This window comes from Penicillium psychrofluorescens, assembly GCF_964197705.1.
Source record: "Penicillium psychrofluorescens genome assembly, chromosome: 4".
Taxonomy (NCBI): domain Eukaryota; kingdom Fungi; phylum Ascomycota; class Eurotiomycetes; order Eurotiales; family Aspergillaceae; genus Penicillium; species Penicillium psychrofluorescens.
In genome coordinates, this window is record NC_133442.1 from 2,379,382 (window position 1) to 3,354,093 (window position 974,712).

General features: G+C 52.3%; 372 protein-coding genes and 5 non-coding genes across 377 annotated transcripts; 188 read left to right on the plus strand and 189 right to left on the minus strand.

Annotated features, from left to right (window-relative positions):
* Positions 1-28,021: 28,021 nt before the first annotated feature.
* Positions 28,022-28,184, minus strand: PFLUO_LOCUS6534 (uncharacterized protein; the record flags this gene model as incomplete). The annotated part of the gene is made up of 1 exon (XM_073784086.1): positions 28,022-28,184. A coding segment is annotated over one exon (163 nt), but the record flags the coding sequence as incomplete, so codon positions are not given.
* A 1,030-nt stretch (positions 28,185-29,214) lies between these two features.
* Positions 29,215-30,330, plus strand: PFLUO_LOCUS6535 (uncharacterized protein; the record flags this gene model as incomplete). Its single annotated transcript, XM_073784087.1, has 1 exon — positions 29,215-30,330. One exon carries the CDS (start codon positions 29,215-29,217, stop codon positions 30,328-30,330), a length of 1,116 nt encoding a protein of 371 aa, XP_073640578.1.
* A 1,610-nt stretch (positions 30,331-31,940) lies between these two features.
* Positions 31,941-32,144, plus strand: PFLUO_LOCUS6536 (uncharacterized protein; the record flags this gene model as incomplete). The annotated part of the gene is made up of 1 exon (XM_073784089.1): positions 31,941-32,144. One exon carries the CDS (start codon positions 31,941-31,943, stop codon positions 32,142-32,144), a length of 204 nt encoding a protein of 67 aa, XP_073640579.1.
* A 348-nt stretch (positions 32,145-32,492) lies between these two features.
* On the plus strand, positions 32,493-34,014 carry PFLUO_LOCUS6537 (alkylphosphocholine resistance protein lem3; the record flags this gene model as incomplete). The annotated part of the gene is made up of 6 exons (XM_073784090.1): positions 32,493-32,589; positions 32,645-32,681; positions 32,747-32,843; positions 32,907-33,648; positions 33,699-33,861; positions 33,915-34,014. The coding sequence occupies 6 exons, from the start codon at positions 32,493-32,495 to the stop codon at positions 34,012-34,014; spliced, it is 1,236 nt and encodes a 411-aa protein (XP_073640580.1).
* Positions 34,015-34,793: 779 nt separating this feature from the next.
* PFLUO_LOCUS6538 (uncharacterized protein) lies at positions 34,794-35,529 on the plus strand (the record flags this gene model as incomplete). Its single annotated transcript, XM_073784091.1, has 2 exons — positions 34,794-34,808; positions 34,864-35,529. The coding sequence occupies 2 exons, from the start codon at positions 34,794-34,796 to the stop codon at positions 35,527-35,529; spliced, it is 681 nt and encodes a 226-aa protein (XP_073640581.1).
* Positions 35,530-35,847: 318 nt separating this feature from the next.
* PFLUO_LOCUS6539 (FACT complex subunit spt16) lies at positions 35,848-39,284 on the minus strand (the record flags this gene model as incomplete). Its single annotated transcript, XM_073784092.1, has 7 exons — positions 35,848-36,333; positions 36,397-36,995; positions 37,051-38,479; positions 38,541-38,696; positions 38,768-38,889; positions 38,947-39,031; positions 39,105-39,284. 7 exons carry the CDS (start codon positions 39,282-39,284, stop codon positions 35,848-35,850), a joined length of 3,057 nt encoding a protein of 1,018 aa, XP_073640582.1.
* A 914-nt stretch (positions 39,285-40,198) lies between these two features.
* On the plus strand, positions 40,199-44,238 carry PFLUO_LOCUS6540 (Ribulose bisphosphate carboxylase large chain; the record flags this gene model as incomplete). Its single annotated transcript, XM_073784093.1, has 8 exons — positions 40,199-40,212; positions 40,265-41,059; positions 41,744-42,223; positions 42,410-42,698; positions 42,752-42,945; positions 43,000-43,267; positions 43,332-43,776; positions 43,841-44,238. The coding sequence occupies 8 exons, from the start codon at positions 40,199-40,201 to the stop codon at positions 44,236-44,238; spliced, it is 2,883 nt and encodes a 960-aa protein (XP_073640583.1).
* A 556-nt stretch (positions 44,239-44,794) lies between these two features.
* Positions 44,795-47,280, plus strand: PFLUO_LOCUS6541 (Protein O-mannosyltransferase 2; the record flags this gene model as incomplete). The annotated part of the gene is made up of 5 exons (XM_073784094.1): positions 44,795-44,938; positions 45,012-45,142; positions 45,204-45,756; positions 45,822-46,581; positions 46,637-47,280. 5 exons carry the CDS (start codon positions 44,795-44,797, stop codon positions 47,278-47,280), a joined length of 2,232 nt encoding a protein of 743 aa, XP_073640584.1.
* Positions 47,281-47,532: 252 nt separating this feature from the next.
* Positions 47,533-48,429, minus strand: PFLUO_LOCUS6542 (uncharacterized protein; the record flags this gene model as incomplete). The annotated part of the gene is made up of 2 exons (XM_073784095.1): positions 47,533-48,306; positions 48,361-48,429. 2 exons carry the CDS (start codon positions 48,427-48,429, stop codon positions 47,533-47,535), a joined length of 843 nt encoding a protein of 280 aa, XP_073640585.1.
* A 207-nt stretch (positions 48,430-48,636) lies between these two features.
* On the plus strand, positions 48,637-50,956 carry PFLUO_LOCUS6543 (uncharacterized protein; the record flags this gene model as incomplete). The annotated part of the gene is made up of 2 exons (XM_073784096.1): positions 48,637-48,649; positions 48,744-50,956. 2 exons carry the CDS (start codon positions 48,637-48,639, stop codon positions 50,954-50,956), a joined length of 2,226 nt encoding a protein of 741 aa, XP_073640586.1.
* Positions 50,957-51,358: 402 nt separating this feature from the next.
* Positions 51,359-53,653, minus strand: PFLUO_LOCUS6544 (uncharacterized protein; the record flags this gene model as incomplete). The annotated part of the gene is made up of 1 exon (XM_073784097.1): positions 51,359-53,653. The coding sequence occupies one exon, from the start codon at positions 53,651-53,653 to the stop codon at positions 51,359-51,361; it is 2,295 nt and encodes a 764-aa protein (XP_073640587.1).
* Positions 53,654-54,398: 745 nt separating this feature from the next.
* Positions 54,399-55,383, minus strand: PFLUO_LOCUS6545 (uncharacterized protein; the record flags this gene model as incomplete). Its single annotated transcript, XM_073784098.1, has 3 exons — positions 54,399-54,945; positions 55,000-55,280; positions 55,330-55,383. The coding sequence occupies 3 exons, from the start codon at positions 55,381-55,383 to the stop codon at positions 54,399-54,401; spliced, it is 882 nt and encodes a 293-aa protein (XP_073640588.1).
* A 204-nt stretch (positions 55,384-55,587) lies between these two features.
* On the plus strand, positions 55,588-57,769 carry PFLUO_LOCUS6546 (uncharacterized protein; the record flags this gene model as incomplete). The annotated part of the gene is made up of 6 exons (XM_073784100.1): positions 55,588-56,008; positions 56,060-56,069; positions 56,121-56,151; positions 56,240-56,354; positions 56,403-57,508; positions 57,569-57,769. 6 exons carry the CDS (start codon positions 55,588-55,590, stop codon positions 57,767-57,769), a joined length of 1,884 nt encoding a protein of 627 aa, XP_073640589.1.
* A 400-nt stretch (positions 57,770-58,169) lies between these two features.
* On the minus strand, positions 58,170-59,226 carry PFLUO_LOCUS6547 (uncharacterized protein; the record flags this gene model as incomplete). The annotated part of the gene is made up of 7 exons (XM_073784101.1): positions 58,170-58,279; positions 58,334-58,648; positions 58,700-58,714; positions 58,794-58,807; positions 58,862-58,896; positions 58,970-58,989; positions 59,190-59,226. 7 exons carry the CDS (start codon positions 59,224-59,226, stop codon positions 58,170-58,172), a joined length of 546 nt encoding a protein of 181 aa, XP_073640590.1.
* Positions 59,227-59,597: 371 nt separating this feature from the next.
* On the minus strand, positions 59,598-61,295 carry PFLUO_LOCUS6548 (uncharacterized protein; the record flags this gene model as incomplete). The annotated part of the gene is made up of 2 exons (XM_073784102.1): positions 59,598-61,077; positions 61,132-61,295. 2 exons carry the CDS (start codon positions 61,293-61,295, stop codon positions 59,598-59,600), a joined length of 1,644 nt encoding a protein of 547 aa, XP_073640591.1.
* Positions 61,296-61,513: 218 nt separating this feature from the next.
* PFLUO_LOCUS6549 (uncharacterized protein) lies at positions 61,514-63,622 on the plus strand (the record flags this gene model as incomplete). Its single annotated transcript, XM_073784103.1, has 1 exon — positions 61,514-63,622. One exon carries the CDS (start codon positions 61,514-61,516, stop codon positions 63,620-63,622), a length of 2,109 nt encoding a protein of 702 aa, XP_073640592.1.
* A 207-nt stretch (positions 63,623-63,829) lies between these two features.
* On the plus strand, positions 63,830-65,153 carry PFLUO_LOCUS6550 (uncharacterized protein; the record flags this gene model as incomplete). Its single annotated transcript, XM_073784104.1, has 4 exons — positions 63,830-63,983; positions 64,046-64,081; positions 64,137-64,974; positions 65,030-65,153. The coding sequence occupies 4 exons, from the start codon at positions 63,830-63,832 to the stop codon at positions 65,151-65,153; spliced, it is 1,152 nt and encodes a 383-aa protein (XP_073640593.1).
* A 178-nt stretch (positions 65,154-65,331) lies between these two features.
* Positions 65,332-66,381, minus strand: PFLUO_LOCUS6551 (uncharacterized protein; the record flags this gene model as incomplete). Its single annotated transcript, XM_073784105.1, has 1 exon — positions 65,332-66,381. The coding sequence occupies one exon, from the start codon at positions 66,379-66,381 to the stop codon at positions 65,332-65,334; it is 1,050 nt and encodes a 349-aa protein (XP_073640594.1).
* A 196-nt stretch (positions 66,382-66,577) lies between these two features.
* On the plus strand, positions 66,578-68,612 carry PFLUO_LOCUS6552 (mitotic fidelity of chromosome transmission-protein; the record flags this gene model as incomplete). The annotated part of the gene is made up of 5 exons (XM_073784106.1): positions 66,578-66,639; positions 66,696-66,856; positions 66,918-68,045; positions 68,105-68,353; positions 68,407-68,612. The coding sequence occupies 5 exons, from the start codon at positions 66,578-66,580 to the stop codon at positions 68,610-68,612; spliced, it is 1,806 nt and encodes a 601-aa protein (XP_073640595.1).
* A 279-nt stretch (positions 68,613-68,891) lies between these two features.
* On the minus strand, positions 68,892-69,948 carry PFLUO_LOCUS6553 (uncharacterized protein; the record flags this gene model as incomplete). The annotated part of the gene is made up of 3 exons (XM_073784107.1): positions 68,892-69,229; positions 69,297-69,516; positions 69,673-69,948. 3 exons carry the CDS (start codon positions 69,946-69,948, stop codon positions 68,892-68,894), a joined length of 834 nt encoding a protein of 277 aa, XP_073640596.1.
* Positions 69,949-70,591: 643 nt separating this feature from the next.
* On the plus strand, positions 70,592-71,494 carry PFLUO_LOCUS6554 (has a role in tRNA modification; the record flags this gene model as incomplete). Its single annotated transcript, XM_073784108.1, has 3 exons — positions 70,592-70,684; positions 70,742-70,866; positions 71,008-71,494. The coding sequence occupies 3 exons, from the start codon at positions 70,592-70,594 to the stop codon at positions 71,492-71,494; spliced, it is 705 nt and encodes a 234-aa protein (XP_073640597.1).
* A 322-nt stretch (positions 71,495-71,816) lies between these two features.
* On the minus strand, positions 71,817-72,769 carry PFLUO_LOCUS6555 (uncharacterized protein; the record flags this gene model as incomplete). Its single annotated transcript, XM_073784109.1, has 2 exons — positions 71,817-72,234; positions 72,309-72,769. 2 exons carry the CDS (start codon positions 72,767-72,769, stop codon positions 71,817-71,819), a joined length of 879 nt encoding a protein of 292 aa, XP_073640598.1.
* A 3,860-nt stretch (positions 72,770-76,629) lies between these two features.
* On the plus strand, positions 76,630-78,963 carry PFLUO_LOCUS6556 (uncharacterized protein; the record flags this gene model as incomplete). Its single annotated transcript, XM_073784112.1, has 4 exons — positions 76,630-76,758; positions 76,811-77,208; positions 77,259-78,158; positions 78,393-78,963. 4 exons carry the CDS (start codon positions 76,630-76,632, stop codon positions 78,961-78,963), a joined length of 1,998 nt encoding a protein of 665 aa, XP_073640599.1.
* Positions 78,964-79,151: 188 nt separating this feature from the next.
* On the minus strand, positions 79,152-80,363 carry PFLUO_LOCUS6557 (proteasome regulatory particle subunit; the record flags this gene model as incomplete). Its single annotated transcript, XM_073784113.1, has 3 exons — positions 79,152-79,760; positions 79,830-80,101; positions 80,180-80,363. 3 exons carry the CDS (start codon positions 80,361-80,363, stop codon positions 79,152-79,154), a joined length of 1,065 nt encoding a protein of 354 aa, XP_073640600.1.
* Positions 80,364-80,859: 496 nt separating this feature from the next.
* Positions 80,860-81,804, plus strand: PFLUO_LOCUS6558 (Adenylate kinase; the record flags this gene model as incomplete). The annotated part of the gene is made up of 4 exons (XM_073784114.1): positions 80,860-81,019; positions 81,070-81,122; positions 81,182-81,336; positions 81,396-81,804. 4 exons carry the CDS (start codon positions 80,860-80,862, stop codon positions 81,802-81,804), a joined length of 777 nt encoding a protein of 258 aa, XP_073640601.1.
* Positions 81,805-82,139: 335 nt separating this feature from the next.
* Positions 82,140-83,474, minus strand: PFLUO_LOCUS6559 (uncharacterized protein; the record flags this gene model as incomplete). Its single annotated transcript, XM_073784115.1, has 4 exons — positions 82,140-82,714; positions 82,773-83,303; positions 83,358-83,378; positions 83,441-83,474. 4 exons carry the CDS (start codon positions 83,472-83,474, stop codon positions 82,140-82,142), a joined length of 1,161 nt encoding a protein of 386 aa, XP_073640602.1.
* Positions 83,475-83,706: 232 nt separating this feature from the next.
* On the minus strand, positions 83,707-85,850 carry PFLUO_LOCUS6560 (mRNA 3' end processing factor; the record flags this gene model as incomplete). Its single annotated transcript, XM_073784116.1, has 6 exons — positions 83,707-83,754; positions 83,806-84,165; positions 84,213-84,402; positions 84,469-85,148; positions 85,202-85,630; positions 85,686-85,850. 6 exons carry the CDS (start codon positions 85,848-85,850, stop codon positions 83,707-83,709), a joined length of 1,872 nt encoding a protein of 623 aa, XP_073640603.1.
* Positions 85,851-86,266: 416 nt separating this feature from the next.
* Positions 86,267-86,690, plus strand: PFLUO_LOCUS6561 (uncharacterized protein; the record flags this gene model as incomplete). The annotated part of the gene is made up of 3 exons (XM_073784117.1): positions 86,267-86,404; positions 86,461-86,485; positions 86,545-86,690. The coding sequence occupies 3 exons, from the start codon at positions 86,267-86,269 to the stop codon at positions 86,688-86,690; spliced, it is 309 nt and encodes a 102-aa protein (XP_073640604.1).
* Positions 86,691-87,054: 364 nt separating this feature from the next.
* Positions 87,055-89,641, plus strand: PFLUO_LOCUS6562 (uncharacterized protein; the record flags this gene model as incomplete). The annotated part of the gene is made up of 6 exons (XM_073784118.1): positions 87,055-88,415; positions 88,464-88,530; positions 88,581-88,657; positions 88,709-89,252; positions 89,308-89,403; positions 89,453-89,641. The coding sequence occupies 6 exons, from the start codon at positions 87,055-87,057 to the stop codon at positions 89,639-89,641; spliced, it is 2,334 nt and encodes a 777-aa protein (XP_073640605.1).
* Positions 89,642-90,101: 460 nt separating this feature from the next.
* On the minus strand, positions 90,102-91,478 carry PFLUO_LOCUS6563 (Coproporphyrinogen-III oxidase; the record flags this gene model as incomplete). Its single annotated transcript, XM_073784119.1, has 2 exons — positions 90,102-91,208; positions 91,269-91,478. 2 exons carry the CDS (start codon positions 91,476-91,478, stop codon positions 90,102-90,104), a joined length of 1,317 nt encoding a protein of 438 aa, XP_073640606.1.
* A 645-nt stretch (positions 91,479-92,123) lies between these two features.
* On the plus strand, positions 92,124-92,639 carry PFLUO_LOCUS6564 (ubiquitin-like protein atg8; the record flags this gene model as incomplete). Its single annotated transcript, XM_073784120.1, has 3 exons — positions 92,124-92,213; positions 92,316-92,548; positions 92,606-92,639. 3 exons carry the CDS (start codon positions 92,124-92,126, stop codon positions 92,637-92,639), a joined length of 357 nt encoding a protein of 118 aa, XP_073640607.1.
* A 610-nt stretch (positions 92,640-93,249) lies between these two features.
* On the plus strand, positions 93,250-94,473 carry PFLUO_LOCUS6565 (high copy suppressor of abf2; the record flags this gene model as incomplete). Its single annotated transcript, XM_073784121.1, has 6 exons — positions 93,250-93,337; positions 93,396-93,433; positions 93,492-93,533; positions 93,594-93,707; positions 93,763-93,896; positions 93,960-94,473. The coding sequence occupies 6 exons, from the start codon at positions 93,250-93,252 to the stop codon at positions 94,471-94,473; spliced, it is 930 nt and encodes a 309-aa protein (XP_073640608.1).
* A 438-nt stretch (positions 94,474-94,911) lies between these two features.
* Positions 94,912-95,219, plus strand: PFLUO_LOCUS6566 (uncharacterized protein; the record flags this gene model as incomplete). Its single annotated transcript, XM_073784123.1, has 2 exons — positions 94,912-94,934; positions 95,039-95,219. The coding sequence occupies 2 exons, from the start codon at positions 94,912-94,914 to the stop codon at positions 95,217-95,219; spliced, it is 204 nt and encodes a 67-aa protein (XP_073640609.1).
* A 415-nt stretch (positions 95,220-95,634) lies between these two features.
* Positions 95,635-97,557, minus strand: PFLUO_LOCUS6567 (Hsp70 chaperone; the record flags this gene model as incomplete). The annotated part of the gene is made up of 1 exon (XM_073784124.1): positions 95,635-97,557. One exon carries the CDS (start codon positions 97,555-97,557, stop codon positions 95,635-95,637), a length of 1,923 nt encoding a protein of 640 aa, XP_073640610.1.
* Positions 97,558-98,545: 988 nt separating this feature from the next.
* PFLUO_LOCUS6568 (Histone H2A.Z-specific chaperone CHZ1) lies at positions 98,546-99,074 on the plus strand (the record flags this gene model as incomplete). The annotated part of the gene is made up of 3 exons (XM_073784125.1): positions 98,546-98,692; positions 98,759-98,768; positions 98,842-99,074. The coding sequence occupies 3 exons, from the start codon at positions 98,546-98,548 to the stop codon at positions 99,072-99,074; spliced, it is 390 nt and encodes a 129-aa protein (XP_073640611.1).
* A 517-nt stretch (positions 99,075-99,591) lies between these two features.
* On the plus strand, positions 99,592-100,285 carry PFLUO_LOCUS6569 (protein transport protein bet1; the record flags this gene model as incomplete). Its single annotated transcript, XM_073784126.1, has 3 exons — positions 99,592-99,863; positions 99,925-100,018; positions 100,082-100,285. The coding sequence occupies 3 exons, from the start codon at positions 99,592-99,594 to the stop codon at positions 100,283-100,285; spliced, it is 570 nt and encodes a 189-aa protein (XP_073640612.1).
* Positions 100,286-100,787: 502 nt separating this feature from the next.
* Positions 100,788-101,995, minus strand: PFLUO_LOCUS6570 (uncharacterized protein; the record flags this gene model as incomplete). The annotated part of the gene is made up of 2 exons (XM_073784127.1): positions 100,788-101,900; positions 101,963-101,995. 2 exons carry the CDS (start codon positions 101,993-101,995, stop codon positions 100,788-100,790), a joined length of 1,146 nt encoding a protein of 381 aa, XP_073640613.1.
* Positions 101,996-104,455: 2,460 nt separating this feature from the next.
* Positions 104,456-110,994, plus strand: PFLUO_LOCUS6571 (glutamate synthase [NADH]; the record flags this gene model as incomplete). Its single annotated transcript, XM_073784128.1, has 4 exons — positions 104,456-104,628; positions 104,679-104,719; positions 104,777-108,117; positions 108,181-110,994. 4 exons carry the CDS (start codon positions 104,456-104,458, stop codon positions 110,992-110,994), a joined length of 6,369 nt encoding a protein of 2,122 aa, XP_073640614.1.
* A 759-nt stretch (positions 110,995-111,753) lies between these two features.
* PFLUO_LOCUS6572 (uncharacterized protein) lies at positions 111,754-112,374 on the minus strand (the record flags this gene model as incomplete). The annotated part of the gene is made up of 1 exon (XM_073784129.1): positions 111,754-112,374. The coding sequence occupies one exon, from the start codon at positions 112,372-112,374 to the stop codon at positions 111,754-111,756; it is 621 nt and encodes a 206-aa protein (XP_073640615.1).
* Positions 112,375-112,546: 172 nt separating this feature from the next.
* PFLUO_LOCUS6573 (mitochondrial escape protein 2) lies at positions 112,547-115,123 on the plus strand (the record flags this gene model as incomplete). The annotated part of the gene is made up of 3 exons (XM_073784130.1): positions 112,547-112,718; positions 112,766-114,514; positions 114,567-115,123. 3 exons carry the CDS (start codon positions 112,547-112,549, stop codon positions 115,121-115,123), a joined length of 2,478 nt encoding a protein of 825 aa, XP_073640616.1.
* Positions 115,124-115,879: 756 nt separating this feature from the next.
* PFLUO_LOCUS6574 (uncharacterized protein) lies at positions 115,880-117,235 on the plus strand (the record flags this gene model as incomplete). Its single annotated transcript, XM_073784131.1, has 1 exon — positions 115,880-117,235. One exon carries the CDS (start codon positions 115,880-115,882, stop codon positions 117,233-117,235), a length of 1,356 nt encoding a protein of 451 aa, XP_073640617.1.
* Positions 117,236-117,461: 226 nt separating this feature from the next.
* On the plus strand, positions 117,462-118,932 carry PFLUO_LOCUS6575 (uncharacterized protein; the record flags this gene model as incomplete). Its single annotated transcript, XM_073784132.1, has 2 exons — positions 117,462-117,530; positions 117,586-118,932. The coding sequence occupies 2 exons, from the start codon at positions 117,462-117,464 to the stop codon at positions 118,930-118,932; spliced, it is 1,416 nt and encodes a 471-aa protein (XP_073640618.1).
* A 616-nt stretch (positions 118,933-119,548) lies between these two features.
* Positions 119,549-120,679, minus strand: PFLUO_LOCUS6576 (uncharacterized protein; the record flags this gene model as incomplete). The annotated part of the gene is made up of 3 exons (XM_073784134.1): positions 119,549-120,342; positions 120,389-120,608; positions 120,668-120,679. 3 exons carry the CDS (start codon positions 120,677-120,679, stop codon positions 119,549-119,551), a joined length of 1,026 nt encoding a protein of 341 aa, XP_073640619.1.
* A 265-nt stretch (positions 120,680-120,944) lies between these two features.
* On the minus strand, positions 120,945-123,847 carry PFLUO_LOCUS6577 (DNA polymerase alpha accessory factor Mcl1; the record flags this gene model as incomplete). The annotated part of the gene is made up of 8 exons (XM_073784135.1): positions 120,945-121,604; positions 121,655-121,953; positions 122,003-122,134; positions 122,186-122,320; positions 122,370-123,313; positions 123,372-123,523; positions 123,577-123,734; positions 123,808-123,847. 8 exons carry the CDS (start codon positions 123,845-123,847, stop codon positions 120,945-120,947), a joined length of 2,520 nt encoding a protein of 839 aa, XP_073640620.1.
* A 162-nt stretch (positions 123,848-124,009) lies between these two features.
* PFLUO_LOCUS6578 (uncharacterized protein) lies at positions 124,010-125,921 on the minus strand (the record flags this gene model as incomplete). Its single annotated transcript, XM_073784136.1, has 3 exons — positions 124,010-125,176; positions 125,236-125,447; positions 125,501-125,921. 3 exons carry the CDS (start codon positions 125,919-125,921, stop codon positions 124,010-124,012), a joined length of 1,800 nt encoding a protein of 599 aa, XP_073640621.1.
* Positions 125,922-126,527: 606 nt separating this feature from the next.
* On the minus strand, positions 126,528-128,040 carry PFLUO_LOCUS6579 (uncharacterized protein; the record flags this gene model as incomplete). The annotated part of the gene is made up of 4 exons (XM_073784137.1): positions 126,528-127,132; positions 127,185-127,698; positions 127,761-127,788; positions 127,883-128,040. The coding sequence occupies 4 exons, from the start codon at positions 128,038-128,040 to the stop codon at positions 126,528-126,530; spliced, it is 1,305 nt and encodes a 434-aa protein (XP_073640622.1).
* A 397-nt stretch (positions 128,041-128,437) lies between these two features.
* On the minus strand, positions 128,438-128,888 carry PFLUO_LOCUS6580 (uncharacterized protein; the record flags this gene model as incomplete). The annotated part of the gene is made up of 3 exons (XM_073784138.1): positions 128,438-128,615; positions 128,702-128,733; positions 128,793-128,888. The coding sequence occupies 3 exons, from the start codon at positions 128,886-128,888 to the stop codon at positions 128,438-128,440; spliced, it is 306 nt and encodes a 101-aa protein (XP_073640623.1).
* Positions 128,889-129,002: 114 nt separating this feature from the next.
* On the minus strand, positions 129,003-130,351 carry PFLUO_LOCUS6581 (uncharacterized protein; the record flags this gene model as incomplete). The annotated part of the gene is made up of 2 exons (XM_073784139.1): positions 129,003-129,843; positions 129,894-130,351. 2 exons carry the CDS (start codon positions 130,349-130,351, stop codon positions 129,003-129,005), a joined length of 1,299 nt encoding a protein of 432 aa, XP_073640624.1.
* A 482-nt stretch (positions 130,352-130,833) lies between these two features.
* PFLUO_LOCUS6582 (Phosphate metabolism transcription protein) lies at positions 130,834-133,257 on the plus strand (the record flags this gene model as incomplete). Its single annotated transcript, XM_073784140.1, has 2 exons — positions 130,834-133,059; positions 133,111-133,257. 2 exons carry the CDS (start codon positions 130,834-130,836, stop codon positions 133,255-133,257), a joined length of 2,373 nt encoding a protein of 790 aa, XP_073640625.1.
* Positions 133,258-133,704: 447 nt separating this feature from the next.
* PFLUO_LOCUS6583 (uncharacterized protein) lies at positions 133,705-134,502 on the plus strand (the record flags this gene model as incomplete). Its single annotated transcript, XM_073784141.1, has 2 exons — positions 133,705-133,749; positions 133,855-134,502. The coding sequence occupies 2 exons, from the start codon at positions 133,705-133,707 to the stop codon at positions 134,500-134,502; spliced, it is 693 nt and encodes a 230-aa protein (XP_073640626.1).
* A 412-nt stretch (positions 134,503-134,914) lies between these two features.
* PFLUO_LOCUS6584 (6-phosphofructo-2-kinase) lies at positions 134,915-137,194 on the minus strand (the record flags this gene model as incomplete). The annotated part of the gene is made up of 2 exons (XM_073784142.1): positions 134,915-136,712; positions 136,944-137,194. 2 exons carry the CDS (start codon positions 137,192-137,194, stop codon positions 134,915-134,917), a joined length of 2,049 nt encoding a protein of 682 aa, XP_073640627.1.
* Positions 137,195-138,391: 1,197 nt separating this feature from the next.
* Positions 138,392-138,850, minus strand: PFLUO_LOCUS6585 (uncharacterized protein; the record flags this gene model as incomplete). The annotated part of the gene is made up of 1 exon (XM_073784143.1): positions 138,392-138,850. The coding sequence occupies one exon, from the start codon at positions 138,848-138,850 to the stop codon at positions 138,392-138,394; it is 459 nt and encodes a 152-aa protein (XP_073640628.1).
* A 488-nt stretch (positions 138,851-139,338) lies between these two features.
* Positions 139,339-141,034, plus strand: PFLUO_LOCUS6586 (uncharacterized protein; the record flags this gene model as incomplete). Its single annotated transcript, XM_073784145.1, has 5 exons — positions 139,339-139,366; positions 139,431-139,489; positions 139,550-140,768; positions 140,822-140,895; positions 140,948-141,034. 5 exons carry the CDS (start codon positions 139,339-139,341, stop codon positions 141,032-141,034), a joined length of 1,467 nt encoding a protein of 488 aa, XP_073640629.1.
* Positions 141,035-143,584: 2,550 nt separating this feature from the next.
* Positions 143,585-144,712, plus strand: PFLUO_LOCUS6587 (uncharacterized protein; the record flags this gene model as incomplete). The annotated part of the gene is made up of 1 exon (XM_073784146.1): positions 143,585-144,712. The coding sequence occupies one exon, from the start codon at positions 143,585-143,587 to the stop codon at positions 144,710-144,712; it is 1,128 nt and encodes a 375-aa protein (XP_073640630.1).
* A 1,539-nt stretch (positions 144,713-146,251) lies between these two features.
* On the plus strand, positions 146,252-148,450 carry PFLUO_LOCUS6588 (uncharacterized protein; the record flags this gene model as incomplete). The annotated part of the gene is made up of 1 exon (XM_073784147.1): positions 146,252-148,450. The coding sequence occupies one exon, from the start codon at positions 146,252-146,254 to the stop codon at positions 148,448-148,450; it is 2,199 nt and encodes a 732-aa protein (XP_073640631.1).
* A 397-nt stretch (positions 148,451-148,847) lies between these two features.
* Positions 148,848-148,921, minus strand: PFLUO_LOCUS6589. The gene has a single exon. It is a non-coding gene; the product is annotated as a tRNA-Val (tRNA).
* Positions 148,922-169,227: 20,306 nt separating this feature from the next.
* Positions 169,228-170,759, minus strand: PFLUO_LOCUS6590 (uncharacterized protein; the record flags this gene model as incomplete). The annotated part of the gene is made up of 4 exons (XM_073784148.1): positions 169,228-169,305; positions 169,378-169,748; positions 169,811-170,637; positions 170,722-170,759. The coding sequence occupies 4 exons, from the start codon at positions 170,757-170,759 to the stop codon at positions 169,228-169,230; spliced, it is 1,314 nt and encodes a 437-aa protein (XP_073640632.1).
* A 762-nt stretch (positions 170,760-171,521) lies between these two features.
* PFLUO_LOCUS6591 (uncharacterized protein) lies at positions 171,522-173,385 on the plus strand (the record flags this gene model as incomplete). Its single annotated transcript, XM_073784149.1, has 6 exons — positions 171,522-171,647; positions 171,706-172,036; positions 172,098-172,297; positions 172,377-173,027; positions 173,082-173,171; positions 173,233-173,385. The coding sequence occupies 6 exons, from the start codon at positions 171,522-171,524 to the stop codon at positions 173,383-173,385; spliced, it is 1,551 nt and encodes a 516-aa protein (XP_073640633.1).
* A 997-nt stretch (positions 173,386-174,382) lies between these two features.
* On the plus strand, positions 174,383-176,650 carry PFLUO_LOCUS6592 (uncharacterized protein; the record flags this gene model as incomplete). The annotated part of the gene is made up of 4 exons (XM_073784150.1): positions 174,383-174,389; positions 174,610-175,163; positions 175,223-175,994; positions 176,166-176,650. 4 exons carry the CDS (start codon positions 174,383-174,385, stop codon positions 176,648-176,650), a joined length of 1,818 nt encoding a protein of 605 aa, XP_073640634.1.
* A 517-nt stretch (positions 176,651-177,167) lies between these two features.
* Positions 177,168-178,584, plus strand: PFLUO_LOCUS6593 (uncharacterized protein; the record flags this gene model as incomplete). Its single annotated transcript, XM_073784151.1, has 3 exons — positions 177,168-177,447; positions 177,510-178,092; positions 178,155-178,584. 3 exons carry the CDS (start codon positions 177,168-177,170, stop codon positions 178,582-178,584), a joined length of 1,293 nt encoding a protein of 430 aa, XP_073640635.1.
* A 361-nt stretch (positions 178,585-178,945) lies between these two features.
* On the plus strand, positions 178,946-180,776 carry PFLUO_LOCUS6594 (uncharacterized protein; the record flags this gene model as incomplete). The annotated part of the gene is made up of 4 exons (XM_073784152.1): positions 178,946-179,063; positions 179,121-179,794; positions 179,844-179,926; positions 179,981-180,776. 4 exons carry the CDS (start codon positions 178,946-178,948, stop codon positions 180,774-180,776), a joined length of 1,671 nt encoding a protein of 556 aa, XP_073640636.1.
* An 831-nt stretch (positions 180,777-181,607) lies between these two features.
* Positions 181,608-186,120, minus strand: PFLUO_LOCUS6595 (uncharacterized protein; the record flags this gene model as incomplete). The annotated part of the gene is made up of 3 exons (XM_073784153.1): positions 181,608-181,772; positions 181,823-182,011; positions 182,065-186,120. The coding sequence occupies 3 exons, from the start codon at positions 186,118-186,120 to the stop codon at positions 181,608-181,610; spliced, it is 4,410 nt and encodes a 1,469-aa protein (XP_073640637.1).
* A 459-nt stretch (positions 186,121-186,579) lies between these two features.
* PFLUO_LOCUS6596 (uncharacterized protein) lies at positions 186,580-187,121 on the plus strand (the record flags this gene model as incomplete). The annotated part of the gene is made up of 2 exons (XM_073784154.1): positions 186,580-186,596; positions 186,650-187,121. The coding sequence occupies 2 exons, from the start codon at positions 186,580-186,582 to the stop codon at positions 187,119-187,121; spliced, it is 489 nt and encodes a 162-aa protein (XP_073640638.1).
* A 482-nt stretch (positions 187,122-187,603) lies between these two features.
* PFLUO_LOCUS6597 (uncharacterized protein) lies at positions 187,604-187,983 on the minus strand (the record flags this gene model as incomplete). The annotated part of the gene is made up of 3 exons (XM_073784156.1): positions 187,604-187,696; positions 187,776-187,939; positions 187,977-187,983. The coding sequence occupies 3 exons, from the start codon at positions 187,981-187,983 to the stop codon at positions 187,604-187,606; spliced, it is 264 nt and encodes an 87-aa protein (XP_073640639.1).
* A 936-nt stretch (positions 187,984-188,919) lies between these two features.
* Positions 188,920-190,072, minus strand: PFLUO_LOCUS6598 (uncharacterized protein; the record flags this gene model as incomplete). The annotated part of the gene is made up of 6 exons (XM_073784157.1): positions 188,920-189,131; positions 189,189-189,522; positions 189,607-189,700; positions 189,778-189,865; positions 189,918-190,011; positions 190,067-190,072. 6 exons carry the CDS (start codon positions 190,070-190,072, stop codon positions 188,920-188,922), a joined length of 828 nt encoding a protein of 275 aa, XP_073640640.1.
* Positions 190,073-191,834: 1,762 nt separating this feature from the next.
* Positions 191,835-192,454, minus strand: PFLUO_LOCUS6599 (C-24(28) sterol reductase; the record flags this gene model as incomplete). Its single annotated transcript, XM_073784158.1, has 2 exons — positions 191,835-191,846; positions 191,909-192,454. The coding sequence occupies 2 exons, from the start codon at positions 192,452-192,454 to the stop codon at positions 191,835-191,837; spliced, it is 558 nt and encodes a 185-aa protein (XP_073640641.1).
* Positions 192,455-192,503: 49 nt separating this feature from the next.
* Positions 192,504-193,532, minus strand: PFLUO_LOCUS6600 (C-24(28) sterol reductase; the record flags this gene model as incomplete). Its single annotated transcript, XM_073784159.1, has 1 exon — positions 192,504-193,532. The coding sequence occupies one exon, from the start codon at positions 193,530-193,532 to the stop codon at positions 192,504-192,506; it is 1,029 nt and encodes a 342-aa protein (XP_073640642.1).
* Positions 193,533-194,400: 868 nt separating this feature from the next.
* On the minus strand, positions 194,401-196,581 carry PFLUO_LOCUS6601 (uncharacterized protein; the record flags this gene model as incomplete). The annotated part of the gene is made up of 1 exon (XM_073784160.1): positions 194,401-196,581. The coding sequence occupies one exon, from the start codon at positions 196,579-196,581 to the stop codon at positions 194,401-194,403; it is 2,181 nt and encodes a 726-aa protein (XP_073640643.1).
* Positions 196,582-197,428: 847 nt separating this feature from the next.
* Positions 197,429-199,982, plus strand: PFLUO_LOCUS6602 (uncharacterized protein; the record flags this gene model as incomplete). Its single annotated transcript, XM_073784161.1, has 3 exons — positions 197,429-197,851; positions 197,903-198,592; positions 198,642-199,982. 3 exons carry the CDS (start codon positions 197,429-197,431, stop codon positions 199,980-199,982), a joined length of 2,454 nt encoding a protein of 817 aa, XP_073640644.1.
* Positions 199,983-201,247: 1,265 nt separating this feature from the next.
* PFLUO_LOCUS6603 (uncharacterized protein) lies at positions 201,248-203,023 on the minus strand (the record flags this gene model as incomplete). Its single annotated transcript, XM_073784162.1, has 4 exons — positions 201,248-202,271; positions 202,315-202,770; positions 202,820-202,871; positions 202,927-203,023. The coding sequence occupies 4 exons, from the start codon at positions 203,021-203,023 to the stop codon at positions 201,248-201,250; spliced, it is 1,629 nt and encodes a 542-aa protein (XP_073640645.1).
* A 472-nt stretch (positions 203,024-203,495) lies between these two features.
* PFLUO_LOCUS6604 (Pho80p cyclin) lies at positions 203,496-204,614 on the minus strand (the record flags this gene model as incomplete). Its single annotated transcript, XM_073784163.1, has 1 exon — positions 203,496-204,614. One exon carries the CDS (start codon positions 204,612-204,614, stop codon positions 203,496-203,498), a length of 1,119 nt encoding a protein of 372 aa, XP_073640646.1.
* Positions 204,615-205,466: 852 nt separating this feature from the next.
* PFLUO_LOCUS6605 (uncharacterized protein) lies at positions 205,467-208,558 on the plus strand (the record flags this gene model as incomplete). The annotated part of the gene is made up of 3 exons (XM_073784164.1): positions 205,467-205,755; positions 205,812-207,514; positions 207,569-208,558. The coding sequence occupies 3 exons, from the start codon at positions 205,467-205,469 to the stop codon at positions 208,556-208,558; spliced, it is 2,982 nt and encodes a 993-aa protein (XP_073640647.1).
* Positions 208,559-208,777: 219 nt separating this feature from the next.
* On the plus strand, positions 208,778-209,897 carry PFLUO_LOCUS6606 (uncharacterized protein; the record flags this gene model as incomplete). The annotated part of the gene is made up of 2 exons (XM_073784165.1): positions 208,778-209,733; positions 209,792-209,897. 2 exons carry the CDS (start codon positions 208,778-208,780, stop codon positions 209,895-209,897), a joined length of 1,062 nt encoding a protein of 353 aa, XP_073640648.1.
* A 103-nt stretch (positions 209,898-210,000) lies between these two features.
* Positions 210,001-210,938, plus strand: PFLUO_LOCUS6607 (uncharacterized protein; the record flags this gene model as incomplete). The annotated part of the gene is made up of 2 exons (XM_073784167.1): positions 210,001-210,109; positions 210,235-210,938. The coding sequence occupies 2 exons, from the start codon at positions 210,001-210,003 to the stop codon at positions 210,936-210,938; spliced, it is 813 nt and encodes a 270-aa protein (XP_073640649.1).
* A 558-nt stretch (positions 210,939-211,496) lies between these two features.
* PFLUO_LOCUS6608 (RNA polymerase II C-terminal domain kinase beta subunit) lies at positions 211,497-212,806 on the plus strand (the record flags this gene model as incomplete). The annotated part of the gene is made up of 4 exons (XM_073784168.1): positions 211,497-211,726; positions 211,779-211,860; positions 211,910-212,038; positions 212,090-212,806. 4 exons carry the CDS (start codon positions 211,497-211,499, stop codon positions 212,804-212,806), a joined length of 1,158 nt encoding a protein of 385 aa, XP_073640650.1.
* A 773-nt stretch (positions 212,807-213,579) lies between these two features.
* On the plus strand, positions 213,580-213,651 carry PFLUO_LOCUS6609. The gene has a single exon. It is a non-coding gene; the product is annotated as a tRNA-Ala (tRNA).
* A 389-nt stretch (positions 213,652-214,040) lies between these two features.
* Positions 214,041-216,882, minus strand: PFLUO_LOCUS6610 (uncharacterized protein; the record flags this gene model as incomplete). The annotated part of the gene is made up of 2 exons (XM_073784169.1): positions 214,041-216,230; positions 216,289-216,882. 2 exons carry the CDS (start codon positions 216,880-216,882, stop codon positions 214,041-214,043), a joined length of 2,784 nt encoding a protein of 927 aa, XP_073640651.1.
* Positions 216,883-217,931: 1,049 nt separating this feature from the next.
* PFLUO_LOCUS6611 (uncharacterized protein) lies at positions 217,932-219,026 on the plus strand (the record flags this gene model as incomplete). Its single annotated transcript, XM_073784170.1, has 1 exon — positions 217,932-219,026. The coding sequence occupies one exon, from the start codon at positions 217,932-217,934 to the stop codon at positions 219,024-219,026; it is 1,095 nt and encodes a 364-aa protein (XP_073640652.1).
* Positions 219,027-219,860: 834 nt separating this feature from the next.
* Positions 219,861-220,517, minus strand: PFLUO_LOCUS6612 (uncharacterized protein; the record flags this gene model as incomplete). The annotated part of the gene is made up of 3 exons (XM_073784171.1): positions 219,861-220,165; positions 220,224-220,319; positions 220,385-220,517. The coding sequence occupies 3 exons, from the start codon at positions 220,515-220,517 to the stop codon at positions 219,861-219,863; spliced, it is 534 nt and encodes a 177-aa protein (XP_073640653.1).
* Positions 220,518-221,078: 561 nt separating this feature from the next.
* PFLUO_LOCUS6613 lies at positions 221,079-221,150 on the plus strand. The gene has a single exon. It is a non-coding gene; the product is annotated as a tRNA-Ala (tRNA).
* Positions 221,151-221,578: 428 nt separating this feature from the next.
* Positions 221,579-223,813, minus strand: PFLUO_LOCUS6614 (uncharacterized protein; the record flags this gene model as incomplete). The annotated part of the gene is made up of 3 exons (XM_073784172.1): positions 221,579-222,530; positions 222,581-223,012; positions 223,068-223,813. 3 exons carry the CDS (start codon positions 223,811-223,813, stop codon positions 221,579-221,581), a joined length of 2,130 nt encoding a protein of 709 aa, XP_073640654.1.
* A 1,004-nt stretch (positions 223,814-224,817) lies between these two features.
* Positions 224,818-225,472, minus strand: PFLUO_LOCUS6615 (uncharacterized protein; the record flags this gene model as incomplete). Its single annotated transcript, XM_073784173.1, has 2 exons — positions 224,818-225,200; positions 225,337-225,472. 2 exons carry the CDS (start codon positions 225,470-225,472, stop codon positions 224,818-224,820), a joined length of 519 nt encoding a protein of 172 aa, XP_073640655.1.
* A 2,401-nt stretch (positions 225,473-227,873) lies between these two features.
* On the minus strand, positions 227,874-230,179 carry PFLUO_LOCUS6616 (inner nuclear membrane protein enriched at telomere/subtelomere region; the record flags this gene model as incomplete). The annotated part of the gene is made up of 2 exons (XM_073784174.1): positions 227,874-228,405; positions 228,657-230,179. The coding sequence occupies 2 exons, from the start codon at positions 230,177-230,179 to the stop codon at positions 227,874-227,876; spliced, it is 2,055 nt and encodes a 684-aa protein (XP_073640656.1).
* Positions 230,180-231,177: 998 nt separating this feature from the next.
* Positions 231,178-237,793, minus strand: PFLUO_LOCUS6617 (uncharacterized protein; the record flags this gene model as incomplete). Its single annotated transcript, XM_073784175.1, has 3 exons — positions 231,178-231,510; positions 231,575-237,539; positions 237,618-237,793. 3 exons carry the CDS (start codon positions 237,791-237,793, stop codon positions 231,178-231,180), a joined length of 6,474 nt encoding a protein of 2,157 aa, XP_073640657.1.
* A 1,120-nt stretch (positions 237,794-238,913) lies between these two features.
* Positions 238,914-239,985, minus strand: PFLUO_LOCUS6618 (uncharacterized protein; the record flags this gene model as incomplete). Its single annotated transcript, XM_073784176.1, has 2 exons — positions 238,914-239,536; positions 239,607-239,985. 2 exons carry the CDS (start codon positions 239,983-239,985, stop codon positions 238,914-238,916), a joined length of 1,002 nt encoding a protein of 333 aa, XP_073640658.1.
* A 1,061-nt stretch (positions 239,986-241,046) lies between these two features.
* On the plus strand, positions 241,047-242,490 carry PFLUO_LOCUS6619 (transglycosylase; the record flags this gene model as incomplete). Its single annotated transcript, XM_073784178.1, has 4 exons — positions 241,047-241,140; positions 241,195-241,755; positions 241,809-242,185; positions 242,347-242,490. The coding sequence occupies 4 exons, from the start codon at positions 241,047-241,049 to the stop codon at positions 242,488-242,490; spliced, it is 1,176 nt and encodes a 391-aa protein (XP_073640659.1).
* A 598-nt stretch (positions 242,491-243,088) lies between these two features.
* Positions 243,089-244,163, plus strand: PFLUO_LOCUS6620 (uncharacterized protein; the record flags this gene model as incomplete). Its single annotated transcript, XM_073784179.1, has 4 exons — positions 243,089-243,273; positions 243,370-243,663; positions 243,772-244,017; positions 244,088-244,163. 4 exons carry the CDS (start codon positions 243,089-243,091, stop codon positions 244,161-244,163), a joined length of 801 nt encoding a protein of 266 aa, XP_073640660.1.
* Positions 244,164-244,543: 380 nt separating this feature from the next.
* On the minus strand, positions 244,544-245,761 carry PFLUO_LOCUS6621 (uncharacterized protein; the record flags this gene model as incomplete). The annotated part of the gene is made up of 5 exons (XM_073784180.1): positions 244,544-244,709; positions 244,767-244,850; positions 244,905-245,248; positions 245,307-245,426; positions 245,564-245,761. 5 exons carry the CDS (start codon positions 245,759-245,761, stop codon positions 244,544-244,546), a joined length of 912 nt encoding a protein of 303 aa, XP_073640661.1.
* Positions 245,762-246,588: 827 nt separating this feature from the next.
* Positions 246,589-247,694, minus strand: PFLUO_LOCUS6622 (glycerol channel; the record flags this gene model as incomplete). The annotated part of the gene is made up of 3 exons (XM_073784181.1): positions 246,589-246,753; positions 246,808-247,354; positions 247,408-247,694. 3 exons carry the CDS (start codon positions 247,692-247,694, stop codon positions 246,589-246,591), a joined length of 999 nt encoding a protein of 332 aa, XP_073640662.1.
* Positions 247,695-249,095: 1,401 nt separating this feature from the next.
* Positions 249,096-251,158, plus strand: PFLUO_LOCUS6623 (Glycerol kinase; the record flags this gene model as incomplete). The annotated part of the gene is made up of 4 exons (XM_073784182.1): positions 249,096-249,229; positions 249,278-250,263; positions 250,317-250,483; positions 250,556-251,158. 4 exons carry the CDS (start codon positions 249,096-249,098, stop codon positions 251,156-251,158), a joined length of 1,890 nt encoding a protein of 629 aa, XP_073640663.1.
* A 276-nt stretch (positions 251,159-251,434) lies between these two features.
* Positions 251,435-253,189, minus strand: PFLUO_LOCUS6624 (uncharacterized protein; the record flags this gene model as incomplete). Its single annotated transcript, XM_073784183.1, has 3 exons — positions 251,435-252,338; positions 252,408-252,972; positions 253,030-253,189. 3 exons carry the CDS (start codon positions 253,187-253,189, stop codon positions 251,435-251,437), a joined length of 1,629 nt encoding a protein of 542 aa, XP_073640664.1.
* A 1,026-nt stretch (positions 253,190-254,215) lies between these two features.
* On the plus strand, positions 254,216-255,657 carry PFLUO_LOCUS6625 (uncharacterized protein; the record flags this gene model as incomplete). The annotated part of the gene is made up of 2 exons (XM_073784184.1): positions 254,216-254,595; positions 254,670-255,657. 2 exons carry the CDS (start codon positions 254,216-254,218, stop codon positions 255,655-255,657), a joined length of 1,368 nt encoding a protein of 455 aa, XP_073640665.1.
* A 288-nt stretch (positions 255,658-255,945) lies between these two features.
* PFLUO_LOCUS6626 (oxygen-dependent protoporphyrinogen oxidase) lies at positions 255,946-257,856 on the plus strand (the record flags this gene model as incomplete). Its single annotated transcript, XM_073784185.1, has 3 exons — positions 255,946-256,257; positions 256,314-257,012; positions 257,071-257,856. The coding sequence occupies 3 exons, from the start codon at positions 255,946-255,948 to the stop codon at positions 257,854-257,856; spliced, it is 1,797 nt and encodes a 598-aa protein (XP_073640666.1).
* Positions 257,857-258,377: 521 nt separating this feature from the next.
* Positions 258,378-259,013, minus strand: PFLUO_LOCUS6627 (uncharacterized protein; the record flags this gene model as incomplete). The annotated part of the gene is made up of 1 exon (XM_073784186.1): positions 258,378-259,013. One exon carries the CDS (start codon positions 259,011-259,013, stop codon positions 258,378-258,380), a length of 636 nt encoding a protein of 211 aa, XP_073640667.1.
* A 226-nt stretch (positions 259,014-259,239) lies between these two features.
* Positions 259,240-259,807, plus strand: PFLUO_LOCUS6628 (qcr9 subunit 9 of the ubiquinol cytochrome-c reductase complex; the record flags this gene model as incomplete). The annotated part of the gene is made up of 5 exons (XM_073784187.1): positions 259,240-259,251; positions 259,310-259,410; positions 259,442-259,507; positions 259,590-259,638; positions 259,748-259,807. 5 exons carry the CDS (start codon positions 259,240-259,242, stop codon positions 259,805-259,807), a joined length of 288 nt encoding a protein of 95 aa, XP_073640668.1.
* A 672-nt stretch (positions 259,808-260,479) lies between these two features.
* Positions 260,480-266,976, plus strand: PFLUO_LOCUS6629 (E3 ubiquitin-protein ligase ubr1; the record flags this gene model as incomplete). The annotated part of the gene is made up of 2 exons (XM_073784189.1): positions 260,480-266,649; positions 266,709-266,976. 2 exons carry the CDS (start codon positions 260,480-260,482, stop codon positions 266,974-266,976), a joined length of 6,438 nt encoding a protein of 2,145 aa, XP_073640669.1.
* A 324-nt stretch (positions 266,977-267,300) lies between these two features.
* Positions 267,301-269,000, plus strand: PFLUO_LOCUS6630 (uncharacterized protein; the record flags this gene model as incomplete). Its single annotated transcript, XM_073784190.1, has 2 exons — positions 267,301-267,458; positions 267,524-269,000. 2 exons carry the CDS (start codon positions 267,301-267,303, stop codon positions 268,998-269,000), a joined length of 1,635 nt encoding a protein of 544 aa, XP_073640670.1.
* A 3,772-nt stretch (positions 269,001-272,772) lies between these two features.
* Positions 272,773-273,982, plus strand: PFLUO_LOCUS6631 (uncharacterized protein; the record flags this gene model as incomplete). The annotated part of the gene is made up of 3 exons (XM_073784191.1): positions 272,773-272,995; positions 273,056-273,772; positions 273,825-273,982. 3 exons carry the CDS (start codon positions 272,773-272,775, stop codon positions 273,980-273,982), a joined length of 1,098 nt encoding a protein of 365 aa, XP_073640671.1.
* Positions 273,983-274,310: 328 nt separating this feature from the next.
* On the minus strand, positions 274,311-275,156 carry PFLUO_LOCUS6632 (uncharacterized protein; the record flags this gene model as incomplete). The annotated part of the gene is made up of 1 exon (XM_073784192.1): positions 274,311-275,156. One exon carries the CDS (start codon positions 275,154-275,156, stop codon positions 274,311-274,313), a length of 846 nt encoding a protein of 281 aa, XP_073640672.1.
* Positions 275,157-275,879: 723 nt separating this feature from the next.
* Positions 275,880-277,219, plus strand: PFLUO_LOCUS6633 (uncharacterized protein; the record flags this gene model as incomplete). Its single annotated transcript, XM_073784193.1, has 5 exons — positions 275,880-276,143; positions 276,247-276,427; positions 276,503-276,675; positions 276,735-276,834; positions 276,921-277,219. 5 exons carry the CDS (start codon positions 275,880-275,882, stop codon positions 277,217-277,219), a joined length of 1,017 nt encoding a protein of 338 aa, XP_073640673.1.
* Positions 277,220-277,719: 500 nt separating this feature from the next.
* Positions 277,720-278,538, minus strand: PFLUO_LOCUS6634 (uncharacterized protein; the record flags this gene model as incomplete). Its single annotated transcript, XM_073784194.1, has 1 exon — positions 277,720-278,538. The coding sequence occupies one exon, from the start codon at positions 278,536-278,538 to the stop codon at positions 277,720-277,722; it is 819 nt and encodes a 272-aa protein (XP_073640674.1).
* Positions 278,539-279,344: 806 nt separating this feature from the next.
* On the plus strand, positions 279,345-282,634 carry PFLUO_LOCUS6635 (uncharacterized protein; the record flags this gene model as incomplete). The annotated part of the gene is made up of 5 exons (XM_073784195.1): positions 279,345-279,662; positions 279,713-279,850; positions 279,905-280,683; positions 280,744-280,779; positions 281,074-282,634. 5 exons carry the CDS (start codon positions 279,345-279,347, stop codon positions 282,632-282,634), a joined length of 2,832 nt encoding a protein of 943 aa, XP_073640675.1.
* A 472-nt stretch (positions 282,635-283,106) lies between these two features.
* PFLUO_LOCUS6636 (SNARE-binding exocyst subunit S6) lies at positions 283,107-285,386 on the minus strand (the record flags this gene model as incomplete). Its single annotated transcript, XM_073784196.1, has 1 exon — positions 283,107-285,386. One exon carries the CDS (start codon positions 285,384-285,386, stop codon positions 283,107-283,109), a length of 2,280 nt encoding a protein of 759 aa, XP_073640676.1.
* Positions 285,387-286,597: 1,211 nt separating this feature from the next.
* On the minus strand, positions 286,598-288,345 carry PFLUO_LOCUS6637 (Dihydrosphingosine phosphate lyase; the record flags this gene model as incomplete). Its single annotated transcript, XM_073784197.1, has 3 exons — positions 286,598-287,609; positions 287,663-287,796; positions 287,860-288,345. 3 exons carry the CDS (start codon positions 288,343-288,345, stop codon positions 286,598-286,600), a joined length of 1,632 nt encoding a protein of 543 aa, XP_073640677.1.
* A 581-nt stretch (positions 288,346-288,926) lies between these two features.
* PFLUO_LOCUS6638 (homocitrate synthase lys21) lies at positions 288,927-290,575 on the minus strand (the record flags this gene model as incomplete). Its single annotated transcript, XM_073784198.1, has 5 exons — positions 288,927-289,893; positions 289,954-290,021; positions 290,074-290,154; positions 290,221-290,450; positions 290,506-290,575. 5 exons carry the CDS (start codon positions 290,573-290,575, stop codon positions 288,927-288,929), a joined length of 1,416 nt encoding a protein of 471 aa, XP_073640678.1.
* Positions 290,576-291,605: 1,030 nt separating this feature from the next.
* PFLUO_LOCUS6639 (uncharacterized protein) lies at positions 291,606-292,510 on the plus strand (the record flags this gene model as incomplete). Its single annotated transcript, XM_073784200.1, has 3 exons — positions 291,606-291,917; positions 291,984-292,384; positions 292,441-292,510. 3 exons carry the CDS (start codon positions 291,606-291,608, stop codon positions 292,508-292,510), a joined length of 783 nt encoding a protein of 260 aa, XP_073640679.1.
* Positions 292,511-292,862: 352 nt separating this feature from the next.
* PFLUO_LOCUS6640 (uncharacterized protein) lies at positions 292,863-293,575 on the plus strand (the record flags this gene model as incomplete). Its single annotated transcript, XM_073784201.1, has 2 exons — positions 292,863-293,181; positions 293,271-293,575. The coding sequence occupies 2 exons, from the start codon at positions 292,863-292,865 to the stop codon at positions 293,573-293,575; spliced, it is 624 nt and encodes a 207-aa protein (XP_073640680.1).
* Positions 293,576-294,160: 585 nt separating this feature from the next.
* Positions 294,161-296,179, plus strand: PFLUO_LOCUS6641 (uncharacterized protein; the record flags this gene model as incomplete). Its single annotated transcript, XM_073784202.1, has 1 exon — positions 294,161-296,179. One exon carries the CDS (start codon positions 294,161-294,163, stop codon positions 296,177-296,179), a length of 2,019 nt encoding a protein of 672 aa, XP_073640681.1.
* Positions 296,180-297,088: 909 nt separating this feature from the next.
* PFLUO_LOCUS6642 (aspartate transaminase aat1) lies at positions 297,089-298,510 on the plus strand (the record flags this gene model as incomplete). The annotated part of the gene is made up of 3 exons (XM_073784203.1): positions 297,089-297,208; positions 297,278-297,356; positions 297,420-298,510. The coding sequence occupies 3 exons, from the start codon at positions 297,089-297,091 to the stop codon at positions 298,508-298,510; spliced, it is 1,290 nt and encodes a 429-aa protein (XP_073640682.1).
* Positions 298,511-299,163: 653 nt separating this feature from the next.
* PFLUO_LOCUS6643 (Sad1-interacting factor 3) lies at positions 299,164-301,506 on the minus strand (the record flags this gene model as incomplete). The annotated part of the gene is made up of 3 exons (XM_073784204.1): positions 299,164-299,612; positions 299,683-301,375; positions 301,456-301,506. The coding sequence occupies 3 exons, from the start codon at positions 301,504-301,506 to the stop codon at positions 299,164-299,166; spliced, it is 2,193 nt and encodes a 730-aa protein (XP_073640683.1).
* Positions 301,507-302,066: 560 nt separating this feature from the next.
* On the minus strand, positions 302,067-304,139 carry PFLUO_LOCUS6644 (uncharacterized protein; the record flags this gene model as incomplete). The annotated part of the gene is made up of 1 exon (XM_073784205.1): positions 302,067-304,139. One exon carries the CDS (start codon positions 304,137-304,139, stop codon positions 302,067-302,069), a length of 2,073 nt encoding a protein of 690 aa, XP_073640684.1.
* A 3,179-nt stretch (positions 304,140-307,318) lies between these two features.
* On the minus strand, positions 307,319-308,690 carry PFLUO_LOCUS6645 (uncharacterized protein; the record flags this gene model as incomplete). Its single annotated transcript, XM_073784206.1, has 2 exons — positions 307,319-308,217; positions 308,273-308,690. 2 exons carry the CDS (start codon positions 308,688-308,690, stop codon positions 307,319-307,321), a joined length of 1,317 nt encoding a protein of 438 aa, XP_073640685.1.
* Positions 308,691-312,084: 3,394 nt separating this feature from the next.
* Positions 312,085-313,500, plus strand: PFLUO_LOCUS6646 (uncharacterized protein; the record flags this gene model as incomplete). The annotated part of the gene is made up of 1 exon (XM_073784207.1): positions 312,085-313,500. One exon carries the CDS (start codon positions 312,085-312,087, stop codon positions 313,498-313,500), a length of 1,416 nt encoding a protein of 471 aa, XP_073640686.1.
* A 565-nt stretch (positions 313,501-314,065) lies between these two features.
* PFLUO_LOCUS6647 (uncharacterized protein) lies at positions 314,066-314,771 on the plus strand (the record flags this gene model as incomplete). Its single annotated transcript, XM_073784208.1, has 2 exons — positions 314,066-314,396; positions 314,497-314,771. The coding sequence occupies 2 exons, from the start codon at positions 314,066-314,068 to the stop codon at positions 314,769-314,771; spliced, it is 606 nt and encodes a 201-aa protein (XP_073640687.1).
* A 404-nt stretch (positions 314,772-315,175) lies between these two features.
* PFLUO_LOCUS6648 (uncharacterized protein) lies at positions 315,176-316,627 on the minus strand (the record flags this gene model as incomplete). Its single annotated transcript, XM_073784209.1, has 1 exon — positions 315,176-316,627. One exon carries the CDS (start codon positions 316,625-316,627, stop codon positions 315,176-315,178), a length of 1,452 nt encoding a protein of 483 aa, XP_073640688.1.
* A 412-nt stretch (positions 316,628-317,039) lies between these two features.
* PFLUO_LOCUS6649 (uncharacterized protein) lies at positions 317,040-317,270 on the minus strand (the record flags this gene model as incomplete). The annotated part of the gene is made up of 1 exon (XM_073784211.1): positions 317,040-317,270. One exon carries the CDS (start codon positions 317,268-317,270, stop codon positions 317,040-317,042), a length of 231 nt encoding a protein of 76 aa, XP_073640689.1.
* Positions 317,271-317,676: 406 nt separating this feature from the next.
* On the minus strand, positions 317,677-318,954 carry PFLUO_LOCUS6650 (uncharacterized protein; the record flags this gene model as incomplete). Its single annotated transcript, XM_073784212.1, has 3 exons — positions 317,677-317,742; positions 318,344-318,826; positions 318,886-318,954. 3 exons carry the CDS (start codon positions 318,952-318,954, stop codon positions 317,677-317,679), a joined length of 618 nt encoding a protein of 205 aa, XP_073640690.1.
* A 583-nt stretch (positions 318,955-319,537) lies between these two features.
* PFLUO_LOCUS6651 (uncharacterized protein) lies at positions 319,538-321,332 on the minus strand (the record flags this gene model as incomplete). Its single annotated transcript, XM_073784213.1, has 2 exons — positions 319,538-321,009; positions 321,059-321,332. 2 exons carry the CDS (start codon positions 321,330-321,332, stop codon positions 319,538-319,540), a joined length of 1,746 nt encoding a protein of 581 aa, XP_073640691.1.
* A 1,862-nt stretch (positions 321,333-323,194) lies between these two features.
* On the plus strand, positions 323,195-324,637 carry PFLUO_LOCUS6652 (uncharacterized protein; the record flags this gene model as incomplete). The annotated part of the gene is made up of 3 exons (XM_073784214.1): positions 323,195-323,304; positions 323,366-323,624; positions 323,678-324,637. The coding sequence occupies 3 exons, from the start codon at positions 323,195-323,197 to the stop codon at positions 324,635-324,637; spliced, it is 1,329 nt and encodes a 442-aa protein (XP_073640692.1).
* A 484-nt stretch (positions 324,638-325,121) lies between these two features.
* Positions 325,122-327,254, plus strand: PFLUO_LOCUS6653 (Signal recognition particle subunit SRP72; the record flags this gene model as incomplete). Its single annotated transcript, XM_073784215.1, has 4 exons — positions 325,122-325,442; positions 325,506-325,779; positions 325,836-325,980; positions 326,036-327,254. 4 exons carry the CDS (start codon positions 325,122-325,124, stop codon positions 327,252-327,254), a joined length of 1,959 nt encoding a protein of 652 aa, XP_073640693.1.
* Positions 327,255-327,540: 286 nt separating this feature from the next.
* On the minus strand, positions 327,541-328,812 carry PFLUO_LOCUS6654 (uncharacterized protein; the record flags this gene model as incomplete). Its single annotated transcript, XM_073784216.1, has 1 exon — positions 327,541-328,812. One exon carries the CDS (start codon positions 328,810-328,812, stop codon positions 327,541-327,543), a length of 1,272 nt encoding a protein of 423 aa, XP_073640694.1.
* Positions 328,813-329,834: 1,022 nt separating this feature from the next.
* On the plus strand, positions 329,835-331,885 carry PFLUO_LOCUS6655 (uncharacterized protein; the record flags this gene model as incomplete). The annotated part of the gene is made up of 6 exons (XM_073784217.1): positions 329,835-329,909; positions 329,962-330,012; positions 330,149-330,382; positions 330,503-331,370; positions 331,428-331,495; positions 331,550-331,885. The coding sequence occupies 6 exons, from the start codon at positions 329,835-329,837 to the stop codon at positions 331,883-331,885; spliced, it is 1,632 nt and encodes a 543-aa protein (XP_073640695.1).
* Positions 331,886-332,786: 901 nt separating this feature from the next.
* PFLUO_LOCUS6656 (drs2 neo1 protein) lies at positions 332,787-337,805 on the plus strand (the record flags this gene model as incomplete). The annotated part of the gene is made up of 1 exon (XM_073784218.1): positions 332,787-337,805. The coding sequence occupies one exon, from the start codon at positions 332,787-332,789 to the stop codon at positions 337,803-337,805; it is 5,019 nt and encodes a 1,672-aa protein (XP_073640696.1).
* Positions 337,806-339,124: 1,319 nt separating this feature from the next.
* PFLUO_LOCUS6657 (uncharacterized protein) lies at positions 339,125-340,545 on the plus strand (the record flags this gene model as incomplete). Its single annotated transcript, XM_073784219.1, has 4 exons — positions 339,125-339,144; positions 339,193-340,237; positions 340,316-340,385; positions 340,436-340,545. The coding sequence occupies 4 exons, from the start codon at positions 339,125-339,127 to the stop codon at positions 340,543-340,545; spliced, it is 1,245 nt and encodes a 414-aa protein (XP_073640697.1).
* A 645-nt stretch (positions 340,546-341,190) lies between these two features.
* PFLUO_LOCUS6658 (uncharacterized protein) lies at positions 341,191-342,192 on the plus strand (the record flags this gene model as incomplete). The annotated part of the gene is made up of 1 exon (XM_073784220.1): positions 341,191-342,192. The coding sequence occupies one exon, from the start codon at positions 341,191-341,193 to the stop codon at positions 342,190-342,192; it is 1,002 nt and encodes a 333-aa protein (XP_073640698.1).
* A 230-nt stretch (positions 342,193-342,422) lies between these two features.
* Positions 342,423-343,862, minus strand: PFLUO_LOCUS6659 (uncharacterized protein; the record flags this gene model as incomplete). Its single annotated transcript, XM_073784223.1, has 1 exon — positions 342,423-343,862. One exon carries the CDS (start codon positions 343,860-343,862, stop codon positions 342,423-342,425), a length of 1,440 nt encoding a protein of 479 aa, XP_073640699.1.
* Positions 343,863-344,646: 784 nt separating this feature from the next.
* Positions 344,647-346,992, plus strand: PFLUO_LOCUS6660 (uncharacterized protein; the record flags this gene model as incomplete). Its single annotated transcript, XM_073784224.1, has 2 exons — positions 344,647-344,801; positions 344,880-346,992. The coding sequence occupies 2 exons, from the start codon at positions 344,647-344,649 to the stop codon at positions 346,990-346,992; spliced, it is 2,268 nt and encodes a 755-aa protein (XP_073640700.1).
* A 112-nt stretch (positions 346,993-347,104) lies between these two features.
* On the minus strand, positions 347,105-347,498 carry PFLUO_LOCUS6661 (3-hydroxyanthranilic acid dioxygenase; the record flags this gene model as incomplete). Its single annotated transcript, XM_073784225.1, has 2 exons — positions 347,105-347,367; positions 347,420-347,498. The coding sequence occupies 2 exons, from the start codon at positions 347,496-347,498 to the stop codon at positions 347,105-347,107; spliced, it is 342 nt and encodes a 113-aa protein (XP_073640701.1).
* An 888-nt stretch (positions 347,499-348,386) lies between these two features.
* On the plus strand, positions 348,387-349,578 carry PFLUO_LOCUS6662 (uncharacterized protein; the record flags this gene model as incomplete). Its single annotated transcript, XM_073784226.1, has 2 exons — positions 348,387-348,973; positions 349,077-349,578. 2 exons carry the CDS (start codon positions 348,387-348,389, stop codon positions 349,576-349,578), a joined length of 1,089 nt encoding a protein of 362 aa, XP_073640702.1.
* Positions 349,579-349,854: 276 nt separating this feature from the next.
* PFLUO_LOCUS6663 (uncharacterized protein) lies at positions 349,855-351,513 on the plus strand (the record flags this gene model as incomplete). Its single annotated transcript, XM_073784227.1, has 3 exons — positions 349,855-350,264; positions 350,360-350,583; positions 350,639-351,513. 3 exons carry the CDS (start codon positions 349,855-349,857, stop codon positions 351,511-351,513), a joined length of 1,509 nt encoding a protein of 502 aa, XP_073640703.1.
* A 278-nt stretch (positions 351,514-351,791) lies between these two features.
* Positions 351,792-352,268, plus strand: PFLUO_LOCUS6664 (uncharacterized protein; the record flags this gene model as incomplete). The annotated part of the gene is made up of 1 exon (XM_073784228.1): positions 351,792-352,268. The coding sequence occupies one exon, from the start codon at positions 351,792-351,794 to the stop codon at positions 352,266-352,268; it is 477 nt and encodes a 158-aa protein (XP_073640704.1).
* Positions 352,269-356,828: 4,560 nt separating this feature from the next.
* Positions 356,829-363,134, plus strand: PFLUO_LOCUS6665 (uncharacterized protein; the record flags this gene model as incomplete). The annotated part of the gene is made up of 4 exons (XM_073784229.1): positions 356,829-357,245; positions 357,301-357,640; positions 357,706-357,981; positions 358,039-363,134. 4 exons carry the CDS (start codon positions 356,829-356,831, stop codon positions 363,132-363,134), a joined length of 6,129 nt encoding a protein of 2,042 aa, XP_073640705.1.
* Positions 363,135-363,235: 101 nt separating this feature from the next.
* PFLUO_LOCUS6666 (uncharacterized protein) lies at positions 363,236-364,790 on the minus strand (the record flags this gene model as incomplete). The annotated part of the gene is made up of 2 exons (XM_073784230.1): positions 363,236-364,263; positions 364,457-364,790. 2 exons carry the CDS (start codon positions 364,788-364,790, stop codon positions 363,236-363,238), a joined length of 1,362 nt encoding a protein of 453 aa, XP_073640706.1.
* Positions 364,791-365,266: 476 nt separating this feature from the next.
* PFLUO_LOCUS6667 (uncharacterized protein) lies at positions 365,267-366,455 on the minus strand (the record flags this gene model as incomplete). The annotated part of the gene is made up of 2 exons (XM_073784231.1): positions 365,267-365,997; positions 366,203-366,455. The coding sequence occupies 2 exons, from the start codon at positions 366,453-366,455 to the stop codon at positions 365,267-365,269; spliced, it is 984 nt and encodes a 327-aa protein (XP_073640707.1).
* An 885-nt stretch (positions 366,456-367,340) lies between these two features.
* On the minus strand, positions 367,341-367,793 carry PFLUO_LOCUS6668 (uncharacterized protein; the record flags this gene model as incomplete). Its single annotated transcript, XM_073784232.1, has 1 exon — positions 367,341-367,793. The coding sequence occupies one exon, from the start codon at positions 367,791-367,793 to the stop codon at positions 367,341-367,343; it is 453 nt and encodes a 150-aa protein (XP_073640708.1).
* Positions 367,794-368,053: 260 nt separating this feature from the next.
* Positions 368,054-368,692, minus strand: PFLUO_LOCUS6669 (uncharacterized protein; the record flags this gene model as incomplete). The annotated part of the gene is made up of 1 exon (XM_073784234.1): positions 368,054-368,692. One exon carries the CDS (start codon positions 368,690-368,692, stop codon positions 368,054-368,056), a length of 639 nt encoding a protein of 212 aa, XP_073640709.1.
* A 3,556-nt stretch (positions 368,693-372,248) lies between these two features.
* On the minus strand, positions 372,249-372,836 carry PFLUO_LOCUS6670 (uncharacterized protein; the record flags this gene model as incomplete). Its single annotated transcript, XM_073784235.1, has 1 exon — positions 372,249-372,836. One exon carries the CDS (start codon positions 372,834-372,836, stop codon positions 372,249-372,251), a length of 588 nt encoding a protein of 195 aa, XP_073640710.1.
* An 802-nt stretch (positions 372,837-373,638) lies between these two features.
* On the plus strand, positions 373,639-374,617 carry PFLUO_LOCUS6671 (uncharacterized protein; the record flags this gene model as incomplete). The annotated part of the gene is made up of 2 exons (XM_073784236.1): positions 373,639-374,371; positions 374,433-374,617. 2 exons carry the CDS (start codon positions 373,639-373,641, stop codon positions 374,615-374,617), a joined length of 918 nt encoding a protein of 305 aa, XP_073640711.1.
* Positions 374,618-375,197: 580 nt separating this feature from the next.
* Positions 375,198-376,791, plus strand: PFLUO_LOCUS6672 (uncharacterized protein; the record flags this gene model as incomplete). The annotated part of the gene is made up of 4 exons (XM_073784237.1): positions 375,198-375,576; positions 375,639-375,985; positions 376,041-376,493; positions 376,549-376,791. The coding sequence occupies 4 exons, from the start codon at positions 375,198-375,200 to the stop codon at positions 376,789-376,791; spliced, it is 1,422 nt and encodes a 473-aa protein (XP_073640712.1).
* Positions 376,792-377,215: 424 nt separating this feature from the next.
* On the plus strand, positions 377,216-378,739 carry PFLUO_LOCUS6673 (uncharacterized protein; the record flags this gene model as incomplete). Its single annotated transcript, XM_073784238.1, has 3 exons — positions 377,216-377,249; positions 377,304-377,558; positions 377,610-378,739. 3 exons carry the CDS (start codon positions 377,216-377,218, stop codon positions 378,737-378,739), a joined length of 1,419 nt encoding a protein of 472 aa, XP_073640713.1.
* A 1,293-nt stretch (positions 378,740-380,032) lies between these two features.
* Positions 380,033-381,968, plus strand: PFLUO_LOCUS6674 (Transcription factor; the record flags this gene model as incomplete). Its single annotated transcript, XM_073784239.1, has 3 exons — positions 380,033-380,361; positions 380,411-380,610; positions 380,659-381,968. 3 exons carry the CDS (start codon positions 380,033-380,035, stop codon positions 381,966-381,968), a joined length of 1,839 nt encoding a protein of 612 aa, XP_073640714.1.
* An 850-nt stretch (positions 381,969-382,818) lies between these two features.
* On the minus strand, positions 382,819-383,535 carry PFLUO_LOCUS6675 (uncharacterized protein; the record flags this gene model as incomplete). The annotated part of the gene is made up of 1 exon (XM_073784240.1): positions 382,819-383,535. One exon carries the CDS (start codon positions 383,533-383,535, stop codon positions 382,819-382,821), a length of 717 nt encoding a protein of 238 aa, XP_073640715.1.
* A 298-nt stretch (positions 383,536-383,833) lies between these two features.
* PFLUO_LOCUS6676 (small nuclear ribonucleoprotein Sm D3) lies at positions 383,834-384,378 on the plus strand (the record flags this gene model as incomplete). The annotated part of the gene is made up of 3 exons (XM_073784241.1): positions 383,834-383,890; positions 383,958-384,148; positions 384,273-384,378. The coding sequence occupies 3 exons, from the start codon at positions 383,834-383,836 to the stop codon at positions 384,376-384,378; spliced, it is 354 nt and encodes a 117-aa protein (XP_073640716.1).
* Positions 384,379-384,798: 420 nt separating this feature from the next.
* On the plus strand, positions 384,799-386,174 carry PFLUO_LOCUS6677 (uncharacterized protein; the record flags this gene model as incomplete). Its single annotated transcript, XM_073784242.1, has 3 exons — positions 384,799-385,687; positions 385,743-386,042; positions 386,095-386,174. The coding sequence occupies 3 exons, from the start codon at positions 384,799-384,801 to the stop codon at positions 386,172-386,174; spliced, it is 1,269 nt and encodes a 422-aa protein (XP_073640717.1).
* Positions 386,175-386,347: 173 nt separating this feature from the next.
* PFLUO_LOCUS6678 (uncharacterized protein) lies at positions 386,348-387,145 on the minus strand (the record flags this gene model as incomplete). Its single annotated transcript, XM_073784243.1, has 3 exons — positions 386,348-386,421; positions 386,479-386,618; positions 386,679-387,145. 3 exons carry the CDS (start codon positions 387,143-387,145, stop codon positions 386,348-386,350), a joined length of 681 nt encoding a protein of 226 aa, XP_073640718.1.
* A 3,454-nt stretch (positions 387,146-390,599) lies between these two features.
* PFLUO_LOCUS6679 (Phosphorelay intermediate protein) lies at positions 390,600-391,264 on the plus strand (the record flags this gene model as incomplete). Its single annotated transcript, XM_073784245.1, has 3 exons — positions 390,600-390,635; positions 390,688-390,860; positions 390,916-391,264. 3 exons carry the CDS (start codon positions 390,600-390,602, stop codon positions 391,262-391,264), a joined length of 558 nt encoding a protein of 185 aa, XP_073640719.1.
* Positions 391,265-394,063: 2,799 nt separating this feature from the next.
* Positions 394,064-394,722, plus strand: PFLUO_LOCUS6680 (uncharacterized protein; the record flags this gene model as incomplete). The annotated part of the gene is made up of 3 exons (XM_073784246.1): positions 394,064-394,162; positions 394,268-394,577; positions 394,643-394,722. 3 exons carry the CDS (start codon positions 394,064-394,066, stop codon positions 394,720-394,722), a joined length of 489 nt encoding a protein of 162 aa, XP_073640720.1.
* A 388-nt stretch (positions 394,723-395,110) lies between these two features.
* Positions 395,111-396,852, minus strand: PFLUO_LOCUS6681 (uncharacterized protein; the record flags this gene model as incomplete). The annotated part of the gene is made up of 3 exons (XM_073784247.1): positions 395,111-396,180; positions 396,236-396,316; positions 396,366-396,852. The coding sequence occupies 3 exons, from the start codon at positions 396,850-396,852 to the stop codon at positions 395,111-395,113; spliced, it is 1,638 nt and encodes a 545-aa protein (XP_073640721.1).
* A 421-nt stretch (positions 396,853-397,273) lies between these two features.
* Positions 397,274-398,438, minus strand: PFLUO_LOCUS6682 (short-chain alcohol dehydrogenase; the record flags this gene model as incomplete). Its single annotated transcript, XM_073784248.1, has 4 exons — positions 397,274-397,501; positions 397,557-397,922; positions 398,009-398,311; positions 398,364-398,438. 4 exons carry the CDS (start codon positions 398,436-398,438, stop codon positions 397,274-397,276), a joined length of 972 nt encoding a protein of 323 aa, XP_073640722.1.
* A 2,872-nt stretch (positions 398,439-401,310) lies between these two features.
* Positions 401,311-401,943, minus strand: PFLUO_LOCUS6683 (uncharacterized protein; the record flags this gene model as incomplete). Its single annotated transcript, XM_073784249.1, has 2 exons — positions 401,311-401,792; positions 401,919-401,943. 2 exons carry the CDS (start codon positions 401,941-401,943, stop codon positions 401,311-401,313), a joined length of 507 nt encoding a protein of 168 aa, XP_073640723.1.
* Positions 401,944-405,143: 3,200 nt separating this feature from the next.
* PFLUO_LOCUS6684 (CAAX farnesyltransferase (FTase) subunit beta) lies at positions 405,144-405,897 on the minus strand (the record flags this gene model as incomplete). The annotated part of the gene is made up of 3 exons (XM_073784250.1): positions 405,144-405,222; positions 405,311-405,466; positions 405,554-405,897. The coding sequence occupies 3 exons, from the start codon at positions 405,895-405,897 to the stop codon at positions 405,144-405,146; spliced, it is 579 nt and encodes a 192-aa protein (XP_073640724.1).
* A 971-nt stretch (positions 405,898-406,868) lies between these two features.
* Positions 406,869-409,264, plus strand: PFLUO_LOCUS6685 (uncharacterized protein; the record flags this gene model as incomplete). The annotated part of the gene is made up of 2 exons (XM_073784251.1): positions 406,869-409,107; positions 409,164-409,264. The coding sequence occupies 2 exons, from the start codon at positions 406,869-406,871 to the stop codon at positions 409,262-409,264; spliced, it is 2,340 nt and encodes a 779-aa protein (XP_073640725.1).
* A 2,721-nt stretch (positions 409,265-411,985) lies between these two features.
* Positions 411,986-414,412, plus strand: PFLUO_LOCUS6686 (uncharacterized protein; the record flags this gene model as incomplete). The annotated part of the gene is made up of 2 exons (XM_073784252.1): positions 411,986-413,149; positions 413,207-414,412. The coding sequence occupies 2 exons, from the start codon at positions 411,986-411,988 to the stop codon at positions 414,410-414,412; spliced, it is 2,370 nt and encodes a 789-aa protein (XP_073640726.1).
* Positions 414,413-414,731: 319 nt separating this feature from the next.
* PFLUO_LOCUS6687 (mitochondrial) lies at positions 414,732-415,820 on the minus strand (the record flags this gene model as incomplete). The annotated part of the gene is made up of 1 exon (XM_073784253.1): positions 414,732-415,820. One exon carries the CDS (start codon positions 415,818-415,820, stop codon positions 414,732-414,734), a length of 1,089 nt encoding a protein of 362 aa, XP_073640727.1.
* Positions 415,821-416,353: 533 nt separating this feature from the next.
* PFLUO_LOCUS6688 (uncharacterized protein) lies at positions 416,354-418,326 on the minus strand (the record flags this gene model as incomplete). Its single annotated transcript, XM_073784254.1, has 3 exons — positions 416,354-416,782; positions 416,844-417,294; positions 417,347-418,326. The coding sequence occupies 3 exons, from the start codon at positions 418,324-418,326 to the stop codon at positions 416,354-416,356; spliced, it is 1,860 nt and encodes a 619-aa protein (XP_073640728.1).
* Positions 418,327-419,946: 1,620 nt separating this feature from the next.
* PFLUO_LOCUS6689 (uncharacterized protein) lies at positions 419,947-423,079 on the plus strand (the record flags this gene model as incomplete). The annotated part of the gene is made up of 4 exons (XM_073784256.1): positions 419,947-420,650; positions 420,711-421,118; positions 421,174-421,344; positions 421,396-423,079. The coding sequence occupies 4 exons, from the start codon at positions 419,947-419,949 to the stop codon at positions 423,077-423,079; spliced, it is 2,967 nt and encodes a 988-aa protein (XP_073640729.1).
* Positions 423,080-428,941: 5,862 nt separating this feature from the next.
* Positions 428,942-429,980, plus strand: PFLUO_LOCUS6690 (uncharacterized protein; the record flags this gene model as incomplete). Its single annotated transcript, XM_073784257.1, has 3 exons — positions 428,942-428,991; positions 429,044-429,273; positions 429,334-429,980. The coding sequence occupies 3 exons, from the start codon at positions 428,942-428,944 to the stop codon at positions 429,978-429,980; spliced, it is 927 nt and encodes a 308-aa protein (XP_073640730.1).
* Positions 429,981-430,608: 628 nt separating this feature from the next.
* Positions 430,609-431,727, minus strand: PFLUO_LOCUS6691 (uncharacterized protein; the record flags this gene model as incomplete). Its single annotated transcript, XM_073784258.1, has 1 exon — positions 430,609-431,727. One exon carries the CDS (start codon positions 431,725-431,727, stop codon positions 430,609-430,611), a length of 1,119 nt encoding a protein of 372 aa, XP_073640731.1.
* Positions 431,728-433,074: 1,347 nt separating this feature from the next.
* PFLUO_LOCUS6692 (uncharacterized protein) lies at positions 433,075-433,377 on the plus strand (the record flags this gene model as incomplete). Its single annotated transcript, XM_073784259.1, has 1 exon — positions 433,075-433,377. The coding sequence occupies one exon, from the start codon at positions 433,075-433,077 to the stop codon at positions 433,375-433,377; it is 303 nt and encodes a 100-aa protein (XP_073640732.1).
* A 4,935-nt stretch (positions 433,378-438,312) lies between these two features.
* Positions 438,313-439,438, minus strand: PFLUO_LOCUS6693 (homeodomain super; the record flags this gene model as incomplete). The annotated part of the gene is made up of 3 exons (XM_073784260.1): positions 438,313-438,447; positions 438,507-439,268; positions 439,331-439,438. The coding sequence occupies 3 exons, from the start codon at positions 439,436-439,438 to the stop codon at positions 438,313-438,315; spliced, it is 1,005 nt and encodes a 334-aa protein (XP_073640733.1).
* Positions 439,439-443,876: 4,438 nt separating this feature from the next.
* PFLUO_LOCUS6694 (uncharacterized protein) lies at positions 443,877-445,920 on the minus strand (the record flags this gene model as incomplete). The annotated part of the gene is made up of 3 exons (XM_073784261.1): positions 443,877-443,888; positions 443,942-445,851; positions 445,917-445,920. 3 exons carry the CDS (start codon positions 445,918-445,920, stop codon positions 443,877-443,879), a joined length of 1,926 nt encoding a protein of 641 aa, XP_073640734.1.
* A 1,153-nt stretch (positions 445,921-447,073) lies between these two features.
* Positions 447,074-448,958, minus strand: PFLUO_LOCUS6695 (uncharacterized protein; the record flags this gene model as incomplete). Its single annotated transcript, XM_073784262.1, has 3 exons — positions 447,074-447,377; positions 447,449-448,219; positions 448,270-448,958. The coding sequence occupies 3 exons, from the start codon at positions 448,956-448,958 to the stop codon at positions 447,074-447,076; spliced, it is 1,764 nt and encodes a 587-aa protein (XP_073640735.1).
* A 699-nt stretch (positions 448,959-449,657) lies between these two features.
* On the plus strand, positions 449,658-450,724 carry PFLUO_LOCUS6696 (uncharacterized protein; the record flags this gene model as incomplete). The annotated part of the gene is made up of 2 exons (XM_073784263.1): positions 449,658-449,671; positions 449,737-450,724. The coding sequence occupies 2 exons, from the start codon at positions 449,658-449,660 to the stop codon at positions 450,722-450,724; spliced, it is 1,002 nt and encodes a 333-aa protein (XP_073640736.1).
* A 273-nt stretch (positions 450,725-450,997) lies between these two features.
* PFLUO_LOCUS6697 (Calmodulin) lies at positions 450,998-451,797 on the minus strand (the record flags this gene model as incomplete). The annotated part of the gene is made up of 6 exons (XM_073784264.1): positions 450,998-451,032; positions 451,084-451,296; positions 451,359-451,484; positions 451,557-451,572; positions 451,637-451,693; positions 451,795-451,797. 6 exons carry the CDS (start codon positions 451,795-451,797, stop codon positions 450,998-451,000), a joined length of 450 nt encoding a protein of 149 aa, XP_073640737.1.
* A 1,580-nt stretch (positions 451,798-453,377) lies between these two features.
* Positions 453,378-454,700, plus strand: PFLUO_LOCUS6698 (t-SNARE affecting a late Golgi compartment protein 2; the record flags this gene model as incomplete). The annotated part of the gene is made up of 4 exons (XM_073784265.1): positions 453,378-453,400; positions 453,454-453,977; positions 454,039-454,382; positions 454,455-454,700. The coding sequence occupies 4 exons, from the start codon at positions 453,378-453,380 to the stop codon at positions 454,698-454,700; spliced, it is 1,137 nt and encodes a 378-aa protein (XP_073640738.1).
* Positions 454,701-454,940: 240 nt separating this feature from the next.
* PFLUO_LOCUS6699 (uncharacterized protein) lies at positions 454,941-456,371 on the minus strand (the record flags this gene model as incomplete). Its single annotated transcript, XM_073784267.1, has 5 exons — positions 454,941-455,770; positions 455,823-455,964; positions 456,015-456,073; positions 456,124-456,215; positions 456,274-456,371. 5 exons carry the CDS (start codon positions 456,369-456,371, stop codon positions 454,941-454,943), a joined length of 1,221 nt encoding a protein of 406 aa, XP_073640739.1.
* A 435-nt stretch (positions 456,372-456,806) lies between these two features.
* On the plus strand, positions 456,807-457,734 carry PFLUO_LOCUS6700 (Clathrin light chain; the record flags this gene model as incomplete). The annotated part of the gene is made up of 4 exons (XM_073784268.1): positions 456,807-456,846; positions 456,901-457,139; positions 457,195-457,295; positions 457,383-457,734. 4 exons carry the CDS (start codon positions 456,807-456,809, stop codon positions 457,732-457,734), a joined length of 732 nt encoding a protein of 243 aa, XP_073640740.1.
* A 622-nt stretch (positions 457,735-458,356) lies between these two features.
* PFLUO_LOCUS6701 (hsp90 co-chaperone Cdc37) lies at positions 458,357-459,852 on the minus strand (the record flags this gene model as incomplete). The annotated part of the gene is made up of 2 exons (XM_073784269.1): positions 458,357-458,843; positions 458,897-459,852. 2 exons carry the CDS (start codon positions 459,850-459,852, stop codon positions 458,357-458,359), a joined length of 1,443 nt encoding a protein of 480 aa, XP_073640741.1.
* Positions 459,853-460,266: 414 nt separating this feature from the next.
* PFLUO_LOCUS6702 (ATP-binding cassette permease mdl1) lies at positions 460,267-462,669 on the plus strand (the record flags this gene model as incomplete). The annotated part of the gene is made up of 2 exons (XM_073784270.1): positions 460,267-461,478; positions 461,527-462,669. The coding sequence occupies 2 exons, from the start codon at positions 460,267-460,269 to the stop codon at positions 462,667-462,669; spliced, it is 2,355 nt and encodes a 784-aa protein (XP_073640742.1).
* A 514-nt stretch (positions 462,670-463,183) lies between these two features.
* On the plus strand, positions 463,184-464,547 carry PFLUO_LOCUS6703 (uncharacterized protein; the record flags this gene model as incomplete). The annotated part of the gene is made up of 2 exons (XM_073784271.1): positions 463,184-463,605; positions 463,656-464,547. The coding sequence occupies 2 exons, from the start codon at positions 463,184-463,186 to the stop codon at positions 464,545-464,547; spliced, it is 1,314 nt and encodes a 437-aa protein (XP_073640743.1).
* A 1,030-nt stretch (positions 464,548-465,577) lies between these two features.
* Positions 465,578-467,849, plus strand: PFLUO_LOCUS6704 (catalase 1; the record flags this gene model as incomplete). The annotated part of the gene is made up of 3 exons (XM_073784272.1): positions 465,578-465,763; positions 465,818-466,243; positions 466,293-467,849. 3 exons carry the CDS (start codon positions 465,578-465,580, stop codon positions 467,847-467,849), a joined length of 2,169 nt encoding a protein of 722 aa, XP_073640744.1.
* A 793-nt stretch (positions 467,850-468,642) lies between these two features.
* Positions 468,643-469,882, plus strand: PFLUO_LOCUS6705 (uncharacterized protein; the record flags this gene model as incomplete). The annotated part of the gene is made up of 2 exons (XM_073784273.1): positions 468,643-468,656; positions 468,709-469,882. 2 exons carry the CDS (start codon positions 468,643-468,645, stop codon positions 469,880-469,882), a joined length of 1,188 nt encoding a protein of 395 aa, XP_073640745.1.
* Positions 469,883-470,339: 457 nt separating this feature from the next.
* On the plus strand, positions 470,340-472,027 carry PFLUO_LOCUS6706 (uncharacterized protein; the record flags this gene model as incomplete). The annotated part of the gene is made up of 4 exons (XM_073784274.1): positions 470,340-470,411; positions 470,460-471,575; positions 471,634-471,803; positions 471,865-472,027. 4 exons carry the CDS (start codon positions 470,340-470,342, stop codon positions 472,025-472,027), a joined length of 1,521 nt encoding a protein of 506 aa, XP_073640746.1.
* A 380-nt stretch (positions 472,028-472,407) lies between these two features.
* On the minus strand, positions 472,408-474,451 carry PFLUO_LOCUS6707 (uncharacterized protein; the record flags this gene model as incomplete). The annotated part of the gene is made up of 3 exons (XM_073784275.1): positions 472,408-472,873; positions 472,928-473,217; positions 473,279-474,451. 3 exons carry the CDS (start codon positions 474,449-474,451, stop codon positions 472,408-472,410), a joined length of 1,929 nt encoding a protein of 642 aa, XP_073640747.1.
* An 898-nt stretch (positions 474,452-475,349) lies between these two features.
* On the plus strand, positions 475,350-477,132 carry PFLUO_LOCUS6708 (ERMES complex subunit; the record flags this gene model as incomplete). The annotated part of the gene is made up of 2 exons (XM_073784276.1): positions 475,350-475,684; positions 475,761-477,132. The coding sequence occupies 2 exons, from the start codon at positions 475,350-475,352 to the stop codon at positions 477,130-477,132; spliced, it is 1,707 nt and encodes a 568-aa protein (XP_073640748.1).
* Positions 477,133-477,495: 363 nt separating this feature from the next.
* PFLUO_LOCUS6709 (uncharacterized protein) lies at positions 477,496-478,952 on the plus strand (the record flags this gene model as incomplete). Its single annotated transcript, XM_073784278.1, has 3 exons — positions 477,496-477,559; positions 477,634-478,510; positions 478,577-478,952. 3 exons carry the CDS (start codon positions 477,496-477,498, stop codon positions 478,950-478,952), a joined length of 1,317 nt encoding a protein of 438 aa, XP_073640749.1.
* A 301-nt stretch (positions 478,953-479,253) lies between these two features.
* On the plus strand, positions 479,254-480,073 carry PFLUO_LOCUS6710 (uncharacterized protein; the record flags this gene model as incomplete). Its single annotated transcript, XM_073784279.1, has 2 exons — positions 479,254-479,606; positions 479,668-480,073. 2 exons carry the CDS (start codon positions 479,254-479,256, stop codon positions 480,071-480,073), a joined length of 759 nt encoding a protein of 252 aa, XP_073640750.1.
* Positions 480,074-480,459: 386 nt separating this feature from the next.
* On the minus strand, positions 480,460-481,186 carry PFLUO_LOCUS6711 (Putative nitroreductase; the record flags this gene model as incomplete). The annotated part of the gene is made up of 2 exons (XM_073784280.1): positions 480,460-480,780; positions 480,881-481,186. The coding sequence occupies 2 exons, from the start codon at positions 481,184-481,186 to the stop codon at positions 480,460-480,462; spliced, it is 627 nt and encodes a 208-aa protein (XP_073640751.1).
* Positions 481,187-482,982: 1,796 nt separating this feature from the next.
* Positions 482,983-483,753, minus strand: PFLUO_LOCUS6712 (uncharacterized protein; the record flags this gene model as incomplete). Its single annotated transcript, XM_073784281.1, has 1 exon — positions 482,983-483,753. The coding sequence occupies one exon, from the start codon at positions 483,751-483,753 to the stop codon at positions 482,983-482,985; it is 771 nt and encodes a 256-aa protein (XP_073640752.1).
* A 1,094-nt stretch (positions 483,754-484,847) lies between these two features.
* On the minus strand, positions 484,848-485,777 carry PFLUO_LOCUS6713 (uncharacterized protein; the record flags this gene model as incomplete). The annotated part of the gene is made up of 1 exon (XM_073784282.1): positions 484,848-485,777. The coding sequence occupies one exon, from the start codon at positions 485,775-485,777 to the stop codon at positions 484,848-484,850; it is 930 nt and encodes a 309-aa protein (XP_073640753.1).
* A 628-nt stretch (positions 485,778-486,405) lies between these two features.
* PFLUO_LOCUS6714 (Vacuolar protein sorting-associated protein 41) lies at positions 486,406-490,488 on the minus strand (the record flags this gene model as incomplete). The annotated part of the gene is made up of 5 exons (XM_073784283.1): positions 486,406-486,689; positions 486,748-489,029; positions 489,079-490,043; positions 490,096-490,122; positions 490,177-490,488. 5 exons carry the CDS (start codon positions 490,486-490,488, stop codon positions 486,406-486,408), a joined length of 3,870 nt encoding a protein of 1,289 aa, XP_073640754.1.
* Positions 490,489-490,671: 183 nt separating this feature from the next.
* On the plus strand, positions 490,672-492,040 carry PFLUO_LOCUS6715 (uncharacterized protein; the record flags this gene model as incomplete). The annotated part of the gene is made up of 2 exons (XM_073784284.1): positions 490,672-491,013; positions 491,075-492,040. The coding sequence occupies 2 exons, from the start codon at positions 490,672-490,674 to the stop codon at positions 492,038-492,040; spliced, it is 1,308 nt and encodes a 435-aa protein (XP_073640755.1).
* Positions 492,041-492,318: 278 nt separating this feature from the next.
* PFLUO_LOCUS6716 (Ribonuclease T2 precursor (RNase T2)) lies at positions 492,319-493,858 on the plus strand (the record flags this gene model as incomplete). Its single annotated transcript, XM_073784285.1, has 6 exons — positions 492,319-492,602; positions 492,652-492,946; positions 493,000-493,192; positions 493,241-493,477; positions 493,548-493,645; positions 493,706-493,858. 6 exons carry the CDS (start codon positions 492,319-492,321, stop codon positions 493,856-493,858), a joined length of 1,260 nt encoding a protein of 419 aa, XP_073640756.1.
* Positions 493,859-494,394: 536 nt separating this feature from the next.
* On the minus strand, positions 494,395-495,888 carry PFLUO_LOCUS6717 (uncharacterized protein; the record flags this gene model as incomplete). The annotated part of the gene is made up of 5 exons (XM_073784286.1): positions 494,395-494,556; positions 494,609-494,860; positions 494,911-495,003; positions 495,053-495,145; positions 495,202-495,888. The coding sequence occupies 5 exons, from the start codon at positions 495,886-495,888 to the stop codon at positions 494,395-494,397; spliced, it is 1,287 nt and encodes a 428-aa protein (XP_073640757.1).
* Positions 495,889-497,764: 1,876 nt separating this feature from the next.
* On the minus strand, positions 497,765-499,986 carry PFLUO_LOCUS6718 (Metallothionein expression activator; the record flags this gene model as incomplete). Its single annotated transcript, XM_073784287.1, has 2 exons — positions 497,765-499,224; positions 499,272-499,986. The coding sequence occupies 2 exons, from the start codon at positions 499,984-499,986 to the stop codon at positions 497,765-497,767; spliced, it is 2,175 nt and encodes a 724-aa protein (XP_073640758.1).
* Positions 499,987-501,804: 1,818 nt separating this feature from the next.
* On the minus strand, positions 501,805-503,323 carry PFLUO_LOCUS6719 (Chitinase 4; the record flags this gene model as incomplete). The annotated part of the gene is made up of 6 exons (XM_073784289.1): positions 501,805-502,527; positions 502,576-502,625; positions 502,680-502,709; positions 502,781-503,034; positions 503,094-503,194; positions 503,282-503,323. 6 exons carry the CDS (start codon positions 503,321-503,323, stop codon positions 501,805-501,807), a joined length of 1,200 nt encoding a protein of 399 aa, XP_073640759.1.
* Positions 503,324-503,875: 552 nt separating this feature from the next.
* Positions 503,876-505,678, minus strand: PFLUO_LOCUS6720 (uncharacterized protein; the record flags this gene model as incomplete). Its single annotated transcript, XM_073784290.1, has 2 exons — positions 503,876-505,530; positions 505,600-505,678. 2 exons carry the CDS (start codon positions 505,676-505,678, stop codon positions 503,876-503,878), a joined length of 1,734 nt encoding a protein of 577 aa, XP_073640760.1.
* Positions 505,679-505,831: 153 nt separating this feature from the next.
* Positions 505,832-507,407, plus strand: PFLUO_LOCUS6721 (uncharacterized protein; the record flags this gene model as incomplete). The annotated part of the gene is made up of 3 exons (XM_073784291.1): positions 505,832-505,878; positions 505,927-507,121; positions 507,168-507,407. 3 exons carry the CDS (start codon positions 505,832-505,834, stop codon positions 507,405-507,407), a joined length of 1,482 nt encoding a protein of 493 aa, XP_073640761.1.
* A 2,451-nt stretch (positions 507,408-509,858) lies between these two features.
* Positions 509,859-510,544, minus strand: PFLUO_LOCUS6722 (uncharacterized protein; the record flags this gene model as incomplete). The annotated part of the gene is made up of 3 exons (XM_073784292.1): positions 509,859-510,153; positions 510,222-510,453; positions 510,532-510,544. 3 exons carry the CDS (start codon positions 510,542-510,544, stop codon positions 509,859-509,861), a joined length of 540 nt encoding a protein of 179 aa, XP_073640762.1.
* A 1,525-nt stretch (positions 510,545-512,069) lies between these two features.
* Positions 512,070-513,137, minus strand: PFLUO_LOCUS6723 (Proteasome subunit YC7alpha/Y8 (protease yscE subunit 7); the record flags this gene model as incomplete). Its single annotated transcript, XM_073784293.1, has 5 exons — positions 512,070-512,456; positions 512,519-512,731; positions 512,797-512,891; positions 512,984-513,046; positions 513,131-513,137. 5 exons carry the CDS (start codon positions 513,135-513,137, stop codon positions 512,070-512,072), a joined length of 765 nt encoding a protein of 254 aa, XP_073640763.1.
* Positions 513,138-513,605: 468 nt separating this feature from the next.
* On the minus strand, positions 513,606-514,805 carry PFLUO_LOCUS6724 (uncharacterized protein; the record flags this gene model as incomplete). The annotated part of the gene is made up of 1 exon (XM_073784294.1): positions 513,606-514,805. One exon carries the CDS (start codon positions 514,803-514,805, stop codon positions 513,606-513,608), a length of 1,200 nt encoding a protein of 399 aa, XP_073640764.1.
* A 330-nt stretch (positions 514,806-515,135) lies between these two features.
* Positions 515,136-518,256, minus strand: PFLUO_LOCUS6725 (Microtubule-nucleating Tub4p (gamma-tubulin) complex component; the record flags this gene model as incomplete). Its single annotated transcript, XM_073784295.1, has 2 exons — positions 515,136-516,979; positions 517,035-518,256. The coding sequence occupies 2 exons, from the start codon at positions 518,254-518,256 to the stop codon at positions 515,136-515,138; spliced, it is 3,066 nt and encodes a 1,021-aa protein (XP_073640765.1).
* Positions 518,257-519,197: 941 nt separating this feature from the next.
* Positions 519,198-521,024, minus strand: PFLUO_LOCUS6726 (Transcription factor; the record flags this gene model as incomplete). The annotated part of the gene is made up of 3 exons (XM_073784296.1): positions 519,198-519,507; positions 519,568-520,621; positions 520,964-521,024. The coding sequence occupies 3 exons, from the start codon at positions 521,022-521,024 to the stop codon at positions 519,198-519,200; spliced, it is 1,425 nt and encodes a 474-aa protein (XP_073640766.1).
* A 788-nt stretch (positions 521,025-521,812) lies between these two features.
* Positions 521,813-522,155, minus strand: PFLUO_LOCUS6727 (Transcription factor; the record flags this gene model as incomplete). Its single annotated transcript, XM_073784297.1, has 2 exons — positions 521,813-522,023; positions 522,079-522,155. The coding sequence occupies 2 exons, from the start codon at positions 522,153-522,155 to the stop codon at positions 521,813-521,815; spliced, it is 288 nt and encodes a 95-aa protein (XP_073640767.1).
* A 489-nt stretch (positions 522,156-522,644) lies between these two features.
* PFLUO_LOCUS6728 (uncharacterized protein) lies at positions 522,645-524,821 on the plus strand (the record flags this gene model as incomplete). The annotated part of the gene is made up of 4 exons (XM_073784298.1): positions 522,645-522,707; positions 522,764-522,828; positions 522,876-523,701; positions 523,754-524,821. The coding sequence occupies 4 exons, from the start codon at positions 522,645-522,647 to the stop codon at positions 524,819-524,821; spliced, it is 2,022 nt and encodes a 673-aa protein (XP_073640768.1).
* Positions 524,822-525,755: 934 nt separating this feature from the next.
* Positions 525,756-527,902, plus strand: PFLUO_LOCUS6729 (uncharacterized protein; the record flags this gene model as incomplete). The annotated part of the gene is made up of 10 exons (XM_073784300.1): positions 525,756-525,867; positions 525,924-526,053; positions 526,107-526,315; positions 526,372-526,464; positions 526,521-526,651; positions 526,698-526,833; positions 526,883-527,067; positions 527,114-527,270; positions 527,324-527,535; positions 527,591-527,902. The coding sequence occupies 10 exons, from the start codon at positions 525,756-525,758 to the stop codon at positions 527,900-527,902; spliced, it is 1,677 nt and encodes a 558-aa protein (XP_073640769.1).
* A 198-nt stretch (positions 527,903-528,100) lies between these two features.
* On the minus strand, positions 528,101-530,367 carry PFLUO_LOCUS6730 (uncharacterized protein; the record flags this gene model as incomplete). The annotated part of the gene is made up of 5 exons (XM_073784301.1): positions 528,101-528,257; positions 528,309-528,667; positions 528,714-529,358; positions 529,410-529,515; positions 529,568-530,367. 5 exons carry the CDS (start codon positions 530,365-530,367, stop codon positions 528,101-528,103), a joined length of 2,067 nt encoding a protein of 688 aa, XP_073640770.1.
* Positions 530,368-530,714: 347 nt separating this feature from the next.
* PFLUO_LOCUS6731 (uncharacterized protein) lies at positions 530,715-532,676 on the plus strand (the record flags this gene model as incomplete). The annotated part of the gene is made up of 6 exons (XM_073784302.1): positions 530,715-531,066; positions 531,130-531,899; positions 531,949-532,043; positions 532,097-532,218; positions 532,267-532,415; positions 532,470-532,676. 6 exons carry the CDS (start codon positions 530,715-530,717, stop codon positions 532,674-532,676), a joined length of 1,695 nt encoding a protein of 564 aa, XP_073640771.1.
* Positions 532,677-533,114: 438 nt separating this feature from the next.
* On the plus strand, positions 533,115-533,957 carry PFLUO_LOCUS6732 (uncharacterized protein; the record flags this gene model as incomplete). Its single annotated transcript, XM_073784303.1, has 3 exons — positions 533,115-533,324; positions 533,381-533,440; positions 533,493-533,957. The coding sequence occupies 3 exons, from the start codon at positions 533,115-533,117 to the stop codon at positions 533,955-533,957; spliced, it is 735 nt and encodes a 244-aa protein (XP_073640772.1).
* Positions 533,958-534,046: 89 nt separating this feature from the next.
* On the minus strand, positions 534,047-534,469 carry PFLUO_LOCUS6733 (uncharacterized protein; the record flags this gene model as incomplete). Its single annotated transcript, XM_073784304.1, has 1 exon — positions 534,047-534,469. One exon carries the CDS (start codon positions 534,467-534,469, stop codon positions 534,047-534,049), a length of 423 nt encoding a protein of 140 aa, XP_073640773.1.
* Positions 534,470-534,959: 490 nt separating this feature from the next.
* On the plus strand, positions 534,960-536,111 carry PFLUO_LOCUS6734 (Golgi to ER traffic- protein; the record flags this gene model as incomplete). Its single annotated transcript, XM_073784305.1, has 3 exons — positions 534,960-535,352; positions 535,417-536,006; positions 536,069-536,111. 3 exons carry the CDS (start codon positions 534,960-534,962, stop codon positions 536,109-536,111), a joined length of 1,026 nt encoding a protein of 341 aa, XP_073640774.1.
* A 5,184-nt stretch (positions 536,112-541,295) lies between these two features.
* On the minus strand, positions 541,296-542,718 carry PFLUO_LOCUS6735 (eukaryotic translation initiation factor 3 subunit E; the record flags this gene model as incomplete). The annotated part of the gene is made up of 2 exons (XM_073784306.1): positions 541,296-541,518; positions 541,574-542,718. 2 exons carry the CDS (start codon positions 542,716-542,718, stop codon positions 541,296-541,298), a joined length of 1,368 nt encoding a protein of 455 aa, XP_073640775.1.
* Positions 542,719-542,997: 279 nt separating this feature from the next.
* On the plus strand, positions 542,998-543,734 carry PFLUO_LOCUS6736 (mitochondrial; the record flags this gene model as incomplete). The annotated part of the gene is made up of 3 exons (XM_073784307.1): positions 542,998-543,091; positions 543,211-543,629; positions 543,684-543,734. 3 exons carry the CDS (start codon positions 542,998-543,000, stop codon positions 543,732-543,734), a joined length of 564 nt encoding a protein of 187 aa, XP_073640776.1.
* Positions 543,735-544,159: 425 nt separating this feature from the next.
* PFLUO_LOCUS6737 (uncharacterized protein) lies at positions 544,160-544,446 on the minus strand (the record flags this gene model as incomplete). The annotated part of the gene is made up of 2 exons (XM_073784308.1): positions 544,160-544,348; positions 544,408-544,446. The coding sequence occupies 2 exons, from the start codon at positions 544,444-544,446 to the stop codon at positions 544,160-544,162; spliced, it is 228 nt and encodes a 75-aa protein (XP_073640777.1).
* A 754-nt stretch (positions 544,447-545,200) lies between these two features.
* Positions 545,201-548,176, minus strand: PFLUO_LOCUS6738 (uncharacterized protein; the record flags this gene model as incomplete). Its single annotated transcript, XM_073784309.1, has 1 exon — positions 545,201-548,176. The coding sequence occupies one exon, from the start codon at positions 548,174-548,176 to the stop codon at positions 545,201-545,203; it is 2,976 nt and encodes a 991-aa protein (XP_073640778.1).
* A 2,307-nt stretch (positions 548,177-550,483) lies between these two features.
* PFLUO_LOCUS6739 (26S proteasome regulatory subunit 6B) lies at positions 550,484-552,020 on the plus strand (the record flags this gene model as incomplete). The annotated part of the gene is made up of 5 exons (XM_073784311.1): positions 550,484-550,638; positions 550,797-550,895; positions 550,946-551,232; positions 551,285-551,948; positions 552,002-552,020. The coding sequence occupies 5 exons, from the start codon at positions 550,484-550,486 to the stop codon at positions 552,018-552,020; spliced, it is 1,224 nt and encodes a 407-aa protein (XP_073640779.1).
* Positions 552,021-552,476: 456 nt separating this feature from the next.
* PFLUO_LOCUS6740 (aspartic proteinase precursor) lies at positions 552,477-553,835 on the plus strand (the record flags this gene model as incomplete). The annotated part of the gene is made up of 4 exons (XM_073784312.1): positions 552,477-552,578; positions 552,632-552,782; positions 552,836-553,490; positions 553,547-553,835. 4 exons carry the CDS (start codon positions 552,477-552,479, stop codon positions 553,833-553,835), a joined length of 1,197 nt encoding a protein of 398 aa, XP_073640780.1.
* A 928-nt stretch (positions 553,836-554,763) lies between these two features.
* Positions 554,764-557,346, plus strand: PFLUO_LOCUS6741 (CTD phosphatase Fcp1; the record flags this gene model as incomplete). The annotated part of the gene is made up of 3 exons (XM_073784313.1): positions 554,764-555,011; positions 555,076-555,162; positions 555,216-557,346. 3 exons carry the CDS (start codon positions 554,764-554,766, stop codon positions 557,344-557,346), a joined length of 2,466 nt encoding a protein of 821 aa, XP_073640781.1.
* A 634-nt stretch (positions 557,347-557,980) lies between these two features.
* On the minus strand, positions 557,981-558,650 carry PFLUO_LOCUS6742 (uncharacterized protein; the record flags this gene model as incomplete). The annotated part of the gene is made up of 3 exons (XM_073784314.1): positions 557,981-558,087; positions 558,144-558,418; positions 558,493-558,650. 3 exons carry the CDS (start codon positions 558,648-558,650, stop codon positions 557,981-557,983), a joined length of 540 nt encoding a protein of 179 aa, XP_073640782.1.
* A 516-nt stretch (positions 558,651-559,166) lies between these two features.
* PFLUO_LOCUS6743 (catabolizes arginine to ornithine and urea) lies at positions 559,167-560,266 on the minus strand (the record flags this gene model as incomplete). Its single annotated transcript, XM_073784315.1, has 3 exons — positions 559,167-559,470; positions 559,539-560,122; positions 560,180-560,266. 3 exons carry the CDS (start codon positions 560,264-560,266, stop codon positions 559,167-559,169), a joined length of 975 nt encoding a protein of 324 aa, XP_073640783.1.
* A 562-nt stretch (positions 560,267-560,828) lies between these two features.
* On the minus strand, positions 560,829-562,693 carry PFLUO_LOCUS6744 (uncharacterized protein; the record flags this gene model as incomplete). Its single annotated transcript, XM_073784316.1, has 3 exons — positions 560,829-562,075; positions 562,127-562,268; positions 562,328-562,693. The coding sequence occupies 3 exons, from the start codon at positions 562,691-562,693 to the stop codon at positions 560,829-560,831; spliced, it is 1,755 nt and encodes a 584-aa protein (XP_073640784.1).
* An 872-nt stretch (positions 562,694-563,565) lies between these two features.
* On the plus strand, positions 563,566-565,097 carry PFLUO_LOCUS6745 (uncharacterized protein; the record flags this gene model as incomplete). Its single annotated transcript, XM_073784317.1, has 3 exons — positions 563,566-564,529; positions 564,601-564,985; positions 565,055-565,097. The coding sequence occupies 3 exons, from the start codon at positions 563,566-563,568 to the stop codon at positions 565,095-565,097; spliced, it is 1,392 nt and encodes a 463-aa protein (XP_073640785.1).
* A 722-nt stretch (positions 565,098-565,819) lies between these two features.
* PFLUO_LOCUS6746 (uncharacterized protein) lies at positions 565,820-568,378 on the minus strand (the record flags this gene model as incomplete). Its single annotated transcript, XM_073784318.1, has 2 exons — positions 565,820-568,121; positions 568,173-568,378. The coding sequence occupies 2 exons, from the start codon at positions 568,376-568,378 to the stop codon at positions 565,820-565,822; spliced, it is 2,508 nt and encodes an 835-aa protein (XP_073640786.1).
* Positions 568,379-568,965: 587 nt separating this feature from the next.
* On the plus strand, positions 568,966-572,114 carry PFLUO_LOCUS6747 (uncharacterized protein; the record flags this gene model as incomplete). The annotated part of the gene is made up of 2 exons (XM_073784319.1): positions 568,966-569,059; positions 569,314-572,114. The coding sequence occupies 2 exons, from the start codon at positions 568,966-568,968 to the stop codon at positions 572,112-572,114; spliced, it is 2,895 nt and encodes a 964-aa protein (XP_073640787.1).
* A 173-nt stretch (positions 572,115-572,287) lies between these two features.
* Positions 572,288-573,302, plus strand: PFLUO_LOCUS6748 (uncharacterized protein; the record flags this gene model as incomplete). Its single annotated transcript, XM_073784320.1, has 2 exons — positions 572,288-572,652; positions 572,732-573,302. The coding sequence occupies 2 exons, from the start codon at positions 572,288-572,290 to the stop codon at positions 573,300-573,302; spliced, it is 936 nt and encodes a 311-aa protein (XP_073640788.1).
* A 1,037-nt stretch (positions 573,303-574,339) lies between these two features.
* On the minus strand, positions 574,340-575,400 carry PFLUO_LOCUS6749 (uncharacterized protein; the record flags this gene model as incomplete). Its single annotated transcript, XM_073784322.1, has 2 exons — positions 574,340-574,926; positions 574,962-575,400. The coding sequence occupies 2 exons, from the start codon at positions 575,398-575,400 to the stop codon at positions 574,340-574,342; spliced, it is 1,026 nt and encodes a 341-aa protein (XP_073640789.1).
* Positions 575,401-576,345: 945 nt separating this feature from the next.
* PFLUO_LOCUS6750 (uncharacterized protein) lies at positions 576,346-581,697 on the plus strand (the record flags this gene model as incomplete). The annotated part of the gene is made up of 3 exons (XM_073784323.1): positions 576,346-576,654; positions 576,746-577,376; positions 578,126-581,697. 3 exons carry the CDS (start codon positions 576,346-576,348, stop codon positions 581,695-581,697), a joined length of 4,512 nt encoding a protein of 1,503 aa, XP_073640790.1.
* Positions 581,698-582,879: 1,182 nt separating this feature from the next.
* Positions 582,880-583,625, minus strand: PFLUO_LOCUS6751 (uncharacterized protein; the record flags this gene model as incomplete). Its single annotated transcript, XM_073784324.1, has 2 exons — positions 582,880-582,969; positions 583,008-583,625. The coding sequence occupies 2 exons, from the start codon at positions 583,623-583,625 to the stop codon at positions 582,880-582,882; spliced, it is 708 nt and encodes a 235-aa protein (XP_073640791.1).
* Positions 583,626-587,678: 4,053 nt separating this feature from the next.
* On the plus strand, positions 587,679-588,884 carry PFLUO_LOCUS6752 (uncharacterized protein; the record flags this gene model as incomplete). Its single annotated transcript, XM_073784325.1, has 1 exon — positions 587,679-588,884. One exon carries the CDS (start codon positions 587,679-587,681, stop codon positions 588,882-588,884), a length of 1,206 nt encoding a protein of 401 aa, XP_073640792.1.
* Positions 588,885-590,029: 1,145 nt separating this feature from the next.
* PFLUO_LOCUS6753 (uncharacterized protein) lies at positions 590,030-590,533 on the plus strand (the record flags this gene model as incomplete). The annotated part of the gene is made up of 1 exon (XM_073784326.1): positions 590,030-590,533. The coding sequence occupies one exon, from the start codon at positions 590,030-590,032 to the stop codon at positions 590,531-590,533; it is 504 nt and encodes a 167-aa protein (XP_073640793.1).
* An 829-nt stretch (positions 590,534-591,362) lies between these two features.
* Positions 591,363-592,311, minus strand: PFLUO_LOCUS6754 (uncharacterized protein; the record flags this gene model as incomplete). Its single annotated transcript, XM_073784327.1, has 2 exons — positions 591,363-591,863; positions 591,916-592,311. The coding sequence occupies 2 exons, from the start codon at positions 592,309-592,311 to the stop codon at positions 591,363-591,365; spliced, it is 897 nt and encodes a 298-aa protein (XP_073640794.1).
* Positions 592,312-592,458: 147 nt separating this feature from the next.
* Positions 592,459-593,662, minus strand: PFLUO_LOCUS6755 (uncharacterized protein; the record flags this gene model as incomplete). The annotated part of the gene is made up of 2 exons (XM_073784328.1): positions 592,459-593,399; positions 593,461-593,662. The coding sequence occupies 2 exons, from the start codon at positions 593,660-593,662 to the stop codon at positions 592,459-592,461; spliced, it is 1,143 nt and encodes a 380-aa protein (XP_073640795.1).
* A 1,635-nt stretch (positions 593,663-595,297) lies between these two features.
* On the plus strand, positions 595,298-595,752 carry PFLUO_LOCUS6756 (uncharacterized protein; the record flags this gene model as incomplete). Its single annotated transcript, XM_073784329.1, has 2 exons — positions 595,298-595,490; positions 595,550-595,752. 2 exons carry the CDS (start codon positions 595,298-595,300, stop codon positions 595,750-595,752), a joined length of 396 nt encoding a protein of 131 aa, XP_073640796.1.
* Positions 595,753-595,854: 102 nt separating this feature from the next.
* On the minus strand, positions 595,855-596,760 carry PFLUO_LOCUS6757 (uncharacterized protein; the record flags this gene model as incomplete). The annotated part of the gene is made up of 1 exon (XM_073784330.1): positions 595,855-596,760. One exon carries the CDS (start codon positions 596,758-596,760, stop codon positions 595,855-595,857), a length of 906 nt encoding a protein of 301 aa, XP_073640797.1.
* Positions 596,761-597,033: 273 nt separating this feature from the next.
* PFLUO_LOCUS6758 (uncharacterized protein) lies at positions 597,034-597,822 on the plus strand (the record flags this gene model as incomplete). Its single annotated transcript, XM_073784331.1, has 1 exon — positions 597,034-597,822. The coding sequence occupies one exon, from the start codon at positions 597,034-597,036 to the stop codon at positions 597,820-597,822; it is 789 nt and encodes a 262-aa protein (XP_073640798.1).
* A 336-nt stretch (positions 597,823-598,158) lies between these two features.
* Positions 598,159-599,702, plus strand: PFLUO_LOCUS6759 (uncharacterized protein; the record flags this gene model as incomplete). Its single annotated transcript, XM_073784334.1, has 2 exons — positions 598,159-598,652; positions 598,715-599,702. The coding sequence occupies 2 exons, from the start codon at positions 598,159-598,161 to the stop codon at positions 599,700-599,702; spliced, it is 1,482 nt and encodes a 493-aa protein (XP_073640799.1).
* A 2,365-nt stretch (positions 599,703-602,067) lies between these two features.
* PFLUO_LOCUS6760 (uncharacterized protein) lies at positions 602,068-602,247 on the plus strand (the record flags this gene model as incomplete). Its single annotated transcript, XM_073784335.1, has 1 exon — positions 602,068-602,247. The coding sequence occupies one exon, from the start codon at positions 602,068-602,070 to the stop codon at positions 602,245-602,247; it is 180 nt and encodes a 59-aa protein (XP_073640800.1).
* Positions 602,248-602,875: 628 nt separating this feature from the next.
* Positions 602,876-603,646, minus strand: PFLUO_LOCUS6761 (uncharacterized protein; the record flags this gene model as incomplete). The annotated part of the gene is made up of 1 exon (XM_073784336.1): positions 602,876-603,646. One exon carries the CDS (start codon positions 603,644-603,646, stop codon positions 602,876-602,878), a length of 771 nt encoding a protein of 256 aa, XP_073640801.1.
* Positions 603,647-604,007: 361 nt separating this feature from the next.
* On the minus strand, positions 604,008-606,365 carry PFLUO_LOCUS6762 (uncharacterized protein; the record flags this gene model as incomplete). Its single annotated transcript, XM_073784337.1, has 1 exon — positions 604,008-606,365. The coding sequence occupies one exon, from the start codon at positions 606,363-606,365 to the stop codon at positions 604,008-604,010; it is 2,358 nt and encodes a 785-aa protein (XP_073640802.1).
* A 320-nt stretch (positions 606,366-606,685) lies between these two features.
* On the plus strand, positions 606,686-607,759 carry PFLUO_LOCUS6763 (uncharacterized protein; the record flags this gene model as incomplete). The annotated part of the gene is made up of 1 exon (XM_073784338.1): positions 606,686-607,759. One exon carries the CDS (start codon positions 606,686-606,688, stop codon positions 607,757-607,759), a length of 1,074 nt encoding a protein of 357 aa, XP_073640803.1.
* Positions 607,760-608,306: 547 nt separating this feature from the next.
* Positions 608,307-612,260, minus strand: PFLUO_LOCUS6764 (coiled-coil; the record flags this gene model as incomplete). Its single annotated transcript, XM_073784339.1, has 2 exons — positions 608,307-612,132; positions 612,193-612,260. The coding sequence occupies 2 exons, from the start codon at positions 612,258-612,260 to the stop codon at positions 608,307-608,309; spliced, it is 3,894 nt and encodes a 1,297-aa protein (XP_073640804.1).
* Positions 612,261-612,406: 146 nt separating this feature from the next.
* On the plus strand, positions 612,407-613,218 carry PFLUO_LOCUS6765 (uncharacterized protein; the record flags this gene model as incomplete). Its single annotated transcript, XM_073784340.1, has 3 exons — positions 612,407-612,566; positions 612,625-612,796; positions 612,849-613,218. 3 exons carry the CDS (start codon positions 612,407-612,409, stop codon positions 613,216-613,218), a joined length of 702 nt encoding a protein of 233 aa, XP_073640805.1.
* Positions 613,219-614,935: 1,717 nt separating this feature from the next.
* On the plus strand, positions 614,936-615,465 carry PFLUO_LOCUS6766 (Non-histone chromosomal protein 6; the record flags this gene model as incomplete). The annotated part of the gene is made up of 4 exons (XM_073784341.1): positions 614,936-614,999; positions 615,077-615,172; positions 615,252-615,376; positions 615,430-615,465. The coding sequence occupies 4 exons, from the start codon at positions 614,936-614,938 to the stop codon at positions 615,463-615,465; spliced, it is 321 nt and encodes a 106-aa protein (XP_073640806.1).
* A 1,574-nt stretch (positions 615,466-617,039) lies between these two features.
* PFLUO_LOCUS6767 (uncharacterized protein) lies at positions 617,040-619,087 on the plus strand (the record flags this gene model as incomplete). Its single annotated transcript, XM_073784342.1, has 8 exons — positions 617,040-617,452; positions 617,519-617,938; positions 618,000-618,077; positions 618,141-618,373; positions 618,458-618,569; positions 618,619-618,723; positions 618,788-618,969; positions 619,029-619,087. The coding sequence occupies 8 exons, from the start codon at positions 617,040-617,042 to the stop codon at positions 619,085-619,087; spliced, it is 1,602 nt and encodes a 533-aa protein (XP_073640807.1).
* Positions 619,088-619,429: 342 nt separating this feature from the next.
* PFLUO_LOCUS6768 (uncharacterized protein) lies at positions 619,430-620,512 on the minus strand (the record flags this gene model as incomplete). The annotated part of the gene is made up of 1 exon (XM_073784343.1): positions 619,430-620,512. The coding sequence occupies one exon, from the start codon at positions 620,510-620,512 to the stop codon at positions 619,430-619,432; it is 1,083 nt and encodes a 360-aa protein (XP_073640808.1).
* A 303-nt stretch (positions 620,513-620,815) lies between these two features.
* On the plus strand, positions 620,816-621,978 carry PFLUO_LOCUS6769 (Homoserine dehydrogenase; the record flags this gene model as incomplete). The annotated part of the gene is made up of 2 exons (XM_073784345.1): positions 620,816-620,849; positions 620,900-621,978. The coding sequence occupies 2 exons, from the start codon at positions 620,816-620,818 to the stop codon at positions 621,976-621,978; spliced, it is 1,113 nt and encodes a 370-aa protein (XP_073640809.1).
* Positions 621,979-625,209: 3,231 nt separating this feature from the next.
* Positions 625,210-626,090, minus strand: PFLUO_LOCUS6770 (uncharacterized protein; the record flags this gene model as incomplete). The annotated part of the gene is made up of 3 exons (XM_073784346.1): positions 625,210-625,842; positions 625,897-625,964; positions 626,015-626,090. 3 exons carry the CDS (start codon positions 626,088-626,090, stop codon positions 625,210-625,212), a joined length of 777 nt encoding a protein of 258 aa, XP_073640810.1.
* A 508-nt stretch (positions 626,091-626,598) lies between these two features.
* PFLUO_LOCUS6771 (uncharacterized protein) lies at positions 626,599-628,025 on the plus strand (the record flags this gene model as incomplete). The annotated part of the gene is made up of 2 exons (XM_073784347.1): positions 626,599-626,634; positions 626,688-628,025. 2 exons carry the CDS (start codon positions 626,599-626,601, stop codon positions 628,023-628,025), a joined length of 1,374 nt encoding a protein of 457 aa, XP_073640811.1.
* Positions 628,026-629,711: 1,686 nt separating this feature from the next.
* Positions 629,712-631,404, plus strand: PFLUO_LOCUS6772 (uncharacterized protein; the record flags this gene model as incomplete). The annotated part of the gene is made up of 2 exons (XM_073784348.1): positions 629,712-630,624; positions 630,683-631,404. 2 exons carry the CDS (start codon positions 629,712-629,714, stop codon positions 631,402-631,404), a joined length of 1,635 nt encoding a protein of 544 aa, XP_073640812.1.
* Positions 631,405-631,932: 528 nt separating this feature from the next.
* Positions 631,933-633,647, plus strand: PFLUO_LOCUS6773 (uncharacterized protein; the record flags this gene model as incomplete). The annotated part of the gene is made up of 5 exons (XM_073784349.1): positions 631,933-631,995; positions 632,048-632,117; positions 632,181-632,539; positions 632,599-632,673; positions 632,748-633,647. The coding sequence occupies 5 exons, from the start codon at positions 631,933-631,935 to the stop codon at positions 633,645-633,647; spliced, it is 1,467 nt and encodes a 488-aa protein (XP_073640813.1).
* A 1,816-nt stretch (positions 633,648-635,463) lies between these two features.
* PFLUO_LOCUS6774 (uncharacterized protein) lies at positions 635,464-636,035 on the minus strand (the record flags this gene model as incomplete). Its single annotated transcript, XM_073784350.1, has 2 exons — positions 635,464-635,794; positions 635,854-636,035. The coding sequence occupies 2 exons, from the start codon at positions 636,033-636,035 to the stop codon at positions 635,464-635,466; spliced, it is 513 nt and encodes a 170-aa protein (XP_073640814.1).
* A 1,665-nt stretch (positions 636,036-637,700) lies between these two features.
* Positions 637,701-640,652, minus strand: PFLUO_LOCUS6775 (uncharacterized protein; the record flags this gene model as incomplete). Its single annotated transcript, XM_073784351.1, has 2 exons — positions 637,701-640,505; positions 640,563-640,652. The coding sequence occupies 2 exons, from the start codon at positions 640,650-640,652 to the stop codon at positions 637,701-637,703; spliced, it is 2,895 nt and encodes a 964-aa protein (XP_073640815.1).
* Positions 640,653-641,514: 862 nt separating this feature from the next.
* On the minus strand, positions 641,515-642,721 carry PFLUO_LOCUS6776 (Fructose-bisphosphate aldolase 1; the record flags this gene model as incomplete). Its single annotated transcript, XM_073784352.1, has 3 exons — positions 641,515-642,075; positions 642,133-642,546; positions 642,614-642,721. 3 exons carry the CDS (start codon positions 642,719-642,721, stop codon positions 641,515-641,517), a joined length of 1,083 nt encoding a protein of 360 aa, XP_073640816.1.
* A 726-nt stretch (positions 642,722-643,447) lies between these two features.
* PFLUO_LOCUS6777 (ubiquitin-specific protease) lies at positions 643,448-645,352 on the minus strand (the record flags this gene model as incomplete). The annotated part of the gene is made up of 1 exon (XM_073784353.1): positions 643,448-645,352. One exon carries the CDS (start codon positions 645,350-645,352, stop codon positions 643,448-643,450), a length of 1,905 nt encoding a protein of 634 aa, XP_073640817.1.
* Positions 645,353-646,051: 699 nt separating this feature from the next.
* On the minus strand, positions 646,052-647,577 carry PFLUO_LOCUS6778 (Saccharopine dehydrogenase; the record flags this gene model as incomplete). Its single annotated transcript, XM_073784354.1, has 7 exons — positions 646,052-646,567; positions 646,623-646,798; positions 646,856-646,882; positions 646,945-647,185; positions 647,245-647,261; positions 647,358-647,438; positions 647,517-647,577. 7 exons carry the CDS (start codon positions 647,575-647,577, stop codon positions 646,052-646,054), a joined length of 1,119 nt encoding a protein of 372 aa, XP_073640818.1.
* A 1,160-nt stretch (positions 647,578-648,737) lies between these two features.
* Positions 648,738-649,811, plus strand: PFLUO_LOCUS6779 (uncharacterized protein; the record flags this gene model as incomplete). Its single annotated transcript, XM_073784356.1, has 1 exon — positions 648,738-649,811. The coding sequence occupies one exon, from the start codon at positions 648,738-648,740 to the stop codon at positions 649,809-649,811; it is 1,074 nt and encodes a 357-aa protein (XP_073640819.1).
* A 1,774-nt stretch (positions 649,812-651,585) lies between these two features.
* Positions 651,586-652,848, minus strand: PFLUO_LOCUS6780 (uncharacterized protein; the record flags this gene model as incomplete). The annotated part of the gene is made up of 3 exons (XM_073784357.1): positions 651,586-652,225; positions 652,294-652,451; positions 652,495-652,848. 3 exons carry the CDS (start codon positions 652,846-652,848, stop codon positions 651,586-651,588), a joined length of 1,152 nt encoding a protein of 383 aa, XP_073640820.1.
* Positions 652,849-653,638: 790 nt separating this feature from the next.
* On the minus strand, positions 653,639-654,340 carry PFLUO_LOCUS6781 (Saccharopine dehydrogenase; the record flags this gene model as incomplete). The annotated part of the gene is made up of 2 exons (XM_073784358.1): positions 653,639-654,243; positions 654,298-654,340. The coding sequence occupies 2 exons, from the start codon at positions 654,338-654,340 to the stop codon at positions 653,639-653,641; spliced, it is 648 nt and encodes a 215-aa protein (XP_073640821.1).
* A 330-nt stretch (positions 654,341-654,670) lies between these two features.
* Positions 654,671-655,918, minus strand: PFLUO_LOCUS6782 (uncharacterized protein; the record flags this gene model as incomplete). Its single annotated transcript, XM_073784359.1, has 1 exon — positions 654,671-655,918. The coding sequence occupies one exon, from the start codon at positions 655,916-655,918 to the stop codon at positions 654,671-654,673; it is 1,248 nt and encodes a 415-aa protein (XP_073640822.1).
* Positions 655,919-656,564: 646 nt separating this feature from the next.
* On the plus strand, positions 656,565-659,202 carry PFLUO_LOCUS6783 (RNAPII degradation factor; the record flags this gene model as incomplete). Its single annotated transcript, XM_073784360.1, has 2 exons — positions 656,565-656,856; positions 656,927-659,202. The coding sequence occupies 2 exons, from the start codon at positions 656,565-656,567 to the stop codon at positions 659,200-659,202; spliced, it is 2,568 nt and encodes an 855-aa protein (XP_073640823.1).
* A 1,320-nt stretch (positions 659,203-660,522) lies between these two features.
* Positions 660,523-661,938, minus strand: PFLUO_LOCUS6784 (Oxysterol-binding protein 4; the record flags this gene model as incomplete). The annotated part of the gene is made up of 4 exons (XM_073784361.1): positions 660,523-661,305; positions 661,369-661,423; positions 661,479-661,804; positions 661,870-661,938. The coding sequence occupies 4 exons, from the start codon at positions 661,936-661,938 to the stop codon at positions 660,523-660,525; spliced, it is 1,233 nt and encodes a 410-aa protein (XP_073640824.1).
* A 914-nt stretch (positions 661,939-662,852) lies between these two features.
* PFLUO_LOCUS6785 (uncharacterized protein) lies at positions 662,853-664,594 on the plus strand (the record flags this gene model as incomplete). Its single annotated transcript, XM_073784362.1, has 4 exons — positions 662,853-663,208; positions 663,260-663,326; positions 663,378-663,611; positions 663,668-664,594. The coding sequence occupies 4 exons, from the start codon at positions 662,853-662,855 to the stop codon at positions 664,592-664,594; spliced, it is 1,584 nt and encodes a 527-aa protein (XP_073640825.1).
* A 154-nt stretch (positions 664,595-664,748) lies between these two features.
* Positions 664,749-667,052, minus strand: PFLUO_LOCUS6786 (uncharacterized protein; the record flags this gene model as incomplete). The annotated part of the gene is made up of 11 exons (XM_073784363.1): positions 664,749-665,048; positions 665,098-665,181; positions 665,238-665,294; positions 665,346-665,584; positions 665,638-665,832; positions 665,881-666,005; positions 666,054-666,213; positions 666,311-666,432; positions 666,499-666,699; positions 666,752-666,791; positions 666,857-667,052. 11 exons carry the CDS (start codon positions 667,050-667,052, stop codon positions 664,749-664,751), a joined length of 1,719 nt encoding a protein of 572 aa, XP_073640826.1.
* Positions 667,053-667,330: 278 nt separating this feature from the next.
* On the plus strand, positions 667,331-670,058 carry PFLUO_LOCUS6787 (uncharacterized protein; the record flags this gene model as incomplete). The annotated part of the gene is made up of 4 exons (XM_073784364.1): positions 667,331-667,366; positions 667,426-667,548; positions 667,609-669,648; positions 669,699-670,058. The coding sequence occupies 4 exons, from the start codon at positions 667,331-667,333 to the stop codon at positions 670,056-670,058; spliced, it is 2,559 nt and encodes an 852-aa protein (XP_073640827.1).
* A 354-nt stretch (positions 670,059-670,412) lies between these two features.
* Positions 670,413-671,228, minus strand: PFLUO_LOCUS6788 (uncharacterized protein; the record flags this gene model as incomplete). Its single annotated transcript, XM_073784365.1, has 1 exon — positions 670,413-671,228. The coding sequence occupies one exon, from the start codon at positions 671,226-671,228 to the stop codon at positions 670,413-670,415; it is 816 nt and encodes a 271-aa protein (XP_073640828.1).
* A 543-nt stretch (positions 671,229-671,771) lies between these two features.
* Positions 671,772-673,418, plus strand: PFLUO_LOCUS6789 (uncharacterized protein; the record flags this gene model as incomplete). The annotated part of the gene is made up of 6 exons (XM_073784367.1): positions 671,772-671,814; positions 671,864-672,642; positions 672,695-672,958; positions 673,012-673,176; positions 673,225-673,311; positions 673,362-673,418. 6 exons carry the CDS (start codon positions 671,772-671,774, stop codon positions 673,416-673,418), a joined length of 1,395 nt encoding a protein of 464 aa, XP_073640829.1.
* Positions 673,419-676,670: 3,252 nt separating this feature from the next.
* Positions 676,671-678,714, plus strand: PFLUO_LOCUS6790 (uncharacterized protein; the record flags this gene model as incomplete). Its single annotated transcript, XM_073784368.1, has 3 exons — positions 676,671-676,798; positions 676,856-678,364; positions 678,432-678,714. The coding sequence occupies 3 exons, from the start codon at positions 676,671-676,673 to the stop codon at positions 678,712-678,714; spliced, it is 1,920 nt and encodes a 639-aa protein (XP_073640830.1).
* Positions 678,715-679,802: 1,088 nt separating this feature from the next.
* Positions 679,803-681,690, plus strand: PFLUO_LOCUS6791 (uncharacterized protein; the record flags this gene model as incomplete). The annotated part of the gene is made up of 3 exons (XM_073784369.1): positions 679,803-680,844; positions 680,905-681,230; positions 681,286-681,690. 3 exons carry the CDS (start codon positions 679,803-679,805, stop codon positions 681,688-681,690), a joined length of 1,773 nt encoding a protein of 590 aa, XP_073640831.1.
* Positions 681,691-682,490: 800 nt separating this feature from the next.
* On the plus strand, positions 682,491-683,006 carry PFLUO_LOCUS6792 (the record flags this gene model as incomplete). Its single annotated transcript, XM_073784370.1, has 1 exon — positions 682,491-683,006. The coding sequence occupies one exon, from the start codon at positions 682,491-682,493 to the stop codon at positions 683,004-683,006; it is 516 nt and encodes a 171-aa protein (XP_073640832.1).
* A 238-nt stretch (positions 683,007-683,244) lies between these two features.
* PFLUO_LOCUS6793 (Phosphoglucomutase-2) lies at positions 683,245-685,036 on the plus strand (the record flags this gene model as incomplete). The annotated part of the gene is made up of 3 exons (XM_073784371.1): positions 683,245-683,297; positions 683,365-683,666; positions 683,724-685,036. 3 exons carry the CDS (start codon positions 683,245-683,247, stop codon positions 685,034-685,036), a joined length of 1,668 nt encoding a protein of 555 aa, XP_073640833.1.
* A 159-nt stretch (positions 685,037-685,195) lies between these two features.
* Positions 685,196-686,833, minus strand: PFLUO_LOCUS6794 (uncharacterized protein; the record flags this gene model as incomplete). Its single annotated transcript, XM_073784372.1, has 1 exon — positions 685,196-686,833. The coding sequence occupies one exon, from the start codon at positions 686,831-686,833 to the stop codon at positions 685,196-685,198; it is 1,638 nt and encodes a 545-aa protein (XP_073640834.1).
* A 371-nt stretch (positions 686,834-687,204) lies between these two features.
* PFLUO_LOCUS6795 (uncharacterized protein) lies at positions 687,205-688,828 on the minus strand (the record flags this gene model as incomplete). The annotated part of the gene is made up of 3 exons (XM_073784373.1): positions 687,205-687,824; positions 687,871-688,578; positions 688,639-688,828. The coding sequence occupies 3 exons, from the start codon at positions 688,826-688,828 to the stop codon at positions 687,205-687,207; spliced, it is 1,518 nt and encodes a 505-aa protein (XP_073640835.1).
* Positions 688,829-689,520: 692 nt separating this feature from the next.
* PFLUO_LOCUS6796 (uncharacterized protein) lies at positions 689,521-690,057 on the minus strand (the record flags this gene model as incomplete). The annotated part of the gene is made up of 1 exon (XM_073784374.1): positions 689,521-690,057. The coding sequence occupies one exon, from the start codon at positions 690,055-690,057 to the stop codon at positions 689,521-689,523; it is 537 nt and encodes a 178-aa protein (XP_073640836.1).
* A 428-nt stretch (positions 690,058-690,485) lies between these two features.
* Positions 690,486-691,943, minus strand: PFLUO_LOCUS6797 (uncharacterized protein; the record flags this gene model as incomplete). The annotated part of the gene is made up of 1 exon (XM_073784375.1): positions 690,486-691,943. The coding sequence occupies one exon, from the start codon at positions 691,941-691,943 to the stop codon at positions 690,486-690,488; it is 1,458 nt and encodes a 485-aa protein (XP_073640837.1).
* A 386-nt stretch (positions 691,944-692,329) lies between these two features.
* PFLUO_LOCUS6798 (uncharacterized protein) lies at positions 692,330-693,562 on the minus strand (the record flags this gene model as incomplete). The annotated part of the gene is made up of 1 exon (XM_073784376.1): positions 692,330-693,562. The coding sequence occupies one exon, from the start codon at positions 693,560-693,562 to the stop codon at positions 692,330-692,332; it is 1,233 nt and encodes a 410-aa protein (XP_073640838.1).
* Positions 693,563-693,761: 199 nt separating this feature from the next.
* On the minus strand, positions 693,762-695,690 carry PFLUO_LOCUS6799 (uncharacterized protein; the record flags this gene model as incomplete). The annotated part of the gene is made up of 4 exons (XM_073784378.1): positions 693,762-694,309; positions 694,374-694,460; positions 694,687-695,033; positions 695,098-695,690. 4 exons carry the CDS (start codon positions 695,688-695,690, stop codon positions 693,762-693,764), a joined length of 1,575 nt encoding a protein of 524 aa, XP_073640839.1.
* A 595-nt stretch (positions 695,691-696,285) lies between these two features.
* Positions 696,286-698,238, minus strand: PFLUO_LOCUS6800 (uncharacterized protein; the record flags this gene model as incomplete). Its single annotated transcript, XM_073784379.1, has 1 exon — positions 696,286-698,238. The coding sequence occupies one exon, from the start codon at positions 698,236-698,238 to the stop codon at positions 696,286-696,288; it is 1,953 nt and encodes a 650-aa protein (XP_073640840.1).
* Positions 698,239-699,485: 1,247 nt separating this feature from the next.
* PFLUO_LOCUS6801 (3-hydroxy-3-methylglutaryl coenzyme A synthase) lies at positions 699,486-700,932 on the minus strand (the record flags this gene model as incomplete). The annotated part of the gene is made up of 2 exons (XM_073784380.1): positions 699,486-700,711; positions 700,773-700,932. The coding sequence occupies 2 exons, from the start codon at positions 700,930-700,932 to the stop codon at positions 699,486-699,488; spliced, it is 1,386 nt and encodes a 461-aa protein (XP_073640841.1).
* Positions 700,933-701,867: 935 nt separating this feature from the next.
* PFLUO_LOCUS6802 (uncharacterized protein) lies at positions 701,868-704,534 on the plus strand (the record flags this gene model as incomplete). Its single annotated transcript, XM_073784381.1, has 2 exons — positions 701,868-704,294; positions 704,352-704,534. The coding sequence occupies 2 exons, from the start codon at positions 701,868-701,870 to the stop codon at positions 704,532-704,534; spliced, it is 2,610 nt and encodes an 869-aa protein (XP_073640842.1).
* Positions 704,535-705,043: 509 nt separating this feature from the next.
* PFLUO_LOCUS6803 (uncharacterized protein) lies at positions 705,044-707,255 on the minus strand (the record flags this gene model as incomplete). The annotated part of the gene is made up of 5 exons (XM_073784382.1): positions 705,044-705,469; positions 705,528-705,663; positions 705,876-706,272; positions 706,324-707,039; positions 707,098-707,255. 5 exons carry the CDS (start codon positions 707,253-707,255, stop codon positions 705,044-705,046), a joined length of 1,833 nt encoding a protein of 610 aa, XP_073640843.1.
* A 160-nt stretch (positions 707,256-707,415) lies between these two features.
* PFLUO_LOCUS6804 (uncharacterized protein) lies at positions 707,416-709,113 on the plus strand (the record flags this gene model as incomplete). The annotated part of the gene is made up of 1 exon (XM_073784383.1): positions 707,416-709,113. The coding sequence occupies one exon, from the start codon at positions 707,416-707,418 to the stop codon at positions 709,111-709,113; it is 1,698 nt and encodes a 565-aa protein (XP_073640844.1).
* A 678-nt stretch (positions 709,114-709,791) lies between these two features.
* PFLUO_LOCUS6805 (uncharacterized protein) lies at positions 709,792-713,319 on the minus strand (the record flags this gene model as incomplete). Its single annotated transcript, XM_073784384.1, has 3 exons — positions 709,792-710,761; positions 710,819-712,393; positions 712,448-713,319. The coding sequence occupies 3 exons, from the start codon at positions 713,317-713,319 to the stop codon at positions 709,792-709,794; spliced, it is 3,417 nt and encodes a 1,138-aa protein (XP_073640845.1).
* Positions 713,320-715,300: 1,981 nt separating this feature from the next.
* On the minus strand, positions 715,301-715,807 carry PFLUO_LOCUS6806 (ATP synthase F0 subcomplex subunit H atp14; the record flags this gene model as incomplete). Its single annotated transcript, XM_073784385.1, has 3 exons — positions 715,301-715,566; positions 715,650-715,728; positions 715,781-715,807. 3 exons carry the CDS (start codon positions 715,805-715,807, stop codon positions 715,301-715,303), a joined length of 372 nt encoding a protein of 123 aa, XP_073640846.1.
* A 919-nt stretch (positions 715,808-716,726) lies between these two features.
* PFLUO_LOCUS6807 (transcription initiation factor IIB) lies at positions 716,727-717,782 on the plus strand (the record flags this gene model as incomplete). The annotated part of the gene is made up of 1 exon (XM_073784386.1): positions 716,727-717,782. The coding sequence occupies one exon, from the start codon at positions 716,727-716,729 to the stop codon at positions 717,780-717,782; it is 1,056 nt and encodes a 351-aa protein (XP_073640847.1).
* Positions 717,783-718,623: 841 nt separating this feature from the next.
* PFLUO_LOCUS6808 (uncharacterized protein) lies at positions 718,624-721,593 on the minus strand (the record flags this gene model as incomplete). The annotated part of the gene is made up of 2 exons (XM_073784387.1): positions 718,624-720,617; positions 720,669-721,593. The coding sequence occupies 2 exons, from the start codon at positions 721,591-721,593 to the stop codon at positions 718,624-718,626; spliced, it is 2,919 nt and encodes a 972-aa protein (XP_073640848.1).
* A 1,632-nt stretch (positions 721,594-723,225) lies between these two features.
* On the minus strand, positions 723,226-723,978 carry PFLUO_LOCUS6809 (Golgi apparatus membrane protein tvp18; the record flags this gene model as incomplete). The annotated part of the gene is made up of 4 exons (XM_073784389.1): positions 723,226-723,526; positions 723,581-723,673; positions 723,871-723,886; positions 723,942-723,978. The coding sequence occupies 4 exons, from the start codon at positions 723,976-723,978 to the stop codon at positions 723,226-723,228; spliced, it is 447 nt and encodes a 148-aa protein (XP_073640849.1).
* A 327-nt stretch (positions 723,979-724,305) lies between these two features.
* On the minus strand, positions 724,306-724,665 carry PFLUO_LOCUS6810 (uncharacterized protein; the record flags this gene model as incomplete). The annotated part of the gene is made up of 1 exon (XM_073784390.1): positions 724,306-724,665. One exon carries the CDS (start codon positions 724,663-724,665, stop codon positions 724,306-724,308), a length of 360 nt encoding a protein of 119 aa, XP_073640850.1.
* Positions 724,666-725,912: 1,247 nt separating this feature from the next.
* On the minus strand, positions 725,913-727,991 carry PFLUO_LOCUS6811 (uncharacterized protein; the record flags this gene model as incomplete). The annotated part of the gene is made up of 1 exon (XM_073784391.1): positions 725,913-727,991. One exon carries the CDS (start codon positions 727,989-727,991, stop codon positions 725,913-725,915), a length of 2,079 nt encoding a protein of 692 aa, XP_073640851.1.
* A 3,037-nt stretch (positions 727,992-731,028) lies between these two features.
* Positions 731,029-731,562, minus strand: PFLUO_LOCUS6812 (uncharacterized protein; the record flags this gene model as incomplete). The annotated part of the gene is made up of 3 exons (XM_073784392.1): positions 731,029-731,075; positions 731,156-731,403; positions 731,450-731,562. The coding sequence occupies 3 exons, from the start codon at positions 731,560-731,562 to the stop codon at positions 731,029-731,031; spliced, it is 408 nt and encodes a 135-aa protein (XP_073640852.1).
* Positions 731,563-731,783: 221 nt separating this feature from the next.
* Positions 731,784-734,192, plus strand: PFLUO_LOCUS6813 (uncharacterized protein; the record flags this gene model as incomplete). The annotated part of the gene is made up of 1 exon (XM_073784393.1): positions 731,784-734,192. The coding sequence occupies one exon, from the start codon at positions 731,784-731,786 to the stop codon at positions 734,190-734,192; it is 2,409 nt and encodes an 802-aa protein (XP_073640853.1).
* A 222-nt stretch (positions 734,193-734,414) lies between these two features.
* PFLUO_LOCUS6814 (Nuclear transport factor 2) lies at positions 734,415-735,347 on the plus strand (the record flags this gene model as incomplete). The annotated part of the gene is made up of 6 exons (XM_073784394.1): positions 734,415-734,418; positions 734,577-734,594; positions 734,767-734,831; positions 734,925-734,996; positions 735,058-735,156; positions 735,231-735,347. The coding sequence occupies 6 exons, from the start codon at positions 734,415-734,417 to the stop codon at positions 735,345-735,347; spliced, it is 375 nt and encodes a 124-aa protein (XP_073640854.1).
* A 402-nt stretch (positions 735,348-735,749) lies between these two features.
* Positions 735,750-736,783, minus strand: PFLUO_LOCUS6815 (uncharacterized protein; the record flags this gene model as incomplete). Its single annotated transcript, XM_073784395.1, has 3 exons — positions 735,750-736,320; positions 736,406-736,663; positions 736,716-736,783. 3 exons carry the CDS (start codon positions 736,781-736,783, stop codon positions 735,750-735,752), a joined length of 897 nt encoding a protein of 298 aa, XP_073640855.1.
* Positions 736,784-737,216: 433 nt separating this feature from the next.
* Positions 737,217-738,965, plus strand: PFLUO_LOCUS6816 (uncharacterized protein; the record flags this gene model as incomplete). Its single annotated transcript, XM_073784396.1, has 5 exons — positions 737,217-737,301; positions 737,351-737,401; positions 737,453-737,600; positions 737,657-738,436; positions 738,491-738,965. The coding sequence occupies 5 exons, from the start codon at positions 737,217-737,219 to the stop codon at positions 738,963-738,965; spliced, it is 1,539 nt and encodes a 512-aa protein (XP_073640856.1).
* A 340-nt stretch (positions 738,966-739,305) lies between these two features.
* On the minus strand, positions 739,306-739,890 carry PFLUO_LOCUS6817 (Dihydrodipicolinate synthase; the record flags this gene model as incomplete). The annotated part of the gene is made up of 2 exons (XM_073784397.1): positions 739,306-739,536; positions 739,654-739,890. 2 exons carry the CDS (start codon positions 739,888-739,890, stop codon positions 739,306-739,308), a joined length of 468 nt encoding a protein of 155 aa, XP_073640857.1.
* A 529-nt stretch (positions 739,891-740,419) lies between these two features.
* PFLUO_LOCUS6818 (uncharacterized protein) lies at positions 740,420-741,861 on the plus strand (the record flags this gene model as incomplete). The annotated part of the gene is made up of 2 exons (XM_073784398.1): positions 740,420-740,541; positions 740,598-741,861. 2 exons carry the CDS (start codon positions 740,420-740,422, stop codon positions 741,859-741,861), a joined length of 1,386 nt encoding a protein of 461 aa, XP_073640858.1.
* A 329-nt stretch (positions 741,862-742,190) lies between these two features.
* Positions 742,191-742,521, minus strand: PFLUO_LOCUS6819 (uncharacterized protein; the record flags this gene model as incomplete). Its single annotated transcript, XM_073784400.1, has 3 exons — positions 742,191-742,288; positions 742,342-742,431; positions 742,500-742,521. 3 exons carry the CDS (start codon positions 742,519-742,521, stop codon positions 742,191-742,193), a joined length of 210 nt encoding a protein of 69 aa, XP_073640859.1.
* A 461-nt stretch (positions 742,522-742,982) lies between these two features.
* PFLUO_LOCUS6820 (U4/U6 small nuclear ribonucleoprotein prp4) lies at positions 742,983-745,470 on the plus strand (the record flags this gene model as incomplete). The annotated part of the gene is made up of 3 exons (XM_073784401.1): positions 742,983-743,668; positions 743,724-743,947; positions 744,002-745,470. 3 exons carry the CDS (start codon positions 742,983-742,985, stop codon positions 745,468-745,470), a joined length of 2,379 nt encoding a protein of 792 aa, XP_073640860.1.
* Positions 745,471-750,581: 5,111 nt separating this feature from the next.
* Positions 750,582-751,887, plus strand: PFLUO_LOCUS6821 (Serine/threonine protein kinase; the record flags this gene model as incomplete). Its single annotated transcript, XM_073784402.1, has 2 exons — positions 750,582-751,179; positions 751,250-751,887. The coding sequence occupies 2 exons, from the start codon at positions 750,582-750,584 to the stop codon at positions 751,885-751,887; spliced, it is 1,236 nt and encodes a 411-aa protein (XP_073640861.1).
* Positions 751,888-753,070: 1,183 nt separating this feature from the next.
* Positions 753,071-754,492, minus strand: PFLUO_LOCUS6822 (uncharacterized protein; the record flags this gene model as incomplete). Its single annotated transcript, XM_073784403.1, has 1 exon — positions 753,071-754,492. The coding sequence occupies one exon, from the start codon at positions 754,490-754,492 to the stop codon at positions 753,071-753,073; it is 1,422 nt and encodes a 473-aa protein (XP_073640862.1).
* An 850-nt stretch (positions 754,493-755,342) lies between these two features.
* PFLUO_LOCUS6823 (uncharacterized protein) lies at positions 755,343-756,766 on the minus strand (the record flags this gene model as incomplete). The annotated part of the gene is made up of 3 exons (XM_073784404.1): positions 755,343-755,607; positions 755,666-755,909; positions 755,956-756,766. 3 exons carry the CDS (start codon positions 756,764-756,766, stop codon positions 755,343-755,345), a joined length of 1,320 nt encoding a protein of 439 aa, XP_073640863.1.
* A 462-nt stretch (positions 756,767-757,228) lies between these two features.
* On the plus strand, positions 757,229-759,857 carry PFLUO_LOCUS6824 (uncharacterized protein; the record flags this gene model as incomplete). The annotated part of the gene is made up of 3 exons (XM_073784405.1): positions 757,229-757,373; positions 757,423-758,424; positions 759,097-759,857. 3 exons carry the CDS (start codon positions 757,229-757,231, stop codon positions 759,855-759,857), a joined length of 1,908 nt encoding a protein of 635 aa, XP_073640864.1.
* A 207-nt stretch (positions 759,858-760,064) lies between these two features.
* On the minus strand, positions 760,065-762,020 carry PFLUO_LOCUS6825 (uncharacterized protein; the record flags this gene model as incomplete). The annotated part of the gene is made up of 3 exons (XM_073784406.1): positions 760,065-761,071; positions 761,139-761,862; positions 761,916-762,020. 3 exons carry the CDS (start codon positions 762,018-762,020, stop codon positions 760,065-760,067), a joined length of 1,836 nt encoding a protein of 611 aa, XP_073640865.1.
* Positions 762,021-762,454: 434 nt separating this feature from the next.
* Positions 762,455-763,534, minus strand: PFLUO_LOCUS6826 (uncharacterized protein; the record flags this gene model as incomplete). The annotated part of the gene is made up of 4 exons (XM_073784407.1): positions 762,455-762,842; positions 762,911-763,062; positions 763,126-763,313; positions 763,363-763,534. 4 exons carry the CDS (start codon positions 763,532-763,534, stop codon positions 762,455-762,457), a joined length of 900 nt encoding a protein of 299 aa, XP_073640866.1.
* A 312-nt stretch (positions 763,535-763,846) lies between these two features.
* On the minus strand, positions 763,847-764,449 carry PFLUO_LOCUS6827 (uncharacterized protein; the record flags this gene model as incomplete). Its single annotated transcript, XM_073784408.1, has 1 exon — positions 763,847-764,449. One exon carries the CDS (start codon positions 764,447-764,449, stop codon positions 763,847-763,849), a length of 603 nt encoding a protein of 200 aa, XP_073640867.1.
* A 1,480-nt stretch (positions 764,450-765,929) lies between these two features.
* PFLUO_LOCUS6828 (uncharacterized protein) lies at positions 765,930-766,877 on the minus strand (the record flags this gene model as incomplete). The annotated part of the gene is made up of 1 exon (XM_073784409.1): positions 765,930-766,877. One exon carries the CDS (start codon positions 766,875-766,877, stop codon positions 765,930-765,932), a length of 948 nt encoding a protein of 315 aa, XP_073640868.1.
* A 276-nt stretch (positions 766,878-767,153) lies between these two features.
* PFLUO_LOCUS6829 (uncharacterized protein) lies at positions 767,154-768,116 on the plus strand (the record flags this gene model as incomplete). The annotated part of the gene is made up of 1 exon (XM_073784411.1): positions 767,154-768,116. The coding sequence occupies one exon, from the start codon at positions 767,154-767,156 to the stop codon at positions 768,114-768,116; it is 963 nt and encodes a 320-aa protein (XP_073640869.1).
* Positions 768,117-768,313: 197 nt separating this feature from the next.
* Positions 768,314-769,837, minus strand: PFLUO_LOCUS6830 (uncharacterized protein; the record flags this gene model as incomplete). The annotated part of the gene is made up of 4 exons (XM_073784412.1): positions 768,314-768,508; positions 768,558-769,629; positions 769,689-769,737; positions 769,795-769,837. 4 exons carry the CDS (start codon positions 769,835-769,837, stop codon positions 768,314-768,316), a joined length of 1,359 nt encoding a protein of 452 aa, XP_073640870.1.
* Positions 769,838-770,069: 232 nt separating this feature from the next.
* PFLUO_LOCUS6831 (dolichol-P-mannose synthesis) lies at positions 770,070-770,867 on the plus strand (the record flags this gene model as incomplete). The annotated part of the gene is made up of 2 exons (XM_073784413.1): positions 770,070-770,173; positions 770,234-770,867. The coding sequence occupies 2 exons, from the start codon at positions 770,070-770,072 to the stop codon at positions 770,865-770,867; spliced, it is 738 nt and encodes a 245-aa protein (XP_073640871.1).
* A 175-nt stretch (positions 770,868-771,042) lies between these two features.
* Positions 771,043-772,137, minus strand: PFLUO_LOCUS6832 (uncharacterized protein; the record flags this gene model as incomplete). The annotated part of the gene is made up of 2 exons (XM_073784414.1): positions 771,043-772,023; positions 772,081-772,137. The coding sequence occupies 2 exons, from the start codon at positions 772,135-772,137 to the stop codon at positions 771,043-771,045; spliced, it is 1,038 nt and encodes a 345-aa protein (XP_073640872.1).
* A 685-nt stretch (positions 772,138-772,822) lies between these two features.
* PFLUO_LOCUS6833 (uncharacterized protein) lies at positions 772,823-773,629 on the plus strand (the record flags this gene model as incomplete). Its single annotated transcript, XM_073784415.1, has 1 exon — positions 772,823-773,629. One exon carries the CDS (start codon positions 772,823-772,825, stop codon positions 773,627-773,629), a length of 807 nt encoding a protein of 268 aa, XP_073640873.1.
* Positions 773,630-773,886: 257 nt separating this feature from the next.
* PFLUO_LOCUS6834 (uncharacterized protein) lies at positions 773,887-776,071 on the plus strand (the record flags this gene model as incomplete). The annotated part of the gene is made up of 2 exons (XM_073784416.1): positions 773,887-775,186; positions 775,239-776,071. 2 exons carry the CDS (start codon positions 773,887-773,889, stop codon positions 776,069-776,071), a joined length of 2,133 nt encoding a protein of 710 aa, XP_073640874.1.
* Positions 776,072-776,391: 320 nt separating this feature from the next.
* Positions 776,392-777,249, plus strand: PFLUO_LOCUS6835 (uncharacterized protein; the record flags this gene model as incomplete). The annotated part of the gene is made up of 1 exon (XM_073784417.1): positions 776,392-777,249. The coding sequence occupies one exon, from the start codon at positions 776,392-776,394 to the stop codon at positions 777,247-777,249; it is 858 nt and encodes a 285-aa protein (XP_073640875.1).
* A 928-nt stretch (positions 777,250-778,177) lies between these two features.
* PFLUO_LOCUS6836 (retromer complex subunit Vps35) lies at positions 778,178-781,089 on the plus strand (the record flags this gene model as incomplete). The annotated part of the gene is made up of 5 exons (XM_073784418.1): positions 778,178-778,314; positions 778,381-779,018; positions 779,079-780,115; positions 780,173-780,721; positions 780,772-781,089. 5 exons carry the CDS (start codon positions 778,178-778,180, stop codon positions 781,087-781,089), a joined length of 2,679 nt encoding a protein of 892 aa, XP_073640876.1.
* Positions 781,090-781,647: 558 nt separating this feature from the next.
* Positions 781,648-781,872, minus strand: PFLUO_LOCUS6837 (uncharacterized protein; the record flags this gene model as incomplete). The annotated part of the gene is made up of 1 exon (XM_073784419.1): positions 781,648-781,872. One exon carries the CDS (start codon positions 781,870-781,872, stop codon positions 781,648-781,650), a length of 225 nt encoding a protein of 74 aa, XP_073640877.1.
* A 1,724-nt stretch (positions 781,873-783,596) lies between these two features.
* PFLUO_LOCUS6838 (Stress response protein nst1) lies at positions 783,597-787,262 on the minus strand (the record flags this gene model as incomplete). Its single annotated transcript, XM_073784420.1, has 3 exons — positions 783,597-785,798; positions 785,856-786,100; positions 786,161-787,262. 3 exons carry the CDS (start codon positions 787,260-787,262, stop codon positions 783,597-783,599), a joined length of 3,549 nt encoding a protein of 1,182 aa, XP_073640878.1.
* Positions 787,263-788,812: 1,550 nt separating this feature from the next.
* Positions 788,813-789,750, plus strand: PFLUO_LOCUS6839 (Rho GTPase; the record flags this gene model as incomplete). Its single annotated transcript, XM_073784422.1, has 5 exons — positions 788,813-788,847; positions 789,010-789,088; positions 789,150-789,155; positions 789,219-789,410; positions 789,463-789,750. The coding sequence occupies 5 exons, from the start codon at positions 788,813-788,815 to the stop codon at positions 789,748-789,750; spliced, it is 600 nt and encodes a 199-aa protein (XP_073640879.1).
* Positions 789,751-790,369: 619 nt separating this feature from the next.
* PFLUO_LOCUS6840 (uncharacterized protein) lies at positions 790,370-791,057 on the minus strand (the record flags this gene model as incomplete). Its single annotated transcript, XM_073784423.1, has 2 exons — positions 790,370-790,716; positions 790,841-791,057. 2 exons carry the CDS (start codon positions 791,055-791,057, stop codon positions 790,370-790,372), a joined length of 564 nt encoding a protein of 187 aa, XP_073640880.1.
* Positions 791,058-792,021: 964 nt separating this feature from the next.
* On the plus strand, positions 792,022-793,641 carry PFLUO_LOCUS6841 (acid phosphatase pho5; the record flags this gene model as incomplete). The annotated part of the gene is made up of 5 exons (XM_073784424.1): positions 792,022-792,547; positions 792,600-792,830; positions 792,879-792,996; positions 793,049-793,153; positions 793,206-793,641. The coding sequence occupies 5 exons, from the start codon at positions 792,022-792,024 to the stop codon at positions 793,639-793,641; spliced, it is 1,416 nt and encodes a 471-aa protein (XP_073640881.1).
* Positions 793,642-794,032: 391 nt separating this feature from the next.
* Positions 794,033-795,526, minus strand: PFLUO_LOCUS6842 (uncharacterized protein; the record flags this gene model as incomplete). Its single annotated transcript, XM_073784425.1, has 1 exon — positions 794,033-795,526. One exon carries the CDS (start codon positions 795,524-795,526, stop codon positions 794,033-794,035), a length of 1,494 nt encoding a protein of 497 aa, XP_073640882.1.
* A 670-nt stretch (positions 795,527-796,196) lies between these two features.
* On the minus strand, positions 796,197-798,551 carry PFLUO_LOCUS6843 (mitochondrial; the record flags this gene model as incomplete). Its single annotated transcript, XM_073784426.1, has 6 exons — positions 796,197-796,249; positions 796,314-796,578; positions 796,640-798,060; positions 798,111-798,178; positions 798,232-798,330; positions 798,391-798,551. The coding sequence occupies 6 exons, from the start codon at positions 798,549-798,551 to the stop codon at positions 796,197-796,199; spliced, it is 2,067 nt and encodes a 688-aa protein (XP_073640883.1).
* Positions 798,552-798,893: 342 nt separating this feature from the next.
* PFLUO_LOCUS6844 lies at positions 798,894-798,975 on the minus strand. The gene has a single exon. It is a non-coding gene; the product is annotated as a tRNA-Ser (tRNA).
* A 267-nt stretch (positions 798,976-799,242) lies between these two features.
* On the plus strand, positions 799,243-800,932 carry PFLUO_LOCUS6845 (galactokinase; the record flags this gene model as incomplete). Its single annotated transcript, XM_073784427.1, has 3 exons — positions 799,243-799,898; positions 799,958-800,839; positions 800,896-800,932. 3 exons carry the CDS (start codon positions 799,243-799,245, stop codon positions 800,930-800,932), a joined length of 1,575 nt encoding a protein of 524 aa, XP_073640884.1.
* Positions 800,933-801,279: 347 nt separating this feature from the next.
* On the minus strand, positions 801,280-802,554 carry PFLUO_LOCUS6846 (uncharacterized protein; the record flags this gene model as incomplete). Its single annotated transcript, XM_073784428.1, has 1 exon — positions 801,280-802,554. The coding sequence occupies one exon, from the start codon at positions 802,552-802,554 to the stop codon at positions 801,280-801,282; it is 1,275 nt and encodes a 424-aa protein (XP_073640885.1).
* A 353-nt stretch (positions 802,555-802,907) lies between these two features.
* On the plus strand, positions 802,908-805,220 carry PFLUO_LOCUS6847 (uncharacterized protein; the record flags this gene model as incomplete). Its single annotated transcript, XM_073784429.1, has 1 exon — positions 802,908-805,220. One exon carries the CDS (start codon positions 802,908-802,910, stop codon positions 805,218-805,220), a length of 2,313 nt encoding a protein of 770 aa, XP_073640886.1.
* Positions 805,221-806,266: 1,046 nt separating this feature from the next.
* Positions 806,267-807,233, minus strand: PFLUO_LOCUS6848 (uncharacterized protein; the record flags this gene model as incomplete). The annotated part of the gene is made up of 2 exons (XM_073784430.1): positions 806,267-806,804; positions 806,863-807,233. 2 exons carry the CDS (start codon positions 807,231-807,233, stop codon positions 806,267-806,269), a joined length of 909 nt encoding a protein of 302 aa, XP_073640887.1.
* An 804-nt stretch (positions 807,234-808,037) lies between these two features.
* On the plus strand, positions 808,038-808,818 carry PFLUO_LOCUS6849 (uncharacterized protein; the record flags this gene model as incomplete). Its single annotated transcript, XM_073784431.1, has 2 exons — positions 808,038-808,322; positions 808,381-808,818. 2 exons carry the CDS (start codon positions 808,038-808,040, stop codon positions 808,816-808,818), a joined length of 723 nt encoding a protein of 240 aa, XP_073640888.1.
* Positions 808,819-809,030: 212 nt separating this feature from the next.
* PFLUO_LOCUS6850 (uncharacterized protein) lies at positions 809,031-809,706 on the plus strand (the record flags this gene model as incomplete). The annotated part of the gene is made up of 3 exons (XM_073784433.1): positions 809,031-809,347; positions 809,428-809,573; positions 809,636-809,706. 3 exons carry the CDS (start codon positions 809,031-809,033, stop codon positions 809,704-809,706), a joined length of 534 nt encoding a protein of 177 aa, XP_073640889.1.
* Positions 809,707-810,070: 364 nt separating this feature from the next.
* PFLUO_LOCUS6851 (uncharacterized protein) lies at positions 810,071-811,635 on the minus strand (the record flags this gene model as incomplete). Its single annotated transcript, XM_073784434.1, has 4 exons — positions 810,071-810,490; positions 810,551-810,942; positions 810,995-811,186; positions 811,245-811,635. 4 exons carry the CDS (start codon positions 811,633-811,635, stop codon positions 810,071-810,073), a joined length of 1,395 nt encoding a protein of 464 aa, XP_073640890.1.
* A 931-nt stretch (positions 811,636-812,566) lies between these two features.
* On the minus strand, positions 812,567-814,111 carry PFLUO_LOCUS6852 (uncharacterized protein; the record flags this gene model as incomplete). Its single annotated transcript, XM_073784435.1, has 1 exon — positions 812,567-814,111. The coding sequence occupies one exon, from the start codon at positions 814,109-814,111 to the stop codon at positions 812,567-812,569; it is 1,545 nt and encodes a 514-aa protein (XP_073640891.1).
* Positions 814,112-814,829: 718 nt separating this feature from the next.
* On the minus strand, positions 814,830-817,655 carry PFLUO_LOCUS6853 (formin-binding protein; the record flags this gene model as incomplete). Its single annotated transcript, XM_073784436.1, has 5 exons — positions 814,830-816,794; positions 816,845-817,057; positions 817,112-817,398; positions 817,453-817,557; positions 817,613-817,655. 5 exons carry the CDS (start codon positions 817,653-817,655, stop codon positions 814,830-814,832), a joined length of 2,613 nt encoding a protein of 870 aa, XP_073640892.1.
* Positions 817,656-818,224: 569 nt separating this feature from the next.
* On the minus strand, positions 818,225-825,305 carry PFLUO_LOCUS6854 (CCR4-NOT core subunit cdc39; the record flags this gene model as incomplete). Its single annotated transcript, XM_073784437.1, has 4 exons — positions 818,225-818,290; positions 818,344-824,216; positions 824,276-824,600; positions 824,649-825,305. 4 exons carry the CDS (start codon positions 825,303-825,305, stop codon positions 818,225-818,227), a joined length of 6,921 nt encoding a protein of 2,306 aa, XP_073640893.1.
* Positions 825,306-825,696: 391 nt separating this feature from the next.
* On the plus strand, positions 825,697-826,901 carry PFLUO_LOCUS6855 (uncharacterized protein; the record flags this gene model as incomplete). Its single annotated transcript, XM_073784438.1, has 4 exons — positions 825,697-825,756; positions 825,815-825,999; positions 826,051-826,506; positions 826,556-826,901. The coding sequence occupies 4 exons, from the start codon at positions 825,697-825,699 to the stop codon at positions 826,899-826,901; spliced, it is 1,047 nt and encodes a 348-aa protein (XP_073640894.1).
* A 163-nt stretch (positions 826,902-827,064) lies between these two features.
* Positions 827,065-829,578, plus strand: PFLUO_LOCUS6856 (Probable tubulin--tyrosine ligase pby1; the record flags this gene model as incomplete). The annotated part of the gene is made up of 4 exons (XM_073784439.1): positions 827,065-827,076; positions 827,140-828,047; positions 828,098-828,157; positions 828,309-829,578. The coding sequence occupies 4 exons, from the start codon at positions 827,065-827,067 to the stop codon at positions 829,576-829,578; spliced, it is 2,250 nt and encodes a 749-aa protein (XP_073640895.1).
* A 316-nt stretch (positions 829,579-829,894) lies between these two features.
* PFLUO_LOCUS6857 (uncharacterized protein) lies at positions 829,895-831,487 on the plus strand (the record flags this gene model as incomplete). The annotated part of the gene is made up of 1 exon (XM_073784440.1): positions 829,895-831,487. The coding sequence occupies one exon, from the start codon at positions 829,895-829,897 to the stop codon at positions 831,485-831,487; it is 1,593 nt and encodes a 530-aa protein (XP_073640896.1).
* Positions 831,488-831,974: 487 nt separating this feature from the next.
* PFLUO_LOCUS6858 (uncharacterized protein) lies at positions 831,975-834,055 on the plus strand (the record flags this gene model as incomplete). Its single annotated transcript, XM_073784441.1, has 4 exons — positions 831,975-832,324; positions 832,377-833,069; positions 833,130-833,570; positions 833,635-834,055. 4 exons carry the CDS (start codon positions 831,975-831,977, stop codon positions 834,053-834,055), a joined length of 1,905 nt encoding a protein of 634 aa, XP_073640897.1.
* A 325-nt stretch (positions 834,056-834,380) lies between these two features.
* On the minus strand, positions 834,381-835,586 carry PFLUO_LOCUS6859 (uncharacterized protein; the record flags this gene model as incomplete). Its single annotated transcript, XM_073784442.1, has 1 exon — positions 834,381-835,586. One exon carries the CDS (start codon positions 835,584-835,586, stop codon positions 834,381-834,383), a length of 1,206 nt encoding a protein of 401 aa, XP_073640898.1.
* A 287-nt stretch (positions 835,587-835,873) lies between these two features.
* On the minus strand, positions 835,874-838,676 carry PFLUO_LOCUS6860 (peroxisomal membrane protein pex14; the record flags this gene model as incomplete). The annotated part of the gene is made up of 8 exons (XM_073784445.1): positions 835,874-836,310; positions 836,361-836,859; positions 836,919-837,178; positions 837,404-838,082; positions 838,134-838,218; positions 838,272-838,521; positions 838,577-838,583; positions 838,644-838,676. 8 exons carry the CDS (start codon positions 838,674-838,676, stop codon positions 835,874-835,876), a joined length of 2,250 nt encoding a protein of 749 aa, XP_073640899.1.
* Positions 838,677-839,255: 579 nt separating this feature from the next.
* Positions 839,256-841,370, plus strand: PFLUO_LOCUS6861 (kinetochore-associated Ndc80 complex subunit ndc80; the record flags this gene model as incomplete). The annotated part of the gene is made up of 1 exon (XM_073784446.1): positions 839,256-841,370. One exon carries the CDS (start codon positions 839,256-839,258, stop codon positions 841,368-841,370), a length of 2,115 nt encoding a protein of 704 aa, XP_073640900.1.
* Positions 841,371-842,250: 880 nt separating this feature from the next.
* PFLUO_LOCUS6862 (uncharacterized protein) lies at positions 842,251-842,619 on the plus strand (the record flags this gene model as incomplete). The annotated part of the gene is made up of 2 exons (XM_073784447.1): positions 842,251-842,319; positions 842,374-842,619. The coding sequence occupies 2 exons, from the start codon at positions 842,251-842,253 to the stop codon at positions 842,617-842,619; spliced, it is 315 nt and encodes a 104-aa protein (XP_073640901.1).
* A 419-nt stretch (positions 842,620-843,038) lies between these two features.
* On the plus strand, positions 843,039-846,122 carry PFLUO_LOCUS6863 (uncharacterized protein; the record flags this gene model as incomplete). The annotated part of the gene is made up of 1 exon (XM_073784448.1): positions 843,039-846,122. The coding sequence occupies one exon, from the start codon at positions 843,039-843,041 to the stop codon at positions 846,120-846,122; it is 3,084 nt and encodes a 1,027-aa protein (XP_073640902.1).
* Positions 846,123-848,670: 2,548 nt separating this feature from the next.
* Positions 848,671-850,107, plus strand: PFLUO_LOCUS6864 (uncharacterized protein; the record flags this gene model as incomplete). Its single annotated transcript, XM_073784449.1, has 2 exons — positions 848,671-849,083; positions 849,138-850,107. 2 exons carry the CDS (start codon positions 848,671-848,673, stop codon positions 850,105-850,107), a joined length of 1,383 nt encoding a protein of 460 aa, XP_073640903.1.
* Positions 850,108-850,691: 584 nt separating this feature from the next.
* PFLUO_LOCUS6865 (uncharacterized protein) lies at positions 850,692-853,454 on the plus strand (the record flags this gene model as incomplete). The annotated part of the gene is made up of 4 exons (XM_073784450.1): positions 850,692-851,059; positions 851,148-851,259; positions 851,313-852,049; positions 852,098-853,454. The coding sequence occupies 4 exons, from the start codon at positions 850,692-850,694 to the stop codon at positions 853,452-853,454; spliced, it is 2,574 nt and encodes an 857-aa protein (XP_073640904.1).
* Positions 853,455-854,593: 1,139 nt separating this feature from the next.
* PFLUO_LOCUS6866 (uncharacterized protein) lies at positions 854,594-855,126 on the plus strand (the record flags this gene model as incomplete). Its single annotated transcript, XM_073784451.1, has 2 exons — positions 854,594-854,649; positions 854,730-855,126. 2 exons carry the CDS (start codon positions 854,594-854,596, stop codon positions 855,124-855,126), a joined length of 453 nt encoding a protein of 150 aa, XP_073640905.1.
* An 865-nt stretch (positions 855,127-855,991) lies between these two features.
* On the plus strand, positions 855,992-857,681 carry PFLUO_LOCUS6867 (succinate semialdehyde dehydrogenase NADP+ linked; the record flags this gene model as incomplete). The annotated part of the gene is made up of 4 exons (XM_073784452.1): positions 855,992-856,024; positions 856,080-856,167; positions 856,254-856,994; positions 857,137-857,681. 4 exons carry the CDS (start codon positions 855,992-855,994, stop codon positions 857,679-857,681), a joined length of 1,407 nt encoding a protein of 468 aa, XP_073640906.1.
* A 3,068-nt stretch (positions 857,682-860,749) lies between these two features.
* Positions 860,750-861,579, plus strand: PFLUO_LOCUS6868 (uncharacterized protein; the record flags this gene model as incomplete). Its single annotated transcript, XM_073784453.1, has 2 exons — positions 860,750-861,256; positions 861,310-861,579. The coding sequence occupies 2 exons, from the start codon at positions 860,750-860,752 to the stop codon at positions 861,577-861,579; spliced, it is 777 nt and encodes a 258-aa protein (XP_073640907.1).
* Positions 861,580-861,843: 264 nt separating this feature from the next.
* Positions 861,844-862,728, plus strand: PFLUO_LOCUS6869 (uncharacterized protein; the record flags this gene model as incomplete). The annotated part of the gene is made up of 1 exon (XM_073784454.1): positions 861,844-862,728. The coding sequence occupies one exon, from the start codon at positions 861,844-861,846 to the stop codon at positions 862,726-862,728; it is 885 nt and encodes a 294-aa protein (XP_073640908.1).
* Positions 862,729-863,182: 454 nt separating this feature from the next.
* PFLUO_LOCUS6870 (uncharacterized protein) lies at positions 863,183-865,690 on the minus strand (the record flags this gene model as incomplete). Its single annotated transcript, XM_073784456.1, has 4 exons — positions 863,183-863,278; positions 863,337-863,465; positions 863,494-865,130; positions 865,180-865,690. 4 exons carry the CDS (start codon positions 865,688-865,690, stop codon positions 863,183-863,185), a joined length of 2,373 nt encoding a protein of 790 aa, XP_073640909.1.
* A 946-nt stretch (positions 865,691-866,636) lies between these two features.
* PFLUO_LOCUS6871 (uncharacterized protein) lies at positions 866,637-869,100 on the plus strand (the record flags this gene model as incomplete). Its single annotated transcript, XM_073784457.1, has 5 exons — positions 866,637-866,825; positions 866,948-867,396; positions 867,451-868,157; positions 868,206-868,736; positions 868,787-869,100. The coding sequence occupies 5 exons, from the start codon at positions 866,637-866,639 to the stop codon at positions 869,098-869,100; spliced, it is 2,190 nt and encodes a 729-aa protein (XP_073640910.1).
* Positions 869,101-869,751: 651 nt separating this feature from the next.
* On the plus strand, positions 869,752-871,920 carry PFLUO_LOCUS6872 (uncharacterized protein; the record flags this gene model as incomplete). Its single annotated transcript, XM_073784458.1, has 10 exons — positions 869,752-869,757; positions 869,859-870,095; positions 870,168-870,348; positions 870,401-870,578; positions 870,648-870,825; positions 870,885-871,001; positions 871,065-871,236; positions 871,306-871,350; positions 871,419-871,611; positions 871,743-871,920. 10 exons carry the CDS (start codon positions 869,752-869,754, stop codon positions 871,918-871,920), a joined length of 1,485 nt encoding a protein of 494 aa, XP_073640911.1.
* A 1,180-nt stretch (positions 871,921-873,100) lies between these two features.
* On the minus strand, positions 873,101-875,716 carry PFLUO_LOCUS6873 (uncharacterized protein; the record flags this gene model as incomplete). Its single annotated transcript, XM_073784459.1, has 1 exon — positions 873,101-875,716. The coding sequence occupies one exon, from the start codon at positions 875,714-875,716 to the stop codon at positions 873,101-873,103; it is 2,616 nt and encodes an 871-aa protein (XP_073640912.1).
* Positions 875,717-877,128: 1,412 nt separating this feature from the next.
* On the plus strand, positions 877,129-879,344 carry PFLUO_LOCUS6874 (MAPK-activated protein kinase Srk1; the record flags this gene model as incomplete). Its single annotated transcript, XM_073784460.1, has 3 exons — positions 877,129-877,563; positions 877,870-878,114; positions 878,165-879,344. The coding sequence occupies 3 exons, from the start codon at positions 877,129-877,131 to the stop codon at positions 879,342-879,344; spliced, it is 1,860 nt and encodes a 619-aa protein (XP_073640913.1).
* Positions 879,345-880,278: 934 nt separating this feature from the next.
* On the minus strand, positions 880,279-882,193 carry PFLUO_LOCUS6875 (uncharacterized protein; the record flags this gene model as incomplete). The annotated part of the gene is made up of 3 exons (XM_073784461.1): positions 880,279-881,616; positions 881,670-881,782; positions 881,914-882,193. The coding sequence occupies 3 exons, from the start codon at positions 882,191-882,193 to the stop codon at positions 880,279-880,281; spliced, it is 1,731 nt and encodes a 576-aa protein (XP_073640914.1).
* A 3,067-nt stretch (positions 882,194-885,260) lies between these two features.
* Positions 885,261-887,032, minus strand: PFLUO_LOCUS6876 (uncharacterized protein; the record flags this gene model as incomplete). The annotated part of the gene is made up of 4 exons (XM_073784462.1): positions 885,261-886,153; positions 886,210-886,436; positions 886,494-886,776; positions 886,834-887,032. The coding sequence occupies 4 exons, from the start codon at positions 887,030-887,032 to the stop codon at positions 885,261-885,263; spliced, it is 1,602 nt and encodes a 533-aa protein (XP_073640915.1).
* Positions 887,033-888,267: 1,235 nt separating this feature from the next.
* PFLUO_LOCUS6877 lies at positions 888,268-888,339 on the minus strand. Its single transcript has one exon. It is a non-coding gene; the product is annotated as a tRNA-Ala (tRNA).
* Positions 888,340-888,913: 574 nt separating this feature from the next.
* Positions 888,914-890,520, plus strand: PFLUO_LOCUS6878 (uncharacterized protein; the record flags this gene model as incomplete). Its single annotated transcript, XM_073784463.1, has 2 exons — positions 888,914-890,292; positions 890,355-890,520. 2 exons carry the CDS (start codon positions 888,914-888,916, stop codon positions 890,518-890,520), a joined length of 1,545 nt encoding a protein of 514 aa, XP_073640916.1.
* A 1,150-nt stretch (positions 890,521-891,670) lies between these two features.
* On the plus strand, positions 891,671-893,644 carry PFLUO_LOCUS6879 (uncharacterized protein; the record flags this gene model as incomplete). Its single annotated transcript, XM_073784464.1, has 1 exon — positions 891,671-893,644. The coding sequence occupies one exon, from the start codon at positions 891,671-891,673 to the stop codon at positions 893,642-893,644; it is 1,974 nt and encodes a 657-aa protein (XP_073640917.1).
* Positions 893,645-894,669: 1,025 nt separating this feature from the next.
* On the minus strand, positions 894,670-898,839 carry PFLUO_LOCUS6880 (histidine kinase osmosensor; the record flags this gene model as incomplete). Its single annotated transcript, XM_073784465.1, has 2 exons — positions 894,670-894,696; positions 894,775-898,839. The coding sequence occupies 2 exons, from the start codon at positions 898,837-898,839 to the stop codon at positions 894,670-894,672; spliced, it is 4,092 nt and encodes a 1,363-aa protein (XP_073640918.1).
* Positions 898,840-899,822: 983 nt separating this feature from the next.
* On the minus strand, positions 899,823-900,131 carry PFLUO_LOCUS6881 (uncharacterized protein; the record flags this gene model as incomplete). The annotated part of the gene is made up of 2 exons (XM_073784467.1): positions 899,823-899,896; positions 899,957-900,131. 2 exons carry the CDS (start codon positions 900,129-900,131, stop codon positions 899,823-899,825), a joined length of 249 nt encoding a protein of 82 aa, XP_073640919.1.
* Positions 900,132-902,365: 2,234 nt separating this feature from the next.
* On the plus strand, positions 902,366-903,982 carry PFLUO_LOCUS6882 (beta subunit; the record flags this gene model as incomplete). Its single annotated transcript, XM_073784468.1, has 2 exons — positions 902,366-903,831; positions 903,889-903,982. 2 exons carry the CDS (start codon positions 902,366-902,368, stop codon positions 903,980-903,982), a joined length of 1,560 nt encoding a protein of 519 aa, XP_073640920.1.
* Positions 903,983-904,706: 724 nt separating this feature from the next.
* On the minus strand, positions 904,707-905,249 carry PFLUO_LOCUS6883 (40S ribosomal protein S21; the record flags this gene model as incomplete). Its single annotated transcript, XM_073784469.1, has 2 exons — positions 904,707-904,941; positions 905,218-905,249. The coding sequence occupies 2 exons, from the start codon at positions 905,247-905,249 to the stop codon at positions 904,707-904,709; spliced, it is 267 nt and encodes an 88-aa protein (XP_073640921.1).
* A 298-nt stretch (positions 905,250-905,547) lies between these two features.
* On the minus strand, positions 905,548-906,700 carry PFLUO_LOCUS6884 (uncharacterized protein; the record flags this gene model as incomplete). The annotated part of the gene is made up of 3 exons (XM_073784470.1): positions 905,548-906,155; positions 906,211-906,563; positions 906,636-906,700. 3 exons carry the CDS (start codon positions 906,698-906,700, stop codon positions 905,548-905,550), a joined length of 1,026 nt encoding a protein of 341 aa, XP_073640922.1.
* A 528-nt stretch (positions 906,701-907,228) lies between these two features.
* On the minus strand, positions 907,229-909,119 carry PFLUO_LOCUS6885 (inosine-5'-monophosphate dehydrogenase; the record flags this gene model as incomplete). The annotated part of the gene is made up of 3 exons (XM_073784471.1): positions 907,229-908,370; positions 908,565-908,873; positions 908,930-909,119. 3 exons carry the CDS (start codon positions 909,117-909,119, stop codon positions 907,229-907,231), a joined length of 1,641 nt encoding a protein of 546 aa, XP_073640923.1.
* Positions 909,120-909,841: 722 nt separating this feature from the next.
* PFLUO_LOCUS6886 (uncharacterized protein) lies at positions 909,842-911,041 on the plus strand (the record flags this gene model as incomplete). Its single annotated transcript, XM_073784472.1, has 6 exons — positions 909,842-909,912; positions 909,968-910,087; positions 910,386-910,550; positions 910,600-910,743; positions 910,792-910,946; positions 911,004-911,041. The coding sequence occupies 6 exons, from the start codon at positions 909,842-909,844 to the stop codon at positions 911,039-911,041; spliced, it is 693 nt and encodes a 230-aa protein (XP_073640924.1).
* Positions 911,042-911,128: 87 nt separating this feature from the next.
* PFLUO_LOCUS6887 (uncharacterized protein) lies at positions 911,129-911,594 on the minus strand (the record flags this gene model as incomplete). The annotated part of the gene is made up of 2 exons (XM_073784473.1): positions 911,129-911,245; positions 911,304-911,594. 2 exons carry the CDS (start codon positions 911,592-911,594, stop codon positions 911,129-911,131), a joined length of 408 nt encoding a protein of 135 aa, XP_073640925.1.
* A 3,917-nt stretch (positions 911,595-915,511) lies between these two features.
* Positions 915,512-920,650, plus strand: PFLUO_LOCUS6888 (iqgap- protein; the record flags this gene model as incomplete). The annotated part of the gene is made up of 3 exons (XM_073784474.1): positions 915,512-919,373; positions 919,425-919,703; positions 919,761-920,650. 3 exons carry the CDS (start codon positions 915,512-915,514, stop codon positions 920,648-920,650), a joined length of 5,031 nt encoding a protein of 1,676 aa, XP_073640926.1.
* Positions 920,651-921,160: 510 nt separating this feature from the next.
* PFLUO_LOCUS6889 (clathrin recruitment and traffic between the Golgi and endosome) lies at positions 921,161-923,052 on the plus strand (the record flags this gene model as incomplete). Its single annotated transcript, XM_073784475.1, has 5 exons — positions 921,161-921,242; positions 921,337-921,368; positions 921,474-921,553; positions 921,607-921,688; positions 921,760-923,052. The coding sequence occupies 5 exons, from the start codon at positions 921,161-921,163 to the stop codon at positions 923,050-923,052; spliced, it is 1,569 nt and encodes a 522-aa protein (XP_073640927.1).
* A 1,458-nt stretch (positions 923,053-924,510) lies between these two features.
* On the minus strand, positions 924,511-925,776 carry PFLUO_LOCUS6890 (HOG (high osmolarity glycerol) pathway protein; the record flags this gene model as incomplete). Its single annotated transcript, XM_073784476.1, has 1 exon — positions 924,511-925,776. The coding sequence occupies one exon, from the start codon at positions 925,774-925,776 to the stop codon at positions 924,511-924,513; it is 1,266 nt and encodes a 421-aa protein (XP_073640928.1).
* Positions 925,777-927,933: 2,157 nt separating this feature from the next.
* On the plus strand, positions 927,934-928,509 carry PFLUO_LOCUS6891 (uncharacterized protein; the record flags this gene model as incomplete). Its single annotated transcript, XM_073784478.1, has 1 exon — positions 927,934-928,509. One exon carries the CDS (start codon positions 927,934-927,936, stop codon positions 928,507-928,509), a length of 576 nt encoding a protein of 191 aa, XP_073640929.1.
* Positions 928,510-929,660: 1,151 nt separating this feature from the next.
* PFLUO_LOCUS6892 (uncharacterized protein) lies at positions 929,661-930,665 on the minus strand (the record flags this gene model as incomplete). Its single annotated transcript, XM_073784479.1, has 1 exon — positions 929,661-930,665. One exon carries the CDS (start codon positions 930,663-930,665, stop codon positions 929,661-929,663), a length of 1,005 nt encoding a protein of 334 aa, XP_073640930.1.
* A 1,754-nt stretch (positions 930,666-932,419) lies between these two features.
* PFLUO_LOCUS6893 (3-hydroxy-3-methylglutaryl-coenzyme A (HMG-CoA) reductase isozyme) lies at positions 932,420-935,923 on the plus strand (the record flags this gene model as incomplete). The annotated part of the gene is made up of 3 exons (XM_073784480.1): positions 932,420-932,755; positions 932,816-935,529; positions 935,587-935,923. 3 exons carry the CDS (start codon positions 932,420-932,422, stop codon positions 935,921-935,923), a joined length of 3,387 nt encoding a protein of 1,128 aa, XP_073640931.1.
* A 1,301-nt stretch (positions 935,924-937,224) lies between these two features.
* Positions 937,225-939,831, plus strand: PFLUO_LOCUS6894 (component of the polarisome; the record flags this gene model as incomplete). The annotated part of the gene is made up of 2 exons (XM_073784481.1): positions 937,225-939,402; positions 939,457-939,831. The coding sequence occupies 2 exons, from the start codon at positions 937,225-937,227 to the stop codon at positions 939,829-939,831; spliced, it is 2,553 nt and encodes an 850-aa protein (XP_073640932.1).
* Positions 939,832-940,816: 985 nt separating this feature from the next.
* Positions 940,817-941,737, plus strand: PFLUO_LOCUS6895 (phosphatidylinositol transfer protein csr1; the record flags this gene model as incomplete). The annotated part of the gene is made up of 4 exons (XM_073784482.1): positions 940,817-940,871; positions 941,143-941,312; positions 941,385-941,491; positions 941,551-941,737. The coding sequence occupies 4 exons, from the start codon at positions 940,817-940,819 to the stop codon at positions 941,735-941,737; spliced, it is 519 nt and encodes a 172-aa protein (XP_073640933.1).
* Positions 941,738-942,419: 682 nt separating this feature from the next.
* PFLUO_LOCUS6896 (copper transporter complex subunit Ctr4) lies at positions 942,420-943,542 on the minus strand (the record flags this gene model as incomplete). The annotated part of the gene is made up of 4 exons (XM_073784483.1): positions 942,420-942,456; positions 942,547-943,213; positions 943,299-943,329; positions 943,399-943,542. The coding sequence occupies 4 exons, from the start codon at positions 943,540-943,542 to the stop codon at positions 942,420-942,422; spliced, it is 879 nt and encodes a 292-aa protein (XP_073640934.1).
* Positions 943,543-943,823: 281 nt separating this feature from the next.
* On the minus strand, positions 943,824-944,688 carry PFLUO_LOCUS6897 (Exosome non-catalytic core component; the record flags this gene model as incomplete). The annotated part of the gene is made up of 2 exons (XM_073784484.1): positions 943,824-944,325; positions 944,393-944,688. The coding sequence occupies 2 exons, from the start codon at positions 944,686-944,688 to the stop codon at positions 943,824-943,826; spliced, it is 798 nt and encodes a 265-aa protein (XP_073640935.1).
* A 321-nt stretch (positions 944,689-945,009) lies between these two features.
* Positions 945,010-948,113, plus strand: PFLUO_LOCUS6898 (uncharacterized protein; the record flags this gene model as incomplete). Its single annotated transcript, XM_073784485.1, has 2 exons — positions 945,010-945,100; positions 945,154-948,113. 2 exons carry the CDS (start codon positions 945,010-945,012, stop codon positions 948,111-948,113), a joined length of 3,051 nt encoding a protein of 1,016 aa, XP_073640936.1.
* A 222-nt stretch (positions 948,114-948,335) lies between these two features.
* Positions 948,336-949,001, minus strand: PFLUO_LOCUS6899 (RNA polymerase II subunit A C-terminal domain phosphatase; the record flags this gene model as incomplete). Its single annotated transcript, XM_073784486.1, has 1 exon — positions 948,336-949,001. The coding sequence occupies one exon, from the start codon at positions 948,999-949,001 to the stop codon at positions 948,336-948,338; it is 666 nt and encodes a 221-aa protein (XP_073640937.1).
* A 736-nt stretch (positions 949,002-949,737) lies between these two features.
* Positions 949,738-951,645, plus strand: PFLUO_LOCUS6900 (uncharacterized protein; the record flags this gene model as incomplete). Its single annotated transcript, XM_073784487.1, has 5 exons — positions 949,738-949,818; positions 949,844-950,532; positions 950,677-950,987; positions 951,062-951,238; positions 951,320-951,645. 5 exons carry the CDS (start codon positions 949,738-949,740, stop codon positions 951,643-951,645), a joined length of 1,584 nt encoding a protein of 527 aa, XP_073640938.1.
* A 380-nt stretch (positions 951,646-952,025) lies between these two features.
* On the plus strand, positions 952,026-953,881 carry PFLUO_LOCUS6901 (Oxysterol-binding protein OBPa; the record flags this gene model as incomplete). Its single annotated transcript, XM_073784489.1, has 8 exons — positions 952,026-952,032; positions 952,143-952,211; positions 952,264-952,369; positions 952,431-952,541; positions 952,595-952,873; positions 952,932-953,181; positions 953,237-953,550; positions 953,608-953,881. The coding sequence occupies 8 exons, from the start codon at positions 952,026-952,028 to the stop codon at positions 953,879-953,881; spliced, it is 1,410 nt and encodes a 469-aa protein (XP_073640939.1).
* A 907-nt stretch (positions 953,882-954,788) lies between these two features.
* PFLUO_LOCUS6902 (histone deacetylase) lies at positions 954,789-956,309 on the minus strand (the record flags this gene model as incomplete). Its single annotated transcript, XM_073784490.1, has 1 exon — positions 954,789-956,309. One exon carries the CDS (start codon positions 956,307-956,309, stop codon positions 954,789-954,791), a length of 1,521 nt encoding a protein of 506 aa, XP_073640940.1.
* Positions 956,310-956,759: 450 nt separating this feature from the next.
* PFLUO_LOCUS6903 (uncharacterized protein) lies at positions 956,760-957,730 on the plus strand (the record flags this gene model as incomplete). The annotated part of the gene is made up of 2 exons (XM_073784491.1): positions 956,760-956,894; positions 956,948-957,730. 2 exons carry the CDS (start codon positions 956,760-956,762, stop codon positions 957,728-957,730), a joined length of 918 nt encoding a protein of 305 aa, XP_073640941.1.
* Positions 957,731-957,811: 81 nt separating this feature from the next.
* On the minus strand, positions 957,812-959,053 carry PFLUO_LOCUS6904 (uncharacterized protein; the record flags this gene model as incomplete). The annotated part of the gene is made up of 1 exon (XM_073784492.1): positions 957,812-959,053. The coding sequence occupies one exon, from the start codon at positions 959,051-959,053 to the stop codon at positions 957,812-957,814; it is 1,242 nt and encodes a 413-aa protein (XP_073640942.1).
* A 545-nt stretch (positions 959,054-959,598) lies between these two features.
* Positions 959,599-960,635, minus strand: PFLUO_LOCUS6905 (uncharacterized protein; the record flags this gene model as incomplete). Its single annotated transcript, XM_073784493.1, has 4 exons — positions 959,599-959,958; positions 960,010-960,089; positions 960,141-960,234; positions 960,294-960,635. The coding sequence occupies 4 exons, from the start codon at positions 960,633-960,635 to the stop codon at positions 959,599-959,601; spliced, it is 876 nt and encodes a 291-aa protein (XP_073640943.1).
* Positions 960,636-961,539: 904 nt separating this feature from the next.
* On the minus strand, positions 961,540-961,857 carry PFLUO_LOCUS6906 (uncharacterized protein; the record flags this gene model as incomplete). The annotated part of the gene is made up of 1 exon (XM_073784494.1): positions 961,540-961,857. One exon carries the CDS (start codon positions 961,855-961,857, stop codon positions 961,540-961,542), a length of 318 nt encoding a protein of 105 aa, XP_073640944.1.
* Positions 961,858-963,244: 1,387 nt separating this feature from the next.
* PFLUO_LOCUS6907 (uncharacterized protein) lies at positions 963,245-964,267 on the plus strand (the record flags this gene model as incomplete). The annotated part of the gene is made up of 1 exon (XM_073784495.1): positions 963,245-964,267. The coding sequence occupies one exon, from the start codon at positions 963,245-963,247 to the stop codon at positions 964,265-964,267; it is 1,023 nt and encodes a 340-aa protein (XP_073640945.1).
* A 537-nt stretch (positions 964,268-964,804) lies between these two features.
* Positions 964,805-966,201, minus strand: PFLUO_LOCUS6908 (uncharacterized protein; the record flags this gene model as incomplete). Its single annotated transcript, XM_073784496.1, has 3 exons — positions 964,805-965,795; positions 965,860-965,998; positions 966,054-966,201. The coding sequence occupies 3 exons, from the start codon at positions 966,199-966,201 to the stop codon at positions 964,805-964,807; spliced, it is 1,278 nt and encodes a 425-aa protein (XP_073640946.1).
* Positions 966,202-966,837: 636 nt separating this feature from the next.
* Positions 966,838-967,398, plus strand: PFLUO_LOCUS6909 (uncharacterized protein; the record flags this gene model as incomplete). The annotated part of the gene is made up of 1 exon (XM_073784497.1): positions 966,838-967,398. The coding sequence occupies one exon, from the start codon at positions 966,838-966,840 to the stop codon at positions 967,396-967,398; it is 561 nt and encodes a 186-aa protein (XP_073640947.1).
* A 5,792-nt stretch (positions 967,399-973,190) lies between these two features.
* Positions 973,191-973,888, minus strand: PFLUO_LOCUS6910 (uncharacterized protein; the record flags this gene model as incomplete). Its single annotated transcript, XM_073784498.1, has 2 exons — positions 973,191-973,612; positions 973,660-973,888. The coding sequence occupies 2 exons, from the start codon at positions 973,886-973,888 to the stop codon at positions 973,191-973,193; spliced, it is 651 nt and encodes a 216-aa protein (XP_073640948.1).
* Positions 973,889-974,712: the final 824 nt, after the last annotated feature.

Genomic DNA, 974,712 nt, shown 5'->3' on the forward strand with positions numbered 1-974,712 from the left:
ATTATAAACGTCCCTAATACCTATTAACTATATAAGCTAGATAAACCTAGAGTAGTTTAACGTTTAGTTTAATATCTATACCTCTGCCCTCTACTAGAATAAATCCTACGCCTCTAAACTATAGATACTAATAATATAGATGAATAGGTTAAATTGTCCTATAATATATAATTGTAGCTAGTATACAATATAATAGATAGAATATATTAGCTTATTAAAGCTTAGGGATTCTATGCCGAATTTACTAAAAAATTTATCTATAATTATCTGGTAGTATTCTAAATTAAAGGTAGTGGTAGTAGTAGTAGTGTTTATTTGCCCGATGTAGCTTGCATTATATATAGCCGCTATTCGGGAGTGCAATCAGGCCTACCTAATAGCGAAAATGGTCCGTAGCACCTAGGCGTATCTATGCACAGAGAGCCTAGCGGGCTCTCTAGGGTATAGACTACCTATAGGATGAATGTAGTAGTACAAAATAAGTAAAAGAAATAAAAGCGTAGAGCGGAAGTGAAAGTCATATAATAAAGGGAAATAGTAAAGAAAGTCGAATCTCCACCTATTAGGATGGTCGCGTCCTAAGCCTATAACTAAATTAAAGGTATAAATCCTATTTACTAGCTTATTGTTGATAATACGTTATCTATTAAGCGCTCTAAATACAAATTAGCTATTTAGTTTATTAGATACCTTAAGACCTAGGCTTTATAGTATACTGTTAGTAGCCCTAATTAGATAATAGTAATAAGTAACTACATATTTTATAGAGAGATGAATTATAGATCTTAATTAAACTTCTTATCTTATACTTAAAGTTAGACTAGAAAACTAGAAGTTACCTATAGGTATCTTAGTATTTAGCCTATAGATAAGTCCTATCTAAAAACCCCATCCCCCTAGATTTCTACATAATATATAGAATTTCTACAAAATTATTACCTTCGCTAGCGGCCTAATTATTAATAACTCTAATATAATCTATTAATAACTACTAGCCTAAATTATATATAAAGCTAGTGATTTTAATTTTTGATACCTTGGAAAATTCTATAATAGTTTCTACTAAATAATTATAACGTTATTAGTCTCGCTATTACTATAATAGTATATTCTTATCTATATAGATTATAAATCTAATAAAGAAATATATTATTAATTCCTAGAGCTTCTTACTATATCTATATTAGTAAAGAAGCTTTTATTATATATAATCTATAATACCTTATAAAATTCCTTATATAGTCTATATTAGATAGATAATAATAGCTAAAGGGTATCCAAAAGCCTATATTAATATAGCCCTCCTTAATAGTTCGACTAACAAGTTAATTATTCACTATATTTATATACCTAATAGATTCTCTAACCTATTCTCTATAATTACTACTATAGAAGAACTTAGTATTAGTTAGCTTACTTAGAAAGACACCCTTTATAATCTGTAGAATAGGGAATATCTATAGTTATATAGTATAAAAGAATTATGTCCTATCTATAAAGACTATAGATCTCTAGACTAAGTAAATTCTAGGCCTCTATTATCATATTAGCTACTTACTACCCCAGAGCTCGCTTATTGTTTTCTTATATATACTAGTTAGCCTAAACGAAAGGTTAACTAGAGCCTCTATCAAGAGATAGATATCCTAGATAATTTAACTATAAAGTATACTAACTTAGTAAATCATACTAAATCATTTTTTACTAGCACCAATATAGGGTATTAAGACTATTTAAATTTATTTATATTAACCTATAACTATCCTTACTAGTTAGTATTAATAATAAATAATATAGAATGTAACCTATAAGCGAGTAGGCTACCTACCTAGCTATAATTATTTTAAATCGATTTATTAGACTACTAACGCTATTATGTCGAATTTCTACTTATTAGACCTATTAGGATAATACGTTTTTCTATACCTAACTTAGTTACAATCGCTATATCGGAAGGGGGCGTATCTAACAAGGCTAGGAAGCTAATAGATCTACTTCCGTAGGGGGTCTATTTTAGGCTTTTTTTAGCCTAATTCCTTAATTCTATCGTCTCCTATATAGTGAAACCCTTTATATGAACTAAGCGCTTAGTCGTTTTCGTACGCTTTTACTTTTACCTAGTATTTTCTACGTATAAAGAAAGTACGATTTTCGTCCGTTAGATTTGCTATATGATTTATTATAAGGTGGTATGCTCTAACCAGCTAATTAAATACCCTATCAGTAGGAGTAGGGGGCTTTACAACTAATGATTAATACTAGTTTTGATTAATAAAGCTTATCGTTTTAATTATTTAGGATTGACTAGCGTTTTTAGGCTCTATACGCTTGATCTACTACCTAGTTAACTAACTCCCTTTGGGGGTAGGCGTCTAAAGTCAAATACTAAGCTCTATAATCACTATATCTAGATTAAATAGGGCTAAACTAGCTACTTTTAAAGCGTTCTAGATAGTAGCTGCTTTAAATACTAGTATACGTATATTTAGAAACATAGTAATGAAATTAGGCTTATTAATAAATTAACTCCTACTCGCGCTTTAGCCCTAATTAGCCCCCTATATACGCGTTTTAAGAAGGCAAAATAGCCAATATCTAAAGGCTATAATAGATATAATGAATATAGAGGCATAAAAATTAAAATAATATCGTTTTGGGCGTATAACTTGTTAAATTAGCTACTAAATAACTACTATAGCTATTAAGAATAAGTGGTCGAAATTTACCCTTTGTATAGCTAGTCGTATAGGGGGTAAATTGCTTTCTTAGCTATCGTAGCCTAATTTCGTCTAAAGTCTATCTATTAGGGCTAGTTTTAATTCGCTAATCATTAGGTAGGTCATCGTACTATGTATGTTATTAGTATAATAACGATTTAAACATGATAGTTAGGGAGTACGAATCTTATTATACCTATATATTTAATTGATGTAACCTATTCGTGGCTCCCTAGCTAGGGTATAGACCTTCGACTATAATATTCAATTCTTATAATAACTCTAGTAGTCGCAATTAGACCTATTATAAAGCCTATTTCATCAAAATACTTAGATGTCGTATTCGTCGATTATATATCGTATATAGTTAAAACATAGCTAAATAACGCTTAGATCTTCGTATAAAGCTCTCTAGTAGTTGTACCATAATAATAGCGCGCTTTGAGCTACTATCTAGCGACTAGTAAAGTTATAGACCTATTTAGTCCTAATAGGCTAACTATCGCGCTTCTGTAAAAGGATATTTACTATATCCCTAACTATTGACGGCCTAGGGGTAGATCTACGCGAATGTATAGTTAGAATCTATTATAGGAGCGATCGCTTTTCTTTAGGAGTTAATTTAGGATTTTATGATTCTTTACGTATATATCTTTACAAAATTTTTAACCTACTTACTATTCTACATTGTGTTTACTAGCCTAGTAAAGCTAAATTACCTACTAAAAAATAGGAAAATCAGCGAAGAGTAGGGAAGCTTAATTAGGTTAATAGAGATAATAGCTAGCTACTTTGTTATTTATATAGATAGGGAACTATATTATAAATAGCTTTAAAAATTAGTAAGTAGAAGAAAAATTATTCGACTAAAATTTCATTGAACTATAGAGGACCTATAACTATATAGCGCTGGGGGTCCGACTGTAGGGGGCGATTATAGGGGTATTTCTATTAATATATGTCTCTTTAGTACTAAAATTAGTAGAAATCGAAAGCTAAAGATTAAGCTCTTATCTAAAATACGCTCCGTAATTCTTCATAGCTTTAAAAAAGGAAATCTCCGTTTGAGATTATATGTGATAATCGCGTCTCGAATAGCTTAATTTACTATATAAAAAAGACTTACATTTTACTACATTTAGGGGGGCTCTAAAGAGTAGGAAAATTGTATCTCCTCTAAAAAGTATAGCGTCTAACGTAGATCGGACTCTCTGGTTTAATTCGTCTTCCGATTTAAAGGTAGGGTTTTTTTATAAGAGTTTGCATATTTATTAAGCGATAGGTACGATATGTCGCAAATGATTTAGGGTAGAATTAAGGTTAGCTAGTTTAAGTTAGTGATTATAGAGCGTAATCCTAACGCGCCTTAGAACGGATATTCTTCAGGGTCTTATACGAACGCTCTTAAAGATTGCCTAATCGAAATCTCTACCCCTAATTCTAGCGATTAGTAAGATAATACGCGGATTCGTTAATTAGAGTATAGGAAAGAGTAGTTTAAAACTCATACTATTTGAATATATTTGGTCTAATATAAACCTAATCAAGGTTATATAGGCACTACTGAAGCGCTGATTAGTTAAGCGATATTTAAGACTAACTAATAGTAGACGTTGTAAAATTAATTAGGTAGATTTTCGGAATACGCTAGTTGATTTATAGGACTATATAGGCCGTCTTATACGATCTATGCCTTGTAGAATTATAGCTATAAGAGCTACTTATAGTTACTATTACTATATATGATATTAAATTTGTAATTATTTTATTACTATAGTTATTTTTTATTAGTATACTATTAGCGGTAGAAGAGATGTATATTTTAAAATGTATTAGTGATTATATAAATCAGGAGCGTGCTAGTATATTCACTTTTGACCCCTAACCTTTTTCGCGATCCTTTTCCTATATTATCTAGTCTGTGAAACGTATAGTAAGTTAGACTTAATTAGAGAATCTACAGGGGATATATATCTGCCTACTATGCTAGCTACTAGTCGCCCTTTGAAGTAGATATGCGATTTCATCTCTCTTCCATTAATAGAACTATTATAGTAGGTATACTCTTAAGCTAGATTATTAATACTATTTAGAGCTATCTAAGACCTCGTATGGGTCTCGTTGAGAAGCTAGTTTTAGATTTTCTATATAGAGAAACGACTTAAAAGGAGGATAGCCTGATTTTGCCTTGCTAAACTAACTCTAGACTATAAATCTTACTAGTTATTATCTAAAGACTCTTAATAAACCAATGATCTCTCGACTAATTCTACTAATAATTGCCTTCTCCTTCCTAATATCTAAACTATAGTTATGATTCTAGTAGATAGCTATAATTAACTAAGTTGATAAACTATATACTACTAAAATATAAGAAATAGTTATTAGACTACTAAAAGCCTAGCTTCTACTTAGAAAATAGGTATACAATATGAAGGTTGACTAGGATAGCTATATTATAAAGTTCTACGCTTAGTAAGTAGTCTATAAGAACTTCTAAAAGCTAGGTTACGAAATAGACGATAGATATACTCTAGTTACTACCCTATAGGCTATTAATCTATTCTTTACCTATACGGCTAGCTAGAATTAGCTAATTATCTAGCGTAATTCCTAAGCGAGTGCCCCACCTAAGCGAGCGCCGCACCCCTAATACCATAGTAAACAGTAGCTCAATATGTCGACAACAACATATTATTTTAATTTAATAATTCGCATAGTGCTATTAATAGGCATAGAGAATAGTATAACCTGACTTGAATCTGAGACAAGTAATTGTTTTATAGCAATACCAAAAAATATAGCGATGTCCGCGACAAATATATGTATATACCTGAATATGATAACCGCATGAAATATTCGTCGACCTTGTAAATAGGCCCGACATAGTCTAAATAGTAAAGGTATACCATAGTACTAAGTATTAGGTGATTGTTGTTGAGATATTGAGATACTGTTTACTATGGTGTAAGGGGTGCGGCGCTCGCTTGGGATTTACGTCAACGTAACGTAATTCACTAGCGAGCCGGCCACCCCGAAACACCATAGTAAATGTATTATTTTTATAACTCGATATTTCAACTACAAGTTAATATTATTTGATTTTTTGTATGGTGTCATTTCTAAGGGTATCAAATAGCTTGAACGAATTGAACTCGAAATTAGAGAATGATTTTACTACGTTACTAAAAAGAAAGTGCAACCGTATGCCAAAATATATATATCGGAATTCCAACTCATCGTAAATCCTTCAAACCTTTTAGAAATAGGCTAGACACGATCTAAATAGTACTAGGATATATTGGAATCTAATATTAACTTATTGTTGTTGAGATGTCGAGTTGTAATTTATTGCGTTCACTATGGTGTTTTGGGGTGGCCGGCTCGCTTGGATGGCCGGCTCGCTAGTGAATTACGTTAATATAGTTACTACTTACTTAAGCGTAGTAATTAGAAATTACGCTATATTTATTATCTAACCTAAAGGGTATAAGTAGATATAAATTAATAGATAATCTCTTATCTATTAGCTTCTTTAGGCCCTAACGTAATCCACAAGCGAGCGCGCCATCCAACCGAGCGTGCCACCCCAAAACACCACCGTAGCAATAAATTACATCTCAATATCTTAACAATCAGAGCTTATGATATCCTCATAGTATTTGACCATATCTAGCCTATTTAAGAGGTGTAGAAATTTTGTGAGGTTTTGTTGTTCTATATATATTTATCGCATGCCCGCCGGTTTTTTTTTCGGTAATGCGTAAAAAGATTTTGGGGCTTTGGATTTCAATAAGTTTATACTATTTATTACACATATCAATAGCTTCATACCAATAACCAACCAACATGAACTTGTAGTTGTTGAAATATCGAGTTACGATTACTATGGTGCTTTGGGGTGGCTGGGGTGGCGCGCTCGCTTGTGCATTACGTTACATAGAATACGGTAATTAGTAATACTGTAGTATTCTACCTTTACTAACGAGTTATAAACGTAGGTTTATAGTACATAATGACAATATAAAGAAATCTATAGAGAAATCTGTAATAGTTCTTATAGATTCCTTAATAGCTTATTATTTAGACTAAAAGAGTTATGTTTTAATTGTTTCTTAACCTACTCTATAACTAGAATTAATAAAATAATTATCGTTAACTAGAAAAACCCTATATTATTATCCTCATTAAGAGTACTACTATAACGAATACCCCTCATATTTCTATACCAATACTTAATAGATATAAATAGCCTCTACCTACTATTAACGTAATCGGTAAGCGAGTGGGCCACTCCAAAACACAAAGTAAATGTGATTCACCACATCAACAACCACGGGTTAAAAGCTAATTGATTTTTGGTATAAGGCTGTTTCTCAGTATAAAAAATAGTATGGTTTAGTTTAAATTTAAAGTAAATAATTATTAATGATGTTACCAAAAATACATAGCGACTAACTCACGTGTATATATATCTTACTCCCCTAGCTTCAAAATTTCTTAATTCCCTAGAAATAGGCTAGATATTCCTAGGATTTAATAAAATCTCATATTATGCTACCGTTGTTGAGACATCAAGCTGTAAAATATTACATTTACTGTGTGTTTTGGGGTGGCCCACTCGCTTACCGATTACGTAAATATACATACCTAACCTTACTCTTAAATCTACTTCCAACGACTATATAAGTAGTAACAAACTATTATAGTTATTACTTAAAACATATCTTGATATTATATCTACTATTGATAAGTCATAGAGATAAATATCTGCTTCTAATAAGGTTAATCACTAGGCTATTAAATGACTAATTAGATCTCTTGATAGAACCCTAGATTTAGGAATCATGTTTAGAACTAAACTACTATACTCCGTAAATCTTTAGGGATTTATCGATATACTATTCGCTGATACAGAGGATAGTAAATTGACGGAATTATGCGTTTTCTTTATAGCTAGAGCCCCTATATAATAGACCTCATATCACTAGCCTACTATCGCCCTATCGTCTATAGTCGCTAAATATTTATCACATTATAGACTCTATTATCAGAGAAGTATGACCAGCCTGATGAGCGCTGCCTAAGGCGACTATGCATAGTACGTGATATAGGTTCTATAGATAGTTTAGACTCTCTTTGTTTCTTTCTCTTCTTCTTCTTCCCCTTCTCTAACTTAGAAGTCCCGTCGATCATAGTACTCAGACTGAATACCATCTTCATCGTTGTTTTCTCTCCTAACAGACTGCCTAGTTACAAGAAGCGCTATTTCTTAAGAAACTAACTACATCTTTTAGACTTTGAAATTATATATAATTAACTAATTATAATCTATATTGATACTGATAATATACCTACGCTAATCTAGATGAAGGGATATTTACCCTTAATACGCTAGATAGCTACCAAGTTCTACTTCGTCAAGGAAATAGTCTAGGAAGGACTTATTAAATTCATCCCATCCTAATACCTAGCGCTAATAATATAGCGGATAGATTTATAGAACTACTAAGTATAGACGCTTTCCTCTTCTTTAGAGATCATAAACTCAAGCTTATAAATAGTACCCGCCCCCTAGTAATTAGTCGGGCCCTCACCGCTCTCCGTTGGTGAGGGCCCTCCCCAGTCTAATGCACACCCAGTCTAATGCACATTTTTGTCCCCCCCGTAACTTCTACCTCCCATTGCCAACCACCAAAATGACCAAATTTAATCCTGAAGTCGAGAAGCGAATTGCAGACGCTTTAAGCGCGTACCATGATCGTGACAAGCCAAAAATCGCGGAGCTGGCCCGGGAATTTGACATTCCCTACAACCAGTTGAAGGGACGCGTTCACGGTCGCCAATCTCGTTCAGCTCGTACAGGACCAAATAGGGCACTTGATGAAAACCAAGAGCAGGCATTAATTGCCTGGATGCGTGTTATTGATCGTGCCAATCTCTCACCTCTTCCCTATGAGATTGAGGGCGCTGCAAATGACATTTTGTCACGAAGTGGTAGTGCCGACCTATCCCGACGCGTTGGCAAAAACTGGGTACATCGTTTTATGAAACGCCTCCCTGAAACCTTCAAATTTCAGACCCAAAAAACTATGGAAGCAAAGAGGCTAGACGCTGAAAGATTACCTACAATAATTGAGTGGTTTCATAAATTAGGTGGTGAGATACAGACTATCAAAGTCGGACCAAGGAATATCTACAACGTCGACGAAACAGGCTTCCAACTTGGCCAGGGAAAATCCCAGAAAGTTGCGACTGAGTTTCCAGATAGGACAAAGCATGTCCCAACTGGTGGTCAAGGGGAATTAGTGACAGGGATTGAATGTATCGCAGCAGACGGTTGGATAATGCCTCCGATGATATTATTTGCTGGCACAGTTCACCTTGAGAATTGGTATCGAGATCAGACAGATTTACCAGATGACTATGTCATTGCGACGTCGCCAACGGGCTGGAATAATGAGGTAAGTGCTTATCTATTTTATTCGTCAATTAATTAATTGATTATTTAGGTCCGCGCATATCAATGGTTGCAATATTTCGACGAGCAGACAAAACCGCGACTTCTACATCGTACAGACTATCGATTATTATTTGTTGATGGCCATGAGTCTCATAAGAAGTACGATTTCATCAACTATTGTCAACAGAATCGGATTCTTCTTTACTGTTTCCCGTCCAAACTTACCCACCGTCTTCAACCTCTTGATTCTAAGCCCTTCCTTGCGTATAAGCACTACTATCGGAGGGAGAATAACCGGACTAAACGATGGGGTGGATCAGTCACAGACAAGAGGGATTTCCTTCGTCAAATCCATAGGGTTCGAATGCAGACTTTTACGCCCTCAACCGTCCGGCATTCATTCAAGCACTGTGGGCTTTGGCCCTTCGATCCAGAGGTTGTTTGCAAAGAACTTCAACCAGAAGACGGGCTAGATCTAGTCGTCTATGATAGAGGCAAGGAATACGAGCTTCCAGAGTGGAATTTTGAGCAGAGCCGCCCAAAAGAGGGTGTTGAAGGGGATCCAGAAACACCACCTCCCGCTTCAAGTTCTACAATCAACTCACCACCAACGACAGTCGCAAAATTACAAAAAAATATCGCGAAGGCAAGAGAGAGCTTCCCAGACAATAACAGCCCTGAAATAAATAAATTAAAGCGTCGGGTTGAGCGGATTTGGGAGGGAAGTCTTCTACAGGCCCAATTAGCGGCCCAGGTATCGGGGGACCTCATTCGCCTCCAAGAGAACCAGGAGCAGGCCAATTCTAAAAAGTCTAAGCGCCAGTCATCTAAAGGGGGTGCTCTACGAGTCAGGGACTCGAATACCCTCATCCGAAATAGGGATATCGTGGAGGCTGAGAAGCAAAGGCGGAAGTATGAACGTGAAGCTAAACAGATGCGGGATGAATGGGCTCGCCAAGACCAAATTAGGGAGCAGGAAAATCAGAGAAGAGAGGCAGAGCTTGAATGGGTCAATGGAGACGACGGCCAGCCACTTTATACTATCGACAGACGTGGGGGATATTTGTAAATAGCATCAATTCTTGAAGGGGGGGGTAAAAATGTGCATTAGACTGGGTGTGCATTAGACTGGGGAGGGCCCTCACCAACGGAGAGCGGTGAGGGCCCGACTAATTACTAGGGGGCGGGTATTGAAATACTATAGTCTAACCGCTAATAAACACGACTTTATCTATTTTAGGGACTACTAGCTATACGCTTGTGTATAATACGCCTAAAGAGATTTAATTACTAACTCTAATTAGCTTAATCCACCCCCCCCCCCACCCCCCCAAAATTGATAGTCTAAATTACTAAACTCTCTACCCTAGTAATTTATATCTTAACCAAGATATCCTTTCAGAATTTTAGATTTCTACCTCTCTATAGTATGCGCTAAGGGGCATATAATAGATAGGTAGGTACCTATAGGTATTAGCTCCTACCGCCGCGAATAGATAGACCTTCCTATCTAGGAGATTACTTGGAATATACTTATCTTCTTTTACTTCTTCGTTAGTAGTATAATCTCTACGTTTAGGCCCTCACTGCAAACGCTTCTTAATTTCCTCTAAGACTACCCGTCGTCATATGGTTATTAAGTAAATTAAAAAACAAAAGGGGTGTCGCTGTACCAATCGTATACACAGTATTCTATAAAAAAATACCGCGACCACACGTGTATATTTGAACTATTAGCTCTTAATTTTCTTAAAGCTCTATAAATAAGCTAGCTGTCCCCTAAATCCCATCAGAATGTTCTTGAATTTATACTACTTCTAGCGATGTGTTCTCATTCTTCTAATCTTCCTAACTTTTATTAATTCCTTGTTCTACTTCTTCTAATTCTCTTAATCAGCTTTCTCGCTACCTTTGTACTGTTCGCTTTATTCTTTTTTCATAGAATATGGTAATATAATGCCTATAGTTTGTATAGTAAGCCAAGAGGTATCATAGCGTATATCGCGAGTGGCTATAATATAACTCATACGATTTGTCTAGGGATATCCACCTTCCTAGTTTTAGCGAAGTAAAGTTTAGGACTGAAATAAGTAGAAATCGAAGGCTAAATATAGACCTATATAGCCCAATACGCTCTGTAATTTTTTGTACATTTGAATGAGGATAATGGCCTACTAAAGAGATTATATCCGACCTAGGTATCACTATGAGTTATAGTATAGTCTATTAAATACATAATTAATTCTAATAATACGTAGTGTTCTACTGTCGCTATTATACTAGTTATTCTAAAGTCTTGACCCTAATCCAATTATAGATATAGCTTTTATCTTACTTTTTAGAAACTTATAGGAGAGCTATAGGGTCCCATCTTTAAAGGTATCTCAAAATCTATACTATATACTATTAATCAAATTCTATATTATTATAACCTAAAGAAATAGGAATTATAGTTCTAATTAACTTCAGACACAATTACTACTTAAAAATAGAAGTATTTCGACTAAATAACAGTAGAACTTAACGCTAGTAGTACAGTCTATAGTAAAGTAATATTATCCTCAAGGTCTATGCCTAAATTCTATAGATAGAGCGTTGGAAATCGACTTTCTCTCAAATTAAAGCACCCTGTCTCTTTACCTACTTATTAATGATTACCATAGTAGTACTTATATGTAACGAATAGGTACAAATCGAGTAGTTAAATTCGATATATACTTTAATGGGAAGTGTAGTATAATAATTCTATTCTACTTTAAAAAATTAATGAAATCAATGTAGAAGGCGTGATTTAGTGAGTTCGTTAATAATATTAGAGCTTTTAGGTATATATATACCTTAAAAATTAAAAATCATTAGCTGTCTCTCCCCTAAATAATTAATAGAGTGTTTACCTTATTTGTGTACCCTATATTCGACGTAATAATAACATGATTATTTAGTAAATTAAGCTAGTTCTAAAACTAATTTTTTTAGATTATACCTACGAATAGATTGATTAGGAGTATTAACCATTTGTCTACTATAATATATTTAAGTATAGTAAATATTTCTCAAATTCTACCTATTAGTCTTTACAAAGGCCTCACGCTAAGATTTTCCCTGGCCTAGTTAGAAGCTAGTTTCGCTAAAATTGTAGATATTCTTTACCCTAATTTTGTAATACTAAAGCACTATAACGTAATTCCCAAGCGAGCGCCGCACTAAGTCGCGGTCGCGCCCCAACGCGTCTAACTTCATCATTTCAACCACCCACTATGCCACCTAGTCGCAATCAAAATTCCTAAAATTCTATGAATGAAGAGGGTAGAATCCAGCTTGTAATCAAAGCCTTATAGAGTAGTAATATTCCCTCTATTCGCGAAGCTACGCGCGTATTGAATATACCTAATCGAACCCTACGTCGTTGACTCGAAGGCGTACAATTTCGATGAGATACGCGCACAAATAGTCATAAATTGACTCCTAAAGAAGAGTAATCGCCCTTATAATAGATTCTATCTATGGATTCGCGTAGATCTACCCCTAGACTATTAATAGTAGGGAAAATAGCTAACATTCTATTACGGGAGCGCTATAATCAGACTATTAGTAAGAATTAGGCTATTAACTATATAAAGCGCTATCTAGAGCTAGAATCGCGCTTTTCTCATCGATACGATTATAAAAGGGCTTTATATAAAGATCTACGTATTATTATGCCTTAGTTTGAGCGTGTACGACGCACAATTGACGAAAACGATATTTAACCTTAGGATATCTACAATTTTAATGAAACTAGTCTCGTAATAGCTTTTAGAGGTTAGTAAAATAGCTAGGGAATCGCGAATAGGTTATATCAATTAAATATATAAATTTAATAGGATTTATACTCCCCCTAACTATTATCTTTAAATAGAAAACCTACTACTACTAAGCTTGGTATGAGGACCTACATAACGATCAGAGAATCGAAAGTAGTAATAATAGCTAGACTGCAGACTAAATTAGGCTTTAATGGATAGAAAAGCAATTTATCCCTATAACAACTAGTCGTACGAAGGATAAATTTCGACTACTTATTATAGATGGCTATAGTAGTTATTTGGCGCCTAATTTTAATAAATTATACGCTAAAGACGATATTATTATAATTTATGTGCCTCTATACTCGTCATATCTATTATAGCCCTTAGATATAGGGGGCTAATTAAGGCTAAAGCGCGCCATATAATATCAACTATATTAATATACTTACTTTCCTTAAAGCTTTCTATAGGCTCACGTAGAAGTATTCAAACTATTAGTAATTTAAAACGCTTTTAAAGTACACTAATAGCTAATAAGTCTAGCGACACTTCCTGATTACGTAAATTCCACCTATTTCACTATTTACTTTTAAATGTATATCTCTGGCCATATAATAGATAATTTAGCTCTAAACTCTATAAATTAGTTGACTATGCCTCTCTCTACCTATCTACCCCTAATATCTAGTATAAAATCCATTTGCGCGCCTTATAGCTATGATTCTTTATAGAACTAAGCGAATCAGGTTGTTAATCGTCCTCTAATCTAAAGCATCCTATGCCTTATATATATAGTCCTTAAAGAACTCCTAATCAGCCTCTGATTACCCTATATTAACTAATTTAGGATATAGTTTAAAGATATTTAATTTTAAAAGTCTCTAAATAGGCTTAATTAGGTTTAAATTAGGGGAGTACGGAGGCTATTCTATTACCTTAACCCTATGCCTTTTAAACTACTCTTATATAACGTATGATCTATAAATCCTCGCATTATCTTATTAAAAGATAGTACTAGGTTCATAATGCTTAATAAGACCCTCTTCGAGTATATTAAGATATGATTTTGTAGTATACCTATTGTGAGGCGAGTCTAAATCCCGCTCTATAATAATTAACTTTGTACGCCCGCTAATCTAAATTCTAGCCTAAACTATTTGCGAAATATCCTTTATATAAGGCTTAATATTTATAAGATTATACCTATATACTTTAGAATAGAATCGAAAGACCTATCGATTAGTAGAACTAGATATATATTAAACCGAATATTCATCTAAAAAGATCATATTCCTAAATAACCTATATCTTCCCTAAATTCGAGTAAAACGCTTCCGTTTTCGAGTAGTAGTCGTATTTATAGGTATTTAGAACCTCGATTTGTATTTCTTAAGGCTATAATACTTTAGAATTTAACGAATAGTATTACAGTACGGATTTCCGGGTGCATTTATAGAAAGGACCCTATAGCTCTACTACGGGTTCTAGCGTATGAGATAAAAGATATATCTATAATTAGATTAGGTAAAGACTTTAGGCCGACTAGTACGAGGATGAGATTAGACGTCTACGCGTTATTAGAATTAATTACGTGAATGAATGAATAAATGAATTTTCATACTTAGGTCTATTAGCCGTGAGGCCGATTTGCTAGTAGAACTCTATATAGTAGTTAGGACAACTACGTTATATGATTATGCTAAGACCTTTCCCTCCTATCGTACTCCTCCTACTTCTAACTACTCCTATAACTCCTATCGACCTCCTTTAATACGTCTATATCGCTCCCTCCTCCGCTTTACCTTATCGACTTAGCCCTTATAGAAACTAACCTAAACTTACTATACTACTAACGCTAGTAGATATAGCTTAGTAGTACTAAAGCTATAGAGGCTAAATAGGAAACTCTAGATTATAATACCCCTACTCCTTAGTTATTATTTCGCGTTTAAAGCTATATCTTATAGAGGTATAGTTATTAGTCTCTCCTATTAGTTTAGCCTAAGGGCGTAAGTAAGGTATAATACTACCCCTTTTTTACTAGCCGTTAATAGCCTAGAATATACTCTATAAGGTCCTAAATTAGCTAAGGACTCCTATTTTTAGTATAAATATTACTGCTCTAACTACTAAGTCTAGCTCTTAGAGCTACTTTTTCTAGTCTAATTACTACCTAAGCCCTAAGATTTAAACGTATAGCTCTATAAACTATAGGTAGGATAGTAGTATATATAATATATCCTAGAAGCTATAGTTATAGCTATATATTAGTAGGTTTATTAGTAGGTTAGCTTCTAACTATTCCTCCTACTATCTTTTAATAGTATTAAGGTACCTAGGTAGACTAATCTTACCTATTTATATCTAAATTAGTACTAAGCTTACTACTTAGTATAGCGTATTATATATTTTAAAGATATCCTTTGTTAGTAATAGGAATAATAAGTAGTAGTATTCCCTATATAGGTTACTTATCTACTCCTATTTCTACTACTTAAATATAAGGTTATATAGCCTTATTCTATAACTTAAAAGGAGTACTATCGTTAGTAGTATAGTAGATAGAGTACTTATAGTATTATTTACTATTTTATCTACTTATTTATTCCTTAAGATACCTATATACCTTAGGATCTAGTAGATATAGATATAATATCTCTTCTAATAGAGACTCTTAATAAGAATACTAATATTATAAATAGTCTATTAGCCTAAGCTATAACGTAAGTATATATAGGCCTAGATCGCTAATTAGTTATCTATAAAGATAGTAACTATATAGAGGGTATTAATACCTATCTATAAGTTATATTTCTTAAATATTTATAGTATAAGATAGATGCCCTTAAGCTTAGTAGCGTAGACTATATAAGTTATAAGTATATTAAGAGCTATAATTATATTCCCTTATAATATTATCGCTAATACGCTAATACCTATCTCTATACTACTCCTATCTATATAACTAATAGCTATATTTAGGCTATATATAGCTCTAATAACCTTATTATATTCCTTAATAGCCTATTCTTTTAATACTACGATATATATCTTAAGAGGGAGCTACTATAGTATAACTATAAAGGGTCTAATCTACTTAATTTATATAATATTAATTCCCTTATATAAAATATATTATTTAAGGCGCTAGAGGGGTAAAACTATCGCTTATTAAGCTATTAAAGTTCCTTATATAGTAGTAGTTCTTATTATAGATTAGATAGGGGTTATATAGAGGTATAAGTACGCCTCTTTAGATAGCCTTTATATTATAATTAATATTAGTTATATAAATAGATATACCTCTAGGGTAGTATATAAGGTAGTATAGAAGGCTCCTACGATTTTATAGAGCGCCTAGTACTAAATTAACTTAATTATCCTCTTTACTTTATTCTCTACTATTTTTAAGCTATAAGCGCCCTCTATCTACTAAGTAGAGTAGGTAAATATAATCTATAGGAGTAGTACTACTATCTATATATAGTAGAGGTTTAGGGTATTAACGCCCTATATTATCCCTATAATTAATTATAATATAGTGATTAGCGTTACTACCTTCTTATAGTATTAGTTAACTTATACCCTACCTATTAGATTCTTATTAAGATCGATTCCTAGGTACTATAGTAATAGTATTAGCTTAATTATAACTATATTTAGTATAAGTAGGGTATTAGTTAGTCCTTCTAGTCTATATACCCTAGCGCCCTTTTTCTATATATATATTAGCCTATATTTCGCTAGTATAAATTTTAAGATATAGTACCTAGCCTAGTTTTTAGCTTTTTAGTATAGTTACTTAAGAAGATAGTAGTTCGCTACTATAAAGTAGCTCTAGATAAGGATATAGATATTATTAATATACCCTATAATAAGTATATATCTAGGTACTATAGTATAGATACTTTTAATAAGGTCTATATTATAGAATAAGTATAGGATTAATAATAGAGGTAAGCCTTAGGGGATTCCTATTATAACTAGTATATAGCCTATATCCCCTTCTTATAGTAGTAGTATTATATATCTATTATAAAGAAAGCTACTAATCTATTAGATAATATTAGGTAGTATCTTATATATCTATAGATAGTAGGCTAGTCGTTTATAGGAGATATTATTAAAGGTACTAGAGATATTAAGCGTAAGTAGTATAGTAATATAGTCGTCTTATCTCTAAGACTTATAGATACGCTTAAGTAGTAGGTAAAGAGTATAGTTATAGGAGTAGCCTATATATCTACTAATATATATTTCTAAGAGTAATTTATATTCTTTAATAAGAAAGCTAAGCTTAGTAGCTATAACTAACTCTAGGGCCTTACTAAGTATATATAATAGTATAATTAGTTAGTATACTTTTAGTTCTATATAGTTAGGCTTACCTAGCTTTTAGATAATAACTATAGTTAATTTATAGAAGAGGCTTAGGTAGTACTTATAGCCTAGGTATACGTTAAATAATTCTATAAGGAAGTTAAGGACTATTAGTATCTAAATTATATATTTAAGAGTAAGATTAGGTATTCTATTAGGTCTAAGTACCTTATTTAGTATAGATCTATTAATAGTATTTCTTACCTCCTTTATAGAGATAGGTAGGGTATAATATAGTATTAGGTATCGTCTATTCTAAGTATAGATATCTCTTATATCTATATCTATAGGTACTAGTAGTATAGGGAATAGCACTTCCCTTAGGACCTTAGCTTTCTATATTATTATAGTAAACTCCCTTCTATTAATATAGAGGGTAGGCGTATATATAGACCTTAGGACTCCCCTTAACCTTACCTACTTAGATAGGCTCTAAAAGCTATTAATATTATTTATAGCGTTCGCTATACGCTCTTAATATACTATTTATACTACCTTTTTACTTTCCCTACTAAGCTTATAGTAGAGCTATTAGTATTACTTAATATTAACTAGGTCTCTAATTTATATATGTTTATAGGCCTAGTATACCTAGTACTAAAGAGGCTTAAGGCTAGCTATATATATAGGCCTTAATCTTTAGTAGATATATAATATAAGTATTATATCTTCTATAGTAGCGTTAACTACGTCTATAAATATTTATATAGCTATATTAATCTTACTAATTATATTAAAGTCTTATAGCTATAATATTACTAACGTTACTAGTAAGCTTATCTAGGTTTTCTAGTTAGCTTCTTTCTACTTCCTTAACTATCTCTTAGGGGCCTTATTCTACTAGAGGTTAAGTTCTATAAGTATTAATATATAATCTACTATAAATAGCTATTAGCGTTATACTATATACCTTACTATATAGTCTACTAGTAGGGTAGACGCCTATATAAGATTAATAGTCGACTTAATATAATAGCTAAAGACCTTACCCTTATATATTACTATACCTTTCTTAGTAAGTAGCTCTAAGCTAGTATTACTAGCTAAAGAGATTAGCTTATTAGTATCCCTATTATATTATTAAGCTTAGTAGTACCTTAACTATAGTAGGTAATAGAGGTTAAAGTCCTTAATAACTATCTATCTACCTATCTATCTATATTATAGGGCCCTATAGAGTACTATAAGGGATAGTCTAGCGGCCTTAGCCACCCTTACCCTCTCTATAGGGCCTAGGGTTCCTACTTTACTTAGTATATATATATTATAGATATTAACTAAGCCTAAGGCCGTCTATACTATAAGAGTACTTAAGTCCCTTAAGTAGTATTTAATAGACTATATTTTTAGATTAATTTTCTTATTTATATAGAAGTATACCCTTAGTCTTTAGTCCTCTCCTTTGTCTATAAGTATTAGCTTTAGTAGAACGTAAAATTAGCCCCCTAAGGCCTATAAGTACGTTACTATCGTTATACCTATATCTCTAAATATATATACTTCTAGTTCTTAGATTGCTAAGACCTCTATCTCCTATACCTCTTTCTTACTAAAGAGATATATTATTATCTTATCTCTTAATCTCTAATAGTTTACTTATAGTATTCTAAGTATTAGGTCTTCTAATATTAAGTAACGCTTCTAGTATATAGCCTCTATAGATAATTAGTACTTAACTTATTATTAGACTTATTATCTTTATATATACTTTTATTATAGCGTTACCTACCTATCTATTAGAGTTTATCTACTATAAGGTCGACCTAGACGTCGCTAATAGATCCTATAGGCTATATATTAGTATTAGTATAGGTATAAAGGTCCTTATTAATCCTCTCTACTTCCTTATTAGAGTCTATAGTATACTATTTCTTATATATGACCTATAAATAGCTCTATAACTTTAGCTTACTAATAGAGTGGCTATACGTTAATAGCTAGGTCTACTAGGTCTCTACTAGGGTTAGATAGTTAGTAGCTATAGTAGGGGTAGTCTATAATATTAATATTAGGGAATTTTAGTTATAGGGGGTAGAGCTATAGTCTATTAAGTCTATTTACCTTAATTATAGTAAGTTATTCGCCTTAAATAGGGTAGTCCCTATTATAGGCGAAGTAGTTTAGCTTACTCTTTCTATACTTTATATAGTTCGTATACTTCCCCTTCTAGTAGTTATATAGGTATATATAGCTTTTAGTATTATAAGAATTAGTATAATAGGCGTACTAGGTCTCTTACTTATAGTATTAAGCTATATAACTATATAGTTAATAGTTAAAGTATTACTAAAGATAGTAACTATTATTAAAGAACTAATAGTTATAATTCTATCTATATAGTGATAAGCTAAGCCTAATAGCCTAGTTCGCTAACTCCTAGTTATTAAAATTAATAAGAAGCTTAGCTATTTATAGTTTTATTTCTTCTATCTTTCGCCTTATTATTAACTATCTAATATAGATGATTAAGGAAGTAGGGAGGCGATTAATATTCTTAGCCCTTAGGTACTTTATTACGTTAGGCCTATATAGGTTAAAGCGGTAGGTAACCCCTAATATTACTACTATATAGGTATAACGTTTTAGGGTAGCGTCTAGTCTAAGGACCTAATACTAGTTCTCCTCCGTTATAGTAGTAGTTATAAGGATCTAGATATCCTCTAACTTATCTACTTATAGTAGAATATTACTACTTAGGAGTATATAACCTACTAATACTTACTATATCTCTTAGTATATACTATCTTTACTATCCCTAATTAAATAGTTAACCTAGCGTACTAGCTCCTACTTATTTTATCGTAAGGGGTTAACGATTACCTATTCTATACTATAGACGACTAGCTATAGGTCCTTATATAGTAGTATAGGCGTAGCGACGCTACTACTACTACTAAGCTTATTACTTAGTAAAGTTCTATTAGTCTTAGCCCTTACTAGCTATCTAGAGACTAGCGATAACTATATAGTTATATAGCTCGCTAGGGCGTCGTAGTAAGAGAGGTTTAGGCTATAGGGGGCTATAGTAGTAGGTTTAGATACCTAAAGGTTAATAGTATACTATAATTTATTAATTATATTAGTATATTTCCTATTATTCTCGTTTAGTAACGTATAGATATACTATAGCTTAGCGATTATCTTACTATTATATATCCTAGTAGTTAGGGAGATTATAGCCTCTAAGTATTATATAAAGCGGTTAAGGGAGGGGAGTCCTCCGTCTTTAGTTATAGTCTTCTACTGCTTAGTCATCTTTAGTAGGTTCTTTATATACGCGTGTAGGTTATAGGCGTCCTAGTCGATTAGTAGTTCTAGCTAGGGGTTATCTATAGAACCCCCCTTTTTCTTCTTTCTACCTATTACGGCTAATATAGTAATAGATATAGGGTAAAAGTAGGGTTAATCGATTACTCTTAGTATAATAGGTAATTTGCTATATACTAGAAAGTACGTAGGGCTTTAGATTAGAAGTTCGTGTTTCGTAAGAGATTTTCATCTAAGAAGAGTCTAGAATTGATCGCGTATATAGTAGATTATACTATGAGAAACGCCTAAATCAGACGCGATTTTAGTAGGCGATTGCCCTAGTTTAAGCACATACAAAATTATAGAGCGCGTTAGGCCATAAAGTTCAGTATTTAGCCTTCGATTTCTACTTATTTCAGTCCTAAACTAACGTATGGTTGTTGAGTAAATTAGAAAACAAAAGGGGGGACGCGTCGTATACGCGCTAAAATTGGGGCGGTGTCGCTAGACTAATCGTATAGATTGTAGCTAGTTTAGTACTATATAATCTAGAAAAGGTTATTTCAAAGCTTACTATTCAACTTTAGACGCCTACCCCCCTAGGTAATTAACTAGGTAATTAATTAAGCGTATAGAGCCATAAGACGCTAGCTAATCCTAAGCAAATAGATCGCTAAGCTTTATTAATTAAAAGCCTAATTAGTCGTTAATTATAAAGCGGATTAAGTCCTATAGAGAGGTAAGTTGACTAGTTTATTAAAGTACCGCAATTTTCGATGCAAAACAAAGTAATTCTTCGTAAGCAATTATAGGGATATCGTGCTACGAATGAGATAAAAAAGAAGTAGCGCCAGAAATACATAAAGCGTATTACTTAATTTAGCGGATTTAGAAGTCGTGAGGGTTAGGGGGGCTTTTAATAGCCCAAATTAGGCTAATAAAGCCCAAAATGGACCCCCTATAGAAGCAGATTTGTTAGCTTAGTAGCTAATCAGACGCGCCCCCCCGCGATGTAGCAAATGCAATCAAGCTAGGAATAATAGAACGCGCTTCCCTAATAGGTCTAATAGTTAGAAATTTGAAATTAATGGCGTTGGTAGTCTAGTAGATCGATTTGAAATGTCTGTAGTTGGTTTAGTGCGGCGCTCGCTTGGGAATTACGTTACCTAATCTATAGGCTTACTTATCCCTTACCTGTTACGTATAACTACTTCGCTCTAGTATCTTATTTACTATATACTCTTAACCTCTACTAGGGTTAGTCAAAGATCTATCCGATAAAGTAGGTCTATCAATTATAGTAAATGCCTACTCTTATGGTTTATTATTGAACTTGTTAGGGCACTGGTTTTATGCGACCCTAAATGCGTCGTATGAATCGCTAGTAATCAGCCCTAAATTCCTATGCGATCGCTACTATTTTTAGGCTTTATATGATCAAAGTAGGCTTATGAGTGAGTCTTGCTGGATGAAATACTCACATTCGTAGGATACTTTGGGCTTTATTGTAGTAGTTAATAGTAGTAAAGGGTAAACACTTATTAATTTAAGAGTCAGCTTTATCATATAACGTATTTCACAAGCGAGTGCCGCACCCCAAAATACCATAGTAAATAGTGTATTTTACACCTCGATATATCAACAACAATTCATTCTTTGTAACTGAAAATTCGTATAGTACTGTTAATAGGCATGGAGAATATTATTAACTGACCTGAATCTGAAACGAGTAATTCATATATAGCAATACCACAAGATACAGCGATACTCGCGACGAACATATATATTTGAATAAGAGAACACAACAAAAATATTGATCGACCTTATGAATAAGCTCGACATGGTCTAAAAAGGATAGGTATACCTCGCTCGAGAATCACGTGAGTGATAGGTTTTTGTAAAAGATGAATTCTACTTGATTAACAAAATACAAACACACTTCTGGTATCTAGTATCTAGTTATAGCTTTAACAGCTTTACTATATAACTTTTTATAAATACTAATACTAATATTAAAAGATGTAGCGAGAATAAAGTAATATTCTTCTTATAAGATTGAACGAAATAATATATTAAATAGGATTTGGAACAATTATATAAAATAAGCCGATTTACGCTAACCATATGAAAATTTATCTACTCATAAAATAACTGAATCCATTAGCTTACTATTTAGTTATTAATATAACGCAATCCGTCAGCGAATGGGCTTTGTTATTGAGTGGGCCACCTACTTGATGAATTTTTATTTTAAATCGATTTATTAGACTACTAACGCCAAAAACCAAATTTCTACTTATTAGACCTATTAGGGCAGCGCGTTCTATCATGCCTAACTTAATTACATCTTCTACATCTTAGTGGGGCGCGTGTAATTAGCTACAAAGCTAATATATCTACTTCCTTAAGGTGTCTATTTTAGGCTTTATTAACCTAACTTCATAACTTTCAAGCAACGCGCTTTATATATTTCTAGCACAATTTCTTTTATGTTTTATTCGTAGCACGATATCCCTATAGTTACTCGAAAAGGATTGCTATATTATATATCAAAAATTACATCGCTTTAACGACCTAGTCGATTTGCCTCTCTATATGGCTAAGTCCGCTTCATAATTAATAAGTCAAAATACTGCGGGGATACTATAAAATCCTATATTAAGATATAATTTATCGCATCTAGCTTATGGATTACGTTAACTAATTAGGCTTTAAATTAGTAATAAAGCTTAGCGATCGAATTGTTTAAGATTTACTAGTGTTTCAGGGCTCTATACGGTCAATTGAATATTTAGTTGACTACCTAGGGGGGTAGGCATCTAAATTTAAATATTGAGCTTTAAAATAACCCTTTCTAGATTACGCAATATTAAACTAGCTAACGTATTTCACAAGCGAGCCGATCACATAAGCGAACCGATCACCCTAAAACACCATAATAAATAGGATATCTTTATAACTCGTTAGTTCAACCACCATAAGTTGATTTTAATAGATTATCAGTATGGTATCATTCATAAGTATACTAAATGGTATAAACATACTTAAATCGAGATTAAATAGTTATTTTACTACGTTCCTAAAAAATACATGCAATCGAGTGCTAAATATATATCTCTAAACTGGCAAATCTCTATGAACCTCGAAATTAATTCAAACTTTAGAAATATGCTCGGTATGACCTAAATAATAGTAGTATATAATTAAATTTTATATTAAGCCATTGCTATTGAGATATCAAGTTGTAAAATATCGCATTTACTATGATGTTTTGGGGTGATCGGCTCGCTTGTGTGATCGGTTCGCTTGTGAAATACGTTATACTAGATGCTAGTAAGTACAGACATAGAGACATATATTTAAAAGTAGTTAGGTAAATATCTTGGTTTTATATAAGTAGGGACTATCTCTACATAATAGATATTTTAGCTCTAAACTCTATAAGTTAATTATACATACCTCTCTCTACCTAATTTAACCCTAATATCTAGTATAACACCCCTTTATACGCCCCATAGCTATAATTCGCTTAGGTACCAACTAAATTAGGTTATTAATTGTCCCCTAGTCTAACGTAATTCGCAAGCGACCCGCCCACCCCAAAACACCATAGTAAATGTATGTAAGTTTTATAACTTTATCTTAAATTGTGATTCAATAATTATTTAACCACTTTACCAAAAAATACGCTACGAAAGCGTCGTGAATATAGTAAATATATATATCTGAATCAACGAGGATTATATATTTTTTAAATTTCGTAAATAGATTGAATATGATCTAAATAACACTAGAATACAATGGAATTTCATATTAAGTTACTGTTGCTGAGATATTCAGTTGTAATTTATCGAATTTACTATGGTGTTTTGGGGTGGGCGGGTCGCTTGGGCGAGCGACTCGCTTGGGAATTACGTTAAAGCATCCTATACCTTATGTATATAAGCATTAGAGAAATCCTAATCAGCCTCTAACTGCCCTATTTTAACTGATTTAGGATATAGTTTAAAAATCTTTAATTTTAAGTCTTTAAATGGGTTTGATTCTACTCTATAATACTTAACTTTAAAAATTTAGCCTAAATTATTTATAAAATATCCTTTACATAAGGCTTAGTATTTATAAGATCACGTTAGTATACTTGAGACTAGAATCTAAAGGCCTACCAGTTAGCAGGATTAGTCAAATATTTAACTAAATATTCGTCTAATAATATAATACTTAGTAATTCCCTATATCTCCCCTAAATTTAAGCGAATAGCTTCCGTTACTAAGTAATAGTGGGGTTTAAAGGTATCTATTTATATAGTTTACATTCATTAAGCTCGTACCCAAAGACCTTGGGGTGACTAGTATAAGGGCGAGATTCGACGTCTATACGTTGTTAGAATTAATAGCATATTTTATAGATTATACTCTAAGAAACGCCTAAAATAGATACGACTTTAGTAGGTAATTACTCTATTTAAGTATATTCAAAATTATAGAGCGCATTAAACTATAAATTTTAGTATTTAGCCTTCGATTTCTACTTATTTTAGTCCTAAACCAACATATAGTTATTAAGTAAACTAAAAAACAAAATAGGGGACGTATCGTATATATACTAAAATTAGGGTAGTGCTTCTAGACTAAATTAACGCGGTATATTTTAAAAGTGTTTTAGTTAGTTAATAGTTTGAATACTTATATATAAGCCTACAGGAAAGCTTTAAGGAAATTGAGCTTTCCCATTATGCGTTTTAAGTATAAGTATCTAAAAACTATAACTACTATAGCTATTAAGGATCAGTAATCGATGTCCACCCTTAGTACGACTAGTAGTTATAGGTATAAATGATTTATACCCACCCTAACTATCATCTTCAAAGGGAAAACCTAATACAACTAAGTTTAGTACAGCGACCTACCCAACGATTAGAGATTCGAACTTGGCGATAATAGCTAGTCTATAGACTAAATTAGGCTTTAATAGATAGAAAAGCAATTTATACCTATAAATCCTATTAAATTCATACATTCGATTGATGTAACCTATTTGCAATTCGCTAGCTATTTTATCGACCTCTAACGATAGTATTCGGCTCTTATAACTACTTTCGTAGTAGCTATAAGTTTTATCGTGAAGTTAGTTTCATCACAATTGTAGATATTCCGTTTTCGTCGACTGTACGTCGTATATGCCCTTTTGTACTCGATAAGAAAACCGCGATCTAAGCTCTTGATAGCGCTTAATATAGTCGCGTATTTTATCGAAATAGTATACCTATAAGTCAACGACGTAGAGCCCGATTAGGTATATCAAATACGCGCGTAGCTTCTCAAACAGAGGGAATTTCGTCATTCAATAAGGCTTTAATTATAAGCTAGATTCTACCCCCTTGATTTAAAGGGAATTTTAGGAATTCTAATTACGGACAGGAAGTATAGTAGGCAGTTGAATTGACGAAGTTAACGCGTTATGGCGCGACCGCGATTTAGTACGGCGCTCGCTAGGGAAGTTACGTTACTATCAAAGATTTACAAATATAGTCAACCATCTTAAGTTACTGTACTAAACCTTAAGGATGAAAGACAAACTTAAAAAGAAGAGAATCAAGCATCGCATTGAAATTAGCTTTATTAGAACAAAGCGCATCTATTGAAGAAAACACGAAATAATCAGTCTTACGTATTCGTAAAGCTTTGTTATTACTGTCGTTTGTTATAACAAAGCTTTACGAATACGTGAGACACGTCTCTTGGTTTGAAACAATAGCCGATCAGGTGAACTAGGTAGGCAAGCATCAGGAAAAGACAAGATAGAAGACTAGATTCGGCACATTATTGAAAGCAGCCGGCGCAGCTGGCGCAATGGATCTCAATGGAATTTGGCATGGTGATTGTGCGCCGCTTTTCGATGAGGTATGATGGGCTTCGGCGATGCGAATGCTGGAACACGACCACACCAATGGGGCGGAGATCTGACTCTCTTCACTGTTTTTCCTATATAATGTGATTTTCTTTCGTTCTGTGTTTTTGTCTGATTTGCTTTTTACATTCATCTGCTAGTCTGTCCACCATGGACAGTAGCCCGCTGGGCTTTCCGTGTACAGACACCTGGGTGCTGCGCACCATCCTCGCTTTCGGGCAGGCCTGATTGCACTCCCGCATAGCACCTATACTTAAGGCAAGCTAAATCGGGCAAATGAATACTACTACTACTACTACTACTACTACTACTACTACTACTAGATTAGGAATCTAAACACAAACGACAAAAAAGGAAAGGAGATTCTATACCAGTAGACATAGTATGAAATCCCACCATATCGAATAGTATGCATTCGCACTATATTAAGAGCAGACGGAGCGGAACGCGAAAACTAAGAAGATGCAGATTTTTGACTCCACTAACGCACCGCATGTCCATAATAGTACAGCAAATACGGCACAGGCAGAAAGACAGTCATAATCAGAGTGAGAAATCTTAAGGCCTAGTCAATACCCAGATGCTTATAGAACTTGTTAGAAACAATCAACATAACATCAGAACACACAAATCGAAACCACGGACGGTAGTCAAGAAACTAGCAGCATGGTACTCGAAGGTGTCTGCGTCGTACTGGTATGACGAGATGAAAACGCAGGCAACGTCGAGGCCAAAGAAGACCGATACGGCTAGTAGCGACCATGGTGAGATCGAAGGGCGGGCGGTGCAGGCTAGCCAGAGTAGTGAAGCGGGGATAGCGGGAGGGGCGAATCTAGCCATGTATAGACCGATCTCAGGCTCCGGACGAGGTAGGCCACGGGCACGAGCGCACACTATGTCCGTACGGACATAGTAAATAGCCAGCAGGACAAGAAGGGACGCTAGTAATACGCTGACGGCAATTGGTAGCAACGCTAGGCCGCTTTGGCATCCGTAGAATTTGTAGCCCTTGGTATAATGAAAGCGTGACGGGCTAGGAAGGCAAAAATGATACATGTTGTTGGCAAGAAGAGCCCGACTAGAATCGGCACAAGAGCAGCAAGCATGCATGTTGCATAATCCATCCACGATCAGCCCACATACTTGGCTTGGTCGATGAACGTTTCCGGCGTTGGAGCCACTAAAGGACCTTAAGAACACGAGGATCGAGAATAGGGAAAGGCATAGATGCGTTCGATCCGCGACGATAAGTTGACGAAGGAGCCTGCGAGAACCAACGAGGCGCTAGCCGTAAACAAAAAAGCGCCAGACTATCCGTTCCCACAGATGATACCGAATCAGCTCAGAACCTAGACCGAAGAGTGTAACAGGATTAGCGAGGGAATATAGGCAGCGTTGCGTCCAAGAACTTCTGAGGTGGGGCCCGCCAGAGGCCCGCCGACCCCAGTCCGACCAAGAACAGAACTAGTTCGGCGTAGTCAATTTGAGCTTCCCCTCGATACTCAGAACACACCTGTCGGGATGGCCTCGACCGTGAACTGACGTTGAGGATCATTCTCAAGTTGGTCAGAGCTGGATTGTCGATCGTGGCCGCCCACAGGACCGTGAACGCAACCCTGGTCATCAAGATCGTAGACCCTATCCGAGGCCACAAACGGCCAGTCGTGCGGGTCCATTGGGTCGTGGTCCCCTTCGTACGAGACCACAATGAGCTTGCCCCCGTCTGACACCCCATTTGATACCCCATCGGGGTCACTATCGCGCCGAACCGGTCGTTCCATGCCGGTGACGATCAAGTCTGTCCGGGTCTATGTCCGCACAGTCCACGTCGCAATCGCGCTCGAGGTGCTGCCGGGCTGTGTGCCGGACGTGCAGAGCCGGTCCGGATACAATGGCGCGGTGAGCATGTTCTCGCAGGATGCCTGCTTGCCGACTACTCGGTTGCTTATCGGCCTGGGTCTCTGGATTGGATTTTGTTGTTCTGGTAGTAACAGCGACGAGACTGAGTATAGACATCGGCGGTGCGTCTTGCTTGACCAGGAGCTGTTTCTCGAGCCGCTGATAGATTCCCCGACATTGCAGATACCCTTGCCAACTGGTTGTGCTCCCGGAGCAGCTGGGTGGAGGCCAAATGGCATGACCAATCGGCCATTCTTGATATCCAGGGCATCCCAAACACCGGCCCTATGTAGGCAACTCGTCAGGTGATTCCTTCCCTCCGGAAGTAATTGAGTTTGGCGCTGCTGCCTGTGATGTCTCTGCCTGACCATCTCGGGACATGGTCATTGGTCATCCTCACACGATCCGATCGCCGCTGGCTGAACACCAGCCAATCACCGCCATCACCGGCCCGTCAGCGTGATATGAGTCAAGGCGGTGCTTGTCACCTGTTATCGCCACAGACAGAGAAACCCCGAAACTGACAAATCACCTGCCTTCTTACCATTGACTTCCAATACTGCTCACGACTATATCTTTCCCATCCCGTAATCCTTCTTCTCTCCTCTTCTCTTTCTCTCCCTCTCTCCCTCCCTCTTCCCCTTCCCATTACCCTTTCCCATTATCACCATCAGAACCATCATCATCTTCCCAACCCCCCCCCCCACACCCGTGCCCCCCGCTAAATCCCACTGGCGATCGCCCCTGCATCCTGATCGGAAAATGACCTCATCCGTTGGGCTGCAGCAAGGCAAGCGCCCAACCACCATGAATCACCTCCCCTCGATGTCCAGCCTCATGTCGCCTCCTGAGACGAAGCCGCTCGAGAGTTTTCAGTCCTCCTTCTCGCCGCTGATGCCTCGGGACACTTCGCTCGGTGGCGATGTCACGCTCCCGCCCATCTCAGCGCATCGGAAGCGCACCCAGTCCGAGATGGACCTGCCTTCCCCACCAGTGACCCCGTACACCGGGAACAAGAAGAGGGGATCTCAAACTGCAGAGCAGATCGAGCGAGATGTCAGCTCGTCGCGGGATCCTGTCCTCTTCCCGCGCCACGATTCCATCACCGAGGTTGCCACTGATGAGCCGCTCTTCGGCCCCATCGCCCCGCCAGCCGCTCAGGCCCTTGTGGAGCAGCACATCAATTCCCACATGGCGAGATTTGACAACAAACTGAACAAACCTACCCGGGATGAATATCTCCTGGCGCTTTCTTGTGTGCCGATGGTGTCGACCCACTACAACCGCAACCCGCTGGCCTGGGCCAGGGAGGAACGCGAGACCCTAGAGCGCCAGCTGGTCTTGATGAACCGTTATCGTCCGGACGTGGAGGCGAAGCTGAAGAAGATCGCCCCGGCCCCGTCCAAGAGGATGGGGCTCACCCAACCACGGGTGCAGCGCACACCTCGCGCCAAGCGAACCCCCAAATCTACCCCAAACCAACAGACCCTGGATCACTTTGATTCACCCGGGTCGGCCGCGAAACCCTCTCGCACCCTGGGAACCGCCCGGGATGACATAGACTTTCACTCTCTCCAGGACTACTCACCCTCGGTGGAAACGCTCGGTGGCAATGCGAAAGCCCTGAAAGCGGACTGGAAAGGCCAGATGTTAGACTTGAGCAATGACCCGGACCGACATCTGCTCAGCCCGGCCGAGCTCAACCTCGCCTCCACGTTGCGCCTGTCGTGCGCGACGTATCTCTGCAGCAAGCGCCGTATTTTTGAAGCCCGCGTCAGGGCTTTGGGAGTCGGCAAGGAGTTCCGCAAGACGGACGCTCAGCAAGCCTGCAAGATTGATGTCAATAAAGCAAGCAAGCTTTGGACGGCCTATGAGCGTGTTGGCTGGTTCAAACCTGAGTTTTTCACCCGGTTTCTGCGGTGAAGGGCTCTGTTGTTCCATGAATCATGGCCACCTCGCCTCCTGGCAATATCTTTCCCCACATACCCAGTCCTTTATCTTTGGTTATGCTTTCCTCTGCTGGCGTCGGATGATTACCGATGGTCCCTTCACCCTCGGCCTCCGAGAGAGTGGCCTCCCTCCCCCCGTGGACGAACGCTTCCCCTTCGAGTAACTGACCCATCTTCCGTCCCTCTGTGGACGATTCGGCTCTTTGACCCATTACAATTCCAGCATCGTCTTGCTGTGATACACACAGAGACAATGACTCTGAATGGCATCTAGGATTCATGCCATCTCCACAATTGACCTCTCGGCTTTCACACGACCCAATGGCTCTTGGACGATTACGATTGCATTGACGACAACATTCCCTTCTCCGATCTCATTTTCTAACCCATTTCACTCTCTCGTTTCTTGCTGTTCGGCTCCTGGCTTTCGGCGTTTTGGTGCTGTTCTGCTTTTTCACTTACGTCTAGAATGATAGGATATTGTCTCTGGTGTTTGCGTCGTGAATAATTTGATTTTTGTTCTCTCGGAGGGAACTCGGGCAGATAGGATGATGATAGGCTTGATACCCTGACATAACGACGGAACCATTCTCTTTTTTTCCATTCCATACCTATTAATCAATAGTAAACAATAATAAATTACCCCTTTCCGGTGATAGCACAGTTTCTCTGTCGCAGGCCGCTAGAACTGATATACAGCCAAGATTCCCGATTCAGGAATCGAGCAAAGCTTGGTGCTGTGATTTCGTGCTCTCCCTTCTAGTGATGAGTTAACGGTCATCGGATTTGGGGCTAATCCCAAAGCGGACCAGCCACCCCCGGCTTGATCTTTGACGTCTTTAAGTCTACTTACATCTATTCACTTTTTATCTCGCAACTCATCCCTTCTCTTTGCTCCTTCAGTCAAGTTCCTCACCCCCAATCCTTCTTTTTCCCTGTACGATGGAGAGTCTGTTAGATGGCCCGCGGAAAAGCGTGCTCAATTGGGAGACAAGTACGATAAAGCAGTCTCTGACTTACTCAAGGTACTAGAGTCCGAGCCAAAGGCTGCTTATTCAAGTGATGATCTCGTAAAGTTTCGATTTACTCTTGGATCGTTCGACCCCGAGGACCAAGATTTCTTTGACATAGAAGCCTGTCTGTAAGTTGTTAGAAACGGCTTGCTCATGGAATTTATTATACTGATAAACGGCCTCAACAACTAAGGGATGGCAATTCATTTCATGAAGACGGAATGAGACTACTTCATGACTTCCACCGTGGCAGAGGAATTCCACGCTGGCGGGTTGAAGATGAGTGCGAGTGGCAGGACGACTGCGACGACCCAGAGACGGTTTCCCCGCACATAATGCTCGTGATTTGCAATTGGATGGCTGCCAGCGACGGGGATTTACTTTTGTTGAGCTGGGATCTATCACGCAGGCAATTCGAAACTGTTTAAATCAGAAGGAGTTTGAGAAGACTTCGCTTTTCCCGGTATAGTATTACAAGCCTGACTGAGCTCCTGCATATAGGCTAACCCTATATTCTTAAGCTTGATAGGTGCTACTCGTCTCATTTTTTGGGCCGCGACATGGGCGTCTCATGAAGGCCAAATTCAACAAGTCCGGTATCTTGAAGGCCCGAGCCTCGCGCATCTACAACTTCATCTACAACTTTGTACGCAAGGACGAGACACGCTTCAAACTTTTCATGTGTTATTACGCCTGCGACCCTAGAGATGGTCCAGAGTATAAGTTTCACGGCGACGAGGAAGATACACTCACCCAGGCCTCACGATCATTGTAGCAGAGTAGAGTGTCACTATAAATATCTCATGAGCTGTTGCTGACTAGACTTGGCACCCATCAGTCAACACAGATCATGGTGAAACAAGTACTGTGGTTCAAAATAAGCTAATCAGAATACCCAAGGCCGACCAGGCACACGCCCAGCCGTCACCTAAGACTACGGAAGTAGTATTTGTATCCCATTAGGGGGCACTCCACGGGGCTTACATAACCACCAATCACAACGCAGAGGTCACGGGCAAGTCAAGCCGCGCCACCTTTTCCTGACTTATCGTTTCGTCTTTCGGCTCAAGCTTTAGTCTTCCCTTCAATTCTTCATCCATTCACGTCCATCATTCTGCCCACTATGTCCCAGGCTGAGGTGACAGGCACCGAATCCATCGACGAGCAGGAACATGCTCGAGATGCGGACGACAAGAAGCCCAAGTCCCGCAGACCCGCCAGTAAGCACTCCGAGACCCTTCCCTCCCCCTTCGACTCGGCTGATGGCTTTGTTAGATACTGCATTTCGGCAGCAGCGGTTGAAAGCATGGCAGTGAGTCTTACCGCCCGATCACCCTGTTCCACCGCTTTTGAACTGTGTGCTGACCACTCCGACAGGCCGATCCTGACCCCCAAAAGCGTGCTTCCTCTGTTTTTCATCGTTGGTGTCTTGTTCGCCCCGATCGGCGGGGTTCTCATATGGGCGAGCTCACAAGTAAGCTTGGCCCTCCTGATTCCACGTTGAGCCTGGGCTGATATGAGGATGTGCTTGTAACAGGTCCAAGAGATCAGCCTCGATTACAGCGACTGCATAAAACTAGCGCCCGACGTTAGCAGCGGTAATGTTTCCAAAGGGGAATACGCGTACTTGAGTGACAACTTGGTTTCATCGACTTTCCGGGCAAAGTCTCCACAGAAGCAGAAGCCGTATTGGAGCAAAACCTGCGACTCGCCGAATTCGTGTACTTGCCACCTTTTTTTTGAGATTCCCAACGAACTTCCGACACCGGTGTACATGTACTACCGGCTCACAAATTTTTACCAGAATCATCGCCGATACGTTCAGTCGCTAGAGTTGGATCAACTGAAGGGCACGGCGGTCCCGAATTCCACCATATCCGGAGGCACCTGCTCTCCTCTCGACATCGATCCCGTTACGAAGAAGGCTTACTATCCCTGTGGGCTCATTGCCAACTCCCAATTCAATGACACCATCGGCAACCCCAAGAATCTAAATTTAAACTCATACTACAACATGAGCAAGAACGGAATTGCCTGGGCAAGTGACAAAGAGCTCATCAAGAAGACCCAATACCAGCCAGACGAGGTGGTCCCGCCGCCCAACTGGGAGCCCAGGTATCCTAACGGATATACTGCGTCTAACATGCCCGACCTTCATACCAACGAAGACTTTTTGGTTTGGATGAGAACCGCTGGCTTGCCGGCCTTCAGCAAACTCTCTCGTCGAAATGACGATGCACCCATGCCGCAAGGCCAGTACCAGCTGGATATCGTGGATAGTAAGCGGCGCTCGAACTTTTAGGCATGTCGGATGCTAATTATGAGCTAGATTTCCCAGTGACCGAGTACGACGGAACAAAGTCAATTTTGATCTCTACCCGTACTGTCATGGGTGGCAAGAATCCTTCTATGGGGATTGCCTATGTGGTCATTGGCGGTGCCTGCGTGCTCCTCGGGGTGTTGTTCACGATTGCGCACTTGGTCCGACCCAGGTAAGATTTGTTTTGAGCGATCGTCGCAGTGTCTGGTCTAATTTTTGGCACAGGAAATTGGGTGACCATACCTATCTCACTTGGGAGTCGAATCAACCGAGCACCGCAGTCGCCACAGGCCGAGATGATCGATTTGGGCCTAATGCCATTTGAGAACCTCACCTTTAGGCACTCTCACTTTTTTTCACGGCGTCTTCTATTTTTCTTTCTTTCTTTCTCCTCTGGACTGGATCTGGCTGTACTCAATACTTTTCTTTCTTTTTTTTGACCCTGCGCGCACTGGGCTTGTGAATTATTAAGAACATGTTCTTGGCCATGGTGTTTTGCAAGGAGTTTTCTGTATCTAGCCCACATTGCGGATGGCCCCAATAAACATTCTTTCTGTTTGGTAACATTTGGATGACCTCACATCGCGTTTCAGCAATGTCTCGAATCTCGCGCCAGGCCAGTCGGCCGCTACCTTCTCTCTATGGGGGCTCGCATGCTCGGAGGGATCCCTTGCGCGCAACATGCATTCCACCCATGACGCAGCATTCCCTGTGGCCCAGATCATGTTGGCCGAGCATGAGCTGCGACTCGGGCCATATAGGCACAAGGAACCGAATTTCTCTTTCTGTTCTTGAGATAGTGTGGCAGGCGAAGACATCTAGGGCGCGCAGAACACCGGCAACATGGCCTTTCTCTCCTTTTTCCAGCTCATGGCCCTATTCACTCTCTTTTTACAGGTTCAATACAGTAGTGCTGCTCTTTTGAATCGAGGAATCTGCGCGACGGAGGATCCCGATGAATCTCTCTTGGGCGAGCTGCAGCGTTTGAAGTCGAATGAAGCGCAGTCCGATCCCACCGTCGAGGCTCGGTTGTTGCCCATCGAAATAGATACCTGGTTTCATATCATCAGGAGCGAGGCGGAGACTGATCAGGTTTCACAAGAGATGATTGCCGCTCAGGTCTGTCGCCCCCCTTTCCACTTATATCCATGCCGGTGTGTTGATTGCGTCGCAGCTTTCAATCCTGCAATATGCTTACATGAACACGACCATCTCATATCGACTGCAAGGCGTGACTTGGCACGTTAACGACACTTGGGCCCGTAATGAGGATGAATTGGGGATGAAGCGAGCCCTCCGGCAAGGCAGTTACCAGACCCTGAACGTCTATTTCCAAACCGATCTCGAAACGCCTCCTGGGGAAAAGGCCGGGCGAACCAATGAACACCGTGGTTCCAGCGTGTCGAACGAAATGTCATCCAGCGTTCTGGGTTTTTGTACCTTGCCCGACCCCAGTATCAATATGAGGAGCGCCTATGCGGATTATGTCAAGGATGGTTGCAACATCCTGGCCAAGACGATGCCTGGTGGCTCACTGGACTTGTACAATCGAGGCGGAACTGCTATCCACGAGATTGGGCACTGGAATGGCCTTTTGCACACCTTCCAGGGGGAGTCGTGCTCGCCGGATAACGCAGGCGACTACATCGGTGATACGCCGCAGCAATCCACTCCTACTGATGGCTGTCCGGCTCGCAAGGATTCTTGCCCGGATTCGCCCGGCTTGGATGCAATTCATGATTTTATGGATTACTCGTCCGACGTGTGCTACGAAAGCTTCACTCCTGGCCAAGGGCAACGGATGCGAAGCATGTGGGCTGTTATGCGCGCTGGCAAATGAAGCGGGTATTGGTGGTGTTTTTGTTCTGTATATTCAACCACTTCCTCTGTTGGAACTCCCAGGGGTAGTGTAGATTACCAGTCATTCGCATACCGGAGGGATCGAATTTATATCTGGCTTGCTCGTTGAATTACGCGAGTCTCACCAATGTAGAACCACCGACTTAAATTTCCTTTATGTTCGCAAATATCCTCGAATGTTGGGTACTACCTACCTAGGTACCCTCTGTAGCCTGTTGCAGCTTGGGAGAAGATACAAGGATAAAAAAAGCACGAACAAAAAAGCTTAATGCCCTCCCCCATGTCGGCGCTCTCGACACTAGCGCTTGCGCTTAGTTCCGCGGTCGTCGTCCATATTGCTTTCCTTGTCCTTCTTCTTGGCCTTCTCCTCGAGCTCGTCCCAATCCTCGCCGCTCTCCTCGTCCGCACTGAAGTCACTCGCATCTGCGCTGGCGTTGTCATCATACTCTTCGCTATCTTCCTCGGAGCTCTCATCGGCAGCGAGCTCTGATTCGGAAAGTTCAAATGCCGACTCTTCCTCCTCCTCGGAGCCATCTTCCGAGTCTGATTCGGCAGCCAGGAAGGACCACCCGCCGTCGGCAAAAAAACCGTACGGATCACTTACAACCGTTTTTATGATTGTGGTCCAGTTAAGATTCAGCGGTCCTTCGGAAAATGCGATATCGACGGAATCAAGCCAGTCCTTGACCCCCTCCAGAGCTTCAACCGGAATCGTGTTGATGTGGACAGGAGGACGATGGAAGTCCTTAAAGACAAACACCATGTCGAAGTTTTTGAGCCCAAACTGCAATTGTACTTGTTAGCAGGGACAGGGAGGTTCAACAGGGGAGGATCAAGTGGACGTTACCTGCACTCTTTCTAGATGAGCAATCTCGATCTCGTTCAAGGTGATGACCGTGAATGGTGGCTCAGTCAGTTGAACCAAAGCATCCGTGGTCGGCTGAATCAGAACGTTAGACCGGTTTGGAACACCGGTAAAGCCGATCTCTCGGAATGGGATGTCGACATCCACTCCCTCATCTTTTCCGGCATCCGCAACCTTCTCTGCAAAGGCCTTGAATTCGCGATTGAGAGCTGCTCTCCGGCGTCTCTCTTCCTGCTCTGCCTCGAACTCCTCTTCATCCCCATATCGATGCTTGCGCCGGCGGTTTCCAGTTTCATCGAATTGCATCTCAGTGGCCTCGCGGTAGAATTGAACATCTCTGGTCTTTCTCTTCCCAATCATGATGGGAGTCTTCAGATGCACATGAATGACCACAATCAGTTCGTGGTCACATGGCTGGAAGAAGAGATGCTTGATGTTGCTAAAGAGAACGTCCACATGCTCATTGCGGAAAGGCGACAGATACCGGAGACCATTTTGGTGGATTTCGACTTCGCCTGGGACGCGTTTTCCATCCAACGGTGGACGAAGGTAGACATCAGGGAGCTTCACGGGCCGACGGTCTAGCATAGAGTCAGTATTAACGTAGCGGCAGTCAGGCATACTACGCAGGCTTACTCCTAATCTCGACAAGCTTGTCTTGCTCGACCACATCCTCCATTTCCTTCTTCTCTTGCTCCTTCCGCAAAGCAGTCTTCCGCAGTTCTGTGATGTCCTGCGCCACTTGTGCCAATCGATCATTGTCCTTCGACCGTAGCGTCAGATTGCGGACGAAGTGAGCGGAGATGTCTTCGAATGGTTGGTCATCTTTCCGGCCAACTCCCTGACCCGGCGACAGGAAATTAATGCGCAGATAGGCATATTCTCCCTCATCGCTCTTGCTGGCATTCTTGATAGTGTTGATGTGGAATGGCACTGGCCTGCCCATAATGGGCACAATGACGGTTGCAGCCTTGTGGTCAACATAGATGGTCAAGTCTTTGACCTTGGCGGGCAGTTGATTATCTCGCTTATAAGACTCAAAGCGCTTGAATTTCTTTTGGGCCACACCATTTTCATCACCAGTGGTACCGGTAAACCTGTCCAAGCCCTCCCTAGTCTTTTTCAAAGCCAGTTCCTTTTGATGCTCGCGGCGACGCGCTTCAGCGCCTTCGTTGATCTGGGTTGGCCGCTCAGCACGAAGCTTGGTTCTGGTGACATTCCTGCTGGTAACAGTGCTGGACTTGGTGTCCTTCTTCTCCTTGGCTGGCTTTTCCGGCTCTTCCTCATCTCCAAAGTAGAAGGAGACTGAATCCATGTCAATACCGGCATCCTTGGTAAAGATATGAGGGCCACTTTCTCCGACTCGCACTGTATCAGTGATAACCATGGAATAGACGTTGTTTTTGGCCTTCGCGTCCGGATCGTTCACGTCAGTCAGACCAATGGTGATTGAAAGCGTCATGCCGTTCTTCAAGGCCCTGTTATTTTTGGCATTGAGCACCATGTTGGCATCCCGAAGCTCAATTCCGATCCCAGCCCCGATGTTCTTCACAAAGTGGCTCTCGAGTTCAGGTTTTTTGGCTCGAACGAGTCCTAGTGCCTTGTTGTAGACGTCTTTGGCAACCGCACCGTCACGGACCTCCTTCAAAACAGCTTCGTGGATGTTCAGCAGAATTGCGTAGTTGGCCTCTTGAGACTTGCTGGGATCAACCAAATAGGTACGCCCAATGAGTGAGCTGTAAGTTTTGTATCTGATTCCGAAGCTAGACAAAATGATTCCAGGCTGAAGGTTGTTGTTGTTGGAGGTTGCGGTGAGCTTCAGGTCGTAAGCTCCTCCACTCTGAATCACTGGCCCGTAGGCCCAGTCGATTTGCCCGGCATCGAACTCGGAAGGTAGTTTCGGAAGCTTATTGAAAAATTTGGCTTCGTCAATCTTTGCATCGACTTTGTTCGCGAGGGCCTTGTGCGTCATTTGCTTTTCTTCGTCAAGCAACCGTGACATCTCATCGACGAAATATTCGGACATCAGGCCACTACATGCCCTCGAGGCATTTCGAATAGACACCTACCACCCTGTCAGCGCCTCGTAATGGGAAAGTGTTAAGAAGGGATCCCAAAAGACTAACCAGCTCATCGGGATCCTTGACCGAAAACGCACTCGCGGACAGCGCAGAAGCGATGTCGACCTCCTCGACCTCCTTTGAAATTTCTGAAAAAGCCCGTTTCCATTCCTCGGCAAAGGGTCCGGAGGTTGCGTCCTTGGGTAAGACACCGACTTTCTTCTGTTGCAGTGATCGTTAGTTTGAGTTGACGAAGTCGACTTTTCCTCAAGTATGCGGGTAAAGCTACTTACTCCGGCGCCCTTGATGACATCCAAGCACTTTTCAAAAGCCTTTGTTTTGGACTCTGGATCCTTCGTAGTGACCAGGATCTCAACTGGAATCTTGCCATTCTTAAGGGGTTCCAGGTGTTTTGCTGTATTGTCGGATAGTTAGTGATTTGTTCTCCAGCGGCGGAACCAGTTGTCGTCACCTTTCTTTGCGGCAGTGACCACATATAGCGCTTCGGTGGTCAGGACCAGGAGCGTCGCTGGAAATTCATAACCGAGGAGCCAGAACTATTCTCAGCTTCGATTAGCAATCGGGAATATGCCAACAAAGGATACCTCGGCCAGAAATTCGATGACTCACATGCATGGCATTGCTTTTCTGAAAGGAATTCTCTTCGTCGGTTTTGCCCATGAGAATGACGATCGAGCCCGCGCCATCAAATAGGGCATTCCCTGTGCGCTTGTCTGTCTTCCAGGTCGAGTACAAGTTGGACAGCCGGTTGAAGAAAGTGGTCTTATCAATCACAATCTCCTCGGCCATGATGACGGTTTGGTGCGGGCGAAGTCCGCCGCTGCCAGGTAGGCCGGTTGGTGAGCCGGCAAACTGTCGAGGGAGATGGGCGAGGTTGCAAAGTACAGAGAAAGGCGTCACTGTCCAGAGAAGATGAGCCAAAGCAGTGAGAGGTGTGATGTTGGGATGGGGAAGGTGGGAGACTGATGAAGAAAGAGAAAGGGAAGAGAAAGAGCTAAGGAGCTTTGCGGGCGACGCGAAAAGCGCGTTTCTGCGCACTGAGGTTGAACGGGCGACCGTAACATCCTGTATTGCCTGTCTGGGCTTAGCCTTTTTATTTTTACCTTCGTATCTTTCACGCTCACTCATGGTTTCTGTACTGGCCTCCGGTGCAATTGGGCTCTGAGCTCAGTGATCTTTCACTGGAGCTGCAGTGGATGCTCTGGCCCAGAGCACTCAATTCTGCATGGCCCCGATATGAATCCCGCCATGAACCCAGGCAATATCGAGTCTCACCTGAGTGAATCGGGCAGTTCATCTCGCAGGAAACCTCGCAATGATGCAGCTACCGGCGCCTCGGCGGCCGGTGTCCGTGCAGTCAGCGCTCAGATGGTGGCGTTTTATTTCAGAGCGCCTATCAAGGCTTTTTTTCGCACGCGTGTTGAGTATGTGCATTGAATCTCCCTCCGAACGATGCCTTCGTTGTTAACACACCGTATTGTAGTTATATGGTAGATCCTCCAATTGATCCGCAATCCCTACACGTCCCGTCGACTGATAATTCCCGCCTTTTGTCGCATTTCGAATAGGCATTCGCAAGAGCCGTGAACCCGCGTGTCGCAGAAGGCAAATGGTCATTGCATACCACCACCCCCGGGTTGCTACTCCACGCCGTTCGAACCTATGGCTGGAGATTTATACCTAATCAAGTCTTCCCTCCTTTGATGGCAAATGCCGGGTAGGTCCGTGGAGCCATGGGCACCTGCACCGAGTCTTCTAACCGTATTCAGGGTCGGCGCCGTTCTCTACACCTCTTATCTCACGGTCCTGGGAGCGCTTCACGAACCCATGTCCCAGGGAGTCAAGCGAGTCTGGCCTCCGGCCCCTCCCTCTGCCACCTTTGTTGCAGGGTTCTCCGCCGGTGCCATCCAGTCGGTGCTAGCGGCCCCTCTCGACGCTCTCCAGGTTCGACTGCAGACCAGCGATATGCTGGAGGGCCAGTATCGGAGCATGTGGCATTACGGCCATCATAAGCTTCAGCAGATCGGTCTCCGTGGGGTCTTTGCGGGCTGGGGTCTCTCGTTCCTCCGTGACTCGTTCGGCTCGGCCGTGTTCTTCTCGGCCTTTGAATACGTCAAGTCGCAGTCGTATTACTCCTTCGTCACTTGGTACTATGGATCCCTTCACACCGACCACCTGGACGTCTTCCCCAGCTCTGGCTCCAGCGACCGCGGCGTGCCTCTCATCAAACCCCACTACGCATTGGAGCCCTGCTTCCTAATGATGGCTGGGGTGGTGGCCTCGGTGGCCCAGCAAGCCATCCAACATCCGCTAAGTACGATCCAAAACCTTCACCTCGGCCGGCTGGAATATCTAGATCACCAGGCCAGCCTCGACCCTTCCCGAGCCCAGATGCTGCGGGTCTACTACCACGCGTACCAGGAAACCCTCAAGCGCTGCCGACGCAAGGCTGCCCGGGCCGGGGGGTGGCGGCCGTGGCTGTTCCGCGGCTTTGTGAGCAATGCCCTCCGCCAGGTGCCTAGCACGAGCGCGGGACTCGTGATTTTCGAACTGGTGCGGCGGCGGTATGCGAACCCGGCGGATGCGATCCACCTCCAGAAGGACGGCTATGACATTCTCCTGACTTAGAGTACAAACACCTGTCTCGCTGTATATACATATACTGTCCATATGTACAAATCTGATCTATGATTGACTGATCCGTGGTGAGTGGGGATCATGAGCCCCTATTGCGGGTGGGTGGAGACCAACCCTGACAGGTACCGGGTACCTCTGTTGCGTAGGGAGTTGCAGTAGAGATAACAAGTCACTAGTACCCGCTCCCTCGTAGCTGCACGCGTTCGGCCCCAGAGAACAGGTTCCTCTTTCCCTATTCTTTCCCTATTCTTTCCCTATTTCTCTTCATCTTCATCCTCTTCTCATCACCCTCAATTGTCATCCGACCCGAATCTATCCTCGTGTGTCCACCACCCTACCGCACCGCCTGACTGTCTACATCGTCATCCCGCGTCGGTGATCCATCCTCTGTAGCCTGAAACTAGTGACTACGGCCTGACTCTGTGGCGTCCCCTGGTCTTCGTTCCCCGCTAAACACTACTCACTCACTTACTACGACTTTTTTTTGTCCTTCCGTCATCTCCACATTACTCTTCCCCTCCCCCCCTTCCTTCCCCCACGTACTCACTTCGATCGTAACCCGATCGACACCGCGCATTCTTCTCCCGCCTTCACTGGGCTGATCTTATCAGCCCCCCCACCACCGCCATCATTCCTCCCTCAACGTCTTCATCCCCACGCGGCTCTATTATTCCCCTCCGCTCTCTCAACGACTCTCCTTCCTCAGATCGATCCATCAAGGTGCTGGAGTCCGCCAGTGAGAAGGGCAGCCGACGCTCTTCTCATTCGTCTGCCCGCTCGGACTCGGACTTCTCTATCTGGTCGGATACTGGGGACCTTGCTGAGCAACTGGCCGAGACTGAGGATCCGCTTCAGATCCGCCTCCGCAAGTCTGTGGACCGGGAGCTCTTGGGTCGTCGAGGGCGAAGGAAACACTCGAAGCGGGTCCACTATCCTTCGAACCTCCAAGACGGCATCGACATCGAGAAGATCGAAATCCCCAACCCCCCTCCGCGCCGTATCTCCAAAGTCGAGCGCTTCTTAGCCATCACCATGTCCCCAAGCACCCGTCAGAATGCGCATATCCATGGCTTGGTGGGAAAGCCACTGCTGTAAGTCCCCGTATAGCCGAAGGAGGGCCGAGAACTACCGTACTGATCCACCATGTAGCTACTTCACCAGCGTTTTTGTATCATTAGGCGTATTTTTGTTTGGCTATGACCAAGGGGTGATGTCGGGAATCATCACGTTCGTCTTCTCGAGTCCCGAGCGCCTTGGAAGAAGCTAATGGATGACAGTGGCTGGTGGTTCAAAGACTACTTCGACCAACCCTCTCGGGCGACCATTGGGACCGTGGTTGCCATCTTGGAGGTTGGCGCATTCATTGCCTCGCTCTTGGTCGGCCGCATAGGAGACCTCATCGGCCGTCGACGGACCATCCTTTACGGCTCGGCCGTGTTCTTCGTTGGGGGTGGTCTGCAGGCATTCTCGACAGGGATGCCCATGATGATGGTGGGGCGCATTATCGCCGGTCTCGGTGTCGGCGCGCTGTCGACCATAGTGCCTGTCTACCAGTCTGAGATCTCGGTATAGTCCTTGGACCGCTTTCCCCCTCATTCTGTGCTGACGTGCCCTTGCAGCCGCCCCACAGCCGAGGAAAATTGGCCTGTATCGAATTCACCGGGAATATCTCTGGATACGCAGCCAGTGTCTGGGTCGACTATTTCTGCAGCTTTATTGACAACAACTACTCATGGCGTCTCCCACTATTGTTCCAGTGCGTGATGGGGGCACTTCTGGGTGTTGGGAGCCTGCTTATCTGTGAATCGCCCAGGTAAGCCTACTCATCTATCACAGATAGCTCTGGATCTTGCGCTCATTATTTCAGATGGCTTTTGGATAATGACCATGACGAGGAGGGAATGGTGGTAATCGCCAATCTGTATGGTGGAGGCGATCTGCACAATGACAAAGCCCGCCAGGAGTATCGTGAGATCAAAATGAATGTGCTCCTGCAGCGTCAGGAGGGCGAGCGCTCATATATGGATATGTTCCGTCGGTATCGCAAGCGCGTCCTGATCGCCATGTCCGCGCAGGCTTTGGCGCAACTCAACGGCATCAACGTTATCTCTTACTACGCCCCTTTGGTGTTCGAGGCAAGTCGTGCCCCTACTCGGCATGGTACTTCGAGATAGGCAACGTGCTGACTGGAGTGTGCAGAGTGCCGGTTGGGCTGGCCGTGATGCAATTTTGATGACCGGGATCAACGGAATCACATACCTATTGAGTACGGTGCCGCCGTGGTATCTGGTCGACCGCTGGGGTCGACGGCCAATCCTCCTCTGGGGCGCCGTGGCCATGATCGTCTCGCTATCGCTGATCTCATATTGGATTTATATCGATATTGCCGCCACGCCGACGCTGACAGTCATCTTTGTAATGATCTACAATGCAGCTTTTGGAGCATCCTGGGGCCCCATTCCGTGGCTCTACCCTCCGGAGATTTTGCCCTTGAGTATTCGTGCGAAAGGTGCTAGCCTAAGCACGGCCACGAACTGGGCATTTAACTGGCTCGTGGGAGAGGTAACACCGGTCCTCCAAGCGGTAATAAAGTGGCGGCTCTACTTGGTGCATGCCTTCTTCTGCGCATGCAGTTTTGTGATGGGTAAGTGTTGTTGATGTGCGCATTGCTTAGACCCTAGTGAACTGATTATCGCGTTTCTGTCTAGTCTACTTCCTCTACCCCGAAACAAGTGGGGTCCGCCTGGAGGATATGAATCTTTTGTTTGGCGATGCAACAACAGCCATGCCAACCCCGACCACGGATGGTGAGCGCGGGTCTCTGATGGGCGCCGGCTCACCTGTCCCCTCACTCGACATTCGTCGACCGTACGGCCAGATTGGGGCCGAGAGCGCCATCCCAGGACTCGACATCGACCCCCCGTCCCTGAGCAACTCCGGCCCCAGCAAATCTGGACGCCCGGATTCTCAGCAAGGCAGTGCTGGCCGCGGCGAAGGGATCGGGGGCTGGATCTCGAACATGGTTAGCCGACACCGGGGACCAGGTGGCAAGACCAGCAGCAGCCAGTACCGGCGCATTGAGCAGGGAGAGGGCGATGGGTCGTAAACATCATGTCTTCTTTTTGTTCTTTTTTTTGGCATTTCGTGTGGCCTCTTTTATGTTCGATTTCTCTCCCTCGCCTGTATAGTCCCGATCCTCCCATTTCTTTCCTTGAACTCTGCTTGCTCATAGAGGGCTTCTCCAAGGCCTTTGGTATATAGTTAATACACCGTTATTTGACTACCTCTACGGAGTATGGCTCCTTATAGACCCGGCGGATCAACGTTGTTCCCGCCCGGAAACGGCGCCCCCAACCGGTGGGCCTGTTTATCCTTTGTGGCCAGCTCGTCCGCTTCAGCCCTCCCTCTTCTTCCCTTCCATTTTCTCTCTCTCTTGCTTTCCTTCTATTGTTTCTTATTTCATTCTAGCCCGGACAAGCTCTTGTCGGGCAATGACTATGTGCTAGACAGTTCCTTCCATTCCTTCCATTTGATTCCTTTTTCTCCTATTCCCTTCCTCACGGTTTCCCTTTCCCCTTAGGCGTCCGGTGCCAGGGACCGATTCTCGTCAACGTTCATCTGCTATCAGATCCAACCCATTTGACTCACCAATAGTCTGCACCATGGCTGAGATCGATACCGCCGTCAGCACAGGAGCTCAGCGCGACTCCGAGCTGCGTCGGAGGATCGTGCCGGATGCGGGGAGGAGCCCAACGAAGTCCGCTCCGTATGCCGTTGATGAGGATACGAAGAAAGGCAAGCCTCAGGTAAGGCGTGATCACCCGCCCGTCATCATGGTACCACGGACATGGCTGATCTGTTTTGGATACCTCCCTATAGTCGCCTTCGTTTTTGCATGTATTAGCCCGCTGGGAACCGATTATTGCACCAATCCTCTTGACGGCCCTTGCCATTTTCACTCGCCTGTACCGCATTGGTCGCTCCAATATTGTGACTTGGGATGAAGCCCAGTAAGGCCGCCCGCCCCTTCAGCGGATGCGCCTCCGATGATGACTGACACGCATGTTCTAGCTTTGGGAAATTCGGCTCTCACTATCTGAAACGCGAGTTCTACTTTGATGTCCACCCACCCCTAGGTAAGATGCTTGTTGGCCTATCAGGTTACTTGGCCGGCTACAATGGTTCCTTTGAATTCAAGTCCGGTGAGACGTATCCCGAAGAAGTGAACTATACCTTCATGCGCGCCTTCAATGCCGCCTTTGGGATTGTCTGTGTGCCGTTGGCCTATTATACGGCTCGGGAGCTGAGTTTCCGGCGGGCAACGGTCTGGCTCATCAGTCTCATGGTGCTCTTCGAGAATTCTTACGCGACCATCTCACGGTTTATCCTCCTCGACTCGATGCTACTCTGTTTCACGTTCACCACTATGATGTGCTGGGCCCGTTTCCACCGCTTGCGACACAATAGCTTTTCGGCTGAGTGGTATGCCTGGCTCTGCCTGACCGGTTTGAGCATTGGCTGCGTTTGTAGCGTGAAATGGGTTGGTTTCTTTGCCACTGCAGTTGTCGGAATTTACACAGCTGAAGATTTGTGGAACAAATTTGGCGACTTGAAAATGCCCCAGGTGAGCATTTGTTCATCCTACCCATACGATTGACATGGACTTGAACTAATCCTTATACTCGGCAGACGACTCTCGCGAAACATGTCATTGCTCGCGTTGTGGGCCTGATCGCCATCCCGATCTTGGTTTACATGTTTTCCTTCTATCTGCACTTTCTGATTCTGGCAAACAGTGGCCCGGGTGATGCGCAAATGAGCTCTCTTTTCCAGGCCAATCTCAAAGGGACTGAAGTTGGCAAGGACAGTCCTCTGGAGCTCGCAATGGGATCGCGTGTCACCTTAAAAAACATGGGCTACGGAGGAGGCCTTTTGCACTCGCACGTTCAAACTTTCCCAGAGGGCTCGCAGCAGCAGCAGGTGACATGCTACCATCACAAGGATGCGAATAATGACTGGTTCATCTATCCAAATCGACAAGAGCCAGATTACGATACCGAGGCTGATGTGAGGTTCATCGCTGACGGCGATGTTATTCGTCTCATCCACGGACAGACGGGCCGCAACCTGCATTCCCACGCCGTTCCGGCACCAGTCAGCAAATCGCACAACGAAGTTTCCTGCTATGGGAACCTTACCATCGGAGACGACAAGGATCACTGGAAGGTTGAGGTGGTGAGCGATGCTGCTTCCAGGGACCGATCCAGAGTACGAACGCTTACCACGGCGTTCCGACTGCGCCATCCGGTCTTGGGTTGTTACCTTCGAGCTGGAAATGTCAACCTGCCTCAGTGGGGATTTAAACAGATTGAAACCACGTGTGTCAAGGAAAATAACCCCGGCGACGTGTACTCACACTGGAACGTTGAGTCTCACGTCCATGAAAAGTGTAAGTCCTTCAGTGGATTGCAACTTAGAGAAATTTACTGATCTTAAATGTGAAGTGCCCCCTGGCGACCCTGGTTCATACAAGTCTCCTTTCCTGAGAGACTTCATCCACCTGAACGTGGCCATGATGACCTCCAACAACGCTTTGGTCCCCGATCCGGATAAGCAAGATGACCTGGCTTCGCAGTTTTGGCAGTGGCCCATCCTGAACGTCGGCTTGCGCATGTGTTCATGGGATGACAATGTTGTCAAGTACTATCTCCTTGGTAATCCATTTGTCTATTGGGGAAGCACTGCAGGTCTGGGCGTCTTTGGTCTCCTAGTCTTGTGGTATCTGGTGCGCTGGCAGAGAGGGTACCAGGAACTCAGCAACGATGACATCGACCACATCCGTTATTCTGGACTGTACCCGGCCATTGGATGGGTCTTGCATTACCTCCCGTTCATCATCATGGCACGAGTGACCTATGTCCACCATTACTACCCAGCGCTTTACTATGCCATTCTGACGTTTGGCTTCTGTGTGGATTGGATGACCCAAAAAATGAGTACAAAGCTCTCCGCCGTGCTGTATACTGTCATGTACGCCATCATCGTTGCGCTGTTTGTCCACTTCCGGGTGATTGTGTTTGGAATGGAAGGATCCAATGAGCAGTGGTCTCACCTGCGCTGGCTGCCCGGGTGGAGAATTTCCAACTAAATCAAGAGCGGCCTTGTGAACGAGATAGAAAGTCCGGAGTGGCGGCCTTTTGATTGATCTGCGGGGCCTCACTGTCGAAGAAAGCCCGTCCTGGTCCATATGTTTGCATGGGGGGATTGTACCAACAATATCAATAATATGATCTGGTCATTTGCTTTATTTATTGTGCCTCGTGTAGACTACTGGTGCACATGAAGAATCGGCCCAGTTGGCCTTGCGGTCCAGCCGCCATGTTCCATGGCTGCTCGGGTATTAGCAGCAATCTCCGGTCCAGCCAGTACCCTTGCGCATGGCATCATTCATCCCCAGTGTCACCGTCTGAGGCATCCCGGCATTTGCTCCACCCGAGGCGCCGAACCCTTTCACTCCACTCCGTCGGTCATTGAGGTCGTATCTACCGGCTTCGATATTGCGGTAAATCCTCTCTGCTACCTCTAAGAAAGCCCGTTCCACTCCATCCCCAGATTTGGCACTCGTCTCCACGTAGCGTATGACGTTATTCAAGCGGCACCATTCCTCGGCTTCTTGCTGCGTGACCTGTCTTCGATTGGAATCGGAGTTCTCGCCAGTCAGATCAGATTTATTGCCAACCAGAATCACCACGATGCCATCTTCTGCAATTTGCCGTAGGTCCTGAAGCCACTGGGTGCAGGATATAAAAGTCGAGCGCCGAGAAATGTCAAAGACGAGGAGAGCACCAGAGGCGCCTCGGAAGTAAGAGCGGGTGATGGATTTGTAGGTTTCTTGTCCGGCAGTGTCCCACAGAGATAACTTCATTCGTTTCTGGGAAGGGGAGGCTTGCGGCTTTCGAGGAGGGGTAGGGAGGCCCGACGTAGCAGTCGCCTGAGGGGGCTCATCGCCCGTCGCAGGCGCATCGGGCGACGAGCCAGACGGTTGTCCGTCAAGCGCTAGCCCCAGGTCCAGAGAGGCCGGCGGGCCCACCGGCACAATCCGCGATCCGAACTCGACGCCGATGGTGACATCGTGAGAGGCAGAGAACCGGCCCTCACAGAGTCGGATGGTGAGCTGTTACCGGGTTAGTTGGAGACGTTGCGGAGTATGGGGAGGCACCATACGCACACTGGACTTGCCGGTACCGGAGTCACCGATGCAGACGAGCTTAGCGATGTAATCCCATGGTTGTGACATGGAGAGCAGTAGGAAGGTGCAAAAACAAAACAGCAACAGCAACCAAGACGGAGCTGCTCTCCGCACGGCTGAGTCAGCGATCGTGACCCGCGCAGATGACGCTTGCATCACCACCTGACCTTGCCTAACTGTCTCTCTCTCTCTGCTTCTCCAACTCTCCTGGACTCTGTCTATCTCTCTCTATCTCTCTCTCCTTCACGGTGGGCCATGTTCTCGGAATGTATGTCTCGTCGGATCTTGATCTGGCTATCTATTTATCCATCTATCTATCAATCTAGTGATCCACTGAGAGCCTACGCTAACCACCGTTGCAGACGCTTCGCGATTCCTGGCTCAGTCACAGTCGCGGGTAGCAGCCCGCCCTGATGAGCTCCAGAGGACTGGACGTGGCCGCCCAAACCAGCAAGGTAGCTCGCGTCACCCATCCTCGCGCTCCTTCTTACCCAGAGCCGGCGATCCCTATCGACCGGGTGCGTCCCAAGTCTCCAACTTCCCGTTTGCTTCACGCGCATCGGTTCAACCGGTCCCTCTTTTCTACAGCGCCACGGATGAGTTTCGGGAAGAAGATGACGAGACAGAACGAGAACGGGAGATCGCGGATTTCTATGCCTTGCAACGATCACGGCGGCATTTCGGCGATAGCAATTTGAAGGATTCTTCAGAGTTAGAAGATGACTCAGAACGATCGACGGGACTGGATGAAGGAACCTCATTATACGATGATCGCCCAGGTCATGGAAAAGGCATCAAAAGTTCGTGGCGTGGCGAAAAGAGCGTTCCTGCCGCCCAACAGTCTCGCATCGAGCCTGTGGAAGAGGTGGCGGAGAACGACATTGGGTATCGCGGGAACTCCACCAGCAGGGCCAGGGGTAATCTGGTTGATGTTGGGCTCGAGGATTCCCTAAGGGCCGACCTTGACGAACCCGCCGACGATCCACCCATTCAACGATTTCGGGAACGCACCCCTATCAGAGAGGATACTTTTAAAACCACCGATTCTCCAGATCAGGATGCAGCATTTTCTTCCAGTGTCCCTCGACCGTCCAGCTCAACAAACTCTCTACCAGCATCGATATCGCCCCTCGCATCGGAATCTTCGCTACATGACGCCTTCTGGGGCCAGCTGTTTTTGATATCCATTGCAGGCTTATTTGCTACTGCATTCCTGGTTTACCTCCATACCTCCACACCGTCTGGAGACAAGGGCAAGTGGGGTGACACCATATACTTTACCCTTCACGGCTCTTACTTCCTTCTCGGAATTTATACTCTCGTATCAATTTTCGTGTCTCTCCTTTGGCTCGCTTTGCTGCGCTCCTACGTGCGACTGCTAGTCTACATCATCGTGGTCGCAGTTCCGATCATATTATACTCGTTCTCCTTGTACCCATTTATCTCGAGCTTCAAAGGAGCATGGCACGGGGCAAGCATCCAAGATAAAGCAATGCGGTGGGGCTCACTTGTGCCGTTTCTGCTGGCCAGCGTATGGATCTACAACGTCGTCAGGGGCCGACGGTCGTTGGGAAAGGCGATAGGTATTCTTGAATTCGCATGCCGGATCCTAGCTGCGAATCCTGAGTTGCTTGTTCTCGGCTTGGGTGTTTTGGTTTGCGTGGTCCTCTGGACGTGGTCCTGGATGCTGATGTTCACCCGCGTGTTCCTAGGCGGGCATCTGGCGGGCCCGCGGTCATTCATTATCGACCTCAGCAGCTGGTGGCTGGGAGTTTACTTCGTGGTGGTTTATCTCTGGTCAATGGGCGTCATCGCAGGGATTCAACGAGCGGTCACAGCCGCAACAGTGAGCCAATGGTACTTCCACCGCTTGGCTAGCCCGGCACCCACCTCGAGGCAGATTGTGCAAGCAGCAGTCGTCCATGCCGGAACAACATTATTTGGTACCGTTTGTCTGTCCCGGCTCCTGGGCCTACTGGTTCGGCTTCCTCTTCTTGTGCTACCTGGCCGTCTGTCTTCGCTCCTCAGTCTCTTTGCCTATTCCTTGATCCCTACACCCCTCACGTTCCTCACGAATCCTCTTGCTCTCACATATGCAGCAATTCATTCGCAGCCGCTCGCTGCCTCTGCGCGTGGGTTAAGTCAAATGTCCATTCTCTCCCCGTCCGCGGCATCGACGTCCCTGCATCCTCGGTCTTATTCTCACGCTTCTGGATCTACATCACTGATTTCATACCGACTTTCCAAGTTGATTCTGCATGCAGTCCGTTTCATAATGTCCCTGGCTCTCGGATTTGGTGGCTGGGTGACCACTGCTCGGGGCCTAGTCACATCCGCCAGCGGAGGCACCATCCGGGGCAGCCTGTATGCGTATGTGGTTGGTCTCATTGCAGGTACAATCGGCTGGAGTGTTCTGGGTGCTGTAGAGGGAGTTATTGCTGACATTGTCGATGCCACCGTCGTCTGCTGGAGTAGCGAGGTGGGCATCTACGGCCGCGAAGCCCGATACTGCCGCGAGGCCGGATGGCTCTTTGGCGACTCGGAGCCCAGGCATGCAAGATTCGGCGACGTTTAGCTCTTTCTGTGGCTTCACCATATAAACCTTGCGTGCTTTTCATGATTATGATTTCATCCCCTTCTTGATGCGTATACATTCTGTGCATTGGTTTACAACTTACTCCATATACCTAGCGTCATGAGTTTTTCTTTTTCTTACAAGTCCAGTCTAGTCTGATGATGTACGTGTAGAAGTGAAGGGCAGATTGTGAAAAGTTTGAACAGGAGGTTCCCTTCAACGGGTATGTGTGCTCATCTCATTGGTATATCCAACAAACCCGCCAAGTAACTACACGAAAACCCATAACTCAAGGTATCTTGAAAACGCTTGTGAAACGCAGACCTGGGACGCCAGATCCATCCCTTCCGACCTAATAGAATAAAAACCGAAGGAAAGAAAAATCATGCTCATCTTGGTCTCTTAAAGATCGAGACGCCCGGTCCAGTCTACGCCTTCTTTGGCACACCATTCCTTCAAAAGCGCCCAGGCAAAGCGTACCACCTCTATGGGCGAAGTCGTGCTGCCGAGAGGCAGAAAATATGCACCGGAATAGTCACCCGCTTTCAGCTGCGGCCTCCCTCGCTCAGAGTAGTTCCGAGACCGTCCAGACCAGGTTTTGGGAAACTCGCGAGCGAGAACATCCTCAGATAGGCCGCGGGTACCCTCAAGCCACAGCTTCTGGGATTCCTTGTGGAACTTGGGAAGCTGGTTCTTCAGTTCGATGAATTCCTTTCGGCTTTTCTTGGTTTCATCCGATAAAACGGTGTTGCCGTCGCTTCCTGGCGTGGGAACCGGGGTGTGCTCTCCAGGGAGTGGGATGATAGCGAGACGTTCGAGATCCAGGGAATGGATCGCATCGTAAGAGATGGCACCGAGAAGGACAGAAAGACTGTACAGAGCCGGATAAGGTGCGCTTTTATTCTTGACCACGCGCCAATATGGCAAAATCGATTGCCAGGCCGAGGAGTCACCAACCTGGCGGGCTAGGGACTTGGATTGGTCATCTGCCACGAAGGCGAGAATAAAGCACATAATGGCCTCAACTGCGGTAACGGCTGCGAGCTTCTCATCGGTGGCAGTGGCGTCCTGTCTAGTGCTGTGTCGATCTGCAGCATGTTTCAATTCGCGACCAATCGCTCCAAATTTCTGATACTCATCTCGCCAGACTCTGCGCTCGTTACTGCGATCTGGCTGCGTTGGTGATACTTTTGTGCCTGATTCACTGGGGTCATTGCGGCGAGAGACAGAAACTTTAGGGTCTTTGAGAGGCGTGATCGAACTTGACTTGGCCTTGTCATGCGCGGACGAAACAGACGAGCTTAGAGAGGGGTGAGAAGCGGGAGTGCGAGGCTTCTCGGTTGACGCTTTGCGTTCCTTTGCGTGGTCATCTAAAGCATTGATCGTCTCGTCTGTCTCGTGCTTTGTCTTGCCCTTCGCTCGACTAGATGAAATATTTCCACGAGCCGACGTTGACGTGACATCTTCTCCTTTCCTCTTCTTCCTGTCCTGGAGGTCATCATCGCGGTCGGTGTCCTGACCTCTCGGTGATTCCAAACTATGCGTTTTCCGTTTGCCGGAAAACTTCAAGAGGGCTTCCACCCGTTTTCGGTTCGACTTCCCATACCGCAGTTTGACGACGCGCTGTGGCTTTGAAGTAGCGACGCGAGCACGGGCCTTTGTATCGAGCAGGTGGTTATCTTTAGAATGCTCATGTGGACTGGGATACTTGCGATGCAGGGTATGGTGGCTCGAGCTGCCGCCGCTTTTTGATATATCGTCTAGCTTCGGCTTGGCGCTTGTAATAGGCTCAGGTTTTGGGGAGTGGTCGCGGACGGGTGGGCGATCCCCAAGTTGGGCAAGCTCCTTTTCAATATCCGGCGGAAGAGTAGGAGAGAGCAATCGTGGAAGCTTGGGGCCGCCTGAAGTCGGTGGAAGGGTAGGTGATAGAAGCGTTGGAAGCCCGGGGGAGTGGGATGTGGAAGGGGTGGCATCCCGACGCGCTTCTTTCTCCGGGGAGAGGCGTGGCTTCTTTGGGGAGTGAACCTCGGAGTTATTGCTTCTCTGTGCTTGTGTATGTCCCGCACGAGTCTCCGATGGGCGTTTTTGACTCCCACGGTCTGCTGAATGATGTGCAGGTGGTTTTGATGGTTTTTGGTGCGAGGCTATCGGATTGTCGTGTTTTACAACATCGACGTGAATTGCGGGCTGCATCTCTCCGGGATCCGCCACGCTTGCGTCTCCAGATATCTGACCTGCGGGGGAGGCAGCTGTGCCACTAGTCTTCTGGTTCTTGTAGTCCTTCAGGCTGATCTTCTTTCGCGCCACACCGTCCTTTGGATTGTCTGTGGTCGTTTGGGCAGATGATCGATCTGCCATAATGCTCCCAGTTTCGTCCGACCAATCTCCCACGGCCACCAGGAGAGAATCTGCGTCCTGATGGGTCAGGAAGGTCATGTACTGGAGTTGCTGCTCTTCTGGGCGAAACGGTCTGTCATGCCCTATTGCCCAATTTTCGGAGAGTCGGCCTCCAAGGCGGAAAGGCGCATTGGTGGGAAGGGCCAAGAGGAAGGGATGAAGCGGAAGGACTTGCTCAGAGAGGTGCTTCAGTCGTCGATCCAGTGCAGCGAGCTCGGATGCAAATGGCGGATGGGGTGCACGTTGGGAATTGTTGGTATCGTCGTCCGTGAAGGGGGATGGTGGTTCGTTCACCGACATCGCCGTCTTGCGCGACTCGACCGTTCCACGGCAATTCCGAAAGTCACTCTCTCAGCCGATTGAGGATGTGGGAGCGTGTCACGGGAGGGTCGGCCAGTCGGGTCCCATGCGCCTTTTTTTCAACAAGGTGGGATGAAGTCGTCAACGCATCCAGTGTGAGGAGTCAATCTGCACGCATCCGCCTTTCTGGGAATTGTGGTTCAGGGCATCATAGGACCGGGGGCGCGTAGGGGAGGGTGCAATCCCATCGAGGTGCGCGACCGAGGGGGGCGCGGGTGTTGCGCAAAGGCGAATTTCGGCCGGGATTGAGCGAGACGGGGAAGGGGAAAGTCGTGGGGGAGATTCAGCCGTTATCGTCGTCGTCCGGACCCACGCGACTGGGGCTTCGCCTTGTGTTGTTCTCTCACGCTCTCCTCGTGGTACCGTTTGGGCGCAGGTGGCAGAGGAGGAGCAGCAGGAGGAGGAGCAGAGTAGGGAGGGAGCAATGCAAAGGGTAAGGGAAAGGAGAAAGGTGAGGAGGATGGGAGGGATCGAAGGAGAGAGGAAAGAGAGAAGAGAGAGAGAGGAAAGCGCGGAGATGCTTGGCACAATACGGTGATTACGTTACGTATACATCAAATTTGGGAACACCACTGTAAGACTGGCGACACCATTGATTGATTTGATCCTACGAAAGGAAGAAAAGGCAGGCTATCCCAAAGCACTAACTAGAGTAGAAGAGAAGGGGCGCTTTCAACACGAACCATCAGGACTGATCGTCCGCGGCAAACTTCTCGTTCCAGAATGCCCGGTAGTGCTTCTGCCGCCCACCCTCCGAGATCTCCTCCACCTCCTTCGGCGTCAGCGAGAACGTCAGCGTCCGCAGGTAGCTGTTCATGCGCGTTTCCTTGCCGCTGGTCGTGACGGCCACACACCCCTGGTCGATGACCCAGCGCAGCAGGATCTCTGCTTCGCTGACAGCATACTTTTGCGCCAGACCCGACAGCAAAGGGTCTAGCGGGCCTCCCTGGACCCGCATGATAGGGCTCAGCCCAGCATAGCTGGTGGTCTTGATGCCCTTACTCTCCTGCCAGGCGACGAGGTTGCCGTGCTGGAGGTACGGGTGGAACTCGATCTGGTTGACGGCCGGGGTGACTGTGGCTGTCTTCAATATAGTTTCCAAGTGGCCTTGCAGGAAATTGGAGACCCCGATAGAGCGCGCCTGTCCGGCCTCTTTCACTTGCTCCATGGCGGCCCAAGCGGTTTGGAGCTCGCTTTCGGTCGTCGCAAAGAAGGGCGCGTGGATCAGGTACCTTCCTGGCGGTTAGCCTGGCTGACCTTGGTTTGGGCGTGAAGGAATCACCTACAGATCCACATAGTCGAGCTGTAGCTTCTTCAGACTGGCTTCAATCGCCCGGGGAATGTCGGCAATGGAGGTGTTGACCTTGGTCGTCACAAAGAGTTGCTCGCGAGGCACTCCGCATTCCTTGATCGCGAGCCCGAGTTCCTCCTCCGTGTTGTAGACCTCGGCACCGTCGAGGTGGTAGTATCCTAGCTTGACGGCGGTTTTGATTGACTCGACCAGGTCACGGTTGATCTCTTTGTCGCCCGATTTCTTGTACCAGGCTGTGCCGGAGCCATAGCCCAGCTGGGTCGGGTTAACGAACGGAAGAATTTAGATACCGGTATATACTCACGACGGGCATGGCGGCACCAGTGTTGAGCTTGACTGCCGGGATGTTTCGGGCCATTGTTGTCAGTATTTAGTATTGCGACGAATAACAAAGGAAAAGGAAAGGGAACGAAAAGAAAAAGAGGAGCCCATAGCGTGTACCTCGGGCCATTATTAGTGATGGAAGTTACTAGTTTCACCGTGATTAGTGAGAGCAACCAAACATGAGTAATGATGTGATGTCACCTTGCTGTTTTCTCTTTTCTTCAGCTTCAACCTCTCCATGAACTCGTTGTTGCATCGATACATGTACTCGCCCACCAGCCTGGCTCGCAGTCGACTGGCCCAGATGGCGTCCCATGTCGCCTCCCCCGCGGGCGTCCCCCTGGCGGACCTGCCCAAGTCGAACGTCTTCACTTCTAAACTCCCCGCTGACCCCGCCTTCGAAACGCCCGAGGCCTCGCACAGGACGCCACGGGAGACTCTCGGGCCGCGCATGGTGAAAAGCGCGTTGTTCACCTATGTACGCCCAGAGCCATCCGACGAGCCGGAGCTGCTGGGTGTCAGCCCCAAGGCCATGCAGGATCTGGGCTTGAAGCCCGCAGAAGAGCAGTCCACTCAATTCAAGGCACTAGTCGCCGGAAACGAGATCGAATGGAATGAAGAAAAGGGGGGGATCTATCCGTGGGCTCAGTGTTACGGAGGTACGTTGCCCTCGCCTCAAAACAGAGAGCAGGGTCACTAACAATTCCAAGGCTGGCAATTGTAAGCAGAATGCGAGAATCCGGGTGAGACTTCGAAATTAACAACTTTCAGCGGCCAATGGGCTGGACAACTTGGGGATGGAGTAAGGCAACTCCTAGAGGGCATGCGAATCGATCGCTAATGGACATCCTCAGCGGGCAATCAGTCTGTTCGAATGCACTAACCCACAGACTAAGATACGCTATGAATTGCAACTCAAGGGCGCGGGCAAAACCCCTTACTCGCGTTTTGCAGATGGCAAGGCCGTGCTGCGATCGAGTATCCGTGAATATATTGTCTCGGAAGGTAGGCACTGTCCACCGAGCGGAACCGCAATAAACTGAGCATCTGTAGCCCTCAGCGCCCTGGGCGTGCCCACCACTCGTGCGCTCTCCCTCACCTTGTTACCTAACTCCAAGGTTTTGAGAGAACGTATCGAACCAGGAGCAATCGTCGCGAGATTCGCCGAGTCCTGGCTACGCATTGGCACCTTCGACCTACTTCGCCTCCGCGGGGATCGTGACTTGATCCGCAAGCTTGCGACATACGTTGCGGAGGACGTTTTCGGGGGTTGGGAGACTCTTCCGGCTGCTGTGTCCGTGCGTGAAGGCCAGTCCGCGGCAGAGATAGATAACCCCTGTCGGGGGATCCTGCGAGATGAGCTCCAAACACACCAAGGCGCCGAGGAGAACCGGTTCGCGCGGCTGTATCGAGAGATCGCCCGACGCAATGCAAAGACGGTGGCTGCGTGGCAGGCGTACGGGTTCATGAATGGAGTCCTGAACACCGATAACACATCCATATACGGACTATCACTCGACTACGGCCCATTTGCCTTCATGGATAATTTTGACCCGCAGTACACGCCGAACCATGATGACCATATGCTGAGATATTCATACCGAAACCAGCCCAGCATTATTTGGTGGAACTTGGTCCGACTTGGTGAATCCCTGGGCGAGCTGCTGGGAGCAGGGGAACGAGTCGATGCTGACAGCTTTGTCAAAGACGGCGTGACGGAGGAGATGGAACCGGAGATCGTCCAACGTGCGGAGAAGATCATTGAGCGCACAGGCGAGGAATTTCGAGCAGTGTTTTTGAATGAGTACAAGCGACTGATGGGTCGCCGACTGGGGCTGCAGACACAAAAGGAATCGGACTTCGAGGCCCTATTCTCGGAGATGCTAGACACTCTCGAGGCCTTGGAGCTCGATTTCAATCACTTCTTCCGGCGACTCTCGGGCATTTCGCTGTCGGACGTGGAGACGGAAGAAAAGCGAGCAGAAACCGCCTCTGTTTTCTTCCACACGGAAGGATTCGGGGGTATTGGCTACACGGAAGAGTCTGCAAGAGCTCGCATCGCCAAATGGCTTGATGGCTGGCGCACCCGAGTGTTGGAAGACTGGGGCCCTGGCAGTGATGGGGAAAGACAGAAAGCTATGAAGGCTGTGAATCCCAATGTGAGTTCCTTTGCTCTCTTATGGTCGACGACTAGATGACTGACGGGGACTGTACTACAGTTTGTGCCGCGAGGATGGATCCTCGACGAGGTCATCGAACGCGTTGAGCGCAAAGGGGACCGGGACATTCTGGGGCGAATCATGCAGATGTCTCTGAATCCGTTCAACGATGAATGGGGGCTCAACAAGGAAGAAGAGGAGCGCTACTGTGGCGAAGTGCCCAAGTACAAGAGAGCCATGCTGTGCAGTTGCAGCTCGTGAGGGTTACATATAGCAAGATCAGTATCTAGAACGAAATGGAAGACCGTCTTCGGCATTGAATTCTTTTTGTAGGCAAAAAATCATGAACGCTTTTTCGTTCCTGCTCGTCCCCGAGTAAAAACACCATCTGCCAGCCAGATCGCCTGTGGCACCTTGTTGTCACTTTCCACGCAGAAAAGACATGAAACCATGATGGACCGAGTGTACAGGTGAGGGCACCGCAAAAAGAAACCAGAGAGGAACAAGAGACTGGGATCGTGAATGGAAGCCGTGATCTCATCATTAATACATGGAGGAAGGGAAAATCCAGGGGTGTCGCGACGTAGATCGCTCTTCCGATATGCATGCATGTGACTAGAGATGGGATGGAAAACGAGCGTTGCAGGACGCCGCCAGCCATCTAGTTCGGGCAGGCAGCCTGGACGTGGCCGGGCTGCTTGCACTTGTAGCAGACGCGCTCACCCCGGGCCTCGGTAGGGCAGTCACGAGAGAGATGACCAACCTCGCCGCCTGAATTTGAGTTAATAAACGACCGAGAGGGGGGAAGAAAAAGAAACAACTAACAGTTGTAGCACTTCTGGCCGTGAGTGCAGTCACGAGCCATGTGGCCGAATCCACCGCACGAGTAGCAAGTCTGCGCACGGCCACCGCCGAAGCCGCCGCCGCTACCGCCGCCGTAGCCACCGTAGTTCTGGCTGCAGTTGCGCGCAATGTGTCCGACCTGACCGCACTTGTAGCATTCCTGGCCGCCGCCCTGGCCACCCTGGGCGCCGCCGCCGTAGCTGTCACCGCCGGCCTGGGTGCAGTCACGAGAGATGTGACCCGTCTCGCCGCAGCGGTAGCAGGACTTCTCCTTGGCGGGCAAGGAGCACTCGCGGCCTGGCAGAGGTCAGAAGGGGTTGATGGACGAGGCGACAGATATCAACTTACTAACGTGGCCCTGGCCTGTAGGTGCAATTGAACTCGGTTAGCCATCGTTGATCAAAAGCACTCAATAGTCGAGAGACAACGAGAGGATGCATACCACCGCAGTTGTAGCTACCGAGAACGAATCAGCTTAGGGTCACTCGAAGAGCGCAAGAGAGATATTACCAAGTAGGAGTACCCTTCTTGGGGCAGTCGCGAGCCTAGAGAAACCTGATGAGTATCACACTGACAGCGAACGAGCGAGCGAGCGAGAGGTGCTCAACGGAAAATTACCTGGTGAGAGACTTCGCCACCTGCGGAGGAAAAAGTGTGTCAGTCCAACGCTCGCCAGTTCCTTACTTCGGGGAGATGTGGTCGCGATCGCGACGGAGGGGGTTTTGAGAACGAGCCACGGAGTGGCCTCACGCTTGTCGCTGAAGCCGAGGGGCCATTCCCAGCAGGTTGTGGGAGCCTGCAGAGCCTTCAAGCGGAAGCGGGGCAGAAGGAAACTTACAGTTGAAGCAGCCACGAGCACCGGTCTGGTAGTCCATGATGACTGAAAGAGAAGTGAATCAAGGAAGAAAGAAGAGAGGTGAGAAAGAAAAGGGGAATGTGGTGGGAGACAAGAAAAAGGTGATGGAGGTTGAGCAGAGCAGAAATTGATGGGGCGCGAAAGTTTTGTGGGGAGAAATCCCGCTGCTTAGTCTTGCAAAACTCTGTCATCGTATCGGCCATCATTGAGTTCTTTGGCTAGCTATCGGTAGGTAGGATTATAATGATGATTATTATTATTAGGAACAAGATCTAGGTAGGTTGACTGCCTTTTTAAACAGCCGCCCACCGCTAGGGTCCCCAGCCCCGAAGACCTTGCGCTACGCGGACGGAGAAGGTATATACATCAATGGCATCATCGTCCTCCTCCTCAGGTGAAGTCGTAGCATTCAAGCAGCGGCGTGCCAATCCCTTTCTCGCGAAGTAAAACCACTCGCTCCTCGTCAAATCCGACACATCCCTGCATCCGAGTCGCCCCGGCAGTTAGCCCTACCGGATTGGCCTCAAGGACCGGCCCTGGCAGCGGCGGCTTGTTCTCCGCGCTGATCTGAATACTGTTCTCCTCCACTGGCCGGCGAGTATTCAATGAGGCAACAGCCATCTCCAGCTCCCAGATGCGAAGCTCATCCCCTCGAGAGCTGACCGACACGGCCTTCCCGCGGTTGGTCACTTGCACGGCGGACACCGACGAGGTGTGGCCCCAGAGCCGCTGGCCACCTCGAACAAATAGAGTGTTGGTGGTCGACACTACCAAATACATGGTCAATGTGTTGTCCGCATGCGAAGTCAGCAGGTACGGGTGCGAGTAAGACATGGAGGTTGGCGGTTGCTGGTGTATTATGGAGGGCACACTGGGTGCCCCGGAGGCAGACGACTCATACTGGGCCGTGGAATGACGCCGTTTTCGTGTCTGTGGTAGACCCTGTAATGGCTGTATCCCGTATTGGGAGTCTACCGTCGTGGCGAGTTGTGAATCTCGCTGTTGGCCATCTTTGCCCAAACGCAACTCTTGAATCCCTAAAGACCAGCCACAGCCAATGTGGAAGAAGCTATAAACAATTGTGGCGGTGATGTCGAACGGCGAGACCCGAAGAGATAGAGTCATTGGTGCGACAATGTTATCCGCTCGGAGGGACGCGAGCTGCTGGGGTTCCTTGGCTGCAGTGGCCGAACCTGCGGCATGCGGCGTAGGACGCAAGTTGTACAATGATAGAATTTTATGTTGAGAAACCATGAGGAGATATGGTGATGATGAGGCCATGGCGGTGATGGCTCCACCGCTAGACCCGATATGAGATGATCGCAAGTCCAAATGAAATGTCTGAGGGTTCCAAAAGTAGAGACTGAAGCAGCCGTTTACAAATCCAACCACGATCTCAATTCCATCTTTTTGTTGGCTCACGGCTAGAGCTGTCGGTGCTGTCGCAGATGACTTGGATTGGCCATCGGAAAAGGAAGCCCTGGCCAGGCAGGACTTGGGGTCGTTTGCCGTCCAGGCCCGCAGTCCATAAGTCGAATCGGCCGTGAAGACGATACCAGCACAGAGCTTCACGAGCATGGGAGGGCATGGTGGCTCAGCAAATTCGACTTCGGTCACTCGGCAAGCTCCTTTTGACCAGTTGTGTCGAAGCCGATACTGTCTCTTCCAGTTGGTCACCCTACCGTCCTCTGCTAAGTGGCTGTGATCGAACCACGTCGAGACTTTCGGCGAATACTCCGTCTTGGAAGGAGCCAGAGTTGTGCGCCGGGAATTTGCCAATCGTCGGGCTCGAGGTCGCACCCACTGAGAGTAATACTGTCTTTTCCAGAGCTCCGAGTCTCCACTGAGGGCATTGAACCGACGGGATAAACTGCGAGACCAAAGTTAGCACCGGTTCACAGAGCCAAGGAAAAATAAGCCTTACCTTTGGCAGACATTCAGGGATGATATTGGAAGGAAGGACAGGATATGCAACAGAAGTTCGTCACTCAAGGATGAGAGGCGGTCGAGCGAGCCCGTCTTCGCATTGCGTGCTCGCTTGGTCGGGGGCACACTCGGTTGGGGATCCTCTCGACGTCGCTTCAACATGCTGTATCATCTAGACTACGATGAAGTCAAAATGAAGAATGTAATGAACATCGGCGGCAGCGAGTCAAAGGAATAATGAGGAAGAAAGGAAGAAAAGAAAGAACGCATGGCTGATCGATCGACCTTATCGTTGATAAGCACCAAGGCGGTGAAGCCCTGGCAATTACAGTCCGTCGCGTCCGAGTCGCGTTGACCACCTCGTCAAGCTAAGGAAGGACATGGAAGTCCTCAAGGAACTTCACGCCTCAGTCGCAGAGGCATGTGAGGTGTCCTTCGATAATGCCTACCGACATCTGAATTCCTCACTGGCCCGCTCCGATGAGCGCGTGCGGGAGGCCGAACACAATGCATTGATGGCCAGCCAAGCCCAGAAAGCGGCCGAGGACCGAATCCGAGCACTCCAGTATGAAGTCTCGGTACTCCAGACGGAGCTGAAGCGCTACGAGGTGGATCCGAAAGGTCTTGAACTCCCCCAGAAATTCGCCAATCTGGAAGACGAGTTTTCCCCGAAACATGTTTGGGAGAGCCATCTGGACCATGCTCATCCCGAAGCCGACCGGCCACCCAAAGGGGTCGAGGCCAAGTACACAGCATTATATGACAACCTGAAGACATTCATCCAGACCTGGAGTGGCCTCAAAGTCAGAGTGTTGCAGCATAAGAAGAAGTTGAGGCATTGGGATCGCCAACTGGAACGGGATGAGTTCACGCTCGTGCGCAATGGTTTGCCGGTCACTTTTCGAAAGGTTCCAAGCGGCGTGGGCAACCAAAATCACAAAAGCCCGGTCTCTTCTCGGAAACGATCATATTCAAAATCTCATGAGGCCTCCGAGGCCCCTTCGCATGACTCCGACGCCTTACCGAACCAGAATTCAGCGGCAGACAGGATTTCCAACATCAAGACTGAGCAGCAAAGCCAGAATCTAACTCGCTCAGAACCACCAGAGCCGCCTTCAACCCAGTCTAGTTCCCCTGGATGTGACCCCACATCTTCTGAACCCGGCTCTTTCGAAGGTCAGGATTTCCTGCCAAGTGTGCCACTGCAGAAGAGAAAACGAATGCCATGGAAAACCCCTTCCAATAACAATGCATTATCCCATAGTCATCCAAGAGGTGTTGTTTCTGACCAGCCGGTGCTCATTAAAAGTGAACCTGTGTCCTCGAGTCCAGTCCGCCAGCTGTCACAGTCACTTGGACAGCTTCCTCCCGGCACGCAGGATCTTGACGAGATTGGCATAACAGTACCAACGCCCACGAAACGCAAAGCCGAGTCCAGGAACATCTATACCGAGTACACACAGGCTTCTCACGGCGACTCTGACTTGACTCAGCCTTGCCCTCAACGAATACGGCCAGACGAGCAATTGCCCCAGCCATCTGTGCTCCAGCCTGTTGATGGTAATGCACGCACTTTCAATGTCTCTGGGCACGGATCCGACACCAAAAGACGGAGACAGATGGATATGGATCAGCGTGCGATACCCGATCTGGCCGAAGATGGTGACCGAGACGAGTGGGATATGGTGCCACCGAACGCGAAGAAGTCTAACAAGATCCCTCGGCGACGTCTACACGATCTTCTAGAGGGGTCATTGCCCTCTAAATCACCCCTGAGATCTCCCCACACCACCATGATTACGATCCACGATCGCGTAGATGGACGGTCGACGCCTCCAGGAACCCGTGCGCCAAATAGAACTTCCACTCCGGAGCCAGCCCTGCCGCAATCGGAGAGGAAGACTGCTACGCGAACAAACCTGGATGACTTGCCCCCGGAAGTGCGTCCCGAAGACGAACCATTCCGAGCCCTACCACTGGATCGGTTGACTCTGAACCATTTTAAGATTAATTCCGCACGAAATCAGGGGGCTGACTACGCATACGACGCGGTGATTCGCAAGAAAGATGACCGAAAGTGTCTCCTCGGCTGTACTCGCCCGGGATGTTGTGGGGATCATTTCCGTGGCCTGGCTCGTCTTGGTGGTTTGCCATCCCATTCGACGGAGGCAAACCAGGAAGAGGAGCAAAGGATTCTTGAGGAATACATGGGCGATGATCAGCACCTGCTTGCCGGACTGAGCAGCCAGGATCGCGAGAACCTCCTGGTAGAAGCGAGGACCCGACTCATGGCCAACCAATACGGCAAACACCGACACACGCACCCACGCGCGCAAACACCTCCCGGATTCTGGCGGACCGAGATGCCCGACTCCCAAGAAGAAGAATGCGACCGCAAAGCAGCGTGGCAGCAGGAGCGGGAGAAGGTCGAGGAGCGGTATCGCGAGGCCATGCGGCCGGGCGGGTTATGGCAGTGGGCGGATGAATAAAACATCTGAAGAACGACAGTCGTATTAAATCATATTCAATCATACCCTACAGGACTGTCGTCTACTGTATGTAGTATAAGAATTACCGGAAGCAGAACAGCCTCGGTTCGTCGTCTTGGCAGATCCACGTGCCCCCCTGGCCCAACCTCGTCATTCTTTCTCATCCCATCCGATGGCTCTCGGTTGTCTGTCGGTGCTGAAACCATGATGGAAACGGCGAAGAATATCCAGAATCCAATCCCTCCCGTGTTGCTACACCCTTCCAAATGGCTCTCGCTCTATGAGGATTTCGTGACCAAGAATGCCAGCTCGGTCGGCCAGGTTGAGTCGGCGCTGAGGTCGTTGACGTATATCATCCCAGGTAAGTCGCGCTGCTGGCTGGTTGTGCTCCCCAAGATCTGACTGACCCGCGATCTTTTCCAGGACGATACCGTGAATCGGAGATTACTTCAGAATGCGGTCAGTATCCCCATGCCTGGTTTTGGAGGGGGGGGTGTCTGACAGTCTTATGCAGTGCACTCCGGTGTCCAGCTGTTGTCGCTATATCACGATTCTCTGGTGTCGCGTGTCATATCTCGGCTGCCACCCACCATCCCTCGCCCGCCGCCGACACCTCATTCCCGATACACGAAATACTGGGCCTCGCGCTCTTCCCTATATCGCCGGGTCGCTCTTGCGCTTCAGATGCTTCAGTATACCGAATTACTCTGGGAAATGGCAGCACGGCGACGGGGCCAGAAAACTCGATGGCGCGTGGTCGTCTTTATTGAATTTGCCAAGGCAGTCTGCCGGTTACTTTTGCTTCGCTTGACCAACTCCAGGCCACTTGTCAGCCCGCCACTCCCGGACCGCGAAATCGACCCACGGTCGACGGAGGAGGAGGACCAGAGCGATTGGAACGGCACGCAGTCTCCCGTGAGTGAGCGGTCCTCGGACCTGAGTTGGACGATGCCTCGCACAGGACTCTCCCTCCCGTCCCTTCCGGACGTCGAGGATGTTTCAAACTATCTCATCTCCAAGGTGCTCACGGTCGATGACATCAAGTCACCCAGCGCACTCCTTCATCGCGTGACGGGGCAAGGACAATTGGCCGAAGTCCTTTACATTCTTCGGCCGGTGGTATACGCCCTGGCCATGCAGAGGTGGAGTGGAGACAAGCGAAGCTGGCGGCCATGGCTGATTGGATTTGGAATGGAATACGGCTGTCGGCAGCTTGCTAAACGGGATTTCCGTGAACGGGTTGCTGGCGGTCTTCGGGGGCTCACCGCGCTCGAGCGAGAGGAGCTGAAAAAGCGCGGGTGGTCCATGGGCTGGTGGTCAATGCGAGGCGCCTTCTATGAGAATATCACCAAGTATGTTCCCCTCTGGGACCTGAAGTGTGATCAATATACTAACCATTGGACACAGGTCATGGATTCAGAGCGTCACCGACAAGATGAAGGGTAAGCCTCTCCTGGACCTGGTGGGTAGTGTGGTGGAGGACTATGGATACCTGTGGGACAACTACTACTTCTCGACCGCGACCTTGTGATTCTCCCACTTCCCTTCAAAGATACCCTGCTGGACCGGCTTTGCATTATTTTACTTCAACACTCGTGGAGGAATCATTCCCTTTGTTTCTGGCGTCGTGAGAGATCTTTTCATGGGTATCATCAGTGTTGTATTAGTGAGGGTTCATGTTCATCTAGCTTTAATGGCGCCGTATCGTCTCAAAGAATCTCTGCCGGTCGGTGACCGTACCAATCTCGCAGTCCATCCCGCGTAGCGTTCTTTCCCAGCCCCGATGCCAGCAGGAATTCACTGAGCCGCGTGTTTCCCTCCTCTTCTTCCTCGTCCGGCCAGTCGACCCGGGCACCCCCTTTCAACTCCAGCATTTCCTTGGCTGTGCCCCAGCTGAATCGGCATTCGCTGCCCCATCCAAAGACCGGGTCCAGATTCCGTCGGAGCCAGCCAGTACACTTGGAATCTGAGGGATAACCACTGCCCCAGCCGTCCGGGGTGGCGTTCGGCGCGACCTTGGGGGATTGTGCCTTTAGCACCGACTCGTACAAGACCCCAAGCGCTACATCCCGGGTCACCTTGGCTGCCACACTAGCAGCACTGACACACGGATACAGCGAGTCCGCCTTTTTGGCTACCGTAATCTTCAGGGACGGGAAGATACGCTCCAGTTTAGCTTGGTATGTGGCCGGGTTGCCAATTGTGTCAATGTAGACCTCCCGCACGTCTACGGCGCGGTCCTCGACCACTCCGCGGATGAGCTCAATTGTCGCGTCCATGGCTTGCGCGTTCAGATTGTAAACGGCAACGCCGGGCCTCATCATGCCGGAGGAGATGTCGCGCGCAGAGAGGGATTTGATGGCGTACCCACAGGACTCAAACAGTGGATGGCCCGGGGTGTTGAGTAGCTGCATCAGGTTGGCGCGTACCGCGGGGGTGAGCGCCTTACTGTCGTCGAAGCCGTAGTCTCGAGCCAGTAGCGAGCGGTGCAGATCAAGAGGCAGGTAGAAGGCACCGTAGACCATTGGGCCTAGCACTGGGCCACGGCCAGCTTCATCGACACCTAGAACACATGGGGTGCTCTCTGTCTGGCTGGCGGACGTGTCTTGAGGGGTGATTTCCGCAGGGCAAGGCGTGTAGTAGGCGTAGGACTCGCCGGCCAGCAGAGCGAGTGTGTCTATGCTGGGAGGAATGAAGGCAGCGGACAAGGAGTCTGGCGGAGCATCGGGAACCGGAGTCGAGTGGCGATTGTCGTCCATGGTGGTAGTGAAATCACTACTATGTAGTTCTGTAGGGAAGTGGAAGAAGTGAACGCGTCGCCCAGTCGGGTTAGCGGCGGGCGCGTGTTGTACTCCCCCGAATTCCTTCTGCCTCTGTCCTTTCCCCCTCCACTATCTCTCTTTCTTTCCTTCACCACCAACTTCTCGACAGTCTTTCTCCCACCGATCGCGCAATATGGCTCGAGGGCCAGGCAAGGCCCGCGACTATGACTATTCCAATGTCGGCACAGCAGGAAGGTGAGTCGGCGCTCAATCAACCCGCGCGATCGGGGTCACTGATGCGATCATCCTAGGCGTACCGGCCTCACTCTGAAAGAAGGCAGACGTGACGAACATGGCATGGAAGAAGTAGATGGCTTGTTTTCGTCTCCTGAGAAGTCGCCAGCCAAGTTGAACGGGTTCGGCACCGCGGCAGACGACGATTCCTTCGGCTCTGAGATGTCGATGGACGAAGGTGCGATGACAACACTCTCCCTTCCTATACGTCTGATGCTAATTCTCCCCATTTTCGATAGGCAATGGGCCTGGTCCCATGGATTTTCTCGACGCCAATGGCTCTCGCAACTCGTACTTCCCACCGCCTCTCGCGCGCTCTCCTATGAAGAGTGGCCTGACAGGGTCACCACGGAGGACTCCTGGTTTCCGATCTTCCCCCGATCCACAGAATGAAGACATGTCGTCCAGTCCCTCTGAGGGAAGAAGCTTGCTTTCGACTCGGGAAAACACGCGCCTGGATCCGTCTCCCCTCTCTACCCGCTCAGCGAATGCTTCGAACAAGAAGAACATTGCCAAGATGAACCTGAAAGCACCAGCCATTGCGCTGGACTTTTCGGATGATGAGAATGAGGACCAACTAAATGGTGACGAGAATGGCGATTTTGGGAATAGCTTTGACATCGGCAACGAAACCATGGCAGACGACAATGAATTGTCTGATTCTCCAGCTCCTCAGAATATTCTGGACGGCGCCTCCTCTCTGACGGAACTTGGTTCGCGCCCGGCCGAAAAAGCTGCACCGTCTTCGACCGGAAAGAGAGGAGCCCCGTCGAAGACTTCCAGCGCCAGCAAGACTGAGCCCAAAAAGCGTGGACGTCCCCGAAAGGCTCAACAGCCGGCCGACGAAGAAGTAGCCGATCCAAGACCGACCAAGAAGCCGAAGACGACGGCCTCGACTCCTCAACATGCGCGTGAGCCCCTGGAGCCGGAACTCGACAAGGTGGTTGAGAATTACGCAAACCGTACCGGTCCTCTGAAGGGCCGCAGCTTATACATCCTCAAGCGGGAGATACCCACGGAGAACAATGGTACCCACACCCGCTCAGGACGAGTGTCAGTTCGCCCCCTCGCGTACTGGCGGAATGAACGATGTGTTTACGGCGATGGCGAGGCTGTCGAAGGGCAAAGATACCCACTGTCAACCATCAAGGAGGTTATCCGGACCGAGGAGCTTGAGCCTGAGAAGCAAAAGAAGAAAGGCAAGCGCGCGGGCCGAAAATCCAAATCGCGGAAGAGCAAAGATGATAGCTCAGACGAGGAGGATGAAAATGCCGATGTTTGGGAGAAAGAAGGAGGCGTTCTTCATGGTTATGTCCGGAAATGGGACGGCGACCTGCAGGCGGGAAGCACCGAGGAAGAGGTTCTCGGTATGTCTCATGTTATTGCTGATTTGGTTTGTCTTCATGCTGACTCTGGGCCTGCACAGACATTGCATACGCACCGTCCGGCATCGAAACGAGAGATGTCAAAGGTTCCACCTTCCGGTTCGCCAAACTACTCAGTTCGACGTTCATCGGGTCCGGTGTGGTGGAGCTTCCGCCTGCGGGTGTCAAAAAGCCAAAGAATTCGAAGAAGATGCATATGGTCTTTTACGTCTGCCATGGACGCGTGGACGTCGATATATCAGGGGTACAATTCAGCGCTGGCAAAGGATCTGTCTTCCAGGTTCCGAGGGGTGAGTCTCGTTGTTGTCGTTTAAGAAGCATCTCGATATTGACTAGTCGAAAGGGAACTACTACAGCTTCCAAAACTCATATGACAGGGAAACGCGGCTGTTCTTTACGCAGGGATGCGTTCCAGCCGAGGGCGAAATGTCCCCTGAGGCGTCCGCGTCCAGGGATCCTGGGCCCGAAAGTGAAGTCGAGCCCGAAAGGGCGCCTCCTGCGACAAAGGGGCGAGGTCGACCCAAGGGCAAGCAGAAGGCCAGCAAATAGCTTGGTCTGAATTTTTCTTTTTGGCCTCATTGTCTTTTTTTATACTTGTCGGCCCGAACAATGCGATCTGATACCTACGAAATTGCGCTTCTGGAGTCCTGGTGTGGGGTTGACTGGTTGCTTGTTCTCAGCGATTCTTAGCGATGAATCTGGATATCGGTGTTAGTTACTTGTTTCTTCGGTTATCAGCTGGATCTTTTTGTGATTCTTTGGCGATGGAGGATATCAGAGCCTCGTTCATAACAATGCAAATCGTTTAGCCTCCGTCCGGGTTGTACATCATATCTCTTCCATCAATTCATCCAGATCATCATCCAGCCCCAGAGGAGGGAAATCCCCCACCTCGACCTTTTCTGGCTTCACAAAGACACCCCTTTTCTCGCTGCAGTCAAAGTAGCGCTGGCCACCCACACTACCATCGTTTTTCCCAGTCGGTTCGTCCAGCTCAATGCCCACCCAGATCGGCCGCAGCTCTGCAGGTACCTCCGTATGTTCCATCTCACGAGGCAGCCCAGAGATAGGAATAGTCGGCACCCGTCCCACAAAGCGGATGGTACCCCGACGGATATGCGGTGGAGTAGAGGGCAGGACGATAGCCCGCTTGTCGACAGTAATGCCTGTAATTCAAGTGAGATGACGTTCAAAACGGATAATATGCGTCACTGGTTCAAGGGTCGTTTATACCTTTATCAGAGACCTCCGTCTGGTCTTTCTCAACTTGGTTTCGCAGGGTCTCCTCCGGGGAGGCGGTGTTGGGGTCGAAGCGGCCAAGTTTCTGGTTCTTCTTCCATGCCAGCACTGAGTTTGGGAGAGACTCGTACGTCTCTGTGGGCAGGACATATTTATCAACAGATGACAAGTCCGAGAAGTTGGGGCGCATTGCCTGAGGGCGGGTGTCGTGGACCTGAGTGTATTGGATTAGCATATGTCTGGGATGATTTCTTCGTCTCCCAGTTGAGCCGATGGTGTAGAGTGATCGTCTCATGGATGTAGCACCATCATTAGAAAGGAAACAGCCCACAGACCGAGTGCCTAACCACATGGAAGTAGAATCACCCACCTCAATCTCCGACCCCTTCACCAGCCCCCACTCACTGATAATCCGATCATCTCCTTCAGCCCACTGGTCCGATCGACCAGGCACTTTGATGCGCAGGCGCTGGGTTCCTGGCGGAACACCAGTCATGGTCTCCAGCTTGCCCTTCAGCTGGAAGAGGGTCCAGGTGGGCGTGATGCGACGCTCGTTGACGAAGCCGCGGTCTGCCTCTCCGCCTCGACCAGAGGCCGGGGCCGAGACAAGGACGGAGATATCCGCCGGGGTTGGTTGGAACGCCATCTGGAAAGCGGTATTAGCATCAATATTGGTTGTGTGGGTTGAGATTGGCATATAGGTATATGGTTGTTGAATTAGAGCTTATGGGGTGTCTCGGTAGGCCAGGAAGGCATTGGACGATTGCAGCACTTGATGTACTAGAGATCAAGTCTGTGCGCCGTGGCCTTCGGGTTTCAAGCATAGAAAGATGGGGCAATATCAAGCTTGCCCGTTCCCCTGAACAACATCCGAGGCCACAACCGTGGGAGCTTCCACGGGAAACGTTCAGAATTGGCCATCACAGGATATGTAAATTGTGGCCGTAGAGAAGACTAATGCTTACGTACCTTGAGATTCACTTGACTTGGCTGTTCGTGTCTATCGGGAACAACCTGGGACGAATCTTCCCCGTTTGGATATCGGGGTGCTGAGTCAGCACCGGCGAGATGGGAGAGAAGGGAAGGGAAAGGAAAGGGCAGTTGGACGAGGAATAATGTCTAGAGCCAACTCGCCGAGTGATTACCAGTGAGTATGATTTCAGGAAGTCGATTAATCATAAGCATACCTTTCCTTTCTCATTCAGTCTGTAGCTCGTCGTCACGTGCCATCACCTCTCTCTCGCTTATCGTTCGATTCGGGACTTGGAACTTCACCGGATGAAACTAACATGGCCGCCCCAGACGCAGATGCCTACGAGCAACAGAATGTGCACGAGGTGTACCAGCAGATTGCTGACCACTTCTCCTCCACCCGGTATAAGGTCCGTTAACCCCTGCCTGCTCCAGCACCCGGCTTGTCACTCACCACTACTTTCCAGCCATGGCCCATTGTGGAACAATTCCTCCGAAATCTGACTCCAGGCGCCGTGGGTCTTGATGTCGGGTGTGGCAATGGCAAGTACCTGTCTGTCAATCGAGACGTCTTCATCGTTGCTTCCGATAGGTAAGATCTAGAATGGTTGAAGTGACTTCCATGTAGAAAGTTGTTGTTGTTGTTATTGTTTTTAGTCATTTCTAAGTTACACTGCTTTCTTTCCTTCTTCTGCATATTCATGTCCAGGCTTACTCTGACCCAATCCGACAGATCTGAGAATCTGGCGCGGATCGCGGTCAAGCACCAGCCGCATTCGACCATTGTGGCCGATATTCACCATCTCCCGCACCAGGATGCTTTCTTTGACTTTGCCATCTCCATCGCCGTGGTGCATCACTTGTCGACTCCGGTACGCAGAGTCCAGGCCGTCGCGGAGATTCTGCGGACCCTGAAGTCGGGCTCAGAGACGCAGGCCGGCGGCAAGCTCCTGATCTATGCGTGGGCTCTCGAGCAGAAAACCAGCCGCCGTGGTTGGGACAAGGGCGACCCGCAGGACATCATGGTCCCTTGGGTGCGGAAGGGTGGACCGGCCAAGCAGGGCATCTCTGAAGAGCCCCAGACATTCCATCGCTACTACCACCTATATGAGGAGGGGGAGCTGGAACGGGATATCGACCAAGCGGGTGGCCGCGTGTTGGAATCGGGGTATGAAAAGGACAACTGGTGGGTTATTGCCACACCCAAAGATCGCCCATGATGGAAGAAAGAAAAAGGAAATCCGCGTTGGAGTGTGCTCCGAGAACCAGCCTCAAAGTCGTCATTTATCGGAACGAGAGTCGCAAAAGGGTGAAATGAAATCCGACACCAGATCCTCCCCGTGTTTCACGCCGAAGGTGCTCTCAAAAAGAAAAGGTGAACGGAAGAGCTCGCCCAAAAAAAAAAAAACACCAAAGAGAAGAAATCCTCTATACGATTTGCTCCCTCCAAATCACCAGATACCTCCAGCCGGCGCTATGCAATTCGTAACAAAAAGGAAATTCAGAAAGCCGTTCAGGCGTGATCGTCGTCGTCTACTCAGATTAGGGCAAGGTCCGAGGCGGGATGCCCATACCCATATGAGGGCCCATGGGAGGTGGGATGCCGGCCATCTCAGGTGTTCGTCCGACTCCATAAAACTCTCGTGGCGGCGGCGGGGCTGGTGCGAATGCGGGAACGCCCGCCGTTAATTCCTCCAGGGATGGAAGCTGGGGAGGAAGACCAGGGTGATGACCGGGAATCGCACGGGAGGTCGACCCTTTCCGGGGTCGCGATAGTGAGGTGCTGGCACGGCGGGTTCTCGTGGTAGGGGGGTCGATTGCTGTGTTGGACAGTGAGAATGGCACGACGCCAGCACGACGAGCCATCTCTTGTTCACCCAGCTGCCAGTGCATGGCTTCGGCTGCTCGCCAGGGGATAGCCATTTCCTCTGCAACCTTGGACCACATCTCCGCTTTGAACCTGCCACAAAATATCAAATGTTAGCCGGCTGCAATCTACTTTCCCACGAAGATTTTCTTCCATGCCGAACTTACCTCTCATATAAACGCGCCAATTTGTTCTTCTTGTCCTCATCCCATTCACTGCGGCGCTCCAGGTAGTTCTGATAGTGCAGCCGGCAGCTGATCGCACTCCGGCCCGGCAATCGTCTGCTGATGTCCTCCCACTTCATCCCACTGCCACGCAGCTCAATAATCAACGAATCTTCTTCCGGTGACCACTTGGACTGTTTCTTGGCTGGGGATTCGGACGTGTGCGCCGGTTGTAGACGCTTTCCCGGGTTGCTCTTGGTCAGCGGCGGCGGAGCTGCCACGAGGCCAGGCCCCGGTGGCAGGAAGGGCGCCGACGAGCCCGGATACGGTGCCGGGATGGAAATGGGTGGATAAGCGGCGGAGCTGTTCACCTGGGTGGCCTCTTCCTCATCTTGGGGCTTGAGTAGCAGTGAGATATCCACTTTGGCGGGAGGCAAGATGGGCCGATTTTGTAACGCAATCATATGCGCGGGTGAGAACCAGCAGGACTTTCGGAGAGAAAATAGTAGGGAAGATAGTAGTAGATTGAGAGGGAGGCGCCTAAGCCCGTGGCGTCCTCAGGTGGAAGTGAGAGAAGAGTGAGAGGGGGGTTGGTGCTCGTGATCTCGAATGACGACAGACAGTCAAACCGGGGCAGAAGGCAACCAGGCCAGATAAGCTGCCAGTAGCGGAGTTCAGCAAGAGAGGTGAAGAGAAAGAAGACCCAAAGGGATAGTCGAGCGTCTTCGTGCAACAGACAATGGTGAGGTCAGGGCCCTACGTGTACGGGACGGGTACCGTGGAATCTGACGAAGTGGCCGTATGAGGTGGTAGGAAGTATATGAGGTGAAAGGAGAATATGTATCGTAAAGAAAAGAGAGGAGGAGGACAGGAGGAAGACAAGGGAGAGAGAAAAGAAGTCGAGAGTCCCGAGAGAGAATGAGAGAGAGAGAGAGAGAAAGAGAGTCCAGAACCCGATGAAACCGAGCGATCATCAGTGACAGCTGGATCTCGAGATCGTGGGTTTACCGGTAATATGCTACATATCCACCTCATTTAATTAAGAGCTCAGGGCCCTTGCAATCTTGTCTGTTTCGTTCTGCCGAACAGACCGTTCGAGGCCGGTGGGGCATCCATCTATACTGGGGTGTCTAGGTCGGTGATAATATAGCACCAGCACCTAGAATACTATAGTTGGTCCTATCGTGATTATTCTAGTAAACTCGCTATAGGACATGCCCGTTATTCCTTCTTCGACGCAGACCCGCCCGCGCCATCCTGAAATCACGGAGGATGCGTAACACAGCTTAAAAGCACAGGCCAGCTCGCCAACGGTCTCCTCCGCCTAGCCTAGGCGCTAAGACGGGGGCCCCTAATGCCCTACCGTTGCGACTAACGGTTTAATCCATATTAAATAAAAAATCCCCTTTTGAGTCGTCGCTCCGAACGGTTGGCAGCATCCACCCAACCGGGGATTTTTCTGGTCAGCTAGGGCGCACCATCCCCTGTTCTTCTGCCCCGTCCCGGGCGAACTGCTGCAAAACAGCAGAGGATTCCTGGTTTGCTGCAGTGGATCAGACCCCCCGGTGGATTATTGGAGTCTTTTGGCCCTCGTCGTGGGCACGAAGACGACCTCATTGTGAAAACAGCCACATTTAAGCTCCCCCAGCTCTGCAGGATGATTGCTGTCACACGAGGCAGTCAACCGATCTCCAGTTTGCCCTTGCGATGAGGTTGATCCGGGCCTAGAATTGCGTTCGTGGGAGTGGAGGCCGTCTCAGAACCCACCTAGCGCGCCCCCCCCTGGCCCTGAATTTGTTTCCTAGGGAACCGTGGTTTTCCCACATGGCTGACACGAGAATGACGGGTTGAACGACGGGTCAGGTTCTTTGGTGGGTCGTTGCCACAATGGAATTATGATTCCGGAAGTTGGATTCTACAAATGTATCTACTTTTATACATCCCTAGGAGGTATTTATCGTAGGAGCTGTGATTTAGACAAGAGGGATTCCAGCTCAGCGACGATCCGTTCGGTTGCCTGAAACACCCGTTCAGCCCTCGACCGGGGGATCAGCAAGAATGCGAACCCTTCTCTCTGGATGTTATCTCTCCCGCTCCGGTTTCCTCCCCGCTGGCTGCCTCTTTTCTTCGAATTTTCTATTTTATTTGCACATCAGAGTCCCGTCAACCCCAAGATATGCAGCGCCAGCAAACCACCGCCGTGTTGGGCGGGCCCCATCTCGGAGATCGCGTCCGGACGACTTGAATAATACCGTTCGGCATCTACGGCTTGGTCCAAGCAGTCGTGGGAACTGGTTGTAAAATACACAGTAGTAACGAATAAGAAAAGAAAGCAGGAGGGGGAGAGGGCCGATCGGAATCGAGGCGAGCGTGACCGACTATTATGCGCGAGGACCACAGCCACGACGATCGGTCTAGTGCCCTAACGGTCGAGCCTGTCATTGGCGGCCACTCCGTCGACGGAGAGTGAGGATACAGGGATTGACCCTGTGTACACGGCCACACGGCAACGGCCAACCATGAAGAACCAAAACGGCGCGGGTGGGGATGCGCACCGTTGGATCATCCCGACTAATGACCTAAGTGGGCGTGGTGGCGCGGAGGATTTGTGTCTTTCTATTTATTGCCTGGTGAGGATCGCCCGAATTGTCCGACACATCCACCAAAAAAACTGGGTCTGCTCATTTCCACGCGTTTCATGGCGACGCTGGGTTTAATTTATTTGGATCCCCGTCATTATTATTATTATTCTCCTTTGCCGAGGATCGTTGCCCGTCATGATTCCTTGCTCGCCTCCGCAGAAAACCTGTGACGGACACACATTGTCCTGCTTTACGACGGCCAGAGCTGAAAATGTGGCTCCCGATGGAGCCTTTGTGGATGATCCGCGTCTTGATTTGCTCACGGCCCTGCGATGTTGTGGATCATCGGTAGAGACGAGGAACACCGCTGTCACTCTGGATATTAGAGTCAGTGCGTCTTGCTCCTTCCAATCCTTTTGGGTGAACCGAGAAGGAATAGTGTTCGTGTCAGGGATAAATGCGACATCGTAGCGAGATTCTGGGAAGGACGAACCCTTGTTCGACCTGTCCGCCCTGGTCTAATAGATGGCAAGGGTCATTAAATAAATCCCCGAAATGAATAATGTCAACACCATCGAGCGGTGTGCAATGAAAATGTCCATGGTAGACACACATCCTGGTCCAGATCCCAGCAACACGATCAATCGTCAGCTCCACAAACGAGCAACCTGAAACCGCCTCCGTCACCCCACAAGGCAAAGGCGTCCCTCGTCTAGACCCAAGCGCGGTCAACGACCCTTCTGGACTCGCTCAGTACCGAGGGTCGAGGGCCGCGGACAAGGAACCGGTTCACGAAAGGATTCCTAGGACTCATTTAGATGATGCCGCGCGGGATGCATTCTTCAGTGGTCCTGGTGGGCCCGGCCTGATGGACAGTTGATGCCTCACACACGGCCCAAGGCTCCTTCCTGAATAGTCTTACTTAGGTCCGCGCGGTCTGGACTCGCTGCTTCGCTTGTGGGCCGTTGCGGAGTCTATTCTTCGTTGGCTAGGCGCGGGTTGCGATCCAGTTTGAGACCTCTCTGGAGTCTGGCAGGCTCTCCTGGTCAGGCATCGCTTTGGGCCGGACATGTGCACCCGAAAGCTGTCAAAGAGAGAAAGAGCGAGGGAGAGGACACGGACTATGTTAGCATGGCAGCGTTTGTGTTTGTCTCGGGGGTTTATTCTGATACTGTAGAAGGCCCTCCGAACCTCGGTTCGAGCGCTCCAAGAATAACCTTGAAAGCAGAGAACAATGCCGTAGACATGGTTTGAATCCTTATTATTTGGTTTGGATCAGGAATACGCATGGGTCTGAGACCAAGGGGTTCGAGGGCGGAGCAAAGCGTGCCCTTTGTCTCGTCCTTGGCGATGAACATACGGATTGACTACTCATGACAGAAACACCCCTACCTCAAGGGCCAAAAACAGGGGATAAATGTTTCTCACTTTGTCAATGTATCGTCTACGGCCATTTTATCGCAACTGACAGTTCATTCACCTGATTCATTTTCAAACAGCGTCTAACCGTCTGATCCAAACTTCTGTAGCTCCTATAATGAATACGAACAATATATCAAAGAACCAGATGGGGTTCTCAATGTAATAAATGACTACAGTCGTCTTCCAGAGGGTCATACTTTCATGGCAGATAAATTCAATGGCATGCCCTTCAACAGACTCGGTTCAGAAACAGCATCTTCCTCTCAGAGCCTCGCATTGCCCTCTCCTTCATGATATTTTCATTACCAGAAAGTCGTCAGATGTCGCACGAAACCTACTTCTCAGCAGGCTCTCTAGGTCCGGATAGCCCTGCTTTTCAGTCTCTGGGCAATCCCGATGCTTCAGCCAGCACCGAGAAAACTAACAACCCCGGAGCAGGACCATGGAGGGTAAATCCCTACTCCCATATATATTTTGAGCCATTCTAACCACTGTCTATAGACTTCCTTTGAGCCCGATTGGGAGGATTCCATTGCGATCCAAACCGAAATCGGATTTGCCAACCCAGGAGAAACATGTTACCGGAATGTCCTTTTCCAAACGCTTCTTCATGCGCCGATTGTCATGAATTGGCTCTCCTGGTACCGCCAGCACCATCTGCCTGAGGGTCGAACCTGTCAACAAGGGCTGAAAGGCTCAGAATGCCGGCTTTGTTTGTTCCATCATCTCTGTGCATGCTATTGGGATGAAACCATGGGAGAATGGCACCTCGCTTTTAACACTCTGTGGAATGCTGTCTTTGACGGTTGGGAGCTAGTTGATAAGGATGGCCAGCAAGATCCCTTGGAACTATGGAACACCTTCTACACGCAGCTGCAGGAGGATACGTTGAGTTTGTTGTAAGTTTCCCCCTTCGCTTTGCTGGCGATATACTGACTGACATATTCAGCCGCTCTGACTTGGAGGACATCTTCAAGACGACCAAAGTGGAGGTGCATGTATGCGGATGTCCCCAGAACAAGATCTTGGAGGATGAATCACTGTTTTGGTTGGTTCCACTGACACAGCAACGGGAGCCCCTTGAGATGGACCAATTAATGAGGAACTGTTTTGAGGATAAGACTATCGATGGTGCGACTTGCGAACACTGCCAGCAGAAAAAAACGGCCAGAACGCGAATCATCCACCCACCCGAGCTTCTCTTCATTCAGCTCCAGAGGAGCATTTACGATCGCCAAGTACAACAGCCAGTCAAAATCAAAACCGGCGTGTCTCTTCAAGAAACCTTGAGCCTCGATCGCAATTGGTTTTACTCGCCAGGTCCATCGGAAGAAAGAATCGATGTTGAGTACGAGTTGTGCTCGACCATCTTCCACCTAGGGTCCAGCGCCAACGAGGGCCATTACATGGCCGCCGTGAAGGATCATGGTCGGGACTGGACACTTACCAATGATCACCAGGTGAAGCAAGGGTTTGGCTTCGATCGGGTTCTCAAGCAGAGCAAACACGGGGAAGTTTTCATCCTCGCGTATCGTCGGAAGCCAATGAAACCGGATTATTACATGGAAATTGACGACGTGCAACCGGATAGGAAGAAGGGGGAGGCAGAGTCCCGGTCCAAACGCAGCGATAGGAGTGAGTCCCCTACGGAGACGCCACCGGACGAGCCGATATGGTATCAGGAAACAAAAGATGGGGATAAGATGAAGGTTGAGCGGGATTCGCTGGGCAGTGAACGAGATACAATCTCCATTGGCTACTTTGACCAGAACAATGAAGCCTGGATGAAGGAGTACAAGGCGACGGGGAGACTCCGCCGCTCTAAAGCCACGGTCCCTCGGGTCACCAGGTCGACTAGGGTGACCAAGGTGATCGAGACCAAAGTGGCCGAAGAGAAGGGGCAGAGAGGAAGAGGCGGGAGAGGAGGGAGAGGAGGGAGAAGGGGAAGACGTGGTCGAAAGTGAGTGAGTGGGTGGGTGGTATAGTTGTGTATTTATTTCTGTTTGTTCAACGTTTCAAATGTTGCTCCCACACTCACCATGTTCATCGATCAACTCATTACCGAATTAACCCAATCCACCAGGGAAGGCGACAGGAAGTCCCAGTCGGATACGCTCAAGCCATTGATGCTGACCCTGCACTGCCTATTCCCCAATGACCTGCTCCTGGCACTCGACATCCTGGACCGCAGACTCGTGCGACATGTGGTGCACACCGTCGAGGAAGACGGTTCTCCCTCAGCAGACCAAGATATCTTCCTCGTCATGTCGGCCTCAATGGCCCCTCCACCAGGGGGTTCTCTCTCATCATCCACCTTCACCCGGCATCAAAAGGGCTACGAAGTGCGCCTGCACGCCTGGAATTGCACGTGTCCGACATTTGCGCTCTCTGCATTTCGAGAAGCCAGACCGACGGCAGATGCTGAATCCACGACTCCCGAGGGGGTGCAAAACCAACTCTCGAAGAATCTCGCGTATTCATTTGGGGGCACTCTGACGCGCCCAATGGCGGAAGGCGCACCCCCGATCTGTAAGCATATCTTGGCCTGTGTGCTACTGGCTCGCTGTCCGGGGCTCCTTGCATCTGACCAGGATGGGCGATGTGCCATCTCAAGGGAGGAATTGGCTGGATGGTGTGCTGGCTGGGGTGGGTGAGATAGCCCCGAGTCGGCGGACTACGAGTTCAAACAAGCTCAAAAGGATGTGATCGACCAAAAACACGCTGGGAGATAGGACATGTCTAGTCGGTCATGCTGGATTGTCCTACTATACATTCATTACGAGACAGGAAGAAATGGCTCGAAGTGGTGGTATTACGTTGATCGAATGTCGACCTAAACCGTCTAGCTCTTCTTGTTCTTCTCGGATGAGCTATCCGGATCCTCCTTCTGCTCGCCATCGGCCGACCCATTGGCCTTCTTGCCCTCTTTGTCCACCTTGGTCGCCGCATTGAGCTCCTGCTCCCGCTTCGAATCGCTTTCCTCCTGTTGCTGTCGGTTCTGGATCTTGTTCTCGATCAAGTCATGGAAGGCCGTGATGGCTCGGATCAGACTGCTGATGTAAATGGCCATCAGCTGATCGTTGGTCTTGACGCTCATAGCCCGCGCGAGCTCGCTGTTCTCGATCTGTGGTTCCTGGCCGCTGATCCGTGGGGTCATGGGCGGCGTGGACAGGTTGGGGAGGAGGTTGAAGACATCCTGGAGGTTACCCAGAATGGCATGGTTGACGGGGAGTTCGTGATCGAGGACTTTCTGCAGGTATTGGCCGATATCGCGGAGCCGCAGGTGCAGCCCTTGCAACGACTGCAGCTGCGATGTGATCCGGGTGGAGAGCGTGCCCACGGCGACGTCTCTGATGTCTCGGAGCAGATGCTCCACGCCAATCTCCTCGGCTTCTTCGGCCTCGATTATAGATGGGGTGTGCACGAAGGTCCTTGAGGTTGTTGTGCCATCCTACACATACAGACCAATCCAGTTAGCCAATGTACCCGAGTTTGATCCATCCACTGCCATCACACTCACATCCTTGATCTCGTCCACGGCAAAGTAAGCATCCGTAGGCACGCCAACCTCCTTTGGTTGCACATCAACAATAACCAGCAGTGGGTTGGGGGTGTATTTCTTGAAGAGCTCGTTGATCTCGAGATCCGAAGCCCGTAGCTTGGGGCCGGAGTGGTACCACCCGACCAGCTTCTCGCGGGCATTGATCTTCTTGAACATGTCCCTCATCGATTCAACAAAGTTGTGGTCCAAGAACCACACCGATGGGTCCTTCTCATCCTCCTCGAACGGCACTAGCGGTGTTCCACGAAGCTCGGGTCAGCTCCTAGCTATCCAGCGTGAATCAATGCAGAGGGGGACGCCTGACATACCAGCAAAGCTGTTTGATACCCGGACATTCTGGCCCGTGTTCTCGCCCAGTAGCACGCCGACCACACGTTTCCGAGTGCCCTTGGCGGTCCGGCCGTAGTGGTCGGCGACGGAGAGCAGGACTAACGGGGCGACCGTGACGGTGCGCTGGACGAGGGAGAGGGTGTCTGCCGTGGTGGCAGGCATGGCGAGTAGAGAAATCAATCACAAGATCGGGTGGAGGGAGATAAGACCGGCGGAGCGACAGAAGAGCGTGACGGGAGAGAGCGATGGGATGTGTGTAGGAACACCAGCCCATGATGCTGAGCTGCCACAGTGGCGGCCGGTTAGTCAGCGTGGCTGGTGTGGAGGGAACTTTTCGGACGACGGAGAGGTCGTCCGCGTTGGACGGAAGAATACAATAATAAAAGAAAGGAGAGGAAGAGGGTGACCGTCCAATAGGGATATCGAATTCATTGATCCTAAAACCATTCTTGTGCCTGTAGAGTCCTCGGTCGATACCATTGTATCTGCATGGTATATCTCCCTCCGTCCGTGCTCCGAACCTCGGGCGCTAGCCCTTCCATTCCTGCGGCTTCTTCCCTTCTTCCCTGTTCAGCCTCTCTGGTGTTACGCTGCTCACTTCCCTTCCCCTTCCCTTCTTCTTTCCTTTCTCTCCCTCTCTCTTCTCCCCACACTCCCAATGGCTCCCATCACGGAGGAGATCGTCTCCGGTCTGAAGGACACCATCGGCAAGCTGGAGGCCCGAGTGGTCGAGTTGGAGGACCGTCTTGCCGGCGGCAAGCAGTCCAAGTCGCTGGCCGAGCAGATGCGCATCATTCTTATGGGCCCGCCCGGTGCAGGTAAAGCTGTCGTGTTCGTTGATGTCGGGGCTGAGCTAATGATCTTCCAGGCAAGGGCACTCAAGCGCCGAACCTCAAGGACAAGTTTTGCGCGTGCCACCTGGTGAGCAAGCACGGGACCCTTTTCTCCCCATCAACCCGGCTGACGGTTTACCCAAATAGGCTACCGGAGACATGCTGCGGTCCCAGGTCGCAAAGAAGACCGAGCTCGGCAAGGAGGCGAAGAAGATTATGGACCAGGGTGGCCTGGTCAGTGACGAGATCATGGTCAACATGATCAAGAGCGAGCTGGACAACAACGCCGAGTGCAAGAATGGGTTCGTATTCTTCTTCTATGTTGGAGGGTAAGGGGAAACCCAAATTGACACGAGGGCAGGTTCATTCTCGACGGTTTCCCGCGGACGGTCGCGCAGGCCGAGCGCCTGGACGACATGCTGGCTGTGCGGAAGCAGAAGCTCCAGCACGCCGTTGAGCTGCAGATCGACGACGCTCTGCTGGTTGCGCGGATCACGGGCCGTCTGGTCCACCCTGCATCCGGCCGGTCGTACCACAAGATCTTCAACCCGCCCAAGAGCGACATGAAGGACGACGTCACCGGCGAGCCGCTCATCCAGCGATCGGACGACAACGCTGAGACTCTGCAGAAGCGTCTGGTTACCTACCACGCCCAGACGACGCCCGTCGTGGACTACTACAAGAATACCGGTATCTGGCGCGGCATTGATGCCAGCCAGGAGCCTGGTCAGGTGTGGAAGAGCCTGCTGGGTGTGTTCCACAAGAACTAAATTCCGACAATCCTCAAAAGGAGAGGGATAGGGGCGAGCTGCGGGTGCCTCTTTGTCCTCGTCGGAGTCCGTGGTGAAATGCTTCCCGTTTCTTTTGTTGGTCGTCTTCTCCTTGAGGGGAAGCATTTCATCTGGCAGTCCGGGTTGGCGATGTCCGCGTATAGAACGAGGTTGAATCCCCTCTCCACACGCCATGTATAGTAGGTGTACTTCTTGAATGCACTGCCACCGGCATGGTGTACGAACGCAATTGAGTCCGTGTCCGTAGATATATATAACTGTAAAAGATCATATTTGCCGCCTCAAAAAGCTATTGTTTACATTCATCTCGGAATTTATAGAGGCAGAGGGAACTCAGTCGACTCAATCTTCTGAGGATACATCAAGCCACCCTGTCGGCGCACCTCATCCATGACCTCCATGATCACAATGCTCTCCTCCCAGGGCATGCCCTCACTCTCGAGCTTGCCATCCCGTAAACAGCGGGCGACCTCATCAGCCTCCCAGTACATACCATGGCCTTTACCGGGGAACTCGTACTCGACGGTACGGACCGCGCCGTGGCCTTGCTTGGGAACAATTCGATACGTCGTAGGACGGTAGGCGGGTCCACCAAAGACCTGGATCTCGCCCTTGACACCCTGGATCCGAATGGCAGGACCAGCGCTGCCTTTTTCATCTGGGTCGCTAGCTACACGGATGTTGGTCATGGCGATGCCCTGCGAGTGCTGCGGGTGAGTGTCATTGCTAGGGGTGGTGGTCGGGAAGCTCAGCAAGATGGTCGTGCTTTCATCCGCTCCGGTGAGGTGGTAGGGCGTCATTTGTGCGGCGACGGTGGGAGCCTTCCGCTGGTCGCGTGGAAGAGTGTGATAGAGGGTTTGGAAAACCCAGGTGAGGGAGTAGATGCCCACTGTTCAGCCCGTTAGATCTATAACCCCAAGAAACACAATCCCAGCAACCAAACCTACAGTCCAGTAGAGCACCACCTGCCAAATCAGGATTCACCATCCGATTCGCAGTATCAAATTCCTTCTCGACCTCATTCGCGAAGCTAGTATCAGCAACAACGCGAAGCACCTCACCAATCTCCCCCGACTGAATGAGCCGGCGGACCTGGATGCTGAGCGGGAAGTAGCGAGTCCACACGGCCTCCATGAGGAAGCAGTTGTTCTTCTTGGCGGTTTCACACAGGATCTTCGTCTGGGCGGCGTTGACGGTAAACGCCTTCTCGCACAGGACGTTCTTTTTGGCCTGTAGGGCCAGCATTACGTTCTGATAGTGGTGCGAGTGCGGGGTGGCCACATAGATGACATCAACGTTCTTGTCGGCCACGAGCGATTCGTAGTCACCGTAGACGGCGCAGCCTGCGGGGATGCCGGTATCTGCGATGAACTTGGTCGCGCGGTCCTGGGAGGAAGACGAGGCCACCGCAACGACTTGGTGCGAGACGTCGGAGGCGTCGCGGGTTTTCGGGTCGATGAGTAGGTCTCGCACAAACGCTGAATTTAATTAGTTCTGTTCAGTCCTAGTGATCCCTAGGGGGCAATACGTACTGTTGGCGATCCCACCGGTAGCTGATACCGGGGGGTTAGGTTAGCTTGTGGTTCTAGCGGGAGAGGGAAGTGGTGGTTCGTACCCATGATGCCCCAACGGATAGTATGCGGTGCCATTTTTGTTGTGTTGATTGGTCTTATTACGTATAGTACAGAGTCAACCAGAGAGGCTGAAGAAGAGAGAAAGGAAGGAGAGGAAGGTGTAGATATTAATCATATCCAGTGGAGAGTGTGGAGATACCCCGAGCGGGGCAAAGCAACATCGCAATGCGACTGTATTTGTCAATTGGAAAATAGAAACACTTGGAAATGCGCGCTATGCTATGCTAGGAGTCACTATGATACATTTTCACGCCTGCTCCATCTTGATGCGCACCTTGTGCCCCGGGGAGTCGTCCTGTATAGGTCGTCAGAGGGGATTTTTTGGTATCATCAGAAAAAAACTCACCTCGGCCTTCCGCTTGCCTAGCACTGAGTCGGGTGTACCAGTCCGCGCCTGAGGTGTGTCACCGCGTGCGGGAGCAGGCCCATCCTTGGTTACTTCGGCGTAGCAGCTGGCATGGTAGACTCGAGGGCCAACCTTGACCGCGTCCTGCCAGATCCAATCCTGGACGTCCTCGGACCAGCTCGATTCGAATTTCTCCTGGCAGATGGGGCATGGCGTGTTGCGGAGTGTGGCGTCGTTCGGGGCGCGGATCCAATGCTTGGGGGGCCCTTGTTTGGCGGTGTCTGCCGCAGCGTCTTCAGCAGCAGCCTCGGGGTCGGCGGCGCCTTGATCGTCGCCAGCTTCCCGAGATTTGATCCAATCCTGTTCATGGTCAGACTGATACAAAGAGAGGGGAAATGTGTACGAACTCTTTCATCGACATACCAGCTGCGGGTCTGGGCCCGCCTGGCGGCTTCCGCCATGCGCTGGTTGGTTTTAAAATGCCAGTCAAGATGACGGGCTTTCTTGTCCTTGCCTTCTTCGGTGGAAAGGAACCGACGCCCGCAGGTTCCACATCGGTTCGACCGGGCTTCATAGAGGGAAACTACCAGAGCAACCCTGGGTCTTTTTTACGATGGACAATTGTTTAGCGGAACGAAGGACGTTCGGGGATGTAGAACTCACATTTTTATAGATGCAGTCGTCATAGGAACTTCGGAATTAATGTTCGAAGCCTGAGGATTTTGGGCCGGGGGTGTAGAGCCCATCTGCCCGGGGATCATGAATGGCAAACCAGGGCCTCCAGTACCCGAAAGGGGGAGAGACGGTGGAGCGGATGCAGGGGGCAACAGACCGCGCGCCCGAAGGGCCGCAATGAGAGGGTTGTCGGGGCCAGCAGGTCCCGGCTGCGGTGTGCCGCTGGACTGAGGAATCTGGGGCATTTGAGAGAGGGCATTAGGCAGTTGTGGCGGCGGTGTAGGTTGCTGGCGGACGGCAGTAGCTTTGATGAGCCCTGCCAGAGTTCCGGGATTGAGCAGTTGCTGCAATGGCTGCGAGACAGACTGGGTGGGCGGCGTCGACCCTGGGGGAGGCCCTGATGCCGTCGGCCCATTCGCAGGAGCATTCTGAAGAGGATTGGAGGTCCCCAGCGCAGAGATTTGATCCCGGACGAGGTTCAGCTGGTCCTGGGTCAATTGCTGCCTCTGCAAGATGCCCTGGAGATCCAGCAGCGCCTTCAACCGTTGCTGTGAAGACGGGTTGAAAGGGCTATTGGCGAAATCCGTCCGAGCCGAGGCGATCAGAGCATCCAAGTCTCGGTTCAGAGAGTCCAGGTTGGGATCGGGCCGATGAGCAGGTGGTGGAGTCTGGCCAAGATTAGTGACTCTCGAAACCACCCGGAAAATTGGAGCACACTTACCGATGTATTGAATCCATGCCCATTAGCATTCGTCGGCGGCGGTTGATTAGGTAGCGGATGGCGCATGTTGGGCTGCGGGTTGGTGGACCAGTTGGTGGGAGTGACGCTTCCCCGGCCACGCAGGATCTCAGGCTGGCGGGCCTGCTGCGACTGCAGTGCGGCGGTGCGGGCCTTGATCAGGGCGTTTTCGATATTGCGGGTGGTGTCTGGAGGAAAGACCGGGCGGGTGTCGAGCGAACCGGGCACGGGCTCCTTCCAGGTCTTGAGCATCTCGTCCAGTTTGCGACGGGTCTGCGAGTCGACCAACGTGTAGGCGTTCATGAAGGTCTGGTACATGTTGCGGCCCAGGAACAGCGTGTAGGGGGTGCCCACGTTCTTGACGATGGAATCGACTACATACAGCGCTGGAAGTTTCTGGGGCGGCGGAGTCTACCCGGGGTTAGAATGGGCTACAGGATGGAATGATGGGGTGGGATTCACCTACCGAGCGGATGTGGTTCTCCAGCACGCGCGAGATGGCCATGGCATGCTCGGTGTTCTCCTTGGCGATCACGGTGAGGTTGCTGATCTGGAATCGGTCATTGGTGGTCAAATCCTCCAGCGAGTTCTTGTAGTCCTCCGCGACCTCGTCCGACACCAGGCCAGACATGTTTTTGGTTCTTCTTCTAAGTCCGCCCAACTGGGACCAGCACGGAGATGGAGAGAAAGTGGTACAATGCTTGCTAGCTAGAGAGAGACTCAAAACAACAGACCCCCAGTCCAACCCAGCAGACCCTGCGACCTTCCGGGGGAAACGACCTCTACTTAATTCTGCCAGTGACGACAACGCCGAGGATCAAGACGGACGGGGAGAGAGGAGAGAGAAAGGGAAGGGAGGGAAGAGGATGGAAGGGAAGTGAAGAAAGAAAGACCGAGAGGAAGGGAAGGGATTGATGGGATGGATGGATTACGTACAGTATTCTGGATGGGCAGGGTCAGGTGACTCGCATGACGCATGTAGCAGTGGCTTCCTCCTCTCTCTCTTGCTTCTCATTCACCACTTCTATCTGACGATTTATTCTGAACATGAAACTGTTTTTGACTCTGTTGGCTCTACTTCCGTTGGCGCTGGCCGCCAAGTCGCTCAAATCCGTGATCGTCACCTTCCCGGAGGGCACGCCGGACTCGGTGATCAATCAGGCCAAAGACTCGCTGGTGGCCTCGGTATGAGGCCCATTGGATTTTGATTTTCGATTGCCTGACTGACTGCTGATTTCTAGGGTGGCATTATTACTCATGAATATCGTCAGTACCACTCTTCTACACCCATCGGCGGGCAATACTAACCGTCTTGGTTTATCTAGATCTCATTCGGGGCTTTGCGGCTGAGGCTCCCGTCAAGTCTCTCGAGGCCCTATCCACGCAGGACAGCGAGTACAAAGCCAACGTCGAGGAGGACAAGGTGGTGTCCATCGATGGAGACTACGAGGGCCAGGCACACTCGTTCTGATCCTCTTACGATCCCTCAGCTGGATCTGGGACATTCTTTTTTTGATCTGGAGCATATAGGCTGTTGCAATAATGATTTACTTACTACCTAGGATATGACAATACTCAAAATAACTACGTTTGTCCGACAACAGCTGTGTAGTTTCAGTAGTGGACCTCTGATCTTCGAACTCCCGAGTGTTTCCCCCCCCCGCTAGTGCCAATCCATCTTCGCCCCCCCGGAACGAACACGCGCGACTATCTCTCTCACTCTCTGTCTCCCTTTCCTCTTCATCCCCTGTCTTTTTCGCCAGTGTGTTGCGACCCAGACATGCTGCGGTCGCATCGCATCCTCTCGGCCTGCTACTAACATAGTTCTCGGCAATATGTCGGAACACACCGTGACCAAGGTTCTGCTGGAATGGATCAACAGCTTCTCCCTGGGCAGGACCCTCCGAGCCACGGATGAATTGACCGATGGAATTATCCTGTGGGAAATCCTGCAGGACATCGATCCCCAGTATTTCCTCGATGAGATCCCCGAACGTACCCCCGCCGACCACTGGGTGGCCAAGTGGCAGAATCTCAAGCACATCCACAAGCTGCTGCTCAGCTACATCCGCCACCAGAACGATGATACCCTGCCCTCCGGTCTCGATCCGTCGCCCGATCTCGAAGCCGTCGCCGAGAAAGCCGCCCCCAAGGAGACCAACAAGTTGTTGAAACTCCTCCTGATCGCGGCGATCAGCTCGCCCAACGCGGGAACCTACGTGCAGACGCTCCAGGAGCTCAGCACCTCCACCCAGGAGGGCCTCAAGGATATCATCGAGGAGGCGCATAATGGCCAGCACGAACCCCTGGACTCGGCCGACGAGTTGAAAGAGGAACTGGCCAAAGCAGACCGCCCAGACTTGGAACTGCAGTTTGAGGAACGCGTCGGCAAGGTGATTGCGGAGAATGATCGCCTCACACACGAGAAGAAGGAGCTAGAGAAGGCGTTAGAGGACCTGCACAATCGTCTGGCGCGTCTGCAGGAGAACAACGACACCCTGCAGAACCGCCTCGCGTCGACCGAGGATCGGCTGGTGACACTCAAGTCTGGAAAGGGCGAGGGGTTCAACGCAAAGGCGCTGGAGAGCAAAACGCGCCAACAGGATGACCTGATCGCGTCCCAGGAAGCGAAACTGTCTGCTGTCAATGATGAACTCGACAGTCTCCGGATGACCGTCGAGTCCTTACGCGTCAAGAATCAACGCTACCAAAGGCTGCAGGATGACTACGACGAGCTCCGCACCGAGAGAGATCAGCTCGCGCGCAAGGCCAACGCGGCAGAGAAATACCGCCAGAAGCTTCAGGCGAACCAGGACTTCGAGAAGGAGAACCAGACCCTCAAGAACCAGATCAAAGATTTCCAGCAACAGCTAAAGGAAACGGACTCATCACAACGATGGTCCTCGGAGCGCAATGTGGAGCTCGAAGAGTACCGAAAGCTTCTGCCACAACTGGAGCAGGACACCAACGAGATCCAGCACCAGAAGAAACAGCTCGAGTTCAACAACCACGCTCTTACGGAACGGCTTCAGAGTGCGGCTGAAGAGAATGAAAGGAACGACGCTTTGATCAGCGAGCTCCGCGAGCGTTTGCGGGAGCTCGAGGGCTCCGGTAGTCCATCTCCCGGGTCTGGGACGCCGAAGAAGCACACATTGCATAATGATTTCGAGGCCCTTGGTGTCAAAGAATCCCAGCTGTATGGCCATTGTGCTCTTCTATCAGTTTCGTGGCTAACCATGGGCAGGAAATCCGAAAACGAAGAATTGAAACGCGAAATGGAGTCCTTGAAGGCCCCGTCAACCACCGTAGAGGTATGTGTCCCGTGCGTTCTGCCGAAGCTCTGGAGACTAACGAACACAAGCCGGCTCCTCAATTCGAAGGCTTCTCCGAGAGCTTTAACGCGTCCGTGCACCTTGCGCGCGAAAATTCCACTCAAGGGTATGTTTATCTGGCACCGATGATCCGACCAGCTCTAATTTTTGATTATAGCGAGGAGTACTGGAAACTGTATGAGACCTACACCGGGTCCCTTAAGAAGATTGCAGAAGTGCAGGACCTCCTGGACAAAACCAAAACGGACCTTTCCAATGCACAGGCTGAAAGTAAATTACCCTTCATCCAAGACCTGGCCGGGTGGCTGACAGTTATCGCAGTTCGCATTGTCAACGTCGAGAAAGTCGATATGCTCCATGAGCTCGAAGAACACAATTCAGCCGAGCTAACCAAGCTCCGTGGCGACTGGGAAGGTCTCACGCAGAACATTCACAGTCTGGAGGGCGAAGTGGATGCCAGCCAGACTCTTGTCCGCGAAATGGCCGCCGAACGGGAGGAATTGCGCAAGATGCTTGACAACAAGCAAACCGAGATCAGCTCCGAGGATCAGGAGGTGATGAATGAAATGCAGATGCTGCTAGGTGAATTCGAGACCCACAACAACGAGGGTGAAACGCCTCAGAAATCGAGTTTCGAGCTTCTCAAGCAGTGCGCCGGGGTCCTGGAGAAGAACATTGAGCGGCTCGCCCAACGCGCAGAGGTTGGTTTCTACTGGAAATTATGGTATTTAGCATGCTAACATGGAGGTCGCGCAGTACATTCAACAACAAAATGAACTCATCAAGTCACTTCATGAACGCATGAAGAATTACGAGGAGAACCTGGATGACGGCATCTCCAAAGAGCGCGAGGTATGTGCCAATATGCCCAACTTTGTATACTTCTACTAACACTCCTTAGCTTGAGCTCCAAAAGGTCATCGACGACCAGGCCCGAGAACTCAGCCTCGTGGGCTCCGCTTGGTATCATCTACAAAGCCGGTGGCAGAGCAGCAACAACACGGTGTCTCGCTATCGACATGGAGCCTCGCTGGCGGAGGCGCAGAAGGGCTGGCTAGCCAAGCAGCGAACTGCAGTTGCCGGCCAGTAGGTACCTTCCTGCTGTGTACAGAACATATGAGTCGTTTGGATATATTTTTGCACTTTCCTTGCTGTCTTTTTGGTTTATATTCCCACTACATCGTTTGTCACCTCTGTGGATATACATGTATGGCCTTGAGGGTCATTAGAATGCCGTGACTTTTTCCGTGTTGATCTTTTGTTGTCTGACTTGTGGTCAGTGACAGACATATTGGGTAACTATATACTTCTATCTATCTTTTGTCTTGTATCTAGAAATGATTATGTGTATACCTTGGTCTCTTTTGTCCCGAAGCATACTGGCCATGAGGCCCTGCTTTTCAAGCATCAGGCTAGAATAAAAACATTGACAACTATTTGTCACGTATCTTGATTGCACTGACTTCTATTATACATTGATTGCAAGATGAAGGGATTTGTGCGACAATAGATAGGAAACAAAGATGTACAAATAATACAAGAGATTTGGCTTATACCCATTGCCGGGGATGTCGAAGTACATCGATCAGCTCCTTTTCACTGGTCTTGTCCTCACCCAATTCCTCCTCATCCGTAGACATGGTTTCAGTTCGTGTTCCGGAAACAGGATCCATGTAAGCCCAACTGGCGGTGCGCGGAAGACTCATCAGGATGCTTTCAACACGGGCATTGGGCGTGCGCAGGCCAAAGCTGGTACCCCGGTCATAGACCAAATTAAATTCCACATAGCGGCCCCGACGAAGCTGCTGCCACTCCTTTTGGGCCGAGGTAAAGGGCATATCTTTGCGCTGTTCGATGATGGGCACATAGGATGGCAGAAAAGAGGCCAGTCCGTCGGAAACAAAGGAGAACAGCGTCTCCTGAGGATTGGACGATGATCCGGCAGAGGCCTGCAGGAAGTTGGCGTCGAGGTCATCGAAGAAAATGCCGCCGACTCCACGGGACTCGCCACGGTGAGGCAAGTAGAAATACTTGTCGCACCAGGCCTTAAACTTGGGGTAGTATGTCGCGTCGTGGCGGTCGCAGGCGTCCTTGATCGTCTTGTGGAAGTGCTGCACGTCTTCGGGGAACAGGTATGACGGGGTCAAATCCGTGCCACCCCCAAACCACCAATTCTTGTCTCCATTGATGGGATCTTTCGGATCTGAGGTCTCAAAGTACCGATAGTTCAGATGCACGGTGGGCGCCATCGGGTTGTGCGGATGCAAGACTAGTGAGAGGCCCGCAGCAAAGAAACTGAGGGATTCTACCTCGGCCTGGACGAAAGACTTGTGGTCCGCGCGCATTTTCTCAATTGCTGCCCGCGGCAGTTCTCCATAGACCACGGAGACATTCACGCCGGCCTTCTCAAACACGTTCCCGTCCTGCAGCACGCACGAAATACCGCCGCCGCCATTGGGACGCGTCCAAGTATCCGTGCGGAACTGCTGGCCATCGATCCTGCCGAGTTCCTCGATGATTTTCTGCTGGTGTTCCTTGATGAGCTTCTCCATGCGCAGGCGCATGGGCGAGGACTCGTTGATGGCCGAGGATTGTTTCAGGGCTTCGTCGAGTTCGACAATGGAAGGGGCATCAAGCTCGGTTATTTCACCTGTCATCTGCATTGGTAGGGGCAGTAAGTATGATGTTATCCAGGCAAGGTGGGAAGTGTATCGTACCATGGAGTATATAATCGCGCCGATGAAAGGCACCCCGACTGCGAGCCGCAGGTAGGGTCTCCAGACTGTGAATTTCTGCGACTCGCGCTCTTTTTGCTCTGTGGCATATCCGCGCACTTGTCTGCCCATGCGACGACCAGCAGCCCGGGCATTCGGGGCGGAGAGCTGGGCTAGAGACCTCCGCAGAGGCATGAATGATCGGGAGGCCATTTTTGCGACTGCGTCGGGGAACGCGAGGAGGGAACGGGATCAGCGCGGAATTCACTAGCCAGAATTGTCGAGACGATGAGAAAGTCGTGAGGTCAGATATATGTTCCACAGAGGGTTCTGATCCTCGTGCGTGTAGAGCACAGAGATACGAGCGAGTTTGCGCTGTTTGTTCCGTTTGTCTCCCCGAGTGGGTATCCCAACTATGTAGGTACATGTAGGTACGTCCTACAGGGCCAGAGCTGTCTCGAAACCAACAGTCACGATACACCTGCTGCCTGATCTCTCTACAGCCATGTAGCAACCAACTAAATCAATCCCACGACCATCGCATCTGACTCCAGCAGAGCGAATCAGCTGACCAGATCGCTGACTCACCGCCCTGTTTGTCAGCTCGGCATCATCGTCACCCCCCTCCCTCTCTCTCATTCTCTCTCTCTCTCTCTCTTCTCTTCTTCTTCTTCTCCCCATCTCTCTCAGCCTCATCCTTCTCTCTGCTTTCCCCTGAATATCTGTCTACCTTCTTCACCCCAATCTCGGACCCCTCTACGCTCTACATCTCTGCCACATCTCATCCAGCTTCCCGTGAGTCTCCCCTCCTCCCGCTCCACCCGACCCGCTCACTTATCACCTTATCAGCCACCCACGATGCGGTCCAAGTTTAAGGACGAGCACCCCTTCGAGAAGCGCAAGGCCGAGGCCGAGCGTATTCGCCAGAAATACGCTGATCGCATTCCCGTAAGTCTTTTTTCTTTCTTTTGTTGGATCGCCCTCGTGACCGAGAGCCTCCTCAACGCCCTTCACCGCTTCTTCGGACGCTGACGGATTTTCTATCGACAGGTCATCTGCGAGAAGGTCGAGAAGTCGGATATTGCCACTATCGACAAGAAGAAGTACCTGGTCCCGGCCGATCTCACCGTGGGCCAGTTCGTCTATGTGATCCGCAAGCGCATAAAGCTCTCTCCCGAGAAGGCCATCTTCATCTTCGTTGACGAGGTTCTCCCCCCGACCGCTGCGCTCATGAGCAGCATCTATGAAGAGCACAAGGACGACGATGGTTTCTTGTACATCACGTAGGCCTATCCATTTTTCTCCCTACTGTCTTCCCTATGTACTAACCAGACGACCAGATACTCGGGCGAGAACACTTTCGGCCACTCCTAAGCAATGATGAGACCTGTCTCTCTTCTTTGCCTTTTTGTCTATTCTGCAGCACCTGTACGCTTCCGGGAACTTGGTCAACAGGCACCAGGGTGTTGTGGACTAAGTAGGAAGCGTCAACCACCATCTGGGGATGCAAGTGCTTGGTTTCTTTGGCGTTTGATTCGGTGTTGTGTGTGTGTGTGTGTGTGTCTTCTTTTCGTGTGTGAATTGATTTTTGCTTGGGCTAATGTGCTGCTTTTCGTTGGCCGTGAGTTGACTGGATTATTATGAAAACAATCTGACTGGTCACATGCTATTGGTCTTTTTGGCTGTGGTTTCCCTACTAGGTGACATCTACCGTAGCACGTCTTTCTATTCCTCCAGCTCTGAATAGTTGTAGTTGATGAGGGTATCTTTAGTACTATCGTAGTACTATCAATGGTACTATCAACAGGACTTTGGTCCGCCTCTCTCCGGGATGTCCCGATCGGGTATAGCGCCCATCTTTGTGCTCCGATAAATTTTGATCCTAATCAGTCCATGACTGTTCTCGTGCTTCACTCCCTGTCCCGGATATCGTTCTCCCCTTGTTGTGCTGTTCAGCGATAAACGGAAATAGGAAAAAGAAAAAATGTCTCCCGCTCCGGTCCCCGCCGGTGCTGGCGCTGCCTCCAAGGATGTCAAGAAGGAGTCGGCCACTGCCCGTCTGCTCGGTTCCGGTTCGTGCGCAACCACCATGGGGACTCGCGACCAATTGCTAATATGCGCTGTCTATAGGCTCTGCTGGTATCGCCGAGCTGATGGTCTTCCATCCCGTACGGAACAACTCCCCCTTTTGGTCGCAAACACCCCAGTTCCTAACATCCCCAACAGGTTGACACCACGGCCAAGCGATTGATGAGCAACCAGACTCGGGTGAGACTGACCTTAAAGAACGGAATGCGCTGAATGTTAGGTTGACAATTCGCAAAACAGATAACCTCCGCCAGTGGTTTCAAACAAGTCGTTTTCAAGGAATACGCTACCGCCCCGGCCCTGCGCAAGTTCACCTCTCTCTTCCCTGGACTGGGATACGCTGCTGGCTATAAGGTTGGTAGTCTATCAAGAGAGACTGTTGTGGGGTTGCTCATTTTTCTCTGTCCAGGTCCTCCAACGAATCTACAAGTACGGCGGCCAGCCTTTCGCCCGCGACTACCTGGCCGCGCACTACGGTGCCGAGTTTGATAATGCGTTCGGAAAGGGTAACGGCAAGGCCATCATGCACGCAACTGCAGGAAGGTGAGAGCGGGTTTCTTTTGTTACCCACTGTTGAGTGGACGAAAACTAATATAATTGCCTCAGTTTGATCGGTATCGGCGAAATCATCCTGCTGCCCCTGGATGTCCTGAAGATCAAGCGGCAAACGAACCCGGAGGCCTTCCGGGGCCGTGGTCTCTTTAAGATTATCTCCGACGAAGGCATGGGGTTGTACCGCGGCGCTGGCTGGACAGCCGCTCGTAATGCCCCCGGCTCGTTCGCTCTCTTCGGTGGCTCTGCATTCGCCAAGGAATATATCTACGGCCTGACGGACTACAACTCGGCCACCTGGGGCCAGAACTTTGTTGCCTCGGTGGCTGGCGCCAGCGCATCGCTGGTTGTTTCCGCTCCCCTGGACGTGATCAAGACCCGTATTCAGAACCGCAACTTCGAGAACCCGGAGTCAGGCTTCCGGATTGTGTCGAACATGGCCAAGAACGAAGGTCTCCCCAGTTTCTTCAAGGGTCTGACCCCCAAGCTGCTGATGACGGGTCCCAAGCTAGTGTTCAGCTTCTGGCTGGCGCAGACTTTGATCCCTGCCTTTGGCCAGGTTGTATAGCCGAAGATAAACCAAAAACAGGTTCCCTTCTGATCTTGGCGTTGACACCCCCTGTTCTTGTTCTCTCTCTTTTTTCTATCTTTTCGGGTTCGTGTGGCCCCGGGCTTCCTGGAGGGGACCGCTTGTGTATTTTCAATAGATATGATGTTTATTTCGTGCCGAGGGACAAGTCTCGTCTACTATCTAGAACAATCTTCTCTTTTCTTCTCTGGGATGTAGACTGTGAACATATACCGCCTCTAAGAAACCCATCGATTTCAGTCTGTGAAAAATGACAAGCATAGTATAGTTGACCTTGGCTTCTCTCAAGGAAAAGAGCCCGTGGCAAACACATCACGTGAGCGCATATCTCCCAGCGCCGAACATCATCGACAATCGCCCACCTCCACTCGAGCACTCCTCTCTCCAACCCAAATCCTTAAACCAAGGACTCTCACAATGCCAGCCTACCTCTTATCCCGGTACGCCTTCTCCTCGATCCAGAAAGCCAAAACCTAAACCACCCAAACGCCGCCCTTCAAATGTCTTACAGAGGTAGCTCAACGCTAACTTTGCGAAATAACAGAGTAGGAGACCCTCTCTTCGCCCTCGCAATGGGCATTTCGGCCGCGATGTCGCGCATCCGACGCGACCAGCAAAACAAGTTCCCGGAGCGGGCGTCAGAAATCGGGTACGGAACTGTGTGGCAGACCGGTGGAAAGCGGTTGCAGCGGTGGTGGAACGGGGATTTTAAGGATGTTCAATAATGAGCCTGTTTTTCTTCTGCTGGACTGGTTAGGCTTGGTTTCTTGGTTGTATATATGACATGATTACGGAGTTGAGTGCTACAATAATAACCTCGACTGCGTGGGCAGCCTTTTTTTTCTTGAGATTTGAGCTTCGTCTGCATCGGAGTTCAGATGAGCAATTACTACAGTGAAAGAATTGATCTACGACACATTTTACAGGGACTGATATGAATTAAGAAGAAATTTTATTGCCAGGACTTTTTCTCCGGCAGAGATAGCCTCATATCTATGCAGCATGCGCAACAAAAGGAAAATCCCATAAGTTCGTAAAAACAACACATGAAAAAAGAAAAATGTGAGCCAGAGGGGCAAGCGTCATCAACCGTGAGTCACAAAACGAAAATCACCGAAACACCGTTCTAGGGCGAGACATTTAGTCAAGCTCCTCGGGGTGCTCCTCGACCTCGTCAGCAGTGCGGGCACCGCCAGGAGCGGCACCAGGGGGAGCACCGCCAGCGCCAGCAGCACCGCCATAGGCAGCGGAGATGATGGGGTTGGCAATACCCTCCAGCTCCTTCTGCTGAGACTCGTACTCGTCCGTCTCGGCAGTCTGGTTGTTGTCGAGCCAGCTGATGACCTCGGAGACCTTGTCCTCGATCTTCTTCTTGTCGTCATCGGAAATCTGGAGCTTGCCCTCACCCAGGGTGTTCTTGAGCGAGTAAGCGTAGGACTCGAGGCCGTTCTTGGCCTGGATACGGGAAGCCTCAGCCTCATCCTCGGCCTTGTACTTCTCGGCCTCAGCCAGCATGCGCTCGATCTCCTCCTTGGACAGGCGGCCCTTGTCGTTGGTGATGGTGATCTTGTTGGTCTTACCGGTACCCTTCTCGATAGCCGAGACGTTCATGATACCATTGGCATCCAGGTCGAAGGTGACCTCGATCTGGGGCACACCACGGGGGGCAGGGGGGATGCCAGTGAGCTCGAACTTGCCGAGCAGGTTGTTGTCCTTGGTGCGAGCACGCTCACCCTCGAAGACCTGAATCAGGACACCAGGCTGGTTGTCAGAGTAGGTCGAGAAGGTCTCGGACTTCTTGGTGGGGATGGTGGTGTTGCGCTTGATCAGAGGAGTCATGACACCACCGGCAGTCTCGATACCGAGGGACAGAGGAGCAACGTCGAGCAGCAGGATCTCGTTGGTCGACTTGGAAGAAGTGTCACCAGACAGGATAGCGGCCTGGACGGCGGCACCGTAGGCAACGGCCTCGTCAGGGTTGATGGACTTGTTGGCGTCCTTGTTGAAGAAGTCGGAGACGAGCTTCTGGATCTTGGGGATACGGGTGGAGCCACCGACCAGGACGATCTCGTGGACGGAGGACTTGTCGATCTTGGCGTCGCGGAGGACACGCTCGACGGGCTCCATGGTGGAGCGGAAGAGGTCCTGGCACAGCTCCTCGAAGCGGGCACGGGTGATGGAGGTGTAGAAGTCAATGCCCTCGAAGAGAGAGTCGATCTCGATGGAGGTCTGGGCAGCGGACGAGAGGGTACGCTTAGCACGCTCGCAAGCAGTGCGGAGACGGCGGAGAGCACGAGCGTTGGAGGTCAGGTCCTTCTTGTGCTTGCGCTTGAACTCGTTGACAAAGTGGTTGACGAGACGGTTGTCGAAGTCCTCACCACCCAAGTGAGTGTCACCAGCGGTGGACTTGACCTCGAAGATACCCTCCTCAATGGTCAGGAGGGAGACATCGAAGGTACCACCACCCAGATCGAAGATCAGGACGTTGCGCTCACCCTCGGTCTTCTTGTCAAGACCGTAGGCAATGGCGGCCGCAGTGGGCTCGTTGATGATACGGAGAACGTTCAGGCCAGCGATAAGACCTGCGTCCTTGGTGGCCTGACGCTGAGAATCGTTGAAGTAGGCCGGGACAGTGATGACGGCGTTGTTGACAGTGCCGCCCAGGTAGGCCTCGGCGGTCTCACGCATCTTGGTCAGGACCATGGAGGAGACCTCCTCGGGGGTGAACTGCTTGCTCTCGCCCTTGAATTCGATCTCGATGACGGGCTTGGTGGCCTTCTCAATGATCTTGAAGGGCCAGTGCTTCATGTCGGCCTGGACCTCGGCGTCCTGAAAACGACGGCCGATGAGACGCTTGGCGTCGAAGACGGTGTTGTGGGGGTTCATGGCGACCTGGTTCTTGGCGGCATCACCGATCAGACGCTCGGTGTCGGTGAAAGCCACGAACGACGGGGTGGTGCGGTTACCCTGGTCGTTGGCGATGATCTCAATGCGGTCATCACGGAACACACCCACACAAGAGTAGGTGGTACCCAGATCGATACCGACAGCGGGAGCAGACATGATGGAGGGATGTGATGGGGAGAGTCGTGGAGAGAGAGAGGGATGGAAAGGAAATTCGTAGACAGGTGGGTAGTGTTACAGGGAGGAGGAAGAGTGTGTGGGAAGGATAGAAGGAGAGTTAAGTGAGGAAGTAAGTGAAAGAAGAAGAAGAAGGAGAATGTGGGCGAAAAAACCGCCTATATAGGGAGCGGTGAGGTGCTCAGAAGCTTCTAGCAGGGTAGCTTCCACCGGGTTCTCTGCGATTCCATTACCTTCCTTGCCCCAGCAACAGAGCCACCTCGCCCCTTCGAGAAGTGAGTGGACCATTGGCGAGGGACCCAGTGGAGACGACCATTTTCTACGCCAATTGCCCTCTATTACGACTCGCGGGTAGAATAATTTGACGCTGGTTCTTCTCTGTGAGTCCTTTTTTTTTTGGCGGGGCAAGTTGTTGCATGATGTAATCGAGTGGGATGATCGCATGTGTGGTCCGACGAAGGGCGACCGTCATGATGATCGCATGACCTCCACTCGTTACTACAACAATATGGATAATGCGGATGATGCTTATGATGGTCTTCTAGGTACGAGAATGTCGGGTTACCTAACTATGGAGTCTCTGAAATGAATGGACTCCTATTATACTCCGGATGGGTATGAATTGAGACGATTCCCCTCTCACCCAATCGAGTGGATTTTCTCGACAACAATGAATACAAAATAATAGGACCCAACGTAGTTGTTCCATTGCTTATTTCTGTCTCCCACAATGAACATCCATCCATCCATACCAGAATAACTCGTCGGGGCAAGCTTGGTCACGGGCGGGAGCGCAGCCAATCAGGTCACGAGATCGGGTCCCTTGCCTGTTGTTTTGATCGTCTCTTGCTCACCTCCATTTCCTTCTTTCGTTCAGCTCCTTCCTCCCTTCTCCTCTTCCTCCTTCACTACCAATCAATCACCCCTTCTCTCTCTTTCTTCAACCACCACACTTCTACATCCATCCACAATGGGCGACCACGACATGAGCATGGACCCTTCCGCTAATGCCCCCGATGCTGCCTTCGTGGACAAGGGCAAGAGCAAGGCCCAGGACCCGACGCACGAGATGAGCATGGACGAGGAGGAGAGCTCTGATGAGAGCGAGAACGAGATTGTGAGTCTGCCTGTCCTGAGTCCCCAAGGGATTGCCAATGACTGACTAACCCATTGCTCGTTCTAGGGTGACAACGGTACGCCCTGCTCTACTGTCGTTGCTGCGGGCAACGCGAACTGGTAACTCATACTAATCATGCCTGGCGATAGATGACGAAGAGGACGGCACGGACAATCTCGAGCCCATTTCTGCCTCCAACATCATCACTGGCGGCCGACGCACGCGCGGCAAGGCCATCGACTTCGCTGAGGCCGCCGAGAAGTCCAAGAACGAGGGCGACGAGATGGACGATGATGATGATGACGATGACTATGAGGCTGCTGATAACAACAACAACGTCAACAACCGAGACCACGACAACGATGACCAGATGCGGGACTAAATCAGCCTCCCTCAAAAACTTCCAGGCGACATGACATGGAGATGAAGGGGATTGCTTTCAACTGATGAACTGGCGCCATGGCTTGGAGCGGTTTTCTTTTCTTTTTTTTTTCGCCTCTCTCTCTCTCTTCGATTCATGGTGGATCGGAGACAAAAACAAAATGCATTGATGCAGTCTCGAGCACTTTGGCCAATGTAGACTCTAGAAAGGCGTAGCCTCGTCCACAATTTGTTTATGTATTGAGCTGATCGACAAACCACAACATGATCTCATATCATTTGACGTGTTTTCTCCACGGTTCTCTTTGTATATTCTTTACTGCGGTGTATATACTCGAGCAAGACATCACGTGTCAAGCCGACCGCCACGGCCACCTGGTGTTTTTGTCTCCGACAACTACTTGCCTCGACTGTCAGGACAGCACCATGTCTCTCGCCCACGGCTGATCAGTTTCTTTTCAACCTCTTTCTCTCCAGCCTAGACATCTCCACTCCTGCCACAATTTGCAACGGCCACCATGGCGTCACGGTATAGTTCGCCCTCATCCGACGGTATTTACAGACCAAAGCTAATCAAGTACTTGCCACAACCCAGATTCCCTCGGCAGCGCGATCCCCGCGCATCCTCCTCCCTCTTCGACTCGTACGGTGGTGGCGACTCCCGTCCCGCGAGTAAATCACCCGCTCCAAGCGGATACGGTTACGGAGGCTACTCCAGTCCCGCAGGAGACGGGTACACGAATGGCAGTGCTTCCGCTGGGCCATATAGAAGTGCCACGCCTGACAAGAAGTATGTTCTTGTCCGCCGTGCTCCTCCTTTTGGCATGTCGCTGACTCTCTCTCCCCTGCAGGGGCCACTACTCCGATGCCGTCCTTTCATCACTTGAATCGCAGAATGATGCTGAGGTGGAGGGCATCTCGGCCAAGGTCAAGATGCTGAAAGATGTGAGTATGCCCCTGTTGTTTTTTTTTTTTTTGGAAGGTTGGTTACTTATTCTAGCTTGCCAGATCACACTCGCCATCGGCGACGAAATCCGCGACACGGCCCACCTCACAAACCTCGAAGGCTCCTTCGATAATACGCGTGTACGAATCCGCGGAAACATGACCCGCATGCTGCGCATGGCCGAGAGTACCGGCGTCGGCTGGCGGGTGTGGCTAGGTTTCTTCTGCGCGGTGTTCCTGCTGTTCTTCTATGTGTGGATCAGCTGAGGCCGTCAGGGCCTTGGAAACACCAGATTAATCATTCCCCGTTCTTGTTCTTGCTTTTGGCAAGTTTTGCCAAACCTCAGGGCGTTCCTTCCACCTTTTTTTACTAGTACCCGCATGGTTTTCTCCGGCTACGGCGTTTTGGGGGGATGTATTATATCGAGGCTGTCTCCGTGTCTGTCGTATTCTTTTGTTTGACCCTCGGCGCTTTTCTTTCCATTGCGGATTGCTTTGGGGCTTGCTCGTTTCAGAGATGTACAAGGACGAGCCCAGGACGAGCTGTATATAGAGCAGTCACTACGGAATGCAATAGATGCAACGGCATTGGACCGTCCCGAGGCTTAAGGAGATCCCGTCATGCGATTGCACGATTGGATAAGGCTGAGATGCAAGGCAATGCCATTGACAATATCAATTGAAGCAACAATAAAAACCGACGTGTGTATCGTGAATGCTGCCCATCGCCATCAAAACTCCATACGCGATGCAAAATACATACTCCCATTCAACTAAGGCTGTCCCTGGGTCCTCCTACCCGTCGCGGTAACCGTCGACCAAACCCGCTTCGACGGCTGCCTTGACTTGTGATTGAGGCACGGAGATCATCGTCGTCAAAGAGCATGCTGCTGGAATCAAGCGCATCGCCTCCCCCACTCCAGCGTTGCAAGAACCGGCGCTGTGCGTCTGTCTCACGGTCTCGTCGGACTGGCGGCGGAGGGAGGCCGCCGTGGGTGTTGGGCGTGCTGGTGCGGAAGTTCTCTGCGAATCGATCGCGGACAATACTTGACTCGTCTCCCTCATCATCGTCGTCGTCTAGCTCGTCCTCGGTATCCGTGTGCTGCCATTCCTCTCCCTGTGCAACCCCATCTTCCGCAGCGTCCGGGATCTCATCATCCAGGTCGCGAATCATGCTTTCCTCTTCTTCTCCGCTCAGTTCCTCGTCGGCAGCAGCAGAAGGGATCTCGGCGTCTAGATCGGGCTGGTTATCAAAGTCCACGTCCTCCTCTTCGACATCGTAGAAGCCTTCTTCGCCGTAATCATCATCAGGATATCCTTCGGGAATATCATCATCCAAATCTCGCTCCATATACCCTTCTTCATCGGGAATATTCTCCTCCTCAAGCCCTTCCTCTCCTTCCTCAATAAGCCCCTCCGCATCGGCATCCGCATCGGGGATCTCATCATCCAAATCGCGCTCCATGCCTTGTCCTTCTTCTTCTTCTTCTACTCCCTCTTCGCCTTCCGGACGCAGAATCCCCGTCTCGTCATCTACCATTCCCTCGCCCTGAGCCGCCATTTCGGCCTCTGCCGCAGCAAGTGCCTCTTCACGCTCTGCTTCTGCCTCTTTCATACCAAGCATCGTCTTCGCACATCCTGCCGGTCGAATCCAGGAGTACCCGAAACTAGCAATGTTTTGTTTCCGCGCGCGCAAGGTGCGTTCTTCAATCACCAGTGTGGAGAGGGTGTTTGCTCCGCGAGAGGGCATGAAGCCGCGGTGGTGGGCGGTGTTGGTCTGAGCATTGCGGCGGGAGAGATGGCTGGGTACTTGGTCACCCGGGCCGATGTGTGGTGAGGAAGAACGGTATGGTTGAGAGGACCCAACCCAAAGCTCGTGGGACTGCGGAGTATTAGTTTAGCTAATTTTCTGCCCAAAGTCGTTGAGGCTGCAATGAAACTTACGCCGTGTGGGGTGATGAAGGGGAGGGAGAGCATCGTCTGTAGCGCAAGCTGTATTTGGCGCTGTGGACAGGGTTGGTCGATGGTTGATGTGGGAGTGTTTGTTGACGATCGATAAGCTCGGGCGCTTGCTTAGGCGGTGGATCAGCCGCAAAGGACTAAACTGCATAGTAGTCCCCGTTGGACTGCCCACGGTTGCACTCGACCCCGACATGTACCTATTATAAAGAATTGTCTGGGCCTATTCTGTACTACTTCGCCCATCGATACTATGGGCCAAGAACCCCACCCCCGTGATTCTACCTCAGCAGGGATTAGGCGGTCCCGCGTGTGAATGAATTGGGTCATCATTGAAGATGAACAATGACAATATTTATAGTAAAGAACCCTTGGGATCACGTAGTTAGCTTCTTTTTGGTAGGGGATAAGTATAATATTTCAAAGCTCCTAACACGTACATGTATATATTATCACGATGGAGCAAACAGCCAGACCCTCAACCAATTAACAGCAATTCATATGCAGTTAAGTAAATCCCCTTGAGTAACGCTTCCAGGACTAGGGCCATGCACCGCGGTTCGGTAGATATGGAGTGAATCAACTAGTTTGAATCCTACCTTGGGTATCCTTAATAAGAACATGGACGGCGGGACAAGCCACAGCGGTGTCGGAATACTACGTCCAGCTAGACGCAGGGACAGCTGCAAGCCACCTCTGCGAGTGGGCTGTATTTTTGGACCCAACCCGCGCGCCGAAAGAAGCAGTGGCTGTTGAGACGATGTACTGCCAAGCTTAGCACCGGTACTCGGCCGAAGAGAGTCGGGTCTCCGACATCCCCCGACGGTTGCCTGTCGACCAGCCAGCACCCCGGTGAACCCAAAGCGGACAAGAGGAATCGGGAGGAATCGGAGCCAGGTCATGTGATTTATATACTATGGAATCGGTTCTCTGACTGTTGTTCTAGTGATGAGCCAGGTGTTGATTTCACTCTTCAGCGGCAAGTGGCAAGATGGGACTATGTCCCGTCGAATCATCATTTGAATCTTGTCCTCACGGGCAGACAGATCGTCCGCGAAACACTTGGCGAATAATGATCCCCTCCGGACACGGCAGAAGGCGAGGATGAACTATGATGGATTCCCTTCACATGTAGTAGTAGCTCCCGGACGACGCCGCTCCGGACTGGAGAGAACAGACGGCCATTCAAAATAACCGAGTTACCAAGCCCAGCGACGACGAATCCCGGGGTCAACCAGCACGGTGATAAGCAGTTGTGATGACCTCAAGGAATGAGCTGGGGAAATCCCTGGGGCCAATCCGCAAGCAGGGCGGGCATGCCTGCGGGCGGCAGAAGAGCCCCGACTTCGGCGTATGGTATGAGACATTCCGTGACCATACGTGATGTACGAGCGGGTGGCCGATCGCCATGGGGTTTCTTGTATTGAATCATCGGTCGAGTAAGGACATTATTGGGTGATGTCGGCAGTGTGATTTGATGCGAGAGGAGCCGCTACTTTGGTATTGTCCACATCTATCTACTGTATGTAGGTGCCTCCCTGGTAGCTCGACCGGATGGTTGAGAACCCGGACAGTCAATCCCTGTTGCCGGATCAGTGCTTCCTCCGGCCAGTCGGGCCAGCAAGCATGTGAGAAGAGCGTTGGACTGCGACCGACCTCCCCTAGTCCGTGAGTTCCAAAAACTCCCGAGTCACTGCCACGAACAACTAATGGAGATTGCCCCGCGACTCTTTCCTGCTGTACCGATGGGTACCATACTGACAGGATTACGCGACCCACCGAGGATCTTTTTGTCGTTGCAAAGCTAATCGTGGTTGTAACGCAGGAACTCCCATTGGCCGCCCGATGCTTATCTCGACGGAGCGCCGTAATCATAACGATTGTCATTACTCGATGATTGGGGGGCTCAGCATACCTGTCTGTTTTCGTCGATGCGGACCCGGGCTTCATCCCTGGTACTTGGGAATCTTGTTCGAGCTGCGGGAAGGGAGAACGAAGCTGGCTGGTGGGAGCTGTGAGAGCGACATGACGATTCGGATGGATGATTCCCAGGAAGGAGGGGGAGCAGCATCACTGCTGTCGCCAAACCCATGTATTTGCCACGAGCAACACCTCCCCACAATTTCCTGTCCCGTTGTAATTTTCCCATTTCTGCTTTTACAGTACAATAGGCAATTTGCAGGTAGTGAGTGCTCGGAGAAAGCGTGCAATCCCCGGACTAGCCTGCCGTAATCGCTGCTCTTTTTTTTTCTGCCCCTCCTACTTCTTCTTCCTCTTCTTCCTTTCTTCCCTTCCGCTTCCTCTTCACCCGCAAAACTATTCTTACGCAGACGCTGGGATCACACCTTGACCGTCCCTCCCTCACCCTGCGCTGCGACCCGCCAGTGACGTTCTCCCTATCGCTCCCGATCGAATTCCCGCCCTACGGCGATCACCCCTCCACCCTGCCTGTCCGTTCTCTCTGCCACCGGCGGAAGAATGGGTCTTAACTTGGAAGAAATCTATGGCAAAGAACTAGACGACCAGACTCCCCAGGAGTATTCGGAATACCAGCCAAAGAAAGGCTATGGCTGGGCGGGTACTCTGCCCGAGCGGCAGGGTCTGTATGACCCAGAGTATGAGAAGGATGCCTGCGGTGTAGGCTTTGCAGCGTGAGTGGACCTGGGAAGGCACAATTGACCAGCCACTGACCTACTGGTAGTCACATCAAAGGCAAGGCCAGCCACAAGATTGTCAGCGATGGTGAGTGATAGTGAGCCTGATGATGGAAGACCGATTCACTGACCAATTCGCAACCAGCCCGCAATCTGCTGTGCAACATGACCCACCGTGGAGCCGTTGGCTCGGACGCGCGCGACGGTGACGGTGCTGGTGTGATGACCAGCATCCCGCACAAGTTCTTCATCAAGAATTTTGCCCGTGAGGTAGGCCTGGACCTGCCCCCGCTGGGTCAGTATGCCGTCGGCAACCTGTTCTTCAAGCCGGATGAGGAGGCTCTCAAGCAATCCATAGCTAGCTTCGAGGAGCTGGCCTCATCCCTGGGCCTCCGTGTGCTGGGCTGGCGGGAGGTTCCCCGCGACTCCACCATTCTGGGCCCTGCGGCCCTGTCCCGCGAGCCTATTATTATGCAGCCGTTTGTCGTGTTGAAGTCGGCCTACGGCGAGGGCAACAAGCCCGAAATCACGGACCCAGAGAAGTTCGATGAGAGAACCTTTGAGATCCAATTGTACGTGCTGCGGAAGCGTGCAACTCATGTCATTGGCCTAGGCAACTGGTTCTACCTGTGCTCGCTCAGCAACCGCAACATTATCTACAAGGGCCAGCTGTCTCCGGTCCAGGTGTACCAATACTACCATGACCTGGTCAATGTCGACTACGAGGGCCACTTTGCGCTCGTCCATTCCCGTTTCTCCACCAACACCTTTCCCTCCTGGGACCGCGCCCAGCCCCTGCGGTGGGCAGCTCACAACGGTGAGATCAACACGCTGCGAGGAAACAAGAACTGGATGCGCGCGCGGGAGGGTGTCCTGCAGTCCGAAGTGTTCGGTGATGAGCTGGACCTGCTGTATCCCGTCGTTGAGGATGGTGGTTCCGACTCGGCGGCTTTCGATAACGTTTTGGAACTGCTGATGATCAACGGCGTTCTTTCGCTGCCCGAGGCTGTCATGATCATGATTCCCGAGGCCTGGCAGGACAACCCGGCCATGGACCCGGCCAAGTCCGCGTTCTATGAGTGGGCTGCTTGCCAGATGGAGCCTTGGGATGGCCCGGCGCTTTTCACCTTCTCCGACGGACGCTACTGCGGTGCCAACCTGGACCGCAATGGTCTGCGTCCGTGCCGTTTCTACGTCATGGATGACGACCGCATTGTTTGTGCCTCGGAGGTCGGCGCTATTGACATCGACCCCGAGCGTGTGGTTCAAAAGGGTCGTCTGCAGCCTGGAAAAATGCTGCTGGTCGACACCTTGGCCGGGCGCATCATTGACGACTCCGAACTGAAACAGACCGTCGCCCACCGACAGGACTTTGCCAGCTGGCTGGACAAGGAGCTCCTGAAGCTGCCCGCAATCAACCAGAAGCTGCTGGATCAGAAGGTGGACCTGTCCTTCACTCTGGATGACAAAACCATTCAGAATGACCCTCGCCTCCAGGCCTTTGGGTACTCATTTGAGCAGGTCAGCCTGCTCCTCGGGCCCATGGCTGCCGACTCGAAGGAAGCCCTCGGCTCCATGGGTAATGATGCCCCTCTGGCCTGCATTGCTCAACAGCCTCGCCTGCTCTACGAGTACTTCCGTCAGCTCTTTGCGCAGGTTACCAACCCGCCCATTGATCCCATTCGTGAAGCTGTGGTTATGTCCCTTGAGTGTTACGTTGGCCCTCAGGGCAACCTGCTGGAGATGGACGCTTCTCAGTGCCACCGTCTGCTCTTGAAGTCCCCCATCTTGACCATCCCGGAGTTCAATGCCCTGAAGAATATCAACAAGGCCCACCAGGACTGGACTGTCCGGATCGTCGATATCACCTTTGAGAAGAAGAAGGGCACTGCTGGTTACCTCGAAGCCCTGGACGCAATTTGCGATGCGACGACCGAGGCCATCCAGAACGGTGACAAGATGATTATTCTCTCGGACCGTGCTACCAGCGCGGAGCGTGTCCCCGTCTCTGCTCTGCTGGCTACCGGTCTGGTGCACCACCACCTGGTTCGCAACAAGTGGCGATCGCTTGCCGCTCTGGTCGTTGAGACCGCCGAGGCTCGTGAGGTGCACCACCACTGCGTCCTGCTCGGCTATGGTGCGGACGGCATCAACCCTTACCTGGCTCTGGAGTGCATTCTCAAGATGAACCGCGAGAACCTGATCCGCAAGGACCTCAGCGACGACAAGGTCATTGAGAACTACAAGGCTTCATGCGATGGTGGCATTCTCAAGGTCATGAGTAAGATGGGTATCTCCACCCTCCAGTCCTACAAGGGTGCCCAGATCTTCGAAGCCCTCGGTATCGATGACAGCGTTATTGACCGCTGCTTCGCTGGGACCGCGAGCCGCATTCGTGGTATCACCTTCGATCTGATTGCTCAGGATGCTTTTGCCTTCCACGAGCGCGGATATCCCTCCCGTGAGATCGTTGAAGTTCCCGGTCTTCCCGAGTCTGGCGAGTACCACTGGCGTGATGGCGGAGAGTCGCACATCAACGACCCTGTCAGCATTGCCAACATACAGGATGCCGTTCGCACCAAGAACGACAAGTCCTACGAGGCCTACGCCCGTGCAGAGCACGAGCAGATCAAGAACTGCACCCTGCGCGGTATGCTCGACTTTGATTTCGATCAGCGCACCCCTATCCCAATCGACCAGGTTGAGCCCTGGACCGAGATTGTTCGTCGCTTTGTCACCGGTGCCATGTCCTACGGATCCATCTCCATGGAGTCTCACTCGACCCTGGCTGTTGCCATGAACCGTCTCGGTGGCAAGTCCAACACCGGTGAAGGTGGCGAGGACCCGGAGCGCAGCAGGCGCATGGAAAATGGCGACACCATGCGGTCCGCCATCAAGCAGATTGCCTCTGGCCGGTTTGGTGTGACCTCCAACTATCTCGCGGATGCCGATGAACTGCAGATCAAGATGGCCCAGGGTGCCAAGCCTGGTGAGGGTGGTGAACTGCCAGGCCATAAGGTCGTTGGCCCTATTGCCCGCACTCGTTACTCTACTCCCGGTGTCGGTCTCATCTCCCCGCCTCCGCACCACGACATCTACTCGATTGAAGATCTGAAGCAGCTCATCTACGATCTCAAGTGCTCCAACCCCCGCGCTCGTGTATCCGTCAAGCTCGTGTCCGAAGTTGGCGTCGGTATCGTCGCTTCCGGTGTCGCCAAGGCCAAGGCTGACCACATCCTGATCTCTGGTCATGATGGTGGTACTGGTGCGTCGCGCTGGACGGGTATCAAGTATGCCGGTCTTCCTTGGGAGCTGGGTCTTGCCGAGACTCACCAGACTCTCGTTCTGAACGACCTCCGTGGCCGTGTTGTCGTCCAGACCGACGGTCAAATTCGTACCGGCCGGGACCTCGCCGTCGCCTGTCTCCTTGGAGCCGAGGAATTCGGCTTCGCAACGACCCCTTTGATTGCAATGGGTTGTATTATGGTAAGCTGCTTTGCACCTTTTCTATCCACTCTTTGAAGTGCTACGCTAACAGTGTCCCTCCAGATGAGGAAGTGCCATCTGAACACTTGCCCGGTCGGTATCGCGACTCAGGACCCAGAGCTACGCAAGAAGTTCGAGGGCTCACCTGAACACGTGATTAATTTCTTCTACTATGTCGCCAACGAGATGCGTGCTATCATGGCCAAGCTGGGTGTGCGCACTATCAACGAGATGGTCGGTCGTGCGGAGTTGCTTCGCATCCGTGACGACATCCGGAACCAGAAGCAGGAGCGCGTGGATCTGTCACTGATTTTGACTCCGGCTCACTCGCTGCGTCCTGGCGTTGCTACGTACAACGTCCGCAAGCAGGATCACCGCCTCCACGTCCGTCTTGACAACAAGCTGATTGCCGAGTCCGAGTTGGCCTTGGAGAAGGGCCTGCCTTGCCGCATTGAGTGTGACATCGTCAACACTGACCGTGGACTTGGTGCAACGCTCTCCTACCAAGTTAGCCGACGCTATGGCGACGCCGGCCTGCCGCAGGATACCATCCATGCCAACATCAAGGGCTCTGCTGGCCAATCCTTCGGTTCCTTCCTTGCCCCCGGTATCACCCTGGAGCTCGAGGGTGATGCCAACGACTATGTTGGTAAGGGTCTTTCGGGTGGTCGTCTCATTGTCTACCCGCCTCGCGGTGCCGCCTTCAAGGCCGAGGAGAACGTTATCATTGGTAATACTTGTCTGTACGGTGCTACCCGCGGTACTTGCTACTTCCGTGGTCTCGCTGCTGAGCGGTTTGCTGTCCGCAACTCCGGCGCCACTGCCGTCGTGGAGGGAGTTGGTGACCATGGATGTGAGTACATGACTGGTGGTCGCGTCCTCGTTCTCGGCTCTACTGGCCGCAATTTTGCTGCTGGTATGTCTGGCGGTATCGCCTATGTGCTGGACGTGAACCAGGACTTCCACTCCAAGGTCAACCTGGAGATGGTTGAAGTTTCTGGTATCGAGGAACCGGCTGAGGTCGCTTTTGTTCGTGGTCTGATTGAGGACCACCACCACTACACCGGATCTGAGATGGCGGCCCGTATCCTTCTTGACTTCACCCGTGCCCTCCCTCACTTCGTCAAGGTCCTGCCGACCGACTACAAGCGCGTCATGGCCGAAGAGGCCGCTAAGGCGGAGGCTGCGAAGAAGGCAGAGTTCACTCTCCCCAAGCTCCCCAGCACCCCCGTCGCCACCGAAAGCGCCGAGTCTGAGGCCAAGAAGGCCGACCTTCTAGACATTGAGGACAGCATCAGCGACTCTAAGAAAGAGAAGAAGCGCTCTGCTCTAATCCTGGACAAAACCCGCGGCTTCATGAAGTACGGCCGCCGCAGCGAGAAGTACCGCAACCCAACCACTCGCACCCGTGACTGGGGGGAGCTGTCCAACCGTCTCAGTGAGGATGAGCTTAAGTACCAGTCTGCTCGTTGCATGGACTGTGGTGTTCCTTTCTGCCAGTCTGACACTGGTTGCCCTATCTCCAACATCATCCCCAAGTGGAATGAGCTTGTCTTCCGGGACCAGTGGCAGGATGCCCTTAACCGTCTGCTGATGACCAACAACTTCCCTGAGTTTACTGGTCGTGTCTGCCCCGCTCCTTGCGAGGGTGCCTGTGTTCTGGGCATCAACGAGGACCCCGTCGGCATCAAGTCGATCGAATGCGCCATCATCGACCGCGGCTGGGAAATGGGCTGGATGGTTCCCCGTCCTCCCAAGACCCGCTCTGGCAAGACTGTCGCCGTCATTGGCTCTGGCCCTGCTGGACTGGCTGCTGCTGATCAGCTCAACAAGGCTGGTCACACCGTGACTGTCTACGAGCGTGCCGACCGCATTGGTGGTCTGCTCATGTATGGTATCCCCAACATGAAGCTCGACAAGAAGGTCGTCCAGCGCCGTGTCGACCTCATGGCTGCCGAGGGCGTCAAGCTCGTGACGAACGCTGCTGTTGGTCCCGACAACGAGGTCTCCCTCCAGTCCCTCCGTGCCACCCACGACTCGGTCATCATCGCCACCGGTGCCACTGTCGCTCGTGACCTCAAGGTTCCTGGCCGTGAGCTGGACGGCGTGCACTTCGCCATGCAGTTCCTGCACCAGAACACCAAGTCCCTGCTGGACTCCAACCTCGCTGACAACGCCTACATCTCCGCCAAGGACAAACACGTTGTTGTCATTGGTGGTGGTGATACCGGCAACGACTGTATTGGTACCTCGGTCCGTCACGGTGCCAAGTCCGTCACCAACTTCGAGCTGCTGCCCCAGCCGCCCCCAGAGCGTGCCGGTGACAACCCGTGGCCTCAGTGGCCTCGCATCTACCGTGTCGACTATGGCCACTCCGAAGTCAAGACTCACATGGGCAAGGATCCGCGTGAATACTGTGTCATGTCGACCGAGTTCACGGACGATGGCAGCGGCCGCGTCAAGGGTATCAACACCGTTCGCGTCGAGTGGACCAAGAGCTCCACTGGTGGCTGGGACATGAAGACCGCAGAGGGCAGCGAGCAGTTCTTCCCTGCCGACCTGGTCCTTCTCTCGATGGGCTTCTTGGGACCTGAAGACCGTCTCCTCGGCGAGGAGATTGAGCGTGACCCTCGCAAGAACGTCAAGACTCCTCCTGGCCACTACTCGACCAACATCCCGGGTGTCTATGCGGCGGGTGACTGCCGACGTGGACAGTCTCTGATTGTCTGGGGTATCAACGAAGGCCGCCAATGTGCGCGAGAAGTGGATGCTTTCCTCAGCGGCATCAGCTCCCAACTGCCTGTCACCGGTGGCATCGTCCGCCGCCCTGCCATGGACGCTGTTCCCCAGCCCGCCCAGGCTTCCGTCCCAGCCTAAATGATGAACTAGCCATGAATAGGGAGAAGAGGGCTATGTTATGACCATGATGGGCATGATAGATGATGATATACTGAGTTTTTTCACAGAAGGAAAAGTTTGTGATCCTACGCGGGAAATACCCCCAAATTGTTTGGTCTTTTACAGTTCTCCATCTTCACCGATCGTGAAGTCGTTGATTATTTCTTGTTCTCTTTGCTTTGTTTCTTTCCTTTGTTTCTCTGACAGCAGCGTTTGAAGTGTGCAAGGTGTTTAGAGTCTGCCACCGTTTAGTGATATCTCATGTGCTGTACATAGCCTTTTTTTCTTCTACGTGCTCTCCTGAATTGCATTTTCTTATCTTCATTTGTGCATATACTAGAATTGTACTAGGTCTCTTCTCTATATTCCTCTACTCGAATAACAAGCCAGCAAGCAAAGTCATGTCTCTCTCCTACTTGGTCCCAGCTCTCTGGTTTTCAAGATGGCAGAGAGCAAGATTCTCTTTCGGCACGAGCATTCTCTCCTCACCTGAGCAAAAGAGTTTTCTTCCGAGAGCGTGTTCATAAGGTGCTCTTCCATCTTCAGTGTCTATCCAGATATATCGGCGGATTCTTTGTCACTGAATGTGTTCATTGTACAGATTTCATTGGCATCTTCCGTGTTCAAAGGGTTTAACAGGAGAGAAATAGAAAGAGAGATGAATGGATTCATTGAACAGAATATCGTACAATAACCTGCACCAGGCAGAGAAATAGATCATAGAAAAGAAAAAGGATATCAAAGCGCCTGTTGTTGTGCCTCTTCTTCCGCTTTCATCTCCCGCTCTAGCGCTATATAGTCTCCTTGGAAAGGTTTTGGCGCTGGCTCCTGCCGCACATCCCAGACATCTTCACTGCTGGGACCTGTCTTGTACTTGATGGCCTTTTTCCGGTTGTGGTCTCGGATGGCAGCTTTCTTCTGGTCAGCGGGCCATTGTCGGGTTCTCATGCACATCCAGAAATTATCCCAATGCTCGCTGCACGATCGTAGTTCGCCGTATCGATAGACATTGACAAACTGGCCGCCGAAGGACTGGCAGAAAAAGGCGTAGTCGAAGGCGTCGCGACAGGACATGGTGTCGGCGTAAAGGGATTCGGGGGCAATGGACGAGGTTGGTGATTGGAGGGCGGCGGCGACTGCGCCAGTATCGGAGGCACCATCTGGTCCTGTAGATGGTGGTTGTGGCGACTTTGACTTGGACAATGCCGCATCTTCTTGTCGGAGGTCGGCCAGGATTTGACTGAATTCCAGTTCAGCTTGTTCGTCCGGGGTCAATTTCTTCGGGGGAGCCTGAGGAGGCACAGGCGAAGCAGCAGGAACATTGTCCTGCTGGGGACTCGATCGCCACCACCAGCCCATTGTTGTGTTGTTGCGAGGAAGTTTTTCGCTGCGATCCGATCACTGCATGACTTGCTTATGTACTCAAGGTACCGCAACCCCGTGACTGCCCGACGTCATTTACTTCCAAGTCCAACTGTTGCAATTTAACATTTTCCAACTTTCTCCTGACCATAATGTATGCACTGCAATGATGAGACCGGTTCCTTTCGTGCGTGCACCTGCTGCTAGGGCTCAGATGTTGCGCCCTAGTGCCAGCGTCTACTCGGCACGGCGATGTCCTGCAGTCGGGATTCGTTGCATCTCCTCCATCCAATCGGGCCACATCAAAGTCGGGGAGAATGAGGGAATTCTCTATGTGAACAGTATGCCTTAGATTGTCAATTTTGTTTCTTCGTCTGACCCGCAATAGATATTTTCCCGCATCGGCTGCAATGGTTCCTGCGGGGCCCGCTCAGCCATATCCAGCCGTTTGAAGGACTGCTGAAGCGAATCAACCAACCTGACCTGGCTGCATCTGATCCACAGCGCATAGTTGAGCGCGCATTACCCCGGGGCTTGGACCTTAAAATCAAAGAGGTTGTCCCAAGGTATAAAGAAGGCGGCGCATTCGTAAAGTATGTGCGCAGCCCAAACGTCAACGATGAAGATGTCCAATCTGCGATAAAGGAACACATGGCGAAGCATCCCATTAAGCCATGGTTCAATCCATTCCAAAGAGCCGACGTGGACGTTGTACGGGGCAAGCCGTGGATCGAAGACCTTTACCGGATCCCCAGCCAGACCCTGAAGGTGGAATTCTTGCCAGCTACACCGGAGACTTCGGCAGTGGAGCTGACCCAGGAGGCGTTGTACAGCCTCTTTCGTCCATATGGGAAGATCATCGACATACACCCACAGCCTTCTGATTCCAAAATCGAGCCGAGGTATGCGATCTTGGGGTTCAACCGCCCCCGATTCTCGGTTATGGCACGGAATTGCATGCATGGATTTATCGCCGGTGAAGAGAATGGCGGGGGCAAAGCTGGAACCAAGTTCAAGATCAACTACGAGCGCAAGATCAAGCTCTCCGTGATTAAGGACTGGCTCTTGAATCATCCGAGAATCGTCATTCCAGCCATGGCGGCATTGGTCGCTGCAATTACCGTGATCATCTTTGATCCTATCCGCACATTTTTCATCGAAATGAAGATCAAGTCCACTCTTCAGACATCAGAAAACCAGGTGATCCAGTGGATTCGCAAGCAAGCCAGCAAAGCCAACATGGCCTACTTCGGGCACAGGAGGGCCGACCCTCGTGGTTTGGCAGCGATTTGGGAAGACCGCCAGAATGACATATCCCAGGTGCAAGCCTGGTTGACAGAGACTGCGGAGACTTTTATTGTCATCCACGGCCCCCGTGGCTCGGGGAAACGGGAGTTGGTTCTGGATCAGGCGTTGAAAGATCACAGCTACAAAGTGGTTATCGACTGCAAACAGATCCAAGATGCGAGAGGCGACACAGCCAAAATCTCCCGAGCAGCTGCTCAGGTCGGCTACCGACCCATCTTCTCGTGGATGAACAGTATCAGCAGTTTCGTCGATCTTGCTGCTCAGGGAATGATTGGCACCAAAGCCGGTTTCTCCGAGACGCTCGATGCTCAGCTCAGCAAGATTTGGCAGAATGCAGCAGTGGCAATGAAGCGAGTTGCCCTCGCCGGACGACGCAAGGATGACAAAGACTTTGGCCTCACTGATGATGAATACCTCGAAGCTCATCCCGAGAAAAGGCCCGTCGTCGTGATTGACAATTTTGTCTATGATTCGGAACACGCCGTCGTGCTTGACAAGATGACCGAATGGGCCGCTGGCCTTACAACGGCCAGTATTGCCCATGTGATCTTCCTGACCACGGACACCTCCTTCGCAAAACCCTTGAGCAAAGCTCTTCCAAATCAGGTTTTCCACACCATCGGGTTAGGAGACTGTTCTCCTGAAGTTGGCCGTCGTTTTGTGTTGAGTCACTTGGACGTGGACGCGACCGATGATGGAAAAGCGCCGGCGGCAAAGCACGACAAGGAGGCACTCAGTGGCCTGGATGATTGCATTCGAGTTCTCGGTGGCCGGGTGACAGATCTTGAGTTTATGGCCCATCGAATTGAAGCCGGCGAGACTCCTCAAGGTATGATCCCCAATCTATTCTTCTGCTATCGACTAATCTTGGTATTCTGCAGCTGCCGTGGACCGCATTGTCGACCAATCAGCCTCAGAAATCTTGAAAATCTTCATCTTGGGAACGGAATCCGTCGCACCGCAGTGGTCTCGTGAACAAGCATGGCATCTCATCAAATTACTCGCCCACGCCGAGGATGGGTGTCTGCTTTACAACAAAATTCTTCTTTCTGATCTGTTCAAGGAGAACGGCGAAGCGACCCTCCGAGCCCTGGAGCAAGTGGAGCTCATCTCCGTAGGGTCGGACAAGGGATTTCCACGATGGGTCAAGCCAGGGAAGCCCGTCTACCGGGCCGCGTTCCAGCGACTAATCGAGAACAAGACACTGGAAAGCCGTCTAGATCTGTTGATTCTCACGCAGTTGATCGGGAATGAGAACAAGAACATCCACAAGTACGAGGAAGAGCTGCAGCAGCTTGGTACCCTGCCAAAATACCCCTGGGAACTCACTTCGAGGATTGAATGGCTTCTGCGTAAGATATACGATTCGCAGTCAAAGATCCTCAAGTATGAGAACGAGAGTGCGGTGCTGCAGAAGGCTTTGCACAGTGCGGAATAAACGACGGGCGATGATGCATATTGTACCATGATATATCCAGATATCTTCAATTGTAAATTGTTGAATAAATGCCGATAAGAACGATAAACACGAAGAAATCCTAGAACTAAACCAAAAATCCATCGTTGAACACATGGATTCAGTCAGAGTAGACCAGATTGTGGCTGATGAGATAAGCAATCTAGGGAACCGCGATCCTTTGCAGCTGCTTTTCCTTCGCCCTTCCACTCTCGAAAACCGATTGAGTCCAACGCTTTTTTTGGATTGGATTTTCAGTGCCGGCGCAATTTGTCTTGTGCAGGCGTTGAACCTTCATTCCAGCTGTCTTTCCCTTGTGTGGCCTGTTTCCCCACTGCCTCAAACAGGCATGGAGAAGTACGAGGCCTCGCCGCATGGACTGATACAAACCGTTCGCAATGGCCTTCCTCAATTGACTTGGTCCACATTTTTGGCTGTTCTAGTCTTTTCATGCATTGCAACCCGGGTTATCACAGGGCTTCAATGCAGGCATCATGAACACGATCCAACAGAGCCGCGTACTGCCAGGCTGGCGCCTTATTGGGCTCCATGGATTGGACACGGCCTGTCCTTTATATGGGATCATGTCAAATTACTCTCTGGAATTCGGTTGGTGATCCATCTACAAGATTTCTGACTGCGCTGCTAATGCAACCTCCAAGGGATTCCGTGAATGAACCTGTATTTGGCATTTATCTACGCGGTGTTAAGCACGACGTCGTGGTGTCACCCTCGATGATGAAGACAGTTTTGTCTTCACAGGACGCATCTAGTACCCCTGTCCTCGACCAGGCACTGCAGAACGTCTTTGGCAATCGCGGACTCGTCCGTAATCTGAATCTGAACCAGGAGATTCATGATGATGTCTCCAATATGATCGACCGAGAGCCATTTGCCAGTGCAGCTAGCACAAATATTTCCCGTTTGGTAAAACGCCATGTCCCCGATTTGGTCACCTTCTCCCACAGTGTGGTTGACCAGATGCCCTGGGAGCGCGAAAGTCAAGTAACACTCCCCGACAATCAGGATCAGCCGGTCTGCGAGGTCAAGCTCTTTGCGCTTATCAGAAGCTTCGTGGGCCACATAACCACCTCCATCCTAATGGGCGAAGCCTTTGCGGAGTCCTTTCCTGGTCTGTTAGAAAACCTTTGGACCCTCGACAACAACTTCGTGACACTATTCGTGGGCACTCCCCGCTGGATTCCATCACCTGGTGTTTCCGCGGGCTATGCAGCGCGGGATCGTCTTGTTCATATAATGTCGATCTTTTCCCGTGCGTTCACTGCATGGGATGATGGGATCGACCCGGGGATTGAACTTCGCGATCTGGACGATGTGTCCGAATTGGTCAAAGAACGAATGCGAACATTTCGAAAGCTGGGGCTGTCTCCCGGGGCTAGCGGTGCAGCACACTTGTCCCTGTACTGGGACACGATAGAGCACACGACGAAGATCATCTTTTGGACCGTCCTCCATATTTCCTCGGATCCTGCGCTCCTCAAAGATATCCGCACAGAGATGTTTACGCACACGAGGGCAACGCGGCCCAGTCGCCGGGAAACTGGATTTCCAATTGATTCACCTCCTCAACTCACTCTAGACCTCGAAAAAGTCCTCAAAGCATGCCCGATGTTGAGAGCATGCTACTACGAGGCTGTGCGTTTGCACTCAGCGGGCATTTCCGGCAGGAAACTAGAATCAGACTTGACCCTGTCCGAGTCCGCCGAAGAAGCCTCCTACCACATGCGAAAGGGCGAGAGGGTAATGGTGCCGCACGGGGTCTACCACAACGACCCTCGGTATTTTTCAAACACGGACCAGTACGATCCCCTCCGGTTTATCGTGACGGATCCCGAGTCTGGAGCCAAACGAGTAAATGAGAGCGTACTTGCGCCATTTGCGGATGGACTATACGGGTCTAAAGGAAACAGCTTCAATGAGAAGGAAATACTGGCTGTTACTGCGGCGATTGTGTCGATGTGGGAGATTGAATCGGCCACTGGGGACGGCCTCGCCGTTCCAGGGCATAAACCCACCTGGGGGGCTTTTCGACCTGCGAAGGATGTGAAGGTGACATTGAAACTGCGGGTCTGATTACGTTCTATATTAGCGTGGGGAGCCGAGGATTTCCACCTTTGTGCTTCTTGTCTACTGCATCCATAGAAGTCCATATCGGGCTAGCCCTAAACAGATGATCGCTAAGATATTCCCGACCAGGCCAAGATCCTGACGGACGACGCGCCACTCCTCTTCGCGTCCTCCTCTTACCCTTTTCACTAGTTTCTCCCACTTCACCACCCCCGGGACTAGCATCACCACCATGACTCTCGCTGGTGCCCAACGCCGTCAGATCTTGACGGTGTTGATGACCTCACTGCTCCTGGACCTGGTAAGTTGACTCGCTTCAACTTTACCCTTCTTGTTCTCACCCATTCCATCCGCAGATCTCCTTCACCTTCATCCTCCCGCTCTTCCCTTCGTTATTGTCCTTCTACCACGCCCAAGACCCATCTCCCGACTCCTTCCTCAACCGCATCTTCCACTACCTGAACGCGTACAAGAACTCCTTCGCGCGCCCCATCGACTCGCAATATGACATCGTCCTCCTCGGCGGCGCCCTCGGCTCGCTTTTCTCCTTCCTCCAGGCTATCGCCGCCCCCGTCATTGGGCACCTGTCAGACCGCGTCGGTCGTAAACGCACTCTTCTCTACTCGCTGGTTGGCAACATCTGTAGCGTCACGCTCTGGGTCGCTGCAGTTGATTTCCGGACTTTCCTTGCGAGTCGTGTTGTTGGCGGTTTGAGCGAGGGGAATGTCCAGCTGGCGAATGCCATTGCCGCTGATATCAGTGATGAGTCGCACCGCGGCGCGACTATGGCGCTCGTTGGTGCTTGCTTTAGCATCGCGTTTACATTCGGCCCTGCTCTCGGCGCGGCGCTCTCGTCTGTCAAGATCGTTGAGGCCAATCCGTTCATCACGGCGGCTGGTGTCTCTCTGGCGCTGATTCTGGCCGAGTTTGTCTTTGTCTATGTGTGTTTGCCCGAGACACATCCTCGATTCACCACTCTCCGCGAAGGAGACCCAGTGTCGTGGTTTCATTGCAATAAATCCCCCGCGGAGACAGGAACCCAGGTTCAGCCCCAAACCCCAAATCAGGAGAAGAAGCCCAAGGAGAAATCTTCTGCTCAACCCAGGGCGATCAAACATACCAACAACCCATCCTTCCTGAACGCAGTGCACTTCCTCTTCCTAGTCCCCTTCTCCGGCCTAGAATTCTCCCTTCCATTCCTAACAGCCACCCTCTACGCCAACACAGCAACCACCGCCAGTCCGGCCGCACTGAACGGCCGTCTCCTCTCACTGATGGGCCTAATCGCCTCCCTGTTACAGGGCACAGCCGTGCGCCGCCTCCCGCCACTTCTGGTAGTGCGTGCTGGAGTAGTTGCCTGCGCCATCTCCTTCTTCATCCTCGCCCGTGTTACCTCAATTGCAGGCCTCTATGCTGCCGGTAGCTTGTTGGCCGTCACATCTGCCACGGTCGTAACGGGTCTCAATAGCCTCGGCAGCTTCGAGGCCCGCGACGCCGACCGCGGCGCTGTCATGGGCCGGCTGCGTGGCTGGGGACAGGCTGGTCGTGCGACTGGACCGATTGTGTTTTGTTCGTTGTTCTGGTGGGCTGGACGCCAGGCTGCTTATACTGCTGGCGGGGCAGCTATGGTGGCTGTTGCTGGTGCAGTGTTTATTCTGTTGAAGTCTCCTGTTCCAGAAAAGAGGAGCGAGAAAAAGGCTTAAGGTTTTGGGCTGTGATAATCACACACCCCTGAAGCTGGCCGCATACCCTGATTATTGTAAAAATATAGCAGCATAGTCTGAGCATTACCCCCATCCGTTCATTCCCAATCGTATCGAGTTTGTCGTCTCGTTCCTTAGTCGAGTCATACTGGTCTGAATACATCATCTTGACTACCAAAAGAGCTTTGAACAGCCTAAAGGGTGCTGGCTTTTAGAATGCTTAGTGCCATTGGTTTTAGCGATATAGCATGACCGACAGCCTTTAACCTCGGAGGCATCGATCACGAGCATATCGACCACAATTGTAACGGCTTTGGCGGACCATAGTGGCTGGGGCTAGGGTGTGCGATTATCACAACCCTAGATTTTATAGATCACAGCATGCTCACAATACGGAAAGAGATGGGTTCATTTGTTCGCGTTCGTCTACTCAAAACAGGGTATAATACATGCGACGACATATGGGAACAAGTCAGGAAGAGCGGCGAGATGTGGGCTCCAGAGCACAGCTTCAAAACGCCCGAAGCAAAGAAGAAAATATCAACACAAACCTAGAATATTCCAAAAAAGCAAGCGCCAGAAAAAAAAAAGGTGCCTAACTTCACGAGTGAAAGAATCAGCATCTCCGCGTCCGATACCGCTCCGTACGCAACCCGCAGTAATAGTTATGATAAGACTCCATCGCCAGTCCCGGATCCGGATCTGGAGCAGGATCAAGCGAGTTGCGCGCCTTTCCAATCAACCAGTCGGTTAGTGTAACGAACTTGGCCGTGCGGTCCCAGCCGTTCGCGTCGTCTGCATGCTCGATCGTATGCGTGAGGATGCGGCCCTCTTCATCGAACGAGAAGATAAAAAGGCCGGTGAACTGCTCTTCCTTGGCCAATTTAAAGATCGGCTCGTCGCCGCCAAGGAGCACGCTGAGGCCCTTGTTGGTGCCATTTTTCGAATTAGATAAGTGGTGGGTATGGTTGTTGGCGCCAGACGAGGATTGGGGAGAACTGCCACGAGTCGGCGATTTGGCTATGTCATCCGGCCCCGGATTTGAGGAGAATGGCGCCTTGTCGTGGAATGGCCTACTCTCCGTGCGTGGCTCAGTCCGCCATCGCACGACAAGTCTCTCATCGCCGCAATCGGGTTGGTGGCCGCCGCGTCGCTCCGGGTCGAGCACCGTGCCCGCACGCACGATCCGCTCGCTCAGAATCTGGAGCTTGACATTCCCCACGAGTGGTACACTACTCCATGCTACGGGGACAGTCCACAGCGCTGCGCGGTAGAGAGTGCGGCCCTTGACGGTGGGGAGATGCTGGTGTGTTGATGGGAAGAGGTGGAGGTTGATGGCTGGCGCGAGGATCTCAGGAGGAAGCGTGTTGTACAGGATAGATGGAAGGAGCGGCGAGAGCGTGCGCAGGGCTAGATTGGGGTCAGTCAATTCAATGCTACTTGATGTTTTGCTCACTTTTCCCGAGTTTGAGCACCCGCTCATCTGGTGGCTTGGGGTCGTCTTTCCGTGGCCGCCCGTCTAGCCCATCAAGTTCCAAGCGCCCTGGACTTGATGTGAAGTGTGTGATCGGTGGAGGCGAAGAGGCTGATGGCAGCCAGGGCTCGGTCAGGATGCCTTGGCGTGGTTGCGCGAGCGGGCGACGCCGCGAGGACGCGAATGTCTGCCGGCCGACGGTCTTGGGAGTTGGTGGCGGCAGGCGGAGAAAGTGGTGCTCGTTGTTGCATGGGGACAGACCAGTTTCGGCATTCTGCCTAGGACAGGCGTGGTCAGGCCATGCAAGTATGTCCTTCTAGTGAGTTCAAGCGATGCGAAGCGAAAGAAACAGGAAAGTACAAGTAGTGGGTTGGGAGATGACGTTGCGGCCAATAGCGGCGCGGGTATTATCGCAGCAACTATATACAGCAACTCCTAGTATATAACTAAACTACATGGATTATTATCATAGTAGAAATAAATAATAGAATGACATTGTTGTTCGTGAAACTACTTCCTAAATTTCCTCATGGCCCAGTCATGCTAGCTCGTCGTCGTCGTCCATGCCCATCACACGTCGCTCCGCCAGGTCGCGGATCTTGTCCTCCAGCACGCCTCGCCCATAGCGCTGGGCCACCTTGGCCGCCGCCTCGACCATCTTGCCATTACGGTCAGACATCATGCCCACCAGCTCCAGTGCCTTCATGCCGCGGTCCTCGCCTTCCCGGCATTCGTTGGCCAGCATTTGGAGCAGAGTCTTGTTCATCTCCAGCTCTTTGCGCGCCAGCTCGGCGCGCTGGCTGGCAGTCGCGTTGGTCGAGGCCAATAGATCCCGGTAGAGGGAGAGGAGCACATTGCTGCGCACAAACGCCTCCTCGAACTTGAGATTCTCGTCGCGCGCGTCGGCACCCTCGGGATCGCTGGAATCCTTCGGGGGGGCGGTAGACACTGGAACCTGGAATTCAAATTCACTGAGAAGGGGCCGCGGGAAGTACGGGTGTTGGTCTCCGCCCTTGAGGATGATGCAGTGGAACTTATCCTGCGCTACGGCCACCGGCCAGTAGGTTTCTTCCTTGCGGCCACCAGCTAGACGGGCGAGCTGCTTCGTGTCTAGAAGAGGCACCCACCGGGCTTGACCGGGTGTGCGCCAGTGCTGCAAGACGAGCAACACCCCCGTCGTGTCATAGATGCATGGGTCCTGGGAGAGAGTCAGTTGTGTCGTACAGATACATCTTCAAGATCACGTACCCCAGTGTCGGAGAAGAAGACATTCTTCAATTGAACGCCTTCCGGAAGTGCGACCTCGTCTTCGTTCTGGCAGATCTCGTCCCGCTTGACATTTTCAATGGTATATCGTAACGTCGTGTGGCGGCCATCAGGCCCCAAGGGGCCATTGCCAATGCTCATAATGTAGTCCCTCCATGCGGCACAACTGACGCCCTGGCTCTTTTGTCGATACACTTTGAATGGTGTCCCAAAAAGTGTGTATACTCGGACGTAGTCTTTCGTCGTCACGGCGACAATATATGAATCACTCAATGCAAGAGCTAGGAAAGTCCGTCAGCAGAGAAATGAATATTGGTCCAATATATTTACCTCGAACCATTTCGCCCTCGGGCAACTGGGTGCGCCAATCTGCTCTCGTGGTCCATGTCTCATGTGGCCGGTAGAAGATAGTGGCAGGACTGCCATCAGACGGATTGTTCGCGAAGAGCGTTCCGTTCTCATCTGGATCAAGTCAGAATCAAATTCAACAATGGCAAGTCTAGTCAAGCTCACTGAGGCAGGCTTTATCGTATTGATACGGATCCGTGAAGTGGAAGTCCCGATACAGCTCGCGGTCATAGAATTCCACTGTCACGGTATGGTGTGTCTCTTGGTCAACAGTCCAGACGGCGCCTGTCAAGTTCAGACCTGAACATATTAGCACACGAAATAATTGTCCTCGAGATGATCTTCTTACAGAGATATCGCCGATTCCCAGCCCATGGCGTACTACCAGGCTGAAGAGGAGGATGGGGGTTGGGCTGAAACGAGCCAGAGTAGACACGCTTGCTGTTCGGGCCAAGATCTTCCAGGTGGCCGTTTGTCCGCTTGCCATATGGATTGAGTCCTTCGGCATAGCCTGCCCCATCGTCATCATCGACAAAATCAGGCATTTCATCATCCTCACCGAGGATGTCATCCAATGAGTCTGGTGTTCCCTTTCTAGCTGCCCGCTGGATGGTCTCCTTGGACCGGTCCGCCAAGGGTTTGCTGACATTGTTGGAGATCTCAGTCAGGGGGCCTGGGAAGATAGGAGCTGCCTGCAATGGCTTCTGAAGCAACGACTGGTGTTCCCTCGGCACAAAGTCATCATGAATGAACAGTTCGCCATCAGAGGTGGTGAAGGACAGCGAGTTCTTAGTCGGATGCCAGGCGAGATTGATGACATTTCCAAAGTCGTAGCGTTGCAGGATCCTTTGAGTTTTCGTTTCCCAGAGGATGATCTGACCATCGGCGGCCGCCGATGCCAGAAGAGTTCCATTCGGGGCCCAGCTGAGGGCTGTGATGTCGCCGGTATGCCCACCAGCAAATGTCTTCTCTTTCTTCCACTCCGAGATAGAGTAGATGGAGATATCCCTGGTGGCCTCTGCGGATGCAAACGCCGTGCCGTCTGGGTGCCACACGACTCTCGATGTCGCCTCCGCATCCGGCTCGAGTCTTCGGATCACTCCATCGAGCTTGCGGACCAACTCCGGTTCTTCCTCGTGCAGGGAATAGATGTAGACAATGCCGTCCGTGCAGGAAACCGAAACATAGCGCCCATTGGGGTGGAAGGTGACATGCTTGGCTCCCTTAGGTTGTTCCCGGAGGTATTTGACCTGGGTCATGTCCTCAATTTTGACGATTTTCACCGTGAGTTCGCTTTTTCGAGCATGTTAGCCGAGCCATTGTCTGCTATGTGCACCGTGGCTGGACTTACTCGCTTGCCACGGCCACCCATTCTCCGTCCCTGGACACCGCGATATCGCGCACTGGCAGCGCGCAGCGTACCAGCAAGTTTCGCATCTTGCCGGATGTGATATCGTACTGCCATACCGTGCCGTCCTCGGCGCCCATAATAAAACATTCGTTCTGGACCGAGCTGTCAGCGGGGTCCGCTCGAACTAACACCACCCCGAACATACCGTGGCACCGATGCCGTGATTCGCATCCACGCCCTCGTCGACTGTCTGGGGCTCTCCATCTTGGCCCACGGTGTAAATTCGAATGGCGGAGTTGGATCCGCCGGTGATAACGCGCTTCCCGTTGGGCGTGTAGGCGAGCACAGTCGTCCCCGGGGTGTCTGGATGGGAGAAAATCCGGTCAGTGAAATGGATCGAACATTAGTTTATCAAAACAAAAACACGCCAACGTACGGGCTGGCCGGCCCCGCGGGCGCATTGAGTCGAAGCTCATTCTGGGAATGTTGCGACCGAGAATTGGTGATTGGGAGACAGGCAGACAACGAGGAGTGAGGAAAGACGCGTCTCCAAGTGCGGGAGACGCGTTCGCGGGCGGGATTTAGCCTATTCGGGCAGATCCCTTTCCGATGGACCTAATTACTATGGCGGGATCCTACTATACACCCTTCGCAGTCAAGAAATCAAAGTCGGCCCCGTCCTGCGCTTGGTTCACACTGCGCTCGTACAGGCCCCGATATCCTCGTCGTCGCTGTCGCTGCTCTACCTCTCCCGTCACCTTCTGTTTGCGCGCCTGAATCCGGGCCTGGATGACCTGGTCGGGCACATCTAGATGTAATCTACGAGTTTCGATCTCACAGGTGATCAAATCGCCCGTCTCAACAATCCCAAAGGGAGATTCCGGCAACACAGCCTCGGGCGAGATGTGCAGGATGATGGTTCCTCCCGCCGTGCCGGACATTCGCCCATCTGACAGCCGCAGCATATCTTTCACTCCTGCGCCGGCCAATTTCTTGGGAATGGGTATCATTCCCGCCTCGGGCATACCGGGATTACCAACGGGTCCAATCCCTTTTAGAACAAGTACAGAGTCCTTGGTCACTGCCAGATTCGGATCGTCAATTCGTTGCGCCAGGTCGGCGGAATTCTCAAATACTACCGCGGGCCCGGTATGAGAAAGCAATGATCGATACTTTGATGCCGATGCTTTGGTGACCGCCCCATCAGGTGCAAGGTTGCCATGGAGCACCACAAGAGATGATGAAGGGAAGAGAGGGTCGGAAAGCGGCCGGATGATCTTTTGAGCAAACGAGGGTCTCTTAGACTGAGATGCGTCCAACACTTCGCCCAGCGTCTGCCCAGTGATTGTCATGGCTGACAGGTGTAGGAGTGGTCGAAGCTCATGCAACAATCGCAGCATGCCTCCTGCGTTATGGAAATCATCCATATAGTTATCCCCGCTGGGCTTGAGATCCACCAGCAACGGGGTCTTGCGGCCTACTTCTTCAATGGTCTGCAATGTGATCACGCCGGTGAGAGCAGGATGTCTATTTGCGATAGCCAGTAAATGGACCACAGCATTAGTCGAGCCTCCGATGGCCTGGAGGACTGTGATGGCGTTGAGGAAGGACTCCTTCGTCAACACATCCTGTGGCTTTCTACCAACTTTGGCAAGCGCCACTGCATTTGCCCCGGTCTCCTCGGCGATTCTCAGCCGTGCAGACGACACAGCTGGGGCGGATGCGCCTCGGAGAGGCATCATACCCAGTGCGGCAGTCACGCAGGCCATCGTGCTGGCAGTTCCCATGACACCGCACGTTCCAATCTACACGTCTGTTAGTCGGTCTGAATCTCGGACTCAAAAGTAAATAGACGGGCACGAACTGTGGGGGCAAGCTCCTCATTGATGGCAGAGATCTCCTCGAGATCAATCTCGCCCGCTCGAAACGCCGCCCAGTTATTGCGGCAGTCGGTGCACGCCCCAATTCTCTGTCCTCGATTACTGCCCGGCAGCATGGGGCCGGTAATCAAAGGCAGGATTGGTTTGTTGGCTGAGATGCCGCCCATCAGCTGTGCTGGAACGGTTTTGTCACAGCCTGCTTCTTGTCAGCTCCGATGTTACTGACAGGGAGACTTATACAATACTAACCTCCAATCATAATACAAGCATCCAATGGCTGCGCCCGAATCATCTCCTCGGTATCCATACTCATGAGATTCCTCAGAAACATGCTTGTCGGATGCGAGAACGACTCATGAACACTGATAGTAGGAAACTCGACAGCCAATCCCCCGTTAAGCTGCACGCCGCGCTTCGCAGCCTCGATCAACTGGGGCACATTAGCGTGGCAGGGATTGAACCCCGAGAAGGTGTTGATAATCCCCACGATCGGTCGTGAGAGCGCATCTTCCGAGTAACCCAGTGCCTTGATGAATACTTTGCGAAGAAATAGCGAGAAATGCGCATCCCCGTACGAGGTGAGACCCTGGCGGAGTCCGGAGGTGGACGTTATGGGCTTGGTGAGGTCGTAGTCGGAGTTGAGCGGTTCTGGCTCGGTGTTGTTCTGCATTGTTGTGTGGATGAATAAATAATCGGTGTATAAATCGAAGTTGATTGACCCCTGGCTTGCTTAAATATCGCGCTGTCCCGAGTGGATGATGCCATCGGTCGACGTCCGACTCGGATATTATTCCGCTTCGACAACCCCGCGTTGTTGGAGATCGAATAGAGCCAGCAATTGTGATCGCAAAACTAGATCAAATTGAACATTAAAAACATTACTGTCTTTGGATTTATTGGCTTGCGGCTCTCCAGAACAAGGCGAAGCTGTGGACTGCCTTGCTAACGCTGTGGTAAATTCACTACTTACCAGTGATATTCCTTAGTTTTTTTGTATAGGGATTATTTCAGTGTACAGGGCTTTGATATTAGAGATCCAACTATGTTCTTTACGAGAAGAAAGTCTCCTGCGCTCCCGTCCATTGCCACAAGAAAAAGATTAGAATACATGGATGACATGGAGAATCGGAATATGCACGCTCAAATACACACACGGCCAAGGGGAACTTTTTTTTTTGGCAAAGGCCACAGACATCCTTTAACCCCTTCCGAAAGAAACTCGTCGCGATCGTGAACCATACACCGGAACAAAGTGATGACAGCATGGCTTTCGCAATTACCACCCGTCAGGCCCAAACCCGTTGGTCGAGGGGGTCTCTGCCGCAGGAGTAGTACCGTTCGAGTCATTAGCACCACCGCGTCCACGACCACGTCCGCCACGGCCACGACCACGGCCCTCACCGCGGCCTCGGCCTTCGCCACGGCCACGGCCACGGTATCCCTCGCCACGACTGCGTCCACCACGTCCGCGGCCGCGGCCACCGTTCTGGCCTTTAGCACCGGAAGCATCAGCCGCCGTAGTGTCGAGAGTAGCGGGAGTGGCCTGGAGGCCAGTCTCGGTCTCAGCAGGGTCGCGAGGCACCTCCACCCATCCGTCGGTGGTGGCCGAAGAAGTCATTGAGGTCGGGCCATTGGCATTCCAGGTCGTCTCCGCCACTGGGTTAGCGGCATCCAACACCATGCCCTGGACGGGTGGGGCCGTCTGGTCAGACCGCGCGACTCTGTTGGCACCAACGCTGGTATCCTGGAGTTCAGTGAGGCCTGCATTTGCCAGGGTAGGGTCCGAGATTGGGGCAGCTTGGGCGATGGTCTGTGCAGTGACTGAAGTGGTCTCATCGTCCTCAGGCGAATACTTGGTGGAAGCTACTTTCACATCGTGATCTGCAGAAAAGAGAGTCAGCTAGCAAATCACCAATGAGGGACAATGACTCACAGGTCAGCTCAAGCGCATCGCCCTCAACGGCGAGCAACCTCTCATCCGAGCCATCAATTAGCTTGATCATCGAGTCCACTGCCTCCTGAGAGCCACCATAGACCTGGAAGAGAACAGCCTCGAACGACAGGCTCTCGAGGGAGACCGAGTCGCCAGAGCGGCGGATGTTCGCCGCAGCGCACAGGAACTTGCTCAGGGTAAGCAGACGCTCGCGCAGGGCCTGGTTCGAAGCTTCCGTCGCATCAGCAATCGCGTTCCCACGAACGGCGTCCAGCTCCTCCTTGTGGGCCTTCTCCAGCGCGGTCTTCTGGCTAGTCAGGCGCTCCTCGTATTGGGCGGCGAACTGCTTGTAGTGGCCGATCTGCTCCTCGATCTGGGACAAAGTAGCTTGCAGCGCAGGCTTCTTCAGTGCCTGGGCCTTCTGGTCGTTGTTGATGATCTTGTTCGCGACGAGATCATCGAGGGACTTGCCCGGGTGTTCGGCGGTGATGGCGTCGACCTTGGAGGTGGCATTCTGTAGTGGAAAAGAAATGCGTCAGTCAGGCTGTGCTTGCTGATGATCGCAGAAACACGTACCAATTTCTTGATCGTGTTGCGGAGGCCCCTGTACGCGAGTGTGGTTAGCTTGCTCGACCTGGGGTTGCCGCAGTCGGACTGGATCATGAGGGGGCCAAGTCTGTGACGCGAGGATCACGTACTTTTGCAGCTCCTTGAGGTAGTTGTTGTCAGTGCCATCAATAGAAGCATCATTACCAGGGCTCTCGGGGTCAGCTTTGGAGATGCTGGAAGCTCGCGAGGCGGGCTGGTTCTTGTCGGAGTGGTTGACCTTGGCCTTGGTGGCGGAGGCGGGAGACATGATGGAATGTGGGTGACACAGCCGTCAAAGTTAATCTGGGAGGCTGTACAGAAGGAGGCAAGAGGAAGTCAGAAGTGCCACTCGAGGGAGGCGGGGGAACACCAATGGGGGAAAGGAAAGATCGAGGGAAAGGTGCAGGGAAGACGCAGAAGAAGAGAGAAAAGCGTCGCGGGAAGTCGCCCGAACCTTTTCCTGATCGGGCGACACCACTAAGTATACGGCTAGACAGAGCACATCTACACAGCACCCAAATCAACAATCGATGGTACATGACTGTTTGAATAATTCGTCCATCCGGGTATCATTATATGGCCAGCCCCATACACCATAAAGCAGAACGTCAAACATAAACACAGCAACTCCCTATAGGCATCAAGCACTATTTGCACCCGTTGTATCACCCTTGGAAATTGCGGAGGGTTTTCTGTATGAACCGACCACCAGTTAGACCTGTATCTTCGTGCGAAGAGTCAATCGCAAGCACTATACGCACCTCTGTAACCTTGCGCACCGAGTTGGCCGAGATGTTCTTCTCCCCGGACTTGCGCGACCGAATCGAGGCTTCGCGCATCAGTCTGCACGCTGGTTAACTGGATTGGATCGCTGGAACGGCCAGCACAGTCGCGAGAATACGGGTAAGGGAAAGGGAATGAGGACTCACTCTTGCATGAACAACATGTAGTCGAGAAAGATCTAGGGGACGACGCGAGTGAGAAGTGCGACAGTAGCAGAAGAAGAGAGGCGCAGCTTACCAGGATATCGGCATTCTTGCTCACATTGCGGTTGGAATGGGCCTTGACAATGCGCTTGACGGTGCCCCGAGGATACAATTTCTGAGTGGCCGCCATGTTGTCTGTTGTTGGGAGTTGGAGAGAGACAGACTCGGGTTTGTTTACGAAGGGTTATGTAAGCACTCTATTCAACGGGGCCAGCTATACAATTATTGAATCACATCTATCGGATCACCGCAATTTTCTCACCAATCGCCAGGCAGAGATAGCTGCTACCGATCCAAGAGCTATGCGCCAGGCCAGGAATACACAGATCGCCGCACGTAGTCGTTTGTAGTACCCGCGCAGCATGATGCCCACCGCGTAGGAGGTCCCGTCTGGCCGATCCGACGGCCCATAGTACCGTCCAACCCCAAGACCGCCGATGCCGACCTCGTTATGGTCGTGTTTGGGATTGAACTCTAGGGCGACGGGCAAAGCGGCTGTCTCACCGTCCAGCGCCGTCTCATTAGGGCGGGTGCCCAATCTCACCTGGAGCGCATTGCGCTTCCGCAGGTTATATGTTAAAATGCTCACAATCAAACGCAAATCAGGCGCCGTGAATGTGGGATACTTCCACAGCTGAACGGCCGTGTGAGGCGGGAGCATATCCAAGAAATCGGCCAAGATGCCGAGAGTCAAGCCCCAGAGCAAAAGGGGGCGGTTCGTGTCGCCCGAGTCGGCTTGGTTGCTCAAAGACCATGTTTTCAGGCGCTGAACAACCGATCCATCTGTATTTTCGTCGGGTACAAACCCTGGGATAGAGCTGCAGTGCACACTCTCTGAGGGAAGGAGTCGAATGGCAGAGAACTGCATCCAGCCCATCACCGAGCGGACCGCAAGGCGGGCCAGAAACCCCCCTTGTCGCGTAAACCGCTGCGACATATCCACATATTCCACGGTACGTAGTGATGGAGACAATAGGGCTCGAAGGGGGATCCAATGGGTCGAAGCTACCTCGGTAGGTTGTAAGCGAAGCGTGGGAGAATCGCTTCGAGTCGTGAGAAAAACAAACGGACAGAGAACCATCAGTCTGGAAAGTATTAGCCACACATGTTGACACCGCAGATAAATCAGACCTACGGTACAGAACCCCAACTGGTAGTCACCACCCGCTCAGGCAGATTGCCCACACTGATGCAGTCCTCCGTTGTCAGATCCAACCCAATTTCCTCCGCGGCCTCCCTAACTGCCGCATCGCAGTCACTCGCATCCTCCGGATCTCGTTTCCCACCGGGCAAGGCAACATGACCCGTCCACCGATCCCCGACCCGCGAAGCGCGCTTTATGAACAGAACCTCGGGATCGCCATGCTGAACCCACGATTGCGCGAAGAAGTTTTCCAGTCGCTGGTCGACAGCCAGAGAAGGGTCTTGTGTGGGAGTCGCTGTCGAGCTGGGCCAGTGGTCAAAGGTCGGCCGTACTCGGAGGATCAAGGCGACGGAAGCGCGCTTCGCGCAACCCGGTGGATTTGGAACATGAGGATATGGCCGGCGATGAAGGTCCTTCAGCACGCCATGGAGGGATTGGGACAGTACCATGTCAGGGTGAGCAGAGTCCATCTATACAAAATCGCCGTTATACATCTCTCGATCGAATGGATGGACGACTGCAGTAACCGCGGCGGATGGACCGAGGTAGATGTTTGTCGTGTTTGCAACGGAACCGGGCCGAGTTGGGTTGTTGGTATCCTTGGTGGGCCATCCTTTATCCGGCGAGCTCGACTCGAGTGTGATTGGCTGCAGTCCCGCTGTCGCAAGGACCAAGCATTGGCGCACGTTGCAGCGGAAACACGTGACCCCCACTCTGGGAGAAATTGGCCGACGAGTTTATTTCTTTTCACCGGGTCATTCGTCTTCTCGACCGTGTGAGACACTGTCTGGGGCTCTGTCTCGACTATTCAAACATCCCTATAGCTGCAGCCCACTCCCTTTCTACATCTTCCCTCTCTCCTTCACCTGGCAGGGTGTACGACGTAACTGCGGGGAACCTGCACGAGCTAGCACTTCACTGCTGAGCAACGATGCGGTTCGGGAAAACACTACGCAACGCGGTGTACCCTCCCTGGAAAGGGAGGTACATTGACTACACCAAGCTCAAGACGCTCTTGCGGGAGCATGATGTCACCAATGAGGACGCCAGTGACTCGGAGGAAAGCCAGTGGACGGAGCAGGACGAGGAGAAGTTCGTCCAGGAATTGATCAATGTGCAGCTGGATAAGGTCAATGCCTTTCAATCCGAGACGTCGAAGCAGCTCCGGGAACGCACCTCCGCCTGCGAGCTCAAGCTGCGACCGTTGGCTCCCGACGCGGAACAAGAGGGCCTCGACGAGCAAAAGAAGAGGACCATTGCCTCGGAGGTTCTGCATGATCTGGACGGGATCACACAAGAAGTCAACGAGCTGGAGAAGTACAGTCGCATCAATTTCACCGGCTTTCTCAAAGCGGCCAAGAAGCATGACCGCAAGCGCGGGGCTCGGTACCGCGTGAAGCCCTTGCTTCAGGTGCGTCTGTCGCAACTGCCATTCAACTCGGAAGACTACTCGCCGCTTCTGCACCGACTGTCGGTGATGTACTCCTTTGTGCGGGAGACCCTGAGCCAGGCCCCCGTCCAGCGGGATCTTGCGGACCGTGTCTTCGGCCAGGACTCCTACTCGTCCTACAAATTCTGGGTTCACGAAGACAACATCTTGGAGGTGAAGACATTCATTCTCCGTCGACTTCCTGTCCTAATCTACAACCCCGGGACGTCCAAAGATCTGGACACCCTTGCGGAGGACCCAACCATCACCTCGCTTTACTTCGACAATCCTCATTTCGACCTCTACAAACAAAAGGTCGATCGTGCGCCCGAAGCAGGGTCTCTGCGATTACGCTGGACTGGTCAGCTAAAAGACAAGCCTACCATTTTCCTGGAGAAGAAGACCGTCACCGACGACGATGGCAGCCGGGAGGTGAAGGTGCAGCTGAAAGAAAAACATGTTAAGGAGTTCCTGGAAGGCGAATACCGACTTGACAAGAAGGTTCATCGGATGGAGGACATGGGAAATGGCGAGTCAGCCCAGGCCGAGGCCTTGAAGAGCAACGTGGAGGAGCTTCAGTCGTTCATCAAGGAAAATGATCTGCAGCCTATGCTCCGGGCCAACTACACACGCACCGCGTTCCAGATTCCAGGAGACGATCGAATTCGCATTTCTCTGGATACCGGCCTGGCCTTGATCCGCGAGGATTCGCTCGACAGTGAGCGTCCATGCCGTGATCCAGCCGACTGGCACCGTGCCGATCTGGACGACGCCAGCATGAGCTACCCGTTCAGTACCATCAGGACTGGAGAAATTGTTCGCTTCCCCCATGCTTTGCTCGAGATCAAACTGCGCGGCAAAGCTCACAACGCCGAGTGGATAAACGACTTGATGGTTTCCCACTTGGTCAAGGATGCCCCGCGCTTCTCCAAGTTTGTGCATGGTGTCGCCCAACTGTTTGAAGATCATGTCAACAGCTTTCCATTTTGGCTGGGCGAGTTGGAAAATGACATCCATCGCGATCCCGAGACTGCATTCCACGAGGAACAAGAACGACTGGCCAGGAGAGCTGAAGATGATATGGCAGTTGGGAGTTTCCTGGGGACAGGTAGCCCCGCTAGTCGTCCGCTAATAGGATCTCCTTTCCAGCGATACGCAGACGGAGGGTCACCTTCGACGGTGAGGAGGCCATCGAGGCCCGCTGATCCCAGAACACTGCCGTCACGCCCCTCGATTCCTGAGCTTCGACTTCGAGAACCCGAAGAACCTGCGAAACCGGCTGAAGATCCCGGAAAGCTCTCTCGTTTTACCTCGATGCTGCCGTCATTTGGTGGTACACGCCATGCGGGACGGGAAGCTGTCGCTCTTCCACCCGGCGTTCGCCACCCCGGCACCTGGATCAAGGACTCAGGACCCGTGCGTGTGGAAACCAAGGTCTGGCTTGCCAACCAGCGAACATTCATCAAATGGCTGCACATCAGTATCCTTCTGTCGAGTCTGTCATTAGGCCTCTACAATGCTGCCGGCAAGCACAACAAGGTAGCCCAAGCATTGGCCGTGGTGTACACCTTCTTTGCACTTTTCGCCGCGGCCTGGGGCTGGTTCATGTATGTGAAGCGTGCGCGGCTCATCAGCCAGCGGAGCGGCAAGGATCTGGATAACATGTTTGGGCCGATCGTGGTGTGCATTGGCTTGGCTGTGGCTTTGGTCCTGAACTTTGTCTTCAAGGTAAGTTCGGTTTGAATTGTTCCAAGTGGTATAGCTAACTCCTGAGGGTAGTACTCGTCGATGCTGGAGCAAAATCGGGGACATCGTCCGCCGCTTGGAGGTCCCGTTCACTCCAACTCGTCGAATCTGTTTGATGGCGATTCGAGTGCCTTGCGAAGGCTACTCTTCAACCAGGCCGAGCAGCAGATCCTCCAATAATCTGTGCGGTCTTTGTACTTCTAACTTGGTCAACAGATTGTGGGAATTGTTGCACATTCCAAAATCTTTGGCTCTCGAACATACAAACTTTCCTATTTATCTCTCAATGAGGTCTGGACATCGTACTAGTTGTGTGATATATTGTACCGTGAGACATATTGGTCCGATAAGTGGTGTTTCTAGATCGCGAATGAAATGAGAGTTGCATTTCCTCGTCATAGAGACTCATTCGTTTCTAGTAGTGTACATGGATTCACATATTCTACACATTCATACCTCTCTAGCTCTTACTTATTCCAACGCACCACTCTATTTAAGCGTAGTTGAGCCATGTCCCTATTTCGGCGCTGACAAATCCGTTGTTAATCCAAACGAGACGGGGCAAAAGTACATCTCTCATCCCTAAATCCCTCAATCTCCCTTCCAGCACCATCGCAGACATCAAAAATGACAAACTTCAACATCCAAATCATCTCCGACACCGTGTGTCCCGTAAGCTTGTTTCCTCCCTCTATATCAAGATCCCAGGGACATACATCCCCACCTCCGGCACAATGACATCAGCACTATGCAAGATGGATAATTAATGAAATGCAGTGGTGCTATGTCGGCTACCGACGCCTCTCGCGCGCCATAACAGCCCACAAAACCAGCTATCCAGCTGATACGTTCAGTCTCACCTGGCGGGCATTCTACCTCAACCCGGCCTCGCCGGGGTTTCCGGGCGTGGATAAGCAAGAGGTGTACAAGCTGAAGTTCGGTGCGTCCCGCGCAGAAATGCTGCACCAGCGCCTAGCTTCTGTGGGCGAGGCAGATGGCATCTCGTTTAAATTTGGCGGGAAGACGGGCGCGACGAGGGACTCGCATCGCCTGCTGTGGTATGCGCATCAGCAGGAACAACAGCAAGAGAAAACCGCTGCGCCTACGACCGGTGCTCCCGGCGGATTGCAGACTCGCGTCGTGGAGAATCTTTTCCGGGCTTATTTTGAGGAGGAGTTGAATATTACGGATCCCGCAGTGCTGCTTGATGCTGCTGTGAAGGCGGGATTGGGTCGGGATGAGGTGGAGGAGGTGCTTAGGGAGGATGTTGGTGGGCAGGAGGTTGATCGGGAGGCGAAGAGTGCGTCCCAGCAGCTTGTTAGTGGAGTGCCGTATTTCTCGATCCAGGGGAAGTATACCATTGAGGGCGCGGATGAGCCGGAGAGCTTTTTGGAGGCGTTTGAGCGAGTCAAGCAGGATGAATAGTTAGTTACGTCGTCACGTTTACTTATTTCAGAATCTACTTGTTGCAGATTAAAAACGGTTCATATCCATTGCGAGTAATAATGATCATAGAAGCAAAATCACAGAGCAAGCAAGGCCCGCCGTCATTCGATCTGCTCAATGTACGTGGTTGGTGGAGCATGGTTGGGTGAACGCCAAAGAATCATGCAAAGACAGCGAGCATCATCAGGTGGGGAAAGCAAAAACAAAAACAAAAATGAACGCCCCTTATGCACCACGCATCCACGAAAGAAGTAGCGAAAAAGATTCAGCATGGTAATACACAACAATTGTAGATGGGGGCAGAGATACAATCCCCACGAACACCGGGGAGAAAGAACGAAGCAATCGCCAAAGAGTCATAGCATGTCGTCAGGTGTGACACTCTGTCCAACTACGAGGCCGGACGAGCGCTGACCTGGTGCATTTCGTAGTCCGGAAGGTAGTCGAACCAGTCGCTGTCAGGGTTGTAGCGGTATGCCTTGAACTCCACTCCGTACGGCTTGGGCTCCAGCATGTAGACCATACCCAAGGGGACGTCGAGGTCCGCAACCTCTTCCCGCTTCAGGCCACGGAAGTATGCCAGGAGCACGCGGCAGATCGATCGATGGCTAACCAAAAGGACATGGTCGGTGGTGCGCTCGATCTCGACGATCACCGTACGCAGCCGATTGATGATGTCCAGGTATCCCTCGCCACCAGGTCCGGGGTACCGGTAATAGAGCTTGTCCCGTTTGCGATGCGCATATTCCTCCGGATACTGATGTCGAATCTCGTCGTATGTCATGCCCTCCATCCTTCCGGCGTGAATGTCATCCAGCATTCTCATCTCCTTGATGTCATAGTCGTCTTCGTTGAAAAACTCCACCGTCTGAACAGAACGCTGCATCATGGACGACCACACACAGAAATTGCGCGGCCGGTCTCGCGGGATGTAGGACGGGTTGGGCGGAGTGCTGTCGCCAGGTCGCGGAGGGAAATGTTTCAGCAGATTCTTCTGTTGTTGGTACATCTCCCACTGGCTCCGTTGATGGTCAATGAAGCGACTCAAAGCCTTGCCGTACCGCCGACCATTGCCGCTAAGATCGGCATCCCCACCAATACGACCCGCCTCGTCGTCCGTACTCTCGCCATGCCGTGTGATCCAAATCTGACGAGGAGAGAGGTTGAAGTTCAGCAGGTAATAAACGACCTGTGAGGAAAGGAAGCCATGGGTCTGGTGGGAAACGATCTTGCGGCCGACATCAATCATCTGGATATAGGCCATATCGTGCTGCTCCTCGTATTCACCCAGAGGAACATAGGAGTTTTCGTAGAGAGCCACCCGCTTTTTGAAATCCTCCAATGCCTGGGACGGATCCTTGCCCTTGTAGTCCGGTCCGGAGAGCTTCAGGCGCATGTTGGCCTCCAGCAGGCCTTCGTCCACACATCTGCTTTCTAGGAACAGGATGCCCAGTTCAGGACCCGCAAGTGCGCGAATGTGATCAACGATGGCCTTACGGCGCTCCATGGTGCTGTTGGTCGCATCCAGGATGCCAACGCTGCCGCCCTGCTCCAGAATGTACTCGAGCAGCTCATCGAGAGTGTCCAGCGCGACCTGCTCTCTCAGCTTCACGGCACGCTCGTTCTGTGGGTCAAAAAAGCTGGCGGACTGATCCATGTATTGGTCCATGGGTTCCGGAGACGATTCCTTCACAGCCTTGTCATTCGGCATGACGATGCTTCCATGCTCAGAAATAGAACCGGGCTCTTTGTCATTGACAAGGATCTTGGTTGGAACCACGGGAGGCGGCAGCGTCGCTTCATTCTCGGGCAGCGGGGGGTCCGAGTTCACACTGACGCTCAAGCGCCGCACGGAGTCGACCAGGTCCTTGTGGATGGCATTGGGGCTCTTGTCTATGTCAATGTTCAGCCTGGCAGGCGAGGGAGACTTGCCGGCCGCAACACGGCGGCGCTCCCCAACGTTGAAGATTTCGGTGTCATGCTGAAGCCAGTTCAGGTACCGGGCCAGCTTCTTGGTGATGTAGCTTTTGCCTCGGGCCGGCAAACCGACCATGACAATGACCAGTTTCGAACCGACATCGCGCTGAGCAATCCGGCCATCGGGAGAGACCTTGGATTTGGTCAGGCCGGGGATATCAAGAGTGGTCGCTCGCACGCGACTGGGAGTGCCAGGCTGAGTCCGGCCCAATCTGCCAACAGAAACAAGTTAGATCAAGCTAGGGTCTGGAGCACAAGTAGTCACACGAGGCAGAAAGTGGCTTGGGGATCTACCTCGGGCGGACAAGGCAAGACCTTGCTTGACCCGAGGCCCAGCCCAGTACCCTGTCGATCCACACAGCCCCTGATAGGCTCAGAGGAAATGACAGAGTCTATAAAAGCGACGGTCTGGAACAAATAATAAATGATTGAACAGGACTTACATCTGTGGAGACGGCGGTGCGGTAGAAACCGGAGTGTCACTCAGGGCGGTTCCGACTCCGCCCTTGGTCGCAAGCTGTGTTTTGTGGACATCGGAAGGCAAGTCATTCCCTAGCGCTCGCCCGACAACAGTCTTGGTTGGAGGCATCAGTGTTGTTCTATCCTTTCCCGAGCTAGGCCCATTGGAGCTGGCATCGTAGGGTCGCTGGTTATTATTACTCCTCTGGTCAGGATCAGAGGTGGTCGACGTCATGGCCGACCGCGCGATGCTGGAATGCTGCGCCATTCCCCAGCAGGGGTGTGATTGGTTTAAGAATCAGAGTGTTTGAAGCAAAAGAAGGAGATGGATGAGAGACAGAATCAAGGGGTGATGATCCAGACAAAGGAGGACAGTCTTTCCTGCTCAAAGACAAAGGGGAGGTGGGAGCAAAACGAGGAAAAGTCGTGGGAGTGCGGATGACTCAACCACCCACCTCAATGAAAGGGTGACAACAACTCGGGTTTAGTAGTGAATAATAACCCTTGGTTGCGAGTAGTATTGAAGAGTAGGAGATCTTGAACCCCTATTCACAGATGAAGTCACCAATTCGCACTCCTCTAGGTGAAGTTGAGGGGGAGGGAAAAAAAAAAAAAAAAAAAAGAAAGCTATGCTCGAGACCGGTATGGTAGGCAATAAAGAAAGCATTGCATGATAGTTATTATATACCCTGTCTAAGACCACTAGGTCTTGCACATCCCATCAAATTGCATCCATCTACAGCTAAGAATGTGTGCGTGTCTAGCATGGATGGCCAAGAGCAGACAGAGAAAGCCAAAGAGAATATCTCAACAATATCCAGCAAGCTTCCAGGTTGCTCCCCGTCTGGGCAAAGAGTGAGATATCAATGCCAATACTATGTGCATTGGACCAGGCCATGATCCGGGCTGGTCCGGGCCCAGGTGCTGGGTCTCACGGGTGGAAAAGCAATTGTTGGGATGCCTTGTGCGATGGGTATTCCATGGCGTACTCGGCAGCTTCTGTACTGATCTCGGCTCGGCTGCAGGTTTCCGCTAGCTCAACATAACCTTGGAGAGAGGTAGACCACAACAGTGCTGTCGCACGTCTCGCACTGGAACTTGAGATGGCCAATGATTGAGATCATTCATATGTCATCTATTGCTCCATTGCCTGCTAAGAGCCGAAGGAGCAGTCGCAAGCTTCACACTCGATGCTAGAGTGATCCCGGGCATTAACATGGTGGTCTTCGGCCCATGGAATTTTCCATGATCCACGCCATTTAGCCGTAAAGCAGAAGATGAGCATTTTCTGCTCTCCGAGGCATCAACTTCCCGGGCCCGTAAGTGGCCAAAGGACGTGTGAGGGTCGTTATGGCCACAGCAGCATCTCGTTGATCGACTGAGTCAATGACTCCAAGAGTACATCGTATTGCAAGTGCCACGAAGATCAACATCACTTCCCCAAGTTGACCGTCAGGCCAATCAAACACACATATGCAGCGATACTGAGGGCGGTTAAAACCAACACGGCATTGCCACTGGTCCGGAATTTATGGCGATGAATCCCATCGTCGCCCAGCTCAGAGAAAAACTGCCGGTTTCCTTGCGAGCGACGGAAGAGGCCGATGATCAGGACGCCCGTGCCGTAGATGGCGAACAAGGCACCGATGCTGTAGAACTCGGCCGTGAAGATTTTGAGAACGACGAGGGCAAAAGAAAATTGAGAGAGGGCTGTGCGGACGTAGGCGCCTTCAAAGGTGCGCTGAGCGGCGCGCACTTCGACCATCTCGTCCGAGGTCAGCACTGCCGACCGGGCGCGGTGCATTCGAAGGTGATAGCGGTCTGCCGCACGTCGCTGGAGGATGTTAGATTCGGCGACACAGAAAGATAGGAGACCTCCTACCTCGAACATGGCTGCGGTTTAGTTGTTGATGTGGGTTGAATTATTAGGGTGTTGTTGTCGAGGTGGAAGAAGTCGGGGAGGGAAAAGGGCCAGGGCTCACGTGGACGAACGGGTGTTGCACCACGAGTGAATTGATCATTCCTCTTCCATCACCTGCTCAATACTCTTCATTCTCATCCTCCTCCGATTTCTAGATACTTTGGTTCTCAATAATAGTTCGTGTTATCTGCAACTACACCCGACATGATATCTCCACCAATGACACCCGACCCTCATCCCGGCTATCGAACTTGCCTAACCCGGCGTTTCAGTCGCCGCCCTTCCCCACACCCCCATTCCCCAATGATGTCGGACAAGAGGCCGACAAACTTCGGTCTAATCTCGACCGAGTTTTCCAACTCTTCTCTTTTCTCAACCCTCCGTGTCAGCAGTCGTAAGAATCGGCTGTCTCTGCGCCCTTGTCCCGGATTGTTCTCAGTGTTTCGCAGTGGGTGACAATGCCGAAAGTATTCGATGCGGCCGAAGGTACCGTTCCCACCGGTGGACTGGAGTAGATCTCGTTTGAGTTTTCTCTGACTCAACCCCATAGTCGCCAAACATAATACCCCCGAAAGTTGCTGGGTGATTCTCTATGGCAAGGTCTACGACGTACGATGTCCTCCTTCAATACATACGGTTTTCTCAGAGCGAAACTGACCCAGACACTAGGTGACCGACTTCATTGACAGCCATCCCGGGGGCAAGAAGGTTATCTTGAAGCTAGCAGGCAAAGATGCCACCGAAGAATATGACCCGATTCATCCTCCCGGCATCCTGGAAGATGAGCTCAAACCGGAGCAGTGTATAGGCACTGTGAACCCGGCTACAGTGCCCAAGAACGAAGCGCCAGTCGCGCCGCAGAAGCCCACCCGAGGACCGCCACCAATGGAGCAACTTCTCAATCTGGACGAGATTGAAAAGGTGGCCACCGAGCAGATCAACAAACGAGCGTGGGCATATTACTTCTCCGCAGCCGACGACAAGATCAGCAAGGAGTTCAACCGCGAAGTATACCGATCCATCATTCTGCGGCCAAGGGTCTTCGTTGACTGTGCCCGATGCGACTTGGACACTACGGTCTTGGGGCACAAGTTGGGACTTCCCATCTATGTGTCTCCCGCGGCTATGGCCCGTTTGGGCCACCCTGCAGGCGAGGCAGGCATTGCAGAAGCATGCCGCAGCTTTGGGGCCTTGCAAATAATATCAAACAACGCATCCATGACCCCAGAACAAATTGTCAAGGATGCGGCTCCGGATCAAGTCTTTGGTTGGCAAATCTATGTCAATATGGATCACAAGAAGAGTGAGGTAATGCTGGCACGCATCAACAAGCTCAAAGCGATTAAGTTCATTGTTCTCACCCTCGATGCTCCCGTTCCCGGAAAACGAGAAGACGACGAACGAAGCGGTTTTGAATTGGCGCCACCGACTCCCACGACGACACAGGACACGGAAGATGTTTCTAAAACAACCGGTGGAGTCGGTCAGCAGCTGTTCGCTGGCACCGATCCATCTCTGACGTGGAAGGATACTCTGCCATGGCTTGCCAAGCACACCGATCGGCCTATTGTCCTGAAGGGTCTGCAGACGCACGAGGACGCATACATTGCATCTCTTCATACTCCCCAGGTCAAGGGTATCATCCTTTCCAACCATGGCGGACGGGCCATGGACACGGCCCCGCCAGCCGTTCATACTCTGCTGGAAATCCGGAAATACTGCCCGGAAGTTTTCGACAAACTTGAAGTCTACGTGGACGGAGGCATTCGGCGCGGCACAGATGTGATCAAGGCTCTCTGCCTGGGTGCCAAAGCTGTGGGCATTGGACGGCCTGCTCTCTGGGGCCTCGGAGCAGGGGGAGTAAACGGTGTGCGTCGGACTTTGCAGAGTACGTAGGACCTTTGGCTGTTTTAGATGCACTGTACTGACTCTTTTCGATAGTTCTGGCCGATGAAAGCAAGACCGCTATGCGGCTGCTCGGGGTGGAGAGTGTGGATAAACTCGGACCCCAGCACGTATGTACTCGAGATATAAATGATCTAACAAGAAATATACTAACTGCTACAGATCAATACCCGCATCACTGAGCAGCAGATCTACGACGGACCTTCGGGCCTTGAGCCCTTGCGAAGTGTCTTCCGGGCGAGGCTTTAGATGGTAGACGAAACGTAGACAGTCAGTGCCGAGTGTGTATAAGCCCTGCATTTCTTATGACAATAGCATGCCACATATTATTGTTATTATTCTTGTCCACTGGAAAGATGCCTTCTTCGTTTGCGTTCCAAAGGATTATAATCAATTGTGAAACTATGCGCGGAAAAAGAACTCGAAAGCCAAGCCTAAACCTAAATTCAGGTACACATACAGCAGATTTCAATTCAATGCAATCGTATCTACTGAGACAGCAATACTCAATAAATGTATCGAAATCTGAGGTTTTCCCGATCTGTTAGATCTTCGAATCCTTCGAAATTCGTCTCTTCCTGTAGGTCCGTCCCCTCTGCTCCGGAGAGCTGGTCTTTTTGGGTATTTTGTCTTTTGAGGTAAAACCGCAAAAATAAGAGTGTGCACACCAAAAGAGTGTAGCAAGCGATATGAATACTGAAAGCTGTGAAGTACCGAGGTGCGTCTTTCTCCAAGAATATTTGCGGACCTGTTTCGCGGGAAGTATTAGTCTAGGCATCAAACATTTGGAGGGAAAAAAGCTATGATTGTCATGGGGACGGAGGCCTTACCAATTGCATTACCGACAGCCCACGAAATGAAATTGGCAGCGATAACAGTTGACTTTTTTGTCTGACCCGCGATATTTCGGGAAATCATAGATAGCGCAAGAGTCTGTGCTGCCCAGAAGGAGAGTGTGATATAATAACTGATGAGCAGACCAACTTTTGTTGCAAGCGTAGTGTTCTGAACTGTCATGAGAACAATGGTACCGACAAAAGATCTGTAAATAAAATTAACTTTTCAGAATTGAACCACGACTTCCCAGACAACCACGTACGGAATGCAATAAGCTGTCATGATGATAAGATTCTGGCCAGTTTTTTTAACAAGCCACGTGGAGGTAAGCAAGACGGTCACAATATAAGCGCCCAGAACCATTGACAATAGTTGCGTTTGTAACAGGGTAAAGTTGAAACCCTCAATGATGATGTTGGCAAAAGTACCAAGACCGCTGGTAGGCAATGTGGTGAAAAGTTGGATAAGACAATGGCACCAGAGCTGGGGGTCTCGGAGTGCCTCGACGACTTGATATTTGCGAAATGTCTTATTCTGGATGCCTGTGCGATTCTCTCGCAACCGCTCAACCATTAGCCTTTTATCCTCCTCAGAGAAGCACTTGGCCTCCATTGGAGAATCCGGCATATAGAAGATGACAAAAATTCCAAACAGGACCGAAAAGCACCCGTAGGTAATGAATATGGCTTGCCATGATTTGATAACTTTGTCGGTTCCAATCAAACTAAACAGATATCCAAGAAGGCCTCCAATCATTTGCTGAAATCCGTTCATCATGTACCTGGAGCATCATTGGAATTAGTGACTGTAGTGGCGGATATCTCCAATTTGCATACCAAAAGGTAACGGTCTCTACCTGTTCAGACCGCTTGTACCACATGCCGGACAGACGAACAAAAGTTGGCTGAGCACATGCCTCAAAGATTCCAAGTAAGATTCGAACAGTCAGGAGGCTTCTGAAGTTTGTAGCGGTTGCATGAAGCGCAAGAATAGATCCCCAAATAATGATATTGAGACCTAGATATTTCGCAAGTGGTACGCGTTGAATAATCCAGTTTGTGGGATATTCAACAACAAGGATAGATATATAAACACTTGTTGACAGCCATGCGTACTAAAAGGTTGTTAGCATGTCTCGGACAAAAGCCTTATGGGTAGCCAAAGTGTACCTGACTATTATCAATTTTGAGATCAGTGAGCAAGCCCATAATTGATGTAAATGAAAGCGATCCTTTGTCGAGGGCTTGCACGAGATATGTGAAGACCATGATCACAAGAACTCGGCGGTCTATCATGTGGCGCAGTCGACGGCTTGTTTGGTCGTCAACCTCGACCCTTCCCATCGCGGCATACTTTTGTACTGCATCATCCACGCGATCTCCAACTTGTGCCGATTTGAGATCTTCGATATCTGTGGTATTTATTTGCTCGATGTGAGCAGAGTCAATTGCCGCAGTATCTTGGACAGCGGAGCTGGTTTTGGGGGACATCTTCATGTAATTTGAGAATGAGGAAGTTTGGAAACAGACGAGTAGTGGTGTTGGTGTTGTAACAGCTTGTCTTGGATGTTTATCAACATATCTAAATAATAGCATAAACGGGCTAATAGTTCGGCTATCCTACTCGAGCTCTAATCCGCATTTGTTAAACCCCGCATTTTGCTCCACCTCCAGACTCGCCCGTCAAGCTTGAGCTTTCTGCCAAGACGGGGAAATATTTGACCTAAAAGAGAGCACGTATGTACAAATTTGTCCAGCCGAGGAAAGGATCTGTGACTCAGGCGCCGTCGGTATAACTTTGCCCGAGGCCATTCCGTCCATTTAGACCATATCAGTCCAGGGTACACAAGACTTGCACTTCGAGCTGATTCGTTAAAGAAGCAAGTTCTAAGAAAGACAACATTCGCAATTTTTATCTCTGTTTCATTCTACTCTTTCTCGTCAAGACGCGCCAGCATCCGCCATGTCCGCAGACGCAAAACAAGAAACCAACCTCCCTGGAGCATTGGACATTCATGAATCCATCCGGAGCCTCATAAACAATTTGGTCAATATCAAGGACGAAACGGGAAAATTTCTGCTTCATCTCTCCGATGGTCGAGTCATTGATACCAAGTCATGGGCCGGCTGGGAATGGACCCACGGCATCGGACTCTATGGCATCTGGAAGTACTATGAACTTACTGGTGACCACTCGCTGTTGAAAATCATAGAAGACTGGTTTGCTGCCCGTTTTGCGGAAGGAGGTACCACCAAGAACATCAACACCATGGCGGTGTTCTTGACGCTGGCCTATGTGTATGAGAAGACTGGTAATCCAATCTACCTACCGTGGCTAGATACATGGGCCGAGTGGGCTTTTCATGACCTGCCTCGGACGTGCTACGGTGGAATGCAGCACAAAACATACGCTATGGAGCACAAACAGCAACTTTGGGACGACACTCTTATGATGACAGTTCTACCGCTGGTCAAAATTGGCAAACTGCTCGGGCGCGAACATTATATCATTGAGGCCAAAAAGCAGCTCTTGATCCACATCAAGTATCTCTGTGAAACACGAAGTGGTCTCTTTTACCATGGGTGGACTTTTGAGGATGGTGGTCACAATTTCGCCGGTGCGCTCTGGGCAAGGGGAAACAGCTGGGTTACAATCGTGATTCCTGAAATCATTGAGCTCATGGAGCTTGCCCCGACTGATCCGCTTCGCGGGTACCTGGAGGATACGCTTGATGCTCAATGCAGTTCTTTACAGCGACTGCAAGAGTCTACTGGGTACTGGAGAACCCTGTTGGACCAAAAGGATGATGGCTCTTATGTTGAGGCATCGGCAACTGCAGGCTTTGCATCTGGGATTTTGAAAGCAGTTAGAAAGAGATATATTGGAGGACAATATCGAGCAATGGCCGAAAAAGCGATATCCGCTGTTCTTGCCTCGATTGATGAGAACGGGGAGCTGCAGAACACGAGCTTTGGAACTGGCATGGGTGACACTTTAGATCATTATCGAAAGATTGCTGTGACATCCATGCCTTATGGTCAAGCCATGGCGATGATGGCGCTGGGGGAGTTTTTGCGAACGTACATTTGAGATAGATGCGGAAGGATATTGGGTGTATGTATATTCTTTTATATAAATTCGTGGAATGGCCTTCGCTGTCAATGTCTTTTTGGATGATGTTCCTATTAATATATTAACTGGTCTAATCATATTCTCAAATAAGTCGTGTGCCTATACATCCATAGTAGGATGGTGATAGATATTATTCAGGTTTTACTCATACAAATTTGTATGAAGACATCGAATCTATCGACGTAGGCTCAGTTAACACGGTAGCATTTCTTGAATAGGTTCAAAGCAGAACAGATTTCCCAAAAAAAAATTTCTACTCCCATCCCCTGTATCTACAATAAGTGGCAATTTTGATGCTAACGTGAACGGTGTTGGCAACCTTACGACCGGAGACAGAAATTCCCTCAACTCCGTCTGGCCGCGCAGATACACGACCTCATCTTTTAGCCGTTCATTCAGGTCTTCGCTACTTTTACATCACTCGGATACAGTTTCTCCGGCTTGATTGAGCTCCTTACAACTATGTGCTAATTGCTTTCATTGAATGGAGAAAGCAAAAGAAAACGCTTTTGGCCCCCATGCATATTCCAAAGAGCCATCACTCTTTTCGCTACTGGTTGGAATAATTTTTACGATTTCCACGAATAATGACTGGGCTTGCCGATCCGCTGAATTCACAACGGAGCCCCATCGCTTGTCGCCTACGCCTCCCAATCACGCCGTAAAGAATGTCCTAGCGGTCCTAGATAATATCGCTATGAGATAGAGCCGTCTGCATCGGGATAGCTTTACCCGAGCTCTTTCCCGAACCTCGTGATACCTTTTACCCCAGGAATGACTTTTTAGCACGCGGGGTAGAAGCCGAATATCGCGACCAAAATCAACGTTTCAAGAGACTTTTTGAAAAAAGAAAAGAAGGATATCGAAATCATACTAGATTTACAGTAAGCATAAACCTCGTAGGAAAGACGTGATTCGCCTTGAAACAATGATCTAATCAAGAATTAGATGGATGAAAACCCCGGGGTTTCAGTTTGCCCACCGACGTTTGACAGTCACCCAGATGGATTTGGAATCGACAATCCCAAGCCCCAAATTTCTTGGAGATTCTTTTGTTCAGATTCCAGCTCCCAAAGCTGGAAACAACAGGCCTATGAGATTGAGATCAGTCGCAATGGCTCCACCGAGTCCTATCGAATGGAATCAACCAACTCCGTTCGGGTTCCATGGCCTGGCGTACCCCTGATATCTCGCGAAAGAGCTTTTGTGAGGGTGAGATCATTTGGGGTGACTATCCATAATGAAAAAGAGACGCCTACGGCCTGGTCTCAATGGGCAGCCGTGGAGACAAGCTTGCTCGATGGCACAGATTGGCGTGCACAACTGGTGATTGGCCCGGTGCCGACGACGGCTGATGAGCCAATTCGGCCAATTTTACTCCGTCGGTCTTTCCAAACGCCAACAGGGGGGACAAAGGTCAGCAGAGCACGCTTGTATGTGACTGCCCAAGGCGTGTACAATGCCTACTTAAACGGTGCTCGGGTTGGCGATCATATCATGGCACCCGGCTTCACGACTTATAGATTTCGGTTCTCCTACCAAATTTTCGATGTAACGGATCTTATCCGAGCCGGTCAGCAGAATACCATTGCCGCCGAGGTTGGTGAGGGTTGGTATGCATCAAGCCTCTGGAGGGAAGGCAGACAAATCTATGGCAAAGATCTGGGTCTGATTGCCCAGTTGGAAATCAGCTTCGAAGAAGATATTCCTCCGTTGATCATTACCAGCGACGCCAACTGGGAGTGGAGTGTCGGGCCAATGCTATCCAGTGAAATATACGACGGGGAGGTGTACGATATGAATCAAGAGCGAAGTGGTTGGAATAATGGCTCAAATCAGATATCAGAGCCCAACGAGTGGTCGAAGGTCACCGCTCTACCTCTTCCTACGGCATTGTTGTCTTCGACCAAAGGCCCTCCGATACGTCAAATCCAAGAAGTATCACCACAGAAGATATTCAGGTCACCAAACGGAAAGCTTCTGATTGACTTTGGTCAAAATTTGGTTGGAAAACTGCGCGTAAATTCGTTACAAAAGCCTTCTGGTCATCAAGTGTCATTCCAGCATGCGGAAGTGCTCGACAAAGGCGAATTGGGAACAAGACCTCTACGAGCGGCCAAATGCACCGATACAATCATTTTTTCAGGGCAGAAGATACAGAATTGGTCACCCACCTTTACATTTCACGGCTTTCGATATGTCCAAGTTGATGGGTGGACACCAGAAGATGAAGAGTCTCCATTAGAGGCCTCCAGTCTCACCGCTGTCGTTCTGCACAGTGACATGAAACGCACTGGTTGGTTCGAATGTTCGGATAATCTTGTGAATAGGCTTCATGAGAACGCTTTGTGGAGTATGAAGGGAAATTTTGTTTCAATCCCGACCGATTGCCCTCAACGAGACGAGCGCCTCGGTTGGACAGGCGATATTCAAGTGTTCTGTCCTTCAGCGAATTTCCTTTACGACACCAATGGAATGCTGGCGGATTGGCTCGTGGATCTGGCTCTTGAGCAAAGTGATGACCATGGTGTCCCGCCCATGATTGTGCCAAACGTTCAATTCAAAAAGGTGGCACGCCCTCCTCAGGCAGTATGGGGCGATGCATCCATCCTAGTTCCATGGGCTTTATATCGATCTTTCGGCGATAGGCAAGTTCTGGAGAGGCAATATCAAAGCATGAAATCATGGCTAGATCAAGGATGCGCTCGGGGACCCGACGGGCTATGGAGTGAGTCCCTATGGCAACATGGTGACTGGTTAGATCCATCGGCACCACCAGATGATCCAGGAAACGGCCAGACAGATGGTGTCTTCGTTGCAGATGCGTACCTGGTATATGTGACCCATATTATTGGCCAGATCGCCACAATATTACATCACTCAGAAGACGCCAAATCCTACCAACAGGACTTTGCGCGACTCAAGCGCATGTTTCAGGAAAAGTACGTCACTCCGAAAGGTCGGATCATTTGCGACACACAGACTTCACTCGCCTTGGCTCTAGTGTTCTCACTCCTAGAAACAAAGGAGCAGATAAAAGAGGCTGGCGAACGTCTGGTGAGAAAGGTACGATTTGCCAAGTTTCGTGTCTCAACAGGCTTTGCTGGTACTCCCATCGTTACCCATGCACTGAGCATGACGGGTTGGCATCAGCATGCATACCGCATGCTACTTGAAACCAAGTGTCCATCATGGCTTTATCCTGTCACCATGGGGGGCACAACCATGTGGGAAAGATGGGACAGCATGCTCTCTGATGGGTCAATTAACCCTGGCAAGATGACCAGCTTCAACCATTATGCACTGGGCTCTGTTGTAAACTGGTTGCATGAAAAAGTTGGCGGAATCAGTATTTTAGAGCCTGGATGGCGAATTTTCAAAGTCCAACCCATCCCGGGGGGAACCATCACCAGCGCAAATGTTCGTTACGAAAGTCCGTATGGACTTATTGAATGTTCCTGGGCTTTGGGATCTGACGGAAAGTCATTCCAAATGACACTCAACATTCCACCAAACTCATCGGCTTGGGTTGTTCTGCCAGACCAGGAACAGGATCAATCACAGAGCGAGGATGAGCCCGGGACGCTTTATGGTTCGGGACAGCACCAGTTCAGCTGCACATTCGCTAGTCTTCCCTGGCCTCCTTTGCCTCTGGAAACTCTATTCAAGCCCCCGGCATCAAAAAATGGTACATGAGTGATGAGAACTTACTGACAGAAGCAATGATTCCTGGCAAGACACGCGATCTTCGTGTTTTAATTTATCTTTTCGCTGACAGGGCACTTGGTTTGTATTGGCTGGTCTTTTTCTCTCATCCACGGACTCCCAATACCAATCCCGAGCATATTTTGTAGATCATTCCGACCCTACCAATGCAATTGAGGAATAGAATAGACAGGCCAATGGAAATTAAAACAAGCGAAAATGCCACATGAAGAATTTATGCGAGTTACTGTTCCAAGTGGATATAAGGCAGCCAATCACGAACAAGTTTCGCCAAACTGCCGCAACCCTAATCCCGCCCACGTCCCACTGTGGTACCGGCCCAAAAAAAATCAGACTGGATCGGCCATTTAAGATGAGCAAAAAGAACTGACCAGACTGGGGCTCGATCCCAGGACCTTATCGGTGTTAACGATACGTGATAACCAACTACACCATCCGGCCAAGTGTATATTACTTGCTGTAACATAATCAATATCATTATATTTTAAATACCGCAAGAACCCAATCTACTCCAAAGTACCTTTATACAGCCTCCCTATTGAAGACATACAGTCCACTAATAAATTTTTGAGTGGTGGAGCTCCTATTTGCGAACAGAATAACTTACGTAGGTCACTGTACTCCCAGATCACCGCCGTGTGTTCCCATGAACCATCACCCCTCCCGCGAAACAGTTTCAGACATTCGATATTTCCCTTTACTGATGGGGGTTTTACCTATGCCTATATCCACGAATGTTACAGCCCAAGAAGTACGAACATGTCGAAACGAGATGTGCTCCTCGGAGTTGATCCTCGTGCTAAATCCATACCAACATGTGCCATATCAATCAATGCAAAGAATCCTGAGCATCGAGCTCTGATTGATGCAGGACAATCTCAACGTCGAGTCATCTGGTTACGAACATGGGATAACCTCTTCGAGTGGTGCTCTGCTCGAATAAAAGAAAATAAGCCTGAAAATCCGGCATACAGGACCGACCTTCCTTTTTGGAAAAAAGCCCACCTGTCCTAGAAGCAAGGCAAAACCTTCAGCCAAAAAGACAAAACCAATCATTCATCCGGCAGATCAAAGGGCCATATATCTCTCAAGCTTTTTTCATCCCTAACTGGTTTATCCTCGTCTGGGTCTTCGTTTGTCAGTACCGCCTGCAACATCCTATTGAACATTTCTTTGTTTTCTGTTTTCGCCGCTTCCTAGTTCTCCGGGGGGACCCATCTATCGAGTGCACTGTCAAGCAAGCTTAACAGATCTTGTTTTAGGTTCTAGGCCGCTTCGAAACATCTATACTCCTTCCGATAGAGATTCCTTTCTTCTAGTGTCGGTAAGAAAAATGGGCATGAGCCGACAAATCCGAGTGCCTTCTAGTCTTTAGATGTTTTAATAAGCTCATGACGAAAAGCAGCGGCACCGTCTTTCTATGTTCTATAATATCGAAAGGGACGAAACATGCCTTTATCTATCGACCTAGGAAGAGTAAGCTTTGGGGTAAGAAATTGAGTATAGACTTCGAAGGTTTTTTTGTATAGCTTAGTGTCATCTGTGCGTTGAGTAGATGACGTAGAGGAAGGCGTAAAAGTTACGAAGTCTAGAGCCTCATCTACATACTAAAAAGCTAGCTTAATGCTAGATGACTACTAATTAATAGTAGTAGTTATTAGTAAGGGATCATTATCTGAAATAAATATATCCCTTTTATATAGGTTGGGATGAAATAGCGTTAGCGTGGTAGCGTTATAAATATGAGTATCCGTAGACATCGAAGTTAGTAGTACGACCACGTTTAAGTAGGTCTATATGTGTCTAAACTAAGCTATAGTAGAATAGTCGATTTAGCTAAAAGTCTTTCTATAGAATTCTTAAAAGACCTACGTCGATAAGACTATCGGAGTATATATCTAAGTTCAACCCTTTATCGGAAAGCCTTAGTCGCGCTCTTATAAGGAATAGAGGTTAGAATAGACTTATACAGGCCTTAATTAGGGGCTATATGCTAGTAGTATCTCCGTTCGGCATAATCCTAGTACCTTATACTATAGTAGGGCCTAAGGCAAAAGCCGCCGTTAAGTAATAGGCTAGAGAAAGAGCCTAATAGGGTGGAGGATAAGTATAAGCTTCTATAGGCTAGAAAGTTTATATCGACCATCTCTCTAAGCTTTCTATAGATAGCGTTTATGCACTTAACCCTCTAATCCCCCGACATATAGGGCTATTTCTAATGAAGCTAAATGCTAGCCGTATATTCTATAAGTATATATTCGCTTCTAATACTATTCGTCGCGTCATCGCTCTAGTCAAGGATTTTAGGGACTAGAATACTAGTATTACTTTATAATATACCATATATATAATTAGCGAGAGCCAAATCTTCCCTTTAAGTAATTTTTCAACCCACAATATTAGATAGTCGCTACTTTAGAAGCTATAGCCAATCTTATAGGGCTAGCGAATAGGAAGGGTACTCGCGCCACGACACGTTAACCATTGTCCATTGTGAAAATGAACACCCTATTGAAACCCCCTTCCTTTTTATCGTAATTAGTGGTCGATCTTACGCCGCTAAACAAATCCATTACCTTCTAGCAGAGTTCGTTAAAGTTAAGGTTAATACGATGTATCTAACGTTGACCCTCGTCGTTCCGAAGCCATCGACCGCTCATATATAAGTAAGGACTAATCCCTAAAATCATGTTATAAGTAATAGACACTATAATATGACTAAAAGAACTCACTAAGTACCGTTACTTAGTCTATTACACGCCCTAAGAAGGACTATACGCGGCTAGGGTTAGAGAAGGAAGGTTTGAACGTGATATCGCGAAGGGGATGCCGGATGGAATGAGACCGCTAAGAGTAACGAGCCAAGAAGAAAGGCATTTGCAACATCTGGGATATCTTTTCGCGACTCATTGCGCGATAGGCTAAAGAGGAGTATTAAGGAGTAGGGTGTCTAAGCTTTTTATGTTACTCCCAAAGGAGCCCACCAACCTAAAGTTTGCTAAGACTACTTTCGCGTTGGTACGTCATCTCAGGCGTCTAACTAACTGGTATACAACACGTTGAGAATTTTCGAATTATACATTACAGGTCAAACCCAGGGTGTTCCAAATTCAAATGTTACAGTCGTTTTACTACTACTACTACTACAGCTTTTTTTTTTTAAAAAAAAAACTTTTGTTTATTTTTGAATATATATATTTTTTGGTCCATCAACGAGTACATTCGATAAAAAAGTCGTTACGACACCTAGCAGCGCCGTAATCAAGCGTAGGGGCCTTCAAACAGGTAGAAGCCCCCTTCCCTCTCAAATCACTACCAATGGAAATACTGGATATAGTCAATTTTGCTTGTAACCCCTTCCCATCCTCCATTCCCCAAACACTCTCCCTTTCCTTCATCTCTGCTCACTCACTTCTTTGAAGCTAATAGCCATATCCCTCCCATACGATAAACGCTTGACTTCTAAAGCTTCTATCTAAGCTTCTATTTGCCAATCTGCACCAATTCGTTCACCACCCGAACATATTCTATATGCTTGTTCTTAGCATTAGTATCAAAGCTCGTAACTACGAGCTTTTCATAAGTTGTATTTTTCTTAACCCACTCTTTCAATATAGGGCTATTAGCTTGAGCGTTGACCTATAAGTTTATATTGAGGCGCTTCGTCTCGGCGTTGTAGTGACCGGCGTCGATCCGGAGTTAGAACTGCGCGTCCTTAGTTACTAACGGGAGGAGGCGGCTGCCTTCGGTGGTAGCGCCTATGAACTTGGACGGCGCATTTTTAACGTTCTGCGCTAGCTAAGCAAAGTTTGTTAAGGCCTTAGACATTTTCTATTTTGTTGTGATGATAAGTAGCTGTTTTGACCGAGCTATTAGTACAAATATCTAAATTATCAGCTAGTTTTGACCGGAAAAGAACCGATTGACATACCACGTCGATGAAATTGGAGCCATGGTATAAAGTCAACTACTAAGGAGGTTGGTCTTGTTGACAAAGACGAACGGGCAAGGACTGGTATTTATACCTTTTGGTTTCCCGTAAATCCTTTATGGATTGTTGTACTATCACCCTGTCCATTCGTTCGTGTACAAGTCGGTGAATAACATGGAGCCTGTGGAATAAGGAATGCAAATAACTACCTTAGTGGGCTAGGAGCTATTGGATTCGCCAAGACCTATTTTTGCTTTTAAAGGTTGAGAAAAGTGCTCGCTGTAGAGCCGGGAGCCTCTGGGGTGTTACCAAATGCACGTGGTATGACTCACCGTAGAAGAGTGTGCAGGGATGGTGGTAATACTTGGCCAATTGATTCCAGCACTGGCTCCAAATCACAATTGTGAAGGGAATGAGTGGAGCGACGGTCGGTCGCGGATAGTGAGCCGAAATTAAAGGCCTGTCACAAAGTACGCGATGAAGGAAAAACGAATTAGGTGGTATAAATAGGGGGTTTGTCCTTAGAATGTCATTGAATGGTTAATGCTCTGTACCTTCGCGGACGTCTGCTCGCCACGGTATAAAGCTCGCCTATTGTCTCGTCCCGTCATCGAATTCTCTGTTTCTTCTCACCTCTGCCGACCTGTCACGATGGTTGATGAATTTTTTAGTGGCGGCTCAGACTGGTTCGACAGCGTTCGCGTCTCTGAACTGCTTCAGAGATTGTCGAGCGATTACCAAAACCACTTGACCCAGGCCCACACAGATACGCAGGGTTTTCTAAAAAGAAGCGATTTTGAGCGGGATAAAGGCCAGGTATGATACCACTACGCGGCCGGCCGGGACACCTTATGGCGACATGGCTAATGTGGAGCGTATTGGCCGCAGTTTTTCCATCATCTCGACGAGCTACTTCTACATCTTCGGCCACCTAAATCCAAGAACCGCGACGAGCTGGTTCGACATCATCGGCCGCCTAGATCCAAGAACCGCCTGTGCAAGACGCTTGAGGGTCTGATCTCAAACCCGGGGAGGCTGAAAGCTCACCAACTGCAAGAAGATGATATACAAACCATCTGGGGATGGGTGGGTGACAAAAACGCCTTTTTCCAAGCTGCCGTTGAATCCACAAACCCACCTGAAGATCCCGGGCAGTCGTTGCCTAGGCTAAACTCAATCTGCTGCCTCCTAGGTCAAATGAGGACGCAGGAACGTATTGACAAGGTCCGCGGGAGGCTACTCCAGTATTTTCTCGCCCGTTTCGTGGAACGACACATTTCGAACGCCAGAGATGTGAAGCAGGTGACCCGGCAAGTCCTGGATCGTGGGTTGATTGCACCGGAGGTGATGCCCAACCTCGTGAACAACTTGCAGACGTGGGTGGCGGGCGGGCGGTGCTACATGCAACTCGCGAGGGTACTTGGGGGTGCAGGGGTCTTGATCTATCTCCCTCTCATCGGATCATCCAGCTGGGAAACCCACTGCCGCCCTAGTGGTATGTACGGAGACCAGAACTACAAACTGGTACGCCGGATTCGGGTCCCCCAGGCGGCAAATGAAGAACGCTGGGCCTCCAATGTCGGAAAATACCTGGATGCCCATCAGTTGGTTGAGAGCCTAGTCGATGACTTCTTAGAGGAATGTGCAAGCAGCCTTGTGAACGACGCACCCGACTCTACGCAGACGGGAGGACTGAGATTCCGACGTGGACGCCTCGCGGTCTCAACAGACTCAGCATCTCCTTCTGACGTTTCACAACACACTTTCTCCATAGGGGTCCCTTCATTATCTGGAGGGACGCCATTGTTCTCTGCCTACTCTCCTCTAGGTGATGATGACCAACCTACCGAGCTTTCAGATTCTCTCTGACGGGGTTTCTGTTCTCGTCGTCAACACCGGTGACGTGAACTCAAGAAGAGGGTTTAATTTCTGTATCTCTGTCCCTAACTGCGAGCTGCGCGAGACTTCTACGCATTGCTAACGGTGGGTGGTTAAACTGTCGAATGATAATTACTTTATTGTTATGGGGGGAATTTTGGATATGTACCAAGTGCAAAAGATCGTGAGATTTATCCACGAGATTATGGTTTTATATTGACGGGATAGTGAACAATCGCTTGAGACTGCTTGATCACCAAACGGATGTAAAGGTTGGCCTCCGCCGCTATTGAGATTAATTGAGATACTTTAAGCTAGCACTGCATTCTTCCAGTTGGATGGAGTCAACTTGTACCTAACTGATTAATCCCTGCCGGCTTGCAGGGTAGAGCAGCGGGTCAAAAAAAGAGTTTATTTATCTAGTAAAGATAGCCCTCAAACTCTTGAGCAAGAGAACAATATTGACTTAGGGTTTAGTTTGCTCTTAATAAGCCTCCTTGATCGTTTCATGGCCTTTCCTGATAACTTATATCGGTTGGACGAACGTCTGCCTATAAGACTTGGATGGTGACTATGTCGAGAAAAGAAGGCTGGCTCTGTACTGATAATTAAGGCAGATATTGGTACATAGCTCAAAACTTCCTTGGTGGAAGAATACGCTAACGAAAGGAAGCCGAGCGACGGCGAAATCTATCGCAAGATCAAACAATATGAAGGTGAACATAACGAAACTTTCAGAGAGCGATGGTTTGTACGTCTATCGCACAACAACTAGGAACGCTTGGCTCGGTTGGACAACAAGAAAAACCGCCGCCTTCAAGGTGCCTTTGACAGGCTACTGACAATTCCCGGGCTTTGGCCGGGTGGGATGAGAATAAGTGTACTTCATAGACTGATAGCCTCCGGGTGTGTCAAAGTGAGTTCCACAAACCTGGCTTCCTTTTACTGCGCCAATCGAGCTCTTCATCCATCGTAGGAGATTATAACTCATCTAAATCATATCTGGGACTTCTGGTCTTCCTTGGTTGCTTCGGATCACGCTTCAATGAAGAAGATCGACTAGAATACCGCCGAATTTCTGAGGCTGCTGGCACCTGTTAAGTCACGTACCGATGGAAAATGAGCCTGTGGGATGGTCCTGAGCGGCCAAGCCTTTGCCGAATTCGGCGACGAAGAGCGGCTAATGATATGGTCCCGAATGCAGAATTTCGATGGCCTGATCCCATCTTCGTATACCTTTTTCGAAGACTTCAAGTACCAGGAGGCGTGTGCCCACTGCGTCAAGTGGCTCTGTGGCCCGATCGATATGTCAATCTGGAGAACCATGAGTTTGATCTTGATTCCATTCCCAGAAGAGCTCCCTTTGAAGCAAAAAACAAAGCATTAGCCCTACCGAAGCCGCCCCGGCCCGTATCTCCGCTCTTCTATTTAGTTTCAATAACCACCGCAGGCAGAGGTTTGGATGTGGACAAATCATTTACTACAGGCTGAATATAGATCTGAGATGAGACGGAGAAACATGCTGGTCTGTCACAGGAAGAAACAAATTAGACACGGCTCTCCTCGCTACCCAGGATGCCGTTTGCCACCTTAAATTTGTCGATATGAGTTCATATTTGGGCACAATCGGGTCTGAGTTCAATCATTCTATCGATTATAATCAATGTTATCTCTAAGAAATCTAAGCTCTATTTCATATTTTAGTAACTAGTACTATTTTAGAAAAGAAAGATACTTACTTTAGAATACCCTAGTCGCTTCATCTTTATTAATAGGGTCTAGGAACCTATTCGAATATATAGCTACTTAGATTTACCTAAAATTTAGGATTATATCTAAAGGGAGGGCTTTTTCTATAGCCTCTTATATTTATTTTATATCGTCTAGTACCTCTAAAATTCCTTCTATAATCTTAAACTTTTCTATAGGCATCATCTTCCTAATAGGCTTATCGTCGTCGTCTAACTAAATAGTTGGTACTAGAGGGAGCCTTAGATTTATAAGCTTATCGCTAGTAGAATCGTTCTATTACGCCTACTTACTACTTGATAGCTCTAACATCTTATTGCGTAGGGATTATTAATGGCCTCGTTTCGATATTTATTTCTTGTTTTGACTTCAGTTTTTAAAAAAAAAACCAAAAAAAAATTGTCTGACCACTTTTGCGCCAGTTGTTTTGTATGGGAAACTGGACCAGCCAATTTCTGTTTTCTTTTTGGAGATAAATCATGACCAAGTGTGAGCTCTGTGGTGGTACCGGAATAGACGGAGGTTTCAAGTGCACTGTATGCGATGGCAAAGGCTTCAAGAGGACCTTCCAATGCCTCCCTACGTTGAAACCACTCTAGTCGAGATAACATTTGATCGGCCAATAGGGCGAGTGAATAAACGCCGAAATACCGGCTGCATCGATCGAATAGCTCTTCTAAGAAAGGACCAAAACCGTCAGTAACCATGACCTTCTGACGCGTCTCGCTTCTCCCGGCCGCTAGCGCTATGTCCGGCCTGCCAACCAAGTCCCATACCATCCCTGGCATGATATATTTCTCAAGGCGAGTGTGTGAAGGACGCTGCAGTTTCTTGATGATGGAGACTCGTATAGTATGCTAGAAGATATACGGCGAATGGTATCTGAGAACACAGTATGGGCAACCTGAGATGCCACTTCAAGGCCCATGATTACGATCGGATTGCCAATTTCGAATTCGAGTCCCAGATATGGACAGGGTGGATAGACTGAAAGGAGGACAGAATTTCGTCTAGGTGGGGGAGAAACCCCTTTGCGGATGATTTCCCCCTTGCCATTCCGTTTGGGGCTGGCATGCTGAACGTTGCCTAATTGCTGAGCGATTTTGAAGCCGATAGTAGCAGCTTCTTGAAACCACTACCGTGAATTGTACTGTAGTGTCGCACAACATTGCGAGATTTAAACAGTGCCATGTAAAACGAATGTTCCCTCCTATAAAATAATAGCCTAGTATTCATCCTGACCAATTCGTCCAGTCATTTTGCGGAAGCGGGCTATAACGTGTCACTTGTGAATGCGTCCTGGCTCAAGGATTTACCGCTAGTACCACTTGTGTTGACTCGTAATGTGGCTGATCAACTTATTCTCAGCTTCTTTGAAGCAAGCGTTTCAAATGCAAGAATATGTGCCGATCGATGTGATTTGCTACTTCCTCATGCGCGTCGCTAAATTCAGCTTACGCTAGCTAATGCTGCAGATGATAAGGGGGGTGGAGATGAGGAGAAGGGTTGACTACTCCGTTACGGACGAGGCTTAAATAACCGATACATTTACATGCCACTTTCTGACTTCGGTCTCCTTGCCTCATGAAATGCGTCCCATATAAGGCACAGGAGAAAGCATATTCTTCTGAACAGTTTGGCCCATGTGAGTTTTCCCTCAACGCCTCTATAGCAATTAATGATCTTCTCCACTAGTCTAGATTGACGATACTTCGTTCAGACAAGCCTTACTTAAATATCTGTCTTGCTGCAAAATTGAAGGTCAGCTGACACTAGATGGAAAACAATTTATTTTGGAATGGTTTCTGACAATGTATTCAGCACTCAGGATTCCATAAAATGGGCGACCGACGGTCAGATTCAAGCTACGATGGCAAAATTGAAGACGCGAAGATCACTATGAGAATGAACGCCAAAACTCTTAATCAACTCTCTTCCTCAGCGCAAGCCGCACAGCAGAACCGGGGGAAAAGCGCAATTCTTAATCTTCAAAATGCTGTTCAGAATTATAAAGATAAGGAACAAAGCAGCGGCGGCAATGAAAGCAAGCGCGAAGCACAAGATCAGAGTGGAAAGAAATGACTGAATCATTGCAGGCTCGAGCTTTGCAAATTCAGGATTCAAAAGCTTCACGCAAAGATGCGTCATATCGTTCCTTGTCTTTCACTTTATGCTCAATAAATTCAAAAGTGTTAAACGTCCAATAAGGCATAGTGACAACCCAAAATGCCGTGTCATCGGCATGAGTCTTAGAGAATCTCGGTTGGATATAGTCGTAGAAGATCTTGAACAATGCTGTTGGGCTGTTTAGCGCGAGAGAGCACCAAAACGTTCCTCTCTCCCATCCCTGCTGTAAAATGGGATACAAACATAATGTCTCCGACCCTGGTGTGATTTTCTGTTCCTCGTCTGCAAAGGCCTCCATGAATTCTTTGTGAACACTTTCGTAGTCATCGACATTGATTAAATCGATAGCTTGGTTTGTCAACCAATATGGAGGATGGATCATTTCCACCGGACGAGAACAAGCCCATTCCAAATCAATAAAGTACTTAATGTTCCAATTGTCATCAACAAAGATGTTGCTCTGGTGGAGATCAGTGAGACTTAGGAAGAATGGCCCGCGAAGGAGATCGCGGCGAAAATAACAATGCCAGACACTTCTCATTACCATCAATGCAGATGTCTGATAGAAACCGTCTTCAAGATGGCTAACTGCATTAGGCTGGTGGCGCAGACGGCTCTCGTGGAATGAGAAGATGTCATTAACATAGGAGTCAACAGTTGAATAGGTGACACTTCGCGGAATATCAACAGGAATCTGTTCATTTTCCAGTTGTTGGATTTGGAGTGTGAGCGGTCTATTGTTCAAGCTCAGGTATCCGTTCTCATCCAAGACAAATGAACCGATTCTCGGTAACGGGGTGCGCATCAGAGAGAGTAGGGTACGAGAAAGGCTGTGGAAAAGATTCGTCCGTAGCTCAGCATTGTGGCGTCCTTCCGCCCACGTTTCGGAAAGCATTCTTCCTCGCGACCGATCAATGTACTCAATCAAAAGATATCCTGAGCCAAGCGAAACATGATTCTTATTGCAATGCCGCACATATCGAGAAGGGACTGCATAGCCCAGCCATGTTAACAGTTGACGCCGTAGGTACTGGAAAGAGCGGGTAAAGAATGGCAAGTTGCCAAGGAGGGTGAACTAAGCAAATTAGGAACGAATTCTGTCGGAAGATACTAAAGGATGATACGTACAGTTTGGCCAGTGGACAATCCAAATCCATATAGTTGTGGAACAGGGACATCTGGGCAGTTCTCCTGGAGCCATGCATATGTTCCGGCTTCACAAAGGATCTTCTCGTCTGCATTGCCAGGACAGATGTTCTCTCCAACCCGGTATGGCAAGGGAAAACGAATAATCGCTTGTTTCCCCGGACTTTGTCCTGAACCATCAATATCAACTCGGATGCAAATATTGAAGCTTCCGTGCATCCAATCCTCAGGATCGGCGAGATGACATTTGTCTGCCGAATCCAAGCCAAGATGATGAGCAACAACTGATTTGATCAAATCAAGATTTCGGTACAAATGAGTGAAGTATTTCGTCTCCTGGTCCCAGTAGTCCAGCTCGTGAAGAACATTTGTTTCAGACTCTTTGGCGGTGGAGTATGTAATGCTGCCATGAAGCAGTCGGCGAGGCTTCAGAACGGCTGCTGAAATATCATGAGCGATGGCCATTTCAAGTCTCCGACTGGCATCGTTTTGAAAATGATTGGAAGTCGGACGTAACCACACTCAATTGACATGAGGTAGTTGTCTTAGGCTGGAGGAATTTGGGGGTTCAGACGATTATATTATCCTGCGAAAATAAGGGGTTTAGCCCGTTGACTCGGGTAAACAATTCTCCTGTCCGACCTGGAGCAAGGGGTTTGCCATCGTGCCTACTTCCTAAGGCACGTGGCTCTCTATCAGCAAATACCAGGACAAATGGTACCTGGTTTACTGTTCAAAGGCTACAATTTTGCTACAGACCTCTGATTGCTTTGTTGCTCCGAGTTGAGTTTCGGAGGGCTTCGGGTACAGAAATCCAACTTGCCCCAGGAATCGCTTCCAATCGATGTCATGACCACAACAAAATCGGAACTATTGGATGAGTCTTCCATTCATGGCTATTGTTCCAAATTGTGAAGGTCGTTGTCTTCAAACTCTTTGATAAGACGTTATGAGCATTAGAGGATCTTGAGATGCGTCATGTTGGGGGAAGAGATGCTTTCGAGATTTTTTCGCATCACCTGCTCGAGGTCCAAAGATCGGCAAAGGGCACGACAAAAAGGGATGGATAGATGTACGATTGACTACCAGGAGCGACGATGGTGCTCATAGCCATGGTCGCCGTAAAGGTGAAGCATTCACGAAATGGATTCAATGCGATTCGGCCGAAGCGGTTACACGGGCGAAGAGAATAACCGAATTGTTGGAGCAGGTCTGAGGAAGACTTTTCAGTTTGCCGAAAGAATAGCTTCCGGTGAAGGGTGCACTTGTGTAAATCTAGGGTCGGGACACACGCTATCCGCTGGATAATATCGCGTGGGTATGTAAAAGATTGTCCAGCGTATGTGCATCAACGTAACGCCCAGTATGCACCCACTTCTTCGGATAGCCTCATCCCTCTTAGGGCGAATCACAAGAGCAAAAATACAGCTAATGTCAACTGCATATGCGGGTTGAATGCGGGTTGAATCACATCCATAAACGAACCGCTGTCATCGGCAGCGTCTCGCCCGCCCTGCCCGATCCAATACGCTTTGAGTATGCCACGCTTTGACCTTCATCTAGCTGCAGTCAAAAGGCGCCAACAAAAACAGGCCGGCGAAGCCATTTGGCTTTGGGCAAACTACAAAAATTACGTGAGTATGCGGAGCCTATGGCCCCTAGCTCAGTCGAGGCGACCTGGCATGAGATTGATTTACCCCGCTCCATAGTCCGTATTAAATATCCTTGATTTGCTCAGTCGTGCAACAATGTACGTCAAAACGGCTCTGGCCACGTACTTTGCTGTCACTTCATTGTCGTCAGGCTTAAGAAACATGAGTTTTGGCTTCGGTGTCGGCGATTTTTTGGCCGTCGTGAAGCTCGCAAATGATTTGCGGAAACAGTTTAGAGATGCTCCTGATCAGTACAAAGATGTTTCAAATGAGTCAGTTTCAATAGTGAGATACTAGCATATGGAGAATTTATGGTTGACGGCGTTGTAGCGTCAAGAAACTTTCCAACGTGTTAAGAGTCATCCAGGATCACGATCCTGACTTGAGTGATCAACAAAAGATAGAATTAGAAACGGATTCTCGAAGCTGTCGGGGTATTCTGGAGAAACTGCACGAAATCGTTAACAAATATGAGCCAGTGGTGTCTGCCGATCGTAATGCCAGAAGCAACATCCGGCGAACATGGGCGAAAATTAACTGGGATTCAAAGAAAGCCACTGACTTTCATGACAAATTACTCGCGGAGATAAATTACTTCAACTTCTTCCTCGCTCAAAATACCCTGTAAGTCTTTGATTCCACTGTTTAATACTTAAGCTTTAACAAGTATTAGCCAGGTGGCCCGGGAAATAAAAAGCATGGTAGCTTTGCATGAGGACGGAGTCAGGCTGCTAATTGAGGATGGCGATGAAAACAAGCGGTTGAATATATTGAAGTGGTTGTCTTCAGATAATCCTGAAGCCAAATACGTCAACATCTTGAATCGCCGAGAGGAAGGAACTGGCCGGTGGTTCCTGGAAACAGAGGAATTCCGGAAGTGGCTCCACCAAGAATGCCACACGCCTCAAGACCAGCGTACTTTATTTTGCCACGGATATGAGGGAGCTGGCAAGACTTTCATATCGGCAATTGTGATCGAAGAGCTTCGACGGCTCCTCGAATCCGATGATACTGTCAGAATTGCATTCTTTTTCTGTGAATTTTTTCAACAACCGACAGTTATTAGAATCCTCTCAAGTTTGTTGAAACAACTACTTCAAGAAAAGACATCACAGCTAAGCGGCCTGAAATCTCTCTATGATGCGTTGCAGAAAAAGCAAAGATGCCCTACAGTGGATGAAATTTTAGGCCTTCTGGATTCAGCCATCTCACCTCTCTCAAGGGTCTTCGTTGTTGTTGATGCACTGGACGAATGCCGACTTTCTGGCAGATCTAAAGACAGATTTGAAGAAGTTTTAAAGAAAATTTTTTCTCTCCAGAAAAAGCACAACCTGGGCCTCCTTGTCACTTCTAGGTCAATTCCGGTCATTGCTGAGCTTTTCCAGGACAATCCACGGATGAAGATACATGCACATGAGGAGGATATCACAAGGTGCTTGGAGAGCGGGTTGAGAGGATTTCGGGCTATCCGAAAAAAACCCAACCTTCAGTCGGAAATTATTTCCACCATTACAGACTCAGCAAAAGGGATGTGAGTACCCATCGCGAGTATCTTAATTATGCTTTCTCACCTTGAGAATAATTTACATCAGGTTTCTTCTTGCTGGACTTCAACTCGATTCCATCCAAGAATACAAATATGCAACTGAAAAAATGATCCGCGACAAGTTGAAGGTCCTTCCGACTTCTCTGGAGAAAGCATACAGAGAAACAATGGAACGAATCAAAAGCCAGAGTGAACATCAGACCAAGATAGCCAGACTGGTTCTCGCATGGATCGTCTGGGCAACAAGACCTTTGAGTCCACTTGAGTTGCAGCATGCCCTCGCCGCTGCATTTGAAGAAGATAGCTTTGAGGAAGACAACCTCTTAAGAATAGAGGACATTATTTCTCTGTGTGCAGGTATGGTTACTGTTGATGAGCAAAGCGACATTGTTCGACTAGAACATAAAACAATGTATGAGTTCCTTGAGAATAACTGGAACGAGTTCTTCTTTCTCGACACTCATGCCGAACTTGCGACTACGTGTATTTCATATATGCTGCATGAGGCACTTCAAGATGGGTTCACTACCTCGCACAGTCAGTTCGAGAAATATCTTCAACGATGCTCACTTTTTGAGTACTCAGCCAAAAATTGGGGCTACCATGCACGGATGTCCTACTCAAAAGTGAAGGAACAGGTACACGTTTTTGTCCAAAGCGAGCACGCCCTGCCTCAGTCCCTCCGAGTGCTTTTTGCTGATCATTACTTCTGGCGAATCAAGAAAGGGCACTCAATTACGGTCTCTCCACTACATCCTGCAGCATACTTCGGCCTTAGAGAATGTCTTCTTTACTTTCTCGCCAGTAATGTTACCCTTGATGCAAAGGATGATGAGGATCAGACTGCATTACACTGGGCCGCAAGAAACGGACAGGTGGAAGTAGCTGAACTGCTGCTGAATTATGGTATTGAGGTCAATTGGGCGGGCAAGAATGGAAAAACAGCTTTGCATTACGCTGCCGAACAGAACAACACGCACTTGATAAAAATCCTTGTTCAATATAAGGCAGATATGGAGTATACAGATATTGATGGTCAGACACCTCTTCTCACCGCGGTGCAGAATGTGAAGCTTGAGCCAGCTCAGGAACTCGTTAGTCTTGGAGCTTCAATAGAGGCTATGGATTCCATGCATCGCAATGCGCTGCATTTATCAGCCATTGTGGGAAGTCGCAGCATTCATATGACCAGGTTTCTTCTAGAGAGGGGCGCTTGCTTTGAGATATGCGACGTGAAAAACATGCTACCGATGCATTACGCCATTCGACAAGGATCCCAGGAGACAGCCGAAGCCTTAATCCATGCAGGGGCATGTGTCAACGCTGGTATTGAGAGAAAAAGGTGGATCCGAACAAAAGAAGCTGGCCCGTGGGTTAATAAGCCTTCTCCTGAAAAACAGAAACTTCCTGCAGCAAAAGTTGTCGATGGCTTAACTCCACTGCATTGGGCAGCACTCATAGGTCACCCGGCAATGACAAAATATCTTCTCTCCAAAGGGGCCGACCCTAACAAAAGTTGCCATGACGGAGACACACCATTGCACCTTGCCATCCGAGAAGATATAACTCGGGATTATGGAGACGCGTGGAACGAATTACAATGGCGAATTGAAGTTGTTATTGACATTGTTGATGACCCTGGCAGTGAAGAAGCCGATGAAGCGCGTCGATACGCATCCGAAATACGTTCGGCAGTTATCGATATTCTTCTTTCGCACAGTGGCATCAATGTGGATATGCAGAACAAGCAATTACAAACACCATTGCATTTGATTGCCTGTGACAATCGTAACTCAATTATGCCTTTCTCAAGATTGATGAGCAAGAAACCCGACACCACCATCCGCAATTATAAAGGGCAAACGCCCCTACATCTTGCTAGTGGTGCGGGAGAGTCTAGGATGGTTAGAGATCTACTCACTGCAGGGGCATTGGATGATGCTCTAGATTCTGAAGGACTGACGCCACTTCAATATAGTGTCCGCTCTGACAAGTCTTCTACAGCGGTTATCGGACTTTTATTAGACCATTCTGACAAAATCCGATCAAATATATGCCACGAGACAGATCAGGAGGGGAATAATTTGCTACACAACCATGTTCAGTCAAGTGCATGCTCGCAAGAGTCAATTATCATGCTCCTGAACCATGGAGGTGATGTAAATGGAATTAACACAAAAGGAGACTCTCCACTCAGCCTCTATTTGCGAACACCTGGATTGGTATTGAATCGGGCCTCAATCTGTCGATCTCTATTAGAGAATGGTGCTTCAAATTTGTGGTCTGATGAGTCAGGAAGGAACCTTGCTCATATATCGATGCTTGCCGATCCTTGGCAGCCGTTTGACAAAGTCCTTTTGACCCTCAAAGCTTTCGATGTTGATATCACAGCGAAAGATTCGAACAACCGGAGCATACTTCATCATGGAGCGAGGAATGGGTCACTAAGCCAAGGAATCATTAATCTGTTGCGAGATAGCGGGTCACTGAGCCTAGGTGATCAGGACAAATTCGGTAAAACGCCTCTTTCGTACTCAGAAGAGGCTATGCTGCATCAGGATAAGAGTCTGCTCAGTGGCAGATGGGAATCAACTCTTAATGTTCTACTGAAGGCCAATGGAGACTGAACAGGGTCCTGGTCGATTTCAATTCACTTCGTACTTGAGCCTCCCAGCAGTTTCATTGGTCTCTACAGTTATTGAGATGGGTCTAGTGTAGAGTATCATTTGTCAAAGCCTAGGAGGCATGATATCACTCAGTATACCTGTTATCTACTATGTCACATTTGCCGTTTTGCATAGTAAAACGTTTTCAGGAATTTCATAGTATGTAAAGAGAAGAGGAATCACCGCCGGCAGGATCTAGCCCTTTTCACCAAGCGTTCTGATCGTCTGAGCTCAGTAGACATGCTTCCTTCAGCATGCGAGAATTTGCGTTTCGTTGATTCTGCTCCGTAGGAGCCACACGACGAATTTCTACCAAAAGATCTAGAACTCACATCTATTAGTTCCTGCGAAATAGCGTCGCTGCTAGTCAAAGAAGTTCCAAGAGCGCTGTGAAACATCTTGTGGTCGTCTGTTTTCGAAATGTGTTGCTCTAAGCTTTGCTCGCTTTCTAACAATCGTTAGTAGGATAGCTGAAAAGCCATCACCCAAAACTTACCCGCTTGCCAATTTGTAGCCTTCCTACACCTTGCGGCCTCACGACCAGAGTAATCCTTCGACATGCTGAAAGAGTTCTCGGTCATTTCTAGTGATTTGTCGCCTAAGTGAATATGGTTCACGGATAATTGATCGATGCTTTGAAGCTTTTTTGTATCCTTGTAGGCTGGCGGCCCAATTGGCGCAAGGAGAGAGGTCGGACCAACATCCGTACCCTTATTTGCTGGGGTAGGAAAGCCTTCGTCGATCAAATTCTCCTAGAACTCCGGTGTAGCTATGATCTCGGTATCGGCATCAGAACTAAATTGATCTAAGCCCTTAGGCAAAAGTCTTCGCTAACATAGATCACAAAGGGATTGATTGCCGAGCCTAATGGAGCAAGATCATCTTTAATCACTATGGGGTTGGCCTCTATGCCTAAATCGGGGGAAACGATGGAATCCCGTACGACCACTTCAGGCAATTCACAAAGTTCGGTGGGGATTAAAGCTACGCAATATAAGTTAGCGAAGTCAATAGTGCTTATAGAAGATCCTTTACCGGAGGCTTCGCGTGCTTTGTCTATAAAAAAGGCCATGTTGACTATAGCGAGTAGAAGTTGGAAACAAAATATGTATAGGATGATATAGGTAAATTTGAGTACTAGGTTTGAGATAAGAAAAATTGGATTCTTGGCTGCTGTTCTCACGCAGATAGCGTGCGAGATAGACGGCTTTATACCTCTCGTCAGACCGATCACGCCTTGTTCAAACTGCAAGCTAAGGTAGATTCGCATAGTAAAGTCTCAACCTCAGACGGCAAAAGCTCCAGCAGGATCGCATTCAGACGAGGCCTGTCTACCAATCGTCTCTAGGTCTAATGTAGAGAGTAGGGGACTACCGCACGAATGAAGAGCCTGCTCATTCACTACATCTAATTGCCACCCCGCAATACATTGTTGCTATCCCTAGAGGACTGCGCATCTACGTCATCTGCGCCCTATGAGTTGATTGAGCTCCGGTCACTGGTCGTTCCATAGACAAGGAGAGCAAACGAAACGTTCCCTCCTCATCTCTAGTCCGCATGACGCCATTGCTATAGGAGTAAAACATGTTTTCTCATCCGTCCAACTTATCCTCTGCGCCAATCGATCATAAAACCAACGAGGCTTAAGGCGGCAAGGTGCACTCGGTGGCAGGAGGAGAGGCAACGTAGATGTCTGAATGCAAACCGCTGCACGGAAAACCGGCGTATATCGGGAGGAATGGATGCTTGCTTGCGCATAGTCTTACGAGGTCGCCTAGTGGCTTTTTAGAGATTCAGATATCGTTCCGGAGTCTTGAAGTGGTTGTGGTGAGACCTTATGATCGTCACGAAAGGATGGATAGTCACTGTGTTCGTCTCGTAAACTCTCGCGAACTTAACAATCACAGACTGACACGAATCGGTCTTCCTCGGTTCCGAAATAATGCGAACATCATCATCCAAGGCCGCCAACATCCTCTCCAGGTACTGGTTCCCCAAGGCAGACTAGAAGCCCGCTGCGCATTGGAGATGGTCCAGAACGAGCGTAGGGTGAATGCGCCTCGAGGCGCGGACGTTCGACGATCCACCGATCGATTGACGTGTGAGGTAGCCGATCTGCCAGTCGGCGTAGCGAACGAAGGGCCAAAAAAGCCTCATCTTGAGCGCAATTGGGGGGGGGGGGGGGGGGGGGGGGGTGGAGCTGAGTGCAAACGTGGCGGGACGAGGGAAGCACCGAAGCTTGCACTCGAGGACTCGAAGGACCGCAAAGGACTGGTCAGTTCGCGCCGGCGATAAAGGGGGTGGCGGAGCTCGGTAATCCGGATCAATGGCAAAAAAGCCTCACTAGCAGGACGCGCATGAGAAACGGAGAGAAACTAACAGCAGAAAGGTGAAAAAACCGTGAAAAGTTGAAGCGGCGATGGAGGGGACTTTATAGAAACACGCACCTGGATAGCGTGGAGCAGGGGAACGCTAAACCGTATCGCGTAATTCATAGGCAGTCCCGGATACGTGAAAATTTGATAACCAACTACACCATCCGGCCGTTGTTGAAGAAAAGCAAGCTTTGCTATATCAAGTAGGAAATGCGACAAATACCGAATCTCTTTTTGTCGAACGGAATGGGCCCCGATACAGATATTAGAGCTGCGGAACTAATTCGGATTGAAAGTCGACTTTCTCTTGACCATTTTCAATAAGTCGCTAATTGGCCTGAAGCCCGACTTAGTTTGCAAGGCTTCAGTTTCGCTCTCAAGAAGTGGCTGCGACTCACAAGGAGAGTGCATTTCTTCATACAAAGCTTTAGCATGTAGACAATTAGAACTCCGGCAGTGGTTCACATGATCATAGAGCGCGGCCAATCCATCGCCAATGGTAGTAGACATAGAAAGATCCGTCGAGGCTGTTTTGTCTAGGCGATTGATTGGATTCATGGTTGCTGCTGTTCCTTGCTTCCAGGGGGACGACCCGGTTTCACTCAGTTTTTGACCCCGTGTCTTCCTTGTGGTTGACCGGCAGCCCTAACTACAGACCAAGAGAATCTTTTAATAACAATAAAGGGGCCAGGAAGCCAATCTGTGTTGGCTTAGCGCATTTATATATAGCCAATATGCTTTGGCTACGTATCCTGTTTCCTCTTTGGAGCCTTGCTGCTTTAGTCCGAGGCTTTACAATACCCAAATCTAAAGTCCAAATCTACGAGTATTGCCTTGTCATTTTCACACTATCCACTGGTCTCAACTAACATGCAAATATCTGCTTATAGCCTTTTCGCTGAGCTTCAACGTCGTGAACTGCCATCCGTGGCTGGCATCACGGATAAAACAAAGGTTGAAGCTATCAAAACTGCGTTCAGGGATATGACCACAGTGGCTACGACAGTTTATAATGCCTGGACGTAAGATCTCGATCTTTTGAACCGTGTCCTAGATATCTACTTCCTTAAGCAGAACAGCAACAATGTCTGTGAGATGTTTGAAAACTTGATTCGGGGAAAAATAACCAGGGTGACGAGTACGTTTCTTACGAGGTTGGAGAAATTGAAATTGTTTCAGAAGATTTCTTACATAGCGGTAATGACGACGCTGCCTACTTGGTTCTACGAGGCAAAGTAACTCTCCTCCATTCACAAGACTGCATATCGGTCCTTTAGGGTTCAAGTTTCCCTCTCTCGCGGATGTCAAGTGTGAAGACTTAGGAGATATTGTTTCCATCAAATTGGCTACTCTCGGAGGTTATGTTCTAATTAATGGACGAACGTATGTGCTCCGCTTCATCCCTAAAAGAAACCTTCCTTCTACAAACTAGAAATAGCGAAAAGCATGGGACTAACATAATAAAGAGTAGTATACAGGAATTGTATAGAAGGTGATTGGAACTACTAGATATACGCTTCTCACACTGCATCACATTTGAAATAGTATTACAGCCGGATATCAATCCCCCACAGACAGTTATATGTTAGATCAAAGGCACAAGTCAGTGTCCACATTACCACCGCCGCTTTTATCCGACCCAGCAGACGCCAATGTGTGAACTTCCACCACAATATGTTACGTGTTGCACTGAGAAGGGAGAAGAATCATCTCTGTTGTGCATTTCACATGCTCCTCAGGAAAATCTCCCCAAAACTGTCGTCGAGGTCAGTGTCAGATTATCCAGTACGGTGCCTGATGGCTCTTAGGGGGGAATGTTCAACTTACCCGAGCAACATGCTGTCGGATGCGATGCATATTCTTGCCCGGCTGTATCTGGCCCACCAACCCTGGACGGTCCGATTCGGTCCTCTTGGGCACAATCATGGGTCGTCCGACGAAGCACTCGAGCGTCAGTAGTGCAAAGCCGAGAGCTTCTTTTGCGCCAATAGGGATCCCAATCTCGGATATGGGGACGATGCGAGTGTTGGGCAAGCGCTGCTTGAGGTAGTTGATAATGTTAGGGTTGTTAGATCCACCGCCGCCCATGTAGATCTCGTCTACACCTCCTGGTGGACCCCAGCGTTCGTAGGCGTCGGCCAGGGACTTGGCTGTGATGCGACTTATGGTGGCGACACAGTCCTCTGGGGTAGCTCCGCCTGCAATGCCACGTTTTTTTTTTAGCCGAAACCACTGTTTCGATTAGAGTAGTCGAACTTACGGGCCAGCATCTCATCGCAGATATCTTCCGCCATCCGATCACCAAACGTCTCTCGGCCAGTAGTCTTGGGTATATCATGCACGAAGTACGGCCCCTGGAGCACTTTATCTACAACAGACTGGTCAACCTTGCCCTTTTGGCCCATGGCACCATTCTTGTCATATTCCTGCTGGCCGCCGGTGAAGTACCGCACGGCCGCGTCGATGAAGACGTTGCCTGGTCCGGTATCGAAGTCGTAACACTCCTCGGCAGCGCCTCGGGGTAAGATCGAAAAGTTTGCGATGCCGCCGATGTTCTGCACAGCGCGGTTGAGCGTCGGGTGGCTCAGTAGAAGGGAATCGAGAGCCGCAAATAACGGGCAGCCTTGCCGGCCGAGAGCCATGTCTGACACTCGAAAGTTGCCAAGTGAGGTGACGCCAGTGCTAGCGGCGATGATGGCAATCTCAGCCATGTCGAGATGTGCCCGGCTTTGGTTGCCCTCAAAGAGCTCCGGCAGCGGTAGGTGCCAAATAGTCTGACCCTGGCCACCGATCAGGTCGACGTCCGTTGCCACGTTGAAACCGTTCTTCTGCGCAAACCAATTGACGGCGTCGGTAATGACCTCCCCCAGCTGGATGTTGATGATGGCCAATTCCTCGGGCGTCGTGGTGTTCTCCTTAATGACCCTCATGACTCTTGCCTTGAGTTTTTTAGGCATCGTGTATTCTCCATAGTGCAGGAGCTGTGTCTTTAACGGCGTTGTCGGGCTATCCTGGGTGAAGTGGACATAAACGAGGTCGACCCCGTCCATGGATGTTCCCGCATTGTGGCCAATGACCTTGAGAGAACTGCTGGGAGTTCAGCCACATAATAGCAATGATTTGAGGACAAAGTGTGCTTGAGAGGTGTGCTATGCAGGTATTGACACTTACAGTGGGCTGCTGTAGGACTGGTTCAAAGCGGAAGGCATCGTGTGGTTCAGCGTTAAGGAAACGCGCAACTTGAGATACAGATCTTGAAGCGTAAAATTCTGCTACGGACGAGCAGCAGACACATTCATATGCTTTGCATACTTTATATATCTTGTACGGAGAAATTTCGACAAAACCATGCTCCACCTCACCCCTCAACAGCGACACATCGGGCTCGATTCCCTTCCGGAGACAGGGTCATTCCTACTGCCACCTCCGAAATTCCCGTTCCAATGTTATTGGGTACTTTGGCTCTTAGGAATCTTCGGAACTTGCCAAAGTCAATATGGACCTGTGGAGAAATACCCGAACCGTGGGGGTACGGGGGCGAGGCGTGGACAACCCACTACGGGGGTCGTCCCCGGAAGGCAGTTGGCTCCGATGCGGATAGGATGCGCAGGTTGTATCAGGTTTTGCTTCCCCACACCAATGACGGCGATCTACTCTCGGCGATGACTGCCTTCCGCGGTATCCAACCTTATTGAGAACTTCCTCTGCAAATTTTGTCCGCCCCAGTATTTTTGGCCCGCTGTGAAAAGCTCTCGGAGCTGGGTGCCTTCCGGATGGATTTAGTCTAAAATTCCCCGACCTTGCCCTGAGGTTTACACACCTCATCAAATCCTATTCTGAGAACTTATAAATTCAAGTTGGAATCAGGACATTTAAGTTGCTGCTATGGGAGATGTCCCAAGTCTAAATTCATCTAATTTACCTCACACCGAGAGAATACCTAGCCCACGTTCCTTTTTCACTTCGCAAAGATGGCCATCTTCCCATTGACCAAATACACAACCCACATGGGCGTGTCGGGTCTGAAGCTCAACATTCTCGTTGCCGGCATTGCAGCATGTGCATTTTGGCTTTTCGGCTACGACATGAGCATCATGGTATACTACCTTTCTTTAGCTTTCCCACATGACACACCCGGTCTAAGAACAAACACAGGGCGGTCTCATTACTGAGAAAAGCTTCCTAACTGTTTTTCCCGAGATGAACAACGCCAATGTCCAGGGCATCGTGATCGCCTCTTTTGAACTCGGTGCTCTTGTCGGTGCCCTCGCCTGCTTGGACATTGGCGACCGCCTCGGTCGTCGTCTGACCGTTTGGTTTGGCATGCTCTTCATGCTCATCGGCGGCACGTTACAGACTAGTGCCTGGGCTATATCTCAGCTGGTAGTGGGCCGCGTCATCAGCGGCATCGGCGTCGGCTTACAGGTCGCCACGGTGCCGTCATGGCAGTCTGAGTGTGCAAAAGCGCATAGTCGCGGGCGTTGGGGTAAGCAGTAGTCTTCTTCATTTCTCTCGTATTCGAGAACTAGATGGCTGACTTGATCTAGTCATGATTGAGGGTGGCTTACAGACATTCGGTGTTGCTTGTGGTCAGCTCGTCAGCTATGGCTTCTTCTTTGTTAAGGGTCAAGCGCAATGGCGGACGCCCGTGGGCATCCAGCTCATCCCGGCGTTGATCGTCTTTATATTTATCAATTTTCTTCCTGAGTCACCCCGTTGGCTGATCAAACACGGCAAAATTGAAGAGGTCTGTTTCGTTCTTTGCTTGCCATACCCAGGCTCATCTTGATGGTGAAGATGCCTCGCTGACAGTACAATGCTTGCAGGGCACATACAACCTGTCAAAGCTTCGCGGCCTGCCTGCGAACCACCCAGACCTAGTGTTTGAACGTGAGGCAATCGTCGCCTCGTTCGAAGCGCAGGTTGAACTCGCTCCGTTCTCCTACAGAGAAATGCTGGACATGGGAAAGACCAAGACGTTCCACCGTGTCGCCATTGGAGTCTTCATGCAAGCGGCGCAGCAAATATCTGGAATCAACTTGGTCTCGACGTACGCCAACAAGATTCTGCAGGAGTCGTTCGGCCTGGGCGCCAGCACATCGCATCTCATCGCTGCCATGGGCGGTTTGGAGTATGCTCTATGCTCGCTTCTATCCGTGTTGCTCATAGAAGGCCTCGGGCGTCGTCGGGCCTTTCTGTGGACTACGATTGGCATGGCCTGCTGCTTTGCCGTCATTGCTGGGCTTCAAAGCACAGATTCGCGCACCTGCCAACTGGTCGCTGCTGGGTTTCTGTTTCTCTTCAATACATTCTTTGGTCTCGCCTGGGTTGGAGGGCCGTTTTTGTACAGCGCCGAGATTGCGCCCCTGCGATGCCGCGCGCAGGCTAATGCATTGGCGAGCGCTAGCAACTGGTTGTTCTGCTTTGTGGTGGTCATGATTATCCCACCCGCTTTCCAGAATATCGGCTGGAAGACGGTAAGTCTGCTTCTTTGTGTACTGTGGTCTGTGGCTAACCTAACGTGTGTTTAGTACATCATTTTTGCCATTTTGAATGCCTGCTTCGTACCCATCATCTACTTTTTCCTAGTTGAAACCAGAAAAAGAAGTCTCGAAGAGCTTGTGAGTACCATCGAAGGAGACAGCATGAAAAGACATAGTAGGCTAATATTTTGGCTTCCAGGACGTCATCTTCGCTGCGGGTGGGAACCCGGTCAAAAAGGAAAAGACAATGCCGTACAACATACCTATTGAGGAGGCTCGGAGGATACTTGGGCTTTCTGAGAGTACTAGTATCGCTGAAGTACTAGATCACGACGCGAAGATATCAGATTGAGCGCACTTTTCCCTTGTTGAAGGCAACCAGGGGTGGCTATCTTGTAATGCGGATTATCGGTTTTCAAGTGCCGACTAAACTGAAACAAGCCATATCAGGGATCACTCCAATGTACAAAAGCAGCCGCATAAAATCAAGCATTGAGATGGTCGAAGGGAACGGCCGCAGGCACAGGCGTCGTAATCACTTTGCGTGGATCGGCGACTTCTCAAAAAGGGAACAAGAGGAAAACAAGAGAGATAGGGCAAATTCTGTCAAGCCAAAAAGAGAGTAGATTCATAATCAAAGTTGATGATGACGATGCTAAATGCAAGATGTTGTTGTTGGAAGCATTTATCCGAAAGGTCTGGAAGCATACTCAGCTATGCACCGAGCAACTAGTCGAGCATATACATATACGTGCCAGTCGAACCAAGGTGATGCATAAATAAAGGATTTGTACAGCACTATGTCCCTGGCACTGTGCGTTGATTTGGCTCACTATGGATTGTGTAGTATGAAAGAGGTAGCCAGCTTATACCCAGAATGCCAGACGTCTTCTCTCTGGTGATTTGGACCACATTCCTACATTACCAATTGGGTCATGAGTGGCCAATCAGTTCTCCACCCGGATTCGTCAGATTCATTTGTCTCCAACTCCAGACTTTCTCATGTCTTCGGAATAACCCCATCTTTTTTCTTTCGCACGGACCAAGTTACCACAATTGGTCCGCGCATCCGGTTCGGAGTCTCTATTCTCTCCTAGGGAAATCCTGGAAAGCATGCGCTATCAATGACTGGACTGATCTGTGCTCATAATATCTCGCACCCTCAAATACGTAGGACTGCTCGATCAGTACTCTGCGATGCCACGCTTGCGGGAATCCTTGCCGAAACAAGTGCGAGGGCCTAGCTCGAGATCCAAGCTAGGTAGGCAATGAAACATGAGATGCCATTGTCTTTCATAACAGGAACGCTGACGTTTGATGTCAAGCCTGCGAGCAGTGTCGCAAGAGCCATGTCAAGTGTGATCAATCTCGACCTTGTGCTCTATGCAAGCGACGAGAAATTGAGTGTTCTCTTGGTCAAGAGGTTGTTTTCACCGCGCTCGAGTTCAAGGCACCCGCAGGTTGCCGGTTAGAGGACTTTGTCTCCGCAAAGACAGTAGAAGGTCCAGGTTAGCAGTACCTACCGACGGTGGTTCTCGCCCGAGAAACAATCATCGATCTAACGCCTGAGTAACAGCGACCTTTGTGGATGAAACGCAAGAGGTCTCCGACCTATACCAGGTCATAAGAGTGAGCGATGAGGCCTCGAGCGTCCCATCAGACCAGCACCCGTCGCCACGGCCTGCACTATCCGGCCACGCTGCCCCCATCACGGACCCCACTGATGCTTTTTTCCTCTGGCGATACGTCGACTTCATCGGCCCACGCTTCGACATGTTCGACGATGCACCGCGATATTTCTCAACCGTCGTGCCGCAACTCGCTCTAAACGACAAGCTTGTCCTGCTGGCCTGTGTCGCCGTTGCCGCCCGCCAGTACTCCCTCGTCAATGAACAGCAGCAACACAATCACGAGCAGGCTTTGACATACTACAACGCGGCTATCAACCTGCTGTCCAAGCGGCTACAGGATAGTGGGCCAGACCCTGCGGTATTTGCGAGCTGTCTGCTTGTCGCTCACTGTGAGATGATCGAGAGCAAGGCCACGGATTGGGGCCTGCACCTCAAGGGGACGGGAGATCTTCTCAAGATGCATGGTTGGCATGGGACGAGCGGCGGTTTGGCCCAGGCTGTACGTCCTGTTCTCTTCATGCTGTGATCATGTTGGCTAACTTGAATCTTCGTATACAGTCATTCTGGATTTACTGCAGGATGATTATCCTTGCCTCTCTCTGTGCCGGCAAGCCGATAGCGTTAGAACCTAAAGAATGGATCCCTATGGGCGTATTCCCTGATCCGGCCACATGGACGCTCGAATCATGGCAGAAAAAGGTCGTCTTTCTTCTCGGGACGGTTCACGATTTCTGGAGTCGCACGCTCGATGACATCGACGAACGCGCTGTGCAACTTCACGCCGCCCGATGGACAGAGCTTGAAGCTGAGCTGGTGCGCCACCAGAGCCAAGCGCCAGCTGTGTGCTCACCTCTCAGTATTCTACCTCCGAATGGAGAGGACAATCCCTTCCAGCCTGTGCGTTACTTGAACGGTCCCGTGTCCGCAGCATGGCAAATGCTGCATACTGCGTTTCTCATTCTCACCATTTGCACGCCTTGCTCGCAGGCGAGTCGCCTCGAAGTGCTCTCCCGCCCCGACGTGACTCACCAAGCACAGACCTACGCACGCCAGATTGTCGCCAACTCGCTGGCGAATCGATGCTCCATCGCATGGGCGAATGCCGTCCAACTCCTGACCATGGCGGGTCAGTGTCTCGTGGTAGAGCCGGAGCGGAATGCATGCGTCCGCATTCTGCAAGAGATTCAGCAACAAACGGGCTGGAACACACGGGAAAGCGTCGATAGACTTGGCGCAGCGTGGGAGAATAGTTGGAAGTATGAGTCCATGGGAAGGCATTCGGCGGTCAGACAAGTCGATGGTGGGAAGCTGCTGTATCATATTTGGCTTGGTGAGGAGAGAAGTCCAAGCTAAATGATTTCACCTACGTGTATGAATGGTACTACGATCTGGATCGAAGTGGCCAGTTCACCTTCCAGCTTCTGGCCCTACATCGCAAGTATGGTATTAAACGCACCCACCGTCTTCCTAGAGCCGATCTAATGTATAGTTTCCCCTCCAGGTCCAGTCATCCGCATCAGCCCCGATGAAGTGCGTATCGATGATCCCAATCTCTTCGATCAGGTCTCCAAGCAGACCAATGACCGCGCAGAGAAGCCACTGCGCGTCGCGGAGGCCTTTGGGCCCTTCCCTGCGGTATATCTCCCCGTCTCCACCGGGTCCTCCACCGTCTACAAGGAAGGAAATATCATTGACAGAGCTCTAGCTATTGGTACTCAATCGCATGATCTACACCGTCTGCGACGTAGTGCCCTGAACCCTTTCTTTTTCAAGAAATCCGTCACCGACCTCGTCCCAGTCATGTGGCAGCCAATTGAGCTTCTGCGAGAGCGTCTGCACGGCGCAGCTCAGGCAGGTGGCATGCTGAATATGAAGTGCATCTACGCCGCGGTGATTCTAGATATCATCAACGCCGCCGACTGCTTTGCCCATGAGCCCCACAACGTGCGCCAGGCCGATTTCAGTCGTAAGGGTAGAGATGACTAGGATTGATTCGGGTCCCATGCCAGAATCGGAAAGAGGCATCCATGATATTCCATGCTTAGGTTGTAGTATATATGAAAAACAAATTCATTATGTGTCGATACTCTCTATGCCTTCTGAAGGTAAGGGTCATTATACGTTCCCTGAACTTAGTATAGATCAAGCAAGATAGAGATATTCCTAGAATATATTTCTACTTATATGTTGCTATCTTCTCTCCTGTCATATTCATATTTGTTTTCGCATCTTGAGCATCTTGACCATTCCTTCATTGTGCCCCTCACATTCCCTTCCTTCCCCTCTTTCTTTTCTTCTTTCTTCCTCCTCCTTCTCTTTTTCTCTTCTGCCCCTACGACCTTTGATCGCACTTTCAACGCCCGTTCCTCTCTCTCCACCCAGCACGATTCGCCGTATTTGGTACTCGGCCCCGCAGTCGGGACCTTGGTGTTCCCTTCTGAGCTGTCGATCGCGGCTCCGATTCCCGCACCGCGACGACGCGCAGACACCGTATCGGCTCCCCATGCCCAACTTTCACTCCCCCTTCGGCACCCACAAACCTTTCTCGAGCATCACTCGCGACGTTCAATCCACCATGAACGAACCTACACCCTCACCCAGCCCGGCTACCGCGCCAAAAGCCTCACCCCCTCCAAAACATCCTCCCACGCCTACCGCCGGTACCAAGCGCAAACGCAGCGCCCCTAGCAAATACTATGCAGTCAAGGCAGGGTTCAGTCCAGGTATTTACTTTGGATGGCAAGACTGCCTGGCTCAAATAACGGGGTACAAGGGCGCAATTTGTGAGTGCCCTCATTCGCAAAGCTAAGCTGGTCCGAACACTCACACCAAGAAACTCCTGCAGTCAAAGCTTTCCCCACACACGAAGAAGCCACCGCATTTATCAAGGGCAAGAGCCTGCCCTCCGCTCCCGGAGCTAGCTCAAACGGCGGACCACCCAGGTTCTACGGGATACAACGAGGTCGCGTACCAGGGGTGTACACGGATTGGGCAACGGCACAAGAGCAAATTCGCGGGTTCACACGGCCACGGTATCGGAAGTTTCCCACTCGGGAAGAGGCGGAGGCGTTCGTGAAGGAAGGACAAGAGCAGCGGCGTGCACCTGTTGGGTTTGGCGAGCCTTCGAAACTTCCTGGCGGTGCGGGTATCATAGATGGGACCCCGAAAGATGCGGACGGTGCCGAATATCCAGCTGGCGACGGCCCTTTGCCACAGGGGGCGGAGGACGGCTTTGATCCTAATGTGTTATTGGATCCGGCGACAGGCAAGGTGGTTTACAAAACGGCGGCTCAGAAGGCCGTTACAAAGACACAATCTGCAGGGATCCCAGGAATGTTACGGATATACACAGACGGAAGTTCGTTGCGAAATGGAACACCGTTGGCGTCGGCAGGGGTGGGCGTATATTTTGGGCCCGGGGACTCAAGGTTTGTCTTGCTTTTCCTGAGATGCTCCATCGTTTGCTTCTGACTCACGTCGATCATCCTAGCAGAAACGTTTCGGAGCCATTGAAGGGCAGTCGCCAGACGAACCAGCGTGCGGAGCTGACGGCGATTCTGCGGGCGATTGATATTGCACCCCGCCATCGCGATGTCACCATCATCACGGACAGCCGGTATGCGATTGACTGCGTGACGGTATGGTTTATCAACTGGCGCCGCAACAATTGGATGACCAAGGACCGTAAGCCGGTGGAAAACAAGGACCTGGTCGAGTCGATCCTGGTCAAGATCGAGGAGCGCACCGAACTGAAGGTCAAGACGCTGTTTGAATGGGTCAAAGGCCATAACAAACATCCCGGCAATGAGGCAGCCGATCAGCTAGCGGTCCAAGGAGCCCAAGAGGGCGTGTCAGCCAAGGCAGAGGCGCGAGAAGCTAATCGTGATATTCCGGACGAGGTGTTTGAGGAGGATTTTTAGTGTCCGATATGTAGTTGGCAATTAATGACCATTCAACGACTGTACTACCTGGATACCACGTCAGTAGTGTAGTCTGTACCTGAGATCTTGGCCTCGGTCGGCACGAACCGGTCTAAGGGTTATCCCCCCCACCTCGAACTTTTCTCTTCCTCACCACACCCGTTGCTCAGGATTAGTGATTCAGTCCGCGACCAGCCCAGCCTGGAACTTGCGATCAACCCCTTTCATCTGCCTGGCACATCTCCAACTTCACCCATGATCGCCCTGCTCCGCGCCATCCAGATCCGCCAAACGATGATTCGATAACACTCACTGTGACCTTGTTTTGCACTATCGAGCAGAGCCCCAAAGAGTCCGGACAATGCCGACTCTCTCACTCATCAACTTCAACATTGTCTGCGCGACGCTAGGAGGCTTTATCTCCCTCTTTGGGCTGGTCTCCTACTTATGCAAGGAGCGCTTTTACCTTTCCGAAGCCCGTAAGTCTTTTATTTGGGGTTCCTGCTGTTATGCCGGCCTTCCTAACCGAGATACAGTGATCTCCCTGCTTGCAGGCGTAGCCTTCTCCCCCCACGCAGCCAACTTCATCCGACCCGAAGACTACGCTCTTCACTCAGCGGCGAATCTCGACGCCATCACCTTACACTTCACCCGCCTTGTCCTGGGCGTGCAGCTAGTCCTTGCGGGTGTGCAACTCCCCAAGCGTTATCTCCAGATAGAATGGAAGAGCTTGTCCTTACTCTTGGGGCCGGGCATGGCAGCCATGTGGATGTGCAGCACCCTGATCATTTTCGCCATGGTTCCGAATATCCAATTTCTGCATGCCATGATAGTGGGTGCGTGCGTGACGCCCACCGACCCCGTGCTGTCCAATTCGATTGTCAAGGGCAAGTTTGCCGATAAGCATGTCCCGCGTCCGCTGCAGAGGATCATCATCGCCGAGTCCGGGGCTAATGATGGACTTGGATATCCGTTCCTGTTCTTGGGGATTTACTTGATGAAGTATATCGGAATGGGAGGGGAAGGATATAGCGGGGGTGCTGGGAAGGCGATTGGGCTGTGGGTTTATGAGACGTGGGTCTATACGATTCTGCTCAGTGTCGCGTATGGCGTCGTGGTGGGATGGCTTTCGAGGAAGCTTCTCCACTGGGCGGAGGAGAAACGATATGTGGATCGGGAAAGCTTCCTGGTCTTCGCTCTCGCTCTCGCAGTGAGTTTCACACAGCGCTTGGGGTGGCCGTTGCTAATTTTGATTCCAGTTATTTATCGTGGGAACCTGCGGTCTGATTGGAACAGATGACCTTCTAGCATGCTTCGTCGCCGGAAATGTTTTTACCCAGGAGTAAGTTGTCTGCTCATGACACATGGCGCCGGCCTGAAACTGACAGGAACACAGTGACTGGTTTCGCCTGGAGACAATGGACGACTCGCTGCAACCGACCATCGACATGCTGCTCAACCTCTCGGTCTTCATGTGGTTTGGCGCTGTGTGTCCGTGGACTCTCTTCTTGAAAAACGACATCATCCCAATCTATCGGCTCATCTTCCTGGGTGTTCTGATTCTCCTTGTGCGCCGGCTCCCAATCATTTTCGCCATGCACAAATACATCCATCAGATCGAACATATGCAACAAGCCGCGTTTGTCGGGTTCTTTGGTCCTATCGGCGTTGGGGCCATCTTCTATTTGTCTATCTGTCGAGAATTCCTGATGGAGATTACGGTTGACGGACACATCCGAGAAGACGCAGAGAAGCTCTCCGAGACGGTAAAGGTAGTGGTCTGGTTCCTGGTCATTTGCAGCATTGTTGTGCATGGCCTCTCAGTCCCGCTTGGAAAAGCCGGATACCATCTCCCCAGGACAATCTCCAGTGCGATCAGCACCAGCATAGATGAGCCAGAGGCAGTGCCCATCGACAACCCTCGACACACGCACAGCACGGCGACTCCACGGCTTGACAGTGCAGAGCCGAGCCGTCGGAGTCGTAAGCGCGAGAACGACCGGGAAGAGCCTCCGCGGCCGCCTCCTTTCCAGGTCGGTCGGTCAGTCATTCCTTCTCATTCGCCGTCGAGCCAGGTTCGATTTGGTGTCGGTCAGGAGGGTGAACCGGAACGGCCTGTTCATTTGGTCATCCGGGAGCCTGAGGGCGGCGTGTCTAATGGACAGCATGAGCGATCTACGCCTGATGCTTGAGGGATCGTTGAGTTGAGAGCTAGATATGTGATGTGAGAGGATGTAGTCGTGAGTTTGGATGGGGATGTTGTTAGAGTGATGATTTATTATGTTGGTTTGTGATGGATGCGAGAAGACGATATGTCGAGGAGAGAGTTCATGGATGTAGAACTGCATATATAGACCTAGTTTAGTTTGTATAAATGCATTGCAAGATCTATCACATCTAATCCTTAGACCGAGCGTGGAATGCATAGATTGAAACGAATGGACGATTCTCCTCAAGCCCTACAAGCAGAACAGAGACCGAAGCAAATCAGGAATGCTATGTGCTATTCAAAATAAGTACCGAAAGGGACGAGCCCATGGCCATAGAAAAATTGACCGCATAGTGAAAAAGCAAACAACACATTCATCGTCACCAATCTCGACCCCGAAATCAAACAGCGCCAGCCAGATCCAGCCCATTAATGCAATTGCCGTATTCATGTCTCGCCTCGAAGCCAGATATCCGTAGAGATTTCTCCCAACGCAGGCAAAGAAGACAAATAGAAATAACCGGGAAGAACAAAAGCACCTTGAGTATGGATCGTGGCAAAAATACTCAAAAACAATGCACAGGAAAAAAGTCGGCAGCACCTTCTTCTCGCCTCGTCTTTCACTTCTCCACATCCCTCCCCTCTATTCTCCATCCCCTTCGCTCTTCATGCACATGCACCTCTTCTCCCCATTGAATGAATGCTTGGATATCGTTACACATTATGCTGAAAAGCAAATCTGGTGACTTTTGGCACGGACGTGTGTGGGCGCGTAGATCATAAAAATGAAAACAAAGCTCCTCAAGAAATGAGCTTATTTGCTCCGATCATGCAGCTCGCGCGCACGACGCGAGAGCGGCGCAATCATTCGGAGAATCGGGTCGTGCGGGTTGCGCTCGGCAACAGCCATGTACAGGTTGTTGAGACGCTGGCTCAGGATATCCATGATCCGGGGCGCGACTTCGCGGAGGTCGTTATCCTGACAGTGTTAGTAATTGGGGTTGATAGGGCAGGTAGACAATAACATACCCTGGCATCGACGGTCTGGAGAACCACTTCCAGCCAAGAGAGACGTTGAGAGATGTTCGTCTGCAGAGACGTGGTGACAGCGACGCCCACGGACAGCGTCATGATTGGCGAAAGACGGGCCAGGTAGGATGGGGGCACGCGAACGAAGAAGTTGTCGAATAGGTCGGCCTGTTGCGACGATTGCAACCACTGAAGGGTCAATGTTAGCGACAGCTATGAAACAAGGGGGGGTTGTAACAAACTTTGATAGATCCCTCCTCGAACTGCCCGGCGTTGATCAATTGCATAATCTCGGCCAGTTCAGCTTCCTCGGCGCTCCTCGGTGGAGCGGACGGGGCCGCAGCAGGGACCGGAGCAGGGGCCGGGGGAACCGGAGCAGCTCGAGGTGCCGCCTGCGGTGGAGGAGCGCGCGCGTTGGTATCGCTTGGACGCGGGACTGAAGTGGCGACCGAAGCGCGTTTGACATTTGCGACTGGACTCTGGCCCTGCCCCTGGCGTTGGCTGACAGCCAAGGAAGCCACAGTGTTCGAAAGATCCCGCAGCATGATCGACATCTCCTCAATCTTCGCATTATCGTTCTGGCGCTGCGACTCGTAGCGCCTGATCTGGGCCTGGAAATGGTTTTCCATATCTGTCTCGGCCTTCTTGGTGGAGCGCGCCAGGTTCTCGATCAGTGGAGCGATAGAGCTCTGCACAGCCTTGGACACCTCAGCCTCAACACGAGGTGCAACCTTCTGAGCTACTGAATCCGAGACGGATTTAATCACCGCTGGCTGCTGCAAGGCATTCGTCACCGCCGTGGGAAGAACCTGACGAAGTTCGGCCGTGATGGTTGCGCCAAGCTGCTTGGAGACGATGCTGTTCAGCTGCTTGCCAACCGCTGTGGAGGTGGCATCGGTGATGGCAGGAACCACGTCCGTCTGGATGCTGCTGGAGACGATGCGAGCCAGATTCTGCTCGACATTGTCAGACAGCGTACTGGAGACCAGGCGCAGGACTTGATCCTGCTTTGCGGATGAGGCAGCATCCCAGCTGCGACGCTCGTCGTCAAACCGACGGTACAAGTCTTCAAACTCGCGACCAAGGCTCTTGTTGAACTCGCTCGAAACGGTGCTTTGGAGCGTCTCGAGATGCTTGTTCAAGTTGTCGGCCGACATACCACCAGGGAGCGCAGAGGCGAGAGCAGGTGGCATGCCACGGTCCGCCGCCTGAGTCGCATTCATAGCAGCGGTGGACGAGGCAAGTGTCTCGTTCTTTGACTGCTCACTGGGCAGAGTTTCGACACCAACAGTGGCGGTAGGTTCCTTTGCCTTGGCTTCGGCAGCGGCTTTCTTTTTCTTCTTCTTTTCAGACTTATCGGCTCCGCTGGGAGCTTCAGGCTGCTCCTCGCCAGCCTTCTTCTTGGGTGGCTTGGTCGGCGATGTGTTGCGCGAAGGAGTAGCACCGCTAATTGATTCGACAACGTCCATTTTCTTCGGTGGCTCCTTGGTGGTCGCACGAGAAGGAGTAGAAGCCGAATCGCCATTGATAGACGGATCATCAGTAACGTAGCTGGGGAAGGACTGAAGTTCGCTGATTTCGATACGGCCTTCTGCCAATGCATCGACAGGACGGATGACCTTGTTATCGGGCGTCCAGCCCAGATCTTCCTTCTTGATGGTCAGGCAGGTGACCCCGCGAGAATGCATCACATACAGCTCAAATAGGCCGGTATCCTCGGTGCCACGGCTGGATTTGGTGATGGGAAGAATCTCCAAGCTTCGCAGCTGGCCCTTAGAGCCCAGAGAGATCTCCCGGATGCCGCTCAGACAGGCGGTAGACTCGGGCTTCGGAAGAGTACTGTCCTTCTCGCTGGCAGCTCTGATATACGCCGTCTGCGTCATCTGTCCCAGGTTATACCGAGGCGCAGACAGGTGAACAAAGTATATCGAGTTGCGAGTGGGATGTCCAACGACAATAATCCCCGATGATGGATGGTAGTTGACGCTGCAAATGGCGTCCGACTCGTTCTCGTGCGGGAACTTCAGCTCTTGCACAGCCTTGCCCAGCCCAATATCCCAGAGCTGTAAGGTGTGGTTTTGCTTAAGCCCGACCAGAACATAGCGGAGTGCCATGTTCTTTGAGTAAGCGCGCAGTTTGTCGATGAACAGCACCGACGTGGGCCACGATTTTTCCGCGGGAGAGCCAGTCACAAACGTGTTGAGCGGGACTCGGACCTCATTCAGATTCGAGACGACACCGTCGATGAAATTGGGGTCATCCAGGACATCGGAGATATCCCAGAAGCGCAGTCGGCCGGTCTTGTCGAGCGAAGCGATGATGGTATCATCGTCACTGAAGACAAAATCCTTGCCAGCTTTGCCAGTGGAAATCTTCAGGGCACGCTCCTTCAGAAACTTCTCCGTGTTGACCGTGCGCTGAGAACCAGTGACGCCGTAGTCGGAGTTCATCGCAGCCCGGGGAGACACAATATAGATGTTCTTTCCCCGACCGATGGCGAACAGATCGGGATGACGAGTGCTCCGCTTAGCCCGCGTTTTCAGCTGGCCGCCGGAGGTGTTCTCGTCAGAAGCCGGGAAAGGAGGGAATATCAGACTCTCGCTCTCCAGAGCATCCAGATCAAACAAGTCTTTGTCGTAGTGAGAGATTAAGGCCCAGTACACGGCGCCACTGACCCCAATTCCAAGGATCGCCTGCACCTCGGAGGCGCCGGTGGCAGACGGCGACGTACAGAGAGCGACATTGAATACCCGGTCACGAGTAGAGCGGAAAACCTGCCGGTCACTGCCATCGTCCTGTCGAATAATTCTGATACCCCCGGTCTTGGCAAGGGCATAAACGATGTATTCAGAAGTTGCTGCGGTCAGGGACCGGTCCAGCTGATCGAACTCCTTTTTCAATCGAGCAATGTCCATGACTCCATCATCGCGGAATGTCGGCAGCTTTCCGGATTGAGACCTCACGGCGATGGTAATGAACGGCCGGAGAGGGAAATTGTGCACGGAGATAACGCGATCTTCGTCCTTTTCAGCGCTATCCTCGGCACTTTCCCAGCTATCGGCTAGAGCTTCAGCATTTTGATTCACATCCTGTCCAGCGGGGGCTGCAACGGCATCCGTCGCGAGTTCTGCGGCTGCATCTTTCGCTTCGCCTGCGGTCTCTCGCAAGTGACTGGCGACAGATGACAGAACCCCCTGGATCGACTGCTCCTGATTGCTGGGAATAGAAGCTTTCGCTGCGGGCTTAGGTTCACTGCCGCTGAGCGAACGGCCAATCTGGTCCACGAGACGACCGACGACATCATTCACAGCCTGCTGCTGTCCCTCATCCAAATCAGGGGTCTCGCTCCTGCCTTGATTCTCGGCAGGTTCAAGCACAGGGGTGGACTCAGCAGTAACCTTGTGTTTCTTGGTCTTGGACACATTCGGCAGGGTCTCGGGGACATGCTTGGGCTGTGGAGACTTGTTACGAGGCGAGACGGCGGCCAATTGATCAAAGGGGTTGACGTAAGTGAACAATGACTCCTTGGAAGAAGGAGATGCGACCCTTTCGGGTTTCGCAGGCTCCACTGGGATAGACTCCATGACTTCCATAAGGGTGTCCTTGGTTTCCTGAGGACGCAGAGCTGCAGACAGGGCCGGCGAATCTTCTCCGTCGAGTCCCACAGGCTGGTGCCGGTTGAGCAGACGAAGCAACATCTCCTGGGTATTCTCGCTAGGACCAGCCGCATTGGCGGCGGATTGACTGGGCTGCGTCGGGGGCGCAGCAGCAGGGGCAGCCTGCTTGCCGAACAGAGAAGCAACAAAGTCAGACGCGGAAATATTTCGTTCGTGCGGCGAGGCTTCCTGGGCCGGCAGGGACTGAGGCTGCTCGATCGGGACCTGCGGCTGCGCAGCAGGACTGGCAACCTGCTTGAACTTGAGGAGATTCAACAAGTTTGCGGCGCGGTCGGGCTCGGCTTGCTGTGGCTGCTGCGGAGGCCACTCGCTGCGAGGCGTCGGGACATTGGGGCTCAGAATGTCAGAGCCGTGGTGCGGCGGGGTATTGACAGGCGCAGGGCTGTGGATATTCGAGGAGACCGAAGGATGGTGGTAACCATGAGGCTGGAGGTGGGCGAAACTCTGCCCGTCGTAGGGCTGTTGCTGCTGCTGCTGCTGTGGGTGCGGTGGGAACAGACCCGGGTGGTGGTACTGCGACGGACGCTGGGGCTGGGAGGTATCCTGGCCGGTAGCGTTGGTCGGAGAAGGGCGAGGCCGGATGCTGGCCAGCAGAGCCTGAAGATCGTTGGGGGTGGACATTTCTGTCGCGCACCTGGGATGACAGGCGACCTCCGCACGATCTGTAGCTCTGCAGCAAAAGCTTCCGAGAGCTCTCTTTCGAGAGGGAGAGGCGGTGGAAGAGAGTTGAAGGGGAGGGAAACACAGCAGCTGGGCAGTAACAGAGATTGACAGGCAGAAGGTGGAAACGAGAGATGGAAGATCAATGAAGGAGTTGAAGGGGGTGAGAAGAAGGAAGGATGGAACAAGAAAAGCCAGCAGTTGGAGAAGCACAAAATGCTCGGGCTGGCGGTAATTCTGGTTTACCGTCAGGTTACCGTCACAAATGATGACTAACCCACTCACTCGCCTCGTCTTGCCCGGCATCAGCGGAAATCAAGTAACCAACAACCTTCGACCTATGTACCTGCTGCCATACACACCTGCTATCTCTCTGCGCTTCATCCCACCCCAGCCCGCGGGCTGCCAACATCCACCACTATGTTTTGCCTCCGAAGGTAAGGTCCTCCATTCGTCGTTTCAACAACCTAACTAACCTCTCTGTGTTTAGCTGGTTACCACTTCTCTTCATTCCAACCAACGCATCCCCTCTGTTCATCATCTCCTTCGTTGCCCTAACCTATATAATCCACCGGCCATGTATCTACTGTTCAGCCCTGCTGCTGATTCTCTTCATCTCGTCCTGCCACTGGGCAGACCGCTGCATCTTTGATCTGCGCAGCAACTGGTTTGCGCCGCGCTACAACTCCACACCCGATTACTATCCCTCAATCTCGGGCAACGGCACCTCTCTGGCGGTCGATCCCAATGAGAGTCTGGCCGGTTTTGTCTTTGAGGCTATCAATTCAACCGCCAAGACGTTGGCGGGCGCTGCAGTCGAAGGTGTACAACAGCAGTTAGCTTCGCGCGGACTGGAGCCCAGACCGGAGGAGTGGACGGGCGTCGGCTTGGAATGGTTGCGGAGTCTACTCGGGCGTCGGGAATGGACTCTCCCTTGCGTGGATGTCAAGGTTCGCCTATAATTTGGGTGGATGACCCAAAAACCCTGAATTAATTATGGGGGGGAAGGCAGGGCTGGTCCCTTCAATCTCCCGTTCTGATGGGGAAAAACACGTGTATTGATCATATCCTTTGGACTATTGGGCAGGTTCCTCTGTGGCTAGGAGGGAATAAACCGCATGGGTTTCCTTGCGTGTAGAATTTCCTACACGCCTGTTCGTTTCATTACTACTGTATATACCTTGCAACTATTGTATTCATTAGACTGCCAGAGAAACGCGAAATAGTTTACGGCAAGAGCCCGATGTCACTCTTGAATCTGTGCTACAAATAATGCTTGGCTCAGCAGCCGCAGTATACATGGAATCAATCACATTTCCAGTTTCAGAAGGAGTGTCGCCAATCATGATAGACAAGAGAGCAAAGGAATGTTATAGCTTAGCCTAACTAAATATAACGTCCTATCTCATGAATGAATGACTTGCCTGTCCAACGACCTCAAGCATTAACCACGGGAGGAGTAAACGTAGAATTCGCCGCCGAGCAAAGGCCCAATGCAGACAGAATGTTGGCCACCAGAGGGATACAAGCAGCGCAACTGCAGATCTAGTTCACCGAAAAGGTCAGCCCCCGGACACATTGTGGATATCAAAGACTGTGCACAGATGGAAACATACCTCGCTGACGCCATTCGAAAGACATTTCTGCAGAGCAGCGGCATCGCCGCTCGCGATAGCGGAAACGATACAGGTGATCTCGCCGGTCAAGCCGAGACACGAGTCCAGGCTGCAGTTGGGCGGAAGGAGGTTGTTGTCGATGACGGCCCTGTTCTTCTCTTGCACTGAATATCTCTTGGTAAGTATATACCACTGACAAACCCCTCATCAGGCTGACAGACAAGTAGCTTCGGGCACCCGCTCCACCAGCACTGGGGGCGTTGCCACGGCGGAGGTCAAGCCCGAGGCGAGGACGAGAGCGGCGATTTTCAAGAAGCGCATTGTTAATTCTCTATTCTTAGATCTGAAGCTTGGCAAGTAGGTCTATTCATCCATGGCTAGTCTGAGAAGGCACTTTATATAGCGAATGCCCGGTTTCACTTGATTCAAGCACAAGACCAAAGATAGATCTGCTCGGCGAAGAAGCTACCCTTGTAGTCAATGTCACACCCTTCTCCAGGCGAAGAGCTGACCAAAGGAGACGAAGTGAGGTCGAGAATGGTCACACCGGGTTGCATTGGAGATTCTCCGACGGGAGCGGATGCTACCTGTGGTATAAATTGCGGAGGAATGACCAGGATGCAATTTGATATTCAAGTGCCGAAGGTACCAGGGGAGACGGCAATGAGTGCTGTTGATTGGCAGCGCTTCGGTACACAACGTACAGACATTGCTGTAGTGACGCATTTAGGAAAGAACTCCAAGTGAAGATAAGTATCGGACATCAATTATAACCTAAGTACATGGCGGAGAGGTATCTGACAATTGCGCACACACTAAAAAAAACACGCCAACGGGGTCTGGTGGCTCAAACAAGCACACGCCAGGCAGATCGCAACGCCCCAACGTATATTTGAGGAACGATAAATCATGTGAAGAAGAGCCAACATACAAGACATGGCACCCGCGGAACATGGCAGAAGCAAAAGGTGATTCGTGAAACATGACTCGAAGAAATGTAGTATCACAACGTCGAAAGTTCTGGTCATCGTGACAGAAACAAGCTGAGCATCTCGAAGAGTCCGAAGGAAGGATGGCGTATGTATGAGAGAAAAAGAATAATCAAGCAGGAGAAAAAAACAAGCCGGGGAATCAATCAATTAACTTAGTTGTAGCCACCTCCCACAGGCAGGGGCCAGTCGTCCTCGGTGATACTGCTCCAAAAGACCCAGAGCGTCCCGACGGAGAGCAGCGTAAAGAGCGTTTCAAACAGGGTGCCGTTGATTTTCCCATGTGTGCCATGGCACACGTAGGTGCTGACCACGTACTGGAAGACCTGGCCGATGGCGAACAACAGACCAGCGGCAGTCAGAAAGACTAGAGTGTGAACCGTTAGCAAAGCAAATTCTCCCTTGCAGGGAGGGCCACACATACTCATTGGCCGGAACTCGCCCAGCACCGAGAGCACCAGAATGGCCTCCAGGACGAAGAAAACGACCAGGCAGACTAGCGGGAAGAGTTGGTACAAAACATAGAGGCCGATATTGCGGTTGTCGCCGAAATGGCTAGGCTCAAAATGACCGGTCCAGTTGAATCCCGTGTCCAGAGCAATGTACCCGGTGCCAATGAAGAGGACCGCGGCAGATATGCAGATCAGACTGAGAGACATCGGAGTGCCATCGTCAAGCAACTGAAAGCCCACCAGCGCATTCAAGAGCAGAATCCAACAAGTGGCAGCGATCGCCGCGACATGCACCGCTGAAAATCCCTAGATCACACCCCTTTCGTCAGCCAAGAGTTCCCCTGCAGTTTCTTCCACGCGCGAGGAAAATGCGCCGAGATGATCTCCTACCTTCCGAACCGTATCATGGAGCGGAATGCCGCCGACCGTGAAGATCTCGCAAATCTCGATGATGATGAATCCCAGCAGGAACAATTGCATCTCACTGTTGAACACCCGTGCGTCAGTTGAACTTGCCCGTAGCCAAAAACAGAGGGTCTCTTTTGGGGAGGGGTTGCATACCGTCGCCCGACGGCGGCGTGCTTCTTGTCCGACCTCCAAATCAAAAACAGCGAGAGCAAGATGGCGATGAAAGCCAGCAAGATGGAACCTGTCGCCCGTATCAGCCGACCGTCTTTCTTCCCAGATTATCCCGGTCCTACCTAAATTGCTGAGATGTCTGCCCCCGCTCAACTCGATGCCCGTGAGCGCGCAGCCGCCATAAGGAGCACCGGGCGGAACGTTGATTTTGAACAGCTGGAGCGCGAGGCGAGTCAGTGTTGATACTTTAGGGAGGGTAGAAGGGTCTCACGGACATTGCAAACGGGTAATGTCGAGTCGCGACAAAAGTCCTGTCATACGCAGCGGCGGTCAGTCTCTGTTGATGGTGGGATCCCGGACGATCCAGGCGGCACTCACGTGGAAATTCCCGAATTGAGTCGACCCCATGGTGAATTGAAGCGATCAGGAAGACGCGAGAAAACGAGTGGTGAGAGGGTGTGAGGGACGACCAGAATGAATCAAGCCCCCTGACCCGCGCGCAGAGCCAGCCACGGCCAGTCGAGAATCGCTGGAGAGAGTGTGGTGGTGCGACAGACGAAGATGGGAGAGGACCTTCTCTCCAGCAGCGCAAGAAGAACCAGGATGAGGATGTGAAGCGACACAAAGAGTGGAGAAGAACTAACGAGGCAGAGACAGAAGGAGACAGAGCGAGTGTGGTGAGGAGCCTAGACTGGCACTAAGGACGAAGAGCGTTAGTGACCGGGTGGGAAACAGGGACACTAGCCCAGTCACCCACCCATGGTACGTGGAAATTATTAATAGTAGACCACGGAAGTACCTACACTGTGCGACGTGACTATCGAGGTACTTATTCAGGTACCTAGGCTACGTACCTAGGCTACTGTCGAGGGACCCTGGAGGGGGGCTCCTAGAACCATGTTGACTGCACTCAGCGGGACTATCTCCAGGCTGCAGGACCGCACAGACAGTGAGGGTAAACACTCCGGCCACCTGCAGTGCGGATCATCCCTAGCCCAGCTCGATGGCCCTTGCACCAAGGATAGTGGCGATAGTGATGATGCTGACAACCGGGAATAATCAACAAAGGTTGGCAAGGATAGATTCCTCCCAGTCCAAAATTTGAGCGTAGTAATTCGAGGGCGTGGTTTCTCTCTCCGGTGCCCTTTAGTTCTTTCTCCTGTTCCCTTGAAACAGGTCATTTGGTCTCGTTTCCAATCCACCGCATCCAGACTGGAACCAGGGGCTCGGTGGGATGTTATGCATGGCTGGGAGACTGTGTGGAAATGGAGACCTGACAATGCAAGATTAAGCATGCAGAAGAAGAGACAGTCGAGGCACTTGCATGATCCTATGTCTTAGAAGCCATCGAAGCACCGCTCGAGAAGAACTTCCCGGCCTACTTCCTCAAAACAAGTTTTCGGGTTTCCTCCAGCGCATCCAACTCCACCAAGAACTTGCACATCATTTCTCTGGTTCAACCAGGGTCGTCAGGCGTGAAATAAGGCTTGGTGTTGCCCTTCACGGCAGTCTGCCCCGGATTAAAGTACGTACGTCATTATGAGATACCTGTTGAGACGAAACTATACCCAAATGAATGGATGCAATTCACCCAAAAAAAAAAGCAGAAGACCAACCGCGTCGTCAAAATTAGTTCCCTCGCAAGTATTACACTCCATTCGACTCGATCGCTCTGCTGTGAATAGGTGATAGGTCTAGCGGGTCAAGAAAACCGACGCGGAAGAATCCTACGCAACCACAAAATAACGGAAGAGCTCGATCAAATCACTGAATAATATACATTGAAACCAATAAAAAAGGTGGAGGGAACAGTCACCCGAACCCTCGGGTGAACAGAGGAATCCAAAATGACGAACCAAGACAAACATTATAAAAAAAGAAAATAGCTCGGGCCATGTGCAAACGGAATCCTGGAAAAGTTTGGAAACATTGGCAATTTTAGTCGGCTGTGGGCTAACAGACAACGACCTCACAGCCGCTGTACAGGGATTAAGAAGGAAGAAATAAAAAGGGCCCGGACGTTTATACTGGGGCTGCCATTAGAAGACATACTGTGTCATGGACAGTTAGTACACCGACGTTTTCAGCGCTTCAGGAAGATATGATCACTTACGGGAACGAAGAGGTAAGGCACCTGCTTCTCATACTCGAGCCAAGCCTCACCGTACTTGGTCCGACACCGCTGGATGTCACGCAGGGCGCGATGGCTGATCATGCAGGCAAAGAAGACCGGGTAGAACCAGGGGAACGGGCTCGAGAAACCGGTGATCAGGCCCCAGTTCAAGGCGAAGTAGAGATCGCAGGTGTAGTGGATCTTGCGGGCCTTGCCGTACCAGCCATCCACGAGGATCTTGGAGCCATCGGCCGCGGTGATGGTCTTGGGGTTCTCGACGGTCTGCCAAGGGAGCTGTGGGAACGTGTTGCGGGTCACCAAGGTGCCGCGCTCCTGTTGGCGGAAGCGGTTCTTCTGACTGTTGGTCGTGTCCCAGACCCAGTACACGAACAGGTATCCGATAAAGAGGAAGGCAAGGAAGAAGCGGTTCCAGTGGTAAGTGGCTGGGTCATGGTTGGCCAGGTAGATGGTGCAGTGGCAGTAGCTCAGGGGCACGCCAGCCAGGTTCCAGAAGATCAGCATGAAGCCCCATTTCTCGTAGTACATGTCCCTAATCAGGGTGTCAGTGAGGATCCACGAACCAGAATCAAGAAACTCACCAGGTAGATACAATACACTCCTCGCCTTTCGAGCAGGCGTTGGCATAGAGGAAATGCGCCATGACGAGGAACATGACCTCGCCGGACACATAGCCATAGATCTCCCACTGGCGAGCGGCGGCACCCATAGACAGGAACAGGAGAATGTACCAGGGGAGGCGCACCTCGAAGAACATTTTGAAATCGAGGATCTCGAACATGCGCGGGTTGAGCTCGGCGCCCATGAAGAAGTCATAGATGGGGTAGCCAGTCATGCGGTGCTGCGCGCCGCGGTACAGGGCCGAGAAGTAGGCGGCGAAAGAGACCAGGTATCCCGACAGGATCGCGACACTAAGCAGAGGCCCAAATTCGTCGATGATGGTGTAGAGCTTGAAGAGACCCGTGAAGTGCAGACCCAATGCCAGCGCAATGCTCGTGTAGAAAGACCACACGGCCGAGCAGTAGTACGGCAGCTGCTTGCCGCCCATGTACGGCAGTGGCCGTCCCATCATTGAGACACCGGGAAGAAGAACGTAGCAAGCACCCTCGAAGACAAAGAAAACCCAATAGATGGTCCACGCCTTAAGCGACGGGAACGCACCCGTGTATACCAACTGACCCAGGTGCACGAAAAACTCGGAGTAGCTCTGGCCCTCAGCGGGACGAGGGAACTTGCCATTGTAGTAGGTCGCGCCAATCCACATGTAGTACATGAGCATGGGGAACCCAATCATCATGGATAGCACGCCGAGAGAACCACCGAACTCGAAGTGACCACTGTAGTCGATCTTGGGGTCGAGTCCTTCCTCCCAGCCGTCCACAATGCGACGGGCCTTGGTATTTGACGACTTGGACTTGGACTTGGAGGCAGCGGCCTTGCCATTGGTCGCGCTCTTCGGGGTATCCTCCTCCTCCTCAGTCTTGACTCTGCCGGACGTGCGACGGCGCGTGGCCGACTTGGATCGGCTAGCTGGAGTATCGGACTCGCTGGCCTCGGAGGCACGAGTGCGGCGGCCAGGCGTCTCAATGAACCCGGGGCGATCCATTTTCCTGTGTAGAAGAACAATTGCAGGTTAGTCGTGGACTCTTTCCAGAATTTGCCGCAAAGGAGGTACATAATATAGCTCGCGCAGGGTGGGTATTGTTTGCGCCCAGGGGGGGGGAGGGATCCATGGGAACCAGACTTACTTGGGAGTTCTCCCCGTTTGGGAGCGTGTCAATGTCATGGTCGCGTATCCGGCAGAGGCGATTCCGGGTGATCGGGAGTATCAATTGCGCTGCCGTGTGCGATGCGAAAGGGAAGAGAGAACGAGTGTAGCGCGGGAAGGGGCAAAACAAGAATGTTTACTATGGGCCTGGTACTCGCCGAGTACCAGGCCGCCCGCGCCAGTATGGGCCAGGTACGCAAAAAATACATCGGTGACTAATACCTGACCTGCAGAATACCGGTCCGGGTCGCCTCTTCCGTGCATCCCCACAGTCTTCGCCGTGCCCTGCCTTTTACAGCGGAACTGGACAATTTGAGGGTGCTTTTTAGATGATAACATAGACCATGGGTAGAGTCTCGGAGGATCTGACATCCGTGGTGGCATGTGTGATTGTGTGAGTGAGAAAAACATATATTTTTCGAACCTACTCACTGGCCACGAGTCGGAATATTATTATAGGAAGTATACACCTACAGAGTGGTCTGGCACACCAACAGAACTTCATGGATGTTTTATTATTGTTTTCATTTGTGTATGAGACCAATGCTGTCCCAAACAAGCTAGGATGGAATGTGGGCCTCAACAACCGAGATTCGAAAAGATCCGAACATACGTAGATGTGATATGGGTTCTGGAAAACAGCGAAAAAAAAAACTCCAATGCATATAATGAAACATTGTATAGAAAAAGATGGACACACCGATGCTCATGCCCCTCTGTGGCTGGTGGTCGACATCAATGTGATCTTGTTCTTCTTCTTCTTCTTCCCGCCGCCGCCGCCGCCACTGCTGGCCGCACCAGAAGGCTGATGGTTCTCGACAGCACTCTGGGCCAGTACTTCAGATTCTTGTTGAGCTAAGAGCTCGTCTTCCCATCCCTGTCGCCACCCGTCGTTGGGAAGTTGAGCCTCGACAATTGGAGAGGTCGAGGCGGCCACTGCTGTCGTCCCCCAAACAGTGCGACTGCTTGGGCCTGGAGGGCTGGTGGAGGGTGATGCCAATGCTCCAAAGTGGGACGTGGCACGTGGGGGAGAGGCGGATGAGGCGCCGGCATCAAATAGCGGAGGGTCTGCGAGCAGAGGCTGAAAATCATGGGCGGAAAAGGGCACTTCGCCCGGTTCCCCTCCAATGCTGGGCCTCTTGCGTCGCGCGGCCGCCCATCGCTTATCATCCTCTTCTTTCTCCGCTCGAATGCGGTCTTTCTCCTCGCGAGCCTCTTTCTCCCGGTTGCGCTTTCGTCTCCGTTCGGTTTCGGAGCGGAAACGATCCAGAACCTCGGGAACGACCACATCCCTCCAGTCACATTCAAGAAAGCTCACCTCGCATCCGTGTGGGAGGTGCCCCAGGTATTTGACTCGTTTGCGAAGCTCATCGTCAATGATATGACCACTAGATATGCGTTCTACCCGAGGAAGGATGGTCGTAGGGAACAGAGAATATTCACCGAATGCAGCCTTGAGGATGCGGATGTCAAGGGGCGAGAGATAGAAGTGAGGCAAGGCTTGGTAAAAGTAGTAAGGCTGATCCAACGGGTGTGAAGCCTGCGGCTCTTTGTCTTTGCCGCGACCCTTGGGTTTAGACCGGGAATTGGGACCAGGACTCAACCCGGAACTCAAATTTGAGTCCACTTGAACCTTGCTCATAGCTTCGGAGAGATGATCTGCTTCAACTGATGTTGCAGGGGTGGATATAGCTTCGACCACAGGATGTATCGATTCTGTAGAAGTAGAAGAGGTACTGACGGATGTGTCGATGGGGGGTTTCACAGCCTTCGCTGGTCGGTTGGCTGACGTTTGCCGTAAAACGTCGGGGGGGTTGCCGATTCCCTTCAGCTTGTCTTTCGCCTCTGCGATGGCATTGATCGCCTTTCTGGTCCAGGTGTTCTCATCCCCGAACAAAAGTTCGTCTTCAACTTCTTGTCGGCGAAGATCTTCGATCTCTGTATCGTATTGAGATGTCATATAGTCTTCGCCGCCTTTCATCATCCGAGAGTAGTCGGCAACCTCTGCAATATGGTACCACGGAATATCTTCTTCGGAGCCAAAAGTTTCGGCACTCTCATGAGGCAATGCAAGGGTACTTCCAGGCTCTCGTTTCACCAATCGCAGCACCACATCTCCACCTTCGGATGGAAGATCACCCTCCTGGCCGCGGAACCATCGAACTGGCCGCGTTTCCGAGATATAAACCATATCCCAACAAATGGGACACTTTTTCCATCGGGCCTTCTTTTCCGGCGCGGAATTTTCGTCATCAGACGAGTGCATATACCGAATGAGACATGACAAACAAAATATATGACCACAGCGAGCCATGCGTGGCGCCACCGGTGTTGATAGACAGATCGGGCAGCCGGCGGCTTGGGTTTGAGCAGACACCAACACCTGAAGAACAGAATCCCAATCCAAATGGACATCGGCGTTGGCGGCCTGGGCATGGTAATTCCGGTTTGGTGTCACAATGAATCGATAGTTGGCGTGAACATAGCGAGCCTTGTCAACCACATCTCCCCTTGATGTATAGCGCCGACGAGGCTGCGGTTGATACTGTGGACGAGGCGGGAGGGAAAAGTTCATCAAATGGGTAATGGACGTCTGTCCCTTGCGGCTGGTGGACGATTTCATGACTGCCGATTCGCTATACTCGTCGTCATCCAACAATCGCGGCTTCCGTTGTCGTTTGTGTTGACTCCTCAGAGCTTGATTGTTCCTCGCCGCTGGCGAGTTGCGAGAGAATAGCCCCGAACCAATGCTCCCAGAACCACCGGAACGTCGTTGCGAGCCGCTATCGGTCGAAGGTATGGAGTGGAATTGCGCAGACGAGACTGAAGCGTTCGAGATGTTTACCGCTTTCGACGAGACCGGGTTCTGTCCTGCATTGGACGACATCTCTTTGTGTTGGTAAACCGGGAACTGGATGGCGACTGGTCTCTCGAGACGTAGGTTCACTCTCTGACCGCGAGACTATCGTTCGCGAGGGGTGGGTGTACTCGGACCAATATTCGGGGGATTCTGACGATCACAGACTGCCCAGCATCCCAGAAGGAGCCAGGGAACTCGTCACGGACCAAAACAAGAGGTGAGAGAACGGACAAAACTGGGATCACCGAGTCCATGCCGATAACAAGCGTTGGAGGGGTGGTCCGGCCATTACATAACCAGGGGCCCGTGCACATCGGCTTATTCATCCCCAATGAGGGAATCAATCCATGCTGGGAAGGAAGCAATTATTCACTTCTCTCTCTCTCCATGAGCTGCGAGATCTAGCAACCTTGCCTTTTTTCTTCTTTCGCACCTCTCTCACCTCACCTCCATCCCGCCCTGTTGATCCCGTCTCGCCCTTCCCAGCCGCTGTCTAGGTGCCCTAGTCAGTCTTTTTTTTTGAGGCTCTTTGTTCCGTCGGCGCATTTTGATCGATCCCGAATCCCCTTCCCAGCAGCCTTTCTACCCCCCGTCCAACTGCTCTGTTCGCCGCCATCCCGTGCCTCCTACCGCCGTCACCTTCCCTGTTCAAAGCCGAGATGGCTGCATAAGTGCGCCTGAGTTTTGACTCATCGTGATTTGACCTCCGCGCATGGCTCCCATCGAGGCAACGCGTGGCTAAACCGTCAAGACGATTTTCTCTCCCAGTCCGGACGAAATGAATCACCACTTGCCGGCGGTGCCCCATGGGCAGCCGCCGATGCCTCCTTCGAGGCGGCAGCAAGACTACTATTATAACCCAGCACCTCCCAACATGCGCTCTCCGCCGTACATGGGGTATCCGCCGCCCATGAATGGTCATATGCCTCCCGCCTACTCGCCGCAGCAGTATCCCCAGCACTGGTATCCGCCTCCTGTTCATATGCAAATGCCTCCACGCCCTTACCAGCCACCCTATGGACCGATGATTGTGTCCTCATACCCTCAACAGCCAATGATGGCTCCGAATCATATTCCGCCTCAACCGATGCCGATGCAACAAAGGACCTCGACTCCGCTGCAGCCGAGCATGTCCCCGTCAATGGCACCGCCGCCCCTGCAACCTGAGATGCACGAACACCCTGCTGCTGCTTTGCCGGTCCCGGTCCAGCCTCCTCAAGCGTATCCCATTCCTTCTCCGCCGCCACAATGGGAGCCCAAAGTCATTTCAAACCCGAGACCCCCATTTTCTGCACCGGTAAGTTTCCCCGGGCATGGTATCTTTGTCTTTGGTCTGATCCATATATAGCTCCCTTGGCTCTCTGTCCCAGAGCTTGCTTTCCCAGCTAGAACTCCACACCGACGTCGAAGAGCTCGTGCTATGAAATCGGGTGTTGAGCTTCCATCCAAAGACGGGCCCCACAACGTTGAAAGCGAGCAATACAGTGATAACAGGCGCCTGGAATCGGTGGCTCAGGAACATTCCGAACCGGAGACGCCAACTACCTCGTTTCTTCCCTCGGACACGGATTCGACGCAACCTACGACACCCTCTTCCACGGCCAAATCCCAAACTCAAACACGCAGCTCCAAACCTGCTATTCCATTGGCCCCGCCCATTCCCGTTGTGCCGAATGCCCCTGGCACCCCAAGACAAGCGAAGGATAGCTCCAGTAACGCCTCGGAAACACCCAAGCCCACTGCAGCAGCTGTCGCCGATGCCGAATCCGAGGGAATTTCTGCTACTGAATCCGAGACAAACGAAGCCTCTCACGCCGCACCCAAATCGTGGGCGGACTTGGTTCGTGCAAAGGCTAGCGCGCGGCCAGCCGCCGCCTCCGGTGCTGCAGCAGACTCTTCTGTCGCCATGCAGAAGAGTGAATCTCTCGCCAATGTCCTGAGCAGCCTCGGTGAGGAAGTCACCCAATACAGCGATAAGATTGCTTTTCTTGAGCCCCGAGGTTTGGTTAACACCGGCAATATGTGTTACATGAACTCTGTAAGTCTGGATGAATTCCGACAAAAATGACTTCTAACCTTGTCTTTAGGTGTTGCAAATACTGGTTTCATGCGTGCCATTCTATCAGTTCCTTGACCATATCGGCCGACGAGCCGCACACAGCTTCCAGAGTGATCTTCCTCTGATCGATTCCATGATCATGTTCATGAGAGAATTCCGTGTCATCGACGCGGCGACCTCCGAAGATCAGCTGCGGCTCAGACTCAAACCCAATGAGCTAGAGCAGTACGGCGAAGCTTTCATTCCTGAATTTGTATATGAAATGGTTCGGCAGCTGCCACGCTTCCGGGATATGAAGCGTGGCCACCAACAAGACGTCCAGGAGTTCTTGGGCTTCCTTTTAGAAGAGATGCACGAAGAATGCGCTCGAGCTGCCAAGCATACATCGGCGAAGACTCTTGAAAACGAGCATGCCAATGGTCCTGCTGCCGCTGACGGATCATCAGGTGATGTATGGTTGGAAGTTGGTCACAAGCAGAAGGCTGCCGTGACACAATCATCTGGTGCAATCGCCACGGAATCACCGGTGACCAGAATCTTTGGCGGCAAGATCAGGTCAGAATTCAAGGTGCCGGGCAACAAGACTTCGGTTACTCTAGAGCCTTACCAGCCTCTGCAGCTCGACATTGGGTCGCCTGATGTACACAATATCATTGATGCGCTTAAGGGGCTTACCAAGCCGGAAAGCATTCAGGGCGATTTCAACTCCTCCCGCGGCCCCAACGTCACGGCGACCAAGCAGATGTTCATTGAGACTTTGCCCCCTGTCCTCATCCTTCACCTCAAGCGCTTCCAATATGACAGTCTGACTGGAGCAACCCAAAAGATCTACAAGAAAGTTGGTTACCCACTGGATTTGGAGATCCCACGGGAGGTCTTCCCTGCTCATCGGCGCAACGCCATCCTATCTCAAGGAGGGCTTCCAAAGTATCGCCTTATGGGGGTGATCTACCACCACGGCAAGAACGCCAGCGGTGGCCACTACACAGTTGATGTTCGACGTCAAGATGGCCGCGAATGGATTCGCCTGGATGACACCGTCATTCGCCGTGTCCGAAGTGAAGATGTAGCGGAAGCTGGCGGCGAGGAAGATCCCAAGATCCTTGCAGCGGCTCTCGAGCAACACAAGGACAAGACCCCTAGCGCCAACATCTTCGATCACATTGACCAGGGTGACATGGATTCGGCTGATAGTGAGAAGGGCTGGAGCCAGGTCAATGGCACTAGCGGTGGACATACAACCAAGAAGTCCGTTAACGGTGCCACTCCCTCTTCCGGACCTTCGTCCGGCATCCGAACCCCTCTCGGCAGATACGGTGCTCGTGATAACCGCGTCGCATACTTACTGTTCTACCAGCGAATGGCTTGATTTGGGGCTGGTGGCGCCCAATTAATTTATTTCACTTCTGTTTAATGCCTCTTCACACACCGGGAGGTTGCTTTTCCTGTTCTATTCAACACGCATTTCTAACATCAGCACAAAATTCCGCCACTTCCATTGATTACCTGCATTTGATCCTTCCCCGAAGGGGTCCAACACTTCCCCTTTTTTCTATCGACTGTACATACCATGCTGGCTTGCAATTGGCCACATGTGTTTTCGACGACAAGCCCATGCATATTGAGTGCGGTGGTTGACTCTCACCCATGAGCCAGAAGACTGGGATCTAGGACGCGGCGGGTCCTGGATCGCTTGGATCTCCAGTCCTCAGTCTAACCATTCATCCCCCGTCACCGGCCTTTCTGTTGTGACATACCTCATGTCAACTGCTCAAGACACATGAACACAATCTCGCCCAAACACACACCTCCACAACCTACCTTTCTTTTTTGCCACCAAGTTGCCTGTGATTATCATGATGCCCAGACTCTACTACCCCCTTCTAACCCATTTCGTGGACCATGTGGCCTGTTGTTTCTTCTTAGCTCTTTGATTTCCTGTCTTGTTTGCTTGTTGCTGGGCTGTATCTTATGGGATGTCGACTCTGGTATATACCCTGCTATTGCTTCCGTTTTTCTCCTTTTTCGTCAGGGATACACGCATTTCCAGGCCATCGTGCTTTCCCCATTTCACACACGGATCTGAACGCAGACAAGTCTAGCCCTTTCTTCCCCTTTCTTCCTTCTGGTGGCTTTGTTCGCCGTGTGTCGCGTGGGATCGAGTCTGACGATGTCATGAATTTCCTTGCTTTTGCCTTTCTGTTTCTTGTATTGTTGATCATAGACGTGGTTGTTGGAGCGGCATTGCCTGTATATTCAGGCTAGGGGGATTTTCGGGGGTGCTGAGAGGGCAGAGAGGAGTGAATGCTGGTGATGTTGAGAGAGAGCAGGTGTTTCTCGGGAGCTCAGGGGAGTCGTGGGATTTCAGATGAGATCGGGGGTTGTGCATTAGTTGTCTCTGGTGATTGTCGTTTTTGAAATGATTGAAGAGAGAGAGAGAGAGGAGATGGGGGGGAGAGGGATCTATCGAAGAACGAGGAAGAGGAGGACGATAATGGATAAAAAGCGTGTCCTTACAGAACCCAAACAAATTTCAAAAAGAAAGTTCATTTCGATCTTTATTCTTTCTTTCTGCGCATAGACTTCGTACAGTAATTCATACATTTTAGTCTTGGTCGAGGTGGATGGACCCGATCAAGCATGGAAGACAATATCCGTCTTTTCTTCCGACGCATCAGCAGCACCCTCTCCCTCTTCAACAAACTCAAATCCCAAAGCCCGCCAGTTCAACTCCTTCCGCCAGTGCAGACCGTAATACACCCTTTCTTCCGTGCTCTGTTCCTGGCCGTCATCAACAGGAGCAGGAACAACGGCAGGCTCCGAGGCAAGACCGCCACTTGCCATACGGCCCTTGCGCGGGAAAATCACGGCTCGGAAGCGGGAAAGGAGCATCCCCATGGAGCAGCAGATGCAGGGTTCGTGGGAGATGTAGACGTCCAGATCTGTGCAGAGGTATCCGCCTTGGGACGGAGCGCGGATTCGGGGGTTAGTAGTAGTTGGATTTGCGGAAGGCAAAATAGAAGAGGAGCAGTGAGCATCAGTGGGGTGGAGGGTAGGGTCGTGTATGGCGATGGTAGAGGGTGGAGGAGCTGGAAGGGGTGGTGCAGTTTGGGATTGAGATGACGAGGGCGAGATAACGGTTTTCAGGTCAGGGACAGCAGCAGCAGAGCTGGATTCTGGATTCGGTTCTTCGTGTTTTCGCTTCTTTGGTGAGGAGGAGGGGGATTGGCTCAGAGGTGCCGGAGTCGCAGAAGAATCAAGACGATAGAGAAAGAAAGACTCAAGCGGACGAAGTTTTGCACCTCCTCCAGCAGAGGCGATAATATCTGTCAGTGGAGGTTGCGCGCGATGTCCCTCCTCTCGGCGCCGATGAGCCACCAAATCGATCGCTCTCATCAGAGCATGCAGTTCAGGTCCGCCCTCCAGATCGGCGTTGTACGACCCGCTGACCGGGTTGGGTATCTTGCCTCGATGCAGCTCAGCCTGGGACGGCTGGCCGCCCTCAGGGCGCGAGTATCGCGCATCACCTGCAACAGAGATCACAGCCTGAACCCACTGATCAGAACGGTCTTCGCCATCCTCACGACTGGCGGGGTCGACTATCACGGCACCGACGCCACGGCCTAGACCCGACTGCTCTGCTTCCCTGGCGACCTTTCTTGCAAGAGATAGATAGTAGCCAGCTCGGGGGCTGGATAGACTCTCGCGCGCGATTGAGGATCGACGGAGGCGGCGCGACAGTCGAACGTGGAGCGGCGGGGTTGAAGATGACCGGCCAGAGGGTCTCGGTCCATGTTTCGGCTTGGTGGGAGTTGAAGGGAGGTTGGAGGGAGACTTTGATGGTATGCAAGGGGATTTGAGGCGGTGATGATGTGTCAATTGCTGGTGTTTCTGGCGGCGTGTCTGTGGTCGAGCTGGGTGTCGGTGGTGTAGAAGTAGTCGTTGGGATCGGCGCAAACGGTGCAAGGAGGGTCTGTAGTTTATCGACATCGGGCAACGGGGGCGCGATCAGCACGAAGATTGTCTGCGCTGTGGTTGGCGACTGCCCATCTTCAATTGCGGCCCTGACGGGTGCTGGCAGTCGTTCTCGTTTGACGAAGCGACGCAGGTGGGAGAGAGTAAGGGAGGGGTCCTTGGGGAATGCAGAATCCAGAGCCCTAACAGATTGATCAGTATCCTTCCTGCATAAAGAATGAAGCTGCTCACTTGACTACCTTGGAGGCAGCTTTGAGGTTGACTTCGGCGACATAGGCGTCGGCTGCGCTCCAGTTAGGCGGGTTGAAAGACTAGCCGGAAGCGTAGATAGAACATACCGAATTCTTCAGGCGGTCGTGTCTCCTGGACAGTGCGAATGGGAATCACCTCTCCAGTCAGGGGAGTTAGTCCCCGGACGGACAGTGGGATGTCCATCTAGAGATCCTCGGTGGGTGGATGTCAGGGAAAGAAAGACTTTCGGAGTTCCCGCACGAACAAATTCCGCATTAGGAGTTTACACATCTACGGAGATCTACAACCAACGGGATCGACCTACACAGGTTGGATCAACAACAAGAACAAGGACAAGAAAATAAATTGGTGTTAAATAGCACGGCCCGAAAATGAGGAAGAATCAATCAAACGCCACGTCGTTCGTTCCGCTGGAAATGGATAGATGATCGCTGAAATCGAACAAAGTACCGCCCTCGGTTTATGTGATAAAAGCGCCATGCCCGGATGCACCTCTCGGATTTAGTTACTCCTATGCAGGATAAGAAAGTATTCGCGAGATCCCCGTGCTGATCGGGCAGACAGACTGCCCTTTCAACGTGCTGCCCCGGAGTCCAGCCCCAGCGGGGAATCAATCACGAAGGAGAGAAAACAATGATGTATGTTGGTGACACATTCATGTTGGAGGAACATCGGGCGTGGCTGCTGAGGAACTGGCATCCCCATTTCCGTCGGGCCGCTCGATCTCAAAGCTGTCGCACCGCTCCACCAGACTCCGGTAATAGTCTACCAGAACCTCGGGCTCAGGCACAATCCGCCACTGTACTCGGAAGAGAAATTCCAGTTCCAGCATTGCCAATTCCGTCATACCAATACCGCCTACCCGGGCATATGTTTTGTTGGTCCAAAAGCTGTCGCTCAGCCCCTTGCTGGCGACCGTGGCGCTGGCTATGAGGAAGCGGTGGATAGTCAGGCTGGAAACGGTAAAGGCAGGGTACAGAGCACAGAGTCGGTCAATATAGAAGACCATGCTGAGCAGAATCGGTGGTGAGAGGGTGGCGTGGGTCGTCAATCGCTGCAGGTAATCCTGCACTGATATTCGGGGCGGTGATCGCGAATGGAAGCGCGTCAGGCGCCCCTGGTGTAATGGGATCTGATCATTGAATTGAATCAGCTCCAGCAGCATGCTGGAGATTAGCACCACCATATCTTTGGTATCGGCGTCTTCATATTGCGCAGGCAGAATTTTCACATCCGGCTTGGAAGCCCGCAATCGTTTGGATTGCGGGCTCTCCAATTCCGACCCCGCGGATTGGCCCGCCGGCGTGGCATCCGGCGGGTGATGGTCGGTCTGGCTATTGCGCTTGTTGGAGCCCGAGCTGCTGGGGGCGGGCATCGAGGGGGCCACGGACGACGCCGGTGGAGGATTCGCAGGCGACGCAGCCTTGATGATAGGAGGGGTGGTATTATTAGCAGCGGAAGGTGCGGCAGAAGGATCCGAGTGTGACGAGGCCGTGGTGGTGGCTAAGGCGGATGGATTATTCTGGACCAGCGTTGAGGAGGGTGCAGAACGCTTGCGATGAAGTTCCCCGGAGAATTCAGGGGATGAAGGATCGACGGTATGCTTGTTTAGAGCCGACCGAAGCTCCTCAATGGCCTGGCGTGACGAACGGGGACTGCTAAATTGTGGAGCGGAACCGGTGGCCGGCTCATAATGGTGTGGATGCGCCGAGGGAGAGGCCGAAAAAGAAGACCGCAGGGCGGCCGAAGAGGGCGAGGGAGAGGACGCTAGCATGGCGATAAGGTTCAGTTACGTGCGATATCGCGGTACTCGGAATGCTGGAATCTGCGAATCGACCGGTGGGATTGCTACCACGTGGGCGCACGGGTCAACGGGACGCTGACGCTGCGGAACCTGGGTGGCGCACGGGCTCATCCTCAGGATCGATCCAGTGAGGCTGGAAGGGTCTCCGGGTGTTTCAAGGAGGGAGACGATGGGGGGAGACCTGAAGTAGGAAGAATAATCCGAGAAGACAGAATAGAAGGAGAGAAGAAGGAAAGAAGAAGGGGCGAAGAGAAGGAGAGCGGCAACCACGGGGAAAATCCTGTTTTGCCAATGAGAGCAAGGAAGGCGGTGACGGGTAGTTCCGCCGGTCATGTCATGGGTAATTGGCATTATGTAAGAGGCCGATATAGACTGGAGTCACCTGATGACCTATGGACTCAAGAGCAGCGGGAGTAACTAGGTGAGTAGGACATTCCCAAGGCGAGCACTACAGACGATGGCCGCTTTACCTGCTGTATATATGCTATGATTATCGTTATTGTTGGTTCACAGCTGGATACAGACCCTGTCTGCCTCAGGCAGAAATATTACGTAACCACGAGGTCATCTCCATGCGGAGTCGCAAACGTCTAGATTCATCTTGGCCACTCTTTTTGTTGGTTGATTTGCAGGTACAGACAGGTAGGTTCTGACCAACTACTTCCGGGGGACCTCGGATCTACACAACCCGGTTGAGAGCATCGTCGTTGGCCGTGAGACCCCCGACCCCTCGGTCGCCCGACGGCAGCCCACATCAAGTCACGCGGCTGCTCAGGCCATCTAGTGAAGCTCCTCCCACGGGGAGGCGGTGGTCTTCGGACGATGACACGAGCTTCTGCGCCGCCGATTCTGCTGCAGCTCCACAGCCCAGAGTCCGTCTCCACGCAAGTAGCATCATTGCGCAACCTCAAGAATGAGTTGATCGGCCATGACCAGCGCAAGGAAGCCTACGTCAACGCGGGCATCATTCCTGCTCTGGCGCAGGTGCTCAGCTCGAGACGACCAACGGTGAGGACGACCGAGTTCAATGGATCGATACAAGAGGAATCAAAGTCAGCAGAGTTGGAAGCCTGTCTTCAGGCGATTCTGATCGTGGGAAGCTTAGCCCAGGGTATGTGAGAATACGCGCTCTGAAAAAGTATCATAGACTCACAGCGAGATGCATAGGTGGCCCGACTTTTCTTGCTCCCATATTCGCCAGCAATATTCTTCCCGCCCTCCTCTCCACCCTTTCATCCGAAGGATGCCCACTGTCGTTCCGCCTTCCTATTCTCCGGGTCCTAAGCACGATTGCGGATCGTCTACCGCTGCAGAGTCAAGAGCAATGGCCTCGGGACACACGCTTGGCCGACCTTGTCTTCGCCTCTGAGCACATTGGGTGCCTCACTCGGATTCTTGGAGAAAACTACGGATCCGCACAGATCCAGACCTCCATCGAGCTGGCCGCTGCCCTGATTGGAAAGCTATGCACGGAGGAAAGCCACAAGACAGCACTAGCAGAGTGTGGGGTGCTCGATGCCCTGGCGGTCAAGATTGCCTCTTTTGTGGTGGCGCAGGGATTTGTGCTCCCTGGTGCCGAGGACCATCTCCAATATCTAGGTGCTTTGGAGGCAATCCCATCGCCAGCCCCTGCATCTGCCCATTTGGCACCGATTCTCCGCGCAGTTACGGTGATCATTGAGCACTCGAAATGGCGTGCGGAGCATCTCCTCTCGTCGCCCGCAATTGTGACTGTATTCCCCAAGCAGGTGCCGGGCTTTTCTCCATCCGACATCAAAAAGGGGCCGTGGGGAACACCGTATCTTGGAAGTTCAGCGGTGCCACGGCCCATCGGCCCCAATCCGGTCGATGCGCTACTGCCCTCAGTCCCACTGGCCCATGCCAAATCGTCTCCCAACGCCGCAAATTTCCCGCCTCTAGGGCATGGAGGCTCGCAGCGTCGGCACAGTAGCCACTCTTTCCCCACACCGTTCTCTCTGACGGAGACGCCTATCCCAGAGGAAGACGAGAACTCCATTGTTCCATGGCTTCTGTGCATTCTGCGTTCGGAAAATGGCATGGCACGGCTGATGGCTGCCCGTCTGGTCACGGCCCTGTTCCGGCTGGGATTGGCAAAGAAACACCGGGTGCCTATGTTTAGTTATCTGCTTATCCCCATCCTCATTCGAATTCTTGACAAGGACTTTTCCTTACCCAATGAAGGTGGTCCCAACTACAGCGGGTTGATCTCGCCGACACAGTGCCTGAAAGAGGAGGCCCCAGCAGTCCTGGCCAACTTGGTAATGGATGATCAAGAATTGCAGAAGCATGCGGTTGATGGCAGTGCGCTCAAACGGTTGTCCCAACTCCTGAAAGAGACATACAATCCAGTTCCAGAGAGCTCGCGACCAATGTGGCAAGCAGAGGGTGACACTTTAGGTGCAGATTCCGAGTCAGTGTCGGCGGAGTGCCGCCTTGGGCCTCCAGGCTACTCACCAACATTGTGCCATGTTATGCGGTATCGGGAAAGTATTCTCAAGGCTTTGGCAGCCTTGGTTCCGTTCAAGGACGAGTATCGCAAGGCGGTCTGTGAGAATGGCGTGGTCCCCTACATCATTGACTCGCTCAAGCCGCGGCCAAGTGATGCACCGGCGGACGCTTCGATTCCCAAGAACACGGCGGCTGACGGCAACCCGACTCCGACGCTGCTGGCTGCTTGTGGCGCAGCTCGGATGTTGACGAGATCGGTCAGTGTGTTGAGGACTAGTCTAATTGATGCCGGGGTCGCCCAGCCTTTGTTTGCTCTCATTAAGCATCCAGATTTAGAGGTACAGATCGCAGCTACAGCGGCAATCTGCAACCTGGCATTGGATTTCAGTCCCATGAAAGAGGTCAGTTGAAACCTTATCTTGGTCCGTGATGCAAATCTAACCTGGTCCCTGTAGGCAATCATCTCCGCTGATATTATCCCGCTTCTGTGCGAGCATGCTCATTCGTCCAACACCAAGCTCCGCATTGAATCTCTATGGGCACTGAAACATGTAGTCTACAACACATCGAACGACATCAAGATGAAAGTCGTCGCAGCACTCGGTCCAGCCTGGATCTGGCAAGTCATCAGCCAAGACCCGGTCAGCAACTTGACAAAACGGGGGATGGAAGACGAGATGGAGCAGGGCGCTGAGATTGCCATGGGTCGAGCCAACTCAGCCGGGGAACAAGTCGACATTTTGAATCCCATGGAGGAAGCCGGCTCAAGGGATGAAAACTTCAAGACGACAGACACCATGCCGCCGTCGAAGATGAGCTTGGAAATGTTCCTCCCGGACGCTCGACGTCGACGCAAACTGGTCCTGCATGGCGACTTGGAGCAATCCACCCAGGCACGACAGGACGATATTGCGGTTCAAGAACAAACATTCGACTTGCTACGCAATATCATCTGCGGTCCAGGCGCCCCCGAGATGATCGATCATTTGTTCAAAGAGATCGGGCAGGATGAGCTCCTTGGCGCGCTGGCGGACAACCTCCGGCCACGCAGCATCCAGCTTCCCCATCGCCGCGAGACCTCTAGTCGGTCCCTGCAAATCCCTGTGGAGATTCTGAGCTCGGTCACGGCGCTGATTATCCACCTGGCTGCGGGCCTCCCCCGACACCGGCAGCTGCTCGTGTCGCACCGCAACCTGATGCGTTCGCTGACCGACTACTTCAACCATACTCATCGCGAAGTGCGGGTGAACTGCGTATGGGTGGTGATCAACCTCATCTACGAAGAAGATCAGAGTGACCGTGAAGGGTGCCGTGAGCGCGCTGCTAAGCTGCGGACATTGGGGATCGCAGACCGGCTGGCCAGTTTGGCGGACGATTCCGATTTGGATGTGAAGGAGCGCACCAAGACAGCGATGCACCTACTGAACTCCCTAGCGCCGGCATGATTGGGATTCGGATTTATTTGACGGGACAAAACAAAACTGGATGGACATTGGCGTCGGAGTAACTATTTTGAGTCTTGTGTATAAGCATCCATGCGAGATACGTAGTTCGTGTTATCTAATCGCCAGTGGAGAAAGCAAACGTCATTGTATCAACTGTGCCAGCTCAAAAGCATTTTACTTGATTCCTTCATTCAGCACATACACAATCAACTCGAAACCATGTCTCCCGTTCCCGCCTCCATTCTCCGCGCCCTGTCTCTATCTTCTGATCCGTCAAAAGTCAGCCTCTCATCTTCCGGCCTGGGGTCAGGATTCACCAGCACCGGGGCCATTCGAGCCAAGGTAGCCACCGAAAAAGGCGAAGAAGAAGAGCGCCGGTACTTCGTCAAGACATCAGCAGATGGCAAAGCTGCCGAGGAGATGTTCCGCGGGGAATACGAATCTCTCAATGCGATTGCAGGCTCGGTTCCGGGGTTCTGTCCGCGCGCTCTGGCTTGGGGACCACTAGAAGACCCGGACAATAACAAGAAATTCTTTCTCGCGACGGAGTTCCTTGACCTGGGCGGCTCAATGGGCCGCAGTAGCTCTGGTGATGAGAGCACGCCAACGACTCTTGCACATCGGCTGGGAAAACTACACACCACGCCCGCACCACCAGATCCAGAGACGGGGCGGCGTCGATTCGGGTTTCCCGTTCCTACCTTCTGCGGGGATACAAAGCAACCGAATCAATTCCACGACAGTTGGGCCGATTTCTACGCGAACGAGCGCCTGCTCACCATCCTAGCCTCGTCAGAGCAGCGCAATGGCCGCGACGCCGGACTGCGCGAGCTCGTCGAGAAAACCGCGCACACGGTTGTTCCCCGACTACTAGGCGACGGCCATTTGGGATATAATTCTCGTGGAGAGGGGGAGGGGATTGTCCCCGTCGTTGTGCATGGGGATCTATGGAGCGGAAACGCAGATTATGGTCGGATCGTGGGTACTGGAGGAGACGAAAAGCCTGGTGATGTGGTCTATGACCCGTCCGCATGCTATGCGCACAGCGAGTTTGAGCTAGGGATCATGCATATGTTTGGGGGCTTTGGGGCACGGTTCTTCAGCCAGTATCATCGTGTTGTGCCCAAGACGGAGCCCGTGGAGGAGTACGAGGATCGGGTGCGGTTGTACGAGTTGTGAGTTCTGCCTGATCTCCCCTGATATCCAGAATATAGGCTAATACCTTATATGTAGATACCACCATCTGAATCATCATGCCATTTTTGGAGGCGGGTATCGATCTGGTGCGATGTCGATTATGCAGAAGTTGGTTCGGAAGTATGGCGATGCGAAGCCGTAGATCCGCCGTGATGCCCGAGCGAGATGATGTCACATATTAGAAATAACTACGTAGTCTCTCTTTTCCCACTCTCTTCTTTCATCTTCATTTCTATTCTCATACGATGTCCCATCCCGACTCGAATCTCCACCCCGAAGCCACTGGCCCCGCCAAAGCGCTGGTCGACCGCCACCGCGCGGAGCAGCCCTTGAAGCTGTATGCGGGGTGGTTCTGTCCGTAGGTTAACATCTCACAAAAATAAAACAGTATAAACTAACTATCTCCAGATTCGGTGTGTTCTATTAAGCTAACTCTAAACTTGCTCATTTGGATACAAGACTAATCTATCTATCCCCAGTGCAACGAGTGTGGCTCGCCCTAGAAGAAAAGCAAATTCCCTACGAATACATCGAAGTGAACCCGTACCACAAACCGGCTTCCCTCCTCACCCTCAACCCACGCGGTCTGGTGCCCACGCTCTCCTGCCCAACTAAGCCTTCTCCGCGGCCACTGTACGAGTCCACCGTGATATTGGAATACCTCGAAGATGCGTATCCAAACTATGGCCCGCGTCTCCTCCCAACGGATCACTACGAGCGAGCCCGCGCGAGGATCTGGATTGACTATGTGACTTCGCGGATTATTCCTGCGTTCCATCGTTTCCTGCAGTATCAGCCTACAGGTCCACAAGATGGAGGGCTGGACAAAGCCCGCCAGGAATTCCTGGATCATCTCAAGGTCTGGACAAAGGAGATGCATGCGACCGGTCCGTTCTTCTTAGGAGATGAATTGAGTGCTCCGGATCTTGTGCTGGCACCCTGGGCGGTGCGATTGTGGGCGTTTGATGAGTTTAAAGGTGGGGTAGGGATTCCGTCTGGTGGACCCGATGAGGCCGTTTGGGACAGATGGAGGAAGTGGGTTGCTGCTTTAGAGGATAGGAAGAGTATCGTGGAGACGACGAGTGAGAGGGAGCACTATCTGCCCATCTACAAGCGCTATGCGGATGATGAGGCGCAGAGTGAGTTGGCGAAGGCGACGAGGGCGGGACGGGGTGTTCCTTGAAAACATATCAGAGAGACACAGTTTATCTTCTCTACAATAATAAATGAAAGATGAATGAGTACATAAGAAGTGAGAGAGAAAGAGAGACTCAAAATATAGTCCCACAAGTATGAATAAGTAGCATGTTGTGCTGACTTCGCTGTAATATGGAAACCCAGAGTTCCTGCCTGATCAGCACAGGTCCTCTTCCTATATATGTATCACCACAAGTCTATGCCTGTTAAAGATACCAGCTCGACTCCCGTGGTCAGCGGAGTGACCTGCTACGATGGTCACTGGCTGTCCCATCGAGGACTAGCTCGCTCCCTCACAGCCCCCGGTGGACACAAGTGGGCTGGCATCGTTTTGCAGGCCAGGGGGAACCCCAGCCGGTCTCGATAAGCTTTCAAATTCTTATTCTTTGGATTTCCCTCACTAAAATAAACAAGAGGATTGATCGAGTGGTTTGACCACATCCGCGACAACATTCTTCCGACTGACATAATCCATCATCGCGTCCCATCGCCAAGTCCGCTTCTTCTTCCGCGTCAACGACCCATCGGGACTGTCAATCTTGCAATGGCGCCTGAGAAAAAGGACGGGCCGCTTCGTCGCGGCTCATTCTTAGAGCCCGGCGCCCCAGAGACCCCCGTGATCCACCCGTCATTCATCCAGGTGGCCAAGCCGTATATCTTCGAGCAGACCATCCAGGACTGTATCGAGGCTATGGGCGTCAATCCAATGCGCGAGGAATCGCTGCGTCTCCAGGGCGTGACCTGGATTGATAATGTACGGAAAGTGCTTCGTCTGTAAGTTTCCCCCGGCCTGTTATGGGAAGCAGGTGTTGATTGAATGGCCCAGACCCGTCCGCACTTTCAACACGGCCGTGATGTATTATCATCATTTTCGGTTGGTGCACCCGGATAATGAGTATAACTACGTGGTAAGTTTTTTCGTGCTTGTTTCCGAGTGTGAAGCTAACTTCCCCACAGGATGCAGCAGCGGCGGCTTTATTCGCCGCGTGCAAGATTGAAGACACACTCAAAAAGTCCAGAGAAATTGTCTGCGCAGCTTACAATTTGAAATTATCACCATCTGAACATCTGCCGTCTGATGACCCGGTAAGATATATGATTGTGGTGTGTGAAGAAGCGACGCTAATATAAGGACAGTTCTTCGAAACAAATGCCCGAGGCATCATCGGCCTCGAAAGGCTCATGCTAGAAGCCTCTGGTTTCGATTTTCGGACTCGCCATCCCCAGAAGAGGCTGATGAAATTAACCCGAAAATTCGGCCTGACACACGACTCCGAGATTTCTCGCCTGGCCTACCGTATCTCATTGGATCTCTACCGGACCTTTGCCCCTGTCAAACAGGCATCCTCAGCCATGGCATTCGCCTGCCTCGAGCTTGCAGGACGACTACTGGATCAGCCCATTGAAGCCGTCGAGTCTGGAACGGGATATGAGCAGTGGAATACAAACCGTGACGAAGTCATGGAAACCCTCTTCGACCTCCTCGAACTTTATACCGACCAGCGCTCATCTACGATCGTGGGACCTCAATTCGCCCCCGACCGTTTCTTGACCGTCCGCATCCCGCTTAACCAAGAAGCAGACGCGCAGCATATCCCACGGTACACGCGCTGGATAGAGCGTCCGCGCATGCCCAAGTCCTCGCCCAGGGAATCCAATGGTGCTGGTACGGCGCCGCGGCCGAACCATCCGCTAACCCCAATTGCTGCGAATGGCGACCGCCTGAAAATGAATGACCGTGGCTCTGACGCCGCAGTCCGGTTTATGTTGGATCCTGCTTGCGCAGAGGAGGAGAAGAAGCAGGTTACGCAGTATTTTACTGTTGAGATGGAGGAGTATGAGGTTGAAGAGTAAATGCTTCAGTCGGTATTCGGATCCTCCGCTTTTCGTCCTGGACATTTGACATAACCCGAGTGCTATCTACCGAGCACGGTTGAGTGGCGAGCCACTTAATCCACCGAACCCCCACCCAGAACGGATTTCCCAGCTCCATGGCCTTGGGGCGTCTTCGGCTGGACAGGCAGAGAACACGCCAGCTGTGATTCTTTCACTCAAGTTCTCGACGTCTTATCGTCCTAACGTGCTCACAGTCTCTCCCGGCCCATTGGCTCCCTCTCTCTCGCACATACATTCTCTCGTGGAGAGGACAGGAAGAGATGAACGACAGTGATCATCCTTGCGGAGCACGTTAATGAGGATAGATTAACTCAATGTATACAAGATACCCCTACGAACCCATTCCGTAGCTAGAAGGAAAAACCATGTATTTTGACTGTCATCTCAATGTACCTCACAATACCTTCGTTCATACTGTTCAGTCCATCGCTTCACTACCTTAACGATATCTAGAACTTTAAATTTCTCTACGCACCTTGCAACCAAGCCCATTCCAGAAGACGTTGGAAGTAGCCCTTCCCTTCAATTGTCTTCGGTTTAGCGTACGTAATCAATCTACCTTGCCATTCAGCTTCAAGCTGAAATGTTTGTAGCGAATGTAAATTCCTAATAGGGAAGGTATATCACTATGTACAGAGAACGTAGATTCTAGCTACTTGATCTCTTGGTAATGGTCTAATTATTGGAGGCTTTGTCTTCTAGCTGTGCGCACTCGATTACTACATGAAAATGGGCTTATGGTCTAGGGGTATGATTTTCCCTTCGCATGGGAGAGGTCCGGGGTTCAAATCCCCGTGAGTCCAAATTTCTTTTTTCTGTTTTTGAAATCCAGTAGTGTTTTTTTTTACGATTGTGAGTGTGAAAAAAGTTTTTTGTGTAATCTGAATGGATAAAATGACAGGGAGAATAATGGTAAGTACCCTACATCCAACAATAGAAAGCGAGCAGGAAACGTCGAGTACGCGCCCTAGAAGTCAGAAGCGTGGGTACCTCCTTAGTCCTTATGGAACCGACACGGCTGCTTACCTCAGATGAAAGCCGTTTGTGTCAGAGTGGAATTTCTACCAGTATAATTTACTAGGATTCATCTACCAGAATGTAAACAACATTCAAAGCACGTAATACATGATATAATCTAGAGAAGAGCTGTGTAATACATAATATCATCCAAACCTCGTAGCACCAAGCGATTTTAGGTAACCTCGACGTTGACGTAGTTACCACCATTGTTCACATGGACATAACCTCCAACCTTGCCATTGCTTCCGCAAGTATCGATCAACTGTTGGATGTAGTACTCCACGCAAGGCAACGGCTCACAGTAGCTATAGGCGTAATCATCATCTTGGCAGAGAACCAGGCTGCAAGAGTTGTTCTTGTCGACCGTCTGGCAGCCAGAACCGTAGGGCTGGGCACACGGAGTGCTGACGGCGTTGAAAGACCCGCCGATGCCGAAGGCCGAGCAGTCATCAATATCAGGACTTCCGTCACTTGTCTGGCACACTGGAGCATCGGCTGGAGGACAGCCAGAGGGCAGTGAAAGTGATGAGCTAGACGGGGAAGCTGTGGTGGTGGACGGAGGCGGCACCGTGGTTGAGGGCACCGGTGTGACGGTTGACGGTTGAAGAGGCGTTGACGATGATGATGGGGTAGAAGGTGGAGTAGAAGCTGGTCCTGTGCTGCGAGTGGTGCTTGTCTCTGTGCTTCGTCCTGAACTTGATCCTGTGCTCGATACAAGTGGTGTGGAACTGGACGCGTGCGATGTGGACCCGGAGGACCCGGACCCGTGCCAAGTAACATCAGGAGCATCGGTGGAAGCGAGAACATCAAGCATGTCCTCTTCAGCTTGGGCCCAGGCGAAGTTCCATGCGTCACCCAGCGGAGTCCCCGTCGGCCCGGCGCTCATTGACTGAGTCGAGGATCTTGTGCCAGTAGAGGAGCTTGTGCCGGTAGAGGAGCTTGAGCCAGTAGAGGAACTTGAGCCAGTAGAGGAACTTGAGCCGGTAGAGGAACTTTTAGCGGTAGAGGAACTTGTGGGGGTAGAGGAACTGGAGCCGGTAGAAGAACTGGAGCCGGTAAAGGAACTCGAGCCGGTAGAGGAACTCGAGCCGGTTGAGGAACTTGAGCCGGTCGAGGTTGACTCCCCACTCGTCGAGGACTGACCATCGGTTGAGGTGTGGTCGTTGTCCGGGGGGTCATCTGGGGGCGGGTCAGGTCCTCCAGGTGGCGGGGGGTCTCCATCGGCCAGAGGCACCGGGTGAGCACCGCAGCAGAGTCCCCAAGAGGAGCTGCTGTCGCCGTTAGGGCAGAAGATGGGGACCACGCAGGATCCCTGGGCACACAGAGAGCCAGTGCATACCCAGGCACCGGTAGGACCAATGCTGCCGGAGCTGGTGTAGGTAGAAGTGTATGTGACAGACGTGGTCGTGCCGCCGCCGTTGATGATGGGAACAACCGTAATCACAGGACCTACCGATGACCCTGACGTGGTCGAGATGCCTGAAGATCCGGTAGATCGGCCCGATGGCATCGAAGTTGTAGCGGGGGGGACCCCAGTGGTCGTAGCGCCTGTTTTGGAAGTCCCGCCAGGGGTTGAACCACCAGTCGAGCCACCGGTATTGCCAGGTTTAGTTGAACCAGTAGTCGAGCCACCGGGGGTGTCAGGAGTGGAAATGGGAGTCGAAACCGGCGTCGAGACCGGAGCCGAACCCGGGGTAGATCCAGGCTGCGAGGGCTTCGAAAGCGTGTTGGTACCGGAGGAGGTCCCCGACGACTCGCCAGTGCTCGAACCCGTCGACTGGCCAGTGCTCGAATGAGTCGAGGAGTTGCTAGAGTGCGAGTGTCGTGTGGTGGTGCTTAACGTGCTCAAGCCGTCACGACGCATCATCATCATCGCATCCCAGTCGGATAGACCTTTAGCGTAGACGGCTCGCTTTTTGGTCCCGCTGCCACTGCCACTGGGTAGAACCTGGACGAAGCCGTTCGCCATGGCACGCATGTTGTTGGCGATCAGAGAGGCTCCCACACCGACGAAGCCGTAGCTGTCGGCGTTCTGGTATCCCTGGGCGCCGAAGCCCCTGCAGACACCCCAACCGTACGAGTTGGGAGAGTTGACGTCGATGGCACGGACCCCACCAGTCACGGCGTGGGTCATCTCGTGCAGGGTCAGCATGTCGCCGAGTCTGGCCACGTCCATGGGTGTGATCCCCGGGTATTTGGCCAGGAATTTCTTGTAGACCTCGGCGCCCTTTGGCAGATTGGCAGTTACGTCGCTGAGGACCTTTTCATTTCGCCCGGCCAAGTACGTGATAAACTGGGGGCACATTTGAATTTGCGACGGCTTGTCTTCATTCATGTTGGCCCAGTTGAGTGTCCAGGCGAACTAGTTGATTGGTCAGTCAATACATGTCAACATAGAGACAGCGGTGGAGATTGCTTACAGTGCTCTTGGTGTCTTTGCACGAATGATAGGAATTCTCCATGCGAAGGTCGGCGCCAATGGTTGGATCACAGGCAAATCCCGTTTTTGACTTGCGATCACAGTCATGATTCTCGTAGTTGAACGGGGCCTTGTCGCCAGGGGCTTTGAACGCGGTGAACCGATCATAGTTGCAGTAGATGACGACGCTGCTCTTGTCCAGCGGGGAGTACCTCGCCGGGCGTTTGCGGCTGATCCTGGGTCCCACCTGGGCTCCCTTGTACTTGAGAACATCCTCGAATATCGAGGACGCCTGCAGCCAAGACGCTGACGAGGTTGAGGGCTTGTCGTTACTCAAAGTCGACGGGAACATGTAGGAGAGCAGGTCCCTCTGGGCTGTCCACTCAGCAGACGGCGATGAAGGGTTAGCATCGGAGGCGAGCGAGTCGAACATGTCCGATGCCGCCTGGGCCTGACTGAAGGCACTGTTGAGCCATTGAGTGATAAGGGCCTGGTTGTCATTGCAAGACTCATCCAGGTAGTATGCATCAACAAGGGGAGTCGTTAGAGCGACGGCCAGGGCGGCCAGCCGCACTGTAGACCTAGCAAAATGCATGGTGCAAGAAGAGCCTATTACAGGGACAAGGCCGTGCAGAAAAGCTAGACTGATACCGAGAGGCGAGGGTCATCTCGACGAGGAGCTGGGAGTCTGGTTCTTATACCTGCAATAAACCCCCTTCCCCCTGAAAGAGAAAAATACAAAAAGGGAATGCGGTTCGACAGCGCCGCGGGCTCGACCAATGAGTTGCTCTACTAAAATTATGTCCTGCCCCCACTAATATAGTTTGAAGAATCTGGGCTAATTCGGTGAAGATTTCCAGCCGCACCTAATCCCTGTTTGCATCAGGTGGTATCATGGTGAGACGCTGGTGCCTTTTTGTGCTGATTTGGGACTGGCCGCCTCCTGTCGATCTCGGTTGTCGGTGGCAAAGCAATCAAAACCAGACTCGAGGCGCAAGATTGAGTACTTAGTAGATCCTTCTTGGCCAAGCATCGCCTTGTGGAGCCTCGTGTGTACCTGCAGGGAACATAGCCCAGTCGGAAAGTCGGAGGGGGCTCCGCTTTGCCACGACGGGGACAGAGCCAAGCTCAGGCGGTGCTGATCAAGAGATTCGGTTTCACGATTGCTTTTTTAGACTTTCGATCAAACTTGGGGGCCGGACTGCGCTGCACGGAAACTTTCCATTCGGCAGCTCGGTAGGTCTTGATAGAGTCAACTCCGTAAGATGCCTAGAGGATTGATCCGTGGATGAGACGCTGGGACGCGGGAGAGGGAGAGAGAGTGGGAGCGAGTTGGAGAGAAAACGTGAGACGGCCGATATGCTTCTTCAGCCTTGTGGAGAGACAGCCGAGACGCTCTGTCAGCCTTGTGCAAAGTTACGAAACGGCAGAGACGCTCGTAGGTACAGCCTCGAGGGTCTCCACGTGGGGGCTAAGCTTCTGAGACACACCAAACCTAATCCGTGCCATCCCCACAGTTGCGCAGTTCCAGATTCGGAGTCTATTCTTGCCACTGTTTCAGACTCGCCACTGGAATTTATCTTTCGACCTCTTTGCTTTTCTTCCGCTTCTGTTCTCTCCGCACGCTTTGCTCCCTTCTAGACAATGTCGGATTACGACGAGGATGACGACCCCATCATGTGGCCCCCGGTGCCATGCGGAAACGCTGAGGACTCCGATGGCTCGGCGGCCGAACGAGCGGCCAACGCACCGCCGCTGCTGCCGGCCAAACGACCGCGGGCTCTGACACTTCCGCTCCCGTCTGAAGATGGTGGGGAAGAGGGAGATGACGAGGGCGGCAACAGAGATGGAGGAGAGCAGCAAAGCAGCAGCGGCAGATACATGCTGCGAAACCGGCCTGGCCCAAATATTACCCAGGCTGCCCGCAACACTCCATCTTCAGCCCGTCAGCATACAGCCGACCAATCGCAGTCTCGGCTGCTTTCGACACTGCCCACCGAGATTCGCCAAGCTATTTGGAGGCACGCCGTGGGCGGGCAGCTACTTCACTTGACCCGTGTCCCCAACAGACTCGTCGCTCTTGAATGCGCCCAGCCAAAGGACCTGACCAAGGACCTGGAGACGCTCAGACATGACTGCTGGTGCATGACGAGAATCGGAGCCCTTCGTGGTACCATTCCACGCGTGTACCGAGCCAAGAACGGTGCCCAGCCCACACGACCTGCCAACCTTCTTCCTCTGCTGCAGACCTGTCGGCTAGTATACGCGGAAGCAGTGTCAACATTATACCAAGACAACATCTTTGATATTGATCACCTGGATACACTTCTTTACATGAAAAGATGCATACTCCCTCAGCGTCTACGTCAGATTACAAGACTAAACTTCTCTTGGGATTTCTCTCAACCTGTATACCCAGACTCTCCACGGCACAAGACCTGGTGTGAAGCGTGCGATGTGCTCTCGAGTCTCAGCAGGCTACAGGAGCTAACAATACACCTCACCGGAACTTTCGATGTAACCTCGGAGTATTACGAAAGTAAGTCCTGGGTGCCCCTGCTGGATGCACTCAAGCAGGTCAAGGCCACCCGGCGATACGACGTGTACATCCCGTGGTCCGAGGAGGAGTGCAGCAGGGCGGCCGCTGAGAATGACTTCCCTTTCACCTTGGTGTCTCGGCCCCAGAAGCCGCTTACCCCACGCAAAACTCCCAAGGGCGAGTCCGTTACGCTATTTTAGGCATTGGCTGAGGCTATGCGGAGCTGGCTTCGGTGTGGCTTTTTGTACAATCAATCTAATTAGCTAGTTTATCGAGGCGGCGTTCGAGGCGGCAGCAACCTGGACTTCTAGAAGAATATCTATGCCAATACACGACGGATATGACCACATCATCGGTACCTTGTGATAGCCGGACATTCATGTGTTGAATTGATTAAATGCCGGACTCGAGTAGTAAACCGATGGTTTCCTTCGCGGGCGGCCCCCTGTCTTGCTGTTGTTAGCGCCAAACATTTGACTGCATACAGCATCACGTGGATCACTAGCCAATGCGCGCGATAGCTGGCAGGATCCTACCTCCCTTTTTGCGTATAGTGTGTTTGTGGCTATTTATTTTGTGGTCCCCCACAATCCTTTGACCTGTTGATCGTTTCTATTAACTAAAGTTAATTTACCCAAAAAAAATAGAAACTAAATTAATCATATCTACAAAATCTATTTTAAATCCATTGGTACAATGATCATTACTCCTTTGACCTGTTGATCGTCTTCAGGTACGAAGAAATGATGGCAGTGGCAGCCCTTTTCTTACGGGTGGCTGATTGATGACGAACTCTAAATACGAACTCGGCAGTGCAACCCTCCTGCAGATCTCACGTCAGCTAATCGGCTCTATCATGACTTAATCTGTACTTCTAGACTGGTTTCTAGTTTCAGTGTGGGGCCAAATCCGTTTCATTTCACTCACTTGAACTGAATACATAGCAATTTGGTAAGCACCGTACTAGTAGTCATGTCAATCGTTATCGCTCCAATATTCGAATATCCCTCCGGAACTGCTTCATCCATCCACGCCTAAACAATGCGCTGCACACCAGCGTTTCGATTGTCGAGTTCAGAGTCGACACGGGGGTCCAGCTTGTTTACTAAGTTGGAACCGTGTGGGCCTGCATTGGTTGTGGTGGACGAGACACCAGTTGGCCCATAAGCACCACCTCTAGGGCCGGGATGGCGAGTAAGGTTGTCCGCACTAACGGGGTCAACTCTAGGATCGCGCTCGTTGGCGACATTGCGGTCGTAGGGGTCAATACCCCCGCCATGAGCTCCAGTTGTCCCAATCTGATAATTGCCAGGGCTATCGAATTGAGCAGCGCGGTTGTCTAGCTAGGTTAGTCACTCACTCAAAAATCTTGATAACTTCACACAGAGACGACACACCTCTGTCACTATCGACTCGGGGGTCAATCTTATTAGCGATGTTGGAGCTATGCGGTCCAGCGGTACCTCCCATAACCTCGTGACGGGCACGGTTGTCTGTGATCAAATAAATAGGTTAACCACCTAAACAGAGACAAAAGAATTCTTTTTCCACTACATACCACGGTCGCTATCGACTCGTGGGTCAAGCTTGTTCGCTAGCTTGGAGTTGTGGGGTCCATTGTTTGAGCCACGAGCCGAATCATTATGATGACCAGTCAAGGCCTCTTCAGCTTTCTTAATGATATTACTCATTTTGGTAGGATATGTTGACCTCAGAGTTTTTGTTATTGACCAAGAGGATTTGTAGGTTGATACTGAAAAAGGATCTGGGGGTCTGTAAGGGGCTATATATATTTCATCTTCATAGATGTTAAGCAAACGCCATAGCAAGCAAATGACGTCGTCCTTGCTATCCATGATGCAGTTTTTGTATGTTCTTATCAAAAATGCCCCTTGTCAGGTACAAAAATGGATTTGCAATATTGGCTGTGTCTGATTGTTAGAAATGTTTGGCATGTGGCGGCAAGCTTGTTTTCGCCACCGTAGGCGGGCTTGGAAGGGGGTGCAGAAACAGGACTACACCCATGTAAAGAAGAATAGTAAAGGGAACTTGCTCTAGGTTTCTCTTTTAAGCAAGAATGGCGTCAAAATTCCATCATTCTTTTTTTGAACACGTCTTCCCTTGTCAACAAGCAATCCTGTGTAGCGCCTTGGTAAAGATGTCTGGCGGTGCCTGACCCAAATGTGGCAACCTGGGCCCACTTTGAAAACTCTGACTATTATGCTACCGTTAGGTCGAAAGCCTACACAAGTGGGCTTGTGGTCTAGTGGTATGATTTTCCCTTAGCATGGGAGAGGTCCGGGGTTCAATTCCCCGCGAGTCCATTTTTTGATCTTGTCTGAGATGTGACGGTCGTGTTTTTTGATGTTGTGAGAGTTAGACAGGTTTTTTGTTTTATATAGTGATGTGTGGGTGACATCATTGCAGAGTAATAAATAGCAAGCTTGATATATGAAAGAAATGTGATATGATAAAATTTTAGCATGGGGTGGTCTAAGAGTTTATCTTCTTACTTTTTTACCGTTTTCCGAGACGTGGTACTGGATTTATTTTGCTAATGAGGTTTGAATTCTAATCTGTTTTGCTGATGTTAACCCGCACTAACCAAATATATATTTCTATGCTCAGCCATCATCCCAAAGTACCAATCAACAAGATATGCAAGAAGTACATGAAGTATAGTTAGTCATATAAACAATAGTGAAAACTATCTACAATCGTATCCTATATGTGGTGCGCATTAATATCACCCTTAAAAACTAAAGGTGGACGGGTCATTAGGGAAATTCGACAAGGCCCAAGAATCAAGCTGAGCCCACCAGATAGATCCCTCCAGGTTCTCCAGGAAGCCCTGGTCATCGCCTGGAGGAATAGATGGGGCACCAAGTTCAGAAGGCTGCAAGATACCAGAAATGGCCGAATAATCCACGGGAACAGCGTCTAAGGAAACAGGTCGTTCGGATTTCGTTGATGGCAGTGGCTCTTGCGCGGTAGCATTGTCACCATGACTAGGCTCCTGACGGCCCGTAGACGGATCAGGATCAGCGGCTCCAATTTGTCGATGGACCTCCTGTCGAAGCTCCTCGAGGATGATGCTATACCGCCGACTAGGGCAATTTTGGCGCGTGGCCTCCGCCAGATGCTGCTGGCACGACTCTGCAAGGGAGAAAAGGTAACGCAGCTTATCGGCGTCCCCGGGGCTGGTGGCCGAGGATGAGGACGAAGAAGGGCTTGGGGCGAGCGCTTGACGGTGTTGTTGGATGGTATGGATGTAGACCACGAGGATGGCACAGAAGCACACATAATGCGTGAACCAGAAAGACTGGATCAGGATGCCCTGTTGGGCTAGATCATCTACGAGAGTCATCACGTCCTCGGCGGCCTCGATGCACTTTTGCACATATGTGCTGACCACCGGACGCGATACCTTCGGCCTGCGGCTGAGATCGGTGAAATCGTTTAGGAGGAATGAGCGCGTGACGTGGATCATTGCGTGGGAGTAGGCGAGTTGTAGCACTTGGCTCTGTCGACAGAGTGGAGGGATTAGGCTGGATGCTTTGACGCTGTTGAATAGCGGCGGGGTGGTCTCTTTCCACCTTTCTAGCTCGGAGGTGAGTCGAACGGCCGTCTCTAGTGGTGAGTTGCGGGACAGAGGGTTTATGCTGTAAAGCTGGCGCGAGATCTCTCCCATAATACGACCGAGCCTGCAGAGGGTTAGTCGGATGATCGTGCGAAGAAGGGAGTGAATGCTTGCCGGTAGTGAAGCACAGATGCAATCATCATACTATCCGCCGACCCCGTCCACTTTGCCGGATCCTCTTCTAGCAGGTCATCATCATTTATCTCATCCGGGAGCTCCTGGTCAAGATCTTCGTCGTGCAGGAGCCGTGGTCGTCCGAACATGACGCTCAAGTATTTGTCCAATGTGTACGCACTCCAGAAAATACGTTTGCGCAGCTCCAACTCGAGGTAAGAACAACCTTTTGCCAATTTTGACGGCCACTTCCGGTGCAAACCAAGAGCTGTGACGACCTGTAGAGCTGTGCCAAACAGATACCAGCACTCGTTGGCACGAGAAGTCGATAGCAGATAGAGGCATTGGCCTAGTCGAGCTTGAATCGTCTCCAGCCGCGGCGGTCCTGATTCAAGCGAAGACATGTACTTCGAAGCCACATACCAGCGTTCGCTATCAATTTTTAGATTCAATCTGGGAGAAGCGGGAGTGGCCGAACATTACGCACCTTTCATTGCGTCCATCCGGCATCCCCGGCCGCATCTCCAGATATAAAGTGCTGACAGCGAAGACCATCAACACGATGGCCGTCCTGGCCACCATGCCCCCAGTGGGAAGATTCGAAAGCGAGGTACTATGTTGATACACCTGGCGAACCCATTGCTCGACGCTACCCCGGTGCAGGAACCGGTAGGTCACGATAGAGAAATCAAAATAGATGCCGACAAGCTCCAGCGCCTTCTCAAAGGGCGGAAGGGTAAATTCAATCTCCTGAGAGTTGTGAAATGGGTTGTCACCGAACATGAACACGGCGGCGCTCTTGGATGATTCATTTTGGAGCTCGTCAGGGATCGCAGTGGTCTCATCCTGGTGCAGGCGACTCCATACCCGATTGAGGAACGAAACACCCGACGACGGGCCGAGATAATTGCCCTCGAACGTAGAACCCGGCTCCGGGGAGTTCCGCGGTGACAAGGCACGCTGGTTGCGGGCCGGTTGCTGGAAATCATCATTTCCGGAGGACTCGGTGGCTCGCCGCCGAAAGCTGTTGGTTACCGAGCTGGCGATGGGCGGAGACGCAGATGCAGGCAGAGGCTCTGGTGGCAGACCTCGCGAGTAAGCGGCATAGTATCTGCAGTGTAATGACAGGCGCGTGCAGCGAGTGCAGGGCAGGGTACCCGTACACCGCGTCTTCTTTTCCTTGCACGAGTCGCAGGCCCGGGTGATCTTCTGGCGCGAGCCCTTGGCCGACATCACCGGGCCGGAGGATTTTCGCTTGCGGGTTAACGCCTCTTCATTATTATTATCTAGTTTGAGCATGTCTAGGAAATGGCATCAGTTCCTTCTCCGAGACAATCAATAATGGTAATGAAGGAGAAATTTCCGAGTCCGAGTGGGGGCTCGGGGAGTCTACGCGCGGGGTGTTTTTTTGGTTCCCCGGATTCGTTTTGACTCAGCGATTTCGCTAACTACTCACGATGCTCTGTTGGATCGTCGGATCGGCTCAATGAAGTCATCGCCATCAAAGCCAAACAATTATACTTTGATTATCCGAGGAGGCTTATTATACGGCCCCGGTACTAGGAATCCTTGACAGACAACCGTCCGATTACCAGGACTACTAGTCAGCTCGTTAGATGTCTACGGTGACTCAGGTGATAAATCTAAAATTTTGGGATTGGCCTTGGAAGTTTGCTGGCCATGACTTAGATCTGTTCATAATGCTGCAATGCGTGCCTGTTTAGCCCGCAACGTTCGGAACGGAAGTAGAAACAGGACGGGAAGGTCTGTCAACGATAAAAGGCTGGGGCCGATAAGAGATGTAAGGGACCAGGAAGGCATAGGCGAACATCCATGGCGTATACAGAAAGAGAAGGATGCCACCAGTGAACCGTATATCTATCACAAGGCGATTGCGCTCGGGAGACAACATTTTGGAGAATAATAGAAGTAGGGCTGACATGAAAGAAAGAAACCACGAAGCGGTGGTCAAGAGCAGGATTTGTAGGGGTGCATCAAGTGCCAATGTCATCGAGGATACCGTGACCATAGCAAAACAAACCAGAAAAAACACAATAAAGCAGATATAAAGGTGTGGCACAACCAACCAATTGATTTAACCAGGCCGACAAGGCCAGTCCACACGCACGGCCGCTATGCAGGGCAAATGCGAAAAGCCACAAGGGACTCCAATCGTATGCAAACAACGGTAGGGGAGGCAGTGGAGGAGAGGAGGGTAGGGCAAAAGGGAACAGGGACTACCGGTAACCAAAGAGATTTTGCATGTGATCTTGATTGCCCATGCCGGGGTCCATCTCGGAATCGTTATTGGTGTCGGGCTCAGAGGTATTTCGACGATCGGTCGGTAAGGGGAGAGGAGCCCGATTTAGGATGTGAGAGACCTCGGCGGCCAGTTGATCCTCGGGCATGCCGGCGCGGATCATTTCGATGAGCTGTTGGACAACGGAATATTCGCTCGTGCGGATCGCCTCGAGCAGTAGGTCGACGAACTGACGGTAGTAGCGCAAATCTTCCTGGGTGCGTTTCGCGGATATTTTGCGTCGTTTGTCGGAGCCTTCATCAAAGAGACATTGGCGGCCATGGGTCTCGCATTCGGAACATGGCTTGCCCGGCTTGCCATCTGCGCACTAAGAGAAAGAGAGACGGGACGGTCAGACAAGAGGCATGGCAAGTGACGAGGAGAGGTCAATCCCAAGACAGGTGGGAGACTAGAGTGGGCGGATGTACCCTTGTCCGACGTCGTTTGCACTCCGTACATGCGGTCGATGCTCTCTTCATCCTTGGCTCTTCCGGCGGTAACGGGCCCGGTGGCCCTTGGCCTGGCGGCGTGAGCCCGGGCATCACGGTGCGAGGAGCAATGGGTCGGAGACCCCGCGACCCTAGGTGGTCCATTGGCGGGGCGGGGATGATTGGTCTTGGGGGGAGGGGGAGGAGAGAGGGGGAGGGCGGACAGGGATAAATGATGATAATTAAGAGATGAGGATGAAGGAAACCTTGAATCACGTTGATGTGCCAGACCAAGACCGGCAAGCCACCTGCAGAAAACGCATAATCGGTCCAATACCAAGTTGCGTCTAGGGTGAACAGCTCATGGTCCTTTTTCACCCTAGGATAGGTAAGATTGTGCGGAATGGGCCGAAAGCAGTCAACCAGACTGGGAACTGCAGGTAGTGTCGTGTCTAAAGTCTGGCGGAAATGACAAAGAAAGAAAAGAAAAGAAAAGAAAAGAAAAGAAGGAAGGAAGAAGAAAGAAGGAACGAGGGTGGGAGGCAAGACACGGAAGAACGTGTGTGGCGTATGTGGCGGAGGAAGTGGAGCGAAAGCACAGTAATTATGTCAAGAGAGGACAGTAACTAGTTAAGGGTAAATAGTTGGTCATTGTCCAAGAAGAAAGAGTAACTAGTAATTAACACGCCACAGCACAGATCATTGCCTGAACTAAAGCAACGGAGAGGGGCCCGGGTGTATCCAGAATGATTTAACAGACCCCATCACGATCATCATGATCATCATCGTCATCATGGGCCCGCTACTAACCCCTTCGCTGTTGGACCTTCATCCTATTTCAGTTAGGGAAAAAAAACCAAAACCAAAACAAAGTGAGACGGAGTTCTCATCCGCCCCCTCTGATAGGATCTGATAGGGCACGCCGTCATTCCATTCTCGTTTTTGGATCGTCTGTACTTCTTGGGCGTGCTCATTGGCGCATCGACAGGATCGGAACCTGTCAGCAGCATAACCACCATGGTTCAAATGATGGTGCTGTGGAGGCTCCATTACTAATATGTATTCCGCCGCAAAAAGATGCCCGTGGAAGAGAGAGAGAGAGAGAACGTACAGAAAGTCAATACCAGATCGGTCATCCCGATTGAACGTGTCAGATCTTGCAGAAGATAGTTCGTTTTAATCTACTTTATTTGACAGACTTCTAGTGTTTTAAACTAATTTGCGTCCCACTCTCGGTACTACTTACTGTATACGTCACTTTCACGGCGAGAGAAAAAGGGAAAAAGACGGACGGCAAGGTACAGTCTAGATGTGGTTAGCTGGAGAAGAGGCCGGTCATCGGCGGTCGAATAGACAAAAGAGGACGAGAATCGCCACCAGCGTCGCAATAACTTACAGTAGTCACTACTAGTCTGGAAGGTCCCCGTCGTTGTTGTCAAGCTCGGTAACAAGGTGTCCGTGACAGCTCGGTTGCCCCCGGACTGTCAGTGCTCCAGGGAAGGGGCCTGAGCAACCGGTGGAGCGTGGGCGCTCACTTTTACTGGTGTCGGAGATGCATTCCAACCTGGAGAGCCCCAGAAGATCCATGAGTCGCTGGACCAACACGGTGGACCCCGAGCAGAAACTGTTGAATAAATCGCGGGGCCTCCAGAGCGTTTTTGTCTTTGCGGATATCGACCCAGGGGCATGGTTTTGAGCGGGAATAACGACATCGGATCGGCCTGTTGCGCCGCTCAGATCGGCGACGAACTATTTGTTGTGCATTGGGCATGGCGGAGTGGTACCCTCCGTGCCGCTGTCTCCTGCGACTACCTATTGGAAATGTTCAGTAAGAAAGGGGTGGCTACGTGTTCGGCATACACCGAGATTTAACAAAAGGATCCGTTGTGCGTGGGCAGGGCAAAGATAATGCACCCTGCTAGGGAGAAAAACTACTCCTTCGCCTATTGACCACTGAACCTTATTAGACAGCGGGGCAAGAACAATGTTGACCATTTTACCGTTTTGCCTTGAGCTCCGAGAAAAAGATTGTATAGACTTGCGCGTTATGTGTATGGATATACGGCATACCGTGGGATGTTGCAAACACACACACACATAAAAGTTAGTCTCGCGCCCAAGTTGTAAACCACCTCTATCTAGGAATGTCAAGCGTGTTTAGATCGGGGATACCTGGTTGGGTGGATATTGGAAGGTCTTGATCAACCTATAGTGACTTGTCCTTCAACATTAAAATGGCCCAAGCGAGCCCTAAATAGAGTTTTAGCAAGCGAAGATTCGGCGATTTAAACCGATGGCGTAGCCGAGTACGGGGGGTTTATGCCCCCACCTCGGGTGTTGCAGAATGGGAATAATGAGGGGAGGATTCTAGTAGCTGGAGCAGCAGCTCAGGCTACACAATCAGTGTACGATGCTTCACGTGGAATGAATTGGTATGGACAAAAGAAAAAGAATTATGTACTCGAAACAAACAGCAAGAAAAGAAAAAGAAAGATCTCATACACGAGAGTAAAGAAGGATATCAAAATAACGCGACGCTGCAGAGTCGATCTAGGGTTCGGTTCAATCAATAAATCGGGCGTCCCTCATCCCACCGACGGGACTCCCTCCTTGGGCTGGTAGTCGACAACTCAGCCCTGCCGTCGTCGGGGGTAGACATGTGCTGACCCGAAGGAGAAGGTAACGAGAACTTCGAACTGTCGCGACGGTTGGCGCTGTTGAGGTTCTCAGGGCTGAGAGCGACACCGCCAATACCACCGATCCACTCCCAGACGCGAGAGATGTCGCCGCTGTGGCTCTCACGAACGGCAGCACGAACATTGGCATTGCCTTCGATGACATTGCGGACACGGCGCCATAGTTCCTCGCGCCGGGAACCGTGTAATTCAGAGCGTAGGACATCGTCGCGCAGCTGCCCGATAGAGATGTATGGCTCTCTGGCGTCGCTGCGCGAATACAAGGCTGCTTGGGTGGCGAGACGGTCAAGAGTCGTGGCGACCAATTCGGGAACACGGGCGATATCTCTGCGGCGGGCGAGAACTCGGGTACGAGCGTAGATGATAGCACCGACTCCGAGGGCTAGAAGTGAAAGAGGGAGTCTATACGCGAGGAGAGCGAGGCGTACATATCGTCGGAGGGCGCAGGTGAGTGGGAGTCTGGAGATGGTGTTTGTGCCGAGGACGAGGACTGCGGAAGGTCTGTGATTGCGATGGCATCTCTGTTAGTTCCAGCACATAAGGTCAGAACCAAGATCTTTTGTTTTTTTTTGTTGAAAAGTACGCCGGGGATCCATATCCAGCACGACGAAAGAGACATGAAGATGCCCGAGAAGATATGGGGGGAAACTTACTCATCGGTATGGCTCACAACATCGTCTTTGCCAACAACCTCGCCAATCGCTCCCTTCCAGAGATCGTCGAATTCGGTGTCACTCAAGCCCTTGCGGCGCTTTTTTGCCACCTGTTCCTTGAGCTCCGGCTCACTGATCTCAAAAGATCGAGCCTCTTTGCCCTCATCCTTCAGCTGACCACATTCCCATTTGGCTCTCCGATCCCGCAGCTCCTCTACAGCTTTATCAGCAACAGCCTTGACGCGGCGTGCTTTCTCGCTGTCTGGCTCGCATGTCGGCGGCAGGGGCACCAACCCACCAAGGGAGAGAGGATGCGGTTTGAGAATGAAGTCATGTTCGCAACGAGCCTCAAAACCAGGATAGCAGAAGGCATGTGACGGGCAGGGCTCACAACGCGGCTCTAAAACGTGTGCCCATTCAGGAACATTGGTTTCCGCCAGCGACCAAGTCGGTTTTCCGAGGCCACAAAATCCAATCTCGACCTTCTCCTTGCGCCAATAGGCTCCGAAACTTGCCAGTAGCACGATAACCATAAAAAAAGGCGCCATGCTGGAGGACTTCTTTCGAGACCGACGAGCTTTCTTGGCTGGGTACATGACATCCGCCTGTTCATTCTCTAGAGCAAGCTGTTCCTCCGGCGTGAACTCTTCGCCAGCGCTCAGTTCGTCTTCATCCGATTCCTCCTCCTCTTCTTCTTCTGACTCTTCCTCCTCCTCCTTGGTAGGCTGCAGCCGGGAAGCAAAGTCGAAGCTATCTCTCGTAGGGGCCTTCATGCCATCTTCTTGCTTGACGCGCGTTGGAGTCTCGGATTTGCGTGATCTCCGTGTGCCTCTCAAAGCAGGGCTTTCCGTGGACAACCGTCCACCACTCTTCCGCTTTCCATCATGGCTTGTCCTTCGGCTGCTTGGCATTTCCGAGGGACTCCCACTCTGAAAGGGATTGTCGTCGGTAAACACACTCACATCTCGTGGCTCTGACTTGATAGTTGAGGAGTGGTCTTCAAACTCAGTAGAGGGCAAAACCTCACTGCGTCGCAGCTTGCGGGCTGTGGACTTTCGCGGCGACGTACCAACAGCTACAACGGGAGTCGCGAGGCCGTCATCGCCAGTCTCCGTATCAGACGCACGAGGGTGTTTGCCTACTGATCGCGCGGTGGTGGTCTTCCGTCGGGATGCAGCGGGGGTAGCAAGGCCGCTCTCCTCAGTGTCAAAAGTAGAGGCGCGAGCACTCCGTCTGGGCGCAGCCCTCCTCGACCCAGCCACAGACGATGCGTCGCTGGCTATCGAGCTTGCGCGACTGCCCATATCAGTGATTCCATCGCTCGTTCTCCGTACCCTGTCGCGATCGCGCAAGAGTTTGCGTGCCTGCGGGAGGACCTCATCCTGTAAGATGCGGATGAGCTGGGCCTTTTTCGCGGAGGCAGGGTAGGAGATATCGTGGTTGACGAGGATGGAGCGGAGGCGCGGGACAGTGAGGGAGTTGAGATCAAAATCTGCATGCAGGTAGTCCAGTTCGTCGGCCATGGTGTGCGAGGTGCGACGTGGTCGCTTTTCACGTCACGCACACACAGCTGCTGAAAGTTCGGCGACTCAAGCTGGACGGAGGTCGATACAGCGATGAAAAGGGGACTGCTCAGATTTTCCGGCCGGATGGAGGGCTACCGCTTTTCGTCTTTGGGTTTGGCGTTGTTTGAATCTGAGCAAGCAGTAAAAGTGGCGCGAGCGTTGTTGCCCTCAGGGCCGAACAGGGTTCGTGGGTCGGTATCCAGGGCAACAGGCGGGGCGTGAAGCACGAGTAATGTCTATCACGGGAGAAGGAGGGTGTTGAGAGTATTTAAAGAAGTAACGTTCTTTTCTTCGTCAATATCATCTGATGGAATCGCGTTGCAAGAAGTCAGAGAGATAAGTGTGTGAGTTGGCGAGTTGAGGAATGGCGATGACGACAAAAAGAAAAATAAACAGAGGCATCTCACGTGATCCGCCACATCCTGTATACTGTACAACTCCCAAGTCTTCCTTCGTCTTCGTCCACACAGTGTTTGGAGAGGTTATCCTATAGCTAGGAGGGACAGTATAAATAAAATATATTCATAGCATCAAATACAACCCGGGTCCCCGAGGATCAAAGATAAAGATAAAAGAAAACCAAAACCAAACCCCATGAGAAACCCCAAAATACAAACAACGAAAGAAGATAGAACAAAAGAAGACATCTCAGTATAATTTCATGATTCCACCGTGGCTCCACACCAATGCTTTGCAAGGCAAAGAAAAAAGCAAATCAGGTTGACTGGAATAGAGACTCCCAGACCAGTGAGACGCGCTCAACAAGAAGGAAGGATGGGATGAAGGAATGAGGATACAGAAACAGAACCGAACAACGAGATGGTGATTATTATAGTGCGTAATATGTGTATAGATAGAGGTGATTATGTAGAGATAGAGAAGGAAGACGGAGAGAAGTGAGGGAGGAAGATATAGGTAGGGTGGCAGGCAGGGTAGAGTGACAAGAGAAGCAAAACTCAAGAATTCTTGCGACTAAGAACATCCGATGACCTTGGCGTATCCAAGGAAGCACGAAGATTCAGGAAAGAAGACGAGGCGGAGGTGACCATGCTGTCCATGCTGTCCGTGGCGTGCATGGGCACGCTGTTGTACTGTGATGGTGGGAGTAGACCGCCGCCAGGCATGCCTCCGGTGCCGACAGCCAGCTGCTCCTTGAGCGCACTATACTCGGCGAGTTGGGTCTGCAGTTGCTGCATTACATCCAGAATAGGGACCGCGTGGTCGTTGAGACTGTCGCCGGCTCGGAAGGGGCGCATCATGTGCCGCATGGCGAGGGTGTTGACCGTGAGCTATTTGTTGGAATGGATTAGTTATGAGATAGTAGAAAACAACATAAAACGAGAAATGACCAACCTCAATGCGGGTGACCTGCTGGTCGACCAGGCTGATCACCGTTGAATCATTCAGTTCGCCGCCGTGATTTTTGACCATGTTGAACAAGGCCACATTCGGCTCTCGGAGTTTCGCTTCACCCGGATTCTCCAACGCACCGCACAGCCGTTCCAGACGAAGGGTGATGTCCCAGAGATGCCAGATAAGGTCAGTCTGGATATTGAGCTGCGTGTTCCTGCTGAGCGTGGCCGGGTGTCTGTCTTGCTCGACGCCTTCTTCCAGTGTAGACAACCGACCGGCCAGCGCGTGGGGATACACCAGGTACAGCGGCTCCGGGTTCTCCAAACCCTTCAGCTTGTGCTCGCCCTGGTCCTTGATGACGAAGCCCTGGCTGTTGAGTTGCTGCAGCTCACGACGGATATTGTGGCCAAGGCTATCACCGCGCTGGTTACTTTCGTCAGAGCCGGTAGATGCTGCGCGTTCAGTGTCGGCAAAGACCTCGAGGTTCCGTTGGATGTCGGTCATAAAGTCCGAGGAGACGAAGATTTGCCCTCCGTCAGCGACGGCAGAAATCCGAGACGCGCGATTCACCATGGGACCAAAGTAATCCATGCGGTTGGTGACCGGATCCTGTTCACAGACGGGCTCGCCCCAATGGCCACCCATACGAACGGACAGACCGCGGAGGATGATGTTGTTCTCCATGTCATAGACAACCTGGCATTGTGGCTGCTCGAGGATCTCTGTGGGCCACTCAGCCTCCAGAAGCTGGTTCTGGCAGTTGAAACACCAGAGCAAGGCAGCGGTTGTCGTTGAGAAGGCCACCATAAAGGCATCACCTTCTGTCTTGACCTCGTAACCTCCAACAATACCCAGCTGCCGGCGCAGAGTATCATTATGGATCTGGATGGCAGAACGCATTGCTTCTGGACATGACTCCCACAATCCCGTAGACCTCTTGATATCCGTGAAGATGATGGCCAGTTCGCCAATGGGGGCATCCACATAATCAAAGCGGGCCAGCCGAGAGTCGATAGGGCCGTCCCGAGGCTTCTTAGCACGCTTTGTGCTCGGGATGATCTGATCTTCAGGGAAGACAGATGGACCCCTGGTCAGGTTCGGTCGAGACCACTTGGGCTGCCGTTTCTTGAGTTCGCTGACTCCAAGAATCATGACCATCAGCTTGTTCGTGGCGCCAAAGGCAATGGCTAGATCACGCAGCTTTTGCGCGGCAATCATCAGATCGGGATGCTCGGCTCTGGTGATATCAACCACAACATCGGGCGTCACGTAATCCCACAGTTCTTTGGAAGCCAGGACGATCATTTCGTCCTGCTCTGTCAAAGTGACATGTGCGGTGTGAGGGGCCGCAATCACAGCCGGCATCATTGGGAAGTGCCCAAAACATCGGGAGACTGAGAGCATGTCATTCAGCTTGCCGGTACGGGACACAAATCCCCCAGCAGCACGGATGCGCGCGCGCTCGTTGGCCTCTGCCGGATCGTGAGTCTCCGTCAAGTATCGCAGCGATCCGTCTGACCGAACAAGAATAGCCTGGGCGTCGCCAACGTTCGCGGCATACAGTTCCATGTTATTCAAGTACAGGACAGTTGCGACTCCACCCGACTGAATGTCATCCTGGTTGATGATCTTCGCAGCCGTAGAGCCGCGGTGGAACTGCCGAACTTCGCGGTCACCAATAGACCTGTAGGCAGACCCAGCCATATTCTTATTCAAGGCCAGGAATGTGCGACGGAGTGCGTCGAGCGGTGTCTCACCCTGATCTGGATGAAGCCTCTTGAGCTCGACAGAGAAAGTGGACGTGAAATTCTCGTGCAGGTATTTGGCGACTCGCGAGCCACCACTGGATAGAGTATGGCCGTCAAACATACCGACCAAGGTTTCCACATTGTCCGGTTTCAAGCGAGGAACAATCATATCAATGATGGACAGATGCTCGGTCCGGCCGAGTGTATCGGCCATACCATAGGCGAGTGAGCCGGCAAGCGAGGCAGACGTTCGCACACGGCGGTCCTCTGACTCCTCCGGAATGGTAGGAATAGTCAAGGTGACGTCCATTAAACCCAGGATTCGGAGGTGGGTCAATGAATCGAAGTCTGTCAGGTCAGCGCCATTGGTGGACGACTGGCCCAGAGACGCAATGTTAGGCTTGATCTCTAGACGCTTGTTGCCCGAGAAATTCAGGTACTTCAGATTGCGGTTCCAGTTCCAGTTCCAATCGTAAGGCCAGTTGGAGACATTGTACTTCAACCCATTGCTGCCCACATCGAGAATGGAGAGCCTGCTGACCTTGCAGAGCTCGGCAGGCAGGACCTGGAATCGGTTTCCATTAATGTGAAGGACCTTGAGCTGGCTACCCTCTTCCAGGTCATCCGACGGGAGCGAAGTCAGCTCATTTCCAGACAAATATAGCTCTGAGAGCAGAGGCCACCGTTTGAGGAGTCCTTGTGGAAGCTCGGTCAATTCGTTGTACGATAGATTGACCACGCGCAACTCTGGAATCAAGGACAGCTCGCGGAAAACCTCATCCTCCAATCGGTTATCGGCAAGATACAGGTTTCGAAGGGACCCTGCAAACGTCGTCGCCACATGCTGGGAGAAATTCGAGTCCTTCCGCGTGGACGCGGTTGCATCGGTGGCTCCCGATCGCGATGCCATTGAGACTTTCCTCCCGCCCTGCTGAGACATCGAGGATGTGTTCCGAGGGAGATCAGGAGGGGAAGTGGCAGAACCGAGACCACCACTGGACGCATGGCTTGGTCGGCGAAGGTTGTTGTCATCCGGCAGAGTCCAGTCTTCGTAATTGGGTGTTCCAGAAACACCCGGAGTCGTCACAGGGGTCGTGGGTGGTTCGCCGGGCACCTGTGGTAAAGACGCGCCGTGCTTGGGGAAATTGAACAGAACGTTCGAGGATACATTGAGAGTTTCCAGCCTTGCACAATGCCAGATCTCTGACGGCAAGGCCTTCAGGTTGCACTCCCGCAAATTGAGATATTTGAGCTCGGCGAGACATCCGATCGTTGCAGGCAAAGAGGCGAGGGGATTCTTGATCATGCTGAAGTACTCGAGTCGACGCAGTTTGCCTATTTGCGAGGAAACAGACGACAAATGATTTTTGTCGAGGATAAATTTGGTGAGATTCGGCAGGTTTTCATACATGCCATCCCGTAATTGAGAAAGCTTGTCGGATGCAAGATTGAGGGAAGTCAGGGTGGCCATGGGAGCGTCGAGGTCGAATTGCGTCAAGAGGCAGTGATCCAAGTGGAGGCCGCGCAATCTCGGAAACGAACCTTTGAACCGCGAGATCTGATTGTGACCAAAGAACAACTGCTCCAGCCGTGGAAGCCGGGACAGGTTGTCAATGTTGGTGATAGAATTGAAACGCGCGTCGATCTCCTTGAGGTGCAGAAGATTTTGGAAAGACTCGTCGAGAGACCCTTTCAGGTTGTTATTCGTCATCCAAAGCCGTTCAAGACTTAGTAGACGGCCGATATTAGGCAGCGCCTCGATGGTATTGAAGCTGATGTCGAGATCAACTAGGCTTCTCAACTTGCAAAGGAATTCAGGGAAGTCCTTGAACCCGTTTGACGAGATGTTCAAGCTCCTCAGAGACTTGAAGTTTCCAAAGTAGCTTGGCAGCTTTTTAAGCCGATTGTTAGCCATCTTAATGCTAACAAGACCAGTAAGCCGATCGAGATTGGCATGATCCAGCTGTTCCAAGCGGTTATTGGACACATCCAGATACGTCAACCGGCCAGCCAGACTGAAGCTCGCCGGAAGACGCAAAGCTTCATTGCCGATGAACTTGATCTCGCGCAGGTTGATGCATCCTTGGATAAAATCTTTCGGCACATCCAGAGACAGATTTCGAGACAAGTTGAGGGAAATGATCTCCGAAGCTTTCTTATACAGGGTAATCGGGATGGTGACAAGACTGCGCCCCTGGAGGTCGACATGGCTGAACTTTTGCATCTTGTTGAACCCAGGATCACCTTCCAAACTGCTGTAGCCACTCAACTTCGTCGGCAGAAAAATGAACCGACAGAGATAACTGTGGTCTTCACGACCAATGTCCTCGATTCTATCATTTTCAGCGTAGCCAACTTGTTCAAGCAGCTTCTTCTGCATCAGGATCGGCTGTTCCTTGTGGTCAAGCTGCCGCGAAAGATCGTTCTTGCGCAGTACAATTTCATAGTTGTTGAGGTGATCCTGCAAGAAAGACTTCCGTCCGAGCATGAGGAGAATCTCGGCAACAGTGGCGTTCAAGCCGGCGGATAGGGTTGCAAATGTTGAATCGATTCGGAACACTCGTATATAGTACGAGGTGCCATGGCGGTCGCGTAACCCAGCGGTGGGTTGCGACACAGCCTCAGAGTGCTCCAAATCAATTTCATCGTCAAGCCTTTTGACTGCCCAACTCTCGGGGGCATTCCAGCTCTCATCCTGCTTGTTTGGAACTTCACCCGGAGTGGTGATCCCGTCCCCTCCGCTTTTCAGGCGGTTGGAACTGTCCGTGTGAACAATGTCATTCATATCTCTGAAATTGGTGTCCAGCTTCCAAACGTGGTCGTCTTCTTCATTATGACCGTGGGCATGTTTCGGAGGATGAATGTCACCAGCGAAGCCGCCAAGACCTCGACCTTTGCGCATAATACCAAGGCCCTTGCCGGTGTCTCTCTTCCGGTCTGAATCGGTCACGTCCGCATTCCGCGGAGCAGGGCTTCCTTCCAGGCTGCCTTGCCGGCCTCTGTTGCCTGGAGAAACATCACGCGAATGTCTGGGCTTATCATGAGGCTTATGAGACCCTGGCTTGAGATACCGAAGCTTGTTGAGAAAATTCTTTTTGTTTGGCAGGCCATGCGGGGAATGATGGCCTTGTTCGCGATATATCGTACTCCGCACGCTCGGAGTAGGGCTGGTAGAGCGTTCGTCGAGGGTTGTAGTTGAGCTCATGGGAGTCGCCGCGTGCAGATAGTTATCATTGCGAGGTCGCAACCCGACATTAAAGTCGTCTCGGCCAGTTGATGGACGGTGATACCCAGCTAGGTTGTAACCAGCTAGATCGCCCGCAACAGTCGGTTTTTCTTCCTTGCTGCGAGAATGCCGGTGAACATTGTGCGGTCTAATATTGCGATCCCTGGAAGATGGAGTATCGTTCGAGAGGCCAGTACGGTTTCCGTCCGGTCCAATGGGCACCTGGCGCACGGGTGCTTCACCGTATTGCGGGATGTCTTTGAAGCTTTGGTAGACCCATGGGGTGATATCACTGGAGGGTAAAGGTGTTTCCGCTCGCTGGCGTAAAGGACGTTGTGATGCGGCCTCCGAGTTGTCACCCATATTACGCCCTCCGCCATCCGAATTTGCTCTTTCCCGTGCCTTGAGCTGATCGACAGGTCCCAGGTGCTTGCTGACTGAGTGACGCTTGCCATGTTCTGCCTCTGGAAGCGCGCCTGGTGGAGTGAAATCGTCGCCAAAGAACCCCTGGAGCTTCCTTCGACGCTTGCCACCGGCACTGGATCGCGATCCTTGGCTACTTACAGTAGTCTCACTTGCAACCGACGGCCGCCTGTATTCGCCATTGTAATCCACATCCGCCGGTTCGCTGGATATCGTATGTGAGGTTGGCGGACGCTGAAAGGTGTGAAAAGTGGGCGACGCGGGCGAGGCTTCGTGCTCAGAAAAGTCATTAAAGAATGTACCAGGACCCTCCGTTCCACCAGTTATCACCCAAGGGGCAATCGACTCCAGATCGTCATTCACAACGCGAGGCGGATTGATAGGCTGGGGTCGTGGGCTCGACGAAGTCGATTGGCGTGTATCATCCTCGGGACCTAACGCACCCAACCCTTTTCGGTGGGGGTTGAAGCCGGGAGTCTTGCGCTGCTCAATCGGGGAGACCTCTGGAGAGTTCCAAGACCAGAGGGAGCTCGCCCAGTCGATCTTTGGAGCCTTTGAAGATTCAGGCCTGGCGGCGAATTAGCATCCGTGAAAACACACGCTCCGAGCTCTCCATCATTTCATGGGGGTAAAAGAGCACACTCACAGATCCGTTCGCAGGGTACCTGGGACTGGGCCGCCACTGCGACCTCTGGAGGAAGCAGAGTTGGTTCTGGGACGTGCCTCATTCTCGCGAACCGTCGCCTGTGAAACCCTGCTAGCACCCGAGCTTTCAGATCCCTGCCGCTGGTCGGGCTGCTGTTCAGTCTCGCGCATCGGCATCCTGGTGTTCCGAAGGGACCGGTTCCCTCCGCAGCGATCAAATCACAGCTAGCTGCGTTTTGCGACGATATGACAGACCGTCGAGGTCCACTATCAAAAATGCCGGGATATCGAACGAAAACACGGAGGATAGGGGACGCGGCGATGTGCAGGGTTTGAGGTCTGGGTTGTCTCAGGTGTAGGCGCCACAGTGCGGAGGTCGACCCGGTTGACGCGGGAGCGAGGTGTAGGTCGAGACACACCCACGACGCCGGGCCAGAGACTGCAGATGAGACGAGCTAGGGACGGGGCGACTGCAAAAACGACACGGCCGATGTCATCGATGGGCGGAGCGTGTGGACGCTGAGTGATAAAAAAGCTGTAAAGTGGCAGAGAGGGGAGGGGGGCGCAAGCTTAGCGTCGGGCGCGACGGCAAAACGGCTAGCCACTATTGCATGTTCTCATAGGAGGGTTCTAGCACAGTGGGGAAACCATATGTTGTATGTTGATCGAGGAGTATTTGGGGCTTGGGGAGGGAGGGGCAGCATCCGCCGTTGAGCTGGTGAGCTGACGTGCAGGGTTGAGCTGAGGTGGGGATCGTGGCCGGATCTGAATGACAAGCAGGGGCTTTCGTGTGGGAGAGAGGAGAGGCGAGGGACTGAGGAGAGGTGTGAGTCGAGTCGGATAGTCGAGATCAGAAATGGAGGGAGAGAGGAGGGAGGGAACGGGAGGAAGAGTCGAGGGATTCCCCAAGTGGTGAGTGAGTTGGAGATGGTGGTTGAACTGGAGTTGCGGGAGGCGGGAGCACTGACCCTTTTAGTGTGCACCAACCATTCATCGCCCACTATGTATTCACTAGCTCGGATTTTCTCAACCACCAAAACCAATGTTCATGTTGTAGATTCTGAATTTGTACTGGCAAATGAAAGTTATGTTGCTACATTTTATTGGAGTATACAGGTGTGTGTGCTATATGTGTCGACCAAGATCTATGGATATCTTCCGGTTCAAAGACAGGCTTGCAACGGAGAGCTTGGACCAGTCATGCGGGAACGAATACGAGCTGGGATCTTCGTCTCTCTAGATAATAGGGGAACTAACAGACTGAGAATTATGATACTCTCATATACAATGACAGCTCCTATACCACCACCCCTGGAGCTTCCGGCGTGTGCTCGAATACTTCTATCGCTGGGTCCACCAGCTTGCCATCCGCCAGCATCTCCGTCCACAACTTGTCCGTGAACGCTTGACCCGTGGCCTTATCCAGGAATGGCGTGTACCCTTCCATCTGGCCACCCATTGACAGGAATTGCCCATGACTCTCGACACCGGCCATCACCGCCACATGGACAATTCTCTGGCCACCCACCTGCATCGGCACAGCCTTGATCTTGAGGTAGAAATAAATAAATACCTGCATCCACGGCGGCAGACGCGACATGATACTCGTGCGCACAACCCCGGGACAGACGCTGTTCACAATGACCTCGGACGCAGGTTGCTGCTTTGCGAGCCGCTGCACGAACGCGACGATTGCCAGCTTGCTGTTGTGGTACCGCCGCGCCCCACGGGTGAGTTTGTTGCTGTCGAAGTAGTCCAGCACCTTGCAATCAGGTGGAATTGGAGTGCGCTCTAGATCGTGCTCGGCGTGGATGTATGAGCCTAGGAATGTCACTCGGGTGGGGGAGCCCCTTTTGGCGGCAGTGGCTCGGAGCAGACCCAAGAGTTCTAGCACGATGAAGAAGTGCGTGTAACAGTTCACTGACGGGGAGAATGGTCAATAAATGATGGACAAAAAAAAGAGAGAAAACCAAGGGAATCCATCTCCCACCTTGCATCACCCGCTCATGGCCGCTTTTGCTAATCTCATACTCAAATAATGTGGTGCCGCCATTGCACAACAGGAGATCCAGCTCGGGGACTTGCTTCTTGACTTTTTGGCAGAAGCGCAGGCCAGACTGGTAGTCGTCCAGATCTAGGTCGAAGACCTCAATCTGGGCCGCCGGGTTCGCGCTTTGGATTTCTGTATTCGCCTGGAGTGCGGCGACGGCGTCTGCGCCTTTGGCTGGCGAGCGGGCGGTGATGATGACCCGCGCGGCTTGCAAGAGCAGTGTTTGGCGGGCAACCTCGAACCCAAGCCCGGTGTTGCCACCAGTGATAATGACCGTTTTCCCGGCCAGATCCTGGGATGGTGGAATTGGATCGGGCATGGCTGAAGGGGAAGTGAGGGAGAAGAAAGGGCCGGCCCACGCAGCCTTACACTCGGCCTATTCTATACAAGCAATCTCGCCCCCAAGTCGGACCCACAACCGCTACGAGGCTAGCTTGGGACGGGGTACTTGACTTGTAGGTTCAATGATCAGGATCACGAAGACTAACTGATTTGCTTCCATGGAATAACCGATGGAATAACTATGGCTCGCACGCACCATAGTGACCACCCTGTAGACCCTGAGATGCATTCTTGCTGGAACGCCCGAACCAATCAACTGCCCTCGATCCCATTCTCCAGATCGGGGGTTCCATGTGGCATTCTGTACTCGATTGGACTTGGACGTTGCGTACCGGCAGATTGGGATGAAAGGAGTTGGAGTGGGGATGGAACAATAACATTGATGCAGTCCTTGTGGCCCGCGGAATAACCATGAGATCGACCAAATCCGTGCGACCGGGTATTTTCTTTTCTTTTCTTTTCTACTCTGTTTGAATATCCCGTAGGTTTCATCCCATCCAATTTATTTCCTTATATATAGTTGTCGCCGCCCGCCGTTGTGGATCGCGGGTGGAAACGGGGAGGCTGGGGGTGGATCTAGCCCGGCCACCATCTTTTTTGTGAACCACGTCAGGTCCTCCGTAGGCAGAGATGAGATGGAAAGAATACACCAAATATCTCAGATGGCAATGGCCACGAGGTCATTGTGCCACAGACGGTTCAACCACATTGTCCCTCAGGTCTCTGCCTCCCTACCCAAGTACGTAGGGACGCAAAAGGTGGGATGGGAGGGCAGGATCCACGATCTGCCCGATCAGGCAGGGACCATGGAAATTGTCGAGGCTGGCAGTTGCCCTGACGTGACGGGCCTGCACCTTTATTTACTTGGTCTCTTGCTTTTTCTTTCTTCCTCCTTCACATCTCTTCCTCCCTCCATTCCATCCCACATATTCCATCCCACATTCATCCATCCCCAACGCCCCGAAAACAGCTCAGCTCCCACGCATCTATATATTCCGTCGACGCCAAGTCTTGACTTTGCCAACCACGCTGTGCACCATGCAGCTGGTCCTTGGTACCGCACTGGGCCTGCTGGTCTCATCCACTTGGGTGTCGGCCCAGACCTACACCAACTGCAATCCTCTGTCGCAGAGTAAGCTCTTCTAGTCTGATTGAGATGCATGGTGAACTGACTTGGATCCCATAGCATGCCCCGCTGACCCTGCACTGGGAAAGGCCGACCAAACCTTCGACTTCACTCAGGGTTCCTCTTCTGATTTCACGGCCCAGGGAAATGTCGAGTACGACAGCACCAATGGCGCTACCTTCTCCATCCGGCAGGCGGGCGATGGCCCGTTGATCCAGTCCAACTGGTACATCATGTTCGGTCGTGTCGAGTACCAGATCAAGGCGGCATCGGGACGGGGTATCGTCAGCAGTGCGGTGATGCAGTCCGATGACCTGGACGAAATCGACTGGGAATGGCTGGGCGTCAACAACGCTCAGGTGCAGACCAACTACTTCGGCAAAGGAGACACGAGCTCCTACAATCGCGGCGCATTTCATGACAATGCTGGAAACCAGGACGGCTACCACACGTACGCTGTGGACTGGACGAGTGAACAGATCGTCTGGTCCATTGATGGCCAAACCATTCGCGTTCTCACCCCGGCCACTGCGGATCCCGGCCAGTACCCCCAGACCCCGATGATGGTCAAGGTGGGCGCGTGGGCTGGCGGCGACCCCAACAATGCCGCGGGAACTATCGGTATGTTTTCTCTTTGCACTTTTCGGTTGTGTCCATGCTAATAGGTCTGGTAGCGTGGGCTGGCGGCGAGACGGACTACAGTCAAGGTCCATTCACGATGTACATGAAGTGGCTGAAGGTGACCGATTACTCCACCGGAACGTCGTACAGCTACAGCGACAACAGCGGCTCGTGGCAGTCCATCACGGCCGACGGCGGCCAAGTCAATGGCAACAGCGGCGCAGAGCCCAAATCGACCCAGTCGGCGCCCACCGTGACCGAGACCGTCGCCAGTGTCCCGATTCCATGGAGTGGAACGCACAAGGAGACCGCCAGCTTTGTTACCCCCGATGTCTGGCCATTTGTCACCACCGGCGCGCCCTCGGGATCCTCCTACCCCTCCGACTGGGCCAATGGCTCCGGACACGTCAAACCGCCTGGCGGGGGTTCAGTGAGTGAGCATTTCCCTGCACCTTCCACCCCCTACCATATCTCGGACCCAATAACTAAGACGGATCTTCCCCTATTGCAGTCTACGCCCCTCTTCTTGTCACCGTCCTTGCCTTCGGCATCGGCTGTCTCTTCCCACTCCGTGCATGAAACTTCGCACAGAACCACGACCCGAATGTTGACCACCAGCACCTCTTCAAAGACTATGACCGCACACACGACCACAGACACGACAAAGTCTACTTCATCCACGGCGAGCAGTATTTCCCCTTTATCTACCAATACAGCAGCTCCTTCGGTGAATGATGCGAGTGTCTTTAGTCTGCAGGCAGCTCTTGCTACTTCTTGGGTGCTTCTAGGTGGTATTCTGGTCATGCTGTGAGGAAGACGATACTTCCTTGTATTATTATCTACGATTGCATGGGCAGAGCACGGCGTTGATATGCTTTTTTATGACATTGTGCTACAGCTGACGACGCATGAGCACTGATATTCGACTTCACGACTATACAGGCTGCGGCATACTGGTGTTTATTGTTTTTCTTGTTCATTCTTAAGCCGAGCGATTTGCTATCGGCATCATGTACTTATTCTCGTTACGGACGTCCACAGTAGACTAGACTGTATAAAATACACCCCATGAGATATGTGTCACTCCCAAACTCCAGCTATATCTAATCGGATTCCCCAGAGAAGTCCGTGGATAATTTGAATCTCTGGACAGGAAATGTGTTCCGCCCTGACCTCACCATGAAGTAGCCCAATAACCCATGGAATGATGCGCGGCCGAATCACCAACTACTTACCTATTCACCTAGGTAATCTAATGATAATCCAGGCATGCCCTCGTCGAATGCTGGCTGATACGTAGTTTACCTCTGAGATCCACGTCGTCGACTTCGAGATGTTATCCGCCTCCGCACGCGTGTTCCTCATCCGACACGGCGAGACTGACTGGACCGTCGGCGGGAAACACAGTGGCACCACTGATGTCCCGCTGTCTAAAGCTGGGGAGCGCGATGCCGAGTCTCTGAAGGAGTTGGTTGTTGGTGATGGGAAGTTGATTGACCCAACGACTGTGGCGAGGATGTATGTTATGTTTCCAACAATTCTCCCAACCCTCACCATGAATCCCGATATCCATCCACTACATTTACAATGCTAACATCTACCAATGATCGAAAGCTACTGCTCCCCCCGCTCCTCAGCCCGGCGCACAGTCGAGATCCTGGGCCTCGGCATCCACAGCCACCAGAACTTCTTCAACCGCGAGACCAAGTCGACGAGCACCACTGCGCCGCAGTTGAAAGCCGAGAGCGTGGACCCGAACATTCAGATTACGGCATTGCTCAAGGAATGGGATTATGGCGAGTACGAGGGCAAGACGCTGTGGGATATCAATAGTCTGCGCAAGAAGCAGGGCATGCCTGGGGAGAGCACCGCGTGGAATATTTGGACTGATGGATGTCCCGGAGGAGAGTATGTTCTGACTTTCTGTGTTGATTTTATTTTCATTCATTCATCATCGTTATTCAAACCTGTCTCTTTCTTTTTGATGGAGGGGGAAGGCAATGCTAACTCCGCTAGATCCCCCCAATGCGTCGCCGCACGCGTCGACGAACTTATCGCAGAAATGAAATCCGTGATTGCTGACGAATCGGCAAGCTGGCCGAGTGGCCAGGTCGCCGGTGCGCGGAGCCGCGTCAAGCAGGATGTCGTCTGCGTGGCGCATGGACAGGTGCTCACGGCGTTGGCGCTGAGGTGGGTCGGCGCGCCGTTGAGCCAGGGGGTGATGAGGTTGATTTTTGAGCCGGGAGGTGTGGCTGTCCTAGGGTATGTATACCTTTGCCTGTGTGTTTGCGCTGGTCGTGGTTCGGACTGTAATACTGATGTGTGGCATTAGATTCGAGGACGATGATTTGAGTCAACCGGCTATTGTGCTTGGGAGGAGGCCGGGAAGATCAGATCGGACGCTGTAGGCGTTTTAATTGAACGTTTTAATGGCAGTTTAGAGGTGATGGAAAGGGGGAATTGGCATCGTTTATGCAGGGTGGACGATGTTAGAGGTAGAAAGTAGTCTTTGATTCTATGAACAACTATTCTTCCTGTATATACCATTGCAAGTGTATGTCCGTCAAAGATACCAGCTCGGCTCCTGTAAAAGTGGGCTGGTCTTTTTGCATACCGGAGGTAAACCCGGTTGTTGACGTTTTTCTCTTTTCATTGTGTCTTCACTCCTGTTTCTCCCCTCAGTATACAAGAGTCCTTGGTCCTTTGTCCCTAATATTCACTGTCCCAGTCCGTGTCTACTGTAATTACTCCCCAGTCAAATTGGATACCACATATTAATTGTTCCTTGCTACACATCAATGGTGCGGCCCGGACAAGACGCAGCCAGTGGCCAGTCTGAGTTAAGAAAGTGGTACTTCTCCACATCCAGCGGATCTATCAGCTGCAAATCGTCGCTACGACATCCCTCCATGAGCTGTTTGGCGAGGTTTTTGTCCTCGATACCGATGTCGGCCCTGATAGTTCACTTTGTCAACAAGATATGATACAGGACATGGCCTTGTGTCACCTACATGGAAACCTTAGTCTTCATAGTTGGCTCAATCAGGATCTTCTTCCAACTCCCATGACACCTGGCAATCAGAGACAGGGCAAAACTATAACTGATCAGTCTGATGCTGCCATCGTGTTTTCAGGGGGAAAATATTCACTCTTTTCCCTTCAACTCTCCATTCATGGCAATTTCATTCTCCCCCTTTCCCTCCGGGACTTTATATAATCGAAACCATTCCTGCATAGTCTCCAGATAACCAGGCATGTGTGTCTCGACATCACTGATATCATTTAGTCGACCGGCCAAAGGATTAGTCGCGTCCACAGCAACGACCTTCCAGTCCGTCTCGCCTTCGTCGATGACGGCAAAAGTGCCAAGGACTTTGACGCGCTTGATGGCGCCGACGGGTCCGATTTCGCCGGCGAGTTCGCACACGTCTAGCGGGTCGGAGTCACCGCGGAGACCGACGTGAGGGTCTGCGATGTTAGGGTCTTCCCATGTCTAAACGTTTTTAGCATTTAGCCGAAAAAACCAAATCTTGTGTGGTTTGGCGCTATACCTGCGGCAAAGAGCCATAGTTCCAGGGATATCCCTTATGCGGAAAGATGTTCGGGACGTAGCGGAGCTTATCATTGTGGATATCCTGGCGGATGGGAGTCAGAAACTCGTCTTTGGTGATCTGAATAGATCCACGGCATTAGCACTGTCGATCGGTCTATACGCTTCTGCAGGGGTGACATCTCCGACGCAGATAGATAAACGTGGAGGCGTCGATCTGGATCCACTCTTATACTGCACATCAACATCGTGACCCACCTCCATCTTGACGTTGCTCCACCGCGGGATCTCCATCACCATGTTCACCACCTGCGGTTCATTCTCCGATGGGAATAAGGGGATCTCGTGCCAGGGGGATACGATGTCGTCGCCCGCTGTTATATACACTCGGAAGTCCTTGGTGCAGGGCTCGCCGGTTTTGCGAACGGTGTAATTGACTTCCGAGCTGGAGGGCATTTTGACTTGGAATAGTGGACGGTGGGTAGATTATATGTAGTGATAGAGTTAGGAGCGCGCAACTGAGAGAGAGGAACTCGTTTTGTTTCCTCCTTTTTGGTGAGGTTGTTGGTCCCTGCGCCATAGTCACCATGACGTTAGGGCTGTATTTGGTGTTGAGCCTCATTTCTTGAACAGAGAAGTATTAAAGTATTGGAATAGTATAAAGTTTACTGTTATTCACGAGCCATGTGTCTATCGGAGTATCATATCAAAGGATGCCAAGCTCCATCCACTCAATGTACTAGGCAAGATCAACCCCTAACCAATCTAGGTAAACGCCCAAGGTAGCACACACCCCGTTACATCAATCCTCGGTCAGCAAAAACTAACGCAGTCATGTGCCTGGTGTTCGTGTGTTGCAGAAGAGTTATCACGCACCCATGCGGCCCAGATAGAGAGTCATCCTGCCATGCAATGTATTTCACGATGGCCCAGAGACAATGCGCGGTGATACGAATCTGCAGAATTGACATGACGACACGACAACCCCAAAGCCACCCCGGAGCTGTTTCTGGCTAATCTTCGATTTGAGCTGAGTCGCAAATGGAATCTCGCCCCGAGGAGCTCTCTCTTTGGCATGGTATGCAGGATACAACTCGCTTATTACGCGTGATGACGAGATGAACCAGAACAAATAAAACAAAACACGCTGGCAAGTGGATATCTGAATTGGATTCTAATAACGACAAAATCATATGATGACCCCCCTTTTACACATGATCAGAGATACCGGCTTGCATATCCGACGTACCTCCCAACAGCCCCCATCTCAAGCAAACAAGTTTCTACACTGGGCTCGGCATGACCACTCGCCTCCGGTGGAAAGGTCCAAATAAACGCTTGATCCCAATCCATGGCGTATTGATCGGGCTGTCCAATCCCGTGTACAGGAACAAGTCATAGATCCAGCCACCAAACGTGCAGCCCAAGAACGGGGCGACCATCGGGACCTGTATGCGCAGATGAGCAAGGGCCGTAGCAATAGAAAAATCTATAGAACATACCCAGAAGTAGTAGTTGCCTGCAGCCCACACTTCATGCCCATAACCCAGCATGTAGGACACGAGTCGTGGTCCAAAATCTCGAGCCAGGTTAATTGCATAGCCCGTTTCCCAGCCAAAACAGGCGCCAATACCAAAAATCACAAAAAACAGTCCGAGCGGTGTCAAGGTTCCCGCTCCGAGATTGCCGTTATCTTTCAGGGCAAAAATCATAAACATCAAGATAGAGCTGGCTAGAAACTCGGAGAAGAACTGGCCCGTCTTGGTCATAAAGTCGGCCGGGTACGTGCAGAAGATGCCTGCCGTGGCCGTGGTAGAGTACCCAGGTACAGTTCGAATGCCGGCTCCTCCTTCGAAGACGTCAATGGCCGACTTGTAGTTCCCGTAGACAATGGCAGCGCCGCACATCGCACCAAGTAGTTGGGCCAGGGCATAAATGGGGAATTTCCGCCAGGGAAACCCGCGGAAGACGCAGTTGGCGAATGTCACGGCTGGATTGATGTGTGCTCCTGATGCACCGCTTGTGTATACCCCGAGCATGACGCCGAGTCTGGGAGGTTATTTTATTAGACGATGGTGTAGCTTCTAGGGAAAGACACTCACCCCCATCCCCACGAGATTGACTGATAGTCACCCTTCTGGCCATTGCTCAGCAACACTTGCGCGACTACTCCATCTCCGAATAGAATCAAGATCATCGTCCCGAAGAACTCTGAGAAAACATCGCGACAGTACTCGCGAAGTCGGCTCCAGAGCAGAAGCTGGTGGATGCTGTGAGTATCGTCGGTTGCTGAGTGGATGGATGCCTCATGCTTGCTATCAAGGCACAGAGTAGGATATTCACTATCCCGGCTGTCCGGAGAGATAGAGTCTCTGGGAATCTTTGACATGGGGAATGATTGAGGCAACAGGAGAAAGGGCAATGTTGATATTGAGGATCAGATAGAGTCCACGAGGGCATCCGGTAATATATCACCGAGCATCCAGGAACAGCAGTGTAACCCCTCGATCTCAAACTTGCCGTGTTCTTGTCGAGTGGTGGATAATGCAGGGCCCTAGTCGAGGACAGTATGATTCGGTATCCCAGAAATGCGTGTACATGAAGGAGAGAAGCACTCAAGTCATCGCTGACCTACTCGGAATGACCAGGTATATGTAGCCACAGCACACCGTCAATTCCCCTTTTCTGTGCAGCGGCCAAATTATGACAGCGCGTCCTATCTCTTGCCTTGGGCTATGATGTATGCGTTTGTACCCATGGCCGTTTGACTTAAGCGGACGGGAAGTGCCGGCTAAACTAGGATGTTTTCTTTTCTTTTTCTGCCTCTTCCACAATACCCAGTGGCGCCGAAAGTTGCGCCCGGTTCCCATTCGTAGGGGCGTTGTTTATGTTGGCGTTCGCAGAGAAGCGGAAAAGCTTCTTTGGCTTCTGTTACAACTCGTCGGGCAACCGCAAACCACGCAGGCTCCAATTCCAATTTCTAGAAGTTCCAACTGTGCAACTTGGGCATAGAGATTGGGAAAGCGACGGTTCCCGGACGGGCAAACTAGTATCAACTTGCTTCCTCGCCCCCTACAGACTGGCTCGTGGGCACTGATGGTAGCATTATCTTCGCTTGTGATTGAATGGTACGCCGGACAGGTTTGTCGTGTGACATGGCATTCACAAGTAGCATCGAGCAAGGGTAATCCGGAGGCAAAAAAGGTGAGTGACTAGGGTGGTAGAGGGACAAGGGCTTGTCTTGTCCTCCGCGAGAGCGAGATGATGGGCGGATTTCACCGAACGCGCCAAGAACAGCGGCTGCGCAGCATTGCTATTCTGACCGGAGACGAAGCAGTTGGAACTGGGTGGTTAATAAAACGAAGTTGTCGGTCTCCACCGTGAATCCACTTGTGGACCTCGATAACCCAGCCGAGTCGTCCAATGTTTTTCTCCCCGCATTTCCTCCGGCACTACCTGTTTAGTACAATGCGTCGCACAATGCCCATTATAGCGCATTTCTGTTTGGGCTGGGGGGAGAGACGATTATTGGAGGAAAATATTGTGTAGAGAACAGACCTGCTGCAGAGAGGAAAAACTCAAGGTTTGGGTGCTCGTGCCTTCACTGCCCTAGCTAGCTCAGTCAGTTTTAGCTATGGCGCCCCTGAATGCCCCCACGAAACCCCGCGCGGAATAAGTGTCACAGCGTGAGCTTTGATCTCTCCGTATTTAAATGGCTGAGATGGCCCTCTGACTTTTCCGTCCGGTGAGCTGACCATAGTAGCTATTGTGCAAGACGCCTGCCAGAACTATGCAGCCCTCGGAGATCTTCGTGGGCTCCATCGATCAGGGCACCACTAGCACCCGTTTTCTCATATTCAACCACGATGGGGAGCCTGTGGCCTCACACCAGGTCGAGTTCAGCCAGGTATACCCAAAGCCGGGGTACGTAGCTCGCTCAGATGGGACCTAGCTACATACTAACCAAGACAGCTGGCACGAACATGACCCTCTAGAGCTAGTCGCCTCAGTCGAAACGTGCATCGAAGAAGCCGTCAAGGAGTTCGAGTCCAAGGGCTTCTTCCGCAGCAGCATTAAATGCGTCGGCATCACCAACCAGCGCGAAACAACAGTGGTCTGGGACCACAAGACGGGGGAGCCTTTGCACAATGCCATAGTTTGGACTGACACACGCTCCCAGGCAATTGTAACCGAGCTCAAAAAAAGGCCGGGTGCGGATAAACTACAAAGTATCTGCGGCCTGCCGCTCTCGACCTATTCGTCTGCTACAAAGCTGCTATGGATGCTGGAACATGTTCCCGGGGTCAAGGAGGCGTTTGATGGTGGCACGCTGGCTTTCGGCACCGTGGATGCGTGGCTTGTATACCGCTTAAATGGCGGCGTGACCGCTAATGTGTTCGTGTCCGACTCGACAAACGCCTCGCGCACGATGTTCGCCAACCTAGAGTCGCTTCAGTACGATGACACCCTCTTGGATTTCTTTGGAATCAAAGGCAAAGTCCATCTCCCTCAGATCGTGCCCTCGTCAGATCCCACAGCATACGGTGCAATTGCCTCTGGTGTCTTGGCGAAGGTGCCCATCATGGGCTGTCTCGGTGATCAGTCCTCTGCGCTGGTCGGACAAAAGGGGTTTTCGCCTGGTATGGCCAAAAACACTTACGGCACGGGATGCTTCTTGCTGTACAATGTTGGTGACAAGCCCGTGATTTCCAAGCACGGTCTCTTGGCTACTGTCGCGTACAACTTCGATGGAAAGCCCATCTATGCGCTTGAGGGCAGCATCGCTGTGGGGGGCTCGGGGGTCAAATTCTTACAGAACAATTTGGGCTTCATTCAAGACTCCAAAGAGGTCAACGATCTCGCTCGCACGGTTGAGGACAACGGCGGCTGTGTATTCGTCACTGCCTTTAGTGGGCTCTTTGCGCCATATTGGATTGACGACGCAAAAGGCACAATATGTAGGCCCTTTGATGCCATCTTTTCTGTTCCTTGCTAACATCTAGTCCAACAGTTGGCATCACACAATACACCCAAAAAGGGCATATTGCACGTGCAACACTGGAAGCAACCTGCTTCCAGACCAAAGCAATTCTCGACGCAATGGAAAAAGACAGCGGCAAAGCGCTCTCTGAGCTAGCCGTGGACGGGGGCATGAGTGACTCCGACCTGACAATGCAGGTAGGCATTCAAATCCAACCTTTCCTCCCTTCTTTTTTTTTTTCCCGAAAATGCTAACTCTATTATCTCCAGGCGCAAGCAAACTTAATCTCCATCCCCGTCTATCGACCCAAGATGCGTGAGACTACAGCTCTCGGTGCCGCCATCGCTGCCGGTCTAGCGGTCGGTATGTGGCGCAACTTCGCCGAGCTGCGCGACATCAACCGCGCCGGCGGAGCAGTCTTCGAGCCCCAGATTACGCGTGACGAGAGTGCACAGATGTTCAGTGAATGGGAGAAAGCGGTACAGATGAGCAAGGGCTGGATTCAAAGTGGTCCAGCTCAAGATAACACAGAGCAGGCATCGTCATCTCATGATGCCAAGGCAAGTGGTACACCTGGAACGGTCACACCTGCCGAGAACCGCAACCCTCATCCTCCTACTACTACTGTTTCACAGCCTGAGCAACCTTTCGTCTCAGACTTGGTGAAGAATCTCAGCGCCACTACGGCTGTTAGGGCGACGACGCTGGCGCCGAACGGGGAGGTGGAGTTCCCGCCTGCGAGAACGCCGCTAATTAGTATCTCCTCTGATTTAGATGGGGCGGATGAGGAGGATTTGTTCCTGGAGCTGCGGAAAGTGGAGATCCTGCAGAAGCTGAAGAAGTTGCGGAAGTTGAAACTGAGCTACTACTGAATTTTGGCTGCTTGTGGGGGTTTATAACAGGGTGTTTGGGATGATTTCCTTAATTATACTGCTTAACGATCGTTTACACGCACTGGGGTAAATTGCTCGCGCTGGTACCTCTTATTATAAAGCGTTGGTTTCTTTATCAATTCCTAAATCATACACGCTATAAGCAGCCATGTGAGGCTCTGGGGACATTGTGTTTACAATCTCATATACATGAATGCCTAGAAAAACTTCAGCGACATAATTCATAACCCCGGCCCAGCCAGTGCCCCCTTTTTTTCAAGCAACGACACCTTCTTTAGACCGGTACCTTGTCGCATCCTCACCCTCCTTGACAAACACACAATTGAACTCCGACCCAGGACTCAGAGTAACCTCGAACTGCAATATGGGGTCCTCAACACGATTCTTTCCGCTAACAGGCATGGCAATAATTTGCTCATACGTCTGCAAGATCCGGATAAGGGTATACCCCATCTCAATAGTCGCAAACTGCTGCCCGATGCAAATGCGTGGTCCGCCGTTAAACGGAACAAATTGCCAGGGACGAGGACTCCAGCCCGATGTCCAGCGCTCGGGAATCCATTTCTTGGGATCGATGTAGTTGGCCGAGTCTGGTCCATCGTATAGATCGGCATCGCGCTGCATCAGCATCGTCGAGTAGACAATGCGCGTGTTGGCGCGCACGCCGACGGGGGCCAGTCCGTCTGGTCCACCGCCGCGGGGGAGTGTGGTGTCCTTCAGTGAGTAGCGTACGTTGAATGGGACGACGGGGTAAACGCGCATAGTCTCGTTGATTACAGCATTGAGATACTTCATGTCCTTCAAGTCCGCGTAGCTGGGTTTCTGGGCATTGGCGCCAACACCTAGCCGTTCCCGGATTTCCTCGCGCAGTTTGGCAACTACTTCCGGGTGTCGTGCGAGTTCAAACAGACAGAAGGACAATGTGCCTGCTGTGGTGTCGCGGCCAGCAAGGAGAACTGCTACCAGCTGATCGCGCAACACTCGCGGGTCGCGGGTGAACCGCGCGAGTGCGTCGAGAAAGGTATCCCGCTTCGAGAGCTGCTGGTCGAGTTCCTCGGAGGTGAGTGAGAGGACACGTTGGATGTAGGGCTGGATAAAGTCATCCATCACCTTGAGATCCCTGCGGAACTGCTTGCGAGACAGGAAAAAGCCGAAGACCCTGTTTGTCATAGTCATAGATCAGAGATTGGCCAATAGTAAAGCAAATCAACATCGCACAAGATCTTACCCAAATCGGAAAAACTGTGACTGTCGTTTTTGCACATATCTAAACGCCTCCGCAAATTTCGTCTCCGGGTTCTCAAGACTATCTGTCCCATGGCCAAGCAGATAATCCGTTGCTGCGTCGAGGGTAAACCGATAGAACAGCGAGCCGACATCGACAACCTTGCTTCCGCGAGGCGCATTGCTCCCACCGAGCAGGGGAATAAGATTTTGCACATGCTTTTCAAAGATCTCGGTATCGACAATGCGCTCGCGCACGAACATTGGCCGGATGAGCTGTCGCGACCGAGACCACAATTCCCCGTCCGTGGCGAAGATGCTATCACCCAGAAACTCCTTCCACTCACGGTGGAAAGACTCTCCTTTGCCGTAGTCTGCGAACTGGCCCGTGAGCAGTGCTTTGATGTTCTCTGGATCCGTAGTCGTCACGATACGGGTGGAGATGCCGGTATCTAGCTCGGCCGTTTTGCAGTTTGTCTGGCCGCCTGCGGTGACGATAGAGTTCTTCCAGAATTCGAGGTCGCGATGAGCCAGGTTTGCTTGTTGGCCCTTGTAGACAAAATCCAGAGCTGGATTAGAGGTCAGTCATGGCTTCTTTTTCTTTTCTTTGGACTGAGTTGTCATACCATAAGGGAGACGGAATTTGATCTTGGGGGCCCTGGCTCCAAGACGTGAAGTTTGCGCAGAGACCTGGATCTTGCGAAATAGACAGAAGAAAACGAAAAGCCCTAAGCACCACAGTGATGCCCGTCCGGGCGTCATGCCCATGAGGATATCTTCAATCATGGTGGTCGATGAAAGAGTATTGTTAGGAGTGGTTAGAGAGATACAATGGCCGGGTATTAAGTACCCCAGAAATTATAAAAAGGGGAGGGGTAGCTGAGCTGATCATGATCCGACATACGAAGCTAGTAGAGGGAAATTACTGATCCTAGGTATGCTTGCGAGCCCCGCTTTGATGGCAATGACTTCATTGGATGTCGTAGAAGATCCACTTCCTACGGACAGTACTTAGTTTTCATCATGTTGTTATTGTCGGTGTGAGTCGTGAACCTCCCCCGCGTTAGACATTGCTCTCTAAATGCATTCTGGCTATGTACCGTGGACCTCGGTCTGGCCCCGGCTGCATATGATCTCGAACTCCGTCACGATCGACGCTGGACTGTGGTTGGTGCAGGAGACGCCACATTAAGCCTCAACACGGCTCTTTCAAAGGGGAGCCTGAAAAATCAAAAACGGTCATAGTTCTGTCTAGATTAGAGGATGGATTTGAGGCTAGCTCGAATGTGAGGAGTAGGGCATGGAAATAGACACCGTATATGAAATATAAACTACAAATGCACCAACATATATCTCGAAAGGCTGGAATGTGTGTTCGTAATCCAATCCGACTAGATCTTTCCCAGGTCTTGTGAGATGCCAACTACAATACGATATCATCAGTAGTATAAATATAGAAGCTGTACCGTAACAGTCCAGAGAGGTACTACTAAGCCAGACACGGCGCTTCCGCTTTGGGAAGAGTATGTTTGCACTGTTTGCACCTGCATATCACATGACCGTTCCCAGACCCATTTTGGCGCCTCCGGACTTCTTCAGCGCAACAACTCACTGTCGCGATTCTACTTGTCGGCAGCAACGGAATTTGTCACTCTCGACCATCCTGACGGATATCATCACTCATTCACTCCTTTCCCCTTCCACACAGCCGAGATCCACTGTCCAACCGAGCGCTCGTATTGGGTGGCGTCGCAAAACATCTTTCTCGCCCGTCCTTGAGCTCGTCCTCCACGCCTCCCCTCTTCCCTCACCATGCTTCCCACCATCACCGTCGGCTCGCCCCTGGCGGAGGCGATTGCTAATGTCATCCCACCGAAACTGGTCGAATTTGGCTGGAGTGAAGATGGAAATGATCCGGCCTTGATAGAATACGTCGTCCTGATGCTCGCCAACGGCAAGTCCCAGGAGCAGATCGCCACCGAACTTTCGAACGATCTTCTCGGCCTCGAGGAAGGCGACACCCAGGCCCTCGAGTTTTCGAAATGGCTGTTCGGCCAGGTTGACATGCTCAACCAGCAAATCAACGGTGTCAGTGAGCCTGTGCAGGCGATTCCTTCCATGGGCCAGGAGTCAGTCATGCAAGAAATGAATGGGCAGGATGCAGATATGATTGATGGTGCAAGCGACGCGATGTGAGTCTTTCCATCCTCCTTCACAAAATACAAGTATACTAATGCCGATTTATGAAAAGACCCACTGGACCTAGAGCCATGCGCGGCGCAAGACAGGGCAGAGGAAGGATGCTCAACCAAATCAACAAGAGTCTCGATCGTGGCGATGCCGCTCTTCATCGCGTTCAGGGCCAGCGAGGTAACGGACGTATCGGCGGGCAGAACCGAAACCAAAACCAAACGAGAGGCCGTGGCCGAGGCGGCCGAGGCGGAATGGGCATGTATGGCAACAACATGGGCGCTGGGATGCAGATGAGCCCCGAAAATCAGATGCAGCTCATGTCCATGATGGAGGAACAGGCGCGGATGATGTCTCAATTAATGCCCGGTTTTGTTCCCCCTGCAGTCAACCCGGCTTTCCAGCAAAACGGCGGCCAGCAAGGACGCTCTCTCTTCGACCGGGTTGAACGACAGGGGGGCCAGCGCTTCAATAAACGTGGACCGCGATCGAATGGCGCGGGTGATGGAGCTTCCGCAGAAGTGGATATGGACACTGCAATGGATGGAGAGCAGGATGAGAACAGCACCTGCCGCTTCAACCTTCGATGCACGAAGAAAGATTGCCAATTCGCCCACCAATCTCCAGCTGCTCCCGAGGGCGTGGCGATTGATGTATCTGATGTCTGCTCATTCGGCGCTGCCTGCAAGAACCGCAAATGTACCGGCCGCCATCCCTCGCCCGCCGTGAAATCGGCTCACCAGGCCGAAGCGATGTGCAGGTTTTTCCCTCATTGCACCAACCCGCACTGCCATTTCCAACACCCGGATATGCCGATTTGCCGCAATGGCGGCGACTGCAAGACCGAAGGATGCAAGTTCACCCACCTCCAGGCCATGTGCAAATTCAACCCTTGTCTCAACGCGCATTGCCCGTACAAGCACGCCGAGGGTCAGCGAGGAGCCAACGTGTGGAAAGCCGGAGGCCATGTCAGCGATCGCAAGTTTGTGGACCATGAGAATGGACCCGAGGAGCTGATCAAGCCGGAGGGTGAGGGCGTGCAAGGCCAGGAGCTTGCGATCTAGGAAAGAAAATGATGCCATGTACAATCTGAACTTGTGATGATGACTTGGGAGATTTTCGGGGAGGGCGTTCCAATTTGTTTTGGCATTTTGCTTGTTTGTAGGCCTATGTACATAGATGAAGATATTATTCCCCTTGGTGCGACAACCACGCTTGGTTTCTTCGTGACTGAATGTCTCATTGTAACTACAGTTAGTTTGTATGTGCTTAAGTAAGCCCGTAGTGTAACTATCTCTCCACTGCGGATTTCCTTCCCCAGCTTGTTTGACCTCGTCCCCCGCGCCGCGGATATGCGACCATTATGTGTCTCTAACCAGACACTCAGAGTAGGGCAGCGGTCATTACTAGTCTCTGTCCTCAATGGCCAGCGACGCGCATACAATGTCGCCGTGCTCGGCGGCGGCATCACCGGCTTGAGCGCCGCGTGGATGATCACACAACAGCCCTCCTGCCCCTCGGTCACTCTTTACGAGAAGTCATCCCGCTTGGGGGGTTGGATGGACAGTGAAACTATTTCTGTGCCCGGCGGAAAGGTGGTGTTCGAGTATGGTCCGAGAACACTCCGAGGCGCGTCGCCGACCTCAAAACCTCTCCTCAACATGGTATGAGCACTCGGCTTGCCATCACCGCACACAGACACTAACCCGACCTGCAACAGATCGCAAGACTAGGCCTGTCTGCTGAAGATTTTATTATCACCCCGAAAGACCATCCCGCCGCGGTCAATCGCTACATATACTACCCCGACCATCTGGTTCGCCTTCCCACGCCTATGCCCGGAGCCGGCTTTAAAAACAACATGTTCAACCTTGTTCAGACTGTGGCAGACGAGCCATTGTTCAAATCGTTTCTTTCGGGCATGTTCTCGGACCTGACTACGCCGCCGCGAGAGCCAGCGGAGTGGACACAGGACGAATCCATGGCCAGATTCATTTCTCGCCGATTCAACTCCACCATTGCAGATAATCTGCTCTCCGCAGTCATGCATGGCATCTATGCAGGTGATATCGACCGATTAAGCGCCCAGGCTCTGCTGGGCGGACAGCGCAACCTCGAGGCGCATGGCGGGGTCTTGGCCGGTCTTTTCAAATTAGCCATAGGCCAACGGGAGATGGTGCAAATAGATGATTATTTGGCATCTATATCCATGGACGACCGCATTCTCGGTGCTCCTTCATCCAGCGGCTCAGAGCTGGCAGAACGCCTGGGCAAGGCTAGCACGTTCTCATTCAAGAACGGCAATAGCAAGCTGGTCGATGCGTTGGAAGCCTCCTTGAAGAAACATCCCAAGGTCAAGGTGGTTAAAAACGCAGACATCACCTCTCTCCGAAGGGAACCCAATACTCGCCAAATCAACGTATGCTCAGTTCACTCCGTCATTGCCCTCCTTCCTGATTTCTAATGCGCGTTTCCAGATCACATCTCAAGCAGAAGGTCACCAAACCTTTGACCGTGTCATTGCCACAATACCAGCGCCTGAGTTGGCTCAGCTCTTGGCTTCAAGTAACCACGCCCAGGGTTACGCCCCCACTGAGACGATCAAACGACTTCGGAAACAAAACTACGCCACGACGGTGAGGGTGGTGAATCTATATTACGAGAATCCCTCTCTACTGCCCCCTGGAATCAATGGTTTCGGCTACCTGATTCCTCGCTCTATTCCCTTCGACCAAAACCCAGAATGCGGACTGGGAGTGATCTTCTCCGCCGGGGTCGCCAACGACGGCAGTCCACTGGGCACGCAGCTCACCGTGATGTTCGGTGGCCACTACTGGGACGGCTGGAAGGACAGCGACTACCAAGATCACGACTCCGCCCTCGAAATGGCGCGCACCATGCTAGAGAGACATCTGGGAATTAAGGAGAAACCACTCGTCACGAGCAGTAAGCTTCAAAAGAATGCTATCCCCCAGTACACCGTCGGCCACCTGGACCGCATGTATCTGCTGTCCAAAACGGTGCGTGACGAGTGGGACAAGCGCCTCACCCTTACAGGGAACTGGTACAACGGTGTCGGTGTGCCTTCCTGTGTCAAGCAGGGTGTTCTGGCCGTACAGTACGGCACTCGTGCAGTGTTGTTTGATCACCGCAATGCTTACTCGTTGAGGAGATATGATATCCAGAACTGGGAACTCGAAGGCGGCCTTGTTATGCCTCCCATTCGAATTGATGAGTGGGACAGGAACGAGAGGCATAACTAGTTATGGTCGTAGTTGCTCAACGTGGCGCCCGCTTGTTCTTGTTGTGTATACTATGGAGAGGGTGGTTTGTACATTGTCTATTTCGGATCTTTGAGAGATAAAAACAACATAAATGGAATAGAACTAGACCACAGTACCTTGGTCTGATATCTTCACATCCCCAGCTCGGATTTCCACTTGTCATATGCACTCCAGGTGGACGCGTGTCGACACATGGGTATTGTTCACTCGTCGACGAGGCAGTCCCCGTACGTTGAATGCCGCGGTGCATGTGATTGTGAGGAATGCAGAGCTCGCTCGGAGAACTGATGGGCCCATGAGAAGCCGGTGAGCTTGTCGGACATTCTTTCAAGCGTGGTTTTTCAAGCTGAGTGAAGATGGGCTGGGCCTGGGACTGGAAGTCTTTCCGGGATGGGTTTCACAGTGTGGCACCGAGACAATCGAGGATGAGGCGGACGGATCGGGATTTTTGACTCGAACAAGGTTCGTAGAGTCCCAGCTTGGATAAGAAGAGAGGGAGATCAGGCATTTTCCTTGACATTGTCCTCCTTGTCGCCGTTGACGTCAATCCCAAGCGCATTCAGCTGCCGCACAAGCTCCTGGATCTTGATCACTTTTTCTAGCTGCTCCGGCAGCAGTGCCTCGCCCTGGTTCTTCTTCTCGCGCAGATCTCGCGCCTGGCGGAGCTTCTTCCTGAGATTGCGGGCTTTCTTCTCCTTCTCAGCCTCAGCATCCTCAGCCGACTCTGGTTTCGTTTCCACAGGAACAGCAGGAGCAGGAGCACGCCAGTTCTCCGACTCCGCACCCTTCTTCTCGTCCTCCCTATCCTCTCCCTCAGCCTTGGCTTTCTTTCGCGCCTCCCGCCGCTTGGCGTTCTTGTTGCTGGCTGCGGTCCCGCTGCTTTGGGCAACCGTCTTGTCTTCTTCGCTGCTTAGCCCGTCTGCGCCCGGCACGCCACCCTTCCCGCCACGGTTCTTCCACGCAGCTGCCGCGCGATTCTTGTACAGCTCCACATCCTCGGGGGGCTTGTAGCCCGGACGGACACGAATTTCGCGGCGTTTGGAGCCGTCGGCTCGCACAGAGGAGGGGATGTAGCGCTCTCCGGTGGCGGCGTCGGTGGTGATTCCTGATTTGGAGACGCTGTCAGGCGTGTCCATATTGGAAGAAACCAGTGGACTAGAAATTGATGCAGGAGGAATAGTTAGTAGTCGAGGCACGCACTGAAGATAGGTAGTAAAGAGGAAGAAAACAGTCAGGCGGGCGGCCAATCACGGGCGGAGAATGCCGGCAGTTTTCGTGCTCGCAACTTCTTCCGTCGTCTTCCTCGTCTTGTCTCTTTCCCACTCCAATTCACTTCGATCCACTCGCCTCCCTCCCTTCACAATGGCTGGCTCAGTGAGTTGCCTTCAATTGATTTCTGCTCGACTAGTTGTGCTGACTGTTGCAATCCCAGATCTCCAACGTGATCTACCAGTTCGTCCACCTGTCCCTCGACCCAGACCCAGACCCAGACCACCCCCAACCACCGGTTGCTGGTCGCAGACGTGCCAATGGGTGCTAACCAATGCTCTTTTGCACTCTCCAGGACCTTCATCCGCAAGAACGCGATCTTCGTGACCTCGATCTTCGCCAGTGCCTTTGCCTTCGAGCTGTGCGTTACATCCCGACCCGCGAACTGTGTAGTGTCATACAAGAAGACACTCTGGCTGACCCTGTTTTCTCTTGCGAAATAGTGCCTTTGATACCGGCTCCAACAAGCTCTGGGATGCTGTCAACCGCGGTGTATGTCTATCCTTAAATTCCCGCCTCTATCACGCTCTTCCCTGTTACACCCACACCCCTGATCTTTGGCTGCGCCTTTGCTGACTCTTTCTCCCTTTCGGTGGTTCAGCGGCAATGGAAGGACATCAAATTTCAGTACATGAATAAGGAGGAAGAGGATGAGGATTAAGCAGTTAGAAGAAGATCTGTGTGATTGAAGATGGGCGCAGCTCCAGGGGAAGCGCCGATGTGGCTGTCCAGTCATTAGTGAAGCAAGACTGTGTTGATAGAACTTGATTGTATTTTTCCCCTCTTCTTCCCATCTTATGAGGCTCACTTGGATGTAAATACGGTCGAGTTACACTGTAGTTCGGGTGCATAGTTGACTAGGGTATCGGTCTCAGTCATCAGTGGCGTGGAGACCGACCGATGACACCGATGTCATAGCCAGATCTTCTCCGCCTCGAGTTCTTCAAAGATTCACCAATCCTCTCTCTATCTCGGTGCACGACAATCGACGACCTTTACGATCTACCGCGATCCTCTAATCATTCCGCTCTCACCTCCCTCTCTCCAGTTGTGCCCGTGTCAGCCTGCCAACGCATTCTCAAACCGAACCCCACTACCCAGAATCCTATCGAATCCTTGAGACACAACAGCAACCTGCATTGGCCGATCATCTTCGCCTCGACCTGACACACTCGCATTTGCGTTTTGACCGCATTAACCCTCGGGACCACTGCTCGCCCTCGTTTCCTCCACATTCGGACTGATTCCGTCTCACGCGCCCAGCTCTTCTCCCGGCGCTTGTGACAGTCGACCGACTGCGGCAACCCACCCCTCGCCCGCCGTCGAAAGAGCCATGCTCATGCTCGCAGAATGTGAGAGAATCCTCGGCAATGGTCTCCTGAGCCTACCTTCGCAACACAACTTTCGCTATGGTCCGCAGGCCGAGCGCGCCCTGCTAGAACTGCTGTTCCGATCGCTCGTGGGACACAATGACGAGCTCATCGGGCATCTGTTTGCCGACGGGATACCCACGGGGCCCTGGAAGCTGGCTGAGGCACAGGGTGCTCGTGAAGGCGCTGAGTATAGCGAGGCCGCGCGGGGCAAACGATGCGGGCATATCTTTCGGGCCGGCGAAGCTACCTACCGATGCGTGACCTGCGCCGCGGACGATACATGTGTGCTGTGCAGCCGGTGCTTCGATTCATCGGACCACACCGACCATCAATATCAGATCTCGCTCTCGTCAGGGAACTGTGGCTGCTGCGACTGCGGTGATGAGGAGGCATGGAGACTACCGCTTTTCTGCGCCATTCATACGGACAGTGGCAACGTCAAAGGGAAAGAACGTGCACAGTGCGAGCTGCCGCCCGACTTGGTGTCTTCTATCCGGCTGACCATCTCGCGCACCCTCGATTACTTCTGTGATGTCATCTCCTGCTCGCCCGAACAATTGCGCCTGCCCAAGACCGTCGAGGGCATCAAGCAAGATGAAGTCGAGTCTCGACTGAGCCCCAGCTGGTATGGAGCGGGCGACCCGGAGGAGGAGGAGCCAGAGTTCGCACTCATGCTGTGGAACGACGAGAAGCATGCCATCAAGGATGTTGCGGAGCAGGTTACTCGTGCCTGTCGTGAACGAAACAGCTTTGGCGTTGCACGAGCCCATGAGACACACGACATTGGCCGCAGCGTCGTCAAATACTCCAAGGACTTGCAGCGATTACTGGATGTGTCGAAGATTATCGAGGAGATCAAGGTCACGGTCACCGTGCGCTCTGCACGCGACACCTTCCGCGAGCAGATGTGCGCGACGATTGTCGAATGGCTAGCCGATATTGCTGGGTGCAGCATTCTCGACGATAACGAGATCTTCAGACAGGTTGTTTGCGAGGAACTGCTCAGTCCGTGGCGGAAAGGGAGCGGTGCCTACAATGCGGATATCGGAAGAAAAGGCATCGATGACCACCAACGATACGACACCCTATCCGCGCGTTCCATTATGCTCACAGTGTCGCCCCAGGGCGGGGTAGTCGTGACGACTGGTGACGATGAGGATGAAGATATCGACGACGGCAACGACCAGGATATGGATGAAGACTGGGTTGAAGCGCACGACGACGCGGATGATGAAGATGACGAGATGGAAATTGAACTTGCTACGCAGCTCCAGGCTGAGGACAATGAGGATGAAGATATGGACATGGGCACCACCGATGAAGACATTGCTGCGCGCATGCGCATGATTACAGCGCTTGCTCGTGCTCGCGTACAGCGGATGGCCGCTAGATCTCCTGAGGCGACGGAGCAGCCTCCAGCGCAACAAGATCGGTCCACACCGTCTCGCGAGACGGAGAATCAGGCCCCTCCCTCCGATGGCTACGTGGCTATTCCTCGGACTCCGTCTGGCGTAGTCAAGCCCCCTCCGGCGCGGGCAGAGAGTCATTGGCAAGTCCGACCACCTGTGCCTGCCCCAGGCGAAAAGGTTCCAGTGTACGAAGATCTGTGGCAACGCACTCGCTTGGATTGCCTGGTCCTTTATGATCTGAGACTATGGAAGAAGACACGAACTGATCTGCGGGATCTATATATCAGCACCGTCGTCAACGTGCCCCAGTTCAAGCGGATCATGGGTCTCCGCCTGTCCGCGTTGTATACGGCTCTGGCCCAACTGTACCTTATTGCGGACCGGGAACCAGATCACTCCATTGTCAACCTCTCGTTGCAACTTCTGACTACGCCTTCAATAACCGAGGAGATTGTGCTCCGAGGCAACTTCCTCACCAAGGTTATAGCCATTCTCTATACCTTCTTGACTACCAGACAGGTTGGTGAACCACAGGCTGTCAACCCCAATGCTACGCTAGCTTTTGATGGATCGGTGACAAATCGACGCCTATATCATTTCTTCCTCGACCTCCGCTACCTCCTTCAATCAGAGTACGTGCAACATCGGGTGCGCACCGAGGAACAATACCTCTCCCAATTCTTGGATCTTGTCAAGCTGTCGCAAGGCATCTGTCCCAATGTGCGCGCGGTAGGCGAACACGTGGAGTACGAAACCGACACCTGGATCAGCGCCTCAATCCTCATGCGCGAGATCAACCGGCTGTGCCGCCAATTCTGCGAGGCCTTCCGAAACCCCGCAAATGACAATGCCCATAACCTGTTGAGGGCTATCAAAACCACAACGATCACCACGATCGTGCATTCGGCTGGCGTGGAACGCAAACGATTTGACCAAGCAGAGATCAAAGAGGAAGTCCGCTTCAAGACCCTGCCACCATTCGATTTCGAAGTCGGTCCATCTGGTGAAGTCCCTTGCCACCGCGTGATTGAGTTTGTCGTTGATCGCGGGTGGATCAGTTTCCATCATGCTCTACACTATACCCTCTCCTGGCTCATCGAATGTGGCCGCAACATAAGCAGCGATGCGATGCGAAACATCCTCTTTGAAGCCGCCCGGGCTGCGAAGAACGAATTGCATGTTGCTAAAGCTGCCGGCAGTAAAATTGTTGATGACAGTCTCCTCACTTTCGGCCCGGAAGATCTACTTCTCACAATGTTCGACTACCCGCTGAGGGTCTGTGCCTGGCTTGCGCAGATGAAAGCTGGAATGTGGGTTCGCAATGGGCTCAGCTTACGCCACCAGGCGTCGCAGTATCGCGGCGTTTCATCCCGCGATTTTGCTTACTACCGCGATATCTTCCTTTTGCAGACGGCGCTGGTGACCTGCGACCCTAGCAGGGTACTTGCATCTATTGCACATCGGTTTGGGATGGTGGACTGGATGGCCCGAAATTACATGCCTCGCCCTGGTTACGAGGACTCCCAGATCGTTGACGTCGCAGAGGAATTTGTTCATTTGCTTGTCATTCTGCTGACAGACCGCACCTCTCTGACGGCCATCGATGACAGCACGCATTTGACCCATGAGAACATCAGTCGCGACATTGCCCACGTTCTCTGCTTCAAGCCTCTCTCTTTCTCCGATCTTTCTGGCCGCCTCAGTGACAAGCTGCTTGACTCGGACATGTTCCAAGATGTGTTGGACGAAATTGCCAATTTCCGCCCACCGGAAGGCTTGAGTGACACCGGAACCTTCGAGTTGAAGGGCGAGTACCTCGACCTGATCGACCCTTATAGCGCGCACTATACAAAGAACCAGCGCGACGAGGCGGAGAACATCTACAAGGAGTGGATGGCGAAAAAGACCGGCAAGAAGGCGGCAGATATTGTGTTCGAACCGAAGCTTCGTCCAATCAGTTCTGGCATGTTTTCTGAGCTACCCCGTTTCACGGGGACTATGCTCTTCGCTCAGATTGTGCACCAATGCTTGGAGTACGTTGTGACATCCAAGGAGTGCACACCGAGTATTCCGCCGACGCGAGTAGAGACTTTCCTTCAGGTAATTCTGCATCTTGTTCTTGCTGCAGCCTTGGAGGATAACTCTCAGGAGACCGAGAGTACCTTTGAGCACAAGAATTCCTTCAACTGGCATGCTCTGTCGAAGACCCGTGAGATCAAGGCAGGCAGTCTCACCATCGTTGGTCTCTTGGAGAAGATCTCGGTGATGGATGAGTTTGCTGCCTGCGGGCCCAAGATTCGTCACATCCTCAAACGCCTGTGGCAGAAACGCCCTGAAACATTCACATCCGCAACTGCCTCGCTTAAGTTCCCGTTCGACCGCATTGATACCAACTCCCCTGCCATTGACGCGGACAATGAGAAGGAACTGAAAAAGAAGCAGGCCCAGGAACGCCAAGCAAGAGTGATGGCGCAGTTTCAGCAACAACAGCAGCAATTTCTGAACACCCAGGGCGCGTTCGACTGGGGCGAAGAGGATTTCAGCGATTTGGAGTCGGAGACTGGGACTGCCACTGAAACGAAAACGTGGAAGTATCCCAACGGTACTTGCATTCTGTGTCAGGAGGAAACAAATGATTCCAGACTCTATGGCACCTTTGCTTTGATTCAGGACAGCACTATTTTGCGGCAGACAGATATTCGTGACCCGGACAGGATCCGAGAAGCACTGAAGACTCCGTCGAGCCTCGATAGATCAGCTGAAACTATGCGGCCATTCGGGGTTGCTGGTGAGAATCGCACGACGATCAAGCGGCTGGACTCCTCTGGTGGGGAAGTTATCAGTGAGAAGATTGGTTTGAGCAAGGGCTTTAACCTGAAGAGCACGCTCCGTGGGCCGGTGACCACTGGCTGTGGGCATATCATGCATTATCATTGTTTTGAGGTTTACTACACGGCGACCGAAAGGCGCCACAGCCACCAGATTGCGCGCAATCATCCGGAAAATACCATGCTCAACGAGTTTGTCTGTCCTCTGTGCAAAGCACTCGGCAACGCGTTTCTTCCAATCACTTGGAAGGGCAAGGAAGAGTCTTACCCTGGTCCGCTGAACACAGCTACTTCATTTGATCAATGGATGACCACTGGCCTGAAGAACGCCCTGAATAATCAGCAGAATTTTACTGTGCTTATGGAGAAGGAGAGGTCGTCTCAGCAATCCTACTCTGATCTTTTCATCGGCTATCTTTCGAAAACCTTGGTCCTGCCACTCTCCACCAAGATCGATCAGCTTATGGCTTCCTCGCCCTCATCAACCGCTGCTGCGCAGTATCTTTCGTCATCACGGATGGCTATGCCCGGTCTTTTCCCCTCTCCCGAAGACATCACGCCATCCAGTCCGCTTCAGCAAGTATCCAGTCCCTCAGACAGCCCCATGTCAGAGCTTCTTCAAATCTACAAGAGACTGAAGAAGACGATGAAAGTGAACCACATCAACTCGACGTTCAACAAATCGCCTGAGACAATTGGTAATGACGATCTAGTTCACATGGACTCCCTGATCCGGAGTTTCGGATTTAGCATCTCGGCGGTTGAGATCGCGCATCGTGGTCTGGATTCTGAGCCGGGGTCGACGTTGCTGAGCAAGATTCCTTCCTTGACGCTAACGCATCTCCGTGTTCTGGCCGAGACGGCTCTCACCTATGCTGCGGTTGGATGTCTTCATTCCTCCAGTTCACCGAAGAGCCGTCCGACGCAGGAGTTCCACGAGATGCATCGACAGAAAATCTGCCAGTTGCTCGTCGGGCATCCCTGTCTGAGTGGCACGCCCCTGCTGAATGATGTTCGCAACATTGAGCCTCTGCTTGCCATAGACACGTTTGTGTTCATGGCAGAGTGCTCGCTTTCGCTGCTGCCGGTTCTTCATGTCGATGTGCGGCATCTTATTCATATGTGCTATGTCGCGGAGATTGTCAAGGTCGCCGTGACATTCATCCTCTGGCCGCTAGGACTGAAGGAGGAGATTTCCCAGCATGGGGAAGCGTACCTACTGGACGCTGAGCTGTCGGATGAGCAGTACGGGGCTACGAAGCACTTCTTCGACTCGGTCGTTGCTGAGCTCAAGGCCAACTCCGTCGGACGCGCCGAGGGTTCGTCGTTCCCTGCCGAGAGCGGCTACGTCAAGGATGGAGAGGAATCTGTCACGCCAGGCGTCATCATCGCCATCCGCCGGCTGGTTTCAAGCTACGCTTTGGCTTTCCTACGCAAAACTGCGATCTTGCTACATGTCCAGCACGGTGTCGAGTTCCCCCACACCGGCTTCACAGACATGGGTGCATCCGAGCTGGACCGTCTGACCAAAGCCATACAGTTGCCCTCACTCGACGAGATTTTCCTGTCCGTCAACCCGGCGCGGAAGAGCAACAGTCCCTTCGATGCGGTCATATCGGGTTGGATCTTCCACTGGAATGCCTCGCGCTCTGGGATCCGCTTCGAGGACCACCGGCTCTGGCCGAGTCTGCCACACCCTGCCATTTTTGAGCTTGTCGGTCTGCCCAAATACTACGACAGTCTGATCGAGGAGGCGAACCGCCGTCGGTGCCCGAACTCGAAGAAAGAGTTGACCGACCCGAGCATCTGTCTCTTCTGCGGAGACATCTTTTGTTCGCAGGCTGTCTGCTGCCATCATAACAAGCTGGGCGGATGTAACCAGCACATACAGAAGTAAGATTCTTCATTATCCCTTTGCTAGATTTCTAATCACTAACCTTTGTTCCTTCCAGATGTGGCAAGAACATCGGCCTTTTCATCAATATCCGCAAATGCACCGTGCTCTACCTACATAACCACAACGGCTCCTGGCATTTTGCCCCGTATCTCGACCGACACGGCGAGGTTGATCCGGGTCTGAGACGCAACCGCCAACTCATCCTCAACCAGAAACGCTACGACAGACTCCTGCGTGATGTGTGGCTGTCACACGGTGTCCCCGCGACCATCAGCCGCAAGTTGGAATCGGAGATCAACAATGGTGGATGGGAGACGATCTAATGGGATCGATGAAGATAATATACTAACGAAAAAGTTTGGATTTGGTTGGCGAGGGGAAGGTCGTCGTTGTTGCAGCATGCCGGCGAACTGGGAAGATATTTTTTTTTCATACTGGTTTTCTTTTTGCATTCACTGTACTTTCTTTCTTGCTCTGGTTTGGATTCTCTGAGTGTACATCAGACTACTAGTTCGTTGGATATCATCATGGCGTCTCTCTACTTGTACAAATCTCGCTATCTTATCAATGCCAAGATCTCCTTCTCTTCGACCTCCAACTTTCTTTCAATTCCGGCCGCACCTCAGTTCTTAAGGAAACACGCCGTCATGAACAACGAGCAATTTCGGCGGCTGCTCGCCGACAAATCAGCCTCCTCAACATCAAAGAACGCATCCTCCCCGTCAGCCCGCGATGCAGCCTCCGGAGGCGCAACACCCAGCGGAGCACTGGGCTCGCGCATGCGCTCCAGCATCCCTATGACACCGTACGCCGCCAGAGATATACTGCTCGTATTATCCTATAAAACATAAAGCTAACATCATTTCACAGCCGCTCCGTATCAGGCATCGATTTCGCGCGCCAACTAGCCGACCAGCGCAACGACCAACGCCCCACAAAGCGATTCAAATCCTCCGCCGCGCCCAAGGGTACAAAACTCCCATCCGGATATCAAGACCGTGCACAACAGCGCAGCACACAAGATGACGAGGCGGATGAGAGCGGCGGGGATGACATCCAGAAACGTGTGCGCGCGCTAGAGGAGATGGTGAAACTGGGCCAGATCGATCAGGGCACTTTTGAGAACATTTGCAAGGAACTGGGCGTTGGTGGAGATGTGGGCAGTACGCATATGGTTAAGGGGCTTGATTGGGAGCTTCTGAGGAGGGTGCGTGCTGGGGAGGATGTTTCGCAGGCCGAGGAGAAGGAGGCTGCATCAGCTCCTGTGCAGGGAGAAGCTGAAGAAGAGGCTGAGGAAAATACGGATGAGGCGTTTGAGCGGCTGATGGAGGAGAAGGGGCTGGAGGAGATACAGGCGGTACCGAGGGAGAAGAAGGAAAAGAAGAAGGGGACTATGGCGCTACCGCCGCCGCGGAAGAAGACTCGAGATGAGATTCTGAAGGAGCTTAAAGCTAGCCGTGGCGCAGCTGCACCGCCGCCGCCGCCGGAGCCATCGCTCGGGTCTAAGTTCAAAAAGTTTGGCGACGGCAAGCCCGAGAAGAAGCGGTTTGTGGAAACGGACGAGACGGGAAGGCGGCGCGAGGTGTTGCTTATTACGGATGCGGAGGGCAATTCGAAGCGGAAGACGCGCTGGCTTGATCCGCCGGTTGAAGTCAAACCTGGACTTCCTATGCCTGACAAAAGTGTGCAGCCACTTGGGATGGACGTTCCTGCTGAGATTGCAGCGAAGGCTGCTGCTGCAGCTGCGCCACCAGAGGAAGAGGATGATGATATTTTCACGGGGGTCGGGGCAGACTACGATCCCCTCGCCGACCTAGAAGATGATGAGGGGTCTTCGTCAGACGAGGAAGGCGAGAATACTGCTACGAAGCGTGAAAAGGCTCCCAAGGAAGAGGAGCAGCCTGCTACGGATTTTACGGCGCCATCCAAACCACGCAACTACTTTGCCACGGGCACCTCTGTCGCCAAACCCGACGAACCAGAAGATCGCTCCAATCCACTCGCAAAGGATCCAACCATCCTCGCCGCACTCAAACGAGCAGCGGCTCTGCGCCAAGCATCTCCCTCTTCCGAGGACGCGGAATCCCAGGACACCGATGCTGCCCTGCGAAGCAAACGGTTCCTCGAAGAGGCGCGGCGCCGAGATGCGCTGGATGCGGCGGACATGGACCTTGGGTTTGGGGGTAGCCGGAACGAAGACGGTGAAGATGAGGAAACGGTTCTGCTTGATTTCGAGGATGGCGGTGGGAAGAAGCGGAAGCGGGGCCCCAAGAAGAAGAAGGGGGATAAGGACAGTGCGTCGGATGTGATGCGCGTGGTGGAGGGGCGCAAAAAGGATGCGGAATAGTTCAATTTAGCTGTGATTCTTAAATCTAAATACCCCGTCAGAGCTGGATCTAGTTTAGTTCTTCTCTAAATGCTACTGTAAACTTGTGAATCCGTGGGTGGGTGGATGCCGTGCCTGAGCTTGAGCTTAATTAAGCTTAACTCGATCCCCATCTGGTGCCGCCTGCCGGCTGATCTAAGTGCTACCACTAACCTCACGACATACAGACTAATCCTAGCTGATCTCGTAGCAGCCCGCATAAGCATTCTCATCCACTGGGTGGCAATATACTGCTAGATACAATCTGGACCTGGTGCCTTCCCAAATAGGCCAAGTTCTTTCATTCACCAGCCAGCCAGCCCATAATAAATACCATGCCTGCCCCCGTCTCTCCTCCCATTGTTTTTCCCTCTTACAACTCTCCTCCTCTCTCTTCTTCTCATTTCTTTTCTTCCCTTACTGCTTCCCACCTCCCATCCCGTTCTTGTCTCGTCATGTTTCTTATCTTTTATCTTCCTACCATCCCCCCTGACCATGCATCTGCGTGCCTCTACTCTTGCGAGAGCCCTTCTTCCAGGTAAGAACTCTAGCGATTTCTTACTACTCTGGCTTCGTGTGCGCGCCACGAACCTTTTTTTTCAGACCTCTGGTCTCGCCTACTTGTAGGCACTTGCCATCGCCAGAATGAGTGGAAGACCTTACTCAGCCTTGGGCCCCGGCTGACGGAAGACGATTTTGTCTTCCTTTGTCCTTTAGGTATCTTTGCGACTTGCCGACGCTATCGGCAGCATTTGTCTTGCCACGGGCGAACAGCCTGCCAGCCTGCCAGCCGACATGGCATCTTTGGATCTATCTGAAGGTAAGCACCGATGACACTTGAATACGGCCAGTGGCCAATAGATCTGCCACTGACCTCGCATTTATCTTTATCTATCGCATTACCATTTTTGCATTTAGACATACCCTATGCGTAGATTAAGTCGGAGGTGCTTACACCAGCTTGAATAGCAGGCTGACGACGGTGCTTCTCTCCTTTTCCTTTTAGGTCTTTTAGGAACCGCGACATCCCCACCCCTTCGACGCATGACGACTGAGCACTGCACGCCGCGTTGGGCGTGTGCTGTTTAGTAAGTTTCTTCCTTTTGGTGCTTATAGCTTGGCTATCAAGCTGACAGCAGTGCCATACTTCTTTTGTCTAGGGAGCATGGCAGTGCTTACTTTGTTGGTGCATATCAAATACGCCACTAAGTAAATACCTCGTTTTAGTCAAGATTGAACTGTCAAGCTAACGTAGCTTTTGCCAGTACCCAAGTACACCGTCGAAATGGAATTACCTGCAGTTGGATTGCGGAATATTGGACTCCTCGTGTATTATGCAGCTTATCCATAAGTCAATATCTGTAATTAAATTTTCCGCGGGAGCTTTTTCATGGATATAGTCTCGATCCTCTCTAGAAGCACGTCGTATCGGGATTTTTAGCCGTGTCCTTCCCATTTGAGGAAACTTGCGTTGTTGCAAGAGCTAGGCAACTTGAACCGACGAGGTATGCTGGCATGTGATGTGGCTGGCTGAACTGCATGATAGTCACGAGCAACAACACGAGTGAGCCAGAGTCAATGTGGTGTTGCTCATGGTTAGTACTCTTGTTGGTTACACGACAAGCTGACGGTACGGCAATGCAGTCCTGGGCGGTTCATGCATTTCAGTTTTACAGTTTGAACTATCAAGACTGTCTCTTCATTATTCGTTGAGGGCGCTCTCAGATGCTCGATATTCTGCGCCACTATGCATCTTTCGTTGAGAAGTCAATTTGATTTACGCTCTTGTATGTCTATAACTCGAGATTACATTATTACACGGCATTTACTATAGTAAATGATTGCCGAGAACCGTGTGTATAAATATCGACACCATTCTTGCAGAGTGAGAATTGAACAGACTTCTGAAGTCAACTTTTTTCCCTCACATCATGATACATATTCAAGCTCCTTCTAGCAACATGCTTAATACTTATGATAAATATGCCTTGGGTAGAAACCAGAAAGAATCCGAACGGTAGGAAAGAAGACCTAACCTTATCGCGAGAGGTAGATATTTAACAAAGGATGCGATGAAACATCTAGGCTAAATGCACAACACAATCTACTCGTGAAAGTGACCCAAAACACCCTGATCCATCCATCGATTTCTAAAGATGATATACTGTCAGTTGCAGATATAGCAACTGGAACCGGGTAGGCCTATCATTGATCTCGCGCATAGCCCCACAGCTAATGAACGAGAAAGCATCTGGCTGAAGGATGTTTCACAAGTGTTGGAAACATCTCACACCAAGTGTTACTATCATGGGTTTGACATCTCACCGGAGCAATTCCCCAAGGAGCCAGGGAACATCGTATTTTCTGTCCACGATATAACGAAGCCGTTTCCTAAAGAGCATTGGAACCGGTATGACCTAGTTCATGTGCGACTATTGGTTGTTGCTCTCGAAGAATCCGAATACAGAGCTGCAGTCTCTAACATCTATGCCATCTTGAGTATGTCTTTCCCAACTTGATTTCTATTTTTCTTCTTTTACTTGTTCCATTTTTCTTACCTATTCAGAGCCCGGCGGCTTTCTTCAGTGGGAGGAGATCGATGAAGAAACATACATATCGGATTCCAACCCTGTCATTTGGGAGATTCGAAGGTGCTTTGGTTCTTCACTCAAGGCCGAGGGGAAATGTTTCCAAGCGTCAGCAAAGGTCTACGATGAGTGCATAGCGGCTGGTTTCTTGGATGTTGTACGGTTGGCTTATATCTCAGACTGGGATAGTAATATTCGTCTTGACACAGAGGAAAGGCTTGCTGCGATTATCGAAACGCTATATGCCAACCTTCTCTTGCGATCTGGGCAGGTTGACGACGAAAAGGCGGCATTAAGGCAGGCTGGGGAGTTGATCGAGCAACATCGGTGCCTTTGTGAGAATGGAAATTCTCCACCGCTGAAGTTGATGAGAGTTGTTGGCCAGAAGCGACTATGTGATCGGTGCCTATGAGTATGGTAGTCTCCCATGTCAGCAGTATTTTTGAATATATGTCAGTTCCCAAAGTAATATTTGCGAGCCGGGCCATCGCCTCCTACATAGCCAGCCCGCCAGTGCCCGAGAACCTGGCTACATAAGAAGGCAGGTGCTGATACAATATTATGCGACATAATACTACATTCCATTTTTGCTTTCCAAGAGTTCTTTCTTTTCCCGACGAGCATTTTATAATGTATCGTCGCCTTCACACTTCGGGTTGTCGTGTCGATCGACCGAATTTTCGGCTTTCTAGCCGATCCACATCAGTTAATGGCACTGTGTGATTTGGGCCCCATATTTCGTGATCCGTTAGGCCTTGTAAGCCGTGTACGTACCAGGTTGATGAGTTGAAATGTGTTCTCAGGGAAAGCGATTCGCATCTCATTCACATCTTCACATTCTGAACGTACATTTTCCCCGTCAAACAAGAAGGGTTATTTTCACTCGGATGTAAACGATTGACCATAGCGCAGTTATAATAGAATCTCGTATTGAAGTAATAATCACAAGATCATCTCTAACTAAACCTCCTCTCCTGGATACCCCGCACCTCAAGGCTGATAAGACGTTGGTCTACTTATACCACGCGGGTTCCACAAGCAATTGCGTGCTCCGCCGCTTTCAATATTTAAGTCAAGTGCTGAATCCGAGTATTCGACTCAAACTTTCTTAATTATTATACTGCTATATACCCCTTTATTGTCTTTATTTTGTGCCTATTATCAACATGGCTCCTGGAATTCAAGACTCTTCCCTCCCCTTGCGCCCTGCGCCCGAGTCTGACCGGGTCCAATATCCTGCGCCGTTGAAGCTTAGCGGCGCCTTGGATAAGTTCTCGTTCGAAGACACAACGCCAGTTATTGGTCGCGAGTTTGTCAACGTCAACATTGTTAATGACCTATTGAATGCCCCGAATGCCGATGATCTGGTCCGGGACCTTGCTATCACAAGTATGTAGAGGCTGCCAACCTTCCAGTTAGTAATTCGGATTCTGATCATGCATGTTCCAGTCTCTCGACGGGGTGTTGTCTTCTTCCGCGCCCAAGATAACCTCAGCGATGACCTGCAGAAGCAGCTGGTACACAAGCTAGGGCAGCTATCTGGCAAGCCAGCCGAATCAACTCTGCACATCCATCCGGTGCTTAACAACACCAACGAATTCGGTGTCAATGATGCGCAGGTCAGCTCCATCAGCTCAGTCGCCCGCAAGAAGATGTTCCGTCATGAAAACCAGCCCAACAAACGGCGTTACGATTCGGCCCAGTGGCACTCTGACATTCAATTCGAGCCCTTCCCGGCAGACTACACTTCGCTCCGGCTAACCCAGCTGCCGAAAACTGGTGGTGACACCCTCTGGGCGTCGGGCTATGAGCTCTATGACCGGTTCTCAAAGACATATCAGAAGTTTTTCGACAGTCTGACTGCAAAATATGTTGGCTCGGGCTTCCTCAATGCTGTGAAGGCAGATCCGGAAAATGTCTACGTCCATACTGAGGCACGGGGCCACCCGCAGAATGTTGGCGAGGAGCTGACCGCGGTTCATCCTATCATGCGCACCAACCCTGTGACGGGCTGGAAGAGTGTGTACGCTATTGGGCCATTCCCCAAAGAAATTAACGAGCTCAGCCTGAACGAATCGGACGAACTGCTGAAGAAATTCTACAACACTATTCTCGAGAACCACGACCTTCAGGTGAGGTTCAAGTGGAGGAACCCGAACGATATTGGTAAGTCGTATTAACTTGCGTCGTTGTTCATTTCTGATTAACTTTTTTTAAGCCATTTGGGACAACCGCTGCGCTTTTCACAGTGCCACATTTGACTACGAAGGACTCGGAGAGCGATATGGCCACCGGGCGGTTGGCATTGGCGAGAAACCGTACTTGGACCCGAACAGCATGTCACGGGCGGAGGCACTGGCTGCTGAAGATGCGTAAATGAGCTCAATGAACAGGATAAGCTAAATTGAAGGGCTCAAAGCAGGAATTCATAGTATTTTAAGATGTGGCTGCTTTGCCCATTAAATAGCATAATTGTTGAGCATACGGCCAGATAATGTCTGGCATTACTTGGCATGCTCTTCTCTATTTTATGCTTACCCTCGCTCCGTAAGTAAAACTTAGCACGACCCTGAGCGGCCTCGTTGGATGATGTTTGGACAATGGTGTAATGAAACTTGGATTCTGAGGCAAACGACTTGTTGCCGAGGGAAATAACCAAGGTCAAGTGACTAACATACATGACTTTGAATATAGATCGACAGGGTCAAACGACCATTCGCATCTTCAACTTATCGCCCTCAACGATCTCATCCCTCCTAGACACGAGCTCGGGTAGGTCCCAGTTCACACTGATGTATCTGCCACCCAGCCATTCTTTTCGGTCCTGCGTCAACCAGCTAATCGAGTCACCAGCTAGTTCGGGCGTGTCTACTAGTACAGCATGCATCTCATCGGGCATATTCAGGGCAAGACTCGTCGGCACACCTCCTGGATGGACGGAGAATGCAATGATGCCCTGAGAAGCATATTCGGTGCTCACAAATTCAGTGAAACGCAAGACGGCGAACTTGGCGGTCTGGTATGCGGATGCTCCCGGGCGGACACGATGTGCACCCGCAGAGCTGGTGTTGACGATAGTCTTCTGATTGCCCCGGGAAAGAAGTGGGAGAAAAGCGCGAGTCACTAGATGAGTCCCGCGAACATTGACCTCCCAGCTCCGCCACCATTCGGCTGGGTCAGACTCGGCCACGGGCGCCCAATTTTCGAGATACCCGGCATTATTGACTAGAATATCCAGACTTCCTACTTTCTCGTTTATAAGCTTCGCTGCGTCAGCCACGCTGAGCTCAGATGTGACATCGAGTTGCAACTTGAGGATAACTGGAGAGTTTTCGCGAGCGGCTGAACGAATCTCCTCTTCCACTTTGTCGAGATTGCTTCTTGCCGCAATGATGATGGTTGCAGCTCCGGCTTTAGCGAAGGAAATCGCTGTTGCGCGTCCGATTCCTTGGGAAGCACCAGTAATCAAAACTGCTCGGCCGACGTGGTTAGACTCGGCAATGGTGGGGTATGTATCATTATGAGTTGTAGAGGTGAAATCTTGAGCCATGATTTCGAATGCTTTGTCCTGATGGGTCGCGTCCCTTTTGACGACGGCGAGCGCTTCTTTATATTGCCCTGTTTTCGGCTGGTCGGATTTTGTTATCCCCGCATAAACTCCGTGGATCGTCATGAATCCATCAATGCTTCGAGCTACAGGATCTTTCTAGGCTTGCAGGTCGGGCATGACGGATTTAATCCCTCTGATTGTAGGCCCTCTGTTTTTACGCATTCTTTTGCCCCTCTAGATTTCCCCCTCCTGTTTTGACCTTGTGTTTTCCGTACGAAATTTATTCCACTCCTTCTGTAGTCATATTGTTCGATACCCACTCTTTTCGCCCGGAATTCCCCCTCGGACCTCAATTGTAGATAAGACCCACATGGCGAGCAGATAATTCCCAGATAGAGATGGAGAAAGGCTTCGGTGATTAGAAATCAAACCGACATGATGGGCCGATAATTCTCCGATAGAGACGGAAAAGGTGCTTTGAAATCAGCTCAATTCGCAGTTCATATCCGTGCTTGAATATTCATGGAGAAAAAACAAGAAATAGTCGAATCGCACGGTGACATTCAACCCATATTTGGGTTGAACTTTAAGCCGACATGAACGATTCGATGGATGCATACGTCACATTTTATCACGACATTTGTGTGCGCTTAGATATAAGATTGTAAATAAAATTCTGAGGAACATTCCTTCTCTCTACATCCTTTCCATACCTCTTCTAAAATGGTGAATCTAACCGGTCTTCCCGCGGGATCATGGGTCGTTGTCACGGGAGCGAATGGTTTCATCGGCTCCCATGTTGTCAACACCTTACTTCAACTTGGATATCGAGTTCGAGGAACGGTTCGCACACCAAAGCCGTGGCTTGATGCCTTGTTTGAAACCAAGTTTGGCCATGGCGTCTTCGAATCCTACATTCTTCCTGATCTCGATGACAATGAGCTGCTGGATAAATGCTTGGATGGCACATCAGGGGTAGTTCACGTGGTACGTTCTTATCTCGCCTCTTTTTGCTATATAGCTAGAGAGACGAAATCAGTAAACCTCTGTTCACTCAGATTCTGATCCAACTAATGCGATATTCAATTAGGCTTCTGATGTCTCGTTCAGTAATGACCCGAATGCCGTCATTCCTTGGGTTGTGCGAGCAGTCGAAAACGTCCTGGAGGCTGCATCTAGACATTCTTCCATTAAAAGATTTGTCTTGACGTCTTCATCTTCTGCGGCTCTAATTCCTGTTGCAAACCAAAAAGGAGTTCGAGTTGATGAAGGTTAGTTTATTCTCGCTACTTCATTGTCGCAACGTCGGCGAAAAGAGTTTGACATTGACGAACGTCTGTTCTTAGGTACCTGGAATGAAGACGCCGTGAAAGCTGCATTTGATCCAAGCACAAACGCTACCGATAAAGCATACGCTATATATGCAGCTTCCAAGACACTTGGTGAACAGACGGCTTGGAAGTGGATTGAAGAACACAACCCTCAATTCATTTTCAATACGGTCCTACCCAACTTCAACGTACGTACCTATTTATTTATAGTCCCAGTAAGAAGTGCTGACACCAGAGTGCGTCTTAGACGGGCGAAATTCTTCACGAGAATATTAGCGGTTCGACTATGGGATGGATTCGAGGACTTTTCAAGGGCAACAAATCATTGTTTGATTTTTACTCACCTCGTAAGTCATTTTGGTCTCATCTAATCTAACTATCTGGAGGTAGTTATGACGTCCAATCAAGTGACACTGCTAAATGGACTGTTCAGAATACTACGTTGATGTTGTCGACGACGCCCGCCTTCACGCTATTGCTCTGCTTGCGCCCGATGTCAAATCGCAGCGTATATTTGCGTTTGCGGGTCCGCTGAACATTACTGACATTATCTCGACTCTTCGAGAAATTCGGCCTGACTATAAGTTCGATGATCCACCAGCAGACGAGGGCCAAGATCTCACTGAAGTGGTACTGGCGGGCAAAGCCGAGAGGCTTCTGCAGGAATTCTTTGGTCAGAAGGGATGGACTCCTTACAAACAAAGCATTGCCGATGGCATTCGTGATCTATAGGAGGCTTAAACATAGTTTTTGCTTAGGTTGAAACGTGAACCTCTTTTTTTTGGTCTCTCCTGGTAACTCCAGGACAATAATCTCACCTAGCTTTGTTCGAATCATAGCATTCTGACTCAGTCTGTATACATTCTGGTATTCAGATTTAGCAATGACAAATTCTGCCTTTTAATTCAGTGATGATGATCTTCTAGTAGGCTATTTTATGCTCCTAGTAAGATAGTCTGACTATGTAGAGCTTTGGTTTCCTGTGTTTAAGCAACTTTTGTATCCTTCAACCCGCTTATCGGTGATGACGCTTTTGAGGCATCTCTTACTTCGTTGAAGTGACATCTACATATAGGATGTGTAATAGGCTGCATATTAAGTAGAACTACGGTTTCCATTGCAATTTATCTGATAATGACTCCAGCACAGGCGGAATAGACACTTGCATCCATCCCATCAACAATCTGCCCAACAAACCGACTGTGCCATTACTCGTCACTCTAACCCAAGCTTCACTCCTTATAGCATAGAATCTCCGCACTCGGAATCGAGATCCACGCATCCTCATCCTGTCCCCACTCCTTCCAGGTGTTCGCAATGCGATCCAAATCCTCCTTCTTAGCAAGCTTATGCTCCGTCGCCGTCGTCGCAAACGACGACGCCACAGATCGCTCAAACCACGACTCACTCCACCAAGCAACATCCTCCTTCGAGGCGTAGCACCACATGGTGCAGCTGCAATTCACATCGCGGAAACCAGCCTTCCGCGCCCAAACGTGCAGCATCCGGCCAGCATTCGGCTCACCACCGTTCCGTCGCGCAGCGGCATCATACAAATTCTGCCATTCCGTCAGCCCTGGGAGCTCAGGATACCATACAAAAGCACCATAATCAGCCTCCCGTGCAGCAACGATGCCGCCAGGCTTTGCAACTCGACTCATTTCCTTCAGCATGCCGACCGGATCACCGACGTGCTGCAGAACCTGATGGCAAAATACTACGTCGAAGGTATTATCCTCATAGGACAGCCCGTTCGCGTCGCCTTCAAGAAAGTCGATGTTGGTGACACCCTTTTCTTGTGCATTCTTGCGGGCCTGTGTCAGGATTGAGCCGACCCGCTCAAGGCCGGTGATGTGGCCCTGGGGCACATAGGATGCCAAATCGACGGTGATCGTGCCGGGCCCGCAGCCGATGTCCAGGATCTTCATGTCTGGTTTGAGGTGTGGTAGCAGGAAACCGACTGAGTTCTTTGCGGTGCGCCAGCTATGCGAGCGCAGGACTGAGGGGTGGTGGCCATGGGTGTAAGTTGCTGACTCTGTTTTGCCCGCCATAGTCGGAATCGTTCGAAGAGAGATAAACGTAGATATGTACGTGTAGAACTTGATCTGAATAATCTGCTGACGAGATATTCAGTAGGAAATATTGATTTCTGATGAGCTGAGATTCTTGTGATTCCGCTGAACTATATACCTTACAAGCTGGGCTGGGTGTCATGTAGTTTGGGGCCCGATATCGGCGCCACGACTCAAAGAGGTCTCAGCGCGCGCCAGCCCCACGAGTCGTAGGGAGTTAAGAGGCATGATTATTGGTTCTCTGAAGTGTGTGGAACTCGATTACATCTAGTTCAGCTTTAAATACTAGGCCGATGTGAGGAGTTTCTCGTGGTATCCTGCCAGCTGAAGTATGGCCGATGTCGGGGGCGTTGAGGAGAGGGTTGCCAGGTAAGGGCAAACGTCTGTGACGACTCGAAATGCCAGTGGAGGGCAGAAGCTAGGCGTGTAGACCAGTTTCGAGATACCAAGCATTTGAATCAAAAAGAAAACAACTCAGAGGGGTATTTCACCCCAAGAATTGTTGTAGCAGCGGGCGGTGCTGGGGTTGTAGGTGTCATTGCATATCATGATAGAAATACTATTAAAAGAGCTGCAAACGCGACGGCGAGAGAGAGGTTCACAAAGCATAGGCGCATGGAACAGAAGACTGGCGTGGCATTGTATAGACCATAGTCTGCCGAGCATATAGCCGACTCACCACTGCCGAAAGAGCCGGAGTAATATATTGCGGGGGGGGGGCTTTAAGTTAAGAGAATACTCCGACAAACAATCCCAACGGCCTCTTCAAATTCCGATAAATAATAATGGGCGAGACACGGACTGAACATCTTGCGCGGTACGCTGCCAGCCTACAATACGGCGACATCCCGGCGCCCGTGGTCCAGCGCACCAAGGAACTGTTTCTGGATTGGCTGGGCTGTACCATCGCAGGACGCCACCATCCTGCCGTCGCTGCAATTGTGCGATATGCAAAACAAATGGGCCCTTCCTCCGGGAAGAGCGAGCTGGTTGATGGCTCTCTTGGATTCAGCACCAGCCCTGCCTTTGCCAGTTTGATCAACGCGGCCGCTTCGCATGTCGTTGAGCAGGATGATCTGCACAACCGAAGTATCATGCATCCGGTACGTCCACTCTCAGTTGATTTTACTGCACGTATCTGACTTGAATATAGGCAACGGTTATTTTCCCTGCTACTCTTGCAGTGGCGCAGGATATCGGTGCCAATGGCCAAGATTTCATCACGGCCTGTGTCGTGGGCTATGAAGTTGGATGCCGTGTTGGAGAGTTCTTGGGGAAGAGTCATTACGAGGTAAATGGTACCCCTGTATGATAACGGGAAACAGATTACCTGACAAGAAGCTAGAACTTCCACATGACAGGCACCGCGGGCACAGTTGGCGTTGCAGCCGCAGTAGCCCGGCTGCTGCAACTAGACAGTGAAAAGATGCTGTCCGCGATTGGCTCAGCAGGGACTCAAGCTGCAGGTCTTTGGCAGTTTTTGATGGATGCAGCCCACTCCAAACAAGTGCACACCGGCAAAGCATGCTCCGATGGTATCTTCGCAGCATACACTGCACGCGACGGCCTTCTAGGACCCCGAGATATCCTCGAGGGCCCGCGAGCCATGGGCGCCGCACTCGTCCCGGGGAAGACAAGCCCAGAGGCAATTGACCAGAACCTGGGGGAGGATTTTGCGGTCTCGCGCTCCAGTTTCAAGTGGCACGCCTCATGCCGCCATACACATCCTAGTGTTGACGCACTATTGAATCTGATGGAGAAAAACAATGTCACCTTTGATGATATTGAGTCCGTCATTTCTCGCACATATCAGGCTGCGATCAACGTTCTGGGTATGGGTGGTCCCGGGGAGACGGTGCACCAGAGCAAATTCTCCATGGGTTTCGTGCTGGCCATTGCGGCGAAGAAGGGCCATGCATTGATCACGGACTTTACAGAGGCAGACTTGCGCGATGCTTCTTTGCGCGAGTTCCAGAAACGCGTCACGATGGAATTGGATGCGGATATTGATGCTGCGTTCCCGTTGAAATGGCGGGGCATGGTTATCGTCACCACGAAGTCGGGCCAGACGTTCACGGAATCTGTTGAGTTTGCTAAGGGAGATCCGGAATTCTCTCTTACAAGGTAACCACCACTGTCTTCCCCCAAGAGATCTGGGTTGATGAATTGACCTTTCTTCTCTAGGACTGAACTCGAGACAAAGGCTCGATCCCTGGCTACGTATGGCGGATATGCTGATACCAACAGAGTCGACCAGTTAATTGGACGAGCCTGGAATTTAGAGAACGAACAGAGCTTGACGGGCTTTATATTTTAGTGTACATAGCAATTCATCCATAGTGAAGTATAGAATGTCTGGCTCAACCGTATCGTCTGCCGTGGGCTCGTGCGTCATTGCCACCATAATCAGATCGACTTCGATATTCACCACAACATCAATAAATCCATGAAGCTCCCCTGGCATTCAGCGCCACGCACTGCTGCGCCACTTCAGTTCCTATCTTCTCCTTCCAGACAAGCCCGAGCAATCATGACGGGATCCAAACCGGGCTCTCGGAATAACAAAGGCAACAACAGCAGAGGCGCCCCGAAGCGGCCGCCTCTAACCCATTTCCTATGCATACCCCTGGTAAACGCAACATCGCTGCCCCAGCTAGAGACCTCCCTAGCCACATTTAAAGCGGCTCATCCACCAGTCCAGGTCTCGGCTCTTCCCGGGGCTCAAGGTGGTGCCACAGACGGCAATGGCTCAATATCGCCCATCCCTGACGGAGCATTGCGCCCGATCGGCACGCTGCATCTGACTCTCGGTGTGATGAGTCTGCCAAGTAAGGAGCGATTTGATGAGGCTGTGGCCTTTTTTCATAAGCTTGATTTGGCTGGCTTGATGCGCGAAGCGGAGCGTGTTGCCCGGGGTCAGAAGAAGAAAAGCCATGAAGAACAGTTATCCGCCTCGACTACAACAGATACATACAATGATTCTTTGAATTCTCAACCAGGGGCGTCTTCTCCTCTGTCTCCGCTCAACGTCTCGTTGGAGTCGCTGCATGCGCTTCCGCGCGCAAAGGCCGCTACTGTCCTCCACGCTTCGCCCGTGGACCCGACAAGACGGCTATATCCGCTCTGTGTGATGTTGCGTGATAAGTTCATTGAGGCTGGGTTTTTGGTCGCTGAGCAGGCCAAGCCGCAGCAGAACCAGAACCAGAACCAGCATCAACAACAACAAGTACAAGGAGAGCAGCCCCAATCCTCTTCCAATGTCCCCGACAACGAATCCCTCCTGGCAGAACTTCCCCTCGACCTAGCAAAAGATCCAGCCACGCAGCAAAAACCACTAGGAGCACACAAAAATCACCCCATTCCATCCCTAGACCCCTACACCACAGCTCTCAGACGCAAGCCAAAACCGCGTCCTCTCCTTCTGCACGCCACGCTCGTGAACACGATCTACGTGCGCGGCGGCCACAGGAAAGATGTCGGGCGTGGACCAGACGCAAAACGACAAACCCCCAGGCAATATGGAGGTGGAGGAGATCGTGACAGATCTTGGAATAAGAATAATAAGAGGCTTGCTATCGACGCCCGCGACTTGATTTCTCGGTATTCCGATTATTATGCCGATGCGGAGCGGACTATTGCACGTGTACATCATCCTGGTACTTCTTCGCCTACAAGTACACCTGCGTCTTCGTCTCTGTCTCCTCAATTTGATGAGTCTAGGGAGAGAAGAAAGGTCGAACGGGTATCGGAGAGCGCCGCAGAGCCTGTTGCTGGAAGCACTACTTCTACTCCTACTACTGCAACTGCAACTAGAACCTCATCACCAAAATACCCCTTCATCTGGGCACACCATATTCCGCTGAAATTGGTCTGCATCTGCGAAATGGGTGCGAAACCCCTCGTCCCAGCGGAGAACATGGCAGACGAATCAAAGAATACGAAATCCTTGAACGCGCGTCTGGGTGCCAAGTACACCGTTGTCGCGGAGCGGAGTCTGGATTTCTCGCGTGGGTCTATGTCAGCGCCACTGGCTTCATCAGCAAAGAAGACAGGGAGTGAGAAAGACAGGGAGTGAGACCGATGATAGCGTAGAAGGAGGTGTATGGCTGCACTGAGACTTTGTGTCCTGGGCTATGTGTGAACTACAGAAACCAAATGTATCATAGAAGAGGATTTGTAGATTAATTTAATTCGTGGCACGACACGTAAAGCATCGCTATCCCAAGCCTGCTCGAGATCGATGTGAGCCGATCTATTATTTCTTGCCTAGTCGGCAACTCTTGTTGATGGTCATTGGCCTTGATTCCGAGTCCGACACTTCCCAATCCCGTTGGAGAGGGAGCAGTTGATCGTGGGCTATGCACCTTTGGGTCTATCCGCCTTGTTCCTGGTAGAGGACCCGAGGAATAACCACAAGCTGGTGCAGAGTATTTGGGCCGGGTAAGCGTGAAACTGGTTCAACTGAATATGCCGACGACAATCCGTGCCTCGTTCCTCCCATTGCATTCGAAGCAGAGATTCCCATTCATATCAAATGGCATGCATCATCACCTCATGCGGCTCATAATGGTCTCCACCCCCCGCTCGACCGACAACTCCGCAGCCTTGGCCTTAACAGAGCTTGCCATGCTGCGCTCAAAGTCATCGCGAGTGCGCAGCACAGCCTCCACCCACGAAAGCTGCAGATCCCAGTACTCAACCTTGAACGACTCGTAGACCGTGACGATGGGCGGGCCCTTCTCAGCCTCAAGCAGGCGCACCAACCAGTCGACAAGACGCCAATTCTGCTTGATAGTCGCAGCGAAGGAGTCGGGGTATTTCTGGAAAAAGGCAAACACGGTGAGCACGTCGTCCTTGAATTTGTCCGTGTAGGGATCGGCTTGGCGGCGGAATTTCACGCCGCGATTGCGCACGGCTGATAGATATCGGACTAGCAGTTCGTCGGATAGCTCCTCCACCAAGATGTCGATCAGGGATGGGTGCAGCACGGGCGTGTAGTCGGCCATGTAATCCTCGAACGTGGAGGTGATGCGCTTCATTGCGTACTCGCCATACCACTTCGGTGTGAAGAAATCCGGGATCACGGTCACCAGGTCCACAGAGAACACGATGGCCACAAACTGCGCCAGGCAGTGTGTGCTGAGATCCACGTACCCGTCGCGTAGCGCGTCCAGCTCTGATAGCGCCCGTGTGGCCATGTACTTTGGTGTCACGAGCGGCTCGAGGTCCTGCTTGAATCGGGTCAGGTAGCCCGTCTGGCCGGAATCTTCGTTGTCGTCAATGCAGGCAATTTGGTCGTTGGCCACGCCGATCAACCAGTCCTGTAGCAGCTGTATGCTCTCAGAGTGATCACCGCCAGAGGCCTTGTGCTTGGCGCATTCCTCGTCGATGAGCGTCTGCCATGCACTCTGTCTGGTCTTCAAGGCACGGAAAATGGCATCGATAACACCTTCGACAACGTCGGCTCGATCGGAGGCCCCGGACGCCACAACCTGTTCGTGGAGCATGCGCCACATATCTGGCAGTGTCTTGGTACGGAAATATCCTTCGGCGTTCGTATCCAGGGCATCTGGAACCCGGTCCACCAGGCTCTTCTTGTCGGTCTCGAAGATGCGTTCCATCCATTCCTCCACGGCATTGATGATAACGCTCTGCCACTGGCGCACCAACTCCGGCTCACGGTCGTCCAGCAGATTCGGCTGGAGATCGGCCGCGATCCACCCGAGTTTCTTCATCTTCTTGTAGTACTTGTCGCTCCAGTGGATGATAGCCAGCAGGTTATCGGCGGGAATTTCGGAGTCATCAATCATGCTGACGAGGAAATCGTGCATCATGCGATGGTAAATGTCCGTATAGGTCTTGTAGATCTTCCATTTCTTGGGAACCAAGTTCTGCATGCCTTGTTGGACGGTGTAAAGATCATTAAAGAACCACCGGAAGCTCTTCTCCAGGCTGTCGGGATCATCGTAGAACTTGTCCTTGGTCTGCTCAAACTGATTTTGCGCGTACAGCTCAATGGCTAGAATGAACTTCTCCTTGTAGCCTCGCACAGTCTTCGGGCCGATATTCATCGACTTGAAGCGACTGGCCAAGTCCTTGTGGTCTTTCTGGGCCTCCTGCAAAGCCCGCACGGTGTCATCGTTCTTCTCCTCATTCATAACCACCACAGCGAGCCGCACCACCATGCTCTTATTGTCAGACTGCACCAGCGGAATGAGATTCATACACGCCGTGCCGATATGGTCATCGAAAAATTCAATCACCGAATCCAGTCCCTGGAAGTATTCCGTCAGGGTGACCTCGCTACTGGCATCCTGAGCTTTGCGAATCTGATCCATCGCTTCATCCCGGAAATCCCGCAACCGCGAGATCTGCATATGAGCCCGCAGCAGATTCGGCTGATTCTCCAGATCCTCATCATCCTCTTTCAGCAAATTCTCCAGATCCTCGATATCGGCGCCGAAATTCTCCAACCCCCTCTTCATCATGAGCGTCGCTTCAAAGTGCCGCTGGATCCGCGCTAGCTGGTCGATCTGCGAGAAGTCCTCGACGCTAGTCTGCGACTCGGCGCACAGCTTATCGATGCTCTGCAGCTCATCTCTGGTTTTGGATACGGACCGCTGGCCCTCGGTGAGTTGTCCAATGCTGCGCTGTACGGCCTCGAGCTGGTCGCGGAGTCCTTCTCGGAGCCGGGAGTCGACCGCGGCTTTCTTGCGCCCGTATTCGGCCTTCAGGGTGTTGATTTTGTCCAGGTCCTCTGGGTGCCGAAGGATGTCTTCCAGCCGCGGCATGGTCACCGTGCCATCTGTATTGCCGGGTTGCGCCATGGTTGGTTTCGTCGAGGTGTTTGTTATCGAGGGGTCAAACAATGGCGTGGGCATCCAAGTGCCGAATCATGTCATGCACGGCGCAGTGCTTCAACCAAGGCCTTTGTATATGAAGAGTCAAGAATCACAGCAATCCCAGCCCATAATCAAAAAACAAGTCCGGAGCTCAAGCTGTTGATCTGGGGTCGGATGTGTCGCGTTGGCTGGATTCCGCGGCAGAACGGCACGTGAATTGCCCACCGCCCTCGTTGATTTTGAGATTCGGATTGGATTCACGTTGGATCAACTCTTCAATATCTACACCACCTCAATCCACCTCTCTCAGCTGCTCGTTCCTCCTCGATCAATCACTGCCAGTCAACCCAATTGCGTCCAATACACAACCACAACCGCAGCCACCGCAAAACCAACCCGACCCAACCCAATACCAAAATGAGCTTCTTCCGAATAACCCTCCAACGATCTGCAATCGGCCTCCCACGGCGCTCAACAGACGTCCTGAAAGCGCTCGGCTTGAAGAAGCGCTCGTGCACCGTCTTCCACAGAGTCTCGCCCTCAGTCGCGGGCCAGATCATGAGAATCAAGGAGCTGGTGTCGGTTGAAGAAGTGCAAGAACGCCTGACGAAACAGGAGGTGCATCTTGAGCGCAAGCCCGATCCGGGGTATTATGTTGAGACGAAGTACCAAGATATGGGGAAGGCTAGTGGGATATAACTGGGATTGTTAAGTTGATAGGTGGATGTGAGTGAAGTGGAAATGGGAGATAAGAGGCGAAGGAATCAGACATTTTGTATGTTGTGGATGGAAAAATGACTGGCTATATACCCCGGAGAGAGTGTGTGGACTTATTGGAAGCACGAGAGGGTGGTTTTGTTCGACTCTTTGCATGAAGCGCGTTTTGCTTTTTTATTCGTTTCGGTGTTCATGTATTCTACCTCCAGCCATGTCTGTCACGAGTGGTTTTGCTCTTTTTTTTTTCACATACTGTATTATCTATTTCGAGACAATGAGCTAAAAATATGTGCAATCTGATTGACGCTATGAATAAGGACAGGTACACGAAACGAAACTCCTCTAGGGAGGGAAAAGCCAAACGTATAAACGGACCGCAAAAGAAATGCGATCATCCCACTGTTGTTCTCGGGATCAGGTAGTCAGGAGGCAAACCAACAGTCTTCGATGATATACAGAATGAGAATGAGGGACAGAAATTAAGCCTTGTACAGCGTGTCAAGAAAGCCTTCAGCCAAACGACTGACGATGCTCTTATCCGGGATACTGCCGGCAACGCCATACAGCGCGGAAGTGTCGCCGCGCTGCAAAATGTAAGCCTTGCCTTCTCTCTTGCGCTGCTCAGCCTTCTCCAGCTCCTTTTCCACAACCACGATCACGTCGAGGATCAGCTGGTCGACTGCCGAGGCGGTGGGGATGGTGAAGGCGCAGTGCATAGCGGGCGGGGATTGGAGCGCGTTGAGGTGCCAGCCCTTGGCGGACAGGTCGTCGGCGATGTCGTAGATGTCAATGGCGCCGTTCTTGCTGGCGAATGCCACGACGCTGACGATGGGATCACCGATGACTTCGAGATGGGGTGCGATCTGCGGGTGCTCCCGGATAGCAGATTCGAACTTGCGTGCGGCATTGACGATCTCTGTGCAGCTGTTAATGTAGCCGGCCTCGCCGACGCTCATCAGACTGGCCCAGCAGCCGGCGATCAGGGCGCCGGGGCGTGAGCCGGCAATGGATGGAGATGCGTAAACGCCGCCGGACCAGTCGGGGTAGATGAAGTACTGGTGGCTGCGGTATACCTTGTTACGGTAGAGCAATACAGAGTTACCCTTGGGTGCAAAGCCGTACTTGTGAGTGTCAACACTGATGCTGGTGACACCGGGCTGGCGGAAGTCAAAGCCACCCTCTTCCTCGTACGGTGAGGGGAAACCGGCCTTCTTGAGATGGGCAACGACGAACGATCCAAGACAGCAATCCACATGGAGAGGGATCTTGTACTTGGTCGCAAGCTGGGAAAGAGCGGGGATGTCATCGACGATTCCGTGGGGGAAGTTGGGCGCCGATCCAACCAGCAGCACAGTGTTGGGGTTGATCAGCCGGCGCAAAGCCTTGACGTCGACCTTATAGTCGGGTGCTGGGCAAGGCACTCGGTGGAGCTTTATCTTGAAATAATTGCAGGCCTTAATGAACGCCGCGTGTGCCGTATCCGGGATGATCCTGAAGAGTCTGTCAATTACTCGTAAATGCAAAACAACAATCAAAAAACTCACATCTCTGGCTCCGTTACTCCTCGCTCCATGAACGCCTTTTGCCGCGCCGCCAGACAAGCCATAATGATGGATTCTGTACCACCACTGGTACTCACACCAGCGCCATCCGCGGGGGCATGGAACAATGACAGAACCTAGAGATGGGCCGATCAGACTATGACAAAAAAAAAAAAAAGCGAAAGGGAAATATTGCATACCATGGCAACAACCTCCGCCTCCATCTTCCTCACGCCAGGGAAAACATCCGGATGGATCGGATTCGCAACACCGAATTGTCCAAAGGCCTCAGTCTGCAATTTCAAGAGATCCTTGCCACCATGATACACCGCGCCACTGACACGACCATCCTCCCAGCGAGTATGTTCCAAGCCAGCGAGATTGTCGAGCTCGGCGCGGACCTGCTCCGGGGTCCAGCCCTCCTTCGGCAGAGTGAGGTAGCGGTTCACGTCCGGTCCGCTATTAACGAGCTTCGCCTGGAGCTTATCGATCGCCGTGGTCACCTGCTTATCGACCTGGCCTCGCACGCCGGGGGAGCGCAGGAAGAGGGAGTAGCAGAACAGGCGGAAGGAGATGAAGACGTTGCGGAGACTGCCGACCACGCCGTAGCCGCGCAGCGAATAGAAGGTCTTCCGGGTATACCGAAGAATGAAGAGGAGAAAAACGATATTGCGGATACTGGCCATGGTACAAAGTTGGTTAGCAGTGATCGCCCGTCACCGGTCCCCGCGTCTGGAGCTCGTCGCCACTTACAGATCGAGGTTCAGGGCTGACAGGTGTGTGGTGGACGCTCTGCCAAACCCCTGCAGTTTGTTCTGCAGGGCGACCGGGAGCGGAGAACTCATAGTTATCCTTAAAGATAGGGGGTGGATGGGCGGAGGGGACAAGGCTGAAGTAGGTTGGGAGGAAAAAGAGAGTGCCTAGTGAGGTGACTGTAGTTCTGGTTGACGGGTGCGGCCTAGAGCTTGGCGACCTCGGCAGCCACATGTTTGAACGAGGCAAGTGGGAGGGCGATCTATACACCCAACATAATAATAAGCATGGAACAGTTGATGATATGGTAATGCGAACAAATCGACCATCGCAGGGGTCTGCGCTTATATACAAATGGTAGAGAATGCTCTCTCTAAACACCAGTTGTCTCTTTTGTGTTTCCCAGACAAACAAAGACTTTTTTTTTTTGGCAATCCCAAACATAATCCCATCGGAAAAAAAAAAAAAAAAGGAGAAACAAAAGAAACATCAAATCATTCACAATGTGGATGGCTTAAACAGCCACCCCGTTCACCTGGGCCTCGAGTGCCAGCTCCTTCTCCTTGGCGGCAAACTGGGCCTGCTCATCCGCCGTCAGCTCCATGAGGGGCTTGTTCTCGCCCGACTTGAGGTTCCGGTAGTACGCGCGGATCACGCTGTCAGCGTCATCGACGGCAATCGGGCGAATGTCGGCCAGGGCCTTGATCTTAGCCGTGCACTCCTTGTACTGGTTGTCGGTCATCTCGAGCTTGAGCTGCTGCGCCCGCGACTTGATCGCATTCCAGCCCGTCAGACGCGATGCGAAGTGCACGTAGCGAGTCATGCCAAAGTCGGCCGGGTTGATGATCTCGTAGGTGCTGGGGTTGTTGAGGATGGCCTTGGCGTGGATACCGGCCTTGTGGGTGAAGGCGCAGAAGCCGGTGATGGGGTTGTTGAAGGGGATATTGACCTCTACGGCCTCGGCGACCAGGTCCTCAATGTCCTTGATCTTCTCGAGGCGGTACTTGCTCTTGACATACTCGGGGTCGGCGACGATCATACGGGCCATCAGACCGCCCAGAGGGGTGATACCATTACGCTCACCGATACCCAGGACCGACGTGTCGATGTGAGTAGCACCAGCCTCCAGAGCACAGTAAGCGTTGGCGATGGCGCAGCCGGTGTCGTTGTGGAAGTGGGTCTCGATATCACAGCCCACCACGCCCCGAAGCACACGGACAAGTTCGTAGACCTGGCGGGGGGAAGCGCAGCCAACCGTATCGGCAATACCGACACGGTTCACACCAACCCGGTCGACGGCAGAGTAGATGGACAGAAGGTCAACGAGATCGGACCGGAAGGAGTCCTCGCTGGAGAACCGGATCTCAATGCCCTTGGACTTGACGTACTCGATGACTTCAATGGCGGCGTTCTTGATGTAGGTCATATCCTTGCCGTGAGAGTGTTCACGGAGATAAGATGAGGTGCCGATAACGACATCGCTGCACGCAGTAGTCAGAATCAATGGACCCAAAACTTTTGGAATGTCTGCCAGGACTCACACTCCATCAACACCAGTCTCGACCGCAACCCGGGCATCATCCATGTGGCACCGGATGTGAGTGAGAATCTGTGTTCACAATTAGAAATTGGGTCTTTCTTTCGGGGAAGACAAAACGCACCTTGGCCTTCAGGCCGAGCTTGCAGATGGCCTCGCAGTCAAGCCGGGACTGCTCTGAAGCGCAGGGGCTGGTGAGCTCAATCTATAGCAACAAACACCCCATGTCAGTCCACTCGTTATGCACAGATCCAGGTCTATGATCACTCACGTAGTCGGCACCAAAGTCATCCAGAGCCCTGGCGATCTCAATCTTCTTCTGGGTATCAAAAAAGGCGTTGGCGAACTGCTCGCCCTCCCGCAGAGTGCTCTCAATAATCTGGAAGCGGGAGACATTGCTGAGGAAGTCGGTGACGCCGACGTTGTGGCCGTAGGGGTTGCGGGTTGTTGCTGGGTGGGGGTTCTGGCGAGTCTCAATGCCAGTGAAGCCGGGGTGGTCACCTGGATTGGGTGTTAGTTGGGAGTGTTGACGGCCAGATATGGCACTGCAGCATACCATTGGAAGTGGAATTGCCGTTCACGCCATTTGCTTGCGCATTAGGCTCGGGGTCGCAGCCGGGACACATTGTGGGTGGATGGCGGGGTGATGACGGAGGAGCAGAATGCAGCACGAGAAGATGCAGGAAGGGGACAGGGCAGGTCTAGATGAAGGTACACCAAAAGTAATCCGGGGAGAGCAGATTGGAGATTCTTTAAAGGGAAAGAAAAGTGATGTGGAGGGGAAGAAAGAGTCATCGGGCGGTGTACTAATCATCGGCGTTCCTCTCGGCGGCAAAAAGTGTGAAATTTTTCCCTTCGCCGGAGGGGTCGGATCGACCAGTAGACAGCAGGATGACTCAGAACGGTGTTGTGCTCGATCTACAGAGGCATTGCCAGATGCTAGAGGCGCCCGATGCGGGCCTACGACGGTCATGCGTTCTCTGACCCTGTCTGGGTAGTGGGAAGAACGAGCAATGCCGGCAGTGCGGTTGGCCTGTGATGCCCGACATCGGACTTGGCCGATGACATGTTGCTGCACAATCCACAAGGAACAAAACAGGAGAGAAACTCGGGATAGACTTGAGATCCTTCGAGTCTTCGAACCAATGAATTATCGTTCTGACGGACCACTTGTAAATATGCTTGACTGTAGGCGTGCATTGGTGGAGTGCTGGCGTACAGGGCACGGGTCTGGCGTACAGGTATATATCTCGAGGACCATCTCGGTATAGATGATTGAAAAATAAATCACAGCAAGGTATCAATTCATTCGGAGACGACTCCAACAATTCAGTGACGGGGAATAAAATCACCCCAAGCTCATACTCGCACAATCATCGGCCGTCGTCAGGAAAATCCCAGAATCGAATGGCATTGGGTAAGCACCCGATCTGGTTGGCCCGGCGCTCAGGCCAGCTGTCGTAAACATTCGCTCTCCTCCTTCATCACTCCATCCATCCTTGTGTCAATTCTTCTTGTGTCTAGTATCGCTTTTTCGCATTCTAATCACAGGTAGGTTCTTCATTTCCCTGTTGAACCCTCCTATTGCGACCCTCCTCTCCCCATCACCCCCTATCTGCGACTGACCCCCAGACTAACTCCACCGCAGCCCGCAAGATGCGCTTCACGTCCATCGTCGCCCTCCTTCCGGCCCTGGCCCTGGCCCAGGAACAGGTCCCTCTCGCCGATCGCGTGCAGGGATGGTTCAACAAGGCCAAGTCCTTCGTGCCGTCTGCCCCCCAGGCTGGCAACGGCCCTATCGAGAAGCTGGCTGAGAAGGTCAGCGAGAGTCACGTCACGACGTTCGATATGAGCAACTGGCAGAGCCTCCTCGCTCCCTCTGCGAAGCAGGAGGATTGGTTCGTTTACGTGACGGGTGGGAACAAGAGCTGCTTCGGTCGCTGCGGACAGGCCGACAAGGCGTTCCAGGTGAGTCGCGCTGACAGGCAGCCCATGAACTCACGGCTCGATCACTAACCATTCTCATTCCATCAGGAATCCACTCTGCTGTTCGCTGCGGATCCCACCTCGCCCAACCTCGGTCTCGTGGACTGCGAGTCGTCCGCAATCCTGTGCTCCATCTGGTCCGCCGGCGCTCCCTCTGTCTTCTACTACCACGTTCCCAAGGCTCCCCAGGTCGGCGAGGTCAAGGCGCCCACTCCTCTCCACATCTTCTACCTCAACGCGACCACCATCACTCCCGAGGAGATCTACCAGATCCACGGAAAGAAGCTGTATAATGAGATCGCGCCCTATGAGGGTGCCCTGCACCCCATCGACGGCGTGCTCGCCCAGTACAACCTGAACATTCCCCTGGGCTACCTCATCTGGGGTCTCGGTGCCATCCCCAGCTGGATGTTCATGATTGGTATCTCCTTCTTCAGCCGTTCCTTCATGTGAGTTTTTTCCTGTCGTGTTTTTTCTTGTTGCCCATTCTAATACCCAACAATAGGAGCCGCCGCATGGGCAATGTCGGTGCCAACCCGCAGCAACGGCCTGCCCCGGCTGGGAGCGCGAACTAAATTGTGCTTGTTGGGTTGTACATATTGGGATGGGTTCTGTGTACGGGTGGGATTGGTTGTTGGGTTGGATGTACTACTGTGTCAGCGAAATGGGATCTACCACTGTCTTTGATAGTTCTAATATAATCCATTTTCTCCTAATTGCCTCTCTCTCTCTCTCTACACGTATCACCATGAATTTTAACTCATATACCCGATTCCACGGCCATTCCTGTTCCAGTTTAGGTGCCGCGATCATCCCGCGGTGATACTTCCAGTACCCCGTCCCAAGGCGGTGGACACTCCCCCAGATAAACCTCTTCCTCTCCTCCCTCCATCACCAACGTGGTCCTTCCAGCAAAACTTGTACAAAATGGCAGCACCGGTCTCACTAGACCGTCTCCCTCCCACAACAACCGCCTACGTGATCGCCACGGCCATCATCGCCGGCGTGACGGGGTACTTCATCGGCCAAGGCGCGTCGCTGAACTTTCTCAAAGAAAAAGAAGGCTGGCCGAATAGCTACAACGTGCGAGTTCACCGAGACTCTTCCGACGAGGAATACGAAGAGGAGGACGACGCTAGCGATGACGAGGACGAAGGCAATGGCGAGGAACTGGCCCAATTCAAGGAGAACGCTGAGGAGGTCAAGCTCGTGCTGGTTGTCCGCATGGATCTGGGCATGACCAAGGGTATGTCTTTTCTCGGTCTTCTTCCCGGGCTTATTATTGTCATCATCAAACTGTCAATCATGATTGCTCACTATTTTCTCTATGTTTAGGTAAAATCGCCGCCCAGTGCTCCCACGCCACCCTCGCCTGCTACAAATACTTCCTCGCACACTCGCCCGACTCGCCGATTCTGCGCCGCTGGGAGCAAGGCGGACAGGCCAAGATCGCACTGCAAGTTAAATCGGAGGAGGAAATGCAGGTCCTGCAGGCGCAGGCTATGAGTCTGGGTCTTTGCGCGCGCGTTATCCAGGATGCTGGGCGCACGCAGATTGCGAGTGGCAGTCGGACGGTGTTGGGTGTTTTGGGACCGAAGAGCGTGGTCGACCAGGTGACGGGGCATTTGAAGCTGCTGTAGATGTGCATAGCCATAATGATCATGACCTCGATGAGAAATTTTCCATCACACAAGTTTTACCGACTACACTATGGAAATATGGAAATATATGGAATGTAGGCTAGTCATGGTTTTTCCCTAGCCTCACAAGCCAACGGCCAGTCGGCGAAGAGAAGAGGAATATGACGCCGTCCACGCACAGGGTCTCAGGCCGAGCTCACCCACCTTCCGGGGGGAGCTCAAGACCCGAGTTCACATCCTGGCGCAAACATTTAATCTGAGATCTGTCGACCGGACAGTGTAAAAAAGGCCACACAGATTGGGATTGATGGCTCCATTAGTCGTCGAACTGTCCAGCGCTGCGACCGATACACGGTGGCTCCGAGGAGCTCGTGGACGGGAACACTGGACACAGATCTGTGGATGTGATGTTCGGTAGAGAAGAAGAAGAAGAAAAGAAAAAGAAAATTTTGGTTTTGGGCCTGGCTTAGTGTGGCGGCGCTAACTTGTTTGGGCGGGCACGTGATATTCGGTATCACTTGGTCTTCTCTCTTTCTCTCTCTCTGTGGTTCACTCACTCACCCCCCATCCCACCACACCCTCGCCATGGCGGACGCTCTCTCCATCGAGCAGAATAACAAAATCCGCGCGGCTCTCGGGCTGAAGCCCCTCCCCGTGCCCGGTGCCGGCCCTGTGTTCAAAGAGGACGACGATAGTTCATCCGGCGAAGAAGAAGAGCCCGCCAGCACAGTCGAGACACGACAAGCGCAAGGATACGATAACTGGAAAAAGCTACAAGATGATGCCGACGCCAAGAAGCGACGCGAAGAAAAGAACGCCGCCATCAAGCGGGCCCGCGACATCGCCCAGCGAAACAAGAAACTCGAGGGCGCAACGCTGGGCGAGTCCGCCGCGGACGAGATCGATACCAAGACCTGGCTGACGCAGTCGAAGAAACGACAAAAGAAGATCGATAAAGAGCGGGCGCGCAAACTCGCGGAGGAACTGGAGGAGCGAGAGCGCGCTGCGGAGTACACGGCTGCGGATCTGGCGGGCATCAAGGTCGGACATAATGTGGTGGACTTTGATGGCGAAGAGGACCACATTCTGACGCTGAAGGATGTGGCGGTGGATGATGAAGAGGAGGTCGATGAGCTACAGAATGCCGATCTGGTGGAGAAGGAGAAGACACAGGAGAAGCTCGACCTGAAGAAGCGCAAGCCGGTCTACGACCCGACGGCGGAGAATACCGGTATCCTTTCGCAGTACGATGAGGAGATCGAGGGCAAGAAGCGGAAGCGGTTCACCCTCGATGCCCAGGGCTCGTCTGTGGAGGAACGAGAAGCCAAGCGGCAGGAGGTGTCTGATCGCCTGAAGAATAACATCATCAGCCTTGATTTTGAGCCCGAAGTGCCTGCTTCCGATTATATGGATATCAGCGAGGTCAAAATCAAAAAGCCCAAGAAGAAGAAGGCCAAGTCAACCAGGCAAAGAACCATTATCGACGACGAGGATATTGCCACTCCGGCGCAATCGGAGGGCACCCCCAACGGAGGAGCATCGGAGATGGAGATTGACTCGGCGCCCGTGGAGGCTGCACCTCGGAAACAGTTCAACGAGAACGTTTCGTTTGTAGACGATGACGACCTCCAAGCATCTCTCGCTGCCCAGCGGCGGACGGCATTCAAGAAACGCAAGAAGATGCGCCCAGAAGACCTCGCCCGGCAATTGCGAGAAGAGGAATCACAGACTCCCATGGAGGTGGAAACCCCCGAGGAGAACGCGGAGGAGCCAGGACTGGTCATCGACGAAACCTCGGAGTTTGTCTCCAATCTACAGAAACCTACGGTGCCTGAACGGGAAGAGAGACGACGAACTTCTACTGAAGAGCCTACTAATGAGGAGGTCGCTGTCAAGCCCGAGCCCGAGGAAGAGACAGCAGATGGGGATGTAGTGATGGCTGCCATCGATGACGAGGAGGACCTCACAGCCCTCAAAGAACGCATCAAGCGCGAGGAGTCTCAGGCCCAACCAGAGATGACCGGTACCGGACTCGAGGAGGAAGCCACCTTGGATCAGGGTCTGGGAGCTACATTGTCCATGCTGAAGCAGCGCGGTCTGGTGAAAGGAACAGACAGCGGCGACCACGTGTCGCTCATGCGCGACCGCCAGCGTTTCCTTCAGGAGAAGGCCAACCGCGAGACGGAAGGCGAGAAGAGGGCTCGCCAGCAGCGCGAGCGAGACCGTGCGTCCGGAAAGCTGGACCGCATGTCCGCCCGCGAGCGCGAGGAGTACGCCCGCGGCGTCAACAAGCAGCGCGACCAGCAGGACGCGCGCCAGTCGGCCGAGATGTTCAACCGCGATTACAAGCCCGACGTCCAGCTGCGGTACGTGGATGAGTTCGGCCGCGCGATGAACCAGAAGGAGGCCTTTAAGCACCTTAGCCACCAGTTCCACGGCAAGGGCAGCGGCAAGATGAAGACGGAGAAGCGGCTCAAGAAGATCGAGGAAGAGAAGAAGCGCGAGGCCATGGGCGCCCTGGATAGCAGCCAGCATACCGGCATGAACAATGCCATGGGAGCGACGGCGCGAAAGAAGGGCCAGGCCGGTGTGCGCCTGGGCTAGCCCGTTTACTATTGTGTACATAAACTAGAGTGACCTACCTATCCATGATATGACAGCCCTAGAAGCCTTGCTGTTTCGGTCATGTCCTCCCGAGTTGCTTGTTAGATCATGTATTTTGCCCCGAGTCGACCCGAGTTGATCAATCTCCGCGTGTGGGGGAATATTCCCTCAAAAATTTCCCCCAAAGTCGGGCACTCAACCCCCGGCCCCCTTCCTGGTGCCCGTGTTGTTGTTTTGTTGCTGCGCATTGAATCCCGGTTTTTATCGGCATGTTGGCAATCCTACCGGTCTGCGTCCATACAGATGGCAAACAGGACAATCAACAAAGACATCATCTCAATCTCTTCATGTCCATGTCATACGTCTGTCTGTATTTACCCCAAACTGGGCGTGAGGAGAGAGTGGAGCCAACCTGGATCAGCTCACCGGGAGGCGTCGCCCGATGTCGCGCGATCGGAGAGGGCCGTCAGGGGACGAGGCATGAGTATTATCATGACTATGATAATGGCGACGGGGGATTTTGTCTTGGCTATGTATTCTTTGAAGAGAACTGTATAGGCTATCCAAACAGAATCATTCTGGTCTATAACTTGTAGTTTGAAGTCCGTCTCCCAGCTCATACTTCTGGTATTTACCGGCGTATGCCATTTACCCGGGGCAACCAGCCAATCCCGCTCGGGCGCTGCTCTCGCCGGGCCGATGTACTGGTACTTTATTAGTAGTTCAATTTACTATTGTAGAAAAAGTACTCCTACATCCACGTGAGTCAGGCTGGTCCACCGCAGCATCTCCGACCATTTATTGTTCGCTCTTCCCTGTTCTCCCCTTGCCCCTTGGTTTCCATCCTCCATTCCATATTGTTTCCAGCTCATTTTTTTGTTCTTTCTTTTCTGTATCTACCCATCCACCATGCTCTCCACTCTGAGAGTCGCCAGCCGCTCGGCTGCCTCGCGTGAGGCCAACTTGCGCACCGTCGTCATCGGTGCCAGACATGCTTCGGCCTGGGCCAATGTGCCCCAGGGTCCTCCTGTAAGTCAAGCTCGCGATGGTCAATTCCACCACTACCGGCTCAATGCTAATTCTCTGATCGCGTGCTAGGATGCCATTCTCGGAATCACCGAAGCATTCAAGGCCGACTCCTTCAAGGAGAAGATCAACCTGGGCGTGGGCGCCTACCGTAAGCCTTTCCACATTACACCCATTCGTATCCAGGCTTGCTAATGCGATCGCGTTCCATCAGGTGATGACAAGGGCAAGCCATACGTTCTGCCCTCTGTTCGCACCGCCGAGGACAAGGTCGTCGCGTCGCGCTTCGACAAGGAGTACGCCGGCATCACCGGCGTGCCCGCCTTCACCAACGCCGCTGCCGAGCTCGCCTACGGCTCCGACTCCCCCGTGATCAAGGACAACCGCCTGGTCATCACCCAGACCATCTCCGGCACCGGTGCGCTGCGCATTGGCGGCGCGTTCCTCCAGCGCTTCTACCCGAACGCGAAGAAGGTCTACCTGCCGAACCCCAGCTGGGCCAACCACAACGCCGTCTTCAAGGATGCCGGTCTCGAAGTGGAGAAGTACCGCTACTACAACCAGGACACTATCGGCCTGGACTTTGAGGGCCTGATCGCCGACATCAAGGCCGCTCCGAACAACAGCATCATCCTTCTCCACGCGTGCGCGCACAACCCGACCGGCGTCGACCCCACCGAGGCCCAGTGGCGCCAGATCAGCGACGTGATGAAGGAGAAGGGCCACTTTGCCTTCTTCGACATGGCCTACCAGGGCTTTGCCAGCGGCAACGCCGACAAGGACGCCTTTGCGCCGCGCCACTTCGTCCAGGAGGGCCACAACATCGCCCTGTGCCAGAGTTTCGCCAAGAATATGGGTCTGTACGGCGAGCGGGTCGGCGCCTTCTCGCTGGTCTGCGAGTCCGCCGAGGAGAAGAAGCGCGTCGAGTCGCAGATCAAAATCCTCATCCGGCCCTTCTACTCCAACCCGCCCATCCACGGCGCCCGCGTGGCCTCCACCATCATGAACGACCCGGAGCTGAACCAGCAGTGGCTCGGCGAGGTCAAGGGCATGGCGGACCGCATCATCGAGATGCGCTCGCTGCTGCGCACCAACCTCGAGCAGCTCGGCAGCAAGCACGACTGGTCCCACATCACCAGCCAGATCGGCATGTTCGCCTACACCGGCCTCAAGCCCGAGCAGATGGACGTCCTGGCCAAGGAGCACTCCGTGTACGCCACCAAGGACGGCCGCATCTCCGTCGCTGGTATCACCTCCGGCAACGTGAAGAGACTCGCCGAGTCGATCTTCAAGGTGACCGGCTAAAAATATTTATAGAAATGGCTTGGGTTGGGAGTTGAAGAAGGAGGAAACGCGAGAAAGAAAGAAAGAAAGAAAGAAAGAAGAAAAAAACCAGAGCGGAAAACGGGGGGGAGATTGGGGATCATCTATATATCACGGTGCTTCGGTCTGTCCCATTGTACTCATATCTAATGGCTCTCTGTTGTTATACTATTTAGCATGGCTCGGCTTTGTGTCCGTCTGAGCAGGAATTTGATTTGTTCTTTTTGTCATCATCCTCTCCTCGTACTTGGATCCAGATTGGGACAATCTCTGCGTGCTCTTCCGGATGGGAAGAAGAGAAAGTCTAGACCGACGTCTATTATCAATACCGCTGGCCCGGAGCCGTTGGGGCCGCTTGTTGCGAGGAATTTGGTTACTGTTACTGGGAGGGATTGGGTGTGCAGCTTGTTGTGAGGGCTGAGGTTTGGGATAGGATTGGAGGGATGCTGAGGGAAATAAGCTGGGATGAATACAGAATACCTGGAGAAATGTTGGAAATGTTGGGAGAATGAGAGTGATATTTTCATTAAGGGAAGTAGTTATCAAGAGGGTAAAAAGAAAGAAAGAAAAAAATATGTCCGGATAACCACTCCTGACACCGATATTCACAAACCAGAAAACAAGAAGAAAGATAGTTAACCAAGCATCCGACTAAGACCCTCCGGCCCTGCCGCTCCCGGTGGAAAAGAAGGACACACACACCCCGGCGGGAGATCAGCAGCAGAGGAAGACATCCACCCCGCCGGAGAGGCAACAGGCAAGGAAGAGCGACCCATAGCGCGGCCCAAAACACGAGCAGCGCCTTCACGGGTGTGCAGAAGACCGAAGCGAAGGAAGACTTCAGAGACAGTGACGATGATGGAGATGAGAATGAGGACGATGATGATCCATGTTTGGTAGGAAGTGCGGCTGTCTGCTATCGAGTCGGAGAGGATCTCTGCGAGATCGAGGAAGACGCGGCAGCGTTCATTGAGAACTTGGATGCGTGGTTTGATCTCGAGATACTCGCGCACGGCGATGTAGAGCGGGTACAGGGTTGGTTCACTTTCCCAGAAGAAATTGGGGACGTCGAGCATGTTGGATGCTGTTGAGAATTGGCCAATCAGCACGGTTTTCAAAATGAAGACAAGACAAAACAGAAATGCAGAACTTACAAAGATTCACCTCAACGCGACTCTTGAACAATCTCCCCAAGATCCGGAAAACCTCCTCGCGCTTCATCCCCAGCTTCCCCGACATGGCCAGGCGGCGTGGCACATCTTTCGCATCATCCATCTGGCGAGCCATGACCTCCTCGAAGAAGCACAGCTTCGTGCTCTGCGCGATGCCGTGGCTGATGGCCAGCTTGATCATGTGGTCTCCACTACGGAGGGTGATCATGTCGTTGTAGACGCGAGGGCGGGAGATCTCGGTCGAGTACTCGAAGTGGAACTCCTCAGTCTCGAAATCCTCTTCGTCGAGGGGCATCGTCGCGAGCGGGATGGGGATTCCCGTTGCAGAGGATGTGGCGAATACTAGATCCGCGAGTAGGTCTTTCTCTTGTCGCTCGGTGAAGTTCCAGAAGACTACTACGCCGTAGCTGAAGACGAACATCTCGGCGACGTTGTATAATGTTCGTGCTGGCGGTGATGGGAGTGGTGGCGATAATGATGAGGGTACGGGTGCGGGGGAAGGTAGAGGTGATGAGGGACGGTCTCGATGCAGTGCGTGAGTATCATCCGTGCTGTGTCGACGAGGACGAGGGGTGGGTTCCGGGGTGGGTTCCTCATCAGGACTTGACGGCGGAATGCTCAGAGACGTAGTGCTCTCATCCGAAGCCACCGCATGCTCATGCTCCTCAGGTCGACCGCTTTCCTCAGAGATCTGATCCAGAAAGCCCTGGTTCTCCCTCGCGTGTTCATCCAAGTCCCGCGGCGACGCATCAGGATGGTCGTGCTCGTATTCCGGCCGGGTACGCCCACCAACGGAATGCTCCTCCGCCTCGACCATGTAATCGTCGTGATAGTCGCGTAGCTCATTGCGCTCGATCTCTTCGTCCAGCAGGGACTTGCCGCCGGGATATTTCAGCACGGGGCTGCTGCGCAGCCGATAGCCCTCGTGGCCGGGGATCAGCGGCAGATGGTACGCCGTGTAGAGACAGTCATCATACAGCTTCGTCCTGGCACCATGCCACTCCTTGACGAAGGCCGCAACCGAGCTCATCTTGTACGCTTGCGCGGTGCAGTAAGCCGTCACCCGGGCGAGCTTCTCCGCGCGCCGCGCCTTGGGGAGTCGCTCCGCGTAGCTCTTCGCGCGCTGAGGCGCAATACGTCTCTTGCGCAGCAGCTCTTCCTCAGCCAACAGCGGCGCAGCGTCATTGTCAATGCCAAAGTCCCCACCCAGCCGCTTCTGCGCCAGCAGCTGGTGTCGAACTGCCTCCGGATCCAGATTCTTATCCTTCGCCAGCCGAGCAACAAGCTCCTCGTCCACAAGCTCATCCCCCTCTTGCCCCTCTTCATCTTCTTCCTCATCCTCCTCATCCGGCTCACCCACGTCCCCCGTATCAGGGAGAAGCACCAGCTTCTCGCTAACTTTAGTAGTCCGCGGCGGAAGACGCGGCTGCGCTGCAATTCGGGCCGCGGTAGCCACGGCGGCGGAACTATTCCCGCCTGGATTTCCAATCAGTCCGCCCGCAGCGGAGGCGAGCCGGTCTCGACGAGACCGGGATCCCGGCAGAGGATGGCGCTGCTGGCCGGAGGGCACGTCGGAGGCATACTGGAGGACGTTGTCGACGGTGATGAAGCGGGTTGCGGGCGATCGGCGCCGACGGGGTGTGCCGGCCGGCTGCTGATCGCGAGAGTCGGTGACCTGTAGTTGGTGAACAGCGGATATCAGCATTGTCCTTTTTTTTTTGCTTCTTCTCCTCATGTGGATTTTTTGGAGCTCACCAGGACGGTCGGACTCCGCTGGGTCCCCCGTCCACGCGGGGGAGGAGTCATGGATGATCAGATGCGATTGTCTTGGTGACAATCGGCAACTGGAGTCCTACGCTGTGTTTCAGACAACAATGGGCGCGGCCTTGGATTGACACAGCTTCGCAAGTTGATGATGACGAGCCGGAAAGTGTCCTCTGCGCCTAACCCGAAGCAGAACGGAACTCCAGTCCCATTACGGGACCATACGGTATTTATGAGATCAGGTGACCGGCCATGCGTTGTCACCTCGGGCCTAGACTGCAGTGGGCCTAGCGGGAAAGTGAACCAGAGATGAGGATCTGGGGTAGATTAAATCCGGCCAAATTAAGGGTTGAAGTGTTCATGGATTCAAACGACTAGTAGTCGGTGTATGTGTACGAGAATGCCCAATGTCCACCAGGATGCAGGTCTGCAGAAGCAGGAATAACCAGATGCAATACTATCCAGAAAAAAAGGAAAGGAAAAAAAAATAACACCAGTATCCACTATCGCCATGATAGCTGTTGCTCATCGCCAGTAGTATGTTAGTGAAAGTGCAACCAAAAATCAGAGGTTGAGCTGTCATGCAAAGATGAAGTACTAAATCATGTCAAACCCCCGTCCCGAAGTTGTTGGTCCTCATCCCAGATCTCCTCCTTCATACGCTGCAGCCGAATGTGCTGTTTCTGCAGCCGATCCAGGTCCGTCCGCGGAGGATCCGCCTGGCCCGCAAGGGAGTCATGCAAGGAGCGGTACTTGGCGTAGAAACTCTTAAACTTCTGCGACTTCTCCCGTAGCCGCTGTCGAAGGAGCTCGTGGCTCATCGGCGGGGAGGCGCTGCCCGTGCTGCCGCCGCTCGAGGAGCTGATCGCCCGGCGCCGCTTGTATTCCAGGTTGCTGCTGGCTGCGCGTCCTGTGGCTGGTGCGTGGGGCACGGACAACCGGTCAGGTTCAGCCTTGCGTTTCAGGGGATTGGCCGTGGCCGAGGCATTGGCAATGCCGTTGGTCTTTGCTGCCGGCTTCGAGGCTGCCCCAGTGGTGGCTCTGTTCATTCGGGCTAGCTGGGTTATGAGCGGAGAAGATGACGAGGAGCCCGAGGATTGATTCTGGCTGTCGGAGGAACTGCGGCTGGGAGCATCGGAGGAACTGCGGCTGGGAGCATCGGAGGCATTGGCGGGCGGCGAAGATCCCAAGGGGGAAGGTTTCTGCGGAGAGGTGGACGCTCGCGGGGCCGGTTTCTTGGAGACGGTCCCCTTCGAAGACGATTCGAGCTTGGGGACCTTGGGGGTAGGCGCTGGTGGTGTCTCGGTCACACGAGGTTTGGCTGCGACCGACTTGCTTGGCTTGACGGCAGGCGCCGGCGTCGGGGCGGCATCGGGCATGTCCTCATCCTCCTCATCCGAATCGTGTACAAATTCCGCGGACTTGATCTTGCTCTCGGCTTTCGAGGCCGGTTTGCTTGCAGCCTTCTTCGTGACTCGTCCGGTCAACGTGGTATTCTTGCCCTTGGCGGACCGCTTGGGTGTTTCCTTCTCGTTGGATTTGGACTTTGGGCCTGACCGAGGCGTCTCGGCCTGCGCCACACCGGTTCCCGTTCCACGGTCGGTTTCATTGCCCGTGGTGTCGCCCTCTTTGCCGCCCTCCTCCGACAATTGAATGCGGGGGGTGAGAGGCTTCTTGATCGGCCCCCCGGTGAGATTCAGCCGCGACAGGCACTTTCCCTTGCCTCGCTCTTCCTTCGGAAGCAGCATTTGCCAGAGCTTGTCGTTGCGGGAGATCCGCATGCGATCGAAGGCGGAGATGGCATTCTCAATGGCCTCCTGCCGATCCTCGGGGGTTGGGTAGGGGAAGCCCCAGACATCCAGGTCCTTGTAGGTTTTGTCCTTGAGGTCGAACTTCTCCCGGTTTAGCCGGTTCTCCACGCCATACTTCTGGGCCAACGAGGTGCAGTCCTCGGGGGACGACCGGGTTTGACGACCGAGAAACTTGGTCGACACGGCCCGGACGGCGAGGAGGTGAATGAAGGGGGTCTTGAGGGCTTCCAACCGAATCCGATCTTTGTTTTGGGGGATCGGGGCGGACGTCGGAGTCCGCGTGGGGGCGGGTGATTTGGGGGCCCCCAAGGCCGGGCTCGCCGTTAGGGACCGAGGGGTGCCTGTTTTCAGAAATCGATCTTTTTCGAGCTTTCCCGCAGGCCCTCGAGCAGTGGAGTTCTTGCCAGCCCGAAGAGCTTTCAGTTCATCCGGGTGGGCAATCATGTGTGTTTTCTTGGACTCCTTCCCGCGTTCGAAGGCGTTCAGGCTCTCCTCCAAGTTGGCCAGAGCCTGGTCCGTGGCCGCGGTATCATCCTTTGCCTTCTCCACTTCAAGGTTGTGGCTCAGGACTCCGCTGAAGTATAGATGTTGCTGATCGGAGGAGCTCCCTTGGTAGAGCTCGGACCGGTGGGTCTCGGGATAGGCGTGGAAGGATTGGGATTTGGTACTGTAGTGAAGGGCTGGGTGTTTTCCCAGCCGAACCCGAGCGGGTTGGTCATTCCGCAGACTCTGGATGAGCTCGTCCAGCGTGCTCTGCACCAGATTCAGCCGCATGATCTGAACTGGCTTAGAGGAGGCATTGCCACTGGGGTGGTCTCCCGGTCGGAGGGACAGCCCGGAGCTCGGAACCTCCAGCCGCGGCATGATGGTGAGCGGTGGTCAGGGCAGGAGGGCAGGAGGACAAAGTCGAGGGGATGGAGAGGGCCGGGTGGCAGCGTCAGAGCTGCAGGTCAAGCGGCCAACTGCACGGGGGAGGGAGGCGAGACCATGAGCCATAGACAGTGGGTGTAATGATGGGAGAAGAGGGGACTCGGGAAGAACGGGAGCAGGGAAAAGAGAGAGTTTGTCGGATAGAGGAGGGAGAGAAGGAGGGAGAGAAGGAGGGAGAGAAGGAGGGAGAGAAGGAGGGAGAGAAAGAGTGAGGGAGAGAGAAAGTAAGAGTGAGAGGTGAGAGTGAGAGGTGAGCCAGGCACCCGGAGCGGAGTGGGGATCATCGTGTATCGGTATGAGTCGGGTATGTAATTTATACTTCCCTAGTATGCTCTGACCGAGTGGACTGCCAGTCCTTTCCTCTCGCTTCGCGTGTCTCACAGGTTCTGTACTCCCCGTGGTGGATCCCCCGACTCTAGGATCCGTCCCAGGTTCAGTTGAATCCAGCGGGTTTGCCCGGGAGATGGGTCTGACCTACAGTGGGTGGACATGGGGACTGAGCTGACTGTGTGGATGCCCTTTGGTATGCTGGATCCCTCCGTCCGGGTGATCGTCCCGGGCCATTGTAGAGGAATGTCAGAGCTATGGTCTTTCTCTGCCTCTTCGCAGTTAGTACATACCGTCACTGTTGGTTCGGGGGCCATGACGGTGGCACCCGGCCCCCGGCACTGATTGGACTCGGTCGTTTCACGGCTGCGCTGACGGACAGATAGGAGGGGGGCCAGGGCCACGATCGTGGCTCCCCTTGCAGCCGGGCGAGACATTTCCCTACGGCCTTTCTTTCCTTTGTCGGCCTAAAACATTCGAGCCGGGGTCTAACACGAATAATACAAATACCCCATCCTGGCTCAGCCCTGGATCGACGTTGGCCAGCACCGCCTCGTAGTCAGCCTCCCAATGTCCAAGAAGCAGTGACCTGGCGATGTTATGATGACTGGAATCCTGCCTCCAGTCGACCCAAGATGAATATCTTGAATACATCATCCCCAACCCCCTTCCGAGGTGGCAACCATCGAATAAGAATAAACAACAACATTGAAGTAAACAAGATGAACCCCACCCCCAAAACAAGCAAGCCCCAGCATTTCCGCTCCCTCCACCAACCCGGCAACCGGATCTCGTCGCCCTCAGCGCGGTGGGGTGCAACCTCGAAGATAGCAACCACGCGCCTGGAACGCTGCGAGCACTCGATGAGTCGATCGAGCGCGTGCGCGTCGCCGTCACCGCAGCGAGGGAGGCCGGCCGGCGTGCCCGATTCCGCGGTCAATGCCCGGACAGACGTGCTTGCAGACGCGGGCGCAGCCAAATCAATCATCCATAAACCCTCACCCACTCCCCGCCCTACGCGACCACCACCGAAGGCCTGATCGACGGGTTCCCCACAGACGTAGTCCTCACCCTCGAACACAGCCCCTGGACACATTGATTCCCATAGCAGCAATTCGCATCCACCAAACATGGCCCATTATCCTCCCGACAATCCGGCCATCGTTTGTCAGTGGAGCGACACTTATCCGCTGCGCAGTAGCCCGAGCAGCAATTTCCGAGGGTGCCGCCGGAGATGCAGTCCGCTGGATGTAGAGCAGTCAGGACGGGACAGGAGTCAAGACAATATATATAGGCCGAGAAAAAAGGAAAAGAAGGGGGCAGAAGAAGAGGCAAAAAGAAAAGAGGAGACTACCGTAAACGCGTAGACAGGTCGGGCTCGGCACGCAGGTCGTCACTGTTGTTGAGATGGGGGTGGTGAAAGTTGCTGTCGTGCAGATGTCTGTTTCGACGCAGGCAACAGCGGTGCCGCATTTCGTGGATGCTGGTGGTCGAGTTATTATCAGTGAGCTAATGGTTGAAGAGAAGGAAAGGGTGAGAACATACAACCCACAGCGAAATGAGCAAGCGCAAAAATCGCAGGAAGAAAGATATGCATGGTTATAGGAACTATTGCAATTCGTTGGAAGATGATAAGTTAGTGACTAGAAGGGAAGGAAGTTGTTGTTGTGCAAAGGAATGATGTGGCTGTGAACTCTATATATGACCTTGTCCGTGGTAATAATCCTAGATCTACGATCGATGTGGAAATAGAATATCGATTATTGATGGCGACAACGAGACTACATGTAGCAAAGACGAGTACACGGTACATCATAAATAGCAAATAATTGTCCGAGGATGAATAGTCTATGGTTATGTTAGGTGCATGTCGCGGGACCTAGAACTGTGGACGAGCTGGCTGTTCACCTCGGCACTGGGTGGGATGTACCAATCTGTCTGTCTTACCACGGCATGGCTCTTGTGTCTCATTACTTTTGGGGATGTTCATGTCCATTTATAGTAAAATCGCCCATGTTGTATCTGTCTATATTCGAATATCGTGTACTTTTACTATCCCAAGGTTCCTTCATGATCGAGGTCCTCATTGGCTTAATCAGGTACTTTTCACTGCCCATTCATCTGAATGAGGTCCTGGTCCCGACCTAGTGACTATCATCTACTCGAGTAACATATTCATAATCGCTGCACAAGTCTATTACTATCATCCTATCTATCATACACGAATGCGACGGCGGGGGTGGGCCACATGTACAAGAACGGTACTCGGATACCGCGGCAAAGGAAAAGAAAATCAAAGCAAAGACATAAAGCAAGTGATGGACAACAAAGAAACAAAGATAATTAGAAAATAGAATAAAGGGGCGTGTATGGTGTATGAAACAAACGCAAAGAAAAAAGCAGGCAAACAATGAAAAGGAACTCGATACCATATCGACCAGACACCGCATGCTGTCTCCTTGAAAACAACAAAAAAGACGAACCCGATTCCCTAATCCTATCCCGTACAATGTTAGCCATGAAGACCCCAGTTTCCCACGCTTTCTATCTATGCTGTTTCCTCGTCTGGTCGTGTCGGTAAAAGCCATGTCCTCCGCGTGCAAGCGGTAAGGCGGAAAAAATGATGCGTGTTCGAGGCGAAAAGGACCTCAGTAGGTCAAATAAGATGCAGGAAGGAAACAATTTCAAAAGACAGACTCGCAAATGAACAGCGGAAGGTGGCTTCCTTCCGTGGGAATCAATGTGTTGAAAAGTAGTGAAAACAAAACGAAACAAAAAAGAATACCTCATACGGCCGTCGACCAGCCGTCGCCCATTCTGGGCTTCGTCTCATAGTTCTCCGGCTCGGTGCTGGTGGGCCGGCGGATGGTTGAGTTGGGGAAGTACATGTGTGGGGGCATGGACGTCGGATACGCCGGTCCGGCAGGCTCGGGGTAGTTGAAGTCGTTGGCAGACCCGGGAGACGGCATGCTTCCATGAGATGGCGAGGCCCATCCGAGGCTGGTCATGTGTGGGCTGCCGGTCACACTGTTGGGCCGGTGGTCGTTGTTGGCCGGCGGTTCCAGGGGCTGTGGCGGAGCGTAAGGATGAGAAGTCATCGATGGCCGAGCGTGAGGTGCACTTCCAAAACTGGAGAGCGACGGGGACGTGGCGGTTGGGGATGCGCGAGGGCTACCCTGCGAGAAATCACCCCGGAGATGCGGCGGAAGCGGGCCGTTGCCCATGTAGTAGTCGCTCGTAGAACGGTGCATGTTCAGAGGCGGCAAATCCCCACCGGGAGACATCGCATGAGCGGGGGAGGGAGTTGAGCCAATCGAGGCCTGGTCCGGGAACAAGCCGTCTCTTCCACGGTCCTTGTTTTGGCGCAGGTTGGCCTCCGTCTCCGCGGCCGCCTCCTCGATGGTCCCCGTGTGGTGGTTTTGATGCCGGGTTAATGTCGTCCGGCGCGTGAATGTCTTCTGGCAATTGGCATACGGACACTTGTAAGGTCGCTTGCCGGAATGGATGCGACGGTGTCTCGCAAGCGACGACGAGTCACTGAAAGGCTTGCCACACCTCTCACACATGTGAGGTTTCTCGCCGGTGTGGACCCGGGAGTGCACTGTCAATGCGGAACGCTGGATAAACTGCTTTCCACAGCCCGGCCAGTCGCAGGCGTGCGGCCGAACCCCGGTGTGAATACGCTCTGTGGTAAAAGTCAGTGATGAAACTTTCTCCTGCAACCATATAATAACACCTACCATGTCGTGCAAGGTCGCTTCGTCGAGCAAACCCTTTGTTGCAGGTCGAGCAATGAAAAGTCTTCGGAGGCGGATCGGCGCTGGTACTCCCTATGGGGGCAGGGCCCGGCTGCATGGGAGCCTCACCGGCATATCCCCCAGGGACGTAGGCCAGGTTCCGTGGCGTGGATCCCGGAGGCTGGGCATAGTAGAAGGAGTCGTTGAGCCCGGAGTCCATAGACATGTGCGGAGGATGGGTAGGGTATGCGTTAACCGGGTTGTCCGAGGCGCCCGGTTCGGTTTTCATGATTGGAGTGTTCTCGGAATTTAGGAGTGCTCCTTGTTGCAGGTATTGTTGACGAAAATGCGCTTCTGCAGCGGCGGCTGCGGCGGCGGCGGCAGCAGAATTCTTCCTGTTCAGGATGGTTGTGAAGTCCATGACCCGACCCAGCAGGTACCGGGGTCAAGGACGGCTCTGCACGGCGTCCTTCAGCAGGCCTTGAAGATTCGAGCCTGAAGTGTATGTATCCACGACGTATGTTACAGTCACGGTCACACTATTCATTCATCCACGGTATCGGACAAGTGCTTCTGTGCGTAGGCGGAAGGGAGGGTATTGGACGTCGCGAAGCGGTGGGTATAGGGGGAGAACTGCCGAACGACCGTCAGATTCAACTTCAGATTGGTATGAGACGTGCCGGGCAGATCGGGCAACTCACCCTGACTGGGGCCGTATTATGCGCCGAGTTGTCGGTGAAGAATGGAACTGGTAAATTCTTCAACTCCGTACACTGGAATGCCGGGTCGCGGAAGTGAAGGACCAAGTCACTAGGCACAAGCTCCGTAAGAACCAGAGATCAAGGCTCCGTAGGATATGGGGAGGCCGGAGTATCGCGACTGGTCGATGGCGGACGCGTAGCCGAGTGTTGATGAAATTTTTGGGTATAAAGAACAGGGGGGCAGAGAGGCTCGTAGAGGATCTAGTAATTCTACCAGAAGAAAGTAAGCAGGCTGTTTCATGAGTGGTTTGATGGCAAACTCGGCAGAAGGCGGGCCTCGACGTCGGACAAGGCTCGTCTCGCCCCTCGGGCGTTGATCTCGGGCCTGCGGACGCGCCACGCGCATAGGGCAGTTGGAGCCCGAGAAAGTTCTGTTGAACCGCACAACCACCGACCGCCCAACTTCAGAGAGGCTCTCGCGGTGCGAGAGAGATAGACAGCTCAAGCGCAGGGTGCGCGCCATCTCAAGACCGTGTGGACAAGGAAGGAAAGGGAAGTCGGGCACACGCACCTGCTGGAGACCACCGGGCGGAAGGAAGATGGGGGGTCGAGATCGAAAGATGGGAGAGTGGTGAAGAGAGGTTGAAGATGAGGAGAAAGAAAGAAAGTCGAGGGAAGTGGGGAAGGTGAAGGTTGAAAGTGAGTGAGTGAGCCGGGGATCGAGGGAGAAAAGGGAAAAAAGAGAAAGGGGCATGCGATGATGAAGTATGGCATTTTAGGTGTGGTAGGTGCCACGACGAGGCCAACTGGTTGTTCTTCTCTGCTTATTATTATTATTATTATTCTTCTTCTTTTTCGTTATTTCAAAGACTCTGCTACTTGTTTCTATCTCTTTCCAGTCTGTGGTTCTTCTGAGTTCCTCCATCCGTATCCCTTCGTCCTCCCATCTTCTCCAGCCCTCAATGACTGCACAGCGCTTTATCCCTGCAAGGCCCAATCTAGTCTCCTTAGCCGGCCCCAGCGAAGTCCGCTAGAAGGAAACACGGCCGCACCAGAAGCCCCCGTCAGCAATCCCGGCTCCACATCGCTCTGGCTACTCCATTATTTCCCCCTGTGCCCGTGCGGCCCAACAGTGGATACGGGACAGCCACGCCGATCTGAATGAATCACAATTTTGTGTATTTATTTCTGGAGATTCGCGAAATGAGCATCCATAGGGCGGACGAGCCAACCAATGAGTAGCTCTCACACTTAATTAATCAATTGCTCTGGGCCAATCGTCGCTCTCAGCACCACGCCTAGAGCGACAGCCAGAGAGAGAGAGAGAGAAGAAAGGAATAAGTTTACGCCAGGGCAGAACATGACGCAAGTCCGAGACAAAGCCCGTCAGGATAATTACAATTATGTAGGGCAAGTGATGACCCCTGAACTTCGTGAAGCAGCTGGAAGAAAGCCGGTACCATGTACATCGCAATGGTGCGACACTGCATCGCCCTCGTGCAATGGAACCTCATCACCAAACATCTTTACTAGTGTGTATGATCTATTTGCTAGCCTAACCGGACCGTCGAAGGCTAAATAGTCCTTCTTGCTAGTACTGTTCGACCAAGTGTGACTCGGTCCGCGGGCCGAATGTTCAGTCACTGTCGTGGCCTGCACATGTGGTTTCTTCTGGTCTTCCATGCTTCGAGCCTCGTCGAGCTTACTGATGTCTACCCCTGATGTCTACCCCTGATGATATCCACCGCATCAGCAGCATTCCCCCTTTTCCCCCATCGAGGCTAAAGCAGGTTGAACCAGGCTGAACCCACTCCACACTCATTACCTCGGGCCGGCTTGATTGGCGCGCCAAGCCTTCTGCTGACCTTCTGGCGGCCTTCGCGAAGGGGTTCGAAGGCTTGTGGAACAGCCCTGCTCGGACGCTCGCCGTTTGTCCCGCGCGATCCCCATTCTGGATGGTGCGCGCACGAAGGCCCGAGCACTATGACCGCATGTCGACCCCGGCCCGAGGCTGAGCACGCGCTAGATCGTCCGGTGCATCGATACGTCGTTCCTGGCTCCAATCGTGGACGTTCGTGGTCACTTTTTGGGCCCGCTGCCCAGTTGTCCGTAGATAAAAGGGGCAGGGGCCATTTCGCTATGTGTCCGGTAAGGTTGGGCACATCTCACCATCCCGTCTTTTCCTACCTCTTTCTACTTCCTCTTTGGGATGATGATCTTTCACCGCATCCGACCCCCCTGACTATTTCCTTTCTTTGCCAGTGATGGCACTCTTCTCCGGCCAAGTTCTCATCCCGGTCTTGCGGGGGTTTGCGGAGGGTGTTTTCGTAACTAACCACCGGTGACCCGTGCCTGCAGTAGCCGCCTGGCCAATGATAAATACATAGCCGGAGGCTTCTAGAATTCTTTTGTTGTTTCCTTGTTTTATTTTTTCCTACTCATTTTTCTCTCGACGTGTAACGGGGTGGAGTGGAGGCCCAGTCCACATGGTTGTGGCTGAGGTGTATCAGGTCCGCGCTAGTCGGACTATTAGTAGAACACGCTGTCGCCTTATTGCCCCTGATTAAGATTAATGATGTTAGCGGTTTTACGTATCGGTGTGTGGTGATTATTATTCTTGCAATTCCAAAAAGATTGAGAGAGAGTTTCGCAATTCATGGATTCAGATATACAATTCAAAACCCCCTGATCCTGAGAGCACCTACGGTTACGCTCCGACTCGCAGGACCGACCCACTGATGTCCGCCGTGCATAAGTCGACGAGTCCGCGTCAAGTAGTGCCGATAGTGCATAATGTGCCCTGCTCAATCCAGAATCTTAATTTCCGAGTTTGGGGATCGTCGGAGACGATGAATATCTCCATTCTATGGATGATTGGACGTTGGGCTGCTGCACACCCTAAGGAACTCGCACTGTACCTACCCCCCGACGCTAGCAGTGCTCCCTCCATAGTAATGCGATAAGTGGCTTGAGAATCCGTCCTAAAATAAGGTTAGAGGGTCTTGTGATTATCTCCACACAGGCCAGTGCGGGAATGAGATGGGCATTGCTTAGCGTCCCCTTCGTCCGCATTCTACGGAGAAGCCTTCTGTACTCCAGACCAAGCATCTCACCATGCCAAGCAAAGGAATCACGATCTACACTTACATCTCCATTGAGGGATACGAGGTCGAGTTCACCGTGCCGAAGCAGGCAGTGCGCAACACGGCGGCTGATAACTTCACCTCCAAGGACCTCGAGGTTGAGTCGTCCAATATCCCCGGGATGAAGCATTTCACTGGTCGTTTCGAGTGGAACCTCCTCCACCATGGTGCTGTTATTGCAAGTGCTTACTGTGATATCAACGCCCTCACGGGCAAGCTGGAAGGCGGCACAATGGCCGCCACAGTGGACTGCAAGGCTATTGTCACCGACGAAGCGATCATCACATATGGCTTCTACGACGCCGGCCATGGAGAGGTTGGGCTTACCAACCGCGACCAGTGCTATGTGACGGTCTGTTCGATCGCGAATCGCTTTTGGATGGGGACCGTAGCACCACCCGGATCGGCGGCGGCCCAGAAACCTTTTTCGCGCTTCGTGCTCGCGGCCCCCCACGACGATGGCATGAACAGTATGACCAGCTGCGATGCTGTGTTCCAGCACCTTAATGGAGACATGGTGGCTGATCTGCGCAAGATCGCGCCCACGCTGCGTTATTTTGATCACCTGCCAGACCACATGCTGCTGGAGAAACTGCCGCACATCGTCTACGGCCTTTCCATTACCCAGAAGAAGGATGTGCCCAGCATGCTAGCACTGGGGGCGCGGTACTTTGAATTCCGTCCGGCGAAACTTGTCCCACTCTTTCAGAAACTCTCGGTGTTGCCGAACAGGTTCTACTTTCAACACGCGTGTATCCCAGGCCTTGCTTTTGACGAATTCCTCGACCAGCTAGTCGCCTTTCTTGACGAGTTCCAGACGGAGGTCTTGACTATCCACATTCGTTGGGATAATATCGTAAAGGAGTGCCAATTACCGACGGAGCAGGAGGTTCACGAGCTGTTGACTACCGCTTGCAACAAGGCAACTCGCCAGCGTTTGACATGGGGTGGCAGCGAGTGCTTCCAGCGACCGATCGACGAGCTCCGGAATAGCGGCACCCGGCTGATCTGTGTTGTTCATGCAGACAAGTATGACAGCTGGACAGCCGAGGCGTATGCGACCCTGGACGCAAAGCCCATCATCGACCGGTTCGAATCTATGCACACAGCCGGGCAGGAGAGCAGTGACTTGACCGTGCTGCAATGCCAGGCAACCTCACAATCAATAAAGGATGTCTTGGTATACAGTGTCTTATCTGCCGACGCGGCATCTTCGTGCTTAACGTCGACCAAGGCTGCCTTGGACATGATGACACTTCCTTGGATTCGGAAGAATGCTCTCCAGCGACTCCAAGCCAACAAGACAATTGTCATCATGAATGATTTTATCGACGGGGCGACTATCGATACGTCTATTGCGTTGTCGCGGCAGAGGCTAGCCGCGTAGTCCATCACTGAGTGACCGAAGGGATGGAAGTACCACGCTAACAAAATCAATGGAACAGACCACAGTAGATGCCCTGTTGGTTAGAAAGGTCTAACACAGTACTTGTTTGTTAATATGTTGCAATATGCGAGCAGAGAGTTGCGACCGCTTCGTAAATTTTCTCTTTCGCTAGGTTAGCGTACGGTTCTATATACTTGCTCCCTAAGTTCACTCCAATCTCCTTGTCTGAAATATAGACCAGTGGCATTCGATCTCACCAGCTTTTATTATTGCATAGTGTATGGAGAGTGTCAAAATCGAGATCGACTTGTTAACACTGGTATTGACCAGTAAAGGGTGCGGCTGACGATTGCCCACGCAGGGTAACATTCTGTGCTCGACATCAACCAAAAAGGCGAGGATAATTATAGCAAGGCTCACCTAAGGCGGCCCACATGCCCCGCCATCCGATCGATCCACTGACGTATATGACTGACTCCGCCCTCCACGCTGCCCCTTGTTAATTATTTCCATCTCGATCGATATCCTACATCTTCATTACCTACACATTCATCTACCTGTCACCATGGGATTCCTAGGCCACCACGATCTCGCTCCCGTCCCCGAGCCTCTCGCGATATTCGACCAATTCGTCTCGAGGGAGCCGCAGACTCTAGTCCTGAAAGAAAAAGTGCTCTCCGTCTCCGGGGACAGCTTCGACATCAAGCTCGCCAGCGGAGAGCCGATTCTGAAAGTGCATGGATCCTGGATCTCGCTTTCCGGTCGCAAGAAGGTCGACGATATCCATGGCCAGCATCTCTTTGACATCGTCAAGGAGCATCTCCACATCCATTCGACTTATGCGATTGAAGATACGCATAAGAAGAAGATTGTTGAGGTCAAGAATAGTTTTACTTGTAAGTGCCGTCCCCAGGCAAGCCAAGACCTATCTGTCTGAATCCCCAAATGGCTTGACTCCCTATGTTATAACTATCCGTTACTGACCGCACTGTGTAGTGCGCGGCTCGAAAGCCACCGCCACTTTCACTGCTTCGAACGGCAAGGCGGGGACTTTCCAGATGAAAGGCGGCTGGTTCGATCATAGTGCCGATATTGTGGAAACAACAAGCGGCCAGAACCAGACGGTGGCTCGCATCGACCGGAAACTACTTACCGGCCGGGACCTTGTTTTTGGGCAGCAGACGTACGCCGTCGTCGTGGCACCTGGTGTAGACGCGGCATTAATCGCCGCCTTGTGTATCTGCTTCGATGAGAAGAACCATGAGGACTAGTCATCCTCGGATGCACTACGGCGAGGTCCGATTGTGATGAACAGATGAAAGCGGCGTACTAGCTATTCTTCACTCGAGGGAGCAAGGCCCTCGTATTAAGATCACTGGATCTTGCACTCAGATTCAAGAATATCCGTTTCGTATTAGGAATATCTCATCCCAATTCATTACAATAAGTGAACATAAAAGGTATACCCGGTCTATAAACAAACAAGCAAGTCAAGAAAGAAAGTGAAAACCCCTATGCTAAGTGTGTGAGCCCAGTGCTCAATGCCCATGGCGCCAAAAGATGAGGAAGAGCGTGGGGCGGGGGCAATAAGGATGCTCGCTGGTGTCCCCGAAACCCAAGACGAAATGAGTGGCCAATGTATAATTGACATTGACATGCAAAATATAAAGGAAAATCACCGCTTCTGCCAGGACAGCTCTAGAACTTTATCACCTCGTCTCGTGTCTCGCTGGATATACCATTGCGTGACTCGGCCGGTGATTTCGTCCACCTCGCTGTCCTGGAGCAGATAGCTGATCTTGTCGTCGTCTCGGGGACGCAGAGGGCCGAGCTCGTGGAGATACATATCCAGGCCGGCACCGTTGTGCCCGTCCCAAGTCATCTCCATGGTAAGGTCGCCCGGCTCGAGCATTTGGGAGTAGCGGATCACGGAAAAACCGTTGGTCAGGATGAAGCCGTCGCTGAAGTGCCACTGGCGTAGGAGACACTCATCCCCACAAAGACTGGAAATGACGCCGAGCTTGGTCATGTCGGCGTGGAACCACGACTTCCAGTGGTGCACGGACAAAGGGGGTACTCGGCCCGCCTCGAAGAACCCAGATGCGTCCACCATCAGGTCCAGCTGGCGCAGGCGGTGGTCGATGGTCAGTCGGGTTTGGGTGTATTGGTAGATGCAGTAGGCAATGCGACGGTCACCGGAGAAATTCATCAGCTGACACTCGTCGTACACGGTGACCAAATCTGACACCAGTGGGCGCGACAAGAAGACGCCTGCGCCTCCAAATGCCATCACTCCAAACACTCCGATCTGCGGGACGCCCTCGGATATACCGCCAATGTACATCGGCTGAGTGTGGTCGTATTCGCCTAGCGCTTTCACCAGCGCGGGCATGGACAGGAAAAAGGTATCATCGTCGATAATGCAGCCCCATTTGGTCTGGGGGCGCATATTCTTTTCCAACAGCGGAACTAGCGCAAAATATCGGCGGAGGTAGTCATCCTCCGACACGTGAACATGGAGATTGATGCCCATGGCATCCGCCTTGGCCTGGACTAGAGGAATCCGCTCATCTGGCTCCACCATGGCAAAGATCCGAGTCCGCGTATACGCAGCCCAGTGTTCGAACGCATTGAGCGAATCGTTCAGTCTGTCCACGGTGGTCGCCACACCAAAATCGATATGCGACGCATCGGCCATTGCGGGCTTAGGGGGGAGCTTGACCGACACCGGGAGGGGAATCGAGCATCCGTCCTGCGGCTGCTCCATCAATGTGTGATCGTTGCTCTTGCCCTTGCCCTTCGAGGGATCCCACAAGGGCTGGTCTAGTTTCTGGGTCATGGGGACCTCTTCGTCGGTGAAGTCCACCACGATTTCCCGCCGGGTGAAGTCGGCCAGTTTCTTGATCTCGAGCTTGAGCAGCAAACTCTCGTCGAGCTCGCACTTGACATCGGCGGAGATGGTGATATTACTAGCCTGGTGCATCGGCGGGTTTTGTGGCTCGATGGTCGGCCAGATTAAAGCGGTAAACGCGGCGATGCAGACGAAGATCACCACAAACCGCATTAACCGCCTCCATGCCCAGGAGGCGGCCGAGGATGGCCGGTCGCGATTGTGGAGAAGAATCATATTTTAGGTTGTGTCACTCGGTGCTTATTTGAAAAGATACCATGCGAAATCGACGTTTAGAGGCGCATCAGCATTGCGGAGTTTTGCTCCGGATGAGCCAGGGGGAGGCGAGAGAAGGAACCGCGGTCCGGAGAGGCAAATGAGGGTCGAAGGGTCGGGCCTGCTAAGCACAGGGTGGTGGGATGAGAAAGCGAGAGTGGAGGGAGGAGGGGGAAGAACACGAAGCAGGAATCCAGTTCGCTTAAAGATCGGTCGAAAAAAGGAAGAAGAGGAAAGGAAGAGGAACAAGAAAAAGAGACGGGGGGCAGACCCGCTGGTCCCATGGTTAGTCCGTGAAAACTGCGTTAAGGGGCATGCCGATCATGACGCGGAAGTCACGTGACACGGTGAGCCGTTCACTGCGGCTGTGGTTTCACGGAGGGATGTTGCACTGGGATTTATTCGTCGGGGACATGTTTGGCAGAGTCATTTGGTCGACCGACTCGTCTTCGTCTCGGTTCTCTGGGACCCAGGAGGTACACAGCAGATGCCGTTTCGCGGCGATATCGCAGCCAGTGCCAAGACTGGCGCGCGCCATCGTTGCCGCTGACTCGCCGCTCATTTCATCCTCTAGCTCCACGTCCACGCGTCGTTTGAGCATCATTGTGCCGTCAAGGTTTCTACCCCAGTCGCCGACAATACTTCTGGAGGATGCGGCGACACGGTAGAATCATATCACTTCTCTACTGATCTGCTAACTAGGCGTAAAAATACTGTCCTTGGTGCATCTGTTCTCGAGTCACTTCCTGCTCGCGGCTAGACCCTCTGGCACCGCCGACCCACTACCCCCCTGCCGATGATCTGAGCCTTGACCAAACATTGTGACTAGCACAGAAGCTAGAACAATGCGAGAGCTAGGCTTTTGAAATGCAAGATGATCTCCCCCGACCCCTGACTGAGCCTACTACATACTACTGCTCACACAATAATACGCATCATTTCAATGTTGCCCCACCGGCGGTTCTGGGTCGGGGTGGCCCGACGCCTCTTCTGTCAGCCAAGAAGAAAAACTATAACGGTTTTCCCGCGAGTGGAGATACCCAGACACTGGGCTCTTGGTACTCGGCAACTAAGGCCTAAAAAAGTCTTAATTAGCGGTCTCATAGTGCCCCGGTCATTCATATAGTCTGTCGGTCTATCGGTACGTCATTCTTTTCTTATTGTATGTCAGCGCTTTGAGGCCAGCCAGCGGCGAATCATCGCAATTGCTGAAGCTATCGCCTTACAAAAGCAACCATTCAAGTGACCTTTCAATCTTGATGAACAACTGGAGACACAAACCCCACATTTTGCAGCCCTAGAGGCCGTAGCTTCAAGGCTCTCCACCTCACAAACCCCCCTCTCATTCACGCTATGAAAAAGAACCAGTCCCTCACTGCGCTTCGAATGGCCGAATCTTTCTTATTATTCTCCTTGGGTCGGCCCAAATGCTAACGGGCGAGGCTTCCCCCATATATCGCACGGGAGAAAACGCCATACACCTGCGTGCCGGCGGGCAAACAAGTACTTTATTACCCACTCAGCCAGGGGAGGCAGCGCAGGCCACTGACTTCCGCCCTCGAAGGTGACGTCCCGCAGACCAAGCACCATGGGAGGCACCACTTGCTGTGATTTGTGAATTGATCAATCAACATGACTTTCCTCTCTCCTTCTGTCCAGTACACATGGCTTACGTACCTTGTCTTGTTTCGTCGCAGAGGCTACACACTGCTTGTACACTTTTAGCAAAGCCTCCCCATTATAAGGCTGCATTGAGAGAAGGCTATCGATCTCGTTGCTTAGATGCTGGTGAAAACTGGGCGCCAAGTTCTCAACGATTCCACGGAGGGTTGAGGCATCGTAGGATCCGGGTTTAGTGCTGGCCCCATATGTCAGGAGGTTTTGCAGCTGTGACTGAAATGCATGATGCTGCTCCACGTTGTTTCCCAGGAAGCTAGCGATACCAATAGCTTTCTCAAAACCTGGAAACATCTCTTCCTCTTCTAGGATGTGGTGATCGGATACCCAGTTTGCCCAGAATTTTATAAAACCGAGAAAATCCTCAATGTCGGCTGGCTTTTGGACTTGTTCGGCCTGCAAGTAGATACTGTTTAGGCCGCGGATCATACAATTATGAGTGCAGGCCATTTCGTTCGCGATGTAAATCGCAGCGTGTTTTGACTTTCGGACGTTAGCTGGGGATAAGTTTATCAGGCATTTAGATAGGGATCACGACTCACCACATCCTGAGTTTTGGATGGGGTTTCGATGAGTGGCCACGGCCCATCCGCCCATGCGCGGCTTGTCATAATGATCGTGGGGAGAGATTTGGAGCGAGGGTTTTCAACTGTGGGAGAGGAATATTTCGGGCAACTTGACAAGGCAAGAGAGGCTGGAGGAAGTGCAACTCTTGGTAACAGGAAACTGGGAGAGTCTCAGCTAAATAATTCTAGAGAGTGGCGTTGACAGAGTCCAGACTAGCCAACTCGGTAGGTGAGAGCCGAACAAGGACCGCAATGTACGAGTTTCAGGCCCCCTGTCGCTTAAGCCACAGACAGTTTTAGGGCCAAGCTGAATAGCTACAGCAAGATTATTATACCGCAGGTCAGGTTTCGGCGAGATTGCCTAAATTCATCGAAAATCGGCCACCATCTATTTACAAGGTAGTACCAGTCCAAAGTCCGGATCCCCTAGTGTGAGATTGTTACAAGGTCTCAACTGCAGGTACAAGTTCTATTGCATACGCCAGAATAATCCAAAACATGTATGCCTCCCAAGTTCCTATTACCTCCCACCATCTTTCTCGCTGGCTGCATCGTGTTCCTGAGAAAACAAAATTTCTAGCTTGAGACCCTGAATCCGAGGTCAAGGAATCTCCTGTATCCTTCACAATCATGCCTTTGACGTCGGTGCCACCAACTCCGATGATCCATCATCCGATCCCTGGCCATAGACAACATCGGGCTTCCCCTTCCCTTTCTGGAAAAGCAGCTTGGGGAGTCTTCTCCAGAACGACCTTGTTTCCACGATTGGCAAAATTCCGCATAGGAAGAATGCACAGAACACCCAGATAAAAGAGATGACCACCCAGGCGGTGAAAAAATTTCTTGAGAAGATATAATGGCTCAAAAACATAGGAATTGGGATGACGAAATCCATAATGAACGATAAAATGCCGGAAAGGGTCACGGCGACGATGAAAGTCTTTTGTAAAGTTTTGGGGTCGTCGGTGATAGCTAAGTCTTCGAGCGTATCTTTTTCCTCATCACGGGCTGCTTGGGGGCCGGACTCGTTGGGGACGTTGACGGAGTCTTCTTCGGCTCCCGGTTGGGGGCGTCCGGGTCCTGGAGCATTGATGGCGCGTGTTTTCTCCCAATCGAAGTCATCTGGTTTGAGCCATGAGATTGTTAGGGTGAGGATGAGGCCAGTTAGCACGCCAGCCATGTTGCCGGCGAGTGTGGGATAAGAGCCACCAGTTGTCTCCACGCTGATGGTTCCATAGTGTACCTTAGCCTCGACCAACCATGCGGTTAGACCGGCAATTAGGCCACCGATGGCTCCACTGATGGCACCCAACCGCGTCTGACCTTTCCACAGCACAGTGAAGGCGGCAGGGAAGACTGCACCACCGATCAAGAGACCCATGACAAGGAATAACCAGCCCAGGTCGATCCCGATGCCATTCCACAAACAGGCAAAGCAGGCCATGACCACCCCAAAGACACAGATCATAACATGCGAGACAAATATCAACTGTTCAGGCGTAGCTGAGGGTTTGATGTACATTTTGTAGACATCAAATGTCAGGATCGACGAGACAGCTATCAGCTCTGATGATGACGAAGATGTCACAGCCATGAAGAGGGTTAGGAGCAATGCTATTGCCCCTTGTTTTCCAGCCAACGCAGCCGCACCAAATGGAGCTGCGAGGCCGGATGAGATCTGGCTGCTGGTCATGTTGTTGGGGTAAGTTGGGTAATTAGGGTTATTCGTCAAGGCAACAGCGGCGAGCCCTAGAGTGGTAGCAAAGCCGAAGGGAACGGCAAACCAGGCAAAGCCGCCCATGATATAAGCGCGGACCGCACTCGATGGTCGACTGGCGATGGCTCGCTGCCAATATCCCTGGTCGAGGAACACGGTGCCCATACCAGAGCACAGCTGAATGACACCGAAAATCAGGCCATAGTTAGACTTCAGCGTGAGATAGGATCCATCTGTGTTGCCGTCCACGGGACGCTCGACTGACGCCGCTTCCAGTAGATCATACATCCGGGATGGTGAGCCAATCATGTCATTGGTCGAGTAAGCGCTGAACATGAAGTAGAGGATGATGATCATGACGATTATGGTATGTGTGTAGTCACCTGTATTGTTAGCATGGTTTGCCGGAGGATAAGTACCTGTTAGACCTACAGAGAAAAGTGGCTCGTAGACCACCGAGAACGACGTAAATGCAGACACCGAGAGGGATCAAAAACACAGCTGCGTAGACGTTCATACCGGTTAGAGCCGTGACGACCGCGCTACCACCGAGTAGCAGCTGACTTGCGACGAGTATATTGGTCATGAGAGCGAAGAATATGAATACAAGGTGCGTTGGTGCGCCGTAGCGGTGATATACGATCTCCAGGAAGGTATGGCAATAAGGTGCGTTCTGCTTGACCTTGCAAGCGAGCACGGAGAACATGAAGATTTGTACCGTGGCGCCAGCGGCGTCTGCTGAGTTTAGTGCATGGTGATAGAAACTTTGAGACTATATCTACTCACACTGCGAAAGTCAATAACCATATGATCGGCTGAAAGATATGATTCACGCACCCAGAATGGCCCAGAAATCCCGTACTCATAAGCCACGGTACTGCTCTGCAGCAGTGTTGCAGCCCAGGTCCACGCCGAGACCACGCCACTGGCAATTAACCCCGGCTTGACACTTCGACTGGCAGTGTTGAACTCCTCACTTCCCTTGGTGGAGTATTGTGTATATCGATTCTGTCAACGTCAGCCATGCGCCTGCACATGTCTCTCATGGAATAATATACCTGGATGTGTGACACAACTGCCATCACCAATGCAAAAAATAAACCAATACCCACGACGACGCCATAGCCAGCACCTTCAGGGAGGACAGGGACCAGCGCTGAACTCATGGTGTAGGGAAGGCGATTTCTCTAGATTTCGGGCTTTAGCAATTGGACCTTCGACAAGGAGTGTTGATCAAGAGGAACTACGACGTTATATAATGGAGCCCTCATTCACCCAGGCCAGCCCTACACAACAACGAGGGGGGGCCTGATATCATCATTCTCCAAGTACAGTCACTTCGAATTGTTCTTTGCGTAGTGCAGTGATGTAGACGTCCAAAACAGGAAGGTCGCTTTTCTATGCCGCATGGGGAAACCACTTCCTACGAAAGCCTTATCCGCAATGAATGAGGCTTTTCCCCTCCCTCGATAATGCTGGATAATCGAAAGTCTATATCAGCATAAGGACTACCAACGACCAATTATTTGGAACACTTCCCCGCCATCATCTATCACCTACCAATACATCAACCAAGTTGACGCCGTACGGGGATGATAACAGAGTATAATAGAACTCTCTCTCTCAACCAAGTTGGCGCTAAGAGAAAATATAGATAAGCGGGCTACCGGATGTGACCAGTGCCCAATCAACCGTGCCCCCGAAAGTGGAGGTTTAACCTCATATCTCGGAGTAATGCCATCTTGGAGTAATGCTGTCTTGGAGTAATGCCGTCTTGGAGTAGTGTCGTCTTGGAGTAATGCCGTCTAGTATCTACCATTTTTGAAATAGCGACAGGGGCATAGTTATCTGCTAATGCCAAAGTTACTTTCCACGTCTTAAGGAGCCACTACTATTAATGTACATGCTATATCAATACTTTGGCATAGACCATGGATAATCCCAATAATTGATATCCCGACCTACTTCTGCCAATTGCAAATCCAGAAAAACAGCACGGCCAGATGGGCCAGATGGAGCGACGATATGGTACTCACATACCAACTCTTCCGATAGCTCTTAAAACCCCAATAGCCAAAATCCTTCCTCATCATGAGCCAATCGCATCAGATTGGCCAATCAGGGGATAACGGTAGGCATTGAAATGGCATAGGCTATGACCGGTAGAGCAAAACTGCCGAATATCAGCCTTGCGACCTTATCAAGGCACCTGTTATCATACCAAACCTATGACGTGCCCACAAACCATCCCAAAGCTAAATCGCTGTCTTCGATCCTTTCCATCTAGCTCCCCATCCTCAGTAATGATAATGCCGATCCGATAAGAAATAAGACATTTCCTCATGGCCTTATCAAGGCGCTTTCCTTTACCCTTTCCGTCATCTCCATCTCCTCAATCTCCATATCGAGTGCTAGATAACATAGAGAATATGGGGTCTAGGATAGATCATATCGACTGCCGAGGGGAAAGGTAATACTGTGAGGGGTAGTTGGATGGGCATAAAATGATGGGCACCAGACAGAGTGTTCGGAACACCAACCATCCCGAGAAAGACAATTCATTGCACCATGTTCAGACGCGCAGTTTCTGTCAGTCTCAATATCGGGCTCAAAGCTCGCCGCTCATACTCGAGCGTTCCTGCAGCGCAGAAACTAAAGGTCAATGGTGACCGACTATGGTATGTTGATATACATCTGCTCGTTATATGCTAGGAAACAGCAATCTCATACTCTTAAAAGGGATGACATCCATTTCACCGCCCAATACAGCGCCCCATCACCGGGCGGCGTAACCCGTCTGTGTGCCGATGCAAATGACAAACTTGTTCGAGACTGGTTCCGGGATCAGGTCCTGGCCCTCGGCGCAGAGTATCAGGTCAACGCCACGGGGACTCAGTTTGCCAAGTTTGGCGGCGAGGATGATAGTGTTGCACCCATTGCTATGGGTAGCCACCTCGACACTGTGGCTACGGGTGGTAGGTTTGATGGACCGTTAGGCGTACGTGACTTTCCTTCCTCAATCTGCTAAGGCATTGCTAAAGTCTTAGACAGGTAATTTCCGGCCTTGAAGTCATCCGTAGTTTCAAAGAACAAGGCATCAAGACGCGTGCTCCCCTCGTGCTAATCAACTGGACCAACGAAGAAGGGGCACGCTTCTTCCCTCTTCTGGGTTCCTCGATCGTCTACGCCGGGCAGTCCACTGTCGAGGAGGCACACGCCTCTCTCTCCAATGACGGTTCGGGAATCACCATGGGTGGCGAACTGGCCAAGATCGGCTACGTCGGCGACGGCCCTAATACATTCGAAGAATTCCCCATTTCGGCTCATTTTGAGGTCCATGTGGAGCAGGCCACCGACCTAGAAAAGGCAGGAAAGCCCGTCGGTTGGGTGGAGGGGTGGCAAGGAATGACCTGGTATGAGGTCGTCTTCACAGGCGAAGATGGGCACGCCAACACTTACCCGATGTATGGACGACGGGATGCGTTGACGGGCGCAGCAAAACTCATTACACAGCTGGAGACACTAGCCTATGCTAAGAATGGCTACACGACCGTGACAAGCATTCAAAGCGGGCCTTGGGGAGCATGCAACATTCAATCCAAGACAAAGGTTGTCTTCTGTCTCATGCACAAGGAGGCGGAAGGCCTCGAGGACATGGGAACTGACATCGTCGGGACGATTAAAGGCATCGCGGCTCTCCACGGGCTCGAATATGATTTGACTCGGCCGGTTCATCTTCTCCCGGATGACTTTTGGCCAGAGGCAGTTGACTGCGTTCGTCGGGCCTGCGGTGACAAGGGAATCGCATCTCGCACAGGAACGGGACATGACTCGACCATGACTCGACTCAAATGCCCAACGGCTATGGTCTTTGTGCGAGGCAAGGATGGCATTAGTCACTGTGCGAAGGAGTGGAGTGACAAGGAGGACTGCCAGGAGGGTGCTCTGGTACTTGGCAAGGCTGTACTAAATTTCGATGCGTACATGAAGGAACAAGTCGGGAAGTCGTAACCGTCTTTTTTTTTGTCTTTCTAATTCTGCTTTTTCTACCCTTTTCTCTTGCTCCTAGGGCGACCTAAGTGTCAGGGTAAAATGTCTAAACTAGGAACGGTGGAGGATAGATTATGATAGATCCTCTTACATAACTATTGGAAAAAATGATTTTGACAGGGTCTGGACTCTTAAAGAATTTAAGTTCTATTCTTCAATCGGGTGGCTACAAGCGGATTCTCTGTGGGAGAGCGAGGGAGGACACCGGCGATGAACTGTAGACAATATAGTCCTGGGCACGTGACATAATACGGCAGACGATACGGCCACTTGCGCAAGACTGCCCGATCGGGAAGACGCACAGTGGAGCAGTGGTGTTCGCTATCACTGACACCACCCCATGGCCTATGAGTTAGGAACATTCATTCCTCTTCTCACCCACCTTGAATCGGCTGTCCGTGCGGACTGAGATTATCTCGACCGCATTCTCCTCTCTTACCCCGCCATGGCTGCGCAATCGCTGCCCTCGCTGCTGAAGCGGGCCACCATTGACGACGACGAAGAGGTGCTTCGGTCCTGCAACGCCACTCTCGCCAAATCGAAGTCCGATCTGAACGCGCAGCATGTCAAAGCTGTGGCCCTCCTCAAACTCGACCGGTACGAAGACGCGCTGCGGGTATTTGCATCCGCAGGTGATGCGCTGAAGGAGAGAGCGGGCTTGGAATATGCATATGCCTTATACAAGTGTGGCAAGCTGGATGAGGCTGCCGAGGCGGTGGCTCGATCGGGTGCCGGTAGAGGTGCTAGTCACCTCGAAGCGCAAGTGGTATGTGACACTTGCCCTCAGGTGCATGGGATATGCGCTAATCTCGTTTTTTGATTGTCGCAGAGCTACCGTGCTGAGAAATTCCGTCGCACGGCGGAAATCTACAATACTTTATCGCAGGATCGGGAATCGTTCAGCAACGAGGCGAATGATTTGAGTATCAACTCGTGGGCCACCGATGCGCAACTGCACTGGAAAGGAGATTCTGGATCCGTGCGCAACGCTCGTCTTTCACGGGAGGACCTGGAGTCATTTGAGACGGTTTATAATGCTGCTTGCTCGAACATTGCCAAGGGGGATTTGAAACCGGGGGAATTGCTCATTAAGCGGGCGAAAGGTAAGGCTTTCATCTGATAAATACAAACTACGGCTCTGACCAATTGCCGGAAACAGAGATCTGCCGGACATCGGAGGAGCTTGCGCCGGAGGACAAGGCTGCTGAGTTGATGCCAATTGCGATCCAGCATCTATATGTTTTGCTCCGACAAGGGAAGACGGAAGAAGCTGAGTCGGTCCTCCAAGAAATTGCGGTGGACAAGTAAGTTTGAGATTGATACCCAGGGCAGAGGACATCATACTTACATGGCTTCTAGTGTCTCGGAACTCTCGACAAAGCGGATCGCTAAGAACAACATTGTCCTCGCGCGGCAGACCACAGTCAACCCTTACATCCTCTACAAGGCCCTTCACGACACCCCGGATTCCATCAATAACGACCGGCTGTTCGAGTTCCAGGACAATATTCTGGTGGGCAATTCGCATGCGGCGGATCTACTTGTTCAGAAGTACGATGGCATGATCCGGTCCACAGCCAAGACCCTCTCACGCAGCCCCTACCCTTCCACCGCGGCCATCACCAATCTCCTCTCCGTCTACAATGCCGCCGGCCACGCACAAGGCCAGACCGGCGCTTCAGCCCTGAAACAGATTCTCCCCCTGCTGGAGAGACGGCCCAAGGACCTGGGTCTGCTTCTCACCGTTGTCCAGCTTTACGTCAACGCCGGCAACACCACCTCCGCCATCGCCATGATGGAGCGCTCGCTCCACAGCCTCGAAGACTCCACCGCCGAAGCAGACCAAGAAGCCCGCTTCAACCCCGGCCTGCTGAGCGTCCTCGTATCCCTGTACCAGCTTGAGGGCCGCAAAGTCCAGATCCGCTCCTCCCTCGCTCAAGCTGCCGCCTACTGGCGCTCCAAGCCCGAGCCCCCCGTCTCTCTCCTCCGCGCCGCGGCCGCATCCCTCCTGCACTCCGAGGACCGCGCCGACCTGGCTACAGCAGGCGATATCTTTCACTCACTGCACAAGCAAGACTCCAGCGACCGCGTCGCCATCGCTGGCTACGTCGCCTCGCAGGCTACGCTAGACTACTCGCAGGTGGAGTCGCAACTGGACTGCCTCCCCGCCGTGGCCGACCTAGTCGGCGACATCGACATCTCCGCCCTGGAATCCGCCGGCATTGCCCCCTCCGCCTCGTCTGCTGCCGCTGCGGCCGCCGCATTTGCTGGAGCCCGCAAACGCGCCGCAGCGGACAAGGAAGGCCGCGCGTCCAAACGTGTCCGCAAGTCCCGTCTGCCGAAGGACTACGACCCGGCCAAGAAGCCCGACCTGGAGCGCTGGTTGCCTCTGCGCGATCGCTCGTCTTACCGCCCCAAGGGAAGGAAAGGCAAGCAGCGCGCCGCAGAGCGGACGCAGGGTGGTGTCGTTTCGGAGAAAGCTGAGGACTCGTCTGCTGCCGCGGCTGCGAAGCCTTCTGCTGGCGGTGGAGGCGGCGGTGGAAACTCGAAGAAGAATAAGAAGAAGGGGAAGCGATGAGGGCTTCGCGAGCATGTGTGTACGAGTTCTTACCTTGCCTGTGCATAGAGAAAAAAATGAATGAATGAAAAGAGTCTTGAAAAAAGATGAAAATCACGCTGATTTGCTAGCCATGTATGATTAGTCCGTAGAAGCGGATTCCTTTCCTTCCCTTGCTAAAGTTATTCCTTTCTAATCCCAGAAAAATATTGGTACAATGCCATCGATCCATCCACCGACTGTGGCCGCGCAGAAATGCCACTCCTGACTTTTCCTCCCTACATCTCCACCTCGACTGAGGGTTCCCTTAACCCAGGGGTGTGCGGATGGTCCCGCATTGACGGTCATAATGCTCGAAGATCATGCACAGCATTTTCAGATCCTGCAAGCCGTCGTCTGCGGATGTCTTTGCAGGGACATTGTCGACCAGGTAGGCGTGCAGCGCCATGAATTCGTGCGTGTACGCCTCTTCACAGGAGCTGACTGTTTCAGTCTTTTTGACTCGAGATCGAGCCACTCCGTTGCTGGTATTGCCATTGCTGACTCCACATCCATTCCCATTCACAGCTTCAGCTCCATCCCCGTCCACACCCTCCTCAACGACAACACGCACCATCCGTCCCTCCCCAATACTCTCCCCCGGACACGGAAAATCATACTGCAAACTGACCGACTTGCGCTCCCCGTATACCGTCAGATGGGCATCGCAGCGCGGGACGGCATCCACGCCTGCTTCGTACAGCAGCGTGAACGGGTGGTCATCATGCTTCGTGCCCGTGTAGTGGAAGATAGCCGAGTAGAATGGGTCTGTGATGGAGACACTGGACACGGCATTGGGGAACCCCAGCGTCTCACGCATCAGGGAGAGGTCGTGGCAGCCCATCGTGCCGAGCCAGCGGCAGAAGGCGACACGGTCTGGGGTTAGGTCTTCGGGGAAGCCGAAAATTTCGGAGAGGATGGCGTGGAATTCAGCGGCGCTGTGCGTGCTGGTTCCATTGGTGTCGTCGGCACTGGTGGTGCCGTTGAGCATGCCCGCGACGTTATGTATCGGACCAGCGATATTGCGACAGCGCGCGTAGTACACGCGCCCCAAACTGGCGAGCTCCTTCTGAAACACATCCTCCACGACCGGCGCATACCGGCGCACACATCCCATAAAGACCTTGGGCTTGTTGATGATGTCGCCATCGCCATCACCCGCGCGGTGAGCCCGCACCGCCTGGCCCTTCTTGATCGCGTCGCGGATGCGTCGCAGGCCCTGGATGCTCATGCACAGCGGTACCTCGACCATGACGTGCTTGCCGGCTTCCAGGGCGGCCACGGTGTATTTCTCGTGGTATTCTGTTGGCAGCAGGTTGAGGATCAGGTCTACGTCCGGGTGGTGCAGGATTTCCTGGATGTCTGTTGTGGTCTGGGTGATGTTGAATTTGGCCTTGCAAGCCTCGGCATGGTGGCTGTTCGGATCGTAGATGATGGTTAGGTGATATTGTTTCTGGAGAGTGTGGAGGATGGGGAGGTAGATGGCTGGGACGGCGTCGGAGGCGCCGAGGATCCCCACGCGTAGCAGTGAGGTAGACATGATGGAGTCCCTGCTGGAGCAACTGCGCTGAGCAGGAACATGTAGGATGATGAGGAGGATGATGGTGAGGATGAGAATGAAGAAGAAGGAGAAGGAGAAGAAGCAGGATAAGCTGACCCTTTCTTTCAAGCATGCCAGAGTGACATCAGCGGCCCCTTCCTCGCTGCAATTTCCCCCACGGTTCCAGGGGCTAATCTAAAACCTTCCCCGGACGGGATCCATGGCGCTGCTCACCCATTGTTACTACAGCTATCTTGGTGGTGTTCGTTGGTTGTGGGAGTAACTGGGACCTGTTCGATCGACGTCTGTCCTCAGCCCTAACGAAGTATATCGACCGGTGGGGCATTCCCATCTCAACCAACCCACCCTCGCTATATTGCGCTCGCTCTGCCTCTGTCTCACTAGGCTAGACCCTATCTGGCATCTGTATCTGCTTCCACAATCATATCTCTCTCGCTGCTACACAATCATTCACTCGTCCACGATCGCGAGTCCGCTTCCGTTTCTGAGTATATCTCGGTACAGCCAGGCCGTTCGATGTGGATTCGGAGCGGCCGTTTGTATGGCGGGTGATCGGTCGCCAGGGTTCTCAGAGAGTGAATGCAAGCAATGATGTAGAATGGGAGTGTCATTGTAGAAAGCATGCACTTTGAATTGAGGCGAGTTTGTTGACAGGTAGAGGTGTTATAGTTAGTGGCTAACCAAGTATAGATGAGGCTGTGTTTGTCCCCACCATCCATCACGTCGGCTGATTCTCAGTCTTCCCTCTCTCCCTCTCTCTTTTTCCTTCTCTCTCTTTCTCTCTCTCCCTGATCTTCTTTTCTTCTTTCCTTGAACATGGGTGTAAGTATCCCACACCACCACAGCTATTCCAACCACCACTAGCACCACCATCCTCTTCATCACCACCACCATCAACACCATCACCACCTGCCCTCCATCGTCACCGTCCACTCCCCTCCCGTTGACTGACTGGTCCATCCCAGTTTGCCTCCAAGATCGCTGCCAGCCAGAACCCTAACATGCCCGGCACCTACGCTGGCGCGCCGCCCGCGGGCTACACGGGAGGTCCTCCGGCATCGCTGCAGCCTGGTGGAGTACGTTCGATCTGCGTCAACGTCATGGGAACAAAATCTCACACTCCAACAGAGACCTTACCAAGCATACCCAGGCTCCGCTGCTCCTCCGCCTCCAGGATCGGTAAGCTTTTTCTTCTAGTTTACTTCCATCTCTGTTTTTGTTCCTTTTCCACTCTTTGCTTTTGCTTTGTTTACTTTCCCCTCAACCCCACCACACCTGATCCGCGGATCCGACAACCATGTCACGGCCCTATCAGTCTGAATATTCTCCCTACGGCGGCTCACCTGCACAACCCTACCATCAGCCATACGGCACCCCGACTCCCCCAGTGCCCTCTGCTGGCTATTCGCGAGCACCCCCCGGACCTCCTGGACAACCGCCTGCTCCCTACCCCGCTCAGCAGCAGCAGGGCTATTCACGCCCGCCGCCCCCACCACCTAATCAGCCCTATGGAGCGGGATCGCCATACCCTGGACAGCAGCCACCCTATGTATAGATGAGCCCTGCCCTACATCAACTGTGTTGTGCTTTGTTTTGTGCCTGCTCCTTGGTCGAGTGTTGATGTGACGTATTGTGGATTCAAATAGATGCTGACATGCAAAAACAAAAGGGCCAGCCATCGCCTTATCCGCCCCAAGGCGCTCCATATCCCGGTGCGCAGGGCCACCCTGGACCACCTCCTGGTCCTCCTGGTGGCCAGTATGGCCCGCCTGGCGGTGGCCCTCCGCCAGCGGCTCCCGCGACGCCACAGCAGGTGGCTGCATATCGCCAGCTGTTGATCGGGACCATCCAAGAGAAGAGCCTCCAGAACTTCTACCCTCCCGAACGACTGGACCGACTGGTCCAGACTCTGGCTGTCGAAGCACCGGGCAAGCTCACTCGGCTAATGCACGAATGGTCCGTGCCTATGGAGGTAGCGACTGACGTGATGAAGCTCTCGCTCTATGATATCGTTCTCTATGTCGATGACAGTGGATCCATTGAATTTGAGGAGAAGGGGCTTCGCAAGGATCAACTTCGCCAGATCCTGGGCCTTGTGGCCACCGCTGCCGCGACCTTTGACCAGGATGGGATCTCGGTTCGGTTCATGAACTCAATGGAGGTCGGCGATGGGATCCGCAGCGCCGATGATGTCAACCGCCTGGTGTCTCGTGTTCGCTTTGCGGGCTTGACCCCGTTGGGTACCAGCCTGAAGAACAAGGTCATCGACCCGATGGTCGTGGGCCCGGCCCGTTCCAACCGTCTTGACAAGCCCGTGCTGATCATCACGATCACGGACGGCCAGCCAGCGGGAGAACCGCACGGGGCTGTGGGCGATGCCATTCGCCTGGCCGTGGACGAGGCGTCTCGGACTCGGTACGGCAAGGGTGCGGTCGCCTTCCAGTTCACGCAGGTTGGCACGGACCAGCGAGCCCGCGAGTTCCTGGGGGACCTGGATGAAGATCCTCATATCGGCCACCTGATTGACTGCACGTCCAGTAAGTTTCGCTCCATCCGGGACCTGGTCTGATAATTAATTGGTGGTGATTTTCCAGATTTCGAGGTCGAGCAGGACGAGATGTCGCGTGCGAACCCGCCGGTCCATTTGACGCGGGAACTTTGGGTACGTCTGTGAGAACCCAGATATGATTAGAAGCAAGCTGACGATCTTTGGCAGTGCGCAAAGCTGATGCTCGGTGCGATCGACGCCTCCTACGACACCAAGGATGAGAGGCGTGCGGGAGGTCCGCCACCCGCAGGACCTCCGCCACCTCAGTATGGCGGCTATGGAGCGCCGCCAGGCGGGTCGTACCCCCCGGGACCACCGTCCTACAACCCGCAGCCGGGCTACCAGCAGCAGCAGCAGCCTCCCTACCCGCCCTCGAATCAGGGACCCCCCTACGGCCAGCCGCAGCCGCAGCCCCCTTACGGCTACACTCCCCATCCCCCGCCAGGAGGCCAGCGAGGCTACCCACCACCTGGACCGTATGGCCAGCCCCCACCGCGGTATTAGGTCTGGCCTGGTGTGCTCGAACATGACGTCACTTTCTTCTCGTGTGTTGCTATTTTTTTCTCGTGGAATGTGTTTGCCTGAAATTTGACTTGATAGAATGGACCTGGACATGGAATGAGGGTGGACTACCAGGCACACCGGGGGCGTGAACCGGTGGGTTGAGCCAAATGAATTCAATTGTATCCAGTGCGAACCGCGGGCAGGCATGCAGTGGACATGTCCGAGCGGCAAAAATGGGGCTATGAGACCTGCCGTTAGTTGACTACGATGAACCCCCTCCATTTCATCTGTAGGTACGACAAGAATACACAGTCCGGTACCACGCACTGTCATGTCACAGCGTTGCCCATAAGAAGTAGAAACGCGTGTCGAGGTTAACTCTGTTTGCCACGGCTGGTCGCTCATTTGCCGCATGCACCCTATTTTCCCCAGTTTTTCCGCGCGTGTTCCAGACATGCGTGTTGCCTGTCACTGCGCCACTCCCATGCCGCTTTCGGTCTGGCCCCGTCGCTGGTCTGTCCGTTTCGTATTTTGTCTTTCGTTTCTGAAAACACTCTCTCTTCCTTATTCTCTGCCATCGCACCCGACACTCGTTCACCCTCACCATCGTCGTCACTCGTTCTGCACTCGGCCTTCGTCACAGGGCAGAAGATCGCTTCTCACCTCTTCCTCACCTTTTTCCACCCCGACCACGATGTACTAAACCATTTGCGCCAGAAGCATGCCTTCCTGTTTGACTACACTATCTCGCTCAATCGATCGATCCGGTCCCTTTGACGCCTAGGACAGACAGACGGACAAGGCACCCACCCCGAGAGAGAGAGAAACAGGAAATCCAATCGCCGACCGGGTCTTTCCCGCACAGACACACATTCCCCGTGCGGGCCTTGACTCAGCGGCCATGTCCAGCAACAATCGCGATGATTCTGGAGAAGAGGACACCCGACCGTCTCAGGATGTGGTGAGACGGCCCTCCCTCGTCTCATCGCGGACCCTCTCCGATTCCGGCGGACGGCGACCATCGCAACAACATGTGCGCTTCTCAACCGACCTAGAGCGTGCCGCCGAGGAACAGCAACAGCGACAACCTCTTCCGTCGACCGACGGCCGACCCAGCTCCAGAGGCTTGACGATCGACACCGCGCTCGCGCAGCCCACCACTGCTCGTCCCGCTGCTCTATCGCCCGCCTCTTCGCTCTCCCCCGGTTCCACGCCACCCACTGCCGTCGCAGCTCGGTCGGCTGTTTCTCCGACCAGTCCCGAGTCGACAGGTCGGTCGCGGTCGCGAAATCGTGGATACTCGTTGCGACGGAGTATTTTCAATAGGAACATCAGCACGCAGTCGGAGGATGAGCCCGCCGTGGTGGACGTGGACCTCGAGGCCAACAGTCCGTCCAGGGACGATGCGCCAGCAGCTGCACCACTCCGCAAGGCACCCACTTCCGTGGATGAGAAGAATGAGTTGGTCGTCACACCGACGGCGACTTCAGACTCGCCGGCCAAGGCGTTGACAGAGGCATCGACCTATCCCTCGTCTTCATCGGACCGCCCTATCAAAGAGCACTTCTCCATTTCTGTCGCTCAGGACAAATGGGTGAAGAAAAATGCGATCAAGGAGGCCGCGGCCGCCCGTATCGATGGTCTTCTCACTACCTTCCGGAAGAACATCCTACGGATCAAAGACATTCCCCCGACGGAAGATGGACGCCATATCGACCTGAACCCGGCCCTAGCAGAGACCTTGCTTGATGAGCGGACTGGTAAACCATACGTGAACAATTCCATTCGCTCCAGTCGCTATAGCTTCTGGAGTTTCTTCCCGCGCCAGCTTTTCTTCCAGTTCACCAAGCTGGCCAATTTCTATTTCTTGGTTGTCGCCATCTTGCAGATGATCCCCGGATTAAGTACGACGGGAACATTTACGACTCTGATCCCGCTCTTGATCTTCGTGGGTATTTCTATGGGCAAGGAAGGATTTGACGACTGGCGCCGGTATCGCCTGGACAAAGAAGAAAACAACCGCTTTGCCTTTGTGCTGCGGCCCGGCAGCGGCACGGCCTCCGTTGGTGCCTCGGCGGCGAGTGAATCCCACGACTGGGTAGAGGTGAAGTGGAGGGATATTCGCGTCGGGGACGTCGTCAAGCTCGAGCGCGACCAGCCCGTTCCGGCCGATCTGGTGTTACTCCACGCCAATGGCCCCAACGGCGTGGCTTATATCGAAACCATGGCCCTGGATGGTGAAACAAACCTCAAGAACAAGCAGCCCATCCAGCCCGTGGCCAAGGTCTGCCCGACTGTGGATGATATCAATAGCAATTCGGTCCATTTTGCCGTCGAGGATCCCAACATCGACCTGTACAAGTTCGATGGCCACGTTTCTGTCAATGCCCAAGAGAAGCTGCCCTTGACCAACAACGAGATCGTCTACAGAGGAAGTATCTTGCGGAATACGGATCGCGCTCTTGGTATGGTGATCTACACTGGTGAAGAGTGCAAAATCCGCATGAACGCCAACAAGAACCCGAGGATCAAGAAACCAACACTACAGGGCAAGGTGAACCGTGTTGTTATGCTCATTGTGCTTCTTGTTGTTATTCTTGCTGTGGCGTGCACGATTGCCTACAAGTTCTGGGCCCAGGACGTGCAAGCGCACTCGTGGTATCTCATTGATGCCGCGGTCTCCTACGGTCCCGTCTTCACCTCCTTCCTCATCATGTTCAACACGATGATCCCCATCTCACTGTACGTGAGTATGGAGATTGTCAAGGTCGTGCAGATGTTCTTGCTGAACGACATTGACATGTACGACCCCGAAACCAACACCCCGCTCGAGGCGCGGACCTCCACTATCAACGAGGAGCTCGGCCAAGTGAGCTACATTTTCTCCGACAAGACCGGCACCCTGACCAACAACTCCATGCGCTTCCGCAAGATCAGTGTCGCTGGAACGGCGTGGCTTCACGACGCGGACCTGCAGGAGGAGGCTGCTCGCGAGGAGACCATGCTTGTCCACAAGAAGCGCAGAGTCAAGGGTAAGAAGGCTATGAGTCGCAAGTCGAATGCCTCCGAGGCTCGCATGGGTACTGCCCGGCCTTCGAACCTTTCTATGGGCCTGGATGCTGCGCGCCGGTCTAGTCGTCCGGCCGCCTCCTACCGCACGGTCGAGATGCTCCAGTACATCCAGCGCAAGCCGTACACAGTCTTCGCTCGCAAGGCCAAGCTGTTCATTTTGGCTCTTGCTCTCTGCCACACCTGCATTCCTGAAGAAGACGACACCGGAGCTATTTCTTTCCAGGCAGCCTCGCCCGACGAGCTGGCTCTAGTCATGGCTGCCCGGGATATGGGATACCTAGTCTCTGATCGCCAGTCGAATACCATGACTATCCGAACCCGCCCCAATGGTTCCGATGAGACTCCCGTCGATGAAGTGTATGAAATCCTGGATGTTATCGAGTTCTCCAGCGCGCGAAAGCGGATGTCGGTCGTCGTCCGCATGCCTGACCAGCGCATCTGCGTGTTTTGCAAAGGTGCTGATACAACACTCATGCAACTGCTCAAGCGTGCTGAGCTGGCACAAGAGAAGGCCATGGAGATCGAGCGTCGTGTGAGCAGGCGCAAGGCCGCAGAAGCGAACCAGGTCATTCGCCGCAATAGCGAGTACCAGAGCCGCAAGGACAGTGGCGTTCGGTCCAGCTTCAGCCGTCCCAGCTTCACCCGGCGACGCTCCTCGATTCGGCGTTCCTCTGTTTCCGGCCAGCACGCGTCAGCTCTGCGAGAAAGTGTTGATATTTGGCTGCGTGACCGGGAGACCGATGGCGGGGTTTTGAATCGGGAGACCGATAGTGAATACTACAGCCCCCGGCCCTCGGCTCAGATGGGACGATTCTCATCGGCGCTATCGGATTCCGGAAGCTCGACGAACGGCGAGGAAGATGAGGATCTGGTGGAAGAGGCTCTGGTGTTGAACGAAGCCGCTGTTTTCGAGCGCTGCTTCCAGCACTTGAACGACTTTGCGACAGAGGGTCTGCGGACCCTGCTTTACGGCCACCGTTTCTTGGATGAGACCACCTACAATACCTGGAAGGCTGCTTACCATGAGGCTAGCACTAGTCTGGTTGACCGGCAGGAGAAGATTGAAGAGGTCGGCCAGCAGATCGAGCAGCAACTGGAGCTGACGGGTGCTACTGCCATCGAGGACAAGCTGCAGAAGGGTGTACCGGAAGCGATTGACAAGTTGCGACGCGCGAACATCAAGATGTGGATGTTGACTGGCGACAAGCGTGAGACGGCTATTAATGTCGGACATTCGTGCCGTCTTGTTAAGGATTATTCCACCCTGACTATTCTCGATCACGAAGTTGGCGACGTCGAGGAGTCGATTGTGCGCTTGACTGCGGACATTATGCGTGGTAGCGTGGCTCACTCCGTTGTGGTCGTTGACGGCCAGACGCTGTCAACTATCGAGGCGGATGAGACGATGCGAGAGCGGTTCTTCCAGTTGGCTATCCGAACAGAGTCCGTGATCTGTTGCCGTGCCAGTCCCAAGCAAAAAGCGTTCTTGGTTCGCTCGATCCGCAAGTACGTTAACGACGCCATTACACTTGCCATTGGAGACGGTGCCAACGACATTGCCATGATCCAAGAGGCCCACGTGGGTATCGGTATCACTGGTAAGGAAGGTCTTCAGGCGGCGCGTATCTCCGATTACTCGATCGCGCAGTTCCGCTTCTTGCTCAAGTTGCTCCTGGTGCACGGCCGCTGGAACTACATGCGCGCGTGCAAGTACACGCTGGGCACCTTCTGGAAGGAGATGCTGTTCTACCTGACGCAAGCGCTCTATCAACGATGGAACGGCTACACGGGCACGAGTTTGTACGAGCCGTGGAGTTTGAGTATGTTCAATACGCTCTTCACGTCGCTGGCAGTCATCTTCCTCGGCATTTTCTCCAAGGACCTCGCTGCCTCGACGCTCCTCGCTGTTCCGGAGCTCTACACCAAAGGCCAGCGACATGGCGGGTTCAATATGCTCTTGTACCTGGGTTGGTCGTTCATGGCCACCTGCGAAGCAGTGATCATCTTCTTCACCATGTTCGGCCTGTACGGAATGGTAGTCGAGAACCCCACAGGCAACGACACCTTCGCCCTAGGCCTCCTCACCTTCTCCGCCTGCATCACAGTGATCAACCTGAAACTGCAAGCGCTAGAAGTACACAACAAGACGTACCTCAATCTAATCGTGATCATCATCTCCGTCGGCGGTTGGTTCCTGTGGAACCTGATCCTCTCGCAGCGCTACAAGCTCAGTTCCGGCAAAGGTGTCTACGACGTCCCTGACAACTTCATCCACGAAGCAGGCCACAACCTCCTCTTCTGGGTCGTGTGGCTCTGCGCCGTAACGGCATGTCTCATCTTCGAATTGACCGTCTCCACGCTGCGCGCCCTCTTCTTCCCCAATGATGTCGACCTCTTCCAGGAAATGGAACAGGATCTCGATATCAGGAAACGCTTCGAGGAGGCGGCTGCCCCGGAAATGCAGCTGAGCTGGAACCATGGCACTAAGAAGTCGAGCATCGAGATCGCTCGCGAGACTGAGGAGATGGATGCTCGTGAACGACACGTTCAGGAACTTCTTGCGAGACGGCGCTCTACTTTTGCTGATACCAAGCTCGCCACGCACGAAATAGAGCTGGATGGGTATTCTAGCGCTGCTAGTGATGGTCATAATGCCGCCGCCGCCGCCTCTGCTTCCCCTGCTGATGCTGCTCCCGACGGTGTCTTCAATCGCCGTGCCTCCTTGGCAACAGGCGTCGAGGTTGAACCTGTCTCCCCCGTCGATGGCCCAAGTACCCATCGCCGCTCAGTCGAGATCCACGAGCTGTTCAGCAAGGGCTTCGGCGCTGTCCGGAAGGGCCGCCTGTAAATATTCGTTGCTGTCTTTCTCTTGTCTTTCTCTTGCTCCCCCCCATACGCCAATGTTTGTATATGATTTGAAGTGGCTGGCGTTTTATGTGATTTTCTTTCCCCTCCATCCCCGCCATTCTTCCTTCATTTCCCAGAATGGGATGGCGTTGGAACCTGACTTGATTTGTGTTTTTGTGTGTCTTGGTGTTTTGAGCGAGAGAGGTTTCCTTTGGTTTCATTTGCACATTTCTCTGTCAGATATAGATACCCCGACGAATCACAGCCTGGCTTTTACTTTTTCATTTCCATTTTTTTTGTTTTGCATACGCTGGTCTCTTATTTCTTTACTTGGGCATTTGGTATATAGCCTGCTCTGCTTTGGGAGTCCATAAAAATTCAATGGGATCCATTCAAATGATTTTGTGCCGTTATACAATACCTGGTATATATATATCTCGAATCCAAAGTAGCATTGAACAGAATTGATAATTGATCTGAGGGACCACCTACGCCCGCTGACTATTGCTCGCTTCACTGACCGCACCTTATCTCAGCTGCGTAGAGTCTGTAGGAGCCGACGTTCATATAGATGCTCCACCCACACGAGGCTCCTGTTTAGCTTAGCCACTCATCCTCGACGTCGGGACTTTCATCCACGAATCGGACCACGTTTCGACCGTCTGCGTGCGCCACGACCTCCGAGATGCGCTTGTTGACAATGACATGATTCGGAATCCGCATGCGCAGACATCTCCACGGCGAATGGCGACCTCAACCTTCCCTAAGGTAATAACACCATCTAGCCTAATGGGGTCGAATCGTGGCGCGCTGACCTTAGAACCCGTCGGATCTTAGTGGACCCGACGGTACTCCATATTCCACAACAATGGGACTACTAAACTCTCTCAACACTCTCCTCGACTGTGAGGACTTCTAATGACTGAGTTGTACCTGCCAGTATCCATGCTGCTTGAGTTTGACAGAGACAGCTCCGGGTAAACATCCGGGAGGGGCAAAGCTGACGATTCACGACATTATCAACTTCGCCACGTTCCCACGCTTGTGGTTCGCGAGTTCCTATCCAGTGGACTTCCTAGTACTATTGGTCTCGCCGCTTAAAGCGAGTGCGGTGACATGTTGGATATGATGCTAGCAGCTCACGGCCTCCTTCGCTCATCATGCTGATGTCACGTTGCCATTCGCCATGTATATATTCGAGGAGTATGGCAATGCTATCCATGCTTGAAGGACCTTGAGGGAATCTAAGAGTGCCATCAATTTCTACGTCTGACGTTTATTAATATTACATTAATTCTTTTACCATCACAACCACCCAAAATGGCGACCGCAATGCCCAGGTTGGTTCCTCCACTCTACATCGATCAGATAGAACACTAACAACACAGCCCCATCACCAACACCTCCTACAAGCCTCACCCCACCGAGAAGATGAAGGCGGCGCAATGGATGGGCACGCGCAGCATCCAAGTCGGCACGGTGCCGAAACCCACCATCACCGACCCCAGCGACGCCATCGTGCACGTCACGCACACGACCATCTGCGGGTCGGACCTGCACATGTACGAGGGCGAGCTGAACGACGCCATGCAAAAGGGCGACATCATGGGCCACGAGGCGATCGGGTTCGTCGAGGAGGTCGGCTCCAACGTCAAGAGGCTGCAAAAGGGCGACCGCGTCATCATCCTGCCCATCATCGCCTGCGGCGAGTGCCAGTACTGCAAGCGCCAGGAGTACTCGCTCTGCGACACGACCGACCCGTCCAAGGAGATGGAAAAGATGTACGGCCATCGCCTGTCGGGCATCTTAGGCTACACGCATCTCTGCGGCGGGTACCCCGGCGACCAGGCCGAGTACGCCCGCGTGCCCATTGCGGATCTCACCTGCGTCAAGGCGCCGAAGGACGTCGACGCCAAGAAGCTCCTCGGTCTCGCCGACGTCACCACCACCGCCTGGCATGGCAACGAGCTGGCGGAAGTCGGCAAGGGCGACATCGTCGGCGTGTGGGGCTGCGGCCCTGTCGGCCTGTCCATCCAGAGGCTGGCGCTGCTGCGCGGTGCCAAGAAGGTATATGCGGTGGACAAAGATCCGCTGCGACTGCAGCTTGCCGAGAGCTTTGGCATGACGCCCGTCGACGTGTCGGCGCATCCGGAGGTGGCGGATTATATCCTGTCGCTGCAGCCGCACGGGCTAGATCGCTCCATCGAGGCCAGTGGTTTCCGAAGCACACAGAAACCACCGCATGCGGCGATGCGCGCCATCGGTCTAGAGAGGGATAGTAGCGATATGATCTCGGCCGCCATCAAGGCGACGCGAAAGGGAGGCAACATTGCGTTGATTGGCGACTTCTTCTTCAACACGAATGACTTTCCCATTGGAGCGATGATGGAGAAAGGGTTGACGGTGCGAGGAGGACAGCTGTCGGCACAGAAGGTATCCCCTGACTAGACAGATCTTCACAGACCATTAGATCTTCCACAGATCGACAGTAGATATACTAATTGACTACAGTACCACCCATTCCTGCTGGACCTAGTGGTACAGGGCAAGTACGATCCATCCTGGATGTTCACCTACGAAGGTATGTCTATTCCATTGATACTACTGGCCAGATCACAACTAATTGTGCAGACAATTTCGAAAACATCGCAGATGATTACCAGAAGTTTTCGCGCCATGAAATTCCGGGGGGACTCAAGGTGTGCTTGGTGACAGCGTATGGAAGAAGCTTGGATAAGTAGGCCCGATGTGTATAGCTGGAGTAAAAATGACAAAACTTGTGATTCAGTATGTTGGATTATCATAGTTAAGTTAGTAAAACGGGCGAGATTTACATAGTCAGGGCGTGTCGCTAGACTTATCAGCTATTAGTGTGGCACTGGGAACTGCCGACACTATCCCATCTCACACGTCCTGGATATGTGGTCCACACCTATAGTACTTTAGTTTTGTTTCCTCTCTGAAGTAAATCCTGATATGGCTGTCGCATCAGGTATGTAGTATGTACTGGATGCCATTAACACCACCGGCGGGATAGTAATCGGTGTATCTAGCTCTAGATAGAAGGTGAATAAGCTTTGTGTAGCTTGGCCAATCACGGAGCAATCCGGCGGCGAAGGCCCCTCAGTGGATCTCCTCTCTATGAAATGAGCCACTCACGGATCTATCCGAGTATCCTTCCACTACTGTCTATAATCTTGTTGATCATCCGAATGGCTGCTTCCGGGGCCGGAAGCAGCCCCGAAGTGTCTTGTCCTTACGGCAGGAAGGTAAGATGAGTTTGTGTCTACCGAACTAGCGCCTTAGGCAGAAATAGAAACCGTATATTCCAATTCCAATTTTCAAAACATCAATACAACAACCACAAACACTATCACCCTGAGACAATGGACACACTTCCAAAATCCATGAAAGCGGTCGTCATTGACAAGCATGGCGATTCCTCTGTCCTTCGCCTGGAGACCCACCATCCTCTCCCAATCATGAACGACACGGACGTCCTGGTGAAAGTCGATTATGCTGGAGTAAACTTTGTTGATACCTACCAGCGCAGTGGCCTATACCCAGTGAAGCTGCCCCTGCAGGTCGGCCGTGAAGGCGCCGGTATCATTGTCAAGATTGGTTCCAACGTGCCTCCGTCATATGGTCTCCAGGTTGGTCAGCGAGTGGCAGTCTTCACGCAAGGTACCACAGCAGAGTACGTCTCTGCACCATCAGAGAGCGTAATGGTATTGCCGCCATCCGTGGTAACTAAACAAGGTGCAGCCATCATGCTCCAGGGTCTGACAGCATGGACGATCGTTCAAGATGCCCACAAGGTCGAGCCAGGACAGACGATTCTGATCCAGGCGGCGGCTGGAGGGACTGGTGGGATGCTCGTGCAAATGTGCAAACACCTTGGTGCCACTATAATCGGCACAGTGTCGACGCCAAAAAAAGCAGAAATTGCGATGAAGCACGGATGCGATCATGTTATTCTCTACAAGGACAATGATGTGCAAGAGGAGGTCATGCGAATAACGAGCACGAAGGGCTGCCATGCGGTCCTCAGTGGCGTTGGAGAGGCTACCTTCGCTCAAGACCTTGCCTGCACGAGGAGAAAGGGGACTCTGGTTTCATATGGCAACAGCAGCGGCGCAGTGTCCAGTTTCCGAGTCCTGGATTTGAGCAAGAAAAATGTCAGACTTGTGCGGCCGACACTGGCAAACTATATCACAGAAAGGGATGAGTTTGTCCTGCGATCGCAGCAGTTGCTAGACTTGGTGGGATCCGGAGTTGTGCGGCCAGAGTTTGGTGGTGAATATCGCTTGGAGGAGGTGGCCCAGGCCCAGGATGACCTTACGACTCAGAAGACAACTGGAAAACTGCTCATTAAGATACAAACTTAACTATGAATGATTGAGAACAAAGAATGTCGTTTACCATATACTGATATATAGATTGTGTCTCAAAGGAAGAGCAACCAACTCTGTTAAGCCTCAAAATGTCTCAGAGTGCAAGTCCAGTTGTGCGGATAAGAAGGTTCTATGCTAATAGTATAGATCCACGTGTAAAAAAGCAATGTACATGATCCTAATAGAACTCGTCGGAATGATTGACTTCCCTATCTCGACTTCTCTCATATTGTGGCCGTCCCCAGCCCGAAGTCTCGAACGCATTGACGACATTTCGCCAGACTATCATCCTGGATCTTTTTGTATAGTATCATCTCGTCCATAGTCTCCATGCCCAGGGCGAGCTCAAACTCTCGTTTGTTACTGCAAGGAACCGATCCCGGTGACCCGCCGTTGGTCGCCCTAGGATTGGCAAGATTGCTCTGAAAGATGCCCGCCGCGCTGATAGGGAGGAAATCTTCGTAGACTATGGGCTCGTACACCACATAACCGGATTCAATCAGATCCCCGAGATCATCGGATTTCAGATTCTCTACCGACTGCAGTCTGTCCCAATCAACACGGTATTGAAACCACGCCAGGCCTTCTGCACGGAGCTGCTCCCATGAATCGGGGAATTCGGCGAATTTCAGAGAATAAGCATCTGCATGCACGGCTGTGATGCCATCCTGCAGTGCCGATTGTAACATTGTGTCGTACATCTGGCGCCCCTTGACCGTTAAGGCCACACCTCGCTGCTCGATCTCCCCAAACCTGGCTGTATGATACCCAGACACGGCATTAGCCGAATCTACCGGGTCGCCCTTTGTGTCTCTTGGAAATTCAATTGGCTCCTCGATGGCTTTGAAGCTGGTTTGTCGCAGGAGAATTGGGCACTTTCTTTTTGGGGGACCTTCGACGTATTCCTTGAGGGGAATATTCCGATCGCGCATGTCGGACTGTACCGCATCGATATCCAAGGTACGGGGAGTGAGGTGGTTGATATGAGGTGATCGAAAGGCAACAATATCAGCTAAGACAGAATTCTCGCGCAAAAGCCGCAGATAGTCATCGTGAGGAACAGCAGCACTAGCGTGCCATCGGAAGCTATCCCTCGCTTCCCGCACGAACTCCTCAGCCTCAGCATCTGTAAGTCCACCACAGCTTTCATAAATGTCTAGAAGCTCGTACATGCGATGTGAGAAGATCTGGCGACAACCAAGAGTTTCCATAGCAATAGCTCGGAGCTTTTCATCTGCGATCAGGTGCGGCTGCAACAGCGAAACAAACAGGCGAAATGGATTTTTGGATAGCTCCGATGCGCTGTGAGGGCGGAAGCAGGTAGCATGCACTGGTACTCCCGCTGCGGACAGGTCGTAATACCCAGTAGGGAGCATGTCCATCGCCTGAAGCACGCGCCGCACTGAATGAAGCTCTGCCGGAGTACCAACTCTGATGGCGCCATGTCGTTCCAAGTCGATGCGGTCTAGGTCGTCTGTGGCTTCCAAGTGTCGGCGTAGTGAATCATCCTGCTCAAGTGTCGTCTTGTTGACGTGAGAAACGAGAGATAGTAATGTTCCGTATAGAGGGACTTCAGTCGTATACATAGCGGACATGGCCCGGGAGAAGGCATCACGGATATTTGCTGGTGTTGCGTGTTGACGGCCGGTAGTTTCGGAGCTCATGGTGATGTGTCTTGTCTCAGTATTCCGAGTATTATTATGGTATTTTTGATCTGTGAGGATAATTAACCCATAATAATAGGCCGGTTCAGGTGGGGTCCTACTAGTACTATATGGACTTTTCCACTCTGTGCCATCCCTTCGGGAAGTGATCTCATAGACCTCGGCCGGAACGAAATTATCGGCAAAATCCGAGAGCCGTTGTACCCGGAAGCTGTGTTAGCAATAGAATTCACCGAAGACTATCTCATTGTTTCTGCGGGACTACATGGTTAAGTGACCTATATTTTGCTTTAATAGCGCAGAAGCATAAGATATCATCATAGTCAACACACATAACATGCAACATAGGAGGTATCTGGCTTATGAACAAGATACTAATAGTGCCGACAATAGAGCAAACGAACGGTGAGTGTATGTCAGTCAATACGTTTAGAGCATTTATCTCAATAGTACTGTTCTGTCATCCTGGGTCAGGTTTAGACTTGTAGCTACCCTGTCGTTGTTATTTGGCTGTAACCTGAAAAGAGGTTTGGACTTTCGAACATCACTGTACAACCATCATACACTGCTACAGAAAAGTATCACCACAACTCCAGGAAGCTCAACGTGGAGGCCCCACACAGTGCGAAATATCTCGTAGTTGATTGGCCTCGGGTTCGTCCCTAGAATACCGTGCGCTCTTCCGGGCTCCACCATAGCGGAAACATGTTTCTCCCCATCTCTCTCCCCTCACTCTCCGGGGTCTAATAGTTAAAAGAAGAAATTCCGCAGCACGCTCACCACAATGTACGAGCGTCAGCGAGTTTGGCGTGCCTGTCAGGCATGTCGCCGGAAGAAAGTCAAGTGTGACGGCGAGCATCCGTGCGAGAGCTGCACTCGCAACCAGGCCGAGTGCGTCTATGTTGAGCCGTCCAACAACATGAGAATGGTGGATCAGCAGTGAGTTGCCCTTCTCTGACGATGACTGGCCTCTTCCTGGCACCCTATCGGAAACGAGACCGCTAAACGCCGCTCTAGATATCTCATGAAACTCGAGAGCCAGATTCAGCAGATGGAAAAGAGATTACATGAGCACTCACAAGGACAGCTATCAACCGGCCATGACGGCCAAGCCAGCCAAGATGTCCAAACAGGCGAGGAAGACCAAGACAGCAGAGGAGTGATGCTTCCATCTGCACCTCGTCCGATGGCCGCAAATGTGTCTGACAGCGATAATGCCAATCACGGTCCTTATTCTCTGCTTGACCAACTGGGAGACGGTCTCAATGACAGCCCTGAGACCAATCAGGTGGAAGAAGTGGCAATGCCGCCGCACTACTCAGAGCCCGCTGTAACTGACGTGACCCGATTGCCGGAGCCGCTTCTGCAGCTCTTGATTGACCTTTTCTACCGTTCTATCTATCCCATATTCCCCATTATCAGCCGGTGTGATTTCCAGCCACAATATGATCGCTGGTTATCGGCTCGCCAAGGCAGCCGTGTCAGCGAAGACGACGAATTCTTGCTGCTCTTATATGCGCTGCTCGCCGTGGCATCCTTCCTGCTTCCAGCAGAGCATGCTATTTTTGAACAACCTGGCCTAAAAGCCTACAAACATGTAGACCTTGGAGATCTGCTATACTCTTATGCGACTCCCAAATGCCCAGAACGGCCATCCGGGCAGAACCCAACTCCAGCCACCAATTTCGTCGTTTCCCAGGGCCTTTTGACTCTCTATCTCACTGAGTGTGGCAAGGTGAACGACGCTTGGATCAGAGTGGGCCATGCGATCCGCCTATACCAAGCATTGGATCTTGATAATGGAGTGGATGCGGCGGCTGAAGTGAACGCGACCGGCAGCTCAAATGGCAACCTTTGGTGGTGTTTATATATTCTGGACCGCTGCTTGTCGACAGTGCTCCTCAAGCCCTTGGCCATTGATAATGTCGAAAGCAACATGGATTCATATGATGGGGAGAGGCAGTCGGCTTGGAGATCGGAAGATAAGATCGATCCCTGGTTTCCAGTCATTGCTGAGTTTCACATTATCCTTGGCCGTATTTACAAATCCGTGCAGTGGATTCGCAGATGTCACCCGTCCCAGAATACCGAGCTTGGGGATAACGGCACGCTGCGATCAAACATGAAAAAGTACGATATCGAGCTGGAGAAGTACTACACTAAGCGGGTCCTGCCTAAAATGCAAGGGCCCCATGGCACGGCTCGACCGCTCGCACTACAGAACGTTGCTGAGTCGTCCTATTATATTGGGCTTGTCCTCCTTTACCGCACGTTTATTGAGAAACTCAAAATTGAAGAGCCTGAAGTGTTTCTACGGTGCGCCGAGGCCGCGTCCAGCTGCATCAGGGTCACTCCGCAAGTGATGGCCACTGTACCTGCCTGCCACTTTGTGATCCAGCAGTGCCGGGCGGTCTATACTAGTACCAAAGTCCTCTTACACTGCATGCGCTTGGTAAAAAATACAGGCTACACCAACAATGCCTGGCCCGATGTCCAGAGAGGCTGCGATATTTTGCGAAAGATCAAAGTTCAGTGGCCGGAGATTAAGAGATATCAAAAGCTCACCGAAGAAGACATGTACCGGACGCAGATTAATCTCAGCAAGCACGAGCTGTTCAATAGAGTTTTCGATCGATACGGGCAGGAAACTTGTTCAAGGCCATCAGGAGACAGCGGAACAAATCACGCTTCGCTGCGCAGAACCAATACCAGCCACAGCAACAGCCGGCATCAATGTCTGCCAGGAATCGCCGATAACGACACCATCCGTCGACGTAGGGATCTCGTGAACAATGCCCCTGACTTGGATCTAACGAGGACGCCGCAAAGCCTCATATCGCATAACCATGTACAGGATTCACGACCTCCTGAAAGAGAACCAAAGCGGCGCAGGCTGTCGCAAAATTTCTATGCTCCTCCTGTTCCCTACACATACTGTACACCGAACACGCCGCCCATACTCACCGAGGCAGACAGATTGCCTATGATGAACACGACACTTGGTCCCAGTGACTTCCTCCTACCCGACATCCCTCCTCTGCCACCCATCCCGGGAGATTCGCCATCTGACTTCCTTGAAGATACTATGCTAATGTCATCATTTGACCTAATCTTCTCACATCCCGAATGATAGACCTGGCTATCACATTTTTTTCAACGATAATCCCATTTCATTTCTAATCAACAAGCTGTGGTATTCTCTGCTGTCGATGGCCTGGCGTATATAGCCAAATTTATTGGAATCAATGCGGCGGCGCAATTTGCCCACATTCGCCGCACTTTCTGGTACTTTCATCCGTCATCCATTGATTAATGAGATCCTTAAGTTGCGTTTCGATATCAGCGCAGTGGAACGACTCTTCCCGGATGATGCTGGGTTCACTCTGATGAGACTCCTGATTGGGGCAGTACCATCGTATGCGGTCGATTACATGCGAGGGTCTGGTGCGTTCCATGACTAGGCCAACGGTTTCTTTATACCGGATTGGGCTATGCGGGATATCTCCTGTAGTGGGAATTTAGAACAGGTGTATAGCAAGAATAGCAAGTCATCGTACCGGGCAGAAGGAACATTTCGCCTTCTCGAATGATAATGTCACGAAATTGATTACCATTCTCGACAATCTTGAGCAACATGTCGCCTTTGATTTGATAGAACCACTCCTATTATACAGATAATTGTCAGTTTCGGGCTTGGTCATTATTGCGATGATGGGTTGTTTACCTCCGTCTGATTGACTTTGTCCCGAACGACCCCGTTAGCATCGAGTACTTTTGCATTACTCTTCTCTCCGCCTAGAAAGAAGATACCCACTGTGATAGTCATTCCTCGTGTTGGGCCCTCCAACGGCCATTAAAATAAAGTCCTTTCCAGAGTACAGGCATTGGTTATTGACTGGAGGCTGCAACTTCTGGGCGTTCGCGGACAGCCATGACTGCAGCATAACGATTCCCGGTATAGGAGTATTGTCGGACGATATCTGTTCCATGATTTATTTTGACAAGGTCAACAGAAGTGAGGCGAAAACTGAATGTACAAAATTGTAGAGAAAGAATGGGTTACTATAGTGTGGCCCGCTTGAACACAAATTAGCGGTTGTTTTCCACTATGCATTTGCGGTGGTCCCCGGCCGGAGAGCGTTCCGATTGAGCCTTCGGATTGATCCCCATTGATCTCCTGGGGTCCGAAGGCCATAGCAACGGCTGTTCCGCGCCTATACCCGGCAATGACGATCGGCTGACTGGCCAGGAAACAATAAGGAGAAAGCTAGCCAGGTCAAAGCATCTCTTCAAGTCATATTGTCTATTGCCTTATCATTCTAATACAGAAGTATTCAACCATCTGTGCCCTGGCGAGCGGTCATTCCTTCAAGTCGACCCCTACAACATTTCAGTTGACAGTAATCTACAATGACAATTAATTGCAAAGGCTGTTCCTGTGCTGCTGACCAGCATCGCCAGCATATCAACACAGAACAAAGCACCCGCAATGGCCCATTTCGAATTGACATGCACACTCACATCATGCCGCCATCTTTACCTGATTTTTCCAAATCTCATGGTACATCGCAACCAACTAGCCAAGAGTGGATTACTCTTCGGCCACATGATGCCTCAAGAGACGGGTCCGATGGACAGAACGGCAAAACATCCAGCAAAGTTGACATGTTTGTCGGCGACAGATTTTTCCGGACTGTAGAGCCTAATTGCTTTGATCCAGACGTCCGCATCGCAGAGATGGATGATTCGGGTGTGGATGTGCAGGTAATCAGTACGGTGCCTGTCTTGTTCTCGTACGACAAGCCCGCCGAGCCAGCTGCGGCGATGGCCCGATACCTGAACGACCACATTGCGTCCGTGTGCCGTGACCACCCCGATCGGTTTGTAGGCTTAGCAACCGTGCCTTTGCAGAATGTGGCTGCCTCGATCAAGGAGCTGAGGCGCGCAAAGAACATGCTGGGGTTGAAAGGTGTGGAGGTTGGCACAGAGATCAACGGGAAATGCTTGAACCATGTCGACTTCGAGCAGTTTTGGGCCGCTTGCGAAGAATTGGACTTCCCGATATTTGTCCACCCTCTTGGATACGAGCTGGAGCAGGAGAATAAGGACCGGTGGGGAAAGTACTGGTCAGCATGGCTAATCGGAATGTAAGGCATATCTTTTCTGGCATTCAGGCTTACCTTCTTGATATCTAACACTACAATATTGATTTAGGCCAAGCGAGACAGCACTTGCAGTGCACTCTATACTATCATCGGGCGTCCTGGTGCGCCACCCGAAACTACGCTTGTGCTTTGCCCACGCCGGCGGGGCTTACCTGCCTTTACTGGGACGAATTCAGCATGGATACGACTGTCGCCCCGATCTTGTTGCTCACAGCTCCCAAGGAGTGCTTCCTCAAGACTATCTCCAGTCGCGGCAGCAACACAACATCTGGCTTGATAGTTTGGTGCATGATCCAGATCTACTACAATTTATCTGCAAGAAGATTGGGCCGGAGAAGGTCATTATGGGCAGTGATTACCCATTCCCGCTCGGCGAGATGCCAGTCCCAGGCGAGATGCTTGCCAGTGACACGCAGGTGGGCAGCTTCCTCTCACAGGACGAGCGGGCACGGATGTTGTCAGGGAACGCCATTGAATTCTTAAAGTTGGAGGGCATGTTTCCGGAGTGTAAATTGTTACATGTAGGGGCTATACAACAGTGCATCAAATAAACAGAGCCATAGCCATATCAGCATGTTCTAAAAAAGTACAGTTCAAGTAGTAGGCTTTTCTCAGCAAGTTTTACGCTCTTTTGTTGTGCCAGTTCATGTTACCGGGGCGAGCCGTGGGTTCGTCCCTGATAGGGGGGCACTTACACCGGATCGCCTCCGTAGCGGCGGATGGGGTTTGCCGTGCTCCGCATCACCGTAATGCTCACATAGCCAGGATTTCACGATTTATAATTCTAGCTTCCATCGAAATCAGTAGGCACCCTCGCTTGATTCATCATGGATACTATTTCGGCCCTATGGAAGCTCGACACATTGGAGAGTGCAAATGGCTACCTGACCAGCCATGAGTCCAACCCTCCCCGTCTACACCACTTTATCGATGGCTACTTCGGTAACAATTCAGAGTCAGGGAAGTGGATTGAATCCATAAATCCCCGTTCTGGGAAGCTCTTACTGCAAATTCCCAGCGGCACGGTGACGGATGTGGACCGCGCTGTAGATGCGGCCTCAAGAGCATTCCCGGCGTGGTCAAAGACGTCGAGACAAGAAAGATCACAGGTCTTAATAAGGATTTCTGACATTCTTAATGAGCAGAAAGAATTGTTTGCAGTCTGGGAGAGCATTGATCAGGGGAAGACGCTGGCTCGGGCCAGGGTTGAAGTTGAACGTGCAGTTTCGAACTTTCGGTTAGTGCTTTGTTCCCATTGTTTTCATGATATATTCCACTATAACTTCGCCCTTGACATGTAACGAGAAGATGCTGAGAGAGTGTCTCTCCCAGGTACTTTGCAACATACATTCTGCACGAAGAGGGCGCAGTGCGATACGTTGATGGTCAGCCATCCACATTGACGTATGAAAATCGATCGCCCCTTGGGGTGTTTGGGCTCATCTCGCCATGGAATATGCCACTGTATCTTCTTACATGGAAGATTGCTCCTTGTATCGCCTTTGGATGTACAGGTGTGGCAAAGCCAAGCGAAGTCACCAGCATAACGGCTTTTTGTAAGTCGAAACATTGGTCAATACTGTGCTTGCAGCCTGTTGACTCTTTGACTAGTGCTATGTGAAGTATTCCGGCAAGCCAAGCTACCAGTGGGTGTGATGAACCTTGTCTTTGGTGATGGCCCAGGTACCGGCTCGGCGCTCGTCAAGTCGCCGCGCGTGCGAGGAGTATCTTTTACTGGCGGCACAAGCACAGGCATCCGCATCCGACAAGACACCGTGGCTGACATTGGAAAGCATCTGTCGCTTGAGCTTGGTGGAAAAAATCCAACCTTGGTGTTTGACGATGTCGAACTGACCAAGGCTGTGCCTCTCGCTGCTCGCGCGGCTTTCGAGAACAGCGGGCAGATTTGCCTGTGCGGCTCACGTATCTACGTCCAGCGCGCAGTGTACGGGAAATTCCTGCCAGCGCTGGCGGAATACGTCCAAACCCATTACAAGCTCGGGGAGACGATGGGGCCAGTTGTCTCGCGGGAGCACTACATGAAGGTTCGTTCCTATCTGGTGCAGGCATGGGAAGAGAACGCCGTCTTCCACACGGGAGAGCTACCAGACGAAGCGCCTCAGCAGGGCTTTTGGATTACACCGACAGTCCTTAGTGGCCTTAACACCGATAGTCGAGTTATGCGCGAGGAGATCTTTGGACCCGTTGTCACCGTGTGTGTCTTCGACACAGAAGAAGAAGCGATTGCGTTGGCAAACGACAATCCCAATGGCCTGGCCAGCATTGTCATGACCAACGACCTGGCCCGAATGCGTCGGGTGGGCGAGTGTATCGATTCCGGACTGGTCTGGGTCAATTGCTGGCTGGTCCGGGAACTCGGCACGGGATTTGGAGGAATGAAGGCGTCTGGCACCGGCCGTGAAGGCGGAGCGTTCAGCCGCGACGTCTTTACCAATCTGCGTACCCTTCATGTATCACACTCTTAGCAGTTTGGATAGCATATGTTCTCCGAGGTCGCTGTACAGACAATTTTCCAAATACAATAAAATAAACTGGCTATACGGGTACATGGAGAGGGCTGTAGTTCTGAAGAATATCCGTTCGGATGTATGCGTTCGGATGTATCCGAGGGAAGCATGACTGTACCCCCTTCAATCTCCTCTTTTATTTCAACATTTTTATTGCCATACTTCGTCTTGTTATATTGTTCCCGATTGGTTTTATGTGAATTATCTACTCAACAGACTCCCAAATCTCACAGACCATGGCGCCCACCACCACCACCATCCCGTACTTCCGGCCCTCAAACCATGCGCAAGGCTTGGCCAATTATCCCCATGCGCGGATTGTGCCATCGAGCAACGGACAGGGGTCATACATATACGTCTCAGGAACCTCTTCTCGCCGCGGGGATGGCACATTTGTCGGCGCCACTCGCACGGAAGATGCCACGGGCAAGGTCACGCTTGACCTAGACATCCGGAAACAAACCGCCTCAGTTTTATCCAACATACATGCAGACATCCAAGCGGCGTCGGAAGGGAAGGCAGGAATCCACAACGTCGTCGACGCGACTGTCTTTTTGACCAGCATAAAGGGCGACTATTCGGGCATGAACGAGGAGTGGAACCGTGTGTGGCCGGATCGCGCCACGGCGCCAGCCCGGACGACGGTTGAGGTACGCGCGTTGCCACGGGAAGAGATCTTGGTGGAAATCAAGTGCGTTGCGTATTTTCAATAGACTCGAATAATAGTGAAAAAGCAGTGTTTAGATAACACTATTTTATCGGTGATGTTAGGGGCACTGTTTTGGGGTACTAGTTATCCCTTTCGTTGATACCAGCCAATATATATACCCCATACCGGGATTCAAAAAGCTCTGTCTGCGTCAATGGTATGTAGCATTAGAGCGATAGAGAGCCACACTACACTACGTACCCCCGTTGCTATTTTTGTGTCTGTCTGCGATTCCTAAGGCCATTGAAGGTGCCAATCCGTTTGCGTTTGGTTGACTTTGTCGAGGCCGTTTTATTCTTCGTTGTCCTTGTTTTTAAAGTCGCAAAGGGGCCAGATCTCCGTTGTGGTTGTACTAGGTTGTGAGGAAAATGTGTTAGTAGGAGGATTCAGGAGCTGAGGAGGGAAGTTGAGATGTAAATGTAGCTGCTAGTGATGGCGAAAGAGGGAACCCGTGTAGTGATGGAATGTATTGCGGCTTGGGCTTAAATCTCTGATCTGATCTTGGATTTTGTCATGGCAAAAGAAATGAGAAAGGAGTTCAATTTTAGATTGGATGGTGAAGAAGTGGGACGAGAAGCTTGGAGTAGAGAATGATATACCTATCGGCCCTTTTTCTACCGAGTGATATACCAATCTTCAAGAGCTATTTGTGCCACTGGCAGTAGAAAAGATATCTGAGAGGGACAAAGATTCTTGGATAGGGAAACGCCGCTTTGCCCTATTCAATTCTTCAGATCCATCCCGATTCGAGTGATAGACATCGATCTGCTCATCCTCAGTCTGCTCGAGCACACAAGAATCCAGTCATCGATGAATTTCAGATCGTTCCGGCGGCCTGCAGAAGCCATGATGCAATAGATGGTGACAGAGTGGGGTTTCTACTCACTTGGTAGCTTCTTAGTGCCAGATGAGAGGCTCCACTGCCAGCTCTCGGGGGCTGAAGCGGGCTGTATTTAGCCTTTTCACGGCCTGCGCACACCGTCCCATTAACTTATGCCTGCTATTCCGGGTCCTTTTGTTTTGCCTTATTTCCTTAAGGCCAAGTCAAGTGTGCTTCATATGTCGCCCACTATGATCCTGAGTGTGATCATCATGGTAAACATGGTGCCGACTGTATGACCGGGCGGGACTAAGAGGAAAGCCTGGGTGAAACGGCCCGCATTGGAGCTCAGACATCTGCTGGCAACCTGTTCATTCGATCAGGGCTCTCCGCGGGAACAGGTTCACAATGCGCAGATGTATGTGGGGCAGGACGGACAAAAGAGGTTCATGCAGTACAGTGGGGACGGGGGGGCGGGGGGCGCGGGTGTGTTTTGCAATGTCTTGGGCTGACGTTTTCCCAAGGTGGTCGACGGTGCGTCTACCGGAAGATGACAGCGAGGACCAAGCGAAGGAGCCTTAGGGATCGATGAAGGCCGAGGGAGGCTGGCGGCTGTATTTCGACCAGAACGATGATGGAGCCGTCCTGCCATCTGGGGCCGAGGGGCTGGAGATTCTGCTCAAACGAATCACGGCGAGGTCGTGGATAAAATTACTTACTGGTGGGGATGCTTGGTTAGAGTTATGATTCCTGCTTTTACCTAAGTTTGCACATATACTTTCGAGTCTATCCTTGTAGTAAGTAGTATGTGGCTAGGAAACAATAATTCTGAACACTATGCAATGACACGATGATATACCAATTGCCACCAATACCTGCACCCGGAAATTTTCTCGGATGATCGCCTGGGTGACATCGGATCGGGTGTAAAATTTATTTCTAGCGCCCAACTAGCAGCGGGGCGATCGTGCCAAAGTTCTAGGACGAACAGGGGATCGGATGGGTTCGTGATCCTTGCCGATAGTTGACGATTTTCTTTTTGTCACGCTCTCATTTCCCCTCCACTGCCATTCCTGTCGCTTGCTGTCACCAGTTGCGGAGTCAAACATTAGCACGGACCCACGCTCCACTTGAACGCAGATATTGTACTGTATCGCCCCGGGCGACATGTGTTGTCTCATACCATTATCGACGATCGCGGGTTCCCCCCTCTCCCAACATGTTGGTTCGATCGTGTGAAGCAACTGCATTTCCTCAATGGCGCCATAGTGGTGGTTACAAGCTGACCCCTAAACTTAGCTGCACTGGCCAGACCCATTAGGCTCCGGTGATCCTCCATCTTGCTACCGAAGTGAGCTTGGCGAGACTGCTGTGATCCAGCTACAGCTATCCCACAGTCAGCAGCAAAGACAAGCTCCTGACAAACATAGGCAGGGTGCTGAATTGGATTAGGGGCTTGCCACCAGAGGACCTGGTCAGTCGGGTAGAGCCTGTCACTGTCACTTCAGCTTCCTTCATCGTGGCGTGGCTAGCATCCCCACCCTCGGCAAATCGAGACCCACGTCGAAGATGGGCTCCACCTGGCAATGCAAGCTGACGGCAGAATAACGCAATGCGGTCTCCATGAATATGGTTAGTTACGAAATTCGGAAGGCGGCCTTGACAGAAGCCGGACGGAAAAACCTTCCTCTGTGACTCGCTTCTGTTAGCTTTCAGCCACTGGCGCGGTTAGTTCGGTACTTTTGGCTGTGGACACTTCAGAGAGCACCTGAACCAGCAGCTTGCATGATCTGATGCGGCCACGCCGGCCACGCCACGGGTTGTGAGCAGCGGCGAGGCTAGTGGCTTTGAAAGCAAATCAATACAGCGAACCTTTCGGTGCTTCAGCTGTCGGCCCAGGTTGCCTAGCTATTGGGTTTAGAAATTTTACCCTCGTCTGCAGAAACTCCTTCTCAGATATACACGCACCCTTGCTCCATGCCCTTCCCTTGCCCTTGGAAGTACCTATGAAATTCCGAAGACGTGGCCGGTGTCGTCACCTGCTGCCGGTCATATTCGTCGCTGGCGAGGTATATCCGAGAGCTACCCACATAGTCCCACACAAAGATGTCAAAGAAAGCGGATCTATTGGCATGTCTAGAGTGGAACCTCTAGAATACCCATGGCAAAATTGTTCCTTGTAACCTCCCTCCACCATTCTCCATAGTACTAATGCATGTAGGTGAGGGGAAGGCAATGCAAGGTCAGAAGGAAACAAGCAATAGCATGTTTTCGGATTGTTCTTCGAAACAACCGCTGACATTTAGATTGTACGAATCACCTTGTTCAAGAGCTGTGCTCCGTTTAACCATGAGAGCTGGCAGAAGATTGCAGCCACATGCTTTAGGCAAAGGGATTTGAACCGAGAAACGATCTCGGGACGAGTGGGGCGAAATGCTGATCGCAACGAGACGAACACCTGATGGATCCGTTCCGCTGAAGATCATGCATGGTTCATGACGGCCAATAAGTGACTCCGCAAACAGATGTTTACATATCGCATCTACAATATCTACCATCGGAAGGACAATCAAGATGGGACTATTATCAGGGCACTCGAGCTTTGTTTATTTCAAAAAAATAAAAATAAAAATAAAAATAGAAAGGTTTGCTTTCCATATCCGATGCCATATAGCACGGCGGTGATAGTACAACTCTCAGCCAGCCATTGGCAATGCACGGAGCGCACCTAGTTACTTGCCCAATATGAAGTATACTTGGCAACCTATAGAGACACCAGTGGAAGCCAGAGAAGCCGCTTATGCAGGCTTACGGTGATTCCGAATTCTAGACTCCGGGCTTCTTAACTCGGCAGCTGATACTTTCAGCTTGCATGGACTCGTGCTTAATGTTTCTGTACTGCCTCGTATTGCTGTTAACCAACCAGTATGGGGCAATGACGGCCATGGTGGAGAGGCACTTGCCAACCACTATCGTTACCATGCTGATTGCCTTGAAGGACTCCACGCTCTATGCTCCATAGCTTGTCCGCAGTGCTCGGAAACGAAATAATTAGCGCTCAGCACGGGTGTCCACCCTTGGACGGGGGGCAATCAATGCAAGATCAAACTTTAGAACTGCCAAATGGAGTAACAGCCATATTTTTGGGAAAAGGTTGCCCTTTTAGTTCACCATTCATGTGCGATGGAGGGGGAGACGGAGGGAGGCAAGAAAGACACATGTACAGCTGATCTGAGGGGATCATAAGGTGGAGGAGAAGGTCTGAGTCGACGTTAGTTCAAGCCCTTACCCACTATTCAACACCATGGGCGTCATAATATCGCCACTATTCCACTATCTTTCAAAGGGAATAGTACGGGATTGAAGGTGGTTCCCACCTGAGAGCTACTACAAAAGCACAGTGGCACCCCGGCGTTAGCTTCCCTTCATCTTCTCTCTCAGTCTCGTCAAATAATCTTTGTACTTTTCCAAAACCTACATCAAACCATCTCCGCGGGTTTGTCTTGTCTATTTTGTTGCTTTAAGAGCTGCTGCTCAAGAGAAGCTATATTGAACACCCATTCTCCTCCACGAAAAATATCCTCTCCTTCCACTCACCGCACTGAACCATCCTCTGAAAGAGTAAATATCCCAACCAACTTACCCAAGCAAGCCGCTTCCACTCAACAACTGAAACGACACCTCAACAATAAAATGGCGCCTGGTATTGTGTCTCCTGTCCCTGGATCCCCTCTTTTCTCCAACATGCCCGGCAATTCCAGGCAGATCTCTTCTATCTCTGCTATCTTCGACAGTGATAGCGTTTCAAACAGCGACCGCCACTCCCGCAGAGAGTCTTTCATGCCAAAGAAATCCAATGGAGTGGGAAATTCCAATATCACCAGCGTGGTCCAGTCCCTTCACCGTCGTAGTGGCGATGAGCTGGGTACCACTGCTTCCTCCAAGCTTCTGAACACCTCGCACGCCTCAATTATTGAATGGATCCGTGCGGAGCGCATGAGCCACCTACCTCCGGAGGGAAGCAGCTATGACAAGGTTCTGGGATGGGCGCAACTTTTTGTCGATAGATTGCACTCTTTTGACACTGCCATTTATGAATTTGCGGGTGATAGCTATCTTGCCGCTCAGCTTTCGTATGGCTACTGTGCCATGCTCCTCGAGGTCAGTTTGAACACATCCCTTCGAGTCGATGACTCTGAGCTAATCCTTTCGACAGCTTGGCAAGGAGAACGCTCAGGCCTTGATGACCTCCTTCGGATTCTTCTACAGCACATCCTCCACTCTTGTAAACCTGCTTGAGCGGACCGAGTTGTTTTCTGTCTCACAGGAAATCAAAGAGCAATTGATCCTAGCCTTGGCCGACTTGGTGACTTTGGTCGCGAGCGTGTCAACCCACTTCCACAAGGCGATCCGCAAATTGACCACTGCGTCGATTTCCGTCAATATCTATGACACGTTCCCTGGCCAAATTCAATCATTCCGTGAGCGCTGTGGAAAGATTGCTGAGTCCATGTGGAGACACCAGCTATCGAAAGAGAACATTGATACAGACAGAGGTGAATCCCATTCTACCTGCGTCTAAAAGAGAGCTACATGACTGATAATCTCGATTGTACTATAGTCGCTGTTGTTCAGTCCGTCAGGTCCTGGCTCGCACCCGAAGATCGCGTTCTCAGCCATCTCGCCGAGAATACCTCTCACCTTGCCCATGAGCGAGAGGAATTGACCTGTCTCTGGATGGGCTCATATTTGACTCGTTTTCTGAAGAGCCCCGCAAAAACTCTCTCCTTCTCCGGAAAACCGGGATCTGGAAAGACTGTACTTGCTTCTGTTATTGTCGACCGTCTGCAAGACCAAATCGGTGGAACTATCTATAAGGCCTTGTTTGTTCCCATCAGTGAGTTTCTACATGGCTCGTTTATCTACTGCTAAATACTAACGGGCCGTTGAATAGACGCGAGGATTCCAGCAGAGACTACTCTTGCTGCTATCGCCAAGACTATCCTCTTCCAGCTCTTTGAGAAACGTATTGGAAATATCCAGCTCTTACACATCTTGGGCGATGCCTACGAGCGCAGCCGGAAGACCACCAGTGCCGCTGACTACGATGACATCCTATGGAGTGCACTAGAGCGTGCCTTGGCCGCCGCTCTCAAGGGTGCCAAAGAGTTGGTTATTGTCGTTGACGATCTTGATGAGGCTTCCTGCGGCGAAGCAACTCTGCTCAGAAGACTTACTGCGGCAACTACCAATTCAACCAATGTAAAGTTGATTACTCTTGGAGCTGAGAAACCACCAGCCTCAGAGAATGTGACGCACGTTTTGGTCAATGAGGACAGGGTTGCTGAGGATGTCTCTACGGTTGTGCGAAGCAATCTTATCCACAGCCATAGTTTCTTGGAAATGTCAGAGTTGAGCCAAGAAACCATTGTGGATCAGATATCTGAAGCATCTCGCGGCTCCTTCCTCTGGGCCAAGCTTTGTACCAAGCGGGCCCGTCAAGAACACACCCCTGACAGCCTCCAAAAGGCCGTCGAGACTATTATCAGCAGCAAGCTGACCATCGCCGACTTTGTTCTTCATACTGTCCAGTCTTCTGAAGTCAGTGAGGATGCCAAGTACATGTTGCTCTGGCTTGCGACGGCAGAGCGCCCCTTGCTGCTGAAGGAGCTCGTCACTCTGGCTTCCGTCCAGATTGACAAGTACACGATCACTGACCGCAAGTTGGATCCATTGCACGTCCTAAAGCCCCTGAATTCCCTTGTTTTCCTACAGGATGGTCAGGTATATCTTCGCCACGGGCTCATCCGGACTGCGGTTTTGGATGTGTTCTCCAAGGGCAAGCTCACCCCGGCGATCAAGGACCGTCACGTCGACTTCGTTACTAGGCTGTTTATCTACATCAAGACTGCCGTTGCTGAGCACCATGAGCCTTCCTTGACCCCTCTAGATCGACATGATACCACTGTACTAGTGTCAAAACACCCTCTCCTTGATTTTGCTGTTCGATACTGGCCTCTGCATCTGAAGCAAACTTCGGTCTTTACAACTGGAGGTGAAGCTCCCACAGCTAAGGAGTTTAGCAAGATTTTCCCGGTTTCCATTACGCTTTTGCTGCTGCAGAACAATCTCTGGCAAAACATCTCAACTCCAACGCTGTTGACCTATCAGTCCATTGTCACGAACCTGTGTCGCCATGTACTTACCACAAACAACGTTGTGACTCTCCAGTCCATTATCTCCTTGGCTCTCCTGCGTCGCGATACCCATCAGGTTTCCGAAGCTATTCCTCTGTTTTACGAGATTACCACAGTCAGCCAGACATTGCTCACAACACGTCACATTGTCACGATGCAGGTGGCTCGTCTGTTCCTCGACTTAACCGTGGAGCAAATTGCGACCACCAAGTCAGACATCATGGCTAAGCGTGAAGTGGTTCTTCTATTGCTTGTCGAATGCTACAAGATACACTACGGCAACACTTCTGAGCAAGTGGTCACGGTTCTCAAGACTTTGATTGAGCATTATCGCTTGATCAAAGAGGAGAAGAGGGTCCAAGAGATCGAAGCGACCATCCAGTCCATCACCGGTTCTCAATACAGTACCGTTGATGATGACGCCCACGGCGATCTTCATGTTCACCTAAACCGCCACACGCAAAATGGTGAAACTGGTGTTCGGTTTGTCCTGGATGTCGAGGAGGACGAAGTGCGATCTGAATCCTTCGACTTTGAAGCCCTGCTCAAACAAGCTCAGAACTTTGTCGCTGAAGGACGTACTACCGAGGCCGAGAGTATTTACGTTGAAATCTGGCAACGGGCTAGCAAGGAGTGTCGGGTGCAGTACTCAGAGCATTGGGAGCAGATCAAGCTCAGGATTGTTGTGCTTTACTCGAAATTCCTTCAATCTCAGAAGAGAGAGCATGAAGCCTCTTCCATTTTGTCCAGCGTTTGGGAAGAGTACAGAAATACCAGCCTGTCTCTATCACAGTCCTCTGCGTCACATTTCCATGAAATTGCCAAAGTCATGTCGGTCGTGGGACTCTCTACTGCAGCCTTGAGTATCTTCAAGCACTGTGCCCATTACTACGAGAGTACCAACAGCACTTCCTCCTCTGCTTACTCGGAGATCCAGAAAGATATCACCACCACATCGCAGCAAGTGATCAAGCAGGCTAGCTCTTCATCTTCAGTCGTGTCGGAGTCCGTTTTGGAGGAAATTGTCTTCGAGGCTTCCAGCTCTATTATCAAGATTGACCAGAGCTCGTTTACTGCCACACACACACTGGTTGAGCTGTACACCTCTCAGCATCGTTGGAAGGATGCCACTCGCGTTGTTAAGAAGGTCCTACACGGTCTTTGGCCTTCCCTGTTTGCCCCGTCCATTCAAGATGTGACCCTTCCGTCCAAGCACATCGACAAGTGTGTGGAGCTTGCCGAGCGTCTCAGCCAGTGCTATCACTATCGCCGTCGTTTCCTCCGGGAAGAGGGCATTCGTGTCCGTGTCTACCATGCTTTCCGCTTTTCTAAGCCTGTAGATGACAAGCTGAGGGAGCGCGTTACGTCCGAGCTTCTCAATCTCTATGAACGCTCCTCCCAGCCCGACATGGGTATCAACACCCGCCAGGAGATATTGGAAGACTACATCAAGCACTATGGTCCCGAGCACCCCATTGTCATCAAGACCTTGTGGAATTTGGCAGAGCTTACACACCCTCGCCCCATTTCTGTTGAGTACTACCAACGAATCATTCGGGCCTTGAACAAGGATTCGCCCAAGTGCCAACCCGAGGCAATTGAGCCACTTGTCATTGTTGTGACTGAGTTGTGGAACCAGAGTCGGTACTCTGATGCCGTGCCCTACTATTCGCTGCTTTTCACTACTTTCCTTGACGATACCAAGAAGAGCCCAAGATTCCAAAATCAGGCCTTCGTGCTGGAGTTTTTCACCAGGTATACTCACTGCCTGCGCAGTGTTCGCACTGAGTTCACTACGTTGCACAAGATTACCTTCGACTATCAATCCAAGGTCAAGGCAGTATTTGGTATCACCGCCTCAATCACTATCAAGGCGACCTTGACCCTCGCAAAGGTTTGCCAGGAATCCAAGCGCTATGAGTCTGAAGTCATTACTCTATATGAAGATCTGCTCAAGATCAAGTCTGATGAGATTGACTACGATGAGATCACTGCCACTCTTGATGGTATTTACGAGGAGCAGACCGCTATCGCCACTTCCAAATCCGAGTCAATCTCCTCCGCCCAGATTGAGCGAGCCTCCAAGATCTTGAGGAAGCGCATTACTACCGTCCGCGAGACTTACGGATGGGCTCACGAAGAATCTTTATCCAAGCTCCAGGAAATAGTTTCTTTCCACTTCAAGCACAGTGAAACAGAGTCAGTCATCTCGGAACTCAAAGAGTCTACCGTGCAGATCCTTTCCTCGGAATCATCTTCTTCCAGACTGGTTTCTGCAGCCGCTGTAATTGCTTCCAGTTACATTGCAGCCAATCAGGTTTCAAAGGCCACTGAGCTATCTGAGGAGCTCTACCGCCAGGTTGTCATAAAAGACACTTCAAATGTGAAAACATCCAAGTTTGATCTCTCGTCCAAGGGTCGACAGAGCCTCATATTCTTGGCCCAGCTTGAGCACAGCCTTCGCCAGCGTACTTTAACCATCACTGAGATCCTCGCTTCCTTGACCACGGAATATGTTTACTTCGAGGAGTTCAGAAGCCACATTTCGTCCAAGACCAGCTCCTTCCACACCGTTTCAGTGCTTGCTGCGCGTCTCTACCATTTTCTGTTGCTCAGCAACCGCCACGCAGCCGCCACCCGTGTCTTCGATGACTTTGTTGGCTACTTTCTCGCCAGTGAAGGAAAGCGAATCAAGTTGACCGAGACGGCTCAAGTGAAGATCTTCATTTTGACCATCCTCGACCACTTCCATACTCACCAGTCTACCAATTTTATCCGCTCAATTGGGATTGCCAGCAACAGTCGTGTTTCCGAGCTTCTAATTAAGAAGGATTACGATAGTGCCTGTGATCTCGCCATCGCTTCTTTCCGCTACATCTCCGCTCACGATATTTACCGAACTCCCGCTATTGTCAAATTTGTCTTCACTCTAGGCGTGGTGGTTACTGGTCGTACTATCTCCCCACGGCCTGACGAGGCCTCCCAGAAAAAGCTATTCGGTGTCTCCACGGTCATCATTCAGGAAGTTCTTCGCGTCATCAGTGACCTGAAGATTAACTTGGCTCAGGTCAGCCTGGACTACCTCAACATCCTTATCAGCATCCTTGGTGAGCAAAAGGACTACAAGAACCTGGTATGGCTATTTTCTAGCCTCTGGAATAGCCGTAGTCAACAGATCAATTGGTCCCCATCCGTTACCCTTCAGCTGGCCCGTCGCTACATCCAAGCCAGGTATCTGGTTGGCGACTCTCTGAAAGCCGCCCGCCTGGCCGAGGACATTGTGTACAACTGCCGCCGGGTAAACGGCGCTCGTCACTCAAGCACCCTCGAGATGTCTACTCTTCTCTCACAGCTTTACACCGGTATCGCCCAGCGCTATCAGTCCGAGAAGGGTGGTCAGCACATGGCAAGCAAGTACTACAAGAAGAGCGCCAGTGTGCACGAGAACCTCCTTCGCATTTTCATTGACCCATCATTGGGCGACGTCGAAGGTGGCCTCGACAGCACCATGAGCACTGATGGATCGTTTTACGAGCTTGACTTGGCCGACAGTGCCGTCAATGGCAATTTCTCGGACGGCGAGCATGTGCGCCGGCACTTGCAGCTGCTGAAGCTTGCCGTGCAACGTCTGGGTGACTGGCCTAAGGACTATAGCGAATACGACCGTCTGAATGCCGAACTATTTTTCACTTTCAAGAAGGATTTGCAGGGCGTTGAGGGTGTTGAACAGTGGAAACTGAAGAGCTTTGGCTCTGGCAAGGCTGCCAGCAACGAGGACACGCTGAACTTAGAGTTCAAGTCCTGGGAACTTGAGGTTGCTCAGGCCAGTGAGGAGGTTGAGGAAGAGCTGTGATCCCAGAATACGGGTTTTGTTTGTGAATTGTTTATATAATGTACTCGTGTCTTTGATTCTTCATGTCAATCTGCATTTCAGTTGTTGGCCTGCTTCCACAACTAATCGCCATGTTCTTCTACCTTGTCAAACCAAATGAGATCCTCCAGTTTGTCTTCAAGATACACACCCATTCGTACAACTCGATCGTTATTGAACCTGAACTCCGCTTGGAGAGGCTCATCTCCACCGTCTAATATGCCACTAAGGTGTGCAATGTACTTGCTTTGCTGGCAGACATGATCAAATGTGACTGTAAACCCAAAAGACCTTTCTTCCGCATTGATAAAAAGCTTATCATCTTTGATCTGGACAGTCATTCCATGGTACCCCGGGTTCCAGTACTCGCCCGTATAGACGCAGAGAGGCATCTTCTGCGGCTCAGACTCTTGGATTCCAGGACACATTTTCTGACGCAATTTGGCGATCGTGTCATCAATGTTGTTGGCATTGTCTGGAGAAGCCTCAGTCTCGATTTTGTTCCAGTCGGGTCGTTCCGAATGCGGTACTTTCAGGACCTCGTCAATAAATTCACGCATCAAAACACTGGCAATGACGCCTGCTCCACAGGAGTTTCCGAAGATAGCGCCACCGAATTTGAAGTCAGGAAGAAAAAAATGGGTGGAAGCAAAGCCCTGTACCATACCATCATGGCTAACAACTTGATAACCTCTATAGTAGAGGATTTCCCAACCAGCGCCGTACATCGTTGGTGAAGTTAGAGGACGTAAGTCTTCGGCATTCGGGTTTTGAGATATTCGCTGTTTGAGAAGACCTTTGTATATATTCTCAGTGATGGGATCTTGGTGGCTCATGACAGCCTTGACCCATTTGATATAGTCGTTCACACTTGTGATGATGGACCCTGCACCTTGAGCTTCAGGGCAGTCTGAGGTTTGAAAGCCGCCGTCGTACTCTTTACTGTCTTCCAGCCAGTTGTAGCCAGTGGCAATGCGATCGCCGAGGCCTTTGGATCGTGCAAGCTCGGGCTGCAGATTAGACGATCGCATGTCCAATGGTTGGAAAAAATGGTGCTCAAGGAAGTCTGAAAAGGAGAGCCCGCTCTTCTTTTCAACGAGGTACGTTGCCACTGTGTACATCATATTGCAGTACATGTATTTTGATCGTATGGGAGCAGAGCAAGTCAAATGACGCAGGTTTCTTGTGACAGACTGTGCAGTATCTGGGTTTGCCGCTTTCAACCCCAAATAAGTATCATCATAGCTAGATCTCTTAGAGAAGATATTATGTAGATGTGCGAGATACTAACGAAGGCATGCCACTTCTGTGGCTCAGTATATCCTCGACAGTAATGCCTGGTATCTCGAATTCCCCGGGGAGAAGGCTTGACATAGTCGCTTCCCACTGCACTTCGGGATACTTCTCGTCATTTACTAGCAGCCCCACAGATGCCGCTGTCAAGGACTTCGAAGCCGAGGCAATGTCGAAAAGTGTGTCTGCTGTGCATTGTTTGGGTGGGTGGATTGAAGATTTCCCATAACCAGCCGAGGCCGTTGTCTCGCCTTGAAGGATAGCAAGAGCCAGACCAGGTACATGGTGCTCTACCATAAGGTCCTCCACGTGCGACTGGAAATCTGGAGAATGAAACAGTTCCATTGTGTGTGAGTGATATTATGTGCTGAGGATGGGGGGAGCAGATTTGCAGTGATGTTATACAGTAATTCCCCACATAAACTCTTTGAGGCGGTGACTAGGCCGCAGGGTTTCATCGCCACTCAATGTGAGTCAACGTGAGTCAAGACGTAAGCTGGAATGCGGCAGATCGACAAAGGCCCTCTGAGTGGAGCTTAATGCCATCCAACTGAGACGATCCGCCATCATCGCATTGTTATACTTTTCGCGGCAAGGAATGAAGACAAGCTGTATCAATGTTTGAACTCTTTCACTTATTACTATGTATCAATTCAGCTATCAAGCCATTTGAACTGAAGCCTGAAAATTGTCTAGGCGCGACTTTCAGCAATTTCAGCTTTTTGCGTGTCAAATATATCCGTACGTGGGCGTTAAAACTCCAACGCAAGGATAAACTTCAGCCATGCATCAGAGCAATGATCTGCTGGTTCTCTTGAAGATTATTCAGAGAGATAACCAAAACAACTTTTTTGGGAGGGCTCGTGGATAAAGAACTGGTCAAGCAACCAAGCCATACTGGAATTTGTCACTCCATCAGCTAGCTTCAACCAGTGCTGATTGGTAACACTGGTGTCGTTGACCCAAGCATTTGATCCATTGCTCGAGGTGATGCTATTGTACCCATCTTTATTGGCATAGGCAAGCATGGGTCTGAAGCCAAGTTTGGAGAATCCATCAAGACCCAAGATTCCATACAGTGTCGTGATCGGGTCCCAGGACATTCGAATGGTGGATCCGCGTCCAACATACCACTGGTACGCAGCGACAATTGGAGAGTTGACCGGCGAGTTTTCAGCGATCCGCTGCCCAGAATATACGTTTCCTCCGAGCTCAAATCCCGAGAATGTCATCGGAATAGTCTTAGGCCAGTTTCGAAGAATGTAATCGGTGCTTTCGGGATCCATATCGCCGAAGTTATACTCCCAGCCTGAAGGATAGTTACCTCCCATGACAACCAGTTCTTTGACCTTTGAAGAAATGAGATCTTTTCCAGATAACGAGCTGATTTTGTCTGGCTCGGATTTGAGGAGATCGGCGAGATTGGTTAGGAAGCCAATTGAAATTATGTTGATGCTGTTTCCCGTGGCAGCATTCAGGACTGAACGATACATCTCAAGAGGCGTCGGAGTCGACGCGGAACTATCAAGTGCCCTGGGCCAGTTGTAGGCCACTTTGCTGGGATATTCCCCATGTCTATTGCAATGTAAATACGTGACCGTCACAGAATTCGCAAACCATACAAGAAACTCCCATTGTCAAAAAAAGTCTCATTAGTGAGTGGCCGTATGGCAGCAATTGGAATATCTCCGTTCCCAAAATAAGTACAGAGAGCCTTTCAATCAGAAATGAGTTGGGATCACGGCAAGAGCGGTCACAGGTGATAAAGCGTACATTTGCAGCCAGGGCCCCATATTTTGAATGCGTATCGATGGCAATACCTCTCACATCTGCCAAACCACAGTTCTGCAAAGTATTTGCGACTGTCAAAGCTCCTACATCATCCACGTCGCCAAAAATATCTGTGTCGATAATCACCGGCTGGCTACCACCAGTCGATTTCGCTAAGGCGCCCGCAGAGCCAGCCAAAGCGTACCACCAGAGGTGGAGTAAGACTTCGGAGACTTTCATAGCTACGTTTGAAGAGTTCGTGGTAAATTTGAAGTATGTTGAGGCCAGGGAGAGTGTGTGTAAAACGAAGGTTAGAGGTGTATTTCACAAGTAGCGTCCTGGCTTCACCATTCTTATATACGCCCACCCCCGCTCGAGATAGACTTTACTGCATGGCTCAACTAAATGCCGTTGCTTGCTCGGCAAATGTTCAAAATGGGAATTAAGCGTCAATCGCCCTCATAAATTTCTGTATCTGGAGGTGGTGCGGGGTTAATTTAGACTAGTCTGATCCCTGACGTAAATTTCCCTGATCGTCGGATGAAATCTCCATGCACTCGGAGAAAAAGCCGAATACCATTGCAATTATTTTCGTTTCTTCGGGTAATTTGTTTAATGAGTTCATGCCGGCGGATACGTCACTACTAAGATAAGCTTCAAAAGTTCTAGGGAGTAATCTGACGCACAAAATCTAATTCATGAAGTTATCCGAGAAGGCTACATGTGGAAATGGGAAATAAGCGTAATCACCAGTAATTCTACCAAGTAGTCTGATTCAGGCAATGATGAAAACGACGCAAAAGCGGGCAAAGAGCTAATTCCAACTAGTGCATCAGTCACATCAATAGGGAAAATGGCATTCGCTGTATACCACGGCCAAATTCCTGGCCAAATTGTTGGCCAACATTCAGCGAATGCCATTTTCCCTATTGATGCGACTGATGCAGTAGTTGGAATTAGCTCTTTGCCCGCTTTTGCGTCGTTTTCCTGCATTTTCTCTATGGCCCACGATCTGAATCCTGGACCATTTGTGAATGCCTTCTCCACAAACCCCTTCCGTTTTGGGTCGATTGAGTACCCACCCATTCGGACGAAGCTTCTCGTTGATAGTGAAGCATCGCCAGGTTAGATGACCCTTGATCCCACAAGGGCATGGCCGCCTCCCATAGGGGATATCAGGATTCCACTGGGTTGGCCATCAGGATGGCCCTGCCAAGTGCCAAATGCGGCTTTCGAGATCGTACTCGGTTTCTTGGCGGACTCTTGTCTTCGCTTAAAAGCTGCTAGTAGATCCTGGATGTTCAGTGCAATTCCGACCTGAATCATTGCTTCATAACTAGTATACCATGTGGGATCGAAATCCTTGATGGCACGCAGAAACCAGGTAACTGCCTTATCAGGAGTTGCTGATTCATACCTAGCTGATCTAGCTTCGTCGTATACAGAGCTCCAGCGCTTTAGCCAGTTGAGTGCATCCCCTGGTTTAGGGGGCTGATTCGCCACTATCCAGGCATTGACGATATCCTCATAGGATCGTCCGCCTACTCCGGGTCCGAATTCAGCTTGCAATAGCTTCATTTTCTGGTAGATCGTATGTGCATGGGTCACCACTCCGACACTACATACAGGACCGGCACGGAGGGCCGCAAATGGATGCTGACATCAAAGGCACTCAAAACGCAGCTTGGCTCAAGAATGAACTAACGAAAATCATCTGGATGAAACCCCCACTGATCTCATCCCTCCCAACTCAACATTGGTCTTGAATTAGCCGAGTGATTCCCATCTTCCATTTCTTCGCTGCTCCTGCATACGCGCACAAATGGGCAAATTTTGTGTCACTGGGCAAATGTCTTGACAAAATCATCCTTCTCTCTCTCCAAAAATTGTTCGAAATTTCCCAGTTCGATATTCCAAGATTTGACTTTGTTCATGTCAACGAATTGTGCCTGTTCACCCATCACGAGTTGAATCTCAATAAAGGGATCGGCTTGAGACTGGGCTTCGATTTCCTCTTGAGACAGGAAAACGACCTTTAAGCTCCTTCCAGTGATCTTAGACAATTTCTGAATTGTAGGCTCTAAGCCTAAGAGCTCTGATGCAAGATCAATATCCTTCTCATGAAATCTGGCAGGGTCAAGAAGAGCCGTGGCGCCAAACTTGCCGATATCATTTGGATCAACCATGGCTAAGAGCGTCTCTGGTGTCCAAGCAGTCGTTAATCGACCAGTTTCGAGGAAGCCCTTATACATATGAACGTGAGGTGGCAGAAAATTCGACATGAAGTTTCCGGGGCGCAAGATCGTCCAATATTTGAACCCAGCGTTGCGAACCTCCTCTTCAATGGTTTTCTTGCCTAAGAACATTTTACCAAAGAAGGAATTGGGATTCCAATGGACAAATTCTTCGAGCCGGTTTATTCCAGCACCACTGGAATAGACGATTTGCTGTACACCTGCCGTTCTTGCGACAGCCATGACTCTTCGAGCTTGATTTATTTCCTCTTCGCTAGGCGTGAGGACGAGAAACAGACTGGTACAATTGGCGATATTGTCATGCAACGATTTTTCGTTCTCTAAATCACCTTTTTCGACGGAAACCCCGAGCGACTGTAGCTTTTGGGCCGCAGAAGATTCTGGATTGCGGCTAATAGTGCGTACTCTGGCCCCATGTTGGAGGAGATGCTCGGTGACGGCACCACCTTGAGTGCCCGTGGCACCAAAGACAAAAATAGTGGAAGAATGCATGTCGACTCACGGAATGAGAAACTTGGAAGTTGGTTGAAAGATTGAGTGAGAAACATCATCATGAACGGCATGAAACATCCCATATCTTTATAGCTGGTCCCCAATAAGTCATTGCAACTGCAAGAGAGCAACATTTGGACATTTACAGAGCGCACCTCTACCACCACCTCCGTGAGTAGCTGTTGGTTCCCAGATGGAAACTCGTGTTCTGATTGGTTGGATCATATTATAACGTGCGGAACTCCGCTACAAGGCTGACGTAATCCACGAAGCTGACAGATCCCCCCACTATTATTTTCGCCGGGTCGTCCTTCGGAGAAATCGCTTTCACACGAAACATGTCCTTCGTTTATAATGTATGAGTTGATTTCAAAACACGGCAATGCTCCTCCGCGGCGGAAATCCTGCGATGCTTGCAAAAAAGGTAAGCGTCGTTGTGATCTTGCCTTCCCCGCTTGCCTTCGATGTGTGCGTCGGAACATACCTTGCATCTATCCCGGCAGGCAGCCCTTGGAGAGCTCGGATAATCCTCTTGATGTCTTTTTTCCCGAGGCGTGTTCCGAAAATATATCGCCCACTCTCAATAACAACCCGGATATCATAAACGAATTCGATCTACTCTCGCCATTTAATGTGGGCCCGTGTCCATTCGACACAGCATATTTTCAATCAAATCTGGCAAATACAACATTCCCACTACCCCTTATAGAGCAGCCTCATAATCCACTTGCCTCACATGGATTGGAAGTGGTTACGTCGAAGAAAATGCCAAGCAAATCTCTCTCGGATGCTATAGCCTCGAAATTACAATTTGCTATCGATATACTCCAGGAAGCACCTCGGATGATGGTCACAGAGGGTAGAACGCCATGGTGTCATCGTCAGCTACATAAAGATGGTATGCCTAAAGTAATGCAAGGTAGGACGATCAACTCTACTCCCAACTTAGAGCTTACGCCCCCACAGATTGCTATGCCTGTTGCTCTCTCTACATATCAAAAAACCCAATCAATACACCAGTCGTATTATCTATACTCGAATCCCGCATTCATGATCTTGAATCAACACCCTTTTTGACATCAGCCGTCGAATTACTTGCTCGCACACAGTCTTTGATCTTCTACCAGATCATGCACATGTTCGACAGTGACATCCGCTTCTGCGCAGCTACGGAGAAAGTATTTCCGATGCTAGAGTCAGCCATTTTCTCACTACTCGGTTGCCTGCATCTCCCTGATCCTGCAAATCCCGCTGATCTCCTTCCTTCGTCAATGGAATCGATCATGGACTTCTGGACCTCATGGGCTTTCCAAGAATCAGCACGTCGGACGGTCCTTCTTGGGCTTTATTCTAGCCAAATCTATAAATTGTTGCAAGGAACTGCCTCCATGTATTGTGATGGGCGATTGGGCCTCGTACATGCGTGGTATTCATCAGCACATCTATGGAATGCTGAGACTGCATTTGATTTTGCAGTTGCCTGGACCGAAAGACAGCATTTTGTTATTACAAATGCCGATTTCTCAGATGTGCTACAAAACGCGCACGCAGACGATGTGGATTTGTTTACAAAGATGCTGTTGGTTACAGTTTTAGGTATTGACAAGGCCAAGGCGTGGTTTCAGGCTCGAGGGGCTTTACTATGATGGCGTTGTATTATAATCCCACGTCTATACATGAACTGTGTGTATGAAAATCTTCAAACAAAAAATTCGGTTGTCAATATGAGTTTTCTCAAAGCTAAATTATACTGTCATATCTCTGCGATTATACATGGCGAGAAATTGAATCTTGGAGCGGGCCTTAAGGGGCTCGTGCGCCCCCCTAATGAGCCTCATCTCGTCCTTGGCCCCAGTCTCTTTCGATCTTACATTCAGCCAAGAAATCCCCCTTCACCAACAGAATCTTCTTGAGATGTCTGAGTCCCTGCTTTCAAAGTGTGGTCATTCCTCTGTCTGCTTCTCGTCTTCCCCTCATGCTACCGAGGCGGCTTTCAAACCGCCTGGTCCACGCGAACGTGTTGGGGCGATCAAAGGAAATGATTCAATTGAGCAGAAGAACAATATAGCGTTTCTAAAAGATTGCCCGTCAAGCTTCCCTGCTCCCTTGTTGCTACCTGGAGATGATCTTTTCGAAGACCAAGAAGCAGATACCCAGAGCTTTCAGGAGTGGAAGGATGAAGAACACCGCAATCCGGTGACTGCAAAACGGAAAACTGTTTACGTCGTACCGGCTCTGGAGATTAGTGCACAGGTTCCTTTCATGCGAACCTGGAACAAACCTAATTCCCCCAGAAATAAGCAAGAGACACCGGCCCCTGGTACGAAAGACGTTTGCGATTATCTGGCCGCTTTCTATCATGGCCTAGATGTCAAGATGATGCAGTCGCCAGTCTTGCGTTTCATGCCTTGGGAAGAAGAAAACGTTCGGTCTAAAAAGTCGACCGGTTCTCGTGTGCCAAAATACGTGGGCCTAGCAATTGGCGATGAGTGCGTGAGGATTCGGGCACGCCCCTCGCCAGACGGTCTATATGATGGCCAGCTAAATCTTGATGATCTTCTCGATGCCGCAATTAGTCTTTTACCAAAAGACGCATATTCATTGTTGCTTCTCGTGAATTTTGATCTCTACGAGGATGAGGACGACACATTCGTCTGCGGCCGTGCATACGGGGGCAGCCGTGTTGCTGTGGTATCTAGCACGCGATACAATCCTAGCCTAGATGACATCCAGCATATCGATCGTCTTCATTCTTGGCCAGCATCGCATTGTGCGAAATACATATCTACCTTTGGATCAACTCAGCCCAGCGCCAAACGGCTGAAACAATCCCAACACAGGACCCGAGGAGTGCAGACGTCGTCGTCACCACTGGATCCTCCAGTTGGGCCTATGAAACAAGCACTATCAGCCTACCGATCTCTCCCTCAGGTTGGAACTCTACTGTCATCAATGTCGTCCCTTTGGTTAGGTCGAGTATGCCGCACAGCGAGCCACGAATTGGGACATTGCTTTGGCATGGCTCACTGCGTGTACTACGCATGCTCAATGCAGGGCACCGCATCTGTTTGTGAAGATGCGAGGCAGCCACCATATCTATGCCCAGTAGACCTAGCCAAGGTCCTTTATGTGACCGAGACCACCGCATCCGATCGATACCGTGCCCTTCTGGCCTTTTGCAACAGGCCCCAGAACCAGAATACGCATTTCTTTGAACCTTTCGCAGCGTGGCTTCGATCACGCTTGAATGAAAGCGAGGAACACTAGATAATACCATTTTTGGCTTCTATCTGACCATTGCCTTCTGGGTTTTCTCTTTTGCACCTCTCTGCCACTGGTCCCATGCTAGGCTTAGATCAACCGTATCCCTCCACAGATCCGCTGGGTCACTTCCAGAGGGTGGTTCCTTACCGTTTCCAATTTTGCCCTTCTCTTTACCCTTGACGAATCGCATTTGCCACGGCGTGAATCCGACTCTTTCGAACCCCATTCTCTCTGCAAGTCGCGCACTGGCTGTATTGGCCGCACTAGCCATCCAATGCACTCTGCGAAGACCAAGCCCTCCTTGGTCGGGCTCATTCAGAGCATAATTCAAGAGCAGTCCGAGAGCATTGGTTGCCACATGGCTCCGTTGATACGGTGGGAGAATGATGATAAACCCAATTTCGGTGACGAGATGTACTGCCGATGCGTCACAGTAACTCACAGTGCCGGCTAGTTCACCCTCAGGGTCCTCTGGAGATGATGGACGCGTCTTATCGATGATAGCAAAAGTGAAAGAGTCTGGGTTGGCAAAGGAGAGTAGGTGCCTGTTGCCTCGCTCATAGAAGTCGTCTTTGAGCTTTGCAGCAGATGGATATGGCCCATGGGTCATATGTGCATACAACTCCGGGTGCGGCTCTGATAGGCGAAAGAACGTGTCTATGTGGTGCTCGGGGTCGAAGGGTACCAGCTTCACGCGGTCGTTGGACAAAGTTTGTATGGGGAAGTGGAAGAAAGAAGAGGGGACCATATTGAGTGGTATTTTAGGTGATATGAAATTAGTATCGACATGAAGTACCTGGTGAAATTTGATTCGATTTATTAAAAAGTCTTACGTAGGGCAGAGAATCGCAACAACAAATCTTGATTGCTTCGAAGTGAGTCAGCATGGACGCGTTCGGCCCCATTGGCGTCACTAAGTAATTATCTGACATGCCAATTGCAGAGCGTTCGGTTCCAACTACAAATGACGCTAAGAGCAAGCATTCAGGACCGCTATCTAACTATATCTAGACTAGTATGAGTCGCAATCGGGAATGAACGTTTTGCAATTGGCAGCTGACCTGTCCCTTGGGCGTCACTACCACATTCAACGTCGTGGCCAACATTTAAGGCCGACAATGCTGACAAGGAGTACAAGTATATAACTAGTAACTATTCTCACTAGGATGCTGTCATGGACGGACTTTAGGCAGAACAAAACTGTCCTATAATTCTTATTGGACGTAGTATATGTCATCACCTACTACCCAGCATTAAGAGAAGAAATTAACTCCGATAAATCCATCATGGATTGAACATACTCGCCCCCGAGTCGGCCACCCAAAACTGACTTGGGAGCAAGTATAACCACCGAACCGTTTCTCTTGGTGTCATCAATGGTCAATTTTCTCTCTGCAAAATTCAAGATCAAGATGTCAACTCCGAGCCAACTGAATGCTCAGCATATTCGGAACTTCGTCCCCACCCTCCACACAAAGCCTTACCCAGCCATCGATCCATCGCGGGTTAAGCTGCCTTCCCCTTATGTAGTCTGTATAATTGGCGGAAGAGGAGCAGCAGCAGGTGGGATCGCCAGGGCATATGTGCAAGCCGGGGCATCCGGTCTCATCTTGGCTGCAAGGACACGCTTCGCACTGGAAGAGACAGCCAACGAAGTCCGTTCCATCAACCCCGCCACTAAGGTCGTGGTTGCAGAATGCGATATCACATCCAGCGCTAGCGTCGAGTCTCTTACCCGAACGACAAAATCCGAGTTCGACGGCCATTTAGATGTTGTGGCGGTGAATGCAGGCTACTCCGGCCCGATGGTTGCAGATGTCTTGAAAGAGTTGCCCAGCGACTTCCAGACCGCGTTCGATGTCAATACAGTAGGCTGCTTTCATGCTGCCCATCACTTCCTACCTTTATTGCTGGCAAGTGAAACTGGGGCCAAAAGCTTTATTGGGATTAGCTCTATATCTGCGCCCATGGTGGCCGGGTGGGCTGCGCATGCCCATTACTGTGCAAGCAAGGCGGCACAGACACGCTTGATCGAGATGATCAATGAGCAATATGCCAGCAAAGGCATATTCTGTACAAGCTTGCATCCAGGTGGGCTTCAAAGTGAATTCGCACACAAGGTTGTGTCGGAGGAGTTCTGGTCTGGTACGTTTTCCCCTGGTGTTCGTCTCCAATAAATCATTTGAGCTGATAATTGGACTTGAAGCGGCCTTGATCGATAGTCCTGATTTGGTCGGTGCTTTTTGCGTCTGGTTGACCAAGCCCGGTGCTAGGAAGGAGGTTCTGAATGGCCGGTTCCTCTCTTGTAAATGGGATGTCAGCGAGCTGGAGAAGAAGTTCGATGAGATTTCGGAGAAGGACTTGTTACGGTTCCGGATCGCCGTGGCTTGATCACATCGGTGGTGGATTGTCATTCTAGCCATGCCATGGAGACCGCCAATCAAATATTTATGCTATAAGCGATACGTACGTGCTGAACTCTAATGACTAGAAGCTATAGATCTATGACTGTTGGAGAAGTGGCATCCCTATTTGACCTCGGCGCCGCTGACCAATCCACAAACTACAGCACTCAAGCGTGGCCCAAGCACGAACAAGTTGACGCGGCAACACAAAGTTACCAACTGTGCTGAGCTTATCGCGCTCTATGCAACAATCAGGTCAGATGCGGGTTATCAAATGTGGATCCGACAAATATTTCCCTTTCGGGAATAGCCTCCCGATGGTCTTCCATACTGTCATCTACAATTGTGGACAAACACATCGTGAAAGGGCCAATCACGGTTATCTGTCACGGATCTATCTGATATGGCGACTGGTCGGCAAAGTCACGGTCTGTTCTTGGCGTTGGCCAGGTATATATTGAGGCGCGTCCACCTCCATGAGTAGACTGACCTTTGACAAGATTATTCCTCTTTGATCCCTTGAGGCTTGTTTCATTTATTCAAGTCAATTTCAACGAACACACATTATGGGTGACTATAAGCCAACCAGCACTGTCTCCCCGGCACCCGCCATGACTGGAAAGCCCATTGAGAATGAAGCTACCGATCCCCAAAGTGCGGTCCTCTACCGACAGCTTCGCCAAAAGCCTCTCAACATCGTTGGAGGGAGAGGCAGCTACCTGATCACGGATGATGGTCAAGAAATCCTGGATGCCACTTGCGGTGCTGCGGTCTCCTGTCTCGGCCACAGTGATGAGCGTGTGCACGCCGCCATCCTAGATCAGCTGCAAAAGATCCCCTACTGCTACTCTTTGTATTTCACCAACAGCGCTGCAGAGGATCTTTCCAAGTTTCTTGTTAACTCAACCGGGGGCAAGATGTCCCGCTCGTTCATTGTGAGCTCGGGTAATACTCAGATCAGTCCTCTTCATGCCACGTCAAGTACTAACGACCTCCGTTTATAATAGGTACCGAAGCTGTCGAGGCAGCTGTCAAAATGGCAATTCAGTATTTCACCGAATTACCAACTCCACAGCCCCAGCGTATCAACCTCATCTCCCGCCAGTCGTCCTACCATGGCAACACGCTAGGATCACTTGCTGTCGGACATCATGTTGCTCGCAGAGCCATCTACGAGAACATCCTGTCGAAAAATGTCCATCATGTCTCGCAGTGCTATCCTTACCGCAATATGCAGAGCAACGAAACCACCGAGAGCTATGTAGCTCGACTGGCCCAGGAACTCGAGGATGAATTCCAGAGATTGGGACCAGATACTGTGTGTGCATTCGTGGCTGAAACTATGACCGGCGCTGTGAGTATTTCAGAAAGATACATGGAACGTTACAAACCAGCCTAACACGATCTAGACCCTAGGGTGTGTGCCCGCATTGCCGGGATATCTCAAAGCAATGAAGGTCGTCTGCGAGCGGCACGGTGCCCTATTGATATTGGACGAGGTGATGTCTGGAATGGGACGAACGGGAACCCTTCACGCCTGGGAGCAGGAAGACGTCGTCCCGGATCTCCAGACCATTGCCAAGGGTCTCGGTGCTGGCTATGCACCCATCGCAGGCTTGCTGATTAACAAGCACGTTGTGGATACCTTGACCAAGGGTACAGGAGCATTTGTTCACGGGCAGACGTACCAAGGCCACCCAGTCTCATGTGCGGCCGCGTACAAGGTGCAGAAACTTATACAAGAAGACAATCTTCTCGCGAATGTGCGGGCCATGGGCGAGTATCTCGGCCAGCTTCTTCACGAGCGATTGGACAGTCATCCCCATGTCGGTGATATCCGTGGGAGGGGTCTGTTCTGGGCTGTAAGTAGCCTCTTCATTCTGTTTTGTGATCGGTGCTTGACTGACATTATTCCAGCTCGAATTTGTGCAGGATAAGACCACAAAAGAACCATATTCTCCCTCGAAGACCCTGGCGTGGACGCTTCACACTGCTGGCTTGAAGCCCGATTATTCTATCTCGCTCATGCCTGGAAATGGGGGGATTGATGGCAAGAATGGCGATCATATTATTCTGGCGCCGCCGTACAATACTACCAAGGCTGAGATAGAGACGATTGTCGATCGGACGGCTCGTGTGATCCAGGAAGTTTTGGGTTAGCTGTATTTTTTGTGCTATGATTGCTTGTTTTCATGTCGTTTTTCCCGGTAACTGTTCAAAGGCAATTGGCACTCGAGAGATGTTACACTAATGGCTGATAAGTCTGGGCACACTCCCTACGTAGTGGATATCTACTCATTTAGGCATAGCTGAGATGCTCACCAATTTTGATTTTTCAAATTGCCATTAGCTAGCTCGGGGACCCCATTCAGCCACTATTTTCCAGTTGATTCATGACTATTCTCTCCTTCTCGTACTATGAGTTTAGGATTGATGCCTTACCACCAAGGCGGCTAACTAACCCTAATCCACAAAGGGAAATGTTAAGCTGGCTCGCTCTCCACCGAACCAATCAGACAGTGACCAGCGATAAGCAGCGGGGAATCCAGTCAACTCACCGTCATGAGTTCTTGTCTTACAAAGAATGCCTCGAGAACGATTCTCGCGATCGCGAAGTGGTATGGACTGTTTTGATAGTCGGGTATCGGACACTTAACTAACAGGAGCGGCAGGATGTCTCGAGTGTCGCAAGAAACACCAGAAGTGCGATGAGCAACAACCTCTGTGTTCGCTCTGTGCAGAGCGAGGACTCAATTGCAAGTACCCCTCGGACTTCAAGTGGATCAGGCAGACGGAGCCGTGTTTGTCAAGACACAGACCCCGACGCAGAGGAGATCAACCACTCCCAGAACGGATAAGGAGGTCGCCTGCATTGTTTGGAGATGTCGGATTTGGATCTACTGAAGAAAAGGTTGCGTGGGAGTATTGTATGCTTCCCTATTCTTCAACTATCATTCGAGTACTGATTTCTTTCCCAGATGTGAGACTTGTATCATCGAATGTGCCCGCGTTAGATGGGCCAGACAATCCCTACCGCCAAGTATCCGTCGCAGCTCTGTCGTCACCGATCCTGCTCGAGACCATCGTGTGCATCGCGACGGAGCATATGCTCAATTTCGGACTGAGCAGCGTATCTGTGGCTGCAGAGCGTCAGCAGCGAATGCTCCGAACAATCGGACACAACCTCGCCGTCATCAACACGCAGACCCGGCGTTCTCTACAAAGCACCGCGGTGCAGCGAAACCGGGACCATGAGGCTCTTCTCACTGCCGTCGTCTTACAAGGCATTGTGGTCGCCCAAACTGCCGACGGGGTACTCGAGCCGCATATCAAGTGCGCACTATTTCTCATGCAGACATTGAATCGTTTCCACCATATCCCGGAGAGCCCTCTCGCACGCATGACAGCTCAGCGCTTCGCGATGGTTGATGTAATGCTGGCCATCTCTCGACAACGTCGACCATATGCCCCCCGGGATTTCGTGTTATATCAGCCCGATGGCCCGCGGTGGGATCTGACGGAGCCCTCGTTTCACAAAATGACGGGTTGTCCTCAGCCCTTGATGTGTTTTCTTGTGCGAATCTCCCACCTGGCCTGTGATGTGGATGAGGGACTAGGGAAGGGCGTGTCTATGGATAGTGTTCTCGGTGAAGCATTTTGCCTGGAGAATGAGCTTCGTGCCTGGGGATTGCGATACACGGGGACAATCACCAACACCTCTCCACCACTCGAAATTCTCACAGAATGTTTCTACTGGACCGCCCATCTACTACTCGCACGCCGTGTGTTCCGGGACGCCACCTGCTCGGCCCGGGTGCAGCACTTGTCGCATACCTGTTTCCGCCTGATGGGCCACCTCTACACAGGTTGCGGGCCCGATTCATCTCTCCCACAACCCTTCTACCTGGCCGCCCGAGAAGCCGTGACGCCGACCGATCGTGAGTGGGTGCGGCAGAAGCACGAGGAGATGACGGCGTATTACCGCGAGCAACAGCGCAACCTGGCGATGTCACTGACCGAGCAGATCTGGCAGCAGACCGACACATCGGCCACTCCGGAGGCGGCGATCAAAGCGCTGGATCGGGAGTCGTGTTTGTTTATATTTTAATCCCTGCAGGGGTGGTATTCTGTTACATGGGGTGTTAGGGCACGGGGAATCAGGCGTGTGCTAAATATAGCTTGGTCTGGGCGGCCAGACTGTGGTCGCCCGCAGAATCTGCTCCGTTGACGTGTCACGTGCGTCAGGAACAGTGTGAAGGGCGCCCGACCATTGTAGCGTGATTGGCTGCCCCTGTGCTAGTGGCCCCCTGGATCCGTGGACGCAGTTGGGCTGGCCAGGGGAAGAATGCAATTGTCGAATGGTTGTGCGTGTGGAAAAGTAGGAGATCTTATTCACAATACGGACTAGAGAGAGAAGCGTCCCATTCGATCCCAGTAGAGCGTTAGTATGTAATAGTACTCAATAGTCATCAATGGTCCGGAGAACCAATATGTGGAGTCCAAACACCCTCCTCCTCCTCACGTGGTGGCGGTGTCGGCAGTTCGCAACGAGCAATGGGAGGGCGTGTGGCTCGGACAATAAGAATCGTCCAGGGTCACCAGGAGGGGTTCCAGCAAGGAGGCCATGCAGGGGCCAAACCAGCCTTGTTGCTGTTTGGGCGGTTGCAAGCGACCCAAGCCCCACGAGCCCAAGTCGGGCAGTTCGTCGTGTAGTCAGCATCTCCTGGATCTCCTCTTTCTCTGCTCTTCCTTCTTCCTTCGCTTCCCTTCCTTTCCCCCTCCCCCATCCCATCCCCTCCATTCTTTCTTTTTCTTTCTCTTTTCCTGCTGCCTGGTCGCTCGTTTCACTCTTTCACGACGGCCGTCCCGCTCTTTCTGCCCCATCTCTTCGCTTCCCCGAACGGTTCCCCCATCCGTTCCTCCCGTTGATCGACTTCAACCCGGCTTTTGCGATTCACCACCGCGCTCCTGCGACTCGGTCGCGTCCCGACTTCCATTCGCTGCAGCCGGAAGAATCCAACTGCCTTTTGATTCAAGCTGCATAGGCCGGCTTTTCTTTCTTCTTCACTCTTTATTTTCCCCGGGCGCCTCTGTGACGCGCCCCGATTCCCCCTCCCAACCCCCAAACGCCCCCCCCGGGTTCCTGACATCGACGTCCTTCGACCCGTTTCGTCAGAACACCTTCCATTCATTTCACCATCAGCATTCGAATCCTCTCGCGCCTGAGGCTGCTTCGAGATACCAGGGTTTGAAAAACTCGCTGATCAACCGCAACCATTCACTTGTCGACCGGATCGTCACGCTCTGGTGAACAACCTATATACACAAAAACTTACACCACATACGTCGAACACCGTTGTCATTTTGCTGGCCGAATATTTGATATCATTCCGACTGCATGATGTCTTCGGAAACACCCGACCCACAGGGTCACGGCGCGGCCATCAAGGCACCCTCATCCTCACCACCTGCCTCAGACTCGACTCCGTCGCCATCCCCGTCGAGCGCCACTACGGCTCCGTCGTCGACGGCGTCCCGCCGACCTCCGCGCAAAAGCACTCTGACCCAGCAGCAGAAGAACAATAAACGACAGCGGGCGACTCAGGATCAGCTCGTCACTCTCGAGGTCGAGTTCAACAAGAACCCGACTCCGACTGCTGCGACGAGGGAACGCATTGCGCAGGATATCAGCATGACGGAGCGGTCGGTTCAGATTTGGTTCCAGAACCGGTAAGTCTATCCCGTGCGGTTCTTAGAATATCGTGCTGACCAGAAATAGCCGTGCCAAAATTAAGATGCTCGCGAAGAAGAGCATTGAGACTGGTGAGGGCTGTGACTCCATCCCAGAGTCCATGCGCCATTACCTCGCGATGCAGTTCGACCCGAACAAGCAGGGCTCCGGAGATTCCCTGGGGCACACTGGCGGTTTCGCTGCACCTGGCAGTATGTATGCCAACGAGAACCCGTCTGGCAAAGTTGGTATGTAGTCCGCACCAAGTTTGATGACCAACTTGCTAACTTGCCCAGTGATCTCTCACTTCACCTGCCGGTCTTTGACTGTCGGAAACTGGCGTCGCATTGGCCAAAATGCGATGGATCTTGTCATCTTCTACTCGCCCGACAAGGCCTGCATGACGTACTATATCAACAACGACTCTGCTGGTTATAAAATCGAGTACCCTTTTGCCTATATCAAGAACATTACCTTGGAAACTGGTGATTCTGGCCCGGGGCCCAATGGCGCCCCGCCTCGACCAGGTGGCCTTGTTGTGGAGCTGAACCGTCCGCCAATGTTCTACATGGACTCCTCCAACTCTGGAGGATTCTACCAGTGCGGCGACTTCACGGAAGAGCAGCAAGCCAGTCGTATTATGGTGCACCATCTAGGTGGCCACCCGAAAGTCTTGAGTGTCCAATTGGCCAAGCTGGTCTCGCTCGAGTCCTTCCAGAATCGCCTGGCATACAACAACAGCAGCAGCAACAACAACAATTCCGTTGCGATGCAGGGGGCGATGTCACCGCCGTTTATACAACGTCCGGCTTCCCAACCCAATCACTTTGCCAATGCTGCTCCTTTCCTGGGCATGTATCATGACACCCATCATTTGGGTATCATGATGCCCCCTGCTCCCCGCGGTCATAAGCGCCAACGCAGCCGTTCGGTGCCCGCAGCGATTGACCTTTCAGCCTTTCAAGGCCCGACCTCTTCGTACCACCTTCCGCAGACCCCGGCTGCGTTCAGCCACGCTGATACTGGCATCTACGCACCGGTTCCTCAATCCGTGCATGCTCTTCCCACAGACCTGCGTCTTGAGACTGACAGCTATGGCCTCGAATTCCGGAATCCAATGTCTGCAGCGACAACTGCATCGCCATCTGATTTCGCGAGCCCGTCCATGTTCAACACCACTGTACAGGGAGAATCAACGCCCGTTGCTAGCATGGCCCCGTCTTTCAACGTATCGTACGCCTCTCCCCGACCGAACGACAATTCGACCTTGGGCTCTCACACGGCGTCCCCATACTCCAGTGTGAGCCCTGCGGATCCCTTGATTGCGGACCACTCGCCTCCCCTTTCGAACATGTCGCACTCTTCGTCTGATATGTACGGTTTCACGCACGACCAACAATCGCCCTTCGTTGACGATGGTATCTCGATGAACGACATGTATTCCAAGCAGCAAGTAAACTTTGGTGTGTCGCAAGATGCCCCCAGTTTCGACCTGCCCATGCATGGGTTTACTGGGCACCCTTCGCCAGCCCTGGGTGACTACTCCCACCAGAACATGGGGAATCTCGATGATGTGAACTCACACGGCATGCCCTCTGGGTCCTGAATGGAGTTTTCGTCTTCTTGATCTTTTCATTGGTGGCGCGTGGAGTGCTCGGGGCGCGTGGTTGTTAATGGGTCTTCAATGTGAATCACCGCGTCGTCTGATGAGATTCCTATTGCCCGGTTTGGATGCAATCCAAAACTTGGTCTTCTCATCCGACAAATCGCCCCATTGGCGATGACCGGCTAGATTTTGTCTTTTCTTTTGTGTTTTTTTTTCGCCCTTTTCGTGACATATATTCCCCCTCTTGTGTCTGGTTGTTGTATTAATACCCTTTTTTTCCCTTTCTTTCTGGGGCCGGTCCTGAAGCGTTTGGATTTTTTTTATATTCATGTATTCCCAGGTACTCTGGTGAATCATGGATCTTTCTTCCTCCCTGCTCGTCTATTTCGGTGTCAGGTTTCACTTTTTTGGCTTCATTCTCATTTCCATTTACGTGACTATGCCAAGCAGCCCGCTCAGGACTGGGAGACTACTTTTTCTCCTGTCATTTTTTTTCTTGTGTTTGGTGATTTGTTTGGGGGACTACATCCCTCCTGAGATTGTGATGATCCTGTCTCCTCGCCATCGGCCTTTTGAGCCACTTACCCTCACGCAGACTGCCCTGCTTGCGGCCTCGGCGCGACCCTTGACCCGAGTCGCGCGTTCACGCACGAGTGAAGTCGTTCGCGCCCCGGCCTCAGAAGCCGGATGGAGACGCAGGGCAGACGATAAACGGGCGTGTGGGATTGACATAGGCTGCATCAATTCATTTGTATCATTTGAAACTACCAGTAGTTCCGCCAAATAGTGTACACGCTTAGTATCTATCTCTCAATGCAGTAAGTATTATACACTTCACTCCTTCACTCCTTCATTGATTCCACCCCCTCGGCGCCGGCGCCGTATACCCCCTCGACTCCCTCAGATACCTCTCCACCCAGATCTCCATCTTCTCCAAAAGATTCCTCGTAGGCTTTCCTTCCTCCCCAGCCTCAAACACACCCTCTTTGCACCACACACTCCAACTCCCCATCATGCCCGCCATAAGCACATCAGTACCCAACCGATCCCCCACGACCGCAATCTCATTCGGCGACTGTATCACCCCCCTCTCACGAAACCACCTCACAACCTCCTCCCCACAAAACGGTTTCTTCTCCGTGCCCTCAGGAAGTCGAAACACGGGAATGGGGACACCCTCGTGCGACAGCTTGCTCTCTATCTCGCGCACCTCGGAATCGAACGAGGGGTGGCTTCCGGCGCGGTTGGACACGATTAGGATCGCGTGTGGATGTTTGAAGGCCGAGGTGGGTGAGTTGCGGAGGGAGTGTAGTTTGGTGAGGATTTGGGGTGGGAAGGTTGTTGTTTTCGGGGGGCAGAGCGTGTTGTCTTTGTCGAAGACTAGGGCGCGGATAGTAGGTGGTTTTGTATTCTTGGAGGAGGGATTGACGAGGTGAGCGCCGAGATTCTCTTCGGGGAGATGGGTGAGTGTTGGGATGGTGAGGTGTGGGAGGAACTGGGAGGGTTGTTTGAGGAGGGTGTACACGGCGTGGTTGAAGCCGCGCAGGTTGCTGTTGGGCGCGGCCATATTCAGGTCGTATCGTTGTCGTGGTAGAAACCTGTACAGTCACAATGTAGACATGGTGATGGGGATAAGTTAGTGACTAAAGCGGAAACGGGCCAAGCGCAAAACTCGCGCCCTTCGATTTCCACCGCAACTCACTCACCTCATTATTCCCTCCGCCAACGACCTCCCTCCTCCTTCTTCCCTTTTCTCTATCGACTGTCACAGCGGTCGCTGTCAACGAGGGCCGGCTTTAATAATACATTCTAATTGAATTCCTCCCTCTCTCATTTTTCCCTTCCCACACACCGCCACCACCACCATGGGCAAGCTCACCAGCACGATCGGCATCCCGATCAAGCTCCTCAATGAAGCACAGGTATGTCCTCGCCCCTTCCCCAAGGCCAAGATACACACCACTAACCCTCTGAACCTTTTCTCTGCAGGGCCACGTCGTCACCCTCGAAATCACATCCGGCGTCGTCTACCGCGGGAAGCTCCTCGAAGCCGAAGACAACATGAACGTCCAACTCAAGGATATCACCGTCACCGCGCGCGATGGCCGTGTTTCGCATCTCGATCAGGTTTATATTCGGGGCAGTCATGTGCGCTTCTTCATCGTGCCGGATATGTTGAGGTGAGTTTAGTGTGGTTCCTTTTTCCCTGTCGGATTTGCAATTGCCATTGCCCTTGTCTTTTCTGTTCCTTTCGCTCCTTTCTTGGCTGGATCTTCTTGCTAACCTACTCTTCTCTATCTGCAGAAATGCTCCCATGTTCCGCTCACGAGGCCAGCGCGGGCGCGGTGTCGGGTTGGCGCGTGGAAAAGCCACGGTGCAGCGGGCGCGTGCGGGTGGGCGTGGACGGTAAATCGAGTCGCTGGGGATGGAATAAGATCTTGTTTCACGTGGTCGGCGTTTTTTGACCTTGTTTTTCTCTTCTTCGTCTGGTTCGTGGGGTCATAAATATTCTCAGGCTTCCTTTCTTTCTATCGTGCTGGACTGGCTACTCTGCTCTGTGCGGTCGGGCGTGGATACCACAGAAGTATTAGTTATGTATCAAATCAGAAGACACCCTTGAAGAAGAGTATCGCAGATTGTAGCCAATTGATAGCTTAGCGTAGCTAATATATTGTATGTGTTGCGCCTCTCCGCAACTTCTGCGGGGGACAAATCTTCCCTTCTTATCCACACCTTGACGGCAACACGGAGATGGTCACTTCCTCACAACTAACCGGCAGCAGCTGAGCCTCACCCTCATAACCCCTGCTACACTCTTCCACTACTCATCATGGCCTCCGCGCCATCACCCACCGCCTCCCCCGCGAAGCCCTCCAAGCAAGTCCGCCACATCGCCAACCCACGCCGACTGCTCATCCTCTCTCCAACTTCGCAATCTGTCTCGGTCATCCCACCACTCCTACACTCCCTGACCGGCGTGCCTGTCCTCGACCCTCCACAAAAGCAGACCTCATCATCCTCTGCTGCCGACTCCCCAACCCCGCCACAATCCAGCATTGACGCTACAGCCCCAAACACAACCACCAGCACCACCTTCGCGGGATATACAACGCACAGCCCACTCAAAATCCAATCAAAATACTACACCGCCGAAATACCCGTCTGGGTCGATGAGATTCCCCTCGCAACAGAAACACCAGGTACTGTCCACACAGACACGACCCCTCCAACGGCCGAGCAGTGGCGCACCGAGTTTCTAAGCGCAGAAGCCGAGGTCGTCCGCGAAGCTGTCGGCGCGTTAGTGGTTTGCGTGCGCAGTCCGCGCGATATACCGTCCGAACCACAACCGGACATAAATGGGAATGCTGATCCAGCGGAGCGTGAAGATGTGCGCGCGCTGAGGGACTTGATGCGCGGCGTTGGCGCTGTGAAAGAACGCATTGATGAAGAGCGCGGTGGGATTGGTGATGTGCCTGGTGTTTTTGTGTTGGTTGGCTCGAGACAGAAGGGATTGAAGGCGGCGCAGGCTGCTGATCCTTCTGATGAACTGGGCCTCCGGGATGATGAGGATGAGCTGGGAGATGGTGGTGACGATGATGCCCCATTCTCGGTTGGGTGGTGGGAAGACCAGCTGTTTGATATGGGGTTGCTGGGATGGGAGGTTATCGAGTGGGATCCGCGAGAGCAGAATCTGGAGCCGACGAAGAATCGGTTTGGAGGTATGCACACATCGATGGTCATTTGGATGCAGCTGATTTAGTTTGTGTTTGGTAGAATATGAGGGCATGCCTCGCATCAAGGAAGTCCTGGAGACACACGACTGGACGTCCTCGGTTGATACGCTTGATCCAGACGGCGAAGTTGATCTGGACTTTGACGACGATGAGTTCGGTCCGACAGTCGGGTTTGATAACGAAGTCCATGAACTGGAGCGCGAGATGTTTGGTCTTCGCATGGCAATTGAGCGCGGCGGCGGAGACGGAGACGAGGATGAGCTTGATCAAGAGGATGAGCATGGTGAGATCAAGGTTGAATCTATGGAGGCGCTGATGATGCGCATGAGAGCTATCCGGGGTACGTTACGACCACCGCGTGATATTTTCAGACTTACTGATACTGTCTTTAGAGATGAGCTCCGATCTATCGGAGCACGAGCGAAAGAGGTTCGCTGCGAAGGCGGTGCAGGATATCATGCGAGAGCTATGAAGCTATTTATATGAAAATTCTATAGACAGTTGCGTTGCTCTACTACCAAATATTATCGTCCCAGTCTGCACTAGAACTAGATGGACACTTTGATTACAATGGATATAACCATCCATATTTTGAACCGACGTTTCGTTCTCCACGTCCACTCCCCATAAGCCCCCATTTCCGGTTTAGTTCGCCTTGCTCTTCCCACGCATAACCTTGCGTCTCTGCGCAATCATGTGCGTGTACAGGATATACGACCCTGATCAAGAAAATTAGCCACCGCGTAAGATCAATTGCGCCGAAGAGAAAAACATACCAGGGATGTAGACCAAGAGGATGACGGTAAGGGCATACGGAAAGAACGGACTGATGTTCGCCGCGGGCGCCAGAGCCTGGAAGATGAGGGTGCACTCGCTCGAGATACCGATCGGGTAGAGCACGTAAAAGGTGTTATACCTGGAGAAGAATGAGCACACTACCCAATTGACCAACCACAGTCCCCGAACTCAAACTCACCTTAACCAAGTCCACCACTCCGGCACGGTATTCCCGGAAAGCGTGATCGCAAAGAACCCATACCGGATCACCTCGGTAACGCCCCAAGCTGCCACACAGCCCAGATATGCATAATCGCCCAGCTGGGCCTTGCGCGACGCCGCACCGAGGATATCGCCGCCGAAGGGGTACATGATGCCCCAGACCAGCAGCAGCCGACTCGCAACCTGCATGGCGGTGGTCATGAGCGGGGCGCGCACCAGGCCCGCTAGACTGTGCAGGATCTCCAAGATTGCGAGCGATTGCGTCGCCAACAGGAGGGGGGAATAGGTGCGTTTAAAGATTGTTGGTAGGTCGGTGCCGGAGAGGAGGAGGGTCGCGGCGTAGGTGACGCAGGTGCCCCATGCTGCTAGGTTGAGGGTGTTGTAGGCGAGAAGGTAAGATTTTGTGAAGCCCGATGGACCTGAGGAGGAGGACTTGGGAGGCATGGTGGTGGTGGTGGTGTTCGTAGTGGTGGTGTCAACAAGAAATTGTTCGCGATCTTGCAGCAAAAGGGATATGCTGACATAATCATTCTAGAAGGCCGCTCGAAGCAGGGCGGTGGGGGAAGATCTGGGGTTGGACGATTGACTGTTGCTATTATTATTACTATTACTACTGTGATTCTTTCGGGGAGTTCTAGAACTGGTTACACTTTTGTGGCTGGCCGAGTTATTTCCGTACAAACAGTTGGACCCGACTTCTCACGCCGAGTAGGCTGAAAGGCAGGGCATTGTATGGACGGCCCAGCTTTAGTGTACTGCACGAAGGCCCGGCTGGAAAGCCACTAGCCTCATCAGGGAGATAGCAAACAATTGCTACTCCATAGTAGGTGGGGGGTCATTTCTCCGAAAAGGTTAAAAAAAATAAAAACGGACATTATTAGTTATGTCGTCGTTGGACAGATGGTACAGACGGTCACCGTCAGCACTAAGAACATTATTAAGTTAGACTTGTCAGAGCTCACGCTAAATCTGCCGGCAACGCACAGACACTACATACGACAGGGTTTTCCGGATATCTGGTATTCCTTTGGTAATGGTTATTGGCATCTCGGCCACACTTTTGACGACGCTCCTAACCCCGACGACGGAGACCGGTCCGGGATGACATCTCGGCCCCAACTCCTGGTGTTGGACAGGCTTGTATCAGAAGTACAACAGCTCATGCGGGCTGACATCATAGGCCCGCAATGATATCGTTCTGCATTTCCCCGACGAAACCTCGACGAAATTCGAATGTTGATGCCATGTCAACCAAAACACGCGAATCGGGTCGGGGTACTGTTTTTATGAACGTGGCTGCGACAGTATAAAAAGAATCCCTGCAATGGCTCGGCCACAATGGCTCTTGCATCAGCGGCTGCTTGGCTGGCGTGTTCCACTATGACATCATGGCTGAGACCCCTCGCTAGGATTGGACGTATCCCCTCGGGCTCAACCAGCAAACGCAAGGAAGAAAAGATCCCCAGCCTCATATATAACCAAGGGTCCACGGGCGAACATCGGCGGTGTCGCGCGTGAGAATTTTCTGTTCTTCGGCCAAAGAATCCCATGCTGTCGTCTTCAATTGAGTGACATTGTTGTCGACCGACCAGCCAGCCCTTTTTCGTCTCCTCCCCGACACAGACCCGAAAAAAACAAAGAATGTGTCCACTCCATATCGTCATCGGTGACAGCATAATCCCTCGTGTCTTAGTCCAGCGCTTCTTGCACCCCCTCCCCGCAATGAAAAAAATTAATAGGAGAGAAACCACCCCTGGTTGCCGTGTCCTTCACTGACCCCTTCGAGCGTCGGCTGTCACAGAATAATACGTCACAACCAAGGGAGGATGCAACAACTTGGGAAAAGCACATTCTTGTTCGAACACACGGTCCTCGAGGGCCCAGACCGTTCGTCAAACCGGGTCATGCCCGGTTGCAGTCCAATGCATTCTTCCCTCCCCGCCCTTGGATGGACAGGGCAAGACTGGATCAAGCAGGATCGGGCAGACCGATCCTGATGCTATGCGAACTGGATTGATTGCATTTCTGTCGCCACTTTTTTTTATGGTTTAAACCAACAAAAGGCAAAAAAAAAAAAAAAAAAACCCGCAGTGTGTTCAGCCGGTCGTTTAACTTACCGCTGTCTGGACGAGGTGGAGATGTCCGCGTTTCTTGTGTGCTCGCTAACCACAGGTTCGACTGGGTCTGGACAGGATGAGCACGGATGGTTTCCACGTGTGGCAGGCAGCGCAGAACCCGGACGAGTGACGTCCCTGGCGCTGGGATCGGCGGCCCCAATGATGTCGTGTCCGCGGCATGTCCCCCCTCCCCCCTGCCAGACCTCATTTTCTAGCCTAGCCTAGTCGGTTGAGACAGCGGCGGAATTATTATTTTAGCCTCGTAGAGTATGTCCTATTTCGGGGGCAGGATGACCCCTCATCCCGCGGCTGTTTTGCTGGAAAGCAAACTGTAGTTCCACTGGTTCAGCGCGTGATGCCCGGAAGGGAAACAGAGGTCCTGATCCTCGCCGGCTCTCGGTTCTCTCGTCAGGGTGGCCCTTCCTCGATGGTGGAGTATCCCGCCTGATGATTGTGTCAGAACTGGCCGACAGTACTGTAGTGGAAACAGACGAGAGTCATGGGGAGGCAAGGCTGGGAGCATAAGAAGAAATGCCCCATTTGGACGAACCCGACGGAGTGCCGGAATGGGACACTAAATTTGGTGGAGTCCGGCCAATGGACACATTTTGGGAGATCAGAGATAGATCGATCAAAGGAGAACAGGATGTATGTAGTTGAGTGTCCAGAGGAATCAGTCGGCTACCTAGGCGGATTATCAATACGGGCCTTCGGTCATTTTGACGCGCCCCTCCACTTCTTCCCTTTCCTCTTTCTCTCTCTCTTTTCTTTCCCCTAGCTATGAACTAATCCATCCCTACCCTACTATCTCCACTAGTTCCCTTCGCCGTGAGTGCCGATTGTCCTCCTCTCCTGCCTTACCCACCCAAACCCAACCAACACTTTCCCCCCTCCCTTCTTAACTTCCACTCTTTGATTCCCCCCCTCCCCCTTCCCGTCTTTTTTCCTTTGTCTTCTTTTTTGGTTCTTTTCCTTCGCCGCCTCCTGGTTCCCCGGACCATCTGATACCCCCGGGGCTGGTTGTGAACTGAAGCTCCGACGTAGCTTCGAGGGGTTTTGAAAAATAAAAAGAAAGGTGGGATGAACAAACCCTGACCGGCGGACTACTGCCCCTCCTTCATTCTACACGTTGCTACACGCGACACCCGATTGATTGATTCCTCATTTTTCTTTTTCCTTCATTTTCCCTTTGGCTGCCGGTGCGCTCATCCCTCCCTCAATAAACCCCCGCCTCCGGTGCCTGTCGGTGCCTCCCGTCGAAAGTGCCTGATACACGCCTTCCCTCCCACACGTCTCTCTCCTCCAATTAGCCATATCCTTTTCCCTTCTTCCTTTCATCATCTTCCCCAACCACCCTGTCCCTCACCCCTACGCGCCGCTTCTCACAGTCAGCGCCTGCTTCCCTTCCCTATCCACCCTGACTGTCAGTTCATGCATTCCTCCCTGTCGGACACGATGCAAGAGTGATCTTATCAATCTGCATCATGCACTTCCCTGCTCCACCCTCATCTTCTTGCCTCTCCTCCTTGCCTTGCTCTGTAATCCCCCTGTGTATAAGGCAGATCGTCCACTAAAGCCCAAGTACTGCGCCAGATCGGTTCGCCCCGGCCGATCTCATTCTTCCTATCTGTTTACTCGTCACAGTTGATCTCAAAGCATTATGGATTGCAGGCTAACGGAGATCCAAAGCAGAGGCCATTCAGCACCAAGACTGGCAAGGCCAATAATCGGTGCTCAAAAACAAGTGTGAAAAGTCGCTTTTGCAATTCTCAAACCACAACATGGCTCCCGCCGACACCAAGAAGGCAGAGGAACCTGTATGTCTTTGTGTTGCCATCCTATCAAATCCAGACTGACATCCATGCACAGGCCAAGAAGCAGGGTCCGCCCAAGCTGTCAGATGTCAAAGATATTATCGATGAGAGCACCTTTGAGCAAATCCTCGAGATGGATGATGAGGACGACCGTGATTTCAGCAAGGGCATTGTCTATGGTTTCTTTGACCAGGCCAAGGCCACCTTTAAGAAAATGGAGGATGCACTGTATGCGTTGTGTCATTTTCCTTTCTCTGAAATCACAGCTGACTTTTCCCAACAGGACGAAAAAGGACCTTAAGGAGCTTTCTTCTTTAGGCCACTTTCTCAAGGGCTCATCTGCTACCCTGGGCCTGACCAAGGTCAAGGACTCCTGTGAGAAGATCCAACATTACGGCGCCGGCAAGGACGAGGCTGGGGTTGTTGACGAGCCCGACGACGAAGTCTCCCTGAAGCACATCCAGACCACTCTCACAGACGTCGAGGCCGATTACGCCGAAGTCGAGAAATTCTTGCGCCGATTTTACGGAGAAGAGGTGAAGCCTGAGGAAGAAGATAAAAAGGAGGAGAAAAAGGAGACAAAGAAGGAGGAGCCCACCACCTCCAAGAAGGAGAAGGAGACTAAGAAATAGTCGTGGCCCACGCGAGGCGGTTTTGTTTTCTCACCTTTCCCTGTTCCTTTTTCTTTCTTCAGCGCAGGATGGAGCATTGCGATGGCTTTTTCTGGTTTCTGGTTTTCTTGACGTACATACAATCCCGCAATCTCTCTTCCTCCCCTTCTCCAACCTCCCAGACTGGATCTTTCTTCTCCTCGGAATCTGCCGTTTGAGGCAGGTCTGAAGGAATCGCAACGAGACTTACACCCCACCCCCAAATGCCAAGGAGACTACAGTCAAAGATGCGGAAATCCGAGCGTCTCTGTCTAGCTATGCTGCTTCTGTGCTGTGCCTCCTCGAAAAAACGAGTACATATCCGTAGGTCCCGAATGGCCCAAACCGCCGCATATTTGGCTGGAATAGCCGCCGTAAACCCAGATGCCAGTTTAAACTCACGCCCGGCCCAACAGATCAGCACCGCGAGGCGTCGATTGGCGCTCCCTGCAAGGCTTCCTTCGGCGCCACTTACGTGAGGCTCAAGTGCGCCCCGATAAGCTTGATTCGACCTGTCCCGGATCGAGAGCTAAGGCACACGACCTGCACAATCGAAGCTAACAGTCGATCGCAGGAGCCGATCGCCCCCCGATTTAGTTACCTTCAATAATAATGCTGCTAAGTACTACATCTATTGGTGTAATAGTTATCCTCGATATGCTGACATGATCCGTCCGCTCTACTACTGTCTTTTACTGAACGTCCCCGGTGAGGGCACAAAAAGCAGAGCCGCAGACAACAAACGCAGCTCCAAACTGACAGTTGGCATTCGGCCTAGGAATCGGGATCCGCCTGGCATTTTTAGAAACGGGTGTCGGGAACCTGCAGTGGCCAGAGCTCCTTCCTACTGCTATTTCTCGGCTCGAGTTCTAGACTGCTCCTCTTCCCTTTTACAGTGTCACGGCAGTCTGTCTGGGGACAATAACGACAAGGACGGGACTTGGCAGAACTAGAAACAGATTCTCAATACCCGTTCTCGAACGGAAGGATCTCATGTCTTTCGTTGAACTTTTTTTCTTGGTTGTCACTTGACGTGGCAATTATCTGGTCTCTCTGGATAAAAGTGACCATGATCCAATTTGTTGCTTGAACCTGTGTACGAGACAGACATATTTGAAGTGGCTGTGATTTGTTTTGGCTTTGCGTCCTCTCCCAAGCGGCTCTGCGGCTACGAGCTACGAGACAAACGAGCTACCTACCTAGAATCGAGTCAAGGCGTGCTTTCCCACACCGAGTGAGCTAGATAAGGATAACGGCTATGCAGAGCTGAAATGCAGGCAGGAGCAAATAGACCGTTTTGGCCGGGAAATTGCCTCCCATTGCATCCGGGCCTGGCGGCGGCGGGTCCGGCGCCTTGTTGCACTACAGCTCCAACGGGCCTTGTTTTTATACAGGCTGGATGCCTTGACAGTAATATCGGCCAGGCGCATTTCTTATTCTTGTCCTTAGTGTTTTCCTGGGGCCTCTGAGGAGTCTGGATTACTTATCGAGGCTCGACTTCGAGATCAGCAGACACTGTTGACACGGCTAGTGTACAGCTGCAGGTATCTGTATTTAGTCCTCAAATTAGAATTTCCTAATTTCGGATATGCACTTGCCCGTATCCACGGCGCGGAGACATCCCTAGCCCAGTCAGTCAAGATATCCATCAAATTGCTTGCACTATACCTGCCATCCGACAGACACAGAATCGACGCCAATCTAGCCTCGACGGATACTTCACCGTGCATACAATCAGACATATATCTGTCTGTCATCTGTCTGTCTCGGATAGCAGACTCGACACTCTTCGGCGGACTCCCTCAACAGTCAGCGCGTCTTGAGCGATGACGCTAAGTCCTCGACCCCATCTTCCTGACTGCTCCTCGGATCCTCTGTTTGTTTCGCCCGGATGAATACACGCTCTCCTACCCCTCTAGAGTACACCGTTTGTCTCCCAAAGAATGAAGAGGGTCCCAAGGAATTAGTCCCTGCTAAATACCACTCGGAGCTCTTATTGATCTGGCGTGAGCTGCTGGGCCAGGGTTGGAAGTTGAAAGGCGCAGGCGTGGTTGGCGAACAGGCGCATATTGTACAACCCTACTCCATACAGAGATCCGCTAATATTCTCTCATCTCCAGCCAGATTCGGTCTACAGACCTTCTCCCTGCAGACAAGCTCTATCTTTCCCCGCCCCTCTGCACTCTGCCCTGCCCTGCTGGTACATGCATATACAACCAAGCGCACCAAAAGCAGGAGAGGTCGAGCAGCTTTCACGTCCAGCAGCCTCGACAACACGAAAACTTAGTTACTTTCCCGACTGGCGCGCGTCTGCTGCTGGCACGGCCCTTTCCCGCCTGATTGCGCCTGCCCGCGTGCTGTGTTGGCGAGCTGGGCCCATCCATTCGTTCGTCGCTGATACGATACGCCCCTGCTCCGTCCCGGATCTCCGAGGTACGATCCGATTGCTGGCCTATTCCCCGTAGCTCCCTTCACAAGCAAGCCCTGGCCATCATCCATTGGTGGCGACGGCCTCGTGCAAGCGGGCTGATCAACAGCCGTTGGTGGAGTCGGGCCGGGGAATTAATGGCCTCGCCGTTAGTCGTTGTTTCAATGTGGTGCCGTCGTCGCCGGGTGGATATAAAGTCCTGCTTCTTGTTCGACTGGTCGACTTTATCTACATCTCTCAATTCTTTTCGATATATTGCAAGCATCGAGTAGCGTCTTGCTCAAACACTTGCTCATATTCTCTATATTACTCCTAACACCTCAATCTCTATATCCATTCGATCAGCCAGCGCCATGGCCGTTGGCCCGCGAGTTTCCAAAGAAGAGTTCATGCATGCGCTGGTGCTAGATCCTCGGGACTCCCAGCACGAACAGTACTACCGAGCCATGCGAGTGAGTAACCACCGTCCTATATCTGGAACACACACCTATATGCGATCCCTTTTTCCCTCCATATCTCTACCTCATGCCTACAGACCTCGATCTCACAATCCCCAGGATGAAGCAATCATGGTCTACAACCGCATGAACCAAGACACAACGCACCTCCTAGACAGCGTGGCCGCCGACCCAGCCACTCGCCCGCCCTTCTTCTGGCACCATATCCGACCAGAGCGCCAGCGCTGGGCTATACTAGAGATCTGGCGCAATGCAGGCCCGCTGACTCGCCCACTGTTTGACCGCGGCGGAACTAATGGCGAGTACGGGCCCAACTGGGTCGCCGGGTGGTTGCTGTACAGTGTGTTTCGCTCACGGGATGTGAGGAATAATCGGAATCGGAGGAAGGGGGAGATTCATACAGGTGATGGTGAGATCTTTGGTTTTCTGACGATGTGGATTTAGATGGTCTTGCTAATATACTCTTGATTGTAGACAAGCGGTCTAAGCAGATCGAGGAGGCACCGCCTCCACCGAAGAAATATTACGATCCAGTGCGGAATGGGACGCTCTAAGGGTGTGAATTGTTTTTAATTTAATTTTTCTATTTCTTCTCTATTTCTTTTGGTATCGCTTAATTGCTTGGAATGATTGACAGCCAGAAATGTAATGCCAATTGCCTTGCCCACGTCTGGGCACCCATGGACAAGTAAGCTCTATATTCGGAGATCAGTAGTTATGAATCTTGAAGAATTGAATCATTTTGATATTTCTTATGAAAGTGATACAAATTGGCTGTCTATTATTCTTTCTTGCTGACTTGGGAAATATGCAGCCGCGGCTTGGATATGACTGAAGACCGAAATTGAAATGACTGCTACAAGATGCGAAGTGATGTAAAACGGCACAGGCTCCATGTCTCCCGAAACAAAGTGAAAAGGATGTAAAGGTGCAATCCCCTAATCAATCGTCGTCCCCGCCGTCTTTGTCGTCTTTGCCGTCTTTGTCATGGCTTTTGACGTTCTTGTGGCGACGCTCCGACTTCAGAGCCTCAGTGACCGACTCATCTTGCTCGTCGGCACGCTCATTCCACTCGGCATCGTACTCGGCTGCAATGTTCTTTATTTCGCGACGGAGTGAGTTGCCCTCGTCAATCAGAGTCTCCCATAATTGAAGATCGACCTTGTGGTGCTGGTAAAGTTTCTTCTGCCGGGCACTGATCGTGAAATCCAGCGCGGACCGGTACGAGATCTCTCGGTTATGGTATAAAAACCACAGATAGCCGCCCATCAGCGTGGACAAACTGACCAAGTAGGTGACTGGTTCCATCGTATCCCAGCCCAGATCCGTTTCGAAGGTCAACCTGTACACGATGTACCACCACGAGGATAGAATCCCGAACCCGCCGATAGCCACTCGCTGCGCGCCGCGGTGAGCAAGTCTGTCACATTCGTGCTTGATCTCAGCAATGCCCTGAATCCGTCGTGCGAGCTTGCGCAGCCGCATGCGAAGATAGTACGTGCGTTCGTTGAACGACGGGACCCCAATTCGGATCTGACCCAGTCCATATGGAGCCCCTTCTATCGTGACAATGAACTCGCGCGCCCGCGCTGCGTCGCGGATGAAATCTCCCACTTCTGTGGCCTGAGACCACCGCACAAAGCGCTCGGCCCCGCCTTCGTCGGAGTTGGGATCGGGGTTGGTCCGGCGCGGATAGCTGTATGTCTCTGCATCTTCTTCTCTGGATCGTCGTCGGCGCTCGGCAGGTACTCCGCTTCCGGGATGCTTCTCGCGGTCGAATTTACCCTCATTCAACTCTGCCTCGTGGTGGCCGCCATCTACATCCAAGTCACCTGGGATTTTTTGCCTTGGTTTGATTGCACTGTCGTCATGCTGCAATACAATAAATGAAATTGCTGGCGCTCGTTCTTTCCCATTCTCGCCCTTGATTGGTGGCAGTTCTGACTGAATTAGCCGCTCCAGATATGAGAGCGGCTGCTGAGGATGAACCAAGATAGCGATGGGTTCAATCCCTACCTGGAAGTCAGCATATTGCAGTACATCCCACGCATGAAGGAGGATATTCACCTTGATCAGCGCTTTTATTGCCGATGATGGTCAAGGGAATAATCAATTTGAAAAGCCGCGATGGTGTCGTCAACAACTTCCCTGTTGGTGATCAGAAAGTATCAAGTCTAGATGCAACGAGACCACTTACCCTTGGTCATACTCTGAGGCTGTTTGTCGGATTCCAACGTGGACTGCGACTTCTCGTCCTCTTCATTCAACCTCTGTTGCTGCGGTCGAGTGTCTTCCTCATCATCCACGGTCTCAAAGCGCTGAAGAAGCTCTTCCGTTTTCTTGCTAGCGGCGGCCTTGGTACTGTTCATCGCCCCGAAGGAACGGGCTTGGTTCATTCCTTTGCGCATACATCGAGCTTCTGCGACCATCTCAGCAGATGCTCTAGATGGGCTGGCTGACACCAATAGTGTTCGCATACCTGGAAGCTGGGGACGTGAGCGACCTCCATTCTCGGCTAGGCAGTGCATCTGCCGGAGAGAAGACGAATGACCAAGTCCAGTCGCATTATCCAGTGCAATTGATCGCAGCCTCCGCGGTGGCGGGCATACTCTGACACTCCGCTGCCACACTCGGCCAGCTGCTGTCCACGAAAGCGAGCTGGGGTTGCGTGCCCAAGGAACCATGGTTGGATGCTAAGCTCGTCTTCTCTGTCTCAGCTGTGTCTTTTCGAAGATAGAGACATAGGGTGGACGGCTTATAATGGGTTTAGGTCATGAAGAGACACGTCTCCTGGTGTTTCACCATGATGTGGCAAGCTCAAACAATTAAGCGTGATCATCCTTGTAGGCGCATCTCAATCTCCCTGCCTTGGATAAATCCGTGTGACGTCAGTGTGTGGCGCAGCACGCGACGGTGACCGCCTCAGGATTACGATCGTTCTTGTGGTGTGTACGCGAAATCATTCGATTCTGCATCTTTATTGAATAAAACAACCGTTGTATAGCAGGGTTCTCTCTTCACAGATCACGCGACTTGACATCTCGAAAATAAAATATACCTAATCCTACACCTCATTTTCCTCGGCCTCCAACTGAACAGGCTATTCTATTCGTACTGTACAGTCTCGTTTTTGCACCAGTCCCAAAATGCGGCAGCGACCCCGGTACCACCTTCTTCCTGGCTCTTCATAGAATCAACCAAATCTTTCCTCGGGACATGTAGTCTGCCCCACGGGATGACATATGAGCCATTCTGTTCGGGTTGGATATCGGGTGACAAGCCGGCGTATAGTTCAGTATAGCCACCGAACTTGGGATGATGGAGCATCCATTGCTGTCATTCAAAATTAGCCCTGTCGTCATTGGATATATATTGTAGGGAATCTCACGGTCAGGGTATTCGTAATAGTCCCCATATGTCTTTGCAAAGGGCTCTTCAGATTGCCCGGATTGAATGCAACATGAATGACTCCATCGCCTTGAGTCCTTTTAGCGAATTCCGAGGCCAGGAACATATTTCCCGTCTTGCTCTGGGAATATTTGTCTCGCTGATTTCCGTCTTTCTTCGTCCAGGTGATATTCTCCATATCAATTCCACCGGAGGGGGCACCCATGTCGATCGCTAGTGATCCGGCCCAGGCTACCCGCACGGAGCCTTTCGGCTCAGTAGCCGCTGTCCGTTTAAGGATGGGCAGTAAGTTTTGAGTGAAGAGGAAAGGACCCAGACAATTTGTGCCCAATTGAAGCTCATAACCCTAATGTCACATTCATGTCAGTTTTAAGGAAGAGAAAAAATCTCCCTGATCTCGGATTTTATGCATCGTTCTGATCGATAACTCACCTGCTTCGTTTTACTCCCCGCTGGCGGTATCATGACGCCGGCATTGTTCCAAAGCACATCCAATCGGGTTTCATTGGCCAGGAACTCTTCGGCAGACTTCTTGATTCCGGAAAGATCGTCCAAGTCCAAATGAAGAAACTTCAGCTTGCCACTCGAGCTCGGGTGCTCTCCCTTGCACCATGAAATGGTCTCTTGAGCTTTGGGCTCGGATCGTGCCGCAACATATACGGTACCGTTTTTCGCAAACAAGATGTTGACTAGCTCACGGCCCACTCCAGAAGCTCCACCGGTGACAATGAATACCTGCGAAATTCAGTCAGAACCCATTCTAAGATAATAGTCTGCATTAACGCACCTTTCCTGACAGGTCCCCACATTCCTTGTCCGTGAACTTCGGCGCGGGAGGGAAGGACTGACTCCAGATGGACATGGCTGCTTTGAAAGTAAGGATTCGACGATGAAATAAGAGAAAAGGTCGATGATGAAATAAAAAGTGAGAAGGAGGGGCGACCCAACCCTTTATAATCGGGAACCCAATCCAAGAACGGCGTTGATAGTCGGTGGCGACTCCGCCTTCAACCCACCCCACCCAAGCTCGCAAGCTTGTTTCCGGGTCCGCGGCCGCTCTTGGTACTCCACCCGTTCAAAGTGCGGCCGCCTTGCCCGCCACTTTTGCTCTCTACACAATAACCTTAACAGAGGCTGCGGATACTTCCACTTTATGATTCTGTGAGTGATCTTGGCTTATGCACAATTGCCTATGCCCGGCTGTCCTTACACATCATGCTTATCAAATAAATCTTTAGCGATGGACTGGACGACCACCCCTCCGGCGGAAACGGCGGATCGGGCGTGCGTCCGCTGTAAGATACGAAAACGCCGATGCGACAAGAGTCTGCCCAGCTGCTCATTATGCTTGAAGTTAGTAAGCTCGTTTTCATCGCAGCCGGGCCCCCTTTCGGCCGATCTGAACTAATAATCTGCCGTTCATCTTTATAGAGTGCGCCAGGTTTGTGACTACTCCGATCATCCAGTCACTCCGCAGGAGAATGAGATCAGCGATCTTCGCGCCAAGGTACAAGACCTTGAACGCCTTATTACAAACTTGTCAAATCAATCGTCGGTGATCCCAACTCCAGACGAGACGATCAGTGACCTCATTTCCGAAACGGGAAATTCGTCTGATTTTCATACGCAAGCCTCGTTTCTCGAACCCGAGATTGCACATAACTGTAACCCTGGCATGCCAGCTGCGAATATTGCTGTCCCGGAAAATATTTCCAGCATTTTAGGTGATCGAGTCCAAGTCAATCAGATCTCCTCGCACTATTTTCAGAGCACCCATACGTGGATGCCGATCATCAGCAAGCAAAAACTAAGTCGAATAATCGCCGGACACTTACGAGCTGATACAGCATTGCTGCTACTGTGCATGAAACTTCTCTGCCATACTCCCCACGAATCAAACGCAAGGAATGCGTTCCTTTACACTACCGCAAAGCAATTTTCGTGCAGCTTGGAAACTGCTGGACTTTCGTCTCTGAGAACACTCCAGGCCAATCTTCTCATCTCGGTGTATGAATTAGGTCATGCTATCTATCCAGCGGCATATGTTTCAATAGGGCTTTCCGCTCGCCAAGGTATCGCCCTGGGGGTTCACAATCATTCTGCCCCGCAGCTCCCGCGAGCACCCGTCAAGTGGACAGATTGGGAGGAGAGACGGAGAGTCTGGTGGCTCATTTTGATACTTGACAGGTATTTTCCCCCATATTTTAATGCGTCTATTCTTCTCACATTTACTACCCTAGAATCGTTACCCTTGGGTCGTATGACCGGCCTTTGTGCACCGAAGACCCATATGGAACCTCATACGTCCCAGTCGATGATATGGCCTGGGATCAAGGTGTAAGAAATAACCCATGGCATTTGATGCAATCCCAGCCTGTTGACAAAACTTCGAACAGGAAATGGTACCTCCGGAACAAGTCCTGGTTTCGGCGCCATCGCATGTCATGGTCAGTCCGTTTGCACGGTTGGCTCAATCGGCCAACCTTGCCGGCCGGGTTATAAGGCATTGCGACGATGACGATATTGAAGTTCGCGATTCTGTCGAACGGTTCGAGTTGTTATATAGAACTACTCTGTCTCTTCTGGAACTGATCACCTCAACCTCCACTGATGGAGGCCTGGAGTGTAGTTCCCAGGCGCTCTGTCTCAGGTGACTGATCTCTTTTCCCGAGCAAGTTCAAGCAAATCCTTGGCTAATATATCCAAGTGTTTTGATAAAGCTGACAGGTCAACATTCATGCGACGCCTTCGTCAAGAATAAGAACGACTTGGATACACACGCGGCTGCGCTCCTTCGAGAATCCACTCAGCATGCTATTCAATTGATGAAGGATACTAATTCCCGTGTCGTTGAATTTGCTTTATTTCTTGAAGAACTTGCAAAGACGAGAATGGATAATATTTCACCATTCGTTCTGCCTTGCCTATACCAGTGCGCGACTTCCCTCGCTTGGCTGGCCGGAGATACTACCGAAGAAAGTTATGCAATGGGGTTGTCAGTCTGCAAAAGAACCCTCCGACTATTGGCTTCGAGATGGAAACTTGGAGATATCTACTTGAAGCTTCTCCAGGTAATGGAAATTGAACTGGAAAAAGATGCTATGGAATAAGGCAGAATTGGTTGAACGACAACTAGTCAGTTAAATATATCTTGCACCTAAGTCTTCTCAAGTGACAAGAATACCCTTTTGCTCACTAAATCCACATACTATAAACCTCAATTCCAATGAGAGGATTTTTTATTTGCAACTAAGAAGAGGCATCTAAAGATAACGCAGACAAAAGCGACCGACACAGAAACAGATAATCCCCCTCCCTTCTCTCTTTCTCTCTCTCTCTCTCTCTCTCTCACACACACACACACAAAAAGTAAATCGCTGACCTCCACGATGATGCAAAATCGTCAGAAATAGGAAACACACAATCTGGGATGATCCATTCAAGAACCGTTCAGCCCCAGGCCACCCTCTATGCATCATTAGTTGGGTCATGGTCATAGTCACAGTCACAGTCATAGTAATCATCAGGCATAACTCAGCAGTCGTGTCGACTAATCCCCAGTCCCGACAACGCTGTCGCTTTTCCATCTATCAGAAAACAGTCTGCTAATGACAATGCGCAGTCATAGTCGTAAATCGTAGCTTCGTAAAAGGACCTCATCACAAGCAGGGCCTAAGCATTTGCAATGGCGCCAATGAGCCTAATCAATTCCATCTCTTCTCTTTCTCTCCCGATTAGATCCCACGCCCCCCATAACTAAGAGCCCTAGCCGAAGCCGGAACTGTAACCGCCACCCCACCCTTCAGCGAGATCTGATGATGCCCACCGCGACCAACACCACCACCACTACCAAGCCTCACGACCCTATCCCGGTTCTCAGGGCTACTCCCGCCACTAGAGCTGCCGCCACTACTACTGACAGAGGTATCAGTATCGTCGTCACGACTAGACTTGCGGCCCGTGCCGATCGCAACGGGAATCCCCTGCACGGCGCCGCCCTGGCTGTGGCCGGCGGGGTACATGCCGTCGTTGACGGAGAAGTTGCGGCAAATCAGGTACGCACGCATGGCGGCGCTCTCGCGGGCGCGCACCTCGGATTCGCAGATGGCGTCGGTTTGATACTTGCGGTTGTTCACTCGGACCACGCAGCTGTACCCGCCTGCATTGCCGGATGATTCGTACGTTGGCTCTGGCCAGCGGCGGCGCCGGCAGAGGCCTGTTGGATTGTGTTAGTTTGGTTTTGGAGCGGGAGTTGGGGGTCTGTTGCAGGGGATGCCGGGATGTATATCCCGAAATAGAATAGCCCGTCAAGTCAAGTACACAATGAAAACAAAGTACGTACTTGCCAGATAGAGCATATAGTACATCTCTCAAGTCTCCAATGAGTTAATTGGGCGAACCGAGCAGAAATTGAGGCTTGCCCTAGTGAGGCAGATATTTGAATGGCGTTCGTTAGCCCTGGCGACTCTGCAACGAAGCGTGACAGCTACCCAGACAGCATTGGACCGAATTGGGCCACTGGAGCAATTGGTAATGGACAGGGCTGAAATCAAGGCTAAGCTTCTAGGCTGATGCAACTCCGGGATGCGGATAGTGATGCCCAACGCCGCGACACTCTGTTGTGCTGTCACGGACAGCGGAATTGGCTGACGGGATATGCGTTTGTTGGTGCTCAGAGGGAATCCACTTTCTAATTTCTTGCAGTAGGAGCAAGAAGGTTTTGCTCTGCCTGGTAATGCTGCAAATAATGAGAAAGCAAAAAGCAAAAAGGAGAAAGAGAGAAAGAGAGCGAGGACGAGGACGAGGACTAAAAGCTCAACAAAGACATAGGAAGTTGCCACGCCACCCTCATGTACACATATACAAAATACACGGTTTCCTCCGTACGACAGAAGCAGACGGAAAAAAATAAATTTAAATTTTTTTCTTACCCAGCAAAGAAAGAGGGGGAGGGGGGTATCCGGATCCAGACAGATGGGCAATTGCTTTAACTACATCGCCAACGGGTGGGGCCAAGGCACTGCAGCAACGAAAAGGAGTCAGATCCGTGTTAGGGGGATGTGTGTGTTGTCCCTCGGGGACAGACAGTCAATGTACACGACACGATACAGGACGGTGCCGAGGCGAAACGAGCCGTTGGAATTGATGCAGAGCATGAAACGAAACACAAAAAGGTAGATCCTTCGCTGCGCCGTCGGGCGTGTCGATAGACACGCGCTGCCTGAAGAGGGAAAAGAAGGGACAACAAACTGATTAACGGACAGACACACTAGCTACACGAAGCAGCGGGTGGCCGACTCCGATACCCACCGTTGGGAAACTATCCATCGCCCTGGAACTGGGCTGACAGTATATTCTCTCCTGTGTCTAGGTTACAACCCCCGAACGTGACATCCGGGAGCACAGCGGCCACGGCCACAATTGGCCTGCAATTTGGGAGGCAAAGAGCAGACAGAACTGAAAATTGTCTCCATACTCTGGCGGGACAGTAATTAAAAAAAATAAAAATAACAACATGAAAAACTGTTTCGGCGGGTACTAAGAACCGATGCGCTGGCATGGCTGCTTGCCAGTCCAATTCAACCCGAGTAATCATCTCCAGGTTGCCTTCTTTGAGTTGCTCGATTGTTTCCCGCTGCAATTCGCCGATCGAAAAGGAATCCGCCAGGGACTAAAAACAGGCGATTTATTATTATTTTTTCCCTGACTGTTTTCTGCAGCGAGAGGGGGAAATTGATGATCCTGGCACCGCCGCTTTGTTGCAATCCATCATTGAGTTTTTACCCCCCTTGTTGTGTTGCTACCGAGACCGACTAAAGGAAAACCCCGCAGTCGACACGATTTGCCGCTGGATGATCAATTTATCGAGACGCGCCGGATCCACTGCGACACCACCATGTTGTGCAGAGCGCGTCTCTCTCGCACGCAGTATGGGCGGAAACTATAGCCATGCCGTGGGACCTGTGCTGATTGACTCGAGTCACTGCACGTTCCCCTCTCGGAAGTTGCGCGACAGGCATGATTCGGACGCAGTGATGAGTTGGCACATGTCGTGCGGTGGGGAGGGCGTTATGATTCAATCAAGTATGATTGCCCTGTTGGGCGTCCTGCAGTAATTCCGCCTGCTGGTCCGGTCGTCGATCTCCGATATATCAGGATCGGCGCAAAGGACTGGATCTCGGAGGGTTTTTAGATCTAAAAACAGTGGCCGCTGACGACATAGACAAGAAGTCGGTAAGAAAAAGAGAGGGAAAAAGTAAGCTAAGAAGCTAAGGAACTAATCCTGGAACGGTCGTGGCAAGGATGCCCTGCCCTGCCATGCCACACTCCGACAACGTTTCACTCGCTTTTGAATCCCTTGCGTTCGCACGCCGCGGAGATAGATCACCCGCGTGGCCTCAGGCCCTATCGCGGTCCCCGAGGGAATTCCCCTGGGCCGCGGGGTTCGCAGTAGCCCGCTCTAGAATCTACCACCTGAAAGGGAGAGGGGCTGGAGCGAGCAGCAAGCCCCTGACTATCTTTGCTAGATGACATTGCATCGGTTGGCGCCCCTCCCGGTCGCTATGGCTGCAGCGGTTGGCCTTCAAACCGGAGCCTCATCCTCTCCGCTGCCTGGTGCGGAATGACGTACACCGGGTGAAAGGGTGCCAACCGATCACTCTTCTCAAATACGTTGTCTTCTGCGCGGTTCGGCGAGGACCGCCAGGAGAACGCTGACGAGAAGATCTCGCTCGAGGAGACGCTTTGGTCAGTACGATAGTGGTGGTGTTGAGTTGCGCTCAAGCCCGCGAGGACATAGCAACTGTGATAAGAGTCCGCGTGTCTGGCTTGCATGTCAGCAGCGCCTTCGTTGCCAAAGGCAGTGGTGGGGAGACTTACTTGCCCGGCTTATCGCGGAGCCCTCCATTATGAGATTGACAACACCCGAGAATGTACCGAATGAGGCCCTCGCGGCTGAACAGACTGCCCACTGAAGTCTCCGGGCGGCCAGTTCCCTGTGGCTTTCCATCCAACGCAGACTGAAGTAATGGCCAGCACCCGCCGACCCAGTGGCTGTAGCACCCATCTACTAACTTGTTCGTTCTCCCTGAAAGCCCGCCCTCCGGTGCATACTGGCGTGCAGATAGCCAAGACAGCAGAAGAGGGACATTCATGTGCCTGGAAGCAGATGGTTAGACTTGAATGACAGAAGACCAGAACATAGATCCGTACTGGAGTATTGTCTCCTCAGGAGGCCCCAGAATAGAGAGGCATGCCAATGCGCAAAAGGCATATGCGCCATGCGCCTCGCATCCGGGACTGCCGGAGATGCCTCCTTCAAAGGTTTGGCCTGGGAGATATCGATCAGCACCATTGATGAAATCCAAGAGTAGATAAATTCTTACTTCGCGATAAGTATTCCGGGAGGCCACTGGTGACAGTCTCGAGTCCCGTGCTGCGCGCTTCAACATCTGGCGGAAGGTCTAGCGGCAGGTCGAGTAGCGAGATGATGGTCATAGCACAGTAGGCGCCACTGGCGACATGTCAGGATATCCCAGCATGCATGAAACACATGAATCGTGATAGCTTACCGCATATCCTCCTCCCCGCCTTCACACATGCGGAAGCCTCCATCTGCCGCCTTCACGCGGCCCAGCCATTGCCACCTGGACACCAGTCAGACTCGAAAGGACATGCAGTAAGAGAGGGGGTAAAAAAAGGAAGAAAAAAAAAAAAAAAAAAGAGACAACTCACATTGCCTTGCGATCGACCAATGCGAAAGCTTCCTCGCCCCCAACTATTGCCAGCGCCAGGATAGTCGCATAACTGCCTGCCAAATGCGAGCTTTGGCCATGCCCGCCCCCGAAGCCGCCGGTGGGGTTCTGCATGGGCCGAAGGGATTCGACCACGCTGGGAGAGTTTAGAATCCGTTGCGAATAGCGTCACAGCCATGTGGAGGGCAGGCACAAAAAGAAAAAGAAAAAGAAACAAACTCACCGTTCGCGAAATCGCGTCACGTCCTCGCCTAGGAGCGATAACCCGGCCAGCGCCCAGTAGATCATCCACGGGCGGCTGGCGTCCATGGCGACAAAGCCGGCGGGATAGTCCTCCAGGGAGTCATAGAGGTAGGCTACATGCTCGTCCCGCTGAAGCGCAGGAACCCCGAGGGCGTTGAAGGGGCCTCGTTGGGTGGTGTGAATGGCCTGCAGAAACGGGAGGCACTTGTCGACCGTCTCGGTCTGCAGATCCAGGGTCTCTGTGACGAGCGGGTCCCGGATGGGTGGCGGCTGCGTGAACAGGACGGGGATTCCCGGGCGTGGTTCTTGGCTGATACTCGCCATAGTCTTGCGGGAGGCCGAACGGGCCTCTCGACGGAGCTTGGAGGTGGTGGAGGAGGTGGTGGCGGGTAGTGGGGGTTGAGTCGTAGTGGAAGATGGGAAACGAACAGGACGGCGGTGTTTGGCCGACACGGTGATGGGTGGCATCAATGATTATATTCAACCCAGGAAAGGAGGTCGTCAATGGTGGTCATTGTTCGTAATATTGTTGTCGAGAACCGAGTTTGACGTTGCTATTGTTCGACTCCACTTGACCCGTGCTTCCCTCAACCCTACGACAACTACGACCGTGACTAGGTAGGCCTAGCACTTCTCCGACACGGTCGGAGATTCTCGTGCAGTTCTTGAGAATGCATGGCAGAGCTGCCATGTCAATGTGACAGGTCTCCTCCCTAGATAGGCGTGGCTGGTGCTCTCCTTGCCTCGGAGTATCCGTGCGGACGAGTCGACCAGTCCAGTGTGTGTGGCTCATGGATACCAACGACCTCTCGCTACTGCACGGTCAGCAGACCAGCGAGCTAATGGCCCAAGACAACGTGCTGATTGGACTAGACAAGCCCTCAGATCGATCTGGTATTGCCACGACTTCGCTCCACTGATCGCCTCTTCCCGTCCTCCCGTGTTCATCCATGGTGCTATCCACGGGTGGGCAGACTCTAGCAAATGGAGGCTAGAGTCAACCAAACCACCAGATCCAATCCAATCAGGACCAAAACAATCGACTCTCATCCACTACGACCAGCGACTACCAACGACTACTAACGACTAGTACGCCCTGTCACGAATCCCAACCACTAGGATGTGGCAATAAGGCCCCCCACACTCCTAGCGCCAGCCCTTCACCGCTGCTTTGTCCCGCCCACCGCTACCCTTTCGTCGTCGCCGGTTGTGCGACTCGCTTTACTTGAGTCCTTCGTTTCCCTCTGGAACGCTTCCTCTCCCCCTTTCACCTCGTTCCCACACCCCACGAAGCCATGTCAAATGTCGAGATGCCGAACGACGGCCTCATCGGGGTGGACTACGACTCCCGAGGCTATCTCCACCACCCAACATGGCCCGTGAGCGTCGACCAGTCCTCCCAGCGGCCCCAGGAAGGCCCTGATCTCTCGCCCTTGCAAACCAGCGGTCACTCGCTGGAACAGTCGGTGGCCGCCGACCCAGCCCTGATGCTCGACTGGCAATTTCAGATGCAACAGACCCCTCACCATCATCAACATTCGCTACCGTATTCCGCCGAGGGCCCGTCGTCGGCGCCTCAGTTCACCACCGCGAGCTATGGCATGGCCATCCAATCTTCGCCCGTGGACATGATGTCCGGTCCGCAGGGTCAGATGAGCGCCGGGCTGCTCGACGGTCCTTATCTGCCGCTCTCGGGCCCCCCAGTCGACACCATGGTTCCTTTCACTTATCACGACTTCCGGGCAGATCTGATGGCCTTTCCCGAGGGTCTAGCCGAAGTGTCCCCATATGCTGCCCCGCATGGCGTTCTGGAGAGCAGCTCGCCCACGGATACTTATCTGGAGGTCCGGTCCCTGTCCAGCAGCGACAACGGCTGGAGCACCATCGATCACCGCCGCTCTCTGGACTTTACGTATGAGCAACAGGGTGTCTTTGTGAACCCCACGCAGACGCTGCATGATCGAAGCCTGTCAGAATCGTCGTACGCCACCTCATACGGCAGCTTTGTGGACATTTCGCACCCCATCGACTCCCCCAACTCAGACACCAACCTAGACTTGCCCTATACCCACAACGCAGCCATTGGCAGCGTTACCGGGTCTTCGCCCCCAAATAATACGATGCCTCGCCGCGCCACTGTTGATTATTCTTCTGGTTCACGGTCGCCGCCGGCCGTCAGCCCCGGTACGATGATGCGGGCAATCCCCGTGCCCATCAAGAAGTCAGGCTCCCCGACCCGATCCTGTGGATCTGGGTCATCTCCTTCATCCGCTTCGCCTCCAAGCCGGAAACCGTCCCGAAAGAGCCCCATTGCGGCCAAGACGGCAGAGACCAAGGTCCGTAAACAATCGCAGACCGGTAAAACCGAGACCGAAAAGAAGGTCGGCAAGCGGAGGGGTCCGCTCAAGCCTGACCAGCGCAAGCAAGCGAGTGAAATCCGGAAATTACGAGCGTGTCTGCGCTGCAAGTTCCTCAAGAAGACTTGTGACAAGGGCGAGCCGTGTGCGGGATGCCAGCCGTCACATGCACGGTTATGGCAGGTCCCATGCACGCGAATCGACATCAAGGAGATCGGATACTTCATGAAGGACTGGAAGGCCGACTACGAGCGGCACATCTCCCTCGGCTTCTCTGTGGGCAACATTACGGGATTTTCTGATATCGAACGCACCCTCTTCGTCACCCACGGCTATGGCCAAATTCTGCCGATCAACGCCCGCGAGGTCTTTGTGCGGGACGAACAGTGCTTCAGCATGGACTGGACCGAGTCCGTCCACCGTCCACCGACGGAGTATGAAGTCGAGACCGCCAGGCTCTCTGCTGGCATGGAGGGCATCTCGCACGCCATGCTGTCGGACTATCTGGACCGCCACATCGATGGGAACGGAACCTATGAGAAGTTTGTCGACGACTACTTCGAGGGAACTCCCTTCTTGACCCAGATGCTCAAGACTGCCTTCCGCTTCTACTTCCGCACCAAGATGCCCGTGATTCGAAAAGCGCTGAAGCTGGTCCTCGCATACAACCTGACCCTACATGTGACCCTAGTGGAGGGAATCGGTGAGGAGGAAGGGTTCCTGGGCAAGATCCACGACCAGTCATCCAAGTTCCGCGGCAAGACGGTGGCGCCCGTGATGATCAACTTCCAGATCAAGATTGCCATGGCGAGCATGTGGCGTGAGCTCCAAAAGGACGTGCTGGAGGAGCTGTCGGCGCTGTACTCCAGCGTGTACAGCGGCGACAAGCTGAAGAACTGGCCGACGATCTTCCTGCTGGCGTCGATGCTGCTGGCCGTGTGGGAGGAGATGCAATTCGACACGCACTATCGGACCCAGGACCAGCCCGCCGTTGACAAGTTCTGCACCGACATGGAGACCACCCCCGTCGGCGTGATCGTCGGGCTCTTCCAGGCTATCTCGCAGAAGTTGCCCCCCTTCACGGACTGGGACACGCAGAAGCACCACCAGCTGCTGTACTCGAACCAGGATGTGTGCAACACCATGACCGAAGTCCGGCAGCATGTGGAGCAACACCGTAAGATTCACCCACATCCTTAATTCCTTTTACCCTACTGACTGACTGCCTCACAGAGAGCTACCTGCGCGACCGCTCCAACTCCAAATTCAACCGCGGCGACTTTGACTGCCTTTCAAACAAATTCCTATCTCGCCTTGTGATTCGCGCGAATTAGCGACTACTGCGATGAATATGCGCATGATGATGACCTGTTTTGCAATCCAGCGTTCTTCTGTTTGCCGACACGAACTAGACGAGAATACGCGACCGTCTCTTAACGATGCGCTTTTTGCCCTCTTTTGATTGATGATGATGACGATGATGAGGGCGCTCCCAGTCAGCCAGTCCTGACGAGCTGCATTGGACCATCTTTTACTTTCTTACTATCTGTGTGTTTTTTGTTATTTTCTCCCTCGTCTTTGTGGTATACCTTTCTCGCATAGTTGTGTCTCACCAGCGATGAACGAGGATCACGAATGTTATGACCCTGTACGGCCGACGGTGTCTTTGTTTATTTTTTCTTTGCTTTTTCTCTCTCTCTCTCTCTCTCTCTCATTTATGATGTTTTGGTTTCGGTCCGATCGGGACCAACGGCTATTACTTACTGCGGGGGGTGGACGATGTCCTCGGCCTAGCCCGCATTCTTGGCTGTGGCCATGTTTCTTTTTTTGGATCGGGAGCCCGCGAGGAGAAAAGAGGGCGTTTTATACCATTTGCGTCTGTCAGTATCTCTCACGAGCCATTATCTTCATTTCTCTTCGCGTAGTCAAGAACCGGTAACAACGACCAATAATGTGCCAGTACACGGCCATAGTGACCGGTGGATCCGAAAGCGGGGATCACCTGATGGGGCGCAGTGATCGCCTTATCCGCCCCCTCTCTCTCGATCGCTCCCTCACGTCATTGCCTCTCCGTCCGATCGACTAGTAGGCGAATGTGGCTGGGTTGGCTGGAGCTTTCCCCTGATAGACACGGGAAATACGGCTATTGACCGTGACGTATTGCCGGGATAGAGGGAAGAGGAGGAGTCTCGTGGTAAACAGTCTAGAACCTGCCAGTGGTGGCGTCAGAGAAGCCCGTCTGTTCCCAGGCACCGCTGACTCACTCCTCTTTCTATCTCCTTCTCCCTCTCTGTTCCGGTCTCTGACTAAGATCGCCCCCGACCGCTCCTACTTAAAGCATTCCCCCTCTTTCAACTCTCTTCCTGTTTTATCCACCCGCCCGTTCTTCCTTCTTGATCCCTCACCTTTCCCATCTCCCATATTCAGTCCCATCACATCACTGCGAGAACTGCTCATCTCTCATCATGCAGATCTTCGTCAAGACTCGTGAGTATCCCTCCGTTCACCCGGCGCGTAATTGGGCTGCGCGCTTCCCTCGCCACCGAACTGGTCACTAACTGCCCCTGCGTCTAGTTACTGGCAAGACCATCACTCTCGAGGTCGAGTCCAGCGATACCATCGACAACGTCAAGTCCAAGATCCAGGACAAGGAGGGTATCCCCCCCGACCAGCAGCGTCTGATCTTCGCGGGCAAGCAGCTCGAGGATGGCCGTACTCTGAGCGATTACAACATCCAGAAGGAGTCGACTCTGCACCTGGTGCTCCGTCTGCGTGGCGGTATGCAGATTTGTAAGTGACATAATCTTGCCCCAGCCACTTGAGGCAACCAAGATACTAATTCGCCACAGTCGTCAAGACCCTCACCGGCAAGACCATCACCCTCGAGGTTGAGTCGTCGGACACCATCGATAATGTCAAGTCCAAGATCCAGGACAAGGAGGGCATTCCCCCTGACCAGCAGCGCCTGATCTTCGCGGGTAAGCAGCTGGAGGACGGTCGCACTCTGTCCGACTACAACATCCAGAAGGAGTCTACTCTCCACCTGGTGCTCCGTCTGCGCGGTGGTATGCAGATCTTCGTGAAGACCCTCACGGGAAAGACTATTACCTTGGAAGTGGAGTCGTCCGACACGATCGATAACGTCAAGAGCAAGATTCAAGACAAGGAGGGCATTCCCCCAGACCAGCAGCGGTTGATCTTTGCCGGCAAGCAGCTTGAAGACGGCCGCACTCTGTCCGACTACAACATCCAGAAAGAATCCACTCTGCACCTTGTCCTTCGTCTCCGTGGTGGTATGCAAATCTTCGTCAAGACCCTGACTGGCAAGACCATCACCTTGGAAGTGGAGAGCTCAGACACCATCGACAACGTGAAGAGCAAGATTCAGGACAAGGAGGGCATCCCCCCAGACCAGCAGCGTCTCATCTTCGCTGGTAAGCAGCTCGAAGATGGCCGCACGCTCTCGGATTACAACATCCAGAAGGAGTCGACCCTTCACTTGGTGCTCCGTCTCCGTGGCGGTCAGTAGCCGGTCCGGTCTTCTTGATTTCATGATTTCTGCTCTCGACTACGATGGGTTCTACATGACCTGCATGGCGTTTGGTCGGTTTTTTGAAGCTGAGGCTTCTCTTTCTTTTTCAAACCTGGGCAGAAACCCTTGTTTTTTCACTGGCCCTTTAAATGATAGTCTTTATCATCTACCAATCTGAGTCAAGCTGGATTCGCTGCTCAACTGAGCTGTTTTCTTGTAAGATGTAGATCTATCTGGTGATGGTCCGAGTAGAGTGGATCATAGAGTGAAATGGAGTACGTAGTTCACTGTTGACGAGTCTGTTCACCATCCGAGCACCCTCCTATCTTTGCACCAGAAATAACCACCGAAACGATGGACGCCACACCACGCGTAGAATTTTCTTCCTCCGTGCATCTATCCATTCCTATCCAATTTGGCCGCGCCTCTTTTTCGCCACTCCGCGATACCGGAGGCGATGAGACATTCTGCCACCGCCCTCTTATCGATACAGAAAACAGGTGTGACTTCACCCACCGCTCGCATGTTCTACAAGTGCTCCTCTACCTCTCTGGTTCTCTGCGTGCAAGTCGGCTCGCAATGTCAGTCATCTCCACCATCGCCCCTGATGCCGGCTTACTTCTTCAATTTGAAATTTGAACTCCTGCTCCGCTCAACCGAAACCTCGTCCGATCAGTTGACTGCGACGCTAGCGTTGGATAACGCATGGGAAGCTCTCCTTCCGTTTCAGAAGCGGTCGACGACGGCGACGACGACGCGTCCTGTCAGTTCGAGTCGGCCGTCCTCGGGGACTGGGAATGAATCGCAGAGTAGTAATCCCACTGCCGAAACTACACTTGCGCAGCGACCGAAAAACACACCTCTGGCCAACCTCTCCACACCATCCTCCTCTCTTGCCGAATACACCGCCAAACTCAACACCTACGCCTCCGGCTCCGTGACTCCTGATACTCCCTACTCAGGCTCTCAAGTTGAGTCGTCGACCTCCTCTATCGACATCGAGAACGATAAGCGCTTCAGTGCCATTTCCATCTCGTGCATCGACATGGTGGCCCCGACCCCGCCAGAAGGGTCCGCGAGACGCGCTTCAAAGCATAAGAATGCGCCTCCTCTTGCTGAGCAGGACAATCTCGTTGCTGCAGGTATTGGAACAGAAATTCTAGGTGGGCAGCGCACCAAGGGTCGCTATATCCCCCTCGACCAGAAAATCGCCGATAGCGTCTGGGGCATCGTGCACCTGTATCGTGAAGCACAGGAGACGCCTTACCTCACTGGCAACGAAGATGACTACCCGACCTACCTGAAAGGCTCTGCGGCCGTGGCGAGGCAGCCTTTCGACCAGCAGCAGCAGCAACAATCGGCAGATGGAGCCAGCAGCAAGCAGCCCCAGACGGGCGGTTTTGGTGGTGGTCTCACGGCGTATCCGTTTCCCGCCATCTCATCTTCGTCTGCGCAGAACCCTGAGGAAGAGTGCACGACGCTGTGCATTCTGGCTGTTCCGTCTTACATGTCGTCCTCGGATTTCTTGGGGTTCGTGGGCGAGAAGACCTTGGATGACGTCGCCCATTTCCGGATGATTAAGACCGCTCGCGCGAATCGGTACATGGTTTTGATGAAGTTTCGGAATGCACACAAGGCGATGGTGTGGCAGAAGGAGTGGAATGGAAAGGTGTTTAATAGCATGGAGGTGAGTGTGGCCTGTCTTTCTTTCTAATAACATACATGTACTGACTGATGCTACCAGCCTGAAACCTGTCATGTGGTTTTCGTCAAAGCCGTCGAGATCCAAGTCGTCGAAGAGGAGACCTCCTCTATTCTCACCCCCGCCGAATCTAGTGCACTCTCGCCCTCCCACAATCCGGCTTCGCTGTCGCGCGCCCCCATGTCGTCAGCCGGCCAAGCCGCCCTTTCCATCAAGCCCCTCGCCCCTCCTACTCCGGCACTTATCGAATTACCTACTTGTCCCGTCTGCCTGGAGCGAATGGACGAGACGACGGGTCTCCTGACTATCATCTGCCAGCACGTCTTCCACTGTACATGCCTCCAGAAATGGAAAGGCAGCGGCTGTCCCGTGTGTCGATACACCCAGGACGAGTTGCACAAAAAGCCCCAATCCCCCGAATCCACAGCCGAGTGCAGCGTGTGCCACTCCGAACTCAATCTCTGGGCATGTCTGATCTGCGGCACCGTCGGCTGCGGCCGCTACGACGGCGCACACGCCTTCGAGCACTGGAAGGAAACCACGCACGCGTACGCAATGGATCTGGACTCCCACCGCGTCTGGGACTACGTCAGCGATCTGTACGTGCACCGCATCCTGCAAAGCAAAACGGACGGCAAGCTCGTCGAACTGCCCGCAGCGGATAACCACGCCCTCGATCCACCGGACTGGTCTGATGCCGTGCCGCGTGACAAATTTGAAAACCTAAGCGTCGAATACGCCCATCTCCTTACAAGCCAACTGGAAAGCCAGCGCGCCTACTTTGAAGAAATCGTCGAGCGCGCCGCCGACAAGGCCTCCCGAGCCGCTTCGGAGTCCGCCTCGGCCAAGGACGAGTGGAAGGAACTCTCCGCGCGCATCGCCGAGCTAGAAGGACAGCACAACACGCTGACCACCGAGAAGATCCCGCTTCTGGAACGAGACCGCGCGCGCTTCGAGAAACGCGCCGACAAGTTCGAGCAGATGGCAAGGTCGCTGGAAAAGGACTGGCGGGAGGAAAAAACTATCAACCAGTCCCTGCTCGAGCGTATTGATTTCCTGTCTGCTGAGCTTGGCGGTATCAAGGAGGTCAATCAGGAGCTGAAGGAGCAGAACCGTGATCTCACTTTCTTCATTAGTGGCTCGCAGCGCCTGCAGGATCAGGGGGAGGATATCCAGGAGGCGACGCTTAGTGTCCCCGATCCGCCGACGCCGGGGAAGAAGAAAAAGGGGAAGGGGAAGAAGAATTAGTAGCTGTGCTACTTTCTTGTGATGAGCGGCTCGAACTGGCTGGCTTATTCCTGCTGGTGAAGTTTTCCCGGTTTCAAGTATCTTTGACTTTGTTGTATAGTTATCCGACGCAGATGAGCGATGCATTGGGCGGTCTCTTTTTTTTTTTGGGTATGATTAGCGACTCGCAATTTCATGTTTGGTTATTGTCATTTATCTTCTATTCTTCAAGCTGTGGATAAAGACAAGACATAACTCGAAGAGATGCAATATTATGATATTGATACACATACTATAAACACAACGTATATATACACACCACCACCATCAAGTCCACCTGTTAAACCCCCTTCCTAACAGCCCAAAAATAATTCCCCCAATCCTCCGACCCAGGCACCATCTTCCATCCAAATCCAGGCACATAAACCGCACCAACACACCTCCACTGCATCCCCTCCAACAAACCCTGCCCACCCCTCCCAGCCACACCATCACCACCCCGCATCAGTCCCTCCTGCAACCACGCACGCACTTCAGGCGGATTAACAAACTTGCTCCACTCATGCGTCCCGCGCGGCACGACGCCAATAGGCCACGGAGCTTCGGCGACAACCTGGTTCAGCAGGAATGACGGGAGTGTGCGCGAGATGGTCGAGCCGATTAGCCAGCCGCCCGGTTTGAGGGCGCGGAGGCAGTTTGTTAGGAATGTTAATGGGGTCGAGGTTTGGGGGTCGATGTGTTCGAGGACTTCGAAGAGGGTGACCATGTCGTATTGTTTTGGGGATGCGGTTGGAGCTGATGGAGACGGGGATAGTGGAGATGAAGGCGAGGAGGTCGAGGAGGAGGGTGTAGTTGCGAGAACATCTTCCAGCGTGGTATTTAGATACTTGAACTTGCCGCTCCTGAGATGTGCGTCGACGGCCGGATCCATGCGTGCATGGTCGCGCGCGATCTGGATCAGGTTCGTTGAGGGGTCAATAGCCGTCATGGAGGCTGCGCGCGTGGGGGTCGGTGCAGCGGCGTCGGGATCGGTGGGGATGGTGCGCGCGAGCGATTCGGCGAAGATCCCGCCGCCGCAGCCTATGTCGAGGTAGTGCAGGTCTGCCTTTGCGGGGGATGAGGGAGAGGGAGAGGAGTCGGCGAGGCAGGAGGCGATGAATTCGTGGCGGAGCGGGTTCATGAGGTGCAGGATGCGCGACGGGCCCATTGGGTCCCACCAGGAGCTGGCGAGGGCGGAGAAGTGCGTGAGTTCGGAGGCGGAGACGGAGGATGTGGTGCTGTGAGTTCGAGCTTGGGGGGTTGCTGCTGTTCTTCGTTCATGGTGGTGATGATGCTGGAGCAATGTTGTTCGGGTTGGTCTTGTTGCTGGCCGGCCTGCAAGGAGAAGGCGAGGGGCCAGATTGGACATGGGTCGGAGGGGGGCGGCCATTGTGGTCACAGGGAGGGAAGAAGGAAAGTAGAGTTGTAGAGGGAGTGGGAGACCGGAGCTCCGGGAGAGAGTGGACTGCGAAGGGGAGCTCGGAGTTGTGGAAAAAGTAGATGGGCACGAGGTCTATGGAAGCATTATGCTGTCAGTCACGGAGGGTAAATATGCTTGAGTAACAGTTAGGTACTGACCAGCAGGCAAGATCCATAGCCAATGGATCCAGGTAAATCGGTGGAAGAAGTGGAAGTGTTGAAGTGAAATTCGTCGGGACAAACACGCCAAGCTTTTCTACACATCACAGCAAGTATAGTATGAAAATGAGTGTCTATATTATCGACAGAATTCGGACGACAATAGTGAGCATAGAAAAAAGAAGAAATGAATTCGATTCTATCTGGTCATCCCGGTCTGTATATCCCAATCCATCCAACCAGCCTGTCAGTATATAACATCCATCTATAGAAAACTCCATCCCATACATAATAACCATGGCCATAAACAAAAACATGAACATAAACATATATCACTGATCATCATCAGTACACATCATTTTGAAACCTCATCTTCGATGACATGTCCGGCCGTATCGCGGGCATATCAGCCCGGGCCCCGTCACTCTCCACCTCACTGATGTTCTGGATATCGTCATGGTTAGCAGCCGCCAAATACCAGCTACTCCTCTCAGCAGTCCATGTGGCCAGATCATCCGGCGAGGCCTGACCCAAACCAGGTAGCCAGTTTCCCGTGGTGATGGTACAGTCCAGGCCCAGCACGGTCTTGCAGCGTTCCAGCAGTGTCGGGAATAGGTATGATGGCGAACCTCGGATTTGCGAGAGGGTATGAAGAATTCCCCAGAGCAGCTCGCGAGGGTCAACAGTTGACTCAGCCAGGCGGTGCATGCCCTTCGGCCCGAGGGAGTTTGTCACGTCGGCAACGGAGGATCCCATGTCGAATAGCTTTTGCTCCTATACCCACACGATTAGCATGTGCAAATACTGTGGCGGTATTGTAGTTGTCAACACGTACCATTCCTATTCCATGTGCATCCACCGCACCCTGCGATGCAGTCCCGATCACACTCATCACGGCCTTGCCCACGAGCACGGGTAAATGAAATGGAATGACCGCCTCGTCGCGCGAGCCGGGCTGCGTGGCTCGACTCATAGAGAGCTTCCACATCATGGCCTGCAGCCACTGCTGCGTGACCAGGATGTCAACCTGTTGGATCTCAAGCACCCCGTCCAGCACGACGGGTTTGCAGAGATTGGACTGGATGGCGGACGTGGGGGGTCTCTCTAAGAGTCCATCTCCTCCGCCGGCGGACAGCCAATCATACAGGCTTGCGGTGAGTTTCTCGAAGATGTTGATCAGGTTGATGAAGCCGTATGCAAGGATAGGGTCTTCAGAGCAGAGCACCTGTGGCTTGTGGATGGAGCTGCGCAGCATCACTGGTTTGGCTTGCTGGAGAGCATAGCCTCTGTCGTCCTGGGAGTCAGCACAGTCCATACATTGGCTTCGAATCTACCCACCTTTCTGTGATAAATAGAAGCCAGAATATACGCCGCTTCTCTTCGGCCTCTTCCACATTCCACTCCGCATACGTTGACTCACGGTGCAGGCCCAAGGTGAACGCCATAGAAGTGGCTTGGCACAGATAGAACCACGCATGATCTTGTTTATCCAGATTGCCGTATGTAGCAAAAAGGAAGAATGAGGTCAACAGACTCTCGATGTTCAAACTCTCCACAATGTCACATTCGCGCCGTGCCCGCACGGCTTCGGTGAGTAGCTCTTCTCCGGACATCAAGCAATGGCCTTCACCCATGCTTTGCAGCCGGCTCGGCTCGGGAACAGGCGTGTCCCCATCCAGCTTCAATTGAATGTGTGTAGCTGCGCACAGAGACGCCAGGAACGCATACCGCTGAGGGGACAGGCGCTCCGGCTGATGGCTGTCCCGCTGCAGCTGCTCGCTGCGCACAACCGGCATGATGGGAAAGAGATACTTGAGATAGACATTTACGTGCGCGAGCAAAATTTGCGGTGACAGGCGGCGGGCGTGAGGGAGGGCATGGCTATTCGCTGACCCATAAGCCGAGTCTGTCGAGTCCGGCGAGGAAACCAGTTCTGACGGCGGGAGCTGCGAGAACGTGTCGGAGCCGTCCGGGATGGAATATTGCTGGTCCGGCACGCCAAACACAGGCGATGTGGGTGAGCTTAAACCGTATGTCGATCCCTGATCGGGAAAGATATCGTTTTCGGTGCCGTACAGTCGTTGTTCCGGAGGCCGGCCGGTGCCATGCCGGGCCGAGAGTGGGTGGACGGGGGCGAGGGGATACAGTGTCCGGAATTTGGGGCCTTTGCGGCGGAGCACATCACTGTAGGAGCAGGAGAGCAGTAGCCGTTGACATTTATCGCACGCGGGTAGCCCCCGATTACATTTTATCTTGCGCCGCCTGCAGTTATCGCATGCCTGTTTCAGGGACGATTCCTTGGACGAAGCAAGGTCCATTGTGAAGTCAAGACAGCAAGAATCAGAGGTGGATAGAGGGCGAGACCATGGTAGGTGAAGACCAAAGCCTCCTTCGAATAAAAATGTGTTTTCGGTGGACTTGAGCGCAATTATAAAACACGATCTGGGGAAAAGGCGTGGGGCTACCAGACCCCGCAAAGGCCCCCCCCCCCCCTTCTCTTGGCTGATGATGATGATATAAGTCCTCCATTATATCTCACTCTTACAACCTCATCGGCTTTTCTTATGGATTTGTGGGTGAGTGCTGATGTTGGGACATCATCGTTATTCTTCTATCTCGAACTCGCCGTCGCCATGTATACAAATTAAGGCCAGCCTTAACCTGTGCACATGACAACCATCCACGCCCTGACGCACCCCTGGCTCAGCGAACACTTCCAGAAGGCGAATATCCTTCCAGAAGGACGGGTTGCATGCACATCCGTGTTCTCGGCGCATAAGCGACGTTCCAACGCAGCCATTGATTAGCGGAAACAGACAGAGGCAAGCCTTGATCGGCTACGATGTCTGACATCTAGAAGACTTGAGAAGCAGCCAATCTCGTCTGAGACTAGTCTTTGCGGGAGGGTGCGCGATTTTCAGGGTTGCTTGGTCAATATTGGCCACTCAAGTGGACACTTCGCTAGTCTGCCATGAGCCCTCATTTCCGTCCTCATGCAGTTGGCCAATGAAGATGCTGGTTCAGCTTGGGCCAGCATGAGGCCCCCCGTGCCGAGGTGATGGAGGGGCAGAGCAGCCCATGTCGGGAAGCCGATGCGGTTGACATTTACGCCGGACTTAATCATTAATAGTATGGCTGTAGTAATAATTACGTACATAAAGGGACTTCGTGGTAGGTTCTATAGCTTAGGTGGAACTAGCAAGTGGAGAGGCTCCAGAGAAACTCCGAATTTTCCACGACATGAGTTTCCCCAGGTTCCATGATGCCATGGAGTTTCATCAATTTTCGTTCTAAGAGCGAAAAGACTCACCGCAGCCATAGACTGCACCTTACAATTTATTACTCCGATCCCCACAGTGAACGGGGTATTTACTATACTATCGGCCAATTATCGGGCCACCCGCCAATCAACACCTGCTGATCGGCGCTGTCCTCAGGCACAAAGCGTTTTCTCGGTTCTTCGTCATCGATCGATCCGTGCTTCTAGCCTCGCATTGAGTGCTCACTTCTGCCTGGGAAACTCAATTTTGTGTAGCGCCCACGACTGTATGCAGCTGTAGCACAACACTAAGACCACCATCACAGACAATGTCCGACCCCGGTGCGCATTGACGACATACCAGGCCTGTAAACGCTCTAGGCCGAACCCCAACCCCGCAAATCCGCGGTCCCATACAGGGCAGGTCTACGGAGCATAGGACGATCGCAATGCCCCTCGCACGGCGTCGGAGATTCAACGGAAATTCTATACCGGCGTGTCGTGCCGGGCTTTTCGGGATGCCTTCGGCCCAGTTTTTTTTGTTTTGGAGAGAGGGGCACATTCCAAGGCTCCATGGCAAGGGATCACCAGACCAGAAGCGAATTATAAGAAGACCCGCTGGTCTTGATTGCTAAAGAGAAGCGTCTGAATCTTTTTTAACGGTGGGAACTTAGTCGCTATGGTTGGTTTCAGGGACCTTGCTGCTGCCGGGGCTTGGCTCCTGCCTGTAGCCTATGGGGCCAGTTCGACATCTGCGCCTAGCTCGACTTCGTCTGCGGCGTATTCTCAGTTTACCATCCCTGCCGCTTCAGATGTCGGTGCGCAATTGATTGCCAACATCGACGATCCTCAGGCCGTCAATGCCCAGTCCGTCTGTCCCGGATACAAGGCTTCGAACGTTAAACGATCTGCGAGCGGACTGACGGCCACTCTGAGCTTGGCGGGTGAGCCTTGCAATGCGTATGGTACGGATGTGGATTCATTGGACCTCTCAATCGAATATCTCGCGACGGACCGGCTGAACATTCAAATCATTCCTTCCCATATCGACGCGTCGAACCAGTCTTGGTACCTGCTTCCGGAGGATCTCGTTCCTAAGGCCAAATCCGACGGCACGGGCAATAACAAGAACAGTGATCTTGAGGTTGAATTGTCCAATGATCCTACGTTCGGCTTCAAGGTGATCCGCAAGGCAACCGGTGATGTACTATTCGATACGACGGGATCGGTTCTCGTCTACGAGGATCAATTCATCGAATTCGTCACTGCCTTGCCGGAAGACTACAATCTCTACGGTCTCGGGGAAAAGATTCAGCAACTACGGCTTCTGAACAACTACACCTTGACCACCTATGCATCGGATAATGCAGACCCAATTGACGGGTGAGTTGCTATCCAGTTTATCTTGGGTATGGGTGATATACTGACCTATTCTACTGCCAGAAATATCTACGGATCCCATTCCTTCTACTTGGATACGCGCTACTATGAAGTCAATGAACATGGTGCTCACTCATTCGTCTCCATTGACCAAGCGAAGCAATCCAAGCACTACGTCTCCTACTCGCACGGCGTCTTCCTTCGAAATGCTCATGGCCAGGAAGTCGTAATGCAGCCCCAGAATCTGACTTGGCGCACCCTAGGTGGTAGCGTCGACCTCACCTTCTACTCAGGCCCGACCCAAGTCGATGTCACCAAGAACTACCAGCTTAGCACTGTTGGACTACCTACCATGCAGCAGTACTTCACTTTTGGTTTTCATCAATGCCGCTGGGGTTATCAAAATTGGTCCGTTGTGGAAGAGGTCGTTGCGAACTTCGAGAAATTCGGAATTCCCTTAGAGAATATCTGGTACGTTAAGGCTCAAAGACACTGCTTGGTAACTCGCAGCTAATAGCTCTAAAAGGAACGATATCGATTACATGCACGGCTATCGCGACTTTGACAATGACCCAATTCGATTCGGTTACGTTGAAGGCGAAGCGTTCCTAGAGAGACTGCACAAGAGTGGTCGCCACTACATCCCAATCGTTGACTCTGCTCTTTACATCCCCAACCCTCATAATGCATCTGATGCGTAAGTTTAGTTCTAATATTTACATCATGCAATTTACTAACCTCTGGTTAGCTATGACACCTACACTCGAGGTGCTAAGGAGGGTATCTTCCTACAAAACCCGGATGGCAGCCTCTACATTGGCGCTGTGTGGCCCGGCTACACAGTGTTTCCTGATTGGCACAACCCGAAGGCTTTCGAATTCTGGGCGAATGAGATCGCTACATGGCATGGCAAGATTCCTTTTGATGGCATCTGGATTGACATGAGCGAGGTCTCGTCTTTCTGTGTCGGGAGCTGCGGAACTGGCAATCTCACCATGAACCCGGCCCATCCGTCCTTCCTGCTGCCTGGGGAACCTGGAAACATTATTTACGATTACCCAGAGTCATTCAACGTGACAAACTCAACGGAGGCAGCCTCCGCCTCGGCCGCCTCGGCGAGCCAGGCTTCAGCTGCGGCCACATCATCGTCCGACTCGACCTCTGTCTCCTACTTGCGGACTACTCCCACCCCGGGAGTGCGTAATATCAATTACCCTCCATACGTGATTAATCACGATCAAACTGGTCACGATCTCGCTGTGCATGCCGTGTCTCCGAATGCCACCCATGCGGACGGTGTCCAGGAGTATGACGTTCACAACCTTTTCGGCCACCAGATTCTCAATGCCACCTACCAGGGTCTGTTGAAGGTGAACTCTGAGAAACGACCGTTCATCATCGGACGTTCTACATTTGCTGGTTCCGGCAAGTGGGCGGGTCACTGGGGTGGTGACAATGCCTCTAAGTGGGCGTATATGTTTTTCTCTATTCCACAGGCACTGTCGTTCTCGCTATTTGGAATTCCCATGTTTGGCGTGGATACATGCGGATTCAACGGCAACAGTGACGAAGAACTTTGCAATCGCTGGATGCAACTTTCCGCATTCTTCCCGTTCTACCGCAACCACAATGAACTCTCGACAATAGGGCAAGAACCTTACCGGTGGGCGTCCGTTATTGACGCATCCAAGACCGCTATGGAGATTCGCTACGCTATTCTGCCGTACTTCTACACCCTGTTCCACCTCGCGCACACCACTGGCTCGACAGTGATGCGGGCTCTGGCTTGGGAGTTCCCCACCGACCCATCCTTGGCTGCTGTTGACACACAGTTCATGCTAGGCCCGTCCATTATGGTTGTCCCCGTTCTTGCCCCCCAGGTAGACACCGTAAAGGGCGTTTTCCCCGGTGTCGGTGGCAAACAGGGTGAAGTCTGGTATGATTGGTATACACAGACTGCAGTCAACGCCGAACCCGGAGTCAACACTACGATTGCTGCTCCCTTGGGTCATATTCCCGTCTACGTGCGCGGTGGAAGCATTCTGCCGATGCAAGAGCCTGCCATGACGACTCGAGATGCGCGCAATACTCCTTGGTCTCTGTTGACGGCTCTTTGCGGCGAGGGTGCCGCGACAGGTCAACTGTACCTCGATGATGGCGAGAGTATTTACCCTAACGCTACGCTCAACGTTGACTTCGCTGCGTCGCACTCTAGTCTAAGTGCATCCCCTCTTGGGAATTGGAAAGAATCGAACTCGCTGGCCAATGTGACTATCTTGGGCGTGACCACGAAGCCTGGTGCGGTCACATTCAACGGCAAGAAGGTCTCATCCGTCCACTACAATTCCACCTCGCATGTTTTGTCAGTTAGTGGGCTAGAGCAGCTGACAGAAGAAGGTGCGTGGAGCAAGAAGTGGGCTCTGAAGTGGTAGATACTGTGTAGAGAAGGAGATTCCCAGGGTGTGGTACAGGACATGTATATATATCGCTGGCCTATATTTTGTGTCATAGGCCAGCTGCACGCTTGAAGCGGTCTTAGTTGCTTTTCCAAATTGTCTAACCAGCTGCAGACTCGATCATGAGGATGCCTCGGTCTCATACTAAATCATGAACCGGGCGGTTGTATTTAAAACTATTCGATACAATAGCATCCCAATATAACCATGAAATACCGATAAATGAAAAGCGATCGACGTCAGATCAAATAGCCAAGGCCGACACTGCCCCAATGATGGATGCTTTGTAACCCCATACGGAGACCCTGGAATTCCCGACTCCGGCGTTATCCTTGCCTTGATTGACCAGGCTAGTGTTTGAGATGGTTAGAAATCCGGCATACAAGGATTACACTAGATCACAGCCATCGGACGGTACCTTGCACTTTTGAACTAGAGCCCTGTCTATCTCCGAGTGATTTTCAAAGAAGAAACCGGCACAGTCGGGACTCGTATTTGCATGGTCTCGGGATCTTTACGAATCAACTTTAGAAGACAAGTCGACCTACCCTTTTTGCCTCGTTTATACTGGGATACTCTTTCTCTCTTGGCACTCTAGATCTTCTCTGCATCCAATCCTTCCATCTCTTAATCCTTCGGCGACCAGGGTTGGCAATTTACAGTTTGGCACAGATTGTGAACCCTCACGTTCTTCAGTAAATAGAGCTGTTCGTGCTAATGGTCAAAGTGCTTCATTGTTTGACAATTTCCACTGAATCATCGCAGGGAAATTGGCGTTTCGAAGTTGGAGATTTGTATCTCCATTAGACCTTTATATAGAGAGCCTACATTACCGTTCTTTGGTTTCTTTTATTCGGAGCAAACTATTTTTATTCTGCCAGACTACAAAGAAAATGCTTCTCTGGTACTTCACATGGTTTGGTTGCTTTGTTGGGTCTGCTCTTGCTGCGAGCCCGGTGGAATGGCGTTCAGTCTATTTATTTTATGCTTACGGATCGGTTTGCGAGGACCGATAACTCGACTACCGCTAAATGTGATACCAGTGCTCAAGTAAGGCACCACTATGATTGCTTCTGGAAAAAGCTCTTGTCGCTAATGTGGCTTGTATGTAGAAATACTGTGGAGGAACCTGGCAAGGCATTATAAATCAGGAACGGTCAGAAGCGCGATTGATTACACTACAAGGTACTAAAAATTGATTAAGCTGGACTATATCCAAGGAATGGGCTTTACTGCCATCTTGATCACTCCAGTCACGGGCCAAGTCCCACAAGATACTGGTGATGGAGAGGCGTATCATGGCTATTGGCAGCAGGATATGTGAGTCTGGCCACACTCAGCGATGCTGCCAATAATTTTCTAATAGAGATAATAGCTACTCTTTGAATCATCACTACGGTGCAGAGCACGGTCTCAAGGCTCTCGCTAAAGCCCTGCATGATCGTGGGATGTATCTCATGGTCGATGTAGTTGCAAACCACATGGTTCGTTTCATACATATCTCTCATTTACTTATAACTAGGTATTCTCTTCCCTAACCCATGACGCAAAGGTTGAGAACACCTGTCAACTAGTCCCGTGGGGTATAAACCAGGTGGCGAGTCATGTTAGGGACTTTCAAATTGAAAACAAGAATAGAGTAAGTTTCTTTTTCCCCATGAACACTATTATTAGACCTATAGATACTTGGCGCCGATTTAATGAGCAGCGAGGTGGTGCTGGTGTTGTTAAGGGGAAGTTGAAGAAGGAAAACAAAAAGGCTACCCATCCCCATGGCGGATCACCAACTGCGCCAGCGAAAGTGGTGAGGGTTAGGGTGTGTATAAAAGTGTGGACTTGATAAATATCCTGAGCGTCAGGTACAGCAGGCACATTTTCACGAGAACGAATCCTTCACGAAAACAATTCACCGACTGGAACGCGAAGGCCGCGACCTGAGTCTGGAGCTCGATCGCGCCCACCGACGGTTAGATGAGGTCTTAAATGAACGTGGTCATTGCCAGGCGCGATTCAAATGACTCCGGGAAGAGCTTGAGAGCAGCCGACCATTGGCGACTCGACTCGTAGGTGACCTTGTAAACATTGTAGGCGGTGCTTTCACGTGCCAAATATCCCTATATTGGAAGAGATTCTCAGGATGGTACTCCTGTTGCAGCCAGCAGCCTGTGCCATCTGCTGTGTAAGTACTCAAGTCTGTGTAGGCAAAAAAAAACCTCCAGAAACTAGATCAATGTCGGGGAAGTCAATGAGCCCTCTTCCTGGACGGGAGCACGAGGAACGAATAATGGATGGTCCATCGCTTCTAGTGAGATATATCACCTGGTGTTGAACGATGCGTGCCACAACCAGAGTCTTATCTCTGAAATATAAGTACCTCAGCATCTCTCTCTGATTTGCGACTTTTCTGGTCAACCAATTGCAGAACCGACCATGATCACATTCGCTTCCAGTGGCCATTTTATCCATTGCGGAAACTAGCATGACAACTGCATAACATGAAAGACTAGTCATTTCTAGTACTTTTCTTCTGTTGTTCCCTGCTTCGATCAGTGGATCGGAAGAATAAACACCGCCAACCCGAGGATCCGATTTCAGCATGCCCCCCCCCCGGCCGGGGGCTAAGGAAAATATGTTACCCAGCCAATAGATACTCATGAGGCGTACTCCCTCATACAGGCATTGTGTAGTGCAAGCGATCCACATTTCCTCGACATTGTTTTTGAATCGGGCTGTGGCTGCAGCGCCTTCAGCGCCTTCTAACCGGATAACCTCCGACGTATGGGCGGGCTCCTAGCGATCCCCGGCGGCTTGTGGGTACGGACTGATCGACCACAATATCCAAAGTCACTGAACCCGACCGCTCTTCACGAAACGCACTAGATGTTTTCAGTAAACCATAATCCCCTTACAACACGACAACGATAATCGGAAAGCTAAATGAGGGAGGGGAGACCCACCGTGTCATACATTATTCTTGGACGGCCGGGACGATACGAAGCCAAGCCCCAAGGCGCCCGCTTGATATTGCTTGAATCAGCCAGGCTGCCACGATCTGGACGACTAGCGGGTGTCGCCGGCTAATACCTTGCGCCGAAAGTCTTGGAACTGGGGCCTCGCGAGATAACTTGTTTGCGGAGAGTAGAAAGAGCTCGGTTAGGATCAGTGAATGCAGTTCGGACAAAAGAAGTTAGCCGAGATACTACCGAATCCTTTTCGTTGGCAATTACCCCAGAGTTAATGGCGACCCAAGAACCCCCAATATGACACTAAAACAGACGCTAGAACCCTGACCGCTCCTTCGTACTTAAGCCCGTGTTGGAAAGAGTCGAGAAAAAGAACATTCTCCTCAAACGCGCTAAACTGTCTGCGGCAAGAGTGTGTCTGTTGCCTGTGCCCATTGGGTGGAGAAATAGAAACAGCCTCGGATGTGTGTGCTTATTATTACGGCACGACACGTTCGGGCCGCTCACTATTGCGCCATTACAGACAGCCCGATAGCTGGTGAGCTAAATTTTAACTGATCTGGCGAGCCCAATCGAGTGCGACACTATTTTGGTTCACGGGGTGAGATAAGGATTCGGTCATATGTAGCCCGTTACAAGGTGGATCGCTATTTGGAAGATCAAGGACCCATGAACCAACTAACCAAATTGAAAGTGTGCCTTGCGAAGGATGCACGGCAGAAGCGCGATATCAACGATGTTCGCCAAGGATAAGACTAGCAGGGGGGGCGACGTATCTAGCGGCCAAAGATCCGTCGTTAGCCGGGTCCAGAAAGTTTCAAGGTCGCATTGCTTTCCCACATCCTGGTCTACTCCTCTTATCCTACGCAGGATGTCGAACGGTCGCTTGAGACAAGAGCACATGTCAGCCCCATCACTCCGAGCCGTTTTTTTCTTTTGTTTAATATCAACGACCCACTGTGATGATACGATATTTACCCCACCTGGCAAGTGATAGGTCCAACAGGAGGGGAATGGCACAATCGACCAAGACGTGATTTTTGGGTTGAAAGAGAGTAGAAATGCAAGAAGAATTGGGTATAGAAGAATAATTGGACTAGAAAAAGGCAAAGAACGCACTGAGACTCTGGGTGGAAACTACGGTTCTTTCCGGAGAATATGAAGTGTAACTCAATCGAGATAGGGGCCGAAGGGTCCTGGTCGCGATAACGAACCAAGGCTCTCTCAACCCAGTTAGATTTAGCGAGTCAATCTAAAAGGCCAGATGGTCTCATAACCCCTCTTAAACGGAAGGTGGACGGTTCACGTCGGGGCTTAGCAGGAACATGGCACCAATGCGTGACTATCACCCCTCTAATATGGAAGCCTGCTAGCCGGGCCGGGCGCTACGTTTCTAGAAGCATTAAGCTACGCGCAGATTGGTGGATGGCCTGCGTGCGGCCTGCTCGAGAACCTTCTTTTACCCCAGGTCCGGGATGATCGCATGATGTACCTGCGCTGCTGGCGGAGTCGATATCGTCAGTAATCTGCGGCTTGTCGTAATTGGCCAACCTGCTGGCAACGATCCGATGATATAAGGCTTTGATCTCCTCCCCCAAAGGATTTTAGGCTAGGGAAGGGCCCGTTGATCACCAGGCTCCTCCACCAGGCTTCTCCGCCAACCGGTGCTTATCCCGATCTGTTTGGTGAGATTAAATGCTACACCACCAGCTACTACGTATTTCAATGCTATGACGAGGACTGGAACCTCTTCCTCCACGGCGTGGGAGTCCAACAGCATCGCTATTCCTGAGGATGGCAACAGAGTGGACTCGAGCGCCGCACAAGACCCAGGAAGGCCAAGAGGGCGCATTCGACGCTCCATGACGGCCTGCAACACCTGCCGCAAGCTCAAGACTCGGTGCGACCTAGATCCGCGCGGCCATGCGTGCCGACGCTGTCTTTCGCTAAGGTGTGTATTAACAGTTGCCACTGCCATCTCTGTCGCTGTACTCGATTCAAACAAATGCCACACTCATGACTCGTGTCAAGAAGCTAATTTTGGTTCCGTTTAAGACTCGAGTGCGAACTTCCGGAGACTTCAGATCGTTTTCAAGACAATGCATCAACCTGGTCAGACGCCAACGCTGCAAACCCGTCAATTGAGGAGCGTCTCGCTTCCCTCGAGCGCACCATGGGGGAAATGATGCATATGATGAGACAGATGGCGAACCGGTCTCCCAGGGCGTCTGGCAGCCCAGTTTCCCAGGCGGCAAGAAGCAATCACATAGACGAATCCAGCTCGTGCGATGGGGGGCCGATATCTACCTTTACCCTCAAACCGGCCCAGTTGATTCGAGATCTGCAGGCCGAGTGCTTCGGGGAAAGAGACCAGTTCGCTACCGACACCGATCTTCTAGGCGATGTCGTCACCCAAGGAATTGTAGATTCAAAGTTGTCTGTGAAATTGATTGAATTGTGAGTATTCCCATCTGCATATATACCAAATTCGTTTAACGGTCATTTTATCTCAAGGTTTGTGGAGTATTTCGGTCCATGGGTTTCAATAAACCTTGCATCCAGCATTCAACAGTCAAATACTCTTCTCTTCAACACTGCATGCCTCCTAGGTTCTCGCTACTTGCCTGGGATTCCTCCACATACCATTCGTGATATATCAGTGCAAGTGCAGCATGTCGTGGCCAAGACTCTATGGAAGTCTCCTCCTTTGGCTGTTGATACTATTCAGGCTCTAATGCTGCTCTGTCTTTACTCTAATTCGGTCCAAAAAGAGCCACCCATGGACGGCTGGTTGTTGAGCGGGATCTCAATAAACCATGCCCTTATTTCTTTCGGTCTTTTTAATGCTTCAGTGGACAATATCATCGGTGATGATATGTTTACCCAGTTGCGACTATGGAATACTCTCTGCTTGACTCACTTATAGTATGTCTTCTCACCTGAAAACGAAGATGACCCTTAATAACCGCACCTCTAGTTCCGCTATTGGCAACGGGCGTTCCATCAGCATTCATCCACAATATCTTGACCAATGCCCACGCATCTTGAAACACCCTAGAGCCACATCCGAGGACGGAAAAGTGGTGGCTGAAATCCAGCTCTACAGAATCACTCTCAGGCTCCAGCGCAGCCAACAGCGTTTGCTGCTAGCAGAGTCCGAATATGAAGAGATCGAGCGCTGGAAAATGGAATGGGCTCATGTTTTCAGTACGTTCTAAATTCCTTTACATTAAATTTAGCCTCAACTGACAAGAACATTCATTGTAGCAAATGAAGAACAATCAACTCTGGAACTCAGTGTCTGGTTTTGCCAAATGCTCCTTCACCGAACTGCTGCGCGCCTCCAACCGGAGATAGATCGACTTGTGCCTGAGATCTGCGGCAATGCGCGACTGATCATATCAAAATTCATGCAAGTCCGCTTTCCTCTGGCCCTGGGCCTAATCGACCACGTCTATTCCATTGTTGCCTATGCCGCCATCACAATGTGCGATTATAACATCTCCGATCCACTCATTGACCAAGTACGCGCGCTTTTGCTTCATCTCGCTCCGAGTAGCGACCACATCTCCTATCGCATTGCGTGTATCATCGCCCAAGTTCAGCGCCGCTACTCCGATGCAGCCGCAGACTCTGCCTCCGCTGCCTCGGGAGGAGATGCTCTGAAGGACGCCCTCTTTGCAGCTCCGCATCCTCCGCGCGCCGCCAATATGGATTTATCGCAGCTGATGCCAACCGCAGAGGTCATGAATACCCTAGTCGACGAGTATGGGTGTATAAACCAATTGATTCCGGGCTATGCAGCACCGCATCCACCGTTTTCGGGTCCCACTGTCTTTCAACACCACCTTGCGCCTGTCACAGGTGGTGCGATGCCTGTCAGCCTAGTTCCCCGAGCCTTGCACGATTGGTGAATAACTGAGGTTTTGATATATTGTGTGAACTAATGTGTTGAAGTGATGATAGCAGTACGGGACACTGCTTTGGTTGAAGTCAGGTAGCCTGTGGGCAAAGGTTGTGGCGAATTAATGAACATGTTCTCCATTTTTCGGTTTCAATTGGCGTTTAGGTCAGGATCAACTTCTTTTTCTCCAAAAACACAGATTTGAAAGGCATAATGAAAAGCAAGGACATATTTGATGATTTTATTGTGTTTATTTGATAGGAAAGTTAGGGAAGATATTAAACTGGGTAGAGTCGACAGACATGGTTCTATGCACTAATTAGAGATGAAATTTGGAGATTCAAGTCTTTAAAAGTCTAAAAAGATGTAGGATCTCAGAATAGAGGCTTAGATTCACTATAGACGCTTTCAAATAAACATTGAAATCCCAAGAACAAAGCCCATCGCCATCTCTGCTTTGCTAGGCATATTCCTCGGCGAAGCAGATGGCGGAAAATAAAATTGCCAACTGATAAAGAACCAGACATATGGTATGATCAAGCTATACAGGAGTCATAAAACGTTAAGGTATTCAAACAAAAGCACTTAATTATTAGAAGATATCCATGGAATGGCGAGTGTTGCCCCAAGTGCTGCCTCTATGCAAATGACCAACCCCCCGTCTTGTCGGCAAAGAAGTTGTCCGGGTCATATTTCCGTTTGATCTCTTGCAACTTTGCGAAAGTGGAGAACGTTTGGAGAGGGTTCTGGTCATGGTTTGCATCATTGATAAACAGAGGAAGCCCTTCAGCATTGCTGCTCGCTGCAACCATGTCGCGGTAGCTGGTCTGGACAGCTTCATAATCGGCATCGCTCATGAGAGGTGGTGTTGAAATTAAGTAATTCAACCAAAACCATGGACCATCAGGCATCTGCATTGCATTTCCACCTTGGGCCTTGCTGGCGTCGGTCAAGCTTTTGGGAACTGGCTGGAAATCCAGTGACAGAAGGATATATTTGCCCTTGTTGTCTTCGGCCCAGTTACGCCATTCATTCAGGGCATTTTTGTAAGAGCCTCCTTCCGGACGGTGAACTCCAACACGGAAAATATTGTCCCCGGCTGAAAGCTCGGTGGAGAATGGAATCGGCATGTTGACCACTTCGGGATAAGTCTTGATGCCCATCGTGTTAATGAGGTGAGGAATATTGGTGAAGTTCGAAAATGCAGTCCCCGCATCAGGCCCATCATAGACAAGGAACATGAGGATGGCCTCGTCCAGATTTAGCTCCAAGTCCGGGGTAGGCAACTTCTCATAAGTGCCAATAATGGCCGCTTTGGGATCAGTGTTGTATTGGATGAAATTCTCAATCGCGTCAATGACAGCATCTGTTTGATCAAAGGCGTAGATGACATTTCCGGCGTAGAATTGGCCAGCAGGGCGACTTTGAACCGTATATTTCGTAACAACGCCATACGCATTCCCACCGCCTCCTCGGGACACAAAAAATAAATCAGGGTTGGATTCGTTGGATGCTGTAACGATTTGGCCATCGGGTAAAACAATTTCGAGCTCCCGGAATGAATCACAGGCCATGCCATACTGGGGAGAAAGGTAGCTCATACCACCACCCAGAGCCAGGCCAGTCCCCACTCCGGCGAGTCGGGCTCCAACCACCGTGCGGTTATATTGCACAAAGTAGTCGTAAATGTCGCCAAATACACCACCTGGTTCGTATGTGGCTAGAGTTGTCTCTGGGTCATAGGACTTTGCCGTCATTTTGCTCAAGTCAAGAAGCACACCTTCGTTGACGGATGAATAGAAGGTGTTTGGATTGTGGCCACCGGCTTTGATTGCAAAGCGGCTGTCAGCTGCCCGAATCGCCTGGAGAGCCACAGAGACGTCCTGAGCAGATTCTGGGTAAACAACACAAGATGGTTTGTAGGCATCTTGCTTCGTGTTCCAGTATTCAGTACTCTCAGTATATTGCAAACTGAGTTTGCTGGTAGTGATTTTCGATGAGCCCAATTGCGAAGTTATATTAGAGCAAGCTGACGGACCTGCGGCAGCTGCATATGAACCAACAGGGGCAAAAATGCCAATTAAAAAAGGTATGGCAAACGATCGCATGATTGATACGCGCTATGCAGTGACAAAATATAGGAGACAAGGAATTGAGTTGAGCGCATCTAAAGGAATGGCTGGTCGAGCAAATAAGTAATTAATCCTCATAACCACATTCATATGAGAAAACATGAAGGGATAACGGCCTCGGCATGTCTATACGATTGAATACGACAAAAAAGCTGCCACTTTCAGTAAGGATGGACCTAGACAAGTAACCGACTGATGATCTTCATCATTTTAGGACTAAATCAGGGGGCGGGCCGAGGTTGCTCCGAAAGCATTTGGTTGTGGCCTGACCCAGCCAACTTATGTAATGGGCCATTTAGCCAGTGAAATTATCCTGACTCGTCGGAATAATCGACGCTTGGTTGTGGTTGGTCGTTAACCGTTAGCTAAAACTGACAGGAAGATCACTAAAACGAAAGTGGAGCCCCATTGTGTGCCGGGGAAAACGGCACTTACATGGAAGCCGAGAACCCAAGCTTTCTTGACAAGATGAGCTATTTGTGTCATATCTGTCAGTCATGGGAAAAGGTGGAGAAACAATAATAGTGGATACCTTTGGTACGGATGCCGCGTCCAATTTGTACTTTTGAAAGGTGCTGAGGATGCTATCTGTCTCAGAGTTTCGGAGAGGCCATGCTCCTCTCTAGAGGGCCCAATTCGAAATTCAGGAGCACAAGAAATGTTGGAACATTAGACATGAGTTTCGAAAGCGAATAACACCAGGAAGTAATTTACTGCGGTAGTCGGGTAACATAAGTCAGAGTGAAAGATGCGTGGATAAATATATATCTCTGGCTCTGTGTATTTTGACTGCCATCGATTGCTAACTTCAGTGTGCCTCTGTATAGAAGTAAATAGAGTTCCAATGGAACCATAAATGACATCTACTTGTTTTCATTCACTTTCCGTCTTCCCACCCGTCCTTGTTCTTCTTCCCACCCATCCCTTCCTTTTTCTTCTTCAGTGAGGCTCCTCACCCTGCTGCCCTACATTATGGAGTCTGTGACTAGTCTCCAGGTCCAGCAAAAAGCTCTCTTGCGAGACAAATACACCAAAGCAGTGTCGAACCTGCTAGAGACAATCGAATCGAAGCCAAAGGCGACTTACGCAAGTGATGATTTGACAAAACTTGGAGTCACTCTTACGTTTTTCGACCCCGAGGAGCCAGATTTTCTCCACTCAAATGACTGTCTCTTCAACCCCATGTCTCTAGAAGAGGTCAAGTCTTTCTCTCTAGAAGGGGCCGAAATTGAAGGGGGCGCTCTCGACTATTACCTCGGCTTTGACAAGGATTAAGATCATCCTACAAACGCGAGCAATCCTTCTGAATCATATGTCACGCATGCGAGAACAGAGCAAGCCTTCTATTATCTAGATTTTCTTTATACCTCGTCGGCAAAAAGTCGTAAGAACCTCACTCTTTCCGGTATAATATCAAAGGCCTCTACTTATTCTCGGCATTCATACTAACCTTATTATATATTTGACATTCATAGGTGCTTGTTACTTCATTGTTCGGGCCCCAATGTGGACGTCTCCTATAGGCCAGACTGAACAAGTCTGGCATCTTAGAAGTCCGAGCGTCGGAGATCTAGAGCTTTCGATACTAGGACGAAACATCAACTATTCTTTTCCTACGCTACCGTACTTGCTAACCTCGTGATAGTCCAGAATTTAAGTTCTCTAGCAACGAGGAGGAAGATGCACCTACCGAGACATCCGAGCATGCCCCCCCACCACCCGTAATCAAACGCCCAGAATTCGAAATCCATAGCGACAAGGAAGAGGAGGCCCCTATCCAAACATCTAAGTATGCCCCCTACCGCCCGGATCCGAATATCAAAATGCCCCTTCCAAGGAAAACGACGCTACTTCGCCAGTTGAATAAGTATGATCGCTGTTGACAAGAGGTGTTCTATAAGGCCCGGTTCACGAAGTATCCTTGCGTACCATTTGTGAACGAGACAGGGAGGGGATAGCTAGTAACTGGCTTTCAAAGGAATATTCGCTCATGATATCAGCCATCTTTTTCGTCCACGGAGTAATTGGAGGAGCGGCGGCGGTGCTCTACTCTTCCTAGTATTCTTGGCTGAGATGCCGCACTAAATGGACTTTTGAGAGATTCTTTTGTGTGCCCAGATGTTCATCTACCCCCGGTTCTCCCAGCTACACGACCTCCTAGGAACCAGGTGCTGATATATGAAGCTAGGTGTCCCGGTATCCTCAGCAGTAACCGAAATCGGTTGGAGCCAATTAGATGTTCCCATTACTGATCCAAAAGGAGTGCCTTGCGCTTATGATGGAGCCATAGGTTACTCAGTGATCAGCTCAGGTCTAGCTCAGAGCTCGCTCAGAGCCCGCTTAGGGCCAGCTCCGAGTGCTCAGGGAGCGGCTCACCCCTTGATCTCAGAGCCGATCGCATCCTGAGATAGTAGCCTTGCCGTCATCATTATTACAAAAATAAAATCAAGACCAGCGCGTGAGCAATTTCCAACAATGGAAACACTGTAGAAATGACACATCTTCTAGAAAAGCGGTCTCCATCTCTAGTGCAAGTTGTCTTCTAGGGCGGTCGTTGGGCTGCGTCTGAGGCGACAGTAAATGAGGCAAATCTGCAACATGTCATGTCAGACCATGATTGATCAGGGTGAGGTAATATATGCGAGATATAACCTTGTGATGTGGTACATGACGCAAATCTGCGGTCTGAATTCCAACGTCTACCGTATATGCACATTCAACATGCAGACTCTAATAATAATGGTATTGTAAATTTAACGTGCTAGACTAGACATATCACCTTGTCATGCACTTCAATCTTATATGTGCATCGCTTGATGAACTAAACATAATTAGTTTAGGCAAGGTCATACATACAATTGGAGAGTATTCTATCCTTGAGTCGTGTTGTTAAGCCAAGTGATAGCGGCTTCTATGCTCAATTAGTCCTGTGACTCTTCCAATGATATCCTAACCATACCTGTTCAATGCCAGCGATCCCTGACCTCACAATCCGCACGGACACTTTCTAATGCGGCATTCCGTACCGCTGGATTGGTCGGATCCCTCGCTGCATCTAGGAGAATTGCATATCATGAGGTTCACCGTTGGCCCAACACTGAGCCTGTGATAATAATCGTATGGACCTCAATACTCTGCTGGGTTGAAAATACCAGTTCAACAGCTAGAAGAATCCTTTTTCTGTTGTCCTCAATCCCCTCGGTCAATACTCCCCGGTGCTAGGGCTATTACCCAAGTCCATACTACCTCTTTTGGTCCTCCTTATAGATTATCAGACGTTTCATGGGAATCATACAGGGCGAGGCGTTGTTGCCCAAAGGATGTTGCAGTATGTAATTAATTTTTACGTGGTGCAGACAGAACACCATCCGCAATGCACATAATGCCGAAAGTGAGGCAGGACGTGTTCGACCGAGTCATGTATAGTAGTTAAGTAGCATCGGATGACTCATGGATCGCCTTGCCCACTGCTCTAGAAATAAGGAGCCCAATGATCCCTGACTGTTACTGCTTACAGTTAGTTAGGACTTGGAGTAGACTAAGCGGCGCTATTGATTCCGCGGCGTGTAAGACGGTGGGTCTTCGGTCGATCATCCAAAAACAGGAAGATTCACTAGTGCGGCACGAGGTGTAGCATTTGACAACCAGTACACAAATCTCGACTGGTCTGTGCCCAAGCCCGAAGCATTGTTCCTTGGTAGAAGCATCCTGTAGGCAAACTCTCTTGTGACGATCCCAGCCCGCTTCCATCAAACTCTGTATGTGATACCGCGAGCCCAGTGCCTTTCTTATCCCGTGTAATCCGTTATATGCACATTTCGATCGAACCCCAATAATAATAGTACCTGCCTCTTGAAGACAGCATGCATGGATACGTCTCCACCTGCACGAACACCCACACGAACCCGATCTGCAATGGATCGTCATCGGAGAGCGCTGACATGAGACGGATCACATTTCGCAGTTGACAGCTCCGACCGAAAACGAGGAAACTAGTCACCTCCTCGCAGAAGCGCCGCGGTTGTGACACCCCATCGTGCGCAACGTCATTCGCTACTATGTAAAGGTAATTCACCGCCATGTGATGGATCGGATACTGTATGCAGCCACGCGGAGAGTCGGTATTTCCGGAACATCTGATTTGGCAGGCTGTTGTTCAGGGGATCTGGGGGTGTTCGTGCAACGGGTGCATAGCCGCTTGGCTTCTTCTTGTGATCGGTGTCATATCCGATGTGAATGTACATGTGCGCTGTCCGTATTTTGAGTTTTTATTGGAGAGATTCAAGGTCTAATTTGAGATCTGCTCTGAGCGCGAACTTTTATTACAGGGGAGTAGTATTCAACGATGGCTTGCCTTCAAACTCAGACATGGATATGCGCCTATAATTCGGGCTGCCCCTGGGAGCTCCGTATTAATCTTCGAGGTAGTCCTAGTCGCATTTTCTATTCTCCAACATGTCTCAGATCAGCCTAGATAATATTCCAAGAATAGCCCTGCGATATGAACTCGTTCCCACATTGCCAAGTCCGCTAAAGAAACAAGCTGTCAAAAACACCGATGTTACCGCATTGGGAAGCAAGTCCTTTGACAGAGTTTGGAATAATGGAATTATTGAGATCAGTTCCGACGGTCTGACCGTGGCTCTGAGAAGCACCACGATGGGGCGGTGGATTATGATTCCCATTACGATAGCGAATACGGATCCAAATCATGGCATGAACTTTATCACCAACAGACCCATACATTTCAATATTGGGTGGGTCTGACAGGCCTCGGTCAATACAGACAGGGCTTTGGTCCCGGCGGTATTATTCCGAGTAGTTAGCGTAAGTCCCTCTCTTCTCTGTGTCCATTATATTTCGTGATTGAAAGCAACCTCGACATCGGCAATTGACAGCCGCGATACTAGCTCCTCACTAACCCGAATACTGAGTGCCCGCCAAAAGGGGCAAGAAGCCGACAGGCGAGCGGTGGTTCCGAGGTCCTGTCGTGTACCAAGACGGGAGGATCCGACCAGAAAAGACGGGCAAATCTCGATCTCAATTTCAAGATTCTGGGCAATCAGCGGCCACCGATGCCCCGTACTCGGTACAACCAAATACAAAAGTGGCCGCTAAGTGGGTCCGATTGAGTGACTGGCAGATGTGGGCACTAAGAAAGAGCGAAAGATTAATCTGGATTGGGGAAAGCCAGAAAGCATTGATCCACGGTCGAGAATTCGGGGCGGCTGAATCTTGAGACACGACTCGGAAGGGCCGGCACATACTATAGGTTGTCTTTTCCGATGATTAATGTTTTCTAGTGTATAAGTACAGAGAAAGCGACAGAGAAAATTGCAGGTGTCATGCCAGCTGGATATGTAAAGACTTGCTGGGGAAGGGGATGAGCGACGATCCCCATGGGACACTCCGAGCTCGCAAGTGCAGATCGCCCAGCCCAACCAGATCGGCAAAATCAAGCGGTACCCTAATCAGTAGATGAAGGGCCGATCCACGTTCATGCGTGCAATAATACGGATAGTCCATAGCCGAGTTGTTCGTGTATTTGCTGTGTCCAGGCATGGTCATCGCGAAGAGTATGAAAAAAGAATGCAAGTCGCAGCCAAAGAAAACTATATCATGCTGATCAAAACGAACACAATAACGCCTTGTAATGCAATTCCGCAAGTCTTTGCCCAGCGAACACAGGGAACCTCGATGCGAGGCGATGCGATGCGATGCGACGAATACCAGGTGCAGCGAGACAGGTCGAAGACAAGAAAACCAAGATACCACCTCCCCAAAAAAAACCCACAACCTGAGATCCCCGTGTACCCCAGTTTTTCCATGTAATTCCCAGCAAAAAAAAAAGAGACGCAACACGCTTTCGTATAATAATAATAAAAGTTAAAAGGGTATCAAAAATGGTCCGATCAATGTCTTTCTCTGTGCCCGCCGACGAGAAGACAGAAAAGAAAAAGAACTCTGGAAACCCAAACACATTGCAAAAAAAAAAAAAAAAAAAAAGGATTGCCAGTCTATTCAAGCGTGCCGTGTACTTCAACCCATGACTCGTAAATGGGAAGGGCACAACCCCTTCCCGGTCGTAATCGGAATGAACGCTTGCCGATGTCGTGTAACATTTGAATCCAGACGGAACAAAAGAAAGATAGGCCGTGATCGAGAAAGCTTAACCCGATGGCTGAGCTTCCTATATGCGCATGGTGACGTCTACTGCGGCGAAGTCGTCTCGATGTCGCTGAAAGGAGACTGCCGTTGAGAATCGGTGTCGGTGGTGCCGCTTCGCATTTGATTGCGAAGGGCAGGGAGCTGTCGCCGCCTGGCGTTGATAAACCAATTACTGATCTGTAGTCTCATTGTTAGCAACGGTATATTCGATTGATAACCAACGAGGCGAGACATACTTGGCTGATCGACAAGCCCGTCCGAGTCATGAACATCTGCTTATCTTCCTCGCTTGGGTATGGATGATCCAGATGCTCATGGAACCAGGCTCGTAGTATATCCGTGACCGGCTTGGGGAGATTGCCCCTTCGGCGCTTGGTCTTGGGATCTATCGGGTCCCCCATAATACCGAAGTTTGCCTGCTGAGGATGGCCCATCATTTGTGAAGGCATCGGCTCTCCTTCGCCGTGGTATGGCATGGCGTGGCCATATGGTGACGGAGGATGATGCATCATGGGCGGCCCTCTGCCTGCTAGGTAGGGGTCCGCACGGGGATCGACCGGGGGCTGTCCACCTCGATAGTCCTGCGCACCGAAGGGGTCGGATCGTGGAGGCACCCTGCTATCCGGGTAAACTTTACTCGGCGCGCTCACGCCTGGCTGGAGATCCCGAATCGGCGGTAGAATAGGACTTGGTCCACGTGCTGCGGCAAAGCGTGGTGCTGTCGGCGACGGATTCTCGCCATGTCGCATTTGTAGGTGACCTTGGTCTGGCATGTGTCGGGAAGGGTGTTGTTCGCCAGACCGGGAAACGGCATATTCGCGGTGCGGATCCCCATATCCCATTTTTGATGGCGGCGCATTTGTGGCATATGGAATAGATCGAGGATCGGCCATCTCATGGCCAGAAACTGGGCGTTCTTGCGATTGTTGCGATTGGTGACGTGGGGAGGTATAGTATGCAGTAGAGTCGATTTCTTCGTGGAGGTGAGGAGGAAGAAGCTATAGTCGGCGTATTAGCTAGCTTGCCAACAAGAGACACACCCAAAAAAAAGAATACTCACTTCTCGAAATGAGGGAAGAGTCTGAGAGGAATGACTGGCTGGTGGCAGCCGATTTGCGTACGAAATGGCCATATCGGTATCGTCGTCCTTCTCACGGGACTGTGACATGAACGAGGTATTGGGCGGAGAGGGAGACCAAGCTAGCAAGATGCGACAAAGAAAGATCAAGGACTAAATTCGCAAGGGGGAGTCAGAAACGAGAACATAAAAGCGCCGTCAGACGGTCGCGATAGTAAGCATGCACACCAGGCCTCCAAGCCACACACCAAGGCTGGGGGGGGGGGAGGGAGGCAAGGAATGGGGCAAAGGCGAGCGAGCGACTGACCTGGAAACTGGGCCGACTTTACGTTGGCATGGCCCCGATCACCAGCGCGGTATTATGCAAGGTTGGGGAATGGAAGTCAAGTAGGGCAGGACGGAAATGCACGTCCTTTTGATTCCCAATAATGCAGGGTCTTTGTACATTTAAAATAAAATCGTAAAACATATTCCGACCCAGCTGTTATAAGTCCATGGAAAAGCAAGAACCAGGGGGGGGGGGGGGGGGGGGGGGGGGGCCAGAAAAATGACGATCGTGGACTGCTGGTGGGTACAGGGAACCACAAACTACGCCGCACCGAGCCGGCCACCATTCAGCATGCCGGGGCGGAGAAGAGGGGTGCAAATCAAGAACCCTCTGGCGCGGCTTAAGGTTGTCCTTGACAGACAGCGCCAAGGATCGATGATGGTTCCTGTCAGCACGAAGTCAGACTAAGTGGGATGGGATGGTTTTTTAGTGCCAGGATCTATCAGGTGGCGCTGAAGCCCTCACGAACCCCTCCTCCTTTCCCAGTTCTTGCCCCCATGTTGTCCCGGACCGAATCAAAAAGAAAACATTATTATTATGTATCTCGATCGTGTTCTCTGGCCCCGAGATGCGAACTCATGGATCCCCTGATCTGCTAAATGTGACGGCATCCTCGGATTGGGAGATCCCACCCTCCCTGCCCGCTAAGTGCAAACCTAATAATTGCACCGATCCGACATGACATGTACGGTAAAAGCCCCGGGGGTCTGGTTAGGCTATTGTGAGTGTGCATCATTGATTACTAGGGGCCGCCGACCTGGAACGCGGCCGTGCTCCGGGGAGGAACCGGTCCCCAACATGAGTCGGTCGTGCCTGAGTCAAGCGAAGTTAATTAATTCAAATCATGTCCCAAAGAATGAGATCCCCCTTCGTTGCTATTTGCGGTGGGGATGTCAGTGGCAGAACGATGGGCGGAGGGCGGAGCTGATCAGGTTCGAAGGATTTCACGCAGCGAACAGGGATTGCCCACACCCCAATGATGTATTGGGACTCAGTGGTACGGTAAAAGTCAAATCACAGTTCTCTCCAAAAAAGGCTGGTGGATCTCCATCGAGGGCAGAGTCTCCGGGAGGAGCCCAAGGAAAAGATCGCCGGCGAACTCGGCCGGCAGAGGGCCCACCACGCAAGCTGGTGACAGAAGAAAAGGGCATCCATCGATCGCAAGCTTGGTTCTGTTCCCTTTTGCCAGGCCCAGGGAAAACGGCTAGAAGGATGGCACTTGCGCGGGATCCCAAACCATGGAAACTTCTCATCGGGGGGGAATGCGATCGATCGATCGATCCACGACTGTGGAAGGGAGCCTTGCGGTAGAGGGGCTGGAGGTGGCATCCATGGTGGGAGTGGTCTTCTTGGCGATGGCTTTTGACCGAGGCCAGGACAGGGATGAGCAGATCGCTCTAGTACCGGCAGGGTTCTTCAATTCGGCGTCTCCACTTCCTTCGAGATGAACCACCCACCCGGCTTGTGGCGCGGATCCACGCGCCTTTCATTGCTCCGTGTCAGATCGTACGTCAGATCCAGTAGTCTGACGCGTGTGATGACTTCTTGGTATGTAGTTGGGGCTGGCCGTTCGTGCATATGATATCTCGTCCGCTAGGGAACAATTAGGAAGGAGGGTCAGGAGGGGGGGAGGAGGAGGAGGAGAGGGGAAACAGGGCATGGTTGGGTAAGAACTGACGTGTTGGTGCCCGGGATTAGTTAGTTGGGTAGTGATTTGATTAGTTAACTCTACTTGTTAGCTAGCTTTACCCCTCGATGTGACATGCGGATGACATTGCTAGATGCGCTAGTCCTGTTGGCCGGGTCCATTATTGATTTTCGGGGCCCCTAATCCTTCGATCCTTTGCCACGCGAGAGTGATTTTCGCCGCCCCAGAGTTCCTCTTACTTTTTCGGATCGACTGACTCTATTGTAAAACCGGGTTTGGCCCCCATTCCGGACCGGAAAAGTCAGTCTTAGGGGGGTTGTGGAGCCCATTTCAGCCTGACAATAATACATGGCGCAGAGGCTCCGGCTCGCGCTAGTATTCCCGAACAATGAATGACTGAATCTGAGATGCGCTGTGGGTCAGATGCAATAATCGCTGTGGGATCCACGATTCGACACTCAGACATGTCCAATCAAGGCATGGCTCCGATCGAGACCGAAGTGTCCACTATTGGCTGGTCTCCGTTCCAGAAACAATACTCCGGTCTTTTCTGTCGGGCCTAGGTAACTCCAATACGTGCCTGAGCATGATCAAAAACTTGCAGACAGATAGCGATCGGAGAAGACCGTTCCAGCTCGAGTTGACACTCGCCTCCGGCCCAACCGAGTCGATTGCCGATCTGACAGTCTGCATCTCCCATCCCCAGGGATGATCTCCATTCCCCCGATCTTGCCATGATGGGAGAAGAAAAAAAAAAAATGGCCGCTCCGTCCCTTCGTCGTGGGCTGGACCGCCACGCGCGACGCGAGAGTCTAGTTCACCTAGCTCGGTCCACTTAGCCCTCGGCTGACGGACGCGAGTGCGGACTAGTATGGATGTATGAATTTCGGACCCAGCCTCATGGAAGCTTGGGATCGGCCGCGGTCCGCGTCGTGATTCGTCACGGTCTGCGATTTGGCTCCAAATGGGTCTCGGCTGGCAGCTGTGGCAGGCCCTGACATGCTGGGTAGTGGAATGCGCGCGCCATCTCCGCCTCTTTTTCCCCTCCCTCCTTGCTTCGCTTTGGGGGGTGGTTTCTGTTTCTTCTCTATTTTTATGTTTATTTTTTTCTCGGTCGTCTGTCGGCCTCCCCGAGCATCTTGTTTTTTTTTTTTTTTTTTTTTAGGAGAAAAGGTACGAAATGTGTGACGGCGTATGTGTCCCCTGGTTGCCACTACGCAGGCGCGCGATCAGGTGGAAATGGAATCTCAGGCGGGTCGACATGACATGCCTCTTGCTCTTCGCGGTCTAGCCCCATTCGCAAGATCCGAGATCTTGCATGAAATGGAGAAGGGATGCAGATCATCTTGGATCTGGCAGCAATGCCTATGTTTGTGCCCCCTTAGTTCAAGATTTACAGTATCTTCTGCAGCCGGGGAATGGAGATACCACCCCCCCCCCCCCCCCCCCCCCCCATAGGCGCGGGAAAACACCGTGGCGTAAATGTCCGCCCATGCAAAGAATTTGTCATTGTGCCGCGCCCATGTTTCCTCGTAGTTGGGACGGTAAGCCTTTTTTGGGCAGATGGGCCTTGATACCCAGTCGGAGCGACAAATCATCCCGCCGCTAAGGTAGGTAGACATGATAGTTCGCCTGGATCAAATAACTTAACTATAGTTAGTGCCCGTGATTTGTCATTTTCGGTCGTTTAACTATTTATCCAATTGGCTAGTTATAAGCGATCCTGAGATCTGTTTTGGCTTGAGATCTTAGAGATATAGTGTGCTCATTAGTGGCGGAACATCCCGATCCACTGCTTGATGTACTTTCCCCAACTGGATAACAATGCATCTACAGATTGCCAATGTTATTCTACAATATCAAGACCATTCCAAATAATCAACTTGACGCAATCACGACTTGAGGATTGAAAGTCGACAGATTGAAAGTCGACAGCATAGCTTTGCGCCAGTCTCATGGTGCCACAAAACTTTCAAGCGCCTATCCGGCCAGATGCATCATAGCTCGCCAGAATGAGCATGGTAAGATGACCAATTCTTAGAGGAAAAAGGCAGGTATCAATCAATTCCCATTCATGTATTCAGACCTCTATATCTAGGGAATCTTGGAAGATATACATATAAAAAGCCCCCACAAACGAGACAAAACAGATGAAAGGTCACAATGCATATGCTTCTTTTGCACTCACCAGACAATCCACAAGATGGAGCCCAAATGCGAATGGGAAACCATTGATTCAAACCCGAAACAAAAACGAAACACGACAGATGGCCGCCTGCTAAATGTATGTACATGGACCAGGCGAAGAAAAGAGGCATTCATCATTGCGAAAGCGACACAACGTAGTCCGGGAGATCGAGAACCATGAGAGATTGGAACGAAAGGACATGTCGGACATGGTGATGAGAGGGTGGGGATATATACAGTCAGATGAGAGGTATTCTGCGAGCATGCTTTCAGATGTCGATGAATCGAGACTTGCATCTCCGTGCAAGGCTGTCGTCCATAGTCCAGCGATGTGACCAAGGTGCCAGGGAGCAACCATTCAGTCATTACCAGGTTTCCTGCATAAAGTCAGTCGAGATAATCCAGCGAGCACGGGTATAAAATCACTTACAGCAATATACTGCCCGGCTTCCTTCTTGCGCTGCCAGAACAGCTCCGCCTCCTTAGCGTTGAGATTACCCTTCGCCATAGCAACATCAATGAGCGACGCCTCAACACCCTCGCCCATTCCCTTGCCACTGCCGCAAACAAACACACGACCATCCAGGGCGTTGATCACAAACCAAACCAGATCAGCCTGATGGCGGACCTCTTCCTGGACGTAGCGGCTTTCGCCACGACGACTCTGCACAACGGTGCGCACTTTATCCTCGTGGACACCCCACTCGCCGCTATACAGCTCGTCGAGAAGCGAGTCGCGCACGCCCTGGAGCACCCAGACCTTGTTGGCGCAGTTGGCGGACTGCAGACGGCGCTGCACGAACCCTCGGAAGGGAGCGATGCCCACGCCGGCACCGATTAGGAGCATCGGCCCGTCGGAGGCGAATCGCGTGGCTAGCGGGTTGGCCATCAGGCCGCGAAACATGGGCACATGTACGTCAATTTTTTGGCCGGACTGCTCGGCCGCAATGGCTTGTTTGGCGAGCCGCTCGAGGAATCCGGATCCTGCGCCGGTGCGCATGCCGCCTCTCCAGTCGTCCGACTCGGCGACTGTCACGGCAACTTCGATTAATCGGCTGCACTCGGTGCCCTTGAATCGGCACGAGATGAGCGGATCCTGGGATAGAGAGTAGAAGCGGGGCATCAGGGTGTTGAGGACGGAGAGTAGGTGGTCGAGTGGTGGCTGCGCAGAAGGGAACGCGTGCAGCAGCTGGGAGAGGCTGATGTAAGAGGTTGTTCGGAGATCACAGAAGGCCCCCTGGCCCTGTGCGGATGAGAGATACTCGAGGATCTTCTTCTCGTTCGGCTCGGTCGTGTACTCGGCCAGCAGCCGGAACAGAGGCTTCGTCGGTGGATAGCTTTGGATATCTGAGCACCAGCTCAGAACCTCACGCCGGGTGGTGACCAGCTCCCTTGGCTTGTCATCACCCCAGATAGTCGGCCACCGGCCATTGGTGGTCCGCATAAGGACCCTCTTATCCCGCATGGAGTTGGGGATGCACAGCCGGTCAAGGATGTCCTCAACCTCCTCATCCTTGTTCTTCGGACACACACCAATGGCACCGCCGACGACAAAATCGACCATGCCACTCTCGGCGGGGTAATTGGTGACGTCAATATCGAAGTGATACGTGCGCTTCTCGGCGCCGCTCTTGGTCAACTCGCGCGCATGGTGAAGAGGTGCCCGATAGACCTCGTAGGGCGGATGCGGCTGCACAAACTGCGGTGGGTGATCTGACGGGCCGAGTGGGACATCGGCAGCGGTGGCCGGAGCCCGGGAGAAGAATACCGTCTTCTCAGGCAGAGGAGCAATATTGGAAAGCTGACTGTCCAGCATGAGGAGATCCAAGTTCAGTTTCAGACAAGCGAATGCCTTATTTGACGGTGTAGAAATCGAATTGAAGCCCGAGATAGGGCCATCCAGTCTGCGCAGCTGTTGACCTCGGCAACAACCCCCGCCGCAGCACGTAGATTGAATCTTCTGAGTGCCTCCAGAGCCCACATTCTCCAGGATCCGTCGCATATCCGTCGAATTTTGAGAGATCAGAACGGTCGATGCTCGACGTTGTCGGCCATTTGCAGTTTCTTCGGGCTCGTTGCTGGGCGGCGTGATGGGGGTTGCGGGAGAGCCCGAACGGGCGGAGTCGGTTTCTTGAGAAGACGCGGGGGATATCGACATGCCATTGAAACTGCTGTCGGTTACAGAGAGGGATCGGACACCGCGCGGTTCTTCGGGGATTGGGTTATCGGGGTGCGAGGTCGAGGACACGGGGAAGTCCTGGTAGGTGCTGTTTTTGCGGGCATGGGGCCCCTTGGAGGCCATGGTGGCCGACGGCATAATGTGCTCGGTTGTGGCGTGCACTGTAGGAGTGATGAGATTCACAGGACGTAGGGTCAAACGGGGGGTCACAGATTCTGTGACATACCCATTGAGGGGGTCCTTCGGGTTGTGCCGACGGCGGTTGGGGAGAACAGACGGCGGGCAGTCGGGAGGAAGTGAACCGACAAGCGAGCCGTAGTGGGACTTATATAACGTTGAGCCCTTTTGAGACACTGGACACCTATCATGAATTTAGGCAAAGAATCCGGGGCGGCGATGGGGGAAGAATAATTGTTGAGAAGAATGGTGGAAGCAGGAATCCATCAGATAAAGTGGCGAATTTCCGGGTCACTACATTCCGTTCCGTTATCTGATGATCATTTCCAAAGGACGGTCGCACCAATAGTTACAGATCGATACAACAGGGATTCTAGCTTAGGGATGTAGTTCTAATGTTATCGAGATCGACGGTGCAGCTAGCAGATCCAGTGCTGACACGCCGTCCTTCTATCGGAACAACCTGCACACTTCTTCCCGGTCGCATCGACCGATCCCTCCATAAGAGGATGGCGGGTGTTCTGAACCACGATAGTTAATTAGCATTCGAGCTCGGGCTGTTACCTCTATTCCTGTCCTTCCCCCATTATCCACATCCCAGTAAGCAAGAAAGACGGTGTGTTCGTGCCGCTAGCCGGTCCAGTGATCGGCTAGAGACCCGGACGGCCTGGAATAATGGGGACGGTCCCGCCGTTGCGCCGCAAGTGGGTTGTGTCCAGACAGACGGGACTCCATTACCTCCCTAGGGAGCTTTTGGAACAGGCATAGCTAGTTCGGACTCCAAAAAGGAATATATTCTACATCCAGGTAGAAAGTCTCAGACAAGCGCAATCAGATAATTATGATTTCAATCAGATAAATCAGCCCGGCCGGATCCTGGACCGGGATCTGGGGTCGCTCCACGTCATACATACTTCATCCGCAAGAGGACTGCCCTATATGTTACTATGAACGGAGACGCGAAGATACCCTAAACTAAATACCAGGACAACCAACAGCAAACGCGTCTATACCTATACATAAGACACTGTCTGCCCGGCAAGTCTAGTGCCCGAGATATATATTGTCGTCGCAACTGTGACAGCAGTTTATATGAAGGGACAAATAAATAGTCCGACATCACCAAAATAAAACGCCGCGCCATGTATATACGCCACACTATGTACAACATAGAAACGATATCGAATCGCCACCAGTATCCCACATCTATCGCGAAGAAGTGGGCCGTCTCAAAGGATGGGCCTCGGTGTTGAACACGTAGTCGTCGAGACTCACGAGATTGGGCTCCGAAAAGGTGAGATAGAAATACTTGAGCGTCTCCGCGGTCCAGAAGCTCTCCATCTCGTCTTTCTTCACGGGCTCATCATCCCGCACGTCGTGGACGGCGGAATGGCCGAAGTTGGTGCGAGTGATCGCGTCGACGTTCTTGAACATGCGCCATGCGGCGTCTTGGTAGAACTGGTCTCCTGAGATGCGCCACATGTAGAAGACGGATTCGATGGCCTCGGGTCTGGAAAGGACAAGGAGATGGGATTAGCGTGTGGCCATAATAATATACCAAAAGGCGGGAGGAAGACATACCTGAGTTTGTAGTTCGAATCGTGAACGTTGATGACTCCCGGCGGGAGTTTCTCGGATTTGACTCTGCTTCTTGCATACTCGGAATCGGAAGAAATTGTATTGAGCCACTTCTTCTCGTCCCAAGCACAGCTGTCCATGCTGTCGCAAGGAACCACTTTGAAATCCTCGGCCATGACGCCATGAGGGAACACATCGTAAGCCCAGATGCAGCCATCGGTCAGTCCACGAGCATAGTACATATCCTCTGGACGGTTGAAAAGCTTTGCGCCGAGGCCGATGGTCGCGCCGATGAAACAACTGAGATGCATTGCAGAGTAAGTGTGCGACGTAACGGGCCCCTTGGCGGAATTTGCTTTGACATCGGCCGAGAACAAAATGTGCTGGTCCTCATCCTTGGTCATGGCGCGGAAGACGAGGTGCTTTTTGATCGGCTCCATGGCGGATTCGTACATGCGGCGGTACTGGTCACTTGCGCCTCCAACCATGATATGCTCCTTGGGGAGGTACTCGTAGGTGGAATCCGCACAGGCGCCGATGCCGAAATCATTCCGCGTAAATTTCAGTGAGTTCGCGTCGACGAATTTGGGCCACAACCCAGGCAAGTTGGTGGTTTCCTGGGCGCGATCCAGCTCGTTCATAATCCGCTGGGCAGCATCGTAGTACTTCAGATCGCCGGTCAGTTGCGTGAGACGGGTGAATTCCACCGAAAAAGAACCCAGCTCTGCCATGACCGTAGCGGCACCCGGGTGAATTTCTCCGCCTTTGAGCGACCTATCGATGGGTTAGGTCATGTATTGCAACGACAGCTGGGAAAATCTTACGTGGCCCAGTTCCAACGCGCCTGAGGCATTCGGTTTTTCGTGTCAAAACAATCGTACAGCATGTCCGAGAGCTCAACGGCCTTTTTGAGGAGGATCGGATGTTTGCCCTTGCTCAGGTCGTACGCAGCCAGAAAACCACCCACATATCGGATGACGGTCTCGAAGACGTTGATATCGCGCTGTCTGGTGATGGTGAAATCGATATCCTCCAGAGCAATGAGTGCCTCTTTGAATTCCTTATCCAGTCCCATGATAATCAGAGTATCCAGCGAATCGACCAGCGTGGCGCCCCACCCACTGAAGGGATCCCGAAACCCACCGCTTGTTGGACTGACTTCGTCCCGAGACCAGGCATGTGTTTTGTATCCATTCCAGGCGTGCAGAAACGCTTCCTTGACTGCGTCTTGCTTCTTGACTCGTGCAGATCGTTGGCTCCATGTTTCGCGGGGGAAATCGTGTTGGATCTTGGGGAGGCGAGAATATTTGGTCGGCAGGACAAGATAGGAGTCGACCGGATGGTTGTACTCGTGCTTGGTCCAATGTTGTTGGCCTTCCTTGGGAGGCGGGCCCCGAACGGGTTCGGGTGGGTGAATTGGGCCCTGAAGGAACCGGTTGTAGACGAAAAAGCCGAGGAAAATGAGGATGACCGTTACGGCCAGGTTATATTTACTCCGTCGTCGGAAGAACATGGTGACGGCGACGGGCGGTTCAGTAAAGGAGTGACATGAGAAGGGTCGAGAAACGGCAGCATGCAGAACCGAGTGTGTGGTAACTCCCAGTCAATGCGAGAAAACAACAATCAAATCAAATCCAGTCAAATCAAGGGTAATGGTGTCATGAGAACCTGGGGGGCGACTTCTTTTTGGGGTCGCAATCCAGGGATAGAATAAGGTCCTGTGGATGCCATGTGGAGGATGCTGGGTGGATCGGGTGAAAAGGACGAAAGAGGCGTGAGTGGCTGTCTCGCGTGATCGTCAGGGAGGCGGTTTCAATTGGGGTCGATTGGCATGCGAGGGAAAGAAAGGGGTTCTGCAGGCCGTGGATGTACAGAGTCAGCTCAGAGAGCCGGTGGGAAAGACGCAGTCATCACGCAGCAAGGGCGAGGTGGTGGTGTTGGTGGTGTTGGTGGTAATAGTAATAAAAAACAACATCATCAACATCACCAGAATGGGGGCCAAGGCAGAATTATCCACTGCGAGTCTTGGCCTCTGCAGTGCAACCGGGATGAAACTACCCAAAGTCAGTCCAGGATGATTGTTGTGTTTGCCCTGTTTGCCCTGTTTGCACGGGATGAGGCCCAGCCCAGAACAACACTGCGAGCTTGACATCTCCAGTCATGCCAGGTACGGCTATGATTCACCCGTCACTCGATCCTGGCTGAGAGAATCATGCCTATCACCGGGTAATAATGCCACTCCCTACACAATCCTTCCCCCCTCCCAAACACCAATTGATCCATCCCTCCAGAGTCTACTTCGTCCCCTCCCACCCCAATGCCTCCACGGCACTAGGCACCATCACTGAGCGTCTGCGCTCCGCCTTCGTCGATGAAGACCTCACGCCGATCGGGCGCTGGGCTCTGGAACACAAGCTGATGCGCGACACCCCCGGGTGTCTTCCGGCCTCCGCCAATCCCGGACAGCAGACCTCCAAGCCACGATACATGCAGTTCCTATCGCTGTCGCACTACCCACATCATGGGTTCATCTACACGTCCGAGCCGCTAGAGAAACCCTTCCACCCACCGAACGCTGCGTCGCCGGTCCCGCCCTCATCAGCTGCAAGTCCCGGTGCCCACCCAATAAACTCCCCGGGAGTAGTTAATGCGACCCCCCAGTCCACTGGCAGTAATGCAGCCACGCCAGTCTCTCCCACCACCGACGCGATGCGCATGACTTCCGTCCCGCCCTCCGCATATAACACTCTCTTCCAACACTTCACCTATGCATGCCAGCCCTTCTGGTGCCACCGCCTGACCGTCGCCGTGCCCAACGGCGCCGTCTACGACATGGGTGATTTCCGCGTGCGGGTTGGGGATGTGCGCCAGACCTTCCCCGCGGCACGGGTGCGCGGAACAGTCGTTGAGATCGAATGGCGGGGTCCGTCAGTGATTGAGTCGTTGCCTTTGTCGGACGCGATTCCGGACGCGGATTCGGGGATTGATGTGTCTTTTGTGGCGATTGAGGAGTCCGATATCGACGCGGAGCTGGCTGCGACGGCGTCTTTGATCCGTGAGTTTTGGACACGGTTGCAGGTTGATGGGGGGCGCGAGTCGATTCTTGTTCCTAGTCTTGGGAAGGAGATCAAGGATCGATTGGCAAGTTGTAAGCGGCGGAGTGCGGTGCCTGCGGAGACGGCGTTGGAGAATGCGACGGTGCAAGAAGCGGACCCGGACCCGTATGCTGGGGCGGATCTGGCGAGACAGTATATGGAGGCACTCCGTTTTAACCGGTAATAGTTAGGATACGAACAATCATGAGATAGATACCTTTATCAAACGTTGTTTATGAACACTACCAATGATCTCGACCTGGACTAAACGAGATATCTGCAATGCAAAGTGCACGCTCGACCCTGAGATATCCAAGCAATAGCTTTCAATCACATCAGACTACAGATACCAGCACAAGGGCTGGGTAAAAATGAGAGAACAAAGGGGAAGAAAAGATCATCGTTAGGGAACCGCGACTTCAACTAGCATGGCATGGAAAGGAGACACAGAGAGAGATCATTTTTGCATCATGAGCTGGACGAACTCGTTGTCTGCGTGTCATGTTAGTATGCAAGACGGTAAATGTCTAGGATATGACTTACAGTCAATCCGGCCATCGCCATCCTGGTCAGCCTCGCGAATCATCTCATCCACCTCGTCGTCTGTCAGCTTCTCGCCGATGGAGGTCATGACGTGGCGCAGCTCGGCGGCGGAGATGAAGCCGTTATTGTCGCGATCGAAAACCTTGAACGCCTCCCGGATTTCCTCCTCGGAGTCGGTATCCTTCATCTTGCGGGCCATCATGGTGAGAAATTCTGGGAATACGTCAACCTTCTGTCTCTCTGTCTGACTTGCTCGTTGGGTGCGGGTTGCTTACCGGGGAAGTCGATGGTGCCGTTGTTATCGGCATCCACCTCGTTGATCATATCCTGCAGCTCCGACTCGGAGGGGTTCTGGCCCAGCGAGCGCATGACGGTGCCCAGCTCCTTGGTGGTGATCTGGCCTATTGGTGGAGTGTGTCAGTATCCTGGGTGGTGATTGATTCCCTCCGAAGAGAAAAAAAGAAAGAACTAACCATCGCCATCCTTGTCCTATTCATAGCAAGCAATGCTCGTCAGCAGATGGGACCCTCAATGCACATGGGAAATCACTCACAAACAGGGAGAAGGCCTCCTTGTACTCGGAGACCTGCTCTTCGGTCAGAGAGTCGGCCTGGGCAGATCGTTAGTCTGAGTGAGCGTTGTCTTTTGCCCCGCAAAGGCGGGGGGGTTGCGGCTGAAACAGAAAAAGGAGAATGGAAGGGTAATGCGCACCATGATGAGATAAGTGTATGGGGCGAATGGAAGGGAAGTGAAGGTAGAAAAGATCCAAGCCGGGGAGAGTTGGATTGGATGGTGATGGTGGGGGAGGAGGAGAGTGGGTTAAGGGGAAACACAATAAGGGCACCAACACAGCAGAATCCGTGCCTGGGAGTACGTAATCCGGGCGGTGAGTCTTGATTTTCAGCTACTAGTGCCAGCCCAACGCATCCTGTTCAGCCCTGTCGCTTGGCATTTCTTGTTTGAAACGCTTGTTGATGGGGGTCAAGCACGATGTACCAAAAGAAATCGTGAATCCTCAGTTACGGACGAGGGTTCTAGATTAAGAGCCTTGGAGCTCAAGGTGATGAAAGAGATGACGATAGGGCCTGGCGGATTCTAATATAGCCTCTTCGACGGACACGGGCGAAGACGCATTCCCTCATGCAGAAGCTGAATCAACTACTAAAAACTTGCTTCCAATACAGAGAACTTGAACCCGACGTGGAATCCGGGGTCTTGGCCGGTGAACAAGCAACCGCCTTCGTAGATGTCCCAAATCTACGACCCAACTTTTAGCAATTCCTGCATCATTATGACCAGGATCAGGCTGTTTGTTTGCCTTACCATGCATCCCGCGTTTCATATATCGATGCGGTGCGTCCATGGGACTCCTAAGATCACTCCCGGTGCTCGATAGATATTAGGTTGAATTCCGAGTGGCATTGGTCGCCGAGCAAGGGCCGACCCAAAACCGCATAGGTCGGGGCCACCTAAATCTTTAGGTATTCTGAGACCCCAGGACATGTAGATTATTGTCCCGTCTATGTCTACAATTTCCCTCGGAACAGGGTGTTGAAGGTCCTTCTCCTCAAAGTCGGTAACGACCGAATCATGGGAAGTACCGAGCATGATTTGTCTGCCTTTATATCTAATAGAAACAGGAGTAAGTAAGTTATGGAAACAGGCGAGTATAAACAGGGCCACAACCCAATATGTATAATTTGGCACTCCGTATGCAGATAATCCAATGCTAAAAATCGGCGCTGGAGAATGAATGCTATGACTGCTGAAGGCAGCCCCTCTACCGGGTTGCGGCGCAAGAACGTCAAAACACTCTCCCGTAATCGGGAATGTACAAGGCACCGGGGCCTGTCTTCAGGCCCATCGATGTAAACGTATCAAGTATAGATCTAGAGGGATCTCACTTCATGTCTCGTGCAAGCCACGCAGTTGAGGTGGATCCAAATCCCAACTTGCCTATGATTTGATATCGCTCTTTGGAGGACTTCCCCTATCCGATTAGAATAATTTGATCTAGAATTAAGATTGTTAAAGGTGATGTGGTCGCTGAAAGACTCGCGAAAGATGCCGTAGATCGGATGGAGCACTAGTCCGTATTGGGGAAAACCGCATACCGGCCCGTACAACCCCCGAGGACCAGCCCCTTCTCACGTGGAGCTTCAAGCTATCATCATCGTCATCCCCATCGTCGCGGTCTCTCACTACCACTGTCCCACCCAAGGATCCGGCGAACCATGACCCCCGAATTCCCCAGTCAATAATCCCGACATCCCTCGACGCCCCTCGGACCCACGATGTGGCGGGATCGCACCAACCTGTACGCACCTGTCCGTCAAATAATATGCCAGCTCACTAACATCGTCTCCCAAGTTACATCTCCTACCGCCAGTCGTTCACGCACCACCCGTCCAAAAAGCCCTTCTTCAATGGCTTCTCCGACGCAGCCTCCACCAACGAAGAAAGCCGCCGCTTGATCTCCGAGACCGGCGGCGGCTTCGAAGAAGATGGCGACATGGTTATTGAGATGGACCTCCTGCCGCCGCGCTGGGTCGATGTGCAGGATGAGGTGTCCGAGCTGCTGGCGGATATAGCCCAGAAATCATCGCAGCTCGACAAGCTGCACCAGAAACACCTGCTCCCCGGGTTTGGGGACGAAGAGGTCCGCAAGCAGGATGAGGGTGTGATCGAACGGTACACCCAGGATATCACCCGTGCGTTCCACGATTGCCAGAAGGCGATTCAGCGGATTGAGATGATGGTCCGCGAGTCGAAGCAGCAGGGGAGTGTGACTAGTGGGGAGGAGACTATGGCGCGGAACATTCAGATCTCGCTTGCAGCCCGGGTGCAGGAGTCTAGTGCGAGGTTCAGGAAGAAGCAGAGCACATACTTGAGGAGTATGGAATCACCACAATCTGGATATGTACAGATGGGACACTGGGCTAATATGTGTGTTAGAACTCCGAGACTTGGAAGGCATGGGAACACCGTTCGACCGCGCCCCCACCCCAGTGCAGAACCCATATACCGATCCGTCATTAATGGAGTCCGATGCGGACAAGTCCTTCTCACAAACGATGCTCATGCAGACGTCCCAACGCACAACAGGCCAAAACGACGCCGCCATCGCACAGCGAGAACGCGAAATCAACGATATCGCAAAGGGTATTATCGAGCTGTCTGATATATTTCGTGAGCTGCAGTCCATGGTCATCGATCAGGGAACCATGCTGGACCGCATAGACTACAATGTGGAGAAGATGGGCACGGAGGTAAAAGCGGCAGATAAGGAGATCAAGGTGGTATGTTTGGACATTTCCTTTCCCTCGCAGTGTTCCTCACAGGCAGGTCCCTACTAACACTATCCTTGCCAGGCTACGAGCTACCAACGCCGCACCACGAAACGAAAAGTCATGCTACTGCTATTCCTCGTGGTTGTGGGCTTGATCATTGTCCTGATTATCAAGCCCAAACGAAGTAGCGCTCCACCACCACCCTCTGATGATACCCAATCTTCCAACAATCTTCGGTCTGTCGTTGCCTCTACGAGTCGATTGAGACACCGCTCCTTGGCTCGGTTCGCGCGAGACCGATGGATGGATCCGGATATATTTCGATGAATACATGCCTTTTCGTTTTAGCGATAGTTAATGTGACTGGATATTGTCAATTGTACACACTTTTTGATACATATACATTAACTGTAGAAGAGAGACAACACTTGAATACCATCACTTCCTACAATTTCAATATTGTACACATCTCGATATATCAACCAGACACCTAGAATGCCTTGTCCAACCGGCGTGAACAGAATGGTTGTCGAAAGAAAGAAAAGAAAGAAAAAAAATACAACACAACTACTGCCCTCCCTCCTGAGCAAGCAGCTCAGCCACATCGGCATCCAAATCACCACCGGCAAACTGCGCATAGTCTTCCTCGCCATGTGCGGTTTTCCGTCGCTTGGCTCCTGCGCCATTGGCATGACTGAAGTCAAAATCGTTGCCGCCACCGGGAGAAATATTGGACAGATCGGGGAGAGCAGCGCCAGAGATTCCAGACAGGTCAAGAGTAGGCTCCTCCGTGAATGGAGCATGATGGTCTTGATCCGGCTTCGGAGATCCAACGGGCGTGATGGCTTCCACTGGGGGAGGAGTGAGAGCCTCGACTTCGGGACGACCGCCGTCCTCATCTTGCATGCTGTGATCTCCATGCTGCGCGCCAGAGGTCCCGTCCGTGGACAGACCGCGCATTATTGCATCCTCAACGTCGCGCTTCTTTGTGTCGGTCTGTGACTTCTTCTCCGAAAGGCTCGTGGCAAGTTCTTCTTCCTTTGATAGTTCCGAGCGGTTGGTAGCCAGGATTTTCTCGAGACCATCGATCAATGCGCGCCGCGACTTGATGACCTCTGACACTGAGCTCTCCGCGTTGGCAAGAGTTTTCAACAGCTGACTGAGACGGGCAGCATGCACTGGAGGAGTAGGGTGTGGGGTCTTTCCGTCGTTCATTTTCTCATACTCCATCTTTGCAGCTGTGGCCGAAGTGCTGGAGGTCATGGCGGCCTTGGTGAGGGCAACTTGCAGAGGCACAAGCGGTTGCAGTTCCGAGGGCGTAGACCCAGAGGACGAGTCTTTGAAGAGCGAGCCACCAAGCTGTTGTTTCTTGCCGGTAGAGCGTGACTTGTCGATCTCTGCGGGAGAGGGCATGAGCTTGCGAATGGACATGCGATGGAAACGACCTACCATTCACCCGAGTTTCCACTGCTTCCAAAATTGGACCCTCAAAGACATTGCGTTGTCTCCACACCTCCGTCACACGGCGAATCTTCTGCTGGATATCATTCGTAGCACCTTTGTAGGCCGTTGAGGTGGCTTCCACCACGATCTTGTCCATATTAGCTAACCCCACGTCTTGCGTGAGAGTAGGAAACTCACAGGAGAGAAGGCAATCAGAAAATCATCTTTTCCTCGCGCTTTTGATTGCTGCGCCACCTCTGTAGTCTGGTTAGCTACGAGTATCGCAGTGTTTCCAGAGAGCTTGTACCATTCGCCAGATAGATCAGGTTCAGTCGTTTGGGTGGGTTGGAATCGCGAATCTTCTGAAGCCAGATTTGGGCAGTGCGATCCGCATGGCGTCTAGTCGTTCCATCAGGGTCAGCAAGATTGCTTTTTCTAGCGTGCGATGTTTGCGTACCTATGAAACATGACCCACTGCGCGACAGTCACAATGCTCTCCTGGGTCTCATTCAGTGCAGACAGCTTTGCCTTGACGGCATCATCAGTGTAGGCCATGGCGACAATGTAGACAGATGTGCACTGGATGAATTGCCGTTCCTGCGGTAGAAGCAGGGTGCCACAAGGTGCGACTGGCAATGAGGAGCCGGGTGTAAGTGGGGCTGGTTTGGGAACTGAGGGCAATTGTTTGAGATTGAGGAGGAGTGAAAGATCTCAAACCCAGAGAGATGAATTGGAAGAGGAAAGGAAACGGGTGAAGTGAGTCGCAAGAAGACGTGATGGACCAGAAGCTCCAGACTGGCTGATGCCAACAACAGCTCCCTCACCGCCTTTGGACCGGCAGAACGGCGGGCCTCCGAGCGCTCGCCGTCAACATCTGGCAACTACGCCTGCTCACTCCTGTTTCTTTGCACATTCCGACTCTTGTCTCACCACCATCACCATTTGACCTAGCGCTGCTCTTGAATCACAACACCACAAATACCTGACAGCATGGCCGATCGCTTTCCTTCCTTAGAGGACTTCTCTGAGGGTATGCATCAACCCACCTGCCACTAACATCGAAGCTGACAGACGATCAATTCAGGCCAGACTGAAGTCCAGGAGGACCAGGGTACTGCCGACCACGATGATTTCCTGGCCCGTGAGCGTGCTGCGCTTGGTGAAGACGCCGCTCATTTCGCGACCGCTCAAGACCACGTCGCCGGCGACGCGGATGCAGATACCGGTGATGACCTGCTGGGTGGACAAGATGCTGGGCCGACGGAGGATATGGGCCAGTTTGAGTCGTCCTTCCCGTCAATGGAGACACAGACGCAGAATGAGGTGCGAACCTATCTTGGGGTTGACTTACAATGTGCTGACCTGTTGTTCCATTTAGCGAGTGGCCCCTGGTGGTACTATCACCGGATCTGGGTCGCCTTTCCCTCCCACCGGCTATCAGAACGTGCAGGAGCCCGAAGAAGAGACCCAGCCCATCAGGTGAGTCCCTCCTCTGACCCGGCCTCTACACAGACACCCCTGTCACCACATCTATTCAGTGACTGACTTCGTATTACAATCGCATAGAGAATGGCGTGAGAAGCGCGACTCCGAAATTGCCCGCCGCGCAGAGGTCTCAAACGAGAAGAAGGAATCGACCACCAAGAAGGCCCACGAGGACATCGACGACTTCTACGTTTCCTACAACAACAAGGCCGACAAGGCCCGCGCGCAGACCCGCTCCGAGGCCGAGCAGTTCCTGGCCAACCGCGAGGATACCTCTGCCGGTGGGACCAGCTGGGAGCGCATCGCCAAGCTGGTGGATGTGTCGGGCAAAGGCTCCACGGGTGGTGGCAGTGGTTCTGGCAAGGAGCGATTCCGTGAAATGTTGATCAGCCTCCGGAAAGATGAGAGTGCTCCCGGTGCCACTGGAATTTAAGATATCTTGCCTCTTGGAGACTGTGGTACAGCGGGAATTGGCCAAATCCTGCAGCCATTGTTACTTTTTTCCCCTTTTCTTTCCTCCACGCCAGCGAAGTCTTCAGGTGGGCCTGTGTAATTTAAGATTTCGGATTGATAGCATCGTTAATACCACGGATTCAATGGATTAACGTTACCAGCGCAGTAGAGAAGGGAAGTTGTATGGCATCCAGATGTCAATTTATATACTTGGGAGAAATGAGCGTTGCTGATATTGTTCCGCATCTCAGCCCCTGCCTATCTCAAACATATTTTCTTTCTATATATACCACTGCAAGCATATCTCAGGTAAAGACCAGCTTGATTCTGGCGTCGCAGCGGAGTGACCTGCTACGAGGGTTACTGGCGACCCCATGGGGACTGGCTCGCCCCCTCGCAATCCCCTACAGACAAACGGGGGGGTATCTTTTTGCATACCAGGTCGAATCCGTGGCTCGTCTCTTTTTTACTTTGAATTTTGTTTGATTTATGTACCTTGCCTGAGCCCTGACATCCTCTTTTCTCTTCCCATCACTGGTATAGAAATACGCAAGCTTGGAAGTACATAAAATGCCTGTCAACAATGCAAAACAGACGACTCTTCAATCCAGCTCGGTCACATCGCCCGCCGGCTCTCCAATCTCTTCTTCCTTGCCCTCCGCCTCCAGCTCCGCAAGTTTCTTCCTGCCTTCGTCGGTGGTGGCGTCCACAATCCCCTCCTCCATACTAAGAATGCCGCTATTGCCCAGGTGCTCCACGATCACCTCGGCATCTTCCACCGTCATCTTACCGAGAACCTTGTTCACTTCATCCAAGGACTCGGACAGCAGAGCCTTTTGCATATCGGCGGGGAATGTATCGAAGACCTTGCGAACTTCCACTTCGGTTGGATCCTCGCTGTTGGCGGCGGGGATGTTAATCGTGATTTTGGTGTTGGGGTCCACGGCATGCAGTTGAATCTGTTCCACGCCCGCCGGGTCGTTGGCGGTTTCTTTGCTCAGCTCGGCGGCGCGGGTCTTGATCCGGTTGTAGGTGTCTCTGACGTCGTCGTTGAACAAGGTCGAAGCGCGGTGGCCCGGAGTCGTTATCCTGCAAATCATTAGTGGAAGCGCGACCGAAAGGGCGAAAGGGATATGATATACCGTGTAAAGAACATCTGGACACCGTCACGGCCAAGAGAGCGGCAGTACTGCAACAGCAGTCCTTGGTGGACACATTGCCGGGCATAAGCCTCTTGTCCCTTCATCTGACTGTTGAAGGCTTCAACGAGCAGACCGTCTGTCTCCTTCTCGGCAACGACTTCGGGGTTTTCAGAGATGAACTTGAGATAGGCCTTGTAATCACCCGTCTTGAGATGCGCAAAGCGTTTCGCCAGCTCACTGACCTCAACATTCGCAGGATCATCATCATCCTCATCTACCGACGTAGAGACCTGGTTTCCGGCTCCGGCTCCAGGGTTCAAAAGCTCAACGGAGTCCTGTTTTGACGTAGAAGCAGCCGGTGCTTTTCCTTTAGCGACATGTGACGTGTCGAATCCGGTATGTAGCTGATCGCTAGTGATCTTGCTCCCCTCTTCCTTCTCAAGTTGTGCCAGCTTCGTCAGCAATTCTTTTTGGAGATCCTCCACCTTCGCCCTGTGTCCGCCCACGCCTTGGATATATGCCTTGAAAAGATTGTCCGGCTTGGGATCTTCAAGTTCCTTTTTCACCTGGTCCACCAGCGAGCTCATCATTTGCGAGTACTTTGGCTGTTCCTTCTCGTGTGTATGAACTCCCTCTGGCGGGGGAGGGGCTTGGTCGACGGCCGGATTGCTGGCAAAGTCCATGATGGACTGGAAAATGAATTCGTCGGGAGATGCAGATGAGTCCTCATGTTGCTTGAGAGAACCGAGAAGCTTGTCAATGCGCTCGAGCAGTCCATCGTTGATGATGCGCTCATACTTCAGTGTCTTGATTTCGAGGCGCCGCTGGTCTCGCTGTTGATGGATCTGGGCTTGCTTGGCTCGGATGAATGATCGTTTATCGACATTAGGGTGAACCTCAATATCGGAGTCATCAGACAGCTCGAGCTGATCCCACTTGCTGTAGTCGAGCACCATCTTGCCCTAAACCGGTTGATTGTTCAGTGAGGCGGGGTATAGATGGCAGGCAGAGGTGAGAATGAAGGCGACAAAAAACCGAAAGAGGTAAAAAGTAAGATAGGTAGATACTGCAGATCGCCAGCTGAACTGCTTCAAGTCACTAGATCAGATGCGTGCAAGAAATTAGTCCAGTGCAGAAGAAGAAAGTATCCAAAGCTCTCGACCAGCTTCTATGGGCGGTGGGCGGCAGCAGAACGGGCCCGCTTTCTGCCGAGCGGATAACCCGTTCACTTCCAATCATCCTGCACATTATTAGGGATCATTGACTGGCGTGCCACAGGCTGCGCTGTTTCTCTTGGACTCGAGAGAGATATGGCATCGTTCACTCTCTTTCCCTGACATCCTTTCACTATTCGTGCATCACTTCTCGCGATGCGCCGGCTCCCCATCTCCTGGGCTCCGGGCCTCTCCTCTCACCGGGCCATTCGACCGGTTCTCGGAGATATCTTTCCACGAGCGAATTTCACAACAGTTGGATCTAGCGCAACTCATTTCTCAACAAGAGTATTGCGCGACGGGCCTAAGCCTCTCTGCCGACAACCTGTCGTATCCGAGCTTCGCACGAATGGCTTTCAACAAACCACCCCTACGCCTTCTCCCATAGCCTCACAAGTACGGAACTTCCGTTCCACTACGCGAGCCCTCCAGGCGAAGCCCCCAACACCCCCAACGAAAAACATTAAAGCTGCCGACCGGTCGCTTCCCGAGGAGAAGGAAGATGAAGATGTGGATAAGGGGTTTGAACTTTCTGAGCGAGCAGCCCAGGCAGCCCAGGTCAACCTTAGTGCCAGATTGGCCAAGGATGGCGCATCAGGAAAGAAATCTGGGTTTGCGGAAATCTGGCGCCTCCTCAAGATCGCGCGCCCCGAAGCCAAGACGCTCGGATTTGCATTCTTCTTTCTGCTGATCTCCTCGTCTATCACCATGTCAATCCCATTCTCCATCGGCAAGATCATGGATACCGCCACGAAAAGCGCAACCGAGGGAGGCAACGAGCTGTTTGGACTGAGCCTTCCGATGTTCTACAGCGCCCTGGCTGGAGTGTTGCTCGTGGGCGCTGCTGCCAACTATGGTCGCATTATCATTCTTCGGATCGTGGGCGAGCGCATCGTGGCTAGACTGCGCTCCAAGCTGTTCCGTCAGACATTTGTGCAAGATGCCGAGTTCTTCGATGCAAATCGAGTTGGTGACCTGATTTCCCGCCTCAGTTCCGATACCATCATCGTGGGCAAGAGTATCACGCAAAATCTGTCCGATGGTCTACGGGCGACTGTCAGCGGTGCTGCCGGATTTGGCCTGATGGCTTATACCAGCCTCCAACTGTCCAGTATCCTTGCTTTGCTGCTCCCGCCAATAGGCCTCGGTGCGCTTTTTTATGGAAGGGCTATCAGGAACCTCAGCCGGAAGATTCAAAAGAATTTGGGTACCCTAACCAAGATTGCGGAGGAACGCCTGGGCAATGTGAAGACTAGTCAGTCCTTTGCAGGCGAAATACTTGAGGTCAATCGGTACAATACGCAAGTGCGCAAAATCTTTGATCTGGGGAAGAGAGAATCTTTAATCAGCGCGACCTTCTTCAGCTCGGTATGTTCGTTCTTCCCCCCCAAACAGGCCCTTACTAACTGTATCTAGACGGGACTGATGGGTAACATGACTATCTTGGCTCTGCTCTATGCCGGAGGTTCCATGGTGCAGTCCGGGGCTATCAGTATCGGAGAGCTAACATCATTCTTGATGTACACCGCTTATGCGGGCTCCAGCATGTTCGGCCTTTCCAGTTTTTACTCTGAGCTTATGAAGGGCGTGGGCGCGGCAAGCAGGCTGTTTGAGTTGCAAGACCGCCAGCCCACAATTCATCCAACTAAGGGCCTCAAAGTCGAGTCCGCGCGCGGTCCCATCCGATTTGAAAACGTTACTTTCAGTTATCCGACTCGTCCTGCTGTCAAAATCTTCAAGGGCTTGGATTTCGAGATTCCACAAGGCACCAACGTTGCGATTGTTGGACCTTCTGGCGGAGGCAAATCTACTATCGCATCTATCCTACTTCGCTTCTATAGCCCGACCGAGGGGAAAGTACTCATTGATGGGAAAGACATCAGCGGGATGAACGCCAAGTCTCTGCGGAGGAAGATTGGTGTGGTTGCACAGGAGCCAGTTCTTTTCTCTGGAACAATTTCCGACAACATCTCCTACGGTCGACCACATGCCACACGCTCGGAGATCATTGCTGCAGCACGCCAGGCCAATTGCCAATTCATCAGTGACTTCCCAGATGGCCTTGACACGCACGTGGGAGCTCGCGGCGCTCAGTTGTCTGGCGGTCAGAAGCAGCGAATTGCCATTGCGCGCGCTCTAATCAAGGAGCCCGATATTCTGATTCTGGACGAAGCGACCTCCGCTCTGGATGCCGAATCCGAGACACTAGTGAACAGTGCATTGGCTGCCCTTCTTCGGGGTAACAACACCACCATCAGCATTGCTCACCGACTCTCCACGATCAAACGTTCCGACACCATCATTGTGCTTGGGCCCGACGGGAAAGTGGCCGAGCAAGGGTCATATGACGAGCTTAGCGCCCGTCCAGATGGCGCATTTACGAAACTCATGGAATGGCAGATGAGCGGCAGCGAGCCCGTACACCCTCCAGCCGCTGCCTCTGCACGGGCAGCGAAAACGGCGGAGGAGCTTTGGCAGCTCCAGAAGGAGACGGAGCCGGAGCCGGAGTTGGAGGACGATGAGGAGGAAGAACAAACACGAAAAAATTCCACCCACTGATGCTGTCTGCTCGGGTACCACTCATTTCATTTTGGACTGTGTCATTTACACCTAGGCCTCTGGGATATACTCTCTTCTCATACTCACTTTTGCATCTTGTGCGATAGATATTTAGATGTTGGGTCCCTTCCGCTTCTCTATGTACAAATCTATCTTCTTTCTTTAGTTAAGAGTATTCTCCTTCGGAAGTAGTCGTTAACGTCACCTGAGAAACCAACATTAGAAGTCAAGTCACTGAAAAGTGTTTTGTTGAAAGGGTGTTGGGCAGTATTATACATTCTCTAGGCTTGCCATCACTGCGCTCTTAGTCGCTAAGCATACAACACAGTGCCATAATAATCCGTAATGCAAAGCTGACACTCGCGAATCCCCACAAAATTTATCCTACAGAGTTTGGAACGAACCATATTGTGGATTGCGAATGTGGACGAACTAAAACCTACGTTTCGTCATGATGACATCCTGGCGGTATGTATGCTCACGGACCACGGGACTCAGTCTCATCGTATAAAATATGGGTAACTTCATCCTGGGGGCCTATAATATGACAAAGGCGAATGGATATCGAAAGATCCCCGATCCAGTCGATACTATGGCAGCAGAAGCCGCCAATAGCGTGCGGAGGCTATCCTCCGCCGAGGCTAGGCGATGTGATCTGTACAGCGGTCCAACCGTGATCGCTCCTCCGGAAAATATGAAGGCACCGTGCGACGCAGACGGAACTGCCACGCGGCTGGAAAGAGCCAGGAAAAGCATCGATGAAACGGCCTCCGACGGGGGCACCCCCGAGGCTGAACAACCAGACCGAAACAGTATAGACAAATTCGCGATCGCCTTCGATATCGATGGCGTTCTCGTGAAAGGAGGGAAGCCGCTTCCAGCATCGATCGATGCGATGAAATACATCAATGGGGACAATCCATATGGAGTAAAGATGTAAACATTTCGCCTCTCTCCTGAGATGCGCACACTAACATCATCCTAAGCCCGTATATCTTCGTCACCAATGGCGGCGGGAAGACGGAAGAAGAACGCTGTATTGATCTCAGTCGCCAGCTACAGATCGAGGTTTCACCCGGCCAATTCATCTGTGGACACACACCGATGCGCGAAATGGTCGAGGAGTATCAAACCGTTCTCGTGGTAGGCGGCGAGGGTGAAAAATGCCGCGTCGTCGCAGAGGACTATGGTTTCAAAGACGTGATCACCCCCGGCGATATCATCAAGTCCAAGCATGATACAACGCCGTTCCGGAAGTTGACAGAGGAAGAGCATTACGATTCCCGCAGTAGAAATTTCGACGAGTCTACTGTCGATGCCATATTCGTATTCGCTGACAGCAGAGACTGGGCCGGTGACCAACAGATCATCCTCGATCTTCTGATGTCGAAGAATGGACACCTAGGGACTCGCTCCGAGACCTTTGACGAGGGCCCGCCTATTTACTTTTCCCACAACGACATCGTATGGTCCACCTCTCACGAGCACTCGCGCATCGGAATGGGCGCACTGCGGACGTCGGTGGAAGCTCTTTACAAGGAACTGACTGGCAAGGAGCTGACTACCGTCGCGTTTGGGAAACCGCAGCTCGGGACGTTCGGTTTCGCGACAAGACTGCTTCGCGAATGGTGCAAGGAGACGTACGGTATTGATCAACCGCCAGCCACCGTTTATTTCGTAGGCGACACGCCCGAGTCCGATATCCGGGGCACGAATGAGTACAACCAGATTAGTGATACCGAGTGGTTCTCCATCTTGGTCAAGACGGGTGTCTACCAAGATGATAAGACGCCGCAATTTCCTCCCAGGGAAGTTTGTGAGGATGTCCTGGCAGCTGTCAAGTTTGCTTTTCAGCGTGAACTGGGCGAGGACTCGTGAATGAGTAATTTGAAGTAAAGCGAGCGACGAAGAACGAGGCAGTTCGCCTGATTGGATTCAAGCAACTTGGTGGTGTTGGTGGTGTCAGCTTCAGGGCAGCAAGGATAGAGAAATTACCCAGGTATTCGGGTGGAACTAGAGGATTAACACAATTGTCCTGCCTATTAGTACTTGTCAACTACATGTTTCAATCACATAGCAGCATATCATTCTACCCCCAAAGCAATGGCCAGGTTGCGTCAATTTCACCAACTCAGTAATCCCGACTGTCCGAAATGGGAAGTAAGGAGTGGGCAGAGAGGAATGGGAGTTGGAATGAGTGCCGAGGAGGGTAAGTGGAGAGAAACTTGCTTGAAGACCAGCAGTCATTGAAGTGAGGATAACATGTAGCTTTTTATTTGTTATTATAGTCTTTAGAGAGCTACCGCGGACATACTGTTTGGATGTACAGACAATCTTTCTCTAGTCTTCTCTGCAAGACCCACTTACCGATCCCGGCATCAGGTGACGTCAAACCCACCGGAGCTTCAAGTTCCCTGGTGCCATCTTCGTTACTGTGGTATTATTCAGATTATTCAGATTATTCAGAATCCTGGGTTCCAGAACCCCGAAAACGTCATCAGCTCTGCAACCAACTTTTGGTCCTCCACATCATCGAGCTCTGCCGATCCAAGCCCGTAGGACCCCGCAACCCGCGAATCAACGAGTGGCAATTCGCAATATTTCTTGCTTCATGCCGGAAAACCCCAAGACAGGTTTCAAGATTTTTTTGGTTTCCTCCCCGATTACCCTATGCCGAGGCCAATCACCCCACTCTCGGGTGGTGCTACTTTCATTTTGTAGCGTTGTGATTGGCATAGGTGTTACATCATTGACAGTAGTGAAAGGCAAATCCGTTGGCAAAACAGCCTGGATTCCCTAGGTCTCCGTATATAAAGCTGATGTCGATGCCATCCGAAGTCTATTACTAGATATAAATTTTTTTTTCATCTAATCAGTGCATGAACTCTTCCCCGAAGTAACTATCACAATGGCAACCAAAACTACAGATGCCAAGTTGGCCGACATGCAAAAGGACATGGTCGAAGTAGGTGGCAAGCAGCATATGACAACCGATTATGGCGTCAAAATCTCCGACCCGGACCATTGGCTGCGTGTTGCCAGCGAGTCGAGGACCGGCCCCTCTCTTCTGGAAGATCAGATCGCGCGCGAGAAGGTGTGTCCTCTATAGTTGATTGTTTGGGCACTGCTAATGTAACAAATTCACCAGATCATGCGCTTCGATCACGAACGCATTCCTGAGCGCGTCGTACACGCCCGTGGAACAGGCGCCTTCGGCACTTTTAAGCTCTTCGAGAGCGCCGAGGACGTTACCACCGCCGGCGTCTTGACCGATACCAGTCGTGAGACGCCACTGTTCCTGCGTTTCTCTACGGTGCAGGGTAGCAAGGGTAGTGCAGATACAGTGCGAGACGTGCGCGGATTCGCCGTCAAGATGTACACGGACGAGGGTAACTGGGACATTGTGGGAAATAACATCCCCGTCTTCTTCATCCAGGATTCTATCAAGTTTCCCGATGTTATCCACTCTGTCAAGCCCGAGCCGCATAATGAGGTTCCGCAGGGCCAGAGTGCCCACAACAACTTCTGGGATTTCCAGTATATGCATTCGGAGACGACGCATATGAATCAATGGGTAAATATGCTCCTAGTATCCACGAGGTTCAGTTACTGACTGGACATAGATCATGTCTGACCGGGCTATTCCGCGCTCGTATCGAATGATGCAAGGATTTGGAGTCAACACTTACTCTCTCATTAACGCGCAGGGCAAACGCCACTTCGTCAAGTTTCACTTCACGCCCGAACTAGGCGTGCATTCCCTCGTCTGGGACGAAGCTTTGAAGATCTGTGGCCAGGATCCTGACTTCCATCGTAAGGATCTTATGGACGCTATTGACGCTGGCCACTTCCCGCGCTGGAAGTTCGGATTGCAACTTATTCCTGAAGAGAAGATGGACGATTTTGAATTCGATCCACTCGACGCTACCAAGGTCTGGCCTGAGGAACTAGTGCCCATCCGTTACATCGGCCAGCTGGAGCTTAACCGCAACGTCGATGAATTCTTCCCGCAGACCGAACAGGCTGCCTTCTGTACCAGCCACATTGTGCCGGGCATTGACTTCTCCGATGATCCGCTGTTGCAGGGCCGAAACTTCTCCTACTTCGACACGCAGATCTCACGTCTCGGTCCGAACTGGCAGGAACTGCCCATTAATCGCCCTGTTTGCCCCTACATGGCCCTCGCCAACCGTGACGGAGCTATGAAGCACCGCATCACCAAGGGAACAGTCAATTATTGGCCGAATCGATTCGAGGCCAACCCGCCGGCTGAACCGTCGCAGGGCGGGTTTGTCAGCTACCCAGAGAAACAGCAGGGTATGAAATTGCGAGCGCTATCGGACAAATTCAAAGAACACCACAACCAAGCACAGACCTTCTATAACTCGCTGTCAGAAATCGAGAAGATCCACGTCGCCAAAGCCTTCTCCTTTGAGCTGGACCACTGCGACGACCCCGTGGTATACAAGCGCATGACCGAACGCCTGGCATCCATCAGTCTGGACCTGGCGAAGACCGTCGCAATGAATGTCGGTGCTGACACGCCTAGCAAGGCATTGAAGGAGAATAAAGGTCAGAAAGCAAAGGGCCTCAGCCAGCTAGAGTACTTGCCCGAGAAGCCTATCATTGTGACACGCCGCATTGCCATTCTAGTCGGCGACGGTTTCGACTATGCCTCCTACACTACGATGAAGGAGACGCTGCAATCTCAAGGTGCTTTTGTGTTTACCATCGGCGCCCAGCGGCAGGGTGTCAAGGCTGAGTCCGGAGAGACCGTTGTACCTGATCACCATTTCAATGGCATGCGGTCCACGCTCTTTGATGCTGTATTCGTGCCAGGTGGCAAGCACGTCGCCAATGCGCTATCCAAGAATGGCGTCGCCAAGTTCTGGATTACCGAGTCGTTTGCCCATCTCAAACCCATTGCTGGCCTTAATGAGGCCGTTCCTTTCATCGAGAAACAGATCGGTCTTTCTGACGTCAAGGTTGCGTCCTCTGGCACTGCTGGCCTCGAGTCCTATGGTGTTGTGACGGGATACGGTGAGGCCGCGGCTACGCTGAAGGTGGCGAATGTTGGACCCAATTCGAAGGGTCTAGCGGAGATGTTTATCTGGCATGTCTCGAATCACCGTAACTGGCAGCGCGAGCTCGATGGGCTCTCTGATCAGGTTGCGGCATAGTTTGGATTATGTTTTTTTAAATATTATAACAATTAAATTGAATCTCACTTGTTTATTATTATTCATGCTTGTTCGATTGACACATAGGCGCGATTTCGGATCAGTGACTTCAGGAGCATGTACATACTCGCAGATGCTGATCGGCATTCCTCGCCTGGTGCTACACAGAACAAAGGCAGTCAAAACACATGCTCCAAGGTTGGGAAATTGCCCGACTCTGTGAAATCTTCCGTGTGCTCTTTGATTCATCGGGCCAATTGGGTCGGCGAGTCTATACCAAACCCTAATTGCACTCGAAAACATACTCAAGACTCAAAACACCACTCTTGCTTACATCGCACCATACATTTCTGTCAAAATGGAAAAAGACAGTATAGACTAAGAATAATGTCCCCCAATTTGGAGCGATATCTTGAGGCCCGAACCAACACAGAGAATAGTCACGTGGCGTCGGATGTTTCTAATTCCGTACCCGACGTTATCCTGTGCCATGAATGAATGACCAGGATGATGCAACTGCTTTCCTACCTACCTACCATGTGCTCGCCTAAACCATCTTAAATCAACTTTAACCCCGAAATACTTAGGAGCGTCTTCCGGCTCCTAGGTCTTTCCGTAGTCAAGACCGACGATGGACCGTGTTCGCCGCCTTATATCCGACCAAGCGGCATACGAGCCGCTCGAAGGCTCAGCCGAGGCAGAAGATGGTGACCCATCATCATATCCCAGGCCCCGGCCGGTAGCTCGTTTCTCGAGATGGATATATGGCATCTTCTTCTTGTTGGGTGTATCCATGCTATGGGCCTGGTAGGCGGAACCTTACTCATTCTCAGAAAGCCCGGTCTAATATGCCGCACAGGAACACGCTTCTCGCAGCAGCGCCGTATTTCCAAACCCGGTTTGAATCCGATGAATGGGCGTCAAAGCACTACCAGCCCTCGATTCTGTCGGTATTTACGGTCACTAACCTCGCCACCGTCGCTGTTCTGGCGAAAGTCCAGAAGAATGCGTCTTACCCATGGCGCATCACGGTCGCTCTCTTGATGACCAGTATCGTGTTTACTTTGCTTGCCTTCTCCACGGTTATCATGAAGGATATCTCCGTGCGAGTATATTTTGGCTTTCTCATGGTCATGGTGTTTGGAGCCAGTTTGGCAACAGGAATTAATCAGAATGGCCTTTTTGCCTATGTCTTGGGCTTCGACAGGGAGGAATACACCCAGGCAATCATGGGTGGCCAGGGGTTGGCCGGTGTGCTTCCGTGCATTGTTCAGATCCTCTCTGCCTTGGCTGTGGCCCCTACGAAAAAAGAGAACCAAGCTCCAGTACCACCGGGGTCGTCGTCGTCGAAGTCGGCGTTCATTTACTTCATCGCCGCAACGGCCGTCTCGGTTCTTGCGCTGTTGTCCTTCCTCCATCTCATCAAGAGACAGCCAACAGCCCAGCCAAAGCGGACGGATGAAGACGACGAGACGGCTACGGTCATTGAGCATGACCAATCCGTGGGTCTGTGGACTCTCTTCAAGAAGCTCAGGCTTACGTCGTCGTCTGTTTTCCTGTGCTTTGTTATCACGATGGTGTTCCCCGTGTACACGGCCGAGATTGAGTCTGTCAATGGCTCTGGGAGTTCTCGGTTGTTTACGAAACCCGTGTTCATCCCGCTGGCCTTTCTGTTCTGGAACGTGGGCGATACGATCGGCAGGATGGCAGTCTTGAGTCCCCGACTGTCTCTCGCTCACAGACCATTCTGGCTTTTTGTTATTGCCATCGCGCGTGCTGGGTTTATCCCGCTCTATCTGCTTTGCAATATCGGTGGCCGAGGTGCCGTGGTGCAGAGTGACTTTTTCTATCTTTTTGTTGTGCAGCTGCTCTTCGGTGCGAGTAATGGGTTCTTGGCTAGTAGCTGTATGATGGGATCGAGCCAGTGGGTCGCTGTTAGCGAAAGAGAAGCCGCGGGAGGCTTCATGAGCATGATGCTCGTTGGTGGTCTGGCCGCGGGGAGTCTCCTGTCCTTTGGTGTTGCAAGTGCATAAAATGGACAGTATAGATATGAATTATGGCCGACGAATAGATCTTCTCGTTATTGTTTCAGTAAAATGTGTTTGTGTGTCTTATGCCAAGTTCATCCTCTATGTCCTATGCGGAGAACTCCTTCGAGGCTTCACACCCCAAATTTTGGATTTCTTTCATATGGGGATATAAGCAAGGCTAATTGAAGTCTATTTATGCTAGGGCCTGCCCAATAATCCAGCGGTTTCCAGTAACAGTTAGTGCAAGCTCTTGCCCTAATCGAGCGGACAAAGAACGAGAGCGACCTTCCTCGTCTACTTCCCTCTGCATCTTCCTTTTTCACCGTCTTCTCTCGTCATTCCAATCTTCCGCTCTTTCAATTTGAACCCATTGGATTTGGTTATTCATACACTCTTTTTTTTGGTTTCTGTGATAGAATTCTATTAGAGTCAAGACCTGCAGCGATTTGAACACACAACCATGGGGTTCGACCTGGGCCATGTCCTGGCAGCCCTGTCTGTGTGGAAAATCCTTACTGGTCTCTTGTTTGTGGTGAGTATGAGCCTCAATTCCTGAAAGTAAGCTTCTCACGGTTTTTAGTACTTGGTTTACTTCTCCTGTTGGATTATTTACACTCTCTACTTCCACCCGCTGAGTCGGTACCACGGTCCCAAATTGGCGGCCATCTCCCCTCTGGTGCACCTTCTTTGGGATATTAAAGGCCAGCAGCACTCGATCATTAGGTCCCTGCACGATAAGTACGGCGAAGTTGTCCGTATCGCCCCGAACTCGCTTGTCTATCGTGCTGCCCCTGCTTGGAGAGACATTTACGGCCATCGCAAGAAAGGACAGAAGATCTTTCTCAAGGACCCTTCATTGTATGCACCCACGCCGAATGGAGTCAATGCTATTATCACCGCGAATGAAGATGACCATGCACGTATGCGTCGTCTGCTGGCGCATGCCTTCTCCAACAAGGCCCTCCGCGAGCAGGAAGGTATTCTGCACACGTACGTCGACATGCTGATCGAGAGACTTCAAGGACTGCTCGGTGGATCGTACAGCCAGGCCATTGATCTGACACGCTGGTTCAATTTTACCACCTTCGACTTGATTGGCGACCTTGCGTTTGGAGAGCCATTCGACTGTCTCGACAGCAGCAAGTATCACTGGTGGGTCCTGATCATTCTGGATGCTGTCAAAGCCAGCGCATATCTAAAGGTCTTTTGGTTCTATCCCCTTTTGATTCCTCTGGTCAAGATTTTGGTCCCGCGTCATCTACTCAAGAAAAGAGCAGAGAGTTTCGCTTTGAGTGTGGACAAGATGCAGCGGCGTCTCAAGCGTGGAACTACACGTCCGGATTTTACCTCGTATATCCTCAAGCACAGCAAAATTGGGAAAGGGTTGACCGCCTCTGAGATAGACGCCAATGCTGCCGTCTTTGTTCTGGCTGGCAGCGAGACCACCGCCGCTCTCATCTCAGGCTGCACGTACTATCTCCTTCGGCATCGTGATATGTACACCCGTCTGATGCGCGAGATACGGGGTGCCTTCGAGAAGGAGTCAGATATCAAGCTCTCGTCCATTGCAGATCTGCCGTATCTTAATGCTGTCCTGAACGAGACTCTCCGCATTTATCCTCCCATCCCCGCTATGCTGCCTCGCTTGGTTCCTGAAGGCGGCGCCGTCATCAATGACGAGTACGTGCCTGGTGGAGTAAGTGTTAATCAAACAATAGCTATAACTATTAGTTATCCTGATATGTCAAATACAGGTCTCCGTTTCAATTTCCCTATACTCCGCCTTCCGCTCGCACACCAACTTCAAGGATCCTGACGTATTCATCCCGGATCGCTGGCTGGACGAAACCTCTGACTTCGCTGCCGACAAGACGGAGGCATTTCAGCCATTCTCATATGGTCCGCGAAACTGCCTTGGACAGCAGTAAGTTGGAATCACGCTGACATTATATTTCTTCTCAGCTAACAAACTTTCTCTTTCGTAGCCTCGCCAACGCGGAGATGCGTCTTATCCTCACCAAACTATTCTGGCACTTTGACCTCAATCTCTTGCCCGAGTCTATTAATTGGATCAACCAAAAATCGTACTCGCTTTGGAGTCGCCCTGCACTGATGGTGAAGCTCTTCCGGGCCGGGGCTGAGGCATGAAACTTACAGAACGCTTTGCATCACAATTGCCTTCCAATTCAAACACCTCGTAAATAGTATTCGTTGTACGTGTGTTGTCTGCTTTTGTCGATAGGATTGAATAAAGAGTGCATAAAATGACCACTTTTATATCTTCAAGGTGCGTTCTATGTTGTACGAACCCTTCCGCCATGTCTCTTCTGGTGTTAACAAGGTAATAGAATTGGGCACTATATGTATCGGCATGTGTTCCATGTACACCCATGCAGGCTATTGAAATGCGAGATAATAACAAGAGCAACCATCGCGGAACTCCGAACAAACAGATACACCAAGAACAGAAAGTGCAACCGTAATCAAAAATCATAAACACCATAGGCCATGTTGCTTTAACGAGAAAATCAGAAAAAGTCTTTCGCCTCCAACCATTGCTGGTCCATTGCGTATGCCACCAGATCAGCGGCACAGCACATGTCTTCGTGCCCGTGCTCTAGGTCAAGGAGCTCAAGAATGGATTTCATTCTTCCCTCGAGGGTCTGTTTGAGGAGACAGACGCGATTTTGAATTTCCTTCATTTGAAGATCCTTCACTCGAACATCAGCCAAGCTGCTCGCTTTTGCTTTGCTCTTTTCGTTCTTGCCCGATTTGTTCATGGAGCTTCGGTTGGGAGAGCAGGGGGCGAGAGCCTTTCGTGCTGGCTGGGGTGGCGGCTGCGAGGCCTCTGGCTCTCGGTTCTTCAGGAGGTTCTTGAGCAGGAAGAGAAGCCAGACCAGGTTTGTCCGCGGTGCATACTCAGACCAGATGCCAGGGATAGTGGGCATTTCCTCTGTTTCCATGGGGTTTCCGGTATATAGAGTTGCACGCATACTATTTGACCAGATTAGTCTGATGTTTTTACGGAATCATGGTTAAGAGGCGTACTATCGGTAGGTGTTCCTCAGAAGGATTTCGTCTTCGTCCTGGCCAATGGAATCGAAAATCTGCTTTTTGTCCAAATCCGACGAAGTAACCTCGGTGGCAATCTCCCCGCTGTCGGCTAGCTGCAAGTCGGCGCGTGAAAGCGAGTAGTCGATAATGGTCGTTTCGAGGGAGCTGAAGCCAAACCCGCTGGCCGATTGCTGACGGATGATATCGAGGTCCGATGGTGGATTCATGCAGTCGTCTGGACGAGTAGATCGAATGCAGACATTTCCCAAGTGAAGATCTCGATGCTGAACAACTGTTAGACAATCTTCTTTTTTTGTGTGCTAGAGGTGCGGTATGTATGCCTACCTCAAACAGCGCGTACTCTTCAGCGCGTGCCAGAGCCATGGCAACGCCCCAAAAGATGTCATAGATCTGGAAAACCGACGACCAGCAAAACTTCTCCAGCTCACATCCCGCGTCATCCATTTCCACAATCGCCCACAGCTGCGAGTCCGGGTATGCCTTCTTACTGGACGGGTTCGGATTCAGACAGTCATTCGAGGTCTTTTTGTACTGGTCCCATGCACCCTGGAAAGATTCCGGAAAACGACCCTGTACCACATGGATTTCCCTGAACCGGGCAAATCCAGGGATGGGATCAAGGTATTTGAGCATCTTGATCTCCGACACAATTTCCTCGATGGTGGTGAATTTCTTCGAACCGGGTCCGCTTTTGGCACGCAGAGGCACCACCTTGAAGACGCCATCTCCGTATGCTCGCAGCTTTGCCAGTTTGGACTTGGATGCTGCAGGTCTGCATGCCTCATCGCGCAAATGCAGCTTGTAAACCTCTCCGTATGAACCCTCGGCCAATTTTGCCACGTCGAACATCTTCGCAGATCGGGAAGCCCAGGTGCTAAATTTCTGTACACTCTGTGCGGCTGCAGAGGACAGGGCTTCGTTGAGGATCGGGCGGGCGTAGGTGTTGACTGCGGTGTTGTGAACAACGCCCGATGAGCGTCGTCGGGAGAACTTCTTTTCTCTTTTGTCGATAGACGGTGTGCCCTCCTTTTTTGGACTTGCCTGCACCGCCTTGGGTACTCGATTCACCGGTATTCTGACTGCCACCATGGTTTCATACTTAGCCGGTTTCTTCGGCGTGGTTGTTTGTAAGGGTGACTCAACCGAGGTGTCGGCTGAGGACTGTCTGGAGAATACGCTGGACGGCTCATCAGATGGTGACGCTGTTTGGACCTCAGTTGTCTCTGGCTCTGGATCGGTTGGCGGGTTCTCGGGTGTTTTGTGTTGAGCTGCTGGTTGCTCGTCTATCGTCACCTCGGCCAACTTCTGTTGGATCGCTTCCACAGCACCGACATTCTCGGGAGTCCTTGCAGGGCTGTTTTGTTCAAACACTGCCTTGGGGGCATCGGCTTTTCGTTTCCCGTAGACTCTGCGGTGGGCAACTGTCCTGGTTCTGGGTTTTTGTGCTTTCGTGGGTGTCGCGTGACCCGCCAGTGGCGAGGCTGCTCGAGTCACCATGATGTTTATGGCGTATTTTGGAAGTATATCTGCCGTCCGAATGTCGTTGGGGTGGTGTGCGATTGAAAGCGACGACGGTCTGAAGATGTCGAGGCGAGAGTAAGAGTGGCCCGATGGTGTTGATGTACTTCCCGATTAGGGCTAGCGTTGGTTGCCGCGGTGAACAGCATACATTCTTGGTCGGCCGCTATGACACTGACATCGGAGAAATTATTGCGTATTTGGTATGTAGTCTGAATAACTAGAAGATATGGAGAGGAATCAATTAACTAGTGAAAGTGACAGAGGGTCAACAGGGAGAGACAACTTGGAGGCGGATGGGATCAAGGTGTGCAGTATACCGTGCGACCGAGGAATAACAACCTACAGCCTACGACATACCGATACATTTTCCTAGGCGATTATTTCTCTCTTCTGTTGCTCTAGTTCTCTGTTCCTTCTCAACCCCTGATGACCGCGCAGGGGCTGGACTCCCAGAGGTGGAGATCAACTTAGCGTGTCTAGTGAGGAAAGGGCTTCGCCTATCATAAGCGCGTGCCGTGAATGAATGACCCATGTGCGCGTCGGGGCTGGTCGGAAGGGGTGGAGGGAGTCACGTCATGCTGGAAGCGCCTAGACAGGACATGAGGATGTAGTATTGAAGGACTAGAACAATAGTTCAAACAATAATCTATAGAAACCAATAACATCCAGTCCACTGAAAATCATATTGTTGACGTAGTCATCTCGTGCCGTCGGTCGGCACGCGGCCTCGGTCGACCCGTTTTCTTTTTTTCACGTTCCGCCCGGATCTTCCCTTCCTCTCGCCTCTCCCACACCCACCCTACTTTCTCCCATTTTTACCCCGGCTTCTTCCCCCTGGAATCATCCGTTCTCTCATCTCTCTCAATGACCGGGCATGGCGTTCAACTTCAACTGGTCGCCGTTGATGGCGGACGCGGGCTTCTACACCCGCGCCCAAGACCTGCTGACAGCCGCGCTCAATAAGTCGCCCAAACCCCCGATCATCGTCGACGACATCATCGTCACCGAGCTGAATCTCGGCTCCATCCCACCAGAGCTGGAGATCCTGGAAATCGGCGACATCGCCGAGGATCGGTTTCGCGGCATCTTCAAGATGTCTTATTCCGGTGATGCCTATCTGACGCTGAAGACTCGAGTGCAGGCGAATCCGCTCAACACCTTCCTCCTGACGCGACCCGCCTTTGCTTCGCCTCTACCTCTTGCTGCTGCGTATGTGCCGAGAACAATATCCAAAGAAAAAATACATTGAAAACGTTCCGTGACTAACGGTTTGATCGCGATTTAGCACCCCACTCACCATCCCTCTACAAATCACCCTCTCCGACTTCAAGCTCTCCGGTTTCGTCATATTGGTCTTCTCTAAACAAAAGGGCATCACAGTGGTGTTTCGCAATGATCCTTTGGAATCGCTCAAGGTGTCATCGACGTTCGATTCAATCCCGTTCGTGCGCGACTTCTTGCAGAAAGAAATTGAAGCTCAACTCCGGGTTTTATTCATGGACGAGCTCCCTGCCATCATCCACCGGCTGTCGTTGCGTCTGTGGGATCCCGAATATCGTGCTGGCGAGGAGTCAAATAATCAAACAGACAACACGGAAAACCTGGCGAGCGAAGGCCCGGGGCAAGACCCCTTGGCCAGCCCGCCCCAGGATCCCGTGGATGCTCTGGGTAATGCGCTGAACGAGTCCGAAATTGCTTCGCTTTCACTGGACTCCTCGGTGGAGACCCATTCCTTGTTCTCGCAGAAGAATCTGCTCCGCCTGGCTGCCCTGACGGACTCTCAACGAACCTTGTCTCTGTTTACCCCGTCCATCCAGGAAGTGGTGTACCGAGCGTGGACATCTCCAACAGACTCCAACGACCTTTCTGCAAGCGTTATCTCTCCTCTCAGCCCTCCGCTCTCGCGGACACATTCGCAGATCGGCAGCATGTCGTCCTCGTTCAACGAAACCGCCAGCACGGTCTCTATGCAAAGCCGTCCGTCCATCGGAGGTCATTCCTTCAGCAGTTATGGGTTGAGCCTGGGTTCTGGACGTCACTCGAAAGCCCATTCCCGCAGGAGAAAGAAGCGCGTGGTGGATCTGCGTGCTCGTCCGAAGACGACGGATGACGCCTTGAGTATGAGCGACGATAGTACCATGACCGAATCCATTAGCGCTCAGTCTATCTGCTCTGCGCCTCTTCCCATGGTGAGCGAGCTATCGGATGACCCGGTGACACCGCCACTGTCTCCGGAGACGGATTCTCACCTGCTTTCTGTCCCCGAAGGGCACCGCATGAGTCTCTCGCGGCCATCTCGTCGCCGCAGCTCACTGAATCTCGAGAATCCCGACCTATCCTATTCCCTCGAGACCGTTCGTGGCCCCAAAGCAGTAGATGTGGACGCCACACCGCGCGCCACCATGCGCTACCCCAATGAGAAGGCCGAGGCCGGTCCATCGTCCGGTTCATCTCGGCCGCCATTGCCTTCCACCATCCTTCCTTTCACCAAAGACGACAACGCGGCTGACCATGCCGTTGATCCTGTGCTAGTTGAACGGCTTGCGGGCGAGATTGCTCGCCGCATGCGCGATCAGAAGTTGGTGGCCACCAACTCAGGTAACAACTTCTGGGACCGCCACCAGGAGGAATACCCTCCGCCAGCTTATGGCCAATAAGCTATTTCATGACTGTCACGAATTTTCTTGATTTTACTTGTTGCTTGGAAGCGGGTCTGTATAAAACTGGGTTCGTTCTTTCTGGCAATTGTTTCTTCTTGGGGGTTTGTTCTGGATACCACGTTCATTTTTCTTTTGTCTTATTTTGTATCATCGAAATGAACTCTCCATTGGATTTGCCTACAAATCTTGTCGTAGCTAAGTCTATGTTGCGAATAATGTTCCCTAACTATCGCGTGTTCGTGCTCGATCGAAACTCGGGGAATTCAACCCCGGGCGCACGGACCTGAGCTTCCAGAAGCGCATTTCAATTCTTCCTTCCACTTCCTCCCCTTTCCCTTTTCCATCTCCATCCCAAACACCATGGCGGGCGTTTTCAAGAATGTCTTTGGCTCTAAGCCCGCGGCTCCTGCCGGGCCTGACGATGGTATGTTCTGATCCATTGCTGCGCACCAATGCTTTCTTCCCCCTACCCCCCGCTGATCGTATGCCTCACCTTAGACTTTGCCGACTTCGTGGAAGCTCCAAACCCATCGCCCGCCTCGCTCGTGGCCGACACGACCACCGTCCCCGCAGCCAATACCCTCGCAGCCGGTGTCCCGTTCACGAAATGGTACCGGGTCTGGGAGCGCGTGTCCCCAAGTGACTTCCAACAGGAAGCGATGATTTTGCCGTTCATCCTAGCCATCCTCCTCGTGCACTTCTGGGGCGCGCGCAAGAATCGCCGGCGGGCGAAGGATTGGGCCCAGGCCCATACCCTTGTCCTGCAGAAGGAGTTTGCGGTGGTTGGGTTCGACGGCATTCCCCGCGTGTCCACCGAGGGCGGCGATTCCGTAGAGGTGGAGCTGGTGAACCCGGAGGAGGTGATGCAGGAGAAATCGGCGCACGAGTTCACTGCGTACGCGTCCGGCCGCCAGAACGTGGCTTTCGTCGATGTGACGCTCAAGATGCCCAAGCGGTACAACCCTGTCACTTACCTGGTGGAATACGCTGCCAGCTTCTTCTTCGAGACCTGGGAGGTGCCCAGCGAACGGTACGAGGCTCTCTTGTATGCGTTTGATGGCAAGGAGAAAGACCTGGTGCCCGTAGCCGCCAATGATTCCTCGTCGCTCAAGGTGCCGCCCTCGGCCTTCGATGGCTTCATCTGGGCTGTTGTCCACAAGAGCCACATGAAGAAGTTCCGCACCGACCGCTACGATGCCTCGATGACCTTCACCAAGGATAACCCCAAGCTCCCCCCGTGGGTCACCGTCATGACTGAGAGCGCTGAGATCAGCGATATCCTTCTCTCTACCGAACTGATCAAGGCCATTGAGGAAGCGGGTAGCGACTTCGAGTATCTGATTGTGACGGACCAGCCTCTGGACAAGCCTACCAAGTATGTTTCTGCCCCCTTGCTCCTTTTCTCTCTGGATCGATCTAACCCATGGGGTGTTTGCTATAGGATTGAGGAGACCGTCCCGAGGAAGCGCGTTCAGCTGTCCGTCAACCTCGCCTCATCTGTTGCCGGCTATGCCTCGACCTTGCCTCTGTTTACGCAGTTCCTGCGCTTTGGCGACCGACTGGTCGCCTCTGCCCACTTCCGCGGCGAGGTGATGCGCAAGATCCGCAACGCCCGCGAGGAAGAGATCAAGAAGCTACGCCGCCTCGAAGAGGAGGACAAGGCCGAGGAGCGCAAGATCGCCGCGGAGAAGATCAAAAAGGAGGAGCGGGATCGCCTGCTCCGGGGCATGACTGCGGACGAGCAACGCAAGTTCTTGGATCGCGAGAGCCAGAAGGGCCAGCGGAAGTCGATGAAGAAGTACTCCAAGAGAGGGTAGATGGGCAATGAGGCACTCTATTTTGCTCCGGCCCAGATCCTTCTTGTCGGCTAAACGCCGGCTAAAAGGCGAGCGTGACCGTTTGCTTTTATTTCTCGTTCTCGTCTTGCTTGTATTCATATATTCATATATTTTGATCATCTCAAGTGTACTAGTTAACCACCAAATGGCAGCCGCGATGGAGATATTCCCTCTTGTCCTCCGCCCTCCATGTTTCCTCCTTCACTCCAACCCTAACTGCTCCTTCATCATTACCTCTAAACAGCCCTCATTCTCAATATCCAATTATCCCTTATTCACCATGGAGCTTCTTATTTTTTTGACCGCAGTCCTTTTCTTCACGATCTTCTCCGCTGCCGCCTCCCTCCCCAAGACCTGGTCTCTCTCGTCCCTTCTACCAAATGACACTGGTCCTGCAACCATCTCTCAAGTGCCCATCGGCGCTGTGATCGATCACTGCATCGTGCCGGGCACAGTCGCCCTCACCTTCGATGACGGACCATACATCTACACGCCGCAAATCCTCGACACCCTCTCCCAACGCGGCGCCCGCGCGACCTTCTTCCTGAACGGCGTGCACATGGGCAATATCCATGAGTACACGGATGTGATGCGCCGCACAATAGCCGAGGGCCACCAACTCGCTTCGCACACGTACTTCCTTCTCTCCATCCTTTGTCCCATTTATATCCCGAACTAATCCAACCCAATCTAGATGGAGCCACCCCTACCTCTCCACCCTCGACCACGCAGGGATAGTATCACAGATGACGCAACTCGAAGACGCCTTCGCCAGTATTGTCGGCATCATCCCGCGCTACATGCGCATGCCCTTCCTGATGTTCAACCCCCTCGCGCTCTCCGTCATGGCCGAGCTGGGGTATCACGTTATCGGAGCGAGTATCGATACCAAGGACTACGAGCACGACGATGCCGGCCAGATCTGGCTGAGTTTTGAGAAATTCAAGGCGGAGCTGAATGCGGGTGGCACGATTGTACTGGCTCATGATGTGCATTATAACACTGTTAATGTGCTGGTGGAGAACATGTTAAATGAGATTGAGGCCAGGGGGTTGATTCGTAAGTTGCACCCACTCCCACTCCCCGGTTTTGGGTTTTGAGCTGTGGTGGTGGGGTTTGGTTTGGAGATGATGATACTTATTTGGCATATAGCTGTTCCTGTTGGTGAGTGTTTGGGGGATCCGCCGGAGTTGTGGTATGCTGCGCCGAGGTAGATAAGGCCGGCTTTGATGGGCGGAGGGAATGTTTTTTCGGTTCATCTGTGTTTTGTTCATCCGGCTGTCTATAGCATATACATATCCTTAACCATCTCTATGGCTTCCAGGTTGTTGATGATTAAAAAGACAATGAGACACGAAGTATATTGCAACTAGATCTATAATACAGCAGCACCTATCTAACACGCGTGCACATCAATGCAAGACCAAAAAAACCCCCCAGGCTTGATGTCATGACCGCTCTCGAGCCCAACATTTCTAATATTTATTTACTGCTTGCCAAACACCTTAACCCGCTCCTCAATGGGCTTCTGGGTCTTCTCACCCGGAGCAGCCTCAGGGCTACCGAAGACCATCTGCGCAATGAGGCGCCACTCAGTAGGCAGGTCCCACTCCTTCGCGACAGCGGAGTCGATCAGCGGGTTGTAGTGCTGCAGGTTTGCGCCGAAACCCAGGGCCTCGAGGCCGGTCCACATGAAGTACTGGTGCATGGCGTTGGAGTGGTCGGCCCACGGCTCGAAATGGTTCGCGAAGGCGGCGAATTTCTCTTTGAAGGGTTTGATGTGGGAGGGGTCTTCGAAGAAGAGGACCTATTTGGTGAGATTTGGATTAGCTTCGGTTGCTTTTGGAAAGTATTTGTTTTTAGGGGAGGGAGGGTATGGTAGGAGAGGAGAGGAGAGGGAAACGTACAGTGCCGTAGGCCTTCTTGAAACCCTGCAGCTTGGGCAGAGTCTGGTTCTTGAACATCTCCTCGGGCACGGCGCCGGACATGACAAGACCGCCAAAGGCCTCGGTAGTAATGTCCCACAGCTTCTCGTGCTCGGCGTGCAGCAGCACGACGATACGGGTGGACTGGGTGTTGAACGAGCTGGGGACGTTCAGGATGGCGGCGTTGACCAGCTCCTCGATCTTGGAGTCGGGCACGGGGCTGTCCCGGCCCAGCTGGTAGATGGTGCGGCGGTTCTGTGCCAATTGGACGAGGTTTTCGACCGTCATGTTTGTTGCGGTGGGTGAGTGGTTACTGTGGAAAGAGGAAGAAGAAAAAGGACGGAGGTGTGAAGATGTAAGAGACAGGCGGGATATTGGGGAGGTAGAGGGCACTGGTATAGGATTCTTGGGAGTGGTGGAGCCCGGTAGAGCGTGGAGATTCTTGGAAAAAGATCGAAGGAATCTTGACATGGTGGGTGCCTTTTTTATATGCAATTCGGGTGGTCCTGTAGAGCAGTCTTCCTCGGAGCCGTGCCGCAGTTTTATACCTGCAATTGGACCGAGATACTGTAATCAATGAATTAACCCTTAGAAATAGTGGTTATCCGAGTGCGAGTGGCGTGTTTGTTCCTGTCCGTCTTTTTTTTTTTTTTTTTTCCCGCCGTCTAGATAAGTGGTACCAGTACCTTGACGAGGCAAGCGCGGAATTGAGCCATGTCCGCTGAATAATAATCCCGGACTTTGATCAGCATGACAAAGCGGAAGCGCGCCGGAGCCAAGCCTCTCGCTTTTAAATTCGGCGTTGAGCTGGTGCCGAGTTTTTGGATTATCAATGCATTATTGACAGTACTTAGTTAGTCCCGCTGTTGATGTGATCGGTGACTGCTACGTTATCAGTTCCTGTTGGATTTCATAGAAATTTTTCGAGCCGACAGGTCTGGTCGTTCCGCTCCTCCCTTGTGGCGTGATTCCGTATATCCGATTGCGGCGACATAGGGCCCACATTCGGCAAAAGACTTCGTTGCTTACCTTAAGCCGTTGGTGGGTATCTTAGATGTCACCCGATATGTAACAAAGTATTGATTGATCATGCTATTGCAAGCTCTGGTACTTCCTTGACCTGACTCCATGCTGAATCTCTCACAAGCAACGTTGAACTTGTTGCCCATCGAGACACGACAACCCTAAGCCACCTCTAGTAATTATCAAGGCAATCGTTTGAATAAGCCGTGTATAGTTCATAATCCCTGAAATATAATCATTCTTGTTAGCTCCGATCACTAAATGAATTCCATATGAATAATGTATGCCGTTCGTAACTCAGAGACCCGTCTTGAAACTTGGAAAAGGTATAGTAATTTTCACCATGCAGTGAAGCTTTTCGGCAAGAGAGAAGCTCATCATCGCATTCATACCCCGCTTGCAATAGGAAATGAAAAAAAAAGAAGAAGAGATAGTTGCACACATACCTATACTGGAAAGCTCCACGCCAGTGGGGATGGATATCTGCGGGTTGGCGGGAGCCAGTGCTGTTGGGGCGGATATATTTTCCAGTAGAGTTCGCATCAGATTAGCAAGCTGTTCAGTCCAGACTAAAATTTAGTCTCTAGTTCTTCCGACCGTCGATCAGTCTCTGCTGGCCAAGAGCGACAGGTCTTGAGGTTCAGTGCCCTGCCGATATGGGCATCACATTGTCGGTTTTACGGGTTGCCACAAAAGATGGGCACCTTTTTCGGGGGGTTGAAAGTATTCAGTGCATTTTTCTTGTGCAGATCTATTAAATGTGTTGCGATCTAGGGCCTAGGGTGCATGCCCTATCCTGTTTTACATGTTTTCAGTGGTGTGACATCATCATACTGATCCCGAGTGGAAGAATTGTGGAACCAATGTATAAAAGAAGCCTTTTTAATATAAAATTGATCAAGCCATACAAGTTTGAAGACTTCATGAAACTCTTCTGTCTTGCAGTTCTCTGCCTAGTCCTATTCGATAGCCACGGTTTCTGCACTAGACACGAAAAAGCGCAAAAGGACTTTGGGTACCCATAAGGAATATACACAACCATTCTCAGACATCTACCACAGTTAAGCGAAATTCTGACAAGCTTCACGAATGAATTCCACCGTTTCATCCACCCTGCTCAAGAACGGGCTATGTCCCGCGTGCTGCAGTGTCTTTGTCGTAACCGAAGCTCCAGCTTGCTTTGCGCCTGCAACCATTGCCTCCTGCTCCAGAAGATTCATTGCTTTATCCTCAGTACAGTGAAGATACCAAACCGGGACGTCAGCCCACCCAGCATATATACTATCCCGATCACTGAAGGTCGCCGCTGATTGATTCACAAGGCGGCTCTGCCAATGCTGGGCCTTCTCAGCTGGCAAGTCGTTGTAGAATACCTCGATGGTGTCGTCGTCAACAATCACCCACCCATCTGAAGAGACATGCACGCGAAACCCACCGGGCCCGCTTGCAACCAGCTCGTTAAGGTCTGTATTCGACGGGACCATAAAAGCACAGAGTTCAATGATACCCACAACTTTCCCCTTGGCCGTGCCTAGTTTAGACGAGTCCTTCGCGGTGAATCCTTTCACAGCGCTGCAGCCCACGATGCCGCCAAAGGAGTGGTTGACCATGACCACGTCGTTGCCGTTGGTGATCTCGGCCACGATAATATCTTGGACCTGGCTAATGGTGCTGGCTAATGATGAGACAGGCTCGGGTGTGCCGCACATTTGAAGCTGAGGGGCAATGCAATGATAACCTTCTTGCTCTAATGCTGTGATGGTCTTCGTGAAATATTCGGGCCGATGCCATGCGCCGTGCACAAAAATGAGGGTTGGTTTGGACCAAGCCATCTTGAAGTGGAATAAAGCAGCGTGAGAAGACGATATGTTGAAGTGCAAAATAGGCGTATTAGCTAGCAATTCTACCAGGCTGTCTGATTTTGACAATGATGAAAACGATGATATTCTGTCTGGCTGTTATGCTGGATTTTATAGGGGGCAGAAAGCGGAAAAAACTGCCGGAAAGTGGAAATTGCACTGGGCGCCTGGAATCCTTGGAAGATCAGGTGATCAGGATGCGGAAGATGGATCCTAGTAAATTACTAGTGGGAATTCCACTCCGACACAATATCTAGCGAAACGCTCGAGGAGAGAAAAACTCGGCGTTGAAGAGTTGGCGAGAAAACGAAATCAAGCTACACAGCGGTATTTGTTTATAGGAAGGAAGGCATTGAAGTTAGGAGTAGGCATATAAACTAGTAGATGTGCCATGTAGTCAGATCTGACAATGATAATAGAAACGATGGGGTTCCGTCTATCTATCGTGTCGATATTTATAGTGGCAGAGAAGCGGAAACCCACTGCAACTCAGGCGACCCTATTCAGGCGTCCCAGTGACAACTGGTTTCCATAATTGAGTTCTACTCTGGGCGTTTTGTGGCGGCTATGCTTCCTGTCAAGGAATGGATGCTTCATACGCCTCTTCTCAACACCTCTATTACCCCTTTCTATTGTGCTAGTGCTTATTAGTTATTGCGCTCCTTAAATTGTTGGGCATTCCCAAGTTTATTCTAACCAGAGATTAATTTACTCGCGTATTGCATTTCCATTAAGGGTAATCGTGCTGTCGATTTTTGACACTTCCTTCTGATCACCTAGCCGGCCCACCCCGCAAATGGTCGAGCCGCGATCTTCCCGTAGGATTACTTATAACTAAACTAACTGCTGTGATCCACTGCTGCCCTAGAATAGGGAGGGTGTCCAAATAGTGTCAGGGAGTGTCCAGCCGGCACGATCCTTAATTTTACCTTAAAACTCGCCAGACTCAACGTTTTCAATTCAGGTTCTGTTTTTAACTTTTTGATAATATCGTCGGACGAAAAGTCTACCCGTTGAAATATTGAAAGGACGACCAATGCCGTCAGCTTTCTGAATGCAGTAAATAGTCAGAATTCGACCCCCGCCAGAAAGTAAACCACCGCAGACGCAAACGCTTTCGCATCATTCTGTCGTTCTTCGAAATCAGGCCCAATTTGCTCCAAAAACAGCGCCAGCTTCGACTGCTTCCACTGCATCCGCGGTGCAGAATCCAAACACATCATTTGCATTCCAAACGCGTCGAGTTCATAGTGTCCTTGCACAGACAGTACTCTGCCGGGATGATACAGTCCTTGAATAGGGCAGATTGGTGTGCTGCCCACATTGATCCAGGGTGCCGGTAGAGACACTGGCGGCGAGTCAGTAAGAGTCACAGCCTGGCCTTTTTCCACGGCCATCACTCGGTCACCGTGGAACATTTGGATGCGTAGTTGGCCTTGTGAAAGGTGCCCCAGTGCTTCTGGGAATGATCGAATGAATGCATCTTCAAGCTGCACGGTGTAGATGCCGACTTCTCTTCCGAGAGGGCATATCTCGACAAATACATCCCGCACGGAGTCCTTCGGATCGTGAACAAGGACGTGCGAGATCAGCTGGTGGCCGAAACAGGTTCCCAGGATACGAACTTTTGGGTATTGGTCGTAGATCGTTCTGAGGAATTTCGCTAGGGTTTGCATCCAAGGCGACTTGTCCATTTCATACACTCCTGGTGCGCCTCCAGTGATCAGGATGGCGTCGATAGGAGACGTTTCGGGCCATTGGATCTGATCGAGATGGCCACGCATTTTTCGAAAATCAGGATAGTGGCCTCCTCGAATGTCGTATGGAGTAACGCTGATATTGATAGGATTGTCGCTCGCTAAGTCGCTTTCGTTGATCTGTCCCGCGGTCTCTTGGAGGATGTTGCGAAAGTGCGCGCTGCAAAGCCCGCGGGCCTCGTAGAGAATACGAGCTGGGATGTCGACATCGAGAACGGCGACGTGGATGTTGCGAACCATTTTGGTAGATCGCCGAGAAAACAATGATAGTAAGTGATTTTTTTTTCAAATTGGGAAGAAAGCGAAGAGCGAAATATAGTAAAGAAATTGTCAACACGCACTACCACGGGTCAGCCGACTCCAATGCGACTTTGGAACGAATTATGTAAAACCATTATTGTCGTTAAAGTCAATGGAATAAAATGGGGGTAAGAGAAATTCTGGCGTTGAGTATAGACGTTCCTGAACACCCCACCTACTCCAACCAGGGTTCCAACCATTATGTAAAAAGGATGCTGGGTACATCGACTAAGAAAAAGTTTAATTTGCAACACGTTTCTTTCAATCGTTTGAATTTTTCCTCAGACTTTCGTGAAGTGCATTAAAAGGTAAGCATTGACGTTAGTTTAGTAGTAAATAAACATATTTCACCATCAAATGGGGAGGGAAGTATTTACACCGTCGGCACAAATGCCTTTGATACTATCCAGTAGCCCCAGAAGGGAGATATATGCAGGATCACAAAACCGTAGGCATGAGATGGATTGGATTGGGGTATCTCAAAAAAAGAAAAAGATGATAGTTGTATACAGGAGTATGTGAAGGTGTAAAGCACGAAGATGAGAGACGGGACACGAAAAGAATAATCTCACACCATGCTCTCGCCGTCCAGAGCCTCGAGCTCTCTAGTCAGCGCACAAATACGACACCCGTCGCCGATCTTGTCGCGCAAAAGTCGTGCGGTTGTCACTTTGGGGCCGACGGTACGTGATACGGTGGTGGATGATGGGGATTCGTCTTGGGAAGGGACGGAGATGTCCTGGTTGGCCAGTTCCTGCTGTTGTTGCTGCTGCTGCGACTCTTCTGTCTCTGGATGTAGGTGGGATAGATGGAAGACGTGGCCACACGCAAAACCAATGAGGATTTCCCGTTCTATATTACATTACGTTAGTCACTGGCAAAGCAGAAATTGGACTCGTGGGGTACGTACCGTTGGGTTGGAACGGGGCGTGGCAGCCTCCACATCTTCCTTGTTGGAGGACACCAGTCGGTTTCTTTGATGCACTGGGTTTTGGCCCCGCGTGTTGATCCTGCCTCTTTGCATCCCCGTTTGGATCTTGCTCTTCGTCGTGGGCGCTGTCGTCGATAATGTTGAACTTGATTCCTCGGCGTTGCCCCTTCCGCAAGGTATCCATCCCTAAAGCGACCTCACTCTGCATAACCCGAGCAGCGCCTTGGCTGATGCTGGCCTGCAGATCGTGTTCACGGATCAGTCGAGTGAGACCCTCCGTCAGGCCCTCAATTTCAAGGCCGCTTGGGATCCGGCGCACAAGCTTGATCGGGTCAATGGCTGTTCCAGCTTCGACGAGTAGGCCGTGAATAAATGCCGGCTTGTCCATCGAGTAGTTGAGCAGATCTTCCCAAAGATCTGGGTCATTTTGGGACTTTGCAAATGAGATGGCCTGTGAGACGTCTTTTAGATCCGACAAGATCAGGTTCAACGCTCGCTTTGTCTGGCCCATCTTGGACAGTAAGTAGATCAGTCCCTGGGTGAAGTGATAACGTTCGCAGATGGAAATGGCGGTATCGAAAGAATAAGAGGCACTTGTTTGTAGGAACTCCATCAGTAAGGGCTGGTCCTTCTCGACGAATATCTCAACTGCTGTGTCGGCGAAATTGTCGATCAATGCCTTGCCCTCATCTGCAGCCAGTTTGCTGGCTGCATCTCGAGCGTGGGCCCCACGACCCCGTCGTGGCTTGGCCGCCTCGTGTGGAAGCGACTCGCCGCGCCATAAAGCGCGAAGATAGAAGTAGAGGAACAGGCGTTTATCTGCAGCCTGCAGCTGCGACACCACGGTTTCGGGACGCACGATTCCCGTGTATGCTTCACTGACAAGCAGTTTGATGGACTCGGCGGTTGCCTCTTCGAGTTCAGAGATTGGAGCAGACTTCATTTGCTCTTTGGAGACGCGGATCATGATAAAAGCGGGAATGTCGTCAGAAACAGCGTCAAGCAAGCGGTGGGTCCGGATCAAAGACATGGCTGCATCCGCATCTTGTAGACGAATATAGCAGCGCAACGCTTCACGATAGTGACCACCAGCCAGGAACAGTTTGGCAATGCAATCCATAAGGATTCGCCAATCTCCGGATTCAACAGGCACTGATCCCGAGTTCAGTTGTTCTTCGATAGCCATAGTCACGGTGTTTGCATCGAACAAGTCAGCAGGCCAGGTCTCAACCAACTCTTTGAACCGTTGAAGGTCTCGAGAAACGTAATGCATGAGAAGGGTTTCGTAGATAATGGAAGGAAGGAGTGGATGTAGGTCAACCGGGATGTATGGTGTAATCTCATCCTGTTTGTTTTCCTTGATGAATACCCATGCCCAATGTTCCCATCGCGAGGCACTGCGCAGTACTTTGCCACAGACTTGGGCAGCTTCGCTCCATTTCTCTTCGCCAACAAGTTGCTCAACCCAGCGCTCCCCTAGCCGAGCCTTTTCCTGCTCTGCTGCAGATACTTTCGCTCGACCAGTACCCATGATTGATGATCGATCGTCAGCAAAAAAGTCACCTAGGCTAGATTGTGATTGGACTGCTTCGGCTGCCACTTCACTGAGATCAGAGATGGTACCTGCAGCTTCAGGATGCTCATCAACAAGATTCCATGCTTCTTCGTAACGTCCATGAGAATCCAGCCAAGATAACCGATCCGCCAAATCCCTCTTCACAGCAACGACACAGTCGTATGGGGAGTGGATAAAAATCTTGGCGCCCGGCGCACCCGCAACATCTTGAACTTCCTTGGGAAGACTCTCATCGCTAGAGAGATTTCGAGAGGCAAAAGACGGTGGGATTCTCCCAGATCCCTTGTCACCACTACTGGTGGTGCTGTGAATGCTGGCGCCAGAGCTGAACAGTCGTGCAGAGTACATGGTTGCATCCCACAGGCCATAACCAAGGGTCCCAAGGGCGCCCCGCTGGACTACCTGACCCTCAGGGGTCTTCCAAGGAGGGAGGACGCTCAGATGATAGTCCGATGAAGAAAGTCCCTCAAAGCGACTGACAGACAGCGTATCCGCACTGAGTTCTTCCTTTGTTTCAATATCAATAACTCGGAGTTCAGGCTCTAGGGCTCTCCGTCGATGACGTGAACCGGTGCTCTTCTTGGTCTCTTGGGTAGAATCGCTGTCGGCTTCGGTGTATGCAAGAACAACAAGGAGGCGAGGCGTGTACAGCGAGATACCAGATACCACGCAATCCGTTCGTAAGCTAGTCTTTAGTTAGTACTTGCTCCAAGCAACCATGGTGCACAACTCACATCGTGGCAACCTCTGCAGATCCGTATCTCTCGCCCTTGGACGACTTGCTTGCGCGGTCAGGGTACACATCAATCACCCATACGGTGCCTCCCCAACCAACAACCAATTTCTCACACTTTTCGGATGGCATGACTGACTGCGTTTCACTGCGAGAAGCAGTGTCGGTAGCATCCAGATGGTCGTGGCTGTCCAGTGCAGACGTGTCAATCCATTCCGCACGCGCCTTCCAGACACTTGCCATCTCATCCCAGCCCGGGCGGTTGGGCCGATCGATATGGCTGATTCGCTTCCAGGCAAACTCTGATTGGGAAGATTCCAAATGCAAGTTAGATCGCATAATCTTGATTCCTTCTTCGTTCACCCAGGTAACATATTTCCCAGACGGGGACCACTTGACAGTGCTGATAGCACCTTCGCCGCTGTGTAAAATCGTGTCTTTGCCGCTATTAGAGCCCAGTCCCATGGACCCCAGCCAGCTTGACGCAGTCACAGCTGCACCGCCCATTGTTGTCGAGTTTGAGCTTGTGCCGACACGACCGCCTGTGGTTAAGATCAATTCACCGGCTCGGCCACCAGAAATAAAGGTCCTGTCGCTTTTGTAATCGGGAGATAAAGCAACTGATTGAACCGGACGACCGAAATTTCGCAACAGCACATCCTTGGAGTCCACCAGCGAGGAGACGCATACGTTCCCGTCAATGGAAGAGGTCGCAATATAAATTGAGTTGGATGGGGTCGGCGGAATGCCGACAATGGGTCCTGTTTTTGAATGACCACGGATACTTCCCGCACTCGTGGGTGGTAGGGTCGGCGGGGCATGCTCCTCGGCAGGTTGTTTGCTGGCAACATCGGACTTGAGGCTCGGCAGAGGAGGCGGGAACGGCGATATAGATATGGATGTGACACTAGCCGAGTGCGCATGGTAGACGCGGAGAGACCGTAGCAGAGGTAGTCCCAACACATGCTTGACAAGGTCAGCTCATCTGTAGTGATTGGGGTGGGCGCAAAGAACTCACAATATTGCCGTTATGGGTGCCGACGATCTAGACAGAGAGTATTAGCCCAGATTCCAGCTAGATATCAGGCGGATAGCGCACCATCTTATCTCCTGCGGCGAGGAAGGAGCTCGTCGCATCCCCATTGCGGTATACCGGCTTCAGGTGCTTGGTGAGATAGGCATATTTGAGTCTAGGCTCCTCCTCGTCCTCCTCATCTGAGTCCTCCTCTTCCTCCTCCTCGTCTCCCTGGCTATCATCACCGGCGTTGGAGTCATCGTCGCTCCCCTGATGACGTCGATCTAGCTCGTTGGGGATCGTGTTCGTCGGAGACCTGCTTCGTGCAGTAGAGGGGGCTTGTTTGGACTTGTTCGAACCGGCTTGACTCGCCGTCGTCGTGTCCGGCGCATCCATTGAGAGAGACCCTTTCAGCGCCCGGGACTCCCGAGCGGGTTGAAATTGGAATGCCACCAGCGCGTCGTTCGGAGTTTGGGTAGTTAGGTTAGCTGCTATCATGACTAAGCACCTCCCGAGGTCTTCGGATTGATTGATTGATTGATTGATTGACGGACTTGCCCGATTCCTCATCCTGTCGCCATGTTTGCCCGGCCATATGTCTGTTCTTTGTGCAAGCGCCCGACGCCACTGAAGCTCCTGACCCGACCCCAGACGCAACGCTTACACGCCTCGCCGTTGTTGAGTCTCCCCCGGCGCAAAGACTTCTTCTCGTCCAATGCCCACTTGAAACAAAAGCAGTCCAGTCAAACTGGGGAAACACCAGACGAACTGCTCGCAGAATCACAGAAACAACGCAGACGAGGCAGCCGAACACCCGCCGCGCCCACATCCTTGCGACGAGTAGCCGTGGAAGCACAACGGTCGAGGGATGGATCTCTCTCCAAAGCGCAGCTCAAAGAGCAGGGCTTACATCAGGCTAAGGTGATAATTACTCTGCACCAGATGTCAATGGTTTGCTAATACTTCTCTCTTGCCATTGCAGACAATAACCGCCTATGCCGTAGCCGAACAATTCAACATTCGCAAAGTCCGAGACATTCTCCGTGAGAAGGGCTACGAGCCGGATCCGTTGGAAACAGGACTCTATCCGCAAGTCGTTCACGTTCAGATCCCTGCAGATTCAATACGACGCGTGGGGAATCCATCTACGGTCGATCTATCTCCAGAGGAAGTGGGCGATGTCTTTGTTTTCCCGTCTGGCACAGTCGTAGCATGGTCTCTCCCGGAGGGCTTTACCTCGTTCTTGGCTACGCGAACTCTTCTCCCGGCCGCCGAGGGCGCACACACGGAAAGCCTGGAGACAGAGGATCTGGAGTACGTCGAGGACCCCAAACGGGACAACAGTACCATCAAGGGAGACACGATCATCCTGGGCACCCATGCCGGGCATGAAGGACCGGGAGCACCATTCGCAGGGCAACAGTCCATCGACACCGTTCTGACCAAAGTAGCATTCTCATCCGGTTTAGCGAGAAGCACCAAGCTAGCCGTTCTCGAGAGTCTGTTGGCGAACTATTTCGAATCGACCCGGGCGATTCCCACACTGCTATCGCATGGCTCGCGCCTCCCCTTCACGCGGGACTTTATTCTCCGCAAGACCGGGCAGCTCCTTAGCGTGCGTGCGCAGCTGAATCTCTACTCCGAGCTGACGGACTCCCTTCCGGACATTTTCTGGGATAGTCGGCATGAACTCGGCCTGGAAGGCTACTACGAACAAGTCGGGCGGGCTCTGGATGTGGGGATCCGCATCAAACTCTTGAACGAGAAGATGGACTATGCACAGGAGATTGCGAGCGTGCTCCGTGAGCGACTCAGTGAGACACATGGGCTGCGGTTGGAGTGGATCATCATCCTGCTGATCGCGGTGGAGGTGGGATTCGAAGTGCTGCGGTTATGGAAAGAGAGAGTCCAGGAGAAGGAAGAGATGGCTCAGTCTCGGGAGACGTAGTACAGCCTGTCAGCCTGACTAGTTCACCTGATCAATGTAGGCAACACCAGCGGATGTGCGAAAGAATGTAGATCTACGGATAAGCTAGTAAGCTCCTTATCAGCTGATGAGATCACACGCTTAGTCAGGGTCGACGAGCACGTGTATCTTGAATGCGACTCATCCTGGATTCTCTTTGTTATAGACGCGATCGAAAGGTCGGGGGTTTCAGGGATTTTGGATTGACTCGCTGAACTGAACTCACTAGACGTGGTTGCTCCCGACACAGCTTGACCATCATGTGGGGATCCGATCAACAGCCGCTGCGGGAGCTTCCAGGCCCCCAGACCATTCTCCGGACCTTGGCCGGCTCACTGGGCCTGACCTCGCTCTCCAAACCAGAAAATCAACAAGTAGAACCCGCATCAAGCTGCTCTCGCTCAGATCTAAGCTGCTACACCAAGTACAGTGGCCAAGACACCTGCTGCTTCAACTACCCAGGCGGGCAATTCCTGCTGACCCAGCTCTGGGACTTTGACCCAGCTCTCGGTCCAGATGATTCCTGGACAATACATGGACTCTGGTGAGCAATATATCATCATTCACGGACATGTAATATTAATGCACCCCAGGCCGGATCACTGCAACGGCGGGTTTGACCAGTTCTGTGACTCGCGCCGCAGGTACAGTAACATCTCGCTGATCCTCGTCGACTCCGGTAATGGGGATCTCGTGGATTACATGGGCGAGTACTGGAAAGATTATCGCGGTGATGACGGCAACCTGTGGCAGCACGAGTGGAACAAGCATGGTACCTGCATCAGCACCTTGGAGACGCGGTGCTACGACGGCTACATGCCACAGCAGGAGGTGGTGGACTACTTTGACAGGACCATCGAGGTCTTTAAGACATTACCTTCCTACCAAGTTGGTTCCCTTATTTGACCTGCCCTCCCAATTACTGACCATCATCTATCTAGGTCCTCGCGGATGCAGGGATCACTCCATCCCATACCCAAACCTATGCTCTGGACGATATAGAGGACGCCTTGGAGCATTTCCATGGTGTTCCAGTGACAGTCCGCTGTCGATCCCACTCGCTGAGCGAGATCTGGTACCACTTCAATGTAGCGGGAACTATACAGACTGGGAAGTTTGTTCCCGCGAAACCAGGTTCGTCAGTCCGCATATCTTCTGGCATCTATGTTAATTCTCTACCAGACGGCCAAACCTCCAACTGCCCTGCCAGAGGCATCCGCTATCCACCAAAACGAGAACAGAATGAGCCAACGAAGACAACAACCGGTCATTCTGAGCCGACAGCAACAGGAATCCCGTTCCTGGGTAAAGGACATATGATGGTCTCTCGTTTAAACCAACAACGCGGCTGCATTATCAGCTACGGGACATGGTTTGCGTCTGGAACGTGCGCCACTTTCCGGGCAGAGAAGGTTTCGGGTAAGTCGTACCATTTTCTCTCTTTTTCTTTCTTTCTTTGTTCCCTTATGCTAATGAGCAACTATATCAGAGGATGCATTCACTCTTACCTCTAGCAAGGGACCTTGCAGCTTTGAAAAAGACACATTGAACTGCGGCCCTCACGTCAATGCCCCAGAAGAATTTACAGTGCGTTTTTCTACCCTCCTTGGATTCAAGTGGACCTCTTCTGATTTACTTTCCGTGCAGGTGAAGGATGGGAAACTCTGCTACATGGGCAACACGACCTTCTTCGCCGACAAAGCACCAAAGGGCCAAGCGCAAAGTCAAGTATTTGCCTCGCAAGAAGATCATCCGATCGAGATTGAGATCACCTGGAAGTCGCGGGACTCGATGTTTTGATGAGTTGGCTTTTACTTGCCGTGCTTTTTATTCGTCGTGACGAGCGGCGCCATCTTTCATCGACTGATATTGCAGCGGCAAAGGGTCGGCAGAACTCTTAAATAGACCTAATGGCAGTAGTATCTCTGGTAGTATCTGAAAGCTCCTGAGGAACACTTCTTACAACTCAAATTTCTCCTCCATCTCCCAACAGCATAGAGACACTGAACCCCAATCCACACTGTCTCCCATGAACTCAAATCCATAAAATTTTCCTTAAAAGACCCTAGACACTAGATTCAATCTACAAGACAAACCACTGCAAGAAGAAGAAATAAAGCAAAGAGTTGGGTTCAATTCAAAAGAGTGTGGGTCAAAAGTGAAGTAGAAGTGAAAACAATCCCAGCTTGGAACAAGCAAAGGTCTGGGGGAAACAAGTACACGACCAGCGTATACCTTTGTATGACAAGAATGGAATTGGGAAGATACTCTTGTATCATGGACAGGTACAAGCATCATCCAAGGAGACCAGGTAGGGTCTCTCTCTTTCTGTTCACTTAAATGAAGTAGTGCAAGGGCAAGAACGAACGCCTTCTGGTGCTGCCGTGGCCCTCGCCATTGTGGTGACCGTGGTGGTGGCCCTCTCCCCAGTGCTTGCCGTTGTCGCCGTTGTTGTCGGGGGAAGCAGTGGCAGAAGCGGTGGAAGTGGCGCTTCCGCTCTAGACAGAGAGTTTATACGTAACACGTGCAAATAGGGTTGAATGCACTTACCACAGTGACTGTTCGGACAGAGACAGAGGTCACGGTAACGGTGGCCGGGTTGCAAGCACCGGAGCTGCTGATGGCGGAGGCGCTGATAATAGGAGTGCTTGTGACAGGAATGCTAATGGCGGAGCTGCTGATGAGAGGGGTGCTACTGGCAGGAGTGCTAGTGACAGAGCCATTAGTGACAGCAGTGCTGATGGCAGAGCCGCTGATGGCAGGAGTGCTAGTGGCAGCAGTTCCGAGAGTGGTGGTCTCGGTCTAGACAAAAGATTAGTACAGATATCAAACACAGCCCATCTAACACATACCACCCAGATAGTGTGTCCGCTGCTAACAGTCGGGACGACAGTAGTAGTCACATCTGTAGCGGCAACAGAAGAAGGAATGGCAGCAGTTTCGGTCTAGAAAATAGTTAGTCCAGATCCCGAACACAGTCAATCGAATTCATACCACCCAGACGGTGTGGCCGTCGCTGACGGTCTCGACAAATGTGATGGTCTCAGTAGTGGCTGGAGCACCAGAGGCGGCAGGAATAGTCTCGGTCTAGGGAATTATTAGTTTCGTCTGTGAACACGGCGCATTTCCAATCCAATACACACCACGACAGCAGAGTCGGCGGCAGTAGCCGTTTTATGAATAGTGGTGGTGACAACTCTGGTTGAGGTGCCAGCACCGAGAGTGTAGGTGATCGTCACATCGGCAGTGTTCGTATAGCTCGGGCTAAATGTGCTTGAGCTCGAGACACCGGTGCTGAGGGGAACACTGATCGAGCTGTTGCTCCCCCGCGAGGGCGAAACAATAGGCGAGACGACACCGGAGGAAACCACTGCAGAAGATGGCATCTTTGTCGGGGAGACTGCGACTGGCGAGCTGGTCACACCCGAAGATGCAATACCAGACGAGGCGGCACTGGGGGATACTGTCACGACCGAGGTGCTGATTGCCCAGGAGGAAGACGCATTACCAGATGGAGTAACAGTAGACATTGCTGCAACGGATGACGGGAGCTTCGAGGTCGAAGAGGCCACCTGAGTTGAGTTTGGAGACAACGTCGGGGTGACAATCACAGCAGACGAGGACACTGCGGTTGGGTTAACGCTCACCGTAGGGACCGAATTGGTTCCGTAGAAGGTCTCCGTGCCGTAGAAGGTCTCGGTGCTGTACCAGGTCTCGATACTGTAGGATTTAATATGCCGGTTGTTGCGGGTGCGCAGACCCCAGGGACTGGCATCGCTAACGGCAGCCAAAGATGCCAACAAGGCAACGGTGGAGGTTTTCAAGTGCATCTTTTTCACCTGTTTTGGTAGCTAGTCGCAACTAATGAGAATTAAAGATCAAAAAGCAGTATAAGAGAAACACGTTATTTGGAAAGGAACGAGATGCAAAGTTAATTTGCAAGAAAAAGAGAGAGAGAAAAGATCTGATACAAAGAAAGGATTGAACACAAGCTTCAAGCTTTGAGAAAGAAGGAACGACAGAACGCAGTGATCCAGATATTTAACTCATTTGTCTCTACGTTGTATAACCCTTAATCAAACCACGGCCCTCGCCGACATTTCTATTCTAGTGTTTGAGTGGGGCTTCTCTCAGGTTGCCGATATATTGGAAAGTGTTTTAGTAATGTCGTCTGGATAACAATTCTGGGTCCTGTGGCTACGTACCTTGATCAAAATTAATTTAGACATGTCCCGATCTGTGCATGGCTCGGGATCTTCAACATGACCCAGAAGTTCTACCTGACCATGACGTGCTTTTACCCTGTATTCTGACTGGTGTTTCGAAAAGTGCACAAATGCCGAGCACCAGGCTTCTTAGCCGGTGCCGTCCCACTATTTGGTTTTTGAAGTTTCATTGCGTGGATCTAGCCCGGCTGAATGATCTCCTTCACTCGGGACTGAAAGTGGATAAGTTCAGACCGTTTGTTTCCGGTACATCAGGAAATAGGACCTTTGGCAGATTTGATCTTGTGAGCCCTAGTGGCCAAGAGTCATGTTTATTCTACCGGCCAAACACAGTAGCCACTCACCCGCCTAGAGAGACGGGTACATACAGGATCTGCTATCTATCCTCTTTGCATTCAGGAGATAGATTGCTTTGTAAGGAGGGTAGGTATAAAGGTGGGGAAGTCCTGTCACAAAATTCTAGGCCCGGATAGGGCTAACTATGTCATCAGGAAATTAAGGTCCTCGCCCAGGGGTCCAGAACAACTGCCGTCCCGTGCGCCATGTGGGTCCCTCGTTGACAGCATTGGGCTCGGCCAAGAAATAGGAATTAAACGTCAGACTTTCGAGGCCTTCTGTTGATGTCATCGCTTGTCTCAGAGTGTGCGATTGAAGAAAACATGGAAAATCTAGGATCCTACGGCTCACCACATAAGGTGGTTGATATAGTTATAGTGAATCACAGGTCATCGATGTTGAGTATGTAATAGCTATGTTTTCCTCGCTACGGTTAGAAACAAAACAACGCTTATTTCCCGAGCCAACAGAAGATCAATTGAAACGAAAGTTAAAGTACAGGCCGGTCATTAACCATATCCGCATCGAAAGAAGCAGATCTGAAACAACCAAAATATCCTCACAGATAGAAGCTCACATCTCAAATCATCAAGGGGGGCAGTGTAGGGGAGAAATTAAGGGGAAGTGAAGTGGTGGAAGAAGAAAGAGACAAATCAGACAAAAAATGAACACTGATCACATCAAGTCAAGAGAAAAATGGGCATGAAAGGGGAAAAACAAGGGGGCAGGGGGCAAATCAAAAAGGCAGAAAGAGCAGTATCCCGAACTCCTCCCAAGCCACCGTGGGAAAGCCGGCCAGTCGAATCCATATCCCTGAGTCCCCGCCATGTGCTGATGTTGAAAATAAAATGCCAGAAGAAAGATGCTGAAAAGCCCGAGACCCGTGCCATGGGTCAGCTCAAGAAAGAATGAGCATTGTAAAGAAAGAAGAACTCCCGTTCGTGTTTTGCTGTCGTACCCGTCATCAAATTGTACATCGTCCAGTGTGTCGTTGACTGAGTTGTCACGCCTGTATGGTTGGACATGCCGTCTATATCATAATGTCTTTCGTGAGAAGAAAGAAGAAACAAGAAAAACGCCGTTGTCCTAACAACCACCCGAGAGAAAGATCTATTCACCCCCTGAGAGATGGGTGGTGAGTGGTTCAGGGGTCGACGAGGAACTCGTTGGAGAGGTTGTCGATTTGCTCGGATAGAGGATCCTCGCCGAGTGAACTGAGACTGGCGAAGGTCTTGTCGTTGTAAAACGACGTGGTGGCGGCAAAGTCAGATGCGTCGACAAACGGATAGGCGCTGGGGTAACTCGACATTGACTGATTGGTCAGAGAGGCAAACTCCTCATCAAAGTCCTCAACAGGATCTTTGGTGATGAATGGGTCCAGCTCAGAGCCAACAGACTCGGCCAGGGTGGGTGCTGTGTGAGGCGAGGACATATCGTGAGGCGAAAGAGCCGGGTCACTGTAGAGGTACTCCTTTGTGTACGGCTCTGGCGCGATAATAGGGTCGTACTGAGAAAGCGCGCTCTCGTAGGTGGTTTGGCTGAGCTGAGGCGGCGACATCGGTAGCATGTCATCGTCGAACGCAGGCGAGAACGGACCGGATGGGAGATTTCCAGTGCTGTTTCCGGGCGAGGCCGGCGGCGTGTAAGACGACGGTGCCACATAGTAGGCGTTGTCATAGTTGGGCGAGTTGAACATGGGAGCATCGTTGTGGACGGGAGATTCATAGAGCGCTGGGCCATCTTCAAGACCAAGAGAGCTTCGAGGGGAGGAAGCTTCAGTCATGGACTCGTAATAAGTGGTGGTGGGTGACTGCTGGGAATCTTTCTGAGCCACACGGCGGCGAGTGCGAGTTGCTTTGTCGACGCGAGTCTCCATGTCCGGACGGCTGTTCTTGGGTGGGCGACCACGCTTGGTCGTCTTCGGCTGGATACCATTGATGCCACCAACGCACATACCACGCTGGCGGTGTCGAGTCAAGGCATCCATGCGGACAAAGTTGGCACCACACGGGCAGACGAAAGGCTTGCTTCCAGCGTGGGTCTTCAGATGGCGCTTGAGGTCGTGGCCACGAACGAAGTGCTGAGTGCACACGTCACAGTGGTATGGACGGTCTCCAAGGTGGGTTTGGACATGGGATCGGATGTTTTCCTTTCGTCCAAAACGAGAATTACAACCCGGAAACAGGCAATCCCATTTCGCGTCCTGAGCGTCAGGGCCGGCGATGTACTGGTTGATCTTTTCATTGGAGATCCCCGTCTTGCGGAGGCATGCCTTGACTCGAGTGTCAAGGTCAATCTGGCTCATGGAATCCTCAGAAGCATCCATGTCTCCTTTGATGGGAGAAGATGTAGAATAGGCGACCTGGTCCAAGTCCGAGGGTGTGGGAGAGGCACTTTCAAATTTCTGGGGCGGGATTTGGCAGGATCTCGGGGAGGGCATAGCAGCAAGCTCAGCAAATGCTGGAGCTAGAGGGGAACTGTCAGGGGAGGGCATCTGGGGAGGGAATGACTGGGTTAGGTGTTTGGAAGGGGTCAGGTCACTGCTGTACATGGACAGATCAAAAGATCTCTTTGAGGGGGTGTGATTTGGGGTTAAAGGGAAATCTGGAGAAGGTCAGCGGTGCCGGCAATATGTAAACAAAGGCACATACAAGAAGAAGAGATGTGAGCGTGGGACATTTCCGGGCTATTCTCTGCTTTCACAGCGACCTGCTGTTGATCGTGTCGTCGAGATATAGCCATATTCGGCGGCACCCCAACGAGGCATTGCTGGGGAAACAACTCCCAGTCATCAGTTTCAGCATGTGCTTGACTCGGATGCTGGTTTGAGCGCAAGTTACGCCGAAGTCTTTCTGGCTCTTGGTGGATGTGGTGGTTCAAGTGTCCATTCAGAGATCCAGTCTCCGAACATTGGCTCCGGGGCCGAGAAAGACTCGAGGTTATCCTGCGGGGAGTCATATCTCCCACTTGAGCGTGTATGGCTTGCAATTGCTCGTGAGTGAAAGCTTGACATTGATCCCTAACGGTTGTAGGGGTCGAAAACTGATACGTTTGATGAGCAGACTGATCTGCCGGGGCAAAACGGCGTTCAGCCACGGGAAAGTAGGCCTGATTCTGCTGCACAGTGGCCTGTTGGCAAGGGATTGCTGCTTTTTCGTTATAAAAGTCGCGAAGCTGCGTGACCGTCTTCGGCGTATTGCGCCTGTCAGTGGCGATTTGGGGACCAAACGAGCCATAGTCGACTGTTTGGCCGCGGCGGTGGCCTCGGTTTGGCGGCACGGCGGTGGCCACCATTGTCGGAGCCTTGGCCTTGAATGGCGTCGAGTTTTGGCGGCGATGGCCCAGGGATCTCGGGGCGACGCTCATCAGGGCTTTTGGCAGCCAGTGACAGGAACGGACGAACGGGACGACCTAACAGCAGTGTCAGTCGGTGCACAGTACAATCAACGCGCAACAATCAAAGCAGAAAAGCGAAAAGAAACGGAACCGAGAAGCTAGACTCTAGCTCTCTTCAATGGGATGAGATGGGATATTCCAAGCTCGAGTGTGACACGCGAGAGCAGTCAAGAATTCAAATTTGATCCAGTGCGAGGAGAACTGTGTCTGGAGGATTCCGGACCTTTGAAATGAAGAAGTCCGGACCCGTCTTACAGCGATCTATCTATGGGCTATCAACAATGGGGCCGTTGTCAGGGCAACCGACGCGCCCGAGGCCAGCAACCCAGCTGTGACGAGGACGGGCCCACTATTATTGATTGATTTCCTCTGTGCGTTCACTGTGCCTTGCGATTGGGGGCTGCTAGTCCTTGATTTCTTCCTATCTTCCCATTTCCTGTTCTGCAAGGGCCGTGTCGATGTTTCTGCGAGGAGTCCGCGGGATGGTGTCCGTCGTGCCGCGCCATGTTGTCCCAGTTCCCCGGACAATCGCTTGTGCTGTTCAACACAGTAGATAGCGCGATCGGTGGGATCTTGGGTCCATCGATTGTCCGGGGCGATAGTTTCGGGGTTGTTGACGACCGATGTCATCGACACCTGAAAATTGACGCCTGATTAATTGGGCATCCACGGAGTCATCAATCTTCCTTTCCGGAGGCGGTGTCCCACGTGACCACACAACCGATTTCCTCGCTAGTCGATTTTTGCCCACACTCTGATTTTCTTCATCTTTTCAAGGTTGAGGAAGACAACTTGTCGAGGTGAGCATCCCCCATCTCGAGGTGTGCGAGGCAGATAAGAATGATCACTGCATCTGCCCCGTCTGCCTGCACCAAAAATCACCAAAACATCCGCTAACCCACTACCTCTCCAGGCCTTCTCAAGATGCAGATCTTCGTCAAGACCCTTACGGGTAAGACTATCACCCTCGAGGTGGAGTCTTCGGACACCATTGACAATGTCAAGTCCAAGATTCAGGGTAAGCGAGCCGTTCAGATCAGACACAAAAGACGACGTGGCTAACGGGAACCCCGCGATATAGACAAGGAGGGAATTCCCCCGGACCAGCAGCGCCTGATCTTCGCTGGCAAGCAGCTCGAGGACGGCCGCACTCTTTCGGACTACAACATCCAGAAGGAGTCGACCCTGCACCTCGTGCTCCGCCTGCGTGGTGGTGGCAAGAAGCGCAAGAAGAAGGTCTACACCACCCCCAAGAAGATCAAGCACAAGCGCAAGAAGACCAAGCTCGCCGTCCTCAAGTACTACAAGGTTGATGGCGATGGCAAAATCGAGCGTCTCCGCCGCGAGTGCCCCTCCGCCGAGGTATGTCTTTTCCCTCTCTCTCTCTGTCATCTCCACTCGCTAATATATATATCTCTTTTTCAGTGCGGTGCTGGTATCTTCATGGCTGCCATGCACAACCGTCAGTACTGCGGCAAGTGCCACCTCACCTACGTCTTCGACGAGTCCAAATAAACGGACGTTGTTGAGCGGGAGGTTTTGTCACGAGGTTCGGGCATAGTGATTCTAGGCTAAAACATGAGTGATGGGATTGACCGAGTGGTTGATGGTGCGCCTTGTGGTATTATCTCTTGAGGTAGCTGTCAATGAAACTTGAAAAAAAACCAACAAATGCTTGTCCCTTCTCGTAGTCAGAAAAAGTATTCAATTTGGTTTCGTAGTACAAAGTCATGAAAGGCACGGCACATCCCGGCCTGTCCGAACCATCCCTCACCCATTTGGATATCATCATCCAGGAAATCCCGCGCGCAAATTATCGTACTTGCTATCTGGATAGTCGATCGCGTTAGCCGTCTGGTCCAGCGCAGAGAGACCGCCCACGCCGTCGACAAAAGCCCCGATCAAGCTGCCATCCGAAGCATTGGCCGTCGTTCCTCCCTTGTCACCGCTACTTTCCCACCACATACCACCACCCAGCTGACGCTGTGTAACAAAGGAAGCCTTCGTCTGCGCCATGACGACATTGTCGTACGAGACCATCGTGCGGTCTGCGGAACTATAAGACCACGATGCGCCAGCTTTCGAATCAACATGCTCGCTCGCACCGGGTTGCGGAAGCGCCTTGTAGTCCCACACGCCATTTTCCCAGCTGCCCTGACCGACGCCCGAGAAGGGAGTGCCGGGCCCGTCGGTGTTGGTGAAGGCGCGTCCGTACAGCGGCATCCCCATGACCATCTTTGAGGGTGGCACACCACCGTTGTTGATGTAGTGGTCCATCGCTGCGACGGTGGAGAAGGGCGTCGAGGTCGGGCTTGACGTTGACGGGAAGAGATTCGCCTGGTGCCCGGCGTCTTTGTCCCAGCTGCCGGCGTAGTCGTAAGCCATCAAGTTATAAAAGTCCAGCAGTGGTGTCATCTGGGGCAGCTTGAGCTTGGTAAAGTTGTCGGGCCCGGCGGGACAGGCTATGGTCAGGTAGAACTTGCGGCCGGGTCCTGCTGCTTTGTCCAGGGTCTAAAGCATTGTTAGGATCTTGTCGGTTTCGAAAAGTGGGCATCACACCTCTCGGCATTTCTGAAGCAACAAAACCAGGTTCTGAGCTTGGGTCTCATCTGTTCAGGGTGTGAGTTATTCGTACAAGAATAGAGCTTGGCTTGTAGATGTACCTTGCGGATACTCCCAGTCGATATCCAGACCTGAAGAAAAGCGGTCAGTTTCAAAAAAAAGAAAAAGGAAATCTCCCTATCCTGGCGCCACACAGACATACCATCAAACCCCAGATCCAAAACCAGCCGCGTCGCCGACTCCGCGAATTTGGCCCGCCCCTCATCAGAGCTGGCCGGCTGCGCAAAGTTGGCCGAGTAGGTCCAGCCACCGATCGAAAGCAAGACCTTCAGCCTGCGGTTCCGCTTCTTGAGCAAGAACAGCTGCTTGACGCACCCGTATACATTGGTGCCGGTGTCATTCCACGAGTCACCGGGATAGTGTTTTTCAATGTCGGACCATGAATCCGTCAAGTACCTGGAGGTAGGTAGATCAGCCAGGAGTGATTTGGGGAAGGTGATAATGACAAGGCATACACTTCACCACTCTCGGGACGGATGTTTGCAAAGGCATAGAGCACATGTGTCAATTTCTCGGCGGGCAGATCCTGCGGGTTGTAGTTGCGTCCGTAGATTGCCTAGTGAATGGGGGTGTCAACAAGGGATGTCACAATATAGACAGATCATTCCAGTGGAAGATACACTCAAGGAATATCAAAACATACCCAGTTGACATAGTAGGCAACGGTTCTGAATCCAGGCGACATGGTGGGCGACGCAGTAGGAGCACCGAGTGTACTAGAGTAGTGCTGCACCAGAACAGCCACAAGTACCACAAAGGCAGTGAGCAGGGCAGCCGGTCTGAGGAGATGAAGAGCCACGGTTGTTTTTGGAGCTGCTCGAAAAAGAGCGTCAAGTCGTTCTGGCTTGACCAATCCACATATGATAAATAGTCTCGGGACCCACCGCCAAGGCCTGACCACGGATCAGTCATCGGGCGGGCCGCGCTGATTGAGAAGACTCCTATGGGTTTCAGATCCATAGTAGAACACAACAATCCCGATCACATAAGAATTTCCACGTATAGACATGTCATATTCAACCTCAGAACTTTTGGTTAAATACTGTCACTATCGGACCCGGTTTAGCGTATCATGTGATTAGGGTACAAAAAGGCATCTCTGTTTTCCGATATGTGCAAGGCAATAATCCATCGACTGTAGTTTCAGATCCACATAGAATCTCCTAGAAATCTAGTATTTCGTTCTGCTCCCGACACCATCAGGCCTACCGCCTACTGCGCCCTAACCCAACCGTACCTATATGAGAACCCTCTCCAGCCTCACGACAACGTCCTCGTAAAACTTCTCGCCCTGTTCATTCTCATCCGCGCCGAACCCGTCCAAACAAGCTTTTACCACATCCCCAAAAATGTCCCCCGCCGCAGCTTTTACCATATCCAAAAACCGAGCTTCCCGCAATAATGTAACCTGTACCTTCTTCGTCACCCCCGGCCGGAAATGTCCCTGCACATTCTCGCCCTCAATCCCCAGTACCCGATGCAGCGGCATCCACAGCGCTGTCTCTAGGAGCACAATTCCCAGACTATAGATATCAAACGCTTTCTTGAACCCCCCAATACCCTCTGTCGCGACGTCGCTGTGTGCCAGCGGATGCCGATACAGGTTATACAGCGGGGTGGTGTCGGGCCGCTCGGTCATCTCTGTGTTGTGGGCTGGGCGCGCGAGGCCGAAGCCGCAGAGGAAGGGGTTTGAGAGATCGGTGTGGCCGGGTTCTGTGAAGAAGACTACGTTTTGGCTCCGGATGGCTTTGTGGATCCAGTTAGTGGAGTGAAGGTGCTGCACTGCGGTGGCGAGAGTGTGTGCGAGGTGGACACGCGCGGAAAGGGAAGGCTTCTCGTCGTCATGGAAGATGTCGAAGAGCGAAGTTGGAGCGTGGGCGGATGCGGGGCCAGTGGGACGACGGAAGACCAGTCCGAAGCGGTTGTGTGGTGCGTCGTTGAAGTAGCCAATGCAGGCGGGCGTGTGGAACTGCGTGGGCTTTTGGGAGTTCTTGAGAAGGGCTGAGAGCTTGCAGATTCGTGCTTGGGTGAACTGGTCGGGGTGGCCGTTTTGGAGCACTGGGTCGTAGTATTTCCATTCAATCCACGCTGGCTTGCCATCATACAGACCGACTGAGCGCTCTATCTCCCTTGTCATGTAGGTGGCTGGGGAGGAGCGGAAGATGGTGCAGGATCCCGCGTCTAAGAGCCCGTCTTTGCTGAGTTCATCACTGGGGTTCGAGTTGATATCTATGTTCAGCGCCTTGAAGCGCGCCAGCGTCGCCAGGACTTCTGTCTCTCGCCGAGGTTCGAAGTTTTGCGTCAAAGAGCGCTGCATGTTGCCCGCCTGGAAGATCTGGAGTAGGTGGTCGACCTTGTTATTCAGCTGAAGGACCTGCATGGACGTGCGGGTCTGCACTTGATGGAGAGTAAATTGCTGCTGCGAGTCGAGCAGGCTCTGCATGCCATCGTTCAGCACGCCGAGCCGAGCAAGCGCGGTCTCTAAGCGTTCGCGATCGAACACCGCCCAGCGGAAACGCACGGGATAGAGCCGCAGCCTCTCCACGCACCTGAGGGCTCTGGTTTCGAGCGAACTTTTGGCGTGCGGGAACCGCTCTTGGAACTCGAACTCCCCTGCCGCATTGTAGAGAGAACCGCCTTGGCCGCCATCAACTAGGGATCGGTACGGGTGGCCAACGTTCCAGAAACCCGTGATTATGGCCTCCTGCTCGCTCAGAACCTCCTGCACGAGGGCCTCGTTCAACCGCAAGGTTGCGCAAAGGGAGTCATTCTTCTCGGTCAGGTTGGCCACTTCGGCCCAGTTCAGCAGTCGGTGTTGCTCTATTTTCAAGCGGACACGCAAATAATGAAACTGAGGTGGCATGCCATTTGCATCGGACAAGAGATTGTAGGCTGTTATGTTATTTTATCGTTAGCGAGTTGGTTGGCCCAGGAGGGGAGCAAGATTGTACCTGGTCTGACCTTTTACACAGCCTGCAAAGAGCTGGAATGTGAGCGAGATGGCCCCAACGCCGAAGCCGGCTAGCGATATCGGGTCCATCGCATCGCTAGTGACGGCTATGAGTGGCAACAGGTAATGTTGAGACCACCCATCTCTACGAGCGTAAATGCCAACCAACTAATCCCGATAGGGCATAAACGTGGGGTGCGGCTCGTATTGGGGTCCTTGTGACATCGACCAGCTTTGAGCATTATGAGGTACACGAGTATGCACGACGAACCGCCGCGAGATAGTCCTAGGTATGGATATGCTTCTTAAGTATTAAATGGATTTAGTAACATCGACAGGGTCCCACAGTTTGTAGACGAGGCCCGGGACGGACTGGATTGGGCAGGTCGTGGAACATCCCACGTCGAATTTCACACTGACGAGGCCCTCCCCCTATCGCAAGGGCGATTCCTCGGCCATGGGATGAACGGAGGCGTGTTCGAGACGGTAGTATGTGGACAGACAGTGGCCTGGAAGCGCCGGTACTGTCGGCGGCAGATCGGGGCGCAAGACCTGCGGGAAATGGACATCCTGAGGAAACTCGACAGCCGACACATCATCAAGCTTGTCGGGACATACACCCATGGGCCATTCCTTGGGCTGCTGCTGTGGCCGGTTGCCGTGTGTGACCTGGGGACGTTTCTCGAAGACGTCGACAACCTCTTACAGAACCCTGGCCCTGGGGACGCAGGAATTGGCTATCAAGCCATGATAACCCAGCGTTTACGCAGCCTAGGTATTGATACTCCCTCCTCTGCGTCCACCCGGCTGAAGCAAAGCATCGGGTGCACGTCCAGCGCCATCGCATACCTGCACCAACGATCCATCCGCCACAAAGATATCAAGCCAGCGAACATCCTCCTCTCGCCTGCTGGACTCTGGGTGGCCGACTTCGGTACTTCCACCGACTTCACAGGCATCTCACAGAGTATCACGCAGGACGGCGAACGCGGGACTCCGAAATACTTCGCCCCCGAAGTCGCCGAGTACGAGCCCAACGGGCGGTCGGCGGATATATTCTCGCTGGGCTGTGTGTTCCTCGAGATGATTGGGTTGTGCAACGGGTACTCGCTGGAGTATCTGAAGAGCCTGCGACCGAATAAGGACCAGTCATTCCACGCGAACCTCGACTCCATCTTGCACTGGTTCAACTTCTCAGGGACCAATGTCAACTCCCCGGCTGATCAGCAACTGATGGCACTGGTACGGGAAATGCTTGTTCGAACTGCACAGGAGCGCCCAACCGCAGAGCACATTGAGACACGCTTGCGGTTGATCGATACTTTGCATGGGCCGAGACCGGCGGCGCCGCTGTGGGGGGACTGCTGCGCGCCTGTGCCGCGGTCATCGGGGCAGATCCAGCCCCGTCGGATATCACTTGTGACTATCAAAATCGGGAATACGCATCAATTGAAGAATGTGGGCCATGGATGGCTTTTCTTCGTCCGTGCACCAGGTGTGGAGGATATCATCGCGGACGTCCATTTTTTCCTAGTATGTATTATCCTATGGGCCTAGCGGACGTTTTCTCACCCTTCAGCATCCAAGTTTTGAACACCCCTATACCGTCCAACATCTGCCGCCGTTCGAAATGATTGGAGGAGGATGGGGCTTCTTCACCATCAGCACAGTCGTCGCCCTGAAGCGAGGATATTCATGGGTATCTCCATATGCGACACTCGGACTAGGAGATCAGTCTCTTTTGACGCTTTATTGGACACTGAACTTTGAACGAGAACTCAGCTATAGTCATGTTGAGGTGGGTGTTGCAGTATCGTAGATACAAGTGGGCGTGGAAAGGGCAATCAACGAGGATCGCAGTAAATCGAGTCCGCCCGTGGGCACAGTGCGAGGCCGAGGCTCGCGCTGGTGAGTAAGATGCTTAAACAGGGGGGAGAAAGGGTAGCGGGCGTATAACAGTTTCGAGTAAAATACATCATGGCAGGGGGGATCTACGACTTGCCCATATAGTTGGGAAATAATTCGTGAGAGAGCATGGGGTAAACTGATTTCGAATACTGCTGTAACTACCCGGCCACACTCAGCTACCCTAGTCCGTGGTGGTCGGCGATTTTGAGAACGACTGCAGATGAATGTTCATGTGGAGGGATACTTGATGTCGCAGGCTAATTGGGAGCAGGTCCTCGTACCTGGTGGAAGCCGGTTATAAATAACAGCCCCCACATGATTATTGGTGGGATTCCTGCTGTGGCAGTGTACGTGGCTGAGGATCAATGTGGCTGAGCTGTTGTTCTAGATCTTGACTCCTAGTAGAATCATGACGCCAGAAACGGAGTCTGGAAAGCGATTCTTATATTTGTCAGTCGCACAAGCTGCAGGGTCCTCGTAGCGTGACATCTCCACCTGCGCAGGGTCTCGGTGCAACATGACATGTGTTATGCTGTCGAACATCGTCGAACGGAGTGACTATTTTGATCTTCAACTCTGCTGTTTGGTCTGTGTGGAAAATACATGGGCGACACAGCACCTAGTCGAATGATTTTGTCTCGCCACCCGCTAAATGATAAGTATAGAATGAATGAAGTACTCGCCCCCGCGAAGAATATCTTGGCTAGCTTCACCGGCTGGTTCAGCCCTCTGAGCATAGTGCACATGTTTTGATATCAAGCAGGCCTAACGAACCCTTTGCTGGCTACTCGGATTATAAATTTATATATTGTTCTGGCCTCTCGTGGACACCACTAGCTTACCAACTGTACACCTAAATGACACGCACTCGGTATCATACGGCGGATATTGGATTGGCTCTAGAGTAAAAAGGCGGCAAGAGATCACATTTCTCAAACTGGGAGACCACAAGGTGGTACTGTCTACCTGGTGACCATGGGCCTGAACGAGAAGGACGAGCAGATCATTCGTCTCTCATTCCGTCGATCCGAAGATCAAAAGTATGCCAACTTCAAATGGCAGCTACATATATACCACTAGCAAGGCATAGTAGATCCTTTAGACGGTAGCGAAACGCCGTAACAAGAGAAAGGTGAAAAAAAAAAAGAAAGGTTCGGGCACATGGCTATGCTCAATAGTACAATGCCCCACAGCCGATCACTGAGATCACATTCGCACCTGAAGGAAGAGGCAAAATAAAAGGGGGAGAGATGGATGAGTTACACCGAGATCAACAATAACTCCACAGAGTCAAGGTTAGGTCCCAGACTTGGAAGGAGGGCTAAGAGCGCGCAAAGGCCGAAAAGGACATCGCCAGCTGAACCTGACCAGACATCAGCCCGTGCTTCGCGCCGATTGGCACCGAGTCGGCTCCGACTAACGCCTTAGCCCCGGATCCACCGATCCCAGATCCATTCCGCGATTATTAGATTTTTTTTTTTTTTTTTTTTTTTGGGCTCCCACTAGAATGTCCCTGCCTAGGCAATAGCCACATTTGGGTGTACGTTGCGATGATGAAAAGCTCCACGTCGATCGGCATCGCTTGTTGCGCCAAATATCCGAACGGCTCCGGGCGCCCGGCGAGTCATCTAGCACTGTCCGCAAATACAGATAGTAAGTAGTGGTTAGTAGGTAGCCATACGGACTACCCACACACACGCACACACACACACACAAGAGAGAGAGAGAGAGAGAGAGAGACTTAAGCCCACGAAAAAGAATACTGTTTGTACTTTTTCATTTGTTTCAGCTGGCATCTCTGCCTCGGGCACCCGGCACTTTGGTTCATGTCCGTCATGTCCGTGCCCAGCCACTGCCGACTAACGAGCCGTTTCCTCTTAGGGTTATGGAACCAATGCAACTTTATTGGGTAGATTCCTCGGTCGAATCAATAGTATTTGTTCCAAATTCACTACCCAAGCTCGGTTCCTCCAGCTAAGCACTCTAATCATGCAATCGGCTTAATCTGGAAATCGGGATCGATCTACACGGTAGATCGGAATGATGATTGTAAGCGTGTCTAGTTCTACCTACCCATACGTTACACAAACACCCACAAACAAGAAATCGCTCCAGAACGCCTCGATACCGGATGAAAAAAATTTGTAAAGACAAAATCGCAGGGGATATCGTAACTAGAAGTCAGAACCACATAGTAACTCAAGTAATTGCTCAAAAACAGTATGTAGCGGCCAGCGCTATTGTCCACGGTCCCATCCACGCCGGCGCTGTGCCCCTCTATTAAACCCAAACGCTCAACGCTCTGTCACTGACTCGTGTAATGGGGAGATTCAAAAAAGAAAGAAATGAATGCGAAAGGTCATTATCTCCGTCCGTGGATCCAATGCTGTATCATAGACAAGGGCGGGTCATCCTCGAGCCAATGTCCTGCCCGCAGGTCAGCGGCTCGAAGATCCGCGACAACGTGCTCATCAGTGGCGTGCGCCAATTCATGGCGTAGTGTCGTGCTAGCGGTTTTCAGCGCCGCGGCACGCTGCGATGGTGACGGGTGGCCGTGGAGAATGTTAGCGCGGGACATGGCCCATCGGCGTGCTGCTGCTGCGCGGAGGTAGATCTTGTGTGCTTGGAAGCGTCTGGCGCTGCTATCGATTATGACTCTGATCGGGGCAAGAAGTGTGAGAAGAAGCAGAGTAAAACGGGGCTTCGAGTGCATTCTTTCCCTTACCTTTGGAGCTCTGCCTTCTCCAACTCGGCACTGGCCCGTCCTGACATCGGGGCTGGGTTGTAGTTGGCAGCCATTAAGCCTTGTGCAGCGGCGAGACACTCTCGTAACACGACGAAGCCTTCCTCATGGGCTTCCTGTGGGTGGACCTGGACGTTCTGCTGGGCGATGTGCATCAACAGAGTTCGATAGTCATTGATGAGCTCGGCCACTCGCACAGCACGGGCCTGATTGACTGTGATTCAAACCCGCAATGGGCATATCAGCATTCTGTCCGATAAGAACTCCGATAGTTGTAGAAGGTCCAGCTTACGTCCATCGGCCATGCTCTCGGTATGGGAGATGATAAACGATCACTCGCCAGCACGGTGACCGGGAATTAGTAGAGGGCGAAAAACAAAAGGGACTAGAGAAAAAAGAAGGGCCAGGTTGATATGACATCAAGAGAGGGAGCCAATGAGGGAGAGGCAAATGTTATAGCAATGGGCCAAGAGGAATGGAATTTCCATGTGGTCGAATTGTCAGGCCGTCTAACGGTTCTGGGGAGGCGAAGACTAAAGACCCTTTATAGAAGGGGAAAAAATAGCATTGAAAGAGAAAAAAAAAAAAAGAAAATGTATCAATTGGGATTTACCCCATACATACATGACAGCCCGCGATCTCAAAACGGGGTCTCGGCCCCAGCAAGGAAAGAGACAGGGAATCCCAAAAAAAAAAATCGATTTAATCAATTATTAGGACTATCAGCCCGTGACGGCGGAGCAGCAACGGTAGGAGGATCATCGGTGGGCATGGCCGGCTGCGCCAATAGACGGTGAAGATCCAGCGTCATTGAAATAATCTCTCGCGGACGCCAGCTGGGCAACGTGCGTGAGTGGGTTCGGGGGACACGCGATTAGCATCCCGAGAAAACCGTCAACGGCAAACATGGCCAGGAACATCCTTGTTCGTTCGCAGGGAGAGCGAGCGAAGCGGGGCCGAATCATGGGTAGTTTCAGCAGCTGTGGAGAGCCGAAGGGCAGCAGGGAAAAATCAACCCTCTGAGCCGGACCAGTCAATGAGTCTTCGTTGGAGCGCGAACTGACTAGGGCCGGTGGAGAACGGTTGGTTAGGTTAGTTAGTGCAACGCGACTGAGATTAGGTTCCTGTACGGCCGATTTCCTCTCCATTCCGGTCAGGAGCAAAGAGTGTCTCGGCGCGGTGATTGGGTGCGGAGGGGCAAACTGCCGGAACAGACCAGGGGGATACGTCAAGTCAGTTCGTCTCGTGGGAGCCCCCCTATCTATTGCCGAGAAGGGTTATCAGAAGGCGAAAAATCAAAATAATAATTAAAAAAAAAAAGGGATTCTGCGCGAGATCAGATCCTTCATCGATGATCGTGGCTGGTGCATCCCAATTAGGGCTTCTCAGCTCCCCTCCCCACCCGCATGCCAATGGTGCCCAGCCACTGCTGAAAGCCACAGGTGGCGCTCGCGTGGAACAGCTGAAGAAGACATGCGAGCTACTGGTTTCTCTCTCTCCCTTGCGGTCTGCGCCGGATGGCGAAATGTGTGATCAATCCCTCGCTTCCACGGTCCGAGCCACGATGACTGACATGCTTGCACAGCTGGCCGTGGCCACAGCACGCAAGTCGGCTACAAGATGACCGTGCGTGCTGAGGTGATATCATGCCGGAGACCCGGTAGTTACAATTACGATTCATGTCGTTCGGCAAAGAATGCACTGCATCATCCAGGCTGACTCGCAGAAAATAAGACATGGAAATAAAATCGAACCTTGGCATTCACAGATTCGTCCTGCATCTTTCTAACCCACCCTCATCCTGGTCTCTAGCTCCTGCAGACGGCCCGTTTAGTCCTTCTCGGCTATGGCCTGCAGCCGCTCATCAATCTCCTCCTCTGTCAGAGCCCGGAAGTCTGTGGTGGTGCCCTCTGCGCCGTCCGCGCGCGGCCCACCAACGATGCCAATCTCCAGTTCGTGCTTCTTGAAGTCGACGCTGAGGACGTTGCTCATGGCCGTGATGCCCAGCTCCACAACCTCTTCCCAGCTGCCCGGTGCATGATCCTTGTTTTTCAGCTTCTTCTCCAAGTAATTCAACGCCTCCTGTTGCTTGGGGCCCGACGCCGTCGCCTTGTACCCGACATAGTAGCCAGCTGGGTCGCATTTGTAGAGCTGCGGGCCTTGCTCGTCATCCACTGAGATCAGGGTCGTGGCCACGCCGAGTGGCCGCATATAAGCCTGGACATGTGTCAGTGATGCACACCCCCAAAGATTTAGAAAGGGAGAGAAAAAAAACTGACTCGTTGTGTGTACACCTGGTTGATATTGGCCAGGCGCTTTGCAAGAACATCGCACGGCATCTCGTAGCCGAACTTGTACCGGAATTCCGCAGCTTCTCCACGAGCACGGTCAACAGATGCACGAGCATCTGCTATGGAGCCGGTCATGACACTGCCGACGGAGGGCGAGATCTTGAAGACATGTGAAACGGAGGACGGGTCGATGAGTTTGTCCTGGAGAAATTGCGAAAATCGAACGATCAGAACACCTTGCTGGCTGAAGCGGTTTCCAAACTTACAGCAACCTTCTTCTGCGACAGCACCACGGCACAGTTCTTCCCTCTCACGCCGATTGAGGTGATGTTGGCCGATGTGATGGCCTTGAATGCATATTCTGGAGGGCAGGTGAGTCGGTTAGTGGTCATGGTGACGGCACATCGTGGAGGAATTGGGAATGGTCTCGAGAAACGAGGTGGGATCACATACCGACTTGATACAATCGACCCTGGTCGGAGAAGATGGTAATATGTCTGTCGTAGCCTGCGCTTCCTGTTGGCGAGGACGAGGTCAGTCGGTGATGAAGTCACGGGGGAGGTCAAGCAGGGGGGGGCTGAGGGTAATGCAGAAGCTTACCAGACATGATGAACGGGTGAGGATGGTTGAATTAGAGAATTGAGAGAGGCAGAGGAGGGAGAGAGAGATAGAACAGGGCGCCGGTGGATGACAGGAAGGTCTGACGCGCGCCCGGAGGTGCCTGGTCGGAAGCTGGAGCTCTGGGCTGACCGCTTGCCGCTTTGGGATAGTTAGATGCTATACGGTGTTCACTAACGAACGTTACTAATTACGCAAGTACATTGGCTATTTTAGCTTGTATTTAGCTAGAGACTTTGCGTCTGTAAATTCCTCAACAGAAATCTAGCCTGAAATAAGTTGGAGGAGTATGGGTGGAATGGATCGAGATCGGCTCCATACTCCGAACATCCTGAACATATATAGTTTGGCATCAACTACACTCATACATATTCATATTGGAACCACCAGACACCAGTTCTATGCATTGGTATAGATATCGACAGACAAAGAAGAAACACTATATACAGCCAGCACACTATGAAGACGAGGAGCCACTCGAGCTAGTACTGTCCGAATCACCATCCTCCTCACTCTCACTGCTGCTCGAGATCTCAACAATAACCGTCCTGTTCTTCCGCTTCTTCTTAGCCGCCCCCGGTGCCTTGGCTTGCTTGCCAGATACCGGCTTTGACTGCTCCCCGGTGAACAATTTACCCGCAACCCCAAAAAAGACCAGCTCTGCTCGCTGTCTCTTCTTCAGACGGGCCTGTTCATCTGCCCCCAGTTTCTTGCCGGCTTCCCCAACACTGGTATCGTCCTTGCCCTCAGACAAACATGTCCGGAAGGCCTCCACAGCCTGCTGGTAGTCATCGCCCTCACTACCCTCTCCTTCTCCTTCTCCTTGACCATCGCCATCTTTCTTCTTCTCAGCATCCACATCAGCAACGATAACCTCCTCCGCACCATAACTGAGCCGCGCCTTCGCCGATAAACCTTTCAGCCCCTGCAGATAGGCCAGCAGCGCAGCATTGTACTGAACGGGGACATGTTCCAGCGAGTACAGGTGTTTGAAGAGGTGTGTTTCGCGGTTCTTTTGGAATTTCCACGACGCGCGGTCTGCGTGGTAGCGGCTCAGGTAGGAAAGGATGGGAGTCTCATGGAGGTGCGATGCTGTCGTCGTCGTTGAAGAAGACCCGCCATTCTTCTTTTTCTTTTCTTTCTTCTTCTCGCGCTTGCGTTTTTTCATTTCCTCGATTGCGGCGTCGGTGTTGTCTTCTGCATCTGCATCTGCCCCGTCGCCATTCGTCGCCGTGCTCATTGTCGTGTCCTCGGCATCATCGTTGTCGAGAACATCCTCGGCATCACCGTCGTTTTCCTTCGTCCCAGGCCCAAAGGAAACCCTCTTCTTCTTTTTCTTCGGCTTCTCTTCTTTGGACGCGTCGGCACCATTGCCCTCCTCCTCATCCTCAGCATGTCGCCGCTTCTTCTTTTCCTTTTTCTTCTCCGTTTTCCCATCCTCATCCTCATCGACCGTGCGATCGCTGGACTTGCGCTTCTTTTTCTTCTTCTTCTCGGGGCTCTCGTGCGTGTCCTCTCCACCTTCCTTTTCTACCGTAATTGCGTCATCCTGCGCATCTGCAGCTTGTGCTTTCTCCGATTGCTTAGCGTGTTTAGCCTTGCGATCGAGTTTTTTGGACGGCTGTGTCGTCGAGTCTTTGGAGCTGTCTTTCGCCATGGCTGCTTCGGGGGTTGTAGCTCGGCGGAGGGAGTCGCGAGGTGGAAAAGTGGAATCGAAACAAGAGGGAATAATTCTCCACGAGGTGGAATATGTGCGCTGCCCCGGAGATACAGATCGTTGCTCCCCGAGTGAGTTGGAGGAGTGTCGATTCTTGACTCTTAGGCGGCGTGGACTTTTTTTTTTCTGCCGGGCTCAACTGGGCGGAGAACGAACCTCGAGGGTATAGTATGAGACTACGAGTATACAACACCACGCTATACTTGAAAGAACAAATGTCATGGACTCGTCAGTCGCATTAGACTATTCACCCTGTCTAAGTGGGTAAGGCTATACCGCAGCACCGTAGTTCTCCTTATTGCCCGTATCCCTCTTCTCCCTTCGTGGATCCTTCTGCGACGTACCCTCCACCCCCGAACTAGATGTCGCAGCCCTACGCTTTGCCCTTTCTTTCTCCTTTTCCTTCTCTTTATCTTTATCCTTGGAGCTAGCCGTGCGCCGTCGCCGCACCGGTTCATATACATCATTGAAATTCATGACCACGCCTAGGAATCGCATGTCCACATCGGGCTGATACGCCAGGTCGCCTAGCAGGATGTTCAGGCGCGATTTGAAGTCCGCTGACAGGTCGCGGAGCCGCGTACGCAGAGACACAAGCATGTTGTCGTCGGCTGCGAGGTCCTGTGTCGAAAGTGAAAAGGGCGTGTCGATGCCGTCTGGGCCCGCGGCGCTCGCAGGTCGGACATCGGGGGTAGATGCCACTGAGGCTCCGCCTCGGCTGTGGGCGCGGCGGGGAGGGAGCAAGTCCTGATCTGTGACGCCCCAGCGACCCTGGGCGGTGCGGGTCTCGATTTTGGCGCTGAGTTCCTGGCGGCGGGTGAATTCGGCCACGGAGAAGGAGTAGAGGCCGTCGACGGCGTCTTTGTAGGCGAGCATGATCTTGAGGATCTGGTGGAGCTGGCTGAGGAAACTTTCTTCGGGTTGTTTCGCGGAGGAGGAGGTTGAGATGCCGTAGCGTGAGGACGAGGATGAGGCCGAGCCGAGTAGGCCCTTGTGCGTGATGGAATTGAGGTACTTGGTGTGCGCGTCGATCAGATCATCCAGCGTGCAGCCTGGTTTCGATACCGCGGCTTGTAGCGTGTCCCAGCTGGATTCGATTACTTCGAAGAGGATGTAGTACTGGAGCTGACAGATGAAGTGAATCATCTCTGCAATCACGCAGCGCGCGCGCTTCCAGTCTGGGCCAAGTTGGTCATCCACGCTGGCCAGAACGCCTCGGGCGCCCGTCATACATCGCTTCCAAGTGCTGTTGAGCGCGAATTCAACCCGCTTGACGCGCCAGAGGAAGTTGAACACCTTGAGATACTGAGTCGATCCCCAAGGCGTGATGACAACATCCACGGGAGCATCAATCTTGTACTCCAACGTGAAACAGTCCCATCCGATCTCGCCGTGGCTGAGCTCGAGCATCCGTGCGTCCAACCTGCGGAGCACGTCTGGTGAGTCGTACTGCGCATTCGACGCGCGGATGGCATGCTCCAGCTGTGCAGTGAGAGTATGTCGGTACTGCGAGTTTGCAGGTCTGTCCAAGTTGGAAGCCAGCGACTCCATCAGCAGAGCAATGAAGTCTCCCTGGCCAAGCAAGAGGTATTTTTTGAGTGCGTGCAAGTGATCAAAGAGTCTGAACTTGTCGTTCATGAGGTAGATCAGCCGCGCCATGGTCGTCTTATACGCCTCGTCGATGGAGGTCTCCAGACTCGCCGTATCGCCATACCGTAGCTCCTTCGAGGCCTCTTTGGAATATGCCTCGACCCACCCGGAGTCGCCGCAGCCATACCGAATGAAATTCAATGATTTGCCGATCAGAAACACTTTCTTTGCAAAATCCTGTGTGATGATCGAAGGAACCATATCGTCATCCAGCTTATACTTGTCTTCCCAGACGCTCGTGGCAAGTCGCCGGGGATCAGTGCTGGGCCTCGACTCCGGCTCGGCGACAAAGAACTCCGTATAGGGGTCAGAAAGTTCGCCATCGTAGATCCACATGCGTAGCATATCGTAGAACGGGCGCGTAACGTGAGCAAGAAGCTTTTCAGCGAAAGCGCCCACAAACGGGTCTCCATGAGACGATGAGAAGCTGTGTATCAGTGAGATCAACTGGCCGCCCTTTTTATCTGCAGTGCTTGTCAGTGTGATTTGCAAAGCCTCGAGCGTAAACTTATCACTTACTCCGAGCCTCTTCCACAATCAAACTCATCAGCCGAAGCGCCATCGTAGCGTCCCTCGTCCACACCAGGCAGCGCTTCAAAGTAACGCCGCCCTTCCGGACCCCTTTAGGCTCATTTGCATCTCCGATTGCGGCCAGCGCCTGTCGGATTTCCGCCTCGAGCGTGGCTATCAAGCCCAGATATGACCGCAGCTCATCGGCAATGGCTGCTCGTAAACTCTGGGTCACAAGTCCACTGTCTGTGCTTTCCACAAATTCGGATAGTCCCTTGTAAAGCAGACACGGTTCGGCCAGTGCGTTGAGCAGCGAGATGACTGGAGTAGGCAGGTTGGGCGGGAGTTTCAGGATAGAGGATGATCGGAATTGCATGTTCGACGAAGACAGACCTTGCAAGTTGAAGGGTAGGTCGCGCAAAAGTCCATACTCCATCGATTCAGGCTGTTGGGTGTGCATTGTTGACTGCCTTGGAGTCTGCATCCCATACTCATCCCCAGAATGGTCATGCGCCCCCGAGTCGACATTACTAGCACTCCGGACTCGATCCATAGAGGAGCGCGCAGGTTGACCGGCTCCATTGCGCTCCAGTCTTGGTCCACGCTGCTGAGAAGCAGACGAGCTGATCGCTGGGCCCTCGTCATCCTCAGAATCCAGTCCAGCGCCTCGTCTCGGGATCGCTGTGTTCCCCCCCAACATATTGTGCAAATTTACGTCATCCATCAAGGGACTGCGACTCCTCTCTCCGCCCTCCGCAGCAGCAGTCGCAGGGTCATCCGAGCCCGACAGGCGGTAGAGCAGGTACAAAATCCCCCATTTCTGCGAGAGCACAGGCTGCGTCAGGAGACGGGAATAGAGATTCGAGAAGCGTACGGCCTTATCGGGGCTCGCATTCTCGCGCCGCAATTTGCGCTTGATGAGATCGGGCGCGTTGTTGATATTCTCAGCTATTCCTGTGCCCGCGAGGCTGCCGCGGCGGCCTCCTCCGACCCCCGCGGGCGAGGAGGGCTGGTCGGCTGAGGATTGGGCATCGAGCACGCGCCAGGCGCGGTCGAGATGGGTCTGGTGCCGGTGTGCCTCGGCGGCGGTGAGGGCTTCTTCAGGATCGGAGTAGTCGTCGTCGTCTGGGACGGCGGAGAGGGGGAGCGCGGGGGTCAGGGAGTCGACGAGTTGGGAGAGCGCGTCGTCGATGCGCCGAGGGCGAGCGGGCTGCCGGGTCGCTGTGGACATGGTCTGCCCGCCGCCAAATGGATTGGCGATTCGCAGTTGGTTGGTGGTGTTTCTTCTGGTTTCTATGTTTTCGTTCGTCGTGGTCGGTGGATTGTTGACGAGCGCGGACAGGAGAGGTGCGGGCTGGGGATGGGGAATTGGGCACTCGTTCAGGCCGGACTGATGTCTGACTGCCGGCTGAGCGATCGAGTTGCCGTGATGGAGAATCAGTCGCGTCCGTCTTCTTGCTGGAGTTTCGTGACACTCCCAAGAAACAATGGTGTTTGCCGTGTTTGGGTTGTTTGACCCGCTCTCTGCTTATCACCCACTTATCTACATCATACATGTAAACAACGACGATAGTTTACGGAACATCTTTTCGCAACGAAGTTCAATTGCTCAAGCATCGGGGTAAAGAAACTAATCAAACACGCAAAGCACAAAACCACCCATACGCCGATCAGGAATCATATATCGAGACAAGCAACCCATCGAGAAAGAAGAAAGGCATGCACCAGTGAGCCCTCAAGTATTAAACAAGCGAAAAGAAAGAGAGACCCTCTCAAGAAGTCAAGGGAGAGAGATTAGAAAACAGAAGTCACCAGGGAAAAAAGTACAAAACTGGGGGGGAACAAGAGGAAGCAAAACACGAAAGCCAGCGCAACCTGAGAACGAAATTCTCGTACGCCAAAGTTGACCTCCAAAGACCTGACGAGAATTCATCGTTCCGAACCATCCAATTTTTGAGTCGTGTAGATCATGAACACCTGCCCATGCTAAAGTGTGTCGGCAGCAGCGTAGCCGAAAGAAGAGGCTGAAAAGAGAAGGAAGAAAAGGGTAACTGCCAAGTCTAAGCAAAGGCCCAGCTAGGGACAAAGCCAGAGAGGGTGGTAGTCCTAGAACGAGCAGGCCGACTTGTGCTTGCCCACTCGATTATGCGCGGTAGGTGGTTTTATTTTATTTTACCGGCGCATGCCCTGGGCTGGGATCGGCCCACCGTGCTGCATGCCCATGTTGTTGGACATGTTGTAGGCATGATGATGATCATATCCAGTGGACATGCCGTTCATCATGAGCGGGCCAAGACCCTGGGCCTGGGAGACCGGGCAGTCCTTGTGCGCAAGTAGCAGGGTTTTGAGATTGACAATTTCCTCGCGGAGCTGGGTCACCGTTGCGGTGAGCGCATCATTCTCCGTCGTAAAGAGCTCGACCTTGGCCTGGAGATTGGCCAGCCACTGCTTCTTCCGTTGACGACACTTCAGAGCCGCGACACTACACCAAAAAAAAAGTCAGCATCTAAGCAGTAGAAAGACAGACCGGGAGGAAACGTACCGATTGCGCTCCAAGAAGTTGCGCCTCTTCTCTTCATCGGTCATCTTCTTCGTGTCCATCGGACCATCCATCTTCATGTCATCGTCATCGTCATCCGACATGTCATCCGAAGGCGATTCAGCCATCTTCGCCTTCTTATTAGGACCTTTCGACGCGGGCTCTTCGGCCTTGCGCCGATTATTCGCAGCGGCTCCTTTGGGTGCGTTCTTCTTGCCCTTGCCCTTGGCAGAAGGCTTGGTGGGCCCCATCTGGTCTGATTCGCCGCTCATCTCACGGCCGCTGTTGCCGTTCGTATTGTGCGAGACGCGCCGCGTCGTGGCGCGATTCTGTTCGTTCATGGCGGATTGGTTCATCTGCTGACCACCCTTTGCTAGCATGAACAAGCCGTTGGCCGCATCAGCCGCATCGTGGTGGGTGAATGAGTCCGCGGAGGCGTTCTGGGAGCCCTTCACATCCATGTTCGTGTTCTGTGGTTGTTCTTGCTCGGTCTGGCCAGATGTCGGACCATTCGTACTATTCTTCTTGGCGGTAAGTGCAGTGCGGTGGAACTCGATCGTCGAGGGAGTCGCGCCGCCGCTTTGGAGTTGTTGCAGGAGAGCTTGAGAGTTGGGGCTGGGGGCTGGGAACATAGAACCTCCGCCGCCGGGGGTGAGACCAGTGCGGAGGGACGATTCGTTCGGGGTCGGGAAGCCTCGATTGATGCTGTCAAAGTAGTCACTAGATCCGGTGGGCCCCGGAAGCATCGCAGGGCTCAAGGGCCCCGAGCGCAGCGAGTTGGTCCAGTTGTAACCACCCGCCGAACTGGTTCCAGGCAGGGCCGGCGAGGTGAGCGAGGCGACCGGCGGCAGGAGCGACTTTCCAGGGGTCTCGCCGTCTCCGCTAAAGGACTGCTCGAACGGATTGGGTTCCAGGGAGAACGGGTTGTGCACGGAATTGAAGTAGTCGGGAGTGTCGGTCGCACCTGTCGCGGCCGGTCGGGGAGGCGGCCCCAGTGACGATTGGGTGTCTACGTCCGGTTTCTGGTCCTTGGACTCCGAGATCGAGGCCGACGATTCTATGACGGCGAGAGCACCGAGTTAGCCAACCCACGCAAGCCGATTACACTGGACACGCGACAACGATACCAGAACGATGCTGATGAGAACGAGTGTTGGGAGCTTTCATCGCGCGGGAGGATGGGTGAAGGGAAGAGAAGAGACAGGAGGAAGTATGATATCATCAGAGGGGGAAGTGGCAAGACGACTTGGGGGAGAGGGAAACCGTGTGGCTGTATTACCAAGCGGCAAAGGGAGAGAGGGAAAGTGTATAATCACGGATGCAGGGCAAGCATTAAGTCATCCCCAGTGACCAACAACAATCGGAGTCAGGATATGGTGGTGATGACGTGTGTACATACCTTCCTTCTTCGAGTCCATGGGCGCAATCGTCGACGCGCTGGATGCGACCGCAGCAGACATGACAGGAGCCGTGTGCAGAGAGATCCGGGAGATACTTTGGTGGCGACGAGCGTAGTCGATCACGATGAGATAATGGACACAAGTACAAATAAATGGTGGTGGCTTGCAGAATACCAAGAGTCGAGGAAGAGAAGAGAAGGAAAAAGTGACGCAATGATTTCGAGGCGGACATTTGTCTGTCCACTTTCCTGGTAACGGAGAGCCGGTGCTCAGATGTACCCGGGACCGGGTAGCTGGCAGCACCTCCTCGCCAGTCAATCATGACGCTATGGGTGGCATGGCCCATTCCACCAGGACCGGGTGGGAAGGGAACCGGGTTGTGGTTGGTCGAGCGGAGATGCCGCCCCCACCGTCTCCGGGTTCGTCGAAAATCTATCATCGAGAGACAGGATAAGGAGTACGCGGTGGACTGCCGAGATTTCGGTGCGGAAATCCATCGTTCGTCGCCTGTAGATCTGATTGTTCTAGGAAGAATATATTCTGTTGGTTCGTGCAGGAGATGTAATCAGCGACCCGAAGTCGAAATAGCCCCATAGTCTGTTATTCGCTCTGATTACCAACCGGCTTCGGCTGAACGGCTCGATTTTGGGCTACCAGCATAGACTATAATAAAACGGGTTGATTTGTCGTTATCGTCCTCAATAATGCTATACTACAATGCTATATTATATGCTATATTATAATGATCTGGTGGCCGGCCTTGCACATCGTATCTGGGCTGCCACCACTGCTCCCGCTTTCTCTCCATAGAGGCTGCGCCGAACCGCTCGAGTGTTCTGGTCGACAGCTCAATCATGGTGATCAAGTTGCATTTCCTGCATCATAGCAGGGATCATGCCTCCCATGCCCATGCCGCCGCCCATTTCTTTGGTTGTTGGAGCGCTCAGATTGGGGACAGGTACGTTCTGGCCGTGGACAGGGACTCTCAGTAGTTCGATCTTGGCATGGAGATTGCCCAGCCACTGCTTCTTCGGTTGACGACTCTTCACAGCTGCGACACTACACAAAAAGGTCAGCACCTAGTAGTAGAAAGACAGACTAGGAAGCAATGTACCGATTGCGCTCTAAGCGGTCGCGCTTCTTCTCTTCGTCATTCATCTTCTTCCGGTCCTTTGGGCCATCCGTATTCATGTCCTTGTCTGGGCCTGGGACGCACACTGTCCACTTCCTGGTAACGGAGAGCCAGACGTGACCGATTCGGGGGCTATTTCGATGTTGGGCCCCTGATTCCGTCTCCTTTCATTGACGGCCTGGATATATCTCCCTAGAACAATAGGATAGTTACAGGCGAGGAACGATGGATTTCTGCCCAAAAATTCTCAGCATGCCCCGATAATACATTTTCGATGCTGTTCGCAGTGGAACCGTCACGTTACTAGGGCTGTCCGAGATCCGACGGGCATGCCGAGTGCCGGTGGGAGGAGGTGAAGTCTGGGGTCGATGGTGACGGGCGTTGGTCCATGCATTGATTGGTTCCCCGCCTCCTCGGCGTTTGGCCCGGCGATTTTGCAGTGCACGAGGAGACCTCATGGCCGGAATTCCGCACCGCTTGGCTACCATTCTAGATATACAATTGCCGGCGATTGCTGTTGGCACGCGCCATCGCCGACGTCCCAGCTGATGGAGGACACTTCACGGAAACCACGGCCTTCTCGGGCCTGTGAGATCTGCCATGAGAAGAAAGTAAGACGGCCTGGGAAAGGGGCCAGACAGAAAAAGAAGTCTCTGACCATGCCCAGATCCGCTGTGACCTGATAGACGGCATTCCCTGCTCAAACTGCCGCGCCTATAATGCCTCCTGCAGGTGAGAAGAACCCTTGCGTGGCCGGGATCTTCTAATATCTGTCAAAGGCCGCATGTACGTCAGCGCAAACGCAGGCGATTGGACTCGACGGCGACAGCCACCAGCCCCAAAAGGGATTCCTGGCTCCAGGAGCGAGAGGCGCTGGACCAGCAGCAGAACTCAACACTAAGTCAACCGACTACCCCATTATCACCGCGCAGACAGGATGCGGGGATCCCAGCGGACCCCAATCACTGCAATGGGAATCAGGCCCCCGTAGAGACACCGGCGGCTGATCCCGTCGACAATGAAACGCCTGATAGCCGCGGATACCTCGGTCGACTAGAGTACCTAGGCGTGGCAGCATCCCAGGCGAAGGGAACGACCGAGGCACCGGCGTCGGAAAACATCCTATCTGCAGAGGAAAAGGCTATTCTCAAAATCCACCGCGCCTTCGATCTACCTCCACCTGCCATCCAGCAGTCTCTCATTGATACATTCAAAACCTACTGTGCGCCCTGGACGCCCATTGTGGAAAACAGCTGGTTACGCGAGCCCAGGTCCAACCCGCCGTCCCTCCTGCTCTTACAGAGCGTCTTCGTGGCCGGCAGCCGACTCGCAGCAGCTCCGCACATATCCGCTTCGTCCGAGACCTACTACCGCCGGGCCAAGGCTCTCTTTTTCAGTAGCTATGAGAAGAACCCCATCATCAAAATCGCAGCGGCTTGTTTGCTGAACTGGTTCAACCCAGCCGCGCCAGAAGAGGTCTCCCTGGATAGCAGCAATTTCTGGCTTCGCGTGGCCGTCAGCGTGGCCTACCAAATCGGGTTGCATCGAGAGCCTCCGAGGGGAAAGTTTGCAAGCTATCGGCGAAAGCTTTGGTGGACACTGGTGGTAAGCTGATTAACGACCAAGCAATGCACATGATTTCTGATCTTTGATTTAGGCGCGAGATTGTCAAATATCTGCAGCCCATGGCAGGCCGAGAGCCATCAGTCTAGAAGACTCGAATGTGGCACCGTTGTCTGCGCGAGATTTCCCTGCCCGTAATGACAACGCAGAGTTTTTCATGGCCCATGTGAACATCTCGCTGATCATGGGCGACGTGACTCAAACTTATTTACGACACCAGCTCTCGCCGGTGAAGCGGAGAGAACTTCGGAATGCGCTGTATTGCTGGGTCACTGAACTACCAGACAAATTATGTCTCTTCAGCCAGGGACCCACCCGGCGCCTGCATCCTTACAACATGTGCACGCGCAGTCTGTACATACCCTATTTTGTAACAGTACTGATCCTTTACCGATCCGTCACACCGCACGAGACATCCACGGCCATTACAGCCGTTGCGTCGTCTTTTATCTGCGGGATCTTCGAAGAATTCCTAGCCCGCGACGAGTGTCGCTTCTTAGCAGCAGGGTTCAAATTCTACGCCTTCGCAGCAGGGGTGGCGCAGCTGAATGCACGCTCCTATATCGCGCTGCAGCCTGATATCAGACAGGAAGTTGAGACCGTAAAACACGCGCTCACGGCGCACGCGGAACGCTGGCCTTCCGCGAAGAATAACATTCGCATTCTGGAGAATATCGGCAAGACAATGCCGACGCAGATGCAGCAGACTGACCATCTGCCTGTCCTTCCCAGCCACCATGATGCATTCCAATTGTTCCGCGCGTTTGGTCCAGAACTGTGTCACATGTGGTACTTGGTTGATCAGAAGAGTGCCGCTGCACGCAGCGAGAATATGGGGAAGGTTCCCTGGCAGACTGATGACTGCTCGGACGATATTGTGCAGCCGGGTTCGAGGGAGCCGCAAGCTGGGTTGCCGATGGCGCCTCAGCCGCCTCTGGCACCGGGTGACTTTGCGGATCCGTTGACTTCCTTGCCCATGCTCGATACTCAAAGTCCCGATCTTACCATGGACTCCAGTATCTGGACCTGGCCTGTGATGAGCGGTAACTGGCTTCTTGATGGGTTACCTGGTGGATATCCCTCAGGAGAAGGGTGGGAGTAGGCTTATCATTCTAAATACATTTAAACATATCATCTGGCAATCCTTCACAAGTAGGCTGTGATTCTGTACAATATCAGCCTCGAGATATCTATCACAGTATATCCGAAACAGAAGGAATACCTAGTACGCTGTAAGTAATATCCGCCCAATTGCCCAATGGCCGTAATTCAATAGGATCATTGGCCAGTTCAGGCCAGACACAGCCTTTGTCATAGATACAAATCACGTTTTCCGACAATATGCCTTGACAGGCTGGAGTCACAACATCCAGCTTCTCATTTCGTAGATCGAAAATCCCTCCATTAGATCAGATCGTCACTAATCACAGTCTCCGGTAGTTTACGGGGTAGGAGCGTTCAAATCCCTCAAAGGATGCAAGGCTCCCTTTTCAACCCGACTCCTCAAATCTAGCACATGGTGCAATTGCGGGGGAACCTATGGGGATACCCACTCCTGGCTTGGCCATCCAGTCGTAATCGCCGGTCAGCGGCGATTCTGCTGCAGTATAGCCCCGGAGGATGGAAAAGGAATGTTGAGCATTTGTCAACATTCATCCTACTCCCTTTTCATACCACATTCTCCTCTTGCTGCATTACATATGTGCATTTTGCATCATGATTTTCATCTTCAGTGCTTGCTGGGAAGCTATCGAGAAAGATAGATGGTGTTTACATTAGTGGATACAGGATCCGCAGGCATTCTTCAACCCGACTCCTCACAGAGTAGTACATAGTACAATTGCGGGGGTAAACATGGGGATACCCACTCTTGGCTGAGCCATTCGGCTGTAATCGCCGGCGAACGGTGATTATGCCGTAACTATAGCTAGCCCCAGAGAATGGATAAATGCTCAGCACTCATCGATATTCATCTTACCCCCTTTCCATCTCACGTTCGCTGCCTCTTGCTGCATTGCGTGTGTACGTTTTCCATTATGCTTTTCAACTTCACTGCTCGTCGGGAGGCTATCGAGAAAGATGGCGTCTATGTTGGTGGATATGGTATCCGCAGGGCATTTGTGGCTGTCAAGCAAGATGGTGTATATGGTAAGCCAGATTTTTGTCTGATGGAAACCGATTAATTGACTTTGATCGGTTGCCAGATACTAGCGAAGACAGGATCGAAGCAATGAACGCAGTCGAGCAGGACTGGGATGCGAAAGAGGAACGCGCTCTGGTTCGGAAACTGGACTTTCGTGTGTTGCTCCCTTGCTGCCTGGTGTATTTCATGGCGTGAGCTCTTCTCGTACACGGTATTATTGTTCCCTCCGGCTGAAGCGGTACAGGTATCTCGATCGAGCCAACCTGGGAAACGTCAAAGTGCTTCAGGTTGGGACCCCCAGCTCGCTTGTTTCGGCCCTTCACCTTAAAGGAACCCAGTTCAACTGGGCAGTCTCAATTTCATATTTCGCGGTGACAGCGCTGCTTTTGCCGTCCACTATCATTCTCAAGAAATATTCCGCGAAACGATACTTTCCATGTGCCATGCTTCTCTGTAAGCTTCAATCACTCTCTCCATTTTGACTATATCGATGTTAACAATGATTCAAGGGGGAACCATTGTCATGTCCATGGCTGGAATCAAGAACGGGGCTGGGCTTCTGGCGGCTCGGTTTTGCCTTGGTATTCCCGAGTCTGGAATTGGTAAAGCAATATCAAACCAAGCAAATGATGTCCTCTTTTATGCTAATTCCCACCAGTTCCCTGCTGTGTCATGTACTTCAGTTTCTGGTATCGACCTCGAGAACGAGCGCTGAGGCTCGCGTTTTTCCATGTCTCAAACTCAGTTGCAGGGGCTGTCTCTGGGTTTCTGGCAGCGGGTCTAGATCACGTATGTATAGCTCTCGCTTGTATAACCCGTGCTAATGCGAAGACAGCTTGATGGCAAAGGCGGTCTTATGTCCTGGCAATGGGTGTTCATCATCGAAGGCGCTATTCCCTTGGTCATGGCGCCTGTGATTTACCTCTTGCTCCTTACTTTCCCCGAAGAGTCGACGGCACTCTCTGAGCGAGGTAAACGCCAGTAATTGAACCTTAGTCAGAGATACTCACAAAGTTTCAGAGCGATATATTGCGATTAATCGCTTCGGTCGTGGGTCAACTCGCTCTACAGATATAACCTGGGATACAGCAGCATTTATCCGCATTATGACACGGCCGTCTACATACTGTTTCTTCATTACTTATATTTGCTTAACTACCATTGCCGTGTCCCAGGCAACGTTTTTGCCCTCTATTTTCCATTACGTGAGTTCCACCGTCGATTTGGAAAGATATTCTGACACCCAAATAGTTCTTGAAATTCGGCGCTACCAAGTCCAATGTGTATACTGCTGCTCTGAACCTGGCTATTATAGCACCATACCTAGTCATTCCATGGCATAGTGACAAGGTCCGGGAACGCATCTGGCATTATCTCTTCTGCATGCTTTCCAGCATACCCTGCTATGGTCAGTTTTATCAAGTCTATAAGCTGATTCTGCCTTACTGACACACTGGGCAGGGGTCTGGCTTTACTTCTCTTACCACTCAGATGACACCTCCATCGCACCGATTAGCCTGTACGGGCTCGGCCTCCTCGGCATGATGGTGGTGGTTGCCCAGCCTATCATCTTGAGCTACCGCTCTGCCACTTTATACGGAGCAGCAGAACAATCAGTCGGCACTTCAGCTGCTGTGGCAAGCTTGTCGATAGCCAGTATTATTGCACCTCAGGTAAGACCTAACGTCCTTGGTGTCAATAAATTATGGCTCACTTAATGTCACTCAGATGTTCCCAGATGCAGATGCTCCACTCTTCCACAGCGGCTTCATTGGATGTGCGACCTTGCAAGTCATTTGTGTTATCTCGTGTCTATGCATTCCGATTCTCCTTCTTCTGGAGGCCGAGCAGCGCAAAAGGAAAACAGGGCATGCGATGCCACTGCGCGCTATCTTGGATGCGGAGAATTCGCAAGTCTCAGAGGCAACGTTGGCTCGGCTGCATGCTATCCAGGAACAGGAGGCTAAGGAACTTGAGGATATGAAGCTTGGAGCTTCTGGTGGAAATATACAGCATGTAGAGGATGTTGAGAGCCGTTGAAAATACGGGAGGGAGATTAGGCGAGTCCCAATGGGTGAGAAATGGCTGGATGGATTGTGATGGAGATGGACAGGGTCAATTTGGCCGGTTTCATTATAGTTGTTTCTCTTCCTTCTTCTAAATCACAGAGAATCTCACAAAAGCCGAATGCTTTATGCATACAAACTAGAAAGATTATAAACAGACACGAGAAGATAGTTATAGCTTCGAGAGGATAGCCCCACCATCCCCAGATCCCTTAACAATCTCATCAGTACGGTAGTCAGGATTGAAGGTGACCTTGTTAAGCGGATTCAAGCGATGAGCTCGGTTGAAAAGGTCCTCATAAACCCTGCCATCAGACCGTCCCAGAGCACTAGACACAGAAGTCAGAAAATACCTTAACCACGAGATGAGGGTAACTAACCTATCCAGAAGATAGTCCGGAATAGACCAAGAATCCACCAAACGAACAGCATGCGGCCGAATCTCCTGCATCAGCTGTAGAATACGGTCTGGCAACTCATCAAGATCCTCCTCGCGAACAGCTCCACAGCGAGAGAACTGTCGGCTGGACTTGTTGATTGTGTGCAAGGCGAAAAGTCGGAAGTTGAGCCACAGCAGATTCTTGGTTTCCTGCGGTAATGTGCTATCTCCCTTGAGGCCGTCGAAGAAGTTGTAGACGAGAATGAGCTCCGATTGGGCGTGACTGAGCTCGTGCATTTGGATTAACAGGGAATTCCAGCTTCTTTTATTGACTCGGTATGCGGTATATGCATCAAAAGTCTAGTGAATGTTAGCTTTGACCAAAAGCGGGAGCGGGATATCCTACCAGAGAAGCGGCACGGTGCTCAAATGCTGAAACAAGCTGGCTGTCATCTTGATAGATCCGGAAGTTTTTCTGTCTCGCAGAACGCGTCTGGTAAAAAGCGTTCAAAGTCACTTCGGTTCGGTTGGACGGCGAGAAGCGCTGCGAGGTGGTGGCGACCAGCTCCGCCTTTTTGACCAGGTACCGCGCCATCTGCTGGGTAATCATCCAATTGTCGCCCTCCACTGTGGGCTTGGACAAGTAATCAGCATTCAACTGAATGAGGCCGCTACCACCACCGAATCCATGGCCACCCATCGCACGACGGCAAATCTCGATACCCGCCGACGCAAGGTCACTAGACAAGCTCTTCAAGCCGGAAGATAAACTGTGCAAATCAATAAGCGAAGACAAATTGCCTGCATCTACGCTGCTTCTTGTCGCGTCGTAGATTTGGCCCATCTGTTCGCCGGTGTAGTGTAGTGCGTAGGTAGTAGCCAAGAGAGGAAGCAGGCGAATCTGGACAGTGGGATAGTCCAACACCGCATTCTCTAGGGGCTGAGGGTTTTCTTTGTCTCGGAATTGTCGGCGGACGGAACAATACCGAATGGCAATTGTTACGGCGCGAGCTAGGACCAGACGTGCTGCCATGACGATGCGCTTGCGAGACTGGAACAATATGTCAGTCATGGACATTCTTAAAGAGTGACTATCCCTTACATGGGTCATAGAGCCATAGACTACCGCTGGGTTCTCTGGCTTGTGATATTTTCCTGTTTCAGGATCTACCCAACTGTACCGGCTGAGCATTGCACTGTGCGGAATCCTGGTTTTCATCAGCACGCATGACTCTTGAGTATTGTGGAAAGTATACTCACCTGAAGTTGTTGAACAGCATGTACGCATTGTCCATGGAAGCGTAGCCGTATTTCGGACCAATATCACCAATCACAAGTCCAGGAAGAGGCTTGTGCGTCTCGGCGTCTCGAACCCTAGAGACAAAAAGGTGATGTCCATAGTTCTTGTACACAGTCTTGCCACTCGAGTCTTTCTCTGGGAGCAGCAGCTGTGCAGCAATCACGGAATGTGTGGCAGTACGCCCCAGCGAGCCATTCCACCACTTGCTAGCTGTCAGAGTAGGCGAATGCAAGACAAACTCCTTGGTCCTTGGCTCCCAGCGCGCCGTCAGTTCAATGCCTCGGACGTTGCTTCCATGACCCAGCTCTGTCTGCGCATATGCACCGATGGTAGTCCAGGAAGCATGGAGATCCATCCAGTACTTCTTCTGCTCCGGACTCGTCTGCTCGAGGAGTGTCTGCCGGAACATCGAAACATTGAGTTGATAAGGAGAGACGTCATCCACTAAGTGCTTTGCCATCTCATGATCCTCGTCATCCCAGTTATACTTGTCTGCCATCTGCCGAAGGCGCTTAGCGCGCGCGAGGCCGAGCTTGTACCGTTCTGGGTGGCCAAAGTTTCCTTGCTGCGCTTTGGAAAAGAGGTGATCTTGTTGCAGCAGACTCAAAATACGGGTCTGACGCTCAAGAAACTCATTTCCTAACAAATGCTGAGCCAGTGCATTGATGTCGACATTGGAGCGCTTTCGTTCCGCCTGGATGGTGGTGGCCCCGTCGGGGGCAGCAGGCTTGAGGTCGTTGACCCAGGAATCGTCAGACATGTTGGAAGAGAGAATTCAAAAGCTGAAAGTATCACAACAATTTTTCGTCTGTTCAGTCTCGACAAACGCGTTGGCGCATCGACTTTTCTACTCGAGCTCCCGTTCCCCGCGCGGACCAGTCAATCAAGTTAGGGCTATACGAAATCGCCGAAATCGCCGACAGTTTCTCGGATCGTCGGGCAAATCAAAATCGCCGGGACAACATCGTCTGCTTTGCTCTGAGGGGTATGAAATTTAGCTGGCCTGATTTAATTTAACCGGAGGCGAGGTTGGATAAAACAGGAGAAGAAAAAAATAGTCAACACAGACTGAGCTTGGGAGCACTGGACAAAGTCATGCAATCGATCATGCCTTCAAGGGATCCTCAGAGTCACCATGACTACTCAAAATTACCTCGGGATGTTGGAGATACCATTCTACCCAATTTTTCCATATTCAATCGTCTCCTTTTCTTTGCTGGCAATCGCGATAATATCGTGGTCAACGACGTCACGAATGGCCTCAAAGCAACGCATCGACAGCTCCTCTCTGATGTACTGCACCTCCGCAATGCACTCCAGGCACGTTTGGATCCCGATACTAGACGCCGTCTTTTGCAAGGCGACGAGGTTGCTATAAATCTACTTGCATCGGGAGGCTATGAATTCGCAACTGCGTTCCTCGCATTACTTGCCTTGGGCGCGGTAATCGTACCGATTTGTGAGTGTTTCAAGACTTTCTTCTCAACGGTACAACCTCTTACTAGATCCTGATATTTTGCAGCTGTCAACGTACCTCTCGAGGAAGCAATGTACTTCGCCAAAACCTCTCGATCAGTTGGTATCGTTTGCTCGATAAAATGCGCAAAGCTGGGGAACGAGCTTGCCAGCGCTATGAATGCATCCAGCATGCCTGGGTTTATCTCTATGGAAATCCGTCCGTATATCTGCAAGCCGCAAATTCCTGTCGCTCAGATGGCTATCTCATCAGACCACTTCCTTGACTACCTCGGAGCGGGACTGGCGATCTTCACCTCGGGGACGAGTGGTCCGCCGAAAGGTGCAATCAAACGGCGCTCATTCCTTGACATGAATGCCTCAGCAATCGCACAGTGGTACCATCTCCAGGAAACGGACGTGGTCCTGCACACTTTGCCTGTGCACCACGCCACGGGAATTGGGATTAGCTTCATGCCGTTTCTCCTCGCTGGCTCAGGGATCGAGTTCCAATCCTTTGGGTTTGACCCAGCTCAGATCTGGGAGCGCTGGCGACAGGGCGGCCTCACCATCTTCTCCGGTGTTCCCACCATGTACATGCGCATGATGAGATACTTTGACGAGAATATCTCTAAGCGGTCTCCCGCGGAAATCCAGTCTTACATTGATGCGGCCAGATCGTTCCGGATAATGATGTCGGGTAGTGCGGCGCTGCCTTTCTCGCTGCAGACTAAGTGGATCAAGTTGTTGGATGGCAAGCGGATTCTGGAGAGGTATGGGGCTACCGAGTTCAGCAGTGTGTTCAGCGTCAAGCCTGGTGATTCGAAGAATCCAGATGTAACAGGCCCTTCTATTTCATTTGTTCATTGCTAATTTTGGTCGACAGGGCTCCGTGGGAAAGGCCTTCTTTGGTCTGCAGGTGAAGCTGTCCGGTGGAAACGAGGGAGAAGTGCTGGTGAAGAGCCCGCATATGTTCAAAGAGTACGTATCATCGCTCTTCTTGCTAAGAAACATGAAGTGCTGATCAGACTCAGGTACATGTACAACCCCACCGCTACCGCCGCCGCCTTTACCCCGGATGGTTTTTACAAGACTGGAGACATAGCCCGTCGTGAGGGAGACTACTACTTCATCCTTGGACGAGCCTCGATCGACAGTAAGCACACACTACCACTGCTCTTGGCTATCAAGCTAACTGTACCAGTCATCAAATCAGGTGGCTACAAAATCTCCGCACTGGACATCGAGCGCGAGATTCTCGACCTCCCCTATATCGGCGAGGTCATGGTAGTCGGAGTCGAAGACGAAGAGTACGGACAAAGAATTGCTGCTGCAATTACCCTGAGAGATAACGTAAGTCTTCCGTGAATGATTCGTGGAGAGAAACTTGATAACATGTCATGGCAGATCTCATCTGTGTCTCTGGAAAAGCTGCGTACGGATCTTCGCTCGCGTCTGGCTGGGTATAAACTGCCCACTATCCTGCGTGTGGTAGATGAGTTCCCCAAGAGTGCATCTGGAAAGGTTGTGAAGAGGATTTTGGGCAAGAAGTTCTTCTCGCAGCTCGACGATCCGAGCATCCAGACCTGGCGGTCTCGACAGTCTAAGATTTAGGGTGGTCAGGCCTTGGACAGAAGAAACAATCGGTGTATAGCAATAGCATTTGATAGAATATTTCTAGATTCCTTTTTCTTACAATACAAACATGTTTCGAGGAAAAAGATTCACCCTCCCAACCTTCCTATACAGGCCTCTCGCAGGCAAACCACGTAGCCATGTCAAATAGACTGTCAAGCTACTCGAAAACCTGGCATAGTCTCATTTCATGTGCCATGTGTACCCCGCTTCTTTTCCGCTCAAATGTGGAAATCCGCGAATCCCGAGGTTGTAAATGCCGGCGTTTGCTTCGGCGATTTCTTGCCGGCGGGAATCGACAGCGGGGGTGGTGTACCCCGACATGGCAATGGTAGCTAAATTTTATAGCTCGGTCTTCAAGGTCTATCCATGACTTGAGACCAATTCGTTCATTCTGAAGAACTCACAATTCTCATTATGGAAACAGACACCAAGTTCCTCAAGGTCGAGCGCAATGGCGCCGTCTTTATCATCACATTACAGAAACCCCCAGAGAATCGCCTGACAATGAGCTTGTGTCAGTCTCTGATTAGTACCTACCGCCGCATTGAGCAGACGCTCTCTGAAAAGCCTGAGCCCGAAGGCGCAGTGATCTTGCGCGGGCAGGATGCGAAATTCTTCACTACTGTACGTTGACAACCGGGGGCACAATCGAGCAACTTGCTAACAGGCACACTATGTAGGGACTGGATCTAGACGAAAGAGATACCAATATCTTCGCTAGCACCGACGGTTTCTACCCGGTAAGTAAAGCACCTACTTTCATTGCCATCGCATTCTTATACCAAGCCACAGCTCGTCCGCACAATCCTCGACTTCCCCTTCCCAACAATCTGTCTGATTACGGGACACACGTTCGGCGGCGCCTGTCTGCTGACTCTAGCACACGACTACCGAATCATGAATTCCAAGCGCGGCTTCTGGTCCATGCCACCGGCGAACCTGGGTCTTCATTTCAACGGAATGGGCGCATTACTACGAGCCAAGTTGCACCCCCAGGTGGCGAGGAAGGTCCTCTTGGAAGCACACAAGTTCACCGGCAAAGAGGCGCTGGAGGCGGGGATTGTGGATGAGATTGCCGCGCCGGAGGAGATGCTGGATCGGGCTCTGGCGCTGGCGGAGAAGGTGAAGGGGAAGTCTCGCATGGGGGTGTTTGCGCTGCTGCGGAGTGAGCTCTATGGGGATGCGTTGAAGGAGTTTCAGCAGATTAGCCATGTGCATAGTCGGGAGACGTCGAGGCAGCCGAAGGCGAAGATCTAGATACATAGAAAGCAAATTGGTCTATAACTATTGTTCGATGGGATGGATACTCTATATACAATCCCCAACAAAAGTCGGGCACATTCATCTCACGACCCCCGATACGTCGAGTAATTCCAAGGCCCGAGCAGCACCGGCACATGGTAATGGCGCCATCCCTCCTCGCCCTCGCGGCCACGACCCTTGACGGTGAATTTGACCTCGACCTCGGGCCAGAAACTGTCCACGCCCTGAGCCTCATACCAGGGGCCGACCTCGAAGCGCACCGACCAGTTCGTCTTGGTATCAGCCGCGGGCAGCGACGCTAGCAGCGCGGAGACGGTCACCGAAGCCGTGCCGGCGGAGGCCCAGTTTGCGACGCGGCCGTCGGCATTCGTGGTTGCGTGGAAGGTGATCGGGCTGGACGCGGAGGCAGGCGGGGTGAGTAGGGTGAGGGTCACGGGCAGGTTTGCCGCCGGAGTGCCCGATAGCGTGTTGAGACAGTGGCAGGTAATGGGGTCGCGCGCGGCCATGGTGGTGGTGGTGGTGGTGGTGGTGGTGGTGGGTTGTTGGTGATTGGATGACGGAGCGATTTGTTGCTGGTAGAGAGCGAGGCGGTGGGTGGTGCGATTGGCACGATTGGCGTCCATTCGCAAGGAGGAAAATAGAGTGTTGTTGTCAAGGAAGAGAAAGGTCGAGCAGGAGCTTTTTCTACTCACTGCTGGGCAGTATCGGAGGACCCCGATGATGCGGAGGATGCCATGCGTGGTGGGTCAGATCAAGCATGGAGTTACTTTTTGAACATAGTGTTGATCCTCAATGGAAGAGGACGTTAGAAAATAATCATCCTCATCATCATAGTCGTAGTCAATCATGGTCAATGGGATAGTTGCAAACAAGAGTAGCCACGACTAACCAAGTGCTCGTTGCCGAGCTCACTCTTTTTCTGCGGGGCGGGAATCCCTCATCTTCAGTCATCTTCAACATCCCACCCACATTCTTCCCTCTTCACCTCATCCCGCCATGTCCTCCACCGCCGTCGTTCACGACGACCTCGATCTGGAGCCCACACTCCAGTCGATCCTGAACCAGAAAACCCTGCGCTGGATCTTCGTCGGCGGCAAAGGTGGCGTCGGCAAGACCACCACCTCGTGCTCACTAGCCATCCAGCTGGCCAAAGTGCGCAAGTCCGTGCTATTGATCTCGACCGATCCGGCCCACAATCTGAGTGATGCCTTTGGCCAGAAGTTCGGCAAGGAGGCGCGCCTCATCGATGGCTTCTCCAACCTCAGCGCCATGGAGATCGACCCCAATGGGAGTATCCAGGATCTGTTGGCCAGTGGCGGCGAGGGGCAGGGCGAGGACCCCATGGCTGGCCTGGGCATGGGGAACATGATGCAGGATCTGGCATTTAGCGTGAGTCTTTTCTTTTCTGTTGTTAGGGATCTTTCACTGGCTAACCTGGAGAACGACCTGCTAGATCCCCGGTGTCGACGAGGCCATGTCCTTCGCCGAAGTCCTGAAACAAGTCAAGTCACTGTCCTACGAGGTCATCGTCTTCGACACCGCACCAACGGGCCACACCCTCCGCTTCCTGCAATTCCCAACTGTCCTCGAGAAAGCCCTGGCCAAGCTCTCGCAGCTCTCCACGCAATTCGGCCCGATGCTCAACTCGATCCTGGGCGCACGCGGCGGGCTGCCAAACGGCCAGAACATGGACGAGCTACTACAGAAGATGGAGTCGCTGCGCGAGACGATCAGCGAGGTGAACTCGCAGTTCAAGGACGCGGACATGACCACCTTTGTGTGCGTGTGCATTGCCGAGTTCCTGTCGCTGTATGAGACGGAGCGCATGGTCCAAGAACTGACCAGCTACGGCATCGACACGCACTCCATTGTTGTGAACCAGCTGCTGTTCCCCAAGGCGGGCAGTGGTTGCGAGCAGTGCAATGCGCGCCGCAAGATGCAGAAGAAGTACATTGAGCAGATCGAGGAGCTGTATGAGGATTTCAATGTCGTGCGCATGCCGTTGTTGGTGGAGGAGGTTCGGGGCAAGGAGAAGTTGGAGAAGTGCGTTTTTGATTCCCCTCTGTCAAGAGTCCTGTCCAGGCTAATTGGTTCTCTACCGACAGGTTCAGCGATATGCTCGTGCAGCCCTACGTCCCTCCAGAGTAAGTATGAGTGCCATGTCAATGCGAGATACACTTTTTCCGTCAGACGAATTACGAAAAAAAAGAAGCAAATGATACAGAAGTTCTCGAAATCAGTTATACCTCCATACTCTTGCGACTTCATTCCCGGAAAATAAATCAGTCCATGTGAGCTCTGATTGGATAAAGTCTTCACGGTCTCATTCCAGACCGCTTTCTATAATAATCTGTGTATTTTACACGAAACTGCTCATACACACGCTACCGTGGCTCCTACTTCCCTTTCGTCACTCAACAACTGCCTGAAACATCGTAGTTACAAGACTCCCCTGTTTGGCTCCCTATCACTCCAAAGCGAAGCGATGGAATTACTACGAAAAACCGCGAGAGAGGATTTGATGCCTTCCTTGAATAGTGTATTAATGTGGTGGGTGCAAAAGAAGAGAGCGCTAGAGGCCATTTTCGGCATGCAGGGTTGAAGATCGAACATGTCTCTGGAAGTTGTTAGGTCCCAGCTAGGGACGAATTCCTCACGAACACTCATAGCCTGGCCTACTCATTGAACCAAGGGTCATCCAGGATCTGTTTCGCTGATGCTCTTGCCAACGGTTCAAAACACAACAGCCTTCCAATGAGTTTTCCAAGCCTCACTATATCCTCTCTTGTGAGATCAGGGCTCTGGCGTCCGTCAAAATACACTTCTTCCAGCCATTCTTGCAAGTTGGGTCCGGGGCTTTCCGCGGTCACGTCGTCCCCTTTATCCATCGTATCCCATATCTTTTGCCATCGTTTAGGTAGATCGTCACTTGCCATCTCGTGCATTTGACCGATGAGAATTGCGGGTGTTATTAAGAAGGTGTCAAAAGGGGGCTGGCCCGTGAAAAGTTCAAATAGCTGTCATGGTTATCAGTTTAGTCGTGTATAGTGTTTAGACTTGTATCATTTCACGCACCATGCAGCCCATACTCCACAAATCAACATGATGATCAATTTTATCCTGGAATATAACTTCGGGTGCTCGAACAGACAAAGGTGTGTGCAGTGTGTGAGGAACGGCAGGACATAAAAATGATTCCCCGAGGTCAATTATTTTGATCGACTGAGCCGAGTTCCAAAGGTGGGTTCGATATGAGGTAGGCTTTACGATATATTCCGGCACGCCGAATTCATGGTCTTTCCCATCGCGCCTTTGGACCCGACCTATTTCAGGTTTTCCCAACATCTCAAAAAAAGCATCCTCGGTTACCCTGTCCAAGCAAGGCATGGTGAAGGCCAAATTGCGAGTGTGCAAATCTATTTTAGGTGAGAAATTTCCGATTTGTTCCCAAGTGAGTGGATTACAGTACCTCCGTGTCCAATATTTCGTTGGTGCAAATCATGAAGCCCGGCAAGACTTTGCTTGGCAATGCGTTTGGCAAGCCTTCCGGGGAGTCTCCCACTAGAGAAGTGTGCATCAATTACGTCCGGAATGTTTGGTCCCAGAAGTTCATAAACGAGGCATTTATGAAATCCATTTGGACCCGTTAGCTCAAAATCATCGAGCAACCGCACCACATGCGTCAGACTCGGGTGATAAGATGCCAGTTCCTTCAGAGTTTGGAGCTCTCGTGTCTCCCTGTCATGACGCTTTTCTGCAGTAGAAATCTTCACAGCGACGTAAGTCTCTGTTCTGCAAGGGTAAAGTTCGATTAGCTGGGACTCCCGTGCGTCGCATTTGCATGTATTACCTTTGATCTCTCGCGGCCCAAACTGTCGAGTAGCCACCCCATCCTAATTTATGCAACACCTTATACCTTCCAGCTTTAAGGCATTCTCCCAAGGTGACTGGGTGGTAACCGCCTTGTCGGTAGCGGTGAAGTGGCTCCCCATCAATAGGGCAAATATAAGTGGGCCGGTCCATTAGACTCTTGCCGGCATGGGTAGACATGGACTTGAGGGAAATGTAAGGACTTCTCAAGGGAACAATACGTCTCGGTAGAACGCAGACGACGCTCATCACGCTAAACCGATATCGTCGGTGCGGATTATGTTAATAACGTTAGGAGTCCTACGCGCCGTGAGGTAGATGATATGGCAACAATGGCCAATCACATGATCTAAAAAGCAGCCTCCGACTTTCAAGCGGCAATTGGTTGGTCAGCAGCGCACCTTTGAAATATCTCAAGCGTGTCAGTATGAGACGGGCGCCTATGCACATTTAAAGAAGTGATACTGGCCATTAGAGCACCATGCCAGAGCTAGAAAAGCGCAATATGGCAGCGCTAACCAGGCTCATGCAATCTGAGGAAAGAATATATATATTAATGCCTTGCTGCTCTTGGGAGATACTATTATGTTCTGAATGCAATAATGATCTCTGTTGGCTGACGCTTGTCCTTTTGTCAACACGAATATTTTCTTTTGGTTGTAACCTCAGTGCGTAGAGGCATTGCCACTTGGTCATGCTTTCAGCCATTCTAAAAATTTTGCCTACTTTATGCAATCGATGGATGTACGGACACTATCAAGGAAATTGGGCATCTACAGTCATTCTCGAAATCGCCTTGACCAGTACACACTGAGTCTCTCTTTCTTGGCCCCACTGCCAAGACCTTAACGCACACTATTAAAGGATTTATTTTCCGGGAATGAAGTCGCAAGAGTGTGGAGGTATAACTGATTTCGAAAACTACTGTAGAGTACAATACACCACACATCTCTGCTGTAGATAGTCCGTAAATGTCGCTCATTCTTATGGACTACTCTTCCATAGCAAACTCTCCTTCTGGAGCCAACCCATCTATCTGCCAGCCATGTGTGTTAAAACGAACCGATGCAGCTATCCGACGAGGCGCACCTGGACCCCGCGACAAAAGACCAGCGGTCCCTGGTGCCACGACATCACCGCCGCCACCAGCTGCACGGTCACTCGCTCGCTCGCTCGATGATCTGAAAGACACAAAACGAAAAGAAAACTGCGGTGAGGGACGGAATCGCCCAAAGAAGTCGCCCTCATAGAGGCCAATCTTTGGCCCCCGAATTGATTCGAGAGCATTGTCCCGCGCCGCAAGCCTCACTTTGAGGTCGGCAGACTCGCCCCTCCCCCAATTCTCGTAGTTGTCAGCCGGACCAAACGATGCCGCGCTCTTGCTGCTGCTACTCCTAGCGGATACACCATGCCATGCCATGCCGTGCGAGTCTGGCCTGCCGAAAGGGTTGGATCTCGTTGTCTGATAGAGTGAGGCGGCCGGCCCAACAAGCCCGCCCTGGACGGTTCCGACGAGAATCCTCCTCGCCAGCTGGTTACGTACTTGTCAGCGGACTAGCTACTGATTTGTGCCTGGGGAAATGAATGCGGCTGCCTCCTTTGGTGATTCGTGAGTATGTGTCACTCGGGATATGGCCAATTGGGGTGATTCTCATCTGCTCCGTCTGTTATGGTATATCGAGAGCCCGGGTGGATGGTGGATCTTGACGAATGATGTCTATTGTTCCTTTCCAAAGGATTGCAGTTAGGAGAGGGGAGGGGGAAACTGCAGCTCCAAACTGAGACTATTTGTTTCGTCTCGTCCCTCCGACATCTCTCAAGCCGAGCTATTTATTGCCAGGGCATGTCCCAGGTCTGACTTAGGGTTTCAAACAACCAACCCCCTTCCAACACAACTGCCTTTCTCGCATTAGGCAATGTCATCGCATGTTCAGCAATACTGGCTGCCGGGGTATGGACTATCCCGACACATTGTCCTAGGGCACATCCACTACTTCCTTGGCCCATCTGCGTCGGTCAGGCCATATAGTTACCAGGTACTTCGGCTCAGAACACCCGCTGTGCGCTTACGGTTAACCCTATCTAACCAGATATCCTTTCTTTGAGTTAAGGGCCGCGAAGGATATCTCATAGTCGGCATGCCGCTGACGCGGGTGTGTTCTTCATTTTATTTTTCTATTTCTGAGATAAGAGCAAGGAAAGAAAAGAAAAGAAAGGACCGGGGAGACTGATTGATACTGGCGAACAGGAACAAATTGACGATCTGGCGGCTATGTCTCGGGAATATGAGAAACAGGAAGCTCTGCGCATGACGAACCAGGGAACTAACACTTCTTCTCCTTCCACTGCCAGCAATAATGGTCGCGGTTCTTCGGATCGGCAGCAGACAGAGCCCTATATCAATGAGATCGTCCCGGTGGACCCAGGCCGGACGCGCAGACGCACGGAATCCGATTCTCGGGGCAGCCGTTGAAAGTCCTTCTTTTCTCGCTGGCCTGGCAAGCTGGATCAGATCCAACGTAGTTGGTAGTGTATTGCATTCGTCTCTGTTACTTCAGCTCGACCCGGACATGGAAGGCGATCCCTACGTGCGGGTAGGATTGCTTTTTTGTCATGTCCCACTCGTGCCGGACCATGAGCCTTGTATTTTTCCAGGAGACGAATGCTCGGGATCTATCGTCTCCCTATGGACAATGGCCAATCCCCAAGAGGAATCTCCGAGGATAGACACAAGGGTTGCAGGGGGCATAGATCATTGCACACGAGTCGCGCACGATATATTTAATAAATATCTGGCGGCCGAAACGGGAGGGTCGGTCCAGGTCAGTTCTGTCTACAAGCTGCTACACACTTGCGTTGTGGACGCAGTGTTGCATGTCAATCGCTCACTGCAGCTGAGGGTTGCGAGGGCAGAACAGGATATCTAGTATGGAATACAGAAATGAACACGCTTTATCCAAGACATCGTCTTCACTCATCATCTCTATAGATCATTCGTAACAGCATAGATCAGTCAGATCCAAACATGACCTGAGTCAACGATATAGTTGTCTCGCTCCTCCGTCTATTCTCGTCAAAAGCCTCTCGCGAAGGGATTGTATGTGATCCATTATCGAGGGTGCTCTCCTCCGTCCAAACCTCCAGGGTCAGCATGGCCACTTGGGTAAATCGACGAAAAGGATAAGTAAGGTGCGGAAGAAGAGACGGAGAACAGTAAAGTGACTACATAAGAAATTCGAGAAAAAAAGTGTGGACCACCGAAAAACGCCAGCCGGGTGCCACTCTGCAAGGTGTCCCATCCCCTCAGAGAGCCGTGTCGTGACACACACGGGAAGAACACGGGGAAATGGGTGGGCAGAAACAATGTTAAAAGTAAACAGAAATGAGAAATTTTGGCATCAACTCATGCAGAATTTCATTTCGCGACAGCAGAACTATAGAGAAGTTAGTGATGGTGATGCTTCAGAAGCAACCAGGAGGCAACACATACCTCAGAACTTGTGTCCGGAAGAAAGCACCCTTCGTCTTCTCGATCACTTGCTGATACACCGACTGCGGCGGGTGGTTCATGATCACCGTACCCTCCTTGTAGTCAATCTTGGCATCAACCCGGGTGTCGCGAATCAGGTTGACGATCCACTTCTCGCCCTCATCTTGGCTCAGGCCGAGACGAGTAGACAGGTCGCTAACACAATATCAGTACACAACTCTTGTTCGAAAAGGTTCAGCCGCCAACTCACTTGATGTCAATCCGCTGGTGGATCTTGCAGTAGCTCTCTGAGATGAGATGACGGGCAGCCTCGACGAAAGCATCGGCCGCCGACACAAGGAAGAAGTCGCTCCGCAGCACATCCTCGGCCTCTCCCAGCTTCTTTTGAGCCTCCTCAAAGTCAAAGTCGACGTAGAGCGCCTTGACAAAGTCGGTGATCGGGTCGGTGTACTCGTAGCCCTCCTGACGCACAATGCGAACCAGATCCTTCAATTGCTTCTGGTACAGACCAGTGTTCTTGTGGGGACGGCTGCGGTTGGTGATGACGGCGGCGGCGAGGTACCGCAGGACCCATGGGCAGCTGGTCTGGATGGTGTTGATGTAGGCGGGGGAGAAGAAGAGGTCGGTGAGAACGTCGCGGGCAGCGTCGTGGTTGAAGAAGGGGAATAGAGACCAGTGGATGAGCCAGGACCGGTTGGTGAGCTGGGCGAGAGGGTTGTTGAATAGGCGCGTCTCGATCGAGTCCTTCACCTTCTGCACCTCCTCCATGGCGGCATCCCAGCTGGTGGTCAGGATCTCCGATGCCAGCTTACCCCAGGTGGCGGCGGCCACCTTGTCGTTATCGGTCGACAGAACTCGGAATTGGTACAGCAGCTCTGCCGCGTTGCCGTAGCTGCCGCAGCTGTACTGGAAGCGGCCATAGTCGTAGAGGCTGTTGACCATCTCGTTGGTGACCCCGTGCTGCTCCTCCAGGAACCGCAAGTTGGCCGCCTTGTCGCTGCGCAGGTTGCCCACGACATCTTCATCCTGCAGCAGCTCCGTAATCTTCTCGCTCTGATCCTGGTAGTGTTGCAGCTTGGCCAGAACCTCCTCGCGCTTCTTGACGAACTCGTCGGGAATTGAGTCGGAATCGTTGATCTCCTGCCACAGGTTGGCAACGTAGTCGGTCATGTTGGTGTACTTGAGCAGCTCGTACTTGGCGCGGGTGAGTTCCTTGTCCTCCTCGTCGGTGTCGGCGCTGAACTCGAGCAGCGGGAAGACCAAGTGACGGTCGAGGTACGGAATGAGGCGGGGCAGCAGGTCATACTGGTTGGCGACATCCTCTCCGGCCTTGGGCTGGTGGGCCGCAGCACCGCTGAGCATGGTCTCAGCAGAAGGGGGAGCGTTGTCGGCCATGGTGTGTAGGGTTGGATGGGGTGAGAGAGAGACTGAGAGGGTCGAACAATGAATTTGGCAAGTGGAAAAGAAAATGTGGGAAGTAATCTGCGCTAGGCCCGATCGGGGTTAGTGTGTCCTGGCAGGAAAATAGGAAAATATGCCCGGGTCACTGGACCTGGTTGCACTTTCATCTTCTGTCCTGGGTCCAGCTCCTGCTTTTCTTCGCCCATCGTGTTGGTTGCCGTGGGAGAGATTCTAATGGCCTCCCTCCTGCCATCCTCGGCTGCACGCCAGTCGATGGCCCTGTCGCTGCATCTCAACCCTGCAGCCGTCTCCTTCCGCAGATCTAGTTCCTTTTCCACATTATGCTCTCGGGCACGACTGTCTTCACGTAAGTTGCAGCCAGTTTCTTGTCCGATGGGCTCTACTCGGTGGCTCGGTGCCTCACGAGCAACCCCCCCTGTGGTCGACCTTGATTGAGATCAGCATCCAACTGAACGTGCCCTCCAGATCCCCAGCCTCAATTCTCCCCTCGCCCGACGACCTCGCATCAACCCTCTCTTCCCTTCCGCTCAAACCGCACATTCCTGACGCACCTCCGCCGCCAAGCGCAGGCCCTGAAGGAACAACCTGTCCCGGCCCCGACCCCCACTGGCCCGGTCAAGCCGCCCAAGACACCGCAGCCGGCTCTGCAGCTCAATAATCTTCCCTACTTCGTTCGCCGCACTCCCTCCAACCAACTCCCCATCTACCTTGTCACAAAAGCCGGCGGCACGAAGCAGCAGACCAAGATTCAAAAGACGGAGGGCGACATGGATGCTCTGCGCAAGGATTTGGCGTTGGCGCTCGGTGTTGAATCGCCCAACGGGCCGCCCCCCAAGAAGCCTGAGGTGACGATTAACCGGTTGAATGGGCATATTCTTGTCAAGGTGCGTTCCGTTGTGCTGAGAATACAGGCAGTGGATGCTAACGTGCTCTGTTAGGGCTGGCGGAAACCGGAGATCCAGAAGTTCCTTGAGGAACGAAACTTCTAAACGTTATCATCATGGCCAATTATACCACAAAAGTTCAACTGGAAGTAAGTGGCGGCAAAGGCAAAGACTCGTCAAATGAAGAAAACGGGGGTGGGTACCGGATGAGCGGTCCACATGGAAGGGTAATGTTTCTTTTCTCAGTTTTCTCTTGCATCAGGCAGTGTATTTTCTTGTCTCTCTATGGGTTTCCTTTCTGTCTTTCTGGTTGGTGTTCATCGCACATGGTTTCTACCCCTGCGAACCTGTTTTCATCTCTCCATGTACGTATTCATTGACATCAAGTGATGGTTGATCTCCTTTTCAATCCTATCTTTCCGTGCATTGTAACCCAACCCCCAAGGCAACTCGCAGCCAAGAGCTACCTAATCCCAACACTGCAAAATCTTCTGGCCCTCATAACAGAGGCACGCTTGCAAGTCCAATCCTCAACGCTTGCCAGCAGCAGAGCCCGATCCCTGAGCACCAGAGCTCGAACCGGTGTTGCCAGTGGTCGAGCCGCCGGTATTCCCACCCTGCTGGCCCGATGATCCCGAGCTAGTGTTGGCGTCACGGTCACCAGCTGCCTGGGCGCGCGATGCGAACCCGCCAGACGACATGTCGCCCCCGCTCTTGGCCTATTTCGGTATCAGTATGCTCTTGAGCCTTTCCCTTTACCGTGGTAAGAAGACGTTACCTGGCTAGACTGGATGCGCGAGGCATCAGACTTGAACATTTTGTCTTTGCCCATTTTCCAAGATTGAGATTGGTGTTCTGATAGTTATGTAGATTGAGTGGATCTAGCTTCGGTAACCTGTCAGTCAATCGATGCATGGTCATTGTATATTGTATGTATGAGAGGATGGCAGAAGCGCACTTTTGGTTTGTTTGAAGGGCTTACGAAAAAGTTTGAGAGATTGATGGATGGAGAAGTTGAAGAGAAGAGGAGATATCTGGGAGGAGAGTAGGGCTATATATGCCTTTCCAGTCGGAGATTGCCATCAAACTTTTTAATTTTTTGCTTGGGAAGTCTCCCATGAACACGACAGCCAAAGGAACAGGGCTTAGAGGCATTGATAGCTTTGTCGTATTGTATAACAATTGTGGATGGTGGACGGTGGTAAACCAAGAATACCATACCTGCGTAGACCACCCACCAACTACTATCTCCAGAATCCCCTGCATACTACATCGTGTTGCATGTGCTTCGTGTCAGGGGATTGACATCGGACTACTGTGGAAGAAAAATCATGCAGAATCTCTCGCACTCAGCGGAGGGTATTTTAAGCATTGTACATGGAAGAAAGCAGAAGGGCGAAGCGCTATCTCACAAAATAGAACAAGAAACAAACAAAAAACAAAACCCCCCATTCCCACCGACGCCCGGATGCGTGTAAGACGATCAAGAGACCACGAGGACATTCATGAGTAGAAAAGACATGGTAGAACCCAAGATTGCTCGTATGTGCGCGACGAAGTACACACACACGTTACTCCGCGAGCTTTGCATAAGTGACGAGTTGTCGAACAACGGCGGGATCGACGTTCGGCAGTAGCAGTGCCCCCAGCAGGCTTTCTTTCTTCGGGAGGATCCCAGAGGGTAGCCGAAGAGGGGAGGAGTTGTCTTGCTTGGACTTCTCTGCAAGCCGGCGGAGAATGGCCAGTCCGCGGTGAACAATCGAGCTGAAGGCATAGGCATCAGCCTCTGCCTGGCCTCTTTGCCGCGGATTGATCTGGATTTGCGGGATGCGTTCCGTGCATAACAAGCAGGAGAGTCGCAGGAGATGAATAGCAAACCCATCAACGGATTCCAGCCACGTTCTTGCCAGATAGCCATCTGCATACCACGCCAGGATGTCGGCGGCTAGCAGACCCTGCATGAGGAAGACTTTGCGCACGTCTGTTACCGCAAGGGGTTTTCGAAGCTGATCCGGAATCGGGCTGATGGCAAGGCCAAAGGCGCGGGTGAGCAATTCCACGTGAGAAGGACCAGATGAGTCTCCAGAGAAGATTGCCTTGAAATATGTCCGGTTGGGGTCATCCCGTGCGAGCAACTTGGCCAGCCCATCCACTGCCGCGGGAGTATAGCGGTGGGTGGAGGAATTGAATGCAGTGAACATCACCCTGTCGGGTGTGGTGCAAGGGTCAGGCAACGGTGCAAACGCCAGGAGGAAGAGAAGCAAGCTCAATGCATCTTCTTTCGATGGCAACTGGATGGCGTGGGCCAGATTGCTCAGGAAGATAACCGCATCCTTCATAAAATCCAATGTGTTCTGGTTGGTGCGCAGAAGCATTTGGCGAGTCCCCAGGTAGCGGAAGATCGTAGATAGAAACTGGGCAACAGGCGGCGATCCCAAAATCCCAAAGTTCGACTCGCTGAAGGAAAAGTTGCGCAAGACGGTGGTGACACAGATGAGCTTATCGACCGCCCGGTCAAGTTTATAGGCTAACGTGCCGAATTCAGAAACATCGGCAAGTGAGGTGAACTCAGACTGACAGCCACGTGTGACGTCCTCGTAGAAGGGTATTCGGATAGTGTTCGACTCTTCTGGGGTGTGTTCAGCCAGCAAGTCTAGCTGCTCCTCTGCACAGTCGATCAAGCTCTCGACCAAGTCGTCGCAATTCTCCAGTGAGATCTGGATCTGCGGCTCACAGGAGATGGTAGTAAGCGTATCCAGGGCAAGGCGAACCTCGGCATGTATACCAGACTTAAGGCTCATCGTTATCGCGTGAATATCAATCACTCCGAGTTCCAAAAAGCTGGGCACGTTCGGTTTTAGCCGTGAGATATCCTCGCCAACCTGGTACATTTCGTCCACCGCAATGGGCCCATGCAAACGATGCTCCTTCAACACCATGGGCTTGAAAGGATCTTCAATTGGCTGCTTCACAGGGTGCTCAGGTTTTGACTCTGCTTGTACTGGTGGTTGACGAGTAGACACTGAGCCTTTACCACCAGACTGTGACGGTGAAGGGGCAGGGAACTGTCCGTCGGGTGGGACGGATGGTTGTGACTGGCGCGAGACACTCAGCCGGTGCTGTGCTGGCTTGCTTTGGCTTCGGGCATGTGTTGGCGTTGCAAACCCATTTGCGGAGTTGGCCTGAGCATTATTGGCAACAGGAGTGCCAGTCGTGGGTGACTGGGCAAGCTGCGGAGGCTGCTCAAATGCCTGACCCGGCTTCACAGAGGGCGACTGGAACTGCATCCCCGAGGCGTCACTGGGTTGTCTTGGGTGGCCACCCTGCTGCTGCTGCTGTTGTTGTTGTTGTTGTTGCTGCTGCTGCATTTCAAACTGTTTTTGCTGCGAGCTCAAAAACGCCTGCTCGTAAGGAGCCAAGTTTCTTTGGTGGTGCTCTCGAATTTCCTGGGCTGCCATGGGAAACTGCATTTGGGGGAATTGCAACTGTTGCGCAACAGCGGGCCACATGTTGGTCGCGGTGACTTTCTTCGATCCACCCATCTTCATCACTGTAGCATACAACTGCACCAAGTTGATCGGGCGACCGCTCACAATCGGGTTCGGATCCAAGGGGAGATTTCGTGACATCATAAATTTTTGCAGGGTGCGCATAAACCCTTCGGGGTTGTTGGGCTTGCCCATGTTCTGCTGCATCTGTCGGATAGCCGCCATCTGCTGAGGGTTGCCCATGGCGTTCATGCCGCCAGGAACTGGCCGGCCAGCCATTGCCGGATTGGCATTCATCTGCCGATGTTGGCCCTGCTGCATCTGCATGGCATGTAGTCGTTGTTGCTGAGCGGCGATGGCCTGGTGATATCCTTGAGGTACTTGTTGCATGCCGCCAAATTGTTGAGCTTGCATTGACGGCTGACCGCCAGCGGAGGTCATTGCATTGGCCTGCTGGAACTGCTGCGGGTTCATGCCCTGAGGGAAGTTCTGCCCTTGCATGAAGTTGTTGTTCTGCGGTGTGTTCACACGGCTGCCATGGTCCGACTGCTGCGGAGACATATGAGGACCACCCACATGCGGGCCAGCGGGCGAAAAGGGGCTTGGAGAGGCCGTTCCCATGCGGACGCTCTGTTGATCAAAGTCCTGCATGATTGGCGATTGCGTGAGACTGGGCGATGCTCCCTGCTGAAGATGTTGATATGGGGTGGGATGTTGGGGGAATTGCGCGCCATTCGTCGGGCCCTGATAGCCAGGGAACGGCACCTGGTGAGGGGTTTGTGATCGCGAACCCGTCACGCCGCCCGGCGCAGGCCGGGGTGACATGGGCATGCCATCTTCCGGTCGTGGTCGCTTGGACGGAATCACCTGGTTTGGGTTGTGAAAGCCTGGTGAGGCATTCCGGGGCATGCCATTATTGAACATGCGCTGGAATTGATTGGGGTCGTGGGGCGCCGGGGAGCCATGAAGGAAAGCGGCAGAGGGGTCGATGGTGGCTGGATTGAAGGCCCCGTTATCATGGCCCGGAAGGTTCGAGGCGTCAGCGAGCCAGGCATTCATGTCGTGCGGTCTTACCAACCCATCTGGAAGGAATTGGTCAGCATCCGAACAGCTTGATCCACGCGTGCAATCATTAAGGTATGTGTGGTAGCATCAATATTCGTCGGGGTATGGGACCACGGATGATCTTCTAGAACCATGTGGACGCGTGGGTGGAGAGGTGGCTGGTGTTTAGATCGCGCGCAAACCCGTCGCGACACGGCCCCCGGGGAAAACACCACAAAGGACAGGGCAGCAGGGGGGCAGGGAAAAGCAAAATGGATCGCATTCAATGGGAGGGGATGGGATGATGGAGGGCAATGGACAAAACAGGTACATACCGACAAGTCTGGATCACTAAGATTCCGTTGCGAACGGGTGATGGAATCCCGAAAATAGCAGACGGGATCGGGGGGGGAGCGGCCAGAGTTGGTTGGTCACGGGGTGCAGTCACGTGGCGAGTTTTGGTGCCTGAGGCGACAACACACAAGGGCGACCTGGGGCGGGCAAAGAAGGGATTGCAGCCGGGAAGGGAGAGGGAGAATCAGGGCTGGGGGGAGGTCGATCATTAGCAAATGATGCACTGGGGATGATCTCAGGAACCAAGATTCAGGATTGATCCAGGCCAGCAGCCCAGGGGAGCGCGAGACAAATCGGGGGCTACAGGCGATGGGCCGCCATTCCCGGGTGGCCAGCCAGCAGGTGCGTGGGCACAAGGTAGGGATGGGGAATAATGGGAGTGTGGGGGAAGGGCAAACGCAAGGGCCCAAGCAATCAGCGCACAGGAATAATAGGAATCGTGACTTACCACTGGCAGACAAGAGCCGTCACTTTTCGCATCGGGGGTGAAAGGGGGGTGAGAGTGGAGTGGGAAAGAATGGGCAAAATTCAGCTGCTGTTGGTCGTACCGGGGTATTGGTACGGTAACGGTCACACTGGATTCCCCCAGGAGATTAGTAGCAGCCCTCATGATGGTTGCTCGCTTTCTGCGTTGCGACAATAGTTCATTGCGATTCTGGTCACTTATTTATTCTGTGAGTGGTCGGGGATGGCATCTGGTCATGGTGGATGCGCTCATGGCGGCTGTCATCCGGGACCGACACCTGTCATGGCCCGTAAAGGCTGGATAACCCAGGGCAAAAACAGTAAAACAACACTCAACACTGGCACAGGCCGCTCAGAAATGCATAATAGCAGACCCTCACAGCCAGTACCAGGTCGGCGAAGATCCATTCCAACGGTCTCTGCCGAGTCCGGCTAGTGCGGCGTGTTATACTCGACACCCGTCACCACCGCCCAGGGATGGCCGGGACAGTCTACCGCGGGGGAGTCAACGTGTATGACGGGGGAAGGAAAAAAAGCCAGGGGAACAGAAGTTTGCCAGTGCAGAGAATTTTGGGGACCTCCGCCGGTGACAGACCGGTGGGCATCCTTATATAAAGCCTAGACTAGCGCCTGATAATCTCGTGTCTATGCGCACCCATTAATCCTCCAACCGCAGTAACGGCCCATCAAAGGCTCAGATCACGATCCATTCAACCGGCCCAGGGTTCCCTTTGCCCCCCGGGCAAAGATCCGACTAGATCCGCGTGGCTATCATCGTCTGTGCCTGTCCCACCGGGCTGCTCCACCCTCGTTTTCTTCCGTGGACGGAACCATGGCCTTGTTGTAGTGTATTACGGGAGGGATGCGACCGTCTCCATTGTTGAGAGGTGTGAGTGCATGGTTGTCCAGTGGCTGGTGCTGCTCGGAGTCTGGACTGCCAGCATCTTTGTTATCGGTGTGCATCCGAAATATATAATTGAGGATCAGCCGGGTTCTCGGCGCTTGAGCGGTCAAATCCTTTGTTTGAAAGTAACCCAGGGGTTTCATTGAGGGGTTGCTCTAGTCACCTACTACAATAACATTCGAAGATATAACTATTCCAATTTCTCGCTAGAGGTCGGTTTTGTGATTGTTGTTCTTTCCATCACTTCAGTCGTCTACAGTGGTCGCGACGCCATATGGTAGAACGAAACCAACCAATAAAGTACCTAGTAGGCCATGACCCTAATAAGCTCTCGAATGATCCTGTCAGAACTCCTAAGCCGACACTAGAATACTGGGTCCTGTTCCTACTACGGTACATACTGTCCGATGAGATGGAAGACCTATCACGTGACCGACCAAGCTCCCGAATCATCGAAAGCTCCAGAGCCACAGACTCCCCGACACGCATCACCATCACCATCACCACGTCCTTCTCGATCCATTCTCGGAACCGCAGCCACCTCTCTCGCTCTCACATTCTTACGCACCCGTTTTCATTGTCGGCCCCCAGACTCCACCATGGGAGACGTTGCCGTGGAGAGCCCGGCGAACGTCACGCCTCTGCCCAGGCCCGGTGCCCTGGATACCCTCTCGAACATAGAATCGCTCGAGGGCACAGAGGCGGATGCCAATGATGAATATGCCACGCTCAAGAGGCTACAGAGACACTTGGAGTATGGTTTTCGCAGACCTTGGAGCCAAAGTGGCCAGTGCTGATGGAGATCGAACAGGTACATCCAACTGCAGGAGGAATATATCAAGGATGAGCAGAGGCATGCACCCGACTCCTCGACATTTTTCATGACAATACTAACCGGTCTCTCGCATACAGAAGCTTGAAGAGGGAGCTCGTTCGGGCACAAGAGGAGATCAAGCGGATACAGAGTGTGCCCTTGGTCATCGGACAGTTCATGGAAGCCATCGATCAGAAGTAGGCATCTTGATATCCAAACCACGACTCTACGCTAATGTGTCTTCTAGCACTGGCATTGTCCAGAGTTCGACCGGCTCTAATTACGTCGTCCGCATCCTGTCCACGCTCGACCGCGAGAAGCTGAAGCCTTCATCCTCCGTCGCCCTCCACCGCCACTCGAATGCGCTGGTTGACATCCTTCCCCCGGAGGCCGACTCCTCAATTGCCATGCTGGGCGAGAGCGAGAAGCCGGATGTGACGTACGCCGATGTTGGTGGGTTGGACATGCAGAAGCAGGAGATTCGGGAGGCTGTCGAGTTGCCTTTGACGCATTTCGACCTCTACAGACAGATTGGTGGGTTGCGGATACTATCGTTTCGGGTATCATATTGGCTAACGCGATGTAGGTATTGACCCGCCTCGCGGTGTCCTGCTGTACGGACCCCCTGGTACGGGTAAGACTATGCTGGTGAAGGCCGTGGCCAACAGCACGACTGCCAGCTTCATCCGTGTCAACGGCTCGGAGTTTGTGCAAAAATATCTGGGAGAAGGACCCCGGATGGTCCGCGATGTGTTCCGGATGGCGCGTGAGAACTCGCCGGCCATTATCTTCATCGACGAGATCGACGCGATCGCGACCAAGCGTTTTGACGCGCAGACCGGTGCGGATCGTGAAGTGCAGCGGATCCTGCTGGAGCTGCTGAACCAGATGGACGGGTTCGAGCAGACCAGCAACGTCAAGGTCATCATGGCCACCAACCGAGCCGACACGCTGGACCCGGCGCTGCTGCGTCCCGGTCGTCTGGACCGAAAGATCGAGTTCCCGTCGCTGCGCGATCGCCGCGAGCGCCGCCTGATCTTCACGACCATCGCATCCAAGATGTCGCTGTCCCCCGAGGTGGACCTGGACTCGCTGATTGTGCGCAACGAGCCCTTGTCCGGCGCGGTGATTGCGGCGATCATGCAGGAGGCTGGGCTGCGGGCCGTGCGGAAGAATCGCTACAACATCATCCAGTCCGACCTGGAGGACGCGTATCAGGCGCAGGTGAAGAGCGGACAGGACGACGAGCGGTATGTGGTTTATGAATTATTGATGCCGTGCGATGCTAACCTCTCTCCTCCAGGATGGACTTTTACCGGTAGATTGTTCGTGGATGTGACACTGTGGTTTGCCCATGTGATCGATTGGTTGTCAGCTGCTGCCAGGTACCGGAAGGGGCGCATCCGGCCACTCAACCGGATCCCAGCGTCTGCATCATCACCACCAGGCAGACACGGTGGTAATTTATTCCATCCAATCTGTGTACTATTTGATTCTGTCCGCCTCCAATCGTAGCTCCCCATGTTCCGCGCCACGACGACCGTGTAAAAGTAAATCCAGAACAAGGCAGCCCAATAGTCCATCGCTGAGTCATCCGTCGCTGCTTGCGTCATGAGTAAAGCGCCGATCCCCCCAGGTGACCGCTGTTGTTTGGCCCGGCCTCTCTCTTTCCTCCCATCTCTCTTCCCCATCTCTTATCTATCATCACCCACTCCATCTCACAGTCGTTCGCCAGATATTATTCTCTTGATTCACTCTCTCTCCTGTCTGGATCCATCATGAAGTCCATCGCCCTGCTGACGGCCTCGGCCTTGCTGGGCAGTGCTGCCGCCGAGGTGCATAAGCTGAAGATCAACAAGGTCCCTCTCGAGGAGCAGCTGGTACGTCCACCACTCTTGACCATCCAGTCTTTTTCGGTCTAATGGGATGGCAGAAAACACACAACTTTGATGACCAGGTCCGCGCTCTGGGCCAGAAGTACATGGGCTACCGCCCCCAGTCTCACGACAACACCTTCCAGGATACCTCCCTGAAGGGTTCCGCTGGCCACGATGTGCTGGTGGACAACTTTATGAACGCCCAGTGTATGAGACCCCCCGTGTTGATCCTCCCGGACTCGCACTGACCCTTCTCCCAGACTTCTCCGAGATCTCTCTCGGGACTCCCCCCCAGAGCTTCAAGGTCGTTCTCGATACGGGCAGCTCGAACCTGTGGGTTCCGTCGTCCGAGTGCAACTCCATCGCCTGCTACCTCCACTCCAAGTATGATTCGTCCTCGTCGAGCACCTACAAGAAGAACGGTTCCGAGTTTGAGATCCAATACGGATCCGGTAGCCTGAGCGGCTTTGTCTCTCAGGATACCCTGCAGATCGGTGATCTGAAGGTCAAGAAGCAGGACTTTGCCGAGGCTACCAACGAGCCCGGACTGGCCTTTGCTTTCGGTCGGTTCGACGGCATTCTGGGTCTGGGCTACGACACCATCTCCGTCAACAAGATGGTGCCTCCCTTCTACAACATGCTTAGCCAGGATCTTCTGGATGAGCCCGTATTTGCTTTCTACCTGGGTGACACCAACAAGGAGGGCGACAGCTCCGAGGCCACCTTCGGTGGTCTGGACAAGAGCCACTACACGGGCGAGTTGACCAAGATTCCCCTGCGCCGCAAGGCCTACTGGGAGGTGGAATTCAATGCCATCACCTTCGGCGACAACACTGCTGACCTGGACAACACCGGTATCATCCTGGACACCGGCACTTCGCTTATTGCTCTGCCTTCGACTCTGGCCGAGCTTCTGTACGTCCCTTGTCTCTGCTGCTGAAATTTTCTCTCCGCTAACCATCCCAAAACAGGAACAAGGAGATTGGCGCCAAGAAGTCCTTCACTGGCCAGTACACCGTCGAGTGCGAGAAGCGTGACTCGCTGCCCGATCTCACCTTCAACCTCAGTGGCCACAACTTCACCATCGGCCCGTACGACTACATCATGGAGGTCCAGGGCTCCTGTATCAGCAGCTTCATGGGCATGGACTTCCCCGAGCCCGTCGGCCCTCTGGCGATTCTGGGTGACTCCTTCCTGCGCCAGTGGTACAGCGTCTACGACGTGGGCAACAACGCCGTGGGTCTGGCCAAGGCCAAGTAAAGTGTTTGTTCATAATACTTGGGTCGAGGTCCGTCCGTGATCTGCACTGGGGAGGATGTTTCGTATATATGCCTGGCTTTCGCCTGCTGGTCTTGCACCGGAGGCTGTGAGTATCTCTCGTCGTCAGCCAATAGTGGCACTGTCTTGAAGTCGTGTTTCCGTGCCCGTCGTGTTTATCTATTGATACCGTAAATGCAGCCTCTCCCTGGGGCCTGGACCTATTTCGCATTTTCGTTCATTTGCCAGACTTGCTGAATCTATTACCCTGCTTGTATGAATGATCTTCCCCGTGTAGTTGATGATGTAGTTGAAGTAGATGTGGAGGCCCCCATCCGAGGAACCGCCGGGTTGACATAAGCTGCGTCTCTTGTTCTCTCCTCGCCCCGCACGACTGGCCCAACTACTTGAGCTCGGCTTTTCCCTCTGTCCATCGTGGCACATCGCATCCCCCTTTTATTTTCATACCATTTCACTTCCGGTCGGTTCGTGCGCCTGGTGCGTGTTCTGTCTTCGATTAGCGCGCCAGGTTGTGCTAGGCGCACGCTTCCGTCTACTCGATCCGCGTCCCGTGGCGATTTGCCCCCGACCCGACCTCAACCGTACCTTGCGCCCAGCACACCATCTCTCCCTCAACCCTCATCACTCCCCTTGAATTGATCCTCGAGAAACAATCCCAAACGCCTCTCAACATTACATTACCCTCATTTCGCACCCGCACACGCGTCGCGTGTTGGTAATGGCTCCCAGCTAAAAAAAAAAGACCCACTCGCACGCGATCACCCCCACAACACGACGACCACGTCCGCGTCCGACGTGATCTCACAAGCATACGCATTTGAAAGAAGAGGCGCGGAGGAAAGAAAAGAATTGAGCTGAGGAAACCTCGTCATCACCGCCGCCTGGGTGTGGGCGAAGTAGGAGGTCGACCATGCTTCTCCGTCTGCCGCCCAGCCTCCACTACCCGATCACCGTGACGTCGCTGCTCAAGAAGCCTGGCGACGCGGTGGAACGGGACGAGGCTTTGTTCTGGTATGTTTACGAGACCACCGTCTCGGAGGGTGATGGGCTGGGGAATAGAATCGAGGTGGAGCGCAGGTTCCCGACTCGGTTCGAGTCCACTGTCGATGGGGAAATTGTGCAGTGGAAGATTGCCAAGGGGGATATCATTGACGACCCGTGAGTCTGATCTTTCTTTGGGGGTGGCGGATGTTCTTTTTGCTGATTACGGGATGCGTTCTAGGGTTGACATTGTCGAAATCGATGAGCCATGTGCGCACGAGATTCAGTTTGGTGGAATGTGTGCCGAGTGTGGGAAGGACATGACCGAGTATGTATACATCCGTAAGTTTCCTTGTGGCTTGATTAATGACTATGGGGTAGATACAACTACAACACTGAGATCCTCGGAACCGAGCGCGCCACAATTAAGATGGTTCACGACAACACCGCACTGACAGTCAGTAAAAATGAGGCGGCACGTGTTGAAGAGGATGCGAAACGTCGCCTGCTGGAATCTCGCCGCCTCTCGCTGGTAGTGGATCTTGATCAGACTATTATCCATGCGACGGTGGATCCGACAGTCAAAGAATGGAAGGAGGACAAGGACAACCCGAATCATCAAGCGCTTCGTGACGTGCATGAGTTCCAGTTGATTGACGACGGACCGGGTATGCGCGGGTGCTGGTACTACATCAAGCTGCGCCCCGGCCTGGAGGAGTTTCTGGAGAAAGTTGCCCAGCTGTTCGAGCTGCATATCTACACCATGGGCACCCGGGCCTACGCTCAGCAAATTGCCAACATCATCGACCCCACCCGCAAGCTCTTTGGGGATCGGATCCTCAGCCGTGACGAGAGCGGAAGCTTGACGGCCAAGAACCTGCAGCGACTGTTCCCCGTCGACACGAAGATGGTTGTCATTATTGATGACCGCGGCGATGTATGGCGGTGGAACCCCAATCTCATCAAGGTCTCACCCTACGATTTCTTCGTGGGTATCGGTGATATCAACTCCAGCTTCCTACCGAAAAAGCAAGACATTGGCGAGACGAACAAAGTTCCCGTGAAAGTCATCAAGGAGAAACCGCCGACCGAGCATCATGTCAACGGTGCATCCGCGAAGCCAGAAGCCGGAAACGAAGTTTCGGCGTTGGAGCAGTTGGTGAGCATGGGAGGAGGGGACAATCCAATTTTGCTAAAGGAGCAGACGCATGCACAGGAGGAGACGATATTGCACCAGGTGGAGGACCGACCATTACTTCAAAAGCAGAAAGAGTTGGAGGCGGAGGACGATGGATCCGCAGAGAGCAGCGAGGACAGTGTCGATGAGTCGCAGGAACCTATCAAGCCCCGCCACCACCTGCTGGAAGACCACGACCGCGAGCTTTATCAGCTGCAGGACCGTCTGGAGCAAGTTCATATCAGTTTCTTTGAGGAGTACGACAAGAAGCGCAGTCGTGCACTTGGGGGCCGAGTGGCGGAATTGAAGGGCGAGAAGGTCGCGTCCAGGGGAAAAGGCGTTGACCTAAGGCTTGTCCCTGACGTCAAGGAGATCATGCCGCAGATCAAACGACGAGTTCTCGGGGGTGTGGTTCTGGTGTTTTCGGGCGTCCTCCCTCTCGGCACGGACACCCAGAACGCCGACATCTCGCTCTGGGCGAAGAGCTTTGGCGCCGTCATCGCACCCAAAATCAGCCCGCGCACCACCCATCTAGTGGCTGGCCGCAACCGCACCGCCAAGGTCCGCGAAGCCACGCGATATCCGAATGTCAAGATCGTTACCACCCAGTGGCTGGTCGACTGCCTGGCACAATGGAGCCACGTCGGAGAGGGTCCCTACCTGCTCCCCGTCCACCCGGATGACCGCGGCGAACCTTTCTCCCCCGGCTCACGCGAGCTTGCCGAGAGCTCGTGGCTATCCTCCGAAGACGAAGCAGCAGGATCCCTCTGGACAGAAGAGGAAGAAGGCAACGAGGATCTATTCCGCTCCTCGGGTCTCGAGACATCGTCTATCGGCTACGACGCCGACGAGCAAGCCGCGGTGCACGACGAGCTAAAGGAGTTCCTCGGCAGCGACGACGAGAGCGAAAGCGACAGCGAGACATCCTTCCTGGCCGATGAAAACGCCGGGAGTGGCAAGAAACGCAAACGCGACGAGGGCGCCTCCGGCGGTGAAAATGACGAGGAGACCGTGGAAGATGATGAGGACGAGTCCGATATCGCGGGCTCGCGGCTGTCGCAGCGAATCAAACGTTCCTACGAACGCAGCACGGGTCTTCGAGAAGTGGCTACGGCGACTAGTTCGGGTACTGACGAGACGGCATCGGAGCGTGCACTTCCTTCTGGTCCGGAGGGAGAGGAGCCCGATGCTTCGGCGGCGGGAGCGCGCAGCGGTCTGGCGGTGAGCTATCCCGAAGATGAGGATGATGAACTGGAGCGCGAGATGCTTGCTGCGTTTGAGGATGGGGATTACGATCCCAAGGCGGAGGAGGACATTGCCGCGGAGAATGGTTAGTCGAGTGCATGTCTTCGTTTTTGGGCTGCTTGGCTTCCATTCCTCCTCCTCTATCCTCTGTTTGTTTGTCTCTGCCATCCGCCATCCTCCTCAAGATGCCCTTCCCTCTGCTCTCTCTGTGCCGACTCTCTTCTTTCCTGTTTGTCTTCTTTCCTCCAATTTTCTGCAGTTGCAATGCGCCATGGCATAGCGACGGCGTTTATCAGTGTCTTTTTTTCGTCTCCCATTTGCTTTTCTTGTTCCTTTTGATTTCCTAAGATGGATGGGATGCGTGGTTGGATGGATCTCCAGGAGTTGTTTGGTGATTATCTATCCACCCTGACTATCTTCTGGAAGTTTTGTGTATCTTGTTCGAGAAGCGTTTTTGTTATAGGTACATGTGACAATCGAAAGAGTATGAATATCTGTGCAATGTGGAAAGACTGTTGAATATTTCAGGGCCTCGGCACAAGGCGTAGGGCTAATTCCATTCAACCAAAACCAAAAAAACAAGATCTGATGCTATTAACTGTAAACGCCAACATGCTCATGCAAAGTGGTATCAAAAAGTAAGTCCGAGTCAAGAATAGAAAGTCAGAACAAAAATCAAAATCATGAAAATAAAAACAAACATTGAAAGAAGGCCTCGGGAAGATCAATCAACCCTAAAATCGCGATGCACCTGCCACGACATGACCATCATCCAGAAATAGAAGACGGTATTGACGAGCTCGAATGCAAACGCCGTTTTCCAGCAATTGCCTATAGAAACAGTCAGCGAGAAGGTCAAGCAACCGGAAAGAAAGAAAATGACATACATATCGTGCTCTGCGTCAACCAAGCCAGCGTATCGATAGTATTCCCCCTCGACACATTATCCACGACATAGATCTGGCAATTATCATTCACATTGCCCGTAACACCGTACAGGAGCAACGAAGTCTCAATAAGACCCGTCAGCCACAGGACGAAGAGGATGAAGCTGCCGATGATGACGATCCCCGGTAAGAGGAAACCGCGGGAGATAAGGAGGATGACGAGGAGGACGAAGAAGACGCCTAGTCCGCCGGTGACTACCATGTAGGGGAAGAGCCTGTTTGATTCCATTCCATTTCATTAGCATGTTTAATTGCCAGGCATAAAAGGGAGAAAGAGAGTAGGACTTACCACGGTGTTCCGAGGTCCATCTGCGCTTGTACAGACATGAACCATGCAAAGATCCCCAGGCACGTCGCAGAGCCGGAGAGCACCACAATGATCAAGAGGTGGAACTGGATCTCTGGCCAGCGGTAGTGTCGGCGCGATTCGCGGCGGATTACCGCCATGGTGGGCGAGGACGAGGGCACTTATGATCCGGGATGGGGGTCGGTTGGTGGTGGTGGACTCGGCGCTGGATTTCTCCAGTCTTTCTTGGACACCGTCGGTCGTGAGATATCGACTTTCTGGACAGGAAACGAAATGCGCGCGCGAGAGGGCTGATATGTGGTGTGGCGTGGTCCTTGTATGCCCGATGCGAAAATCTGACGCCTTGGGTCTGGTTTGTTGGATGTTTGTTTATCGCGCGGGGCTGCGGCCGGGTAAGTTCTGGGCCCGATGCGTTGCGCGAATCCGGGATTCAAATAGCAGGCGATCGGAGGGAGGAGGGAGATAATTAATTAATAGAGAAGGAAGAGCAAGAGATCAAGTGGAGCGAATGTCTGTGGTCGGAAGACAGAGAAGACGAAGAAGAAATAATGAAGGAGGCCGGGAAGGGGATCAATCCCCACATGATGATTGTTTACTCTATTTATTCTCAGACAACCCACCCACTAAAACACCCACCCCTTACACTTCCACTCACTCTACAACAGCGTATCCCCCAGCGCACTCCGAACCAGCGAGCATCCCGCCCGAATCGTCTCACTCGCTCCGCCCGCCTCCAGGCTGGGGTTGACCTCGACCAAGTCCATAGCAACCAGATTGCCCGTCTCATGCACGCACTCACAGATAAAGTCGCCCTCGCGCAGCGTCAGACCACCGCGCACCGGCGTGCCCGTGCTCGGCGCCCACTGCGGGTCCAGCGCGTCGACGTCAAAGGATAGGTGGATGGGCGTGTCGTTGCCGATGTGCGCGAGCGCCATCTCGACGACGCGGCCGACGCCGTGGCTGACCGACGGAAAAATTAGTTTTTGACATCCAAGAGAAAGAAACAAGAGGGAACGAAGGGTTCTCACCGGTCGATATCGTGCATGCTAAACGCTTTGATCCCATTCTCGCGCAGGATCTTCTTCTCGCCGCGATCGACATCGCGCAGCCCGATATACACCAGCTTGCGCGTGCTCACGGTATGCTCATCCTGCAACCAGCCGAATATATCCTTCTTGTCCTCCCTCGCCAGCCTGGTCAGAAACGCCATGGGCATCCCGTGGATATTGCCACTGTCGCTCGTCTCGGGGAGATTGATATCCGCGTGCGCGTCGACCCAGATAACCGCCATCTCGCGGCCCAGCCGCTCGCGGATCGCCTTGGCCGTGCCGGAGACGGTGCCGATGGCGATGGAGTGGTCGCCGCCCAAGGTGAGCACGAACTTGCCCTCCCGCGCGTGGCTGTATACCTGCTTGCTCAGCTGCTCGGTCACGGCGCTGACGGCGCGTGGGTTCTTCATGCCGCGGTGGTCCGGGTCTGACGCCGGGATGGAGTCTTCGTAGTAGTGGATCTTGTCGTCGTGGTGGATGTCGTAGTCGAGGTCCTCGCGGAGTTGGGTGAGGAGCCCGGCCTCGATCAGGGCCATTGGGGCCGCTTCGACGCCCTTTTTGCACTTTGATCGCATCGTCAGAACCGAGTTGCGGTAGGGTCTCTTCGGAGATATACATACCTGTCCGCCATCGAATCCGACAGCCACTACGCCGAGCGAGTTCGGGTGCGAGAGGAATCGTGAGGCGATTGTAGACGGGAGCGTCATTGTGCCGGTCTGCTAATTCACAGTGAAAGAGGTGAGGGAGATTAGAGATAAGATCGATGTAGATCCGAGTAAAAAAGTGGGACCGAGGGGGGGCAACAAGAGGAAAGAGACACAGGTCGTAGTCAAGTCAGAATGATGTATGAGAAAATCAAGGAGCAAAAAAAGAAGAGAAACAATGCTCCCTTTATGAATACCTCCTGTCCCCCCCTTTCCGACACCAACCGTGTCCCTAACAGGCCGTGGTGCGCGTTACAACCCGCGAGTCGCTAAAAACTGCTTTTAGGGATCAGCGACTCCGCCGTGTCTTCCCCTAAGTACAGGTTGAGGAGAGCGGCCCCGTTTAGGCCCGGCCGGTGTCCACCACGAGGGGATTTGCAGAGGAATTTGCAGGTTTGGTACATGCATGCCTATCGTCATTGCTTTGGGACGATTAATTGATTTAATTTTTATTTGATTTGCGTGGTTCGGATGTTGCGGCCGGGAAGAGAGGGTGGTACCAGATCTATAAGAGGGACTTGGACAAGGGTATCATTGAGAAAAGGACTACATATATTATACACAGCTACGGCTCATCCAGAATCAACTCGCGCAGAATCTCCTCCGCCTTGGGCGCCTCGACCCGGCCCTTCTCGCCAGCGCGCATCATCTGGCCCACGAACCAACCCAGCTTGCCCAGCTGATTCTTCGTCCGGATCTGCTCGACCATCCCGGGATTCAGAGCGAGGGCCGCCTGGGCCAGCGCGACGTACTCCTCGCGCGAGAGCGGGCGCAGCAGGAGGTTGTCTTCCTCGAGCAGCTGCGGCACGGGGCGCCGGTCCCCGTCGAACACGGCGGCCAGCACCTGTTTGGCCGTGGGTCCTGTGATGCGCTTGCGCTGGAGCTGGTCGACAATGTGGGCTAAGGCCTGGGCGGGGACGATCGCTGCGTCCCAGGCTCGGTCGGTCTTGGTCAACAACCCGCCCAGCTCGTGTAGAACCCAGTTGCCAGCGACCCGGGCGACCTTCTTGTCGTCTTGGTCGGCCTGGAGAGGGCGAAGGATATCCACCACATCCTGATAGTACTCAAGGCGCGCGCCATCATCCAGCTCGATGAGCGGTTTGGCGTCTTCGATGGGCAGGCCGTACTCCGGTCCCACCAGCATGGCCACCAGAGCATCCGGCGAGGAGGGCAACGCCTGCTCAAGATGAGCGATCAGGTCCTCGCCAATTATCAGCGGCGGGATGTCGGGATCGGGCATGTAGCGATAATCCACAGCACCCTCTTTGCCGCGCAGCTTGCGGGTCTCGGTGCTACCGATGGTCCACCCGCGCGTCTCGCCTTCCACCACGCCGCCGCTCTCCAGCAGGGCGATCTGGCGGTTCTTTTCGGCGACGATCGCATCTTCCACGGCCTTGAAACTGCTAAGGTTCTTGATCTCCGTGCGCTGGCCCAAGCCCTCGATCCCATCGTACGCATGCTGTCCCGGGGCCTCGTCCCGGCGACGGACCGAGACATTGACATCGACCCGCAGCCCCCCCAGTTCCATTCCTGTCGTCACGGCACCACATGCCTGTAGGATTGATTGGAGTTTCCGGACACAGGCCGCGGCCGTCGCGGGGGAGTGGATCTGGGGCATGGAGATGACTTCGATGAGGGGGTGCGACACCCGGTTGAAGTCGAGGAGTTGGGTGGAGGGAGGATACTCTTGGGACTTGGCCGTGTCCTGCTCCAGCTGGACCTGCTTGATATCCACTCTCACCCGGTCGCCGTCTTCGGGGGCAATGCCATCGTAATCGAACAGGTCCACGTAGCCGTGTCGGGCAAAGGGTTCTGCGACAGGGTCAGTTGTGGAGGCGACCCTCATGGCAGAATCTCACCCACCATAGTATTGTGTGATCTGATACCCTGCCGGCTGGTCCTGGTAGAAGTAATGCTTCCGGTCGAACCGACTGACGGGCTGGATCTGGCAGTGGAGCGCAATTGCGGCGCGGAGGGCCGGCAGAAGGGTCGCGGCTTGAAATTCCTGGAGAATGACGGTCAGAATCAATTCAATTGCGCCGGAGGAGAGGTGTCCGAACGAACCGGCTGACTGCCCGGAAAGGCCAGGTCAAACAACGCGACGTTGGAATTCGGGGCATCGGTGCTGGAGGTCGGCGCCCGAGAGAACAACTTCGCAGCTGTATCCAGCTGGGCGTGGATCTCCACGCCCACTGTCAATTCCCATTCTTGCCTGGAGGCCTCTTCGCTCTCTTTGCGTTGTCTCTTTTGCGCCTTGAGGGCCTTGGCGTCTTGTTTGAGTTGTTTGCGCAGGGGGACGCGATCTGGAGAAGTGGAGGTTTGGAGATGGCGGAGGGGGATGCGAGGGTGATTGTCATGATGAATTGGGGCGATCCGTCGACATTGTGAGCAGAGCGAGCGGACAGCTCCACGGGCCAGAGGACGGAGCATGGGGGGGAGGGCCGACAGCAACGGAAAAAGAAAGTGAGGGAGGAAGTTGGCGGCAGATCCACGGCGGCGAGATCGGCAGATCCGCCACGGAACCAGTAAACACTGAACCACTGGATGTCGTCCGGTCGCCATTCCAATGCTCTCATTCAACGATCAAGATGAGGAAGTATGATGATGATTGTCAACTGGACCAACCCCATCGCCAATCAGAATCGGTGATCGCGATACGACTCGTCACCGCGGTTCTGCACTCGGCCCATTCCGGGTGCCTCTAGACCGCCAGATGCCGCAAGGGCGAGGCAGTGGTGAGTTGGACTGCCTGACGAACTCCCGATTTGACTTTTTTTCGGCCCTCTGTCTCTGACCCGAGGTTGTACACCATCCGATCCAACAAGGGACCCCTCCTTGCAACCCCGGAACTCTTTGGTCGCTGATCTGAAGCCATCGGCGCTTCGTCTGCTTCAGCCCCCGTCCAGGGTCCCCCGCCAGGTGACGAATGACAGCCCCCGTTGCATTCCATTTTTAGGCCTGGTGCAAAAGAGATCGGCCTTGACTACTACTGTGGGGGTGACGTGCTGTACATAACTCTGTTGCACCCGGGCTGACCCCTCTAGAAGGATTATATACATCACGAACCATCCCCTGCTCCGGTTGGTCGTCACTCGGATCGCCCCAATCGACACCCCCCCTAGATTCCATGAAACACGCCTCCCGTCGCATGGAATCTCACCCCTAACTATCATCGGCCGCCCCTTTCTGCAATGATTGAAACCCCCAGGGGTTTGTTCTTCATCTCATGTCCTTCCATTAACATGGCCTACTCAATCTAATCAGTGAATCCCGGGTATCGACGATTGTCGATCATCATCATCATGCCGTTCCAACAGCGTACCAAGAAGAATAACAATAACAATAAGAAAGATGGACGAAAAAGGACGTCCTCGGTTTCGACCACACAGGCTGGCCCTGTCGAGACCACGGAGCAATCCAAGCAATCACTAAAGAGTTCCGATCCCTCCCCCACCGAGTCGGCGAACAAGATGCCCAATGTCTTCGAATTCCTCGACGATAACGGCGAGTCGTCGTCAGAGTCGTCGGAGTCGGAAGAGGAAGGAACCCAAGCCCTCACCAAGATCCAATCGCCCAAACCCCGAACAAGTCCCGTGGCACATGGGGTATTGAAGTCGGGAGGAGGCCATAGTCCACCAAGTTCCTTTGGGTTCAAAAGTTCGAGCGACTCGCGCCAGTCATCGGATACTGCTGCGACCTCGACGTCAGAGAATCAGTTGCAGCTGGCGCGGAAGTCTACAGCCGCACAATCAAAGGCACTCAGAGGAAAGGCCAATGCCTCGTCGTCGTCCGGCAAGCGTCAATTGGAAATCACTCGGCCAGAGAGTTACTACACACAGGACATGCATCGATCACCACTGCCGCCGTCTCCACCCAGCAGCCCAGAAGACAGTCTTCACCGCGACGTGCTCACCAACAGGCGGAGCAGCACCCCCCAAGCACCATCGGGCTATGGACTCGTGGCGGCGCATCTCACCCAGCCCGCCCCGGAGGAGAAAGCGGGCTTTCCGCCGCTGTACCGACGCTTCGAGAACCTGAACCATCGCGTGTTGCTCCATCTGCAGGACGAGATCGCGCAGATGGAAGAGGATCTGCAAGCACTCGACGAGTACGACGAGCTCCATCGTTCCACCACCGCCGAGGAGGAAGGTACGAAGGTGATGCCGGCTTCTCGGCGAATGGATGTCAAGCACCAGGTGTACTCGTCCCTGCACTATCGACGCATGGACCTAATGTCTAATCTGATCCAAAAGACTGAGCAATACAGTGAGTTTTTCTCCATCTCACCAAATAAGAGGAAATCTACTTGGAAGACCAAATCCTAACGAAGTATATAGACAACGCCCTCAGCGCATACAGCAAAGTCGCACAAACCCTCCCCCGCGCTTCCGAAAACGATATCCACACCTACCGCGCCTGGATGAAAGAACACAACCCCGTCGCCGCATCCGAGACCAAGTTCCTGGACCACGACCTCGACCTCGTCTCGCTGACTCCGCGCCTGGCCGCTTCCGCCTCCGCGGCCCCAGTATACATGGCCATCATCATCGGCGCCGGCGCGATATTGCTCCCGCTGCTGGCATTCAGCATGATCGCCGAGTTCTCGGGCCGGCTCGTCGTCGTGACGGTCGTGGGCGGCGCGGCGGCTGCTATCGCGGCGAGTTACTCGGCTGGAATTGATACATTGGTTGATTCGAGGGATGGGTGGCGGTGTGCGACGCTGTATGTTTCTCGTCCTTTTCGATGCCCCTGGAAATAAGAAAAGGGACGAAACTAATCTTTTCTCGATAGATACTTTGGCTTCATGACTGTGGCAGCCATGTTTATCCCTTAAAGCTCTCTATTATCAAGGCGAGAAGAGATACAGCAAAAGCAGCAAACAAACCTTGGATGGATGATATGATACCACATGATATGATGGAACAAGCTTCAAGAAAGAGAAGGCGTTTGGCATAGGACACGGATGGGAACTGGCATTGATTGGATATGGCATTGGCGAGGGAGACGAGGTGTTTGGGGAGTTCTTTTGATTTTGTTGTTTTGTTTTGAGCTCATACCGAATACCACTTTGAATTGTTACCGATTAACCATGTGCGAGGAGACGCAAGATGATGGTGAAATATATTGATATTGAATTGCACTAAAGCAAGAAAGAGACCTTCTAAGTTTAGCTGTTTAAAAAATTCATAGTAGTAGACAGATAAGAAAGAAAAAAGGAAGACAACCTGCACCGCAGCGCAGCCATCCAGAAGAATTCGAGAGCAACCAGCCTGCCCACAGCCCCCTGTCTGAAGAGAGAAAAAAACCCTCGCTTCCGCGCCAATTGCTGTCACCGAAAAGACAAAGAACGCCAGATAAAAAGCCAGATAAAAAGGTAAGAAGATTCGTAGCAACACAATGGGTGAGAATAGAAGAAAAGGCGGAGAAGTTGAAATGCAGCACAAAACAAGAAAACACTCCTCTGCGTTTGAACTTTCTAAAACACGGACTTTTTTTTTGGCTGTCCAAACTCGGCGGCTCTCAATGAAAAGGTGCTGGCAACCAAGAGATAAGAAATTATGACGGAACAGGTGTGCCATTCTGCTTGCTGGCAGGCGTGACGCTGCGCTCGGGAGAGATGCTTTGTCCTATCGTTTGAGGCGTCGACGGGCTTTGCCGGGTTTGCTGAGCTGCCAGCTGTGCCTTGTTACGGTCCATCAACATGGCTTGCTCGGCGGCGCTGCGAGCATAGGTTGCGGCGGCAGCGGAGTTTGCGAAATTCTGTTGCTGGTATCGTTGCTGTGCTGGGTTGGCAGCACCTGCATTTGCATATGGCGTCCGTGCCTGTGGTGTGTTATATGATGGCGGCTTTTGGCTGTACGGCGCGGTTTGTCCAGAGCGCGGCGTGTAGGGCTGGGGAGAGGCTTGAGCGGATGGCTGGCCTTGTGGAGCGGAATAAGGAGTGTACCCGTTGGGACCGGGACGCTGGAACTGTGGGACATTGTTCGCCTGACTGTACTGAGGCGTCATCTGCGAGTACTGCTGGAGATGCCCTGGGCGCTGGGATGGAGTGTTTGTGCTTGGTGGACGACCTCCGCCGTAAGCCTGGGGGGTGTAGGCACCGGAAGAAGACTGGCGTGCGTGTTGGGGCGGTACTTGGAAGCCACCTTGCGATACTCGAGCATTGGGGACGTAAGCACGCTGATTATAGCCGCCATGAGGACCCTGGAAACTGCTGGACCGCACGCTGGATGGCGTGGAGGTACGATTCGCGGCGTTGGCCGCTGAGGCAGCCATCGCCGCAGCTCGTTCCTGTTGCAAAGTGTACTCGTCTTTGTCCATTGTGCCGCTGTAGGTCGGGGTTTCGATCAGAATCGTCTGGCTGATATTCAACTCTGCCAATTGATCGCCGTCCAATTTTGCAACAGCATACGGTGGCAGATTGCTAATAAGCACAGCCAGACTGGACTTCAGCGTATCGTAAATGGCCGATTCTGCGGTGGACGGGGAACGCGGAGTGCCAAAGTCTAGTTCGGGCAATTCTTTGGACTCGGTTTCCTGGTCACCGTCGGAAGGCAGACTGAGGTTGCGGACTTTCTGATAGGAACTCAATGTATCCAGCAATTCGCTAATATCCCCAAGCATTTCCTCAACATCTTTGGATTCGGGCTCCTCCTTGTTTTCCACATCGGTCTCCCCAACATTCTCAGAAAAGTCATCCGGATTGAAATTTGCGACCATTTCGTCCAGAGTGCTCTCGTCGAGTTCGCCAATGTTGCCAGGTTGTACCGTAGATTTTCCCTCATCTTTGGCATCTTCCATATACGGGAGTGAAAGCAGTGTGCGCAAGCGTTTGGAACCGCGCATACTCCACCAAACCATGTCCTTCAGATCGGCCTCGATAACCGCACCGGAGCTATCGAACGACGGGGCAAATGATGAATAAACCCCTTGTAACAAGGACGAGTCATCATCAGCCCAGAGCGTGAAATCCCCATGGCGTCTCGGAACAACGTCTCCATTACCGTGCTTTTCAAAGCGACTCCAACAAGACGGCGACGAAGTAACGCCACCATACTGTAGCCATTGCCCAGAGGGCAGTGAGGAGAGGCAGTAATTGTTGCGCTCACCCAAGAAGGACCGTGTGTCCAAGATGGCATCAAAGGGATCGATCCAGGAGCTTGACAAGCTTCGGCTGCGTCGTCTGCGTGGAGGATCCAACTGGGGCAGCCCTTGGCGGGGTGCAAACACATCGCCGAACGTTAATTCCGGTGACTTAGGGGCGGCTTCCAGATTGTAGGGAACCACTTTTGTGGACGTGATGCCACTAGGCAAGGCCGTTTCGCGCAGCGCTTCTTGAACCTCGACGAACGTTTCGGCCTCTGATTCAGACGAAACAAGTGGGACCTTGGTGGATTTTTGAAGACTCGAGAAAAGATGTCGTGGATTTGACGGGTTTCCAAAAAGCGTCAGAGCCTGCTTGTCTTCGCGAGCGCCCATGTTTGATACAGTGGACCACACCGGCGCCTCTGAATCGTCATCAGATGCCTCTGCTTTCACGTCGACTTGGCTGACGAACGACTGCCCGACCAAGGTATTCATGTGCTTTTTGAACGCAGCAATGCGGTTGACCACCTCCGTCAGAGGGGTCCCGTCGGGGTTAGTGCCATTTGCTTGGTGTTGGTTGCGCTCAATGACCGCGGTAGATGCCTTTTCGATGTCCGCCAAAAATTCTTGCAGGGTACTATAGCGGCTCGAGTTCACCCGGGATTGGATACTAGAAAGTTCTTGGTCGTTCGAGGTTTTGGCGCGCTTCGTCCGGGGCTTGCTCGTAGTTGCCGCAAAGGGACAGGAGAGTAGTTGAAGCTCGGTGTCATGTCTGTGAATTGTCAGCAAGAAAGGCGGCAAGGGCATCGAAGAGTAAAATTACTTGAGAAGAAGATCAACGAGGGTTCGTAATGTCTCGTGAAGATCTTGTTTGCCCTGGGGAACTGACTCTGGAGCCGATTTTTCGTCCTGACTCGGACGTTTTCTCTTGCCTGGAGTCGCGACCGCAGTAGAATCGGGAGGAGAGGGACGGTGTTCGCCGTTGGTGGCGGGCACCAAGACTGCGTCTCCACCTTCGTCGGCGCTCATGGTTGCGAAGGAGCGCCGGTGCAAAGACTGCTCTCTTCCACGAGATTGGAACAATTGAAGGGTGGAGATAGAGGTAGGGAGAATGCGACCGAGCGACGACCGACCAAGAACTAATCAGGGTATAAAGCGCCGGCTGGTCGGATGAGGGAGCGGTGGCAGACGGGGGTTCGATGCGAGGGCCAACGCGGGTGGAACGCAAAGGATGGAGGATCGCGAAGAGCGAGGGGATAACAGAGGGTCAATCTGCTACGCCACCGCTGGAAGAAGGGAGTATCCAGAAGATTGTCGCGCGGACGAGATCGAGGAATCAGAATCCAAGGGCAGCAGGCAAACACCCACGAGTCGAGGGTGAATGTTTTGCCTGAAGGGCGAGAAAGATACAGTTCTGCGTGAGAGACTCAGACTGCGCGATCCCCAAAGCGCAAACCCGTGACGATCGGTCACGTGACCACCGCGCGACTTGGGTGGTGAATAATGTCACGGGAGGAAAAAAAGTTGCCCTGCTTCGACCACTTCCCATCTCTTGACTACTGTTGGCTCCGCTCTGGGCCTGTGGCGCTGGAACTGCCTGATCCATGACAACCTTCATGGATGTTATCAGCCCGGAGCCCTGCCCGAAGCCTTTCGGAGATATCCTCTCTGAAACCGGCGCATTGGTTGAGCCGCTGTCGCTGGCGACAGGTACTTCAGACTGGACTAAATGGATGAATTGACACTAATGAATGCTTTTATTTTATTCTAGGCGCAACGTCGTGATGAGCCCAGGCCTTCCCTCTATGTGCGTGGTGGCTTGCACCCAAATACCCTACCAAGCATCCGACATCTGTGCCAGTCCGCCACCTTTGCTGGCCCATCCCAACAATTGCCTGCAACCATATCATATCAAGAGAAACAGATGGACTGGGAATCGCAATCAAACTTGTTGAGTCGCCTAGGGTCGAATCTGTCCTTGGAGAACGCTCGCGCAATTGTGCAACAAGCCGAAGCCTCGAAGCATGACACCTCTGTTGATGGGGCTGAAACACCACACGACGATGAAATACCCGCACAACCCAGGAGATCCAGGCGAATTGATTACATTGACCGGGCTCTGCGGAACACCGGACATCCACTAGGCGGAAGCATTCGACCAAAGCGGCTTTCGCATGACAAGAAAACGAACCAGGTTCCAAAGTTGGACCTCGATGATCCACAGGTGTCTTTGCAAACAATTCTTGCCGGCTACATTCAAAAAGTGGATCCATTGATGGCCCGTGGCCCCGACACCGACACCGCCGATGACCTGAATGCCGCGCTACAGGAAGTCTTTGGGGAAGCGCCCTACGAACATCTTAGGTCCATGGGTTATGGCGCCTCCGATGTGGTGTCTTGGGCCTGGATCCTAAAGAGTCGGGACCCTCACGAGGCGACTTGGCGACTATTTACCTTGGAGGCGGATCGCAGAAGCAGAACAGACACTGATGCGCCTGCGATTCCTTCTTTTATTCCACTTTTTCTCTTGAAGGGGAAGTACCTGGAGCGCCAAACGTTTCGTTTGCTCCTGATTTATTCTCTCCATCTCATGAGTGGACTACAGCTTCCAGTTTTGCAGAGGCAAGTGACCAACCTCGACAAAGCCTCGCTCCCAGATACCTTCCGTCCGAAGATTGACCCAGTGGCCTTCATGGATTTGGCCATTAGTCTGATGTTTCACGCTCGGCAAGTGTGGCCAGAGGCGCTTGTCACCATTGCCCGGGCATCTGTCCTTGTCTTAACATCTTCGAACCAAGCAGCACAATACACCGATGCTGGAAGATGCGACAGGTTCAATTTTATACTTGGGCTGCTGGCAAAACCTATCAAAAAAGGCCCTTTTCGATTCTTTTCGATTCAGCAACAAGCGCAATTCGAGATTCTCAAGGCCATGGCTACACACGAACCGGTCGTACCAGTAATACGACAAGGCTACCGAGCTCTCATTGCAGTTCAGCTGACCCACAAGAAGACAGTGGAGGAACGCCAGTCTGCCGAGCTCAAGGCTCCCTCGTGGCCACCCTGGAAGGAGGAGAAGCTGGGAATCGATTCACAACGGGGAAACGATGGACGGTTCAGCCGTGCGATGCTCGTCATCGCGCAGATGAGAGAAGCAGGCTACCGCCCTGGTCACTTGGAAAATATATCCGCAGTCTTGGCCGGTTGGGATACAGATGGCAGCCCGACCGTGCAAACTCGATCCTTGATGCGACCCCCAACGCGGAGCTTACATCGCGCCATTGAAAAGGATCCGCAGCATCCGTGGATTTGGATGGCACGAATCCGCGCCACAAGGACTGTGCGCGAAGCGTGGGCTTGCTTTTTGACTTATCAAGATAACGGCTTTCCTCCTAGCGAGGACGTTTACGCTGCCATGGCTGAAAAGTTGATCTATCGGAGAAAGACCATTGAACGGAAATTTGACGACACTGCTCATGCCTTACCGGGAGATGGTCGCGAGGTTTATCCAGAACCAGCTTCTGCGCGTGACATTATCTATATCCGTACGGAGCCACCCACACTGGATGAGCTTCTTGAGGATATGCTTTCAAAGGGCCTTCGTCCTGCTAGGAAATTTTTGGCTCTTCTATTGAGCACGGCTCCCAGTTTCCACTCGGGATTACATTACCTGAACTGTAGCTCGATTGGCCAGTCACAGAAGGAGGCGTTGACAACGGTATGGAGGAAACCATCCCAATACAAAGTGCAGGACCTCCGCTCTTTCCAAGAAATTCCGGACTATCTTTTCGGGGCGTTCATCGGCTTCCTCTGCCGGCATACGCCTTTCGGTGATGTTAATTCGCCATATCGGGCTTCTTCCATTGGCGACCTTTTCCCAATACTTTTTCCCGATTTCCGATTGTCCCATTCGACTCAGACCCTTTTCGACTACAACGACCGTCATCTCCCACACGCCTTGCCTCATGCGATCGAGTTGACCAAGTTGCGAGACCACGCGTGCACGCCAGCCTGGTTGCATATACTCACCGCGCTGTCCCGCAAGCGCACCCACCGACCGCGTCGGAAGATCAAACGCAATGCCCAGTGGATTCTCGCCTGGCATGAGGCACTCGAGGTTGTGGAGTTGATGCAGAGGTATTCAGCACAACCTGATACCGAGGCGCTGCAATCTATGTGCGTGGTGTTTACCAAGGCTGTCGCAGCAGGTCTCAATTCCCCTCATGATGCCAAGCAGGGGTTGAGGATTGTCCGCAGAACCCTACCTCCACGGGCCAGTGCTGACTTCGACGACATGGTTCAGACTGGCCTTCAGGCTTTGAAGGACCGTTTCGACCACCTGGTTACCTCATCTCCCAAATCTCCCGAGGCGGCGGAGCAGAGTATTTTCACGGCGGAGCGCACTCAATCGCCGCTGACCGTGCCGCCCATTCTACAGGTCCCCACGCCAGCTGCGCTACATGCCTTTGTTCGGGCTCTAGGGACTGCGGGGGACGATGATGGCCTGTTGAATCTGTTGCTGTGGATGAGTCGGTCAGCAGATGTTCTCAACGAAACCAGCGACGCCTACATGAATGGAGACATCAAGATGCACCGCATCCTTGTGGCAATCCGGGCGTTCCTGGAAAAAGAAGAAGATCGGGTAGAGTCGGCCTCGGCCTCGGCCGTGCAAGAAGCATTCGACATCATCAGCCGGACGCCGGACTGGACGTGGCCGAGTGATTGGGAAGTGCAGGAATACCGGACCCCGTTGGATTGTATATAGTAATTGTGTGTCTGAGTAGCAGCTAGCATGTACATAATTATACCCTATGTTTTATTTTCATTTTCGGCCACCGTCGGCTTTCCGAGTCCATTCTTTCCCCACACCCCGAGCTCCCCAGGCCGGCCGAACTTCAATTCTTCACCTACGTACCCACTCACATTATCACTGACACAATGGCAACGACATTGTCACCTCGACTTGTCTGCCTCTCCTCCGTCCGTCACCTCTCCCGCCCGGCAGCGGTCACCTCGCGGGTGTTCATCTCGCGCTTCAGCACGAACCCCGATGACGACATCATCAAAACCCAGCATATCCCAGCCCCGGGCTCAGGGCATGTGCGCGTGCTGCAGCTAAACCGGCCCAAGGCCCGCAATGCGATTTCGCGTCAGCTGCTCGACGCCCTCTCGAAGCAGGTGAACGCGATCGCCGCAGAAGGGGGCAATGGGCCGACCAGGGCTCTGGTGGTGGCCAGCAATGTGGACGCCGCGTTCTGCGCCGGGGCCGACCTGAAGGAGCGCGCGCATATGACCCACGCAGAGTGCGAATTCCCTTCACCCTCGAATTGAGAGACCACCAGTGTTTTCGTTGACTCACCCACATTTGCCCTCCATTTACAGGACCGAAGCATTCCTCGAGAAACTCCGCGCCACGTTTAGCGACCTCGCCGCTCTCCAGGTGCCCACAATCTCCGCCATATCCTCAATGGCCCTGGGCGGCGGCCTAGAGCTAGCGCTATGCACGCACCTCCGCGTCTTCGGCTCCTCCTGCACCGTCGGGCTCCCCGAAACCCGACTGGCCATTATCCCCGGTGCAGGAGGCACCTACCGGCTTCCCTCGCTGATCGGGGTCAACCGGGCACGCGATATGATCCTCACAGGCCGACGGGTGTCCGGACCGGAGTCGTACTTTATGGGTCTCTGTGACCGGCTCGTGGAGGTGTTGCCGGAGGAGGGGGCTAAGGAGGGCGTCGCGCGCGAAAAGGTGCTGCGCGAGAGCATCAAGTTGGCTCAGGATATTTGTGAGGGTGGGCCCATTGCTATCAAGCAGGCGCTTATGGCGGTGCAAGGGTTCATGCTCGGCGAGGTTTCGGAGAATAGGGCTTATGAGGGCGTGATTCAGACTGAGGACCGCTATGAGGCGCTGCGAGCTTTTGCTGAGAAGAGAAAGCCTGCGTTCCGGGGAAAATAGACTGGTGGCCTGCCGCTGGAGATAAACTACTGTTATCTGTTTCTCCTGTCCGGAGTTCAGTATTTGCAGCTTGAGAGATCGGATGATCTCGCGGCCTCGATGTGAGCGTTTGAGGTGCCGACCAGAACGTTGCTGTAGTGAAGGTTACTCTGGGCAAGCCCTTGTTCAAAGTCGGCCATACCCTAAAACATAGTGTACTATTCGTAATATCTATCCTTGCCAGTATACTGAACGCCGCTCAATTGACCAAGGCTTGCGCCGCTATAATTCGGGGCCTCAACATCGTAATCACTGGAATTCAACCAACCAAGGAATGAAGAGTCAATAGATCACGCGATAGGCAGAAAGGGTAAACCTTGGGACCGTAGAACAGTCAATACCACAATCAGCCAAAGGGCGTGATCACCCGTGGCTCTCATCCAGACTATTGAAAAGGGAATCAATAGACCATGCCCTAATCGGACCGCGCAGAAGTGATAGGCAGGCAGAAGCAAGACACTAGAAGTATCACCCATGGATTGAGATAAACTATGCTGAAGGTGACCTGATCGGGTGACAGCGATCTGGGTCCTCGATCGCCTGAGTAGATCCATAGATCGCTCCACCCGGGGTACCTGGACCCTGGCAGATGGTGGAAGCATTAGGGCAACGCAATAGGGCAAGTCGATGCGCTCCGTTCACTATCCATACATACATGGTTGCCTCCTTTACTTCCGACACAGCCACCCCAGCCACGATCCGATCAGGCGTTTCGGGACTCTACATCTCCACATCTTCGTCAGCCGACATGATCACTTTCTTCACGGGTGCTGCACTAGTCCCGCGGGTGATCGCCTCTAGCTCCTTTTCATCCCCGGCTGTGCACTTCTGCCTACAACAATATTCGAAATCGGGTTTACCTCATGCTCTCACGAATCAATTCCCGAACCCTGATCTGAATCCGCTAGTCCTAGTAGGCTATGGTCGTCGATCTTCCACTCTCAGGCCGCTTCCTAGAATAGGCCCTTATTCTACAATACGTGTGCGAGACCTCGCGATTAGGCAATCAACTCTCCCACCAATACTGATTCCCACTCCTCTAAGAGCCCCTTGATAAATTCCTGCTCGTAAAAAGCGTCATTATAGTGACAAGAGAGATACATCTGGCCCTCTCGTGTCCATAAATAGGTTTGCAAAATTCGGTTGATCATGTGGGCACCAAGCCACCAGTCTTCGATCTCCACTGTGCCGGAGGGACCAGCATGCACTGTCGGCAAATAGTCGTCGATGACACTAAGTGAGCTGAGCTCGGGGTGCGCAGCACCTGGTGCTTGGATTGCTAGTTCCAGTGGGGTCGCCAGCAAAGCACCGATGCTCTGTACGTAATAAGGCATCATTTCAAACACTGGTTGTAGATCGCGCTGGTAACGGGCTGCCAAAGCCGCAGCTATGGCATTGTAATCCTTGTTGACACTGAAATCAAGGCTAAAGGGCCGCCCTGTATGGTACAGGCCAGACGCTCCCTGAGATCCACTCCAGGGCACTGGAACCCGATCGCGGACATTATGTGTGTTGAAGCAGATCAAGCGACCATCCACGGGAGCGAGATGTCGTCGCACAGTGACAAAAAGAGCAGCTTGGACGGCTGTCGTGACCGTTAGGCCGCGATGAGTCGCTGACTGAGATCTTTGGAAAGACGAACACTCACGCGGCGCGAATTTCCAGGTGAAGTGTTTGGAAGAGTCCTGCTGATAGAGGCTGGTGCTGGGCCAGTGGCCAGAACGGGGAGCTCAGCCTTGGTAGCCCGTTTCTTGTCGTCGTTAATGTCTAGGGACACGCCCGTGGCTTCATCCAAGCTTGGAGGCATGCGTGCCACTTCAGAGCCATTGAATTCCAGGGTGGATTGAGAACTTTGGACAAGTAATGTCAAGAAGTCCTGCTGTAATAGAATCAGGCCCTTCCCATCGGTGCGCCAGTGGGGTGTACGGAACAATAACTCCCTTGACTGTGGCAGATAGGAAGGAACCGTATAGATCAATCGAGAGCCTGCCTGGTCAGGAAGCGCTGCGATCTGCGGATGTTGGTGTCGTAATGACTTCCAAGCCTGGCGCAATTCCATCACAGCGGGTGCATTTTGAAGCCGAATAGCACTGGATATCAGGTATTGTTTTCCTTCTGGTAAGGTGCACCGATTGCGGCAATGCCACGATAAAAGAGCTCCAGACTGTCGAATGGACGTTCAAACTGGCCGGACTTGACCTGATGCAATGACATGTTGTCGAAGAATAGAGGCAGAGATCAAGAGTTGCAATATGGTAAAGGGCCCTCGCGTTTAAAGCGAAATCACTTGGCCCCTTTTAAGACGTCCGTTAAGGCGGGCAGTTTAGGTGGGCACCGCATTGCCAATCAAGTGAAGCACCATCACACAGTCATGCAAGCTATTGTCCCATTGGATTCGGAGCATTCTAGCACCATGCCACTGCCTCTTGTAAGTATAGGAGTATGGCAACGAATAGCGATATTGAAGCCCAAATGGATTCCGTAATCCTACCATAGGCCTAGTTACACCAGTTAGGATCACATTCTAGTACGAGTTCTGGGTGATCTCCCAAACGTAACTTCATGCCTTGGACGGCCACGTGAGTCTATTGAGCTTATTGAGAGAGCTACCTTTTGACGAGGCGGGGAAATTAAGCATCGCCGCCTACCACGGTTCGTTCATCCACGCGAGTATAGAGGTAAAAGTGATTTTGTATGATATTCCAATCTGGGTTCTAGATTCCATAGTTGATCTGTTGTTTCTCTTCTCGTTCCCGATTTCAGCCCTAGTCGTTGCCTTGTCCGTCCCCCGTCGCTGCCTGCTCGTCCCTGAAACGGTCCCCTGGTCGCACTACTGACTCACCCCCACAAGTCACGGCCCGGGCGATCCATCCACTGCCCCAAGTCATCTGCTCCGGTCAGGGGAACACGCCCGTCCACTTATAAACCGTCTCTCGTCCCTCCAACCACAGCCAGCCACATCATTCCCTTCTTCCCATAATGGCTGGGGCATAATCGTTTCTTCATGCCTGACTCGCCCGCCGTCAAGCCTTTTGGCTTGACCCAGATCTACCTCCCCCGCGGCGACCCTCAGGTCGATATCGTCTTCGTCCACGGCCTCAACGGGAATCCTCACGACTCCTGGACGAGCCACAAGCAGACGGGCTGCTTCTGGCCCCTCGATCTTCTCCCAGACATCCTCGCCCCCGTGCGCCCGCGCATCCTCACATATGGCTACAACGCGAACGTCACGGCTTTTACGGATGGCGCGTCGCGTGATACGATCGTCAGTCATGCAGAGACGTTGGCTTCCTCCTTGGCCGCCAACCGAAGTGTAAGTGGTCGAGATCGCTATCTCATCCTTTGATCTCAACTAGGTTGGGTCTCAGCATCAGATGGAACCCTCGAGCTGACCTAGTCTCTAGTTGCGCAACTGCACCGAGCGTCCTATCATCTTCGTCTGCCACTCGTTAGGTGGATTGGTCGTCAAGCGCGCCCTGATCTACAGCTTCAACCTCCGAAGCGTCAGAACGGAGCACCTACGGTCTATCTACGTCTCCACCTTCGGCATCCTCTTCCTCGGTACCCCACACAATGGATCCGATATCGCCAAATGGGGCCTCCTGCTGCACAACATCTGCAGCGCTGTCCTGCCCAAGAAGTTTATGGAATCATCGCCCCAGCTAGTTCAGGCGCTGCGCACCAACAACGAGACTCTCCAACACATCAACAGTCTCTTTGCCGACCTCATGCCTCGCTTCCATATCTATTTCTTCCACGAAACACGCTCAACGGATGTGCGTGGTACACGGGAGGTGATTGTGGATGAAGCGTCAGCGGCGCCCTACGTCGAAGGCGTGGAGCGCATGGGCATCGAGGCTGATCACAGCCACATGTGCAAATTTGAGGATGAGAATGCGCCGGGCTATGAGGCTGTGGCGGAAGCTCTGATGCGCTACTCTCGTCAGGCTCCCACTGTGGTTGCTGATCGCTGGGTGGAAGAGAAGAAGACGCGGGCTCTGGAGCACGCGGCTACAGCTAGGGAAATATTTCCAGGTAAGTGAGGACTTGAGAGGTTCATGATATCTATCTTCTCTTCCCTCCTGAGCCATCAGAGCACCTCCTACCTTACCCGGTAGGCAATTACTAGTGCCGTGCTGACGGTTACAGAAAGAACAGATGACCCATTGAGGCAGAGCATGCCTGATTTGAGGTCGCCAGTCGGTAGGGATTCCCACCTTCTCCCTGCGCCAGAAGAGTCCGTTACCTTGAGGGATTACGAGATCGAGGAGCCTCCTGCTTGATGTTGATGCCTTTTTTTTTATTTGCTGGCCAGCATTTGTTTTTTGACGTCGTCGTTTCCAATTCCTTACCGTGGCCATGGTACTTCATGAACTTACGATGGCCTTGACTCATGCCCGTTGAATATGCTATCCAAGTGTCTATGCTTTTATTTCCTCAAATTCTGCTAGCCTGCTTGTCCTGTGTCTTCTTCGTTTTGTTGGAGACGATGGCTCTTTCTGAAATACCTTCTATAGGAGAGGGGAGGCTGGACTTCTGGTCAGGCCGGCGGACGGTCAAGACGGTCATTGGCTGTCTGTTTACTAGCCAACGGGTACCCGATTGACCCATATGGTTCAGCCTCCCCTCACTCCCATAAAGGTACGAGACTGAGTTGATTGCTTCACTTCTTTGTATCTAGTTTGCTATGCTGGTGGGAAGGCTCCTATCTCGTGTCCTCCAATTTAGCTTATATCTTTATCCTGCCCAAACCATTCCCAGTCAGTCGCTGACTTATTCCCTAGGTGACTCCGTTGCCACTTTGCCGCCTCCCCCGGCTAGTGAAGGTCATCATTCCCCAGGTCAAGACACGGACAATGATGATGCCCGCTCTTTCCCCACGATTCCTCACGAGGAACCGTCCCTGTTCATCGTGCCCCCCGGCTTTCATCCCAACGCGACTTTTTTCGGCATGAAGAAAGAACTGGACGTGCTTCACCAGCGCTTGTTTCTGGCCAAGTCGCGGGAAAAACGGACCAAAGCGGTTTTGATCTCCGGTGTCCCGGGCTCTGGCAAGACGCATCTAGCACGAGAGTACGTCTTCAATCAGCGACATTGCTTTCCAGGAGGAATCTTCTGGATAGACTCCAAAACCCGCGAGTCGGCGTACAAGTGTTTCTGGGATATTGCACAGGTCGCCATGCTTATCGATCCCGAGGAAGCCCGAGACCCTGGGTACAGAGCGTCCAAGACCTATGTGAATGCCGTACGCAGCTGGCTCCAGACACGCGAGCATTGGCTTTTGGTCTTTGATGGACTCACCTTTGATGTTGATGACGATCTCAATGACTTCAAACAGCTCTTGCCGTGGAAGGAAAAATGCAGCATCATTTACACATCGGTCGACCCGACGCTGCGAAAGAAGCAGCGCCTCTTTGAGCCATATTGCCTACAGATCTCCAAGTTGAAGGTTGAAGATGCCTGCCATCTTCTCTTTAAGGATCTTGGAATCAAGCGGCCGACCGCCGAGCAAGAGTCCAAAGCTAAAGATTTGGTCAATCACTACGAGTGTCTACCACTAGCCATCCATGCCATCGGACATCGTCTGAATGCGACGGGTAAGCCGATCGAGAAGTTCCGTATCAAATCTCAAGTGACCGACAAGAAGCTTGCCGAGCCGTTCCTGAGCATTATGAATGATCTATATCGGCTGCAGTTCAATCAAGCCTTGAATTTGATTAATCTGCTCTCATTTCTCGGCCACCAGGTACCCGTTGGAATGCTCAATTTCGGTCGACCCGCAATGGCAACTTCTAACGTGGACATCTTGACTAAAGCTCAGACCGGCGAGGAAGCTGATCTCGACACCACGTTGGGAACTCTTATTCATTATGGGCTGGTCGAGCGGACTACGGATCCGGACCCGTTCTCCTCGCAAGCCACATCCACACATCAATCGATACGGTACTCAGGTACGGAGTACTCAAACGGAGATACTTCGAATGGTGACGATACAGCCAAACCCACCGTTCCGGATCAAGCGGAATCTTTCACCGAGAGCAGCCAAGAGGGTTTTTTCTCCATCTACAGAGGTGATTCGGCGGTGGACGTCGTCAAGATTCACAGCGTGGTACAGGGGTTTTGCCGAGATGAGCTCCGAATCAAGGACGAGGAGTATAAAGGAGGTACGAACAGGAATGATCCTGGCTTCTACGATTCGTGGTTGATTGTTACTACCCGTTTCCTGTGCAAATCCTACGAAGGCGCCAAGGAAAAGATGGCTCATTACCACGACTGCGGACTTGTGCGAGACTATCGCGAGTACGAAACTCACGCCTCTCGCCTGGCTGAGCTATTCCCCAAGAAGTCACCTGGGGCCTCGTACTTGCCGGTCCTTCGCGAGGCGCGGGAGAATCTGCGCCAACTTGTGAAGACCATCAGCAACGAGATCGATGTCAACTCTCCCAGTTCCTCACAGCAGGCCATCAGGAACCAAAGGTCAGTCTTTGACCGGTCGAGCAGCTCTTCATCGTCGATCCCCGACTCCTCGTCAGCTGACGAAGGGCTGTTGTCACGCAAATCGACCTTCAACTGGAATGAACTGGGTTCACCTCGTGCGGAGTCTCCAGAGGAGATGACGGTGCCGCCTCCACGATTTAGACTGGAGCTGTTCCCGCCGCATATCTTCAGGCAGGCAGGTTATGAATCAGAAGAGGGGTACGAAACGGATCAAGAGACCAAACCGCCGCCTAAAATGTCTCCCTCTCTTTCACAAACCAGCCAGTCCACCGAACGGGGCAAACCCTCTCCGTCATCTTCGAGTCCTCCAGTTCCATTGGAAGAAAGTGACTGGAAAACGATTAAACGGTATGAGAGGGCTAGGAGTTTCAAGGAAAGACAACAAGAAAGGCAGCAGGAAAAAAAACAGGAAAGAAAGCAGGAAAGACAGCCGAGGAGACGAGCCAGAGATCCCCGACGACCTCGAGGCACCAAACTTGTGACACCGCTGGTCAAAGTATCTTCTGTCCATGGACGAGGATCATCAAGTCGCACACCGGCTCTCAGCGAAAATGGGGGTAACTCTGCAGTCTTAGCTTCGGCAGCGGAGCAGGCACTAGATGCGGTTCGTCGCCGGTTGAGCAGCTCACAGCTGACTCCCGATACCCCGGGATCAAGCGCGACCCCCAGACCTGCACAGAAAGAGAACACACCCACTTATGCAACTGTGGCCGCTCGGCGTATGTTGGAAGCTGACCTACTGGTACGACGACCGGCATCAGTGCCTGCTGCGCATGGGTTGCAGCCGCCGCCCGGTTTACAGATGCAACCATCCGCAGAGTCTCTGGATAGCCATACATTTGCATCTCCGCTGGCCCACGAGGTGACCTCTTACGAGTTGGAGGGCCATGATGGGGCGATGGACCGATCGACCTACAGCGAGCCAGGCTATTACGACCTCCACAACTACCCCCTGGCCGGTTTGGATTTGCACACTGCACCGGGATCAAGACTGCATTCCCGCCGTGGATCGCTCGCGCCCAATGAGGCTATTCGAGATTTGTCCGTCAGCGTACCATCTCTTCTTCCATATCCACCACCACTTCCATACGAAGAGAATATTGCTGTCACTATGCCGGTTCACAGGAGGCAATTTCAACAAGTCCCCATACCCCGTGCCTCTTCTGCGACGACTATCGCACCTATCACGCACCCTTCCGCTATCATGCCTGGCGCAACACCTCTCTCCTCCACTTCTTCCAACCCTGTCAACAATATGCCAGAACGACCTGCGCCCGAGCCACTCACCCGAGCTGGCTCTGGATACTCACACCAGTCCTGGGCGACTGAGCCAGTCAGATACCCACCTCGCTTCTCACCGCAGCCGTCATCCTTTGGGGTCTCCAGCGACACAACCCCCCCTACTGCCTCCTCGGCGCCCCAGAACCAACTCCTCTCCGGAGCCGGCGGCTGGACCGCCGACTACCCCCTCGTAGGAGGGAGCGCCTTACAATCAGACGTCATCCTACCCACCCACCAACCCCCACCAATCCCCCGACTGGGTTCAGTGGACGAGCGACTGAAGAGCGTTGACCTGGACTTGAACCCGGATATGGAACCCGCGCAGCTGCTGCAGTTCGGCGGACACCGCGTCGACGTCCGTGATGCGCGCCAGAGACTATTGGAACAAGGTCGTCTTCAGACTCCGCGCCATTTCCCCACTTATCGACTCTATCATCCCAACCTGTCGGGTCCTCTGGTCCAGAGTGGTGGACATCTTTATGCACCTGCACCTGCGCCGGAGGAGTTTGGTAGGCGTGCTCGCAGTGGCAGTTCTCCTCCGCTTCCAGATTATCAAGGTCTGGGGCTGCGCTTCTAGGATTCGTCTTTCGTCCCTTCTTCCTATTTTTTTCTCGCATTTTTTTCTTCTTGTTTATGCCCCTTGGGTATGCACCTGCGACTATACCCCTCTCTCTATTTCTCTTTAATGTTTACGACTGGTTGCCACTTTTGTGTTTGCATTTGCATTTGCATTTGCGCTTTTGCCTTGCCGTGCCATACGTTGCTTTGCTCTGAAATTTGCATGAAAATGATCATGGAGTTGCTTTCATCCCACGCGAAACCCGCTGTGGATTCTCACATTTAGATAGAAGTGCCCAGAGAAGAAAGAAGTATGTTGCTAAAGATAAGATTCATGTTGTGTGAAGCGGAGCTCGTTCGAAATGTTTTACAGCCAGGTCCGGAAAGGGTCCGGAACGTCATGTTGTGGAGCGGTGCTTGAGCTAGGAGTTTTATAGTGAGGTATATCGATGGGGTCGGATGGGATGCGGATGGAGCCCGGGTTGGTATGTTGCATTAGGACATGATCGGTTGGGCAGTATTACGATCACGGTGAAGTATTTTGATGGAACTTAGGTTTCCCTTATATGCATGGGCGGTACATTGCATTGCATTGAAGATCATTCTGGCGTTGCAGATCTGTTTCTTTCTTATTGTTTGGTTGACCTATACTCCTGTTTTTTTGTTCTCTCTTGTAGTTCTTTTCAATTGTTCGACGAATACGTATACTCTTAGAGATGCTTGCATAAGGTGTATACTACTCTAGTGATATCTTGTGAAATAAAAGCAAATTAAAAAGTAGAGTTAATAAAAAAATCGATTATTGTTCAAGTTGGCATTAATTAATGAAATAACTTCTTCAAAAAGAAGTTAGCAACTCTAAGCGCGAATCGACCACTTGCTGCCGCGCAAGTACTACATTACCAGCTATGCCATGATGCGCCTGGTTTCAGCATGGGCTCTTCGTTCGCTACGACTAAGTAAAGCCCCTCTTTGAAGGACGAGGATAGCATGCCCAATCCAGACATCAAGAGTTACATCAAGTTGATAGAGCCAGACAACAAGTTCCCCACTCTTCACGTCGTGCTGGTTCAAACCTAGTAAGTTAAAGACTAGATGTGAAACCCTCAAGACATACTAACTTACTAGTAGCTTTCTACGAACCCAGATGCTTTAGAACTGGCCAACTCTCGTACCCCTAGCCCCGACATGTACAACTCTCTCATTTATTCTCGGCATAAATACAAAGCAGATCGTGGTCGTCGAGAACAATATTTGCCTCATAGCTGTTCCGTAACTGATAATCGTCTACCTATCTAGCTATAATATTAAAATAGGGCATTGTCCCACTCTGAGGCGAACGCCGAAGCCGCCCAGGACACAGTTGGTTTTTCTTTGCCAGTGGACATGAGGTATCGTAGACTCGCTATCCATCGCAATCAACTTCGTCTTGAGTGGACTGTACGCATCGAAGCGGGCCAGTTCGAAGATGTAGCGAGTACCCTTCACATGAAAGCGAAGAGCAGCTTTCTCGACGAATTTCGATATGGGCGCTTCGGCTATGAAGTGGAGTTTCGCCGCGGGTTTGAAGGGGTCTGGGACGCTCAGGTTCGGGTCTGGAACGCTCAGGTCAGGGTCAGGGATGCTCAGGTCTGGGTCTGGGACGCTCTGGCCTGGGTCTGGGACGCTCTGCCGGGTGGTCCCCTCCAACCGTCGTAGAAGTTGTACTAATATAATCGGCAGAAACTCTTCTTCGAAATCGGCATTGTAAACATAGAGTGTGAGAGTAGTTGAATACCAATTTTGAAGAAATAGAATCAGCCATGGCATGTTAGTCGTCAGGCCGTCGAACTCCACGACTGTCATGATTGGCTTTCGGTCTGCTATGATCGCCGTCGAGATCACAGTGGTGATCTGGTAGTCGTGAGTGCGGAACATCGTAAGATTCGAGGCCTGAACGATGGGCATGATCTGCAATTCAATTGAGGATCTCGATATATCAAACCGTTTCAACCATCGTTCCATGACTTAATCATAATTGGAACCACATACCATTCAGGAACGTTCCGTAAATAGCTGAATGTGCCATTCGACGATACTATTGATAGAAATAGTTTCCCAGACGGACATCAAGGATCTCCTTCCTCGTGCTTTCGGTATTAGCAGAATTCGGATTTGATCTGCGGGCCACTATGATCAAAGTGGTCATAGTTGCGACTAGAGCATTCGATGATTAGCATAGGGCAGCACGATGAACAAGTAGAGGAGCAGACACTGAGTAGAGCGAGGGCATTCAATAAGCTGAGATGATGAAGAGATAGAGGGACAGATTGATATGGACAATAGCACACGGCCTTACTACCTTCAGCATCGAAGTTGCTCTTGTTGACGCTCGACATGATATCAGGCTGGTCAACTTTGACCAGCCTGTCCCTGGGCCCCAGGTTGGAATCCTGTTCCATCTCGTGTGGCAAGGCGTTGTCGGGGGCCTATATATAGGGCCGAAGGATCAAACATTATGGTCGAGTTGAGGGTAGGTGTGGAAGAGGTGGCGGAGGGAGAGAAGGAGAAGTGGAGGAGGGAGAAAAGAAGAGGTGGAGGAGGGAAAGAAATGGCGAAGAAGAGATGAGCAGCAAACAATGTGTACAGTCGTTCTCGAAACGCCTTGACCAATACACACACTTTCCTGGCCACACTGCCAAGATGTTAGCGCGGATCATTTCTTGAGCTGATAATGCCGTTTCAGTGCAGAAGGATAATGAGTGGCTGAAATGCCTCCGCACGGGACTTCAACAATCCCTGCCGTTTTCCTCCCCGCACATTTCATCTTCCCCACAGTCTTTTCCCGAACACACATCTTTTCCTTCTTCGTGCCATTCAACAGCCATCCAAATGGACTAGCCATGTTTTCTCCCCTGGACCAGTCGTTGCCAGCAAAGCCGTATCAATGCTGCTTCTGTTTCAGATCTTATAAGCGACGCGAACATCTACAGCGTCATCAAATTTCCCACTTCGCAGATCGCCCGCATCAATGTCCCACTTGCGCTGGCGCTTTCCAGCGCGCCGACGTGCTTCGGCGCCATCTGCGCACTTGCAGCGACACGTTTCGCAACTCCTCCCAGGGAGTTAGTCGTAGACGTGCATGCGACCGTTGTGTACAGCAGAAAAAGGCGTGCAATAACGCCCAACCGTGCGCGAACTGCTCCAAACGGAGTATCAGCTGTCTGTATACAGCACAGGCAAATAGGCCTCGAATATCGAACGAGTCGCCGTTACCCGGAGCCACCCCCACCGTCCCTGATCCATGGAGACAGATTGGTCGGGTCGACGGGCAAGTAGAGAACATGGGGACTGACTTACTCAACTTCCCTGAGCTTGATTTCTTGCCGTCTGCCGATCAAACGTGGCAGGATCTGTTTAACTTCAGCGCGCAGGACCCAATTACTACAACGGCCGACCCTCCTTTCTTTTTCCACTTCCTTGATACGTTCACCAGCAAAAGCGGCTTGGTGTCATCTTTTGAGTGCGGCACCCTCGAGCAGAGACACGAAGTACTAGCCGATATCCACCACAGGGAGCAGCAGGATGCTTGGATCTCTGTCGTGTCTGGTTATGATGGAACTAGTAACCCTCTGGGGGATGTTTCGTCACGCTGGCTCAATGATCCTCTTGCCCTTCAGACGCACCAGATTCTACTCTTGATTAAAGAGGTTGTTACAATAAGACCTCGCAATAGTTCTGTAAATATTTCATGGTCACAGGAGGTTGAGCAGAGCTGCGTCCAGTTCTTTTCTCCAGCAAACCTGCGCAAGTATATTGATCTATACTGGTCAATATGGTCGCCCAATGTCAACTTTTTGCATCGACCGAGTTTTGATGCGGCGTTATCTAAACCGGTCCTCCTGGCTTGCATGGCTGTCATTGGTAAAATAACTTATTTCTGCCAAATATAATATCCTTGCTAACTTGAACAGGTGCTTGTGTTTCGCCGGCAGCCGAAGACTGCAGCAACGTGCGAATGTGGCTGAACTGTGTGGAAGAAGCTACCTTCGCTGACGATGACTTCAACCGGGATCCAGTTTCTCCATTTCAACCGGTCCATGAATTAAAGAAGATACAGGCTCTTCAGGCCGCATATATGGTCTGTCTGTACCAAAATTGGGAAGGCACCGACGCTAGCAAGAAGCGCATCCGCCGACATCGATTCAGCACTGTACTTTCGGTAAGTCTATCCTAGAGATACTCGTCAACTGCCGCTAAAGGAGCATAAGATGGTTCGCGACATTGATATTGCCACCGCACGGCATGCCAACTACAATTTACAGCAAAGAGACGAGTTTGACTGGAAAGAATTTGTAGCCCGAGAAGAACTCATCCGGTAAACATCTAACGGGAAAATAATTTTTGCAGCGGACGAGAGCTAACATGCTTTTTGCTCAGAACATTTATCTGGGTTTTTCTCATCGATACTGCTTTCGTCACATTCAATAATCTGCCACCTCATATGGTGGCTAAGGAAATGAAAATGCACGTCGCGGCTCCTGAATCCTGCTTTCAAGCGCCTTCAGCCGATAGATGTTTCGAGGAGATGCAACAGTGGATGCCACCAACGAGTCTCTTCTGGAAAACATCCTTCCGTTCACTGTTTGAGAGCCTTTGCGTGGACGATCTGACGGGGAACATGAGACAGTTTGTGGCCGCTTTGGGGCCATTAAATCTCTTCACCATTATTTCTGGTAGAAGCTCCCCTGCCTCTCGAGCTTAAAGCTAGGTCACGCAGCTAACTTTCAGCAGGTATTCATTCATTGGTATTTCAGTACCAGAGCTTTTTTAGTGCGGGACATCTGCTTGTGCGGACTCACAATGCTCTGCAAAACTTTAAAGATATATGGCACCTTCACCAGACTGCATTTATTGGGCAGATGCCCCATACAACTGTGGATGAGAGCCATATTGTCCCCAAAAATATGTGGCAGAGGGTGGGATTTTGTCGGCACGCGGGAGATTTCTGGCTATTAGCGAAGATCAAGGTCGATCGTCTTTCAGCAGCCGATGCAGCCCAGAATGGCTCCGCGACCAGAGCAGTGGAGGATACTGATCCGATCCTAAATAAATACGACCAAACCAGCATGCGCCAAGTCAATGATCTCATCTCGGAGTTTCAAAAAGTTCGACTGGGAGAGATAACTTCGGATGCAGCTCATATCCCATGAACACCGCTGCATATAATTGCCGATCCAACCGCACGATCCCTTATTCGTCATACCCCAATGGAAACCTGTAGACCAATAGCTCTCGGAATTGTTGTGGCAAATGCTTCATCCCACCTCCGTATCCGACTTCCCCACCACCTCACGCCATGAGTTATCCCACATACCGCCGATATGCCACACCAAAGTACCTGATAAATATCCATTCGTTTGAATATTTTTTGTCATTTCCAGGACCAAGCAAGTCTGACGTTAGCAAATCGCGATGCACAAGATACCTGTACTTGTGGCTCTATCGGCCATTGTTCTTCTGATTTCACGCCTTCTTTCTACAGGACGACGACCAAAGAACTATCCCCCTGGACCACCGACACTACCAATCATTGGGAACATCCATCAGGTAGGACCTCGTGACCATATTCTTTTACTGCATACTAAGTTACTTGTTTTTTAGATGCCCACTCGCGATGCCCACTTGCAGTTCCAACAATGGGCTCGCGAATACGGACCGGTCTACAGTTTGATCCTTGGTAGTAAGGTTCTTATTGTTCTGTCAAGCGATGAGGCTGTCAAAACACTACTAGACAAACGGAGTGGGATTTATTCTCATCGACAAGAAATGTACATTGGACAGACACTGTGCAGTGGGGGACTAAGGTTGTTGATGATGGTGAGATCTTTTTACTGTAGATTCAATCGATAAGATTTTAATTAATTACAGGAATATGGACCACGATGGCGCGGGGTAAGGCCTTTTTTCGAGATTCCCCTTATGGGATGAATACCCGCTGACGCAAGGCAGTTCCGCAAAATGATCCACGGACTTCTCAACATCACCGCATCTAGATCTTACGTGCCGTACCAAATACTCGAGAATAAACAAATGCTATACGAATTTCTGACGGAGCCTGACCGTTTTCTATACAGCATCCGGCGATACTCAAATGCCCTGACCACAAGCATGGTGTTTGGTTGGCGCACTCCCACATACGAGGACGCAAAGATGAAGCAGCTATTCGACGGGTTCTCCGAGTTTGCCGAGATCAACCAAACCGGAACTGCTGCCCTCATTGACTTCTTCCCGTGGCTGAGAGCACTGCCGGAGTTTATGTTGCCGACCAAGATAAAGGCAAAAGAGCTCCACGAGCGTGAGAGGGCGCTTTATGTAGGCCACTGGCTTCGCGCAAAAGAAGATATTCGCAAGGGTCAGATCAAACCCTGTTTCTGTGTAGGGCTAGACGAAGCACAGAAATTTGATGGCTTTAGCGATGACCAAGCCGGATATATCTCAGGCACTCTTCTTGAGGCAGGCTCGGACACTACATCCAGCACCTTGTACGGGTTTGTCCAGGCTATGCTCCTTTATCCCGATGCCCAGCGAAAGGTTCAGGAAGAGATCGACCGAGTCGTGGGACCAGATCGTCTGCCAACAATGGACGATGAACATGATCTTCCGTACGTGCGCGCATGCATGAAGGAAAGCCTGCGGTGGATGCCCACGACTATCTTGGGGGCCGTACCACATGCCGTCACGCAGGATGACGAGTATATGGGATATGTCATCCCAAAGGGGGCCGGAGTGATGAATAACGTCTGGGCCATCCATATGGACGAGAAGCGCCATCCCAACCCTCGGAAATTTAACCCTGAACGATTCAAGGATGACCGACAGAGCCTGGCCGAGGCAGCCGCCAACCCCGACGCGTCTAAACGTGATCAGTTCACCTTCGGTGCAGGACGACGGATATGCCCTGGTATTCATATTGCGGAACGCAGTCTGTTCCTTGGCATCTCCCGGATGATGTGGGCGTTCAATGTGGAACCGGCTGTGGATGAGAAAGGGCAACCAATCCTGCCTGATGCGGATCAGTTGACGCAGGGATTTGTGTGCATGCCGGAGAAATTCGAAGCGCGAATCATTCCCCGATCCAAGGAGAAGGCGGATATGGTGAAGAGGGAGTGGGAGGAAGCAGAAGCGCAATGTTTGGATCCCGAGACGAAGCAGTGGCTGCTTTAAATAGAAGTAGTAGTGCTCAACAAATCAAATCTTCATTCAATTCTCTCAGGCATTTCAAAATCAGATTTCATTGTGTTATCGACCAAATAATCAATGGGCTATTGGGGAAAATATACATGTACAAAGCTTCTTTTTGGCGTAACTTGTCTACTTTCTACATCCAGACTTTCAAGTTCGTATATACAACGATGCATTATTGTTCATATGTACCGGATAAAGGCAAAAGAGCTAAACTCCTAGAAACATAGTATCGCCTATTAACTCCTTAATCTACTAAATACTAGAGTAATTGGATAAAGCCGTTTGAAAATCTATACTTTTGCCCTATAACATTTGATGTGGCCTCAGACTAGGACCGCCGTAAAGTGGTGATCGGAATTTTATTCTTCCTCTTGCCTTGATTTTTTTTCTTGACCCCCTTACCTACCTAGTAAGTTACTTAAGTAGTAGTTAAGTAGTCAGCAGCAGAGCTTCCAAGGTGGTCGAATTTTTCTTGATCCCTCAAAGCAAACGTTGCCACTGTATCCGACATTGGTACCCATACACAAAAGCAGACAATCGTCGAGTATCACAGCCCATTCCTAGCCTTTTCTTTTCTGACCCTTGTACACGAATAAAACTTCTCCCCTTTTCAAAACAATTTTGGGGTTTTTCATCCAGGCAACTCACTACATGGTTTTTTTCTTATCCTTGCTCGACTAGCAGCTACGAGACCATGCCACAAACTCTAGGACCGCTCGACTACGGGTGCACGGATTGGCGGATCAGTAGCCAAAGAGCCGCAGATCTGTACAGTTCTGGTACCAGGCTTTGGACGAAAGAGGGTCTCAAAGACATAGAACAACAATTGCGCCAATCCTATGCGATAGAGCGATTTTCAGTCCGTCGAATCGATGGAAGCATAATCCAAATTTCCAATCCCATGTTCCAAGTACAGAATCCTATCTGGTACGTGGGCATGGTGTTCTGACCTGATTTCAGCCTACAATCTAAGTTTCCTTAGGAAACCCCATGTCAAGTACCAAGAATATTGGCAACTTGTGAAAGCACAACCCAACGGCCCAATCGAAACTTACTTATGCTCTTACATTGTGGATTGGAGCAATCAGACTGCACGAAACTTTCGAGAGCTTATACCACAGCCTATGCAAGTCTTTGACGAGAAACACTTGTTGTGGCAGAATAGCAAGACCTGCAAGGATTTGGCAGCCTTGGTCCAAGATTTACTCGGTATAAACACTGTGAAGAAAGTTCTCTGTTTCGGGCTCGGTGATTTTTGCCGTTCCGCGCCTGAATGGCTAAAAAGGCAGCACAAGTCCTGGGATGAGGACTCGGAGGTGAACAATGTGATAGGCTGCATGATCCAGCATTCGATGGCTCTTACTATCGCTCAACTTTGTCGTGGCAATGAAATAGTGTCTTTACTTACTCAAGACCCAGAGTATACAGAGGTCGCAGAAGAGATCCTAACTAAGAAAGAGTTCGAAATTGTTGGAACCCACGGTGCAGGAGGATTCGCGGAAATCGACGAGGAATCGATCATAATATCACCCTTTGCTGCCGCCCCAGTCAAGCAGATTATCGCTGATATTGCTCGGCCTGTGCTCATTATTTCTACCGGCTTTGATGTCTTTAATAGCAATGAGTAAGTTCGCTTTTATCGATTCTCAAATCTGTCTAACTAGGGCACTTCACAGAAAACCATTGTCAGATGCTGAATCTCCGAGAACAAGGCAAATGTGGCTTGATTATGATGCCTATAGCCTTCCAAGCCATTCTGATGATGTTCTAATATGCTCTGCGTTGAAAGGATTACGTTTGTATCGTAGACGCTAGCAACCTCTGGATTCGCAAGGAGCCTAATTTCATAGAACCATCCATCTAGGGATTGTGGATCACAACCCATCGCATATATGAAATGGATATCAAAACAGGAATCTTACGTATATGTATAATTTCTGCTACTTGGTCCCTTATGCGCTGCCGTGAATTTCGTAAACTGTTCTAGGAGAGCCCGTGGAGTCATTATTCAGAAAGATCCTTATGACTGATGGTCGGTCAAGCAGCTTCAGTGACAGTTCAAAAATACCCTTGCAGCTATTCGCCTCCCGTGTCCGATCATTCAGTTCTTTTTCTTGGAGCAATTGCAATAGGAAGGGCAAGCGCCACAATCTCCATGGACCATGCCCTTATCCGGGCTAAGAGATTCGCGGTTCTTTAAAGCCTCTACATCAACAGAAGAAGCATAGTGTTCATCAAATGTTATTGGCTCCGCAGTCCCCACCGGAACTGATGTGCATACATTCCCTAATACCCTGCCACCCCCAGGTCCACCTGCGACTTTTCGCCCTGCTAATGCAGGCAATAGTAATCAAGGCGCTTGAACAGCTAGTTGAACACGAAAGTGTTCCGACTCGGGACTGAATTTTCAAGGAAGTGGATAAAAGATTGTCCTTGGGGAATTAGAGAACCCCTCGCTTAATTTTCTGGCACACCCTGGTCATAGAGGTCACCCCAGAACATCATATCCTGAAGCTGTTCCTCCCTCAAATTTGCATTTACGAAATGCTCTCGTTGGGGGGTTCTGATCCGACGGTGGACTTCTCCGGCAGTCTTCCAGCCAAAAAATCCAGCCATTTCCCAGTCAATCAGCCCCACAACTGTGCCATTGTCAACAATACAGTTAGACTCAGTAAAATCGTTATGCATGAAGCTCATATCTGGATCATAATTGGTGTCTGCAAAAAGGATGTCCCCTTCTAACGGATTGATCCGACCGTTACTGAGTATGTTGGGGTCCGGTACCACGTGAGAGCGAGCTTGAAGTTTCTCTGTGGGCTTGATAGCGTGAAGTTGATGGAGTATCTTCCTGGCCTGTTCTTTATAGGACTTCCTCTGGTCTCTAGACAGATACGGCGATGCGACAGACAATCCAACACCTGGAAGCCTTTCTTGGACGAGAACTTGGCGACCATTGACCTGAGGAAATGTGAGTCGTTGAGCCCGAAGAACGACTAGCAAGAGTAAGTACCTTGCCAGCAAAATAGATTTCTGGAACTTTGACATCCTTCAAAACGGTCTTTGCCAGAGCAATTGCCTGAACCTCATTTGCATCGGCGTATGAGAAGTCAATCTCCGTGTATTGAGCACCCTCGCGCGCGTGGAGATGGCTGGATTTCACGATCACGCTACCAAGAGCAAAAACGTCGCGCCCACCTTCGTCAGCAGGATAAATTCGAATCTCTTCGGTGCAGAGACTAACAACCGAGGCCCAGTATCTCAGCGATTCCGTAGTATGGGAGTTGACATGCTGGAGATCAACGCGGAAGTCATCAGGTTTCGGGCAGTATCGGCCATAAAACAGTACATCCGCGTACAAGTCGGTTGCAGGGATCTTTTCTGGGTCCGCTTCATATGGGTTCGTCATGGTAGAGGAGATGGGTGAGAGAGGCAAACAACCGCGTCGAATGCACAAACGTACGCTTAGTACGGTGAGGCAGTATATACCTTAAATATCAGGCATACAAGCGCAGTATAGGTGCATATATAAGTTAAAAATATACAACTTTCTCATCTACCAAAGAATAACCGGCTTAATCGTCTGCCCAGACTGCATATCAGCAATCGCCTTCTCAAACTCCTCCGCCTTATAAAACGTAACTATCCTCTGCAGCGGCAACGTGCCCTCCTGCACCCACTTCACCATCTTCGGCACATACTCCTTCGGGTTCACATCACCCTCTACCACGCCCATAAACTGCTTTCCGGAGACCATGAACTCATGAATCGGGATCTCCAGTGTCGCCGTCGGCGGCGCTGTCCCCACCTGCAAAATCTTCCCCTTACAGCCCGCCATCTTGACCCCCTGCGCAATCAATGCCGGCACCCCGGTAGTATCCAACACCACATTGACGCCGAGTCCCCCGGTCATCGCCCGCACCGCCTCCGAGACAGCCTGGATATCCGCCGCCGGATCGACCTGCAGGACATGCGTCGCGCCCAGCTCCTTCGCCAGCTCTAGCCTTGACGCATGTCGATCAATCCCAATAACCTGCTTGCACCCAGCGATTTTTGCGCCCATTACCGCGCTCAACCCCACCCCGCCTAACCCTAGCACCGCAATCCGGTCCTCGGCGCTCACCTGGGCCGCGTTCAGAATCGCCCCGCTGCCCGTCTGGATCCCGCACCCCAGCGGCGAGAGAAGCTGCAGCTCCTCCCGCGAGGCCACCAGCCCGCGCACGTTGATGACCGAGTCCGCCCGCACGATGGAGTAGCTCGCGAAACTGGACTGTCCGAAGAATTTCCCATAGATGGGGGATGGGTCCGACGAGCTTGTGAAGACGTGTGTGTCGTCCCACGCGACCTCGAAGTTGATCGGGTCGAAGTGGAAGCAGTGTGCTGGATGGCCGCGCGTGCAGGTCTCACAGCTCTGGCATGCGGAGAAGGAGAGGATCACCGGATCACCGACTTGGAAGGCTGTTGTGCCCGGCCCGATCTCGTGGATGTAGCCGGCTCCTGGGGGTGTCTGTGAGCAGGGGCGGATTGAGTGGATTGTTATACTAGGAGGAAGACGAACCTTCATGGCCCATGACTCGGGGGTAGTGGACTCCGAAGCCGAATTCGGCACCGCCAAAATGGAGATCTGTTTGGCAGACGCCTGAGGCTACGATCTCGACCAGGAGTTCTTTTTCTTGTAGTGAGCGTAGGGTGATGTCTTGGAGTTTCCAGCCGCCGGTTTTGTAGGAGCCGTGGGAGACGATCGCTCGTGTGGATGTCATTTTGTCTTTTTTCATTTTACCTTCTCTTCTTCTTCTGCCTTTGGTTTATATATATAGATATATAATTTTATACAGGATAGGCGGTGGTGATGTTTTTGTATAATGTCAGGGACGGATCGGATCGAGTATTATGCGGGGAAGAAATCCATCGGGGAGGAATCCGTTTCCCCAACCCCCACCCCCCGACTCCGACTCCGACTCCGCGTCATCCTCATATCCGCCCTTTCATGATTGGAGCGCGTTTTGATAGGATGCGAGAATGTTTCTGGGTAGTCATGAAAAATCTGAAACAAAGAGCTACAGCACGCATACAGTATTATCGCAACAAGTACCGTTGTAGATGATGCTACAGCGAGAGGGGTAACGCCTGTGCAATCGCGGTCAACCGCCACACGCAGCAAGTGGACTGTCGCAGATGAAAGGCGTTTTTCAAATTGAGAGATGTTCAAAAGTTGTACTGGGGTCGTATTTGCGATTTGTTTCCCGAAAGGATTCCTGGGGCGATCATACGTCCACTCATCGGACAGTCAACAACCTTGGGAATCTCTACAGAGATCAGGGGAAGCTACAAAAGGCCAAACATATGTACCAGCGAATACTTGCAGGTTACGAGAAGTCCTAGGTCCACATCAGAGGACGCGGTAGGTTATAGAGAGACTAAATGGGCTAAGGATTGCAAAATGAAAAGATGCATTATCCTCAATATTTAAGGTATTACTTTGTTCTGATAATTTTTTTTTTTTTTGGCACATGTTTTCTCTGCGTTTGAGGCACAAAGCCACTTCCTACTGACCATATAGAATGTAACTCAGAATAATCGTATTGTTTTCATTCTCATCGATTGTGGGTGCTACTCGAACCTGGCCAACCTGCTACGGAAGGTTGCCTGGCTGATTCCCACCGGATCTTGCCGGAACTCGGCTCGTGCTTTCGTTGGCTTTTTTTCCAACATCTAATATCATTGAGTTAGCTCCCGGACTTTGTTTAATAGCATGACAACGGCATGTCGACTGCGTATGATTATCATAATTCGATCAAGGATCAAGTCAACTATGGGTTAGGTCGTGGAGTGTGATTGCTGTTTTTGTTGTTGTTGCGGTAGCAGTCAACAACAGATGTTTACATGCTCAAGGCACTTCCTTGTTTGCTAGGTCACCCTACCCCAACATTTCCACATGTTTCCACGTTCATGCTTTGTTTTGCTCCTAAATATTATTTATAAAGTAGCATACACTTCGAATAATAGACAAAAGACGTGAAAATGATGCTATAGACATTGAATACACATCTTAGGGTTAGCGTGCATTATGGTGCATAACTAGTTACGTAGTTAGCGTTCTAAGAGTTACCCTAAGTTCTGCACTTGGGAGTACCTAGCAGAGTGGATCCCAATAAGCAGGGTACTTGTAGCCAATTCCCGGTACTCCCAACTTGCCACCCCTGCGAGGATTCCTGTCGTCACGAATGAGATGCGGATGACGTCAACAAGGGAAGGAAAGTATGATCCCCAGATTTGATTTGGTACGTATAAAACCGGAAATCCAAGCAATGAGAGCTGTTGATGATTTTAATTTACCCATTCCAATCAAAAATATCATCTCTCTCAGCCTCTAACACTACCAACCACCATCCAACATGTCGGCTGCACGCTTCGCCCTGATGAGAGCCCGTGTGGCAATGCCCGCGCGCTCGTCGGGTTTCCTGGCTACTCGGACCCTTTCATCGTCTGCCGTGATGAACAAGAGCCCTGTCGAGGCGACCAAAGATACTCTCAAGAAGGCGGATCGGACTGTATCTGATGCGGCAGTCAAGGGTCTGAACAAGGGCGGTATGTCAAGTCTGTAACAGCTATAGACTGACAGTGTGCTGACTGCTCTAATAATCCAGAGGAGGCTCGTGACAAGCTCAAGGAAGCCGTTGGTTCGACCACCCAAGAGGCCAAGGCCAAGTCGCGTGAGGTGAAGGGCGAGGCGGCCGAGTATGCCGGGGAGGGCAAAGGAAAGGCGGAGGAGGCGCTAGGCGAGGCCAAGGGGAAAACGAAGGAGGCGATGGGCGAGGCCAAGGGAAAGATCAACGAGGCGTCGAGATAGGTTGAGTGGATGTGTCTTCCCTGACAATTTTGTATTTGTACATTTCTTTGAGTTTAATATGAAAGCCGTGTAACGTCTTTCCATCGCTGTTCCGCAGACAGCTCAGCTCGGAGGCAGCATCATCACGTACTCGCGCGAGCTCAGCCCAAACCGTAGCACGTCCTTATCCATGACCTCCACATAGCGGCCCGCCGGGACAGGTTCCCCGTTGACGCTCGACCCATTCGCGCTCTCCAGATCGATCAGGTACGGCTTGACCTTGCCGATGCGGTCCCCGAATTCATTCCGATTCTCGACAAACCGGAACTGCAGCGCAGCATGCTGTTTCGAGCAGCTGGGGTGGTCAAGCGGAAAATCAACGATGACTCGCTCCCGCCCGACCAGCCAGCAGCTGCGCTCTCCCAGCTCCACCATCTCCAACAGATCTTCGCCCTTGAACACATAGAGTCGCCAGGCCTCTTTCGGAGGGGGCTTGCGAGCCTCTGGAGGTTCGTGGTACTTCAGGACAACTCCTTGGCCGCCCTGGACCTGCACCGTGTTGCTTTCAGCCGCGAGCCGGCCGGTGTTGCTGAAATTGGGCTTTTGCATTTCGGGGGCTGGTGGTGCGTCTGAGGTCCCGTCTGTTGCGGTGAAGGCGTCGGATTGGGAGGGCAGCGGGCCACGCCGTTGAAGTGGTTGTGGCGGCGGTGGACTGCGTGATCGTCGAGGAGAGCGCGAGCGTGGGCTACGGCGTCTCTTTGATGGCCGTTCCTCATCGTCGTGCTCGCGTCTGTCGCGGTGGCGGTGGCTACGGTGTCTGTGTCTTCGCTCGTCTGTAGAGCCGTCCTTGTGTTCTCGACGAGGACGGTCCCGGTCCCTGCGTGGACTGCGGGATGACCGTCGCCGAGGGCTGTCTCGACGGGAGCTCTTGTGGTGGTCGTCCTCGCGGCGGACTCGCCGCCGATCGCGGTCTCGATCTGGGGAGCCGGACAGTGAGCGCTGGTCAGGGGCGTCGCGTGATGAGGCCATTGTTTTCCTGGTGAAGAGCAGAAATTGGAATTGAAGCAATTGGGGAATTTATCTGCCGCACACGTGACCCTCCGGCTATATCGGGGATCCTCGATCTTTCTCCTCTTTCTCTTTGTCTTCCGCAACACATGTCACTTCTTGTCTCGGAGAACCTCGGGCTCTCTGGACCAAAACCATGTGGCTATGTTCAAGAAAGCCAACATCCTCTGTTGCGGGGGTTTTCAGCTACTGAACCCTCCAACCTCGGCCGTATCACCTTCTCCCCTCCATGGAATGAGACGTAGGAAGTATGCCACTGCGTCAAACTTCCCGAGCAGAGAGTACTCATGGCCGACCGCTACATCATTTACTCCCTATGATGTGTTCAATCTGCAGCGTGACGCCTCATACTCGAAGAACCGATACTATGACCTGGTCAAGATCTACCACCCGGACCGACCCTCTAACGACCCTCTCTCCCGAGGGCTGACCCCCGCAGTCAGACTGCAGCGATATCGGATTATCGTTGCAGCCCACGAAATCCTCTCCGATCCAAGCAAACGAGCCGCCTACGACCTGCACGGCACGGGCTGGGTCCACGGGCCGAAGAGATACAACACAGTCGCCGAAGCGACGGCAGAGTGGGGGCCGTACGGGTCGACCATCTACGCCAACGCGACATGGGAGGACTGGGAGCGATGGCATAATCGTGACCAGGGCCCGCAACGGCATTTTGTCGACCACCGCACCTTCACCCGACTCGTCGTCCTGCTCCTCTTGTTCGGCGGTGCCGTGAATGCGTCGTGGATCGGGCACGTGAGCAATGGCTATGAACAGCGGCTGCAGGAGGTCAACGAGGAGACTACACGTCTCCTAATCGGCCGCCGGCACAATACCGTCCACCAGATGGACTCGAACGATGCTCGTGTCCAGGGCTTCTTGATCCGACGAGATCCCTCGGGCTCCGGGCTCCAAGATGGGGAGCAGTCTATATACCAGAAGGAACTCAGCCCTCGTAGCCGTGACTCGGCTGGTCCGGAGCATGCACAGACGGTCGATGCGGCGAAATCGGACTCTACATAAATCCCGGATTCGGTTGCATAGGAATGGGTTTTGCATGGGATTCCTGTGAAAAGATGTGATTTTTTTCTCGTTGGCGTCGGCGAGTGCAGTACATACCACATCGTGTGGATATATTCTGCTCTGTAAAAAACGTAGAAATAAAACCAATCAATCAATCAACAAGGCATTTGTTGTGTAACTCCATAAAAGCTCCACAAATGCGTCGCCAGACGGACCTCGGCAGTGACGCCATGACCCTCACCCTCACCGATATCCGGTTTGCGCGTGGATTATTTATACAGCAGCACAACCACCGAGCGTCCCACCGAGCGCTCGGCCAGGTTCTGCGCTGCCACCATGAACTCCCTCAAGCGCCCACTGGCGCTGTTCAAGGCGCTGCTCGTGCGCATCCCCTTGGTCCTCCGGACGGCGTTCCTGAATAGCATCCGCATGTCTCCCGTGACAGGCAAGCAGAATCTGCGCACCGAACTGACCGTCGCCATCATCCGCTCCTTCATCACCTTCAGCTCGCCGATGGCCAAGGCTCAGAAAGACAGCATGCGCGACCCCGGCATCCAGGGCCCCATGTGGGTGTCCAAGGTCACCCTGCCAGAGCCCGGGTTCGACGTGCGCGATGCAGTCCTGAGCGCCATTGAGGACTTGAATGGGAATGGAGGCACCTTTGATGTCCCTGGTATCGGGGCAGTCGAAGCGGAGTGGACGGGGTATCGCAATGGCGTGGGGAAACGCGAACCGCAGCCGGATATCTCGGAGGAGGAGAAATATCGCGAACTGCGCAAAGAAGCGCCGTCTGATACGACGGTGTTGTATTTCCATGGAGGCGCATACTTGTGAGTATTTCGGCCGGAGTGTTTCGAACCCTCTTACCCATGCTTACTCTGTTTCAACACAGCTTGATGGATCCCTGCACGCACCGAGTCCCTTGTGCACAACTGTCTCGCTTAACGGGCGCCCCGGTGCTTTCAGTGCGATATCGTCTTGCGCCGCAGAGCCCTTTCCCTGCTGCCCTCGTGGACGCCCTGACCGCGTACCTGTCCCTCATCCACCCACCCCCGGGCGCATTGCACAAGCCCGTGCCCGCCAACAAGATCGTGCTGGCCGGCGACTCCGCCGGCGGAAACTTGTCTCTAGCCCTCCTGCAGACGCTTCTCACACTCAAGCGAGCAGCACGACCAATCCGCTTCCATGGCCAGGAAGTCGCCGTTGAGCTGCCGGCCGGAGTAGCGACCATCTCGCCGTGGTGCGATATCACCCGCTCGATGCCGTCCCTCCACCGGAATGCCAAATTCGACTACATGGATCCGCCCGCTCCTCTCCCCGAAGAAGACGCTGCCGAGAAAGTCCCTTTCTCGTCATTTCCCTTCCCGCCAGACGGCGTTTGGCCCGTCACTCCGCCCCGCGTCGACATGTACGCCTACGCTAGCATGGCGTTGCACCCGCTCGCCTCGCCGTTGGCTGCTAGTCCCGAGCTATGGAAGGATGCCCCGCCCGTCTTCATCACAACTGGCGAAGAAGGCCTTACGGACGAAGACTTGATCATGGCACGCCGCCTCCATCAAGCCGGAGTGTCTGTCGTCGCGGAGCAATTCGAGGGCATGCCGCACTGCCACGGCTTTATCATGATCTCCACCCCGACGGGCAAGCGTTTCTTTGAGAATCTGGCAAAGTTCTGTCGCGATGCTGGGGCTGGTAGTGTTGAATCGACGGGCAAGCTTACGTACTTCGGATTTCAACTCCAGTCCACCCGCGAGATCCCGCTCGAACAGGCCTGTGAGGTGAGTGATGAGGAGGTCAAAGACCGGATGCGCAGGGCTGCGGCATGGAGGATGGAGGGTGAGCAGGAGTTGCAGCGCGAGTGGCGGGAGAGAGCGCGGTTGTGAGAATTCGGTCTTCGACGCCTTGTACGTACATGATGCATGATATAGTCATATAGTTCACATATCCATACATAGATTTATGATACTCTGTTATATATACACTGGATGTTTCTGAGACTGTGAATGCAAATCAGTGCAATGATGCCGTAATCTACTTCTACTTGTTCTGATAGCCATGTGTCCTGGTAGTAGGACTGAGGCTCCTCCTATCCCGGCGTCGCACGGACTATGCGGGCAGGGAAGTCCCTTGCTCAGACACCCCTCCTTTTTTGTTCATTCCACGGGTTCGGTCCGGCTGCTGCTAGTCTCATTCTTTCTTCTTATCGTTTTAAAGGGAAGGTGTAGCTAACTAAGGTAGTCAGTATCCACTCGAGAAATAAGGTGCGGTGGGGCCGGCCACATTAGCGCCCGCTGCGGATCGAACGGAATCCCTGGTTGATGGGCTGATGGACTCCCCTTGCCAACAACACTCAGGCACGCTCTTCTAACTATCCATATATTTACTGCCTCTCCTAGAGCTCCTATTTTTCTAAATTCTATCGTGGTCGGCGTGCTCTCTGATTTTTCCTATAGACGTTGATGCTCCTCTGACTAGTCAAAGTATCTAATAGTGAAGTATACTAGCGTCCCAAGATCACAAAAGATACTAGGCAATGATGTCCGATAGTCATCTAGTATACGGCTATTCTCTCGTATAGTTGTTAGTTGTATTCCGATGGATGCTAAAAGGAGCACGGGAAGGTCCCACAGCAACGATACGGCCACTAGGCTTATTCAGGCGAGCGCTCTGATCGATGTCGTTATCCAGCGTCATGAGCACTTCCATTCTCTCCTCACAACATATCTCATTTAAAAAAACAAAGCTGCAAACATGACGCCTAGCAATCTCCTCCATGATACTAATGTGGAAACCTCCACAGCACATCTTCCTATCTCTTCACCACATGCCTCGTCTGGAAAACACGACCCTGCAAAGCCTATGCCTACTAGTCTCATCAAAGACCCTTCACTACGTATCATTGGGAAAGGTTTTTGCGGCACAGTCTGGGCGACCTCTGAGAAAGGCCATGCATTCAAAAGAGAAGATGGAGGGCCCGATCGGTCTCTGAAAAATGACTTTGAAATGCACTTTCGAGTCCTCCAAGCCTTCCAAAAATTCATCCACTCAAATGAATCGCCCCAAATATGCCTTCAAATTCAAGTACCAGCCTGTTATGACTTTATCAAAGCAACAGACCAGAATTGGTGGTCGCTGCATCAGCGAAGATTTCCACCGGGGTATACACCTTGCAATATGATTCAGTCTCAGCGCATTCCGCCCTTTCCCGAAACCACAAGAGAACTCTTGATTACCAACTACTGTCCGACAGAGATTGTTCAACAAATACGCACCAGCGAGCCAAACAAAGACTGCTTGATAAGGCCATACCTGGGCCGAAGGCGAACACAAAAGCTACAAACTACGTCGAAATTCACCGCATTTTCTCTTCGAAATTACCCACTGCATGTCGATCAAATGGACTCCCTCGGTATCACATCAAGCGATATCCAGCAGTACGCGAGGGCCATGGCCGAAACGCTCGCTATAATGCATTGGGTTGGCGAAATGGATGGAAATGACATCGAGTTTGTTCTAGCGCCTTCCAATGAGAAAAACGGCGGATCATTGGAAACACAGTCTAATCCCCTTGGCGACCATTCAGTATGGGTCTTGGACTTTGATCTGTGCAGGAGGATGACCATGGACTTGAATGGGGTGAAGCAAGCTGTCGCTTCTTTTTGGGGCAATGATCCTTACTACCCTCGACCAGGGAAAGACCCAGTGGTATGGAATGCGTTTCGAGAACGCTACATTCAGATCAGTGGTGCTTGTATTGACTTTTGCGAGCCGCAAGAAGCAGAAAGGCACCGCATTCTGCCAAATCTATTTATTCAATTGGTAGAACAGGAGGGCAAGAGGAGGAGAGAGGAAAAGGACGTCAAGGGCGCGTATATCGAACCAAATATCTATTAAACAAGCTGCTGTTGGTACCAGAGTCGAGTTTCAGAGAGATTGGGATCGGCTCGATAGGCCTACTGAAGGGTACGGTTAGCCATAGATGGGGAGTTGAAAAAGGGTAGTTTTTGGACGCGTCGCGTGGATGCGCGTTAATGTAGAGACTAATTTCGCCCCCTTAACTATGGCTACCTCTCTCCAAACCCACCAACTACATACACTCCTGCTCGAGGAAGTGCAAAGTCAACATTCCCGACAGCATTACAATCATCAAAAACACCCGTTAAAATATCGAGACTTCGACGAGATATACTTTTTTTTTTTTTTTTTTTTTTTTCAGAACTTCAAGCTCCCAATTTACTCCGTTCAACCATGACTTCTACCAGCGACTCCACCACGGATTTGACCTCCAAGACTCCCTCCTTCGAAGCATTCGACTCCGCCACCGCCGCCGAAGAAGCGGTACAAGCCTGGGCGCGCGATCCGGGTTCTCCGTCACAACCAAGTCCTCCAACGATGGCAAAACCTACCTCCACTGTGATCGCAGCATGAATCCCCTCGACGGATGTGGATTTTTAGCCTCGGTTTTGTCCAAGCAGAAGGTTATAACGGTATCTGAACAGGAGCAAGTCTTGCAGGAATGGCATATCATCTTTCTGAATGCCACCCACAATCATAACCCATCTCCCGTCGAGGACCAAGCACGGCGTCAAATTGATAAGGAGACCTTCATGTCGCTACTAGTTGATCCCCTCATTCGTGAGGGGTGCTTAACACGCTCTATCTTGGAGACTTTGCATACAAACGGCGTACCGGGAGGCGCAAACATCGAATTCAAACACATCAAAACCCGGCGGGCAAAATTGCGTCGACAGCAGCAAGGCAGAGAGCGTCAGAAGGAGGCTATTGACGCCTTAATCCTGAAGCAGAAAATCTTGGAGGAGCTGAAAAAAATATCTAAACCTTCAAGGAAGAGGCAGAGACTCAACCAGACTTTATTGTCCTAGAGATCAGTTTCAATGCAGTCCAAATAGACCGATATGTACTCCGTTTAGATTCTCTTTTCAACACATGCTTAGTGAATTGGTCTACTACCTTAGCGGCATTTGAAAGATGGACAAGATAGCTCCACGATACGCAGTAGGGGAATGTTTTTATATCCAACTGTATATGTACTACTCTACTGATCACCAGGAACAGCGACCCCCGAAACCTCCCCACAAACCTTCAACAACTCCTCCTGCTTCGCAACATTCCCAGCACCAGGATGCGTCGACTCCGCACCGCTCGTCGTGAAAAAAGTCCCACTCTTCAACCCAGCCAACTGCCCACTCCCAATGGCCCACTCCGCCAAAGCCTTCGCTGGCTTATCCATCCCCCCCGGCGCACCCGCGCCCCCCATCTTAGTCCTCACCCAGCCGGGATGCATGCTAACCACCTGGATCTGCTGACCCCAGCGCCTCGCAAACGCATTAGCAAGCATGACATCGTGCAATTTACTATCGCCATACGAATGAGACTGCGTCACATTCCGCAGCGACTCATCGCCGCCATAATGGCTGTCCGAGCTCATGTACAGAAGTCGGGACGTGGGGCGGTCCATCAGACAGGTGAGGATGTAGGGCGCTAACGTGTTCACGGCGAACACGGCGGAGATTTTGTCGGCTGTGATCTCCCGGCTGGAGGTGCTGCCGAAGCCGATGCCGGCGTTGTGGATGATTGCGTCGAAGGGTTTGTGCGAGTTGGCTTCTTTGGCGAGGCTCTTGATCTCGGAGATGGAGCGCAGGTCGCCTACGAGTACGGCGGAAGCTTTGGGGACCGCTTTTTGCGTGCTGGCTGCGCGGTCTGCGTTTCGCGCGTGCAGGACCACGGCGTGGCCTTGCTCAGAGAGGATTTTGGCTGCTGCGAGGCCGATGCCGTCGCTGGAGCCGGTGATGAATATGCGAGCCATGTCTGTGGGTTTTGGGGAAGTGTGAGGGTAGAAATTGGTTGTTTTAGGATCGAGGAAGTGGCAGGACGGACTTTCAGATAATAGTCCGGGAGTCGGCTTAATGATATCATACAGAAACTGAACCTTGTAGAACCTGTCGATGTTCTACCATATGACATCACAGAAGATTAGACCGGGAAGGGATCAGCTCATATCTTTACATGCAATGGTATGGATATTATCGAGTTGATGTGTGCGAGTTAAATGCATTTATTTGATCTAGGTTCCATGGGTTCGTGATGATAGTACCTTTCCCCGGAAACAAAAACACCGAGCCATGCAAACCCATTATTCCCTTCTACCCATCAAAGATATGATGATGTCAAAGATACTCATCATCATCGATTGAGATCTGATCGTCCTCCCCGCGCGCCGGAGGAGGCGCAATACGCTCAGTCCATACCGGCTGCTTTTGCTGCTGCTCAGAGGATCCGACAATCTGTGCCGAAGGCGACGAGAGCCACGGGAACGAGACGGGGGTACCGTTGATGCGAATCTCACCAACAAGATTCCCCAGCGGTGCCGGCCCATCATCGACGTACCCATCAGACAAGCCCAGCAATTGCGCGACAAGTCGGAAGATAGCCACAAGGACTGTGATAACGGGTGCAAGTAGGGCAGACAGATGAGACCAGCGCCACAGCATTGTCACGGTCACCCAGGGGAAATGGGGAGCGTCGGGCTGGAGACAGTAGCCTTCACAGGTGTCGGAGATGACGGGATGGCAGTACTGCTCGCACATGATGCACTCGATGACATACCACGTGAGGGAGACAAAAGTGGCCAACCCCAATTTGGTGAGCTGGATACGCCCGGACAAGGGGTGTCGTTCCCACAATCGAGGCAGGGGGATGGCAGCGTAGACACGGCCATCGTGATGCGAGTGGCCGCTTTGCATATGCCGACCGTTCTTTTCCGACTGCGACTCGAGTTGTTTTTCGCGCTTGACTTGACCATCTAGACCGTCGAGTCCCCTCCTCACTTCGTTGATGTTCTTCCTTAGCGACAGCAGCTTCTGATTCAGTCGGTCGATATCAGCCAAGTCTTTGTTCTCGGAGGCGTTGGCAAGCTCGAGTTTCTCAAGCACGGTCTTTTCGTACGCGGCGTCGTCTTCTTCTTCGGTTTTCAGCTCCCCCGAGTCATCCAGAATCAGTTGTAGAGAGTTAATGGTATCATCCCCCATATCGAGCGGCTCCTTCCCAGAGTTAAAGTCCTCCATGACGGTCTCCAAAGCACTTTTCGGTAGTTTGGGTCGGATCAATGGTGGCCTCGACCGTTTTGTGGGTTGTGAATCCGCTTGACCCAAGTTTATATCACCATGACCAGATGACTTTGCTTCCTGCGTAGGCTCCTTCTCCTTCTCCGAAACTGGCTTAGGAACAATGTCCTTGGTAAGGTCTTTCGGAATTTCTGCCACCCGCTCGGTAACGGGCGTATCGATCCATGCACCGGTGACTCGGGGAGTCTTGTCGTAGACGCGTCTTTCGAATAGCTTGGGTGGATCCGGGGTCGCAATCTGATCCAGCTTGGGGCTTTCTGTCCTCGATAATCGCCGCAGCAGATCTTGTGAGTCTCGTTTGATAGTACTTGGTTTGGTGAATGCGGAATTTTTGTAAACCACAATGGGCGTGTTGGGGATGGGATTGCCTTCGCCCGAGCTTGTGTGCTCGTCCGCTTTCTTGTCGGCCTGCGCATCTTGCGCAAGAGGGTTGGCGGTGCGTTCACCAAGAGCGCTTCTTGTCGGGAAGCTGCTCCGCTCTGATGACCGAGGCGAAGCACGCAGGGGCTTGTAGGTTGTCTCGTCCGTTGTCTTGGTCCGGGGCAAAATACTTTCCGATTCTCGTTGCTCCGGCGCATTGTGTGAACTGACATTCCTGAGCCATTCCTGTCGACGGGATGCTCGACTGCCCCAGGTAGACGGCAGATTCAATGAGGGGCCACGGTCACCGTCCTCCTCCGCCGGTTGGGTATGATCTTCCTCGTCTTCACGGCGCTGTAAATTGTCCGCTGTCAACGCCGCTTGTCTCCCGGTATGTGCGCGACTGAAGACCGGAGAATTAGCACCTGTGACGCGTCGGAGACGCTGCTCGTCCCTGGTATCCGAGATTCTCCTGCGCGATAACAAACTGTCACCGGTATCGTCGTGAAACCCAGTATCCGAAACCGTGGGCTCATATTCTCGAGGAACCCCGCTATTCCTCTCCCTTGTTCGCGAGGTGGAGCGACTGATGCGGCTGCTGGCTGGACGCGCCTCAGGATATTGTGCAGGTTCAGGCCAGTCTTCTTCGGGGCGCACATAGTCGGCCAATGTGCCATCTGCTTCAATCCTTCTGTAGACGTCCACGAGCTCTTCGGGAGGGTTAGATGTTTGTGATGAGGGAGAAAGGGTGTGAATGAAATCCTGGCGATTGCGCCGAGGACTGGAGGAGGCCATTCCCGCGAGCAAGAGATCTTCGTCCGTCATGGCTGGGCGACGCGACGCGGCTCGATACGCGCCTGCTAGAGTTCCGGTGCGTAGGGTGTGTCGAGGACGCGTGGTGCCATGCTGCTTTGAGGGCGATGGGAAGTGTGAGGTGCTGAGGTCGAACTCGTAGTCCGCGTCTGGGCGGGCGCGGGCAAAGGGGGATGCGGGATGAGGGCGGGAATGGGCCAGCGAGACTCGGCTACTGGTGGGGGACATGGCAGAGGCAGAGTATGCCTAGCAGGGATAGTTGACCGGGAGATTAAAGAGAGAGAGAGGGCGGAAAGAACGAATGAATGAACATGTACATTGCTTGGGGGAACATACCCAACGTGGTTAGGCGCGCTCCACCGCGGAATGTGTTTGTCGCGCAACCTCATGATCGGATCTTCTTCTTTCCTTTTTGCAGCTGACTCGCTCATCTGCCTTGGTCACTGCCCTGCCCGGTTTACTACATCAACGGCCATATATTTGGTATAATAGGCGTGAGCCACCCCCGAGTCCATGCTCCCACCACATCCACCACCACATCCTCAACCATGACGAAATCCTCCCGCCGCTCCCCACGCGACAAGACGCCGGCTTCAACGCCAGGCACGTCCGGCACCTCAAGTCCCAGCTCAAGCTCGTCCGGACCAATCCCACCCTTCACCAAGGTTCCCGCGATCCTCAAACCCTTCGTCGAGCCTCTCTCCCCCGAAGAAATCTACCTCGTGCACATCGACACAACAGCCACAGACCTCAAGCGCCAGACCTTCATCGTGCCATGGGCGGTCAACACCCTCATCGGCGCCGTGATCGCCTACCGCGTCTACGTCGGAATCAGCGTATACCCAGCCCTCCTCGCCTCACTGATCGGCATCCAAAGCTCCATGAGCGTCGACACGGCCTCCATCTCGTGGATGCAGATGGCGGCGATCATCCTCCGGCGCACAGGCATAGTGCTCATTGACTACTTCCTCGTGACGCTATTCCTGGCCTGGCCGATCACGTTCGTGCGCGGGCCCGTCTACTGGCGCAGCACGGTAGGGTTTCGGGATCGGGAGATTATCGTCCGCCGCAGTGCGCGCAGCTGGAGCCAGGCGCTGAATCGCAATACCTGGATGCGGGACGACGAGGAGAACCGCGATAAGATCATTGCGGCCGTTACGCCGGAGCGGATCAGCAAGACGGGGTACTTGCTGGTCGATGCGGACTGGAATCTGGATTACCGTGCCATGATCCGCGCGCATAAGCTGGTGGACCGGACACGCAGGGGCGAGGGCGTGCAGCTGGATGAGTTTCGCACGGCTGTTCTGGTGCATACCGATGCGGACGGGTGGCTGATTTGGCGTGTTGGCGATGAGAACGCACCCACGGGTCTAGTGCGGTCTGCGCAGCGCGACCAGATCCTGGCGTTCAAGGATAAGTTGTCGGCTATGGGGAAGGAGGACTTGTTCTTCCGTTGGGTCGAGTTGATTCAGTGGGAGAGCACGCGGCCGGGCGGGTTTACGCCGGAGAGGCAGCGGTCCGCTATGCTTCAGGCCAAGCAGATGTTCGAGGAAGAGGACGTAGATTTCAGTCGCTTCTGGGATGACTTTGGTGGGATGGAAGGGATGGAGCTCCTCGACTGATTTCTAGCCTTTTTTTTTTTTCTTTGTATATATTCTTTTATAGACTTGGTTTCTTCGGGTTGGTCTCATCTTGCTTTGTCCTCGAAGATGAGTTTATCTTTATTCACTAAGCCTTTACTTGATGGAGGAAAAAGTAAAATCGCGTTGTTGGGTATATCTATCCATAAAATGATGCACACAAGCATCTATCAACATATTTCTCAAGTCTCCAGTGACAGAAACGTCTGTCACAGAACAGCCGCAAACAATGACCTGCGCCGCTAAATCACAGCTTCCCTAGCTACTGTGCATTGCCTTCAACCCGATAGTCGAGAGACCACAATTTCTCCCAAGGACGCGACCTGCCACCGGGTCGGCGATCGGTGGTCGACCGCGATGACGGAGACGAAGGAGATGTAGCCAGTTGCGGCTGCTGGGCCGGTGCCGAAGTTGGGGCTGAAGTAGACGTATGATCTTGGATGTGTTGCTCGCTCTATATACAACAAAAGTCAGAACGTTCTGATATTTTCTTTAAATGACCCGTAAAAAGTCTTCCATCTCCTACTTTTCACGGGCCCTGAAGTTGATCACGGCGAACCTCATCGAAGATCGGAGCCGCCTCTCGGGGCGCAGAGGTGGCGTCAGCATCGGCAGGCTGCTGTGATGGCGTCGGGGGTCCCCGTTTGGAATTGGAGCTATTACGCCGGCTGTCCAGGTTCTTGGTGAGTGTTTTGGCGACAGTTCCTTCATCAGCGGGTCGGTTCAGACGAATGCTGCCCTTGGCGTCGACGTGAGCAGACGCAACGGTGCTCTTGGCTAGACCCGGAGTAGCGGGCGCGCCGGGCTTCTCTTCGATGGCATCGAGGAGGTACCAGCGCAGACCATCGGACAGTTCGAATGGATTCTCATCGTCCAATGAGATGGCGTCGCTGGCAGCCCCGAGAGAGCGGCGGTCAGGCGCAACGCCGTTCAGTGACTTGGAGAGATCCACGACGCGCTCCTCGATCTTGGTAATGCGCGCGAGCAGCCAGTCGCGGTTTTGCAGCTTGTGGCTGTCTAGTTCGCGGAGGAAATTGTGCGGTGCGCCGACGTTGAAAGCGGCCCAGGAGCGGATAGATTGGTTCCGCGTAGGGAGGAAGAGTGCAAGGTCCCCTTCTTTGAAGGTTCGATAGGCAATTTTGTCGTGCGCTTCACTTTGGACCCGGTGGTATTTGTCTCGGTAAGCTCGCGCTTCCTTTTGCCATTTGCGGGCGAGCACCTCGATGTCTTTGACGCGTTTGACGACGACGTCGCCAAAGACAGAGACATCAAATTGAGACAGGCACTCCATGAAAGCTTTGAATCTGGTCTCCTCGTCTTCCGGGCTTTCGGCACGCGTCCAGTTCAAAAGTGCTGCATCGGGTTTCACTGAGACAATACCGGACTGGGCCAGACTGTCACCAAGACCTGAAGAAGACGCATTGACTTTGGAAGCTCGTTGGACGGTGAGATTGCCATCCTGCTGAATGACGGCGAAGCCCAGCTGCTCCAGCATTCGCCCCAATTTCTCAATCTGCGAGAAAAGCTGCGTCGAAAGCTCCTGGGACTTGAGTCCGCGGGCGTCGGTCCGAGCGGCAGCCCGTTGCTCTGTTTCAGAGGCAAGGCCGGCTTTCCGCTTCCATTCCTCAATCTCATCGTTCGATTTCCGAGCTTGGGATTCAATATCAGTCAGCTTTTGTGACAAATCTGCCTGCCTTTGTTCTTCCTCGGTAAGTCGTTCCCGAAGCGCATCTGAGCCGCTCTCGCCAGCCGCCATTTGACTTTGCAGGGAATTGAATTTCGAGCGTTCCTTATCCACCTCTGCCTCCACAGAACCGAGCTTAGATCGCGCCGACGAAAGCTCCTCGGTGAGCCGTGACAATTTCTCCTCGCGATCGGCTGAGCTCTTTTCTTGCTGTTCTGCCTCGGATTCCAATTGACCGATTCGTTCTTCGAGGGTCTTGGTCTCAGCCGCCGCTTTGGATGCATTGTCCTCTGCACTCCTCGCGTGGATAGACAAGCCCTCAGAAAGGACCTCGATGGCTTTGATGATGCTGGGTACCTCCAGCGGCATGGCACCACCCGGCGACAGATTCATGAATGCGGCTTGTAGCGCATAGTAATGATCCTGGTCCCTTTGTGTCAACTCGGCTCGCTGACGTTCAAGCTCGTCAATCTTTGCCTGAAGAGCGTCGGCTTTTTCGCGCTGAATCCGAATCTGCTCGTTCAGCTCGTTCGTCCTTTGTGCCTCGTCAGTGTTGCTGGTGTGAGCAGTCTGTAGATTGGTCTCAAGTTGGTGTATACGCTCGTCGGCCTCGTGCTTTTCATGCTCTCGACTGTCCATCAGCCGATCCAACTCCTCTTCCATCTCCTCTGCACGTAACTTGAACTTCTTCAGCTCCGTCTCCAAGTATCTCCGTTCATCTTCAAACTCGCGCTGTCGGGCTTCAAGGTTGCCGATAAGATCCTCTTTGGTCGACTGGGCCTCTTGAAATTTGTCGGAGTTGGATTGGCGTTCGACATGGGCTTCTTTGTGAAGTCTCTGCACGGTGTCTTTCTCCCCGGCCAGCTCAGCTTCCAGGCTTACGATACGCTGGATAAGTGCTTTGTCTTCGGGGGACTGAGTAGCTGAAACGCGCCTTGACGAGACAGACGATCGTCTTGAAAGCCCATCAGGATGTGGCGAGGCGGGCGAGCTGGGAAACTCTGGACCAAAGTTGCCGCTCGACGGACGGCTCAAATGGCTCTGGCGATGAAGGAGATCTTCCAACTTCCGGATGCGACTTTCAGAGCCCCTCAGTCTCTCCTCTAGTTTTGTTTTCTCCTCCTGTAAGCTCCGGACCATATCATCCCCGCGAAGTAACATGGAGCTTCGGCTCAAGTCAAAGACACTCCCTTGTTTGAACGCCTTTGCTCGTCGTCTTTGCTGGCGAGTGGGCGCATCTAGATCCTGGTACTGCTGCGAAAGATCCTCTCCCAGGTTGCCCATCGAGTGCTTGGTCTTTAGGTCTTCGATATAGGTCTCGATCTCTTTCCGGGTCACCTCGGGCCATTCCTCATCCTGACCTTGGAGGTTCACCTCAATCCCTGGTGTGGAGGAATCGGCAAAAGAAATGAAATCACCCATGGATTTCAACCATTTCTTCCTTCGCCGCTGCTCTTCGTCTCGCAAAACGGCCATTTCTTCCGCCAATGTAAGCGAATCGGTCTTGATTTTATCACTCCATTCTCGACGTCGTACAGATTCGATCAAAATGGACCCATACACCATGGGCATATGGAAGACAGCGTAGATAGTGTCAAAGGCAGTGCTTTCCACATCCAAATTGACTAGTTGTGTGTGCGCATCGGCGAGGCGAGACTCTATAGAGGAGATGGTGCGCATATGTTTGAGGGCGGTTTTTTGTGCATCGCCGCGGCGCTGGACAGCTTGCTCCAGAGCAGCTTGAAGCTCCGTGCCGATCTCCATTAAAGATGGTAAGAGATCTTGCGTATGACTGAGGGCCAGCCTGGAAACATTCGCCAGGGTTTTTTGGTTGTTCGGGAGCCCGAGAACGTGTTCGTAGTCCGAGCTGATCTTCTTGGTGATGGTCTCCACCTCCTCAAGAAGGCCATCCGCCCCATCAGTGGAATATGGGGAGGCCTCGTCAACCAGCCGCTGCGTATCCGCGGCAATGTCGCAGACTGCTTTCTCGATATCATGAACCTGTCCCGCAAAACGCGGGGACACAGTCGCAGCCTCCGATCCAGCTCTGTGGACATCGGCCACATCCACAAAATCACGCAAGGTCCCCGTGGGCCGGTCCCTGTCTTTCTTCGGCGTGGATGGGCGCCCGAGGACAGGGAAGTCTTCCCGAGCCGGGATGCTCTCGAGGGTGGTCAGAGCCCGCTGCCAACCATCGAGAGCTGCCTGCTGTTCTTCCAGCAGATTGTTCGCCCACGTCTGCGCCTCTTGAAATCGGTGTTCCAGATTACCCACATGCGACTTGAGATTCTCCAGGGCCACACCCACAGCGCGGTTTATGACGTCGGTTCGCTCATTGTGTTCTCGCGTACTCTTATCGATCGACCCGCATCGGCTCGACAGATCCAACGCCCAGCTTCTCCGAGCCATGTATAGTTGTCGCCATGCGTGGAGGTCATTTTGGTCTGTCAGAGTTGCAGGAGGGCTTTCGGGCTGAAAGGGTTCCGGCGGAGGCAGATCCGGCAGCTCGGAGTCGGCTGGTTCGCTCACGAACTGTCGGTCGTAGACGAAGATCTCGTTCTCGGTAGCCAGCGTTTGCACTTTGACATTCTTGCCCCGGGCGGTCATCAATATTTGCCGGGGAGGTGGAATGGCGGTGTTGCGGACGATCCATGTCTTCAAGGCCTCCGGACTGCGAAGTGTGGAGATGCATCAGCACTGGGGGAGCTAGCTCTGGACGGGAACAACATACGAAGCAAAAGACACTGGGTCGGCCAGTAGATGCTCACCGGAGTGAGCAATATAAATGTGCAACGACATGAGCCCCAGAGCTTGTCTGTTGTTGAGGGAGAAGCAGGGGAGAAGGGAAAGAGAGCAGGCTGAGATAAGAGGAGCTCGGGCATCTCGTGATGATCCACCGCCTCCATCATCATCACCACCATCACACTCCTCCCGCACATGACTGGATGGCGGTAACCCATCTGCACCCCCCGGAGCTGACCCTCTTGGACTATGCCGCAGACGATCCACGCGACACCGTGACGCTGGCCGACAAGGAGGCCGCTATCCTGCAGCTCTACCACCAGCTCCAGGACCAACGCCTGGAGAAGGCGCTTCTCGAACAAGGTACCACAACCCAATAAATCATACCGGAGAATTTACATTTTCTGATTGGCAAATCTAGAACCACAGTTTCTCTCCGGAGACAATGCCGAGGAGCAGCTCGCCATTGCCGAGCGCGAGCTCCTCGAAGCACGATCGACCTACACAGTCAGGAGGAAAGCCGTGCAGACCATTCTCATGACGGACCCCATCCTCAAAGCGGTGCACCTGAAGGCATCTACCCCTGCTGAGCGGTACGTCTATCTACAATGTGCCTGATCGCGTTCTCATCGGTCTTGTTTACAGCGCGCTCCTCCGCTTGGTGAATCGGCGCGACGTATTAGCGCTTGCGCACGAGAATCTCGCGTCGGCACATGAACTGGTGCTGAAACAGATGTCCAATCTGGAAGTCGACAATCTACGGATCAACCAGGAGAACCAGGAACTGGTGCGGCAGCTCCTCGAGCTGACGAAGGAGGATTCTTCGTGGCGCGAGAGACTCCAGGACGCGGATCTCGCGTCCCAGCTGGAGAGCGTGGAGGCCGATCTCAAGACCCGCAAGGCCAAGTGGGAGACCATGAAGAACATCGCCAGCGCGGTGGTCGTGGGCAGCGGGCTGAACTGGGCGGATGATGACGCGCTTCGCGCGCTGGTTCTGGACGAGAGTGATGATTGAAATGTATACCTACGGATTATTGGGCTGGCGTCTTGGTGTTTATTGTGATTGATCAATCGAGCCTGGCGAGGTTGTGCTGGGCCTTTCATCAAAAATTACATGGATGGGGGGGTCATAAGAGGCCGTGTTCAGCTTACTGACCCACGCCCTACACCACTCTGGATCGACTGCTACCCACAATGACGGAGCAATATTACTCCCAGTAATACGTCAGTCATTTTTATTACATATGATGGACACTATTGTGTGATTCTGCAGGGAGTAAGGGCCTTTCGCCCTATGCAGTTTTAGCTTGCTGACCGGCATTATGTATTATGATTGTGAAGCTGATTACATTCATGACTGGCATGGTAATTTACGCGGTACCTCGTACAGCGCGTGTTCACTGCGGGAGCCGATGTACCGGAATGTGCTCTCCTCCAAGCATGCCCAGTCTGTATAGCTCATCATTCACTAGCGATTCTATTTCATGATCGGATACTCCGGCATTGATGAGATTGCCACTCAATAATAATGAATCTACCGCGGAGTGCAGAGTGGACGGAATCCTCACCAAGCCACTACTTCATGTCGGTTACGGGAGCAGTGTCAGCCACGCTTCACCATACCCCGGATCATGGTCTGACGAAAGCTCGGTACTTTTGCCGGGGTCTGACGGAAACACTCGAGGGACTGAAACTGTCTGCCGCGCTAGCAGGTCTGTTCTCCTCGGCGTTGTGACGAGTCTTCCTTCTTCCAGGTTGCCCGTCCCACCTCACCATGAAGGAAAATAGTAATGACCCGTGGGCAATGATAGTGACAACCTTCTTTTCTCTTTCATTATGATCATATCATAGTATTTCTTCCCCCCAAGTCCTTTCCCCGGTAACTATTGGTACTGGTAATCACTCTGCACTCGACTGCGCGGTTTATTAATCAGGCGGTCTGCTCCACTAATACTGCAGTGAGAATGATGTATGGGCGTCGGCGTGTACGGTATGGCCCCCAATGACACACTCCATTTGCCTGCCATTTGCCGGCATTTGGCTCGGGGAGAACGGGTAATACCAATACACCACATACCACAGCAAACACTGCCTGTGCGTCCCCCCCTCTCCCGTGCGACGCTTTCCCTACTACCTGGCCGCCCCCCTCTCACTCTCCCTCTCTCTCTTTCCCTCCCTCTTCTCTACTACTACTACTCTCTCTCCCATACAATCTTCCCCCCCATACAAAAAAAAGGTACTGTATACTACTATACTATATTCTCAACACTTATCTCTCAACACCCACCACCCACCACTCTTTCTTTTGCCCTCTTTTCTGTTTTTCCCTCTTCTTTTTCTCACGTCATTACCCTGTTTTTTTTCCATCTCGTCGTCTTGCACTGGTAGTACGAGAGCCATCTACTAACAACGTCCGCGTCTTCATCAGCTCAATTCGCGCTTGATCTCTTGATCTTTTATCCACTCAATCCACTCAAGTAAGTACTTTTTGCGCGATTTTTGCTTTCATCCTTCCGCTGGCGACCGGTCGCGACGTGTGGGCGCGCGCGCTCAGCGTCCACCGTCAACGCGCACCAACGCGCCTTTCCCACTCCTCTCTGTGGTTTTCCCCTTCCTCGTCTCTTCGCTCCTGTCAATCGCTGCGATTGATCTCCCTGAAACCACTCTCCTTGCCTGCTGGTCGCTATCGCGCGCGATATCTGTTCAAATCTAACCACCCATCCCCAGTCACCATGCCTAAGGAGAAGTCCACACGCAAGGCCGCCACCGGTGGTAAGGTCCAGCGCCGCAAGAAGGGTAAGTCAATCTGCAATGGACGCGACCGACGCGTCTTCTGTCCTGGGAACCACCCCAAACTGACTCGGTCCACGCAGACCCCAACGCGCCCAAGCGTGCTCTGTCTGCCTACATGTTCTTCGCCAACGACAACCGCGACAAGGTTCGCGAGGAGAACCCCGGCATCACCTTCGGTAAGAGCTTCCCATCCCGGCATCTCGCGACGCGTTGCGATCGCACTCTTTGGGGTATGGGTTACTAACAACCCTCCAGGCCAGGTCGGCAAGAGCCTTGGTGACCGGTGGAAGGCCCTGACCGAGACCGAGCGCAAGCCCTATGATGCGAAGGCCGCCACTGACCGCAAGCGCTACGAGGAGGAGAAGAAGGCCTACGCCAACGTAAGACTGATTGATCCCCTCTCTTTTCATATCCAGCACTAACCCCCGAATAGAAGGCTGCCGAGGAGGAGGAGGAAGAGTCGTCCTAAACGTCATGTTGCCGCTCTACCAAGTGTCAGGGCCGCTGGGCGTTGGTGTCGTTTCTTCCCTTTTCCCTCCCTCACTCTGCTAATTGTGTCACTGGTTTATGTTTCTTCTCGTTATTTTTGTCATGCACGGCTTCTGGGATGGGACGACGGTGGTTCTCCTTTGCTTTTTGATTGAACTTATTCTTCTCTCGAGTATGAAAGGGTTTTCAATGTCTTCGTGTTAAATGGGAAAATGGTTTTTTTCTCCTGCGCATCCAAATCGCTCCTTTTACTTCGGGCGCGCTGCTTGCGGAGATCCGGCAGGGCGAGCCTAGGCTGTATACTAGTCGAATGAACCGTTCCTATGTCCTTGCCAATAATGATGATTCTAGACCTTCGGTGCACTCAGTATGCGGTGGCCCAAGCTCCCTTTGTTTACGTTTTGCCGTGGACGCGTCGGATCATGGTTGTTCCGGTCGATCCGGTTGTCTGCGCTGAACAAGTGATTTCACGGTAGTTGGGATTAAAGGGAGAGATCTCTCATTACCTTTACAAAGGCAACGTGCAGTGGATGCTTATTGCTGCTGGCAATCTGGAAGTATCTGTAGGTCGTTTCAAAGACTGTAGTATATGTAATGATGCAGCCTTGTCTCAAACACCATTGAGGATGTCCACGATATATAATGTTTGAGCCTTGAACAATGTATTTCGTCAGAAATGCACAGTTTCGAAACAGAAGTAGAAAATCAAATTTGGTTGTACTCCGAGTATACAGATGCCACCACATCTTCCAGAGGCTGAGAAGAGAGTACACGCTAGACGGAGATCTGATCAACCAGCGATCCAATAGCTGTCTGTGCTGACCTTACTTCCTCCGGATTCATGGATATGATTCGATGTTTGAGTTTACAATCAGTTTATTCAGGCACTGCGTTGAGCTTAATCTTATTTGCCTGGTTCACAGCCTCGACCCGATCGAGTGGGCCAGGGCTAAGACCAATCTCCGACACCGAGAGATTCTCACTCCGTGCGCCACTTGTCGAGTCGTTGTCTGCTGTGCCGCATATGCAGTCACCTGCACTACGAGTAGATAATTTCCGGCGGGCCGTCTTTCCCGTGACCGTCGCCCTCACCCGGGTGTCGATTGTCGTGGGCACACTGATGTCCAAATGGGACCTAGGGACTTTGCATATGATGCCTAATCTTGATTAGGTAGAATCACATAGATACAGTGAGTTGACTCGAATAGATCATGACTCGGTCCCTTCAACATCCCTGACCCTTCCCCTCCCTATAGGGCTCCACCGCGCGCCCCGCCATTCCCACACGAACACGTCAAAAAGTCAACAGGGAACAAGAGCCGCATGGTCGCACGTGCATTTTTCCAGTTTTCCTTAATTTCTTGCCAAAATATAATCTTATCTGCATCCGAGCGTTGTTAGCTCGTATTGCTCCTCCCCTGGCGCTGTCTCTGCCCCACGAGAAGACGAGCGGACCCCCCCTCTCCACTTGGAATTCAAATCACCATCACATCTCACACATATTAGTAGGAAAATTAAAATCCATGGCCTGACCACTCACACGTCTGAGAGACCATGGCCCTGCGCACTTCAGCCGAGAAGGCCGAAGACGTCGCCGCCGGCTTTCAGGCCTTTCGCGACCCGCTCCCAGAGCACAAGACCGAGATTACCCGCCTCATCTCGGATCTGTATGGCCTCAGTGCGTCGTTTACCACCATCGAAGCATTGGCCAAGGACCCGCGCTATAAGCGCAGCTTCGCCCGCGCCCACGCAGACATTGAATTGGTGCGCGGCAGCTTGAAGTACACATGTGAGGATGTCTTTGATTTCTTAGGCCAGCTCGACGGCGGGAATGTCCCTACCGAGCAGTATCGGCGCACCTGGGCTGCGATGAACCGCTTCTTCTGGGATGAATCGCAGTATTCGCTCGCGACCCGGCTGGCCAAGTATAAATCCTTCCTAGGGGAGATGACCGATGTGGTGAGAAAGTAAGTGTTTAGGGCTGTTTGTTTGTTTCTCTCCAGAATCATGCTTATATTGAGAGATTGCAGCAGGGAACCAAATCCTCCACCTTTGTCCAGCGCTAGGAATAGTCTGAAGACCCTGCTGGCCACCCAGGATCAGCGACTGGCGCCCCGACTGGGACGTATGAATCTCGGCCGCAACCCGTCCTCCAGCGACACCAATACAGAACCGAGGAGTCCCGCCAGTGATCGCATACCGCGCCCTCGTCGATCGTACGAGCGCACTCGCCCACCAGGTTCCTCACCGCAGCCTCTTTCACCTGTGTCGGGCATCTTCGATATACCACCGCAAGTCCCTGATGCGCCGAGCTCGCCATTGACAGGATCCACGACGACAACAACCACCACCACGACCAACCAGTCGGCCAATGAGGCGATCAAGTACCACTGGGCAAAAGAAGTCTTCTCGATTCCTGATACAGACACACCTATCCCTGCCCCGGAATCCCGGTACGATGAGAACGATGAACAACACCAATCATAAATGGACATTGTTAACAATAGCCTGCAGATCGAAATGTTACGGAAAACATGACCCAGAAATCAAACAATCGCTCCGAGAGGCAGGCTTCCATGAAGTCCTCCAACTGTAAGCCAGCGTCATCCCATCAGACCCCCACAAGGGGCCCTGCCTTGCTAACTTTCATTTTAGAGCCTTCGCTGACGGTAACGACATGCGCGTAGCCTTTCATCTACGTCTAAACGACCACCGTGCTCGCATGCTCTGCAAAACCCCACACCGCAACCGGCCGAACGAGTACTCCTGCATGCCACTGAACCTGCTGGAAATTGCTCGAGACGGCTCGTGCCTGCAACTATGTCGCAGAAGACGCCAGGGGACCGAACTTGTGATGTGGGCAAATCTTGGTTTTACAAACATCGAAAGTACGTTCTGACTACCAGATCCTTGGGCAAAAAAAAAAAAAAAAAAAAAAAAGAACTGTTTTACTGATGTTTCGTGGTGAACAGCTCTAGTTCTATTCTACGTCACTTTTCTCGCGCTTCGCTCCCAGGATGCGGGGAGGCCGGTCGAATACATTCGCGACTATGAGTTGAATGAAGAAGGGGAGATTTACGGAGGGTGAGTTGTCATTATCTTTCACGAAATTACAGTGCTGAATCTCGCCCAGACAAATTATCGACGACGGCTTTCCGCACGCCCTGCGCGTATATCAGGATACGGTAACCGGGGCCGTGAGATTGCAGGCATCTGTTCATCGAGGAGATCTAAAACGGTATGAACACCATTGCTTTCTCCCAGTAAACCTCTTGAAAGGAACTGACGCTCATCAAAAATAGCACACCCGCCTGGACAGCCTTCGTAACGTCCTACCTCGGGACCCGGGGCTGGCTCCGCCGCACAGGTCCAGAGAAAGTTCTAATTAGCGACCTGAGACCGGCAATCTTGATGTCTGCCGATGACTATACTGCACCGCAAACGCCTCGGGGAGGCTTTCTCTTGACGTTTCTTACCTCGGATGGTGGGTTGTCTGTATTCGATATTGCCGAGAGAGAGCGATACTGACTTTCTGACAATTAGATGCCGACGGATTTCTGGATACGATGGAGGAACTAGCTGCGCTGACTATTGACAGGTGATAGGAATTTCTTCTCCATCCTTGTCCCGGCTCTCCTGCTGGGGGTATGACTGATGAGTGTATATTGATATGATTGATGATGATTCAAAAGTCGGATTGGGTTTTGTGTTTTTAGCTTAGAGGATGGCGTTTTTGTTTATTCTTTTGATCTCTCGCCTCTTTTGACTCCGGATTACCCAGGGTGGGCAATTCCCATATTACACCAGTGAAATGGAAACCTAGTATACTTCTTTTCAATCGAGTTTGAAAATAAACTTAGCTCGAGAGCATGTTCTCCATACCGTATAGTTACTAACACGAGGGTATCGCTAAAAACAAAGAACGCAATGCCGTTGTGCAAAGTTCACTCCGTCTGAACCGCTTCAGTCCCCGGCTGCAAATCAGCCAAGAACCTCTCAGCCAGTCTCTTATTCCTTAGCTCCTGAATCTTCGCGCGCCGTTCATCCTTAGCGGCCTCTCGCACGGCTCTCCTCGCCTGCCGTGCCTCCCTCTCCCGCTGCGTCTCACCACGCGCACTCAGCAGCTCCTCCATCTGCTTCTTGCGCTCCTCCTCGTCTCTCGAAAATGCATAAAAACCGGTCCCTCGATTGCGCACCTCCGCATCTGCGTCGTAGTGCATATTCTCCGGAGGCGTAGGTGATCGATCTCGTCTCGTCGCAAGATGCGCCATGTGCGACGCGACGCCGGCCTCCGGATTGAATGCCTGCGACTGGACCGTTTCGCCATAAATGAGATTGTCCGGACGTGAGGGCCTCCAACGCTCCTCATCTGCGCCGCCCTGTTGACTGTCTTTTTCCTTTTCGCGGGCCGCGCGCGCAGCTTCGGCTCTTGTCCCGCGACGACACCGTCCCAGTTCATCTTCGTAGGATATGATAGATGCATTATCATCGTCTTCAGATTCCTCCTCGTCATCGGATACATCTTCTCTCTTCCGTTCCTCATCCGCCCATTTCTTATCGAAATCCACCAACCCCTCCCGCTCTTTTCGCCTTAATCGTGCTGCGTAGTCCTCTTTATTTGCTCCTTCCTCATCGTCGCTGCTATCACCAGCGAGGTACATCCCTTTCTTCATATCCTCATACATGCGCACCTTCTGCTCCATGCGCCGCTTTGACCGGCCCAGCGCCGCCGCGTCCACGGACCCGATGTCCTGGCTGCGCTGGTGGACTTGCTTTGAGGACTCATCTTCCAGGTCCGCCGCGGCACGCTTTTGGGATCCCTTGTTGGGCTTGGAGAAGAGGTCGGCTTTTGCGGTTTTGGACGGACGTGGGCGTCCTCGGGAGGTGGAATCGGAGGTGCCTTGGGAGATGAGTGAGGAGAGTTGGGTCGTGAAGGAGAGGTTAGAGGAGGATGGTTGGTTTGCTTGTGTGCTGGACTTGGAGCGCGGCTTCCCGTATAAGGAGGAGGATGGTGGATTGGGTGGCATCTTGGTGGATTGAATGAAGGAGAGAGAAGAGGCGAGGCAAGAAAGAGTAGATGCGATAACGATAACGATAAGATGTTAGTGCCTTAGATATGAGGCTTATATAATGACTCAGCATATGACTCAGCCCGGTTTTCGCTGCCCCGCGACCCCACGGCCAGCGTTCGATCTGAAGAACTTGGGATATTATTCTTTTTGGTGCTTTGATTGTTGCAATTGCCTGCTTGCAGACATACTGCTCACTGTGAAATACCCTGTTGCAAATTGAATCACCTACTCCCAAAATCCACCCCATTGAACCACATTATGTCCGCCAGCCCTATCTATCTCGGCGTCGTTGGTAAATTACCTATTCCCTTCCACCTAAGAGAGCACAGCTGACATGACTAGGCGTCGGCGGTGTCGGCACTGCGTTCCTCTCCCAGCTCGCGCGCCTCCCAAATGCCCCGCAGCTCATCCTCCTTGCCCGCTCATCTCAAACCCTCCTCGCTCCGACACCGGCGTACTCACCAGCCATCCCCGCAGCCGACTGGGCGACTGCTGCCGCGACTCCCTCGCTGACCAAGACCGGTGCTCTACCCGCAGAGGAGCTGGCGAATTACCTCGCCTCCGCGCCGGGGCGAGCTATCCTGGTGGACAACACGTCAGACATTAACCTGGCGCGGACGTACCCTATCTTCCTGAAGAAGGGCGTGTCGGTGGTGACTCCGAACAAGAAGGGTTTCTCTGACGATCTGTCTCTATGGAAGGATATTTTTGCTTCGGCAGCGCAGGGCAAAGCCCTGGTGTACCACGAGAGTACGGTTGGTGCTGGATTGCCGGTGCTGTCGACGTTGAAGGACCTGGTTGCAACTGGTGATGAGGTCACTCGCATCGAGGGTGTGTTCTCGGGCACATTGTCGTTCCTGTTCAACACTTTTGCCCCTGCTTCCGGCTCCTCAAATGCGCAGTGGAGCGCTGTCGTCGCCCAGGCCAAGGACCTGGGCTACACTGAGCCGGACCCTCGCGATGACCTGAACGGCATGGATGTGGCACGCAAGCTGACCATCCTGGCCCGTCTGGCTGGTCTCGAGATTGCCCGCCCTGATGCCTTCCCCATTGAGTCGCTCATTCCCGCCGAGCTTGCCACGCTCCCGTCCTCGTCAGAGGGAATCACCCAATTCATGACTCGCCTGCCCGAGTTTGATGCCCAGATGTCTAGCGTCAAGGACACAGCAGAGAAGCAGGGCAAGGTTGTGCGTTATGTTGGCAGCATCGATGTTGCTAACAAGGCCGTCAAGGTTGGTCTCCAATACTTCGACAAAGACAGTGCCATTGCCGGCCTGAAGGGCAGCGACAACATCATCAGCTTCTACACCAAGCGGTACGGTGCCAACCCAGTGATTGTGCAGGGTGCTGGTGCTGGTGGCGAGGTCACTGCTATGGGTGTGTCGACGGATCTGCTCAAGGTTATCGAGCGGCTGCACTAGATAAGGAGAGTTATAGAAACAAAAATAGTCATGTGACAGGTGTAGACAAATGAAGCATTTCAAAATCAGCTCGAGGATGTAGTTAGATGTCGCAATTTGTACCCAGATCAAGGTGAATTGGCATCAATAATTTCGCAGGTATTTCATCCGCCCATTTGCAAACATCTACTCTTCTTGATAGACTAAAATGAAGGGGGTTTAGATCACTTCCAAGTTTCCCAGCGTGGTGATCCGCCGCTATATAAAGGACAGGCACAACCAACTTCGCTCATACCGACAAGCAGACTACGCAGCCCTGCGGTTGGCTATCAACTACAAAGATAGAGATATAGCAAACTTGATGCTGGAGCTTATACAGAAGCTTCAGCCCAAATTTAAAGAGTGTCATCGGCTAGAAACCGCTCAACAAGTTATAGAAGAAATCAAGGACTGTACTACTCTCCACAAGACTCAGCTTAAGGGTGAAGAATGTCTTGCATCAGCACATCTTCAGTAATGTTCGAGTCTTCGAAGTTAGAGAGTATTGCACCCGAAGTCTGATCAACCGAGATATCATAGCTTCCAAATATCCTTTTGAATGTCAGGGGCATATTTAATTAGAAGTGAAGTAAAAGATAGGCTTACCGATCGTAAAACTCGCTCATGGCATCCAGACCGAGTGAGGAAGTATCTAGATCCTCAAGGTAATGCAAAGGATCTGAACAACCAGGGAACAGTCCCCACTCCGTGAGCTGGTAGAGGACCTCGGAAATCATCCTAGACCCAAATCCTGTTGTTCCCATAGTTTGAAGCACCTTCAGACAGGTGCATATGTCTTCGAATTGTTTCTCGCCTTTTGTTAGAGCAAATACCGAAATAAATACCTGCAGGATATCCAAGGCATAGTAGAAGTCCAAAGCAATTAATTTCGAATAAGTGCTTTCAGACACCATCATCTGCAGAATCCCTAACATTTGTTCAGAAGAACTCAGACAAACCTCAGTGAAATGCTCAAGACAAGGCGATTTCAAGCTCTCCTGTTGCCTCTTTCGACACATGAGGCGGTATAGTAAAAATGGCCGGCCAATTAGGAGTTGAATACTATGATATCTTAAATGAAGAATGGCAATTGGTCGGCGTAGAAGAGGTGCTGTCGGAGCAGAAATACTGAGATGTGGTGGGAGGGAGTCCGCCCACTCTTCTAATGAAGTCATTAAGAGCTTCACAGATCCAATTTCCAATCGCTGGCCGCACATAAGCGGGTTTTTATACAGATCACAACGAGCCATTTTGCCTAGTTGGCTCAAGGTACTGCAGACAGCTAAGTATCCCGGGGGACTATAGGGACCGGAGGGCAAAATCTGGATATTCAAGTTAAAACCAAAATTACTTACACGAGCAGGGCCTGGAGAACTAATAAAAGGTAAAAAAATCTTACCACTTCAGATGGCAAAGGTGGCTGCCATGCGTCTTCGGTTGCACAGGGCTTACCCAACCTCAATGCAAGGTCCTGGTCAAATATGACCAGAGACCACCAAATCCGCCTTGCATGCTCTTTCTCAACCCCTCCATAAGAGGTACAGTATTTGTCACAGTGAAGCCCTAGAGAACAGGCAATATGCACAGCGAGACTGACATATAGATAGGCTGGGTTTGAGAACCCATGTGATTGCATAGCCGTTGCCTGGTGATCAAGTCAGAACCTCTATTCTTCGAAAATGACCAAGTTGCATACCAGTAATACCATAGCACGGATGCTATCGAGGCTCCCTTCATCGCATACCCCGGAGACGAAAGACTTTGCATGCTGGAGATATTCTCCTGGGACAATGTATTGAGGAAGTTCTTCTGGGTATGGCGACCCAAGGCTTCCAATTGCAAGGATGGAATATAGGGCACATTTCCAGGATGTCGTTAGGTCTTGCGACGATACTCTATATGTCTCCTCCAACTGGCTGTGAAATCTTTCGGATGAATAGAGCCAATACAATGAATGAACTTCCTCGAAATATCGCATAACCAATTTTTGACAAGTTTCTTGAGGGGGCAAATGTACGTCGGCTTTCATATAAGTCTCATTAGGAAGAGGCATCGACACTGTGACCATTCCTGGAATCACATCGGGTACCGTCGGTATGTGCAATCTTTCTTCGTTTTTATAGCAGCGAATGGCGGCATTGAAGGGTAAGCCAGACTCGGAACCCATATAACCTGTCGTCTATTAGATTATGCACCTCGTAGTATTGAGTAATATTAAAAACACCTAAAACTTACGATACTGCCCTTGGGAATCTTCTACCAGGCATCCTGATTGCTGATGTAGAACGAAAACCTCTTGCAGAACGCGGTTTTCTGAATCTTTCTCCCATTCTGCTATATTGCTCACATTTTCAGCTGGCGGCGCCTCGAGTTCGTTTTCTAAGCCAGAGGACAAAGCAGGTTGGAAGATGGGAGACAGAGAAAGAGGAGAAGCCGGCAAATTGTGTGAGATACTGTGAGAAGTTTTGCTTTTGCATTCTGCAGCAAGGGAGCGAAGGTTCTCGGGGCTCAGATTGGCTTCCGGGAGATAGTAGCTCAGTATATCTTGCATATTTCGAAACTCTTCCTCCGAAACGAAGTAGTACGGCCTCTGACGTCGCTTTCCTAGATCTATATGACATTCTGTCCCGGTGGTGCGACAATAATCACAAGGACCGGGAACTGAGTTTCCAACATTGCGCATACTCATTAGCCTCATATGCTTCAAATGTCAGGAAAACACACAAGAGTCCATTGGGTATGAAAATACCTGGATTGTTGCACTAATGAGCATAAAAGGGGAGTTTTATTAGTCAAGTCCCAGAATCCATCCAGCGAGATTCGAGTGCTTACCTTTGTCTTGCGGTTTCTACAACGGTCACAGCTCATGGCCGTGCGATTTTTTCGACCCATATTTCGGTGACCCGCCATCATGAAATGATCAGTGATCAATTGAAATCAGAAAGCTGTCAGATCTTGGTTAGGGACAAGGCTGTGGGGCTTCCTGCACGAAAATGGGGACGGCGGGGGTTGTGGGGAAACGATCCATGTGGGGGAATCATTACTCTAATATCGCAATCTACACACGCGAGCGGGGTGTTTGAGCGACGAGGAGGGTTTATGCGATGGCAGATAGTATCTTTACATTAGGAAGAGTTACATTTTGATATAAAGGCTGTATTGATGTTATCATTTGGTTGAACCTTCTGAAGAACTATGACACGGAACCCGCTCTCAAAATCCCCAGTCTGTGATCATCCGAGCAGACGGAGCAGTACTAGCATCTTCTAACCAGTGAGGGGCTCTCATATCCTCTTCGGCCACGTCGTCGCCGGTAATTGGGTGCTTGTAGTGGAAAGGTATCACCCGAGTGTCAGGCCAAAGAACAAAGTCATCAACTATTTCATCAGGGCCCAGTGCATCCGCCGGGTGCGTCTCCTTGAACAAGGGAACGAAATCTTTTGCTCCCTTCCAGCCTGTCTCGAAGGATCCGTGCCAGAATGGGAAATAGCGAAGACGAAGGATCTTCCACACTCCATTCTGTTGAATGTACTCATTCTCGTACAGGCCGCCTTCCCACCACTGTCGATAGCCACCGGGAAAGTTCGGGGACATGGACTCGTGGGTTCCTGCACTCATGAAAGCACGGATTCTAGCCTTCGCTCTTCCCGCCTTTGGATCGAAATCAATGATGTCTTGTGCCATGAGGTGATCTAGCAGCCATCCATCAATCGGGCCGTTGCGGCCGGCTACGAATCTTTTGGCGAACCGCTCAATGTAAAGGCGATGAACTCCCTCCTTTCCTCGGTAGCGGCCGTTAAGGAACTGGACATATGTGTCTGGGTGATCGGCGAACAGCGAGGCGACCTATTGGTTTATCAGCTTGGGATCTCTGAGTACGTGTAGCCGAGACTGGCGCACTTCTTTGTAGAGGCATTTGTCCAAATAGTAGCCGTACTTGTGATGAAGCTTCCTAACGTCCGATTCACCTTTGACAATATGAGTAACGTCAACTGCAAAAAGAATGAATGATTTTTACCTCTCAGTCTAATAACTTCATTAGCCAGAGTGTCCACTTGAGCTACTAGAGTCGTGATTTGTTGCGAGTCCGCCATGATCCTAGTTATGTCGATAATAAGACAGTTAGGAGGTCTTTTTGCCGGAGCAAATACATGTCGTTTGATGTAATGATTTGCCTCACTTTATATTGCATCTGCTTGGTTCGGCTTGACTTCAGTCGGGAATGCCGAGTCATAACGACCGTTCGGGTTATTGAAGCCGATGTCATCCAGACGCCAAAAACATTGCATGAGCCATCGGAAATATTTGGCTACCACCTCCCCCGCTGTAAGAGCCCCAGAAGCCCCGAGCCAAATAAGAATATTCCCTCTTCAATAGCCATTAGGTTGCTTTACTTCATGGTACGCGAAGTATCTCAATTCTAGCTGCAAGAGTTCTTTTCCTGATGTCGCTATGGTGGACGCCCACGAGAACCTGAACAATGACAATCAATTTTTATCTTTGATTTGGAAAGACAAGCGCGTTGTTTGCATTTGCGTCTTTATCGCGCTGGGCCAATTCCAGTATGGATATGATTCAGCTGCGGTCTCTGGTTTTCAAAGCATGACTGGGTTTCTCGCGGTGTTTGGCTACGTCGATGTAAGTTCCCTGCTGCCCCAGCCTTTCTCGTACAACATTGACACTCACAATAGCCAGAAAGCCCGTTGAACTACAATTTGGAAACCTCCGTGCAAACGCTCATCCAGAGTCTCATGCAGCTTGGGGGATTTGTGGCATCCCTTTTTATATTCAAGTTTGGCGCCTTCATCAGCAATAGAGTGGGTCTTTGGACTGGTTCCGCTTTCTCAGTTCTTGCCGTCATCCTCCAAATGAGTAGCATCAAGATTTCAGCTCTCTATATGGGCCGTCTATTTTTGGGAGTCTCCAATGGATTCTACCTTACCTATTCGGCTACCTATCTTGGGGAGATCGCACCCACATATCTCCGTGGATCTGCTGTCGGCCTGGTCACCTTTCAAACCTCCTTCGGTGCATTGATCGGAATTCTTATTGACAATTACACTGCGAAATACGAGGGACGCACATCATATTTGATCCCGTTAGGAGTCATGTTCATTGTTCCAGCTGCCCTTTCAATCGGGATCCTATTCCTCCCAGAAAGTCCGCGCCACTATATTCGCCTCGGATCAGATGAAAATGCAGCCAATGCGATTCGCATTCTACGAGGTATCTATGATGAAGACCAACTTGCCGCTCAGGTCACGACTATTAAAGATGCATGGGTGATCGAGAACAGAGAGAGCCAAAGTGTGCATCTGATTGACACTTTTCGAGGATCCGATTTCCGGAGGACTATTCTGAGCCTATGTTGCAGTATTTCCCAAACTGCAAGTGGTGTCATTTTCTTTTCGAGCTACTCAGTCTATTTCTATGCCCAGGCTGGTGTAAAGAACGAGTTTGTTTGGGTGATGATGAGTCTGGCAATTGCGCTTACTGGCAACATGGGAGCCTTTATTGTCATGAAATTCGTCAAGCGGCGGATCCTACTGGGTGTTTCGTCAATAGTCAATTCAGCAATCATGTTCGTGATTGCTGGTGTCTATACGAGACTCAGTGATGGCTCATATACCGCTGCACAAATTCTGATCGCAATGGGTACCCTGTTCACTTGGGTGTATGGAATTGGCCAAGGCCCCGTACTGTGGGCTCTTACCGTCGAGATCCCTTCTCAGCGACTCCGTTCCAAGACTGTCGGTCTTGCAACGGGCTGCAACTATCTTTTTGCATGGATCGCGACTTATTGCTCGCCTTATTTCATAAACCCTAACTCGTTGAATTGGGGACCAAAGTACTGTTATATATGGGGCGTAAGCAACGTGGTACTGGGAATGTGGGCCTTCATATTTGTACCAGATGTTGGAGGCAAGAGTTTGGAACAAATTACGGATTCAATGACCACTCACAACGATGTCAAAAACGAGGAAACTGGTTCTGTCGTGGAGCTTCGCGAGTTTGCGCAATCTGAATAGTTTAACTCGATTTCAAATCAAATTACGGGATTCTTGATCGAACGTATCATTTACTATGTGAATTTCCACGCGAGAACCCTTGAAAGCTTTAGAAAAAAACTAACCTGGTAAAAGGAAGCAAACATATGTGAATGCCATCAAAATTGTTAAAGCATGTGTCCTAAGCCTCCAGCGGTAGTTTGAATAGCTTAATTGCATTGCCCCTTGCCACCATTTCCTTCGCAGTGGGATCAATATCAACGGTTCTCCACCATGCCTGAGCCTCTTCAATTTGATCATATGGAGTATCTATATTCGAATTAGCTTCCTCAAGGGACTATTTAAATATGTAATTATCGCTTACCAATTGAGTACAAGCACCGCTCTTGGCCTAGCTCTTCTATGCAGAACTTCAACCCAGACGTCGAGAAATTCCCCGAAGTCGTAATGAAAACATTGTGTTGAAAGTAATATTTATAGTCCTGCTTCGAAGGACGAGCGCTCTTTTTACTTGGCTTATTATACCAGTGCGATGCTCGCCACAAATTGAATGGGATGCTGAGATTGGTTGTGAGGAAGAGCATTTGATGAAATAGGATAGGTTTAAACGTACTTCTCGCCAAGATGACCCACTACTATCTTCACACCAGGAAACCGATCAAAGATGCCTTCGCGTTTCTGTTAGCATTTGAATTAATACTTTAGAATGTACCATGCGCACCTGAAGCACACATAGCGTAGACGTGAAATGAAAGATCAAGATGGAACTGGACACCGGCACCAAGCAAATGCATGCGCGATGCATATGCGGAGTCATCAGTCGAGAGTTCCTTTGCTGATGGATATCGGGGATGGAAATAGATTGGCACATCCAGTTCTTCAACCTTTTTCCAGAATGGATCATAAAGTGTAGTATCGTAGTACTCCTTCTGTAAGCCATCTTTACCGGTGACCTGATAGTCATTGAGGATGCCACCAAAGAATTTCAGTTCTTTGACAGCTCTTTCAAGCTCCCTTGCAGCCTGGGAAGGGTCGTGCATTGAGAGCGCTGCCAAACCACCAAAGCGACTGGGGTTTTTGGCCACCTCCCCAGCCAGCCAGTTGTTAAACTCAGTGGCTGACTTCACTGCTAGTTCCTGGTCATGTATACCTTGGCATCCCGGGGAAGTAAGGGACAGTAGCATGTACTCGACACCCTCCGCGTCCATTGATTGCAAGCGAGATCCACAAATGTCCATAAGACGGGCCTTGTGAGCTTCAATCGATTGTTTGCTTGCATTTCCTGGAGTTAAAATTTGCTGGGATTCATTCAGAAGCCATGCTGTGCCGGGGCTGATAACTGCTTCTTCGACTGCAATGGTGCCTTTAGAAACCATGATTGTGCTTGCTCGGTACAATAAAGGAAACCACTTTGCAAGGTAGAATAGAATGATGTTCTTGTCTTGTAAAAATTAACCAATATTAAGAAATTTCCACGGTTTCTAAATTGTAGGGAAAGCGCTTCTACTCCCTCGGCATTTCTAAGGATAGCGCTTGCCGGGCGCGAGATGAAGCTCGGAAGCAATATACCGAGAAGTCGAATGGGATCACAACGGCTTCTGCCATCGGATAGAAGACTCCGATCTAGTAGCTGAGGGTATGATATGAGATCGTAATTCATAATCATTTTCCAATACAAAAAGTTGCCAGCTAAATCAAACTAGAGACATGGCTCATATCTACGACGTGGCAAAGTCGATCGATTATCCCTATGTTGAGGGTCGGAAGACGGGCAAACAAGTCAAATACCCGAATACGCCTGTATTCGAAACGTTTAACGCGCCATGTCGACTGGAGGGCGATATCCTGGATCTCGAAGTCGACGGCGAGATTCCCTCGGAGATCGATGGGACTTTCTACAGGATACAACCAGATCACAGATACCCGCCAATTTTTGAGGAAGATATCCATTTCAGTGGAGACGGAAGTATCACGGCTATTCGGATTCAAAACGGTCATGCGGACTTCAAACAGCGTTATGCGAAAACAGATCGCTTTCATGTAGAGACTGCAGCTCGAAAGAGTCTGTTCGGCAAATACCGCAATCCTTATACCGATTCAGAATCCGTGAAGGGAGTTATTCGTACTGTGGCAAACACCAACATTACCTTCTGGCGAGGGATGCTGTTAGCCACTAAGGAAGATGGACCTCCATATGCTATGGACCCAGTCACCCTGGAGACCATTGGTCGCTATGACTTCGAAGGGCAAGTCAGATCTCCTACTTTCACGGCACATCCAAAATTTGATCCAGAAACACGCGAGATGATTTGCTTTGCGTACGAGGCCGGAGGTGATGGCAACGACGCCTCCTGCGACATCGTCGTTTACACAATCGACGCCGACGGAAGGAAGACCGAGGAGACATGGTATAAGTCTCCGTTCTGCGGGATGATACACGATTGTGGCATCTCAAAGAACTACGTTGTTCTTCCCCTCACACCCTTAAAATGCTCGGTCGATCGTCTGAAGAAAGGTGGTAATCACTGGGCGTGGGACCCGAACGAGAGTCAATGGTATGGAATTGTCCCAAGAAGAGGTGGCAAACCCGAAGATATTGTCTGGCTACAGGCAGAGAACGGTAAGACCTCCTTTCTTTTAACAATAACTATCTAGGTAGCTTCTGACACGTACTGTAGCCTTTCATGGACACGTAGCTGGTTGCTACGAAAACGATGACGGCCACGTCATCTTTGATCTCACAGTAGCCGATGGAAACGTCTTCTTCTTCTTCCCACCGGACGAAGAAGGCGCCAGTAATCTAGGAGCTCGAAATAAACTGCAGAGCATTACCCATCGCTGGATATTGGATCCGACTGCTGGGACGGGATCTCACGTTAGGCCAGCAGTCCGGTGGAATACCTCGGGAGAGTTTTCCAGAATCGACGATCGATTCGTCACAAAGAAATATAATCATTTTTGGCAGGCCCGCATTGACCCGACGAAAGAATACGATGCGGCAAAATGCGGCTCACCGGCTGGAGGACTCTTTAATTGCCTGGGGCATTATACCTGGAATGGCCAGACCGAGGATGTGCTTTGGGCGGGTCCATGCTCTACCTTCCAAGAACCGACTTTCATTCCTAAGCAGGGCGGGGAAGAAGGAGAAGGATGGCTGATTGCCTTTGTCAATCGTCTTGATGTTCTTCGAAACGATATTGTGATCGTCGACGCGCTCCATGTAGCTGCAGGTCCGATTGCGACGATTCACCTACCGCTGAAGCTCCGCTTGGGATTACATGGAAATTTTGTGGACCATCGTGAGATCGAGACTTGGCAGAAGCGACGAGCGCCAGGAGGTGAAATTGGTCCTGTTCAAGCGGCCCAGAAACCACTGGACTGGCAACTCGAGTACAGCTAGAATCGAATCAGTGGCAAACTTAGTTGCCGAATCAGCTCAAGGTTAATAACGTTAGAGCGTGTTCCGAATGTAGTAAACGCATTCTAGCAATCTATCATTATATCATAAGCGTATGTATAGTGTTGACCTCAATGAGGAAGGCCCCCTGTTGTTGTCTCTACAAACCAGTAACATGTACACGTGTCTAACGCTAAAGTCCCCATAACACCAAACTAAATGCGGGAAGAGCACTCACTGTGCCAGGAAGTTGCCTTACCTGCTTCCTGAGTGTGCCCCACACGAGTCAACGTCTTTTATCCCACTTCGCGTGGGGAGTCGTGATCCGCCCGGACTTAAAAGGGATCGGAAATATCCGTCCGAAGCTGCGGCAAGCGGAACTTTACAATTTTTACGAACCCAACTTCACGAAAATCGTTTGTATCGAGGACAGTTTTGGAACTTGACATTAATAGTTGCGTCGGATCGTAAGTCAGTCTCGCTTGCATCCGCAATTTTGCTGATCCCTTACAGACTCGCCACAAGAACACTATGAGTATCACCCAGGAGCCCAAGGTCAAGTCTTTTGAGACGCGCCTTTTCATCAATGGAAAGGTTTGTGCAAGATGCAGATACGTTATCCAATCCATGCTGAACCCAACGACAGTTCACGGAAGCCTCCGATGGAGGCAAGTTCGACTTGACTTCTCCCGCAACAGGCGAGAAGTTCGTGCAAGGTACCTCTTGTCTTGACCTGAGAATCTTTCATGAGTCCTGACATTAATCTTCAAATGGTCTAGTCTCGGAGGCAAGCGAGGCTGATACAGATGCTGCTGTTGCGGCTGCCAAAGCTGCATTTCCGGCATGGTCGGCTCTCTCGCCGAAGGCGCGAGGAGTGTACTTCAAGAAGTTGGCCACTCTTATCCGCGAGTCACACGATGAGTTGGCTGAGCTAGAGGCTTTATCGATGGGCCGCCCGGTCTCTGAGTATATTGAGTCTTCCATGGCGGCAAATTCTCTGGATCACTATGCCGAGGCTGGTTTTCAGGCTCTGGGAACCTCTAGCTTGAATACTCCGGGATTTGTGAATATGACTCTGCGCCAGCCCTATGGTGTTGTGGCTGCCATCATTCCCTGGAATGTTCCAGTCATGTTCCTAGTATGAGCAAAGTCCCCCAATTCTCAAAGAAGATTGGAATAAATACTGACAGACTAAAGGTTAACAAAGCAGCCCCTGCTTTGATGGCAGGTAATACAGTCGTGGTCAAGAGTAGTGAGAAGGCTCCGCTCACTGTAAGTCGAGGAATGCGAATCTCGTTATGTTCGTCGCCGCAGATTGCTCATTGCATCAACTATGGTTTTTTTAGTCTGCAAAGATTGCAACTCTCATCGAGAAAGTTGGATTCCCACCTGGTGTAATCAACATCTTGTCCGGCCATGGACACATCTCTGGAAAAGTGCTCTCACACCACATGGATGTCCGCGTGTTGAGCTTTACTGGCTCTGGAAGAACCGGTCGTATTATCACAGCTGCAGCCGCCAAGTCGAATCTGAAGAATGTCATTCTGGAGCTGGGAGGCAAAACTCCAGCCGTTATTTTTGAAGACGCCAATATCGAAAAGGCTGTGGAGCAGACCAAGCACAGTGTGCAATGGAACAGTGGACAGGTGTGCATGGCCAACTCCAGAATCTACGTTCAAGAGTCCATCGCACCGAAATTTATCGAACTGTTCAAACAGAGTTTTTCTCAGATCAAGAGTGGTGATCCTCTTCTCAAGAGCACAAACCATGGCCCGCAGGCAGATAAAATACAGTACGAACAGATCCAGAGCTATATCGAAGAGGCAAAAAAGGTGGGCAAAATGGCGTTAGGATCGGAACCATCAGAGCACACGACTGGCTATTTCGTTCAGCCGACGGTGTTCCTCGAAACCCCTGAAGATACGCGACCAATGAAAGAGGAGATATTTGGACCAGTCGTGCACATCAACACTTTCAAAACCGAGGAAGAGGTCGTCGCAAAAGCTAATGATACTGAATATGGTCTCTACGCCGCTGTCTACACCAAGGATGTTAGTCGAGCCTTGCGGATGGCGAAGAAATTGGAAGCTGGCAGAGTTGGCGTGAACTGCACTAGCCCGACCGGAGCTCTAGACATGCCTTTTGGAGGTTACAAGGCGAGTGGCATCGGTCGTGAGGGTTATACCGTCAGCATCGATCACTACTTGGAAACAAAGAGTGTCCTAATTAGTGTGGACGAATTCTAAATCTTTGAATGGGAAGCGTATTTTTTGTCACCAAAGTGAACATTATGACTTACCGTCATTTTTCCTTGCCAATCTCCAGAAACAGAGAGGAAGAAGGAAGAAGGCGGGTTCTAGGTGAGCGTGGTTCGAAGTCACATGATGCTTTTTCGAACGACGAGCAGGTGTTTTTCGAACCACGCTTATCTACTACTACTAGAAAAATCAATGTCTTATAAGAGCGGTCTAACTAACTAGAGGGTTCATGTCACGGTATGTGGGTCAAATTCTCGAATCACGCTCATCTAGGTGCGCCTTTCGAGGGAGATGAGGGGAGGCGGAAGCGGGTTGATTACATTTATCACTAGCCCGAATTTCACAACTCCTCTCTGTAATCTTCCCATCGTCACCAAGTAATAGCCATGCCCAAGTTCTACGAGTCCATCCCAGACAATCTGGGAAACTGGGCTCTACGCCAAAAAGTTTTCTTCGTGGCTTCCGCTCCTCTGCGTGGCCGACATGTTAACCTATCTCCAAAAGGCTTACCAGATGCTTGCCTTGCGATCCTCGGTCCAAACCAGGTAGCGTATATCGATTCAACCGGGTCTGGCTGCGAAACTATCTCCCATGTGCGCGAAAATGGTCGCGTTACCGTGATGTTCTGCTCGTTTGATGCGTCTCCTCGTATCCTACGGCTGTTCTGTACCGGTTCGGTGATCGAGTGGGATCAGCCCGAGTTCCTTAGATATTCACAGCGCATGGGAAAGCCTGAGGTTGTGGGGGCGCGTGCTATTATTAATCTTGATGTTTTCAAGGTTAGCATCTGCCTCTGCCGTGACGTTTCGCTCGAGGATAAACCAGTCTCTTTGTTAAGACTGTTACATATCCCGAACGTAATCCGTCTTGGAGATGTCACCCATCACACTGATTTGACTCTGTATAACAATCTATCTAGGTCCAAACCTCCTGCGGCTATGGCGTCCCGCTATTGACCCTAACAACCGATCCTGAAACCAACGAAACCAAGCCCTATCTCAAAGACCGCCAGACACTAGCTCACTCTGCCGCCAAAACTGTTAGTGCCGGGAAGATGCAAACATACCAGCAAGAATGCAATACCCGCAGCCTTGACGGACTTCCAGGTCTCCGATCTGCGCTTAAAGACAGCGGCCAGTATATATGGCGGGTGAAGTTAGAGAATTGGTTGAGTCGACACTGGAATGAGGTTGAGACAGTGAAGTTGTTGGCTTTGCTTTTGTTCGTGGGGTTGGTGGTATTGAGGTGGGAGGAGTATGCGTTATTGTTATGGACGTGACTCTGTGCGTTGCGAAAATGGTGCAGAACGTAGAGGGTGCAGGAGGTATGGTCATCTGTTGGTCATTTAAAATCTGTGCGCGTCAATCTCCGGGGAAGAAAGTGAGAAAATCAGCTCATGATATGATGGGTCCTCTAGCTACTTTCCCTGATTAATTGGGAGAATGTAATCCTAGGCTGGACATCAAATCTACTAAAGACATTTGGGATAGAAGGCGCCTGCCCAAATAGGTATAGTAGACCACGAATATCCTCTTAGACTACAGAGGAAATGGAACATTATCGATTGCAATAGCAGAGCAAGCGTACATTGACGTAAGTCAAGAGCAAAAGGAATCTCCAACAAAACAAGGAAATACACCAGTAACCCTCTATATCCCAACCATTCTATAATCTCTTTCTCAGTCTGGCAACGCCACAATCGGCAGACGAACAAAACAACCTCCATAGAAACGAAAATAAATCCACAGAATAACTCCAAACACCACATATAACTTCAAATTCACCCTCCCCGTCACCCTCCCCCTCAAGCACGAAAATAAGGCTTAACATAATGATTAAGACCAACAACATCCTCCAGCTCATACACTGCCTTACTGCGAGTAGGAAACCTGCCACGCGAATAAGTCGGCGCCGGGGCCTTAACCCGAGCGGGAGTATTAACAGTAGCCTCCGACGGAAGCAAACTGGTCACGCTAGAGCCAGGGCTAGAAATACCACCGGCCGTAGCAGTGCCACCATTTATCCTCGCCTTGGCCTTCTGAGCGATAGAGAGCATGTACGCATAGAAGAGGAAACAGCAGCCCCGAATGAACTTGAGGAACCATACAGTTCCTCGGAGAGTGCGGTTCGCCAGCCTGTAGCTGATTTTGTGAGATATTGGTCTTTCGGGATGGGTTGGGTGGAATGTACGTACGTGTATATGCTCCATGCCATGCAGGAGAGAAGATGGTAGAACGCCCATATGGCTGTGAGAGACAGGAGGATTATCAAGCAGATAAATGCAGCTCGCTCTCCCTTGTTGAGTCCCTTGGTGCGGAGTTCTCGGGCCACGAGGACGGTGTTGGTGTTGAGGACAGAGGAGGGGATAGGTGCCATCGATGAGGGTTGATGTTCAGTATACAAAAGTATTATGGGAGATGTGAATTCTTTTCAAAGCAGTTATGGAATTAAAGACATGAATAAGAGAAAGGGACGGGATTAGGGGAGAGAGGGAGACTGTTTGTAGAAGTCAAACTCGAGGGTTCGTGGTCTATTTCCTAATAAGGGAATCGGAGACTCATCAGGCATAGGATCGAGAACAACTAACTAGTACAGAAACAATCATATCATATATTTACGTCATGTCAGTCGTCCGAGATAATAATGTCCTCGGATGAGGTTTCGGTCATCTCAATCAAGAAGCACGTCAGGCGTCCGGGACACACACGCACGCATATGGAGAAAAGTACAAAAACCGCAAACTCCATCCCCCGAACGATCAATCCTCAACACGCAAAAAAAAAAAGTTAGAACAAAGAGCAAAATAATCATGAAGACCTCGACGAGAGTCTCCGCTTGACTTCCCCATCAGCCACAACCTGGGGCCCAGGAGACAAATTCTCTTTCTCATAGCGATGATCAATATCCTCCTCCTTTCCCTCTGCATGCAGCCCTTCCTCGCCCTTAACCTCTTCATCGTTCGCATCATCAATCCCACTCAACCCCAAAATCCTCACAGGTCCCTCATTGAAGCTGGGTGCACGAGGACGCTGCTGCCCGCGCGCGCGACCACCGACAACGGGGAATTCATAGAGCAGCCAGTGGTAGAGGTACAGGGCTGCGTCGAAGACGAGAAGAACGCCCCAGGGGACAATAGTTATGAGGCCTAGGACGAACTGTGCATTCGCGGGCATGAGTTAGTTATCTCGTTCATATACAGTGAAGGTACCGAGGTAGGAGGTCGGTCCCTGGGTAGGGACTTTTGGAACGAACGTACGAAGATCCGCGCGGCCCAGCTTTCGAGGTGGATTAGTTCTGCTGGGAGGATGGAGTACCACGCCATTTTTTTTCTTTCTGGTGTGATGCCCAGGGGCGAAAGGGCTTATTTAAGTTGTCTGAAGCTTTTGGGTTTGGTCTGGTCTTGATTGATGAGAGGCGAGTTGGTTGGCGTTTCTTCCCGGCTTGATGTTTGCGCGTGCCGCCTCAAGAGTAGATTCGGTGGCTAGGTATCACTCTCAAGTCTGTGTCGTGTGCGTCTTGTGTTCCTTCAACCACCACCCCATATCCTGGAAGCTGAGAATAACGAACGCAGCTGCCGGGTGGTGAACAACGAACTGCCTTCCTTCCCCTCCCGCACGGTCCCTCGGCCGTTCGATGCGGGAGTCAGGCAGGCGGCGGTGAGATACGACCGAACCGCGATCGGAGGTGGTGATGACACAGGCCAAACTCACGCTCGGATGCGTGAGGTTGACTGATTGATTGGGGTTCGGCGTAAGAGAGAGTAGGTGAGAGGAACAAGATGGAGCTGGGGAGGCCAAGAGAGAGAGCTGGGGGAGCTGATAACGATAAGGGGAGCAAACATTGATTGTTTGTTTACGGCCTGAGGAACCAAAGCTGGACTGACTTCTACGGACAAACATTGGTCGTGTAGTGAGTTAATAACATAAATGTACAATTGGCAATATTGACTAGATCGTGATCTCGTATCTAAAGAGAGTGCTGTTCGACTCCACGAAGACAAGTTATGTGCAAGATGGTTTTTTTCAAACGACTCCGCAAAATCTACCGCGGCGCACGATAGGGCTCGTAGGAGGTGTACGATGAAGGCTCTTCTTCCTCCTGGCCCACAGGCCCATACCCGCCTGTGTGCCAGCGATCCAATGTCCCCGGTTCGTTCTGTGCAGGACCCTGAGCCTGACTCAACAGCCTGGTCTCGCTCTCGTTTGACTGTTGATAGAAACCACCGGGCGCGCCCCCGCTGTTGCTCCGCGAATGCGGCACACGGAAAGCCGGGTGGACCAGAGGGGCAGCCTCGGAGGAAGGCATTTCGTAACCCTCGTGCATTTTCAGTCCAGCCATCGATGGCAGGGATGGTGCTGGAGACGAGGCACGCGACGACGAGGGCGACCATTCTCCGCCCAAGGTGCTGCGCGGGGTCTGGGAGCGCTCCGTCATCAGATCTTCTGATCGGCCGTAGATGCCGCCGCCGAACTCGTCGCGGAAGTCCGGTCGGTCCTTGAAGTACGAGAAATCCAGTTGACTCTCGGGGACGACCTCGAATGGGGCCGAGTCTGCGGATTTGCCGGGCTGCGAGGCCATCATCCGGTCCATGGCGATGTCGGAGTACTCGCCTCCCGTGTCGCCGTGCTCCAGTCGACCCTGGTAGATATCTTTCAGCGCCGCGGCGGCCTTGGCGTGCACCATGGGCGTGATGAGAGGCTTGTACAGTGCCGGATGCCCGAACTTGGAGTTGAGCCGGTCGGCCGCCTTCTTACTGAGCTTGCCCACACCTCCAAGCGCCTCGGCGTCGTTCAGGTCGGCACGGTTGTAGTACTTGCAATCTGCATCGAAGGCCTTGGAGCAGTAAAACTTGAATCCCAGCATCAAAAAGGGCAGAGGAACCACAGCGAACACCATGGTCCACGAGCCCATGACCTTTGCGACCAGGGCGATGACGACGTTCGCAAGAATGGTGGCAAACACCATACGGTTGAACAGGACTCGCCAGAACGTACCCCCCGACTCGTTCTTGGTGATGAAGACATACAGCAACAGATACTTCTTTAGTAAGGCGTCCATACCGAAATACAGCGCAGTCACCGGCAGAACAATCGGCTGCAGAGTGGCGAAGCAGAGCGCGACAGTCGAGTAGAAGAGGAAGTAGTTGTAGTAGCTGGCGTAGTCGAAGGCTGGCGGCGCAGTCCATTCAATAGCCTGTCGGGGGGTCGGGGCAAGGAAGGTCTTTGAAAACCAGACCCAGACCAAGTTGATCGCCTGCACCAGGTCGATGGTGGCACCCAAGTTCCGCTGCAGAAGCCAGGTCACCCAGAACGGCGACACCGTGCAAAGAGCGTTCATGGCCTTGCTGTAGATCTGACCGTCTTGGATTGCCTGCCACGCGCTATCGTCGCTGTCGTCGCTCTTTTGGATCACCGTAGACACAAAGCCCCACGCAGCCGAGAAGAGTGAGAAGACAATCAGGTTGTTGAAGACGAAAAACGAGTACAAATGCGACAACACATGACGGTCCCGAGATGTCTTGGTCTTACTACCACCCTGGATAGAGAGCCGGCGGAAGATGATGGGCAGCACCAGATAAACCAACGAAGTGATGGCCGGTGATGCGATACCCTGTACCGCAGCCCAGACATCCGGGTGAGCGCTTAGCGAGGTCTGGAAACGCGGCCAAACGAGACCGAGATTCGCTAAATTGGAGAGGAAGACAGCAATCAAGGCGTTGGGCGCGATCCACACAAGCGTCAACAGAGCAACCCAAAACATATTGACCAGCCTCTTCCACTTGCGCGCCTTGCCGGACAGGGACAGGTTCTCCCAGATCAGATCACTTGGCCGGGGCGCGAGGTGAATGGTGGTACCGCGAGGATGCTTCTTACGGGCGGTCCATGCAACGGCGTGGGCGTGCTCAATCTTCTCCCAACTGGCAAAGCCAAAGGGCATGGCATTTCGCCGGTCGATCGAGGCCCGGCCATGTTTGATCTCCTCCTCCAACACCCGAATGCGCACCGTGAGGTAGTCGATGGCGTCTACCTTGCCATCGGGAAGCTGGTTCCGCTGGGATCTGGGTGGGCGCATCGTAGGTCGGTTCGCAGGCAGTTGATCTGGCCGTTTGAGGTACTTGGCCAGCACATTCTCCAGCTTCCGCACGGTCTCCTCATGCTCCTTGATAATCTGGGGCAGATCTCGGACGTTCCGGCCGATGGAGGCACGGGGTAGGGCAGCCGTGGGGTTGACCTCGTCGCTAAGCCGCAGAATACCTTCGTCCGAACGGTCAGGAGGAGGGATATCGGTGATCATCAAGGTCCGCGCATGCATGCTGCGCTGATAGTCGGAGCTCTGGAAGTACTTTCTCCGTAGATCCCGCACAGCACGATAATTTCTCCACAGGAAAAAGGCAACGACAATATCAAAGACCCAAGCACACACAACCTGGCTCCAGATAGCTTCGGGATTGGTGATATAGAGCGGTGTGAATTTGGAGAAGACGGACAGGCCAGTGGTAATGTTGTTGCCGTGGCTCTGGACCACGTTGACGGGGATCATGACGGCGCAGCCGATGATGCTCATGAAGATGAAGATGTTGCGGCACATTTTAGTGAAACGCAGGAAGATCGCCGCGTCCAGGCCGACAGTGTCGACCACCTCGGACTCGGGCGTGGACAGGACGGGTTTGATCCAGGCGAAGAAACCCTTGCCCACCGGGGGCGGAGAGTGTTTTTGATCTGCATGCTTGACTTTGGGCGCATAGACCACAGAGTGACGGGGTCGGAAAAGGGAGAAGAGGAGGGTGAGGAGGACCGAGATGCCAATGGAGGTGCCCAGAGAGGCCCAGACGGCGCTGACCGTGAACTATGCGACAAAGATTAGTCGACGCAAATGTTTTTTGGAGGACAGGTCTAAACCCACGGCCGACTGAAAGGGATTTGCGATCAGCTTCAGGAACTGGTCAGTCCCTTCAGTGTCCCTGGACCACAAGGTCGCATGGAGCGGATCCATTGCGTCAATGTGGCAGATGAAGCGAGTGACAATCCGGCATGGAGGCAGAGCCGGTGGTGGTGGGGAAAGGGAGCGAGGGACCGGCGAAAAGAATATATTAAAAAATCAATATGAAGCAGCAAAAACCAAAAACGCGAGGACAAAGAACAGGCAGGGTAAAGGGGAAAAAAAAAGAAACGAGAAGAAACGAGGTGAGACAGACTGGCGCCCCAAGAATGGAAGAAAAGTGGGTTTCAGGTGGAGGAGCACCTCGGGACTTTATTATTAGCAGACGAGCCGATCGTGGACGGATTCTAGACCGTTGGCCGATCCTGACGTATCATCATCCATGGACGAGTTTTCTCGCACATGGAGATACACGCACACACCACAGTTCCTGTTCTCGACAGTGGTTTGTTCCACAGGTTCCCCGCTGAACGCGTGCCTGGGTGGCGGGCGTTTCCACGGCCAGGCTCCATTGTGGGCTTCGTTATTGGCAGCCCGGCTGTGCAGCGGCCAATCAGGCGGGCCGGGATGGGCGAGCTGTAACAGGGGCAGCGAGATACCACGGTGGCACAGCCCTATGATGATCGAAGTCTCACAAGACAACCACCACCCAGTTGTTGTGAGAGGAACCGCAGTAAACAAATCAACTGATCCGGTCACATTCTAGAGTCAGGTGATGATGTTCATGCCTCAGGCATCCAGCAGCATCCAGCTCGTGCCTCAGGCAGCAGTGTCCCTCCCATCTACGTGAACTGGATCTAGGATACCAACGGATAAGGATTTGCCAGGCGCGACGGCCATGTCGGCTAGGGACATTCATTATTTAAACGTGTCGAAATACATCGCTACATACAATTTCCTTTTGGTGCGTGCTTGCTTACAGCTGGCCCGCAGTGTTGAAGTCCTCGAGGGCCTCCTGGACACGCTTGCTCATGGTCTTCTCACCCTCGCGGACCCAGACACGGGGATCGAAGAACTTCTTGTTGGGCTTGTCCTCGCCATCCGGGTTACCCACCGGCTTGAGGAGGTAGTCCTTCTTGCCGAGGACGTAGTCGCGCACGCCGGACAGGTAGGCGTACTGCATGTCGGTGTCGACGTTAACCTTGACGACACCGTAGCTGATGGCCTCCTTGTACTCGGCCTTGGACGAGCCGGAACCGCCGTGGAAGACGAAGAAGACAGGCTTGTTCTTGGACGAGCTGGTCTTCTCCTTCACGTAGGCTTGGTGCTTCTGCAGCAGCTCCGGGTGCAGGCGCACGTTGCCCGGCTTGTACACGCCGTGCACGTTACCGAAGCCAGCCGCGATCGAGAAGTACGGGCTGACCGAGGACAGCTCGTTGTGGATGGCCAGGATGTCCTCGGGCTGGGTGTAGAGGGAGTTGTTGTCGACGTCCTCGTTGTTGACGCCGTCCTCCTCACCACCGGTGATACCGATTTCCTGAAATATAGTTAGCAATGATGAAAGCGCGAGTTGAACCAAAAAAAAATGACGTACCATCTCGAGCCACTGCTTCATGGGGGCAGCGCGCTTCAGGTAGGCGGCGGTGGTCTTGATGTTGTAGTCGACGGGCTCCTCCGACAGATCGATCATGTGGCTGGAGAAGAGAGGCTCGCCGTGCTGCTTGAAGTAGCGCTCGTCCTCGTCGAGCATGCCATCGAGCCACGGCAGGAGCTTCTTGGCACAGTGGTCGGTGTGCAGAACCACGGGGACGCCGTAGGCGGGCGCAATGCTGCGGATGTAGTGGGCCGCGGCGATGGAGCCGGCGATCGAAGCCTTCTGGCCGTCGTTGTTGACGCCCTTGCCAGCGAAGAACTGCGCACCACCCTGCGACATTTGCAGGATGACGGGGCAGTTCTGGTCGCGGGCCGCCTCGAGAGAGGAGACGACGGTGGACGAGGAGGTGACGTTCTGCGAGCAGATGGTCAGCATCGCTGCTGATGATGGAGGGGCAGCCCCCCAGCTCCTAGGTACTTACGATGGCAGGGATAGCAAACTGCTTCTCCTGAGCGTACTCGAAAAGACGCAGGACGTCGTCACCGACGATGACGCCGGCCTTGCGGTTAAGCTTCTGGAGGACACCCATGATGATTGATGGTGATAGATGATTGATTGCTGGAGGAGAATCTGTGGGAGAAAGAGAAAAGAGAAAAGGGTGGGTTAGTCAGGGTAATAATTCAGCCTTTACCGGGTGACGAAAGCGGGCACAGGGTGGAATAATCGTCATCGGTGAAGGACTCACCGGGTGGTGGAGCTCGCGGTGGAACTTGAGGTCAGTATGATTTCAATCGTGGATAATCAACGATAATCGGCTGCGGGAAGAAAGGATCAGTTATATCCAGGCAGTCTCCGGAAATGCCCGTTGGCCCGAGGAGAGCCGTTGATCGGATGTTGCTGAGTGAAGCCGGAGAGTGCCCCGCCATGCGTCATCGAAGGGCTACACATCGGGCTGTACATCGTGAGTATTTTTCCAACAGTGGAAAATTCAGCGGATGAGTGACTATGGAAGTAGTACGTATTATTTCTGAGTATCTAACTTTGATGTTAATAAGATTGAACAGGACCAGACATGCCCTACGGAATGCTCCCATACATGTCTCCGGCTCCGTGTTTTGTTCGTCGGCGGGGCCCCAAGCTTCGATGCCATTCATCCTGCTTCGGACCCACGATGCCTCTGCCGTGTTTACAATCCGGTTAGTCGTCTTGCTAATCCAATTTTAGCGAATAAACAACAGATCAAACAAATATTGGGATGTATATGATTGGATGTACAGTACAGACTCTACCAAAAGAAATCCACACACAACTTCTATCACTCGAGTCCCACGAGGCCCGGATCGGGCTTGTCCATCTCGTAGAACAACAAATACACCTCGCGCTGCATGCCCAACACGTCCGAAGTCTTGCACTCTTTGATCCTCTCGTCGGAAATGCGCCACCAGCGGTCATTCGGCTTGCGGCGCCGGCGCAGTCGCGAGCCCACCCCCGTAGGCGTGTCCGGGGATGAGCGAGAGATAGTGCGGGCGGTAGACGGGCGCGGGGAGTTGCTCCAGCGGCCATGGTCGGGTGTGGGACTGTTGCTGTCGGAGGCGGGCGACACGGTTCGCTGCGACGCGGAGGAGCGGGAGTGCGTGCTCTGGAAGGACCGGCGCGAGCTGGCCGTGGTGGGTCGCGGTAATGGAGGAGTTAGCTGCGTGGACGGAATTGATGCGCCGGAAAGTGAGGTCGACGAGGTTACGGTTGAGATGCTGCTGCCGCCGCCGCCTTCTTCACCACCACCGCCGCCTGACAGATCGACGTCTGGGACGCTGCGCGGTGCCATCCGTGGACTGGGTGCCTCCGAGGGGTTCGCGCTCGCCGCGCGGCTCTGTGCGTACGAGCTGAACGCCTCGGGGGTGGAGAAGGGCGCGTACAGGTGGTTGCGCCGGAACGACTCGTAGTGGCCGCTGTTATGGCTGCCCTTGTGGCAGACAATAGCCAGGAGCTTGTACCAGGTTTGATTTAAGATCCCGCCCAGCGGAAGCCGCTCGGGAAAGGAGACCTTGGCCGCGTTCTTGGACGAGGAGCTCCGATCGTAGATGGACCGGGACAGGTGGACGGCGATGACCTTGGGGAACGCCGTGATGCGCATATGCCGTGCGATTTTCCGTTTCGGGGCCTGCTCCGATGGTGGCAGCGTGACTCCTTCCAGGGGTCCCTCAGGGTCTGTCTCCAACGCCTCCCGGATCCGCGTGATCTCCCAGTCCAGGTGCTCCTGGGCACTCTTTGTGCGTGCTCGGGATCGCTCCTGGGTTTTGAGTTCCACCGCATGCTGCAGGCGGCATCGGTCACACCGGAAGTCATCTATATACTCGGTCTTGAGCAGGCCGTCAAAGCATGAATTGAGCGTCGCCGAGCTCTTTTGTGGCACTTGGAGCGTCAGATTGACAAAGTTCGTTTGGTTTGGTTTGTACTGGTAGTGGCAGAACTGGCACTCAATCTGCGACTCCAGCTTGCCCTCGAACGGGAATCCGGGCTCTTGATCGATCGCCTTCAATTTGGTATCAATGATCGCGGGCAACCCATTGACAGACCCGTCATCAATGCGCACCTCCACCTCCGCCGGATTGTTTTGACCGTCCACCGCACCTGAACCTGCAGGCGGCTCGACAGGACCGAGCATCCTTTGCCGTGCCCGCGCACCAGCATGATACTCATCGCAGAGCCTCTCCAAGACAATCTGCAAGAACTCCTGCGCATCCTGCTGATTGCGATTGATGCGCGTCCGAAACGCATACTCCAGCGATTGAATGAACGATCGCGCGGTGATAGTCTTCTTGTAGATCGGACGCTCATTCAACCGGTCCAGCATGTCCTTGAGTGCCCGCGTCACGCTTCCCTGTTGTAGCTCCCGCAGTTTGTCCGGCCGCTGACCGCGCTTAAGTTCGTCCGGACTCGGTACAGACTGGTACATCTCCGGTCCATCGAGCTCGCGCCGATGCAGCTCTCGGATGAGATAGATCCGAAGATCTCCCAGTCCGGCCAGAGCCTGCAGCACGGAATTTATGAAGCAGTCATTGGCCAGATTTGACAGGCCCACGATGCTCTTTTTGCGGTTGCTGCTGTTGGATTCGTCTCCATCGATCGTGTAGTTGGGGCTGAACACGTAGAACAGGGCGATTGCGGCGAGTGAGGCCCCCGCAGCGTAAGCGGCGACTGCGCCCGGTTTTTCTTGCATCGGGGTCGCGTTGTGGGAGAGAGGTGGTAGAGAGGGAGGGTGGTGTTACGCCTGCGGTCTCATTGCCCCATCGTCGTGAGGTCGGTCGTTGGGCGGGGTGGCGAAGAACGCGCTGAAAGTGTTTGTCCGTGGAGGGAACAATGGTTCGGTCAAAGTGCCAACCACCGCTCTTCGAGAAACACTGTGGTGGAGGGGCAATGGGGGATCCGGGGTTGGAGAAGCGGGTGTTTGATTTCTTGTGGGGGAAGAGAGAAGAGGGAAGACGGAGAAAGGCGGGAGAAGGCCAAGTAGGTAGTCAAGGTCCTGGCCTACGGAACTCCGATCGCTGATCTCATTTAGGGCCCAACGCTCATGATCCTTCCGGTACATGCATGCCACTGATGATTATTATTGGCCTCTTCCTCGGAATCTTCGGATGCCCGTTCTCCCCCGCAGCGGATGAGAAGATGCTGTGCTGACGGCGGGGTCCGGGGAACATTAGTTATAAAGAGAAGAGACATTTGGCCTCGATCGATCGCGTGCTTCGGTCTTACAGCCGAGTGTCACAGCAGCTGGGGCTACATACACTTCAATAAAATAGACATAGCAGAGTACTGCGTATATATGTATTGTTTCTACTCCCGGGATACATAAACATGCAACTTTTTATATCGGATGTCCGAATAATTCTATCAATGTACCATCAATTCGTCCATGAGTTTACGGCAGGGTAGCCACCTTCTCGTTGAACAGGTCCTCGGCCTGCTTCCAGACCCGCGCATTAGCCCGGTCATTCAACTGAAGCAGACTAGGCAGCAGAGCCTCGCTGAACATCTCCGAGCTCTCCCGCGGGAGGAGAGACGGGAGGTGGTCAATGCTGATCACGCTGAGGGCCGGGCCCTGGGCGCTGGCGGAGAGGGTGACGGGGACAGTGGGCTTGTCGAAGGTGGTGGTGATATCGTAGATAGGGATGGGGTTGTTGGGGTTCGTCGTGTCAGCGCTCACGTCGCAAACAACGGACAGAGTCCGATTCGGAGAGGACAGGCTCTCGACATTGACGAACGGCGGGATCTTGGCGGAGAGGTAGATGCAGTTGATGAAGATGTCGGCCTCCTCGATGATTTCCCGGAAGGGACCACCCTTCGCGGTCTCTGCCATGTCCCACTGTATGATGTTGGACTCGGGAATCCCGGCGTCCTTGGCCAGTTGCACGGCACCCTTGCCACAGCGTCCCAACTGTATAAGATATATCAGTCAAAGACTCTCCCTAGCACCCACTTGGTAGACTTACGGCACCGATAACAAGGACCTTGGGCAGGCGGCCAGCCTGCTTCTTGCCGGCCTCAAGCGACTCCTTGACAGACTGGACTAGAAGGTCTTGGTTGGCATAGGGGACCTCGCCAGGCAAGGGCGCGCCATCGGGGTGAGTCAACTGCCACGCCCAGTTCTTGACCGCCAATGCAGAGCCTATCCGTCAAGTTTTAGTATCGTGCATCTCACCGTCGCTCGGCCGGGTGTACTTACCTGCATAACCAGCCGAGTATCCAAAGGCTAGAAGAGAAATCAGTTAGCCAAGCTAAACTTGCACCTTTGTGCCAATTCACAATTCTTACCAGCCACTCTCCGTCCCTGATCATCGGTCAGGAACTCCAAGTCCAGCAGCGTGCCCTTGCCCCGCGGCCACCGGGCCAGCACCTTCTCCCAACCTCCCTGCTGCTTGTAGCAGTGGGCAAACGAGATGTGGACGTGCTCCAGAGGGAAGTCGTCTTCGGGCAATTCCTTGAGACCGAGAATGTAGGCATCCTTGGGTGCATCGGTGACCCAGGACCCTTCAGCAACGAGAGGCGCACCGACCTATGATACGACGTGGGTTGATAACCGTGGACGTTTGAACGTTTCGTGAGAATGCATACCTTGGCGAATTCCTCGTCTGTATTTTGGTATGGCTCGTTAGCCCATTGCCCAATGCTCAATGCTCAATGCGCCGGTATTCTTAAGTGGCGGTAAGAGAAGAATAAAAACTCACCGTCAAAGATACTTTGCGAAGAGCGCTCGATGGTCACCTGGTATCCGGCATCAATCAGAGCCTTACAGGTCGTAGGCGTCACTGTCCCCGGGCCTTTGGTTAGCAGCCAATTCCTCCTTTCCAACTGATCAGTTTCTTTTTTGCGGGCAAGTGACTCACAGGCAGACCGGGCCTCGGCAGGCTTGGTTTCGGCGCGCAGCCAGATCTTCTGTCCAGACATGATGGGAAGGAGCGAAGTGACAATGATAGCAAATCAGTAAAATATGAATCCAGGAACTTTACACTTGATCGCGAATGACACAGACCGGAGGTACTCGCCCATCGCGGGGCGGATCAACAGTGGTTCCGCTCCGGGCGATCTGACTCATCCGGTTGACTGTTTCCTTTGCGACTTTTATAGTATACAAGGATGATTGGTCCATTGTTACAGTACGCTTTCCTCCACTGTAAAGCGGCACAGTACTTGCCTGAAACTCGGCAGAAGTGGCTGATACGGCCTGGTCATTCAGGCGCCATGAGCCCGAAGCGGTTAGCTTTTCTCTTCTAGTTGAGAGTGCCGCTAGGCCAAAATTGGCGATGCACTGCTGGTCCACTGGGCGTGTCAAAAGTCATATGGCGGTAGGTCACACAGAAGACGTCCTACATTTTCCTTTCAACAACTCTTGAACTCTCTCTTAAAGCACTTCCATTTCTTGACGCCCGTCTTTTTCACCCTCCCTGCATTATTGGGGATGGACCTATTTCTCTCCTATATTGGTAGTCGCCCAACAATTCCCTAGGCTGAGCGAAAAACATCATTCTCTTAACCGTGTTGAGCTATCTGCCCATCGCTGGAGGACTAAGGTCCTGTAGATGAGGACCGCTCAGATCTGAGGTTAACGCGGAGCTTACATTCTTCCGTTCCTGCTGGACCAGGCTTGGCATTTTTAGAGGTCAGTCCATGCTCAGTTGACCTTCTTCTTGCTCTACTCAGTCCTGTCACTGTTTCCTCTCCTCTCCTCCCTCTTGAGCTCACCGCCTCCTTGGACTTTATTGTAACGAACTTTCGATTCCGTCCTGACTCTGGCTTGTGGAACAGCAATTATGGGCGACGCAACCCTTCCACCAACCCTTTCCCTCTTGGATGCCGAAGCAGCACAATGGAACAAAGATCTTATGCTGAAATTTAAAGCCGAATTAGAAAGAAATCCATCGGCCGATCTGATGTCAATGTTCTCCGACTCATATCATCGTGCACATTGGAACTCTCAATGTCACCAGCTCTCTCATGCTGCATCGATCAATCTTGACACCTTGTATGAGCTCCGTGATAGACTCGGAAATGAACCGGAGGTCAATTTGCTATCTGTGTTTCCCAAAAATTATAATCGCAGGATTACAATGGCAACTGGGCCGAAGGTTTTGCCACATGCTGAGAAAGATATCGCTGCAAAGCAGGGCCCTGAGTTTCGTACCCGTCTTGACCTTGCTGAGAGCGCTACGGTGGTCTTTCCACTCTCTGAGAAGGTGGCTGGCCTACTTGCACAATATTCGAGAGGATCTTCCAATGACAAGCTGAGTGATAACGACGAACCCTGTGATACAATCAACGACGAACCGAATGGTGTACCTAGTGACGAGCCGAATGATACAGAGAAAGCTCTGATTGCGTCTTTGAAGCAACTTCTTTGGAACTCGCCAAAGCTATGGGAGAACCCCGTTAGAGGCGTCGTGGTTAAGTGTAGCGAGGAGATTGTTGCCAAAGTCATTCTAGGAGATCAGGATTACACGGAGTACACGAGCATGGAATTCCTCGCCGAATGGGCGCCTGATATTCCTGTGCCAAAAGCACATGGCTTGATCGCGTTTGGCCCTTTTCGCGTTATCTTCATGTCCTACATTCCGGATATAACATTGGCTAAAGTATGGCCTAGCCTATCCCACAAGGGGAAGCTATTTATCCAAGAGCAACTAGAAGAGATATTCCGCCTATTAAGGTCTATTCGACAATATGATGGAAAGGCGCTTGGCGGAGTATGCGGAGAAGGGGCTAAGGAGCTTCGCGTTGATGAATGCGCCCTATTCAAAGGCATTACTACAGCGACCGAATTCAGCGACTTGCAATTTTCGGCCCGCCACCATGGCAGCAATACATACGTTAGCCTACTTCGCTCCCTTCTAGAGGATGATTTGACACATGGATCCGTTTTCACGCATGGTGATGTTAGGGCTGCCAATGTCATGGTAAAACAGGATCCTTGCGACAACAACTACTATATTATTACTGGAATCATCGACTGGGAGGACAGCGGCTTTTATCCCGCGTACTACGAATGCACTGCCCTAACACGCACATTGAGCCTGACAAAGGAGGACGACTGGTATCTCTACTTGCCACAGAGCATCTCGCCGTCAAATTTTCCGATCCGTTGGCTAGTTGATCGACTTTGGGGGATTCATATCAGAACCACATAGAGAGACCGAGGAAGAGAGATCACCATCACTATTTGGAACTCCTTGGTAGAGGCTGTCATCCAACCGTTCGGAGCTAGCAATTTGAGTTGCACTTCTGATCACATCCAACAGATAGTGTCACCAGGCGCCTCTATACTGCAATATTCGAGATCAGGTATCTCTAACTAGTTCGTCAGCCCACCCAGACACTGTGCCCCGCATGGCCAACATAGTCCTACACCTAAGTCAAATCCAAGGAGACAAGAGGCCCGGCCCATTTGGTGGCAGCAAACCACAGGGATATATATGGGGCGATTATGGCGCGAACACCGAATTCTACTCAATCGAAGAACTGAATACCTATATGAACAAGCACCTGGAGATACGCAACGACTCCATCGACCTAACCCGCTATCCTCTCATGTTATGCCGTCTAAATCTTTGTCGCAGGGACACGATCCTGAAGGAGGACGATATTTCTCTCTATCTTGTACACTGGGACTTTGCGGGCCTCTATCCCCGCTTCTTCGAGATCGCAATGGTTGTGTGTGGTTCCATACGATGCAGCTTTGGAGCCGCTATTCATGAAAGAGTTAGAGAAAGTCATGGATTTCACCGATGCAGAAAGACAACTGATCAAGCCGATTCGCTGTGTTCGCGCTGCAAATGTGAGATGGACATTGTAAGAAAATTATCCTTAGCCCCTGTTCTGGCTTGGCTAATCGAATGACACAGTGGTAAAGTGGCGTCGTTCGATTATGAGGCGTTCAACAAAGGGCCTCAGGAAGGGGGTGAGCTAAAAGAAACCGGTGCAGGTCTACAAATCCACATATCACTGCGGTAGATGATATTTAATTCGATCGCTCCGCTCGTTTTACAATACAACACTCGCTTCATCTGACATGTGCTCTACGGGTTCACATCAGTGGCGCAGACTAAACTGATTTGGCCAACAATAGCGTCAAAAGAATAACTCCGGACGACACAATTTTGCATTAATTGGCGAAGAAGAGGTCTAAAAGCGTCGAAGGCTTCCGAAGTCATAGGCGTTTCGACAAGCACTTCGTTTTCTCTTGGCTAGTAAAAGAGTTTTGTCAGTTCGCTCCTTTGCAGAAATATCCATGTAATGAGGCAATTTCTGGTGGTTTCGTACCTCAAGAAGACCGCCTGATGGAATGATCTCTGCATTTTCCGTCGACATGCTATTTATGCAGCCACGGACAATCACCAGTTTTAAGTTCTAGAAGCAGACACCATGAGCATCAACACACTGTAAGAATAAGCACTGGTTAACGTACTCCAGCTAGGTAAGGTGGTCAGAAAGCAGTTGGGGCTGGCTTCTTCTAAGAAATATTAGGATGACGGGCAATGGTGAGGGGAAATCAGGAAAGAAAAGCAACCGTGACTAGTGGAAGGATAGAAAGATTAGTTACATAATGTCATCCGCACGCGACTGGACGCCCGAGAATACCATAGCAAATGCAATACCCTATCTCACTATCTTCGGAATATTCGGGGTAGTTGATTCTAGCCGCCTTTAGGCACCTAAGCCGCTAATCTATTACTTAAACTCAAGAGTGACCATAGTAAAGGAACATCTCTGAATCACCATTTTTGACCCTCTCAATGTGCAGATTTTATTGTAATTACTGGTATTCACTGTTTGATTCGCCACTAGTGTTGAAGCATAATCGGAAATATTGAGACTAATAAAAGTCTTATTCTACATTTTGCAGATATAAATGTACAATCATAAATCAAAATGGAACACAATAACCCTGCAAGATCCGCCAGCCTACGCCGGAGCGATGATCTCCGTCGGAGCGAAATAGCGATATTCCATTTTCTCTCCCGCAATATTCAAAGAAATCTTCCACTCTATTGTGTGGCTATGCTGGATGTTGTATGTCGTGAAATCGGGGTAAACTTGTGACAGGCCTTTCCAATACGGATTAAGCCTCCGGTTTTCGGTTCGGAGGCCCTTTGGATCAAGCGTTAGCTGGAACATATTGCCGATCTGGACCGGCTCATTTCCCTTCCCTGTGGTGATAATAAGGGGAGATTCCAATTCCGTGAAGGCGCGTTGCAGGTTCAGATTGGTCTGTTGCTCGTAGTCGTGGGCGCGTGGAGAGTCCAGGAGCTTGGTCGATGCAAGACAATGGGTTTTGCTTATGAGGATGGCTTGGATTTCCATGACCCGAATCCTTTGCGTGACATCTTTGATGCTGTCACTGGTTCCTTCGCGGTCAGGCACGACCTCTAGTTGGAGGGCAATTGGATTTGGACTGCCTAGTTGAATAGCCGCAGGGACCGTGAGGTGGACGGTGCAATTAAAGCTAGGCAGTTTTGAAGAATAGAAGAATTTCTGCGCACGCTGCTTGACCGACAACTCTGCATCTTCCATTCCTGGGAGCAGTCGCTGGCTGGTGACACGCCTTGAAAATCTGACCTTTAACGTCTTTGGCACGGTGAGTTGGCTGCTCTCCGGTGCTGGGTATCGTACAAGAATTGGACAAATGGCTTCATGAGAATGCTCATGCCCACCGAAGACATATCGAAATTGAGCTCTGAGGTAGTACTCAACGTAACAAGTCGACGCAGTACCATAAACATGGTCTCCAGAATAAAAGGATCCTGGCAAGATGTGGTAAGCTGGATGGCCTGTGTCCAGCGGAAAGAAGCTGCCATGAACTTTTCCGCGTACCTCTATAGGCTTAGGCTTGTATGGGATATCCACAGAGATTGGCCAGGTAAGCGGCGATTTGGCAAACAAATCTCCTTCATTTTCCAGATTTAAAGACCCCTTGAAGATGACAGATTCAAAGTTCAGAAACTGCCAGCTATCGCGACGAATCTTCCTCAAATTCCCAGCCGCATGAATGACTTTAACCTTCACACGGCCTGTGAATGAGAGCGCTATGACCGCCTCAGGTGTGACAATTGGCGATTGGCGCAGTAAGTTGCCGATGATGGTATCGCCGGGTGCATAGGTCCACCCCTCTGGCGCCGCGAGGTCGAATTTGAAGTGATAATTCCCGAGGGGTGAGTGATGAGGCATAATGACTGGATGCGAGTCAACGACGTCTATCGACCGAAATATACTGCTATGCCAAAACCCCAAAGGCAAGGTTTCGACTTTAAAAGGCAATTTTCACAGTTGACAATATCATGAAGAAAATCTGAGTCTTATTAACAATGAAGCCGAGAGAGGGGCCGTTGGGGGCCAGATCTGCACCGTTCTCTGGAGCTGAACGCCTGCCCCGCAAGTTGACGAAAATGGACAACTGCGACTATTCTCTGTACGCAAGGGTTATTTGATTTCTCAATTTTGGTCACTAGTATATATCTTTTCCCTAGTGGGAGATAAAACACAGATATACGGTATCAGCATCTTGTACTATGGCCACCTTAACTGGGCGATGCACAGCTACCCGCCACCGCAAGATTCTTGTGGCTTGTATCTAACCGCAGCGCTAGACAATGCAGCCCGGCAGAATCAATCGCGAAGGTAAGTAGGCCCTGTGCCCTTGAATCAATACTAACTCTTTGTGCAATAGTCTATCGCTGGCGCGGCCATTCCACGGCCACTCCGCCCTGGGTGCTCCCCCTGTAAACGAAGAATCCATGGTGACCTCGTAAGTCATTGGCTATTCGGTTACACATCATGAGACTGATGAGATATCGTGCCGAGGTGGACAATATGGATTGAGGTAATTATATGAAAGTTGTATACAATTTGATGAACAGCTGACGAGTTCATCGTTACCAGACTGGTTTTTGAGTGTCCGGACCTCTCGATTCCTCAATACTAATATCACTTCTGAGCGACCGAGTATCCAGAATGCCCGTCAAGTACCGTTGGTGCGGCTGCGAGTCCGGCTGCCAATCCCATCGCTTGGAATGGCCTTTTTCAACGCGTCCTTGATCTTTTCCTTCTTAGGCCGACTGGCTTTCTTAGGCGGCCCATGATTCTCGCCGCTTGTGGATGCTGCAGGCGCTGGTATGCCTGTCACGGATTGGTCGGAGTCCGCTGTTTCGATCTTCTGCTTTTTAACTTCGGGCTCTTCTGGCTTTTCCGCGGGGGGATTGTCTGTCCCGGATGTAGGGACAGGGGCTGCAGAGCCTGACTCAAGAGCACGTTTCTCGCCCGTAGATGCCTTTTCTTTCTTTGCCTCCGCTGCATCTGGAGTCTTCGTAGTCGAGGGCGCAGTAGCCTCTCCGCTAGGCTCGAGTGATCCGGGGGGAGGTGTTGCAATGCCTGGTATAGATCCGGGAGGCTGTGTCATGGGGAGAAAGGAAGCTCCACCTTCAACAGGCTCAGGGGTCGTTGGACGTCGGACGAGTGTCGCACCATCATTGGGCTCGTCGGCAGATAGGGGGCCACTGTCTGTCTGGGTGGTGTTCAATGGCCCACGGACCGAATGAGAGTGCTCGTTGGGCACCTGAGAGATTTCTGCGAATCACTTCATCAGCGGTGCAAGCGATTCTGATGGGAGACCCAACATACCAGACGCCGGGAAAGGCGATTTCATGCGACTGGATTCGGTCATGGCGGGGATGATGATGATGATGTCAGAAGAGATGGGAACGTGCCTTGTGGGTAGATGAGTCGCAGAGTGAAGATAATGGTTGCAGCTGAATGTGGAAGCGAGAAGCTAGGCTGGAGGGAAGTGGCGAGGTTGGCGTGGAGTACGGTGGGCAGGCGCAACCATTGACCTCGTTGGCTCCATCTGCGGATTTCTCGTCGCACAAGAACACAGTCACAACCCATGAAAGCCTCGATCGCTTATGGTTGCTTCTAAGCGGCGGTCACCAATGACATCAGACACTCGGGCCGGAGTATGTAAGCGTCCCACTATATGAGTGGAGCCGAGGGTAATTCATGTCAGACTCATACCCAGGCGGTTTAGAAGAGATGTCTGTTCAGGCGACGCGTGGTATTGGGGACCGTCGGAGGTATCTGAAATCATCTTGTCCGGGAGGAATGATTGAAGGTGATGTGCCACGAATGTCGCATCTTTAATCTTCGCACGATCAATCAAGACTTGAACAGCCTTGAAGCCGGTGTCCAGAAACGCTACGCGCCGAGAATTTCTCCAGAATGGGGTTTTGTTGTAATCCAGACTTCGCACATAGCGGATGAACGGTTGCGGATCTGGTTGCGTAGGATGACCGAGTGCCATTCTCGCTGATAATAAGGAACCAGGAGTCAGGGTGGAGATGGCATCTTGAAATTCGTCGTAGATGAATGCTGGGATTTTTTCTGCCGAGGCTGTCTGCTGCTCAGCGATTTGGCCCAGGTGCGCGCCACTGCTGATCAGTGTTTTTCTCGTGATGGGGTCGGAAACGGAAGAGTGCATCTGGCACACTTGCACGTAGTATCTTAGGGCCGAGCTCAATCCGTGTCCATACTGTCTCTCTGCTTTCATCCAGTGTAGGAGGAGGAAATTGAAGGCCTGGTGCGCGGCCTCCGGCTTGATGGAACCGTGGCCGCCGCCCAAGTCCTGCACCAGGAGCATTCTCAGCCATTCCATGATGTTCCCATGAAGCCCCTCTACAACCATAAATTTGGTCAACGGTGAGGTGCAGTTTCCGGTCCGGAGAAGCACCTTCTTATCTTGCAAGGACGACGCCGAAAACCAGTCCACCACTTTCGAGCCCGCCCGGGATGTCTTCATGGCCGATTTCACATCCTCGGTGACGTTGGTTTCGGTACCTCCATGGGCCAGACGCAGCTGCGACTCCAAACATTGGCAAATATCCTCGACTGTGACTAGACCAAAGGCGACCAGCTCGTCGAACACCACCATCGGTTGTTCGGCTAGCCGTCGCTGCTGGGTCTCGCGGATCCCGGTGGGCTGCGACGGCACAATCCGGAAGAGGGGGTTTTCGAGAATGTTTCGAAGATGCTGGCTGGTCGCGTGGGCCGACGATTCGGCATTATTGGGAGGGGTTTGATCGTCATTGTGCTCGCGGGTGGAATCCGACGCTGGGTATGCCCGATCAAGTTGGCGACGGAACGAGGATGTGAGGGCGCTGAGCAATTGTTGGGACTCGCGCGGCGTGCGAGGCAGTGGCTGATGGATCTTGGGCCACCCCTTGAACTGGAACACGGAGGTCCCTCTCATGTTGATGATGAGTCGGTGAGCGCCAGCAGCGGTGACTGATGATGCATCGAATGCGAGTCTGGGACGATCTGCCGGAGACGATCGGGCGGTGAGGGAAGGAACAAAGATTCGGCAACGAGGCGCACAAGGGAGGGCTGGGGTCCGTGGTGGTGATTGGGAAGAGTGCTGGCAGGAAGCGATCGAGTCATGGATCACGGGAGTAGTTGAGATGAGCGCAGAGCAGAGTTACTAGTTGATCCCCCAGGACATCCGTAAGGCGATGTAGGGATGCTGCACCAATGGGCGCCACTCGCTAAGAACGGGCAGAGCGCCAAGGGAAGAGCAACACAGCTTGCCGTTCCCTTTCTCTTCCTTCTTCCCTTCCCTTCCCTCTTTCTCTCCCCCCAACTCCAACAAAACAATCCCATCCATTCTCCCATCCATCCTTTTCTCTTTACCTTTTTCCTTGCCTGTGTTCTGGCTTCGATTTTGGCCCTTGTGCCTGTGGTCCCGGTGCTAATCCTCTTTTGCGAGGGTGCATCGAACTCCTGCCTCTCCACCAATCTGAAATTCCCGCCTTCAAACCCTGTCCTCCCTTCCATCCAACTCTATCGCGACCAGATCCTGATCGCTCGATTCCTCCCTCACATCTTCCAATTTTTACACCATGTCTGAAGTACAGAGTCGACCCCCCGCCTCGCGTGGCAGGGTATCTGCCCGCGGTGGTCGCGGTGGTTTCAGCTCCAGAGGTGGCCGTGGTGGCAGCAGCAGATCCGCAAACGCGGACAGCTCAGACGCCCCATTCGAAGAAGGAGAGATCGGTCAAATGAAGAAGAAATACTCGGATACTCTGCCCATGCTCAAGGAGCTATTCCCTGACTGGAAAGATGAAGATCTCGTCTTCGCATTGGAGGACTCAAACGGCGAGCTCGAAGAAGCGATCGAGCGCATTACCGAAGGTCGAACACCCTTACCCTCGCGCGACACCCCATTTATCAACTCCAAGGATTTGCGCTGACTCAATCACAGGTAATGTATCGCAGTGGGGAGAGGTCAAGAAGAAGACCACAGAACGGGCTCGTCCCAAGGCCAAAGAGGTCCAGAGCACCCCGACCGAGACGACTGCCGCTTCCGCCCGTGGAGGTCGTGGTCGCGGCGGTCTCGAGGCCCGTGGTGGACGCGGCGCCCGCGGAGACCGTGGTCGTGGCGGTCGCGGCGGCCGGGCAGGAGCTCACACGAACGGGACTCGTACGGATAAGCCGGTTGCTACACTGGTCAGTGCTGTAGAGCCCGCAGCGCCCGTCGCAACTGAAAGCGCTACTACAATGGCATGGGGAGAACCCGAAGTGGAGCCGGTAACTGCAGAGTCGGAACCCAAAAGCAGCGTGATCCCGGAGGGCACAAAGAAGGGATGGGCGAGTCTGTTCGCCAAGCCTGCAACTGCTCCTCCGCAAAAGAAGCCTCCGACCGCAGCACCCGCTCAGCAGAAGAAGGCGCCTGAACCGGTGCCCGTTCCCGTTGCCGCCGCTGAGAAGACCCCGGTTTCGAAGTCCTCCCAAGTCGCTGCCCCCGCCGTCCCGATGACAAGCGTGCATCCTCCCATCGATGACTTGACGGAGACAAACCTCGGGCAACTTCCTGATGTATCCGCTCCCGCCCCGACTGCGACTGCAGCCAGCACAATCGGTAGCGGCATTGACCCTGCTTTGGTCGCGTCGGGTGCTACGCCTTCCCGGGTGTCGTCATCTGGCTACCCGCCCAATGCATTCAAGCAGAGTGGTCGTGTGCCCGGCTTCCAGCGTCGCGTGATGGAGCAGCAGCAGGCTGTGGTCATGCCTGGCAACCATGCCGTGGACCGTGCCGCGGTGCAGTTCGGTAGCATGGGACTCAACGGTGACGCGGTCGATATTGATGATAATCGCGAACAGGCCGAGACCCGCGCTCAGCCTCCGCAGCACTCGCCCGTTGCCCCGCGGGCTGCTCTCCCTCCTTCGACTCAGGTACCGGGAGAGGCTGCTGGAGTTGCGCGTCCTGCCCCCGGCCTTCCACCAGTACCCCAGGGCTCTGCCGGCGAGGCCGCTTTTGCCGACTTTTCTCGCTACTCCGAACCACAGAAGCCCTTCGATCCTTTCAGCCAGCAGGTGAGCCAGCCCCAGCCACAGATTCAAGAGCCCTTCGCCAACCAGGCCCCCGTTCAGCCGACTGCCACAACAGGCAGCGAGTATTCTCCTTTCTATGCTGCCGACCAGCAGCGTTTCCCTTACAACTACTATGGTAGCTACGGCCAGTCCCAGGATGCCAGCGTGGGCCCTCGCGCCGCCCCTGGATTCGGTGTTTCCGGCGCCGAAGCTCAGCCTGGAATCCCCACCACGCAGCCTCCTAGTCGGTACGGCCCTGTGGATGCGACCAACAGCGGTCACAACACCCCGAACCCGACCTTGCCTGCCGCCACACAGACTCCGACTGCCCAGCACATGCCGGGACAGACTGGTGCCCACGCTTACGGCTACGGCTATCCTTACTATTCCAACCCTCACTATGCTTCGTATATGAACCAGATGACGCAGCATCAGCAGCAGCAGCAGCAGTATGGCCGGGGCCGTCCGATGTATGATGATGCTCGTCGGTATGACGAACAACAGCAGCAACACTACATGCAGCAACACAACACGCAGTACGGTTATGGCAGCCAGTACGGTCCGTACGGCGGCAAGGGAGGCATGTATGGTCAGCCACATGGCGGCTTCTCGTACGATCAGTCGTCTTCCCCGGCGAACGCCAGCAGCTTCAACCAGTCTGTGCCTGGTCGCGACTCGGTCTACGGCCGTACCGGCTCCGCGCAGCCGTCTGATAGCCAGCCGTCTGCGTCGGGTGCCAATGCATTCGGCTCCGGCATGACTGATGTCTTTGGACGCGCCCAATCGGGTTTCGGTCAGAACCCACCTATCGCTCAGCAGCCCCCGGTGACTTCGGAGGAGGCCAAGGGCTTTGAAGCTCCCAAGGCTGGTGGCCCTAGCCCCTCCCTTGCCCAGGCCAACCGTCCCGGCTCTGCAACCAACAGCGTCCCTGGACAGCCGCAAGGGCAGACCGGCCTGCCCCCGCTGCAGGGCCAGCAGGCCTTCGGCAGTTATCCCCACCTGAACCCGCAGTACGGCGGACTCGGCGGACTTGGCGCCCAAGGCGGGGCGGCAGCCACGCAGAGCCACCACCAGGCCTCTGGCTACGGCAACTATGGCGCTGGATTCGGGAACTACTACGGCGGCAACTCTGGCCGCGGTGGCTGGGGCGGCAACTACGGCCACTAAACAAAACCTTGTTTACTTCCCTCCGACCAAACAAATATGGCGTTGCATTTGCGAGTGATTTGAAAGGGCGGGTTTCCTGTCACCAACCGGACAGACAGAGCCCGAGAAAAAGAATTTCTCTTCCATCTTTCTTTCCTCAACATCTGTGTAATCTCTACTCTCTTCTGGGAAATTGGCTGGGTTTTGTCTTTGGGAAATTATCTCTGTGTCTGTGTTCTTGTTCGCTTGCCATGTTGCTTTCATTATTGCTCCTACTGCTCTCCCGCTGATGCGGTCTGTATTAAATCCACCCATTCTCTCTCGCTAGGTTCCTCGCTACCTAGCTCGGCCACGGTGTCAAAATTCGGGATTGTGTCATTTGCCGCGAAAGACGGGTTGTTTTTGTTTTGTTGTTTACTTCATTTCTCTCTTTGTGTTTCTCTTTTTTTTTATTTTTCTTTTTTTTTTCCCTCTCCTCTTTTCCCCCAACATGTGCAGTATCGATCGATGATGATGACGATGGATGGTTTGCTGAGTCTGGTAGAGGATTGATTTCTGCCCGACGCGCTTGCCGAGTGTGCAGGGTTTGCCAAAAGTGTGATGAGTTATGGGCTTCTTCTACTTTCCTTGTAAATCCTCTCGTATCCACAGTTGTAAGCTGTCTTCGTAGGATCGTCGCTGGCGCGTGCCCATTTACCAGATTGGGCTAACGGGCGATGCCAATGATCTGGTCAGCTAAGCATGTATACCTTGGTTTCTTTTGGACTCGACTTGTTCCGAACTAGCTCAGGACTTGATAAGTATGAAATAGCATAGAAGCTCCGATGTGATTTTTACAAACACCATGGACATGAGGCTCGTCCAAGTTAATTGGCTACCCAGGTGATGATATATATTTCTCTGATGAGAAGAGCTATTGCTTCACTTAGCTGAAGTAGATACAATGTACCTCAAGTCTAGTAGTAAATACCCAAAGAAACACCCCCAGCAACACCGACAGCCACAAGACGTAATGTAACAATGGCATATGATTAGATGCGCAAGACAAGCTGCTCGGTTTTCACCGGCAGAGAAGAAGTTAGTCAAGAGGCCAGGCCTCTCCTAAGACTTAACACAAGAAAAAAAAACAAATAAACTATATACATTCGAAATGTGCGACTTCGTACACGCGGCACAAGACATGAAACAAAAAAAGCCAATTCTATGCCAGCAAGCAGATACTGATTCGTGGACGGGTTAGATTGAGGGACCGGAAACATTCGAGTCATCCTGTCGATCATCTCTTAAGCCGGATAGCGTAAGTGAAAGCTGGTTTCCATGAAACGAAACGTAGCATCACTCTCACTCCGTGATGCCCAGACCCTCGCCACCGGTTTTGTGGTAGGGCGGGCGGGCACCCTCGGCCTTTTTGGCATCAAAGCGCCAGATACCAGCGGTCTTCTCACTATCGAGAGAGAGATCGATAGAGTGGGCCAGACGCAAGAACTCGGGATCAGCGTCTTTCTCCTCGGTGTGAGTGAAGAAGCGGCGCTCCCACTCGCGGCCCTCGGCCTTTTCGATGCGGCGCAGCTCGCGCTGGCCATTCTCGATGCGCGACTTGGCAAGGGACACGGAGTCCATGTCGCCCTTTTGGATCCCGGCTGCCACATCGCTCCATGCACGGCGGCTCTCGTACAGATCTTGTTCCTCCAGCGGGGCCAGGGTAAGCGGGGTGACCGCGGACTCCTTGATGGAGAACCTGTCGATAACGTCCTTGGTGCGGGCGTCCTTGATGGTGAACGAGTCGGACCACTGGCCGTCGACGGTGTACAGCGGCTTCTTCTCGCCCTCGCTCGCCTTGAACAGGCTTGCGTTGAAAGTGTTCTTCTTGCCGCTCAGCCATCCCTTGCCCGAGTAGTCGATTTTCGCGACGTAGCCAGTGCTGCTGACAATCTTTGTTGTCTTTTCCAGCTCCACGAAGGGGGTGCCGTAGACGAGCGATTCGATGTGCAGGCTCGGGAGCGTGATCACGTACTTCTCCTTCTCGTCGGATCCGGGTGGAGTGAGCGTGAGGAGGGCGTGTCCGATCTGCTTGATTTGGATCGTGGTGGAGAAGGATGCCTTCTGGGCGTTGTATCCTTGTAGCTGCATTTATCAGGGACTCGTCAGTGACCGTTATTTAAACAATTATCCCGGAGATACACTCACCTCAACCCCATGTTTCTCATTGCGGATCGCATATGCCGTAGCTGGGGGGTGGTGGCTGTTGACACACACCAATGAGTACTTCCCTTAGACGGTCGCGAGAGGCTGCTTACCTGACTTGCTCACTGATCAAAGAGGTCTCGCCCACGTCCGGACCGCCCTCCCACTTGCCGATATACAACTCACCCAGAAATGGGTTCAGTGGCTTCTTCTCGCTCCCGAGCTTCTCGCTACGGCTGCAGTATTGCTGGTGCAGGGTGCTGAGGAACCACTTGAGGACCAGCAGTGCCCGCTTTGCGGGATCCGACTCCTTGGCCGGGGCGACGAAGATACCGGGGTGTTCGGCCCAGTAGGCAGAGTACTCGGTGAGTGAGGTAGTAGAGAGGATGAAAGGCGGAGCGGTCAGCGAGGAGAGATCTCCGTTGAAGGAGGCGATGGACTAGACAGTCGTCAGTGATTGTTCCGCCCGTCCAACCACGGCGGGTTGGTTAGATGGTTGCCTACCTTGAGGAAACTCGTCCAGGAGCCCTTACTGTGGGCGGGCACGCCAGCACCAGCTTCCTTTTTGGACATTTTCTTTTATTTTCGGTTGATGTTCCGCGCAGGTTGTGGAGAAGGAGAAGTGACCGAATGTATAGTTGGTTGGTTGGTGGTGGTGATGATGGTGGGGAAGAGACGAGTTTGTTGGCGGTCAAAAGGCATAACGTCATAGGCGTCAGGGGCACGATCATCTACTGGCACACCTATTCTTACCACCATCACGTCTATATTGACAACATCCCCATACTGGAGCCAAATGAAGGACCCTACTTGGCATATCCACGGTGCCTGATATGCCTCAGACTGGGCTATCTGTCTGCTCGACAGTGGATCGGACCTGGCCATGGGTCGGCGTATTTCAGCCCCTACGGGCCAGGAGTCCTGCGCGCCATCATTTGACACCTGTCAGAGTATTCATGCTCTGATCGAATAAGGAGACCTGCTCACTTGCAGAAGTAGTATGTCTCTTGTTCTCTTAACATCCTCTCCACAGTTCAACATTTAGTCCTAAATGCGCGGAAAAATGGCGCTAATGGGCCCGGATTCTTTTCCGAGTTCCCTGGTTCCCATTCGGCTGTGGCAACGCTCGTTCACGCTGTTCATTGGGCCTGGTTGCGCCTAAATCGGGGCACGATGGATCCTAGCAGACGATAGCAGATGCTCCGGCTGGAGGCATTTCTCCGAACGCTGAGATTTCGCTGTACTGCGACCCTCCCCGCTGCCGATCCTCGGTAAAAGATAACAGACGCCGACCACGGTCTTGCAGTCTTTTCTTTTCTCGTGACTCACTTTATTCTTCTTCAATTCCATTCAATTGACTTTTACACATCGAAGTCAGCCTCGGGATTGCATTTTAGCGAGCGCGGAAGACCTCGAGAATGAATCCGGAGAAACATCAATCTTGAATCACTGTCTCTAATTTCTTTTGCTTGCATGGCCTCGCAACCATGTCGTCTGTACATTCAGTTATGAGCATCGAGGAAGCGTCATCACATGGCGAAGAAGAACAAACCAGGAGAACTCGGTCTCAATCTCAGCCAGGACCAGAGGCAACAAACAGCCTCCACGTGGTGCAGAGCCATGTCTCCCATCATGACATGGCCGTGAATGATGAATTCCACGAGGTCGATGCTGAGCAGTATCTGCGCTTCTCACCAACACGCAAGATTCTCATTGTCTTGGTTCTGTCGATTTGCTCTTTCCTAGCACCCATCTCGTCGACCTCGATTCTATCAGGCGTTCCTGAGGTCGCAAAGACCTACAACACTACCGGCAGCATTATCAATGCCAGTAACGCATTATAGTATGTGTGGAATCAAACCCATCTCTATAGTTATTGACTTTCCTTTTGCAGTCTCGCTTTTATGGGCATTAGCGCACCATTCTGGGGCCCCTTCTCCCAAGTGTATGGCCGTCGGCCGGTGAGCAGCACAATTTCAACTGAATCACTAACGTGCTGACGGCTGGACCAGATCTTCCTAACGAGCTCATTTCTGTTCTGTTCTTTCAGCATTGGAACCGCTCTGGCACCGAACCTGCCGGCCTACTACATCTTCCGCGTCCTGACTGCGTTCCAGGGGACATCGTTTCTGGTGGTCGGCAGCTCTGCCATTGGCGATATCTACGAGCCACGAGCTAGAGCCACGGCGCTAGGGTGGTTTCTCTCGGGCACACTCATTGGGCCAGCCTTCGGCCCGTTTCTTGGTGTTCGTATATCCCCCCGATACTCGGTCCCCCACTTTTTCTGACCGGTGATACACAGGGCGTGATCGTCACCTTCTGCTCGTGGCGTGTAGTCTTCTGGCTCCAAACGGCCCTCGGCGGCTGCGGGTTCCTGCTAATCTTCTTCTTGTTCCCGGAGACATACCCGCACCTGGATAAAGGTGAACTGGCCGAGCAGACCATCGCCCAGAAAGCGAAAACCCTCTTCCACCGCGTCTCGCCTCTTCGCGTGGGCATTCTTCTCTTCTCATATCCGAACCTCTTCTTCGCTGGACTGGGCGCCGGCGCACTTGTGTGGAACCAATACTCTCTCCTCACGCCCATCCGATATGTCCTTAACCCACGATTCCACCTGACCAGCCCGATTCAGTCGGGGTTGTTCTACATCGCACCCGGATGTGGATATCTAGTGGGAACGTTTATGGGAGGCAGGTGGGCGGATCACGTCGTGAAGAAATGGATCAGGAAGCGCGGCGGCATACGCATCCCGGAGGATCGACTCAAGTCGTGTCTTGTCTTCATCGGCCTGGTCATCCCTGGCTGCATTCTGATCTATGGATGGACGGTTGAAAAGGCCGTTGGTGGGATCCCAGTCCCAGTACTTGCCATGTTCATTCAAGGTGTTGCTCAGCTGTTCTGCTTCCCCAGCCTGAACACGTATTGTCTGGATGTCATGCAGTCTACGGGCCGTAGCGCCGAGGTCGTTGCTGGTAACTACATGTTTCGCTACGTCTTTGCCGCGCTCGGTTCAGGCATCGTCCTGCCGGCCGTCGAGGCTATTGGTGTCGGCTGGTTTAGTACCATCAGCGCCCTGTTTCTGATCTTCTCCGGCGCCTGCGTCTGGATGATCACCGTCTTTGGTGATGAGTGGCGCGATCGGATTGACGCCAAGAGACAACGCAAGGCAGAGAAACAGGCTGGGGAAGAGCCAGCCCAGCAGCAGACGGAAAAGAAGGTTGATGTCTGAGACAGCCCTTCTGCCAACCTCTGAGAAGACTGATTTGGTTGGATATAATAATCTCAGAATGCATAACGACCACCAAAAACACGTATATAGCTTAGAATTAATGATACCTCAAATACCGGATCTCTCAAATACCTGATCTGCTAGACGCGCTCGCCTAAGCATTCGCATTGCCATTCTCAGCATGCCCATTGCCAGCTACCACCCCGCTCTCAGTTGGTGGTGGCATTTGTCCCTTCACAAGGGCATCATGACTGAATCCCGTCTCTGCCACAACACGATCCACTTTCCGCGCCTCTGTATACCGCCTGGCATCTTCGCGGCCTTTCTCGACATTCACAAACCAGATGACAATCGTGGCTCCGGCGCAGATGGAAAACAGGAACGGAAATCCCATCCAATTATTGTTGGTGTTGTTTATGATGGCTTGGATGACGTTGGGACCGATGATGGAGGACTGGAGGCGTCAGCAAGAGCCATATGAGTTAAAGAAAGAAGAAACTGACAGCGCGGTTGGTAATGCCAAAGAGTGCGAAGAACATGTTGTCGTATCCCCTGGGCATGAGCTCGCTGATCATTGTTTGTGCGTACTGTTGAATTTACTCATTAGAGATGTAGTTGGAAAGAAAGGAGAAGGAGAGTTTACCGCGTAGTACGGGGCTTGGAAGAGCCCGAAAACGACGTTGTAGAAGTAGAATTCCCACTAGGAACGAGTAAGCGGCTGAGATATCTCTGGTTGTTCAATAATACATACCCGATTATGATATCCGATTCTAGTAGTCCACAGTCCCAGCAAACCCCAGAAGGGAATGAAGACACTGAAGAAATTGGTCACCAGGAACATAGTTTTGGTTTTAAACTTGAAGTATTTCTGGATGTACCAGAAACCGAAGGTTGAGATAATCGAGCAGACAGCTTGCGTGATCCCGAGATAGGTGATCTGCAAAAATGAGAAGGAGACGATATCATTTTGAATGATGCTGACGAGTGTTCCTGATAAACGGCTTGAGTCAATTTGCACTGAATTGAAAGATCGGTGATCTTACCGGTGGTATTGAGGCCATCTGCAAGTAGAAAATAGGCAACAAAATAGATGAATGTCTGCGGGAGAGCTTTGACCTCGCGGATAGCTAGCCAGATCTGCTTGAAACCGATGGTTGCGAAATTTGAACCCTTTGGGATTTTGGGACCGGGTCTCTTTTGCTGGAAGATGAACCACCAGATGCCGAGGACCACCCAATCTAGACAAGAGTCAGATGAAAGCGATATAAAAGGGCGAAGAGACGTACATGAATTGGTCAGGCACAGGGCCAGATTGTTAGAGTATTGGTCACTTTGGAGGGGGAGTAGGACACTCAGGTTGAGCACAAGGGTGAGCAAATATCCAATATTGCTGTGTGCAGTTGAGATATTGCTGTAGATAGTTAGAAATAGGCCCCGCATAGAGCAGTGCGTATATTACCTGATATGATTTCTCTCTAGCGATTCAACTGCCTCGTACTCTTCTTGGTCAATCTTGCCTTCTCTCAGGTCTTCCTCACGTGCCTTGCGCACATGCGGCATATACCTCGCTAAACGAGGGAACACTGCAGCATAGAACACCAGCGTTGCGCCGTACGATACTGGAAAAGTTAGCGTTGTTGTCAATCGTTTGCCCCTCTGCGAGGCTCGCGTCGTCGGGGGCGGTTCATGGACACGGTAAGCCATCGGTGAACATACTATACGCAACAATATACATTCCCATAGCTGCCGGCCACTGGGAAGGCCGCTTGATGGCCATCATTCCGTACTGGAGCGCCCAACACACCACGGTGAGGACTAGAAGAAGCCATCGGCCAAATCTGGTCATTGGCACGACAGAAGGTTAGTGCCTGTGTTTTCGTTGATGAAATCTTGTGTATACTTACGAGCCGTAGTCGGCAGCGCTGCCTAGCCAAACGAAAATCACCGTCATAAAAACAAAACAGAGGCCGTTGGCGATCAGGACCACCGAGGAAATCGCTCGTGTGCCCCCGGCCCAGGGTACCACGCAAGCCGAGGAGTTAGTACACGGCTTGGGCGGATTCGTGCCGGGCTGGAATCCGGCCTCGGTTAGAGCCCACTGGAAGCTGGTAGAGATGTTAATTTTGGTCCAGTTGCTTTTGCGCATCGGCTACCTACAGGGCCTGGCTGTAAGATCCCGGGCCGACGCCATTGTCCCCTGAATACCGAAAACCCCCACGATGTCAGCACGACCCACTGCCCCGGGATTTGATCGGATCTTACCGTTATAGTAGAGATAATATGCCCATAGCTCTCGGCGCGTGGTGGTCGGCTGCTCATAGGCATCTTCGTCGACCCCGAAAAGCCTCTCGTACTCCTCGAGAACCGGGCGGTTCTGCGTCACCTCGACGGCCGCTCCGTTTTTCGATGCATTGCTCCTTCGACGGGCGGGTTCCGGGTCGTCCTGGATGGCGGCCATGATGGAAGTGAAAGACAAAGAACACAGATCAAGGAGACACTCGATTTATGAACCAAACCCTACCCCGCATTCCTGGGATTCGCTCCCTTTGCTTATCGGGAACAACCACGACGCTATGAACAGCCTAGTGATAGCCCGGACCTAGTCTAAGTCGTTTAGCAATGGGACGTTGCATCTGATCCACAGGTGGAGCAGCCACGATGGGCCTGAGCTAGGGATGACAACGTCCCCTTATCAACCAACATCACCTTCCTGGCAATCAGGATTGAGTAGACAACATGGCGGCGATAGACCTCCAGAAGCAAGTTGGCCAGGTATGATGCTTGCCCGACTTCATTGCGACAGACCCACCCACTCACTGATCGCTGTTTAGTTATTCGCGGTCGGATTCCATGGCTTCACCGTCAGCCCGGAGCTCACGACCCTAATCCGTGATTACCACATCGGAGGTATTGTGGTCTTCGCGCGGAACATCCAAGATGCCGCACAGCTTCGGGTAATGTTACATCTTCGCTGGCCCTCCACTCGTTGAATGCCATCACTAATTTACCCGCAGGCCTTGACACTGGATTTACAAAAAGTGGCGCGGGAAGCCGGTCACAAGCAACCTCTGTTTATCGGCATTGACCAGGAGAATGGACTGGTCACCCGGATCTCTCCTCCGATGGCAGCTCAGGTTCCAGGTCCGATGGCGCTCGGTGCCACCCATGATCCGCGAATCGCCTACGAGACCGGCAAGGCTACGGGCGAGACTCTGAGCTTTTACGGGCTGAACATGAACTATGCGCCCGTCTGCGATATTAACTCGGAGCCACTAAACCCGGTCATTGGAGTCCGCAGCCCTGGCGATGACCCAGACCTCGTAGGAAGATTTGCCTGCGCGGCTGCGCGGGGCCTGCGGGAGGAGAAAGTCGTTCCCAGTGTCAAACATTTTCCTGGCCATGGAGACACGGCGGTAGATTCTCACTATGGTCTGCCGGTTATTCCGAAGTCGAGGGACCAGCTCGAACGATGCGAGCTCATTCCGTTCCGACGGGCTGTGGCTGAACAAGTCGAGACAGTCATGACCGCTCATATCTCTCTGCCAAAGATCGATGACAAGCTCCCTGCTACGCTTTCTCCGGAAGCATTGGGGATCCTGCGAAATGATATGGCTTATGATGGTATGGTGATCACGGACTGCTTGGAAATGGACGGAATCCGGGCTACGATCGGTTCGGAACAGGGCTCGGTGCTCGCGTTGAAGGCTGGCAGTGACAGTATCATGTTGTGTCACACGTTCGAGGTGCAAGTTGGTTCTATCAAGAAAGTATGCGAGGCGGTACAATCTGGAGAGATTACAGCTTCGCGTTTATCGGATGCCTGCCGTCGTGTCGCAGCTGTGAAGGACAAATTCCTGGACTGGGACACCGCACTGCGACAACATGACCTGTCAGAGCTCAGTGCGCTCAACAGCAGGGTATCTGCTGTTTCCCAAGAAGCGTATGAACGCTCGGTGACGCTCGTTCGCGATGATGCTGCCGCTCTGCCGCTATCGAAAACATCGAGCATCGTTTGTCTCTTTCCAGGAGCTGGAACTCCAATTGGAGGTGCCGTGGATGGAGAAGGCCTAGGAAGGCAAGGTGACTACGACGCCACTCCATATCTCAACGCCATTCGACTTCACAATCCAACCGTTGTTGAAATTCAGTATGACGAAACAGGTCTATCCGCAGAGCAATGGAAGCTCGTCGAGGCTGCAGATTCGGTTATTTTCACCTCAATGAATGCCCGAGAATCGCCATACCAAGAGAGACTGGGCCATGAACTTCCTCAGCATGTCCGTTCTCTGGTAGCGATCGCTCTCTGCAACCCGTATGATTTCCTTGAGTTTCCGGACGTGAAGACATACATTGCCACCTATGAGCCAACTATTGAAGCATTTTCCGTGGCTGCAGGCATTATGTTCGGAACTCTTGCGCCAAAAGGTTCCCTCCCCGTGGGACCAAGGACGTCAGCTCAGCCTGCGGCAACAGTGACCCCGTTTGATTCCGAAAAGGATCTGGACGCGATGGTCGATGTTTGGACAGCAGCGCTTCCAACTTACGCTCTACCTTCCGAGGGTTTACGCTCTCTCATAGCCTGGCACAATGCTCACCACCATGTAGCACGCGTTGGCGCTGAACTGGCAGGGTTCTGTCTTGCATACACCAACTCCCACGGCGATCCAAACACTGCTTACATCGCCGCTGTTGCAGTACATCCCAAATACCAGCACCGGGGTATTGGCACCGTCTTGCTGGCCGAGATCCGCGCTTATTTCAGATCTCAGTTTGGTTTCAACCGCCTGAAGTTGAGCAGCTCGTTCCCTCGGTTCTGGCCCGGAGTTCCTCGAGACCTTCCCGAGTCCGTTCAGGAATTTTTCATCCACCGTGGCTTCCGACTCAGTCCACCTGGCGCGCGGTCCGTCGATCTGTACCAGGATATCCGGAACTTCCAAGCACCCGAAAAATACCTGACTCGCGCACAAGAAAGTGGTTTCTACTTTGCACCGCTTCAGGCAGAGGACTATGAAGCGTGTCTGGTTGGGCAGCGGAGAAACTTCTCAGACAAACCGGTACGTACCCCAATGCTTTTCGACATTTATGCCAGCTAATCATGATCCAGGGCTGGGTGGAAATGTACGTCAAACTACAGCCAAGCGAGCACCCCTCCAGCGTGATGACCGCATTCGATTCCCAAGGCCAACAAGTCGGATGGACACTGATGCTTGGGCCGTCCGACGTGCTGGACAAGATCTGGGCATTCCCGCAGATCTGTGGGGCTCAGACCGGCCTCATCGGTTGTGTGGGCGTCGACGCTGCTTATCGCAAGTCTGGTATTGGGCTGGCGCTGCTCTGTCATGCTATTGAGGATATGAAGAAACGAGGCATCGAGGGTGTCTTTGTGGATTGGGTCGCTTTGGATGGGTGGTACGAGAAAGTTGGGTTTGAGGTCTGGCGCAGCTACCGGCCTGGTGAGATTTGAGCCTTTTTTTCTCTTATTGAAAAAGCAGTGTTTTGGTCCATTATTAGAGTGAATAGATTAGATGGTTGTTGTGACGTTCTTTTAGCATTGCATTGACAGTCCGCATCAATAGAACCAGAGCTTTGCATTCTTGGATTTGCGATGTCCTAGTGGAAATATTATTCTGTTAAGCTGTACTCGTCTGAGTTATCTCAATGGCTAAGCCCAGTTCGCTAGGGCTATCTTGTGCTTCAATGGTTTTTTTTTTTTTTTTTTTGGCTATTCCTGTACAATAAACATACAAGTCCAGAAACAATTAACAATATGTTCATTCATTACTATGTTGATAACAAATACGCATCCAGCAGAGTCCACCTAATGCTTATCCGAGTTCGTTTTCGCGTCCATCTTGGCCCGAGCGTCCTGGAAAAACTGCGCCATCTCCTCTTGAGACATTTTAGACGGCGGTACAGCCATGCCCTTCTTCACAGCAGCGCGCGCTCCGATGTTCTCAACCCACTTCTTCAGCGCGGGCCATTCACTCAAATCAATAGCAAGCATGACCGGTGCGGCCTGGACCCACCCGTAGTTCGCAATGTCGGCAATGGTGTACTTGGATCCAGCCAAGTAGGGGCTTTCCTGCAGCCGGGATTCCAGAACCGAGTAGAGCCGCTTCGTCTCGTTCATATATCGATCGATTCCGTAATCGGAGCGCGCCCCGGCCATGGCCCGGAAGTGGTTGGCTTGGCCTTGCATGGGCCCAATACCTCCCATTTGGAACATTAGCCACGACAGCTGCTCAATGTTCTCCGGCGTGCCGGGTGCATAGCTGATCTTGCGGTTGGTATCGTATTTATCGGCCAGGTAGAGCATGATCGCGCCGCTCTCAAACACGCGCTGCGAACCATCCATGATGGCCGGGATGCGGCCGTTCGGGTTGATCTTCAAAAACCACTCTGACTTTTGAGTATTGGTGCCGAAGTCTATTGGCACAGTCTTGTATGGAAGACCCAGCTCCTCCAGGGCAATGGAGGCCTTGATGCCATTAGGAGTGGCATAGGAGTAGAGGGTGATGTCGGAGGTCATGGTGGAAAAGGAAGATGTCGCGGGGAAATTGATAGTCGAGGATAGTCGGGAAAGTCGAGTTGCAGCCTTGACAGATTCAGCGCTGAGTAGAGTGCGGGAAAGCATGAAAGGCAGGAACCGTGGAAGTGTTAAGTATTGTTCTACTCTAAATAGAACCGTAGTTGATACTGGCTCCATTTGTCAGCTCCGGCTCGATGACGTTACCTCCTGCCTTTCGGAGTCTCACTCGGCGATCAAGGACTTGACGATTATCAATGTGGAAGGTTGCTTTGTCATGTTTCGGCTTTGACGGCTTTCCATTCACCGGGCTGATTCAAGCCCACATTATCGGCTGAAGTATACTATATTGCGGTCAAGATAACCAGCGTATAGATAGATATCCACAGGCCGAGATCAACTTTCAGCCGTTCCATTATTATTATTATTATATTGCAACGGGATACCATTCACCGGGATTCTAGAAGCTTACTACCAAGACATCCTAAGCTGTAGTATGGATCTTGGTTCAATAAGCTAATCATCTCCCTCGTATCTCTTTCTAAGAACGGCCACACCGCCTTCTTTCCGTATACGTACAAGGCTCTCGCGACCTTTTTCCTCCTCATCATCCAACCACACTCATCGCAGAACCCACTTCTTCATGTCGCAATGGGCTCTAAGACACCCGAGCACGAAAACCACACCGGTGGTGGTATGTATCCGTCCCTCAAATTCTTGAGTCGCATGCTGATTTCCAGCAGATGAATCGTCAAATCCACTCAAGTCCAATGCCACGGGTGGAGAGCCGCGCGGAGCTCATCTGTCCCGGGATGGCGATGGTAGCCTCGGAGACGACGGCGGTGACGATGATGGCGACGATGACAATACGGCCGGCACTACCACCGTGACGCTGACGTCGCCTTCGACAGACGCTTCGAAGAAAAAGAAGCGAAAGAAGTCCAAGAAGAAAAAGAAGCACTCGCAGTCATCTCCACCCCGGATTCCTTTGAGAGACCTCTTCCCGACTGGCCAGTACCCAGTGGGCGAGATCCAGAGCTATGGATCCGCAGTTGTCGAGAACACAGCTCGCACGACAGTTAAGGAAGCCCGAATCCAATCCCGCCGCCATCTTCAAGATGACAGTTTCCTCAACGATTACCGCAAGGCAGCAGAGGTGCATCGTCAGGTCCGCCGCTGGACGCAGGAAAGCGTCCGTCCAGGCCAGACTCTCACTGATATTGCCGTGGGGATCGAGGATGGCGTGAGAGCGCTACTCGATAATGCCGGTCTTGAACCCGGAAGCTGTCTTGCGTCCGGGATGGGGTTCCCCACGGGACTCGCGCTGAATAACTGCGTTGCGCATTACACGCCGAATCCGGGTCAAAAGGAGATCTACCTGCAAGCCAGCGATGTTATGAAGGTCGATTTTGGCGTTCATATCAACGGTTGGATTGTGGACAGTGCGTTTACAATGTCATTCGACCCGACCTATGACAATCTGCTTGCTGCCGTGAAGGATGCAACCAACACTGGCATCAAGGTTTGCAGAAACTTATTCACAACGTTAAGCCCATGACTGACATTCAAATCAGAATGCTGGAGTTGATGTACGCATTAGCGACGTCAGTGCCGCCATCCAAGAGGCGATGGAAAGCTACGAGGTTGAGATTGGTGGCAAAACCTATCCTGTGAAACCGGTACGGGACCTCAGTGGACACAATATCAAGCAATACCAGATCCACGGTGGAAAGTCGATCCCGTTTGTCAAGACCTCCAACCAAACCAAGATGGAAGAGGGGGAGATTTTCGCCATTGAAACGTTCGGTTCGACTGGACGTGGATACACGAGGGAAGGGGTATGTTTCCCTTTCTTGCCGCATATCGGAAGACACACTGACATATCTTTCAGCCTGGTGTCTACGGATACGGCAGAGACATTAATGCTCCAAAGCATGTGATGTCTCCTCTTGCATCGGCTAGATCACTTTACAAGACGATCAATGAAAACTTTGGCACGATCGTATTTTGCCGTCGCTACCTCGAGCGACTTGGTGTCCAGCGTTACTTGGCTGGCGTAGGTGTTCACCTTATAACTCAGATATCGTGCGCTAACCGTCTCTAGATGAATAGCCTGGAATCCATGGGAGTAGTGGAGGTCCACGCACCTCTGATGGACGTTGAAGGGTCATTCTCCGCACAGTTTGAGCACGTATGGTCTTCTGCTCCTTTCTAAAGGTGTTAAATGCTAATGCTTTCTAGACATTATTGTTGCGCGAGACAGGCAAGGAAATCATGAGCCGCGGAGATGACTACTAAGGTCTCGCATCTAGTATACAACACAATATGTTGTTTGAGCTCCCCTCATCTTTGATTTAATTTTTTCTTCACATTTGCCGTTTGATGTCATCCAACATGGCTTGTTCGTGCGTTTTTGATTACGTTTCGGACTATCCAACATAGTCTCTAGAAAATCCAACTTGAATCACACTCTTTTGAACATTATCCATTTATTGAAAGAGGGAGAACTAGTTCAACCGTAAGGAACGGATGCGAACACCCCAAATTTATCAATAGGTTTTTCTGAGCAGGGCTGTATTTCTCCGCGCTTCAAACAGTCGCTTAGAATTGCAGGTATTTCACGAGGCCCACTCGATCCCTGATCCTGCAGGCAAGTTATCGCTTAATGCACGATGATCCGGAACAGCAAATCTTGATCTTGTGGCGGTTCATGCCAGATCTTGTGTCAGGAGACCATTGACCCAACACAGAACAAGGTCACTTGATCATCGGGCGTAACAATTGGGTCTATTTTACAAGACTCCAAATGAGAAATTCTTCTAGCTAACTAACAGGGCCAGGCGCAGTTGTGTTGGACTGAGCCCTGAAAATAGCTACCGGCAAACATGACTTAATTTCGAGTACGAAGGATTTCGTCTAAACGTCTAAAAGCTACGAAAACTGGTTTTCTAGGTGCGCCCTGATCGCTGTTACGTTTTGACCTGGATTAAGGCTAACCCTTGTCGATGTCGTTTCCTTCGCCCCGGCATTTGGGATGATCACCTTCTCGAACCCTTCCCGTTTCGCTTGTATCGCCCCAAGGATCTGACATGAAACAGATCGGGACCAATGAAAAATAAAATTAGGCTAAGATGGAAGCCACACAAACAACACAAGCCATCCTCTGCGTACCGGTATTTCTGTAGTTAATTCCCCGGCTGTTCTATTATCGTTCCCTAAATATAGGTCGCCAATTTGTCCTATTGTGATGATCAGTTGGGGGTTGTAAGGATCCGTCTTCCTCATCACTTTTTAGAGTCATCATCACGTCCACCTCGAGGATTGGTGATACGTTGAGAGCATGCTTCCTCCAAATCCATCAAAAATGGAACGGTCATGACTTGTGTAGGGCAGTCCGGACACCCCACAAAGGTTGGTGAAGGAGATGGCGATCCCCACATGGTTCCAGGCCACGAGGAGCTTAGCGTTGCAACCCCCGGAAAAAGGGAGAAATCCCACGTTCAAGCCGCGCGGAGCCGAGTCTACTACCTTTTGTGTGGCAGAGGCCGAAGACGGTAGCGCCGTGTCGTGTAGTCAGTGGCTGCTTTAGGCCGCGCACCTGACCTTGCGGTTTCCTTTTTTTCCCCCTTATTTTTTATTTATTATTTCATCATCCAAACTAACCTCGTCAGAATTCGAATCCGAACACCTGAAGTTACATGCTGTTGTCTCTGAAAATTAGGCTTAATACTGTAACAGGTAAGGTATGATTTGCCCAGAAAGTATGCTGTCACCATAAAGCAATAATCCCACGTGCTTCTTGTATGTCTCGCACGGCTTGCTTAATTACTTTTGCCAAATGTTTTCGGCCGACGCAGTTACAATTGACTATAGCGCTGGTTTCCTGGGCGACCTTGAGCCTTCAATAAAGAGATGTCCGTACAATGGAAAGGGAATCTAGTGGAAATACACTACTTTGTACATATTCAGGTGCAGCAGCGAAGGACTAGACCATGATAGAGCTTGGCACTAGTTAAATGACAACATCGCGGCAGTTAGTCAGTACTCCATATGAAGGTGTTTTTTCATGGGGCAACATCTTCCCGAACCGCAGGGTGAGCAGGCCTTGGGGGGAAAGTGGATTCCTCGGCCAACACCGTGGGAATGCAAGTGCTAGTGTCGGGGCCGAGTCACCGCAAATTGCCAACTTAGTTGCAAGAGTTGCCGGTCCCTGCTTCTGGCCCGAAATTCGCCTGAGCCGAATCTCCCAATCCGTAACTGAAGGATCCACAGCCCCAGATCTACCTGACCTTCCCCTTTCTCCAGAAACCGGGGCCTCGCGAGAGAATGAAAGGGTCATTCATTCATTCCAGCGTACCTTCGGCCATTGGTACTGTACATGTTGTGCGATGTTGGCCGGATGCGATCGTGTCACGCAGACTAGACCGAGTGCTGCATGCCGACGTACAGGACGGGCCTGAACCTTCCTCAGGGTGATTAACCCATTCCGGCTTAGTCCGGCGGCCACCGTGCGCCCTAGGGGGCTGTCGAGCGAATCACAGCCTGCATCCAGGCTTGCTTAGTTCAAACAAGACGACGGGAAGTTTAAAACTCTCACTAGCAAGTTGTTAAGCAACCTAAGGCAAGTGTTCCACGACAACAGTGGCGTACAATACAGCCCCGGTGGCCCTGGGAACGCCACAGGCAGAATAGAACCCAAGAGCGGCGATCATGACGGCGGGACTCTCGACGCTGCCTTTCCGCAACCAGGAGGGTTTCTTTTTCTTTCGAGGAGCAAAGGTAGCATGTGGCTACCCCAGGGTCAATGCCGACACATGGTGGAGCAGCAAGACCGCGTGGACCAGGATTCTGTCTTTTCGACATCGTGTTCCAATGGGGGGCCCACTTCCCACTTTGCTGCCACGAGTGCCGAGTAAGAACAAAGTGAAAACGATGGATACACTGCTTAATTCCCTCACTTCGCTCCGACGAAGGAGGCACCCCGGTGGACAGTCTAGGGAGGTAGCGAGTAAGCCGCTCGAGCCCTAAGGATCGCCCCAAGAACCTTCCATGCAGGATGGCTCGCTCTGATCGTGAGACGGACTGCAAGCAGGATGCCGGAGTCTTGTACCCACGACCGACTAGGAAACGACTCAAGGTTCAGCCCCAAGTTGAGACTTTTGGCCTTTCCCCATGGGCAACAGCCATCCCCCCACCCCCCACCCCCGTATGTGTAGGTCCCCGTTTCAGGAAGTAGATCGGACCCGGACCCAGTGCCCCAGCTAAGACGGTACAGGCATAGTCACGTAGGGACTTTTGACAATTGCCCTACACTGGCCCAATGAGAGGTAGAGATGGGGCTTGAGAAACGGGCTGGAGTGGGAAAGGAGAATCCAGAAAGCATAAAAGGACGTGGTTCCCCCCTGTGAAGTTGGAGATGCCCTTCTGATCACTGGCATTTCTTCCTTTCTCAGTAGAGTTAGCTGGCCTTCTCTTTGCTTTGTCACATATCTTTTTATTCTTCTCACCTGAGTCTCCTATTATACTACCCTGGGGTAGAAGACCATCATCATGTCCAAGCAAGACGATGTGCAGGTCGAGACGGCCGATTATGCCCCGCCACTCAGCAGTGACTCTGAGAGCAATGGCGAGAAGGGCCACTTCGAGGAAGTGAGCCTGCAGAACAATACTTCTGCTAAGTATGTCTTGGTCCCTCTCATCTACTTCCAGCCCTAACTAACTGCCTGCCTTAACAGAATCAAGAACCCGCTGGCCGATCTGAGCAAGGCCCAGTTGATCTCGGATGTCGAATCGTTCTCCCGGGAATTCCAACTCGGCGACATTCTCCCGGAACTGAAGAAGGGCGCCCTGGTTGCTCGAGATCCCACGGAGTTCGAGTCGGTGCTCGACTTGACCGAGACCGAGCGGACTGCGCTGCAGGACGAGGTGCTTCACAAGTGGCGTCAGCCCAAGGCGTTGTATTTCACCATCATTCTGTGCTCCATTGGTGCCGCTGTGCAAGGCTGGGACCAGACTGGCTCTAATGGAGCTAATCTTTCTTTCCCCGATGCCTTCGGTATCCCGGACACGAATGGCGCACCAAATGCGGCGCATAACTCTTGGATCGTCGGTGTCATCAACGCGGCCCCGTATATTGCTAGTGCTTTTCTTGGCTGCTGGCTGTCTGATCCTCTGAACCGCATGCTTGGCCGCCGTGGTGTCATTTTCGTTGCGGCTATCTTCTGTGTTCTCTCCCCCATTGGCTCTGCATTCACCCAAACCTGGCAACAACTCTTCGGTACCCGTCTTCTCCTCGGCATTGGCATGGGATTGAAGGCGTCTACCATTCCTATCTTCTGTGCCGAGAACACTCCCGCTGCTATTCGCGGTGGTCTGGTGATGTGCTGGCAGCTTTGGACTGCCTTCGGCATTTTCCTGGGTTTCTGCGCTAACCTTGCCGTTATGAATACCGGTGCTATTTCGTGGCGCCTGCAGCTTGGCTCGGCTTTCATCCCCGCTGTGCCTCTGGTCATCGGTGTTTACTTTTGCCCGGAATCTCCTCGTTGGTACATCCGCCGTGGTGAGATGGACAAGGCTTTCAAGTCGCTCTGCCGCCTTCGCAACACCCCTCTGCAGGCTGCTCGTGATCTCTACTATATCCACGCCCAGATCCAGGTTGAGGCGAGCCTGATTGGCAATAGCACCTACGTCAAGCGTTTCGTGGAGCTCTTTACGATCCCTCGTGTTCGTCGCGCCACTCTCGCCTCGTTTACCGTCATGATTGCCCAGCAGATGTGCGGTATCAACATCATTGCCTTCTACTCGTCCACCATCTTCCAGCAGGCCAACGCCAGCCCCAAGGAAGCTCTGTTCGCCTCCTGGGGCTTTGGCCTGGTGAACTTCCTCTTTGCCTTCCCTGCCGTGTGGACCATTGACACCTTCGGCCGGCGCAATCTGCTTTTGTTCACCTTCCCCCAGATGGCATGGACCCTGCTTGCAGGTGGCTTCTGCTTCTGGATCCCTTCAGACTCCAAGGCTCATCTGGGTGCGATTGCCTTGTTTATCTTCCTGTTCGCCGCGTTCTACTCTCCCGGCGAAGGTCCCGTGCCTTTCACCTACTCGGCTGAGGTCTTCCCCCTCTCGCATCGTGAGGTTGGCATGTCATGGGCCGTGTCTACCTGTCTGGGATGGGCCGCTGTTCTCTCCATTACCTTCCCTCGCATGCTTCAAGTCATGACTCCCACTGGTGCTTTCGGTTTCTATGCGTAAGTCTCCCCCCTCTCTTCTCCCACAAGGCTTTTGATTTGGACCACGCTAACGACTCCTTTCTAGTGCCCTCAATGTTACCGCCCTAGTCATGATCTTCTTCTGGGTTCCTGAGACCAAGCAGCGCACCCTGGAAGAGTTAGACTACGTTTTCGCTGTTCCCACCGGGAAGCACATGCGCTACCAGGCGTTCACTTTCCTGCCGTACTGGACCCGGCGCTACGTCTTGCGCCAGAAGAATGTCCAGCTGGAGCCTCTGTACCAGTTTGATGAGCATATCGCGACTGGCGAAGGGGTGGCTGCCGAAGTGCGCAAGCGCAGTGTTGTCTCTGCCAACATGAAGTCGTAGATCGACTTTTTATTTGAGGATCTGCCTGCAAGACAGTTTTCATGCTTTTTTTTTTTCTGATGAAGTTTAGAGATTACGAGTTGGCTTCCGTTCTGCGCTTGAGGGGTTTGTGATCATGGGGTTATGGAATTATGGAATATATGGGCTTTTAGAAATGTTATTTCCTTACAAAATGAAAGTATATCTTTTATACCATTTTTTCGTCTTCGATGTGGATGGAGTCTGGGCAGGGACAGATCCATGGGATGGAATAAGCGTGGTGGAGAATGTGGAGGGCGATGACGATGGAGGAGCAACAATCATACCAACACCAGCCATTATTATGCTGCCGGTGATAACAATAATGATCAGAATCACAATCAGAGTAACTGGCCATTCTAGTCCGATAATATCACCAACCATGTTTTATACTTTGGTCCAGGAATCAGGATAAGGTGCGTCACGTGGGGTTCGACGTGATCATGTTTTGTTCCTCCTCATCTGCCCAAACACCCGATCACCAGTCTGCCCCTGCATCACGCTTTTCCTCCGCCCTGACTTGACCAAGGTCACTTTCATGTCCTCATGAACCAACCCCCCGTCGTGGGATCGATCGTGCCTCCCGTGACCTGCTTGACCTGACCTGACCCGACCCGACCTTTCGTCCCCCATTGTCAAAACCACTTGGCTGGAGATCCTTAATAACAACCAACTCTTCCCATCTCCCACCCGCTATCTTAGAATCCGCCTGTCTACCTGTCAACCTGACTCTGCATCCCGCGCCTTGCCGCTCTTCCGTCCCGAAAACCCTCGAACCTGCAGCTACGGTGGGGCCCAGATACTAGTCCTGGTGGGCTGCCGAACGATCCTCCTAACGAGTCCAAACACACTATCCTGACCGCCTCCCACCTCAAGCCCTGCCCTCGTCCCTCACAATCCAAGAAAAGCCTTCTAGTGTACCTGTCTCCCTCTGACCGCTTGTGTCTTTCTGATCTGCGAACCCGCGCGTTGCTCAGGTGTGGGATAGAGGACAACCCCCCTTTCTCCACACCGGGCTCGATCTCTCATCTCTCCGCCGTGCGGGATCCAATCCCACCTGGTAGACAGCCATGCCCTGCTTCAAGGGGCTTGCCGTGAGCATCCACACCCCAGATGGGCCGATCTCCGAGTACTCGATCCAGCGCCAGTCCCGCGTGTCACGCATAGCATGTTTCATCCCCGTGCCCCCACCCAAGATCCCCGACTCTGCAACGGGAAAGTCGGAGCAATCAACCTTCGCCATCTCCATCACGCTTCTCAATTCGGGCCAGGACGTGCCCTACTCGACGCCCAAACCAACTCCCGATAATCCCTCCCCGAAACCAAAGGTGGTGGGCGGATTGCCGGGTCAGTCTGGACAGCGGGGACAATACACGGGCACAGTTGCGCCATATCAGGCGTTGACCAACTCGCCCAACGAGACGATCGCCGCCTACATCTACTTCGATGGCAGAAAGAAGGAGGAAGTGGCTACATTGCTCCGGAGGGGCGAAGAGACCTGGGTGAATTCCCGTTGGGTCAGCATCTCCGATTCAGAGGGCGGAGGAATCGCCGAGCGCGAGTTTTTGTTCCGCGAGGTCGGTCTGGAGCGCTGGCTCAACGGCCTGGACCTCGAGGGCAAAGATGCAGCGGCCAAGATCGAACGGCGGCGACAGAAGATGGAAAAACGGCGAGCAAAGCGAGAATCGGAGGGTCAAACTGCGATGGAAATGGAGGCCAACATCTCCAAGAAGTCCAAGGGCATCATGCGCTACGGCAATGATGAGAAGGCACCACTGGAGAATGTGTCCGATGAGGATCTCTCTTCTGATTCCGAATCTGACGACGACCCGATCCCGGAGACAGCCGGCCAGATCAAGGTGGCTCTATTCCGGGTGTTAGCGTCCGGGGAGATCAAGCGGGGCGAATATTCGCCGCAATTTGACGCAAACGACGACGACGAGGAAGGCGGACAGGACAAGAGCGGTGGTGGAGATGCGGATATCGACCATACCACCAGCTTTGCGAAGCCCAAGACTTTGGATCCGAAGACCATCAGCACACAGACGGTTACCGGCATTGACCCGACTGATAAACCATACGCCATCTTCACTTTCATGTACCGAGGCGAGCGTAAGTTTGGTCGCAATCAGCCATGTCTTGGATATTTGATATACTAATGCATCCCTGCAGGCCAACTCCAAAAGATGGGCATTCTGAAAGATCCCAAGGCCCCAGAAACTCCAGCCCCGAAACGTAAATCGCTGCAGGCAGACTTCTCGAATATCGGTCCCCTTAAGCCTGGTGGAGGCGTGGGATTCTTGAACTTCCGAGACCAAGAATCCAATCCACGAAAGCATAAGAAGGGTACCGATGACATGGATAGCGACGACGACGACACTGACAACCCGATTCTGGGTAAGGCGGATGACGAAGAAGCCAAGGATGATGACCGGCATTTGTCTCCGGACGACATCAGACGCCAGGGCGAGCTTGCAGAGGGTGTCCGAAAGATCAAAGTACGTCCCACTGGCTCCTGTATGATTCTTCAGCCTTTACTGACAATTTCTACAGCTCAAGCGCCAGCACTCGTCCGAGCCTCTTGCGGATAGCGCAGCCAACTCCACTGGCACTCCGGCTTCTGGCACCCCGCCCCCGCCAACTTCTGACCTGGCGACAACACCACCCAAAAGCACGGCCACCCCCGCTGGACCCTCCGAATCTGCTCAGGTTCCTGGCGACCTGCCCGATGGATTCCTCGGGAGTCCGCTGAAGAAACAGCGAGCCAGCGTCTCGCAAGCGGATGAGAACTCCCTGCGCCGACGAATTGCCGAGTCATCCAGCAAGATCACCGAGGTTCTTGGGGCCTCCAACACCAACGAGTCCAAGACTCCGGGTGGGATCTCATTTGGTGACAGTCTTGGATCCCAACCACCAGCACCTGCTGCGCAGTCGCAGAACCAAGACGAGGAGTTGTGAGTCGAAGCACACCTGGCGTGACGGCGAGGCGTTTTACGTTCTACACTGCATCTGGGCGGCCGCTCATGAGACTGCCCAGGTTTTTCTTTTCCCCTCATGACATCTATGGAATCGGAGCCATGTAGTTTTGATTGAATCGGAGGATATTGGTTCTTGGGAGGAGCCAGAGGGCTGTTGCTAGAAGATCTCTCCAATTTTTGTGTAATTGGTTGAACAACTGACGAAGGGGGCTTTCCCTCATCCTTCTTAAAAACCGGGGTTGGCGTGTTGTTTATTTTCTTTGTCTCGACAGTGTTTGTGTTCGGGTGCTGGAGATGCCCCTCGCTTTTCTGATTTATCTTATGCCCGACATGTCCACCCGATCTATTTACACTACAGGATGTTGCTGTTGTTGAGCCATTGCTGCAATTGAGCTGTATCTCTCTCTCTCTTTCCCGCCCTGTAGTTAGTTGATCATCATTCCTACAATTGACCCCTGCCTCTCCATGTTTGCAGTGCATGCCCGATACTTCTCACCCACCTTGTTTGCCTTGACTAGACACGGCGGGTTGACTCGTCTCCACCGCTACCAGACCCAGCTCCATTCTCCGGCGGGAGACTCATCCCGTGGTCCACCGCATCCTCAGCCGCCATTGACAGCAGCGCCCGCGCGCCGGAGGATCACCACGATGCCGCTGGCCCGCTCATCAGATCCCCTAGTCTGGATTGATTGCGAGGTTCGTTCCCTCGTTCCGAAGAACTGCTAGCACCACCGCGCGGTTACTCCGTGCAACTCAAACTGATCCCGCAAACCAAACCAGATGACCGGCCTCGACGTCGAAACGGACCAGATCCTCCAGATCTGCTGCTTCATCACCGACGCGCAGCTCCAGCTCGTTGAGCCCGACGGCTTCGAAACGGTCATCCACCAACCAGGCTCGGCCCTGGACTCCATGTCGCAGTGGTGCATCGACACCCACGGCCGCACAGGCCTCACCGCTGCCGTGCGCGCCTCGTCTACCACGCCGGACGCTGCGGCCGCCGGCCTCCTTGCCTACATCCAGCGCCATGTGCCCACGCCTCGCACGGCGCTGCTGGCGGGAAATAGCGTCCACGCCGACAAGGCATTCCTGGCCCGGGGGCCCTACGCACAAGTGCTGGAGCACCTGCACTATCGGATTTTGGATGTGAGTACCATCAAGGAGGCGGCCAGGCGATGGGGTAGTCCGAAGTTGTTGGAATCGGTGCCGCCGAAGCGAGAGGTGCATTTGGCGAGGGACGATATCCTGGAGAGCATTGCGGAGATGCGGTTTTACCGAGAGGAGCTATTTACTTAGGCGTGTTCCTACGCGGTCTGGACCAGTTGCTGCATGGGCAAGCATTTCCGACGACCAGGATCCCTAGAATCGGGGTTGTGTTTTAGAAAGGGTAGACGCAATCCAGAATGCCTCCGGACGGGGCAAGTGGGATGATACACACATGACGAGCTGCTGCCCCACGTGTTTTGATCCTCCCTCCCTCCTTCGTTTCTTGTTTTCTTCTCTTTCCTTTCCTGTTCCTCCCGATCAACTCATCATGTCCGTCCAGACGGTCTCCTTCCAGCCCTTTGCTGACCAGAAGCCCGGCACGTATGTCTCTCCCTGTCCCTGGTTCCATCCAATTCAGTCCAGCTAACACCCCACCCCCACCTTCTAGCTCTGGTCTCCGCAAGAAGGTCAAGGTCTTCCAGCAGCCCAACTACTCCGAATCCTTCGTCACCAGCACTATCCTGTCCATTCCCGAGGGCGCAGAGGGTGCCTTCCTGGTCATTGGTGGTGATGGCCGCTACTACAACGACGTGGTGATCCAGAAGATCGCCAAGATCAGTGCCGCCTACGGTGTGAAGAAGCTGCTGGTCGGCCAGAATGGCATCCTCAGCACTCCTGCCGCCAGCAACCTCATCCGCGTGAGGAAGGCGACTGGTGGGATCCTGCTGACGGCCAGTCACAACCCGGGTGGTAAGTGGGAGAGCTGAGAGGGCAAGCTTGGCCATTTTCTGACGGCTACAATGCTAGGCCCCGATAACGACTTTGGTATCAAGTACAACTTGGCCAACGGCGCCCCGGCCCCAGAGGGTGTGACCAACAAGATCTACGAGACATCCAAGTCCCTCACCTCCTACAAATACGCCGAGATCCCAGAAGTGGACATCTCCAGCATCGGCTCCAAGAGCTACGGCCCGCTGGAGGTCGAGGTCGTGCACTCGACCGGCGACTACGTGGACATGATGAAGGAGATCTTCGACTTCGACCTGATCAAGGAGTTCCTCAGTTCGCACAAGGACTTCAAGGTGCTGTTCGACGGCATGCACGGCGTGACGGGCCCCTACGGCGTGGACATCTTCGTCAAGGAGCTCGGGTTGCCTGCCAGCAGCACGATGAACTGCGTGCCCTCGCCGGACTTTGGTGGTGGCCACCCGGACCCCAATCTCGTGTATGCGCACGAGCTCGTCGAGGCCGTTGACAAGAATGGCGTGCACTTTGGTGCGGCGAGCGATGGCGACGGTGACCGGAACATGATCTATGGTGCCAAGTCGTTCGTCTCGCCGGGCGACAGTCTGGCGATCATTGCGCACCATGCCAAGCTCATCCCCTGGTTCCAAAAGCAGGGCGTGTACGGTCTGGCGCGGTCAATGCCCACGGCGGGTGCCGTGGACCGGGTTGCTCAGGCGCAGGGGCTGGAAAGCTACGAGGTGCCGACGGGCTGGAAGTTCTTCTGCAATCTGTTCGACAACAAGAAGATCTCCATCTGTGGCGAGGAGAGTTTCGGGACGGGTAGCAACCACATCCGCGAGAAGGACGGCGTGTGGGCCATCGTGGCCTGGCTGAACATCATCGCCGGCGTGGCCAAGCAAAAGCCCTCGGAAACGCCCAGCATCGGCTCCATCCAGAACGAGTTCTGGCAGACCTACGGCCGCACCTTCTTCACACGCTACGACTACGAGAACGTTGACTCCGAAGGCGCCAACAAGGTGGTTGCCACCCTGTCCGACCTGGTCGCCAAGCGCGACACCTTTGTCGGGTCGACCATCGCCGCCCGCAAGGTGACGGACGCCGGCAACTTCTCCTACACCGATTTGGACGGTAGCGTCTCCAAGAACCAGGGCTTGTTTGTCAAGTTCGACGATGGCAGCCGTATCGTCGTCCGTCTGTCCGGTACAGGTAGCAGCGGCGCCACGATCCGTCTGTACGTGGAGCGCTACGAGAGTGACAAGTCCAAGTTCCATCTCAGTGCCCAGGAGTACCTGAGCGAGAACATTGCCATGGCCCTGTCGCTGCTCAAGTTCAAGGAATATGTTGGTCGCGAGGAGCCCGATGTCAAGACCTAAGCTGTCTTCCTGCTGGGTGGGATTACGATGACGGATTGATGGTTGATGCGTGAGCAAGCTATATGCAATAGGTTTCCTTCTCTAAAACGCGATGATGTTCAACGCAGCATGCGAGTCAAGTCTCTCCACAAGTCATAGCTCATAGACGTCGTAAATTCGTTACACCTTCAACGCCGCCGCAGCCGAAGCGACCAGTTTCTGCTCCCACCACTGCTCCCACTTGACAACCGTCTCCTCTCTCCTCGCCTCCTCCGCCGCAAAAACAACCGCATGGCTCCGCACCGCTTCTTCAAGCGTACACCCAACAAACCGCGCCTGCGCGGTCTCAATATCCATCCCGGCATTCACCACTGCATCAACAGCAGCCACGAACTGGCGCGCGAGCCCGTAGTCCCCGCCTCCATGGGACTCCTTCTGATCCTCTGGCGGCGGGGGCACGTCGATGACCCTAGTCTTCGCCGTGGCAAAGTCGTATATGGAAATTGAGTAGCTGTCATACGCGATCTCGCCACTTATCCCGTAGACACGTCCCCGACGCTCGCATTGCTTCTCTGTCGGCGCAATCATATGGAATACCGCTGTCTTGGCGAGTCGGTGCGGGGCCGTGTCCTCGTCGTCCCAGGCGATCGTGACGACCTGGTCATCACAGACATCATTGTCTGCCTCGTAGACACACCGCCCGTACCACGGCCGCTCGGCAATCTGCGAGTCTGCCATCGTATCGGGGCTATAGTCCTCCCGCAACGCTTTCATGAGCTGTTCCTCTGCCGCATCGGCGCCTTGCGTACGATATACGTCCTCGATATCGGGACAGACAATATCAGCCGGCCAGATCCGATCCTTGCCCATCTTCGCGAGCCGACTTGCATAGATCCGCGGCGCGCTGTAATTACAGTGCTTCTCGGCCTGACAAGAAAGACAATTCGTGGCGTTCTGCGCATCGACCGGTTTGCGCGCGCGCTTGAACTGCGTCACGCTGCCGACGGAGGAGATACTGCGCGGGAAATGCGGCTGCTGCTGACCCCCGGCGCCGCTGGCGTCTTCAAGCGAGGCAGGTGAGCAGAGAAGCCACAGGATGAAGTCAATGTCGTGGCAGGATTTCGTGAGCAAGGACCCGTCGCCGGCTGCCGTTGCGCGCCGCCAGTTCCCGCGCACGTAGCTGTGCGAGAAGTGCCACCATCCGACGGGCTCGCAGTGTTCCAGCGAGACGATGTCCCCGATCACGCGCTCGGTGAGTAGGAGTTTGCGTAGGATAATGTTGTGCGGATTGTAGCGTAGTACGTGGCCGATGGAGAAGATTGCAGTGGGTGATGCGGCGCGGTGGTCGTCGCCTTGTGGGGGTTGCAGGGCGCGGTAGACAGAGAGACAGTCGTCCAGCGAGAGGGCGAGTGGTTTCTCACAGAGGACATGGAGCTGGAGGTGCGCGATAGCCTCGATGATCTCCACGTGTGTTTCATCCAGCGTGCAGATGAAGACTCCATCCACGCCGGCGGGGGATGCATCATTCCCCCCACCATCATTGGCCTCAAGGTTGCCAGCTTGCGTCTTCTTCCCCCGTCGCTCATTCTCCCAACGCAACCACTCGCGCCAATCCGCAAACTCCTGACCTTCGCTAGGCGTCCCGTCCTTGCCCCAGATGAAGTTCCGGCCGAACTGGCGCCGCTTCCAGGTGTGCGGCTCGGCGACGGCGTGGACGGTGCCCGGGGTGACGGTGTTGACGGCCTTGGCGTAGGCAAGCCCGCGCTGGCCGGCGCCGATGATGAGGAAACGGGGCTGTTTGGGGGGTTTGGGGGTCATGGTGGGGGAGATGGGGTGGGTTGAAGTTGAAGAAGAGCAGGGATTATTGTATAAATAGTTCCTAGTCAGGGCGGGCAGGGATGCGACGGACCCCTCAGAGTGCCGCAACGTTGCATTGATTGCGGGGAGAAATCAGCAGCTTCGGGTTGGTACCGATTGGCGGTAGATAGAATTATACTCGCTAACTATAGTGCTTGTCTAGCCACTAACGAGGGATCTAGTACATACCAGAGACTGAGATTATAGGGAACATTTCACTATCTTACTGCGATCGAACCGGCAGATCGAACTAGTGTAGTGAGAAGACATACACAATAATACATTCCTTCTAATGATATAAAGTACAAGCCCGATCCATCCATCCCATCTTGTCACTTCGGATGCAAGACCTCGTCAACGCACACAGTGTTGTTGTTGCTGCTGTGGTTCTTCCGATCGAAGATCTCCGAAACCTCCTCCAACGACCGGCCCTTCGTCTCCGGGAAAAGGAAGTAAACCAGCACGAAAAACAAAGACAAGGTCCCAATGTAAAGACAGTAGTACTTCCACTGGAGCGCTGCGAAAGCGATGGGGTTGACATATTGGTTGAAGAAGCAAGCGATTGCGTCGGTAGTGAGCGTGATAGCAAGGCCCTTGGCGCGTAACTGAAACGGGAGGATCTCTGCCGGGTAGGCGATGAAAAGCGGCGAATATGCGAGGTCGTAAGAGCCGAAGAAAAGGAACAGCATCGGGACCACGGCGACGCCCGCCTCGGGAATGTCCCTCTCGGCGAAGAGAGCGGCTACGACGGTGGTGATCGACAGGAAGGTGAACATCATGGCCGTTGTGCTCAGCCACATTACACGTCGGCCGAAGCGCTCCGAGGCAATTGCGCCAGCGATGGCGAGGATGAAGTTCCATATTTGCAGGCTCACGTTGATGGATGCTTGGTCTGAGGCGTCTCTAATGCCGACTGAGTCCAGGATCGGAGCCAGGTAGAAGGATATGATGCCTGTAAACCATCAGAAATGAAAGACCAGAAAGCAATAAAGACATACCGTTTCCTGCCCATTCTTGCATAATCCCTACCAGCACGCAAATTGAGAGGCGATGGATATCACCCCGGGTGGAAACGAATGAGCCCCAGCTTCTGGCTTTGATGCCCATCTCCCCTATACTGCTGCATATCTGCTGGTATTCATGCTGAACCAATTCATCATCTTTATCCCCGTTGGCGTGGTACTTTGCCAGCATTTCCAAAGCTTCCTCTTTCCTATTTTTCGAAACGAGCCACCTCGGACTGGCGGGGACGAAATACAGTCCTATCAATTGGACTGTCGGATAAAATGTCTGCAGCATACACGGAATTCGCCATGACCAACTGTTTCTTATTGGCAGCGCGCCAAATGTCACAGAAGCCGAGATAATCGCGCCAAAGCTCCAGCAGGCGTTATACATGGCTGTGAATGTCTGCCGGTGCCGCGGATGTGCAACTTCGGTGGTTAAGAGTGGCGCTGCTGTTTGCGAGATACCCACGCCGAGACCGGCTAGGACTCGCATGCCAAAGAAAACCCAGTGATTTGGGATGGATATTTGCACGAGAGCTGCAATTATAACGAGGACGGACCCGACGAAGACGCATACTTTCCGGCCCAGGATATCGGCTACATACGAAGCGGGGACAAATGATGGAATGGCGCCCAGAGAGAGAGCAGCAATGATGAGGCCGAGAACACTTTCCCGGAGGCCACCAATGAGTGTTTCAACTGTTGGATAATAGTCATATCAGTATTTGAAACTGCCAAAAGGATGGATCGTGTTCTTACATTCAGGCAGAACAAGCAAGCCATTAATCAAACTCGATGTATACCCCGTCGCAGCGGACGATGCCAGCATAAACACAATCCCCAGATTCAGCTTCCGCAATCCTTTATCCCTAATCCAGTTTTTGTGCGTATTGTTGGAAAGACGCTTGTACGTCTCCATCGGAGAGCCTACCTCGGTCTTCTGGCCCATGGTGTATCGTTATACAATGCGATTGTAGCCCTCCCCTACCTCGTGGGCAGTACGTCACACAATGAGGCAGTTCGAAGCTCAAGACAGCTTGGCTTTTTCAAGCTTTATAAGACAAGCTTTATAAGAAATAGCTCTCTTCCCCGTGGTGCTGGACAACAAGGGAGTGTTATCCACATTCTTGGCACTGTTCGCTTGTGAAGAACGGGAACTGGGGTGGTGATTGGATTTGAGAGGTCGAGAATGAAGGGAGGAATGTCTAGTTTCATGGCTCAAAATGTGATTTGAGGTGTTTGAGATAGGAAGGTTCCGACCAGTAGCGTATGTACTGTGAGTACTGGGAACTGGCGGGGCGGGTGACCTTGTCTGTCAACATTTGCCGCCGGATAGGTATTAGAAACGAGAAGCAAATAAGGTGGGAATGTACTAAAGATAAGAATTAAAATATACAGTATGATTCGATAAGTAGTGGCGTCTATCATAAGTTTAGCTGCAGCTACCTGTTCTATCTTACTTTGGATGAATCAAGTGTAATGATATTGGTAAGGTAAAATTTTTGGAGTGCTAGTTCAAACGCTTGGTTATCAACAACTCTATCCAAGCACATTGAGACTGACAACACAGAAAATATGTGAACTGATTTCATCCGAGAGAGCAAATGATGCCAGGATGCCATGAAGTGGTGGATATCGCAATCAAGGCCCGCTTTTATCAATCGTATATGGGGTCAGATCAGTCAGGAATGGCATTAAATAATCCCGCTTTCCTAACGGCACCCCTTCCTTTCGAAGGATAGCGTACGTCATGTTAAGATGGAAGAAAGTGTTCGGCATGGTCATCCCATGAGCCAACGAGGAGCCAGACACTTCGAATTCCAATCCTGGGGGCAGTTGAGTAGGTTTGACTTGGTCCGCATGCTGTTTGAGTTCGTCTTTGTCGACCGCTGTAAGGCTTTTCAGGACCGTGTCGACGCGTTGGTGCATTTTGGCGTACGAGTCGAGGTTGTTCTCAAAGACGGCTGGATCGCGACCACTCAGTCTCGCAGCCGTTCTCTCCGCCATTAGAGTGGCTATGTGGACTTGAAAGCTCAAGGGTTGCATGTCCTCGTACAAACGAGCGGCGAGCAGAGAGTCGGCTTTAGGGCTTTCCTCGGCTTTGCGAAGAAGGTTTGCCAGTGTCTCCATGGCGCTCTTCACCGTGCCAATCGTTCCGTCGTATAGTGAGTCGCCCATATTGGTAAGATTGGTAGTGAGAGAAAAGAGTACAGAATGCGGGCCACCCAGGTTGATTAAATACCTCTTGGGGCAGTCGGATGGGATTATCAATCAATCCCGCATCAGCTGTCGAGAGGGGAACCGAGTGTAGGACAAAGGAGGGGTTTCATCACAACGTAGCCGGGGATATAGGGCGTGGGTTGCATGAATGATTGGATTGTCAGAGATCATTGGCCCGAGAGCGACGCCTTAAGGCCACCCGCTACGCGGCTGAATTCATGCTGCAAATAATCCTGTCGGGATGCCAGCGTGGTGGAGCGCCACTTTGTACAAGTGTTGCTACGCTCAGATTTCTGACTCACGCGCCAGAGATATTGTCAAAGATCACCAAATTTACAGTTCAGGACATCCTATCATCTACCAGTTCAATTTTCAGTCTGGCGTGCCTAGTCCTCCTTTCCTTTTTCTGCTCGCTTTTTCTTCAAGCCCTGGCGAAATGCTTCAGTATACTCATCCGGGTCCCACGCCAAGACCCTGTCCTCCATCTCCTCAAGCTTCTTCGTCACTAGCCGTTCCATCTCACTCCTTTGGGTTTCATCCAGTAGGTCTAATCGCTCTTTCCATGCCTCGCTGGGATCGTCGGTCTCCGTAGGCCCAAAAAACCGCCGGTCAATCTTCTGCCAGTAAATCGCGTCAAACGCAAAGCTGTGCAAAATCGCATACACAACCCAGAAGTCTCCACTCTCCCAGCTCCGTTGCATTTGATCCGAGAGCCGGCGCTGGCCGTCCTGAACGGCCGTATCTTCACAATATCTCATTGCCGCAAGGAACGTCTTTAGGCGGCGGTCGAATACTCGCGTCCAGTCCTCGATACCGGCAGACCAGTACTCGGGCTTCTCGACAAGGAGCCACCATGGTGGCGCGTATGAAAATTCCACTGGTCCTGCGTATGTGAATTCCCAATCCACTACGCCGGCAATCTGCATATCATCATTGAAAAGAACATTGGCTGGCCGGAAATCATCACACCAGAGGTTGAATGGTCCATTCTCATTACATGGCAAAGACAATTTCTTGTCCTTGGCAAGCTTGTAAAACAGCTGTCTTGCCACAAACTTCCGGCGACAGTCATCTGCAGACTGCACAACGTCATTCCTTTGGTGGAGTAAATGCTGGATGTTGAGCTGTGCCAGGGCTTCAATGTATGAAGATGCTGTCTTGAAAGTGGCATGTAGAGATGGAAGTTTTGATTGAGGTAGTGTCCCCAAGCGCACAAGCTCATTCATGTTCATTGATAATGGGCGGGCGGTCACTTCCCAGGTAAAATCATCAACTTGACTAAGAGACCCTATTTTGGGAAATTCTGGCTTGGAAAGCTGAAGCAGGGTCTTTGCTAGTTGTGTATATAGCATGCTAAGTTGATCTTCATCAATGTTTGGGTCAAGGGCCCCCCGCTCCTCATTTGGACATCCTGGTGTATTGAGAGCATCATACATGGTTGTTGTATGTTCAATATGGCTCATCATGATGAAAGGGCCTAGGTTGAGGGGGCTCTCCTCCTTTGTACCTGAGTGAAGAATAAACGGAACCGGGATTGATGTCTGATCCGAGATGTATCGCATCACAGCAACTTCGTTCTTAACTTTCTCCTCGGAAAAAAGAACGGCGCCAGGCTGTGGGAAGCGGATATCGGTCGCGCTGTATGTGTACTTCATCCGCAATGTGATGTTGAAAGACCCCTTTTGAAGAATTGTAAACTCGGGATCATCTCCAGAATCATGCTTCAGGATAAATCTCGCAATCGGTCTCTTGACATCGATGTCAAGAAACTGAAGCAACCAATTATCCGAGACATCATCGGATTGTTCCCATGCAACGTCATCGTAACACATTCGGGGATCCATATTCTCAGATCAGGCAGATCGGTAGTTAGCTGTTTCTCGTGGCGAGGCGATTTGTTTAGGGTAGGACGGCTGTGAATGGAAAGGGGTCACTGGCATAATAGTGCAGATAGAGTCGAGAGGAACGCTACTGTCGATAGAGAGCGAGAATGTAGTCCGGCAACAGTATATAGAGAAAGATAAATGAGAGGCCTATAGGCCTTGAAACATCAGGGAACAATCGCGTTGAAGAGAAGGACGAAGCAACTAGGTAAATAATGACAGTCATGTGATTGTGATCTATCCACTCCATAGAGTTGAGTATATTCATTATGTTGATCATTATTAAGACTACAGTCGTCACATTCTGTCCTCGATAACATCTAAGACAGACCATTGTCTCCTCCGATCTACTGTTCTGCCGCCTTGAGGGCTGGATAATTGGGTAGCTGCCATCCCCCGTCTCTCTCCTTCGTAAACCTAGAGGCCAACTCTGGGATTCGAAAGAAACACAAGGTTCGGAAGATAAAGTGAAGAATCGCAATTCCCCACCATGTTTCCGGCATGCACAACTTCAGCAGGAAAGGACTCACTCCCTGAAGCTCCTTTACAAACGGCCGCAAGATTTTGTCATACTCTGCAAAAGCTTGGGAAAAATTGTCGCCGTGTTGACTGATCTCCCCAGCCAAGACGTAGGCACCGACGAGAGCAGCGGAGGTACCCATGCCAGTAAAAGGCGATGGGCAGTATGCAGCATCTCCGAGAAGGACAACGCGACCTTTGGACCATGTATCGGTGCGTACCTGGACCACCTCCTGGCAGTACCAATTGTCCGTTGTTTTCATCCCTTCCAAGAACCGCTCAATTTGCCATCCTGCATCGCGGAATCGCTGGCTCCAAAACTCCTTTTGCTTCTCCACAGAGGCTCTGTGGACGCTCGATACTTCGGGAGAGCCATCCCAGAGGAAACACAAAACTTGGGTTTCTGTCGGACTGTGACTTCGGCGCATGATCATCCGGTTCCCAGGACAGTGGTATGCATTCATCATATTATCGTCTTCCTCCACGCGTGGGATGAACCAGTAGGCGACATGGGCCTTGAACTTGAAGTAAGGATCGGGAATTCCGGGTGGTAGTATCTCTTTTCGAATGCGCGATCCTTGACCATCTGCACCCACGAGGAGATCAAATGTGTCCGACGAGCCATCGGAGAAGGTAGCGGTGACTTGCTGGTCATCTTGCTCAAAATGCTCGACGGTTTTCCCGAAGATGTACTCCACATTATCTTTCGTTGCTTGATAAAAGATGCGCACAAGGTCTCCGCGCATAAGCTCGTATTCTGATGTAAATGACTGCGCACCCTGGCCTGACTTGTTGGCCATGATCTGCGCTAGAACATTGCCTTGGGAGTCCACCATGTTCGCACCTGCCTCGTCCACTAGAATGCCGCGGATGGCCTCGACGAGTCCCATGCGCTTGACAGCTTCGATAGCTGCACCACGCAGGTCAATTTGCGAGCCGGTCGCTCTGAGAACCGGGAATCGCTCTACAACAGTAACATGGTGGCCACAGCGGTTGAGCCAGTAAGCCAGTGCGGGTCCTGCACAACCACCACCGCAAATGAGGACTTTCAAGGGAGCCATCGGGCAGTGATTGATTTTCTGTCGGAGGATATGAGTGGGCAAGAATGAAAAAACTATTTGCTGAATGACTGGGAAAGCGTCAGGCCAGCCACCCTCGTATCAATTGACAGTCATACGTGGCGCTGGCCCTAGCCCTTTTAGGCCCCCCAACTTGTCGTCCCCTAGCGTTGAAGCCGAAGCCATCTGCATAGTAGAACTCTCACTCATCCTCACCCCCACACCCATCTAAGAAGGCATATCGATTCCCTAACCCACACAATCCCTCACACTGTCCTCCTACCTCCCTTTTCGTCCCAAGCACCTCCTCCAGCCCCCACGCTACTCTTTCCGCGCCGACTCTCGCGCCCTCGAGATTCGGTGCCGCAGGGCCCAGACGTAGAGACGCAAGCCGCCCTGTCAAAAACAGTGGCACATCGTCTCTCCACATGAGATCATCTGTCAGACAGGGGAGACCTCCCTTTACTTCTATAGGATACTGCTCATTCATGCGGCTAAGGAGCGGCATCTCGCCCACATCTGCGCGTGTACCAGTTGCAAAGTAAATGTAGTCGATTGGTGGAAGATCGGGAATTGGTGGATCAGTTTCCAATGCCCAGGTTTGTGTCGCTGGGTCATATTCGTGTGACCGGATGACGGTGCGCGGGTGGATGGAGGCGCGGTGGTGCGCGGCATGACGCTTGAGGATTTTCGTGTAGCGCGGTGTGATGCTGCCTCCATTGCGGGCAGATTGTAGCATTTCAAGGCGTTCTAATATGCAAAATAAGGTTAGATCCATGCTTTGTTGGTGGGGTTATAGATAGGGCGATCCTACCTTCATCCGTGTCCGCAGACCAGAATGCCGCTTTCTCCCAATTTTTGAACTTGCCCACCCAGGGAAGGCTGAAATCAAAATGCTTGACTGTTCAATTATGTTATATAAGCATTGCGTTATAAGGACCGTAGAAACGTTTACTTGCCCTTCAGTTCTGACCGCATGAGAAGCCACACTTTGGTAACCCCCCTCCGAACAGCCATATCTACAATCTGCGCCGACGACAACCCGCCACCAACAACCAAGACGTTTGTCTCCTGTCGTCGCTGTATTTTTGCCTGAAGATTTGCGGGGAATGAGCGGATTTCCATACTGTGACAGCAAGCATTTGCGCCCTCTTTCTCGCTCAATGGCCTCCACGGAAAGATCTTCGCGATGTCTGCACCTCCTGCTCCGATGGCGAGCACGACCGCCTTGCTGTAGAGCTTCTCGCCTGCCGATGTGGTGATGGTGAAGGTTTTTGAGTTGGATACAGGCACATCTACCTTTTCGGGGAGATAGTCGTATTCAAGATCTGTCACTTCACGCTGCAAGATCTGCCCCGGTTCGTCCAGATTGTACCGTTCAATGATAGAGGAGTTGTAATCGAAGAAAAGATTGGTTGATGGAGAGAAATAGTCTTTGCGATCTCGCTCATCTATCTCAACTCCACTGATTGTCCTGTAGAGCGGAATCAGTGAGTAACGAGAACTTATTCCGCAAACAAAAAAGCAAGCATTCTCACTGCGATTTCCCCCCCTGCCTTCTCTTCTTCCGTTTATGCTTGCTCATCTCCTTCCCAACACATCCAGGAATCTCCCACAGATCGTGCTCCCTGCCTACCTCCTGGGTATACGCGAGCATCCCATCACGATCCCCAGGGTCAACATGGAAGAACATGGGACTGCGCAACTGTTTAATTTCCAGCGCGCGGAACAGATTTGACCATCTATGCATCCACTCATCGCCAGATCCATCAATTATAAGCGTCGAGACTGACTCGGCAGTTGTAGTAGACGAAGCAGATGATAACGACGGCACAGAAGATGCCGAATCCGAAGACTCACGTCGGGCTCGAGAGTCTTTTCGAGCAGGTAAGTGGCCGCCATTCCATTTCTCCGCCTGCACGCCGTTGATCTTACTTCTCCTGCTTTGCACAAGGCTCATTCTCCCACTGTGCTTCTTGATCCAGTGGTAGCGCTGGTGTTCTTCGTCTGTGAAGATAGCAGAAGGTGTCTCTTCTTGTAAGCGGGCGGCGACGGCAAGACCGCATGGTCCGGCGCCTATGATGATCACGTCGTGGATCTCGGAGTCTGGGTGGTTGGTGTTGGTGGACATATTGTAGGTGTCTTGTACAAAATAGACACAATTGGTTAGGGCTAGAAGAAATTGAGAGCTACCTCTAGGGAGAATGTGGCAGTATCCGTTATTTATAGTCATGGAGATATGCTATTCGACCTGAAGTGTCTTGCAATGTCCTCGTCCCAATGACCAGGATGACTATCGAGGTACTCCTTCCCCAAGGTCCCTACTCCGATGCTATCCGGAAAATGGAAGGCCATGGGCTATAGTATCCTGTCGATCTGCAGGGGCCCTTAACTATGAGTGGCTTCTAGGAGCTGTCAGAGTTGAGGACCTTGGGGGAGTTGATCGCCTGGGTCTGATCCACACTCCATATGACCTGAGTAGAATACAAGAACATTGATCTGTCTCTCATAGAAAATATAGTAAAAAGATTACATTACTATCGAAACGAAAAAGGGGGAATAGAAAGAACAAAACAGCAAACGATGCAAGCCACCACGCCCAGCTCCAAACACCAAAAAACCCAACCTGATGTGAAAATAAACAAGCAGATCATCAAGATCGCATCGTTAATGACACAAACACAAAACACCAGAAATATCCAACCCTTACGCCTCCATATAGACACCTATTTATGCCACCGTTTAGTCTTCGTCTCGCCCATTCTCGACCTCGCAGCACCGCCGCCTTCACGACGGTGCCAAGCATCCTGCGGCCAGACCCAGCCACGGACACGCTTAGCATCTCGCTGTTCGCCGATTTGAGGCATGGGAATCCATTTGTCCTTTGGTTCGGGGAGGATACGCTGGCGGGTGAGCGCGCCGGGACCACCGACATCGAGGTGGGCGGATGGTTGGCACGGGAGAGGAACAGATTTGGAAAGCATGAGCAGGAAATACAGCGCCAGGCTCGCTGTCATAGGGCCGGTCAGATTGTTGTCCGTTGTGATCCTAAGTTCCGGGACAGGTGATGAACGGCGGGGTCGATAAGATGAAGATGAGGACGACGATGAGGATAAGTACGACCGGGCACTGGTGGGAGTTGCCAGAGGTGGGACATCTTTTGCAACTTCTCCAGCAGCAGTCTTCAGTGGGATCGGGGAGGAAATCTCCAAGTAGCCAAAATAGGGCACGTCGCCTCCGTCATCACACCCAGCGCGCACACAGACAAGCTCGATCTCCGTCATGATAAACCCATAGCGACACGAGTGCTCGCGCATACAGCGCTGCAGATGCGCCAGACCATTCAAGTACTCAACGCGCCGGTGTGGTGCCTCATTGCGCATCCCCGAGTTCCACCGACCGAAGCTCTTGACAATGCCGACAAGCCGGCCGCGGATCAATCCCGCACTTGTGCAATCCGTGTCGGAGGCGTAGTTTGCTAAGAAATGAGGATGTCCTTGGTTCTTGTTGCCGGTGCTGCGCACGTCCGGCGCTGCGTAGAGTTGGAGGTGATCGGGTCCTTGGGAGACTGCCAGAGCAGCATTGACCCGTGGAGCGTACAGGTCTCGAATCAGATTGACTAACGCAGGCTCGGACTCTGGGGACAGTCGCGTGGGAGCCACGCAAACGGGGGGAGTGAGAATGGCAGATATTTCTGTCTTCATGAGATTGGGCAGTCTCGGAATTGAATCGAGGGTCGCCAGTGAAAAGGAAGTCCAGCTGCGAAGGTTGCGGATATCCCACCAAAAATAATCGTGCATGCCGCGGGTAGGAACAACGCTTACGTTGCGGACTAGGTTGATTGCTTGGGTTGGAGACGTCAAGTAGGAGTGCAGGTTTGTGGGCAATGGTGCCCTGTCTTCTTGAGGGCTGATCAGGGTTACTGGCGACGTCTGCGCGCTTGATGTCTGGCTACAGTTGTACCGAGCACTCGGTACTGCCAATCGAACCTGCGGACGTCCAGGAACATGCTGGGACAATTCTATTGTCGGTCGTTGTGAATATGGAGGATAAACAACCACCTGGGGAGTCACCGGAGTCACCGGTGTGGTTGGAGTAGTTTGCGATTGCACCTGCTCCACATACTTGGGCAGCTGCCGGTAGGTGGGATAGCCGTATCGTCTTAGGATATTGTCGTCGATACTGGGGGTCGACACTGAGCGCGAGTGCGACCCACCTGCTTTGCGTTTTGGCGGTGCTGTGGTGGTCACTGGCGACGACAAGGCAGAGACACTACGCTGTCCGACTGAGTACACCGGTGAGATAGGCGACACTAAACTCAGACCTTCACCGGGATCGATCCTGTGCCGCGGGACAGGTCGACTTGGAGGATAAGGGACAAACCCAGGCGGGTTGCGGGTATTTGACAGAACCCGGCGATGCCGCAGAGGTCCCCCGGCCGACACAGGCTCGACCACGACGTCCTGAGGTCGGATCTTAGGGAGGAGAGTTGGGCCATGGTAATGCCGGGTAGGTGAGGTGCCGGGGCTTGTGTTGCCAGTCATTGTTGACCATGGCGAGGACTCAGAAGAATAGATAGAAGAACCAGATGCGTTGCGACTATGACCAGAGGCCAGATACTCCTCGAAAGGGACATCCGGTGGAGTGGCCGGCTGGTAGCGAGCGTATTCCATAGACATGTTTTCAATCAAGAAGGCCGATAGTTCATAGAGGACTATGATAAAGAAGAAAGTAAAAGAAGGTTAAAATGTTCCTTAAAGACCAAAAGGTCTATCAAATGCGAACACCTTGAAAGGTCAAGGACATGATCCAGAAGGGGAAAGCTTGGATGTTAAATGTTCATCGACAAGAAACCCCAAACAAGCCAGGGACGAATGATGCATATAAAAAAGAATCGAAGACAGTGGATCCGCACAACATGAAACATGGAGAGAGGCTCCATGGTGACGCCAAAGGAGCCTCCGGATTCTTTTTTTGGACTGAGGATCCTCGTTTCCGATCCGAGGCGTGAACACCCTTCATAGTAAACAAGGCCAAACTGCCGAAGCAGTCCCCTGTGCCTGAGGGATCGCGCGGCAGGAGACTGAAACGCCCGCCGATGGGTGTTTCAGGGGACAATCGCGCGTTAAGACGTTGCTTTATTTGGCCTTAGCCTGGATTTTGCTTCGACAATCTTTCTTCACATACTCGATTGGGAATAGATTGATGCAGAGGTCATGAACGATTCTAAATTCAGTAACACTTAGCTCCCTTTTTCCCAGGTAATTAGCGGCTATGTGGAGGGAGGGGGTGATGCTCCTATGCCTCAGGTTACGCCGCCGTGGGCGGTTAGGGAGTGTCGGAGGGATAAAAATAGCCATTTTGTTCCTGGAGGTGCGTGCGTGGAAGAACTAGGTAGCATGTTATCTCCATGGCAGTCGAGTGACTTCTTTCGGCGCCATAATGCGACGGCAACTAAGTGTGATGTCCACTGCCCGGCGGCTACAGAAGTGTGTCGAGTACGCGCCGGGCTCGGCGTCACGCACAGGGGTGGTGTGGATGACTTCCTGAAACGAGCCAAAATGCCCATAATTAGCATGAAATAACCCGTTGACCATTCCCAATGTGAAGAAAAAGGGGAGCATTGGTGCATAAAGTGCGGACGCGCATTTTCTTCCATTGGTGCCCTCGTGGTGTTTCAGAGCCAAATCATGTCAAGTGTCAAGTGTCAAGAGAGCAATAATAGTTATTATTTCATAGCATTAATCATTTCGAGTAGACTGGACAAAGGAAAATAATAAGCAAGGTCCGTTTCAGCCGGATCCTCGCGCTGGTCTATACATAGATCGTGCCACAGAAACGCTTGGGGGAATCTAGGATGAACGGTCTAAACAGGGGTCATATCCAAAACGGAGAAGAGGGAATTGCGAGGGACTTTTTTTTTCCTTTACGCCTTGATCTCGTATTTGCGGCGGAACATGTCGTCCACCTCGGTGAGGTAGTAGGTTCCGGACTGGAGAGTCTCGGTGCTGCCGGTAGGCTTGAAGTTCTTCTGCAGGTGAGCATGCTCACGCAGCTGGCACATGTCATCGTAGGCCTTGGGCTCCAGGACCTTGCGAGCATCCAACCGGTTGTGCAAGTCCAGCTTCTCAACCATAGGCGAGACGTCACCGACGATCTTGGCGCTGAACATAGAGCTGGCAAGACCACTGCCGTAGCTGAACAAACCGATGCGCTTGGACTCGCTGGGGTCGAACTGGACGTTGCTGAGCAAAGCGGCCAGACCGGCGTAGACGGTGGCCGTGTACATGTTGCCACACTGGGTGGCGACCTGCAGACCGGGCTGCACACGCTCGGCAAAGCGCTTCTTGGTCAGGCCCATGAAGGTCTTCTCGACGGCCTTGTCGGAGATGGACTTCTCGTATTCCATATCGTGCAGCTCCGGAGCAACCTCGCCGAATGCGGGGTGGGTAGGGTTGCTCACGTAGTCGTTGTAAAGCATGCGGCCATATGACTTCTGGACCAGCTTGCAGGTGGGGGCGTGGTAGAGAATGTAGTCGAAGCGGTCCAGAGGAGTCTTGGACTCGTCGGCAACGCCGTTGGTGCCATTGGTGCCGTTCTGGTGCTGCGCCTTGAGGACCTTCTCGCGCGCGTCGTAGGCCTTGTAGCAGGCATCGACGGCCTCGGTGTAGCACTTGAGAGAGTAGTGGCCGTCCACCACGGGGTACTCGCTGCTGAGGTCGGGCTTATAGAAATCGTAGGCGTGAGTGATGTACGAGGCGCGCAGACCGGGCTCGAAAACAATGGGGGCGTCGGGGCCGATCAGCATGGCCACACAACCAGCACCACCGGTAGGGCGAGCGGCACCCTTGGCGTACAGGGCGATATCACCGCAGACAACCACGGCATCACGACCATCCCAGGCCGAGGACTCGAGCCAGTTGATGCTGTTGAAGACGGCGTTGGTGCCGCCGTAGCAGGCGTTGACGGTGTCGACACCCTCAATGTTGGTGTTGCCGTGGGGAGCAAACAGCTGCATGAGAACGGTCTTGACCGACTTGGACTTGTCCAGCAGAGTCTCGGTGCCGACCTCGAGGCGGCCAACCGACTTGGGTTCGATGTTGTACTTGTTCATGAGGGAGGAGAGGGTGGTCAGGGCCATGGAGTAGATGTCTAGATTTCACCTGTTAGTATTCTGTTGACAATTTCACCCCGGATTCAAAGACTAGCATACCCTCGCGGTCATCGCAGAAGCTCATCTTGGTCTGGCCGAGACCAATAGTGTACTTGCCCGCAGCCACACCGTCGTGTTTCTCCAGCTCGGCCTGGTCGACGCATTGGGAGGGGAAGTAGACCTCGATGGCCTTGATGCCGATATTCTGGGGGCGAGACATGATAAGAGGGGGATTTGCACAAGGATTATAAAAAAAATCGAACTGGGGGAGAAGAAGCTGGGTCAGGGGAGGCAATCCGCATCAATAAAAAGGAGTTGTGTACTCGGATCTACACTGTACGATCAGTCCTGGGAATGGGGTTTATTTTTTTTTCCCTTCGGGTGGGGGATTCCTTTGGGCCGAACGGTTGCAATACGAAGTAGTTCATTTGATCGTGCAGTAGTTCCGTCCTAGGATCTTCTAGTCCATTGGATCTAATCCGCGTTCGATCCAGGCAAGTTTTACTTGGTACCTATGCTGAATCCTTCACTTTTGTCTTTCACCCGCGCAAAACAGAGTTTGGCACCTCCTATCTTATCGGTGGGCCCGCCGGTCTGCATTCTACCTGTACACCGTCCGTAGGCGGGTAAGAATAAAATAGGCACTCTAGGTGGTAGTGCAGCATAGTTAATAGTTAACTAACGAACGGCTATTATTCCACCCGGTCTGGCCGGCCAGAATATGAATATGCTCACCCCGGATCGGCCTGGATCGATCGGCTGGGCGATCCCCGGGAAAAGTGCTGTCTGCCTAATGTATAGTGTGTTTTTATTTTATTTTTTATCGGAATCGACTATGATATTCCATTCTAGCATATCTGTAGTAGATACACGGTCGGATTCAACCTATAGGATTAGATAGAAACTCCTACTCCCGAGACACGCCTTCGTCAAAATGCGTGATTCGAGTGGGGCCCCAGGCAACAACACCCCGTGACCTGCTATCTCCAACGCTCACTGACCTGACCCCCTTACAACCTGAGTGATCTCTCTGAACCCGGCCCGCACTATGACTGTCGCTCGTGTCGCCTATACTCTCTAAGATCATGACCGTCATCTTCAAATCGGCGCTCTCTCCCATTTGCCTCTCCCGCCCGGAGTCCACCGCTATCCGCCATGCCGGACGATAAGTTCGATTATCAATCCCTCCCGATCCCCACCTACGAGGAGGCCGTCGGCACCCAACCAAGTTCCTCTCGGTCCGAGCTGGGCGAAGAGGGTGACGATGCCGAACGACAAGGTCTCCTCGGCCGGTCCGATCATGCGCCACCTGGCCGGGGGTACCAGCCGCCGACGGTCGAGTCCGCGCGCACCAGTCTCGATGACCTGGTATCGTCGGGATCGGAGTCAGCTCGAGGATCGTTGGAAGAGATGCGTCGGGAGTTAGATCAGATGGACGTCGACGATGGCCTGCCGTCTTCCTCGACCGGCGCGCGCCCCCGTCTACGGCATCAACTTTCCAAGCAGTTCTCCAACTTATCCCGGACACTGTCAGCCATCCAACGACCCTTCCGACGCTTTATGCCGAATTTTCGCTTTACTATCAATCTCGCCGAAACGCGACCACGGCTCAAGGACCAAGGCTGTATTATGCTCTTACGGCTGTTCGGTCTCTTGCTTGTCGTCTCCGTGGTATACGTCTTTTTCATATCCGATATTTTCAACATGAACAGCCGCATGATCATGGGCCAGTCCTATAGCGCGTCATCTGTCGAAAACTTCATTCAAAGCAACATGAACGAAACCAACATCGCCGAAAATCTGAAACGAGTCACCAATTATTCCCACGTCGCCGGCTCCGAGGGTAGCTTTTTTATCGCAGAGTTAGTTGAGGCGGCGTTTCGGAAGGCACAATTTGATGAAGTTGAGAGGGAGGAATTCCAGGTATACTTGAATTACCCGCGCAAGGACGGCCGCCGGGTGGCGATTGTCGACCCACCCTCTCTCGCCTGGGAAGCCGCCCTGGAGGAGGGTGAGGGGGATATACCTGAAAAGAAATACGTGCCGGTCTTTCACGGTCACTCGAAATCTGGCAACGTCACCGGCCCTCTGGTGTACGCCAACTATGGATCCAGGGAGGACTTTCAATTGCTGGCCGACAAAGGTATCACGGTCAAGGGTTCCATCGCTCTCGTCCGATACTATGGAACAGAACCCGATCGCGCGCTGAAGATCAAGGCTGCAGAGATGGCTGGCGCAGTCGGCTGCATTATCTACTCCGATCCAGCGGAAGATGGTGAAGTCAATGGGCCCAGCTTCCCTCAGGGACGCTATATGCCACCTGACGGCGTGCAGCGAGGAGGTGTAAGCTTAATGTCCCATGTGGTGGGCGATGTTCTCAGTCCTGGGTTTGCCTCCACCCCGGAAGAGAAAGTGAGAATCCCTCTTGAAGACAGCCCTGGCTTGGTTCAGATCCCAAGTCTTCCCCTCTCCTCTCGAGATGCGCAACATCTCTTGCAGGCTTTGGACGGACACGGCTCCAAAGTGCCAAAAGACTGGGTGGGCGGAGTGCCGAAGATGAAACAGTGGTGGACTGGAGATCAGAATTCGCCCCTCGTCAATCTGATGAATTTGCAGGACGAGGAAAAGCGCCAGCCCATTTACAACATCCATGGCAGAATTCTCGGAATGGAACAGACCGACAAGAAAATCATCATCGGCAACCACCGCGACTCGTGGTGCTTGGGTAGCATCGATCCCGGCAGCGGCACTGCAGCCTTTTTGGAAGTTGTGCGGGCTTTTGGAGAACTTCTCACCTACGGATGGCGGCCACTGCGCACCATTGAGTTTGTCAGTTGGGACGGAGAAGAATACAACCTCATTGGTTCCACCGAACACGTTGAGAAGGAGGTGGATGCGCTCCGAGCCCGTGCGTATGCCTACCTCAATGTTGATGTTGGCGTCTCTGGCCCCAACTTCCGCGTAGCGGCAGCACCGGTCTTTAAGCGTGCGGTGATGCAAATTCTCGGCCGCCTGTCCGATCCCAAGGCCAATAAAACCCTAAGAGAAATCTGGAAAGAAAAAGGCAGCAAGATTGAACCCCTCGGCGCTGGCAGCGACTACGTGGCATTCCAAGACATTGCAGGCACCTCGAGTATCGATTTTGGTTTCGAGGGCGAGCCGTACCCTTATCACAGCTGCTATGAGAACTTTGAGTGGATGGCACAGTTTGGAGATCCTGGATTCCAGTATCACAAGCTCCTTGCTCAATTCTGGGGATTGCTTTTGCTCGACCTCTCTGAGAACCCCATGCTGCCGTTCGATATGGAGGCCTATGGCATCTCTATTATCGACTGGGTGAAGGACTTGCGCGAGTATGCGCAGTCTAAGAACGCCAAAGTGAAGATGCAACTACTAGCCGAAGCTGCTCAAGATCTCAAGAAGAACACGGCACAGTTTCAGAAATGGAATCAAGTATGGCACGATGCCGTCTGGGGTTCAGGCGGATACGAGAGCAACGCCATGCGCGTTCAGCGGTTAAACCACAACGACCGCATGGCCGCATTTGACACACATCTTCTGGATCTGGAATATGGGGGCGGAGTAAGTTTACTTTTTTTTTTATCTCGCTTATAATCTTGACTTACGATTGTCCTGCAGATTCCCAACCGCACCCAGTTCCGGCATGTCATCTTCGGCCCCGAATTATGGTCTGGCTACGGCGCCTCAATCTTCCCCGCCATTCGAGATTCCATAGACACTGGGGACTGGAAACTGACCCAGCACTGGATCGACCGTGTAACCGAAGTGATCAACTTTGCCAGCAACAAGCTGCTGTACTGATTGATATATTTTATCCTCGCCTAGTCTGTCTCAACATCTCATCGCTTTCTCTCCGACTTGCTTCTCTTGCAGTCTCCTCTCCAGCATTTGGTCCATTGCGGGCATTGTACAGCACCGCTCACACTGGACCTTGAATCATGTCAACTTCTCTCCCTCCCCCTCCTCCCTGTCTTTATCTCCATCTCCGCCTCCCTGCATCTTTGAAAGACTCTAGGCATATCATATACCACTAGCCATGCGTGTCTGCCTTGTTATTTTTATCCGGTCTTATATTACTGCACATCAGCCTCTGTTCAGTCGGACGACTACCATTCGCACGTCTGCGTTTTCTTTTGCATTCTATGTATCTATCATCACCACCTTTGCTCACCGGGTTCGGCGTTTTTTGCTCATATGATATCAAATGCTCTATTTCTTCCACCTATGAAGATTTTATATTTTCGAAGTTTCCTCTGTACTGTATTAGGGTATCAATTGTAAGCGTTGAAGTCATGAGACTAGATAGCTTTCTATAAAGAAGGAACGTCAGGATCCAACGCCAACAGCGACGGATGATCCGCCAAACTCTGCCAGAATCCCGCCTCGAAGTCCCACGTATCCTGTTCCAGAAATGCAGCCCAGTCGTCGCTCGCCTCGTCGTGGTGCGGCGCCACATCTCTTGGAGGTGGATGCTGGTATTGCTTTTGATGCTGCTGATGCGGTGTCGGCTCCGCATGGAAGGAGTCAAGGAATCGCTGGATCGTCTGCGTGGCTTTGGAGAGGAGCGCGTAGTTCGGGTCTCCTGGACGCACAATCGTCCCGATTTGTACTTCGGCTACGAAGACGCTGAGGCCTTGTAGTGTTTTTGTACGTGATGAGCCCGTTTGCGACATTGTGCGTGGGTTTAGCATGGAGAGGAGGATAATCCCTGCGGCGGGAAGGCCGTAGTGCGCAACCTGTAATTCTATTAATATACAAGACAGAATCCAGAAGACGAGATGGATGGATAGTTACCTTCCAGATCAGACCGGTCCCTGAATTCGTCAACTGGTCTCTCAGCAGGATGATTTCCACGACGAGGGCAAGCATCTGTCCTGCTGTCTCGATGATCGCCATATCAGGTTCAGTCAATGAATGGAGTAGGAGGAGCCTAAGCAAAAATAGCACATGTAAATGCTGCAGGCGCACGCCTGCTAAAAAGTCGCGCTCGAATGGCGTGTGAGTGCATTGTTTCAGACTGCCCTCGAGACGAAAATGGGCCGGAAGTGCTTGCCACTGTGCTTCCGCTTGATCGTGTATCTCACTGTAGCTTGTCGTTAACTTCCTATATAATTCCTTTCTTCTCAACTGGTTCGATTATACCTGGCTCGCTGGGAACACGAGGCGTGGTGTTTATCCTGAAGCAGTTCCCAGATTTCCTCTTTCAGGAAAGCACAGAGCGCAGACCAGCGGGTGTCAGCTCTGTATCCAGCCTGGGAGTCCGGCTCCCAGTGATTGACATCGTGATGTGTCTCCGTTGAATCGTCGATGATTGTCCGGCACGAAGGGATCTGGAAATGGCAGAAACGCTTGTTCATCCGCGGCGGCCGGCCGAGGAATATGGCGATGTTCTTATCTGCTGAGTAGATTCTCGCGAACGCGGTTTTGCGCAGCTCTATGAGAAACGGCGGGATGCCGGGTTTGGTCTCTAGGTTCTCGTGGTAGCCCAGAGCGAAGGTGGATGATATCACGTCTCCAAGTTTGCGCCATGCATGATAGCCTGCAGTATATTAGCATGTTCGTTGTTTTAGCTGCGCTTGTGGGAACTCACTCTGATCGCCATCCACATAGGAATGTACAATAAAATTCTCATACTGAACGATCAACTGTAAATCATTCAAACAGTCCAGTGAGAGAGAGATCTCTAGTGCAAAATCACAAAGTTTCATAGCCAGTCTTCGGAGAGGATACTGCTCTTCCTCGGTGGCATATAGTGAAGGAAAGAACGATGTATCGATCGTAGCTCGGCTGACAGCAGCAAAGAAGATCGCTATTGTCTCCCATCGGGAATTATGGGCTAGGAACTGAGCGGAGAAGCTGTGGATGTCAGAGTCGGCATCAAAGACTAGTGGCTGGGCGGTATTTTGAAACAGATGTCGCGCATAGACCAAATTCCAATTCTCATCCTGTGTGGTAAATAAGTGGCTCACGCTCTTGGCACACTGCGCCACAAATGGTTCGGCTAGCGCGAGATTGGCTCCTTTGAGCAGCCAGAACATGACCAGATCTTTCATGGCTGCCAAAGAATAGCTGGTTAAAAGCTGCTTGAGAATATCTGCTCCTTGCGACATCAAGTGATTGTCGCCGGCGACCTGAGGCTGGGTGGCCGACCAAGCAAGATCCGAAGCATGCGCCGTCGAGCCATGATCGCCGTCCGGGGTGATATGCTTAAAGATAGCTGCATGACTGGAAGAACCCAAAAATCCGGGATTCGGGTATGGAGGGCGCCTAGCGCCCAATGACGGCGAGGAATCTCGGGAATGAAGACTGCAGAGGCGCGTTAGCTTCTGAATTAGTCTTTTCTTGTCGCGGAATCTCAGCGGACCCAGATTTTGCCGGGGAGCCGACTCGTTTACGCTTAAACGGCGTCGTGCGGTAGATGCAAATCGCCCCGGAGGTACTGCAGCGCGAGCATACCGGTAGCCCGTGGTCGCAAGCCAGCTTAGACTTCCGACAAGGCTCGCAGGCCGGGCGTCGCAACATGGTCTTTGTTGGGAATAGTTGTTACATAAAACAGCCTCGGAGAAAAAGGGAAAGGGAAGACGGCTAGCGGCGGGGGCGGGGGAACAAGTATAAAAGGTGCTTATCGGTCGTTATCGATCTACACACCTTCTCTCTCTCTCTCTTACTCCCAATCAAAACCATGGACACCATCAAGCTCGCCGACTACCTCTTTGCCCGTCTACGCCAGCTGGGCGTGAACTCCGTCTTCGGTGTGCCCGGCGACTACAACCTGCGCTTGCTGGACTTCGTCGAGCCCGCCAAGCTGAGCTGGGTCGGCAACTGCAATGAGCTGAACGCCGCGTATTCTGCCGATGGCTACGCACGCATCAATGGTTTGTCCGCGCTGGTTACGACCTTTGGGGTGGGTGAATTGTCGGCACTCAATGGCATCGCTGGCGCCTATGCCGAGCGCTCCCCTGTCATCCACATCGTCGGCACGCCGCCACGCCTGGCGCAGAGCACACGTGCGCTGATGCACCACACCTTCGCCGACGGCGAGTACCGTCGCTTCGCCGCCATGTCGACGCATATCACGGCGGCGCAGACTGAGATCACGGACGCGGCGTCGGCGCCAGATAAGATCGACTGGATCTTACAGCAGGCTCTGATCCACAGCCGTCCCGTCTACCTGGAGATTCCTGATGATATGCCCGATGCCCTCGTGTCTGCGGCCAATCTGACCAAGACAGTGGCCGTCCCAACCGTTCCCAGCACGGGCAAGGAGCCACAAATCATGAGCCAGATTTTGGAGCGCATGTACACTGCGAAACGCCCGTTGATCCTCGTGGACGGAGAAAGTGTCGCCCTCGGTGTCGTTGACCAGCTTGATACTCTTATCAAGAATACTGGCTGGCCTACATGGAGCACTGTTTATAGCAAGGGTCTAGTGAACGAGCAGCTCCCTAATGTATACGGGGTATACGAAGCGGCCTTTGGTGACAAGCCCGCGAAGGCATACTTCGAATCGGCAGATCTCATCCTTACATTTGGGCCGCACTACAGCGACACAAACAGCTATTTCTTCACCACCATACCTACCCCGGCTGCCGCGATCACTTTCAAAGACTCGTCCATTCAAATCGGGACCGATCCTATCTGTCGCGACGTTTCAGGAAAAGACCTGCTCTTGCAACTACTTCAGAAGCTTGACTCAACTCGCATCCCCAAAGCAACGGACGCACCCCCCAAGGTAGTAACCACTCTGGATGGCATCAAGAGCTCGGATCCCATCGCCCAAGACAATTTCTTCAGACTAGTCAACCCGATCTTCCAGGAAGGCGACATTATCCTCACTGAAACAGGCACTGCATCACATGGTGGCCGGAACTTCCTTCTCCCACCCAAAGCACGCGTCTTCGGAGCCGTGACCTGGTTGTCAATTGGATTCATGCTCCCCGCTACCTTGGGCGCCGCGCTCGCAAAGCGCGAACAGAAGACTCCCGGCAATGTGACCTTGATCATCGGCGATGGATCCCTTCAGATGACAGCCCAGGAAATCAGCACCATGATCCGCCAGAAGCTGAACATTTTGATCATCATCATCAACAACGACGGATACACCATCGAGCGGGTCATCCATGGCCGGAACCAGAGCTATAATGATGTCGCATTCTGGCGGCATACCCAGGCACTGAGCTATTTTGGTGCTGACGAGGACCATGTCGCAAAGAGTACCTTCACGGCGCGGACATGCGGCGAGCTACAGGATGCGCTGCAGAAAGTCCAGGGTGGGACGGGCGTGAGACTCGTGGAGGCGCATATGGCTCGTGAAGATGTGCAGGGCGCGTTGTTGTACCTTTTGAATAAGCAGCTTGCCCAGGAGAAGAAAGAAGAGTAGATGGATGGATAGATGGGATTTGAAGTCGCCATTTTTAAAAACTTATTCTTAGACTTGTTGTTAATGTTATACTGAAAATATAATGGTTCTGCGTTAGTTTCTGTAACATCGATATGTGCCAGGATGTCTGAATGATGAACACACCAAGCCGCTATACTTCGATGCTTGGGATGCTACATAGTTCGAAGCACCTAGCCTCACGTAGTAAAGTCTGTTGCGATACTGCCACCTGCCAATTAGATTGCCGCTAGGGGCCTAGGGCCCTTCTTTATAATAGAGGAACGTCCTAGAGCTCCTCGGCTACCAGGCTAGATAAGTTACCGGGTGATTCATATGGATCTGCATCAGATATGCTGCTACGAGGGCCTCGCAGGAGTAAAGTGACTAATTCCTTGATTGTATCTCATTGATTATTCGATTACCACTGCAAGAGAAGTCCATCGCGCTCCGATGCAGAGAACAAAAGAGAAAAGAAAAAGACAGCAGACCGTAGATGGAAACGCGGTTGCTCATACGCCGATACCCTATGCCTCCTTGCACACCAAGGATGTGTGGTGTGGGACTGAAAACAAAACAGAGAAAAAAAGAAGCAGATTTTAGAACAAGGCATCTCTGCCTTTTGTAAGTCTCAAGATGAGAGCTAGTAGGCTTGTTGTGGACCTGCGATGGTCGATGCCACTATTTTCGGAAGGTTTCCACGCCCAGTGTTGGAGTTTCCACCATGCGGTCCGCGGGCACGCCTTCGTCGCGGCGCCGGGCGAAGAAACTGTCGCATTCCGAGACAATATGGGCCCACTCCGCCAAAGCGCGACCCGCATATTTGCTGGGCACGAGATGGTCGTAAGAGGGCAGGGGAGGGAGTTGGGGAAGCGGTGAGTTTTTGGTTGTAGGGGTTCTGGGTATCTTGGGCTCTTGGTCGACGCGAGGTGTCTGGAGTGGGTCTATGGGGTTTTCAGGATTTTCCACGGCGTGGCCGTCTTCTGAAGAAATTGTAGTATCTTCTGAAACCGTGTCGTCGTCTGATGCTTTTGCGGGAGAGCGTTGACGTTGGACGTGCAGCTGGGATGCCACTGGCAGGCATGGAGCAAAGAGGCGCTTGTTTTTGCTGGGCCATTGCGGTCGATCCATCCATTCCAAGGAAAACTTGAAGAAGAACGGCTGGTGTGGCAAGTCGGGCCGAACAAGCTCTTCGGTGCTGTTGTTCGGGGTGAGCTCATGCTGGTCAAGGCACCTTGTGTCAGAAGCCATCGTTATTTCGCTCGAACCGCTCTCCGACTCATCGGAGCTGCTGTTGGCTGCGTCATCTCCAGATCGAGAATTCGAGGAACTGCTGAACATGGATCGAAGAAGACCCCATCGACGTTTGCCAATGCTGCCCTCCGAACTACTTGAATCGGCTGATCCAGTTCTCCGGTGAGATCTAATTTGGTCTGGAGGAGCAGGTGGAACAACGCGGTCGAAAGAGACAAACAAGTTCACAGGAGAGACATGATTATCGCATCGGATGATGATGATTCTTCGACCGGGAGCCGGTGTACAGGGAGCGGAGGACAGGGGAGCCGTGAGTCCCTCTTCAGCCTTGGATTGGTATCCAATATAGTATTCCCAGACGCGCAAGAGTCGATCGGAGAGGGTCTCATAGATCATACTGGGAATTCCAGTTAGCACATAAACAAATCACTGTTAAATCGATCCAAGCACTTACGAATCCAGTGGTGTGGGATCGCCACTGAACCGACCCACTCTCCAACACAACAGACGGTGAAAGTATGCGCGTACCATTGGGCTCCAGTGATCGAAGTAATGGTAGAAGAGTGGCTCCTGAAGCAGGAAATCCAGGGTGAGACCAGCTTTTCTCAGCTCGGTGGCTGTCCAGGTACCCCAAGCGCAATAAAGGAAAGAGAAAACCCGGACCTCGGTCAGCGAATTGTGACTCTGCAGCATCTGCCTCGCAACATCCAACCAGAAGTTCCAGTCAAATAATTCCCGTTCGGTTGACTGAGCGTAGCGGGTGATGATCGGAATGACCTCCTCGATAAAATCACACAGCAAAAAGCACGCGTTGTGGTCGAATAGGGAAGTTTTCTGGGCGGAGGCTTTGAGAATTGCACAGAAGGATTCGGCGAACAACAATCGGGCACGATTTGGTTCAGCAGATGACTCGGAGAGGAAATCCCGCAGAAGGATGATCAACCGATTTTCCGCCATAGACCGATGACTGTTGCCTCCCCCAAGGGGATGCGAATTGGCTGAGGCATCTGGTGCTTCAATAAAATCATCGAAAGTGATGGCGGCTGCGACATGGGGATTTTCAGGTTGTTGGGCGGACTGTTTGTAAATGGTATCCTCCAGAACGACCAAGAGCTGGGAATGGACGAGCAGCAGACCCGGTGCCAAAATTCGGTTGGCTTTTTGGGTCTCGGGTGGTAGATACTCTGCGTAGAGGATATGAATGTATTTCACGAAGACGAAGAAAAGGTCCGTATCGCGTCCGCACCAACGCGTCACCCAAGGGGACTGCCAGGGAATATTTGTGATGTTCAAAGGCATATCAGGTTTCTGGTGAAGGTACCGTAGAAGAGGCCCGTAGGAGTGGAAGGCGAGGGAACGCAGCGCCACCGGGAAGGATAGAGAAAGCTCTTGGGTGTATGCGCGTAAATTGCCGCTTCGGGACCCAGACGATTGCGCCAGTACACGACGGAACGTGGTGGGAGGCGTGCTCCACAACCGAACCAAGATATCTGCTACTCCGGGGCAGAAGAAAAATGCGTAAGCACAGGCTTTTCCACAGAATGCTACCAGGCTGGCGGGTGCATGGCGCATGGACATTCGTTCCACCACAAATGACATCTGGGAAAGCAGATTCTGAATGAAGATATTCCGGGTATTATGGTGGATCGACTCGACCAGAAAGTCCGATCCCGACGAACCCGAGGCTTCGGATGTTTCTGAAACCGATGTCGATGCATATTTCAACGAATCTGGTGGTCCACTGTTATTTTGCGCAGTAGTGAACGGGATCCGCCATTCCGGGCGTGCCATGATACCAACCACCGCCTCCAGGAACACCGGCCTATCTGTTCCGGAGATGGATTGGTTATTCTTGCCATTGAGCATCTCCAGCATTCCAATCCACCACTTATTGAGAATATTCACTCGGCGATCCAAGTCTTCCGGTCTCAAATCCTTGCATGATGCATGGAGATGATGGCGGCTGAGAAAAGGAACCAGGGAGGTACGGATAACATTGGCTTTGAGAGAGCTTGATTTGGATTGGAACCTGAATATCTCTAGTTAGTAATTGCGATCATGCTCTGAGAATGGTGGCACGTACTTTTGATAATCCGCTTCGAGGCCGCGAAAAACACCCCAAAGTTCATCCTTCCGACGAGAATGATCACCGCCACTATGTGAAAGCGCGGCAGCAGCTGTAGCCGCGGCTCCCTTGGGCATCGGCGGTAGAACTGGCGTGGAGACCGATAAGGACGAGGTAAACTTCTCTAGTGACGAATGTTGGCGTAACGAGCGGTCGGTTGGGCTGTTAGGCGCTCCCGGGTTGTCTTCAAGGTCCTTGGCCACCACAGCCTGCATTGGGCGCCTTGGCCGTTTGTATAAAATCGTACGCTTCCGGGAGGGGTGGACAGATTCCGAGTCTGCCACCGTGTCCGTCGCTGTGGCAGTTTTCTTGGTTTGGGAGCGCGAGCTAATTGAAGACTGCTCGTCTCCACGGCTCTGGTGCTGCTTGGCTCGCTTAGATGATGGAGACGGAGAGCGTGACGACGAGCCCCATGGTTTCCGGGCAAGGCTCACTATCCGCCCCGACATCGATCGGCCTTTTGATGGTCGCGCCACGGGTTCTGGTGCCCTTGTTCGCGGCGTCTTTTCGGCATGCGAATCTGTACCAGTCTTGTTCACCTCCTCCGATGATGACAGTGTGAAGTGTGAGACGGCGATCTCCGGCCGATTCTTGGAGCGCAAAGACGTCCGTCGTAGGATATCTTTCCCCGCCCGCACACTTTCCTTCGTCGGCGAATCCGACAGGGTGGGCACGGCATAGTCAGAGAATGTCCTTCTTAGGTTCGACGGACCGGGTTCTGTGGCAGGCAACACACGGGGGAGGTCCGTATAGCTGGCCGAGCGTGGCAGAAACCCATTCCCATCATCGTTGGTGTAGTTGCTGACAGTCTCGGTGGAAGGCGAAGACATGGTCTCGGGGGCCAACAAAGTTGACTATCGAGCGTGGGGGATAGCTTGTCGGCGAGTGGACATGTCTCCCTTGGGTAAACAGTGAGCGGATGTGTGAGGTTGGCGTCGGAGAGACCAGCTCGTCCAGGCACCAGGTTAAAGATGGTCAGAACAGGACATGTGAGGAGCGGCGCAGCATCGGAGAGGGTGTGGCGGGTAGGAGGTTGGCGGAGGGCGGAAACAAGGGCAGGAGGTGAGGTTGAGAGATGGAGGAAACGTATGCCAGGTGGCAGCGATCGAATTGTAGACCAGTTACAAGGAGGGAGAAGAGGCGGGTCTCATCCTTTGCCGGCATCCAGGAGGGCCACACATCAATTGGGGCGAGGTGTGCTAGGTTGAACGGGCCAGGAACGGTGCCTGGCTGGGATAAGATAGATCGAGCTTCCACTAACTGCAGCAAAGGGCGGTGGAGCCAAACAGCCACTGATCGGCGGCAGGGAATCTAGTCTCGGGGAAAGCTGCTCGCCAGGTGTACTTTGTATTTTTGAATTTGCTACCAGGGTCTTTTGGTAACAAGGGTCAGCGAAGGGCGGGGGACGGTCGGCCCGTCGAGAAGCGAGGGAGATCCGGCAAGAGGATGGAGTGGAGGGATCAGGGGGAGGGAGGGAATGAGTGAAGGAGCAGGGAGAAGGCAAGAGAGAGATAGCAGTGAAGTGATGTTGGAAGAAAGAGTAAGATAGAAGTCCCGTGATGTCCTATTCTTCCTCTGAGACACTTTCTTCTTTTTTTCCTCTCTCGGCATTTCGGACTACTTTGCTCCCAGAGCATTCTCTCTCTCTCTCCATCCGCTGCTCCAACCATGGCTCCACCGGCATCTTAGCCATCATGCGCGCGTAATGTCCTCCCACCACCCCCCGAGGCTGACTTCTGTATCTCTGTATCAGCCCCGATTCCAACCCACGCGGGAATGGTTATTATTGATTTGTTACCCGATCCGCACCTTCCGCCCATGGATGGTCCTGATGCGTCACCCATTCTTGAGTGCTGCCCGAATGGTTCTGGCTGCTGATTCGCGCATTCCTATGCAGGACCCAACTGGTACAAGAATGTGTCTCTCTGTCTTTCTCACGCACTTCACCTGTCAAGGGAACACGAGCGGCGTCCAAGTTGCCCCGCATTCCAGCTGTGGCTCATGGCGGACAGCGCACGAACTACTTCCACAACATCCAGCCGGCCGCAATCGCCATCCGCCGATGGCCGCGAGAGAAAAAAGACCTCCGGTCTGCAGGGAACTTCCAGGCCGTGCCGGAATAGCAAGGACATTCAAACGATCGCAATCAGCCCTGCAGGGGACACCCAGCCACTGACGCTTCAGTCACCTTACCATTCAGTATATATGTCCCGCTAATCGTCTCTCCCATCTAGCCACCACGTTATTATCATACCGGGCTTCCGCGTAGTCAATGTTAAGGGCTTACTTTACCGCCCTGCTTGTTTTCTCCTTGTACGGTCTGTCAAGGGATGCCTCTTGTATTGTGGACTAAAGTATTGTATACTCGTATGTAGACGGACTTCCCCTAGATTGTGTCCTGACTATGTAGCAATTCCAATGTTGATTTGGTGTCCGACTGAGGATCAACTCGCCGTCAGGGCGCAATCGAGGGCAGGTCTGCAGCCACGACCGCAGACCTTTTGGACAGGTTGGTTTAATGCATCCATCCATCAATGATCTACATGGTAGTGGGATAATATGTGGGCTGGGACGGGTGCATTCAACTTGTCAGATGCACAAACAATGGATCATCTCAGTCCACCTAGATGGGATTTACACCCGATGCAGAGCACAGATTTAAGACAAAGGAAAAAGGTTCAACGTTTCTCAAGGTGGTCTAATTTACAAGCATCAGGATCCGAGAGGCGGCCACTCTCCGGCCACAGGCGGAGAGCCAACCATCCGTCCCATATTTCCCCAGACCAAAAAGTCGAATCAACAATGAAATGTCTAGTGGGCAGCAGGGGTCTCCTCCTCATCCTCCTCGAACCAGTTCTCCTCAACGGGGGGGGCCTCACCGGCGGCGGCCTGACCCTCGACCTCGACCTCCTGGCTCTCGTAGGCGGACAGCTCGCTGGCGAGGTTGGCCTCCTCGGGCGACTTGGGGGCCTGGGGGGCGGTGAACTTGTGGACGTGGGCGTCGGCGTCACCGGCCTTGATGGGAGTGGGCTTGTAGGCCTTGAGTTCGCGAAGGTACAACTCCGAAACGGGGTCGGCTGGAGGGGGGCGAAATGGGTTAGTACGGGCGCAATTGGATGATTAGGGATCCAATCATCGATGAAGAGAAGTGGTGACATACCCCGACGGACAGCAGAGGTCAGGAAGCTGCGGCGAGCGATCGAGGCCTGTTGCCGAGAGGCACGGGAGAGGACGGAGCGCTGCGGACGGTCAGCTAGGGCCAGGCACGGGGAATATACAATGTGGGCATACCGAGGCTCGCAGAGTCTGGGACATCATCTTGGCTGCGAGAAGTGTCTCAAGGGGATGGAGGGGGAAACTGCTGTGACAGGGTGGATTGTTCTGATCGAGGAGAAGTGCAAACGATGAAAGTCGGAAGGGCGGCTTGGCGCTGACTCAGAAAGAGCGATGACTCAGCGTCCATCCAACCTCAAGAACTTGCCATCCTCTCTCGCTGACCTATCTCTTCCCATCTCCCCATCTCCCCCAGTCCTCGATCCCTCTCCGTCCAAGCACCTGCCTGCTTGTCCCCGGAACTCGACTCTCGACGTTGCTTTGCTCGATCACTCTGATCTGATTCACTTGCAGCGGCCCGGTCAGGTTCTACGACCCCTTTTCGTGAGATCATTGCTCTTACGGAGACCTTGACTGGTTCATCGGTCGGACTCGCTGGCATCTGGGATTTCGGTGGCTCACTTTCGTCTGAGAAACCGCAGACTTGTGAAGGCTTTCACAACTGGGGGGTGATCTACTGGACTGAGTGTACATCGCGGGGAAAGGTAATAGCAGCCTGTTTGACTTGGGTGGCGTCGTCCAAGTGGCTCGATGGATCCGGTTGCTGGGTGAACAGCCATGCAACCGCTTCCATGAGAGCTTGGTGACTTCATCCAAAGCTGTTGGTTGAATCTTTGAATGTAGCAATCGGGCTAACCTGAGTCTATCAAGGCAGTGGCGCACAGAAGACGTTGAAGAGCCGAAACGCGAAGCACGTCGTCGGTGTTATCATCCTTGCCCTGTACCTGTTGAGAACGACTCAATAGGTGGACTTAATCTCTTCTGTGGTCGAAGTCCAGCAGCCAAACTGTATTCGCCACTATTCTTTCGTTACTACAACCGCAAATACAATTTATCTGTCAGCGCCAAGAAAGTCGCCAAAAGACACACCGCACGGTTTGAGGACATCCGCATCGCAAAAAAGATGGCGGCCATGTCACCCGTAGCAATGGCCGAGGCGGCTTCCCCATGGAAGAAAAACCTGTCTGCCCACCTTCTCTGCCCGGAGTGCAAGGAGGTGCCTCCCAACCTGGAGTTTCCGGACTCCCACGAGACCGTCTGCGGATCCTGTGGACTCGTGCTCGCTGATCGAGAAATTGACGTGCACTCTGAGTGGCGAACCTTCTCCAACGACGACCAGAACAACGATGACCCGTCCCGTGTTGGAGACGCCATGAACCCGCTGCTCAACGGTGATCAGCTGGAGACTTCGATTGCCAGCGGAGGATCTGGTCGAGCTCGGGACCTGTATCGCGCCCAGAACAAGCAGTCGAACGAGAAGGCGAACAAGGCGCTGCTCGCAGCCTACAAGGAGATCGGTGCGCTGTGCGACGGATTCAATATCCAAAAGAACGTTGCCGACACGGCCAAATATCTCTTCAAGATCGTGGATGATGCCAAGGCATTCAAGGGCAAGTCCCAGGAAGTCATTATTGCTGGCTGTATCTTCATTGCCTGCCGCCAGTGCAAGGTTCCCAGGACCTTCACTGAGATCTTTGCCGTGACCAAGGTGACTCGGAAGGAGATCGGTCGCATCTACAAGGCGTTGGAGAAGTTCTTCACTGCACAGAACGTCGAGCGCAACAATGCCGTCGTGTCGAGTGGCGGAGTGCCTGACCCGAACGACGGCTACACGGCCACCACTTCGACCAAGCCAAGCGATCTCTGCAACCGTTTCTGCAATCTCCTCGATCTGCCCTACCAGGTCACCAGCGTGTCCGCTGCCCTTTCTGACCGCGTCACCACCATGGGTGACCTGGCCGGTCGCTCTCCGCTTTCTATCGTCGCGGCTTGCATCTACATGGCCTCCTACCTGATGGGTCAGGGCAAGTCTGCCAAGGAAATCTCCCAGGTGGCCCACGTCAGTGATGGAACCATTCGCGGTGCTTACAAGCAGCTCTACGCTGAGCGGGAGCGCCTGATCGATCCGGAGTGGATCAAAGAGGGCAAGGGCGATATGAGCAAGCTGCCTGTGAGCTGAGCTGGGCTGATAAGGGACGTGCGCGATCTATGTCGTCTCCCTTGTTCTTTTGATGATACCAATGGTTTTTTTTTTTCTATCCAACGAGTCAGTCCACAAAAACAGCCTCCCCTTCTCTTACGAGCTATTCTCCCTCTCCCTCTCTTTTTTGATGTTTATTCAGAACCAACTGCAGATATTTGCATGGCTTACCCCAGGATCTTTGTAGCCACACGGCTGATCCCTGAGAGAAAATAACAAAAAGAGAACGAAAAAAAAAAACAGATGAAATCAAATACAATGCATGCCCTGTCTTATCTTGGTCCTCTTGTGTGCTTTAATCCTCGTGTAATGCGTGTGCTTGTGGCCTTTTTTTTTCCATTCTTTTTCTTTTGCAAAATACTCGAGTCTCATTTGAGGCTTAAGCAGTCTCGTGTACATCATACTGAGCAGAAGAGTTTATAATGCAACAAGTTGATCCTATAGTTACACTTATTCCAAGAACGGTAACTATCGACGATCACCCCAACTTTAAATCCATGACGCCAGCCTGAGTTTCTACTCTAGATTGATCGATGTAAATATTGAATATTTGGACGTACGAATGGATATACCCTAAGAAGCTACAATTGAGAATAGAATATGGCAAACAAAGCCAGAGTGATGTGGATTCATAATCCAAAGGATCCTAAGTTATTAAACAGCATTGGAAAGAAATAAAAGAGCTACTCAGGTTGTAGTCTCAGATCCTCATCTACACACGGGACAACAGAGCACTAGCTTGCACACACACACACACATCAAGTACATCAACATAAAAGTCATAGAAAGAAGCCAAAAAAGGAGAGGAAGAGCATCTCATCTACTCCTGCAAATGGATTTCGCCATCAGACCTTTTCTTGCCGTCAGCCGAGGCAGTCAGGTTCTCAAGCGTGTCCTCCAGGTTGGTCGGCGGGACCGAAGCGGCCATGTCATTGGCAACAGCCGCAGCATCAGTAGTTGGCTCTGGATCCACTTGTTCGGCGACTGTCTCGGTCTCTACCGGAGAGGACGTATCGACCTGTTCTGGGGTCTCCTCAATGGAGGTCGGGGCTTCCTCCTCCCCCTTCTCCTCCACCTCCTCCTGAACGGGATTGGTCTCGACGGGGGCCGTGACGGTGGTGGGTGAGACGAGATCTTCCTTCTTCTGGATAGGAGACTCCGCGACGGGATCGGCAGGCTCCCCGGCTGTGTTTTTGGCGAGCTCGGGGGCCATAGGAGTCTCAATTGGTGAGGCTAAAGGCTTTTCGATCGCGGCGTCACTGCCCACAATCAAATTGCCGTCTTCGCGGACCTCCCACACATTCCATGTTGCCGTGATCTTCACCTCGGGGATAGTAGGCAGCCTGGCGTTGGCATTTTCCACTGCGGGTTTCCTCCGCGCGGGGCCACGGGCTCGGCCCTTGCGAGCATCGCTGAGAGGCTGCTTTTCAGCAGCGGGCTCAGGTTCCTTTTCTTGGGGCTTGGGTTGTTGAGGACCCTGCTGCAGTCGAGAGTTCAGATCAGTAAGGAAACCGGCCTTCAAGGCTGCGATCTTGCTTCCGCCGGGGCGAGCAGGAATGGCGGGCTTCGTTTTGGGCACAGCGGGTGCATCCTTGGCGGATTCTGCGCTGCCAGTTGAACCGGCGGAGGAGACCTTGGTTAGATTCTCTGTTGAGCTTGGCTTAGCGGGCCGCGATGGGATCTGCGGTTTCGGTCGGTCTGGAATCATTGGCGGGGCCCGCTTGTCCGTGGGTGAGCTTGCCTGAGATTGACGCTGAGGACGTTGGGGAATGCTGGGCTTTGAGGGAATTTCGGGGCTCTTGACCTCATCTGTCGCAGGCTCAACGGTGGTCACCAGCTGCTGGCTATCCGGAGTATCTTCCCAGATATCCCGACTTGGAAAACGCTGTTTGATAGCGTCCGGACGCGCAGGCTTCTTTTTAGTTTGAAAGCCCTCGCCTTCAAGAATCTGAGTGGCGAGTTTATGGGAATTGATCTGGGAAGTCTGCATCCGGCGTGCAGCCTCCTGCTCAGGTGTTTCAAACGTCTCAACGGAGGCGGACTTGGGAAGGTCTGGGGTTGTCACAGTCGCGTGGAGCTGTAGACTGTTCGGCGCATCCTCCCAGATATCTTCACTGGGGAACCTGTGCTTGCTCATATCGGGGCGCTGCTTGAAACGGTCTGCGGCGGACACAGGGCGCTCCTTCTTTCCATCATCTTCTGGGAACAACGGCTCGTATTCTTCTACGTCTTCGAGGGGAGTATGTGAATCCTCCCACTGTTCACGAGAGTCCCATCGGGTCAAGGCAGGAATGCCACCCTGGCTGGCCGATCGACTGTTCGAGCGACTGTGGTTCACACTGGGAGTGCGACTGCGGCCTTCATCAAAGCTGTCTCGGTGCTCAAACGTCGGAGTGATTGCAGGATGTAAGTATGCCGATTCGGGGCGCACTTCATCTGCCGCTAGAATGGGCTCTTCTTCCTCTTCGAGGGCAACTTCCGCGTCATGGGTATAATCTTCAAATGCGGGGGCCGGGGTAAATCCGTCGGGATGGTGCAGAGGATGCACTGGGTCATCCACATGGATCACTTCACCTTCGTGGTAGTGTCCATGGGAGGAGCCGGTCCGGGTACGGCGCAGCGGAGAGCTAGGGGCTTCCTTGGGCTCGAGTGCTGAAGCTGGGAAGCTCATTTGCCGAAGAGGCGATTCAACCACTGGCAGACTGCTGTCGTGCCGGGCCTCCAGAGGCGGAGATGCCATACGATGCGTGTATTCGTCCGAAGCGAGGTAACCCACCTCTTCGTCGGGTGTACCCTGTGCGGCTGGAGAAGTGCCTAGATGGAATAAGTATCAATCCAAAAGCCTCCGCATGAGATATTACTTACCAAAACCAGATCCAGCGTTGGCGGGGCTTCGGACGATCTTGTTCAGGTCATCGCTGCTCAAGGCCCAATCCGGACGAGGAGTGCCAACACCAGGGCCGTACTGCCCTTCTTCCTTGACGTATTCATCGGGGTGCTTCTCGTACCAGGCCGCCTCGAACTTATCGGTATGCTGCACACCGTGGCCATGCAGGCCATAGCTGCCCGGCGGCAGGGACGAGTCCCGACCACTGCGAGTCCGATGGTGGTTACGACCTGAACGCTGAGAGCCCTGTTCAAGATAGGGACTCGGCGACGGAGCCTGGACGTCTCCTGCGTTGGGGTACATGGGAACACGGATGCCATGATCATCTCCGAACTGCGCGGAGTGCCGACGTTCTGAGGAGGCGGTCGAGGACTCGGCCCGGGATCCATTGGCGTGCGAGTGAAGCGAACGACTGGAGCGTTCCTGCTCCTCGTGAGCCGGAGAAGGACCATCCCGGCCCACTCCCACGGCTGCGGCCTGGCGGGAATCGGTGCGGGTGACGGCCTGCACTTTGGCCTTGGCACTTGATGTCGGCAAAGACGGTCTCGGTTGGTGAATCTTGAGGTCACTGCTGATGTTGCGAGTTTCTGTCGGCGCTTGGTGGTAGCTGTCCGACATGTTGCCCATGTCCAGGTCGGCGTATTCAATGCCCTCCTCGCCCAGGGATGGTATCGTCACGCTGGGCGGGCGCTGAGGCAGATCGTTGGAGGTGGTGCGGACCATGCCCGGCCCATTCCACTCGTTGAGGGGAGACGGCGCATAGCTGTCAGGCATTGGGGAGACCGATCGATCGTGTCGGCGGTTGGGACGCGGAGGGATCTTGGGCATGTCCGATACGGATGTGGTGGGTTGAGGCGATCGACTCGGTCGAGGAGGTATGGCCGGGGCAGTTTGTGTTGTCATGGTGGAGGTGGTGGAGAGTACTTTAAAGCTGTATGTTGGCTGTCAGCGGGTCGAAGCTCAAGGGCAAGTGAAGTGGCCTGCAGCCCACGTGTGCAGACACGTTGGACCGGCGAATGAAGCAAGCTGCAGGCAATCGAACAGAGAGCAATTGGGCACTCCTGTCGGTGACAGAGGCCAGGCCAAGACTGCCAGCACGGTAGAGGGGGGATTTCCAGTATATGGCCCAGTCTGCCGGTGCAGGCCCTATCTGTGGTCTCCCCGAATGCGTTTCTCTGCTGCCAGATTCTGCCTCACAGGGAAGGGGTGGGCATGGAGATCGACTGATAAGGAAAAGACAGAATGGAAGAGCTTACCCAGAATGAGAAGTGTAAGAGCGGGAGTGCAGGATACATCAATTCGAACGAATTCAATGCAAAGACAGAAGCTTGGAAGCAAGCAGAGTCAGAGTTGGCCAGAGAGAGAGCGAGAGCGAGAGGATGATGTATTCGCCTTGGGAGCAGAACCTGACCCGCTTTCTGCCACAGCCCACTTTCGGCGCATGACTGTGCTCTGCCAGCCTGAAGGCGCTACGTTTACCGTACCGTGACAATACGAGACCGTGATCCAACGGCCGCTGGGTCCGTTGCATTTGCAGCGGGTGCAAATCCCTCATACAGGATCTATACTTAGGCTGGTCCAGGCCTGGGTCTTCCATGAGGCCACTGATCAGCCGATCCGATTAGAGGTTTCACCCCCTGTTACAGTCCTATCGCCATCCTGGTGCAGATAACACAACACCACCCACCGCACAGAGTCTGATCGCGATTGATTTCACGGCCTCGGGATTGGTCGAGCATGCCGAGGCGGTGAGCGGGTTCTCCGCATTACATCATCTGGCAGATCAGGTGAGCCACTAGGTTTTGGCGGTCACGACGTACCTACTCTCGGGAATAGAGAGACGTATGGTAGTGATAGTGTCGTGGGAGAATAAGATTGCCAGAATGGCAATCAGTCTGCTGAAGATAGAATTCAAATTCGAGATTTTCCAACGGCTATTGGTGGTTTTATCCTCGTGTATGTATGCTTCCTAGCGAGAAGAAATACCGGTACCCTACTGACCGCATCGTGCAAACTTGGAAGAACGGCTTTCACGGTGCGGGGAAGTACGTGCGTGGGGTCTGGCCAGCTCGACTAGCAGACCGAATGAGGGCTACGAGTGGAGCAGAACCGGTGACAATCCGAGGCGGAAAGACGAACAAGAGCTCGGCTGATCTGCAGTCCTGAGCCTACCTTATTATATCGGACAGGGTGGTGTATATACCTTGAAGTATACACCTTGAAGTATATACTTGAAGTAAATAGTGAAACAACTACCAGGCTGCGAGGACAAAACTACAGACTCACTCGAGGAATCTAAAACATATGCTTGGCTGATTCATCCCGGTGGTGCTAGGGAGACATACAAGTACAGGCTAACAAAGAACGAAAGACAAAAGCACTAAAACAGAGCGATATCCGTAACTAATCATGGCGCATTCCAATGCACGTCGCGCGCGACAAGCCCAGTCCCGGGAAGGTGTATCGAGGTATTCATCCCATCTTTTGTTCCACGCACATCCAGCCCTCGGGTCAATCCGAAGGGTATCGGTCCTCTCAGACAATCATCTGTGCAACACCCTGGCCGCCGAGAGTCTTGCTACCCACAAACTCCTGGCTCTTCATACCCGCAAGCGCGTAGAAGGCCGCGGCCACGATGAGGGTCACGGCGGCGGCGATCAAGCTGGAGGCGCCGGAGACCAGACTGGCCCATTGGATGGCGCTGAGGATGGTGTACATGCCAGCGCGCATCCAGTTGGTCGTGAAGCGACGGATGAAGGCGTCGAAGGTGGAGGAGGTCGGGCAGATGCGGAGGAGGAAGGGCACCTCAATGAAGAGGATGACGAATGAAGAGGCACTGTCACCATTATTAGCAAATCTGGAGCCCTGGAGAGCTGGGGCAGCGACTTACAAACATAGCGCACCGAAGATGATGCGGAGCGGTGCCGCGAAAAAGTTCGAAATCCCCACGGCAAAGCAGAGGATCATGGACAGCACGCCGGTCCTGGAGAGGTGGTTAGATCCCTTGATTTCTTCTCAGGCGCAGGGGCACGGGGAGCAGATCGACGGTTCCATGTGAAAACAAGGAGCTGGCCTGGCTATCGGCAACCGCCATTCAATAGCCAGCGATCATGATACCGTTTCACAAGCTCGAGCACCGGGTACCGAGTGGGAACATGACAGGTGCGGAAGAGTACTCACCATTGCCCGTAGATGCCTGGGAAGAGGGATATGTCAGCAGCACCACGGAATATAGGGAGGGCAACCCATACTGAAATTTCGCGAACGGAACTCCTCAGCCAGCGTCATGGTGGAATAGTGGTGGATGAAACAAGAGAAAGGTGCGAAGTGTCAAGTTAGTGGTCAGCCTCAGTCCACGCGGCAGATCCGATCCCGGGCGGTCAGCGTTGAAACAAAACAAAGCGGCTTGCACTTTACGTGAAATCAAAGAATCAGAAACAAAGATTCAAAACCGAAGGACTATTTTCGGTTGATTGACAGTTTATTCGCAGGATTCCCCGGATTCGGAACTATGGTACAAAATTTGCAATCCCTCAACGCCGATAGAAATATCTCTCAACACGCTCGCGGCTGCCTACCCTAGGCAGGCAAAAAAAAAAAGGGGAATGCAGCGGCCTATTTCTCCTTCTTCCACGGCTGTTCGATCTTCCCTTCATCTGAAATGTGGTTGTACGGCCGATCGTACCGCTTTTCCACGTCCTCGTTGTGTCGCTTCACGTCCTCCGGCAGATCGTCCCGCAGGTGGCCTTCCTGATCAGCCATGGGCGACTGGTTACCGTCTCGCAGAGTTGGCTTCGCGTTGTTAGATGGGATTGGATGGTTGCTGTCCGGAGCGTTCCCTTGTGCTTGTTTGTTGGCGCCGGAGGAGTCTTGGGCGTAGGTTCTCCGGGCTGTAGCATTCCAGATGGAGCGACCGGAGGGCAGAATGGAAGCTCGGGTGTACAGCCGAGGCTGACGTCGAAGGATAGACGCCATGATGTAGGTGTAGATGTTGCTGTTGCTGTTGCTGTTCCTCTGTAGCAGATAGGGGTCGATGTGACCGAACAAAGTGGATGTGAGAAAGTTTATTGGAAGCGTTGATTAAAGATCATTTTAAACTACTCATGACCATGCGTTTGTGCATCATCTGGCCTGAATCCGGTTTTTTGGTACATGCCATTGGGAGTTCTCACTCACGGGTGATGACGTACCCCGATGTCATATCAACCAGGATCTACACAGCCACTAAAACGACTCTCGGAAAGTCGACGGGGAATATTAATGTAGCTAATATAGCTAACATAGCTAACATAGCTACTCACAAGGCAGGTATCATCTCTGCTGAGCGGTATCTAAAGGCAACAAGGATTCAGACTTACTTAGGAGTATTTGGATTGGAATAATCTGCAATGCAGCACTTGAATTGACCAGTGACCACCTTGCTCGTTCTAGCTTCTAGCAGCGATGCACCGATTTGGCCAACGTGGAAAGTATAGTTCAGTTCGTTATACCAGCACTCAAGGGCAGACATTTCCGTATTGCACGTGGTGTGCTTCGTCCAACTCGCGGGCTTTGGCGTAATAGATATCAAGGTCCTTGGAGATATTGAAATGGAAGAAAGGGCGTTATCTCGAGGTCGCGCATACACACGGATGGACTAATCATACAGTTCAGCCCGACCTAAATAGTGAGTTCACTATTACAGCAGGCTTACTTCTTGGTTACTACCCTACGAGCTCCAGAAAATAGTGACGATAATGATATTCATGGCATCCCATCACGCCAGATGCTCATATAGAACACACATGTAAATCCGGTGGCCCACCAGAAATAGATAGAGTGGGCAACAGATGTGAGAAAGTCATCGACCAAATAAAAAATAAGTCCTTGAGTCGCAACCCAAAGCAAAGGCTCACCATTTGAGTCCGAAAAACGCCGTAATCAATCCCAGTAAATGGTCAATAGGCCAGACAAGAAAAATCGAATATAACCAAGGAAGGAGAGAAATTGGACAACGAAAGAATAAAAAATGTCGCAATGGCGGTTCGGAAAATAGATGCAAAACATGGAGCGGCATCGAAGAATAAAGCAACGACAGTAACACAGGGAAACCGAAATAAAGATAGGAACAACACAGTGATAAAAAGGGCAGGTCATGTGCACGTGAATCGATGCCTGTTTCCAGGCTGGTCCCAACGCCAACGCCAAGGATACATGGCCAGCATAAACAACAGCGAAATGCTCTAATCCGTAAGAGAAACACAGTAACAAGGTGTCCCGTATTGAGCCTGAGCTGTGTACGTCTGGCTGCTGCCCTGAGGGTTGATGTAGGTGGTCGTCGGGGTGGGCTCAATCTCATGGACATTGAAGTATTCCCCAGACAGAGGAGTAATCTGCCCGTTGGATATCACCTCCATCTGCTGGCAATAAGGTTGAATAGAGTCCGGAGAATCTCGTCGTTCATCGATCTTGATCCTCCGCGGGTAGTTTTCAAGATTCCCATAATCCCGCGTGGACCCCTGGTGCATGGTGGCTGTAGCAGCAGGCATCTCACTGTCGTAAGAGGCGGTGCCAGTGTCTTGGGTATTCAAGGTGGTTTGGTTGATATAGATGAAAAATTCCATCATCGTCCTGTTCCACCAACAGAACCACGGCTTCTGCCCAACTTCCGAATATTGGGTGTACTTCTTGCCAAAGTCCGGATACCCGCCGCCGAAGTCCCGCTTCATGGGGGTGCTTGAGAACTCCTCCTCGGGAACGATGACGAGTTTGTTGAACAGGGTCGAGAAGAACAGGGTCGGACCCATGCTTATTTCACTGGTATCGATCATCATGCTTAGAGGTTGAGTTGGTTGGGGCAGATATGGCGGTTGAGCCCCATAGGTAAAGGTGCTGCTTGGAGGTTGGTTGCCGAAAATAACGGAATTGTGGCCGTCCGGTCCACCAAAGTAGATCTCGGTATCGGTGTGATCTTGCATACAACCCCAGGCATCCTTCAGTTGTTGGTCCTCAATACACAGTTTCGAGAGGTTCTGCGGGCCTGAAGGAATGACGTAGCTGCCGGAGGTAGGAAGTGGTAGGAGGTTGGTCGGTGTAGCCGTTAAACTGGTGGCATCCATCTGCGGAGGTGCTGTGACAGTGACCACTCGTGGACCGCTGGTTTGTGCTGCCGCACTTTGCTCGGCATCGGCAGCTTTTTTGGTTCCTATAACGCCTCCAATAGCACCTCCGATGCATCCTCCGATTACCATCACTGTTCCTATTAGAACCAAAGTCCAAACGGGTAGCCCACAGCACGCAGTCTGTTTTCCTTTCCGTTTGAGCTTTTCCTCAAACGCCATAATGCCGGTGAGTGGTGCTCTTTGGGCACCATCGCCATCGCGATCCGGTGTTTGCTCCGGAACAAGGGCACCCCTTGACAAATCATCCGAGATCGGGGCCTCGTGCGAACCAATATTCAGTTGGTGTTCCTCCGGTTGAAGCGTTGAGTCTGACATGTTTTCTGCCCCTGGGGGCTTGGGGACAGCGCCCATTGGGTAGCGAGAATATGGTGGGAGTGGCTCCGTGTGGCCGTCAGCCCCGATGATATCGCCTACATCATCGTCTCGGCGAGCGGCAGGCGGCTGATAATGCTGATTGTGGCCGGGGAAGCCAACGGGAATCAACGAATCATCCATCCCCTCCTCGACAACATTCTGTGGGTACATCGCGTACGGATGTTGAGGGCCAACTGATTCTCCCAGCGGCTGGTCATTCTGGCGGATTGTCGAGGTGCTTGTCATGCTCGCAGACCGGCTAACGCCAACCTGAGGGTACATCGCATATGGATGGCTGGGCCCGGTGGCTCCGGTGTACGGGCTTAGTGCGCGCGGCATAGAGAAACGGGAGGAGATGCTTTGGTTGCGTTGGACCCCGGTAGGGGTGGTGTTGCCAGAGTTCGAGTTGGAATGGTTTGCCATGCCCATGACACCCTTTTGGGGCAGGCTGGACCGGTGAGGTTCATCGAAGGAGACGCGGGCTTCATCGCCAAACGGGTTCTCATTCTCGGTTGTGGAGGAGCTGACCGACTTCTGGGGGTGGTTACTGGAGCGGAGGGTTGTTGAGGAGGCGATTGAGCCGGAAAGACTAGGAGCGCGTTCGATTCGATCAGGATCCAGCGGTTCAAGGGAGTATTCGTCGGAGAAGACATTGGGATTGGAGCGGGAGGAGCGACCGAAGGATTGACGCGACATGGATTCGCCAGTCTGTCCCTGCGACAGTCGAGGAGTTTGAGAGGATTGGGATGCAGAGCGAGAACGATCGGAAGAGATGTGCCCGGACATGGCTCTTGATGTACGGCAGCCCTGTCGGGCCACCTCTTTGTTTGGTCAATCCGTCGACAGGGTGGCCGATGGAGAAGTGCCGAAGGGGAGGAGGGAGGGACGAAGAGCCAGGCGCGGTATACTCTTCGACGAGGATGGCAGAGCGAGATGAAAGTAAAGAACGGGACGCGAAGAGTTGTGGGAGAGTTGGATTAGATGGGAGGGGGTGAGATGATGGAGAAGACGATGAGAAGGAGTTCGACCCTTTGACGGCCGTGACCGTGTATTACCACAGAACAGGAAAAGACACCGCCCAAGTAGTGAAATATTCGGTCACGAAGCCGTCACGTTTTAATACAGCGCTTGTTGCCTGGGTTGCCTGGTCTGCCCTTCTTTCTCTACTGATCACTGAATCTCCAAAGATAGCTTTCTCTCTTAGGATTTCTTGTGCGATCGATTCGAGGCTGTACGGTGCTAGTCACTGGGCGTCGCCACCTACTTTGCTCCGGAATCTCACATTATTGTTATCTCTGCGCTGGATCTAGAATGCAATGCGAACTTGGTCACTCGACCTAAACTAGTGGTGTGTACTTGATAGGCCTAGAATCACACGTCGTGGTTGGGGTCCGGATTGCAATCCTTTATTTTTTCTGTTGGATTGTCGACGCGCGCGACCCATTTGAGTCCCTGGTTTGGCCCGCTTAAGCTCGTTGGGGTTTTTCCATTACTATGATCTCGTCCCACACGGAGGATCAGGAAGAATTATGTGGGCTAGGCATGGGAAACCTGGAATCCCGCCCGCACTAAAACCAAGACTGGCCAAATCCGGAATTGCTCAGGTATGCGGCGAGTCTCACGCCATGAAGCAGGGCTGAAGGGATGAGCCCCGGCGGATATCTCGGAGTATCCAGGCAGGGAAATCGTTGACCGTGCGAGTAAGATCCGAAGGCACAAGGTTTTTGCTACTGCTGCGCTGATGCCCCCATCGGTCCGACCGCAGGGTTCTTTTTGGGCCGATGTCCTGCGCGAGCAAGTTCTCCCCGGCCGGTAAGCCTGGACCAGTTCATCTCTGCGCATGTACAGCCAGTCCAGGCTCGGCTAAGAGAAAGTCGCTGCATCGCATCCATGGAAAACATGTGGGAAAAAACGGGGCCGTTTACCAAACACAGTTAGCATTCGCTAGCCTCTCCCGTTGAAATAGATCTGCTTCCACCGGTAGGAGCGGGTAAACCACGCAGCTTCAGCCAGGATTTGCGCTCCTGAAAAAGCATAAAGTCCGACAAAACGAGGTTGGGGCTGCGCAATATTGAATCCACCTAGGCACATCCCTTGACGAATACGGTAACATCCATGGATTATCGTTTGATGCTGCGATCATCAGATAGTGGTCTGGACTGATCGATACCAACGTACGTGTTTCAGAATGGCAAGGTCTCCATCGGGTCAGCCCTATGCCGGGTTTTATTGTCTGTCTATCTACCGGTTAATTGGGGTTTTCAGGAATAGGCTGCGAGGTCATAGTGATGAAGATCAAATATTGGCCACCAGGAGGGAAAACAAATACCCGACACATGGCGCATGTAAAGCTTTGAGACGGCCTAACTGACCAAATCGATACCCAATAGTCTCCCTTTGTCTCGCTTTATTAGACTAGGACTTTTCTTTTCTAAGCTCACAATCCACCCTGTATGAACACCGAATAGATCCCAGTTTCTTCTCCAGGCCCTCATACAGACACATGCATGCATCTACATGTGGACCTGCATCGAGCCGCTGCAGCTCCCCGCGTGTCAGTACCATACAACCTGGGCAGGTTAGACATGTCGGAATTAGACATAAAGTCTAGAAGTGAAGCTTCACCACCGCATTATCAGTGGATCAACAAAGTCAGGCGATATGTAGATATCCCAGCAATTAGATGCGTACCTCTCGAACAAGCGCCAGTTCACCTAGCGGTAAGATTCATGTCGTGTCTCATAGCAATCAGACGTGTTCATGTTGGTCTACTGCTTTAACTGCTTTGAACGTTTGTACATCACGTCCATCTGCGTAGGGCGCGGTGGAGCTGACGACGATCATTGATGATCATGGAGATCGAGCCATAGATAACCTCAGACGGGTCGATGATACTCTCTAAAGAATTAAATCAAGACTTAGCATGTTGGCTAGGTGACTACAAGCATTCCATGATTTACTAGCAATTCTAATATCTCAATACTCAGTATAAATTTTCCACTGACTGGATTAGCTGCATTATATATTTTCACAACATGCTGACCGAGAAATACATTAATTTGGCCACCAAAGTATATAATGGCCGAACTAGACGAGCAACAGTCACTGTACCTACGTGGACTGCAGTATTCCGAACCAAGTAGTAATCTGCTTTGCTTTTGGTCATTCCACCGTTCATAGAATCAGTGCATAATAACCCCGCATTCAAGTTTCTCGCCGGAGAGCCAGAATCTTGGCTAGTTTCACCTGTCCTTTCTCTCCCCAGCCATGTACGCCACTCTGTACGTCTGGGCGAACACGGACATACCAAGCCCAAGCGCGTCTGTCTAATTCGGTCTTGGTCAAGGTTGTAGCCCATGACTGGCAGACGATGTCAATGGCCCGTAGGAGATGACCGACACATTCCTCTTTCTCGGTATCAGTCACTATGGAGGTCTTTTTCTTTGGGTGAGCTGATGTCTCTTTGCTCTCTTCCCTGTGTTCTGAAGCTGATCGAAGGAGATAAGACCTCGCGGATTCCGGGGTAAAGATAGGGAGATTTTTATTGCTCCTCGGTTCTTCACCCGGTCTACCGCGATGAGAGCTCCGAAGGGCCTCTAAATCAACGCCCCAGAGGGGCGGCAACCCGTCTGTGGCTTCTTTCCCTAGAAAATCCTCAGCAGGGACCGTGTCTGGCTGACCTTCGCGAGGATTATAGTCCCATCTTTTCAAGACCGGAATCTCCCTACCAAGGACACTGAAAACGGGATGCCCTTCCCCCCAACCCTCCTCTTCAGCCGGCCGGCCGCTCTCAATGCCCAAGCTGACGGCTTTGGTTCGGCTATTAGCACCAACTACAGCCTGCGCCAAGCTTAATCTGCTTGAAATGGGCTGTTCCGGCATGGTGTATTTCAAAACAGAGACAGCAAAGGCAAGCACAAGAGGCGCCCTATTCGTAACAATAATCTTACTTCGTAACTCGTCCTCACTGGCCGAGGAGCTGGGCAAACTCAGCGCAGCCTCTGTTTCGAATGGAGTTGAAGATTTATCGAGTGCAGATGCTTTCTTTCTCTTTTGAGGCGATTCTCTCGCAGTATCAGTGGGAGCTTCTCGTTTCTTGGACACTCGTTTGGCCGCATTTAGTACTTGTTTGGCGACCTTGTTATCTTGAAAAATCTCCTGGAGGACCTGAAGGTCTGCCTTGGCAATTTGGTCGGGACTGGGAGATGTCAGAGAAAGCAGGATGAGAGACATGGCCCGCATACCTGGTCAGATTAGCTTTCTGTAACTGCCCGGCCTTGCCCAGTGCGACGGCCAGCGGGACCTTGGCCACTTGGGAGAGAAACCGGAGCAGATCTTGGACTTGTGCCGAGGCCATGTCTAACTTGAGTATGTAGCGAAAACAGACAGTGAGTTCATCAATCTGGATAAGACCACTCTCACCGCCCTCGCGCGTGTCCCCGATCAGGAAGGGCTGCACATCTCAACTCGGTCTGGTTGTACCATCTCTCTTCTGCATTTCTCCCGGAATTCATTTGACCTCCTCACCTCACTGGCCGTGTAACCTGATTGCTGCAGCGGCTGCAGCTCAACGACGCCATGCCGGACGAGTCAAAAGGCAAGGAGTTCCCCGATCTCTCGGCGAAGCTCTCCACACTCCCCAAGAAGTCACTCTTCGAACGCCAGAAAGCCGAAGCCGAAGCCAAACGGGCCCGCGAACGAGCTGAGACCGCCGCAGTCTACGAGGACTTTGTCAAATCATTCGAGGATGAAGCCCCGGCCGAGCCCCGATCCTCCGCCGACGGCCGGTTGAATACGTTTGGGAATCGAGGCGGAGGAGGTCCCGCGAGGCGACATTTCACTAGCTCCGGTCCTAGGATGAGTGGCCCAGGGACATTAGGACCGCCGCCTCCATCGTTGAATCGGAAGCGCACCTACGAAGGGTTTGCGCCATCGCATCGCAATCGGGATCCCAGTAGCTTGGGATTCGAGGGTGCGAATACGGGACCGTCTGGCGCGCCGGCAGCGTTCTGCAGCGCGTCTGACGATGAGAATGATCGGGTTGCAGATACAAAAGAGGCGGAGAGGGCTGCTGCGAAACCTACGCTGTACCTCGCGTCTCTGCCTCCTGGGACATCACCATCTGTGATCAAGTCGTTGATCCCCTCTGCTCTCACCGTGGACAATGTCAAGATCCTGCGACCCCCCGGCCAGTCTGCCACCGAAAGAAAGTCGTCTGCTGCAATTGTCACTCTGGCTAGCGATTCCGCAGCTTCGGACATCGACAGCACCGTGAGCGCGCTTCAGCATAAGTATCTGGGCTGGGGCTACTATCTAACTCTATCTCGACATCTCTCATCCGCTGCCATCGGCTCGACCCTCCCGACTGCTGTTGGACTGCCTTCGATAGCGTCCCTTCCATTTGGCGCAAAGACCATTCAGCCCAACCTCGGTGGGAGTTTGAGTCGAGCACCGCCTCCTGGGGCTCACCGAGGAGGATTTGCGCCTCCAAGTTCGTACGGACCTAGCTTAGGCAGGGGTGGATCGTCATCCCAGGTGGAAGTCAAGACACCGTCTGATCTCAAGCAATTAAGGCTGATACACAAGACCTTGGAGAGCCTTCTCAAATATGGACCTGAATTTGAAGCTTTGCTTATGAGCCGACCAGAGGTACAAAGGACAGAAAAGTGGGCTTGGCTCTGGGATCCAAGGAGTCCTGGGGGTGTTTACTACCGATGGAAGCTATGGGAAGTTATCACCACTCCTCGGTCCCGGGGCAGTCGGCAAGCTCGGGGTCAGAAACCATCGGCCATCTTTGAAGGAGGTGCAAACTGGGCTCCCCCGGACAGAAGTCTCAAATTTGAGTACACCACACGCCTGGACGAATTTGTGTCGGACGAAGACTACAACTCATCTGATGAGGAACATTCAGATGCGGAGGACGAGCGTCGTAACGTCGGTGGAGGACCCCCTCCTCCGGACGGCGTCAGCGGCCAACACGACGGTCTTGGTTACATGAATCCGCTACAGAAGGCGAAGCTCACACACCTTCTGGCTCGATTACCGACAACTCACGCCAAGCTACGACGGGGTGACGTTGCCCGAGTCACGGCGTTTGCTATCGAGCACGCTGGGGCGGGTGCTGACGAGGTGGTGGACATGATCGTCATGAATATCCTCAACCCGCTGGCCTACACCGGGGCGAATCCGGACCGAGAACTGGAGAAAAACGCCGCAAGACCCGACTATCAAGAAAACAACACGATTCAGGACAACGTCCCTCCCAACCAGCGTTTGGATCTGTCTTCTGCCAAACTGGTCGGTCTGTATCTCATCTCCGACATTCTCTCATCTTCGGCCACCAGCGGCGTGCGCCACGCATGGCGATACCGGCAGCTGTTCGAGTCCGCACTGCGCTCACACACGGTCTTTGAGCATCTTGGCCGGTTAGAAAAGGACCTCAACTGGGGACGACTTAAGGCCGAGAAATGGAAGCGCAGTGTCGGCTCCCTTCTCCATCTGTGGGAAGGATGGTGCGTGTTCCCGCAGTCGACCCAGGAGCATTTCGTCGAGGTCTTCGAACAGCCACCGCTCGCCGACGAAGAAATCCAGGAAGAGAAGACCAAGGCCGACGCCGAACGAGCTGCCGCAGCCTTCGCCAAGGGCAAAAACCGATGGAAGACTGTTGATGAGGACGACGCCGCTGGCAAGTTCGATCCCAACCGGCCTTCGGGTGTGGACGCCAGCCGAAGCATGGATCCCGGTCAGGGCCATGAGCCGGAGGATGAAACTATGAGTGACATTGACGGGCTCCCCATGGAAGACAGTGACTTGGAAGACCCAGACGAGCCCATGGAGGGAGAGGCAGAGCCCGAGGATGTCAAGGCACCTGAGCCGGCGCCGGAGCAGCCCAACAACAATAACACTGGGCAGCCCGAGACGGAATCACGACGAGGTCGCAAGCCACGGCCCAAGGCAGAGGACATGTTCGCGTCGGAATCGGAGTGAGAGAGAGTGTTGGGCTGAATTATTGCTTGTCAGTAGTAGTTGCACATGGAATGAATGAATGAATGATGAATAGATTGAGGAGGAAGAATAAATAATCCCCGGCCCCACAACCCTTTCTCTTCCTCGTCAACAAATACCCTCTGTTTCTTACCCTCCCTCCCTCTCTGCATATACGGTCGCGTCACTTGTGTCGTTTGCATCTCTCGATAAACCTCCTTCACAATGGGTAAGCTCCCTGATCTACGTGGCTTGGCTGTGCGGCGATGGTTGTTCTCCGATGGAGGGGCACCCCAGACAGGCCCCGGCAGTCATTGCGCCCATACGACTGCTCCAACTGAACGATCTGGAGCGCATCCAGAACACCGGCTGACTCCTCCTCTCTAGATTTCAACGCCGTCGCTCGTACGTTCTCCCTCTCCCTGACTCCCAGCAAGGCGCGCCCCTCCCAAGTCCGCACAGTGCCAGACCCCGCCGGCCGGCCTGATTAATCGAGGACCCCATCTCCCAGCGCGAGACGCAAAAGACACGAGATGGACCAAGAACCGATGTTTCTGACTCGCTATCCTGCCCACAGAACAGTTCGTCGAGTTCTACTACCAGAGCTTCGACAGCAACCGCGGTGGTCTTACCCCTCTCTACGTAAGCTTTGCTCGGCAGAAACCCCGAACAACAGGAAGGAAGGAGATTGGATATCTACAACAGATGCTGACGCCAATTTTTGGCCTGGTACAGCGCGAGCAGTCGATGCTCACCTTCGAGACCAGCCAGGTCCAGGGCGCCGCCGCCATCACCGAGAAGTTGACTGTGCGTCTTCCCCTATCCCGCTAGCACACAATCGACGAGATTCTAATGAAGAAATACACAGAGCCTGCCCTTCCAGCAGGTGCGCCACCAGATCGCCACTCTCGACGCCCAGCCCTCCAGCGACGGCAGCATTGTCGTCCTGGTGACCGGTGCTCTCCTGGTACGTCATCCCCTCTGCGCTGCGTCTTCTCCCATGATCTAGATCCTGATGGTCCCATTCTTCTCCGACTGTAGATCGACGAGGAGCAGAAGCCCATGAACTACACGCAGTGCTTCAAGCTCTCCCCCGACGAGGCGGGCAGCTACTTCGTGATGAACGACGTCTTCCGCCTGATCTACGCCGCCTCGTAAAGGACCCTTCTTTTTTCCCGGTGCGAAGAAAGAAGAAAGCTGAAACGGCTATGACGAGATGACGGAAGGAAACAGGACATAACTATTACTTGGCGGGGTCTAGGAGAGGATTGAGGACTTGCTTCTTGCTGCGATGGATGGATGGATGGATGGATGGAGAGGATAGTTTTTCTTCTTTTGAATGAGTTTGTCTGCGACAAATGAAGTCAATCTACTTAGACGACGCCTCAATTGCGTCTCCACAGATGTCTTCGTGACCGTTTAGGAGAGAGTGTAGAAGTCGTACATCGTATTCTTGCTATGTATTTCCTAGCAATAGAAGAGGAAGGGGGTATATATACCATCATCAAAGACCATCATCAAAGACCATCATATCAGCCATAACCAACCACAAAATCAACATCACTGACTCTGCAGCAACGGCGTCTCCTCCGACGGCCTCTCCGCCGCGACCGCTTCCTGCTCCGCAGCCCCACCACTGGGCGCCCCGTTCTCATCGGCACGATGCGCGGCCTTGCGCGTACTGTTCTGCCCAAAGTACTCAAAGTAGATAGCCATGAACAACAGCGAGCCCTGCAGACACGCCGTGACCACCAACGGACCCCAGGTACTCCAACCGCCGGGACCCTGGCGCGCCGCCAAGCTAGCCGCCCAGACCAAGCTGCCGGGCGTCTGGATGCACATCATAGGGATGCTGAAGCTGCCGACGCAGCGCAGGCGGAAGGTCGTGTAGAGCTGGGGCAGGTACTGGATCGAGGCGAGGATGGCGGCTAGGATGCCGAGGAAGTCTGCCCAGGCTTTGAGCGCGGAGGGTTGGCGCAGCACGAAGGCCGCGGAGATGACCACTACGACTAGCGCGTGGAGGATGCAGATTGCGGTTATGACTAGTGCGGTGCGGTAGGTTGGACCGGCTGGGGTGAGTGGGGATGTGGGCGATGTGGCTCGCGGGAAGTAGATGACGAAGAGGAGGAGACTGGATGGTCGGTTTAGCAAGGTTCGATATCTGTTTTGCGATCACCCGAGAGGAAGGGAGGAAAGGGGATCGAGAGAGGACATACATGGAGAAGAAACAGAGCCACTGCATGCCCATCTGGAAGACACCCAGCAGGGCCGCGAAACAGGCTGTCGCGTTGACTTCCTGGCAGCAGCTGACATCGCGGGCGGTTGCGGGGGTGACCAGGATGTTGGCAAAGGTCGAGGTGCCCGAGGTGACGCCCAGGAGAACAAAGTAGGGGGAGATCCCAAAGGAGCTGCGGAGGGTGGCGATGCGGATGTGCTGGGGGAGATAGGAGATGAGGATGCCGAAGACGATCAAGCTGGAGCTAGAGGTTAGCTGCGGGTTGGAGCTAGGGGGAGTGAGGTGTGTACATGGAGAGAATCGGCTGGAAGATGCCAGGCGAGGCGACCTTGCGGCAGTGGGGAGTTAAAGAGTCCATTCTATAGTTTCAGGCGTGAAGCATCAGCTTCGGGAGTCCATTATGTGGTGGTAGTGGTGGAAGAGAGAGAGTGAGCAGCGACGAGGGAGGGAGAGCCCCCGCATTGCGCATCGGGCGCTAAGGACTGCCATCTCATCTACGGTGGTTACAACAGGTCAGTAGAGGGATGGCACCAGAGGACCCATGAGGCAGTCAGGCCAAGCAGCAAATTAATCTAAATACTGGCCGTCAAGAATCGACCTGAGCTGTTGCCCAGCCCAGAGGCCATTGGATATGACGCCAGTCGATGAATCATGCATTGGAAACAGGCAAAAAACCCCAACTGCCAGCTACAATGATGTCACCCGGCGATCATTCTTGCCTCCTTTATAACAACACCGGCACGCTTCCTCCTCTTTTCCTCTTCCCTCAATTAATTCTCTACTATATCAACATGAAGATCCCTTTCCTAACGGGTCTGCTGTTACTGCTCACCACCACCGAAGTGGTCGCCGCGTCAAGCTGGTGGAGCAAAGCTGGTATGTCCTGTCGCGCGGTGGATGCGGTCTAGCTGTTAACCCTTTCCAGTGTACAACAAATGGCATGAAACTGAACTGGAGCGATGGCTCTCTGATCACGGTACGGTCCGCCCCATTTGATTTGAAAGACCCCTCAACTCATCCTGAACAGACATCCCCTACCCCAAGCCGGCTGACCGCCGCGACCTGGAGAACCTGGTCAAGACCAACTGGGACTCCCGGGTGCAGCAGCCGCTGGGCCAGGCCGCGGACACGACGTCCGACCAGCTGCACAACGCAAAGGAGTGGATCTTTGACACGTAAGGCTTCTTCCCATCCCCTTGACGCGCCCCCCAAAATTAACTCGTCGCGACAGCTGGTCCGACTCGCAGCTCAAGGCATTCTTGGATCGCCATGGCATTCCCGCTCCGCAGCCGCGTCAGCGAGACAATCTGGTCAAGGCTGCGCGCGAGAACTACGAGACGGTCGCGAAGAAGGCTGGCGAGACGGCCTCGTATCCCGGCAACTGGATCTATGAGCAGTGGACCGACTCCGATCTGAAGGAATGGCTCGATGAGCGTGGCTGGCCGGCACCCCAGCCGACCACGCGCGACAAGCTCATTGCCAGCGTGCGCCGCAACGCCCGTCTGACAACCTTGCAGGCGCGCGCGCTCGCTGCCTCTGCCGTGTCCTCCGCCGAAGCAGCCCAGTCGTCTCTGAGCGACGCGCTGTTCAACGCCTGGTCCGACTCCGAACTGAAGAAGTTCCTGGATGAGCACGATATCAAGGTGCCCCAGGGCTCGAAGCGCAATGAGCTGATTGCCCTGGCGCGGAAACATCGCTCGTTGGTGCTTGAGAAGGCATCCAAGGCCTCGACCTCGGCCGAGGAGATCCTGGGTGCCGCGACCACCCGAGCTGGAAATGAATATGCCCGTGCCACCGACGATGCGAGACTCAAGATTGATGATCAATTCAACGCCGCCATCCAGACGTGGTCGGATTCTCGCCTCAAATCGTTCCTTGATGCACGAGGCGTCCCCATTCCCCAGCACGGCAAGCGTGATGAGCTCATCGCCAAGGTCCGCTACCACGCACACCAGGCTGCCGGCGGATGGAATGAGTACAACTTTGATACTTGGGACAAGGAGCACTTGCTGTAAGTAGAAGATGCCTCTGACTCCCTAAGAAACCGGTCTGACTTGAGAACTAGGAAATACCTGTCTGCCATGAACCACAAGGCCGCCAAAAAGACCGAGGCTTCTCGCGAGGAGCTGATCAAGAACGCCAAGGACTCCTACAACAAGGCATCCAAGGCAGGCGGCGAGCAGTTCGCATCTGCCACTTCCAATATGGCCGTTGCCACGGGCGCCGCCAAGGACGCCTCCTTCGATACCTGGTCTCACTCCGACCTCAAGTCCTACCTGGACTCGTACGGCATCCCCGTGTACCAGGGCTCGAACATCAACGAGCTCCGCGCGGCTGCCCGGCGCCACGCGCAGTACTTCAAGTACGGCACCACCAACCCGACAGATACCATCTACGCCAAGTTCATGGAGACCGTGTACTGGGCCATGGACCAGCTGAAGCTTGGTGCGTCCAGCGGCCGGGCTCGGGGCCAGGAAGCCGCCGAGAATCTCCGGGAGAAGGCAGCTGGTGCAACGCAAAGGGTGCACGGAGAGCTGTAGGGTGGAACAAGAAGTTGCTCCGTCCTCGGTAAACGAAAAATGGGCGCGAGAGGGGGTTCATTACGGTGAACATAAATGAAACTGGGTTGGGTTATTTGCAAGTGGATTATTTCTGTTTCTTTTAGGCTAAGGGGGGGTTGATCTATTCTTGAATGACAATGGAAATTCATGGGCCTTTTCGCTATTTGGAAGTAATTATTCTGGTAAATTCGCATTTCCCGAGCTGTGTAGATGCGATCAATGGTCGTGAATATCTGAGCCAACTGCTCTTGTAACAATGCAATAGTCCGCTTTGTTATTATCAGCCCTCCACACTCTTGGCACTGTCTCCTCCGTCAAATCAGGAAGCCGGAACCTCGGGATCCCCCTCGGCAACCAGCTTGCCAACAACAAGATACTTCTCTGAGAAGCGTTCCTCCCACGACTGCAGATTCTCCAACTGATCCGCATCCAAATCTTTCAACTTATCCAGCGGCGCCGACAAATCCTTGGTCAGCATTTCCTCGTCGAAACTCTGGAACGCCAGACCGCGCGAGGCATCCCGGCCGGCAAAGTTCTCGTAAGGGCCACCCTGTGATGATAATCCATCGGTCAGCATTTTCTTTCTTTTCCTCTATTTGCGTACGTCCAACCGAACGGATCATTGAAGCAGGCGGGGGATGGATGGATGAATGATAGGTATATATACCGGACCGTAGAAATTCCTGCCGGGAGACACGTCAAATACGCGCCCGCGCACGGCCAGGAAGACGGGCTGGTTGTTTTCGCCGTTGAACTCGATTAGTGTCTTGGGGGTGTAGGTGCGGAAGACGACGGGGGCCGGGCCGTGCGGGAGCGTGACGGCGGCTTTGGGCTTGAAGTGGTAATACAGGAGGACGACAAAGAGGGAGGCGAGGATTAGATTTATGGGGCTGGCGATGGACATTCTGTATTGGTTGTTACGCATGTTAGTTGGTGGCATTCGGGGCTGTGGGGGAGGGGCTCGGAAGAGAGAGACACGGACACTTCGGCCTGCTGGGGTAGGGAACCCTCTGGGATGAGTGTGTTAGTTGGACGCTGTACTTCAGACTCTCGATCAGGGTCCGTACCGGGGGATGGGGATGCCATGGTGGGTGTTGTTGTTGTGTTGGTGTTGTGGTTGTAGTTGTCGGGTCGATGAGGAAAGACCGTAGTACAGTCGGAGTCTGCGAAGGCATGACATCGTCCCACGTGATGATGAAACAAGGCCCAAACATAGCGTGGATTATGCTCTACCGTCTTAACTGTCTTTCATCCTTGCATCCGCCTGCTCGCCCCCTTTGGCCCTGGACTTGGGCCTGAGCGTTGCCTAATTCCCTCTACTCCTTTCTCCTGATCTTTCCCATCTCCCATCCTATCTCTGCAAGCCATCTCGTCCTCCAATTCCACCCCGCAGCGATCGACATTGCTGACTGGCATCCGCTGGAGAGGTCAACATGTGGTCCAAAGGTCCATTCCATCGCTCGAAGAACCCATCCATTGGCAATCCCACATTGGTTGATAAGGCAGCCTTGGAGAATAGGGTTTCCTCCGGCAAAGACCTGCCTGCTCTGCCCAGGTAAGTCTGACCACCAGAATAATATCTTACTGGGATGTGTCTGACGATCACCACAGTGATTCGTCACTGCCGGCGCATGATGACATGGCCAGACGACACTCGGACGTTTCGCCCTTAGTCTCGCCCAACTTGCATCCTACCGACAACCGGAGCAATGTCAGCATCTCGCCCATCGAAGAGACAGCACGTCCATTCTTTGACGAACGTAAAGTCCCGCAGAACATCCCGCCGGCCGCGAAACCAGATCCCCCGCCGCCTGCAGAGAAAACCCTCCGACTTGTCAAGCCCGACCAGCCCACTCGCTGGGACGCTTACTCGGGTGAGCCCACCAACAACAACGCAGGCAAAGCAGGCCAGGTGAATCCAACCGACACGACATTCCACAAATCCACCGGCTCGAGCCTGTTCAGCTGGGGCAGAGAACAGTTCCATCCCAAGAAGAAGCTCGCCGGGGCTCGAGGCCGAATCGGCACTTTCTCCAAGAACGAACCCCCTGCCCCGCCAGCAGAACCCAGAAACAGATCCTCTTCCCGGACGTACCTCTCCAGCTGGAAACGCGCCAGCGCCACAGACGCCAGTCCCCAGCTGAGTAGCATCGGATTCACTCCGTCCGTGACGACAACAATCACTGGCGGTGCCCCGCAGCGGCAAATCCAGCGACCAGCGACAGCGGAAACAGTTGGCAGCGGCCACCACACTCCACGACAGCAGCAACAACCACAGTATGAACCCGATCCCCAATTCGAAGCTGCAATTGCGAACATGATGGTCTCCGATGAGCCAATGAGCCGCTTCAGTGCCACGACCTACGCGGCAACGGATGTTGACAGCCAGACTCAAAGCCCGCGGGACAGTGTCAACTTCGATGCCCAGTCTACAGACGGCTATCCCTCGGTCATGTCCCGAACACGCCCCGTCCCCGGCGGCATGCCGAGTTCGAAAAAGCCCGTGCGCAAGCCCACCCCGTCTCAAAAAGGCCCAGAGCAGCCCCAGCCTGCGGAAGCCATCGCTCAGCAGACACCCGAAAAACGCATCGCATCGTTGGAGGCTAGACGGACTGAGATCCAGCGGCGCAGGCATACTTTGGATACCATGGTCCATGAGTTGACCCAGGTGATTCAACCCAGTTCCATTGCCTATGACATGGCAGCCAAGGCCGAGGTCAAGAAGACCGTGTCCAGCATTGAGAATGAGATCGCAGACCTCAAGCGCGAGGAACACGAGATCGGCCTGAAAGTCGCTCGGGCTTGGCGGCGCTTGGATGAAACAGAGAACTCGGGTGATGGCAGCTGTCTCTGGATTAAACGCGTCACCAGTTAACGCTTGGGTGCTTCCTTGGTTTTCATGATATCTCGACCGGAACCTTTTCTTTCTGTTTTGAGTTGGATGCTGCGTACTTTCAATTTCCTCCTCGGTTTGACGTTACAAGACATGACTGATGATACCCTCTTCTTTCCCTTTTATGTGCTCCCCCATTGATGATTTTATGTGAACATAAACTTTCCTTGTCATTTGGAGTATGCGAATGCAACATCTGTAGATATTGAAGTGAAGTGGAAACCACCCTAGATTGATTGATATTGCTCGGGTAGATCAGAGAAACACCTCCCCGTCGTTGAACATGGCTCGTTGAGTCGTAACAGTATTCTCTATTTCTTGCCCGACTTCTTGATCCCCTGCTGACCAGTGTTCAGCGGGCCCTTCTTGCCCTTGGCCATCTCGGCCATCTCCTTCTTTGCCTTGGCCTCTGTTGCCTGGTCAGTGAATGGGTTCGGTTGCGCCAGGTCCGGAATCACATACCGGCCTTCTGCTTCTCGCGGTGGGCAATATCGTCCTCATCCAGATCCTTCTTGTCCTTCTTGGCCGCCTTCAGGGGCTTGACCTTGCCGCCTGTGGCAGGGGTAGTGAGTCAGACTGCCGTGGCTGCTTGCCTCAAGGGGAGTATAAAACCTGCATACCTTCTCTGCTTTGGCCACCCATTTTGATAAGTGGAAATCGATGAACACAAGGAAACGATCGGTGTTTGGACGGGTTGCAGAGAGAGAAAGAGAAAAAAAAAATAGTTGGAGGCGCGGGGCTTATCAGAGACAACTCCGGCTGACCGCCTTCCCTCTCGGGGATTCATTCCTCTTCGCCCAGCTCAACTCACACCTCTTCTTCACTTCCTATACTGGCGCGAGCTCATCGTTGATCCCTTCTGCCCAGTTCCCCCAACCACTTTTCACTGGAGTTTCATGAGATATGTGCTGAAGCGATATATCAAGGCTGTGGTGCGAAGGCAGGCCTCTCAAAGCCGGTTGGACTTTCAAAGATCCTTTTGTGAAGCTTCGTTTTATTGTCTTGGAGCCCACGCTAACCGAGCCATCATCACTCCCAAAGCGCCTCCTCCAAAGGCCGATTTCAGTGCAAGAGACAACACCAGACTACCAAGACCAGACACCATGTCGCACGGCAGGTCGAGGTCTCCATCGACCCCTTCTGAGGGTGAGATCATCGAATCAGGTTCGGAGATGAAGGCAACTACGTCACAACCTCTTCTTAATGGCACCAGCGTTGTTGACCGTCCAACCAGAGCTAGTACTTCCTCTGCGCCCAGATCCCCCGCGTCGCTGAGGAGCAGTCGCTCGCCACGCCGCCGGCGGTCAAAGACGAGATCTCGCTCGAGATCCCGCTCCCCCTATCGGGACTCCAGAGGTTACAAGCGCAGACGCGACGATGACTATGATCATCACTTCGACAGCCGGCCCTCGCGCCACGAGCCTCCACCACCACCGCGCCGCAGACACGACGACAGACCCTATGACCGGGGTTCCCGGCGGCCGAAATCTTACTACGACTACGATCGCGAGGAGAGCTATGGTGGTGGGTTGCGGTATTCCGATGATTACGACCGACGCAGAGACAAGCGGCAGCGCACTCACAGCAGATCTCCGTACCGCGAAACGAGGAGGCCGAAGCAGTACACGGGTGATGAACTGATTGTGGGTGCAGCGCCTCTGGCGGGAGAACAGTTAGTGAGCGAGCGACGAAATCCAGTGGACACCACTCGGGATTCAAAGCTTGGTGCTGAAACTCGGAAGAATCAGGTTGACAAAGCCTCTTCGCGCCATGCCCGCGTGACCGATGAGTATGTCTTCTTCTGCGTCTTGTCATAGAGGCGAGTGTGCTAATTGTTACAATAGAACGGACACCTCGGTTGCGGGAGACAGCGCTGAAGAACCGCAGCTCTCCGAACCAGTTGATGAGGCTACTGCATTGGAAGCTCGTCGCAAACGCCGAGAGGCCATTCGGGCCAAGTATCGCGGGCAAGCGAACCCTTTACAACTGAAAGCACTGCACATCGGCGACGGCGAGACGGATTCGTCCACGCCCGGCACCGAAGTTCTTAATGCACAGAGCCCATTAGGTGAGTTTTCCGTATTGTCATATCTGAATTGCGCTGATCTCGTTGCTTGTATAGATTCTCCCCAACGTTCCCCCTCTCACACTCCCGCAGAGTCATTTTCTGATTTCAAGATTGGAAAAGATACCGACCTGGTTAACTCCAACGCTCCGGTGGATGGCGTTGATAAAGACGAACCTTCTGCAGCTGATTACGATCCGACTCTTGATATGAAGGAAGAGAGGGAGAAACTTGACGGTAGCAAAAGCAGGGAAGAGGACCTCTCATCTGCAGCGTACGATGAAACCCAAACCATGAAGCAGGATCTTCTCATCCCAGATGCACCCGTGGAGCAACCGGCACCACCACCCCCGCCAAAAGCAAAGGATCCGTATGATATGTTCGCCGAAGACGATGATGACATGTTTGCGGAGGACACGCATGACGAGCAACCCGCGCATGCGTCAGCGATGTCTGCTGTCCCTTTGCCCAAAGAGTTGGATATCAGCATGATGGACAACTGGGATGACCACGAAGGATACTACAAAGTGCGACTGGGGGAGTTGATCAACGGCCGATACCATGTCCAGCAGAACCTAGGCAAGGGAATGTTCTCGTCAGTTGTACGCGCAACCGACTCGAAGACTGGAGCTTTGGTAGCCGTCAAGATCATCCGGCAGAACGATACAATGCGCAAGGCCGGTATGAAAGAGATTGGAATCTTGGAGCAACTCCACGAGGCCGATCCCGACGACAAGAAACATCTCATCAAGTTTGAGCGGTATTTCGACCACAAGGGTCATCTGTGCATGGTGTTTGAGAACCTGAGCATGAATCTGCGCGAGGTCCTGAAGAAGTTCGGACGAGATGTCGGCCTGAACCTGCGTGCGATGCGAGCCTATGCTCAACAGATCTTCCTTGGCTTGAGCCTGATGCGCAAGTGCAATATCCTGCACGCTGATTTGAAACCAGACAACCTTCTCGTGAACGAGCAACGCAACGTGCTGAAGGTTTGCGATCTGGGGTCTGCGTCCCCAGCCTCGGAGAACGAAATCACGCCATACCTCGTCAGTCGATTCTACCGTGCCCCGGAGATCATCCTGGGCATTCCATACGACTACGCAATCGACGTCTGGTCCATCGGGTGCACGCTCTTCGAGCTGTACACGGGCAAGATCCTCTTTACCGGCCGAAACAACAACCAGATGCTCCGCTCGATCATGGAATGCCGGGGCAAGTACCCGCCGAAGCTTCTCCGGCGCGGTTCTCTGGCGCACCTCCACTTCGATGACATGCTCAATTTCCACAGCACGGAGCAAGACAAGATCACCGGGCGGCCTGTCACACGCATCGTGGATTTCAAAAAGCCCACGCGCGACCTCAAGACGAGGCTAATGGGCAAGGGCACGCGAGGGATGGAGGACGGCGAGGCGAAGGACCTGGCTCTGTTTGTGGAGTTCTTGGACCGGTGCTTGACCCTCAATCCCGAGAAGCGGATCACGCCCGCAGATGCGCTGAAGCATCCATTCCTGGCGCGCAAGGTGTAGACGGAGGGGTGTGATATTGTGTCTTTTTACTGGCGTTCAAGTGGAAGGGGGGTTGGTCTACATCTGAGAATTGTATGCATGTACTATTCACATATTCACATAATTGGTAGTGGCCCAATTCGACATTGCCATATTCATGTTCTATCGCCATCTACAGTACTACTACTTCGCCCCCCTTTACTACTACAGTCGGAGACTAGCCCCTACCACGATAACTGGTCTGAACTGGTCAATTATCTTTGCGGAACCTCCTCCGTCTATTGTAGTTTCAGAGAGCCGTTTTATTTCAAGCTAGGGAGAGAGCTATTCGAAACCAGCTCGAAGGGCGCGTCGAACACGGTTCATAACTAGATCAGAGAAACGAAGGTAGAAGGTTGCTTCATCTTTAAGTGGGGCAGGTGGAGATGTAAAAGGGTCAGGCCTGATTCGCTTTGTATGTAATAATCCTCTATATCGTTGAATGATAGTAGAGTAACTAAAGTCGGGCTAAGGGACAATGTGAGTAATATCGTCCGCATCGTACTGCGTATTTGTGGTGTTTGGGCCAGGTGTAGTTCCTTGAGTTGGTATCGTCGGGAGGGCGATAGAGAGGTAGTTTAGAAGCGTTTGCGTTTGAGTTTCCATCTGTTGACGCACAAATACCCGAGTTCTTTGTAAGTATCGAAAGGAACACCGTCTAGACCTCGTTCAAGAATGAGGGGGCGATTAGATCACATCGTTACGTGCTATTTACTATTACGTAATCTGAAGAAGCGCGCCTTTCAGCCAAGCCTTCTAGTATCTCACTTCACCTCCTTCGCTCCGCTTCGGCTTAATGTAGCTGACTCAACGACCATGCATTCGCAGACTGCTTGCTCCTTAAACCTAGATCCCTCTGATATTGACATTAGAAGGGAGGTCAGTCGCTCAAAGACTTCCACGATATATGAAATACGGCTGGCTGGGAAGACATATGCTATGAAGCTTGTGAGTACAATTTTGCCTTTAAGGGCGACACTGACATACCAGTTCTATGACAATGGTGACCCAGGGTGCACGAAAAAAGGCCGAGATTTAAATCGCTTTCGTTGCGAATTGAACGCTTATCACAATCTTCATGAATTCGGCGTTTGTGATAGTGGCTTCGTTCCTGCTTTTCACGGCTACATCGATCGAATTGATCCGTCCGCTTTCCACCCACCGCTTAGACATTTCGTCGGGGATAAATTCCAGCCAAGGGCAATCCTACTCGAGTACTTGCCGGACGCAGAAAGACTAAATTGCGAGAATTATTCGGAAGATCTCTTTCACGATGCGATTGATGGCATAAAAGAGATTCATGCTGCCTTTGTCCATCACCGTGATATTTACCCCAAGAACATGCTTGTTGTGTCTGGTGGCCGGATTGTATGGATTGACTTTGATGTTGCGACAACTTTCAGCAATATGGGTCCTCGTGAGAGAGCATATTGTGAATATGAAACCGAACTTGTTAAGAGTTTCGGAAAACTTTTGGTTTGTCTTGTCTCTTTGCGATAAGCAATATTATCTAACAGATATAAACCCTAGAGTGAGGACAAGACACAGGGACTTCCTCCTAACACAAAGTATTATTGATTAAGGACCGGAAGAAGAAACTAAGCCAGCGCGATAATGGATCATGAGCGTTCATTGCATACGCAACCTGGATTATGCTCCTTTCTGCACACACTGTCTAGTACGGCAGCCACTCATACCCTTTCTACCGTTATACCTGTATTTCGGAAATGGCCTTCGGCGCTCTCTCGTTTTCTACTAACGTGATGCACGCACCGTCGAAGGAAGGTATCAAACCCTTAGACTAGATTCTCTTCATACGCTGACTAAGTTTTCTTAATGTAAGCCTTGAGCTCCGTAAAGAACTCCTCGATGGGGTTGAAATCTAGAGAATAAGGCGACAAATAGTAATTTGACTCCCGCATCAAAGCATAACTGCTTGACTCGGTCCGAATGATGGAACGGTGCGTTATCCATAACAAGCACGGATTTTGGCTCCGGCCACCTCCTACAATGCTGGAGAAGCTGTTCAATAAACGATTCGAAGAATGTAGCATCAGTTAAACCTTTGAAAATATGAGACAAAATAATACCGTCTTAAGCATAGGCTGGTAGTATTTGGTAGCGTTGGCCCTAATGAAATTTAGACACTCGAACTGGTGTCACGCTAAGTGGTGACTAACCGGTCCGTCTATATCCCACCCGTTTATCACATCTAGCATCATAGGGGTGACTGCTGGTGGGCGGCCGGAAGGGATTGGAGGAGACCTGGGATTGCCAAACAACCGCATATTCTTGCGTATGTTAGTGATAGAACGCTCGCTACACTTCGCAATCTTGGCCATTTGTGACGTGGTGAGTCTGTTCCTACTGCGTATCATATGAACTATGATATTACGCTGCCAGGAATCGAGGTTTCGTGCCATTTTTCAATGGGTTCGGAGCTTTGTCGGTCGGTGCCTGAATTTGGTCGCTTGTGTTGAGGAGACTCCTATGGGTGTGGTTTTTTTTGGATCTGTAATGATATACAAAAATACGGATCACGTAAATTTTTACACGTAACTATAGAATTGTAATAGTCAAACTCGGAACATTTTCTAAAATACTGTAATTAACATATCCGGTTTAGCGTATCATGTGAGTAGGGTTTGAAAAAGCATCTCTCTGTTTCCGATATGGAAGGCAATAACGGTCGCGGCTGTACTCGGTAGGCTTATACAACATGTAGGTTGGTTGCTATTAGAGTTCACCACCGCCCGGGGCCAGAGGAGCAAAGCGGGGGGACGGGCAAGATCACAACGCCAGGGTGGTGGCCAAAATGTGTGGAGATGGGAGTGAGAACGGAGTCAAATAGTATGTTTCGGTGACTTCATCACTCCGACGGCCTTGCGGAAAACGAGCCGCAAGGCCGTCGGAGTGATGATTATTCTCTCTTGCCACCTACCCTTCCTGCCCCTCCCCAATTCCACCCTTGCTGGACTCGTTGATCCAGGGAGAAGCCCCCGAAACAGACCAATAAACCAAGGCAGCTGAAACCTGATTTCGTATTCCGAAGTCACAGACTGACTCCTGACTCAACGGGGCCACTGCCAGTTTCGGCTCCGAATCTGACTCAGTAACCCAGAGGCGTCAGCCATGGTGAACAAGGGTTCTAGATCACCACCTCCTCCACTGACGTCGAGCTTCCAACCCATGGAACCTGCCACCAATCTGCGTGCTGTCAAGTCGATCGTGTGGAGAGAATTAATCAATCCTAACCGCCCAGCGAATAATAATAGTAGCAGAAACGGCCGACGACGCCGCAAACCAGCAGTCGGGTATTCCACCCCAACCCCTGACACTCGCTATTATCTCTTTGTTCCCCTCCCTCCCTGGGGGCCACAAGAACTTACTTAATAATGTCCCAAGGGTGTGATGTGATACCAACGCAGTGGAAGCAAATGAGGACCGAAGCTGGGATTTCGGTTGGGAGGATAGATCCCGATTGGACTGGCTTTCCCTGATTATTATTCTGTACTTCTTTTATTTCGTATTCTGCTGGGAATGGAGCCTTTTGTACTACGTCCTGCTTTCTGTACAATGATCATAGTGTGCTACGGGTAGACTAGTGCAATGCGGTGCCTGGGCTGGGAGGACAAGACGGCGCAATGGGGATGTTGTTGCGGTTGCCGGTGGCGGGTTCTATGTCTTGTGCTCCTGTCTGCCTGTATGTACTCGGCAAGGCGGCTCCTAATTACATGGGAGGTATCCAGTCCGGTGTGGACCTGCGGACAGTAGTGGTGACTTCTCTACAACGGTGATGATGTATAGAGACTTCTGGAAGGCAAAACCCAGGCCAATGATCCGGCCGCGCCGATCGTGGATCCCAGGGGCAAGTCTGTGCTGCTCTTTCTGCCTAGGCTGGCTGTTGCCACGCCTCGCATCGCAGTGCTGCAAAGCCAAGTTCCAAGAAGTGACTCCTAGGAGAGTTCCCCAGTGGCAAGAGCCAGACCGAGCACATCCATCCGAAAGCATCCAAGTCCACGTCCAAGATGCCATGTCTAGCTGAACTCAGTCTTCAGTCAAGTGGGTCAGGATCTCGGCGGGAGCGAACCACCGCCACTCTTGGACCAAGTACTAGTCCCAAGTGCCGATGGACACCGGAGTGGTCGCGGATAGAGTTGAAGGGAGGGAGGGGGTGGCACTTTGGGATGTGTGACGGTTCTTCTGGCGGTGTGCCCCGGCATATTATCCAGGAGACCGAGAGGAAAAGCAGATGTGATCCATCCAGTCACCTGATGTCTCGCTGGTGGACTCGTGTGCAACCGCCCGTTGAGTGGTGCAACATGACGCAAGTGGATGGCGCGAAAGAAAAGAGGCCAAGTAACTAGCCCAGCACGGTCCAGCACAGCCCTGTTGTTTGAGCTTGCTGGGTCCATAGTCCAGACCACGCTCGCCGCCCGTCCAGGATCCGGGTGCGTGCGCCATGATCCGTGCAAGGCACCAGTCAGCAGGAAGCCTGGAAGCGCCCGGATCCACCAGTTCGAGGCAATGAAGGGCCAGAGCGGCCCTCCACCATCGCCTCACTTTTGGAAAAGACGGTGAAATAATTGGGCTGGTTAGTGGCAAGCCCTCCTTACCCACATCCCCCCCCTCCTATTGCCACAGACGGCCGCCCCTATCATTGGCTCACCCACGCCAACGCCACGCTGGCCCAACCACGCGACTCGACGCATCATTGACTGGGTGTTTCCCGCCCCACGAGGCTAACAACGATTATTATTGTTGTTTTCGTATAGCAGCCTCCTGAGTTTCTTCTTCTACGCCGCCTCTCCCTGCTGCTTCTCTCTCGTCTTTCACTCTTCACTCCTTTCTTTCTTCCCCCTACTTCTTTTTTCTCTTTTCCCTCTTAGGCTAGCCACAGCCCGGACTCTTCTCTCGCTCCCTCCTCCCCCTATCTCCACCTTGGAATGGATTCTTAAACTGGTTCATTATTACCGTGGATTTTGGACCCTTTTCTACTACGCCTTGGATCTGGAATTCCCTCCTTTTCCCTCCCTCCCTCTCTCTCATTAAACTGCCTTCCCACCCGGGAGTGTGCAGACGCCAAAAATAAAATGTTTCCGACCATGCTCCCTACACCTCCCCCATCACCCACACTCCGTCGCTGTGCGCCAGAGGACCGGTTAGGACTGCTCCTAGCCAACCGGCTGGAGCTCACCAGCATCCTGGGGGTCGGGGCCTACGGGGTGGTCTACACTGCCGTGGACATCCACACCAACGTCCTATACGCCGTCAAGGCCCTCAACAAGGCTGGCCTGGATGCCCGCCAGCTCAAGTTCCAGCAACATGAGATCAAGCTGCACCACATGGCCAGCGCACACCCCAATGTGGTTTCCCTGGTCCGCATTATGGATTCCGTGGATTGCACCTACGTCGTCATGGAGTTCTGCCCGGAGGGAGACCTGTTCTCCAGCATCACCGATAAAGGGAACTTTGTCGGCAACGACCCCTTGGTCAAGCGGGTATTCCTTCAGCTACTGGACGCCGTGCAGTTCTGCCATAACATGGGAATCTACCACCGGGACCTCAAGCCAGAAAATGTGCTCGTAACTGACCAAGGAATGACGGTCAAGCTCGCCGACTTTGGCCTGGCCACCACGGATTACTTCACCTCGGACTTCGGATGCGGTTCGACATTCTACATGTCGCCAGGTATGTGTTTCTGCTCAACCATCTTTTTCAAGAGACACCACTAACCAGTGCACGCGCTGCGTGAAAACAGAATGCCAACAGGCCAACCCGCGCCCGATGTCGTGCTATGCCTCTGCTGCCAACGACGTCTGGAGCCTGGGCGTGATGCTGGTCAACCTGACCTGCGGTCGCAACCCATGGAAGCGCGCCTCAATGGAAGATGCCACCTTCCGGGCTTACCTCAAGGACCCCTTCTTCCTCAAGTCCATCCTGCCCTTGTCCACGGAGATGGTCTGCATCCTGAGCCGTATCTTTGAATGCGACCCCAGTAAGCGGATTACCATTGCCGAGCTGCGCCAGCTCATTGTGGATTGCCCGTGCTTCACGGAGAACCCCATGGCCCCTTGGGTGTCGAACCCGACTGCTGCCCCGACCGACTTCCTCACTCAGCCCCAGATGGCATTTACCGGCCCGGTGGACCAGCCCCTGGATGCTCAGCCCTCGTCTGCTTCTTCCTCGGACTCGTCGCACTACTCTGACTTCTCCGAGTCTGCTGTGTCTGATACATCCGCCCTCACCGAGGATTACTCGGATATGGGCGCTACGTGGACCACGCCGTCCGAGCAGGTCCCGGACTGCAAGATGGTTTTCGCTCCACAGCCCTTCTGCATCGACCCTCCCGTTCCTATGGCGGATACTCTGACAGGGCAACCCATCATGGTCTGCTGAGGAATTCTCTCTCTTTTCTCCCCATTAACGCAGCGTCATGACACCTTCTGGCCTGGGGTTGTACATTCTCGCCATTCAATTTCGCTTCTCTTTCGCTGGGCCGACTCTCCCTCCCCTCTGATGATTCCTGGGACTCGGCCACAAAACTCTCCTCTTGCTCCCAATATTTTTTTTATTACTGTTGGACCGGATCACTTCTCTTCTGGCCCGACCCGACCCTCGTGATATTATACTTGCATGGCCATGTCCGGACATTCCACCTTCCGTCTGGACGTGCGTTTCTCTGGAGCCAGTGACCTATCCACATACGGCCAACGGCTACTCTTTCGCTCTATCTTAATATTTCGACCACATGTCCGGAGGATCTGTTTTATGATTGTTACTTTTTTTTGTTCCACATGCCACGATAATTTCCTGGGAGGCACGATTTGAAGAAAAACACACCCTCAATTTCCTGAGGGTTGAATGCCACATGCGCACACACATATTTTACTTTTTGTTTGGAAAGGCGTTGAAAGTTCGTGAAAACCAAGCACAGCACTTTTTGTTTTATCTATTCTATTTCCGGGTGGGCTTTGTCACTACTGTCTCTTGTTTCACGATCTTCATGGGTTGTTTGGTGGTCTCCGTTTTTTATTTGCACAAAGCATGTTTGTTCATAGACTTTTTTCTCGCACCGCATGGAATATGGAATGGTTCTGGGTTGGGATGGTTTGGATTGGATTTGCTTCGATAGGATTTGGATTCGGTTTTCGATTTGGGTTTTATGACTATGATACCTCGGACATATGGCATCTGAACAGAAATACATACACATCTACACACACACCTCACTTTCTTGACTCGACTTGTATTCTCTGCGTTTGAGTGCCACTGCGCCTTGGCCTAGGTAGTGCAAGCATGCGTGGCTGACTTGTGCAATGTTTCTGTCCTACCTAGCCTGAGACCCGACAATGCGGTGTGCATCGTTCGGGTCTAGATGGCTGGGTTCGTGGCCCATTGTGAAACATTCACTGGCAATGGGTCCTTTGGTCTGAATGTGCCGTGGTTGGCTCTACTTGTCTCAGACATGTACCACTCAGGTATATACCTCTTCATTTAAAACACCAAGTCAATAACACGAGTAGGAGTAAATAAATATGTTCCTATCTGATGACCAATTGATTGGACTTATTATCACTGCTCACCAGCCATGTGTCTTGGAATCTCCACTCCTGAACTCGAATGCGTAGGCCGTGTAGTTTGTGTTCTGATTGATTGGGATCACCAAAGTATCACCAGAGTAGGCATATTCAGAGACTCCAAGATCAACTGGGCCGTATGTTGCCACATAATGGCCGTTCCCATTAAATGCAAGCGATTTAACAGAGACAGATCCTTCGGTGGCCAACCCAATGCTGCTCAGGTTTTCCACGTTAATGGTCCAATTTCCGGTTGCTGTCTGACTTCCGGCAAGGATGCGGATGACTTGATCCATCGTAGCATAAACGTCGAATTGCAGATTAGCACTGCCGGTAGTGTTGAAACGATCGCCAGTCATATTACGATAATAGTATTCATATACTGGATATTCTGGTGCAGGCATATAATCGGTCGCTGTGTAATCGAAAGGGTCGGCTTTGGTGAGCAGATTTGCCATCAGATCATGCAAGGTATTGCCATCCTGCCAATTCCCGCGCAGTCCATAGGTTTCATATCGCTCCAGCCTTGAGATCCAAAATGCTGCTCCCGACGGGATTTGCTCTGTGAACGATGCATATTCATTGATGATCTGAGGCCGTTCTGGAATCCCAAACGATCGAAGCATCGCAAGCACGGATGGGTAGGTATTCGCGAGATCATATGAATCAGTCCCGGGGGCAGCTTCAAGATGATAAGCGATTTGGTCTGGAATGGTATTATTTCCCTTGATTTGCTGCATCCAACTCGTCCACCAGATGCTAGTGTTATAGGGGGCCTCCGACAAAGTCGGTCCCGATATTTTCACACGATCGAATTGGCGATTAGCACGGATTATCTTGTGAGTGCGGACGTAGAGGTCAATCCATTGCTGCATGCTTCTCGCCCAAAACAATGATAAGTCCGGTTCATTCCAAATATCCCAGACCAGGCCATCAAGGGCATCGTTGGCGGCGAGGTCTGCCATCAGAGTGGTAACGAAGGTGTCATAATTGGTCCAATCGCCATTGTCACCAGGCCAAACGGTCGATGAATTGGATTGGTCCGTGCCCCAGACATCATGTGGGAGCAGAATGAAATCTGCATCGAATTCTCGACATGTCTTATAATCAGTCAAAGTTGAATTGAGCCGTCCTTGGTAGTCTGAAAGGCCCCATATCCAACCTCGGTCTGGTGCTCCTTCCTGAGCACCACCAGCACGGCCATACTGAAATCCGATATTCTCATAGAAATGTGATGGGATTTGACCGAACGTGTCGGGGATTCCGTAGATAAAACCAGAGGCGAGATGCTGGGACGGTCCTTTGCGCGAGGCAAGATTGACATAGGTAGCGCCGTCATTATTGTCTCGTTTCGTGGAGACAGCCCCCGCTGCGGAAGAAGCGACAAGGGATACAAGAAGGCATTGACTTGGAGAAGACCACATTTTGGCTAGTGCATAACCGAAAACACGTTCTACATCCACTTCTTTGGCATTCAGTTTTTGATTTAAATACTTTTGGCGTGTAATGGAACAATCAAACTATTCCAATTCTAGTAATTTCCCGTAGTTCACGATTCTTTACTGTTGTGTAGGAACAGTTAAAAGTCTTATTTCCTTGTTCCGGCGGAGTCAGGAGTTTGAGCACATGTAGGTTGCCTAACTAACGTAATCTACAAATTGACTCCTTCAAGGAAAATCCCCGGATATCACCACAAATCCCCAATGAAGTTATGGTATGTATGTTCCTTGCGAAATATTTTGCGATCACCTAGAGAGGCTTCTCAAGCCAGAGGGCCGGCGAAACCTTTGGTCTGGAAAATTTCCCCTTAGATGCTAGCTCCATGATCGCCCGTTTAAGCTACCTTCCTCTGTGTGGGGTACCGAAGGCACTGCGGAGTACCGGCAGCTACATTCCACTAATCTTCACCGTTTGTTCCGTGCATGCATGATCTGTGTGGTACAAGGGGTACTTTTCCCCGTTACACATATGCAAGGTCCACAATCCCTGCCCCCATCCACTGACGTGAATGACGTTTGTCTGCTCTCCGGCAAAATGTATGCCGTCTTCATGCTCGAGCAGGTGACGTCTCGTGTCAATGTAAGGTGGGAATATCCAATAGTTTTAACAAACGACGAGTACAAAATGGAAAAATGCGGTGAGAGGGAGGTAGGGGTTAAAAGCCCTGTCTATGATCTGTAGGATTTCCAACCCTTGACGTAACTAACTATCGCGATTCTAAGGACACTGCAGTTGACCACCCCAATTTGGATCTAGAAGCACTTCCAATTTCCGCTACAGCTTCGCAGTAGGCCCTAAGAGATGCCTCATCTCAGCGTTCGGGTACTCGACGTTTTGGGAAGAATCAGGTCGCTGTCTATCCCAAGCCCACTTCTCTACCAATTCGGGGGCCAGCTCGCCCTCCAGCATTTGTGTGATGTACTTGCCAAGCACGGGGAAGAACTTGAAGCCGTGGAACGATCCGCAAGTGGCGACATAGAGTCCCTTGGAGGCCGAGTGGGGAGAAATGATAAAGTCCGAAGTGGTGGTAAAAGCGTCCCTTTGAAGCGTTAGTTACCTCTGATTTGCCATGTTATTATTATTGAGGGTGTACTCACCAGCAAATTCGGTGTCTCGTCATCTCCCAACTCGCACTCTCGGGTCCGTACCACAGATTCCTGGATTCGACAATGTCCTGCTTGAGAGGTCCAGGAACCTTCCACTGGTTGTAGTCGCGCGAAGGCGGAGGAGAAGAGATGTGACGGCCAGGCAACACCTCTCGAGTGTTTGTGAAAATCTTGGATCCCCACCACTTGAGCTCTCCGTCCTTGGTAGGTGGAAGACTACCGATGAAGGGCTTGCCTGTCGACTGTTAGCGGCATTCGTGCAATGATACCAAAAGACTTACCTTCGTCAGGTGTGTAACCCTGGAAACCAACAGGCATGTCCTTGAACTTCCTGTGCTGCTCCTCATTGAGCTGTGCCATTCCTGTCGTAATGCCGGCAGCCAGAATTCGCTCTCCAGCTCGAAGACCGGCGTTGCCACTCTTCGCAGCGCTCCACTCTAGTAATGTGGGCGTGAAAGCGCCAGCAGCGACGATCACATGCGTGGCCGACAAGGTCTCTCCAGATCGCGTCTTAACACCAGTGCAAGAGCCGCGACCATCGAATTCGAGGTTGGCGACATCAGCCGTCACATACTTGACGCCCAATTCCAAGCACTTTTTCGTGACTGCTCGAAGAGCATCTCCAGCGGCGGCCCAACCACTGGCCCTGTTCACGAGAACCTCCTTGACACCAGTATAGTCGGCATTGTCAAAAAGTCCGCTGTAAAGCTTTCGGGCCTCAGCGACGGGCAGGGCAATGATATCGTCATTGCGGCCGAGCTCCTTGTGGTTGGTAATGACGTTTTGTGCGTAGTTGCTGCGGCACGTCCAGTAGACGCCAGTCTGGGTGAAATACGGCTGCCAGAGGGGATCCGATTTGAAAATGTCTTGAGCCTCCAGAGCCAGTCTACAGTAGACCTTGTCGTCGTAGTCGGCGCGAACCACCTTGTTCCAATCCCATGATGCAGCCACGCGAGACTCGGCATCGTATGCATCTCGGTCCACCAGCGTCACCGACGCATTGGGATACTTCTGGATGAGGTGATAGGCAGTTGACACACCAAAGACACCGGCGCCGATAATGAGGTACGAGGGGTTGCTTCTCGAGGCCATGTTGAAAACGACGCAACAATTTGCAGCAGCAAGTGAGCCCCGGCAGCTGGTCAACGATAAATATGCATTTCGAGTTTGCTTGGAGCGAATTAACGACTTTTCTGTCAATCGGGACTGCGACTTCGGTCCCACTACATCGGGCGGGGCCCGGTCGAACCGATCACGTGGGGGGATAGATTAGGTAGTTTAATCCAGCGGAGAGCCTTCCATATTTAGAAGTAACTAACGGATTGATTATTCAGACAGACCCAATAAGCATTTGCCAAGGATTCCCATACTGATTGGTTTATTTGTGCCACGAAGAATTGAAAATCATATGTGACCTTCGCGCGAGCCACGATGATGGGTTCGGCGTTCGTGCCGTAGGCTGCTTGGCGAGAACCCGCTGATAACTACCGTCATTTCCGACCTTCCTATTTCGCATTCTCCAAATTATTCTGGCCACTCCAGATGCCAGTCGCAATGGAAGAGATTGAAGAATTTCCCTTAGACGCTCCCGACGTCGAACAAGTGGATAAGGAGCAGACCACTTCGAGGCAGAGGGAATCCCAAAGGACCAAACTGTGTGTTCTTATCGGCTCTGGGATCCTCCAGCTACCAATATGGGGTACGTTTGATCATGCATCTACTTTAACACGCTACTTACGCACATGCAGGCTTTGCGATGAGCTACGGTGTCTTCCAGGAATATTACTTTGACAACTGGACGTTTGAAGGAGACCGCAACATTACGGGTGTAATCGGCACGACCGCCAATGGTGTCATGTACCTATCCATGCCCTTTCTCTTCGCGCTTTTCACCAGAAGATGGGCTCATCGGCGCCAACTTGCCGCTCTTTGCGGCACAGTGATCGCATGCGTCAGTTTCTTTCTTTCCTCTTACAGCACCACTGTCTGGCACTTGCTCGCAACTCAGGGCATTACATCTGCGTTGGGGTGTGCCCTCATCTATAGTCCAACCACCCTGTCTCTCGGTGAGTGGTATACGACCAGCAACCGTGCTTTAGCGTATGGGATCGTTCTGTCGTGCAAGAACATCGTTGGGACCAGCTGCCCATTCATGCTTCGATCTTTGATCGATGTCTACGGCTATCAGACCACTCTGAAAGCTTGGACCGCGATTGTGGGTGGCTTAAGTATCTTTGCTATCTTCTTGATACCCACACACCCTTCGAAAGTCGCGATCCACGAAACTCGAGCGCGCAAAATCCCCTGGCAGTTTCTCAGACACCGATCCATCTACTTCTACAGCATCGCCATTATCTTCCAAAGCTCTGGCTATGGTATTCCGCAGACCTATTTGAGCACCTACGCCCGAGACATCGCCTTGTTGTCTCAGACCTCCGGCACTCTGATGCTGGCTCTCTTCAATGCGCCCGGCATTATTGCTTCCGCCTTCTTTGGATGGCTGAGCGACAATAAGCGAATAGCTCTTTCAGCCCAGACTGTAGCCGCAATTCCCCCTATTTGCTCCGCCCTTGCTACTTTCTTCTTCTGGGGATTGACCACGCAGGGGGCCATTGGCCTCCTGCTTGTCTTCTCCATGACGTTTGGGTTCTTCTCCAGTGGCTATAGCGCTACCTGGGGAGGGATCCTCAAACAGATGGAGCGCGAGTCTGCCGAGAGAAACGAGGCCATTGACCCGGGAATGCTCTACGGTATGCTAAATGGTGTCAGAGGGATTGGATATGCAAGTGGCGGGATTGCTAGTGTAGGACTACTAAACGCGGGAACCATATTGGCCAGTCAGCGCTTTGCTTATGGGACCTCTTACGGGCCCCTTATTCTTTTTACGGGGCTTTCTTCGCTCCTTGGAGGCTGGGTCGTGCTATGGAGGTGGAATCCAAAGAGACTCCTGCCATTACTATCGAGAGGGTAGGATGCGCTAATTCGTTCGGTACCTCGCTCGACAGAAACGGCTTCATCTATAACTATAAGAAATGTCTAGAACAGGGCATCATTTAGTAAACAGCTAAGAGGTAACTAACTAGCTAATCTCCTTAATCTCTCGGTGAGCTTTCGATATTCTTTGGTGGGTCCTATTGGCCAGGACAAGCCGCGCTCCCATGACTCAAATCTTCGGTCTTCCCCCCGTAGAGCAGAAACGGCCTCGCCCCACTCCTAATAGAAAACCGGCGATCGACTTGTTCAACGAATTTTGTAGTGTCAGTTAATGAACATCCTTCTTCTTTCATATCTTTCAAGAAGACCAATACTCCACAATAATGTCCGACTATGAACCCGTCCACTTCTTCGACCTCTACTCCGATCAACCAGGTCTGCAAGCTGCCCCGCAGTCAAACACTCCAGACTAATGCAATACATCCCAGGCGCCTCTAAATCATGGTCCCATAACACTTTAAAGATCCGAGCAGTGCTCAACTTCAAGGGCATACCATACACCCAGAGCTGGGTCTCCTACCCGGACATCAAGCCCCTCCTCTCCGGCTTGGGCTTGCCGCCCGATGAAGAGGGAGGACCATACACGCTGCCAGCAATCATTCACAAGTCCTCGGTGACTTCGAACCCCAACGGAGCCATGATGGATTCGCTTCCTATCGCCCAGCATCTCGACAAGGTATTCCCGTCCCCGCCGCTATTCCCATCCGGCGACGCCAGCTACGCACTGGTCGTCGCTGTGAGTAAGATCGCGAGTCTTCTGGGGCCCGGGTACCGGCCATTAATCATCCCGCGCGTGGCAGACCATCTGGACCCGCGGGGACAGAAATACTTCCACGAGACGCGGTCTGCGGCCCTTGGGAAACCGTTGTCAGAGGTGAGGCCGACGGACAAGGAGAGTCTAGACAAGATGTGGAAACTGGTCGAGACCGAGTCTGCGGCGCTGATCAAAATGCTAAAAGGAACGGAGGGGAAGAAAGGTCCGTTCTTCGAAGGCGAAAAGCCTGGGTATGCTGATTTGTCGTATGCTTGCCAACTCGCTTTTATCGAGCGCTTTGATAAGGAGCTCTTTGGGAAGTTCTTGGGTTTAGGCAATGGTGAATTCAAAGCTTTGTACATGGCTTGCTTGCCCTGGTTGGAAGGTCAGGGCGAGGACAAGGAGTGGCTGATCCCCCAAGCTGCCTCATCCTAGTATAAGGGTTTAGTGGGACGAGAGTTTATAGTATATCAATATCATTGAATTATAGCACAATGAACGAATTTAAAAGACCCCAACGAAGCATAGATTATTACTAAAAAAAACTTTAGTCAATGGCAAGCCCCTGACAGTTGATCGGGGGAGACAGGAAACCGATATACTAGGAAGACGTATTCCACTTCTACATAATACACCCTAATATTATAACCCCGCGAACACAGCCCCCTGAACAGAGGAATCCAATGCCTCCTCATTCGTAAACAGATCAAAGCACCCAAAATCCGTCTCCCAATCCGGTATATAATCCCAAGACAAAGCAGAATTAGTCTGGTGACTATGCTCCTGCTGCTGCTGCTGCCCGTTGGTAGCTACCTCCAAAGTCCGCGCAATATTCAACAAAGGATGAGTCGGCGAATCCACAACCGGTGATGCCCGAAGTACTTGGACCAGTCGACGCAGATAACCAGGGATGTCTACACCGGTTTGCAGCATATTTTGAGACAAGACTCCCTGGTGCCGTGACGCTTTCACCAAAACGACACAGGCGAATGCAATCATTGACCCCAGATATACCGGAAGGGTTTCGAGCCATGGCCACGGCTGGGTATTATCGACTATACAGCGGACGATAGACAAGGCACTTTTCAGAGCTCCCTGAACAAACCGATTTACCCCCGTCGTGGACTCAGCCGATAGTTTTGACTTTGTATCTTCCTCCGGCGACGGACCACGGAAGATATGTGAGTAGAGATATAGCTTTGCAGAGTGGAAATAAAGATCGAAGACCCGACGCGAGAAAGTATTCGTTGTCGATGCGTCGCTGAAAGAAAGCATATCCAACCACTCCCCGGACCAGCGCTCATACGAATCACTCAGCTGAGCCAATTCCGCGCCTCGTTGACTGGCAACATGCCACTCGATATCAGCGCCAAACATATCAAAGACTTTGCTGCTGAGCGACCACATCTCCACCTGACTGATTAGCGTCAAATCAGACGGGTTGGTGAAATAGCTCTGTAGGAAATCGCGCGGTTTACGCAATGATTGAAAGTCGCGGGTTAGTGGCGGGCGACCGTGGCTGAGGGAGCTGTGGTGATCGCATAGGTAGACGAGCCAGTAGAGCCGCGTGCGGTCGTAGCAGGCGCGCTTTGTATGTGGCATTTTGGTGATGCATCTGTGGAGGTCGAGTTCGGTTGCGATACGGACGGCTTTTCTTTTGTTAGAGACGTGATGATATACTTGGGAATAGGGACGGAGTGAAGTAGAGGGACTTACCAAGACTATTCAATGCCGTCGAGACTTCATTGAGCCAGAGAGCGCCAATGCAGAGAGCACGCACATCGTCAAATGTGTGCCTGCTTGAGAATACTTTTCCAGAGACCTGGCTTGTGAGGTATTTGAGCATAGGAGCGTAGTGCTTCGAGCCAGTGCATAGAGCAGATACTGTGCAAATTGCAGCAAGCAAGAGCGGAGACCTTGCTCGTATGGTTGCAAATGTTTCGCTTTCTGTAATGACATGGTGAATACAGGGATTGAGATTCTGTTTGTAGAATGCAAAGAAATCCTCTGCCTCCTTGTGCAGAATCAGTCCACACGAAACCAGATCGGCAATCTGCCCTGGGTGTCCCCCAATATCGGTCAACGTGAGACTGATCATTGACGACGCTGGAAAAGCTCCCAGACTACAGGACAGATTCAATGTGACATTGCTGGATGGTTCCGAAGATGTAGGAGGTGCAATGCCGGATTTATCTGCTTCGAGGCTGGCAGGTCCCTGTGCTGGTCTCGAAGAATTGACACTGAATGAAGGAACGATAGAGGGCTGGTTGGTACTCTGTCTGAGAGCCTGCTCAAGCTGACCCATTCGCCCCTCTATCTTTTCCTTCCAAGACACATCATTCTCCAAGAGCATCTGCAAGCTCTTGTTGACCGTGCATGTCAGCCCACGAGCTTTACAGCGACTGCATGGTGCCTTGTTATCATTCATATGGCATTTTATCTAGTTACCGCAATGGTTAGCTTGGTAATTGATCCCCAGCACTGAGCATTCACCTTAAGCTTCCGGCACAGAACACACGCGGTGATCTTGCGTGAGATGTCGGGCATTTTGCGGTCGCCGAATGAGTCGCGCAGCGCCATTGCCGCAGAGGGAGACATTTTGGCATCGTATTCACAGTATATTATCCTACGAAAGACAAAAATGATGAAATTGCGTGATGGAGGAACGATGGAAAGGCGTTCATGGTGCCCCACCACGGTCTTCCTGCCGTGGGCTTGTCCAATGAGATGTGAATATCATGTAGTGTAGAGTGAGGATGAAGATAACTATAAGCCAGCACTTGTGCAACTGGGGATGCCTTCAATATTACAATCGGAGAGTTATTCAACTCATTGGGTCGTTGTCTATTAGTTCTGTATAGATGAACTCGCCCTGGATGAGGCCTCCAAGATAAATACGGGTAGCATCATCAAGTCGACTAGCAAAGGGGCAGCAAAATGATAGAACAAAAAGCCGAGCTTAAGTTGTCAGGCAAAATTCATGATACAGTGCGGCTATAAACCATTGAATCTGTAGTGCCCTATACTGGTATCTACATATTCCGCCCACCAGTAACCCGAATAGTCTCTCCATTAACATAGGAGAACCACGGACTAGCAACACCCAGAATGGACCTCGCCGCCTCCTCAGGGCTAGCAGGGCGCCGCAGCGGGATATCCGGATAGGCGGCAGCCTCGGCAGCCTTCGCATCGGAGCCCTTCTTAGCATCAAGCTGCTTGCCTGGGATACCGAGGGCGACCTTGGTGCCGTCGGGTTGGGTGATGAAAGCACCTGCCTCCTTGGCGCCCGTCAGACGGGTAGTCACGTAGCCAAAGGCGATGGTGTTGGAGCGCACGCCGAAGGCAGGGCCCCATTCTTTGGCGATGGTCTTGGTCAGGCCGACAACGCCGGCTTTGGCGACGGAGTAGTTGGTTTGGCCGCTGTCATTCATTTATTCACTTAGCCGAAGGAACAGAAATGGGGGAGAGAGGCAGGAAAAGGAACATACGCATTGCCGTGGATGCCGCTCGTGCTGCTGATGTTGATGATCACCCGCGGCTCCTTGTCCTTGACGCGGAAGTAAGGCGCCGCAGCACGCACCAGCCGGAAGGGCGCCGTGTTGTGCACTGCCAGCATCGTCTCCCATTGCTTATCGGTCATCTACGGGTGATCCATTAGAAATGGCGTTCATACACGTACCCATCAGGAGAGACGAAGACTCACCTTGTGGACGACCGCGTCCCATGTGAACCCGGCATTGTTCACAATAATATGGATCTTACCGCCACCGAACTCGGCAGCGCGCTTCACTAGATCGTTGATGTAGTTGGCGTCCAGGACATCGCCGACGACAGCGAGGGCGCGCCCGGCCTCGGCGGCGTTGATGGCGTCAGCAACACCATTGGCCTTTGCTATTGAGAGTGAGCTTGATCAACCAACGTCCAGAAAGCAAACACGTACTGGCATCAATGTCCGCGACGATGACCTTTGCGCCCTCATTGGCAAATAGCCGCGCAGCCTCGGCGCCGATGCCTTGGCCCGCGCCGGTGATGATGGCGACCTGGCCGGCCAGCACGCCCCCAGGGTAGTTGAGGTGCTTGTTCACCTGGGCGATACGGTCTTGAGGAGCCATTATTATTGTACTGAGTACGTGTGATGGATAAAAACCCCGTGGAAGAGAAAGTGCGGGGCCCAGGGATTTATACAGGCTCTGGTTGTTTGTCGGCGATTTGTGATGGAAGTGCCGAGGCCCGTCCATGGCCCGAGAAAGTGTGGGGAACCGAATCGGCCATGTATATGGAATGCGCTCAAAAGAAACTACGCTGGGTTTTTCTTTCTGTATTTAAGGGGTGTCCAAAAGTTCACAGTATGATTATTTCCCATCTTCGTGGTACGGTCTGGAATTCGACGATGTTCCGCCCCTATAGACAAATTACATGACCATTTAACTTCTCATGCCACCACAGATACAATCTGCCGACGACATCGAATACAAGAATGTCTCCACTGTTGCTTCATAGCCCACGACGATGGACAACAGACAGCTGCCTCCAGGGGTGCCGTTCAGAAGATCGGGGTCCAGATTCGGGACTGTTGCACCAAATGACACCCAGCCGGTGCAGTCCTCGGTTGTTGTCGGCCCGGCAGATTTTTCAGCATCAACCAGCTTTGGTGATGGAGGAGAGACTGAATTGATGGATGCCTTCAACGCCGACAGTAAACTCCGACATTGCAGTAATAGGCCCCGGATAAGAAAGTTGCGGATCTGCCGGTTCTCTTCATGGCCGATCTCATAGTATCCATAGCGAAGACTGGGTCCGCGTTCCGGCCGCGAGGCCTGAGATGTCTCCTGCAACACCCAGTACTCAAACAACTGTAACGTGAGGTTGAGGGCCGAGATCGTCAGGAGTAGATTCGAGCTATCTTTGGCGCACTTGCTGCACTGCATGAATATTTGGCAAGCATAGAAAGAGGTCCTGATAGCCTGCAGACTGTGGTCGAATCGCAGTGGCATCGACTGAGCCACCAGATGGCTGAGCCGGTCCATGTGGAACAGGTGCCCCTCCACGCACCCGCATGGTGGCTGGAGATAGGGGGAGGAAACGGAGCCTGCCAGTGACAGACCTGAAATTTCGGCAGTCATGGAATCTCGGGATAAGAACGTGGGCGTGACAGGGGTATGAGGATATTCAAGTCCAGTGGGGAGAGAGGCGCAGCTGGGATCCACGACGGAGGCTAACGGTGAGCCATCCAGCCTCTGCAGCGACTCGGCCGTCAGTTGAACAGGACAGACAGATGCCTCGAGCGTTGCGGCGCTGTCGAAGCTTCGTGGGCTTTCCCATAACCCTGACTGGCCTGACATCAAACACACCTAAAAGGAAATCTTGACTTAAGAATGTGTAGACAAGACGAAAGAAAGAAAAGGACCAACATCATCATTGAGCGGCTCAGAAAGTCGACTCGTATAAGCCGTTGGACTGAGCGGCTCCATATTAGCCACCGGCCCACGCGCTTGTCTCGAACCCAATCTACACCCCGGCTTTTCTTCTTGAAGCTGACCCAATTTCCGGAGCGTGGCTCGATTTTTGCTGCCCTTCGGCTTGCCGGACCGGTTGGCGAAGCCGTACTGGCACTCCAGGCCGTGGCGTAGGCACCGGGTGCAGGCGTTTTTGCCGGACAAGTTACATTTCACCTTGGATTGTCGGCAGTTCTCGCACGCAGTTCGCAGTTTCGGTGCATCGCCCGCCGGGTACGGAATGCCATACGGCTCGGCTAGCATTGGACCGATAGTCAACGGCTTTCCGAGAAGAGCGAGATCGAAATGATGATTGATGGCCCTCGAAGAGCTTTCGTTCACTGGATGACCGTGATGACCGTCCGCTCCATATATAAACCAATAATACAAACAACCTCCAACGCCCACGGCAGAAACAATGTCACTCTGGCATTCGGATATCTTGGGGCCCGACGACAGCCGCATAAACCGTGTCAGCCGCTGTGAAACCCCAGACGCTACATCTGATCCACCGCGCATGAGAGGTGAAGCAAAAGGGTCGCCTCCCACTGATGCATTGATGGATCTGCTTGGCTGGTTTTCCTAATTTTGTGCAGCTCGTGATAGGAGACGGCGCACGAACTCGACCCTGAAGGTCCCAGGCTTGCGTCGCACACTGTGATGCAACATCGTAAATGAAAGTAAAATAGACATGGTCTGGCTTCTGGCGAGCGAGAACCCTCGCCGGCGTCTGCCATGTGAAAATATTGACAAAATAGGCCTCGGCTGACCCTATCTAGTTCTTTCCAGAGCTTCACCGCTGCTTTCTGAGCCATCGCGCCGTCATCGTCGCACACGCCGACCTCGAAAGTCCGGGTCTTCGTCAGCATGGTCCCTCGAGTCCAACGAAGAGGCAGTCGCGCCCCGTACACTACAGCGTGAAAATGTTTCATTTCATGCTATTCTAACTGCCATGAGCATGCTGTCCAACCTTCCCGGTGGCTGCGCGTGGCTTTCTAAACAGGGTCCCGGCTCAGCTGCGTGGAATCTGACACATCTCGGCCGTCCCGCTGTGCCGATAGTCGAAAGCCTTGAGCAAGCCTGTCAGATGGGCCACCGCCGCGCAGACCACCAACACGTGAAAGATCTGATGGGAGCTCCCCCAGATGTCAAACTTGCCCGGCCGCAGGCGCTCCGGCACTCGGGCTGCGTAGATTGATGCGCCGAGAATATACATAAAGCCCTGGAGGAGCAACCACACAAGACCAATTTGCTGCCGCATGCGATCAAACCCGAACATTTGAAGACCATGGAGGACAGGAAAGGCAGCAGACAGCCCCATTCCGATGAACATGGTCGCCCGAAACGGTCTCCAGCGAGGCGTGCGGAACTGTGGAAGGATCGAGACGCAGGCACAGCCCGCTCCGAGGGTACAGATCATGGTCCAGTAAAGCCGCTGGAGGTCGGGAAAGCAGTAAAAGCCGTAGAAAACACTGGGGACAAAGCTGCCCACGATGAGCCCCACGATCCCGATGTAGTCGAGGCCATTCCCTATCCGAGCAACCGCAGGTGAGTGGTTGGAGATCGTGTGGTATGTCGCAGACATGCCCAGGCAGAAAGCCGCGCCGGCGAAGAAGCAGATGAAGGCAGCAATGTCCGAATCCGAAGCAGTCTGGTAACGCGGCGCGAGAGAGCGGTGCAATTGATATGCCGCGGGTACGGCCATCAATCCCGGCAATAGATGAGAATATATGTTGACGGTTTCATTGTGAATGTAGCCAAGCGATTGGAACGAGCCCATGAACGAAGACGATGCCGGCCGGTAGCCCGTGTGAATGTGCTGGTTGTCGCGCTGCCAGGCCGGCAGATCATTCCAATGCAGTAGCCTCCGGACGGCCTGTGGCGGTGTCTCCAGGACCTCTGTGGCGACAGCGGCAGTCTGGCCAGAGTCCTTGCGCTCTGGACGACGTTGACGGGCCATGGTTCACATGCAACCCCGTAGTAGGGCTGTTGCAGGCGGATTGGAAATTGGTGGAATTGGCGGAGACCGGGACAAGCACAGCAGATGGTGAGATGGCGATGAGCGTGGAGAGGGTGAAAAAGGAGGGGGACCAGAGGGTATAAAACAGGCAAGAAGTCAACAGTTGGGGCATGTGTCTTGGTTGGGGAAACCTCGGTCCAGGCTGGGCAAACAGTGCAAACACGATAGTCAGATAACCCGATAACGATCCAGGTCTGGTTTCCTCCTTCTTCACCAATGCAGCAGCCAAAGACCCCGGGCAGCCGGCTGCGGCCGATCGCAGATTCCCTGGAGAGTGTCGGATTTGTGTCCAAGGGTGACAGGAAACTGCTCGACCACAAAGCCCAGCAGGACTACTTTGACAAGATTGTTGAGCGATACATGAGCTTCTGCGCCCGCCACGCCAAACACCTGGACGCCGCACTGGCCTCGCTGCCCACCAGTCCTTCGGCAGATGCAACTTCCAACCCACCCGCTGCGCAATCCGCAAAGACGAAAATAAAACCGTCCACCGAAAAGGGTGTCGCGCCACCTTCGGCAGAGCTGTCCACCCTCCTCTTGTCCCTCCGCAAGCTCCGAGAAGCCCTCCTAGCCACGGCCGCATCCACCCCCATCGCCTTCTCCCAGCGCGTCCATGTCTTCTCAATCCGCCTATCCATTCTCACCCGGCATCCACCATCCTACTTCCCGTCCCTGCGACACGTCCTCGACAAGCTGCACTCCCCCTCACACCCACTGCCCGACTCGGAGATCAAGGAGCTGGTCTCATATCTCATTCTCGATTATGCCTGCCGGCAGAGAGACATGGTAGCAGCCTTTGAGCTGCGCGCACGGGCGCGTCGCGAGCATGGATTCCAGTCCCAGACTGTCGATGATGTCTTGTGCGCGTTGATGCACGACAACTGGATTGTCTTCTGGCAGGTCCGCAAGGGTGTGGATTCCTATATCCGAGCTGTGCTGGACTGGGCTGTGGATCGAGTTCGGAGGCATGCCCTCAAGGCTGTGGGAAGTGCGTATCTCAGCGTTCCGATCGGTTGGGTATTGGATGGTTGTACGGGACACGACCAAAGCTGGACGTGGGAGAAACTGGTCGATACGGAGAAGCTGGGCTGGCAGAGAGAAGGAGACCGGATCATCATCCGAAAACCTAAATCACGGCCTCCGCCAGAATCATTGCCAAAAAAGACGGATGGATCATAGCGGTTGCAGACTGCAGAGGAGTAAGGCGTATTTGGTGGTTCTTCAGGGTGATTTTGAATATGGTTGATAAGCATCGGGCTGTTCTTGGGGGCAGCTATATTCTTAGCTGAGGTTTGTTCCTTCATGAATAAATAGATCATCACCATAAGGGCATTTTTACAGAGAGCCCCAGACCACCGAAGCCTTCATTGCGGGTATCATAGTTTCAAATCCGCATTCGGCCGGTCCAGGTTCGTGTGCCCGGAGACGGGCTGACGGGCGATGGAGGCAGCCAGCTGCCCTTTCAAGTTACTCGCGCCATCAGAGCAGAGCTCGTAGACCGTCGACAGGTTGAAGACCAAGCTGCTAAAGGAGTGATTAGCCGACACTTGAGATTCAAGGAGCACGCGGGCCTAGGGTATGTCAGTAAGCCCCACGAGCAGATTTGAGAGTATAACATACCTCGTCCAGTCGGCCAATGTACAGGAGACACACCGCCAGGTTCTGAGCGACCAGCGCGTCATCCGTTCGAGTTCCCTCCTGCTGAAGAGCCCGCCATTCCTCCACAGCGGCGGGATAGCGACCATCCGCCATACTCAAGAGCGGCTGGAGCAGAGCAGATTCTCTGGAGGACTCGTCCTCAGCACTGAAGATCTTGCGCGCCGCATCTATATCCCCAATCCGCAGCAACAGAAGCGCCTTTCTCATCTTGGTCATGTTGGTCTCTGGACTGGAATCCCGCAGATTGTCGAGGGATCTTTTCGCCGCATCTAGATCGCCCATCTCCACTAGCGCATTGACGCTCCGAAGGCCCAGATCTGCTAGTCTGTGTCTCCAGATTTCTCGTTCTGCTTCGGGAATATCACTCCTCATAATTTCTCTCCGTGCTTCGAGGCCAATCTCATATAACCCGCCAATACTCCGGCGGGGATCACCAAATCCGATGCTCTGCAGCCTCACAGCTAAAACTCTAAGTGGCCACGGGACGATATGGCGCAGGTAATGCTCAACGGGATGATGGCGCTCCTGCTCCGTCTCCGATTTATCAAAGTCGGAATCGATGTAGTAAAAGCTCGAGTTTAGATCCTCCAGGGCCTTGGATTCTTGGGCGGCGAGAAGTGCATTTCCCGATAGTTCCAAGGATGCAAGCCGGGCATAAAACAGGGCAAAAATCATCTTGATGTTCGTCGGTGACATCAGAGAAGAAGTCAAGATGGCGCCGGCAAAATGCGCTGCGATGAGGAAGCGGCCCTCCGCTAGCAGTTTCTCAAGGACGCTCAGAGATGCGGAGAGTGGCTCGCCTGGATTCAAGACGGCAAATTCGGAGCGCAGGGGTGACGGGATATCAATCGGAGAAAGTGTATGGAAGATGTTTGGTCGGAGAAGGAAGGAGAGGTCCTTTCCTAAGGTTTCTGGGAGATCATCTGGGGCGAGAGGATCCAACTCGTGAAAAGTATCCCCCGAAAAGTCATCGATACTGGGCAATACTCGTACTGGTGAGATGGGCGAAGCGGGCAAGGTGGGAGAGAGTGGGCTGGGCAGAGTCAGCTTGTCTGTGATGCCAATGATCTGATTCCAGAGCTCATGACTTACTCGTCTGCTCCATCTAACGGGCCGCGGGTGGCACTCCGAGGTCGTGAAGCTGGAAAGTCATGAATTAGTGTTGAAGACAGAATAATAACACCAAAATAAATCTTACACCTGGAGGTATTGCGATGGTGTTTGGTTGAGACCGAGTCCATGTTGCCCGACGAGCAATGGATGTGTTTGTCTGTTTGTCCTGCTCCGATGCGCGTGATAAGGTCGCTGTTTCTGCCGGGAGCGGTCAGCGGTGGGTCTGGCCGCAACTGGCAAGCTGGCGGATTGGGACTAACTAAGCTCCCTATTATTCTTCTGACGGTCCTTCCCTTGACGCCATTCCACTCTGTCTCTTTTTTCTTTTGGGTGTTTGTTTGAGTAAAGCACAATTTCAAGATGATCGCCACCAAGAACAAGTACTCGGTGATCCTGCCCACCTACAATGAGCGTCGGAACCTCCCTATTATTGTCTGGCTGATCCAGAGGACATTCAACGAGGAGTACGGACAACTACCTCCCACTTTCTGACCCAATTGCACAACTAACATCTTTCACGACAGAAAACTCGACTGGGAGGTTATCGTGGTCGACGACGGCTCCCCGGACGGCACCCTCGACATCGCCAAGCAGCTTCAGAAACTCTACGGAGCCGAGCACATTGTGCTGAAGCCCCGCGAAGGCAAGCTGGGCCTGGGCACTGCCTACGTGCACGGCCTGAAATACGCCACGGGCAACTTCGTCATCATCATGGACGCCGATTTCAGCCACCACCCCAAGTTCATCCCCGAGATGATCAGGATCCAGCTGGAGACGGATGCGGACATCGTGACGGGCACGCGCTACGCCAACCGCGGGGACATCAAGGGTGGTGTGTACGGATGGGATCTGTTCCGCAAGTTCACCTCGCGCACGGCCAATCTCATCGCCGATGTCATGTTGTTGCCCGGTGTCAGCGACTTGACCGGCAGTTTCCGACTGTACAAGAAAAGTGTTCTGGAGAAGGTGATTACCAGTACCGAGAGCAAGGGGTACAGTTTCCAGATGGAGATGATGGTGCGGGCGAAAGCTATGGGGTACAAGGTGGCTGAGTGTCCGATTACTTTTGTGGATCGGCTTTACGGGGAGAGCAAGCTGGGTGGCTCGGAGATTGTCGAGTACCTCAAGGGCGTGCTGAACCTCTGGCTGAAGGTTTGAGCTTTGTGTGAATTATTACTAGCCGGGTTGATCTCTAACTCCGTCATATACCCCCCCGATCTTCGATTTTCTTTTGTCTCTTCAATTGTACCCTGCTGGGGTGGTGTTTTGATCTTTTCCCTCTTGATTTGTGATTAACGGCAAATTCCTATCTCTCTTGATCCGCGAGCTCCATTCATAGACTCTGCAGATAGCGTAGCACCCGCTCAACCAATTCCGTCTGGCCAATCGACTCGACAGCGTGGCTTGCACCAGCAATGATCGCGCTGTTCTCCGCATCCCATACAGCCCCACCAGCTTCCGCGGCTGCTTTCCACCTCTGAAGCAGCTTCTCCTTGTCCACCCACTTTGGAGAATACTCATCTTCGCCCGAATACAACACCATAAGCTTCGACTGCATGATCCCCTGGGTTGCAATCATCCCGAAAGTTTGCTGCAAGCGTTCGTCACTCAAGTCCGAACTGAAGAGATCGTCTTCCGACGGTTTCGCGGGACTGTCTGGACTCGCCAGACTTAGGAATCTCCGAGCGCTGAGCGGATCAGGCGGTAATCCGAGCTTGCTAGTCATATTCAACGGAAGCAGAGCGTCACTCTTGTCCTCGGTGTACGGCTGGGTCCGTGCAAAATGGACAAGCTGGTCAAAAACACCTTGGGTCGCATTCGACTCAGCCGACGCCTGAATGTGCATCATCATCGCCTCTCGATCCGAACACGGTGCCTGCAGAATCGCGCCATCCACTTCCGGCCGGATCAGATGCTTCACGCCCTTCTGGAATTCGGTGGACATCAGCGGGTTAGCCGGGTAGATATAGTGCAGCACATCCTGGCTGCCGGTCGAATGACCCATGATCACAAGCTTGCCCGACTGCGACGGCGGCCCCGGCAGCCGAGAAGCCTTCAGGTCCCGGATGTACCGCACGCACTGCGCGATCTCCTCAACGTCGCGGTCGAGACTGCTGACGCCCCAGCCGCCGTAGGATGAAGAGAGCAAGATCGAGAAGAGCGACCAGTCGGTCTCCTCTAGAGTTTCGGCGAGCTTGGAGACGTAGGGGACGGTGCAGAGTCCATCGGTGAGGCCGCCGATGAAGATGAGACTATTTTTTTTATTACCTGCTTTGGTGGGCGAGGTGAACTCAAACGCTACGAGGCGGGGAGCCTAACGGGTATTTCATCAGATTGTCATTCTTCTCGGTGGGTAAAGCGACCATCATACATATTCATGGAGGACTCCGCGGTGCGATAACCCGCGACTAGCTGTGGAGGAGGACATGGCGCTGGAGGATGTTGAGAGAATCAAGGTCCATTGAGGTGGGCCATAGATAGCGTCTGCGGTTGTGACGTCGGGCTCCACATTGGGTTAGGTCAATCTATACGCAAGAAGGAACTCATCGACGACGATATAAGTGGTCCCTCCACGGGCTGTCAAACAGTGCATTGTCCTTGAATCTGCTTAGACCAGGGAGTCAAGAACAGCCAGTCTTTTGCTAGGCGGGAGTGTGGGCCAATTTTAAAATATACTTCGTACAAGTAGACCGAGCGATTGAGTCTGTCCAGCCCATTGACCTTATCTAGTATGGTTGATGTGATTGATATCTAATGATGGATTTCTTGTTCGTTCTTTTGTTTTGAAATGAAGCTATTGACCTACTCAGTGTTGGCTATGTGCTCCATGTTGCAGTGAGGCTGAACGGCACAGCCACATCGATGTCCAAGCGCAACTTATATAGAAAGGCGGGTGAGTCCGACCCCAATAAATCCAACCTCCGCCCCCCAAAATGGAAATCACCAAACGGCGACTCGTCTCCGCTTCCAGAGGAAAACACACTCCTCGCCCACTGAGCACCTCCCGAGGATCAAGTCCGACCTCCCAACCACAAGATGGCCAGATCCTCCACCTCCCCGACGGGCGTCAGCTGGGGTATGCCGAATACGGCTGCGCGACAGGATCCCCGCTGATGTGGTTTCACGGCTACCCCACCTCACGCTTGGAAGGCCAGGGAATCGACAAGATCGCGCAACGGCTTGGGATCCGGGTGATTTCTCCCGACCGCCCTGGCTTCGGGCTGTCCACCGTCCAACCACACCGGCGCATCTCGGACTGGCCCACTGATGTCCAGGCTCTTGCAGGCCATCTGGGTCTCTCCCGCTTTTCAATCCTCGGCGGCTCGGGGGGTGCGCCGTATACGCTTGCATGCGCGCATCTGCTTCCAGCGGATATGTTGTCTGGCGTGGGCATCATAGCTGGCGCTGGGCCATGGCAGGCTGGGGCGCATCATATGCCGCTGCCATATCGGATGATGGCACAGGCGGCGTATTCTTGGCCTGCGGGGTTGAGATGGTCATTGGATGCATTGGTGTGGATGCTGCGGAAAGCGGTGGCTACTCCCACCGTGACTCGGTGGTTGGATAACGCCATTCAAAAATCTATATCCGATGAAGAGCAGGGAAGTGAACGGAGTGTTGAAGAGAGAAGACAACGAACGCTGCGCATGATGTTCGAGGGGTTTGCGCAGGGCTCAGAGGCAACAGTGGAGGAGGCGAACCTGCTCACTCAGGACTGGGGGATTCCCTTTGAGGATGTGACATACGACCCAATCTTGATATGGCATGGGACTAAGGATTACAATTCTCCGGTGGCCATGATACGGTATATGGCGGAGCGGCTGCCGCATTGTGTATTGAAGGAGTATGATCACACGCATTTTACACTCCACGAGCACCTGGAGGAGATCCTTTCCGAGCTGGTTCCAAAGAAGCGGTGAAGAGGACATAGCATGTATATTAGTATCTTAATAGACTCCGCTCAATAATAACAGAAAGAATAACAAAAATAAGAGAAAAAAGAAGAACAAAACAGCCTGGGACTTTGTATAGATAACACGCTAACCAGATCCGGTCTAGCGCGGGTGCATACTAAGCCAGGGCTGGAGCTCAACTCTTCCAACCTGCACAGCTTCATTTGGATCCCCATGTTCAACTTGGTCTCTTGATCGCTTGGTTGGCGTTTATATGAGCGACGATGCCTTCAATCCGCCGGTCGGGTCGTCAGTCGGGGGCCCGGACCGTGTACACGGAAGATCCATTCGCGTCTGCCGGGCTCAGTGACCCCTCAGACTCTGAAGGTGCCACGGCCACCAAAGCTGCTCCCAGACGGCGCAGGCGCAAGGATGAGTCTCCCTCAGACGATGAGTTTATGGCGGTGTCTGGTGCAGGCGGCACAGACGAGCACGAGGAAGACAGCAACGGTGAAGAAGAGGAGGACGAGCCGGAGGAAGAGGAAGAAGACGAACCTACTGTACAAACCCCACGAAAAGAACGCGTGGTTTCTCGTCCTAGATATCACAAGAAGCGGAGACCAGATGGCACAATCGCGCCAGACGCCTCTGAAACCCACATGCGAGGCATCTTAGCCCCCAGCGACCATGTCTCCAAGGGGATGCACTACACCATGGCCTTTGGCACTGACGAGCGCGATGCCCTGACTGCAGTCTATTCTCGGGACCGATGGTTTTCCGGCTTGGATTCTGGCCTGCCCACTCGTGAGTCTCTGGACAAGGCCGGCTCCATGCCTGATTATGGATGCGGAGCCACACTGGGCGTGACTCCAGAGGAGGTGAAGAGAGAGCGCACGACTGCATGGGACTGGTACTACGACGAAGAAATTGGCGAACGGTTTCGCAAACGACAGCGCGTCGAGACCATCAAGGAGGCAGTTGCCCGCCGGGTTTATTTGCCGCAACCCAAGAAGGGCAAGCATACCATTCTCGTAGGCCCCGCCGAGGAACAACACGTTTTGGAGCTGGATCATCACGAGGCTCAAGATTTTGGCCAGTTTTGGGGAGAAACCAAGTCCGACACCAAAATTCGACAGGGCTGGATGTTAAACCTCGGACAGAAGATCATGGCATCCGCATGGGCGCCCAACCAAGACGGACTGAACCAGTACTTGGCTGTGGCTGCACCCATTACTGAGGAGCAGAAGAAAGACGCCGTCTCTGGAGAGGGTGTATCTGTCTCGGCCTTTCAACCATCATATCCCTATCCGAGCGCGCTCCAGCTTTGGGAGTTCAAAGCGAAGAAAAGTGACACCCCGACCACAACGCTTGACATGGGCTCCAAACCGCGGCTACGACTTGTCTTGTGCTCGAATTGGGGGGATCTACGGCGCATTTCTTGGTGTCCGATTGGCCGGGAGAAACGCGAAGAGGATGAAAAGGGCAATACCCAGCCCATTGGATTGTTGGCTAGTGTTTGGGGGGATGGTCGAGTGCGAGTGTTGGATATCAGGATCCGACGGGGTCACAAAGGGACCGAATTCGGTAGGACCCCTGCCTTTTAAAGCACCTTTGGTGTATTAACAATACCATACAGTTCAGATCCACTCGCCCGTCTTCGAGGCTAAACCGCCATCAACGATTTGTACCTGTGTCACGTGGCTTTCCCCCAGTGATATCGCCGTGGGCTGTGCCAATGGCTTCGTGGGTGTTTGGAATATCGCGCATGCCGAAACTCTCCCGCTCATGTACCGTCCGATTCACGTCACCTATATCCTGAACATTGTCTCGGCGTACCCCACCCACCCACAGACGCTGACCACCATCGGCATGGACGGCGAGACTCGATACTGGTCCCTCCTCGACCCCCAGGCCGAGGTCGTCATGACGGGTCGGATGCGGATAGCCTCCAGCCATCTCAGTTATTCCCCCGTGCTGCAGAGCTTTTTTTCCAGCGACGAGAATGAATTCGCGCGCATCCTTCCTCTGCGCCGGTTCTTCAACACCAATTACATTGCCAAAATGCCGAGCACGGTCTCGACCATGGCCCCGTGTAGTCCCTGGCACCCCTGCGTCATGTATGGTGGAGCCGGAGGCGAAGTGGTGGCCACCAACCCACTCCGCCGACTCTTGTATGCCAAAGAGCAGCAGTTGCAGCAGACCTGGTTCAAACACACTTGGGTTCAAGGCCCCCAGAAAGAGGGCCCCGGAGTCAGTCGATTCTATGACGGATTCCAGGCGGAACGACAGAACTTGTCGCGCAACCTGGCGGGCGATAGCAAGCTGGTGGACGGGGTCCTCCTGGCCACCATCCACGAGGAAGGGACACACGTCACTGCGCTCGGGTGGAACCCGAACCAAGCGTGCGCGGCGTGGGCCAGCGCAGCCCTGGGCTGTGGACTGGTTCGGGTAGAAGACCTGGCCATCTAGTTCCGATCAACAGCGTAAGGGAATGATTTGCCACGGGATCAATAAGTGTGTGACAATGATCCACGTCCAGCCACATCTATTGCCCGATCCGGTTTAGCGGGTTCCCAGCCACCCGTCGATCCCAGCCTCTGCACGTTAATCTATGCAATCAACAATCCGGGACACCACCGAGTCTTTCGCATTTAAAACTTCCTCTTGCCGTTCGCTGCATTCTTCTCTCTCTCAATATCGGCTTCATTCCATTCCTCTCCATTCCATCCCCTCTGCCATCCCACATCTTCGATCTATAAACCTACTTCGACAACACCACCGCCACAGCCATGCACTTCGCCGCCACAGCTGTGTTCGCGCTCTCCTCTCTGGGCGTTCTCACCTCTGCTGCTCCCCTCTCCAACCAGCAGAATGGAGATCTCGCCCGCCGCAAGGTGCCTTACAAGGTAGTCAACGTCGACGACAACACCACGCCCACATCGGCACCTTCTTCTCCCGACCCCGAGACCACCGACACAGTGATCCAGACCGTGACCGTGCCAGCGCAGGATCCAGCACCGCAAGCCGTGACTGTCACCGTGACCGCCACCCCATCCCCATCCCGCTCGCCTCTCTCTTCGCCTTCGTCTTCGTGGTCAGTGACTCCCACTTCGACTCCACTGTATCGCATCCTGCCCGAGCGGCCCGCTGCCTCTTCCTGGCGCAGCAGCAGCAGTAGCAGCGCCATGTCGAGCCCTACCAGCTCGTTGTTCTGGCGCCGTGACTGGAGCTGGGGCTACTCTTCTTCCACTCCGTCTTCCTCGGCGACTCCCTCGGCCACTCCCTCTTCGAGTCTGACGGTGTCTGCCATGTCTACTCCTCTCGAACGCCGCCAGTGGTACTGGGGTTACTCCTCTTCCACTCCTTCTTCCTCGGCCACTCCCTCGGCCACTCCCTCTTCGAGTCTGACAGTGCCTGTCGCGTCTACTCCGCTCGAGCGCCGCCAGTGGTACTGGGGATACTCTTCTTCTACTCCGTCCTCCTCGGCGACCCCCTCGGTCACTCCTTCTTCGAGTCTGACGGCATCTGCCACGTCTACTCCGCTCGCTCGTCGTGGCTGGGCTTCCTCTCCCAGCGTCTCTTCGATGACCCCGAGCTGGGCGACTCCTAGCTCGACTCCGGTCTGGAGCACTCCATTCAGCTACTAAAGCGGGCTATCTGGAGAGTACAAGACATGGCTTCTTGTCGGTACCTGTGACAAGACCACACCGCACAACGCGCAAAATGAATGACCCAACGACCCAAAAGGACAAATGAATGATACACGCGTTTCCTATCTTTCTGCATGCAACACCACTTCATCCACGCCCCCGGTCTTCGCCATGGACATACATCTGGGGCTGGCGTTACTTACTTACTGGCGAATTGTTTATCACCTACTTTCCTCACATGTATTCTTGACATAAGATTGCTTCTTTTTTTTTTTTTTTGTTCGAGGGGACGGGATTACATAGACTGGATGCAGAACATGTTCATGGCTTTTGCAATGACTCGGATTAGATTGTTATGTTTACATGAATAGAATGAGAATCACATTGATGGTATCGCAATGTCCTTGGGTTTCTTAGTACAAGCCTGGTTCCGCCCACGAAGTTAGCGACAGTAAGATGTAAGCCAATAATCCTCTCCCAGACGCTAGATATATCACAGCCCCTATTCTCCAATCATGGCTCTTCACCGCCAATGTTCCATTGCATCTGGATAGAATCTGGTCCAGGCAAGGGTAAATTCTTCCTCTGGGCCTCATTGAGAGGAGAAGATGGCGAATCTGAGACTATAATAAGGATGAATGGGTGGTGTGTGTAGTTGTGTTGTGGTGGTGTGGAGAGAGAGTGAACCGGTTAACGATCGGCGTTCCTGCCTTTCCTTCCGGCTGATGCTGTCACTGACCTGCTTTGGTAACCTCCGCTCTTCCAACCCCCAACTTACTCTTCTTTCCCTTCATCCCTTGCCTTCGCTCATGAATTGAGCCAGTGATATCCCGCGTTCCTGCGCCCTAGTCTCTATTCTTCTTCCGTCTCCCGTCTGCATCTGCCACGCCACTCCAATTCCCCCCTCACTCCCTCCCGCTCCACGATGGCGAGCCCACCTCCCGTCCCCGAGGACCAGAACCGCCTCCTCGAGGAGGCATTGGGGGTGGTGCGCCAGCAAGCAGGCATGATGCGCAAATGTCTAGAGTCTCCTGGCAAGCTCATGGATGCGCTCAAGTGCGGGTGAGCCACTCCGTAATCCCAGGCAGCGACGTCGGGTTGTGTGCTAATCACGAGTGACGGTTACAGATCAACTCTCGTCTCCGAACTGCGAACCCCAAGCCTTGGCCCGAAACAGTATTATGAGCTGTACATGGCCGTGTTCGACGCGCTGCGACACCTCTCCGTCTACCTGAAGGAGAACCACCCCGTCAACCACCTAGCGGACCTCTACGAACTGGTCCAGTACGCCGGCAATATCGTCCCCCGCCTCTACCTGATGATCACCGTGGGAACCGTGTACATGTCGGTGGAGGATGCGCCGGTCAAAGAGATCATGAAGGATATGATGGAGATGAGTCGCGGTGTCCAGCATCCGATCCGCGGTCTATTCCTGCGATACTACCTGTCCGGGCAAGCTAGAGATCATCTGCCCCTGAGCAATGGTGATGGGCCCGAAGGCAACCTCCAGGACTCGATCAACTTTGTCCTGACGAACTTTGTGGAGATGAATAAGCTCTGGGTTCGGCTGCAACACCAGGGTCCCTCCAGAGAACGGGACAGGCGGATCCAGGAGCGGCGCGAGCTCGAACTGCTCGTGGGCAGCAACATTGTCCGACTCAGTCAATTGGTGGATCTCGAAGGGTACAAGTCTGGCATTCTGCAAGCACTGTTGGAACAAGTGGTGCAATGTCGGGATGTTCTGGCGCAAGAATATCTGTTGGAAGGTGCGAAATCGCAATGAACTTGGTGTTTGATTCACCTGTTTGTACTAACTGGATCAATAGTCATCACAAAGGTATTCCCGGATGAGTTCCATCTGCACACCTTGGACCTTCTGCTATCCGCCATTGCCAAACTCCATCCACATGTCGATCTCAAGAAGATTGTCATCGGGTTGATGGACCGTCTTTCTTCGTTCGCCGCACGAGAATCAGAAGCGCCCGCTGAGCCGGAAACACGGAAACAAAACGAGGAAGAAGCAGTCACTCGACTGTTCCAGAAACTTGAGCTTGATAAAGAAGCCAAAGCCAAGGCCGACGCCAAAGCCGAAGCCGAAGCCAAAGCCAAAGCCAAAGCCCCAGAGCCCGCCGAGGATGCTGCTGCAGGTGATGACACTCAAGAAAACGGCGCCGAAGGGCCCTCCAAGGAGGATGACAGCGCGGCCGATGCGTCGAAGGAAGACAGTCAAGTCGCAAATGGAGGCGAAGACGGCCCGAAGCCCGGCATTCCCGCAGATATCAAACTGTACGATATTTTCTACAACCAGGTGGTCGACTTGATCAAAACACGCGCATTACCAATCCAAGACACCATGGCGCTTTTGGTGTCGCTCGTCAATCTCGCGCTGAACATTTACCCGGATCAGTTGTCATATGTCGACCAGGTCCTGGACTTTGCGACCCAGAAGACAAACGAATACACCGATCACGCCGATCTCCACTCTGCACCAACACAACAGCACATTCTTCATCTTCTCGGGGCTCCGCTTCGTTCTTACGTTTCGATTTTCACAGCATTGGCACTGCCGCATTACGTACCACTCCTGTCTTCACAATCTTATCCCACTTGGAGAGGAATCGCTGGCGAGATTGTTCGGAGTATCCTCAAGAACAGGACTCTTATTTTGACCACGGAGAATCTTGACCGAGTGCTCCAGGCGGTGAATGTTTTGATCAAGGAGGGACTGCAGCAGGCTGCTGGATACCCCGGGATGCAGACACAGCGGCGAGGGGGCGAGACCGATGAGACAATCGAGGAACAAGGATGGCTTGCAAGATTAGTACATCTGATCCAGTCTCCAGACAACGACACGCAACTCAAGGTAAGAGCTTGATTCTATCATTTCAAGATGGATGTCCACTGATCTTGTTCCACACAGCTTCTGCAAGCCACGCGCAAGGCCTATAATGAGGGCAATGAGCGGATCCGCTACACCACCCCAGCTATTGTAACAGCGTCAATTCGCCTAGCGCGGAAACTGAAGTCGCGCGAGCACTACGATGACAACTGGAAGACGCAATCATCTGCGCTTTACCGATTCATGCACCAGTGCATCAATAATCTGTACCAGCGTGTCAACCCAGGCTGCGCAGATCTATCTCTCCGTCTGTTTGTGATGTGCGGTGAAGTCGCGGACCAGACCGGCTTCGAGGAAGTCAGCTACGAGTTCTTTGCGCAGGCATTCACCATCTACGAAGATGCGATTAGCGACTCGCGCGCCCAGTTCCAGGCCGTCTGCATCGTCGCAGGGGCTTTGCACGGCACGCGCGGCTTCTCAAAGGAGAACTACGACACGCTTATCACCAAGGCCGCCCTCCATGGCAGCAAGCTCCTCAAGAAGCCCGACCAATGTCGCGCCGTGTATTTGGCGAGCCACTTGTGGTGGGTAGTTGAGAACCCGCAGCGTGGGGACGAAGATCCCAAAAACGTAAGTCTTCCTTCTCCTTTCAATATCTGAAATCTAACCCCAACCCCCAGCTCTACCGCGATGGCAAACGAGTCCTCGAATGCCTCCAACGTGCCCTCCGCGTCGCCGACGCCTGCATGGACACCGCCGTCTCCGTTGAGCTCTTCGTCGAGATCCTCAACCGCTACGTCTACTATTTCGACCAGCAGAACGAGACCGTCACCATCAAGTACCTCAATGGCCTCATTGAGCTCATCCACTCCAACCTGCAAACCACGGAGAGTGAACCCAACCCTAGTCTCGAGGGCCCGCAACGCCATTTCCGCCGCACCCTGGAGTACATCCGGTCTCGCGATTATGAGGGTATTGTAACGGAGTCACGGCAGTAGTAGATGTGATGGATGGGTGCTGGACTCGTTCGGATTATCCTGTGCGTCCAGATTGTATGGGATGGACTGGAAAATTCGTCGGGCTTTGTGTGTGTATGTCGTGTCGATGTATGTCATAAGGGTTTTCTTTTGTTTTTCAATCAATCCTCTTTTTCCTTATCCTTTGTCTTTTGTTCTTGTCTGTCGTATCCTCCAAGCCAGCTCCCCTGTTATTGTTCTTTCGTCTCCTACAGAGTATATATAAGAAGTGTATCAGCGCCTCTATGGATGTATAGGCCTCTGCCGTATCTCGATCTCTCATCCCTGGACTCAATCTATGTCATTGACTGCGTCGTGGTTACCCAGCCCGACAGCCATGTTGCGTACACCATTCAATCGGTGGAAACTGGCACCTTGGCTTCTGCATTTACATTGGCTCTAGAGCTGGAGAGGAGACTCTTTCATGTGCACAATAGCTGTGAATATACATTGTTCGATACTAATAAAACATTTTCACTGGTTTGACCAGAGAAACCCATCAAGCCAAATTCATTAACTGCCCCGGCCATACCCGCAACACTAAAAAGCGTTCCACGCCTGAGCTGTCGGAGTAGCAGTTGCTGTCGAGGTAGGGGTTGAGGAGTCGCCAGAGTCGTCGAAAACACCACCCAAGTCAAGCCCCCATTCGACAAATCGCTTTTGAGCAGCGGGACCGCTGAGGCTGCGATCACTGGCGCCCTGTTGGGCGGGTAGGGCCATGGCAGAGCCCAAAATCCCGATGACAGCGACGACGGCGTATCTCATTGTGAGAGAAATAAAGGAGAAAATAATAAGAAGATGGTTCTTTTGGAGAATCGAGGCGCAAACTCTTGACGAGTGTGAATACTGTATGGCTTGCTGTGTTTAGGCCTGCCAGAGGAGATTGACACGAATACACAAGGAGGAAGTGGATTATTGCTTTATGAAATTCAAAGGAACCTGTGCAGGCGAGCGTACTTGCATTTATAGACGTGGCTACGCTATTGCTCGACTCTTTCCAACTATGAATGATGTTGGTAACTATGACGAGGCAAGTACTTCATAGAGGCTGTTGTTCCAAAAACACTCGGCGATCAATTCTCGCCACGGGGGCGGCGCTTAACCCAGATACAGGGAACTGTTCCTGAATGGAGATCACCGGGTTAGCGCGATGATCCTCTTAAAGAAATACCAGGGGAACGAACACAATAGTAGTAGACAAGATACAGATGCTAGAACGAGAATAGAAATGCGCATATGTGGTAAATTATACGAAACTGCGATGACAAAGGTATACCCCGAGGTGATAGCCGTCGTCCTAGGAGAGGCGATGTTCGTCAGGGTGGTTTAAGGTTAGATGCCCGCACGTAGTCATGCTGGGCGGTCCTATTTGTTGCAAGAAGGGGCTGAAACCCCTGGACCCTGGCCCTTTTGATCGGCGCCCCAGGGCCCACAAGGCGACACCAACTACAAAATGGAGGGAGGTTATTGAGGGCCGGGGGCAAAAAAATAACTCCAGCTCCACTGATCTATTCATAACTGTTTAATGGTAGCCTCTTGTTGATGTTGGTAAGTTTCCTTCTGGATTCTTCTAGCTCCACTGAGAACGTGGGGATTCCGCTTAATGGATTGGTAGTCCTAGTATGTTTGAACGGAGTACTGAGTAGTTATTTAGTTGCCACCCAACTCTAGCTGGCGCTAGAATGACCCTACATACTATGTAGAGTCGCTAAAATAGACACAAGTGGGTATCTGTTCGGACTACTCCTTGGCATCTGACTTGCTGTTCTCAATGGACAGGACATCGGTGTGGGTAGCGAACACTCTCAGACGCGGGGATCTCCGTTAGCCTTTACGTAGACATAAAAAAGGAGGAATTACAAGTTCGTACGACACATAGAGAGATAATTCAAGACGAAGAAGAATCTTCGATCATGTAATTGGTCATGAAAACAACGACGGATCGGGACAATGAACCCGTCTCCACGGATATCGCTGCATAATGTAGAAGACAAGGCCAGAGACTCATACCATACACAAGAGGGAACAAACAGAAAAGTAAAGAAGAAAAAGGGGAAAGCAGAACAGACAACCCCGGATGCCCCGAAGTTCCAGCGCATAAACTCGACAAAAAGGTAAACAAAAAAGGTAAGCAGAAAAAAGGAGCCCGTTTGAACGTCAGAAACAACTGCAGGAGGTGTGTTGGGGAGGTGAATGAGAAGAAGTGTGGGAGGGAGGTAGGAAGGTGACGTTGAACCCCGTGACGCTTCAAGATTTCGGAAGATCATCATCCATCAGACACAGAAGGTAGGGAAGAACGAAGTTCATTCCGACAAAATTGCCTCCTCACCGAGAAGGGGCGAGAGAAGGGTCCAGACCGATCCCGTGAATGGAAAAAGAAGCCACACCGCCCAAGGGAAGCACAGCGAAGAGAAAGAATGAGTACCAGGCCCCGGGTCATGAGATGGGTCATAATCATACTAAGGTCATCATCAAGATAACCAATCACCCTAGAACCCAGCTGGGGGAGAGGTGTACTGCCGTAGCACTGAGGGTGCGGGACCACCGAATCCGCCAAACGCAGCCGGGTTGCTATGCCCAGGAATCGGGCTGCCGATGTCTCCAGGAACAATGCTGGGTCTGTGACCGGGGGCGGCGCTGTTGGTATCCGGCTCGAACTTGACGTACTGACCGTTCTCGTTCTCGTTGATGGAGAATGACCCGCCGCCGTTTTGAGGGCTGCCCTCTGTGTCGCAGATATCCAGCATCTCACCCAGCGAGATCGAGGGCTCACTTGAAGGCCGTAGCTGTTCCACCTGTCGGAGAACGATTCCCACGTCATGGTAGCCTGCGACGCCTTTTTGCGAGCTCAAGTTGTTGAGTTGCTTGCAAGCCTGGATCACCAAGAGGCGGATTGTAACGGGCCGAGAAGTGTGCGGACGCTGATGACTGCTGGCTCCAAAGACGTTGTGGGACCAGCCACTTCCAGGTGCAGTTCCCCAGGTTGGGGTTCCAGGGAAAGCAGAGTTACCGAAAGGCGTGCCCCAGGTGTTACTCGAAGAAGTGACCGAGAAATTGTTGACAGGTTTGGGGGCTAGAGGATCACCGAATAGCGATGGTCCCCCAAAGCTAGCTCTCGTTGGTCCAGAAAATGATCCAGGGGCCACTGCACCGGGCAAGGACTGGGACAATTTGGCTGAATATGGAGAGTCGGTATCGTCAAGAAGGGCGCTGCTGCCCAGATGGGCGCTCAGGTTATCCACCTCTCGCTGCGATGGAACGGGCCCCGATTCTCTCTGCTGCTCTTGAGCAGTGCTCGGCGGACGCTTGATCGGACTTGGCCGCGTGATCGGGTACAGCTGGGAATTGTTCTCCAGTGGTGACCGTTCGAACGAGCCGGACGGTTGTCTCGAATGAGTTTTCGCCAGACCACCTTGTTGCATAGGGAATGCGTTGGACAACCCAGGCTGTCCCTGGAACGGAATACCGGGCCCATGCTCGAGCGGGAACCCACGACCTGGCGGGATTGGACGTGACCCATTAATTCCCGGCGGTGCAGAGATTCCACTTGGCGCAGGAAAACCTCTGAACTGATTCATCAGGTTGGTCGAGTTGGGCGGATACATGGGCAAGTCTGGTCCCAGCGGCGGCCGGGGAACCATACCAGGAATGCCTGGTGGATGAGATGGCAGACCCAAGCCTTGAAATCCGGGTGGGTTGGTTCGACCGAGTGGGGACAGCGGTGCTGAAGGCTGGGGGTGGTGCAAAGGAGGTTGCTGCTGTTGGCCTTGGGTTTGCTTGGCACCCATGCTGGAGGCTCCCGACGACTGCGACAGCGGTATCGAGTGCGGCGAGACGGACGGCTGATGAGACGAGTCTGTGCTGGCTTGTTGGGATCGAGGTGACGAGCTGTGAGAGTCCTGCTGAGACGGTTGGCGCGGCCTCGCGGGTGTTGGAGCTTTCGGGACGACATTAGCGGCAGCATAATGCGGAGATTGTAGCGGATTCGACTGAGCTGGGGACTGCGGGTTGGGCTGAAGAGGAAACGCTCCAGCGTACGCTGGCAGAGCACGCTTTGCTTGGACATCACGCCTGCCGGCGCGTTCCTGCTCGGCTTTGACCGCTGCCTCTCGCAATTTGCGCTCTCGCTCCTCTTTGGCCTTCTTCTCTCGGGCCTCTCGTTCCTCTCGCTCCTTCCGCTTGGCTTCCTCGCGCTTCTTCCTCTCAAGTTCCTTCTGTTCGCGTTGCTTGCGCTCAATTTCGGCCTGCCGTTCTCGCTCCTCTTTGAGACGCCGTTGCTTCTCAGTTTCCTTTCGCACACGCTCCTCTTCTTGAGCCTTTCGCTCGGCCTCCCGCTTCTTCCGTTGTTCTTCGCGCTTCAGCCGCTGTTCTTCGAGCTTCTTCTCTTGCTCAGCTTTGACTGCAGCCTCCTCGGCCGCCTTTTCAGCATCTCGGCGAGCTTTCTCCTCATCCTTGGCTTGTTTCTGCTTCTGCTTCTTGTCCTTCTTCTTCTGTGCCTCTCGGGCTTTCTTGGCGTTCTTTTGCTCTTCTCGGGTTTCCTCTTCCAACAGCTCTTCGATGAGCTGTTTCTGACGCTGCTCGGCAACCTTCTCTCGGTATGCAGTCATGACTCGTTGCTCGAACATTCGCGCAGCAAAAATTTGGAACATTCGCCGGCCTTCCTGCATGCGCTGCTCTTCCGTCATGGCGTCCTTTTGGTGGTCAACATTCGTACAGCACGGAATCGGAGCAAAACACCGAGAACACACCATTTCGTCTTCGTCATACTCATCCTCCTCCTGGGAGTCGTATTCCTCGTCTTCCTCGTCATCGTAGTCCTCGTCGTCGAGGGGGCCATGATTGTGGCCTCCATGGAAGGACTGATGAGCGGCGGCTATCCCGTACTGCGTATCCTCTTCTCTCTGCATTCGACGTTCGGCTAACTGTTCCATCATATCGATGAAATGCTTCCCGTCATTCTTGAGAAGATCGTCTGCAACAGTAAGGATGCCATCTGGGGAAATTTACCATTAGCAAAGCGTCATGAGATCAAGCGAGGATCACCCCAGCATACCTTTCACAGTGAGACTATTCCCAAACGCGAAGAAGTCTGCGCGCGCTTCGCGTGCCTCTTCGTCCTCAAGCTCATCATCACTGTACAGTTCATCGTCGTCCTCGTCTTCCTCGTCCTCGTCGTAGTCTTCCTCCAGGTCATCGTCGTCTTCAGGTAGCTCCTGAACTCTGCCTCGCGACGGGTGAAACTGGCCGTGGGTATGGGTATGTTGGCCAGGAGATCGAAGGGGGGGTTGGTACAGTCGAGGCGGGGGGATGATGGGCGAGCCCTCGTCGAACGAGCCTTGGTTGTTGTTCGCGTACTGCTCGAGCTCCTCGTAGTATGCATCGTACAACACTTCGAGTTCTTCTTCAATCGCAGTTCGCTTTCGCCCACACACCGTACAGCTGCAGGAGTGCTTCTGCTGCTCCTTCATCTTTTTCAGTACGGCATCCTTTTCGACTTTGACCAGCTGCCGCCGGTCTTCTTCGCCCAGCTCGAACCAGAAGGTCCTGATGTTTTCGCGCTCCTCCAACGAAGACTGATTCCAAATGCTGCCCTCCTTTCCGGCCTTCATGGGGTATCGACTAGCGTAAGGCATGGTTTGGGGCGCCGGCGGAGGGTGGGAGAAGGTAGCGGACGGGGTGGAGAGCGGGGTCGAACTTCCGTCGGCGAGAGTGTGAGATCCAGAGCGATGTTTCTTGCCTCTTTTCCTTCTCGATCTTCGACCCGTAGCATTGTGTTGTTCATCTGGCCCGTCGGTTACTGGGTTGTCGGTTGAATTCTGCCGCGAGACTGTTGGCTTGTCGGTTGCAAAGGGAACACCGGTCGCTGCGTGGTTAGGAAATGATTCGCCGTAGTCACGATCATCTCCGTAGGAACGCATATCATCCCCCATGACTGGATCTGCTACATCCCCAGATGCGTAGCCATCGGTGGGCGACTGATGCTCCGCAGCTAAGCGAGCGGCTTGCTTCTGTCGGCGTTTCTGCTTCTTGCGATTCGCGGTCGATGCCGGTGCCGGTGTCGCGGTAGAAGTTTCAACGGTGTTTGGAGGACCCCGCGCATGGGTTTCGCCATTCGTGGTGTGTGTCGAACTCGCCGCCGGTGGACGAGTTGCCATATTGGATGCGGGCGGAGCGATGGAGAGCGATGGAGTAGTGCAATGCTTGCCTCGGGGACACACTATCACCTCCCACGCAGAGGAGACTGTTAGAAAAAGGTGGTTTTGAGGAGCGGAAGGGCAGGCGAGAGAGGACAGGGTGGGCGGGGAGCGGGAGGAGAGAGAAAGAGCCTACCAACAAAGCTCCGCAGAATCCAACTGGCGGAAGAAACGGGGTTGAGAGCCGACAAAGGGACAATTTCTCCCTTTGTTGTTCCGGGGAAGAGGCTGTGCTTGCGGCGAGGGCAGGCAGCAGAGGTGACCGGAGAGGCTTTGAGAGGAGGGGGGGGTTGAAAGAAGTGAGGGAGGATCCCGGCGGGTCAAGGCGTGTTCGCTGCTCGGGGACGAGAGCGACGCGCTGGCTGACCGGAGGGACAGGAAGCGCGATCAAGGGCCAGGGCCAGCGACAAGTTCAGGGCCCGAGAGCGCGGGATGCCGGGGTAGAATGGTGGTGGGAGGGTGAAAGATGGATGAAATGATGGGCTTTCCTGCCTTCTGGATGGTTGTCGTGCCGCCGCAACGGGATAGCCGCTGCAAGCGAGATGGGTGCCTGAACGGTAAGGCATGAACTGCACATTTCACGATTGCCCGTATTCTACGCGACCCGAGAAGTGTTGTTTGGCGGATCGAAAGGCGTGTCGTTGCCGAAACTACTTCACTCCGTACTGGAGGTGCCTGTGGCCTCGCTGTCTGTCCTAAGCGCGAGGCGCCAAAGTCACGTGGTCTGGGCCAGCGGTGGTGTGATTGTTGCAGCAGATCTCAAGCAGGCCGTACCTGGTCCCATGAACAGCCCTCGCTCTGAGCCTCATGCCACACTCTCTATCGACCAGGACCATCTAGACTCGTCTGGTCTCCCTCAGTGATTACATCACGTGACCGTCCCGCTCACGCCGTGCGGTACCTAACTAAGACATTTCCTGGTTAGTTAGTTGAATATTGGCAACGCTAGACAAAAATAGAATAAGAATAGCTTGTCGGGGCTGCTGCCCAGTTTGGCATGGCCGCCATCTTCTGTCAAAAAATCCTTGAAGTGTCAAGCCCCCGAGGTAATCACCGTATCTTCTCTCCGTCCAACTCTCTTTCCTTCTCTCTCCTTCTCCCACTCTCGCTAAACCAATTCCCCCTCCTCTCGTTTTGTCTGTTTCAGAATCATTCATATCGCCCCAGAACCTTCGTTTAGGGCCATTAAGGGAGACCGCGTGTAGTATCCCTCCCCCCAGCTGCCTCAGCCCCAGCGCGACCGCCTTTCCGTCCACCCCCCCAAACACGTCACTAAGCAAGCTAGTCGTTGCAATAACCCCCATCAGGCCAACCGCTCCCGTTCCTCTGACTTCCTTCGGGCGGAAATAGTGCGCGCGTGGCTGTACTTTGCTCTCGGCAGTTGCACATATACCCCTGCCCATCTGCGTACGCGCTGCTTTCTGCCTCCTGCCGACTTGTCTTTCTGGGCACGCCCTCCGCTTTCCTCCTCCCCTGTCTTCCGTGCGCTTTTCGACGGCCTGCCATTGACGATGGCCCAACAGCAGAATGACAATGTGATGCGACGGTGAGTGTGATTGCTTCGGTGTCTTTACTGCTGGGGAATAGGCAGACGAGTCCACTGCGACGGACCGCTGTCAGCATTTGCCAGGGCCATTTGCCCCATGCCCTTGGACCTGCCTGTGGACCAGCATATTCGTGCGTTATACTGATCTGGATGAACTTTCAGGAAACTCGTCATCATTGGAGATGGCGCGTGTGGGAAAACCAGTCTGCTCAGCGTCTTTACCCTGGGCTACTTTCCAACCGTGAGTTTACTACCACAGAGTCCCAAACAATCAACATGGCTAACTTGTCTGTCACATCTAGCATTATGTCAGTCCTCTAACGAACGCTCTGATGTGGCCATGGGAATTGTCTGACATGACTGCTTCTTAGGTGCCCACGGTATTCGAAAACTACGTGACAGATTGCCGAGTCGACGGACGATCGGTGCAATTGGCCCTGTGGGATACAGCGGGACAAGAGGACTACGAACGATTGCGGCCACTCGCCTACTCGAAAGCACATGTGCTTCTGATTGGATTTGCCGTGGATACGCCAGACTCGCTGGAGAACGTGAAACACAAGGTGGGTGTGGACTGTCTCCAACCCGGCCAGCGATCACTAACTCCCGCCGCAGTGGATCGAAGAAGCAAACGAGCGGTGTCCCGGGGTGCCGATCATTCTGGTTGGGCTGAAGAAGGATCTGCGCGAAGACCCGCTCGCGATCGAGGAGATGCGCAAGAAATCCCTCAAGTTCGTGACGGCGAAAGAAGGAAACGAGACGAGCGTCGAGGTCGGGGCTCGCAAGTACCTCGAGTGCTCCTCCTTGACGGGTGAAGGCGTCGACGACGTGTTCGAGGCAGCCACCCGCGCGGCCCTGCTCACCTTTGAGAAACGGAAAACCTCGTGCTGCATCGTGCTATAACTAACCCCTTGGCTTTATTTTGGTCGGCAACCCTTTTTTGTACCATGCATCACTGGCGTTTGGGCGGTTGATTGTGGCGCCCCGATCGGTTGATCCGGGTACGACGTTTGCGTTCCGGCTCTATGCAGTCGTGTCTATTTCCTCGGAGTACATTGTTTCTCTTACGCTCCCTTTTTTTTGGTTTGAACCCTCTGATGATGCACGTGCCGCTCCGGATATCTCTCCTTGTTGATTCCCCCATTCTCCCGAAGAGCATTGTGATGATACCACTCCTTCCCTGGATTCGTTGTGCTGTCTTTTCTTCTCCTGTAGTAATTGACTATGTCTTTGTGCTCATTGCTTTTGCAAGGGAGTATATGATCTACCAACTGCGTGTGCCTAATAGTAAGACTTGTGGACGCAGTTGCATCGGATGTTATTCTGTCAGCTGAAGGTAGTTGGTATACACATGAAAGTAGTAGATGTGTTCAACAAAAGAAAAGATGAAAAATGGTATTGTACACAGCGCCAATGATACATGTATATCCCATCCTCTACCGCCACACAACCCTGTCATCAACTCTCCCTCCTTCCATCATTCACCCATTCACCCACTCAATCGATCAAACAAGAAGCACATCTAATACTTCTTCTCAGGCCTCTTCCACTCATAATTCCACCCCTCGGCAGCGGGCGACTCCGTCTGAAACCGGGCATACTCAATGGGAAACAGATCCGTAAACACGCCCTTCTTGTTCATTGAGACGCGGAACAATTTCCCGCCATCGCCGGCACCCGTGCGCAGCTCCTCGCACGCAGCCTGCATACTCTGGTACTGGCGCTGCAGCTCGAGTTCCTGCTTCTTGCGCTGCTGCGCCTGGAATAGTTGCCAGGCGCGGTGGATGGTCCAGTGGCGGAGGAAGCGGTTGCGGGAGAAGCGGAGCGGGCGCGGGGTTAGGGGGTGGTAGAGGAAGTAGCGGATGAGAGCTGTAATTGCATTTTGTTAGTTTCTGTGTTCTGCGCTGGTTTTTGTTGGAGAGTTCGGGGGATGAAGAAAGTTTCGTGGAGGTGTGGGAGGGAATTGTTGGGTAGCAAAGGGGGCAAGACGTACTGATTCGCTTGTCCACTTGAGGACCACCTCCCTTCCGCTTTGCCAGGGTGCTCGTCGATGAGAACGGGGCGGTTTGCACGGCTGCGGTGGTCGGTGCAGATTGTCGAGACAAGGTTTCGTGGCAGACGCGGGAAACGGCTGGGCGCACGGGAGTCAATGACATGGGGATTCGAAAGACGTTCGCGAGAGACGCGAGCGCTGGTGATAGAGACCGCATTGTGGGGTGTGTGATGGGGTGGGTGCGTTGTGGTAGACGACGGAGGAGATGGAGTCGACCATTCGGGGAGATCAATAATTCCTTGACGGCAGAATCCGGTCCGCCTTTGTTAGCCGCGCGCTTAATGCGGTACGGAGTGTGTCCAGGGGGATCGTTCAGGGAAATCGTTCCAGGGCCTGCTTTGCACGAGAAAACTGTGGTCTGATTGTTCTGGAAATCGCTGGTTTAGCATTCAATGCTGATAGAAAGGCATTTAGTCTGCTCTGACCAAAAAATATCCTCTATATATAAAGCCAGGTATGTCACTTCACACAACCCTAACATCAAGTCAAAGCCGCAATTTATGTATGGACTAAATGCCCAATTCAATTACAATCTATGTAAACCCGAAACCACGTTAAGGCACTAAACAACTTTTAATATCCTGCTTTTCTTAAATACACATCTCCAAACTATATCAAGGTCCTCTGCTATTTGCAGCGAGATGACAAAAGAGTATCCCGAGTCCTTGATGCAAGTCCCGCTTTACACTCCCATCTGCATTCTTTCATCCGAGATGTCCTCCGAGATGGCAATAGTTGTACTTCTACTACCGAACTAAACTTCCGAGGATTAACCTTGTTCAGCCCAAAACTAGAACCGAAGGCGGGGAAGCGAGATAACTCCACCACCCTGCATACACCTAGCCATTCTGATCCAAGTGTGTCGAAACGCCAATACCTCATTTAGGGAACTCTAGCTGGGATGCGATGTCCTGACCCGGGATATCCGGCATCACTACCTGCGACGCGGGGGAAGATGCAGGATAAATATTGTCCTACTCGGAAGGTCGGATACGTGATCTCGTGAGGAATGTTTGTCTTTTTTCCCTCATTCACCTCTGCGAAATTAAGCATCAATACTCTCTAGTCTTTTTTCTTTGGTCTCCGCAAATATGGGACTGAAATTTGGAACACTTCTCAGCATGGTGGCTGTTGCTGCAGCCTCGTACGGCAATAGACCTGACTACACCGGGAGATACACATTTGCAGCGCCGTATGACCAATCCTTTCTGGATGGATACTCGATCCTTAAGCACATCGGCGGACTAGGGCCATATAGTAACCGCATGTCCTTTGGCATCGGACGAGATCCTCCCGAGTCTTGTGTCATTGACCAGGTCATTATGATCAGGCGTCATGGCGAGCGGTACCCACAAGCCAGCGATGGCGCGGGGATCGAAGATGTCCTAAAGAAGCTGTACAGCTTCAATGTGGCAGACTGGACGGGCGATCTGACCTTCCTGAACTGGTGGAAGTACTACGTGACCGACCCGGGTTACTACGAGCTCGAGACCGAGACGGGACCCTACAACGGGCTACTGACGTCGTACAAGCACGGCGCGGAGTACAGTGTGCGGTACGGACATTTGTGGGATCAGACATCTGGAAAGACTGTGCCCATGTGGACGAGTGGATTTGAGCGCGTTGTGCAGACGGCTCGCAAGTTTGGTAGGTGGTCCTCTGGTTGGCCCTAATCTCGCTTTTTCTGATATCCGTACAGGAGAGGGTTTCTTTGGATGGAACTATACCAACTCGGTCGCGTTGAACGTCATCTCAGAGAGTGAGACTATGGGAGCCAACAGTCTCACGCCCGTGTGCCCTGGGGATACCGACCTGCGGACCTGCGGCAGTCTCACCCAGGACCTGCCTGTGTTCCGGGTGGCGGCTGAGAGATTCAACAAACAGAACCCAGGCCTTGAACTTAACTCGACGGATATATACGAGCTCATGTGTAAGTCAAGGCAATTACTAGCGCGATTTGGCACTGACCAGTGCATAGTCATGTCGGCCTTTGAGCTGAACGTCCGAGGCTACTCGGATTGGATCGATGCCTTCACCCTGGACGAGTGGAAATGGTTTGGATATACGCAGGACCTGCAATACTACTACTGTGCCGGGTAAGATGGCCCGGCTTATCTCTCGCGACTTGATATTGACCGACTGCTTTAGCCCCGGGGATTCTTTTTCCAAGGCCGTTGGCTCTGTTTACGCCAATGCCTCTGTGACTTTACTGAACCAGGGACCGGAGAAGGCTGGCACCATGTACTTCAACTTGTGAGTTAATTCAATTCTCTCCTGGATGCATGACATTAACTTCGCATGACAGCGCTCACGATACGAACATCACCCCCATTTTAGCGGCGCTGGGTATCGCATCACCTAGTGAAGATCTACCATTGGACAGAATCCCCTTCCCATCAACATATGAGATTGGCAATATTATGCCCATGGGCGGCCATCTGACCTTTGAACGAATGAGCTGTAATGCAACAGCCGCTACGGAGAGAGACGTGTATGTACGTGTCATTCTCAACGAGGCGGTTGTCCCCTTCACGTCTTGCCAGGAGGGACCCGGGTTCTCTTGCTCGCTAGCCAATTACACGAAGATGGTCAACAACATGCTCCCCAACTTTTTGTCGGAGTGCAAGATCAACAGCACGTTGCCGCAGCATCTTTCCTTCTGGTGGAACTACAACACTACTTCGGAGTACAACCACCAGACGGCGAGATACATCCCTTACCAGGGCTCAAGCTTTGTGTAGACTAGAACTACGCAAGCTTTTACATGTACAGAAGGATAGATAGTACCTTAAATCTTTCCCAATGGTACATTCTCCATTCATGTATCGAGTAAGACCATGCTTCTACGACTAATGACAGAAACCCCCAAATCTTCCATGGATAAAGATGGATATAGAGAGAAAACAAAAACTAACGGTATCTTGCAAGTCGTTAAAAGGCATGAGATAGTCACAGAGACAAGCGAATGAGGGACGTGGCCGAGATCGTCACGAGAGAATGCCATCAAGAAAACACCTGGAATGCAAACAGTGCGCCGAATATCAGTGGAGCAGGTTGGAGGAGGGGAGGAAGTACAAAAAACCCCCATGGCAGGAAATCCGAAATGAAAGAAAAAAGAGACACCCTAAGAATCTACCGCCGTGCTCCAGAATGCTTTCTTGTTCGGTCGTAGTTCTGCACCTTGCGGCGCCGGTGGGTCTGTGCCAATTTCCATCGGCAGTAGAGCACCAATGCATCCTTGAGGAGCACGAAGACACAGCCGCCAACAACGCTGCGGCCCCAACGGGACTGAAGGAGCCCGGGACGGCCGCGCTCCAGGATCGAGGATGGAGTCGTCCAAGATTTAGGCAGCACGTACTTCATCAGCCCGCCCATAGAGGCCGAGATGGCGGGGAATACAAGGGCCCCGAGGACGATGTCGGCGAGGTTGCTATTGTGGATGATTTCGTTTTGTCGTCGACCTAGCCCCAGAGCAGGCTCATTGTCGGCTTGCTGTCCTTGTCCTGCTTGAATCGCCTCATTGAGGCCGTTCTGATCTTCCCCAACAGGCAGAGCCGCAATCTCGGGTGGCTCGTCATTATTGCCCATTCCCACTTGCAATTCAAGGTCGATCTCCATAAGAATCTGGCCATTCCCGTTATCGCCAAACCGATTAAGGCCTTCTGCTTGGTCCTGCTGCTGAGCATCATCCAGTGCTTCTTCTGCTGCACGAGGCTGCACCTCCGCGATCCACTTTCTTTCCAACCCACCAAAGAGCCGCTCGTAGAGCGCGCCATAGAAGCTTTTGACATACGGCAAAGCAGCGAACGTCATCGCAGGTGTTGGGGGCCACAGGTCGAAATCGGGTTCTTGCCCAGGACTGTGCGCGGCGAAGAAAAGGACGGGGATGGCCGGGAGGAGACCCTCGGCATAGCGAGTGCGGGAGAAGATCAGGACCAGTGGAATCAGAGGCAGGCCAAGATTCATGCCCGGATTCCAAGGGCCTTCCACACTGTCCTCGAGAATTTGCCTTGCCTCCTCCGTGCCGAAGATCAGGTACATCGAATAGATCCCATGCGCACAACATCCAGCCCATACCGTGCCTGCGACTGTAAACACCATACCCGGCAAGACCAAACGACCCGCGACCCGCTCCATCAGACGGAGAGTATCGACCACATAGCTCCGCGGCCGAGTGACCACAATCTCCGTCTTGCACTGGGGACACACCATCTTGGTGACGATGCCGCCGTTGCGCTTGCGCGACTGAGGGTTCTCCAGGTCCGCAAGCCAGTCCAACAGACACGCCTCATGGGCCGTCAGGGCGCAAGGACATGGCGACCGCCACTCCGAGTTCAGCGGCGAGTCTTCCGTCTCATCCGTATAGCAGATCCAACACTTGCGCGGTTCGTCGACGACGTGTGTTGAGCGGCTGAGGGATTTGTTGGCGGAGGGAGCCAGACTATATGTGTCGCTGGGAGTCGAGGAACCCTTGTTCAACAAGATTGTTTCCTCCGAGTCCTCGGCCCGCGAGTTGCTTGCTTCGGGGGCATCTTGCAACGTGGAGCCGCCATCGGGGGTCGCGGATATGGCGCCATCGGATGATCTCGACCGGTTCGCGGCAGGGTATCCAGGAAGGGAGGCCATCGTGAGGGGTGCTGGAAGGGTATTTGCCACTAAGAGGTAGTGAAGGACAGGCAACAATGATTCGACTGTTCAAAAAAGCTCATGAGATGGGGCGAAGAATAGGGCTCAGCATCTTCCGGGTGGAGCCTATGGGGAGGAGATCGGGAAATGACGAGATGAGCCACTGGAGTGAGGTGAGCCTTGGAAGGAAACAAAATCAGGTCCCCGACAAAGATGCCCTTGAGGAAGAAGAGGGGAGCTCCATCCAGTCACCATCGATCGGATCCGAACCGCGGCTGTCATCAGGTCACGTGGATGATCACGTCGGAATGCAAAGCCCTAACTGGAATGGAGGGAAAGTACAACTGGTTCAACGAATAATACTACTATGATTATGTACAATAAGGCAAAGGAAGAACAGCACTAGAATGTATAATGGAATGCTTTGCGTCTCCAGTTATTCTGCGGCCCCGGTCGGGGAAACAGGGGAGAAAGGCGAGGCGCCAGAGCACGCCATATCAAGTGAAAGTAACCACAATCAAGGGTACAATGGCACAAGACGTTTTTTCGTTAGTTGAGTTCAACGACCATTGCCCCTTTCGCTTTTGGTGAACCTGCCAAGAAACGCCATGGATATCAACGGAAACACGCCTCAATGATGATGGTCAAAGGGCGTCCATTCTGGGCAGCTTCAAAACTTCACACCCCGCTCCCGCATCAGGGCCTTGCGTTGCTGTTCCTTGGCTGTGGAGAATGACAAGTCAGCGGAAATTCATTCCATCAAGACTTCTCCTGTGACAAAGCTTACCTTCATCATAAACCAAGAACTCGTGTAGACCGCTGCCGGCCGGCACCATGGGAAGAACAGGGACCTTCTTGTCAGTGATGACCTCCAGCAGGGCAGGGCCATCGTGCTCGATCAGCCACTTCAGCTTCTCCTCAACCTCGGCGGGATTTGAGACCTGCTCAGCGGCAACGCGCATAGAGCGGGCCAGAGGGACGAAGTCGGGGTTCTGCTGGTGGGTATGCGAGTACCGATCCTCGTAGAAGAGGTTTTGCCATTGGGTGACCATCTAAGTGAACGTCATTAGTATGGACTGAAAATAAAAGACCAAAAAAAAAAAAAAAACTTACTCCTTGCTCCTCGTTGTTGAGCAGCAGAACCTTCACGCCAATGTTGAACTGAGCAGCAGTGGACAGTTCGGTCAGGGTCATGTTGAACGAAGCATCGCCATCGATATCAATGACCAGGCAATCAGGCCGAGCCACCTTGGCACCAATGGCCGAAGGAAGACCGAAGCCCATAGTACCAAGACCACCAGAGGTGATCATGGTCCGCGGGTGGCGCCAGCGGAAGTGCTGGGCAGCCCACATTTGGTGCTGTCCGACACCGGTGGTGATGATGGTCTTTTCCTTCCGGTCGGCAGTAAGCTTGCTGAGCGTCTCGATCAGGTGCTGCGGCTTAATGGTGCCGTTGACGCTCTGGCGCTCGTAGAGAGACAGAGGAAAGCGTGCCTTCCAGTCGTTGATCTGCTCAAACCATTCGGTACGCTCCTTGACGGCGTGAACATGGGGCAGAAGCAGGTCGAGGTTCTCAGCACAGTCACCCTCCACGGCAACATTGGCCTCAACAACCTTGTTGATGTTCTTGGGCATGATTTCGAAGTGCACGATACCACCACGGCCCTCAGCAGCCGCCAGCTTCGCCTGGGGCGCAAACTTGGGAATGCTAAGAGTGACACGGTCGTCAAACCGAGCACCAACAGCAATGATCAGGTCGGCCTCCTGCATGGCCATGTTGGCATATGCCGAACCGTGCATACCGAGCATGTGAAGAGACTTGGGATCCAGCTCATCGAATCCGCCGAGACCCTGAAGGGTAGTGGTGACGGGAATACAAGCCTTGTCCGCAAACTCCTTCAAGATCTTGGGGCCGTCCGGACGAGCGAGGAGACCCTGACCACAATAGAGAACGGGCTTCTTGGCGACATTGACCAGGCGAGCGACTTTGGCGATGGTGCTATCGAGCTGCTTCTTGCCCATTTCACGGGCGGCCATGGTTGCTGCGCTGGGGAGGGAGGGGATAGTGCTCTGCATGGGGATGGGCTTGCGAAGGATTCCAGCGGTGATATCCTTGGGTAGGTCGACCAGAACGGGGCCCGGGCGGCCACTGGTGGCGATATCGAATGCTTCTTGAATGCGGCGAGGAAGCTCGGCAACGGACTTGACCATCACGTTCCACTTCGTACATGCCCGAGAGATACCGACCACGTCGGCCTCTTGGAAAGCGTCAGTACCAATGGCACCGGTCACGACCTGACCACAGAAGACAATCATGGGAGTGCCATCGGACATGGCATCTTGCATAGGAGTAACGACATTGGTTGCTCCGGGGCCGGAAGTGACCAGGACAACACCGGGCTTTCCAGATGCACGGGCATAGCCCTCGGCCATGTGACCAGCACCTTGTTCATGCTTGGGGAGAATGAAATCAAAGTGCTTCGAGTTATAGATGGCATCGAACACGGGGAGAATGGCACCACCCGGGTATCCAACTAGAGATTGATAAGTATAGAACTCTCCAATATCTTTCGGCCTGACTCACAGACATGCTTCACGTCAAGGCGAAGCATCATCTCATGAAAAATTTCTCCACCGGTCATGCCGACCATTCTTGGGGTAGGTTAGTATCACGAATATGTTCCATGCACGATCTCGGGACGTACGAGTCATCGAGCTCAGGGAGCTGGCGGTTCTGGAGAGGAGAGACCTCATTCCGGTGCGGTTCTTGGTTGAATGCCGGACTCGGCGCGGGGCGTGAGCCACTAACAGCACCGAGGTCAGTATGAATGCAATTCCCATCAATTGTCGTGCAAAACACTCACGTAGCCTGTGCGGTAGCTGTGCTCTGACTGCGCTTTTGACCGAAAGAGCGGTGGGGCGAGGCCGAGGCCACAAAGGCAGTGGAAAAAGGTCGACGCCCCGAGGCAAGCTGCCTCTGCAGGTGAATGGAGCGCAGAGCGCTTTTTGATGGTCTTAGAGGCATCATCGTCATTGGGATGACAGCCAGGCCAGTCGAGAAGAGTGGAGAGTATAAGGGAGAAACTTTCAGTTTGTCTCCGGGGCATCTGAAGAAAACCGGTGACTCAGGCGATCCGAGGTGCGATTGGTTCGCCTTCCAGTCTGCTCCGAAGTCGGAGTCACGTGGACGTCACCTGATCCCATTGGACCGAGATCAGAGAATTCGGGTTCAACAGGAGACAGTGAACATTAGCATCGCCGAGGAGGGCAAAGAAAGAAGACAATAAAGAATGAAGAATAGAGAAAGAAGAAAAAAAGATATATAAGATGCAAGGTGTAAAATATAGAATGTAAAATAAAAACCAATCGACACCTCTGAGATTCGAACTCAGGCTCCCAAAGGAACAAGCTTTCGAGGCTTGCGCGATAACCAACTCCGCCAAAGTGCCGAGGAGTAGCGAAAGCTCGAGACTTTTGTTCCTACCAACCAGCACCCGCAAACTGGCGCCTCCAACCAATCAGCATCGAATTGCCTCATTCGGCCCTACCAGAGACTGTCTCCCCGCACCGCGCTATCTCCAAACGGTCACCGCACGCAGCATCCCCACCAACGGTCCGCAAATTGACCGAGAGATACTCCGTCATCATCGTTTTCCCTTTTTCTCTTCTGTTTTCTTTTTTTCCCTCTCACTCCTTTTTCTCTCCTCCTATCTACCATGCCTGCCTCCCAAGAGCTCGTCCCGCAGACCGAATCCATCGCGGAGGTTTATGCCACCGACAATGCCTCCGTCGCGTCGGTTGCGCCAGAACACCAGCAACGGTGGGCAGCGCTGGTCTCGCAGTTCAACAAGACCTACAACCACCGCCCGGACTTTGTCGCGCGCAGTCCCGGCCGTGTGAACATTATCGGCGAACACATCGATTACTCGCTGTACGATGTGCTGCCGACCGCCGTCAGCGTCGACGTGATCATGGCCGTCAAGGTCGTCCCCGCCAGCGCATCCGGCACCACCATCAAGATCGCCAATGTCTCGCCCGAAAAATTCCCCACGCGCGAGTTCAGTGTCCCGCATGATACGGACATCGAGATCGATCCCAAGAAGCACGAGTGGATCAATTACTTCAAGGCCGGCTTGCAGGGCGCACTCAAGTTCTTGCGCGAGCACAAGTCCGATGGCTCGCTCGTCCCCACTAGCATGGAGATCTTGGTCGATGGCAATGTTCCCCCCGGCGGTGGCATCTCCAGCAGTGCCGCGTTCGTCTGTGCCAGTGCCTTGGCCGTCATGAAGGCCAACAACCACAACGTCTCCAAGCAGGACCTGCTGGATCTGGCGGTCGTCTCTGAGCGGGCTGTCGGCGTGTACTCGGGCGGGTAAGTACCGTCAATCCGCAGTGATTTTATATTTTCTGACTTGATGATCTTCCCTACAGTATGGACCAAGCAGCCTCCATCTTCTCGAAGCGTGGCTATCTGCTCTACACCCAATTCTTCCCGCAATTCAAGGCCCAGCACGTCCCGATCCCGACGGCCGCGGAAGAGATCACCTTCCTCATGGCACAAAGCTTCGTCACCTCGAACAAAGCCGACACTGCCCCGCGGCACTACAACCTGCGCGTCGCAGAATGCACCCTGGCGGCCGTGATTCTGGCCAAGCATTTCGGTCTCACTCTCCCCAAGGATAACAGCTCGCTGGGATACAGTCTACGGAACTTCCAGCAACAGCTGATGATCAAGGAGGAGCGGCTGCAGGACCCCCTGGAGTACCAGATCGACTCGGTGATCCAGGCCGTGCAGGACCTGTTGACACAGGAGCAGGGCTACACGCGCGAGGAGATGGCTCAACTGCTGGGCATCACCGTCGCCGAGCTCGAGTCTACCTACCTATCCGCCTTTCCTGTGCAAGCAGATCGGTTCCTCCTGCGCCAGCGCGCCCTGCACTGCTTCAAGGAGGCTCGGCGCGTGCTCGACTTCACGGCGTGCCTCGCCAAATCATCCCAGCTTGACGAGAAGCGCATCCAATACCTGGGCCAGCTGCTGAACGAGTCGCAGGAGTCGTGCCGCACGGCCTACGATTGCAGTGCTCCCGAGGTCGACGACATCTGCGCTATTGCTCGCCGTGCTGGTACCTGGGGTAGCCGGTTGACTGGTGCTGGATGGGGCGGTTGCACTGTCCACATGCTGCCCCAGAGCAAGGTTGAGGCGGTTACCAATGCTCTTCGCGACGAGTACTATCTCAAGAAGTTCCCGGACATCAGCGCCGAGAAACTGCAGCAGGCCATGGTTATCAGCAAGCCGTCCAATGGCTCGTTCTTGTACGTTTTATGATCCTCTGATGTGAGATTTGGTTACTGATTGACTTTCATTATAGGGTTACGGGAGCTGCTATTGACCAGATCCCTCTCTAAATCCTGTCCTATCGTGAAAAGGCAGATCTCTTGGCATGAGGGCTGCTGGCTATAGGAGTTCCAAAAAAGCATTGTATGTTCCAAAAAGAAACATACCCACCCGGCGAAACACTGCATAGATATATCATATAGTGGTTGGGCGCGAAATTTGAGGTGTATCGAGACCCAATGGTCGCTATCCGTCTAGATCGCGTAGAAATGCTGCCGCTCCGTCATGCTGCACATAAACCCATACTGGATGGTCGTTTTGATGAGATCGCGAGCGTCAAGAGCTTCACTGCGGCAGACGTGTATGGAGTTGGGGATGGAGATGTTGAATGAGATCTTGTTTGCCATCATTGCAGCATTCAAGTCTTCTTCTTGGCCGCAGCCATGCCGAAGAAATCGCTCATTTTCTTCATCCCAGTCGTATTGACCTTCTTCAAGTCCCGAACACCTCGAGACTCAGCCGCCTTTTTCTTCTTTTCCTCCTCGTCCTTCTTACGCTTCTTCTCGGCTCTTGTCTCCGCTTCTTCATCGTCATCCAATCCGCGCTTGCGGGTAAAGTCAGACATATTCCGTGATGCCATGGCCTCGGCGCGGAGACTAGCAATCTGTTTGAGACGCTCCGTCAAAGGTTTCAAATCTAGCGGGCTCTCGGGAGAGGCGAGGATTTCGTCCAGCCGGGTGCACAGGGACGGTGGGAGGTATGACTCCTTGATGAAGGCCAGCGCGGTCGAGATCCGCAGGAGACGAGCTACGGGGTCTGAAGGCGTGGAGTCTTCAGCACCGGGTGGCTGAGGAGCTGGGGTCGATTCGCCCGCAGGCGTCGACACAGACGGTGTCGCAGTGGTGGCCACTGTCGACGGCGAGTCCGGCCGTTCCTCTGATTTCGTGCTTAATTCGCCCTCAATCGATGAGGTCTGGCTCGTCACAATGTCTTCCCGTTTGACGGCCATCAGCGGAGTAGCGAGGGCTTGTCGAACAAACCGCTCTTCCAAGCTTGCCGGCAGGCCATGAGCGACCATGCGCTCCGCTTTACCGATCAACTCCCGGACCAGCTTCGTCTCGCTGAAGCGGAACAGTTTCTCATCCCCCGCTTCCACAGTATCACAGATAGCCTCCACGCGCGAGAGGAGGGATGGCCGAAACGTTTCATCGTAGAGAACATGGCGCAGATGCGGTGGCAGGTCGTCTTGAGAGTCAATTATGTCGTCCAGCGGCTGAAAAAGGGAAGCGCCGGACTTTGAAGAAGGTGCGAGCAATGGGATCATGAGGAATATGGTGTCAATTGGTGTTGCAACCAGCAATTCGGCCTTCTTCGCGACTGTGGCTTTCGGGATGACGGCCGCATCATCATCTTTGGATGGATTCTCTGTGCAAGGCGTGAACAGGATACTTCGTCCTGGTTGTGAAGGTGATGCGATAACGGTAAACTCGTAGACGCCGCGGTCCGGACAGAAGAAATAGCGCGCTAGGTCTCCCGACTGCGGATTCGGCAGGGATAATAGTCGAGCATTGTCGCTAGCTGAAGAGGGGAGAATGAAAGTCTTGCAGGGTGATTCTGGCGTCAATGGCTTGGGCATTTGTTGTGCCTGGTTTGGTTCGGATTTGGCTGCTGGAGCCGATCGTGTTCGCGGCATTATTAGATTGGTGGATTGTTGTTGTAGAAGTCGTTCAGACTACACGATCAACAGTCGCGTCTCGCGGGAAATCTAAGACGCGTCACGTGGAACATCGGGCTAACTTTCGTTCTTAATTCTACCTTCTACCACAGTACATACTCCATATCGCCTCAATAACTGCCTGGACGTTATCGGTGCCACGGTAATGGGGTACAATACAGGCCTCAGGGTGATTGATCCTTTACCGTCCTTGACCTCAGGACCTTGAACACCACCACCAGTAATGTGCTTCCCATCCATTTGTGGTTCGCCTACTGACCCAGGGACTAGTGGGCGAGACCGAATGGCCGCCCAAATCACCTCGTGCGGCGATGCTGAGTTCCCCAAGCGGACGGCGAAAATACGAGGATATGCAGCGCCGTCGTGAGAACATGTCGCCCTTGAAACGCTCAAGCACAACCCCAAACATCCGGTCGAAAGCCGCACAGATCTTGGAAGAGGATGAGGAGATGGACGAAGATGACGAGGAAGACGAGGAGACGCTGGCTCTCAAGCTGGAAGAGATCAAGGCTCGACTTAAGCTGAAGCAGCTCCAAAAGAACCGCGGCAGATCTGATTCAAACCAGAGCAATGCCCGGCCATCTTCTGCGATCAGTTCCACCTCGTCGCGGCTACAGGAGGTACAAAGAAGTCCGAGAGGGGAGAAAAGAAAAGCGGGCGCGGATGGAGTCCAGGTTCCTGTGTCTCCTACGAAACGAGAAGTTCCGGCTGCCCATGTGGCGTCACCGCGAAGATATCTGATGGGCATTGATAAGGGCTGGAAAGCCAGTGATGTATCGCTGAAGCGGGCTCCTAGAAATGATCAACTTGGACGTCGGCCCAGTGATCTTTCTTCCCCGGCTGGACTCAGCAAGATCAAAAGTTTCAGTGAAAGGATGGCTGAAGGGCGGGCAGCTGAGAAGTCTCGCATGGAACGAGCAGAAAAGTTGCAGGCTAACCGCAGCTCGGGTTTCCAGCTGGACAAAGGCGAGATAGAAGCCTTCAAGACTGCAGCTGCCGAAACAAAGCCATCACCACCACCGTCAGCAGCCAGGGACCGACAAGTGGAAAGCTTCAGTCGTGAGGATATCCTGCGGTCTCTCGGTCAGTCTCGTCCGTTGGGCATCAAGCGCAGCCAGACGACGCCAAACGTGCGGCGAACGGAGAACAACAGCGATGACAGCCAAGGACGATCTCAACTACACAAACGAAACCATACAGCGGAATCAGAAACGGTGTCATCTACGCACGAGGAAGAGGCAAAGTCGCCTGATCCATCCAAATTCGAGTCCTATTCGTCCTTGCATCTTTCAACCCGCATTCTACCCCAGTCTTTCTTGAGCCGAAACCTGGCTAGCAAAACCATCTTCCGAATCCCCGACCTCCTCAAAATAGTGAAAGCGCCCGCCTTCGAGCTTCCAGAAGAAGTGGATGGAGACTTTGTCGTTTTTGGGATTGTGGCATCTAAATCCAGCCCCAGGGATATAAAACGTTCGGGGAACGCGACTGCCAAAGAAGCAGACCCTTACGACGATGGCCGCAACAACACAAATAGATACATGGCGATCACTCTGACTGACTTGAAGTGGACGATTGACCTCTTCCTGTTCGACACGGCCTTTCCTCGTTACTACAAGATCTCGGAAGGAACCTTGATCGCCATCTTGAACCCCACGATCATGCCTCCACCAAAACACAAGCTGGACACCAACCGGTTCAGTCTCGCCTTATCATCATCCGACGACAAGGTCCTGGAGATTGGACACGCTCGAGACATTGGATTCTGCAAAGCCGTGAGAAAAGACGGCAAGACATGCCAGACTTGGGTGGACGGCCGAAAGACAGAGTTTTGTGATTTCCACGTCGACGTTCAGGTGCGGCGCACCCAGGGCCACCGCTCGGGTGTCAACAGCGGGTCTGGTACGTACGGTCCTGGCGGCCGATCCGGCTCCCGAACCGGATTTTTCGGCAGTGAGGGAGGCAGCAAGAAGGGAGATGGCCGAGGTGGTGACGCATCCAAGCAAGGCCTCAAGCAAGAAGGCCCCCAGTACCACTGGGGAACGCAATCTACTTACTACCTGGCGCCAGCACCAAAGAACCGAGGCGCTGGCCGTTCCTCTTTCAACCCCGTTGCTGCTGGACAGTCCGCAGCGAACTTGTTGGACAACGTTAGCGACGACCCTTTCATCGCGGCCGGCATGATGGGCCGCGGAACGGACAGCAAAGAAGAGCGGCTCCGCAAACGCCTGGCGACGCAGCAGCGCGAGCGCGATATCACCGAGAAACTGTTCTCCAACCGCGTCGGCGGCGTGGGCGCCGAGTATCTTCGCAAGCGCACGGCCAACGCCGAGACATCCAAGGATGCACAGGACGAGACGCCCGGAGGAACTCCATCTACTCCGAAACTGCCCTCGTCCAACGCCAGTGCGTTGAACCTGTCCAGCTTCGGGAAGGCGCAGAATGTCCGCTTGAGTCCGATGAAGCGCGCTCGTGATAAACCCCACGGCAGTGGTGTCAAGAAGACACGGTTTATTACTGCGAAGGGGATCAGGGAGGCGGGCCGGGATAGTCTGGGTGGGCCGTCTGAGGCTGATCCGGCTAGCAATCCATTCTCGGATACTGACGATGACTTGGATATTGTTTGAGGCGCTTCTGGGGAGTGTCGAATCCTGGTCTATTTCTTTATTCAACAGCACGGAAAGTGCTATCATCACGAGTCAATGACACGCATAATGTACTTGGTTAAATGGAGCTGGCGGAGTAAACAAGGTGTTGTCCATCCAACTTGTATGCAATGTGAGTAGAGGGCGGCATCTGAGAGTATCTGGTATGGCGACTAGCAGTTAAAGGGCCCGAATGCATCTGAAAATCCACGTCCAGTCTCAAACAATCTTTCCAAATTAGACGACTACAGTAATATGTGAATGGCAAAGGCCGATGAATCCGCGCCGAGTTACAGTGCCACCACGGCTTATCATATCATGGATAAGCTAAATTTAGCTAGATTCTGTGTTCATGGCGCTATGAGTATAGGTGGTGTTACCGATTTTCGGAAGCACTGTACACACTACAACCTACGAAGCACAAGAGTTGATCGAAAGGATAGTTTGGGTTACCATTTCCCATTAAAACAAAAACAAAACCAGGGCAATCGAAGCAACCATCTCGACCAAGCCAGTAGAAAACTCAAAAGACCGAAGTATGTGAAAGACGTGACAGTCTAACGCAAGAACCTTCGATACACAAGAGAGGGAATCAAAAGCAACAAAAACTCCGTTGTTGTCCTGCATACAAAAAACAAGTTGGATGCAAGTCACCAGGAGGTATCCATGAAGTTCAATCCCAATCCCAAACAAAACAATTTTGTCCCATCCTATCCTGTCCCAGAAGACCCTTCACTCCGATGGAAAGACCAGAAAGAAAAAAAACCCAGCACGCACAAGTAGGAACCAAGAGAAAGGCCAAGAAGACACGAGTTTGTCATGAACGAAAGAAAGAAATTACAACAGGCCAAGGGATAAGAATGTGGACATGCAGCATAAAAAGAAGGCTGCACAGATGGCTGAAGAGAAAACTGAATGTCGCACGATGCATAATGTCCCTGAAGAAAAGAAAGAGAAGAAGAAAGATAGAACCCCGCGCTGAAGGGATGCGTGACACGAAACAAGAAGGCAAGTCGCTGAGAACGGGCTTAAGCCGACCGAACACCCCGGGTCCGCTTGGGAGCAGGGCCACTAGAGCTGGATGCTGGTCCAGCCTCACGCTTCTTAGGCGTAGTGCTGATTCCATCATCAGGGCTCTGCTTCTTGCGTTGCCAGCGGGCAAAGGGGCTGCTCGGCTTCTTCTCGGTCTTCTTGAGCTCAGACACCATGGTCGGGGTGGCATCCACCTGCGTCTTGTCGAAGCGAGCACCAGAGCGCAGGCGCATGGTGGCACCGGGAGAGGCAGGGGTGGTTATGGGGGATTTGGGAGAAGGAGTGGACAGGTCGTCCTTAGCCTGCTCCTCGACATCCGTGGCCTCGTCTTCGTGGTGAGGCTCATCATCCTTGCTGGCAGTAGGGAAGAGCACACGGGGCTTGATGGAGGAACGAGTGAGAGGCTGGATACCGGTCAGGAGGTCGCTGGTGTCGGTGTCCATCAGATCAGGACGAGCAGCCAGCAGACCCAGGTCCTCCTCATCATCATTGTCAGCCTCTTCGCTGAACTGGTTGAAAATCTTCTTTCCGCGGCTGTAGAAACGTCATTAGATGATGTGGAACAAGAGACTGGGGGAGATAAAGCACTTACAACACACAGTAGATTCCATCGTCCCGGTTGAGCGAACCTTCAACTTCGGGGTCACGCTTTGCAGCACGTCTCTTGGAGGTGCGGGTGGGCTGCTTCTCCGAAGTCTTGGGCATAGCAGGATTGGCGTAGAAAGGATTCTCCTCAGTGGGATCCATCGTGGGGATACGGTCACGAGAGTCGGTGTAGATCTGGATGGCAGGCTGGCCTGGAGCAAGATCCTCACTGAAACTCCCGAGGGAGAAACCCGTGTGCTTCTTGGATCTCTTGAGGGTGGACATGGGGGGAGCAAAGAGAGCACGAGCAGCAGAGTGATCATCCACAGCTTTCTTGGAAGGAGTTTTGATGGGAGTGGGAAGCATATCACCAGCCATGGTGGAACGAGAGGTCGGGGGATGCAAGAGGGACGGGTGGGAAAGCACAGAAGTGTGTGAAAGAGAATGGTGGTGGTGGTTGGAATCTGGCAGTGAATGAGTGGGGTGTGTGCCTGCGTGACCCTCCAATCTAGCCTTCTTCCGAGGACTGCCTGGAGTCGATCTAGGAGGTGACAACCCTTCCACCTCTACCTTGCGCTGTTTTTTGGGAGAACCACTGGCTCTGCTTCGAACACTGGGAGAGCTGGGAGGCGGAGTCTTCTCAATTCGGGTCACACGTTGGTTGGCCAGCCTGGCTGAAGCGCGCGTAGGATAGGGCTCATATCCATCGTAGGCAGGGCCATGTCGAGGTGCCGCAGGCATGCGCAAGGCAGAGGGTGATGGAGGCGGCGGAGTGGTCGCCATGATTGCAGAGTGAATGGAAGTCCTCGAGGTAACAATGCCGATTGTACACGATGCGTAGCTAGTCGGATGTTCTGGGAGAACAGTCTCGATCAAGGACCGGCCGGGGGTCAGACTGCACGCGGCGTCGCAAGGGCGAAAATCAATCGGGAAAAATCGAGACAAGGCCCAACACACGAGACACGGCAATAAATAAGACTGACAACCCCAAATAACCACGATGCAGTCAAGATGGGAGGGAATAGCAATGTAATGATGGGAAGACAGGGAGACGAAGAGGTGGAATGTGTTTACCCAGCCACGCTCACCGCCCTTGGGTGGCTGGTTGGTTGGTTCCCCACCAAACGTGTTGATGCCCTTCCCGATTTGTCTTTCTGCCCGATTGTATTTCAACATTCCAACATGGCTTCGCGCAGTGCGGCCGAGGAGATGGAGCGTCTCCAGTTGTCCGACGAAGACACCGAGGAGCTCTGGAACTCGCCGTCCAAACGGGGAGCCCACAATCCACGATCCTCCGATGAGAAGATACCAGCTGCCCAACCCTCGCACGATGCCGGCGACACCCTGTTTGACCGCGAAGAGGCACGAGAGGCAGCACTGCGAAACGAGCTGCAGAACGTGCGGCACGTCAATGAGGTGCTCGAGGGGCTCCTGAGCAGCTTGGATCGCGCTAAGGGAAACATGGAGGTGAGCAGGGCGCCCATTGGACTCATTTGATTCAGACATTCATTAACCGGGCATGCAGACGGTCTCGAAAACAGTCACATCGGCATCGACGCTCCTGAATACCTGGACACGGATCCTCTCGCAGACAGAACACAACCAACGTCTCCTCCTCAACCCCAACTGGCAAGGCGCCACACAAGACGTCGCCGATATCGAAACGGAAGCGATCCAACGACAACAAGCCGCCGAACGGCGCGAACAGGCCCTCCAGCAGCAGCGAGAGGCGGCTGCCCGCAAGGCGGACGAAGAAGAACGACGACGCATCGCGATGGGCAGGACTCGAGGAACCACGCGTGGTCGGGTCCGGGGCACAGGTCTGGGGCGCACGCCCAGTACCAGTACGAGCACGTCGCGCACCACCGCTGCTACACGCGGGTCTACGACGGCGACCCGGCGGCCAGCCAGCGGGATTGCGCGCGGGGGTGGCGTTTCCCGCGGTCGGGGGAAGACCTCATGATTTACTGTTTGTGATGACTATTGTTTTTCTTCGTGTACATTATTGTTCTTGTCATGTTCCCACGAAGATAAGTTAGAGATGCAAATGAGAACAAACGATACCCTGCCTCAGGCATCCAGGGGTCAACGTGCCCGATAGCGATAAGGAGAACCGTTACTTTTGCTACCTTGCGACGACCTTCTTCCTCACACACCCACACATAAACACAAACGATGAACTTCGCTCCCTACCAGCAGGAGTCCCCCGAGATCGAGCGGGCTCTGTCCCCTCCCCTCGGCGACCGCGCCAAGTCGCCCAACGTCCGGTCACCGCGCGCATCGGCAGACCTCCCGCCTCCCAGTCACTTCGCCGGCGGAAACGGGCACACGGGGTCCGGGCGCGATGTCGAAAGTGGCCATGTCAGCTTGGGCGCGTTTGAGACTAGTCTCCCTATTCGCATGGATATTGAGGCCGCGCTGGCGTATCTGCTGCTGCCTCCGGCCGGAGGCGTGTTCTTGCTACTAACGGAGCATAAGAGTGATTATGTGCGGTATGTGCATGTGTTGGAGGAGGCGGGAAATGGGTAGTTGGAGAGAATTTACCTTGGTGCTGATTCGGATTATCATCCAGATTTCACGCTTGGCAGTCTAGCATGCTGTTCACCGTCATCTTTATACTTCATCTCATCCTCTCCTGGTCCAGTTTCTTGTCCCGGGCTCTCTTTATCATCGACCTTGTGATCATCGGCTTTCTCAGCATGAAAGCCTATCTAGGTGGTGAGTTTATTTTCTTGTCTAGTTTATGGGATACATGGATCCGACCTAATTACTCCCCGCAGTCGACACACTCGAACACTTCGAAGTCCCATTCTTCGGCCGTCTGGCCAACTCCTTTGTCGATGATGAATAATAGATCTGCTTGGTTTTGTTTCTTATCTACTTTTTCAGTTGTGACAATGCTTACCTGTGCTTGATATACCCATACTCCTGTCTGTTCATGCCTGCTCGGTCGTTTGATGCGTTGCGCTGCGTTGTGTACATACGTGCTATGTTGATATATCCCTTAATTTATCTTTTCTGCTAGACTTTACGGGATGGGTTTGTATTGCGATCCGGTGCTTCGTCCTCCTATCTATATATTCAATGAGCCTGTACTTCCTTCGGCGTCGTATCTTACGGACGAATTCTATTGAAAAGAACAGCTATTCATATTCTGATTCTATGTATATCGAGTAGCTATAAACCGTCTTGACACAACCAGACGTGAAACTCTATCAAGCAACAGAATTATCAGCACACGACCAAGCAGCCGAACCCCCGGACTTCTTATAGCTGTCGATGATGCTGACAATCGATCCATACGTGCCCCCGATCATCAAGAAAGTGCCAGCCAAGATAACGAACATGCACCAGCCGACCATCAAAGTCCACCGTGTCGTTCTCAGAACCTTGCCCTGGGCCCAGTTGTCGTACAACCACATGCTGGCCATGGGATGGAAGCACATCGGCGTACCCATCAAGGCACCAACGAGCGAGACGAGATCCCCGAACACGGGAATGGCGCTGGCAATAATATAAGCGAAGACGGCGATTCCGATGGTGCAGCCGAGCCAGGATCCCCAGTGGACGAAGGTGTTGGCAGTCAGATGCTTGGAGCCCTGGAGGATGCGGACAAATATATACTTTGCGGGCAGCTGCACGAAAGACTATCAGCACGAACACTCGACCATTTCTCGGAGCGGAGAGAGACTCACATGGATGAAAATCAATGTACTAGCCAGCAAGCCCGGCAGCGCAAAGCCATAGCTGACTTTCTTCATCGTCGGACCCGCGGAGCCCAGAGCAGGAGACGACACATAAGACCCGCAGTAATAGTAGACCACGATTCCAACTACAATGTAGAAACCGGTCACGACAGACTGGCATACGATGAGCGATCGGCCATAATGGCGGGGATCACGCATCTCCGACGCGATGGAGAAGAAGGCCGGAGTGCCGGCGTACGCGAACACCATAGTGGAGAGGGCCGTGGTGGCATCAACGAATGTTGTGCTGCCTATGATCTTGTAGTCGGAGACCCAGACGCCCGCTTGCGGTGCGGCTGATGGACGGTTCTGGATACCGACGGCGATGGTCACGATGAGGACTAGACACGACTGTTAGATTTGATTACCTGGATAGAAGGGACAAGTCCTTACTGGAGGTCAGGATGCATGATAAACCGACCCACGCGAGCCAGGAGATGCGGCCCAGAGTCTGAATACTCGACAGAATACAGGTGACGATCGCCGAAACGGCGACAAACACGGCAGTGCAAGTGGCATGACTCGATACGGCATTCAGACCGATACTGATGCCGAGCATCCCCGAACCCGCAACGAAGGTCCACCCTGTGAAGGAGAGTGGGTCAGAGAGCGATACACCTAAGATCAAGTGCAATAAACTCACAGAGAACAAAAGCAATCCCGAAACCAATTCTCCCAATTTTCCCAAAGAGCATCTGGCCCACGTCGTCAATGCCATACACCTCGCGATGCCGCAGCTTGAAAACACCAATAATATAGTCGGACCAGGTGGTGATGCCCGCAATGGCGATGAGACAGATCATGCCGGGGATGATACCCAACGCATCGAACGCGACGGGGATGGAGAGGACGCCGAGACCGATCTGGGTCTTCATCATCAGCACGGCTGTGCCCAGCCAGCCGACATTGCGATAATTGGGACCCGCGGCTGTGATCTCGCCGAAGACTGCATCGTGCGAGTAGGAGCTTTCGACATCAGATGTGGTGGCACCTAGGGCCTCTTCTTGCTTCTTTTTCTCAGACTCCGACGACATATGGAGGAACAGAACCGGACAAGAAAGGAAAGGAGAAGGAAAAGGAATATGTGCACAACAAAGAGGGAACTCGGGGGTTACATGGATTGAGGGGGCCCCCGTACGAGGGTATTTAAACTAACTGCAAGCAAGCCACCCTGGCCTCGGTTAGAGGAGCTAAAACGCTGGGGCGTCCATGTCTCGCGTGGCCCGTAACCTCTTGAGGACATCCGCATCGGACGGGTGAATGACATCAGTCCGATGCGGATGGCAGTGTAACCCTAGTGCTATGCCGCTCTAGGAACAATTCCTCAGACTTGACACCGTCCTAGGTACGATATCTATAATTGTCTGCACGTCTGGAGAGGAACGAACGGACCCCGACAGTTTCTCTCCTCAAATTACGCGCATTTTAGCCCTGGGCAGATCCACTTTTTAAAATTGCGGGGGAAAGCTACCCCAGCCACGTACGACATGCCACTACTCCCTATACGAGGGATAGGCGATGATAAGGATCAAGGCGTTTTCTTTGCCGGCAAAATACCCTATAATCGCCGGGGGAAATAGCGCTATGTACATCGTATCGCATAGTAGTTACTAGGGCAGACTAGGTAACTCCCTTGCACAAAGAGTCTCCCGGTCGCCGCCCCCAAACACCGGCCCGATCCCGGCTAGTTTTAGTGCTCCAAGTTGCCCGATTTCCAGTCCTTTGGAAAAAGCCTCACCTGTTTCTGAAGCCGACTTCCCCTTCCATTTAATAGCGCCGCATCTAGCCGGCATCGGGCCAGGCTGGTAACGGGGAGACCCTTTGCCGCCCGGTACTCCAGCCAGCCACAAAGTCAAATCAAGAAATTCTCGGGATCTCATGTTACTTGTTATGCCATGATATATACAATAAAATATTGACATAGTGTATAACACCCATCCAAGTTCTTCACTCTGACTAGTTCCCTCACGGAAATGAATTATATGTCCCATTTCCAAAACACGGCCCATCAATGGAATACCCACTCACGTTCTGCACTGCAAGCCCATCCCCACCGAACCGAAGTACATTGCCACCGTACGTATACGGAAACCAGCCTTTGGCAGGGGGTCCCTGGATGGGGTCCTTCATGAAAGCCAGAATATGGTCCTGCATGGTCTCGCTCGTGGCGATTTCCAATGGACTGGGGCCTCTGGTCGCGTTGGACACACTGTAGAAGTATGTACCAAAATTCATGACCAGGTCCGCTGCGTGGTAGGCACCCAGCCACTTGTAAGGCGTCTGATTGGGCCAGGTGCCGGCATACTGATATCGGTACGTGGTGATATTGTTGGCGGCGCGCCAGATGCTTGTGTTTGCAGTCGGACAGATCCAGTCTGCTACTGTGCCTGCGGTAATCCCGGGTTGCCAGGGGCCAACGGTGGCATTAGATGATGGCCAGGCTGCCAGGGAGGCGTCGTTGTTGGCGCAATCTGAGAAGATCGCGGGCCGAGGGGAGATCTTTCCAGCAGCTGCGCGGGCCGCATAATCAGAGAAGATATAGACATTATCGGCAATGGGCGTAAAGCTGATCGCAGGCTTTTTGTCATATTGTCCGATGAAGTTCTCAATCATCGTCATCGGGACTTGTTGCATACACTCCAGTTCTGCGGTGGGATCTTTGGGGAAATCACATCCCAGATTCTTCGCCACGAAGGTAAAGTTGGAATGACTGTAATCCTTCGAGGAGGTAGCGAGTAGCGCCGTTCCAGACTGCGAAAACGTCCCTTGAACAATTGGTTTATCCCAGAAGGCGTAGTTATGACAGTCGGTACTGGCAGAGCCAGCAGACTGTCCCCACATCGTGATTCTGTCGGGATCGCCTCCAAACGAGGCAATGTTCTCGTGCACCCATTCTAGCGCCTTGCGCTGGTCCAGCAGAGCCACATTCGGCACATCTAACGCGGCTGCGTTGGGGTAGCCGAATATATTGAGCCGGTAGTTGATCGTCACCACGATATGGTCCTGGGTGCGACTCACCCATGACGGAGGAAGCTGGCCTGCAATGTCGATCCCGCCAGTCACAAATCCGCCTCCAGTCATAAAGAAAGCAACAGGCAGTTTGGCTTTAGAGGAGACTTTATAGGGTGTCCAGACGGCAATGCTCAAGCAGTCTTCCGCACCGGTCTGCAGACTCAGGTCGCTGGTGTGGTTCTGATCACCATTTTCCACTAGCAGGTAAGGGGTAAATAAGTTCCAGAAGCTGGGAGTGCTGGAAACAAACTGCGGGCATGAAGGTGGGAACCGCGTGGAGTAATGGTGTTTATCCGAGTGAGGTAGCGACTCCGGTGGCAGGAAGCGGAGCTTGCCAACGGGGGCCTGCGCATATGGGATGTTACGAAACTCCCGGACATTTGGATAGTGGGTGTTTCGGAGGCCTGTGTAGGTGCCAGTCAAGGTGCGCACCATCAGGAGGGGATCGGCTGCCAGGGCAGTGGACAGGATGCCCGCCAAAATGGTTGAAATCTTCATGATCAATACGTGGACTGAGCCCTACTCGGACAAAATGGTGAGAAGGTCCATTAACGCGGGGAATTTATGTCATATACCATGGGTGGCCCGGCATCGGCACATAGTGTCGGGGTAGGGAAGCTTGATTCCGGTGATATACTGTGGGGAAGAATCGTGGGGAAGCAACCACACGCTAGTATATTCAAAGCACGAAATACGGATGGGGGTTAAAAATACTAGAAGCCATTTTGATCCCGTACTTTCTTTATTTAGATAAGAAAAAAAAGCAAAGCAAGTTGACATAGGAAAAGAATATCATTGAAGCCACACACATACACATCAGGCGCGCTCGAATAGTAAACACAAATAGCAAGTATCCTGGCAAATGTACATGACCTGAGACCATTCGTTCAACATCCATCCCATTCGGCCGGAAAAGAATCCTCCACTCAAATATCATGGCAAAAACGCATTTGACAAATTGGATCGCACAGCACTGAACATAGCCCCGGAAATCGAAGACGCTTCAAAAGCAAAAAAAAGAACCTGCAAAAGCATCAAAAAGGTTGAGCCCTCGAAGCACGCAAGAGAAAAGAGGAGAAAAAGATAAAGGATTGTAATGTGCAAAGTGGCTCGGAGAAGGGCATGGTATCTACGTAAGAAGAAGAGAAGGAAAACTCCGTCAGGACAAGAGGTTGGTTGCAGTGGGTCATGCCGGTTCGTAAGCGATTCGGACCATCTAGATGATCTGCAGGTAGTTGCTCGGCACCAGACCGGGGCGGGAACGGGTGCTGGTGCCTTCGGCTTCCCACCACCCGTCATCCTGGAGGCGGAGAACAGCCAGTACTTCACCCTTGGTGAAGCCGAGCTCCTCAGGAATGGCAGCAGAGTAGCTGTACATTGCGCGAGCAAAGTGGAGAACTGGTCGTCCATCGCGGCTAAATTTCCTCCCTGACTCGGCAACAGCCAAGGTGCGGCTCCTGGATCGGCCAGGCGGCGCACCGCTGCCATCACCATAGTAAGATACCGGCCGGCCGTTTTGCCGAGCTGAGCCATATCCCTCACGGCTGCCACCACCGTACATCTCAACTTGGTTGCCAGACAACTGCAGCTCCATGCCCCCGGCGCTGGAAGGACGAGCCTGCTGTCTGAACTGGGGCTGAGGAGATACAGCACGGTTAGGACCACCAGGCGATCCCCTCTTGTAATCGTTGGGCGAGTACGGCGGGTCTTGGGCTCGACGCGGCGTTGGGGACTGACTGTAGCGGCCGTTCATGCTGTTGGACTGGTATGAAGATGGGCTAGGGCTGCCCCCTCCACCACTGTACTGGCTCGTTCGAGTGTCTGCGCGAGGAGTGACCTGGGGACTGGCACTGCGCCTTGGAGCTGGCGATCGCGCACGGGGAATGTCCTGAGGGTTGCCGTTCCCGCCTCGGAGCATATTCTGAGTCTGGCCAGTATATCGCTGGGTCGTCTTTTGCATCTGTTTCGAGGTAAAAGCCGGCTGAGGAGCATCAAGCCGCTTCACGGAGGGGTCATGATACGCCGGAGGAGGTGCGCCTGACGCGCCTCCACCATAGGCCGAGCTTGGGGCTGACGAAATTGGTGTCTGAATGCCATGGTATCTATCGGCCGACACACGAGAGGTCGACTGCTTGCCATTGGTCTTCAAGTCGGCCAAAGCCCGAGCGATGGGGTCAAGGTCATCCTCAGGGCCCGTGATCGGTTGCGCTCCCTTCCTGGGGGAGCTCTTGTCAGGCGAAGCAACGTCAAAGACATTGTTGCCAACATTCAGTTGGAAGTTGGCACGAGGATCTACGGGCTCTGGGCTTCCAGACACGCGACCGTCATTAATCATGGGAACTCCCTTGATCGGACTCTGTCTGGCTGGTGAGGGTGAAATGTTAGGTCTCTCCTTTTCATGGCGACTCTTGCGGCGGAAAGGACTGTTGCTGAAAAAGGCGCTTCTCTTCTTCTGAACTTGCTTATCGCCCCCGGCACTTGGCAACCCTGAGCCAGGAGATTTTACAGGAGAAGACTTTGAACTGAGGGCACTGCCTTGCTCAAAGCTCGACATGGAGGTCGGGTTGGAGATTTCGCTCTGAGAATCGCGACTGGATGGACGATACGCGCTGGTTGCAGATCGTTCCGAAGGCGGACCAGCTCGACAGAACATAGTCATACCATCCGTTGGGTATGCATTATGTGGAATCGTGTTGATCTCGCCATGCTGATCAGGGTCATAGTTTGGAGGAAGTTGGCCGCCTCGGCGAAGATCGAGAGGCGCCGGTTGCTGGGCCCCTTTCTCGGTAGCAGGATGGCCCATTTGAGCCGCGAGATCGGACTGAGAGTCGTTATGGGACTCGTACGCAGACGGCTGGGGGGAGGATGTGCGGAACGCAGGATTCATAGTGCGTTGGAACTGAGCGACGGAGTAGCCGTCATCTCCCATCTCTGAGCCAGCATCGCTTGCATCTTCTTTGCAGAAGTTGATAAATCGGGGAGGATCGGGGATTTCTTGGCCAGTTCCGCGTTCCTTGATGAAGTACACAATGTCCTTCTCCACCTCGCAGTTCTCAAGCGAGAGGCGAATGCGTTCGCAAGCAGCATCGTCACTGACACAGACCGTCGATGCAATGTTCGCATACGTCCAGAGGCTGCTCTTTGTGAAGTCCAGACGCTCTTCTTCCAAATCTTGGAATTTCTGTAGGCCGTTAGCATCAGCATTTGACAACTTTGGGAGGTATCACGTACATCACAAGCCTGCTTCCACTCTTTGTTCCAACGTCCGGTTGTCTCCTCAAGGGTCTTGACCGTAGCTTCATACTCGTTGCTGTTCGAGGCCAGCTGGATCTGGGTCTTCTCAAGTTTTGCTTTATTCTTCCGTTCTTCTTGACCCATCACCATGTGGCCTTGCGCAAGATATCCCTTGATGCGAAGACAATCCTGCTCATAGCGGTCGCGAGACTATCCTTGTGGTCAGCATACGTGAGATATGATGTCAGGTCATCAGCCACTCACCTTGTTCACGGCCTGTGTCTGTTGTATTTTCGTCTTGTGCAGACGCTCAATGCTCGCTTGGATGATCTTCCGTCTTTCTTTGAGACCGCTGGAAAAGGTAGCAAGCGGCTCTTCCAATTCACCCTTCATCTGAGTCGCGATGGCCGCATGGGCTTTCGCAATAGCTTCGGTTTCTCCGCGAACTACATCAAGTGAAGTGCGCAGCGATCCTGTTTCAGACGATCCAAGCGACTTGCGACACAGTGCTTGGAGTTTCCTGGCGTATTCATCTTCGATGGCAGCGCGGACTATTTGTTGACATTAGCGACTGAAGAGACAGCACGGAGACATAGAACACAAACCGTTGTAGAAAACCTTCAGTTCGTCGCTAGTGACTTTAGATCCATGCATGCGATCAAGCATGGGATGAAGGCCGGCATCATCCTTGCCCCAGAAGTTGTTCGCAACTAGAAACCAGACCATTAGTGGGCTTCCTCGAATGCTCTTTCAGTCAATACATACAAGACATGGACACACTCGGTCCATCAGCCACCGTTCCTGGCATCTTTGTTGAACAGGAGCCAACAATACGTTGGAAGGGGAATGAAATGGTAAACACAAGTTGACCAGAAGATCAACTGGAAGGTCGCAGGAATTCGAGGCGGATATGACAGTAGGGCGGTGTTTACGGGCGGCGTCTCTCGGGGCAACCAGATGCACGCTTATGTCAGCGCTTTGAACGGACGACTCACGTGACCAGCCATGAGCCCGCTTTGTGATTGACCTTGGACGAGGAAGAGGCGCGGACCGAAATTACAACCGCGTTAATAGACAAGTCATGATAATAATAGTGGCAATTAAATTCCCTCTGGATGCAAAAAAATAAACTTCGAAGCAAACCAATGTGACGCCAGCTTTTACACTTTATCATTACAGGTAGTAGCATCAGACAAGAAAACATCATGGAACAAGGCATGCGGAAATGGTCCGGGGGTAAGAGATGTGGAAAAAAAATATGCAAGGCCATCCTCACTACAAATCCCCGTATCGTGAGGCATGAAAAAGATTTAGAATGTCAGACGAAAGAAAAGGGACGGAGAAGAAATTGGAAAACAGCGGGGGGATGAGGAGAGCTCAGGAAAGCGGGCGGGGGCTTTGCTGTTGGATATGCTGAAGAAGGGCGTCAAAAAGCCGACCGATCTGCACAAGTCAAGTTAGCAACTAGTTGATACGCAAGAAACAAGGAAACTCACCTCGGGTGCCGCCTGGATGAAGGGCAGGTGGAAGAAAGAATAGCTCCGGTTCTGGAGGAGCTCCTGGAGCGTGATGATCAAGCCCCATGGGTGAGGGCGGTGGACGATGAGACGTTCCAGAAGCACCCGGATGATCTGCTGGCGGATATCCGACTCATCCTGCTCAGAGTAGTCCACACCAAAGAGACGCAGGATCGTGAAGCTGAAGAAGTAGGTGTGGCTATTGGGGTACCGGAGCTGGTTGGCCATCGCGCTCAGGAGAAAGTAACGAGCTTCAGGAGTCATGCTTTGCACGATCTTGTTCAGAAGAGTCGCGTGCGTCGAGGTCTCGAATGCGCTGCGGGTGTTGCTCTTCGAAGCATGTTCAGTCGCCGCTTGCTGGCCAATGTACAGGACCAGCGCGTTCACAAGCACGGTGTCGACGTTGATCGGAACATAGAACAGACCAGTCTCCTGCTTCTCCGTAGTCGTGACTGCGTCGCAGATCTGCTGGACTGCAGCATCCGAGACGTTGTCATTCTGGAACACGGTATCCACAACATCCTTGATGTTCGCCTGCTGAAGAGGAGCATCAATGTCACCTGCAATCTTAGGGATGTCCCGCATCTCCTCAATGCGCTCCGCCTTCAAGCCCTCGCGAAAAGGATCGGGAAGCTTGTGGAATGAGGACGGGTAGGCACTGAGAACCAGATTCCGCAGCTGAGCGCAGTGAGCTGGGATCACATTGCAGAAGTGAAAGTGGTTCTCCGCCACAAACTCCGGGAAATCATGATGCAGAATCAGCAGGATGCGAAGCACGCCCTTGTAGAGGTCTTTGGCAACATAAGAAATGTTGGCGGCCTTCAACTGCTCGCCGATGTAGGAGAGCAAGGCTTGCATGATCTCGCAGTACGCCGCCCATCCCGCACGTTCCGGCATGTTGAGCATATCAGACATGAAGACTCGGTGGGAGACCAGAGAGAGCCATCCATAGACGAAGCTAGGAATGTAACGGGGCTGGAGAGAAAGGAACTTGTTGGCGAGGGCAAAGATCATGCCTTGGTGCTGGTCGGTATGCTGAAGCCCGTTCATGGAGTACTCGCACAAGATGCTGGAGAAGAGTCGGAAGAAGACACGCTGGTTGAACCCTTCGCCACGCATGACCTGGTGATGGTTGAGGACCAAAACAAGCAGTGAGAGGACGGAGTTGAAATAGGCGGGCTTGCTGGCCTTGACAGCACCTTCACTCTCGCCTTGGAACTTGACCAGAAGGATCACGAGTTTGGCAAGCGCATCAACGTAGAGGAATGCTTCGTCCAGGCTGCCGCTCGGATTTTGCGATTCGTGTTCAAACATGGCGATAGAGATATCGATGCTAAGGCGGAAGAACAGAGCAGAGTCTTCTTGGGTATTCATGACTTGACGCTGGTGCATGTCTTGGAGGAAGGAGTGATAGGTGCGATCGGTAGCGCCCGGGGCCTTGTAGATACCGATCCACTCGCTGAAAATGTATTCCATTTGATCGCGCTTTGCCCTGGCCTGGTCACTGAGAAGCGGGTTGACCACTTCAGGAATGCCCGACTCGCGAAGCTTGCGAATGACCTCAAGAGCTGGTGCGATATTAGAATCCTCTGCGAGCCACTGGCTCATCGCTTCCAGACTGCCGGAGAAATCAGATCTCAAGGCGGAAGGCTCGTCGTTGAAGAGAACACGGTTGAGCAGATTTTCAAGCAGCTCCAGTGCACTCATGTTCTTCTGTACAATGAGTCGAGTCAAGATCATGTCCACTCGACGAATGTCCAGAAGGCCCGCATCGATAAGAGCGACGGTAACAGGTACATTGAACATGTGCTCATCATCAACCTCCGAGAGGAGCGCCCATGTGTACCGTGCGATGAGTGTAGACATGTCGCAGAGTTTGGCCAGAAGGTGCACAAGCACCTCAATCTCCAGCGGTGTCGAGGACTGGGAGTACAAAGTCGTGCAAATCTTCAAAGAGGTCAGACGTGCCAGCTCCTCGCCGTTAGGCGACGCAAGGATGGTGCGCAATGCCTGGTTGTATTCCTGGAGAACGGCGCTATCCCTGCCAAGATCCTTGATATGCTCCTCGGGGGCATTGCGAGCAGACTGTTGGAGGTCGGAGACGATTGTCTCGACCCGCTCCCGAGGGCTTTGAGCATCGAGGAAACCATTCAACTGCGGCTGAGCACCAGCCATGCCCACCTGTTGCAGTCTGGCGTCTTGCTGCGCCGGGGTCCTGTGGGGCACAGCGGGCTGATCCGCGGGTGTTGAGAGGTTGGGAATGGCGGGATATGATTCTTGGAGGACGTCAGGGAGTTGACGACCGGTCTCCGTGGAGGCCGATCCTGGTCCGCGTGCCTGGCGGGCAAACTCTTCATATATTGCCAGCTGCTCTTTGTTGAGGCCACCGGGAGCTTGCCGATAGGGTTCGGGAATGAACAGACCCCAGCGGTTCATCGAAGGGTCAATGAATGGCTCATTAGGCCGAGCAGCGTGGTGGCGGCGGCGGGCCTCCAATTGGGGCTCGATCACCTTCTCGATCTCGGGGAGAGACTTTTCTTCTGCCGCTTTCTCGACAATGCCACAGGCAGCATCCAGGTTATCATTCACGCACATCAGGATCAGGCCTTCGGGCATAGGCTGATCAGAGTACTCTTGCTGGATCATCCGAATGTAGTTTGTCATGCTGACCTTGAGGGGCTCCTTGCAAGTAACAAGGGCCAGGCTTCCAGCGAGCTGTCTGACCATGATACCCGCGGCATGTCGGACTTTCTCCTCATCTGGCTCCATAGCATAGTCTTTGGAGACTAGCTGAACAGTTGAGATGGAAGCGATAGTAACGGAGCGTTCGACGACGGGAGTGATGATTTCCGCGATGGCACGTTCCACGGCGGTGTGGACAATCTGCCTCAGAACGCTGGGATCCACCATGCTGCTAGCTGACGAGGGCAAAACAAGGATCTTGTCGAGGCTGGGCAAGGTAGACATGATTGCAGCGGGCGACAGTCTCTCGTTCCGGATACCCTGGTTGATCGAGGTGAGAGCCATGTCCTCAAAGGCCTCGAGACCCTCGGGAATGTTGGTAGTGGACAAGGCCTCTTCGCCATGGGCTGCACGGTCTCGAATGACGATGGACGGCTCAATAGTCTTGTGATCAAGATCAAGATCCTTGCACAAAACCTCGATCTCAAACTTGAGGTTAAGTTTCAACTCGGCAAAGTGATACAACTCCAGCAACAGAGCCAGGATGTCCATCAACCACGGGTTGGGAGGGTTGAACACCGTTGACTTGGTGGCTTGAACAAGGACCTTGCAGGTAAATGGAATCGTGACCATGAGGCGTTGAGTATCGTACCCCTCCAAGAGCAGGCCCTTGAAGTAAACGTTCTTGTGTTTGACAGGCTTGTCCTTGGCGATGGTCAACGAGCCGAGCCAGGCACCGAGGTTTTTGAGGTGACCACGATCGGTGGATGAGGTCAAGGTGGCTTCGGAATTCAAAAGCTTGTTGACGCTGACGTAGGTCTCTCGCAAGACTTCTGCCCACAGAATCTTGTCATTAATGCGGTCGAGCAAGTCCAAATACAGCTGTTGGAAGTTGGGCTGCAGCTTGGCGCGCTCCTCCACGAGGTATGCAGCGAACCATTGGTGATGCTGGTCGCGCAGCACATCTTGCAGATCCTCCAGCTTCTCATCCAAGTTTTGTTCCGAAACATTGTTCAGCACAAACAGAATCTTGTCTTGAACATCCTCATCTGGTTCCTGGTAGAGCTCAGATCGCAGAGGGGGGTCAACTTGAACAGATCGGAACTTTCGGGATGAACCATCAGCGGCAGAGGAATCATCCAGATTGCCATTAGTCAAGGTCGATGCCGCAAGATCCTCAAAACGAGCAGCCTCGGCATCACCGACCTGGTTTCCTTGTTCGTGCAGAACCTCTTCTGCCTTTTGGAAAATGGGCGTGCCTTGCAATGACGGGATCTGGAGAAGGAGATGGCAGAAGCCAGCCCACTCAGGAAGACGGCTGATCAACTGTTCAATTGCCTCCACGCCAAACTTGTACATCGGATCGTGGAGTTCGTGCTCCCTTACAGCCTCAAGGATCATGCCAAGGCCGACCTTCAGCGTGATACCGTCAACAAGGCGGAAGTTGATAATACCGCCAAACATAACGGCGGTCTTGGTTAGAGCCTCCAGAGGGTACTCATGGTAGCAGTGGTATTCATCAATGAGGCCATGAACCATGCAAGCAAAGAGTTCTTGCTCAGTGGGGTCCCGCGAGGACTTGTATTGGCGCATCAACTCCAGCATTTCCCTCAAAGACAATTCCTCGTGATACATCTTCCCGAAAAGATCTTGCATCTGTCTGTCAATGGCCTCGGGGAGGGTGTTACCATTTTCGCCATTGATGTCAATGATGTCGTCGAACCCTTCGCCATAGTTGATCAATCGAGGGTACGTCTGGATACAAATCCGTTGGACGGGAGTGAGATTTTCACGGTCACCGACGTACTCCTCCAGAACGGACAGAAGCGTGTAGACAGTCTTTACCGCCAGGCTGACCATTTGAGCGGCGGACTGCTCCTTCCTCTGGACGTGGAGTTCATCCTCTGCCTTGATCCTCAAAAATTTCGACAGGAGTTTGCCCATGTCCACGGGGCCCTTCTGAGAGGCGTTCCGAACCCACTGCTCAAGGTCAAACGGACCCTTGCGATGAGCATAGCAGGCAAGATCCAGGGCAAGGCCATTGGTGAATCCAAGGAGATATTCAAGCCAGCCGTAGGCGACAGCATGATCATAAATCGCCGCAGTAGACGTGGGATCCTGGGTGAAAGCAGTGAAGAGTTGCTCAGCAACCCACTGCCGATCTTGGCACCAGGCCCCATAGAGTGCAAGCTGATATCCTTCTTCCTGCTTTAAAATAAACACAATGAAGGTTCGCAGCACAAAGCTTTGTTGGACACTGGACCACGGCTGGGGAATAGCGAGCGCCGAGCAAAGGAAGACTGGGAGATCAAATTGGACCACGGCCTTGATAAGGAGCTGACTTTCAGCGGCCGCCCACGCGGCCTGAGAAAAGAGAGCCAGGTCGAAAATGGCCTTCATGGCATCCATCGAGCGAAGCGGTGATTTCGCGGCGCGCTCACCTTGCGCCTTCACGATTTCCGGTGCTTTCTCGAAAATGTCGGTAGAGAAGGTGGCGCGCAGATTGGGGATTTGGGAGGCATCGGTCCGAGACGCAACAAACGCTGTCAAGAACGACAACTGGGTATCACGGTGCTCCCAGTCCCCACCCCAAAGCTTTTGGATATCAATATTCTCAATGGGCGAGAGGACATTGTACAGCTTGGAGAACTGCTTCGGGTCTACCCGCAAGCCTTCCCGGTCAAAGTGTCGGAACACGAGAGACCAATTGATTTGCTTCTCAGCGAAGGCACCAAGGAACGTCTCTAAGGAGAACTGTTGCCAGTACTGCGATAGAATCATAAAGAGAATAGCACTGGCGATATGCTCATCGCCCCAGCTCTCTGAACCCGCTGCATTGATGATCTCGGTGACAGTCTCAGTGTTTGCGGTTGCTCGGGGTCCCTTGGAGTGAAGTTGCCGAACAAGGACGTATCGGGGGTTGACAAAATTAAACATCTGAAGAGCAGAGGATACTTCGAAGGGCATGTCCAACCCGAGTTTCTGGTATCGCAGGTTTGCGGCATACACCAATTTCGCTTTGACATCGTCGGTGAAATTGCGCGGGGGATATAGGATAAATCGCTCAATTGTCATCCCCAGGAAGGCAGTCGAGAAGTCCTTGGTGGTATCGGATGGGTTCGCCAGGCTCTGCAGGAATGGGGTGACGGAGTTTGATAGGATTGCATCGGCTGCAAGCAGGAAGATCAGTATGATTCACCGGGTGATATAAGACAGAAGAACAACATACCCTTTGCGCGAAGATCGGATTTGTTGGTCATCTTAAAGGCCAGCGCGAGAGCAACCTTGACAAGAGGATCGAGACGGAAATGGTCTAGAAAGGTCGACAGGTCAAAATCGCGGAAGATGTCTCCTTCAGACGTATCCACCGTCTCCGCGATTTTCTGAGCCTGTTCGATGTCCGAGGAAACTTTCTGCATTTCCTGGACGAGGAGGGGGTAATTGGCGGCATTTTCGACGGACTTGTTGACCCCGGGGAAAATCTGAGGCGCATTGCCTGTCAGAAGACGGCGAAAGTATTTAGAGAAAACTTCCATGCCGTTGGATGTGACAAGCTAGACTTCATTAGCGCTGCGCACTCGTAGAAACAGCATTCATCTTACCTTGTGGATTTGAGCAGCTTTGGTTTCCCACTTCTCCTTGCCCTCTTTCTCGGTGATGGAATCGAGCAGGAGAAAGACCTGCGCGATAGAGATCTTGGTGAGTGATGATTGACTCGAATGAGTGGCTGCAGAACCGGGCTTATCAAAGCCGGTTGGAGAGTTCACGGTTGTTCCGGACGACAGCGGTGAGAAGGCCACACTTCTGGAAGATCCCGGCCCACCTCCTCCCCCAGAGCCTCCGCCACCCGTGATGGAACCGATCGACGCCAAATGAGACCCTCCAGATGGGGTATGGGCTCGCGACTTGGGCGACGAGATTGATTGGCCCGGTTGTGACGAGCCAGACTGGAGCGGCGTGAATGGAGAGGGCGCGTTGCGGCCACTGGGGAGACCCCTGGTGGAGCTCAGAACAGCGGAAAAGGACGAGGTGAGGGGCGAAGATGTTGGAACCCCAGGGCCTGCGTCCAAGCCCCGGGCAGACGCGGAGGGGGCGGCAGAAGAGGAAAGGTTGGTCGCGAGCGGAGTCAACCCACGACGAACACTGGACTGTGAAGAGGACCGACCCCAGGCACCAATCTCGGGTCTAGACGAAGAAGATTTGTCGGTGCCAGAAGCAATCGATGACTGGGCGGAATGGTGAGGGGGAGGGAAGGTCATCTAGGAGACGCGATCATTTGATCTGGAGGTCGGAAGGACAGATTTTTAAGCGTGACGGATGCGGTCCACTGGGGATAATGGATATAGCAGATCGGTCACGCAAGACGAGCTGAATTGTGCGACCTTGAGAGAGAGGGAAGAGGTATAGGTAGGGGGGGTGTGGTGGGGGTAAGAAGAAGATAGGGATGGGTGATGAAGGGATGGATGAGCGGATGGAGAGCAGAAGGTGGGCGTTGGAGGTTGCTGAGGCTCGTCAGGTGTCGAAGGCGGAAGGAGTTGGTGCCTCAGGTGTCAGGGTTCCACCATGTTGCGCCGTGACTATGTGAGAGCTTCCCAAGCTAAGCTCGGACTCTCTTTCCCCCCTCCACTTCCCCGGCCACCTCCCTTCAATATGGCCTCTGAGTACTCCGACGATGGCACCGAGCTTGACCGTCCGGCAGTTTTTGACATGGTAACGACATCGTTGCTGCCGGGAGGGTTTCTGACTGGGTCTTACTGACGGGCAATAGGATGCGCTCCTCGCGCCGTTCCGCGCGCTGGTGTCCACATCGGCCATGCGCCTCTACCTGAACACGCTGCTGTTCATCGGCACATCGCTGCTGCTGATTGGGGTTTCTGTGGTTGCCTACACCATATTCTATCTCTGGTTTATCCCCGCGGTCGGATTGGAACGCGTGGTGCACCTGCAATTTGGGTAAGTGAGCTGCGCCCTGGGTGACACCTCAAAAGGTTCTAACTCGAACAGCGATGGCAATCCCTGGGGAACGGCCTCTTTCAACTCAGAGTTTGTGTCGCTTCAGCCCTACGATGTATCCGTGACGCTCGAGTTGCCGCGCACGCCCTCAAACCTCGACACCGGCAACTTCATGATCGACCTCACTCTATACTCTCGACCAGGGTCAGCGGTGCTCCCAGGCTCACTCAAGGACGCGAATCCGATCATGCAATCCCGCCGCCCCGCTATTTTGACATATACCTCACCGCTGGTCGACGTTGCTCGGAGGATGGCGCGCCTGCCACTCTACGTGGTCGGCTGGCGTCGCGAAGCCGAAACTCTCGAGGTGTCAATGCTTGAGCAGGTCGAGTTCGCTCGAGGTTCGCGCAACCTACCGCAGAGTTTACGCCTAGAGATTCAGAGCGACGAAAAGATGCAAGTCTACAGTGCTCGGGTGCAATTTCGCGCTCGGTTCACGGGCATGACGTAGGTGTTTTTGGTCATTCATTTATATCCAAAGCTAACACTGGGACAGATGGTTTATGTACCGCTGGAAGCTCACTTCCTTCGCCATCTTCAGCTCCCTGTTCTGGATGCTCTCAATGGCTTCGGCCAGCCTCACCTGGCTGCTTTTGAGCACCGTCTTACAATCCGAACCAACCCCTACAAAGACGATTAAGGATGAAGACCATAACAACATCAAGGACGAGCCCGAAGATAGTTCTACTTCCCCTGAACCTAACATCAAAGAGGAGCGAGAGGAGAGTGCTCTGCTTCAGAGCTTTCCGTCTGATGATCCGGGCGTTGGCTCTGGGCTAGAAAGCGCAGAGGCTCGTGGGGTTCAGAGACGACGAAGTAATCTCAGAGACGAGCCTGAATGAAGTTTTTTTATTTAGTTGGATTTCTAATTGCTGCGCGATATACCCATCCATAGTTCCCGTTCCCGAATGCATGAATGTTCGCGTTCCGCCCAACAAGGCGGGGCATTTCCGACTCCGCTCTTTTCTTCCTTCCATCCTCCCGTTTCCCAATTAGTAGAGCCCAATGCATATCCTGGTGAGTTCCCTACTGGTCGAGATTCATTTTCCTAAAATCCCCGCTCATGTTCTCACAAAATAGGTCACAAACGACGACGGGCCTCCGTCGAATCAGTCGTCGCCCTACGTCCATTCCCTCGTCCACTCGCTCCAGTCCGCCGGCCACACCGTCTCGGTAATTCTCCCGCACCAGCAGCGATCATGGATCGGTAAAGCGCACATGATCGGTGCCCCTGTGAAACCGATCTATTTTCGGCCGGGTACACTACACCAGGAGGACGGGACAGTACACCACTTGCCGCGGGGCAGCAGTGGCGATGCCGAGGATGACGCCGACGGCGACGAATGGATCTTGATTGACTCGACCCCGGCGAGCTGTGTTCAGATCGGCCTATTCCACTACTTCGAGGACCGGGGCCCGATTGATCTGGTCGTTTCAGGCCCTAACTATGGCCGCAACACCACCGCTCTGTTCGCGTTGTCCAGTGGAACCATTGGCGCCGCAATGGAAGGCGCTTTGTGCGGGAAACGGTCCATTGCGTTGTCGTACGCCTTCAGTTCTCGCAATCATGACCCCGTGATTATCGCAGAAGCATCGCGCCACTCGGTACGGTTGATTGAGCATTTGTATGCCAATTGGGCCGATGACGTCGACCTCTATAGCGTCAATGTGCCCCTCGAACCCGGCGTCAGCCAGAACAAGATTCTCTACACGACTATGCTGCACAATACATGGAAGTCTGGGAGTTGCTTCCAAGTGGCCGACCGGGCATCCACCGACGACCCCAGTCTGCAGGAGCAGAAGCTGCGCGATGAAGGGGAGGGTGGAGAGAACGTCGATGCGACCTGCACTAGCGATCGGCCAGCCCGGAAAGGCAGGATCCAGCACAAGAACTTCAAATGGGCGCCTAACTTCCACGACGTGTATCGGAGCGTGGAAGAGAGTGCTCCCGGGAATGATGGCTGGGCAGTCAAGGAGCAAATGACTAGGTATGTGGCTCGCCTCTTCCTTTACACCATTCGGTGCTGACGTTCCGCAGTGTCACCCCGTTGAAGGCCAATTTTATGCACACGCCCGGTTTTTCGGGGGAGATTCAGCTGTGAGTGGAGATTCTGTCATGATACAGATGTGCTTTTTCCGGATATACTGGTGGCTGGCACTTTAGATATTTGGATTAGCTGATAGACATCATCACGCTTCCCCTATACCTATTGGATTCGAAGTCATTCTAATCGATTGGCACCGTGTAGACCCGCGAACCGGCCCACGCTCTACTCCATTGTCGACTGCGACGAATCCTACGTGCAAGCCCTAGTCGAGCAAGCCTTGACTCGCCGCCTTGGCGACGCAGTCTGCACAAAGCGGATATCTTCTCTCGAAGACCTCCCCGATGCGTCCAGTTTTGTCTTCCAATACCGGGAATATGAGCGCCTGGACTTCGAACATGTCTTGTCGCGGCCATCGACCTCGCTGGCAAACGCGTACGTCATTCGCAAGGCTTTGATCCGCAAACACTACCTCTCCAACACGGTTTCCAACTGGGTCTCCAAGCATCCGCAGAGCATCCTACAGCGCCACTTCAAGCCGGCATTCGACTTCGAATTGGACTACGCCGAGTTCCTGGACGAGGCTCTGCTGGAGGCCTACGAGCTCCGCGACAGCCTGGAGAAAAACGAGGAACGGCCCGACTCGGACAAGGAGTGGTGGATCCTCAAGCCCGGTATGAGTGACCGTGGCCAAGGGATCCGCCTCTTCAGTACCGAAGACCAACTGCGCGAGATTTTCGAGGAGTGGGATGTTGATTCGGACGACGAGGCTGAAGAGGATGACCCCGATTCTGCCGAAGCCGCTCACGACGCCGGCGTGGTCACCTCCCAACTCCGCCATTTCCTCGCACAACCCTACATCGACCCGCCACTCCTCCTGCCCTCATCCTCGAACCGCAAATTCCACATTCGCACGTACGTGCTCGCCACCGGTGCCCTGAAAGTCTATGTCTTCAAGGAGATGCTGGCCCTCTTCGCCGCAAAGCCCTACTGCCCTCCGCACGAAGAAGACGACGAGGTTAAGGATCTCGCCCGCCATCTGACCAACACCTGCTTCCAAGAAGGCGGCAGCAGTAACGAAGGTAGTGTCCGTCGATTCTGGGATCTCGACCACGACGTTCCGGGTCTGGATGCGGACTGGAAGGAAAAGGTTTTCGAGCAGATCTGCGCTGTTACCGGGGAGGTCTTTGAGGCTGCTGCACGGGGCATGATGGTACATTTCCAGACCTTGCCTAATGCCTTTGAGCTCTTTGGGGTGGATTTCTTGGTTGATAGCGCCGGGTGTGCTTGGTTGTTGGAGTTGAATGCGTTCCCGGATTTTGCGCAGACGGGAGAGCATCTGAAAGAGGTTGTTGTGGGCAGATTGTTTGAGGAGACCATCGATGTTGCGGTCAAGCCGTTTTTTGGTCTGGAGGCTGGTGGACAGGGTGATTTGAAGCTGGTGGCGGATCTAGATCTGGGTCGTCGTGCTTAGACGGGGTGTTTTGGTCCGGCTGTACAACGGGTTGGAGTTTACAAAAACGGCATAATAGACTAAATTATCACAATGGATATAAAGTGTTTCTGAAACGGCAACTTCCTTTCCCACAAACACTATTCAGCACGCCTCTCCCATCCTCTCTTCTATAATCGACGTTACTCACAATCAGTCATCAGCGCGTTTGGATTTTCGTTCAGCCTTGCCTCTTGGCATGTCTCTCTTGACTCATGCCCCCCACTTTTGCATGATTTAAATAAAGCTTCCTCCAAACCCAACGGAATTCCGAAAAGAATGCACTGCTTTTTGAAAGATGGGGGAGTCGCAGTACTCCAGTCCGTCCCTGACAAGTTTGCCGGTGGAGATCCAATGCGACATTTACGAGCAACTCGATCCAATCGACCTGATCTCTATCAGCCAAACCAACTCGCGGCTGCGGAGCCTCATCAACCCTTCCAAACGTCACTTCGTTGAAAGACTTGTTGCTCTGGAAACCCAAGAAAAGCACGGCGGCGTCGCCCTCGTTGTTAATATCACGACCGGCCGACCGGACAGTGCCGGGAGCCGTCTAGAATATTCAGAATGCAAGGGCATGCGCTGGGCCTGTGCTGAGTGTCTTCGCCTTCTACCTCACACTGCCTTTGAGGACCCATGGCTCCTGAGACTTTGCTACCGGAAACCCATCCCCGGGTCCCCGGCAGACCTCCGGACCACGAGCTGGAATCGATCTGGAAAAGTCGCCCGGTCACGCTTTCCTCGCCGAGACGCATCAGAAGAGAAAAGGCTTCGTCGGCGACATAACCTCGCATTGTCATACGACCAGGCCGCACGAATAATTCGCGTTGACAAAAATGGCGATGCTCTGGAACAAAGACTGGCCGAGCTCCAGAAATGCGGCATGGCCGAGTTCGAAAATATGACATTGGCCGAGTTCTTGGAGCTAGACTCGAGCCAGGAACAAGAGATCCTTCGTCGTGAGGCACACCTCATGGAATTGAATCGCTGCGGCTTCAAGCGCTGCGTGCGCAAATGCAACGAGTGCCGATATCAACGAGGTCAGCTCGAACAGGGCGGCAGACGACTCGGAGGCACAGATAAAGTTCCCATTCTGCTTAGTCTTCCGGTTTTCTTTCCCAGCGTCACAGATCGCTACTTTCCGAACCTTTCTGATGTCCTCGAGAACAAACGACCGGCGTCCTACCTGCGACCGATTACCGGCTGGCACGGTGGTGCGTGGGAGGAGGAGCCGTGGCCCACACATACGATCCGGTGTCCGGGATGCTCTCAGTGGCAGGAGACTCGACATTTCCGGCTCGGCGAGATGAACTACATCGATTACAGAGTGGACTGGCCGCTTGGTCTCAGCAACTGGGATGAACAAGAAGTGACGAGGGTTTCCGTGGACAAGCTCCGTTGTAACCGTTGCTTTGTCCAAGAAAGCGGGCGCGAAGCCTTTGGCACAGAATTTCTACGATGGTTGAAATGTGTCCTTGCTTCCCAGCGGGATGAATTTGAGTGCACGCTGAGACAGGGCTTCGACTTGTTATACGATTGGTCTAGGTCCGAGTTTTGCAGTGACCGGTACAGGGACGAGATCGAGGAAATAGTCCGAGAACCAAGAATCGTCGAGAATAGCGGAAACCCGAGCGAGAGTGATCTTACCTTGTTCCGAGAGCGGCACAAGAGGTGGCTAGCATTGAAACAAACCATCCTTATCGATGATCAAATCCTCCGGCTGGGCGAGAACGACACCTTTTCCTATGTGGGCCCTCATCGGTCGTTATCCATTTGGGAGGAGTCGTACGATCAGTTCGAGGCCATGTACCGGTGGCTGAAGGCCGCTGAGGTGGAGGTGGCAGAGAGGGTGGAGGTGGTGATTGACTGGGCCCTTGTGGAGACCGGCTAAACAATGTGCCTCGATAATGTGCCTAGACAATGTGCCTGGATGACTTCTGCCGACTACCGACTCCGACCTGTCAGTTTACTTGAATCCGCGGAAACGAAGTATAGCAAGCGATCAGCCAAAACAGACACGACCCGTTCTAAATGACAGGATGCGAGTAATTTCACCCCTAGACCAATCACCTCGAGAGCATTACAGCACCCAAACACCCCCCTACCGGGATGAAGAAACCCAGGCCAATCAGGCCCCCAACCAGTGCCCGTGTGTTACTGAGCGGGTTGGTCCACGCCCAGGGCCCGAAGGCTTAACTAGTTGCTTGGTTCCTGACGATCGCCAATTGTTGGCCCTTATCAGTTGCACGTGTAGCCTCGATGCAACCCCCATCACTGATCGGATCTAGCCCCGGGACGATGGCTTGTTATGCATGCCATGTAGATAAAACCCAGGCCCCGCCGTCTAGAATTCGCCTAGGGCTCAATTCTCTCTCACCATGAAGGCCACCACTGCTGCTCTCCTGCTGGCGTTTTTCGCCGCCGTCGATGCTCGCCCTGCGGTCGACACTCGCTATCCCTACAAAGGCCCTGCTGTGCCCATCGGCGACTGGGTTGACAATACGATTAACGGTAATGGCAAGGGTTTCCCGCGTTTGGTCGAGCCGCCCGCTGTCAAGCCGGCCACCTCCCACCCGACCAACAATGTCAATGTGATTTCGTTGTCGTATCTGCCCGAGGGGATTCACATTCACTACCAGACGCCTTTTGGTCTGGGAGAAGCTCCGTCGGTGAAGTGGGGGACTAATCCCCGCCACCTGAACAAGCATACCAGCGGCCATAGCCACACGTGAGAGACCCCGGATCGTCCCATCCCATCATCTATACTGACTTCATTCGAGCTACGATCGTACCCCGTCGTGTTCGCAGATCAAGGCCATCACGCAATGCAGCCAATTCTTCCACGAGGTGTCTCTGGATCACCTCGAGTCTGGTACCACCTACTACTACCAGATCCCAGCTGCCAATGGCACCACCCAGTCCGAGGTGCTGAGCTTCAAGACCGCTCAGAAGGCCGGTGACCCCAAGGAGTTTACCGTGGCTGTACTGAACGACATGGGATACACCAATGCCCAAGGTACCCACAAGTACCTGACGCAGGCTGCCAACGAGGGTGCCGCCTTTGCCTGGCACGGCGGTGACATCAGTTATGCCGATGACTGGTCCTCTGGGATCATGCCCTGCGAGGATGACTGGCCCGTTTGCTACAATGGCACCAGCAGCGAGCTCCCCGGGGGAGTTATCACGAACCAGTACAAGAAGCCTCTGCCCAAGGGCGAGGTCCCGGACCAGGGTGGTCCTCAGGGTGGTGATATGAGCTCTCTGTACGAGTCCAACTGGGATCTCTGGCAGCAGTGGGTGGGCAACGTGACCAAGAAGATTCCTTACATGGTTCTGCCCGGCAATCACGAGGCTGCCTGTGCCGAGTTCGACGGCCCTGGTAACGTTCTGACTGCTTATCTCAACGACGATATTGCCAATGGCACTGCTCCCAAGGATAACCTCACCTACTACAGCTGCCCGCCTTCTCAGAGGTACATCAGATCCCCTGCCAAACACTAGACAACGCAAAAGCCTAACCCGTCTTTTTTTAGAAACTTCACTGCTTTCCAGCACCGTTTCTATATGCCCGGTGCCGAGACTGGCGGTGTCGGCAACTTCTGGTACTCTTTCGACTACGGTCTGGCTCACTTCGTGTCCATCGACGGCGAGACCGACTTTGCCTACAGCCCCGAGTGGTCCTTTGCCGAGGACGTCTCCGGCGACGAGACCATGCCCACTGAGTCCGAGACCTTCATCACTGACAGTGGTCCATTCGGAGCCGTGGAGGGTAGCGTGAAGGACACCAAGTCCTATGCCCAGTACAAGTGGCTGAAGAAGGATCTCGCCAGCGTGGACCGCAAGAAGACCCCCTGGGTGATTGTCATGAGCCACCGTCCCATGTACAGCTCGGCCTATTCCTCCTACATGAAGGATATTCGCGCGGCATTCGAGGGTCTCCTGCTTGAGTATGGTGTGGACGCCTATATTTCCGGGTGAGTTTTTTTTTCTTTACCGATTCCCAGCGAGGGGCCTATTAGCTCATCGTCTTACCCGTAGTCACATCCACTGGTACGAGCGCTTGTACCCTCTCGGCACAAACGGTACCATCGACACGGCCTCGATCGTGAACAAGAACACCTACCACACCAACGCCGGCACGTCCATGACCCACATCATCAACGGTATGGCAGGCAACATCGAGAGTCACAGCGAGTTCAGCAGCGGCGAGGGCCTGACCAACATCACTGCTGTTCTGAACACGAAGGAGTACGGATTCAGCAAGATGACCGTGGTGAACTCCACTGCGCTGAAGTGGGAGTACGTTCGCGGTAACGATGGCTCTGCGGGCGACTCGCTCTGGTTGATTAAGCCGGACAGTGAGTGCAAGTCTCACGGCAAGAAGCCGAGCCCTCATCACGGCGAGCACGGCGGGAAGCCTAGTCCTCATCACGGCGAGAAGTCTCATCCTGTAGTTTAATAATAGTTTGCCATCCCTGTCTGAAAGGGGAAAGATGGAGCTGATACCTTACAACTCCAAACTGTATTAAATGACAAAATATTGATATTGTGAGAAACTAGTTCTTGACCAGATAAAAAATGTATTCAACTAAGAACAACAAAGCTGGAGAAAAGAGGAAAAGAAGAGAGCAACAACTGCAGCCTCCCTTCAAAAACAGACCAGCTGCTAATAAGCTGTTAGGGGTAAAAGTACATAGGCCGTCTTCCATATCACCCGCGAAAGCCTCACATTATACACAGCGAAGCCATCTTCGACGTAAATACTTCATGATCAATATGATATATCATGGTTTCCAAAAGATCCGTCCCTCAAAGAGCCTACGCGCGGTGCGAAACACCGTCGCAGACGCCAACCCGCCATCTGCCTTGAACTCAGCGCCAACCAGCAGGTTACCACTGGCATGGCCGATCGTGATCCCCGCTCCATCTACGGGTTTCTTGCCTGCAATAACATCCGCCACCGTACTCCCCTCCACTCGCGCCGCAGCGGCCAGCGCTAAGGCGACGGTGATAGGCACTGCCTTGTGCGGCTGGCCCACGGAGAGGGCACGGGCGAGGAGATCGACCTCCGCCGGCGTCTGGTTGCGCTCTTTTGAGACACTGGTCTGCGAAGGGGATGCGACGAGACAAATTTTGGGGATACTGCCTGGAACCGCGGCGGGTGTCTCTGCAAGGCCCATCTTCACCCCAGCCTGGCGGCGGAGAGAATCTAACCGGGACAGGAGAGTCGGGTGTGCTGAGATGGCATCTGGAGTAAGGTTTCCGTCCACGTCGAGATCTTGGGCTCGGACGAAGACGCAGGGGTTGGCGACATCGATACATGTCGCTGCGACGCCGTCAAAGACGTCCGTCACGCTGCCGGTAGGTAGCATTGTCCCTGTCGCCGAGCCGGCTGGATCAATGAAATCGAGCTGCACGCGCGCAGCGGTGCCGGCGACTCCATCTATGGCGAAATCACCAGTAGAAGCCGCTTCGCCATCGACGACGGGGAACGAGGAACGAATGATCTTGCCCGAGTTGGTGTTATGGATGCGCACGGATACGGAGTCGAGGTTGTTATCTGGCAACGCAAAGAGCCGATAATCCACGGCAAAGGGACCAACGGCACTGCTCATGTTGCCGCAGTTGCCGGAGTAGTCGACATCGCTGTTTTTGACCCCCAGCGAGACAAAGGTGTAGTCGACATCCCCGTCCGGGTGCGTCGACGGACCCACCACGCACACCTTGGACAAGCTACTGATGCCTCCGCCGAGGCCGTCCAGCTGTCGGCCGTAGGGATCGGGGCTGCCAATCACCCCGCGGAGAATGGGGGCCCAGTCTGCGCGGTTGGCAGGCAGATCTTCTTGCTTGAAGAAGACGGCTCGCGAGGTGCCGCCTCGGTAATAAGCTGCGGGGAGAGCGTGCTGTTTCTGAGTGGGTTGTGCGTGCATGGAGCGCCGGAAGGAAGTCAATAATGGGGACTTCGGGTTGCAAAGGTTCCGTCGCAACATGGTGAACCCGACAGAGGAGAAGTGCTGTTTCCCCACAGCGGGAGAAGAATGCCCCCACGCGGTTACTGGGGAAGAGGCTGACTATATACCCATCCTCACTGGCCTCAATGAATCATAGTCTAGAGTTGATATTTCTTCCTGATCTTCCACCAAGTCTGAGTATTACTGACGGATCTCTTTTACGCTATATATAGTGGTCCCACGTATGATGAACCTCTCTGGATCATCATAATGTTCTGTTTGGCCTGGTTGGGTAGTACGTGCGTGGACGCCCTCCGCGCACCATCTCAACCAAATCGCTGTTTCGCCAACGTCTGAAGCCAGCCCATAGTCTCCTGTTCCTTCTCGCGATACTTCTGCACACGTTCTTCCCGCTCGGCCGCGCGAGCTCGAAGGATTTCCTCTCGCCGGATCTCTCGCTCATTCTTCTTCCGCTTCTCGTTATCTTTTTCATTTCTCAACGAAGCCAGGTCATTGTCCCCCGCGCCCATGAGCTCTTCGTCCCGCGCTCCTTCGGGTGATCCACCACGAGCCTCGGCAAATGACTTGTTGGCAGCAGCCGCTTCCTTGCGCTTCTCGAGCTGCCTCTCCCGTGTTCCGGGTTCGGCGCGAGGTGCAACCTCATCTTCTAGGTGGCGCACAGCGGACTTGTGCGAGCGTATTTCGGCGCGGTGCTGCTGTCGTGACTCGTCGCGTGCGGCAATGGCGTCTTCCATAGCATATTCTGCAACGATATGAGCGAATTGGCCAGTAATCAGATGGCTATAGTCTTACCTCTCTTCAGTTCCAGATCTTGCATGTTTGGGATCGTAGGACCAGAATGGGGTGCACCCCGCCCATACCGACCTAATTCCGACCCAGACTGTGGGAGAGCCGGTCCGTAATCTTCATCCTCGTCATCCTCGTCTGCTGGGTGTTCCGGGGCCTCCGTACCGCCCTTTGTATAATCTGGAGATGCGGCTCGGCCTCTGCTAGGACCCGATATCGGCTGTTCGGGGGCGCTCTTGCGGGCCCTGTCCAGCGTAGCAGGATCATACCAGCCCTCGGCGAGTTCTCCACGGTTCCTAAATTTATCAGAGATTGGTTGGGAGAGCAGCCTGAAGCTTTCGTACCATTTCCCCACAAAGCTTTTCCACCGCCCCTTCACCTCGTCCTCCATTAGATCTTCAAGAAAGATTCCCTTTTGGATATCCAAGTACATGGCAAACATGGGCTCGTAGATTTGCAAGTCGCGTCTGGACAACTCGCGAGCTTGGAGCGGGAGGATCACGGGCTGCGTGGGTTTCGCGGGTTCTTTGTCTCGTTTTCCATGGCGGTCTCGACCGTGCTCACGGTCTCGGTCATGATGATGCCGGTGGCGATCTCGGTGGTGTCTTTGAGATCGGTGTGGGGAGCGCGAGCGCGAACTATCTCGGTGGTGTCGGTGGCGGTGATGACTGCGGTGATGGCGATGGTCTGGGTCTGTGGCGGTCGGTGGGGACGGATGGGGATGTGAGGAGGGATTGGGCGAAGGCATTGTGTCGCGGTGATGGTGGTGAGATGCAGAAGTTGCGAAACTTGGCGGCTGGATCGATGCGCCAGACGGCTTATCTCTTATCGTCAGCCTAGACAGCCATTAGCTATTGCTTGCTGAACTGCCCAATATCTGTTCTACAATTCGAGGATTTATTTATCATCTATCTTCTACAGATTTTGACAAGCAAAACCCTTTCGATTCGTGAAGACGGTAGTTCAATTCCATTGTTGTAAATACACCAAAGTGAGAAAGCGAAAGAATATACATCCAGTCTCTTAGCTGGGAGGAGCAGTTTGCTCACTAGTGCTAGTCGCATTATCAGCGCCCGTAGCCGGAGTCGACTGCGACGAGCTCTTGGACCGATTAGCGGCGGCCATCTGCCATGCCGGGATAGAGGCAGAGCGTCCGAGTTGCGAAAGGGGGTTGTTGGCAGCGGGAGCAGGGGCAGGGGTTGCGTTGGAGCTTGCCGGAGGGGCCGCTGCTGGCGCTGGCGCCGGGGATTCATCCTCGACGGATGCAGGCGCGCCGTTCGTGACAGGGGTCTCGGGCTGGGGGGACCCGGCCGTTTTACCAGCAGCCGGGGTGCTGGCAGCACTGCCACCCAATCGGTTACCCAGAAGGACTTTCAAGCTCTTCAGCTCACTACCCAGCTCCTTCAACCGGTTCTCGTTGCCTTCACGAGCACCCTCCAGAGCCTTGGGGATAGCATCCTTCAGCGACTTCACCTCGTCGCTGATACGCCGAGTTTCATCGTCTCTCCGACGTGACGAGCTCTTCAATTCAGCCACGACACTTTCCACGTCTTTCAGGGCCGAGTCAAGGCGCTCGGTCCGGGCGTCCTCGGCTTCCTTCAGTGCTGTGGTATCGGTCGAGAGTTGTTCAATCAGCGCGAATGCGCGGGAAAATTGTTCATCGATGTTTTCCTTGTCCTGCTCCAGTTGAGGCGGGGTCGGTGGTGCGATCAGAGGCTTGATATACCGCTGGAGCAATATTAGTATCCGGCGAGCTTGTGGGGTTGACGGGAGACATACATTGGCGATAAAATACATCCCATATCCCACTCCTCCCATCACCGTTGCCATGATAAACCAATCGCGCCAGTCTCTCTTTGGCGGCCTTTTTAGAGGTCATTAGCTTCAGACTCGGGGTAACACTGGGATCCGACGCACTCTGGTGGCGGCTGCCATTGACCGTATGGAGGATAGCCATATCCTTGGGGTGGTTGTGATGATGGTCGGTAGGCCACTTGCTGCGAGGAGTAGCCCTGTGGTGATGATGCTGTAGCGGCGGCGGCGGCAGAAGGGTCCTCGCCCGCCCGAGCCAAGGCAAGGTCGACTTCTTCCTGCGTCAGGTTCTTGGATTGCAAGAACGCGACTCTCTTCTCAACAGGCGACGAGGCGACTGACGGATCCTGTAAGACTAGACGGGGTTAGCACTCCCACCAGCATGCGACGTTCCGGATATTGGTCCATACAGGTAACCTGGGGGCGCACATGTTAGCATCAAGCCGAAAGCGGGTACAGCATTAGGAGAACACTTACCGCGGAGGAAATCAGCTCCTCGCGCGGAGCCATAGTGGTCGAGGGTTGCTTTCGACTCCTTCAACTCCAGCGCGTGAAGGGATAAAGTCGAGAATCTGTGTCAAGAAGATGGCTGGGGGTGAATCACTATCGGCAAACGCCGCTGGACCTCGGAACTGTTTCCCCAGGCCGAGTGATCCCGTGATTCTTGCGACCGGTCGAATGGTTTTCCCGGGTTGTACACACCGCCTGCTGGGAAGGGAAGTGGCACGCTCTTGTTTACAATCGCTCTTCTGCCCCCCCAATAATAATCATCACCCCATCAACCCTCGTGTGCCTCACAGATTCCCTCCCTCCCCATTCCTTCGGGCATTTTTTGCGCGGCAGTGTTCAGTTTGGTATCGTGTATTGCATCTCCACGATTGTTTGATTTGGATTTTCCCATCCGCCGCAATCGCGGCGCGTGCTAGTCACCATGTCGCAAGATACTGGTTTGTTTAGCATCAGGCGCCCTCGAGAAGTACGAAACCCCCTCCCTCTGGCTCACGCGAGAATGTCTAACAATCGAACGCGACACAGACTCTCGGGAGTGTGCAGAACTTATCATCCGCGATCCCGCAGCCCGCATCCGCCATGAAACGCACCAGTTCCATTGGATTTCAGAACCCACCGTTTACGTCGCAACACACGCGCTCGACGTCGCTGCTCAACTCCACGAGCAGACCGCAGCAGCCGAACTTTGCGAGAGCTTCTTCCGGGGGGTTCGGTCAGGATGCAGGGCTCTCGTCTGTCCGTCGATCCGTGTCGAGTAATATGCTCCATGGCTCCAGTGCGGGTCGGCAGAGCTATGCGCCTGGATCGGCCTCCCATTCCGCATCTCAGAACATCCAGCGCAGAAGCAGCGTGTTTTCGCGACCATCAACCGGAAACGGGGGCCCTATGGGCCACCAGTCATTCTTCACCCAAGTTCCTCCCGCAGCAGGCGTCCCGAGAGACCCCCGACCATTGAGAGATCGCGCATTCCAGACTCGCATTGGACAGGAGCTACTGGAGTACTTGAGTCATAACAACTTTGAGTTGGAAATGAAGCATTCCCTGGGTCAGAACACTCTTCGCTCGCCGACTCAAAAGGATTTCAATTATATCTTCCAGTGGCTCTATCATCGTATTGATCCGGGATACAAGTTTTTGAAGAGTATGGACTCCGAAGTGCCACCGATTCTGAAGCAGTTGCGGTATCCTTACGAAAAGGGCATTACAAAATCGCAAATCGCGGCCGTGGGTGGCCAGAACTGGTCGACCTTCCTCGGCATGCTGCACTGGTTGATGCAGTTGGCGCAGATGATGGACCGCTTTGTCATGGGAGATTACGATGAGGCTTGCGCCGAAGCGGGTGTCGATGTCGCTGGGGACCGAATCATCTATCGTTTCCTCACCGGCGCCTATCATGACTGGCTCCAAGGGGGAGAAGACGAGGATGATGAGATTGCCGAGAAACGACTGGTTCCGCACATTGAAAACATGTCCGAGGAGTTTGCGCGAGGCAGCGAGCGATACGAACAGGAGATGGCCGCGTTGGAAGCAGAGAATCGCAACCTCCGGGATCAGGTTGAGGATATGGAGAAGAATGCGCCCGACGTGGCCAAACTGGACAAGACCTACCGGATTTTGGAAGGTGACAAGAAGAAGTTTGAGGAGTACAACCAGACCGTCAAAGGGAAGATTGAAAAATATGAAAGCCGCATCAAATTTTTGGATGAGGAGATCCAGAAAACCGACACAGACCTCCAGACGACCGAGGCAGATCGTTCCGAGCTCCAAGCCAGCGTGGATCGGCAGGGCATCACCATCCAGGATATCGACCGCATGAATACGGAACGCGAGCGTCTCCAGCGAAGTCTGGAAGACACCATGGCTCGTTTGGAGGAAACCCATGCACGTGTCATGGAGAAGGAAGCCGAGGCGAGTCAGAAACTTGAGGATCTAGAGCAGATCGTCAAGGCATACAATACACTCGGCTACCAGACGAGTCTGATCCCCTCATCTGCCGAGAATGCCAAGGGTCAAGATTACGAGCTCAGTCTCCAGGTCAATGAGAACATCTTCTCCCGGTCCCAGGTTGGCGGCGATCCTAACCGGATTTCGTCGGATGGGGATCGTCTGCTGGCCGAGCCATTCATTGGCTACCACCCGGCTCATCTGTTGAACCTAGATCTTCGGGGCAGCATCCGCAACAGTCTGCAGTCCCTGCGGAAGGAGATCAACGAACGGCGGAAGCGCGGTATCGATGACGATCTCGACCGTCGGAATCTGCTCGACAACATCAAGGAGGCCATGGACGAGAAACGGAGCGAGGTGGAGGCTCTCGAGCACCGGCGCCGTGCCGCGGAGGAGGAATTCGAGCGAACCAAAGAAATCACCACCACGCAGAAGACGGCCTCGGACGCGCAGATTGAGAAGATGGAGAAGGAACTGGCCAAGATGCGGGCTACGCTGAGCGACAGTGTGCAATTAATGGAGCAGCGCGAGATGAACACCAACATCGAGTACGAGCAGCTCACGCTCCGAGCGAACGCCCTGCGCGAGGAACTACACACCAATGTCGAGAATATGCTGAACGATGTGATCCGCTTCAAGGTCCATGTTCAAAAGGGGTTAGAGGACTACGAGAGCTTCGTGGTCGATGAAGTGGAACAAGAGCTGGGCGGCGATGCCCAACTCTCGGCAGATGTGGCGATGGAACCGTGAGCGTTGTGTTTTTATCTCATGATTGATGATACTTTTTTTTTTCTTCTCATGTTCTCTTACTTGGACTATATGGAGTTCTTGCTTGCCGGTGTACAATAATACCCCAGTAATCCATCTCTCTTATTAATGTGAAAGATGCAAAAAAGACCCTAGTCGGGATGAGTAAGGAAGCGAAGTGAAGATCGTCGGTCTCCACTCCCCACTACCGATGTGAATAACCATGTTTATTGTTCCCGCGCAGCCAACGATCAACAGGGATCGGTGGAGCCCGCGTGTCCCTGGTTTCACGTTCCAGCGTCTCTCGCTTTAGCCGAAACATGCTCTCTCTCTCGCTGATCCTCTCAACCACCTTCTCGATTCTGTCGCCCGTAGACTCCACCGGCCATCGACCCAGCACCCATTGATTCCTTCCACAGTTCTGGCCGCCGTTCGGCCTCGCGTCGATATACCTTGTTGGCCACCCTCGTCCAGTCCCGGACCCACCATGATGCTTTTGTTCAGGCTCGACGCGGCACTAGATTCTTCCGTCTCGCCTTATCAGTCGATCGTCGTCAGTGATGGAGAAACAAGTAACTGCCGCTTGCTAGACTCACGAGTATCCGCTCTGAACCAAACTTTCGAGGCCGATCTTCTTTTTTTCTTCCCTCTCTCGTCTTCGTATCGGAGACCGCGCGGCGACGACTAAGAGCGTCTCGCTCCTCTTTGACCCATCGATTCTGCGGCAACCCCTGATAAGAAACAAGAATAATGGGGCTCTGGATATCGGTATAAAATCTCTCCCTGCCCTACGATTTTTCGTCCCATCCCATAGTGCTGTGCACATTCTGTCTCCATTTGAACATATCTACTTTCCACCCCCTTTACTTTCTACTCAATCATCATGAAGGTCTCTGCTGTCCTCGCCGTTGTCGCCTGTGGCCTTGCCCCGGCTGCTGCGTTCCGCCTGCCTGTGAGTCTTTTTTGCACCCATAATACCTCAGCCATTTGCTAACAGACCATTCAGCTGAACCACGGCACCCCCTCGGTCTCTCTGACCCCTTCGTCTTCGCCCACCGGCCCTGCTCCTTCCAGCTGGTCGACTGGTAGCTTGCCGATTCCCACTGGCTCCAGCTCCCCCTCCCCTAGCGGAGGTCCCATTCCTCCCTTCCCGTACTCGTCGGGCTCGTCTTCGTCTTCGGTCCCCACGCCCAGCGGCACTCCCACCGGTGCTGCCCGTCAAGCCGGATTCTGGCGCGCTGTCCAGGCTTAGATAGGACCCAATCGCTTTCGTTTAGAGTGATTTCTTTCTTATGCCTGCTGGATCAGTTGTATAGGAATGTGTACTTTCGTTTAAATCCCTTATTTCCTTAGATCCTGCAGACTGTTCGCTTTTATACTTCAATATATTGTAACTGGTACTTCCTTAACTATCCAAGGTAGCAAATAATTTCAGGTATCGGGTACTTACTCAATCAGAGGATGCTGATTGGTCGATGGTGATGAGTCAGCTCCAGACATTTTGCGCGAGTCGCGGTGCTTCAACTTCTGCTCCCGTTCTTATTCCGGCGCTCGTCTCTCTCTCTCCTTTACTGTCTCCCGGTATGCCTGGTGCGTGACCGACCGCGATATGTGTCACACCAGGCCCGCGGCGTTCCTCGAGTTACCTGTATCCCAAACACCTTTCAGGTCATGAAAAGGTGTTTGCACTCCGGCCGCCTCCTCCGATATGGCCGCAGACTATCCGTCCCTCTGATTGCCAGACGCACGATATCCGACGGACACAATGCGCGCAAGATCACAAAGTACACTCTCGCGGAAGCCAACAACCTCTGTGCCCGGTATAAATTTGATCACAAGCTTTATCCACCAATATCCCGGAAGCGTCAACGATTTCTAGAGCACTGGATTCCATGCCTGGAGAAATGCCTACCTCCTCCTTCGCAAGCGGGTACCAAGCACGCACACCAGGAAGGCGACTCCCTTGAAGTGTTCAAAGAGGATTTTGATCGGGCTTCTTCGTTAGCGGGATGGATGAATCGCTTCAGAGAGCGGTTTCAGTTGGATCCGCTGGTGCATATGGGTTTCAACTTGGACAAATGGGAAGCGGTGCATGCTATGTTGAACAGCCTTGTGGATGCCCATGAGCTGCTGGTTCCTTACATGGCCGCTCCACAGGCTTCGAATCTCGATTGGAGCTTGGGTTCGGGGGAATCGCTTGACGACCTGACTTCAGTCGCAAGCCCACATTTGCTTAACGTCGTCGCCCCAGATACGACGACCTCCCTCCACGCTTTAACCTGGTCACCCACCGTGAAGGTGTTTTCACACTTCCTCATGGCGGAGGTCTGGCAGACTCTTGGGTCTTTGGTTCTGGAAGCTGCGAATCGGCCTCCGAAGGAATCCCAGCTTGCCATGTCCTATGTCTTCCGGATCCTTGCACGATTACATCACTCGGGCTTGATCTCTGAACGGGTGTACCAATACCACGATCCTGATACTAGTCTGCGTGCTTTTCGACCACCAACGCTGCACTTGCTGTCGGGCCATATCATGAGTGTTCTTTCCGATGCTGCGTGGTTGGAGCATCAAGCTGCTGTGGCTGCCAGAGCTGCAGAGACCGGAGAAGAATCACCGTACCTGCCCTTCAAAATGGGAGTCCGGGAACTCGGTCCGGAGATTTGGTTCGAGCTCATTTTGTGGTGTTGTGTGGAGCATGGATTCCCCATAGAAGGGGCATGGCTGGTGAAACAGATGATGGCGCAGAACGAATGCTGGAAGGTCGAGAGCTGGACGCCTCTATTGAGGGATTTTGACATCGTCCGGCAAACAAACATTGGCGCGGAACAGTTCTGGCGCCGTCCAGGCAATGACACTGTCTCTCGGAGTCAAGACAAGCCACCGTTCCGTGGGCTTGGGAAGCGGACGATCAGCACTGAAGTGGCTACTTCTCTCCGAAATGGCCTGATTCACAATGCCGTTTGTGAGATAGGCACCAAGGGGTACGGAATCACGAAGCTTCTCCAACTTTCGTCCCATCTTGATTCCTTGATCGATCCTATCAAGTCTGCGCATGATCTTCGACCTACAACTAAAGCCACGAATTGGCATACGGTTCAACTCATTGAGAGCGGGGCAATTGATCCCGAAAATGATCCTACCAGTCTCGAGCGAATCTTGCGGCTACGTAATGAAGTTGTGCCAGCATGGGATGGCGACGAGTTGACCAAAGTGCAGCATTTGGATGGCATGACAAGGGCCCAATTTTACAATGCTTCAGCGGCCATGGTTGGGTTGGTCGAACTCAACATCAGGGCTTATGCCAGGGATTGCCTGACCACAAGCGCGTTGCACCAATATGCTTGGCTGCAGAATATTATTGATGCCAGCACAGTGCGCCACACGGAATCATTTTTCGAGCAACTCAAGCAGTCTGGCACCGAACAGGTCCCGTTCTTCGACTCCCAGCATTTTTCCTCACTTAAATCTTCCCTTCCACAAGTGTCAAGTGTCACTCATGCCGCAATACTTGAGCTGGCTACCACCTCTCGGGCCTTTGATTTTGGCAACTGGCTGCTCTTCTCGGATGACGTGGATGGCCCTTCGATCCCCCTCAGTGCTTATGGCGAGCAAGTTTTAACACCATCGCTTCTCCGTTATGCCGCCGCCACCCAAAACCCACAGCTTGCTCATCAAGTCCTCCGTTCTGTCCAAATGCCCTTCCGTCTCAACACTATCAAGACTGTGATCGACTATGAGATTTCAGTGGGTGAATGGGATCGCGTGGTTCAGATGTTCCAATATATCAGAGACCGCAAAGCAAAGTCCTGGGGGTACAGTAATCTCGCTACTCTCGCCGCCGCAATTACCAGACGGGACGCCTCCATCTTGTACAAGGAGTCTCAAGGAATCGCCGTCAGCGAGGAAGAGAAGCACAGTCTCGCACAAGCTCAGGATATCCTCCTCCGTCTTTTCAGCGGCGAATTCAATTCTCCCGAGGGCAGAAATGACACAAATCGCTTCCAACAGAGGGCCATCTATAGCATGTACAGTCTGCTATCGTCTCTTCCGGGCTCTTTCCGAGAACTCTTCAAGTCGGCCAGTCTCCAGTACGTCCCCGTCAAGCCGGAAAAGATCGGTTACATCACCACTGTTTCTTTCAACGTCCTCCTCACCGCCATTGTGGATGGGTATGGCTGTTATTCCGGCAAAGGAGTTTACGGCAGGTGGTGTCAGTACCCCCATAGGGGCCTAGACGACGGCAGTGTTGGCCTAGAACTTGCTCGGGAGCGCAATCATCAACAAGGCGGTCCGCACGTCGATCCAAAAAGGCCCGCCAGTGTCCATAATAAACTTGTCATCCCAAATCTCGACACCATCCGCATCATCGCGCAGGCCGCGATCAGGGAGTTGGAGGCCTTATCAGACGCTCCGACTCCCAGCATGCTAAAATCTCTTCGTTTTTACAAAATCAAGCCCAAGACCGTCTACCGCACCACCCGAAAATGGGGCAAACCCCCCAAGACCGTGCCAGAGGGTGTCCTCGACTTTTGCGTGGAAATGTTCTTGCGCGAGGGTCTGGCCGAACACGAGATCGATCGTGAAACCAATGGCCATGTTGCACGCATGCGTGAGAGGAAAGCCATCTGGCCCTCCGCGTTGCAGCACAATGATGCCCTAAGCCGTGCGCTTGATGACCGTGGCGTGGGCGATTGGTATACTCCCGTTGGAGGGTGGCCTGTGCGTCCGCCCGAGGAGGTGCCTGTGCGGGATTGACAGCCTCGCCCAGACGAACCTGTTCAGCCGGCCCCTCAGCTTGATGAGACAGAGCAGGTCCGGTTGAGAACGGAGACCGGTTGGGAATGTTTTGTGTATAAATAACTACATTGATATCCATAGAGTGTATATACCCCATGATAATTGTATAGTATGGTTTGAACCTGTCCATGGCTTGCTTGTCTGCGCTACTCATTCTCTCAATTTCTCAACTCCACAGTAAGCATTAGGCAATAGGTATTGGGCTCAAGGACTCGTCCTACTTATTTTTCTAGTGCATGGGAAATAAAAATAAAACCCTGATTGGTGAGATTCCGTTCACATGCCTCGACCTTGGAAACTGACTCGACTGGTCGATATATATTCTGGGCGCATAGGTCCAAGCACACCCTCCGCTTCATATCTCCGGCCCCTCGATTCTTCGCTATCAATTACTTTTTGCAGTAAGATCCCATGGGGGCTATCTACTATCATAACAGCCCGCATCAGCCCCAGGAATTCTCTTTTGAAGTGATGCGAAGAGTAAATAATCAAAGCACACGGAAACTGGTTAGGCCAGATAGTTCACGAGCCTAAGGTTTCCATTGAGTTTCGGAGAGGAACTTTTCCAGAATCCCTAAACCCAATCTTCTTTTTTCACATGTATTACGAGGCGACTGCTGCGGGGGAAGACACAGCGCGGAGTTGGGCCGCAGTTGGTAACTGACTAAACTAAGCGTTTGTGATGACATCAGGGGGGCGCGGGGAGGCAAACTAAGGATTCGCATTTATCCTCTAAACCAACTCGTTAACAGCTGAATGCAGGTCCAGACCTCTGTGGAGATGCGGAGAAATCCTACCCGCAGCATGCTGTAGGAACCGTGCGTCGCAAGTGATTGAGTATGGGTTGGAGGCTCTATATTCCCTTTCGGCCGGAGTCGAACAATTGCACAGTGGTTTCCATGGTTCCGCGACGTCGGGTCCACGATGTCGGACTGACGATGTCATCGGAGATCGCGACATAGCTAGCTATGCGATGGCCGGGTAACAACGCTGGAATGTGAATCATGTCGAGCCCGTGCCTCGCCCAGTCATGCTCCTAGCCGGTGGCTTGTCTCAATAACTGATCCCTTGCTGCGGGCGCCGACAGTCGTTTTTTGTATGTACCAGATGTACTAGGTACTCTGTCAACAATGGGGAGTGGTGCTGCTCGGCATGTACACAGGACCTAACTGGGGCCCCTCTCGATGCCGCCGTTGTATGTATGGGCTGGTATGTATGATCCTTCCACCGAAAGGATGAGCAGAGGATGTTGGCCCCGACATGGCTGGTCCATCTTAGCGAGGCTTCTTCCCCTCATCACATATCGCAACTACCAAATCGTAGATGATATATATATACGATCTATGGAATAGTTAATCTGACGTCTCCTATCCTATCGGTATCGCCGTCTGCTGTGTCCATGCATGCGGGTAGCCGCATCACCAGTGGCGAGGCTCTTCCTTTTCTTTCCGAGTTAACGTAATAAAATACACCCGAGATACATACTTTGGAAACCGCGGCTGGACCCACTCGCTATGTCTTTCTTGGATCCCAAACGGTCGACGCTAGGGGATCATGTTTTAGGGCCCGGCCGAAGCTGGGAGAGGTGAGGCCCGGACAACAGTTTAGTCGTTCATTATGATGAGCACTGTCCGAGCAGATCTCTGAGGATCCCCCAAACCAGCGGTCAACTTTTTGTGGTTTCTTTTTTCAGTATGGATGGATGTATACCTGTCTGCCTAGCAACGACTTGACAGATCCAATGCAGGTTTCATGCATCCCGGGTTACCCGTAGCGCTTGCCAATCAAGCGATCGGGAGGTCGACTTATTTTTCACATTAACGGGCGGTGATTGGGATAGGGCCCGTCGATGGAGTCGCTGGGTGGATATTTCGCAGGCGAAAAAACACATGGAGACCCAATTTTGCCCCGTCGGGGAATGCGCTATTCATTCCAGCGCTCCACCGGCATTTGCGACGGTGTTATTGCCATCGGCCTGATGATTATCATCATGATGTCGCAGAGCCCTGCATGAGGGCGGGGACAGTAGTCAACGGGGCCATTATTCAATCAATCAATAAATCTAGCGGTGTGTGTGAAGTAGAGGGATTCGTTCGTTAGCTCGTCCAGCCCTTCCATTGTGAAAATGAAACATGCCGGTAATACCATTACCACCCGAAAAAAAAAAAAAAAAAACAAAAAAAGAGGAATCCACCGGTTCCATCGCAGAGATTCCTCAGCGCAGCTCAGACAGTCGCATCTCGATGACCCTTCCTCTCTTCCCTCCCACCCCTTCCCCTTTATCCTCATCTTCATTATTATTTTTTGTGCTTCTTTTTCTTTCCTTCGATCTATATCCCTTTTATTATTAACTTCCCTTTTTCATCTCGCTATCCACCATCGTCTCTCCTTTGAATAGTGAATAGCCATCCCCTGGCTCTTACTTCTCTCCTGCTTTCCCGCCTCCCCGGTTCCCAGCCGACATCATCATCACCACCACAACCACCACCCGTCCCTCCATCGCAACATGCCGTATAATACTCGGCGCAAGTCGCTATCGCTCCCTTCCCTGGGCATCCACCTCCCTAATTCCTCCCGCCGCTCTCCGTCTTTCTCCAAGTCGCACGCGACCGACGATCTCCACCCGTCAAAAAAAGTCAAGAGGTCGCACGACTCAGGCTCCTTATCGCCCGAGCCGTCCCCATTCTCCGCCAATGACTACCGGAACTCCACAGCCATGCGCGCAATCCGGCGCACCGCTTACGAGCATACACCGCCGCCCTCGCCCATGGACGGTGTTGCGCCGAAGATCGATACCGAAGGCATCCACGACGACATCGTTGTCGCCGCCATTGATCAACTAGAGAAAACGGGGAATCGCCCACACTTGGTGAAAGAGCTGGCTGCAGTGCTCATTACATTGAATGCGAATGTCGCCAAGTATGTTTTTGGATATTCTCCGTTGCGAAATGCACCTGCTAATCTTCTCTCTAGTTCGGTGAACCCCGCTGCCCTGCTCTCGTCGCGGCTGGCCGCGTATATGAAGCGCCCATGGACGGCGCTTGCTCCTTGTCCGGTCGCTAAGGAGCTCATTCCCATTCATCCGCGCAAGGTGTACTACTATCTGACGACCTGCCCGCGGCAACCGATCCCGGAGAACTCGGACGACCTGTTGGTCATCGTGGACGGCAAGAACATCACCCCCAGTGTATCTAGCCTGGATGATGAAGACGACGTAATGGCGCGGGAGCGTAGCCCCAGCCCGGAAGTCGACTTGTCTTCCCCTGACTTTGAAGAAGGGGAAGACTCCTCCGCCTCTTCTGCTGAGTCTATCTTCGATAACCATACGCGCCTGATGCACTCAAACCGTGCGGCTTCCCCACCCCTGGAGGGTGACGAGAAGGAATTTACGCAGACGGCCAGCGCAGTGCGCGAGCGCGCATCCGAGGAAAAAGCCAGCCGGACAGACCGGAGTCTTTCCGTACTGTCGGAGGAACTCAGCGTTATGGAAGACTCGCGTGACTCCCCTGTTGACGGTGGATCCCTCTCGCCGGCTGAGCGCATGTCCGAGGAAGAATACAGCGACTACTTTACTCACATGACGGACATGCCAGAACACTCGGATGAAGCCGCTGCCAGCGCACTGTTCGGCACCTCGCCGTCGCCGTCGCTCAGCTCGGTTGCCTCGTCGCTCTCATCCGCCACGAGCACAGTCACCGATGCCGAAAAACCCGTTCCACAGATCAGCCTTCCCGAGGCTCCTGTATCGACCCTGAAGCGCTCCTTGGATATGCTGAATAGTGAGCTCTCGGAAGTGGACTTGAAGATGTCCGACCTGACCGAGTCGCATGAGAAGCTGTCCTTGCACCCCCGGACCGAGTCCTTCTTTGACTCGTGGCGGGAGCTTCAGAACCCCGAGTCCGTCGAAATGGATGAACTCGACGAGATGTTTGGAGAAATCTAGCCCTTTTCACTCTCGCCACTCTTGAAACCTTCCACCCCTTACACCATTTTATTTTTGGTTTTGGATCTACCTGTTCTTTCTTGCGCGCCTTGGACCCCCTGTACATGTCTCTCCTCCTTTTAATTCTCCTGTACATATACGCATTTTCGTGATTTCTGGCCCTGGAAGGGCAAAAAGCGAAGCGCCTTACTTGATCTTTGAAATACAGCTTTGGTTGAACCAAATAATGTCCTTGTGCTCACGTAGAATGCATCCATGGACCGGCATGTGTTAGATAAGCTATTCTAAACCCTAACCACCGTTAAAGGTAGTTGACTCGGCACCTTTGTTCCCGCCACTTCGGCTCCATCAGATTATTCTGATCTTGATGTGATCCTGTCCATCCGTGTCAAGAATCCCATGCGGACTGTGTAGCACTCGTCCCGTTTTGTGCCGCATCGCCAGTCCTCCGCAAACCACGGCCCTTCATTGGCTGGAACGACATCCGGTTGCGTCACGGTATCTAGACTCGCGATTTTCTTCCCCCTCGAAGAAATCTCAGCGACACCATCTGCTGTCCCGACTCCAGCAAAAACACCGCTGTCATGACAAGAGAGGACCCACCCCATGATTCTCCGGGTGAGGACATGGCCTCACAGCGCGAACAGCCACCAGCACCGCCAGAACGCGAAACCATCCCCACGAACTCGGAGCCCCCTTCCATCGCCTCATCACAAACTACGAGAACGGCCAATGACTACACGAGAAGCCAAGCGGCATTGCATGCGAAAGTGGCGATCCCTCGTCAACGCTCCGGTGTCGCCCCGCGATTCAACCGCCGGGTTCCCCGCGCTTGCGAATCGTGTAGACAGCGCAAGACGAAATGCAGTGGCGATACCCCGGTTTGTCGACAATGTCGCGAGTTAAGGGTCACTTGCCAGTATCCCGCGGGCTGGAAGGAGAGAACCAAAAAGTAGGGCGCACCTTTTGTTTTTTTTTTTTGTTCTTTTTAAAAAAAAAAAATTGGAAAAGAAGAGCTGAAAGCTAATCTGGCCCCCTAGGCAGGTAGAAAAGCTGTCGGAGAAAGCGGCAGACTATGAGAATCTCTTGAGGGACTTGGGAAGCACGGTCGAAACCAAGGCCGCTGACCGGATCAGGAATTTGTTGGATAAGGTGCCAATTTTCCACCCCGCTGTGTCACACATCCTATACTAACAAGAAAACAGCACCACGTTCTGGAACCGGATTACTCTTCAAACAGCCAGTCTCATTCGGTCACCCCCAAAGATGACCTGGAAGCAGCAGCAGAGGAGCCTTCTTCCCCATCGTCCATCGGATCCCTGGAGGCGATCGACCGAGTGGATGAGGACCTGAATAGGGATGAACGCACACGAGCGACGGGGTACCTAGGCAAAAACTCGGAGATCACTTGGATGCAGCGGGTGCAGCAAGAGGCAGAACAACGTGCCCAAGGCAAACCAGGCAGGATATCGCCTGCCAAAACCGACCAGAACCCCGACGGTGAATTTACTCTGCATACAGTCAACTACCATTTGGATGACATGGACATCTCTGCGCCTGGACCGGTGCAAACGTATTACATGCCGCCTCGCGAGCTGGCCGATCATTTGTTTGAGGATTATTTGACCACCGTCCACCCATTCTTTCCCATCATCAATCGGCCCTTGTTCCGGGCGCAATACCAGACCTTCTATGATTCTGCTGCTCGTCCCGGTGACAAGTGGCTGGCCATCCTGAATATGATTTTTGCTATTTCTGCAAAACATGCTCACCTGATGGATGCACCGTGGCGTGGAGATTCCCAGGACCATCTGGTGTATTTGACTCGGGCCCGCATCCTCAGCATGAATGGCGATGTTCTTTTCAGTCATCCTGATCTCCAACAGGTTCAGGTGGAGGGGTTGATTGCTTTTTACCTGCTCTCCTCTGATCAGATTAACCGGTAAGTTATTCCGAGTCAATTGACTGAACACAATTTAACACCGCATAGGGCATGGAGGATCTCGGCTTTGGCGGTGCGATCTGCAATCACACTGGGTATCAACATGAAGAATAGCAGCACCTCGACCCCGAACGTTTCCAAGGAGGCTCGCTATCGTGTCTGGTGGTGTCTGTACACATTCGAACACATGTTGGGAATCATGACCGGCCGCGCCACATGTATTCTGGATGGCGTGTGTACCTCACCGTTACCGATTCCCTTTGACGAAGATCAACTAGAAGAGCCAGCGGCTGCCGAAGTTCTCAATGACGCCAGTCTTCGTGACAATCGCATCAACAGCGTGATGGCCAGTTCGTGGGTTCGACACATGCCGCTCAACCCGGCAAATGGTAAAGAGGCCACCAAAGAACGATCCCCGAATTCCGAGTGGCTTACGAGTCTCCCGTTATCTTTCGGGCTTATCTACTCCTATTATTGCGATCTAGCAGTGGTTGCTCAGGAGATCGTCAAGAAGGTATATTCTGTGGATTGCGTGATGGTACCGTGGCCGCATATAGAGAATCGGATAGGGGAACTGAAAGCCAGAATCGACTTGTGGTATTCTCTTCTCCCGCCTGCTCTTGACTTCAGCCGCAAGGAGGAGGAAAGTGCAGATCTTCTCCGCGGGAAGCTGTCCCTGGCCCTCCATTACTACAGTGCCCGCATCACACTGGGACGCCCTTGTCTCTGTCAGCGCGACGCGCGCCCGAGAAATCCCTCCCAAAAACCGTCTTTCAACCACGAAATGGCCGTGATTAGCCTCGAGTCTGCCACACGCATGCTTGACCTCATCCCCGATGAGCCGAACGCCGTCCAGCTGTATCAGATCTGTCCGTGGTGGTGCATCCTGCATTATCTCATGCAGGCGGCAACGGTACTACTTCTGGAACTATCATTCGGCTCCGTTCATGTGCCCGACGAAGAACCGAGATTCATCCAGCTGACTAAAAAATCCATCCGGTGGCTTTACGACATGTCTCAGCACAGCATCGCCTCCCGCCGTGCATGGCAGCTCTGTGATGTTAGTCTGCGAAGACTGGCCGTGGGAATGAAACTCGATGTCAGCGATATGCCCGTGGGCAAGTATCACAGCGAACCCGAAATCCCCCAGAACGCCACTCAATCGGAAGACATCAGCCGGCAGCCTCCTCAATCTGACAATTTATGGGGTCCGCAGGCGCCGTCTCAGATGCCCTTACAGCAGGACTTCTCGGCCTACCCCTCCATGTCAACATCGGAACTTTTGTCCTCGCTGACTGCCGAGGCGCAGTCCGGCGATAGCTACTTCCCCTATGACCCCATCGGCGGGGAGTTCATCCGGTCTTTCTTCCCTGACAATGCTGAGGATGAACAGAACTGGCAATGAATGATACATTCGGACATGTGCAATGGATGAAGAGCACGAACAAAAGCACACGAATCTTTTTTTCTTTTTTTTTCTTTTGGGTTCTTGGTTTGTCTTGTAATACATACTCCTCTAACCTTTCCCTCACCTCTATCTTTCTTCCCCCGAGAAACACATTTGCGATTCCAATTTTTTTCATTTCTTTTCATCCCTTAATAATCTGCCCTGGTGGCGGGTTCATGTTTTTGCGCAGGCGTCTTTTTTACAGCGAAGAGGCTTGACTACTTTCGGTATGAGTTTGCTTGGGGTTATGGAGTTCGTTACTACTAGATAGAAAAGTGAATCGGTACACCTACCAATAATACCTTTCCGAAACCCGCGGGGAGTCATTGTCCGCAATGACGGGGGAATTGAGGCTCCTTCTAAACGAAGCCTCTAATTTAGACATTGTCCCATAGGTATGCTTGGCATATCTGATTGGTTGTAGCTTGTAGGCTAAATGAACCCAATTGACCCTAAGGGGCTTATGCTTCCACTGCTAGTTAGTGTGTTCTCATCATTCGACTTGCTCATATCCAACAGAGACTATTTATTTATCATAGATTTAACACATTTAATAGTAATACTAAAAATCAAAGATGGGATTGACGGCACGGGAGCCTGGCTACATTCATAGAAGTCCTCATTGTCGTCAACAACCTCGGGAAGACACTCTCCGAACTATTTCTTGTTAGAATGATCAGCCCCAAACTTCAGACTTTAAAGCTGCTCATAGAAGTTACTGTTAGTTATTATGCTTGGTTTATTTCAGAATACTCATGCCATAGCAACCTGCTTTGGCGAGGGGAACAATGGCCACTCAACAGCCTAATAAGTCAAAGGTAACGAATGCAAGCTCTTTCAGATACGGTTACAGCTAGCTTACAAACTACCTCTGATTTAGCCAAATATTTTTCTTTGTGTTTTGGCAGGATCGACAGCTGGTGCTATTGAAATCGGTAAGAAACCCCTTCCCTCGTGGATAGTTATCTTGCAGCCATTATTGACAAAGCATGCACAGCCATAACGTATCCGTTCGAGTTCGCCAAAACCCGATCCCAACTAAACCGGCACCTTCCAAACTCACAGAAACTCCCCTGGCCTCCTTTTCCTTCAAAAGAATGGTACGCCGGCTGCACAACGTTAATCGCCGGCAATGCCTTGAAAGCTGCGATTCGTAAGTCGACTGGGCATATCTTTCATGAATCACCCATCAATCTCACACAAAAGAAAAACAGGATTCACCGTATTCGATAGTATTAAGAGCCTCTTATGCGACGAGAACGGCCAGATTAGCGGATCTCGGACGATGGTAGCTGGCTTCACAGCTGGTATTGCCGAGTCCGTTTTTGCGGTCACGCCCTTTGAGAGCATCAAGACACAGCTGATTGAGGATCGAAAGCGTGCACAGCCACGAATGAATGGGTTTATCCATGGAACAAGAGTAATTGCGAGCGAACAGGGGATTCGAGGGTTCTTTAAAGGCCTTGTTCCGTCGACTGCGCGGCAAGGGGCGAACAGCGCAGTCAGGTTCACCTCCTATACCACGCTAAAGAAGTATGCCGAGGGGGTGTTTCCTTCTAATGAGAATGGAAAACTGGGTACAGTGGGCACCTTTGCTGTTGGTGGACTGGCCGGTATTATCACGGTGTAAGATGCTATTCTTGACTTTGGTATTGTTCAGCGGCTGATTTGTGACTGGACAATAGATACGCAACTATGCCATTGGATGTGATCAAGACTCGCATGCAAAGCTTAGAGGCTCGTCGCAACTATGCTAACTCTGTTTCCTGTGCGGTGCGCATATTCAGAGAGGAGGGTATCCTGACTTTCTGGTCTGGAGCGCTTCCCCGGCTAGGTCGGCTATCGCTGAGCGGCGCTATTGTTTTCACAGTGTATGACCAATATCTGATATTCCTAATTTATGTGAGATTCACCGACTGACTTTTTTTGACAGATACGAGAAGATGATGGAGCTGTTCAAAAAGTTGGACACTCGACCTCTTGTGCGTAAAGCAGAGGAGGGAATATAGTATCTTGCCCGTGCATAGAGTTGTTACAATTTAAACCTTGAATTTTTTTGAGCTCTTCAAAATACGAAAATCGTAGACAGTCAAATTTGAAAGCATCGAAATTTAAGAAAAGAACCCCTTCAAGCCAAGCATAGGTTTAAGGTGCTCTTCAACCCAGTTTGAGAGGCTAGTTAAAACCTCCGCTGTATACTCCGCCGTCGGCCCGGGATTGGGGCCGATCTCCACCCAATGCGAAAACACCCGCATTGACATCTCCATCTTTCCCCACTCGGCAATGGAGGGTCGCTCTCGGAGTGTGAATCTCCAGCTCGGAACATGGAAATCCGGCGATGATTACCCCATCTCGAGAGCTACTGCTACCTCTGAGACAGGAAACCACTGCTTCATAAACTAGCAGCACCTAGCACTCATCTTCTCCCGTTCATGACTGCTCTTCCTTTTTCAATACCAAGATTGTTCATCCGTCGCGTGTCAACTATCGCCAAAATGCCTTCTCTGAAAAAGACCATTCCATATGAGGTATCCTTTAAGTCAGTCGCACTTCACAAATCACAGGGTCTAATATGATCTGCAGTTCAAAGACCCTTCGCTCCTTGAGACCCGTGCCTATGTCGGCGGGAAATGGATAGAGGCTGCGTCTGGCAAAACTTTCCCAGTTTTTGGTAAGAAAATTTCCTAAAAGCTCCCTCCTTAAAAGCTCCTGTTGGAGCTCTACATATGAAGAATCAAAGCTAATGAAGTTCTCAAGATCCCGAGGACGACAAGGAAATCATCCAAGTCACCGACATGGACCGTGACGACGCGCGCTCTGCCATCGAAACCGCCCAAAAAGCATTCGAGACATATAAACGCACGGGTCACCGCGAGCGACGCTTTCTCATGCGGCGCTGGGGAGATCTGATTAAGGAAAATAGAGAAGACCTCGCGGCGCTGTGCACCTTGGAGCTGGGCAAGCCTTTCACCGAGTCTCTGGGGTCGGTCCAATACGCCATCGACTTCGTGGATTGGTTCGAATCGGCTGTGGAAAGGACTGTGGGAGAGACTATCCCTGCTTTCCGGGGCAATAACAGGATTATGACTATCCGAGAGCCGCAGGGTGTCGTCGCCGCGATCACCCCGTGGAACTCGCCGTTGGCTATGGTCACTCGCAAGGTGGGAGCGGCAATTGCAGCGGGTAACACGGTTGTGTGCAAGCCTGCCCCGGAGACCCCTCTTTGTGCACTCGGCCTAGCCAAGCTGTTTGAGAGAGCTGGCGGTCCGCCCGGCGTGTTCAACGTTGTTCCATGTGGCCCGGAGAACACCCCGGGGATTGGGGAAGAAATGTGTCACAACAAGCTCGTCAAGCATCTGAGCTTCACTGGTTCCACGGCTGTTGGAAAATACTTGAACACAGAATGTGCCAAGACTATCAAGAAGACCAGTTTGGAGCTTGGAGGCAATGCTCCTTTCCTTGTCTTCGAGGACGCTGATCTAGAGAAAGCGGCCCAGGGTAAGCCTTGCTTCCTTGGCCTAAGTGAGGGATTTTTGTACTAATGGCTAATTCTTTGAAGGACTGATTACATCAAAATACCGATCGTCAGGCCAGACCTGTGTCTGCGCTAATCGAGTATTCGTTCACGCCTCAATCCTAGACCGTTTCGCCGACGTGCTCCGAACATGTATCGACAAGACATTCGTTTACGGGTCTGTTTGGGACCGAAAGGTCAACTTCGGTCCTTTGTACTGCGGTAAGGGTATTGCCAAAGTCAAGGACCATCTTCAGGACGCAGTTCAAAAGGGGGCGAAGATCCACTCAGGCGGAACTTCCGACACGGATGGTCCGAATTTTGTCCGCCCTACCGTTGTCACCGGAACGAAGGCAGGCATGAAGTTCATGAGCGAAGAGACGTTTGGACCCGCAGCCTTTTTGGTTCCCTTTGAGACTGAGCAGGAGGCTATTGATATGGCGAATGACTCCGACGTCGGACTCGCTGGCTATTTCTACACGGAGGATATCTCACGCGTCTTCCGAGTGAGCGAAGCCCTCAAAGTCGGCATGGTCGGTGCTCGTGTTGGACTGGTCAGCGCCGCTGAACAACCATTCGGAGGTGTTCGTGAAAGTGGTCTTGGTCGGGAGGGAGGACTTGCTGCGCTGGAAGAGTATTTGGATGTCAAGAGCATCACCATTGGGATTTAAGAACCTCATTGGCCATTTGAATTGCATGCGCCATGTTTTAGTTATTTTACAGATGCAGGACTACGACAATAGATGTCCGATAGCTGAATTCAACTCCCTTCTGCTTGTTTTTTTTTTTTTTTTTTTGCCATGCCATCATCAATCATTAATCCGGCCCCCACAGGATGGCGGGGCTCACGGCATTCGGACTTTGGTGCGAGGTGCGGGGATGGAATTCTGGAGGCAATTGATTGCCGAATCCGGGGTGCAGCAACCCACACATTCTTCGTGTGGGCCGAAACGAAGCGCGGCAGTGGTGCTATATGAACCGGCCGGAGAGACAACTCCCGATCTATTTTTCCATCCTTCCTTGCCTTCGCATCCCCTACCCCCAGCGCCTGACAAAAATAGACAGGCCAGATGTCTCCGAAGTCTCCGAAATCTCCGAAATCAAACTCGGGCTACCCGAAAATTATTGCACGGGCCTGTCTTCTCTGCCGTAGCCGAAAGATTCGGTGTGACACGGCTAGGCCGCGTTGCACAGCGTGCGCCAGCCAGAACCGAGAATGCGTTTACCACTTTGAGACGCCGCGGAAAAGGTTAGCTTAGAATTCTTCATCTATCAAGAGAGCCTCAGCGTAACATGTGTTTAGACCAACGCTTGCCCAAATCAATGAATTGCAGCAGGAGCAATCTTCTCTCAAGTCCTTTATAGCAGCTCTCAAAAATGCGCCTGCAGACGAACGAGACGCTCTACTTTCATCGACCTCGCTAGAGACTGAGCGCTTCAAGGCGCTATCAGAAGAAGCGAGTCAATATTCAAAGGCATTGGTTGAAGGAAATCTTTCCAGACAACCTCCGCGCCGAGGTAGTTTAATGAGTGTGATTGACTCGGACGATGAAGATCTGGACGTGACACAGTTCATTTCCATCGATGAAGCGGGCAACCCGAGTACTTTTGGTCCCTCGTCAGCACTACATGTTCCTACTCATGGAGAACAAATCCTGCCCTCCGCTCGAAGCCAAACATTGGAACATAGGAAGAACAGCCTAATTGCCAATGCAGCTCTGCAACGACAGTCAGAGCATGAATTTTCTCGATTCACTGATATTGCGGGCGTGCCAACACAGCTCGCCCTGCATCTGTTAAATGTTCATTGGTCTCGACAGCATCACACATTCCTCTTGACATACCGTCCTGCGATTATGCGCGATCTGAAGACAGGCGGCCCATACTCATCGCCTTTTCTGCTTAATGCCATATTTGCTTGCTCCAGCAAGTTCTCAGAAGAAATGCAGCACCAAGACAACCCCTTTTTCATTGCTTGCGACAGGATAATTGCCGAACAGGGTCTGCTCTTGAACCCTAGCATTCCAACCGTGGTTGGACTCGTGCTTCTCGGATCGACATACAATGCACGCGGGGATATTTCCAGGGCATGGCTGTTCACTGGGTACGCTCTGCGCATGGCATATGACTTGGGGCTTCATCTCGATCCCCAGGAGACAACTGATAATGCCGAAGATATCGAAATCCGCCGACGTGTCTTCTGGGGCATCTTTATCTGTGACAAACTACAGAGTCTATATCTTGGACGACCAGTTGGTCTCCATCTCCGTGACACCCGTGTCTCGCGCGACTTTCTCGACACTTTCGAAGAAAAAGACGTTTTCATGTCCACTGCGCCATGTTCCTCGCCAATATACTCGGTTTCCGTTTTTCGACAGATGTGCTCACTGTCAAAAATCATGGCTGTAATCATAGATCGGTTTTATGTGGTGGGCGCCACTTACTCCAATGCCCATTCTAGCCTACAAATGGTCGAAGCTGCTTTGGAAAAGTGGAAGCAAAACCTTCCCCCGGAGTTGGACTTCCAAGTCGAAGGCGAAAATCCCGGCTCATATCCAGCACCCAACGTGATGAACTTGCATGGCATCTACCACTCCCTTATTATTTTATTGCATCGGCCGTTTATCTCGGATGGCCATCTCCGCTCAAGAACTGTACCACAACACTCTTGGGTCCGATGCACTACGGCGGCGCAGATGATCTCCCACATTGCCGAATCCTACAAAGCGGCGTATGGCCTCTCCAAAGCACCTTACATCCTCAGCTACGCCATTTACGTTGCGTGTACGATCCATGTACGAAATGCTGCTGGAGAAATGACAGGAAGTTACGAGCATGTTTCGCTCTTGCGAGCCGGACTTGAGTGTCTTGACATCATGTGTCAAGCCAATCCCGGAATCAGACGCCCCGTGAGCATTATTAGGAGGCTCATTACTGCAAACAAGATCAATTTGGATATTGGTGAGTTTTTCCTGTGCCTACACCCACGAAGCATTATCATTATCTAACGGAAGCAGACCGCCCGATGATACCTACTTCCCAGTCTATGCTCCCATTTGATCTGGAAATGATTTTTAGTACATTTCCGGACATTGATGCCAGCGGGATCTCGGGCACAGGTACTCATGGTGGAGGCGCCTTGGACATCGATGTGCCGCTAGATCCGTTGTTTGGATTCATGGATGGACCAGTAATTCCTTTTGGGGATATGTCTGCCCCAGGAGATGCTTTTGTAACGAATGATTCTGTGATGTAGAATCCAAGGCATCTTGGACTATCAGTATTAATTTTCCCCCCAAGACTCAGTTCAATTATCCAGTGATTACAATTTCTATCTGTAGGTAGTGCCACGAGCTTTGCAAAGTATCAGATACTCTGATACAGAGTATACTCTCCTCAAAAATTACAAGAGGTCTCTCCGATACACGCTGCGGATAATTACAAGTCCACCTGCTGAATAACATAACAAGCTAACGGAGAGTGACTGTCCGAAAAGCGACGGCGCGGGGAGGACCGAGGTTGTTCTATACTATTACAGCTAACTCTACTCCACATTGACAGAACCACGCTGAACGTCATAAAAAGAGTGGACCTAGTCAGAACCGATTAGACATGAAGCGAATACTATAATAAGCAATCCCCGCTGCTCCCGTTGACAAGTCTACAGCAACCTCGACTCTTCTTGACTTCCACAAACCTTTCTACCCCCTCATACCCCTCGTTCAAAATCCAACACAAAATGGGCAAACTTTCTGGCAAGGTTGCGCTGGTCACAGGCGCCGGCTCCGGGTTTGGCGAGTCCATTGCGCACAGCTACGTCGCCGAAGGCGCAAACGTGCTGGTTGCCGATGTTGCAGTCGAAAACGGGAAGCGCGTGGCCTCTGAGATCACGGCAAAGAACTACCCCTCCGGAGGAAAAGCGGTCTTTATTGAGTGCAATGTGATCAAAAAGGCGGACTGGCAAGCCGCTTTGGATCTTGCTGTGAAGCAGTTTGGACAACTCGATATTGTCGTGAACAATGCGGGCACCACATACACCAAGCAGGACAGTATGGGGGTGACGGAGGAGGATTTCGACAGGGTGATGACTGTGAACACGAAGAGCGTCTTCTGGAGTGTTGCGGTCATTATGCCTTATTTCGTGGAGCGCAAATCCGGTGTCTACCTCAATACCTCGTCCGTTGCAGGGACTCGAGTGCGCCCTGGACAGGTCTGGTATGGCGCAAGCAAAGCCTGGGTTAATCGGGTAGGCTTTCCATTTTACTCCACAAAGAAGTTATCACTAATCCTGGTAACTAGATTACGCAGGGACTCGCTGCCGAGTATGGCCCTCACGGAATTCGAATCAACTCAGTTTGTCCCGTCCGTGGCACCACGGCGTTGCTGGAGAAGTTCAGCGGGGTTCCCGATTCCGCCGAGGAGCGGGCTCGTTTCGCCAAAACTGTACCTTTGGGCCGCCAGTCGGAGCCTGAGGATGTTGCCAAGTCGGCCGTTTTCCTTGCATGCGACGATTCTTCCTTCATTAGTGGAACTAATCTCGCTGTTGATGGAGGCCGTCTGGCCGCCTAGGCAATACATACTTGGCATGATGCTCATGAGATGGAATTAGATGTGTAATATCTGTTTTACGTGATTTTTACTAGATTAATTTCATGCAGGTTAGCCGCGCAGATTGACGCAGTATGAAAATAAGAAATTGTCGGACATTCAAATTCCGTTGCATCTCTCAGACAGTAGACAAAGTGCCTCGGTATCGGAAGATCCGACTGAGGATCAGCCGTAAGATAAATACAAAGGTCCCACCCGCCAGATATCCAGTACCCTACCTCAATCATGTCCTCCGCACTTAAGCCCAGCGGCACTGTCCGCCTACAGAGGTTGGAGGGCGGCTACGTGAAGTTGCCCATGCACCTTTTCGTGAAAGGCGCCTCGACAGAAAATATCCGTCGAGTCCCATCTATGTGCTGGTTGATCACGCATGAACCCTCCCAGACAAAGATCGTCTTCGACCTCGGCGTGCGCAAAGATATCGAGAATTACCCACCAGCCATCCACGAGCGATTGAAGACAGTAATCTTAACAGACGTTCAACAAGATTCCATTGCCAGTCTTGAGAAAGCGGGGATAAATCCAAACTCCGACGTGGACAGTGTGATCATTTCGCATCTGCACTGGGACCATATCGGAGACCCGTCTGGATTCGGCCGACGCACTCGCTTCATTATAGGCCCCGGAGCAAAGACCTTGATTGAGGGCAAAGATGCATACCCCACAAATAAGGCGGGCCACTTCGACTCCAATGCGCTGCCACATGATCGCACCGAGGAGCTTCCGCCTCCGTCTGAGACGTCATATTGGACTAGCCTAGAGCCCTTCTCTGCTGTGCATGACTGGTTTGGTGATGGATCGATGTATGTGGTTAATGCTCCTGGTCATCTCCCAGGGCATCTGAATCTCCTACTTCACACGGGGTCGGACAAGTGGGTATATCTGGCTGCGGACTCGACACATGATCCTGCCATCTTGAGTGGATCAGCTGAAACGGCGATATACACCGATCCGCTCACGGGATTATTTAAATGTGCCCATGCGAACAAGGAGATGGCCGATATTCATCTTGGCTTGGTGAGAAAGCTTAAAGAGCTGTTGCCGGTGGAGGTTATCTTGGCGCATGATCATTCTTGGCTGGAAGCCAATCCTGATCGATTCAAGAGCTAGATATACCGTTTTGCAAGCCGTTATAAACAGCCTCTGGTAACATTTTGATGTTTTACGTTAATTTATGCCGATCCCTTTTGAACCAGATCAGGGCATCGCCTATCACGTGATTCCTTTTTACACTGACGGCGATGAGCATTGGAGAACTTGAACGCATTGACTGCACTGTATGGAATGCGGAAAGTGTATGATGAGTAAGAATTCATAAAAACCATCAATATTGGTGTTCAACGGCATATCTGAGAGCCCAGGGCTTGAGCATCCCCAACTGCCGAGACAGGCAACTAGCAAAGTGTGTACAGCGCGAGTATATAGACCAAAAAGCAGAAAAATCATACAGGCAAGACCGTAGGTATCATGAAAGAGAAACTAGTTTGCGGTGTGTCAGCGAATGCCTTACCATCCATCCCATGTAAGCAATCCCAATCTGTCAGACGCAATATAACAAGTCGTTCTAGACCTCCCAGGAAGACGTGGAAAGGAGAAAGCCGTTCTTAACCACCACCCCCTCCACCACCGCATCCGCCGCCGCCGCCGCCGCCACCTCCACCTGTCATGTTTGTCAGTGTGATCCACAAGATTGAGTAGAAGAATAGGGCATTTCTCACCGCATCCACCACCACCAAAACCGCCTCCTCCGCCCCCTGCGCAACCACCACCTGCTCCTCCTCCGCAAGCTGCGCCTCCTCCGGCTCCACCTCCGGCGCATCCGGCACCGGCGCATCCGGCACCTGCGCCTATGCCACCACAGCCACCTGCAGCAACACCTCCACCGCAGGTTCCAGCAGCGCAATTGCCCGTAGCCCCAGAGGCAAGGCTCATGCAGCTTGGATTGCAGGCATACGAGGCAGAGTTGACACCAGGGTCACACATGTATGGACCGTAGTAGGGGATCATCATAGGGTAGCCCCATGCATATGGGTAGTAGTACATGGGCTCGTAGCCGCCACTCCGTGTTGCCCCCGAGTTGCTGCGAGCACGACCGCGCTTCTCAGCCCGACGCGCGGACTTTTCGTACCACTGCTCAAGACGCATCCTCTGTAGCTGACCGGCTTTTTCTTCCAAAACATTGACAGCTTGCGGGCGAACGGCGTTGTGCGCTGAGATATGGGGGTTCTTGTCGGGGTTAGACGAAATATCCGGGTTGTCGTGTAGAGAATCAGCGGCGCGACGGGCCCGCGAAGATGAACCAATGGCAAACATACGGTCGTACAGATCCGGTGCTCGGGTCGCTTCGCAGTACCAGCAGGTGCATTCGCTATAGATCCCGCCACCGGTGGCGCGTCGGTACATCCTGCTGGTCCATTCAAAGCCCTCGGAGAGCTTATTCTCATCGACCTTGTCGTCATGGTCGATGAAGCGACGGATGTGTACGTTTTTTCTACCACTGGTTGTGCTCATGGTGTAGTATCTCGACGGCGCCAGCTGATGGGTATGCCAGGCCAAATCGACGTCCAAGGTAGGCACGGCCATATTCTTTGGATGGTCTGTCATGATTCCAAAAAAGACCATATACTTTTTCACAGTCCGCTCGGCAGTGTCCATGACAGTGGGCGAATGCAACCAGTCGATGTTGTCCATTTTCTGCACAAATGTTCCCTGGCGGATCACCGCGCCCACCAGGTCCAGCGCGAAAGGGCCAAGGTTATCCCAGTACCGGGCCATCATTCGTCGGAAATGCACTTTCTCTGCCGGACGCAGCAGGGGTAAAGTCGAGCCACATGCCTGTGACAGGACACTCTTTTCGGTCAGCTTGCTTTCTAGAAACGTTCGCAAATCGTCAATGCTCTGGCACTGGCGAAGCCGCGCATCAGTAGTGGCGAGTACTTCGTTCGCTATTGCCTGTATCAATCGGTTTGCAAACATCATATTTTGAGAAGTCAGGTCGCGAGATATCATATTAGTACTGGGCGGCCCTTCTGGGAGACCATTGATGTTGTAGAATGTTCCAGGCATGGGAAGGTTCTTGTTCAGAAGGGCTTCAACATCACTGCGGAACTTGGCCACCTTGAGGAGATCGTGGTTGATAGTGAACTTGCACCTATTGCAGGTAGTTTCGAACGAATTGTCGGCGTAGCCTCGGGCATCCTTGAAGGCGTCCTTGGACGTAGGTCCCATGTCTCCTGTCGTCCACGGGACAAGATTCACCGATTTGCAGGCGGGACACTGTATTTCCTTGTTGGGTGGATCATCTAGGTTGTCCCACTTCACATGGACCTGCTGTTCAAACAAGCGCTGGGGCTGCTCGCTGACTGTATACTCCATCGTACGGTCATTGATGCAGCGGTTGATTGGATCCCATGGGAATCCAGTCACCCAGGTACTTAGCTTGCCATACCGGATACAGTCTTCAAGAAAGTTCCGGGGGTTCAGCATGTGGGAATGCCACACCATCAACACGTCTAACGAAATTAGTCACGTTTTTCTGCCATATCATCATCTCTTACTTACCAATAGGGGGGAGGTTGTTGACATCCCAAGCTACGAGGGTCCTGCATTTTGTAGTTTGGTTTTCATAGTCCTTTTGCTCGACGTCTGCCATCGTGAACGGTGCATGTGAGCTGGGAAGACCAATTTGCCACCATTTGGCATATCGGTCAACTGCACGGGCAGTATACACGGCCCAGCGCTTTTCACGAATCCGGGCTTGGGCTTCCGCCTTGGCTTCCTCGCCCAAGAGCTCGGCCGCGGCATCGGAGATTCCAAAGAGCCCATCTTTGCTGGAGATCGTATCTCGCAAGTCGGCCAGGACGGTTAAAAGTTTAAGATGAGCGACAACTTGGTCGGCGCTAACAGCGTAGGAGAGAGGATCTCGGAGCTGTCTGGTGAGATCCAGCCGGGGCAGTTCAAGAGAGATTCGCTGCTCCTGAGAGTACGAGGGCGGACGTTCGCTGGAGGAATCCCCCTTGTCCGTTACGGGAGCCTCTTTGGGCGGAGAATCCTTCTTCGTTAAGAGACCCATGGCTGCGATGAAGGTTTGATGTATGAGAGAGAACTTCTAGAATACTGAGGGTGCCGTCGCAGGTTTATATAAGGCTGTCTGACGTCGAGAGCGCTGATCATGACCGGGAGGCGACCTCGGCCCCCACCGCGATATCGTTACGTTGAGAGGTTGCAGAGCGTGCAGGCTGATTGAGGCTGTAAAACGCCCTGGTGTCGTGCGGCGCTAAGATCACGTCGGAAGGAGAATCTGATCAGTCGTCGTCGCTAAGCCTTGCTTGGAATGTTGTCAAGGCTTCTAGGCGAATTCGCTGGATTTCCCGAACAAGGCTAAATCCTTGGCGCGAGCCTAAGGGTCTCTGATTGTAGCGACGATAAAGGCGCATTATTGGTTGGGAGAGAGCTAGGCGGAGCCGGGGGTGGCCTCGTATTGGGGAACTGCCACTGCACTGCCCCCAAACCGATATAAATCCCCGGAACCAAAGATGATCTCATCCGGGGGCTATGGAACCATCCAAGGCCAGCAACCTGAAACTGGAAACTTAACATTTCCTGGGTCTGGTTATGGGCAACCCGACTAACTTAGTTGAGCTAACTCGACTCACTATGAGCTGACTAATCGCGATCGGGATCACGTAACTCCGAAGGTCGTGCTCCAACCGTGCCACGTGATCGATCGGCCCGCGGGGTCACGCCAGCGCTGAGTCACTCGCAATGGGACGAGATTTGACCTTTGCTGCTCTGCTCACCACGTGCCTTTAAAAGTGACCCTGGGCGACAGAACCTGGCATCGACATACCCATTAGCCACCGCCATCGGACACGCCCAGCAGGCTTTCCCACTTGCGGCCGAAAACTTGAACCCGATTGCCTCGTCCGCCATCCAGCACATCCGTGTGGGGGATAGCGCATCGAAGCTCTTGACCTAAAGTACAGATCGAGAATGCGTTGGATGTCACCGGTCCCGTAATGGCGGGTGTTAACAATGCGCCGGTTCCCGTGGGTGCCGATGGCGCACAGGGTCGCAAGCGCAATGTCACCATTGCGGGGATGGACAGCTCCCCAGGAAGCATTGAAGACGTAGATGACAGCGATCTGCGTGATGATAAGAGAAGACAGCCGGTCAAGCGTGCCTGCAACGAATGTCGCCAACAAAAGGTGCGTACCAACACCCTACTGATGTGATGTGATGCCCCCCGCAGAATACGCCATCTGCGCCACCGGGACTAGATGCCTTCGTTCTTCAAAATTCTCTTGCTAATTCCAACGTCCCATAACAGCTACGATGCGACGTTATTCAAGACCCCTGGACCGACTGCTCACGGTGTCGCCGATTAAAGCTAGACTGCAAAATTGAGTCCAATTTTAAACGAGTTGGGAAACGCAGCCGCAATGCGGAGATGGAACGCGAGATTATGGAGCTGAGGAAGCAAATTGCTTCCTCGAGTACACCGATCACACCACAGCAACAGCAACAGCTGATGGCGGCGGGACAGATGACACCCAAGCAGGACTCCAGCCAAATGAGTCCGGCGGGCGTCTATCAGACTCCATCAGCCATGTCCACAGCCGCGGATCAATACATGGGATCCCAGGAAGCCGTTGCATCGCTTTTGGATTTGCGCTCCGGATTTGACGGCTCCAACTATATGAGGAATGGAGGTACTCAGTTCAAGCGCATTGAGGATGTCATCGTCGTACCGGAGAAAGTGACAGAGCTATTCAACCTGTATGCTTTTTTATTTACTTGTGACCATCCTGCACGTTCTAACTCTGTCCCCAGGTTCTTCATGTTCTATCATCCATTCCTCCCATTCCTCGATCGCAAACAGTCTCCAGATGATTATTATAACGCCTCGCCACTATTTTTTTGGACGATCATTAGCGTTGGTGCGCGACGCTACCAAAGCGATTCAAACTTGCTGAATTCACTTGCGGGCCCTGTTACACGACTTGTATGGAGCACACTAGCGGACATTCCCCAGAGTTACCATGTTGTGAAAGCGCTCTGCCTGCTTTGCTCCTGGCCATTCCCCACGAGCAGTACATCCACCGATCCCACCTTCATGCTGTGCGGAATGATGATTCAGGTCGCGATGCAGCTCGGGCTTCATCGCCCATCCCATACCCAGGACTTCAGCAAGTTCCGGGTGGAACTCATTGAGGATGAGTTGAGAGACAAAGTGCGGACATGGGCCATTTGCAACATTGTTGCTCAGCGAGTGTCCACCGGCTATGGTCAGCCGCCATCCACCCTCTATGACTGGACGTTGTCCAGTGATTCAACGGATCCAAATTTCAAACTTCCAGGGGATATCACGCCTAAGCTTGAGATTGAACGTTTCTGTGACAAGATTACTAGAGCATTATACAACAATCGACGTGACCCTGTTGGGTTGACTAGTGACAGGGAGAGATCGACGATGATCTCTTTCCTCTCGAGGGATTTCGATGAGCTTGAAGAACAGCTGAAATCCCACAGTAATGACAGTACGTCTACGACTCCTTTCTTAACTTACGAGATATTAATTAGACTAGGCATTACCGACCTGTACCTCCGTGCATCGAAGCTTCATCTGCATCTTTCCGCTTTCTTTGACGACCCAGATACGAAGGATTATCGTGAGCGCCTATTATCCCTCTATGTCGCGACCACTTCATTCCTTGAAGGTGCCATGAACCTTGAGACCGAAGTTGGACCTGTTCTCTCTTATACCCCTTACTACGTCTACCAGATGATGGTTGCAGGGGGCTGCACCCTTCTGAAATTGTCCAAGAGTTTCTTTGCGGCCCACATTGACATGGAGTACACCAAGCACCTTTTCAATCAAACCATTTGGGCAATCCGGGGAGTGTCTGTGTCGAGCAATGATCTGCCTGAACGGCTGGCCGAAGTACTCGCACAGATGTGGAGGTTGGGAAGTGGGCCTCAGCGGTCCAGCAGCAACAATCCCGACGTCGATGATTCTTTGCGACTGAAAGTTCGTTGTCGCATGAGCATGTCGCTACTCTTCGATTCCGTATGGCGATGGCGTGAAGATACGCGGACAAAGGGACGCAACATTGAAGGTCAGTTTTCGTCGTGCTTTATTCCAGAATTGGTCCTAATATCTGCACAGCCTACCTGAAGAACCCGACCAATCCAGACTCGGCAGCCGATTCATCGGCAGCCTCATCCGTCGGTCCTGTCCGCACCTCCTCCTCGACCCCCGGCATCACCGGCGGCGACCCGAGCCTAGCTCCGGCACCGATGCTCCCCCAAGCCAGTCTTGGAGTCCAAGCATCCGGAAACGGAGTCGGTGGGCTCCCGAGTGGGTTCATGGAACCGAACTACGAAGTGTTCGATCCCCTCAACTGGCTGCTGGATGGCCTGGTCGATCTGCCCTACTCGTATTCAACCATGGGTGGGGTGGAGCCCCAAGGCATTGCATAGTGTCGGCCGAAGTAACTGTTTATGTATTTATGTCGGTGTTTTTGTTTATGCTCGTGCGGGCGTCGTGTTGCGGGCGTCTCTGCTTGTATCATTATACCATCGGGGATCCAATCGTGTGATATCTTCCCGGGCGTTTTGTTATTTGGGGGTTGATTAGTGTGTCTGCGTATTATACAACCTGTTCTGTCATTATGTTAAGGCCTTGGTCCCGTGCAGCACTTTGCTGCAGTAGATTTCACACATATATTTCTCGTCACCTTGAATATCTATCACGAGTTAATATCTCTGACAGGGCTTAATTCCTCCCACTAGTTAGGGCTGATGCTGGTGGCTGCCTTCTATAATAATACATTCTCCCAATCTCTTTCTTGCTCTTTCCTTATCTAGGATTATCTCTACGGCTCTGCACATGCGCAGGACTTTTTCCCACTCTCTTCCCTGCTGCTTTTTTTTCTTTCCTGCGGCCTATCATGTACTCTTACTTACCGTTGATGCTTGACTACCATCTGGGACTGGGAAGAAGCATGGTGATTGGATCTTATTGGTCTGATCGCGCTGGCCCCTGCACACTCACGATCATCCTTGGGAGCTTTTTGGTCCTGTGCTTGGTGGCAGCTACTGCGTTGGTGATAACTTCGAAGCGCCTGTCCAATGTCAGTCATTCTTCCCGTTTCCTATCTGCCCGGTTTCTGGCACTGTACATTCTGGAGAAAGGACATCCCCACTATCCTGCTAACCCATTTCGTCCGAATATGTAGGACTGTATCCCCTTTGCCGCGGGCAAGAGTGCCCTGGCAACCCTGTACCAACACTACCGCTTCGTCATTGACGGACCCGGCCTGATCAAAAGCGGCTGTGCGCGTTTTTCCAGCTCGCTGTTCGAGATCCCACGCACCTTTCGCTTCGGGCAAATCATCTTGTGCACTCCCAAGTTGATCGAAGAACTCAAAAATACGCCGAGTGCAGTTGCTTCGCCAGAGCCGTGGATTGACCAGGTAAGCAAACAAGATACTCTACTTGCGTGCCTCTAGTGAAAACGGTCACTGAAACCGTAGCGCTATCAACAGCTTCTGCAGATTTCCCATGTCATGCCGGGATACTTCCCCAAGGGTGGTGGATGGCCTGCCATTGCCAAGACTACGCCGGGACTCATTCGAGGCACGGTGTACAAGCAGTTGGACCGGTACATGCCTTCTATGAACGAGGCGATCCTCTCGCAATTTCGCACACTGGAGTTCAAGAATGGGGGTACGTCTACCAATACAGAGATGAGTCTCGGTCTCGCTAACACCCAACACAGAATGTGCCGTCAACTGCTTCGACTTTGCGTACTCGATTGTCGCACGAAGCGGCAGCTTTGCCCTAGTTGGTGAACGTCTCTCTCAGAACGAGGAGTATCTCAAGGCTGTTAAAGAGCATATCCTCGGGATGATCATGACGACTCGGGTGCAGTTTCTGGTCCCGGATTGTCTGAAACGGTGAGATTGCATGCACCTTGCTCTGTGTCGGGTTAGCAGCTGATCTCGGAGTTCTCTATGATCGCGCAGATATATTGGCGGATTCGTTAGTCGCCTGGCTACATTGGGGACGCGCTGGGATATGCATGCATCACGCAAGATACTACTCAAGCACTTCAATGCGCGGGCTGCCGAGTATCATGATGAGATGGGTACTGGATTTGTCCCGGATGACCAGGGAGCTAGTACCGAGAGCGCAGACAAGCCGGTTCGATCTCGCATTCGCACCGTCCAAACAGAAAAAGAAACTGAACCGATCGTGCCTAGGTCGAGATCTTCCGCTGGCTGTACGAGAGCTCCGTTCTCCGCCAGCGATGGAGCTACTCAGAGGTCATTGGCGAGATGCTCCTGCTGCAGTTTGCCTTCATCTACACGACAGGCTATGTAAGCGCACACGACTCATCCCCAGCAAAGATAATATCAAATTAATAACTAACAACCCTCCAGGCTCTCTACGGTGCACTGGCCGAGCTCGCCCGACGCCCAGAATACATCGCACCCCTGCGCGACGAGATCGAGGCCCTGTTCAGCGACGGCGCCACTGTCTCGGCGTGTAATCGAATGACACTGTTGGATTCTTTCCTGAAAGAGTGTCAGCGGCTGCATCCACCTGCGGCCGGTATGTGATGTGACGCCTTTCCATACAGAGGGCGCGTACTGTGTCCAGAAGACTAACAGCGCATTGCAGTGTCTGCGCATCGAGTCTGCGTCAAGCCACTAGAGCTATCGAACGGTATGAAAATTTGTTCTGGGAAGGAAAAAGGATGCATCCACTACCTCACTAATCACAACACAAACTAGGAATCACCCTCCAACGAGGAACCCACGTCGGCGTCCCCAGCGCCGCCATCCAGCGCTCGAGCACCCACTACGCCAACCCGGAGTCTTTCGATGGCTTCCGGTTCGCAAAGCGCGCCGCGGCTGGCACGCAGAATACAGGACTCGTGGATTTGAGCCCGGGCTACCTCGTCTTCGGGATGGGCGTGCATGCCTGGTGAGATTCTGTTCTGTTTTCCCTTTCCCGCATAGTTGGATTTCAATACCGACCGCTTCTCTCTCCCCTCCTCCTCCTTTCGTCACTGTTGACATCGGCTGACTATTTTTGTTTTTCTGTGTTCCGCCTAGTCCCGGTAGGTGGATGGCTGGCGCTCTAATGAAAGTTGTCTTTGCGCATCTGCTTGTCAACTACGATATCCTCATGCCGGGTGGTGCCAGTGGCTCGTTGACGGGATCGCTTTCGTTCGAGGAGTTTTACGTGCCGAATTTCGTGTTGCGGATTGTGTTGCGGGAGAGGGAGAAATGAGCTGAACAGAAAAAAGGCGAAGAAGAGGTTGTTAACCTGGAATAGTTCTTGAATCTACATAGTCATGTTGTTGATAAGCGATAAGGTCGACTGACCTCATCCCATTCGGAGTCCCACCTCGTCGCATTCACTCTTCTATTCTAATTAATCCCCTCTCTTCCTATATAACGTGTCTATATATCTACAAAGAAACAAGAATGTCCCCCAAAAAACCACCACCAACTCACTCCCGACCCCCCTCAACCCTGCTCATCCCCCCAAAACGCGCTCTCCTCCCACCAACACCAACAACCCACCATCAGCCCGTGAAGCGCATCCTCAATCCCAGTGCGGTAGCAGCCTCAATACGAACCAAGGGCGCACACCACAATTATACAAACAGCCAAGAAGACCGGGATCCAGGGGTCCTAGAAGACGAAGAAGATCGCAAACCGCCCCGCATCGAAGTCTCCTTCTCCGCCATCCCGCAGCCCTTCCTCGATCCGCCACTGTGGGAATCGATTCTAAGAACGCGGCGGGTGAAGGCAATGACGCAGTCTAGATCTGCGGATGATGAGCGCGGGGGTGAGGTTGGTGAAGAACGAGAAGAGGAGGATACGAGCGAGTCTGGGGCGACGGGGCCGGGAACTGGGGAGGAGAGGAGGCGGAGACGAGAGAGGGAGGTTGAGTACGGGAGTATGGCGATTAGAGGACGGTCAAGTTTGAGGGGTAGAGGGAGGAGGAGAGGGAGAGGAGGTGACGGGGGAGTGTACTGGAGTGGGAGACGTTGACTGACATCTATGTCTACGAGATTATAATTGATGATATGTGTGAGAAAATGCAAAGGCTGAATTGCAGAACCGGGCTTATGGTACATTTGAAAGCCAGGAAGAATAAAACAGAAACAAAAACACAAAACTAAATGCAGCAAGAATATCAACGCGGTGTAGGTGAGATTTCAATCGTCATTCACGTCATAAGCATCGTACTGTGCTTTCGTAAATCATGGTCGTGGTTTTCGTATTGCAAATAAAAGGTGAAAGGTGAAAGGCAAAAAAGGGCATAGATAAGAAGACGCCCAGATGCATCATCGTAGACATCGTCAAAGCGTGGCGAAACATATCCAATCAGAAGAAGACGTAGTCGAGGGGTATAGTGAAAACGTGGGAGGATAAGAATGAGCAGTAAGATGAAAAAAAAATCAGCTCGCGACCACGCCCTGGGTAGCGCTGGAGGCCACATAAACGGGTCCGCCAATGTTCTGTTTAAGGGTTTCCCTCCGGGCTGCTCGCTTGCGTTCCTCTCGTCGTTGACGAACGCGCCGCAAGCGATTGCGCACGTTGCGCAGTGACAGTGCTCGCAGCCGGAGGCCCCAGCGAGATAGGGCTTGGTAGCGATGCTGATATAGCGGGGATCCAGTGCGGAGAATCTTGCGATCGGCCAAACTGCCCCGGCTGGCATTGTGATGGAGCTGGAGAGTCGACGACATGCCGTCAAAAAGCCGTCTCATTTCGGGACTGCGGCGTGCTAGAGAAGGTGGACCTTCAATGACGACCCGATATTGTGGTAGGCCCAGCGAGTTGTTGATAATCAGGCCTTCGTCGGCGTCTGGCGCGGTCCGCTGACCGGACGGGTCCTCTTTCTTTAGAGAACCCGGAACGTTTTCCCAGAAACCACGCGGCCGCCAAAATGGTTGGAGCTTGCTGTCTATCTCCATGCCCGATTTACGGTTCTTGGCCGGCTTCATGGAAAAAGACCGAGCCAGGGTATTGAAGGAATCCGAACGAGGCCGATTACTCCCCAAGGTCTGGCGAACAGAGTTCCATCGCCGTCCCAGAGGTCCATCGTTGTTTTGGCTGGCCGCCTTCGCCTGTGGGGGAAGTGGTGGGAGGTGCTTGGCGATTGGAGGCTTAGGTGGAGGCCGAGGATTTCTCAGTGGAGATTCCACGTGAACCGTCCCGATGAGGCGATCTGGTGTTGTGTTTCTGCGAGTTGGTTGCAGTCCCAGTCCATGGAGAGCGCGTGGCTGTGCCAGCCCTCGAGGGTCGACCAAAAGGAGGGAGTGATTGTTATGAGCAAACAGGCTGATAGCGGTGGCCTCCTGGATTTCTATCGGACCCGGCGACGACGAGGGGATTGAGCTCGGTGTGAAGGGCAAAGAAGGAGGTTGGAGCAAGTCATCAGAACTGATGATCACCGCTTGTAAGTTGGGCGGTTCCAGTAAAACAGGCGCCTTCGCGCCGAGAACATTGTTTCGGGGAGGTGACACGGGCTGCTGCTGACGTTGCTTTTGCATCTCCAGGTCCATAGCCAATGTATGACTTCGCAGGCTCGCTGACGTCAGGGATGTAGCGCGGGAATTATTTTGACTCGTTGGCGCAGAAAGGGATGAGCTGCGAGGAGGAATGATAGGTTGGCTGAAACGTCGACCCCGAGCACCCGTCGTCTCCTGAGACCGGGTGGAAACCGAATCGGACATGGTTCGTTTCTTCTTTTTCCATGGCGCATCCACAGAACTAGCAAACACCGTTGGAGGACGTTGACTGGACCGTTGAGAGCCGTGTTTGGAAGGCACATGACTGTTGTGAGCTGACTGCAAGGACGAGCGCCTTTCAGGCACGACAACCACCGGAATGATCTCGATATTGGGGTGCAGCGCGCTCGTTGTAGTCTTGGTGGAGAAGGAGATGCCAGAAGACACACTTCGGCGATCCTGGTCCGAGATTCGGGCGGCCTTGTGGATGAGGCGATGTTGCGATTCAGAGCTCGACACCACGGATGTACGCTCAGACCTCGTGATGGGGGAACTGGCCGAGCGCAGAGAGTTCCTCTTGTCCGTGTGTCGCAGCGTCCGCTGGGCGCGTTTGGGGGAATCAATGATCATCGCCTCGACCGTAGATGCGCTAGACACTCCTGAGAATCGACGAGTGTCGGCACTGTCGCTCTGCGAAGGCGGGACATCGGAGGAAGGCCAACCGATATCTTCGCGGAATCGTTCCATGGACGCACTCGCTGCGACTTCACGCGAGTGGACCCGATCGCGTAGAGTCTTTTCCTTCATCAACGAAGCGTCGAGATCCTCTACATCCAGCGCATCATCGTGGTCGAGGTCCGACTTGCGGCCCGATCGATGATGGTCCTCACCGGGCTTATCCATTTTTGCCCCCGGGGTTGGGGAGACTTCGTTCTGGCTGGTTCCCCAATCTCCATCAAAGGATTCGAAGCCGGTTTCATATTCTGTCTCGCTGACGTGCTGTGAGCCCAAGGACGGCGTTTCTTTGGCGCTCAGTCCATTTGCGTGGATTCCATTTTGGCCATTCGATTTCAGTTGGACACCGTGTTTGGGTTCCCGTGACATGGGCCGAGATAAACGGACAGGTGTCTCCATGTCTGTGTCCGATGACATGCTCTCACGGGCTGTTTGGAATGACTCCGCGCGAGAGGAGGAAGAAAGATCGATGTATTGATTAAGGGCCGGTCGCTTGCTCGAATTCGTCCGAGGCGGCGTCACATCCGGGGTTGGAGGTTTGGAGGGAAGGCGAGGAGTCAACATGCCTGCCGTCTGAGTGTCCAGCAAAGAGGAATCCGGTTTTCGAGGCGTGGGATCGTCGTCCGCAGCGAGGTCTCCTTCGCTGATGCCGGGAGGAGTCAAAGGAGGCGCCGGCGCCCCCGTGAGCTGATCCGGAGAGGCCGGTTGGATGATTTCAATATTGGGAACGACGATACCCCGCCGCGGCAGAGCCTTGTGAGACCGAAGCAGCGGTCGTTCCAGTCCTTGCGAATCCATCACCGTACTCATGATTTCCACGCCTGGCATGGTCGGCGCAATGGCACCAGCGGAGATTATTTACGGTCGCTCTTCGTAGACGATGTCGTTGAAAGATCGGCGCTCACTGCTTCGGGCGAGAGTCGGTCCCGAGGTCGCATCGCGAGTTGAGGGCAGTAGTGATCCTCCAGCAGGATGCGCGACCGTCGGCGATGGAGGGAAAACAAAGGTGTCTCTTTCGGGATAGGCGACGTAGCTTTCCAGGGGATTTTGTCTCGGTCGCATGCAAGGGAGTAGATCGTATGTAGGTGGTAGGTGTACCGTACAGTAGTCGATCAAGGTACAGCGAGTCAGCGATTCGATATATACAGATGCTAATCCCGCATTCCCCTGTGGACGTCCTGGGTGCGATGGTGTGCAAGTTGGAAGGATGCGACGTGCCACTTTTAGGGGGGAGGGGCCTGAGGGGGCCGGTCGGTGGTGTGGCTGGGCTGAGACGCCTTCACAGTTGTGGGCGCATTCCCCGGACTATGGAGGGAAGGTGATGGCGGGAACAGATGATAGCGACACCCATCAGCGAAGAGGGCATCGAAGGGGGGGGGGAGAGCAGATAGAAAGAGATAGAGGATGAAACGGAGAAGAAAGAATCCGGATGGGGTCCAGGGTCACAATCATGCCGTGTGTGCGTCTGAGGCCCCTGCTCATCGCCAGCCTCTTCCCTTCTGTCTCTAGTCCCTTTCTTTCTTCTTTCAACATCCTCTCCATCCTCCCCACTATCAACATCAACACACTCACTAGATATCTCCATCGAGGCCACCGGTCCATGTGGGGAAGTCCAGATCCAAATGTCGCGTTCCTGAACGGGCGGCTTCTTGTTTCAGCTCCTTACTGACTTGTTTGTCTGGCTGGCATTCTTGGCTCCCACGGTTACTACAACCAGGTTCGGAACCGGGCATTTTTACAAACATGTGGCGATATGACGATATCGACCTCCACAGGAACCAAGAATATCCCGGGCAATATCACCCTCATTCGAGGAGGAATAGCATCATTGAGACCGGCGGTGCGAAGACGTAGCTTATCGGGACCCCAGGACCTCCAACGGCGCGCCGTTGGCCATCATAAGAACCGGCAACATAATCGTAAATGGACTCTCCTATGTATAATCCACCATCCAGGGATCCAGTTAATCTAATCAGTTATATACTATGGAAAGGCGCGTCAGTGGCGGGGCCGGGCGTCATGCCCAACAGGATTCGGCGCGGCGGCCATCCCGCAACAACGATGACATCGCCCACCCGTCGTCATCATCGCACTCCCTCCACACGGCCCTGATCTCATCCCTTCCTCTTCTACCTTCCCATTGCTCTTCCCCCAGTCCGTTTAGCCTTCTTTTAGACTCCCCCCCCCTCCCCCCCCTTCTTTTTTTCCCTTCCAACCCCCCCCTCGTCGATTGTTTAATCATGAGCACCATACAGAATATCAAGAATTTTATCCGCCACGGCAAACAGGCCCGCCTCGTGCCCCCCCATGCCGAACCCACCACCGACATTTCCACAATCCATGCTGAGCAGGAACCACAACCCCAAGGCCTGTACACCCCCGATTTCGCCAATCTGGATACCACAGACACCCGACAGGATGGCCCAACGGCGGCCCAGAAAGCCGCCGAGGCCCAGACCAAGCGGGAGCGCGCCGCCGAGATTGAACGGCTCGTTACAGAGGAGCGAGTGAACCGGTCCAAGATGCCCAAATATCCCGGCCTGGAGCGCTGGATCTTGTTGGAGAAGATGGGCGACGGCGCCTTCAGCAATGTCTACCGCGCCAAGGATACCACCACGGAGTACGATGAGGTCGCGATCAAGGTCGTGCGGAAATTCGAGATGAACAGTAATCAGGTATGGATGCGGCTCCTTTTTCCACTCTGTTCTGTCCTACTGCGGCTTTTGTTCTGGCGGCCACGCAACTCCATCCGGGGAGTAGTCGTGAAAATAATCGCCAATCTTTGTTCTTTTCTATGTAGTCCGGCCATGTTCATCCTACTGTGAAGGTCCCTCGGGCTGCAGAGGTGCGCGACTCTCTCTTCATCACACTCTACTTGCTCTGTGGCAGTTTTGTTTCATCTGATTACCTTTTTTTGGGTTCCTCGCTTGTTCAAGATGACTGGGGTCTGTGAACACGGCTGACTCGTGACCTTTTTCTAGAGAGCGAACATCCTCAAGGAAGTTCAAATCATGCGCAATCTCGACCATCCGAATATCGTGAAGCTGGTCAGCTTCTCTGAATCCAAACAATACTACTACATCATTCTCGAACTCTGCCCGGGAGGCGAGCTATTCCACCAGATCGTGCGGTTAACATACTTCAGCGAGGATCTCAGTCGGCATGTAATCGTGCAGGTGGCCAAAGCGATTGAATATCTACACGAGACGTCCGGTGTCGTTCATCGGTTCGTGTTTCCTTCCCCTCCGAGATGCTTTCCAGCTAACCGCATCACAGAGATATTAAGCCAGAGAATCTACTCTTTTACCCAACCCCCTTTATACCCAGCAAAAGCCCTAAGCCTGTACAGCCGGGTGATGAGGATAAGGAGGACGAAGGGGAATTCCTCCCCGGCATTGGCTCGGGAGGCATTGGCACGATTAAAATTGCAGACTTTGGCCTCTCCAAGGTGATTTGGGACAGCCAAACGATGACTCCATGCGGTACCGTCGGTTATACCGCGCCGGAAATTGTGAAAGATGAGCGGTATTCGAAGAGTGTGGACATGTGGGCCATGGGCTGTGTCCTGTACACGCTTCTATGTGGGTTTCCACCATTTTACGACGAGAGCATCCAGGTTCTCACGGAGAAGGTGGCCCGGGGCCAGTATACCTTTCTGTCGCCCTGGTGGGATGACATTTCTAAATCCGCACAAGACCTGATCTCACACCTGCTCACGGTGGACCCCGAGAAGCGCTATTCGATTACGGAGTTCCTTGCACACCCCTGGATCCGGGAGACGGACGAGGAGACAACCGCTGCAGCAGATGCACCCCCGCTTGCGACCCCGTATGGCCCTGTCCGCGAAAATGCCCCGCAACAACTCGACCCGGTCGGTGCGGACCAAGCTCCGTACCTTCCTGCCAGTGCCCGTTTCCTCGATCAACCCTCCACGGCATCCGACCGTCGGATGGACTTCCGTTCCCCCGGCGCATTCAACCTCCGCGAAGTCTTCGATGTTGGATACGCAGTTCACCGACAAGAAGAAGAAGCAAAGCGGCGCAAGAATGCCGCCAAAGGATTCCGGAGTGGAACCGCAGGCTTTCAGTCAGCGCTTGATTCTCTCAATGAAGACTACGGCGACGAGCCACTCGCACACCGGCCGCGGACAGACGAAAACACAGAGCCACCCACCAAGATCGTTAAAGGAACTGCCCCCCAACAAGGCGGCGATATGGCAGGAATGGAGGCCAAGCTACGCTCTACAAACCTCGGGGCACAAAGCACCGCTGCCCAGGCACGACAGGCACATCGTCAGCCCAAACAGCAGGGATACGGACAACACGACGCCACTGTTGCCGCAGCGGCCCGAAACACTATTGGCCGCAAACCCGCAGAGCCCTTCGAACTTAGTCTCGACAACGCCAGTTTATTAGAGAAGCGAGAACGCCGCAATGAAGGACAACCGGTGGCTTGAACATGAAGCATGACCCGAACTCGCCAATATCCACTCGCGATCTACTACTACCCTCCGAGCACCACATACACGTCCATTGCACGAGCGATGTCATTCTAGGTTTCGGATCTACAAGCACACGCATTGTCTATTCGCCTTTCTTTTTCCCTTTTTCCTTTCTTAGCACAGTGCTTTTTTTCGGGTCTCCGGCGAAGAATTATGCATGTTACAAAATGGATAGGGGAAAGAATTTCCATCTTTGTTTCTGTCATACCAGTCCATTCAAATTTCATTTTTCCCCCTTCTCATACTTTGTTCGATTATCGTCTGGGGTGGGCGTTTTGAATGAATTCATAGGGCTCTTTTTTTCTCTGTTTGCTTAGCACCGCATCTTGTTCAAAATTCTCACTTGCTTGCATCCAGCTTATCTGTATGTTGTATTTTTCCCTCTCGGCCGACCGTCTCCTAGTCGATTTTTCATGCGTAGAGCTCGGTAGAGGTTCAGTGTACATGTATGATTCAGTTCGAGTTCAAGTCTCCTACGTTTTGAGAATGCTCCGGCAGGGAGCAAGCACTAAGGAAAGGAAAGACTAAGACGTGACAGGCATTCATTTCGTGCATATGCTCTCTGGGATAAGCCAGAAAGAAACAAGTATAAAACAAGATATACAACAGTAAGCTCTCAAGGCAAACTCTATATACACCCCTCCTCTTCGCTCCTTTCTCGCTCATGCTGTACAGAAGGCGCCGGGCCCTTTCGTTCGATCCGAGAGATCCTCGAGCGCAAGGAGGCTGGCTCAATGGCAGAGCTGCCACTGCTGCTCCTCCCGAGATCTGGTCGTGCAGCGCCGAACAGCTGTTTCGGGCCTCGCGTCAGAAGTACATTAAGTATACTTGATGGCAGTGAACAGAAGTAAAGTGGTCGGTTCAGAAAGACCACTGCCCCTGCCACCTTTCACAGAGTTTGCTTGCCGCGCGTCTCGATGGGGAGGAGACACATAGCCACGAAAGCCGCAAGCATCAGCGCACCCGAGGCGTAGATGGGAGAGTTGGGGTTGCCCGAGCCAGCGTAGATGGCGACGATTGGGGCGCAGAGGCCTGCAATGCGGTTCAAGCAGCTGGCAATACCGGTGCCGGTACCGCGGTTGGGAGCCGGGAAGACTTCGGGGGTGTAGGCGTAGAGGACACCGTACATGATGTTCTGGAAGAGCATCTCAAGACAGCTGCAGGCGAGTTGGACGTTGGAGTTCGAAGACGCGGTGAAGCAGAACAGCAGCACGCCAGTGATCAGAGTTGAAATGGCCATTGTACCCTTGCGGCCGACGTACTTGATCTCGACTGTGTAGCAGGCCAAAATCGATCCCGGCACGCCCACGATCGAGGTGATAGCGTAGTTGCGGTACTCGGTGTAGGTCGAGGTGTCTCCGGAGCCGTTGTTCTTCAGGTACTGTGGCAGGAAGGCGTTGAAAAGCGGGTAGCCCATACCGATGGCGGCCCAGCAGAACCAGAGCAGAACGGTGGTGAAACCCAGTCGCTTGGTGGCAAATAGAGGGCGGATGCGCTCGAGAGAGAACTTGGAGAAGAAGCGTTCGACGATCTGGGAGTTGGAGAGCTTCTGCTGTTCCTGTTCCTTCTCGTCGGGGTAGCCGCCGATCTCGTTGAGGATCTCGCTGGTCAACCACGTCTTGGACTTGTTCTTGTACGCAATGCCGTGAACAGATGCAACGGCTTCCTCCTGGCGGCCGCGCGAAAGCAGGTACTTGGGCGACTCGTACAAGTGGAAGAAAAAGAAGCGCGCAGTGAACATGAGGAAAGTGATGGCACCCAGAGTGAGAACCAGATAGCGCCAGCCCATGTTGTCTTCCTTGAGGCAGGGGCCGTTACCAGTGCAGGTGTAAGCTGGGATGTAAGCCCAAGCGAGCAGACTGGAAATCAGCTGGCCAACGGGCCACCAAACACTCAACATAGTCAACATGTTTCCAGAGGCACAGGGCAGGAACTCCAGGAAGAGAGCGCCGTCAACAGGCAGGTTGCCGCCCACGCCGAGACCGATACAGGAGAATAGAGCACAGGTCCCAATCCAGTTGGGACCACCACCCGAGGCCAGGCCGAAAGTGCCAGCCAGGAACAAGGTGATATTGAAAGCGTAGCGCCGGCCGATAATATCGGAGGCAATACCCCAGAACGAGGCACCGATACACAGACCCAAGAACAGAGCGCAGGTCGTAAAGCGCACCGTTGAGTCATCCACATTGAACTCCAGCGACAGTTGAGTCAAGGTGAGGGCAACACCCTGTTGTATATGGTCAGATCAATTTTTGTTATATTTTCTCCAATTTGACTCACCTGAAGCCAGAGGTTATCCGCCATCCAACCGCAGCCACAGAGGGCAAACAGTTCCCACTGGTACCGGCCCATGCCGATATCCTGGACGGCCCTGTTGATCACCTTTGCTTTGCCTACAAAATCACCAAATCAGATCATATTCCACATAAAGGCACTCACAGGGATAAAACCAAGGGGCAAAGTGCGCTTTTGGCTCATGGGGAATTCCAAACAATGGGTGAGAACCGGAACAAGAGGCACATACGATCATACGCAGAGTCATGGCCCGCAGTAGCGACATCTGCCTCGACCTCCGCGCGGAGAGCTTCGATGGTCAAATGGCTAGTTTCGGACTGAGAGCTAGAGGCCGCGCCATTCTCCGAGGAGGAAGCACGGTCGAGGCTCTTGTCGTCAACGCTGCCTTTCTTTTCGTCGACGTCGCTGCCACCAGAACCGTGATGTGCGGGTGCATCAGCTAGCGGGATCACAATGCCCGGAAAGTTTTGGCGGTCCTTCTTGAACGGATTAAATCTTGTGATACCCATCTTGACCGACTTGGGGGGGTTCAGGGAGACAAAGGCGCTTGGGGTGAAAAGGTGAACGGATTTCGAATCGAATCGCCTGCGGGAATTGCTGCTATCTGCTGTTCGTCGAGGGACAAGTAGACCGGACCGGTTAGGGCAAGACTACAAGTTGGGGCTGTCGAATCCGAAGATGGTCAAAAGATGCAATCGGGACCTAATTCGGGACACCGGGCAGAGAAATGCTGCAATCGTGAATCGTCGTACAAAGCAGACCGCTATGGATGGCAGTTGCGGTCGTAAATCGATGTCGAATATGGTGGCAATAGACGCTACTTGAGAGCAGGACCGTTTTTGCGCAAGTACCTGACGAGCGTGTCTTTTTTCTGTCTGTTTCTCACAAAGAGGAAGCTGGAAGAGAGCTATGTCTCGTCCGAGATAGTGTATGAGGTGTGGTGTGTGGTGTGGGGGAAGGAGAGGACGTGTGGGGGAAAGGGAAGAGAGGGAAGTGGTATGGAGAAGGTGGGCTGTACCGAGCTATATACAATTATTTGCACCGTGATTCCCAGGATAGGTATTTCCTTCCCATTCTTTCTTTTCATTACACAACAATAACGGTGGTACGGCTTATAAAGTGCGGCAAGGCCGGTATTGGCCAATACAAGCCATAGCGGGCCCACGCAACGGACATCATGACATGCCCCGGTGGGATTAGTCGCTGTCTGTATGTAATCCGGATACATACACTGGCTTTTCACAATCTCCAGCCTGTCGGGTTCAATTATTCGTCAAAATGAGCAGTCGTGGTGCAGTACCGAGCGTTGGGTCACATCCGAGTAAGGTTGAGGCGCAGGAGCCGCGGACGCCACCCGAATTTAAGGGCGTGTGATGACGCCGTGTCGCTCGCTTCAGCTCGGAATAACTGACTGTCGGCCGCCCGACAATGGCCGGATGGGAACTGGGACGATCGGAAGGGGCTGAGTGGCTTCAGGACCGAAGTCCTAAATGGGTTTCATACCAGGCTGTATTATTGGAGGATCCACAGCGAAAATTTTTGCGGCAAGTCCATTTTCCAAGAAAAGGCCAAGAATCCCGCCGTGGGAGCCTTAACTCAACCTTGTGGTAAGGAAAATATTCATTTGGAAAAAAAAAATCCCCCACAGCTAGGATTCATGCACTATGACACAATTGACCGCGTGATCAAACTGCTCCATGTGGCCCTCAGTGAAGCAGCATACTTTCTGTCGGCGCGGCGAATCCCTTCCGGTTGCGGGATGACTTCGTACCCGTGGGTACATCGGAGACTCCTCGCTCATCACCGGGCGAATCAGAATCAGAGTAGTCATAGGAACTCCCACGGAAAGACCAAAATTACTGGTAATTTTTCTTACGAGTGGGAATGGCCAACGGGCACATCCGCCACATCTCGAGACTTCCCCTTGATCCAGCACTATACACTGTTTTTTTTTTTTTTTACGTTGTACAAGGAACTCCGGGCTAATCCCGATCCTCGCGTCCTGTCAAGCACTTTACGTTGGCACGCCACCTCTAAGCCCTATTCATATCCCGAAGATTCTTCTCGGCCGTTCCTTTGACTCGATACCTCGGAGTCTGGCATAGAATGACCATAATGTTTCACGGCAGAGCACAAGTCTAATCATCGGCGAAACACGTACGTTCTTGGAAACTGGAGGGTAAATCTTCCCCACTGAGGGATATTTCTTTCGCCTGTACGGAGTACGGAGCATGGAATCAATCCACTCAGTTCATATCTAGTACATAATCGGCGGCCCAACACAAAGCACAATCCACCGATGGCCTTCCTTGGCATCACAGAAAATCGGCTCAGATCTAAGGCCATTTCCGATTAGCCGAATTGAGCGGAGTTTCTACAATGACTGTATAAATGTTAGCTTGTTGCCAATATTTGCCACATCGTGTCTCTCATGGGAACCTTACGTATAACGGTGTATTGCAGAGTGAGAACAAGAACCTCGTCGAATGCTATATTACAGCCTCCTCGGCAGTGAATGTCCTCGCACTAAACTAGGTCGATAGACACTAGTAATGAAATTTATTCAATGGTATGTCATCGGGGTGTGAGTAAGGCGTCCATAATCTCCACTTTGGGAAAACTATAACACTCTACGGAATAAAGTGGATCGGGAAAGGTATTATGAGGTGATATTGACTTGGAAATGGGGTTCTTTTGTACCTAAGATGTTCTTCTTTGGTTTGTAGGAAACAGTGAGTGTAAGGCAGTATTTATAACAGGACCAGTCTTAAGGATATACTTCAATCAACCCAGTATTATGCGGAGATCAGAATGAATCGTACTCTATAGAAGATGTCTAAAGACCATGTTATATCTCGGTGGTTTTCACTTTCAGCAGTCCAACCATTCAAAACTTTCCAATCATAATCGTAGTTGGTGGAGTCGATAATGTAGGACGATCCACTCCCACGACATCATAAAGCACACTCACTATGCCATCCATATAACATATATTGTTGTAGTAAATATTCTGAATTGCGACATATAACATGAATCAATACACAATAGTTACTATCCTAAGATTTCCCGAGCAACAGAAAGGCTTAGCAAAAAGATACCCGAAATGGAAAGTCAATCCTGTCGTCCTGAGAATAATGACATCACCTAATGACTGTCTCTTGTGATTGAAGCCTCAAAATTGAGTAATTTTACTGTATGAGTCAAGGGATGATGAAGAGACCCCCTCAGATTGGAACTATAAACACAGGTTCACTTGTATACTACCTACACCTACCGTGTCTCGATGGAAAATTAAACCCCATGGGGGAAAAGAATGCCAGAGGTTCACGAGGAAGAATCTGGCGGTGAAACGGCATAGGAATGCCACAAACACCCTGGAGTCCCGTGTTTCATACATGTGCATGGAAGTAGCAGCCGAGTTGCGGTCTGGGGAAGATATTATGCAGGGGTCTGGCTACCTGAGTGCAAATGCCAACATGATTGATTTATCTGCATATTTGAACTATGTTCTCGAGGGAGCGATGTTCTTATGACACATATGTACTAAATCATCGCTGTCTCACCACTACCAGGCCTTTAGATATCATCGCGGCGCCTCAGCAGCCATTCGATGTGGCGATAAGAGACGCGCGGCTGGAATTGGGGCTCCATGTGGCCGCTCATGAAAGTCTCAACCCACATGAGTCCGCGCTCGTAGTGCTGAATACCCATGATACCCTGAGCACCATCCAAGCTGGAGGCACCGTCCTCAGCAAAGACGTTGGCATACATGAGATCGGGGATATCGATGTTGATCGGCTTGTGAGGCTTTTCTTGGAAGCCAAGATGGCCATTCCAGGTCATGTTCTGGATACTAAGGAGCGTCCCGTTAGTTATGATGACCATGTCGTAATCGCCGTTACCGATCAGGACGCGGTTGGTGCCCTCGATGACTTGGGGCAGGACATGTTCGATGGGGTTGGCAGAGGTGTCGCCCTCCTGCTCTGGGCCAGAGTTTCCGCCCACGAAGACGGGCTGATTCGAGCACTCGAGCCAGGTGACATTGGGAGCGTGCAGGGCCCGCTTAACATCTGGTCGGTCAAAGTATATCGTCGACCCGACGGCTTTGTAGTCGATCGAGGCTGGGGAAGCCAGTACATCCCACAGCAGGGGGCACATCAGGTTGATCTCGTAGAGGTCGAAGCACGGGTTGATGTTGAAGATCTCGTTGTAGACCAGGTCGAACACATCGCACTTAGCCTGAGTGGTGTAGTTGAAGAACTTGGGAGGCTGGTGTTCTTTTGGAGGGAAGGCAAGGTGCTTTTCAATGTACTCCTCGTAGCCACAAGCTTTGTGAAGATACTCGAGCTCTGCCATGAACGTCTCATTGAAGTTGAACAGGTTCGCGTTCTGCTGGATAAGAGGCACTACAGGTACTTCCTCCTGGACGTAATCGAACTGGCCAATGCATGGGTCGTAAGCCAAGGCACCTGTTCTAAGTCAGTTCTGCTAGTCTTTGTTGTCTATTTCATCTTGCATCACTTACCATCAAGATCGAAATATTCCTTGTCTTTCTGGTCCAGAAACGCAGCAGAGATGTACGGCACGTAACGTCCTGCATAGCTCTCGCCAGTGACATAGATCTTGAAGTTCTTGATTCCGAAAGTCTCCTGGAAGTTCTTAAAGAACTTCACAAACTCCGCTGCGGTTTCCTCCTGCGTGGTCGCAGTCGGTGTGCCGATGGAATAACCAGTCCCAACAGGCTGGTCAACCCTGCACGAGAGCCACCGTCAGCGCAATCCAGTCAATCCCCAGCAGACTTGTACTTACCACAGCATATTGGTCAGGTTCACCCAAGAGTACGGGTTCTCAACCGGAGCAAAGGTACCAGGCTGCCAGATGAAACGACCAGTCTCCTGCAGGAAGCCCTCCATGGAGCTGCATCCAGGGCCGCCATTGAGCCAGATGGTGACCTCGTCGACACAATCGCCAATGGTCGGCTGGAAGATGAAGAAGAGCGCCCGCGAGTCATTGTTCATGTCAATGGGCATCAGACCAGAGTACATCTCGCCAATGTCAAAGTTGACCTCGGGCATGTGGTCGACCAGAAACGCTGTTATCTATAGGTCAGTGCTTTTCCTACGGATAACGATGAGCGGATATCACTAACGCTTCGTCTTGGAGCTCAGGAAACGAAAATCCGAGTGGTGCGAGTGGCCTGGGTTCTTGCTGGCATCAAAATGCTTCTTGGCCCTCTCCTGAGGCGCACGAGCTTTCTCCGCAAATCGTCCATGCTTCGCAGCGGTAACAACCTCCGAGCCCAGCGATAGAGCCAGAAGGGCGGATGTCAAAGCCGATTTGAACAACATCCTGGGTCAATGGGGAGGGAATGAGGGGCAGTTCAAGAGGGGGGTTGAAGTAACACTTTCTACGATCCGGGAGCGCATGCAGGCTATATAGTGAGTCCAGACTGCCCATAGCTTTAATTGCATGAAGCTAAGCCAAGCACCTCCGAACGCCTCCACAGAACCCTTGTCGATAGCGATTGCGCTTCCACTGATAATCATGGCTTCCACGGTCCAAGCGGGGTCCCTACCGACGGGAAAGGCAAGTGATAGGCCCTTTTGCGGATAGCCCTCTACCGTGCGTGATAGAGTAGCATTTAGCATTTAGGCCCCGCTTTTTCATTTCGATCCTGCGAGGCTCTCATCACGCGGTGTTGCCTAGGAGATTTGACTTCGAGCCTCGTGTTTCTATCTACGGTTCTTGGCTCTCTCCATCAAAACAATTCCCCGATAAGGAGGAATCCCGGGGCTGCGACGGATTCCGGCTGTCCCGACGGTTATCTTGTTTATGAGAAGCGGGGACTAGTCGCCACCGGCTTGCTACGCACTCGTTATTCCCCTCAGATTACTTGATTGCATCGGCTAAAGCACAGAATGCGAGGCGTACAGCCCCCCCACTCAAATGGCGCATGAAGCATCCCAGCACGGCTGACGACGGCCATTAGACACGCCTCTCTGCCGGCTAAAATTATTCATGCGATGTTGTCTTTGACCGCAATCTTCCTTGGCTCCTACCGACCCACTCGGGGAAGGATCGTGCAGAACAGGTCAACATCAAATCTGATGAGGAAAGAATAAATACTCGCAGGTCGCCATGATAAACAGCGTCAGTCAAAGCATGACCCCTGATCATCGCAAGCTTAATTGTTCGCCAAGCTTTCTGGAAAGGGGCCAGGTACTGGCGAGGAATGCTGTCTGTCACCGGATTCGGGTTTCAGTCAGCACTATAACTATACAAAAAGTTCGCCATTTATGTTCGAGTATCAATGCGTTTAGCACACATGATACGAAAATAGTGCAAAGGAGCAACAGCAACTTAAATACGCCTTGTTTGAGCCGAAAAATGGACTTGCGGGGATAACCTCGGCCCACCCCTATTCCGGGGGTATTACTTCAGTCACTTCTTACATATCTTGCCAGCCCTGTTGTTTTGTATTGATTACTTGATTCTGTTTAGCGAGGCGATGTCACCCACACATCACCAAAAAAACACAACTACCTCTCGGAAAAGAGACAACAAAAAAATGGACAGCAAAAAATGGACTCGCGGGGAATTGAACCCCGGACCTCTCCCATGCTAAGGGAAAATCATACCACTAGACCACAAGCCCATTTGATGAGAAGGTTTGGACTTATCTTAATATAGGATCTAAAATTTCAAAAATCGGTGAATGAACCCGACGAACGCCGGCTTGTGCCGGTTTGGCGCGTAAGGGTCAATTCATAGGGCCAATAATCACCGCCGTGTCTTTATTTACCTATTATAAGGTCTTTTGCTAGCATTAGAGCCAAACGCCTTGAAGACCTTTATTCGGGACCCGCCGACGCTCTGAGTTACCTCCGCATCGTATAAAGTCACGCTGGGCAATGCTGCATCGGGTTGCCCTATACTGCTAGTGAGCGTGCTCCACTCCTCCTCGGCCGCCAATGGCCGCTGACGCCGAATTTTCCTTGGGGTCATGGAAAACCCCCAGGAACCCCAGACTCAGACCAATCAAACTCTTTCTACTAGTGAAAAGGATGACTCCGACTTTTGACTGATAAATCTTCCTACGAAGGCCCTCCGCCTCTCTCCAGAAAAATTTCCAGATCCTCCACACCCACGTCATAACCACACGGGCATAACCAACATTTTGAGGACCAACGGAAAGACTTGATTCCTAGAGGCATAGTACCTCTAGTAGAATGTCCACGAATTCCAGGCCTGTTAGCACATCGGATCTAGCTGACGGCCATGGACATCAACCAACAAATGAGGGCTTCCAGAGTGCCGTGACAGACGAGAAACAGGAGAACTCTGAAGGTCCAGACCCTGAAAATGCAACCGACCTAGATGTGACGAATTTTGAGGAACTAGCCGGCTTGCCGGCAGATTCAAAAAATGACCAACCCCCGGAGCACGAATACAGAGTACCAGATGAGGTTATTTACCGAATGGCATCGACTGTGGCTCCGTCAAATAGGTCCGTCCACCGGGACCCTATCACCCGTGTGACGACGGACGCAGAGGGAAACACGTACCCCGAAGGCGGCTTGGAAGCATGGCTGGTGGTGCTGGGCTGTTTTTGTGGTCTTTTTGGATCACTTGGGCTGATCAACACCATAGCCACTTTCCAGGCATACATCCAGACTCACCAGCTGAAAGACTACAGTACCGGCAGCACTGGATGGATCTTCGGGATGTATACCTTCTTGACCTTCTTCTGCGGCGTCCAGATCGGCCCGATCTTTGACGCACGAGGCCCACGCTTGCTCATTCTGTCAGGCTCAATTTGTCAAATGGCGATGGTCATTAGCCTCGGATTCTGCACACAATACTGGCATTTCATGATTGTGATCGGTGTTTTGGGGGGTATCGGCACATCTCTCATCTTTACGCCGGCCATCTCATCAATCGGCCATTTTTTCTACGAGAAGCGTGGACTCGCAACTGGGCTTGCTTCCACCGGAGGCTCCCTTGGGGGCGTGGCGTTTCCTCTCATTCTCGAGAGTCTTTTCCCCAAAATCGGCTGGGCCTGGGCCACTCGAGTGATCGCCTTGATCTGTTTAATTTCATTGTCGATTGGTTGTCTTCTTATCAAGTCTCGGCTGCCCCAGAAACCATTTTCCAAAGAGAACATACTGCCAGATTTCCGTATCTTCAGGGATGTGCGGTTCACACTCACAACTGCGAGCGTCTTCTTCATTGAATGGGGACTCTTCGTTCCGATTGCCTACATCTCATCTTATGCCATCGATCAAGGCTTTTCTACTCGTTTATCGTACCAGATTATTGCCATTCTAAACGCAGGTTCATTCTTTGGCCGGTCGCTGCCAGGCCTTTTTGCAGACATCTTAGGCCGCTTCAATGCCCTGATCGCGACAGTGGCCCTGTGCCTACTTTGCAATGCATGCTTGTGGCTTCCCGCTGGAAACAGCCTGGCCCTGCTTGTCGTGTACTCGGCCCTATTCGGTTTTGCTAGTGGCAGCAACATCAGTCTCACGCCCGTTTGTGTTGGCCAACTCTGCAAGACCGAGCACTATGGTCGGTACTACGCAACTGCCTACACCATTGTGAGCTTTGGGTGAGACTGTCCCTCAAGTGTCGTCACACATACACTCAACTGACATATATGTTGCCACTTAGTACCCTCACCGGAATTCCGATTGCAGGTAATATCCTGAATCGTTGTAACGGTCAGTACTGGGGCCTCATTACGTTCACGGTCGTGTGTTACGCTATGGGTCTCGCGTGCTGTACAGCCGTCAAGGTCATCCAAGTTGGATGGCGTCGCCCACTGGCCATTTACTAGCTCCATTGATATATCCTCAGATACGACTTGATGACTTCGAAACCAACAGTTCTGCCATTTTCTATGCGTAGAGTCCACTGACATCCGTTGCATGAGCTCCTATGGCACCCCATTTACTAAGCATTTCCTCCATGCAATGGAAGGAGCAAGCGACATTCCCCAGGAATTCGTACAGTGGATCACAGGCATTATTGCGGATGTCAGTGGTCGGCGCGGATTTGCATTTGAGAGCGACCTATGAACAAGAAACGTTTCTACATGAAACTGTCGTTAGTATATAGCTGCTACTCAGGCTAATTGATTTGTTTACCTAAAGATAAATCTAGCGCTCCTCAATTATTGGAAGGCTTGCTTTGGCAGTCACTTTCATGAAAATGATGCAATGCAGTCAAGCCTCTTCTTCGATAATCGGAGATACACTCCGTTCCTGGATATGACGCACCACGACAGGAGATCTTTGGCACTGGGAAGAATTATCTGACATGACATGAATGGCAGTATATTTATCCAAAGATCGTTGAGAGCATCGATTGTTGTAGTGCATAGTTCAGCTCTTCGCGATGACTGACCGGATTAGGGCTAAAAGGCCTCACTCACCTCCTACTAGTCCGACTCGCGTGAACCCTCCGACAACGACACACAATCATAGCAGTGTCGATGTAACCTGCAAGTCACGATGATGGCCATGTCCACCCATGGTTCTTCGCCTCCGATCATTTCCAATAGGATGGCCGAGACCTTGCTCTGGCCATGGAACCCAAACCCGTGGGAAAGCTGTCCAAACTTCCCATAATAAACAATTATCAAAGATTGTGACTCCGAAAAGACGCTCAGATGACATCGAGCAGCGGTTTTCTTCGCCGCGCTACAAATTACCAGCCTCTTGCCCTTGTTCCTTTTTCATTCAGCGCCTCGACTTGCTCAATAATTGGGGCTTCTTGCTCTTTCAATTCGATTTCCACCACGAAAGCCTCGAATCTACTCGCCTTCTTCTAAGCGGCAAACTTCAAGTTCATTTCGTCTCTTTGCCAACTGGCTCGACCTCTTGACCTCCTACTACGTTATCTACAAGAGGTCTAAGCAGTCCTGCCGGGTTTTGGATCGTTGGAGTCATCTTATTACGACGCTCTTCTTCTAGCTAGTGCACATAATGTACTCAAAGGCATGGGTGCTTTTACTGGCCACGTCTTGGGCCCTCTTACAAAACGTTCGGGCAGAGCCTCCCGCATCTGAAGACATGAGCCTGGACCCTCTTGATGAGCACGCAATTTTGCAGAAGCGCGCCATGCTGGAGGAGCGTGGAAGCCCCGCTGCTCTTAGCTCTTTCCTTTCTGAAGTTTCTGCGGCTCAAGCTACTCAAGCCAACCAGGCTACGGCTGCACCCGGTGCTCCTGGAGGCGGTGCTCCCAGTGGTCCCGGCGGAGCTGTTGGTGGTGGTGCCCAAGGAGGCGGCGCTCCTAGCGGTCCAGGTGGCCCCGGTGGTGCCCCCAGTGGTGGTGCTCCCCCTAGCGGTGGCGCTCCAGGTGGTCCCGGTGCTCCTCCCAGTGGTGGTGCTCCCCCTAGCGTTGGCGCTCCAGGTGGTCCCGGTGCTCCTCCCAGTGGTGGTGCTCCCCCTAGCGTTGGCGCTCCAGGTGGTCCCGGTGCTCCTCCCAGTGGTGGTGCTCCCCCTAGCGTTGGCGCTCCAGGTGGTCCCGGTGCTCCTCCCAGTGGTGGTGCTCCCCCTAGCGTTGGCGCTCCAGGTGGTCCCGGTGCTCCTCCCAGTGGTGGTGCTCCTCCCAGTGGTGGTGCTCCTCCCAGTGGCGGTGCTCCAAGTGGTCCCGGTGCTCCCCCTAGTGGTGGTGCTCCTCCCAGTGGCGGTGCTCCAAGTGGTCCCGGCGGTGCTCCCAGCGGCGGTGCTTCAGGTGGTCCCGGTGCTCCTAGTGGTGGTGCTCCTCCCAGCGGCGGTACTCCAGGTGGTCCCGGTGCTCCCCCTAGTGGTGGTGCTCCACCCAGTGGCGGTGCTCCAAGTGGTCCCGGCGGTGCTCCCAGGGGAGGTGCTCCCAGCGGCGGTGCTCCAGGTGGTCCCGGTGCTCCTCCCAGCGGCGGTACTCCAGGTGGTCCAGGTGCTCCCCCCAGCGGTGGTGCTCCTCCCAGTGGTGGTGCTCCCCCTAGTGGTAGTGCTCCTCCCAGCGGCGGTACTCCAGGTGCTCCAGGTGCTCCCCCCAGCGGTGGTGCTCCCCCCAGCGGTGGCGCTCCAGGTGGTCCCGGTACTCCTAGTGGTGGTGCTCTTCCCAGCGGCGGTGCTCCTGGCGGTGGTGGAGTCGCTGCGTCTAGCCATGTCAGTCCTTCGGGCCCAGGTGCGCCTGGCGGCGGCGGAGCAAGTGGCGTGGTATTTACTCCAGCCGTGACGAACACCGTCCCACAATCGACACCGATCACTGTTGAACTATGCCCGGGCTCGTTTTCCTCTCTGTGTGCAGCTTGTCCCGCCGTCGTCGTCACGACAACTGTCACCGTCACTAGCTGCCCGCCTGCAGCTCCTCCTGCTGCCGCTCCTCCTGCTGCCTCTGCTCCCGCGGGAGCCGGAGCCGCAGCTGGTTCTAGTGCTAGTGCTAGAGCTAGCACTCCTCTTAGCGGTGCAGGTGCAGCCGCGTCCTCGTCCGCGCCTCCAGTTGGACTCAGCACCCCAGTATCATCTCGCTCAATCGGTCCAGGTAACAACATCAGCGGCGGACTTTCTTCCAGCGGACGGGTCGCTCCTACAACAGTCAGAACATCGACCCCGTTGACCCCCACGGGCGGTGGTGTGGGTCTCAGCACGAGAATCGAGGTATCCAGTACGCCTCTGACACTCCAAACATCGGCGGCAGCTGGTGTTGGTGCTGGAGCTGGCGGAAGCTCACCCGCGGCTCGGGCCACGACCAGTTCGAGCAGGCCATTGGTCACCTCCGGTGTCGTGCGTCGCCAAGTTGTGGGTAATATGACGGCCATCTTCACCAATACGACCAACAGCATCTTCACGAACACGACCAGCCTCCTGAATACCACTACAACTGAGCTATTGTCGACTTCGGTGTCTGAGGTGGCTACGACTTCGAATGCGGCAATGCCAATCAAATTCCGTCGACTGCGGGATCGAGGTTAGATTTGGTTTCCTTTATGTCGGGAAGTTGATAGATCGGGTATGATGGCTTTTGTGATGTGAAAAGGTGAATTGCTTGAATGCTTGTATGTTGTGTGTGAAGCTTAATACGATTGAGGGAAGAATTATAGCTTGTTGATCATCGCTGTGGGTATGGAGATATGGAACGGCAAAATAGGCATGAGATTGCTGATGCTTTTGGATTTAGGGTTTAAAGGCCACAGACAATAAATGATTTGAGAGAACCCGAAATGTAACAATAAAGGACGGGAAATTAATCTGAGTTCATCCACCTGGGATTCAAGGAAAAGAGAGATGTCTTGGCACAAAGCAAGTAAATGATATTCTTTCCGGGGAAAGATGGAACCAAGAATTGTCCCGGATCTTGGGGTGACAACCTTGAGCGAATATAGCCCTCAGTATGAAGGGCAGGGCAGGGACAAGAAGTGCAATACGGAAACTGGAACGGCAGGGAAAGACAGTTCCAAAGAAGCGAAGATGAGAGAGAGAGGACTAGTTGGTAGAAGAAAAAGAAGAGGGGAAAAATACAATAGATTTCCCAGGGACACAAAAATAGAGTCTTTTAGACAGTAGAAAACTCCCCATTGAGTTTAAGCTCCCCCCGTAGTGACCTCCTAACAGCCTAAACCAGACTAGACCGATCAATGTCTTGTCAAAAGACAGCAAGCGCCAAACACCATCAACCGAAGAAGAAACAAGAACATGCGAATGCAAGAATGGAAGAGAGGCGGGGCTAGTCGAAGGCCATGCTTTGACTGCCGATGATGAGGTTAGGTAGGTATGGAGCGACGGAAGAGGTAGATAAAAAGCACGAGATAATGCGGATGCAGACAGGATATAGATATTCTCCCGGGGTGGGGTCAGTTCAATGACCATGATAGAAGGAAATCATTCAAAACACTCGTATAGACAGGGTATCAAAGGCCAAGTCGAAAACCATTTGACAAATCTGCAGATGCAGAAAAGATAGGGAAGAAAGGAACAAGAATGATGGTATGCAACCAACTTTAAGTACTGTTGGATCGTAGGAAGGCCTGCGTGACATGAAAACAATTAGCCGGTCTGGTCAACCACGCACTCGATTTTCCTCGAGAACATACGCGCTAACGTACCCGGTCATCAATCATTTCTTCGTCCTTGCCTTCGTTGGGACTAGCAGCGCTTCCTCGGGTGACGGGACCCGTGGTGACGGCCCGAGACTCTGCAGCAGGCCGTCGGGGGTCCGGCAGCGGCTCCATTTTTAGCTGCTGGTTTGGCCGTTGTTGGCTCTGATTGTTTTCAGGAGCGGACGAGTGGATCGGATGCATCTCTCCACTGCTCGAGATTCTGGATTCCTTGCTCTTCTCCAGCAGCGAGCCACCAAGAGTCGCGCACTTCAAGATGGTCTGCATCATCTGGTTCTGTTTGAGCGGCTTCGACAGATATTCATCCATCTGGGCTTGGATACACTTCTCGCGATCACCCAACATGGCGTGGGCCGTAAGTGCGATGATCGGAGTCCGCTGGAATCCGCTCTCCCGCTCGTACTCGCGAATCTTGCCGGTGGCTTCAAATCCACCCATGACCGGCATTTGAACGTCCATCAGAATCACGTCGTAGCGACGTTCCTTGACGGCTTCCACGGCTTCCAGACCGTTGCCAACAACGTAGACATTGTGGTTGTGTTTCTGGAGAATCTTCATGGCAAGCTGCTGATTCACATCGTTATCCTCGGCAAGAAGAATATCGAACGAACGAGAGTTGTCCGTGGTGATTGGTGTCGAGCGCCCTTCCAGTGCCGGAAGCATGCCGTTTCCAAGATCGATCGGTTGGCAAGGCGTGGTCATGTACGAGCTGATACCCAGATCCAACGCAGACTTCAAGCTCACGCAGACCAGGGGACAAACCAAGACGATGGGAATGTACTTGAACTCATCAAATGTTCGCAGAATCCGAGCAGTGTCCACAGAGTCGACAATGATAACATCGTATGCGTGGCCTGATTCCTTGCCAGAGGGATCCTGGATCTCGGGTGGCGGGACATGTTCCTCATTCCGCACAACCAACGGTTCCAACTCGATCTTCTTGAGCATCTTCATGACGTTGGCCGCCTGGGCGCCGTTCTGGCCCTTGTCAATGAACAGAACACGGTGGTTCCTGTACGGCAGGAGCTGGTTGGCGATGACATTCAAGGACTGATCGGCGAGTTTAACCACGCAGGTGAAATGGAATGTACTTCCGTGTCCATATTCAGACGTAACCCAAACATCACCGCCCATCAGGTTCACCAGACGCTTCGAGATGGAGAGACCCAAGCCAGTTCCACCGAATCTCCGGGTAGTTGACCCATCCGCTTGTTGGAAGGTGTCGAAGATGAGATCCAGCTTATCTTCCTCAATACCAATACCGGTATCGGAAACCGAAAATTCAAAAGCATACTCGTTGACAGTGCACTGCTCCCGATCGGACTTGCGGATGGTGAGTTTGACCTCTCCATGCTCGGTAAATTTGATGGCATTGCCAACCAAATTGAGGATGATCTGGCGCAGACGGAACGGATCACCAATCACATAATCGGGAACGGTGTTGTCCACCTGATATGTCAGACTGAGGAACTTCTCGTTGGCCTTGACAGCTAATGTCTTCAGTGCGTTGAAGACGGTGCCCCGAACAGTGAATGGAATGCTCTCAATGACCATCCGGTTGGCCTCGATCTTTGAGATATCGAGTATATCGTCAATGATCGTGAGTAAGCTGTTCGCCAGGTTGTGAACAACATTCAACATCTCCCGAGTATATGGCTTCAGATCGTCCGTATCCAGCGTCAGTTGCGTCATGCCAATAATACCGTTCATCGGGGTTCGGATTTCGTGACTCATGTTGGCCAGGAATTCGGATTTGGTGCGGTTGGCCAGTTCGGCTGCTTCCCTGGCGGCTGTGTTTCGCTGAATACTATCGCGGAGATTGGAAACCATCTTGTTGATCTTGCGCTTCAGCTCGTCCATTTCGCCAGAGGCGTTGACCGTAATGAGCTTGGTGAAGTCTCCGTCCGTGGCAGCATCAGTGATCTCACCAAATGCGCGCACTTGGGAGGTCAGATTTTCGGCCATGGTGTTGACGTCCTCCGTGATCTCCTTCCAGGTTCCAGCAATACCCTCGACGTTGGCCTGTCCACCCATCTTGCCATCGACACCGACATCGCGGGCCACCTTCTTCAGTTCAGTCGCGAACTTAGCGAGTCGACCCACCATGTGATTGATAGTGACCTTAAGGGTGAGGATTTCTCCCTGGGCATGCACTTCAATCTTCTTGCTGAGATCACCCTTTGCAATGGCTTGGGTAACGTCGGAAATACTCCGCACTTGTGAAGTCAAATTCTGGGCCATAGTGTTGACATTATCGGTCAAATCCTTCCACTTTCCTTCCACATTATCAACCTTGGCTTGTCCGCCGAGGGTACCATCTGTGCCGACCTCTCGGGCAACCTTGCTAACCTCGAAAGCGAACGTATTCAATCGGTCAACCATGCCGTTAATGGTACTCTTCAGATCCAAGATTTCTCCTTGGACGTTGGCGGTGACCTTCTTAGTCAGATCGCCCTTTGCGACTGCAGTGGTGACATCTGCAATCTCACGCACTTGCGTAGTCAGGTTGTTGGCCATGCGGTTGACGTTCTCAGTCAAATCCTTCCATGTACCTTCGACATCGTTGACAGTGGCTTGACCACCTAGGACACCATCTGTACCGACCTCCTTGGCGATCTTCGTCACTTCCTGTGCAAATTGCCGCAGTTGATCCACCATGGAGTTGATAATGTTTTTCAGCTCTGCAATTTCTCCCCGGCAGTTGGCTTGCACCTTCTGCGTCAGATCACCCTTGGCCACAGCCTTAGTGACCGTAGCAATGTCTCGCACCTGAGTAGTCAGGTTGTTCGCCATGGCGTTGACATTAACAGTGAGTTCGTTCCACATGCCCTGGACACCTTCAATTTGAGCTTGACCGCCGAGTACACCTTCTGTACCGACATCACGCGCGACTCGAGTCACTTCCGTTGCAAAAGTTCGCAGTTGGTCTACCATAGTGTTGATCGTTTGTTGCAGTTCCAGAATCTCACCCTGAGCGCGGCTCTCAATCTTTTGACTCAGATCACCGTGCGCGACAGCCGTAGTGACAGCCGCGATTTCTCGCACCTGGTCCGTCAGATTCTTGGCCATAATGTTGACATTCTCCGTGAGTTCTTTCCAGATACCATGGACGCCAGTGATCTGGGCTTGACCACCCAGTATTCCTTCTGTACCGACCTCACGGGCCACACGAGACACCTCACTACCAAAGACCTGCAGCTGGTCCATCATCGTATTGATCGTCCGTTTGAAGGTAGCGATTTCCGGGTCCATCTCCAGCGGATGAATCTGTACCTTCATAGACAAATCACCGTTGGCGACCTGTGTGATGATGCCGCCGATTTCCCGTAACGCTTTCTGGAAGGCCTCGTTGGCCTGCTGGTGCTTACGTAACTCGCGTTCGAGGAGGACGACATCTTCGTTCTCGACCTTGGTCAGGGCACGGCGGGTGCGCTCTTCTTGCGTCTGGAGCTCGTCTCGAACTTGGGCGATGATGTCCTTCTGGAAACTGATTTCCTCGGCTTGTTTCTGTACATGGTTGCGGAGAAAACTGATGTCTTCCTCGCGGACTACGCGGGTCCGCGTCCCGTTTTCGTCCTCGTCTTCGGTTTCGTCTTCATCAACCTCGATCGTCGAACGTGGCTCTTCGGGTAGGGCAGGAGTTCGCTGTCGCCGATCGGGTTGATTCAAGTGTTGCTGCTGTGGAGGGCAATAAGAGTCAGAACCAAGATCGGACGACAAGCGAAAGAGCCCAAAGGTCCGCAGGAAATCGGGCGCCTGCTCGTTGGGTCCAAAAGCAGGCGGCGATCCCTGTTGGGAAACGTCGGGGGACTTTTGGTGACTGACAGCTTGGAATTCCAGATGGTGCACCCGGCGCACCAAGGCCTCCAGTTCAGACTCAAAGGCTGCCTTTGCAGGGCTTGGGTCTCCGGGCAATCTTGCAGATTTTGCGCCGTTCGACACAGGGAACTGGAAATCAAATGGGGGTGATGAGGACCCCGCAGTCGGTTCCTCTCTCGCCAGGTTCTGAAGAACGGCCGTCGCGGCGGCGAGAGTTTCGTCCGCGGCAGCCATGGTGCCCTGCACTGAATCAGTCGTAGAACATGGACACAAAGATAGATGAGAATAAAGGAAGGAAGCAGAATAAAGGGGAAGGGAGGGTGGTGGGGGGGAGGGAAGTTAGGGGATGGACCGGGACCCATGGATGGATGGATCCGAGAGCTTGGTGGTAAAAGGGGGGGGGGGAAGGCGGGAAGAGATAGCGAGGAGTTCACCAGTCGCAGGGACTCAACGGCTATCAGGTGGGCAAGTAAGAAATGGACAAACGTACCGGCTAGTCGGGATCCAGACACAAATGATCGGGCGGGCCACTTATGGCGACATCGGGGGAGGAAGCAGGGGATGGGAAAGTTGAAGAATGAAAACCGAGTCAAATCACTCATGGATGGTTCACCGCGAAGAAAGGAGGCCGTTAGGTAAGCAGCGATCGATTTTTGCGGGGATTTTAGTTGTTCCTTCGGATTATTGCTTGTGATGATGGAACTGACGGACGAATGGGTATTATCTAACCTTGAACCTATTGAGAAGGTTAAAGATAACCGATGCCCGGGGATATGATGCTTCAAGAAAACTCAAGGGGCATTAGGGAATCATATTGAAGTATTCTATTTGACCTAATTTCTATGCCCGCAAGTTGAGGTATAGAATGAAAGAAACGTTTTTTCGGGCCGCTCCTTGTCAGAAAACACATGTAGTTTAAAATTGTCAAGTCTACGTCCTTGACTGTGGGTGAGTGGTTCATATCTTTGCCACTCTAAGCAAAGATGCCACGCGTTTTTTTCTTATATAGGGCGATCTCTACAATCTACGAAGTGCGGAATCGCAGCTTTGAGCTTTGACAACTCTTTCCATTGCTTGCTTCCGAGCCATATGTTGAATAGTGCGCACGATCGCCAGGTCATCGAGACTTCCATCAGAGAACCACCACCTACCCGACCTCAGCGAGTGAGAATGTTGAACCCCAGTACCCAACACGAGATCTTCGAGTTCTTAGCCCCTCAGGGCGAGCTGAAAGTGCAGTTATTAATATCTAACGTCGCTAGGTCGATCGTGTATGGGGGCCCAGTCGTGCCTGATTTCCAGATTAGCAAGAGTCTTCCATACGGCCCTTCCGTGAACGAGAGCAACTTACCAAGAACGAAGGTATAGGTCACATTGCAAGCGATTTCGGGATCCGCGAGGGGATCGTTCAAGATGTGTGAGCTGAGCACTTTAATCAGAGGCTCGAGCTCGCTTCCTTTGAGTGCCATGGAATTCGCAGAACTAGCGATGAAGAGAACGGTTCCTAGCCATGATTGGAACTTCATGTTGACAGAGCTGCTTTTTTCGAACTGAACAAGATCAATGTATGTCACTGAAGATTGGGAGCCTGGTAGTACTGTCTTCGCAAACAGAGAACCAGGTAGATATTGAGCTTCTTATAGCGCGGGCGAGTTGTACTTGAATGAGCTCGACTGAGTAATTCATTTTATGTTTGGGTAGCATTGTGAAATATGTGAAGTAATTGTATGACCCGACATCAAGCCAAGACATGAGTTTAAGGCTGCGTTACTTCTCCAAGTCTTGTGTCGGATGGTACCCAAGAATATGACTGGAGATGAAAAATACTCTACTTACAGAGTCTGGACGTTTGTCTCATGGTAGCCCGACTTGGCTTGAGCTATTTTACCTTCTCCATTGCATTATGCTGTGCCTTCGGTACATATGCTGCCTCACATGCTGATCAGGGTGGTCGTTTTAAACTCTCGGCAAGTTCACTCAGGGCAATAACATGCATTGTACAAGGAGGTGGGATATATCTGGAAAATATGTAGATGTCGTTGCTATGCATACTGTTACAGAAGCACGAGAGAACACGAGCATCCTTGCAAGATATTGTTAATGTATTCCAAACTGCCAAGAATCGCAAATAATTGAGATATCAATACTACTCGGCTTACATACTGAGACTTTCTTGCCCGGTAGTACGGCTATTTACGGACAAACAAAGAAAAGCTCTTCAAGATATACCGTACAAGTAACGCCAGCTTCAGTACATTGCTATAGTCAGGACAAGGTTCCCTAGTTCGCGCATTGGAAGGAGCTTACCGCAAACTTGTCCGAGAGTATAATGATCCAGGGTGCAAGAAACATAGATCTGATCTTGGATATTCAGCTCCTCGTGGGAACTAGTGGCCCTCGCAATTCTCTCAAGCAGAGAGCCGCGAACATGGATCCCAGCAGCATTCGTCATGATGGCAGGCTGAATAAGAACCGCAGAGGCGACCATCGAGGGGAGCGAAAGAGCTCCGAGAGCCAAGGTTCCGTAGTATACTGAAAATTTCATGGCGGAGTAACTGCTTGAGCTATACTTGAAGAGAATGGATGGGCAAAGGACATTCTCCTTCATCAATGCCTCAGGATAGGACTTTCATTTATACTTAGTAGACTATATTGTATGGCATAAAATCGGAGACCACCATTGACCTTTCGTGTATTGGTTCAGTTTAGAAGCTTGTCTCACACCAATATATCATCCGGTGATCATACTTGCCATGAACTGACATGTAGACGATATCCGGGCTATTTGTGTTCTTGATCTACATGAGGTAAATCAGTTTGGATTTGACTTCACTTTTTCCTATTTCTTCCCATGTTGATTACTCTCGCCTCTAGCTACGTAGCTGGTAAGATTGAGACATCGCCTTCTTTTTCCCAGAGTGAGCCCTTATAAGGCTTTCTCAATATGAGGTTCTCAGGGAGGCAGAAACAGCAACGAGATGTGAGATGCAATGCCAGGCTCCATAGTTCCTACTTTAATGTTATGTTTACTGCCTGCGGGTGTTCTAGTCCAACTGTAACCTTTTAGTCCTTGTCAACTGTTCTCATGTAACATTCGTTGACGAGTTCACAAGTGAGACGAGAAGAGATCGAGGAGGTTGGCACGATAATCATGCGGCTTGGCTACACGAGGGTCAGACAAGCTCTCAGAAACTTTTGAGGCTCGCACTATTCAGTGACCTCTTGCCTAACCTAGACTTGACGTGGCATTCACAAATCTTGCTAAGGAACGGATATACATTCCATGTTTGTAGAGTGGCTGCACTACACTAGACCTTGAACAATTGAACATAGAGGCGATGCAATCACTATGCTTACAAGCTTGGCTTTATCACACCCAGTGGCTCATAGGATGCAGGGCTATTGAAGTTGTTGATTGTTGATACAAAGTAGAAACATCGAGAGGCTACGACAAACAAGGGACAAATATCGGCTGTCTCATTCAAATTGGCTGGAAGGATAGACAGCAGTTCGACAAGCAGGTCTTCCGAGGCCAACATTGCATTTTCGAAAAATGCGCAATACAAGGTGATGAGAAAGAAACAACTGATCACGAGTCATCCGCGGAGTCAGTCAATGGAAATGCACACTTGGTCTCTGTGCCCCACCGGGCCACCTTGTCTGTAGAGTCACAATTTCCACGAACGGCACCCACCAGCATCTCCCCGACTCTCTCACCCCCAGCTCTCGTCGCCACAGCACGCAGGCAACGGCTGCAACCATGGCGTCCGACGACATGACAACCCACATCCTGGATGCTCTATCCGCATCCGATGTGCCCCTCCCCTCCAACGAACTTTTCCCCTCCACCCCCTCAGCAATCGTCAAAAGTGCGCTGGACCGTCTAGCCTCGCGGCAGATGGTCCAGTACGAGACCAATGACAAGGAAATATTTGTTCTCACTCCGGAGGGCCAGGAGATTGTGACCAATGGCTCCCACGAGGCCAAGGTCTTCGCCGCCGTGGTCGCCGCCATGGACGGATTGAAGATCAGCGAATTGCCCGCGGTGGTGGGCAAGGATAACGCCAAGGTTGGCCAGGGCAATGCCTTCAAGCGCGGCTGGATCAAGAAGGACAAGGACGTGTTGCGGGCAACCACCGACAAAATCGTGGACGAGACGCAACAGCAGCTGCTCACCGTTCAACGCACCCAGACCCTCGACGACGCAAAAGCCGTCACAGATCTCAAACGGAGGAAGCTAGTCACCCTTCAAAAGGTCATCACCTACACGGCCTCCAAGGGGCCCAAGTACGCCCGGAAAATGATCAAGGAGGAGACCGACTTGACTCCCGAGATGTTGGCCAACGGCTCGTGGAAGACGGCGACCTTCAAGCCCTACAACTTCAACGCCAAGGGTGCCGTCACGCCCGCAGGTGCTTTCCACCCGCTGAACAAGGTGCGGCAGGAATTCCGTAACATCTTCTTCGAGATGGGTTTCGAGGAGATGCCGACCAACCGCTATGTCGAGACGGGCTTCTGGAATTTCGATGCGCTGTTCGTGCCGCAGCAACATCCTGCCCGCGACCTCCAGGATACTTTCTACATCGCCGACCCGGCAACCGCAGACCCCCCGCGCGAGGATCCCCTCGACGACCCCCACCGCCCCAAGTCGACCCAGCCCGCCTCCAAGGCAACGACGGACGCGCCGCTCGACTATAAAAAGTACTGGGACAACGTACGGGAAGTGCACGAGCACGGTAAATTCGGGTCTATCGGGTACCGCTACCCCTGGAGCGCGGAGGAGTCCCTACGCCTGGTGCTCCGCACGCACACCACTTCCGTCTCGTCGTACGTGCTGCACAAGCTGGCCGCCAACCCGCGGCCGGCGCGATTCTTCAGTATTGACCGTGTCTTCCGGAATGAGGCCGTCGACGCTACCCATCTGGCAGAATTCCACCAGATCGAGGGTGTGATTGCGGACTTTGGGTTGACGCTCGGTGGTCTGATTGGATTCATGGAAGTCTTCTTCGCCAAGATGGGCATCCACCAGCTGCGCTTCAAGCCCGCATACAACCCCTACACCGAGCCAAGCATGGAGATCTTCGGCTACCACGAGGGTCTGGGTAAATGGGTGGAGATCGGTAACAGTGGTATGTTCCGGCCAGAGATGCTGGAGTCAATGGGCCTGCCGAAGAACATGCAAGTCTACGGCTGGGGTCTGAGTTTGGAGAGACCGACTATGATTAAGTATGTCTTTTTATCTACTGTATTATCATGGCTCGTGCTAACACTTTGGTTTCACAGGTACGGCGTGAACAATATCCGTGAGCTCCTCGGCCACAAGGTCGATCTGAACTTCATCGAAAGCAACCCCGCCGTTCGCCTGGAAAAGAATTAAAACGTTGCAACTGGAGGAGGTAACTTATAGAGAAAAATTTTCTGTTTCTTGTTCTGTCTTGCGGAGGTTCTGGGTTCTTATCACGCCAGAGTTTCTGCATGTTTACGAGTTCATGTAGGAGATGACGGGATTGCATATCAACGATGGATGAGGAGAAATGAAGAACATGCGCTAGATCGATGCAGCTTCTACAACAGTAGTACTAGTGACAGAAATGTCCCACCCGTATCTGTGCCCCAGTGCATGAATCTCTGCAACAGTGGCTCATCAGAAGGCGGAGATTTGATATTCGGCAGATGGTTACGTTTCTACCTCCTCGCTCATGGGAGATAAGTTGACATCAGAGAAAACGGGGAGTCTTCTCGAGTCTACTTTGGGTGAGGAGGCCTTGATGTGCCGATATGCAGAGAATAAGAAAAGAGGACCGATATGCTGGCCCCAGTGACTTTTTGTTTGGTTTAAAGTCGTCCATTCGATTTTCATTTCGATAGATAGAGGAAAGTAGGAGAACAGAAGTATAAGAAAAAATAGAGACGAAGAAGGGACCGGATGTATCCCTCTGTCCTGTTTTTTCTTTCTTTTTAAAAATCCCAACTCCCTGAACGCGACCATCGAGCCACATTCGTCTATCCAATGAACAACGTTAGTCCGGGAACTCATCGAGACGCCTGGTTATCAACTCACCATCACATCAACCATCTAATACCACACGGCAAAAAAACATTTACCGCTGGGAGCTGCCAGACCACACGTTCTTCAGGTAGCCATCACGCTGAGCGAGACGGTTGAACGAGTCGTCGCTCTCGCCGCGGGCGCGGATGAATCCGCACAGGGCGTAGGTCTGGTTCTCGCCGGTGTAGCGGCCGTTCTCGTCGACCTTGCCGACGGACAGCTGGACCGAGGCGTGGTCGTTGGCCTTGATGATGCGGTTGGTGGCGCTGCACTTGCGGGGGACGTAGCTGTGAGTGGGAATTGGTTAGTTTGTGTTGGGAGTTGAATTTTCGATGTCTCTCGTCAAGTTCCCGATTGCGTCCTGAAAACCTTCTCCGGTTGCTCACAAGACAGGTCGCACAGAATTGATTTCGCCGGTATTTGTTGCGCTGTGATTTCCAGTCCGACCGGGTGTGAAGAAGGCATTGCTGGAGTGTCGGACGAACAATGGGGGAAGATTTCCAGGACACACGGAACGAGACAGAGATTTCGATCGCAGCGAAAAAGGAGCAGTGAAAACGTACAGATCGACGATCTCTCCCTTCTCGTTCTCCATTTTGGCGGGTTGGGGGGTGGTAGAGGGTTTGGGCGACGGTGAGGTTGGAGGTGGAGGGTTTCGCTGAACATGAAAATCCGACTGGAAATGGATTTGTGTGGGTCATGTGATCTTTGTCGAGGGCTGGCGGTAGCGATAGCGGGAGTGTGTGGCGTTACTCCAGGCCCTAAATTAGGCCGTGGCAGTAATGCTCCACCATTTCCTTACATCCAAAGTCTCTCTCCGATGTAGACATGTATTGGCCATATGTACAGTAGGCTATCTCGCTAATTATAGACAGAAAAAAAATCTAAATCATCTACAAATTGCTCTTCTCCCTCTCCTCCCGCAACACCTCCTTCCTCCAGCCCACTTCCACCTTTCTAACAGTCCCCTTCGTAAACTGCACCAGAACAACCCTCTCGGACTCGCCCTGCTTCCCCAATCCCTTAAGTTCAGCCCCAGCATCATCCAATGCCAGAATAGAGCGTCCGTCCTCTGTCATCTTGAGCATCTTCGGCGAGATGAACTTATCTGTCCAAGGCGGCGAGCCCGAATGCACAAATTCAACTAGCGCCGCACGGCGCCTCTCCATTTCCTCGACTGAAATATTCGCCCGAGGCTCCTGATCCAGAAACCCCGAGACCAAGTGCAGGAGCAGGAACTGTGGCGGGAAGAGAATGATCTCCGCGTTGCGTGCGCGCCGGAGCCATTCCGAAGCGGGCAGGAATTGCGCTTCTGTTACCTCGATGCCGCCGTCCGCGGTGGGGACTTGGAGTTCGTCGCGTTCGCCTTCGGAGGGCAGTTCTTTGAGTAGGCTCTTATCCACGTTGACGGGCAGAGGCATGAAGTAGAGATACATTTGCGTGGTATACCGCTTCGGCACGTTGGTTGGGGTCACCCAATGGGTGAATGGAATCAATTTGTCTGTATAGGGCATTAGCATTGACGGTCTAGAAAGAAATGACGCGAAAGGACAAACCGATGTCCGGCACAGCAGTTGGGTGTTGCCGCTTCAACCACTCTGCAAAGCTAACCTCATTCTGATGGATGAGGCGCCGGCCCTTCTCTCTCGTCTCCTCGTTGACAGCAATCATCTTCCCCGACTCCGCATCTTTGGCGAGAAGAACACCGCTCTCCTCGAAGAGTTCGCGGATCGCAGCACGTCGGTAGCAGGGAGCATCATCGTGCCGCGTCCGGTCCTCGGGAGGCGGGCATTCTCCGTCCTGGCTGGACAGGTTACCGCCCGGAAACACATGGGCAGATGCAAAAGAGCTGGAGGTCTGCACTCGATGAAGGAGCAGAATCTCGTTCTTGGGGGAGACGAGGATCACACTGGACACAAGTTAGCTGTTACTTGCTCATGAGATATCGCAATTAATCTCAATGACGACGATAACGACAAACCTCGAACTGGGACGCGGCACTGCGGGCGACTTCTTCGCGGCGCCATCGCTTTTTGTGCGTGGCATTGTAGTGGTTTGAGGCGTTGAACCTGGTTCTGAGCCTGTGGAATACGTTCTCCGCGCGGAGATCTGTCCGATGGTTGTTAAGCGCTGAGATGGCCAATGATGCAAGGAATGACGAGACACGGTCACTCGAGGGCACACGTTTACTGCGAATACGATCTGGCGACTGCAAACAAGCGCGTCGTGAAGAAACAAGGCGGACATGGCTTGACCGCGAAGCTGTGGCAGAGCCATAGATCCGTCCCCTTGGCCCAGCCGACAAACAGCCTAGGCTAAAAATGCCCCCCGCCTTTGTCGCGCCGGTTTAGCCGAACCATGTGCTCGACGGCATATCAACTACAAACTACCACTACATTTTTGAAAATAAAATGGATTCATAACCAGAATTGATTGATTGCGTAACGCTCGTAACTCCTATCCTATCATAATATCCCCCCCTTTTTTTTATTTCCAAGGCCACGTATCTTCGGGCGAGGGAGGTGTCGGGCTCCCGAGGAACATATTCACAGAAACACAAAACAAACTTAGCTCTTACGCGTAAAGCTTCTTGTCGTAGCTGTGCAGGTCGTGGACGTTGCCCTCGGCCATGGCGCTGGCGCTTCTCATTTCAAAGCGGACAGTGCCGTTGTTGACAGCCTCGTGGAGAGCGGCCACGCTCTGGGTACCAATTTCCTGCAGGGAGTGCTGGACACCGGCAACAAGGTACGGGATGAACTTGGTGACGGAGCCACGGTCCACCACGGAGCCGGCCACACCCTGGGCAACCAGCACGCTGGCCTTCTCGGAGAAGTAGCGAGCGGTACCGGCGTTGCTGGCCTTGCTGTCCTTGGCGCTGCCGCCGGCCTTCCTGTCCTCCATGGCGGCGATACTGCCCATACCACGGTAGGCCTTGACGAGCAGGCCCTCGTTGCTGACGTAGTATTCACCGGGGGATTCGGTGGTACCGGCGAGGAGACCGCCCATCATGACGGTGCTGGCACCCATCGCCAGACCCTTAACGATATGGCCGACGTTCTGGATTCCGCCATCGGCGATACAGGGGACGCCGAAGCGAGCAGCGAAGGATGAGACGCTGCGGACGGCAGCGGCCTGGGGACGGCCGCAAGCCATAACCTCCTGGGTGATACAAGCGCTACCGCTGCCCATGCCAATTCTCAGGCCATCGGCGCCGGCAGCAATCAAGGAAGCAGCCTGCTCCCGAGTGACGACGTTGCCGGCGATAACATCGATCTCGGGGAAAGTCTTCTTGACGTACTTGATCATCTCAATCTGATACAAGCTATTACCCTGGCTGCTGTCCAGGTTGACGATATCCAGGCCAGCCTCCACGAGCAGCTTGAGGCGGTGCTTGTCCTCCTCACGGGTGCCAATAGCAGCAGAACAGATCAGCTGCTTGGAGTGAGGGAGCTTCGAAGCCAGAGGGTAGTAAAGGTTCTTCATCAGGTCGGAGCGGGAGAGCAGCGAGACAAGGTTGCCATTGGTATCCACAATGGGCAGCTTGCCCTTCTTGGACTGCCGGAGGACATCGTTGGCCTCGGCCAGGGTGGTGCCAGCAGGAGCGGTGACGAGGTCGGTGGCCATGATGGCAGTCACCGGGTCCTCGTTGTTGGGGTGGAACTGAATGTCCCGGGAGGTAACCATACCAATCAGCTTGGAGCGAAGGGATCCGTCCTCTGTAAATGCTAAATTAGCATTCTGGTGAAAGCAAATCCTGTGTGACAAATGACACAAAAAACAAACTTGCTCAGATAAAATCTGGTTCTCTACAATGCAACTTTCGTTGCTGCAGTGGAACGAAAGTTATTTTGAAAAAGATGGAAAACATCATGCAAGCAACGACCCAGAAAAAAAAATGTTGGTAACTCACCAGTGACAGGGAAACCACCAAAGCCCCACTTGGCCTTGAGCTCCTTGGCCTCACCAACGGTGGCCTTGGGCGAGAGAACGACCGGGTCGAGGATGAAGCCGTTCTCGTAACGCTTAACCTTACGGACCATCTCGGCCTGGTCCTCAGGAGAGCAGTTGTGGTGGATGACACCCAGACCACCGAGCAGAGCCATGTGGATGGCCATGTTGTGCTCAGTGACCGTGTCCATGGGCGACGACAGAAGAGGAACCTTCAGCGAGATGCGCTTGGTGACCGGGGTGTCCAGAGTGACATCGGAGGCAGGGAAACCTGAGAGGAAAAATGTGAGCACGAGACCGCTAACCAAAAAGATGGAGGGGTCTTACCGATGTAACCAGGCAGGACCAGGAAGTCATTGTAGGTCAAGGCACCGTGCTTGTCGGAGTCGATGAGGGTATCGACATCCAGGCCATCGCGGGTGGTGTACGTCTCCAGGACCTCCAAGGCCTTGGTGTAGTCCTCAATCTCGGCCTTCATAGCGGAACCGGGAGCAGCGTCGCCGTTGGAAATGGGCATTATTTATAAACCGAAGGATAGGAGAATCCAGAGAGATGAAACAGAGGTCTCGAGGATAATCAACAGGACCAGGGAAACCTTCTGTTGATGGAGAAAGACGGGCTTTCCCAAAGAAAAGAAAGAAGAAGAAAAAAAGTCGAGCGAAGATGGCAGTTTTGGTTTCCTTCCGTGCTCGGCCAGGAGCTTGACTGTTTCGGGTTTAGCCTGCCTGGGTTTTCACCGGTGACGATCGTGATTGGCCAACAGCCGATCAGTGGGTGCATCTGCTGAGTCATGATTTCAAAGGAGTGTTGGGATGTAGTTCACTATAGTTGGTTTGCAATAATACATAGCAGTGTATAACGCGCTGACTCTCTGCGGGCATGAGACTCTCGAGACACCTACATATCTAGGCAGGATCCTGACAACAGTGGGGGATCAATATGGTCTCCTAGGGTTACCAAGATAAGATAGCTGCTCCTTCCTCATCAGAACCATAACTATGAAGTGCTGCCCGAGTCGATTGAATGGCGTGATTCCTGAAAGTAAATGACCGTCAATATGCTTCTGCGTGTGCCGTTTCCGGCCCCTCATCCCGCACGGCTTTGCACTAGCATGACGACACAATGATCATGAACCAAATACACTAGATATAAGCAAAGATACAGTCATGTGTGTCTTGGAAATAGTCAACTCACCGGTTTGTCTGTCCTCTCAAAAAATTGCTCATCCTACTGTCCAAGATGGCGTCTCCTATGGGCGAACATGGCACCTTCAAGGCTCCGAGGTCGGTACAGAGTCAGCCCAAGCCAGCGTGAGAACCACATTCTAATTTTCGGTCCCTGAGAATTATTCTAATTACTTGTCAGGCTGGAGAAGGAAATGCTGCCACCTAGCGAGTCGACCAAGCTGGAATCAAACGGCCAGTTCATTGAATATGTTGGATCGGGCAAGCTGAAGGATAAGAAAGTCCTCCTCACAGGAGGAGAGTAAGTGTTCGTCATGGATAATGATCTACCGGCTAAGAGCACATCCTTAGTTCTGGAATCGGTCGGTCAGTAGCCATTTTTATGGGAAGAGAGGGCGCAGACATCAGCATCATCTATCTGCCCAAGGAGCAAGAGGATGCAGAATACACCAAGAGTGTGATTGAGAAGGAGGGACGATCTTGTCATCTCATTGTCGGGGACTTGAGGGATCGTACTTTTTGCTGCCAGGCAGTAAAGCAACATGTCCAAAAGTTCGTGGGCCCAATCCTGCTGTTGATCTCGCTGACGCTGGAACTAGATTCGGCCGTATCAACGTCCTGATCAACAATGCGTCCGCCCAGAACATGTGCAAGAATTTTGCAGACATCAATCTGGACGAGGTCGAGGATATTTTCCGGACCAACATCATCCAGATGATGGCGTTGACCAAATATGCTTTACCGCATATGGGCCGAGGCGATAGGTATGTATTTTGGTGGAAGAATCACAGTCCCAGCTGACATGAGCACCAGCATTATCAACACTTCCTCCGTTGTGACCTTCCGTGGATCAGGCACCATGGTCGACTACGCCGCGACGAAAGGTGCTATCGTCGGCTTCACTAGATCGCTGGCTGTACAGTTGATCCCCAAGGGCATTCGCGTCAATGCAGTGGCGTCAGTCTTACTTTCCCTTTTGGTTCATGAAAACTGATGGATGCGCAGCCCTGGTGCCGTCTACTCGCCCATTCAAGTTGATACTCGAGATGCCAAGCAAATGGAGGGATGGGGCACGAAGACAGCGCTGGGTCGACCCGGTGAACCCAGCGAGGTGGCAACCAGCTTTGTCTTTCTGGCGAGTCCAGAGTCTGCTTTGTGGTGTAAGTGCTCTCCCGAATGGCCCATGGAAGAAAAGAACAATGCTTATGTCTGAACAGACGGACAGATTATGCACTGTCATCCTATTGGAGACTAGATAGAACTCGTAGGGTGATCTCCTTGGCTATGCCGGACCGGAACTTTGGGAAGGAAAAACGAATAATTAGAAGAAGAAGAAGAAAAATCAATACACGAGCCATGGCTTTGCCCCATTCAGTGCTTTATCCCATCCACCGTCATTCTGCCAAATAGCGATACTCTCGGCTTGGTCTTTTCCCAACTTCAATCCGTTGTACAGATGCTTTAATTAGGAGTTTAGTATTTCAACTTGGTTGCGAGCATGCCAAGTTATGCCTTACCGGAAACAATCCCTCCCCCGGCCGCGGCCCGCACACCTTGCCATCTGGCGACTCCCACCGCACATGGTGAACCACAGTCGTATATTCGATGCGCAGAATGTACACGAGCGGTTCGTCCTTGAAGAAGAACTTGAGCGTGTTGGGGACTTGAAGTGCCGTAGAAAGGTGGATGAAGCCAGAGTTCTGGTCGAGTTCGCTCACAGGGAGGAACTCGGGCAGCGGCTCCCGGACGGGTGAGGTGGAGGGGATGATTTTGTAGATGTACCGGGGCTCGGAATCGACGAGCGCCATTTTCTTATCTGTTGGTGAGAGGATATAAGAGTATACCGATCGATGCGGGGGACTGGATAATGGGGGGTGGTGGAGAGGCGAGAAAGAGCGAGGGTGTTTTGTCAGCGATGTTTGTTTCGTCCATCCAAGGAGAGACTTTGGAGTAGTTTGGTGAGGGCGGCGGGGTCCGCTGTCGGTTCCATCGGCAATCGAGCTATTATGCGCCTTATGTGCTACTATTACAGAATACCGGGTGTTGGTCACTCTCCAATATCTACATCCTGTTTGTGACAACTAGCTTGGCGGCGATATATATTCGGTCCAGCTCGGAGGTTCTGCAGAATAAGCCTTGATCAACTACTCTAAATTTACTAACTGATTATCATTATCGTCACAACAATCATTCATATCTGCGGTCTACATACCTACACTTCCCATCCTGGAGGGAAAATCGACCATAATTGAAGATCGGCCGAAAGTTATGGTTGAGGGACAGATAGGCCTCGCCACCGCCCGCCCGTGGGCTGGAATTAGAACCCGGCCCACGCCAACTATCTGCCCGTCGCCCATACTCGTTCTGCCCGTCGCCCACCGCGGGCTGCCGCGAGCTCATAACTAACCCGTTTTGGAAGTGCCAAGGCGTATAAAATAGCTGATTCCATCATCCGAATAAAATAAGTTAGTTAGTTAACTTAACAGCCGGTAGCTTAGTAAGAGTCTAGGCCAAATCTAGCATCACAGAGAAAAACTAGGGAAGACGAGCAGCGTCTCGTCGACAGACAGAAATTAGCCAGTCTTAGCCTTTTTTAGGCCTAGAACACGCTCTGCCGATTCGGCCAACGAGTGAAACCAGATCATTAAGGCCTCAATTATCCAAAGAGGAACGCAGAGAAACAAATAAGCGGTTTTATAGTGTGATTACTACGAACAGTGAAGCTGTCATTTTGAATCATAGAGCACATTTTAATGAGAAAATGGACGTGACCAGTACATTCAATCACCCACAGGACAACTGATAATCCAGTCAAATTTGTTCCCTGAGGAAATAGGTACAATAATTCGCGCAGAATGGGAGAGATTCTCCGCGTCCAAGGGAAAGAAAAAACAAAAAACACCGGTACCAGTTGCCATCTTCGTCGACCATTAGAAGCTCTTAGCCTTGCTTGTTACCAACTTTTCCCACGTGACGAAGCCCCAAGGAGCTCACTAGGAAGACAAATACCATACCAGCAAATATAGTCCAATACGCAGCACGATATCCCTCTAGAAGCTGATTGCCCGTTTGAGAAGATGTACTTGTATTGTTTGCCGAGCCATCATGGGCGGTGACTGAGGTGGCTATGACGGCAGTGACAGCCAGCCCAACAGAGTTACCCAGCTGGGAGATGGTATTGAAGACACTCCCAGCCAGAGCCATTGAGTCATCAGGGAATGCCCGAGAAATTATCAGACTAGACACAGTCCATAGCACTAGGCAAATGACAAGTCAGCATTTGCATCGTTCTTATCAGATACATAAGTTGAGGAAGTTACTCACCATCGCCGTTGATCGGACTTAACGTCATAGCAACAAAGGCTGCAGTCCAATATGTCCAGTTGGGGGAGGCAACCGCCATTAAGATAGGTGAAATCGCTGTTATCAGTGCACTCACCCCCAGCAGCAGGTTTACATCCACCTTTGACACTAGATGAGCAGTAACTATGTTGGTGGCCACGCCAACTACAGCCATGGGCAAGAAGCGAATGGAAGCTTGGAGGGCCGAGATGTCCTGGACGTCCTGAAAGAACAGGGTTGATATGTACTGGAAAGAGTTGAACCCGGCCCATGTGAAGAACATGGCCACGCAGATAAAAAGAAAGGGCAGATTTCGCCATAAAGCGTTTGGAATCAAGGCCGGCCTGTTGTGCTTTACCTGCCATTTCACCCAAAGCGAGAAAATAGGGAGGAGTAATATAGAGATGGCGAGCAGCACGATGTATTGGGGCTCAGACATATTCCTGTAGGTATATGTGATCATCCTATAGAAGTGTCAGCAACATCTGGATAAGGCATTAAATACAAAGACCAAAGATGACTCACACAAGTACATAGGATAGGAGTCCAAATGCCAAAGCTAGAATTGCTACGCCAATCCAATCAACATCGTAAGCAAGCTTATGCCATGTAGCCCGGCATAGCTTCATCGAATCCGCGTCCGATGGAAGGATCAAGATGGACCCGACAAACAATACGGCATCGATAATGGCGGTAATGTAAAACCCCCATCGCCAGCCGATGGTGTTGGTGAAAACACCACCAAGAATGAGTCCTAACGCATAGCCTAGTGGCTGTCCCATTCCTGTTGCTGCAAAGGCAATATTCCTCTTGCGTCCAGGTGGAAAGGACGCAGTCACTAGCGACATGGATGTCGGGAGACACATAGCCACAAAGAGTCCTAGCAGCGCACGGAAAAGGATGAATTGGTTACCAGTGCGGGAAAGTCCACATGCAAGGATTAGAGGACACGAGAAGCCGCTCCCGATCAGCCACATTCTCTTAGAGCCAACCACATCTGCAACGGAGCCGAATGCTAGCAAGGTGCATCCTGCAGATAAAGCATATACCGATGCCGGCCAGAAGATCAGATCGCGGTTGAGGTTGATGTCGGCTGAGATAGAAGGAAGCGCGGTGGTCAAAATCCCAGCTCCCGAGACACTGATGAAAGTGACACCAGTTAATATAGTGATAATCCAGAGCGACTCTAAGGCCGACTTGCTATCGTTCTCCAACGACTCCTCACATAGAACGTTCCTATATAGCCTTGGCGACTCTCTTTCCGTTTCCACAATTTCCTTGTCGCGTCCTTCATCGCATGATTCCGCCAATGCCGACGCTGCTGAGGTCTCTGTCGTTACGGTTGTCATGGCGGCGGAAGCTGCTTTGTCCCACGGTGTGGAGGATATGAAAGGAACCGTTCAAAGTCGTCCGGTGAGAACAACACCCAGGTCAGCCTCCTAAATAGGACGGAAAGAATTTGAGAAAAAAAAAGGAACACCAAATCACGTACACAGGTGCATTCTTAGGCACCCGCCTTCTCTTAATAAGCGGAAGTACCTTTTTTGTCCTAACGTAATTTGTCGACCAACATTTGGGCAAATATACCGCTAGACCAAAAAGTGCCAAAGGCAACATTTCAGCTCTAGACGGTAATTTCCACAGTTGACATAATTCCCTAGCGACTCGCTCACCCAAGCGACCCGATCACCTCAAAACACATTTGTCAACATACGAAGACAATTTATGATTGCTTCGGTCGCTTTAGCCGCCTGCGTGCAAGGAAGGAGGAAGTGCGAAACCGTTCCACGAACTTTACTCTCTTGTCAAATAAATGATTCTCCTTAAAAAAATGCAAAGCCCTAGCCTTTCGTGGCATCAAATTTTGGACCTCCCTATCTAGACGTTATATAGTCCTAATTATAAGGGTTTGTAGTCTTATCAGAAGGCTTACGTGCTGATGTGATCGACACGGCATTAATCACCTGATGGCACTAGTCCCGATCCAGAGATTTGTTTACCGGTTGGCGTTCGTCGCACTTTCCCCCACCGTCAATCAACACTAACACCGACCCTGACTCGGTGGCTCAGGTTTCTTGCGCCTCTTTGCTCCAACACTTTACCACCACTGCTGCAACTCTACCCACCACACCACCCAAAACCACACACACCGTCAACTTAACTTTCCCCTTCCGTCCCTCGCGTTGCGAGAGCACTGCCAGGCGCTCCCTTGATTCCCACATTCCGTCAACACCCAAATCGTCTTTTTGTCGCGAGCTGGGAGAATACCTGGACCGGAACACTTCCCCCACCCACCGCTTCTGCTCGTTGAAGCAGGGATGCGGTCAATCGAGCAAGCCACTCCTTCATCGGTTATCGCATTCCTGTCGCGCCGCTCTCAGTGATGTCGAGCCACGTCCCCTCCTTCAGGCGAGCGCAGACAGACCTCTCGGCAGAGTCGTCCAGCCCACTGCGCCATGGGTCGACAGCATCCACCAACTCCTCTATCTACTCCCTCGCATCCAGTACATTTGCGCCGAGTCGTACCAGCACTGTTTCCTCAACTGCATCGATCCAGAGCAACATCGGTCACTATCGGGGGAAAAGCGAAGCAAGCATCATGGGTCCCCCACCCGATCGCATCCCGGAACGAGGAGTTCCGTCGAACGCGGGCGCAGCGTACGAGAATATTCGTCGGTCCCTGCGACCACTGCAGCAAGCGCCCAATGGCGCGCGCGAGAAACCGAACTCTTTTCACTCTCGAAGCCATACCATCGACGAATCGCAACCGTGGAAGGAAAATCGACCCGTCACCCCCGAGTCGCGTCAGGTTCACCTCCAGGAAAATCAGTCGCCTCGCCACAGAGTAAACGCCTACGACCCTCAAACGCCTCCACACACGGCTTCGCCTCATCACTGGTCCCCCAACCCAGGGTCTCCACGCCCACACTCGCCCCAGAAGACGCAACAGTCCCACAGTCCCCATCCGCCGCAACTGACCGCCGCGCTCTCGGCACCGGACCTGGAGACCTTTCAGAAATCGTCGACACGCCATCTCAGGACTCTATCCAAGTTTGCACAGTCCGGCGAAGGTGATGAATTCACGATGCAAACAACCACCCCTTCCGTGGTGGGCCTGCAAGGACGACGCCGTCTGAAGCGCGCCGATTCAACAGCCGCAAGCAGTGGCTCCATCTCCCCCCGCAAACCCAATGCCTCATCGTGGGCCGCCGGGAACTGGATGGACCAGCAACGACAGTTCTTGCAAGCTTACGAATATCTCTGCCACATTGGAGAGGCCAAGGAGTGGATTGAAGGGGTGATCCAGAAACAAATTCCGCCTATCGTTCAACTCGAAGAAGCGCTACGAGATGGTGTAACCCTGGCAGAGGTCGTACAAGCCATGTACCCTGATCGGACACTTCGAATCTTCCATAACCCCAAACTACAATTCCGCCATTCGGACAACATCGCCTTGTTCTTCCGCTTCCTTGACGAGGTTGAGCTACCCGAGCTTTTCCGATTCGAGCTGATCGACTTGTACGAGAAGAAGAACCTGCCCAAAGTCATTCATTGTATCCACGCACTCTCCTGGCTGCTATTTAAAAATGGGCTCTTGGACTTTCGCATGGGCAACCTCGTCGGTCAGCTGGAGTTTGAACACCATGAGCTCGAGAAAACCCAGAAAGGCCTCGACAAAGCAGGTGTCAGCATGCCTAGTTTTGCCGGCATGGCGGCGAACTTTGGTGCAGAGCCCGAGCCGGTTGAGACAGAGGACGAACGAATCGATCGAGAATTGCACGAACATGAAGCACCTATCTGTGAATTACAATCCCAGATTAGAGGAGCAATGCTCCGATTGCGACTCGGAAACACTATGAACGATCTTTGGGACTTCGAAACTCTGCTGGTTGATTTGCAAAGTCGGTTGCGCGGTGACTGGGCCCGTCAGGTCAGCCAGTATCGACTCAGCATGCGCCAATTTGCGGTCAATCTACAGGCGACCAGCCGGGGATTCCTTGTACGGCATCGCCAGCGGGGCGACAAGAAGTGGCGCGGGGCCCAAGAGGGCCACATTCTCACGTTACAGAGCCTGATCCGTGGCTGCAAAGCTCGAGCGCAGACTAACGTGCTCATTAGTCGCGTGCGGCGCGAGGAACATGGCATCAAGCAGTTCCAGGCTGCCCTGAGAGGTGCTTTGCAACGGAAGCACATGACCGAACAATTCGAGGAAGTGGAGGAGGCCAATAACCCCGTCAAGCTGCTTCAGGCCGTGTTGCGAGGGACGATGGCCCGTCAACGCCTGTCTCAGATGAAAGCTGCACTCCACGACGAATCTCGCCGAATCACGGCCCTTCAATCGAGTGCTAGGGCACTGGCAGCGCGCAACCGCCATTCAAAACTGTTGGACTCCATTGCAAAAACACAGAATGGGCTGGTTGCCTTGCAAGCTAAGGCTCGAGCTGCAGCTGTGAGACGAGAGACTTCAGCACTCCGTGCTCAGCTGGCCCAGAATCGATCAGCAGTAACTGAGCTCCAAGGCATCCTCAGGGGCACTGCCTTGAGGCGATTCCTGGATTCGCAGCGTCGGTCATTGCTTAAGGCGGAAGTTTCCGTTTTGGATTTGCAATCCAAGGTTCGGGGAGTGATACAGCGGAGGCGTTTGAAGGCTCAAAGAGAGGCCTTGAAGAAGCAGGAGCACCTGGTTGTCGATCTTCAGTCGCTTGCTAGAGCAGCAATCCTACGCATTGATGTCGGCAGCATTCTGTCTCGCCTCGAGGATACCGAAGATGAAGTTCTTCAATTACAGGCCCTGGCCAGAGCTATGATCCTTCGGGTTCAGATCGGTCAAACGCTGAGCGATCTTGAAGATCAAGAAGACATCATCATTGACATTCAAGCACGTATCCGGGGTAACATCATTCGAAATCGCTTTGAGGAGAAACGCCGGTATTACAAGGAGAACATGGAGAAAGTCATCAAGGCTCAGAGCGTTATCCGAGGGCGAATCCAGGGTCAAGCTTATAAGAGTCTGACAAGCGGAAAGAACCCCCCTGTTGGAACGGTGAAAGGCTTTGTTCATCTTCTCAACGATAGCGATTTCGACTTTGATGAGGAGATTGAGTTTGAACGCCTGCGAAAAGTGGTTGTCCAGCAAGTGCGGCAAAACGAACTTGCAGAGCAATACATCAGCCAGCTTGATATCAAGATCGCCTTGCTCGTCAAGAACAAGATTACTCTGGATGAAGTCGTCAAGCACCAAAGGCACTTTGGTGGACACATTGGACACCTGCTGTCCAACACAGAGATCTCTTCCAAGGATCCATATGATCTCAAGGCCCTGAACAAGACGTCGCGGAAGAAGCTAGACCAGTATCAGGTCTTTTTCTTTCTCCTCCAGACCCAGTCACAGTACCTGGCCAGGCTGTTCCGGCGGCTTCGCGAAGTCAACACATCGGACAAGGAATACGAGCGAATCAGGCACTTGATGATGGGTCTCTTTGGGTACTCTCAGAAAAGACGTGAGGAGTACTATCTCGTCAAACTTCTGGCAAGGTCTGCTAAAGAAGACATCGAGAGCTTTGCATCCATTCCGGAGTTCTTGCGCTGCACCTCATTCTGGAACAAGCTCTTTGGCTCATACGTGAAGTCTCCGCGTGATCGGAAATTTATGCGCGACGTTATGGGACCCGTGGTCAAGGAATCCATTATCGACAACCGCGATCTTGATCTGGAGAGCGACCCAATCCAGATTTATCGCTCCGCGATCAACAACGAGGAGCTCCGGACAGGCCAGCGGAGTCGTCGACAGCCCGACATCCCTAGAGAAGAAGCGATCCGAGATCCGGAAACGAGAGCGACCTTCATCCAACACTTGCAAGATCTTCGTGACGTTGCCGACCAGTTCTTTGCGGCTCTGGAGGACTTTCTATACCGCATGCCTTTCGGAATCAGGTACCTTGCTCAGCAGATGTACGAATGCTTGACCCAACGGTTCTCGGAAGAAGACCCTGGGTTCATTCTCCAGACTGTCGGGTTTTGGGTGTGGAAGAACTACTTCCAGCCCGCTGTCCTGGAGCCAGAGAAGCACGGCGTTGCCGACCGGGGCTTGACCCAGGAACAGAAGAGAAACCTTGGGGAGATTTCCAAGGTTGTCGCCCAGGTCGCCTCGGGCAGGCTCTTCGGTGCAGAAAATGTATACCTTCAGCCCTTGAATCAGTACATCGGGGAGTCAATCCAACGGCTCGGACGTATCTGGGGTCAGAGTACGTCTTTCCCTACATCCTCAACCTTTGACTGAAACTGACACATTGCAGTGATTGCGGTGCAAGACGCAGAGTCCTATTTCGACATTGACGAATTCAATGATCTTTACGCCAAAGCCAAGCCTACCCTGTACATCAAGATGTCGGACATCTTCTCAATTCATCAACTTGTTGCCTCCGAGATCAGCTACATTTGCCCACAACCCGATGATTTCCTCAAGGATCTTGTGCGTGATCTTGGCAACGTGAAATCCAACGAGAACGAATTGATGAGCGTCAGCTCAACCGAGATCAATCTCACCTTGAACCCGAAGCTGGCTCAAGTCGAAGGTAGGAGAATTCTGAGTTGTTAGCTTTGTTGCACAGACCATCTAACCAGATAAACAGATCCGGAGGCCGAGGTGAAGGCGTTGTTTATGGAGACGAAGCGATGCATTCTGTACATTATTCGAGTCCAGACCGGTACCAACCTGATGGACATCATGGTTAAGCCACCAAGCGAGGAGGATGAAGCAAGATGGCAGACGCTGGTGCGAGAAGAGCTACATACCAACAATCCTCGCCGGGGCGCCTACTCTGAGGCCAGCACCCTGGTCGACATTGGATCAATGGATTACGGAGAGCTCAAGCGCACTGCGCTCGAGAACATCCTTCGCCTGGAGCAGACCGGCAAGATCAATCGTCACAATTATTACCAGGATCTTCTGAACGCCATTGCGATTGACATTCGAACCAAACACCGCCGGAGAATCCAGCGAGAACGCGAATTGGAAGGTTCCCGACTGACCTCGGCCCGCCTGAACGATCAAGCCACCTACTTAGAACAGCAGCTCAAGACATACAACGACTACATTGAGCAGGCCATGATCACGCTGCAGAACAAGAAAGGAAAGAAGCGGTTCCTGATGCCATTCACCAAGCAGTGGGATCACCAGCGAGAGCTTCAGAAATCCGGCAAGGTATTTAAGTTCGGGTCCTACAAGTACTCTGCTCGCACCTTGGCCGACCGCGGCGTTCTGGTTTCATGGAAGGGCTACACGGAGCGGCAATGGGATCGCGTGGATCTGACCATCTCCAGCAACGAGGTCGGCGTGTTTACCATTGACGGCAGCAGCGGCAACATGATGATCCCCGGCGCCAACGCGCAGGTGCCGCTGGACGACTTGCTGCAGGCCCAGTTCAACAACGTGCAGTTTATGGACTTCTTCGACGGGCATATGCGGGTCAATGTCAACCTGTTCTTGCATCTGATTATGAAGAAGTTCTATAATGAATGAGCGGCTTTTCTCAATGGGTTATGATGAAGGACGAATACGGGCACATCATTCTTATGGATATTCATTCTTGTCGGGGTTACTTGTTTGTTCTAGATACCTTGGGTATTTTCTTCTTTATCTTTGTTTCCAGGTCGATAGCGATAGCGTTCGGGACTCCCATGGGCATCCGAAATGATCAATATGTACACAGCATTCAATTAACTCTTTCTCTCTCTCTTGGTCAATTCCCTCGTAGGGTTAACTGTCTAAATACAGTAGTTAGTTAACAGTCAAATATGGCCGGTTTATGTCAGGGGCTGCCACGTGACCTTGTGGCGCGTGGAATCCGGGCCAGCTGGAACTTCTTCCCCCTCCAGCCCCGAATCCCGCGACAATCGCACCCTCCTCGATTGCTTCTTGCCCTCGACCCCGATCCTCGGTGCGCTTTACTCACTCGTCTCGCCTGGCGAGCTTCCCCGTCTTTCCGAGTTACGTCCTTTTCCGTTAGACTTCCTTCAGACGCCCCTCGTCATGGATTTCGACAACCTCAAGAACCAGGTTAGCAACCTGACCTTGTACGATCTCAAGGCGGGTGTCCGCAAGGTGCAGAATGGTAGGTTTTGTCTCCCAATGAGCTTCCATTGAATAGATTCCGGCTTCTCCTTGCCCTGCAATCGCTGTACTGACTTGACCGCTTCGTTGATTAGCTGTCATGAACTATACCGAAATGGAGTCCAAGGTTCGTCTAACTCTCATTCCTCATCAATACGTTCAAGTCATGAGTTTCGACGGGGCGTGGCTTGGGGGAAAAGACTCTGCGACAGCTTGCTTACTCGCCGCGTAGGTTCGGGAGGCTACAAACAATGAACCTTGGGGTGCTTCGACCACTTTGATGCAGGAGATTTCCAGTGGAACTCACAACTAGTATGTTGTTGTTTAGGTACTGAGCGGTACCGAATTTACTGACTTTGTCGCAGCCAACTGCTCAACGAGATCATGCCGATCATCTACAAGCGCTTCACCGACAAGGCTGCGGAGGAATGGAGACAGATCTACAAGGTTCGTCAAAAAGGACTTGCTTTCCACTTGCGTCATTATATCGGCTGACAGTGATTTGTTTTTGAAAACAGAGCCTTCAACTTCTCGAATTCCTTGTCAAGAACGGATCAGAACGGGTCGTCGACGATGCGAGATCTCACATGTCCCTGCTGCGGATGCTCCGGCAGTTCCACTACATTGATATGAATGGGAAGGACCAGGGTATCAACGTGCGCAATCGGTCCTCAGAGCTGGTGAAGTTGCTGGGTGATGTGGATCAGATCCGGACCGAGAGGAAGAAGGCCCGGGCCAACCGGAACAAGTTCAGTGGGTTTGAAGGTGGCATGAACGTCGGAAGCAGCATGAGCTCTGGTCGGTATGGAGGCTTTGGGAGTGAGAGCATGGGATACGGCGGGTACAGCGGAGGTGTATACGGAGATGGGGGAGGGTTCGGGGGCGCTACCTCCTCTGACTTCCAGGACTCGGGGCGCAGACAAAATCGGTTCGATGAGTACGACGAGTACGACGAGGCGGACGCTGCTCCTGCGCGCCGGCCTGGAGCTAGCCCTGCTGCTCGCGCGAAGCCGGAGGCTAAGAAGCCAGAACCAGTACCGGATCTCTTCGACTTTGGCGACGACGAGCCCCCAGCGCCCGCCTCCACTGCTGCAGGCAAGCAGCCCGCGAGCAGCGCTCTGAACATGTTGGACGCTAGCCCGGCCGACGACGACGATTTCGATGACTTCCAGTCCGCAACGCCGGCCACCTCGCAGGCCACCTCGTCGAATCAGTTCGCCATCCCGCCCCCAGCGGCCACCCACAGCACAAACTCCAGCACACAGTTCGTCGCCCCGCAGCCTGTCTCCGCGTCGCAGGGTGCCAACATCAACGGCTTGGTCGGCTTCACATCAGCCACCCCGACGCCCTCGACCGGCTCGATCACTTCCCCCATGTCGCAGACTGCGCCCACCCAGCAGCAACAGAAGCCCATGGCCCCCAAGCCGTCGGGCTACCAAGCTGCAACCCCCAACTACTTCACCTCTGTCGCCACTTCCACCACCCCCTCGCAACCCCAGTTCTCTCAAGCCGCGCCGTCATCCGCCTCCTCCACGGCAGCAGCCCCCTCCGCCACAGCGAACAAACCCGCTGCCGCGAAGCCTTCCGGGGACGCCTTCGGCTCGCTTTGGTCCACCGCCAGCGCCAGCGCCGGCATCCAGAAGACCAATACCGGAAATAAGGGGCCCAACCTCGCCAGCATGGCAAAGGAGAAGGCCAGTGCCGGCATCTGGGGCGCGCCCGCGCAGTCCTCCAGCGCTACTACTCCATCGATGGGCCAGCAGCAGCAGAAGTCGACCGGTAGCTCTGGTCTTGATGACCTGCTTGGATAGTTTGCACACTTACAATTACACCCTACTACATTCGAGTCCAACGAAGTAAAGCAGAGCAGAACAACAAAGGAGAAATTGCTTTTCCTTTTTTCTCCTCTCTTTTACTTGGTTGATTGAAATACAGACATCATTTTTTTTATTTCTTGCGATATAGGGCGATCACAATCATGCGGCAATTCCTTTTATTGGAGCTGTGTTGTCGCCTTTTTTTTTTTCTTTCTTTTTTGCTTTCCTTTCTCATGGGTTGTCGTCCTTTTTGGCCCGTTTCTTTATCTATCTCCCCCTTTGCGTAGGAATTTGTCTTGTCACCGCTTGAGCAGAGAGAGTTAGTTTACCCAAAAAATTCGTTGTTGCTGGTTCAATTTACGCTTTAGCAAGAATACACGGATTCTTCTTTTTCTGTTCTCTTCTCGCCTAGGTGGTAAATTTTCAACAAGCCCCCCTGCCTTGCTCTTTACTTTGGCTCTTTGGTGGCTTATGTAGACCATGGAGAAGGAGGACACACTGGCGTTATTCGCACTTGCTTTCATAGTTCGCAGGGGCTACGTGATTCGTGCATCGAATTAGCCTTTCCACAAAATAGATGATTTGCATTAGCGTGTTATGACCACAGGATAACTGTACTACTATGTACGAGATCAGGAATAAACGATAAAAGATTCGGTCCATAGATCCGAGTGGCATTACGCTGATGCTCATTGATGCTAGAAACGCCCGCGCTGAAGAGATAGCTAAATACAGGGAGGAGGTAGAGAGGATCAAAGCGGAGGAGGGAAAGAGAGATGACACAAGCACTTTGCATGACACAGGTAGGTAGAAGAGAAGAGAAGACTGAAGAAGGACAACCGCGGGACGAGAGTTGGAAGATGGCAGTTATAACATATAATATGAAGGGGGGTCGTTTTTTGTCCTCGTTTATTTCGTCACTTTTAATCAAGCTGATCATGAGACGATGGGAACGTGTACGAGGTTCGTTGAATGGAGTCTCAGGATGGTGGGAGACGGAGGAGCGGTTGACTTGGTGGAGATGCTCTTTGGCTGGTGTATTATGTTGCAAAAAAGCAGAGCTGAGCAATGCACGTGAGGCGTTTTGCGCCATGGCGGAAGGTTGAGGTTCGGATTTAAATTGCGTTCAGTGGGTCGGACGGAGAGAAAGACTCGGCAGGATGGACTTCGAGGCGAGTTTCTGGCCAGCGAAGAGACAGCCGTGCTGCCAGCGGCAGGTGGCTTGACTATGGAGTTGTCTCAATCATAGGGATTTGGTCGGTACGAACAGTGAGAATGGCACACACTCGCGCCGGCTGATAAGAGACAAACCCAGCTCCACGTCAATGCCAATTCAGTCTGAGCCATTGGCAGCTGTATGGTTGACGCGGGCAAATTTCTGATGCATGCTGGGCACGTCGCTAGTTTCTTGCCTGGTCGAAGCCGCTACTAGCTAGAAAAAGCATGGCTGGCTCAGGTTCTGATCATGCTCGACCGGTTCCCAGTATTGCCAGCCGCCTTACTGGTCCGGTCTCTGCCCCCTGATCTAGAAGCATTGACGTTGTGGTCCGCGCCCTCGGTTGAGATGCTGATGGGGGTATCACCATTTGTGCCATGGTCGGTAGAGTGGGTATCATCCGCTATCGACTGGGTAGGTGTGCGTGCTTGGTCTGATTCGGTCCAATCAGGAGTCAGGTCGATGCCAATGCCCGTCGAGTCTGGAGTCGGCTCCTCATTCAATGAAGTGAGTCCTCCTTCGATATCCCGCAAAAGACGCACAAATTCCTCTGGGACAAGACCATTTTCTCCGGTCTTCGGGTCCTCCGCCACCAGCCAGCCTTGGCCATGCCGGTACGAGACGTAAATAACTTGACCCTCCTTAAGGGGAAGCTCGTTCTCGTGCTCTCGCGCGAAATCGAACAAGGCGACCGCTTTGCCGTGCATCTCTTCGTCCGAACAGCCAACAGCAAATTGGTAGTCGGTCGAGTATCGGTTTCCGCCCACGTATTCATCCTCTGACTCAAAATTTGGATCGTGTGCATAGCTTTGCTGGGTGGCATATCCATCAAAGTATCCTTCTCGTGGTGGGTACGTGACATATTCCCCGCCTGGGCCATCCTCCATCGCATCCCCACCATTCACATAATATGTTTCGCTGCCATCCGGGTTCAGGGAGACAAATGTCCCACGGTTCCCATTGCCGTGGGGCTCTGCCACGCCATGATCATCCACTAGCATTCCATTCGCATCCTCCTTCTTGCGGGACGTGACTACTGGACTGTGCAAGTCTTCATCCTCGCTGTATGGAGGGCCATCCCCAAAGGACATGGCCGGAAGCTGCTGGTGGCCCTGGCTGACATGGCTGCCTTCCGTATTCCACGACCACTGGCCTCGCGGAGTATCCAATGATGTCGGGGGATCCGACAAAGGTCGTTGCTCGCTCACTGGTGTTGACACTTCCGAGGCGCGCGGGGGTGGCGGTCCATAGTGCAAAGGATGGATCGTAGGATAAGCGAAGTCCCGCACCAAGGCGTATGGAAGGCTAGAGTGGAAGATGGGGAACACGTGGGAACCTGGGCGCGAACGATTCTGGGAGGTGAAGGAGACGTTGGAGTACATGGACAGCCGGTCCTTCGCACTGGTCGACGAGCGTCTCACCATGCTATCCGTGACGATGGGGGCCAGAACGGATAGATTGTTCGCAGACAATGCATTTTGCGGAGGCGTCGGAGAAGACATTGTTGCTCGTGAGTACAAAACCTTGAGGAGTATCGCTTCGGGTCTCGATTAAGGAAATGGAAGAGAGTTCATCGGTCGCGTTGTTGGCGCTTCAGTTTCGCATCGCGATGGGCGGGCGGAGTCAGGCAGGCTGGAACGCGATCGGAAATAATGAGAGCCCTTTGTTCTCGGACAGCCGTCCAAATTTTAACAAGAAGGGGTTCGGCCGACCTGGTGGTGTGGTGCGAGCGGCGGAGATTTCAAGGGGCGGGTTTCCGCTTCGTGGTCCCAAATCAGTGAGAGAATTCACCGTATTGAGCTATTCCCGAGGGGTATGGGATAAAATATGTGTAGCCCAGAACGCGGTCGGGGAGTTGGTCGGGTGGCCGGCGCGGTAATCAGGAGGGGTTGGATGCGATTGCCGGGGAAGTGTGTCAAACGACCACCGAAAGTGAGACCGTACAGAGCCCCGAGTGTCCAGACCAGACTGAAGAGAGACTTCGGCGAGCCGTGAGTTGCCGGCGAAAGGCTGAGTGTATTGCAAAGCTGGGATTGGGTGATGAGGACCGGTCGGGGGACGGGTTGAAGGTTCTTGTGTCCTGCGATCTCGAGGGCAGATGGCCAATGCTAAATATAGCAATCGAACTGCAAAAGCAAGTGTCAGAGATGAGAACCACGCCGTGCGCTTACGTTTGAGGTGGACTGTTTGGGAGAGTTTTGGAGATAAAACCAAAACAAGCCCAGATTGGACGGGGCACAGGGTGAGAACGCTCGGAGATTGCCATACCTTCTTGACAGCCGACTGCGCTGGAAGGGTTAATGATCAACGGGGCGTCGGGGCAGGACTGAAGGAAAGGGCGAAACGGGCGAGTCGGCCAGCCGGACAGCAGGGTTGTGAAGCACGGGGCAGGAGACCGACGAACAGGAGGAGGAAGGGTGGGCAAAGATGAACGGTTTCGAGCCTAGGATTCGCTCACTCCGGGCGATGGATTGTGTCTTTCTTTCTGGTGGATTGAAGCCCGGCGTGGTTTAGATAAGCAGGAGGAGTCACGTGTGTTTCGGATTGTTGTTTCGAGAATCTCCTCAAGAAACCCCTGGGGCGTCACGTGCAGTCACATGACTGCTACTATATTTAATCCAGTCGCTCCTAGTTTCACAATGCAACACTCGCTTCGTCTGATGAACATCTAGTAGTATACCTTTATTATATGCCCTATCTGATAATGTGCACATCAGCTAGCTTCTTGTTTTGCGTCATGTCCATGGCTGTGTTGGTTCTCTGTGAATCTCTGATATGAAGTCATATTACGCGCCGCACATCAATCATATAAATCGCCGTACTTTCATCCGTGGGCCCGCAACTCGGGGAATCGTAGGATGTGTTCGGGATTGTTGCTAGCGGTCCCGAGCAGTGCGGGGTGAAAGATAGTCAGACAGCGATGACTTGCCTGACCCCGCTCATAGATGTTGCTAGTGGTCCCGAACGATGCGGGGTGAAATACAGTCAAATAGCAGTGCCCTACATGACCCCACTCATAGAAGGCTCTAGGCTTCTCCTGGCAACCGACGGAATTCCATGATTGACTTGTATCCATGGTACCATCAACAAGTTACACTAGTTACCGGGGGAATAGTCAGGCGTCCTCTTCGTGGCATATTAAGAACTATCATTCCGGTTCATCAATCAAAGGGCCAGATGGTCAGCCATTTAGCGCAGAGTTTAGTTTCTCGCCGACATCCACAGTAGATTGACCTCTGAAGCAAGTAGATTTTTCTGTCAGGCAAACTGTATGAGATTCTCAACCTCGAATCGTGGGGATCGAAGGCGTCAGCGGGATGGCAACAGGCGCATTCATTTTGCTTTGAATACCAATCACGCTGGCCATTGGTGCCGTGTGGCATTGCTTCTTACAAACTAGTCCCGCAATCAATCACGGCGAGCTATCAGATCAGTGAAATGTGGTGGGACCGATGCGCCATCCGAATCAGCCCGATCAGGAAGAGTTTTCCTGTAACCCCTCATGAGGGGATTGAAAAATCTTGGAGCTGGGTATGTTCGAGCCATTGCTCCCTAGAGCTTGCTTTACATATAAATGTCCCAAACGCATCCGAAAGATTCTTTCTATCACAATTCATCTCTTATTTCTATACGTACCACGGATTTCTACAAAAACGATCATGGCACCCTCTCTTCACCCCCTCATTGATAACGGCATCAACCCAGGCTCGAGTAGCTTCTCGGGCGGGAAGCTCCAGTGCCACTGTACCTCAGACCCTGTGGAGGTCACCGTCAAAAGCAACGTTGCCCACAACCATGCGTGCGGTTGTTCGAAATGCTGGAAGCCATCCGGTGCCCTCTTCTCCGTTGTTGGAGTTGTGCCTCGAGATGCTCTCTCTGTCACAGCGAACGCGTCAAAGCTTGTCGTTGTTGATAAAGATGCCACCATTCAACGCAACGCCTGCAAAGATTGCGGTGTCCATCTTTTCGGTCGTATTGAAAAAGATCATGCTTTCAAAGGACTTGACTTTATCCACGTTGAATTGTCCAATGATAAGGGATGGCAGGAACCGCAGTTTGCGGGATTCGTGTCGTCCATCATCGAACAGGGCACAGACCCCAAAGAATTGCCCGCTGTGAGAAGCAAATTTCAGGCTGTTGGGCTGCCAACGTACGATGTGCTGTCGCCAGATTTGATGGATCTTATTTCGACTTTCACGGCACAAAAGGCAGGCATCAAATTCGCCAACCTGTAATAGGGAGGGACGAAGGACATTTTGGTCATACACGCTCTTCAAACATGTACTATAGGATATCTGGTGCCTCCGTCCTACGTGGGTGTTTCTGTAGGTGAGAAATGGAATTGATATTCATTAGGAATATAATGATTTCGCTGGCTGGTCGTTTACAAAGTGTAACAAACCAGACAAGTTTCATTCCTTCTAGCATACAATTGTTCAAGTATACTCTAGTACTAGGATCGATCAGCCACAATGAGGATCTTGCATGTAAATGCCATCGACATTGCCTGAGGCAAGGCTGCAATAGAAATGGCGGGCCTTGATTGTGGGGAACAACATGAGGGGGCGGGGTGCGGGGTGTGGGGGCTCCCCAAATCGTCACAAGGCTCCTGGCGAGTTGAATGACCGCAATATCGCTCGCCACAGATGAGATTCCATTAATTCTGAAAAATTAACACCATCAACGATTTAATTCGCACAGGCAGTTAAGACGGTGACTCTAGTGTGGATGTTAGATTCGGCGTTGTGGTGGGAGGACCGACGGACACCGCCGGGTAGATTGTGTGACATATGCACTATTGGCACATCACTGGCTCTAATGGAAACAACAATGCAATTCAGATCTTGTGGCACTGACTTGCAGGGCTCCCCTGTTTCGCCTGATCCCTATTCCTTGAACCTGTCCCGTGCCGCATGGTTAGGGTTGGCGGTCAAGCCCCGAGGGGACGGACATACGAGAGTTGTACTCAGAAAGCCAACTGGCAGAAAAAAACAAAACATACAATCGTATATATTCAGTGGTAGATTCATTACCTAGCTTCATTCCAATCATGGCAGAAAACACTTTCATTATTACGCGGCTCAAAAGGAGATCGAATGCCAAGTCAGATCTGTGGGATTCCACTATGGGGACCTATGAAATTCCGCATGTATATGTCAAACCATGAAAATTACCGTGGAGAGCTGAAATAGGGCCATTTGATGTCTCTCTTATTCCACAGAGTAGAGACTATAAGAAAACTTTTATTTATTATCTCAAGGGCGAGATTTGGAAGAGAGTGGAGGAGGATGTGAGATCAAGAATCTCCTTATAACACTCGCTTCGTCTTACATTTCACTGCCATTTTGAGCCTAATTATTGTACATAGACAACCTAACTAGTTAACCTAGGAGGACTGGCATCGCTCGACGAACACTGTCTCGATGACCACATCAACCACCGTCGTCACTGTCTCCGTCACCGTCACCGTGGCAGTTGCCCCTGTCGTTGTCGTGTCGTGGATAGTCGGCACGACAGCCTCTTTTTGATCGTTCAGGTCGGCAAATTCCGACGGAATCGCCGCGCTGTCGAGGCTCTGGTCCTTGGCATACTCTGCTGCTACCTGTACGCGCGTTTGATCGGCGTTGACCACATCCACATCCATACACGTTGTGTAGATCTCCTTTTTGCCGTCTGGGTAAGTTGGATCGATGCCGGGCAACGTGGGCCAATCCCACACCCAGTAGAGAGTGTACGTCCTGCCCGCTGGGGCGGTCGAGGGCAGCTGGATGTCCTGCTGGCACCACAGATTGGCGCCCATCAGTTGGTTTGCAACGTGCGGATATTCCTTCTGGCGGTACTCGGAGATGTTGCCCGTGTTGATCTGGTAGCAGCGGCCGTCGTCGAAGTTCTGAGTCGACAATAGCACCCCTCGTCCGTCTCCGCCGGTGCCATTCTCATTCCACTGGCCATACACATCCAAGAGCTTCTCGCCGACCTTGGGCTCCGTGGTCCCATAGACGTAGACCGTGCCGCGATTCTTGGGTTTACCGGGTTGGTTCTCGGGTAGCGTGACATGTCCGTTCTCCTGATAGCGAAGTGCAATCGCAGCGCCAGCACTGGCTTGCAGTCTCGGGCTCCCCGATGTCTGTGTCTCGTTCTGTTGAGTGCCTTTGCACAGTTCGTAGCTGGGCAACAGCAGGGTGACGTTGGATGCCCCGTCCGGCGGGATCAGGTACGTCATAGTCAGGTCGTTGAACCCGGGCGCGGTGCGAAGATAATTGCCCCGGGCGTAGCCTGGGGCGCCGATAAAGGTCCCGTTTGGCGCAATGACCATCATTTGTTCCACCCAGGAATGGGCGTTGGCCACCGCGATCGGCAGAAGCACCCCCAGAGTCTTGTAGAGCTGCATGCTCTACGTATTTTTTTGGTGAAAGCAAGAGCAAAGCGCACACCCTTGTGGGTTTTTGGAGGATGTCGACCACCAGGGTCGTTTCACGAGGGATGTTGTCTTGGCAAGCATGGTAAAATGGGCAGCCAAGGTTATTTATCGAGAGCCGGCGCTTAAGAAGGATCAGGCTGCTTGGAATGGCATAGGAAATAATGGAGGAGGCCTTTGTTCATCCTAATCAATAGGACAAAGGGGTCGTTTCATTCAATTCAATCTCTTTCAAAAAGCGTTTCAATGGGCCATCGTCCGCGCAGCAATAAACCTCATTGGAGCCGACTCTAAACAAGCCTGGCGCCCAATGTAGATTGATGTGATGATCGGTGAGATCCTTCAGGGAATCGTTGGGCGAGAAGGAGCGAAGTATTTTTGGGTCTGTAACGTCCTGGCGCGAAGAGTTAGGGCACGGGCGGGTCGTGTGACCCCCTGGCGCTTGCTTTTACTCCGCTGTGTTTCATTTCTATTTCATCCACCCATATGGAGATATACCCATATCCGGATGGAACAGAGTGCCATTCGACGAAGAACCTTGAAGCTGAAGAGAGAAGAAAACAAAGCAAGTACATCTAGACGACAAACCGTGTAAACATAGTAGTCACGTGATCGTGATCGATCTGATAATGAGTATGTGAGCACTGAATAAATATCCTTCTGGCAGCTTCTAACTGCCGACCCGTAAATTCCATCACACAGATTCGCATCTGTATTCGTTTCGACCAAAATCTGGACAGTCCTCCAGTGGTCTCATCTGCATACTCATATCCGCATCCCTTTCCAAGAGTAACCCAGTCACGTCTTTACAGTTCCTTGAATCGCGTACAGCAATGGCGCACTGTCGACGCTAACAGGATATCCACGATATGACCATGATCAAGAAGAACTGATGTTGCTTCCTAAAGCTCGCAATATGCCGCTCGACGAAGGCCATCAACATCACTCCCAGTGAATTGCCTGTTTCGGTTGAACATAGAAGTACCGTCTTGGGCAACACTCTGCATACGTTAATACATTAAGGGGGGATATTCTCCTGGCAACTACCTCTCCTGCGGTGTTAGTTATCTGATGCTGTGCTCCCCACAGAGGCTGTGCGGGCTGACAAAGTCCCGTCAACCAGGGTTTGCGGTTGCCACCACCAGCTAAACCCAAGGAGTGCTAGTTCCAATCCTGGAATTTAGCGAGAGCGAGGAAGGGAACAAAGAACCCTCGCCGGATTGGGGGATACCAGAGAGGCATTGTTGGGAGCATTGTGAGAGGGTTCCAGTCGAGAGCACCGGAACTATATAATTTCTGTTGGGTCTAGACTATTTCTGCTTGTTGTTTCGTCCTGCACGTTTTTTCTGTGGAAGGCTTGGCGTCGGCGATACCTTCTTCCCGGCCAGCGATAATTATTTTGCAGCCTTCAGGGGTGGACTCTTCCCTGTTCTTCCCCGAACTCGGCATATACACCGTGTGTTGGTCGTACCTTTCGAGCCTGTGGCTTCCAATTCTTTCCCTTCGCCCAGGGGGTTCTGTGCTGTCCCTGCCCTCTGCCACATGTGGCCCGCCGTTTAATCTTCTTCTCTTATCTCCCCTTCCTTTCTTCCCCCTCTCCCCCCATTTTGTGCCGTTCAACACTCCTCGACGGTTCCGATCGCAGGCCCTGGTCCCTGCGGATCGTCTCCACGACCTTCCCCCTTCTCTCGAAGGTCTCTTCAACAGAAGCTCCTCCGTGACCCACAATGGCCACCAAGTTCATCGCCAACAAGCTCCGACCCGCGGAGGAAACCCGGGAGGCGGAGCCAGGATGGCTCAGGCGACAGATTACCGGTGGTCTGAAATCCATTTCTCGCCGGGCCTGTGTGCACCCAATCCACACAATTGTTGTGATCGCTATCCTGGCCAGCACGACCTACGTCGGTCTGCTGGAAGGTAGCCTGCTAGATACCGTGCGAAGCCCCATTGCCGGCCAGGTAGACTACGACGGCCTTCTTCAAGGAAGTCGCAACCTGCGATTGGGCGAGTCAACCTCGTGGAAGTGGCAGGCGGAAGACGCGTGGACGCCGGCGGAGGCAGAGGTAAGAGATTTCGGGGGGTTCCGTGAGACGTTTGACATGCTAATTTGCGAAACAACAAAGACGACCGCGGAGCACCTGGCCTTGACCACCTTGATTTTTCCGGACTCGATCTCCAAGTCGGCGGCGACGGCGCCTTCGACCGACGCCATTCCCATTCCAAGCAATGTGTCCGCACACTCGGTCCCCTACACACCCAACCTCTTCTCGCCCTTCTCCTACGACTTTGCGCTCGCCTACACCGTGCCCTATAGCCAAGTGGCCGACTTTTTGCGGTCGGTGCAGGAGATTTCGGACCCGTCGACGGATGAGGAGGAAGAGGAGTCCAAGAAATGGATCATGCGAGCTGCCCGTGGCCCCGTGTACGGATCCAGTCGAGCTCTCAGGCTCTGGTTGACCGATGCGTGGAGCTCATTTGTGGACCTCATCAAGCATGCGGAGACCATTGACATTGTCATCATGGCCCTTGGTTACATCTCAATGCACCTCAGCTTCGTCTCGCTCTTCTTTTCGATGAGACGGCTAGGCTCGAACTTCTGGCTGGCCGCCACCGTGCTATTCTCCGGCACCTTTGCGTTCCTGTTCGGCCTGTTGGTGACCACCAAGCTGGGTGTGCCGATCAACCTGCTTCTGCTTTCCGAAGGCCTCCCATTCTTGGTCGTGACCATTGGCTTTGAGAAGCCGATCATGTTCACTCGTGCGGTCCTGAATGCTTCGGTAGATAAGCGACGACAGGCTTCAAGGGCCAATGGCTCGGCGCTGCCCTCCAGCACGCCGGGCTCTATCCAGGATTCAATTGCAAGTGCGATTGAGCACCAAGGCTTCGAGATTATCCAGCACTACTGCATCGAGATTGGCCTCTTGATTATTGGTGCCGTCTCCGGTGTGCAAGGAGGACTGCAGCAGTTCTGCTTCCTCGCGGCTTGGATTCTGTTCTTCGACTGCGTGCTTCTCTTCACCTTTTACACGACCATTCTCTGCATCAAGCTCGAGATTACCCGGATCAAACGCCACGTCGCGCTGCGCAAGGCGCTGGAAGAGGACGGCATCACCCACAGTGTGGCTGAGAATGTGGCCTCGAACAGCGACTGGCCAAGCTCGTCGGATGGCAGTGAAATGGACCCCAGCATTTTCGGACGCAAGATCAAATCCAGCAGCGTGCGCCGGTTCAAGATCCTCATGGTTGGTGGTCTGATTCTCGTCAACGTCGTGAACCTGGGGGCCATCCCCTTCCGGGACTCGGGCAATGGCGCCCTGCTATCACACTTCTCTAATGTTCTGGCACCCACCCCTATCGACCCCTTCAAGGTGGCTGAGAACGGCCTGGACACGGTTTATGTGTCTGCCAAGAGCCAGAAGCAGGAAACCGTGGTGACCATCATCCCGCCGATCAAATACAAGCTGGAATATCCCTCCATTCATTACGCTGCGCCCGATGAAAGCCGGTCGTTTGACATTGAGTACAGCGACCAGTTCTTGGACGCTTTCGGTGGCCGCGTCCTTGAGAGTCTGCTCAAGAGCGTGGAGGATCCCATCATCAGCAAGTGGATCATCGCGGCCTTGACGCTAAGCATTATTCTGAACGGTTATCTCTTCAACGCCGCACGTTGGAGTATCAAGGATCCCGAGGCAGTTCCTGCGGCGCAAAATGGGTCTGTAGTGGCCCCTCCCAAGGTCTACCCGAAGTTGGATCTTAATGGGCAGGAGTCCACCCGGACCGCCGAAGAATGCGAGGCTTTGCTAAAAGAGAAGCGCGGCTCAGAGCTGGCGGATGAGGAGCTGATCAGTCTCTCTCTTCGGGGCAAGCTCCCCGGATATGCGTTGGAGAAGACCATGGAGAACGAGAACCTGATGAGTCGGGTCGATGCCTTCACTCGGGCTGTGAAAATCCGCCGGTCTGTGGTCTCCCGCACCCCTGCTACCTCTATGTTCACCAATTCCGTGGAGGCCTCGAAGCTTCCGTACGAGCTATACAACTACGGATTGGTTCACGGTGCATGCTGTGAGAACGTGATTGGATACTTGCCGCTTCCTCTGGGTGTTGCGGGCCCGTTGAATATTGACGGCCAGAACTATTTCATTCCTATGGCCACTACGGAGGGTGTTCTGGTCGCGAGTACCAGTCGAGGCGCCAAGGCTATCAACGCTGGCGGCGGTGCAGTCACCGTGCTGACCGGCGATGGCATGACCCGCGGACCCTGTGTGAGCTTCCCGACTCTGGCTCGCGCAGCCGCTGCCAAGGTCTGGGTTGATTCGGAAGAAGGCTCGAGCATCATCAAGACTGCCTTCAACTCGACCAGCCGCTTTGCTCGTCTCCAGTCCATCAAGACCTCGCTTGCGGGCACCTACCTCTATATCCGATTCAAGACGACGACTGGTGACGCTATGGGTATGAACATGATCTCCAAGGGTTGTGAGAAAGCACTGGAGATCATGTCTAACGAGTGCGGCTTTGACGACATGTCCGTGGTTTCCCTCTCGGCCAACTACTGCACGGACAAGAAGCCCGCTGCTATTAACTGGATCGACGGCCGAGGCAAGTCGGTTGTGGCCGAGGCCATCATTCCCGGTGATATCGTCAAGAGTGTTCTCAAGAGCGATGTGGATGCGCTTGTGGAGCTGAACATCAGTAAGAACTTGATCGGAAGTGCCATGGCTGGAAGCGTCGGCGGCTTCAACGCGCATGCCTCGAACATCGTGTCTGCCATCTTCCTGGCCACCGGCCAAGACCCTGCGCAGAATGTGGAGAGCTGTAACTGTATCACCACCATGAAGAAGTAGGTTTTTGTCCTTCCTTACGAATGTTCACCATGCTAAATGCCATTTTCCAACAGCTCCAACGGCAACCTTCAGATCGCCGTGTCGATGCCTTCCATCGAGGTAGGTACTATCGGCGGTGGCACTATCCTCGAGGCGCAGGGCGCCATGCTTGAGATGCTTGGCGTCCGCGGCTCCCACCCAACTACCCCCGGAGAGAACGCCCGCCAGTTGGCCCGCATCATCGGCGCTTCGGTTCTCGCCGGCGAGCTCAGCCTATGCGCTGCCTTGGCTGCCGGTCATCTCGTCCGGGCGCACATGGCTCACAACCGCAGCCAGGCACCCACCCGGTCCGCGACGCCTGTGTCGGCCGCCGTGGGCGCTACCCGCGGATTGTCCATGACCTCTAAATAAGACCAGCTCTCTCAGAGCGGCCCTTGTATATCTCTTGTGGGCCCAGACACGGTCTTGAATTCGCCCATTCTTCTCCCTCCATTTCATGCGGGCTTCTATACCCGCCATGTTTCCGTCTGGTTTATCAAGCCTAGGGTTGTCTTGTCTTCGCGGGCCTTTTCTTTTCTGTCAAGGCTAGCTAGCATGTATCTCAACCCGGTAGAAAACCGACCGAAACGGATACACGAGCGAGGACTCGTGTCTCCCCCCCTGTGTACTTAGTTGTTTCTTTATTTTCGCATTTTTTTCCATTTGGATAAATACGCCGGTCAACTAGTAGACCCCAACATGTAAAAACGTGTGATATTATTTAACTATTATGGTCCAATGTACCTGGGAAGTACCTTGTGTAGCAATTGAGTATGATGGAATACATGGTGGGTACCCGGCGATACCGGGGGCCAAGGCGACGGTCTAGACTGTCTGTCTCCTGAATTGATCACACGCTGTCTTCCTTCAGGGGCGGCGCCTGGGTGATTAGGGGTTGGGTTTGGGGTGTTTGGAGGACAGGACATCTCCTAGAACAGTGGTGTTGAATATCTACCATATGCTTATGATCTAGCCTGCTCTACATAGTCCCCCACGATTCGGATGCTCGTGGAAGTGGTCAGCCCCTTAGGTGTGGCTTGTGGCCCTCCCCGGTCAGCCCCCCCTTTCCATACCGTACGGAGAAGCAGCCCTGGCGATCCGCCGATGTGAAGAATGCTATCCCGCATCATCTGGGCTGATCCGATGGGAATGTAGAATCAACTGTCAGCTAGTCACGGAGATAGTCAACAGGGCCAGTCTAGAAATCATTCACCATCGTGGTTGTATGTATGGAAGGTCTTAGCGGGTCCGGCCGTCAGGGCGAGACTAACGCTTCTAAGAATAATAATCTCACCCACACTTTCCTCCCTTTTGCTAGTCTTTTCTTCTTCCACTACAACTCCCGTCCGTCCTCTTCACCAGTCTAGTCCGTCACTCTTTTGGATATTTATTTGGGGGAACAGACCAGAAAACAAGAAGAGTATCTGCCCACTCGCTTTACTCCCTCCCAACCCTCCTTCCGGCCCCTTCGACGGCCCCCGACCGATTCTCTGGCCCTCCCTCGCGCCCTCGTTTCAGATCGATCCTGGCCAGTGGAGGAAAGAGACACGGGGAACTCGCGTGGTGAAATAACGTGGATGCATTCGGTGGGACAACCCTTCCGACAGCCCTAGTGAGAGGACCGAGGTGTCCGGATATCACTGCGGACGGTGATGAATGGTCACTCGGGAGCCATGTCGCCTGTCTCCGTCGACGGCAGCGACTGGTCCGGGATCAACCAATACCAAAAGACGGAGCCTCCGTTTTCGCCAACCTTCTCTGCTCGAGGCAATCTCGCCACGCCCCCAACATCCCAAGGCATTCCCAGCGCTCCCTTGAGCCCGATCGTTCCGCCTCCCACAGGCAGCGCAAACCCATCACCACCCAGCTCGATAGCTGCACGTTCGAGCGTGGGCACGCTGGGTGACGGTCAACGCGATCCCAGACGGTATCGACAGATGGAGGAGATTCTGGGCCAACACTATGCCGCCCTCAAGAGATTTCTGAATGCTTCGTATCGCGACGACCGCGGACTCGGTCGCTCCAATAAAGCCAAAGACAAGCTACTCCGCTTGTCACCCACCCAGTTCCACGAACTCAGTACCGATGTCTACGACGAACTGGTCCGGAGGCAGCAGGCCATGCCGCCGCCGGGCCGCCCGCCCAGGCCCGATGTGCCTCCTTTCCTGCCTCCGCGCAAAGAGTTCCACGAAAAGCGCAACCAGGCCCGCCAGAAGCTGGCGTCACTCCAGCACCAGCGATTCCGCGATCTGGCCACCGACGTGTACTGTGAACTGGAGCGCCGGTTCCCACACTTCACAGGCCAAAACTTCCGTGGCCGACCAGGGATGCCTCCGGACCCTCGTCGTTCACAGTCGCGAGGACCCCCCTCACGCATGGGTAGGGGATATCCATCTGGTGGACCGCCGGGTGCGTTTCCGCCTCGGTCTGGCTCTCTAGGTGGCCCGCAAGGCGGCGATGGACCACTTCCGCGATCGTTCCAAAGCAATACGATGGTTCCGAATAAAAGCACTATGGTCGAAGACAGTGACGATATGGGCATGGACGATGATGATGATGATGCTCGGAGTGATGCCTTTGCGTTGGATGCGGTTCTCAGCAGACGGGGCACGACCGCCACGCTTGGCGAAAGTGAAAGAAGGCTTCTGGTGGATAGCCAGGCCCAGGTTTCGGCATTGCAGGAGAAGATTGATAAATTGGAAGAGATGGTTCGTACCAAGGACGAGGAACTGGCCCGGTCGCAGGATGCTTCGCAATCTGAGGCGAGCAAAGAACGTGAAGAGTGGGATGAACTGCGTCTGGAACTGGAGACCAAGATGGCCAAGGCCGAGGACCGGAATAGCTCGCTCCAACTGGAACTCGAACGCGTCCGCACCGAGCACGATGTCATGGAGCGTGACCTTCGCAGCCAGATCGAAGATGCCGCTCGAGGCGTCGAGGATGCGGCGTTGGCAACCCGGTACGCAGACCTTGAGATCAAACACGACAGCCTGCAAGCCGAGCTGCAACACCAACGCAACGTCACGGAAGAAGTCCGACAGCAAGCGTCCACCTTCCTCATGGAAATGAAAACGCTCTCTGAGCAGAGCCATACTACTTGGGAGCATGAAGAACAGTTGTCCGGCCAGGTCCATCGGCTCGAGGACGAGGTCAATGAGTGGAAGCACCGCTACGCCAAAGCGAAGGCGCAGCTACGGCATGTCCGCGCCACGTCTGGTGGTATCGCTGACTCCCGCCCTGACGCCAGCCTGATCGTCAAGGAGCATGAATTGGTACAGGTGGATGGATTGATCAGAGATGTTCATGTCACCAAGTTCCAGATGTCCGTGGATGAGCTGCTCCGCGTCGCTCGGTTCGAGGAATCGCGCGTGGTGGTCCACCAGATCAAGCTCGTCATTGTGGCCGTCCGCCACATGCTCCAGGACGTGGACCAAGGCCCGCTCCCCGTGGACGGAAGTGCTGCCCTGCGCATCAGAGCCAAGAACCGCGTGGCTACCACGACGAACAACATGATCACCGCAGCCCGCAACTTCGCCAGCTCCAGCGGCTTGTCGCCTGTGTCGTTGCTCGATGCAGCAGCTTCGCATCTGGCTATTGCTATCGTGGAGTTGATCCGCGCGGTGAAGATCCAGGCATCGTCTGCCGACGAGCTGGAGGATGATGAGGCCGAGGTGGCACAGATGAATGGCCAAGGCTACTTCGAAACTACTGCCAGCCAAAGACGGTACAGCAATGGCTCTGAGTACAGTGCTATGAGTCCCCCCGACCACAGCCATATCTCCTCTGTGCAGAACGGTATTATCAATGGTTATGGCGCCGCGCAGGAGGACCATGAAGTTCAAGAACTCAAGGTGAGATCATTCTAAATATCGTGTCAACCAAATGACTGACTTGTTTTGTTTCAGCTATATGTCGAAGACCAAACCGACGGTCTCGTTCAATCCATCCAGTCCCTAGTCGCCAGCATCCGCGCCGAGGACGGTCTGACCACCGTGCAGACCCACGTCTCTGCCATTTCCGACGTTGTCGCCAACGTCATCTCCTCCACCGAGCACCTGGTTCACGAGCGCAGCGGCGACAAAGCTCTGCAGGAGCGCGCCGAACCCATCATTCAGGTCTTGGATGAGTGCCGCACTCGACTGGACGGAACTGCGGCTGAGGGCCCAGGTACCATTAACAAGCTGCCGCCCATTGCATTTGAGATCGCGCGCCAGACCAAGGAGCTTGTGCATCGTCTTGACGCCACTGCAAATGGATATGATGACGAGGACTTCCGATGATCTATCTCTTTTACTCACATATACGACACGAGCTGCTGCTATACTTGCTTGCATGCATCGGGACACAACTGAAAATGAGTCTGTCTCATGCCTCTCCTCTACTTCTTTCCTCCTCTTCCTCCACACTGTTCATAAAATTCTTTTTCCCCATCTGATCTATAATCTGTTTCCCTGGTGTGGTGTTTGCTTCTGAGCGTCTCTCTCTCTCTCTTTCTCTTTCTCTCATCGATGGGCAACGAGCGGACAATGCTGAAATGAAGTCCTGAAACGCATGGCATTCATGGTGATTCTTTTTGATTCCTTGATATATTTTTGTATTTTATTCTTCTTTCTCACATTTTTCTCTGGTTGTGTTTACTTTTTTTATAACTACCTCCTCGACCGCATCTAGGCGTCGTCGGTTCTTGCTTACATCGTGACAAACACGGCAGTGCGCATGGAATATACTCTTGATTTTTAATAAGTCTGGACTGAACATTGTATTGAATCGTAGTCTCTGCCTCTAAGAGGGTCTCCAGGTTGTCAGAGCCTAGGACACTTTCAGGGAGTGGAAAAATAGCCCCTTACATAAGCGCCGCAGCTCCCGGGGCTTTTCGCGTTGAGCTTCGTTTTTTTCCCTCTGTTGTTTCTTGTCTCCATCCGCATTCACCCCTTGTATTATTTATTCTCTGTAAGTGTGACCTGTTGATGAGCTTCCTACAGCAGTGCCTAGTGCCGTGATCTATGCGCGTGCCAGTGCCACCAGCAGACAGCCACCCGGATTGATCATCCCCTGGAGCTGTCTGGTATCTGCCTCAGGCACCCACTACACTTCCCGTCCCTCTCGTCTACCGGACCCGCTAACCCCCCCGGCACGATAGTTAATCCGTGCCCCTCAGCAACAATGTTCGCCCGACTCAGGCCTACCCCACCACCCTCTTCCTTCTTCTCTTCTTCTTCACTTTCCTCTCTTTACTCTACCAGATCCTTCTCTAGTACCGCAATCATGACCACCAAGGCTTTCTTCGAGGTCCAGTACGCCCCTGTCGGCTCCAGCGCCGGTATGTATCTTATGTTTCCTTTCTTTCCCTTGATTTAGTTTGCGTCGTGGGCCAAAAGGTGGGAGGGCCCAAGCTGAAGCTGCCCCTCCATCCCAAACACCCAGCATTGCCTGCACACGCACGCACTCAATCCCCTTCCCCCTTCTCCCTCGCAATGCTTCATCTCCAGTCCATCCAATTCCTGTCCTGGATTCCCTTGATGACCCTTTTCTTTCCATCACTCATCTTCATGGCATCCAATGCGAATGTACCCCGCTGACCCCTTCACCAGCCAAGACGGGCCGCATCAACTTCAACCTCTTCGAGGATGAAGTCCCCAAGACCGCCAAGAACTTCCGTGAGCTCTGCAAGCTGCCCGAGGGCCAGGGCTACAAGGGCTCCGGCTTCCACCGCGTCATCCCTCAGTTCATGCTGCAGGGTGGTGACTTCACCCGCCACAACGTGAGTTTTTTCTCTTTTTTTTCCTCTTTACTATCTATCTTTCTCGATACTGACGTCCTTTGTTCCTAATAGGGCACCGGTGGTCGCTCCATCTACGGCGAGAAGTTCCCCGATGAGAACTTCAAGCTCAAGCACACCAAGCCCGGTCTGCTGTCCATGGCCAACGCTGGTCCCAACACGTAAGTTTGATTTGCTCTTTTTTTTTTGGGTTGTCCTGTCATTCTAACCCCGCTCTCAGCAACGGCTCCCAGTTCTTCATCACCACCGTGGTCACCTCGTGGCTGGATGGCAAGCACGTCGTCTTCGGTGAGGTCGCCGATGACGAGTCCATGAAGGTCGTCAAGGAGATTGAGGCTCTCGGCAGCGCCTCCGGCTCCGTCCGCTCGTCCGTCAAGCCCACCATCGTCAACTGCGGTGAGGCGTAAGCTTCTTCCCAGGAATCTACTCTCGCAAATGTAGTGAAACGTGGTTGGTTGGGGTTGTTTTTGAATTCGCGCAGACAGTCTGAGCCATTGCTTCGCTGGTTCAGGTGGGCGGGCTCGTGTTGTGCTCTAGTCTAGTTTAGGGGGAGGAAGAATTTCTCTTACTTCCTCCCTCTCTCTATGTTCTCGCCTCGGGCGTAGTGAATCAATCTAGACTGTCTACCGGATAACCTCGGACTCTTCATAAAATCACCTTTTCAATTCGTAGTAACAATGAACAACATGTTCTCTTGTTGCCACTCGGAAAACACAAGGTGGGGGTGCCCCGCGCTGGATGCCAAACATCGGGCCAACTCGGTCTCGCTTCCAGGTTTGTTTGTTCTAGCCTGTCGTCGGTGGCCGTGCGCCGCTGGTTGGTTTGTGAGGCTCGATGATCTCATCTTCTTGTTACCCCTCTGCCCGCAACGTCATGGAAGCGCAGTTGTAGCAATTGTAATCCAATGGTAGACTTATGTGCGGCGCAATTGTTCGTTTTATGCAGAGAAACCATTCCATGTATGCATGCGTCGAACAAAAGAACAGATAGAGAGGGCAAAGTCCCTGCTTGTCATTCATGGAATCAATAATCTAAGACGCTGGACCCAAAAAACACAACCCGTAAATATGCAGTTTCATAACCAAGGCTCTACCCACAGCATTTCGTAACAGTCGTTGCATCATTCCTATCTCACAACATGATTAGCATTGAAACCACAAAATCACTCAATCCACAATTGACACCAAAAGACCGGAGGAAAAAAAAAAACACATACTCTTTCGACAACGACACGGGCTCCCACGAAAAGATAAACGAGCCGAGAAACGCCCCAATGAAGATGCAGATGATAATGTACCCGTTGAAGTACATCGCCAGCAGCATGACGAAGTACGCGACGGCGAACTGCAGCATGTGTAGCAGGGCGCGCACTAATTGCTCAACCAGCGAGGGCCGGAATGGGCCGACTGCCCAGGGACTTGGCAATCCATTGGCGGTGGCTCTGGAGATGGGGATGGGTGGCCCGCGGGGAGTGTTGCAATGCGCACACGGTGCTGTAGTCTGAGTAGGAGGAGGGCGGTGCTGAATTGGTGCCGAGGTGGTAATATCATCCTTGATATCATCGGACGAGGAAGACGGATCATGGCCGTGGTGCGCATAAGTATTATTACCATGGCTCTCGCAGCAGCTGGCAGTAACCACTTTGGAGTCTCTTTCCTGCCCACGCTCGGAGATAGCAGCACCACCACCCTGTTGAATGAGAGGGTCGGCCGAGGGCGCTGACAGATACAGCGCTCGCAGCCGTGCGCGCTGAACGATGAAGGCGTCGTACTCGCGGCCCACGCGGCGCAGGAACTCCAGACACAGCACGAGACAGATCACGCCGATGCAGGAGCCGGCGAACATACCGCGCGAGCGGATGTGCCAGGATGTGGAGAGGAAGCCTAGTCAATCCATGGTGTTAGTGTTCGTCCATCTACGGATAAATCTGATGTGCATCGGACGGGAAAGCAGAGGACAAGAACATACATGCGTCGATGGTATCCCAGTTCCACAGCATCTGAGAGGCTGTTAGCTATCACATCCTTCTGTCTGTAAAGAGTTTGTTGTGGTTATTGTGGGAACTGACGGAGACCTGGCAGCCGGAGGACCCCATGTCCATATCCATGCCTCCCATTCCAGACATGCCCGACATGCCCGAGGAAGCCGTGCTCATGGCCGCAGATGCAGTGGATGTGCTCGCCATGTCCATTGTCATGGTATTCATGTCCATGGTGGTAGATTATTGGTGTGGGCGATAACTCGGTAAATGCGATCCACGCATCCGGATCCGGCTTGTCGAGCGAGTTTTATATTAATGCGGCAGAACACCGAGAATCAAAACAACCAGGAGGACGAGGAGCAATGGATGGAAAGAATACGATTGGGATGGCAGTCATGGTGAGCAGATTTTGCCCGAACGGCCTTAGTGCGCGCGCAATTGAGCAGATTATCGTTCTTGGCAGGTCCAACAGAATCATCATGGTCGTTATTATTATTATCGTGACAGACTACCTATCGACTGGACTTGATCACTCCCTCCAGCAGCTCACGGATCTGCTTGCACCCGTCCATGCCCACCGCCAGCATCGTCTCGATGTATGTGACATGCAGCCGGGAGTCCATATTCAGCACCGATACCTTCATCTCGCCCTCCTCCTCGTCCATATGATTCTCTCCCACCGGCACCGCCGTCGTAGTCCCGACCGTCAGCGATGGCAGCTCCTGCTCTTCGGGGAGCGACAGATCCAGTAGCGGATCGAGCTCTTCGTTGCGCGGGTCGCGCGGCGTCGATGCGCTGCCGCTCATGCCAGCCGTGCAGCCGCACATCAGGCCGGGCATGGGAATACCGGCGTCCACGAGAGCCAGCGTACAGGCGTTGATCGCAGCAGCTAGTAACGAGCCGTCCGCCGAGAGGACGTGCACGTGGATGCTGATTGTGCTGTGCGGGTAGAGGTAGGTGTGTAGATGGGACTGGAAGGCGGAGCGGAGGGTCGTAGCAATTCGCGATGATTGTCTGGCAGGCGTCAGTTAGTATCTGTAGCCATGCGGCCGGCGTGAGGAAAAAGAGGAACAAGACATACCCGCCGCTTCCTCCTGCGCGTCTCTTGCGGTCCACGCTGGCGAACCCGGCAATGTTCACTTCCACATCCACCATAGCGCCAGCACTTCCTGCCTGGCCTGATCCTTCGCCTCGTCGGCCCTCCGCGGGCCCGTGGACGGAACACATGATTGCGGTGTTGCCCATCGACAGATATGACGAGCCGGAGCTGGCGGGGTTGGTCGAGATCTGGGCTTGCAGCAGACGTAGCTCGTTCCACCGGCGGCCGTCCAGGCGCAGCCGGGTAAGGGGGTAGGTTGTAGAGGTATCGAGAGGCATTTTGAGAGAATTTGCGGTGTTCTCAAGGTACAATGTAGAGTCGGGGGATCGTGACCAGGTTTCTGCGCAGTCCAAAAGTCAGCTTCCAACAAACTCAAACATAATGGAGGGAGGAAAGAGTGGAGACGAACAATTGAATACCGAGTTTGGTAAGTCAATTGAGAGACCAGCGATGTGGCTCTGGGTCTTGGTGGTCGTGGTAGGAGCAAAAAAAGATCGGAGGCGGAAGTGACCAGACCTGCCTGACCTTATCGCTCTTATCCTCGCCCTTCCACCTCTCCAGCTTCCTCCCACCCAACGCCACTCGCAGACCAATATGCCATGGGAAGTGACGGAGTTGGGAATGCCGAGGTCATCTCCATCGACTCGGGCTCTGATGATCTGGAGGTGACGCGCTACCTCGATTCTGGCAGTATGACTATGTCCCCCCACGCGTTCGACGCGAAGCTCATGCTCTTCTTATAGACAGGAAATCTACTACGGCAAACAACGCACAACCAACACCTGTAAAGTCTGAAACCGACAAAACCGGTCCCTTGACCAGACTACTCGAAGACAGCGATGAGTCCGACTTCAACGATGGCGCGTCGGCGTACAAGAAGTTCAAGGAACGCAAGTCCCTCAAACGCAAGCAGAGTCTCGCCTCAACCCGCAAAGCCAAGGTCAAGCGAGAAGAAGATGTGATTGTGGGCCGGGTCCCCAAGCAGGAGCGAAGCAAACCACGGGCCAAGCGGACTCAGAAAGAGTATGGCGCGGTTCCGTCGGAGGATGAGCTGATGGAGCACACGCTCCCGAACTATTTGCAGCGCCGTCGCGTGCAGTTTGATCGCAAAAGAGAGCATCTTCAGGAATCCGGGTTGAAGTTACCGCCAAGTTACACTGATATCGACTTCTCTGACGATGAACGTCTGGAGCACCTCCTGGAGAGACCGGCGTTCCGAGATCAGCCCCCGAGCCGAGAGTATAAGGACATTACACTACCCTACTCCCTAGGACTGATACCGGCACCGATTGCGCAGTGGCTGCGCCAGTATCAAGTGGAAGGAGTTGCCTTTTTGCACGAGTTGTTTGTCTACCAAAAGGGCGGCGTTTTGGGCGATGACATGGGTCTTGGAAAGACCATTCAAGTCATCGCTTTCCTGACAGCAGCATACGGCAAGACCGGAGATGAGCGGGACGCGAAGAGGATGCGCAAGATGCGCAGATCCGCGAACAATGCTTGGTATCCGCGCACCCTGATCGTATGCCCGGGAAGCCTGATCCCGAACTGGCGGGCGGAGTTTGCTCGTTGGGGGTGGTGGCAGGTCGATGCGTATCACGGCGACAACAAGGAACTGGCTTTGCACGCTGCAAGATCGGGGAGATTGGAGATCTTGATCACTACCTACACGACTTATATGAACAACAAAGATGCGGTCAACATGGTTGAGTGGGACTGCGTTATCGCCGACGAATGCCATAAGATCAAAGAACGAAAATCCGGGACGACCCAGGCGATGAATGAAATCAACGCTCTCTGTCGAATTGGACTGACTGGCACGGCGATCCAGAACCGGTACGAGGAGCTGTGGACGCTACTAAACTGGACGAATCCCGGCGTCCTTGGCCCTGTCACCACCTGGACCACGCAGATTGCCACTCCGCTCAAGATTGGACAGTCGCACGAGGCAACCCAGAGCGAACTCAGCAGGGCCCGCAAGACAGCCAAGAAGCTCGTCGAGAATCTCCTGCCTCAATTCTTTCTGCGTCGGATGAAGACCTTGATTGCCGATCAGCTGCCCAAGAAGAGTGACCGGGTCGTCTTCTGTCCTCTGACCGAGACACAGGCGGAAGCCTATGAGACATTTCTGGAGAGTGACATTGTCCAATACATCAAGCAGTCCTCAGAGAGGTGCGGTTGTGGATCGGGGAAGAAGGCTGGCTGGTGCTGCTACCGTATCATCCCTGGCAGAGACGTGCCGTGGCAGTCGTACGTCTTCCCGGCGATGACCGTGCTGCGACATCTAAGCAACCATTTAGCCGTTCTCATCCCGCAGGGAAACGATTCCCGGGAAAAACAGGAGAAAGACAAGGATATGCTCCAGCTCGCGCTGCCTCGAGAGTGGGAGAAGCTGTATCGCAGCCGAGATTCAATCATCAACTACGCAAACCCAGAGTTCTGCGGTAAGTGGAAGGTTCTGCGGAAGCTTTTGAAATGGTGGCATTCGAATGGCGATAAAGTCCTCGTCTTCTCACACAGTGTCCGGCTCCTGAAGATGCTGCAGGTCCTATTCCATCATACCAGCTATAACGTCAGCTACCTGGACGGATCGATGAGCTACGAGGATCGTGCGGGAGTCGTCGACGAGTTTAATTCGGACTCACGCCAGTTTGTCTTTCTCATCTCTACCCAAGCCGGCGGTGTTGGACTGAACATCACTTCCGCCAACAAAGTGGTCGTGGTCGATCCGAACTGGAACCCGGCGCACGACCTCCAGGCTCAGGACCGCGCTTATCGCATTGGACAATCGCGCGATGTCGAGGTCTTCCGGCTCATCTCCGCAGGCACCATCGAGGAAATCGTCTACGCGCGGCAGATCTACAAGCAGCAGCAGGCCAACATCGGGTATAATGCCAGCTCTGAGCGGCGCTATTTCAAAGGCGTCCAGGAGAAGAAAGACCAGAAAGGCGAGATCTTCGGTCTGGACAACATGTTCGGATATCACAACGACGGCGTCGTTCTCCGCGACATCGTCAATAAGACCAACGTCGCCGAGAGCCGCGCCGGCGTGCAGGTCATGGACATCGAGGTCGAAGAGGAAGACACTCGCGAAAACGGCGAGGCCACTCCTAAAACCGAAGACGAGGCAATGAGCCAGCTTGCTGCTGAGATCTGCGGCGACGATAAGAACGCAGTGAAGCGCGAACGGCCTTCCACAAATCCACCGGCCAAAAGCAGTCCTCACAAACACGACCCCATCCAAGCCATCCTCGCCGGCGCAGGCGTGGAATACACCCACCTCAACAACGAAGTCATCGGCTCCTCGCGCGTCGAAGAACGACTCAGCCGCCGCGCCCAGCTGGCATCCGACGACCCGACCGCGGACTGCCAGGTCTTCCAGCCATCTCAAGATACTGGTGGTGACGACGACGACGACTTGGATCCATTTGCCGAGAGTCCTGCTGCGGATTTGAGCTTTGGAGGACCAGGAACAGACGACCAGCGGTTCCGGTTTCGGTATCATCCTCCTCCGGACGTGGTGCGCCGCCAGTTCTGCAGCATGGCGCGCCGGCTTGGGTACGCGGATGCGACGGAGTTTGCGCTCGTCGTGGAGAGTATGACGCAGGCGCAGCGAAGGGCTTGTCTTGAGAAGTGGTATCGGGAGAGGCGGGATCTTTTGCTTCCAGATGAGAAGGTCAAAGAAGAGATCAAGCAGGAGAAGTGAGTGATTTCTTGCAGTCCTTCATGATTAGGGCCAATACGACATCCGTGTTCTTGTCCTCGGCGTTGGTCTGATATTTATTCTTGGTGATACCCCTGTGTACATTTGCTACGATTATACGAATCCTTTTCTGGTTGATAGATGTCACGTAAATTCATATTTATTATTCGGGGCTCTTGGATTAACTATCCACAGCAGTCGGAGTCACCGCCTGTCATATTCAACTCACAACCAAGCCAGCGTCCACAGAGCAGGCAGATGCGGATATTTCTCCTGCCACTCCGCCAGAATCTCAGGAACCTTCTCATCAAAGCCCTGCCTCGCGGCACCAGACCCGTTCTCCCACCCAGCCGTCCCATTCACACTCCTCTCCGTAGCAGCTGCCTCATTCAACCGATCCGCCAGATCCAGAATCGCCTTCCCTCCCAGCAGGGCCTCTTCATGATTGTCCCTGATATCAACATTAAAGACATGCACCGGCCGGTTCAGCGGCGACCCCTTGTTCATGAGATCATCCACCACCGCATCCCAGCATCGCTCCTCGCAAGTAATAATCACATCAACGACGCCGCCCTCCGTGCCGATGGCACCCTTATCCCCCTTCTCGACATGCTCCGTCCGCGGCAGACCCGGCACCCAGTCCTGGAAGCGCTCGGGCCCCCATTTCAGGTTGCGGTTGCGGTCGAGCATGGTCAGGATGCCGTTGCTGCGGTACAGCCGCTCGTCTTTGCCGCGCAGTTCTTCGTACATGTGGTCGTAGGAGGTGGTGTTGAAGCTGTACACGTTTGCTTGGGTGATTGATGGGCCGGGCAGCCGGACCAGGGAGCCGGTTCCGAAGGATATCACGGGGAAGCCGGCTGTTGCTGTTGAGAGGCGTAGGTGGGCTTCCATTGAGCGGTTGTTGTTCGATGCGCAGACCGTGCAGAATTTAAGCTTGTAGGAAGGGGGGAGGGCGTGGGTGGTGGTGTTGTTTTTGTGCTTGCGGCCGCTGCTGCTGCTGCTGTTGTTGCGGCCGCTGCGACGGTGGTGGGCTCTGTGGGTTCTTCGGCCATGGCGGCGTCGGGGGAAGCTTGGGTGTGTTCTGGAGGAGGAGGTGGTGGTGGTGGGGGAGTGTTGGTTGCCATGGTGGGAGGAAAGAGGAAATAGAGACTAGGTAGATTGGAGATAGAGAAGACAGGGAGGGCTAAGAGAGAAGAACAGATGGTCTAGAAGTTGGACTGCGCAACAATCGATGAGAGTGGGTTTACAATCTGCGGTTGGTAGCTGTTGCGAGCAATTAGCACTCATTCCTGGCTGGACAGTGGATGACAATCAGGCAACGGGATGGGATGGGTTCAGATAGATGAAAAGCGTATAAGTGAGGTTGTCCGCATTGCGAGGCTCAGACAGCTCCAATAATAAAATCATCATGATAGGCAGGAAAGCAAACACGGGAGAGCAACATACCTTCAGTGAGGGAGTTGATCAGTCGGGGCCGTAGCCCTGGAAGGAGAAGAAAAGAACGAACAATCGAGTTTTGGGGTGTGTGTCCGTGTGCTTAGTCACGCCCTCATACTTCGATTGACCTTCGACGGGCAGCTCCATCTTCCTCCCTCTACGCAGTCCCAACTGCCCACCACATCTCACTATGACTACAGCTTCCTCCGACGGCACAAGCTTTGTGCCGGCGCTGATTGTCGTAGACATGCAGGAAGACTTCTGCCCGCCCGTGAGTGCGACGAAGCTACCACCAGCATGATCCGGCCGAGCTGATCCAAAGCCTCTTGCCTCCCCCGAAAAAGAACGGGTCTCTTGCCGTACAAGAAGGCCGGGCCATCGCACCCCTGATCAACTCACTCCTCGCACAACCAGGGTTCGTGGCACGCGTCGCAACACAGGACTTCCACCCGCCCGACCACATCTCCTTCGCGCCCAACCACCCCGCGCCCAACAACAAGCCCTTCGAGTCGTTTATCACAATGCACAACCCGGCGCCCGGCAAAGAAGCCGAGACAAAACAGCAGCAGCTCTGGCCCGTGCATTGCGTCGTCGGCACTCCCGGCGCGGAGATGATCCCCGAGATTGACATCGACAAGGTCGATCGCTTCGTGCACAAGGGCCAGCACGCGCAGGTCGAGATGTACTCGGCCTTTGCGGATAATTTTGGGAATTTGGATCCGGCCATCACGGCCAAGTCGGTCAATGAGGATCTGGCCGCTGCGCTCAGGACTCGGGGCGTGACCGATGTGTTTGTTGTTGGGCTGGCGGGGGATTACTGTGTTAAATACACGGCCATCGACGCGGTCAAGGCTGGCTTTCGCAGTTGGATCGTCGAGGAGGCGACCCGGTGCGTGGTGCCGGCCGGATGGGACAAGACTAAGGAGGAGCTGGCGGCGGCGGGTGTCCAGGTCATTACCGCCGATGCGCCGCAGATCCAGAGACTGTCAGTCCCGTAGTGCAGGCTACAATTATCAGAAAGCCATCGTGTTCAAATGTATTTATATCCCTGCATAGTTACGTAGTCCCCGGTGGATCAGCGCCGGGGGTGCGGGCCGAGGATTAATCAGTGAATCCTTCTGTTTCTTAGTTATCAACTCAGCCTCATCTTCGCCGACTTCTGTCTCTGGCAGATCATGTCAGGCACGATCGGGGCGTCGACCCCGGCAGCGACCTTAGCCAGCCTGGACGAGAAGACGGCCGACGCCGCCACCACGGGTCAGGTTCTACTACACGAGCGCCACACGATTCCATACTGGCAAGTCAACGTGCCCCCTTCGGAATGGACCGCCGAGTGTCCTAGCTATCTACGCGACCTACCAGCCAAGAGCATCCGATGTCTGTCGACGCTTGACAAAGACTACACGCGGCAGGATTGGGACCTGGTGCGGGAGATCATCCGTGAGTTGGGGGGCAGCTTCGGGCACCGACCGTCCCAAGAGGAGAGACATACTGACGACGGGATGGGACCGCAGGAACCAACCGCATCGATCGATTCCAGCGCGTCCCGAGCGAGCTGCGCCGGTACCTGGCGTACATGGCGCAGCTGAAAACCGAGTACTCGTCCGTGATGCGGTTCGTGGTGCAGGAGCGGCTGCACTGGGGCGACGGCAGCAACCTGGCGCCGAAAGGTCAACCCTTTGAGTTGAACGGTAAATATACCATGCCGATTGGTTCTCCGCGGACACACGAATCAGAACCCCACCGCTGAGAACTCATCTTTTTACTACTAGAGGACATTTGCATTCTGTACAACGACTGGCCGTACGGCGTCGAAACGGACATCATCCACCTGGTGGTCTGGACCAAGTTCGAGCTGGAAGACGACCCGGCCACGGATGATTTGACGCCCAGCGCGCGCGCCGCGATCGAGGCGTATGTCCAGCGTACGTTCTGCTCCCGCGTGCCGCCGGCGCAGGTCATCTGGTTCAAGAACTGGCGGTCGCTGAAGTCGGTACATGCTGTCGAGCACTTCCATGTTATGCTCTATCGGCCGGATATGGATTTTGTGAAGGAAATTACCCATGGCGATGTCCCGCTCATTGCACGGTTGCGATAGAAGAGGGCCCGAGGGATGCGAGATGGTCGTCCCCCACTAGTAACTCGCCAAGCCGTGCCCCTCATTGACGATCATTTGTTGGGAGAAAACAATTCTAAATCAGTAGTCATAGGAGAAAAGACCGACGGTGGTGAGAAGGAAGAGCGTCGGTATACCTGGTTCGTTCGTCGTTGTAGACGTCACTGGGTTTACACTAAGGCTAGGGCTCCCTACCACACCTGACTGGTCTGCCTTGTTTTCGCCGGCTTCTTCCTCTTCCTCTTCTTCTTCTAGACTCTCCCTCTCCCTCCCTTACTTACCACTCTCTTTCCCTCCTTGAATGCTGTAGCCTTGGTTGTCAGCCACTCAATATGCCGGTTCCGCATCTTCGCCGTTCTTCGATGAACAGTAAGTTGTACTGCCCATGTCATCATCTCCCGCCCTGCCTCAACACTTCTTCGCTTTCCACCAACTCACCACCATAACCATGCAAACTGACACCCCGTCTCATCCTCCAGGCAGATCCTCCAGGGAGGACTCTCCCGCCAGCGGCGAGGACGAGATCGTCGAGCCCGAACAGGGAAATGGTAAGTTTGCCGGCAACACCCCCCCACTACGACTCCAGGACTGACGGCCTAGTCCTCTCCCACATCATCTCGCAGCTGCGACCGGGCGCCGACCTGAGCCGTGTGGTTCTGCCCACCTTCATCCTCGAGCCCCGGTCCATGCTCGAGCGGATCACCAAGTACGCAGCCTGATCGGAGTTACCGTGAGGCGGGGCACCCCAACTGACCTCTTGAAAACAGCTTCATGGCACACCCCGAAACCCTCCTCCCCATGTCCACGATCGATGACCCCGTCGAGCGCTTCGTCTCGGTCGTCAAGTTTTACCTGAGTGGATGGCACATCAAGCCTCCGTACGTCATCCGCCCGTTGTTCTGGACTAGCAATCTGATCCCCCGCTATACAGAGGAGTGAAGAAACCACTCAACCCCATTCTCGGGGAGACGTTTACCTGCTACTGGGACTACCAGGATGGCACGCGCGGATACTACATCGCCGAGCAGACCTCGCACCACCCGCCCAAGTCGAGCTACTTCTTCATGGCCCCCGAGCACAACATCCGCATCGACGGCACGCTGAAGCCCCGCAGTAAGTTCCTGGGCAACTCGGCCGCCAGTCTGATGGAGGGAATCGCCATTTTGCGGCTGCTGAACCGCGGGCAGGATAAAGAGATGGGTGAGAAATAGTACGTTTTGATGCCGGTCTGGATTCTTGTGGCAGCGGACTGACTCACGGGTTCCTAGTATCCTGACTCAACCCAATATGTACGCCCGCGGAATCCTGTTCGGAAAGATGAAGTATGAGCTCGGTGATCATAGCTACGTGCGGTGTCCAGAGCATAACTTGGTCGCCGATATCGAGTTCAAGACCAAGGGCTACTTCTCCGGTACCTACAATGCCCTCGGAGGCACGATCAAGAACGAGAAGACCGGAGAGGTTCTATACGAGCTATCGGGAATGTGGAATGGGGAGATGCATCTGAAGAACTGCCTGGTCCGTTTCATTCTTGGGGTGACTTTAGTGTCAACTACTAACAAATACAAAACAGACACACCAGAAAGAGGTTCTATTCGATGGAGCACATGCCAGGCATACCAAGCCTCAGGTTCGCCCAGTTGAAGAGCAGGCCGAGAGGGAATCACAACAGCTATGGAAGCCCACCGTCAAGGCGATCGTTGCGCGGAACCACGAACTCGCAACGGATGAAAAGACCAAGATCGAAGACCAGCAACGAGACGAGGCAGCGAAACGCGCCGACGAGGGTGTCGACTGGCAACCTCGACTGTTCCGTGCTGTGCAAGGCGGACCCGGCGGCCGAGATGAAGGAGATGAAGACCTCGACTGGATTATCAATGCGGACGTGTGAGTATTTCTCTTCTGGGAATTAAATGGAATATGAGTCTAAACAACACGTCGCAGTGCCTCGCATGACCCCCAGCTTGCCGCAAAGCAGATCCTATCCATCGCCCCCATCGTCCCTGGTCAGAAAGCAGAATCTCAGTCCCAAATCCCGCCACATCAACCCCAGCATTCGGACACTTCGAACCAGGCGCCCTCCCAGAACCCCGCCGCTAGTACCGCAGCGGCAGACTCTTCCGCAGCGTCCTCTTCTGGACCTGGACCAGAAAATGCCAATATGGTACGGGTAGATACAGAAACCGCGCAGAAATTCGTGGACGCGAAGGAGCAATGAGGGAGGCGTGGAGCTCGATCTGTTTCCAGCAGTCCTCGTGGTTTCTCCTGCTTTCTGCATCCTTTGTTTCTTGCCTTTGATGCCGAGTTGTTCAAAGCATATCCAAAAAAAAAAACACACAGTCAGCCCGCCACAACGAAAGTCAACCTGCGCAGACTGCCCAGCATCAAAATTTCTCCCACCATAATTCGAGTTCAACACAGCGCTCCCGACCACGACGCCACGCCCCATTGCTGGATACCCGATTTAATACTATTTACAAAGAGAAAAACCCGACCTCATTAAGATCGGAGACCGAAATACGAAATACGAAAATCCCCTGAACACATTCTAAATGCTCCGTCGTCTTGTCTTACCAATTGCGCTATCTCTGCCTGCGTGTGTGCGATTCCAGAAAGTCGTGAGGATGTGGTTGATTGGATTGAATTGGATTTGCACCGTGCATGGTATGTAGTCTTCAAACAAAGAAAGCAGTCAAAAAAAGAGCAGTTGGGGAGCAGACATGAGTTTTTTTTTTTTTCTTTCTTTTCAAACTCGATAATACGACAAAGACACAGCGAGGGCGGCATGGAGCTATCAGAGGTGGGATGGAATGGGGGTTTCTACAGCGATAGACTTGGTTTTTGTGGTTAGTTGCAATTGCATTTGATCTTCTATACAGTAAAATGATACTGAAGTGTTCTTTCATTCATTTTGATGACTTCCTTTCTATCTCTCTCTTCCTTTCTTTTGTAGAGATGGTATAACTGTACAGAACTCTTTCTTCAAGGATATCTCGCGCAGGCCTGAAACTCCCAGTAATAAAACCAAGTCCGCCCAGAAAACAAAAACGCCAGTGGTGAATCAATCCCGTGAACGCCTTCGACACACCCCTAAACCAATCCCAATGACAGAGAAAAGAGGGGGGTTATGAATACAGCTCGCCCCTGTAGCCAGCTCCGCGCTCCAGCTCCCGCCGACGATTCATACGGGGAATAGCACCAGCCGAGCCCATATCCATACCCTGCAAATCAGCCGCAGCCACCTCGGCTGCCATGGCAGCCGAGCCCCCGCCCTCTCGTTCCTCGCGCTCCTCTTCCATAGCAGCCGTCTGCTCCTCGATCTCCTTCTCGGTATCCTCGCGCAGGCCCAAGATATCCGGCGGGATAAATCCCATCTGCACGCTGGGCGCACCCTGGATATAGCGGAGCTGCTCATGGACGGCCTCGACCAGGTTCTGGAGGTAGGGCCGAGGATTCTTGTTCTCGAGCTTGCGCAGCTCCGACAGCGGTGGGAAGAGCGAGTAGTCGGGGCCAAAGTGGTTGCGGAATGCGACGGTTTCCGGGATCGTGGGGTCGAGGTTCTGGTCTGCGTCGATGAGGATGGAGGTTTCGTGCGCCCAGGCGCGGGAGACGTTGCGCGGCGTGTAGCCGCCTCCTCCTACCACGAGGAGAGGCAGGCCGAAGGTCTTGGTGAAGGCGACGCAGGCGCCGTGGGCGCGCACGTTGAGGTTGAAACAGCCTAGCCGGTCGCAGCCGAGACTGTCGGCGCCGCATTGGAGGACGATGGCGCCGGGGCGGTAGGTGTCGACGCAGGCGCCGATGACGTCGTGGTAGAGCTGGATGTAGGACTCGTCGTCGATGCCGTCGTTGAGGGGGACGTTGATAGCGTGGTGGGCGCCTGGGTTCAGCGGGTGCGAGGGGCCCGTGTCTTCGAGGGCGCCCGTGCCGGGGAAGAAGTTGTCCTTGTCGTATTTGTGAAACGAAACCGTGAGCACACGGTCCGTTGACCAGAAGGCCTGCTCGACGCCGTCGCCGTGGTGCACGTCGATGTCGATGTACATCACGCGCGGGTGGTGGCGCAGCAGCTGCAGGGTGCCCAGGACGATGTCGTTTACGTAGCAGAACCCGCTGGCCTCGCTTTTCTTGGCGTGGTGCAGGCCGCCGGACCAGTTGATTGCAATCTCGGACTGGTTATTGCACAGCTTGCGCGCGGCGTCCACGGTCCCGCCGGCGTATAGCGAGCAGTAGTTGTACAGCCCGTCGAAGACGGGGCAGTCGTCGCCAAAATTAAAGCGCACCACGTTATCGCTCTGCTCGGGCCGGTCTACGTCGCCGGGGATCACCTGCCGCAAGAACTCGATGTAGTCTGCGTCGTGGAACTCGGCCATCTCTTCGGATGTGGCCGCGCGCGCCATGTACAGGTCCATCGCATGGTGCATCCCGTATGCCATCACCAGCTGCTTCGTGAGGGTCAGCCGCCAGGGCTTCATCGGGTGCGACTGGCCGAAGTGGTGCAGCTCCACGGCTGGGTTGGCGTGCCATGATACGCGATAGCCTTGTGGCCGGGGCACCTGGTAGCTGTCGCGGTCGAGCGCGACCTTTTGATCGACGCTCAGCGTCGGGGTCGAGGGCGCTCCGTACTCTTGGACCACCGAGGAGCGAGCCATCAGAGCAGGGTCGGGGGAGAGATTGTGTCGAATCAGTCAGGCGAAGAGAGGGTGATTCTAGACGAGGATGCGCGAAATCATGGTTGGTGTCGAAGAGTCGCAGATCAAGCAGGCCAGTGGAGCGAATGCTGACTAAGGTCGATCTACGCCGGGCTAACCAAACCCGTAACGTTAATCCTGCAGCAACTGTGAACACAACCCGCCCGTGCCGAATCGGAATAAACGGACTTCCTCTATACCCCGCCTATTATGGGCTGGGCCGCGGTCTGCAAGGCCGAGAATTTCCCGAGTCGCCATCAGCTGGTTGCCGCTTTGAGAAGGTGGTAAGCTGACATAACAAAATGTTCCGGTATCGGCAGAGACGGCATCATGGACTGGCAGGGCATATATAAAATGGCCCGTTCGGAGCCCGCGGCCGATTAATTGTTGCATCTGCTTTGGTAACCCATTATGCCTCTCGCAACAGCAGCAACCAAACTCCGGCGCTCCTTGGAGGACCCGAATGCATTCATTGTCGCTCCGGGAGTATATGATGGCCTGTCGGCGCGGATGGCGCTGGCCGCGGGGTTTGATGCCTTGTACATGGTATGCACGGCGTGTGAAAAAAAAAACAAAACCAAGTAAACTAACAGCACCAGACCGGCGCAGGAACAGCAGCCTCCGTACACGGCCAGGCCGACTTGGGCATCTGCACGCTGAACGACATGCGCGCCAATGCCGAGATGATCGCGAACCTATCCCCCGCGACTCCACTCATCTCCGACGCAGATACCGGGTACGGCGGGCCCATCATGGTCGCGCGGACGACAGAACAATATGCTCGCTCTGGCGTGGCAGGCTTCCACATCGAAGACCAGGTCCAGACGAAGCGGTGCGGCCATCTATCCGGCAAACAACTCGTCGATACAAACACCTACACGACCCGGATCCGGGCCGCGGTACAAGCCCGCAAGCGACTGGACAGCGATATTGTGATCATTGCGCGTACGGACTCGCTGCAGAAGCACGGCTACGAAGAGAGTCTGGCTCGGCTGCGCGCCGCGCGAGATGCAGGCGCAGATGTCGGCTTCCTGGAGGGGATTGACTCGCGCGAAATGGCGCGCCAGGCTGTCAAGGATCTGGCGCCGTGGCCTTTGTTGCTTAATATGGTGGAGCATGGGTCTACGCCTTCTATTTCGGCGGATGAGGCTCGCCAGATTGGGTTCAGGATTATAATCTACCCGTTTGCTACTATTGGGCCTGCGCTGGTGGCTATGCGTGAGGGTTTGGAGAAGCTCAGGCGTGATGGTCTCCCGGGGCTGGATAAGGAGCTGACGCCGCAGATGCTATTCCGCGTGTGTGGCTTGGATCAGAGCTTGCAGTTGGATAACGAGGCCGGTGGTGCTGCGTTCGAGGGCGGCGTTGACTTGCGGAACACTTGATTCACTGCTGTACCTTCTAATTTCATCAAAGCGTAACCAGGCAATTGTCAAAATCAAAAAGAAATCCCTGCCGAAATGATCCTAGCCACGGGAAACCTCTTTGATAAGTCGTGAAATCTCCTCAACACATCTCTCAGGTTGTTCCTGATTGACCCAATGCCCAGCTCCGTCCAGTAATATCGTGCCCTTATACAGCCCCGGTCCCACACTTTTCCCCTGCTCCATTGCCTCCAGCGCCCCGGGCACTTGGTACGTTCCCCAGTCACCCTTCCCGCAGATCAGGACCGTCGGAATAGGTATCTTCATACCAGACCACACTTCCATTTCCGCCGCCATCTCCGGCTGCGTTAGGACCTTATACCAATTCAGTCCGCCTTGGAACGTCGTACGACCGTACTCCTGGACGTAGACTGCCAGCTCGGCGTCTGGAAGCCAGCGTGATGAGCGCGAGGCTACTGTTTGTGGGTCTTCTGCCTCCATGTCCCGGGCAACAGCCTGGCGCATTGTGTCTGCTAGATCCATGACATAGTACCGGGGCATTTTCTCTAATTCGGTGGAGGTCCACCCTTCCAACCGGTGAGGGTGGTTGCCGTCCCAGTCGGCGGACTTGAGGTGGAAGTAGCCGCGCAGAAAAGTGTGGAGGTGTACACCGGCAGGATATGTCATCTCTGCGTTAGAAGAGGGCTCACAGTAGTACCACTTGTATGGCTTTCTGGGCCGGGGCAGAGCTGCTAGGGCCTCATCCATCGGAGGAGGTGGAGGCGGGGGCGCAGCTGAAGGCTCACCGTAGGATGGAGATGTGTTGAATGGCAGTTGAGGAGGGCCTTTTGAAGGATGAGACATCAGAACGAGGCAGTGGAACATGTCAGGCCTTGCCAATGCACATAGGCTGGCAGGGACAGCGCCAAAGTCATGCCCAACTACACAGGAGACAGACGTGTATCCCAGCGCTTGAACCAATGCAACAGTATCCCGAATCAAGGCGAGGGGGCTAAATGATGATTCCGTGAGAGGTTTTCGTGAAAACGTCCGGCCAAAACCTCTCTGGTCGAAGGCGACGGCATGGTAGCCCTGTGACGAGAGAAGAGGGAGCATCTTCCGCCATGAGTATGCAAGGTCGGGAAAGCCATGGCAGAGAAGAACGAGTTTAGGTTTTGCGCCTGAAGACTTTAGGTCGGGAAGGGATTCGAGAATGTGAAAGACGAGGCTGTGCGACGTAGTGCAGTCGACATAGCGGGATGACACGCCCGGAGGAAGCGGGAGCGGAGGGAGGGTAGTTGGGTCAGTTGCATCTGACGGAGAGTCCTGGTGTGTATAGGCCATTTTGAAAAGGAGACGGTAGTGTAAGCCTCATGGGCGATAAACTGAGGGAATTGAAAGTGTAGATCGTCCCGAGGTCCAGTCGTGCGAGGGGTTAGACAACGTTCCGCGGAAATCGCAGGAAGGCCGATCCCCGCGTGTCTGACAGGATTGGTTAAGAGCTGCACAGTCCATCATCTCTTCGATGATGTGATAACCGCTGCTGTTGTAGTTCATCCTGGACGAGATCGAATTGCCTAGATCAAGCCTCCGATGACATTATCTTGTCCGATCACCACTTGAATGCCGACGGGTCATCTTTTGTGATCCTCTTCTCAGGTTGCCTTCAGCCCTCTAAGGCTCTCGGACTTGGACCAACATCTTCGTCCATTCAGGTTCACAGTCTCTATTTGATAAATCGCAACCAAGACCCAGCTTCCGACTACACAGGTGGTGGCCAATTCCCTTCTCGTATTACAAGGATGCTACAATTGCTCGTTTCTCTACTGGCAGTGAAAGACTAGCAAAAGGTAAACCTTATGTCAAGGCTCTTGTATTAATGTCGGGGTCTAAAAGAGGAGTCCACAAGAAAGCAACAACATAGGCCAGATCAGGAAAAAGCTCTGAGCTGAAGATAGCCCAGAAGCCATGTCAGTCGATGGAGTTGGAGTGCTGCCAGATGAGCTTGTGGGTGATCCTGTCGAATTGCCCGTCGAACTGCCCGTCGAATTGCCTGTGGTAGTCGACTTCTGCCATTTTCCAACCACGTAGTCGACCATGGTGCTGTTGTATATCCCAAGATAGGATTCATGGATCATTAGAGCGTCTTGGCCTTTTCCAGAGTCACAGTACTTGTCACCCTTGTCGCACCAAGATGCCATGATGTTATCATACTGCTGGCACACGGTGGTATTCGATCGTGTGAATATCTAATTGAAAAGAGTTAGCCAAAGAATGTGCAGATGAACATTAATACTTACTCCGTCGTGCATGCTGGTCCCGCGATCGTATGATGTGTTGGCAATGTGTGTTGGATCCCCAAACAGGACTGCCGCAATAACTGCATCCGTGTCAGCCTCGGCAAATATTCGAGAACAAAAGGGTCACTTACCATTCTCTTTGACTATTTCTGGTGAGAGCGGTGCATCATGGTTGAACGAGCCACCAACGCCGCCGCAAAGGACGTCAGAGACTATTTGAGCACCCTAACAACCCCCGAGTCATCGTGTTCATCAGCAACCCGCATAACCTTCTCGTCACTCACCTGGGAGTACCCTATGAGGGTCATTTTTGAAGTTGGGCAAGATGCGTGGTACTCCTTTGCCATCTGCAGCATAGTAGCTGCCCCATCACCCTCTGACTTCACGTAATTCGTCATCGTTGCAGGGTATTTCACGCCTGCGATCTTGGAGCCCGCAATCTTATCTGCAATAAGCTCTGCCACATACCCAGCGGAGCCTGAGTATGCGGGAAAGACTCCTGGCTTAGCCTGCGCGGGCTCCAAAGAACCTCTGGCAGCAATCATGTAGAGGCCATCAGCGCAGATTGAGCTCTTCGCCGCGGTCGCGGTAGCCAAGAGGCTAACTGCAGCCAGGAATCCACGCATATTGAAACTGTTGCAAAAAATGGAAATTTTGTTCTGTTGTCTTTACTTTCCCGAGAAAAGGCGGTGCTTTGCCTACTTAAATACGAGAGTTGTATGTATTCTTTAGGCGTGCCACCCCCGCCCAGAATGAACTCCGCCCCCACCTGCAATTGACCTATTAGACGCTTGAATATCTGAGTGGACGTCATGCCTAACAGTAGATACATAATGAAGATTTAGCCAAGCCCCAGCTAAGCCTTAATTTCGGTTGTCGGTTAAGCTGATTGGTTCCTTCGGAACAAGTCAACATATGGGCGCAGTTTTACGCTGCTCAGCCTCTCCTTGGGTAAATCCATGTTCGGACTGAAAAACCAAAGGACTAGTGTTAATCTTAAAAGCTCGTAAAGGCTTGTAGAGCTGTTGCATTCACTCAACCCCAGTTTCTAAAAATATCCAATCCAGAACTAACCTTTGGCAATATTTCATTACTTTTGCTTCTCCCGAAGATAGAGAGGCTATCCGTCAGATGGTGCCGGACACGAGAGAATCCTCAGGCGGCCATTTGACGATCCACAAGAGCGCACGAAGAAATTCCTGCCGACTGCAATGATGAACTACAGAAGCTCTTATTAACTTCATCGTCACTAGAGAGATTTGCCAGCGATCCAGTTCCTAAGTGCAATATAAACGCTTCCGTGCCAACCTGCTGGATTATCTCGAGCTCTGTTGCCATTGATTACCTCGTATATCTATCCATATGCAATTATGAAAGGCTTCAGCCTGCGACGGCCATAGAGATTCATGGATGCTGTATCGCCTCGGTGGCATGTATCTAGTAAATCGACTTTCCCACGGTACTAAGCGAGAGCTACTAAGAGCTAACTTTGATCCAAAGCGATCCAACAGTTCGGACATCGTCCATAGCCTAACCTTTTTTGGTCGGATCTTTGTTCCCCTCCTTCTTCATCGTCTCCACAAGCATCGCGACGTCGTTCGCATACGTTGGCGAGTCGCGCGCGAGGCCGAAGAAAGTAGCCCGCTTGCCCGTCGGTGAGTCGGAGTTCCGCGCCATCAGCTTTATCACTGCCTCTTTCGGGTCCCGAGGCGGTTTGTCAGCGAGCGAATCCATGTTGTTGCCGTAGGCCACTAGGGTGCCACCGGGGGTAAGAATGGAGTGGCTCTCGTCGAAGCTCTCGAAGCCGAGTGGATCGAAAACGGCGTGCGCGCTGCCGACCCCATTCATGGCGTCCAGCCACTTCTTGTCTGTGTACGTAAAGGGAGTCGCGCCGTACGCTCGTACGAATTTATGGTTACGCTCGGGGGTTGAGCAACGGGTTGAACGATCAGATTGCTCAGTGAGCAGCTCAGAGCCAGCTCAGGGCCAGCTCACCCTGTGATCCCAAAGCCGACCGCGACCCGAGGGGCAGTCCATAACAGCACCAATATTACCGTAGTAATTCCAAAGCTCTTTTGTCAACTGTACACCATGAACTACAGTAATTCAATCTTAGAAAATCAAAGATTAAGTTTGAGGCTTCTGGCAAGGCTACCCATTAACGGCCAGAGGACTAGAACTTGTGAATTGGGCTGGGACAGCATCCGAACCTAACGGCCTGACAAAACTCAACAGTGTGTGTGAACAAACAGCAACAACGTCATATTAATTTATTTTCTTAACTAATGCAAGTCTCCAAACCCTGTTGAGAGGTTTTCTGGAGTCCACCAGGTTGGCAGGCAGTGCGCCGATCAATGTAATCAGGCACCACCGGGCATATGAAAAAGACCCATGGGCTAGAATGATCTGCTATGGAGACACAGGGAGGGATCCCCCCGGAGACACCGATCCGGAGGGTAGACTCGTCAGGCAGTGGAGCACCGTTGCTGCAAGCATTGGTGATGGTACCTTGCAGCGGGCCTAGCGCACCGCCACGGAGTCCACCGGGCGGCAATCCAAACGCACATCGCTGCCACTCATGATCGTTGTGGCCCAGACCGTGGCCGAGCCACCCGTCCAGTCGATCAATCGGATCAAATGAAATTAACCGGATGTAGTTAGCGATTAGGCCCCATTTTTCAGTGCCTGTGTCTCGGTCTGGACGGGGATGCGTAATCCTAGGGGCGGCCTTGCAGGAGTGCTATTGGTCTGTGGGCTAGCCCTAATTAAATCACCATCGCAGTGAATGATCGAGGCGACACATTCCGTCTCACATTCCGATGGGACAACGTGGTTGACAGCTGGATTCTTTGTGTGTTCCTCTTTCAACGTCCGTCATCGTCTTCTGGTATAGTAATTCATCCCGCATCCATAGGTAGGACCAAGTAAACAAAGGCCTCGACCACTGGATGAAACTCCACCCTCCGCCCCTGGGACCAATCATATCCCCCCCACGCCGTGCCTGCCCCTGACTAGTGCTTGCGTGCCCAGGGAACCACTGACCGATCATAATAATCCCGCCCCCCCAGTGTCTTTCTTTCTCCCCTGATTTCTCTTCTTTTCTTTCTTAGTTGTCTGCATCTAGTCTCCCGCTTCCAATCCACACTCATTTTTCGCTTTCTCATCGAGCGCTCGCTCAAAAGTCGTTCTTTTTGCCCGGTTTTCTCTTCACTTCTTGTCTCATTCGGTGCCTACAATGCACATCAACGCTCTCCTCCTGTCGGCCCTGGCTGGCACGGCTGTGGCCGCCCGTGTCCACCACGCCCACGAACGCCGCCATGCCCATGCCCCCGTTGACGTCGACAACATCGATAAAGTGATCGAAGACGTCGTCGAGGTCGACAAGCGCGGCGTCGGTTCCTGGGTCACGGCCGAGATTGATGGCGTCCTTGTCTCGTGGATCAACGAGTGGTCCGGCGAGCCGACCACCACCCAGGAGCCTGCTCCTGCTCCGACTGAGGCTCCCGCCCCAACCGAGGCCGATACCACCACCACAACCACCACCTCCACCACCTCCGTGATCTCCCTGCACGCCCCGGCGCCCACCAACGATGGCGACACCACCTGGTTCGCTGCTCCGCAGTCCGGCGAATTCTCGCGCGCTGGCTTCGGCGGCTCGACCAGCGCCCAGGGAAATTCCGACAGCATCAGCTACCAGGGCAACGTCGGTAGCCCCTGGGGCAGTAACATCATCACGGTCTCCGAGGAGACCGCCAACAAGTACCAGCACGTCCTCCGCTTTCAGGGCAGCAACACCGATGCCTGGACCGTCATCTTCTGGAACAAGATTGGCCCCAACGGCAAGATGGACGGCTGGTACGGCAACAGTGCGCTCAAGTTCACCATGGAGCCCAATGAGGTCAAGTACGTGGCCATCGACAGCAACTCGCAGGGTGCTTGGGGCGCCGCTCAGGGCGAAGATCTCCCAGTTGATGAGTTCGGTGGCTATGCCTGCACTTGGGGTGAATTTGACATGAGCAACGAGGGCAACAACGGCCAGTCCGGCTGGGACGTCTCGGCCATCCAGGCCCAGGCCGCCAACCTCTTCGTCCAGGGCATGCAGATCTGCACCCACGAGGGCACTCTGTGCTCCTCCATCGGCAACGAGCTCGCCAGCGTGGTCAACGCCTACACCTACAGCGAGCGATACATTGACGGCCTGGGCGGCACCATCAAGGCGAACGCCATCCGCCTAGCCGTCAAGCTTGACTACCTCTAAACTCGTTTTTCATTCTGTTGTTGTCTATTCGTGCGCAAATTCTTCTCCCAGCCGAAGGTGTTTTGAGTGTGTTTTATTTTACTCTTTGAGGTGTGCGCACGCAGGTCGCTTGTATCCCTCTCTTCCAGCTGGTGGAATCCAACAGTTCGGAGGAGCGAGGCCTGCCCACATCTCATTTTCCACCATCTTCCGGCACCTCTTCCGCGGATAACTTGCGTCTATTCGAGGAGGGCATACATATGGATCTAAGTCATGATTTACCGTTCAATTTTTCCATGTACATATACCATTTGATTGTGATTGATTGCCAGTTCCGATGTGTTTCTGTGTAGAGGTCTTCTCTGACATGTAGCTGTACCATAGCGAACAATTGCTAATATCCCTCCTTCAATGCTGCATGTGTACTATGTTCAATCAAGCGCACGAAGAAGACTGGGAATGAATGAATTGGAAGAAATACACAGGCTGATGCAACAAAGTTATCGTACAATTTCCAAAGAGCCCCTAAGCCAACATCTATATCAACTTTTTCCTACTCTATATCCCCAAGAAATCACTAGCCTGGAACGACAATTCCTCCGTCCCAGCACTTTCCTCCTCCTCCGCCTCCTCTGACTCCCAACTAATCAATCCAGTGTGAACCACATAGCCTACCAGAGCAGCAAGACCGCCCACCACCGTAGCAATAGACACATACATGTCCATCTTGCTAGCCTCAGCATGCTGCGAGATGGCTTTGCTCTCCTGTTCCGAAAATCCAGCATCGGGCGACTCCGCCACGCGCTTCAGACGGTTGTGCTGGCGCACCTCGCGCAGGAACGGCGTGGAATCAGCCAGGGTGTTCAGGAGGGTTGTTCCCACGGCCGCGGCGGAGATGCGCTCAGGGGCTCGCCACGGAAGTGGAGATGCAGATGTCGAGGGCGCAAAGGCGTTCTCGATGCTCGTGGCAGTACTACCGAAGCACCGCCCACGCATCCGCTCCGTGTACGCCGCCAGACGCGGCGCCTTGGTGCGCATCGCATCCCGCAGCCAGGGAAACGAGAGCTCCGGCACGAGTGCCAGCGACAGATATCCCAGGGCAATGCAGTCCAGGCTAGTCGGTCTGTCCTCCTCATCCGGAGCGAGCAGATACGCCTTGCGACCCAGCATAGCCTCAAGCGGCTCGAAGAACTCCGCCGTTAGTGCCTCAAGCCGGAACTGGTTCTGTTGCGCCGTGCGGCCCAGCAGGCCCGAGACTGTCTCCCGCGGCCGCTGGATGAGATTCTTGGGGATTTGCCCCGCTGCTACGGCGGCGGAGTGCTCGCGCTGTCGCGCGTCTTCCATCGCCTTTAGGTCTAGCGATGAGAGCCCCAGTTGTATGGTGCGGGCCTTGGCGGCGCTGTGCAGCTTTGGTGGGAGGATCCATTGGTTCGGCCATTGGAGGAGGGACCCGTAGGCGGGTGATGTGTCGCTGTAGTAGTTCTGGCTGGTGACGTACAGGGATAGGTCGACGAGCGGTTGGCCGCGGGATTCGACGAAGGAGGTGAAGCTAACAACAACATAAACCAGTTAGACTAGAGAGTTCCCTGGAGATGCGAACAGGATATGCATACGCAACGCTATCAGCCAGTTCCTGCCCGCCCAGCTCGACGTCCAGGTTCCATGCGCCGTCGGAGTATTGGCGGAGGTAGTCGACGATATTCCGGAAGCGGCTCACCCAGACGGATCCGTTGCGGAGAGAGGGGAGCTCATCTGTTGATTTGGAGGTCAGTGTTTAGCCAAGTGGGCTTTGTCGCGTCACACTCACTGGTTGGGGACACGGAGGGATCGCTGCTGGCGACGAGCTCCCACGAGCCCGCGGGTAACGCCAGAGCGCAGTATGCAATAGTGGCCAAGCATTGGGCGTCGATTGAGGGCAGTGAAAAGGCCGGCCCCCACACATGGAGTTGCAGCATGGTGGCTTTGGGGGGAGGAAGAGCAGACAGAGCCCAGGGCGGAAGCTGATTATCACGGACAAATCGCGTCACGTGCTTTCTGTATACATCGGGGGATCAACCAGTCATTGATCATGTTTATGGCTCTTTGGAGATAGCGGCAGGTATGTATTTCTTATTTTGTAACACACTTGGGTCCATTATATATAATTGAGACCTAAAATTACCAGATTAAGTAATTCGTGGCCAAGCAGAGGACAAGCCGGTATAAGTTGCCTCTGTCTACCAAAATATATATTCCGGAACTTTACAAGTTTCGTCTTAATTTCTCACTACAAACTTATCAAGAACCATGATAAATGTATGACTTATACCTTTAATAGAGTGTCTTTGTTTCAGGCCGAAACTGTGTTGTTTGGCCAGTGACTGGGCTGCTGGATATCAAAATGAATATCAGAAGTTTATGCTCGGCTCGGTTTCGGTCTTTCCTTTGTAGATAGAACGCACAAGTACTCTCGTCTTCTCCCTCACCTTCTTTCAGGTATATACTTCAGGTCACATTGAGGATGTATAAATGACGTACTGCCTACCCAAAGAATCTCAACTTCTTCCCACCTCGTTGGCTCTGCCAGTCAAAGTCGCTTTCTGACCGCAAGAATGCCCCAAATCGAATTCATCAACCGTTTTATACTTTCTGCGGGGGCTATCGTGAAATTCTATGAACCCAAGGAAATTAATTTTCGTATCGTCACAAAGATCAAGGAAGATAACTATCAGGCGACTCAGGAGGAGATTGCTGAAGGTTTCGCGCAGTCATCCTACTGTGCAGCGAAATACCTCTGCGAGGACGAGTCATCCAACCGCGCGCTCATGAGAGTCTACATGCAAGTTCCATGGATAAACACTGAGTCTTACCCCCCCGAGGAGAGACAGAAACAGGCCACAGCAGAGAGCGAAGAGGTTCATATGGAAGTCGTCGCTTTGAGGGCTTTCTGGAAGAAAAGTTCTTCTATCACGCCTGCTCTTCTTGGATTCAAAGAAGGGCGCCAGACTGCAAGTATGCCCGTCCCAAATGGCTATATCATCTATCTTGTCTGGGCCGAGGTTCCCGGAGTGCATCTGGGAGATAGCATGGGGCCTACGAACTTTTGGAAACTCCCAGATGATGAAAAGGAGCTCATCCATAAAACTTTCCTACGGGAATTGCAGCAGGTCTAAACCCTACCTACCTTATTTTTACCTGGGTTACTAATTTATGATTCCTACAAAACATAGGAATCTTCTGGAGATGGGCTTCTTTCCTGCCCTTGGCGGAGCAAGAAATCTCGTTTGGGACAAGGAAAACAGAAAATTGTGTGTTTCATTGCCCTCACACTTTGAAACCAAAGACTGATTTAAAATATAGGTATTTCGTGGGGTTTAGAGACTGCCATCCAGCCGATCATGTCGACCATTTTCCGGTGGACAACGCTTGGTGGGTTTCGTTTGGAATGGATGAGCCCCGGAAGCCGTTCGCCTGATGAACACGGTCATTAATGGTTGATTATTGGGCCTAGTTCGACCTCAGTGATCTTCGCGTGTGCAGTCCCTTACTAGTCTACTTAAAATTCAGAGACCCGATTGAGAGCTGAACAAATTCAGCTGAAGCTCCTATATCAGCACTTGAGAAAGAAACTTGATTCCCAATGTAAGACGCACTTCTCCGAGGCAATAAACATTACCCATAGTCTTTGTTCAGCGTAAGTATACTTACTCCATTACCAAAAACAGACCTTTGCCGCCGCTGTCGTCCTAGCCCGAGTGCCTATGACCGCTTTGGCCGACTCGCCCATTGCCAACGTCGAGGTCCTATCGTCGGACCATAGCTGAGCCTAAGTCTCATATGCAAGTATCCACGAAGACAGAGACCTGCATCCACTTGGCTATCTGTACGCTTATCTTACAGCCCTATGAGCCAACGGTATGTCCTTTTTGCTCCTCCCTATGTATAACAAACCAGCGGGTCGGCTCATTATCCCCCATTAAGCCCACCAAGGCGTTATCCAACACCCCCGACACGAGACGAGATAAGAGGCAGCTGCGGATATAGCCTGGCATACTCTCATCCCCCCAAAAAAACACGTGGCCGGAGAATCAGCTCAGCTCACCCCCCACACACACGGCCCTACAACAACCCCCTACTATACTTCACACGGACTCCTCCCCTCCCCTCTTCCTGCACTTTCGCAGTAGATCTGAGGGGTAAGACATGAGAAATCTCGAGAGCCAAATCTGTCAGAGTAGTAGTAGGAGTACGAGAGAGCGTGGGTCTGAGAGCTTCTCCTCAAAGTCAAAATACCCAGGGCGAGAGACAGCCAGAGGCCTGGGCTCGCAGCTAAAAAAAGAAAAAAAAAATGAAAGCCAAGAAGTATGTGTAGTTAGCGGAAACTTACCGGCTGCAGCAGCGTGTCACTTGACACCGCCGAATAAGGGATAGCCGAATACAAAAGTAGTGATCCAAAGATATACGGCATAGAGTTGAATAATGCTATGGCCTTCCAGGGAAATGGCTAAAAGCGGGGACAGGGTGGGTATCTGGTACCGTTGAAAGCCCGCCAATTGTCTAGTTGGGACCCGGAAATGATGACGGCAGTGGAAATGAGCGGCCAACGGCCAGCAAGGACGTGGGCACAGGCGCTTCTATTATGAGAGCTGAAGATCACGTCAACAAGGAAAACGAGTGGATATGCGCGCGAGACCCAGTTACCTGGACACGCACGAGATAGGGCCAATCGCGCCGAGACAGCCACGCTCGGACGGAGAGACGTGGCAACCTAGAGTGGTAAATATACATTAGATTGTTCCGTTCAGCCGTTGGGGCCGTCTGTCCCATATAGAATAATAGATATCTGTGCATACGCAATCTAACGTGCAGTGGTCATGTCGTGTAGACACCAGACGATCGTCCGCGTACATATGATGCCTCAGAAGGCGTACGCATGAATCGTGTAAAGCGGGGACGGCGATAAGAAAGAACCGTGCTAGATCGCAGCGCCACCCGAGGACTGAGTGATTCATGACGATTAATATTATTCCATGCTATTATTCAAGAAAAAAACCGGGTTCTCCTGAAGAGTGGCTTGTGGTCCAAAGAATTACTCCGGACTGCACTGCACGTTGCTGCATGGCATCAATAGTCGCGGTCCTAGTTCCGGCCTGCAGCGGGCCCGTCGGCGCGACATCCCTGCCATCCCTGCTGCATTAGGCACTAGGTAGTATAAGCAAGACGGGGACGGGGATGGAAAAAGGGGGTAAGATGAAAAGCGGATGAAACCGTTCGCGGGTTAGCAATGTTTCACTTGAGCTAATTAGGAGAGATTGAATTGAGAGAGAGAAAAAAAAAGGACAACGTGTTGCTGTGTTGGGTATATTAAGTCTATGATACATGCCGGTGATTCAGATTCGGCCCTATGCAGAAAAACGAAATGAAAAGGAAAAAAGAAAAAACGACAAAAAGAATGATAGTAGAAAACCTGCCCCGCTTGCATCCTTGAATGAAAATGACAGGACATGCAGGGCGATCGGACAGTCGCGGGAGCCTCCGATCAGCGCAAGACGACAGGGAGACAGCGCAGGACGCACGAATCGCTTGACGATCAGACGCAAGACCAGGGGGTCTTAGGTCCAGCCAGTCCACTGGGGCGGAGGTGAAAGCGCCAGTTCTCCGTCTCCGCATCGGAATGCAGAGCGCTAACAGACGATCTTTGCGATCGAGATCCCTGCACCCAGCGTTGTTCTGAAACAAAACCAGATAACAAAAAAGGTGACTATTAATGCAAGATTCGGAGTACCCATTCGTAGCGCCGGCGCCGAGGGAAAGCGAATGAATAATGAAGCCAAAAGTAAAAAAAAAAACAACCGAGTATTATGCAGGACCGGATTCGAAACGAGCCTTTTCTTGGCCCCCCTCTCCTCTCTTCCCCTCACGCGCGCAGACACTAAACACGAGGGGCCATGCCTGAGTAAGGTGTGGGTATGGGTCGCATTCGTGATTGTTTCCCTGACGTGATCCGGGTTGGATCCAAGGATTGTTGGCGTGGACTGGGATGGAGAGGGTGGGTGACCGAGGTGTATTATTCAGGTCTCAAGAAAATCCGGGTCGATGAAAACGAGAACAAAGAATCATCAGAGCCGAAACCAGATCGGAAATGAAAAAAAGTTGTCATAGCCTTGCCGAGGCGAGAGAGCCCAAGCTCGTCGGCGCACTGTATGGGGTGTGCCGGAGTCATCGTGTTCGTAGGATAGGGACCGCGTTATTTCGGCAGCGGAGGGAGAGGACCCTTGGGTGGCGGGCCGGGGCAGGGAGGGAACTGAGAGGATGAGCCGACGGAAGGCATAGTGTGTGGTAGATTGTGTTGTGGTAGGAGGGACGTAGACAGCGAAACTTTGCTGTGCTTTGTGCTTTGTTTTGCTGGGTGAAGGCAAGTAGATTAAGTGTAAAGGAGTAAGATGAGCGACAGGGAGGGAAGAAACTCGTTTTATAGTCCGATCTCCCTCACTAATCCAAGCCCACCCATTCCTCCGGGCCGTCAGCCAGTATTACAAGTCTAAAGTAAATTAGCCCTCCTTAACTAGCAACTAATTATCCCTGCCATGAACAGGAGGCTGAGGGGCTCCACTTGATCTGACGTAGACGGAGGAATTATTGCGATTGACTTACGGTGTATCCGGGCCGTAACTACCGTAAGCGGCAAATCAATGGAAAAACCCCCCTACTTTTCTAGAAGCTCCCCCACCCCGAACGGCCCTGGTGTGGCGCCAGGGTTGTGTGGCAAACCACTAGTGGATATTTCCAATTCCAATTGTGGCCCAAAAAGGGGCTCTACTCTTGATTAGTTAGTTGTACACCATAGTTACCTCAATAATTGTCTCTCGTTTAGAGTTGGTTTGGTCAGACGTGCGGGATTCCGTTTGCCGGCTGCCCGGTCCTAAGGTTTTTTTTTTTTTTTCTATCGTCTTCTGTCTCACCCGGCTGTGCTGTATGTCAATGAACAAGCCAAAGCAATCTCCCGTGGCCCCACCACCAGGCTCCATTTTGATTTCCCTCGATGCGGTGTGCCGGCGCAGCGGAGGCTGTCCACTGACTAAAGTGAGCATCCCACCTCCTGATAGGGCCCCAGTGGGCTGGCACGCCCTAAGTTGGTGACTCAACGCGAGCAGGGATGCCAACGACACGTGCGGGTTCGCAGATCCAAAGAAGCAATTCCCCAAAGTCCCAAACTCTCAGCCGTGGGCCGAGCACTCTTCCTGTTCTCGTATCCTGTCCTGTCAGCTGGAGGGCTGAGCGAGCGAGGATGACAGATCAGGTCACGCTGCACAGCACAGCACTGCCTGAAATGGTGGTAGTGCTGATTTTCAGGATTAGGCGCAACCGGAACACACAGCCGTTGGTCGCCTGCCGTGGCAGAGGCGGGATCGTCAGGCTCATGGATTATTGTAGGTACCACAGGCATAGATGTTGTACAGAGTGGCTACATATGCACCCCTGGCACTGTATTCCTGACGATCGTGCGCATCACTGGCCGATAGTCAGTTTCATGATAGGAGCACATAGCAGGTCTAACTATATCGCGCGCACGCTACGACTGTGGCGTCAATTGCGTGCTTTGTCCGATCGCAATTCAAATATAGGCAAGACACGACAATCATAATTATTCCCCCAATTTGGAGACCGCCTCCTTGTCACCATGTACTATGTACTGTGTCTCCCCGGGGAAATTTTTGGACCCCCTGGCCAAACCTGGCAATCCCTTCGCGGCTCAAGCGGCACCTTCTCGCATCCAGTGGCTCAAGAAATAGGGGGCCGAAAGTAAGTTTTTTGTTAGGGAAAAAAAAAAAAAAAAAACCACATGGTAAGCACCAAGGAATGCCGAACTTCATCCTAGCGGTAATCGTAAACATCAATAGGTACCCCAACAAATCCCAAGAAAAAGAAAAATCCTCGTGCCCCACTACGACAACCCCCATCGCCGTTCCGCACCGTTGGAAATAGAACCTAGTGGAGGCGCGGGAAAGGGAGTCTCCGTGATTGGATCATGATTCACGACCCGGAGAAAAAAAAAATAGAGGATTCAGGATTCAAGGCCGGCCAAGGCACTACACGTGGAATGTGGATCGACATGCTCGATCGGGCAGCGGACATACGCCGTTCATTAGCCACTTAATAGTCCGGCAATGTTTTAGGGAAGTCAAAATTTCGCTGCCTATGGAGATTAATAATGGGTTGGGAAGCCGGGTGTCACGGGAAGAGGTTGGGATGAACGGCTGTTTCATCGTGGCTCCACTTGTCGATGAACCGAGGTGAGGTCACAGCCACATGGAGACAAAAATAAGAATTTGGATTTTATCTATGGATTCCGTCCTGTGGGCGGATTGGAAATTACGTCCCTAAATTCTTTTGTGCATGAGACACAATAAGACACGAATTTTCTCACAGCTGCGAGTGAGGCCAGGGTCCGTCGCGGAGCGGCTGGAGATGTCTGTCAATTTGAGTCACTGTCGCACAGGAGACACCGATAATAATGGCGTCCAACGGCACAGCTGCCGCGGTCCGACCGGGAGGGTGGCCTGCTTCTGTGCGCCTGAAAGTCAGCCCTGTAGACTAGTTAATACGTGAGATATGCATGTCGGAGACCGAGCCGAGAGTGACCGGGGTAGGTAGGCTGCGACGTGTGTCGGGTGTACCCCCAACAGAACGGGCAATGCAAGGGAGCTGAGCCCCATGTAACAGTGCAATCTCGTCATGTGTCACGCCTGGCGCCGCCGTGGCTGCTGTTTGGTAGAAGCTTGGCCATTGTCCCGCGGGACGGCACGGCAAGTCGGCGACTCCATTTGATTGCCGAGAATGTGCCCGAACGATGCAGGCGAATCTGCAATGCAGCATCTGTCGTCGTCCCCGCTTCTAGGGTTTCGAATGGGTTCAGCAGATCTGAAGAGATTCATGAAAGAACTCCTCGGAGGCCAACGAGGCTTCAATCCTCATCCACAGACACCTGAGCTTGCGTTGAGATCCACTCCTCCATCAACGGCTGCCCGGTAGGAGCTCTGGTCTTGTCCTCCTTGCGCGTCACCAACAGACATAGCACCCAGCCACAGATATTAAAGCTTTCGTAATGGGTACTGAAACGGAGCTTCTTCTCGTCGTCCCCGGCTGTGTCTTCAGTCTGTGCCGGCCCCTCGTCTGATCGATCGTCGTCTCCTAATGCGTGCGGGATATGTTGCAGGTCCATGTCAGGCTCACTGTCGCTTTCGAGAACGATTCCAGCTTCTGCGGAACCGGCCGAGTCGGTGGAAGGTTTCTGCTGGCCCGATGGTTCATGAAACGTCTTGTTGCGCGTGAGGAGCGAGTGACGCGTCCGGGACTCGCGCAAGAAAATAGCCACCTCGAACTCATCTGCAACAGTTAGGATGAGGCTGAGATTGTTTCCTCAGAAGACATACCTTCTGCAATCACATCCTTGACCGGCTTGCCTTTCTTGCGCGCAAAGAGCCTCTCGTTTTCTTCACGCAGCTTGGGCAGCACCAGCGGGCGGATGGCGGCGAAGACGCGCGGAAGCACAGGGTCGCGTGGGTCCAGCAGCCATCGCGAGTCGGAGGGGTTGTCCAGATAGATGCGGCACTCCAGAACGGAGTATTTGCTGATTCGGAGGTAGCGCCGGATGGGTGCCATGGTGTCGTTGGGGAAGAAGGGGAGAAATAATGGCTGCTGTTGGAATGAGGTCGGATGACCTCAGCAGCGCAATGATTGGTGTAATGCGCAGGGAGCTTGATTCTTGCCCCTGCCTGGACTTCTCTCTTCTCGTTTCTTCTTCTTCTTCTGCAACTCTTGGACCCAACCGATTTGTACCTATCCGATGATTAATTCTTATTCACTATGGACCGTCCATCCAATCCTGCGTGTATCCACGTGACCAGACTACACCCGATCGCGGAAACCGACTGACACTAAAAGCGGTTCCGGCTCACCCCCAAGGTCCTCACCCGCGGGAGGTACTCGGTACTTCCCGCACCATAGTATTGTCTATGGTACCACAAGTACCAGTACCGGCGGTTGAAAACTCCGAGTGAATGACGGACTTGTGCTCCCAAGGTCCCCAGGAGATCATCCCACTTTCCCGCTCCATTTCCACTTCATGGTCAGATTCTGATTCCCAGCATGGTCTTGGTGTCTCCCCCCTCAATCGCTGCTTGACCTCTGTCTACCATTTTTTTTTTTTGCACGGTCCCGTATCTGGTGCAAACAGTGGCAGCCGAGACTCGCCAGTTTTTCGTGCGAGTAACGCTGCGCTTCACTCCATGGTCGGTCGGACCAGATAGGCACCTCCAAGCAAGAGGTGAATCAACAGTGATTCGGTTCGAGGTGATTGGCGCCTTAATCAGGCCGTGAACCCCGTGGGTTCCCATCTCGACAGGCCAACCCGCTTGCATCCTGCACAGGCCATTGGCCGCGCTGCAAGGCATATCGAGGGCCTTGGGAGACTCGGCCAGTACCGA